Source organism: Diorhabda sublineata, chromosome X (assembly GCF_026230105.1).
Source record: "Diorhabda sublineata isolate icDioSubl1.1 chromosome X, icDioSubl1.1, whole genome shotgun sequence".
NCBI classification, from domain to species: domain Eukaryota; kingdom Metazoa; phylum Arthropoda; class Insecta; order Coleoptera; family Chrysomelidae; genus Diorhabda; species Diorhabda sublineata.
The window spans coordinates 26588183-27606911 of NC_079485.1; the positions used below are offsets into that span (position 1 = coordinate 26588183).

General features: G+C 31.7%; 29 protein-coding genes and 1 long non-coding RNA gene across 56 annotated transcripts; 14 read left to right on the forward strand and 16 right to left on the reverse strand.

The window, feature by feature from the left end:
* Positions 1-938: 938 nt before the first annotated feature.
* LOC130451250 (oxysterol-binding protein-related protein 1) lies at positions 939-19678 on the reverse strand. Of its 2 annotated transcripts, none has more exons than XM_056790146.1 (9): positions 19512-19678; positions 19327-19449; positions 13841-14058; positions 7750-8008; positions 7241-7438; positions 6873-7095; positions 6132-6260; positions 5649-5860; positions 939-4677 (listed from the first exon to the last, which is right to left on the reverse strand). In XM_056790146.1, the coding sequence occupies exons 2-9, from the start codon at positions 19350-19352 to the stop codon at positions 4578-4580; spliced, it is 1365 nt and encodes a 454-aa protein (XP_056646124.1). In that variant the 5' UTR covers positions 19353-19449; positions 19512-19678; the 3' UTR covers positions 939-4577. The 2 variants fall into 2 exon arrangements, with proteins under 2 accessions (XP_056646124.1, XP_056646125.1); XM_056790147.1 differs by having other exon boundaries at positions 945-4677; positions 19566-19674.
* A 7709-nt stretch (positions 19679-27387) lies between these two features.
* LOC130451251 (protein eiger) lies at positions 27388-44390 on the forward strand. The gene is made up of 6 exons (XM_056790150.1): positions 27388-27818; positions 35090-35472; positions 35603-35804; positions 38664-38802; positions 43490-43638; positions 43712-44390. The coding sequence occupies exons 1-6, from the start codon at positions 27558-27560 to the stop codon at positions 43967-43969; spliced, it is 1392 nt and encodes a 463-aa protein (XP_056646128.1). The 5' UTR covers positions 27388-27557; the 3' UTR covers positions 43970-44390.
* Positions 44391-48407: 4017 nt separating this feature from the next.
* On the forward strand, positions 48408-65713 carry LOC130451067 (uncharacterized). The gene is made up of 12 exons (XM_056789865.1): positions 48408-51468; positions 51551-52999; positions 53053-53162; positions 54867-55091; positions 58949-59006; positions 61060-61104; positions 61476-61529; positions 61644-61784; positions 62029-62246; positions 62458-62628; positions 63364-63513; positions 65599-65713. Exons 1-12 carry the CDS (start codon positions 51270-51272, stop codon positions 65653-65655), a joined length of 2877 nt encoding a protein of 958 aa, XP_056645843.1. The 5' UTR covers positions 48408-51269; the 3' UTR covers positions 65656-65713.
* LOC130451252 (kinesin-like protein KIF13B) lies at positions 65714-158734 on the reverse strand. Of its 5 annotated transcripts, XM_056790151.1 has the most exons (24): positions 158296-158734; positions 156844-156931; positions 151904-152067; positions 92534-92688; positions 87586-87699; positions 85291-85866; positions 84102-84615; positions 81997-82140; positions 81365-81705; positions 80963-81271; positions 79903-80905; positions 79660-79851; positions 79272-79577; positions 79061-79203; positions 78414-78434; positions 77530-77683; positions 76230-76244; positions 74864-74935; positions 73945-74114; positions 73602-73871; positions 72278-72605; positions 72026-72214; positions 71779-71943; positions 65714-70950 (listed from the first exon to the last, which is right to left on the reverse strand). In XM_056790151.1, exons 1-24 carry the CDS (start codon positions 158348-158350, stop codon positions 70880-70882), a joined length of 5559 nt encoding a protein of 1852 aa, XP_056646129.1. In that variant the 5' UTR covers positions 158351-158734; the 3' UTR covers positions 65714-70879. The 5 variants fall into 5 exon arrangements, with proteins under 5 accessions (XP_056646129.1, XP_056646130.1, XP_056646131.1 ...); XM_056790152.1 differs by lacking the exon at positions 76230-76244; XM_056790153.1 differs by lacking the exon at positions 78414-78434 and having other exon boundaries at positions 158296-158733.
* A 2466-nt stretch (positions 158735-161200) lies between these two features.
* Positions 161201-296154, reverse strand: LOC130451255 (transcription factor EC). Of its 3 annotated transcripts, none has more exons than XM_056790159.1 (6): positions 295745-296154; positions 282995-283559; positions 176947-177130; positions 170293-170534; positions 167802-168044; positions 161201-166264 (listed from the first exon to the last, which is right to left on the reverse strand). In XM_056790159.1, exons 1-6 carry the CDS (start codon positions 295900-295902, stop codon positions 165992-165994), a joined length of 1665 nt encoding a protein of 554 aa, XP_056646137.1. In that variant the 5' UTR covers positions 295903-296154; the 3' UTR covers positions 161201-165991. The 3 variants fall into 3 exon arrangements, with proteins under 3 accessions (XP_056646137.1, XP_056646138.1, XP_056646139.1); XM_056790160.1 differs by having other exon boundaries at positions 167877-168044; positions 295745-296148; XM_056790161.1 differs by lacking the exons at positions 282995-283559; positions 295745-296154 and adding an exon at positions 255427-255701.
* Positions 296155-296742: 588 nt separating this feature from the next.
* On the forward strand, positions 296743-304401 carry LOC130451256 (procathepsin L). Its single transcript, XM_056790163.1, has 6 exons — positions 296743-300206; positions 301187-301336; positions 301558-301805; positions 302738-302873; positions 303256-303416; positions 304187-304401. The coding sequence occupies exons 1-6, from the start codon at positions 300084-300086 to the stop codon at positions 304380-304382; spliced, it is 1014 nt and encodes a 337-aa protein (XP_056646141.1). The 5' UTR covers positions 296743-300083; the 3' UTR covers positions 304383-304401.
* Positions 304402-304518: 117 nt separating this feature from the next.
* On the reverse strand, positions 304519-565859 carry LOC130451253 (phosphatidylinositol 3-kinase regulatory subunit gamma). Of its 3 annotated transcripts, XM_056790156.1 has the most exons (9): positions 565161-565859; positions 563733-563822; positions 560442-560477; positions 557119-557187; positions 505088-505135; positions 420381-420484; positions 320526-320660; positions 317838-318694; positions 304519-314342 (listed from the first exon to the last, which is right to left on the reverse strand). In XM_056790156.1, the coding sequence occupies exons 1-9, from the start codon at positions 565345-565347 to the stop codon at positions 312947-312949; spliced, it is 2922 nt and encodes a 973-aa protein (XP_056646134.1). In that variant the 5' UTR covers positions 565348-565859; the 3' UTR covers positions 304519-312946. The 3 variants fall into 3 exon arrangements, with proteins under 3 accessions (XP_056646134.1, XP_056646135.1, XP_056646136.1); XM_056790157.1 differs by lacking the exons at positions 505088-505135; positions 557119-557187; positions 560442-560477; positions 563733-563822; positions 565161-565859 and adding an exon at positions 420692-420987; XM_056790158.1 differs by lacking the exons at positions 420381-420484; positions 505088-505135; positions 557119-557187; ... (1 more) ...; positions 563733-563822; positions 565161-565859 and adding an exon at positions 326667-326762.
* Positions 565860-566210: 351 nt separating this feature from the next.
* Positions 566211-581627, forward strand: LOC130451285 (nischarin). Of its 2 annotated transcripts, XM_056790217.1 has the most exons (6): positions 566211-566336; positions 566408-566882; positions 567039-567224; positions 567792-567959; positions 569855-570061; positions 581146-581627. In XM_056790217.1, the coding sequence occupies exons 2-6, from the start codon at positions 566442-566444 to the stop codon at positions 581335-581337; spliced, it is 1194 nt and encodes a 397-aa protein (XP_056646195.1). In that variant the 5' UTR covers positions 566211-566336; positions 566408-566441; the 3' UTR covers positions 581338-581627. The 2 variants fall into 2 exon arrangements, with proteins under 2 accessions (XP_056646195.1, XP_056646194.1); XM_056790216.1 differs by lacking the exon at positions 581146-581627 and having other exon boundaries at positions 569855-571352.
* A 1001-nt stretch (positions 581628-582628) lies between these two features.
* On the forward strand, positions 582629-590720 carry LOC130451433 (protein ABHD18). Its single transcript, XM_056790445.1, has 8 exons — positions 582629-582853; positions 583371-583455; positions 583524-583703; positions 583762-584010; positions 586456-586545; positions 587352-587490; positions 587792-588254; positions 590505-590720. Exons 1-8 carry the CDS (start codon positions 582762-582764, stop codon positions 590578-590580), a joined length of 1374 nt encoding a protein of 457 aa, XP_056646423.1. The 5' UTR covers positions 582629-582761; the 3' UTR covers positions 590581-590720.
* A 3253-nt stretch (positions 590721-593973) lies between these two features.
* Positions 593974-617972, forward strand: LOC130451447 (BCL2/adenovirus E1B 19 kDa protein-interacting protein 3). Its single transcript, XM_056790465.1, has 3 exons — positions 593974-594185; positions 598169-598440; positions 617570-617972. Exons 1-3 carry the CDS (start codon positions 594149-594151, stop codon positions 617804-617806), a joined length of 546 nt encoding a protein of 181 aa, XP_056646443.1. The 5' UTR covers positions 593974-594148; the 3' UTR covers positions 617807-617972.
* A 4814-nt stretch (positions 617973-622786) lies between these two features.
* Positions 622787-636421, reverse strand: LOC130450601 (prolyl endopeptidase). Of its 2 annotated transcripts, none has more exons than XM_056789076.1 (14): positions 631002-631355; positions 630853-630949; positions 630592-630799; positions 630281-630484; positions 630015-630097; positions 629821-629960; positions 628151-628307; positions 627166-627366; positions 625676-625861; positions 625505-625618; positions 624313-624461; positions 623618-623967; positions 623135-623328; positions 622787-623012 (listed from the first exon to the last, which is right to left on the reverse strand). In XM_056789076.1, the coding sequence occupies exons 1-14, from the start codon at positions 631022-631024 to the stop codon at positions 622947-622949; spliced, it is 2172 nt and encodes a 723-aa protein (XP_056645054.1). In that variant the 5' UTR covers positions 631025-631355; the 3' UTR covers positions 622787-622946. The 2 variants fall into 2 exon arrangements, with proteins under 2 accessions (XP_056645054.1, XP_056645055.1); XM_056789077.1 differs by lacking the exon at positions 631002-631355 and adding an exon at positions 636371-636421 and having other exon boundaries at positions 622831-623012.
* Positions 636422-651194: 14773 nt separating this feature from the next.
* LOC130450602 (uncharacterized) lies at positions 651195-653391 on the reverse strand. The gene is made up of 3 exons (XR_008910601.1): positions 653196-653391; positions 653016-653083; positions 651195-652957 (listed from the first exon to the last, which is right to left on the reverse strand). It is a non-coding gene; the product is annotated as an uncharacterized LOC130450602 (long non-coding RNA).
* Positions 653392-657175: 3784 nt separating this feature from the next.
* LOC130451762 (double-stranded RNA-binding protein Staufen homolog 2-like) lies at positions 657176-674106 on the reverse strand. 2 transcript variants are annotated; one of them, XM_056790989.1, is made up of 10 exons: positions 673629-674106; positions 673459-673523; positions 672941-673195; positions 670985-671181; positions 665120-665405; positions 663607-663791; positions 662976-663389; positions 662434-662757; positions 661442-661707; positions 657176-661139 (listed from the first exon to the last, which is right to left on the reverse strand). In XM_056790989.1, exons 1-10 carry the CDS (start codon positions 673682-673684, stop codon positions 661082-661084), a joined length of 2106 nt encoding a protein of 701 aa, XP_056646967.1. In that variant the 5' UTR covers positions 673685-674106; the 3' UTR covers positions 657176-661081. The 2 variants fall into 2 exon arrangements, with proteins under 2 accessions (XP_056646967.1, XP_056646966.1); XM_056790988.1 differs by having other exon boundaries at positions 670850-671181; positions 673629-674005.
* A 3820-nt stretch (positions 674107-677926) lies between these two features.
* Positions 677927-690653, reverse strand: LOC130450787 (SWI/SNF complex subunit SMARCC2). Its single transcript, XM_056789412.1, has 5 exons — positions 690247-690653; positions 690034-690153; positions 689781-689894; positions 688042-689060; positions 677927-687938 (listed from the first exon to the last, which is right to left on the reverse strand). The coding sequence occupies exons 1-5, from the start codon at positions 690361-690363 to the stop codon at positions 686450-686452; spliced, it is 2859 nt and encodes a 952-aa protein (XP_056645390.1). The 5' UTR covers positions 690364-690653; the 3' UTR covers positions 677927-686449.
* Positions 690654-696789: 6136 nt separating this feature from the next.
* On the forward strand, positions 696790-699894 carry LOC130451123 (uncharacterized). The gene is made up of 5 exons (XM_056789941.1): positions 696790-696911; positions 696976-697185; positions 697648-697835; positions 699560-699610; positions 699667-699894. Exons 2-5 carry the CDS (start codon positions 696999-697001, stop codon positions 699748-699750), a joined length of 510 nt encoding a protein of 169 aa, XP_056645919.1. The 5' UTR covers positions 696790-696911; positions 696976-696998; the 3' UTR covers positions 699751-699894.
* Positions 699895-700440: 546 nt separating this feature from the next.
* LOC130451122 (adapter molecule Crk) lies at positions 700441-705288 on the reverse strand. The gene is made up of 6 exons (XM_056789940.1): positions 704857-705288; positions 704679-704801; positions 704024-704228; positions 703821-703949; positions 702404-702508; positions 700441-700938 (listed from the first exon to the last, which is right to left on the reverse strand). The coding sequence occupies exons 1-6, from the start codon at positions 704889-704891 to the stop codon at positions 700735-700737; spliced, it is 801 nt and encodes a 266-aa protein (XP_056645918.1). The 5' UTR covers positions 704892-705288; the 3' UTR covers positions 700441-700734.
* A 5576-nt stretch (positions 705289-710864) lies between these two features.
* Positions 710865-754333, forward strand: LOC130451633 (tyrosine-protein phosphatase non-receptor type 13-like). 4 transcript variants are annotated; one of them, XM_056790777.1, is made up of 6 exons: positions 710865-711061; positions 714569-714676; positions 743972-744085; positions 747984-749160; positions 749291-750039; positions 750956-754333. In XM_056790777.1, the coding sequence occupies exons 3-6, from the start codon at positions 743980-743982 to the stop codon at positions 751102-751104; spliced, it is 2181 nt and encodes a 726-aa protein (XP_056646755.1). In that variant the 5' UTR covers positions 710865-711061; positions 714569-714676; positions 743972-743979; the 3' UTR covers positions 751105-754333. The 4 variants fall into 4 exon arrangements, with proteins under 4 accessions (XP_056646755.1, XP_056646756.1, XP_056646754.1 ...); XM_056790776.1 differs by having other exon boundaries at positions 710920-711061; positions 714569-720026; XM_056790778.1 differs by lacking the exon at positions 714569-714676 and having other exon boundaries at positions 710894-711061.
* A 1871-nt stretch (positions 754334-756204) lies between these two features.
* On the forward strand, positions 756205-793019 carry LOC130451632 (inositol 1,4,5-trisphosphate receptor). 2 transcript variants are annotated; one of them, XM_056790774.1, is made up of 30 exons: positions 756205-756364; positions 756591-756766; positions 761047-761233; positions 762467-762553; positions 766303-766774; positions 766887-767427; positions 767692-767857; positions 767979-768874; positions 769504-769654; positions 769713-769860; positions 770066-770092; positions 772162-772343; positions 772555-773451; positions 773506-773706; positions 775301-775810; positions 776046-776150; positions 780441-780561; positions 781049-781191; positions 781245-781432; positions 782489-782600; positions 782671-782697; positions 782918-783035; positions 783152-783384; positions 783530-784754; positions 784802-784924; positions 784980-785314; positions 786384-786558; positions 786625-786830; positions 787016-787181; positions 788178-793019. In XM_056790774.1, exons 2-30 carry the CDS (start codon positions 756675-756677, stop codon positions 788582-788584), a joined length of 8241 nt encoding a protein of 2746 aa, XP_056646752.1. In that variant the 5' UTR covers positions 756205-756364; positions 756591-756674; the 3' UTR covers positions 788585-793019. The 2 variants fall into 2 exon arrangements, with proteins under 2 accessions (XP_056646752.1, XP_056646753.1); XM_056790775.1 differs by lacking the exons at positions 776046-776150; positions 782671-782697.
* Positions 793020-794253: 1234 nt separating this feature from the next.
* LOC130451634 (pyroglutamylated RF-amide peptide receptor-like) lies at positions 794254-851625 on the reverse strand. 4 transcript variants are annotated; one of them, XM_056790781.1, is made up of 7 exons: positions 851492-851625; positions 829325-829612; positions 807817-807938; positions 802098-802221; positions 798900-799108; positions 797144-797428; positions 794254-796375 (listed from the first exon to the last, which is right to left on the reverse strand). In XM_056790781.1, exons 2-7 carry the CDS (start codon positions 829586-829588, stop codon positions 796195-796197), a joined length of 1185 nt encoding a protein of 394 aa, XP_056646759.1. In that variant the 5' UTR covers positions 829589-829612; positions 851492-851625; the 3' UTR covers positions 794254-796194. The 4 variants fall into 4 exon arrangements, with proteins under 4 accessions (XP_056646759.1, XP_056646758.1, XP_056646761.1 ...); XM_056790780.1 differs by lacking the exon at positions 851492-851625 and adding an exon at positions 844044-844259; XM_056790783.1 differs by lacking the exon at positions 851492-851625 and adding an exon at positions 836489-836814.
* Positions 851626-853156: 1531 nt separating this feature from the next.
* Positions 853157-853606, reverse strand: LOC130451068 (protein FAM200C-like). Its single transcript, XM_056789866.1, has one exon. It carries the CDS (start codon positions 853604-853606, stop codon positions 853157-853159), a length of 450 nt encoding a protein of 149 aa, XP_056645844.1.
* A 6868-nt stretch (positions 853607-860474) lies between these two features.
* Positions 860475-883836, forward strand: LOC130451069 (vitellogenin-like). The gene is made up of 9 exons (XM_056789867.1): positions 860475-860623; positions 862025-864188; positions 864241-866384; positions 866612-867606; positions 876909-876969; positions 877701-879810; positions 879871-880343; positions 880415-882079; positions 882726-883836. The coding sequence occupies exons 1-9, from the start codon at positions 860593-860595 to the stop codon at positions 883739-883741; spliced, it is 10659 nt and encodes a 3552-aa protein (XP_056645845.1). The 5' UTR covers positions 860475-860592; the 3' UTR covers positions 883742-883836.
* A 5876-nt stretch (positions 883837-889712) lies between these two features.
* On the forward strand, positions 889713-898194 carry LOC130451636 (vitellogenin-like). The gene is made up of 5 exons (XM_056790784.1): positions 889713-890562; positions 892463-894593; positions 894686-895161; positions 895252-896919; positions 897009-898194. The coding sequence occupies exons 1-5, from the start codon at positions 890532-890534 to the stop codon at positions 898013-898015; spliced, it is 5313 nt and encodes a 1770-aa protein (XP_056646762.1). The 5' UTR covers positions 889713-890531; the 3' UTR covers positions 898016-898194.
* Positions 898195-904810: 6616 nt separating this feature from the next.
* Positions 904811-911217, reverse strand: LOC130451637 (inhibin beta chain-like). Its single transcript, XM_056790786.1, has 4 exons — positions 910717-911217; positions 909334-909567; positions 907589-907986; positions 904811-905884 (listed from the first exon to the last, which is right to left on the reverse strand). The coding sequence occupies exons 1-4, from the start codon at positions 911093-911095 to the stop codon at positions 905717-905719; spliced, it is 1179 nt and encodes a 392-aa protein (XP_056646764.1). The 5' UTR covers positions 911096-911217; the 3' UTR covers positions 904811-905716.
* A 32246-nt stretch (positions 911218-943463) lies between these two features.
* Positions 943464-949340, reverse strand: LOC130451642 (RING finger protein 11). The gene is made up of 2 exons (XM_056790792.1): positions 948991-949340; positions 943464-947699 (listed from the first exon to the last, which is right to left on the reverse strand). Exons 1-2 carry the CDS (start codon positions 949111-949113, stop codon positions 947361-947363), a joined length of 462 nt encoding a protein of 153 aa, XP_056646770.1. The 5' UTR covers positions 949114-949340; the 3' UTR covers positions 943464-947360.
* A 162-nt stretch (positions 949341-949502) lies between these two features.
* Positions 949503-953846, forward strand: LOC130451638 (golgin-84). 2 transcript variants are annotated; one of them, XM_056790787.1, is made up of 9 exons: positions 949503-949964; positions 950016-950237; positions 950290-950376; positions 950583-950897; positions 951017-951221; positions 951422-951655; positions 953341-953413; positions 953472-953632; positions 953720-953846. In XM_056790787.1, exons 1-9 carry the CDS (start codon positions 949852-949854, stop codon positions 953777-953779), a joined length of 1470 nt encoding a protein of 489 aa, XP_056646765.1. In that variant the 5' UTR covers positions 949503-949851; the 3' UTR covers positions 953780-953846. The 2 variants fall into 2 exon arrangements, with proteins under 2 accessions (XP_056646765.1, XP_056646766.1); XM_056790788.1 differs by having other exon boundaries at positions 949732-949964; positions 950016-950233; positions 950286-950376.
* On the reverse strand, positions 952254-955722 carry LOC130451639 (uncharacterized). 3 transcript variants are annotated; one of them, XM_056790791.1, is made up of 3 exons: positions 955341-955488; positions 955185-955287; positions 952254-952711 (listed from the first exon to the last, which is right to left on the reverse strand). In XM_056790791.1, the coding sequence occupies exons 1-3, from the start codon at positions 955354-955356 to the stop codon at positions 952588-952590; spliced, it is 243 nt and encodes an 80-aa protein (XP_056646769.1). In that variant the 5' UTR covers positions 955357-955488; the 3' UTR covers positions 952254-952587. The 3 variants fall into 3 exon arrangements, with proteins under 3 accessions (XP_056646769.1, XP_056646768.1, XP_056646767.1); XM_056790790.1 differs by adding an exon at positions 955562-955722 and having other exon boundaries at positions 952257-952711; positions 955185-955506; XM_056790789.1 differs by lacking the exon at positions 952254-952711 and adding exons at positions 953794-954041; positions 955562-955722 and having other exon boundaries at positions 955185-955506.
* Positions 955723-960570: 4848 nt separating this feature from the next.
* Positions 960571-975439, reverse strand: LOC130451643 (mesoderm induction early response protein 1-like). Of its 4 annotated transcripts, none has more exons than XM_056790796.1 (7): positions 975365-975433; positions 974704-974868; positions 974133-974373; positions 973979-974049; positions 973446-973623; positions 971414-971625; positions 960571-968566 (listed from the first exon to the last, which is right to left on the reverse strand). In XM_056790796.1, exons 2-7 carry the CDS (start codon positions 974806-974808, stop codon positions 968333-968335), a joined length of 1041 nt encoding a protein of 346 aa, XP_056646774.1. In that variant the 5' UTR covers positions 974809-974868; positions 975365-975433; the 3' UTR covers positions 960571-968332. The 4 variants fall into 4 exon arrangements, with proteins under 4 accessions (XP_056646774.1, XP_056646773.1, XP_056646771.1 ...); XM_056790795.1 differs by having other exon boundaries at positions 973970-974049; positions 975365-975427; XM_056790793.1 differs by having other exon boundaries at positions 973970-974049; positions 974704-975439.
* Positions 975440-976346: 907 nt separating this feature from the next.
* Positions 976347-1010921, forward strand: LOC130451645 (uncharacterized). Of its 2 annotated transcripts, none has more exons than XM_056790797.1 (5): positions 976347-976750; positions 977300-977557; positions 1005419-1005566; positions 1006495-1006857; positions 1008843-1010921. In XM_056790797.1, the coding sequence occupies exons 1-5, from the start codon at positions 976584-976586 to the stop codon at positions 1010265-1010267; spliced, it is 2361 nt and encodes a 786-aa protein (XP_056646775.1). In that variant the 5' UTR covers positions 976347-976583; the 3' UTR covers positions 1010268-1010921. The 2 variants fall into 2 exon arrangements, with proteins under 2 accessions (XP_056646775.1, XP_056646777.1); XM_056790799.1 differs by lacking the exon at positions 976347-976750 and adding an exon at positions 977197-977218.
* Positions 1010922-1014959: 4038 nt separating this feature from the next.
* Positions 1014960-1016820, forward strand: LOC130451646 (G patch domain-containing protein 11). Its single transcript, XM_056790800.1, has 3 exons — positions 1014960-1015330; positions 1015380-1015836; positions 1016447-1016820. Exons 1-3 carry the CDS (start codon positions 1015281-1015283, stop codon positions 1016720-1016722), a joined length of 783 nt encoding a protein of 260 aa, XP_056646778.1. The 5' UTR covers positions 1014960-1015280; the 3' UTR covers positions 1016723-1016820.
* An 83-nt stretch (positions 1016821-1016903) lies between these two features.
* LOC130451647 (translocon-associated protein subunit gamma) lies at positions 1016904-1018163 on the reverse strand. The gene has a single exon (XM_056790801.1). The coding sequence runs from the start codon at positions 1017998-1018000 to the stop codon at positions 1017449-1017451; it is 552 nt and encodes a 183-aa protein (XP_056646779.1). The 5' UTR covers positions 1018001-1018163; the 3' UTR covers positions 1016904-1017448.
* Between the last annotated feature and the right edge of the window lie 566 nt (positions 1018164-1018729).

Genomic DNA, 1018729 nt, shown 5'->3' on the forward strand with positions numbered 1-1018729 from the left:
CAAGTAATATCCGAAATATGCGCTATGTGAAAAGATGTTCAATTTGCCAAGAACACTACATATCGAAGGAATACGCCAAAGTCCTTATGAAGCCTTGTTTGGCATTAAAGCCAAAAGTCGTCTTTTTGCCTGACGAACAAATGGCAAATATCGAAACCGAAGCACAATTTAAAAATATTACCGATACTTTTAAAACCAATATATTTAAATCATCTTGAAGAAACCGAAAACCTCATTCTAAAGGAAAATATTGAAGATAATTGGAAATCTACCACGTTTTCACATCAAGTTCTGACTGAAAACCACGAGTTAATTCCTATAAAAAGAGTGGCCGCGAAAGAGAAACAATTTATTTCCTCCTGCTCAATTGGTGATACTGTACGATGACGACCATGGTCATACATGTAACCGAAATGTGTTAGCGACTCTATTAGCTTGCAAATGAAAACGGTACCCTTTACACACCATAATCCATTCATAATTTGTAAAGAAAATATACTTTCCATAGATGGGATAATTTCAAGAAAGAAGTAACTGAAGCTAATTCAAGAAGCGGTAGACCAGGCTATACATGCTGTTATTGCAAAAGAAAGTGTTTCACAAATAAATGCAGTGTAAAAGCAAGGGCCTCTTGTGTCAATAGCTTAATCTGTTGCAATATATAAGATTTGAATCACCTGTTTTATTAAGTCATTTGTCACTATTATTTTTATTTCTCATTTGGGGGTAGTAATCTACTAGGCATTGCTACCTTATTTCTGGGGTAGTACAAGAAAATATTTTAAGAAATGGAAATATATGAATATGGGACTACATATAGAAAAAAGTATTGTGACAAGTTTGAGGACAAATTCGTCTTAGAGTTTTCTGTATTATTGATTTATTTTGTAAAATATAATTCAGTTATAGATAAGTATGAAATGTAATAAAACTCGGAATCAAATAACAAATAGTTTTATTTTCCAAAAAAACATAATTGTTACAATTTACAAGATATAATTTTATTATATTTGTTTTATTAAATATTCCTAAACTGAGTTGTTGTTAAGAAAAACGAAATGCAATGTACTTTGTAAAACTAGGAAATAATATGTTTGTATACATACCATTTCTTAAATATTATTGCATTTGAAATCACACGAAGCACATTCCTAATCTAGTGTTGCTTCAGTATACAGGAAAAGTAAAGATACATCCCAGTTCTAGGAAGGTACACCCGTATTTGAAATACAATCTCAAAATAACCACGTACTCACAATTTTTTTTGAACATAAAGTGAATCACATTATATTCAATTATATTATCATGAAATGCTCAATAAAAACTTTTATAGTCCCATAGGTAAGGCAATAGAATCAATATGTAAAAATTTTACATTAAAATTGTTAGATGAATATTTTCAGAACTCATATTGTCGATAAATAATTCAATTTGATTATTATAGAGATTGAATTTGATTTACTATTAATGAAATTAGAAGAGAATATGGTTTTTCAGAAAATATAAATTGTAAAAAAATTTTAATTTACTAATTTCCAATAGTCATCAATTGAACTAAAAAAACTACAATTTCATTTTTAGTATAATTATATAAAAAATGGGGATTAAAAACATTCATAACTGACGCATTTCCTATAGTGTATTTCATATAAAAAATATGGGAAACAATATAACAAAAACTTGTGTGTCCAATATATTAATATTTTGATAGGATTAATCGATCTTTATTTTATATTATTTTATATTTGTGTAAATGAGTTGACATTCAAGACACACTGGAAAAAAATTTAATATCTGATGGAAAGTTATCTAAGATTTATACATTAAGTAACAAAAATACCTGTTTAGCCATAAGGTTTCAACAAGTTAAGTGCTATTACTATAAAAACAAAATATATGTGGTTCATCGTACATACACTAAAGACAGGTAAACTCAAAACCAATAATAAAAAATCAAAATAATATTTATTTTGGATCTAGATTTGATAAAGGTCTTACTTTTATTTTTATCAAAGCTAAATCACTGAGAGTAATTAATTAATAATAACAAAAATAGCAACTATATCCTTATAGTCCAGTTATTTTAGGTTTTATCTGCGGAAAAATTCCTAGTGACCTGATTTTTGTATACACCTTCATTATGATGTTGTAATGAAGATGTGAAAAATCGACATCGATATCGTACCGGCTAAAAAGGGTACCTTTAGTTTCTCTATCAGTAACAGCTGCTGACAAAACATCGAGTGGACTCATTTCGAGATTTACGTCTTCATCATTTCCAACATTTGTTGACCCCGCGTTTAAGCTTGACTGGCCACATCAATATCCATAAACTTTTGAACACCTCAATCCATTTTTTTGCATCGACATTTGCAGCCTCAACCTTTCGTACAATTACAAGAGTGTTAAGTGTTAAGTAGATCATCGGGTGCTGATGATAATAAAGTTGTTATTGACTGTAGTATTTCATTTTTAACTCACTATTCTGGATCAATTTCTCTTCAAGACAGGTTTGTATTTCATAATATACTCAATAAATCTGCTGTTAGCTGATGAAGATAAAGTAAAGTAAGATAAAGGAAGTTTCACAGCTGTACTTTGTTTTGTTACAGATCTGAAATCATAGTGGAAAATGGATTATATCATTGATAATGACACCCCTATGACAATTTTCTTGTTGGAATCTTTCAGTGAAATTGTTCTTTTCTCAAATATCTTCATGATTTTCAATTTTCCTCTCCAAAAAAGTGCAGAAATTGTATCACATCCCGACATGTAGAAATAAAATATTTTTCTAGCAATGTGGATATTTGTTGAGGCAATCAGTCGAAAATATTTTTGTTACAGCAATGTTTCTTCTTGGATTTTTGAAAATAAATGATGTAGGTTGATTAAGTATTTGTATGCATGTATCACTCATTATGAAAATTGTTTGAGAGCAGAAAACAAATAAATAACGTGTTTAACACTCTAGTTCAGATGAAAATTATTTTTTGAATGACGCAGTCCGACGAGCAGTCGCAGGTATAAAGGGACGGGTCTCGTAACATTGAAATACGGAACATCTTCTAATCCTCTACGCGGCCCATATTCGTCGTACTTTGGAATATTTCACGCACATTTGGAGATCAGCTCCCAAGCATACCCTTGGGATGCTCGACTTAATACAGAAGAGAGCAGTTCGACTTATAAACAATCCAGAGTTGATTAAGAACTCGGACAGCTTAGAACATAGTTGCTGACCTGATTCTGTTTTACCGATACTATCACGGCAAATACTCTTCCAAGCTGTCTAGCATAATCCCGCCTAGAACAGTTTTTGCAAGACCTATTCGATAGACAGACGTGGCTTATGAATACCGACTTCGCCTACAGACACTCAGAATTTCAATTTATCGAGACTCATTTCTTTCGAGATGTGCAAGCCTGTGGAATCAGCTACCAAGGCTCATCTTTCATCTTTCTCGAGCACTACAACCTGGCATCTCCACACGGCAGGCACTACTCGAATTACTTGAGTGTAATAGGGTTTATCCACTTGTGCTTGCTTTTTAAATAAAAAAATCTGCCAGTGAGGGTAATTTGGATAAGTTATACTAGTTCTTAAACCTCTATGAGATAAGTATATTATAAAGCAATGTAGTTTACGCCTTGGTGTACGTTATACAATATCGTATGTGAGTCTAGTCGCTTTCTCAGCGCTCTGCTCCGAAGACGGTTGATTTTACAGAAAAATGCAAGAGACATTTTTTGTAGGTAATTCTAAGTACAATTTTTATAATAACAGCTATTGCCCTCCGAGCAATAGAGCGCGAGATTTTTCATATCTTCATTACAACACCGTGTGTATACAAAAATTCAGCTCACTAGGAATTTTTCCGCAGATTGGGGTTTAAAATGCCTAAAATGGCTATTAAGACTATTTTTCTAAAAGTTTAGCATTATAAGTTCGAAAGGGCCAATCAATAAAATTATTTGGATTTTTATTAGAAAGTTTATAAAACCAACCAAACTCTTAAAATTGATTAGATTAATATAATTTCATTTTTTGTTTTTAAACAATTGTTTACGGTACTTCTTGCAGAAGGACATATATTTATAGACTCTATGATTTAGAAGAGTTTATCAGGTACCTTATATTAATTCATTAGGATAGTAAAAATGATAAACATTGCTTTTTGGAAGTGCTACTTATTGTGCACAACCATTTTTTGAGTATTTATAAGTTCTTCAGAAAAATAGAGGCTAAGCTACTGACAGCACAATTAATATAGATTCGTTTCCAATTTTTCAATTGATTGTTTCAAATATCGTACAATTTTTCAATTACTTTGTCCAGTTAATGAATAACTGAGTCAAAAACACTGACGTTTCAATTTTAAATCAATAAAATTGACATGAATCACAATATCCCCGGAAGCGCTATTTCTTGTTTCTATGATAAATTACATTTTGTGCAAGTTTTTGGCACACGCATACATTAATCTATTTCTATAAGGGGACACTCCTAGTTAACATCAATTTAGGGATATTACTACAGTTACTACAAACACACTACCCATCAGTACAAGTGCAATTTAGAATATATCTGGATCTGTGTACTGCTTTTTCCAGTAATCCCCATTGTAAATCCAATCCTCTTGTTTCGTGTAAGGATTTATACCCTGATGAAACCATCTAAAAAAAAGAATAGGATTGAATAATATTTAAAGTTATTTCTATGAATTTGAGTGATGATCTAGAGCTGTTTTCAACTGCTTCAACTGGTTGAAGGAAGATTCTCACACATTATATAATACAATCTCCATATAACTCATTTTAGTGATAATCTTAATCGCATTATATAAATAATGATATCATTATATATCGAGAATATTAATGACATTTCATTAAATTTCCTGTAGATAATACTCGTACATTATTACTTCCTTTGTCACTCTTAACACTGGAGAAAACAATGAAAACCCTAAATCAACTGATAATAGATCCTTGGAAATTCTAGCACATTACAAAACATATCTCAGAATAAATTTATGTTGATAATTGGATTTGGACCTCCTTGTTGAAAATGAACATACGAAGTGTGTGAGAAAAATAATTAGATTTATTTTTTTCAAACAGTATTATTCTCCTTAAATAAATCCTTTTGGGCAACTCTACACTGGCGGAGTTGTTTTTCCTAGTATTGGAAGTTTTCAGCTTATAAAAGCTCAAAAAGATTTACGCACACGTTTCTTCGATTGTCTTTCTTTTGTGAGGAGTTCGCACCATTTCTGCACGAATTGTCTAGATGTGAAAAACGTTTGTTGAAATCTGATGTAGATAAGAGTTCTGACTCCATAAGCGCCCTAACATGGCTCCTTTAACAAAAAAAAACACCTCCACTAATGGCACTATCAAAAATAATGTGTCAGCTGACACTTCACCTGAAGTATCATTGCTTCTCACACACACCACTTGCTCCAACTAAACGAAACAATGAGTAATTTTTCAATAATTGGTCAAAACTCAGAAGGAACATTTACAATTGTTTTGCATATTGAAAATGGGGTGAAATATTATGTTTTTATGTCATCGTATTTGGAACTAAACAATATGAAACCGTTGACATATATTTTCATTGAAACTTACTAAACGTAGATGCTCACCTTGGAACCCACTCGGGCGTTTTCTTATTTTTTCGAGTCTTATTAACATCTCTTTGTTTTTCTTCCAATCTGGTTTTTTCAATAGCTGCACCATCAATATCACCTTGTTCGAGTTTTCTTATATCAGGTCTCAGTCTAGAGTCTGTCGGACACAGCTGCATACCTTTCTCAATTTCATTCAAAGACATAGCAAATTGAGTGAACTGGTAATACTAAAAAATGAAAAATAGTAATAAACCTATTGAAGTAAGTATGAGATTTATGTACAGATAGAATTATTAAGGAGGTGAAGACAGAATAAATAACAAAAGCAAGTAACAAAATTGAACCAATAACATGAAACAAAAATCATAGCAAAGAGTGTATCAAATCATCCCATGAAATTAATTCAAAATATTGTTGAAATTGATTTGAAAACTTGCAGTTACTTGTCATAAAGATTTTCACACGGAAACAATTTACCTCAAATAATCATTTACTTACATCGCCACTTTGTACTGGCCTTGGATTAACTTTCCATATTGTTGAAGAATTTGGAATATCTATGGAATAAGCGGAATCACTTTTTGGAACAGAATTTTCTCCTAAATCTGCAGTGGAATCGTCCATACTCTACAAAATAAAACTTCTACAATTTACTTCGATAAAATTTTAAGAATATCAAATTGTTTCAATGAAAAATATTCATTTCGAGATTATGACAAAAGAACTAGGTTCGCAGGTTGAACCGCGTTGGAATTTTGAATCATCAATGATAAAATATCCAATTAACACCATGGAGTGTATAAAATCCCCTGCTCAGTTTTCCCCCGTTCCTATAGTGTCCAGACAAATCAACGTATTTTCTTCAGAGCCAAAGAACACTTGTTGTTTGTCACTAATTCCGATATTTCCTTCACCCTTGCCCAACGTCCTGTCCCTACCAGACACACAATAGATTTCAATAGAACCAAAACTATTGACCTAGTCCGCTCCTTCAGTTCAGGATTATTCGAGAAGCTATCGAAATAGAGAAACGTCCAAACTGTCTGAACACAAGGGACGATTGCCAGAGATTACCCGCAACTTGGAAATACCTTCTTGATCCACTTGAACAAATCATCATCTTGGTAAATTTTTAATGATAAAACCTCATAACATGCTGCATTTAGATAAAAGTATAAAACTTTGTACCAACAGACACCACACAAACCAGTTACTTTAACAAAACATCATCATTGTTACCTCAGTAGTGGAGTTTGATTTGTTGAATGAGCCAACTTTGAGACTATTAAATTTTTGTAGCATTTTTCTGGAAGTATGAGATGGAGAATCATTTGGACTTTTACTCTTCGAGTTGCTAGAAAATTTCGAAGAATTATCTCTTACATATTCTTCATAGGAATGTATGTCTGTACATTTAATAAACTCTGTCCATTTGCCATATATAAACAAAATTTTCTGCTTTCTAAAATAAACACGAAAATATTGTTAAACTACTAAATACAAACATGAAGTGGAAATTAGAACGTACATAATATATATATATATATATATATATATATATATATATATATATATATATATATATATATATATATATATGTACTTACGACTTATCTGTAACAAATCCCTCAACTCTGTGTAAATCCTTACTGTTTCCTCCAGCTTGCTTAAAAGTTAAATGTGCTTTATGGCCAGATAAAAAACTGGAAATTTCCATAGTACCCACTTGCTCCATCCAAAGTTTACCTACAATAATGTTATGAACGCAACATTGTACGTTAGTCCACGTATAAGCTTCTTTAAGTCTAAAAAATTTAAAGAAAACTATATTACAACTTTTCTTGCATTGAGAATGGTTTAGGTTTGAAGCAACAAAGTTTGAATATACGGTTCTGTGATGAGAATAGATAATGCAATCAACAAAATCATGTATTATCAAGAATAATTAATATCATTACAGATGTATGTCAATACAATAAATTATTTTAGTTTCGTTTGTTAGTGAATTTTTTGATTTACAGTACTCTCAAACTATATAATTTCGGACTTAATTTATACTGTTAGTTCTGTATATTGATAAACTTTGTTGAGGATAACAAATTCTGTTGTATTATACTTAGGAAACTCCACGGTGACAACTCCTTTGGGTTGAATCTCGACGCTTTTCCCCCAAAACTTTAGTTTCGGATGGATAGATCCATGGAATATCCAGTCTCCATTTTCTGCGTGGAAAGCCGAGACTGGTGGATGATGACTCACTTGTTCACAAATTATCTTGAATTCTTTTCTCTCCAATTCGTACGTCTCCCCTAAAAGGGGGTTGAATGGTTTTCCAAGTCTTTCCCAATTTGAAGCCAAAGCACTTACTGCAAATCCTGGAGAAAGAAAAAGAGATCAGGCACATGAATTTGATCTAAGATTGTTTGATATTTAGAATGGCTATCAATTTATATCAAGAAAAAATGGAAAATGGAAACGGATAATATTTTTTTCAATTACATAATGCTTTGAACTTTTCTCTAACAATTTGGAGGTAAAAGTATCGTAGATTCATCTGTATGACGACAATTAGTTTTCCGTTTTCGTAGCTTTGGACCCATAATCCCACCAACCATCTTCCAACTTCATTCCTTAACAATATAACTATCAGATTTGTTAGCATTTCTTTGTCCATTTATTTATATTTTCATATTTTTTCTTGATATTAAATCATATACTAGTGACTTTTTCATATAACTACTAATTCTTCAATATATTTTTTAAATTGTATATGTATTCCAGTTTCTATCGCTTTAAATGTGAGCGTTTGATCTCTTTCTGCATTGCTTTTAGACTATACATCTTATTCTACATTGTGTTCTATAGACTACTTTTATGTACAAGGTGCCCAAAAAGAGTATCGGGTATTTGTTTTCGCGCCACATTCGGAGCGACGAAAGGGAGCGGGGAGGGGTTCGTGGCGTCCGCCATTTTGTGCAGTTTTAGTCACGATGGAACAGTACTCGGGGACGCATCGCTCATTATCGTAACGGTGATTCAATAGTGACTGCTCAAAGTCTGTATCGTGCGGAATATCGTACAAGCCAAGCGCCAAGTGACGATAGCATTAGAAAATGGATCAGGATGTTCGAAAATACAGGTGCGACAATTAAAATTCAAAACTCTGGTCGCCCTCGTTTAGTTTGCGATGAAGAAACAACTAAAGAAGTTGAGGCGTCGTTTCGTCGAAATCCATCTTTATCCATCCGAAAGCGATTTGATTTTAAAGGAAGATTTGCATTTAAAAGCCTATAAAATTCAATTGGTTCAAGAATTGAAGGATACGGACTATGCTAATCGACTGAATTTTGCGAACGAAATGATGCAGCGATTTAACAACTTTGAAAACGTACTGTTCAGCGACGAAGCAAATTTTCACCTGAATGGTCATGTTAATAAGCAGAATTGTCGGTAGTGGGCAGTCGAGAATCCGAGACGAAAGCATGAACGACCCCTGCACAGCCCAAAGGTCGTTGTTTGGGCCGCTATGTCTGCTAAAGGAATTATTGGTCCTTATTTTCATGAAGATCAACGAGGCCGAGCATCAATGTAAATAGTCACCGTTACTGCGATAAGTTGAGAAATTTTTTGGTCCCAGAGTTGCAGAAGTTTGCAGGTTTCTACTCAAGAACGTAGTTCCAGCAAGATGGGGCCACTTGTCATACCTCGAATGACTCGATGGAAGTTGTGAATGAATTATTCCCTAATAAAGTCATTTCGTGAAGGGGTAACATCAACTGGCCTCCCAGAAGCCCCGACCTTAGCCTGCTTGACTATTTTGTATGGGGATACCTTAGAAGTGAGGTTTATCAAAATAATCCAAAGTACCTAACCCAATTGAAGGAAAGCATCAGGTCAGAAGTGGCAGCAATATCAAGAGCTTTGTGTCGACGTGTTATCGCAAATCTTTGTTCCCGTTTAGAAGAGTGCCAGCAACGTAACGGTCATCATTTGGATAAATCATCTTTTCCAAATAATTTTCCAATTCATATGGTATTAAAAAACAATAAAAGTTTTTATTGCTTATAAATATCTTTTGTTTACTTGAACTTACAAATACCCGTTATCCTTTCTGGACACCAAGAATCCCTTCCCGACAAATTTCATGAAAATACGATTTTAGGTTTTTCCATATAGAGGTACAAGTTTTGTATTCTTAAAGGCCGCTTGACATGATGCAATATAATGTGCAAGAAAATGCATGCAATTTCTCGCAAGATCGAAATATTGCTTAAACGAATATTGCACGTCGCTTGACATTATACAAGTCTCTTGCCATTGCATCATGGTTGCTTACTTACTAAAATTCCATAAGTAACAAACAAGTAACAATAACAACAATTCACGGAAGTCAGTTGATCTAAGACTAACATTTGATGGTTGTTAGATAAAAATAACTGGATTTCTCCGTAGAATTGCACAAGACCGATAATGTTGCAAGTGCGAGATCTTGCTTGAGCTGAACTTCATCTGCGCATGCTTCTGATCAAGAAATATTGCATATTGCATTACATTGCACGTTGTATTGCATCATGCCAAGCGGCGTTAACAGTTTAGTTTAGTTGCAACTTGCGAGGTGCAGTGGGCAATCTATTGTTAATTCTAGTTTAATTATGGAATATTTGAAAGGGCCGCGTAAAGTGTTAATATTTAATTGTTGTGAATCGTTTACAAACATTTATTCATAAGTTTTCATGACACAGTGAAATAGGTTAGTGGTACGCGTGGTGTTGGTAAAACTACGATTTACAGTGTTATAAAAGGAGAGAAATGTGGCGAGTTTTCACATGCGTTTATCTTTAGAAAAGAATTTCCGACAGTCGACAAAGTTCATGTTACGGTTCAAGATGATAAGTATACCCTGAACTGAGTCGAAGCACACAAAAAAAATAGGTTGTTGCTAGAAAAAGCATTGCAGAAAGTCTATTTGAATAGAAAGAAACAATATTGTATTAATATATTTTATTTAGATGAAACCTAGATCAATGAGGGTGTTACGACTTCTAAATTTTATATGGAAGCTAAACCTGGCAACGCTGCGACCACGAGGGCCCAGAAGAGAGACAGCAAAAACCCAGGGCATTCAAGATACACACCACAAGAGTTGCAGACGTAAAATTTATAAAAATCTGTTTAATGTATAATAATTCAATATCAATATATGAGATGCAAGGATAATATATGTAATTAAAGTTGTGCGTTTACGAAATACAATAGTGTATCATTATTATTATAATAAAAGAAGAAAAGAACAAACACCTAAACAGAGGGACATACATAAAATTAATTTTAGCAAGATGAAGCTGTTACAAGTCAAAATATGCCGCCTTATTAGCGTATCTAGTCGAAATTTGATTAGTGAGGCGAGGTATGAGGTAAATTTCTAGTCTATTCGTATAGAAAAGTACCTATTAATATATTCTGTCCTTTTGGTGGCAAGCGGCTTATTCTTTATTATTACCTATTTATTATCTTTTTTACGCCGCCCGAACGCTCAACGCACTATTTTGGTATTATTCTAATAATAAGAAAACAATATTTCGGTGAAATGCCGCTATAAAAGAAAGGCACTTTGCGTCTAAATATTTTTTGCATGATGGGGTTCTGTTTTTTTTTTATTTTCAAAGACATTTTGCCTTTTACCGCCCCGTGTGTTAATGCCGCCTGGGTGCCATGCACCCCCGGCACGGCTCGGCCCTGCAAATAATTTATTTACTGGTTCAAATGCTCTAACAGGTCAGAGGCGCAAACTGATAATAATACACGTCGGCAGTTGAAATGGTTTTGTTAAAGGTGGTTTATTAACCTTTAAATCTACTCGTTCCAGTGACTACCATGAGGACTTGAATCCTGATATTTTTAAAGAATGACTTAAACAAATGATAGATCTTGCTGAAAACGGTATAATAGTAATAGATAATACTAGTTATCACTCGCCCAAAACCAAATGATTAAAAAAAGATTTACAGAATTGGCTAAATTCAATCCCGGCTTTGCGAGAAGGGAACTGTATTCTTTGAATTTCCCAATAGAAAATGATTTTTTTGCTGATATCTTTTTGGCAACACTGTTTATGAGAGATCACGCTTAATCGTGTCATGTGTCATTGTCAAACTTATTCAGTTTGGTCTATAATTTAATCATGAATCGATTTAAGAACGAACGACGCTTGCAAATTATTGAATTTTACTATCAAAATTCATGCTTGGTTAAGAGAGTACTGAGGGAACTATTCGGATGTTTGTAACTAAATTTCGAACCCAGTTTCTACTATTGGACATTAAACCACTAACACGCAAGCGTTCAGTGAGGACCGAAGAAAAAATTGCGGCTGTATCCGCCAGTTTTAATGATAACCGTGAAATGTCGATTCGCCGCCGTTCGCAGCGGGCGTCTGTTACTCCACTTCGTGGAAAATTTTGCAAAAGGATTTGGGTGTAAGACCTTATAAGATACGGCTGGTGCAAGAATTGAAGCCACACGATCTCCCACAACGTCTAACATTTGGTGAATAGGCACTGGCAAAGTTGGAGGGAGATCGAAAAATTGTGTTCAGCGACGAAGCTCATTTCTGGTTGAATGGATACGTCAACAAGCAAAATTGACGCATCTGGAGTGAAAACAAGCCAGAAGCATTGCAAGAGCTATCAATGCATTCCGAAAAAGTCACTGTTTGGTGTGGATTATGGGCCGGTGGCATCATCGGGCCATACTTCTTCAAAAGCGACGATTGCCGGAACGTTACTGTGGATGGCGAGCGCTACCGTCTGATGATTGACGATTTTTTTACCCAAAATGTAAGAATTGGACATGCCTGACATGTGGTTTCTACAAGACGGTTTAACATACGACACGGCACGGGAAACAATTGCCAAATTAAAAACCGCCTTTGGTGAACAGTTCATCACAATCGTGTGATTTCACACCTTTGCACTATTTCTTGTGGGGCCATGTTAAGGCTAATGTCTAAAGGTCAAGAATGTGAAGCCTGAAAACTGGAAAAAGGCAGTAAATCATATGATCATATGATAGAAAAAAGGTGAAAACATGGAAGCTAGACAATATTACAAATGAGCTGATCGAGCCACTTATTTTAAATATTGGTTGAGATATTTCAGCTGATTCCGATTATAATGTTTAAGAAGTAGCTCTACTGATACTGATGAGTTTTTATATTAAAATAATGAACGTAGTAAAGTTGTCCAAAAATCAAAGTTTGAACCCTTATGCCTATATAACCATTATGCCACAATTTTCTTCATAACTTGTAGAAAAATTTCAAACGAAAATACTCGAAATATAACTTGAATAAATAATTTAACTGTCTACTGAAAGAAGTGATACGCCTAGATTACGAATGCTTCATCATTTTATTACTCTCTCATCATAAAAGTAGACTATAGAAAAAGGATCAAAACACGCCTTTGATATATTACGGCTATATCCTATTTTCATTATTATCTAATCATATATTGTTGATATAATAAGTATTTGTTCATAAGAAATTAATGAGTTCATTAAAATATATTTCGATAAACAGTTATTCGGCTTTAGCTTAGGATTTGCGTAGCCTTTTTCATTCCCTCACTACCCCATTTAATTAGTGGATATAATGTCTACATCATTAATCTTCTTTTTTCAAATACGAATCGTTATACTAACAGTGATATTTCAAATGAAAACGTTGAATATCTAACGAGCTTGGGACATGATTATACTAAATCCAGTACGAAATCTTGTTATCTGAACTAACTTCTATTCTTCCAATTTATCGTATCATATATATTCACACTACAACCATGTTTTATCCTGTTATTGTTATTGCGTGATGAAGAATCGTAAACAAACACCGACGGTTCGATAATCGATTTATAATAAAATGTTGAGCAAAAAGGAAGCACCATTAGTATGAGTCACAGTTTAATGGGTTTCTGAAATCTGATTAAAAACAAATATGCGTAAGAAATATTCTAAAACAATTTAATGCTCACTTAGAATGTTATTTTATTACTATTTGTAATCAAGATGAATATTATAGGGAGAAACCTAATATCTATCCCACTCATTTTCTAATTCAACTTTATAAACATACTACACATACTATAAACGGAAATCCTACAGAAATATTTAAATCGAAAAATGTTTTTTTGACAGCTCGTAATACTCACCTATGACATATTGCATTCTTAGAACAGGATCGTCTTGCTCTGAAGCCAATCTCAAGAGATGTGCATATTCCATGTATTCAGCCATGCGTTGTAAAAAACTTAAAGGTTCGTTGAATACAACAGGCATTGTTATCTTACTCAATTCTTTACCTATGCAATTTTTCAAAACTGACCAGATGTTGTAATCATTGTGATACATAGGAACCGGTAAGACATGTCTAAAAATACATTATTATCCTGTCATTAACAATTAGTGTACGTACCAAAAATTCTAAATATTAAGATTGTTCTTCACTCCAAATAAATGTCATTTTACTACAATATACGAGGATATATTGAAAAATTCTTAGCCTACTATAGAACCAAACAAAATTTCAATGTCAAAATATTTTATTACTCAACATATTCTCCACTTAATTGGAGACATTTACTACAGCGAACCTGCAACGTCTCTAGACCTTTCAAAAAAAAATGTTTCTTCTTGGTCTGCAAACCAGACCTCCACAGCTTTTATTACCTCCTCGTCGGAAGAAAATTTACGACCTTTCATACTTTTTTTCAGTTTCTTTCAGAGGAAAGAGATGATAGTCGGACGGAGCCAAATCTAGTGAATAAGGAGGGTGTTCTAGTAATTCGAACATTAAATCATGAATTTTTTGCATGGCAATATGAGATTTGTGTGCATGGGCGTTGTCCTGGAAAAATAAAACACCTTTGGATAGCTTTCCGCGTCTTATCTCTTTAATTTTTTCCCGTAGAGTAGTCAGTAATGTCGAATAGTAATTTCCACTTATGGTTCTACCCTTATCCAAAAAATCAATCATGATTATTCCATGGCAATCCCAAAAAACTGAAGCAAGAACTTTTCCACCAGATTTTTGGACACGAAACTTCTTAGGTCTTGGGGAACCAAAGCGTCGCCATTCCATCAATTGTTGCTTTGTTCCTGGATCGTAGAAATGTACCCAAGTCTCATCCATAGTAACAATTCGGCTTAAGAAGCCTATATTGTTTTCAAATCGAGCACAGATCGAACGCGATGCTTTTACCCTTGTACGCTTTTGGTCAACATTCAAACATTTGGGGGTCCATTTTGCAGCAATTTTTCTCATGTCCAAATTGACGTGAGCTATATGGTGAACGCGTTCGAATATCAGTGTTTCAGATATCCGTTTTAGCCCAATTCGACGGTATGATAAAATCATGTCATGAACTGCATCGATATTTTCGGGGACTGACACAGAAACTGACCTTCCCGATCGGTCATCATCTTCAATGGAAAATTTACCTCTTTTGAAGCTTGCAGTCCAATTTTTCACGGTCGCATACGAAGGACATTGATCAGGGTATTAAACATATCTTCGTAAATCTGCTCACCTCTTAAGCTTTTTAAATATTTAAATGACGTTCAATATTAATCTATGAAATATTTTAACTTTGAAAAAAATTGCATGGAATCTCTTGCATGTTCTCTTGTACCATGTCAAGCTGCCTTTACCGGTTTATTACTACGCAATATCATATACCTTCTAAAATTTTTCCTCGGGTATTTAAAATATATTTGAAACAATCTTCAATTGATAAAAATGATAAAAATTTAACTTAATCATTGTACTATGTAAACATAGATATAAAAATTGATACATTGAAAGAATACTCCGCAAATACCTTATGGGTTCTTTATCAAAAACAAATGAAGGAATGGTATAAACCAAATTCTTGCAAAAAATAACTTTACTGCTAGCAACTCTTATTGGTAATCTATATCGCAAAGAAATAAACTATTTTGAATCGCTGGATTGGAATTCTTGTATTGGAAATTTTCCTAGTTGATTCTTATTATCAGACACTGATCGTACTTAGCTCCAAGAAATACTAGTTATTTCAAGGGCAAGAATTCATATAATAAGGGTCAAGCAGCGAAGTTTTCAACCAAAAATCTGAAAAACATTTTACTGAACGCTACGAGCTGGAACGTTATGTGTCGGATTGTGTGAATCTGCAACCTGTATATTAGTTCATTAGAAAACGTACTAACCTCTATATTTCGGTCCCAATACAAAATTCAAAAATATAAAAAGCCATTATTATTTATTTATTAACTAAATTAACTATATCCTCGAAGGTTCTACACACTTCAACTTTTTCAGTAGTTCACGAGAATTATAGTTTAAGGTATTAAAAACACTTTGTGATATTGTTTTGATGAAGTAAAATCAAATTTTCGTAATAGCGTTAGCAAGGAAAAGAATCATCAAGAAAAAAGTTCCCACCTGACATTTTTATTTTTCAACATAGTCTCCTTTAAATCTATTCATTTAGTCCCTAGTTTGCAAATCTACGACGCTGCAAAAAGCAGCTTTTTTCATAATTTCCTTTCAGACCTACATAAAGCATCAATATTTTTATTAGAAAATAGAATTTTTATCTCTTATTATCTATTCCTTCTCTGTGTTTCTTAATACATAGAAAAACGAAACAGATCTTAATCAAATTTTCAATCCCGTTTGCAATCAAAATTATAGTGAGCAATTGAAAAAAAATGCAAGCTCACTGGCTAAATATATGGTTGAATTCAAGTTCCGTAATATCTTGCTCACAAATAATATTCAACAGCATAAAAAATTTCAGTTGTAAACCAAATAATCATAGGTCTCAGATATTTTTAGCTATCAACTAATGTGAATAACTTATTTTTATTCGAGTCTTCGATAGAAAGCTTTTCAACACCTTATATAGTATTATTGATTGATAGCTAATAGTACCTTTAGACACTTTGTTATCTGAAATTACTCTGAGTAAATTCTTTGTTGATTCAATGATAAATTCCACCAAAGTTAAACCTAACATTAGTCATACGAAAATTGACATTGAAATTATAATTGTACCGATTATTGATTTATGGCGAGGGTATCAATAGACTGATTCTAATAATAACACATAATAATCGAAATACGTTACATTTTATTCTTCAACGTAGAAACTGAATCAGAGACTACAATCAACTTTTGAATCGAATGTTTTACTGTATTTTATAATAGAATATATAAAAGCTCGAGGAAACATCCAAGCCCGAAGATTAAAATTTAAATTTGAGTATCACACAGCTCACAAAAGATTTTGGTGGCAGCGATTTCTCAAATTTCAAATAGCCTTCATAATTTGTCTCGCTGCTATACTGCTTGATATAGATTTTCCATAATTTTAATGCCTGATGGAAAACCTCTCTCACTACAAAGTTTTCTGGAAAGCGATGTGACTATGAAAGTAGTAAACCTCATGCTACAACTAATAATATTAAACTTTGATAGCAGAGTTTTCAATAGTTATGCGTGATTTTCTGATATACGATTTCCAAGAAAATTTTATACTGCTTGAATAAATGAATAAGGTTAGTTAATATTTCTTTCGAATACTGTATAGGTCTTACTGCAGAATCTAAATTGCGGAGTATATCCGTTTATTTAATACCCTTCTTTGTTCAATTAGCATCTATCCTGCTTTTCCAAATAAATGCCAGTATATACAAGTAAAATATTTTTCTGTTTTTCTCCAAAGTAGAACATAAATAACGATGAGATGCTTAACATAGCTACATATACTTATGGATGCTTTTATTTAAGTTCAGCGTTTTGATAGTATACAAAAACTTCATTTACATAAACTCGTTTGACTGATATTAAAATTAGTGCGGATAAAGCAGGTTTATGACGGAGAAAATGAAAATGAAAAGATCGTGGCTTAATCTATAAAAGAAAATTGATTCAAATACAATACTCGGTTTATATTGTAATCAATTAAACTGTTTCTCAAAAATTTTTCATTAAAATAATATGTGTGTGTTCTCAAAACGTATATAAATATTCATTTATATACGTATAATTCATTTTCCACTTAACATCGAAAGGTATTATAGGGAAAGGACTTTTATTGAGGATATGGCTGTACTTAAGGGTTATAATGAGAGAATTTGCTCTGGGACCTTTCAATCCTGTTTTTACAATTTTTTTATTACATTAAAATGATTATAGGATAATCCCAAGCATAAAATACCAAATTTAGCAGACTAATTCCGTTAATTTCTAGTATAAAGAGCACATAGCTCATTTAAAATATAGACGGACCGGAAAATCAGGTTTTTCCTACCACGCTTCCAGTCATAATAATGACATGAATACTATTAATGTAAAATTGTTAAAAAATGTTAACAAACAATAAATTGTTGGATACATCGAAAGCATTGAGATTGTTAATTGTAAAAATAGTTTAAATAGAGACAAGGGGCTTATTCCTTACAGCTCAGTCTCTAATTAATTAAATTTCCCGTCATAGAGGTTTTTCCCGCTGGAAAGTTCATTGGTAAAAATTTAGTATATATAGGTAGGTTAAATTAATAGGTTTTAGTTTACTTTCAGTCTCTAAGAACGATAACTTGGTTATCGAAACGCGCGTCAGACAATTTAATTGTGAGTGTTGGTGTAGTGGTAGTGTAAACAGTGTATTCGGTATGAATATTGCCAATGGCTTCAGAAATTTCAATTTAGTAACAAATGATACCTGTCTATAATTAGTTTATGTGTTGCACAATAATCACTCATTTGTGAATATAGTATTGGAATACAATAAGTAAATGAATGTGTGCCTCTGAATGACTCCCAATTCCACCTACTGATAATAAACGATATTAGAAATGAACACACTGTTTTCTAGTCCAATAATTCACTGTCTGGCACGTGTTTCAAAACCAATTTATCGCCTGTAGAGATCATAGATGTTTATTACCAATATGACTGATTTGGATGTAATTAGATTAGAATAAAACAAAGAAAAATAATATTACAGACCACATAGGGAATAAGTTGGTAAAGGATAAACACGAATTATAAAAAGTATACTAAAACAAAAATTAAAGTGAAGCCTATCCAAATGTAAATACAAAAGAATTCTCTCTCTTATTTGAACATATTGCAGTTTCATACAATTCACTCCAATCCAGCTCTGGATACGTTATTCTTACAAGGAAGTCATAGTCCTTGTTTTAAGATTAGTTACTAACGAACCAACATCTTCAGAAAATAATAATCAAAATAACTATTGATATATTTTTCAGTCATTCAACAAATCAAATTAAAAAATATATATAAATTAGCAAATCACAATCAATACTGATACTAAATAAATATTAATGTGCATAATTGTTTATTTTGAACATACTTTATAAAACTGATAACCATATATAACCTATAACACTGTAATCAAGTATTGACATATCTAAATAATATAAACTAATTGAACCATAATTTGAGAGTATTTCTAAACCATCGATGTTTTTATTCAGCAAAGTTATAGAAGAATATTGCTAAATGCTATGAAGTATTACAGGCATCCGAGACTCTATCAATTATTGAATTATATTAAACTAATATATTCGTGAATTTACATTGAATAAGTTTTTTATAATCCTAATTATCATGAAAACAATTTACCTGTATTCCTTCTCTTCTATTTCCATTCTGTTGGTAACAAACCCCGTAAATTTGGAACAAGAATAAAATCATTTGCCTCTTATCCTTATTTTACCATCTACATGTGGTCTAGTCTACAAGGCACTGAAAAACAAACCGTTACTATAGAAGTATCGATTAACAAATTGCATCAAATGCCACCATACAGAAACTCAGATTTTAATCTCGCGGTAACTTTTTGATGCCATACATCGATCTACCCTAATTTTATTGAGAATGTATGGAAAACCCAATGTTTTCGTCTCCGAATACTGGGAAATGGTTGGGAAAGCAGAAACAGGTTTCAAGGAGATTCTCACAAGGACTTCCAATCGCGCATGCTCTCATAGAAATGATTTTTGTTATGCAGTTTATAAAATGTTACCGAGTCAAGTCCGTCTGTTCTGTCGAAAATTCAATTATAGCCTTCTAAATATTCAAATAATTTTCACATGAACAACTTTTATGAAAATATAATTTAAAAAATATATAAATTTTCGTTTTTTAAAGATGTTTTATACAGTGTGAATAGCTTTAAGCGAATAAATTTATATTATAATTTGTTGTAATTATATCAGCATATCAATATGAATATGAATATTTTACTTTGAATGAATTCAAAATGTCTGGAATAGATTCAATAGCTAGGATCTTTTTATATATACCTGTTAATAATAACGCACATTTTTCATAAGAATGTAATCGACAATTTGAGGAAAAATTATGTTTGACATAACACTGTATCTTGATACTAAGTAGAACCTCGATAACAACTGTTATTATATCAGTTGATATAAAGAAAACTTCCGCTGGGGAATTGATTTATTCAATACATTAGATAAAGAATTCATTGATTCAAAGATAATTTTCAATTCATATGAATATCATTTAATAATTATAGAACCATTTGAGAACAAATTTTACTTCAGTGGACAAACACACGTAACTGATTATACAAATAAAGGATATATTAAACAAATATCCACATTTTATATAGATCTTTCATAAATAGTTACACAAAAGGGGAACTTTTAAACGAATCGATAAGAAAAAACAAAATCTACAAATTTCTATTGCAAATACGGCGAAAGTAATTTCATTCAATCCCTGTATTTTTTAGCTGCAACTTTTTCATATATTTCAACGATATTTTCAAGAAAGGGATTATTGCGGTAATTAATTATTATAATCTCCACCTCCCAAAACCTTCAAATGTATGCTAAAGTTAACTATGGAAATTCCAAAAATGCTAGAAATTTTGTGAAATTGGTAATTTTATAAAATATTTCATGTTAAATGTTGGTATCATTCGATAAACTGATGTAAAAGTGATGGCCTAAAATTAAAACCATGCTGTATGAACATAAAAGTTTTCCACACGGTTTGTGTCTGTCGCATAGGTTAACAACGTAAATCCCTGGATAAAAAACACATACCAAAGAAGCAAAAAGTATTTAACGATGTGTAATATTCTATTTATACGGGACAATGTTGGAAAAATAATAAATTTCTTTTCAGCGAGCACTGTTAAAGTGCTCAAGCAAACATTCTGTAAACATCAATAAAAATGATAATTACACGTCATGCTAAAGATATGTTTGGTATCATTTCAATTCTTCGTAATTTTATTACCACTATATGTTTTTCTACAAATATATTTATTAAAAAAATAATGAAATCATTTTGCCTAATCTCTGTCTGCTTGCAACTGAATGTTTTAGTCATAAACCATAAGCGTAGGCTTTTCGTATGACCAGATAACATAACTAGAAATTTTGATGAACAATGGCAAATTATTCAATTGATTAACTGAACGGAAAAAAGTTTAAAAATGAAGATATCTGCAGCAAAAATGAAATGCATGACCACCTCAAAAACACCTATCAGATGCAAACTGGTTGTAGATGATTAAATTATGCAACAAAAGATGAAATTTAAATATCTAGGCATAGAAATATGAGGATACGGTGATATCGAAGCGGAGGTAAGAAACCAAGCGGCAAAAGCAGCATGAACCTCAGCTTACCTGAACGATATAATCTACCGAAACAAATATATCGGAATTAAGATCAAATCCCGAATCTACAAGGCTGTCATCAGGCAAGAGAATATTAGAAACCACCGAAATGAAAATAATGCACAGGATCGCTAGAAAAACACTTTTCGACAGGGAGAGAAGCGAGGACATTAGAAAAACATGGGATATTGGGAAAAAAGAGAGAGTGAAACGAACACATAGATCACAGCTCCGATGAGTTAGGTTAGGTTTTTCGTATTCAGAAAGAATAAATGCACTTTTTAACGAAATATTCTTGTTCAGCATAAAAAACAGCACAACATACTAAATTTTCAAGGTCATCGAAGCTATGAGGATTGAACGATACAATTACCAAAATAGATAATAACAATGAAGATGTAACAAAATTTGTAAAGAGTCACTTCTTGGAATTCATGTACGTTTTATTGATATGGAAGTTTCGAAATTCCGGTTGCTAATAACGACCCTCTCTACGGAGACCAAGCTTTGGTTTTCTAGAAAGTTGTGCGATCGTATTCAATTATAGTTACTCAGTTCTCAATGTGGTGATTGTCCATTGGTGGAAAAGGAAAAAAAAATTTTTTGTCTTTCTTATATTGTGAACAATGCATTTTGACACTGTTTTGAAGGACATAAGTAACAATTACCAAAAATCTATCGATTGCCCTTGACGACGGATTGTAAGTCAACTTATAACCATTAAATTGTAAGTCAACTTACCACTGGGTTTTTTTTGTCGGTCTGGGACTGCGCACTTACGTAGCACGCCCATCTTTTTTATTCTGAATATTTATTATTTTGAATCGAGGATAATCAGACAATTTGGCAAGCGTGTAAACTTCAAATAAATCTGATTGCCCAAGTAGAACAAATTCGATTACAAACATAAAGGTGGAACTCATAAAATCATGATACTGTATTTCAAATTCTAGTGCGTAATGTCGAAAAAATTAGACAATACACGAATTTAACACTAAAATTGAACACTAATAAGCTGAAATGCCGAAAATTATAAAAACCACAAACCTCAGTAACCTGTCAAATACGCTGTTCATGAGAATAAATAGTAGACAGCCAGAATAAATACTTTTTTAAATTTAAAAAATTATAGACAAATGAAACAGCCTGTGAGCTGATCGCATGTATCCACTGGTCTATCTGGGTAGAAAGGATCATATCATATGATTCCAATCCGATAATCCCGGTCAGTTTCAGATTAGATTGTATACAGAATCTGAAAAGATAATGTTGATGGGAAACTTTTCAATTAATATTTCAAATTCAAATTTGTTTTAATATATAGGATAACTTTGATAATAATAATAAATATAATAGAGGTCATATTTCTTAAGTGCATTTTCCAATTTGACTATAAAAACAGGAAAGATACCATATTTATTATTAAGGTACGAATAAAGAAGTTTATGAAATAAAATGAATAAATAAGAATTTGTCTAATTGATAATAATTGGAATTGGAAAAAAAGTTTCAAAATAGCAATGAACTATCTTATTCTAAGAATATTGAATCTTATAAAAATATTACTATTCCCTACAATAACGTCATTATGTAAGTTAGATTTTTTGTTTTCAAAAATTTTCAAATAAGTTTCGTGGTTTCTAATTACACTTCAAATCCACTAAAAACTTTTAATTAGTAGATTGTTCAATTGAAATCGTTAAATTTTAGCAAAAATAGGACGAGAAAAATATATGTTGTAGCTAGATTGTATGAACTGTTCTTACTACATAATTGGAATGAGTCAACCACTTTTATTGCTATGGAATTGTGGCAATGAAACACTAAAGTGAGCTCAGTATATATTCCCTAATGATGAATATATATATATATATATATATATATATATATATATCTACGAGGATGGTCCCAGAAGTGCCTGGTTGAATGGCTGAATATAAGATAATATTTTTTAGTAATGTATAGTCAGAAAAAATTCGGATCAGAATCAATATCTATCCATTCATTTCTATTAATACATTTTAACTATTTACATAAAGGTATAAGTAATTTATTCCTAAGTACAAGGTGTCCAAAAAGAGTATCGGATATTTGTTTTTGTTCGTGGCGTCCGCCATTTTGTGGAGTTTTAGTCACGATGGAACAGTACTCGGGGACGCATCGCGCATTTTGCGTACAAACGTATCGTCGTACACGCCACGCGCCAAGTGACGATAGCATTAGGAAATGGATCAGGATGTTCGAGAACACAGGTGCGACAGTTAAAATTCAAAACTCTGGTCGCCCTCGTTTAGTTTGCGATGAAGAAACAACTAAAGAAGTTGAGGCGTCGTTTCGTCGAAATCCATCTTTATCCATCCGAAAGCGATTTGATTTTAAAGGAAGATTTGCATTTAAAAGCCTATAAAATTCAATTGGTTCAAGAATTGAAGGATACGGACTATGCTAATCGACTGAATTTTGCGAACGAAATGATGCAGCGATTTAACAACTTTGAAAACGTACTGTTCAGCGACGAAGGAAGCAAATTTTCACCTGAATGGTCATATTAATAAGCAGATTTGTCGGTACTGGGTAGTCGAGAATCCGAGACGAAAGCATGAACGACCCCTGCAGAGCGCAAAGGTCGTTGTTTGGGCTGCTATGCCTGCTAGAGGAATTACTGGTGCTTATTTTCATGAATATCAACGAGGCCGAGCATTAATGTGAATAGTCACCGTTACTGCCATAAGTTGCGAAATTTTTTGGTCCCAGAGTTACATGAGTTTGCAACTTTCAACTCAAAAACGTGGTTCCAGCAAGATGGGGCCACTTGCCATACCTCGAATGACTCGATGGAATGAATGAATGAATGAATTATTCCCTAATAAAGTTATTTCGACAAGGGGTAACATCAACTGGCTTCCCAGAAGCCCCGATCTTAGCCCGCTTGACTATTTTGTATGGGGATACCTTAAAAGTGAGGTTCATCAAAATAATCCAAAGAACCCAATTGAATGAAAACATCAGGTTAGAAATGGCAGCAATATCAAGAGCTTTGTGTCGACGTGTTATCGCCAATCTTCGTTCCCGTTTAGAAGAGTGCCAGCAACGTAACGGCCATCATTTGGATAACATCATCTTTTCCAAATAATTTTCCAATTCATATGGTATCAAAAAACAATAAAAGTTTTTATTGCTTATAAATATTTTTTGTTTACTTGAACTTACAAATACCCGATACCCTTTCTGGACACTTTGTATATTTGTCAATTGTAATATAAAAAATTATTTGTTTTTCAATTTATCACCCCCTAAAATGTTGAGTCGTTATTATATTGAAATAACTATTACATTTTTTTAATTCACCCTGTGTTTATTAAAAAGAAGGTTCCACGTTGTTTTATATGTATATAATCCTTACGTGGAGATTGCTTGCAATAATTTTCGACTAATTACATACATATTTGATTGATAATGATAGAAACTTCTGAAACCCTAAAAGATTCTTATGTAATTTCCAAGAAAACTGAATATTCTTTGATAAACTCTATAGTAGTGATATTGTGAGCTAAATGAATAGAGGATGGTGCTGATGACATTTAACGTTAAAAACGTTAAGAAATCCCAAATCTAATTTATAATAAATCATTTTTCCAGGCAGCCTGATCTATTTTGATGATAAAAAGTAACTGAATCGTTCATTAGTTATTAAATACCCTTCACAGTACTGAAAATAATCTATGGCTGCATTTTCGATTACAGTGTATCTTTTATTATGTAATGTTGTCAAAGGCAGTGGATCAAGATCAACAAATGTTGAAAAGCGTAGCAATTATTTATCAAACGATCTCATTTTTCTTATTCACGGTCAATATTTGTTTACATGTAGTTGGTTTAATACTTACCTACCTTTTGATCATCGTTATTTATTGCGGCTTCCATTTTTATATACTTAACTGATGTGGTACCGAAATGATTTATCATTTTATTTGAATTTGGGTAATGGGGACTCATTCAATCAGACGTTAAATTGATATAGAAACCATCCCAGTCCCTAGAAAATACGATGAAACAAACAACGAATGGAATCACTGGGTCAATCGATTCAAACCAAGGTATTTCCGCAACTTTTAAGATTAGAACAACAAAAAAGAAGCATTTTAAATCGTCAAGACCAAAAAAGCCATGTCAAAATCGTAGCAAAGTGAAGATAGTTGTTGTATTATGTACCACGAATATGCTCCGAGATACCACTGGATCATTTAAAAAAACTACGTGAAGCTACGCAGAAGACTGAGTGACGCGGCCACAACTTTGGAAAAGAGGTTATTGGCTGTTTTATAATGATATTACACCAAAGAAATAATTGAATGGGGTTAATATTTAACAAAGCACCAAGTTTTACTGCTTCTGTCACCATCGTAAAGTCCTGACGTATCTCGCTGTGATTTTTCAATTTTTTCTAAATTAAAATGCCTGTCAAAGGACGCCAAATCGACGAGAGATGGTTGAAACTGGTGCGACGAATGTACTGAAGATATTACTATATTTAAAAGATCCATATTTTTGGATAAAACCTTGAACCGTTCAAAAGTGGAAATTATTTTCAGAATTTCAGGTCCAGTACTAAGTGTATTTGGTAATAAGGAATTAGAAATACTTTTAATTCCATATTTTGAATAATTTTTTAAAATTCACCCAATTAAGTTGCACTTTATATGATGTTGGATCTTTCGCATCCAACGGGTATTCGTTTTGAACCAGTAGTGCATATTATGGCGATTTACTCTACCCATTACTGAAACGTAGCCTCACCTGCCCACAAAATTCGTGTTCCAAGATGGTCGTTAATCCTATTTAACAGCCAATTGCAATAATTCAGCTATCTAGCAGCAATAATAAGATTATTATGAGAAACATTTATACACTTTATAAACTTTATATTTATAAACATTTCGACTTAGGGAGGTTCGACTTATAGAGTTTCTACTGTATTACTGCAGGTAGGCCATCCAGAATAAATTTTCAATTTCTGTTTGGTTGAACCAGTCTGGTAGACGTTTGAAGAAAAATTTTCGCCGTTCACACATTTCATAAAATATCTCGGGACGGAAAAAAGTTATCGTCATACAGACATACATACAGACATACATACACAAAATACCTAAATAAACTTCTTGTTCCTAAATTTGTTAAGAAAGGTCACGATGTCTAAATATATGAAACAACGCCCTTTAATTAAATTATTTAGTATTCATATATCTTGTATTGCTGGATAAAAACTCTTCAAATAACTTCAAGTTTATAAAAATCGGCAGAACCGCACTTTACAGGAATTTTTTCATAATAATGCTCCCACTCTCCCCCAACTTTTATTTGAAGAGATGTGCTGAACCTTATGGAACAAAAAATGCGCAAAATTTGTAGAAGAGTTCGATTATCGCATATAAACTGCCACGTAATCAGGTGAATATTTGAAAATTTTGTTTTTTTAATTTTATATTTTCAAATACTTCCGAAAATAGTTTTCATGTGTTTCTCTTTATATTATAGTTATATCACCCATACCTGAGATATGGCCTACGGCCCCCTCGGTAAATTTGTCCATAATTATGAATCCGTGAATTATGAATCTTTTAATTAGAATTAAATTGTTTCAAGTGGAGACATGAACTATTATTTGTCTTATAGGAAGTAACCACGAGGAAAGTCAGTGAAGAAATGGGTAAGCGAAACATCACGGTTTTCGATTGAGGACTGCATCAAACAATGAATGTGGCCCAAATGGCACAGCACCACATTATATTCAGCGCTCAATAGTTTATAAAAGTTATTTTTCTAGAGCTCTTAGCTTAAATTAACTATACAATAAGTTATACAATAAATAAAATATCATTAGTCAGTACTAAATTTAATATAAACTTTTTATTGACAAATTTTCTAGTAAATCAGGTACACTATATATTTCAGGCATCGAGTATCTTGTCATTAGATAAATATTAGTTGAAATTATCATTATTTATGATTTCAAATAATGTATTCACCCACAACGTTCCACAGTGTCGTCAGATTATGCAGTCATCATAATATTCCCATTAATCTATTATTAAATAACATCGTGCGTCCTGATAAGCTGGTCAGTGTTTCAAAGTGTATCAGTCAGAGAAGATCACAGTTCCGTTATATGTGAACAGCGCAAAAGATCTCTCTTAAAATGATGAGCGATAAAACTAAAGTGTCTTCTGATTATAACTACTTTGGTGATCAAAAGAAAAAGCCTCTCAGCTTTTATAGTACATACGCTGTATCTTTTTTGTATATATTAGTAATCGGTCTATTTGTTTTCAATTTTCTTGCTCTGGCAAAAATAAAACTATTAGAAACCGAAGTGGGAGTTTTGAAACAAACCCTTTCAAATGTGAAACTTTTTGATGACAATCTTATAAAAGAAATTATTGGTTTCGAAGATGAGGAGGTGAGTGGGTTTTATTTTTGTACATTTTTTGTTCGGCCATGAACCTAACATTTAAACCTATTAATAAATAAATCACTTTAGAGATATATTTTTTGCAAAAATATTTTTATATTTCCCATGCTGATGAAATTTGGATATAAATAATAATTATTATTTATATAGGATATGCACTAAAGTAAACTAACTCTGTATCTATCTATTTATTGAAATTCAATATCTGATTCATTCATTATTAAAAATATCATACCTAATCGACAAAATTCATTTTACCATAGAAGTACTATATAAATATAAAAACAGCTCAATAAGCCACAAAACTTGGAATCGCTCTACTGCTTGCCTCCACCTATTTTTACTCATGGTTGCTTCACGCCAACTCTCTATTCCTATTCTTTCTAAATCTTCTCCACATGCTTCTATTCATTTTTGTCCGTTGACGCCCTCTTTTCTTTTTCGCATCTTCTTCTCTTAACAAGGATCTTTTCACCCAAGTGTCTTCGTACCTTCTGGCTATATGCCCCATCTAACGGAGTCTGCGTTCTATCTTCTTCTCCACTCGTTTTACTCTCGCACTCCTCCTAAAATCCTCCTTAGTACCTTTCTCCCCCATGTGAGTATTTTGTTTTCTTCTTTTTTATTCATGATCCAACACTTATAGCCATACAGCACCGTTGTTTGTATAACTGTCTTGTAAATGCTTAACTTGGCGGCTCTTTAAATATCTTTTGATCTTAATAGTCCTCGCAGGGCTCCAAACGTTTTGTTTCCTCTCGCCAGTCTTTTGTCGATATCCCTGGTTTCACCTCCTTCATTTGTTACTGTCACTCCCAGGTATTCGAACTCCTGGACTTTATCTTTATCTTTACTCCTTGTTTTGCTTTGTCGTTACTTTTAATTGGTTGCAGCTATTCAGATTCCTCCGCATCTCCATACTCTTTTGCTTTCTTTTCAAAGAGTAGGAAATTTTTTTCTAGATTTATTTTCGTTGTACTTACAAGTACCACATCATCTGCGTAGGCAAGGATTTGTGTTTTATTATAATAAATCATCACCTGGATTCGGATGCCACTACTTCTCAGGATAATTTCTAATACAAGGTTAAACAGCACTGTTTATAGTGGGTCTCCTTGCTTCTAACCTCTTTTTGTTTCAAACTTTTCCGATACACTTTTTTCGACAGCTACTTCATTCAATGTCATTTCTACCACATGTGATATTTTCTTGGATATTCCGAGTGCTGCTAACACCTGGAACAAAAGTTTTCTACTTATTGAATCATACGCCTTCTGGAAATCCACAAACAGGAGCTTCAGGTTTAATCCTTGGAATGCCTAAAATGTATGATCACTAGTTGACTTCCCCTTTTTAAAGACCCCCAGATACTCGCTCACTTGTTTGGCCAAGGAGGAGTACTATACAAAAAGTATTATATAGTAAATAATATAAAAAATGGTCATAATTTAGAAAAAAGGATATAATAATGTCCCAATGGAGTAATGTCATAGAGCATCATATTTTTTATCTTCAAATTGATTGATACCTCTTATTTTTATATTATATTATTTTGTTTTTATTAAATTTCATATTCCTCATAGTGCTAAAAGTGTTTACTAGGCAAATTCACGTCGAGTGCAATAAACACTGTTAACAATAGTTTTCTTTTTAACAAACTTACCACTTATTTTTTTCTATAGCTAAATAATTTTGTACTTTCCAAATTTATATTTTATATATATTTTTTTAAATCATTCTTTTTTGCTCTTAAATTTTCACATGGATTCATAGTAGGACTAATAGGTGTTTCTGTCCTGAATTGTATTGTATTGGTAGAGGCATATCTTTATTTTCAAATGACGCCATGATCTTTCCTGCAGATGGAACGGTCTTTGCCTTCTTTGGAGCCGATTATTCTTTTTCAGTCCTCTATTTTGATTGTCCCTTTTTGTTTCTAGTGTAAAGTGATGAGCGCACGTAGCCTTAGAAATTCTCTAAATGATTGCTCGTACCTACGTTTTTCTTTGTGGCTGACAGTTTTTCTAAAAAGTCCATTAATTATTTCTTAGTTTGAGTCAAATAATATATTGCAATAATATATTTGGTTGGACAGTCAACAGTAAGGTATTCTTTTTAACAAACAAACCACTTTATTTTTTTTTCTATCGCTAAATAATTTTCTAGTTTTCGAATTCATGTACTTTTTTGCAAATCAATGATTTTGCTCTTAAATGTTCACATGGATTCATAAAAGGACTAAGAGGTGTTTCTTTCTCAAATTATTGCATTAGTAGAGGTTTATCTTTGTTTCCAGATGACTCAATAGATGTAATTTTTTCTATGATAATTAAATCAACATTAACAATCATACAAAAAATAATTTGGTGTAAAAAATCAACAAATACCTAATTTAAGAAAACTAAAAACATTTTAACTTTCTCTTTTCATACCTATATAAATACAAAACAAGAACACGAACACTCTATTAAGAACCACTGTAAAAATAATTAAAATTTTCAAAAACCAACATGTGCTCTGGAACAACCAAAATAAAATGAGTCATACACGGATGTTTAAGATGGCTAATTCCGTCGCACTTGTTATGACTCATAATTCGTCTGGATAGACCAACTTGATAAATTTAGTAAATAATAGTTGAATACCATTCAAAGCCGAAGTAATGATTGATTCCAATGACTTTGCCAGGTGTTACGATTTAGATTTTTCATGTGAGCTTCTACGTTTTCTGATATTTGGAGGTTGATCATGTAGGTGAGAGACATGGCTTCTTTTGCGAGGCAATCGTGAACCGACTCATCTGATGGTGATTGATGTCTTTTGATTCCTCATCAGCTTATATATTATATCATGTACGTCTTGTACTGGTGTATGTGCTACGCTCAAAGTCAGCTCACATAATATAATGCTGCTTATTAATAATCATTTGTTAGTTGATATAAATTATTAACAGTTGTTTTAATGTAAAAAAGTATATTACTAAAATCAATCTTCGCTGCATATCTACCTAATTGTTTTTGCATGAGGAATTGTTGTAGCATTTTGAATTGCATTCAACATTATGTTTGACGCAGTTAGATTAGATTGGGTTAGTTATATTAACTATTGACTATATGGATATAAAACATATATACAAACGTTGTCATTAAACATTTATTCAAATAATGAGTGTTGTACTATTTTGTTACCAAATGATTATTAATAAGCAACATTATATTACGTGAGCTGACGTCTTCTAAATTTAAAATAATTTCATTCGGGTTCTGGCTATATCAGAACAGCCACAACGCGTTCTGGCAAACGCAAGGCGCACAGAACGCGTTGAGGTTCTTCGGTCTTTGAGCGCAACATATGCATGTTTCGAATTTTATGTTATCTAACAAACAATTCGAAAGAATGTTTGTATTTGTAAACTTTTTCATAATGACCTCTACATAATTGCAGAATGTTGAAGTCATTAAAATAGAACGTTATCACAGTATCAACAAATAATAGATGACACTTCAAACAGTACATATTTTCTTATACAAAACGTATATATAAGCATGTCAAATTCGAAACTAATTAAGCTACGAAAACCCTAGAAATTCGTTCCATATATTAATTTATTGATTCAATTCAACTTATACAATATCCGCACGAATTGTTTAATTAACTGTAAGAATTGAGCTTGTAAACTTAAATTTTGATATTCCTAAATAACTGAATTGCATATCTTGAAAATGTAATCAATAATCGCTCTCCCACGTTTTCAATAAGGCATACTTCATCTTTATACAAAGATAAATTGAAATAACTAAAAAGTCTGACAAGTATACGATACAACTTTGTTTTTGTGTTTATATTTTAGAGTACAGTTTAAAGATGACTGGACAATAATTGTATCAAAATTATAAATACAAAAAGATGTTTTCATTATTTTCTCGCTAAAAAACGCATACCAGAACGGTGCCAGCAGTACGTGGCCCAACAAAGAAAACATAAAAATTTCGGTTAGGTTAGAAAATATATTTATTTTTCAACATTATCTCATTTTATCTCCATACAGCCAACATCACCTCTTTATTGTTGGGAAATCCTTGACCTCCGATTTTTCAATTCATTAATTTTGACCATTGCAATAACGGATGTGTAAGCTGGTGCATTGTCTTGATGAAACAACACTTTCTTCTTAACCAAATGCTGTCGTTTATAATTGATTTCAAACGATGCAATAAGCTCACATGATATTCGCCCTTGATAATTTTTCCTTTTTCAAGATGAACATTATTCCACGAGCATCCCCAAAAAATGACGCAGTGACCTTACATGCAGACGGAATGGTCTTTGCCTTCTTTGAAGCCGGTTCTCCCTTTTCAGTTCAATCTTTTGATTGGTCTTCTGTTTGAAAAGATTGATCCATATTTATCTATGGTTATGAGTCGTCACCTCATTTGGACGACCACTACGATCTCTGTCTTCGCTGGTCTCGTTTAAACTTTGCTACCAAATATTTTACTATTGATAACAAAGGAGCAGTCTCACCCAGAGTAGTATCTAATTTTGCTTTTATATTGATTAGGATAAGTACTTTTAAATAAAATTATTGTATCACATAACGATAATCAATTCTTTCCATGTGTACAAATTCACTATTCACTATTAATGGCTGCCAAACAAGTACTAAACAACGTGGCATCTTCAAACTTTAAATATATGCTGTATAGATTGTGTTATTTGTGATAATTTGGTATTTTACAAGCAGTTACCGTCATCTCTAGGTCAGGCAGGTACTTCTGGGACCGCTCTCGTATAAAATAGAATCTCAACAAACCATATATTTATCATACTTATTTATCTATGAATATTCTACAACTTTACTCATTTTTCTTCCCTTGTAGTTTCACAATTCTGTTATTCTTCTTGATTGCTACATTTATTTCTCATAATTTCAATATTATTCAATCTTCATAGGTCTTGTCCTTAGTATTTTTTAACATTATTTTTCTCCAATTTCAGCATGTTTTGGTATTTTTTCAGAATATTTTCTCGGTGTGCCTTTTTTATAAAAACATCCATATCTTTATCTTTTCAATCTATTAGTATACCTTATCGTAGAGGAATACCACTTCTGATTATAACAAAAGACGATTCCGATGAACTATTCAAAATATTTTTGTTCTTTGTTTTGTAATTGTTAATCTTCACTTCTTCTGCACTACACAAATATCATCTGTATGAAATAATTTATAAAATTATTGAAATTTCTCACTCTATATAAGATCTTATCGATCATTTCGCTTATGCATATGTGAGAGCTCAATAAATTATATTTTGAATGAATGTCTAATTATTTGATTAAACATTTCCGTAAGATAAATAGTGGTTATTCTGTGAAAATACAGCCGATGTAGATAATCATTCCCAGAATAATTAGATCGTGATTCATTCACTGAAAGATCTACTGTTAACTACTAATGATCATTAACTTATCTTAATGAAAAGATTGGATAGTTATATTTGATAAAATATCTCAAAATAGACGCTTCATAGTATGTAACTAAATATGATACAGTTAAATAATTAGATTGACACAAATTGTGATATTTTTACAATCGACTTGTTGGCGTTAATGAGTTGTGGTACCACTGTGAATATTGACATTTGTTATTACAAAGCCAATGGCACTATAGAAATTGACTAAGTTGTTGATAGTGAACTTAAAAAGAAGCAAGATTGTGCAAAAATTTATGATTTTAAAAAAGTCCTCATTGCCCATATTCACCCGATTTATCACCTAATTTTCTTGTTCCCCACTGTCCCGCCTCATGCCGCAAGGTAGGTGGGCCGTGACATTATGCAATATCACCATGGTGATATGCACAGTGACACAAACCTCGATAGCGTGTCCCGCCTCAACAATATTTCTACGATATACTAGATACCGGCTCTAGAGGGGGAAATTTTTTTCCAGAATTAGTTTAAGCGTATGTAAAAATCTATATACCTGTCGTAGAGTCGTAATCATATTTTTATGATGTGCTAATAACTAATTGCTGGGCTTTTGTTTCTCATCGGTCAATAATAAGGATTATTACCTGAGGTTACGTGGATTTGTTCACAAACAATTTCAATTAGTCTGAACTTGTGGTTTTTGCAGTGAAGACATCTGAAAATAAAAGCAAATACAAATGTGAGATTGCTTTATAATTAAAGTTTTCGAAGGCTTGTGTTTATGGCGCAATTACTTAATACAGGGAGTCAGGCAGTTTTCAAGATAGTTCACGCTCGGGAAGGCCGAGAGCTACCACGTTGAGTGAAAATAATTTTATTGTTGTTACCAGCAAGCGGAATAGACGCTTAACTCACCATAAATCCACGTTGAAGTAAACAAAACCTAATTAAACCCTTATCATCGACTATAGTAAACGATGACTGAGAGGTGCGATGTTGTATGGTCGTGTCGTCGATCGAAAACCTTTGCGAAAGCCCCAAGGCAACAAAAAATGGATGCAGTGGGCCCTTGCCCATCGAGATTGGATCGAAAAAGATTTTAAAAAAGTTCTTTGGACCGATGAATTCAAGTTTGAGCTATTCGGTTCAAACGGAAGAATTGCAGTGCCCAAGAAAATATGATGCTACACTGTGTAGTCCCAACAAACAAACATGGTGGTGGCTCAATTATGATTTGGGATTGCTTTTCTATCCATGAAACTGGAATTTGATAAAGGAACAGTACAAAAAATTTTAAAACAAAATGCCGTTCCTTCCGACTTGCGATTAATTAATTTTGTTGTTCCTTCCTCATCATCTAAAAAATTATGATCGTGATTCATGTCTCTCTAGTCTTCCCAAAATCATACTAGTCACCTATGAATCTTCCTACATTTATTTCAATTTTAATATTTTAGTATATTATAATTATTCCAATAGATGGAGTAATGCAACTAGTATTCCATTTATGTTCAAAGCTAATTCAAATACACACATCTCTTGACCATTCTATCTAATAATCAAGTCCATTGACCACTTTTCAGATTTCACGCGTTTTATACGTGTTTTAGGGATTCTAGATGTTATTGATGATTAATTGTATCGTCAGAGTCTAAGAAAAATTTTTTATTTGCCATTCTGCTATTTTTATTCACAATTTGTACTATTTACCGGAACACATTATTAGATAAAAGACATATTCTGATGTGTATTTAGATACTAAGTTAAGAACTTCCTTTACATTCAGTACAAATCTGAATCGCAAATTTAATATTCCACTATTGTAGGATTTGGAATCTAATGATTCCGACCAATATTCTAAAGTAGTTCTCCCTACCGATTGGACACCAGAATATGATGATTACGAAACATACGATCAAAGTACAGAAAACGATTCGAAGCAGTTGGATGATAGTTACTTTGAAGTACTTCTAGAGAAGTTGAGAAAAATTGATAATAATTCAGATACACCATACAGTTCAACTATAAATTCAACTAACGAAGAGAAGGAGTTGAACAGATCAAAGAGAAACATCGTGGCTGCTACAGATGACGGAGTTATAATTAACAGTGAATCGTATGCAGAGAAAAAATCTAAAAATCTCACTTCGAGGTATCCTACAGGAGGAGGTACAGTAACACAATATCCTGCTCAACCATCTGCAATAGGGTAAGCAAATGATTAAAAAAACTTTCTTTCACTATATTACTTAATATTGTAAAAATATATTTTCATTGATCTGTTGATTTTAAAACAATTTCAATCTGGAGGGTAAAAATAATTGCCATTTATGTTATAGCTCTCCCTGGCCTGTGTATACCTATCCCTACGGATCAACACCCTCTTACAAGGTTAACGTTAACAGAAGAAAAACGACTAAAGCTCCCTCTGTACTTTCTAGAAGGTCAAGAGTAAAACATTACGAGGATGGGAGCAAATCTTTCAGAAGAATAGTTAAAGTACCTGCATGGAAATCATTAGGATCATATTTGGATTCATATGTAAGTTTTCTTTTCAAAAACAAAAATTCTATTATATATATGATAAATTAAAAATATCGAAAAAGTTGTGGTATTTAGTTTCGTTGTATGTAGTTTAACTTCAATGGTTATCGTCGGTACGCAATACACTTATTGATCTATACTGGAGCATGCCCCTTGGGGCTGAGATACTTCTATACCGGACACCGGAAAATTTTAATGTAGAATCGCCGAAAGTAAAAATGCTCATGTCAACTTTTAATAGACCTGGCGATAAACTTCATAAATATTTAATAATGGTGACTTACATATCCAATATTCCTTATTTCAGTATTTTCATCTATTTCCATCCATTATAACATCCGACGTCTGAAAAAGGAGGAGGAAAGAATTAAAAAAAACATACGTTAGTCAATTTTTTTTAAAATAATATTCTTATTTAGAAGATATTCTACTTAATTGCAAATATAAATGGATAGATTTCCATAAATATTGTTTCATAATCTACTATTTATATTTAATCCTACATATTACTAAAACATCTCTTGAAAAACTGAATTAAACTTGTAGATAGATAAATATCACTTAAGTTTTGAAAAAATATAGTGATTGATGTATGAATTTGGCTAAAATGACCTTCCATAATTTGACATCCTATTATAAAAATATCACGATTGACAGTTCAAGGTATCCTAAATGACTTCAGTAGCTTGAAATGAATTGATTCATCGGGATTAGACGCAAAAGTTAGGTACATCAAACCTTATTCAAAGTTTTCTTTGAGAACTCAAAATGTGATCATATAAGTTGTTCCATTTGGTTTGTTTCATTTATTTTGTTCAAAAATGACAGAAATCAAATTCTATTTTCCTCGATAAACCATTGCGATAAAGGTGACTTACTTACTTACGTAATCCTTATTTCTATTTACTCGTACATATCTAAGATTATTTCCTCATTAAATTTTTGTTTATAACTCTCTATTCTAATATCTTTCGCAGATCTTCTCTATTTATTATAACGAAGGCTTTTTCAAAATCGATGAATATCTTTTCTCGTATCGCTTTCTCCACTATTTGTCTCAGTATAAATACTAGAAGATGCTCAGTTTAGATTCCGATTCAGTAGTCAGACAAGATGCGATATTCAATGGTGCACGTACTAACTACAGATTAACTAACTAACTAAAGATTAATCATTCTATCTGTCAGATCCTGCATATGTACTTTATCACTTCCAAATGATTTTTCCTATCTTCATTAGAAAATGATTTTCCATTCCATATGAGTTTAATTGTGCTCACCTACAGGGAGCTAGAGCTAATTTTAGACTAATCTTTAGTTTTAACAATAGTCGGGAGAATTGGAAAACCTCCAGAAATGGTACAGCCTATTGGTGAGAATCATATTCAAGAAAATATTGGTATGCTAAAAATATGGCATTATCTACAAAGCTTTCGAAGTAATGTCCTACTTGGACTATGAATATTTATCGTAATAAGAGAATTCAAATTCCAGTGGATATAATGTACTTCCTAACTATACATCGACAAACTCCAGATACTTGTTAGGGCCATTCGACACGAGCGACAAAAACGCGACCGTTTAATCGCTCAAACGCGTGAAAATTTGGCTCCTTCTACACGAGAGTTTTTTTTGCTCCGTTAACCAACTATTGATAAAACTCCTCAGATTTGATATGATTCAGTCGGGTGTGTTGTGTATCGACTAACATTATTGAGAATGTTAAAAACGTAAAAAAGCCCAACTTGGTACGTACACATATAATTAGAAATATAGTTTATGAAGAATGTGTTTTCACATAGAATAATAAACCATTTTTCCAATTTCCATGACCGATATTATCTTTTTAAATCAAAATCCATGTCCGCTTTGTCATTGTTCAATAATTTTAGCTGCAAATGGTAAAAAAATGATTTTTCCGTTCCACATCGAATCCTTCCCAATATAGTTTCGGCTACATTTATCTAACATTTTGATTTTGAATCTCGGATTAAATACTTGTTGCCATTCAAATCATAAATAGCAGGCTGCATCTCCACTACCTACCAGTCAACATACAAGATACAACTACAGCAAATACACAATTAAGATACGAACTGAGGTAGTGGACTGTATTTAAAAACAACAAGAAGGGTCTATGTTTCTACAACACACGCGTTTTACTCGCCGGCAAACGGCGGCGTTTTCGCCACTCGTGTAGAATGGCCCTAACGCGTTCAAACGGCCGTGTAGAATGCTCAATTTGAACGCTACGTTTCTGTAACACACGCGCTTTACTCTACCACAAACGGTCATATTTTTATCGCTCGTTGTCGCTAGTTCTAACTCTGTTCACTATGTTTCACGTCTTAGAAATAATTCTTTCCCAACAACTTAAATAGTTTAGTAATTATTTTTATTCGATTTAAAACGTGTCAAAATTATACCATATATTCTATATCTATATAGTTTCGTTGACATTTTCTTTCTATTGAGTAGAATAAAAAATATATCTTGATATTCAGGTCTGGTAATAGCACACGTAATTATTTGCAGCTTTTCATTTTATGCGCAATTTTTTTTCTATGAAAATTTTCTAATTGGCCTATAAAATATGTTATTTATTATATAAAAATCTGCAATCGATTGAGTGACATTCATCTATGTATATGGTTATTTTCTACTTGTTATGATGTTGATTTTAGAAACTCTATTCAATGTTTTAATGAGTTATGGTCGAATATTTTGCGTCCAATATTCAGTATTCCCAAGTTTTAGTACGTTTTATCTCAAAAACTCATTTTTCCAATATCAATGCGTAATTTTTTTTGGTTTTATGAGTGGATATATCATAAAAAAATTTATTTCTGATTTGAAGGAAGATGCGACTACAGCTTCACCTGATTTCACGGTCGTTAACTTTAACAAAAGAAGAAGAATATTAAAACCTTTGCCATCAGCACATTATAATGGCGATACTTCAAACTATGTAAACGGCCAACATAGTAATTATTTTGGTGAGTAAAATTCAAACTTTTGTTAATGTGAATAAAAAGTAACTAACTGATTATTGTCTTAAGAATAAAATTACTGATGAAAAAATTGATGTCACTATTATAAAAGCATAGGATGCTTTTTAAGACATGTTTATACTAACTATGCGTTTTCTAACCAATGGATCTCAGTCTGATTTCCAGTCCGGGGACTATCTGAAGAATTTTTTCGATTACTAAATATTATTCACTAACTAGGGCTTCTTTTCTATTATTCCTTTCTTTTCCCATTCTCTTTATAAGCTTAAAACGATTTATTGAAAAAATTATTTGATTTCTTATTTCAAATATTCTTTCTTTTGAGTAATTTTACAAAATTATTATTTTAGTTATAAAATACGAAGGCATTGGTCAATTCAAAGGTTTTGATATTAGTATAATACATTTTAACAAGAAAAATATTTTTAAATAATAATTTATTTACTTGGTTTGTCATTAAAAAGTATAAATGGTACAAAATCTCGGATAATTTATTGTGTCTGACAATCACACTATTGAAATATCTTACACAGCAATTTTTCATAAGAATGATACTGAAAGTTTGTGTTTTTGAGTTTTTGATATCATTTTATTCTGAAAAACAATCACAAGACCTATAATTACCACCATATTCACATATACAGGTTTTAAATAGTTAAAGAAAACGTTAATAAGCTAGAACTCTAGTATTTTATAGATGTATAACAATATTAAAAATTTAACTAAATATTGTTTCTACTTTGTGTCATCTCTGTCTGATTCCCAGTCCGGGGACTTTTATTTTCCGGGGACTTTAATAAGCTTGAAATAATTTATTGAAAAAATTATTTGATTTCGTATTTCAAACATTCTTTCTCTGAGTATTTTTAAAAACCTAACATCTCCTTCAGCTCTAGCTTTTTCTATTTTCCGTTACGTTTACTCTGAAAACTATTAGAAGAACTAGTATTATTTTTTCGCATATAGTAATATATTATAATAACATATATTGCTTCTTGAGCTTTCGGTATGAATCGATAAAAGTAATTTTGGTTCGCCATAAATTTTGATTCTTTGATAAACGATTTCATCATATTCTTGTCAGATTAAATGTTTCTTTTTGACAAATATCCAATAATTTTTCCATTTTTAGAAAATTAAACTAGTTAATCGATTTATTATACATACGAGTACACCGAGAATTGAGTGCACTGTTAATTTTAGGTGTAAATTTTTGAGTTCAAATTTGAGCTTTTGCCAAGTAACCCCGCTTGGTCTAAAATTGAAATATTGATAATACTAGTATAAATAATAATTGTATAAAACCTTTTCACCATCAAGTTTCCAAAAATATCAAAATTAAAGTACTGCTATTTTTAAAAATTTGACGAAATGAAAGTTGAAATGGCGCATCGCTAAATAATAGCAAGCTTCTTATCATCTTTGTTAAATTAGAACTTGGAAGTAAAAATATTCGTATGGTATGTTATGTAAATTATGAGAAAGTTTAGGAGTACTAGCAGTAGTGTTGAAAATGAAAAAAAGAAAATCCGAAAATTAAGAAGACAATGCAGCGATTATTAGCCACGGTCAGTTACTCGAATCATTCCTTCAAAGCTACACGATCATTAAAAATAACTTATCTTTTAGTCCACCAGCCGCGGCTCGTTGTACTAAATAATTCTGTTTGTGTAAAAATTATGGAGACAGGAAGTTAGATTAGCAGGAGTTATCAGGCATCGCAACTTTTTTGAGGAGTTGGAAACAATAGACTAAACAATTTATGTTGTTGTTTTGAATTATTTATGAAATCCCCTCAACACTTGTAATAAATATTTAACCCTGGCACATTTTTTCATCATCGAGTTGGGTGATTTGGTTACATAGAGTTTCCATTGAGAATTAGCTTACCGTTAATGATTTGAAAACAGGGAAAAGGGCTACTGGAACATTTGCCGTTAAACTTCCTCGGGTCAACGTATTATACAGGTCACATATCATAAATAAACGAACTGAGGGCAAAAAGAGACAAAAAGATAAAACTATTGACTAAAATTGTACAAGAAGAACCTACACTTGAAAAGTTAAACGGAGAAGTAGATTTTTCTGATAGAAGTAAACGTAACTCTTAATTGCAAAATAGTCCAGTATTTTTGGGTTTTATCTGCGACAAAATTCCTAGTGAATTGAATTTTTGTATACGGTGTTATAATGAAAATGTGAAAATTTTACATTGATATCGTGCCGGCTAAAAAAGTTATGAAGGTCAAAAAGTCACGAAAATCAGTTTTTTGCAAAAATAACGGTTATTATAAAAATTGTTCATTCAATAGTAAATTTATCTACAAAAAAAGTCTTTTGCATTTTTCTGTAAAATCAACCGTCTTTGAAGTAGAGCGGTGAGAAAGCGATTATATGCACTCTTTTCCTCACCACCTACGAAGTAGAATGTAAGACGGGTTATATAATTTTTTTTATTCATCGTCAACATCTTCATATTCTCTACCAGTAATAGTTGCTGACAAAACGTCGAATGAACTAATTTGTACATCTACATCTCAATGTCCTCAAACTTTTGAACAGCTCAATTCAATTTTTTTGCATCCACATTTGCCGCCACAACCTTTCGTACAATTACAAGAGATGGTGTTCAGTAGATCATCGGGTGTTGGTGGTAATACAGTTGTTATTGGCTGTAGTATATTATTTTTCAACTCCCAACTCCACTGTACTGAATCAATTTCTGTTTCTAGCTAGGTTTGTATTTGATAAATATTTTTCTTGTTGGAATATTTGTACTTTTTCCCTTTTTATCTCTCTCAATCAGTTCACTCGCTTCTTCTTCACAAAACAAACATTTTTTGAAATCGAAAGCGCTTTTCTTTCGCGGTTCTGCTTGTCGTCGCTTAAAAGCTGCAAAACTTAATTTGTATAATTTTTACAATAATAACTATGCACATTCAAGAAATTCACAGTATTTAAAAATTCAAAATTACCTCTAGCGATACTAGCATTTTTTAATATTTGTAGACCACGACAATTTATACATCTACAGCCCTATTATGATTCATTACATATAGAACATGTATCAATTCCTAAGCCTCTATAAAATAAGTACGAGGTCTGGCTATTAAATAACGAGTTTGCGCGCAGTAGCGGTTTGAAACTCCGATTGAGTGCCGTAAATTGTTGCGAGAGGCCTATGGGGACAATTCTCTATCTCGTGCGCGTGTTTTTGAATGAGCGCTTTAGTGAGGGCCGGGACAACAAATCAAAATTCAAGGCAATGTTGATCGTTTTTTTCGACATTGTCGGTATCGTGATGACAGACTATCAACCAGACTTACTATTTGTGAGTTTTGGCAACACTGCGAGAACGAGTTCGTAAAAAACGGCCCGATTTTGCACCTTTGCACCAGGACAACGCACCTGCCCATAACGCGCTATCTGTGAAGCATTATTTGGACAGTAAGCGCATTCCAATGCTCGAAGACCTGCCGTACTCACCAGATTTGGTACGGTGCGACATTTTTTTGTTTCTGAAGATAAAATCTGCTTTGAAAGAGACCCAATTTGAGTCTATGAAAGTGCTAAAGAAAAAAACAGCAACAGGAGTATTCAAATGTAGAATAATTTTTATAATAAAACACTTTTTCGTAACCAGTCTTGTTATTTAATATCCAAACCTCGTATATTGAGATGAGGATATTAAAAAGTAAAACAGTATGCGCCTTGGTATACGGTATACAATCTAGTTGGTTTCTCAGGGCTCTACTCCGAAAACGGTTGATTTTACAAAAAAAATGACACATTTTTTGTAGATAATTTTACTAGGAACAATTTTTATGATAACCGCTATTGAACTTCGAGCAATAGATCGCTAGATATTTGCGAAAAACTGATTTTTGTGACCTTTTGACCTTTATAACTTTTTTAGCCGACACGATATCGATGTCGATTTTTCACATCTTCATTACAACACCATAATAAAGATGTATACAAAAATTTGTTATAAAGAAAAAAAATCGTTAATTAGAGGTATTAGTGCTTTTTTTAACTTTAAAATTCATTAAAAATGTTCGCAATGTAAAGATTTATTGACCCTCATGGACAAATCAAAGGCATTACGAAGAATTTGTTAAATCGAGGAAGTAGTTCGATTTGTTAATTATATATGAATAAAGGCGATTAAATTGAAGCCACATGTTATTTTACATCCGACGAAATACAAATATATTTATTTATCCATTGCAGAAAGGCTAATTTTAAAAATGTTGTTTATACGATTTGCGCACATTCTACTCATAAATGTTGTGTAATCATTTTTGGCAAGTGATGAACTAAATCAGACAATGCAACTTTGAATATATCATGTAACTACGCAGCTTTTAAACCGAGTCATTTTGTTGATTTTTATCGATATGCTGAGCCTCGGAGTTTATTGTTATAATCAGAGCTTTGTTTATGCACAAGCACACCTGTTTCAGTGTTTAATATACCGTACATTGCACTTTGTTCCATATAAAACAATGATTTAATAATCACACACTAGATTTTTCTGAAAACGATCGTATTTAAACCGAAATTTTTCGGTCGTTGACCCAAAATTATCAGCCTCATTTCGGAAATAACAACAGATTCTTTCTTATAAAACAAAGTTGTGAAAAGTATATATTTTTGAAATTTGTTGCAGGAAATGGTCACCTAAGACACCCGCAAAGCAGATTTATTGATTGGAAAGCATCTGACTGGGTGCAGTCCTTAGGCATGGAAGATCACTTTAATTTGAACAATGGATATTTAACTATAAAAAATCCTGGTCTATATTTCATTTACTCTCAAGTTAGTGAATTATTTTTATTACTAAATAACTTTAGAATTAGTTTAAGACATAAAATATTACTATAAATTTTAGGTGTATTATCTTGATGAGCACGATACAACAGGATATAAAGTAATGAAAAATAACCAAGGTATCCTACAATGTACCCTAACTGTTCATTCTGTAGAAAGAAGGTTAAAAGGAAATACATGCTTTACAGCAGGAGTAGAATATTTTGCAGCAAATGATAAACTCTCCATTGAAGATATTACTGAGGGCATGCTATCTAAGTTTGAAGTGGGAAAGTCTTTCTTCGGAGTTATAAAACTTGGAGATGCTAAGATACAATAAAAGATCAAATTAGTGTATAAAGCAATTTATTATTTATTAATATGTGATTCTTAGGTTGTTTCTAAGATGCCATGGATTGATTTCCGCTCAGTTGTACATAATTTTTTCATAATAACAAAAACAATAATAAGCTTTTATAAAATTATGTAATATATACAGAAAAATTCCATTTCTACAGATAATAGGGTTGATCAAATAACATAATTTATATCAGGATCACATTTGGAAACAATTCGAAGTGTTATACTAACACTGTTTTTTTTGTAAATAATAAATAGAGATAAAAACTATATATCAAAATAAGTGCCATATTATCCATATAGTTTCATATTTTTTATAAGTATAATATATCGTGTTATTTTTAATAATGTTTTAATGCTGGATATATTTTATAATTTGACAATAATAAATATTACCAATATATGCAGTTTTATTCCCATATTACAAAATTTTTATTATATTTTCTTGACTATTCAGTCTATTTTATTAAGTATAGAGGCTTCCAGCATCGTTTTTTAAGAAATATACTGGATATGCCATTCGACTTGCTAAGTTTTTCTTGAATATTCCTTTATTCGCGTATTGTGGCACGGTAGTCATTTCTGATTTATTTATTCTAACATTCGAGTTTTTGAAGAAATCTGTTAACCTCCCACGTCATTCTAAAAATTCAATAAAACCTCGGAATATATTCGAATTCATCCTCTGCCTATCTACACTTTAATCAAAGTAAATTTTAGTAAATTTGATTTCATTCTTTATATTCGCTGGTAAGTTTTCCTATGCTTTTTTTTATTTATTGTGCTCACAAAAAATTCCATCCAATTCCAATTTACTCGTTCCTTCTTTAGTAATTTCCATCTGTGTTCCCGTTTCCTTCATTTTATTTTTTCCCGCAGTTCTACAGCTGCTAAGTTGGGAGCTCAATCAAATATTAAGCCGATACACCACGAAAAAAAAACAACCAATAGGTACTACTCCAATGCCTGAGAATACAGTTGAGGACTCCAACAATCCCTGATTTACATAGATAAATCCCATATATATATTTCAATAAATTTATTGCTGTTGCTGAAACTTTTTTATTGTTCTTAGGAATAAATATTAATTTGGATGAACGTGTCCAGAGATAGTTCATATTTTATTTTCATATAAAATTTCATTCATAAGGTGTTTCCAGCTTTCCTACCTTTTTTTATTAATAACGTCGTTCATTAAAAAGCTGGTGGCGTCCAATTTAATATTAATTGTTCACCCCATCTGAATTTCGTGGAAATAATTAGACTATGGAGTATTTTTCATCTTTTATTTAACTTAAAATGCTTTTATCTAACATCTTCTATTTGAAACAATCCTAACGTCTCTTAAATTATTCTTGAAAAACATTCTGTCAAAGTTCTTAAGGCTAAAGAGAAAAACAAGTTATGCAACCCTACAATAAATTAATCTTAAGGCCTGTTTACACAGATTTTAGCGTATACTAACGCTGAATATCTACCAGTTATTTAAATACTGCAACTTAGGGTTAGGTTATAAATTGGCACCCAACGTGGGTCTCGATAAATAATGCAGAAGTGCCACAATACGTGAAAAAATGAATATTTAAAATGTTTGAAGAAAAACGTAACAAGCCGAATGGCATGTTATATCTAAGGTCAACAATCTGAAATTTCAGAAGATTGTGATATATTCAATATCTAAACATAACTCAGAAATTTATTTGACAAGTCTACATTTTATTGGATAAAAAAGATTATCGATACTTATAATCTTGATGAAAAATGAGAACGATCTTAACAATATCTGGTTTTTATCTAGTTCTTTCAATTCTTTGGCATTCACTTTCGTTTATTCTATATATATGTTCCTTCTATATGGATTTGTGTTCTTCCTATGTTTTCTATTCTTAATAAATGTATATCTGTCTATATATTTCTTTACTTTTTATTCCATATTTTATCTATTTTGTGGTTACAAAATCTGGTCTTATACCTCAGCATCATTGCTTGTATCTACAGTGTATTGCCCTTTGTTTTTTGTTCCATAACCTAACCTAACCTAACCATCATTTTTTTGTATATTGTTTCAAAAACTTTTAACCTGATCTTGCAAGTAATTTATTGATATAGGCTGTCCTATTTCTTGATTTATGCCACCTTCTTTGCTTCGATTTTACTCCCGAGTATCGAAATATTCGTCTCTTATTGTCATTTCTATCGTTTATTTTTTGATTTAAACTTTATTTCATATAATTCTATTACTTCATTCGATATTGCTAGGTTCTGTTGCAGGTGTTTTTGCCTGATAAAAATACCGTCATCAGCTAATTCCTGTTCCAGTCACGTACTCCCAGATTTTGCATATATTGCACAATTTCATCTTCCCATCTATTTTTTTGGTCTACCAGACAATCTTTTCTTGTTTGGTCTCAATTCTGTAATTTTTCTTGTACCCAAGCATTCTTTTAATGTTTCCGTACCATTGTATCCTTTTTACTTTAATTGTATATATTATTCCCTCATTTTCTAATATATTCTTAAATTAACTCATTATTTCCAACTCGCTGATCCATAGTTGTTAGTCTCATAGTTTCAGCGGCGTATGTAACAACTGCTTTTATCGCAGTCTTATAGACTCTTAATTTGGTTGTTCGGCTTATTCTCTCGCTCTGCATTATAATTTTATACTTATATGTCTTATATCCCTCATGAATTCTTTGTATTGTCTCATTTTTTGTGTCATTTTTGTTACTAATCATTTTTCGTGAGACTAAAAGGTGTCGACATATATTTAATATATTTCTAATTTATTTTCAGTCCTCATTTTTCTGCCTCACTTACAGTTTTTCCTAATGTGTTCTCTAGACTCTTTCGGTCCCTTGCTAATAGAGTTAAATCATCAGCATATGCTATTACTTGTAATGATTTATTAATTATAGGTCCATCCATATTACAATCACTTATTATGCCTTCAACTGCAATGTTAAGCAATACCGCTCAGAGTCCATTACCCCAGCATTTATTTCAAAGTCCCCAGATGGTCCGTTTTCTGTTATTACCTTTGCCTTAGAATTTAGTATACTCATTTTCATCAATCGTATCAACTTTTGAGGTACTTGTAGTTATTCCATGTCCTTTATAATTGTCCTTCTTTTCAGACTATCGAATGCTTGTTTGAAATCGATGAAAAGCATTTGGATATTAATTTTGTACTCATAGCTTTTTTCGATCACTTGTTTTATACTAGATATGTATCGCATCTACTATTGATTTTCTTTTTCTAAAACATTTCTGATATTTCTTTATTTCTTGCTCCACTACCTTTTTCAGTCTTTCATTTATTAATGTTGCTAGTATTTTGTATACGCTATTAAGCAAACTAATGCCTCTATAATTGCTACATATATTGGGATTTCCTCCCTTCATTATCGGTTTAATCAATCCAGTAGACGACTTTCTCGGTATTGCTTCTGTTTCTAATATCCTTTCTATGATCTTGAATATTTTGTATCTTAGGTTATTTTATTAGTTCATTCACTATTTCGTCTGGTTCTCCTGTTTTATTGAGTTTCAGTTTGTTTATTATGTCATTACATTCCACTTCCGTTGATTTTTATTTCGTTTCTTGTATTATTCTTCGTATTAACTGTCTTCTTCGTTTTATAATTTTTTGAAATACTTATTCCATTCTGTTTCGTTAATATTTGTACATTACTTTTATAATCATTTTCCATACTATCATGTAGCCATTTTATTTTCTTTGTTTTTGTTTTACTGCTGCTTCTAGTACATATTTTAATAAAATTAACTGTTAAAGTCGATTTTAAACTTCTCTCCTTTTTATAGTCCTTTCATTGTTTCAAACGTTTGTTTTGTTGATTCCCCATGTTGTTAGCTATAGAAGCTAAAAATTTTTTACTCTTTCTTCAATGATAGTTTTATTTTCATTGTTTTTAGACTTTCTCTCACTTTTTACTAGCTGTATCATATTGTTATGTCTCCTACGTCATTTTCAAAAATGTACTACTACTACTAAAAATGATAGATGTACTAGAGGTGGATCGATAAACGACATTCAACAATTTATCACACATTGCATCCCACATTTTAAAAATTGGTATTAATGAAGGAGTTATGGAAACAGGGTTACAATTACCAAAGATATACAATCTCTTAATGGCGTTTTAAACTTAATTATTAAATGAATTTAATCGATATATAACATGTTTACATCCCTATTAGACGTACATTTACTAGGTATTGAGATTTTAGATATGCCGATTTTAATTAAAATTTCATCTGTATGTTAGAATATTTTCACGTGGATTACGCCCACTTGCATTAAAACGTAATTAGGAATTTTTTACATAGATGTTATCGACCAGATTCAAGAGACATGCGCATTTCTATAAACAATCCCTTATTTCAATTCTGGGCAATATTCCTCAGTAGAAATCTGCCAAACTCGTTTGGTGCTCCCTTAAGTACATAAGTTATACATATATATGATTTACTAGGGGTAAGTCCTATATTTTAGGTGTGCTTTTTGATCTACAGCCCTTTCCCTTTAGATTATTTAACGGATTTATTATTCAAATTATCAAAAAATAAAAATTTCCTACGGCGATTTTTATTTACTATTTAAATTGAATAATAAACAAATTTTATTCAACAGGTTTTACAACTAAGCTTATTGATCTGTAACATACGTTATGTATTCCTAGAAGATAAGTTAATTCATATAAAAATGATAAATATACCTCGTCATTTGGTGATTATTTTGAGTGGTAGTTACCTTCAATTTGTTTTTAAACTTTGTTAAGAAATCATAAATAATAATCATTGCCTACGAAAAAGTCCTTATAGCCAGAAAGTATATTTAGATGAGAAAGGAATTTAATTGGTTTTATCATTATAAACGTTAATTTTTGTTGTAGCAAAATAATGATTCTTAATTTGTGAAAAATATATAAAAATATATATCAAACGATTAAGTTCAATAGTAGTTATTTAAAAGAAACATTTGATTTCAAATAATCCATATTATATTATATTATCTGCTTGAAGTTTTTGGTTAGCATATGGTAGGATTATGCAAAAATATTTGGGATATCAAAAGTTTATCCTAAGTTTTTAGAAATAGTTACGCAATATCCAAATAGTACTATGAGGATCATTGATTTTCTACAGTTAACTACTAGATTTCCTCAATAATGATTGTGCAAATTTGCAACCCATTTTGTTATCATGGAATTGTTAAAAGTTGATATTACATTTCGACCCTAGATAGTTCAAAATCTCAAATCTACTCTATTTTATTTCATTATTACATGCACTTTATACTTATTTCCATTGCCAATATTCCGTGACGAAATATATAAGTACTAACATAAATTTCTTATTTCTTAGTCCTTTTGATATATTAATGCTCTTGATTTTAGGCTTATTCCTTATTCTGATTTAAAATTAGTTTCTCTTATAATTTATAATAATATATACAAATATGGGTACTAATCCTCTGTTGGTGAATAAAATCTTTATCTTTCTTACAAGTAGTCGTTATTTGATCTTGATCTTCGAATTCAATTATTAAATATAAAGAGTACTATTGTTATTGACTCTTCATTCCTTCAATTTTACTTTTATTGATACTGTGTATCAGTCATTTCCACAACACTTAATTCATTTCGTTGAATATTTCTTCTCAACATGACACGGATCATTGTACAGATTTAAACGAAAGCATTTAAAAATTAAGGACAATGCCTTGTGCTTGAACTCTATTCGACGTTATATTTCAACTTTAAGGGTATATTTGTTGCAGATCTTCAATTTTGAAGCAGTTGTAATGTTTTTAATGTATAAATTGAACAATTTTATATGAAAATTAAATTTTGTCACTTAATTATAAATTTTTTAGTCAAAATCAAAGAGAGTTTATTTCGTTAACAGAAAAATCTGTCCCATATTTCAAAGTATTTGAAACGTTTTCGAGACTATTTAGTCTATTTTATCAAATAAAGAGTCTTCCAGCATCGCTTTTTAAAAATCTCTCTGGTAATTTGAAGCCAACGAAGAGATAATAGAAATATCTGAAAAGTATTTTAGGATTTGTCAAAAGCACACAAAAATTTCAGTGGAACTTACGTATATATTCAAAATATGTCTCCAATTCTAAGCTAAACAACCTGGAATTTCTGAATATTGTGATATATTCAAAATCTAAACATAAATTAGCAAATATTTAACTTTGAGCGATATATTTCCTGCATCTTCAATTCTTAAACAGCTGTATAGTTTTTGATGTAGAATTTGAAGAATTTTATATGAAAATGAAAGTTTGTAACTTAAATATAAATTTTGCAGTCAAAAGGAAAGAAAGATTGTTTCAATTCGTTGAATGAAATTGATTTATTGGTACAATTTGTTAATAAAAATTTTTTTGATCGTTTTATTAATTAGAACGAGTTATGGAACTATGGAATTATCAATTTTTGTGTGTGTTAGACTCATTTTTGTTTATATTTTCGCATCTTTTCTAGTTGTTTTGCTGTAAGATTTTGCATTTATTACAGTGCAAGTAAAAGATATTTTTGACAATTTTTTAATTATAGTGTAAAATTAGGTAAAGTATACTAACGAATTATCTTATGGAGACGAAATTACCTATATCGGAGTTTGTAATTTATCAAATAGTAAGAACCTTAAAATACACAAAAATTAATAAACAATCTCGTAAATAACTAACTAAGATACCCACATTAAAAAATATGAAGAGAAATGTACATACATCTGATTTAGTTACGTAGAAATCCGACTTAAATTTAATAAACAATAAAAATTGTCGTAATCCTAACAAAAATACTTTATGTGTTCTGATAAAATAATTACATTCGGCTCCATCTCATGAATAAAATTTCAAGAATGTAATTACAAATACATACTACCAAGTAGAAGGAGAATAAGACAAGGAATGGCGTGGAAAGATAGTCAATAATCAATAACCTTAAAGCGTTTGCCTGGCACGTTTTTAATCTAACAAGAATAAATATAAATACGTATAAATGAGAAAATCCAGTATTTAATAAAAAATATCGTAACATCTGTACAGTCAACTTAATTGATAGAAAAATACTTTGAAGAAATGACTCGAGCTCAGCCTCATTTCATATCTTGAACCAACTACACTGTTAGTTTTTATAAATGATGCGTTTCCAAATCACCTTCAAGAAATATAAATTGAATAATCAATAGTATCTTTGTTCTTAAATTTATTTTCATTCAGCATTATCCGCAGCACTATGCGTACTGCTTTATGGACTTTACTTATTATTGCCATTTTGAAAACTTCTATTGGCCAAGGAGATTCTTTGCGGAGTGCTTTAAATGCGATCGATAGACGTCAACGAGATTTAGGAGATTATGAGGACAGTGAGTATGGTTATACTTTAGAACGACCTGAAGATCTTGTATTCCTCAATTCGCCTGGATATGGTAGAGGTAAAAAAAACTAAAGCATTTAATTATTTAAATACTCATTATTAAATGTCGGTGATCAATTTATTATTTATAATTATTCCAGAGAGACCATACGAGAGACCCTTCTTAAATTATAGAAATGAAGACAAATATGAGGCTGAAATGAATAAGAGAATTTCTTCTGCTTTTCGGGAAAGGGTTGAAGAAGATAACCAGAGACAACAGTTAGAAGAAATGGCTCAAAATATTATTAATAATATGGAATCCAGAGGAAGATATAATGTTGAAAACGAAGATTACGATGAAATTTTGAGGGAGCTTTGGGATAAATATAAAATACCCTATGAGAGAACTAAAGTTAACTTATCTCCAGTCGAGAAACGGATGATGTACCCTAGATTTGGTTTGGACAGCGTTGGTTTGAAAAAAAGGAATCCTTATGGTGAAGTATACGACGATAACTATGGAATTGGAGATGAATCCTACGATGACGATGGCGAAAGCTATTATCCATATACCAGAAATCGATATTATCAAGGAAATAAGATAAGTAAATTTAGACAGATGTACGGAAATCCTTATTCTCAAGCAAAACGTTTTCCTGTTACCAAACGAAGTAGTGAACTCAAAGACATTCACGAACATAAACGTTCTACAACTAAAAAACAAACTGATCCAAAAGTAGAGAAGGATTTGAGTAACATATTCGGTAACCCCAAAAAAGAGGAAAAAGAGACTACGACAAAAAAGCCTTTAACAAGTAAACCAACTACTCCCAAAAAAGAAGTAGTAACTAAGAGTCCTAAAGAGACTGAAACTAATGCGAAAGTAATCCCTGCGAACAATGAACAATTCACGCCAGTATCCATGATAATTGAGAAACCATTACAAATTAAAAAGAAATCCATTGACTGGTCTGATTATTTTGGTCTCGATAGACGTAAGAAATCTTCTGACCCTGACGATTTAGATAAGGAATGGTTAATTGAAAGATATCATAAATCTATCAATTTATCTAACAAAAAACGTAACGCTGACTTACCTCTATCTTCTTTTCACAACCACGACGATCCTAGAAAAAAAGCCACCACAAATGAAAAAGATAAGTATTCATCTGAAGAACAGAAAATAAATGAGATGGATGCTAAACTTCAAAGAATGGAAGACAAGATTGTAGATGATACTCTGAAATATACAGGTGCCCATGAAGGAGAGACCGATCCAAAAGAGGTACAAGAAATAAAAGATAAAGTTATTTCTAGACTTGCTGCAGCGTACAGTTTAGAAAAAATGAGAGCAGCTTTGGGAGAATATAGATTGGCGGTTGCCAAAGAAAGAGAAAAACAAAAAAGCAAAAAACCGACAATAGAAGACGGTTACCTCTTTTCAGAAGAAAAACGAACAGCAGTTCCTAGAAAATATGTAATTGATAAAGATAGGGAAGAAACTCCAGAAGGAGATAATAATATTAAATGTTCAGAAGGGGACGAAGACTGCCACGAGCAAAATTATAAAACTCCAAATGAGATATTTGAAAACCATTATGGAACTGGTAAGTAACGCGCCTTATCTTCAATAGTATCTGTACGAATAGTATTTTTACAGAAGTATGTCCTGCAATTGTACGAAGTTGTAATGAAGGCGCAGTTGTTGCTGGGGATTACGGACAAGTTTTCAAATCGGCCTGCCACATGCATGAAATGTGTCTTTTATGTGTAAGTATATTTAAATTATCAAAAAGAGAAACAAGTTGTAACTGATATAGATATTTGTCATATATTATATATTATTACTAAATACTCTCAATTGTAACACTGAAATAATATAGATCATCGCAAAGTTTATTTTATTTTACACAAGTAAAGATAAAATCATAAATAAAAGTTGATTGAGGCTCATAGAAAATTGTAATTACTCATAAAATATATTATATACACTGTCCTGCGTCAGCTATTTATGCAAATTTAAACATACCACTCGTTAATTGAGTAAGAACGCTATAGCTGTGATTATAATATGACAGAATGTCTTCTAGCTGATTACCTTTTTATAGAGAGCTCTGTAAGACCTAAACAAAACCATTCTTTGAGCTTGGATGCAAAAAATTCTGAAACTGCATTTTCAACATCTCCTTTGGATTCAATTTTTCTTTTCACGTAATAATTTTGGCATGGATCTAAATAAATATCAGTCATACTATGCAAGGTCCGGGTTAAATGCTGGATGTTTTAAGAGTTAAATAGCACCAAGTTCATCGATCTTATTCCGCATAACTTTCGCAGTATTTGGTTTATCTTTGAGAACTATATACCTCGGCATTTATAGCTCGACCATTTGGAATGATATAGAAGTACACTAAACGCTCATAATTCCACCAGTCACATAACAAGACTTTGCGATGGGATCTGGTAATTATCCTTTGTCTACCCACTGATTTTTCATATTCAGGTTGTTTATATAAATCTATTTTCCATCGCAAGTACCAATGAGTTTAATAAAACGATCATAATTCGGTACGACAAGGAACTGTTACATACTTCTGGTTTTCTAATACTTGCCTTGTAACCTTAATGTCCCACGCACCTGGACGACTGATCTTCAAGCTTCAAATCACTATTAAAGTGATTAAACCAACGCTGAGCCGTACGCTCATTAACTGTTTCTTCCCTTCCACTTCCACATATTTCCTTACTACCACGGCTGCTTTAAAGTTTTATTTTCAATAATGTTTTAACAATACACGGATTTCATATTTATTATAAAAACTTCTAGCACGTCTTAACAAGTTGCGATATGTTTAAATTGAGACGTAGGAGTTTTCACATATAAAAACCGACATCACTTAGAAGACACACTACATCTACTTTTGCAGATGTAAACTGCACACTGTTTATTATGCTTGATTCGCATGCTTGTTGTATCAAATTAATATTTATTCGAAAGGTGAAAAATTTTCAACTTTCACACTACAGGATTTTGTAAAGCAATTAAAAAAATAATATAATTTCGAATAAATTTGAAATCTACGTTTATTATATTCGATTTAAAAAATTTTACTATCTATTAAAACATTTCAATATTTTTGGATAATACAACGAATCAGGGTTTGTTTTTCCCAAGGTTGGAAGATAACGAACCCTTACATATCAAATGCTGTTTGAACTCGCAAGGCATTAATTTAATAATTTAATACTCAGTTTGATGACCATTATTTCTACTGACAAAAGATGGGTCAATCAAAGAGATTTTACCATGCACCAAGCAAGACTATACAAAAGAATGTTGACACAGATATAAAGACATTAGTTCTGAAAATTTATTGTTACATTTTTTCTAAAAACAAGATAATAGGTATTTGTTTTTTAAAGGTTGTATATAATTTTGGTCTAGAATGCTCATAAAGTTATTAATATTTTCAGAGCAACAACAGCTGGTTTCCTCCGACCCGTCAGTGTCATTCACTATTTCTAGCAAAAGCTTTTGATTTGTGCAAAGGCGATCCAGAATGTCAGAAATTTATCCAACGTTCCATCAGATACTTATTAGATGTAACACGTTTTTTACATGCAGAAGAACCTTCAGTAATCAACGACTGTGAAATGTCCTGTCCAGAAACAGAAGCTCTGTTGGAACCAACATCTAGATAAATTATCTGTCCATGTATCATTGATGTTTTCCACTATCATGTAATTTTACAATAAACCCAAGTAATTTTATTGTTACATCGTCAACGGTGTGTCATTCATATTTATATAATATGTTGATTGTAAACACAAACTGTGTATACAATTTTTTAATTTGATTCATTGTTTTTGCTAATACTGTTTAGTCTTTTTCATATAAGTAATAATCCATCTCACTGTTATTAGATATATATGATTTTAAAAAATGCAAAATACATTATATTTCCAATCACTGATATTTACATAATGTCTACAATGATCAACCACACAAAGCTTATGAGATTTTTTTATATTTCAATGAATAGAATAGATTATTCAGTTTTTTAAATAATTACTTGACAATAAAATCAAACGCTTTAACTGAAGGAAAAATCAGTACCAAGATAATAACATTCCTTCAGATCTTATAATTTATTTATGCAAGGAGAACGAGGTATGGATGAAAGTGACAGTTGACAATAACTGAAAAAATGCTGATAGAAAAAATAAAAAAAAAACACTGTTCATTAAAAAATTCGTAACAGAAGATTGTCTTTAAAAAATTTTCAGTTCAAAGTTTACAAATTAAAATGATGATGGTTCCACTTTTTTATTTCAAGATATGTCCACAATATCAATAAAGTATGCAAGCCAAAAAATACTTAGTTATCAAATACATATGATGCAAAATTATAAATTTATTGGTCAAAGTTGAAAAAATTTCGCTCAGTGAATCGGTAGAACCATTTCGAGTATAAGAAAAATTGAATGAACTAGAATACTCACAACTCGTAATGAAAAAGTCGGGAAATTGTAAAGATTTGCATTTCTATACAGTAATTGAGGTACCTAGAATCGAAAACCGCCATGTCCATATTTTTTTGACGTTGAGTTTGATATTGTTTCTTATAGATTTTTCCATGCTGAATTCAGTACAACTGTCGGACAATAGGGGCACCTAGTTTCGTCACGTGACTACCCATGATTTTGAAAAAGAAGGACACTATACTTAAGCCAGAAGAGTATGAAGAAGTTCTGGGGAAACTTGGAACCGATTATCATGTTGGAATCACGCTTGGAAGTCTGAATCTGAAAAAGTGCAAAAAAAAATCGAACTTGTGGTACTTCAAGTTCAATCCATCAAAAAGCATTATGCCAAACAAGAAAAATAACATTCTGATCCAGTTATAGAACTGAAACTTGTCAAGCAAAATATATCATAAAACCATAGTTTAATTTGTCTCACATAAACCCGTCAAGAAGGGGGTTAGTCTTTCAGATGCAAAAATAAGGGATGCTGCGAAACTGCTAACAAAGTACTTTGGACAAAGGTGGAGAAACAACGAGACGGTAAAATTTTATCGAGATCTTGAAAACCAAAAAGCCGAAGGTCTCAACAATGAAGCCGAAGATGTCAACAATGAAGAAGATGAAAACATTATTGTTAATGAGGAAATCGATACAGATACTGTGTGATCTAGTATAAAAATAAGAACTTTGTTTACTTTTTTTATTTGTTTTGCTAAGCCTTGCGTAATTAAAGTGTAAAAATTACAATTAGTATAACTTTTATAGCTCAACCCCTTTGCAGCCTAAGCTTATTTTTGTTTCAAATCCCGCCAAATCCCAATCTTAGTATCAAAATCCGCCAAATCCACGTATTGATTTTAAATTTTTCTAAATATTTATGAAACTATTTTGTTCCGAAAATTTCTTAAGATGGACTTGGTGGATTTTGATTCTAGGTGTCTCAATTCTTTTGTATATGACACTAATCTCGAAGAAAACCATTTTTTTCTATAGTTTTTGCAATTATTAGGATCACTTTGTGGTGTATAATTTCTAGCAGGGGTTGCACATCCTTGTAAATCCTTTGTTGTAAATCCTTATTTTAAAAATTTCAGACAACCCTATTAAATTTTTAACGGATACTGTTGTATGAGGTATGATAAGAATTGTGTAAAAATGCAGCTGGTAGATGATTACTAAGTTTTAATATTTGATTTAGTGCCTAACTGATACAGTAGCAAAAGAAATTGCTTTAGAGAAAACGTAAAATTACATGGATAGTATTGAAATTTTTCAAAAAAATCTGGAATTTTGTTTTAAACATAAATTCTCCTGTTTTACGATTATGTCGTATTTAAGAAGAATTGAACCGAAGTTCAATGCTAATTATCATTATAACCTTATATGTACCTATAGTTAAATGTAGCTTCAGAAGAAGTATTTAAATTGTTGTTACTTGATGAAATATATAACCTAATTGTATAAAATTATTATTATTATTTACAAAACTTTTATTGATCTCTAAAAATTTAACTTGACTCCTTCATAAAGGTTTCAGATTTATTTTTATAACATATTTCCATTTTAAGGCAGCAATTTACTAGAAAAAATTAATGAATGGCTCTATCGGGATTGTGTGACCATCAGTAACTGCTGTCCTAATTGAAATCTATATTTTTTAGTACTTTTCCCAGTAGGTGAGATTAAGTTTGTCTAAATATTTTGTAATGTTAAACTTTTATTAAATGTAATAAACGCATACTGGATTTAATTCATCACAAATATATAATTATGTCTACCCTCCAATCATTTCTGAAAACATCTGGCGAATTTGAATGATATAATTACAAACATAGCTAAACTGGATTATCATTTGCACTTATGCAAATGCAGTTCTACAATCCTGGAAAAAATTATCAAAAACTACCCAAATAGCATACAAATAACCTATTACTAAGTCCAACGTCGCATCTTCCTCCAACTCGGGTTCGAACTTATATGGAAAGTCTATGAGGAACGTCTGCAACCGCACGACCGCAAAAAATATCTTTTAGAAAGAAGCAACGTCATGACGTTTTCGGATTTATTTTTTACGAAAGCCTTGACGTTAAAACAACGAAACCTTGATCAATTTTCTGTGGTTATGTCACAATATAATATAATACAAAATAATCCCCGATCTGTAATACAAAATAAATTCCTATATATTTAAAGGAACAGTCATCAATTCAAGTGAATGAATCTACACAGGAACCAGAGCCTCATACTCACTGACTCATATACTGTGTCCCCGGATGAATGGATCGACTCTTGTAAAAAATAAAAAACTCTGAAGTTGAATTTTCATTTTTTAGAGTCCAACCCTTTTTCAAAAAAAAACAATTTTTCATTAAAAAAAAGTGTTTTATGTGGCAATTAGGATAAAAAGTTGTTGAGATATGTTGTTTAGAATCGACATTTAGATCTCTATACTGAACTTCAAAATCAAAACAAAAACATCAAATATTATAGTTGACGGATAATTTTGATGTTTCACAAATCAAAGAATTTATAACAAAGATTGCAAAGGAAAAATAAAGTTTCTATTCGTTATAAGAAGAAAGATACAAAAGCTTATGATGAAACTAATGCAGTTACTTTAATTTCAATTCATGGAGATCTCAATATGTCACTCAAAAGTTGAAGAGTAATTACAAAGATAAATAAAACATATTTACAGAGAATGTTTTAATATTTTACTACAACAAATTTTGTAGTATTTTTACATTAATGCCATCGACAATCTCAACATCAGAACAACAAAATAAAGACATGTGTTCAACAATAAAAATAAAAGACTTATTTATGAATTGTTAGTAAACTACTCATCGATAATTGAAAGTGTTGATGTTGTATATGGAATGATCAGATGTCTGATAAAGTTGTTGACACAAGTTTAAAAATTGAATGATGATTACAGGTATAAAACAATCCGTAGATTAGATAAAGAATATTATCCTGATAAGAAATATGATTCTGTGGTGTTTATTAGCGAAGTAGAAACATAATAGTGGTGTAAATTTGATACAAGAAATATGCAAAATGAAAATCTGTATAGCAATATGGAAAGTGAGTCGATTTTAATTATACAAAATATTAGTTCTAGTTCTGTCGAAAATGATTCAACTCAAAAACATATTTTTTTGTTTACAATAATATAGTAATTTAAATATCTTGATAAAAAGCGTTGTACAACAGATATACCTACCTACTAATGGAATAAGAGTAGTAGTTATAATTTACTTTAACGGCATCATTCAATTTATAATTTCGGTTATTCTAAAAGAAAACTACATTTTTAAATGCCATATTCAATGCATATAATAATAGAATTAGAAAAATTATAATAGTTTTGAAGATGATTATAAAAGTATTGATGCTACAATTAGTTTTTTCACACTAAAACTCTTCTTGCACATATTGAGATACCAGATTAACATTTTTAGGTTAACTTTCTATTGAAACGAAGAAAAAATAAATATTTATGTACTTCATAGAAATTATTCTAATACAATTATGTTCATTAGTTTTGGTGAACTAATTTATCTGTGGCGTCAAATAAAATAAAACAATTTTTGTTGATTATACTAATATCATCATAAACTGGTGTACATGAAATTGAATTGAAATAAGTCTGGATTCACCGTAAATGATAATTTTTTTGGTCTTTTCCTCTTTTTGGCCGAACGGAACAAGCTTTGACATATACTTTTATTCGGGTTTGTCGATGTTTCCTACTAACGCTGATTAAAAACCCATTTCACAAAGATGATACATCGCAACTGATCGTCAGTAGCGATTGTTGTTTTCGCGTGCTCTTGTGGTCAGTCATTAACATGTTCTTGATGAGACTATGGAAGGTAGATGTAAGAAGGACCATCTCATATGGGGGCTTAACTTAAAAACTGTCGGCTTGTAGAAGTTAAACTATAATTCAAAATTTAACCAGATTGGCGCTCCTGTCGAACGAGATATCATTTGAACTTAGTTATTTTATGTAGATTGAAGTATGCAATGCTAGAAAATTTAGTATTTCAAATGACTAAAGTCCTTAAATAAATATCGGTATACAAAATCTAAACTATTCCCGTAGTCCAAAATAATTTTATAAACTTTACCTAGAAAAGTCACTGTGAGATAACGCCTCAATGTTAATTAATTATTGTGAATTTGTAAGAATTTTTGCAAGTAATTATGAAGTTTCAATTATCGATTTACACTCATGCTATGGTAGCGCCTCCCTAAAGTAAAGGATTTGATAGACACTTTCTGTAGCACAGAGATGGTTCTCTTTACCTCTACCCTCCATAGATGAGTGCACAACATCGCGCTATTGCCGCTGTGTGCGTAATAGAGCGGTTAATAATGTAGAGACGAAGAATAAAACGAAATTCCAGAAAACATTTGATTACAATTTTTTGTGTATTTTTGAATGTTTATGGTTAGAAAATGACCTAAGTTTTCAAATCGTATCAGTGCTTCAATTTCTTCAGTGGAAAGATTAATTATGGTATTTTTATTTTTTGAGGAATACATAAAAACCAACACCGTATTTAAAAATGCATGATATGTTACATGTGAAAGCTTTTTGATTGAAGAAAGCTTCCACCTTAACACCTCAACACTGATGATCAGTCCCTTGTGAACCGGGTTTTAATACGTTAATACACTTTCAAAAATATATATGTATAAATATTCATGATGTATTAAATAAAAAGAATCTTTAGAAGAAGAATATAGAAATATTCCTCGAGACAATTTTTTTAAAATAATTTATTTACAATAAACGATTTTTAAATTTACACAGAAAGTCACAAACCAAAGGCAATAAGGTGGTAAAATGAATCTTTATTAATTACAATGAAGTTATATTTATTTAATTCGTGTTTGGGAATCCGCTGACCATGTGAATATTATTTATTTTTCGTTGGAATCCGCTGATCGTTAGACAGTGTCGGGGACCTTTCATATTTCTATATCTATTGCTAAAAGTTCCAACATGAATATGACTAAATAGTTATAGAATCTATATATATATTTTACTTACTTCGAGAAAATAAAACATTAGAAATCGTTTCATGAAACTTTTTCTGTATACTTATAATTAAAATATTTTTTATAGATATTTCATTAGACCATTTTTCCATGCAGGACAATACATACCCAGGTAATATAAATCGAAATTTGAACATGATCTCGAATCGATATTTATCTATTTACATCAGTCTCATTTATTTTAGTTTTCTTCCCGTAAATTGAAAAATACGTTCACCATCTGGATGCATTTCATGAATTAATGTGCATACCTCTAGTTGAGTCCTCATATTATTGCCGACACCAATCAAGATTAAAATTTCAATTCTATACTTTCAGTTAGAGGGCATTTATAAAAAAAACAATGCGTGTTAATAGTAAAAATAAATAAGTCCATATTAAACTTACAATAAACATAAAATAAAAATTAGAGGTTGTAATATAATTAGACAAAACCTTAAAACTAAAAGTAGTGTCTACAAATACGCGCTTTTATATTTTCAGTTTATCCTGAATATAACCAGGAAACAGTTATAACGCAACAACCGACTGAAAATAGTAAGTGAAAATATTTCAAATATTATAAATAAATATATATAAGATATAGTAAAGATTTTGGGACTATATGAAATAAAACTTTTGATATAGAAAGGTTTTTCTTTTATTTTCCAGATTATCCTGGTTCTAGAAGACCAATCCCTGTCTCAGTTATAGAACAAGATTTTAGAAGAACTATATCTCCTACCAGTGGACTAGGCTTTTTGCTAGATGTGAATCAATTAATAATACAACAGACTATTGAACTTGTGGATCGTAAGTATTTGAAATTATAACATAACTGAACAATGAATATTTTTCATAACTGTAATTTATTCTGATGTACATAATCCTAGTTGGTACACTAGATCATTTTTCTTATTCATGTTCAATTTACTTCATGTTATTTTATCAGTTGTATCACAACACCACAACTCGTTACTGTAATTTTACAGCTTTTACATTATGAGTTCAATCGAAGAAGCACTTCTAAATCCATTTAAAAATACAATATTTTTAGTTATTGCAAACGTAGCTTCCGAAAATCGATATACAGTAAAAGTACCTCGAGGTGATACCATTTATTATGCAACCGAAAGCTCTTCAAATTTCCAAAGAAATTGTTTGGGCTCAGGTCGATCATTTAGTATGAGACTATATGATAAAACTCAACAAGAAGCTTTAATTTTTGAACGGAGACTGGCATGTGGTACTTGTACTTTTTGGTGTTATCTTCAGGTAATGGAAACACAATGAAATAATTTAATGCTTTTTTTTTTATTTATTAACTAAATTGATGTTAAATTCACACGATAAAGTCGAAAATCATTCAGGTCAAGTGAATGATATTATTAAATTAGGAAAGAATACTATAGGAAGTATCACAATATATTTATAAAAAGTATTAGTTTAAAAATTTTATTGTAATTGTATATGCTTACATTTTTAGAAAATGGAAGTTTGGATTCCACCTGGAGAATTAGTAGGAACAATATCTCAAAATATATCGATTTCAATGAAAACTAGTTTTAACATCTGCAATAGACACGATGAAATTATATATAAAATAGAAGGTCCAAATTCTTTTGGATGTATATTAGGAAAGTCTCAAAACTTTCAGGTATGATAATACATTTACATTATTGAAATAAATATTTTCTCAGTAAATTAATGGAGGTTTACTATGGAAACTGAAATTCAAAATAAAACTTGGATAGATTCCAATGACCGAAAAATACAGAAAACTACTTTGAAAATTGTTTTGAATGGTCAAATTTATTACCACATGGAATTATTACAACATCGAGCACATTATTATCTTTTACGTAAATACTGAACATTATCATCCAAAAACATATAACACTTTAAATAAAAGACTTTATCTGTATTTATATTTAACTAAATTTCGTTCTGTCAAGAGTGACATAAACATCCATGGCCAACAAACCACGATACCATCAAATTTATAAATATTTTTTTAATTAACATGCTAGTTACTTATTGGCAACAAAAATAAGTCAGAGTGCTTCACAACAAAAATGCAATGTCAAATTAATTTATAATTTAACAAATGTAATTACATAAGTCAGTGCCATAAAAAATTAAAAGTTCCTCTTTATTTTCATATCTCCACAACTCATAAGGATAGTTCATTTTAAGGTGCAAAATGAAACATTAATTATAAAAATATATAGTTGAGTGCGAAACATATATAATTGCAAAATATACTTTGTTAAAAATAATATTTTCTGTCAAATAAACATTTTTATTAAATTAGACTCAATATCGTCAAATAAATTCATCAAAATTTAAATCAACGTCCCTATTAGCTCAAAATGTGAATTAATATTTTCAGATATTTAATTATGACGGTTCGACTCAAATTGGAAGTATAATCTACCAGTGGGATAATATTCAAGTATCTTACAACCTCTTACTACAAATGCCCAGTAATATTACTGAAACTAGACATAAAGCTCTCTTATTGGGATCTGCGTTTCTATTGGTAAGTTCAATAACTAATATCACTAATGCGGTTCTTTTATTATTATTATTATTTTCATGACACAATAGATAAAAGCAATATATTGTAATACTACTATCATTACTCCAATCAATAATCCCATTAATCTATAGGAAAAATTGGAAATTCATTAAATTATATGTCCCTGATAGGCATATCTTGTAAATAACATTTAGTGATATTTGTCATATGTCATTAGTTGAAAACAGACATTTTCAATTTGAGAAAGATAGGGCGAAATTGGTGACCAGGGTACATTGTTGGTGTAATGTTGATCCATGAAGTTTCTCCAGCAATATATAGTCCATCTGAAATAATAGGACCTTGTAATGCGTGATAGTGTGAAATGTACCATGACTCTACTACTTCCTAATGTAGCACGACGCTTTTACTATACTCCAATATCATCCCATAGTGTTATTCACACAGAGTTCTCTATGAAATTATGAATCATGGCTGCCTCTATCTTGGCCTCTCACCGTCAACGATGATGTTGAATTGTAAGGGACGGCACGCCATATGAACGATAGGAAAAAGTACCAAAATCATTTGACGATATATACTCTACAAATAACAATCACTCTTCCTTCGTAAGCGATCCTTTATAGCCAAAAACTTCAATAGATTAACGGGACGCCCAGACTATGAAACTCTGTGACTTCAACCTTCTTGAACTCCTGTTGACCCTTAAGTATAAAATTCAAGGAAAATCAAGCAAGTAGTTGTGCAGTTACTATTAAATAGTAACCACTCATTTAACATGAATTAGGTTACTATCGATGGGCGAGCGATATGTAGTAACAATTCATACAACTCTATATCCAAATGAAAGGTAGTAAAAACTGTCTAATCAGTAACCCCACAAATGACTGCATTAGTGGTATTTATAATCAAATTACTATTTGGGTGTGCAATACTTTCCTTCAACCAACAACTACGGTACTCAAGTGGTGTGGTTGTTCTGTTGAAATATTTTAATCTCATATGGATAGAAGGTATAGAGTAATTCCTGCTTAATTTCTGCCGAGAAATTTTTAAAGTAAACAAATAATGAGTTTTAGTTGGAAGGATATAAAAAACGAGTGACAATTGTAAGTTTCATTTGTATTACACTGACTATAATTTTTGATATTATTTCCTTCTGATTTCTTTAGTTAAATAAACAAAATTATGAACTTTTTCATCAACGTATGCCATTGCTAAATGTGTTCAGTGCAGTTGTCACACAATGGTTTGTTTGACTTTTTTAGCTATTTCACTTAGATTAAAATCATTACTTATTCTTTGTACTTTCCAAATACTATTAAATTTTCATTTTTGAATGGTCTCGTTCTCGTCAGTTCTTGTAAAATACAATCAAGGTCTCGTCTATCGGCATATCATTGTTTTAATGCTTCTTTTATTTTGGGCCATGCGTTCAATTTCATCCTATTTCCCACCATAATTTCAGCTTTTCCTACTAATTTTTCTTAAACACACTCCACAACATTGGTGTTTATGTCAGGATCATTGTAAACTGCATATGTTTCAATTAGTTTTTCGGTGGTGTTGGTACATTTTCTAATTCGTTCATAAAAATTAAAATCAATAAATTATCCCTTCCTTACTCTAGTAAAAGATAAGGATAGAATTAAAAAGGAAAAAATAAGGAGCTTGGCACTTATAAAAAATTGAATGCTGAGTCCCATTTTTTGTCCCTCGCAGATCGTAGGTCATCGCACTATGTATTAAAATACTAAGTCGAGCTTTTTATCACGATAAAGCGTAAAATTACACGACCGCACGAATCCTACTGCGACTGCGCCAATTATAAATTTCACTTCGCAAATTTCAAAAAACTTTTGTTACAAAAAACGCTTTACAATTTTACAAATGTTAAATGAGTTTTATTAATTCAATCGTTTGAAATAAAATTTCGAAAGTGAAATTTATAATTTGACAGTTATCACCAATAAAGTCTTCTGTTGAACAGTCTTAATTAGAAAAAATTAAGCGAATAAGTTTATAATAATCCAGATTTAGAAACAGAGACAATGGCGACTAATATACTTCTTGCTTTTGTTTTAGGAGTACATGTATTTTGAACAGTCCAAGAAGAAAACGTATTGCAGATGCATATGCTGAATATTTTTAACACTTGTACGTTTGTATTACAGTTTGCAATAAATAAATACACATTGAATGTAATCTTTTATTTTAATTGCTTGTAGGACCACAGCTACAAATAAACTTTAAAACTATCAAAATATGAGGTTAAAATAATTTAATGTAAACAACAAAAATGTACACATATATATAAAATATTTTTCAACTATTTGTATCTAAATTACATAAAAAAACAACAAACCTATATCGAGTGGAAACAAAAAAGCAAGTTTTATTTTTAGAATGATCAAATTTTGGTATTTACATATTGAATGTACAGGATAATACAGAAAGACCAAAAAACTTCCTCTAAAATTATTTATTATAATGTATCTAGTGTTACGTAACTGTCTACACCTTTTCCAATATATTACATTATTATTATAATTTAAAAATATATCTGACGATTGGCGGCTACTTTTTTGGTCTTTTCTGCATATTTGTGAATCTGCCTATTTAATTATACAGAATGTAAATATATTTAAAACATTTGTTTGCAGAACTCTGATGATACTTTTAAGATATCAAAGTTAAAACTAAATAGAATGATATAAAGTCCCTAGTGTTGAGGTGTTTTATAAAAAGAATTATTGTAGTTAATATTTGCAGAATTTTTAAAATAAATAAACTTACTGTGACATAATTCCTTCTAGTATATCTTGTAAATTGAACAATATTTTGCATCAAATCGAATAATAAACGGAGCAAAAGGCATTACATATTCGACAATGTTGTCCAAGTAACATTGGGCATTTTTAAGGAGCAATTCCGTACGAGCATCGAAGCAAATTCCCCCCCAAAACATTTTAGAGTAACCACCAAAAAGAACTTTAGAAGAGATATTACAACCGGGAAACCTTTCTCCTTGTCTTCACGTCTATCTGGAACTTTAAGGCTAACTCTAGTTTCATCGGAGAACAGAACCCGTTTCCAATCATTGATGGTCCAATTCTGATATAGTCTTGTGAAATTTAATCTCCGAACTTTGTGAACTCTGGTAAGCAAGGGTTTTTGGCTGGTATTCTGTTGCTTAACCCCGCTTCATGTAAACATCTTCTAACAATTGGAGACGATATATCGCTATTTCGAGCATCTGATAATTCATTTTTTAGCAGATTGCTGGTGATTCTCCTATTACTGAGAGCAACACCGATCATCAATTTGATTAGTGCAACGTTTTCACCATTGTCCTGGGCTTCGATGGTACGCGCCCGTTTCATTATACGACTGATGCTGGAATGATGTCTTTCTAATAAACCAGCAACATATCGCATTGAATATCCTTCATTCATGAGAATCGTTGCTCGTACTGCCTCCTCCATTGTCAAATCTATTTGGCGGTTCTTTTCTACTTCATATACTCCCAAATGAACTTACTAACATGCATGTAATACTGTCACTGTCAAATAAGGTCGATGGCCCACTTGTCGTACAGTAAGTTTCAATAAATAAAGAATATCGAGAAAAATATGAGTGATGTGTTAATTTTGGCCAGGAGTTTATTTATTCAATGGTATAGTTTAATAAATGATTACATTAAATGAAGTCATAATAATAAAATTAACAATGAATTTATATTACATACAATTTATTTTGGTTTATTGAATAGCTGTCAAAATAGTTTAGTATGTCCATAAGATTTGGAATATGTCTTAAATTTCATCACAACTCATAATTATTTTTCTAATATTGAGCTGTAATGCTGAGTATGTTACTTATTTTAAAAATTCATTTGTATCTTTAGAGCAATCACGATTAGATTTGATTGTAGTTGACAAGTAAATGATTCTTTTCTCACACAGATCATTTTATAATAGTAAAAAATAATGTTGGTTTAATATAATACACTATATTATATAACAAATTGGACAGAATTATTTAAATTGGACAAGAAAAGGTCTAGTATTTTATTTTGTTGACTGGGATAAATGACGGAGGTTATGAGAATGATAAACAATATTAAATTCGAAACTCACATAGGTTGTTTATTAGGGGGCATTCTTGATATATTTGCTCCAATCAAAGATGGCGCTAACAGTTTTTACCTGAATGTTAAAGCACTAACTAATTTAAGGCAACAAATAACTATAGTTTCTTGAGATGCGTTATTACATAAGAATCAAAAATTGCAGCAAACTACAACAAGCTACTACATTGGTGTTTTTAAATTATGTGAAGAAGTGATTAGTATTGATAATGAATTGAGATAAATACGTTAGATTAGTATTAACAATTAACTCTTGTTGTATGAAGGAAATAATACGTTTTAATTTAATCAATGTTTTATTTAGAAAAAAATAAAGTTAATGTTGTTGACGTATGGCGAATACCCTTCCATGTGCTATTTCTCATGAAAAAATATTATTTTTATTATTCATAAAATGCAGTGTTTTATACAATATTGCTTCATAGAAGAGTACAATGAAAAAAAAATCGACAATTTCTCAAAAATTATCAGATTTTACAGATCTCGTTTTTTGTTATGTCGTATGGGATGACAAACACAGAGTGTATTTGAGTACAGAATTAATTACCAACATACAAAAATATGATTGTTACTTGTTAGCTAGATTATATATTTAAAAATATTCTAGTTACTATATAGTATTTCCCCCCAATTAATCTCTTATATTTTTTCTAATATACTAAATAGTTTTTACTTGCCACCTTTTAACATTTGGAAAAAATTGACTGTATTTTATCATTCTTATTCCTTCAGTCACAGTCAGTGGACGACTAAACCTTAAAGTCGCTGAGCAATAAATAAACCACAGAGACTAGATTATATTGCAATTCTAGAATTAGACACTTTTTCTGGAATGTTACTTTGTGAATAGAACTAAAATGATACTGTCAAATAAGGCTAAAAGCTAGTGGAAATTAATTTTCTGTGGAATGTTAATAATCAAATATAGTATTAAGAAGCAATAATGAAGTATTGCACAAGAAAAACAAGCCTAAATATATATTTTCGTGAATACATGATCCTTACTTTATAGGTATCTATTTTGATAAATTATGTATTTCACCATAGTGAATATTTTTCATATTTTGATGTTATTTTGGTCTTTATCAAAGTCTAACTTGACTGACAATCACACGAATCAATAGATCATCTACCACTCGAATATCAAAATATCTGTTTTTAACTATCCTGAATTCACAATATACAAAAAGGAACTATCAATTCAAATCAATCATAGTTTCGTTTATTGAAGATTGATATATGACATAAGATTGAAAAATATTTGGACAGAACATACCAAAAAGGTCATATTTGCACAGTGCATACCAAAAAGAAGGTCAACTTGTATGTAACTCTCGGCAACACAAATTTAGTTCTGCCACCTACCAATCGTGACGCTACTGTAATAAAAATGTGTCATTACTGTCAATGTCAATATGTCATTCGCTATCAATTTCCGCCACATTTCCTCCAGATTGTATGTAGAGAATATATATTGGAATTAACTGAAAAATTAACAGCTAAGTATTATTTTCTGTAATTTTCCATTGAATATTTCAGGATGGACTTGAAGGTAAGTAACAGAGTAAAGTATAGATGTAAATTTTCAAGGTGCAATAATAAATACATGGAAGGAAAGATAAACATTTTTTTACATATGCAAAATGCTTTCCTGATGTGTGTTCTAAATAGGAAAAATTTTGTTAAATTAAATGCTCAATATAATATAATATTGACGTTTCACTAAAGATAAATATAATAAAATTAGTCATAGGTAAAAAATCCGTATACTTCATAGAAATAAAATTATAATTAAAGTGCCTTCCAATTGCTCTTATTTTTTTATCACAAAACAAATTGAAAGATATGACTGCAAGATTGATCCCTTGTGATTAGAAAGATTAATAACCTTTAAGCAGTAATTGACAATATCACTGAAGTTTTCTTCTCATAAAATTAGACATGGTCGAAACAAATTTTCAATACTATTGCATCTACATCTTTATCTTAACACTAAATTTTTCTAGAGACACATAGAAGTTAAATACTTGTTGTAAACTACAGTTGTCTATTACAATTACATAATCCTATTTTAACTCTGTTCAAGTATACAGCAAGCAAAAAATATGTCTAAATTAATTCACAGAATATGTTAGAACCAAAAAACTCTGTGTACACTAATTATCACAGAAAGAAATGCTTAAATAAAAAAGTGGCCAATGTTGCATAGAGGAAACTAGACAACATATTTAGTGCACAACTTGCAAATATTTGCTCTGACTCCATTATTCTCAAAAATAATGCGCAGAACGTCTCTCATAATAAGCCAGTTAAAAACGAAAGTAATTAAGTGAAAATATAACACATTGATTTTACCTGATATTATGTATCAGTTTGTCATAAAAATAGTGTATATGTAGTGATAATTGTAGGGACACAATTATGTGAAATTATGGAGATTTGTTGAATGGTTCTTTTCTAAATACAAAAGTATTGCAACCACAAATTAGCCATAAAGTAACTGGTATATAAAAAATACTTTGTATATATATCTATAATTAGTAGCATATTATTTATTCTGTTTATATTTTGTGGTAGCATTTCTTGCTCTTCATTCTTAGCACTAGTATTTTGCGGAGTTTCCTTTAAATTAGAGAAAAAAATGTTCAATGTTCAACTTGAAGGAGTGCCAAAGTTATCAGTTTCTGTTTCAAACAAGAGGTAGATATTTGGCTGAACTTAAAGATTCTTCTGGTGTGCAACAGAGCTTAAATATACTGTAAAGACATTTATTCATGATTTTAAGGTTACAGCGAGAGATTGTGTATAAAATTATATCTTTTTTTTTTCAAAAAATATACCTGGTTCCGCTGTAACTTTTCAATACATGGAAGCATTTGTGTGTATAAATTGCTAGTAAATCAGTATAATACCAAGCTAAGTGCTCGCAGTTTTAAGAGTGCAACCAAATATGCCTAGTACAATCATCTATCAACCTAATTCTTTCTTTCTTTCTTTCTATCAACACCATAATTCTCCATAAGAACAGTGTTTTCGTTCTTGAGACCTTAATAGATGATTCTGTACAATGATATTCTATGTATATAAGAAATGGCAAGGATAAATAAATAACACTACGCCATGTAAATGGACGGCACACAGTTTGTGTCGTTAAACACGGCAAATGGCAATAAATAGGGTGGATTAATGATAAGATGGTCGAAATATTTGTCTGTTCTATTTGGCCTTTGAACTCGCTCTGGTACCTGCTGTATTCAAACCATTCCCTCGAGATTTAGTTCGTGAATCTATAAGAAAAGAACATATTAATTTCTATACTTTTATAATAAATTCTATTATATAATACAATATAACTTGATGCGGAGCATAGCAATATGTAAAATGTTTTGCTGGCATAGTAGTGGATGAGACACTTTAGATGCATTGCACTAAGCACTCACGACGATCACGTTCACTACCACGGTATTTCCTGTTCCACTTAGTCCAGAGGGTTATAACTGTAAATCAAAGTGGAAAAGCTTTAAGAATTTATATTGCAATTTGTAAGTCATTGAATATTTTCAGTGAAGTGTTTAAATAATTTACATTAAAGTAAAATCGAAACGTCTTTTGTGGCGTTAGTAAAATATTTGGTTTGTGCGTCACAAGAATGCTTCAAAAGTACTTATAATATCCCATACTACAGAAAAAAATGAGATAGATTGTCATGGTTGCAATCTGCGTTGCTTGAGTTTTGAAAATTCCGCTAATACTTTCAATGCTCACTTATGCCCACCTCTTGACAAGGGTCGTCGTGAACGTTAGTCATGACCTCATGAGTGACGTTCTCGCCACGACCACAACGATCGTAGTTATTATGTGGATCGCTCAAAAGAGTATTTTAAGCACCGTGAACGATTAGTGGAATGCACCATTTTTAATGATTGTTATTTGTAATTGAAGTTATTGAAATTTACCTGAATGTTTTATTATGTAAATCTGGATTTCATAAATATATATTTTTTAGAAAATTTTATCAGTTTTCATTACATTCCTCCTTATTTGCTTCATTTCATATAAACATTATAATTGATGATGAAAACTGTGAATATAAACTCTACTAATTATTACATTACCTTTACTTAATGAACATTTACTGTTGTTAGCAAGAGCTTCAGCTTTATCAAGCCTCATAGCACGACCTCTTCTATCCAATATCAACTTATCTGCTCTTACAAACATCCCATGTTTAGGTTTGCAAGTGAAGTAACGAATGCCTTTGATACTTCCGTCATTTTTACCTGAGATTGAAATGTATTTTATAATAAAATTATTTTAAAGCTCCATATTTAGGTAGAGGGTTACTTTTAAAGTTTTTATTACCTTTTGGGGCATCCAGTTCCACCCCTATCCAAGTTCCAGTAGAAAACTCAGTTTCTCCGATAAAAGCGACAACTCCAGAAGAATTATAAGGTCTAATAAGAACACTTTCTCCTAACACTACCCAATCAGGGACGGGAACATCATGAAACTTGGTGAGGTCAGGGCGGGAACCAAAATTATCATGTTCATCTGAAATCAATTTCCATATTTTTTATAATAGCTGGTGGAAAAATGTTTATTAATATTTATTACCTTCTAGACGATCGGTGGAGCTATCCATACTATCGTCTTCAGCTGATAATACAAGATTATTTTTACTACCCAAATTATGTGCTGATTTACTTTCTGACAATAATGTCCTACTTTGGGGAAAAGATGCTCTATGATAATGACTACGTGAGCTTTGCTTTTTCCGTCTGACGACTCTTCCTGGAGATAAATTTGTTTTCACGATAGAACTTGATTCATTAAGGTCACTTCCTGTTTGATTTTGATTAGAATCACTGTCTCCACCATTAATCACATCATCTGAGCTTTCGTCATTGGGGGTAAAATTTTGGTCTTCTTCCACAGATAATCTCTGAAAAAGTAAATGAAATTATTGTTTTTGATTATACACTGTTTCTTATTCGTATTTACATGGTTAATCAAATGTTAAGATTTACTCTTATTAAATATATATGTTACAGTAAAAACGATAAATCGGTAATTATATATAATTATCGGTGATTATACAAAATCACCACCGAATTTGATATACTATTTCATATTTATCAAATTTACCAGTTAGTTTATAAAATCTCCAACTCGTAATGGCGGATGTGATAAAACCCCCTAACTTTAGGAAAATTCGTTCAATATTATGATATATTGGCAGGGTTGTTGATTTTTTTATTTAAATCAGATTTTTTTAACAAGTCTTCAAATTTATAGTTATTCATTACTTTATATCTGTAAAAGTAATACAAATCTTAAACAGCATCATAAAATATAATTGAAGTAAATTTAATGCCAGAAGCTATGCCTTTTATAAGTATATATAACATCATTTTGAACACTGACAGATGATCAGATTTAAATCAACGAACCATGCTTATTGAGTTAGTAGAATAAAGTGCAGGTTTTTTTTGAGAAGCTACTATCTAACCTAACCTAGCTACTGTTTGTTTTCTTAGTGTCCATAATATGAAGTAATTTGGAATTAAAACACTCAAGCACACCAGCCATTATTCATTGTTTTATTTTTGACGAGGGTAGCGAAAAAACGTCTACATGCAACGAAATTAGAACTACTTCTGAAATCGTGCCAAGCAGTTGCACAATCTGAACGAATTTTCCTAAAGTTAGGGGCTTTTATCACATTCTCCATTACGAGTTGGGGATTTTATAAACTAACTGGTACATTTAATAAATATGAGATAATTTACCATATTTACCAAATTCAGTTGTTATTATGCAAATGTATATATACATTTAATAAATATGAGATAATTTATCATATTTACCAAATTCGTTTGTTATTATGCATAATCACCGAATTTATTACTTTTACCGTAACATATATATTACTACTTACCTCAACTCCTTTTGAAATGTTGGTCATTTCTGATACAGGTTCTAAGTCGTTGTTCAATTTGCATTCCAAATCTGGCGTTTCATCCACACTCATACTCTTCATTGATAATGAATCGTCACAAGATAAATTGGTTATTGAAACAGCTTGAGATCCGTAACCACTAGAGCTGGATGATGGAGTATTGGGTTTTGGAGCAAATTCTGTTAATGAGTCCAGTGTACGTGACATTGGTAGAGATTTTTTAGCGAAAGTTTTCTTGCGTTGAACGTACTGAAATGAAATAATGAATAAATTATAATAATGATATGGAAAATGATTTTAGTCTCAAAAGAAAAGTACATACGTGAATTTCTGTTTTTCCATTAATTCCCTCTTCACCTTGCTCCTCAATTGGATCGTCCATTAAAAGATCAAAAGAATGTTTTCGAGGTAACGATTTTGTCGGTTCCTCATGTAATGTTGTCATTCTCAGTCCTAGTTTTGTGTTTGCTGGAGATACCATACCCGGGAAAACTATTCAATAACAATACAAATTAAATGTGACTTATATAAAAGGTTGCAAAAAAACAGGCTGCATATTTAAGAAATAAAAAAATAATCTATGAAGAGAGAGACTCGATCATTTGTTTAATTCCAACTATAGAATAAAAAAAATTGAAATACAATTTCATTTTGGCAGTTTATGGATCAAATAGAATTAAATTTTTTAAACACAATTGTAGTTCATATATTATATAATATCAATTTTTGCATAAATTACATGAAGAGAGCATGAAAAAGTATTAAAATGAAATCCTTATTTAGAAAATCTGACAGGGCGCACTATCAATTATTTCTTTACACAAATAATGTGCATCTTGTTTAGACGTTTGGATTTAACTAAATGTGATTTCTATCTCATAGCTTAGGGGTTATAAAATTAATAGCGCTCTTACATGTAAAATTGATTGTCATAGAATGAATAAGAGAATAGCAAAAATACCATTATAGTAAAGAATCACAATCAAGTCTCACTTCATAACATAACATCTAGAAAAATAAAAAAATCACTAAATAAATAAATAAAAGCAAGATACATTAGAAATCTTATAAACAGAATCAATAAACATGCCATTTTGTGACGAGAATCAGAAATATAAAAAAATATAATATTTAGCACACTACAAACAATAAATAAATAAAGCCCTCAACATCATAATTAGTGTAAGTATGAAAAATAAATGAAAATAACTACACCAAAATGTTACAATATATTAACATACGTTTTGTACTTGAAGGTTGTTGCAATCTCAATGAATTCAAGTTTAGGTTGAGATTTAAAAATGTGGGACGAGCTGAAATACGAAGATAATTTTAATTTATGGTATGCTGAGAAACAGATACGTGCTTCGACATAACGATCATCATATCTTCTACACATGTTTTAAATCTTTATTTTTATTTCAAGCCACTCGAGACTTAGTTCCCATCTAACAAAAACACAACATGCAGGTTTGCCAATTGAAAATACGAAAACGGATCTAATTTTGTACATGGACAAGACTCAGTTCTCAGTAAGACTCCTTAAATATAAAAATTCAACTTTGAAAATTGATATGGAACGTTTTCGAAAATCTTATTGTAACAAGTCTTGTAGAATTGTTAATATTTTCATGTCTATGTTTACTACACATGCTCACGATGCACCCGGTATTTTTGGGAATGGTTAGAATAGCCTAGGTCTCCGTGACTTCAATACAAATAATACCATTATCCGCAAGGAAAACTTTGTACAATAAAAGAATTATGAACATTTTTGTTTGTTTAATATAATTTCATTTTTAGAAAAATATAAAATAGCGAAAACGACATCGAAAATGTCATTAAATTGTGACTCTTCAGCATAAAGTACATATAAAGTACACTATAACATCAAAAATTTAACTAATAATAAAATGATTAATATTCTTGGTTACTTTTTCGCTATTTTATTTTTCACTAACATTTTTGTTGCAAAAGTATTGCCACAGTATTCAGCTATCCCTGAACCGAAATTATTCAATTCAAGCTAAAACTAAAATGGCAACTTATATCCATAACATGCTAGTTTTATCCATATCTACATAACAACCAACACAGAAACCTTCTGGTTCAGCTTTCTTATATGGTATAACAAAGACTTTCTATGTGAGTTGCAATGAACTTTTGACAGTTATACCCATTGGAAATAAAATCAATACCTCTATAAAGGACATCAAAACAATATGTTTACAATAGAACACAAGAGATGGATATATTTTTATATGAAAAACCTATAGATTTGGAACAAACTTGACTTTCATTACTCATTTCATGTCTTTATATTTTCTTAAAACGTTTCAAATATAGTGAGGATAGAATAGTCATAGCAGTCAGAGATCAATGGAGAAAGCCTTCGTTTTCTTGGTAAAGAAAAACCTTCAATAGAAAGCTTATCCTATTATTTCTGTGATAGTCTTTTTCTAACTACAGTTTTAACATAGATTTGAGATGCAATCCACAATCTCAAAACTTGTTTCCAATTTAGAAGTCAAGCAGGTGACGGTTTTCAATTGTCACTTATATTATCCACCTAATATAGCAATCTTAGTATGCAAGCCTCCATTTTACCTGAGAGAATGGAGCCTTGTGGATGCACGAAGAAAATTCAATGAAAAATTAGTAATATTTTTGAATCAATGTTTACATCAATTTATATGCTATTTCAGTGTTAAGCATCTATTAGTGTTTTTCTACGTGTTTCAAACATTAGTTTCAAAACTGGAAATAGTATACAGGTCATAGTGACACTAAATGTATTATATATATGACAGGACCAAAATTAGACCTGCGTACTTTAAGTCCAAATAACTGCCAATATATTTATTATATGTATCTAAAAAATGTAATGAATAACACGTTTTAAAAGTGAATAAATATTAAGCAGTAAATATTTCACTACAAAGAAACTATAAATTCAAAGTGACATCTTTTTTTAAACCTACACGTATAACATTTGCCTGTATTACTTACATTTTAAATATATCAATACTGAGAAAGTGCATTCACTCCATGAATAAATGTATGTCTTAGCTTGATTTAGCTAAAATAGCTTATGATTTATCCACATCGAAAATTAAACTTATTATTAAAAGAAAATTTAGTACTTTGAGACAAGTAATTTACCAACCAAAACAAAGATAAATTTTTTAAAAATGGGAAAAAAATAAATCGGAAGCTGTGATGATAAAATTGTTAACTGTCAGCCTTGGTTATCAATCTAAGTCAATCAAGTAAAGAGCAAGTGCGTCTAGTTCAAAATGTAGCCCCTATATCAAAGTCATGAAAATATTTACCAGTACTGATATATTTATGACGTATTTGGCTTCATAATGATATATTTATTATATAGATATCCAAATCCTTCGTTATAATATGACGTCACTAATGAAAACAAGAAACAGAAGAATCAGAGTTTGGAAAGCATCGTTTGGTCCAAAAGGTCACCTAAGTATGCATACCTGAATCAAAATACCAAACTATTTATTGAAAAATAAGCTCAATATTTCCGAACGTATCAACATTAAAAAATAGAAAAATAAACAGCTCTCAAATCCACAATTCTGAATGATTAGTGTGAAATTTTACTGTAATCAATACCAATTACAACAAACCACTTATAATTCAATTTCCACTTTCAACTATTTTAACACATGGACATAAATGTGATTTGCTGTCTTTGGACAGCCGAGGTTTACTCTACCTAACATAAATTTTAACTTACACAAATTCACAGGAGCAGACTACTAAAAATTGTATTTTCTAATATACCAATATTTCTATGTATCTTGATTCTATCACTATCTTCTCTACCAAATTTTATTTTGACTTAATTTGATATTTACTATAATATAATAATCAATTAACATACCTAGTCCTCCAAATTTGGGTGGTGTTACTTCAGTGTCTTTTCCAAACGATGATCGTCCTCGTGATGGTGTTGTACCCAATTCACTATTGAGTTCGGAAACACTTTCTGATCGAGACATGTGTAGAGACTCACTACTGAGATCTAATCGCATTAACTGGAAGATATAGTATTTGATTATTAATTTGTAACTTGTGCTGATTTTTTTGTACAATTTAAGGTGCCATGCTTCAGACAGATAATACGTTAAAGAAATTTTCACTACAAATAACTACTAAATGTTATAAAATTATTTTGTAATATTCCAAATTTATAACGACAATATGTGATGCAGGGCGGCTCAAACTTAATGGACGGAGTGGTCTGGGCAGTTACAGAGGCGCTGTGGATAGTTTTATCCCTCCTATGTATATATATAATGGAGAAAATATGAAAAATTAGGAACTGAACCTATTGATATCTGAACATATATTTTTCAATGCTGGCCTAGTTAATTAACGTACATTGTACATTTTCGGCAATTTTATTAGAACTATTTTCAATTAAGAGCTTTAGTAAAATTACGGGACGTTATTTCTATGGGCATGCAGTTTTTCCACATTAAAAGTATTCTTTTCGATGAGAATTTTAAAAAACACAAAATCTAATTTCTAATTAAATTTTTATGTTGCTTTCTACTTATATAATTCAATGATTATTAAGGCGTTGTATAGAAGCTTTCAAAATATGTGTGTATAGAAACTCTAATGCAAAGGAGTAAGAGTAAACTGAAAGGAGTAAAAATATTGTCAGTCTTTAATTGGAATAAGATATACTATTAAATGAAGTAACGTATTAACTACTCTTAATGTAAAGCATAAAAAGCGTGACATCAACCATACACGTACCCCGTTTTTATTTTCCAAAGTCTAGGCAGCAAAAATAAATAGTTGGTTAATATGTACTAAATAATAATCAGTGATATAAGCACGTAAATACATTTATTATTTATGGTGACATATATTTAATTAATAGTGATATCAAATAAAAAAGTGAATAAATAAAAGTAACAAAATTATACCCAAAACAGGAGTGTATAATATTGAAAATAATAAAACTGCAAATGAGGCAGAACAAAATCTCACATACTAAAATCAATACCAACATTACAAAGTAAAATCTGAAATGATTTGCAATTTGGTGCAAATGCAAAAAATAATTTAGAGGTAATACAATAAAGGACACACATGAAGGAATGATATAAAAGATACGAGAAATATATATATACTAAAAATCTCAAGAATAATGAAAGAAGTGATAAAATATGCCTGAAATAGATAACAGTCTTCTTGTCAGAGGATATTTAAATTTCAGATTTTCAACTTGTAATATACCCAGTAATAAATATAATAATGTCTTAGCTAAAATCCAAACATTGATAAACATGATAAAACTATACATTATCAAAAAAATAATTCTGTGATTATTGTGAAATTTTGTATTAAAGCCAACTAAATGTGACATAATTATTAGCGAATATAAACAAAGTGCTTACCTGTGAAAAGTTGGGTACACTGACTGTCTTTCTCATTAACGGCTGACCTCTAGCTTGTAATAATTCTTTAACTGCTACACTTTGCCTTAACCTATCCAAAGTTAAAATACTCTCAACTGCACTCACTCCTCTTGTATATTTTTCTGGAATTATATATTTTGTGATTATAAAACAATCTCTCACAATTCATTTTGTAGTGTTATTTCCTCACCTATATAAGTTTCGCCGTCACACATTGAAGAATTTTCACCAGAAGCTGCTAATTGTGCAAGACTTTCTCTACCTTCTAATTCCTCACTGGCTTTCGGTACATTGGAAACTACTAAATAAGTAACTCCGCATGACGTTACTAAATCAGTTCGAACAATTTTTGATTTTATCTGATTTTTGATTATATCTGTGAACTTCTGTCGTTTATAGACGTTTATTGCTAATCGCTTTCTCAAAACAAGATCCATTGGAGCTGGATGAGACAGCCGTACTGTTACACGAAGTATCATATATACTCGTTCGTTGGCTAAAAATATAATGACCACATTTTTATTCCTGACGTATTAACACAATGAGAAAAAAAATCAAGAATGGAAAACTAAGCATACCTTCAGTAACTTTGTTTAAATGTGGGCTATCATGAATTGAAGAATCCCAACCAGCAACTGCACAGACGTCTTTTTCTAAATGACTGAGAATTCGTAAACTGTAGAACTCTTTCCCATCTTCTTTTGGTAAAATAGAATTAACGCCTGCAATCGTTACTTCTTCTCCAGCTGGATTTGTGGATAAGTCATCAGCTGAAATCAATCTATTAGTAATTGAAAAACAATCAATGACATGTTACTTACCATTTAAGTCTAAAAATAACACGGGTACATGAGGTTCCATACCAGGAGGAGGACTCCACATGGCTGGAGCGCCAGGTATCCCTGTCCCAGGTTGTGGTATATAAACAGCATTGCTTTCTTCAGTTAAATTAACCAATTGTTCCATTAAACTTTTTTCTCGTTCAATGTCTTGTTCTGTTTTATTACTTTTTTCAGATAAATTTTGTAGCTGCTGATTTAGATATTGCCTTCTCTTCTGTAGGGCGTCGCTCCATTTCTCTCTTAGTATTGTTAAGTCTTCTTCTTGATATGAATCTAAGGGTTTCTGTAATCTACTTCTTACAATAACACCACCTACTTCAATTTTAATAATCTCTTGACATATTATAGGAAGTGTACCAGAGTTCTGTACTGGTTTTACTCTCACTTGAATCCTTCGTTGTTGACCTTGTCTTAGTTGATAAATGCCACCCGTCAGCATGTCTGTTCTCATTGCGACTTCCACAGCTCCATATTCTCCTTGATCATTTAATTCCTGAATTTCTACCCACAGTTCTATTTTTCTAGTTAGTTCAGACCATCTATCAAGTAATGACCTAGCTGTAGCAAGCTGTTGCTCTACTACTTCCCAACCAGGTTTATATTTTGAAAATCCAGAGCTTCTGTTTCCCCAAACTTCTATAGAAAGTGCTCCTTCAGCGCAGTGTTCCATGAACTCCTCTGATAGGTTAACTGTAAAGACTTGTGAATGATCGAATTTAACAGTTGTTGGTTGGCCATTCACATTAGGATCAGCAGTATCAGGTACAACCACTGCTTCCGGATAACCCCAGAAGGAATACTGACAGAATACGAAATTAGCGAGAGAAAGAGGTAGGCCCGACGCTTGTTTTATATTAACGCGGATGGTTACTTGTGAAGTACCTTGTTCTTCTTCATCATGACTACATTCAGATGAACTATCAGAAGCTGCCTCACAAATTCTATCTTGAGGGAATGAGCCAGATATCCTACTCAATTCAACCTAGAAATTTGTGAATTTAATACAATTTTTACTTTATATTTGATTCTCTATTCATACCTGTAATCGACCTGCTACTTCTCCTTGTTGGCTAATAATAGGTGTATGGTAATCTAAAGTAACATCATGAAACAGACATTCAAGAAATATGTTAGCAACTCCTATTAAATTATGCTCTTCTTGTGATTCAAAAAATGGATCTGGTCCTTTAATCTCGTTATTGTTTTCTTGATCATTTTCTATATCCCTATGTTCTGCATAAAATTCTCTCATATCTATTAGCTTATTTTCTAATTTTTCCATCGACCACACCTGACTAGAATTATTTCGTTTCACTAAAATTGCGGGTTCGCTGACAAAAGCACCTTTCTGCAAAATTAGACAATGTTTACTAATCTTGTATTGGTAGTATTTTCATTTTCACAATAATTAATAAATATTTATAATTTGAAATCGACTTACTCTTCTATTAGGACTCAAATTAGCTGGAGGAATCTGTAAGGTAACACTAAATTTAGTCTGTCGACCAATCTCTTCGGCAAGAAAGTTGGCTTCAGTAACTAATGAATTTGCTCTAAGTATATCCTCTTTTAATTGACATATACTTCGCCTAAACATCTCATCCCTTTCATGCGCCCATCTTTCCACTTTCATTTGAGTTGTGGGGGTACAAGGTGCAGTCTTACTCAAACCAATTTTAAGAGGATCATATGAATATGGAGCATAAGGTGTTGATGGAGACACCATATTACGAAGCTGTTGAAATTGCCTTTCATACTCAACACGCTGTTTTTCTAATGCCACTGAAAAATTATTTTACAATAAATATATACATCTCCTTTCTCTCTATTCATTCAATGGAAGTCCTTTTACTATATTAGTTATTAGTAAACTTTACTCTGAGTATGTATCTTTTTCATATTGTCATAATTTGAAACTTTATATTTTTTAAGATTTGATAAAATGAGTTCATATGAATAATTTTTCAACTTCAAGGCATTTGTTAAACAAGAAAGTGACTAGGAAAAATAAACAATTAATACTTGATTCTTCGAACTAATTGAAACTGTTTGACTTTAAGAAACTTAATTTACCTTGTTTGTCTTCTTCGTGTTGTTTCTCAAGCCGGGCAATTGCAGTCTGAATTGGATCATTGCTCAATTCATTTGTCATTAGCTCATCCCTTGCAAAATTGTAATCGATGTTTTGTGCTGGTGTTTGTGGCTCTGAAGCAGCAGCTTAAATAAAAATTATTTATATAGTTGATATCATACGTGAGAATACTAAAAATATTTTTACTATATGTATAACTAGAAACCTTATAACCAACGGTAGTAAAAATGTCCAAAATATTTTCTTCCATTTATACCAGAACAATTGCATTAACGAAACAATAAAGAAGCACATTACCATTCCATAAAAAGCAAACATGGGACTAAGCAAGGATTATGGCTAACAAAAATTTTAAAGTTTACAAAAACCTCCCTATTTTTGTATAATTTATGCTATTACCTCAAGTGTGGAATGGAAACTGATTTTCGTTATGAAATGAAGTTTACTGTCAACAGAGATACTGTTGAATATTTATAAATGCTTTAATTTCATTTATTTGTTTTAAGATATGGTAGATAAACGCACATATTCATATTTTCATATAAAGTAGGGTTGAGTTGTGAATCCTAAATTAAAAAATATTACTTTTCCACCAATAATCATGGATAATTATGATAAATTGAAAGTTTGCTCATAATTGCTTGTCAAAAATGGACATCATTTATATATAGTTCATAATCTTCATTTTTGTATACAGATTCAATTACTGAATATGTACTAAGCTGACAGCCATGGTACTAATTAAAATTAACTGTTCACTGTACCAAATATTTGGAAAAAATACTCTTTTAATATAATAATAATGATATGATCAAAAAAAATTTTAAGACAAATAGTAAACTGCACAAAAGATCCCAAAGAAAATGAGAAGGTAATAAAAAAGATCTAGAAGAAGCGATACATTTTTTGAAGAAAGGAAAAGCCCCCTCGATGATAAAATAAAATTAGAAATGTTGAAAAAGATGGGTGAACAAAGAACACATATTGCAAGTATGTAATAAAACTTGGGAAGTTGAATGAATACCAAATGATTGGAGAATGGGACTAATAATACGAATACACAAAAAAAGGAAACAAACCAGATTTCAATAACCATAGAGGAATAAATTTGATAAGTATGCACAAGACACAAATAAACAAATGAGTTTAGAAAATGCCGATATATACAAGATATACATTTTTATGTAAAAGGAAATTATAAACAAAGCATTGAAAGCGAAACAAACAAAGGGAGGATCAAGACAAGGAGAAGGATTAAGCCCATTGCTGTTCGTCGTATTTATGAACGATATAATTAAGAAAAAATAAAAAGCATGTATATGGGGCATAAATATTTAGAAAGAGTAGAAACTTCAGATTGTACATTTGCTGATGATGTACAATTAATAGCAGGGACTGAAAAAGAATTATAACAAAAATTATATCAAAGGAAGTACTACAAGACAATGGAATGAAAATGAATATAAAGAAAACGAAGGTATTGACAATAAACAATGGAGGTTACAAAATGCACATAGAAGAAATAGAACAAGTAAATAAAGATGTCTAGAACTAGAAACAGATGAGAACATAGAGATGAAAATAAATAAAAGAATTGAAAATCCAACAAAGTAAACTATGCTGTGGTCAATGGATTCATAAATGAATGAGAAATATCAAGAAAAACCGAAATGGAAGTATTTCGAAGTATATAGAAATGAAATATTCAAGAATAATGCAAGGAGTGATAAGAAAGGATATAATTAGAAAGGATAATATAAGAGAAAAGCTGCAAGTAATACCAATCACCGAATTTATAGAAAGAAGGCAGTGAAGTTGTTTGGCAAGCCAAAGGACAACAAAAAAACAGACCAAAAGAAATAAGGGGACGACGATACGACGATAAGGGACGACGTGATAAAAGTTTTGAGTTAGCTGTCATGGAACAATGCAAAGAAAGTTATTAAAAATTGCAAATGTACATTTTTGTACCCCTATACCCTAAAGGGTAGAAAGGAATAAAGGAATTTGATATATATATATATATATATATATATATATATATATATATATATATATATAATATTTTATTAATGATATGACTTACATATCGATCTAGGGCAATTGACTCTAAAGTAATGGTGGTTACCCCATACGATTCGATCACCATGACGTAATTGTGTTTTCTGGCTGACTTGAGATCCATTAACGCAAGATCTAGCGTTGGCAAGAGGTTCCAAGAATAAACCATTATCTTCTATGGTAATAATACAATGTTCAGGTTGGATTCCCAAACCGGATAGTTGAATATCTGGTTCTTTACCAGACCCATTACTACTAGCACCTACTACTGTGACATCCTTTAAATAATATACTAATAATTCGTTTAGGTAAGGATCAGCATTCAAATTCACTAAATAATATTTATTTTTCTCCACTTTTATACCAGAATCTTGCACACTAATGCCCATTTTTTCTAAAGCTTGTTGTCGTTCGTTTTGAATTCTTTCCGTTTTCATTAATTTTTCTTCCCAAGTTTGCGACATTTCTTTGTATAATTTTTCACTTTCATTTAATTTTTGATGTATATCAACTCTTTGAATGTCACCAACAGGAGATCCCTAAAATGAAAATCAGAATACAGTAAACATGGAATGTGTAAATACCACATATCTATAGTTGCACAGGTCTAGCAAATATTTATCTTTCCTATGTAAAGTAGCAACAGTAATAAATATGTAGTAAGAGGCAAACACATTTGCATACACGTCATTAATGATGAATTTCCCTCTTAGAAAACTAGATTGTTCAAGAAACCAAAATAATAATGGAATACTGATTTTAGCTCGAGTACATTTTAGTTTATAAATTTATAAATAATATTTATAAATTTTATTCTAGTTTCTAGACATTAATGTGTGATAGTTTGTTAATATTCCAATAATACGGAATACGCTGTTTACGCTACCACTGCACAAATACTCATGCTTACATTGTCCGAAGAGCGTTTCGATAACCTAGTTATCGTCTTCAGAGAGTGAAGGTACATAGTGGTAGTATAAACACTGTTTACTATGAATAACAACAACGGTTCCAGAAATTCCAGCTTAGTTCAAATACTTAAAAAATGTACAGACTGGAAAGCCAAAACGATGGTTAGTCAAATAAAACTATAAAAAATATTATTTAGTAATAATTAAAAGTATTTTGAATTGTTTCCTTGGTAGTTATACTGATATTGTAGTTAATACACTGGTTATTAATATTTTTAACAATCACAACTTATTTTTACATACCGTAGCGTGTTTAAGCATTTCCCTCAAAGCTTCAACTTCTTGTGTTAATTCTCTTATAATTCTAGCATTTGGATCTTCATTAACAACAGCATGGTTAACAATTCTCTTAGCTCGATCCGCGTACCGTAGAGTAGATAGAGTTTCCTCATAATTATCAGCTGCCGGAGATATGGTAGCAACCATGACTGTTTTGCTGTTACCCCCTAAGTTATCTTTTAGTAACCATGTTAGTACGGAATCTCTATATGGCACAAACTTGTTATCTTTATTTTTGCCCGACGATTGATCCGCTAATTTTGAAATGACTAGACCTAAGGTTGTTAACGACTTATTAATATTGGAGCCTTCTTTGAGTCTTTCTCCAACTGCTCCAGTTTTCACAGCCCGTTCTGAACCAGCTAAATCTACTAGTGACATTCTACTGACTTTCTCTCCAGTTACACCTGTTTTAGGTTCTACCAGGGTTTGGGTAAGTATTACTGTAAATACTGCGTGAGATCTTGATGATTCGCTATTCATATTTGTTGCAGCAACTGTTCGTGATTTATTACCTTCCGCCATCAAATTGTCGATGTCCTGTAAATTGTATGGATCAGTTTATTATTATAGGTTAATAACCCAAATAGATATTCATTATTTATAGTTGTACCTTTATACAATTCAGTTTTCAGAATTCAACTTACGAAAAATTTGTACAGAAAACGCCAAAAATGTACAATAAAGAGATATGCTAAACAATGCAAAATCTAGTTAAGACGAGTAAAACAGAAGCTGAAAATTACTGTTCAAGTAAAACAGTTTTCAATGTTTAATCACCAATGCATGAGATTGAAAAGCTAGTGATTCAATTACATCAAATTGTATTCAAAAATATTTCTGTCTACCAATCCAAAAAGTTAATGTGTCATACAAGTGTTGCCTTTCAAGTTACAATCGAATATGAGTTGTGGCACCACTGTAATTTTGAACATTGACTTTTGTTACTGGAAAGGCAGTGGCAATATAGAAATTGAATAAGTTGTTGATAGTGAAGGTTTAAAAGAATCAAGTTTATAGAAAATTGGAAATCACCCGTGAAGGCTTACTCTGGATTATTTTTTGATTTTGAAAAAGGTCTTTCTCAACCAACATACATGGAATCGCTTCGTGCAACTTTTGGTAATGTAGCACCATCAGAGAAGATTGCGCAACACAGACAATTAGAGGCGTCTCTTTGAATGAATGATCATGAACCAAAAACGTTGCATCATTCTTCACGACGACAATGCCAATTCCAATGAAATACGTCAAAAAACTGAATATTTGAAGGAGAAAAACATCGAAATAATTTGCAATTGCCCTTATTCGCCCGATTTATCGCCTAATGACTTTTTCTTGTTCTCCACTGCTAATTAAAAGATGCGCGGACAGGATTTTCATACCATGAAGAAGCTGTTGAAGACTTTCAAAACAATGTTTCTACGATACTAGCTTCAGAGTGGCAAAATTGTTTCCAGAATCGGTTTGAGCATATGCAAAAATATAGTTTTGAACGTGTACGTTTCTGCTTCAGTTTTTGTAAAAACTTAAAGACAACCTTCGTAAAATATAAATGTTTATGAATATTTATGAAAACAATATAATAATAGTTGGAGTGACCAAAATAGATAAGAAACCGGAATTGATATATACCTTATGGTAGCTAGAGACATTTAGTAAGTAGTCTTATTAGATCTGTTTTTCGAGATCAGTTCAAACATAGATTATGCCCTTGACAAATCCGAAAACGCCGACACGAATAGTAGGGGACTGAGACCTCAAAAACTTTTGAAAATGGCTTCCAAAGGGAAGGCAAAACATCAAAATTCAAATTCTAAACATATCCGAACATATTTTGAAAATACAATTATCAGTATAAAAATTCCTTACTACTTGATGAAAGTACTAGAAATAATATTTGTGCGCATGTGTATCGTTGTGTGAAGAGCGCATGATCTCTTGTATGTTGGAAGAGCTCATGCGCACGATATATGCCTTGATAGACCACTGTTTTATGTAAGGTGCTCTATTTTTATTATTGTTCTTATTAACACACGATAAAATTACTCATAATAAAGGCTTTATCGACGATAAAGCCTTTATACGAGTGATTTGATTTCAAATTTGTACGCTTTCGTTTTCTTAATTCAGATTCTGATTATGTGAAAGAATTATTAATAATTACTTTCGTACCATCTTTTTAATAGCCCTTATTCCCATATGGTTGAATTTTCTCTTTAATCATATTGATAATAATGGGATTTTTTGAAATATTACCTGAAACGAAGTTACAGCAAGCTGTGACAAACCATCAACATAGGGTCCAAGGACATTGTGTTCTCTGACTTTTAAAGATTGCTTATTTGTTTGAGGATCTAGTAGATCATGTACCTAAAGCAAATAAAAAATATACCATTATGAAGAAATTACCAAACAAGTACGTTAGTTTAAATAAATTGGACTTTATCGTTCTGCGGTCCGCAATATGTTAAAATAGTAAGGACAGTATTTATATTCCATTTTGTTTATTAAAAGTAAAGTTCCAATGATTGATTGAGAATGGTTACATATTTTCGTCTTTACATTTACCTTGACAAGATCCCCTTATATATCTAAGGGTGGAGGATGCAACATCTATTTATTCTAGGATAGATAGAAAACTGTAAAATATTTGGGGTTTGCTCAGTAAAAAAATTTCGTGATGCCATTCCCATTGAAGATAAAGGGCGTTGAAGAAATAAAAATTATACAATTTTTTTTACGATTTTGCCGCAACTACTGGTAACATTGTATTAAAATTTTATATGAATATGTTTTGGATTCTGATACATCCAATGAATTTGTTTTCATGTCTGACTCTCATAGAGGGCGCTAGTTACACGGTTCGTACCAAGTAGTATTGAACATAAATTTTTTACTGCGCACACCCTAAATATCTTTGTACACGATACGATAGGAAAACAAAATACTCCGGATGCATTTTTAGACACCATTTTTTTATTATTTACTGAATGACATCGAGTAGCAAAAGTGGTTGATTGGAATTAATTAATCTTTTAAAATTTAATTGTCAATAACAAAGAACTCATGTTGAATAACTTCTTTCCTTCACCTTACCATTATCAATTAATAAAATTAAATCGGTAATAAAAAAAAAATAGAAAATATATATATTCTAATGAAAATGGATTATATTGGGAAAATCACGTGTCACTAGATTGTGTTGAATTTGGCTTTTATAGCGGTGAACAATACAATCTGTATGGGTGTTTGATGCTGCTCAATTTTTGATGTGTTTTTAGTGATTTTGATAGGATTTTTTCTATTTTTTTAATTTCCGTTATTTTCTTAACGTGTTTTTGTGGTTAGAACAAAAAGTTGTATTTAAGAATTGGTCTAACTATGACGAAATTGAAATAACCCTTAACATCATGGAATATGTTGAGAGTCAGAAGCAGACTCCTAAAAGGTGAAACCGTTTTTAAAGACGGATATATAGTATTATGTGGCCTAGAAGGAACAAATTTGTGTCTACAGATGTCAAGTCTACCTTCCCTGCATAATGAATTAATCTGAATTATATATTAAAGATTGGAAATGCATTTTTTCGTGGAGGAAGACACTTGATTATCTACACAAAACTACCAAAAAGCTACACAAGAGTTTTATTGTCTAATAGAATAGTACATTTGTAACACTACAACTTTTACCACGTTTTTATTGTTTTATGGATGTGTGGTTAGTATTATTACCTTAGAAACGTTTTTAAACAGACATATTATTTTACTACATATACTAAAATTTCAAATAACAGTTTCTATTGTTTATAAAACAACAGAATTAGTTTGTATACTGACTTTATGGTTCACCTCTATTGAAGTTTGAAATAAAATTGAGAGATGTAGCTCACTTTCTAATTTTCGCGAATAGTTACATCTATATATGAGAAATGTCATTGAAATGTTGCATGTTGACAACAGGTAGGTATTCGAATTTAGTGCTATGAAATAATCGACCCGTATGTGAAGGACACACGAAAAAAATCGCATTAATCTAGATTGGATGACGCATATTCACACAAAATGAAATGTTTTGAAACATCTAGCTTTCGTTTCTTTTTCATTATTATTGATATTTAGACTTGTTAGTTCGTAGTACAGATGATTACTTGACCTTTAGAACCTGTCATTTAATTGTTTGAACGGGAGCAGTTAGTTACATCGTGACAAATATCTTATCACATCTCGTAATCATCTTTAATGTAACCATCTAGATTATAGTGAAGCATATTTTTATTTACTATAAAGAAAAATAATTAGTACGTAGGAATTTTTTTAAATAAAAACACCCATTGGGACTTATTATAACATTATAATCTAGCCAAAATAGACCAAAGACCAATTTTATTTCAACTTAAATGAATACATTTTATATTAACGGTAAAATGTTTACAGTTTATTATGCCCTCTCTGAGTCGCATCCCCGATATGCCCTTCCCTTCTGGGGTATATGTTTTGAGACAAAATTTTGACTCTTCCTAATTCATATTTGAATCCGTTAGCACGCTTATCCTATTTTAGAAAGGTCATTGCACAGCTATCCACTTAGGAACGCGGAGAAAGATCTTAATCTATCTACTCCACGTTCAGAATTAGTTATAGGCTCAATACTATACAATACGTGTAAAATGGACAATCATTTGCCAATTGAAATCAAACCTATTACATCTTTTCCTGCATTTCATAACAATTTAAGGGCAAATTTACTGGAAAGTGCCTTCTACGATGTAAAAGACTTGTATACCAATGCTAATATTTCATTTTGAACATTCTACAGACTGATTAAATATTAATATTGATTTTTAATACAACTTTTTTACATTTCAGGATTGCCGTATATTTAATTTTTATATCTGCTTTATTCATTGAATTTGTTTTGTTTTGATAATGTATATATACATATATTGTATATTACATATAGAAATTATGACATTGTATATTTCAAAAGTTAATATTGTTATTCACTGTATTTTTCGTTTGTATACTTTATATTACAAGCTTCTACAAATTGTAAACAATTGACAATACAGCGTTTTTCTCTTCTCTATTTTAAACTAAGATAAATTCAGCAGTGTTCCTTAGGTTCTGGCTAATGGGGTTACACTGAATTTAACATGTGAAAATATACTATGCTCTGTTTTTAGCATTTTCACTTTACCAAATGGATCGGTCTTTTTAGTCTTGTTTCTATTCCTTGTTATGTAAGCATTTTTCGTATATTCTGTATAAATTCTTCAATAGTTCATATCTTCAGTTGTATACCATAAGTAGATAATGGCAGTGGGATTGTGGCAAAATTAAACACAAAAGTGTAATAACTCGAATATCAAACTTTCGAGTACTTATATATTCATCGTCTGGGACTGAAATTATGGTCAACTTGGTGTTTGATTTTGCCACAATCCTACTACGATGATCTAGCTGCCAAATACTATAAAAATTCGTGTTCAAAACGTCTGATGCTTAATTGCCACTTATTCCTGTCGCTGCAGTTCTTATAGATCAAATTTTCTTATTCCATGCATCCATGATAATATTGGTCTTCCATTCTTTCTGTTCTCCAGTGGGATCCACTTCATTCTTTTTTTTTTGGTAATTTTTCCTTCTCTATCCTCTGCACATGTCCGTACCAAATCAACTGTTTTTCTCAATACGTTCTGTAATTGTTAATTTCAGGTTCATTTGCTTTTTTATTGTGTTCTTTCTGACCCGGTCTAACTCTGACGTTCTATTTGCTCTTCGTAACAAGTACATTTCTGTAGCTTCTATTTTTTTCTTTAGTTGTTCTTTTATTCTTCACGTTTCGGCTCCATATACTAACCGACTACTAATCATTTCATTGTAGATTCTCAATTTTCGTTGTTTTCCTGTATCAGTATTCCATTGAGTAATTTAGTTATTGTTCTTGCTCTGTTTATTATACATTTTATTTCTGTATTATCTACCCCTTCTTTGTCAAAAATAACTCCTAAATATTCATAGTTGTAACAACTCTCTTCTGTTTTAAAATTAGAAGCATTAATATATTAAAAGGTCTAGGAAATTACGTTATTTTCTAGTTGTATGCAGGTTGTATCCTCTCCAATACAAGTAATGTATCTTTTCTACGTTCATCTACAGTCCCCATTTACCGTATTCTCCCTTTAATTTGCATGCCATGTGTTCTAGCGTTTACACATATTACATGATCACCTGCAAACTAAAATGTGTATAACCAGGTGTCATCGTCGATTTGGATTCCAATTTCTTTGCATTTGCATACTGACTTCATTTGCTAATTATGTAGAGACAGAGTCGAGTTTCTCCCTATGAGTTGGTTAACGTGAGCTTGTCATGGAAGCTTTGCATCAAGTATTACACTTAGCAAAAGCACTGATTGTGTGCAGAAACTTCGTAGGGAGGAATTGGGTATATAACCCAAAGATCCTACTGTGGATGTACACGAGAATTGTGAGACCAATCATCACATATGGGGCAGTGGTTTGGGGTACTAGAGCTAATCTGTATACGACGAAAAACAATCTCTCAAAGGTACAAAGACTGGCTTGCTTATGTGCAACTGGAGCCATGAAATCAGCTTTTCTTGAAAGCTGATTTAATATTTCCTCAGTTATTATGTCAAAATCTGGAGCCTTGTTTGGGTTAATATTTCCTTTTATCTCAGTAAAAACATCTTAGGCATGATTACTTCTTCTTGAAATTTTTCTTCTTAGTCTGGCTCTTCTTCTTTATCTTCATTTGGTTTAAATGTTTATTCTAAATGACATGCAAAAATTTCTGCCTTTTGTGTGGTGTTTGTAGCAGAATGCCCATCAACGTATTTAATAGGATGGTTTTGTTTTATCGGTTTTTTGAGGTTGTTGGATCTAGGGGCATCTAGCATTAACTAATACCTCTAAACTTGATGAATTTGATGATAAAGTTTATAGAGGTCGTGTTAAATAAAAATAATATTGAGAAAGAAATATTGGTTAGATTTTTAATTTAATTTAATTAGTTGAATAGACCAAGCCAACGATTTGACAGATCCGCTTTTTTTGTTGGACTACAAGGTTCTTTCAATGTTTAGTTTCAATTGTATTGGACTCTACATAAACTATTCATGACTGGTAATTAAAGAGATAGATTAGTTTATATAATATCGACTAGTTTAATTCTTTACTGACCTTTTCATTGTAAATTTCCATGTAACTAACTTCAACTTTATATGTTAATTCTGAACTTTGTTGTTTTGCTATTAGGCCAAATAATGAGTCGCATAATCTTGGAATTATACCCTTATTATCTTGAGAACCCATCATGGTATACGATTTACCGGATCCTGGAACAAAAAAATATAATTCAATTATATGCATCATAATTTTTATTATTTAAATTGTCATTTCTAACAAAATGATTTTAGATTTTAGTTTTTTAAGACAAAATGAGTATTTCGCCCTACGAAGTATGGCATAGATTTTTTTTGTATTACCCTAATCTATTGAGTAGAATGTACTACACTTATTTAATTTTTCCATACTTGGGAATCACTCCATGATTTCCTTTCCCTTCAATTATTATACGAGGGTGATGCTATATATTTTAAGATACATCATCCACATTAATGCACGTTTGCAAATGAAGCTTTCACAAGCTAAAAGCTTCTCATCTTTTGGAATTCTTAGGGTTCAAGAGTCATGCGGGTTGCATTTTTTCCCCTGTGATGCAAGCGCCACCTAGCAATCAGATATGATAACTGGGCCTCGGCCATATTGTTGATGCGTTTTTCGTAAACAAACCAGAGTGATCATATCGCCATACCTTTGTCTTCCTATTCTTTTAAAGAATTAGTGAAAGATGGTGAACTGGGCATAGGGCAGATAAATATCTTGCCAGACTAAAAAATTAGTAGTGGGGTGCGTGAAATTTCTATCAACAATCGGACCCCCATATATATTAACTGCTATTTAGCACAATGCCAAATTTGGGATTTTAGTCTTTTCAAAAACCTAGATTGATGCAAAGAAATGTGAAGGATTGTACCAAGGACTAATTACCCTTATCCCTTTTATTACATCTATTCTACACGGATCGTCAATCCATATTCTCGACGAAAATGTTCAAAATGATATAATAGAGAAAATTTTGGGCTTTTGCACAGTAAATAGTAAGACTGGACAAGACTTCGTAAAAGACAGGAAACATCGAAATGTCAAAGATGATCTGAGACCCTAAATTTATTAGTTTGATATCTAAATATCTGGAAAAAATCTCAATTACTACTAGGGACACAATACATAAATTTCAGTTATTTGGACATCAAGACAAAATGTGATGTGAGTTAAATCCTGATTTCAGACGAACAAGAGGAAATACGAACACTATGGTGCCGCATACAGAAACCTTGCCAGGCACTATCACACGTTCTCCTGGCAGCACATTTACACGACGAGGAAATACGAAGTTAGAGGTGAGGAAATTGTGAGCCTCTAAACTCTTGTAATTCATCAAAGCTTCTTTGGGTGTAAATTTCGTGCGGAAAACTGGGTACTCCAGTCTGTCAAATTCTTCTTTCTTCTGATAGCGCCCACGGTCATGATGAATCAATTTCTCACTATATCCCCTTAAAAAAGCCATACTTCAATAATACTAGCAATACTCCTCTCTCTCCTCGAAACGCATCAACAACATGGCCGACGCCTTATTGCCATAACTGCTCAATAGATGGCACTCGCGTCTCTTTGCCGGGGCCTCGTGCACCCCAAGGATGGTTTCAAAAATATGATGAATTTCTTTTGTTACTGTTAACTTAAACCGATCTTGAAATCATAGTAGATCATAGTGTGTACATAGTCATATTTTCTTTGTTAAATGCATATTACAAATCGTATTTATTATGTGATAGCAGCGACTATTTGAAAATACAGTCCAACTTCTCTAGTTTCGTCGCATCTCAAAACCGAGAGTGACCTGAGTACTTGTACCGTTTTTCAGTGACGGCTTCAAAACCAATATTTTTATTTTTTCATTATAAGCGTGTAATGTATCTGTTGGAAATCATACTGATTGCTTATCAACACCACAAAATTGTCTTTTAAAAACAAATTACTCCATTAAGTGAAACATAAATTTATAATAGACGAATTTAATACGATAAGAAAATTTGAAATTCTCACTTTTCACTTTTAGTCGTTCATTCGTCCTAATGTTATTCGTTTATTTCTAAATATATTGAATACGCTAGTGAGATAAAATTTTCACATATTTAAATCTAGTATTTCGATAGAAGCGTAACTCAACGGATCTCGAAGAATACAATGTCTATTTTTAAAGGATCAAAAGAAGATTATTTCAAGTTGCATGGAAGCGATTTTTATCTTACATTTCCCAATTCAACATTTATGTTGTATAAAAAACAAGTTATCGAAAGCTACCAGGGGATTTGTCGTAGGGATGAAAGCATTGTTTCAAATCATATCAAACTGTTATAAATTCACCAATACTGACATCTTTTTTATTTTTCAAATAAATAGAAACGAATATTTTATCCCATATCCCAAAACATTTGATAAAAAACATTTTTTCCGAGATTTTCTTGTCATACTTCTGGGCATATCGAACAGAAGATAAAAACAGAAATATTGAACGCGAATGTATCACATGAACATGTTACGTTCATTTGAAGAATACTTTGGTTTTGATTTACCAAAAACAAAAAAAACGGAAAATGTCTTGTCTATGAAGAATTAGGGAAATAATAATGAATCAAAACATTATTTGAAGTTCAAAAATATCGATAATTATCGATTATTTTGGAGACATATTTCGATATGCTTTATTTAATTGAAACGTAAAAAATTGGATTTATTGCACGATTTTTTCTCAAAAGGAATTTTTCCGAACTTGCGAATTGATATATTAATATTTTTTGAAAATAATGTATTTTGGAAAATTGTTTCGATAGATGTTGAATTCATTTAGAAGAGAAACATATAATAATTTCAATACCTAGTTTGATTTCAGATGAAAATTGCGGCTTGAGTTTGATTGTATAGCTTATTTCTTCGTTTTCTTTTCAAGGAAATTCTTCAAAAATTCTATAGTATCGTTTATTTAATAATCATACTAAAATAAATCCTCAACATTGGAAGTATTGCACATCGTATTCTATGGTTATAACATAACGTTCTACCAGCTCTTTGAGCTCAGGTGCAAAAAATTATCGCCTCAAATGCTGGATGTGGTTACCACCAAGTTCTTCAGTCTTATTTCGCGTAACTTTCGTACTATGTGGTTTACCATTGTCTTATTGTAAGAGAACCAGCTTTCGGTTAACTAAACCTGTATATTTCTTCAATAAAACCTCATACATTCGCATCGGCTGTTTCGAAGTACACTCAACATATATAAATCCACCAGACATACAGCAAGACTTTCCGACCTAATAATCTTTGTTCCATAAGTAAATTTGGAATACTTGGAATGAATTAGTGCCAAAATTTGTAGCCTGTACAAAATAATATTCCGAGTAAAGTCATCTGGTTTCAACAAGACGCTACTCTCTCCCCTTTCAGGAGACTTGGTCGTCAGTATCTCCACGAATGGCCACCGTGATCACCGATTCTCAATCTTATGCCGGTTTTAGAGACCAAACCAGCAAGTTAAATTGATTTCGCCCCAAGTTATTATAAATGTTCTAAATAAATTTTGATTAGGTTGAGGATATAGGGAAATAGTCAATATGGAACATTATCAGCATTTACTGAACTGAAATAATTAAATTAAATTATGTGCCTTCTTGCTTTTTATAACAATATCCATTGTAAATACACCGCCAGATCTCCAGCAAATATCCACATGATAATTCAGCATGTTACTTAAATTTCAATGCTGTCTAAAATTTCTTTTACTATGTTTTTAGTGTATTCCATACAATTATATCGACAGCTACATCTGGCAACACGCCAATCGGTGAAGTAATTAGAATTTCATCACTCTACTTGGCTTTATCCAGAATTAAGATTTTTCCGATCTTTCGAGAAAAGTTAAAAGTCATTCATCGAACCGGAAACTCATGTGAAACAGAAATGAAGAAATTTTTTTTTTAATTTGTCTTTTTACTCTTTGTAGACAGGAAGTCGGTATGGGATTTATAACTCTAAGCTACTTTAATTGAAAATTTTGGAGAATGGATTCGATGTTATACATTTTTTTAACCGACGAAATAATATATTCAATTTTACTGTTTTCACATGTTTAAAATGTGAATTCAGACGGATATAGGTCACAGAAAATCGTATTATTTCCTTGAAGTACCATCTTTCAAGGTGATAAATTTTGTACTCATTTCCTCCAATAGTTTGTTTATTAAAATTTTTTAAAGTGAACATCCTCCGAGTTGATTAAGCATTGTTTTTTAAACGGAATAGCTTAGAATGTAGATAGGTATTGTAATGATAAAGATTCTCACCCTATCTCAATTAGCAATATAAGATTATTACATACACAATATTTCACTTGAAACTACCTCTGAATTTCTTTGTTATATACATACTATAGAAAATCATATTCCCTATAATCTATGATGTGGATTACTAAATTTAATAAAAAATTAGACTTTGTACGCGTATGTAATTTCAGAAATGATTCGCTCTTAACATTTCAATGAAATGCGAATAGTTATTTTAGGTGTATCATTATTGCTGTTCATTTTAGACACGTTACTGAAAATTATTCATTATCGATATGGCCTAGATTTTGATCAAGTAGCGTGCTGTAAAGGTATGTCAGAAATATAACAAGTTTCTGACTTTTCAATATGCAAGTCTATTTGCTGTTCTATATATCGATTGGCAGAAAATAATCGAATCACACGAAGAAAGATTATCGATTGAAAAATGTTTAAACAGAAACAATAAAAATATTCGAGGGCGTGTCAATAAGTCCGTCATCCATACTGACTACCTTCAAAAGGATAAATCAATCAATGCCGTATATTATGAAAAAAATTATTTTTCTACTACCTTGCGTAAAGTACGTGTTTTAGACATACTTTTCCGTAGCGTAGTAGCTAGAGTATGAGGCTCACAATCGGGAGGTCCCAGGTTCAAGTCGCGCTCATTAAATTTTTTATTTTTCCACTTTTGTAGAAATAAATATTTTTAGGTGGCATTTATGCATACCGAAGGGAAAAGGAGGGACAAAATTAATAACCGGATAAGGTGCACCTATATTAGTATTGTTAATAAATGTTGTTTTGTTAATTGAACTGTTCAAAATATTAATAAATGTATAATATGTTTTATAAAGAATCAATAAGAGCGTTTCTTCTAATGAGAAATTAAACTTATGTTTAATTAAGAAATTACCATTGAAGTTCTATATTTTGATAAAATTTTCGATAGTAGAAAAATATTGTATGCATCTCGTGTGTGAAAGCCTTTTTTTCAACTCATGTGGTTGTCAGTGACAATATTCACAATCGTCGAAAAATGGCTACTTTGCACACTTGTTACATAACTAACTGTTTGCAACAGGACACGACGTGGGTGTAGTTTCCATAGAAAAAAAATTAATTAAGTTACGAATTGTTTCCTATTCATCAGTTTTAGCTTCGAGTGACTATAAAATGAAATTAATAAGTTACAGACTTACAGACTTGTCCTCAAAGGTATATTACAAGATTAACACCAATGTTTTGTTTAAGAATCAGGGTGAGTAAAGTAATTATTATAGAATGATACCAATATTATTTCATATACACTTCATAGTTCGTAATTGGATTGTGGCCGGTCAGGGACCGTTGCACAAAGGCCTTTTCATAGGTATGTCTTGCATAAAAGGCCGATGTCCCTTTGGCTTTAACCTTCTAACGTCATTACGCAAACTGTGAGGCTTGCCCAGTTGTTTAAATCTCGTACATGGAGTGTTGATGTGGTCTGCAGTTTTTTCTTTTTCAATGCACTAGCGACATTCCAGATCGTCCGTGATGCCTATAAGTGTCTGGTTAAAAGGATAGTCACCAGTCGTATTTAGCACCTGTTTGGTACCCGGTTGTTTGGTAAGGCAGGAAGCTCATCTATGCGTGCTTTAGTTTTACGAAGAAACTTCTGAAGGATGTAACAACTACACTTGGCTACACCAACAATGGTGAATTTGCTAAGCCTAATTTGGCGAGCGAGTCCGCTAGCTCGATCTAACCGCCATCACTCACAAGATTTCGTAGGACATAAGTCGAAAATATCAAAATTACTTCTTCCAAAATTCTCAATGTTCTTCAACTCTAACGAGAAATATATATAAACAAAATTTATTTTGTTTGCAATTCGGACCTTTTCAAATAGCGATGTGAAGCAAATACTTATTATATAACCAATAATCTTAATTTTCCAATGCATTCCCTCGAGCAGTTATAGTCGTTGTTCCCAGTCTTGGCAGGGCTTTCAACTAGTGGGTCATAAGCTACAATGATTCCAATTAGTTTGATCTCAACAAGATCAGCGGACACGTTTCTTCAATAGATCTTCTGTTTACTTTCAATAGCAAGATCGTGTTATAGGATCGGAGTGTTATTATAAGATAATAAGATTAACTAACCGAAAAAATTATATTATGAATGTTAACACATACACATAAGCAAACTTAACACAATCTCTGCAGTCGTCTTTCAACGCACGCACAGATACAAAGAAATCTTTTTTGCAGGATTAGTAACTAATAGGTCATGGATACATCCCTATGTATATGTCAAAGTCCACGAGGCGATAAAAAAAATGGGTGGAAAATTGTGCAAAGGTGTTCTTTTGCATCAGGATAACTCATCCATTCACATATCTTAAAATGCAATAGTCGCAGTAGTTCAGACAGGCTTCGAATTAGTTGAGCACCTACTATATTCTTCATATTTGGCCTCCATCGATTACTACAACGTTTAAAGATCACTTGCGCGGTAAAATATTTTCTTCACTGATTTGTTAGGTTGACTAGTGGCATTAGCAATGATAGAACATAGATAGAAAAATTTGTTTACACTAATGAAGTGTGTTAGGGGCAATATTTAATGATTGCCAACCCCTCGTATATGCTGGTGAATGTAAATTACTTTTTAGAATATCCACTGATTTTAATTAACGTTCTTTTTTTGTTTATCTACTGAAGTCAATATTTATTCTCTAAATTCCTAAAGTATATGTGGCTTTTACCTGTCATCTATTTTGTACAGAAACTATTTTTGTCTATCTTATTTAAATTCTTAAAACATTGAGACAAATTACATTGACGGAACAAACTTATATAATCAAATTTAAGTTTTAAACATAAGAAAAAAAATCTGTTAGTCTATGTCTCACACAATAATTTCAAGTTTGGCTGTTTTCAGTTGTAAGAAGATCTGATATACGAGGGTTGTCTGAAAATTATATTTGCGCCTGCTTTAAGGGATTATCACTAAATTTCAGTCATGTTTGACATTTTGAAAATCGTATAAGTGAGTTGTGAAGATAAGAACATGAAATTTTGGGCAGCGGAATTCGAACGTAGCAGTAATAGCTTGACTAATGACTTGACTACGACAACCATCGAAAAAGTTCACCAAATGGTACTGGATGATCGTAGAATTAAGATAAGAGAGACTATTGGCATATGAAAAGACATATATTGAATGAAGAATTATGCGTGCATAAGCTATTCGCATGTTGGATGCAGTGTTTGCTCAATTTTTAACAAAAGCACATTCGAAAAAACATTCACCAGACTTTATTGACGAAGTTCAAGTCAGAGTCTGTTTTTTGCGGCGACTCATGACTGTAGATGGAACTTGGATCCACCATCATACTCCTAAAACGAAGAAACAGTCAAGAGAGTGGATTTCCTATTCTGAAAATGGCAAAGACGGTTTCATCGAAAAAGTGAGGGTGACCGTTTTTGGGGTAGTCATGAGGTTGTGCTCATATATAATTGCTTGATAATATCAAGGGAGAAATTGCAAAGTAGCAGCCGTATTTGAAGAAAAAGAAAATGCCTTTCCATCAACGCAAAAAATTTTTGTTAAGTTGGAAACTTTTCATACAACCCTCGTACTTGTTAGGGAATATTTGATGGTTGTAGGTACCAATCTGATGGTTCCACTTATATTGCTAAACTTCTACTCAAAAATTTCAATGAATGCAGGTAACAGGGTATACAATTTTCAAGTATTATATTGCATAAAAATTTTGAAGTAATATCCATAAATTGCTGTTTTTTTCTATTCTGAGCTGAAATTACAAATAAACAAGTAATCTCCGCCAACACTTTCGGACTTATTTTAATATCGATTTGGTGCTTTATTCATGACCGTCAGTGCATAACTATTACATCACTCAATACGTCGTGAGATTGACACACAGTTGGCGCTGCCATTGTCAAATCCATATGACGTTTATGAAGTACCAACATTCAAAAGACAAAATAAAATTTCATGACATTTCGATTAGTCAGAAAAAAGTTTCAGCCATTTAAGTGAAGCTACTTTTGTTATTCTAAAAAAAAAAGTTCGTGTGTTAATTTATCATTGCTTCTTAATGAAAAAAAATACTGTACAAGGTCAGCAATGGCTTCAAAAGTGTTATCCGGACTCTGCTCTATCGAAAGGAACCATTTGTTATTAGTTTCCGAATTTGAAGGTGGTCGTACAGACACCGATTATGATGAACGTTCTGGTCGTCTAATTGAAGTGCTTACTCCAGAAAACATCAAAAAAGTCTACAAATTGGTTATATATAATCGTAAATTGAATTTGCGTAAGATAGTTGAGGCTGAAAGATATCATAAGGCAGTGTGTTTATAATTATGCATGAACATTTGACCATGAGAAATCGTTTACTCATAGTCGATCAAAAACCACAACGTGTTGATGATTCAGAGCAGTGTTTTTACACGTATATATATATATATATATATATATATATATATATATATATATATATATATATATATATATATACTTTTCTAGTGGAATCAAAACCTTGTCGTTGGTGAGAGAGCTCAGTAACCTTATATCCAGGGAGCGATGCCGGCGGTAACGTAGCTACCGGTAGGGCCACCCATGCCGATAAGGTCTCGAAGTGATGAAGGTGAAGCTAAAAAGATTCCCACGCAGCGTCTGACCCAGAGTGGGCGACTGCAAGCAACGTCTGTTCTCCAGGTTAGGAGCGATTGAAGCAAAACTAGGAAGGCGATGGGAAACCACTTAGTGTATTTTTTCCAAGAGAACCACATGGATACATTCGAATCAAAATTTTCCGGAGTCTTAAATAATCCCCCGATCGGATCTCCGGGAGGGACTGACTTGAATGTTTCAGAAGAAAGACTAAACTTACGTACAACTTTAAAAATTGGAACTTGGAATACCCAAAGCCTTTTCGAAGCTGGGAAATTGGCAAATCTCGTACAGGAAATGAGCAGACTCAGGATAGATATTCTAGGAGTTGCAGAAATTTGGTGGCCCGACTCTGGAATATGTCCCGTCGAAAATGGTGTCTTCTATTATTCAAGAAACTAGGGTAGAAATCACAGAAAAGGGGTAGGAATGATAATATCTAAAAACCTGATAAAATATGTCGTAGACTTTGTCCCTTACTCCGATCGTACTGCTTTAATAAAACTTAGAACTAAACCTGTCGACCTAAATATAATTCAGCTGTATGCACCAACAGCCGACTCAAATGACAAAGACATAGAAGAGTTTTACAGTGATGTGAAGGGTCTTCTAAAATTAACTAAAAAACATGAAGTTAATATAGTCATGGGCGACCTAAATGCCAAGCTAGGAAAGGGCAAATATAAAAATATCGTTGGCCCCTACAATTCTGTCAAGAAGAACATATGACAGTAACCAACACATTGTTCCAACATCACCCTCGCCGCCTATATACCTGGAAATCACCAAGAGACCAATCAGGGAACGTTACCCGTAACCAGATAGATTACATCCTTATAAACTCCAGATTTGCTTCTTCAGTAAAAACGGCATGCACATGAGCTGATATACTCACAGACCATGTACTACTATCTGCTGTCATAAAAATATCCCTTTCAAAGGCTAAAAAGAAGCACCAAGACGTACAATAGCACTAGATAAACTGAATAGTCCAACCATTAAATCCGTATTAACCAACCGATTAAACTCTCAGATACAGAAGTTAGATTCCATGGTCGAAGAGGACGACCCGTCAAACTCATGGGTAGAAATAGCAAGTGTTTTAAGAAATACCTCACAAAGTGTTCTAGGATTCAAATCTAGAAATAAAAAACAAAAATGGATGAGCGTAGAAAACTAAAAAACGACATAAATGGCTTAAAATGGCTTAAAAACGAGTGCAACGAAATAGAACAACTGCAACGAAGACACGATGATTTCAACCTCCATAAAAGATTAAAGGAAGCCGCTGGTATATTTAAAAACCGAAGTCTGGGTATAATAATCAACCAGGACAACCAGATAGTTATAGAAGATCATGAGAAATACAGGATATGGGAAGACTATGTAGAAAAACTTTTTGACGACAATAGACCAGACCAGAGAACTCGATGCAGATGTCTAACTGGACCTTCTATTACCAAAGAAGAGGTAGAAAAAGCTGTACTAGTCGCTAAAAACAATAAAGCAGCTGGTCCAGATGAAATACCATCAGAAATACTGAAACTACTAGACGAAAGCAAGAAAGTGTGAAGATCATAGGCTAATTAGCCTTATGAGCCATCCCTAAAAATATTCCTAAGAATAATACATCAGAGATTATATAGAAAATGCGATAATAATATAAGCGATTCGCAATTTGGATTTAGACAGGGGTTAGGTACAAGAGAGGCAATAGTCGCAACACAGGTCCTTGTACAGAACTGCTATGACCAAAGAAAAAATGATTGTCTATGCTTCATAGACTAGGAAAAAGCTTTCGATAAAGTTCAACATCACAAACTTATGCAGCTCCTTAAAAAATTGGATTTGGACGAAAAAGACATTCGTTGTATCGAAAATCTGTACTGGCACCAAAAAGCGCAAGTCAAAGTAAATCATGGTCTAACTGAGCAAGTTCGGATTCGCAGAGGAGTACGTCAAGGTTGTATATTGTCCCCGCTCCTGTTTAATATATACTCTGAAGTCATCTTTCGAGAATCACTTGAAGATAGAGACATTGGGATCAAAGTCAATGGAGTCTGGGTCAACAACATACGTTACGCCGATGACACAGTACTGATTACAGATAATATTGATGACCTACAACAACTAATTAATAAAGTAGGCGGACATAACCAAAACATGGGATTAAACATCAACAAAACTAAATTCATGATTATCACTAGTGAAACGAATACGTTTAGAAAATCTAGAGTAACATATAATGGAAAACCTATAGAACGGGTAGAAAAATTTAAATATCTAGGAACTGCCAAAGTGAGGAATGAGGATATTCTCAGGCGTATCAATAAAGACCGTGAACTCTTTAACATCGTGAAGAAACAAAAGATTGCATATCTTGGCCTTATATAGCGAGGCCATAAATATCAATTCCTTCAGCTGATAGTCGAGGGCAAGATTGAAGGTAAGAGAGGATTGGGACGGAAGAGGATGGCATGGTTGCGGAACTTGAGGCAGTGGACGGGTATACAAGATATTCAGACATTGATCCATACCGCTAGAGATAGAGAAGCCATGAAAAATGTGGTCGCGAACATCCATTAATGGATAAGCATTAAAAGAAGAAGATATATATACATATATGACAATGGATGAAACATGGATCCATCACTTCATACTTCACTCCAGAATCGAAACAATTATTATCTGAAAGGACTGCAGCCGGTAAACCACGTCCGATGCGTCCATAGGCACAACAGTTGGTTTGGAAGATTATGGCTTCTGTATTTTGGGATACGCGGGAACATTGATCATCGACTATAAGAAAAAGGGAGAGAAAATCATAAGCGAATACTTCATAGAGTTGTTGGATCTTTTGAATGCAAAAATCAAAGAAAATCGGCGAAAATATGTCGAAGAAAAGAACCTGTTTCACCAAGACAAAACACCGATTCACAAGTCGATGGCTAAATTGAACGAATTACACTTCGAATTGCTTCCTCATCCACTGTATAGTCCACATGTGGCCCCCAGTGACTACTGGCTATTCGCCGATCTCAAAAAAATGCCCACCGGTAAGAAATTTAGCTCAAATGAAGAAACAATTGATGAAACTGAAGCCTATTTTGAGGCAAAAGACAAATCCTTGGACAAGCACGGCATCTAGAAGTTAGAGAAGCGTTGGAATGATTGTATTGCTTTTGAAGGAGATTACATCGATGAATAAAATCGAAGTTTAACAAAAAATATGTTTTTCTCAGTTAGTCACACGACTTATTGAATAAAATAAGTTTTGAAGTGTCGCATCTTTCTTAAAAAATTTCTTTCAAATGATAGTTATCAACACGGTAATGGACGTAAAATGTTAAAATAATATTTGTCTGTGTTAACCTAGAATAAACAAAGAAGTATGCATGTTGACACAAAAAGCTGACACCTAAAAAAGAAATTGAGGTTTGAATTGTTTAGAGCACTTTACAGCTAAACAAAACGAGTAATAAAAAAATTAACATATTGTAAATATAGCTTTAGAGCTACGTAAAAACCTCCTGCAATTCAGGTTTTATTACGTTTACGTATTACGTTTTATTACGTTTCATTAATATTAATGAGAATGATATAATACCTGAAATCGAACATAGAAGAAGTGAATTATTAATAGGACGATGATGCCAACATAATTATAATAGATAAATTATAAGATATAATTTGCTAAGGAAAGAAACTCTTTCTGTTTTATTTCACGCGTGGTCTGTAGAGTGTGTGCATTTTTCTAAAGAAACTGTTTTAGTGGTTATGGTGTCGTGAAAATGACCAATTCACATCATAAGCAACGTGACTTGATTCAATTTTTGGTAAAAACTATTGGAAGATCATTTACAAATTGCAAAAGGTGTAAGAAGACAAATGTATGTCATAAAAATGCATGTTTAAATGCATGAAGTTACTGATTTTTCACATATAAAACAAACAAACAAATGCGAAAAGCGATTTTCAAGGAATGTCCGCACTCGAAGTGATTTGGGAAGCAAATAATGAATGGAATGAGAACTGAATATGACGTAGAGATAAATAAACTAAATCAGCAGTGGGTCGAAATTTTTTTTCATATCCACGGCATTGACAATCATGAATATGTTCCTTGATAGCGTTTTCTGTTGAACTACGACAACGTAGAGTCTATGTATTCCCAAATCTCAATTGTCACACCTGGTATATTCGAATAGAGAATAAGGGAATCCTTCTTGTAGGTTGTGATAGGATTAGGCAAATAAACCGACATACGATCGGAATCCGCTAAATTCAGTGACCCACGTTCCAATCTTGAAATGAGATAATTTTAACTCAATGCGCAGTATAACATTCTATAGTTTTATTGGAGGCTAGATACGAACACGTTTCAATACTGAATATCTGCAGTATAAAGGTAGTTTCAGCTCCCAAGGAGTCTTGTATAACTTAGTTAATATTTCATATAGATATATCAAAGAGAAGTTTCGTTTTGTCTGCTAGTTTGAATCTAATCAAATTCATTTTACACTTGTGTTATCTCGATGAGAAATTGTCAAAAACCCAAAAAAATATGGTAAATCGATCAACGAATTACAAAATATTTATGAAAGGTTCATTTCCTAAGATTCAAACTCTAAAACCATACTTTATCGCCAGTTATAATCCGTTTCATGATTATGGGGTTGGAAATGACTAGCATGAAAAATTCAAATCAATCGACATCAGTCGCAGTTTCAAACCCAAACAATCGCTTAAATTAGTATGAATTGCTTCACGAAATTCCAGCGGCTACCTCTTTCAGATTTTAAACTCTGTTTTCAGTCAGAGAACCATTTATTTCAGTTGATTGTCAGAACAAGCCGAAATTTTCCATTATATTTCGACCGCTTTAAAATGCCTGTACGTATATTTTTTTAATACTCAGTCTATTCACGTTGGTCCCATTTAACGTTTTCAGCGCTTTCGCATAGGAAGCTTTCAACATATATTTCTATTCACTGCATGAAATTCCAAAGCACACTTGATCTAAACTGACCTGGTATAACAAAGGTAAATTAAATGATACGCAATCAGTCTATAGAGGTCAATATTATCAATTTGGTAACAATTCTTCGTACTCTTTTACTCTGTATATATTACCTTTCAAAAAATAACTAATTAAACTCATAAATACAGGGATGTCTCATGTGTAAAGTCGATTTTCATACTATGTAAAAATTTCTATGCCTTAATTTGAACATGTCGTAACTTGTTAAGATTAGTCTCTAATTCTATGAAGAGTTCAATTATTTTAATCATTCTCTCTTTGTCTGTTGACGACGCAGTATGTTTTTCTAATAAATAGTACATAGTGCGATAAATATGGAATTCATGTATTATATAATGACCAAACCTTACGTTTGGTACAACCTGCGTATAACATAAATTATGTTATATATTTAAATGGAAAAAATGATTCTCAACTATTCATTGCATAGATCAAAAATATTTTATTGATTCTACTCAACGACTGTATTGAACAAAACATTTATTTGCACTAAAATATGGAGGACAACTGAAATGGCCCAAAGTAGTCACGTAGGTACATTAGATTATTTAATTCATTTAGAATCATTTACATTTTTACGATTATACCTCATACTATGCATTAAAAAATTACTTGTGAATATGACTATATACGAGGGTGTTCCAAATATAATCCTATATAAAATTTTATTATTGAGTTCTAGAGCTGATATTTTTCATAGCTTCTGGATGCCTTTTTTGTTTTGTTTTCGAATCGCAGTCTGCCAATTGTCTCTTTCAATAGACCAAATAAATGATAGTCGTATGGCGACAAATCGGGATTATTAGGAGGTGTTACAGTGTTTTCCAACCAGGGATTAGAACATAGCGTCGCGTCGACAGGTTACACCATGTTTTTCAGGTTACTATAACACGCGTCCACAGTTTTGTGTTCAGTCTCAGTCTCTCATGTCCCCAAATACGGTACACCTTCCCCGCTGGCAATGTAAGTTTAATTGCCACACACACCGATTTTGGACGGTCGATTTTATACCGGTCGTCCAAATTTCATTAGTGAATCACTTGAGGGGATGTGACCAGTAAAATGCGTGTGAGCAGCCGTCTAATGCCACTGTATTGCCGGCACTACCGTGAAGTAGGGGCGTACTTGACTAAATACGCCCTTGCACACGCACAGGTTTTTTTGCCGACCATTCCAGGCGACTTCTCGGTGAAATAAGCTAGTTTTGGTGGTGCAACTATGAACATTCTGAAGAAGTTAAAAAACTCACTACAATGACGCCTTAGTTCTTCAAACAAAGTGTAGAATGTTCCCATGTGTTCTCTGATATGGTTCTTAGGATGCATCCAGTATTTGCGCTTAATGCTACAGCGCTTAATACGGAGATACAATAACCACATAGTAACAACTCGTTAAGGGTTCATTGTTATATCATCACCTCGTGTCGCGACAACAAAGCAATTGATCCGGTGTGTGTGCAAATAGCCTGCTACCGATAATATATCGGCCGTCCAAAATCGGTGTGTGTGCGAATAGCCTTCGCTTTAACTGGCGTCTTGTCTTTATTTCTCCACTCCATCGATGTGCGTTTACTCTCCGTAATATACGAGGAGTGGTGCCCCAAGTTTCGTCTGTAGTGAATATTTGGTGCAAAAAATTTTCTGTTTTCTTTCTATACCTCAGCAAGAGACGCGCGCAAATTTCCCAGCGTATGAATTTCTGCTTAAAATTCAGAAGTTTTGGCACCCAACTGGCTGAAATTTTGCAGTTCATGAATGATTTGCTCAATACTACCTACGCTAATGCCAATCCTTCAGCCATATCGCGTACAGTACTACGTCGATATCCCAAAATGAGTTTTCATACAGCGCTGAAGCTCTAATTGGTAACATTTGGTTTGAAGTGCCGCGCATGTTTTGAGTTTGCAACTAATTCTCGGTCTTTTCGGGCAGCGGAACACCTATGGTTATAAGTACACTAAAAAGTGAGGTTACGTGGTCCCAGCTGTTCTTTACGTTTCGTAACATTCAGTACAGCCACTTTTACGACACTAAATTTTTCGCGCGTTTATATAAAAATACCGATTTATATTTGAACAATTTCGCAACAATATCAATAGACGCAACAATGCATCTAAAAAAGTTGATTAAAAAATAATAGTAAAAGCACTTTCCCAACGTTGAACCAATATTAGAAACATTTCTGGAATATCAAAATGGCTCTTCACTGTGTCAGGAATGTTGTCTCCTTTTAGCACATTTTTTATTTTCGGGATTTTCGTATGGTACTGAATCTTGTAAGAAAGGCGCATGTGAACAGAGAAAAACAGAGAACTACTAAGCAGGGCGTGTTTTCATTTTGAAGAAGAAACTCTTCAGCTTCGTACATGGTTTCGCAAAAAAATATTTTTTATATAAATCTGCTTTCCTTGTAGTTAATAATCAACTAGTTTGAATTGTAGAGTAAAACTTGTTCGCTACATAGTTTAGATTTTTGTTAGCAAATAAGTTACATCATTCTTAAAAATATTGTTTATTCTCTTAAATCAATGTTTGTTTAAGAAACTAACAAGATATTCTTTTGTATTTAGTATTTGCTACAACTAAATATTTAGAAAACATTTTCAAAGTTTCTACTAAGAAATTTAATTTAAATGTATATTATGTTTGAGATACGATACTATAACTTACAAGAATGGAATTGAGACATAAATTCAAATAAGACAAAATGTTCGTAGAAGTAGAATAAATTTGTGGGTTTATTCAGAATTTTGTCCTTAGATCAGCAAAGAAGATACCAATGTAATTGTCCAACATGATAAACTTGTTGCTCAACTCATTTTGCCAAAACTAAATGTTTATCAGGCGTGGCAAATTACCCCTACGAAATCAATAACAATAAAGGATTTGTCAAATCGTCTTTGGCCCGGAAAAATTGCAAAATAACGAACAAGCATAGTGCATTTCGACAAGTGGCGATTTCAGAAAAAATATATGCTTTTGGAATGTTCAACTTTGAATTAAATAATAACAATATTATTTGTGGGCCTATGAATGAATGAATTCATCGGTTTCTTTCTGTGAACAATGATATGATTCTATTGAATATGTATTGATTTTTTTGCGCTTGAGATTTTGTCACAAAGATATAACATTGTTTCTATTCAAAAGATCACTGCATACAAATGGTGAATCACAAACAAATAATGATTTTATGATGAAATGTGTGAGACCAGTCATCACATATGGGGCAGTGGTTTGAGGTACTAGAACTTTGAATACCACAAGGAACAATCTATCTAAGGTACTAAGACTGACTTGCTTGTGTGCAACTGGGACCATGAAACCTTGCCCCACAGATGCACTAGAAGTGATTCTAAATCTCCCACCTCTCCACATAGTACTGGAAAAAGTGGCAGAAAAAACATCACTAAGTATGTTCAGAGACGGAATCATCAATGAAAACTCGTTTCTAAATAATGAACAACCCTACGACATGCGTCAGGACGTTGCAACGGAAACATTTAGCTTTGATAAAAACATAACCAAATCACCATACAAGAAATGAACAGAAATGCCATTAAATGGCATGTTCAAATCAATCTAGAGGGGAACTATCGCAAACAGATCATCATCCTGTCTTATAGTCAAGCAGCCATTAGAGCTCTAAGCTCCAATATCATAAGATCCAAACTAGGCAAGAAAAATAAAATTACTCTACAATGGATAAGTTCGCTAAAGTGGAGCAGACAAGCCCTCCATCTTTAGAACAAAGGAAAAAACACTGGAAAAGAAGTTAGGTAGGAATGAAACCAATTATTGCGACAACTTACAGGGGCTGAAACAAGCAAGACTCTTCTGGAACACTATAATATGAGTAGAACTACTGAACGTATCAAACTAAGTAGAAACAATCTACGAATACTAACAGGACTTCTATCTGGCCACTGTCGCCTAAACAAACACCGAAAGATGCCAGAACTAGCAGATAATGTAGCGTGCAGATTTGGTTGCACAGAGGACGAAACCTCTATCCACATTCTCTCGAAGTGTGAAACACTAAGGAACTCCAGAAAACTACACATGGGAGCGCTTGAAATAGAAGATCCTTTGGGTCGCAGTGTATATGAGACCCCAAATCTGTATATACATACATATTTTGAAATAATACATTATTCATCAGTCACTCAACTTTCCTTAAATTGGAAAAGAATCGGGCTAAATGTCGCTGATTTCACAGATTTGCCATCAAAATACAGCAAACTGATGCACCACAACATACTTATCTGCAGCTTTTGATTAAGTTGGACTTTCTGGAACCGTTTGTTATATTCATACTAAACACTTACATTACATACATTACTACTATACAAATTTGTGGTTTCTTTATCCTAAAGATAATAAACGTTTCACAACGGAGGATGAGGTAGATGAAGCAGTTCATCCAGCATTCAAGGGTTACTGGCGTCAAGTTTTGGAGCTTTAGATATAAAAGGCATTGATGTAGGTAATAATCACTTCGATAATGAATAAAATATTCTGATGTTCTGAAAAATGGAATTTTAAAAAGTCGGCGGAACTTTTTTGATGTTTATTTGTATATATATTTTTTAAAGTCTATTTATTTATTTCTTTTGTTTCTTTTTGTTCTTGTAGATTTTTTTAGGTATATAAAAGATTTGTGTTAGTTAGTTTTGAATAAATAATCGTAGTGAAAAAAAAAGATAAAAACAATCGCAGAAATTATTTAAGTGATATTTATGAGTAAATTATTGTAAGTTGAGTATATCGTATAGTGTGTAAATAAATCAAGAACGTAAGAGATTAATTAACCCCACGAATAGAAAGAGTGTAAATAAATACGAAAAACGTTACTCCAATAAGCGTCTTCCAACCTCGCTGCTTCTTAACTTTTGGACTGTAAATGTATAGGAAGATACTCAAAATTCACGTTGCTCTCCTGTTTTAAATGACTGTTGTACTTTTCCAGAGCTGCGTTATAAATTTTGAGAAATATTTCTTGTGCTATCTAGTAGTGTATTTAAAAATATATATACACCCCACAAAAATTATCGCATCACTGGTATTTTAGCATATTTTTAAATCTTAATTTTAGTTTTTTGGGACAATCTGTATTTGTATCAACTTAATAGATATTTATGGTTTCTTATGATGGGCAAAAAAATATCACAATTTCTTACAAATTTTTTTGGAAGCAAAAATGCTCGAGTAAACCATTTCTGTCTTGGAGAATGCATTGAGATCGAGAACTTTCTAAGCAAATTGTGCTATTGTATAGTGAAAATTTAAATTTATTTTGTTAATAATGGATGTGCCTCAATGTTTAACAAGATATGTGACGAATGAAGAAGCCGCTAGAATCATCGCGCTCATACAAGATGGCCGCAGTCAAAGATACGTCGCCGGGGTAATTGGAGTTCAACAAAGCACCATATCCAGAGTTATTTTAAACAGAGCAGCTAACCAGAAGACCTAGACAAGGCCACAGAAGGGTAACTTCGGTAGTAGATCATCGTTATTTGAGGTTAACGGCGTTAAGAATTAGAGATACCACCGCTCGAAGGCTGCAAACAGATCTGTTGGCTGATCGTAATGTCCGAATAAGCTTACAAACAGTTCGAAATAGGTTGAGAGAAGCAGGTATACGAGCCAAAGTGCCAGCTAGAGTTCCACGTCTTACCAGAGAACATCGAGTAGCAAGATTGGAATTTGTTCGAGAACACGCAAATTGGAATATTCAAGATTGATCCAATATTTTATTCACGGATGAATCAATATTTTGTCTGTATTCATCAGATAGGCGTGTACCAGTATATAGACGACGTGGTGAACGGCACGATAAGGTTAATTTTCTTCTGGGAAAACATGCCGCAAGGATATGACTAGAACCTGTTTAGAAGCCTTCCAAGACGAATGGAAGCTGTAATTAGAGCGAGGGGCGGCAACCCACGCTATTAGAAATTCATTGGCTGGTTTTAGTTTAAGCACCGTCCATTTTTTTGTATATATGTTTTGTACAATTTTTTTTTGATATTTTCTATGTTTTGTTAAATCAAACTTTTTGTCCTCTATAGATTAAACTGATATAAAATAAATGTTACAAAAGGCGTAGATATCTATTGGTGTTTTAATTCGTAATAATAATAAAATTCTAAAAGCAGGCAACCTATTTGAAATATTTGAAAAATAATAAGTGATGCGATAATTTTTGTGGGGTGTATATTATACTTATCTAGACTCGTCGGTGTCACACTCGTGTTCAAATTACTTCTATCAAAAAGTTTCATTGTGTTGAGGTATTTAAAACACTTGCTCTCTTAGAAAAGCAGCATACCGTCACAATAAAAGTAACGAGAACTGTTAAAAAGTCGCTCAATACGAAACAATGAACGTTGGACTTCTTTATTCGAGTTTTGTCTTCACTATTGTGATATGTCATTCTAAGCGAACATTATCACTTTCTGTATAGTTCTGACTGAATATGTACTGTTTTCAACACAATGAACATGTGAAGAAAAAGAAGTATTATTTGCTTTTCTTTGTTAAAAGATTCAACAATCTTGATTAACTTTATATGGGATCTATTATTTTGTGAAATGTTTTGAATATACCAATGAAATACGATTTATTTATCATTCATTACTTGGTTGCAATTGCATGAAATGTAATACAAAATACTGTATAAGTAAACACTCAAATTATCGTGCTTTTCTTTTTGTAAATGTAACAAACACGTGTGAAAACGATTATGGTACGAAAATAGATTGAAAATACATATTGGTACTTAAATGTTTGTCGAAATTTTCATTGAAACAAGTTTTAAAAAAAGGTAAGGTAAATAAGTTAATGTAAAGAAGTAATCGCACTTTAGCTTCTGATCGCGCAGTTTAAAGCCTGCATAACTTTATAACTATGGGTTGAGAACATAATTGGAAGTGGTCAAAATGTTCATATTGATTAGCATTGATTATTGATGACTGATAAAGTGAGAAGTAACGTCAAGTTTGTAATAATTTTGCATTATATTGACGATAACTTTTTAAATATTGATTTCTTGCAAAAAACTGTGGAGACCATTTTTATACATCTTCTTAAACATCTCTCTTTGTTTAAGAGTTATAGCTTTATAAACAATTAAATTGTTTATATCACATTACTTGACCAGATTTGGTCTCGGCACCTTCGAAAAATCGATTCTACACATCAAGAAAACGGCTATGGGACCCCCGTAGCTGACATACTATATATTGTAAATATTAACAATAAGTCATTGCAACTTTTTTGTTATGTGGAAAGTGAATTTGTTATGGTAAAAATAGGAAATAAAAAAGCAAATTAGTTATTTTATTAATTTATATTGCCATTCCTAGCCCTGATCCTTATTCAATTCAATCTTAAATATTTTTGTTTCAATTGTTAACATTTTCTCGGTTTGTGCTACATTCTTAAGTTTATCTGTACGATTTTTTATTACTCTTATGAGCTACTCTCACAGGTGTTTCAGCCACCTTCCGGTTTCACAAATTCCCTAGTCACTTTTGTAGTACAAGGAGGAAACAAAGGAGTTTTGGTTCTGATCATATGCTTCCCTGATCTCCAGAACATTTCAGTGCCTTCTATTTGAGCTAAAACTCAATCTGGTTTCGTGCGAAAGATTATCGAGATATGTTGTTGAAAGTGCCAGTCATTTTGTCTAACCACATGCTTCACAATAGGTGAAGTTGCTGTTGAAACACGTGGCTTCAGCTTTGGGTAAGGAATATTCGGATTTATTTCAACAGTTTGGTACACAAAGCGATGAGGCATCGTTTGTAACTTAATGGTTCCTTTGTTTTTAATGGAAATCAACCACTATTTCTCCACGATCTCTTTGGTGTTTTTCTTGTTTGATGAGAGCAATAATCTGTCCCTTCTACACATGTCCCTGTTCATGATAAGGCATTGTTATATTATTATTCTTTTCTATTTGCACAAATAAATACTTCTAAGTCTTGACAAACATCATATGTTCAGGATTAATTTTAGCTTTAGGCGAATTTAGTTTATTTAACTGACTTATTACAAGTGCTGACAATTTCGTAAGCTGACACACAGATGGAGCTACTTATATTAAATCTATATGATTCTCAATTAGCCCTAACTTTAAAAACATAAATTCGACAGTTTTAATACTTTTAGTTTACCCTGCAATGGAGTAATTTTTATATTAGGTCCAAACTAAATAAATCCCTTCCTCAACCTGAAAAATTTCCTCAAACTATCCAAAAAAATTCGACGAATCTCTCTCCCTTCTCTACAATTCGAGGTAGAATTTTGAGTGACTTATTATTTTCAAAAAATGAATAAAATCTTGGCTTGATAAATATTATTCATACGTGGGGTTATCACCGAAATTCAAGCTTATTTTGAAGGTAAAGACAAATCGCACCTTAAAAATTGTAAGACCGCTATAATGGTTGTATTGCCATCGAAAAGGTAATTTTTTAAACTTTAAATCTCATCCTTTATTCAAAGAAAATAATGCTTAAAAAAAAGATTTTTTATGGCGTCATGTGAATCGAAATATAGAACATGTTTTATCAAAAATCACACATTATTCTATAAATTATTTCATATCTTATAGTTTCAACAACGTATTCATCAATATCTAACGTGATCCTGCTATAGCAATTATTTTGTTGATAACGTTATCGATTTGTGATGATAAGTCATATCATAAACATACACGAACGAAAATAGGTCGGTTACGATTGCACTTATTTTTTTTTTCTATATAAAAAAGATTATTGATTCAAAAAATATAAAAACTGTTCACAAAACTTAATGATTCGAACGTTCCTGAAATTTTTTGATAATGCAAATTTAATTTGTGAAAAGAACATGCCAAAGTTATATGTTTAACTTCCGAAACTTAATTAACACAAAAAATTCAATTTTACAAATACTGAATGAATCTAATTAATCTCAATAATTCAATTAACTAAAATTCATTATTGAAGGTGTTTACAACAATTCTATTTATATGAAAATAAACGCTGACAAATGTTAATGAAATATAATCTTTTTGCGTTCTAATTTTTTGAAATAATCTGGATTTTTCTAAATGTAGCTTCAATATACTTTTTATTACACTGAGACAAAGACAAATAAAAAATAGATAATGGTAAAACAACTGATTGTTTTAAACGTAACTGTGACCTTCAATTTAATGTTTTTTTAACAAATCTTGTGGTCATCAGACTGTATAATACAAGTTCTAAGTAAGTTTGTTGACACATGAAAAATTTATAAGAAGTATTGTTTCCATTAATCTTTACCACAAATAGTTACTTTTTAGTTGACTTTTATTGATAATATTGCATTAGAGTTATTTTCATAAATGAATAAGTTCAACTAGGTATACCGACAAAAATAACGAACCAAAATTGAAGGTTGTAAGATCGATGAAAAAGAACCTCGGCAAAGCTCTCCATCAATTTTTCAATTTAGTACTAGCATGTCAATATGAAAACGGTGTAAGAAATTTGGAAAAAGAAGCGAAAATTTGAAGTAAAAATAAATCAAGACAAAATATATGATAATGTGATGCAATAGGACAACCCATTGATGTACATGCAGCCGTAAGATATAACTTCAATAACAAATTCGAAATAACTACCAGACTGGAAGAAAAGTGCATCCCGTCGCCGGAAGATTCCTGGTATACGTACTGCTTGAAGAATTATAACTAGGACACCAAATAAAGACGACCCACTATGTGGAAGAAACCAAAAGGCGGGAAAGAAGATGTCGTAGAATTGTTTCACAGACAACCAAGCAGCGCTCGAGGTCAACTCTTATCTAGTATAAGATTGTGTATGCGCTCTAAACACGTTGGATGATTGTAAGTTACGGTGATCTGGGTACTGGGGCCATAAGGACAATGGAAAAGACATTTTTTGTACCAAAACCATTCTGCAGCGTTGCAAAAACAATAACTAAAGCGACCACAAAAAAAGGGATGATTATACCTCTAGCTTATGGTGGAGGAATTCACTAGAGACCAGTTTATATTAAACAGGAAAACTATTCTGTTAACAGGGGATTTTAAGCTCAAAAGACATCTGATGAGGTTAACAGAGGAGTCAATCTCATTACTAGGCTTATAAACCATTCAGTCTTTAGGATAATAGGCTGGAAAATTTGTATAAAACACGGAAAAAATCAATGGACTTGTCAAGGAAAGCTAAAATAAGAATTTTTACATTTGCATGCGTGATATGGACATTGAAGAAAGTACATAAATACATGTTAGACAGATGGGACACTGAAAGGAATCTACGCAGCAGAAAACATTGAAGAGGGCTCAAGAAGAATCCATAAGAGAATCGAGGAAACTGGAATAAGCTTATTAGGGGGCAGAGAGCTAGATAGCTGGGGCTTGTAGAGTGACTACATAAGATAGATCGAATGTTAAATATATTACTACAGAGAAAATCAATAGGAAGGAAGAAAAAGGAAGAGATATTACCATGCTGTGGAAGAACTAGAACATTAAGGTCGGGTGCAAGTTGACACGTGCAGGGCAGCACAGTTTCACAGTTTGTTGTCTAATGGGACCGCGCGAAATGAGAGGCAGAGCAGAGCAGGGCAGGGCAGTACTGCGCCGGACGTAGCCAATGTGGCACTCGGGAATGAAAATTAAATTGAAACGAAAAGATATTTGGACAACAATTGCATACGAACTTAATTTAAAGAACGGTAAGTACCTCCAATTTTCATTAAATTCGACTCAGAGCTCAAATTTAAGTGATCTATGTCAGGAAAAACTTAAAGAGGAGAAAACACGTCTACCTTACTCGAAATGAAGCATTGAACTGGTAACGAAAACTGTGTCTCAATATGCGATAGTAACTGCGCCACACAGTTTTCTCGAGATACCTTCCTTTGCGCTGTGCTGCCCTGCACGTGTTCATTGCGTCTCAACTTGCACCTGGCCTTAGAATTGGAAAGAAAAAAAGTGTAGACAGTAAGGAATGAAAAAAACATTGTGAGTTACATGGAGAAAATTCCAGAAGATTCTTCAAATAAAACACAATAGGATCAAATATCATAAACACTTTGTCAGCATTTATTTTATTATAAATAACTTTTTAATGAATTTAGTTCATTCAATGAATTATAAGTTAATTCGCTTGTGAAATTAATTTAGTTCATTCAACTCAATAAAATTATTGTAATTTTGAGTTTAATACATTTTTTTAAAAACATATTTTCGGCCATCGAAAATATAATTTGTGTGGACGATTGAAAACAAAAGACATTAACATAACAAACCGTTTAGTATACAGGATGAAATATTGCAAAGTACACGAATCAAAAACATCACTAAAAACATATAGTTATTGTGTCAACGATGTTTTTTCCTATAATTTTCCTTCTAGGATAATAATCATCACACCTCTATAAAGAGTACAAATTTGGATGTATCACATTGAAAGCTTGCCAGTTCCTAGATTTGAAACCTAGAATCTATTCACGAAAACTGTTTATTGAAACATGGTAATTAAAAGTAATGTATCCCTCCACAATAAAGGGATAAAAAGTATCAACAAATCCTGTATATTTGAAATCTATTCTTTTCTATTTGTGTAATTTCTCTCTTACATAATATCAGCCTGATTTGGAAAAGAGGACGGATGAGAAAAACTTGTAACTGGCCTCTTCTGTCAACTAATTGAATAACATATCATGAGAGATATGAGCATGCTAATCAAATAATCGGTAACTTTTTTGTGTCTATGGCGGCCGAATCATTAATAAAATACTGGATAACATCAATCAATATGTATCTCTTGTGTATTTCATCAATTACGTAAGCAAACTGACTGAATAGAAAGTATATTTTTCGAGGAGGATGAATAATGATCTAATGGAAATTTTATACGGTGAATAAGAAATTTGCAATAACTTTATGAGGTACTCATCTGGATTTATTATTCGATATTTATTGCAATAAGAAATTTGTGGTAATGAAAACATCTATTATTTCATTAATTTACTGGTGTTATGAAATATATTTATAAATAATTATATAAATTGCTTAATCATTTTTCTTTTTTAACATACGCTATACCCTTTTTTCAGCGATGCTTAAACCTTCTTAATCTTTTTAAACCAAATAATATTTGCTATCTTTCTCCTCAAAATAGTCGTTCATGACTTCGATAACGTCCTTGTCTGATAAAAATCTCTCTCCAGCAAGTAAAATTTCAAAGTAAAAAAAAGTCACTGGGCACCAGATCTGATAAATACACTGGGTGGTTGACCAATTCATGAATTTTAACCCCGGGGATCATCGAAAACAACAAGGTCAGCGGGTAAGATTATGTGTACTGTATTCTGGGACAGACGATTTCCTGCACACAAAACGTTGTGCTTCATAGTACTCTAGCTTTCTAAAAAGACACATGAAACCCGCATATCGTTCGAAACGGCATTACAGCGCGAAGTGCGATTCTTCTCCATAATAACGCGCACCTCCTTACCGCTCGATACAATATCAGAACTGGGGTGAGGGATACTAGAACACCCCCCTACACTCCGGACTTATTACCCTCAGAGGTCAAAAATTCGATGGCAAGTTTGTGCACACATGGCTGTCCGAGTTGCCCAAGGAATTCTTCGATGCCGGCATCAAAAAGCTTCCAGATAGGTAGCAAGAATGTGTAATTAGTGAAAAGAATTACCTAGTAAGTTTTATGCAATCAGTAAGAACTGATTTTTTTGTTCAAATCAGAAAGTATGAAATCTTTGGATATTTTTATGTGAATTTGCTTCAGTTCTTTGTCTTCCATATAGTGATATACCTGATAGAGAAAGTGAGGGAGGTGGCTCATTACTATAGTGGATTTTGATAAACTAATAAGGAAATTGTACTAACTCTAATAATAGAATAAAAATAAAGGGCATCATTAATTTGATATGTTTGGATTAACTATAGATAACAATTGTCATCTAATAATCAATCAATTTGTACTTGATTAAAGTAATATTGAACACACAAGAATGTTGAATTGTTGTACAATGTTACTAAAACACCTGACTTAATAATCAGAGCATTACAGTTGTTATAACTTTATTTTAATCGTGAACAATAAATAAATTACCCAAATCAGATCATTTAATGCAAGCAGCTGAATATTCTTCAAAGTTTCACACTTTTGAAAATTATTCGACCGATAAATTATAATGACCCTGCAAAATAATGCAACATTTAACAAATTTTGTTGAAATGAGTTTCTTGTTGTGTAAGGTGAATGATATTCATAACTACATTATTTTACATACACTGCTGTACGTAAAATCACGAAGAAGTAACAACAATGAAAAACCTTATTGAATAAAAATAACAAATGAGGAATCAATTCAGGCTAAATCATTGGGCATAACAAACGGATACTTTCCTGTGAAAAAAATAATATACGAGTCCAATACCAGCTCGCGTCAACTAGATTTCAAATTTATAAAAATAATTGGTTGCTTGGATGAAACTCCACCCTGTCAATTTAGTATACAGTACTTTTATACAAACGTTTTCAAGTCCGTATACATTTATCGCATTAATCTGTGATGTTTTACCAAAAACATAACCTCGAAATAATTCATTGATTCTGAAACTAAAGTATAGAGAATTCCAATGTTCATTTGATTCTCAAATAATCATACAAAAAAAGCCTTAATCTTCGAAGCTTATTGTATTGTAAGGTCCAGCAAGCTATTTGATACCTTGGTAAAACTATTCTTTGGAATTAGATGCAAGAAAGTGTCGCATTGCATTTTCAACATCTTATTTGGGTTCAAATTTTTTCCTACGTAACAATTTCGCCATGGATTTGAATAAATTTTTCGTTCTTATTCCACGTAACTTTCGCAGTTTTTGGTTTAGCATTGTCTTGTTGTAAGAGAACTATATACCTCGGCATTGATAGCTCGACCATCTAGTATGATTTCAAAGTACACTAATCCTTCGTAATTCCACCAGACAGACATCAAGACTTTCCGCTCGAATCTTCGCGTTCTGGTAATTGTCCTTTGTCTAACCACTAATTTCCCATGTTAGGATTGTTTAAATAAATACAGCAATGTAAAGAGCTGTTTAGTCCCCTCTACTCAAAATTTGGCTTGATTCTCGGTTAATTTGTATGGTACTATTCCACAACTTTAATACTGATTTTAAATGGCGATGTATGTATTTTTAAAAGCTCCAAGGCCGATAATAGGTTGGTTTTCTACTTTTTTCCTTATAACCTGATCGCGAACGATCTTCAAGCGTCAACTCTTCACATGTGTCTTCGCCTTCAAATTTCCATATTTTTCTTTCTACCACGACTGTTTCAAGTTTTTGTTTCAATGCCTGAATTTATACACACCCACGATTTATATCCTGTGATCATAAGGTTGAACAAGTTCTCCTTTTTATCTACCCCCTCACATTGTTGAAGTAACTTGCGAGTAGAATTCAAGGAGTTGCACTCACGATAGAAATTTCTATGTAAATCTGTCAAAGTTACGATATTCCAACGTTGTCTTTAGGCTAGAAGTTAGAAAGTAATCACCTCGCTAAGGGATGAAGAGGAGATAAAATTGTGATTGAATACCACCCAATTCAATAATTGGGTATACCTTTTCATTGTACTTTGGAATACTACGGAATCTGAATTTTTATCAGTTCTTCCTCATTCTATAAATCCAGCAACTTAAGAGTGAATGATAGAACCTTAAGAAATAAATAAGAAGTCTGCATTGAACAATGATTTTGAAATATTCAACCCCAAATGGTGCGAAATGAAGCTGGCCAACAAGAAATTTTTGAAGAACTATCGAGGAGATCAAACCTTTTATAAATCTCAATTGAATTGAGGTTAGTATAGGACACTGTAGAATTTTTTCCATAATTTTAACATAACTAACAACATGCAAATAGGTCGTAATAATCAAATGCCCTTTGTTTTCACTTTTTTGGTCACGAAATCATTTTTCAGTTTCGACTGATATTAAAGTTGATATGATTAGATCAAATAACAACAGTCTTATTCAAATTATGATTTATAATCTCTTTAGAAATTTTTCGAAGTGAGAATTTTTTGAAAATTTCCCAGGACCCTGGCCTGTCAAGCCAAAGAAATTATCACTTATTAATTTTGCAGTTAGGTCAGGCGAAAAATTCAGATTGTTGTTATTGCAATCTGTCAAAGTTAAGGCATCTGATTGGTTAAAAATGACAGGTATAAAAATTTCGAAGCAATATTTTATGGATTTTTAGATAACTTATTTGAAATTAGAAAACCCGTCAGAATAATTAGTTCTGCAAATGTCCTTTTGGTTGTTTTTTACATAATTAAAAACAGAAATCTGTCAGTTGCTTGAAAGTATATAAATAAACATAACATCTACCGCAGTTTGTGTCATGCAAAATCGTCAGAAATTTCAACCTCCAACGATGTTGTGCTATTTTCGAATAATATGATTTGTTATTGTCGTTAAGTTAATTGATAGTTTCTGGAAAGGCTCATCTGCTTATTTTTGTGAGGAAGTTCATTAACATTATTTTAAAAATAAATGGCGCTTCGACATTCAACCGAATTAATAAAGCAAATACATGCAAACTCTAAATTGGAATGTTGTCAGTTATTCCATTGTTATACTGTTCAAGTAGGTGAATTAATAGCTAACTCGATATTATTTGTTGATGGTAATACATATATCACGATCGTGAATAACAAGATATATACATAGGAAAGAAACTCAACACCCAGTAAAATTAATCTATTTGGATTGCTCCAACTGAGATCGTTACGAAAAAAATCTGTCTATAAACACTAGGCATTCCCAGGATTCTTCCATGTCCTGCAAACCACTGAGTTGCTATTGACATTGTTGATGAGCTAATAAACGATCTGTATCCTGCTGACTCGTTTTGTGCCTTTGGCTCTTCGTGCCATTCCCAATAACTTCAGATAACAGTATTCACACGCATGTTTATTTCACCACAGTTCCCTGAAAGTCAACAATTAGAGTTCTCTCGGACGTAATTAGCATAATTGACATTACTTCGCTCTCTAAGCATGATTAACAGTTGCGAATTGAATTATTTTCATACAACATTTAAAACAATATCACTTTATTCAGTACTTGTGACAAATTTAATGAAAACAGGCATGACAATGATATCTCTTATAACAATTTATGATAATATTTACTGATTACTAATATTTCTATCAATACACTGGAAAAAATATTTTAATACTTCCGATCTGAATCTTGTATTTTTATCTACGCTTTCTAATTCTCGAAGTTTACAGTTCAATTGTCGATTCATGATTAAATGAAAGATTTAATAATTAGATTAAAAAAAAAACTGAAACTGCTAACAAAATATTTGTCAATCTATTAATATTTATTCCGAAGTATTTCACAAAAAAGTAGTACCAACAGTTTTTAAATAACGGTCAAACATGCAATATACGAGGATATATTGAAAAATACTTGGCCTACTATAGAACCAAACAAAATTTCAATGTCAAAATATTTCATTACTCAACATATTCTGCTATTAATTGGATTTATTACATCGAACCTCCAACGTCTTTAGACCTTTCTAATCGCAACATGCGATTTGTGTGCAGGGGCGTTGTCCTGTAAAAACAAAACACCTTTGGACAGCTTTCCGCGTCTTGTCTATTTAATTTTTTCCCGTAGAGTGGTCAACAATGTCGAATAGTAATCTCCAGTTATTTGTCTACCTTTATCCAAAAAATCAATCATGATTACTCCATGGCAATCCCAAAAAACTGAAGCAAGATCTTTTCCACCAGATTTTTGGACACAAAATTTCGTAGGTCTTGGAGAACCAGAGTGAAGCCATTCCATCGCAGGCACAATTTTTCTGTGAGTATATGGTAAATGCGTTCTTTTGATATGCTAATATCCTGTTCTATCTCTCTAACCTCAATACGACGGTTGTCCATCTCGTTTGAATACAGATACCCATAATTTTACGGTCTTATATCATAATGTAGAGTTGCCGTACAAACTGTCCTCTTTCATTCTTAATTTTTTTCTATTTTAAGACAAACCCACTAATACGATTGTCAAACAGAAACTAAGCATCTAAAATAGCTGGTTTTAATGAGAATCTCTCAACATATGCGCAAATATATTCGATAAAAGCCAACATCTTCAGGTTGAAGTCGCAAACTTTTCAGAGAACCTTGTAAAATTTTCTTTTCATCTTAATTCGCATAGATTTTAAAAATATTATTGTTGAATATTTCGAAAATAAAAAGAAGTTGAAGGATCGAGGGATCTAGTGTTGAAATTTCACATTAGAGCGATAAAGAGTATTCAAAGCAGAATTCCGTGTAACCTGTATTAAATCTGCTGTACAATATAAATTCCGTTTTGTTCATCCGTGTTTCTACAACCCTACGTTTTCCCCACATTATTACACTTCAAGACAATATAGCATTCATTATATGGATTACAAGGATCGTGACCTACTAAAAATTACGAAAAAGGACAGGGATTAAAGATAATTCATTTATAACTTAGTTTATTTACAGATCTGAGTAAATCCACAAGGACAAAGGAAAGGTAGATTCTTCTTTCACATAATATATATGAGGATTAATTTTTGTTTTTGTTGCAGGTGATATTAGATTTACAGGAGTAGGTTACAGGTCTGCAAAACATTTCTATCTATCTTAACAGAAGATTTCGCGATGTGCAGAAATGTGAGCATTCGATGTTCGATTGCATTATTACAGGTAATGAATTTGGTTTTTTCACTACGAGTCAATAAAGGTTATTACCAAATGATCCAAGAACAAAAAATCTCGCATGAACAATCCGAACTTGAAAACAATATACTTTGACATCCGTGACGTAATTTTTGAGAAGTTTTTTCCAAACTGAATCAAAGATTTTATCGTGAATTATTTGTTAGACTTCGAAAAAGGGTCCAGAATATTTGGTGCTGCATAAATACATTGCACCCTGCCAGTGCGTGTGAAGTTTTATCTTCTAGAAAGATTTCAGTGTTACCACAGTCACACTATTCGCCAGATTCATCGTCCTGCGACTCCTTTCTCTTCTTTAAAACCAAAAAAGCCGTGAAGGGAACGCATTTTGAATATATTGATAACGCCCAAATAACTGTGACAAGGGTGATGTCAAAGGTTTCAGTCAGAGAATATTTTCCAGAGCAACAGTCTCAGTTCTTTATGAAAAGAGCCAAAAGCTGCTTGTGTTATTACTCATAATAGACGCAGCTCCTAAGCATTTTTTTATTAGATTTTTTGTTGTTTTTCTTTAGCTTTTAAATTTTACTTTATACTTTATTAATTACTAATACGAGAATGGTCCCAGAAGTACCTGGCCTGACCTAGAGGTGGCAATAGTTGCATGAAAAATACCACTGTATTAGAAAGTACATAATCTATACAGCGTATGTTTCAGGTTTGAAGACGCCACGTTGTTTAGTATTTGTTTGGCAGCCATTAATAGTGAAGGTTTTCGGTGAATTTGTAAACAGAAAAAATTGGTCATCGTTATATAATAAAATATTTTATTTGAAAGGCATTAGCCTACCTAATATAAAAGTTGAACTAGATTCTACTCTGGGTGAGACTGCTCCTTCGTTATCAACAGTAAAGTATTGGGTAGCAGAGTTTAAACGAGGCCATACGACCTGCTAAGTCCAGCATCGTAGTGTTCGACCAAATGTGGTCATCAGTTCAGAAATGATGAATTATCAACGATTGAAAGTGTGCGAGCAAGAAGAAATAGTGGGAATTTGAAAAATTGCGGTACATCGCATATTAACTGAAAATTTGGACATGAGAAAGATGTGCGCTACATGGGTGCAGCGTTTGCTTACAATGGAACAAAAACAGCGTCGCGAAGATGCTTCCATAGAAGGTTTCACAAAAATAAAGCCGAATTTTTGCGCCTTTTCATAACAATGGATAACAGGTTGGTCCATCGCTTCACACCCGAAATAAAAGAATTAAAACAGTGGACTAAAAAGGGGGAACCGGTTCCATCTTATTCACAATATTTGGCTCCTAGGATTATTTTGTTTCCAGAATTGAAAAAATGGCTCAGTGGTCAAAGATTTTCCAACAATGAAGAGGTAATGTCAGCAGTTGATGGTTATTTTGAGGAACTTGACGATTCTTATTATAAAAAGGGTATCAAATTTATAGAACACTTCGGGGAAAAGGGTATGGAGCTAAAAGGGAGTTACGTTGAATAAAGAATAGATTTTTTCCAAAATTTTTGTGTTTCCGTAGATCTTAGTCTGATTCTCAAATTGTGAACTAGTAAGAAATACTGAATAATTCAAATGAATAAAAGAACTTTATGGATATTGATAAAGAAAGATCAATATAATATATTTATATAATTATATTTTTAAGATTTTTATTACACTATTTCTTAGTGCTCTCTAAGTCCTCAAGCAATTTTTAAAAAGAGTTATAAGATATTCTAGGTTAACAATGTACCATTATAGACTTAAAACCAAAATCTAAATTAATCTGCAACAAAACTTACCGTTTCCGAGAAAAATCCAAAATTTTTACATTTGACCCTGAATAACTTTTGTTATTTTAAATGTCTATATTGATCGGTCTATTATGTATGTAACGGAATCTTTTTGATTTTTGAGCACTTCAAGATCTCGGATTCATTTGAAATGTAGTCGCTGAAGATGACGTATGTGGAACAATAAAAGTTAAATATTATTGTCTCTGTTATTTTTAAGAATTTGCCACTTGAACCTTGTAGGTAGAAGTTTGACTCAATAACATATTCATGAGTTCGGGAATCTAGGAACATCACTTATTTAAAATTGCCTCAACTCATCATCGTTTCGATGAAAATCTAGGACAACACACAACTTTTAATGTTTACGAGAACTCTGAAAGTTAGCAGAGAAAGCAGCGAAAGTGAAGATTAAAAACGTATCACTCACATTAATTCCCAGGAGAGGTTTCAAATCGAAGACTAACAGCAACTGAATAAATAATTTATTCGTAGTCATGTTCCCGAGGGATATTTCCTGTTTATTAGCAGATAATGTTATTTAAGATTCAAGATCTAATTAAAATTAATTTGGATGAATTATTTTTTTATAAAACATTTCATTATAACATGGTTTTTTCAATATTTTATAGATTACTGCATATCGATGGTGTAACTCACAAATGTGAGTGTGAAATAAATTATATACAAACAAACTTTGGGCCCAAATGGTATACAGTATAGAATAATTTTTTTACAAACTAAAAACTTGAAAAACTTAACAAACACTTTAATGAACTAACACTTTTGTGTATACAAAAAGTAACATTTAACAAGAATCATGTTTTTTAGAGGTAGAATCTTCCACGCGCTTCGAGTCTAGACTAGAGCCTTCTTTAACCATATAAAACGAGTGCGTCGGCGCAACGTGAGTCGGTTGAGTCGAGTAATCGAAGCGATACGGTTGGAGAAGGATTTTAATTGTACTGCAAAGTAGTGATTGTGAAGGTATTGTGCATTTGTTTGTGTCGTGCGCATGCGATATCCATAATTGTTGTGTCGAATTCTATAATTGTGACGATATTGGCATAATGTCACAAAAATGTTGATAGTGAGTGCAGAGTTTTTAAGCCTAAATGAGAGATTGCATATTTTTTCATAGAATGAAAAGGTAAACCACTGTGTTTGATTTGTAATAGAACAGTTGCTGTGTGCAAGGAGTTGTATATGAAGAGATACTATGATATGAATCATAAGTCAAAATTCGACTGAGAAAATAAGAATGAAAATATGAATATTCTCAACTTCTGCAAAATTTGATTACGGAATTCAACAATCGTTTTGAAGACAAAATTAATGAAATGGAATCAGATCTTTAATCGGACAGTATTTTCAAAGAAAAATTTGATGAGGTTAACGCTCTTACATTTTATACACAATATTTCAAGAGTCTGGATAATTGCCCGGAATTAAAAAAGCATGCAGCACGCATTCTGTGCATGTTTGGTAGCACCTATTTATGTGAGCAGATGTTTTTCGTCAATAAGAACAAACATCGCACAAGACTTACGAATGAACATCTCCAATCAATTATTAAAATAACTACAACGAATATGATACCTGACATCAATGAGCTTATCAAAAACAAAAGAAATCGTGTATTTGGATCATCGAGCTCAACATAATTACCTACCATTTTTTATAACTTTGGTATGATTTTTAACAACCGTATATTATATACTTGTATAATTTAATATATAAAATGTTATAATAATTCGGTTCATTTTTTTTATTTTCAATCTGACCCACCTACGAATTCAACATTTTATATATGGCCCTCTGCAAAATTGAGTTTGACACCTCTGGTTTACCCAGAGTGTCTAGTAAAAATTTAAAATCAAATTTCCATCTCTCTGTCGCTTTTCCCAGGTTGGTTTTCCCATTTTCCTAATTGAAATTTCGTGAATTTACTACACTTTTATTATGATGAATATTTATTTTAATACAAATGGTTATTTTTTTAAATCGTTTCCAGTTTTTCTCCCTATTTTTCTAGTTTTGTCTGTTTATTTTATAAATATTTGGCTCTAGTTCTCCGGATAAGGACTGAAGGAATGTTAGTTCAGCTTAGTAGTTAAATATCCAAAAGCTTTTACACGGTTTAAGAACTTTCATGATGGCTTCTGATTCGATATGAATTTTTTCAAGTGCAGATATAGTACTGAACAAAATTTCAAAGGAAAAATCGAACAACAAGTAACAGGTGTGCACATTTCTCGTCTGGAAGGACTGATTTTGAACAAATTATAACATGCTCTCAAGTTAGGAACCATAGATACGTGAGGCTGTAAGAGTGCAGTTACGAGGGAGGTTCAACATGTTGTTTCAATTGGATACTGCGATTTAATGAAGGTTATTGAGCTGTGAGCCAACTTGCTATGCCTGGTTGGCTCACTGAAAACTATTGAAAATTCCTGGTTTATTAAAAATTTCCCGTAGAATCCCCGGTTTTTCCCGCCTCTGCGCAATTCCGGTCTTTTTCCCAGTTTTCAAGGCTGCTGTTACATTAATAATAATAATGGGATAAATCCTTTCTCTTTTTGGAACACTCTATTGAGTTAAACAGATCTCTAATTATACCTTGACCTGCACTTATTTCATGAAGAAACAATTTCGTAAGCAATTCTTATTTATATAGTGTGTGAGTGACATTTCTGCAAGCACAGTCAGTTGATTTTTATCCAATACTTTTTCTTTACTTGAAATTTTGGCTTTACTCTTGCACTAAATATCAACAGAACCATTCTCGCGTAATATAAGCCATATCAATAGATAAAAAGTATTGCATTAGCTACATACTTTATATCTAACAATCACTTGCAAAATAGAACTGGCAAAAGAGCTTGAGGTTAAAAGATATAGCTCAAAAATTCACCCCCTTGTCTGCTAGTACTATTTATTATCCACCTCTTCCATTCTATCAATATTTTTAAAGCCTTTTATGATTATTACATTCTTTCCAAAGCAATTCATTCTTTTCGGAAGCCTTAAATACATTACGTATAGAACGCTTTTCTTTTTTGGCTTATAAAATAACAACTTGGGCTAAATTCATGGAACATCTTTCCATAAATGGAATTGATGCATTTGGTAGCATAAAAATGAGTCAGGTATTGTGTCTCAGATTGCTATAACAGATATGTGCGGTAAACCATCAATAAATTCAATTCAATTATCTTGATTTTGTTTGACCTCAATCCAAAGAGAAAACATCAAAATTATACTTTTGAGTTCGGGTTATTAGATCTAGCGCTGATACTGCAAAATAATAGTTGTTCTATTTTTTTATGTTTGAAAGTTTATAAAAAGCCTAGAGTGTGATACACTCGAAGGTTGCGAGTAACCTTTGACGCCTGGATGAGTTTCCATCTTATCTTTTGACTTTCAGTGATGCTGTTTCTATTTCAACTTTTGTCTGCTATTTTAGTACCTCATATGTGAGATTCTGATTAACCAATGTCATTTAAAAGGTTAACTGTTCGCTATAATAGATTATCTACTGATAATTTTTAGTTCAATTCCACATCAAAAATGTCAGTACATGTAATATTTTAATATAAAATGATTGACTACTTTTGTGTCTAATTTTGCATCATTTTAAAGATCGATCGCATGCGCACTTTCGAAATTGTCTTCGCGGTTAGTTAAGTACTGATTTTTAGTGACAGTTCCGTGTTGCATATCACATCTATCCCATTAATAATTGATTAGGAATCAGTTGCAGCAGTTCTCGTGTTTTTGTTTTCGATGTTCGCGGTGAATCAACATCCCGAATCAAGCATGCGCATTACAGCGACCTTAAACCTAGATTTACGTATAATTAAAAATGCAATGATGTTTGTATTATTCATGAACAGTATTTTTATGATCAAGATCTAAAATGAAAATGGGCCTTATAGGCTCAGAGCTTGGAGTCGCTCTATTGCTTTACTTCATCTATTTTTGTTCATGACTGCTTCACGCCAGTTCTCTATTCCTATTCTTTCTAGATCTTCTCTACATTCTTCTACCCATTTTTTTCGTGAACTCCCTCTTTTCCTTCCCTCTCCTTCTCCCCTTAACAAGAATCTATTCATCCTTGTATCCTCGTCCTTTCTGGCTATATGCTCCATCCAACGCATTCTTTTTGCTCTGACTAAATATCCCATCACAACTTGACCATACAGTACTTTGATCTCGCACTCCTCTTTTGTTTTCTTCTTCTTTGTTCATGATCCAACACTCAGTGCCATACAGCACCGTTGATTGTATAACTGTCTTGTGAATGCGTAACTTGGCGGTTCCTGAAATATCTTTTGATGTTAATAGTCCTCGTAGGGCTCCGAATGTTTTGTTCCCTCTCGCCAGTCTTTTGTCTATTTCTCTGGTTCGTCTCTCACTGTCACTCCTAGTTACTCGAACTTCTGGTCCTGATCAAATCTATACTCCTTGTTTTGCTCTGCCGTCAATTTCAATTGGTTGCAGCTATTCAAATTTGTCCATTTGTGCTTTCTTTTTCTAGATCCTTTTCCGTTCTACTCATAAGTACCACATTATTTGGGTAGACAAGGATTTGTGTTTTGTTATTGTAAATCATCCCCTGGGTTCGGATTTGACTACTTCTCAGGATAATTTCTAATAGAAGGTTAAACAGCACTGTTGATAGTGAATCTCCTCGCTTAAAACTCTCTTTTGTCACACTGATTTTATATGAATTCTTTAGAAAATATTAGTTAAAAACTTAAATACAACTACACTAATGGTTTATCCCTAAAAAACAGACGCAGCAGGGTATCTTGTTTTATAAACTGTAGTGATAGTGGCATAAACGGTAATCAAAATGGTGACATTCAATTTTAATAAAAAGTAAATTCAATTGCTTAGTTTACAATAAAGAATAGACATCAGATTTACCGTCCATGTATGTACCCGCATGTTTTGAACAATGCTTTTGTTCCATTGATATTGAAGGTGTTGAAATAACCTTAAACAATTGTTCATTTGTATTTAATTAAGTAGCTTGTTATGAATGATATGTTAACTAAATTATCTGTAAAACTACTGACCCAATACAACACCGAATATACTTTTTTTCTAATTACTTTTTACATTCAGTTTATCTATATAAGATTCTTTATTTGTCTATGTTAATATTAATATCGAGCCACTTTAACAACCAATTGTTTGTTATATGGGAAAGATGTCGTAGTTTTCGATTACTTTGTCAACACTATTACATATCAGTCATAAACGATCTAAAAAACATTTGAATTGGTTGGACACTTCGAGTGATATTAGTGACAGGTATCAACATTCTAATTGATTGATTTAGACAAGTGATGGCTTATTGAATTCGTATTGGAAAAAATATCAAGTCTGCGGACATACCAATAGAGTAAATGTTGATTTGAAAACTTTGTCATGGTTTATATTTGCCATATCATTACAAACAAAGGATGTCTCATCAGTCATGTCACTATTCGTATGTGACAATTCCCAAGGCTCAATTTAAACTTGCCGTAACTTTTTAAGATTAATCTTTAATTCTAATTGCCGCTTGACATGATGCAATACAACGTGCAATGCAATGCTAGGCCAATATTTCTTGATAGTTCCCGCACTTGCAATATTATCGGTTTGGTGCCATTTTTATTGCGTACAGACTGCGATTCTAGCGAAAAATATAGAAAAACTTTTGATTTAACAACCAACCTATCTATAGGCTCCAAATACAAGGAAACTGTTTTCTCATTTTTGAACCGGTAACAAAATATTGAACAAAATTTGTGGTTAGGAATTTGATTACTTTTAATAATGGAATTTTTGTTAGTGGCAGCCATGATGCAATCGCAAAAGATTTGAATAATATCAAGCGACGTGAAATATTCATTTATGCAATATTCAACAATTTCTTGAACGTTATTTTGCACCATGTCAAACGACCTTTAAAAGACAATAAACAAAACACAGTTATACCTCCCTTTACGTGAAAAATGTGTTTCGATCAAATTCGTGTTAAGCGAAATACTTTTTTTATGAGTGGAATTTTTCTTGTACTGAAGTAAAACTTTTTCCTAACAATCAACACCGTTTTCGATGGATTGCCGCAAATATAAAACACGGTTGGCTTCACTGTCCGAACTTTCCAACATCTCTAGACCATAACAAATTTTTTAAAATACTTCTTGGATTACACTTCATGATAACTTCCTTTATTCTGACGGTTCCTTTGCGTTTATTTACGAAGTATTTTGTATTGCCATAAATACTTAATGAAACATAAATGTCGTGAAGATGTTTCCATCGATTGTTTCACGGAAATAAGTAAAATTTTTGCGCTGGTTCCTAACCATAGAGGAAACGTGGGTACACCACTTCAAACCAGAAACAAAAGAGCAATCAAAACAATGGACTGCAAAAGGAGAACCAGCTCCTAAGAAGGCAAAGATCGTTCCATCTTTAGGCAATGTTTGAGCGAAGAAATCAAGCAACAACGCCCGCATTTGGTTGAAACGAAAGACAATTCATAACGTCACACATCCGTTATTGCAATGGATAAAATTAAAGGCCGCTTGACATGATGCAATACAACGTGCAATGCAATGCAAGACGCAATATTTCTTGATCAAATCATGCAGATCAGCGGACTTTCCTAAAACTGAGCTTCGTTATTTTCATTGTTAAACTATGTACAAAATATTAGTAAAAATTTTAAGTTAGGATATTGTTTACTTCTACTGTTTACAGAGACTTGCATGCAATTTCTTGCACGTTATATTGCGTTATGTCAAGCCGCCTTAATGAATTGAAGTTTGAATTGCTACCTCGTGCATCTTATTTGCCAGATTTAGCCACCTCGGATTAGTTTGGCTATGTTTTCTTTGTTGTGGCATGTACTTCTGGGACCATCGTCGTACTATTATACAAAAATTATTATGAAAAGATACTCTCAAATTTGTAACGAAAATATCCAAAAATTAAATGTTCCATAACAGTAACTGAAATTTTAAGTTTTTTCAAGATTTTAGACAGAGACACGTAACAACGGTAAAGTAGGCCGCATAATATTTAAATTTCAAAAATGAATTTTCTAATCGACTTGATATTAAACAGTGTTTGAACGATTTTGGTTTATTATCTTTCATCATTCAGATTGAAAGTAAACTACTTTTTCATTACATAATCAAATAAGCAATAAAATTATTTGGCAACTTACTCATTATTAAAAAGCTGTGTAATTGAAAATTGTTTTCCGTTGTTTACGAATCCACGAATCCGTTGTGCAATATAAATAAGTAGTTAAGTCGAATTCAAGCCCCCAAAAGTCGCTATATTATGTAATACAACATCCTATATTCGTGGCATTAGTTCAGCAACTAAGAGACTGAAGTTGAGACTCAATTGGATATTGGGTTATAAAATTCTCCGTGCACTTTCAACTCAGTTATTACTACTATATGTTAATAAAACCGAGAATTGCCAATAAATATACGTAGAAACCACTTCCCAGGCAAATTCACCGTTACGATCGCACCTGTTATTTTCAGGATCAAAATTAAAATCATCCTATTCCTGGAATATAATATAAAGATATATTCATACAAAATTAAAATTACTTTTCGATCTAAATGGACCCTATATATAAGTTTTGTGAGAGTGCTTAGTCAAAGATGATGGTTCGGAAATGTGTCAAGTTTAGAGAAAGAAAAAATTCCGCTACACACAGATTGAGAAAAATCGTGAAAGTGAACAAAGATAAAGAAGGAATAACAAACCTTTGAAAGACCAAACCAAAAATATATCTAGAAGGAAGTAAAGAAGAATAGTGAAATAGTTTCAGTACCGGTATCCAGCTCTAGGTCTGCACGATATATTATTACCACGACCTCACAACTTTGTTAACAAGTCTTCCGTAGGACGTTAGATAACACACCATATTAGCAATTCAGATCCGGTGATATCGATGTGGTTCGTCTGCAGTAGTTTTTGAAGTTGCAGTAACTACATTGTTATTAATTCGTTTTTTATAATGCCAAGTTTAAATCAACAACGTGTAGTTGTGAAATGTTTTCAATTCTGTAAAAATGCTGCTGGAACTATTATAATGTTAGAGACAGCCTTAAAAGATTCGAGATTTTGTGGTCACGAGAAGCAAGAATATTGCAAAGAAGTGTTCGTCAAAAAGACTATTTTACCCTACGCATATTACTCGTATAACTTGGCCCCATGTCATTTTCTCATTTCCACGCATGAAAAAAAGCATACAAGAGCGTCGATTTCACAACATTGAAGAGGTCAAGAAAAACTCGAGAAAAAAGCTGTCACCGATTTGTACTGATGAACATTAATCTTGATTCACACAGTAGGACAAATGTTGCAGGTGATTTATCCATACACACGTTAATATTGGATTATATTTTGAGAAAGACCGACGTTAGGTCTAAACTTCAAAAATATTTTCTGTTTAAAAATTAATTATTAATCAGAAAACACCTAAAATCAAGACCTATTTTTATATATATGTATAAAATTGAATTACGAAATATATTTCTCGTTTAAAAATCTATAGACTTTATTGATTATTTCTTCTGTGAAACACCCTCGCGTGCCGCGGCTGTCATTTTAAGTGAATTGAATTATTGAAAAAGTTGGCTGTTTACCCGACTCTTCAACCTGCTGTTCATAAACCATTCCTCATTTATTATTCTATTTCTGTACAGCACATCTCCATTTTATTAATATGACAAACAAACATGTTTTTTTTAATGATTAAACCTTCCTGATTTTACCAATAATATTTTGTCATTGAGATGAAATCTTCAATGTCGAATCATTTCGAAATAACTACTTTTTATAGTTAATAGTTTGTATATTTTCAATAATTTGAATAAGTTCACATCGTCAATGACATACTTTTATTAGTTTCAACTGTATGTATTTTACTGACTTTTTAACGGCTACCAACCCGAACACAAAACACTTTTCGAAAATCATGATGCAACTATCAACGCTTCTGTACATATTATAACCGGGTGAAAATAAAAGCAAAAAATAATATACATTTAAAAACTTTTAGCGTTAGTTATACAAAGAAGTAAGCAATACAATTGACTCAGATGACAGCCCTGCAATAGCGAGTCACTGTTAAAAAGAATTGAGCTCGAACATGTATTTTTCTTAGTAAAACCTTATTAGTTTCCAGATCATATAAAATATTGTACTGTTTCTTGCTTTCACAGTACAACAATATGTTATGGTTATGAACCTTAACTACCCTTTATATGTTTGTTTGAAATGGTGCTAATTAGCCTTATAACTCTTATAAAAGGTTATCTACCTGACTCATCACTATCAGTTAGCCATTAAACGTCAATCGATACACATCTTCGTTAATAACAATCTCTACCTGAAAATGGAAACAACAAATGATAAAGCTGCTTATACGGTCACCCTATTGCGACAAGGCCAGAGTCAGCAAAAAGTGGTCAGTGCGCTAAACATGAGTCAGTCTGCTGTTTTCAAATTTTACCATTGTTACCAAGATAGTGGAACTTTTATCGAAGGCGCGGTTCCGAAGGAAAAATGTGCGCATCCGAGAGAGATGACCGATTCAATGTCAGCACATCGAACCCTCACTACTGTTGTCCAACAAGAGCTCAGAAGAACGCGAGGAGTGGCTGGACAATCAGAATAAGACTTGCTAACCTTGAACCAAAAAGGTCAGCTACTGGCCCAAATTTTACCCCAGCCCACCGTGCAATCATTCTATGATTTGCCAGAGAACACGTTAATTGGACTGATGAAAAATAGGGCTTCGATGAAAGTAGAGTCTGCCTGCATAGTAGCGATAAAAGAGGACAAGTCTTCAGAAGAACTGGAGAAAGATTCGCGAAGTGTTGCATAAAAGAAAACGTGGCTTTTGGAGGAGATTCCTGGATGGTTTCGGTGGGCATTTCAATGGAGTTGATTTTAATTGAAATTGGCGGTGGAGCGGGGGTATTAACATCCACATGCTGCAGGTTTCGTAAGGCAGTATTTATAGGATGTCGAAATGACCGGCTATGGACTGGCCAGAGCGTAGCCCAAACTTAAATTCTATCGAACAGTGCCCCGACTGAGAATCAAACTCTGATCTATTGGTTACAAAACGCAAAATGTAATAAATTTTATATTTCAATTTCGTAGTTCAATAGTAAGTAATTACTGTATTTATATCACATAAATAGCGAGAAGATGTTGGGAAAATTGCACGTTCCCCCTGTAGATAAGATGCTAAAGACCTCCTCAATGAGATTATTTTTAGAAAAACCAACATATGTTCGTTGAAACTTAAGTGTGTACGTGTGTGATGTTCCAAGACTGTCAAAATTAAGCGGCTTGTTACTATAAATAAAAACCATTTGCATAAATTAATACATTTATCTCAGCAAAATGAAATCATAAATGGAAATTTTCAAGATTGTGAAATGATTCATATGTTGGTGGTGCCAAATAAATTATTGATTTGATATGTGGCTATGATGAAGGTTGCTCGTATTATTCAGTGAAAAGAATGTTTGTAAAATTTTTTTATTATCTTAAGTCTATATATCGAAGAAAAATAGAAAACCAAAACATATGCAGGCGTAGTGCATATGATTAGTGTTGAAAACGCCAAAGTAAGTCGAGAATGTAACAGGACCGTACTCGGAACTTAAGAACTAAGTTTCATACAGCAGATTAATAAAATAAATTATGAATAGTTATACACAATTATTTTTACCACAATATATACGAGGATATATTGAAAAATTCTTAGCCTACTATAGAACCAAACAAAAATTTCAATGTCAACATTTATTACAGCAAACCTGAAACGTTTCTAGACCTTGCAAAAAAAAATGTTTCTTCTTGTTCTGCAAACCAGACCTCCACAGCTTTTATTACCTCCTAGTCGTAAGAAAATTTACGACCTTTTAAATTTTTTTTCAGTTGAGGAAAAAGATGATAGTCGGACGGAACCAAATCTGGTTAATTAGGGGCGTATTCTAGTAATTCAAACCCTAAATCACGAATTTTTTGCATGGCAACATGAGATTTGTGTACAGGAGCGTTGTCCTGCAAAAACAAAACACCTTTGGATAGCTTTCCGCGTCTTTTCTCTTTAATTTTTTCCCGTAACTTCGTCAGTAATGTCGAATACTAATCTCCAGTTATTGTTCTACCCTTATTCAAAAAATCAATCATGATTACTTCATGGCAATCCCAAAAAATAGAAGCAAGAATTTTTCCAGCAGATTTTTGGACACGAAACTTCTTAGGTCATGGAGAACCAGAGAGTAGCCATTCCATCGATTGTTGCTTTGTTTCTGGATCGTAGAAATATACAATATATAAGTCTCATTCAGATCGAACGCGATAATTCTACCCTTGCATGCTTTTGGTCAACATTCAAAAATTTGGGGATCCATTTTGCAGCAATTTTTTTCATGTCCAAATTGACGTGAGCTGTAGGATGAACGCGTTCGTATGAAATATTCAGTGCTTCAGATATCCGTTTTATATTTTTATTTTTTCGGGGACTGCAGTTCAATTTTTCATGATCGCATATGGAGGACATTGATCACCAAGGGTATTAAGCATATCTTCGTAAATCTGCTTATCTCTTAACCCTTTTAAATACAGGTACTTGATGATGGCTCGATACTCCAATTTTTCGATTTTCATAATTTCGGTGGACATCTTTTTTCTTTTATTTTATTGCGTAACTCTGGTTTACTTTTTTGACGTTAAACTTTATACTGACACTTCTAATAATTTATTGTTCGTTGCTATGGTAACGCAATATTTTGTTTATACATGGAACTGGTCTAGGCTAACTAGATATCAATACATCCTCGTAATGTAAACCTGATATATTTTAAATTTGGAATAATATTCGAAGTTTTTCAATGATTATATATAGCCTCTTATTGCTAACACCGAATACAGAAATCGAAAAATAATATGTAGTATTGAAACATTAAAATTAATTCTTAACTTTCTACCGCTGTAAACACATTTTTTATTCCCCATCAGCTGACATTGAGATTTCACTGTCATCAATATTTATAATAAGGGTCTCACCTTGGATATCAATGACAATCATTCCACATTTTGGTTGAAATTTTCTCAAGTTTCCTTATTTTCGTTAACTACTCTCAAAACTTTATCCACTGTGGGTAACTCATTTTGAAAGAAATAATTGTGCACAATTCTCTTGATTGCGCTCCTGGCGAAATCATCATTTGAATTGTAAATTTTTTTTCTTGATGGACACTTTTTTGGGTCGGCCACTGAATGATTAGCTCTGCACTCACGAGCGATTCGGTAGAAACTTGAAGAAGATAGTCCCGAACTACTTGCCGTTTTGGAAATAACGTCATCAACAGTCTTGTCATTATTTTCTTGTATTTCATTTTTATAAATATAAACAATCTCACTGCAGTACGATAATACGATGCCGTTCCTGTACTACACCTGATCTAACGGCTTATTCAGCGTCGCGGCACTCGCCCTTCGCACGTGGCTTTTTATTAGTGGTATATTATGGTGACACTGATTTAGACTAATATCGATGCCGCGCCGCGTTTCGCCCGGGATGTTCACGTGCTCATCACGCACTGATCATTGTTTTGGTTTACTATTTTTCTTTGATAAATAGACTTTAGTAAAAAATGATTTCTCGTGTACAATGTGTTATGTGAAACGGATAAAAATTCTCGATTTCAAATTATATTTTTTGATGTTTAGTCCGGCTAGACACAAATTTTAAGTTTGAAAGTATCAAGCATGTTTCGGAAATATTTGGCAAATATGGAAAAAGTTGTAGAATCAATATCTAAGCCCATATACCAAATTTTGTAACCAGTGTTAACTATATTCACAATTTCTGTTATATTAAAAAATTCACAATTAGCTTATTACTACTGGCTTAAAACTAATTAGTGATAATTCAATTAAAGTATGTTAACAACCTCAGATTAAACAGTAAGTCCCACTAATCCCCCTCTATATCGTCCAAAAGCTGCCTGTATTTGTTCTCTAGGAATTGATTAAACTACGAGTCTTTCTATTTTTCAATATGTCACTATTTTTTGGTAAGTGTCTGGAACTTTTTCGTTTTATCCTTCCCCAATCAAAAAAATAATTTATTGTACGATCCGAAGATCTATCAAACGAACTGATTATTTAGCCAATCAGTAATCCGTGGTGTAGAATGAACAGGGCAACCGTCTTGCCATCAGAGACTGAAGACGATAAATTGGTTACTGAAACGCGCGTCAGAGAGTGTAATTGTGAGTGTTCCAGGAATTCCAACTTAGACGTAAATTAAATATTAATAGATCTTTTGAAAATATATTTAATTTATTCAATTAATCAATTCCAGTTCACAAAAACTGGATTTCTTTTGTATGTATTTCACTTTTTAATTTATATAAAACTCTAGAACGTCTTATAAAAATGAATAAGTGTACTACTCCTTCTTTTTCATTAAGTGGATCCGGTTTATTTCCAAGAATAAAATTAGAGACGATGCGAAGATCCGCTCGTTTGGGAGATGAAAAGGAGAAACTTTTTAAGCTGAAATTTTATATTCTACCTCTACCTTCTACCCCTACACAACCAATGGAGTTTATTAAATTTCAAATGTTCATAATATTTGTACATCACTTTGCTTGTTATAAACGAATGCCTTAAGAAGATTAGGTTCCAATTGAAAGAAATATTGATACAAATATCAAGGTTTCTTGTATTTGTAATTGACTAACTGGTTAATAGTGAACGCTTAAAAAAATATAGTTTGCGCAAAAATACAAATCACCCGTGGAAGCTCATGTTTGATGATAATCATGATATTGAAAAAGCCTTCCTCAACAATAATGCATATAATCACTTCGTGCAACTTTTGGTAATAAAGCATCATCAGAGAAGACTGTTTACAATTGGTTTACAGAATTCCGTCATGGTCGTGCGTCTGTCAATGATGAATATCGGACAAAATCGGTTGTTATCCCGAGAATCATCAATGCTGTGTGCGACTTGATTAAATAATATCGGCATGTGACTCACAGCTAAGAAAGCTGAAGACGTCTGTTAGGATATCACAATACAATCTATTTTGTATGTACATTTAGGTGTGAGAAACATGTGTTCATCAGCGAACTTCCATAGAGCACGTCAAACATCTAAATATTTGAAGAACGTCGAATTAAAGTCTCATTGTCTCATTCTTGTTCTCAATTTTATACCAAAAGATGCGCGGACAGCGATTTTCATTCCCTAAGAAGCTCTTCAGGACTTAAAAAAATGTGGAATGTGGGGAAAATGTTTGAAGAATTTGAGTTTGAGTGAATGTACAAATGTATAGACTTTAGAGGCGAATACTTCGTGAAACAATAAAACAATTTGTTTCAGAACTTTCTTTTCTGTTTCTTTTTTGGGAAAAACTTAAAAGGCAACCATCGTATTGAACAATGAATATCTATTTTATAACAGTTGCATAGGTAATTTCAATTGAATGACATGAATCAAGCAAGTTTTTAAAAATTCAAGCAGATTAGAATCTGGCCAATAAAAACCCCTTTTGAAGATATTATAGAAATACTTTTTGTCTCCGACAATTTGAATGGTTTTATGTGTTCTACGAGGTATATCCACAATGTAAGTTTCTACAGCGGCAGTGCTGCGATCGCAGTTGCAGGCAGAAGAAATTTACACTACACTATACACTATTTAAGATAGCTTCTACTGACTTGTTTTTTGTAGTACTTCTTCATGAAAAATGAAATCAGATCTATGATTCATTTTCTAAATGCAAAGAAAGTGAAATTTATCGGCAAACTTGCGTTTTACTGAAAAAATTAGGGATTCAATGATTAGATGATGGGATAGGCAGTTCAATAAGTGTATGATGGAAAACGATGAGGACGCCCGCCTTTGATTACTGTTCACGCACTCAAATGCGAAACCTAAGTTTGCAATCAGTGCTTTTGTTATTGATTTCCGCAAATCTCACGTTCACTAATTCACGGAATTATTATTGCAAAACTGAAATTTCCAAAAGCAACCATCAATTTTTCTATAATGAATAAAATGTCTGTATCTGTACACGTTTTAATTATACAACCAAACGGAGCTTTGTCGATATACCTCGTATATCATTCATTAAAGGTCCTTATAACATATAAGTGAATAAAATATAACCAAACAAAATGGCTGAAAGGACCAAAGAGCCTTTGGAGTATACTAGCTAGGTGGGTACAGAAGGGGTACATATTCATTTACTGTATATTTTGCTTACACCTCGTATTCAATACATACTTTATAAACATCTTTTTGTGTGTTTACACAATAATCAGACCTAAGTGTCATGTAATAAATATCACACAGAAATAGCAATGTAGGAAATGAATCCTCAAATAGGTTGGTTCCCGAATTTTCGAAATAAGTGAACTTTGAAGTGTACGAAATGGATTTGTCAATTTTTTTTTTGGAATAATCGACCAGGAACAAACGATTAAAGGAGTTTTTGGGGAAATGGTGAAAGTTGGAAAAAAATAAATGTTGATCATTTAATGTTTCGCAATTGGAGGTGCTAGAAGTTAATGATTATGATAACTATAGTTTAAAAAATCATAATTGGCTGAAAATTGCAATGTTCAAAACATTATGAATTATAATTTCAGATGTTTTTTCAAATTTTTTATAACAAAGTAAAAACTGAATGAAATTTACTCTTCCATCTACATAACTCAATGGAAATAAATTTTTAACCAATAGATTAGTGTCTGATTCTCAGTCAGGGGTCAGTGGAATAATTTTTTCCATCACATTCTGAGTGTTTTTAAACTGAATTTTATTTAAACTATAATTTATTTTTAGTAGAATGAACTGTAAGAGCGTGTTTCTCTGTGTTTTTGAACTGATTTGCTATTTTGAACCCGTCTGTACATATCATAGTAGGGATGTGTTGATGGTTACATGTTTTCGAAAAATGTTTTTTTGTCAGTTATAAGCATACTGGTGAAACTAATAAAAACGTGTTCTTTAATCGAGCATAATGCTTAAAATTTTCAAAACTTGTCATAATATGGTTAATTAATAACAAATTCATCATTTTTTTTTTGGAAAAATGATAAATGTTCAACGAGTTATATTTTTTTTAGAAGTGTATTTATCATCCCTGAAGCTCTAGACAACATAACGTTGTATATATCATTACTATGAAAACCTTCAAAAGACCATTTTTGTGTTTATTTCCAAGTTTTTCGAAAATTCACAACAAAAAATTTTCCCGCCCCTTCCCAGAGGATAAATCTAAAAAAATCTTGACTAATTCGCGGACACATTTTATTGGACTAAAATTTTTACTCTACCAATTTTAAGTGTAAATAAGCAGTGTATGAACATGAGTAATGAAATTCCATTGTAGTAAATGCGTCATCCATGACTACTGCTATATTATGCACTACTTTGTGATAAGTTCCTTTTATTACAGAGTAACCATTGTGCAAAATTTGTATGCAGTTACAATAGATTTATTATTCTGCACTAACATTTAGTCTTTCTAAAAACAACGTACATCACAAAATACAACTCATCAAATTTTTTATAGTCCTTCAGTAGTTAAACTGTTTTGGAGTTGATTAAATTTATTAATACACCCCGAATAGCCTTGCCCTTGTTATTAATTTTTTTAATAAACCTGACACGCAATGTATGCAATGAATGGAAATTAAAAAAACCACGCAATATCTTATACACTTTCTATACCGAAATTTAGGTCTTGTTTTTTTTTGCATAGTGGAGAATTTTTCAATTTTTTAGAAAATGCAAGATGGTAATTCCTTTAAACCTTCTGTAGATTAACATTATGCACAACGTTCGATGTTTGCTCAGGTTTTCCAATATTATCTTTTATGAATTTAAAAACATTTTAAAGGGATAATTCTTTTCAATCTGAGGGTTACAACATATGATTACTTAGTTAAATAATTCTCTAAAAAAAGCGTTTTGAACGACGAGAATTTCAGAAACATCCGTTCACGGCTATCCACTTAGGAACGCGGAGCACGATCTTTACCTACCCTACTCCACGTTCAGAATTAGTTAAGGGCTCAATATTTTACAATGCAAAAAATACATAATCACTTGCCAATTGAAATAAAATCGATATCATCTTTTCCCGCATTTTGTAACATTTTGAGGGCATATTTACTGGAGTGTGCCTTCTACTCTGTAAACGACTTCTATTCCAATAATAATATTTAATTCCGGGCATGCTGCATACTGGTTTAATTTTTGCTATGGACTTATATACTAATTATTATCTATTACCTATATTGATATTTTCTTTTATTTGTATATTTATTTTTAGGTTTGTTTCTCTAGTTTTTAGAAGCTTTTGTCTACAAATTGTAACAATTTTTTGTCAATAAAGCATTTTTCTCTCTCTCTCCCTCTCTCAGTCCTTTAACCAAAAACAGCGCCACTCGAACGGTTTAGTTTGTAACTAGTTAAACTATTTTGGAGTTGATTAAATTTAGTCATACACTCTTGCCCTTGTCATTAATTTTTTTCAAAAACCTGACACGCAATGTGTGGAATTAATTGAAATAAAAAAAAACACGCAATATCTTATATACTTTCTACACCGAAATTTAGGTCTTTTGGTGGGTTTTTACGTAGCGGAGAATTTTTTTTACAAAGCGCAAGATAGAAATTCGTTTAGACTTTCTGTAGATTAACATTATGCACAACTTTCGATATTTGCTCAGTTCTTTTTAATGGATGATAACGGAATAAATAATTCTACGATACTATCTCAATCTGAATGCCAGGGGCGGCTCATGCCAATGTTTAACAATCCGTCACATTTACAGAGACAACCTGTATAATCTAAAAATGGCAAAAATGAATTTTTAAATTGATTTTTTTTTAACAAAAAGGTTCTATTTGTTTAATTCGATAGAATTTATGGTTTAGAAAATATGTAGATTTTTAGATCGTTGTACCTGCCAAGGAAACTGTTCGCCATAAAAAAAGACTCTGAAGAAAAATATCATAAATTCTTATTATTTACTAAAAATACTTAGAGGAGGTATTAAAACACAACCAAACATTTCTTGGAGAACTAATGAATAAATAAATATTATCGACGATCATATTACTGGTAAAAGGAAAGAGATTAATAATTATTTTTAATTTAGTAGGCTACTTTCAAATAAGCTACTACGTGATATTCATCTAAAAACTGCAAGCGACTTAATGTCAGTTTGCTGTCAATCTTTTCAAAACCTTTAGCGATTACGCCGACTTGCATTTGATGTATGATTTGGGTAGCAAATAAGAAAGTAACTGCTCATTCTCCATTATCAGTGCCTTATAGACAAACTTCAATATGTACTCTTAGTATTTCGAAAAAATTTGCTGTAATGAAGTATATTGGGAAAAGTAGGAACTCTGTTAATGTCTGGTTCAAAGGCGTCTAGTTCATTTAAGATATAGATGGACAGCTACAACAATTGTAAGTTAGGTTAGTACGGGCAACTTCGATCACTCGGAGACCTGAGGCCCATTGTGTTACCGATTATTTTCCTCAAATCGGAAACTTTGATAAATAGCTAACCAAACTTTATTTTGTATAACTTAATTTTAACTCAGAATAATGTTTTTCACTTTTCCATGTCTAGTTCTACCATTTTTTCGACGCTATCTACTGTGTCTTTCTACATTATTTACCGTCGTTTTACCGTCAAGACAGGGCACCGATAAAACAGATGCTTAATCGTCTATTCCTCTCCGTTATCACTTTCTATTTCTGGAGTCTTGTGCTAGTAGTGCTAGTGCACAGTATAAGTGATCACTCCAATGGTCTCCTAGATTGAGTATTTCGTGATTCTTATCATCATTTTTGTTTACTCTTCATTCATCCTTAGTCAAATCTCTCTGAACGTTGTGTAAACTTTTCTGTTTGACCATATATCCTTATATTTGACACTGATTTCTGTGTTAATAGCATCTTCTAACAATTCTATCAGTTTTAGTAAGCTATTTGCTTTAGAGTTCCCTTCCACTTCAAGGTGTCCAAGTGCTATAAATAATGTAATATTGTTTACAAATGTATCCAGCATTAGATGGTGGGATAAATTTCAATGTACTGAGAATGTCAGACGTAAGAGCAGTTTAAATAGCAGTAAACAGTGTTCTCAGTGAAACATTACACATGCAGATTATAAAATCAGTAAGTTAATTAATCTATTATGTTACTCACATGAGTCCACTTGGCGTCTTAGTTTCGTTTAAAAATACTTTGTATAATATTTGAAAACATTCTAATGTTTTGTTTCATCTTTTCTCTACATGTTTCGCCACTATTCTGTTTAGGCCACATAGATGGATGCATATCAACAACAAATACAAAGATGTTTGTGTTTTGTCTACTAAACCATCCATTACCGTAATGAGTGCCACAGAAGCTAAATCGTCTTTACATATTAAGTGTTAGTGTAAACAAAGCTCTTGCTAGAATGTTCAGAGTTGTAGATTTTAAACAGTCTGAACTTTTCTGGGCTTTTTTGAATATACTGAAAAGTAGGACATTACCTAATTAAACTTGTTTAAAATGGTATTTCATATTTTTAACAATGAAAGAGTTATTTTATAGTTTTTAAAAATCTATAGTTCTTCCACAATGTCAAGAAAAGGATGTAACATGCCACTCGGTTACGTTTTTCTTCAAATATCTTGAATATTCCTTTGTTGACGTATTGTGGCACAGTAGTCACTTCTGATTTATTTATTTTAACACTCGATTCTTTGTTATGGAACCTCCCACTCCCTTCCAAGAATTCAATAAAACAGTTTCGTTTCTAAATCGTCCTCTATCTATCTACACTCTAAAATTGTTTAAATCAAAGTGAATTTAGTAGAATTTGTGGAGATCTTATTCTCTTTATTCACTGGCAAGTTTTTCTTTGTTTTTTTATTGTTCTCACAAAAATTCCAGTTATCTTTATGGATTTCCTTTTGTTTTAAGAAAACTTTGTATGATACTTTCGTATTTTCTATTTATTTGGGGAATATAACAGATTCCAGTTTGGTTATATTTTAAAAAAATATAGATTAATTTTTTGTATACGTTAAAACATAAGCTCCTTTTTATTCAAATCTGTTCTACCTACTCGTTTCTTCATTAGGAATTTCCATCTGTGTTCCCGTTTTCTCACTCATTTCATTTTTTTCCGCAGCTCTATAGAATTTAGTTGAGGGTTGCAACTATCCATAAAAAATTCCCCGTCTTATCTTTAATACATAGAAATCTGAGTTGTTTTTAATTTATAACTGTTTTTATTCGTTGTGCTCTCTTGGATACGCAGTTGATAATTTATTATTTTTTTTTTAATAAATTTATTTGTTGTTGAAACTTTTTTATTGTTTTTAGTGATAAATATTAATTCGGAGGATAGTTTGTTTAGTTTATTTATTAATTTATTTCATAAGGTGTTTCCAGCTTTTCCACTTTTTCTTTGTTCACTTTTAACGTCGTTCATAAAAAAGCTGGCGGCATCCAATTTAATATTAATTGTTGTATTATTGATTGGTGCGACACTAAAAATTTCACTGAAAATTTTCTTGCATATTTCTCAGAAAAGTCGAATAAATGTCAATGGAAATCATCAACGTTATGGTCCCATTATCCAAAGTTGAAAACTACCATAAATTTAAACATTGATATAAGTATATTTCATAAACTTATCACCTTCATAAAACGACAATCAGAGAGCCATAAACCAAAGAAATCAAAAATTTTCACAGGGGAATAGATTTTGGATTTTATAAATGAAGCATCAGATAATGAATTCCTTATGATGAAGGTACGCAATAATAATAATAAGAGAGGTTAGGTTAGGACATGATATAATAACAATTTTTATGTACACTGTGATATACATCTATTAAAATAATGCATTGTGTTGGTGTAATTAAAAAAACGCAAATCTAAAGGTACGTGTCCTGTGACAATCTTGAGACTCGAGTCGCAGATGTATATGGGGGCTGAGAGAAGTGTCGGAGACAAGTCCAAGAGCGCACCGATCACATATGGACGCGCATATCCCCACTTTCGAGACTTAAGTCTCTAGTCTTCCGGTCATGTTGGAAAAGTTTCAGAAATCTCGGAGACTTCAGTGTGATTTTAAAATTAAAATAAATTTGTTCTTGAAAATGACTGATAAAAGAGAGTGGAGTAATGGACTTGATTCATCTTTATGACGAGCATGAGTTTTCATGGAATGTCCAACGTATAATGTATAAAAAAAATGAATAAGTTTGACGAAATCGCAAAAAACTCCAAAATTGTGACGGGAATGAAGTTCAGCGGAAAATCCACAATTTACGAAACCAGGTAAATATCTATACATTAATCATTAAATTTATTATTATTAATTATATCAAGATTCATTATTTTATCACTATAATGTACTGCCTCTGAACTTTTCATCCATCAAGTCAGAAATCGAAATGTGACCATTAATCTGCCTTGAGGAGGAATTGCATTTCGAAATTTCGTGTCTTCCTTTGAATCCGGTGTTTAACGAAATCCAAAATGAGTTAAAGTTACACTGCAGACATCCGGATAAAATTTCTAGATTGTAGTGCATCTTCTACCCTCAGTTCATTTAAGAGTGTCGAACACGCTCCCAATTCATTTCTTTTATCCACCCATTTCCTCACCCAACAATTCTATTTTTCCACTCTCTGTTTTTGGGCAATTTTGTGTGCCACAATAAAAGTAAACGCTTGACATGAATCTATTTTTTTGAATAAAACAATGTATACTCAACTTGTCACTGTGAGAGAGAGAGACTTAGTTTCAGGTGGACACGACATAATCGAGGTTTCAAGACTGCAATGAATGTTGAGTCTCCGGATCGCAGATGGACAATAGCACAAGACAAGTCTCGACCCTTAGTCTCAAGGGGACACGTACCTACAGCTCGCGCGTTAACAAATTATGGCAGAGCTACTATTCAAATAAGACAACGTGAACAGCGGGTTTGAAGTGATGCAGCAATGATATACCACGGTGGCAGTCGCGGTTCAACTCCTCGAGCTGTGGGCGTCTTCTTTGTATGTTTATTTTTTCTTATTAAGCTTTTTTTTATTTTATAATTATTTGGATCTACCGGTTTTTCAAATTTCAACCATTTAGTTGGCTTAGTTTAGTAAACAAAGTAAAGTTAACAATTCGGCAATGCCAGACGCGTTTTTTTATCAATTTTTGTTAAATATAAAAATTAAAATTTATTATGTGATGACCAGTTTTGGCAATGGTGGCACTTGTCGACGTCAGGAGTTATTGCGATCTGCTAACAGATGTTAAGGAAACCGAAAATATTCTAATAATAAATATTAGAGAAAGCAAAAACAAAACTTCCAGAAGGTTCACTGTGATTGATAATAAAGATACTTCGCCAAGTTTCCTAGATATTTAAGCAAAATATGTGTCTTTGGAACCTTCAGAAGTTTTCTTTTTTGACATATCGCAAGAATAAATGTACCAAACAACCCGCTGGTATCAACCACATTGGGAAGATTCCATCCATTGTGGCACAATGTACAAATTTGCCCAACCCCAAGGACTACACAGGTCACTGTTTTAGGCGATCGTCTGCTTCTCTACTCGCCGATTCGGGAGTAGATATATTAACAGTTAAACGACACGGAGAGTAGAAATCTACCGTCGCAAAAAAAATTTTAACGCGAAAACCAAGAATTTGAGGATATACATAGAGCAGAAACTTCCGCACTGGTTGAACCAGAGCCCAAATCGACAATCTCTCGATACTGGGGCGCCTTCAACCTCAAATATAGAAACTCGTGCGTCAACTACTTTTGCTCATTTGTATCATAAATAACTATTTTTCTTAATTGGGTTTATTCCTTGTATAAACCAATTCAAAGTCTTAAAAACTCAACTTTTATTATTTAATTATTTTAATTTTGAAATAAATAAATAAAAGCATATATTTTTTACAACTCAGGGTGAAGTTTTTTAAATGTTTTGAATGTATTCTCTCTTAGAGCAATAACTACTGCATTTATTCTCGTTATGTTTCTAATTGTTATTTAACTTACTGGCAAATGTAATCTATAAAACTTGTCAATTTGGCGTATTGGCTTATGTTTGGTAGCTGATTCAGTTGAAATTTATCATTTGTTGAAGTATTTGTTGGGGGTGGCAATAGCGGATCTTTATATAGAATTTTTCGCAATAATATGCTTTTGGAGTTATTGTACTGAGAAAGATAGTTAAAGGGAAATTCCCATTTCTATGATATAAATGAGCATCGGAAGATGAAATGATGAATATAGGTAGAGTAGTCGAGGAATCGGAAAAAAAATGTATTTTAAGTAGAAAGGGGGCTGAAAAGTAATGTCGGTTTCTGCAATTGAATTCACACGAACAAATTTTTAACAACTTTTGAGAGAAATATCTCGAGATGGCATTTTAGGCATCATCCAATTGTATTGCCAATAAAATGGCACAAATGGAGAGCCGAGGGTAAAAGAATACTTCTAGCCCCTAGTCATTAATGGCGGGATAACGCCTATTCTGTTGACGCAGGATACTTTTCGATTTAAGATTGATTCACTCAGTTCAATTATCACAATAAAAATCTGCATTAACAGTTTGTCGAGGTTTCCGCAATACTAAATGAACAATGCCGCCACCAACCACACAGAAACGCCTTGTGGAGATGTGAATCCAGCTTCGTAGTACTTCGTGGTGATTAATTTGGACAGAGCCACTGCCTTTTGCGTTTAGAATTATCATACAGGACCAATTTTCCGTCTCTAGTAATCAAAAAACGATTTTGTATGGTTACATCGAAGCAATAAATTGCACTTGATGGATCTGTTGACTTTGTTCTTTTAAGACAGATTAAGGGGGAGCCAAACACCCATCTTGCTTATGCTTTCAATCTATTGCAAATATTCTTGGATGGTGGATCAAGCTTGATTAGGGTGTTTTATAATTACTAATTGTCTGAAATTGATTTTCTCGTTCTCTAATTTTCTCTGCCTTCCTGATTGACGCGAGTCATAAATCTATGGGCGCTACTCTTAGTGTCGAGGGTAGTGGAGAAGTAGCACAATAAACAAAGTTGGAGCTAAGTCTCCGGAAACGGCGCAGCTTCGATTAGATTGTGATTTGATAGCTTCGCGGTCTCGAGGCAATGAATTTCTCCACAATTCCAAACGCCTCGCCTGGGTTCGTGTCAGTATGGAACAAAGAGCAGGTAGAAGGAATTTGGTTTCTCCCAAAGTCAGGTATATTGGGCAGGATCAATTTAATTGTATGCTAGTTGGATATTAAGAAGATTACTTGGAATTTCCTGGGTAAGGTATCGGTCACTCAGGTGTGGACGTTTTATTGAGGGAATTCGTTCGGGGAAATGTTTACCAGTATTTATAAATGCAAGGTCCCATGACGTGGTCGACTTAAATCAAAATTACCAGATCTGAACTTAGAGAACCATTTACGGACATTTAAACATTGCACATATTTTAGTTGCAGCTGTATTATTACCAATGGTATTTGTCTGGCAATTTCACCCCAAATTTCACAAAAATTTCAATATTCAATTATTAAGAAGTGGACAAGACGTTATAACCTTAAAATGTTTGACACGACTCCAAGGTACACAATAAGCTGACATATTACAATCAAATATTGTCATGTACAGAAACGACATTACTTACTTGTTCCCCTATTACTAATAAGGGAAACCCTGGTTTGTCTAAAGGGGGAAATTGAAAGGAGTCTGGGAAGATAATTTCGGAAAGCGAGGATGCTCTTTTTTGAGTGATATCGTTAAGAAAATTTTCGTTGACGAAGATTCAGGTCCGAAAAAGTGATAGATTCACCACTGCAGCAAGAAATTTGGAGTGTTGATTATCAGCTCATATCGATTTATAACGGGATATTTTTTATTGAAAACTGTAATGAATAACCATTCACATTTAAACAAAAATGACTTCTCCATATATAAGATTCTCATCAAAAAATTATGAACCATGTTGCTCAGTGAAATCATATAACTGTGGTTCAGATTCAATTAAATTTATATATAGGTGCTTTACGGTTCGTACCGAAATTTCGAAAACATAAAGTTAACAGTTACACTATGTCCAAACCAAATTTTTCACAAAATCTACACGAAAATTTGTATTTTGCATACGGGAAACGGGTAATTTTATTTATGTCAACTGGTTCTTGATTTCCATAATTGACAAAGACCAATTTTTATCAATACATATCAAATAAACTATGTGGGAAGCGAAAAATGGTAATGTACTATAAATAACTGTATTGTTTAAAATTTCTTCAAGTCACATCCTAAACTACGATTTAAGTTTCGCATTATGCGAAATATATATGACAAATAAAGTGTGTAGATAGATTAGGAGGATGGGAGTAACTGGGAGAAAAGCAAATGGAATGGTGTATTCGGTATAAGAATAGGGGGAGATAAGTTATCTTAGAACCAATAGAAAAAAAAATTTGGAGAGCTGCTGTAATATGAAATATGAATAAAATGAAGAATAATAGTGCCCCTTGAGGAACAATTGAAAAAGAAATGAGAGAGGTACAAGGATCCTTATTATAATCAGTATCGTTTAACGAGATTAGGAAGAAACATTAAGGGTCATAGTGTTATCATGAATATCATAAATTAATTCTTACCTGTTTGACCATATGCGAAAATACATGCATTGTATCCTTGGAAGGCATTATCCAGGATATCTCGTCCCAAACAATCAAAAACAACCTCCTGGGAAGCGAAGTCCTTTTTAGTTGGATCCACTGAACAAAAGCAATGATCGAAAGCAAACGTCTTTGGTTGCTTTCTGTAACAAATATAAAAATGATGCTATTAGTTTGTGGATTTGGCCACAGTAAAAAATAGAAGAGGTTTGTTCTAAAGCGAAACGTGGTAAGAATATGATAAGCCACCCCCCGACGATCGTCATGAAACTCTATACATAGACTATTGATATTACGAGAAATCGATTTATCATATCTATTTTATGCGGAAGCATTTACTTCCGGAGATACTGGAAGTGGCTATTATCTCAGGAAGGCTAATGTCGAATAGTAATCTCCAGTTAATGTTCTACCCGTATCCAAAAAATCAATCATGATTACTACATGGCAATCCCAAAAAACTGCAGATTTTTGGACACGAAACTTCTTAAGTCTTGGAGAACCAGAGGGTTGCCATTCCATCGATTGTTGCTTTGTTTCTAGATCATAGAAATGTACGACAAGTCTTATCCATAGTAACAATTCGGTTTAAGATGTCTACAACGTTTTCAAATCGAGCACAGATCCAACGCGATGCTTCTACCCTTGCACGCTTTTGGTCAGCATAAAACATTTGGGGATCCATTTTGCAGCAATTTTTCTCTTGTTCAAATTGACGTGAACTATAAGATGAACGCATTCATATGAAATATTCAGTGCTACAGATATCCGTTTCAGCCCAATTCGAAGGTCTGATAAAATCATGTCATGAACTGGTCTTCCCGATCGGTCATCATCTTCAAAGAAAAATTTACCTCTTTTGAAACTTGCAGTCCAATTTTTCTCGATCGCATACGAAGGTCATTCATCACCAAGGGTATCAAGCATATCTTCGTAAATCTGCTTACCTCTTAACCCTCTTAAATACTTGATGATGGCTCGATTCTCCAATTTTTCGATTTTCACAATTTCGGTGGACATCTTTTTTCTTTTAGTTTATTGCATAACTATGGTTTACTTTTTTGACGTCAAACTTTACACTGACACTTCTAATAAGTTATTGTTCGTTGCTATAGTAACGCAATATTTTGTTTATGCATGGAACTGGTCTAGGCTAACTAGATATCAATACATCCTCGTACATCTATGAAAATCCGCGAGATCTTAGGGTATGTCATACATATTACCCAATAAAAAATGAACATTCCTTTGTTCCCTAAAATTCGAATTGGTGAGCTCGATTTAGACTTGCTCCAAGAAACAATAGACCCCTGTCCGCCTAAAAAATGTGACGTATCTTTGGATATTTCTGAATTTTCTGAAATATAGAGGATGGTAAATTCCAAATCAAACAATATAATAACGCAAGAAAATAATAATTTTAATTACAATAGTTTCAACCCTGTATCTCAAAAATTATATTTCTGTGACGAACTGATTACTGATACCCATGAAGACATTACCTGGCTTTCTACTTTTAAATTTACATTGTTATTTCCTTTTCTAACTGTATATTTCAAACACCACTCAGTTCTATTTATTGGATGTTTATTCAACCGATACTAGTGATATTTCTTTTGCATTGAAGGTTTGATTGCAAGGTACACTTTAACTTTCAAGTTTCTAATTTATTATTAAGAAATTGTATACAGTTAACAAAATAGCAGGTTAACTACATTCATTCAGTTCAGTGATTCTTAACCTTAAATGACAAAATAACTAGAAATGGGTAATTGTTAACTAAATAAATACCCCATAGTATATGGCTGAATTTTTAAATATTTACGTCATCAATAAATGGTAATTGCAAAGTTACTAGCTAAATTGTTAATTGCTCAAGGCAGTTTGACATGGTGCAAGACTATGTGCAAGAAATTGCATGCAATTTTTTCCAAAGTCAGTATTTCATAGAGTGGAATGAAAGTGAAAAGTGAAACGAACAAGAAAAAAGTGGTCAGTGAATAAATGTCAATAATGATATTTGCTGCTGCCTCGTTTTTTGAACCTGATGGACATTTGGATTGTTATGCGAAAAGTAACTAGACTTCTCCCTAGAAATTGCAACTTGCACGCAATACAAATGTAATTAGATTGATAATCTTGCAAGTGCGAGTTCTTGCATGAAAAAATCTGCAGAACTTAATCTGTGCACGTTGTATTGCCTTATGTCGAGCGGCTTTAACAAACTCAAGTAAATATATAAATGATCAACAAATTGAAATTTCACATTTTACGCATTCAATAAGACAAATGTCGATATTTAACAAACTTTGAAAATGCCGTATTGTATTTGGGGAAAGATTGAAAAGCTCTGTTAGAACTTCTGGCCATAACTACCAGACTATAGCAATCTAAACGAAGTTAAATCCTTGTTGAACAATCTAGTTCACCGCTTCGACTGGCATGTCTCCTAACGCTAGACTAGTGCGTGTAATCGAGTTAGAAATCTCAAAAGTAATTTGAGAAGGAGAGTTGGAGCACGCTATGTTATTGATAAATTGCAGTAAGGATTCGATGTTCTTTCCATTTTGTTTATTGTTTAGATAAAAGTTGGATCGAACCAATGAACGTCAGTACTTGGGAAAGAGATTAACAACTTACACTGACGAAATGATAATCTAATGTCCAGAAATAAAAATATTCACTCATTATTACCGATATTTATAAATTACAACATCCCTATAAAACTACTTTCCAAGTATGATCATTTAATGTGCGGTTTTGTCATCATGCAATACAACCTAACAAGATGCGCCGACTCTTGTTCCGTCTCAAAAATTGCCCGATACTTTAAAGAAAACATCAAAAGCAAAGATCAGGTTTCTACAGAGGTCGGCATAAGTCAGGCAATGCTCTCGAAAAATCGGTATAGGTCCGGCAACGCTCTTAAGTCTGACAACAGTGACGAAATAAATTAAAACGAAGCAAGTTCGTGCTTGTGTCATGAAATCATGTGCTCGTCGAGTAGACGCGTTTTGAGGATACAAGTTCATGTTCAAGAAAAATTTTTTTGTGTTACGTTAAGTTTCAACAACAATTTCGGAATTCGCAGCTACCAAATCGTTCAATAATGTGGAAGACGTACTAGAAATTGTTAAAAACGTGCTCTGTTGCCGACGCGCCGCATTCTGGACGACCGATATCTATAATAACTAATGAAAATATGAAAAAAGTTGCACCGGCGTTAGTTAAGTATTTTGCGAGTGGTACCTCGAATGCAGTCCGAATTTATGAACGTCTCTTTGGAAAATACTGGATTGAATTTTATCACAACCAGCAGAAATAAAATTGAAATAACCAAATTGTAGTTTGCATCTGGACCAATATACATTCACAATTATTTGATTTGCTTCCATATTTACGTGTTTTGGAGTGGGAGTAAAAAAGAAAATTTGGGAAACTTGAAAAATCGGAGTTTACTTCAAAAATTTGTATTGTCGGTGGATAATAAAAGTTAGTCCGTGAAAATGCTTGCATCTAGCAGCTACGTCTTCAATATTATTGGGTGTAGGTCCGAAAAGGTAAGCCTCCCGATTTTGCTGAGATTTTTGCCATCTTGCTTTTGATTAGAGAAGATATACCTAAAAGAGTTTTTAATGACAAAGCTACGTTTGCCCTTTATCCCCATTCAAAGTTATAAGAATTTTTCTAAATATCTTCGAAAATATTGATTTTAGAAAAAAGAGGGTTAAAACAAAAAAATGGGGCTTGTAGAAAGTTGTACAAAAAAGGTTCTTATAACCCAAAAAGATCAAGCTTTGGCAAAAATTTCATCAAAATCGGGGATTTATTTCTCCTTTTAATCATATAATAAAAGGGCATATTATGATCCTTGAAGTTTACTGTAGTTTGAGGTCGATATTTTTTGGTTATCTAAACACACTAAGTATTTTTCTGACGTATTCAAAAATGTATCAATATGAATAACTGTTTTTTGACAAAAAAACAAAAGATACAATTTACATTATTTCCAGCTTTATTCTGGATACGGGCCATTTACATATCTATAACAAAACAATAGACCCAATAACAATATCGAAATACTAAAATCGATATTCAAATTAGGAGAAAACTGCGTTGGTGGAAATAAGCGGAGAACTGGATAAATTCAAGCGTAAATTTCATACCAAGTGAAATATCACGAAACTTTCTATTTACTAAAGGTGCAAATTAGAATTTTTAGATAATTTATAAGCCAATAACAAAATTTGAAACATTTTACAGTCTACAAATTCAAAATTTGTCATAATTTATAAAATTGACGTTCAAGTTTGAGCAAATGGTTTTAATTAACTGAAAAAGACCCAGTACATATGTTTGTGGGGTGGTGAGATATATTTAAAATCCTAAAATATGTTGTAAAGTAAAGTAACCTCCATATATTGACAATATGATGATATTTAGGTATATTTCACTCAATTTACTTATTATGATTTGTATTTAAAAATTAAAATAGGACACATTTATATTTTCAATAAATTATCAAATTCTAATTAAAATTAAATTTTCTGTTTTCAATACATACAAAAACAGATATTATTATCTGGTATTCCAACATTTAGAGTCACAATCATTATATATTTCCGACTGAAAACAGTATATCAGTAAATGACAGTAGGCATCATCTCAATAAATGTTATATTTAGCAAACTGAACAGTTGTTGACTAACCAAGAAAATATATAGATTTTTCTCAAAGATACTTTATTAGAAAAATGTTCATATTTACAAGCCTCTTTCTAAATAATCAGTTATTTTACTTGAATAACTGAAATCAACAAACTCAGTCAATATTCTAATAGTACCTAAGCAATTAACTAAAATTTCAAGGACGCTCATTATACACAATATCATTAGAATATTTTGAACACATCATCTTACCTATCCATTTTATCCAAAGATGTTGGCTGATGGAGGATTGTTTGATCCTTTTCGATATCAACAACACTTGGCGCCCTCATCTCAAGCTCTGCAACAATTTTTTTTAATCTCAAAAATGACAAACAAGCAAATGTATAAAAAATATTCCCTTTTAAACGATAATTATCAGGTTTAAAATATTTTGAATGGATTTTATATAAAAAGGGTGATGAAGAGAAGGCTAAGTTAGAGAAATATATCTCATGAAAAGCAACTAGAACCAAAAATAGAAAACCAAAGCTGAATTGTCTGAAGTAGAAAAAATCTATAATGCTTATACAATAAACTTCAGACATGCATGAAATTTGCAGGTGGTCATACAATGGTTTTAACTATACAGCTGCACGCCTTCAAGCACTGGTTGGACAGCGTGATTATAGACAATATTTTTTACCAGCTGATCATGTATTATTTCACAAACCCCATAAAATAAGTATTCAGTTTGTTCCTATATAGTAACAATACTCTAAATATTTTTTCGTCAACATTTCACAATATAATAAAGGAATTTTCTTTATAATATGGTAATGAATGAAACTGCTTAAATTATTTATTAGTAATTCTTTGAATAACAGCTATATTCTAATTTTGAAATTTATTATTTTATTTAGATACCTATTAAAATATAATAAAGTAGCAATTAACTACTTGCGTTAATAGGAAATTTGTTTTAAATATTTACGTTAATGAATCATTTTTCCATACATATGGCACATATTATTTATAATACCTAAATCTGAAATGTTTGGATCATTGAAAATCTCATGAGTGATGACTTTTAATTAAGGTACAATATTTGTTATGTGGTTTCTTCCATTTTGGCTAAATTTATATTGTTTTTTTTCCCACAGTTCTTTTTAAATCGATCTATATCTATGTACCACAAAGGTCCGTCTTTACAAATATATTCATAATGTATCCTACCCAATCAAGGTAAGTGATAGTAAATATTAAATATTATCAAAAAGTGACTAGGCAAAAAGAGAGGTACATAAATATACCAATGTAGTGTCGAGTTAATATACAACCTTTGTTATGTTGAAAAATAAAAAAAAACATCAATTTATTATCTATTCTTATCTTAATTTTGACAAAGAAATAAATATCGTTTATTTACAATCCAAAAAGATGAGTTTATTTCAAGGTTTTCGAAAGAAACCTCCACACCTATATTAACTATAGCTTAGGTTGATTATATAGAAAGGTGTGAAGGTGAAATATCAAGCTTTCCAGATTTTGGAAACAAAAATTGGGATGTTACATGTTTCATTTTAGTAGTGACAATACAGTGATTCATCACAAATACATCAGCATGTAGACGAAGTTTCTTATTAAAAAAAAATCCAACACATGTTATTTACTAACAAGATCATGGGGATGTTCTTATCTTATGAATAACATAAACATAAATACCTCTTCTGTTAAAAGGACGGAGCCGAACAGCAACTTTTATTTTGTCTGTAGACATTTTTATTTCTTTTCACTAAATTAACAACAAATACGTATATTTACACTATTATCACACTTTCTTTGTATAAATAATTGCTTAACTATCCATTTTCAAACATAGTAAGTCACAAGGTAGCACTTATCACAACACGTAAATTCACAACTTTCGCCATATTCGAGAACGCAATATTGGACATTGCGCTGTAACACTCATTTTCTATGGACTGCGCAAATTTTGTCCATATTCAGTATTTCCATTCTTCGATGATCTATTCTTCAGAGACCTCTGCCCTGTATCGATTGAACTTATTAACGCCCCCTTAAATAAACACACAAAACTCACTGTAAAAAACTTAAAAGCAATCTATACTCTAATATTAGTACCATCTCTTGACTAAAATATCAAGTTTCAATCTAACAATCAAAGAAATTTCTAATTTAAGTTTATAGATGCAAATACTATTTGTAGATATCGCAACATTTCTATTATTCACAAATTTACTCAATCTCTTTCCCTTTAACAAGTTCTAACTATTTTTTAATGAATATTTTTCATATTAGAAATATATCCATTATTGTGTTTAATTCTGTTTCCTACCACTTTTGCCATCTACCCGACAGATCCCGAAGCTTTAAAAAGATTGATTAAAGAGTATGGAAGAAAGATGTGAAGAGAGCGCATTATAGGTGTCTTTGCAAAAATTTAAGATGGCGCTACTATATCAAAATTTGGAAATTTATAACAAAGCACCGAAAGTTGTTGGTATAGGACAAAATTAAATCTTCGTTTACAAATTTATAAAATAAAATTGTATTTTCATATATGTGTTTTATATCAATAAAGTATTAATTTTAAATTAAGATCGTCCATGAATTGTTTGTGACGGATTGTAGTGTAGAATTATTTATTCCGTCAAACACACTACATGGACCTACCTGATCATCCATTAAAAATGAATAATGTCTGAATGAATAATTTGGAAAATAATTAAATATAAGTTCTAATATCGCAATTTTAAAGGCCTACAACTCAGAAACGAGGGTTCGTATGAGAAAATTTTTTGCATCAAGTCTTGTAACACCCTGTATGCACAATATACAACTCATTGTAATTAAGTAAAAATGAAGTTTTGTTAGGTTAGTGTTGTAGAATGGTTGTAATAATGAAACTATAGTGCATTATTTGTACTACTTATAATTAAAGGAAAATCAAGAGAAAATATATGATATAAAAGAGATTGCTAGAAAAACCCAAATTTTTTGTGACGCCCCTTTGTCGAAACTTCCATTATAACATTATAATAACCAGAATTACGTAACAAGCTTCTTCAATTTCCACTAAATTTGAATGATTAATATACGAGGATACTTTATTCTATTATCTAGACCTCATTGTTAAGCACAGTTTCATGTATTGTCAAATTGAGTACTCGTGACGAATTCTCTATTATTTCTTCTATTGATTTGAGTACCTAGTTTGATTAATTAAAAGAGTAAAAAGTCGGTTGAATCTATATAAGGGCAATACGTTGTTCGATAATATTATTTAAGTGTTTGATCAAAATATTTTCACAATTTGGGATCTTCCATAATGGTAATGTCGAATAATTTACGAATCGATTAATTCAAACCTTAATGTTGATTATCGGTTACCATTTCGTTCGTTAAATTAAATTCACGACCTAATCGTGTAAATACATACCGTTCATTAGTACGAGTTTTTAATCAAATCAACAAGCCTTATACGTATACGAAGATGGTCACAGAAGTACATGGCCTGACTTAGAGATGCCGGTAGTTGTTTGAAAAATCCCGCTGAATTAGAAAGTACACAATCTATACAACATGTGTTTCAAGTTTGAAGACGCCACGTTGTATAGTTTTTGTTTTGCAGCTATCAATAGTGAACGTTTTCAGTGAATTTGTACAAATAGAAAAAATTGGTTATCGTTATGTGATACAATTCTTTTATTTAAAAGGATTTAGCCCAACCAATATAAAAGTTGAACTAGATTCTACTATGGGTGAAACTGCTCTTTCGTTATCAACAGTAAAATATCGGGCAGCAGAGTTTAAACGAGGTCGTACGACCTGCGAAGACCATCATCGCACTGGTCGACCAAATGAGGTGACGATTCCAGGAATATCGAAGAAAATCGCCAAAGCGGTACTGGATGATCCTCGATTGAAAGTGCACGAGCTAGCAGACATAGTAGGCATTTCAAAAAGTGCAGTCTATCGAATATTAACTGAAAATTTGGACATGAGATAGCTGTGCGCGAGATGGGTGCCGCGTTGGCTCACAATGGAACAAAAACAGCATCGTGAAGATGTTTCCATCGAATGTTTGGCAATGTTTCACAGAAATAAAGCCGAATTTTTGTGCTGTTTCATAACCATGGAGAAAACGTGGGTCTATCACTTCACGCCCGAAACAAAAGAACAATCAAGACAATGGACTGAAAATGGAGCACCGACTACAAAGAAGTTCATCTGCAGATAAGGACATGGCGTGGGACATGCGTGGTATAATTTTTATTGACTATCTTGAAAAAGGAAAAATTATCAACGGCTAGTATTATCTGAACTTCTTGCAACGAGGAGTATGATGCGAACTTATTGCAACTTTTGAGCGAAAAAATCAAACAAAAACGGCCGCATTTGGCTAAGAAGGAAGTGTTGTTTCATCAAGACAATGCACCAGCTCACACATCCGTTATTGCAATGGCTAAAATGTGGTACTCAAAACAGATTTTGAATTTTATTCTAGCTTCTTTATATTACTTACCACTTAGTGTGAATTTGTGGTTGTGAATTAAAACTATTTCTAATAATTTCATAAATTTATTTGAAACAACATAATCTCGAACAATATTTAAAATTCTAAAACAGAATAACAGTGGTCTTCATATTACAAGCCCAATCACATAACGTAAAAATTTTTTAAATACAACATTTGGCTTTTTTAAACTAATAATAATAGATTGAATCTATAAAATTTGAGCTAAAAACGCACTTTATTTAAGTTACCTTAACAACATTACTGATATAATAAAGTACAAAGTAGCAGCCTAACTTCTTGTTTAGATTTACAAGAATTTCAATGACTTGTAGAGTATATCTTCACTATCAAAATGAATCTTATTGCGTTTCTAATTTATATATATATATATATATATATTAAAATTCATCAATACATCTAACAGAACTGAACAGTTAATTTCCGTAAAATTTTTCTATTAGAAATTGTTACATTGAACATCTTAACAACATATGGCCATATAACAAAAGTAAAAACAAAAAATGTAGTTAAATATTTAAAATTCTAAGCACGATATAACATAAATCAAGACTGAAAAGTAATTATCCAGTTCCGAGCTACTTGTCTCTAAAAAAGTACTGGTATAGGTTATTCACAATGGCTAACAACATTTATGGAAAATGTACGGCAAACTTTTTTCAAGTTAATTTTGGATTCTTTTGTAGGTATTATTATGGAACAATTTTGAAATTAGAGCGCTATTCTGAAAATATCTGTTCCAGCGCTGTCGAGTTTCAAATATGTTGTTGATCGTAAAAATTACTAACTCTTTATAAACATTAATTCTTAATTAATAGCAATATAATAAATATAAAAAAATCACACTTATGTTAATACAATTTGCGGGTCGTCGATTTGGATTTTCTTTAATTTCACAACTAAAAAAAAAACGAATAATATACAAAATGGAAAATTTAATTGATGATATGTGGTTATGCTTTTTATTTCGTAGTTTTACTACATAATAGTTTGAATAAAATTAGCAAAATATCAAAACTGGTGATGTTAATAGCGCTCTTTAATAAGATACAGGGTATTTCAGTTGAATAAAATATAATCTATAATCAATATAATATATTCATAACACAGTGAAATTAATTATTGCATTATTAGGTATGATATTTAAAGCTGAAACACCCTGTGTGTATAAGTTGAGGTTGAACCTATTTATCCAATCAGCATTGTGATTACTGTTCGACAGACATACATAATACCTTTTTATGTATTCTAAAAATGCTACTAAAAAGAAGAGACTAAAATGTTTGGACAAATGAAAAACAGAACACCATAGGGGATACTTCGCAATCCACATTCTTATATATTAGCCTCCAGAACATGTAGAAACATTGATTTTTGAATTTATTTAATTTGTATTTGTTTTTAAGTTAATCCACCAAAACTGTTCAAATATTCATAATAAATAGAAATTTTTTTTAAATTGCCAATTGAAGTAACAAAGTTACTTTAAACTTTCACCTGTATTTAGTTGATCTTGATAAGTTTGTGAAATCAAATCTTTGTACATTGTCTCATATGTTTATTTTTTCATTTCGAGTAATTATTGAATACATTGGGAATGTTTGATACGATGATCACAACAAAAGCTATCGTTATATATTTTTATTAAATTATTCATTTATTATTTTAGACGATTACAATACAATCTCCATTCACTTTGTTTTTAATTACTACTCAGGTGTGCCACCACAGCAACAAGTTTATTTATTGATTCACAATAACTCACCTATTTCCTTTATTAAAGGGGCTGTAAAACTCTTTTAGTGGTTACTAGGTCTCACGTCATTTGATGGGGAGTTTTCGTGGTAAATTTTTTTTAAGATCACCAATAAAGGCGTGATAGGATCAATAATACATTTATTCATAGTAATATAATAATAAAAGATCCTTCCAGGGTCGTTGTCTTCGATATTATGAGCTGTTAACTTTAATGATTTTACAAATCGTGGCATCTGCTTATTTTTGTTGTTTATTGTGTATATTATAAGAAAAATATTCTGTGATTATAATATGAATAATGGGTACACTATTTATCAAAGAAAAATAGTGAAACAAAACAATGATCAGTGCATGATCATCACGTGAATATCACGGGCGAAACGCGGCGCAGCATCGTTAATGGTCTAAATTAGAGGAACCGTTATATACCACATATAAAAATCCGCGTGTTAGGGGCCAGTACCGCATTGCTGCAAAAGCCGATAGATCATATGTAGTACAAGGACGGTCTGTTGCATAATTTCCTTTAACATGTCTGACACGGATACAGATGATGAAGTTGTTGTCATTAGATATACTCCGCCTAAAAAAAGAGTTAAAAAGATTCATTATAACGCTATCGAAAACAAATGATTGTGAATTTTTATAGGAATGGAACGATTAGAAAGAATATGATGAGAAGTCTGCTGATGACGTAATTTCCAAAACATCATATATTTCGGGAGTATCTTCTTCAAGACTGTATCGAATCGCTCGTGAGTACAGAGCTAATCATTCAGTGGAAAACCCAAAAAAGTATCCATTCAAGAAAAAAATTATCAATTCCATTGATGATTTCGACAGGAGCGCCATCAAGAGAATTGTGCAGAATTTTTTCTTTCAAATGGGTTTACAGTGAACAAAGTTCTGAGAGTAGTTAACGAAGATAAGGAAAATTTTAACAACTGCTACAAGGATAGCAGGTATTCAAGAATATCGATTTTGATTTACTTCTAAAAATATCGATTTTGATGAAATGATGGTTAAGGCATAGCTTTTAGAATTTGTCAAAGAGCATAAAAATAAGTATAACATTATTGATGAAATAGCCAAAAATCAAAATAAAACCATTTTACAATTACCGCCCTACCATTGTGAACTCAATCCCATTGAGTCGATATGGGCAGATGTGAAACAATATGTTGCAGCAGAAAATACAACATTTAAATTTTCTGAAGTTAGAAAAGTTTTTAATATTGATAAGTTCAAAAAGTGTGTTCAACATGACCAGGAAAAGGTTGAAACCAAAATGTGGAGTATAGACATTGTAATTGATTTGCAAGTTGAGCCCCTTATAATAAATGTTGATGACATTGGAAGCTCAATGCCATCTGTTGTGGAATAAGAAAATATGTTTATTTTTTTTTGATGTTTCAATACACAATATTTTTAACTTTTTAAAAAAGTGTGTTCCACATTTTGGCCGTCTACTTTGTATCTATTCCAAACTTACGGATAATTATAATTTATAAATAAATAAATATATGTGTATATATATATATATATATATATATATATATAATATAATATAATATAAATTATAATTTATATTATTAATCTGCTGTATGAAACCAAATTATTTCTTAAATGCGGTCCTGTTACATGCAAGGCTTTGGCGTTTTCAACTCTGATCACGTGCACTGTGCGTTAATATGTTTTAATTTACTATTTTTCTTCTATACTAAGCGTATAATTCTCTGATGTTATTTCAGTTTAGGATTCCACTAACATTATACAACGAAGTTTTAAAGGCTGCTTTACATGGATCGAGACAACTTATAATAAATACAATTTCTGGAAAGATCCAAATATTTCACTCTTGATTGTTGCTGCCATTAATCAAACCTAACTCCTTCTTCTGCTGTCTGGCAAGTGCAGAGTGCAAACAAAATCACGAATCAAGAGGTTTACATTTACCATAGATGACGAATAAGTAGATTTGCATAAGTGCTCCAATTAATCGGCTGATTCGACTAACAATTGGTTAATTATTAAATTAGCAGTAACTAGATTTCTAGCTTAAATTGCAACGAAAATAACAACAAACCAAATAATGTTGCAAGTACAACATCAAACATCACTCAATCACCTCAGCTTAATGTGCTCTTGCTAGTTCAAGACGTATCACGTCTAGAATTGCATTAAACGTTTTGTTACCTGTCAAACGATATCAAGAGAAATGTTTCATTCTTCCTGTATCTCTATGTAAGCATAAAAATGACAGTTTATGTGCGGTAGATATTTGTAGGTAATTTAAATATTATATTTTGAAGTCGATAAATCTAATGTTTTCTTAAAATATATTAGAAAATTTATCACACTGCCAATCTAAAGTAATTGATTCCCAGATGATGAATACATAAGTATTCGATAGCTCGGAATACATTAGAGTTAGTACACTTTGATGTTTAGCTTCGCCAGATTCCCACTTAGAAAATGATTATAAAATTTTTCTTGGAAAGTGTGGCTTACGATCATTGCTATAGCAATAATTTTATTTGATAAAGCTCTAAATGTACAAATTTTTGTCACATTTCGATGCCCAGTTACGATTATATATTTTATTTGTATTATTTTTGACGTCTTCGAATTATCATATTTTCTTGTAAGTAGGTTTTATTTTTGAAACTTTTAAATGGTGTCTGACAAATATTTGTTTCATATGATTTGAAACCTTTTTCATAGTCATTTCTACTATTAGTGAACTTTCTATGTAATTGTTTAACACATACTAAATCCAAATTGCAAATACACGATACTAAAATAATTCAATATTTTGGAAACGCAACACAGTATTCGCAAATAAATATACTTAGTTTTATATTTTAAAGTCGTTTCAAAAACGTTCATATGAATTATTGAAAATATAATTTTATTAAGTTCTCTTGCCAACTTTTAACTTTGTAACGAAAACATGCATTCAAATTTGTTTTTAAAATGGAACAGTTTTAGCAATAACTCATAAATATATAACTATCTATAAAAAATTATTCAGGAGTCTAATATATACGTTTTCACCTGACCAGAAACTATAATCTATAGTCTATAACATTGTCCAGTTCACTATGCAATCATATCCATATCCAATGTATCTACATCTTGATCGATGTGACTCGTAGGTGTAGGAGTTGGAAGACGCTGTTCGCAAAGGAGAGGATCTCCAGAACTAGGATGCGCAGGTGAAGCGAGTAAAGCATCTGCCTGTAAGGCATGAGGTGACGACAACATTGGATCTCCATTTACACCATACACAAGGTCATCATCGTCCATTCCTTCTTCCATAGCGGACAGATTCAAAGAGGCCTCGGAAAGTGCATCAGATATCACATCTGGCATCTGAAAAGTACAAATCTTGTTGTAGTATAACGTATATGCAGGATTAGTCGAAATTAATTCTACCACCAAGTATCAACGATAAATGTTATGATGATTCTACCAAATAATTTTGCTTTTCAAATGGACTTTCATAAGAGGATGGTCCCAAAACTACCTAGCACAACAGAGAAAATACAAAAATTTTTGAAAAAAGTATATTTATTTTTAAACTTTATCTACTTTTAGTTTAATACAGTGTTTTCAGCGATGTTTAAGAAGTTCGATTCCCTTTTATAATAAGAATCGTCAAGCTCCTCAAAATAGCCGATATCACTTATTCATTGTTGGAAAATTTTTGATCACTAAGCCATTTTTTTGAGTCTGGGAAAGTAATCCGAGGGGGCTTAATCTGGCGAATAGGGTGCATGAGGTAGCAGTTCAAACTTTAATTCATTAATTTTGACTATTGCAATAAAGAATGTGTGAGCTGGTGCATTGTCTTAGTGAAATAACACTATCTTTTTAACCAAATGCGGCCGTAGCTGCTTTTTTTCTTCGCTCAAACGTTGCAATAAGTTCGCTTAATACTCGTCGTTCATATGTTTTCCTTTCTCAAGATAATCATTGAAAATTATCCCAGGCGCATCCCAAAAAACCCACGCAATGACCTTGTCTTCAGATGGAACGTTTCAACTATGGTTAGTAAACGACGCAAAAATTCACCTTTTTTTCTGTGAAACATTACCAAACATCTTCCCGGCGCACCAATCTTGCGCACAGCTTTCTCATATCCAAATTTTCCGTTGATATGCTGTGTTCCGCACTTTTTGAAATGTCTACTGTGTCTGCTAACTCACGTACTTTCAGTCGACGCTTTGTGGATTTTCTTCAACATTTCAGAAGTCGTCACCTCATTTGGTTGACCACTGCGATGCTGGTCTTGTTTAAACCCTGCTATCCAATATTTTACGTGGGAGCAGTTTCACTCAGAGTAGAATCTAGTTCATCTTTTATATTAGTTGGGCTAATGCCTTTCAAATATATTGTTATCACTTAACAATGGCCAATTTTTTCCATGTGTACAAATTCACTGAAAACCTTCACTATTAATGACTGCGAAACAAATACTAAACAACCTGGCGTCCTCAAACTTGAGACATATGCTGTATAGATTGTGTACTTTCTAATACAGTGGTATTTTTCATGCAAATATCGACATCTCTAGGTCAGACCAGGTACTTCTGGGACCATCTTCGTATACGTATATTGATTTGATAAAAAGCACGTACTAATGAGCGATATGTATTTACATGATTAGGTCGTGATTAAGATTTAAATTATTTGACACCACCATTATGGAAGAATTATGAAAAAAAATTGAACTGTGTTTAACAATGAGATCTAGATGCATTATTAAAAAAGGGGTTATTACTCGGAAGGCCATACACTAAAGTTTAATTACAAATACATTTTCTAATGGTAAATACAACTATCGAGTTACAATGCTACAACAATATCCTTTTGGTTGTTTAATTATTAAACATAACTACTTATTTACTTTCAATTCTTCCAACTTCTGCGATTCAAAAAAATCCGTTGATTCCAATTCTTCTGCAAAATAATGTTGACTCACCTTTCGACAAGGATCTGGTAACACGATTGGAGGTAGTAATGAAACAACTGAGGACTGGTTTTGTTGGTTACTATATGAATTGTATGGTGGTGGTGAGGTTACCGGCATATTCTGCCAATTGAAGTCAGATACTGGAAGACCATGAGATTTTGCTTGCCTCTCTAGTTCCTGTAAAAATATTCATCAATTATTACAATATTATCACTAATCGCTAGTATAAATTACTATACAATATTTAGTAAGTATAAAGTCTCTTGATGAAAACAAATTGAAGGATAAACTTCATTCTTCGTGCGTAGTTGGTGCACTTAAAGCAAGCAAAGTACTTTGTCTTGTTTTTATCAGAAGTTCTAAACCAAATAAAAGTAAAAGGAATGTTTTTTTATACGATTTGCGCTGATTTTGACATTAACACTGCTCTATATGAACAATTTTTTACACAGATCACATTTTGATGTATGGATACTTTTTGAAAAAACTAATTGCTTGATGATTTTCGGATATATACTTTAAGACCTACTCCTAAATCTGATTTTGCACCATTAAGAAAAATTGTGCATAATTGATAAAAGCTACCAAATTTTCCCTAAAATTGATTTTATACTTATTTTGGAACAATATATGCTGAAGAAAATTTAGAAAATTGTAACTTCAGCTAAAATTAATGTTAATGCTGACGGGATGAAACAGACCACAAAAGATGAATTATTCATATCAGCTTTGGTCTAATTTATCTCTATTAACAAGGATTCTAATATGTTTTCAAAATTGAACAGCAAAAATTCATATATGGCTGTCTATAAAAGATTCATTCAGAAGTCTAACATATACGTTTTAACCTGACCAAAAACTATAATCTATAGCCTATAATACTGTCCATTTCACTATGCAATCATATCTATATCCAAAGTATCTACATCTTGATCGATGTGACTCGTAGGTGTAAGAGTTGGAAGACGCTGTACACAAAGGAAAGGATCTCCACAAATATAAACATATAAAACACATAGTTGAGAGAGAACAAATATGTATGGATAGAGCAGGGTTTCCACATTATGCGGTGGAAATTTCATTGTTACAGAGTTATTACAAGTGCAGCAAGAGATTAGTCTCAAAGACTTAGGAAAAACAGACATTCATCACTAAGACGCATGCATATTTAGAACGAACCCTTTAAGCTTGTATTATCAAATATATATTATTTAAATTGAAAAAAAAATGAATACCTAATCCCGATACAATTTCGTAATTAAATATATAGAAACACTATCCAAATATAATAAATTTAGACAAATAAATGAAATAAAAATTTCTCGTTGCCTTAATAGATTTGATTCTACGTTGGCCGAGGAACTAAAAGATCATGAAAAAATCATTTTATTTTTTGATACTTTTGGAGTATGTAACAATTTGTCAGTAGGAAACCAAAAGATGTTATTAAACCACCGAAACTCACTAGACTAGAAAAAATGATTACAAAATATAGGTCCGTTAACAACTAAATAAAAATATATAGAAGTAGTTTAATAAAAATAACTGCCCTTTGACGAAGAAGTGTCCCCTTAAAATTCTTTCTATAGGTAATTTTTAAACCGACTTACCACGACAGCTTTCGCGAATCAAGCGTAAGCGGCCACTCCCTGGTGCAACAAAAATCGAAAAACAAAACTGTTGAAAAAATGCGATAGAAAAAACCCAAGACAAAACGGTTAAATCTTATCAGATCAATCACGAACTCTAACTACCTTATTCTTAACAATGACCCTCCCGAATAATAAAAGTTGAGTTCAAGTCATCTATATTATTCTAATTATCCAATTAAACCACGGTACCGATGGGAAATAAACACTTAAGTTAAGTAACAAAGGACTCAAAGCTAGTTAATATTATAGTTTTAAATTGCATGCTTTAATGAATTTTAGTTAGAGGCAACTTCTTTAATACCAATTAAGATAAAGGGATGTTCGACACTTGATGTAGATGTACAGAAAAGCTGCATGTTGAAATTTAAGTAACTATTTCGGAGTAATTTGTAAGTTCCCAAAATAGTATTAACTTGGACGTAAGTGTGTATATTTTGTTGGCTTGTTATTCAAAGATTCGTACCATAAATGTTTAAATCTTGCTTTTAGCTTAATTGGAAGACCATTTTTCATGGAAATATAGGTTTAAGAATAAAAAGTTTTGTCATCTGGTCGACCTTTATTTTATTGGAAAAATATATTCCTAAAGTGTCTGAAGATTGATGCATTATATTGATTTGAAAAAAAACTATGAAATATTTGCAATATTTGCATATCTTTCAACATTTTCGAATCGATTTTTTAGGCATACTTAAATATTTACACTACTATATTGGTTACAATTTGTTAATTATCTTCAATTTTATAGTGGATAGTTAATTAATTGGTCTAACCTGTACTCGCAACTGAAGTCTTCTGTTCATCGATTCCATCTGTTTTTGTCTAGCTTCTTGTTGCTTCAGCCTGTAAACCTCATTTTTCAGACACTTAATGTATTCCACGGAAGATTTAAGGATAGTTCCTTTATTTGGACGGACATCTCGGACGATTTCATAATAAGGATCATTATTTTTCGGCAGAAGCGTACCAAGTTCTTTTATTCTGTCGTTAATATTAAATCTCCTTCTACGTTCAACTGTAACATGAAAAATTTATATTTCAAATTCAATATTTTCACATCAGTTGAATAAGAAAAACTGTTACATTTCGATAAGTACCGTTGAAAATGTTAGTATTTAAAATATCCAGACACGATGAAGTCTGAACTATGTTTCTGTTTGTACTTGGGTTTATTTATGTTATTTCGTTACCCACATGGCATACTTGCTTTCGTAGGCTGGTCTAATTTATTTCATTACTATATAAACAGAGTAAAGGAATGATTCAATTTGCTTGTTTACCGTTTTAAATTAAGACTCATGATACACGGCCACTCTCTAATTAAGAACTGGATAAAATAACTTTAAAATATTATGATAGATATACGAGGATTATCCCAGAAGTAGGTACCTGGCTCGAAAAAGAAAACACAAAAATTTTGGAAAAAAATATATTTATGTTTAAACGTAATCTTCTTTCAGCTCCATACACTTTTTCCAGTAAAATCGTAATCTTAAAACAGCCCTTAACTACCGACATCACCTCACCGAGCCATTTTTTTTAGTCTGGGAACAGAAAATAATCTGAGAGGGTTAAATCTGGCGAATAGGATGCACAAGGCAATTCAAACTTCAATTCATTAGTTTTGGCCATTGCAGTTACGGATGTGTGAGCTGGTGCATTGTCTTGATAAAACGACACTCTTCTTAGCCAAATGCGGCCGTTTTTGCTTGATTTCTTCGCTTAAACGTTACAAGAAGTTCAGATAATACTAGCCGTTGATAAAAATTATTCCTCGCGCAACCCAAAAAACCGACGCCATGACCTTGTCTTTGGAGCCGGTTCTTCCTTTTCAGTTTTGATTGTTCTTTTGTTTCGGGTATGAAGTGATGGACCTACGATTCATCCATGGTTTTGAAGCAGCTCATAAATTCGGCTTTATTTGTGTGAAATAACGTCAAACACTCGATGGAAACATCTTCACGAGGCTGTTTCGGTTAATATTTTAGGTACCGCACTTTTTGAAATGCCTACTATGTCTGCTATCTCGCGCACTTTCAGTCGACGATCATCCAGTAACGCTTTGTGGATTTTCTTCAAAATTTCTGTAGGCGTCACTTCATTTGGTCGACTCGTTCAAACTCTGCTACCCAATATTCTACTGTTTATAACGTGGGCGCAGTTTCACCCAGAGTAGAATCTAGTTCAGCTTTTATATTAGTTGGACTACAATCATTCAAATATTATATTGTATCACATAACGATAATCAGTTTTTTCCATGTGTACAAATTCACTGAAAACCTTCAATATTAATAGCTGCGAAACGAATACTAAACAACGTGGCGTCTTTAAACTTGAAAACATATGCTGTATAGATTGTGTATTTCCTAATAGAGGGGTATTTTTCAAGCAAATACCGCCATCTCTAGGTCAGGCCAGGTACTTCTGGGGTCGTCCTCGTATTCTGATAGTCTTACTAGAGAAGAATTATCGTTTTTTTCCAAATAATAATCCATGAGCTCCTAGTAGGTATCATTTTATAGGGATCAATTTTATTTTATTTTAAAATATGTTTACTATCAAACTTAGAATGTAGTGAATGTCTGTTTACTCGATATACGATATGTGGGTTTTATTGAAACTTCACACACATCACACATAACAAACTCGCGAAACTGCTTCTCTATTTTACTAATTGTTTCCTGGGATATAGGCGGCGAATCAGGAAATTTATCATAAAATAGGCAAATCAATTTGTAGGTTCATGTTCAAGACGAGTAGATTGAAATATTTTTATGAAGAATATCTCTAATTTACATTTGTTATCACAGATTAAAAATCATGGAAAGTAGAAAATTGTATACAACTACATTAGATTTGATACACAGTTGTTCAGTTTTGTTATAATTAGTAGAGAAAAAAGTAGGTGAAAAAACGATATTGAAATTATCTTAATAAACAGAATTAAGAATATTTGTTTCAAACGTAATAAATAAACAAAACCAACACATGGTTATATCGTGACCTGGATAGCATTTGCGCTCTAAACCAGAGTATCTGGGTAAATATTGAAATCGTTTGTACATTTAAATTTAACTTCAACCTAAAATCTCTCTTTCAATAAATAAAATGATTGTTAACAGTAAGGAATAGAATTTGAAAATATAAACAATGTAAAGAAACTCAAAAAACTAACAAGGAATATGACTAAAATTATAAAGTGTATAAATCACATTGTGATAATTGCTGAATCATGAACCATAGGCTAAATAGATCTGGCGAGCTAATTGGAAAGAAAACGAGAAACAGAAATAAATGGAAATAAACAGCATCGTTCAACTTAAAAATAGTTAATTAGGAGCATTTCATAAAAAATTGAATCCCTCATATCAACATAAGACCAATAATTTTGTATTTTTCTCAGAAGTCAAACAGAAGCTAATAATTATAGATACTTCAAATATTACATTTTAAAACTGAATAATTTATAAAAAAATGTTTTTGTAGCCATACCGAATAGTAAATTTCTGCGTAGATCTCAGCGGCGCGATGGATAAATTTTGAACTTGAAGTATAAAATGAATGTAAATGAACAGCACAGACATTTGTAGAGGATCATTGGTAGCTTATAAGTCTTCAGATCGAAGTTCTATACAATAGGAACCACATCGTTTTATATCTAACCTTTCTACACTGATATATGTTTACCCGACTGGAACAGGTTTTTTAGAAAAAAGCAGAAAGTATTTTTCACTATAATTCACCTCTTATTTTCATTTTCACTCAAAAATATACATTGTTCATATATAAGAAAAATGTTTTGTTCAATTTTTTGAGAAATGTATTGAACGAACTTGGATAAATTCGTGACTTGTGTCTCATTCATTAGCTTTAAAATTGACATCTCTTTTTTATTCACTTTTTTTTTTAACCTTCGCTTTTATTTTCCATCACAAAAAACAGTAGATGATCCTTTCTTCTTTAATAATGGGTAACAGCTAAATTCAAACGTACCAGATTGACTGGCGACGAGCTCTCTGGACGGTCAAAAGCTGCAACAACCAGCGATATCATAGAAAAAGTTCACCACACGGTACTGGTATGAAAAGAACGCATTTGCCACATGCTGACTGAAGAGTTATGCTTGCGTGGGCTATTCGCGGTTTAAATGGCGCATTTGCTCATTTTGGAAAAAAGCGCATTCGAATGAATATTTTCCATGCCTCATTGATCCCGTTTAAGCAAAATGTTTCTTGAGATATTCATGGTATTGTGAGAGCATTACTTGATAAGGTAAAGCAAGAAATTGCAAGAATCGAAGATTATAATCTTTAGCTGATATTAAATCGGATTTGAAATGAAGAACTAAGATCAGGATAATGAATGTCACAAAAACGTTGAAACTCTTGAAATAGTATGAGTTCGAAAATGGATTGAACTCAAGCAAATTAGCTTCCAGATTTCTATTGTTAGAGGGCGTATCGATTGTCTAAAGATGCGAATATAACCGTGAGCATAATTAATTGTGAAAAGGAAAATAAATCGAAACGATTAAGAAACAAAAAATTTCATAACTGCATTATGGATTGTTCTTATAATTACACAAATTACAATGAAGGTTAATAATATATAAGAAGTGAAATTAAAAAGTTTTCTGAAGGTAAACGAATATGCTTGTCTGTATACTAAAAAATTTTAAAAAATTGCTTATTGAAACTGTTTTAAGGAAGTTAGAAACTAAGTATTCAGAATAGAATATTATAAAACTAAATAGTTTCCTAAATATTTCGAGATGAAAACTTCCTATTAACAATGTATGTTGTTTGTAATGTATCCCCTAGAGAAGGAATTTTTTCCTATTTCTTGTCTTATCTCAAAATACGAAACGACAATCAACTTCCGATTATTTCTTTAAGGGTTATTCCGTATCATCTAAGATCGATCTAATTATGAGAGAAAATTGGTTCGAATCCAAATTTAGTGATTTTTACTATTCTAAGCCTCTACTTTGACACTTATAACCCCCGCAAAGAGAGAGAACATCGTCCCAAAACTCATTTCAAGTAAATTATCCAGAAACATCAGTCAGACATTCTATATTGTTTGAATACAAAATTTGTTCCTCATAAATAAAAACGAAAACATGATCCATTGTAAAGTTCTTGTCGAGATACTGTCCCCTATATTTCTACAACTGCAGCATTATATTATTTCCAGTGGTGTTGTGTTAATTTTTTTTTATTACCGGAATGCGTATATATAATTATATAGTTTTTCCCCAATTTTCGCCCGTCGCTAGGATCGGCCCTGTATATAGCATAAAAAGGAAAGGAAACGAAAATCATTACGAAACCCATTTTTTATATACAGTAAAAGTTCCTTATTCGCGCTTCCTTCATTCGCGGAGTAAAAAAATGTAACCCAATTTCTATATTCGCGGCTAAAAATTTCTTTATTCGCGGATCTAATAAGTACATACATAATAATAAAAGGATTCCAATAGGTATCCAACCCAATATCCTTTGTAAATTCCGTCAAATGGACTAATAAAAAAATTAAATAGATCTTATAAAAACTTTGTCTAAAGTATGTTATTAAATGATATTGCGGACGACTTTGACATCAGCCGCCTTCGCCGCAATCGGTGTTTTTTAGAATGTAAATAAACATAATGAAAGCAACCTTATTATTCAATGATGAAGTACATATACATATTTTAAATGTTGCTGTTCCGTTCTATGGTAAAAGTCGCTTTGCGTGTTTTATTTTTTCCACTTGCACATTCGTTATAAAAATTGTGATCGAGGACGAGATGGGTTCGAGCAGATAGAATCAAGTGACATTCAGGAATTGCTTGAATCGCAAGATAAAGATTTGACTGAAACCGACTTGGAGGAAATGTTAAATTCACAGCCTATTGAAGAAGAGGCTTCAACAAGCACTGGAAACGTGACATTTAATTTGAAAAATCTTAGTGAAGGTTTAAGAATGGCAAATGAGCTTTGCGATTTCTTTATGGACATTGATCCGTCTATGGAACGAAGCCTTATTTTTAAGAGGCAAATTGCTAATGCGGCTACTCCGTATCAGTCTGAATTGAAGGAGCTTTTAAAAACTGCCAAGCAAGAGAAAGTTACAAAATTCTTCAAACCATTGCCTAAGCCTAAATATAATAAACCAAAATGTTCAAAAACTTAAAAAAAATAAAATTAAACTGAACGATGAACGCTGAATGATGAGACCTTAACCAAGTTTTTACGTAATCATCTGGTTTAAATAATTGTTGTGGTGGGCCATTCATTTTTATAAATAAAAGATTTGCCAGATTTTCAATTAATATTCTATTTCTTTGTTCATTTAAAATAATATTCATATTACTGAATCCGCGCTCACACTCTGCCGAACTGCGAAGTACAATATTTATGTTTCGAATTAAGATTTCTACATCTTCAAGAATTACTTTGCCTCCAGTATCAATATAATCTCTAGACGCATTGATACATTGCATCGGTGATGTTAAATTAAATCTGATGCATAATGACTGGATTTCATTTTCTACGGTCCGCGGGCCGCTTGCATTAAAATTTATGTATGAAATCTTTACTTTTTTAAAATTTTATATTTTTTTCTTCTAATGTTTATTAAAAATAAAATTTAATTCCCGTTGAACCGGTCCAAAAACCGGTTCACGTATTTGTTTCGGTTCGGTTCGAGTTCCGGTTCAGCAGAAAAAAAACGTTCCGGACTCCGGTTCACGGTTCGGAAAAACAAGCCGGTTCGTTCCGGTTTTTGTTCCGGTTCGAGTTCGGTTCAAACCCTAGTTTATAATAATACATATAAAAATTCGTGAAAAATTAGAAGAAAAAATCAGCAATTCTTTTCAATTTTTTCTTCAATACGTCAGGCAATTCTCGTTATCAGAAATCATCTTTAGTGCCGGAACGCGTTCCTATCTAAAAAGGAAGTACCGGAACGACGTTCCGGAGTGTTTCGGCTCGACAACACCACTGGTTATTTCTCTTTAAACCTATATAAGCATAATGTTTTCCTAAATTTTCGAGATATTTGTAACAAGATTTACTCTTGTCTTGCTCCAAAGTCAAGTTATTTTTTTCAGATATTGCCTAGAATTCGAGAGAAGACGTGAATTACTAATAATTTGAAAATAAATACTTTTTAAACTTGGTGCGGTGACGATGCTGCGCAATAGAGATTATGTATTCCAAACGGACAGTTACCGTTATACGAACGATTTTGTTTTGTGTTCCAACGTTTTTGAACCCTTTCCGGGAAGGTTTATTTGATACTTGGTTGATGTAAGTACTGTGCATAGCTAGAGATTGCGCGAAAATATCATTTAACCGCTTCCAATAGACGTTCCAAGAGCGGTCCAGATTAGCTGGTTGGAACAAACCTTATAAATACTACAAAGAGTTTATCAACTTACTCATGTTGTGGTTATCTTTCTTTTGACGATCTTTGGCGAGAGCATGTAATTCGGCGTCACTGAGTGGATAAGGTTCATTCTTAATATTGAGATCACTTCCTGTAAAGGAATTATCCGTTTTAAAGCCATCGGATGCCAGAGAACTGGATTCTAGTGATAATAAGTCATCTAATAAATCTTCAGCCTGAAAAAAATATACAAAATTGATAGTACTCGTTTATTTTTGCTAGTTATATGGTGTACGTCACTATGACGTATTGTCTAGTACTAATATTATGAAATGTATAAAGGAAAAGGAATCAGTGATTTTATGTAAATTGAAAATTGATAATTGTCGCCTTTAAAACGCAGATTATTATCCTCTATTTTGATAATAATAAATTACTCTTTGAACTTCAATTATCTCCAGTGTAATGAACAGAGATGTGGCTTTTGCGTATTTTAATAGTTTGAGATATTTATTTATGATAAAGTCTTGCTTAGACTATTTGGTAAAATAAAATTATTAAAATTAATTTCATTCCCTCTATTTTCGAATTATTGCAGTAATATATAGGGTGTGTAATAAATATGTCAGTTTCCAATTTTACTGATTTTCAGCTTGGTAGGAATTTATGTAACTTCGAATTCCTAAATTGACTGGACTACCATCTGGGAAGAGAAAATAGAACCTGGTTCTATTGTATCACTCACAATTTGCTCGGCCAATTACATTGTGCGTACTCCATCGAGTACTCTGTAGGTGTAATTAGGCCTTTTCTAACAAATGAAACTTACAATGAAATCCAAAATTTGTGCAAGTTATTCTATGAATCAACTTGTTAACGAAGAAGTGTAAGAATAAATTAATGTTGTTAAAATCTTCAAAAAACTATTATCTGACGCCGGTCCCTGTTAAGGAAATATTGAAGGTCGTGTAACAATGGTTCTATAAACTTTTTTGAAATCCCCATTGTAATTTGTTTTATATAGTTATTAAAAATAGATTTATTTCAGAGGATTTTTTACTTCACAATCGGTTGTCTCATTATTTGCACTTCATAATCGGGAATTTATTTAAAAATTATAAAATTAAACAGGATGTGATAATTCTGGGTAAATAAAATTATTATTAGGATGGAGATAATGAAGAACAATACTTTATTATCTCATATCATTATTACTTATATTATTTAATATTTTTTTATGAAAATTGTTAATTTAATACAATACATATAATTGATCATTTTGTTTATTCGAGAATTCTAAATCATGAGAATATTAGTTCCCTCCACCATTATGTTAATTACTCGGGTGCACATCGAGGTGTATTAGCGTGAAGAATTAAACAAAACATTAATATTTCAGTTCAAACTCTCGAATTAATACTTGTCAACTTAAAAGCTCAAAGTTAATTATGAGTTCATTTAAGTTGTATTAATGAGAATAAGATCACGCATCGAGCAAGCAAGGAATGTCTTTCTAAAAATGAGACAATTGTTTACATCCCGAGTACTTGACTTTAAAATCCGGTACCAGATGGTGAAATAGTATGTATACAGCACCTTGTTATATGGAACGGAGACTTGGACCTTTAAGGTAAATTCATTAAGGCGCTTAGAGAGTTTCGAAATGTGGATCTTTCGGAGGATGCTGAGAATTCCCTGGACCTCTCATATCAGTAACGCAAAGAAGTAATGCAAACCGACAGGGAACAGAAATGACAAATACAAACGTGGTCCTGGCAGATGACAGGCTTCATGGCTGAAGAAATTCGCGAGTGGACCGGTTTAGACTCTCAGATGCTGATAAGAAGGGCCAGAGACAGAAATTACTTTGTTGGGATTATCGCCAACCTTCGTTAGAAGAGGGCACCCAAAAGATAAGAAATTTATCAAGGTATGCAATTAACAATTAGTTTAACAATACACAAAAATATTTTTAAATTAAAATTGAATGTTCAATACAAACCGGCAGTTGATAATTTTCACAGCTCTTGTGTGTTTTCTGTCATCTTGTAATCTGTAATTTTATACACACGCGACCTTCCTCCTTCTTCCAGTTTTATTTCACTGAAAGAGTGGATCAGCTTCTATTTCGATAATTTAAATACTGTCAATCGCGTTCTTGGTTCAAAAATGGCGTATAAGTTGAGAATTCGTTATGTCTCGTTCAATCATTGGCAATGCCAGTATTTTGCTTAATATACGCATAAATTTATTGTTCTTGTAGGAAGTAAAGTGAACATATTAAAGAAGATTACCATTAGCCACTTTGAAAAGCACCACGACATATTTGTACCTTTGAACCATTTGATATTATGAGCAATCATGTATAAACAATAGAATGAATCTTTACTCAATTATAAATAAAATAGTTCAAGTAATAACGCCGCAAACTGTAGATTTACAAAAAGTTTAAATTCCACATGGAAAAACTTGAAGAATTGATTTCTTAACTCGAAATGTTTTTCCAGTATTGTTAGTTGGAGAAAATTACGTAAATTACACATTAAAATTTGACGTCGGAGTACTTAATGTTTAAAACCAAAAATTTTCATAATAACAAATACTCTCAAATTCTTATTTCTTAATCCTTTATTCACTTTGAAAAGCTATTTGTTTTCAAACTTTGAAAAATTGCCTTCAATAGAAATCTACCAAAAAGACCCAAATTACTCGTCTTGGTCTTTTACCTTACCTCACCAATTGGCGCTACGGTCCTTGAAGAACCTTGGCTTCCCGTACCTCTCGATGTTGTATTTTTCTCTGCCAGTTTAGGACGCATATTTCTTTCAGGTCCTATTCTACGTTGTCCTGCAATTTTATGCTTGTTTGTTCAGGTAGTCTGCGGCCATCCGGGTTTTGCCGGTGTGCAGGTTTGACTCCTCGACTCTCCAGCATCTGTTAGACGTGACCAATGATCTTAGTCTCGCACACTTGATCTCCGACTGGGCACTTTATACAGGGCGTTAGTCCAGTTGTGTCATTCCTTGGTCTTAAATTGGTCCATAGATACGCCAAAGTACTTTCCTCTCCCAATAGTTGAGTCTCAGTTCATCTCTAGCTGTCATTGCCAAGGTTTCAGAAGCATATTTGACAACTGGGCTTAGTAGTGTACGGTAGATCCTTTCTTTTCTGCACCTACTCAGTAAGCGGGATTTCATCATCTTCTGGGCACTGTAATATGCATGTTTCCAGCTTTAATCCTCTTGTGTATCTCCAGTGCAGTCTCATTGTTTTCAGTTATGAGAGAACCAATTTATGTGACGTTGTCAACACGCTCGAAGATGTTGTTATTTACCGTCGACGCTGTTGGGTCTGCGAAGTCTAGGCTGCGCGATATGAGCATGTACTTCGTTCACACTGAGTCCTGCTCGATTAGATTCTTCCTTGAATGTCTGGAAGTCCTCTCTAAGCTCTATTCCTCTTCTGCTCAGCAGGTCAACATCATCTGCGTAGACCACCTTCTATCTTAATCGGTTGAGTAGGGCTCCTCCCGGAATGGTCTGCAGCCTGCTAAATTTTCTGTCCAAGGTCAGCTTGAACAGAATACAAGAAAGAGCATCACCTTGCTTCAGATCTCTTCTGAAGTTTAATCGGCGGGATGTTCTGCCGGCTACCTTCACCTTGTAGTTGGTGTTGCATTGGGTCATGACTACCAATCTTAATGGCTTGTCTGGTACACTAAGTATACTCAGTGTTTCATAAAGGTAGCGTCTTTTTAAGTCTTGGTCTTTTACTTATCATTATTAATATCAGGTCTAAAACTGAACCTTGATGGACACCAATACTGAATAGTAGAGTCGTAGATATTCTTTAGATTGTTCTGCCAAGTTTTTGTCTATTTTCGAGGAGGATTTAAACCATTACAAAGAAGTAGTATGAATGTCTTATGATTGTAGAGTTTATTCATCATTAAAGCAATAAAATTTTTTTTATCGGCATTTCTGCTCTTTGTTGGGTAAAAATCCTTGGTTTTTCACTTTTTGTGAAGTCCTTCTTTACATTCGGCTATAGCAAAGTAAATGCTTCTGTGTGAAATATTTTGGTTTTGAAAAATGCGAACTATATCAGGGTTAAGTATTTTATTTCCAGCTTACAACTTACAACAATAGTTAAAATCTAGGTGTTGACGCACTGGGCCAAAAATTCAACTTTCGGGCCAAATAACGTCAGTCATTAACATGGTATTAATAAGTTAAGTAGTTACCTACTCAGTGTTAATTGATTACTTCTGACCCACTTTTTCTGTTGCAGTATTGTATTTAATTTTGGAATAGAAGAAAATTATTTATTCTCAATGCTATTTGATTTTTACTTAAATTAATTGGAATATTTCAATATTAGAATATAAATCCTTTGATTGATTACTTCATAATATTACAGGCCTCTTAAATGTATTCTCTTCCCTATATTAGAAAAAATCTGGTTTCTGTTCCTTTTAAAATCTGAAGCACTATCTCTGTGTTTAAGGTTAAGAAACGTGTTATTTGATAAATAAATGCCCACCCTAGTTTTCATTATCTCTAAAGTAAAACTTTTCTGTTGTTTGACTTTGTAGTGTACTTTAAAAGGTTGTATTGACACTATATCGTCTATAGGTTGTTTTCTTTGAATTTTTGGCGTCATATTTCAGGGCTTTAATTTGAGATCTCTTAAATTATATTTTATTTTCAATGGTTATGTGATTTTATCACGGCATCAGCATGATTATATAGTTTTCTATAACATTCAATCAACAATAAATGTTCAATACGAGTTAGGTTACATAATGTTTGAGACGAATACTTAGCATAATCGTTATTTCTGTTAAAGTGGTACAAGTTAAATATGTAATTGTAAAAATTATGCTTGATGGCGGATATGCATTACATGTTGCTGGTTTATAGTTTTTTAAGGTCATATTTGGATTTTCGAGGTCAAAATCGTCGGGTTAATAATTACTCATTTTCATAATTTTAATTCAGACCAATAAGTAGGTACACACGTTCCAACTGCTCTCATGTTTCCCATCACCATGTTAATAATACCTACTGGTCAAATCAACCGCTCATCTGCATCGGTTATAACAAAACAATGCCTAAAAGCTAGAGGAAATGATAAGAGGATGTGAATATCAAATATTACCACTCAATGATTAAATTCTGGTAAAAATTCTACTGAAGTTATTGAAGCGGTATTTATTTATATTTCTATTTGTATAATAGTGAATAATGTACCTTATAACTGCGCCAGTGTGATAAATTTTTGCGCCCCTTGCAAAACCATACAGGGTGTTCTGGGATTAGTGAAAGTAAAGCTGTCACATAGAAAAATTCTTCTCATACGACCCGAAGTTAGTTATAGGCCTTTAAGTTTGCGAAATCAGAACTTATAATTGAGTATTTTATCAAATTAGACATTCGAACATTATGTGTTTGACGAAATAAATAATTTTACACTACTATCTGAAGGTCAACAGCGGCGCATGCCCAATGATTAACAATTCGTAATTTCTACAGGGACATCTACAATTTAAAGATAGCAAAAATGAATTTTTCAATCGATTTTTTAACCGAAAGGTGCTCTTTGATTAACTCGATAAAATTTATGGTTTAGGAGATATGTAGATTTTTAGATCGTTGTACATACCAAGGAAACATTTCACCTTAAAGAGACATCCTGAAAAAAATGATCATAAATTGTGATTATTCATTGAAAACACGTACAGGAGGTATTAAAACACAATCAAGCATTTCTAATTGAACTGCATACTGTCAAACATCGTGTTACTTATATTAGGTAAAAATTGAAATGTAGAAAAATTTATCAAATAAAAACAAAAAAACCATAATAAATGTTCGAAGTTAGCATCTTGCAATTCTACACAATTCCGAGGTTTAGGGAGGTATTTCTTTGAACTTGGAAGACACACGTGGTTCATGTACGATGGAGCCCCTCCCCACTTCTTAAATGATGTAACAAATCATCTAAATAACATTTTTTCTAAAAGGTGGATTGGTTTCAGTTCCATAGACTCTAGTGTAAAAGTGCAAAGTACTTACTTCGATATTTATGAAAGTTTTTTTTTGTTTTTTTTGATAATTTGCAAGCTAATCAAATGAATGTTTGTACATTTTTTTCTTAAGTAAGTAACACGATGTTCAAGAGTTTGTAGTTGCATTAGAAATGTTTGATTGTGTATAATCTTCCTGTAAGTATTTTCAATGAATAATATTGAGTCTCTCTTTGTGGCGAACGGTTTCCTTAGCACGTACAACGATCTAAAAATTAACTCTAAGTAGATTTACAAAATGTTTTAATTCCACACCGAAAAACTTGGAGAATTTTCATATTAACAAATACTTTCAAATTCTTATTTCTTAATCCTTTATTCACTTTGAAAAGCTATTTGTTTTCAAACTTTGAAAAATTGCCTCCAATAGAAATCTACCATAAAGATCTAAATTAGACACGCAATAACAAGAGTAGACTCTGTAGTACTAACTGAATCCTGCAATACCAAGACCAAGATCACTTATCGTGCTGCAAGACCAAGACCACAAATACAAGATGAAGACTAAGACTACCTCGTCTTGGTCTTTTACCTTACTATCGCCTAAGCCACAAATTTTCTAGAGTTAAACAAAGAGTCCCAGAACACCTTGTATAAGTTATATTGAATATTATATTAAAGTATTATCATATTAACATTATTTTTTTCTTTCGTTGTCGTGTAAGTAGCTCCACCCTGTATCAAGTGGAGTACAGGTTCTTCTCTATTTTAAAAAGATTAAAAATTTTATCACGGTAGTCAGTGACGTGGGCTGAGAATGAGGCAAATGTTAAATTTACATATATAAGATAAACTGAAATGTAAACTACGGAATTTCAAATTATAATTGTATTACAAAAACAATCAATCTAGCAGTTGTGATATAAATTTAATATGGTACTGGAAGCGTTAGCCTAAGTCAAACTCGGAGGAAGAACAATTATTGAAGTTAATAATCAATAATTCAACTTTTTCATGAAAAATATTACCAATATTCTTCATAGATCTCCTTCGATGATATTCTCGATACATTTTTTCAGTTGTTGCTTTTTACGTCATATACACAACATTCAAACATTGTGTCACTCATAGATATCTAGTATATATGTATTGTCTATGGGTAATAATAAGAAGTGTGAGTTTTCGAATAAAGTTTACTACACCTTGACGAGAAAATCCTATGTAGGAGCCCTCAGAGTTAAACGACGGGACTTAGCTTGGGCCAATGTTGGGAAACCCGGCCTGGGCAAACCAATAGTGGCCAAAGTCTGGTTGAAGTCTGGGTAACTTAGCTCCGGCCATTCTACAGTCAGCCAAGCCTGGCTGAACTCTATGTAACCTTATCTCGGCCATCCCATATTTACCCAAGCCTGGCTGAACAGTGGCAACCCGACCTCGGCCATCCTATAGTCAGCAAGGCTTGGCAGAATTCTATCTAACCCGACCTTAGTCATCCTATAGTCAGCAAGGCTTGGCAGAATTTTATCTAACCCGACCTCAGTCATTCTATAGTCAGCAAGGCTTGGCAGAATTCTGTACAACTATATAAAGATTTGCTCTAATATCTCATCCTTAATAGATAGACAATAAAAAATAGAATGATAAAAAATAGTATCATTTTTAATTATTTAACTAATATTTTCATGTACATTAATTAGTAGAGTGCATTAATAGAAATTTGTCATAAAACTATAATTTTATTAACAATATATTAAAAATCTATTATTACAAGTAACCAGCCTGGCCCAGGGTTGCAGACCAGTATTGGGTTTATCTAGGCAACCAGGCTTGGTTCAGGCTTCCAAAACAAGCGAGGAACATTGTTATAATCCCAAAATTCCACCAAATTTGAGCCAATAATGACTTCCAAGCTAGGGCCAGAGTTGTACATACTTGGCCCAAGTCTGGGCCTATACTGGGCCCATCGTAAAATCCTATATGGGATGTGATTGAATCTTTCACAAGGTGATTTTGAATATAAAATTATAATCACAATTTACCAACACCTACATCGTAGTGATCATTAACATTTCTCTTTATAGAAGTTTACGCACAAACAGAGAACTTGTACTTTTCAGTGCCAGGTTCTAGGCACAATTTTTTGAGGTTTTAAATAAAATCGAATCCAAATTTAGATAATCTTATATATTTCCGAATCTATTACATAAACATCAGCTACCAATAAATAAAAGCTTATCGAAAGAAATGTCTGCATGTAATTCATGGCGTAATGCTTAAGAAACAAAATCAATATTGTATTAAATATTTGAGTGAATATTTTCACTTCGTCGAAATTATTCGGCAACCTGCCATAAAAGTTAACGTTAGATTTCCTAGGTTTCCGAGATTGAATCAATCTTATTCATGTGTAAATGTCTCATTAACACATGAAAAATAAGTTACAAACAAATTCAGCATGCCAGAAAAATTTCAGAAATTTCTCTAAATTTGTTTTTAAACCCACTTTATAAATTTATTTTCAGAAAGGAAATACTAATGCGTGAAGAAACCCAAAATTGTTTAAGAAAGTTACCACTTATATTCACCTCATTCCCCACTTATCAATGTTAATATACTTATAAAATAATCAGTGACGTAGAAACTCGAACGCCCAATAAATATCAGAATGTGAGCTCTATCATTTGCAAATTTCTGCTAAATTATTGTTTTCTTTAAGTATTGGACGAACTGGCTCGGGGTCTCGTATGCACTGCGACCCAAAGGATCTATTGTGTCTCCCTTTCTTGCTGTCATACTGGAAAACCCTGTGTTTAGGGTTTTTCAGCTTATCGGTTGATCCGAGTTCTTTTAAAAAGTTTAGAATGTGGAATGGCTTTAATTGCCTGAGATCTTTGTTTTCTATTTCAAACGCACCCAGGTGTAGTGTGTAGTAGTTTCTTAGTGCTTTACACATTATCTGCTAAGTCTAGCGTCTTCAGGTGTTTGTTGAGGCGACACTACCCCGATAGAACTCCTGTTGGTATTCGTAGATTGTTCTTACTTGGTTGATACTTTTATCAGATCTTCTCTGGTTATAGTTTCCCAGAAAAGTCTTTGCTTATCTCAGCTCCTGTAGGTTGTCCCAATAATTGGTTTTGCTCCTATCTACCTTCTTTTCCAGTGCTGCTTCCATTGTTTTGTAGCTGATACCACAGAAGGGTTCGGGTCCCATGAAGGGCTTGTCTGCCGAGTGTTTAGTAACTCAGTGGTTTACAGAAAATGCAAGGGTCATTCGAATGTGGAATGACAACAGACTGATAAGAAGGTTCAGACTTTTTTTCATATCGACCTTAGTTACCTTAAACTGTGGACCATATCCACCTCAGCGATGCCAATTTCAAACACTATTCTCTTCGGTGATAAATCCCAGATCTGCCTAGATATACTAGAGTGAGAAGGTGAGGCGAATGCTGTAAGCTCATTTTTTTGTTAATCGGCATTGTAGGGGTTACTTACGTCTTATGGACACCTTCAGCCTGTATCAAAGGTGATAATTTGAATACACATTGATATTTACATTCACAAAATATTAAAATCTCAAGTACTTGCTAACGAGAGGTGACTTCAGAAGGAAGATGAGCCACGATATAGTTTAGACTATTTGCAACGGGTGGGATACGATTTGAAGAAGGTTAAGAAGTTTACAGTGTCTTCCTCAATCCTCATGCCGATTAAGATACCTCCAAAAAGCATCAACCACTTCTTCAGGTGCAGAAAAATGTTGACCTTGTAATTTATTTTTAATTTTTAACTCTTCAAAAACGTTTTTGTTTGAACTGACGTGTGAGAGCTCGCATTAACGAAATGGAGAATGATTCGTCTTCTTCGATTAGTTTCCCAGATTCTTTCGAACACTTCTGTCAAACAAATGCGGGTGAACCATTCAGAATTGACCGTTATACGTTGCTTTAATGAACGGTGGCAACATGTCGAGTTATTTCGGAAAAACAGGCGACCATTTGATTCGAAGTGCTTCGTACCCGAACAACTTTTGTTGGATTTGGCTATTCTTGAAAGACCCATACAGTCGATTGATGTTTAGTTTTGGGTTCATAAATGCATAGATTCGTCGCCTGTAACGATCTTATGTACGTCTTTTGAAGCACCGCGTTTTTTTGTAATAATCGAGTAATTGTCAAATTATGCGGTATCCAACACGAACGAATTTTCATGCTATATTAAAGGTATGCGAGTGGAACTAATTTCCAAGTATGCCTCAATCTCACGGTATGTCACATGACGATCTTGCAATATCAGTTTATGCACAGCATCGATATTTTCTGGTACAACAGCCGATTTTGGACGTCCATTACGAAATTCGTTCTGTAGCAAAGTGCGTCCACGATTGAATTCGGGAAACCAGCGTAACACAGTGGTTCGAGATGGTCCTGTAACACCAAAAATCTTAGCGAATTTATTTGCACACTGCTGTTGGCTTAATCTATGTCGAAGGTCATAGAAGAACATCGAACAAAAATAATTCAATTCCATTCTTTCACAAAGACAAATGTTTCAAGTATCTGTAAATATCTCAAATAGCACTCGTGTGACAACACGTTCTAAGTACGTTCACCATTGAAAGTGTCAAACTTGATGATATTTGATTTGATGGCAGTATCAGATTTGACATATTCGCATCAGTGTCGCCATATCTTAAAACTTGAGTAGCAACCCTCGTATTCTTTATATTTACAATGGGTCCTCGACTGTACAACAGCTATACTTGAAAGGTCTTCTTCAAACAATCACCCTCTATTGATATTGACCAGTTGACTTATCGAATTTAACTTTAGTCAATTTATTATATCATTAAATTGCCCAAATTACCACATCATTTGAAAATGGGATCGGTAATTGAAGAATGTTAAACTTGGCAATATCAGAATGACATAAGTAGCAACCCTCATATAAAAAACGCAGTGATAATACTAAATATTTAATATTTTGTAATTAAATTACAGATTTATCTACAGCACTGAGATTGTATTTTCTCACAGGCCCTGGTAACCAAACAGTGCCGTGTGCTATTATTTGAATATGAAGACGCCAAGACAATTTTATGAAAGCTTGATAAACCTTTGATTTAAAGTTGTCTCACTTATCGGTAAGATAATATTTGCGAAATAAATGTTGATAAGAAACTTTAGTTTTTATTTATTAGGTACCGAAGTAGTCTTCCATTAAAAAAAGTTTCCTAGCTTCTTCAACTTTCAACATAATAACTTCATTTAGAAAAATATTATTTTATTGTTTCCCATAAATTATTTGATATTTCATCTCACTTCTCTTTTTATAGGAACTAGAATTGAAATTTATGATGTTCGTTATCTGTTTTCATGTTTGTATATATACAATTGTAGGTACAATATTTGTTGTTTGAGATGCTATAAATTACTAATTCATTTTATATTTGCTCAATTTTATCACCTATCAATGCACGTATACCATTTTAAATTATCTCCAAAAAAGCGCTTACAGAATGTCATGACGTAAACATTCAAATGATGGTATCAACTATATAGTATAGGTATGTGTATTTAAATCCTTAAGATTAAGATTAGATATTCCATTGGATATTGTAGATATTTATATATGATTCAGTATTTTTATTTTTTAACACGTTGAGCACCGGTGCGGTCCATAGGCCCGCAACTAAACTTCTCCACAGCCCAGAGTATTTTATTTTAATCCTTCTCCACGGCCCAAGGGACCGTATTTGAATGTGTTTTACAGTTTGGTTGAATCGTCCAGGATCCTTGGTACATTACCATTCACTTAGTGCACTTGATTTTTTTCATGATCTTCAATTTCATTGTAAAACATATTTCATATTTTTTTGGTTTTCTTGTGTTACCTTCACCTTACATTCACCTGTTTTTGTTAACTTTTTTAGGGTAAAGTTTTTATAATGAAATATTTCAATATAAATACAACAACAAAAAATATTTTTCCGCAAAACACGGAGTTTTCAAAACAAACAATCACTTTTTCACTTCTGATTTTACAAAATTTTTTTTTATTTTTTTTACTACATCCTACACAATATCCTCCCATTTTGTAATGTAAACCTTCTTTCTTCACTAGGCAATGAGTTTTTTTAGTATTGGCGTCTCTTGATCAGCAACATCCGTGGTTTCTTCTTCCAGTAACTACTTTCTTACACTGATTTTGAAACAAGTAATTGTTATTTTTTTTTGTGTTATAGTTTGTAGTGTTGTAATTGCTATTAAATCAACCACTGATGATCGTCTGTCAATGCTTACTGTTTCATCAGAATGTTATGTAGAAAGCATCAATACGTCACGCTCTGGGCTCTGGGGAAAGTTTTAGCGGTAAGCTTTCCCCCGGGCCCAGAGCGGCAATATGGACCCACACAAAAAAGATCATTTTTTCGAACTTTCAATTTCAAATAAATTTTTTCTCCTCGTGGGATCTATAATACCTTATATGGAGTTTAAAAAAATAAAAGAATTTTTGTGCCCAGGGAAAGGTTTATCAATTTTTGTTAAGTTGCCCAAATTTCTTGAATGATTCGACATTTACAGTACGTACAGATTCCACGTTTTCTTTCTGTTACTGTGTCATTTTTTTCCAGCTTTTTTCTATATTCTGTGTTTCCTTATAACGTTCAGATTTTCAAATATTGAACACCTCAATGATACCGAAAACAGCTTCCACGATATTCATAACTTTTGATTTGTAGAGGTTGGCCTAAAATATGTTTTACTGATAATGTTATTTCCAATGAATTAACCTCTATATCTAATTGCCATTATTTTGGAGTGAGTCAACTGCTTCTGATGGTATTTAAAACTGCTAGCTTTAACTCTTTCTTTGGTTTCGAATATACAAAGTGGCCCTCGTAGTCTCAGATGTTACCTTAACATTTCTATCTCCAATGAACATATTTTTCATTACGGTTTTGTTTTAATAAACTAGGTTCTAAGGTTCATCTATCTAAGATTTTGTTGGGTATTTTTCAAATACTATCTAAATTCAGCTCACTTATATCGCGGCTTCTAGGATATTTATAACTTTTGGTTTGTGAAGGTTTTCTACTATGGCTGATAATATGGTAGTTTTTACATCATTATCTTGTACAATAAATCGTTTATCTGAGAAAGAACGAAGTGAGTATGAAACCTCAAAAATCACATTTTATAAACAGTCTAGAAGCAATTTTTCAAATATACTTGGAGATAAATAAATGTATATTTAAACTCAACAGAATTGCGACAAAACCAACTTCAAGAATGCTGTAGATCTAACCAAAAGAATATTGCAAAGGAATCTGTATCCTCTGAATATATAAGAATATATACGTCAACTTCAATAATATCATTAGCAGGATCATTGTAGTGGTTGGAAAATTTTATATTGGTGACCTTGTAGGAGATTATGAAACAGTAGTAAAAATCGGAATTTTATCGTTTATCACGTTCTTGCTCAACTCTCAAATTTTATTATGATTGAATTTTGAGCCACAACAAATTCATTAATGCAGGATATTAATTATAAAGGAGATTGACGTTCATCAATAGTTATTTATCGATATTTTTTAAATTTTTATTTATTTTCCACTCCGATTATATTTTACAGTGTATTGGATACGAAAACTTTAAAAATATGCTTCTACTGTTTCCTTCTTTGGAAAGATTATGCCTTCGTCACAAAGACGGTCAGATCCTTAAGGACTACTAATACAAAAATTTAATATACATTTATTAACTCGGTATAAATGATAATAGGCGAGCGGCAAACCCCCAAAACGACACTTAGAAACACGAAAAAGTGACCAGATTTGTACTAATAGCTAATAATTGTCGATCTTTATGTTTTCGAGGTCGCTGAACCTTGTAAAAATCTACGAAAAATTATTTTTTGCGTTCAACTCGAGGCAAGTCAGCGGAAAATCAATATTTCTTTATGAAAATTCAATAGCATATTCTCCAACTATTTTGTGAAGTATCAAAAGCTATCGAAAATTTTTAAAGTATTTTCCGACTAACTAGACGTCTCGAAAAACGAGTGCTCTGCATACTAGACGGAACTGGAAAAATCGACATATTTTTTTCTGATAGGGCTGGAATTTTCTGAAATCCTTTTTCAAATTATATTATTTTAGACTGTATATGTAGTGATGGATAATTAAAAACTTTGTCACTCAACTTTTTCATTTCAATGTGCAAAGTCATACTACCATGAAAAAAATTTTCCAAAATTTCCCGATCGGCCTAAAATGCTTAGGAAATATCAAACAAAAATTGAACGCAAAAAATGATGACTCAATGTTCATCGAAATTTTTTCTCAAAATTTTATTTTGAGGTTTCCCCAAATTTAATCAAAAACAAACAGCGACCTCGAAAATATACAGATCGACGATTATTAGCTATTAGTACTAATCTGGTCACTACTATGCATTTTTGGGGGTGGTTACCGCTCGCCTATAAATCAAGTATTCGTTTTTTAGATAATAATTAGTTTTTTACTTAAGTCTCATACCCTTTATGAATATTTATTATCACATTGGTTTTTATACGAGGGTGACGCTATACATATTGAATAACAAGAAAACCCTCATCACATGCGCGTTGTAAATGTTAAGACGTTGTTGTTGCTTTGAAAACCTAGTACGTACATGATCTCTTCATAAATTCATATTTCGATGGCAAATCCTATTACCACTATTTACTCTGTGATAACAACGACTCAACTGCAGTCAGAGTTTACTACTGGGTTTTCAAATGCAGTATTTGTGTCTGTAACCTATATAGTTCCGTGAAATAATATACAGAATTGAACTCGTTGAGTCTCAAGGACAGGATATTTTCAATCAGTAATCTGCTTCCAGTATTTTATATTTGGACTGGTACCTCAATATTTCTGTCTTCAAAAACCGTTTTTTTCAGTAAATTCATATTCTTGATATCATTGTTGCATTTGCATACAAAATGAGAGCTTCAATAGCCATAAAATGGATTTTCTGTTAATAGAACAGGTTTGCAAAATTCAGCAATACCTTTTCGTTTATCAAAATTTGATACGATTTTGTTGTATACTGATTAACTTCCATTTCTGATCAACATCATCATTGTATTAACTATATTATGACGTTATTTATTGCTTTTTACTAGCAGTACAAAGAAAAATCACCTTTAGACCGTTGTTTTATTCGTTCAGGTTTCAAAGTTACACATTTTTCATTCCAAATATTTCAAGTTTTATATTAAGTGAATATAATAAATAATGTGTCAAACAGTGTATGGGATAACTAGATTGATAACACGTAATAACTTGTTGTAGAACTACATTAAATTCGAAATATTTGAAATTAGTTCGGCTGCCGTAAATCATATTGTCTGTATGTATAGAGATAATCCTCAAAAAATATTAATTTATAACTACCATGTTGCAAACTTATAACTTATCTATGTTTGGAAGTGAAAATATAGCTGTAATAAAAATATATTAGAATATTTTGTATACATATATATATATATATATATATATATATATATATATATATATATATATATATATATATATCTATATATATATATATATATATATATATATATATATATATATATATATATATATATATAAATGAGCGGTTTTTATTAGGAACGTGGCAAGGAAACACCAAAGTGACTAACTTCAATATATTTTCCGTCTGGGACTGAAATTATGGTGAAATACAAAAATGCAATATATCTATATATATATATATATATATATATAATGATAAAATGCATCTTAATGTTGTTGATTTTAGGTCTCTTATGTTTTAAAACTCATTTCAATAGAACCAAAACTATCGCCCCGATCTGCTTCTTCAAGTCCAGGATTATTCGGGAAGCTATCGAGAAACGTCCAAACTCTCTGAAAACAAGAGACGATAGCCAGAGATTGCCGGCAACTTGGAAACACTTTATTCATCCTTCATCCTCTTCGCTCTAATACCATTCCAGCCAACAACAACGTTTCCTCTAAGACTCCACGAGAAGCTGATACATTTATTAACCCTCCCATCAATGATATACTTCCCACGCGCTCCAAAATCCCAAAACCCGCCAATAGGTCCTATAATTATAAGGTCAATGCGACTAGCTTCCCAGTTAGCTCAAGAACAGCAGTGAGTGTTCTTGATGGTAATCACATTATATTTTCTATTTTTTTTGCTTCAGCTTTTCATTTCCTTGATAAAAGTCCAAGGAGTAGGCAGATTGATGCCTTGGAATCAGCCAGGAAAAAGGGGGGATTCGTTTCGTGGAATGTTCTTGATTTTAGGTCTCTTCTGCTCTAAAATTAGTTTTTGTTTTGATAATTTTTGAGAGATTGACAACAAAATTGATGTTGTTTCGACTTAACTTCAATCTTTATTAAAATATATAGATAAAGGCTGAAGTTAAGTCTACGTCTAAGAATATATTTCATATACCTGACGTTGACAACACTCAGGTATATGAATTGTTGGATCACTCACCACATGAATATCAAAATATAACTACACAAAAATTTTCCAACCCCAATTGTCAAAATTAATATTTTATTATACGAAAAACAAAATAAATTATTGATAACTATACTGAAATCTATAGAACAGAATCATAAATGTTACCTAGATGTCTCTCAATATTTGTAATTCAATCTTTCTTTTTACTATTTCATAGTTTGTTCAAGCAGTTCCATTTTTTAATGATATCTATATTATAAATAACACAGCATCACAATTACTACAAGGAACCTAATATTTAATATTACTTTTAAAATCTTTTGATTTTTTAGATTTCCTCCTATTGAAGTATTCCGAGAATGCATTATGCCTTTTCTAATCCCTTAAATTGAATTCAAATATCTAGATGATTGAGTTGCTTTTGTATATCATTCTGTTTCTATTTCATTTTTGATTCTATATAATGTAAATTAAAAAAAAACAATTACAAATGATTGAATCTTTAATCCAGTGTCTACATTTGGTGAAATTTTTTTATTATAAAAAAAAAACGTACGTGTTTCTTCTTTAGTTAATGCTCTCCCGATACACCAAGACAATCTCAAGAGAATCTCCACTGGTTTCTAGCAAATATTTCGAAATTCTCCGTTATTTCTTACATGGGAATTCAATATCTTCCAAACTTTTAATATTCTATTATCTATCTATTTTAAATCTATGTTCTTTTACATATACCGATTTCCAGAAATCAGTTTTACTTTGGGCTCTATACAACTAATGATTTAGTTCAATCAATTTTATACTACCAAATGCTTCCAACAATATTTTCTTTCCTCATTTCTGTAATTTTTTTACTTCTTTGTTCTGAACCAAATCCAAACTAATTATCCTTTCCTAATTGTTTTCTAGATGGTCGTACCTATTTTTTATATATTTCAATACTTTTGGACAAATAATTGAATCTTTTTTTGTTTCAGAATTAACTGCGAAACGATTTTGTTTCATCATATGTACTTTATTGCAAATATTACAATTGAATACAATAAAAGATACCATTTGCAACACGTTTTGTCAATTGTATTTTTATGATAAGATTGCGTTATTAAATATTTACTTGATCGATATTTAGAGTAAGTTAGTGATATTCCTTGAGTGTTCTCAAGCTACCATTTACCAATATATTAAATAAGCCATTGACAATATATCTTATAGCTCATTCTTTCAAGCCAGCACTATCTACTGTTATATTTCGTCGTGAAAGTAACAGCCCAATTCACGAAGTAAAAATAAGACCTACAACAAGATACGATGAAATTGAAAACTTGACATCGGTTATTATCTGATGTGCAAAACTGATTTTGAAGCCAGACCACCTGCCTAGCTATTAGGGAAGATGACGACAGATTATACAAGGTAGATTAACGAAAAGAATAAAGAAAGTTGGTATACTGCTTGTGGAATAATATAGCTTCAGGACTGGTCACATGATTGTGGTTGGTTTCAGATTAATGATAATGTCTATAGTGGTCACGTTTAACCTGCAGAAAGCTTTTGATTCAGAATGCCATGGGAAGCTAGATACAAATCCACAAAAGATGATACGTCCACGCTTTTTTAACAGAGCGACAATAGACAAAACAAACTGATACTGACCCTCGTTCGAAATGATAGGCTCTAAGGCAGAAAAACGATTATGTTTTAAAATTTATTAGATTAAAAATATCATTCAACCATATACAAAATAGGTAATATAGTCAAAAGTAGGTCAATAACATAGTGCGTTCATCTTTAGCACTGATTTTTCAACATAATCACTACAAAAACAAGCTAACAATGGGAATTACAAATATGAACTTGTTTGAAACAAGTTTTATAACATGTAATTCATAGTACCACAAAAATTACAATGGTAATAAAGTACAATGTATTATGAAAGTTGTTTTCAACTACTTGTACCCAATCTTAATCATCTTAATTCCTATACTATAAAGTTCTAATGAATTTAATTAAAAAAAATTCGATCAATTTTTCGTAATATGTGGCCGTTGGTTAACTTGAAGCCCGTTCTAGCCTAACTAATTGCACCCTATACCTTGCATTTGTAATGTATATATACGAGGATATTTTGAAAAATTCTTAGCCTACTATAGAACCAACTAAAATTTCAATGTCAAAATATTTTATTACTCAATATATTCTCCTCTTAATTGGATACATTTATTAAAGCGCATCTGCAACGTCTCTAGACCTTCCAAAAAAAATGTTTCTTCTTGCTCTGCAAACCAGACCTCCATAGATTTTATTACCTCCTCGTTGGAAGAAAATTTACGACCTCTTAAACTTTTTTTCAGTTGAGGAAAGAGATGATAGTCGGACGGAGCCAAATCTGGTGAATAAGGGGGATGTTCTAGTAATTCAAACCCTAAATCACGAATTTTTTGCATGGCAACATGAGATTTGGGTACAGGGGCGTTGTCCTGCAAAAAAAAACACCTTTTCGTGCCTTTTCTCTTTAATTTTTTCCCGTAGAGTGGTCAGTAATGTCGAATAGTAATCTCCAGTTATTGTTCTACCCTTATCCAAAAAATCAATCATGATTACTTCATAGCAATCCTAAAAAACTGAAGCAAGAACTTTTCCAGCAGATTTTTGGACACGAAACTTCTTAAGTCTTGGAGAACCAGAGTGTAGCGATTCCATCGATTGTTGTTGCTTTGTTTCGGGATCGTACAAATGTACCCAAGTCTCATCCATAGTAACAATTCGGTTCAAGAAGTCTACATCGTTTTCAAATCGAGCACAGATCGAACCCTTGCAAGCTTTTGATCAACATTCAAACATTTGGGGATCAATTTTGGAGCAATTTTTCTCATGTCCAAATTGACGTGAACTATATGATGAACGCGTTCGTATGAAATATTTAGTGCTTCAAATATCCGTTTTAGTCCAATTCGACGGTCTGATAAAATCATGTCATGAACTGCATCGATATTTCCGGGGACTGACACAGAAACTGGCCTTCCCGATCGGTCATCATCTTTAATGGAAAATTTACCTCTTTTGAAGCTTGCAGTCCAATTTTTGACGGTCGCATACGAAGGACATTGACCACCAAGGGTATTAAGCATATCTTCGTAAATCTGCTTATCTCTTAACCCTTTTAAATACAGTTACTTGATGATGGTTAGATACTCCAATTTTTCCGATTTTCCGATTTTCAGAAAGTCGGTGGACACATTTTTTCTTTTAATTTATTGCGTAACTCTGGTTTACTTCTTTAGCGTCAAACTTTACACTGTCACTTCTAATAAGTTATTCTTCGTTGCTATGATAACGCAATATTTTGTTTATGCATGGAACTGGTCTATGCTAACTAGATATCAATACATTCTCGTATATTGATACAGCTCATAATAAAGAATTTCTTTACAATTCCGCCAATATTGTGGTCGTCTCTTTAATAAACATGAAACACTAATTTCTCATCTGTGGCAACGATTAACTCTAAAACGGCAATCAGTTTTGAGGAGCTGTAGATAGTGACACTTTGATTGCGGTTGTTTTCAATTAACTCATATAGAATCGACTTTTGGAACTCACCAAGCGACCTTAGTTGATTGCAAATAGTTTTTCACGAACAATTCAAAGGTAGGTTCTTATTGCGTCATTTGAGGATGTCTATATCTACAGACCAATGGTACGTAATGCCGACCTGCATGTGTCAAAGTTTCCAAATCAAGTTTGGATTCTGTTTCTAGTCCGAAATTTATTCTCAGTCAGTTCGATAAGGATCTGGAGGAGAAGAGTGACCCAAGTTATAAACCGTCAACGTCAAAAGAACCGCATTTATTAGTACAAATAGGTAAATAACACGATTTAGTACGTGATTTGAATTTGTCTAAAAAGTTGAGCTTTTGGGATCTAGATTGCACGAATGGAATTTACTTTCTCCTAGTATGAAAAAATATTACAAGAATATTACACGTTAGGCCCCGATGCGGTGAATAGGCCTGTAACTGACCTTTCCCCACAGCTAAGAGTGGTTCTATTATGGACCGCATGATGTATTTTATTGCAAACCAAATCCAAAGGACCTTATTATAATATGTTTTAAATTTATTACAACGTTTGAGTGATGAAATCAAGCAACAACGACCGCATTTTTCTGAAAAGAAAATGTTGTTTTATCAAGCCAATACACCAGCTCAAACATCCGTTATTGCAATAAGCAAAATTAATGAATTAAAGTTTGAATTGCTACCTCATGCACTCTCTTAGCCAGATCTAACCCTCTCAGATTATTTTTTGTTCCCAGACTTAAAAAAATGGCTTTGAAGTCGAAGATTTTCCAACAATGAAGAGGTGATATCGGCAGTTAATGACTATTTTGAGGTGCTTGACGATTCTTACTATAAAAAGGATATAAAAATTTTGTGTTTTCTCTGTTGAGCTAGAGACCATCCTCGTAGGAAGAAGTCTAAGTGAAATTTTTTGACTGCGTCCAATAAAACACCACGTTCAATCACATCTAGATAGTAAGATTATGACGAGTCAAACACGATGTATGGGATCCTAACCCACAACGAGATTTAGATCGCAGATTCCGAACATCGTGCTCAATTTTCGATGGAAATTACAAATTTGTATGATATACGAGATTTTTATTATTAAGTATAAAAACCATAAACCTCAGTAACCTACCAATTATGCTCCTCATGAGAAATAATAGTAGACAGTCATATAAATGGAATAAATAATCTTTAAATTTAAAAAAAAAAAACATAGACAAATGAAACAACCCATCAGCTGATCGCATTTACCCACTATTCTAACAATGTAGAAAGGATCATATGAAAATGAATTCGATCCGGGTCAAATCATAATCCCCATCAGTTTCTGAAAATTTCTCATAAAGGTAAGTATGTGGTATCGTAAGTATATGAATAAAATTTAACTGTCTCATCATTTTTGGAAATATTGGATTGTTATCATTTTTTGTATTGTGATTGCAGTTCGTCGACTAATAGACTGTTATCTAATATTGATATTTCAATAGTAGCCGTAAAACAGTTATTGGACTATTTTGGAAAAATATCTATAAATCAATAAGTATGACTTATCAAATAAAAAAACTGATTTACATAAGCATTGATGATATTATGTAACTTAACAACAAACAATAATAACATCCTGTGAATGAAAACAAATTCTCATGAAAATTATATTTCAATGAATGTGTAATTACTGAATGATTTTTACACTAAAATAGCCTTGACTTACAAATAGGCTTGTTTAAAATAATCATCGCTCACATTTGAGAAGATAATGTAAAAGTTATTAACCTACATTGCAAAATGTTGATCATAATAAAACCAGTTTGATTTGATCTAAAGCAATCAGTATCTGGACTCGTTTTCGTTGATATATTAAAATTTCACTTTTTCTTTCGCATTTTAAACTTATTGATTTCTACACTTGTAATTTTTTCAATCTTTGTTCATTGAAATTATCTTCCAAATCGCCTTTTCCAGGTTCTTCTGATTATTTTATTATTTCTCGCGTTCTTTGGTAACGTTTTACACCTTAATTTTTCCCTTCATTACTTTTGCTATAATTTTTTTTAAATATTACCACGATTTTAAAATTATAAATTTTGAATTAAAAAGCTATTAATAGGTTAGTCCAAACTACACAGGACTAAACTCAAAGTCTAATTGAAATCTGTATTTCGTCTCACTCTTGGTGCCATTACATATTTCAAGGACTAAATATCTGCAGAACTTATAAATACTGACATTTTACTGTTTGTACACCTACAAAAGGCTTCTGATGTCATCAGCTTTGACATATTATTACAAATATTGTATATTATGGGTTTTAGGGGAATTATATATAATAATTTTATTTACAAGACAAGACGCAATATGTTGTAAGTGTAAGTACTCAGTGACGTGCTTTCAAACTAGTAGGAGTGCCCCAAGGTTCTATACTTGAACATCTTTATGTATTTGATCTTGGATGGGCTCTGGGTTCCATATTATGCCTTTACTGACAATACAGTTTCACTGTATACAGGAAAAAATATTGTTGTTGTTCAATATGACCAATGAAGACTTTATATTTGAACTGTCTTTACGGTTTTAACTCAGAAAGAAACATTAACGAAACATGTAGTATTTAAACAAAAAAATTAATTCCAGAAGTAGCTCGCTCCTTAATGGAGTTTGAAGTATCAAATATTTGGGTTTATTAATTTAAAATACTAGAATTAGTTTGAAGATTACGATCTTATTCCTAATAAACTAACATCAATGATTCCAATAATTTATAGATGTCGAAATTACCATTCGGAAAAACTAAACATTTTATATCATTTGCAGTGCCCGCTTCAGGGCCGGTTGACCGGGGCTGCATCTTGGCTGTTATTGACATAAAATATTGATAATCATTTAATCAAAATATATATTTGTTGATTTTTTCTTTAGTTGAAAGGCAAATTTATGTTTATATTGTAAAAAATCTGAGTTTATAGAAAAATATTTCATATTTGGCAATTTTAGTTCAGTAGGATCTGTTATTTCTTTTTATAAAGGTAAGTACGGAATTTGTTTGTAATTCAAAATTCAAAAAAATCAAAAACGTGGACGACAGAACTGTCTAGAAGTACTGCGTGTCATTTGAACGAAAGGAACGAACGAAAGATAGGAAGTTTTCGTTTTATTGAAAAATTACAGGCTGTTATTACTTATTGAATCAACAATACTACGACATCGAGTGAGAACAAAGAAAACCAACTTTTCATACGAAGCGCGAGATGAACCGAGCAAAGATCCTGAAGAAAAGTATATTTTTCTACAATTGATCAATCACTGAATATTAGATTTGAACAACTTAATCAACATAGTAATTATTTTCAATTCTTGTATAAGTAACTGTAGCAAGTGGGGAAAGGAGTTTCTACAAATTAAAATTAATAAACAACCACGCAAAATCGTCGACATTTTGGCTATCGAGCATGAAATAACTGATCTAATTAACATGAAAGAGGTAATAAAAAAGTTTGCAGAGCTTAAAGTTTCTTTAGACATGTTACTTTTGTTCCCTTTTAATCATATGATATAATTTTTACTTATTTGATTATGCAGTAATGTACAATGTACTTATTTAGAAGTATTAAAAGATATTTTTTTACGTAGTGTTTTGTATTATTTGATTGTTAATTTTGTGTTATATTATCTATCTTATAAAATAAATGTTTTTTTTTTTTATAATCTAAAATCATTTTTTCATTATTATTCTCAAATAAAGATATGCACTGCAAACCAAAAGTTTAAGTACAGTAAAAGTAAGAATATTATAATAATTTTTTTCGAAAGGTGCTTATTGTAAAATAATTATTGTAAATATCTTATTGGTCTTAAACTTTTGCTCTGACTAAAAAAAATTTTTTTCAAACGGGCGGCAATTTGTTTTTTTGTCCGGGGCGGCAAAAAAGTTAGAGTGGCGCTGCTCATTTGCGGTAATTGCAGCCGAATCATTGAAAATAAAATATTAAAACTATTGTTACAATAGGTCTGGCTATTAAATAACGAGGCTGCGTGCCTAGAGGGTACCTTAGATGGGTGGGGTAAGAAACTGGTAAAAAACTAGTAGTGCGTTGGGTATCTAGATATCTTGTCTATGCACGTCCCAAAAGTCGTGCCGAAAACCATGTGTAACGAAAAACTGGAACAACGTATCAATAACAAATTTCTCGTTAAATTGAAAAAAACTCCGACTGAGTGCTATAAATTGTTGTAAGAGGCCTATGAAGACAATTCTCTATATAGTGCGGGTGCTTTTGAGTGGTGTAGCGCTTTAGTGAGAGCTACTGTTTCCAACTCCGGAGACAGTGACCAAAATCAACAAAATTGTGCGTGCAGAACGTCGAATGAGCATCTGGATGATTGCAAAGGCTGTAGACGCCGATAAAGAAACGGTTAGAAAAAATTAACACGAGGAATTACACATGACAAAAGTCTGTGAGGAGCCTGACTCCTGACAAAAAGCTCTTGCGTCAACTTGTCTCCTCAGATTTTCTCAAAAGGTTAGAAAAAGACCTATTTTGAAAGGGATCCGATTTGAGTTGATGAAAGCGGTAAAGCAAAAAACGGCAGAGCTCCTAAAGGCACTCACAATAGGAAACTTCCAGCACTGCTTCGATCAATGAAAAAACGTATGGAAAGGTGTATGGCGAGGGGACATTATTATATTGAAGGGGAACATTTGAATGTAGAATAATTTTTATAACAAAACCCTTTTTCGTTATTTAATAGCCAGACCTTGTACGATAGACTGACCTGTATGGAAAGAGTCCCAAAACTGGACATAATATTGCAGTTAGAGCGGATTAAACTCTTATACAAAATAATAAATAAAACAGTGAAATCTAATACCAATGAATTGAACAAATTGAACACCTTGTCTTAGGTTCTCACATATTTATAATCCCCCCTCCTGATGTGACGTCATACATTCTTCAATTATATGCATGTATATAAAAAGTATCGAGAGAAAAAAGCATTTTCATCTTTTGTTTATATTTCTGTTAAATAATTTAATAAAATCAACATAAAGTCCAATATTTCAGATAAGCAAAAAAGGAAACGATTAGTTGAAAAATAATGAACGACTAATTTAATTAGTAGTAGTAGACATGTGACGTCAAAACCTTTTGAATACCCCCCTAGTCACACATTGTCATATTTCGATGATAACCCTCCACATTAACGTATAACGTAATAACTGAACAAACCCAGAACATTAAAATGAGGGTTTCTAGAACTCAATGATTAATTTTTTTTTCTCGGTAAATACATGTTTTTTTTTGTCTAATAGATATATATATATATATATATATATATATATATATATATATATATATATATATATATATAATGTTTTATGTTTTCATGTTTCGTTTCTGTTTATTTTTTAAAATGATTTTAGTAGTTTGATAGGCGATTATATCAACGGCAATCAATACATGAAAAAAAAATTGGACTTCTTCGAACATTAAGGACAACGCAATAGAAGCGTCGCGACGTGGTAAGGCAATACTTTGAGCCCTACGTAGTAATCTGCTCTACTCGTTACTGTATGCTTCTACTCGTTTTGTGAGGCAGACCCTTTATAAAAAAATTGGAATGTCTCTGGCAACCCTTAACGACGTTCCAATTTTTTTGAAAATGAATCACATTAAAAATATCATTCCTCAAGTTGTACCCAATATTCCCGTCGATATGTTATTTTTCTATTAAATTTCAAAGTACTGCTCCACTCGTTATAAATGAATTTACTTGGATAGGGATTGAGTTAGTTTTATGAAGCGAACTTACACTATTACAGTATTAATAATCTTGATGAGTCTGAAAACATTGTCGAATATATTGTTGACAATTCATTCACCATAATAAAGGCCACGTTTAATATTTATCTTTAATACTTAAAATTTTATGTTTTAATAATTAAAATTTTATGTTCTGCTTCCTCTACTCACATTCGTTCACATTACATTTAGAGATGACAATATCTTTTTTATTATATTGTTTAGAGGTTTTCAGAGCAGTGATTTATCGAAAAACATGGTTTTTATTCATATAGTTGCCCACTTTCTACTGAAACCCAAACACACTTTTACAATGGATACAAAAACCTCATTTATTCTATGAACAAATTTAGTCAAAATACTATAGAATTGCATTCAATTAATATACAGGAATTTCCTGACAGCTTTAATTACATTCAACCTTTGATCACTTCATTTATTCTAATTATCAGATGTACGAAGTACTTTCAATATATATATATATATATATATATATATATATATATATATATATATATATATATATATATATATATATAAATATATATATATATATATATATATATATATATATAATATATATATATATATATATATATATATATATATATATATATATATATATGGTTTGTAGGAATATAAGCTACAATCAATATTTAAAATACCATTTATTTATTTATTTTTAAAATATGATTGTGTTTTAATAGCATAATTTCTGTCTTAAACAAGCCGTGAAATAATAACTAATTTTGTTATCTCAGATTATTAAAATTCAGTGCTGTCAAATTAAATCAAGACGTAATAAGAATAGTGATCGATTGAAAAGTCAGAGCAAAAATGGTTTTTTTAAAAAGTTAAACTCTATTCTTATGAATCCTTCAACTATCTCACCAGTAGTTCATAAAAATATACAATTACTTTAATCAAAATACTAAATTATTAACTAACCTTGAACGCTACTGACCTTAACAATATTTCTGCTACGTTTTTTCTTTCGATATTTAAATAGTACATACTATTCTTGGTAATAAAAAATAAATAATTAGTGATTTCCCACGTTATATTAATTCAAAAAATATATAGGAATTGTTTCTTTATGAATCTTCTGTACAATGAATTTACATTTTTTTCAATTAATAACTTGAATAGAATAATTTAATCCATTGGTCAGTAAGAGACCAGATTTTTGTTAATAAAATAAATAATAGGGGCTTGAAAAGTGAATAACAGAAATAAATCAACATTAATATCATGAAATGATTGTATGAATTGAGTCAGCAGAAAGATTTCACGACTAAACAAAAAAAAATTATGTTCTTTGTCCTATGCTTAATTTTATGATTTTTCTGTTGATTATGTACAACAACAGAAAGGAAATATCTTCTTTTGGTTTAAAGTTTGTTTTTGTGATAATTATTGTATACTTATAATACTAATTTTTGAATCTTTTTCAGAAATTTTGACTAATTTTAATACATTCAATAATACAACGCAATCAAAGTGGGTTTTTTACATTCTCATAGCACTGCTACATAGCAGTCAAGAAATAAACAACAATCAAGTGTTTAGTACAAATATTTGTGTTTGTCGTCGTTGCAAAAGTGGAAATATTCTCATATCTTGATTTTTATAACTTGAGGAGTTTTACCTACACCAGAACAACCAAAACCCTATCTTATAAGGACAGAAGATATTAACAAGTTTATTAGAGTTTTAAATTTGACAAAAAAATGCAAAACATTAATAGAAGTTCCCAAATTTCTTTTCCTCGTGAAATACATTAAAAATACTTATAACTAAGTATTCTTGTACCTTGGGGTACACCTAGACCACTTTGGAAATCACTGACTCAAACTCTTGGTTAAAATTATGAAATTTGCTTGATATTACGATTAACATGAAATATTATCAATGTTTTCCACAAACGATAATGATCTTTGATTATGCAATACTTTTTTCGAAAAAATTGGCGTGTGTACCTTACGAATGCTTGAAAGCACTACAAAAAGCTTAAAAGCTGTTTTATTACGAAAAGGGAATAAGTTCCTAACTCTTCCAATCGCATAATTATGACAGAGCTGACATTTCAATTGATTTTGTAAAATATCTCGAATATAATTGACGGCTGATTGTATTTTAAATCGGTTGGATTTTTAATGGGATTACAGAGCAGATATCAGAAGATACAGAAGCTATCGGCGAACCTGCTCAGAAAGAGGAAACACGGTTTCATCGGTCGGAAAAGTGATAGTATCTGTTTTTGGAACAGTCATGGGATTGTGTTCATTGACTATCTTTCAAAAGGTATAATAATAAGAGGAAAGTATTAGGCATGATCGCCTGATATGATAAAGGGAGAAATTCCAAAAAAGTGATCGCATAATGAAGAAAAAAAACTGCGTTGTCATCAAGATAACGCACCTTCTCACACTTCACAAATTTTCAGGCAACCTTCGTACCTATCACACTCTTCGTATTTGTATCTTCGAATGAATAATTGAATATCTAGCAACATATTTCAAGTTCTAGAATCATATTGGTATTTCTCCCCAAAATAATGGTTTTGTTTCTATAAAATAATAATTAAAAGACAAATATTTTGGGGATATCAGCTCTCAATGCAAACTATGAGAAAGAAAGTTCAATAATTCACTCTAACAATTTATCAGTTTAAGAGAATTCGGTTAATATAATGACAAACAATTTAAGAATCATGTTCATGCGTTACCAATATGACAAGTAGTTTATAGGAAAGTAGTTTTGTGATTCCTCTTCCATACTTATGTAAGTTATTATGAATAACCAGCAGAAATTGCAGTTGTTGATAAAGTGTGTGTATAAAACTGGTGGTCTATATATTAATGTTTTGGTGTATAGATCAGTTTCCAACTCAGATTAATGTAAGGCTTTTCTTATTTATTTACACTGTTTTTATTCGTGGGGTGAATTTATATTATAAACACTGTATCTTAATTCTTAATTTATTTAAACACTTTACAATACACTTAACTAACTTTATATAATTCATTTAAATTCTTCAGCTTCTTTTCTATTTCGTTGTGTTCACTATGACTATTATTATATTATAAACTAACTAAACTGCGCTAAACGAACTCGTTTATATATCCAAACGAAGTTCTTAAAAATTCTAGAAAATGAAGAAAAAAAAACAAATAAATAAATAGACATTTCTAGAACTTAGTTCAAAAGAAACAATGTAAACAAATCGCCTGCTATGATAAAAAAATATATAAAAACAAACATCAAACAAATTTCACGGTGCCGCGACTTCGCTGAATGTTGAATTCCACTACAACCGGACAGGACTGGCTTCAGGACCCATATCGCGAAGTTGTTCGTAACATTAATAAAAAAATTCCCTCTTTGTTATTTATTCATTCATAATCGCGATAAAGAACTTTTGGAAACAAAGCAAGTCATATATTACAAGATTCATGAACAAAACGAAATATTTAAAAATACGTTGGACGTCATTCAACTTCTTGAATATATTCAAAGAATCACATAATTAGTATGACGTAACACTAATATAATTTTGTCTGTTTTTAACATCAAAGTACTAATTCTGTCGAAAATTTTAATTGTTCATGCCCATAAAATGTGAATGTAACAGTTGATATATTAACCTAATTCAAGTTGTACGATATCAACAAAAATTATATAGTATATGACTCGAAAACTGGATCCTATACTACAAAACATGACAATTGATATATTGGTTTCGTTATTTCATCCACAGCAATTATTTTTCAAGTTACAATATATCTTGATCAACGTGGGAAAAATTTCTGATGTAAGTTAATCAGTTCACGCACCTTTTTCTCCTACAAGAGTAAAGATTCTAGTGAGTGAAAAATAAAAATATATTGATATATGCTGATAAAATTGAGTTGTGTTATGAATATTATACTAATTTAATAATGGCGAGAAGAATAGCTGGAATAACAAAAAAATGGTTATTAAACTTGTTATGCAACGTCGTGTGGTTTTATGATGTTTTTAATGCTATGCAGAAAGATTTCATTGTATTATTAACAACTAATAGTTGTGTTATTATTCACTGGATAGAACTTTCCAAGATTTTGAATAAAATTTTTTCTTGAAGATATCCTTTTTGCTAAATATTGCTTTTATTTAGACGTTTCAGGCCAGATATTATTGTATATCCAAATCATTTCACGTGATATAAGCGGTCTTCGTTTGGAAATTAACATCAATTTAATAATATGGAATCCAGAATATAATATTTGAATTCTTAAGAAGCAATTTTTAAAAAAGTTTTCATGTACTTACATATTCTAATTGGTTGTAAACAAATACAGAGATGGTTTAATATTATAAAAACTAGCAGTACTCGCCCGAAAAGCTCCAGATCTATGGGTAGTGAACTGATCTGTATCAAATGTACAGTAAATACGAACTAATCAGAACCATAGTTAGTTCGGATTTTTGAAAAATATTTCTAAAATACCAATTGGGCTACAACTGTGGAACAGTGGAACTGTTTTCCATCAAATGAAATATAATGTTTTTAATATATACAAAGTTCATCTATAAGGAATAGTTAATACAAAAAGCTACATACTAATTGAAATATGTAATATGTACTTACATTATTTTACCTAGATAAAGTAGATTTTTTTTGTAAAAACTGTATTAATGAAAATTCCCTTAAAACAAACTGCATAGATCTACTACTTCTTTTGCATTCTCGTTTTCTTCCTTTTTGGTGTCGTCTTCACCAGCGTTTTCATATATATTATAATTAATGAGGTTACGTTTAGTAGTAAAACATCATTTCAAATTAATTGGGTTCAATACATCAATAGAAGGGTGCGTCGGCGCATTGTCTATGATTTTCAGGGCTAAAAGGACCCTAAAATCTTTTTCTTTTCTGTATATCTTCACATTTAGTATGAGTATTGTTTTTAGCAGACTGTAAAGATGTTGGATTTCATCCATACACTTTTCTGTACTTTGTAAATCGCAGGAAGTTCTTTTGCCTATAACCAATCATGCTTAGCGCCAACAATTATTATTGATCCCACAAAAATAATTTTTCCTGAAAGACGTTCAGCGTTATTAATTTCAGGTAACTTTTCAAAGACTAAATTTCATTCTGGAGCAAAGTGTTCATAAAAAAACTGGATATATCTCAAGAATTTCTTTCGACGTTGTCAGGTGCAAAAGAAATAATCAAGAAGAACAACCTGTTCGGAACTTAAGTTCTATGATATCACTTACATTATATTCATGGTATATGAACACCTAATTTTTATTTAGTTAGTTGTAGTTATTCATGCAATTCGTTAGTTGGATGGAGCCTTTCTTATCAATTTTATAAATAATTTCGATTTTCCATTTGTCAATGCCATGTGTTACCTTTGGAAATCAAATACCGTGAAAACCACAAATTATTTTTATGCTATTTAGTTGTACTTGGTCCACTGCTTTGTAACAGTCAATTTATTACAAAATGATATTAATTTGACATTGAATTCTCAATTGGTTTATTAATGAACACACGGTTTTAAAAAATTTTGCACACTAATTTACCTTCACAAAACCGTGTTGCCGAGATCAATGTGTAAATGTCTTCAAGCTTGTTTCCCATTAAAAACTTAGTGACATCAAAAGAAAAAGCCCCTGAGAAAATAATTGCTCGACATTGACCATCATAATCATATGCAGGATATGATAATATTTATCTTGGCCCATGCTTACAAAAACAAATTTTGTATATTAATTTCTTTCTGTTCAAGAGGGCGGTGGTGAATTCGGCAAGGTAGCAACTAGTTTACCTTTCGCTGTGGTAAATTCGATCAAAAAAATTTTGATTGCAATATTTGTACATGTAAACACTGCCACATTTTCCGGTGATATTTTAAAAACAAAAAAAACTTAGATATTATAAAAATATTTCAATTGAATAAGGAAAATTGAAGTATACAACTTTCAGATAGGTATATGTAAACTTATATTTTGAAAAATATAAAAATACATACATATACAACAAAATTTGAAAATAATTAAAAACATCTAAGTTAACAGAACCTAGCCTTGTATTAACATGTAAATTAGAGTGTACCCATATAGTGAAACTATGGAGTTTCTTCAAGAATCGTTAATATAGAGTTAATATAGAGATAGATCAGAAGAAGAGGCAGTCCAATTTGTGCCACCCTTCACAGGCGTAGTTGGAACAAGGTACAAGCGATACTTAGATAAATACAGGAGTGTATTCAACTATGAGGCTGCCCGAACGCATTAATAATATTTTTCTGAATATCTGTTCTTAAAATAATCATCAAAAAAATCAATGTCGAAAAATTATTCCATCTGTTTGTAACAGTCTGATGTAAGTATATTTTAGCTTGTAAAATCTTGGTATGAATAAAAATACAACAAAATAAAGTTCGATTAGAAAGGACATGAAAGGCAGACAAATTGTTTAAAAACTATAAGAATGTGGTATGAGGCAAAATAAAGATAATTTTCGATTAAGAGAGATATAGAGTAATAACATATTCAAACAGTCCAATGATCACATTAAACTGGTAATTTTGTATTAATAAATCTGTTATTTACCTATTTTCAGTTTTTTCCTCGCAAACATGTTATTCCTTCCTCCTTTAATTATAAATTCCAATTAATAAAATAATTATCAAGCAGTCGTTGGAATGGTCACACATCTTTGATTAGAAATTACACACTATTTTTGCATAACGATTGCAATCCTATATCTTAACATGTCATTTGTGGAAAAAGTCGAAAAAGTGTCCAGCTGTTGTAACTCACAATTGAAAAACATTCCAAGATTGCGCACGTGCAGATACGGTATGAATATAGCTGTTGTAGACGAAATGAGTTATCAAATTCAATATTTTTGACGAGTTAGTGAGATTAATAATCTCAACTATTAGCTAGTTCAAATTTTTTGTAATTATAACCTAAACAACTCCTCTAAGTGCCACATTAATTCTACGCATTAATTCGGACACTTTCCAACACAGTGATAGTTTTCCTTACCCTTCACACTCCATATTTCCATAACAAGTTTCACATTTTCATTGTTCTGATCTTTACACGAATTTATTTCAAGGTATTATATTTAAGGTTTTTCAAGTTCCAGTTAGTATGTCATCTTCTTTAAAACAAACCTATTATTCGTCTTTTACAAAAACAAACCGAAATAACTCAAAAAGTCATAATTTTCCTATTTTTAAGATTTTTAAAAAATTTACCTCATTTGCATTAATGCTTGAATCTAGATGACAATCTCTGGTAAGTCTTCAGAGACTGCCTTTTACAAAAACAAATTACCATTTATCTTTAGAGATTGTATTTCACCAAATCAATCCGTTCTTTGTCTTTAAAGACTTTCTTTTTAAAAAACACACCCTTGGAAACTGTTGTTTAAAGAAAATGCCATTTGTTTTTATAAACTGTCTCTTTAAAAAAAACCATCATTTGTCTTTAGAAACTGTCTTTTCATGAAAATTATCGTAAAAATGGTAATCTTCATAGTTACAGCTCATATTTAATAATCAATTGGTATAACAGACTTTAGATTAGTCGGTCATTTGAACATTTTTCTAATTACCCAGAAAATGCGTCGGGTTTGATGATAAAATTTTATTAATTTATTATCCTCTTCAAATTGGTGGCGTGGTGGTGAATATAAAAATTTGTGGCTTCAGGTTTACGAAGTATAAGATGTACTCAATATTCTAGTCGACAGTTTAATAACGTGCCATGTCCAAGATGCAGTCCAATTCGACTAAAGTATCATGAGGTCTTGATGCAAAAATAATAATGCTACGAAATACATTTTCTCATACATAGACCTTTGAAGTTACGAAATCAAAAATTATATTTAAGTATATTTTCTAAATTATATATTCGGACATTATAAATTTTTTATGGATGATAATGTATGTCCATGTACTGTGTTTGACAGAATAAATAATTCTACAGTAAAGGCCAAGGGCGGCTCATGCCCAATGGTTAACGATCGGTAACTTTTACAGGGACAATTTGTATAATCTGAAGATAGCAGAAATGAATTTTTCAATCAGTTTTTTAGCAAAAAGGTACTCTTCGTATAACTCGATAAAATTTTTGGTTTAGGAGATTTTCAAATCGTTGTACATGCCAAGAAAACCGTTCGGCATAAAGAGACATTCTGTGGAAAATTATCATAAATTTAAATTATATTAAATATTAAAACAGAATCATTTCTTGAAGAACTAATTAATAAAATAAATATTTGTACTACATACTATCGAGATCATTTTACTGGCATAAGGAGAAACTTGAAAGAGATCAATAATTAAAATATAAAAAAATAATATTTTTCCCAATAGATGGATTGGTCGGGGAGGTCCATTTGCATGGCCGCCACGTTGCCTTGAATTAAAAACAATCGATTCATTTTTTTGGGGATATCGTAAAAGCTTGGTAAATCCAAGGAACGAAATTATCGATAGAATAAATTTCCATCGTGATACTATAAGGTAGAATCTTGGAATCCCCTTCAAGTTCAAAGAAATATCCTCCGTAGACTCTGGAAGTGTGGAGAAGTGCAAGATGCCCACTTCGAAAATTTATTATAGTTTTTTTTGATAACTTGTAGGCCAACCAACTTAATTTTTCTACATTTAATTTTTTTTTATGTAATTAACACGATGTTCGACAATATGTGGTTCATTTTAATTGTGTTTAAATCTTCCTGTAATTATTTTCATTGAATAATTACAATTTATGATAATTTTTTTCAGAATGTTAGTTTATGGCAAACGGTTTCCTTGGCATGTACAACTTAGAAACGAGGGGTCGTCTAAAAAAAGTTTTTTATGTCACATCATTATTTTGACGTCATCTACTCACTCCCGAATTTTTTATATCAAGTCCCGGTACATACTGTAGATACAGATACGTTGTCTAATTATTCGAAACTTTTAAAAAACTTTTAATTAAACTCAAAATGGGATGATGGTATGAATATAATTTCAAAGTTAAATTATATATATAGAAATATTTTTATGAAAATAGGCTTGGGAAAACATAGTTGGATTAGATTGTATCTTCAGCTTTGTGACTATGATATTGAAATGGAATTGATACTTTGGATATAATGAATAATTAATATTTTGAGCCCCAACCAAAATTGATAAACTTTCCCCATGGCCAATATGGGGTGTGGATATAAGGCAAAATAATAAAAATATTTATTTCGAATGAAAAGTGCAAAAAATGGTGTTTTTTGTGTGTATTATACAGGTTTGGAGTTAATCAGAAGCTGCAAGGAAACCAAACACATTTATTGGGAACATTGCGAAAAACTAGGACTAGCCATAGGTATTGTTCAAAAGAAGCTGAAGAGATGAAATTACTAGCAAAGAAAATAATAAAGGAATAACAATACTAAAATGGAAGGATAATGATGCTTTCTACAAAGTATGCTGATGAGATAATAAGCATTGACAGACGATCAGAAATGGTTGTAAAGTCTTAAGCCGTAGTCGACTATATAACAAAGACAAATCTTCTATACATCTATCTGATCAAATGCCAAGCTACAACACTTCTTTGAGAAGGACGTTGAAGAGGCATATTGCTATTGAACTGTTATTTGGTACAGAAATAGTAAATGCCAATAATCTTTATAAAAGAATATAGCAATCACTGATTCTCAAATCAGTGTTGGTAGCAAAGAAGTTACTGACGAAAGAAACTACGGCTGTTGCTGATTAAGAGACGCCAAAACCAAAAAATCCATTGCCCCTGGTGAAGAAAGAAGGTCCAAGTCACAAGGTAAGGAAAGATTGTGTAGGGTATAGTAAAAAATCTTGAAAAAAACAAAAGGACCAAGTGTAAGGTATTGTTTCAAGGATCAAGTGTAAGGTATTGTTTCAAGGACCAATAACGGTTCAACCAAACTGTAAAACACATTTAAATATATTCCCTTGGGCTATGGAGAAGGTTCGAAATAAAATACGTCGTGTGGTCCATAGGACAGCTCTGGACAGTGGAGAAAGTTCAGTTGCGGGCATGTGTATTTCTTCAATCTGCATACTATAGGGTGGAGTAAGAAAGTACAAAAAAAATTACGAAATACGAAATTTCAACTTAAATAAAAAATATTGGTTATTAGAATAGAACAATTTCCAAAATATTTGTTGTAAGAAAACTATACTAATTGATTCTATTGGATTTGCGTAAACCCAAAGAGTTCCTGTAGTTTATTTTGTAATTATAATAGATACTATTTATATCAAGTGCACATAAAATTTTATGTATTGAGATGTAAAAAACAAAAAAATTTTATTGATAAACAGAAATAATAAACATTTTTGCAATAACGCATTTTAAAATATTAATGTAACACTGATTCAATAAATATTACATTATACGTAAAAGTAAGATGTCGTTTGATAACGCGGAAAGTAAACAGTACAATAACAATTGTCAATATACTATCATTAGGAGAAATATTATTTCAGAAAAAAAAAACAAATAAATATCTTATTTATTCATGACTTATTTCAAGAGAAAGGGAAATGTTTAGGAACTGGAATACATTTTGAAAATATGGAAATAAGCTTCTACGTGACGTGTACGCGAGCTTTTTTGACTACGTGCAATAAAGCACCACTTTCAATCTGGAGAGTGAGGTTATGACGAGTGTAAAACAGATGCATGCATGTCTCTAGGACTTTTTGGAAACTAAAATCTCAGGTCAGGTAGATCGTCCATCAACTGATTTAGGTTCCTAACCCAGAACAAGATTTAGATCACAGTTTCCGAACGTCGTGTTGAATTTTTTATGGAAATTTCAAATTTCATAATCTACAAGAACATTTAATTTGTTGTAGTTTTTTGAGCGTTAATACTTCTATGATATTTATTCAGTTATATAATAGATCAAGTTAACCCGATCATAGTTGCAGGAAAATCCCTCTAGCAAATTAGCCACTGTTTTAAATTGAGCGCAGATCAGTTTTTTCACAAAATAACATTTAGACGTTAATACCAAGAGACTACAGTCACTTTCAAGTTAAGTCATTAACGGTACATGGGTTGTTAATGTGAAGATTTTCATCTTAAGATATGAATAATTAATTCATATTTCCATTTTATATGGTACAAAAAAATAATTTTAAAATACGAGGTTTGTCTAAAAAGTTCTCGACCTCAACCTAAGGATGTCAGCACATATCAATATAAGCTGGGAAATATATTTGGGCATGCGTTGAGAGATTCTAACAAAAATTTTAATCATTTTGGACGCTATTTTTTAATCATAAAAGTGAAGATTGTTCTAATAATGGGAAAAATTTGGTATCAAGCTCTCATTAAATATTTGTTTTTGAAAGGAGATATATACCTACGTAAATAAAAGAGTTAGAAATTGTGTACGAAGACTCTGCACCACTATTTAACATCACAAAATTTTGGGCAGCTGAATTCCAACGTGACTGTATTAATTTGACTGAAGACAAGCGTTCGGGAAGGTCAAAAACTGCGACAACCAACGATATCATAGAAAAAGTTCACCAAATGGTATTGGACCGCCGTTGACACATGAAAATAACGTATTTGTCACATATTGAATGAAGAAATAAGCATGCGGAAGCAATCCCAGCATTGAGTAACGCATTTGCTTACTTGAACCAAAAACGCACTGACGCGGACACTTCGAATTTGTTAACTATTATTTGGAAGGGTTGAAAAAATGTCTTGTTTCAATGTTAGATCGGAATCTCTTTAGACAAACCTCGTATGCCTAAAATAGAAATCATTCATAAGCTATTCGAACGTTGTGTGACGAATTTGCTCACTTGGACCAAAAGCGCAATTGCGTGGACTGGATTTAGGAGAGAGATTTTTATCATTAATGCATACGTAAACGTCTATTTTGAGAAGAAAGACTATTATTTGGAGAAGTTGATTTGTTAGGTGGGAATCTTTCTAGACAACACTCGTAGGTCTTAAATAGAAATCGTTCAGTCAAAAAAAACATTGCAATAAAATAGCAATTACAATAATATAATATAATAAGAGTAATCAAAATATATTCTTTATTCTATCTAATATAAAGCTGTTAGTGTGAAATATTCAGTCTCATTTTTTCTCTCGTCGATGATAAGAACGAATCATTCCTAATAACTGAAGCACACACATTTATTAGAATGGTATAAACGTTTCTGTTAAACATTTGATATGCTGTCCTTGTAAACATTGTTTGTGATGTACGTTATCAATTAAGAATATAAGAGATGTACTCGCCATCCAAACGTCCGGTGTACTGACCTCATGCAAAAAAAGTCATATTTTAATAATAAAACCAGTTACTGCAAATCAAGAATAGATAACAACGAACTACTTTATTTATTTTTCTTCTTCCAAAATTATTCTCTGAACAATAAGAATTTTTCATTTTCCATTTCCCAAAAATAATCACAATAAACATATAGAAAAATAAATATTAACATTAAGCTAATTTGAAACATTACGGATTATAATATGAACCTTTTTTAATTGTAGTATTTGGCAAACTTCAATTCTGTCTTAGTACATCATTAGTGAAAAACTGATTCATTAAATGGGATAAGACAATGAAAAAACAGTTTTAATTATGTCACTCTTCCATGTCATATAAATTTTCTAAACCATTATGTAATGTTAACAAAGAAATGTTAGTCCGATTCTGAATATAATTCAGCAGTGATGCGTTGTGGCTGTGGCGCTTCTATGACGTTTATTAATCACTTAACGTAGTTTGTTCCGCGAGATTATTTCATCTCGGATGTAGTTTATATGCTTCATCTTTATTGCAATATCAGACATATAGGGGTCCATTTAAAAAATGAATTAAAAATGATTAGATGTTGCGAGGGGGTCAATAAGTCTGACTTTTTGAATGAAACACTGATTTTTGTCGTAATCTTCTATGAGATCTGTACATAACGTTTCTATTTTCTCCAAACCGTTTCTTAAGGTGTGAAAACAGAAAATATTCAGGGCTAAAACTGTTTTTTCTTTGCGAAATGCAGTCGTTTTTTTAATCCTCTTGACATCGATCAAATATATTAACTTAATATTAACCATTGCTTGTTCTTCCCCTTCGAAGTTTGAATGTGGATTCAAGTTTCGCCAACGTGCACTAATTATGTATCATATACTAGTAAATTATTGAATTCGTTCCTTTCTAATAAAGGGTGGAGCAAAAAGAACGCATGAATTTGAGTTGAGTTGTTTTGTAGGTTAGAGCATTCAGTTTCAGTAGCAATGGCGCAGTGGACCGTGGCGCGTCGCGTTTTCTCTGTTGAACATTTCTTCAAAAGTAATGAATCTGTTTTACTGTTCCAAGGATTTTCCGCACAGAGTTCAATGTTCCACGAAATGGTTCGACACCAATGCTTCGTAGGGTTGCCTCTTTTCGTACAATTGGATAGTTATGAAGCAGACGTCGTCTGATCGCCCACGTACGGCGCGAACTCCACAAAATGTTCATATGACGTTGGTTCTTCAAAGGCCTCGCCGCTCCACTAGGCGGCGCGCTCCAACTCTTTAACTTGTATCAATGCTCGCTGCAGCGCATCCTGAATGATGATTATCAAAAGTAACAGAAACCTTCGAAGAAATACTTTTGATGTTTATCGACGCAGAAAGACGCCATCTGTCTAAAGTAATCTTCTAAAAGTGATTAGTTCACTACAAACAGTGCATATCGATATTCCAATAAACATAAATTGGATAATCTAAACATTGTATTCATGTGAGTTCATTTTGTATATAATCGAAATAATGCAAATTGTACTGGTTTGAAATTCATGCATTCTTATTGCGCCACCTTATATAATAGAGAAACAAATGATTTTTTAATACTTGCTACATAGCACTCTCGATTCTGAGATATCTAACTAATCATTGATATCATATGTCATCAAATTAATCCAAAACTTTTCAGTAATTATTTTTCATGAGAATAGAACTAAAGAACCCGCTTTCTTTATCTTGATATTTGTATCAAATTTGAACAGGATCTCCATTTTTTGGTCACATAATGCTGTAATAACTGTTTTTTTTTTAATTTTCTATTTGTTCTTAAGCACATATACACACGTGGCTAGTTGACAAGCAGCTAATATTCGCTATTAGCTTAGCTTAGCTTAGCTACACATGTAAAGTGTCCAGTAGTTGCAGTTATTGTATTCTTAAAAATGTTTTCTGTTTCGTTAAAACGCCGGATTCTATAAAAAATTTTAAGAGTTTGCGTAATGGAAAGGAAAAGGAACTTAACAAAAACAGACGGTCTTTGTAGGTTTGAAATTAGATTGAGAAGCGAGAAAATATTGATGCTCTAAATACTCTTTTGAAAAAACTGGCAGATGGAGACCCTACAGAGTACTGTAAGCTTCCTGAGAATGGATCCCCATCACTGGTTTTTAAACATCTCTTGTTCCTGTCCCACTCTTTATTGATTTTTTAACTTTCTTTAGTTCGATCTAATAGCAGTCCTTTAGTGATTGAATTTTGGTGTTCAATACATCTTTTGAAGTAATGCCAAAGTCGTTAAATTGAAGATCTTCCAATAACTTATTCGTAGCATTGTCTTTCACACTTCCTCTGTTAAATTGCTATCCGAAGTATCCCACGAACAAGGGTAAGTTTTGAATAATTGTAAAAATCTTATTACTTTGTCTATTACTGTGCTTGACAAACAAACAACTGGCGAATGGCGACTAGCACTAGGCAAGCGTGCACATACCGATAATGACGTGCTAGTTGTCACGTGATTCTCCCCGCCTCTTTTTAACGCTTGTATTATCGAACATATCAAAAGCTACTAGAAGCAATGAAACTGTCATTTTCGCTAGTGTAGCGTTTACACGTGACTAATTTAGAAGCGCTAATCAATTATCTGATAATAGTAACCACGTCTACAAGTGCCTTCAGGGTTTTACATAATAATTTCGTTTTATGATTCATTCTGAAGGATTTTTTAACAATTCTTCAATACTCATTCAGGATTCTATGGTATAAAATATTAGATTTATTCTTGTTTTACTTATTTATGTGATCAAATGAGGATGTAATGTGATCCTTAGAATGATAATTTAAAGGAAAGACCTTCACTGAAAAAATATTATATCCAATTAATTGTTCTAATGAACTGTATCGATTTTCGTAGTTCAGTCAATAATGCTCAATACATTTGAAGGATGGCGACACACTTTTTTGTTGATATTTCACACTTTCATAATTACCAATGCCTACAAATGCAATTGTTGAAAAAATAAACAAAAAAATCTATAGGTTACTAGTGTAATAAATCGTTCGATCCACCAACTTTTTTTCAATGAAATAATATTCTTATTAAAAAAATAGATTCAATTATAACTGATAGTGTAGTTGACATTAAATAAGGGTATAAGAAATCACATAAAAAACTCATAAAAAGATAAAAATGGAATCTATTTTTTGTGAATATCATAAGAATATTAAACAATCGATAAATAGAAAAAACTATTGTTGAAGAGAAGGAAATTTGCAATGGAAACAGATTTCGTTACGGGAATACGGCACATGAAATAAATTTTTTATACTATTGAATATTATTCTAAAATTTTGTAACGATTTTGGTGTATTCTAAAAATTTATTTATCATTGGAAACTGAAGCTGTGCCACTGATATCTAACATTACACTATGCTACAATGAAGGAAGAAAACAATTTTTTTCTAAAGTAATTAGCCATGTTTTTTTTATTAATATGCCTATTTAATAAGATCACGTAAAAATCTTGAAATATACATCCAGTTTATTGGATTTTCTTAATTTTTTAAATTATATTCAATGGTTGAGAAAATTGTCTCTTTGAACCTGTTTATTTTCCAGATTAAATTAAAAATATGAATAATGGATACAGAGTATACAAAGTTCGTCTTCTACGAGAATTTTTTTTTAATTTTATATAATATGGAAGATAGTAGGTAATAACTGAACGCGAGCCTTGATCTCTATTGTTCAGCATGTTTAAGTCATCCAATACACTAATAAAAATAATGCGAATATTTGTGTTATTTAATTGAATTATTTGAGGAATTTGGATGAGAAAAAATGGTCTTTAAACTTTTTCCTTGAGCTCGTATTTTCCATTAAAAAGCGGATGCATGTGCTAATATATAAATTACATCATAATAGCCGCAATTGAAAGAAATTGAGGAATTTTTGCATATTTTTATAAAGTACTTGGCTGCATTACGATAAAGCACTGTTAATTAATTTCTAGACAACTCAACAAATTTTATGAAATAACATCCTACCATTCCTTCAAATTAAATAATTATTAGAATTTCCAGTAATTATTGTTGTATATAATATTTAAAAGAAAAACCTGTCGCGTTATGAAACTGTGAATTATCATCAAAATTTCAACTATTTTTGTTAAAGTCTTATCTGGGTACCACAATCAACCATTCACAAAGCTACCATGGAAATTTCTAGCTTGAATCAGGTATCATATGTCTTTTTGTTCTTCCGAAACTAAATCATGATAATCCCAGCAGACTTTGTAATGCCTGCAAATGCAAAAATAAATTCGGTTATTTGTTGTTGTCCCATGATAGCTTTGCCCGGTATGGGATTACTTGTGTGCCAAGCTAGATTTTTAATTTCTACTTCCTGGTGGTTCTTTTGTACCATTTTAGCTACTCGTGGACATTCAGGACATTAAACAAGGTACAACTATATGGAAGCTTTTCCAGGCACACATTTTCAAACAATTGGGACAGATTCATGAATATGTATTGGAAAAATGTTTTAATGAATGAAATAGCTTGGAGTGGGTGAATTATTTGGAAAGGTATTTTGGAAAATGTCATAAAATATCAAATTTCACCATTTTATTCCAAACCATTATTTCAATTTCTGCTGTGTTAACTAGTATTTTAATATTTTTCCTCTTTTTGTATATTTTCTAATCTTCTGTTTTTGTTGATAGATGTGTTTCCCATTCTCTTGTTCTAATTTTCATTTATGCTTTTATTTTTGTTTTTTAGCCTTACTTACTATCTTTACTGAACACACTGTTTACACTACCACTACACCAACACACAATTACACTGTCTGACTCGGGTTTCTTTAACCAAGTTATCTTTATTGTGTACATTAAAATTTCATATTTGGAACGTAATTACATCTTTTCTATTATTGTTTTTTATTTCTCATGAGATTTTCATTCATGAGATCATCATCTTGTCCGTCTATATTCACCTGACTCACTAAGCCACCGAGTAGTTGAAAGCCATTCCGGATTAAGCCTTTCAGATATTATTTTTCCAGACCATGGATGAATGCATTGCTACGTAAGTGCAATACTATGAAGTAAATTAATTCAAATTTTATGATACATTTTTATTTTGTTTTTAATAAAATAATTCAGCGTATTTTTTTATTATATCTCGAAATGTACGCGCTGATTTCTCGGAACGTATATACTCCCACATTTATCGACCTGATTGCGAATATCTACTACAATAAAAAATAGTGTAGGCATATGTTTGGGTTAGAAAATTCAATTTTTCCAATAAATTGTATCGAACATTTTGTTGAATCATAATTTTTAGAGAAGTATATCTAAAGCATTACAAAATCATTCTAGTTATTTAAATCTTGAAAATTTGCGACATTGCCAGTTTTACAATCAGTTATTATGGCTCACCCTGTTTTATGTGCCCATATATAAAATTGGAGATTATTATATAATAATTTGGGTAGAATAGATAGTATTAAATAGTTTATGTCAACTATGAACATCATTTTTATTAAGGATCTTTGAATATTACTACTGCTAGTTTGGTTTTCCCAATAATTGATTTTTACTATAGTTCGATTAACCTCGTATAATTCTGATTATGCCTAAATCTAAATATATAGTCTTGAATATAAGGAGTTGAATAGATCGAAGAATAGGCAGACTGCATTTCAGATTTATTTGATCAATCGTATATTTGACGTTGACGATGTCATAAATTTGTTGTATCGATTTTATATTTATTCAATTTTCATTATCACCTCTCTACGTTTGTTATAGTTTTCCCAATAATAATAATCATACTTTTCATGATTATTTCATCGTAGTGCTCATAATTTCATATTTTTATAGCAACAAAATCATTAATCTACATATTTTATTCTAGCTTTCTTAAATACAAAACAAATATTCAGATTGATTATACATACACTATAAATTAAATTTCTGTGTATTAGCTTCTTGAAGTAATAAAAAACAAGGATATACTTTTCCTCGTCGTTACTCCTGTAAATTATTTAAGAAACCGTATGTAAACATTGTTTATAAGTACGTTATCAATTAATAATATAATTATAAGATGTACTTGTTATTAAACTGTCCGATGAGCGGTGGCGGCTCGTAGTAAAGAGTATACCTAGATGTTCTGCAATGTTTCCTAAAAAACTCACCTTGTAGAAGTTTTTTATCGGCTTCCGTTTAGAAATGATAGATTTTGAGTTGCTATATAAGAATTACAAATTACTAGGCATTACTTCACATATTTACCAAGGTCTTTACTATACTTTAATTTTATTGTTTTCGTGCATCTAATTCAAGTCTAAGAACTATATTACAATCATGGGAGATTAGTTCAAATGACACGCAAAATTTAATATAATCAATAATTCTTGACAAGATATACCCATTGTTCGACAAATTTCCTTTTTTATCTTCAATTTTAAATGCTTTTAAGTGCCCTCGAAACAATCAATTAAATTGACAATTACGATTGACAATCGGTCTCATCGATTTGTAGTCAGAAACGATTGAATGGATTAACGGCGATCGAAGAATATTTGATTGAAGAACATTGACAGATCTGATAGAAACGCGAGATTGATCGTCTAATCGAGCGATTCACAATGGACCAGCGGCTTGACAGCCACGATAATGCCTCATCTCGCGATCACCCTAAGTTGTGGAAAATAAAACGTAAAGATTATATAGATACAAATAAATCAAGTATTTTTTGTTTCAAAAAAGTATAAACCACATTTTATCGAGGAAAAATTGTATAAGAAAATGTATATCCTACGAACAAATTTTAGTGGAGTTCCAGAAGGTAGAGGAAAAAAGAGATCAGTGATGAAATTCCAGAGTCTACATTATAGTACGAGTGGTTCACTGAGCAACTGACGATTGATAAAATATTGAAGTGTTCATTGAAGCCCCATCAATCGCGATTGTTAATTTAATTGGTTGTTTCGGTGGCACTTTAGATCGACGACCACTATTTTCGTCCAAGCTTTATATCCACCAAAAAGTAAGCAAAGAAAAAGAAATGAATTTTTTCGGTTACAATCGTCTTTGACATCAACCGTTTTTCTATAACCTAACCCACCGTGTATTACGTATTGCGCTGAACTTAATTCAACCAGCTTCTCCAGTTTAATCATGCCGCAGGAAACTGTAGAGTTTACCTTCAGTCTCTGTGGAGACGATAACTTGGTTATCAAAACGCCCCGTCATGTGTGTACGTGATAGTGAAGTATTAACAAAGTTATGGAAAATGTTTTTTGCACTTGTTGCCGATCTCTTATCTTTATATAGTGATTTAGATCGAATAATAAATCTAGGAATAATACAAATCAGTAAAAGCTCACAATATTTCCTAACAATATCTTTATTTATCTAATACAAACTGTTTTCTCGTCGTCAAACCTCCCTCAACACAATGTTTATTGTTGCTAGGAAGACATGTCTGATTCTCAAAATAAAATTTGAATCGTTTCATTATTGAGCATTATAGATAACAGTAGTATCAAAGTAGGTAAAGAAAAATTATGGTACCAGTAAAATACTTCAAAGTACATGCAAAACCAGTTCGCATTTAAATTGAGAAAATATCAAGTTTAATGCCCAATTTTACAAGTGAAGTTTGAACTTCAAATTTAAGCTACAGATACTTTTATTTTTCTTTTATAAATGGCGTTTTCTGACAAAATTCGGCTCAAACGTTACCGGCAGTTACCGGGTGTTTAAACTTCAGTTTAATATGAAACGGAGGATCCGAACCCAACTATTTCAAATTGTTCATTTTTCGCACTTTATATTTGATAAACTTGAGGATGTTGATGTTAAAGAAATTATCAACATTGTCGACACGCCGAGAAAATGAAAAAAATTTCATTTTTGTCTATAAAACTTTCTTAGACAATTCAATTTGGAAAAAATATCGGGAAATTTTTGGTTATATTTGTGACAATGTCTATTTAACATGTGACTTGGAAAATATAGCAACCTTGTTTATTCTTGGCTTAAACTAGAGTGCAAAATATAGTTTAACCTTCAGTTTAATCTCCAGTTTTACCCAAGGTTGTAAAATTTGGCCTAAAATTAATAGTTTTAGTTTATTCATAATCTTTCCTGAATCGATATTTGATCTACTAATATTTTAGAGAATATTTATTATAAATGATAATTCCTATGTCCTCGTAGATTATTTCATTTGAAAACTAATTTTAATATCCTGATGTCATCATCGATTTCTTATTGTTTGTATGAATGAATGTTTAATAGGCCACCCAGGATAACATATACGCTTCAAACCAAGTTGCATGTACGAGAATAATTATTCGTCCGAAATTATGAAACAACTCATATTTCAATTGAAAGTAGCCGACAACAACAGGATAGTTTCAAGTTAACTCTTTCATTTGGCCAATCTCCCACAATATTTAGTAATTATCGCAGTAATTAAACCCAAGCGATACTATTCATTTTGTATCGTGTAAAATATTTCTGATTATTACTGGTTAACCGATTAATAATGTTTTCTAGTATTGGACAGGATGCTTTATTGATAAGAGATTATAGGAATATAAATTATATGTAATTGTTTATTTTCGATACGTCATTTTTGTGAACAAAAATGTACTGAAAATCTAATTCCAAGCATGTGTCGCATCCTCCTAACTCTTGTTGTTTTTTTTGAGTTCTAAATATCTTTCTATGAATCTTGCTACCGAAAACTACAAGCTTATTTATTTGTATTCGTTGAAAATCCAATATCGATTAGCAAAACCTTCCGTTAGCTCGTCGCTTTACACTAATTACGTATTCTAAGATAAAATTTGTGAATCGTCACTTTAAATGAAACTAGAGAAATTATTATAATCATTCGAGAGATTTATGCACCATTCAGATTCGAGGTGGTATCATACAAAAGGATTATACTCGGTTTACACAATAAACTTGTGCACTGTGTGTCAAGTATTCAATATTACAGCCTTCTGGATATTGACGAAGGTGTATTTTGGTAACCCCATTTTGATGATGTTATCGTGTAGAGTCTTAGACACGAACGACGCCGGCTGGTGACATAATAACTGAAACTATTTCGAATTTTCACCGCGCCATATCTATTTAATCTCAATCGCGAATTTCGCTTACTAGGCCAGTTTATTCTAGAATTTGTTGAGAATGTTGTGGGTGATGCTGCTACGTCGACAATCAAGAATAATTTGACTCTTATATCAATCACAACAATATCAGTTCTGTTATTCGTTACCTCTCTATCGGTGATAATAGACCTATCGAGTCTAAAATTGTCATTTTCGTGTACTTTATGCGGCTAGTACTTGTAGTACGTTATAGTATAGGTAATGAGAAGATCTAACTTGTTGGCAAGTTTCTGGTGAATGATGTTGCACACTTGATTATGCCGATGAAGATAGTCAATATTAGTCAGTATTAACTAACACACTAGAAGCATATGTCTATATTTGCTGATACTTTCTGCATTTGTCGGATTGAGTATTCGAATTCTCTGGAAAGGGCTGAGGTTTCTGATTTCCTGATTTCACGTAGCTCAGGGTCAACTAACCCTCTTTTGGGGATAATGTGGTTCTAATAGTGGATGACTTCGGGTGGTGGTTGTTTTCGCCCATTTCAAGATTCCAAAAGAGTACCTTAAAACAGATGTTGATTACCTGGATTAAGTTGCATTTAATTTCAACTTCATAAATAATTCTACTCTTTTTGTGTACTGAACCTAGATTCTAGAATTTGCCTGCTTGTGGTCCAATAACCTATCCTGTTATCTTAGCTTCCCCGTTTTCCATTGCCTATATAACATCTCCGTTGGGTAATTGCACATTTCCGTTCATGAAATGCCTTTCCCAATGTGTGGTTCCTGCACCTAAACTCAACAGTGAAGAATTGATATGTTATATCGAAAAGGTTATTGATTTGACGCTCATTTGCTGCATATAGCTTGATGTTATCCATGTAGAGAAGATGAGAGATAGTACAGTTGGTGTTTCTGGTAGCTTTGATATTGAAACCATCCGTCGTAACATTGAGCAGTACAAAGCAGAGCCACAACGGGATCAAAGAATCACCTTGGTATATTTCTCTACGAATGGGTATTTTGTCAGTAATGATGGAGGTTAGACCGATTTGTAGATGTAGGTTTTTTCGAAATCGTTGTTAAAAGGAAACTTAACTGATTAGGTGGAATTTGTGAATCTGCAAGACCTCTACAAGCCAGGAACGAGATGTTTTCCGCGTCGTGTCTATAAATTCTGTTAGTGATACAAGCTTTAACTGTCTTATATAAGCGGGGAGGCGCGTGATAGGTCTGTAATGAGTCGATTCATCCGTCTGGGAGCTCTTTGGAAACTCATATCAGAAATTTTGGATATTATCAACTCCCGGTACTTTACAGTTGTTGATATTTCGGACTACGTCAGTGATTTCCCTTAATGTGAAATCATTATGTGCACGTTTAATTTATTATCGAGGTTTTCCCGTGACTTTACTTATTTCGACATGACTTAAATATTCAATAGTATAATTAATATAACAATCAGAGTGTAGTATTGATGACGTATTAACGTGATTCACAAAATAATAAATTAAAAATAAAGACCTTCACTAAATTCTTATATAATGACAATATTTTATTCAATTAATCGTTCTAATGAACTGTATCGATTTTCGTAGTTCTGTTAATAATGTTTAACACATTTGAAGGATGGCGACACACTTTCCTGTGTTGACATTTCACACTTGATTCATAATTACCAACACAATTAAAAATGATATACAAAAGCTTGCATCTACATATCACCAGTGTTATAATTCATTCGAATCAAATACTTTTACCTTATCTTAGAAAGTGTTTTAATGAAACAGATAAGATGAATTTCAAAAGCACGATGATATCCAGAATATCATAAAATATAGATCTAATTAAATTCGTACGTAGATTTGCAAGTTTCATCAACGCAGCCTGCAAATTTAAAAAGCAAGTTTAGTCAGTCTTGCATGAAGTAATGAGTATGATCAAGAAATCATCGAAAAAATAAAGATTTTACTCTGGGTGTCTTTGACAACGTAAAAACAAAGTCGATAAAGAATGTATGGAAGATCTACAAGTGAACAGCATCCAAAACAGGGAAAGAACTATTAGAGGAACTCCACAATGGGAAGTAATATCACCCTTATTATGACTGATAGATTGGAAAAACCTGGAAGGAAGAAGACTTAAATCAATAGCGTATGCTGATGTTGCAGTTGTACATATTGATTTCGGTAGAGACCCACAAACAATCAGCGACATCATAGAAACGTCTTTATAACTTTCCTGGAAAAAAAATGTGGACATAATTGGAAAAAGGTTCAAAAATTTCTACACCTGTAGGAAGATGTTTGGGAGAAAATGGGGACTTCAACCAAAAGAATATATTGGGCTATCACAATCTATGACTCAGTATTGTAGAAATCTATGAGCAATGAAATAATTAAAAAGAATCTCCCGAAAGTGCAGAGGAAACCAGCACTGGGAAAACTGGCAAAAGTTAACAACTTTCAGTTACAGTTTAAAAAAGTATATTTGACGCATTCGTGTATGGACTACTTAGAGTGTCAACACAATTGAAAAGCAGTGTAGGAACTTAACTGATATGTTGGCTATTGGATCTTTTTTCCACTTTTCAAACGATTATATTCAACCTAGCCGTAGGAACAAGCTTTGGACTTTCATGGTTCCACTTTATTGTACTACCTTACTTACCAACTACAAAGAACGCCCTCACGGATACTGCAAGAATATGGGCAGAGTTTGGAAACGAATCGATCAAAGCTATTTCAACGACTTATTAGAAGTAGGGATGCAGAAGCGTCGTTTGGCTCTAATTGATGTTAAAGGAAAGCATACTAATTATTAACGTATGTATGTTAATAAAATTAAAATCAATCAGATTGTTATTGCAAATTGCAAACGGGGTATAATCAACTTTACGAAGGAGAGAATTTAAAGAAATAGAAATTTGTATAACTTATAATGTGATTGGTTTGAAATTTGTGTTCATTAATAAATTGTTTGAACTAATGATTGAAATAATCATCAGTACCATTCTTAGAACAATTATTTGTCAAGATACCATGGGCTCCGATGAATCTTATATAAAACATATATTCTCAAAATAATCTCGATTGTGGCTTATGTATGAACATCAATGAAAATATATTCATTTGTTGATCCTTTGAATCATTTTATTAAAAGAGAGATAATTTGACATAAATAGATAATCTGGCAATACAAGTTTTGATTAGGTAATCTAAATATTAAAGAATTAGTCACCCTTCAGATTATCAAATGTCTTTATGATTTAATATACTATTAAATGAAATTATCTGTAAACACAATTATTCTTTTAATCCTCATCCGAGGTTATTTGAAAGAAATGAAACGTAGAAAATAAAATTAATGGTATATGGGAGGAATATGTTCCCAGAGTTTCCTAAACTAATTATTTACCATGAATGGTGTACGATTGACCCTTTTCTTTTAAAGATAAGTCGGGCAATTTAACCACAGTTTCTTTGCTACATTCTATAATTTATAAAAATTCTTTCTTCTGATTCTGTATAATATTTTAGTTTATTCTGTATAGATCAAATCTACAATTACAGAATTTTCATGTCAACAATAGTTAATTGGATTTCATATTTAGGAGACAGCTGCTAATGGTGGAAATTCTTTTATGCAATCTAATTGTTTGTGATCGTCACTCTAAGTGGTAGTTGTTAAGGTCGAAATTGTATAAAAAAACTACCGCATTCACAACGTTTTTCTTTTCCTTTTTGATAACAAAATTGTATAATAAAAGTATTATAATTTATAATCGTTGACGTCTAAGTTTAAATTAATGTACATCGATTATATTGTGATCATTTCAGTTATTCTTTACGTTATATAAAACTATGTGTATGATACTTGACTGTATCACGATAACTCTTCTCAGAAGACATTTATTTTCCCGAAACTGAAATTACTAATTCAATTCAACTGACAAAAAGATAATTCCACTGTCTGTAGGGCTTCATACGAGACGAGAGATAGTGAGAAAAAAAGACTTGTTCAAGTCTCAATCTCTTCTCGTCGATAATAAATATAATATAAACTAAATAATGAATGATTTCTAATTTATTACGCTATTATACAGAAATATTTTACATGTCCATAAATTTAACGAGAACCAAAAACAAGATTATGGGGTTGCCTTATGTCGCCCATATTATTTTTCAAAAAGTTTCGTATCGACCCGATAAAGCGAGACGAGAAAAATCTCGCTGTCGTGTGAAGCCTCAATTATTGTCTGATGCGGTAAACAGTTTTCCTCCAGTCGCCTTTTGTCAGTAATATATACTTAGTGGGTTTTGAGTATACATATTTAATTTGAAAGTAACACTATATATAAATGAGTGATACATATTTTATGTTCCATTAGGGTATATATATTTTTATCTCCACCAAACCGAAGCCTGATGATTCTACAACTTTTTAGTCAGAATCTAAAAGTAACTATTTGGAGTTTCATAGCATTTCCTATCAACATTAGACGTTTTGGATTTTTGAACTAATTAGCTCAACCGATTCTATAGGTATTTAATGTAGAATATAACTGAGATGTATATTGTACTAATTTTTTTTATTAGGTATTGTAGGTAATTTCAAAAACACTAGTAACTTATTTTAATTAGGGAAATGAAACTCCAATAGAAGAATTTGTTTATTATACCAAATAATTTTATATCCTTAATCAAAATAAGTTACTAGTCTTGATAATAATAAAATTCTGATATTATATCAACAATATCTTTTGATTAACTAGTACTTGAATTTCCTTTTGATTAACTAGGTCAGATATGGGTTCAGAGTACTATGAACTCTATTTTATAATGAATGGATATTTTTTCTTGCAGAATATTCATTTTTATTATCATAAAAATGATATAAAAACTATAACTATTGAAAAGTATTTGAAAATATGGGGCGTATTAAGATTCCCAATTTAAAGACACTGGCAGATCTGATTTATCATTGGTGGGAAAAATTAATCGATCATTAAAATAAAAATCTTGATGGTCTGAATAAATCCCTATGTCACGAAAGCTAGTATTCTGAACTTGACGATATTTAGGATAAATCTATTTCGAAATCCAGACTCCACCGACTATACTGACTTTAATTCAGGTCTCTCTCCGATCATGAAGCAATGCTAACAAAATTTTCGGTAAAATCCAATACCAAAAATGCTTCTTGCAAATTATGCCGTATCTTTTCGGAAAAAAGTGGAACATGCTCTCGGGTGATGTGGACTTGGAATTTGCTAGATTTATTAAAAAGTTTGGTATCTAATTCATTTCTTCTCAGGCGTATTAAAAATAAGTAAAATAAAACTTCTCTGCTAAAAGATTACTTTTCCTAATTGTCTTAGGACGGCTACAATTATACCTTTGCATAAAGGAGGAGATAAAAATCTGGCATCGAATTATCGCCCAATTGCACTCCTTCCCACGTTATCTAAGGTCATAGAAAGATTGGTCAAAAAGAGGCTTTTATCATTTCTGTTTAAATATAAAATACTAATAACCGATCAATTTTAAGTAGCAAATGCACAAATGATGCTATATTCTCCCTCCTAAATCATGTCTACTCTAACCTAACAACAATGATACAACGATGTCTTCTTGCAAGCCAATAGGATGTGAAGTGCCCCATGGCTCAGTACTAGGCCCTATTTTGTTTCTCCTGTTTATAAACCACATCGCCTATCTACATATCAGTGGTGAAATATGTCTATTTGCAGACTAGTTTCTCTTGGAACAACCCTGATCTCACGACACTTCATAGGACCATATCTAGTGACCTAATCATCCTTAAATCATGGTGCCCTGTCTCAAAGTTTCTAAAACCAAAGTTTTATCTTATAAAAATACATTGCAGTCCTTTTATGAAGTAACACCACCATTGACGTCGTTGAATCTGTAAAATTAGGGGAATGGGAATTACATATTTCCACCTTATCTAAAAAATTAAGTTCCTCCTGTTTTACGCTGAGATCAGTTTTCAAAAAACTGAACTTATCCATCTTCTTAACATTTTATTATGCCCTTATTGAGTCGCATCTCCGATATGCCCTTCCCTTCTGGAGTACGTGGTACGACTCAATTTGAGCGAATTTTCTTCTTTAAAATATTAATAAGTATGACTGTTCCTTCTTTATTCATCTTTCAATCCGTTTGCCTCATTCGTAAGCACCCTTCTCCAATTTCAGAAAGGACGTCGCACGGCTATCCACTTAGGAACGCGGAGCACGACCTTTACCTACCTACTCCACGTTCAGAATTAGTTAAGAGCTCAATAGTTTACAATGGCACAATCACTTGCTAATTGAAATCCAATATAATCGATATAATCTTTTCCCGCATTCCGCAATAATTTGAGGGCATATTCACTGGAAAGTAAATGACTTCTATTCTAATAATATTTAATTCCCAGCTTGCTGCATACTGGTTCAATTTTGCTATGGACTTATATACTAATTATTACCTATTACTATTCCTATAATTTTGTTATTCATTGTGGCTTTATTCTGTATATTAAAATTTTATTTGTATCTTTATTTATATATTTTTATGTTTGTTATTCAGTTTTTACAAGCTTTTGTCTACAAATTGTAACAATTTTTTGACAATAAACCATTTCTCTTTGTTTCAAATAAATAGCTTTCGGATTGAATATTTGCAATTTTTCTTGATTTGTAATGACTTTTTTTTATGACGTTATTGCATTTTTGAGAGGTCATTTCAATGTGACCTATGAAATAATGTAGTAACTGGTATTTGGATTCAAAAACCTCGGAAAGTGGAGCTCTCAAAAGTAAATCAATAAATTTGGCGAAGCTTTGAGAACAAATCATGCACGATTCTCTATCAATGTCTAGAAAATCATAATCAACTCACACTACTATCGTTAGAGTACTGACATTTTAAATACTTGATTAAATAGATATTGTTCCAGCAATATATTATTGAAGGAAATACGTGAATGATGATAAACTGTACATGGTAAGGATCTCTAGGAAACTATATGTACACATATTCTGAAGAAGTTATAATAGAAAAACTTCAATAAATGCTTGCGCTTGCTTCAGCAGTTGTTACTAACAACTTGTTAGTGTATAATTTGCTTCACTTTTATGCAAACTATAGTTATGTTACAACCTGAGGAACTAGTAATATACAAAAGATAAAGCCTTTCACTTAACAACTACCGATAATGGACATATACACAATACCTTTCTACAATTTTTCAAATTATACTTTCATATTATCTACGAAATTGATAAACCATGGATATACATTATTACAATTTTAGCACAGTGATTATTTTCATGTATTACATTTTGGATAATAATCCGTATGATTACATAACTAATATAAAAGATATTAATCTTTTCGATTTAAAATCAAGTACCTATTGTTTACAATTCTGGTAGCGGGCCAGAACACATTTTCACGCTGCCAAATTGATGCCGCAAATATGTAATGACAATAAAAAAAATATTATTGAATATTGAAACCATCGAACTTACAATCATAGTAACCAATAAAACATAATGTGACTCATTACGTTAAGCTAATCGGTTTTCAGAACAAAAAAGTATCACCGTGAAGAAGTTCGTACTTTTAGGACGGTCTTTTACAATATTTTTACTATAATACAAAAAAAACTAGAGTATTGTGTATGTTCATTATACAATCATTAACGCTCCACCTGCCGAATGTAGAATTAGGACCTTCTCACGATGATTACTTTAAGCGTGCCCAGTCCAATTACGTCTCAATCAACTTTTAAAACGTGATCGCAGGTTATCTGCCGTTTTAATATCTTAAAGTTCACCATTTTTTCATTAAAGAACTAGTGGGAGTGTGGCAAATCAAACACCAAAGTTAAAAGATATTCCGAGGTTTCGAATACTTCTTACTTATGTATTTGTTAAGGTACGTGGTTAATCAAACAAATCACTCATAATAAAAAAGGCTCTACTGCCTTATAATAAATAAATAACAATAAAAAAAACTTCTGTACAATAGAACATCTTACATAGGGTCTATTAACCCATACAAGAGATCATGCGCTCTCAAAAGTATTCATCATCAAATTTATTTCTTTATCAAAATTATCACGTGTCAAGTTGAATTTTGTTGTTTGAAAATTATGAATTTGATAATTTCGTTAAAAGAGAATAAATTTCAACACGCCACAATCCTCAATTATTTCCTTGATGATGAATATTCGAAAGCTTGGAATATATATTGAAAAGAAGACAATTTGGTGTTGGATTCGCATGTTGTATTGGAAGAAGCAACTCCGACGAAGTATTAGAAAACATTTATAAACATTTTTAAATAATAATTACTTCCTATTTAGTTGTATTTTTATTTTGAATTGTAAGAAAATTTTTGATTTTTTTACGGGACATTACATATTACACTAAAATAATATTTTATATATTTTTTACCTCTGCTTTGCTGAAATATTACAAATTTTCATAATACTTTAGTAATTCTTTGAAAAGCAGTAGAAACTTGAATAAGCCATTAAAACAATATTCTATTTTAAAGTATTGAAACGGTAAGCAACCTCGATCACGTTTTTTAGAAGTCATTTTTGACATTTTTGAAGTTAACCCAACCATCGCTAGAGAATTTCCTATGGTTACTTATGGTAAACACTTTGCTGAAATCAATTCAGATATAGACATGAAGCCCCATGCTACAAAATAGGAAAAAACTGTTACAATGGATGATGCTTACTTCATGACGAAAGCCGTCCAACATCGTTATGTGACATACCGTGATATTTAGGCATCTTTGGGCGTTAGTATGACTAACATCAACAAAATAGTACATAATTATTTAGTTTTAAAATTGAATCCTGCATAAACTGACCAATGATCCTAGGAATGCTCACTTCAATTGCTACATTGAAATGCTGAAGAAAAAAATACTAAACGTGCTTGGAAGACCCCGAAATAAAACAGAAATCAATTTTATGAATCTACCGAGACGAGCATTTCAAACAAAAGTTGTTCGTGGAGGAAGTATAAGGTTAACTATTTCTTTTGAATTACTTTTTCATGTGTTAACTATGGCGTTAGAGCAAAGTGAGATATTAACCAAACAAAAAGCAATGGAGAAATCGGAAAACGTCTAAGAAGTGAGCAATCATTTTCTATGCATAATCTCATACCGTTGATCAAACAATTGAGTCTTAACCAACCAGAAGGTCGAGGCCCTCTACCATACTACTTTGATTTGGCTCTCATTGACTCTTGCGGTCAAAAATTATTAGCACCAGAAAAAGTTAAATAAAATGCATAATTTGAAGCTGATTCTTACGTATTGACAAGTGTGTTTGTTGCTGTGATAAATATATATATATATATATATATATATATGTATATATATATATATATATATATATATATATATATATATATATACTGAAGGAATGTGTTAACTTCTCATTTTACATTTTTTTACTTCTTTTCTCGGCATTATTATCAATAACATTCAATATATAGTAGAAATTATATACCATACAACAATTATATAAAATAAACTTAAGAAAGAAATGATGGAAAATAATTAAGTTAGCAACACTCATACGTCATATCAGATCAATTTAGCATGTTCAAATTCATAATAAAAATTTTTTGTAAAAATTGTAACATGTTCTTTCTAAATTTACTATGTTACATAATGTGCTAATACACTTCATATTAGATAAGGTTCATCCCAGATCATTCGTTCTGCACTTACATCAATATGCTTATTTGGTGTTAACATATTTCAAACTATACTACGTAAAGTAAACAATTTAATATATCACGACTGCTCTGTAAATATTTAAGTACCATATTTTCATATTAATATATTCACTAGGTGATATAATACAAGTTGACTGAATTACGTTTGAAATTTATTACGATTTTTTAAAACTTAGAAACTAGGTTAAAATATTAATCTCAAATTCCAGTTGTTATCATTAGTCACTACTCCTTTAAAAAGGCGAAGTCTATTATTTGGTTTATACCAACGCAGCATTGACAGCCAGGATATTGTCCATTCCGTTTTAAACGCGATAAGGGAATATAACAGAAAAAAATATAATACCAATATTTGTTAAATATTGTGATATTAACTTGACCGTGAAACGCACACATGAAGATAAAAAAACTGCAACGGTTCACTCATTTCAGAACACAAAAGTATTAATCCCTTCTGCAGTAACAACAAAAGATAAAAGAAATGGGGAGAAGTAAAATAAAACTCGTTCTAATATTAGAGATATAACTTCCATTTTTCAAATAATCTATACCAGTATAAGTTTTTTAGTTGTGGTATTATTTGGATTCTAAATGAATTAGTTATTTTATTTTTATGAATATAGTTGATTTGGAATATTATATTTTTAGCTGTGATGAAAAATGAGATACCAAATAAATTAAAATTAATATTTTCTAAAGACCTAGTGTATACTTATAAAGGTAATAGATAGGAAATAGCAAGGTAACGATCATTATAATTTATAGGAAAGATTATAGCAGAAATAAACAGGAAATATCAACATCATAATGGTCACTATCATCAGTGACATTAAAAGTATCACAACCAGAAAGCATAATTTATCGATTTCGATTTTTAAGTAATATGGTAGCCTTATATGAATTTGAAACTCTCTAGCTGAATATACTTTTGTATATGTGTAGGCACCGACGAAAGGGGTGTTCGATAATATTTAAATCTAGTGACCGTGATGATAACAGCAAAATATCATGGCCATCTTCTTAAAGAAACATGCGTTGTCTTGGTTTATAGAACATTATCAACATAAAGCCCAGCTGTTATACTGTAACGAAAAAACGTGATGTGGTGATCGGCCATCATATTTTAGTCTAACATAGAAAAAAAAGATCATAAACCTATTATTGTTTTTTAATAAATTCTCCTTTTATTTCCACACACTCTGACACGTCTGATTAAAGCTTCTTTGCCATAAAAATATGATGCATCTTTAAAGTCAAAATATTCGTATATCGCCTGTTTAATTTCATCGTCGCTGTTAAATCTTCTACCGCTTAACTCGGTCTTTAGCTTATCGAACCAAAAATAGACGGGGCCAGATCAGGGCTATATGGTGGGTGTTCAATTTTTGTGAAACCATATTCGTGTACAGTGGCCTTGGAAAGCAAAGCAGTGTAGACTGGAGCATTGTCATGAAGTAAGTTCATACCTCTGCTGATTATGCCATTCCTTTTTTCTATGATTTTTTGATGCAACTGCCTTAGTAACTGAAAGTAATATACTGCGTTTACGGTTGTATTTGATTCCTTGAGGTCAATCAAAGGGATACTCTCGCAGTGCCAAAATATTGTAGCCATCACTTTTTTGGTGCTTTTCGGGACATTGATTTGTTTTGTCAAGGACACTTATTTCCGATGCCACTCTATTGAATCCCTTTTGGATTTCGGATAATAGTAATGTTTTCGGGTCTTCGTCTAATGATTCTCGTCCCCAGCGAAACAACTTAGACCAATTTTTAATTGTGGAAAAAACAGCCTCCATTCTGTTTTTGATTTATGTTGGTGTTGATCCGACTTCAGTAACAAATTTTACAACTACTCGGAACTCAGTTTGAAATATTCTTCAAAACAACTTTAGTTCTACTATAATAAAATGGATCATCGAAGCAGCAAGTTGAAACTTGGTAAAGCTTGTCATTGACGCGTGCATAGAGATTTTTGCGAACGCACTGTATTTATTATATGAGGCCAAGACCTCATGGACGGCACTACAATCTTAGAAGCAAAGGCAATATAACGTATTAATCTTCTACGCGTACCTGAAAACGAAATAATAATCGTGGACAGTATAAAAGACACCAAAGGCTTGAATGTGGTAATACAGGCATAGTAAGAGGTCTTCCTTTCTGTTCAAACCAGTGTCGACAATTTTATTCTTCTCAATTTCCCAATAGCTTTCAACATTATGCTTTAATGATCTGATCAATAGTCGACAAAACTTATCCTTAACTCTCCACAAAACTACTATGAACGAGGAAGATTATATAATCTACAAGGGCAAAAAGGGATGTAATTGATCAACTGAAGTTATATATAATATAAAAGTGCCCCGAATATTCGGTTGCACTACAACAAACTGGAATTCTTAATAAAAAAATAGACCTATTTATGAGTAGAAACAGTGATATCGTTATCGCGTATTTTTTTTTCTATGCCATGACCGTCAACGTTAATTTGTTTTATTTCCAAATGAAAGGTGAATTACAGCCCATTTTTGTAACAGGAGTAGCTAGAAATAGAGCATATCTTACCAATCAAGTAATCTAAATAATGAAAAACATATTGATGAAGTTGCTTGCATAATGTCAAAAAACTTTGAATCGGCTATAAAAAAATTAGCTAAAATATATTTACATTTACCATGTGATCAAAATTTGGCTAAAAAAACACAATTTTTATAAATAAATCTTTATTATTTCAAAAAGAGGAAAAAGTTATAGGAAGCCAAATCTGGCGAATACGGTATCTGACCGACGACTCTCGTTTCGTGATTGGCCGAAGAAGCAATCACAATCTTGCTGGAGTGTGACGGCGCACTATCTCGATACAAAATGATTTGCCAACAAATGATCGGATTAATGCCTACGATTAATTGATTCACATGGATACTACAAAACGGCCAAGCAGTACTTCTTTTTGACAGTTTAACCCTCTGGTGAACCACACCACGATAATTGGAGAAAACGATAAGCATCACCATCATTTTAGACCGACTTCCACGTGTTTTCTACGGTTTAGGCTCATTTTCTGAGCAGTTTATACGACTTATTCATAAACATCATTAAGTCAATTCATAAGAGATGTTGAAAGATTCTGCTAACTCTCGGATACCCATAAGACGACTTTCGAGCATGAACTCCTCAATTTTTTTGATGTTATTGTCGTAAACACATAAGACAAGTTTGCCATCAAATACTCGCCTTCGCGATAAAGTGGACTCCCCAAAACATTTTTAATGATTTGGTATCAGTAATTTCATTGGAAATACAAAATTTCGAGCGAACTCGTTGCTTACCTTTTCTTTTCATAGTCAATATTGCTAGACAAAGTTTTCGCATTATAAACTAAAAGCTGACAAACGCACACTAACAGAGATATGGCCATAGAAATTGATAAAAACACCAATTCGATTCTCATTCTCAGTTTAAATGCACCAGTCCAGGTCAAATATGATAAAATCGTGTATATATACAAGAGTTGCTACTTAACTTTTGAGATATGGCAACATTGACGTGAATATGTCAAATCTGACAGTGTCATCATGAAGTTTGACATTTTTAACGGTGAATGTACTCAGAGCGTGTTGTCATACGAATGCTATTTGAGTTGTTTACAAATACTTAAAACTTTCATCTTGATCAAGCACCATCTCGAACCACCTGGTTTTGAGAATATAACAGTGATCGCACTTCGCTACAGGATGAATTTTGTGAATAATAGACTGTTGTGCCAGAAAAAATCGATGCTGTGGATGCACCGATATTGCAAGATCGGCATGTGACACACCATGAGATTAAGGCATACTTCAGCTTTGGTGCTACTTGCAAACATTCGTGTCGATTAGTAAAATGAAATTTAATCGTCGCGTTGAAAAGTCAATACATCGAATTGATGGGTCATCCGCCGTATAATCCTTATTTGGTATCCAATGATTTCGTCTTCTTCCCGCAGATCAAAAATAAATTTCGATGCAAAAAATTTATTGATCTTAATGGAAAATATTTTGATTAACAATAAGGCCATATCCATATATAAATATTTGTTTTTATTTGTCTGTCTCAAAACTTAAGTAGCAACCTCGTAAGTAGGTAAGTTGAGAAGTAATATCAACCATACCTAGTAAAACTGGGAAACAGCCTTTACTAAATAATTAAAATAAAACTTTTTAAATATGCCTTATCAAAAGCTGGTGGCATCCTCAAGATATTAACTGTTTTTCTAACCACTCTTATAACCAGAAACACTATTATCACTATGAAAAACCTCGTTATTTATTCTATTAAAATAATTTTTGCAAGAGAGTTTTAAAAATTTCGGCCATTTGTTTTCCAACAATAGCCTACCGATGTACATTCTTAATCACATAATTTATAACTCTTGGACGTTCCGTTGGATACTGCAGTAGACAGGACGCAAACTTTAAACCAAAGTAAATATATTTAATATGTGTTTTGTAGTAACCTTGTATTGTCAATTCATAGAATTATCAATAAAATCGATAATAACTCTGCACAAGATGTCCTAGTGGTGGCGGTTATAATTCGCGTGGACCTCCTGGCTTTCGAGCGTAAGAGGATATACAGAAGCACTCAGACATAACACGACAAGATGCGGCAACAATCAAACGCACTAGAATAATACAGAATAACGATGGATAGAAAAGAAATCAGATGAATGGACGACTAATAAAAGACCTTAGACTGTGAACCGAAGGGAAGTTTGGAGAGATGAACTTCTACTTTATTCAGCTTTTGACAGGAGACGGTATATTCACAAAATGAAGAAAGTACACACACCTGAGTGTATGTATAGTGGAAACGACTCAGAGGGTGCCTAGCACACGTTCTTCGTGTGTAACCACTGGAGGGTTTCAAGAGAGGAGGTAGAAGAGACTGTCGGCAGCTTAAATCCTGATAATATCGTTCAAGTGATACTGCACAAGATAGAATGTTGGCAACTGATTGCAAAGAGAATTCTTATGCAAAAGAATGTAGACGGCTGCCTGGTATGACGATATCATAATAGAAACGTAACAAATAGAACATCATACACGGACAGACCCACAACATCAGTCCCTGGTTGGACGAAGATGACAGAAAATGGCGGTTTAGTGGGCATCTATGGGAGTCCCACATATCCATCAGCTCTTCGGACAATATTTTCTTAAAAAAAAGAATTCATGTGCCTTAGCAATCCAATTGAAAATAGAATTTTAATTCTACTAAAACATTTTGGATCAAGGAATGAACATAGTCGATAATATATTCTATGCTCCCATTACATCTCAATAATAAAAAAATATCTACAATACACATAAGACTTTCAACAACTAAAATGTGAAATGTAAGAGACACTTCTGAAGAAGTCCATTTCGGTTGCCATAATTTCTTTCCTATTTATTTTGCCCCAAAAAGTACTACTCCGCATTAAATCAAAGTTTTTTTATATGTTTTTATGTCTTTTATCTCATGGCGACAAGTTCAGTATACGTATTCAGTATTGATTCTTTCTTCTTATTCTAGTTTCAGTTTTCTAATCGTATACTACGGTGCAACCTCGATATAACACATCGGAAGGGAACAAGTAAATATTCGTTATATCAAGTAATTCGTTGAACTGAGGTTTGTTATGTTGAGGTTAGGTTGGTCTATATTCGTTATAAAGAGGTAAGTGTTTACATTACTTTTCATCAAACAACAATGATTGTTTTACGAACAAAAACGTGTCGAAACCTGTCGCGACATGAATCTCATACTATGATATTAAGAGTTATACATTGGTGGGAACTTTATATAGGTTTTGGGTCGACAAAATTCGTTAATTAGAGGTACAATTTATACTATTTCTTGAAAGTTGAAAATTCGTTATAAAGAAGTTGTTCGTAATATAAAGGTATTTTTACATTGACTCTTATGGACAATTCAAGGGGATTACGAAAAATTTGGTAAATCAAGGAAGTCGTTATATTGAGGTTGCACTGTATATATGCCAGGTCGCTCTAGTCTTCTATTACAATATGGTTTTAATTTTATATTCGTTAAAATATCCATCAAATGTTAGTTGACTTTGTCAAGTAAATCTACAAAACCATGTGTTTTTTTTATTTCCAAATGATAATGAAGTTTCATGAGAACAATAACCAATAAAATAGGATTTATGAATGGTTGCAAAATATTTCATATAGTTCATAAAATAATGCCATTTCACATTTCAAGTCAAGTGCATGTAGTTACTCCAAATATATCATCGTTAGATTTTATTAGTTTCATATACTTCATTCTTCATCGAACTGCAAATAGGAGAAAGAAGAATAGTTGCAAAAAATATGTCTATGCCTTATTTTGAACCGTAAGTTACATCTGAAATTGATGAGGTAACAATGTAAGAGAATGTTTATCCAACAGCAGCTAATAAATTATTAATAAAGTAATATAATAACGTACATATGTCTATCTCGCACTATATTACTATTATCTTAAATAGGTTACACCAGTTTTTCGTAAACGTCATAAAATACTTACCTTAATAAAGCGACGAAAATTGAGGTGAAAACGCAATTTATGGTACTTTTATAATAAATATTTTTTTTTAGGTTTGTAAATGTTTGTTGTAATAATTCATCTTACATTTTTACAACGCTCTATTCATATTTTTCCATTCAGGCAGTGGTTTTCCACTGCTATTTTATAACTATAGTGAAAAATAATATTCGCTATATTCACATTACCAAAAAAGAAAACATCGCGACTGATTCATATCTTTTTTACATTCATACAACTTTTTAGATATCCACCGTATATGCAGCTGATAAATATTACTAGTTTGATCAACCTTAACCCTGATTGTCCTTCAAAAAGTTATTGAAATCTATTAAATTGTGCCAGTTCCACTTTTGTCACCGCAAAGTCCATTGTTGCTAGTTTAGCAGTAAAATATTACGAAACTGTAATTACAGTATGCAATAAGAGTTGCAAGTATGAATTACACACATCAGCAATGTTGAATTGTTAAAAATCAAATATCCATTTTTGTAATGGTTTTAATTCATAGCAGAATACAGGGACATATTGAATACCAATAGACAATTTTATTTTATAGCCTCTATTTGTATTGAACTATAATCATAGAATGTAGAAGTATATGATATATTGATTTTTATACAAGTTTTATAGTGATGCACATAAGTAAACAAGAAAAAAACTAACTAATTCCATAATTAAAAAATTGTAAAATCGTTTCTTTATAGATATTTTCATAACCACAAACTTTACTACAAAAGATATTATTTAAAAATATCTAACTAGAAAATTAACTTGTTTATTTTCGTTTTAAGACCGGGAATTGATTAATTTTGATAAAGATTTTGCGAACTATTGTGAAAAGTATTGGTAGTAATAGACGGGGAGCTGGCTACAAAAATAGAGTCGATAAGGTGTGCGCCATTTCAGCTTGAAAACTGGCGGCCCCAATTTAGTACAGTACGGGTGCGCGTGAAACCTTTTGTAACGTGGGGTTTAAACCTCAAAGAAGAGCGGTGTAATAGCGCAAGAATTTTTGCAGGCCGGAAAACCCTCGTAAGAAGTGATCGAAAGGGGTATGTGCGAAAAGGAATTTTCGCTCATAGCTATAGTTTATTTTAAGATCAACAACGAGATATATTTTATTCAAATTGCAGCGATTTATATGACATAAATCGAGCAGAAGAAAAAAAATTTCAAACATCGCAAAATAATAATAGTTTATCTTAAAATTTTATTTGATTCGATAACTGTTAATATTTTTTTATTTGTGTTCATTGAAAGTCAAATGCGCGCGTTAGATAAGTAAATAGTCTAACGCATTTTTGCAATGATAGAGGCGAGCGTCGATATTATCATCTTGCCTCAACGTTCCTCAAAGTTTCTTGGGGCACCACGAGCCTTTACTCAATACTGACCAACTTTATCAAAGAGTTTTAAAAAAAATTTGATCAAAACTATTTGATAATTGGTAAATGTAAATGAATTAAAAAATATTTCAAGACAGTTTTTTGCGTTGTTTGCATTCGAGTAGGTGGAAAATGAGTAAGCGCTATAAAATCAAGCGCGCGAAAAAAATGATTCTATATCAGCGAGTTTTCATCGTATCTTGATGATTTTTATTTTCACTTTCGGGTAGCTCAATAGATATTTTCAATAGAGGAGAGAGACATCAAAAATAATTTTCCATTAAGCCGAATACGAAAAATTTTTCATTTCAAATATACGCCGATTTTCTTCAATTTTTTTCGGGGTTTTTCTGACCTGCGAAACTTCTTGGCCTATCACACCGATCTTAGTTGAGACCCCAAAAACCTAATAAGAAAATCTCGCGCGCGCACGTAATGAGGTTTTTCAGGTGAGTTTTCCGGCACTTTCGATTACTTCTTACGAGGGTTTTCCGGCCTGCAAAACTTCCTGCACTATTACACCGCTCTTATATGAGGTTTAAACCGCACGTTACAAAAGGTTTCACGCGCGCCCGTTATGAGGTTTTTCAGCCAATTTTTTCGTTCGGGAAAACAGGCTGGCATTTTCATATTCGACCTGTGCTAATCTTAAGAAGTAGCGTTTCGTGATGTACTAAGTTGGGGCCGCCAGTTTACAAGCTGAAGTGGCGCGCACCTTATCAACCCTGTTTTTGTAGCCAGCTTGTGACTATAAATGCCTGGGAATTAATTAATGTCGGAATTTTAGTTATTTTTATAATTCAGTTTCGTTTTATACAACAATATCGACTATCAACAAAACTTAAATTACGTAATTGGAACAATAGGAACATAAAAACTATAAAACCACAGAATAGTCGATACTATACCTATATAACATTAAATATTGTCCTTCATATTGATATCAATTCAATTCAAAATAATTGAATATATCTACTGCTTTTCTTTACTATTTTTACTAATATTCATTTATTATTTTTTAACACAAACAATATTTTTATCATTAAATCGCAAATGTATAAACTTTAGGTATACTTATACTACCTACCTATCTATCAGAATATTAAATTTTAAAAAACATTCATTATAAAAAAATTTATATCAAGAGTTTCATTGTCACTTGTCTTACAACTATTTATTATACTTAAACCTCACGAACTTTTTAAGCACAGATGACCGTCATACTTTAAATCTACTCGTAAAAATACCTGGATAGAATCATTAAAAACATCCTATTGCAAATGAACTCGCTTCCAAACCATTTTCTATCACACTTACAGTAGACTTTTATTTATTTAGAACGCTGGTAAAATAATATATTATGAACCCGCGAATCCTCAAGCATTCATTGATACGTCTATATTTGGTTCTAATAAGTTTGTTCATATCCTATTCCAAACTACCCTGATTTGACTTGAATAGTGCGAAGATATGAAATTGCAAATATCCACTACTTTCTAAACGTAGCGCTGGGTGTCAAGTTGCCTCCAATAAAAACTAAAATGGTCTGCTATTGTGCCCAAAAGTTATACTATAACGTCCACAGGGAGGTTCTATCAAAATCAAATTGTGGATTTCGTCCTCCCCCAAGTCACCATTTTACCCTTACTCAACCTACTGTATTCTATCTATACATTAAAGCAAACAGCTACGACGATATTCAGCTTTTAGAGACAGCTTATGGTAGAGAAAAACTTCATATTCGATGATAAACTGTACGCAAACTATTCATCCTTCCCAGCTCTTCAGGCCGCTGCTTCGCGATATCCGGTCGTTCAGAGCCAAAAGCCTCATACAACAATCTTGTCGTTCTGGTATCGATTTACAACGTCCAGCTCTATAACATCGGCTCTATAACATTCTCTGCAATCACTATAAAAACTTGCTAAGCCTAAAAATTCAATTATTTTTTATACGTGACAAAAACATTTAGAAATTTTGATGAGCGTTTAACAGTTCATCATATGAGTATATACATATATATATATATATATATATATATATATATATATATATATATAATATATAATTTCTGGAACGGAATCTGATACTCGAAAAAGAAATTTTTTAAATATGGTTCACATCCATAAGGATGAAAAAGTTATAAATGATAAAAAAGATCTAAATAACTTGAGTAAAATTTATATTTATAACTCTATACATATATTCAACTATAAATAATTTATTTGATTACCGCTAGGTATTTGAGATATAAAAATTAAGAACAAATTAATATTTTTTGTTAAAACAAATTTCCATTTTGAAATTGTCTGTGTCAATATCTTAGAGAAATATGAAAAAAACTAATTTTAAATCAGAAGAGAACTAAAATCAAAAACATATAATGGAGTACAAACTATATGCTTTCAGAAGAAAATACATGGTATGGTCAGACATAGTAATAATTTGACAAATAAAAGAAAAACTATAAAATAAATATATGTTTAGCCAAAAAATCTAAAAATGAAAGATAAGTGGCGGCGTAGTCATATTCGAGAAAATAGATCTATAAGGTAAATATATGTAAGTATGTATATGTATGTCTATTGGTCAGTACTTTTTGACGTACAAAATTAGTAAAAATATAGATTGCTATTTTTATATATCTGATATATGTTATATATTTAATATAATCTCTTATATTGAAATTCCGTCTGATGTACGTTTGTGATTCATCCTATGAAATTGAGAATTCGATTTAATATTTGGATTCTAATCAAACAACGATTTTAATCCCTGATACCCAAAGTAGATACATTTTACTGCGCACTTTGATTTTAACAAAATCTTTATTAAAGTTTAGCCGCAAAATCTTTTATAATCAAGTGAAACGAAATAAAAGTAATTTATCTTCTTTTATGATTAATGTTTATGCGTACTATCATCATTGAATTTGCCCCAATCAGTTAAATATATTTGTTTACTCCGTGATAATATTAATTTTTAAATGTTATTGGAGCCGACTAATTTATTTTTACAAATATATCCGAGTTCAAACTAATGAAATACCTATCATTGTGAAAACATTATTCAGAGAATAATGAATAACTCATTTCACAATTTCAACTCTGTGTCGGGGATCATTGAGAAATTGAGAGCTGTTTGTATCAAACTTAAAGTCGTACAGTAACAAATCAAATGATGATAAAAAGTTTCCTATGAGGACCTGCCACTAGGCTGTTCAAATTTGGCGATCTGCCCGGTTTGACAGTAGGTTTTCTATGTAAAAAACTGGAGAATACTTAAGCCCCCAATTAAATGAAAAAATTATCAAATCTCTTCATGCTCCATGGGAAATGTTAAACCACATAATTTTGCAACAATCATTTATTTAAATGACAAATTTGTTGCATCTTACTCCCTTAATTGTTTTTCTATGAGGACATTCAAAAAGTCTAATATACATTAAGCGACCAGATAATTTAGAATATTAAACGAATTAGATATGAAATGATTCGTATACAAGGATGTATTGATATCTAGTTAGCCTAGGCCAGTTCCATGCATTAACAAAATATTGCGTTATCATTGCAACGAACAACTTATTAGAAATGTCAGTGTAAAGTTTGACGTCAAAAAAGTAAACCAGAGTTACGCAATAAATTTAAAGAAAAAAGATGTCCACCGAAATTGTGAAAATCAAAAAATTGGAGTATCGAGCTATCATCAAGTACCTGTATTTAAAAGGGTTAAGAGGTAATTAGATTTACGAAGATATGCTTAATACCATTGGTGATCAATGTCCTTCGTATGCGACCGTGAAAAATTGGACTGCAAGCTTCAAAAGAGGTAAATTTTCAATTGAAGATGATGACCGATCGGGAAGGCCAGTTTCTATGTCACTCTCCGAAAATATCGATGCAGTTTATGACATGATTTTATGAGACCGTCGAATTGGGCTAAAACGGATATCTGAAGCACTGAAAATTGCTGCAAAATGGATCCTCAAATGTTTGAATGTTGACCAAAAGCGTGCAAGGGTAGAAGCATCGCGTTCGATCTTTGCTTGATTTGAAAACGATGTAGACTTCTTAAACCGAATTGTTACTGTGGATGAGACTTGGGTACATTTCTACGATCCAGAAACAAAGCAACAATCGATGGAATGGCGACACTCAGGTTCTCCAAGACCTAAGAAGTTTCGTGCTCAAAAATCTGCTAAGTTTTTTGGGATTGCCATGGAGTAATCATGATTGATTTTTTGGATAAGGGTAGAATAATAACTGGAGATTACTATTTGACATCACTGACCACTCTACGGGAAAAAATTAAAGAGAAAAGACGCGGAAAGCTATCCAAAGGTGTTTCGTTTTTGCAGGACAACGCCTCTGCACACAAATCTCATGATGCCATGCAAAAATTTCCTAATTTAGGGTTTGAACTAGAACACCCCTCTTATTCAACAGATTTGGCTTCGTCCGACCATCATCTCTTTCCTCAACTAAAAAAAGTTTAAAAGGTCGTAAATTTTCTTCCAACGAGGAGGTAATAAAATCTGTGGAGGTCTGGTTTTCAGAACAGGAAGAAACATTTTTTTTAAAGGTCTAGAGACGTTGCAGGTTCGCTGAAATGAATGTATCCAATTAAGAGGAGAATATGTTGAGTAATAAAATATTTTGACATTGAAATTTTGTTTGGTTTTTGTTTGTTTGGTTCTATAGTAGGCTAAGAATTTTTCAATATATTCTCGTAAATCCGCAAACGGTCGTTTGAAATTTTTTTTTAAAATGAACGTTATACATTTTATGAATTTTATGCATTACTGTATCATACATAACAGGTAGGTTCGTATATAAAATATAGAATAAAATCCAATGCAGATATAACAATATTTATCATTGTAGTTTTTCCTACGGCTAATCTTAATGTTACGATGCAAACACCAAATTTAAATCTTTATTATTTTCGAATCCACTTATCGCTTTTTTGTGTTTTTCAAAATAACATATTACATAAGAACAAGTTTCATGTGAAAGTGGCGGAATAGTATTACTCAAATTTTAATATACAAGATTCAATACTCTCAATTGAATATTCTGTACAGCGACTTCTTGAAATTAATTGTAAGTGGGTAAATACGTTCCATTGGCGTTCATATTGTTTACTATAGACAACGAAGTTTTTTAACACTTAACATATCTGAAAATCTGTTACCGTCATGCCAATAATTTTGAATTAATTACTATGTTCTCGGTACTTCGTTCAGACATTGAAACATTCTGGCTTCCTCAGTTTGTTTATATAAGTTTAATATGTTTTTTTTCCATCATAACAAAGCAGATATGCGCTAGACATGTTGTTCGTCAACGTCGGAGAAACCGGACCAGGTACGTGAAGACATTTTTTCAAAAGCAATGGTCAGCACATCTTTAATAACCCATTACAGATACTGGGTACTGATTCTTGCTTAACAACAAAAACACTTGATTAGTAATTAATACTGAATATAACTATATAATTTGCTAATTGGCATATATATTTAAAAGCATATATGTATATGCTTCTGAGTGTTCTTTGATTTTACTGCTATTCCGGGTTTCTCACATTTTGCATTTCTTACACCATTTCTTATACAAATGCCAATCAATAGTAATTTGATCAGTTTATAGTTATCTTCTATGGCTTAAATAATGACGTAAATAATTTTAATTGTTCTTGCTTCTTTCTGTGGAAAGAAATTTGAATTTGATATTTAGATAAAGAAAATATTAGTATGACTGAATCACATTATGTTGATATTCATGTGGTAAGTGATCTGTTGACTCATGTATACGAGTGGCATTCTCAGATAATAGTTTGATTAAGTTAGGTGGGAACTTTAAAAATTATTTCTGTCGTGTTCTATATGAAATTTATTAAAAAACTATGGTTATGTACATAATTCAAAATTATTTGCAGTATGCGTATTTCCAAACTTGATTAACAACCTTGGCCTCTCACGATAATGTAAACTTGAGTCTCTGGTTGATATAAATGTATATAATACGCAAAATATTGTCTGAAGTGATACTTTCCAAAAACTGTTTATTAATATTGTGAACTATAATCTCATGAGAATGCAATATCAGCGTTGTGAGTGAACAATCGGCTTTTTGTAAATGATTCAATTAATTGTTTCTAAAAATAGATAGATAGATATCCGTTTATTGACCACTTTTACATAACTTCATATAATTGAAGTCACTATTGGATAAAAATATGAATAAATGTTGACGAATTCCATAAAATATGACAATTTACGTCAAATACAATAAAAATGTTCACAATTTGAAAACAAAAATTAAGAATAAATTTTATCTATAAGAATATCCATAACTATGGAGGGTAGAGAGAAGGAGGAGTATCTCTTAAGAGAGAAAATCGGAAAAAGTTTATACAATAAATAACAGTTTAAAAACCTTCCAGAGTAAACAAAGGGTATATTATTAATGTAGCAATTGTGAATGAATTGAAAGTATGCCGATATAAAAATTCATTTTTAACTAAAAGACTCGATTATTGAAAATTTCAATGACTTGCGTTGTACAAAATGACGTAGTAAATATAATCTAAAAGAAATTTACCCTGATCCTAATGTAGCGCCACCCTTATATAACGTATTTCACACTTTTTATATTCACAAATTGTTCTCCTTTCCTCTAGAATGTTGTAAAGTAATTATAGTTTCTACTCTTGTCAATTGAATAATATTGGTAATTCGATGGAAAAATATTATTCAATTGTCAACAGTCAAGTCAAAATTAAATCATATTTTGGCGAAAGTATGTGGTGCGAAGTATCTATAGCGTATAACATGCCATTCGGCTTGTTCCGTTTTTCTTCAAATATTTGGAATATTCCTTTGTTCACATATTGTAGCACTGTAATCACTTCATTCTAACATTCGAGTTTTTGGAGAAATTAATTTATTATCGACCCCCCACTCTATTCAAATAATTTGATAAAACTCCAGATTCATTGCTAAATGTCACTATCTATCTACATTCTACAACTAAAGTTTGAAATAAGTAATTTAAGTAAATTTGTGGTTAAGTTCCTATTCTTTTTATTCTATGGTAAGTTTTTCTTATATATATAATATTATTCGAATCTTTTCTACCCTCTCGATTCCTCTTTAGTAATTTCCATCTGTGCTCCCGTTTCCTTCTTCATTTTATGTTTTTCCTCAGCTCTACACCTGCCAGGTTGGAGTTTAACCAGTGAACCACAATTGTAACAACAAATTCAAGTCCAACAAATTGGAATTCAGTTGAGGGCTGCAGCCAGAATTGTTTTTAATTTATAACGGCTTTTATTCGTTGTGCTCTTTTGGATACGTAGTTGATGCGAATTTATCATATTTTTAATACATTGAGCTCTAGCTGAAAATTTTTTTATTGTTCACAGCAATAAATATTAATTTATACAATGATGTCCGGATATAGTTTTATTTTTTTATTAATTTAATTCGTAGCTTTTCCACCTTTTTTATTCACTTTTAACGTCGTTAATATTAATTGTTCTCCCCATCTAAGTACCAGTTATTTACATACTTGAACTGAGGCCAAATATCACTTCCTGAGGAAAAGTCTCCAGCCGGGGAAGGAAGGTTACAAGTAAAGTTGTTTCTTTATACAAACATTAATTGTGAAATTTTGTGAATGTATACCTTGAGTTTTGTCTGTTTGTCGATAAATACTACTAGTGCGAGTGTTTTTGATAAAATCGAAACCATAGCAGTATTCCTCCTAATATATTGGAGTTAACCGCAAGTAAAATAGAAAATGAGCTACCTGCAATTTTATAAATTGGTATTATACACAAAAAACAACTTCTTTTTTCTAATACGTGCCACTCATATAATTTACTGAATTAAGCAAGAAGTAGAAATCCTCCTCACTATGGGCTTTCTACTCGATGCAAAAAAGTACCCTAAATATTCATTATAACATCCATGTGAAATTATATGGAGCTGTAAGCGTTCCTAAAACGCAAGAACGGAAGCCGTCACCATATATGACTAAAGTAAGTCAATATTTTGCACAGGTTGCATTAATCGTTGGTTCAATGGGAGCCTACTGCAGAGCTCTTAAAGTTAATATAACTGTCACCAAAAATATCTTTCACTACGACCACATCAAACGCTCTATTTTTGAATTACCAGAATGTTAAATGCGCCATACAAAAAGCTGAGTGCAATAGGCAAACAAATTGGTATATTTCTAAAACTGGAAAATCCGGATCAGGGGTCATTCATATCGTCGCAACAACTTCTGTAACTGGGGGTGGTGATGTCACAACTGTGAAAAAACTAGGAAGTGGAAATTGATCTCAGTTGCCGAAGGTTTTTCTACTCATAATATGACGGATAAAGTTAATAGAAAATGCTCATTCAGATGAATTACACCTCATCTTCATGTGTAATAGTAATGATTCCTCGCTCAATGCATAATATACTATTATCTAATATCTCCGCCTCAAATCCTCTGTAAAACCTAAAGGGAAAGGGAGACTCATACCTCATATCTCCGCTGATACTGTAAGTTCCATGAGTGGCTTTCAAGTAAGTATTTTTGTTAATACTGTCAAACGAATTAAATAAACTTAATGTTAATTTTTACGTCATTTAGAGTTTATTCACAAATTATTATAATTAAATTGCAGCTTGTTTACAGATATCATTAAAACGGATTCATTAAAGAATAAGATAAGGCGTCAATTGAACATCACTGATAATAATGAGAAATCAGATTTGATTTATCTTTTAAATATCTGCATGTCTCTCTGTTAAAATTACTTCGTAATTTTGAACTAAAAATGAAAAATATTTTTTGTCTTATATCTCATTATTCACGTGCTAATTTGAAATAAAAATGGTTGTACAAAACAGAATAGAGTATTCTGATAATTCACTATCTATATTTCTTTCTAAGAATTACGAAATCGTATGACTAGAAGGGAGTGTGGGATATGTTTTGTTTTAGGAATAGCCCTGATATAGGAAAAATTGTCTTGTACGGGGCTTTGATTAAGGTAATTTTTTGTGTTGCATTTTTTTTTTTATTTTGCTTTCACTCAATTTGTGTGTGACCGCGTGGAATTTGAAAGAGAATAAAATACTGCCATTTGGGTTCACTAAGTTAGAGGGAAACGGTAGAAATACCGATGAGTCTATAGGACTCGGAAACTATGATCAGGTTAACGAACCCAGATCACGTTCATTGTTATTTGGAAACTGATCGAAGTAATCGGGTCATAGCTATATGATAAGATTTTTTCTGCTCGTGGATCGTGGATAAATGTAATCAGCTGACGGGTTGTTTCATTTGTCTATGGTTTAATGAAATTATTTATTGCCCTCAAATGGTTTTCTACTATTAATTCTCATTAACAAGGTACTTGATAGGTAACTGAGGTTTATAGTTTTTATACTGTTCGGCATAAACTTATTGGTATCAAACTCTAGTGAAAAATCCGTATGAGAAAGTAAATCAAAAATTCTTGTAGATCATGTTTTAAATTTGAAACTGTCACCAAAAATTGAACGTGACGTTCGGAAACTGTGATTAAAATCTTGTTTTGGGTTAGGATACGCAATCAGTTGATGGGTGATCTATCTGACCCAGGATTTCTGAAAAGCCCTTATGACTAGGATAACCCGAACATATACCTATCTACCTAAACCTTTAAAACCCATGTATTTAACGTTCCATTTCTATGTAATTTGAATTAACTATTTTATTAATCTTGTACTCAAAGTCGATTGCGATAAACCCCCATTATCGATAAGAAAAAATCTTGATATATACTTGCACAAAATGTTTATAAATCAAGGTTTATACCTAATTTGTATTATATTATGTAAAAAATCGAGCAGGATCATTACAATAACAGAGATCCATTACAACATAAAGAGAAATAGATAACAGCAAGACAGAAAAATGGAGCTTGGTTAACAAAAGTAACATGTGGTCATAAAATAATCATGGTTCCTTAAATGATATTTAACGAGCTGTAATACAGGTCATAACTCACGCTGATGAAGTGTATAATACATCAATTAAGTTATGAACATCATCGCAAGTTATGTACTTGATCTAGGACAATAAGTGCAGAGAAAGAACTTGGTTAACAAATTTTGATAGGCACTTATAACAATGCTATAAAGTTGCTACAGTTATAATTACTCATTTTGGTCATTAATAAAATTAACTGCAAAATTTCAACAACCCGTAAAATAAAAATGTTGGACTGAATTATGCAAGTTTATTGTTTCTTTTTGTGTTTATTGCGTATCAGTTGTTGATGTTTTGGTTGAGTAATTATAGAATTAAAAATTTTATTTGCAGTATCTGTCGTATTATTTTGGGAATCATCAACGTATCCTGCAACCACAGTAGTTGAGCGTCAACTGCCATGGAGTTTCAATGCCGATATATCTACTAATAAATTTGAAACAGCAATAACTTAAGTAACACCAATTTTTTAAAATATTTCCCATTTTAACATTTCAAGAATTATGCGATATATCGATGAGACGAAGATTCAAATATTTCTTAACTATTTTTGTATTTGATACACTCAACGTAAAATTGATCTATGATCTTTTAAATCTGTTTTACTACTAAAATTGACATGATTTAAAAATGCTATTTCAATATTTGAAATAGTTTGAAGGTGGCGAATCGTAGTTACGTACTGTGGACCCAGTAAAAGAGAAAAATTTTGACTAGTTGCACTTCCAAAAAGTTTTTACAACTAACTGCATTTTTTCAACCCAAAGTGTTTCGAGTTCTATACAGAAGTATTAAAAGCAACTAAAAATTACAAGTAAAACTTTCAATTAAATTAAATAAAAAATAAGGAAACGTACTTTATGTGCACTAACCATAAGATAAATAATTGAGATCCTTAGAAACTAATTTACATAATACTAAACCACCTTATATAATGACATTCTCATCCGATAAACTTATTTTTATAAGATGTGGTATCTCCGTCTTTCAGACGTACCAAGTTTTTTCCTAGAAAATTAATATGTAATTTATATAATTGGTAATTGGAATGAAGAATTGATAACAAAAGATGAAGTTTTGTATATTTTAGAAGAACTAACTAAAAGTATAATCGAAATTAACGGCTTGGTACAGACGTAAAAATGAAGGATAACAAAAATATATTATCAGTTTGTGCTAAAAGGGTAATAAATTATTTGAGTCGTCTAAATTATTATCTAACAATAATCGTAGACTGAGATCATTTGATAATTAATTATACGTAGAAGATTAGATATAAATATAAATAAATATAAAAAATGAAATATTTGCTATTTAATTTTTTACATGTAGATATGTGATTTGTTAGCGTTTAAATAATAAAAATATAGGAAAAATATCTTTAAAAATACAATAAACAATACAAATTTGGTAGATTGATAGATTTGTTAATCATTGTACATCAAGTACTATAGATTGAATAATTTCTAATGTTTCTTTTTTGTAAACTAGTTGTACGTGGATTTTATTTGTTCAAACCACGATTGAAATAATACTTTGTTGGTCTCTGTTTTGACTTGTCCAACGAAGTAGCTCTTTCAGACCTTGGCACACAAATAACTTCACTGTTGAACTAGAAAAACATATTTTTCTAAATTTCAGTGACTGTGTATTGTTTTAAATTTATTTTTAAAAACTTAATTTAACTTTATTATTATTTTACAATTCACAATTTGATACGTCGGTACATTTCAATATATTGTATCAAATGTTAGATACAGCACAATAATTGAATGGTTTTTTCGTGTCCAGGCATCATTACTTCGAATTTATATTAATTGTACTGTACTGTAACAATATAACAATTACCTAGAGGCATTTTTGCTTATTTTGCGACATAATTTTACAATTTATCATAGACTTAAAAGACTAGCATAAATCAATTTAGTGTGAAGTAATATATTTGTATTATAATTACTATTTTTATATTATCTAATAAAAAATTGTGTCGTTTTGTCCATAAAATTGTTTTATAATGACAATAAAGCTTATCCCTCTCTAATGCTATTTCTCTATGCTACGAAGTTTCCAAAAACTGCCAAACAGATACTAGATTCTATTTCATATCCATCTCACCTAAATTATTTCCTACCACGTTTGAAGGTTACGCTGTTACCTATCTCGTGTTAAAAACGGTAATGAAAAACGAGTTATAGGGAATAATTTAGCATTTTAAGCTTATACAATGTACCAAAGTAATAAATTTTCCTTAAGATACACATAAAAACGTTATCTTCAAAAGCTGCTAGCCCCCTTTCGGTTAAAAGTGAATTAGGTTAGATAGAAACAGAATAACATCTAGTATCCGTAGTTTGTGTTTGGCTGGAGAGTTTCTAAATAAACAAAAAGAAAATATAATAATTATAATTTCAAATGATATAGTGAATTATATTTTAACAATTTTAAATGTAAATTTTCTAATTCTTATTTTCTTGGAATATATAAATAATAATCTTATAAATACGTCCAATCACTTGTTTTATCTTACTTACCAAATTAATCAAAAACAATTTTTTAATAGTATCATATTTGTTTTAATTATTGAAAGCTTTGAATAAACTCTATTCTCATTCTAATTATTCTAACGAATTTCTAGTTACTTTTTATCTGTAAGGAACATTAGTTTTATGAATTTGAACGAGTGTAAATAATTTAAACCTTAAATAAGCACGATAATAACTTGAAATTAAATATCTTCAATATCGAAAGTTTTTCAATTGTTTCTATTCCTTCGTGAAGAAAAGAATATGGAAATTACTATGTATTTTGGAAGGATAAGAATCATATTTTTAATTCTAATACCTATGACAAGTTTACATAAAATTATGTATATATTAAATTCGATCCAATGTTTCAATTGACAAAAAAAATCTAAAGTAAAAAACCGCAAGAAGATATGTGAATATTGTATTTTTTCTGATAGAATCAATTAAGATATCTTGCATCTCATTTTTTAATATTTGCAAAGTAGATATACAACAATTTATCTTTCTATTTCCCAAGAGATAACATTGTCTGGTTTTTAAATCTGCGTAAATCTAGAATAGTACACAGACATTTAAAGCAATTAGGAAAGAATATCGCAAATTAGATAAAACCACTGGAAACAAGATAATAATTACCACCTACATTCACAAAAAACTTTTAATGGAATATTTAGATATTTCAATTTCTAATTTAGATAGTAAATTATTATAATTCCTCGCAAATTATAATTCATGTAGTTTTATATGATAACAAACAGATTTTGAACGAAATACGTAAAAAGATAAAATATAGTTGTAATCTCTGTTCTGCGATATAAGTATGTAGATATGTATCACAATAGCGGTGTTCAAGAGAGATTATTTAATAGATTAATGCTCCACTGTACCTTACACCTCCTAGTGATGATGTTGTAGACAGGCATTTTTCGTTGTCTAGTTTTCCTAGTCATTCGATACGAATTATAACGACTTTGGTTAATCTAGCACCGGACAGTCGACTATGCAACTTAAATCATATTCCTTAATTGCCGCACAAATACGTCACTTAAAATAAGAAGTCTGTAAACGCAAGTCACTTAAAGACCGATAATAAATACTGAAGAGATACGATTGTAGTAATTTAAAGAGAACCCCGCTATCGATGTGGGTTATCGCGCTTAGTACTGAATGCGAGTACTCGAATCTTGTTCAACATAAGCACAACGAAACTAAACGTGTTTTAAGTAATAATGCGCACGCACCACGTGCTTCAGATACACTGGAGGTTGCGTCAGCACAAGCGCAATTTTCCGCATATATGTTTATGGAGTCTCAAGTGATTGTTAACTTTATATCCATACACAGTCATCCTTCTACAATAATATGTTTCACATCTGGTCAGTTCGACACTATTTTTATCAATTAATCATATCCATAACTAACATGTTGACGACGAAAATATTTTTCTTTAACTTACATGTTGACGATGGAAAATTGTTTACACACACACACAGATAAAAATGGATAAATCTTTACACTAAATTTCACCTGTTTGAACAAATATTTCCATACGTGTGTGGAAAAGTACTTTTTTTACACCTGCTGAGGAAAATGATAGATTGCACACTTATTTTTACCTAAGAAAGTAGCTTTTTCACACATGTTCAAAAAAGTAACAAAACATACCTACATGTATTGAAATGCTTATTTTTTATTTATTTTTCTATTTTTATTTATATATAATTTAAACGTTGAAATTACGTGTTATTACTATTACTGGGTAATGTATAAAGTAGATGAATGAAAATTACTATTACAAAATAAAAAATATTTTGAAGGGTTTTTTAACTTTTCAGTATGCTTGTTTTTAAATACAACATATGTGTGATATTGTTTGAAAAATACGTTTTTTAAAAAAATTTCTTACATGGTCGTAGGAAAAATAGTGTACACAACTAGTTGGAAAGTGTATTTCGCGCTCGTCACGTCCCATCACTCACCGCTACTCAGCTCGTGCAAAACAGTAATACGAAATGTATCACTTTCTAAACTTGTTACGTAATATAATATTTTTAGAACTGCTGAGGAAAACAGCGTATTTTTCAGAGCAAAAAAATTGGCAATGAGAATTTGTTACAAAAAGTTGATATAGAGTTACGACATTTAATTATGAATATTGCACTCCTGGATCGGTTGCAGAACAAAATATTTAGGTAAATATGATGCTTTTAGTCCTTGTAATATGATTTACTATCGGGAGAACGACTATCCAAATCTAGTTGTTAAACAAATTGAAAATGAAAGAGGTTGGGAAAGTTAAAATCATTATACGAGGTATGGCTATTAAATAAGGAAACTGGTTGAGAAAAAGGGTTTTATTATTGAAATTAGTCTACTTTCGAATGCTCTTCTTCAATATACTCCCCTCCCCTCGCCATACGTTTTTTCCATTGATCGAAGCAGTGCTGGAAGTCTTCTTTGGTTAGCGCCTTTAGGAGATCTGCCGTTTTTTGCTTTACCGCTTCCATCGACTCAAATCGAGTCCCTTTCAAAGCAGATTTTATCTTCGGAAACAAAAAAAAGTTGATTGGTGCCAAATCTGGTGAGTACGGAGGGTGTTCGGGCACTGGAGGGAACTTACTGGCCAAATACTGCTTCACAGATAGCGCGTTATGGGCAGGTGCGTTGTCCTGGTACAAAATTCACGAGTTGTTCTTCCATAACTCGGGCCGTTTTTAACAAACTCGTTCTCGCAGTGTTGTCAAAACTGACAAATATTAAGTCTGGTTGAGAGTTTGACCTTCTGGAATCCAATCCATTGTTATCATTACGATACCGTGTATGTTGAAAAAAAACGATCAACATCGCCTTGAATTTTGATTTGCTCTCTCGGCCCTCACTAAAGCGCTTACACCACTCAAAAACACGCGCACGTGATAAAGAATTATCCCCATAGGCCTCTCGCAAGAATTTATAGTACTCAGTCGGAGTTTTTTTCAATTTAACGAGAAAAAACACGTTCGTTTCAAACCGCTACTGCACAAATACTATAATATTGACGGAAACGTGTTTTGGGACGTGCATAGACAAGATATCTAAATACCCAACGCACTACTCGTTATTTACCCCACCCGTCTAGAGCGCCCTCTAGGCGCGTAGTTTCGATATTTAATAGCCAGACCTCGTATGTACCGATAAATTGAGTGAGTTGGGATGTTGCAAATCAACATATTTTTCGCAAATATATCGGGTGAGATTGTATTTTTCGGTTTAGAACGATCAAAACCTTGTATAGTTACTCCAAATACTGGATTGAAAATTTCACAAATATTAGAAATATAACTAAAACGTTATTCCAAATAATACTATTATCTAATTCAAATACATGCTTATTTACCCAACTTATTTACCCAAACTAATAAAAATAATCAAAAATTAGAATGAAAGTAGTCCTAAAAGTTGCTTCAGAGGTTAACTAAACTTGACGACATTAAAAATAATACCAAACCACTTTTTTGTAACGCAACCATTGCTAAATTCAAGTTACCATAACTTTGTTGCGAATTGGATATACAAGGTCAATTCATTCATATTTATTTTCTATTTGGTAATAATAATACCCAAGCTTTCAACCTAGATCACTCAGTACCTACTACCAAATTTTAATTGATAGTTTCTACACACATAGGTAAACGTAAAAACTACTTTTTATACTTAATATAAAAATAGCTACAACTAATTTCATGTTCTTATATTATATCAATTATATTCTTTATTAACAATCATCATCTTCCTAAAGTCTTTGTGCGCTTGTTATTTCCATGAAGATTTTTATCTACCTTTTAGCTTTTTAATTGTTTTCCCCATCCTGTTATATTTCTCACTAGTACATTGCTTTTCTTTACGTGAAAACCACCAAATTTTAAAAAGAAATACGCTCCACATCATTGAAATGAAATAGAATAACTCTTATTATTTATACGGATGTTTTTAGATAGTTTTCTGTATTTAAATTAATAACAGAAAGTGGTATAAAATTAATATATTGCCAATAACATCTCTTGCAGTTGTTGAAGATTAGCTGATCTCAATCTCCTTTCAGTATTATCAGCCTCATGCTCAATAGAGATTAAGTACGGCTGCATGCAGGCTAGTCTAAAACTACAATATTTACCTCTTGAAGATACTGGTGTTCTAGAGAGAACACGTAAAGTGCCAATTTTGTGTGAGCCCTTAAAGATAGTTTACCCCAAAACACGCTAGACTTTCCTCCAAAATTGCGAGGAAAATAACTTTCATCATCTATTCGTTAAAAAATATTTTCCGATTTGAATTACATAAACAAAAGCTGGACTCTTCTGTGAAAAGTAAATTACCCCAATAATGAACATTCCAATTCCCATATTGTCGCGCTAATCTTAATCTAACTGCACGGTGTTCCGTGGACAGTTGAAGATCAGTACTTTGGATGTAATTCCAGCATTTCACGGTTTGTGAATTTACTTGTTGAAGCTGTCTTGCAATTATATTTCTTGTTGATGTAGCTTGCAGTCTCAAAAATCTGTTGTACACTAGTATTCTATCCTCCAGTGTCTCGATATCACGCAAATATCCGCGAGAAAATTGATTAATTAATTTCCAGTATATTGTTAACGTACCTCTAACTGGACCTGTCTACAATAAGAGCAATTATTCTAACAATTTGCTCCTTGTTACATTTAAATTACTGTTTACATAAGCTTTGTTCGCTGGTTAAATTCCGATCAGTTTAAATCAGTTTAACACCGATTGCGTTCACATTTTCAAAATTGTCGTTCGCAAATCGATGAGTTGAACCAGTACATCCCCCCACGAAGGACGCATGCAATCAGTTCTTAACTGATTCGAATTGGGCCGTGACAAAGGTATAGTCAATATTGATACAAAAATGCCCAATAAAACACATTCTGTGTACTCTCGATCTGTGCCGAACAAAAACTAATAAGAAGAAAAATCCAATTAACATTTCTTTTATTTTTTTTTCTGAAAATTTAACTTATCGATATTTCTCTTGCCTCGTTTCTAGTAGTGTAAGGGTTCAATCGTACGTTGCACAATGGACGTGCCTAACGACTATTGCGTGTGACAGTGTGAGCAATCAGCATTTTGACGCATGCGTCACTGAATTCCGCATCCGGCGCGTGGCCAGAACGTGTGCGTCATGAAAGTGTCAAACGTCACATCGTTCAGTTTGTATTTTGATGTTCTGTGTACCATTTATGTAATGAAATCTCAATTTAGAAGTGTATAATATGAATAACCCATGATGCAAGTTTTTAGTTGAAATCGATATTTTCGTGAATAAATAAATACAATTGCTTAAAAATTATTATTTATTATTTTTTTCCTAATTTCATGTTCTCTCTGATTTTGTTGTTTTCCAAATAATAACTGAATTTATTTTTTGACGCTTTGACGCATTTAATATGTCCACTATGTTCACATAATAGCGGAAATGGAACAGGATATGTCAAAATTATTTCAAAAATGAACAATCACAATAAAAAAATTATTTCGCATATATTTAATTTGATTGAAAATGTTGATTAGGAATCAAATGACAGTAACTTTTTATTATAACTATAATTGATTTTTAGTCAAATATTATTTCAATAACAAAAAGATAAGTCAAAGTGCTGCTTGACTCCGTTCGACAATAGTCATTCCGCACCGTCTGATTGAGCCCTAACAATAATAAAATTCCACTTAGGCTGATTTTGTGAGCAGGTTGCCATTTTTATAGGTGATGCGATACTTCCTTGGTGGACCGTGTTTTAAAATAGTTTCAAACTAATTATATTTTAAGTTGACTTAAAGATTTGTTCAGCAAACATATAATAGTTTTTTGATAAAAATTTGATTCGTAGACCCTATTTATTCAAATATGCTGCTCTTTAGTATTGCGAAATAATAAATAAAACAAATAACAGTACATAATCTGATAACGGGACTTTTTTTCGAGTGGAATAAATAATTAGCTAAAATTTATCACTCTCTCTTATTTCAAAACAACTGGAAGGTATTTTTGTTTACATTCTTGTTTGCAAATTGTGTACCTGGGTTAGGCATTAAATTTGCCAAGTTAATATTATTCCAGTGGTTACATCAAATTTCACAACCGCTGTATTGATATTCTAAGTTAGTACTTCAATCATAAGTAATTATTTCGACATCGTACTGATATGAATACTTATGTGTTCTATGGCAACCCACTTCTACTACTAAACGACTTATTTCTTTTAAATATGGGAAAAACTGTAACCTCAAAGTTTCAAATGGTTTTACATAAGGAATATTGCCCCAGATTCAATTGATGAAAAAGATAAAATTATAGTAGTTATTATTGAATATTAGATTTTACGCGAGCAGTTTAGGAATTATTGTATTTTACGATACCTACTACTGAATAGTCTAGTTTCAAAGCCAACCAAATATATTTCCCTAGATTTTCAGCTATTCACACCACGTGACAGTCTACACTACTTTGCACATGTTATTATCATCAGATTCATCCAAATCCACAATTATTTTAACATCTATTAGGTTTTGCCATCTGTTGGACCAATTAACTTAAGCAAAAGTGCAAAAGCAAAAAGAGTAGCGCAAATGTTTTCAAAAAAGTTTGGAAGCTTAGTTGAATCTAGTACCATTCTAGTAGGAGCTTGGCCTTTGAGAAACATCTCAAACTTAAGCAATGGAAAGCTTATTATTTCATTAAAAACCTATTATAGAAATTGTACGACTCAGAAAACCCCGAAAAAGAAAAGAATAATGATGAAAACCTCTAACTTATTAGTTTAGTTTCTTTCCACTTACCTCCATACCTAAAACACAATGCATGTAAATTTCAAAAAAATATAATATTAACCAATGAAAATGCATTTTGTTACTGCATAAGAATTGAGTTCAGTTAACTTTATTTCATTTATATTCAAAGGAAGCCAGCTCCACATATTTGTTTCAGCATGAACTAACTCCAATATATTATTTGAGATACTATTAAAATTGCCTGCCAACTGAAGTTCAGCTTAGGCAATAATTTAAACCATATTAGGCTTCACGAAACCTGTATTTTTTTAGTTTTCTGTAAAATTGGGCAAATGAATTTACCTGGTTTTGAATCTAGGCCACTTAAATAATTTTCCACTCTCAACGAATGGAGCTTGAATTAAATCAAAAATCAACATTTACTATGAAAGACACAGCTAGAATTGATCGATCTGTTGAAATATATTTTGTATTGTTTGCTTTGAAAATTAAATGGCAAATTATTAATTTTATTCACCTACAACCAATTTCCACTTAAATGTTTTCACCATGAGTAGAATCTAAAATTGCTATTTTTGTTAACTTAATATTGTGGGGTCAGCAGACTATCAATAATACCAATAACACTAGACGAAAAAATTGGAAATTCAACATTACGGCCTCATTTTAACGGTTTAATTTCAATTATTTAACTTTTATTGTTATGATATTGTCAAAAACGAAAAATCATAACACAAATTACAAATATATCATTATTAACAGCAATTTTTTTAGGTTTCGATTTCATTATTGAGGAAAAATAAGTATATAATAAGAAATAATAATGGTCAGATGATTTATGATATTTTGAAAATATTTAAAACCAGCTCTAAAAATAATTATCATCAGCAAACATTGAAAACTAACTTGTTACGGTGTGCACGTGTAAGACACTACTTGAAGATCAATGCTTATTCTCACTTATAATCTATTATAATTGAAAAGATAAACAGATTGAATAGAATCGGAAAATCTGTATTAGAACTAATATAGTCATTATACATAATTATCATTAAGTATAATATTGTCGAAACAAGATTCATTAAGATGTTTATGCAGTTAAATACCATTAATTTCAAATTCATAATGTTGAATGTAGAAATGAGTGAATTTATGGAATGCTGAGAAAAAAAACTGCAACATAAAAAATACGAACGTTGTAATAACAAATATTAATTAAAAGAAATCAAATTCAAAAATAAACGCAGTATTTATTATCAATAAATTAATAGGATAATAATAAATAACTATTTAATGATTAAAACGTTTTATGCTACAAACAAATAAACATAGAAACGGAAAATAATACAAAATGTAATAGGGAGGGAATGAGACTTGTCTAATTCAGAGAAAGTACGAAACCAACATTGAAGCAATGAAACATTCGGAAAAATAGTAGGAACAACGAAATGCACCAGAATAAGGTACAAAGAAAATAAAGGATTATGTATTAATAACCAATAAAATACGAAAGATATAGTTAAATGGTAAATTTCTTTAATTTCTTATTTCTTAGACCTTTTGATATGTTTATGTTTCTAAATCTTCTATTTCAAAATTAGTTTTTTTAATAATTTTTGAAAGATAGATAAAATTGACGTTTCGACTTTCGTTTAAGTTTTTATCAAAATATGATATTGACACTGACAATTTGCTTATTTATATTGATCGATCAATAGATCACCTACATCACAAATATCAATATAAGACTAAAATCAAACTAGAGCTTTGTTCTAATAAGAAAAATTAATTTTTCCCTAATCTATACATCTCAAATATATACCAGTAGTCAATTGAATTATTTGTAGTTTTATTAGAATTTATAAAATAAAGCTATAAATTTTACCTAAATTATTTAGATCTTTTTTATCATTTAAAGCTTTTTCGTTCGTATGAATATGAATCATTTCTAAAAATTCTCTTTTTCGTGTATTAGATTCCGTTTCAAGAATTTTCGAACCTTTATAATTGAATTTATGTTTTTTTTTATTTCATGGTTCGTTAATGCAGTTCTATTTGTTTATCGTATTGATGACCTCTTTGTCTATTTTCTAAATACTGAGATGTCTGTCTTATGTAGAGAACGTAGTACAAGGCACTTGATATATAATATTACTTCTTTTTTGGTGTTTTCGATTTTAATTTAATGAAATATTTGGGTAATGTATTGGTATAGTGCCAGTGGTGGCAAAGTGTGGCTCATCGCTCATTAAGTGTGGCTATGGCACAAATATCTGCGTAAGGTGCAATAATATTTCCATTCAAAAAAAACTAGGCAAGAACAAAATTACATCTCATTTTGACAAATAAAAATTCTTCAATAAATCGAGATAAGTAGGGAATGGTAGGATTTTTTATGTTAAAAGAAGTAATAACATTCGAAATAAAATTATCCATTTTGCTCAGGATTTTGAAAGGAAACCATTGTTTCACTTTCTGACCCTGCTGAAGTATCCCCAAGAAAATTATTCCTCTATTGATAAATACCATTTTAAACAACAATAATTTTGAATATAAAAGGAAGCATTTCTCAACAAGTTTCAGGAATTTGAAAACAGCATAGCAACTTTAAAGTTTGTCAAAAATCCTCTAAATGCTACAATAACCGAGTTGAAATTTTCTCTTTTTGATAGTAACATTGGTAGCTTTTAAATACGATTGGTGGATTTTAAAACAAGGAGATAAGGCACTTTAAATACTAACGTCTTTGTGTTGAATTGGATATATTGGAGGTAAAAAATGTGACACAACACAAATGTTTTGCTTTTAATCACCTAGAGGAGGAAGAAATGATCATTTTCAACGCTTACGATCAGCTAAAAAGGTCCCGTTTGCGTTCTCTTCCTTTTTGGTTCTACATATATATGCGAACAATGCGAAAATTATTAAGAGGTATATGAGAAGTCGTCTAACTGATGAGAACTTGGAATTATGCCCTTAAAAACAACAAAATACAAACTTGACTTAATTTAGTTTTATTTGGTGTAATGAAGTTAACTAATCAAGCAGATGTGGCTCCGATTTTTTTTAAATGGTTGTGATGATCATATTTTGGTTCTTTGGCTTATAAGTTTGTTGACCACTGGTATAGACATATAATGATAAACTAACAAAGAAAAGCCAAATGAAGGTGAACCAAAGAAAGACAAACAGGGACCTAGAAGACAATAGATTAACTATATAGATGTAATAGGACCAAATACAAGGAAAACTCTGGAGACAGTGAACACTAAGTTTCAATCCGATGTCTGCAAAGGCGTAAGGAGAAGAGGAAGTTGCGGAATAAAATTTTTAGGAAAAGATTTCTAAATTGTCAAAGCTGCCCTAATTTCTCTGTTTCCCATATCTTAGTTGTTTTGTTTATTTTCATTCATTTAAGATTATTTATTCCATTAGCTTTAGCTTATAATTTTAAATTACAGTTTAAAAAATGCTTAATGTAATAAATCAATTTTAGTTTGTTGAGAACAATGCTCAATTTTAGATTGACATATTGGAGTATGACGTAAAGTAATTGAAGCTTGATGATTACTAAACACTTCTTTAGTTCGTTTAACTTGTTTTACTACAAAATTAATATCTGTGGTTTTCGTTAATAACATTTAATCTTTCGCATGTTAACAATTGAATTAATCTTTTTAAACTAGTAATGATAGGTATAAACTGGCCAAGCACATGTAATAGCGGTAATTAGTAATAAATATATATGTATAATATTTTCAAAGAATCTCTTTCAAATCCTAGACGCTGTCTATATCAATTAAAAATAATTACATCTATCCTGAGGTGGATAAAACCTAATCTTTGTATTACGAATAAACAGAATTAATAAGAGCTTTGATTTGCAGCTACTTTAACTGATTATTGATATTTGAATAATAACATTCAGTGTGTGATGTAATTTTTTCAAATTGCTGTGTCAGCTTTCAGATTCATTTTTTATGCACTTTAAGACGAATATTTACCAAAATTGAAATTATATTCTTTTGTTTCTCATATCTAAATTCGCTTTTTATATTAGATTTCAAATTATCACATTACCAGATAGTTTTGTGTTACATTCCTATCTCTTGGACTCCTATCAGATATTATAAATCTCAATTATCACTTCACAAAATAAACTTTTATTATCAGTTATCTTACAAGATATTTTTTAATAATGTTGTATATTGATGTAACCTGACTTCATCAAAACAATCTCTAATATATTGTAATGTGTTATATTTCCAGGTAAATTCGCTTTTGGAAATACTTGTTCCATATAAAGGGATCATAAAAATATATGAATGTGAAGTAATGTCGAAGCGATATGTCTTAAGTCGATACTACACGATGCGTCCAATGTTTCCAACGTTGGAAGCATCGTGTGGTCGTAGTGCGCATGTCATTCGACGAATGTTTTGCTTCCATTGGAATTGAAAGTCGGTTTTTTGGACCCGCGTCAAAAATCTACCCAAAATTGGAACGAAGTTGGAACCAACGCTTGTGGTACAACCACACACCTCTTACGCGTGAATGCTACGCGTTTAGTATAAAAAACCAAAGTTGCCAGTTTATTTATATACAAGGAATACGTTTATACGTTTATACAGTACATACAATTACGACAGTGTTTACAATAGATTTTTCATGTTTTTCTATGTTGTCTGGTGGATATTCGTTAAGTAAACAATTGTATTTTCTTCTTCAAATAGGATAGATCGACCCATTTCATCCAACCCCTCGAATTTCTCGAACTGTATCCAATTCTATGAAATAGCCCTGGCTATAAGAACCTTCTGTTGGATGCTTAGAGAAAATTATCGAGCGAATTCAGGGATAACAGTGATGACATTGAAGAAAAAAAAAGAATTACTAATGTCGACGGACCAAAACTTAAGAAAGATAGTCACTGAGTCAGAAATGACTGGAAGCAGGACAGAGTATATCTATCGTCCTAACTGGTTCGCATACCAACTAAGTATCCCAAGAAAATAGTACTAATTTGCAATTTTCAAGATAATAATATGTATATTTGCAACCTAATGTTTTTGTACTCCTGTTCATTTATATTTCGTATAACAAATAGAGTATTAGTCAAGTATTCTTTCTTATTTGTATTTTATCTTTCGGCAAATCCATAATGGCCTTACAAACATCAGGTACAATAAGGCTTATGGCCTGCTGTGATATCTATCTAAATAAATACGCAAGGCTACTAAAGGAAACACCACTAGTGAAAAATCCAAGAGTGGCAGCTTACTGTTCTTGAATTGGTATTGCTTTCCTCATGTTGGTATCTTCTTCTCTTATTTTGGGATACAATTTTTGAGGAGATAAATTCAAAATCTTCTGCTGATATTCGACAGAAGATTATGAATTTTCCTAATGGTTCTTTCTTCAGATCAAGAAGCCATTGTACCTAGCAAATCTACAGTAGAATTGTCGTATTTTCCAGCCTGTGAACTTTTAGTTTCTGTGCACGTAATAATAATTTAGTACACGTATATTTTTTCACGCTTGTCTACAGCGCTGCGTCCAGTCTTCTCATCCAATGTTCAGCAAACGTTGGAAAGTGAATGTTGCGCATCGTGCAGTTGCAGCAATGCATCCGGCCTTTCTTTCAACAATCGGATACCATTGGAATACGAATGTTGGCAAACGTTGGACGATCGTTTGGTACCGACTGTCTCCTACACGCCCAAGCCAAAAGGTTAACTATGACTAAGATTAGTTTGACGCTATAGCAAGAGAGGGTTAAATGTCTGGTAAGAAGCAATTTGTTCATCGACAATTTTGATAAATCTTGGTATTTAGAATAATTACAACACGGATGACATTAAAATTTTGATAAATTGTATCAAATAAAGTTAATTGAGCATTGTTTATATTTTTAATGTTTAGAAAAATATTATTGATAAAAAAATTCATTTTATTGTCACTACCATAAACAAATGAGGAATAATTTCTGTTATATAACAAATTTAATACAGGCCAGAAGACTCCTCCCACAAATCTTGGTATATACTGTAGTATAAGCTGTACATCATATATGGGTACTTTCTATTAAAAGATCCATATTTTTATACAAAATTTTCCGAAAAATATATATAAAAATATACATGACGAATTTCAATTGTTTATATTTTTTGCAATGTAATAATGCAAATAAAAATCGCACTAATCACGTGAGGATTTACTGAAGCACGAGGAAGTTTTTATTATTGACATATGATTAAAGTGATTGAAATTATTCAAATGAAATAAAAATAGTGAACATCAATATTGATAAATGGGTATTCACTTGTCGTGAAATATTTCTTTTTCTCAAATATGCCCAATATATTCTCTCATAAATCGTTAACAAGGAAAACCATTGAAAAATCTATTTAAAATACATTCATAGGATGATATCCAGAGGTGCGATCATGGTGGTTATTGATTGCTGCTCTTTCAGCTGCTGAGCGATGAGAATAACATTTCATAAGAAGAAATCCTGTTTCGAAAAAAAATCAATCAAATGAACTTCACATAAACAACTGTTAAGTTTCTCATTGTGTTACATTGCTTTTAGCTTTAATAACGACGTGGTTTCTCCTGGGCATTGTACTCGAATTTACAAAGACTGTGATCCGTCAATCTGGTGTAGAGGATAGCTGTCTTTCTTGTTGCGTTGTTTAACTGGCACTATTCCACGCAGAATCTCGTTGTTCCATTCTTTTTCTTCACGAGCACTAATGAAAACATCCAAGAACTAGTAGATTGCTCTATTACTATCTCTTCTTCCATCTCTAGAATTATTTTTTCAGCTTCCTCTCTCTTTGTTCTTTGAAGTCTGCAAGTTGATTGTCTGATTGGCTTGGCATCACCAAATAAGTCTCGACGCTTCAAGAGAAATTCTCTCATTCTCCTTTTCTCAGCTCGATTAATCTTTTCGAATCGGTCATTGTAATTGTCGGTTGTCGTCGTTTGGTGGACGCAGAATCCCACCATGGTTTCCTTTTTAATAGTAATCGTGTAATCGTTTACATTTATAACACTGTGAATCTATACTATATTTGACAAAACGCAACTTTTTGTTCATACATCGTGGGTAACAAGCGTTCCAATAAAATGGTTTAATATAACCGACACCTTTGGTCGACATCGACTCACACACCATAACTGATGTTGGGAATTTAGGTTTTCGTTTCTGACAATCTACTTAAAACGTCTCATTTCTTTCACGAAAGAGTCGGTGTTTGTTTAAATCTATTTTTTTTGTGTAGAGGGTCTTAACATACGTCCTCCAATCCCAATTTTTCGTTTCAAAACTCTTCAGAGAGTTTGTTTTTCTTTGTATTACGTAGTTTTGAGGTCATTGAATTGTTTTTCGTTCACAATGTGCTTATATTTCTAAAACTGTACCTTGATATGTCCAACAATTTTCCAATTTTGGAATATTATTTTCCTTTATTAAATAACTTTAATAAATTACACAAATGTTGTACAATATTTACTGCTCACAATAAAAATTAGCAATTCATAAATGGTTAGACGTATCCTCCATAGCAACCTAAATTTTTACCAATTAATATGTGAACGAATAAGATAAAAATGATTGGTTGGTGAATTTTTTATATAATTTACATATTTAATAAATATTTTTAAACGTTTAAGTGTTATTCCTTAATTAATTATTAAAAAAATAGATATGAAGTAACATGTTTGGAGTTAACTTTAAAAGTTTAGTAGGTGTACTACTTAAAACAGGACGAAGGAATCTACAACGATTAATGTCGTTCTGACAGGTGAATAGAAAAAAGAAAGAATTCAATTACCAGGAGCTTCACGCTTCCAGTTATTTTGAAGATAAGATTAGTATGTTAAGGCAAATAGTTTATATGTTTCCAATAAATCAATAATTGAAATTTGAACATGAAAACAAGTTTTTAGGTTATGGTAAATATTCTTTACGTATTAAAAAAGAAGGTTGCTACACCTAGTTTCTAAGTCTTTTATAAACACTGGCTGTTACTGGGATTTAGCATATTTTTCTTGTCGTTTACAAATAGATTGTCACTTTACTCTTGACATAAATTTCAATTATATAGAAAAGATATACATCATATTGCCACTGAATAACTTTATCTTATCGTCAACTTGCAAAATGTCTCTATGTGTCCCACAAATCCAGTTTGAACATTGTTTATTTTTCCTAATTTGTTTTTAATTAATTACTCAATACTTCTATAAAGTATTTGATGTATTATTGAAAATTAACATACAATAATCTAAATAAACTAAATCACTCGTACTTTATTATTTTATCAGTTAGTATATTTCAGTTAAATAAAAAGTTCATAGATGGCAGTGGCTTTATAATTTGAAGATGTAGTAGTATAGAAAATGTCAGTATAAGCTACAGCTGAAACAAATTTTGTCATTATTGTCTTTTGTTGGCTGTGCTAACTACAAAAGGTATAAACAATAAGAAATAACTCCAGACTATCAGACCGACCTGACCGTGAAAGCCGAGCGAAGTCAACAGTCGTCAACCTTGTGTAGGAGACTACTGCTCAACCCGCAAAGTTCTTTGAAAATTGCATATCGGAATTGAATACAAAAATTGAATATTTGTGGCTTAGTTCGAAATCGGATTATTCAGACTTCGAGTTTACTCAGTAAAAAAGAGTAAATCCTTTAGTCGTAACATATATTATAGTATTTCTTATGGGTCTAAACGAAATAGAAAAATATGTTTCACAAGTTTGGAATGTGTCTAATGAAATCATTTCAAAATTATAAATCATTAGCTTTGAACATAAGAAAAAAAAATCTGTCCTCATATTATGTTCAAAAAGTCGATAAGATCTATTACTTGTTTTTTGTCTGTTTTCATTTACTACTGACAAAATATTTCGGCTGGTCGGTAGTTGGTTTTTACGGAGTCAACAATAATCGTGTTTTTTTCTAACAAAAAATTATCGAAACAGACTAGTTGCTAGAAAGCTATGTCGTTCATTAGAATATTAGTAAACTCCGTGAATCGCGGTGTATAATTTTACAGAAAAGTGCGTCAATTTATCGGGAAATTTTTGGATAAAGGCAGAAGATTTTCGGAAAAAATAACTTCTTTAAAATGAGTGATGTTAAACATTTGTTTTTGGTGACTTAAATCATGTGAAACCTGAAAACTAGGAAAAGGCAGTTCATACATTTACAGAAGAGAAAATGTGGACAATATTACTAATGAAATGATCGAGCTACTCATTATAAATATTGGCTAGAACAGTTCATTTTCTAATTTGGATTTGTAAAACTAGCACTACTCACACTGGTGAGTTTTTATATTAAATTATCATTTATGAACGTAACGTTGCTTAAATCCTTAAACCTTTACAACCAGTACAACACAATTTTCTTAACAAATAAAATATAGAAAATATTGCATTTTTGTATTTTTAACTGTTTAGAAGTAATAAGTAGATTAATTAGATGAAAATATAAGTGTATACCCGTAATTTTGATTAGTACATTCATACGAATGTTATTTCATATGAAACTTGTAATGCTTTATTATTTTAATACTGTCTAATTTATAAAAATAGTCCTCTTCAAAATAAAAAGAGGCATAGAATAAATCCAGTATTAAATGAAATTTTAGTTGTATTAGAATTGGAGCAAAATTCAATAAACTCGATGAGTATGAGAAGAAAATTGGCTAATGTAACGGGTGTTTATCGTTGATTAATATAAAAAAAGTGCAATTTATCTATATTATTGTATGGGGGTTGTTGGATAACATTTTCAACCTTGACTTCCATGATAAAGTAAGTTTATAGAAACATTCGTATTAATCAGATTATGTTTTTAATAAATATTTCTTAAATTTCTATCGTTTAAGTTTGGGCCCCTTAAGCTATCACTTGAGAACAAGGTCTTGATATACAATATATATATATATATATATATATATATATATATATATATATATATATATATGTGAGATATTTTCCATATTTTTTTTCATAAATCCGCCGTAAAAACAAAGATTAAAAAAATTCATTGAAATCCGATGATATTTCGATTTTCCAGAGCCAAAAAACGAGGAAAACGCGAAAGTATGAAATTATCCTAATAGTGCTATTGCTCGTGATCTGAATGTTAACTCAGTTAAAAAAGAAATCAAAAAGTTGAATGAAAACTATAGTAATGGGCTTCAAAGGCATCCAAACAGACTTGCAAAAAATCTAGTGTCTTATTATAAGACGTAGACTAAAACGATTTACTCTATACGCTTTAATGGATAGTTAATGGATTTTAAAATAGTGATTTTAATCTTTAAATTTTAGAATTTTAAACCTCACGCCTTTCTCTTATGAATATTCTATCAATACTTTTCTTTTAGCCTGTCAAAACTTGTCTTGTCCCTAGTGCTTAATTAGTTGCGTTGTAACTATAGGTCAATAGGAAATAACCACAAGTCTATTCAACTATTATTCAAAATATTTACTTGTTGCTCTATTGTGAACAGATTGTAAATTAAACGGGATAATAAAAAAAAGTTTGGGCAAAATTTCCTGCGACAGAAGCTGGTCCACTCGCAACAAAGTTTTTCTTATCAAAATCGTTTCTTGGTTAATAAACCTTGAGTAGCATAGTGTAAAAGTTATTACGAAACATGGTAATTAATTTCAACTCTAAACTGAAGAGCAGCTACTCGTTAACATAGGCTAAATATATCTAGACATGACTAAGCTTTTTAAATATCTATAAATCCACGTTCAAGACAAAACTATTTCTGAGTGGCTATCCTTCTAAAGCCCGTACCACACGATGCGTCCAATCGTTTGCTCGTATTGCTCACGTCATTCGACTAATGTTTTGCTTCCACCGTTGGCCATGAAATAGTTTATTTACCCGCTTCAAAAGAGTACCGAACATTGAAACGAAGCTGGAACCAAAACTTATGGTACAACTATACACATTTATTGTTATCTTTCGCGTAAACGCTTTGTATGAAAAAACAATTTATTTTAAAAAAATTTATATTTTTTGTATTCTATATCACTTTTTTGTTACGTTTTCATTTCTTCTAAGATTCCAGCCTTTTTCCAATGTTCAGCCGTACGTTAGAAGCATCGTGTGGTACCGGCTTGTTGTTCATGCTTCGTCCAACTAATTGTCAAGAATTAACATAAAATTAATTGTTTAGTGGATAATAACAATGTATCGATATCTAATAACGAAAAATGAAATGTTTATTTTTATGCAGAAAATTTGTTAGAAATATATAGTACACACAAATTGCCCAAATTGTGTTATTCAATTCAAATTGATATACAGTTTATTTAATTTAGGTAATTCTTTGATAAGCGATTTCATGACAGTTATGGTATACTATAAATTGTTCAACCTCCATGTTACCTGTTCACATTTATGAGTACAAACAAAATTATAATAATTACGTAACTTTTTATCTTGAAATCATTTAAGGATAATCATTGTTTCAAATCAATGTTATATGACATACCGCAACTAATACATACCGCTAAATGCAGGATGAACGATTTCATTATTGTTTTCAAATTATAGATAGTGACTTGTTTAGTTTTAATTTCACATTAGCACTGAACAAGCGATTTTTAAAATTTTACAAAACATTCTTCAACGTCCCCACATTTAATTTCTGGATATTGGCAGGTTTTGTTCTATAAACTGTAAATACAACTAACAGCAGATACAAAATTTCGCACCAAGGAAATCGGGGCCAATCCCTTATAGGGGTCTCACTGTAACACAGTTAGCTCAGGGCTTCTATTTAATAAAGCAAACTTGTGGCTAAATGTAGGGAGCAGTAAAATACAAGTTCTAGTTAGTTAACTAAGTCTCCGTAAATGAGACATACTAAGAAGTATCTACTAAACCAGATATAACTAGCAAACAAAGTTATAGTTTGTCTCTTGACAGGTCATGGCCAAGCTATTGTAAGATTACGACAGAATCATACGATACATTTTAGCGATTAGGAATGTTTGACAGTAAGCAATAAGAGAAGATTGTATAAAAATATTGTTTTTTGAAATATTTAAGAAGCTTGTCGTCTTATGTTTGTCTTTTACAAATTTACGAAATCAGCTCTGACATCTTTCTCATTTGTATTATAATTACAAAAGTTATCATCATGAAGATACAAAACATAACGTTCATATACAAAACTACTTTGAATTACATTGGATAGTAAACTATGGAATGCATTACACCTTAGTAGATAGTACATTTGCGCTTAGGTTTTTCCTACCGTCAATTGTAATATGTCTTTTAATGAACATGAAATAACATATACATATTTCATATACTTGCGGTTTATTTATTTTCAAGCTTCATATGTATAGATATAAGCGTTTTCGTAGTGGGATTGTGGCAAAATTAAACACAAAAGCCTACTAATTCTAATATATTTCCAAGCTATCGAATAGCTATGTATCCATCATCAGGGACTAAAATTATGGTCAAGTTCGATTTAAAAATATCTATAAATGTATAAAAATAATAAAAATGAATCAATTAACTAATCAATGTAAGTAATTTTTATTGTGCTCTTTATCAAAATATAATTTGACACTGATAAAATAAAGAAATTAAAAAAATTCATTTTCTTGATTATATAAAATTAACAATTTAAATTAAAACAGATTGTATGCAAAACCAACTTGGTCCTCAAGATATTTAAACTTGAAATAAATGTCATCGTAAGTCACAAAAGAGACCAATAATTATTAGTTTAGCTGATAGAGCTATCCAACTATTAGATGCAGAATTGAGAATTAATAAAGCTATTACAAAAGCAAAAGCTACATAAGGACAAAATAAGAAAATTATAAATAACGTATTCAGAAGAATGATAAACAAATACTATAATCGAGGAACAAAACAGAACTTAAACATCAAAATGTAGAAAAAATTTCCTTACCATATGTACAAGGACTTCCACAACAATTAGCAAATTATTTCAATAAATATAATATTAGAACAAGTCATAAAGGATATAGGTGAAATCTGATCAAAATTATTCACGAAACTAAAATGTAAAACAACCAAACAGAAGAAGTGAAATTGTATATACCTTATAATGACTGTGATTCTGTTTACATAGGACAGACAACTCCAAATTTGGAAAATAAAAAATCGTCAATGCGATAAAAATGCATGAAATATCAAAAAAATTCACAATAACAGACCTAAATAATTTGAAAAATACATGATTCTATTTAATAAATTTCAATTTAATTATAAATAGTTTAATTGAATGTTACTACTTATTTATTACATAACATACGAAATTATTTAGTTTATAATAATTTTTATATTAGTATTCATGATGTAGGTGGTCTATTGATTAATATAATTATGAAATATATCAATGTCAAATTATTTTTGATAAAGACCAGAATAGATCGAAACGTCAAGATCTTGAATGAAGTTTCAATTAAAGTAGACTTAAAATCAAGTTAATTCACAACAAATTATATTTATATATATACGAGGATGGTCCCAGAAGTACCTCGCCCGACAAAGAAAACACAAAAATTTTCTCATCATGCCAGGTACTTCTGGAACCATCCTCGTATATATATATATATATATATATATATATATATATATTTTAATTTCATCAGGTATATACTAATTCATTGATCTTAATTGTTATTTCTAGTGCACGTAGGAACATTCATAGAATTTAATCGTTTTAAAACTCTTTTGCGTCACTGTGTTACTTGGTTCTCAATTTTTTTTTATTTTTCTAAGAGTTATTTTGTTAACAACGTTTAAGTAGTTTAAGTAATAGAATAAAATAGATAATAGAATAAATAGAATAAAATTAATAGGAGAATGCGATGTCGTATATCTAAATGATTAACTTGTTAGATACTTTATCATAACTTAGAAAAAACACTCAAATTTATTTACTATTGTGAATATCACCAATTAAAATATTAAAAATCGATTAGTATCCTCGAATAAAAGTAATGAACATCAATTATCAATAATAACTAATACATTTTATCAATTAAAGTGTTTTAGCTTATTTTAATATCTAACATCGTGATTCCCAAAATGGTCCAGATGGAGACTCGACAGGAGTCTAGGTTGAGGATGACATGCGCTGTAGGCGACTGCGAAGCTTTGGCACTACACCGCCATTTTTGACATTCAGGCGTCAGTCGGCGTTGTGCTACAGCCACTTAAACATGTCCGCCATTATTGATGTTCCCGCCAAGTGTGAATTGCGAAGTGTGATTCGTTTCCTACAGGCTTAATGCCGAAGTTCTGCAGAAATCCATCGGAGAATGAGTCGTGTGTATAGGGAAAACTTCATGAGTGATGGTTTTGTGCGTGAATGGTGTCGAAAGTTTAAAGATGGCCGTAATTATGTGCATGATAAAGGGGCCAAGGACGCAAATCTGTCGTTCCAGACGACCTGGTTCAACGAGTCGACAGAATGGTTAAAAAAACCGCAGATTCAACATTTGTCTACGGAATTTCCAGAAGTTTCAAGGTCTGTTTTGTACTTTATTGTGACTGAACGGTTAGGCTATATTAGCGGCAACTTTCTTTGAAGAGGGTATAGAAAAGCTTCTCCACAGATATGAAAAATTTTTCAATATATTCGATGATTATGTCGAAAAATAAGTGTACCAATATTTAGATAATAAAATCATTGTTTTGTATGAACTTATATTTTATTTATAACCTATCAAAAGCTGAAAAAAAAGGCCCTCGGGGGGGTTAACAATTTTAAATACTTGGGAGTAACAGTTAACAACCAAAATAAGAGGAGAGAAAATCACTCAAAGGATCCAAGCAGGACACTGAGCATGCCATAAATTCTGACCTCTAATGCTATGCAAAAAAATAATTAGATGTATTAAAATGAAAATATACAGCAATAAGGCCAATAGTAACCTATGAAGAAGAAACGATGAATTTAACAAAGAATCTGATGAAGAAAAACTCAACACCTTCGAAAGAAAAATGATACGAAGAATATATGGACAAAAAAGTTGGATGACGGACAATATAGGATCCTTATGATTGCTGAAATTAGAGAAAAGTTTAATGAAGAAAATATCACCAGATTCATAAAATCACAGCGAATAAGATGACTAGGACACATAAAACGAATGAAAAATGATAGTGAAGTTAAAAGGAGAGGAGGAAGCCGTTAGGAAACCGGCTCAGAGAAAGACAAAAAAGCCAATGGGAAAGTCAAGTAACAAATGATCTGAACAAAATGGGAATCCTTGGACGGTGGAGTAATACCCAGGGCAGGAAAAAATAGAGAAAAATAGAAGAAGTCAAAACATGCAAAGAACTTCAGTTTAAAAAATGAATAGAACGTGGATTGACTCACCACATAAAACGAATCAAAAAGCTCTTAATTGAGCGGGTACTATTCCTATTGGAATCTACAACCGATTATATATATTTCAATTTCTTTGAGTAAGTAGTAAGTTTGATGTAATTTTTATTCTTTGTTTTGTATGTTTCACAATATATTTACTTTTAGTTTTGTAAAAGATCTAAAGAAAAGACCGAAACGTCATTAAAATGTCTGAACGAATAACCTATCTAACATTATTTCAATCGACCAATCGACAATTCTTATTGGGAACGTGGCAAGGAAACACCAAAGTAGATTAACTTTCATATATTTTTCGAGCTTTCGAATACTTATCGTCTGGGAAAAATTTATTGAGATTTGTGGTAGATTCAAGTTGTATAAATTCTTGTGAAAATTTTAAATTCATAGAATGCAAAATCCAATATTCAAAGTGACATTGATAGAAATATTGATTTTCCGATTTTTCGAAGGATAGTTAAATAATTTCATAATGAGGTAATAGGTTAAACGAATATTCTCAATTTCAATCAATTCTCCACGTACTACTCCGCATCTTATCGCAAGATACATATTAATTATTTTATGACTGACACCTTTGTATCAAATTATTCAATAACTATATATTTCAAAGATATAAAACACCGCAACGTTTAATTTTAGATAATTGATAAACTCGTAGGTTTCAATAGTTACTTAGAGCTATTTGATTGCGTATGAAAATCGTAAAAATAAACAAAATGAAAATAATTTATGCTTCTAAAAAGTTTGAACCTCTTATACTTATAGTACGTGGGAAGTTAGTATGTTATCGAACCTTGCAGGATCTTAAATAAAAAATATACGTCAATTACCTGCTAACACATTAAAGTACTAAATGAGAATATCATATATTTTATTAAATATTACACAGAATGATCGAATATCAGTGAAACTATAAGACGGAATTTTAATTTTACAAAGACTGGCAAAAATTCAACCGAGTACGTTACTTACTCTATGAATACCAATAATTCGGCAGAAAAATTTCACTCAAATTAGTTGTTGTGGTTAGAGTTTAACTCTGTAATCGATTATCTTTAGATAATACATTTACGCAAAAAGAGGAGTTAGACACTTAGACTTTGCACCATCATATACGACCATTAAATTTTGAGTAGCTAAATTCAAACTTAACCGTATTAGCTTGACTGGCTATGAGCGTTCAGGATGGCCAAAATTACGACAACCAACGATATTATCGAAAAAGCTCCCCAAATGGTACTGGACGACCGTCGGATTAAGGTTAGAGAGATAGAAAAGGCTTTGGGTATATTAAAAAATCGCATTCTTCATTTACTGATTGAAAACTTATGCATACGTAAGATGTTTGGCGTTTGCTTATTTTGAACCATAAACGAATTTACCAGTTCTTACCAGATGCGGCTTGAGCAACATCAATCGGATTTTTTTGCGTCAATACATAACTGCAAATGAAACCTTATGGATCCACCACTACATTCCTGAAACGAAAAAACAGTAAAGACACTGCATTTAAATGGGCGAACCTGTTCCGAAAAAGCCAAAAATGGTTTCATCGGCCGGAAAAGTGATGGCAACTGTTTTTTGTGTTCATCGACTATCTTCAAGCTGGTCAAACAATTACAAAAGAGCATCCCGCATCATTGCTTGATAAAGTGAAGAGAGAAATAACAAAAAAGTATTTAAAGAAAAAGAAAATGTTTTTTCATAACGACGAACCATCTTCTCACATTTAGTTGCCAAAAATTCACGAATTGCACCTCAAATTGGTTGAAATCCACCGATTTCGCCAGATTTCACCTCCAACGACTTTTTCCTGTTTCGTAAATTTTAAGTTTCACTTTTAAGAGAAATTCTCAATAGACGCGGACTTTATCACGTACGTTAACGCCTGCTTTTAGGAGAGAGATGGTAAGCATTATTTGAAAGAGTAGAAAAGGTAGAAAAGAAAAGGACCAAGTGTATAGACTTAAAAGGAGACTATGTCTCATTTAGATGCACTATAAGCAGTGCCGGTTTTAGCATCACCAGTGCCTTCGGAGAAATTTTTATGGCAACCCTTAATCGCTACTTAAATTTACACGTAAAAGGATATAATGAAAAAACCAATTTTTTCAACCATTTATTGAAAAAAAACTAATAAAATTTCACTCTTCTAGCCTATGGGCGAAGTTATCAGTGGAAGTCGATATCTGCAATTTCATTTTCGATTCACAAAGTTGCCGGGAAATCGAAGAATGTTGAAATTCATTATGAATCTAACTTTAACCTTTTACCTTCTAACTTTTCCAAAAGTGAATATATTGAAAAAATTGTTAGGAAGCTTTTTGTAGAGCGTTAATTTTTTTACAAGAATACATCTTGACCGTTTCAAAATCTCGTGCCCAAAATGAGTTACCAAATTTCAAATCGTCGTTCTCATGTCATTGAAATGAGAAATGGAAATTTACCATTCGGCACTTCTTAAAATTAATTTTAAGAGTTCTAATTTGCACAGTATTTTTAACGTCATTTCCAACAACATTTCCGGTAAAGAAAGAAAACAAAAATTCATCGATTTTTGTTTATCTGTAGTTGCGGAATCCCATCTTGTCTGCCGAGCTCTCTTTTAGAGAGTTTACGTTATAAAAAGAAAGAATTGTTCATTTATAGTAGGATATGCCCGTTGAAATAAACTATATGCAGTGCAGCGATTGGAGATTGCGTTTCATTATAGTGCTCCCAACATATCGAATTTTTTGGAAAGTTTAGGGGATTTTCGGCAAGACAGACTCGATGAAATATCTCGCCAGCAGCGCTCTTTTATGCCTGGTGCCCTAGGTGGTCACTCTACCGAGACCTACCCTAACTCCGCTACTGCCTATAAATATGGGCGCCTCCCTGTGTTTTAATAATTAGGTGATTAGTACTGATTAAACTACTATTAAACGGAGTTTTTTCATCGTGTTGTATTGGGAGAGATCGTTTTCGGTTTGAATAATTATCAAAATAAAATTAAATTCAATTCTCATGAGCCACTGAAAAAGTTTATACAGTTTTTTTAAGAAAATTATCTTATAATGCTTGTCTACGCTCGATAAAGTCACTTATTCAAAATAAATATTTACAATAAAATAAGAATATTAACAAATAACTTGTGGATTGCTTATGCAACATTCATTACGAACTGACTAATTCTATATATTCAGTACATTGTAAAAATAGTTAGTAATTTCAGTGAAAAAGTAATATCTGCAACAATACGTAGTCAAATTCTTCAAAACATACTTATAATTATACACAGAAGTTAAAAAAATTGAGAGGAAAGTTTTAGATAAAAAAAAAATATTTTAGTTGAAACGCATTTTTTCTAGTTGAAACTAATTTCCACTAAGAGCCAATTAACAACTTAAGGTAAAACTGGAGATTAAACTCGTTTAAACCAATAATAAACAAGATTGATCTATTTTACAGGTGAAAGTTGAGCAGACATTTTTTTACCAGATGTCACTAGCGCGGAAATATAACAAAAATTTTTTCGATATTCGTTTAAGAAAGTTGTATAAACAAAAATGAACAAAGAATATTATTATTTGACAATGAAGTAGTAATTTCGGTGAAAAAATAATTTCTAAAAAAGCACAAGAATTAAACAAAAATAAATGAGACAATTTAAATACTTTCTCTAGATCAAATAACTTTTTGTTTTCTGGACGCATCGACATGTTGATAATTTTTTCATCATCATCGTTGAGTTCATCAAATATGAAGTATAAATCTTTAATCATTTTATCCAAACCCTTTATAATATTGAAAAAATTTGAACAATTTGAAAAAGATATGTTCGGATACTCCGTTTTGTGTTAAACTGAAGTTTAAACTAACTCCAGACCGCCGGTAAAATTTGAACCAAAAGCCATCTATAAAACGTGAAAAAGTTGATATAGGGTAGTTTGACCTTCACTTGTAAAATTGGGACTAAATGCATTTGTTGAAACAAAAATTTCTTAGTTAAAACTAGAATTTACCACATTATCAAAACTAGTTCTAATTTTGAACCTTAGTTAAAACTAGTATTTTGGAACTTAAAGAATGAACATTTTTTTATCCACGAAGTGAACATTTTTTTAATGAATTTTCTAGTTGTTGAGTGTATAAAATACAAGGAGCAACAACACTCGTAAATATAACAGCGATTCCCACTGAAATACATTTTTAAGCAGCATTTAATTCTAGTTGTAAGGCATCTAGTAAAACTGGATTGAACCAGAGACAACGCATTGTGACTAAAAACTGTAATACATATATATTTTTAACCTTAAAAAATATAGGGTCTAAGTAATTCAAGGTCTTTTATAATGGAATATGAAACTATCCCAAAGAATATGTTATGTGGTTGGTATTTCCAATTGCGTAACGTCGAATTAATGGGTATTCATAATATAGATTCATTTGGTACTACTTGCGTTAAATAAAGCAATTCCTCAATATAACAAATATATTTTCTCAAAACAAATGAAAAGAAACATACTTTCAATGTTGCCGTATGGTAATCCACACATTTTCGCGTTTGGATTTCCGTAGACACCAGTTGAGCGTCGAAGGTGAACAGTATTTAAAAATAGGTAATTAGATAATGTATACGGAAAATCATTTAAAATAGATCACTAGATCACACTGTTACCTTACGTCATATCGTTTTTAAACGTGTATTTATTGTATTTGGGAACTATTTACCTATTACATATTTGCGAATGGTTTATAAATCCGTTCCAAACAACATAATCTATATTTTTGTACTATTTAACTCGGAAATGAAGTCGAATATAAATAAAAATTAAAATAGGATGTGAAGTAACCAAGGTGTTTAAAGAAACATGTACATCGATATTTTTAGTGACCCCTTCGTTCCATGAACATTAGTTGTACACAAAGTCTTTATTATGATATTAGTTTAGAGTTTAGAGAGAGTCTTAGAGCTTTTCATTTTTATTTCCATAAATTTTAAAATTTTTTGGGAAGAAAAAGATTCGGTCATGCTTTCTGATTAACTTTTTTTTAAACACTACAAAAAAAATTCGTAGGTTTCAAACAAAATGAAAAATTGATTTATTGCTCAATTGAATTTAATTCAATTAAGATACTAATTCGAAATATGCTCAAATAACTGGTTTCTCACTTAATGGAAGTCATAAATCTCATTTAAAATGGTATGCCGTTCTGTCAAATATATGCCAAATAAATAAACTTTAGGTAAACAACTTGATTTTTGTCAGATTCTTGCATATGAGTTCAATTAGCTTAGTGAAAATTTTAGAATTATCCATGCTACTAGCTTTATTGATTATTTTATATTTCAATATTTAATGAAATTTCAGTTACATTGATAGGCTCGTATTTACGAGAACGAATTTATTTAGAAAACACTTTCAATCACAACTGCTTACTTAATTTTACTCTAAAATTTATATTTGGAATACTATATCAATTAAAAGAGAGCAAACATTTTTTTATTTACCAACTTGTAAACTATTTCTATAAATATTTAAAAAAATTTCTTACTTCTTACTAGATTGGTATTTTTCACAATTAACTGTATTGTTGAATAAAACTAGATACATGTGTCGATACCAAAATTTTTCGATTCTCGATACCGATACCTAAAAAATCGATTCTCGATACCGATACCATCGATGTATAATAGCCCCTTGTAAAAAAAGTTCTCTTACTAGAAACATATTCATAATTTGTTCGAACAACCTATAAACCAATTTTAAAATATCTATGCCTATACAGGGATAAATGAGGCAATTTCGCAAATAAAAAACAAACAATGGCTTAATTCTAAAATCAAATTGGACCAATCCTTAACAGATGGAAACACATGGTCTACGTTAAGCTCTTTGGTTTTTTGGTTGTTGTATCAAAAATCAAAATCAGTATCCAAGTTATTTTAAAAGCAGGATTTTTCTACACTCTACACCTAATATATCAAACACGATATGGAACTACTTTGTCGGAGCAATAAATGTACTGAGGCAGCCAGTTGTTTAAACAAAGACAAATATTTTAACAAATTATTTTTCAAAATATGATAATCTCATTATAAACTGGACTTTCCGTCCATTTACTGGTATCGGTGTCAACTTTTTGCAATCGATTCTCGATACCGATACCAATGTCCAAGAATCGGTGGTATCGAGAATCGGTATTGAGGATCGACTCATCCCTAAATAAAACAGTAGGTACTATGATGGAAAACTTACCTCGGAAGTACAACTGGTAGCACCAGAACTCAAAGCAGGAGACATAGCAGGAACATCATAATTTGGCGAAACTTGTCCTTGTGGATAATATCCTTGAGAATTTGAAATATTATTAATATTGCTATATCCGTTAGTATTAGCACCGCAAGTTGGAGCACTATGAGTTTGATTTAATCTATGATTCGAAAGCGCGGCACTAGGTACTTGAAATGATTCACTCAAATACTGTTTCACTTGGTTTTTCTGTTTTTGCATAACATGGTACTTTGTGGGATTTGCTAATTTGGTTTGAACTTGTAAAACTTGAGGAGGTACTTCTGCTATACTGTTTAAGGGAACTTTTATGTGATTTTCAGGAATATTATGGTTTTGTATATTGCTATTATTATTAATAGGACTAGAGACTACATGATTAGATTGTATGGGTTGGTGTTGAGGATGAGGTGGTTGGCGTTGAGTTTTTTGTTGATTTTGTCGTTGTTGCTGTAGAATGGCGTGATCCCTCATTAACTGTAGCTTCAATTGTGTTCTTGACACCGGATTAGTCGTTTTTAAGTTTGGAGTGCTAAAAACACAAAATAAAGTCAAAATTTTTGTTAAATTCAACATAACAATAAACAAATAAAAATATATAAATAATAAACACTGAACCCTGAAGAAACGATGACGAGTAAAATGAAGAGTCTAGTCAAACTTTACACACAGATGAATTGCAATTCAATCACCAAACAATTAATTTTGGTTTGTAGGTTTGAAACAAATAAAACAATACTACATCATTATAGGAAGAAGAAATAAGCCATTGATGATAGGAGATGAAACAATTAGAAAGATATGAAACAATTAATAATCATTTCGTAGTTTGAGTGGATTTTATTTTCTAGAAAAAATATTAGTTACGACTCATGCATTAATGGACATAAATAACTGCAAAACTAATATTATTACATGCTTGGTTGAAATTATTACAGTCCCCAAAGCTTTAGTATTGCATAAATATTTTATTACCCATTTAATTTAATTAACAATGAAATATATTAACGTCATAAAGAATTACAGTAATCTTAAGTTCCATATAAATATATTCACAATATATAATATTTAAGTATGATTAATTTTTGTATTTACATTTTTTATGCTTACCTAATTTTGAGTACCTAGTAGCTAGTATCTACAGATACAAAATTAATTAAAATATGAAAATTGATATATGATATAAATTATGTAAATTTCAGATTCGTATATGTCCAGCTAATTTTGGAATTTTTTGAAGTATTCACCGAATTCCATACTCCAGAAACATTTCCTTGAAGACTAATCTAAGCTTGATTCAATCGATTCTCATTTTACTTTTGTTCGTTATACATTATTCCGTTTATTATTTATCCTTTCACGTTTTTTCATAAAATGAAACAATTTTCAAATCTTTCAACCTCTTACCTAATAAATTTCATACATTATCATCAGTATGAATTATTACCGTTACTGCATTTTTTGATTGTGGTAATATACTGCTATTTTTGTGGATTATTTTAACAAAAATAAAATATTAGAAATGAATTTTTCGATTAAATTCCATTAAAAACAATATTTTAAAAACAATACATCACTAAAAGTTGATTTGAAAACTGCCTGGTATAGTATAGCTGGCAAGGCGATTTCATTTTATTAAGGTCATATCCATGAGTTTATCACATGTTTTGTTGCCACTGATTGTGCCACTGGTTAAAGTAATAAAGACTGTGACGTCCAATAAATTTAAAATGAAATATTTAACTTCATTGAGGAGAACGTCTACAAGAAAATAATTACTTAAGAAAAATATTTTTTGAATACTGGATCATCAGACTTTATGTTTTTGCCATCCTCATTTTTTTTTGGACTTATTATTACAAAATAGTGCCCAATATATTTAACGTACCGCTTATGGTTCACTGGTTTACTATTGTAAATACGAAATACATAGATTGGACAACTTTTTTCTTCGTAACTTAACAAACGTTCATACGAAGTTTGTCCAAAACAGAGCTGATACCCTACTCCACAAAATTTCCTGGCTGAAACAATTCACCGCTCAAAAAAATTCGCATAATGAAAAATCTCTGTTCCATCTCCGAAGTAAACAACACGCTATTAAAATACTATATAATGATCCAATTATACCTACCTAGTCGGTCGAGGAAATAGAAGATAATTCTATTCAATTAAGTGCCCATTACACGGCCGATTACATTATGGCTTACTAGGCCGAGTCCTCTGTGTCTAACGAGTACTAGGTAGGTGTATAAACAACGTTTTGAGGTTTAATTATGTGTTATTCTTTTAATAATTATAATACATGAACTATCACGTGCTACATAAGGGGGAAGGGGGTGACACAAAAAAATCCTGCTCAATCACGTGAGGGGGTAGGGGGTTCAAAAATGCTTCAAAATCCATCACGAGATTTATGGACGGCCCCTTAAATGTAAGAATATGTTGTATATATATCGTAAATTGTTTTTGTATCCTGACAACTAATTTTGACACTTTTTTTATTTATATTCTTTAAATTTTGAAACTATTCATTCAATATTTCGATCAAAGCAAGTTATTAGTAATGCCAAATGATAAACTACGTTAATATATCCACTCCACACTAGCATTCATTACACAACAATGAAGTTATTTTAAACTAATGAAAGTATTTCCACCTGTTGCGTTCAAATATCGCTCATTTCATATTTCTGCTTCTAGACCTTCTATGGTTGTTAGGGTTATTGCCCAATGTTTTAGTTACCTACTTCTATTTTTTTTAGATAAATTCAAGTAAAGATGTAAACGAAAAACTAGCCAAATAGATATTTTGAAATCAAAACACAAATTCCTCTGAGTAAGATTTGACACACGTGAATTATTGACTTCCAAGTAGTTAATTTGGGAACAAATCCAAGGGTAAAACTGAAGTATTTATTTCATTTATTATTATATATAATACCAATACAAAATAGTAAAAGGTATTTTTTGAGAGTACCTCTAAAAATAAGTGATATAAATATCACAATATTTCAAAATTAGAGATTCCATCATTAACACTATACAAATATTCTATAATTTCAATACATTAGCATTTTTAATCTCATTATTGTCAATTTGTCATGTCCGTGCCATATATCAATGAATCAATTCATACCACGGATAGTACATTGTATTATTTCCTATAATCCGTAACTTAATATTTTATTATTTTTACTTCTTAGACCTTTTTGTGTTTTTGGTGTCTTCATTTAAAATCTATGTTGATAAAAAATTAGTTCAAAATAACAGGTCAAAAATTTTACGTTCTGCGGTCAACTTATGACAATTTGCGTAATTTATTAACCAATACATCAATCTACAGCATGATTATCAAAATAAAAATGACAATCTATTTTAACCAGAGAAATCAATTTTCTCGAATTTTTAAAATTGTATGGATGTTTTTTTGATATTTCATGGTTCGTTAATGCATAATGCAGTTTTATTTTTTTTTATCGTATTGATAACCTTTTAGTCTATTATCTAAATATTGAGATGTCTGCCGTATGTAAACAGCTCCATGAGTATTAAAAATTATTTTATAATGAATCAACTCCGCCTATGTCGAGGTGTGTTTGTAGACCTGAATAATATATTTTTACTTTCGATTATTCTAAGAAGAAAAGCATTAACTACCTTCGCAAGCATTGACCACCTTGGCCTACAATTTTCCATAAACTCAACAATCATTTGCAGGTTATATTTAGGGGGGTCGGTTTTTTTTGCTACACGGTATTGTAATTATAACCAAACATTTTGATTTATGGATTTGTGAAGTCATAAATCTTCAAATTTCTTATCTATTAACTGAATAAAATAATAATTAAAAAAAAAAACAAAAAACCCGCCTACATGGATAACTACAATTAAAAATCAACTGAAAAGACTGAAACAAGATGAAAATTCAATGATAAGGTATTTTAAAAAATAATGATTAGGTATTTAAAACCAGAAACATAAATTGAAACAGTACCAAACCAATGTACCTGCATATTGTACACTTAGAAATATCAGCACGGTAGTTTTTTCACTTTTTTGCAACATTATATATACAGAATTACATTCGGAGGCATGCAGAAAGAGATAATAATTTATCATAGCATTCAATTTCATGCCTCCGACTGCAATTCTGTTTATAATGTTGCAAAAAAGTGAAAAAACTACCGTGCTGATATTTCTAAGTGTACAATATGCAGGTACATTGGTTTGGTACTGTATCAATTTATGTTTCTGGTTTTAAGTACCTAATCATTATTTTTTTAATACTATACCTTATCATTGAATTTTCATCTTGTTTCAGTCTTTTCAGTTGATTTTTAATTGTAATTATCCATGCAGGCGGATTTTTGATTTTTTTAATTATTATTTTATTTATGTCTTTTTAGTTAAGATTACGTAACCGAATTAATTCCTTGAATGAGTTTATGTCATGTGGTTGATTAAGCAATTTGTTAGGGTCAAGAGAACTAATAGCAAGTCCGGAGAGAGTCTTCACTCTGCTCAAAGCAACGTAAGTTAACCTTTTGCAAATAAGTTTCTACTTAAATCTACAACTGCTCGGTCTAAAGTTGTGCCCTGTAATTTATACAACGTCACGGCCCAGCATAAAATTAAGGGAAGCATTCGTCGCTCGATCTTGCCTTCACCACGTAAAGCATCAAATTCTGTAGCACAAGGCTCTATCCGGATTCCAATACCAGTCGGTTCCCTGTTATATTTGGGTCATCGAACTCCGCAAATACTGCTTGTGGCAGTTTTTCCGGCTCCACCTGCTCTCTACGTAGTGCTGGCCAATCTATTCGTCGGATAACACCTATAGCACCGTTAACCAGCCCAAGGTTAACATTGATGTTCCGTCTTAGCATGGCTCGAGAGCCTACATCTAATTTGAGTTGGTTTGGTATACCACCTGTTTTATTGAGATCTTCAGGTAAGTATTCCTCTCGTGGTTTTTAACCATATGTTTTAGGATCCAATGAGATGTCTACAGCACTAACGGTATATATTTTTGTGAGCTTTTTTAACATTTCTGTCTTAGTCGCGTTATATGTATCAACCAATCTAGTTGTTGGGAAAATTCTGACAGCTTCACCATCGTCAAATGGCCCTATCAACGGTACTCTGCGGTTTTCTATGATAGATAACTGCTGCATTGTAAGTTCTCAAACGCCAAGACTGTTTAATATGTCCACAAAAGTTGTATCTCCAGCTTGCCTCATATTTTGGGGCAACTCACAATAATGAAGACATTTAAATCACACAAGACAATTATAATTATAGTAACAACGTAGGTCCGTCCTCGTAGTAAATATATTAGTCTTAGATAACAAGAAGTCACAACGATACCGCGTTTTAAAAACCTAGTGGCGCCATCTATCCGAATTGTTTGTTGTGCGCTGACCGATATTTCATAATAAGTAATATTAAGAAAACACAACGATATCGCGTTTTAAAAACCTAGTGGTACCATCTATCCGCACAGGTCTGAATTATTTGAATTAGCTATTTTTTATCGTTCCGGTTAATATTAAAACTGCAAGTTATATACATATTTACAATCAGTGTTTAAAATCCTTCATTTTGATACCCAACTCGATATGCTTGGTAGTAAAAAAATTTTTTTATCTCACAACATGGCGTCCAAAATCCGCCATTTAGGTTTTTTTTTTAAATGTCCCCTATCTAAGAACTCTTGGGCTAATGAAACGAATATAACGATACCTCAAATATGAAAATCCGTTTAGCAGGAGATACAAGGTATTAAAGAATATTACATACATACATACAAGATACGCATTAAAAACATAACCCTTCCTGGCAGTCGGGTAAAAAGATGGAAATACGCTTCAAGTAACATGCGAGATATTATAAAAAACTATTATCACTCTCGCGATTTTCTCTTATAATAATGCTGGATTCTTTCTTAACAAAACAATTATTTTAAAAGACATTTCGATAGATTCCAACATCCACAAATTTCTCAAAAATTGTTACTTTATCACTCCATATGTTCCAAGAAATTTCATGCATAAGATCTATATATTTCCAAATGAAATGTACGTACGAGAATCCTTCTAGAAAGGAAGCGACTGTAATTTGGACTTTCTATATATTTTCATAGGGGGTGTAGAAAATAGCAAAATATCAAATTGTAATATTATTATTTATAAGTGATCAAATAATTTAATTCATCTATTTCAACTGAGTAAATGATCATAATATACTTTAAATATTTGGCATTTTTAATGACTTGGAGCGAAATTAATCAACATTAATCAATTCTTATTCTCGCTTTTGGCTTTTTAAAATTAGCCGGTTATTCTTAAAAACTTTCCAAGTACCCAAGCATTGAGATATGGGAATCTCGGTGTCCATTGAATAGGTCTCCTTCTATTTATCAGCTCTTGTGAAATAGAGAGCTCACCATCTAATGGAGACCAGTCGTCTCTGCTCAGGAAATCAGCATGTACAGGGTTAGACAACGATAAACAACTTTATTTTCTAAAATCCACACCATATGTTTGAAACTAGTCGATTTGTTCACAAAACTACATTCTTCTATCAGAATCATCTTTTAGTAATGTGTGTAGAATTGTAAGTTTGTAAAGATTTAATTTATTTGCATTAGGAATTCTTACTACTGACGAGCTAATTTCAACATTATAAGAAATCTGCCTGGTAGAGATATACTATTTTTATAGCCTTCTTTCTTCAAACTCCTTTCAATTTTTACCAAGTGTCCAGTAGCCTTTCCTCCAAAACATCCCCATCACGTACCCACCATCGTATTTTAAAGTCGAGATTACACATAGATCTAACATCCGTTCTTCCTTCATCTTCCCCACAAACTCTCTTCTGTTGAGATCCAAAAACCTCATCCTTTGATCTCATCATTCAATAAAACTCTCGTCCACTCTTTATGCTTCTAATTTTTATATTCTTTAGTCCACTACAACCTCTTTATTTTGACGTCTTACTAGAGGTTTCTTCACTGCGACTCTTCCAAAAAGACCAATTTCTCTATAGAAATACTCAAAAACAGATCCCTAGATTCATTGATCTGAACTGGTATCTCTGAGTCCATGAGTTATCGATAACATTTACTCATCAATACAATACGTTTATCTTCAACGGTTGTGGTTTTTCGAGGCCGCACTGAACATTTACTATCGCCAAAGCTCCTGGTGGATGCAGATTTCACGTTATAGTCCACAGTACGTCGAAATATTTTTAATTCGGCTGCAATGGTACGATTACTTTTACCTAGACTATGAAGACTTGTTATTAATGCACGAGTTTCAACCGATAGTTCCTTGGTGTTACCCGTTTGAAAACTTACAAGTCTGAATTTGCGAACAGTTACAATTCGAATACGAACTTTACATGAAAAGTTCAAAAAGTGTAAATCACAGCGCGCTCTTGCGTCCTCCAGGTCTACCTGGGACTAAACTACAATCATAAACACCGATGAAATAATTAACAGTTAAAGAAAAATAAACAAATCAGACGGTACTTGCAAGTTTTAACTTGTCACACTCAACGAGCGCTTCTATAAAGTAAACAAATAAGGGACACTGTTATTTTTAGTTGGTAAGACACCGTTTCGAACTTCGCTTGATATTATGAAAGAGAAATTTGTTAAAGTGTATTATTGTGAAATTTAATGAATGGATATTGGGCGCGTGCAAAAACTTTTGAACAGTAGTGTATATATTGTCCTAAATTGTTTTATTTGACTTTAACTACTTTGCGACATGGACATCAGCTCTGAATATAGATACGTAACTTGCATCTGTGTTTTGCTCTCTCTTTTATATGTACATTTTCGAATCTGGACACTTTTAATTATGATAGATTTCAATAAATGATGTTGTCATGAAATTGTTTGTAAAATTGCTCTCCCTTCTAACATTTCTACAGTACGTTTATGATCGAGTAATGTTACGTAACTATTTTGATGCAAAATTGTGGTTTGTAAGAACGTTTATTTATGTAGGTATCTCACTCATTATTAATTACTTTCCTTAGTTACGTTACTTTGTAAGGCTAAAAAAGTAAATGCAGTCCGTTTATGATTAATTGACAAATTGGCTGCGAAACCATTCAACAAAATTTTGCTATAAATCGATAAAATTTCTCGTAATATCAGGTGCGTACTAGGAAAATATTACCATTAGTTAATGCCAGGAACTTTAATTTTAATTATATATCTTTTATGAAAATAAAATATAAAAATTTTATTTTAATCTATCAAAAATATGTTAATCGAACATTGTAAAAAATATTACAACATTATTTAAATAGCATTTTAGCTTGCAAGATAAAATTTTGTTTGTTCAATCAATATTTAATATTTTATATTCAATTGTCTTTTATACACAGTGAGGTAAATAATTATGTTTATCGTATTAACAAAAAATTGGATACATGAAATTCTTTAAAAAAAAGTAGAATGAAAACAGTCTTAATCAGTTGTATATTCCTAACAATACGAAAATTTACTGAATTTATAACAATCAAAGAGAATTTGTTTACTATAATCTGATTCTTAATAAGTAAGCCAATGGGATGAAATTGAATTAATTTTTATACTATAATGTACAACCTTCACTTATTTTCTAGTCTTGCTTTTTGCTTCAAAGATATTAAGGTATCTTTGAGATATAAAAATGTTTATTTCTTGTTAAATAAATGAGAATCATTCGAAATGGCTCAACCCCAAGGTTACTGTAACTTCATAAGTAAAAAATTATTCGATATTTTAAATTAATATAAAAAAATAAACTTACTGTAGATCCTCTCACTGTTTAAACCAACTATTGTGTGATTATTCAATTCAAGTAAATCTATAAAGAGAATTTCTAATTGATTGAAAGATTGATTGTTGTTCCATTTCTTTTGCGCGTAACAGATAACTTACATTTTTTACCACTACAAATTTGTCCAAATTATTAACTTAATTTATACATATTTCATGGAATTTGCAAAATTTATAACAAAAAACCCGTACCGATTTACGAGAAATATTTTTAAATTTATATAATTTTTCATTACAAAGTTGAAAACCTTTTAAAAAACATTTTACTTTAATATTATCAGCTTTGGTGGTTATGTTGTATCAAGTCAAGTTGGTTACTAACCCTATAAAAAAAATCTCCTCACATTTGCCTATTTTACTTTATTTCTTATATTATTTTTTACGACTCTTATTGTATTCGGGTTGTCTCACAACTTTCTGTTCTGTTCGTTGAGGATTGAATAAGTAGTATGAATGAGTAATGAATAAATTTATTTTTTTTTCAATTTGAACTTAAGTAGTTATTGATTCACACTACTATACTAGAAAAGGTGCATTAGCTCATCCTTTCTTCAACAGAATAAATGTCACAGGCAGCTTATGTGCTCAACAAGTACGAGGATGGTCCTAGAAGTACATGGCCCAACAAAGAAAACACAAAAATTTTGGACAAAAATGTATTTATTTTTCGATATAATCTCCTTTTAGCTTCATACACTTTTCCCTGCGATGTTCAATGAGTTCGATACCATTTTTATAATAAGAATCGTCAAGCTCTTCAAAATAACCATTAACTGTCGACATCACCTCTTCATTATTGGAAAATCTTCGACCACCGAGACATTTTTTCAAGTCTGGGAACGGAATACTGTCACAAGTGGGCTAAATCTAGTGAATAGGGTGGAATTCAAACTTTAATTCATTGATTTTGTCCATTGCAATAACGGATGTGCGAGCTGGTGCATTATGTGATGAAACAACAGGTTCTTCTCAGCCAAATACGGCTGTTTTACTTGATTTCTTCGCTCCTACGTTGCATTAAGTTCGCTTAATACTCGCTGTTGATAGTTTTTTTCTTTTTCAAGATAGTCAATAAAAAAATTATCCCACACATGCTTTACAAAGCCGACGTCATGACCTTGCCTGCAGATGGAACGATCCTTGCCTTCTTTGGAGCTGTTTCCCCGTTTTCAGTCCATTGTTTTGATTGTTCTTTTATTTCCGGTGTGAAGCGATGGACCATGATTACGAATCGTCGCAAAAATTCGGCTTTATTTCTGTGAAACAATCGATGGAAACATCTTCACAACGCTGTATTTTTTTCATTTTGAGAAAACGCGGCACCCATATGGACACAGCCTACTGTGTCTGCTAGCTCTTTCAGTCGACGATCATCCAGTGCATTTTCTTCAACATTTCTGAAGTTGTCACCTCATTTGGTCGACAACTGCGATGCTACTCCAGAGTAGTTTTGCTTATATATTGGTTGGGATAAGTCCTTTTAAATAAAAGTATTGTATCACATAACGATGACCAATTTTTTCTATGTTTACAAATTTATTGAAAAGGTTCACTATTGATGGCTGCTAAACAAATACTAAACAACATGGCATCTTCAAACTTGGAACATATGCTGTATAGACTGTGTTATTGTGTTCTTTCTAATTTTCTAATTTTTCAAGTAACTACCACAATCTCTAGGTCAGGCCAAGTACTTCTGGGACCATCCTCGTACAACATACGCGTTATACTATGTTGTTAGTTTATCACACTTTTGTTTATATTCTGAAAAATATTAGTGACATTTCTGAAAAAAAAAGTAGCAATCGTATAATCCCACAAGGACTAATTAAATATTTGGAAATAATTCTTATATGGGCAAGTTGTAGTATTAAGAAATATTTTTAAAACAGCTTAACATGACGCAAGACAATGTGCAAGAAAATGCATGAAATTTTTTCTAAAATCAAAATATTTCATAGAGTGAAATGAGAGTGATATGAACTAGAAAAATGTTTTGGAGCCTGATGGACAGGTTAGTTGTTACACGAAAAGTAACTAGACTTCTCCCTAAAATGGCAAGTTGCACGCAATAAAAATTGCAAGTGTTACAAGTGCGAGATCTTGCATGAAACAATCAACTGAACTTCATCTGCGCAAGTTTTAGAGCAAGAAATATTTCGTTTTACATTGCATTTCACGTTATTGCATCATGTCAAGCGGCCTGTACGAAAATATTTTTTATAGTAGTTTACTCGATAGACAGCAATATGTAGTTTCCTCTGCCTCATCCCTCAACTACACCTATTGGCAATATTAAAATAGATTTACTAAATCTTTGTATTTGTTAAACTACTGAAACTGTACTTTTGGCAATATATCAAACTTTATTAGATTTAAACCGGTCTCTAAAAATAGTGGTATTAAAATAAAAATTAATCCGCTCAACCTTTTTGAGTCTTGTTACACAAGTGTAAATAAAATTATACAAAAAAATATACGTGGCATACGTTTTAAAAGCGATAACGATGAAAATAAATTGCCCCAAATAAATATAAATTTAATAAATACTAAAGATTTGGTATGAAGACATTTTTCCTCAGTGTTTAATTTCTCATAGAATTTTGTAAACATTAAACTTGTATACACATTTGCGTCAAAATGTTTGTAAAAATTACATTGCATTATAAATATAAATTAGCACCTTGTCTACGTAGAACGTAAGCAAGTTAACGCAAAACGTGATTTCAAATTAAAGAAATATTAGAATAATTCAATTTTTATTTAGTTGCAATTCCCCAAGAATTATGTGAAAGTCAGGATGAGGTCACATTAAAGTAAGACATTGGAACTAGACCCAGCAATTCATATTATAAAACCACCCAAAACTTCAATTTTGTGAAAAAATGCAGCTCATGCTATAAGGAAAAAATAATAATCAATTTGTTTTTCATAAGGAAATGTTTTATAAGAGAAGAAAGAGGTTGCTGACCTTCTTTAACCCCCGTTTCAAATCATACTCATATTTTTGGACAACTTTATGATGTTTGACAGTACATTGCCTTGTATACTCATATTTGGATAAACAAAGAATGATTAGTACCTAATTTGCAAACAGATTCGGGTATATGATTACCTAGTTATATTATTGCTTTTGAAAAAGTTTTTGATTTAAAAAAAAATGAAGTTTACCGTGTGTAAACAAACTAAATATCATCAATTAAGTAAGTTCGCATTTTATTACTGACATTGTGATTTATGAAAACTTAAATCATTCACAAAATCCACAGAAATTATGACAATGATGATTGAGTGGCATCGACCCCAATTTATTGGAAGCTTTTAATTAAAACATAACGAAAATGAAAAAATGACTTATGCTTACCGAAATTTTTAAAAATATAATAACAATAATTAGTTTCACAAAATCAAATTTAAAAATTATTTTTTCTGGTAAATAATTTGGTGGTAATAATGAGAACAGTTTGTGTAACTAACTAAATTATCCAATCATAATCAAATGACGCATTTAACAAAAGTCCGGATAATCTTTATTGTACTAAATTGTTTCATGAAAAACAAAATAAATAAAATTTAAGCTTTTGAGTTCCTGTGACAGTTTGAACAGACAATAAATATTAATAAAATTTCGTAAACGTAAAAAATTATAAAAGTCTCGAAATATTATTTTCTCTATTGAAATATTAATTAAAACAAAGTCAGATTTAACGTTATATGTTTGAATTAAGAAACTAGTAAAGCAAACAAAATTTGTGGTGTATACGTTATTTTTGATATTTTCATAAATGAAATTGTGTGTTTTTGGGAAATGTAATGACAGACCAAGAAAAAAAAAACAGTTGAAATAGCAGATGACTCAGTAGTCCTCGGCTCACCTCTCCATAATAGGCATTGTTTTAGATGTAAGTTCATAAAATTCCTGATTTTTCGGAGTTCCCAAAAGATCATCGAAATCAATAGCACTTTCAATATCAAAATCCTCAGAGAGGAGTGCAGATAGATCATATCCTATATCAATACCTGACTCAGCCATTCTTTTATCACAGTTTGTTCACAAATTGTTATACAAAATAAAAAAAAAACGAGACAGACATTGCAATTGCCGCATTATACCACGCCATCTTTAGGGAGTTGTTAGTTCGAATGCAACTGATTTGTCTTATTTTAATGCTGAGGCAACGCAATGTCAGGGCCAAGCGTGATGTGCGCTACTCGTACTTGGACGTTCACTCTCAAGTCAGTTCGCGTGGGAAATGCGAATTGGCAAAACAACTGCGGATCTCGGATCACGACGCACTGATACGGATTCGTCTAAAAACGACGGCAACTGAACTGCGCGCTGATGTCTTCAAAATCTTGGCATTATTTTCAATTATTTCCTTTGAAAATTTCCACCTTAACACCTTGTCCAAAGTAAACAATCTCAAATACAAATTAATTATATATACAGGGTCTCACAAAAAAAATGTAAATGAGAACAATGTTTCTTATTATTGAAATTGCTAAACAAAATGTAAAATTAAATAAATTCAAATAATATAAGATTAAATCATTGGGTTCGAATATTCTAGATACCACAGATTTTATTGCATTCCTAAATGGTTTTTAGAATCATAAAAGTCACATTATTGTAACTAATTGTATATGTGAACATAACATGACGCTCTTTTTCCCTTTGAGATGTAACACCACTGCTCAAATGGCTGTAATTTATATAGTATAAGCAAATAAGCAAATTGGAGAAGTAATTTTCGATTATTATCAAAAAGACGCAAATTCAGATAATTTCTATCAATCAATAGAAAATGTGCTGACGTAAATTTGATTTCATAAATCCCCATTTCGAGGTTGAAGAAATTATATTATCAGTTTTTAATTGAGCTTGAGTTTGCAACCAATGCTCTCCAATAAACATTTTTAAAATGTTTTATTATGTAAACTAAAAAAGTTTAGCTGCTCAAAAGAACATATCATAAATAAAGTGTATATGAAACTGTTGCTGACGTTTATCTTGTAAGACAAAAATTCCTTTTTATTTACTTTTGCTCATATAAAAATTAAATTTTATAGTAGATTGTGATTTGATAATAAGATAACATTTACGTCGTTTACAATTACGTAATTGCACTGCATTCTTAACTCAAGTGGGGTTCAAATATTGAAAAACATGTACGGGAGTTTTTGATTATTTCATCGTTCAAGTATTTTTATATAGTCAGTTAACGATTCCACGAAGAATGGTTATTTAATTATAGGTATACAAACACGACATTTATCTACTTCTCAAGTGATTGTCCAATTATTTAAAAGAAAAATTATTTAAGCTAAATGATCCACCAGCTAAATGCTTAATGCTAGAATTATGCCAAGCATCAAGCAAACAGATTTTCTTATTGGAACCCACTAATATCACTTCAAAATTAAATTACTCCAGTTTACTTTTGGTATTTTTCCTGCTTCCAATGCTTCTCATCCATTTATTGGTTATTGTCTTATTAATTATGACCACTTCATGAACTTTCTTAATTCGTTTTTCTGAATATTTCCATATATCATTAGTAAATAGCATATTGTGCATAATTTAACAATCTTTGAAAGATATAGAGTTTTGACAGGCGTTTTAAGACAAATACAATTGCTATTCTGCAGCAGGTAGTCAAATGGTTCAATGAAAATGTATGGGTATTCCCAATCTGAAATTTAAAATAAGTCGTTTCAATCCCTTAAGTTCTGACGGGCGGTCTGCATGCTGCTCTTATTTATTTTATGCTTTTGTAGAGATAACATCGATTTATTCCTAGTAATGCGAAAGTATTATATCAATTTTATATTGCTTTTAAAGAGTTAGAAAAACCAAATGCACTGACAGTGGCCAAATTTCTACAAGAGGCTCTTCCAACATTTTTTCTTCTTACGCTTGTTCCTGGAGATAATTTATTGCTCATTTTGTCTGATGCGTCACCTTACATGAAAAAGTCTGGGCAATGTTTGAAAATCTTTTACCCTAACTTTAAATAGGGTTGCTGAAGAGATAAGAAAACATTTTCCTCTTTTAAATAATTTAATTTCACACATGAAAAAAATCTTCCTGAAAGTGACTATAAGGGTTCAATTCTATAAAGAAAAATTACCCACTTCCACCTCAACCTATTATTACAAGACAAGGGGACTTCGTTGGAAACCGATTTTTATTGCGAGAATTTTTGTTATGTAAAAAATTTATTTCAGAATTGTCTGGCGAATCTTATTGATCTTATTGATGTTAAGCAATTATTCGAAAACTCAAAAATAAAACAACTTTCGTTTATAAAAACCAATTATAGCTTTGTTTCTAGAACAATATCACAAATATAATTCGCCATTAACCCGAAAAGTAAAACTGAGGCAGTCTCAGACAGGAGACAAAATTTTGTAATTGAACTTCCAAAAAAATTTAGTGATTTACTTTTTTCGTAACTAACGACAATTTTTATAATAAACACATAATGAGGTTTACTTAAGTATCTACGTAAAAACATTGAAATCTCTATTTTCAATGAATCAATAAATTAATATATGAGAATATTTTTGCATATTCTCAAAATGTATTTTTTCATTCGCATATTTGAGATTCCTTGATAATGAGAGATATATTACAAATTGGTCTACCCTCTTGTCCATAACAATTCTATGAACCTTGTTAATTTAGACTTTTCCAAGCATTTGATAGAGTCTACCGATATAAATTGTACTGAGCACCATTATGTCAGTCTAGAGCAGTGGAGTAGCTACAGGGTTGCAAGTCGACAATGATATTTGCTCGGCATCTTGGAATGTCTCGCCGAGAGTATACTACCTGCATTAAGATTTATGTTCGTAATATCTGAAAGACATTTTCGATCCTCTTTTAAACACCAAGTAGAAACGTCATTTTGTATAGAAGAACTTGTTGACATAATAAAGAATCATTTAGTTTCTTCAAGTTTCTCTGAAGTGTGCACAGTACTTTTAATATTTATCACCATTTCTGTGAATACAACAAAAGCCAAGTGATCATTTTCAAAACTGAAATTAAAAACTTATGAGAATTTCTCATTAACACTTTTGCTGAACATAAAGTCCGAGGAAAAGAATTTTGTTAATTAAAAGTGTGTACTTGAACTACAATTGTGATTTCAGTAAGTACACTTCTGTTCTTTGAAATAGCCTACAAGGGATTTTTGCAATCTTTTAGTAGGGTAAATTGACCAGACATTTGTCGTCATGTTTAACAATATTAATTTATCAGGGAAGTATTTAAAAAAAATCATTATACCATAATTATTAACCCTTTCAATTCAAACTCAAGTTAATTATTGAATTATCTGTCTTTGACAATGACAGTAACATTTGGTAGGAACTTCGTTTTGCATAGGTAAAATGTAAGTGTATGCTTTTTCAACAGTGTACGTCAATTAAGGTACATTTAATTTAAAGTGAATTGTTAGAAAATCAAATTATTATAAAATTTGTATGAGTCTACTTCTCGTAGTAATATATTATTAAACTCTTACAAGTCAAAATGTATAAATAAGTATTATAAAATAAAAAAATACTATTCTTGTTAATTCAGATTTTTTATATTAAAGGGGCCCATCCGACAAACTTGCCACGTGTCTCTAACTGTATAGTTATGCCACTGGTTGGAAGAAAGCGTTATCTTTATATCTCTGAAGCAAACTATATTTTTCATTTCTTAGATTAATTTTCATGTTTTGATATATTCGTTCAGGTACTATTTCGCTGAATGAGCATTTTTACTACTACTCCATTCTTGTTTTCAATAATTTTTAATCTCAACAATATTACATTTTACGACATTTCCCGTTTTTTATATATAAACAGTGTTTCTCCTTTTGAGATATTATTTTGTTTTTTTCTTTCCGTTATTGGTTAGCAAACATTCACTCTACATATTTAAATTCTTACCATAAAATGAATGTATTTGATTTAGATTTAAGAACCTCACCTCCCAATCATCTTCGTACTCGTGAATATCAAAAAATGCTGAATAAATCAATTCATGCAAAAGCTAAAACCGCCTCTGCGTTATAGCTAACATAACAGTTAAATAAAAATTTAAATATAAGCAAAATATTACACAATATAAACATTTCGATCAGCGAAAATCAAACACCTTAAATTATTCACATACTAATGTAGTCCAATATATTTTAGTCAAACAGGAATATCAATATGAGATATTTGTTAAAGTTAATATTGTTAGTTTTAATAATTACGTATGTACTTGCTGATATTTATTACGATTATGTCGATTCGACAATTAGTGATTTGGACAAAGAGTGGGAGCTTTTCAAGGTATTGAGCGAAAATTTAAGCTAATTTGTACAATAAATATACAAATTAATAAATGTATTAACAAAAGACACAATGCCAAAAAACGGTTTGCTGTCTTAATTCTATCCATCATATCTACTTTTTCCAAGTAATTTTCAATGCTATGTTAAATATGGATTTTTGTCAAAATTTATAATTATACGAAAATTAAAAAAAATAATAATAGCAATAAACATTATATTGGATTGTTTGGTTCGACACAAATCAACAATGAGTTACGACTCAAGAATTTCTCAATTTGAAGGCCTTGAGCAGTGAATGACATAATTCAAGATTGGTTTTAATATTGAGTTTCTGCTTTACATCGTATGTCATTCATGTAGGACATCCTGCGTCCTGTATAAATGTAATCTACGTCAACTTATCACTCTTTATTATTTAATTCATCACAATCATTAAATGAAATGAAGTTGGAATTTCTGGAACCGTTAGCGATATTCATACTGAATACATTGTTTACACCAACACTCACAATTGCACTGTTTGGCGCGCGTTTCGATATCCAAGTTATCGTCTTCAGAGACCGAAGGTAAACTGATCTTTGTTGAATCTCTCAGTTCTGTCGTCCGCAGATGCTCCAAATTCAATGGTCGTTTTTGCTGCCTCAAATATTTGTTTTTTATCTGGTATGGTAAGTCGACCCAACCCAGATTACTATGGCACACATTTTACTTTTTCCTCGGTATTTTTCTTCGGTAGTAATTTTGTCAAAACCCAAATAGTATGACATAGAGTTTTCTTAAACACCGTCACCCTATTTTCTTGTTCAAACAGCTTTTTCTTGTTGAAACTGTCCCTTCTTAGTTTATAATAATAGTCAAAATTCTAATTATATTTCGTTTTCATGTTGTGTTTACTTTATTATATTCTCCCTTTGCATCCTCTTGTTACCTCACTTACTTTGTTTCAAATGAAATACTTATAGTAAATTAATTTTTTAGGATAAATTTAATAAAAGTTATTCGAAGTTTAACGATTATACAAGACGAAAAGCATGGGAAGAAAATTTGGAAAAAATCAGAAAGCACAATGAAGAAGCTGCTCGTGGACTTCACTCATTTACGATTAAAGAGAATCATCTAACGGATATGGTGAGCAGAATAGAATGTATATTTTAAAAATAATCTGTTACAAATCTTAGAGAATTGTATATTTCGAAGAAACTATAATCAAATTCCTAATTTTCAAATCAACCAAAAATATGTATGTTAGTAGAAGGAATAAAATAGAATTTAAATTCCGTACGATCCAGATTATTTTCCTATCATATGCTTTTCGTTATTGTTATAAGGAATATTTCATTCACTTTCAGTCTAATTACCAGTATTTGACACACATGATAAAATTAACGAAGAGCAGACATAGGAAGGTCGATCCAGAAGAGGTCGGAGACATTTATGGTTCAGTTTTGGACATACCATCAGAAATTAATTGGGTTGAAAAAGGATTTTTAACTCCCGTGTATAATCAAAGAGATTGTGGATCTTGTTATGCATTTAGCATAGCCTCAGCTATTCAAGCTCAAATTTTCAAAGAAACGGGAAAATTAATACCATTGAGGTAAGAATATATGTGATAGTAAATAGAGCAAATTTTAGATTATTATAATCAAATAATATATTGGTTGACATAAATCTTCATCAACTGGCTACAGAGTAATTAAACAAAAACGAAGTGAAGGATAAAATATATGAACTAATTCAAAATTTTATATTGCATTGTTTGGGATATCAATGAGTTCAAAAATTACTGTCATGATGGAACAACTTAACTAACGAACATTCGATTTAATAAGTAATGTTTTGGTAAAAAATGTTATATGTGGAGATACTTCAATATGCAACCAACATTACATCTCAATAGTTCAACTTATTTTTTGATACGATTCAATCTTAGTTCAAGACAACAACTGTGTTCAAAAATGACGATAGGTCGTATTTATAAACAGAAGCCTTTACTTTTGCTTTCAAAAAAAAAATAAAAAGAGAAAGGGATAAGCTTCGATGAGATTACTCTAAATAGGTTTTTCGGTTTCAATATTTATTAAACAAAGTATTTGTTCCTTAGAGAAGGAATGTACGTTTAAACAACTTTTCTCACCCTAACTTTTCTGTAGTTGGACAGCTATCATTCAGTTTACAACCATTGTAAAAACTTATAAGTGACCATTGTCACAGACTTCTAAAAAATTAGAATGTACGCAGCGCACAATTTCGAAAATATTTTATGAAGTGCTTGATCGGATCGTACATCACTCCGCCGAATCCACATCAAACAATCACTCCTGCGTTACCTTCATGTTCAGTACTACTTATGATAACCATTTTAAATTTTAATGTTCAATTTGTTTGTCGAAATTAATCTCCGTACCTTTTCATTTATCCAAAGTAAATATTATGAATAAAAAGCATAGTATACAATCTTTTAGTTCTACTTTTTATTTCGAAGAACGATTAAATATATGTCTAGTAAAAAATGAGGTATTTTTTTAGTGAACAACAAATAGTAGATTGCAGCTCATCATTTGGAAACTATGGATGTGCAGGAGGTTCGTTAAGGAATACACTAAGATACATCGAAAAAGCTGGAGGCCTCATGGCGTACACGGATTACCCTTATGTATCAAAGGTGAGAAATTTTTAAAAATATTTAAATTATTAATATCATTTTGAAAATATGTCTAAACAAATGGCAATAAAGATTGTAACTGAGTACAACACAATGTCTGAATGTCTTTCTATTTTTTTAATATTTCATTATAATGTATGTAGTGGTAATTGAGTCTCTTTATTTATTATCCTTTATTAACAATATCAAAATTACCTATTTTCTGTATTTTTTTACGTTTAAACGTATATTTATATCCATTAGCCTGACATGTACACCAATGCGTTCAATATATATATATATATATATATATATATATATATATATATATATATACTCAATTTCAATAGGTAATATGTAATATTAAAAGCATGATAGTTTATCCACCTCTAATATTTTTCAGAAACAAAAATGCAAGTACAAAAATCACCTGACTTTGGTTAATATTACTTCTTGGAGTGTATTACCAGCACGTGACGAAAGAGCATTAGAAGTTGCCTTAGCTAAAATAGGACCTGTGGCTGCTTCAATTAATGCTAGTCCACATACATTTCAACTATATCAGTAAGTAATATCTCAATTTTGCGAGCATTAAGACTACTTGGTACTAATGAATAAACGCCAAAAATATGGATATAATAAATAACAATTTTTCACTTTTATTATATGCAATTTAATAAAATCCCCAGATTCTTATTAAGAATAAATAAATCTCTTTTTTAAATCGTCTTCTTCTAGTCTGTTAACATCTTCCTCGCTACCTCACTATAATGGAACTGTCGATAATAACTTGTTTCATTATTGAATATTTTTATTACCAAACTTAATCTGTTAGTTTGACTGTTTTAATCAACCTATATGGCATAGTTTCTCGCTGCCGATAACATGATTTAATAAAAAAATTTTAATGAAATTATTGTGACATGAATAAAAAAAATATTTTTCTCTAATACTATTTGGTCTTATAGAAAGGTCGTAAGAAATGCTATACATATTTTTGTGCCCCTATAAAACGAAATCAATGGAAGTCAGACCTAGGCATCTCACAGTCAATTCAAAAAACGCCGAAGCGCCATCTGCAGCTATATCTTTGTTCTGCTAAGTGCAAAAAATTTGTAGTTAAATCAAAAACTGACAATTCCATTGCAGATCCTAATGATGTAATGAATTTTTCATTTTATCCACCATCCTTACAAAGTTTTTTTCTTATAAATATGCCTATTTTGCAGCTTTGCTTCAAATAGACCTCAGCAATTAGTATCATAAATGTGGCGTTGGCACTATCAATGTTAAAAACAATTTGTTTCTCTTAGTAATGGCAATTTTTTTTTCAGTAAAGGTATCTACGACGATACATCTTGCTCTTCAAATCATGTGAATCACGCCATGCTTGTTGTGGGTTATACTAAAAATTTCTGGATTCTGAAAAATTGGTGGGGAAAGCATTGGGGAGAAAATGGATATATGCGATTGAGAAGGAATAAAAATCGTTGTGGAATAGCAAATTATGCTGCCTATGCATTGGTTTAATATAATAATTTGTTTCACATTTTTTGAATCATGATTTTATATACATATACAAAACCACCATCTCCCCCTTAGATAGCTTAATATTCTTATCACTTACATAATTATGGGGTTAGTTTAGTTGTGAAGATGATCTATTGCCTGGGCAAATCCTGTCAATATGAAGTGCTACTTCATACTGAAAAATAATTGAATTTTTTGCGATAATATTGAAGTGTTCATGTACTCATTTGGGCTGATCAGTTTTGCTTATGTACCATAGTGTCATTTGCAATAAGATGAGAAATGTTTTCTTCTCATCAATACAAAGGAAGTGAGTTACAGAATAAAAGTATATTTATTATTTCAATTATTTATTTGAGATGACATTCAACAGTATATAAAGAACAGTTTATTACAAATTTAAAAAATACTATATAATGAAACCTCTATTTAAAAATCAATTCATACTTACAAATTAATATACAAAATTCATTCAACCTCATACAAACAGTATTTAATGATTGCAAAAGTTTTCTAAAATCTTATTACAGCCTATATTTTATGCAACCTGAATTGAAAATACGAATGTGTTAAAGAATAAGAATGTACCATTAAAGTATATAGAACCTCAATTAAAAGTATAAATAAATATTTTGTGGTTACACCAACAATACATCATATATAATATAAGATATCTTGTTCAATAATAAAAACATTTCTTTCAAGTGTAATGTGTAAAATATACTTTTGTTCAAGTTGACATCATAATATATTCTAAACTAATATTGCAAAATAATATGAGATATCCAAACATACTTCATAGAAGGACTAAGGTTCTTAGAGAATTAATTATAGAAACACAGAAGATTAGTGATAGTTTAAAAATGAAGTGAACAACAAAATGGAACGAAATGCAATTTTTACAGCTCAGAAATTAATAAGTCTTCTGTTCAATAGTGAAAACTACACTTATAATGATTAAATTTTTATAATTATATTGGATAACCAGTGAAATGATTGACTAAGGATCCTAGGAATTGTGACCAAGAAAAATGAATGAATGATAATGAATTCAAGAGATCACCAAGATTTCCATTTTACTTCATTTGGATCAACACTGATCATAATTTATTTATATCATTTATTTTCAGTTTTCAAGAAAACTCAAGTCCATTATAATAAAGATATTTAAAGTCCAAAACACTTATAAACAAACCTTTGTTTACTCTACTTGAATCAGGTATGTTTGAAACAACATGAGTCCACTTTTTGGTAAAGTTGACTTTTTTGTATTTTTATGCTGGCATTCATGCCATACACCCTTGACATAATTGAAACAACTCAAGTCTTTTTCTTTCCATTTAATATAGTTGTGTCAAATCGAAATATTTTTGAAACAACACTAGTTACTGGAAATATGTTCTTTCTACTATTTTTTAGTGGCAACATTGTACGGCAGCTGTCATCATCATTCATTTGGTCGATTGTTTATTCCAAAATTTTCGGTTATTTTCTGGATACGAATTTATTGTTTGATGTAATTATGAGTCATGAAGAGGAGCCGAAATAATATTAAATTCAAGGAAAAAAAGGAATTTCGAATTGAAACTGTTTAAGAATGAATATTTATTGGCTTTACGAAATGGTGACCTTATTATTACAAAAAGAAGGTCATCTCTGAAGAATCAAAAGGAAGTAAATTATCTAGGGACAAAAAACAATCATCCAATGTTTCAGAATTTCGTCAATTTCATTACAATCTAGAATGTATTGGTGTAGTTAAGCTTATGCTTATTTTATATTTTATTTTCAGTATTTACTTTTTTTCCTCCTAAAAAGTTTGGTCTCATAAACTCATAATCTTTCAAAAATACCTGATTCACTTGTCTTCGTCGCTTGCTATATATTTCAGTAGGTTATTTCTCTTTGAACATTTTTCGTCACGCTCATGCGTATTCCATTCATTCCAAAATCAGTGTACACACTATATTGATCAAATTACATTGATCAATGTTGGATCGTTAATAGAAATCATGGGTGTTATTTTGTTTTTCCACTTCCAGATTTGATGTTTGTAATTTCGTGTTTCTTTACTACCTCAAGACTTTTGAAAACTCTTTTTTGTTGTGAATTGTTTCGATTAAAAAAACCTTACGTTATCCTTCGACAAATCTGTTTCTTTTATATGTATTAGGGAATTATCGATGGGGCGATTTTAACAAAATCGACTTTATTTGTGACGCACAAGGCACCATTAATAGTGCTCAAGTTAGTACCGTCTTTTAATAAAGGAAAGCATTAGCTTTATTAACATCAGCCTTATGGTTCTCTTTTTAAATCGATAGCTAGTTGCTTATTTGATGTGTTTTCAGAAATGGAGATAGAAACAATATTAGTTTTAATACATAATACATATAATACATATTGTGTTTTTAAAAGAAATCGTGTCTAATAACCCTATAGTTAACAATGTTCCGATAACTCTATTTTTAAAGTCGACTTCATTATTGATCAAAAGTGAAGTCAGCTTTAATAAAATGGCCATTATTTCTATAATTCCCTTATTGGAACATGGTCGCATTCGACACAGTTGGTCTTTCTAACCTGAAATTTTGTCTTTTTTACAAAGTGGTGGTAGTTAAGAGAGTCAACTATAGGGTTATTAGTGACGATTTACTTTAACACAATATCGTCCTCATAAGGAATTAAATTCAGGAACACTCTTAAAAAAAATAAGCGACCAACATTTTAGCATAAAAATACACATGGCCTTGAAGAAAGGCTATCTTTAAGAATATCATTCTAAATAATTTGTGACGAATGCTCTAAATGTTTACCAAAGAGCTCTGGTTTACATAGCAAAGTGGTATAGCTTCGAAAATAACCATTTTAAGACTTTTAGTTGTTTAAATTTAGAATCCGGAATATTGCCCAACCTGGATGAATTAATAGATTTGTGGTTAATTTCTCCTTGGTAACAAGAGCAACCTCCTGAAAATCTATATGAAGCACTGGCTGCACTGCACACCGTGTTTCCCGTACTTGAAGGTAAAACAGTAGATTGTGATGTATCTTCTTTGAGAAAGAGGTAGCACCAAGTTTGTTGAAACTTGTACAATATGTTTGCAGCTTCCCTTATCCAATGCCTTCATAGAAAGGATATTTAGTGTTATGGGAAATGTTTGGACAAACGAAATAAATCGTCTCTCTGTAGAAAGCGTTGAGTGTGAGCTCTGTATTTTTTTCAACATAAACAGTACTTGCATCGAATTTAAAAATGAGATATCAAGTAATAGGGAGTTGTTAAAAGCATCGGCATCTATGTGAAATATATTAAAAAGTTTTATTTACCTATAAAAATATTAAATATTCTTTGTTTTTTAAACTTTTTATTATGGAATAAAATAGCTTTATTTTTTGAAATTAGAAACTCTCTGTTTTTTTTTCGTGCACGTCTGGCAACCCTAGACATATAGGTCGGGTAAACATAAAAGAACCATAAAGCACTTAATTAATGGCACCTTGTGCCGCTCCGATTATTCCCTATTGTTTTTAGATTTAATTAACATTTCTGGTTTAACCACCAAAACACTTGAGAAAAACGTCGGTATCTAGGAATCTGAACTGTAGTATGAAAATAAGAATATCTGAATATTTCTATGTGAAAAGGAAAATATTGGAAGAGCAAAATGAATACTTTCTCCAATTACTGCTACTTCTTTTAATTGAATATACACTTTCTAAAGAAAATAAGCCACTTTAATGCAATAACCACCAGAACACAGTTCTGTTCATTTGTTAAAATCATAAAGCAAAGTTGTAGTAAATATTTTTATAAAATAAAAAATAAATTACTACTTTGTGGTACCAATGAAATATAATTCTTTATAAAAGAAATATGAAAGAGTTCCACTGGTATTTGCTCTAAAATTTAGGCCTTTTACACTACAAAAAAGTGCTGATTAAAACGTCCGGATAATTTCTCATTTTCATTTGACAGACATAAAATAATTAATAGAAATCTATTGAAAATACGGGTATAAATTAAGAACTGTTGAATCATCAATTACTTCAAATTGCTCTTTAAAAGTCCAATACATTACACATCGATTATAGTAGCATTTAAACTGTAAAAAAACATTCTAGACACGTGGTAATATCAACTGAATTGTCTTAAGATTATGCACTAAAACCAATTATAGATATTAAAATTTACAGCATAATAATATAGAATATTTCATTTAGATGATTTGAAAATAACAATATAAATTTGTACCATTTAAATTTATGAAATTATTTAACCATTTTTTTATAAAAAATAACATTACTCCAATAATATGGTTTTTAGTTAATAAACATTGTAATTTCAGTACACAATTTTCATTGAAATCCAATTTGAAATTATTAATATCACATCTTTGGTCATGTTCTTAACTGATTCCACAATAATAAATTTCTTTTTTATGTCTTTCATACAATTTTTGACAATATACTTAGAACACATCCATCTCAAAATCCAATATTTGTTATACAAATTACTCTCTTAAAATTTGTGTGATTTGAAAAAAGATTCAAAAATGTGCAGCTTAATTTGTCAGAAATAAATACATCGCTCAGGTATTCATTAGATAAATCTTATTGACTAAATTAAATTGGAAATTTAATACAAGTTTTGTAAAAGTGAAATTTTGAAAGAGCTGATGGAATAATTGACTCTAAAATAAGAAAAATATGATTGTGCTATCATTTAAATTAAGTAAATTTATAGTTAATGTTATATATTTCTTCAGTGATCAGTTTATATTGATGCAATATAGTATTTTGTAAAAGATTGTCATTCTTTCAAATACAATGATTAAAGGTGGATCATTCTATTCAAAACTTCTAAATAAAAAATTCATATAAAGCAAAACTGGGCAACTAGAAGTTACCTATTTATGGAAGATTGTACTCTTACATTAGCCAATTTCATTTTACAAATTAATTATAAAATTTTTACATTTAGTGCATAATCCTTAAATACGAAAATTCTATGTGGTATAATTTCATAAAAAATGACACTTCCTATAGTTTATTGGCAAATTATTAAATACAGATATAAGTGATTCAGTTTTATCTCCAAATATGAAATTTTTCGGCAAATTGAAAAGTACAAAACCTATTTCTGAGTATCTACTATACAAAATCATGTTTTCATTCAATTAGTCCGAAAGGTATAAACATTAATATGGCACATTCACATATATCATATTATATTATTTTCACAAAAATTTAGGAGTTTCCAGAACATTTTTTTAAATGAAACCAAAAGATACAGCATTAATGAAAAACAAAAATCATGTATCACAAGTTAACAAATTCACATTTTTTGAACCTCAAATTTTAATAAACCTACAATAGAAAAAGTTGAAAAAATATATATCACTTGTTACCATGTAAACATAAATTGAGAAATAATTATGCTTTTGGTAAATGCTCTAAGAAATTTGAATTTTAGCTAAATAAGCTGACAGTTTACACATACACACATAATAATATGGGGTCTATTCTGTAACTTTTTGGTTATTAGTATTATAACCTTCAGGTTATTAATGTATTTATAACTACATGATATAAAATTAAACCAGTTAAGTATTCTGTATGGTTCAGTTTTAAACACCTGGTTAATTTTTAAGTTTTAACGATACAGTTATATTTAGGTAGCGAAGTTGTGTTTTTGTGATTTAGTATGGAGAAAAAGAGAGAACGATCAACCAAAATTGTCGGCATTAATAAATTAAGTTGAATAACATATAGATTTGATTTACCTTCCAAATGAAGCTGCAGAGTATCAACAATAACAAAAAAATTGGGAAAGAGTAACAACTACTTGATTGATGGGCCGAAAAAAAAATGCCAAACAATGGGAATCAGTAAGTTTGTAGTAATTAAAATAAAACTTATTGAACTTAAAACACGTTTTAGGTATTCGCTGATTTCAAATAAAATACTTAAAAAACTTAGAATAAAGCATATACAAAGGATCACAGAATAATTCAACTTCTTAATCCAGTTGTGGTAGATGGGTAAAATAATTCTGAAGATGAACTTCAATGTGAGCAAAAAGATTTTGTGGTCGATAATGATTGATTTTTGGAGCCAGTTTCAGAAAGTAGTAATGGTAAAACAAATTTTTTTATTTAAATTATGATAATGGCAAGGACAAATTGTATGAATATCGTCACACATGATTATACTATGTCAGATTTGTGATTATTATATTCTGTGTAGTTTCAGCCCCGATCTCTAGTGATAATGAGAACGTAAACAATGAAATACCAGTTAATAGAAAAATAGAATAGAAAGAAAAAAAGGAGTGTAATGGTAAATAGTATTTATAGCTTTATATTTCCCGACCGATATACTTCCCTCTACAGAGCAATATTACGTTACAAAAACAATGAAGTAAGAGTAAATTCAATATAATAGTTTAATAAAATTATCAAAATATAATGGAAAAACTTTTTCTATTAATTATTAAGTAAAATATTCATTACATATTAAATCACATTCCCTTGGATACTAAAATTATGATCTCGATCACAATCTTGTACAATGAATAACTTCTTCATCAGGAAGGACAGCATTGAAATGTTATGATATATTGTGTGTTACAAATGTTGAAATTGGAAGTTGAAAAACGTCGCTTATTTCTCACAAATTTCAGTTCATTAGACGTGCAGCCATTTAACCTCGAAACAAAATGTTATTGTAATTTTATTCTTTATCTTTTCACCTTGTCGATATAAAAAATACTATATCAAACACTATAATAGTTACATGTACAACCAGAGTTTTGATTATAGAATACGAACAAAGGTTATACACTGCAGTTAAATATAACCCTTGATTGTTTTGAACCAAAAAAGTTACAGAATAGACTCTTTAGAACGCTTATACCCACGATGGTAGTTTGACAAAAAAAGATCAAAACAGAAACAACCATAGCAACAGAGAATTAAACGTCACATGGTTTCCTTTCTACTTAAATATTTTAAAAATTCTAACATATCCATAAATAGTATTTGTCTTGGAGCACTAACCAAAAATTTTATTTTGAGTCATGTGAAGGTCCATTTGCAAAATTTTATGTAATAGAATATAATTATACCATTAAAATATGATGATGATAGGCAACACTGTAAAAGAATTATTTTGTCAAAACCAATTACAGTGAAGTATTACTAATCATAAAAAATAAAAAAAACTGATAAATACCTTTTGTGTATTGAGAAAAATGTATATCTATTTATTTGAATATTATACAACAGATTGAACATCCTTGTATATATCAATAATAGGTATATTATTTTTTTTCTATGGAAAGAGGGTTGTTGTTCAAATATCAATTTCTTAGAACATATTATTAAAGATCTATTAACTGTAGTCTTTTCATTTTAATTTTAGCAATAGGATATTCCATTTTTTCTTAAACATCAGCTTCGCTTTAGCTTCAATTTAAAAAAATATGGGATAACAAACATAAAATATGATAGGAAGGTTAATTAGTAAAAAATACTTCTTTAAAAAAATATTCTCTCTCTCACACACACGACATACGAACGCATGTATATAAATTTGATGTATAAAAATCTGTAATAAAAGAAATTTCTTCATTTCTAATATAACTAAAATATACATTATTAATAATATGTTTATCAACATATTATATCTAGAATGCTTTTTAAAAAAATCAAGCAAATTATATATCAGTAAATCAGCAGTGTAAATCACAGCATACAACAAATATTGAAGCTTGTTACTAAGTTTGATTACCATTCATTCTTCTTAAATTTTAACATTGGAAATGTTCCAAAAAACCTTACGTTTTGAAAATAAAACACTAAAAACCAATTCCAAATAAATGCTAATAATCAAACTTAAATCAACAACTTCTACATATTGACTTGATTATTAGTAAAGATCACCAAAATATAATATACAGCAGGAGAAAAAAACTAAATTTTCTCTGTTGAATTAATATCTAATAAACAGAGACTTCTTATGTAATACATCAAGTAGAAGAATTCAAAACAATGGAGCACTTTATGAGACTTTCAAATAAGAAGAAAGTATACATCACTGGTTAACTCCACTAGTTTATTTGTACACATCGAACTGTTTGTACAGTACAACGTCAACAGCATATATAGATACACATTGTTAACTAATTAATGGAGAATGTATAGAAATATCTAGTTTTTTTTACCATACTGTCATTGAAAAGTCTCCATAGTAATTGAAACATTTCTGTTACCAACCCACAACTTTGTTACTTTGGCCAATACACTTTATTTCGCCAAGTATAAGTACATGTGAAAGTCATCTTTAGTACATTATCACAGTATTTAACCCGGTGTTGAAGCAAAAGAGTGTATTCAATTGTAAACCAAGTCACGTAAATATTAATTTTATGTATATATATAATATATATAGAATGAAATACATAAATGAATAAAAATTTGTTAAAATCGTTTCTTTATAATTATCATCCTAAGGATATTTTAATAAAGGAATATAAAAGTCAGTTTTTTATCACAAAACTCTCATGGAACGTATATGCAACTATCCCTATTATGGTTACCATTATTAACCGCGTTAATGGGATAAGCCAAAACAGTGTTCAGAAGATCGTTGTGAATTTCTAAAGAATTTGTAGCATAATGTAATACCAAATCTTTTAATGTGGGATAAATATTGTATGGTTCTGTAAATCCAAGTCCTTTCTGAGTTTCATTGATAATACAATGATTAGTGCTTCCATTACACTGTACAGAAAGAGCAAATTTGTTCATTTGTCTGGATTTTCTCAATAAAAATGTGCCATCAGGTTTTCCTTCCAACAGTTTTTCTGCGTCAGTACGGGAACAATTCAACATGAGCCAAGTTTTCTCATCATTATGTGGTAATGAATCTGTATCTACTTCACAGTCCCCTATCGTTTCTTCTGCATTTCTATTCAAAATTTGGTTCACTTTACTAATAGAAAAGCCTCTTTGTTGTAGCCATCTAGTGTGCTTGTCTCTTTCTCGTACCAAGTTGTGAATTTGCGGTTTTAAAGCTGTTAATTCTCTTTCTAATGCTTTCCTATAAGCTTCTTTCTGTTTCAGAATTTCTTCTAGTTGTTCACAGCTTTCAGACATTAACTTGAGACGTTTTTTAAGTAATTCGGCATTAAGTTCCAGATTTTTAATTTCGTGAGGTTGTGCTTCACTTTGAAATTTTTCTTGTACAACAGTTTGGTCTCTAAATACTTGTACCAATTCTTTCAATGCATCAAGAGCTTGTCTTTTAGTTTGTACTTCAATTGATGTATCATTAAAGTCTTTTGAAACCGTTTCAGATACTTTATTCTTATCGGCCAAACTTTTATTTAGAGTTACCAGCTTTTCTACTAGTTTTTCAATCTTCTCTGTTTTCGCCAATTCCTCTTCTTGATTATTACGAGAAACTGGATAGAGTAATTTTATATCTAGAGAAGCATTGTACTGAGATAAAGAATCATGTCTAAAGTGATTAATAAGATCTACAACAGATGGAAACGTGTAAGGTTCCGTAAAACCGTACATACCATTCCGATGGCAAATTTTAATGAGCTTATTTGCACCACCTTTCCGAAGAGTCAGAGTATATTCACCACATTTACTAGATGCATCACGAACTAAAAATGTACCATCAACAGTGTCATTAAGCACTTCGTTCACTTCCTCACGTTTGATGTCGCCCCAATACCACTCCGCATCCTGGAGACTCATCGCAGCATTACTTTTTTCCTTATCTCTTTCTATCATCGTATAATAGGCACTACTACCCATACGAGAGACTTTCCTAGGGGGTATAGCTGGTGCTGAAGCAAATTCTGGTAATTTTTCTCCCCAATCACAGTATAGTAAAAGCAGTTCAACAATGCGGTTGTGAGCTTGTGTGTTGTAGACGACTTGTCTGAAAAAAAAAACATATTAGTAATTGAGATATACTTTATCTAGTTGCTAAGTTCTATAATCATTTCAAATATGTATATAAAAAAATTGTAAGATTATTATCTTATCTGGGTCAACAATACAACTGATTTCTCTTATCAGGTTTTAATGGGGATAAGACTCATTTTATTTAGCTGGGAGATAATGAAGTTTAATTTTAAATATAAAATACATAGATAAATAATTTAGCTGTTCCAGGAAAAGCTTGTGTAGTCTGTAGACAGTATGTCTATTGAATGTATTCTATATTATATTCAATTATTTATTGACAAAGCATCAATTAAAACTGACAACAAACGATATTAAAAAGATGCATCTTTTAATCACTAAAAATATATTATGGCAAATTTGATAAATATATTGAGGTCATTTATACAAAAGTGCAAATTTGGGTCATTGTAATCATTGTAAGGATAAACATTCTGATGATTTAAAATTTTCATGGTTAAAATATTGATATTTGTAATTTCTATTTAATAAGAATTGACAAGCTTTAGTTACCAATTGCCTTCAAAAAATCTTAAAACTCATTCAAATTTTTTTATCAAATTTATCAAAAATTATTGATAGCAGCATGAATTTTTATAATTTTCAAGTCAAAAATTAGGAAGGATGACTTTTTTATTCAACATTTACTAAATGAAACTCCAAGGTACAATAGGGTATTATATTCACCAAAAATATAATTTAGAATTGTTGAAAAACATTAATATTAATATTTTCAGTTACAAAAACGTTTATCTCACTCTTGAATACATAACTCTACCAATACGTGCATAAATACAGAAATAAGTTATTTAATGTGTTAATTAACTAATTAGTATCTTAAAATGAATCCATATGCTCCTAAACTGAATAAGTAAAATGTAATGAACGTTTCATAACTATTTAGAAATTAATTTTTTGTTCTATAATTTTCCACTCTAGGTAATTTAACAAACTTATAATATATCCTTAGATATACACAATAAGGTTTTTATTGACTCTAAATGAGCTGACGACTAAGGTTTTTGTTGTTAATCAATAGTTGGGAAACTTTTCCACTTGTTATCAACTGGAATACTTTTGAGCCAACAAGTACTCAACACTAGTAGGAAAATAAGTAGTCTACTGCTCTGTTCTATACATTAGAATGATGTAATGCAATATTATCTGTTTATATATAAATATAAGAAATAAGAAATAAAAATGAAGACAAAAAGTTGGAATGGTATGATCAAGTTGCATCACCCCGCTTAATGAGATTACTGATAAAAAGGATTAGATAGTTAGGAGATAAGAAAAGGTTACTCTGTAACATTAATCCTCATACAAAGGATAATAAAGATATTGTGAATTATTCTATTAGTAAATGGGGTCAATAAGACACAAAGATAAAATTTAATAATGAATTTATTGCAGGTTCGAGAAAATTGCCAATTAATATTCTTCTGCATACACTAGGCATGTTAAAATGAATAGTACTATGTAATTAATAAAGAATATTTATGTTAATGCATTGAATTAAGGTATTTTCATCCTGATTGGACCCTGGGGGTTTGGGATGATATTTTGAGCGTGGTCATAAGATTTTGATTTAAGTATATCATTTTTATGAAACACTTAAGTTAACATATAATATGTGAAAGGAAAAATTTTAACTGAATTACAGATAAATTGAAATAACTTCTGATTCCATTTAAGAGAGTTTTAAATAAACAATTAAATGATAGGTAAATTTTCCTCATTACAATTTTTTATTACAAGTTGATTTTAATACATCCCAATAGAAAATGAGTAAGCGTTTATAACTTTTTTAATATCCAATATAGAACAGAGGAAAATATATAAAAACATCAATTTTAATTGAAAAGTCCCAGTTTGGAAACTGTACTGATTAATTTTCAATAAACTTAATCAACAGAAAAGTTTTAAATGAAGTAATTATTTTAGAGTATCAATTTTTGATTATAGGCAATTTTGTTTTTTGTAGCTAGCAATCTGCTAGTTATTACCTTTTGCATTTTATAAGATAGTGATGCTTTGTTTCTCATCAACTGATGTCAGACATTTCAATATCATTATACAAAAATTGTTTTAAAATTTGAATATCTACATCATGCTCATTATATGAAAGTTTATGGAATGTGCAAATTATGGATGAAATTTTTTAAGATAATTTATTTTCCATCAGTTGTTTGCAGATATTGTATAATTTTAATTCAAAAGAATGTTAAAAGTTGATGCCTATAAGGAGAAATCTAAAAAACATGACACAAATACCCAATCTAAGTGGCGTAAGAATAAATTTGTTGAAATAAAAAATGATTTTATTAGTAAATTTAACTATCAAAAAAAGTGTATCTCTAATTAACTTAGCCACTCATAATCAGAAAATAAAAAAAACGCGACGTTTTAAACATGTCAATAATCTGCCAACAGATTACACGACAAACCTTAAGTCTTGGATAACCAGTGATGCAGTCTGGATAAAGAGATGAAGGAAGTTCTTACGTTCATCGATAATTGTTCGGGAAGTTCCTAACTCGAAAAATTTTAAAATGAACTACTTTCCTCCAAACTCCACTTCAAAACTACAACCCCTGGACTAACGCATCATTCAAAGCTTTAAAATGCATTATAGAAAAGAAGTTGTCAGACAATGAAAGGACCATTGCAAACTGCATCAAAGAAAAGTGTGTTCAATATAACATACGAAAATGAAAAAGATGACTTTCCACTCGCCGAAATTGATAGGACCTGGCAAAGAGATCAAGAAGAATTGCACTTTCAAGAAAGTTCAATGAATTCGTTTCCTTTGATATATTTAGCCATATGTGGAGAACTAACTGATCCCAATGCTGATATTGTCATATCTATGTTGTCAGTTACTAATGTAGAAGTGTATGAAGGCGAAGAAGGGGGTGAAATTTATGAACCTGACGAATAAAGATAAAAAAAATTAAGAATAAGCTATCTTGATACCTACTTTTACAGATTTAACTGCATTTAATTTTGATAATTTATCTAAGGGAAACATATCTTTTCTATCTTATTGTTTTTAAATAGGAAATACAGTAATTTGATAAAAATGTGTTATCATGTAAAAGAAGTTGTTCGCTACAAAATGAGTAATGTTGAGGTGAATAAAACTATTTTTTTAACTCTTTAAAACAAATTGTAGATCAACCTAACGTTAATATAACAAACCTCAGTTTAAAGAATGACTTAATATACGAATATTTACTTATTTTCTTCCTATCTGTTATATTGAGGTAGCACTGTATTCACTTTTTGTTAAAGCACAGAAGCAAAGATGGTTGATACGTCGAATTTTCAAGACAAAAGAAAATGTTGATGTATGCCAGTAACAAAAACCAAACACTAGAGAATTCAAGATGAAGAAATAATTACTGAAGATAAAAATTCTTGTAATCGCATAATAAATGTGTAATTTTATCAAAATGTATCAACTTACATAATTCTCTCCCATGGTGGTCTTAGGAAAATATGACACATAACTTGAACTAAGACAGTAGGTGGGCTTTTGTTTCCTCTAGCATATTCTAACTGGCATATTCTACACAAGTGTCCCATAATAAACCTCAAGGTTGATTTATGATGCTCTGGAAGTTCTTCTATTAGTTGTTTCAATATGGTAGTACACTCTTCATCGTTTCTTTTTTTAGATGCTTCCAAAAATTTATCATACCACTGTACAGGAATGAGCGGATCAGGTAACTCTCTTAAGTATTTTTTGAAAACACTAGCAATGGACACGTGGCTGTATTCAGACCAGTTTATGTTGTTAGGATTTTCTTCTATTTTCTTAACTAGAGATTGCAACTGATCTGCAGGAGGTGTGGCACAATATAAATTATATAATTCTAGAGATTCATTATTCTTAGCACGTTTCTCAATTTCTAAAGCACAATTTATGATGAGCATTGGAGCTGGTGATTCACTTAAATTGAACTGGCTGCAAAGTCCCTGACCGAAGAATGATTTAAATTGAATAAAATGAGAACTTTCATCCATTGGACGGTGAGTGCAAGACGGAAGTTCAGTTGCTGCACATGTACGATGGGAAACTACACCGCAATCTTGACAAATAAAACCTTGGTGAAGGAGTCCCCGAAGATATTTGTTACATTTATCGCATCGTTCTAATGAACTAAAGCTGCGCTGCTTCAAATTGTGAGTATAAGTGGTGTCAGTGGATACTGTTTCCTCAATTTCATTTCGTAGAGGGGTTGTATTGTCTGGCTTATTTAATAATTCATCTATACAGGATAATAAAGCTTTCTGGTGGAATTCATCTTTTATGCCCATAGCCTAAAACATATAAATGCATTAATATAACAATAAATGAAAAAGTTATCAAATAATATTTAACCCCCGTAGATTGTCAGTTATTTATAAAGTTATGAATTTGGTTTATGTATACAATACCTAATATTTAAAAAAGTTTAGTTGGTAGAACTGTATATCCTATTAAAGCAGAGTTTGAGTGTCATCTGCCAATAAAATGAAAACTAAGAAATAATTACGTAATTTGGATCTTAAAAACAATCTTTTACATATGGTATCATATACAATTGGTGAATTATCTGACAAACTAATCAGGCCATCAAGAGGCAAACAGACGAAATACTCTAATTGAATACAAAACCCAGACATCCATTCAAACAAAAAATATTTCAACGATAATGATTATTTTCCTAAATTATCGACAACAAAAGCAGCTTAATGAAAATATCCAAAATATAAAGAACATTTTAGATTTTCCTTTTAAGCGAAAAATGGTTATGTAACTGTGGAAGAATCACAACAAATCATCTTCATTTCAATTTGTTATTTACGTGAATTTGATCCAAACAATTTTCATTAATTTTGAACGAAATTAGGTTTCATTATGTTATCATGCTCCATTATTCTATAATGTTCTTCGCCAGATGAAATCTCCAAATATGATTTAAAAAGTTGTACATATTTGCCAATAAAATAGTATTTTCAACTTTATATTTTTTTACGAAATGTATCTACTATTTGATGACATTAATCTCAGCTTCTTTCGTTCCAAATTTGTAAACTAAATTTATTAGTCTAGTTTTTCTCTTTATTGTTTTGCTGGTTAATTAATCTAATTTACGAGGATTAGTCTCAGAAGTACCTGGTCCAACAAAGAAATCACAAAAATTTTGGAAAAAATTTATTTATTTTTCATCTCCTTTTAACTCGATACACTTTTATCAGCGATGTTCAATAAATTCAATAAGTTCAATAATACACTTTTTATAAAAAGAATCGCCAGGCCCCTCAAAATAGCCATTAACTGCCGACAGGACTTCTTTATTGTTGGAAAATTTTTGACCACCGAGACATTTTTTCAAGTCTGGGAACAGAAAATAATCCGAGGGGGCTAAATCTAGCGAATAGGGTGCATGAGGTAGAAATTCAAACTTTAATTCATTAATTTTGGCTATTGCAATAATAGATGTATGGGCTGGTTCATTGTCTTGATGAAACAACACTTTCTTCTTAGCCAAATGCAGCAGTTTTTGCTTGATTTCTTCGCTTAAACGAGTAGAATTCAGTTCAGCTTATATTGGTTGGACTAATGCCTTTCAAATAAAAGTATTGTATCACATAACGATGACCAATTTTTTCTATCTTTACAAATTCATTGAAAACGTTCACTATTGATAGCTGCCAAACAAATACTAAACAACGTGGCGTCCTCAAACTTGAAACATATGTTGTATAGATTGTGTACTTTCTAATACAGTAGGATTTTTCACGCACTACCTCCATCTCTAGATCAGAACGAATTAGAAGTCCTGATTGTTGTTTTCTACAATTTTAACTAGAGCTTCTAAATGAGACCTTGTACCGTTCTGAAAATAATCAATAAGATGGAAATTGGTCAACGGATTATGACCCTCTCCTTGCAGTTGTGAGCCATTAGAGACGTCGATTTGGACACACATTTTGTCAGAGAAACCTCGCTTGAGTCTTGAGCAAACATGAAAAAACTTTTGAATTGTTTTACAACCATAAAACTTATGGTGTATCAACAAAAATTGATACAGTACACAGATAATGTGGTTGCTAATTGTTAACGACAATATCATTCATATATATATGAAGTTGAAATTATACTTACAATTAATTTTTCTCGATCAAGATGTAGTAAGTCTGCACCTTTTATATCCTTACATCTAAAAACGTCTGCGTAAGTGTATAAATTTAATGCCGCCATCCATTCTATTACATTTGAACAAGTCCACTCGGATATTGGCTGAAATAAAAAAAATATTATATTAATTTCTAAATTACAGATTATTTTTGCCAATTACGCTAAATAATTCCACAAACGACGACCACATTAATAAATCTTTTTGGCTTTTGATCAAATGAAAATTTCATTTTTATACACAATGATAACAAGAAACAGTTTCATTTTTTACTTGGCAATTTAGATTTGAAAAAATAATAGGTAATTATTATATAATATAATAAAAACATTCAAGTGATAAATTTCGATATTACACAAGCGCGTATGTCAAACGTTCGATACTATAATATTGAAAATAAATACGAGGAGGATTTATTTTAATGTATAATAGTTTTGGCCAGTAATGTAAAGTGAATGAAGCAAAGCAGCTCAGTAAAATCAAACGAATACATCTGAATTTGAGAATGAGAATATTATTATATCGTCTACAATTTTTTCAAAAATCCTTCATTTAATTTAATTTGTTCGCTCAGTCGTAGGTGTCACAGCTCATGGGAGGTCAACTTAACAAAAAAGGTAATTGAGATGTTAATTTCATCATTTTTTACATCTTTTCAATGTTAAATGTTTAGTCCATGAGATATATTCACAAACTAAAGTATTTTTTCCTTGTACATTTGTTCATTTCTCGACAAGATTTAAAGCTTTGTATCATTACTCCAAGGCAAAATTTGGTTTCACTGGTTCGGTTTTTATGCGGATTTGCCGGTTCTAATCCATATTTTATTAAAAAGCTGGTTGTTAATTTTGGTTATTTAAATAAACAAATAAACATCCAGAGATACCTAGTAAGATTTTTTTACTCTTATTTGAATGGGCGCTTCTCTTAATTTGTGGTGCAGTCAACATCAAATTTTTATTTTATCAGATCTTTTGCTATATTTATTTTCCCCAGTTTCTTGTTTCCTTGCAGGTAATAGTGTAGAGCAGAAAAATTCTATACTGTTAGAGCATGATTTGCTTGTGTTTTGATCATTTTCAGAAACAGTCAAATTAGTAATCGAAATCTTCCAGATGCAGAATGTATTATTTTCACTTTTGTGTATTAAGGTTTAAAGAAGGTTGAAAAGGTAAAATCCAGAAAAAAACATGAAAATTTTTGAAACTGATTTGTATATCATGTACTTTATCGATTATATTAAGCCATTTTATAGATTCAATATTATCATTGAAATTATTTGTTTAGTAAAAGCAGTAAAAATTAAGTAATAGTCGTAAAGTTGATAAGAACATATAAAAATGACCTTCATTTAATTTTTCAATGGGTCAAATAGATTCTTCAATTACATTAAATAGATTGTTTAATAATTTTTTAACTAGTAAACGTTTGTGTTGCGTATAACGAAATTTTTATGTTGCTTTCATTTGCAAAGTTGGGGTGTATATTCAGATTTATATATATTTATACTGACGTTTAAATTACCACAATTATTGTTTAGTTTTTCAAGAATGTGCTACAAATTTTAAGGGTCAATTTGTTGAACAGGTGATTCATACGAGGTCTGGCTATTAAATAACGAGACTGTGCGCCTAGAGGGCGCCCTAAACGAGTAGGATAAAAAACGAGTAGTAGTTTTCTTATCTATACACGTCCCAAAACACGTTTCCGTCACTTTTATAGTATTTGTGTAGTAACGGTTTGAAACGAACATGTTTTTTCCTCGTGCCGAAAAACATGTGTGACGAAAAAAACAGAAGCAACAATCAATCTCAAATTTCTCGTTAAATTGGAAAAAACTCCGACTGAGTGCTGTAAATTGTTGTGAGAGGCCTATGGGGATAATTTTCTATCTCGTGCGCGTATTTTTGAATGGTGTAAGCGCTTTAGAGAGAGCAAATCAAAATTCAAGGCAATGTTGATCGTTTTTTTCGACATTAACAGTATCGTGATGACTGAATGGGTTCCAGAGGGCCAGACTGTCAACCAGACTTACTATTTGTCAGTTTTGGCAACACTGCAAGAACGAGTTCGTAAAAAACGGAGGTGGAAGAACAGCTCGTGGTTTTTGCACCAGGACAACGCACCTGCTCATACTCCGCTATCTATGAAGCAGTATTTGGCCAGTAAGCGCACTCCAGTGCTAGAACACCCACCACACTCACCAGATTTGTTTTTTTGTTTCCGAAGATAAAATCTGCTTTGAAAGAGACCAAATTTGAGTCGATGGAAGTGGTAAAGCAAAAAATAGCAGCAGGAGTATTCGAATGTAGAATAATTTTTATAATAAAACCCTTTTTCGTAACCAGTCTCGTTATTTAGTAGCCAGACCTCGTATAACCATTACTTTTGACACGTTTTTCAATTTGGAACATTTTTATGTGTTTCACCCAATAAATATTATAGCAAATTTTTTAGTTTCCAAGATTCCACAAATCTTCGAAAAGTATAATATCAATAACACGTAATAATAAGGTTGGTTATTGCTAATTTAACACTTAACTGTTATGATTTATATCTTCTTAAAATAATACGATATGCTTGCCAATAAAATAAAACAATCCTCAGTTAATTTCGCCTTCAACACGGTTGTTAATAGCAAATGCAATATTTTTATATTTCAAATTACAGTTACCTTCAAAGCAGAAGTTACTGACATGTTTGAAGCCTGGTTTCTAAGATATTAAAATAGGTATAACAGCAAAAAATGTCCTCGTATACATCATGAAAATGGTATCAATTCTCTATTTTACGAATATTAAATTAAATATTAATAGATCAACGATAATAAACGTTACGTTACCTTATACAATGACAGTTTATGGCGTTCTCTAGCAATATTAACACTTTTGTTTAAGAATTTATGAATTAGAATTATGCATACGCATAAAAATGTCTTATTTAAAAACAAGTATAAGTACGTTATATACAGTGAAAATAATAGTCTCAAATGTAATAAATAAATTTAAATACCAATAACACTGAATTGAAATTGAATTGTAATTACTAAAACATAACTTGACATTTTAACTTAACTGGTCTCTAAACATTTATAAAACAATTTCTAAATCATATCATTTAATAAATCATTACTAATATTGATATTATGTCAATAATGAATTTTAGTGATGAAAGATTGTGAAAACAAAATATACTGTTAAATTTTTCATACTAGAAAACACAGCATTTTTTAACACACTATACACTAGACCGATGATAAATTATTCTTTTCTAAAAATAGTTGAGAACAATTTTGTTAGTTTTATTATCCGAAATTTAATTATTTGGAAATATTTGGAAGTTAACGGAAATTAACAACGCAAAAATTATTTATTGCTAGGCATATTCCTGTATGGGCTTAAGACTGGGCCAATCTTATTTCATCAAATACGAACTAAGCTACCAACTCCTGTATATCTAGGAGCACTACTAAAAGCAATGTTGCCAATATATGCAAAAGTAGGTCACAACTCAGATTTAAAAAAACTTAATAGATTTCTATAAATACTAACCACGGCAACGAATCTTTTATAGTGTTTACATTATGAAATGTGTATGAATGGCTTTTTGTAAAAAGGCACATCGACAAAAACGCAATTATCGAAAAACAATTAGGTACAATATTTAAAAGAAAGAATAAATATATTCCGATTTTCTCGGGCTTATTGATAACTGATGCGTTCTGACAACAGCGTATAAAGTAACGAGCGAAAGAAGAGTAGCGATACGAAAAAAAGAGATAGGAAGACGGTATACGGCCGCATAGCAACGTACAGAGTCTACTATTGGAGGACAAACCACCTATCAAAACACAAGCACTACAAAATCGAGAGTGTTTCCACAGAGAAATTATGTACAGAGTGTGTGTGAATGTATATTTTGTATATTATAGTTCAAAATTAAACTAAATAGGTATCTAAGTGAACACGGCGATATAAATGTTTGTCTCTTCGTTTTCAGATTATTTATATCGTTGTTCGGTCAAATTAGTTATTTATTTCAAAACTGTAAAATTTTTTCTTCGTAGAACAGTAATCTCAATTAAAAATCCGGCAGTGTGTCCCAAGATGATGACGACATATAGTTTTTTAAATTTTCTCAAACTTTTTATTCTTAGGAATTTTTATATTGTTTTTCCTCATGATTTATCTTAGTTTTAGATCTCTTTTGATAGAAAATCAGTTGAAAACAACAGATAAAAATTTCCCGATTCAACCTACTTCGGTCTTTATCAAAATTTTTAATTTCATTAAATACTCTACCGTCATGGCTTCATTCAGTTTCATTTTCATTCTTTCAATATATAGTTCAGAAAATTACCTACAACTGTTTAAAATATAATTAATGTTAAAGTGTTTAGTAACTCTTTTCAAAATATAACTAAATCTAGTTAACTACCAGGCGAAGTAAAATAGAGTGCAGTAAGAAGGTAATATAGAATTTAAATTGATGTCAAAGTACTGTCTTCGGTTACGGATGCACTTATCCCAAAGTGGAATCCATGACTGGAAGGATCCTTTTTGAATAATTTTCATTTGCTCTATCGTGGCCTTCTGAACGTCAGGTATGATGTTAAAATATTTTTATGTGGAACAATTTTTTAGTATAGGCAAGATCCGAAAGTTAAATGGTGTGACTTCTAGCGGCCAAAATCGAATCACAAGTGATTAACGGCACATCACGTTGTCACGATCAAGAGGAAAGCTCATTTTTAAGGCCTCCAAAGCTTCATCTGATCGAATAGTGCTGAATGTGGTTTTTAGCGGCCAAAATCTAATCAAAAATGATTTCAGTTCATTTTTTAGGTCTCCAAAGCTTCATCTTATGAGCCTGTAGGAGATTTCACTAATTTCTAGATTCATCACTTTTTTAACTAACAGGTTTATCCACAGCTTGTTTGAGGTGTCTGAGGTATCTGTTTTGAGGTGAAATGATCGTTTCTATTCTCTAACTGACACAAGTCCAATTTTAAATTACTAAAAGAGTGTTCAAAGCTACCGTAAACAGATTTTCAATTTTGTGAGCTTTTTCCAGCTTGAAACAAAATGCCTGGTTCACGATCCATGTGTCACGACATGCGAAAACGCAATCTCTCTGAAGCAGATATAGTAGCAGACTGACATATTTGAACAAATTCAAACTTGTCATTGCTTGTCTCGACACATAAGGGCTTGTGAAATTGTAGTTGAAATAGATGTAGCGTAAGTGATTGCCGCTATAAAAATGCATTCACCGTATTTTTTATTACACCTCGTATTATTAATCCAAAAATTCTTTTAAAAAGAGGAATTATCCTGGGAAAACTTTGGTCATGTGAACACTAAATCTAAATGTCAAGTATTGGAATTAGAACTTTCACCAAGAATCAGTTTATACGGGAAAATGGTAAAATTGAAAAATTCCTATTTTATCAAGAGTGAACCAAACATATTCAAACCAACTTTTACATTATATTACTATTATACGAATACCATAATCACAACGAGAAAGTATGAAAAAGACACAGAATACAGTGAAGATCTGATTTCAATTATACTTCCAGATAAGAATGAGTATATATGTACTTATATGTTAATACTACTTTTTAATTAATTCACTCAAGCCTTTATGCAATATGACCATTTTCAATATTTGTTATGAATAAACGATATTCGATAGACAAAAAAACAGATCACTCATGATTTACTTCAAAATTAATTAAAAAATTAGATTAGCTGGTTCGGAAACATTTAAAAAATGAATGAGAAACGAAAAGTGTCTGTCGTAAGGGAAATAAAAAAAACCAAAAGGAACGTCTAGAAACTTAGGACATATAATTAGGGGAAAAAACAAGAAAATTTAATAGTTCACGACACAAAAATGATTAAAATTATATTACACCTTGAGGTATTTTCGGTGTATATACTAAAATGGCAGATCAACCAAAATATGTTGATAATCACGAAAATTAAAAAAAAAAACAAGTTTATATAGCAGATTTCAAAAAATGTTTACAAAAAAAGCAAAACAAAAATTAATCATAACTATCGAATAAAATATGATAATTAAAAAAAATCGATAAAAAGACTTACTGTTGAACTAATTGTAACAATAATCCGAAAAAAATTCGATAATCACCAATAGCAATACAAAACCAATGCACACCACCGTGAACGGTAAGATAAAACTCGAACTCGAATGACAAAATTAAATTAAATAAAAAATGTCTAGCATACAAAAAAGGTACTTGAGAAGGGGGATACGATCACTCCAAGTAAGCAAAAAAAATCCTTATCAAACAAAACACACCGTCATACTAATTTATCAATCTATAGCAACTTACTGAGCGCCATATTCAATTTGATTCGATCGGAACGTATAAAAAATATACTTTCAAATCGTATTGTCAGTTTATTGATATTTGATCATCGAAGTGTATTAATCAAACTATTTACAATATTTATTTGCGATTTATTTGAAATTTTAAAACATTACAATATAAAGACAAGTCAATACCATATAATGTGGATTATTATGGAATTGTTAGTGAGTGGGAGAAAGAAAGGTCTCTTTGAACCTATGATTAGGGGCGGGCAAAATAATCGATTAATTTGGTTTTATGAAATACACTGTTTCTTGCCTATTTTCATTCTCAAAAATGCATAATGGTTTTGGTACAGTTTAATTGAATTTAAAAGAGAGTTTTTAAGTGGCTTTATTACAAAGTAAAAAACTGAAATAGTTATTTGTATGCTTAGGCCGCGAAATACCTTTTTAACGTACCGAAAGAACAGTTATCGCCGAGACCGCTTGCGGCCGAGGCAAGATAATCTTGAGGTCGTTAAAAAGTTTCGCGGCCATGGCATACACACTATTTTTCGTACAATCGTTAAAATAATCAAATAATATAATAATCAATTTAACGATTTAAAAATTTATTTTCTGAATAATTATCTCAACATAATTCAGAATCAGAATCTTACTTCCAAATATCTTCTGTAGGTTCATTATTTGGTTTGTTTTTATTGGGAATCAAACCATAATGTGTTCTGTATGTTCCTAGTGGTATACTCGCTCTTTATCTTGTTTGTTGTAGGAATCAAACCACAATCCTTCTTTTTAAGCTTTATTTCCGATTTTCGAATAATCCAAAAATTGATGATTTCCGATTTATTTATTATTTTGGATTATTTTCGATCAATCGATTAATGGAAAATAATCTATTATTTTATATAATCGATCATCGATTATATTTTTTGATAATTGCCTAGCCCTACCTATGATAGCCATAACGCGTAAAGTTTGATACTAGTGAAGCATCATGGCAAAAAAATACATAGAGGTATCTAAACAAAACATAAACGCATATTTTTTCAATTAAGGATTCTAAAAATATTCTATGTAAAAAAGATCAGAAAACATTTAGTATATACTTTAATACATGATTAAAGTAAATTGGAAAATGAATCTAATTCTTTTTACTGAACTTTTCATGAATAAGATAACTTCTAACAAATTAATATTTTCACATTTTTCTTTTTTGTAGTCAACTTATGGGAAAAATTATTAAAGAAATATTATTCCTGTAGAACGAGTGTCTACTTCACTGATTAAAATGAGAACAATATAACCTAAAAATACTTGAAGATGTACTTTTCTCGTGGAATGTTTTACAACGATATCGTTTTGCTAAATAATTACATCGTGGGTCACAACAATGTTAATCTGAAATACTAGAATCATTTTTTTCACTGTATTACTTAATACAATATTCAGCTCTTCAAAATTGCAATAATATGATTTTATTGGATACAAGAGCGAAAAACAAGAATCTACAGTATTTTCCAAACTCAAAAATGTGCATATGTCTAGTTTCAAAAATGGAAACCTAGGAGGAGTACTCGTTGAGTTAAATTCTCAAAGGAAACGCTTTATTATAGTCATTTGCAGTGTAGGTATCAGTAATTATGAAATTAATGAAGACTATTATAAACAAAACATTAGTACAGGCAATCTCGATCTAAATTGACCTAAGATGTCTGAGGCGTATTGGGTTACTCTTTACTTTGCAGATTTAGAAACATAGTTAAGTAGCTAACCACCTTCTTATCTTTTTTCTTCTTATAGTTCATATTTAATAATTTCAACCCTCATCCTACTTCTAATTTTGAAATTAATCGAGACAATATATCGTCCTCTAGCATTTGAAGTTACTTCTCCGGCAGAGCAGATGCTCGATAGTCTTTGCAATAGTTGTTCGTTGTTACTCCCCATTTGCGAAGTCCGGTGCCAACAGGACAATATCTAGTAATCACTAAAAGACTTCTGGATTGAGTATTTCATTCTTTATAGTATTCTTTCCATTGATCCTTGGCCAAATCTCTCTGGATGTCGTGCAATCACTTATGTTTGACTATATATCTCGATTCCTGTGTCCATAATATCTTTTAACAATTCCATAGCACTTTTAAGGTCTCTTCGAGAATCTTTCTACTTTGTAGTGTCCAGGTACCCAGTAGAGGCTTAATCCAGTGTCACGAATCCAGGAGAGTGCCTTGCGACAGCTAGTTACTACTATTAATTTTGTCATTTTTGATGCTATTGTTTTTAAGGCTGTCTGCCATTTATATAAAAAATGGAAATCAGGGTAAAACGTAATTTCTTAATAACGATAGAATGGCAATCCATAAGTTCAATATATCAATCGTATGCTGTATAAATTTAAAAATGGCTATGACCTAAAAATAGTAACGAACATTTCTAAATTATTCTTTTCCACAGCTGCTAAAAATATTATGAAATTGATATTCAATTGAGATATTATTTCACAATTTATTCGGCCCATGTCGGTGAGAATGTTTTTTTATTTTTTATTTATGTCATACAGCTGTATATAAAATGCGAGTTTAGAAACAGGCCGAAATAACATGATAAATAGTGTCTCTATAAATCCATTTAAAACGTGCTACATCCTATTCCTGAGAGTTGTGGCAATAGAAAGTTTACAAAAATATTCCGCACTGATCGTATATTCAAAATAATAATTTTATATATCAAATTTATGGCGGTCAAATTCAATATAAAGGGACCGAAAAAAACACAAACTATACTTTTTCCTAAATCAATCGGTTTGGCAAAGTGGAAGGGACCCGCGTAATATTCGATAATAACGCTGATGAAATGAAACATTACTTTTCTAAAACAGATTATTTAGATTGTAACAACATTCCTGTAGTGATGATTTTATTGGATTTTGAATATTGAAGTCACTGGCGATTGTTCATTGACTCTTCAAAAACTATCTTGAAAGCGTTGTTGCTATACAACGGAAACAAATGTCCGGTTGCCTATGGTCCCGATATGAAAGAGACTTAGGAGAACATGAAGTTCCTTCTTGAAAAAAGTAAATACAGTGAACATTTTCGGAAAATTTTTGGAGATTTCAAAATCATCCCTCGTTTGCTTGGGATACAGCTGGGTTCCACAAAATATTGCATTTGCGAAAGGGATAGCAGAGACAGAAAAAGTTACACAAAGAAAGTATGGCCCAAGCATGGACCCTGACGACATTCGTTTACCACCGTTGCATATAAAGATCGGCCTGGTGAAAAATTTTGTAAAAGCTATGCCTAAAGATGCCAGTGGATTCTTATATCTGAAAGAGAAATTTCTCAAACCCAGCGAGGCAATAATTAAAGAGAAAATATTTATTGGTCCATAAATACGGGAAACTAATGAAGGATACAAAGTTTGAAGGAGAGCTGAATGATCTGTAATGAGTCGCTTGGAAATGTTTTGTGAATGTTGTCCAAATTTTCCTAGGAAACCATACAAAGACTTAATCAAAGAGCTTATAATTTTATATATAATTATAATATCCTGCACTCTGATTTGGATTTGTTCCCCGAGAATTTGGGGATTTCATCAGAACATATCCTTAATGAAAAAGCACTATCAAGGGAAAAAAAGTGCAGAGATGCTGGCAGATTATTGTAGGAGACTTAAAGGAACCTACCAGAAGCAAAACATTCACGAAAATCATAGCTACTTTTTGTACACTAAGAAATATTTTTTCCAGTTGTTTTATGTCATTTTTTTCCATTGATATATTATTGTTTGGTGACCATAGTACATTCAAAGTTTGGTAGAGTTTTCGTGTGACAAAAAAAAGGTTTAAAATTTGTTAACCAGTGTAATTTATTGGGAAAGTCAAATGGTCAAATAGTAACCGAGTTATTTATGCAACAAGTAAGTAAAGTAATAATTTTTTCACGAGTAGGACGGCAATTTCTACGAGTGAAAAAAAGTTTCATACAACTACGTCCGTAGACTTAAAAAAATTTGACAACACTTTTATCAATTTTTATTTTGTAATAGTAATATTAAAAGTACAACTGTGAGCATTATTAATTTGAAGTGAAACAGAAGTTACATTACTATTGGTATTTGAGTTGGCAACATTTAACGAGTTCAAAGAAATAACATCGTCTATAGTTGTATCAGTACTTATTGGAGTTTTGGTAGGATCATGAACATTTACAATGTTGCTTGAAGTCGAATTAGTAGTTCCCGTTAAAATTTTCACTGCGGAATCCATTTTGTTTTTATTGAGTCGTCTACGTAACCCTCCGCAATGGTTTTGGATTCCCACCCACCGTGCTTTTTTAGTTGAATTATTTCACCCCCGGAATCCCCTAATAGAGACGCCAAAGAGCGTCGAAATGTACGCCCAGTGTAGTTTTTTGGATTAGGTAAATTCAAATATGTTGTGATAAGCGAATCTTACATTGAAATTTTTTGCTGTCATACTTTATGCATGAAATAATGATAGTCTGGAGCTTGCAACAGAAACTTATTAATTTCTTCACGGGCAAATATTTTAGATTTTTTGGGTCTATACCCAACTGATTTATTTTTCAAGTATACAATGAGTTTCGAGTATTTACTGATGTCTACGTCGTTATTTACCATTAGGGTGCCTTTTAGTTTTGAATAAGTCGACCAAAGTGTTGAAGATTTCCACATTTTGAATTTCGTTTCAAATTAAGCTAGTAACACTCTTTCTTTGAAGGTGGTTATGCCTTTTTTAGTACGCCACTCCAAAAAAGAATTATATTCCTTTAAATAATGTTTCCTGGATTTCTCAGGGAGAAAATTCATAGTCGCTGCAGTTGCCGATTCAACAACATCTTCTGGTTTGCAGTTTAAACTTTCTTCACTATTACTCTCCATCACATCCATAACAATACTATACTCCTTTTAATTTGACGCAAAACGGATTTTCTTGAACGAATATCAAGAAATAAAAGTATGACAGTTTATCGGAGAAACGAAGTGACATGAGAAAGAAAGCGTTCACAGCCCACTATTTTGATAAAACAATTTTATAATTGCGTTGAACAATGACACGTACGACACTTTTTTCAACTCACAAGCTACGGTACTTTTTTCACGCTTTTTGACCGATTCAGAAATTACATTCTTTATGAATGCAAATGAATGGAAAACAAATGTGAATATTATAACGAACGTAGAAAAAATAAATTTTATCTGTAGATAAATTTGTCATTCTGCAAATATATCAAATAATTCTTGCTGCCTTTAAATAATATAAATAAAATTTAGTTATTAACCTCAAAAAAGCTTAGATAAAAATATTGACCCCTACATCTACGGAATACAAAAAAAAATAGATTATCTAGTCTTGAACAGATAATTCTTAACTCGGTATTAAAAGAATCGGTCATGAACCACTGACATATTCATACGTTATTTCAAAATAATATATATCGAAATTTTATTAAATTAGTTAACTATAGAATGGTTACTTGAACATAACGAGATTATAGTAACGAAACTTTTCAGAAACGCACCTGCTACCATTTTAGAATGTATATCCATCAATTATCAAATTATGAAGTTTCTAATTATTCAAAAAATTATTCTATTATTCAATTTTTTTTGAAAATTTTCTTTCTTATTATATTCGTATATGAACAAAAATTCAGTGAAGTTACTTTTATTTTTACATTTGACCATACTATTAAAAACTTATAACTTCAAAAAATACAAATATAATATTAAACTGCTACGAATCACCTTGTATAGTAGAATTTACTGTTGTTTCAATGAATAGTTGTTTTATTTAAAAATTTTCGGTTTTCAGAACACAGAAATTTTAATTTAACACTTTAACCAACTTACTTCCAAATCATCATTCAATTATATAAATTAAATTCTTTTGATAAACATCAATTTTTATCAATCTTACAAAAATTATTAAAATAAACTAATTTTGAAACAGAGAAGGTCTAAAATCAATTTTGAAGCATTAATATATGAAAAGGTCTAAGAAATAAGAAATTGAAGAAATTTAAACTCTTTATATACCCTACCTTTAATTAGAAACAAATCGATCAATATTAAAACAAATGTAGAAAGGTAGTACATCAAAAGATATCATCAAAAGGATGAAATGTTGTGAAAATATGATGGAAAATAAAACGCAATCTAGAATTTGGAAAAACATTGTTCATCGATGAAACATGTTTGTAAACATAATATTTCCACCATAGATTGTTGGTCTTGGGAAAGTAAATACACTAGCACAATTATACGGACTAAATTATAGGTGACATCGTAGTCTTTTTTTGGAAAGTACTTTTAATAACAAAATCAATTCTTGGTGTGGTGCGATCAAGTGGTCGGGCTTCCAAACATATTTATCTCAAAAAGCTTTTATTTCTTTGCTTTTACTCAAAACGAAATATTGAAATAGTTACAAATATTAACGAATTAGATGAAAAATAATCTGTGGTAGAATTACAGGTTAATCACTGAACAGAACGAATAAAATAGATTTCTGTCTAGTCAAATTTTTAATAAATACGCTTTGTTTTTGCATACGTTAGAGCATAAGTTTCTTTTCATCTAGATCTGTTCTACCTACTCATTTTCTATGTCATTTCTATTTGTTCCCTTATTTTTTTTTCTGCGGCTCTGTAATTTCCGAAATAACAAATTATCAAACAGCCACACCACATCGAAGGCAACAAACATCTCCACAAATTTAGACTACAATTACGGCTGAAACCATCTCGGCTCTCTTTAGTTAAGTTCTATTTGGCATATGTTATTGTTGTTTTAACTTTAAAACTTTATATCCGTTGCGACTTCTTAAATATGCAGTTAATGTGAACTTTATTCCCCTATTTAATTAATATATTATAGCTGAAGATTTTTTTCAGCAATTAACATGAATTTGGAAAATATTCGTTAATATAACGTCAAGTTTTTAGGTGTGTGTAGCTTTTCCACCTTTTTCTTTCATTTTAATTTCGATTAATTAGTTGGGAACATCCAATTTAATATTAATTGCTCACCCCATCTGAGTACAAGTTACGTATACACTAAGGTAGATTACAACTACATGAGAAAGTTTCTAGCCGGGAACTTTATTGTTCAAAGTGGTGCAATATTTGAAAAATTTTTACGATAAGATTTTATGTTTAATATTTATTTTAATTTTTTAAAAATTTGTTTTATTCTTTTTTTCAATCTATTTTTTAGAATTCACTTTATTGCTTACTTATGTGGACTCGCTATTATTTTAATAAGTAGTCTGCTCAAAGAGCGATTGAGAATCTAATTGAGTTTATTATGATTAAACGCGTTTTTCTACAGAAATTTAGTGAATTTTTTTTAATATCGTATACATGTACATTTACCTATAGTTTACCTCAATGTTGCTTCAAAAAAATTGAGTATATTTTATTAAAATGCCTATTAATAGATTTTTTGAAATCTTTATGTATCCCATGTGTTCATTTAAATACATATATATATATATATATATATATATATATATATATATATATATATATATATATATCTTTAATGTTCCTTTTAAATGGTTGCCAAGTTTGAAGTATTATATAATTCTAAAAATTGGCCCAATTAAAAGTTCTAGAATGATTCAAAAACTTTGGGAAAGTGAAACATTATTTGTATGAAAATTTTTATTGCACTAGTATTTTGGAAAATGTACATTTTCTTTGCAAAATTGCGATGTTTCATTTTGTCTAAGAGTATTCAATAAAATTGTGAAAGGTCATCTTTGATTCTGTGTTACAATTTGGATTTGTTTACAATTCAATATAACAAGTAACTAGGGAAAGAAGAAATATGTGAATTGATCTATGAATTTCGCAGCTGCCTTGAATTAAGCTAAAAAAATATGTATGTGACCGGATGTCCGGAAAATATGTTTGGAGTAATATCATATGAGAAGGGGTGAACAATGTATGTGATAAATAAAAATAAAATATAACTGACAGTTTATATTTAAACTTTATTAATGTGATTCTAATCTTGATTAAATATTTAATTTAACGTGTCATATTTCAAAGTATTAAAATATTGCCTTGTACGCTGTACGACAAATTATAAGAATGTTATATAATGATAAAAATATTAGTTAAAATTAGTGAAAATATAATTGCGAAAGTGACAAAATGTCCGTTTAATTTTATGCTGGTTCTAACAAAAAAATATCTCAATAGGTAACAAGCAATATTTTAATTTTGTTTTCATTTTAAAGAATTCCATGTAAAATAGACCACAAAGAAAAAAATGCGGTTTTATATTGACAGTTTTCGCGCGAAAAAGGACCTACGATTTCTATGACGTCTTTCCTGTCTGTCACTTGTCGTAAATGTTCGCTGCTGGCTTTCATATTTCCGCATATTTTTTCACCTTTCGGGGTAAATTGTCCGACTGGACCTTCAGACCCAAAACTTTAAAAAAAGTGATTTCAAGCTGCGAGAGAAATGACAATTATTCCCCTTAGACCATAATTCGATGTTTTGAAGATCATTTTGACGTCAGTCGGCGAATATACGGTAAAAGTTTAAAATATGAGCAGAATAACTTTAGAATGGCAAAATAGAAATATTCCACTAAAACCTAGATTAGTAATACTAAAAAGTTCTTGAGCGCAATGATTATTCACCAGTATAATTCTGATTTATTCTTTCAAATTGATTATTATAATACAGACAAACTTTCAAATTTTTAATAAAACAAGTATAATGCGTTCTAAAGACAAAAAGTTACAAGCATGTACATGTGGTTTCAAATACATTTTCTTTGAAGTCATTTTATTTTTTTAATTATTGTTTTTATATTTTTTTAACATTCTAATCATAAAATTATCATAAATATCACTTTTGCATCTTCCCTGTTATATAACCGATAATTGTGTCCTAGTAAACTTAGTCTTAGAATTAGCTCTCTACTTATTTATGTCTGTGTAAAAAATCTTGTTTAGTGCACCTTAACCATCGTGGAGCTAAACACAAAAAAATCGATAGGTTCTAAAAACGTTAAGTATCAATAAAATGTTATGTCGTCGGTTGTCACAACAGCAGGCAGTAAAACATCTACTGTACAAAGAACATAAACTGTCGTACACACAGAAGAAACGTGTTAAATACAGAATAATCCAGAAGCAATTACATATAGTAATAATATGTAACCTGTAGATGATGAATAATTATTATTACGCACCTTTTGCGTGATAACTTTATTTACAGAAGACCATTCGTAATAAAGAGTAACTACATATATTTTAAAAACTACGAGTGCTAATGAGAAAATATATAGATTTTATAAAGTCCAGCAGTTCGAATATCTGCAAGCGACAGTGAAAAACAAAGTAAGTGAAAGGGAAATCAAAAAAAGGCTGGCAAAACAGAACAAAACGCTTGGAGCACTAGGAGGACTATCAAGATCAAAAGGTATTTCGAGAGCTTCCAAGTTACGTCAGTTATATAACTAACGGTGCTGTATGGCAGTGTGTTGGATCATGAAAAAGAAAGAAAAAGAAGATAAATATATGGGAAACAAAGGTAGTGGGAAGGATTTTCGGTGGAGTGCATGAGCAAAAAGAGTGGAGAGGAAGAACGGATGCAGAGATCAAAGTACTGTATGGTCAAGCTGAGATGATAGGTTATGTAATCAGAGCAAAAATATTGGAAATTGGCAAACGAAAAAGGTAGGTGCCCACAAATTTTACCAACTTTCCTACAAAATGTCGCACTTTGACGCTTGCAATAAACAAGTTAATTCATTATTGAATCGAATGAATCGTAACTGATGAGAAGAAGAAAATGTTTAGAAACATTGTCACTAAGGGATAGGTAAGCTGTGGTTCAAATTCATTTATTTGAAGGCAGTGCTACAATAAAAGTAGAGCGGTACGGGCAAAACTTTATGGAACCTTAAGAGAGCAGTTCAAAACAATCACGACTAAAAATTTTGGTTCTGTATGAAAATGCCGGACATCATATTGCAAAACGCAGTCAAGGACTCCTTCATTCATTCAAAAGGAAAGTTGCACCTTAGGGTTTTATTCTTGTTTTCACAGCGCTTTGTCGAAGATAAGGAGCTGTGAGCGCGTCACTGAGATGCTGAGGTTGCTGAGCGGGAATATAAAAGCTTGTGCACTGCTATAAAATGATTAGCTTATGAAGAAAAAGTAGAATTTCATTTCTAGATAACAATTTTTTCCTGGTACTTCTTTTGTGTTTAATTTCAATTTATTTATTATTCCTAGGACCACAAAATATCAACTCTATTAATATTCTATGACTGGATAGATTAAAAGCTTGTAAAAAGGTAGATATTTAGAGACGAAATATAAATTTTGGTTTTATATTTCAAGAAGAATTTTTATTTAATTTGAGTTTGTTTTTGTTTTATCGACGAATACAAATAAATTCCTTGTACTTTTTTTTCCAAAAAAATATAATAAGTTATTTTTTTTTTTGAAATTTATTCAGTTATTAGAAAATATTTAATCCATAACTTTTTAATTTTATTACAAATGAAATACTAATTGCGAAACTCAGCGATGATTATCAAAGGATTAATAAAAATATCGAGGACAGGACGCAAAGCTTTTCAAATATTGAAGTAGCTCTGTTATTTAATGCCATTATCGAAAATAGTAGATTAAATTATTCCCTTAGTGCCCAGGTGTGCACATTCTTTCAAAAACAATATAATAGGCACGTCTTTTATTACATTCTCTTAATGCCTCTTGAAATGACGGCGAGTAGTACAAGAATAAGCCTTTTGATGTTGAGTTCAGCTTAAAAATTATGTTACATGAAAATAACAATATATAAATCAAAATAAATGATTACTATAGTTCTGAAAACATAATCAATTGAAATATCTAAAGAAGAGATGGATTCCATTCTATTAATATGTAAATTTTCGTAGATCTTTTTCATTCCAACAGGTATGCAGAGATATTTCTAAGTTACGATTAGAATTTATCTGAAAAAAATATACAAAATATTATTTCAAAAGTTCCATCAGGTCCTTTTCACATTCCTAGTTCTATTTTAGTCTTATAGTTTTCAACAAATTCATTTTAATAATGAATTAGTGAAAACATTAAACTGTATCAAATTTTCATGATTTATCTAACAGCGTTAGTGGAGTATTGGAAGATTAAGGACACATAATTGAAAATAATATAAAATTTTATAGCCACTTAGTATATCTTTGCTTGGGTAATTGAAATGGTCGTTACTGTCATTTATGTACTTGAAACAGTAAAATACTAATGACCTAAGGATTATTTTATAATATTACAAAAGGATTTTTATCTGTTCTTTAACAGCGTGGTTGTACTTTTTCTTAAAACGATATTGGAGGTTCTTTTGTAATAGAAACTATTTTAACGAATCGATATTTATCAAATATTACTTGATAACAACCGCCCCGGTATATAAAATACAAATATGCTTGTTGCAAATATTTTCCGTCCTTAATTGTTAACATTAAATTTTTTATATAAGAAGAAATACTTATCGAATTATTTATAATTACTTTGAAATTAAAAAAATTAAAATTTTGTTCAAATTGTATTGTTCAAATCATAATATGAACCATTTTCAAAAATTATCTGTATTTGATTCTGTTTAAAGGATTAACGATTATTTATAATGTATGTTTTTATCGTATTGATGATTTTCTGATCTATTTACTATATATTGAGATGTCTGCCCTACATATATATTTATAATTACAATGAAATCTAAATAGAATTATGAATTTTGTTCAAATTGTTCAGGTATTGTTTATCTCATGATTTGTACCATGTCCAAATTTTTTTTGCTATTTGACTCCTTTTAAAGGACTATTGAATATTTGCTATTTTATGGTTTGTTAATGCAGATTTATGTTTTTATCTTCTTAATGACTTTTTCATCTACTTTCTAAATATTGCGATGTCTGTCCTATGTGAACAGCATTACAATTATTACAAGGAACTTTTTCACTTTATTTTTTTGGATTCTAGTCTGACATATTTAGATTATGAAGATTTGTTAGAGAGCAAAAAAACAGTTCACAAATGTGAAATAGACAGGGATCATATGACAAAAAAGGGAAAGAAAGGAAGAACATTATACAAAATTAAGTTCCTGGATAAAATTCTATAGCTTAATACAGTGTGAAGAAATTTCAAGCATTATTTTAAAAGTTAAAACCGAAATACACATTAAAGTTATCGTTCTAATTTCACCTATACACCTAGTGAAGTATTTGTGGTATCGCCATTGTTATAGAGACCGACTATATAGACTATTCGCATAATTAGAAAAAAGTATCGGTGAGTCATCAATAATGACTGAGGAAAATTGATAAAAATGATATTATGCATACGTTTTATCAACATTTCAATTACCATAATTTTACAGTACTATTCCTAGACATAACGTACAATAAGTAAAACCAATGTATAGTAGTCCATTAAAATGTTCACAATTACGAATCAATTTAGAAATTACGTTTAATAATATAATAGAAAATAAAAAATTTCATGTAGATTTGGCACTTTTCACATTTCCTTTATTTTGGCTTGTATCCAAAATACTTATCTGCTAACAGAATAAAAGTTATATTTATTTGCATTTGAGAACACGTGTAAACTTTCAACTAATTTACTGTTTGTAGCATGATAACAGAGGTCAACTTTTGAATTTTTTCTTTTGTTATCAAATTAAAAAATGTTTTAACTACATTGACTTATCAATTCACACTATAAAAATTGTGATATAATTATAAATTGACTAATAATTAAGATATATATAAATATACCACTCTATCTTTGTTTTTTACATAAGTGTTTTCAAATGACAAAACTTCTGCCGAAATATAATGAAGATACCACTAAACATCTTGAACTGAAACCTTAACTGAACAGAGTAAAGAAAAAGGAGCAAGCTAGAGAAAAATAATGATACAATTTTTATATACAGGATAATTTGAAAGAATAAACATCTACAACAACCATATAGAGGTAACACCGAATGCATAATTATCTAAAAGTTCTTAGGACAAACATATCGATAATGTATATGTAAATTATCACCAGGACATTTTCAAATAAAATGCAAGTGTCATAGCGTATTAATCTACATAACATAACCTGTGTATACCAATTTAATAGTACCGAAAAGAAGTGTAATTTCATATCATTTGCAAAATGTCCTAATACATATTCCGTTCCAAATAACGAATTAAATTACTCAAATATACAAACGTGTTTTATAAATACAGTATCACATCACGTCTCTTATTAACTTCTTAACAAAAATAAGATTAATGTTCTCTCAAAGATCAGTGAACGGTTTCCAAGGAAAATTGGGGTTGATAATATACCAAATACCTACATTCTTTTTTCCGCTTCCCTTGAAACACAATATCTTCTGCACGATTTGGCAACACCGAAATATCGTAACAAAGCACACAAGATTTCGACAGGAAACTCGGAATATAACCTTGACGACCATCCCAATCTTCTTCAGGGGCGTAGTTTCGGTAATTTTTTAGACAGTAGAAATATATGCGGGTCAAATATATTTCATATGCTTAGTGTTTACAAAACTATGATTATATCATGTTTAATATGAATATCATTATTAAGAGGACTATGGAAAATAACTTTTTGAAGTTCTATAACTAAAAGATATTTAAGTAAAAATTTAGAATCTTTTGGTTAATATTCTATATTTATATATAAGGATAGCAATAAATGATATATTCGTGTATATATGCATGGACTGCAAGTAAAGCCCTACTAAAAACATTCAACTCGATACACAACAATACTGCTACCAGACTATGTTTAGGTGTTTAGCCCCGCTAAAAGCCTTTATTATGAGGCTAATGAACCCCCACTCTGGCTAAGATGACAATATCTCCTACTCAGCTTCTATCTCATCCAATCCGTCAAATCCGGCGCATCCTTTGATAATATCATCCCAACATCACAATCCTCCACTTAATTTAATCGCACATCCACTCCCTTTACTAGTCCAAACCTTAATCCAAAATATAAACTTATCTCATACCAGACCAGTACTACTTTCGAATATACCACCTTGGTTAAAATTTTTACCTCTATCTGATATCTCCCTCGCAAATTCAATAAGGAAAAAACCAGTTCATATGTTTTGCGGTCAACTGCTGGTTAGAGAGAAATACAACATCGTCCTCTACACGGATGCCTTAAAGATCAAAGTTGGAGTTGGATGCTCTGTAACATCACTAGAAAAACACATCGAATCCTATAAAATCTCCTCTTTCTGTAGTGTTAACACTGGTGAACTATTCTCAATATGACAAGCGTTTAAACTTGCGCAACAGCATACAAATTCATGCTTAGCAATATGCACGACTCCTACTAATACTTTCATAATTATTATATACCTGCTCACGTTGGTATTATAGGTAAAGAAAGAGCCACTTGCCTTGCAAAAGAACCCTACATGTCTAACCTCCAAATTTCTGCATATTCAAAAGCATACATAAAAAATCTAGATCGTAACACCTGGTAAAGTCATTGGAATCAAGTTACCTCAGCTCTACGTGACATTCAACCAACAGTTTATAATTCCACTGAGTTTGATTTATGTCAGGATCTTCTCCTCCAAACTGTCAGCATTTCCAAACGAAGCTGACAGTGAAACATATTCTCTCGAGTGTCCAAACTACGCCATGAGGCGCCATCGGATTGGTATAGAATCGAACTTTCATTTAATTCAGCATGTGAGGTGAATAAAGTGAATCAGTTCCTCGTAGAAGAACAACTTATTTCCAAAATATAATATTCAGACAACATTAGACTCAAATTAGTTGTAAATTTACCTCACCTAAAATTTCTGTGTATAAAAATTAAATATAATAAAAAAAAACTTCAAACAAAGACAATTTATTGCAGCGCCCCTGATATTATTCACTGAATTTTAATAGGTCACCCCGAGACCCGGTCCACCCCCTTTTCGGTCGCCAGATTACAACAAACAGTGTTGTCAGTCCCTATTTTCGACCTAAAATACGTTTACCCAAAGGGCTTCCGCGATACTTTCTGCCTCCGTCCTTTGTACACTAAACGACTTTCAACCCCCCATCGGTGAAATGAGGTTGTACTCCCTTTTTAGGGTGCCTGACATGAAACAAAGGAATCGGAATATATGGTCAAGATTTGTTTTTGTTCTCTAAGAATTTAGTATCATTCACGACATTGAAATACAAAAATATGAGGCCCTTAATGTCAGATATTCTAATAGAAAAGAACGAGGGAAAATCGATCCCCTCATACCAGAAACTTTATTGAGGCTTAGTCAGATGGTTTCATGTTCTTTATTAGAGCCTGAAAAATTAATTAAGGTATTTTTCAAAGAATATTTTTTTCGTTCGTTTTCAACTAGTTGTCAATTTACTGTAAGTGTATTTGTTAACCAGATAAACTACCGATCAACTAGATATTAGTCACAAGTGTATTGTTAGTAGAACCTCTTTATTAGTTCCGTTGGGTTAAAACGCTTCAAACTTTGTACCTCGTTTTCTGCGTTGAACAAGCACGTAATTGTGAGCACTATTTCTGATTTCGTAACTTTCACTATAACGGCTGACTTCGGTTTTCACAGATGGAATTTCAAGATCTCGTTCGATTAGTTAGTTTGCGACGTACCATGGAGCACTGGTAATGATGCATAGTAACTTGTTATCAAACCGTTGTAGTATTTCAAGGATCAAATTACTGGTTGTACCACATAACTGTATTCCGTAAGCCCATATTGGCTTTGATATAGCTTTATGTATCAGCAACTTATTTTCCAGATTTAGTTGGGATTGTCTCCGAATTAACCAATAGTCTTAGTTTCATGTCTAACTGTTTCTTTTTCATCTAAGTGGATTACAAGATACTTTACTTCATTTTTCTATATCTGAGATTGATTATCGGACACGAGTCTTTCTTTAAGGTAAAGGTTACATGCACATATTTATTTCATTTGCTTCAATTTTGCATCTGTTCAACCATTTTGTTAGTTTATTCAGATGCAATTGAACATGTTTAGATTTTGATACGACGCAAACAAACCTGTGTCATCTACAAATGTTGCGATGGTTGGGAATATAGTCGTGGGTGAATCCGCTGCTTGTATTAAATAAAATAGGGGACCAAGCACGCTACCTTGAGGAACCCCGAATTGATTAGATATAATTCTGTGTATTCCGATTAATATTTTATCAGAAAGTATCTGTTCTTTAAGTTTGATTTGAAGATACTGTAGAATTGGTGTGGTGCGTACTAGTTTGTTTAGTTTACCTTGCAGGCCTTTGTACTATACTTTATTGAAGGCTTGACTTAATATTTATATAATGCAAACGAACAATATCTTTTGTTTTGAGATTATCGTTGATTTGTTTAACAATTCTGTGAACTTCGATAGTTTCACCTAGATAATTTTATGTAATTAATCTGTAAAAAATTTTGGTAATACATAAATTATTTTCGATTTTCGATACTGGAACAAATTGCCAAAGTTGTTGATTTTCAAGAAGTTTTAAATTGTAATTTCATCAAATACTTACTAGACTAGAGTATAGTGAGAGTAGCAAATCGATTTTTCTAAATTAATATGTAATGACAGGTTGACAACTAGGGGGAGTAGGTGGAGTTTATTAAAAACACGTCTACATTAATTCTTGGTGTTTAACAAGTGATTGTTTTCTCATCAATATGTAAGAAGCTGCTAAAACACGATACGCTACTACTAAGTGTCGTTTCTAGGGCTGTTTCTACAAAGTAAAGATCGTAGACTCATATCAAAGAAAAAACTAATTTTAAGGTTAAACTCTTAGTAATGGAATGAGAAATATAAAATACTGTTTTTTGGATCTTAGCCAATAAAGTTAGTAATATGCCGAAATTGTACATAAGAAGAGCCTTTACTATTTTCCAGTGAACAACTTTATAAATTTGAAATATCATAAATAGGAGGATGGTTCCAGAAGTACCTGACTCAATAAATAAAACACGAACATTTTCGAAAAAATACTTTCAACGTAATCTCCTTTCAGCTCCTTACAGCGATGTTCAATAGGTTTTATAATATTTGACCACCGAGTCATTTTTTCAAGTTTGTGAGCAGAAAATATTCATAGGAGGCGAATAGAGTGCATGAGGTACCAATGCTTTAATTTTGGCCGTTGCAATAATGCGGATGTATGAGCTGGTGCATTGTCTTGATAAACAACACTTCTTTCTCAGCCAAACGCGGCCGTTTTGCTTTATTTTCCGCTCAAAATTATCCCACGCGTATCCCAAAAAACCAACGCCATGAACTTGCCTGCAAATGGAACGGTCTTTGCCTTCTTTGGAGCCACTTCTACCTTTTCAGTCCATTTTTTCGGGTGTGAAGTGGACCCACGTTTCATCCATGGTTGTGGAGCTTTATTTCTGTGAAATATTGCCAAGCACTCAATGGAAACAGCAAACGCGGCAGATCTTTCGTCCAAATTTTCAGTTAATATATGATGTATCGCATTTTTTAGAAATGTCGACGATCACCCAGAACCGCGTTGTGGATTTTCTTCAACATTTCTAGTTAGTCGTCATCTCATTTGGTCGACCATTGCGATGCTGGTATTCACAGATCCTACGGCCTTGTTTAAACTGTGCTATCCATCATCTTACTGTTGACAACGAAGGAGCAGTCTCACCCAGAGTAGAACCTAGTTCAGCTTTTATATTGGTTGGGCTAATATATCACATAACGAACCAATTCACTGGAAACGTTCATATTGATGGCTAAAAAACAGATATTAACCAACGTGGCGTCTTCAAACTCGAAGCATATATTGTATAGATTGTGTACTTTCTAATACAATGGTATTTTTCAAGCAACTACCGCTATCTCTAGGTCAAGCCAGGTACTTCTGGGACCATCTTCGTATAACTACCTAATCAATTCTTTGTATTGGACATTTTTTAGCTTATACAGGTATAACAAAAATGTAAATGACAAAAATTAATATTAAACTTATTATTAGTACATTCATAAGATGTAAAAAAATGATACAATGCGTTGTGTGATTAATTTAGTGAAAGCAAATGAATTTAAAAGTAATCTTAACAAAATGATATGCATTTAGCTTATCCATAATGGTAATAGAACTTTAGGTATTAGGATCTAATTTCCAATCTAATCATGTCAAATATTTATTGGATTAGAAAACCATTATACACAAACAGAAGCCATTTATTGACAAATTTTGAATTTAAACGTTTCGTAAAAACTATATTGTTTGATATTTGTTAATGGCACAATATTTCAATAAAATTTCAGTCTTTCTCTCCTAAAATGCCTTTGCAAATGTGATGAAAACTATTTCACAGTAAAATGATTCAGGGTTATTATAGCAAAAACAAACATGAAACTTTAAGGATTCATTCAAAATGTTATTTAGAGTATTTTTTACAAACATTTATGGTATGTTTTCATCACATCACTAATTGTAAATTGAAAAATGAAATTTTAATTTCCAATGCTTATTATAATTTTGATACACTGAAATGTTGCGGGAGCTTAACAAATGTATATAAGGAATATTTGAAGTTATAAAAACTATATACAATTATTCTTTCTATACATTGCTTCCTAGTTCATGTATTTTTCTTGCGTCTTTGTTTTGATTTTTGTTCTCATTCAAAAAATTCTTATAAGTTTTGAGTATTTTCTCGGAATACAGCACTGTATTATAATTGATTCGTTTCTTCAAAATGAGAAAATGAATTTTCTCAATTAATTTAGAGAAATCTGGTATTATTCACATTTGTAAATTATTAACCAAATATATTTTTAGTTTAACTCGCGTGCAAAAAATCGATGTATAAAGAATAAGTTTTTTTTTGACAACAATTACAAATGTTTATGGGAACTCTTAATTAACATTTTTAACTTAGTTACATTGCAATGTTTATCAAAATAGTTTATAAAAAGACAAATTACTCTTATTGACTTGGTTACCTATCAACTTTAATAATAACTGACTATAAAAACGTACACTCTCAGTGTACCAACGGTTCTTAACAACTGGAAAATTCAGTAGACATAGCAATTGCCACTTCAGAGCGAGATCAGCGTTTCATGGTATCTACAGCTTTGTTCGTGGGACTGATTCCGAAAGAGTTTAGGCTACCGACCGCACATCGTCGTTCAAGTTCAAAAAAATACCTTTTCTTGTTAATCGATAGAGAAACGAAAGTTTGCACCTCTAAACAAAAATTTAGAAATCGTTCATAAATTTTTAAAATATATATTGATACAATTCAAAAGCAGCTAAAACCTTAATTAATTATTTCCCAGACGACGAATACATAAGTATTCGAAAGCTCGAAAAATATATTAAAGTTAGTCTACTTTGGTGTTTCATTGCCACGTTCCCAATAAGAAATACAAATATACAGATTTGGGGTCTCGTATACACTGCGACCCAAAGGATCTATTGTATCCTCCTTTCTGCTGCGATACTGGAGAGAGTGTTTACAGCTGATCTATTGATGGCTTCAATTGCCAGGGATCTTCTTCAATTTCAAGCGCTCCCAGTTGTAGTTCCTTATTGTTTCACACTTCGAGAGAATGTGGATAGAGGTTTCTTTCTCACTAGGCCTAACGTCTTCAGGTGTTCGTTGAGGTGACAGGGCTCCGGATAGAACTTCTGTTAGTATTCGTTGATTGTTCTTATTTAGGTTGATACATTCAGCAGATCTTCTCTGGTTATGGTTTCCTAGAAGAGTCTGTACTTGTCTCTGTTCCTGAATGATCACGATATACCGATTACCAACTTACAAGTTTTTGCACTTGACTCCTATCTGTGGTGTGACTGTCTCTTGTATGCTTGTTTCACAAACCAAAATTAACCACCGCGTATAGCAACATGGACTATTTAGTATCGCAACGATGCACTAACAAAAGTATAACAAGACATGAACAACAACTTGAACAGGCTTGTAATAAACAACGAGTTGCTTTTGGAGGTTTGTAGAATGTTTTTGTGGCGGGATTTATTTAGAAGGAAGAATATATTTTAATTCAAAGCCAGTCAATAAAATGATTCCAAGTACTCTATTTTAAGAATGTGGGAGAAGCGATCCAAAGAAACATGTGTTCAATTTCAATAGAAATAAATGTTGATTGATTTGTTTTGCTTCATTTGATTTTACCTACATGCTTCAAATCTTCTGGACGGCTGGGTATTTTTTTAATTACGTTTGCTGACCGAGTATGTAATATGATGTTTTTTTAATATTAAATTCAGTTCAATATTCTAAAATGAACTTAATATGGTTCAATTTAGGAAGTAAAAATTGCTGAATTATCCACTTATAAACCGAGCAAATGTAATATTAGATTTGCGGTGAATTCATGGAAAATTGTAGGTCAAGGATTTATGTAATTTCTACGTATTTCTGGAATTCTATATTTATAGTAATCAATTTATTTTAAACCATACATTTCTTGACGGATATTTATTGTTTATACAGATGGGTATAATGAGAAAACGGTGAATAGTGGAATGGATAAAAATGTAGATTTTGCTCTATTATTTAAATATGAGTAGGTGAATTTCTACGAGGCATAAATTTAACTAGGTTTGTCTAAATATTCCAATAGCAATATTAAAGTTAGGATGTAAAAAAGTATGGTTGCCTTAACACTCTTAATCGTTTTAAGGCAATATCGAATTGATTGAATAAAATTAGCACAAATTAGTTGAATAATTAATATTGGTACATACATATGATATAATAACAAATAACTACTACTAAGGGTCGATATTATAAAAGTTTTGTTCGACCGGACGTTATTCAATCTCTAGTCGAAATTCCACCGATGGTTAACATCCATTGGCCAATCGGAGCTTTGTGCTAAAAAATTTGCGTTGGCTGCACTGAGAGTTCAATTTCGACCAATAAAATCTGAGTGAATTGACATTTGCCGGGGAGAGTGTATCAGTCAAAGGACGAACTATAGTTTCGTTTGAAGTTTCCACTTGTAGTTTTAATATTATATAAATTTAAAAAGATAAATTGTGAAGGAAAAAGAGTAATCAGAGTATCAGATCAATCATCATTACTATTATCTATCCAAAGTAGACTGTTACGTATAATTTTGGGAGAAGATGATGACGAAATCGTTAAAATGGTTCAATTAATAAAAAATTATATATAAGTTAAGTTGATCACACGCAAGCCAAATTGAATTGATGTTAGAAAGTACCTTTCAACTCTTGGTTGACACTTCAAACTGAATTTTCGTTTCGGTTAAACCAACCGACAGTCAAACCCCTGGCTAACGTTAATAATACGTAAATTGTTGATAAAACGTGGGCTACACAAAATAATATTTACTTGCTATCAGTTGTAGCTCTTTGTTAAATTATTGATACATTATTTTCATTATTAATTAAGTCTACAACATTTTTTGCCACGATGAATCTTGTTTGACACCACTAATTTTTAAATACGGACATTTTTTGCTTATGAATAAAAATATTCACATTTTATGAACATGATCTAATTTTTAATCGTCGGTGCATTCTATTTTTATTTTCATATGTCCTATCAGTTTTCTAATCGATTACTGTGCCAAGGTACTTAAATCATGATATATATTTATAATTATTTCTGATAACTTTCGAATTACCGAGAGGGGTGTTTTATAATATCTTTTGTGTCTTGTTTATATAAATTTTATATATATATATATATATATATATATATATATATATATCCGAAGGTGTATGGTAAGTCCTATCATCCTTTTCATGAGTAACTCCATTCTTTTTTAAGTTTTGCCTTAGTTATTGCTTGGTGCCAAGCTGTGACCTGTTTTATCCAATATCCATTGTTGGTGTTCTGCTTTTTATTGTTTGTCATTATCCAGCTGTCACTTCCTTATGTTAATATTGTTCGGTATACTATAAACCGTTATTTAAATTTTTCCGATGATTTCTTTTTGGTGCAATTTATTTTCTTTCATTTATTTCCGCGTCGTCAGTTCTTGTGATATGTGTATCTATTTCAACCTGTCCCGTTTTTCTCCTTTCGGTAGATGCACATGTCATGAGGGCAATTCTAAATCCGACAATTCTACTAGGTTTAACCTAGTAATTGAAGCCACAAAAAGACCTTTTTTTGGATTGTCTTTTTGTGGCTTCAATTATATCATCTATAATTTTTATGAACAACAATTTGAATTAAGTATTCCTCTAAGTCTTAGTCCGTCTTTTATTATCAGACTTCCAATAGTCGGGGCCTATGGTCGTTTTCCAAACTTCATTGAATATTTTCACTAACAGTTTTTTTCCGTATTTACCTAGATTTATTATTATCTCAGGTGATACCTTGTATTACCCTACCGATTTACTATCTTTAGTATTTCAATACTTTCTTCAATCTATTCCATTGTTATTGGTTCTTGTCTTTGTTATGCTCTTCGTATTTTTCTCCTTCTTCTCTATCTTTCTGTAAATATTGATGATATGATATGTTATCCTTTCGTTATTTTCTCCCTTTACTTGTTTTATTTCATAGTGTTTGTTTCTCCTGACGTTCTTTTTTGTTTTATAAGATAGCTTTGCTTTTGCATTATTCTCCTTTTCAAAATTCCTCCCATGACACTTTTTTTAGACTGTTTCACTGGTTCATTTTGTTTCTTCTTCTTTCTTTTGACCATTATTTTGTTTGTTTTCTGTTAATGTCGATGATTGTTATGCAACATATTTTTTCTGCTGTCGTTATAATGATATTTTTTTACCATAACTCTGTTCACCTCTTCTAGGGTGTTAATTGTCTTTTGATATTTAAAATTTAGAATTAAATATTTGATCCAATTTGTATATTCGGAACTATAACTAATTTGATTGAATGGGGTACATATTTACTCCGCCTGTTAGTCATGGAAAGTTATTTATTACGTCAAAATTAAATTCCAACCGGGGTATAAAACGAAGAAATTCGTATACTGTATAACATTTGTCATCTGTTACTCATGAAGTTTTGCTAGAACGAGTTTAGGTCATTTGTAGTTTATATCGTGTAGATTTTTAATCGCGAGGTGTTCTTAATTTGAATTTACAAGAGGAAACATAATAAAATATAACATTCAAAAAGTACCACCTGGTATTACGCCATAATATTCTAATTTTACACCTATAAAAGAAAGTTTTCACCTTTGTTTTACAGATGTGAAATGATGTAATTTTTTTTATTTTTGTGGATATTATAACAAACAGTATTCGCAAATTTGAATAATTGAAAGAAAAATTAGTTTCAAACTAGACTCAATACGGAATGTTTTTGACATATTTGTAGCGAACTGTAGGAGATGTTTTTATTATATTACATTTATGTATAAAAAAATTTTCAGTTCTACGTATATCAATATTCACTGATAACATGATTTGATGTGTTTGAATTTATTTATCTTTTTTTATAGGATCGAAAATTTTGTCTCCATGAGGAATGCCATATTTATATGAATTTTTTTGTCCATTATAAAATTAAACTGAGTGCGCCCTTAAATATTTCGCACGTTGCCAGGGGCCTATAATATTTATGAAAAATCATTTTATAAACTTGTGTGTGTTTTAGACATGACAGTTTGTAAGTTGTTAAAAAACACATGGCTGTTTTCAGAAGAATGTCGACATTTTGAAAATTAATCTGTATTCATTTGAAAGGGAGCTGGATTCTTTCCAGTCCACACGTAAAGAATTTGCATTTTCTAAAAAGTAAACCTTTATTCAGTTTGGACGAGTGGTCTATATCTTGTTGATATTCGGTGCACTTTGTCAGTTATTGGATTGAAATTTTTAAATATTTTAGAAATCTAAACTGAATTTCCATTTTGTGTTTGTATTATAAGATAAGTATGTTCATTATTGTTACGTTTATACAGATATATTTATTTATTTTCTTAGACCTTTTATATATGTTTTTTAGTTAGTTTTTTCTAATAATATAATTTTTGAAATATAGATAAAAATTTTGACGTTTCGGCTTCTTTCAGTTTCTTGCTTATTTATATTGATCAATAGATCACCTACATCATGAATATCGAAATAAAAATAAAATCAAAATAGAAATTTATTTTTTCCCAAAACTATGTAGCAGTAATCAATTAAATTATTTGTAGTTTTATTAGAATTTACAAAATAGAGGTATAAATTTTACTAAAATTATTTAGGTCTTTTTTTATCATTTATAGCTTTTTCGTTCTTATGAATGTTAATAATTTCTAAAAATTTTCTTTTTTGTGTGTTAGATTAGAATTTTCGAATCTTTATAACTGAATTTATGTTTTTTTTTTTTGATATTTCGTAGTTCGTTTTTGCAGTTTTATTATTTTTTAACATATTGATGATCTTTTAGTCTATTTTCTAAATTTCTGAGATGTCTGTCCTATGTCGACAGCACCAAAATTTTGTTTTTTGGTGTTTTAGACTTTAGTTTAGTGGAATATTTGGGGAAGTCCTTGTACATATGGTAAGGAAAAATGTTTTATGTTTTGATGTTTCGTTTCTTAATTGATTATAGTATTTGTTTATCCTTTTCTTGACTATGTTGTTTAACATTTCTTCTGGATAATTATTTTCTTTCAATGCAGTTTTTGCTTTTTGAATAGCTAATTGGAATATTTGTATATAAAGAAACCACATCTAACGAAATAAATACATATTCGTTAGGAATTTTTACTTTTAATTTTTTCTTTGGAATCCCATGTGTTTTTGATATAGTATTTGTTTTGATATAAAATTTTTTTTTTAATATTTTTCAAATAATTAGATAATGGGGTAAGAGAAGAGACATGTAAGGTTTGTAAAGTTTTGAAAAATCATATATTTTAGGGGGTAACGCATTGTGAATTTTCAATTTTTTTGCATTTGATGGCGAAAAAAAAGTGTTCTGTTCTGATAAGAATTCGTAGGATCTTGTTTAATTTTTTTTAATTAACGTGTCTCGACAATAAGATCATTGACACATGGTACAGTTATGATACAATTATTAGCTATAACTACGACACCTCAACATTAACAAACTGTTTGGATTACATACATTGAGAATTTAATTTCACTATATATACCAATGTCTTTCAAATATCGGATCAGGCGCGGTAACTGTTTCACGTTATTCAAACTTTCTTGGAGCGAACTTACTAGCTGGTAGCTACGGCGTTTATTGGAGTATTGTGGACAACTTGTTAGTATGTGATTGCCTGTCAGTGGTATTTTGCAGTGCTGACATTTGGGAGGATCAGAACTGGCCATTAAATATCCATGAGTCAGTCAAGTATGCCCGATGTGTAGTCTGCGTACAACAACTGAGTCTCTACGACTCATGGGAGGTAGGTTTCTGAAGTCGATGGACCGTTGAATTTCATGTAACTTAGTATTGCAGCTTGCCCAGTTGTTTGCCCATCGGTCGCGAAAAGAACGTCTCATGCTAGCTATGACAGCATTGTGGATTTGTATCGAGTCGCTGTGGAGGATAGCCGTCGAAGCTTCTTTTGCAGCTTGATCTGCAAGTTCATTCTCATGTATGCCAGTGTGAGACGGTACCCAGATTAAAGTAATGGTAAGACCAGAGCTTGCAAGACGGTCAATAGAATCATGAATATGCTGAATGATACTGAATATATTTGTCTAATAGAATTTATTGATGTGAGTCTGTGCATATAGCTGATTGTTTGTCGTCAGGGGATAGGGAGTTCAAGGCTTGGAGTATTCCATATAATTCTCCTGTGAAGACGTTACCAAAAGATGGTAGACGATTTCGTTTAATTATTTGATGTGAATTGGCTACGGCACAATCTACGCCGACCTCAGATTTAGATGCATCAGTATACAGAATATTATTATTGTGAGTGGAATTTATAATATTTCGAAATATTTGTTTCAGTATATCGCTGTGTGTTTCATGTTTAGGAAATATATTAAATTTTGGTTGTTGCCTTTTCCAAGGAGGAAAGTATGAGAGAGGAATGGGGGGCTGTTTCAGATAGTTGGATATGAGTGATGATAAATTTGATGGAAGTTGTAAGATGTCTTTTTAAATTATTAAAAAGAACTAATTTTATAACATATATTAAACGGTACATGTTTTGTTCCTAAGCCGGCTCTCCTTATTTTAAAATTAATTTAATGAAAGACATCTAAATACGTATTGAAGTTCGATTAGAAAATGTTTTAAAGTATTTTATATTGTTGTATTCTATCGAATTATTTGATAAATTGTGTAAGGAAGTCCAACATACGAATAGGCACTTGATAATATGGGATTTACTAATTGCATGGAACTGTTTACATCCGGCTCTGGTTAATGCAAATTTGATACACCATTAATTTGATGTGACGCGAATGAGAAGAGTTTACCTATAATCCCAAATGATTTCATCTTGCTTATAAAATATTAACAAAATAAAAGTAGAAGTTAAAATTTTATACATTTTTTATACACAGTTATATTATATACAGTTTTCCTAGTTAATAATAATCATGAGATATAAATGTAATAAAGATGTTACCGTATACTCACTACTGTATTATTAGACCATCTTGTATAAAGTCTTACCTGTAACAAGAAAAGTAAATTTAGAACCTGAATGTCAAACAAATGGAAACTGTTTATTTAAGTAATAAGTTTGTTCAGGATAGTTTCGAGATACGAGCATGATCACAAAAATACGCATCATACTGCAAAGAAATTTTTTTCCCGTTGTGGGGAAAGATGGCGCTACTTGTCATATAACTGGTGTTCGAATAGGTAGTGACAGCTTTCAGTTCAGAATGATTTATGTAGTCTAGAGGTAAGGAAAACCATTTTGAGTGAGGGGGGGGGGAGGTAACTGAAAAATGTGCATCTGTAAATAGTAAAGTATTGTTCGAAGACTCACCAAAATAGCGCTAGTGGCAATCATATGAATTTAGTAGTTATAAACAGATTAAATGCTAGGTTGTAGAATTTATTATTCTCCTTGACTTGTGTAGTTGCTAAATATGTAGTATTTAAAATATTAACTACTTAGGTAGACAAAAATAATTTGGTAATTATAACCTTCAAAATTGTTCGAACTAAATTTTAAAAGTACGTACAGTGTGGAGGTTGTCATTTATTTCCATTCATATATTATATATTTTATATATACCTAACAAATTGATTTGTATACACCCCAGAAAAATTATCACTGCTATTTTAGGATATTTTTAATTCTTAATTTTAGTTTTTTGGGACAATCTGTATATGTATCAACTTATTTCTGGATATTTCTGGTTTCTCATCATGGGCAAAGAAATATCACAATTTCTTACAAATTTTTTTGAAAGCAAAAATGCTCGATCATTCTGTCTTGGAGAATGCATTGAGATCGAGAGCTTTCTAAGCAAATTGTGTTATTGTATAGTGAAAATTTAAATTTATTTTGTTAATAATGGATGTGCCTCAACGTTTAACAAGACATGTGACGAATGAAGAAGCCGCAAGAATCATCGCGCTCATACAAGATGGCTGCAGTCAGATACTTCGCCGGGGTAATTGGAGTTCAACAAAGCACCATATCCAGAGTTGTTATTCCGGATTAGACCGTTAGACCCGGACAAGACCGCGGAAGGGTAACTTCGATAGTGGATGATCGGTTAACGGCGTTAAGAATTAGGCATATCACCGCTCGAAGGCTGCAAACAGATCTGTTGGCCGATCGTAATGTCCGAATAAGCTTACAAACAGTTCGAAATAAGTTGAGAGAAGCAGGTTTACGAGCCAGAATGCCAGCTAGAGGTCCACGTCTTACCAGAGAACATCGAGTAGCAAGATTGGAATTTACTCGAGAACACGCAAATTGGAATAGTCAAGATCAGCCCAATATTTTATTCACGGATGAATCAAGATTTTGTCTGTATTCATCAGATAGGCGTGTACCAGTATATAGGCGACGTGGTGAACGGCTCGATCACGTTAATTCTGTCAAGCTGAAAGCTTTGGTAGTTTTGGTGGTGGATTTATCATGGTTTGAGGAGGAATTTCTTTCGAGGGTCGCACGGAGTTAGTACCAGTGAATGATGGAAGACTAAATGCTGACAGGTACATATCAATATCCTAGAACCCCATGTAGTGCCCTATATGCCTCATATCGGTGACAACTCTATGCTAATGCACGATAATGCTCGTCCACACGCTGCTAGAGTGGTTCGGCAGTGCTTAGAAGAGGTCGAGACACCCACCCTGAATTGGCCTGCACGTAGCCCGGACCTTAACCCAATAGAGCATGTCTGGGACCATCTAGGATGGAAAATTCAGCAACATCCGGCACCAATAAAAGCACTAGATGATCTTCAAAATGTTCTTTTTAACTTCTGGGAAAACATGCCACAAGGATACGTCCAGAAGCTGTTTAGAAGCCTTCCAAGACGAATGGAAGCTGTAATTAGAGCGAGGGGCGGCAACACACGCTATTAGAAATTCATTGGCTGGTTTTAGTTTAAACACCGCTCATTTTTTAATATAGATGTTTTGTACAATTTTTTTGATATTTACTATGTTTTGGTTTTTGTCCCCTGTAGATTAAACTGATATAAAATAAATGTTGCAAAAGGCGTATCTGTTGGTGTTTTAATTCGTAATAATAATAAAATTCGAAAAACAGGCAACACATTTAAAATATTTAAAAAATAATGAGTGATGCGATAATTATTGTGGCGTGTATATATTAATAATTTTGTTAAAATAGTCATGACTTTGGAATAAGAAATCAATTTACTATCCTTCTCTAATAATTTCTGCCACTGTTTTTAAAATATTTTCATCTGCTACTAAAGTGCAACCTTAATTTGCTTCTACGAACATTTTGATACACCGAGTTGGTTGTCCTTACCTCTAAGCAAGACGCTTAGCAAGTGGATCTTGTATGGAAATGCGAGTCGTGGTTGGATTGTTATGGATACAGATGTGTCTGACATTCATAGTCAAATCGTGGAAGTGTATGGTGAAATGATGAGCAGAAAACATGTGACGTAATAGTGTCGCTCTATTTAATGAGGCAGACAGTGCAGGGAGCGGCCGTACAAGTTTTTTAATGAACACTGCACGATTTGGAAAAATCATTCAAAATAATTAACGTGAAATCTCGGCTAAACAGAGACTTGTTATAACAGCGTCGTATAGTAGTATATCTTTCCTGATACGTTTCGATATTCCAAGGTGTGGCAGCTGTGTTCTACGTGCATCATTCAAGAAGCACACAGCCAGCACCTCATCGTTGTTACAGAGAACAAAACTAGTTTCAAGTGGTGTTATAACAATCGATTGCCTGGATAGTTGTCAAACCATCAATGCAAATTTTTCTTGTGTCATTGTGTATCAATGCCTGGTCTCATAATGTTTGTTTTTAAGTAACGCAAGAAAGAAATTTGCAGCTATCCCCTATAGAGCTCAGATTATGCAGATTATTTTCTGTTTCCGAGCGCGAATCTAGCAGAAGGTTTTCTTCAGACAATAATGTACACACATACACACATACACACACACACACACACACACACACACACACACACACACGTATCATTCTTATTTCCTTTGGCACTTTCGTTACAAATGGTGAGCCTCTAATCAATCTCTGGTTATTCTGGCGGTGTGACAAGAAGCTGGGCGATGTGCATTAATAAAATCAACCAACTTTGGAAGACATATTCCTGTATAAACATGTACATCCCCCCTCACAAGCCTGACATAAGAATGTGAAATGCGTGCTTCGCTTCATTGGGACAATTTTCTATGTCATCAGCGTAAAATCTATCATTGATTCTATATTCTAAATGTGATAAGGTGAAATATTTTTCGTCATCCATGATCACAACTCTGTTAAAGCACGGTAGCTTGTCGGAATTCTACGCAATGATCTTTAGTATATTTCGAATATTTCTTCCTTTTCGATGTGTAACTACCTTTCTTTTTAGTTCTTGACTGATGAGTCAAATGGTAAACCCGAAATCGGCGAGTAAACCTTCGAGTTAATGTTCTTGATTTGTCATTTGCCTTTTGTCCCACCAATCTATTTGAAAGGGCATTGGTCAAAGCCTTGGGCCGCCAAAGTTTAAACATGGTATCCTTGTTCAAATTCACTTATTATTGTATGAATGGTCAAAACTGTAATATCGGTTGTTGTCAATCGTCCAACTAAACTGTATATACTTTTTCAGATAACTAACTTGTATGCCATAACTCAGTTAAAATTTGACAAAAATTGAAATGACATATGAAAATGAAGCATAAACCTATAGCAACAAGATTTCAAGTTATTTACTATTAAATTGAAGAATTTTTTCCGAAAACTTTTGTTACATTATATACAAGGACCTTCTCAACAACTAACCAATTATATAAATAAATGTATTATGTATTATCATATATATAATCGGTTGTGCATTCCAATAGGAATAGTAACCGCCCAATAAACAGCTCTTTGACTAGTTTCATGTGGTGAGTCAATCCACATTCTATTCATTTTTTTCATACTAAAGTTCATTGCGCGTTTAGGCTTTTTCCGCAATTTTTCTTTATTCTTTCCTGTCCTGAGTATTACTCCACCATCCACGAACTCCCATTTTGGTCAGATCATTTATTACTTGACTTTCCCTTTGGCTTTTTGGTATTTCTCTGGGCCGGTTTCTTAAGGGTTCCCATTCTGTTATTCTTTCAACTTCACTATTACTTTTCATTCGTTTTATGTGTCCTAGCAATCTTATTCACTGCGATTTTTCTAATTTCAGTATTCATTGTCCCCTTTTACTAACTTTCTGTTGAATAAATGAAACACCATCAAATAAAAAAGGTAATTTTGTATTTAAGATTCCTTGTAATATTGTTTACGAAGAACACATATTCAGAAAATTGATTAAAAAGTCATAATAATACCATAAAATAATATGCAATTTGTTGAAAGTTCTAAAATAACTAAGTTCAAAAAATTCTAGTTTACAACGTCGCGTCGTTTTAATAATTTTCATTAATAGCTCATAAATGTCTCGATATTCAGTTGCTAACATAATTTCAACGCAAAAAATTACCATCTCGATAATATGAAATTTGGGTAAACCAAAAACATATACTGCTTAGATTAGGATATCAGTAACTTTCATGTTATTTCAAATAGTAATGATGCGTTACGACATTGAACAAATACCGATATATATCAACTAAATAAGGAATAGTTACTAATTACTAGTTCAAGACACTTTCCTTAAAATATTTCACCTTCTACTTAACTCATCAAAAATACTTTATACGTTCATCAGATAGAACAAGTTGAAGGAAAATTTTATAAGCGGAAATAACAGATATCTACTACTAAATGGATGAAATCTAAAGAATATATTCTTATTTTAACAGCGTTCAAAGCATTCAATTTTAAAGAGGTCAACATTGAACTTTTGTGGGATTGTGTATGTGCTCTAAACACGTTGTGTGAAGTAATTTGCATAGATACCAGGACACGAGAGTCATAATAGTAACCAAATAGCAGACGAAAGGGCTAAACAAGTTGTGTGGATGCCATTAATTTGAACCAGAACCTACAAAAGACTTCATAAGAAGAACGGAGCTGGGAAAGGAAATCGCGATTTAGAGATTTGTCTATCTATTATTATCGTGGTTGTGTTACAGTTGATGGATAACTGCATGTGGAAAGAGGAGGAATAAATTTAGTGTCAAGTTTTTCTTTTATATCAAATAACAATATTCTATCAATATATATCTCATTGTATGTACACGCACTGTTTGTTTGTTTGTTTGTTTGTTTAAGTACGAACCTTTTAAAATCTGCTTAGCTATATTTTCCTGTCAACAAAATAATATGCAGAGCACGTTTCATCACGTAATACATACGCATGTACACGATATGAAAATTAGGATTTTCAGTGGCACAGAGTAAATTGAAATGACCCCCAATTAGATCCCCTGCCTATGTTTTGCTTTGCTTTTAGTTAATGCTATAATAAACATATTGTTGGTGATAATCGACTAAAACGTAACCTAATTTTCTTGGATAAACCTTTAGTTAATCCTTCTAAATAACTATAACCTTCTAGTAATCACGTGCTATTTGTGTGCGTTGTTCTATTACGGATAAATTCAGTTTGGTTTAAAAATCTCATCAGCATGTGTACCCAATTCCATTAATTGAGAGTTGTTTTTGTGTCACTGAGGTGAATAATTTACAATTGTTCAATTATTACATAAAAACAATCCGTATTAGAACGAATCCAGAATAATTGATTTTTTATCTAATTAAAATATTTTGAAAAAATATGTTCTAAATAGTCATCAGATCTATTATTTAAGATATGCCTCACATTTCTTAGGTTTATTTTAACTTGTGTATATTATTTTACGTTATCAAATGTTACTATTACTAGTTTAATTAACCTGATATAAATATTAGTCTATGTGGCTGTGGAGATAGTGAACTTTTCTGCTTATATTATATTCCGAGAATTTGAAATCATAGTTTTCTCTAATTCTCTCTTTTTTGGTTTCAAATAAAGTTTTGTACTTCTTGAACAAATGAACCAACCAAACAATATATTCAGTCATCAGGATGGTTACAAGCATCTTCTTTTTTCAACTATCTACGGTAAATATTCATCCCAGATGGGTTTAGTTTTTCTTATATCTAAAATGCAAATTACCTAGCGAAAATTAGATAATGAAACGATGTTCCCGATTTAAAAATTAGTTGAAATGGGACAAGCATGGGAGGCGGAGGATCATATACAACTCAAAGAGCATAACTAATTAGTTTGGGATTGAGGAGGTCCAATTAACTTAGTTAATTCAGATGTATATCTAGATATTTAGATTCTAATTTCGAATAGAAAATTCTTATTTTGACAATGAAATTTTGTTTTGGGCTCGAATCACAACTAACATCAATAAACCTTTATCTCAAAAACTATAGCTAAGAAAAAAAACTGGTGTTATTTTTGAAGTCAGTACATTACAAAATTTGAAATGGACATATATAAAAATATTACATTCATTATGTAATATAAATCTGCTTAGATCTTTTTTATTAATCATATATAATAAAAAAGGGTTTTTGCTATTTCAAACGATTAATACCGTTTTATTTTACTACCAAAGTATGTCCCGAATTTTCTGATGTTTCCATTCTGAAAATACACGGTTATTAAAATATCAAAATTTACTCTGGAATACCTAAATATTCTTCAGAAAAGGTAAATGAAGTCCAAAAAATTAGGGACGCTGTGATTTCTTCTGGTTATAGCGCTTTCCAAATTTCGTTTTTTTAGTATTCAGTGTAAAAACGATTTCGGTGAAATCACAGTACACGTCAACTAACCCATACAGGAAACTCAGAGTTGACAAAGGGGCCAAGCCTGGGCCAGTCCTGGGAAGCCTACCTTCGGCGTACCTATATTGGTCCATGCGTGGGCCAGGCTACTTAACTCAGCTTCGGCCATACCAATGATTACCCAAGCTTGGGCCAACTGAGATACCCATAGCCATTTATTGCCAACCCAGGCTCGGGCAAGGTTGATTGACCCAGCCTTGGTCATACCAATGATTAGCCAAGCTTAGGCCAAGCGTGGATATTACAGCCTTGGCCATTCGTTAACAACCCAGGCTTGGACCAAGGTTGGGCCAATCCTGGTTAACCCAGCCTTGGCCATTCAATGGGGACCCAAGCTTCGATTGTTCGGTCACATACGGCGTGGTTCGAGTATTTTCGTCCGTCGGCAGCCATACTTTTTTTTATTATGGGTCAGATCAATCCGATCTCTAGTTTATTCAGTGTGTGTGTTTCTTACCACATTTTTTATTATTTATTACTACTAAAAGTAACTATGTCTGATGCGTATCTTCGAGTTCAAAGATGGCGTGCATTGAATAGAGAAAAAAAACTCAATTGTGAACGCGTAAAGCTTAAATAATTTAAGTGTGAACATCAGCTCTGTGAGTGAGGTTAACGATAGTGGTACAGACTTGTGCAATCTACAAGTGTTTAATATTTTTTAATTTAACTAATTAACTGATATTTTTATATTGTTAGGTAATTACAGTAAGAGTAAGATTAAATATAAAAATTTATGTTTGCTTATTTTTAAAATCAAAAAAATCATATTGAATAAAAAATAAATAAAGAAATGAAATAAAGAAAAAGTTATGTAATGAATAGGTCTTGGTATTTAATCTTGGCCCAGTCCTGGCAGTTAAGCTTGGCCCAATCTTGGCCCTTCGTTATCACTCCAGAGTTTTACCAAGACTGGGCCAAGCCTGGCTTACAAGCTTGGCCCAGAGTTCCACAAGGTTGGGCCAAGCTTAGGCCCTTGGAACTTTCCTCTATGGGAACCCATCTTGATAATTTCTTGAAAATCAATGAAATACTCGATATTCCTTTACATTATACATAAGGGTAGTAACTTAAATATTATAATATCAAATTTATTAGTATTATAAAGGATGGTTTTATTTTACATCTGAAGTTGAAATTGACAAATACAGAAATGGAGGAAAGGAAATAAAACTGTTTTACCATTAATTTTCTCTGATAATAACGAAATTTTTAGTTTATATTACAAATGAAACGTTTTTTAATATTAAATAACAAACATGCATAAATGTAAGTACTTGAAACGAAATTTGTATAGCCTAGATCTGTCAAACACTTGTGATAACTGCGAAATTTATTTCATATAATTGTGATTGTAAAGCTATTATTATCTTAAGCTCTGCATTGCCATTATTTAAAAAACTTTTTTTCACTTATTCGGGTCAAAACACTTCAATTAATGTATATTTTTCTAATCATTATAATTTGCTAAATGATATACCGAATTAAAATCTAACTGAATTTGATAAAACAAACATCATATTACAGTCGATTATGACTTCAATATTAGAACCATATCCTTGGAGTATAATTCCAAGACAACGATATAGTTGCTAGGTAGTTCTGAATTATACGGTGGATGAGAAAATAATTTGAAACAAATTTCGGGCATTTTTAGCGTTGAAACCACCATCGATTTAACACAGTAGATCTTGTTTCTTTTTTCTATATTTAACATATGCACAATCGTGTTAGGTTTAATATATTTTAGTGAAAATGTATGAAATTTCAAGGGGTCTTACTAGATTATTCAGAATATTAAACTGTCATCAATACGATAATATATATACACCAAAGTGTACTAGCTCTATTATATTTCTGAGCTTTTGAATACCTATGTATTAATCATCTGGGAAACAATAAGTCAAGAATTGTACCGTTTCAAATTTCTTTGTTTTCTTTAAAACAATAAATTCATCGATTTCAAAAATCAATCAATCAATCGACGGTTCATATTAAAGTTATTGATTTTTGGAATAGATGATTTAATGTGGATTAATTGATTCCCAGACGATGAATACGAGGATATATTGAAAAATTCTTAGCCTACTATAGATCCAAACAAAATTTCAATGTCAAAATATTTTATTACTCAACATATTCTCCTCTTAATTAGATACATTTATTATAGTGAACCTGCAACGTCTCTAGACCTTTAAAAAAAATGTTTCTTGCTCTGCAAACCAGATCTCCACAGCTTTTATTGCCTCCTCGTTGGAAGAAAATTTACGACCTTTTAAATTTTTTTTCAGTCGGACGGAGCCAAATATGGTGAATAAGGGGGGTGTTCTAGTAATTAAAACCTTAAATCACGAATTTTTTGCAAGGCAACATGAGATTTGTGTGCAGGGGCGTTGTCCTGCAATAACAAAACACCTTTGGGTAGCTTTCCGCTTCTTTTCTCTTTGATTTTTTCCCGTAGAGTGGTCAGTAATCTCGAATAGTAATCTCCAGTTATTTTTCTACCCTTATCTAAAAAATCAATCATGATTACTCCATGGCAATCCCAAAAAACTGAAGCAAGAACTTTTCCAGCAGGACACGAAACTTCTTAGGTTTTTAAATCGAGCATCTACCCTTGCACGCTTTTGGACAACATTCAAACATTTGGGGATCCATTTTGCTGCAATTTTTCTCATGTCCAAATTGACGTGAACTATATGATGAACGCGTTCGTATGAAATATTCAGTGCTTCAAATATCCGTTTTCGCCCAATTCGACGGTCTGATAAAATCCTGTCATGAACTGCATCGAGATATTTTCGGGGACTGATACACAAACTGGCCTTTCCGATCGGTCATCATCTTCAATAGAAAATTTACCACTTTTAAAGCTTGAAGTCCAATTTTTCACGGTCGCATACGAAGGACATTGATCACCAAGGGTATTAGGCATATCATGATGGCTCGATACTCCAATTTTTCGATTTTCACAATGTCGGTGGTCACATTTTTTCTTTTAATTCATTGCGTAACTCTGGTTTACTTTCTTGACGTCAAACTTTACACTGACACTTCTAATAAGTTATTGTTCGTTGCTATGGTAACGCAATATTTTGTTTATGCACGGAACTAGTCTAGGCTAACTAGATATCAATACATCCTCGTACATAGGTATTCGGAAGGTCAGAAATATATTGAAGTTAGTATAATTTGGTGTGTATGTGTGTGTTTATATGTATAAACTAACCTATAAAAAAATTCAATGTCATTTATAATACAGTCAATGAAAATCTGAATAGAAACAAGAATCAACAAACTCCATATTCATGTTACGTGTCATTTTAAATATTGATTTTCGAATCGTATGAATTTGATAATTTTTTTAAAAGAAATACATTTTAAAATATCGCAATTTTCCATTAAATATTAGGTAATTACTATTATTACTGAAGGAAGTTTTGCCACAATAAATTCATCATGAATACTCAGTGGAATGGTTTTTGGTTTAGGTCAACAGTCATAAATCACAACTGCACTAACATCGACAATATATGCAGATCTGTACTATGAAAAAAATCATCAATATTTATATTCAATTTAGTTAGCAATACTGTATTCTATAATTGTTATCTTTTCATTACACCAAATGCAAGTCGCGAATATATTTCCACGTTAATACGAGATGAACCCTAAAATCAGTCATTTCAGTAATTTCCATCCTGCTTTTATTATTTGCAAAATGAAAGTATCTACCTGGCATTGATGATGGTTTTACCAAGGACTGTTTTCAGTCGACGACATTTTGTCTAAAAGGAAACAGACAGTTAGTCTGGAAGTCATCTATCATTTTTTTTATTCACAGTATTCCATTTAGTCAGTTCGAGGTTTGTAAGTGAAATTACGCGTGTAGTCCAAAATTCTACTATAATATACACGTATAAGTAGTATTGTACATTCAAGACTTTACCAAAATTACATCTTTAAAGAAAGAGATCATTAGTTACAGACCAAATGCTCAATGAATATTGCCGATTATCCCCATTATTGCCGCTGATATTTTCTCCATGTAAAATCTCTACCACTTCGAGGTACCAGTTTTTACTTGATAGAGACTTTTTTGACCTAAATGTGCAATTTTATTGTATCCACTTTTTCGCACGCTGTTTTAGACATCGATATTGATGCTGTGCTTGATGTTGAAATGAAATTGGTACCTGCAACTTTTCAACCGTTCTTGGTTAAAGTCGCTTGACATGATGCAAGACAATGTGCAAAAAAATGCATGCAATTTCTTATGAATGTCGTTTGACATGATGCAATATAACGTGCAATGCAATGAAAGTCGCAATATTTCTTGATCAAAAGCATGCGCAGATGAAGTTCAGCTGATTGTTGTGTAGGTAATTCAACCATATTTCAATTTTGTTTTTGCTTATATTTGTTAACAAGGTCGAAATAATTTATTTTACGAAAATCAGTTGATTCTAGACTAACATTTGGTTGGTTGTTAAGCCAAAAGTAACTAGATTTCCCTTTAGAATTGAAACTTGCGCGCAATAAAAATGACACAAGAAATATTGCTTGTTGTATGTATTGCATTTTGTATTGCTTCATGTCAAGCGGCATTAATGTCAAGAAATATTCGCCTATCCAATATTTTTAACTTGCACGAAATTCTATGCAACTTCTTGCACGTTGCATTGCATCATGTCAAGCGGCCTTTAATATTCGGTATTTTATTTTTTCATTCATCTACTCTTTCAAATATTCATCACATTTTTCACCCACGTAATGTGGGGCTCAAGATATATTCCAATCTCCCAAATAGGTCTAGTTTGTGATATATCTAATAATGCAAACTACCTAGCGAACAGTCAATAATGACAAGATGTTCCTTATTTTAAAATTAGGAAATCAATTATCTAGGATATTACTCATTACTGGTTAGTCGTAATTTTGATTAAGTAATTATGAATTAAAAAGTAGGTAATTTTACGTATTTTTTATTGACCCCTTATAGATAAAATTTTATAACATATTTTGTAAATATTTATACATTCATAATACTACGTAATTAAAAGAAGTGATTATTAATATTGACATATATTGAGGAAAAAGTATGTATTATATAACAATTAATGTAAACTTCAGAACCTTATAAAGTGGCTGTACTCGTAGATTTCTATCGGAGAGATAACCTTTGAATGCACAAAAGCTACGAAATTGCAAAATATATATTCAAAACATTGTAAATAACAAAATCGAAATTATAAAGAATATGAAAATATGAACTAATGAACGCGCCCCGTTGGTTTATGTAAAACAGCCAAAACTATATTTAAACTCACCCCTAACCACAAAATACACATTCATATAAAATCTTCAGTTTCCGTAAATCTTGTACTTTGTATTTTTTGGCTTTTTCAATTTCTAAATGTCACTTACATTTTTAGTATAAACTTTAGTATAAACTTTATATATTTATATTAAATACATATTGATGCCTATTTCTTTGCCATGACCCGTCATGTGGCAACGGTGGTGTAGACGACCAAATCCAAAAGATATGCAACCATTGGTTTACCAGAGGAAATTCGGGCAAGGATTATTCTTCTTCATACCATTGCAAGATCTCTCAGCTGTTCAAAAAATTGATTTTTCAACCAACCAGGAGGTCAAGTTGATGGACCAACCGTCATACATCCTGATTTGGTACACAGTAACTTTCTGTTCTCACATATGAAAAGCAATCAACAATATTTAAAGTTGTTTTTAGGTTAAAGAATCATCTTTTAGAGCGGAAAGTAGTAGGAAAATTGGTGCAAATTTTAATGGAAAATATCATGAAAGACATTAAAATTTTCCTCAACTTTTAATTCCTTAGATCTCTTTATATATGTTTCATGATTCGTCTCTTTTGACAGTAAATCAGTTGGCAATAATAAGTAACTAATTATATTATACTAATATACATGAATAATCAAACTAAAAATTTGTTGGGGCCCGAAAAATTATTTTTTTTAGTTGTTACATTTCAAAAATATGTAGCAGCCGTCAATCAAAATCAAATCAAAATTATTTGTAATCTATTTAATAGAACTATGAATTTTACTCATTTTGATTTTTTCATCATCTGCTTGAAAATAGAGTGAAGTTTTATAAATTTTGTTGATTAATATATAGGGGTTATTAATTTTAAATTACCCACCTCCCACCATCGTTATAACGTAAAAATTTCAAATGTAAGTTGCATTGTTATAAAAAACATTGTTGGAAAATATACAGAGTAGTAAATTTGAAAATATTGTTCTGTATAATCGCAACCTAATTCTAAGAACATTTTAAGTAAATTCTGAAGTAACCACACAATTTTATACAATAATATTTATCGAATGGTACCGAACGGTTGTCTGAAAATTTGTGACCAAAGCTATTTTTTATGAAAGGTTATAATTAGAAAGCATTATGTGATGGCGCCACTGCAATCATGTCTAGAGATAAGTGGTCGGTACTAGGAGTCTTAAACCTGTTTTCGACGGTCTAATGACTCTCTTTCATACTTTTATTTTAAGAATGGAGTTTTCTATTGCAAATAATATTCAATATATAAAAGGAACTATTAATTCAACTATTATTATTAAAAGCAGTGTACAAAACAGGAAATAAGATTAGGAGAGAAGTTTCAACAAGTTATTTTTTTTATTAACATTGAGTAGTTAAGCTGTATCGGCATGACAACCGCAAACACATGTATACAAGTTTAAATTAAGTATTCATCTAGACCAAGTTTTAAGGCCGATTCATAAATTTGATTTTCCGTTTGCCGTTGTCGTTCGCGGGCGACGTTTGCCACTTGACGTTCGTAGCAAATTCTACAACGTTTTTATAAACTTGACGTTGTTATTCTTTTTGACGTGTGTGCTGCTTTGTTTGCGTGATATTTTTGTGCTATTGTTTATAATCCGGTATTTATCGAAGATATTATGGAAAATAAAGAAGAGAAAACATGCAAAGCTAAAATACCACCAGAACTAAACAAATAGAAAGAGAAATATCCTCAACATCACGCTTTAATGTCATGCGTCAAAATCACGTGACAAACGCAAACGGATGTGAGTGGCTCTTTTCTATTGTTACGAACGGCCGATGGGAAAAGATAAAATTAGTTTAGGTTGAAAGTCACCAATGGCAGACGGATCGGCAAACGGCAACTATGAACGGTCTTTTGTCTTTTAATGTTTTCAATTTTGTAACAGCAAACATCAACGGCATCGACAAACGTAAAATCAAGTTTATGAATCGGCCTTTTAGAATACGTTGATGCTACCGGTAGAAAGAATTGATCATAACAAGGTAATATTCTCCAGGTAAATTATATTTTCGATAGATAAATAAAATGCCACTATTTTTACAAATCAAAGGATATGTAGATTGGTTCCAGAAAATTGATGTAGGCATAACACATCAGAATATACAGAAAATCAAAAGCTCTACTATCGACCAAAATTATTAACCACAGATCGAAACAGTTGAACCTAAAAATTTCACCATTCGACGACTTCATACTCTGTTCATATTATTAACTGCAATGATACTTCTGTCACTTATAGTAAGTCTTACAATTTCCTTTCCAGATACTTCGAAGGAAATGAATGCAGGAAAAAAGAAGTAAAGAATTAAGAAAAATGTTACTTTATTCTAAAAATATATATTTTAATTGACATTAAAAGGTTTTAAAATGAGAGGAATATATTCCTTTTAAAATTGGACCTCAGGGAATTTCATATACCAAAACTTTCGTGTATACTTCAAAGGTACGAACTTTCTGCAACTTTCCACTTAAAAAGTTAATGTTCCAACAGAGAGATTTTGCGAGCATACTGGATGTAAATTAAGTAAAGATTTATTTCAAATAACGCATCTGCTTCATTGATTTTTAACAGAAACAAGACGTTTTAAAAGCAGGACAAATAAAAGCTATATACTACGATATTCATAAAATGAAAAAATCATAGTTTCAAAATAAGTACAAAACTGTTTTAGTGGATCCATAATAATAATCAAAGAGTTTTTAGTATAAAGTAGGGTGTATTGGTCATTTCCATTGAACGGGTACGTTTCCCAATCGGACAATTAACAAATCCTTTAAGGAAACAGGACATGTGGGAACTTTTACAAGATAATGGAGAAAAAAGGTACATGCAATTTTCTTATAACATTAACACGTTTTGCAGAGATAAAGAAACAGTGGCATTACGTACAGATGCACGAGGAAATGGCAAAGTATTTCCGTAGAAAAATCAGAATTTGTTGTTTTGAATAAGCTCCGGACGAAGAAGAGTCGTGTTTTGTTGAAGATTTGTATCAATAATACATATTGCTTGTGAATACCTTCTTAGTAGCTCCAAATTTCATATTCTACACCCAGATACGACGGTTACCGCTTAGGTTTTTACAAAATTTTAAAACAGAAACAAAATGGTTTTGAAAATTTTCTATATTATTTGAGATGTTGAAAATAGCTGTCCGCGCAACTTTTGCTTGACAATGAGGAACAAGAAAAGTTATTACATAATTAATCGGGTGAATAATATATCAAATTTGCAGTTTTTTGACGTAATAGAATCGGAATTGTAGTGATTAAGAAAGCCGCCACATTTTTTTTTCATGCTCATGGACAATCGCAATCTGTGATATCGTACTATCTGTCTGTAAGTCACATGCCGATCTTCTTTAATCATGTTGCTTACAGCACCATTGTTTCTCGGAATGTCACCCGATTTTGGCCGATCTTTCTCCACATTCTTCACGCCCGACCATGACGTAATGCTGTAAACGAATTGTAAACAGTCTTCTCTGATATTGCTTCATTACCAAAAGTTGCACGAAGCGATTCTATGCATTATTTGGTCAATAAGGCCTTTTTTAAAATCACAAAAAATCATCCAACGTAAGCATTGCTTCTTTTAAACGTTCACTATTGTCGTTGATAATATGATAGAAAGCAATTTCAAAATTGTCACTGGCTTTAGAATAACAATCGTCAATGTTCACAAATACAGTGGTGCCACAACTCATTAACGCCACCTATTATTCGATTATATAAAAACGTAAAAAGATGCAAATTTTCAATTTGATAATTATATCAAAGGATATAAATGGACTGTATTTTGAGTGAAGACAAAAAGTGATGCTAAAATAAATTTTTGATAAAAAACCAATTTGAAACGCGATTTTAGAATGAAAAAAATGTTGGTACATCTAGATATGAATTTACTATATATGTGGGCGATAAAATCAGCTTTAATTACATCAAGTGGGATAATTCGTTTCTGTTTTTAATATAATAAGAAGTGTCTTCTATATGTCTTTCTATATTTTCTTTATTGCTATACAAGTACGTATGATGTCGAATGTTGTAGATGATCTAGATAATTGAGACCTCTACACTCGAAGCAATTCAAAAAATTCGCAATATTTAGTTGGTCTATCGAAAATTTAGCCTACAAATCTGAAGAAATAGATCGGCGGAAAGAGATTCGACGTTATCTCACAAACAAATTCTTGTTTGTGAGTCAAATTTTATTTTTCCTAATGGATTGCTTAATGTTCATCAAAGGATTGTTAGCAATCGTATTCAAGTGAATTTTTTCTTCGATATGTGACAGTGATGGAACTTGGGTGCACCATTATATCCAAGAAACAAAAATAAAGTCGAAATAATAGATCTCCACCAAGGAACGTGCTCTCAATAAAGCAAAAACTCCTCTTTTGGGACAGAAAAGAGGAAACCATAACTGACCAATATAATGTTGATTTGCTGATATATTTTGATGCCGAATTTAAGAAAAACCGACCACATTTGTTGAAGAAATGCGTTCTGTTCCATCAGGATAATGCACCTGCCAATTCGTCCGCTATTGTTGTAGAAAAATTATTCACCTGGCTCTCTCAGATTATTTACTTGCCGTAAACTAATGGCTAGCTGAAAAACCATTAGAGATAAATAAGAGAATGGATACTTCGCAGAAACTACTTTTTGAATGGTTTGAAAAAATTGGGAACACGATGGACTAAGAGTAATCTTCCGTCAAACCGCCCTCGTATATTAATAGATTAGACACTATATGGAAGTATGAATCTATCAGTTGCAATTGAACATAACATCGAAGTTCAGTTATTTGCAAATTTTTCTGGTCATAATACTTATGTTTTATTACATTGTAAATAGAACAAAGTTTGACTGAAGCCGGCTATAAGGTGGCTAATTATTATTAATATATTGAATAGTTTCTATAATCAATATATTTGTGTTCAACAAAATATTAGATGTTATGTCTAGAAAAGTAGCGATTTAATGGAATGGAAATATACAAAGATATAAAAAAGAAGAAATTTAATGGGTTTTCGAGAAATTATTTCCACTATAAATCTTTTATTTTACATGTCAACTAAGTGTATCTGAATCATAATTTCTTATGAACCGCTGAATAAAATACTATAATAACCTAAGTTTCAAAATTGTAACTATTACTTACCAAGAACAGACATTTTTGGAAATGAGTGAAAAACACAAAAGAAACAATATTGTCAAAGTATTGGATGATGGATCATTCGTCACTTTCTAGCGAGGACAATGATTTATTGATAAGTAGTTCAATACAATGACCAATTCCTCGCTGTCTATTCTTCAAACTATTTTATGAATATCTACTGTTACTAAAACGCCGAATCGTAATAAACGTACCGCTATCAAATTGATAACAAAGATCAACAAACAAGTAATTAGCCAAGTTCAAATTTCAACAGGTGAAGTTTTATTGTTAAAGTTGATCAACAAGTTATAAATACTTTATAAAATGTAGTTTACCCATAGGAATCTATTATACAGACGGTGTCTCACAGGTAATTTCGGTTTTCATATGGATCAGTTTTAACATGTCGTAACTTGTTAAGACTAGCTCCGATTGTATGAAGAGTAAAATTGCTTTACTTCCTTCCAATCATTTTTCTTTGTTGAATAACGACGGAGTTCGTTTTTATAATAAATAGTGTAGAGTGCAATAAATATGAAATTCATGTATTGGAAACAAAAGTTTAAAGCTGTCGTGGCAGTAAGGAAAATATTTGAAGCAGAAGAATGGCACAACGTTGGTTTAATCGCTTTAATAATGGAGATTTGACACTTGGAGATTGGAACAAGGGAAGCAGCAGTAGAAAACTAACCTAGCACCAGCACTCATCCATTATCTCTTGGTCCTTCTAAAGATACCATACATAACCATTTGAAATTATTAAATAAGATCTATAAAAGTTAACAAGCTATAAATGCCGAGGTATGCCGAGGACAACAGATGCAAATGTTTGAGATTTTATCGGAGAAATATCCAGGTTTAGTTAACCGAAAGTAGAGAGAAAATACAAAACCAACACCAAGAACCAAGAAATTTGAATCCAAAATGCAGTACGACAATTTTTTTGCATCCAAGCCCAAATAATGGATCCCCCAAGCTCTGAAAGACCTTGCTGAACGTTGGGTTACAACCATAAAATACTATGAGCTAACCTTCGAAAATAGTAAGACCTTCTTTTTGTATTGATTATTCAATAAGCAAGTAAACATTGGACACTAACATTATTCATGTGACATGTGACACGATCTATATTTTTGTATATATCAAAGCTGATGGACTGCATTACAGGAAAGGACTAGACGAGAATGACCTCAAAATCATACAGACGCTTTATACCAACCAAACTGCAGGGGTGAGAACTGAAACCGGCGACACAGAACCATACACCATCAAAAGAGGCGTGCGACAGGGATGTGTGTTGCCTCCTCTATTCTTCAATATATATTCAGAAGAAGTCAGAAGCCAGAGCGTTAGATGAAGCAAGAGAAGTTGCCAAAATCAATGGAAAAATTCTTAATAACATAAGATACGCTTATGGAACGTTCTTACAGTTCACAGACAGTGGACACGATCTTCAAGCACTCTTAGATCGCATAGAAATTATAGGAGAAGATTATAGCCTTAACATCAACATCAAAAAGACCAAAACCATGATTATCTCCAAAACATTCAACCATCCTCCCATGTCAATCAACGAAAATGTCGAGAAATTTGAATATCTGGGGTGTTGGATAACAAAAGATATAGACCCAGATAAAGAAATAAAATCTCCCATCGAGCAAGCAAGGAATGTCTTTCTAAAAATGAGACAATTGTTTACATACCGAGCACTCGACCTTAAAGTCCCGTACTAGATGGTGAAATACAGCAACTTATTATACGGAACGGAGATTTGGACATTTAAGGTGAACTCACTAAGGCGCTTAGAGAGTTTCGAAATGTGGTTCTTTCGGAGGATGCTGAGAATTCCCTGGACCGCTCATATCAGTTTAACATGAACATGAAGGAACATATGAAAAGGAAAATAAAATGTAATTTCAGCAGATTAGAAACTGATTTCACTCACAAATTGCAACTTGCACGCAATAAAAATGGCACCAAACCGATAAAATTGCAAGTTCGACATCTTGCATGAAACAATCAGCTGAATTCCATCTGCGCATGCTTTTGATCAAGCAATATTGCGTCTTGCATCATGTCAAGCGGTCTTTATGATTAGCAAACTTTTTTAATTCTGCTGGTCACCACAACTAACCTCTATTCTTAGAATTAAGAACCGTCAGTGAATTAACCTATAATCCAAAAAATTAATTTTTTGGTTGAACAATATTTGTAAATAAATATGGAAACACAAACTGAATCCCAATATTTAAATGGAGGAATTGAAATTTTAGGACAAAGAATGAAATTGCAGGACTATTTAAGGTTTTTCAGGACGCGTAGAAGCCCTGGTGGAATTTATTAAAAATAAAAGTGGGTTTGACTATACAAAATTGAACAAACTTCACCACTAACTATCATTTCAAATGAAATATTCAACACATTAGAGATAGGATACCCTAGTTCTATTTAAGTTTTACTAACCATAAAAATAAATAATAAGTAATAAGTTAACTTTACCTGTAGCGTTAAATTTGTGCAGTTGTAGAAAAAATATAGTGTGCAACATGAGGGGAAAGTACTTTTCTCACTGGAGTGTTCACAGCACTCAAGAGAAAAGTTGAACTTTTGCCACACTATATACTATTGTTGTAACAACAAAAAAAAAGTAAAAGCCATTATTTCAAACAAACAACGTAACGATGTTAGTGACGAGACAGTACCGGAAATGCACCAGAAAATCGAAAGTAGTAAATAATAGGCTACTTCAAATGATGAAACGAAAAAAAATTTTATAGAATGATTACAAATTTGAGGTTAGGTTGGGTAAGAAAATGCCTTGTTTTTTATGGAACTAGCCATGATTCAGAAAATGAATTATAAGAGACCAAGAAACTTTTAATACACCTGCCGCGAATAAAAATAAATATAACATGAAATCTTAGAAATAAAAAGTGTAATTAATTTTTGAACGAAGATATTCATGATGTAAGTTAAAAAGACAATTCTTGTTATAAAACTGAAGGTAAAATTTTCATTTTCATTGCATACAATGTGAAAACACTTATTACAGTCAATAAAACTTTTGAATAATGCATAACGGAATTTGATTCACGGAAAACAAAAAAAATACTCTCAAAGTTTTTAACAGTTTTTCAGAACTTCCAGTTTCTACATTGGAGTAATAAAGACTAACGACAACAATTACAATAAAACCAAAAGACCGCAACATCTTTAAAGCGAGTTTTATCTCAACATAACAAACAAAATGTTTCTCTAGAGATGAGCAAAGTTTATTAAATTAGTTTTGGCTGTTTAACCCATTTGAATAAAGAAAATCGATCATCTTTAAACACAACCTAGTTTATTTGGAACAAACAGGTCAATAAATTAGAATTAAGGTGAAAATTGACCTGAAGAAATAAGATTTTTTATAATATTGATGAATATTAACAGTCAACGATGAGAAAAATCATATGAAACATACTATCAAGTTTTTTATTATTATTACCTACGGTCTATTTGTATTCAATATTTACATTTAGTACGAGTGAATCACGTCATGTCATATTTTTAACGCCAATCAAAATTTACAACAACTTCAAAGCTTTTTTTTAATAATTAAATTATTTTTATTTGCAAATGCATACGTTTTCTGAATGAAAAACAATTTAATTCCCGAGAAAATGGTAGAAAGTAATCTGGTTACCAACTGACCAGTTTTTTGGTAGATTAGCATTTTATACGTCTACTAATTCAATGATCGCACATATTGAAATTTCTTTTATGTATCTCATAATTCCACTTATGTTGATAAATTTGTGTTCGTCCAGTTGTTATTAACAAATCATGGATTGAACAAAAGCAGTTGCTGTTTTTCTTCTAAGCTTGAAATTCTACACAAAAGACGTTTTCAGAACTGCCATTTGGGTCGAGTACATGACTTCAAAACCAGAATAAATAAAAAAGAAGAAAGTAGATTACAAAATTCCTTTGTTGTCGATATTTTCATAGAAATAAGGCTTTGCAGATAAAAACTTTTTAAAGTAGATATTTTTGCTGTTTAAAAAATTATGCAACGACGTCTGTTCGAAAGATTGGTTTTGAAGATTGGATGACAACAATGAACTTTCAATACGAATATTATAATATGAGATAGTTTTTTAATGACAATAGACAACTTGACCCGAGTCATTTATATATACTTCAAATGTTATATTCAGTCAGAACTGTTCATTTCATCACATGTACTTAATTGGTTAATTTGAAACGCAAGGAATAAAAACTGATATACTGCGATTCAAAACATTGGAAGCGCAAATGTTTTTATACAAAACAAAAAGTCTGTATGCTGTAAAAATTAGCAATAAAAAGTTTTACGACCTTTTACGATTGTTTACATTAAAACATAAGGGATATCCTCCCACATTCATCAAGTTTAACAAGTTCCGTAATTTCTGTTTTATGGTTAAATCTGTCAGATACTTTCTTTTAAGCAATTTCGTGGTTTTATTTGGAATATTTGACGGTTTTAAGTTTAACGTTGGTATGAATAAGTTTTAATTAGTGCGATAAAACGATTATTCTATACCCTGTTTTCAAACTAGTAGAACTGATTTGAATTAAGGTTGGCAATTCTGTAGATTCCTGATTGGTTTTACATAGCACCTTTTGACATATTTTATTGAAATATAAGTATATAAGTTGTTGTCACGACTAATTTGAAAATGGACTCAGATAATATTTCAAGTACTAGCAGATATCAATCGTACCCCCAAAAACATTGTATTTGTATAAACAAATCTCAAATAATCAACCAAGACAAAGGTGAATAGCATTGTGTTTAAAATTGTAAAAACGTTGGGTAAGTCATAGAAAATAGCACTTTAACCATCGTGGAAGTCATCCATATGCAAAAATGGTTCCAATCTAAAAATATACAATTTGATATGACTTGTACTTAGGCTGCCACCTTATCATTGTGAATTGATTTGGGCTCGAATAAAAAATGAAGTGTCAGCGTCAAAAATACTACTATTAAAAGGGTCTTCTAATGCAAGCCTGGGAAAATGTGGGAAACATTCACTACCAAAATTGTGTTGCACACGTCGTAAAAGAAGAGGATGAAATGTTTAAGTTGGATAGGATTGTGGATGATCTTATAGAACCGATAATCGTTTCTTTCTCCAGTGATGACAGTGGAGCAAATTAATAATTATGATATACCGTCAAATAATCTTTGATAAAACATTTTGGGAAAAGTTCGATGATTAAACTATTTTTACTGTTTTCAGAATGAGGATTAACTATTTGTAGTAAGTTGTCTATTGAAATACCATACCATTTCGAAATGTTCCAAATAAAAAATCTATGGAAGAAGTGATGACAAATAGATTATTCTTCTATAATGTATCACATACAGATATTTTTGATGATTTATTTCTAGAAAAAAATAATATATTTCTTGTAGTTTCAAATCGAATAAGTGCAATGAAACATTTTCTTATATTTCATACTCAACCAATTTCTTATTGAAATGATCTTCGTTTTTCATATTTTCGAATTTTCAAAAAAAAAAAACATTCTCTGCTCTCCGAATAATTCAATTTTCGTCTATTGTGTTCCCTTTATTCTGAATTATTTACATTTGATCAGAAACGACTCAGATCTTATCATTGTTTTCGGTAATATGCTTTTCCTCTTTTACCGTATTTCTATTAGATTAATTATTATTTAGTTTATAGTTCATCATTTCCAGATTGTATAATTGTAGTATGACTAGTATTTTATATCATCCGCTTCCCATCTAGTAATTTTTCAATTATTTCTAGAGGTGTGAATTGCCATCCAAAAGGCAAGTCTGCATTTTTCCAATTGATTTCAGAATAAATTTATAAGATGTGAAGTTGAAAAATATATATAATTTTATTAGAGGCTAGATACCTCGAAAATAACTTTTATAAAATATTTCAAAAACATCAAAAAATTTGAAAAAGAATTTTATATAGAATTATCTTGAATAACTCTTGACATATTTGCAATAGAAATAGAGATATTATTAGCAGTAAACTATTCAGTAACTTTCACGGGCTTTGAATTTAAACATACCAATAATGAAGCAATTTTTTAATATCTTACTTATGAAATGTTACATGAGAAGAATTTAATTTATTATTACAATCTTACTGCAACACACTTAAACTGAACTCTAAACCTTTTTCAAGTTGAATCGAACGTTGATTGTCTTTTTACAAGATATGATATGTACGAACCGTTGATCAATACTAATGCAGTCAGTTATAAGAGGATACTCCCAGAAGTACCTGGCAAGACATAGAGATGGCGACAGTTGCTTGAAAAATACCCCTGTATTAGAAAGTACATAATCTATACAGCGTATGTTTCTGGTTTGAAGACGCCACGTTGTTTAGTATTTATTTGGCAGCCATTAATAGTGTATGTTTTCAGCAAACTTGTAAACAAAGAAAAAATTGGTCAACGTGATGTGATATAATAATTTTATTTGAACCAATGTAAAAGCTGAACTATATTCTACTCTGAATGAGACTGCTCCTCCGTTGTCAACAGAAAAAAATATTTAGTAGGAGGATCAAAACAAGACCGTAGGATCTGCGAAGACCAGCCTCGTAGTGGTTTACCATATGAGGTGACGAGTAACCAGAAATGTTGACATAGCAGGCATTTCAAAAAGTGCGGTACATCGCATATTAACTTCAAATTTGGACATGAGAAACCTGTGGGTGCCGCATTTGCTCAGGATGGAACGAAAAAAACGTCGTGAAGATGTTTCCATCGAGTATTTAGCAATGATTCACAAAATAAATCCGAATTTTTGCGCTGTTTCATAATCATGGATGAAACAAGTGTCCATCACTTCACACCCGAAACAAAAGAACAATCAAAACAATGGTCTGAAAAGGGAGAACCGCTCCCAAGAGGCAGAAATCATTCCATCTGCATGCAAGGTCATTGCGTCGATTTTTTTGGGATGTGCGTGGAATAATTTTCATTGACTATATTGAAAAAGGAAAAACTATCAACGACGAGTATTAAGCGAACTTATTGCAACGTTTCAGCGAAGAAATAAAGCAAAAATGGCCGAATTTGACTAAGGAGAAAGTATTTCATTAAGACAGATAACATATCCGTTATTGCGATGGGCAAAATTAAAGAAAGTTAGAAAATACAGAGTTAAACAATAAATAAAAATAATCATTACACTTCTCTGTGAAATGAACTAACATTAAGTTACAACATTTCTGGAATAAACCACCAATTAAGGTACGAAATCAAGCTAATCTCAGTATTATCTGTTTAATATCGAGAATAACATGTTCAGTTGGTTAATTTCTGAATATATAATGACCTTCAGCTCGAGTCGAATATGAGCCGGTTCACATCATGCCGAAAATGTTTCAAATCTCTTCGTGACATTGCATCTATTTGTGGTTCGCAAGGATGCAAGGATGCTTTTTGGAAACAAAATGATATTCAAAAAAAGCCACTTAAGGCAGCTAATGTTATATATAACTCCAAATGAATCAATAATTAATTCTTTCTATAAAATTTCATTTTCTAATATAACAATAACAAGAGAAAATGGTAAGTCTCGACATTTACCGGGTTAAGATAATATAGGGAACGTTTGAAATAACGTAAAGGTCATTGGAGGGTAGGTGGAGTTAAACATTCCTTATGAAACCTGACATGAGAGTTGAGGGTGAGATTCACTTTTTCTTACGTCAGGTCATTGATAACATACATATGCTATTTTTCGTAATTATTTAATAAATACTAGCTTAATATATAAAACACGAGCTCAAGCTTTTAAGAAAGCACGTGAATGCCGAATGAAACTTGATGCATACTTCATACAAAACAAGCGCCAACGGCGGCGCCACTTGGGAGTCATATTTCATATATCTAACTACACTACCAAAGTAGTGTCACTATACAAGAATTTTTTTATGTGATTTGAATACCTAAATATAAATATTTCCAACCATATTTCTTTCGTAAGAAGGGGGGTGGATATCTTCAAACCTGGCGTTTCCTTACATGGGGGTAGGGCATATCCAATATTCCAAAAAAATGCCCTACGTAATTTGTAAACGTTCCCATATCTGATTTTCTTTCAACCTTACCAATACATTCCTGTTAAACTCTTTAAGTGGACAATTGCTTATTTCGATATTTTGGAGTTAGTGATACACACTTGGCCATACTTTCTTTGACTAATAACTTTTTCTGTCTCTGCTGTTCCATTCGTAAATGAAGCAGCAATATTTTGTTTAACCAAGCTTTAGCCCAAGCAAACGACAAGTTTACGTACTGGACAGTAAGTTCGGACTTGTTTGTGACGCCTTTTCTTTGAATCAAACAAAAATAACAATCACTTACATGATGTAAATCATCACAAAGTTCGTATGACAAAACCAGTGTTATTAAAACAGCGAATCAAATATTTTTGTATTATTATGACATCCACAGATAATTATTCTGTTCGAATTGAAAAAAAGGGCCAAAGAAACTCACGAAATGTTAAAATGATAATGCACGTTTTGCTTCAATGTGTTTAGCGTAGAGAAATATACATATTTGCATACATTTTTTTAGTTAAAATCCTGTTTATTCTCCTGGATAATACCTTAGCACTGGTCCCAAAAGAGACGGATGGAGTAACTGTATCATGGGAAATTTAAAAATGGTAATTATAAACTTGAGAGTTTAGCAAGCCTTCCAGTAATGGATTAATCATATCTAGTCAAGGCAGTACTCTGAATGACATCAATTCAAACTGTACAGGAACTTCCACTCTGGTTTTAATAAAAAAATTTTGGTTACACCTCGTATTATTATAAAATATTTCAATGAATCTTTTTGAATATTAATACCATAATGAATATTCTGTAAAAAATAAAAAAAAACTGGTATTAATTGAAATTCAAAAGAACTTAGACAAACAAAGCAATAAAAACATAACATGATACTTTAAACACTTGGAAATGGATTAATTTGATTAATAAAAAAGCTGATCTGACAATGTTGAAGTTCAAAAGACGATTAATGGCTTATATTTTTCGAAAACGAGAAAAATGCAGTCTGCGTTAAGTAAGGTTTGAATAATCATCATTTCGAGTTTAGGTTATTACACTTGTTTGTTTGCGTTAATAATATTTTGTCTAGCCGTAGTGGAAAAATTGTCTGAAGTTCAAATTACTTGTTACAACATCGGTTATAGCGAAACAAAAATTTACCGAGGTTCTAATTACTTGTTATAATAAATCAAAAATAACCCCACACAAACCTTCTATATTGATGAAAAGTTATGGAAATATTTTATTAAACTGATCTCGTGGCCCTTGCAAATTGTGAAATGGAAATTAGACTTGGAATAACAAATTGGATTTGAAGGAATAATGTGTGTGTGTCAAGTATTCAATAATCTATAGAAGTGAATTAGATTAAAACGATTTCCTTAATGAGCCACTGAATATAATCAAATCTGTTCAACCATAGACATAGTAATTCAAGACTGCTGAATATATATAATTTCTATACTGGAAAGTGCGGCCAATTTTAGAAAGAAACAGCCTCTGGACTAAGGTGGGAAAAATACTATACGAGAAATTAAGAGGAACACTTGACAGTGTATCTCATTCTAAGGCTGGATTTCTTCATTTCCTAATAAAGTTCTAACTATTATTTACCGAATAACCAAAAATTTGGTTTCTTCACCTTCTGATAAATTGAACCTCCGAATAAATCGAGTTATTTGCCAAATAAGTTATGAGGCAGTCACAACTATCATTTTTGGAAATGTTCGTCATACAAATAAATAAATATTTAATATGGATACTTTCCAAGGTTTATTCCGTTCGTTATAAAATTTTTGGTCCGATGATGAATTTTTTTTTCCATTCCTATCAATTATTTTCAATATAAACCATAATTTTCATACCAACAGATCTTTCTCCAAGTAGCGACTACTTCAAAATTAACCTTAACAAAACACGTGAAAATTTAATTAAGCACAGATCGTTGTCAAAAAAATAGATTATAGAAAACCGTCAATAGAGGAACGTTTTTCGCTTATTTCTTTCCTTATTCAATAAATGGACGATTACTATAAAGGCATCTTTCATAATGTTACCAACAATAGACTATTTGTTGAGTACTTAATAAAGTGACAAATACTTATTGGTTAGTTCGGATTTAAACCAACTGAAGAAACGGTGAACATTTATTCGACAATTAAAAGTTCTTACTTTAGTTATGAGGCTAATAATTATTTGGCACTTTATTAGAAGGTGAAAAAACTGGAACTAATAGTGGAGCACGAATTTTATTGAAAACGTAGTCTAGTATTACTTTGTCTATGAAAAGACTACACCATTTATATACTTTCTACAGACAGAAACAGCGCCTAAGGTAGGGCTATCTTTATTCCACTACCCTATACTACGCTCTTGTGGAAAGTGGAGTATGATTTGAACTTTGGCTTGAAAGAGAGCATGAGATACTCACTTAAACCAAACATTATTCGCATAGAAATATTAAAAATAATACACTTTAAAAGCCATCAGTATCCATCAAATCTACTTTACAAAATTTTTGATATAATTGATTATGGTATCAATCGTTCAAAAATATTTGTCAATGATTCCATGAATACTTGATTCCAAAAATATTTACCCATCTGCCATAAAATAATCATCAATTGAAAATCAAATCTTTTTAGTCTTCCTCGCGAACAAATTTCTGAACATTTAGAACTATTTTATTTTTATGATTATTTAGTTTATATGTTAATAATTGTGATATAATAATTTAAGGCTGCAAGATATTGTATACAGTTATGTGTGCTGATATAGCAGCATAAAAATCCCGGCGCGACGTTTCTGTATTGGGAACATGTCTGTTGTGGCCCATACTATAAAACAATTTTACTCTTGGAAATAAATTGAAATAGAAAACAGTCTTATAAGAAATTTTCCATGTAGACCAGTTACAAAATAATTGGTTCGAAATATAATGGATATTACATTTTTTAATCAGAAAATCAAACGGAAATGTTATATTATTTCAACTATTATATTTATGTCCTTTCATTTATTATTTTGTTTGGATTGAGTTGACTTGATGAATTATTTCTTTAATGTTTTTCCCAAATCTTTTATCGGTTCACTGAAACCAACTATATGCAAATTTTTTATCTTCAAATATTCACATTTATTTATTGTAGTTCTACACGGGGTGTCTCAGGAGAAAGTTTATATTTTGTGAGTAAATAAAATGAAAAATTAGATATCTAAAAAACAGTATTTGGGTATTTATTATTTCGAAATAGTATTATCAAATATTAACCGTCGCGTTTACGATATTCGTTCAGTCAAACTTTAAAGAATTTAGTTTATCATGATAAACTTAAGATTTTAGATCCGCCGAGATAAACCAAGTCTGGGAAAATCAATGATAAATTCCATATAGTCTTATCAAAGAGGTGTTGCATTTGTTTGAGGTTCCTTCTTTCTGGTGAAACTATGTACATTGGTTGTGAACAAAGCTCTGGCACCAAGAAATTTCACAGAACGTTCTGAATTTACTCTCCTCAAAAGAGTGAAATCCAATAACTTCTCGCGACGACCAATATAGTTTATTTGCGTTCTCATTAAGATGGAAAAAAAACTTTATATGAAAATAAGACGTAATTAAACATGAGAACTGCATAAATACTTGGTTGTGTGCACCAATTGGCTTTTGTACGGGTACAATTTTAGATATTTGTGCAAAATGCGGATGTAATTATGTACATATGAAGCTCTTACTCGCTTTCACACTTGTGAGATTCGGATCCTCATGAAGAAACAGGATTATACTTTCCACGTTTTCTGCCGTTCTTGATTACCTTGGCAGCTTAGATTTCAATTTTTTAGCCATTAAACTAGTTTCTGATACTTCATAGCGAATGAATTACTAGACGTGCTATAGCGAGAGTTGTTTGCAAAGTTTCCCACCTAACTATGAAACAACAAATTTTTTTCCATAATTTTTATTTTTCTACATGGTCTTCTTTGCAAACTTAGTCTATCAATGCTCTAACATTTTTAATCTTTAACCAAATAATAGATGCTGTCTTTCTCCTAAAAATTGGCGTTTACATATGCGATAATATCTTTAACCGATAAAAAATTCTCTCCTGCAAGTCAATCTTTAAGATAAGAGAATAGGAAAAAGTCGCTGGGGACCTTATCTGGTGAATACGGCGGGTGGTCAACCAATTTTACGTACAATTTGTGAATTTCAGCCTTGGCGATTGCCGTGTGTAATGGTGCGTTCCCTTGATGGAAAAGCCTCTTCAATTGCAGTCGCATTTTTGCAATGTCTTCTTTTACCTTTCCATAACTATCCCAAAAAAGGACCGCCATCACTTTTTCGAACGAAAAAAAAACCGTCTTTGCGTTTTGGGAACAGGTTTACCTTTTGCAACCTACCGGCTTGACTGTTTTTTCGATTCAGGAGTGTCGTGGTGGATCCAGGTTATATCTACAGTTAGTATCGACGCAAAAAACCAGTTACATTTTGTTTAAACCGTAATTATTATAATGTGGGGATAGCTTACACATGCATAATGTTAAATGGTAAATGCCATTTTTTTATATGCTGACAGCCTCTTCTATATATTTAACGTTAATCCGTCTAGGATTATTTGGTAAACTTTTTCGATATTATGCTGCTTATTTCTACTTAATTTGGTACATAGTCTCTGTATACAGTTTGTAACTCCTCTTTCAATTGCGTTAAGGTCGGAAACTTTATATTGAGACACCTTGTACAATATACGCTTCAAATTGATGAAGGTGATCGTTTTTGTTTTGCTTTGAAAAACTTGTGAGTAGTATAAAGTGATATGTTCATTAGTTAATAAGAACCAGTGATATATTATTTGAATTGAGTGGACGATTAGAATTTTTACGAGTCTTTCACAACCGTTTTCAAGGTTACATTTGCTAATAAAATTGCATAGTAAATTATTTTAGAAACGCTAACAGTCTATTTTGACGGGAACGCATTTCCTGATTAAAAAACAAAACATTATTTTTGCTCGTTGTTTCGATTGTGTATTTTCGAAAGCGACTTTTAACATGATTTAGTTGTGAAATATTTGTTGCACTTAAGCACGTTCCACGTCGGTTAAAAAATAAATTTAGCAGCTAAATATATGTTATCCAGAATAATTCGGTGCCATTTTTTATCAACTTTTATTTTGACGGCCTCACAATTACATGTTATGATATGTAGATTAAAAATCTTATGTGGATCACATTCCTGACATAAAAATAAGTTCTATTCGCTGTGATGTTGCTACAACCCCAATCGTATAAAAAAATTAATCAATGTAGTGAATAGACAAAAAAATGACGAAGTATAATCAAGAAATCGCAACCAAGATTGACTTTAAATCAAAAATATATCAAGTATTCGAGATAAATTTTGATCTAATTCCAAAATTAATTTATATGTGGCATTTTGCGGTAATGAAAACTTTGGATTGCACGATAAGTTTTAAAATTCTGTTATATTTGCCAAAAAATATTGTAATATATTAGCGTCGACTTTAGTTGAGTTTCTAAAGTACGGAGTTAGTCATTGAAAGGGATTTTTAATTGAGGAACCCTAGTAGGCGAATAACAACAGATATAGTAGAAGAGCTGGTGCGAAACTTTATAGTAATTCGTAAGGCTTAAATAGGTATCAACCGTCAGGGTAAGCCCTGATTGTAGTTACAAGGGGGTGGTAGGACGCCCTCAATATGTAAAACACGCGAATCTTTTTATTATTTAGTTAAGACTAACATTCTTCTTAGTAGTGCGCTGGTAGTCGGCAGTCATCGATATAATATTGGCAGATCGATTGAAAGATTCTTAGAGGTTAGCAGAGCACCCCAACATGTCACGGAAATAATGAAATTTTTTGATATGTTATAATTTCGACTATTTCAAGTGTATAAGAACAAAATGGCGGTTCTAACTACCTGGCAGAACGAATATCTCGTATCTGCGCAAGTTACATTGCTCATTTGAAATAGTCTTGTCGAAACTATGAGCAAACACATAAAAAAAAATTAATGTCGATGAAATCAAGTTTTATTATATAAACAGTTTATATCCAATTCATATTCTTTCCTGATTTGATAAAAGAAACTCTTTCAAGAAGATTAAAAGGTATATATGAAGATAGGGTATTTTTTAAGAGCAATATACGAAAATGTTCTTGTATAAATTGAATTTACAAAATCTATTTCAGTAATATATAAAGTAGGTCAAAATATTTTTTACAAGGAAACAAACTATTTCAAAGTCATAAAAATTTGGTGAATGTAATAAATTTATCACGTTTCTATCTTTGTTGGCCCAGAGAACGTCAACTGCTTTTAAAATATAGTCTACTAAATTAGATTAATTCAAATACAAACCAATTTTTGGGTTGCTACATAATTCCACGTTTCTGGTATCAAAAAAGATAATAGAAAATATTTATAGAAAATAATATGGTACGTATTGTTCTATAATTGCATCGCAGAAGAGTAAATGTAAAAAGCATCATGCAATCTATATTTACCGTGGTAAAAATATATTTTGAAATGCATTAATATTCGGAATAAGCCAAATATTTGAATATGTATTTGTTGTTGTTACGTTAATCTCCATAATATTTTGTACCCGTTCCTTAATTCGAAGTCAGAGCTCGAGCCAAACGCAAAAGTTCGGAAAATATATAATAAAAATATTTCCTCATCTCTATTAGATCCTTAACATCCACAAAAAATATGTTGTTTTAACAAATTCTCATGTTTTATTGCAAATAAATTCACTGTTACAAGAATTACGATGATTCGAGATAATAATGACCAGTAGTGTTAAATTGCATCCAAACTTCTTTTCCTCGTAGGTCCTCTGAAAATAATGGTTTCTGACTCTCTTCTGATATATTTTTACCATATTCCCAAAACTCGTCAGACTATGTAATGATCATATTTAACGATGGAAATTTATGCAGATTCTGACGTGGACCCAGGGAAGATCACCTGGTACTTTTTGGGATTCATTAAACTAGATAAATCCAGAAAAATTAAATACGCCGATAGAATAACGTTGTGTCCCCCATGTTTTGAGCCTCAAGAATTCGTTTAATCTATATGTCAAAGAAATATGAAGTTAATCATTAGGAAAAACTGTTGCAGTGGTCCAAACTTAGAACCATTCTATACACTTTATTACATAACGGTAAAGTCAAAATAAGAACGACCTATTTCGACTTTTTCGCTTTTTTAGTGATAATTTCATAATATTACTCTAGTCATACCAAACAAGGAGGTTTTTCTCTATGAGAGTCAGACATAAAATCAAATTCATTGGATGTATCAGCTTCGAAAACAAATACGGAAAGCGTTACGAAAATTTTTTACCGATCAAACCATAAATATTTTTCAGTTTTCTATCTATAATAGAGACGCGATCACCTTTTTTGAAACACCCTGTATAGCGGGAGAAAAAATCAACTGGACGACCAAGGACCACACCGACAAGATAATAAAGGTAAGAGGATGAAGTCGAAAGACGCTTCGAGCTGAAACTTACTACACTCTATGTATATATAAGCATATTGAGAAAGAATTATATAAAAACCGCGAAATATGTTTTAGGGACAATTTTTCTTCAAATCACGTTTAACGGGACCCGCAATAGTAATCGTATAAATTAGAAATGTGATTAAAATGTAAATTATAATGAAGGTACTGTACTAGATTTAGAATAATCATAAATAAGATTTCACGATCGTGAAATCAACAGTTAAAACTAATTTCCATATAAATATCTCTATATACATTATTATCAAAAATTTAAACACCTTAACATTTTATTTTAACATGTTAATTTATTATAATCTTTTTTTTAATTTCCATCAAATTGTAAATGATTCAACCGACGATAATAATTATTAGGTAATAAAAAATTATTAATAAAACAAGGGTAACGTACTGGAAAAATTTGACGCTGGATTAATAATAATCCAATAGTGGAAAAGCTTGTGTTCATAACATCTCTATAGATCTTGCTCGAGTCAAGGTAATAAACATATTTAGTTGAAGTTAGTGCTATCTCTTAGATCCTTCGAATAGATTAACGGGAAATATAAATTTTTAAATATAAATAGACCAAAAATGAGTGTAGCAGTCAATCAACCCAAAAGTACTGGGAAGTCATTTTGTCAACTAAATTTTTTTGTCCCATGTAGATTCAAATGTTATTTGACATACACATACAACATACAAAAACACATCGGAGGGACAGGGCAAGTTTTTGACAAGCTACAAACGGTGTATTACAACGCCCCAAAAATTAAACTGGAATTAATGGAATGAAGGTACACTTGGTCCCCATAGAAAGTTAAGCCTTAACAGATCTTTAAACCTCAAAAACGGATGTGCACTGTTTATTGGGACAGAAAAGGCATTTTGCTGATTTATTTCTTACCACGAGGCCAAACAATCAATATGCACATGTTTACTGCGAGACTATTGCTACGTGCAATACAGAACGAGCATCGATGTTGTTTTTTTTTTCATGATAATACCCAACCTCACATTGCATACGTGACAAAAAACTCCTACAGGAATTTGGCGGAGACGTGTTTGATTATCCTCCATAGAGCCTAGACCTCGCAACAAGCGACTTTTTCACTCTTTTTACACCAAAATCGTTCCTTGATGATCAATAATTTAACGATTATGACGAGCTGAAAGAACATGTTACCACATGGTTCAAAACGCAGGCACCTTCTGCAACGCTATATGACAAGTGCCAACAAAATTTCGGAAGATATGTAGAAAATTAACTCGAACAGTTGTAAAATTTCGTACAATAAATATTTTTCCTTCATCTGTACACGTATTTTATATACATATAACCAATTAATACTTTGCGGATATATATACTTACACAACCGTTGAATTCATAACTAAAAGATTTTTATCTGCTCTGTCGTGGAATTGTCAAGGTGAAGAATTTTGTTACTACGTTTCCCATTCAACATATTTTACTATTTTCGGAAAAAAAAACAGAAATCGCATGGCCTTAAATTTGGAGACTAAGTCGAATTTTGTTTAGCGGGAAAAATTCGAGAATCAAAAGTAACCTGTGGCACGTTGCGTTATCCTAGGTCAATTTGTCAGGTCTTTAGTAATCGTCGAATATTATATTCAAACATCCCGACTGTTCATCGTCCTCGATTGACTCATTGCCAGCTCTTTACAAAACATTTCGTGAGATTCTTTCGCGATTTTCTCAACTTTAAACGAAGCTCAATGTATTGTTTGATGCCTCACGGCAAACAGTGGAATTGCTATCTCGTTAAAACAACTATAGTACCACACTAATGTGCAGTACAGAGTATCGAGCCATCATCAAGTACCTTTATTTAAAAGGGTTAAGAGGTAAGCAGATTACGCAGATATGCTTAATACCCTTGGTGATCAATGTCCTTCGTATGCGACTGTGAAAATTGGACTGCAAGCTTCGAAAGAGGTAAATTTTCCATTGAAGATGATTACCGATCGGAAAGGCCAGTTTCTGTGTCAGTCCCCAAAAATATCGATGCAGTTCATGACATTATTTTATCAGACCGTCGAATTGGGATAAAACGGATATCTAAAACACTGAATATTTCATACGAACGCGTTCATCATATAGTTCACGTCAATTTGGACATGAAAAAAATTGCTGCAAAATGGATCCCCAAATGTTTTAATGTTGACCAAAAGCGTGCTCGATTTGAAAACGATGTAGACTTCTTAAACCGAATTGTTACTATGGATGAAATTTGGATACATTTCTACGATCCAGAAACAAAGCAACAATCGATGGAAAGTCGACACTCTGGTTCTCCAAGACTCAAGAAATTTCGTGTCCAAATCTGCTGGAAAAGTTCTTGCTTCAGTTTTTTAGGATTGCCATGGAGTAATCATGAATTATTTTTTGGATAAGGGTAGAACAATAACAGGAGATTACTATTCGACATTACTGACCACTCTACGCGAAAAAATTAAAGATAAAAGACGCGGAAAGCTATCCAAAGGTGTTTTGTTTTTGCAGGACAACGCCTGCACACAAATCTCATGTTGCCATGCAAAAAATTCGTGATTTAGGGTTTGAATTACTAGAACATCCCCTTATTCACCAGATTTGGCTCCGTCCGACTATCATCTCTTTCCTCAACTGGAAAAAAGTTTAAAAGGTCGTAAATTTTCTTCCAATTAAGAGGAGGATATGTTGAGTAATAAAATATTTTGACAATGAAATTTTGTTTGGTTCTATAGTAAGCTAAGAATTTTTCAATACATCCTCATCAGCAAGCAACTAAATTATAAGGAAAATTATTGATAATGTGATCTTGAACAATTTTCGGTATAAGAAATATGTATAAGAGAAGCGGAGACCTAGAATTAGTAATGCAGTGTAACCATGACGATTTTTTTCGTGTGTAGGAACAAATTTATATTGCTGGCTAAAATCTGATTTTATAAGAATGTCTATATTAGAATAGTAAGGGCCAAAACAACGTTCTCACCTGAACTATAGATTTGTTTAAAAAGTTATGGTTCAATATAATCTAAACTATTCTTATAACGACCTTTCGGAAGTTCCGCCCCCACTTTTTCATTTGTTTCAAATTACTTTCCAACAAGTTTTTTTAAGCTTGGTAACAGAAAGTAATCATAGGGAGGCAAACCAACAATAACAAAAACGGGCGAAAGGACAGACGCATTGTGGTAATGGGGAAAAACTTTTCAGTAAAGCAGCAAAATATTGATCAGTTATGATTTCCCCTTTTTCTAAATAAATAAACATAACACCCTTAGAATCCCAAAGTACTCTAGTCACGATCTTATTGGTCGAAAAAACTTTCTTGGGAGCACATTCCTCCAATAAAGCCCATTGTGTTTTTATCTTTGAGATATAATTGTGTACCCAACTTTCATACTATAGAAAAAATATCCCTTTAAATAAGTTTGAAGATACCAAAAATTCGTTTGAATTTTTAATGCGAGCTTTGGATCAGCGGCACCCACATTGCAGATAGCTTTTCCACATGTAATATGTGCTTGATTAGTTACAGCCCTGGATATTCAGCAACTACTCTTAGAAACAGATTACCACTCACAAATCAACCCATGGGACGGAGTACGTCAAGAATAATATATACGTAACTTTCGTCCAAAAACGTAACCAAAAAATACTAACAATGGTATCACCATAGAAAAAGTGTTGTCGATTTTTGAAAAGTGACTCGTAAAGCGTAATTTACTTCACATTTAAAAATAGTCCTAAATGTTGTTAATAAATTTGAAATGCATTTAGTAACAATGAACTTCTCATATTAACATCAATCATACTTGTAAATGTTGCATAAAAACTAGGATGATTCAGGATAAATTGACTTTTACAAACAATTTTAAAATATTTAGTAAACCGTACATGTATATTATGAATGTGAATTTAAAATTTCCAATGGACGGCGTGGAGTAGATTTTATTGTAATCAATACAGAGTCAAAAAACTTTTGTCTCAAAACAGGCCTAATATCCATTCAATATATTCTAAAATGCTTATAAATAATCGAAATGTTTCAAGTGACCTTTGAATATTTTAGTAAGCGTTTTGATAATCAAATGATCTCCAAAGTCATAGAACTGTTGAAACATGTATAAACTATGCGGCGTGCGCCAAAAATTACAAGGTCAAAAATATAAAAAATATCCTCAATCTGACAATGTAATTTATACAATGATGTAGTTTCAAGGCAGATTTTTGGAATGTTTCATAGAATAAATCCAGTTAGACTAGCAGAAAATACCGTCATAGTAGCATCATGGAGAGATCCCAAATACTAACATATTTGTATTTTTATCTCAATCAGGTGGATAATCAGTTGCAGAGATCTTTTGGAGTACAGATGAAGATCTGTGGGCGGTTTTTTTAACAAATCAAAATATTTGGTGAGGTATGCTAAAGTATCATCAGTGTAAACGCTGTTGACATATTTTCTAGTGCCGAATAGATTTTCTAGTTCATGCAGGAAGAAGAAGACGCAGCTGGCTTTTTTAATAGTGAAGAGGCTTTTATAAATGAAAAACATAATGGACCAGATTTGATTAGTCAATCAGAATTACATAACCTTGTCATGAATTTAGACTTTACCGAAGAAAAATAGAAGATTAAAACAATGGAAACTATTGCAAATTGGAGTTAAGCCTACAACTTATCGAAAATGTCTTATCTTTTAAGACAGCTTTGATTCAAAATAGATGAAATGATGTACTCAATCAGGTCACATGCGTAAATCAAAAGAGTGAATGGTTTATTGAAGAGTCAAAACGAAGGCATAACGATAATTATTTCCATATTTGCCTATAGCATATGGTGCAATTTGATATTTTCAAACAAATTCTGGAACCGATCAATTATCGAGAACACGATTGGCATGAATGCGTAGATTAAAGGTTGTATCTTCAATTTTAGGGTTGCCAACTGATAGTAAGAAGTATTGTTGTTTTTTTCTGTGCATGGGATACCAAAGCCCATTCGGATCACTTTATAAAACAAAACTGACTTTCAAGATACGGTTTTGTGCTTGGTCAGATAAGTATTAAAAACAAACCACTGGTATCATATTTAGTTTAATTAAGTCATTCGTAGAAGCACCTTCCAAAGACTTACTTGGATTTTGGTTGGGCATTTTTGTCGGTCCTGTGTTTTATAGAGCCTCAACCCTTTCGAAAAAAATTTATGATTGGTTTTTCTCGATTTCACAAAAAATTACTCTGCAATTTCAAATCACTGGATTTCAGTCAAAACAGAGAGAGAGAGAGAGAGAGAGAGAGAGAGAGAGAGAGATGTTTTATTGTCAAAAAAATGTTACCAATTTGTAGACAAAAGCTTGTAAAAACTAAACAAACATAAAAATAACTAAATAAAGATACAAATGAAATTTCAATATACGGAATAAAGCCACAATGAATAACAAAATTATAGGAATAGTAATAGGTAATAATTAATATATAAGTCCATAGCAAAATTGAACCAGTATGCAGCAAGCTGGGGGTTATCACCAACCTTCGTTAGAAGAGGGCACCCAAAGAAGAAGACTAAAAATGTCTGACACTGTTCTAAAGAATTTTAAGTAAAATCAATAAATCCGATTCACTAATAAACTTGAAATAATTTTAAGGTGTCGAATCCACGTTAAGAGAAGAAGAAGAAAACAGATAAATGCCAAGAAATTTAAATAAGTTCGATAAGCATATTTCTGGAAATCTTAATAATTTATATTGCTTAATTCAAGATTCCCATACACTAAAATAAAAATTGCTGGAAGGGTTTGATCGCTTCCAACGAATTGCAACATAACTGAATAATCTACAAATGGGTTGGTTCATTTGACATGACATGTTTTTATCATAACATAACAAATTTAATCGAGTTGTTTAACGGTCAATTCGATAAAAAAAATTGCTTGAGGTTAGGAAGTGATAAGTATGCCCCTCTTATCAGTTTTGAATTATTTAAGTCATATTTTGATAAATTTAAGACTATCGATTTATACTGAATACTGAGCTTCGTAAGAAATGAAAACTGAATTACTTTTGACAAAAGTCGAAAAATTAAGCTACCATTATACTAGGATGCTAGCATCCCAGTTTGAGTCGAATTTGTGCTATTTTATTTTAATTTTTTGCCAGTCGTCAATATGGCCCCAACGTCCATCGTGTTAAAAGCCTGTATTTTACATTGTTCGATGAACTGTGCAAAAGTGAAATAAGATCTTGTAATTACTTTAGAATGTCACTTCCTTCTTTCAAAGAGCTTCTAGGCTACATCCAAAGCAACATCTCTAAACAATTTACAAGATTCCTCAGACCAATTTTACCCGAAGAGAAACTAGTCATAACTCTGATCAATCTGCGTGCGCGCGCATATGTCAAATAGAGCGCCTGCTCGGATGCTAGCAGCCTAGTATAATGCGCCGCATTTGAACCAATGCACCACAACCGATTTTGTGCATCCCGGAATGCAAAAAGCGACCGGCTGCTCGCATTTCAGCATCCTAGCCGGGATGCACAAATTTGAGCCTCCTGGTGGCTCTTTTAGCATCCGATGCTGGCATCCCATTTGATTTAATGCCCCGCTAATCTCCCAGATGTCAGCAACCCGGATGCTAGCATCCTAGTATAATGGTAGCCTTAGTGATAGAACATTGACAGTTGTTTAAGTGCTTGTAATAAATCATTTATTCTTGACCCTTGTCAAGCTAACATGCTGCCTTTATCGTTAAACAGTCTCAAGATTGTAAATACTTTCTGAATTTGTTCTGTGTGACGTAATCATGGAAGTTAGTGACTTGGCGAAGAGAAAAATGGGTGACATAGGATTATTAAAAGCCCTAAGAAAAAATAATAACTAAAAGTACATTCTCAGGAAAGGATTTTTCTAGGTTCACTTATATTTACTGTTAACAAAGAAGACAGTAAAAATGAGCTTGTAAAAAATTTATAATTAAACAATGTTTGTACTTATACAACATAAAAATTAAATTTTTAAAAACTATCTCAATTATAGTAACTGGAAATTGAATAAAATAGTAATATATAACTCATTAATTCCTTCAGTTCATAAGTTTCAAACCAAACAGCTAAATTATTGCAGTTTTTGGTTAAAGTATGTTATAGTACCCGAAAAGTAGTCATCCGTTTGAGACATGTTGGTTATTCTTCATGAAACAACTTTGAACGATGAAAATTGTAAAAAATCGACAAAACCAACCTACACTTGAAAAAAGGTTGATTTATTTATAAGGTATATATAATTTTTTTGTAGCAAAAAAATAAGTCCTTAATTTATAATTAAGAATGTTGTATATTTCTCCAGAAAATAATAAAAAGATTAAATACATTTTGAGAACATTGTTAATACTTAAGAGTTAAAAACAAAACTCTAATATATATAGTTATTCAACAGATTCTAGTTTCACAAACCAGTATCTTCAGTTTCTTTAACAAGTAGTGGAAATTCTACATATTTATGGAGAAAACTAACCACCGAGGAACCCAAGATATATATATGAATGGATTTTAGAAATATGTTCATCCTCATCTGTACAAAATGCGATGAAAAAATATGACAAATAAATTTTGATTACTTTCACGCTGCATTTACTTCAACTAGAATATCATAAACCATCATGTGTTGAAATAAGCAAGGACATATTTAAACCCGTTCTGGCGATTTGAAATTGAAAAAATGGAGTTAAGGATGAGATGTCCTTCGACCTCAAAAGCAGATGAATACACAAAAAGTGGCCAAACCTGTTCGTTAAAACTATCTAGACCTTACCACAAGTGAATAACTTCTCCAAAGAACTCGTGTAAGATAGTTTGATAGATATGTTAGAAATGAGATAGGAGCTGCCAAATTTGACTGACATGTAAATGAAAGATGGAGATTTAATTGTTGCTGGAGACTAAAGTTGGTCTATGGCTATATAGAAAACTAAAGACTTCCTTTGCTCCAAAAAGGACTTGTCAATGAAACTCGTACCTTGAGATCATGGTGACTGTTTCCTTCAATTCTAGGCTGAGTTTATTCAAACGAGAAATACTGTAAATTTCTTTAAGTGGTAGTGGATCGCTTGCGAAATAATGTGCGCATTAAGACCTAAAAAATGGGTCACCAGCTTTGTCTTCCAGCATGACAAAGCGCTATGTCAAAAATCGATTTTGATTCGTGAATTTCTGTCAACTAAATGTGCTTAGAGGGAAGCTAGTTGACACCACATCTGGTATTGAGAAGACCACGACAGAGCAGATGAAAATCGATCTGAAAAGGCCTTATAGAAATACTTACAGTCATTATTTCAACATTATGATAAGTACATTACTAACCAAGAGTAAATAAATTGATTTTTATATCAACTTTGAAAGATTAGCAATGCGGATTGACGTCTATACTGATTTATATAGCCTATTAACATAGTCAACGAATTGGAAATTGGAAAATAATTATAGGAAGACCAGACATTTTCATCAAACGGTTCTGAATGATCGTAGACTCGTAGATCGTAGACTTAAAATTATCAGAGATACGTATATTTCAAGAACGCGCTTAGTACATATTGACTAAAGAAGCTATCAGAGCTTTGAGTGCCGCGTTTACTCACTTAGAATTAAAGAAAGTATTCGAACATATCAAGATCTTTTGAATGCAGAAACTTGGATCCAATACTACACTACAGAACAGTCAAAGCGGTGGATTGAGAAGAAAACAATTCTAACGGTCGGGAAGATGATGGCTAGTGTTATATACATATATTGGGTGAAGCAATAGAGAGAGAAATTAATAATCTGATAATAGAAAGTTAACCAAATCGCGTTTAGAAAACGAAGTACCACTTTGATTTCGTTAATCATGCAGCGTATGCTCTACATCTGAATTCTAAAAATTTTGCCTTGGAAAATATTATTTGAAAGGAGGCGAAGATTAACAATAAAACTAAATTGAAAAAAATGAAATTAAATTTTCATTTAATGCAGTTAAACACACAAGATGGTGAGTTTGATACAGAAGATAAAGTAGTTTTACATTTTACAGTTTGTTTATACGAGCGTACATTAAAAATCGGCTGATTAACTTTTTAGGTTTATTGGTATTTGAAGGTTAAAGTTGTAAACTGTAAATTACTAAAGGAACTTTTCCTTACTTATTCCAAGTAGTAATATACGAGGAAAAAACAAGGAACCATAGAAAAACAAATGAAAGATCACTAAGATAATAAAGAGAGTATACAGAAGTTAAGAAATGAAGACAACATATGACAACAAGAAAGAATTGTTGTAGAGACCAGGAGACATCTAAATATGAGGAATGAAGGGATACTGTAGACCAAAATGATGGAGAAGAGGAAGTATACACAATTATAAATAAACTGAAAAACAATAAAAGTGGAATCTCCGCATAAATCATAAAATATAATGGAAAAAAAGAACAAAAGAATATAAACAACCTGTCATTAAGATATATGAAGGAAGGCATTAAAATGCTTGATTTAAAAAAAGGCGTTAAGACTATGTGCGAAGACATAGGTTGAGTAAGTAAGACAATATAGTTTGAGAATACCAAGGAGAAAGGAGAGAAAGCTACACTATTTGCAATCCACCTGAGGAATATTTTCAAACCACGTTAAACTGAAAATCTTTATAATAGTGAAGACATCCAACAGTCAGATTCAACAGAGTCACTCTTACAAATGAGCTTACCTTTAAAAAAGTTCAATATAACTGATATCAAACCTGTAATAAAAATGATCTAAACCCTAGGAGAGCTGTGAGTTACGACCGAATTACTGGTACACTGTCCAAAGAGATGCCAGGTGTATGTATGAAATTTTCAATGCTATTCTAAAAATGAACTACATTTCTCCGCAATGGAAAGTAGCACAAATCATACCGTTTTTAAAACATACTCATTCCAAAACCTGGCACGCCCACTTAATAACCAACATCTCAAGACCAATTAGTCTACTACCAGTTTTGTCTAAAGAACTTGAAAGAATGACGTCCATATTAACTAGAAATAAAATCATTGCGGACCACCAGTTTTGGATTTTGACACCAACAATCGAGCAAGTACATAGACCTTGATCCAAAATATACTGCTCGGCTGTCAACCACGATGTGTCGCAGGTTTTTGGAGTGTGGGATGCAGACTTGCTATACAAACTAACATGTCTCTAGATCTTGACCTATTACTTAAGTCTTTTTTTAACCGACACTTACTTCCGAGTTAGTTATCAATATTAATAATCATCTTTTTAAATCTTTGTCCTATCGATACGTTACAAAGGATATTATTTTTAATTTTCAAAATGGAAAATATTACTCAGAAACAATTGAAATTGGTAAATTAGGAGCAAAGGAGACATTTCTGAAATCATCAGACTGCAGTATTATATACGAGGATGTGTTGATATCTAGTTAGCCTAGACCAGTTCCATGCATAAACAAAATATTGCGTTACCATAGCAACGAACAATAACTTAGAAGTGTCAGAGTAAAGTTTGACGTCAAAAAAGTAAACCAGAGTTACGCAATAAATTAAAAGAAAAAAGATGTCCAATTGGAGTATCGAGCCATCATCAAGTACCTGTATTTAAAAGGGTTAAGAGGTAAGCAGATTTACGAAGATATACTTAATACCCTTGGTAATCAATGTCCTTCTAACTAGACTGCAAGCTTCAAAAGAGGTACATTTTCCATTGAAGATGATGACCGATCGGGAAGGCCAGTTTGTGTGTCAGTCCCCGAAAATATCGATGCAGTTCATCACATGATTTTATCAAACCGTCGAATTAGGCTAAAACGGATATCTGAAGCACTGAATATTTCATACAAACGCGTACATTTTATATGGCGACACTCTGGTTCTCCAAGAGCTAAAAAGTTTCGTGTCCAAAAATCTGCTGGAAAAGTTCTTGCTTCAGTTTTTTGGAAATTGCCATGGAGTAATCATGATTAATTTTTTGGATAAGGATAGAACAGTAACTGGAGACTACTATTCGACATTACTGACCACTCTACGGGAAAAAATTAAAGAGAAAAAACGCGGAAAGCTATCCAAAGGTGTTTTGTTTTTGCAGGAAAACGCCCCTGCACACAAATCTCATGTTGCCTTGCAAAAAAATCGTGATTAGGTTTAAATTACTAGAACACCCCCCTTATTCACCATATTTGGATCCATCCTACTGAAAAAAAATTTAAAAGGTAAATTTTCTTCCAACGAGGAGGCAATAAAAGCTGTGGAGTTCTGGTTTGCAGAGAAAGAAGAAACATTTTTTTTGAAAGGTCTAGAGACGTTGCAGGTTTGCTGTAATAAATGTATCCAATTAAGAGGTGTATATGTTGAGTAATAAAATATTTTGACATTGAAATTTTGATTGGTTCTATAGTAGGCCAAGAATTTTTCAATATATCCTCGTATATGTATTAGAAACATAAACAATGACAAAGAAATATGAAAAAAAAAATAACTAAAAATGAGAGAGAAAAATCCTCCGGTAGAAGATATTGTATAGAAGTATAGAAGCCGGAAATAACACAATATTTAAAGCACAGAGAGCAAGACGGTTAAGATGAATTGCCAAAATACCAAAGCAGAGAATTGTGAGAATTGAACTGAAGAATGTGAGAAAAGAAGAAGTGGATGCCCAAAGAAAAAATGGCTGCAAGAAGTCAAGTGAGATATAAAAGGTAGAAATATGCGAGAGATTTAGCAAAGCATTAAAGAAAATGGAAAAGAACGGTATATAAATATAGTTTAAAAAACTGTAGAGCATATCAAACAAAAAACTAATTCTTTAAATAAGCTTTAAATAATAATGAAACATTCTATACTATTCACCCACTTCACTCTGAAGCTTCTTGCGATGATAAACAGTGGGAAACAAGAAAAAGTCTTTGGGCGATCAATCGGGTGAATATGGGCAATGAGACAATAGAACATATTTTTTCACACCTAAATGTTCATGACAAACATGCCGATATTGTTTAATGATGTTGCGCACAGCATCGATGTTTCTCGGAATGACTTGCTTCTTTTAAACGTTGAATTCAAATTGATTTCCAAACATTTTTATATATTTTTATTCTGTTGTGAGTTTTTCATAGTAATAATAACTCTTTTATGTAAAAACCATCCTTTTTTATATTTCGAAACAACTAACTAATACAACAGTGTAGTTATATTAAATTTTAAAAACCAGATACCTGGGAGATAAGAATATCTATTTGTCAAGGTAACCTGATATACTTTTAGATAAGATTTGCAAACACTCTGAAAAGATTAGATCAAAAAAAATTCATCTGAGTAAGTTTTTTTATCAAAGTAATAACGGTTTTGCAAGAATTGATTAATTATCGAAGTATAACAAAAGTTCTTCCATCAACTTACATAAAAATTTTATCAGATACTCAAAATCCAAGACACCAATAAAAAAATCGGAACATTTTCATGGAAATTATATAATTATCTATTTCCATACTTAAGAGATATTATTCATAAGAATATTAAATCTAAGAAATTCAGTTGATTTCTAAGAATGACTATCGATTACTTATAATTTATTTACCTTGATAAAAATAAACACTACTTGAGGAATAGTCTGTATATTATGATAATATAAAAGAAACGGATATTTAAAGAATAGGCCAGATATATATATATTGAAAACATTTATTTATACTAGGTTGTTCACAAATTAAAGAGTAGGAGTAGTACCACCACATCGTGGAATCTGTGCATAACTTTTAATGCACACATATTCGATGGAACTTTAACCTGGCAACGAAGTGACCACGGCACAAAATTAAAGTCAGTTCTCGAAGACGTTACATAGTTCGACGTGCATTGTCGTGCTCAACAGGGAAGTATTTTGAAGCACATAATCAACACAACAGGTCTCTTTGACTGCGGATCACTATATCAACGTTGGAAATACGAGGATGGTCCCAGGAGTACTTGGCCCAACAAAGGAAACACAAAAATCTTGGATTAAGTTGAAAAATAAATATATTTATTTTCTTTTTATTTTCTATCTCTTTTTACCTCCATACACTTTTCCCAGTAATGTTCAATAAGTTCCATACCCTTTTTACAATAAAAATCGTCAAGCTCCTCAAAATAGCCAAAAACTGCCAACATTATCTCTTCATTGTTGGAAAATCTTCTACCACCGAACCATTTTTTCTAGTCTGGAAACAGAAAATAATCCGAGGAGGCTAATTCTGGCGTATAGCTTGCATGAGGTAACAATTTAAAATTTAATTCATTAATTTTGGCAATTGGAATAACGGATGTGTAAGCTGATGCATTGTTTTGAAGAAACAACACTTTCTTCATAGCCAAATTCGGCTGTTTTTGCTTGATATCTTCGCTCAAACGATGCTATAAGTTCGCATAATAATGGTCGTTGATACTTTTTACCCTTCTAAACATCGTCAATGAAAATTACCCCACGCGTATCCCAAAAAAACCGACGCCATGACCTTATCTGCAATTGAAACGGTCTTTGCTGTCGGTTCACTCTGTTTAGTCCATTGTTCTGATTACCCTTTTGTTACAAGTGTAAAGTTATGGACCGACGTTTCATCCATGGTTATGAAGCAGCTGAAAAATTAGGCTTTACTTCTGTGAAACATTGCCAAACACTCAATGGAAATATCTTTTGACGCTGTTTTCGTTCCATCGTGACCAAACGCGGCACCCATCTTGCGAACAGCTTTCTCGTTTACAAATTCGCTGAAAACGTTCACTATTGGTGGCTGTCAAACAATAAACTAAACAACAAAATTAAAACATATGCTGTATAGATTGGTATCGTGGTATTTCTAAGCAACTACCGCCATCTCTAGGTCAGGCCAAGTACTTCTGGGACCATTCTCGTATTGTAGAGAATATACTGCCGTAGACAACAATTTCAATGGTAGCCGAACACGTACGTGTTATGTTGACGATGTCCTATTAAACCAATTCGCCGCTTTATCTAAGAGGGCGTCCACAAGTTCTTTTTCATCAAGACCACCCACGTTCACAGATTAAATTTGTTCCACAAGACTGTCTCTAACTACTTATAATGCGCTGTATGGAAAGTAATGGACAAAAGGTTTTACGCTACAACAACAAATTGAACTTGTTCCAGAAGAGCAAAAAAGTTTTTAATACATTTCGGAATATATAGATTGGCGCATGTCGTCACTTATTTTATATTTTATATTTTTTATATTTTTTTTTTACCAGTATTCCGCAGCAATTTTTCGGTTTGTTTTGTTTGTAACAGATTATATATTTTCATAGTTTATTCAATGAACTTAATTTCTACAATAATTCATTTTGATATTATTTTCTTTTTATTTCTGCACTTTCATGACGACGGCTAGGAGCTGAGAGTCCGCGTTACTCAATGGCAGAGATCGCGGGCGGCAGAATTCTATGACGAAGTCCAACATGTTCTTCACTTTCTGTAAGGCCCTCGTACATCTAAATTGACTTTGCATTATGATGATTAGAGTATAGTGAATATGTGAAATAAGACAACCTTGTATGGACGTTGACAGTATAATTCACACGTGTACCAAGGAACTGAAATTTGATTCCTACTCATTTGCAATTGGAATTTTTTTAAACATTTACATACATGAAGTTAACATGAACATTTACCAATTTCCTTCAAAGAATAATCTTTGTTCGACAATAAATTTATTCCTTTTCGGAATATTTATACGAGATGTGCAAAATCTATCACATTAACGTACTGGTTCATTGTATGTTGAAATGCAAATTAAAATAAAACATACGGATGTGTTGTTATGTATGTAATTCTGTCTACTTAGTCATACAAGCAACCAGCTAAAATCGATTACCATTGCTAGTCAGAATCTTTTTTATTTGATAGTGAATTTTCAAAAAATACAAAATGTCAAAATTATCTACAAAGGAAAAACGAAATTACGAAGAATTGGTCGAGAAATTAACAGAAAAATCGAAAATTTGCGAACAATTAAAACAAACAGCCGTAGATCAAAAATCTGATAATATTTCAATAAAACGAAAATACGATATGTCGTTGAGAGTAGTGAATAGAGAATTACAATATGATCATAAAAAATTGGAGAAATTCGAGGATTTAGAAAAAACTAGTAACAGCAGTTCGAATTCTTCATCGAACGATAATCATACGATCATCGATTAACAAACTCTCATAAAACATATAGTGAAGTTGCAGAAAATCAGCGCTAAGAAATCGGAAAAAATCGATTTTTTGGAAGAGCACGCCAATAATTTGGTTATTGAATTGCAAAAGAAGTCAAAGTTGCTTCAAGATTATGTTCTGAGAGAACAAAAGTCTTCGGATTAAAGTGACAGTACTAAATTTAAATAAATTTATCGCTTTATCGCACAAGTAATTGAAATATCTAGGTACATAATATAATAAAAAAAACGAAAGAAAGATAATGAGAACTGTAAAAGGCCCAAACATAACACAAGAAGGAGAAAAAAGAGCAAAAAAAACGAAGAAATAGAGGGAGAACTGGGGAAGGAGAATATAGTGAGATACATAAAAGAACAAAGACTCAACTGAGCCGGGCATATAATGCGAGTAAACCCAATTGAAATGATCAAAAGAATAACGCAATGGATCCCATTGTAACCAAGGAGAAGGGGCAGGCCGAGAAAAACTTGGAGAAACGAAATAGAGGAGGACATAAGAGCACTTAATATAGAAAACTGGAGAGCAAAATGCCGGAACCGAAAAGAATGGAAACTAATAACAAAAGTAGCCAAAACAAACGACAAACTATAAAAAAAAAATAAAAATTAGGAAACAAGGGGTAATCCACCTAAAAAAAAGGATTTAAAGCGCCAAAAGCGATAGCCATAATCTACATGTGATTGAAAGGCTTGATGATGATGGTGATGAGGTACATAATATACAGGATCTTCCAGGACTCGATGCAAAAAATCCGGGAGTGAACAATAAGTAACTCAGAAACGAGGAGTTGTATGAGAAAATTGTTTGTATGGCACAACATTATTTACATGTTATCTACTCACTCCCGAATTTTTGCATCAAGTTCCGGAACAACCTGTACCTGTATTTTTCAAGCTAAGTAACTAAAGAATATGCTGTATAATAATTACTATCAATTTTTTAAACTTCCTATTTTTCTCAATTCTCTTTTCCGCTCCAGCTTTTCTTCTCTGTTCCACAATCCTTATCTTTTCCTATTTAAGCAACGTTATGTGCAAACCAACTTTTGATGGACAGTTTATGAATAAATAATAATTTGATTCCATTCGATTTGGCAAAGAATGAAGAGCTTATGACATTGCTGTGTGTTTAGCTGTAATTCGTGGCTGAAGAAAATAGTATCGAATAGTATTTAAAAGTTTATTAGGAAACAAAAAAAAAAACAGGAAAATCGCTGATAGAAGAGAGCCCCGCATTTTAGAAATGAAGATACATTAACAATTTCTTGGTAAAATTATTTTGGGGTAGTAATTTACAAAGGAAGAGAGCTTGTTCAACATACAAATTTTACCGTAAGGGCGCTGGCATCTACGTAGAAGCTTAGAAGAATAGATTCATACTAATAGGTAGGAATTTGACTAACTCAAATCAAAAATTTCAATGAATACAATAATCGAGTGCATTTCTTAAACAGTACCGGATTGGCGGAATGGATAACTTCCTGTTGTAGCTTCTATTTACGAGTTTCATTCAGTTTAATCACATTTTCACAAGGACGAAGAACGTGTCTTAAATTTTCTACAATAGACTTTCAATATGAACGAATTCCTAGACAAAATTATAGCTTAGATCTTCTATACAAATTACCAATTCGAGGAATGTGTTTTAGTCTACAAATTTAGCTTCTAAAACTGGAAAAGTTTTCCAAATTTTTTTTTGTGATGAATTCTTTTTATGTGGGGTGCTATTGCATCAACTTAAATAATAATTGTGTTTTAATTAGGATATTGTATTCTCAAAATCGACTATAATACAATGTCACATACTTTTTCAAGGCTACTTGATACGGAGTAAAACGCAGCAGTCAGTTAATTGTTTTTGCAAAAAACTAAGTAGTTAAAACTTATCCACGAGAAAACTAACGTAGTGAAAAATTTGATTTGGCGCTTATGACTTTAGTTATAAATTAATTTTACAGACAGATAAACTGAGATGTCAATGGATATACCTCGTATGTTTTATATATATAACTAAATATATCATGAACCTGAGGCGTATAATTCTCTTTGTTATCGCGAAATGAAAATAAAAATGAAATTATTATATCCCTAATTCTTTCAAAAGATAACCGCGAACCAAATTCCGGTGAGGTTTAACTTTTGGGAGTACTTCATATTTACTACAGGTTTATTACATTTTAAATTCAAATTTCCATTAACGGCGATACAAAGCCTGAAAAATATACAGTTTCGTAGACTGATGGAATTTATTCTAACTATATTATATTCATATTCGTGGGCGTGTTGGCCAAGGAGAAAAAAAAAGCTAAAGTGTATAAATCATGTAAAATGGAAAGAAAAGAATCTTTTTTAATATGAAAAAAAATTCAACCTCCGGTTTCTGAATTCTAAACATGAATATTTATTATAACAATTCAACCAATAATTTGTTTTGATACGATGTTAAATATTCTGGAGACAGTTAAGAATTAATTAGACTCATAATTTACGTACTACAAAAAATGCAAATAAAAAAATATTCAGTAAGTAGAACAAACTTTGCTTTACGAGCTAAAATTGTCAAGTTCCTCTACCAGAAGAATGAAAACAAATGCCAATCCCATCTATTTCCAGAAAATTTCTTTCCACTTCACTATTTTATTCAGGGTTTTTCAAAAAAAGAAGATCCCGTTTTTAGGACAGAGAAGAAAATTGAAAAATACTCCATCCGTATTTGAGATAAAGGGTGTTGAAGATACACATTTTTTACGATTTTGCCGTGACTACTGGCAACACTGTATTGAAATTTTATACAAACATGTTTTGGAAGATGATACATCCAATAAATTTGTTTTTATCTCTGCCTATCTTGGAGGGCGCTAGTTACACGGTTCATATCAAGTAATATTGAAAAAAACTTTTTCAACTTAAACATCATTTAATTTTACACCAAAAAGGTACTCTCGATACTATGTACCGTTTTCGGAATATTTGCATTTGAAAATTATGAAGTAATGACCGATGCTGGTATGAAGTAATGATGAATTTGTTGATTAAACAAGATGAAAATAAAAAAAAGACTAATAACATTAAATAGAATTCAATTAGAGTAGGTGTTCAAAATGTTCTCCGTTTTTACAAATCTATCCTTTTTTCTAAATAATCCATTAATCTCCTAAACGGTTGGGAGTCAGCTATGCGGTGACGTTGAATCCTATCTCTCAATTCTTGAGGTGAATTTACCTGTGTAGCTTTTTCTTTAAGATACGACCAAATTGTGTAATCCAAGGGATTAAATCGCATGACCGAGGAGGTCAATGAATAGGAGCTTCTGCACCTCTACCAATCCATCGATTTGAAAAATGGTTACTCAACCAATTACGACACCTTCTATCAAAGTGCGATGGAGCTCCATCGTGCCTATAAAATAGAGATCTTCGCTCGTTTAGCGTTAAATCTTCTAATATCTTACTTAAAAAATCCAGGTACATATCACCATTAAAATTTCCAGGTAAAATGTATAACCTATTAATTTGTTACCTAAAGTTACTGCCCAAACATTAACTTTAAATCAGTTTAAAAAGTTTAAATCAGTAAAAAGAATAGATTTTAAAAACATTTGACTGAGAGCTGTCCTTTCTTGTAATGTTTAACAAAAATCCACTCTAACCGGTAGATCGTCGGGCAAGAGCTCTTAGACTTGTCTGTAATGGTAGTACTTGAAGAATACGTATTTGCTCGTCTTGCCAAATTCCTTATGGATTGTTGGATTTTGACCAAATAAATTTAAAATCATATTTTCTTTATTTATGGTTCTTGCTGTTCTTGGCCTACCAAAATTTATTTTTTCAGTTCTCACATTCCCAATTTCTCGACAACGTCGTTCAATGGCTCTAAATGTATTTTTACTTGGTAAGTTTCTTCAAGGAAATTTTCCTGCATAACGCGTAACAACTGCACTAGAGTTTTCTAAACACTCGCCTAAGGCTAATAACATGTCAGTTTATTCAAAATTTAAGTACATTTTGAATAACAATATTTTATTTAACAAATAACAGGGTTTCAGAAATGTAATTATTGTTGACTCAACGTCATAACTATCAATGAATGACAGTTTTCTATACCAAACTCAAAGAAAATGCTATTGCTGTTTAAAACTCAACAGAACAGAGTCCTAGAACCGCAATGCATGATCATCAAATTGATGTTTGTTCCATACCAATAGCAGCTCAGTGCCCATACTTATTCAACTTTGAAAAACAAAATCCTATGCTGATTAGACTGGATTTTTCTAAAACATTACAAGAAACGAAAGCTCTCAGACTCGATTTTTTTTAATGTATCCGTTTTATCGATGGGGTCTCATTTTCGTAATAAAAAAAATTTAATTCACATAATGCTTTCTAAGTAATAATACGAGGCATATTTTTTAAGTAAGTACCGTTTTACGATTGTGCCGCTGCAACCCCAAGGTCGGCGTTCCGCACATGCGCGCTGGTTACCTACATCTCTACTCACATCACGTCTACTCACTGACGCCATTACAGTCTGATTCTTCATTGTGTACGTTGTTTACTGAGTGTTTAAGATGCCTCCGACAATCGTGAGTCCCGCCGATTGTGAAGTACGGGCTGTTATACGATTTCTTAGTGCTAAAGACGTAAAACTGATCGATATTCATCGTGAGATCTGCGAAGTTTACGGGCAAATCATTATGAGTGATGGAATGGTAAGGAAATTGGTGAGAGCATTTCAAGATGGCCGCACAAATGTGCATGACCAAAGATCTCAACAAATCTTTTCAATGGGAAACTCTAGATCATCCTCCCTACAGTCCGGATCTGGCGCCTAGCGACTACCATTTGTTCCTGCACTTGAAGAAACACCTGGGCGCTCAGCGTCTTCAAGACGATAACGAAGTCAAAACAGTTGTGAAACAGTGGTTAATAAGTCAGGCGGCAGAATTTTATGAGGAGGGTATTCAAAAACTGGTGCCACGTTATGACAAGTGCCTCAATATTTACGGAAATTATGTAGAAAAGTAGATTAAGGTACAGGCTTTCATGTAAAAATAAAATTATTGCGATATCTTTGAACTTCTTTTTTATTAATTCCAAAATGGTACTTACTTAAAACATATGCCTCGTAATTTAAAATCAAAAGCAAACAATTTTTCACTGAACAAAATATTTTTCTGTTTTCTAGTTATCCTAGAGACGGGATCACTTTTTTTAAACACCCTGTAGTTTAGAAATAAAAATCTTCTATTTCTGTGTGTTCCATAAGTAAATATTAGATTACTTTGTTATCGATAAATATGTATTTAATTGTATGGTACACAATCGAGAATCAAAACGGTGAAAAGCTTGCTCAAACGATTTTTTCTACTTCCATTAATTCTGTATGTTATATAAATATTTTTGGTAGTAGAATTTACCACAAATTTATAACATGGTTATATATTTTGTCATTTGAATCCTAAAGGGTTTAGATAAAGAATGTATTTGTGATGTTTATGTGTAATAGGCACGTAGTAAAAATTAAATACTGAACTTACATAATTCCATGGAATAATATATTGTTAATCTACATATCTCATATAGCAGGTTGGTTGGAAGAGATTTCTTTCCATTTAATTTCCATTTTTTTGTTTAATATAAATAATACATAAAATAAAACTATACGCATATAAGAAATGAGGAGGTAGGTACTCAATTTTCCGACACTGGCAATCACTAATATCAATTCACTTTAATTTTCTTTTTGAAAGTCTGGAAACAAATTCCTTCACTGGCCACTTGACATTTGTATTTATATTGGTAAAAAATCAAAACAAGTTCATGTAAAATTGTAAGCACATACATTACATACATACGTATTAATTTGCACGTTGCGGACAGGACGGCGGCCGGCGCGGCAACAGCAGTATCGTCGCGTTGTACTGAATATGGAATATGCAAGTTTTTACAAGTAACAGTCGCTGAGCTTAAAGTTTAAAATATTATCCGCCTATATTGATAGGAGAAATCAAGCCAACATTTTAGCTCTTCACTATCGAAACCAAATAAATGTTCATGCATCTCCGCTTATGATTGTGGATCCCCATTTTTTGTCACACCAAACACTGTAAATTACGGTATGGTGGTTGTAGTGATTCGCCGTTTATTTTGTTTGAGAAAACTAAAAATACTTTATTTAATCGAATGTGATTTATATATAACAAAACAATACGATTATGTATCAAAGAAACAATGTCCCTTCATATGCGTGTTTGTTTTCTACGCATTCTTCCCTCCTGCCATCTCTCGAGTATCTTCAGAGATTCTTGAATTGAAATTGAAATAATAAGTCGTCTACTATTAGGCAATCAGGATTTGCATTTGAATAAACTACGAGTGCGAATCACTAAGGATAAGCACTAATCCATTATTGTTAAATCTTTTCTTGAGCTCCAATTATTTTGGAAAAAATCGGGTTGTATCAAATCTTCCAATTGGCTTAGCATTTTCCGAAAAGTGTACTTTATATCATGTTACTTCCCTCCTCTCCAGGTTACGTCGAATATCATTATTTTTACCATAAATAGAATAATTATTTATTTCCACACAATTTTCAGAACGTCCGACTACAGCTTCTTTGCCATTACGCCCTTCAGCATTACGAGAAAAAATAGTGGAACGGGGCCAGATCAGGGTTATATGGTGGGCGTTCAATCTCTGTTAAGCCACGTTTGCAGTAGCCTTGGAAAGCAACTGCCTTAGTAATTCAGCGTCATATGCTGTGTGCACGATTATATTTGATTCCTAAAAGTTAATCAAAAGAATACCCTCGCAGCCCCAAAAATATTGTAGCCTCTTTAAAAGACCATAGATCGTTCACCCGTTACAATTGATTATATACCCTCTTGGTCTTCGGGGCGAAGCTCTCAAAATCGCTCACAATATTCTACTTGACACTGCTTTTACACTACACCAATTTTTGTCATATTATACGCTAATATATGTTTCTTAAAACACTTGTTTGGGAAATGTCGGTCTGCGCTGAAATTTCTTCTGTTTTTAGACAATTTCTTCCACTGATTTAATGTTTTTTGGGGTAAACACCGTCCCAAGGCCTCCCGCACTTGGCTCATTATAATGATTCTCGTCCCCAGCGAAACAACTTACACCAATCTTTAATTATTGAAAAAGTTACAAGTCATTCTGTTTTTGATATTTGTTGGTGTTAATCTTTGTTTTAATCAAAAATTTTATAACTCAGCAAAATTCAATTTGAGACATCTTTCAAAACAACTTGACTAAGTGGTCGTTCGAGCTTTACTATAACAAAATGAAATCATAAAGATTTTTCCTAATGCACTGTGCTGTACTATATGAGCCCTAGAACTCATGGACCGCACTACGTATACGCCTTTCTTATAAAAGCAGTTGAAATGTGTTTTCTCTTATCCTGAATCATTTGGATTCAGCTTTTTTGCCTCCAAAGCTTCATTTTTTTGATATTTCTCACAGATTATCAACTAAATTTTTGATAAGACGTTTTTTATGAAAATAATTTGACGTTGACGTAGTGCATATTTATCATTTATTGGTAAAAATAGGTAAATTATCATTATAAATGGGGTAGTCTCATTAGTGTATTAGTAGGAGAAATATTGTTGATAAAATTTCTGATGAAAAACTTCCAAACAATAAACTAACTTTAATTTGTTCTCCAAAAATTAAATATGTTTTAAATTAAGTCTTGGGTTCATAAACATGTAGACTGTCTTGTATTTTTCAAGTGCTGTCAGTATAAATATTTCTGATACATAATAATTCATAACATATTTAGAACAAGAAACAGGTGCTTTAGTTATTCATTAAACTGAGGAACGTTTCAGAACTTTAATATATCGTCAAATTATCAGTAATGTTGTTAGTTCATTGCAAGTACAGGTTATTTTAGACGTCCCCAGTCTAACTATTTCCTCTCTAAAATAGTTAAATTGAAATCAAATCTATTGATAATAATATTTTATTAATAATATATTATTTTTTTTGTTTGTAGCCTTATGATCCAATCTTATTTTTATTAATGTTTTTGTTGCACTTCATCGTTGAATTTCAATATGTGTGCACCAAAACGTTGTGTGCTTATCTATAAGTACTAACATGTCATCGTTTTCATTTTCTCAACTATTTGTTTAACCAAAGAGTGATGTTACGAGGGTTGGTCACATGTTTTAAGATAGACAAATAAACACAAATATTTACTCTCGATATGGCTTTATTGTTTTTCAAAATATTCTCCATTAAAATCAATACACTTTTTCATGCGTTTGAACCAATTCTTGATGCATTTTTTCCATGCCGATTGGGGTGCATCCAAAACATGTGATTTGATTGACCTCTTCCTCAAATGTAGAAAAACGTTAACGACGCAATTTATTTTTGATCTGCGGTAAAAAGAATGGTCCATAAATTCGATGATTCTTCTTCTGCGATTGGTTTCCCTAATTTTTTCACTTCGTGCAAACAAATGCTGTTGTACCATTCAGAATTGACCGTTCTACGTTGCTCTAACTCTAATAGAACGGTGGCCACATGTCCAGCGATTCCGAAGTGCCATTTGCAAATTGCTTCGTGCGCGAACAACTTTTGTTGGATTTGGCTCCTCTTAAAAGATCCATACAGTCGATTGTTGTTTAGTTTTGGGTTTGTATGCAAAGGTCCATGATTCGTTATTGGCCACGTCTTTTAAAGCACCACGATTCTTTGCAGTAGTCTACACGAGCTTTTTTTTGAAAGATTGTTAAATTAAGTGGTATCCAACACGAACTAATCTTTTCGACAGCCAAATTTTTATGCAATTTTGAATATATGCGAGAAGAAATAATGCCCAAGTATGCTTCAATCTCACGGTTTGTCACATAACGATCTTGCAATATCAGTTTACGCACAGCAACCGCTGATTTTGGACAACCTTCACGAAATTCATCTTGTAGCGAAGTTCCACCACGAGTGAATTAGAAAACAATAGTTCTTAAAGAAAATCCAGGGTTCGCAACCATATATGCAGCGATGCATGCTGGGCATAGAAATGTATGAGAATCGTGTGGATTCGACGAATGACCCAGGTAAAGGACGTCATCTACAGAATCAAATACACCAAGTGACAATGGGAAGGACATCTAGTGACAATTACCGACAATAGGTGGACCATAAGTATAACACAATGGTACACAAGAGGCGGCATAAGAATGAACCGGCGCCCAAATGTAAGATGGGATTATCATATTAGAAAGGAAAGAACTTTTATGAAATTTTTCAACAACGCAACACATGAAAGAGATATTTGTATATAAAGATACCACAAGATTTATAGGGATAGTCCTTTGGTAAGAAGAAATTATTAATGTATGTTTGATTTTCTAAAAGACAAACAGAACAACTATCGCTTTTCCTCGTCACTTTCTTCTACAGTGAGACTAATTTTGATTTAGTACGATTAAATTCTGAAATTCTATGTAAATGTTTATAATCAGGCTTTGAATTCCAAATAACATTTTGGGTTTTGCTTTAATTAAACTTTAAGCAATTAAAATTCCTGCACCATGAGCTTTTGTATCTTCCTTCTTATAATAAATGCTTATTGTTGTAAGAAATCTCTTGAACAAACGCCAAGTATTACTTTTGTTCGTTGCAGTATTTGTATACTATGTAAGTGCAGACACAGTGCGGAGGAGACTGCGGGGGCATGAAACTTCTGGAAAGGCATCGAGAGAGGCGGTTATTTGCCGATCAGTATTCTCATTCGAGACAGAATGTGGAGAAGACCAGGAGAACGATTTGCTTAATGTACCATTCGTGAATCACGGCCTTTTGAAAGGAGATCATTTATGGTTTGGAGTGGAATTAATTTCCACGCCCGAGCTGAACTGATTTTCATAAATAATGGAGCTCTGACTGCTCGGAAGTACATCGAAGAAGTTCTCCTAGAGGCTGTGAATTATTGGAGAGCAATTCATTTTAAAGCAGTATAATACTCGTTCACATGCTCCCAGAATTGTTACCGAATACTTGGAGCAAGTTGGAATCATAATTGTGGATTGGCCTACACGATCTCCCGATATGAATATCATAGAGCATTTGTGGGATAATTTAGGGAAGCGTGTTAGACGTTGTCATCCTCCTCCTAGTGATTTAAGTCAGCTCCAAATTGCTCTTCGAGAAGAATGGGATGCTACGCCGGTGGAGTACGTCCAGAATTTTATTTCTTCGATGCCTGACAGGGTTAGAACCGTTCTCCGCAGCAGAGGGAGTAATAACCGCAATTAGAATTACATAAATTGTTTAGAAAACCTAATAAAAATGAAGAACAACTTTTTTAAAAAAATGTGTTAATTTATCATTTTTTCTTTATTTTGTATCGCTTGACAAATTAAGGTTTAATGTTTATTGTGGAAAAGTATTGAACATTGACATCCGTTTTTAAAATCGCCGTCATTTTCATCACGACTATATCAGATTTGAAAAAACGCAAGGCCATTAAACAGTGTAAAAATATGTGTGTGTGCATTGCAATTCTTTTTACGTCAGCCGTTCACCAGCATTATGTTAGATTTGTATAATTTGTGCCCAATCTGTGGTTTTGGACGTGGTTAAAGCCTCGAAACACGTTAAAATGATTTTACTTTTAATTAAAAACCACCATGAAAATCCGGAAAACGTGTTTTGCGGAAGAAAACACGCCATCATTCGCATTATCTAAGTTACACCCGGCGCAGATGTAAAAGATGACAACTGAAAATTTGAAACAAACTTGTGAATCTATTGCCCGGTTTTATGATTTACTGAACATAAGGAATGAAATCGAACTTTGGCACGATAGGCTTAATCTAACAAATATAAAAGTCGTTGAAGTCCTAAAAGAAACAAATTCCTTCTTTCCCGAAACGGAAAAAGCATTAAAAATTTTGATCGCTTTACCATGCTCGACCTGTACAGTAGAGCGATCCTTTAGCAGCCCCAGAAGACTAAAAACATGGCTAAGAAGCACCATGGCAGAAGATCGCCTTAATTGTCTGGCCATGATAAGTGTACACAGAGCTCTAGTAAATACAAACATAAATAATTTTGATACAGTGACTGAAAGTTTTGCAAAAAATCCCCTCATGTTGGATTTAAAAATTATTTTTTTTAAAATAAATAATTATTACTGTGTTCAAAAGTTTAATTTAGTTATTATTCTGTCCAGCGCTTGTGAAGTTTTATACATTGATATTGATATTGCCATCGTGGCAAAAACTTCCAAAATGCAGCGCTTCATGCTCTCGACTATACCAGGCGTTCATATTTTTTATCCTCCATAATATTATACATAATAGTCATAAGCTGGCCATGCCCTTGAAGTTATATTCGATTCGAATTAATAATCTTACAATGAAAAAGCGTCCAGATAGCGTCCAAGCATCCAGTATATGGTTTTTAAATGTTGGAATTAATTCCTACCTCCTACGTAAAATATTGATAAGTCAAGCGTGTTTTCAATTACTTCAATTTAACTTGAAACATTATTGGAATATACTTAAAATGTGACAACTGGTTTCCATATTATCCATATTTACATTAAATTAAAATATATATATATATATATATATATATATATATATATATATATATATATATATATATATATATTAAAACGAGAAATTTATTATTCAACTCAAACTATTGCAATGAAAGGAAATATTAATTTAAACTGTATATTCAATAATAAAAGTGTTTTTATTAGGTTTTGATCATTCCTAGAGTACCAGTATATAAAATGAATTTATAATAAAATATTTCCATTGGATTGAAAGTTTAATACGCAAAAAATTTGATGTCTCGGAGGATAACTAGTATTGGCAGTCGATAAAGGGGAGGAAAGCCAAATATTCAATGATTTTATTGCGCATACTGTCAAAATATTACTTAATTCAAATAACTAAATGAGGGCGTGTTTGGAAGAAAAGTTGGACATTGGCCAATACCAACTTTACCAATTTTAAAAGCAGCCCCCCTTATATTTTTTATTCTTGGGATTCTTCAGAAAATTCTAGACATAAATGATGTAGAATGTTCTATACCAATCTTCAAGTCTTTCCAGATTTTCTATAAAACTCAACATTAAAAAAAAGAAAATTATTTTATTTCAAAAATACACTAAATACCTAAGAAGTAATATTGATTATTTCTTAATAAGGGTTTGGGACAGGAAGATGGAATTTACGAAAAATATAGTATAACTGATAGAATGAAGGTTAGAAAGATATCAATGATGAAGAGAAATTTCGTGAAATAATTGACCATTACATTAAAAATCTTCTTGAATTTTCGACAAAAAAAACTCATTTCCTGATCTCCATTATTAAAAAAAAAATTGGATCTAACGGTGATACGGTGATTAATCATATAAATAAATGACCAAAAATAATTTTTTTTCAATGCAATGATTGTTTTCTTCCACCAAGAACTAGATGTTCATTAAAATATAATAAATGAAATATAAAATTTTGTAACTTAATATTATCAATTGGGCAGATAAAAAGACTCCGCGAAACAGACAATTGTTTGGCCAATTATTTTAACATTATTTGTTGCGAGGTCGCAGATAAATTTCTTTAATTAAGGAACATTTTTAAGTAAGAACCAATTGAGCATCGTCTCCCCACGTTTTGTCAAGTGATGTCACATATAAGTCTATTACTGTTTCCCAGTCACCTCCAAGAAGTTAGGCCCGCACACAAGTTACAAAAATTTTGAATTTGTTTAGGGGATGTTCTAGGTTTGTTATGCTGTGTTCCAAAACCGCATAAGGCTGAGAATGGAACTTTTATAAAAAAAAATGAGAAAAAAACTGCACCACATTTTCAAGTTAACGCAATTTTGACGTTTGTTCTGAGTTGTTCTAGGACTGTTGTATGTTGTTCCAAAGTATAACGTTCACAAATTCCATAAATGACGATTATAATAGTTGTTATGAGTTGTTTCAAGTTTATTCTCAATTGGAATTTTATTTGCGGACAAAAAATATTTTTTGGAAAGTTAATGGAAATTGATTATATTATTTAATTAATATCCCACTGACGCCTGAATTTTAACAAATCGATATTATTATATTCCGAGACATCACCTTTTTAGCGGTTGTTCTACATTAGTCCAAAATATCTCATTCCAAAAGAAAAAGATTTCAGCCTTATTCCGTGCTAGAACAAAGTAGAACAAAACCAACTTTGAACGATCGCGAAAAAGCAAGAACAACTCTAAAATAGCGATTCAGCGAAAATTCAGGTGGTAGTGAGATATTAGTTGAATAATATAATCAATTTTCTTAAAATTTCGAAAAAATATTTTTTTTCCACAACAATATACTGGAACAACTGAAAACAAACTTAAAACAACTCAGAAAAACGACTAAAATTGCGATTGCTCGAAGAAGTGGTGCTATCTCAAAAATTATTTTTCGCGAAATTTTTGAAAACAAAAATTTTTTAACAGTATATTTTGTTACAATATAGAAGAAACCTAGAGCAAAACAGAGCAATTGCCAAAATCGCAATACCTTGAACATTCTGTGCCAACTAAAAAATCGTTTGTTCTCAATTTTAATTTTCAGCCCCATGCGGTTTTGGAGCACAATAAAACAAGCAGGAATATTCAAAATTTTTCAAACTTGCGGTGCCAACTTCTTTGGGGTTTGCTAGTCTCTCACTACGACGCAATTACATTATGATCAGCTACTCGATTTTTAATGCCAAAAAATTTCGTCCTGCTGGAATTCATGGTCAGCTTCTTGAATATTATGTTGAAGGTGCAAAAATGATGAAAATGTGCGTAAATGATGCAGAAAAAACAAAGTTTGATGAGGAAATCGCATACAGTCAACAGGCTTTCATCTGTTTTAAAATTCTTGGTGGGAAACGCTTGGAAATGATGACAATAGAAAGAAACTGTTAGGTGCTACGTGTTGATGTTAAAAATGGAAAAATTTTCATATTTTATTCAACATTACAATTCTACCTCCATAACAAAATTTTCTCCTACTCACTACAAAACGGTTCTTACTTAAAAAATAACCCAGCTTGTTAGAAAATTCACTCAAGTTTCATTTAAAACTATAATAAATTCTTTGAAATCTTTATACAATATGTTTTTGTGCTTTAAAAATTTCATATCACGTACACCTTTTAGAAGCCGCAACCGGAAATTGATGCACTTTAGAGTATTTTCAGCATTAAGTTAAAATTATTAGTAATAGAATTTCGAGAGGTGGGACTAACCTTTCTATAACCTTTTTATTTCTTCTAATTTATTAATTATTCATGTATCATTCCCGATCGAATGAGCTTTCGTACGTATTTTTAGGAGCTTTTTCTCTATTTTTCGGCATTACATCTAGTGAACTAAACCATTTATTTACCATTAATGGTACATTGAGGGTAGGATAAAAAGAGCTTTATAGAGAAATAAAATTGTTCGTTTCAATCATAAAAAAGTTATTTTTATTTGAGTGAAATTGATTTTATTAGATACTAATACACTACTCACTATTGTAAATATAAATTTTATTACCATACAAAATCTCAACTATTTTATACACACCTCAATCTTTCATTTTATTTTATCACTCAAATTTCGTGTATAATCCCACAAATTTGAAGAATTAATCTTTACGTAATTAAGCATGACAAGAAAATTATGAAAGATACAAAGCTAAGTCAGTATTTCAAATTTTTAAGAAAAAAGTTGTGTTGAACATTACTTTCATTTCCCACTTCAACTTAAAAAAATTGTTTTTCCTTGTATCCCGGTGATATTAGTTACCACTATTTTTGTACATGTTTCTTTAAAATGCTTTATATGAATCTTACTTCTCTAATATGCTCATTAATTTTCTATTGGATTGATATCAGAATTCTAGGACTGACGGAGCAGGACTTGAATCTCTTGCTCAGTAAACCTTAACTTTGGATCTGAATTTTTATAATTTATAACTCATTCTTTAGTATTCAATGCTTTAATGTTTTTTTTCTTAAATCATTCTTATGACTTCCTAATCTATATTCCAAATATTGAGATGTTTGTCCTATGCGAACAGCATCTTTTTTAATTTTTAGTTGTTTTAAACTACTAAAATCTTCCGATTAAGTATTATATGTCCTTTATGACTTATTCTAATTTTACATTTATTCAAATAAATCGATTTAATGAATAATGTATATAATTTGACAAAGATTCATTACTTATCAGGGTTCTAAAAGTCGGTTTGTATTTTGATTAAAGCCAGGCTGAAACGTCAAAAATATTTTGCATAATTTTATTATGCAGGTCGAAGAAGTAAGAAATTTGTATATTTATACAGCAACTACTGAAAAATAGATAAGTGGTAATCGAAAACCACTTTTTAATCCACCTGTGACCATAAAAATGTATCTGAAAGAACATAAAAGACAAAGAAGGGCTTGATGATCTTGCTATGGTAGAAAATCGTGAGGGTTCAGAAGGGGTGCAGCTCAAAATTTATTTCCACAGTGATAATAGTGACAGCTTTAACAGGCTTCACAACATTCTTCCTAGTTAAGATCATTTTTCTAAAAATGTCCTACACTTTGACTGAATTTTCTATTGTTTCTCGTCATATTGGAGCTTTACATTTTACAGAAATTTTTATAAACGAAATATTACATATTTGATTTAATACGTTTTTACAATATTTTCTTTTTAAAAACTTATAATTAATATAGACATCAAACATTATCATATTATTGATGCAGAAATTGATGAAGATAAAGTAGTTCCGGGAAAGTATGTTTGGGCTACACAGAGGCTAACGAAGCTGCACAAATGAAACGTATAGGTGGCACACACGAATGCGTGCAACGAGCGCACTGTGGGTCGAGCGCACAAATTATATAGGAGGGTGCATCGAGGGCACATTTCTAGTTAAAAAGACGGTATCTTTGATCCCTGTATTTAGCTTCAAATGTTTATATAATGTAAATAAAAGAAGAAAAATTATATTCAAACCAATGCGATTATAGTCATAGTCTCCTAACTTAACCTAACCATTCTTAAATTAAAAGGCTTTTTTGTGGAAAATTCAAAATACGCAATTTTTCAATTATTTTTAACCTAATACCAAAAATGCATACGTTCTTAGAAAAAAGAATTTTTTCTATCAATTTTTGTTCAATATTTTATATAATATTGAACATTTGGTCATTTTGGACAATCTTAGATGTTGCTGATGGTTTTTCGTTTTGTCTTAATGATTATTCGAAAGTTTGTATTTTGGCCCATCTCTAGGACTCACTTCGGCAGATCAAATTTTCTTGTGCGAACGATCTTTCGGATTCGTCACAGGTAGTGTGCGCTAGATGCACGAAATATTTCCTTAATATGCCCGTGCGCTTCTTGCACCTCATCGGCACACACACACACACATACACACACACACACACACACACACACACACACACACACACACACACACACACACACACACACACACACACACACACACCTTCAGAACAAAAGAAAATACTCAATATTGACTCCATTTTGGTCCTACTTTGACTTGCGTTTTTTAATTTTGGTGATCTCGAATGATTCCACTGTGAAGTCTATTCACAATAACAAAATGGAAGAGCGGAAAACACTGACAAACGCTCGCGTCCACGAGCTTACACGTCCAGTCGGTAACTATGAACACCAAAAAGTTCCCAAAGACATATTATTAACGCTAATGCCTTAAAGACTTTTAAATAGATGCTTTTGGGAAAAAATTCGTAAGTTATTACTTTAACTGAGGTTTTATTACCATTTAACGATATATTTGGAATAATTAAGAATGATTCTGGAGTTATTACAGCTGTTATAAGAGGTTTCAACAAACTCATTCGAATAGAGATCATATTACTAGTATCTCATCTAACAAGAACTATAAAAATCTCGAATATGAAGATTTACATCACACATAGAAGTTTTAATTAAAAATGCTGCTTAATGAGAAACTGATTTTCTAAGAAAATAAATATGGAAGTCTTGGATGGGTTGGAAAACACGTTATTCCCCTGGCTACGTTCCTGATATTATGTTGTTAATATATTAATTAGTCGAAATGAATATTTCTCTATGTAAATGAAAATTTTTTAAGCTGAATCGAGAAACTTTATTCAAATATTTTAACGATGTCAGCTCTCGTATAACTGAAACATGGGAAAGTTTATTAAATCAAAATGAAAAATGAAGAGAGCTAGCTAGCTCTTAATTAGCGCCGACGTAATTGAACGCCCGAATGGGATCCGCTTGTGCTTCTAAATAAAATGTTTTGCAAAAAGAATATGACATTTATTAAAAAGTAATCCTCTTGATTCATTTGATTCCGATTTTCCATATACCTTGTTAAACGCAGCAGAGTTAGCATTAATAAAATTCCTTAGAGGCATTTGATTGTGGTGTTGAATAATTTTGATTATATTATTGTTCAAGTTACGACTTGACGGGAATCGTCCCAATTTGTTAATTCGTTCAAGATTATATAATACTTTTTGTACTTGAATTGAGTAGATTACAAATTAGATACCTTATGGGAAAATAGTTATGGAAAAATATGAAATACGATGTGCAGTCTAATTATACTTATTCCAGAAAGTAACCACAGTTCACTGGTCGAACAAATTGTTTCGAATTTATTATAATCACAAGGCAATTATAAAGTCAAGAATAATTAAACAGAGATGTGAATATAATTATTGAGTACAAAGTTTTTTAAAGCAAATAGGAAGAAAGAAGCTGTGAAGTGGATAATCTTGAAAAAATAAAAAAATCTACTGAAAAACATTCTGATTCTGATCAAAATTCATCCAAGTACAAACTAAGTTAATATTTTTGAGTTAAATTCCTTATTTTTTGGCAGCTTAAATAAGTTATATTTCAAGTAATTAAAACTTATTTATTTGATCCTTTCTAGTCTCATCTCGACCAAAAATAGAATTACTGAATAAACAGGAACCTATAAATTCAAAAACACTGACAACAAAATTATATAATCTTGCATCAGCTGTTAGCAAACGACCTAGGTAGGCATGTAACTTTCGATTTTCACCCTCACAGCAAACAAAAGGTTCGAGGATCGTGGATACACAGTAAGGGATTATTTAACGACAGTTCGTCAGTCACTGATGCCGTTTATAGATATTTAATAGATAATAAACCACAAACGTCTAACAATAATTTGATATAATAACATCCACAATATATAAACAAAGGATTTGTTTAAATCGAACTAAGATGGCGGACAGAGCTCAAAACTACCCTTATATATTTTTTAAATGTTTCGATAATGTTTATTAAGATGAAATTATATTAAAAATCGTTGCTGCCTGTACCAGTAGTTAATGTTATACTGGCATTCTTAGAATATAACACAAGGGTGACAAAGAAATATGTATGAAAACAAAGAAAATGAAATTTTTGTAGAAATGTATATACCTACAATTTTGAATGAATATTTTTATAATCTATTGATTGTTATTTAAAAAAAAAACAAAAAAAGACCGGTTGGAGTAGTTACTACTAATGTGCACTTTAGAAAAAAATTTAAAAACTCACCTTGTCGTAATCTAAGGTAACTGGAGGAAGGGCATCATTGTCCTTCTGGCACATGTACTGAAGGTTGAACTTGAGGCAGAAGTTGTGGAAGCAAGCGTGACAATCTGAAGTACATAAAGGAACACAGTTACAACAACAAGTTAACTCACATGAGCACAAGAGGTTGTGGAACGAAACAATTCGAGCGCAGCAAAATTCAGCACCAATTTCATTGGTACTATATCCCCAATAAAGTTCTCTATCACGAGATTTAGAGTTCAGTCCCATGGATGTAGTTCCCTGTTGATTGGTTTCCCCATCTGAGTACGTACCCTCAGCTGATACAACAGTCATAGAGGCCGGCCGGCTGATTCCTCGTAGCATGTAGTTTTCGGCATCAACAGATAATATATTCGAGAATTTTGTTTCTACTGATTTTTTTGGCATTATATTTCTTCTATTATCGTTGTCCCCACTTTCTTCGTTTATGCTCATATTTATTTTTCATTTATTTCGGATATTAACTAACTCAGCGACACATTCACTTAGACATCTACATCCCACAACTCTTCACTTCAGACTACCGGGTGGCAGAACTCGGAACTGGCCCTACTCGCACAACTAACAGGATACTGCCATGCGCAATCAACATTAAGATCACGCTGTGGATACAACCGCGCGCGCCCCGCAGTCCACACTTCGTCTACTTTTGTTCCCAAGAGGCAGATAGCCTCACGTCATTACTTTATATAAAACCGGTCTTTCGATCCAAACCTCTGTGCTCTCTCACTTAAAACTAATATACTTATATCAACGTGTACTGAATAATCAAAATTATTATTTCGTTTTTACGTGTAATCTAATAAATTTGATAATATATTTATATTACAACATTTAGTTTGAATACAAACATTTTGGCGACTGGCCTTTCAACTATATCAGTGCCATTAGCAAAAAAAAATATAAACAAATATTTTCAACGGTTTTAAATGAAATTAGTGTGAAGTGTATACAGATTCATGATAAAATAATGCACAGAATTCGTAACATGTAAATGAACGTTCATGAAAAAAACTTAATTAATAAAAAACAAAAAACAAAACAAACTTGATTTTGAATTTATGAAAAAAACTACCCAGTGAGAACATTTGTTCTTATCAATTTTTTCGATTGTGTTAGTACAACCGTTTGTCAATGTCAGTCTTACAATTAGTATAATAACACATCACTCAATAAATCGTGTGATTATCTAAGAAAAACACATTTTTTGCCAAAAAACGATTTTATTCAATTCAATTTATTCTAGAACAATACAATCATTCCAACGCTTCTCTAACTACTCGAAGCCGTGCTTGTAGAGGGATTTGACTTTTGCGTCAAAATAGGCTTCAGTTTCAGCAATTACTTCTTCATTTGAGCTGAAATTATTACCGGCGAGTATTTTTTGAGATCAGCGAATAGCCAGTAGTCACTGTGGGCCAGATCTGGACTGTACGGTGGATGAGGAAGCAATTCGAAGTGTAATTCGTTCAATTTAGCCATCGACTTGTGAATCGGTTCGTTGTCTTGGTTTAACAGTGGTTCGACATATAAGACCGTTTTCCCTTGATTTTTCCATTCAAACGATCCAACAACTCTATGTGGTATTTGCTATTGATTGTCTCTCCCTTTTGGAGATAGTCGATAAACAAAATTCCACGTACATCCCAAAATACTGAAGCCATAACCTTCTCAGCTGACTGTTATTCCTTTGGACGCTTCAGACCTTGTTTACCGGTTGCAGTCCACTTAGATGATGATCGTTTCGATTCCAGAGTGGAGAGATGGATCCATGTTTCATCCATTGTCACATATGGACGCAAAAAATCCGATTTATTAAGTGTAAACATGGCCAAACACTGCTCTGAATCATTAACACGTTGTTGTTTTTGATCGATAGTTCTGCCTTCTGATATCCTCAGCTATCTCACGCAATTTCAATTTACGATTATATATAACCAATTTGCGGATTTTTTTGATGTTTTCTGGAGTAACCAACTCGATTTGACGAACAGAACGTTCACCATAATCGGACCACGTTTGAATTCAACAAACAAATGATTTTTTTTATGAAGCAGAGTCCGGATAACACTTTTGAAGCTATTGCTGAGCTTTTTCAGTTTTTTTCATCATTAAGAAGCAATGAAAAATTAAAACACGAAACTGTTTTGAATTCCAAATTCAACCAAATGGCTGTCAGTTTAATCTAACTAATCGAAATGTCATGAAATTTCAAAAACGTCATATGGATTTAACAATTAACCGAAAGATAAGCGTAGAAATTCTAATGATGTCTAAGTCTAAGCTTGTTTTCTATTTAACGATATACATCTTGAGAGACCTTCAATTTTAAAAAGGGGGAGTAAGCAGAATTTTGGAAAATTTAATGAAACTGGAAGGTTGCTCCAAAATCTGGAAGACCAGGAATAAGCGACGATACGAAGTTAACTATTGGGCTATTATTAGAAGTCAACAGTCACTAAACTATAGCAAATATTGCCTTACAACAAACTGTTAGTGAATCGTATGTAGTGAAATTTTTAAAGATAGAGAAAATGTGCACATATAGTGTTCAATTTGTTCACGAACTCTGAGGAGATGATCCGGACAGACGTTTAGAATTTTATGAAATCATTAATAATTCCAATTTTTCCTAATAGTGTAATATTTTCAAACTTTTACAACGTGGTACACAATTATCGCTACTAGCTTGGGAAAATTCCTACTGGATTCAGACAAATCACACCCAGCGACCCCCAAAAATTATTGTTTGGGTCAAAGGAAAATTGATTGGTTCTTATTTCCCTAACATCTGAGCGATATTTGAAGCATCTTTGTATGGCAATGTTTCCGGACCTAATTGCGGATCCAAATAATAGGGAAAATTCAGATCCCATTATTTGGTTCCAGCAAGACTGTACATAATTTCATTATAGTTTTAATTTTAGCACGTTTCTAGATAACCAGTTTGAACTAAGGTGGTTTGGAAAAAAATATTGATGACGTCATAACTTCGATAAATTCGACGTTTTATTTTTAGACTTATATTAAAAATAAACTTGAACATGTTTTAACATTTCTTTAAAAAACGAATATTGCACATTTTATGAATTTTATGCATTATATAGTTCATCATAAAAGCTCATAAAGCTTAATTAGTTATGTTCAAATTATTTATATAACGAAATTAAGATAAGGTTGATTAAATTGATTGAGGTTGATAAAATATTTTTTTCATACCGAAAATTCTTTTAGCATATTATTTTAAATGCCTCATTAACCACGATTACGACGTTAACTATGATATACAAGAGATTCCAAGTTTTTCTTTCTTAAGAGAATGTTGCGCGCTACGCAGTACTGTCAACTTAAGGTGGCTAATTATAAATCCCTGTCGCTTATTATATAAAGCCAACGAATATATAAACATTCTTTACATATTATTATCTGAAAGTGGAATACTATTGTCAAATCATATAAGTTCATTACAGACCATTTGTCGAAACGAGACTATACCCCAATATTTTATGCAGATATGACATGATAATCTAAAATCTAAATAAAAAATTCACTACACCTTTGGACTGCTTGAAGCTTGTTGATTTTCTATAGAGTCTGTACACTGCAAATGAATCAATACAATACATCATTGTGTGCAGCTATGCGAAATTCATGATTTATTCTAAAACACAAATGAATTACGCATCAGAATTCAAAATGCCTTTAGAAATGAGTACGCCACATTTAATGTCAGAATAGAAAAATATAAATATTATTAAAAGAGAAAAATATTCCTATATTCAGAGTAATAGAATACATTTAAGTTATGAAAGTAGTTCGCCTTAATACGTATAGGAGAGATTGAAAATTAATTGCGCAAACGGGTAAATATAAAAGTAATGGGGATTTATATACTCAACTGCAAAAAAAAACCGGACACATCATATTTATCTTATAAAAAGTTGACTTTCAACAATGTGTTTGTTTTTGTGGGTATTCTAGTTATTGCAGAGAATGTAGGGTCTAAGTCCATTGGACTAATCCCTTCAGTATTAGTAAACAATTAGATAAAACTCAAATTTGATTTATTTGTCTTGAAATTGATTTACCTGTCAGACCTATTCTAAACTTTAAGACTTATTCTAAACTGTAAGTAGTTTTTCGCACATTAAACATCTTTAATTCATTAACCAAAACTTTTCTCTGATTAACAGACATGTTTTTTTTTTATTTTGATCCAGAATAATGGTTCTTTCAAATGTTGACACAACCCGAGCTGATACCTTGGCCAGAGAAAGCCGGAGCTTACGGTACATTGCTGAAAAGCTTGGGGTAGCGAAGTCTACCATTCACGATGCACTCCGACGTCTCCGGAAGACTGGTAGCTACGATAGGACAGCCTCCAGTGGACGACCAAAGGCAACCACGCTGTAGACGATCGATTTATCACCCTGAGGTTCGGGAAAGACTTGAAGTGGCTCGAAATATACGTAAGTACAGACACAGTGCGGCGGAGACTGAGGGAGCATGAAATCTTATCAAGACGACCCGCGACAGGGCCCCAATACCTGGAAAGGCATCAAAGAGAAAGGTGATTATTTGCCGATCAGTATTCTCATTGGACGCCGGAGCAATGGGGAACTGTTTTGTTCACATATGGTCTATACCATCGAGACAAAGTGTGGAGGCGACCAGCGGAACGATTTGCTTAATGTACCATTCGTGAACCACGGCCTTTTGAAAGGAGATTTTCATAAACTGATTTTCAATAATAATCATAAATTTCATATATCGAGGAAGTTCTCCTAGAGGTTGTGATCCCAGTTACTCCATTTATTGATGAGCAATTCATTTTAATGCAGGATAATGTTCGTCCACATACCGCCAGAATTGTTAACGAATACTTGGAGCAAGTGGGAATCACAATTGAGGACTGGCCTGCACGATCTCCCGATATAAATCCTCTAGAGCATTTGTGGGAGGCGTGTTAGAAGTCATCATCCTCCTCCTAGGGACTTAAATGAGCTCTAAATTACTCTTCGAGAAGAATGGGATGCTATGCCGGTGAAGTACGTCCAAAATTAAATTTAGCGATTAGTATTACACAAATTGTTAGAAAACCTAATAAAAATAAAGAATAATGTTTTTTAAAATGTGTTAATTAATCATTTTTTCTTTATTTTGAATTTTTTTGTAAATAATTGATAAAAGTTATTTACATTTGGAAGATTTTCTTTAAATAACCTATAAATTAACCAATTCTTACCGTAAATTAAAAATACTAATATATTTCACAAAATTAAGACCAAATTTAAGTGTTCGTTTTTTTGTTTCTGTTGAGTTTAGTAATTTGGCGTTATAAAATGAAAATCACTTTTCTTTAGATATGTAAAGAGAATAGATCCGTGGTTAATTTATCTCTAGCGAAAAGAAAATAGCGAAATCAATGCGTTCCAAGAAAATTTCATTATATTGGTGGATCACCTAATCTTGAAATTTATGGGCGAACAAAAACGAAATACTGACCCAACTGAATGATTAACTGCAATTTTTCCACTAACATTAATTATTACAGTATTGAGTTATGGTTTATTTAATTTTAATGGACATTTCGATGAGAACCATCATGTAATAAAGACAAATTGAGCAGTTACCCCGCTTATGTTGCTTTCGAAGGCTTCTTCATTATAAAGGCATACAAACTTGTATAGAATTTGGTGTGAATATCGAATACTCTTCATTAAACAAATAGCATTACAACTATAAAATATATATTTAATAATTTTTAATAAAATATTCACATAAGTTGGTTCCAGATGTTGACGTTTTAGTCTCTAATGGATATCTTCTACAGCATGAAACACAAATCGAATCTGTTGTTCAGTTGTATTTCCACAGAATATCACAGATCCTTTCTTATATTTTCCGATAGATCTAATATCTTGTAGTCCAATTTACCTTAGCAGAGTCCTAAAAACAGCAGTACAACGATTATTTAATCGGAAACTCTGCTTCTCTTTTGATGAAAGGCATTTTGCTTATCTTTAATTGTTTAGTATAAAAAGACACTAATATAACCGGTCAATTTCATATTGACTGGATATTTGAAGCGTCTGCTTTACAGCTTTCGAGTATATTACATTTTGAATGATTTTTAAAGAAACATTTAAACATGTGGTTTCCAGAAATTGACGTTATAGCCGCCGTTGTTGGTCAGTTGTAAATTTTTCACAATACTGCCTTGGCCTGTTTTCTGAGATTCTTAATTCAAAATACCTTGCATACGTCTTTGATGTCAAACGGCCATTATCTCAGCTATCTATGTCTTTGTCCTTGTTCAATGGGAGCAATAATTTTCCCCTCTACACATCTGTTAGTCCACGATAAGGCATTATTATCTTATTTAAATCGGAATAAATTTACCGAAGTAACTATATTTTATCACTGGATACAAAAACATCTTAGTTAGGTATATCTAGTCTTTTCTTTACAAAATATCGTGTCGCAAATACGGAGATTCCATATCAGTGTGTGTATAGAGTGTACTTTCTGACCTATATTTTTGCCACAGCATATACAAATACAGATCAGGTATAAAAACAAAAATATATGGGAGTAAATCAATAAACAATTACTTGTTTTACATTGTATCCAAGTTTCAAATAAGTAAATATTGACTAAAGCAATAGATAAAAGTTTGAGAGTATACGAAGAAAACTTCGGATACTATCGATGCGGGTTTAGATCTGGAAGATCAGTCACAGACCACATTTTCACTCTGAAGCAAACTCAAAGAATGTCTTCATAGATTTCTAAAAATCTTACGACATTGTGAACAAAAACCATTTGTACAGCATTATAAGTCTTAGGAAAATGACACCCCAACATACAAAAACAAAGGTAAAGACAAATCAAAGAATATCAAAATGTTTCCAGACCAACGCAGGACCAAAACAGGGAGATCCTTTATCCACTACGCCGTTCAATATAGTATTAGATAGTACGTGAAATGGGTTTGAACAGAACAAGGACACTAAAAACAACGCAACAACTGACTTACGCAGACGATGTAGTAATCCTTTCAACATGGGAAAATGAACTTAAGGAAACTTGCAGAGCCTTCATAACAGAGACAGTGATCTAACGAAGATAAATCGAAGTTCATAATAATGACAACACCACAAAGGAAAACACCAATGAGAAGTTTGTCAATACAACTGAAAGAAAAAAAAGGAATGAGCTTAGAACAAGTTCAAAGTTATGTTTATCTTGGGGTGGTTATCAAGGACGACGGTGACAATGGAGAAAATCTGGAAGCGAGGAAAACGAGGGGAAGTAAACAGTTGGGAGGGCTAAATGCGGTAATCTCCAGAAAAGCAAAGCTACATCTATACGAAACAATAATAATCCCAACAGTGAGCTACGGAGGCGAAACGTGGATTCTTAACAAAGCAGAGGGTAAAAAGGAGGGAGATTTATGGCCGAGGAGAACAAATAATTAAATAAGGAATTTATTTGGAGAAGCGAAATAATAGGATCCAAAAGAATAAAGTAGTTGGGTCACATATGGCAACCAAAAAAATGATAAACATAGAACAAGGAGGAACAAGAAAAAAAGGAAGACCAAGGAGAACATGGTACACAGAGGTGATGGAAGAGCTAAGAGAGAGAGGAATTCAGGACAAGAAAACTAAAGAAAAAAATAGGACATGGAAACATGGACATTAAAGATCAATAAACTAGAAGCCTTCGAAATGTGGACCCTTCGAAGAATGTTGCGTATACCATGGACAGACAGAGTGAGGAACGAGGATGTACTAAGATCAGGGACTGAGAGAGTTGTTCAACTTGATCAAGGTACCCTAATTGATCATACAAGGAGAGATCGAAGGAAAGAGGGCGTAGGCCGAAAACAAATGCCATGGCTACGCAATATAAAACACTGGACTGGCATAAATAACACCGGCGAGCTGTGTCAGGCCGCTATTAATAGATGTCTGATAGATAAGATAATCATAACAAGTTCATAACAAGAATGCTGCCTGTTTCTCTCTTCTCCTTCTCAAAAAAACAAACTTGTGATTGTTAGAGCCTTTAAAAAACATTTTGGCGTGGTATTCTTGTCAACACTATTCAAAAAAAGTATATTTTGATTTAAGCCGTTACATTTATGCAATACAATTAGGTTTTGAAACATATCAATTCATTCATTTTCATCAGACATTTCCTGGATATTTGTTATTATTTTAATTAAGCAAAACATTAGTCACCCCGATTAATGAGTGATGATTTTAGCGCACTATTTATAGTAATGGAAAAATTAGGGAACAAAAATTTTAGATTTTCAATCTAAATGAATTTTTCATTTTTTTTTTTTAATAAATGGTCTTCATTATCTTAATTTATAATTATTTTAAATATAATTAACTCTGTTTGAAACATGTTATCTATTTTGCAAGCTATAGAGGCAATTTTACTGTTTCCATAATGGCAAAACTTAAATACAAACAGAATTTATATCGAAGTGCCGTGCAAAAAAAGCGTTTGAATAAGAATTATTAAATCTATTGGACAAAAATAGTACAGTCAATATTCTATATTTGAAATTAAGATCATTATGTATTTAACAAAGAGTATTGATTTAGAGCAAATGAAGTTTTCATGAACATATTATCTTCAATACAAACGATATGTGATTATCATACACCCACAATTATTTTATTGAAACCAAAGTACAAAAGTAATAGAACATTAGAAACTGCTTTTGGCTAGCAATATCCCAACACTGATTCTATGGCTAGAAATATTTCTGAAAGACCTCTGTCGTGGTATTCTCGATGCCAGGTTTCAAAACGTACAAGCTATAAATCAGGTTTCAAAACGTACAAGCTATAAATCACATGATGTTAAATCTGATGAGTGAGGCTCATATTGATAGGGACGTATTTAGAGGTCGAAAACGAGCGAATCAAAAGCGACTTGTACGGTGAACTAACCAAACGGCTCATTTTTCGTGTCTCTTAGCACATGGTTTCGCAAAAGTTCCAGTAAAATTGAGTTTATAGTTCTTCCTCTTGAATCAAACTCTTGATGACTATAATCTTGATGTTCGACTTCGATTGAAGATTAAATTTTCATATACTCGTTCAGTAACAATTTTCGTGATGAAATCCGAATCTAAATCTCAATTTTCTGCAAATTAAAACATTATTTTCTTTTTATTCATCTGTTAAAGCTTTCGGAAGAAATTTATCATCAACTTATCACTGTTAAAATGTTTTGCAAGGACCTGTCCGAGAATTTAAGCTTTCTACTAAGCCAGGGATGGGGAAACTACGGCCCGCAAAGCGTTGAAATCCGGCCCGCGACCAGCAAACAAAAGTTAAGTACAATTTACTTTTTATCAGAAATTACATTCTCATGAATTGGCAGTAAAGGCAGTACACTTCGGGTATAAAACCCTATTTTTGAACACCAGCAAATTGGAATTTTATAAGTCCTTATGTCGGACACAATACCTAAATATAGTTGCCTACGCTCAGAAAATAATGGCTATGTTTGGTACAAGTTGTTTGTGCGAACAAACGTTTTCAATAATGAAAAAATTGTCTTCGTAATAGGTTTTCAGATCACCTCCTTTTTCATTGTTAAAAATTTCAGCATCACAAATTTTTCGGCTTATGATGAAGTCATGCAGAAACAAAAACAGTTCCACATGTCACATGTTCCCTTAAAGACCAGACCCACAATTAGTATTTCAGAAAAATTATGGCAATACTTTTATTTTAGTAAATAATGTAATGCCTCAACTAGGCCCGCCATATATTTCGTTAGCAAAAATTGGCACGCGAAGAAAAAAGTTTCCCCATCCCTGTACTAAGCTATCAAATTGTCAATTTGAATGCACACGTCTCCAAAGTTACTATATTATCCCTATAAACAGTTTGTTTGGCACTTTTTTTCAATTTTAAGCGCAGAACTTGATACTGAAGCAGCTAAAGTAGGTAAATGACTAGCCAAAACGGGTTTAAACTTGTCGTTGCTTGTCGTAACATATAAGGGTATAAAAAATTCTAAATGAACCGTGATGATTACTACTATAAACATACATTGACCGCATTTTCTATTACAACTCTTAGATATCTCAAGATATGCAAAAATCTGTTTTTTCTTTTCATTTTAAGGTGGGAAATAATGATAGAGCACATCAATGAATACATTATATAGTGATAAAGCTTCATCTTACAGCTCTGTAAACACATGGCCGTTGACATTTCAGGACGAATTCCGTGAAGGACGTCTAAAATCTATCGTTAAAAAAAATCGCCTTGAAAGATATAGGCATTAATATGACTAGCGTTAGCATGATATATTATCATTTGGCTAAAAAAGAATTGTTTCTGAACGATGCTGAAAAAATTTACTGTATGTGGATTCTTTCAAGACGAGTCAAATCCAAAAAAGTTGTTCGTAGTAGCGGAATCAAATGGTTGCCTGCTTCCTTGGCATTACGGATCATGTGGGAATAGTGGCGTGATACGGTCAGTTCAGCACAATCTTTGTTATACTGGAAAAATTTGGAAAACATCGAAGAGAGAGACTAATGATTCCCCGTTATGACAGTGCAAGGTCTCATAGCGCTCCTCAAGCAATTGAATTTTAACCAAGCCAAAGATCTGATTGATATCTCCATTACACAGCCAAGATTCCATACCTACACATTAAAAACTAACTGTTTCAAAAAGGCGTATTTTGGAACTGTCTACGTCGAAGTGATTCAAAAACTGATTGACAAGTATATTTATCTTATGAATCTTTCAAAAAACAATAATCACAAATCTATTTTTTTTTTCATCGTCAAGCGAGAAATATAAATATTAACTCTCGTAGTGAAATAAGAATAATTGATAAAAATATTTTGTTTACGTTTAACAGCAATAAGAGACGTTTCAAATTCTTTTTGAAATATACTTTGTTTTGGTTTGAACATAATTTGCTGACTAAAGAAAAGTTTCTGTGAAGGCAAAATAAATCCTCGATTCATAATTATAGAAGGAATTTAATAAAATGTGAGGGTAGGCGTACAAGAAAATACTTCTAGCTATTGGTAATTATAAATTCAAGAAAGATAATTTGTATTGTGTGTTTGAATTTTAAGTGTGAAATTCGAATAATGTTGCAATCAATTTTATAAGCAAAAAATTTTTAAAAACAACGCCAAGAGAATATACACGCAGCTCGTATTAACATCACGAATACAGTTTCAATCAAAACGGGTATAACTTATAAAATATTGCGTGTAATGTTGAATTCAACACGATTCATCTTACAACACAGGATTAAGTAACGCAATATAAGCAGAAATCCATAATTTAATGTCTCATTTGTCCTCACATGAGTCACCTTGGGGAATACTTTTCAGCATTGAAACGCTACATAAACAAAAAAAATGATGATTTGAATAAAATTCTCACTTATTGCTTAATCAGCTAGAGAATTAATAAATAGAGCACTGATTTTTTGTAAAAAATAAATTAGAATAGTTGAAATTCCAATTTTTTTCTAGATAACCTGGAAGGTTGATATGATCATTATCACGATCAATCTTAAATTCCTATTAATGTCTGTGAAATACGAGTGTTACTCAGTAGAAGTTCCTTCAATTATTATAACTATAATTATTATTATTTACATTAACACTAATATGTAAAATTCCGCACTTTGCCCTGATCTCACCCCAACATAGCTAAATCAAAAGGTTTGATCCTCTTCAGTCTTCTCTCTAGGTTGGTGTTGGTGGATTGCCTCGATGTTTACATGTTTTAAGAACCGCTGTTCGTGACTCTTTGCTAATTTAGTGGATACCTACCTTCAGTGTCTATCAGGTCCCGATGGAAGTACCAGGGTGCCTTAACACTTTATTTTCAAATATTTTGATTATTTGGATGTTGCTCTGGCTGGCATATCCCCATAGCTGAATCCCGTAGGTCTATACCGGTTTCAGGATTTGTTCATATACAAGTAATTTATTTAAAATTAACAGAGAGGATTGTCTTCCCAGCAACCAATTCTCTTGGATCTAATATCTAGTTTTTCTTGTTTCTTTTTTAGGTTTATGAGGTTTTCAGTGTAACTACGAATCTAGCTCCAGATATTTCGTTGTATTAGTATATGGTACCTGTTAATTGTTCTGTTCCAAATTAAAAAAAAATCACTTGGAAATTGTTATTCAAGTATTGATTCAACTAATATCTAGGCTAACAATTCACAGACTAGGGCCTTATTTTGAAATTCAGTTTAAAAATTTTTTTTTAGATTTGCATTTTATTCAAGCAAAACACGTGAAGTAAATACGATATTAAGTACAAGGTGTCTCGTTATTTCGTTAACGAATGGTCCCAGAACTATCTAGCTCAACAAAGAAAACAGAAAAGTTTTGGAAAAAAATGTGTTCATTTTTCAACGTAATCTCCTTTTAGATCCACACTCTTTTCCACGTTCAAAAAGTTCGACACCCTTTTTATAATAAGACTCGTCAAGTTCGTCAAAATAGCCATTAACTGCCAACATCACTTCATCATTGTTGAGAAATCTTTGACACCGAGTCGTTTTTACAAGGCTGAGGGGGCTAGTTCTGGCTAGAACTCAGTCATTGATCCTGACTTCATCTTTCCACGAGATAAAGATCCTTAATATTTCTCTTAACTTCGTTAGAAAGTTTTGTACAAGAAAATAACGCGGCTTTCATGGTTTTGTCATTATTTTTTTGTGTTTGTTTATATATAGTACCAGCTATCAAATATATTCAATGTCTTTTAAATCTTCATATCGCCAGCCACTGAAGCTGTCAAATATTAAAAATCAAATTCATTCAAAGAAATTGTTCGAATTTACTTTGTTTGATAGTATGCAAACACAACCAATCGCCATTAGTCATTATAGATTCAACATTTTACGGAAACTTGTTTATTCAGAATATACACTGATTATTACGCAGAAGATTTAAAATATAGTAGGCTCCTTCACCTTTCAACACATAACTTGATTCCATAATTCTAATTCAAATTATGCAGGAATATAATTAACACTATAATTAATAAGCTAATATTATAAAATCATCTATTGAATATCTCTTAAAATCGCCCACACAGTAAGTGACCAGTCAATATTGTTCGATGGAAGGAAATATTTGCTAAATTAAGATAAGTATTTTTAAATGCAAAACTCTTCAAATTAAACGCATTAGTCAAATTAATATTGATGATTGGTTTTTTGTCGTATCAACTGCAAAAGGTTATTTGCGACATGTCAGTTTATAGTTTGTGGCACAATTGAGTATCTCTCCTATCCCCTAGCCCCGATCAACGTAAGTACTTTTCGGAAAGTCTAACCCGGCTTCTGGTAGATTACCTATTAGCTGATTGCGGATCCTAACACAGAACGAGATAAGGACTTTTCGGAAACTTCAACCCGGGTTCGGGTAGATCACTTATCGGCTGACTGCGGATCTTAACCCTGAAGGACATAGAGACTTTTCGGAAACTATAACCCGGGTTCGGGTAGAGCATTTATCAGCTGATTGCGGGTCCTAGCACAGAACGAGATAAGGACGTTTCGGAAACTATAACCCGGGTACGGGCAGATCACATATCAGCTGATTGCGAATCCTAGCCCAGAACGAGATTCAGATCCCAATTTCCGAATGCCGCGTTCAATTTTCGGTGGAAATTTCAAATTTAAAACAGAGTCTACAAAATTTTTATTACTTCTTTGTGTGTTAATTCTCCATGATATTTATTCATATGTATAATATATAGTTCAATAATTGTTACTCAGCATTGATCAACTATTTACTCCCTAAGTTAAATAATACTAAGCTACTTTTATTTTGAAATTCCAAAAAGTATGAAAACCTGAGTAACCTATCAATGACGCTGCTCATGAGAATTGATAGTGAACAGAAATTTAAGGGGAATAAATAATTAGTAATATTCAAAAAGCATGTACTAGTGAAACAATCATCAGCTGATCGTATTTACTCACCGGTCTATCAGGGTGGAGAGGACATATGAATACGACCCGATTAACTCGTTTCCGAAGAACAATGAACGTGATCCGGATTAGTTTCGGAACATTCGGAAGATGATTGGGTTAACCCGATCATAGTTTCCGAAAATTCCTAATATCGTTTGAACAGTTGATAAGTAGTCTTTCGTTTTTATACTCTTGACTGTTCAACAATGAATGTGTAGCATATAGGCCCTCCGCACACGGGTCGACTCATTTGTAATTCGAGTTGTCAACGGGAGTCGCGTGTAACTTTGTGTGTGTTTCACAGTGGGAGTCCTCACACGGGCCAACTGCCAGCCGTCAACTCAAACTCAGTTGGCAACGTGAATCGCATCAGTTGCACGTAACGCTGACTCCCGGTCGCCTGCAATCTCAGTCCCGTAGTTGCGTGCCGTACAATAGAAGACCACGGGTGCGGAGGGCCTTATATTATTTAAAATGAGTGATCAATCTCAATCAAGCAATATTTCTCTTGTTGAAGAGGTGGAGAAGCATGAAGTGTTGTACAACTACCACCTTCCTGGTTATTCAAAAAAAGATGTATTGTAGGATCAACCAATCTCACCAATTCTTCAAAGCTTTCTTTTGTCATCTTATAGAATGCTACAAACTTCGCATCTGTTTTTTTCAGTTCTTTCGGCAGCAACAAACAGCCTGCGGTTTAAGTTTTTTTGAATATACGATACCGTGTGTACTGATAGTAATCTATCATTTGTTCCTCAGACTCACTAATGCTAGAATGCATTTTCAAAAACTAGCACTACATAAAATAAAATTATAGAAATATAATTTCACTCGTCCGATCTCTGTTGCCGAGAGTTGCGGACTGAAATTGCATACATGGCCCTCCTGTATGTGGACTCCAGTTGCAAACAGGTTGCACAACTCCGATTGCACGATTTCGATTGCGCGTTGCGTAGTCAAGTTGCAAACTCAAATTGCAAATGAGTCAACTCGTGTGCGGAGGGTCTTAGGTTCTCATTACAAGTTTCTCATATCGGTGGATTTTCTCGATTAAATAAATAAGAGTGTGTGCCCTCGCCTTAGGCAATCGATTTTTATTTGGTTCGTACGACTGAAACTGTTTCCCATGGTTTGAAAGATATTAATATTGATTGCGATCTATTCCAATAACTTAGCCATTTGCTTTGAACTTTTGTTCTGATTATTATTTTATAGACATTGGCTAACACTTTGCGCCCAATTCTCCGTTGTTATCTGCTGTTTCTTTGGCACATTGATCCACTTTTTTGTTCACCGGGATGCAGGTGTGCAATGGTATCCAAATAATTGATATGTTTGCCTTAGATTGGTGGATATAATGGATGGATATAAAAACTTTTATAGACATAAGAAATAATGAAAATTTTAAATAAAAAAACATTTCATTTAATCGTGGCCTTCCCGTTCGTACAGCGTATAACCTACGAGAGCAGTTTGGAAAAGAGATTTTGTGATGAAAGAGTTATGTTAAGAATTTCCAATTTTGTTAAAATCGCCCATAAATATTCATTCGGAACCTTCACAACATACACGTTTGTCTCTATCATTTAGTTTGACATATCGACGGAAAAATTCACTTAGATTACGTTCGAAGATATCCAAACGTTTTTTTTTTAATTTTTATTGCGAGCGAGCTTTTGATTAGCATCAAATAATCGTGACATCCCACCTTCCAAATAGATTTTTTACACAATTATTTCTTCTTCATTTTTACGACATACTTTTCACTCACTTCGCTATCTACTTTCTGTTTTCAACTACAATTGATTTTTTAAGGGAAAAGCTAAATGTGATACACTGAAAATGGAGCATTGTTTTAATGTCAATAATGCTATAAAAGCATGTTTTTTTAATAACATCGTTTCACCACATCGCTAAGAAAAAAATAACACATTCTCAAGAGCTTTCATATTTTCTTCCAAGTTGTACGAAACCCTATCAGAAGGTGAAATAAACAGCATCTTGTTATAATTTCAAACAACGAAAGAAAGATCTCAAGGGTACAATTAAACCCAAACCCTTTTTGTCAAGTAAGGACGAAACTATGCTCAATTTTCTTATGTCTACTTTGGTGAAGTAAAAAATACCAACTCAAAATAATTAACGATACAACTTCATATTTAATTATTTATTTTAATTCAATTAATTTGTATTGGGGTAGTATTGATTCCTTTTTTTGATTATTTATTGTTGTTATTTTTATTAGAAAAATAGCTACTAAAAATATATATTTTTCAGTAACAACAGTTGCGTTTAATATTACGTCAACCTTGTATTTATTGTATTTGATGAAATAATTAGAAAAAAAATTTTTATATAAACATTTTTGTTTAATTCTATTTGTAATCAAGTTGAGAGAAAGAGGGAGAGATTCAATGGGTATTTTTGGGTGGAATAAGGAAAATTTTTTATAGTAAAAAAGGTTTGTTGGATTTGGTTCTGATATAGGAGTTACTCCTCTGGGGTTATGGTAATTTGTTTAGATTGTGCTGTCTAGGCTAGGAAAATAAAGAAAAAATGGTTACCAAGTGGTTCAAAGAAGACGAAAAGAGATTCAGCGTAAATACATACTGCTCTTTCCAATTTTGGGCATATATTTTGTAGTTTTCTTTATATTTTTTAATTTTCTTTATATTTTGTAGTTTTCTTTATATTCTGTTCTTTTTTATCTTTTTTTTTGTTTTTTTGAAAATTTTTGATTTTTTGTTTATTTTTATTCGGCTAAATGGTAATTGGGGGGCGGGCGGGTACAGCTGCGGCTGCATTATTCCCTATCGTGTCAACCTGTTCAGAATGTTGTCTGCAATCATTTAATATTTGAAAGGAATGGTGAAGAAACTTAATGGAACGTACTATTCATCAGCTGTGTTTCGCAAATCACTAATAAAATGGAAACAAGATTTCTGGAGCAAAATGCTGCTTGCCTTAATGAACTGTTTTCATTACTTAGTGTCTATTTGCCTGATAATAACTAAAAGAAGTAAAACAAAATTTGTTTAAGAACAGATTACAAAAGTAATGAATACTACGCCTTCAGTATAAGAGAAGCTTGGAAGAATCGTGACAAAAATGTAAATAACGGTTTATACGCCAGATGAAGTATTGGCGCTCTTTGTTGAAGCAAAATTCACAAAAAGTCAGTACCAAAAAATAAGAATAGAAGTGTAATGAAAAACGCAGATATATATCCCAGTTATAACAATATTCGTGGCTAGGCAAGAAAGATAAAATCACTCTACAGTGCAGAACAATGGAAAAAGATAGATAGGAGCAAAACCAATTATTGGGACAACCTAAGGGTCTGAGATAGGCAAAGACTCTTCTGAAAAACTATGACCAGAGTAGATCTGTTGAAAGTATCAATCAAGTAAGATAAATCTACGAATACTAACAGGATGTGAATCGATGTCATTACAATGAAATGATGAAAGAATGTACAAGATCATGGCGGTGACTTTTGAGTTGAAATATTCCAAAGATGGCAGAAATACTTTGAAGTTTTTCGAATGGTTCATTTTTTCTTACATAATATTATTTTCATACGTTCTATTTTCTCCCCTCTTCCTTTAATTAGATTATGATTAGCAAAGCTGGGTATTATACAATCATCAGCTGCTACCTGCGAAGATAAATCTTGTGTTGATCTCAATGACATTTTATTCGGATGCAGCAACCACCTTCATACAACAAAAAAAATTGTAACTTGTCACTTTTTAAACAAAACTAGTCCCTACCTTTGAATCTCATACATTTTTTAAGCATAGATAACCGACGTACTTTAGATCTATTAGTAAATTTTATCAAGGATATTGAAATAATATTTCCTTTCAAACGCACACACACATGATTATCAAAAACCATAAAAAATATCCTTAAATCTAGGTAATAGAATGGATTTTGAAAACAAATTTCCTCATTATTTAGGCACTAGAATTCACAGGTGTATATTATGTTTAAATATTTGTTGTGTTTAAAATTAAAATATAATTGTTTTATTTAACTAATTAGTAATGAATTCGAACATATCTTTATATGTATATGTTGATGTTTATATGATGATTTAATTTTGATAGCATGTCTTAGATTAAGGCACAGAAACTTATAATAACCAGGAATAACTTCCCGGTAATTATCATTAATTTTATCTAGGTTCACGTAGGTATTGATAATTTCATTGAATGTTTACCTATTTTTATATTTCTAATTAAAGATAAAGAATTTTTGTGTTATGAGGTAGTGGGAATTTATGAAACAACAATCAGGATAGATCGGTAGCGCGGGGCTTGAAAAGAATACTGACAATAATCAAATGACATGGATGTTCAAACATGAAAGATACTATGAAATGGTTGAACAAATACGGGATATAACAAAAACAATTCGACACGATTGCTTCACAGAAAATGTTGGAAAATAATGGAACTGGAGAAATATATGTTGTTTTCTTAGTTATTTTTGTACGTAATGAGCTTCACTATTATTACTAGAAACTAAATCTGTCTTTTACTTAAATTATTAGTTATAAAAGTTGGATATACATAGCAAAAATATAGTACCAATAATTGGTCATGAGATCTGCCATTAAAAAGCAAATTCGAAAAAGTTTTACCACTTTTAAAAAGGTTATTGTATGTAAAATTTCAAGAAAAAGATTTCTCACAAGAAAGTTCACATTTAAAGACATTTATAATGGTAACGAGTTTATTGAAAACATGTTTGATAAATACTAAAATCCATCGCTTGATAATTTATTTCTTGAAAATAACTTAGGCGAATGAAGTGGTTTCAGATGTTTGTGTTTTGGATTGATTGCACTTTAATAGCGGAAATTGTGTTTGTTGACGTGTCCATTAAGATGAAAAGGAGCTTCATCCGAAAACAAGATGTTGGTAAACGTTGGAAATCATCTGGTTTACGAAGTTAAGTCTCTGACCAGCATCCTAAGGCATCAATTCTTGCACCAACTGAATTTTGTAATGATGCAGCCTCAAATCTTTATGTAAAATGTGAAATAATAATGATTTATGCACGTTCAAAGCAACAGCACATTTCCGAATAGACGAGTCAAGCTCGTTACGAACAGATCGAGTAAAACTATCTATGTTTTCGACCGGATTTTGGATTGTCTAGTATTGATCTGGTCTCTTCAAAAATCTCGACCGATTCTTCATCGCACAATGCATGGATCGCTTCCGAGAAACGCTAAATTCCCAAAAGCCGGGCTATTTCCCGCGCCCCTGCGAATAACTGCGTTCACGCAATAAGCAATATAAAGGTGAACTTTCTTTTGACACCTTGTATATAAAATTATAGATATTAAGTGAGTTTTAATTATAAGTGAACAAATAGGAACAAAATATTTGATGTGGTTATATTAATAATATTACATCGCATATTCTATAAGGGAAAATGAGGCACCCAGGTCTCTCAATAAAACCCGAGGGCAAATACGTAATCAGATGTGTGTGTGTCTGTATATATGTGCAGTTCAGGGTGTGAATTCAAAGTCTTCGCCAACTTGGTAATAATACTGATTGTTATGGGGTTGTGGCAATAAAATACCGAGCTTTATATACGTTAATCATTGGCGACTGAAATTATTGCTACGAATATAATGTAAATATATGAATAGAGTACATATATACATTAAATTAATTAACCAAGAAATGTGGCGTTTCAATTTTATAATAAAATATTGGGGCGACCACGTCATGAGACACTGCATTTAAAATACAGGTAGACATTTCTCCGAACAAATTCCCTCAATAAAACGATAACCCATTCACACCTGACTTTGGAAACAACCAAAAACCTTCTATCTCCTCTTTGTTCCATATTTGCACGAACCCAGGCGAGACATTTGGAATCGTGAAGATATTTATTATGTTTCGAGACCGCGAAGCTATCAGATCTCGAATGCCGAGATCTCACCAAAGTTGTGCCGTTTCCAGAGACGCAGTTTATTTGTCTATATAGTAAGTTTAAGTTATTGAACTTTGTTTATTGTGTTATCTCTGCCTTACCCTCAAAACTAAGACTAGCTCCCATAGTATTGATTTGTTTGATTATATAATAACTACCAATAGATATAAATATTTTGTTGATTACTTCGTTTTTGAAATTGATAATTGGACGGATAATTAGTTCGAGAAATGTTTCCCTATCATAGTTCATAGTAACATTGTGGGCGGTCAAGGTGCCGTCGAGCACATAAGGCTTCAGACAGATCCGTGCTCCACTTGTTGTTACCAAATGCAGAAGCCGATCAGGCACTTTGGCTACAACCCTTTGATGACATTAGGCAATATGTAAGGCTTGCCCAAGTGTTTAAACAGCGCTCGTGTGAGTGCAGATGACGTGGTTTGAGGTTTTAGGCTATGCACTAATGACACTCCGAATCGTTCGTGATGTCCATGATGTAGATATGGCGTCTTAGATGGCGTTCACCTATCATATTTTAAGTAAATCCCTTCTAGCTTCGCAGAAATTGCATTTAATGTTCATTTGGGCAACAGGACGATTAGAAATGATTTTTGTCTGGTTGTATTTTATTTTCTCGATTTTCTGATATTCAACTGCAGTTGCTAGACCACGGGTAGGTTACTATAACGAATCACTGCTAGATCACCAACCGTTAGAACAGCTTAACAACCCAGAAACATTTATAAATCTAGGAATGTTATAATTGCAGGTTTCTTCATGTATTCCTGTAATTTATATCAATTCGAGAGCTCATTTTGGCGGATATTTTTCAACAATTGAAATATTATGTTTTGGGGAGAAGGGGCGTCAATCTTGAGACGCCCAGCATTAAATTATGCAATGGTAAAATAACCAGACTATCTAAGTTGTCGTGTTGTATAAACAAATGTGGTTTATCATTTGCAGTTAACAAAATCATTTATATTTGTTTTAATGACAACAATTATCTAACGAATTACAATAATTTATTGTAATATACTGGTCACATTTGTATCTAAAATAAAATTCGAAGTATAGCTATTAAATAAAGAAGCTGGCGGTATAGAATATTCCATTTTGATTTCATATATTTTGAGTTATACCCCTATCCATAAGAGCTTAACATTGTTTGAAACAATGCTGAAAGTTTTATTTCGACGGCTTTTTCAGTACGAGTGACGCTTTCTCTTTTACAGCTTCATCAGATTTGAATATTGTTCCTTTCAATATAGATTTATCTATTGAAACAGATAAAATCGCGTTGACCTGTAAATGAGATGCTGAAACCTCTTGGTAAAGCTAGCATCATCAGTGACTTTATTTAATAGCTACACCTCGTAGGTATATATAATAAAAAAAGGTCGGAGTTTCTATGAAAACTGTAATATCCAAAATTCGCTTTATATTATCTTTGTTGGATATACCCTGTAGATATTTTATTGATTTTTTATCTAGAAATATCCTGAGAATTTAATATCCTTGTCTAGCCAGTATAACTTTTACCCAAAATCCAACAAATACCTAAAAAACATAAATATCATCCCTACAGAGCATACCAATGTCACGAGACAATCTCTAAATATACCCAATTTATGTTTTTAGTATCTTAGTCGAGTACAGTTTCGATATTAAAACAACATAGAACCGGCATTTTCAAGGATTAAAAAGGTCGACTTATCGACAACGCATTTATTGTGTAATATCGTAGAAGCGGCTATCCGCCTGATCGAGAACCAACATTTTCGTCTTGTTCGAATGCAGCGTAGTCAGCAACCAACAACACACACCGAGGAGATATTGCTGTTGCCACGTTAACATTATTTCAGATCGTTTAATACATTCGTAAAAGTGATACATTAATATAAATATATATATATATATATATATATATATATATATATATATATATATATATATATATATATATATATATATCGTCCTTGAGCTCCAAAAAACAAACCTATATCATTGTTGAAGTATGTACTATACGGTGAGACAGACGAAACAGATTTGTTACCAGATACCAGAAACGATGCTTAAATATTTCAAACAAATAAATTTTGTATTTAATATTTCATTTAGATTGACAAATCAAAGATACTGCTTTTTCAAGAGCACAAAGTGATTTTTAAATATTACAAAGTAGGCGTAGATTTGTTGAAGAAATATAAGACGTAAAAAATATGAATATTTGATAATTATAAGAAATAGTAACATTTTTAGTAATATTTCATTTACAACTGAAAGAAAATCATCAATATAAAAAAATTAGAAAATCAGAAATTTGTACTATTTATTATTGGTGTCATTGATTTTATGAAGGTACAAATTTTGAGTTTGGCAACACAGGTAATAGAATGACAACAATACCGCAGCTACTGTTTTGGAATTATTTCTTTTAATATGGTGTTGCGTAGAAACCAAAAAAAATTCTAAAAACTAGACATTGTGAATACGTTTGAACCGCATGAAAGTTTGAAATATTACATTATTTTCTTTATTAAAATACGCCAAAATTTTCTTTAACCTTAATCTGATTCAATTTATATCAATAAACCAAAAATTCATAAATTTAAACAAATAATTTAGTTTTCTCTTAGTATTAATCAAACCTAATGTCAATTGCAAATGACAAACTAAAAAAATTTAATTCTGATTCTGATATTCAGAAATTTTTTGTTGTGATGTACCTCTACCTACTGGGTCAAAATGATTGAATGTGATTTGATAATTACATGAGGCAGTAACGTTAATTGAAAATGTTAAACGGTATAAAGAAATATAACAGAAATTTATATGAGTAAATATACACTTTTGAATCTGCGTTAATTTATTTTATTTTTCAATTTGAAAATTGAAATCGATTACTGAAAGCCTTTTCAATATTTAGTAACCAGTTAAAAATATGTGGGTTCTTTTTGGACAATCAACTATAGATTGATTCCGCTGTATTGGTCGCTTAGGTCCAATAAACATGGAGCAATTGAAAAGAAACTAAACTCAAAAGTGACTGAAGTCACGAACTTGTTTCCAACTGATTAGTGACATGTCTCTACACACAGCAGACCGCAGAACGAAACCTCACTAACATCCCATAGTTAACAATAGTTAATGCATCTCCACTCTTGAATGTAAGGTTTAGCATCTTGAGCTTGCTTTTTAGATAAAAAAATAAGAAATATAGTTCCAAAATCCAAACATAAATGAATTAATAACAGTAATTTTAGTCGTGATCAGATTGAAGACAAAGTAACCTCCTTCCATTGAAACCTTTGAGAGGTGGGTGATCCAAGAGGGTGATTCAAGTCAGCGACTCAAGTGTGTATAGTGTATATCATTTTTGATAATATTTGTAAGAAGAAAACGCAAATTCGTTTTGAAGCTGTTCACAATATTATTTCATTTCAGCAGCAGTCATGGATTTCTAATTTAGAAGCTAACTGTGAAGTATTATAACCCTCCAAAATTTTCGATTTTATACAGTGAAAAATAAGCAAAACAATCAACTTTACGACTTTTTTCGATTGTTTACAAACAAATACATTCATTGAATTTCAAGAAATCACTCCATTTTTAAGAAACACGTGTTTTATGACTCAATCTGCCGGGTGCATTCATTTATGAAATGTTGTGAACTTATTGAAAATATTTGGTAGAGTTTATTCAGCCACACCTGTCCTTTGGCACGTGGAAAGTGTGATATCACTTTATCTGTATTCGATTAATTTTAACTATTACTGTACGTTTTTTTTCTTGATGAAAAAATGCTGGCAAATATACAGGGTATCTCAAAAAAATCCAACTATTTCAAGAGTGATCAAGAAGCAAACAAGGGGCGGGGGAGTGGCGACGCGGGGGTCGTTCACTAGCGCATTCCTTGAATTTTTAGTGGCCATCATGCCGTACACGCGAGAGCAACGCCCGTTTTGCGTGCGCGCGTATTTCGAAAACAATCGATCACTTATTCGACGTTTGTATCAATTACATTATCGACTGCGCATCATTGCGGAAGCTCCAAGCGATGCACCAATTTTGGCTTGGGTCCAGACATTCAATACTATTGGAAAGACTATTGGCGAAATTCATCACGGCCGTCCAAGGACAGGAAGAACTCCTGGAAACCTACAGTCAGTAGCCAACAGCTTCGATTCAGCATTTGAAAGCGCGAGTCTCAACTGAGATTATCAAGACCGCATAATGCGATCTGATTCACACCTAAAGGACTATAACAACATGTACTTCAACGATGAGGCACACTTTCATTTGGACGAATACGTAAATCGGCAAAATTGTTGTTTTTGGGGAGAAAAGAATCCACAAATCTCACATAAACGCCCGTTGCATAACCCAAAAGTTACCGTATGGGTCGCTATGTCGGCGAACTGCATTATTGGGGCCTACTTTTATCAATAACAGAGGACCTGAATGAACTGTTACTTCTGCACCCTATGTCGACATATTACGAATTTTTTTCGAGCCTCAATTGCAGCAATGTGAGCATTATAACCGGCGGAAATAGTATGGGGTCACCACTATCAACTCTTTAGCTGCGTTGCAAGAATTGTTCACGAAGAGGTGATTTGACAGATTTAAGAAACAATATTGAAGAAAAGATCAGGAGTATTCCTCGACTTTTTGAAAATGTACGCAAACGGTTTAAGGAGTGTCGTCAATGTGATGGCCGTCATTTAAACAATGTCGTATTTAAAAAGTTAAATATTGTTTCTTATCTTTGAATTGATACCAATAAATACATATGAAAATAACTATAATGCATTTTTTTCCAACTATAATGTAGTTGGGTCGTTATGAGACCTCCTGTACAATCGTATAAACGCTACAAGGTATGATAAAAGAATATGGTGGATGGTCAGATTATTCAAAAAACTACATATACTACTAACATAATTTCATATGGAGATTTTTAAAATCAGTTTTTGAGCCCGAGCGATGGTTCGCGAGAAAATTGAATTTTCATGTAATTTTCCACTTTTCTTTGTTAAAGAAATTTGGCTATACGTCCAATTATTCAAAAAATAAGTGGACATGAATCATGAACAAATTATAGTATACAGAAAATGGGGAACGGAAAGTTCAAATTCTGAAGCTAATTTGGGAAAATAAATGATCAAAGAATATGGTATCAAACTTCACTCTTCCTACTAGAAAATATATAAAAAAAAATCGAGGTAACCGGTATTATGTCAAAATATGAAATATTTTAATCCTATCGGCATCAAATTCTTAAACAACGTTTGCACCCACTTACTAATTATTATGTAACATAATATTTTGTGGTCGGTATCTGTTACATCGATTTTTTTGTCACATCTATTATAAATAGGATATCATAATGGATATTGATTTTTTGCTATAGCTGATCTTCATTGGCACAGTGACGTAGACGTCGCGATTTTATTAAATACCATAATCGTTAATTGCAAGTTATATATATGGAAAAAAATTATTTTGTGGATCACTGAGGGTGATTTATATGATAGACAAAAATCGGGACATTCTAATAAGGAACTGGAAAATGATATTTAGGGGTGGGTGAACCGTGTGGAAAAAATTCAATTTTATAGTGGTATGATGTAGTCTTATGAATTTAGAAACGAAACAGATTATATTAATCATCAACTAAAAGCTAATTTTAACAAAAAATGTAAGCATTTTATGCGGGATCATAATATCCGCTATATATTCAGATGTTGGGATATATTCAGATTTGAATCTGTTTTTAGTAACGTTGAAGACTATTAATTAGTGGATATAAAGGTTCCAAGAGAAATAAATAGAAACCTGAATATATTGAGTTAGTCTTAGAAAATAAGTATTGTGAAATAATAAAGGCTCGATTAAACGAGTGTTATACAGTGGTCACACTAGGGGGTGTTTACCAGCCGCTGGCAAAAATCGCTATCCGCCAGCGGATCAGAAGGGTTCGCATTATAAGTAAATCTTATACCCGCACCACTCTTCTGCGTCCTTTAGATATATCTGCGGATGAAGCATCACACAGGTAAGGATAATTTCGATATAAATCTAGAAATGTTATAATGTTTTTACCAGACCACTTGTTATCTACCATATTGTAAATTGTTAATGTTAATGACAGAAAGTAGAAAATACAGTATTAAGAAAATAAATAACAAAACTAAGAAGACTTATTTCACCATCCGCTTCTGCGGTATTAGGTATTCACATTAGTTAGTTGGCATCAGCCAGGATATCACGTGACTGCCAGCGAAGGGTAGATAGTAACGGATTCAATTTTTGACTGCGGCTAGTGAATATTTACCTTCTTTATCAGACTAGGCTGGCCGCACACGGCCAATATTACCAGCGGTAAACCAGCTGCGAGTTATTTGGAAAAGAAGTAGTTTTTAATGTCTATCTAGTGAGGTACGATGAGAAAGTTATTATGTAGCTGGCTCTGCATGTAAACCCGAAACAGAAAAGGCAAGAAAAGACATTGACGTTATTATAGAATGAAATGAAATTCCACGGGAGCTTTGGAGATATTTAATTAGCATCATAATTAGGTAACTTCAAACCACAATATTTTGACTGGATACCATGTTTTAGAAAATTTTATTTCGGTTATTGAAAATTTACCGTTTAACGTTTTTTAACGTTTTCAGCAACAAATCGGCACATCGTTTGCGAGACTGTAAAATTTAAACACAAGCCAACCAGAAACTACGTTGCACCAATCCCAATCGATTGTCATTGCATCGGGCGGGTCAAAGCCTCGAATGATTTATGACTTTTTTTACTTTTCTTATTTACGTTGCCTCCTACAAATAAAGATCCTGACGTGTAAATACAGGGTGTTTTTGAAAAAGGTGATCCCGTCTTTAGGATAGTTGGAAAAGTGAAAAATACTTGGGGTTTGCTCAGTAAACAAATTCAATTTTTTACAATTTTGAGGTAACTATGTATATACAAATCTGTTTTGGAAGCTGATACATCCAATGAATTTGTTATTATGTCTGACTCTCTTAAAGGGCGTTAGTTACGCGGTTCGTACCAAGTAGTATTGAACATAACTTTTTCAATATTAGATTTACTGATCAAAAATTTAAAATTAACTTACAACATCATTCAATTTTACACCAAAAATGTACTTTTGATAAAACTCGATACTGTGTACCGTTTTCGGAATATTTTCATTTGAAAATTACGCTTTCAAAAATAAAATTTCAATATAATGTTGCCAGTAGTTGCGACGAAATCGTAAAAAATGTGTATATATATTTTTTTCTTATTTAACCTAACTTAACCTAACCTAACCTAATCTAACCTTACCTAACCTAAGCTAACAATTTCATATAACTAATTCTAAAGCTATCAGTTATTCTCAACACGAAATCAATTTCCAATCACCAAAACACTGTTGTTTAGATTCGAAAACAAACGAATTTACACACAAATATGGCGCCGTTCAACCAATCTGCACGCGAGGTGCCTTCCGTTCCACAATATGATAGATTATAATCTACCGAAAAATAATGGATTAAATTGTAAGGAATATGTCAAGGTCCACAGTCTTTCGATAGTTCAGAATCTCGCGAAATAGATTTTCAATTTTACGATGATATATACATTCATAGCTCTCGACTCTTGACTTTTTAGTGACTTTTCAATTAACATGGTTGAAAACATGTCTTTGGTTATCCGACTTTTCCTTGAGAATGACAAGATTTTATGAGCAGTGTAATATACTATTTGAATAAACTGATAGATAAAAAACTTTGTGAAAGTTAAAAATTATATCACCCCTAATTAACCCATAGAATGGTTCGATCGCATTGTACTCATCATTACTTAATGTCTTTAATAGTCTCATAGAGTTTATCAAATTTGGTATTTTTAAGTTAAAGTAATGTGAAGGAATTCATTTTTTTCGAACTTTGAACTCCTCAGGGATGCAATTTGGTATAGATGTAAATTGCCTCCAAGTAGTTCATATTCAGTCACTTATTCGTTTAAATAATTCATTACGTAAGATTCTCCATGAAGGAAGTTGTATTTACATATGCCGTAAATTCAAATAATACATATTTTCTTTCGTAAAATAATCTTAATAGACCACATGTATCTCACACTAGAAAAATTGGTATGGTATAAAAAATTATTTTTCTTACCTTAGACTGATATCAAAATTTAATACTTTATTTTGTAAGGAAAATCGTTGCCAGAAGGGAATTGAGTTTTTTATTCAAGGAAACATCAGACAGAATAAATTTACCGAATATTTAACACATGGAAAAATTATTTGATAAGGTAGGAGATTGTTATACCTCCGGTTCTTTTTAATTCTATTTTATGATTTTGGATAGATAAGAATTCAAAATTATTCAGAATACGATGAGTGAATCGAGCAGTGAATACATCTACAAATTAGTGAACGAAACACTTTTTGCATAAAAAATGTTTCAACGTATTTTCCTTTGAGCTCTATACTCTTTATCCAACCTTTTTGGATATTTATAGAGGTCATCAAAAGGGTAGTGCGGTCCATGAGTTCTTATCCTACCCCTTAACTCGGCATTCAGCTTTATGAACAAAAAAATAATCGGACGGGGCCAGATCCGAACTATACGGTGAGTGTTCAATCTTTGTGAAGCCACAGTCAGAGAAATATGCCGCGTTCATATTATTCAATTCCTTTAAGTTCATCAAAAGGATAACCTCGCAGTCCCAACATATTGTAAGCATCACTTTTTTGGTCCTTTTCGTGACCTTTTGCTTTTTTTAGCACGGACTCGCATTCCTATGCCACTCCATGGAATCTCTTTTGGATGTCGGATCACACTAATAAATCATAGTTTTACCATCCATTACAATGAATCAGATTACACTTTCTTAGTCCTCTCAACTGCACTGCGCTGAGAATTAGAGACACCTACTAATCTTTGTCATATTGGAATGCTCATTTAGGATCCTCAGAACCTTTGTTTTGGAACTGCCGGTTTGTTTTTATTTAATATTTAATAAAGTAGTCACTATCTATTATAGGACCTCCCGCACTTGGGTCATCTTCTAATGATCCCTGTGCCTCCAATCTGTTTTCGATTTGTGCTGGTGTTTATCTTTCTTAAGTAAAAAATTTTATAACAACGCAAAACTTAATTTGAGACATTTTTCAAAACTACTTGACTGAGTGGTCGTTCGAGCTCTACTATAACAAAATGGATCGGAGCAGCAAGTTGCAACTTTGTGTGAAGCTTGTTGAGACTTGATAACGCGTGCGAACGCACTCTATTTACTATATATACGAGGTCAAGGACTGTGTATTGTGGATTATTGACATTGTTGCAAAAAACATTTTTCTTGGCCAAATGCAGTAGTTTTTCTTCATAAGTTGACATGATATTAGAGATTTATTTGGTTCACTCTTTAGAAGGTGGTCAATATGATTGATACCAGGTTCAGCCCACATGGTTCTATTGAGTGACAAACCCACCAGCTCACTGTTATGTTGGCATTTCAGTCTATGGTCCATACTGCAGTTGAAGCACACAAACGAGGCATCTATCTTGTGGACGTCGATCATTTGAAATTGAAACCACGTGAGATGCCTGTGACTTCTACAATCTTTTGCACTTCAACGTCACATGGAAATGAAATAGCATAACACAAAACCGAAATGTAAAAAACAAAGATGAGTTTTGAGTATGTTTTAGGCTATTTTACATTTGCCTACTTTGTGAGGGACGAGTAAATCTGATAAATGTGACAAGGTGTAATAGGGACCGGGACAAGATCAGTAGAAAATCATAAGGCTTTTTATCGGTCCAACAATGAGTTGCTAGTTATCAATAAAATCACTCATATCGTAATTAGCACGCACTACCAAAACTAGTTTATTTCACCTCAAAGTCGACTGGAATGGTCGGTAAAAAATCGGTGCGTGTGTAAGCGTGTATTAAGTTACGTCCAACACTACTTCCCGGTAGTGCCGGCGATACAATGGCATTAAACGGCTGCTCACCGTCATTTTACCGGCACCGATTAGTGATCGGCGTGTGTTTCAGGTGTGACTATTTTCAAATACTCTCTGTAACAGGTACCCCCTTATGCATTAATTACTACGCACGTTTCTGTCTTGGAAAAATTCTTCATGTAAGATCTTGCTATAGTCTATTTGGAAATAATTCGCGTCATTTCCGAACAAGCAATGTAGAAATGTCATAGGTCGTCCCAGTGGTTTTAAGTCATAAAAATATGAAGATAGTCTTCATATTTTCATGATTTACGACAACAACCCTCTTTTTCCTTCTAATGATACGCCTATGACATTTCTTCGTTGCCTTTGTCAAACAACTTCTTCCAAACAGACTAAAATAGCGTCTTGAACAAATGGTCACGAACCAAAGTTCCCTTTGGAGTCATCGGTTCGCAGCTCCTGACGTGGAGGAGACCCGTAGAAAGGATAATTCACGTCTAGTTCTTGCCGCGAACCGGCCCGTGAAGGGGATTCGAAATGCCCTGGAACCGGAGCGGCTTTTTGTTAACTTTTTAACCGACAAAAAAAAAGCAAAAGTAGCGCCCCCTAGCGGACAAACGCTGAACTAAAAACGAACGCTGAACTATTTCGGCCCATTTTCCGCTAGAGTTCGTTCACTAATGGAATTTGGAGGACCGGTATAAAATCGGTGAGTGTGTAATCAACCTAAAATGCTATGACGTAATTTATCGATGGCATCTTTCAATCTGTCGATTGGTCGATGGCATGGCGAGAAATTTTTCGATTGTTTCGATTGTATAGACCAAAAAGTCTACTTTGAATAGGTTTGAAACGCAAACTAACCTAGCTTTTTCTGATTTTGACAGAAATCAAATGACATATGCTTATAGACAAAGGCAGTGTTGCAAAGTTTTGAAAAGTCACGAACCTATTTACCCGCTTTGGTATATGATGAATGAATTAATATACAGGTCAATCCTGTCGTAGTTTTGACGGTTTATAAGTAACTTATGAATAATTGCATTTTCTAAAAATAGTTTTTTACGACGGGAAACATGTAATATAGTTTCTAAGCCAATTTCATTTAATTTTGACGTAATATACTGAATTTCACTTTAAAGGGTAATATATTTTTTGTTTGAATGGTAGAAAGTCCGGTAACAGGCGTTAATATTAGTCCGTCCATTTGTACCAATTTTCTTTAACTCAAAAACGTCTGTCTCAATTACTTTTCATTAATTCCTTTTTTCAAAACAACGTTAAAGACGCCTGTGATTCCACAATGTCATCAATATTTTCGAATCCCTTGAGAATTTATTTTCGTCCTTTTATCCACTACTCTCTTTATAGGAGATTTACGTTTAGGGGCTTTATTTGTTTAAGTATGATTCGGAATAATTCTTCCGTTTGTACATACTGACAGAAAATTAATGGCGTTAGCTGATAAAACTGATGTGTACCACAAATATTCGAGTTTCAATTTTGTACTGTTATTGGAACGCATATTCCATTGGGAAACTGATTCAGGAATAACGCATTTTAATAAAAATGCGATTTATTTTGCCCTCGATATCTCCTTCATAAACCATTCCTCTTTGACTTTCTCCTTCGGTATTCACTATATTCACTTCCCCTTAAGGGTTCCTATCTGCACCAATTCCATGAACTAACTTTGAATATTAAATAGTGAGAAGATATTTGGCGATTCATTAAAAAGTTTTAAATGAAACGAAACAAAAATATGGAAACCAGAATTTTACATCCAAACCTATCGGATAAGAGAAACATGTATGCTTGAGTGAAGACAGTTGGTACTTTCATTAAATACCAACCTCAAATATCAAAATTTACTGAAACCGACGCCATTATTTTCCCCATCAAGCATATCAGTTGCACTATTTGATCTTTCAAGTTGCTTTAAAGTTTCATTATCAAGTTTTAATGTGTTGTTACTAAAAAAAGAAGAATTTATAAAAATGTGTTCGCAATAAGTAAAATAATATTAAATACATGCCTCGATAGGAAACCAATTAAATTCCATCCAATATTTCGATAGATTGGAAATAATGTCAAATAACAATTCCGTACTGCAAAACACTTTCGGAACGCTCTGGAGTAGACAACTTTAATTTCCTTAAATGTGACTCTAACCACTTCAATGTTGACAGTTTCACTTCGATGATTTTGCATAACTTTCTTCCGCCACAAATACGAATAAATCAACAAATTCTATCGAAGACACAAGCACAAACACATCTACAGAGATTCCATCAACATCTAATAGAGATATACATTATACTGTTCAATAAATAAAATGTTTATAATTCTCTACTATTTATTTGCTTTCCTCAGTGTAATTGAAAAAGTTTTGGATCTTATGCGTCGTCTAAAAAATGTTGTGTACGCCGCGGCTGAAATACTACTTTGTTGGACTCGTCTGTTTCAGACTTGTCCAACAAAGTAGCACTTTCAGTCCTCGGCATACAAATAACTACATATTTCTCTTCAATTTAATTTGATATAAAGTGATATATTTCTGAATGTATTAGACAATATTTGATTTTGTGGGTAGTATAAAACCTCCAGTTTTAATTTTTTATTTGTATTGGTGAGGTTAACACACAGCGATGGACCCTCCAACAATTTATGTTGGGTCTATTGTCTACGCTTACTTTCTAACGTCTAGCGTCGCGACGTAAATGATCGGTAACAGTGTGAGGATTAACAATTTTTCAATTCCCTCGACGGGAATATATCCTAAAGTTTTTGAGAAGTAAGCCGAAACCAAGCCCCTTGTTTATAACTCCTGCGATTTTTTCGAAGGACCTTTCAACTTTTTCAAAAATATATTTCTAAGAGGAAAAGTTATTTTGCCACATTAAATCCGCTGTATTGATATACTAATAGAATTGATTTCGCAGTGCGTAAAAATTTCGTCCAAGTCTACGTTCTCATATTTTTTTTTAAGTTTGTCTAATCTATCGTGAAATATCAAGGTTATTAACCTCTGCACTAATTATTTTTTGAAGTGATAAAAAATTTAAGCAATTTTACCTAAACGATATTTGAAAATTAATATCTTAATGATAAGGAGTGTTTTTAGTAATTTATGTCGTTATTAATGACGCTGAAATAGTGATTTGTTTGTTACAGATGGATAGGTAGATAAAGGTATTTAAAACCTAGTATATTGTTAGAAAATTTGTATACATTTCAGGAAATTATGACTGCAAATCCAAATGAATGCGGCGTCATTTGTGTTTCTCAAATTATGACGATTCCTACTGAGAAATACACTATTCAAGTCAAATCTCAAGAAAAATCTACTCTTATTAACAGAAATTTATGGTATGTGTTGCAGATAACATTAAAAACAAATAAATTATAATGTATTTACCGTATTTACCGTTCAAATAATATGTGCTCCGTTATTCTGTAAACAATATTAATATATTTAAATAGCTCCTAAGAAGTTATGTGCCATTGTCGACTAATATATAATACTGATTATCATGATTCAATAGCTTGAAAATAGTTTTTTCATCCATTGTCGTACCACTAGTGTATTATTAAAACCTAATTTTTGATTCAAAAAGTTCGCAGTCTTTTATAACCGTAAGCTGTTCAGAACAATAAAAAATTTGTTTTATTTCAATTTCCAACATATTTCACCGAAAACACAATTTTATTTTAACTCATACACAGACAAACATTTAGCGTGCAAAAGTTGATCATAATCTCTCCATTATCATTCATTGCATCTTCGTTAAGGCGATGTTTGACTCCTGGTACGCCTTCGTTGCCAATTCGTACATTGAAGTCCCATAGAATAATCAACATTTCCTTCGTTGGTAATATTTCGATCGTGTCTTGAAGTTGATCGTAGAACAAATCCCGCTCATGCCTGAATTTATTGTCTTCCGGTGCATATACTGATGTTACATTTATTTTTTGGCCCTTTCCTGTTTTTTGACCCCACTGTAGATCATTAGGTATTCTTCGAATTGGTTTTTGGCCTTTACCTTTCTTTTAGTTTTCTGTAAGGCGCAAATGTCGAGGTTGTGATAATTTAGTTCCCTTGTTATCTCTTGTTCTCTATTGCTGAGGGATCTGATGCTTTATGTTGCAAATCGTAGTACATTTTTCTTTTTCCATCTCTGTGTCCTTTTTTCGCGTGCGTCGTCAGCTTTTGTTCAATCCGGTTCAGAGGCAGACTGTCGGTTCTATGAGCTTTTTTGACCTCAGGCAGGGTGCTAACCTAACCTGGGAACCCTCCTCCTTTATCCGGGCTTGGGACCGGCAGCATGACTACTCATGAGTTACTCATTCCAACCAGCAACTATGCAGGCAAAAATGCAGAGTGGAAAATATTAACGAATGGGTACTGAACAGAAAGCGCGAATGGGACGAACACGAGACAACTCACCACTGGGGAGATGAAGTATGGGAAGGCCACGAAATAGATGGAGTGATAATCATACCATCAATTGAGGCAATGGGCATGCTGCGAAAAGTGAACAGGCAATCTACGATTTACGATTAAGAGAAATTTGGAGAATTTCAAAAAGCAAAACTCCAGGAAAACCAAAATTTCTGATAAAAAATTGTTTGAAGAAAAGACTACGAAGGAAAGTTATTCTTTAGAAAAGAATTTCTGACAGTAGACTGCCACTTCTTGCCACGGTTCGAGATGATTAGAGAAGATTACCATGAAACGAGTCACTATGGAAAGAAAGCATTCCAGACAGTCTATTTCAATAGAAAGAACAGTATAGAGGAGAATAGAAGAAATAACCTAAGGACTATAAAAGGAATGAGAAATCAAAGAAGAAATATATTTTATTTGGATAAAACATGAATCAACGAAGGACATATACGAAATCAATTTTGGCAAGATGAAAGTGTTACAAGTTGAAGACAGGCTTTTTCAAATAATTTACCTACTGGTTTAAAATCATCATTAGAAAATGGAGCGCGAACTTATAATAGTACACATCGGCAGTTCAAACGATTTTGTTGATTTATTCACTTTTGAATCTACTCGTACCCGAGACTACCATGACATGAATGCTGATGTTTTCAAAGAATGGTTCGAAAAAATGATAAATCTTCCTCAGAACTGTATAATACTAATGGTTAATGCAAGTTATTACATCACTCAATAAGTCGTCTGACTGACGTACAGATGACGCTGCCATTGTCAAATCCATATGACGTTTATGAAGTACCAGACAGACTATGTGTAAAATTTAATGAAATTTCGATTAGTCAGAAAAAAGTGACAGCCATTAAAGTAAAGCTACTTCTGTTATTTTGAAAACAATTTTGTGTGTTAATTTATTATTGCTTTTTGATGGTTTACCCCCAGTAGATCAAAAACCAGTTGATGATTCAGAGCAGTGTTTGGCAATGCTCACACGTAATACATCAGATTTTTTGCGTCGATATGTAACAGTGGATGAAACATGGATCCATCACTTCACTCCGAAATCAAAACGATCATCATCTGAGTGGACTGCACGTTCGAAGCGTCCAAAGTTGCAACAGTCAGATTTGAACCACATATTTCCGGTAGTAAGTCTTCGTAATGGCTCTTTGGTAAATTAACAAGTGCTGTTATTTTTCGATTTTGATGGTAGAAATTGTCAAATATCTCTTTCATTGACTACCCAACATGAGCTGATTGGAATCTCATATCAATACTCGTTGTTCCTTGATACAAACGCACCATTTAAATGACGCGATCCAGAAAGTCTTTTGAAAATTTTATGATTCGTCATTATAAAATGATACTTGCTCTTGCTCTATAAAATGCAGAAATTGCATACGATTTCTTAATTCCAGTGAAATACCGATATTTTTGAAGAATTTTTTCTTGTATGGTGGTAGAATTTTGTTAAAAACCTTTTTTTTTCGATATTTTTCAATACTGAGTAGTAACAAGTCTTTTCAGTAGATCAATTCTCAAGGATGTAACTTGGGCCCCTTATTTATTTAACGTTTTCGTGAATGATGCAATTGATGATAATGATATCAACTATTTACTATATGCTGATAACTTTGGAATATTCTGCCAACTTGATGATATAACTGATTGCGTCTTAATTTAAACTAATCTGCGACGTATCGGTGTAACAAATTGTATAACATCACTCAATAAGTCGTGTGATTATCTAAGAAAAACCATTTATTTTGCCAAAAATCGATTTAATTCATCAATGTAATCTCCTTCAAGAGCAATACAATCATTCCAACGCTTCTCTAACTTTTCGATGCTGTGCTTGTAGAAGGATGATTTATCTTTTACGTCAAAATAGGCTTCAGTTTCAGCAATTGCTTCTTTATTTGAGCTGAATTTCTTACCAGCGAGCATTTTTTTTAAGATCAGCGAACAGACAGTAGTCACTGGGGAGATCTGGATTATACGGTGGATAATGAGGCAATTAGAAATGTTATTCATTCAATTTGACCATCGTTGCCATCGACTTGTGAATCGGTGCAATGTTTTGGTGAAACAGTGGTTCTCTTCGACATATGAGACCGTTTTTCCTTGATTTTTGAATTCAAACGATCCAACAACTCTATGCTATTGATTGTCGATGCTTTTGGAGATAGTCGATGAACAATATTCTATGCGCATCCCAAAATACTGAAGCCATAACCTTTCTGCTGATTGATGTGACTTTGGACGTGCTTCGCCTGTACTCAACTCAGATTTTTTTGACTCCGGAGTGAAGTGATGGATCCATGTTTCATCCATTGTGACATATCGAATAAAAAAATCCGAATTATTACGTGTAAACATGGCCAAACACTGCTCTGAATCCTCAACACGTTGTTTTTGCCTGCCTTCTGATATCTTTATGGCCTCAGCTATTACACGCGATTTCAACTTACGATAAGATATAACCAATTTGTGGAGTTTTAATGTTTTAATGTTTCCTCGAACGTCCAATGTTAATGTAGATTCCTTTTTTGACTTTAAATTTTCTCTTATATCTCATATTGCGGATATTTTTATCTGCTAACAAAATATATAACTTCTTGGTTCAAAACTAGTGTTACTGATCGACATATTGTACAAGGGTGGTCTGAAAAAATTCAGATACATAATAATCTTTATTTACAACATGGTTATATCCTCATAAGTATATACAATTGGTCGAGCGATGCTTCAATTTTTTAACCCTTTTTATAATAATAGTTGCTGCCTTTCTCCCCAAAATAGGCGTTTTCGTATACGATAATATTCCCGTTTTATCGAAATCTCTCTCTTGCAAGTGAAATTCCAAGATTAAAGAACAGGAAAAAGTCGCTGGGAGCCAGGTCTGGTGAATACAATTGATAGTAAATCAATCCGAAGTGCAATTCGTGAATTTTAGTCACGGATAAGATGCGTTGTTCTGATGTCAAACTGATACGATTACGTCTGAACTCAGCTGTCCAAAATTTTACGGTCGTAAATGATGGTGAACTGTCTAGTCTAATTCCTCTTTTATTTGCGTAGGTATATTGCATCTCAAAAACAAATCAATGACATCTCGATACTCATATTTTTCCATTTCCACGAAAATCTTTACAATGAATCACTCATACGATGTCAGAGGGAAACTATTTCTTAAATTATATTGAGAAATCCTAAAATCCTTCAAGTTGATTCAATAGTTGAAACACGATCTTATCATGAGTGATATTTTATAGGAAATCGTGATTAACAAAATCGGTGAGTCCAATCTGCTTCATACCAAGTTTAATATTAGTAGCTTCAAGAGTTGATACTACGTTTTATCTTCGAAGTTTTCGCCACTCACAGGATTTGTAACCTTGTAAGTTACCATATGGATATTTTTCTTTGTCAGATCTCTCTGATTAAAACGTTTTTCATTTTCATCAACTATCTAGAAAAAGGAAAAACGATCAACGAACGTTTGAGCGAAAAAATCAAGCAGAAACGGCCGCATTTGGCTAAGAAAAAAATGATGTTTCATCATAACAATACACCAGCTCATACATCCGTTGTTAGATTATTTCCAGATTTAAAAAAATGGCTCGATGGCCAAAGATTTTCCAACAATAAAGAGGTGAGGTCGACAGTTAATGGCTAATTTGAGATATTTGACGATTCTTATTACAAAGAGGGTATCGAATTTATTAACATCGATGAGAAAAGTGTATGAAGCTTAAATTAGATTACGTTGAAAAATAAATTTTCCAAAATTTTTGTGTTTCCTTTGTTGTATCAGGTACTTCTGGGACCATCCTCGTATTACGGTAACATTATAAATTTTTTATCGTCAGCTAACAATATTTCTAAGCCATTTGGATGGGTCAAGAGTCTTCTAAAAATTCAAAAATTTTAGAATATAAGGCAGGATGTATCTGAACGATGTCAAGTGGTAGTTTCAAAAAGTCGTTGTTTTTTGTAAGCGAGGTTTGGAGCATCTTCAAAAAGAGATTAAAAGTGTTCCAAAATCACAAAAGCAAGAACAAACAGATCATTTTTGAAATCTACTGTTCAGAATACTAAAAATAAGTTTCAAAGAATTTAATTTTTGTGTAAAAAGGGATGTTTTGAATAATTATTTCTAGTTGAACAACACCCGCATATAAATAACTGATACTAATTTAACCATAATTAATAACATCCTTATTCCTTTCACCTACTTATTATATTTCCATTAATTCTGGATCATTAATTTCTATAACACGATCAGTAATAATTATGAAGTGATGAGAGCCCGGTTTGAATTAACAAGGGTATTGTATCCTATTGAGGGATGAAATGAGTTTAGAGAAGTTATTTGCCTACGTACATTTCAAATACGATGTACCTTTTAATTCCAAAGAAAATACTCAAACTCTGCTTAGGAAACGGGCAAATTATTTATTTTTAATTAAATATATAATTCATATATATATATATATATATATATATATATATATATATATATATATATATATATATATACAAAAACAAAACTTTTAATAGCCACTTTACATCCTGCCAAGGATTCATGGATTCATTAGCGAGTCAGTCGCATTAAAACGCGTACTCGCTACCCTCTCCATGTTAATGGTACCTGGGTATCATATTAGAATACGTACAATTAAACTAATGAACTACCTTAATCACTTCTCTTGCGTGGTTCATTGGAAAAGTGTACATGAATGTGAATACAATGCACGATTCGAATTTGAAAAACAATAAGTTATGTGTATCTTGTATTAATTAAATGTCTTATTGTGCCTTGTCAGGATCCCAAGATGTTGGTGATGATAATGGTGATCTGATCTCTGTTTTCAGCCACTATGAACAATTGTTCAACGTTATGTATGCCGGTCCGTTCCCGGATTATCCTCACATAAGAGATATAACGATTCTAAAAGTTGTAAAAGTTATAATGTTTCAGATTTCTTTACAAATACCAATGCTGCATACCAACATCGTCAATTGATAATTTATTTCATGAACTTACGACAGTTCCAACCAGTCAACAAAAATTTTCTTACAAATACTCACAAGTCTCGGTTCATTTCAATGTTGTAAGAAAAGTTTACTGCTGAAAATATATTGGTTAAACCATTAAATACGACAACTTTTACAACTTTTTGAACCATTATATCTCAGAAACAGTGGATTGTGGGAAGAAAGTATTTATACGTTTTTTGTAGATAATTTTATGATCTACAATTTTCGTATAAGGTATTTTTATGATAAAACTCACTGTTTTTCTGAAAATTGCGAAAAACTCATTTTTTTGACCTTTTACCTTGAATAAAATTTTTTTTTAATTTGAAAACTAGAAATGATTAAGGTGAAAACTTGGGGCGGAAACTTTTCAGGCAACCCTTTATTAAATGGATCTTAGATAATATTGGCAGTGAATCCTTTATAGATAACATATTATTTTCAATTGTTTCACATGCTCTAATATTTTTTTCAATCCATGTTTCAGCCTCTAATCGATTTGGCTATTAATGATTGTTGCTAATTTCACAATTTTCTTTCTTTCGTCTCGCATTTCACACAATTAATAAACTTCTAAAAGTAGGTATATTATTATTACTAAAAAGGAAACTTGATAATAAAAAAATTAATTTTTCAATTTATTGGGTTAATTACAAAATATTTATATAGCAATAAAATAAAGATTGTAACTGAAATTACTAAAAGCTATCTCTTAATGAGATAATAAAAATTTAATCGACGTTAAATTAAATGAGTGGAAATCGTAAGTAATGAAACTATTGGTTGAAGAATTATACAAAAAGTACTTTATTGTAAAAGAAAAAATACGTTAGTTAGTGATTGGATGACTCTTTAAGATAAACTACAACAAACCTGTTTTTCTGTGTGTTTGATACACCTTTAGTAGCTTAGTATGATGTATGGATGTAAACTTCAAACTCGATTAGACCGAAGAGTAGGAACAATAGAGGAAAAAGAAGAAAATGATGAAGTATCAGAAACAACAAACATCAGAAATGATAAAAAAACAGAAGCGATAAAATGCACCAAGACTCGAAAATAAGTGTATGAAGAGTTATGTCAGTTGCTTAAGGATATATGAAGATCTGATAGACTGCAAGAACCACAGAATAATAATAATGTTTTGTAAACTGTAAGATTGACTGAAAAAACATATAGCTGCAAGTCATATTAGTATATTAAATGACATTAAAATGAATTACAGGTAATTGCGGCTAATTTTTACAAGGCAACCTATCCTTAATCCATTCCATACATCCTCAAGATTCCTTCAAAATTAATTTCATCAAAAAAAAAACAGATACCTGCAAGATCAAGGGATCTCAGACTATATGGGCTAATATTCAAAATAGTCTGCAAATCATTCAAATATTTCGAAACAAAGAACTCAAGAATATCGTAGATGCACCTTGGTACTATCGAAACAGTAGCCTCTATAAGGATATGGATATAGACACTGTTATAACCAAACTATAGTGTAATTTGCCACGAGTCATGAACTACGACTTGATCACCATAACAATGCTGAGGTAATCCAGTAATATATAAGAGAATTGAATAGCAGAGTAATTTGAGTGTTGAGATGTACAAGGTATACAAAATGTATCAGAAATTCAATGATGCTGTTGAGTAAGACCTTAGCTAGTTAATTTAAGTTAGCTGTAGATTGCTATTTAATCTTAAGATTAGATTATATAAATACTTCTGAATTTCAATATATCACATGATATTCTTAATCATCAACAGTAATTCAATACACACATTATTCAAAATTATTATATCATCCTGATGCCGTGTTAGAAGAAAATAGACATGGTGCCTGATTGGAGCATTAATGATTCGCACCTATGAACAATTCAATAGTATTTTCAGCACTTTGGAAAGCACCCTCAAATTAAACTCTCCCTGTTAATGGGAAGTACCCTTACTGGAAGCTTGGAATAGTTGTTCCATGGAAAATTCTCATTTGGAAATTGCTGCAAAACTCAATATATCCCAGTTCTAGCTAGCCAGTAATTAATATCATTATTCTTGTCAGAAACAGTAGGATAGCATGTAACTATTGTGGATTTCTAATAACATTTTCCAGAAATAAAAATATGCCTGTAAACAATAACCACTTCTACTTCCTGTTAGATAGAAATGTCAAAATTTGTCTTTTTATAAAATTGTACAAAATAATTATTAAAAGTTGTTGTAGTAAAATGGAAATTAAACAATCAGAATCGGTCATTCACAGGGTGCCATTACATGTTTTGCATATTTATACTGACACATTTCATTGTTGTTTATTTGAATATAATCAAAAATCATATCAATGGCGATGCAAAACATTAGTTTATTTAAAAGCTTATTTAAAATATTGAACTAAAAACAATATATTAATGGAATTAGAGCATTGAATCTAAACATCTAAGTTAATTTGTTCAAATTCTCTATCGATTCGCGGTATACTGCTTCACGAGTAATACAAATGGTACTGTATTCTTCCAACATTGTATGGATATTAAGAGCCGTTTTTTTTTCAACAACAAGTTCATATAAAACAATAATTTTATTACAAAAAGATTGGTACACGTATGGTTACTTTTCGACATAATCACCGAAGAGAGTGGGACACTTATCATATCTGTGGATAAGCTTCTCAATTCCTTCTTCAAAGAAAGTTGCCACCAATGAAGCCTAACCGTTCAGTCACAATAGAGTACAAAACTGCTGGAAATTCCGTAGACAAATGTTGAATCTGCGGTTTTCTTTAACCATTTTGTCAACTCGTTGAACCAGGTCGTCTGAAACGACAGATTTGCGTCCTTGGCCTCTTTCATCATGCTTCATCATTACGGCCATCTTTAAACTTGCGACACCATTCATGCACAACACAATCACACAATTACTTAATAAAAAAGGTAGAAACGATTATATGTGAGAAAAGGTTGATTTCAAGAGAAATTGCTATTATTTTTAATTGTAAAAACATCAACATTTTTGTATAATTTTTTTTTTTCAATTTGTTCGTTTTTTAGTATAGATTATGAAAAAAAAATATAACAACTTCATTTGATTATTTGGAAAAAATTTATCAACAATTATACATGAATGAGTGCATTTTCATGAACATTTAAGGCCCTGAAACCAATAAAAGTTTTTATTATTTTTTATTCTCATAATTTTTTTCGTAAATACGTCGTAAAAACGAAAATTTTGGAAAAAAATTCATCGAAATCGGATGATTTTTCGATTTTCTAGAGCCAAAAAACGAGGGGACCGCGAAAGTAAAAAATTACCTCAATTTGAATTATTTGAATTCAATTATTCGAAGCAATGAATATTACTAAAAAGTCCACATTTTCAGTTATTTTTGTAACTTTATTTGGAAATAAAGAAAGTCGGATCAGAAATTATCAGAGTTGGGTTGAATTATATCTCAACCTGGTTTAAAGTACTTTTTATTTTGTCTAAAAGCCTCCAATCTGCGCGGCGTTCTAAATCATCTTTTCCTTGTTGGTTTTTCGAGGAAACTTATTTGAAAACAAGTTTTCTTGTAAATTCTTGTAAACATATCGTCGTGAACATTTTGCGGATTTTTATCACTATTTTTAGGGCTTTTTCAAACTTTCTCAAAGTAATCATATCTTTTGGACGTCCTAATTGTCGATGCTTGTACAACCACGTTAACATCGCATACCAGTCAATGATGGTTTTTTTTCGCGGCTAAACCTTCGCTTCTATGGTGTTTTTTTCGGTTGAAAAACAATTATACATCAACACATCTTTTTTCTTTCTTGTTTTCGCTTTAAAAGATTCTATGGAGCTAAGCTGATATATATCGTTTGAAAGTTGGTATTTCAAAAAAAAAATAAAAAAATATATAATTAGTGGTGACCTCTATCAGTCAGATCAGGGACTTATTGATCAATGTGTTATGCTGTAAACTATTCAAAAAATTGTAATAATCGATAAATTATTGGATATTTTAATAAATAAAATGTATATTTTATCATTGAAAGGATACGAAATAATAATTTATTGTTCAACAATCCAAGTACAAAAACTTTCCATTTCTTCGAGTGCACGAATTACGTAATCATGATATGGTATAAATTAGAATTCGAATTTATTTAACCATTAAAATAGCTCTACTTGACCTACACTTTTTTTGTATCTTTTGATTTTGTTACATGAATTCATTTCCCTGGCTATATTTACTTCAACCAATTTAATACATCGTAAACCGGTTCATTTCTATAGAAAATAAGAACATAATTAATTAAACTACTGAAAATTATTTAAAAAATATGATCGAACGGTCATCATAGCGATAAGATTTTAACGAGAGAAGCCAAGATGGATGACTTCCAGAAAACGGAAAATTCATCAGCATAAAGTCAGCGAGGTTTTTTATAGTGACTGCTTTTTTAAATGGATTAAATACGTTGTTTTTGGAGTATTTTCCCAGACTGTTGAGATTCTACATATAAATATACAGATTGTCTCATAGATAATGTCGGTTTTTAATGTTCAATGACCTCAACGTTCAGCAATCTCTTTGAGACCTTTGTAAAATGATGTTATGGGATCAGATGCAAAAAATTGTCACGATGCATTTCTAACATCTCTTTTGGATTCGCATTTTTTCCCACACTAGAATTTCGGCATTGATGTAAATGTGGTAGGAGCTCAATACCATCAAGTAGCAAGAGAACCTGTCTGTGGCAATTCTTCTTTGTATTTCGTTATCGATTAACCATTTTTACCACTTGAAGCAATCAAATCAAAGGAAGTATTTCGAACTGTATTTAGGCCCATACTAACATATGACTGCGAATCATGGATGCTAAATCAGCAACCAAAAAGTAAAATATAAGCTACAGGGATAAAATATTACAGAAAAGTAAATGAGTAGATAGAAGATAGAATTAGAAATGAGAATACATTTACAGAGAATGGGTAATTCCAAACAAGGAAACAATGTTTGGCAAGCTAAAGGACAACAAAAATAATCAGAGGAAGACCAAAAGAAACAAAGGACGACGTGATGCGAAAAGTTTTGAAGAAGAAAAATTTGACATACAACATCAAAAGGTTCATTTTTGTATACAATACCCTTAACGTACTCCCATAAAAATTAATCAAATAATTAAGATCAGGCTATCACGTTGGCCATTCTATATATGTTCGCGTCCTTATTCATCAATTGGAGAATAGTGCATTGATGTATTGCCGGACATTGCGTTAGTAATATTTTGGTGCTTAATCTTGCTTAAACCTCTAGAAGTTGATAGTTTCCTGGATCGGAAGAAAATGTAAATTGGAATCACATCTTATTGGGACCAATGATATGGTTTTCAATAAATCCCTGTCTGTCTTTTAAGGGTATTGCATATGTTCTTACCTCATCCAACGATGATTTTGTGTTGGCCGGTAGCAGGAATATTACCGGTTAGCATGATTGTTAAATGAAAAATTGAATATTATAATTTTATAGGGTAGCCTTTTATTTTCTTTTAATATGTTTACTATCGACGTATGGCTAACATTAAATGTAGTGAATGCCTGTCTACTTGATGTATGCGGGTTTTGCTCAAACTTAAGCATCACATCTAATTTGATTTCATCCCTCAGTGCACTGGTAGCTGCTTTTTTATCTACCCTACATGACCAAACTCGCGAAATTGCTTCTCTATTTTAGTTAGCGTTCCATGGGATATTGGCGATTAGTCAGGAAACTTCTCATGAAATAGGAAAGTTACTTCCTGTTGTGTTCGGGTTTTATTTCTGTACCCAATCATTCGTAAAACTGTGATTTTATGCTTTTTCGTTAATTTAACCATTTTTCAGAATTGAAGTAATGAATTCCAAACTAAAATTATAATGCGGATAACTTATAACTGTAAAAAAATTTTAAACAAAGTAACGTTGCCATATAAAGTGTTTTTAATGAATATCTACTAAAAATCTGATTAAATTATAACGAATATATGTAATCATTTCACAAAAACTTAAAACCCATATAGTTTTTTAATATATCACTGGCCTAAATTACCCATTTAGAAAATTGGGGTTCTACCTGTAATTCCAAGGAAATTGCGAGAATGGTCCCAGATGTAACAAGCATAAGGAAGGAAACACAAAAACTTTTAAAAAAAGTATAGCTCCATACACTTTTTCCAGCGATGTTCACTAAGTTCGATACCGTTTTTATAATAGAAATCGTCAAGCTCCTCTAAATAGCCATTAGCTGGCCACATCACCTCTTCATTGTTTGAAAATCTTTGACCACCGAGTCTGAGAATAGAAAATAATCCAAGGAGGCTAAATCTGTGAAATAGGGTACCTGAGGTATAAATTTAAATTTTAATTCATTAATTTTGGCTATTGCAATAACGGATGTGTGAGCTGGTGCATTATCTCGATGAATTAACACTCTCTTCTTAACCAAATACAGCAGTTTTCCCTTGATTTATCTGCATGATTGTCGCTGTTGATAGATTTTCCTTTTTCAAGATAGTCAATGGAAATTATCCCACGCGCATCCTAAAAATCCGACGTCATGACGTTGCTTGCAGATGGGACGGTTTTTATCTTCTTTAGAGCCGGTAATCCCTTTTCATTCCATTGTTTTGAATGTTCTGTGGTTTGTAGTGTGAAGTGATGGACCCACGTTTCATCCATGTTTATGAAACGGCGCAAAAATTCGGCTTTATTTTGTGAATCATTGCAAAACAATCGGTTAATATGCTATGTACCGCACTTTTTGAAGTGCGGTTAATGCGCACTTTCAGTCGACGATCATCCAGATTTTCTTCAACATTTCTGGAGTTTTCACCTCATTTGGTCTACCACGGCGACTCTGGTCTTCGCAGATCGTACGGCCTCAATATTTGACTGTTTATAACGAAGGAGCAGTCTCATCCCTAGTTCAGCTTTTATATTAGTTGGGTTAATGCATTTCAAATAAAAGTATTATATCACACGGTGAAAACGTTCACTAATGATGGCTGCTAAACAAATACTAAACAACGTGACGTCTTCTTGAAACAAATAATTTCTGATACATTGATATTTTTCAAGCAACTACTGCCTCTTTAGGTCAGGCCAGATACTTCTGGGACCACCCTTGTAAATGTCAATTTATGATTTAAATTTTACGTGTTTTGGGATTGTAAATTAATTTATACAAACCGAAATATAGAATTTATTCCATTTGGATTTTATTTGTAGATGATTTTAGTATTTAACGACCAATCACATTAAATTCATTGAGAGAATCATAAAAAATCCCAAAATAAATTCTATAACTCTAGAAATCAAATTTATTTAAAAATGAAATTTGAGGCCTAAAACCAACGACCAGCAGTAATCCTAAGCTTATATGGTATTTCAAAAGTTCGATTTATTAATATTAACAAATAATCGAACACGTGGAACAAATTCATATTAAACGACACGCGTATAGCTTATTATTGCTTACTTTTATGAATTTGAGCTTTCTTCCTATTCAAATGTTGAAATAGTAAATCGTATGGGGTGTAAATAAATAACTAGAAAATCAATGACTGCTCCCGATTCAATTATTGCTTGTTGTATGTAAATTAATACAACTATCAATAATATTAGTCACGTTTAGTCATCCCTTTATTATTTTATGATACAATGGCAACTTTCCACCTAGATATATTGCAAAAAAATAAAAATATTCTTTGATTAAATTATCAATACAAAAAGTTTTATACATGTATTACTCACAAGCTGGGTCTTATTATTATCAAAAACACATCTATTGATTAGAGATTAGAGAATCCTTTCCTACTCAATTTTTGTGCACAGAATAGGGAAGTAATACTCCCCCATTTCTCCCTTTTAGAAAATATGAAAAATTTATGATATAAAAGTTAAATGGGAATTCTTCTACCTTCTGGATTCTAGTAGTGAAAAAGCTACCCTTCACAGATGTCCAAGTCCAAAACATCTTATTCCTTCTACATCTACCCCTTCAAGTTCTCCATAATTCATAGGTTGTTTGTATCTATTTTTAACAATTCTAATTATATTTGTTTCTAATATTCTTTTGCATGGTATGCTCTATTAATTGCTATAATTTTTTCTAATTCTAATGATGAAGATGAAATGTATTTTGATTGTATATTCCAACACGAGAAAATGTCTTATTCATTACAAAAATCAAAATTGTATCAAGTGTTAAACAAAGTAGAGAGATTTTAAACACGTAAATTTAGTATATTGTTTTTGTTTTTTCAATAAACATGCGCAAGCTTTGATCATTTAAAACGTACAAAATTTCGGGAATTGCTAAAAATTTTAGAAACCCCATGTATTATAGATTGAAATCAATAAAAACTCATAGCAAAATTATGTTCACTTAAGTGAATTTCTAAGTAGATCAGAAAAGGAAAAGTTGATAATGAGAGTTAATAATTCTTCACATTCTTCTATATTATTAATATTAGTTTGTTCCAAGAAGACACTATAATTGAATTCTCTCTACTACATTAAGAAACTATAATAATAGTGTTCGTGATAATATTAGTGGAATCCACAAATTTCACATTGTTGAATTGAATTTGACTGGGATAAAAAGCAAAACAATCGTTATATCTGGACTTAGAAATGGTATAGAAACAGTTATATTCTTCTAAGAAGTCTAGTTGATTGGAAAAACAATGTAAATTCATATATCCTATATTGCTAGTTCAAGTAATTGGAAATGTAGCCCTTCGCACACATACTATATCAGAATGCATCCCTCAAAGAACGATGCCATTGGAGTAAAACTTCCTACCCCTGAGTCTTCTTTGTACCGCACTGTCGTTTCTACTTCCAGGGGTTAAATTGAACTATCCGGCTATCCTTCCCTTCAGGATAGTGCCATGCACTTCGTTTGACGTTCTAGGTATGTATGTGCTTTCGCATACTTTTGAAGAGAAAGCTAACGCTGTCTTCACTCGAAATCCTGATAATCTCCAGCAAGCTCTCCAGTAGGTGGCTTCTTTTCTTCCGTTTCCGTTATTTTTCTTGGTTTTGCTAGTCGCAATCCAGCTGTTTTCTTGGCTTTGGTCTGAAGTATTCCATCAGCTTCCCTATCTCATTTCTTCGAATCCAGATGTGAAAGGAGGTATTCATTTTTTTGCTTAGTCTGATGTTCTGCTTCTGTCAATGACTTTTGGAAGTGTATCCGTCTTCCTAGTCTTGTCCTCTAGGTAGTAAACGTGCTTCATGAATCCCGGATGACTCCTAGATATTTGGCCTTAGTGGTCCGAATTAGGAAGGGAAAAGCATTTTTAGTACTGGATTTTACCGATTTTGTTAACACTGCTTCATGATCAGTGAGATATGAAGTAGAACTTATGTATAAATTTAACTTAACCTAACATAATTCTAGAACAAATAAGTTAAATCTTTTACCATATTCGATATTATAGAAAAACTTCCTACCCCTGTGAGTCTTCTTTGTTCCGCACTGTTATTTTTACTTCCAGGAGTCAAATTTAACTATCTGGCAATCCTTTTCTTCGGGATAGATAGATAGGAAAATATTTCAAAAAATTACCTATCGGAAAATAATTTTTTAAGAACATTAAATTACTTAGGAAGGACCCTAGATAAGACAATTCGGTCTTTTACAAATTTGGAAAGTATATCACGCAATTTTTTCAGCTTTTTTTACTTTATTTGCTTAACAGTTATTGTGTTATTAGCTATTAAAACTATATATAGAAACCAATCTGTTATCCGATACATAATAGTAAATCATTTGATGAGCATATAATTATGGCTATTATTTAGGAAAGTTCTAGTAAATAAACCTCCTTAGTGGATAATAGTCATTATATTGCTCATAACTAGACCTCTAAAATATTTAGTATGGATTCAATTTCGATTACATGAAATTCCAGACTAAAATAAGAACTGAAAAATGTTTTAAAACAAAATTAAATATTTGAAAATATCAAACATAATATATTTTTTAAATATTTGGATATTTTTAAAAAAACCTATTTTTTTATTCAGCAAATTGACAAGTTGTTTAGAATCAACATTTAAACCCTTTCAGCTAATTACTTTTTAGAACTTTTTATTTATGTTTTGATAAGAAAATTAGTTCTAAAAAACAGGTAAAAATTGACGTATGAAATGTTTTGATATTGACAACTTGCATTCTTATACTAATCAATAGATTACCTACAACATAAATATCAAAATAAAAATCTGTTATATACAGTAAAATTATTTGTTACATTTCAAAAATATCTAGCAGCCGTGAATTAAATTATTCGCAGTTACATTTAAATCTATAAAATAGAGCTAAAATTTATTTTATTTAAATTGTTTAGGTCTTTTTTATCATTTACAGCTTTCTCCCTTCAATATATGTGAATCGTTTCTAAAAATGTTGTTTTTATAGTATTTGATTCCGTGTTAAGAATTCTTGAATTTTTATAAGTGAATATATGTTGTTTTTGGATATTCCATGGTTTGTTAATGCAGTTTTATGTTTCTTATCATGATAATTTTTCAATCTATGTTCTAAGTAATGAGATGTTTGTCTTATATTTATGTTTATTTCACAAATCAAAGGCTAATATTTAAAACAAAGACTACCATAAAAATATTTAAATTCTTTACATTGAAGGAAAAAGTTCATGTGATTCTCTGTTATGGAAGAAAAAAATTAGCTTATTTTCTGGAGTTTTCATACAACAGATGGCTCCATTATTTTGTATTGTCGGCTTAGAGTCCACATCCGCTGTTATCTGACAGTGACGTATGCCTCCAAGCGCCATTTGGTCACTGCTAATTAAAATAATAGGACATTCACCTAAAACCAGATTTTCGCATGGCTAGATACTCCAGCCTGTAATTCGTTGATAATATATTCCCCATGGCTACGATTCGTTAGGTCCAAGGACTTCAAGGATCCTATTTGGGGCCGAACGTATGGATGATGAGATACTAAGACAGGAGAGGCGCAGAACTCTGTCCATTGGTACTGTAGTTTTTACTTTTTCCGTACATGGCCACCACACAACGGCTCCATATGCAAAAATCGTTGGTTTTATATCCTGATTAAGTACCAGGAGTTCTTCAGTAAAAAAATAATGATTTCATTAATATTAAATTTTTCATCGAATGGTATAACTTATATCGAAATATTTGATAACCGAATCTACTTAGTATTGATTTTAGTTGGGTGTATATTTTCATATTTCACAAAATTTGATATACCATTTTAAGGAACCTAATAGTATAATGGGTTAACTTGACGTCATGTCTTTTAGAATATGTTTATCGTTCTCAGTAAATCTAGTTATAATTTCAAATTATTTGAATAAATTCAGATTGTACACATTCCCATTTTTGAAAAAAATTTGACAAACTTAGGAATCTATAAAAAATTATTATATACTATTTCCAACTAATGACTCTTCTTCCGTATTTCTATACGATATCGTCTCCAGAGACTCTTGTTAATGAGAGTGAACCACTTAGAACTCCTGGATCTTCAGTTATTGCCATCCATCATGTAGCTTTAATTACTGTTTGGCTCTTAGAGCATTACACATACCGGAAGCAAAGGATAATAGGATAACTAGCAAGGAATAAAACGTTTATTCTACGAAACATGTGAAGTGAAATACGTACTTGACACATTCTAAAGTGTAATATTCATTTGAGGTTTAGAATAAACTAAATTAAAATTTTTAAGTTTGGATTAGTGAAAAGTAATGTTAACTATAGTTTATGTTCACACTATATACAATTATTAAATCATCGATCACCATTTTTGTTTCTGTATTAACTGTAAATAGTCAATCTATATAACAAAATGGGATTGAAAAAATATAACCATTTTGACTCAAATTATACGTACCCAGTTAATATTTGTTAAAATTAATTAAAAACCTTTCAAGAATTCATTTAGCAAACGCTTTCAATATATAAAAAAAATTAAAATCAACATAATTTAGTCTAAATATTTATTTCATTATCAATACGCTGTTGCTACTCATTCAATGAAATTAAAAATAAATAATACCACTGAATGTATCAGTTATCTGTAAATATCTACCGGTTTCTACGAATTTTAATCAAATCTGGCAAACTTCAGTAAGACGAGCTGTGGAATGGTGTGATGAATGACCTTGATATGCACACGCGGTCGTGGATTGCGACAATGTTGCCACGTCTAATCCAACTCGTCATGGTCGAACGTCAAGGTAATCAAATGACCGCCCAGAACGATATAAATCATCCATGTATCATGAAATTTTAATGGCAGTGAATACTAGCACGAAATACGGATATTTAACATATATTAAACTGAACGTTAACACGAGTTGAAATGTGGTTTCAACTACCTTTTAGTTAATTAGAATAGTTTGAAAAGAAAAACACCTAATAATAGTTAGGCATAAAAACACAGTTTGGAAACGGATTCTTGAATCTACTATGATCCTGTAACACATTTTTGATTGTGATTATCTGGAATATGAGGTGGACTATGACCAGGATAGATATTACATATAAGATAAAACAATAAATATTCACCTCTAATACAGATTATATTTCTATCAAAATACTGTATTTTTAATTTTGGAACAGTCCATTTGGTTTTCCATAAAAATTATTTTGACATTTGACATTGTAATTTGAAGCACTTTGTTCGATTTAAGCTGACATTTTTTACGCAATTTAATATTCAATGCTTACTCACAGTTTACAGGTGGGATGAAAAGTAGGACAACATCTTTTTTTGATTGGATTTGATTTTATTATTCAACATTGTTGCTTTCGATTATAGTGGTCATACAATTTATCCATACAATTTTTATAGTACGATTTGTCTTTAACTCCAAAATAGGCTCCAGTTTTGGTAATTACCTTTTTATCGGCTTAAAATGTTTGTCCAGCAAGCATACTATTGATGTCTGACAACAGGAAAAAGTCACTAAGAACTAGACCAGGGATGGGGAAACTACAGCCCGCGACCATCAAACAAAAATCAAGTACAGCTTTCTTATTATCAGAAATTACATTTTCTTCAATTGGCAGTAATGGCGTGGCGCGTCGCACATAAAACAACATGTGCGAGCGCGGACGGGGATATGAGCGAAAATCGAAAATGAAGCTCGAGTATGTGCGTCTGTCGTCGAACGCGCTACTCATTTGAAGCAACTATTTTTGAACACCAGCAAGTCAGTTCATCACTTGCAATTGAATCTATTGGATTCTGGTGTGAAATAAAGAATTCATATTTGGGTTTAATACGATTCAAAAGTGCAATCACTGCTCAGAATCGTCAAAACTTGTTGTTTTTGGTTTGTTATTAGGCACCCAGTTTGAACAGAGCTTTCTCATAGATCATTCACGTTCCTTTGATATTTTTAGGATTTCAGCTATTCCAATCAGCTTCCCTTTTTGATTATCCGAAATTATTTTGTGAGTTTTTTATGTTTACGTCAACAGTCTCTTTGGAGCGTCTACTGCGTGCATCGTACTCTGTGCTCATTTCACATTATTTAAACTTAGCAAACCATTTCTCAACGGTTTCTATAAACGTTTCTTTTGAAGATGAGGACTAATTGACCATTATATGGATTTATTAAATAGTGTCATCTACGTGTCAGCCCGCCTAATAATTTTTTGCAAAAAGTATTTAAATATCGAGAGTCCCATGCGTAATAAATTACGAAATACTTTACATTTCCAACACAATTTTCAATGATTTTTTTTTACGCATAAATACGAAAGAAATGAGGATTTTTTTATGGAACATTAAAGATGTAGTAAGTGAAATTTGTGTACAGTTAGTGATTATTAAATGAACGAAGCAGTGAAAATAAGAAGAGGGAAAGAACAGTTAATTGGGCAAGTCAAATTTTCATATATAAGATCACGTTTTTTAAAACTAATGAGAGTTTTATAGTGTTACAACAAAATATTAGGCGGTGAGTGCATTAATGGACCGAGCCCAATACGAGTTCTGGCTACATTTGAATGCCCCTCTTCAATATACTACCCTCCCCTCGCCACACATCTTTCCGTACGTTTTTTTATTGATCAAAGCAATGCTGAAGTCTTCTTTGGTTAGCGGCTTTAGAAGCTCTGCCGTTTTTTGCTTTACCGCTTCCATCGACTCAATTCGGGTCCCTTTCAAAGTAGATCTTCTTCAAAACCTTTCAAGGAAATTTGAGCAGACCCGTTGACGCAAGAGTTTTTGGTCAGGAGTCAGATTTTTTGGCACAGATTTTTGTCATGTGTAATTCCTCGTGTGAAATTTTCCTAATCGTTTGTTTATCGGCGTTTACAGCTTCAACAATCATCCGGATGCTTATTCAATGATCTGCATACACAATTTGGTTGATTTTGGTCCCTGTTTCCGCAGTTGAAACAGTCATAGGGCGACCTGGGCGCTGGTCATCTTCAGTGCTCTCCGGCCCCCATTAAAGCGCTTACGCCACTCAAAAACACGCGCACGAGATAGAAAATTGTCCTCTTGGGCCTCTTGCAACAATTTATAGCACTCAGTCGGAGTTTTTTTCAATTTAACGAGAAATTTGATATTGATACATTGTTCCTGTTTTTCGTCACACATGGTTTTCGGCACGAGAATAAAACACGTTCGTTTCAAACCACTACTGTACAAATACTATAATAGTGACGGAAACGTGTTTTGGGATGTGCATAGACAAGATATCTAGATACCGAACGCACTAATCGTTTTTTACCCCACCCGTCTAGGGCTCCCTCTAGGCGTGCAGTCTCATTATTTAATAGCCAGACCTCGCATCAGAAATGAATTGGCAAATAGCGAAAATTCGTTTACTTGTAAAAATATTGTCTATTTTAATAGAAAGAAACGATAATGTGGCATGGAGAAGAAATGGATGGACTATAAAAAAAATTAGAAACAAAAGAAGAAATATTTTTTATTTATTTGTAACGTGGATCAATGAGGGATACTTTTTCAAATAATTCGTCTTCTGTTTTCAAATCACCAACAGGAAAGGATCGCAAACTGATAATAGTACACATCGGCAGTTCAAACGATTTTGTTAAAGTTGATTTATTGACTTTTGGATCTACTCATTTCGGTGACTATCAAAGGACATGGTTCAAACGAATGGTAGATCTTCTTCCTCAGAACCTGTAAGATAGTACCCACAACCAAGTGGTTAAAAAAAGATTTGCAGAATTGTTTAAATTTAAATAATATTGATGTCAATCCCAGTTCTGTGATACGCCTATGGAATACGATTGCTTCCTTATTTTATTACTGTCTTATTCATAAAAATAGTCCATAATTTCTGGTATGTTAATAATCAAAAAGTGGCAATTTTTCTAAATCTCTTTCGTATCAACTGTGAAGTGTGAACTGTGAAGTCAAAATTCTATAACTTGGTAAGAAGTGCAATATTGTGGTTTGTTATGTTAGCCTCTAGTAATTTGCTGGAAAAAAATCAGAGGGTTTAATTCAACAAGTTCGAAAGAATTTTTCTTGCTAGCATCTTAGCCCCTTGCCATTCTTATATATGTGAGGATGGAATATTTTTCATATCTAAATCAAATCAAAATCTTGGTCACAAAGCATATGTCGATAATCGCTAAAAAGTGAAAAAGCATATATATCGTCAAAAAGAGGTGCTTCCAGAACCATAATGGCTAATGATCATTGAAGAGAAAACAGAAAAAATTATACGACTCAACTATTGCAAACAGGGTAGCCGAAAAGAAACGATCGAGCGTCTGGTCTACCAGCGCCCTGCCTTGGCCGAATACTGACGTCAAGTGCCAGCTCGACAAGTCGAAGTAATAGTAGATTTTGAAACAGAAAAGTGAAAAAAATTCTTGTTTGAAAATGCTAAATAATAAGCTATAAAAAAGGATTGAAAGGTGCTTAGGTACTTAGCTAAAGGTGACATCACACGGTTCACTTTTTATTCCTTTCTGTCTTTCATTCAGCATCTTTCATTAAGATTGAAACGTCCAGGCATTAAATGAATCAAAAGTGACAAATTAATTTATTAGTGAACCAATCCAGCTATGTTGGATTTCGGCATTCGGCATCAATCACTCGCACTCCGAATGAACGAAAAATCGAAAAATGAAAAGTATGAACACGAAGAGAACGTTCACTCGAGTTCGTTTGACGACATATTCGAGGAAATGAGCTAATAAAGTTCATTTTGTGTGTGTCTTGTAAGCGTGGAATGAAAAAAGAGAACATTCACTTGAGTGATCATCCATCCGAATGAACCGAAAAGTGAACCGTCTGATATCACCTTAAGTTTCCAAATTGTGGATAATAAGTTCATACAATAGGCCTCAGGCTTAGTGAACGCATATAGGTCGAGGTTGGCCGTATCAACCTAACAAACCTTATTTACACCAATGAAACTGAAAATGTTTTAAAACAGGATAGAATTCAGGACTCAATAGCATGATTTACTGGCAGGAAGTAAAAAGAGTTTATTTTGAGTAACTATTATAAGCGAATACGGCTTCTTGAATTTGTAATTAGAATGAACACACTGTTTACACCACCACTACAACAACACTCACAATTACACTGCCTGTTTCGATAACCAAGTTATCGTCTTCAGAGACTAAAGGTCAGTTTATCTTGCGTCAAACCAAAAACCGAACGTGCGTCAGACAGTGTAATCGTGAGTGTTGGTGTAGCGGTGGAGTAAACAGTGTGTTCATTTTGAATATCGCCAACGGTTCCAGATATTCCAACTTAGCTGTAATCAGAATGATAATTGAAGAATACTTTGTATGAATTCAATTTAACTTCCATAAAAGTAAACATTGAATATGTTTTTCCAATAATTTCCAATAAATTTAAACAATATCCAGTTTCTAGAACAACAATTAAAACCAAATTGTGCGATGATGATCAAGAGAAAAAGATAATATTATAGATACTTTTTAAACCAATTATTAGGTTAATTATAACTAAAAACTGGGGTAAGATAAGCAGTTTTTGAATCCCAGGACCGAAGATCAGGAAAAGCTTAATTGGGCGGAAGCACCGATCGGTTAATTAAATTAAAGAAGGAACAAAAAACGAGACAAAAAGATATTAGTTACCAGGTATTTGAGTATTTTTATTAGTTTATATGTTGAATAGAAGCAGTTTTGTTTGACAGAAAAGTTCAACTCTTTACAGTAAGAGAAATGGGGACGCCGTTACTCGTGTTAGATAAAAACAGGAAAAAAGAAGAATGGTAAAACTTTATCTAATTGTACAGTTAGTAAGTGTGATCACAAGTCTTTCAGTCGGGAAAAGTTTATTTCCAACAATTTAACTACCGTCCGAAAGTTTGGAGGCACCTTTGTTTTAAAACAAATGATTGCCGGCTATATGAGGTAAACATTTGCAGCAAAATTAGATTTCAAGATGGTTCAACCAATTTCCAGAAAGTTCAAAGAATTTTCTTGTGTTCCTTTTAGGATTTTAGATCAAAGTTTAGAAATTTTTTTAATAAATAATAATTCAATATATAACGTATTTTTTTAGAGTTGAATTTTGTCATAATGATCCAAAAAATGAATAGAATAGTCTGAGAAGTGAAATATCAAAGAAATTATATCATTTTCACACATACACAGAAGCAGTGAACAGGTGCCAAACTCATTCAATCGACAGCTTTTGTCGTTGTTACGAATTAAGTGGCTCTATTGTGAACAAATCCGTTTAGCCGCAGCCTTTATTCGCTAGAATTTATTTTTTTTTGGCAAACAATGGAAAAGTAACAGTAGACCAATGAACTGATGTAAAATTTGACGTGAAACCGCAATTCAAACTTTTATTAAGGCGAATATGACGTGCTCTAAACGTTCATAAATGTTTAAAACACGCCCCAAATTTAAAAAGTGCTGGTTCGCTAGTAAACATAACCTTGAAAGTGCATGTTTATAAAGAAATTTTTGACTGTGATCATTATTTTGAAGTATTTTTAATGTTTTAGACACTTACTTTACTGTATGAAATAAATAAAAAGCGTTATTTGATATGGGGTTGGTGGGTAAGACCCCTCAATTGGAATAGAAATATCTGCAGTTACTTTATTACATCACATTTTAAAATAAACGAAATAAATCCAGACGAAAAGATAGATGAATGAATCGGGGTTTATATGATCACTTATTGAGCAGAGACTCAAAAAAACACCTGAGTTAATCACCAGTTTTTTCATGGCAATTTCTAATGGGAAAATGATTCCCTATATTCTGCCAAATTTTAGTTTTCTTGTATCCAGCCGACTGTTATATAAACACTCATGAGCATGTACAAATTATATCAGACTTTCACTCGGACAAGTGAAATCCCGGTTTTCAATCCATCTTTACTATTTTCGTGCTTGGCTCTTCTATAATCTTTGTGTGTCTTATCCACATTCATATTCTCGATTTTTTTCCTAATTTTGACATATTGAGAATTGATTCGGCGTGGCGACTTCAATTTCCCATTCGTGTGAATTTGTGACTACCTTGCAACGTTTGTAGCCATAGACAGATTTAGTTACTCAATTTGAAATGCCTTGTACATTTTTGTTTATGTTACTAAAATTCTTTTCTACTTTGTTTCATATTTTACATGAACGTTCTTTACCATTGTACATATTCCTCACTACGCTTGCATAATTTGCAGAAGTGCTGCGTATCCATATAATACTGCATTCACACAGATTAATACCGAATGTGGTTTAATAAATTTACTGTTGGAATCCAGTTTAGTCAATTTAATCAATTTAATCTGCTTAACTAAGACCTAAACTTACAATAACATGGCTTTCCGTAAAACTAGTTCATTCCTTAGTATGTATCTGACTCCGATCTGAATGCTGCTATCAACTATGTTCGAGTCGTAGAAGTTTTAGGAACAAAAATCCGTTAAGCTCAAATAAAGAAGAAGGATAAGTTCGGGTAAAATCAGATTGAGGAAACTATACAAAATATGCATTTTTTAATAAAATAAAAAGTTGAAAATGAAATTACAAATTACAAACGCATCTTTATACAGTTGAAAGGGATTATACAAAACAAACCTAGATTGGACTTCTGAAATCAATCATTATAGAATGTGACAAACTTTATCTACAACTAATCAATTTAACAAAGGTTCAAGCAGGGTTGAGCTAGGGGCCTGATAATTTTGAATTAGTGTTTGACCCAGATGATATTTTATAGGTAATTTTGAAAGGCATGTACTATATAGATCTCATCGTATTATTTTGAATTGATAACGATTTGTAACTATAGGTATAATAAATAGGTCCCATTATGCTCGAAAATATAGTTTAACTTATCGGATATACAATCTTAAGCAACTAGTATAAATAAGAATGTTTATACATGAACCAGGGACGTACTTTATTTCTCGTATGTCAGTTTTATTAATATAATAGCTAGCTCAAGATTTATACTAATTTATTTTTATAATAAAATCATTACTCACACTAAGAATAGGATTTGCCACAATTGTATTCTGATGATAGACTGAACAATGTCAAGGATTCAGAAAATACTACATGGATAATAATCCAGACTCGATCTTAACTTTCAACTAAATATATAAAAGGGCCGATAAAAGAGTCAGCAATCTTTCAATGTTGATATTAAATGAAATTAAAAAATTAGTATCATTTCACCACTTAAATAGGGCAAAAAGAGAAGGTAGGTGCATTACACCAATCAATTCAGAAATTTTGCAGGTAATTTGCACATATGTTCCTTGAATGACTAAGCACGCAATAGAAAGGATTTTGAAAAATTCTAACAAAGAATCATTTTTATTTTTGAGCATATTTTCAAGTCTATACACTTTTTCCAGTGATGTTCTAAACTCTTAATCAAATACCTTATTTTGCTTAACCCTTAACTACTACCCACTGGGTCAAAATAACTCAAGGCATATTCACTTACACTGCATAAGTTACCAGATTGAGGCAAGATTACTACTGACGCCAAATTATTAAAAATAGTGCAAGATAATTCTTTCTGGGAAGATCTGGAGTTCAGAGCCGAATCTGGAGAAAAGTGACTCTGAAGAATATAGTGAACACGACACCGGTAGTGTAATCGAGTGAAACGAGAAGCTCCAATGTTATTAAAATACTTCTAGGTTTGAATGATCCTGCTAGTCAGAATCCTCTTTATCGGAGCTAGAATCTTGAAGGCTTCTCATCACACAAATGAAAAAATTAAGACCATGCAAGGACGGAACACAACTTTCAAGAAGCGTAAAAATAACAGGTCATTATTTCTACCAGTCTTTAACTAAGAGACAAATAAATTTGGAATAGAGGCGTTTTTTGGCTTTTTATATTTACTGGGTTATTTTAAATCCGGACACGAAGACCTACGGTATCTATGGGCTTCCGATGCACAGTGGGGCGAATCTATGCAGTGTTCTTCTTAGTTTCTATTATCATTGTCCAACATCAGTGTTTTTAGTTAAAAATTTCCATATCTTATTAAAAAGATCATGAAAAATGTCCTTTTTTTGAGTACCACAACTATTTTGACGAACCAAAATTAATTAACCACCTTTATTACGTATTCAACTTTTTCAGCTTGAACTTTTTAAAATATTATAGTTCCTTCTTCTTTCAATCCCTTATCCGTTGCAAACGTTGGCTATTGATATTCTTATCTTGATTACTGCGTTTCTAAACAGATCAACAGATGGCACTCCAAACCACTGGCGTAGATTGTGCAACCATGAATACCGTCTTTGTCCTAGTCCTCTCTTACGATGTCTTAGTATGTGACCAAAATACTCCAGTTCCTTTTTTATGTAAAAACCACTTCCTTCTTTTTCCCTAGTCTCTGTATAACTTCCATTTTGGAAGTGCTCCGCCCAGGATATTTTCAAAATAAGCCGATATATTCACATTTCGAAATATTCCAATATTTTTAATGTAGCCTCTGTCGTGGTTCAAGAATAAGAATAGGGTCAACCTAATGTGATCCTAGTGTCGACCTAGTCAGGATAACCTTATTAGAAATAGTCTATGTTTTAGTAAGGTGATCCTGAAAGCGTTTCCTTGCATGGACATGACCAGGAGAGCCTGAAGAAAAATTAATTTATTTTCAAACGGTTCGGCCTAATGTGATCCTAGTGTGGACCTCGTCAGGATAACCTGATAAGAAATAGTATTTATTTTAGTAAGGGGATCCTGAAAGATTTGTTGCATGGGCACGGCCACGAAGTCTGAGGAAGAAATGATTCATTTTCAATAATTTCTAAATTAATTTGAAAATTATTAAAAAAACAGAATTTTATAATTTTTTTATTTTAAGAATTTTTTAATCTTAAAAGAGAAGAGATCTCAAAATGGAAAACATTTAAATGCATTAACGTATCAAAAGGTCTTGGAAAATGAGAAATTGATGAAATGGTTACTTGAGAAGAAAGAATGAAAGCGGATTAATCCGGATTTTTAGACATTAAAATAATATAAAGAATTTGGTGAAATGTTTGTGACGTTATGAAATTCGAATCTATGCAAATGGTTATAGTAAAGGAAACAAGACTGCTGATTTCAATCGTTAAATGGCAAGAGAAGTTATTTAAAAAGTGGTGGAACCATTTCCATAAACTTTTCAATAAACTGATGATAAAACAATTTAAAATCTTTGATATCAGAAATGTTTCCTCTCTCTGCTGTGGTTGATTAAAAATATCGAGAACAAAGGCATACGCAGTCAATTTAATTTAATGAAAAAAGCCGACCCTCTTCATTTTTCTCTTCGTATCATTTGTTTCTTTCATTATAATAAAGCGAGATTCTATTTTATCTTTACTTTAAAGCCTTTTGGCATTTACATAAAAATACTTTTTTGTAAATCCTCAATCAAAGAAATATACTTCACTATTTTTTCTTTTATATGTATATCTATAGTCATTTTTATCTTAGCGCTAATCTCTTCGAGTGAAAAATAATAATTTTAGCACAAAACAAAACTTGTTATTACACAACATTATTATTAAAGATAGAAAGGAAAAGATAAAATATATAGAGTGGAACAAAAGTGCCGAATTATATCCAAAAACAATAATATACAATGATATACAAGTCGTAATAAAATAATAGTAAATTATAGTATTAGGAGTAGAAGGCGCGTATTTGGTGTTAATCTCAGATTTTTACTGCTGAGGCATAATCTGAGCAAAACACATAATGAAACTTTATTCAAGTATTTCTTATCAGATTATTCTGACGAGGTCCACACTAGGATCACATTAGGTCGAACCTTTTGAAAATAAATTAATTTTTCTTCAGGCTCTCCTGGTCATGTCCATGCAAGGAAACTCTTCAGGATCACCTTACTAAAACAAAGACTATTTCCAATAAGGTTATCCTGACTAGGCCCACACTAGGATTACATTAGGTTGACCCTATTGAAAATTAATTATTTTTCATCGGGTCTTCTTGACCATGTTAATACGAGGAATCTCTCAGGTTTACCTTACTGGAAATATAATATATTTTTGCAATTACTTCAATTAATTCAATTAAACCATCTAATTTGAACCTCCTTTGAATTTCAATGCAATAGTCCTCCTATTTTACCTTTAGAAGTGGTTTATTCTTTTTGGTGTTGACTTGGATATGAAATAAAGTGTCAATAATATAAAGACAAGTTGATATCAATCTAAACCATATCTAAATCTTCATATGAATAGAAAGTTCTCAATATAGTTAACATCATAATATGAAATTTATTGCTTCTATTATTTCATCGGTATTTATATTGGAAGCATTTGGATCTAACGAAAGTTGTCTCTCATTAGTTTACATCTAGTTGTATGACAAATACTGTCAAATGTTATCTCTGCTAATAATTTTCCTATTTATTTGCCAGTGAAAGAGTTACGATGGAAATTTATTGTGTTCGCACGTTTTTTCTATGAAACAAACAAAACCAGGTTCATTTTATACAAAGAAGCCTTAAGGCTATGAGTGGGATGGGAAATGTGGAAAGTAACCTAAAGAAACATTTAAATAAAGAAGTGTAGTGTTTAAAAAATAATTTCTGATTATCTAAAGATTATTACGGTGTATGTGTGTGTTGGTGATCGAGCTATTGTTTTGGAAATATAAAATGAGCATAGCGTGACCTGCTTAGACTTATCGCTCATATATACAACAACGGTTTGTGCCTACCGAGAGAAAAAATGAGCGAATGCGTGCTTCGAGCGCACGTGAGTAGAGCGCACGTGAGTAGAGCGCACGGTGGTCAAGCATCGTCAATACGCCGAATGGTAAGTGAAATAGGCAGAAGTGTATTTAGAGTATTTCAAATTTAATTGACGAAATGAATGCCCAAATTTCAGCCAACCAAATCTGTAGAAGATGTGAAGATCTGGTGTATGCTCAATCACTCTGTTCCCAAGTTCGGAAAGCAGTGTTCTTCGCGATAGTGTGACAGAAGAGCCGTTAACCTCGACTAGATTTTATCTTCAATGACTCCAACATCACTGATACAAATTTTAAAGGAATACTTGGATTTAAATGCTTACAAGGTTGATTTGACACAAGAGGTGGAGCTAACTGACCATTTCAAGCTTCGGCAATACGCCGAATGGTTGGTTAAACAGGCAAAAGTTAGTGATGACGAAGAAACTCATCTTCAGCGATGAATGCCACATTTGGACAAATCAAAACCCATGATGTAAAGCAGGTGCATCCACAAAGAGTGACTGTTTGTTGCGGTTATAGACTGGCGATATCATTTTCTTCAAAATGATAAATGGTAGAAATTGAATGTATGGAGACAGATGAATTGTGGTTCTAAAAAGACGGTTGCCACTTGACGGTAGACACTTGAGTGACTACTTGCCACATAGCCAACATAATAAGACTGTACGAGAAATTCAAAGAGCGTGTTTTTGGCTTGAATTAGACACCAAGATCTTTTGACACCGTCGGACTTTTTTCGGTAAGAGGGAGGTAAAGACTAAAGTTCACGTTAATAATCTAAGAATAATTCAATAGCAGAAGATGGGATAATTGAGCACATTAACGACGACATTGAACATCAGTTACCGCTCAGCTTCATTAAGAACATTGATCATCAGATGAATGTATGACCGAAATATCATTATAAAAAATGTTAAGATAAATGTTTTGTTTTATTTACAATTAACATCATGTGTTATGGTTGGACCACTCTTTATTATTGGCAACTTTTTAAATCTTATTTTCAATTTTCAAAATTTTTTCATTATTTTTAGTTTTTTAGTAACCAAAAGTTTTTCCACTACCATTATTGTAATAACAACAGACTGGGGATTTCTTAGAACTTTACGGTTCTAGCGAACAAATACCCTTATTTCAGTTTAGCTTTTGTGATATTGATTCTGTAAATACTAGAGAAAGTACTTTCGTCCCGAACTGGCCATTGTTTTCTTACGTAACGTTTTTTCCTTTTTTAACTGAAATGAGTCGATACCCCAATTCTCACTAAATTGTTATTTTTCCAGGAAGTGAAATATTGTTGACTAGTATCTATGAATTCTCTCTATATCCGATTTTGTGATAATTTTTTTTATTCCATATTATCATTCAAGGTTGATACGAGTGTATAGAATCTGAAATAAGTATCAGGCAATTATTATTGACTTGCAATCAACATATAAAATTAAGCAAGACATGAATGTTAATGAATTAATATTTCGTATGAGGCTGTTACAAGGGATCGTTGAAATGAAATGGGGTCACTGTATATACAAATTAAAAAATATTTTGCCTTTTACAAAAACCGGAACAAATTGTTAAATACCCAATATCTATCAAGACGTATATTAAATTTATATTTGATCGTCATGATCTCTACATTGTTCGACGAAAATTAGAATGATGTAGCCATCAAAAATAAATAGAGATAAATCACTTTAAAAGGATTAATAACAATATAACGAACCAAAATTCCAAGATCAAGAATATAAAGAATATTGTGAATACTATCTCCACACAATTTCGTCAAATTTTTGTATACGAGGATATATTGAAAAATTCTTAGCCTACTATAGAACCAAACAAAATTTCAATGTCAAAATATTTTATTACTCAACATATTCTTCTCTTAATTGGAAGAAAATTTACGACCTTTTAAACTTTCTGTCAGTTGAGGAAAGAGATGATAGTCGGACGGAGCCAAATCTGGTGAATAAGGGGGTGTTTTAGTAATTCAAACCCTAAATCACGAATTTTTTGCATAGCAACATGAGATTTGTGTGCAGGCGTTGTCCTACAAAAACAAAACACCTTTGGATAGCTTTTCGCGTCTTTTCTCTTTAATTTTTTCGCGTAGAGTGGTCAGTAATGTCGAATAGTAATCTCCAGTTATTGTTCTACCCTTATCCAAAAAATTAATCATGATTACTCCATGGCAATCCCAAAAAACTGAAGCAAGAACTTTTTCAGCAGATTTTTGGACACGAAACTTCTTAGGTCTTGGAGAACCAGAGTGTCGACGTTTTATCGATTGTTGCTTTGTTTCTGGATCGAAGAAATGTACCCAAGTCTCATCCATAGTAACAATTCGGTTTAAGAAGTCTACATAGTTTTCAAATCGAGCACAGATCGAACACGAATCTTCTACCCTTAGCCGCTTTTGGTCAACATTAAAACATTTGGGGATCCATTTTGCAGCAATTTTTTTCATGTCCAAATTGACGTGAGCTGTAGGATGAACGCGTTCGTATGAAATATTCAGTGCTTCAGATATCTGTTTTAGCCCAATTCGACAGTCTGATAAAATAATGTCATATCGCATCGATATTTTCGACACAAAAACTGGCCTTCCCGATCGGTCATTATCTTGAATGGAAAATTTACCTCTTTTGAAGTTTGCAGTCCAATTTTTCACGGTCTAATACGAAGGACATTGATCACCAAAGGTATTAAGCATATCTTCGTAAATCTGCTTACCTCTTTTAAATACAGGTACTTGATGATGACTCGATACTCCAATTTTTCGTTTGCACAATTTCGGCGGACATCTTTTCTCTTTTAATTTATTGCGTAACTCTGGTTTACTTTTTGGACGCCAAACTTTACACTTACACTTCTAATAAGTTATTGTTCGTTGCTATGGTAACGCAATATTTTGTTTATGCATGGAACTGGTCTAGGCTTATTAAATTAATACATCCTCGTATCAGTATAGATGTGCAGCTGTTTGATCGTTTCCTTGAGGCAGTAAGAGGAACCATTTAATGAATGTAGAGGACTTTCTTGATTTTTATTTCAAAAATGAGAAAATAACATATTTCAAGGAAATTGAAAACTAATAAAGACCCTTTTATGATATTAACAATTGTATGGCTATGGAGAATTAGGAAAAGTATGTTTTCTGTTACAGTTACGTTTTGCGTTTAACAGGTACCGTTTAACCTTCTATTTGTGCCTCTGCAACTTTATTTTAGATTTGCCTTTCCTTTTTACGAGTATCCTACCGGCACGCCTTTGGCACACCATTTTCAGTGTTTGTGGACTAAACCCATATATTGATTCCAACCCGGGTGGTACAACCTGCACTCGATAAAAAGAAAGAATTTTACAATGAAATCAATGCCAAACTATGAAAGTGGCTTAAATATTCGTTGGGTCACTCTGTGGTCCATTTGCATACCTAATGAGGTTTTATTACTCTATACCTTTCTGAAATAAACTATAAAAGCTTAGTTCTTATGATTTTTTAAGAGAATATTGTGCGCTTACTTAAAGTTTTGTGATAACATAGTAATAATTACGTAAAATAAATCATTATCAAATCGATAATCGTTTAATTTTCATTTTGAGCCACAATAACGTTCAATATTTCCCAATTTTTGAGAGAAAACGTATTTTTCATAATTGGGGGAATGACTATAATGTAAATGAAACTATTAAAAAAGATATTTGTATTATAAGCTCTTAAAAGAAAGTGAGATTTAAGGATTTTGGAGTTTCCTGTAAAGTTTATTTGTTTTTCTACTACTTTTTTTAAAAGATGTGGAATCCAAGTAACGGATGGATATGTGAGACTCCCGTAGCCTACCCACTAAACCGCCACCTTCTCTCATCTACATCCAACCAGGGACTATTGTGATATTACTTCTGGTTGATGGGTCTGTCCGAGTATGATGTTCCAGCTAATTAAATGGCAATTTATTCACTTGGAGATTGTGCGTAATACTTTAGACTGCAACCTCTCTATAAGCTCAAGGTAAGAGTTGCCTGTTGTTCCCCATAAGTGGATCCCATGTCCGTTTTGGCTGTACTGTAGGGGTGAGTTCACTACATTTTGTGAAAGTGTTTTGGTTATTTGTGACTTACGATCCTCTAGTTCTCAGATACATTATTGTTGCTCATGATTTCAACAGATGCTCTAAATGAACGAACGGTTAACAGTTTTGAGTTTTCATACTTCCATTTCCAAACGTGATTTTTTACACAAAATAGTAATGTATAACTTTATTTTATTATATGCAAATAGTGTACAAAAACAAATATTTTATTCAAAAATATTTCAATCAGCTTAAAATTGAAGGAGCTACATTTTCCAAAGCAAGCAAAGATAAATTGAAATGATGAAGAACATCAATTCTTTTTGTATAAAATACAAAGAAAATATTTTGAACAGTTATAAACTAAAGAATAAAATAACCTCTACTAGCTTTAAACGTTGTGGAATAAAACATTTTTTCGTAGAACCGTTTGTCCTTGTTTTCGAAATAGAATTCAGTTTCTAATTGTTCACTGGAACATTCTTTGGAGATCAGTTATTGATAACCAGATCTGAATTAAAGGATGATGCATATACAAATTAAAATTGTTCATTTTGACCACATTTTCCATTAATTTGTTGAGCTTGGAACATTTTTTGATTACTTTTACATTTGAGAACATTTTTTCTTAATTTTCATCGGTCGATTCCAATTGCACAATCTAATGTTTAGTTTAATTAGTTTTGTCTTTCTTAGGGTAAGCAATTATAGAAAATCCATCGAATAGGAAGATTACGCTTTTTCCAATTTTTGTTTGGTTTTGTGATGGTTAATTATATCAGTAGAATAACGAATTGACACGTGACACCTGGAAGAGTACAATTCAAACTCAAATTTTATTGAAAGTGTATAAGTGTATAAAGCTAGGTATTAGGAGGTGGAGACGCTGAGCGTTGGACCGTGATGACTGGAGTAATGTGGTGGCTATTTGAGGGCCGTAGTGCCAGTGGTACTTACACTGTTAGAGATACAATTCGACCGAGAAAGTTGTAAAACATCTAGATGATTCTATATTATTTTAGCCACTCTTAATGACTACAATAGAATCGAAAAGCATTTTCATTGCTTATATGATTTTTACGACAATTGAAAAAAATATATAATTGTTTTAGAAGAATCGGAAATCGTTTCAAGAATCGATTTTTGAAAATTTCATTGCCGTTATTAAGAAAGTCAATCGAAAATCACCAATTGTTGACGTTAGTCTTGAAAGATGTTTTATCACTCTCCTTTTGCTGGTCCTCTTCTCTCATAATTATGTACCTAATCTATAGAAACTTAGTTTGAATGAAAACAAATTCTTTTCTACTGAGATTCTGCATACTTATAAGTCTATATGTGTTATACTAGTGTTCAATGCAGGATTGAATATGTCAAGAAATTAACTGTGTTATTGAGTGACCTCTGTATCGTCATATACTCATATCTCAAATCAAATGCTCATGATTTGAAACAGAACTATCAGATTCAAGCAGCTATATCGAATTCAATAAGAATAATTTTATGTTAATCAATTTATTATCATTTATATTCATTTAATAAATATTTTTCCACGACCCACTACTTGTTTTTATATATTTCCAAGTCGTGGAACGGCGACAGTAATATTGTGGAAAAAAATATTTTATTGTTGACATTGAATAGTACTACAATTATTTCAATAAATGTTTCCATTTCAACTTTATACAGACGTAAATATCGATTTTACTGATTCTAATAAAAACGTTATGCAATCTCAAATATGAATTTATGAAATATTCCTCATTCAGCGCCAAAGGTGATGAGAGGAAATTTCCAGTAAAAGGGTTTTTTTCCAAATGTCCATGACATATTGGACATAAATCATAAATGAATCAGTCATTTGAGGCCCATATCCAAAAAAAGGATATAAAAAACCGGTTTATAATTTATTTAATTTATTTTTTGAGTTTTTTTATGTTTCTACAGTGGTTTGGTGAGCTAATTCTACGAAAAGAAAATTTTTGTTAAGATATTTAAAAAAATTATAAGCATTGTTACATGTATTTTTTATTAAATAACTGAGTGAACGATATACGAGGTCTGGATATTAAATAACAAGACTGCGCGCCTAGAGGGCGCCCTAGACGGATGGGATGAAAAACAAGTAGTGCGTTCGGATATCTTGTCTATGCACGTCTCAAAACACGTTTCCGTCACTATTATAGTATTTGTGCAGTAGCGGTTTGAAATTGAAATTTCTCGTTGAAAGCCGAGAAAGCACCAGCGCCCAGGGACTGTTACAACTCCGGAAATAGTGACCATAATCAACTAAATTGTGCGTGCAGATCGTCGAAAGAGCATCCTGAAGATTCTCGAGGCTGTACACGCCGATAAACAAACGGTTAGGAAAATTTTACACGAGGAATTACACATGACAAAATTCTGTGCGAAGTTGGTGCCAAAAAATCCGACTCCTGACCAAAAGCTCTTGCATCAACGGGTCTGCTATGATTTCCTTGAAAGGTTAGGAAAATATCTGCTTTGAAAGGGATCCGATTTGAGTTGATGGAAGCGGTAAAGCAAAAAATGGCAGAGCTCCTAAAGGCGCTAACCAAAGACTTCCAGCATTGCTTCGATCAATGGAAAAATGTATGGAAAGGTGTGTGGCGAGGCGAAGGGGAGCATTCGAATGTAGAATGATTTTTATAATAAAAATCTTTTTCGTAACCAGTTTCGTTATTTAGTAGCCAGATCTCGTATTATCTGGTATTAAATAAAGGGTTGATCATTTCAAATAATAAATAATTTTTTTAACCATTGCGTCTCACCATATCGATAGTTGGCCAATTATAAATTTTTGAATAAATTCAATAACAATGTCTATATGCATATAACATATCCTTTGTACGATTTTTATCACTAATTTCTAATGAAATTCTTTCGATTTTGTAACATTAACAACTTTAATCTGAGTGCAGGCTGTAAATTACAATAAATAGAACACGTGGTAACAAAATTAACGAAATTTCCTTGATACATTCACACCAAGCACCGTTTCGCTTACTCTTACGTATACGTAACCTAACCTAACCCAACTCAAAAATTTATCTCCCTAAAGCTCTAATCAAAAACTCCTAAAATTCCCACAATTACTGGGGATTCCTCCTAGAAAATTTTAATATTTAATAAATTAAATAATTAAATAAATTTAAATAAATAATATTAAAATTAATAAAATATCATTAAGCTGATACAAATTTTCAAACAATCAGTAATTTCATTCAGCAAAATCATTTTTTAAAATTCTTTATTCATAAATTATTGAGAACTTCAAGTAACAAATCATTTTCTTCACATTCTGATTTTTTTAATATCATGTATAATGACATTGAATAACTATGAACATTTTTGCGGGTGGTTAAAATGTTGATAATCCACCATTCCGTTGCAATGTGGATCGAACCATAATATATTTTGGAAAATTTCAATCGATATTCTGTTACGCAACTTATTCTTTACACTATTATATATCTTTATTTGAAGTCCCTAAAGATACCTCTAAAAAACATCCCATTTCACATTTCTCCTCCTAAATTTGGGGGTAAACCCCTAAGTTAGAAGCCCTGGTGAATGCTGTCTTCTTTCCATTTATCAAGTAGAGGACGCAACTTCTCAAAGTTCACGCATTCTATTGTTTCATAATTTTTAATGTTTAATAAACGAAACACCTAATTTGACTTTATTAAGTCATTCATTTTGCGAATAAGCACTGATTTTAGGAAGCCTTCGTGAAACAGGTCAAAAGTTCGTTCCAACACTAAAGCTCTATACTTTAACTTGTCCTACATGTTTATTAGAGTTATGAAACTCCCATAAAAGTTGAAATGTTGTTTAGCCTTCACAAGAATGTAATATGGCCAACTCAATTTTGGCCTCAACTGGACTGAGAAACACTACATGTTTCAAATATCATAATTCAACTCGATTTATGTAACTGAGCTCAAAACTACTTTCCCTTATCAAAAACATGTTGACCTTATTTCTCTTGATTATTACATTTTCAAGCATTCCATCTAGAATGAGAAATGACGCGACTTATTTTATTTAATTTGATAAATATCTGTCAAGATATTTCTGTATTCAGTATGTTAACATCGTTGTTTAAAGATATTGACATACTCTACATGTTAGCTCCACTCTTGGCCGGGGTGGGAAATAAACACAAGGGTAAATTTTAGACATACTTCAAGCTCAAAAGGAATGTTCATAATGTCCTTGCAATACATGAGTTTACAAAGGAATTTCGTGCTTCTAAAATCTCCAATAATCTCAAACTTTCTTATTTAACCAAATCAAATTTATTAATCATATTTGATTAACATCAATTTGTAATGTTATTCAATATTGACGTTAATATTACAAGGAACATCCAGAAACTCGGTTTTCTATTAAGGCCGCTTGGTAGATAATGTAAAGGTGCATTCTATAGAGGTTTTTATCCAAACACTTCTAAAGGCCGTTTGACATGGTGCAAGACAACGTGCAAGAAATTGCAAATATTTCAAAATATTGCATAGATGAATAATGCACGTCGCTTGAAATTATGTTTTCTTGCATCATGGCTGCAACTAACAAAAATTTCGTTAGTAAAAGTAAACAAATTCATAATCTCACATTTTATTTAATATTTTTGACTTACTAAAGTAAATAGAAAAAAGTGGCCTGTGAATCACTAGCAGTAATTATATCTATTGCTGCATTACGAGATCTTTTATGACACAATTAGCTGAACTTCATCTGCGCATGATTTTTATCACGAAATATTGCATCTTGCATTGCATTGCACGTTGTATTGCATCATGTCAAAAGTGGCGTTAAGCAATGTTTAATGATTTAGTGATTTTCCTAGTGGAATGTAGATTGGTCAACAAAGACCTACTCCATCTGTATACAAGAGTTGCCTGAAGCACCACTGTATTTGTGAACATTGAAATTTGTTATTGCGAAGCCAATGGCAATTTACAAATGGACTGTGTAAGTTGTTGAATGTGAATGTTTAAAAGAAGCAATGGAAATCACCCGAGAAGGCAACAAATAAAAACGCTTTGTGCAACTTTTGGTAATGAAGCACCATCAGAGAAAACTAAAGAAGATCGGCATTAGGATAGCACAACTGAATATTTGAAGAAGAAACACATCGAATTAATATCTCATTATCGCATGACTTGTTTTTGTTCCCAAAGAAGATGCGCGGAAAGAGATTTTTATCACATCAAGAAGTTGTCAAAGACGTTTCCACGCAGACGTTTCCACGATATCATCTTCAGACTGGAAAACATGTGGGGGGCGAATATTTCAAAGATGCTGAAACACTTTGTTACGAACTTATTCGTTTCTGTTTCACTTTTTGTGAAAACTTGGTAACCCTCTTACCATAGAGATGCATTTTGAACTTGCGTAAGATCTTTATTAACCTAAAATTTGCAGTGAGTGATTGCCACTTAGAATGCTTTGGTCCTTTGGTTTATCAATGCTTTCTACCTTTATCAATTCAAGAATCTTTTGATGCCCTGCCAGATTCTTAGACATCAACTTTTTTTTGATTCAGTCGATGAATACATTTTTCACTTTAAGGTAAAGGGAAGGGATCCCATCTTCGAACGACATCTTGATGTATTGACGTGAGGTGTTATCTTTAAACTACAGTAGTCTTGCATTTTTGATAAGCGAACTATTTTATTTGAAGGAGCCGTGCTTCTGAAGCTTTATTCTTCGGCTTTCCTTGGTATGAACACTCCTTTCGCTTTTTTCCATATTTTGGATTTATAGCCTAGAATTGAGTTGGTTTAAAACACTTTTGATTACTTCAAAGCTTTTCTATGGCATGATCGAAAAAACGCCGTCTATGCGTAAGTGATTTGTAAGGTTAAAGCTCTCAATCGCTCATTTGTTTATTTATAAGATTTTTTGTGTCAGAGTTTTCCTTCCCCTGTTAAAAACGTTTATCCCTTCTTCCTCGTTCTATTCATGATTTCTAGTTCAGATTGGGCGCGTAGAGTTGAGATATTATGTTGGAAAATGAATATTTTTTTAGGGTGAAGTAAAAAAATCACGTTTCCGACAAACAATGAAAAACCTAATAGTATCAAGCTGCCCCACTTATATTTACCTTTGAATTATGGAATATGAAGTAGTGAAATTATATGAAATGAATAGATTTTTTGTTAGTTGTATAAAAATCATTTCATCCATTTTCTAATTGGAACATAAAACGAGTCGACCATTAAATTTTTTTTATGACTTCCATTATTTAATAGGCCATAGGAGCGACATTATTTGATATTAATGTGACACTCATGTTCTTGATTTTTATTTAAACGAACCGTTGTCATGTAAATATATTCTCAAATTATAATTATTACCTGTATACACGCAACTTTCTTTTAATAGTGAGTTATTAGATTGATTCATATTATATCTATTATTTTCAGAATTTTATTGTGGCATACTATGATTTATTAAATGATATATATATATATATATATATATATATATATATATATATATATATATATATATTCATCTCTGAAATAAATTCGAAATTTAATATTTCGAAAATATATTCTGCCGTTCTTCAAAGGAGAAAACAACTACTTTCCTGGCTAATGTCTCGACGAATATTGAATTACATCTCCTCTGAAGAGCGTGATGTCAATCAACCTTTTTGTCCCCAATGGGGAAAGGGTAGTTGCAAGGTAGGTCTCTTCTGATTAAAAATATCAAAAGGTCTAAGAAATAATAAATTAAATTGGAAATATATACAAATATAGTGTAACGGAATCACACACTTGTATAGACCACGAAACCGACCCTGTCTAATAGTATTCACGTTTGGCGATTGCGAGGGCATTCCTAGAAATCGAATGTTCCAGAAAGAACAATGATATGAATACGGGCAGCTTAGAGTAAGTTCAGTATTAGTATTTCAACTAATACAGGAATTTAAATCTCTATCAGAGAATATAAGTAGTAAGTAAAACAAGTAACAAGTATATTGATGCTCTACGAGTTTGTGGTTGAGACAGCTCAGCTGATATCACACACATTTGTATATGAGTCTGTTGTAAAAAAGAAAAATAACCTTGTGTTTACCTAAAGTTATTCCCCCAAAGTTGGTAAAAGTGATTCAAAGTAGAATTCCAATAGTTTAGTGTTGACTACATTGTGGTACATTCCATTTTGACCAAGTGTGTCTTCTATATATGTACAGGAGAAGGTGTAAAGGTAAATATAATATGCTTTTTGAGCATATTCATTATAAAATTCTGAGTTTTCTATACTTGACATTTGCGAGCGAGTAGTAGTTGATATTTGAGTTGCTCAGTTTTGGTTGTAAGTCCACGATATGATTGTCAAAAATGCTATTAATTAAAAAATTCTCTGGTTTTCTTCTTTTAATTTGAATTCAGTTTCTAGTAAAAAATAATCTTGATTTCGCGCTTGAACAACCAACAGTAAATGTACTGATCCTTTCGAGGTGATTTGACAAGCGTTAATAACGAAGCAGACTGATCATGATTTTTCTTTAGAATGCTCAATCAAGATGTATAAAATTGTAGACTTTTAACGAAACTTTAGTATTATTTCTTTCAACACTAATTATGTTTGTAATATGAGCAGAATTATTCTGTTTAATAATGCATTGATAAATTGCAAATTCAATTTCTTTGGCAAGCGTTTTGAAATGTTATTGGCTTGTCTCTTTTCAATTTCGTATGAATTTTCGTCTGGAAAAATTCTCATTTGTATACACTAGACGTATAAATCCCCAAACTTGTTTTTATACTGATCGTTTTCAATTTTAATATTCGAACTTATAAAAACTTAATTACATCAACTATTATTACAAAAATTTACAGTCACTGATGAAAACTGTTGTATAAGTACCAGCATCTTGGGGGTAAAACAAATAAAATTGGTTCTTTTTACACAAAAAATGAATCGTTGATTTAGCTGCTAGGATAAATTGTATATACCGGTATTTAAGTAATTGTATAAGTATGTGATGAGATAAATTAAATTATCTACGTTAAGGACGTTGATTATTAATGTGCTCTAGAAATTAACATTTGAGTTATAGTAACAAAAATTATTTGTTGAAAAAAAAAACAGTGTGTTGTAGATCACGTACACATTTAGATATATTTATTGTTTCAAAAACTCTCGATAAGTATCAAGGTTATTTAATGAATGTATGGGTAACTCGAAATCTCGAAATTACCTATGAATAAATTAAAGAAAAATATGTAAATTAATTCATCATTATTTGCCCTGAAATTTGTACTATTTATCTTACTAGAAGTGAAAAATATCTTAGTCCCCAGAATGAATGAGTTTTAGAGGAAGAGCCAGTGACCAATGAAACTTTCCACAATAAATCTTTTACCCCTACTGAAAATGAAAAGGCACTTCTGGCAGTCCTTGTGGCTGAGGTAGACTACCCTAAAAATTTAAGAAGGGTAGGAATTAAGACTTATTTCAGTTAAAGTATCAGCCCTAAAATTTTAGGAAATTACTTTGGACTTCATGAAACATTTTCCAGAACATTTACACTTCTCCTAATTGTTAACAAAATGTCATGAATATTAATAAAAAAATTCAATTGTGTCACTTTATCAGTCTTCAAATTTTAACAAACGATATAAAATATATTATATACAATGAATAATTCACCATGCCAGAACGAAATTCCATCACCAATAATCTACCAGAGCGAAAAACGTCCTCGAGCGAATGCAAGTAAGATAGAAATATGGAAACATGTGGGTTAGAAAGATGGGGAGTAAAATAAAATATGTACAGAAGAAAAATAGTTATTTAGAGGAATATATACAATTTAAGATTAATTTTATTATACTAATTAAAAAATGATGTTTTTTCGAAAAAAAAAAAAAATATATATCCAAGTCGGTTAGGTTTATTCTAAAAACTTCTAGGACATGAGTTTCAAGATTTCATAATAATTACCCATATACGTGATAATAAGATTCTAAGGGCACCGTCAGTTAAGACAGATTGGCTCTTTTAGACTTTTTGCTTATTTTGATCACTTATGTACAAAGTTTTTTTTAGTTTAGAGCAATATCACATAGCCGTCATCACTTCCTAAAAGATGTAAAAAGTCATCTAAGAGGTAGACTGGTCCGGGAAGTCCATTTTCATGGCCACCGCGTTCCTCTGAATTGAATGGATTCATTTTTTGGAGATACCTTGAAAGCTATACACAAGGAACGAAATGATTGATAGAATAAACTTCCATTCCAAGTGTTAGGTGCGAAATTGGAAAATTTATTATAATTTTTTATTTTGTTTTTATTTGATAAGTTGGAGGCTTACCAACAAAATTTTTCTAAATTTCAATTTTTCCTTATGTAAGTAACACGATGTTCGACAGTACGCAGTTCAATTAGAAATGTTTCAATATATCCTGTTAGTATTTTCCATAAATAATTACAATTTATGATAATTTTCTTCAGAATGTCTCTTTATGTACAAAATCTAGATATTTCCTAAACCATAAATTTCATCGTGTTAAACATAGAGTACCTTTTTGTTGAAAAATCGATTGAAAAATTCATTTTTGCTATCTTTAGATTGTACAGATTGTCCTTGTAAAAGTTACGAATTGTTAACCATTGGCTTGAGACGCTTCTGGCCTTCAGATAGTAGTGTGGAATTATTTATTCCGTCAAATACATTTTATGGACATACGTAATAATCCATTAAAAATTCATAATGTTTTAATGAATGAAACGAGGGTTTGTATGAGAAATTTGAAAATTAAAATCTCTACAAAAATGGTTTATTAGCACCTTTTAGCATTTCACTTAGTTTCTACGATATGGTGGAAATTTTATATTTTTTATATCTTTCAAACTATGCTAAATACAAGATGTACGATTCAAAGAATATTTGTATTTAATTTAGTTTTATTTATAAAATTTATCAAATTTTTTACATATATCTGATGAAGTCTAGAAAAATTATTTTAATTAGTATCAAAAATGTAGCTGGCTCTTGATTGTAAGACAGAAAATAAGATGCGACTTCAATTATATATGATAAATAAAAAAAAAAACAAATCGGAGATAACAATTTCAATGCCCTCAATATATGAAAATGTCTGGTTTTCGATAAAAAAAAGATAAAAAAAATAATATACAGATACTACTAACCAGCCAAAAGTGAGGGAAGACTTTATAGTTTTTCCAAATAACTACTTTTAACGTGAAACTAATCACTTAAGAAAACTAATTTTGAAATTCATATAATAATCCAAATATTTCACTAAATTAAAATCTAAAACACCAAAAAAAAAGAAGTAATATTATATATCAAGTGCCTTGTACTAATTGTGACGCTGTCTACATAGGGCAGATCTCTCAATATTTAGAAAATAGACTAAAAGGTCATCAATACGATAAAAAAAAATAAAACTGCGTTAAGAACCACGAAATATCAAAAAAACATAAATTCAATTATAAAAACTCTTGGAACAGAATCTAATACATAAAAAAGATAATATTTAGAAATTTTTCACACTCATGAAAATGAAGAAGATAATAAAAAAGACCTAAATAATTTAAGTAAAATTTGTATCTCCATTTTGTAAATTCTAATAAAACTACAAATAGTTTGATTAATCAAGTATTGCTACATATTTAAGATGTAACGATTAAGGAAAAATTAATTTCTTATTTTGATTTTATTCTTATATTGATATTCATGATACAGCTGATCTATTGATTAATATAAATGCGCAAATTGTCAGTGTCAATGTTATATTTTGATAAAGACTTAAAGAAAAGTCGAAACGTCAAATTAATAAAAAAAACTAATTTTAAAACAAAAGAGACCTAAAATCAAGAATATTTAGAAACATAAACATATCAAAAGGTCTAAGAAATAAGAAATGATACTATTACTTCAATAACGTGAATTATAAACGGAATTAACTGCAAATGTGGTTGTTATTACTTCATTGCGCATATATCCGCCTACCGTCACGTAGCATAATCCTAATACTGGAATACTAAGGATGAAAAATGACTTGAAAAACCATACAACTAGTTGGAAACCCTAGAAAGACTATGTTTCTTTATATATAGAGAAAATATGATCAGCAAACGCTAGTTTCTCCTCAACGAAATTTTGTACTTGAATTATGCTACATAAAAAAATATTTTGCATTAGTTGCCTCCTCCCCCCAATAACAATTCACGAGAAAAATACATTACAGTGGAATCCACCTTTTTCAACCTCCGATCGCATTATATGACGGTCAGGAATGTAATTGGTGATTGGTTAGGTGCGTAGTAGGCGATTGCGCATCTTCTCCACTCAAACGTTCTGTCACTGGCGATTCAAACAGATCGTTTCCAGTTAAGTTGAAGTCACATAATCATGGTTGTCGCTAATGACTCTTCCACTAAGTGTCAATTTCGAGCTATTATCCATTTCTTGCAGACAGAACGGAACGACGTTCATGATGAAGGGGGTAAAGGACGCAAGTTTATCGCTACAGACGACATTGTTCAGCGAGTTGACCAAGAGTTAGGGAAACTCGAAGGTTCGCCATATGTGAATTATCTACGCTGGGTTCTAACGATGTTAATTGCCAATCACAAAGGAGTTTCTAGACCGTTATAATACTGATGGAGAAGATTTTTTGATGGACAATGGATGCACACAAATTCTTCAACGAGACCTACAAAATTCAAATGAAGATTCAACAGTCGCAAGACTTTTTAGGACCATAAAGATGTCTGGTTTACGTAGTTTATGCAGCCTGTAACAACAATTAATGCTAATTTATATAGGGAAACTTTGCGACGCTTATGAAGAGCTATTCAATAGAAACGAAGAGACACACTGACTTCTGAAAATGCCCGTTCCCATAGAGCTTGTGTAACCTAACGACTCCTTCAGCAATTCTAATGGGACATTTTTGATCACCCACCATACAGTCTCGACCTATCACCGAGAGATTTTCATATTTTCCCTGAACTGAAGTAGTGGCTTGGTGGGCGGCGATTACAAATTGACGTGAAGTTCAAAGAAACCTTCAACTGGCGGCTACATTTGATGGAGAGGGTATCGCAAAGCTTGATCACAGATATGACAAATGCCTTAATTACGAAATGTAGAGAAATAAACTATATTTTACCTTACTATTGGTAATAACATCTTTTTTGTTTATTCACCCCACTCCTTTCTTTAGAGCCCTTCGGAGGATAAAAAAAACAACCCTCGTATATCAAATTAAATTTTCAGCGGAAGCTTTCATCGAAATGAAATCATGATACACCTGAGTGAGAAAGATCCCAAGAATTCACTAAAAGGACTGAAAGTGTGTTATTTGGATCAATCTTCTCTTGTTAAATGACTAATTTTTGAATGCTACCAAGAAAATGTTATAGACCTACCCTACTTTCGTTTCGACTAAAACACAACGCCTTGTAACCGTGCAGATGGTACCGATGTTTAAGAAATTTATCTCTCTATATATACAGAGTGAGTTTTATGTATGGAACGCCTAAATTATCTTGGAAACGTCTTGTACGACTTTTATAAATTTTTGTGCGCAAGAAGTATCTACACTGTTGTCAGATCTTACCTTTTTCCGAAAAAATAATGAGCTTTGTTATTTCAAATGGATCATCCTGTATATTTTTCGCTTTTAGAAATCCCTAAGAAATCCTTATGATTTTTCATCTAATGTTCCCTATACCTAAATCCCATAATTTCGCAATTATAGCTACATTTACATTACGGAATCCAACGAAATGGATTGGAAGGCGTGGTTTTATCGAATGGCCCCGCGATCACCCGACATGAATACTTTAGACTATTCCTTGTGAGGTCACTTAAGAAACATCGTTTATAAAACAAAACCTGCCAATATTCAGGAATTAAAAGATAGGATTCCCCGACAGTTAAGAAGAATTGAGCAGTCAGGAATGTTGCGAAATGTATTGCAAAAATTTTAAAAATCGCATGACTGCACCAGTTCCTTCAATCGTAGCCATCTAAATGAACAATATTTATTGTAACTTCGGTGGAATGTAGCTATAACTCCGAAATTCTGGCATAGAGAATATGACATTAAAAATAATCAGTATTTCTTAATGATTTCTAAAAACACAAATTATATAGAGTGATCCATTTGAAATAATAAAGATCTGACAACAATGTAGATACCACCATAACCCCGGTCGTATCACAAGACCCTTGTACACAAAAATGTATAGAAATCGTACAAGCCGTTTCCGAGATAATTGAGACGTTCCATACATAAAACTCACTCTGTATATATTTATCTGAATTTGACTATTACGTTGGGGAGTACCTCATGGTGTACTTGTATCTTTTTCACGGTTCTCAATGAAATACCTGATTCAGCTGCTCATATGTAAAGCTTCTTTTAAGTCTAGTAAACTTTACGTTCAGTAACAATCTTGAAAACGGCGATAATTTGAAAAAAAAAATTATAAAATGGAGACAATGAGAAACGGTAGAAAGCACTACCGAAATATTGAAGATTTTACCTAACTTTGGAGCAACAAAAATTTTGTTATGTTATCTACAAACTTGGAAATAAAAAAAAGGGTGATATTTTCTGAAAAAAGAAGAAAGTTGACCCATTTAAAAGCAGAAATAGGCAATTACAAAAAAAGTCCACTTGGCGTCTTTTACCTATCTTGAAAATGGACATAGTTTTCTTTTTCAACCTCTTATCTCCGTTATTTATGGGACTAGGACGTAACATTGTAGAGATCAAAAAATAAACATTAAGAACATGGCGTTAAGTCTTGATTGAATGCAAACCTGGACATGGTGTCTTTTACCTCCGGGGCACAATATACTTTTTCTACTTTAACATCATCATCTATTATTTAAATCATTGATTTAGACCAAATGTATAGAGATGTAATAAAAACATCTTATTTTTTAGTGTACATTTTATACTTCATTTAGTTTACATACCACGAGAAAATTAAGATATTAATCATTAAGATATTAATGTACAAGGTGTCCAGAAAGGGTATCGGGTATTTGTAAGTTCAAGTAAACAAAAAATATTTATAAGCAATAAAAACTTTTATTGTTTTTTGATACCATATGAATTGGAAAATTATTTGGAAAAGATGATGTTATCCAAATGATGGCCGTTACGTTGCTGGCACTCTTCTAAACGGGAACGAAGATTGGCGATAACACGTCGACACAAAGCTCTTGATATTGCTGCCATTTCTGACCTGATGCTTTCCTTCAATTGGGTTAGGTTCGTTGGATTATTTTGATAAACCTTACTTTTAAGATATCCCCATACAAAATAGTCAAGCGGGCTAAGGTCGGGGCTTCTGGGAGGCCAGTTGATGTTACCCCTCCGCGAAATGACTTTATTAGGGAATAATTCATTCAAAACATCCATCGAGTCATTCGAGGTATGACAAGTGGCCCCATCTTGCTGGAACCACGTTCTTGAGTGGAAACCTGCAAACTCCTGTAACTCTGGGACTAAAAAATTTCGCAACATATCGCAGTAACGGTCACTATTCACATTGATTTCTCGGCCTCGTTGATGGAAATAAGAACCAATAATTCCTTTAGCAGACATAGCGGCCCAAACAACGACCTTTGGGCTGTGCAGGGATCGTTCATGCTTTCGTCTCGGATTCTCGACTACCCACTACCGACAATTCTGCTTATTAACATGACCATTAAGGTGAAAATTTGTTTCGTCGCTGAACAGTATGTTTTCAAAGTTGTTAAATCGCTGCATCATTACGTTCGCACAATTCAGTCGATTAGCATAGTCCGTATCCTTCAATTATTGAACCAATTGAATTTTATAGGCTTTTAAATGCAAATCTTCCTTTAAAATCAAATCGCTTTCGGATGGAAAAAGATGGATTTCGACGAACAGACGCCTCAACTTCTTCAATTGTTTCTTCATCGCGAACTGAACGAGGGCGACCAGAGTTTTGAATTTTAACTGTCGCACCTGTATTCTCGAACATCCTGATCCATTTCCTAATGCTATCGTCGCTTGGCGCGTGGCGTGTACGATATTCGGCACGATACAGGCGTTGAGCAGTTACTAAACATCGTGACTAAAACTCCACAAAATGGCGGACACCACGAACCCCTCCCCGCTTCCTTTCGTCGCTCCGTTTCGAATGTGTCGCGAAAACAAATATCCGATACTGTTTTTGCACATTTATATTTCAATTCTGTCAACCATTTATGAAATAATATATTTGTAATTTGACAGATGTTTTTAGACACACTGTAGTAGATAACGAATAATAAATTTAGCTTGATTTAATTCTGCGAATATCTTAATAAAGACTGACGCTTCTGTAATACCAAATCTTCCCGAATAAGTATTAATTAATGTAATTTTGAAGTTTCTACGCAGTAAACTAATTTAAATGACATACAACAATTAGGAAGATAAGAGAAAATGACTCTCGATTAAATACCCACCAAAACGGCACTAATTTCTCCATCTCTACTATTCAAATACAGCAGCATGAAAGAATTATTCAAATTGGTTAATTTGACTTTACTTTGAAGTCATCAGAGTAGAGTTGAGAAAGATAAATGAACATTATTTCATTCGTTCGTCAAAGAATAACATAATTATACTAATTTTTTTATTGTATTCTTATTCACTGTATCGTTTTAAATATGGAGTATTGGAGAAATATTTACAAAATATAAGTTTTCACTGGTAAACACTGTTTTTGTCATTCGAGTGATTATTTGTATTCATGATAGTTCTCATTAACAATTTTAATAATTTTGATTCAATCACGTCCAGTTTTTTTTGATAGCTATATTCGAGTTATATACGCACCTTTTTTGAATAATTTTTTTTAACAAAGAATAGTTTTTAATCAATTATACATGTTCCATTTGGATCAACGCTATTTTGCTAACTTTCTTTCAATTTCATGATTCCGCGCTCATAAAATTTCTGATCCTTAACAACAAAAAAACTGAACCAGTTGCGATTGAAGATCATCGACATTTGTGAAAATTTGACCATTCAAAGAATTCTGCAAACTTCAAAATAAATGGTAATCATATGGTGCCAGATCAGGGTTGTATGGGGAATGTGGCATCACTTCTCAGCCAAGCTCCAATAGTTTCCCATGAGTTGCTAAAGATATGTGAGGCCTCGCATTATGATATTGGAACACTAAACCTTTCCAATTTGGCAATACTGGCCGTTTTACTTTGATTGCTTCATCCAGTTTCGTTAATCGTTGATAGTAAACATCAGAATTGACCGTTTGGTTCCTCGGAAGCAGCTCAAAAAACAAAACACCTTTGTAATCCAACCAAACTGACAGCATAAGATTTTTTTGTTATTTCTCAGCTTTCACGTCTTAGCATTGAAATTTCACATCATCAATTTTGATACTGCTATTAAGAATATTTTGAATTTCCATTGAGACTGCTATTAGGCTGGGCTAAACAAGAGCCGAGGCACATGCCAATTGCAATACCAATGATTTGGACCGAATCAAAATTATATTTGTTTGAGTCAAACTAAAGGCTTCACAACCAAGTCCAAATAAACTATCCAGTATACACACTTGTCTTCGACCAACAAACCCACTTCATATAGTGCCGACCTGCTTGTGTCAAAGCCTCCAAATCGATCAGAAAGTCAGGATACTACTCCCAAATAAGGTACCTGAAGATAATGATCCAAGTTATGCACAGTCAGCTTCAAACGAACCGCACTTATTGACAAAAGGTAATTGGAATACGTGATTTGAATCTGTCTGAAAACTGGGCTGAGCTCTTGAGGACTAGATTAAACGATTGAACATCACTTTATCCTGATACGAGATTTCCTTATTTTCAACATCGTGACGACAAAATAAAACATTACTTTTCTAAAGCAGGTGATTTAGTCTATTGTGATAACGTTCCTATTTCGATGAACTTATTAAGATTTGAAGATGAAGATAACTAGAGATGATTCGTTGAGTCAATCAAAATCTAAGTTGAAAGCAGTGTTGCTGCATAAACTTCCTCCAGTGCCGGCTGCTCATGGTTCTGATATGGAAGTGACTATGTGCTTTCTTCTTCAAAAAATTGAATAAAAACGCTTTCGACTGGATATTTTTTTTTCGACAAATTTGTGTACGATGAGTGACAAACAAGGCGATAGATAGATAGGAATGGAGTCCATTTTATTGTTGGAGACAAAATAGGTCTTCCAGATGTCAAATGTTCACAAAAATCTTATTAATACATTTTATATTAAGCAATAATATCTCTAATTGTAGCTCATGTTTGTACTTTTTACAAAAATATATGTTTGGATGTCACAACGAAAACTGACGTGTTCTTTTCCATTCAATATTATTGTCTAGTGGCCCTAGTACATACTAAGTTTTCATGTGAAAAAAAATTTGGTCAACCATTGTTATCGAAGAAAATACAACTTCGAATCTACCAATGTAAATTACAATAGAAGGTCGGGATAAATCTACTGGATTCTCCCTAAACATCAGACATTATAACTTTAAAAAAAAGTTGAAAAAGTACGGGTAAGAAAATGGTATTTTGAAAGCCACTCATATCAACAAGAACAAATGTTGATACTGGCACTTTTTCGACCCCCAATTTAGGCAATTTATTTGATCCTTCTTGGCGTTCATACAAAGAACAAAAGGTGATTTGTCGTGAACAATGTTTTCAGAAATACATGATAGTTTCGAATACATTTTTGTTACAAGATTAAATCCTTTGAAAAACATACCTTCCATAGTTGGACCAACTTCATTGAGACAGGTTTTTTATAGCAAAAATTTAGAAACAAAACAAATACTTACCTTTACATTTTACGCCAACATGGCCTTGGCCCCAAATATAATCTTTACCTGCAATAAAAAGTAAAAAATAATCAATATACGAGGGCCAACTTTTGAGACACTGCAGACTGCAGGTTATGTATCATTAAACAAATCAGCGGCTTCTTGTAACAATCTCTTTGTAACTTGTGAAATTAAATGTGATGTAACAGTTAAAGCAAACCGGAGTTTTAAACTTTATTTCGTTATTCGGATGTACGTAAAGACCAATTTGAAATAAGTGTGATTTGACATAAACATCCAAATGGACAAAATTTTTTCGGCATACTGCGATAACTAAGATATTAATAATGGTATTAACAATTGAATTTGATGTTGTTAAACCGTAATTAGTGAATCAGAGACCCACTAAATCTGGTATCACTAGTCAGCAATATCATTTCCACTAAAAAATTATATATAATTGGTGATGCATTCAAATTCCTACTAGTTGACTTCATATCTCAAAAAATGTGATATAAACATAAATTTTGCAGAGTGTACAGAGCATATAAAAATTTTTAGTTGAGACAATTTTTCATAAAACTCATAATTAAGTCATAAGTGTTCCGCCGATTTTGCCCGATCCTGTTTATAATTCTATAGTTTTAGAGATAAGTTTTGTCTAGAATAGGGTGACCATAAAAGTCCCGGATTTCAATTTTGAATTAAGTTTTCAAAATTTTAAATGTTTTCATCCAAAGATTTTGCTTGGTTACTTTTGATTCACTAAAAAAGCAGAAGTATCACAATCAGTTGCACAAAGTTTTAAAGAGGAAGTTGACAAGTTTATGGCACCTGTGTGGAATATTTAAGCAAGTGGAGCATTTCATTTTCACCATTGTTAGTTTTCGATTGGATGTATATATTGAAAAAAGTGCCAAAATGGGAAAGTCTTGAAAATACAGTTGCTTATTTTAAAGAGAAGCAAATTGAAATTGACGATTCCATTCTATTTGGAATACTAAAAAATTTCACTGAAGAAAACCTTGAAAAGTATAATGAATAAAAGGAATCCTCATTACGATCTCATGAGAAATGGGTGAGTTTTTTTAAATATTGTGACAGTACTCACCAATATTCCGAGATTGTAAAAATTGCACCATATCTGTTTGCAATACCAGCCCACAACGCAAACGTAGAAAGAATTTTTTCTTTCATGACTATACAAGACTGATGAAAGAAGCAGGATGGAAGTGGAGTCCTTGAGTCAATTTTACAAATTCTCTACAACTATAAAATGGACTTTTGAAAGAAAAGGAAATGATGAGGAAACAGTACGAAATACCATTTCCTTCAAGATAGAGATAGAGCCACTCCATGTATTGGCAGTGATTGTTGAGAAAACCCAACATTTTGTGTTTTTATTTTTATTAAATTATATTACATTACATTATAGGCGGAGTCCCGGTTTTTTCTGAAAATGATTTGGTCACCCTAATCTAGAAGATAATATTATTTGGACTCAATCAACAACGTCGAAGTACTTTGTGAAATATCTATTCCGCATAATCTTTGATAATAAGATATTTACAAGGTGATTGCCCTAGTTAAATCAATCCTTTTGGTAAACTTTGTTCACATTTCAACTATTTTTATTTCATCATCATCATCATCATCATCAAGTACCTGGCCCAACAAAGAAAACACAAAAATTTTGGAAAAAATATGTTTATTTTGCAACGCAATCTCCTTTAAGCTCCATACACTTTCCCGGCGATGTCCAATGAGTTCGATACCATTTTTATAATAAAAATCGTATAAAAGTTTCTCAAAATAGCCATTAAATCCAAACATCACCTCTTCATAATTGAAAAATCTTTCACCCCCGACCCATTTTTTCACGTCTGGCCATAGCAAAGAAATCCGAGGAGGCTAATTCTGGTTAATAAGGTAGCATTTCAAACTTTAATTCAATAATTTTGGCCACTGCAATAACGAATGTGTGAGCTGGTGCATTATCTTCATGAAACATCACTTTCTTCTTTCTTCTTAGCCAAATGCTTATTGCCAACGCCCAAACGTTGCAATAAGTTCGCATAATACTTTCCTTTTTAAACATTGTCAATAAAAATTATCCTTCGCGTATCCCAAAAAACCGACACCCTGACCTTGCCTGCTGATGGAACGGTCTTTGCTTTCTTTGGAGCCGGTTCTGCGTTTTCAGTTCATAATTTTGATTGTTTTTTCGTTTCGGTTGTGAAGTAATGGATCCACAATTCATTCTTGGTCATGAAACAACGCAAAATTATTTATTTTTGTGAAATATTGCCAAACACTGGAAATATTATCTTGTCGCTGTTTCTGTTTCATTGTGAGCAAACGTGGCACCCATCTTGCGCACAGCTGTCTCATGTCCAAATTTTCAATTAATATACGATGTACCGCACTTTTTGAAATTCATACTATGTCTGCTAGCCTCGCGCACTTTCAGTCGACGATCATGGATTTTCTTCAACATTTCTGGAGTCGTCACCTCATTTGGTCGACCACTGCGATGCTGGTCCTCGCAGATCGTACGGCCTCGTTTAAACTCTGCTACCCAATATTTTACTGTCTCAGTCAGAGTAGAATCTAGTTCAGCTCTTATATTGGTTGGGCTATGGTAATTTGTTAGCATTACTAGTTAGTGATAAATAAAAAAGTTTGAACTTTTTATAATTTTCAATAGACTCGGAGAGAGAGGAATTACCTCTTATTAAATCTAATGATAATCATTGAATATAAATAGAAATATAATAACAATATAATTATTATCAATAATCAAATCGAAACTTGTTATTTATAGATATACATTGTCAATTTTGTTGATTGAAATAATGTAATATGACAAGGCCGTCAACTTCAAAGTCATCGTACTGATGTCAATCAACCAGATAACTGAAAACATGCATTTAAATTAATGTGGAAATTCATAATAGTACAATGACATAGAGTGAAGTCTCATCATTTTTTTCTCTGATAAATGACATTTTTAATTCTCTTCAAAGATTTTAAATTTCAATACATTTTACAACACTATGCTTTAATGTTTTGACCTTTTCAACCAGAGTGCTGCTCTAAGAGGCTCATTTTCGATGCATCAGAATGATTAGTCCAAAATCACGTTTTATGGTGAGGGTTCTGGATAGTTCTGAATACTATGTCGGTTACGATTCGATCTAAAATGAAGTGCTAAGATGGTTTCAAATAAACAGCTACTTTTTTACGGGAGATTTGGATATACAGGGGCAGAAGGACGACGGTCGAAAACCTAGACATTGACGTGTAGAGTGATCAATTCTGGTGGGATGTGAAATACTGTAAAGTATCATCGAATCCAACCAATATCACTCCAAAAACTTATCACCTAATATAATCGAGGAATATACTTGAGTGCTGAGTTCTGAGGGTCCAGTTAGATTAGACGATGAGTTTTGGAGGTAGACTGGTGGCGCACTGGAACTCACAGTTGTCATACGTGACTTGACACGGTGAGGCGATGCATTTTTGGAGTGGGATTGGAGGTATTCGACGACACTCTGGCAGCACTTTACATCACACCAGGACTGATCATTCTGCACGTCAATGCCTATGTCTTCGACCTTGGACCTTCTGCCCTTGTAAGCCCAATCTTCCCGTAAAAAAATAGCATTCTCGCACCCTCACCATAAAACGTGTTTTTCCATTTCCCATTCTATGACTTGATTATGATGGGAACTATTTTTTTGTGATCCCGGAATTCTTATTTTACAGAGGTCAATAAGAGAAGGTCTGATGATTCCTAGCTTGTAACATACGGCACACCAAACATTCACTTGATTGAAATACTACACCTTTTTGCTTTAATTACGTAACATGGATTGCCTTCGCTCCGATATTGACACTTTTGGGAAGACGAAACACTATTTATGGTATTTCACAAAAATTATAGATTAATGAAAATATCTGTTCTCCAAAATCAGATCCCCGTAACGCAAACAGAACTTTAATCGCCTTGGTTCGTCATCTAAATTGTGACATTTTGACTTTTCACAGATAAATTCTGTTAGCATCACAAATTGTCAGTAAATTTGTTTTACTTATGTCTGTTTTAACGTTTGGATATCTGAGTGACATAACTATAGTTATAGACAGTAACTATAGAACTTGTAGTTTCATAATAAGCTTTCGTATCTTTTGTTGTAAGAAATCTGTTGATCGAACGGCAAGCAACACTGAAGTTCCCTGCAGTATTTGGATACCTTCCACTGAACAAAGCATTTCATTCCATAACATTGAATCATACAAACTTTTTATACAAAGGTTACCATTGTATTTAAAACTAGTTTAAGTCTGATAAAGAAGTGTTTAACAGTTCATTTCAACATGGGTTTGTTCCAACCTGCTAGTCTGGACCGTTCTTGGAACGGTTATTGGAAGCGTTTATAGATATTTCCTGCGCAATCTCCGACTATGCACAGTACTTGCTATCAACCAAGTATCGAAAAGATCGTCTCGGAAACGAATCCCTAAGTCGGTTGGAATACAAATTAGAATCGCTCCTCGTTTAACTGTAACCGCTCAGTTGGAGCACGTAATCTTTATTGCGCAGAATCATTAACGTACGGAGAATGGTTTTTTGATGAGTTGGAACGAACCTCATATCAATATAATAAACTTTGTTTTTCCATGGTAGGATTTGTTGCAAATATTAGTTTTTGATTTGTGAGATGAAATTGAAAACAATTTTAGTTCACCGATACTTTAGAAGTTTTGTAAGAGATCTAAATGTTGATAATAAAGAACTTATCTCAATCACTTGTTGTATTTGCCACATTAAAGGCAATTTACATTAGAGAGAAATGGGTTTTTTGAAATTTTTGGAAACTTATATTTTGTTTGAAATTAATGTTCAACCAAGCAGGACAGAATTTGACTGACTAAGTGTTTTGTCAAAAAGTCTCGGGAGCTTGTTCTGATCAGATTTTTGGAAAACTTTCCTTCTAGTATTCTTCAAGCTATCTCCTTTACGTCACGTATAATTTCTCCCTACTTGCTAGCACCGTAACTTTGACCTTTGATCTACATCAGTTTAAGACCTTGTTTTAATTCTCTTTGGAAGTTTGTAAGTTTTCTGTTACCTTCATTAAATTCTACACTGTTGATCAATTTCTTCTTCTTCCACTTCTTTTTCTCGTGTGCTTTTTACTTTAAATCAGTTTAAACTAACTTTGGAAGACTTTAATCAGTTATCTTATTCTCTATATAACTCCAGTTTCGTTTACCATTTTTTTATAAACATCTTTCTAAATGAACTTTTCGTATAACAAATTATCTTCGTAAATGTGAAAATTGCCTTTCAAAACTTTCATAAGGTGTTTTTTATTTTAGCAGAAAATCATGAAAAAAAAACAATTTCTTCTGTAATAACGATTCTATTCAGACAGGATCTGACAATTTCCGGTTTCCAACAGAAATGTGCGCGGCAGATATAGCTGATGGGGAAGCTCTTGGATACATTTTTTAATACAATTTTTCTGAAGTCTCCAATACGTCAAAGAGGAAAGGCAAAAAATATCTCCGAACATTTTTTGCCTTTCATCAAATTAACTTTCTACGCTTTCTACACGTGTTTCACTAATTGTGTTAACAATAGCGGAAAAACATTCACAATAAATATATGGTTTTAACGAGAGACGCAGTAAGAAAATAAAATTCGGTTGGTTAAGCCGTGAAATAATGATAATGAAATAAGGAGTATTCCTGGGAAACACTGTAATTTGTTTTGCTGGAATATTTAGGGAGCTTATTAGAACTATGAGCTATTTTTATGAATAAAAGAGTAATAAAATGATAGAACATTCGTAATCCATAGGCGTAGTTCATTCATTAGACAATTAAAATATTCTTTCAAGTTACATCTCAAGTATTTTCGTATGAAACAAGATTTGTATGAATATATCGGGTGTATATTCACCCAATTAAACCTTATAACTCAAGGTAAAAAAGTTCAATTTTTTCTAAAATAATTTTTCCGCAAGGTATGAAGAACGTTGGTTGCATTCAGCAGATGAAAACGTTGTACAACCCTAGCAGAATCGTTAGGTGACATACGCAACAAACTGAACACAGTCTGCTGGAACAAATTTCATATGTGAACGTGTGTAGTGAACGCCCTCTTAGAAAAAGCGATGAACGCCAGCATAACACGTACCGTGATTGGCTACCATAAAAATAGCCCACCAAACCAACTTTGTGCATAGGCTGTTCAAAACCAATAAAATATTGTTCTCTATGGTGTTATATTCTCTGCATAAGAAGTACCTAGCTTGACCTAGAGATGGCGGTAGTTGTTCAAAAAATGTCATTGTATTAGAAAATACACAATCTATACAACGTATGCTTCAAGTTTGAATACGACACGTTGTTTACTATTTGTTTGGGAGCGATCAATGGTGAACGGTTTCAGTGAATTTGTAAACATCGTTATGTGATACAAAACTTTTAATTGAAAGGCCTTAGCCCAACCATTACAAAAACTGAACTAGATTCTACTGTGGATGAGACTGCTCCTTCGTTATCAACAGTAAAATATTGGACAGCAGAGTTAAAACGAGGCCGTAGGCATTCACAGACCAGCCTCGTAGTGGTCTACTACATGAGATGACTCCAGAAAATCTACAAAACGGTACTGGATGATCGGCGACTGCAAGTGCGCGAAGTTAGCAGATATCGTAGGCATTCCAAAAAGTGCGGTACATCGCACATTAACTGAAAATTTGGTGTGCGAGAGATAGGTGCCGAGTTTTCTCGCAATGGTAGATGTTTTCATAGGAATAATGCCGAATTTTTGCGCCATTTCACAACCATGGATGAAACGTGGGTCCATCATTTCACACCCGAAACAAATAAACAACAAAACATTCTGCAGGCAAGGTCATGACGTCGGTTTTTTGGGATACACGTAGTATAATAATAAAAATCAAGCAGAAACGGCCGCATTTGGCATGTTCAATCATGACAATGCACCAGCTCATACATCCATTGTTGGATTATTTTCTGTTCCCAGATTTAAAAAAATAACTTGATGGTCAACGATTTTCCAACAATGAAGAGATGATGTTGGCAGTTGGCTATTTCGAGGAGCTCAACGATTCTTATTTAAAAAAGGATATCGAACTTATTGAACAGACCTGGAAAAAGTGTATGGAGCTAAAAGGAGATTACTTATTTTGTGCTCTCTTTGTTGGGATAGGTACTTTTGGAACCATCTTCGTATAATATATCTGACGCTTATCCTTATGTTAGCTGTTCATGACATTATTTTAGTTTTTTCAATTTTTTCAGTTTTTGTCTAGCTCTTGTATTAAAAATACCTTTTTTTGTAATTAAAACATAAAACGAATTTCAATTTTACAAATATTTATCCCGGATGTTATCAGTGATTGATTGAAAAAATAAATCTTGTAAAAAACATCTTCTGAAAGTCATGTGCTGATGCTGAAATATACATCAGAATATGGCAGAACAAAGAGCCGATGATTACGATGCATAAACAATAAGCCTGATTCTAGCCATATAAACAAGCTCAAGAGACATGCTGACATATACATAAAATGTGAAATATTTTTTTATTTACTTAAAAATTTCAAAGAATGTATTGCCATTTAACGCCTGTTGCATTATTCAGCTGATTTCAGTACTTCAGTACCCGGTCGCTAATAGTAAACAGTTAGTGAAACTAATACCCACACCCGCCTCAAAATGTGTTCAGGGTGGGAAATTCTCTAATCAACTTATGTCTATATGTTATATTAATATATTTTTTCCGCAATTCGGTGTTTTAATTATAACCATGACAAGTACAAAGTATGTCAGAAACTATATTCTTATATACCTATTCTCATTAATAATATATCATTTTTATGGTTTTTTATGGGAATCAAATATTTACAATACGTATCACGTGTCCAATTTATCAATTTCAGGGAACATATGTCGATGTCATGAGGTAAAATAGTTCATAACACTTATGCAAGACAATGAAAATTGAAATTAGATTTATTTTACCATTGACTTTCATAGAAGGTTCTTGCTTAGAGCTCAAGTGAAGTTTTTAGCTTATGAAAAGTTATTTATAGATTAGCTATTTTGATTATAAATAGAATAATCAAGGTCTATACAGAGTATACAAAAGTCTCCATATGGGAGGACATATTTTTTACGATCGAAAATGTTTTTTGTAATGGGACACGAAATTTGATTTTCACCTTTCATAAATGTGTATTTATAGAAACGGCACAAGTATGATAAGCTTCATTAGAGGAATCAAGACCTCGGAAGTTCTTTCACTGTCTAGGCAAGCTTCAAATCTGATGTTTCATCATTAGCAATCATGCCAAGCAAGAATTTAATACATTTGCATACTTTTTCCACAGAAACTTTTCACACACAGATAGATCTTGATGAGATCTATCGAACAAAGTTATCCATGGTTCGATATCTGTTAGCCTTCCTGAGATAATGACCACTTCCGGTATATCCGGAAGTGAATTTTTCCGCATAAAATAGATATGATTAATAGATTTCTCGTAGTATGAATAGTCTATACATAGAGTTTCATGATGATCGTCGTGGGGTGGCATATCATACTTTTACTATAGAAACTAAGTAAAATTAGAAAAAATCCTGAAACAAATTTAAATTAAAAATTGATATTCCTCAATGTGAAAATGCGATTCAGCCTTCGAACCCCTTCCAATGACATGTATAATAGGAAATATTGAAAATGTTCTTTTGAATACAATTAGCAACGTTCATGCACTAGCCGCCTAATTGAAGAATTTTTCGCATAGAAACTGCCTAAATGCAGTCGCTTGTTATTTCAAATTCTCATTACGAGAGTTATATAAAAAGTTTTCGCCCAAACTTTCTGCCTCAATCATTTTTTTCTCGACATAGTTTCGTTTTGTCTATACACTTTTTTCAGGACGCTCCAGCCTCCAGCCTTGATCCTTCCAAATACTAGTTTCCGCATTTTTTATCAAAATAAAGGTTTACGTATGTGATAACGTCCTAAAATCTATCTCATTCAAATGAAACTTACAGGTTAGGAAACAGGAAAAAGTCGCTGAGATCCAGATCTAGTGAATACGATGGATGGTCAATCGATTCGTTAATTTAAGGATGTCAGCTAAGTGTGAGAAAATGCGTTGTCCTAATGGACATGCAATTTCTTTCTTCAAATTTGGTTCCTGATGTGCCGCAGACAATCCATGTTTTGTGCACGGTAACGAAACGGTGAAAAAACCAGTCCATAATACTGATATTCCAAAAGTCACAAACTCTTCGTATTATTTAAGTTTCAAATCTACTGTATTTTTAGTCATATATTACTATTTAGATAAAGTAACGAATTTATTTAAAGAAAGAGTCCGGTTTCGATTTCTTTGCACATTTATTTAGACCACTTACATTAACTTTCAATTTCTTCACACATTTCACATTCCACATAATAACTAACACTAACTATATGTTAATATTAACTAATTACATCATTTCCTATGTTTTAAGCATAATCTGTGTGCCAGTATCCGTATGTAATGATGAGATTTCTTTTTTCACTCGAAAGGGTCAAATTTTGATTCAGAAAATTTTTATTTTGACAGCAGCGAAGCAATTATCTGCCTTGCATTGACTGCATTTGCTATCTGATTATATATACATTTTTTATTTGAAATATAATTTTTGTTGGGAGCAATATGTCCTAGCATAGTCACATGGCCGAATTAACTAAAGCAGGTTCACAACAACTTAGAGTCCTACTTAAAACCAAAAAACTATATACTCCGCAACAGCTTCTATTTCCCTACAAGGCTCAGATTCGTCCATCTTTGGCGTATTACTCGCCCATTTGGAGCTTGGCTCCCAAGTATATCCTGAGGATGCTCGACTCAATACAGAAGAGAGCAATTAAACTTACAAGCGATCAAGAGTTGCCCAGAACGTCAATTTATCAATTAACTCCTTTCTTTGGAGAAGTGCAAGTCTGTGAAACCAGCTATCAAAGCACTTCTTTCCTCAACAATACAACTACAGAAGTAAAATCAATATCCACAGACATCTTCACTTTCAATGCTTACAGGAGAATCAACAATAATTTTAATTGTTTTAAAAGGATCAAGGAATCGAGATTGATTGTCAATTCCAAAAGAATTAATCAGAAAATAATATTTCTTTTCTTTTCGATAATTTAAAAGCAAAAAATAGGAATACATGGAATGGAATCGCTTTTTGGAAAATTGACTTCCCGATTTTAAGAAAGCGAATCGAAAATCTGTAATGGATGACGTTAGGTCTATATATCTTCCACCACTTTCCTTTTGCTGAGGAGAATAGGATAGTAGCAGTTGATGAAACTTTATGTCTAAGGAAAAATCCTGTTTCACTGTAACTGATTGCAAATTCCATGTTTTAGTTAATTTTAGTTGAATCAATAAATTTTCAAACAATACCCCCTGTCGAATTTGTACATCTTTGGTGTAACATTGAATGATGTTTGGGTTCATAAGTTAAAAAATTTATCTTTAGGAAGTTATGATTGAAATTATACAGTGCGCGTCCTGTAACTACCGTCCTGTACGAGAGGCAGATAAAAAATACGATGTCTAAGCAACCAGAACATTTTGTTTCATTACAATATTTTATCTTTTGGAATTCTATATAATTTTCTACAGAAATAATGTTTCATTCTTGGATAATATGGAAACTTTGTAATTCTAAGTTAAATTTTTAACTTTACTCCCCCGCGGAATACTTGTATAGTTATTAATCTTGGAAAGAAAAATCAATAGAGCTACTTTTTTACCCTGTAAACACTTAATTTGATTTCAGAAATTTGTTAGTCAAATTGTTGCGATCAGCTCAGCTGTTGACATCAAATTAGGAGACTTTAAGTTCATAACAGACGTTAATTTAATCAACCTCCGCGCCGTTAAATTGTGATAGAGAGAAAATATCAACTACGTTGAAATAATAAAATTACAAAAAATTGTTAAACAAAGCAAGAAAAAAAATAACATCAGTTCGAATGAATTTGGTAAGCTTTCAAACTTCTTGATGATAATATACATATTCTCTTCGTCCGAAAATATGTTATACGTTTAAAGAAACGTAGATTATCGTGAATGTGAAAATAAATGACAACTGTACAGTATACAGGGTGTCCCACGACGAATTAAAACTATCTATATATGGCAAAATACTTATTGTAAAATCATGAAAATTTCTACGATTGAGTTTTAGGATGCGATCTTTTTAACTAAAATATTTTCAAAGATAACTGACTTCCGGTTCTACCGAAAATCGACCGTAACTTTGTTATTTTAAATGGAACACCCTGTATGTTAATACAATTTTGAAATTACGTAAAATGTTAGTATACTATTGCCTATAAACTTTTTTCGAAAAATGCATACTTGAGTTATTAATTTTTTGGTAAAAAATTTGACATTTGCAGACCCTTATAAATTAAAAGGTGGTCTAACTATAATGCACGATGTTAATTATGAGTCGCACCTTAACGTCAAGTTTTTTGCCCAACTTAATTTGACATTTCTTTGTTTCGGTGTTTGACAAATTCAACCATGGAGAGGTACACAATTGAGCAGCGCGTTAAGATTGTTGAAGCCTTTTACGAAAATGGGCGTTGAAATCAAAATGCATTTCGTGCACTTCGTGATTTTTGCCGCATTTAGGCAAATGAGAATCCACGAGTGATTGTTGAAAAGTCGATGCATCCACAAAGAGTGACTGTTTGGTGCGGTTTATGGGCTGGCGGCGTCATCGGGCCGTACTTCTTCGAAAATGAGGTCGGCCAAACAGTTACCTTGAATTGTGTTGACTACGGCAAGATGATAACGGACTTCTTGTGGCCAGAAACTGAGGATATGGACCTGAACGATATGTAGTTCCAAAAGGATGGTGCCACTTGCCACACAACCAACGAAACAATGGCTCTTTTGCGCGAGAAATTCAACGGTCGTGTTATTTCACGTCGTGGCGGCCAATTAACATCGCCATCATGTGATTTGACACCGTTGGACTTCTTTCTTTGGGGATAGGAAGAAAAACTGTACGTCATTAAGCCAAGAACAATTCAAGGATGAGATAATTCGGCACATTAACGACATTGAACCTCAATTATGTCTCAGAGTCATTGAAAATATGGACCAACGGATAGAGGTACGCCACCAAAGCCGTGGCGAGCATTTGGCCGATATTTTGTTTCATACATAATTGTCATAGGTTTTTCTATTATTATAAAAAATATTAAGATAATTCTCTGAAAACTTTTTGTTTTATTTACAATTACATCGTGCATTTTGGTTCGACAACCCTTTATTTTTTACGAGGATACCCTTAAAGATATGAAAATGGTTTCTGTTCGGTTGCTTTCAAAATACTTATTACTAGTTTTAGTTCATACATTTACACCATATTTCCAAATCGTTAAGAAATCAGATCTAACTATGGAAATTTAAGTATACTTCTGTTGTAAGGCCTCCCGTGGACTCCCAGGGATACTAAATGTAATATAACCTAATATAAATGACAGTGGGGTGCGAGGAGTGCACGTGCAACGAGCGCATAGGAACATTTAGAAAACATTTCGTGCCTCTAGCGCACACTACCTGTGACAAATCCGAAAGATCTTTCGACGAGCGCACTAGAAAATTTGATCTGTCGAATTGAGTCCTAGAGATGGGCCAACATACAAACTTTCGAATAATGATTAAGACAAAACGAAAAACCATCAGCAACATTTAAGAGTTTCCAAAATGAGCAATTTTGACAGAAATAACATCTTTTTTGACTGAGCGTAATAACGATGGCTCGGTACTGTCTCGTGGCGGAAAGAATCCTTCAGTTTCAACTGGATTAATCTCGCAAGCTTCCAACATTCAGTCTTTGGGGTGTACACGATGATACACCTAATCAGATGGAGACAACAAGATCTAAAGATGAAAAAACTATTTTGAAAGAAAGAATTCAATCTTATCTGTCGGAGCAGTAGTCCATATCCTACTTTGAGAAAATCAGTTTTAAAGTATCTTTTCGCTCCGTTCACCAGTGTTCCAAGTGGGCAGATGTTTAGTGCTGCTGAACAAATAAATTCAGATCGTCGGAATAATCTACTTGGTGAGAACGTCGAAAAACTGCTTTTTTAGCATATAAGACTTCTTAATGTCGAGTACTAAAATTACTGAATTAGTTAGTAATCTAATAATGCTTCGTTTTTTTGTTCATTCAACTTTATAGCTGTTTTTTAAATTAAGTTGTAACTTAGTAAATAGGTACATAATTGTCGTACAAATTATTGTGGTATATCGTTGTTGAGACTGAGACTGATAGTTGTATGATTAATGATTAGATTATATACATTGACTGATTAGTACGTAAAACCAAAGTGCTAAATAATAGATCTCAAAAAAAATATTATAAAATTAATCTTATGAATATTGTGAACGCAATAATTGTAGTCTGTAGTTTTTATCTAAGTATAGCTTGATGTTGTTTTTTTACAAGTTTACTTCCAAGGGTAAATCTTCAATATTAGCTTAGATTTCGGTTTCGACCGAAACTGAGACTAAGGCCGAAAGTTCGGTTTCGGATTCGGTTTCAGCTGAAAAATCTATTTCGGTCGGACAATAAAGTTAAATAATCCAAAACAGCCCTTTTCACAGCAGTATAGTAACGATAACATTAAGTTAGCATCACTATAAATTGTGTATGTTTAGTATTTCTGTCACTTTTATAGATTCAACTTCAACACCATTAAAGTATCGTCTTCAATTATTATTAATTTGACTAAAATGAACCATAATTGTATTTATCTAATTTTATAATTATTACTGTATAAGATAGGAACTAATATATACAGAAGCCTGTAAAACTAATACTGGGTTCATTCAATTTCGTCTAGTACGTCAGTCAGATTAGCGAAACTTTAAATTATTAAATCCTCAGCTAAATAAATTGTTTTTAAAAAGCAAGTTGGTGAATTGAGATTTAATTATAGTGAAAACATAATATAGAATTTCAAAAAATGGTGTTTGAACCATACCTGTTTAAAATTGGTCTGCACATAACTATTAAAAACAATCGAGTACAGTGATGTTATCAATTCACTAATAGAACGTCACTTATGCGCAACACTGTATTTTTAACAGGATAAAAAATAAATCAAATGTAAAAATATATTCCTGATGAAATGCCTTAACAATAATAACTACATCTATTAGCAAATCGCTTCAATATGTGACTATATGACGATACTGACGTTCATTATAGTCTGCACACTAAATTTTATGATTACTTTATAAATTGCCACTACATATAATGTTTATTTATTTATTAGAAACATCCTAAAAATAGTACAGCTTATAGTCAAATATTTCAGTGTAAATATTTATTCCAAATATAATTTTTCAATATAAACGAAATTGTAGCAAAAGTGTGATCGGTTATCACCAAGAATCCTCAGAGTTTTAGTTTCATCAAGTTAAATCTCTTTTTGAAGAAATTAACGACCATGGTATACAAATAACATGACAAACAATAAAATTAACACAAATCCATCTACTCCAACACTTGATTAAATTATTTGAATAAGTTTCAAAGTTTATTTGCAACTTGATATTAGTCGATGTCGTTCACAGTTTGCTTGTATAGAGTTAGTTTACGCAGACATGGAAACATACGAGGTATAAACAAAAAATGAATTTTTACATCAGCAATTCCTTCCCTCTTTCAAGTGAAGGAATCCTTAAATTAAACAGAAAATGTTTAGTATACGTATAAAACAGTGTGTGTGGTCATAAATAAAAAAAACTGATACTTTTTCAATATATTCTAGCTTTATTTTCACACATTTTTTTTTAGAATGTCTGACTAAAGCTACTATTAAAATATGATGCATCTTTGGAATCAAAATTTTCGTACACCACTTGCTTGATTTCACCCTTTAACTCGACTTTCAGCTTTGCGAACAAAAAATAGTCACACGGGACTAGATTAGGGCTATATGGTGGGCGTTCACGTCTTAACTCAGACTAATATACTGCGTTCACGGTTGTATTTGATTCCGTAAAGTCAATCAAAAGGAAACCCTTTCAGTCCCAAGGTATTGTAGCCTTATGTCACTCTTTTGAATAATAGACCATAGTTTCATCACCCGTTACAATTGATCGGATTACACTTTCTTGGTCTTCGAGGCAAAGCTCTAAAAATCGTTCATAACATTCTACTTAAAGCTGCTTTTGCACTAAGCTAAGAATTCGATCATATTTGAATAGCCATGTAGAATCTTAGGAACATTTATTTTGGAAATGTCGGTCAGTGCTGCAATTTTTCATGTTTTTAGTTGGCTGCTGTCCCCATTAACTGGAGCCCATAGGTCCACATTGGCTGTTTCCTTTTGGTAAGGATATGTGATTTCCAGGTGAGTCCCTTGTCCAGATACCCAGGTGCTTTTCGCTGTCTGTTTCTGATAGGGTTTGTCCGTGCTATAAACAAGAAGAATCAGCTAACGAATCGATGAGAAGATAAGGGAATAGTGTCAGTACGGAAATATGATTTTATTTTTCATCGTACAAATCCCTTTTGATGAGACATGCGTGTCTCGACTTTTAGACATTATTAAAACATATAATTCTATTTATTTAGGATGCGATATTCCACTGCGTATATTCAAGTTAATATTATAAATCTTGAATAATTTATAGGGTAGTTATGTAAACAAAACTTCGGTGTTTGTAGAATATATTTTTAAATTCGGTAAGTCTCCCAACGATTCTGTGATAACTAGAAAGCTTAGGGAACAGTTTAGTATTATGCTGACAAGCACGTTTAAACAAGATGTGGATACAACTACTGTTTAAATACTACTGATAGTAGTATTTAAACGGCATTCCTCATCTTTTCATCAACAATATAGCGACATTACAATATGATGTAAATATCTCTGTGCACGCGTTGGCCCCATATGCAAATAAGGTCATTGACAAGTATAAGAAAATGAATTTTACATTTAGATCTCACTAGAATCAGTATTACTTATCACTACACGAGAAACATATCTGAACATTAAAAAAATCATTATTTACAATGAGATCGAATAATAATTTGAATATAATAGTATCTAAATATTGACCACCTCCCTACCCATTGGATTAAATCAAAGTAGATATCGCATATCTCTTTGATAACCGTCTTAAGTCCGAAAACAAAAAAATGGATATTTGCATAAAAAGGGGTCTAATATAGTCTTGTCAAAGAAACGGCCCGCGGATGTTTTCAATACTCGTACTCTCAAGTCTACGGATGTTTTTAAGTAATTTCAAGGGCAACGCGTGCCTAGACAAGCGAGAGACAATATCGCCATCTCTTAGCAGCAAGCGAAATATCCTATTATTTTTGTCGAGAACGATAGAATCTTCCACGCGCTTCGAGTCTAGACTAGAACCTTCCTTAACCGTATAAAACGAGTGCGTCGGCGCGACGTGAGTCAGTTGAATCGAGTAATCGAAGCAATACGGTACTACATCAACAAATGATATTTATTCTGCAACTGAGCATTTAATAGCAGAATATGAACTCGACTGGCAGTACAACTACATATGGCGTTCCTGTCATGGCTGGCAAATATTCGGGAGTTGTAACTAAATTAAAACAAAAAACATCAGGGAATTTTATGGGATTTCACTGTATAATTCATCAGGAATCATTGAGATTCGAACAATTTAAAATGGACCATGTCATGCAACCTATAATTAAAATTGTAAATATTATAAGGAGCTGAGGACTAAATCACCGACAGTTCAGGCAATTTTTACAAGATTTGGACTAAAAGTTTTCCGATATCCGTTATTACACCAAAGTTCATTGGCTCAGTGAAGGAGTAGTTTTAGAAAGATTTTTTGCATTACGTGACCCTATTCAAGCTTTCATGTTAGAAAAAGGCAAACCAATTGATTACGACAATGACTGGTGGATTGATTGTGCCTTTTGGTAGACATGAATAACCACTTGACTGATCTGAATATAGAGTTACAGGGTAAAAATTTGATTGTCACTCAAATGTATTCAAATATTCCAGCCTTTGGAACAAAGTTGTGGAAAAATCAGGTAAAAAATCAAACTTTGGACCATTTCCCTCTTTTAAAATCATTTGGCACAGTGAACCAAAAAAAATTGGATGATTATTCTCAACTTCTGCAAAATTTTATCACGGAATTCAACAATTCAATTTTAAAGCTTCACAGGCAACAGTTCATTTGCAAATGGAGTTGATAGATCTTAAATTGGACAGTATTTTCAAACAAAAATTTAATGATATTAACGCTCTTACATTATATACACAATATTTGAAGAGTCTGGATAATGCACCGCGCATTCTCTGCATGTTTGGTAGCACCTATTTATGTGAGCAGATGTTTTTCGTTAATAAGAACAAACATCGCACAAGACTTAAGAATGAACATCTCCAATCAATTATTAAAATAACTACAACGAATATGATACCTGACATCAATGAGCTTATCAAAAACAAGAGAAATCATGTATTTGGATCCTCGAGCTCAACATAATTACCTACCATATTTTTTATAACTTTGGTATGATTTTTAACAACTGTATATTATAAACTTGTATGATTAAATATATAAAATATTATAATAATTCCGTTATTTTTTTTTAATTTTCAATCCACCTACGAATTCAACATTTTATATATGGCCCTCTGCAAAATTGAGTTTGACACCTCTGGTCTAATAATTGTAATAGATGTCTTTCATCTAAAAAGAGTCTGAAATTCAGGAAGCTGCAATTATTGCAACAGCTTTGACGTAGAATATTTAAAAAAATTCGCGAAATTGACAATCACAATGTCCAGTATATGATGCAACGCGCAAAAATTACGCGCAATTGAAGAAAATGGCTCTTTAAGTATAATTTAAATCGTGTTTCTTGTTAACTATATGTTAAGAAAAAAGTGCCGAATAAATTATATTAATTAACATTATTTCGTTGTGTCAAAATTGCACTACAAAAATTTTCCGGAAAATTTTGTTACAAACGTTAGGTCTATCATTTAGTATAAACCCTTATATTGTTGAGATATGATTGAACACCTAGCACAGAAAAATAGAAATTTCATATATGTTTACTCTGTAAAATTATTTTATAAATATTCCAAATGGTGGCCTTGATAAGATGGATTTATGGAAGTGTGACAAAGAAATTCAAGATTCTTTAAAAATATTACATAATATTCATAAATTATTATTGTGAATTATTACTTTATATTGTTGTGATGGTGGAGGGGTTTCCTAGGCTCCCTGTATTTTTAACCGATTGGCGCCATAAATTGTCAGTAATCCGCCTTGTTAAGTGATATAAATGAATCTTGTAATCATTTTTATTGTCAGTATTAATTCTTATGTTTTACATAAGAATGGAAATAATTTTATTCAAATCGGAGATTCTTATTTTCTTTCGTTATTATTTCAATAAATTATATTTGTGCAATATATATTAGGTAATATAATATAAACATAATTCGGATGTTTCCTGAATTATAATGATGACGTATATTATTGAACAGTGATTAATAGTTGAAAATAATGATCAATATTCACTGGGCGTGGCCATTTTTGTTCACAAGACCAAGGTCTTGATCTGTTATGAATACTGAAACATAAAACAGTTTAATAATATAGGATAACCTTGATGTATGTATGAATTGGGGTATCATATACACTACAATGCAAATTTTTTCGTCCCCCTTTCTTGCTGCGATACTGGAGAGTCCACTGTGTACAAATGATCCATCTATTCCACTCCTTTTAAAAAGTCTAGAATGTTGAATGGTTGTAATTGCCAAAGATCTCGTCTTCTATTTCATACTTTTTCAAGTGTAGTGCTCTGAAGTTACGTAGTGTTTCACATTTCGAGAGAATGTGGGTAGAGGTTGCATCCTCTGCAACAAAATCTTCACGCCTCATTATCTGCGAAGTCTAGCGGCTTTATGTGTCTCTATAGAACTCCCGTTAGTATTCGTAGATTGTGCTTACTTAGATTGATACATTCAGCTGGTTATAGTTTCCCAGGACCTGTAGGTTATCCCAATAATTGGTTTTGCTACTATCTACCGTGTTTTTCAATGCTTTTTCCATTGTTCTTTAGTTGATACCAAAGAAGGGTTGGGGTCCCATGAAGGGCTTGTCTGTTCTGGCTTTAGCGTGCTTATCAGCTTCATTTTCCTTCAATCCAGTGTGTCCGGAAATTCATTGCAGGATAACTTCATTATTCTTGCCTAGCTCGTTTAATTTTTCTAGGAAATCCCAAACGAGTTTAGATTTTATAGTATTTAAGCTCCGATGGCTACGATAGAATGATGATCTCCTGTTTGCGATAGTTCCTTCCTAAATTGAACTGCATAAATATCTGCTTGAAAACTGTTTGGTGTGTTACCCAGACTTTTGGTTCTGGGAATGTTCACTCCTATTCCAATTCTGTCGTCTGCTGCTTTAGATCCATCCGTATACTATTTAATGGCATTTCTATTCATTTCATGTATGGTGATGTATGGTTCAGCTTAGAATTGAGGTAAACTTTGATAACGTTATAACCCCTTTGAATTCATAACACTTTGTGTTTCCTTGCCCTTAGAGACCAAAACTTCTTTAGTTAAGATACGAATCCTGTACAAATTAAACGAATAATGTGGGTATTCCACTTCAGTAATAGTCTAACGTCCTTTGTAACTCAAAGATTCCTTGTAATCAAATGTTATTTCTTACCATGTTTTCCAAGTGTCTTCATATGGCGCTGAGGCTAAGTACAGTAACTTATCATTGGATGTACGTCTTCGTTCTCTTTGCACACTATCAAAAGGAATTCAATATAAATAAAATTTTTATTCGGGTCGACGCATTACAGAGGTAGGAGTGTGTGAAATCGCTGATATGCTGTATATTGAAATGTTAACGGAGGAAAAGGATCCCATCACTGGCAGAGAACATTGAGCGCGTTGAGCGCAACAAAGTTAAAGAGAGATGAGCGGAGAAATAGTATATGTCGTTGGCAAATATTAAGGAAAATCTCGACAAACGGAAGATGGAGCCACCAACTTATTCTGCGGGTCAGCTGCCTTCACGGAGAGATGAATTTCTACTTGACCCAGATCCTCGCTGGACACGGATGCTTCAGAGAATACGTCCACAGGTTCAAACATGAAGGTATTTACGAGGATGTATTGATATCTAGTTAGCCTAGACCAGTTCCATGCATAAACAAAATATTGCGTTACCATAGCAACGAACAATAACTTATTAGAAATGTCAGTGTAAAGTTTGAAGTCTAAAAAGTAAACCAGAGTTACGCAATAAATTAAAAGAAAAAAGATGTCCAATTGGAGTATCGAGCCATTATCAAGTACCTGTATTTAAAAGGGTTAAGAGGTAAGCAGATTTACGAAGATATACTTAATACCCTTGTTGATCAATGTCCTTCGTATGCGACCGTGAAAAATTGGACTGCAAGCTTCAAAAGAGGTAAATTTTCCAGTGAAGATGATGACCGATCGGGAAGGCCAGTTTCTGTGTCAGTCCCCGTAAATATCGATGCAGTTTATGATATGATTTTATCAGACCGTCGAATTGGGCTAAAACGGATATCTGAAACACTGAATATTTCATACGAACGCGTTCATCATATAGTTCACGTCAATTTGGACATGAGAAAAATTGCTGCAAAATGGATCCCCAAATGTTTGATGATGACCAAAAGCGTGCAAGGGTAGAAGCATCGCGTTTAATCTGTGCTCGATTCGAAAAGTATGTAGACTTCTTAAACCGAATTGTTACTATGGATGAGACTTGGATACATTTCTACGATCCAGAAACAAAGTAACAATCGATGGAATGGCGACACTCTGGTTCTTCAAGACCTAAGAAGTTTCGTGTTAAAAAATCTGCTAGAAAAGTACTTGCTTCAGTTTTTTGGGATTGCCATGGAGTAATCATGATTGATTTTTTGGATAAGCGTAGAACAATAACTGGAGATTACTATACGACATTACTACGGAAAAAAATGAAAGAGAAAAGACGCGGATAGCTATCCAAAGGTGTTTTGTTTTTGCAGGACAACGCCCCTGCACACAAATCTCATGATGCCATGCAAAAACTTCGTGATTTAGGGTTTTAATTACTAGAACACCCCCCTTATTCAGCAGATTTGGCTCCGTCCGACTATCATCTATTTCCTCAACTGAAAAAAAGTTTAAAAGGTAAATTTTCTTCCAACGAGGAGGTAATAAAAGCCGTGGATGTCTGGTTTGCAGAGCAAGAAGAAACATTTTTTTTGTAAGGTCTAGAGATGTTGCAGGTTCGCTGTAATAAATGTATCCAATATGTTGAGTAATAAATATTTTGACGTTGAAATTTTGCTTGGTTTTATAGTAGGCTAAGAATTTTCGTATGCCCGCGCTTCAGTATGCATCGTCACACCTGAAGAGCTGCACTTGGAGGAGAGGTAACGGCTGAAAGTATGTTCTCACCAGAGTCTACCTGATTAGCAACGAGAGGAATCTTCGCTGTGAAGAGAAGAGAAGGAAGAAGCACAATCGAGAGGGAGAAAGCAATTGACAGAACACCTGTAAAGCTAGGTCCACCGAACACGAGGTAGAGCCTAACGTGGACCCGAAGAGGACACAGAAGCCAGAAATAGAGGATATTTTTTAGTCGGTATGTTCTCAGTCCAATATAGTAGGCAGAAAATATGTAAAAAATATTGAGAATAATGTTGAAGTTACAAAAATATCCGTCTTAAACGATATATGTCACAAGGAATGTCTTAATTAGGTGAATAATGTTTTAAACATTTTTAATTTGAAAATTTTCCTCATTTCCATTGAACATATGTTATTTGACATTAGATTACTTCTATTTTCAAACAATTGAATTTTCTTAGAAAAAATTCAATAATTTTTGCGGGCCTGATTTTAAAATGCATTGTGCCTAGGGCGGGACAAAATAATCCACCCTCTTTAACTGAATATACGGCAACATCGCACACACATACATATAAGGCACCTACCGATAAATATCAAAATTCCACTTCTACGTCACTCCTTTCTGTCGGTTTTGGGTAAGGGTGATTTTACCCCTAATTCTCTATATTATCGGGGTTATATTTTTTCCACCAAAATTTGTTTTAATTCACGTTCCTTTGCGCCTTAAAACTTTGTGTATGCTTCTGGTTATAACGAAAAGGCGACAGAAATTTTGTAGGCCATATTCAGCGTCCAATTAGCTACATCCCTGCGGGTTTCTTGACACATTTCCATAACTGCTTTGTCACTATAATTGTTGGTTTCAACATGCATATTATGCGTTTTGCATATTCCGTCGAATTTATTCAATTAGATTGAATTTATAATGTAGATTAGTGGGTAAAACAAACGATGACCTAGGGCTATCGGAATATAATTTTATCAAGATAAACACTTTCAATATCTAATGAAGGAATTATTGTTAAAGGCCTCTTGTATAACGTTTGTATACACACCAAGTTCCTAATCAACGAAGTTTCATTATAATCAATAATATTTATGTTGTACCGGATGTCTAAAAATTTCGACTCGTTTCAATGTTTAAATTTTATTGTGTATCTATACTTCTTTATAGAATAGAGCCTTTTCACGTGATAGGAAATGAATCACTAAGAGCGTGAAGCAATTGTATGAATTTAGTCTGTATATTAGGAATAGAGTTTAATTTTCTTCTTACAACTGAGTTGAATTTTCAAAATTAATTTAAAGAACATAACTTAACATTATTTATGATCGAAACGACTTTTTGAATAATTCTCCGTTAGATTAAATCATTTTTCCATGCGTTAAGACCTATTTTTGAAGTATTTTTTTCATTCCAAGGGATAAGCTCCAAAATATGCGTTTTGAACGCACAAACGGCTTCGTCTTATGTCGACTTTCCACCAAGCGCACAGGTCCGCTTGTGACAGTCGATGATCAGCATAAGAACTGTTGAAGCGTTTTCTAAGATAGTCCACGACTTGAGTTTTCATTAATACAAACAGTGTCCCGTCGAAAGTAGGTAACTTCAAAGGATCCACGTATTTTAGGAATGTTTATCAGTTTGGTGTTAACGTCCTTGAAATTAGAACCAGTTTGTTTTTATTTTCGTTGTTATGATTTAACGGTAGTCTGATTTATTGCGTGAAAGAAACAAGTCACAATGTCTTATGTGAGTAGTTTATTTTATGAAAATACACCTACAAACAGGTGTATTTACTTCTGGATACTAGAAACATGGACATCGGAAAGGAACTAAGATTTTGCAATAGTTTAGGCGTCGAATTTCCTCATTTTGGCATTAAAGATAGCCTACTCCAAAACCGACGTTTACTTTTGTTATTTTCAATCATGAAATATGCAACTCCTAGCAAAAATAAATCCTCCTCGCCATATTTTCTCCAATTTGCTGCGCCCCACATTTTCGCAACTGCAACTGTTCTGAGGGATAACTGACGCAGTTTAGGCCGATGAAAACACAAATAATGAAAAATCAGGAAAATTGGAAATCGAATTCCGAATCTCTTCAATCACTTCTGGTAAATAAATGTTGTGATTGAGATTATGTTCAACTATACGTAAACTTCAGACTAGAACTGTCAGCGATAGTCATAAACAGTCATTGTCAGTCCAAGAATGTAAATAGCAGCTCTCGTAAGGTATATTAAGCTGCGGGGGCCATTTTGGAGTGCACGTCCTGGATCTGACTCAAAATTTGTTGCTATTCAGTTGCTAATTTGTTACATGATAATTGATTTTGTTGCTCCAGACGCTCTCAAGAAATGCGTCGTCCTCTACCGTGATATTAACTTAGGGTAGCCAAGTCAAACTCACCATCGAGACTACTTGCAGTATTCAATTACGGTAGCCAAGTGCGATATCTCGGGTGAACTGGCGACAAGAACCGAGTTTCAGATTCTGTTGCTATATGATTGTGTAATTAAAAAATTTCCTTACTACCAAACCCACTGTTTACTCGGTATTAAGCTACGGCAGTCTAACATGGAACATTCCCGAATTTAAGCTGCCAATCAAAACTAACCTTGCTACCGCGATATTAAGCTGCGGCAGCTTTATCTCTAGACTAGAATTAGTTGCTACTTGGCATATTTTGTTGCTATACAGTTATTATAAAATATAAAATAGCTTTATCAAGAAATTATAAAAACTCACACTCATCATTTTGCAAAGCAACAAAGTGGTTGCCAGCTCAGCGCGCTTTCGAGATATCGTAGTTATCTACCGTAATTTAATTCTGCAAGTAGTCGCGAGAGTGAGTTTTGGAAATTGCGATAAAGCCACTTTGAAGCAATGAAATATGCTAAATATGCCGCTTGGTTTGTTTTGGTAGCTGGTCTCGCTTTCGAAATATTACGGTAGGGGATCACGCATTTCTGGGGAGCGGCTGGAGCAACAAAATCAATGATCAAGTAAAAAATTAGCAATAAATTATAAGCCAGGTCCAGAACGTGCCCTCCAAAATGGCCTCCAGAGCTTAATATATGTTCTCTCGTACTATAAACTATTATGTTTAGATCGGTTATATATGATTGATCATTTGTTTACGATCATAGCTATGTTGGACATCGCCCTTTACAATAATTGTACTATTTCCTTATATTAGGAAAGATTTTTGACAACGATATTAACAAAAGGAAACCAGCCCGGCGATTTTCGAAAAGCAGGTCCTTAACCAAAAAAGTATAGGCTTATTTTTCACAATCTATACACAAAATATTTATCTTCACCACCTTCAAATCTGTCTGTTAAAAAACGTAATAAGTTATTGCAATTATAACATCTCTATCACTTGCATATTTAAGTTGATTAATTATTTTTTTCTTAGGAGTGCCTGTGCATGAAACCAGACTGATTTATGGAGAGCAATTAATTTTTATAAGTGAATAATATTTCTGGTAGTATCATTAATTAAACATTTATTTTCGAGAATCAGATAATATACATTTTTTCTGACGTTTTTCCTGAATAATTTATTGAAAAAGTTGCGTTTTTCTAATATAAGTCCATGCGTTATTTTCCATCCCATCGGAAAACTAATTTACTAGGAATATTGTAACTTATTTTTTTATCTGTAATATGACTTACAAGGGTTGCACCAAAAGTACGATTTCAATGAGCTACAACAATTTGATGGGCTAAATCCGACAAAAATGCTATGATTGCAGTGATTCCCCCGCTCGCGATATGCTTTGTCTCCCAGTGTTCGCTTGGCATCCGTCAGAGATCAGATAGTTCATTGCCCTCCCGCCAAGTGCCAGGTTCGAGCAGCAACTCCGTTTCTCCACGCAAGAAAGTTAACCCCTTTGGAAATTCATCGACAACTAACTGCGATTTATAATGAAAAGTGGATGTCCGTTCAGAACGTTTGCAAATGGTGCGAGGCTTCTGCAGGGGCTCGCACGGAAATTCACGATGAAGAACCGCCGGTCCAGATGCGATTGTCCAGATGATCACCAGTGAGCTGCTCAAAGATCAAGATCCGTGAACTTGTTGAACGCATTCCCGAAGCAACGTCTCGACTTTGATCACAACTTTCTTCAACAATATGAAGGGTAGGCGGCAAGGAGAAGTTGTTGGACTTTACTGTGACGAGAGATGAAACGTAGGCATTTTTATATATATTATTGTATGTCCCATCTTCTGTACAGCCCTGGGTTATCCCCCAGCGATTATAACCTCTTCTCCAAGCTAAAGGACCACTTAAGTAGCAAACACTTGAAGAGCGACGATGGAGTCCAAGCAGAGGTTATACGCTTTCTCTACGGATTGGCGGGAGACTTCTTCGACTTGTAATAAAAAAGCTGCAGCACCTTCTTTAAAAGTGTGTGGAAAAAAATTAAGACTATAATGAAAAACAGACAACAGTGTAAGTTTTCCAACGATGTGTGTATAAGTTATGAACAATAAACAATTTCTTCTATTTGTAAAAAATATGGGAAAACTTACTTTTGGTGAAACCCTCATACTTACAGTGAGAGTCAATGTTCACAGGAGTACCGAGTACAAAGGGAAACGTTTCGAATTTCGAGGTTATGATTGCCCTAATTGTTCTGTTTACTTCCCAGTTTCAGTACTCTCTTTAGGTTTTTTAAATATTTTTCTTCGGATTTTTTGACATTGATAATGTAAATTAGTTATTTTATGAAACGTTTTTTTTAATACTTGAGTAAAGAGAAATTGGAAAATGTAAAAAAGTAATCAAAACATGAGAAATTACTTAAAATTAAAAAATGATCCGGAACAGAAACAACTTGTCAGATTTCATACTGTCAGATAAATACATTCTGATGCCACTAACCATTTATTTCTCGCATTCGTTAGTAACATCATGAAATAATAACAGGTTGGTAAAAATAGAGGAATTTTACTGAGTCATCGCTGGAATTCCACTGGCGTTTCTAGATACTATCAAACTTGGCAAGTTAGAGCTAGTACACGTCACCAATGTGTTCAAACCTGATAGATCCAGCTCTATCATCAATTCAATCTATTATTTTAAGTAATTAGAATAAAATGAGGTATGAAAACTCAGCATACCAACTTTAACGTTTGACAGGTAACCAATAATTTACTATATAGTAATTTTATATGCTCTATCCAATTATCGATTAATGTTTTCTTAGTGTGAACTTGTATAATAATAAATTATATTTGTTTTTTACCGGAAATAAAATTGCGTACATTACAATGAACACTTAATGAACGAGAAGAAATATTTGTTATGAGCTGCATTATTATTTACAATTACAGGGTGGTCATATGATCTAAATTTTTACTATATTACATAGGAATAATAGATACACCCACCAGTAATTCTAATCAACAGCACCTAGAATCACATACGTATTTTGAACTCTTCTCACCCTCAATATTGTGACACGTGAATTGATTTGGTTCGTCGAAGAAAGTCATCTAATAGTGTTGAATCTGGGAATATTTGTCGCCATTCAATTGAACAACATCGTATGTCATTTTCAATATCTGTTCTCTCTGCTCGTTTCTCCGGTCTTGAAGATCACCACCTTCTTGATCATGTCTCTTTTTTTGTCTCCTTCCATATTTATCGATCTTCAGGTGTAACGATACGTGAAGGGTTGGTCTGTGACTTCTCATATGCGATCGGCCTCTACTTCTTTTTCCCTGCACTTCCCTCATCACTATAATCCTGTCTGTATAGTATGAACAGTGTTTTTAAATAAATTAGATGTTAAGTGTTAGTGGATAGTGTAGTGTATTGAGTGTTAGTAAATAGTTTGGTGTGTGAGTGTTAGTGAATAAATAAATTACGTAAGTAAGTCACCCTGTATGTATAAATTCATCCCACCCGCTTTGTACTTTAAAAACTTTTCATATAAATAAGAAAACCTTACAATAAAATTCTCCATCTCTCTTTGCTAGCAATGTAACTAATATCCCAACGTTAACTCCATTACTGGAAGCATCTAGAAGGTTTTCGGCTGATTTATCGTGGCCTTTTCCCTGACAGGTCTCAATACTTTTTTACGTTTTCATGATGAAGAAAAGAGCCGTTGGCCTTTTTTTCAGGTCTTTTTTTTTCAAGCAACGTTTCGTAAACACATTATTATTTGAATTATTTTATTTTGAACATTTTCATCTGTTTTTGATGCTTGATAAGATTCCTCGTCCTTAAAGTTCTAGCAGTAGCACACTAACAAGCCAGTTTGGGGTCAAATATGCGACTGCTTGTCTTAAGACATTAGGGTATATTAGACATATCAGTTGAAATAGGTACCGCATGAATAACTGCTACTATAAAGATAAATTCACACTTCCTCTAAAAGGATACGACTCATTATATTTAATTAATTAAAATCCAAAAAAATGGAGTATATACTATTTGTTGCTTGCATTTTCCAGTCCTAAATTCCTCTCTCTGTCTCTCTTAGGTCTTCCATCACCCCCACGTACCATATTTTCCTTGGTCTTCCTTTTTCCTTCTTGTTCTATGTCCATCTTTTTTTTTGCTGCTCTAAAATCTGGCATTCTCTGTTTGTGACCCAGCCACTCTATTCTTTTGGATCTTATTATTTCGTTACGTGTTCTTGTCAGCCCTAATTCTACCTTCTTTTTCCCCCTAGTATCCTCTTTTCCCATATATCTAACGTCTCTTCCTCTGCTTTTTTAAGAATCCAGGATTTGCCTCCATAGCTCATTGTTGGTCTTTTTTGTATAGACGTAGTTTTGCCTTTCTGCAGTTTTATTTTCAATTTATCGCATTCAGTGCTCCCAATTGTTTACTTCCTTTCGTCGTTATTGCTTCTATATTCCCTCCCTCGTCATTATCGTCCTTGATAATCCACCACATAATTTTGCACTTGTTCTCTCATTACTTTTTCATCATTGTATTGAAAAACTTCTCGTCGTTTTTTTCCTTTGTGGTGATGGCTCGATACTCCAATTGGACATCTTTTTTCTTTTAATTTATTACGTAACTCTGGTTTACTTTTTTGACGTAAAACTTTACACTGACACTTCTAATAAGTTATTGTTCGTTGCTATGGTAACGCAATATTTTGTTTATGCATGGAACTGGTCTAGGCTAACTAGATATCAATACATCCTCGTAGCACTATATTTCTGTAGTTTTAGTATTTTTTTCTTTCTTGTGTATTGATACCAGTATTTCCATTTTCCACGCTTCTTGTGTTGAAAACTAAACTTAATGTAAATTGAGGTATTCTAAATAAGATCTGACTTAAGTAAGCAGTAGCAGACCGACTAACCATATCGGGGTCAAATATGCGACTCCTTCTTTAAAAACATCATCATTAAATCTATTAGTTTAAATAACGATAAAATTTGAAATAACCAAAGGGTGCGGCTCATTATATTTAATTTATTAAAATCCAAAAAATGAAGGATATTCGAAAAGAAAGAAAAATATATTTAATTTTATTATTCGTATATTTTCAAGGTAGATAGATATTTTAAAATGAGGAACAGTCGATCCAATGAATACTTTGTTCTACAGGTTACAATATGATGTTGTATAAATTAAAATTGGTCATCCTGTAAACGATACTGATATTATTTTATAACTACTGACATTAATTTTTTAATATGTAACATGTTCACCTTCTTATTAAAAATATTGTTGCAATATATTTACTTCAACATTCTTTCCAGTGGAAGTTTCAAGTTAATATCAATGTAGGGACCTTCTATTCTTACTAGAGAAAATATTTTATCATTAGCATTTTTACTATAAGTTTCTGAAGATAAAATGTTTACATGCAGCGGGAGCAAAGAAATGAGAGTAATAAAAACTATATGGAGTCCTTGACATATTTCGAGAAAATCAACATTGTATATTTTATCAAAGGGAAAATAATTTTTGTTTCGACAAAGGGAGAATTGAATTTCTAAAACACAGTAAAATACAATATAAACTAACAATGTACTGGGTGAACCAATGAGCGTATCCCTGTTGTAACTGGAAAATTATTGTGCGAAAAATTTGATTGCATAGCTCTACAAAAAAATTTCCCTATTTAATTTTCGGTCTTTTATAACCATAAGCTGCGCAGAACTATAGAAAAGCCCTATAGAAAAGCCGTTTGTATGAAAGATTATGTTGAGAATTGATCCTATCCCAACCTTGACCCTATCCTAACCTCGCACTATTTTGTTTTATATAGGTTCAAAGTTGGTAACAATGTTCGTGTTAATTTTTAATTTAGTTAAGTTGGCAGGCGATAAGCATTTTTTTATATGTTCACCCGGCATCGAAAAAGCGAAATGAAATGGCGACAGGCAAACGTGCTCCAATTTGTAATCTCAAGAATTGTTAAGTATTGAGCAACAATCCGACGATTGTTTAGCAAGAGTTTTGTTAATCAAAACGAGTATTGTCAAAAAGGTATGTTCATTTCGTATCAAATTAAGCTTTATTTTTGTATTCAAATCTTGTCGCCACATGCCAAAACTTTGTTCATTAATTTTCTTTCACAGAATTGTGAACAAACAAATAAGTTGCTTCTATATAAAGTCGTGAATATTTTTCTTATTGAAATTGTAACAGTTAGATACTGATTTTTGTGTACATTGACAGGTACTTTTTGAAACTCTGTTCAATAAACTGAACATTTTGTCAACTTTGGACTTCATCATTTCTCAATAAAGAACCCAAACCCACTGAAAATAACAAACAGATTATGAAACTATTATCTATAATTTAGTACCTAATAAAATTTGTAAACTTGGAAAATCCAAAAATTAAAACCTGGAATTCCTAAATCCTTTAGGTTAGGTAACTTACCCTAAATTCACAATTTTTAAATAATACAGATCATTTAAAAATTTAACGACGAGAATATTTTTTATTGGACAATGATTTAACTAATAACATAACTACATTTGCATCTGAAATTGTTCTGAAATCTGAAATATTTTAAATACTGTCCAAAGTACTTTTTTCAGTTTTTGATCTGACATTGCGTTCACATTGAACATTATATTTCGTTGATCTTTTGCCTTTTACCATATAAACTTTCAACAACGTACATAATTGAAACCCCGAGCTTCGTCACGAGTTGTCTAATCTTCATGACAACCACTATCACGAGTTAAGTTAGAATTTCTGGAACCGTTGGAGATATTCATATTGAACACACTGTTTACACCACTACAAGACCAACACTCACAATTACAATGTCTGACGCGCGTTTCGATAACCAAGTTGTCGTCTTCAGAGACTGAAATGTAATTGTGAGTGTTGGTGTAAACAGTGTATTCAATACTATCACGAGTTGCACGAGAAGTGATATGCCATAATTTTATAACTCTCTCAGTCATAAAAATGGACTATAGACGTACCATTTTTTTCTCGGTATTTTGTTTCAATACGTTAAAATTAAAATTAGATGTGATTTTATTAATTTTGTATCTCATGTATTATAATCGATTTTCTTTATATTAATAGATTACTATATTTTTGTTTATTGTAATAAAAAATTCAACTGCTTCTATTTTGGTATTTTATTTTTGTAAGATATCTGTGAAGATCTCTTTCTAGGCATGAGACATTTTTTTTGTGAGACAAGAGAAGATTTTTTTAAGACAAAGGGTTAACGACGTCCCTGGCAACGGATAAGAGAAAACTGATCTCAGCGCAAAAGAGGCGGAATTTAATTTTTTAGAGAAGGAATTGTCCACAGTAACGACTTCAATGGTGGTGTTGTTTAATAAAAAAGGCTGCAATGTACTTTTATATGATGAAACTTTGATTTTAGAAACGTTGAGGTAGAGAAGATTAATTTAATTTTATTCTCACGCCAGATGCAAAAAACGTTTTTGTGGTGGACATTCATTCCCAACTGTGTGAGGTGTATAGGGAGTGTATAAGATTATTGGTCACTTATAAACGTCGTCGGCTGCGTACAGCGTCACGCTGAACGCCGCGTCACGAAGCTCACTATAGTAATGTACTGTTTTCACACGCTGACATTGATGTGTGGACACCGTAGGCTTCAATCAAATGCTTTGCGCCGCGTCTCTAGTTATTTCGAACCATTACAGCGTAAGCGTCGTATTTGGCGCCAGCACAATATGTCGAAATTCGATAAAAAAGACGAATTATTAATTGAATAAGTCCAAGGTTATTGTGCATTACACAATAAAAGCAACTTTTTCTTCAGGTGATATGGGCTTAGGATGCCTTTTTGATGGCAGTTTTATTACATAGAAACATCCTTCTTTCTTCCTCTTCATAAATACTCGGTGACCCGATTTTTTTTTCATATGTAATCGTCTTGTGCCTCCTCTCCAATTAACACTAGCGCCGCCAAAAGTGTCGAGTTTGTATCCATCACAGTGAGATGTATTGACCGCCGACGCTGTGACTGGCGTTCAGACGTCGATCGGAATGTTTAGGCTCAAGTCGGACGCCTCATATATCATTTAATAAGAGAGCAAATAGTGCAGAGAATTCAAAGACGGAGGAGCAAGATCTGAGCAGCCATCGGTTTCGGATAAAGTGATGCAATGCTGAAAGATCGAATGGTGACGGTTCAAGACATCAGCGATATGATACCTGATGTCAGCAAGTTTTGCACGGAGCCATTTCATAAACGATGAAGATCTGAAAGAAAAGGTTTTAAGCTATCTTCGCGGCGAGGTAGCAGACTCGGGCATGCAAAAATACTTTGACCTGAACGGCGATTATGTCTAAGCTTTCCAAACATGTATTATTAATTGCCAATAAACATGTTTTTTGCTATGAAAATTCATTGGGAACCTTATATAATGAACAAGCCTCGTATAAAACATAATGCCTGTAAATGTATGAACGAATATCCAAATTAGACAATTTTTTATATGAAATTCCAATATTCTAACAGCTGATATGTTTGGTCGCGGTTCACATGTTGTTACCATCAGCAAAAGTTTTTTCCAACATTTTCGATGAGTTTGATGTACACATAAATGTCTGTGATAATTAATTTTACTACAGAATACGGAAATAACGAGTATACATTAAAAAATCAGTGTGAACTGTTTGACATAAAAGTCAAATTACATTTAGAGGTTATATACCATTAAAAATTTCACAGAACATCTGATTAATTTTTTTTAATTTTATTTTAAGAAAAAATTTGAATATTGTCATATTTTTTAGTATTTATAAGCAGTCGTAAACATTTTTTGTAATTAATTCGATTAGTTTTAACTGTTTTCATAATCCAGCTGAAAATTGTTAATTAATTGTTTATTAGTTAAGAAGAAACATTTTAAGAAAATCTGTCACAGCTGATTTAAGAAATATTTTATTACTTGCAGGTCGCATCTACTACTAGGGATAAAATTATAAATTATTCTTTTGGTAATGTCATTTAGATATTTTGAAAATTTCTGGGTATCAGTTTCTGCAAAATGCTTCTTTTACATTATAATTAACCCTGTAATATTAATCTAATTTTTCAACGCTTGAATGCATTTCACTCATAAGGGTGTCAGACGGCGGAATGACTAGCGTTGGGAAAAAAAGTGGTTTTGTACTCATAACAGCGCTAGACGCTGCGGTTTTGCTCAATCAACCACAGTCAAACAATGGAATTTGGAGAGTTAAGATAAGTTTGGATGTATTACTGTAAGTACAAAGAAAGGCGAAGAAGACAGAGGTGGTGGGCACATACTGTAATAGATGGTAGATTAACCATGGGCATCTCCGTGTTTTAACTTCATCCACACGGTGATCCGGGACTTGATGCAAAAAGTTCGGGAGTGAGTAGATGACGTGAAAAATTCTCATACTCCTCGTTTCTGAGTTATAGACCTTCAAAGTTGCCAAATCAGAACTTATATTTTTCAAATTATGCATTCGAACATTATGAATTTTTAATGGATGATTTCGAATGTCTATGTAGTGTATTTGACAGAATAAATAATTCTACACTACTATCTGAAGACCAGGAGCGGCTCATGCCCAATGGTTAACAATCGGTAACTTTTACAGAGACAACCTGTATCATCTAAAGAGAGCAAAAATGAATTTTTCAATAGATTTTTAGACAAAAAGGTACTTTATGTTTAACACGATGAAATGTATGGTTTAGAAGATATAAAGATTTTTAGATCGTTGTACATGTCGAGGAAACTGTTCACCATAAAGACTCATTCTGAAAAAAAATATCATAAATTGTTATTATTTATTGAAGATACTTACAGGAGGTGTGAAAAACAGAACATTTTTCGGAGAACTAATGAATAATATATACTATCAAAGGGCCACCACGTTTCCTTTGAATTAAATACAATGGATTCATTTTTTTGGGGATATCTTAAAAGCTTGATATATGCAACACCGGTAAACCCAAGGAAAGAAATTATCGATAGAATAAACTTCCACTGTGACACTATAAAGCAGAATCTAGGAATGTTCTTCCAAGTTCAAAGAAATATTTTCCGTAGTCTTGTAGTATATATCGTAGTACATAAGTTCTGATGTCGCAACTTTAACTGCAACAAGTTCTGGAAAACCCTGTATAAATACATCAAAAGCCTCTGCTTTCATTTTGAGTTGTATTGATGGAAACTTGTTGGCAAAATTCACAATAAAGGCAAAAAATGTATACAGTATTAACTCGAGATGCCATGAAAAAGTGACGGTTGTACTGAAAGTGTTAATAGTCAAAGGGCGAACCTGCTCAGAAAATGCAAAGACGGTTTCATCGGCCGGAAAGCTTATGTTCATGGAATTATCGACTAAAATCAAAAAAGTAAAACAACAGGATAGTATTACGCATCATTATTTGATAAGGTATAGGGAGAAATGCATTTTAAGAAAAAGAAAGTGCTTTTCCAACAGAGCAACGCAGGATTCCATGGATTCCACACATTGCACTTGGAGTTGGTTTACCACCCACCTGATTCACTGGAACTGGCCCCCAGCGATTTTTTCCTGTTTCCTAACTTCACAGTCACTGCAGGATTTAAAGTCTCATCGAAAGAAAGACAACAACTATTATTTGAAAGGGTTAAGAAAGTTCGGAGCACTGAGCGCATAGACTCTAAAGGAGACTTTCTTGAAAAATAATTGATTACGACAAAGAAATGTCTTGTTTCTTTGTTAGGTCGGAAACTTCTCAGATAGTCCTCGTATATTATATTCCGTATTTTTAACTGGAAATTTTTATACACATCTTTCGGATTTCATACAGACAAAAAGAATCATAATAAAGCATAAATACTAAATGGGATAACTGCTGAAGATTTAACACATTTTAAAAAAAATTCTTGGTTTTCTTGATTTTTTCACGATTAGTAGGAAATCGCCGAATTGAATAAAATCGCTTAAAACCATGATTCTTATTTTACGATATTTTCTCACGGGTTATAAATATACTTTACGTTTTCTCACAGCAAAGAAACTGTTCTATAATTTGATATAAACTCTAAAAGGTTTTATTTCATTGCTATAATTCTATCAATATTTGAAAACTGTTTGAAATTGGCTATTATTGGATCAGAAAATAAATTTAATATCATCATAAAAGTTTATTACGGAATATAATCGCTTGAATCGTTACCCATATAGCGAATATAAAAATTTAGGTCACTTGAGAGTTGTTCGCGATTTTAATAACAAGAAACAGGATCCGTACCCTGTTCAAATAGTTACTTGAAAATATTACCGTTGGGGTTGCTAAGTCAAATAACTTTATCAAATTTATATTTACCCATATCCGAATTACCATAATATTAAAGTTTATTTGAATTCAGCGTCAGTTTTGCTAATATAATGAACTTCGTGGACACAAACTAGAACATTGAGTAGTATACATAGTATGATCTAAACATCACCAACTTTAACTTAAGCAATTATATGTAACCAAAATTTGGGCATAATTCAGATAATAAAATCTGTTGGGATCAAATGCACCAAACTCTTGGACACCCCTCGTTATATACATTATACAAAATCTAGATCAGCATTTTCTTCACAGAAATATCAGTGAGAAAATGGCTGTTTTGCAAAAGTGAGCAGATAGTTATCGCCTGTTTTTAACAAGAGATTACTTAATTAAAATTTGTTAGTTGGTTTTAAATTTCAAAACAAAAAATTCATCGAAAAAATGCTTAGGTGATTTTTGATACGTCAAGACTAATCACTTTGCATTAATAATTTCGATAAAACCACCGAATTTTTCACAAAAGGTATTTATATTATAAAAATATTATTACTCGTAATTGTTGATGAAGAATTTTTTTAGTATACCAACGTTTCGATCTTTTATTTGGTCTTTATCAAGGCTCTGTGCCATATGTGTTATCGATAGATTTGAAAAACCCAGGAGAAGATGTCGTTCTTGATATTATTGATCTTCCTAGTATGTATGTAATATATATGTATACAAAATCACCTAAACTGTAGTTTACCCTGTATATACTATAACGTGGAAAACATTTACATTATACTTGAACCATATCGTACAATATGTGACTATGGATTATTTTAAAAATATGATCATTATCAGTCGTTGAACTTATCGCATTTATCAATAGACTTTTTTGAAAATATCTAATGCATAATCGATATCGTTAAGGTGTGTCATACTTTGAGGCACCAAGGTAAATATAAAAAAAAACTGCATAGTCTATTATGTCAGCGCTAAGTTTAGTGATCTCATTAGTTAAGAGCTTTATGTCATCGTATACATAGTTTGGTTGCCCTTTTTTTACAATTATACTAATAGCATTATGTGAAAATGTTTTTAGTAGAAACGACTCAAATTATAATTGTTTAATTTCATTATGAAATAATTTCTTAGGTGGAAATTGTCGTTGGAAAAATACATATGGATAAGTCGTAAATTTGTTGAAATTCAACAAAATAAAGTATACAAAACATTTTCATGATCGTCCAAAGTTTGGAAATAAAAAAAAATATTCGCACAATACGCAGTGAAAAAATTAACTTTGACCTCAATGCAAATTCCAGCTATGGGTATAAACTGTCTGATTCCCAAAGTGGTTCAGGTGGCACCAGGGGTCCACGGGAGACTCGAGGGGGTCTACGTTGGGAATGACAAAAAATCCACAGTCCACAATCATAAGCGGAGGTCCATGAAAATTTATTTTGATAGTAGAGAACTCAAATGATAATTTTAAACTTTAAGCTCAACGACTGTTTCTCGCATATTCCATATTCAGTACAACGCGTCGAAACTTGCCGTTGCCGAGCTGGCTGTCGGACGTGACGCAACTTAATTCTTGTGGTGTATCTGCTTGAAATCTTGTATGAACTTGTTTGATTGAAATCCACTGCCTTGTTTTATCATTTTAAGAGTGTATTGGTGGATCAAGCTGTCATTTACTGTTACGAATCGACGCAAAAATTAGTCTTATTTTTTATCTGATTCGATATTATCGTCGTGTTTGAATTCATCTATGCAAAATTTCATGGTCATAAATGATAGTGCAGAGTCTCAGTATACTGTGTCTAACTCAGTCATGTCAAAGATACGGCCCATGGGCCGGAAGCGGCCCATGGGCCCTATCAATAAGGCCCGCGATCGCAATGTGTCACAGAAAGAAGAATAATATTTTTTAGAGCTTTTAGACTTCATTCGATTCCTCTACGGATGTTTTAAATACTCGTAGTTTCAAGTCTACGGATGTTTATAAGTAATTTCAAGGGCAGCGTGTGCCTAGACAAACGAGAGAGAAAGACGGTATCACCATCTTAGCAGCAAGCGGATATATCCTATTATTTTTGTCGAGAACGATAGAATCTTCCACGCGCTTTAGACTAGAGCCTTCCTTAATCATATAAAACGAGTGCGTCGGCGCTACGTGAGTCAGTTGAATCGAGTAATGGAACCGATACGGTTGGAGAAGGATTTTAATTGTACTGCGAAGTAGTGATTGTGGAGATATTGTGCATTTGTTTGTGTCGTGCGCGTGCGCTATCCATAATTGTTGTGTCGAGTTACATAATTGTTACGATTTTGGCATAATGTCACAAAAATGTTGATAGTGAGTGCAGAGTTGTTAAGTCTACATGGGAAATTGCATATTTTTTCATAGAATGGAAAGGTGTGATTGATTAGTAATCGAACAGTTGCTGTTTGTAAGGAGTTTTATTTAAAGAGAGACTATGATACGAATCATAAGTCAAAATTCGATTGTTACACTGAAAAACTAAGAATCGACACATTGTCATCTTTAAAATCTAAACTTCAAGGTCAACAATCGATATTTACTAATGCTAATACAGAGAACGAAGATGTCCTGAAATCAAATTTTATTATTGCATTAGAAATCGAGAAATAATCAAAACCTTTCAATGATGGTGATTTTTTTGAAAACTGTATACTGAAAGTTGCCGATGTTTTATTTCCATCTCAAAAGTCAATAATTCAAAATATTTCGCTCTCAAGAAACACTGTTACTTCAAGAATAAATGATTTATCTCAAAATTTGGTTCTTTAACTAAAGGTCAAAATCAAGGAATTTACAAACTTTTCACTGGCTGTTGACGAGAGCACTGATACTGTTGATACAGCTCAACTTGCTGTTTTTATATGAGGCTTTAACAATAACTTAGAAATAACTGAAACTGAACTGTCAAAGTGCGTTCCATTGACAGGTACTACAACAGCAAATTATATTTATTATGCAACTGAGCATTTGATAGCAGAATATGAACTCGACTGGCGGTACAACTACATATGGCGTTCCTGTCATGGCTGGCAAATATTCGGGAGTTGTAACTAAATTAAAACAAAAAACATCAGGGAATTTTATGGGATTTCACTGTATAATTCATCAAGAATCATTGAGATTCGAACAATTTAAAATGGACCATGTCATGCAACCTATAATTAAAATTGTAAATATTATAAGGAGCTGAGGACTAAATCACCGACAGTTCAGGCCATTTTTACAAGATTTGGACGAAAAGTTTTCCGATATCCGTTATTACACCAAAGTTCGTTGGCTCAGTGAAGGAGTAGTTTTAGAAAGATTTTTTGCATTACGTGACCCTATTCAAGCTTTCATGTTAGAAAAAGGCAAATCAATTGATTACGACAATGACTGGTGGATTGATTGTGCCTTTTTGGTAGACATGAATAAACACTTGACTGATCTGAATATAGAGTTACAGGGTAAAAATTTGATTGACACTCAAATGTATTCAAATATTCCAGCCTTTGGAACAAAGTTGTGGAAAAATCAGGTAAAAAATCAAACTTTGGACCATTTCCCTCCTTTAAAATCATTTGGCACAGTGAACCAAAAAAAAATTGGATGATTATTCTCAACTTCTGCAAAATTTGATCACGGAATTCAACAATCGTTTTGAAGACTTTTACAAAATTAATGAAATGGAATTCTCAATTTTCAACAATCCATTCAATTTTTAAGCTTCACAGGCACCGGTTCATTTGCAAATGGAGTCGATAGATCTTAAATCGGACAGTATTTTCAAACAAAAATTTAATGAGATTAACGCTCTTACATTTTATACACAATATTCCAAGAGTTTGGATAATTACCCGGAATTAAAAAAGCATGCACCACGCATTCTCTGCATGTTTGGTAGCACCTATTTATGTGAGCAGATGTTTTTCGTCAAAAAAAACATCGCACAAGACTTACGAATGAACACCTCCAATCAATTATTAAAATAACTACAACGAATATGATACCTGACATCAATGAACTTATCAAAAACAAGAGAAGTTATGTATTTGGATCCTCGAGCTCAACATAATTACCTACCATCTTTTATAACTTTAATATGATTTTTAACACCCGTATATTACATACTTGTATAATTTAATATATAAAATGTTATAATAATTCGGTTCATTTATTTTATTTTCAATCTGGCCCATCTACGAATTCAAAATTTAATATATTTCCTTCCATTTTCAGAAAAATCTTTTCTGGTTGTGTATAAAAAAATTTAGTGGAAAAAATTTCTTAAATCACACTTTATTCAAAATGGCGACAAAGTGAAGAAAAATTGATCATATAAGAACTATTATTTTCTAAAAATTAGCCGAAAAATCTGCTATTGAATAAAGTTAAAATTAATAAAAAATAGTTGTAATATGTGACAAAATAGTTAAAAAGAAAATGAACGCAGTAATACCATAAAATGTGGGTCTTTAATGTACACTGCGAGTGCGGGATTATAAATTTGTTACACAAGATTATCAAGAAATTAATCAGTTTTTCCTTAAAAAAATTATTATATAAACTATATAAAAACGGTATGTATTAAGTTAAATGTCATAATCACTCTAGAGTAATTATGATGGATTATACGTCTTTACATCAAAATCCGTATTAAATAATGGAAATTCTAATTAAAGTACAGAAAATCTAATTTTGTGATTCAAGCTTTCACGTTATCTCTAATTTGCGATTTCTCTCTCTCTATTCGCCATATCCGACGAATTTTTCCAATCAAAAGTTACGATTTCGTTTATTTACTATTTCAATGAAACCGAACTAAAATCCCGTCAGATTTCCATAGCAACAAGCATCACTTGTCCTTCGTGTTTCGATTTTACTGCAAAACAGGAGTGTTCAATTTGTCGGTACCGAACTTGTTATTCTGTTTATCTATCAGTTCACATTATCTAAATTGAAGAACATATGTTTTGCAATTAGGTATACACAGGGTGTCTAGTAAAAATTGAAAATCAAGTTCCTGTCTTTCTCCCGGTTTTTCCAAGTGGGTTTCCCGGTTGAAATTTCGTGATTCCACTACACTTTTATTATGATGAACATCCAAGTTATTTTTTTTATTTAACTAATCCTTATTCCATTGTTGCAAGCTGTTTTTCTTCAAGGATTTTTTTTGTTTCACAGTTTCACACAGTTTTTCTAGTTTCCACCAAATCTTGTGATTTTTTATCTTGTTTTGCTACCCCATATCTTGATTAAGCATTCTTCATAGAGAGTATCATATATTTTGTCTTTTTAGTCAACTAATTTTTTATAGGGAATCGTAAACTAATCTTTGGCCTATAAGTGATTCTTAGAAGAAGTTGCACCACCTTTTTAATCTACTGTTTTCGAGAATTCCATCCAAAAATCATCTTCTCTATCACATCGGGAATAGTATTTCATCTTATTTAGAGTGATCTGAGTAGCCAGAATAATATCTCTAAAAGCCATGTCTGCTTCTTCTAATGTAGAGGCATTTCATCAGTTTGCAGTCAACACAATGTCCAATGCTTCAGGCATCAGTAGCACGGATTGTTCTGGATCGTTGCCAATCGTATTCGACAAAAAACGTATTGCTTCAGTTAATTTGGATACTAAGAGGCATTTTTTCAAAAATTTGGAAACCGTATACATGAAACAGTTTCTACAATCCTTGCGAAATCTCAAGTCTTTTGAACCCAATGCGGCATACCCTAAATTGATATCTTGCACTTTTTTGAGACTGCAGAATAAAACATTGTTATCCTTTTTGAAAATGTCTATTTTAGAAATAAGAGTGCTTTGAAGAATTTCGGCTGCAACGAACCTCCTCATTAAGTTATTCAGAACCGAAATAAAGTTTTCGTAAAGAAATGGAGTTAGGGGCCAATGACTGAGCGGACTGAAGTCGGTGAACCACGACTGAAGCGTCCAAAAGCACAACAGTCAGCTGGGAAGGTGTTGACTTCAGTTTTTTGGGATGCGCATGGAAAATTGTTCATCGATCATATCCAAAAGGGAGAGACAATCAATAGCGAATACTGCATAGAGTTGTAGGATCATTTGAATGCAAAAATCGAGAGAAAACGGCCTCATAAACAATTATTCCACCAAGACAATGCACCGATTCACAAGTCGTTGGCAACGATGGTTAAATTGAACAAATTACACTTCTAATTGCTTCCTCATCCACCGTATAGTCCTCATCTGGACCCCAGTGACTACTGGCTATTCGCCGATCTCAATTAAAAGCTGAATCCAAAACCTATTTTGAGGCGAAAGACAAATCTTTTCACAAGCACGGTATCGAGAAATTAGAGAAGCGTTGGAATGATTGTATTGCTCTTGAAGGAAATAACATAGATGCATAAAATCGATTTTTGGCAAAAATTGTGTTTTTCTTAGTTAGTGACATGACTTATTGAGTCCCGAAAGATAATCGATCGTTTCTACTGTTGCAAAATCCATATGAACATTCTAAAATGGTAGCTCTCCACTATTACGATGCAGTACACACACGATTTTTCTACATTCAATGGGGTATAACAACAATTGTCAGTTAATTTCTATGAATTCAACTAAGAACAAGGTTTAACGAAAAAAAATCCTATATATAGATAATAGCAGTCACAAGATACTATTGATATTACTTAGGAATCTTAGGATTTTTCGCATTCCAATCAAACGGTTCCACCAACCAAACCACCAAGATGCTGCTAGAGGAATAAATATTCACTAAAGTTTTTGAAGAATACAAATTTCTTTTTTTCCAGTCAAAATGATGTATTATCTACGTGTATGGTCCTAGAAATACCTGGCCCAACAAAGAAAATACAAAAATTTCTCAACGTAACCTCTTTTTAGCTCCATATAATTTTCCCTGCGATGTTCAATGAGTTCGATACCATTTTTATAATAAGAATCGTCAAGCTCCTCAAAATAGCCATTAACTGTCGACATCACCTCTTCATTATTGGAAAATCTTTGACCACCAAGCTATTTTTTCAAATCTGGAAATAGAAAATAGTCCGAGGAGGCTAGTTCTGGCGAATATGGTCCATGAGGTAGCAATTCAAACTTCAATTCATTAATTTTTGCCGTTGCAATAACAGATGTGTGAGCTGATTCATTGTCTTTATGAAACAACACTTTTTTCTTAGCCAAATGCGGCCGTTTCGCTAAAACGTTGCAATAAGTTCGCATAATATTTGCCGTTGATAGTTTTTTCTTTTTAAAGATAGTTATTGAAAATTATCCTATTCGTATTCCGAAAAACACCTTCACGATGCTGTTTTTGTTCCGTTGTCAGCAAACGCGGCACCCATCTTGCGCACAGCTTTCTCATGTTTGAATTTTCAGTTAATGCAATGTACTGCCTGAAATGCCGACTATGTCTGCTAGCTGGTATACTTTCAGTCGACGATCATCCAGTAGCGCTTTGTGGATTTTCTCCAACATTTCTGGAGTCGTCATCTCATTTGGTCGTCCACTGCGATGCTGGTATTCGCAGGTGGTACGGCCTCGTTCAAACTTTGCTTCAATTGACAATGAAGAAACTAATTCCAAATCAATTGGTCTATAGATGGCAAAAGTGATCAACACAATCCATACTCTCATCTTTTTCTTCAAGGCACAATGTACTTCTGCAATTCAAATACTTTGACTTCTTTTACATATCACCGTAAATCGTTAATTGTTCTGCATGATTATTCTTACAACGAGTTTCATAAATTAGGTTTTTGACTAGTTCGTGACACATGAGGATGTAAAAACTTATCGATTTCTACCCTCGCTGATATATTTGTCTCTACTCTGACAGGATAAGTAATTATATAAGTCTCTGCGTCTAAAATACAGTGCGATACAGTTAATTAATTTGCGATAAAATTGCATTTACTTTTACACATTTTACGAACTACATTATAATAATTATTTCATATGCATTAGTACGTAATAAATTTAATTATATTGTTTATCGCTCTAATGAATTCAAATAAATGGTATTTATTTAATTTTATACATTTATAATAGTGCTGAATTTACAAAATGTTCAATGCAAAATAGCAAGTAGATTAAATAGTGCAATTATAGCACTGTATTTAAAGAATTTGATTAAAATTGTTAAACATTTCGTCCAAAATCTGCTGGGTCATCAAAATTTGAATTATAAGTGTTACCTAACTGACCTCTCGATTTCACTTCTTCTTACGTATCTATTGATAACTGAATGCCATATTTGTCATTTAAGTGAATTAACAACACTATTTTATTTGGGTATTACGGGGGGTTGATTGTTATTTCGATGATATCAGATATAATAATAATACCAACAACTGGAAAGAACCGGGAGTTGATAATATCCAAAACTTCTTGTATAAGAAAATCCCGAGCGTACCCAGGGAATTGGCGAAGCAATTTTCTCACCTCCTACAGAACCCAGAAGATATCTCATCGTTTTTAGCACTGGGCTCCACTCATTTGCTTCCAAATAGCTCCCCATTAGGTACAGACCTATCACATGCTTTCCCTCTTTGTATAAGACTAGCAATACCCGTCGCGGTTTCGCCCGCGGTTTATTGAACCTCGCGTAATATACATGTACTTCAAAAGGTGAAGATCGTCACATAATTATCGGTAAATATCACACCTATTGATGTGAGATTTTTATTAACCCACAATAAACAATAGTAAAAGTAAATCGATAGTTTAATTCCTAATTCCTAGTAATTTAGGAATTTAATTCGTATTTCAATTCGTATTAGCATAATTTCTAATTAATAATTTGAATGGAAAACAAATAAAGAACCATTTCCGATATTTCATGTATGTCGCGGTGAGAGATATTTTCATGAAACAAAATTATTATGATTTCTAAAAACAGTCTCCTTCACATTATGAAAAAATCATATATCTATGCAGAATTGGCAGCGTAAAACGCTGGAAACCCAATTTCATATTTGACCCTTTTTAAAGAAATCAAAAAGAAATTTCCAAAAACGGAGAAATTAGTTTTTAGATATTCACACGGGACCCATTTCTAAAAAAGAATCGCTTTGATATATCATTTCGTTATGAAGAATTGCTAAATATATGGTTACGTAATGAAAATTTTTGTTCAACTCTGTGAACCCTTTCTAAATCGAATTTTGAAAATCGCAGAAATTTGTTTTTAGGTATTTGTACGGAGAATGTGTGTGCAAAAACGAAGTCGATATCTCAATCAGCGGTCGAGAAAAACGAAAAAATCGAATTTGCAAACATACCCCGTTTTACCCCTTTAAAATCGAAATTTCGCAAAATCCTTTCTTAGCGCAACTCTACACACCGATACAAACATACCCTCAAAATTTCATGTCTTTATCTTTAATAGCCTTGGCTGGGTGTTGATGAGTGAAGGAATCAGTCAGTCAGTCAGTCAATCAGTCAGGACATCCTCTTTTATAGATATAGAAGATACTTATAGCTTGTTATCACTAACAGAATTTACAGGCACGTCGAGAAAAATAGGTTACAGAAGATATCATCAAGGGTGCAAAGAAAAACTTGTTATGGACTATGTGGCCCAGAAAGATCTCCGAAATATACACACTGCTTCAATAGATCACAAGAAAGCGTTTGATAGTGTACCTCATTCCTAAATTTTGGAAGTCTTGCAAAATTACAAAGTTCACCTAACCATTGTAAGCAACGATGACAGATGGCGAAAAAACCTTCATCTACAAATCGGTCCAAACTCCCTCAGAGCTGACGAAATACCCATTCATAGGAAAATATACCAGGGTGACGGAAATGTGCAGCTGCCCAACAGAGATATTGTACAGATAATAGAGGAAAAACTTACAAATACCTGGGATTTCACCACAAGTAGACAATGGCTATAATCCAGGATCTGTACATCAAAAAAGTGAAGTCGTTTATGAAATCTGAATTAAATGCAGGCAATAAACATCTATGCTACACCTGTTTTAACGTATTCTTTTACAATCCTGAAGTGAACGAAAACAGACCTAGAGGGTATTTAGATTTAGAATAATGATGATAAACATACATAAACATAAACATTACCCCGAAAAGAGGGTGGAAGAGGCTTGATCGACCTTGTTAACCTAGACTCTAGACAGGTAATGATACCGCGTGACTTCTTTAACAGATCAGAAACCTCAGCCCTACATCGGATTATATCCAAGGCGGATAAGGATTACTCACCCTGCAGCCTCGCATCGCCAGAATTTGACTTTAAATATAGTAATGGACATCGAGAAGCTGGAACAATTGTCACAAAAGGCACTACACGACTTCGACCAGCCACATGTTGACAAAGAAGCTTCTCTTCTCTTTCCAGAGACTGAAAGCTTCATGATGGCTATCTAGGATCAAGTTATTAACAAGAATAACTACAAGAAAAATGTTATTAAGGATCCGAACACTCAATCTGACTAATGCAGAAAGTGCCAACAAACATCATCAAGACTATCCAACATATAACATCTGCGTGTAGTTTGTTAGCTAATACCGATTATCTACGCCGGCATAACCAGTGTGCAACATCATCCACCAGAAACTGGCCAACAAGTTCAGTCTTCTTAATACGTTTACACCGTATTACAAGTACCAGCCGCAGAAGGTGCTCGAAAATGACAGACCTGCCATCGTGGTGGTTGATAGAAGAGTCAATACAGTCCTTGTCGATGTAGCTATACCGAACACTCACAACGTCCTCAACAAACACCAGGAGAAACTGGCCAAATACGCGGATCTCGCAATTGAGATTTAACAGATGTGGCACAGCGAAAATGTGGAAATAGTCCCAGTTATTATGCCAGCAACCAGTGTCGTGACTAAGACCCTGCACGATAGCATTGCCAAACTGGAATTACCAAAAAACACCTTCGCCGACATCCAGAAGGCTGTAATATTGAATAAATGGTTTTAAAATAGGGACTTGACAATTTTGAATTTAGTTTGTTAACGCACCTTTTTTAGTTAACATCGAACTGTCATTGTCAGTTTATTCAGTAGACATAACCTTTTCCTCATGGTGAAGTACACGAACAAACAACGTTTGCAAATCTTAAGAATTTATTACAGAAATTCGGAATCGACGGTCGCTACTTTAAGAGCGTTAGCTCCGATTTTCGGTCGTAATTCTCGACCTAGTAAACAGGCAGTAACATTCGAAGCGACGTACGTTCTCCGATTGGGCTCTGAAAAAGATGCGCCAAGATGATCAATTTCATCGCAAAATCATCTTCAGTAACGAAGCTCAATTCTGGCTGAATGGGTTTGTCAATAAATAAAATATGCGGAATTGGGCGGGTGAAAATCCACATGTGAATGAATATGGACTTAAACAGCATGGGGTTTCAACAGGACGGCGCCACAAGCCACACAACACACGTTACAATTTATTTATTGAAGAACAAGTTTGATGAGCGTGTTATCTCAAGAAATGGACCAGTCGATTGGCCGCCTCTTTCGTGCGATTTAACGCCTCTAGATGTTTTTCTTTGGGGTTACGTCAAGTCATTGGTCTATGCTAATAAGCCGACGATGTTGCAAGAGCTCAAAGCCAACATTAAACACGAAATAGCAGTCGTTTCGGCCGAAATATGTGGCCGAGTCATGGTCAGTCAACCGCTGCAAATGTGCCCGCGGTGGCCATATCAGCGAAGTCGAGTTCCATTCATAAATATTTTGAATGTACTTCAACCCGATAACAAAGTTTTTCGAATATCTCAAATGGTTTTCATTTTATTTTGAAAAAAAGTTGTCAAGTCCTTATTGGAAAACCCCTTACTTACCATATTAGAATAAGTCGACAAAATTTGTCCGAATTATTTACGAAAAAATTCCAAGGTGGTTTTGTACTTTTGTGAGAACCGATTGGACGAAAGGGAACACTCCATTATTGTTATTGACATCGTAACATCCTCCACTTGTATAACACGATAAATGGTAGAATATGGAATTGAAGTTATCTTATCAATCTGTCTAATACTAACGTAAGAACGCACTCTATTTATCATAGGTTTGTTCCAACCTGCTAGTCGGGAACGGTTATTGGAAGCGTTTATAGATATTTTCTGCGCAATCTCCGACTATGCACGGTTCTTGTAACAGTACTTGCTGTCAACCAAGTATCCAAAAGACCCTCTCGGAAACGGTTCAAAAACGTTGAAACACAAAACAGAATCGTTCGTATAACGGTAACTGTCCGGTTGGAACACGTAATCTCTATTGCGCAGAATCGTCACTGTACCAAGAACGGTTTTATGATGAGTTGGAACGAACCTTATATATCACACTTTAAAGTAGTGAATAGAAAACTTAGTTCCTGTCAAACATTTACAATCAATTAATTCCATGTCATCATCGACCCTCAAAGATGTAAGCGACTTCAATATTCAAGTTAAAGTATATGTAGGAGACAATTTCCTTGAATAAATTTTAATGGAAAATGTGACGTAATAAACCTCACTTAATTGGTATTTATATGGAACGGGGTGAATGGTAATATGAAATTAATTATCTTTCCCAAAAAAAAAGAGATTTCTCAATTCACCGCTTTGAAGAGTTGTATTTCTCAATTATTTATTAAAAAATCTGGACCACATTATATTTTTATTTGACCTTCCAAAAGTTTTAAATAAATGTTCAGTTGATTGGGAAGCTACCACTAGAGCTTCTTTGAAATTATGTTCTTGTCAAATTTTATTTTTTATACTTGACTACATGTATGCATTAATTAGATTCTATGTTTATAGATTGACCTACTTTTACATTGACAATAGACGAATCAATTAACATTGTATTATATTCTAAAAATAGTATCTATCATACATTTCCGAAGATTTCTGTACTTTTTATTATTCATTTCATAACGAAATTATTCATACAATTAGATAATTTTTTCGATATTATTCAAATACTGTTTTTACCGTATTTTTTTATATTTAGCTTTTTGTGTTGGTTTATTCATGTATGTGTCTATCTATTTAAATATGTGACTTAATTGAATCAGTCAAAATTTGATAAATCTATGACTCTCGTAGACCATGAACTGCTACTCCTATACTCCCCAACAGAAGTATAGTGGAGGTAGTGGAAATCGAGTAGAGCTACGAGTCATACAATTTCACGTTTGAAATAAGATCCTATTACCAATCTTAACAACTTTGGGCTATTTCAATCTCTCTCTCGTTCTCTTGGATTCTTCCGATTCAGAATATTTTAATAGTGCAGTGATTTTCGTTTCGTTTAAATCAATTCTTTCTTAGTTTCTGGTTATACTGAGTATTTAAAATATTTACGAGGATATATTGAAAAATTCTTATCCTACTATAGAACCAAACAAAATTTCAAAATATTCAACATATTCTCCTCTTAATTGGATACATTTATTACAGCGAACCTGCAACGTCTTTAGACCTTTAAAAAAATGTTTCTTCTTGCTCTGCAAACCAGACCTCCACAACTTTTATTACCTCCTCGTTGGAAGAAAATTTACGACGTTTTAAACTTTTTTTCAGTTTAGGAAAGAGATGATAGTCGGATGGAGCCAAATCTGGTGAATAAGGAGGGTGTTCTAGTAATTCAAACCCTAAATCACGAATTTTTTACATGGCAACATGAGATTTGTGTGTATGGGCGTTGTCCTGCAAAACAAAACACCTTTGGATAGCTTTCCGCGTCTTTAATTTTTTCCCGTAGAGTGGTCAGTAATGTTGAATAGTAATCTCCAGTTATTGTTCCACTCTTATCCAAAAAATAAATCATGATTACTTCATGGCAATCCCAAAAAACAGAAGCAACAACTTTTCCAGCAGATTTTTTAACACGAAACTTCTTAAGTCTTGGAGAACCAGAGTGTCGACGTTCCATCGATTGTTGTTTTGTTTCTGGATCGTAGAAATGTACCAAAGTCTCATCCATAGTAACAATTCGGTTTAAGAAGTCTACATCGTTTTCAAATCGAGCACAGATCGAACGCGATGCTTCTACCCTTGCACGCTTTTGGTCAATATTCAAATATTTGGGGATCCATATTGCAGCAATATTTCTCATGTTCAAATTGACGTGAACTATATGATGAACGCGTTCGTATGAAATATCCAGTGCTTCAAATATCCGTTTTGGTCCAATTCGACGGTCTGATAAAATCATGTCATGAACTGCATCGATATTTTCGGGGACTGACACAGAAACTGGCCTTCCCGATCGGTTATCATGTTCAATGGAAAATTTACTTCTTTTGAAGTTTGCAGTCCAATTTTTCACGGTCGCATACGAAGGACATTGATCACCAAAGGTTTTAAGCATGTCTTCGTAAATCTCTTTATCTCTTAACCCTTTTAAATACAGGTACTTGATGATGGTTCGATACTCCAATTTTTCGATTTTCACAATTTCGGTAGGCATCTTTTTTCTTTTAACTTATTGCGTAACTCTGGTTTACTTTCTTGATGTCAAACTTTACACTGACACTTCTAATAAGTTATTGTTCGTTACTATGGTAACGCAATATTTTGTTTATGTATGGAACTGGTCTAGGCTAACTAGATATCAATACATCCTCGTAGTAATTGTTACTAAACTAGATTCACGGGTTGAGTCCCCGCTTCGGAGCATTTATCAAGAGAAGGGTGGGGATAGGGTGGTTATTCGTTCATTGGTAAGAAGTGATTTCAATTTGCCTACTCCACACAACAAATCACCCCTTTTAGTGGTTGATTTCTCAATCTGCCTACTCCTTGAAATTTCACCGAGGAAATGAAAAGCATCGAGAATACTGTTGATACTAACACAATCGCTTGAGCTAACTGGTGGGCTAGTCGCCTGAACTTTGTAATTATAAGAGACCTATTGGCGGGTTTCAGATTTTTGGCGCGCGTGGGAAGTATATAATTGGTAGGAGAGGTGATAAATGTGTGGAGATCGACTTCTCGGGGGGTTATATAGGAAATGTTATTATTAGCCGGAGTGGTATTAGAGCGAAGAGGATAAAGGATGAATAAAGTGTTTCCAAGTTTCCAGTAATTTTTGGCTATCGTCCTTTGTATTTAGACAGTTTGGAAGTTTCTCTATTTCGATAGCTTCTCCAATAATCCTGGACTTGAAGGAGCGGAGTAAGGCGATCGTTTTGGTTCTATCTAAATCGATTGTGTCCGGTATGGACACATTGTTGGGCAAGGGTGGAGGAAATATCAATATTAGTGACAGACAAAAAATGTTCCTTTGCTCTGACGGAAATACGTCGATTTGTCTGGCCATTATAGGAACGGGATTCCATACACTCCATGGTGTTCATTGGATATTTTTGACAGATCTGATTAGGTGAGAGAGTTTAATTTGGTGGACTTTTGTAGACAATAATCTGTGAAAATATTTAGTGAATTAATTTTCTTGACAGTAAGGGTAATAGGACGATGGCAAATATAAATGCTTAAAAGTACCTGTGTCTAAAGGTCAAAGGCTCATTATCTTATATGCTGGAGGTGGAACAATATTTCGGAATGAAAACCGGACACTTTCACGACGACATGAACAACACATGTTTTGTCAAGTGGTTGAAACAAAAATTCACTCCCAATGCTCCAAAATGCGTATTGGTATTAGAAAATGCCTCTTATCACAATGCACCGTTGAACCCATTCCTAATTTTTCATGGAAAAAAGGTGCAAAGCAGAAGTGGCCTACTGAAAGAAATATTTTTATGAGTTAAAATCAACTAAAGCTGAAGTGATGCATTTCCCAACTCGTTTTTTGAGATTTGAGATTTGAGATAACACCTAGAAGTTTAGATAATTTAGTTAATCCCACGAAAATTAATGATGATAAATCTTCTATAAGAAAAAATTGAGATTCACTTATTAATGAAATGCTGTATTGGAGTAATACTATTAAATAAATAAGGTATTCTTCGCAGACTAGCGCATAAAGTATTTTTATACCACTAGTACGTGAAATATATTTCCTATACTATCGGAAAACACCTAAAGTGAATAGAAAAATAGTCATGTGACTGTCGCATGTCGTAGAGAGGTAGAAACGAATTGGAGCGCAAAAGTACAGAATCGCAACCTGTGGAGAAGAATCGTGAAATCAGTTGAAGACCGATGAGGAAAGAAAAATAAGTCAGGGCCTTAAAGGAATGTAATACTGTAAATTTATGTATAGTCGTTGTTTCGGCATAAATCACTGAGTCGAAAGACACTTTTGTAGTAGAATAGTTTGAAGCTTTAGAGTAAATAAAGCAGCGCTGTAGATGAATCATTAGGCACTTTCACTATTAAAAAACAACTACATGTCGGACTTGGTGAGTTTTGTTAGTTTATAGGTCGGCTAATTTAAAAACGATTGGTGTGAATATATGAAATTGCTAAACATTGGACTTAGTGACTTATGCCAGCTAGTTTATGAGTATTATCGTAGTGGGATTGTGACAAAATTAAACACCAAAGTGTACTAACTCTAATATATTTCCGAACTTTCGAATACTTATATATTCATCGTCTGAGAATTAGTTAAAAATTGTGATATGTAGTGGGATTGTGGCAAAATTAAACATCAAAATGTACTAAATGAACGCGTTGTGGTTGTTTTAAACGGCCACTGGCCGTTTTCGGTCTTTGAGCGTTACATATATATTACAAGTATAATTTGAAGTGCAACATGAAACAAATATATTACTTACAATGTTTACAGAGAATCGGTGTCAGGAAATAAACATCTTCGAATTTATGGTCGGGCTTATTTTCCATTTCTGAAAGATAAAAAAACAGAAATTAGTTCTAACCCGATACTGCATTGATAATTTTGAACAAACAAGGAGCAATCATTTGCATTATTTAGTACACCCACAGTGTAACAGTAATTTCATTAAACAAGTGGTAGCATTTGGGTCATTTGCAAAAAAGGATTCGATTTCACATATTTCACCCTTGAAATGTTAATAAGAAGACATAAATGTAAACTGTTTATCATAAAATACCGATATTGAGATATAATATAGGATTTATAGTTTCCTTTTCCAAGTTAATTTACTTCCAATATGAATATTTCATAGAATAAACAGACGATTGCGAAACGTTTTTATTGTAGATTCAGTTACTTTCGATTACCAAAAAGTGTTTGAAAACAAGGTGTGTTTGTATAATTTGTAAGTGAAAAATTTTAAAAAACTGTACAAATATATTTTATCATTTTTTTCGTTAACATAAAGATCAAACTATCACACGAGGTATCGCTTCTAAAATCAAGTAGGATTATCTTCCTTTCGCCAATATATTATAGAAGGAGACAAAAATTACAAGAAATATACAAAAGCACAAACACCAGAAACAAAAATCAATAGTTGAAACATACACAAGGATGTAATAAATGAGATTACATATTGTTACACCCCGTTTAATTCGTTCGGGCATTTTTCTGTAAACTGGAAACCTCATTGTCCCAGATAAAAGATCCTAAATATTTCGGAGATAATTCCGAAGATCAATACCTCAATCTACCGCTGCCCAACATTAAAAATCCTTTAAAATAAACTTTATTAAATGGAAAACTTTTTTATAGTTCTTAAAAACCAGTCCCCTGACATGTCACCAAAGCAGTGTAGTTACTTCAGACTAAATTAATAGAGAAAGTATCTATTAATTAATCGAATAATTATACTATCAAATCAATATTGTTTGATTGTAAATGAGACCTATGTATTTCACATAAATATTCTACAATTTAAAAAAATCCAATGGAACTTTGTCTTCGAACTTAGTCGAACAGTCAATATTTTAAATTACGTATCATGAAGCCGATTTGGCGTAGGAGCTAGGTGCAAGAGGACTGCAGATACCCTGGTAGCTGTTAGAGACGATGTCGAAAATCTAGAAAAATTTGTGGAAGCCTTTGAAAATAAATGTGCTGCAATTAGTTTCGAGCATTATAGCAGATGAAGCGATTAAAGAAATTAGCGCTGAAATCGATCGAAAAGTAACCAAAATTAAAAATTTTGTTGGCACCCTCAAAGTTATCTGGGTAAAGTTAGCCCAGCCTTTTTCGAAATTCAAAAAAATATAAGTTGTGCTGAGAAACGATTTTTTTTAATATCTATAGTTCTATGAACTGATGAATAATTCAAAAAAAGTTAGCTCAGCCATTTTCGAATTTTGAAAAAAAAAAATATGGTTGAATTGTGCTAGCTTTGTGCTATTTGTGCTACTAGAGAAAAATTAATTGGAACACCTTAAAAGAAATTGTTGCCTCTATGAAATCCATAATTATCGAAGTTTTATCATTAATTTCCATATAATTTTTCGTATCGACTGCACCGTGGTCTAAGATGCTAGCAGAACTCAGCACAACCTTTACTTTTGCGATGAAAAATTTCTGTGTCGAATTACAAAGTGGCTGGCCAACTTCTCGAAAAAAAAAAAAAAAGAAAAAGTTTTTTAAGGTGTTCCAATTAATTTTTCTAATTTTTCTCTAGTAGCACAATACAACCATATTTTTTTTTCAAAATTCGAAAACGGCTGAGCTAACTTTTTTTTTGATTTATTCATCAGCTCATAGAACTCAATATTAAAAAAAATCGTTTCGCAGCACAAACCTAGCACAATTCAGCACAACTTTTATTTTTTAATTTCGAAAAAGGCTGGGCTAACTTTACCCAAATGCTGAATTTGACTTCTATAGCAGTCAACAACAATACGATCTGTAAGGGTGTTCGATGCTTTTCCAGTTTTTTATGTGTTTTTAGGAATTTTGGAGAGATTTTTTTCATTTTTGTAATTTCCGTTATTTCATAAACTTGTTTTTGTGGTTAGAACAAAAAGTTGTATTTAAGAATCTGTTTAAAAATGACGAAAAACATCATGGAATATATTAAAGTTCCAGCCCCATAAGATAACAATTAATCTGAATGATGTATTTAAAGATTGGAAATGCATTTGTTCTTGGAGCAAGAGACCCCAAACTACCAAAAAGGTGCACAAGAGTTCTATTGGCCACTAGAATAGGATTTCAGCAACTAGTAAATTTGTAATAGTACAACTTTCACCACGTGTTTATTGTTTTCGAAGTGCACCTTATGGATGTGTGGTTGTTTTCATCTCAGAAAAGCACTTACACTTATACAGGTATATTATTTCACAATTTAGACTAAAATTTGTTGTTCACCCCTATTAAAGTTTGAAAGAAAATTAACAAATGTCGCCCACTTCGTAATTTTCGCGAATTATTACACGTTGCTGTTTGTTGAATATTTTCTTTGTGCATTGTTGAAGTGAAGGTTTTCTGGAAAAGTCATTAGTAATGATATTGCCTTTGAGTCCAAAATTGAATTAGAGTATGCAAAATAGTATAAAAGGTATCTATTTCTTCAATTTCTTATTTCTTAGACCTTTTGATATGTTTATGTTTTCAAATTATTTTTTTTTTTAAATAATTTTCTAAAAGAAAAAGAAAATTGACGTTTCGACTTTTTTCAAGTCTTTATCAAAATATTTTGATATACTTCCAGATTTAAATTAAAAACGGTTAAATCTATAAAAATTATTACCAGAGAACATTTTTTACGAAGAAAAGGAAACAATTTTTTAAATAAATGCTTCAATAAACTCAAAAATTAGAAAAAAATGAGGTTATAATCTTCAGTCGCCCTACAAAACTATCCAGTATCGATATAATTCAATAATAAAAATACTTTGACACATATTTGAAAAAAATAAGGATTACGATGCACCATTTTAAAGAATTCTACTTCATTCTTTAAAAAGTGTATATAAGGCAATAATTTTACTTTTAGAGGTACTATCAGTTATAGAAATTAATCACCAACTAACTAAAAATAAATAATCCACGTGGAAGGAGTTTGTGAATCTAATCTCAAGAGATTCCGAAATTTTTTTGACATCAGGTGTCGCTAAGATATTTATGAAATTCAATGAGGTAATGTATTGGTTTCAATTAGCTGAATAAGATGTTTATACTGTTTTTCATCCGAATAAGTTGCTGTTTATTTACCTGATACTGATAGTCCCTGGATACGTCTTGATAATCCTAAAACAAAAAAGATTTGTGATTAACATTAGGATAAACAAGCAGAAAAAATTAAGAAATTGAATTTGACACCACAAACTTTGGGGTAACTAATCATGCATTACTAATTGCTAATACAGTGTAGTGCTAAAAATGTAGGGAAAAAAAAATTAATGATACTGTCTAACCGAACCTGACAGATATTTAGGGTTTCAAAAACTCGTTATAGAGAAAATAATCACCTTGTTTATCCTTTGTGTGAGTTATCTAACAAAAGTTCAGAATTAACTATTGGTGATATTCATTATGAATACACTGTTTACACTACCACTATACCAACACCAACAATTACACTGTCTGACAAGCGTTTCGATAACCAAGTTATCGTCTTCAGAGACTGAAAGTAAATTAAAATCTAATAACTTGACTTACCTGTTTAATACTTTCTTAATCCTTAAGAAGCTTAAAAAAGGACAAAGGGCCAAATCCTTAGAAAAAGCTTAAATAAGGACACAGGGCCAATTCCTTACAGCTCCTATTAGGTTTTAGTTTACCTTCAATCTCTGAAGGCAATAACTTGGTTATCGAAACGTCCGTCAGACAGTGTAATTGTGAGTGTTGGTGTAGTGGTAGTGTAAACAGTGTGTTCAGTATCCCACACATAGGTTAAAATTGCATGTTGTCGTACTAGTACTTGTTTATATTATATTTAAGACGCTATCCACTGAAATCATATTTGTAAGACTCTCATTGTGCTAGTCATTATGTTAATAAAATTACTAAAATTGGAGACATATATATGTCTCTTTATTGTTTCAATTTCCCATGTGTATATTAAAAACTTGACATCTTCTATATAAAAATAAAATGTACATAACAGAAATTTTAAATCAGTTCAGATGATGATTACTTAGCATATGAAAAAAAATAAAAAGAAATTAGTAGAACAGTCTGTATAGAAAGAAGAAGAAAAGTTTGACCGAGGTTATTTCTGTCGTCAAAGTTCATGTTGGCGTCTTATCCTGTTTACTTGAATTTCTGCACCAATTCTTAAATTAAATGTGTGACAAACGGCGTCGAAAAGTCTAGCTACATTATGTGCGAAACTTGTATATACAGGCTACGGCAGAAAATGTATGGAATTAAAAGTTGAAATAATAGAGAAACTACAATAAAATGACGCTAGACTGTTTTTAGAAATCACAAAATAATCAATATGTACTGCAATTGCTTTAAAACAACGTCTCATATATTAAGGTGAATGATAAAGTAAGGAAATGTACCTATATACTTAGCAACCATATGTAAGGTTTGTAAATTGAATTCTTGGGTTCACGAGTCATGCGGTTTACATTTTTGTCCCTATCACGCAAATGCCATGAAGCGGTCAGATACGATAACTGGACGCCATTTTGTTGATGGTAAACAAACCAAGGTGATCGCCATACCGTTGTCTTCAAATGATTTTAAAGAATTATTGAACTGCACTGAAGTGGTGAGGAAATTGTGAGCTTCTAAACTTTTATAATTCTTCATAGCTTCTTTGGCCGTAAAGTCTAGGTACTCCAATCTGTCTAATTTGGTCACATGTGGTCACCGGTCCTTATCTTCCTCCATGTTTTCGTACCGCAGCTCAAATGGGTCACAACCACACTCCTGAACTTTCTTCTAATAGCGCCCACGATCATAATGAATCAATTTCTCACTATGTCCCCTTAAAAAAGCCATACTTCATCAAACAATAATCACTAGCAATGCTCCCGGAATATCCTCTTTCCTTCAAACCCATCAACATGGCCGATGCCTTGTTGTCATGACTGCTCAATAGATGGCGCTCGCGTCGCGTTGTCCTGCCTCGCGCAACCCAACGATATGAATAAATTTGAAAAAGTCAAGACTTATTTGGTACATAAACTCATAAATGTTGGCATATTGAGGCTTATCTGATTGCATATGTCTGTGAGAATGTCATGGATATGAATGTGAATTTTATTCAATAGTCAATTTATGAGAATCAAGAAAGGTCCACTAAATAATTCATACATATGATCTACAAACAACTAATCTTAAAAACCAATACGTCAGAATGGAAATTCTTATCATACAAGTTTTAAAATTTTCCTTTTTTAAATGGAGACTTTACATGAGAAGCTAAATTTGCGACAAGAACAGAAAAATTTTAATAGGAAGCCTGTTGAATCAAAGAAAGTATTTTTTTAAACTTCCTATATCTACCCAAAATATATAACTTTGGTAGCATACTTGAATACATTTTCGTACAATGAACTGTGAAACATGATGTCATTTGAAGTTACAAAAATAGATATTATATTCTACTAGTTTTGGTGAGAAAACATAATTAATTTTGATATCTGCTGTGCTTTCAACGGTTCTTAGTATATTCATCAAATCAACAAAATTCAATAAAAAATTGTTGTTGTGTTGCTATTTAGTTGCTAAAACCGCAACTTTGTTGCTTGAGACAGTCGCAAAAAATCGCAATAAGTGCTAAATTCATATAAAGCTAGAAGAAAATTTTTATTAAGCAAAGAATATGTTGCTGCAAGTAAGTACTACCAAAAATTAAAAAAAAAAGACCTGACGAATTTTTGCTCTTAGCAATGATTTTATCAACACATGCTAGCTTGAACTCGACTTGCTGAACAAAAAATGCTTAAGAAAGTTTGTTGCTACATTGAACAATGTCCAAACGAGTCTAAATAACGAGCAACAAAATAGAAACTTAAAATCAGTTGATCATCAGGGTCAGTCACGATTTTTCCTATAAATGCTAGCTTGAACTGGACTATCTAAATAAAAGTTTCTTTGTTTTCTGCTTGGTTCAACAATTCAAGTTCAAGTTAGCATGTGTAGAAAAAATTGTTAGTGACACAAACTTTCTTCAGCAAGTTGAGTCCAAGCTAGCATGTGTTAAGAAATCATTGCTGAGCAAAAATTTGTCATGTATTTTTTTTTAATTTCAGGTAGTACCTACTTGAAGCAACAAATTTTGGTTCAACAGTTGACTCGATATTCATTGATTTGTTAAAATTTTATGCTAGCTTTATATGAATTTAGCAGTGATTGCGTTTTTTTGTGAACAGTTCAAGCGAAAAAAATAAGCTTTGAAATAAAGGAACAACAGATGAACTAAAAATAAAGTTGTCGCCGATTTTAAGAAAAATTGACAGATTTGTTACTTATAATTCAGTTTCACGAGCTTGTATATTCAATGAAAATAAAAAGCTTTATTTCATTAAAAAAAAAACTAATTACCAGATTTAACATTGGATACTTCCACTCCACATGCTGATGGATGATGGATTGTTTTTCCAACTTCAGAGCCCAACAGCTTGACATATTCCACTAAAATAAAAAATATAACAAATTAATTAATTAATTCATTACATTTAAAATCTCACAATGTCTAATTCAACTAATTTTATTTGTGTAAGAAGAAAATTAGTGGGTCCTCACTTAGCTAAAATGTATAGGAGCTCATAACTAATAATATTTTATCAATTTTTGTATATTTTGATAATGTTTGTTAGTATCTTTTTCAACAAAACAACACAACTATAAAATCTTAGGTTGATTTATGGTAGGATATTTTTATACCAAGAAATTTGGTATAGGTACAAAAATCTTGTTTTTGTAGTTCACTGAAACTCCATTGGAACGTTTCTTTCCTATCCATTCAAATTCATTGTGGAATATTTGGAAATTAGAAGCTACAGGTAGAGGGATATTGATATGATTATACATACACTGATTGAACAAAAAGGGAATGTATTGTAACATTAACTGTTACAACATAATATATAATATTATCATCATAAAATACCTGGTCTGTTGTTTTTGCCAGTGCTGTTCAGCTTAAATATAAGAAAAATGTGCACACAACTATCTTTACCAGTTTTTTAAAAGTGCATTTGAAGAATTTTGAATTTTTCAATAAAATTTGAACTAGTGTCTTTCATTCATTTCATAGATTTTTCAGTTTGACTAAGTTTTGTAAATATATATTTCTTGTAGTGGGAATGTGGCAAAATTAAACACCCAAGTGTACTAACTCTGATATAGTCTAAGCTTTCAAATACTTATGTATTCATTGTCTGGGAAATATTTAAACAAAAATTTTAAAATTGTTTATTCTTTTTAAAAAACATTAAATTCATTGATTTTTGAACATATTCTTCAGTTATATTATTTTTTACAGAAAGCAGTTTCTGTATTTGTTTGTTTTCAGAATTTTTTATCCTACAAATTATTTAGTTATATAATTAGCTACAGGAAACAGGAACGATAAGCATTGAAATGCTGCCACTAAGTGGTCTTTGAAATAAGATAACACCACATCATTTCCCTATGAGATGACATACATATATATATATATATATATATATATATATATATATATATATATATATATATATATATATATATATATATATATATATATAATATTATAATAAATAATAGTTTTTTGACCATATTAACAGAAAAAGAATAAGTATAAATTACTATGAATTTTCAATCTCTAAGCCCACCCAATTCCAAAATGATGAATATAAGATATAGGAGTTTTATAGTGAGTTATCAAGAAAAAATGTAAATAAAACAAATTATTTATCAGAATGTATCAAATGTATTTATGGATGATTAAAATATTAATGTATAAGATGCAACATAGAATAACAGTACCTGGGACATATCCTACATCATTGGTTCTCCTACTATAAGCAAATAACCATCCAGGACGATCAGAATGACTGGTTTCAAAGGGACTTTGAACAGACACTTCAAAGACATCTCCTCTTTGAAAACTCAGGTCTTCATCATTAGAAGAAGTAAAAGATTTAAATGCTTGGTATAATTCATAATCCCCCATTTCAAGCCAAATTCGGTCACTCTGACACTATTGCATATTTTCTGCATAACTCGCAAATTGAAGAAATTCAATATATATGTTTCCAAGATAGTGTGATAGGTCTGTGACCTATAAGTACCTATACAAATTTGAATTGATTGATAATTATTTGGAGCCAACTTCTTCCAACCAATTGCCACCCATGTATTTAAACGTCCAAAAATCACAATTCATTATTTTTAGTTGTAAATGACAATTAAAGTTCACATTAAAAACATTTACTTTTTCAGTAAAAAGTAAATAAAAACCACAAATCAACTAGGGAGCCTTTTCTTCCACAGGTAATATGAAATGCTGGTTTGTTACACTGACTGACTTTTATGATTACCATTGAGTAGAACGTTGCTGGAAGAAAATGAATTCAAAATAGAACTTTTTACTTCATTTTTTACATCACATTTAACGATCTGCACAAACAAAACAGCAGAAAAAATAAAAATGGCGTCAACGTCAAGAGTTATCAAAAAATTGTCAAATGTCAAACAATTACCAACCCATAATGTACAAATAACTATACATTTGAAATGTTTATTATTTTTTATATATAAATCAACTATATTAATAACAGATATAATACATATCTTTGATATCTAGAAAATTATTGGAAACACGAGTTTAAAATATTAAATATTTTTATTTCAATAACTATTTGTACCAAAGTGGTTTAATACACACTAATCTAACTTATTATCTAAGCAATTTTCAGATAATTTTATATATTCAAAAATTTGTATATATATTTTTCTCCCGATTAATCGTGTGAATTCCTCCACAGATGATATAATTCTTCATTATACTTTGTCTACATGCTGAATCAGCCAGACATAATTAAAGAGAATTGAGTGTGCGCCGAGTCTATTTTTGACATTTAGCATTATTTGTCTATGTTATTATAAATATTGTAAAAGTGTATTATCCAATTTGTATTGGATAACAAAATCGTAATATAGGTATATAATTCTAAATTTGCACCAATTATTTGGGTAATATATGACTTTTAATTTTCTTTGTTTTATTGTAGGTTATGTCCGTGTAAAAACTAGTATTTATGGCACATGGCTTGTTTTTGGTCCAATCAAAAGGAAACAAAAATAATGATAGTATCTACCAAAGAAAATAATAATGTAACTTTTTACAGCATAGTAGTTTCTGTTGGGGATTTTAATTGGACCGTGGAACATCGCTACAGCGAATTTTATGAACTACATAACCAACTTGTATTAGATCATGGACTGCCAAAAGATATCTTACCGTCAAAAAAAGTTATTCGGAATAAATGCCCAATTTTTATTGAAACTCGAAGAAAAGGTCTAGAAGAGTACTTACAGAAAACTTTGGTTTTTTTAAAACGAACCATGCCCAAAGTATTCATAGATTTTCTGAATTTCAATTTTTATGATATATTTTTTTTATTGCAAGATCTGGCACCAAGATTATTCAAACAATCAGATGTTTTTCTACAAAAAACATCCATGTTTTGTATGACAACTTTAGAAGTAAGATTTAATTCATAATTTATCATAAATTTAAATATCAATTTATTCCTATATCCAAATATCCCTAGTGAAATCCACAATTATAATTATAATAAATTCTTGTTGGTGTTTATCAAAATTTGAATAACTAATTTATAAATCATTATTTATTTTTAGCTTCATGCTTTGTGTGAGTTTTTGAAAAAACCATTGTTGGACCAAACTGAAAATAGTTTAGATATTAGTCCAGTGCTAGATACATATTCTCAACTTCAGTATGTTACTATTCGTGGAGCATCAATACCATATTTGCAGAGTAACATTATTTTAAATAAATTATCATTTGATTTTTCTGCATTCAAAGTAAGTGAATATAGATATGTGTATATTGTAGTTAACTTCCATGATATTTCTACTGTAGCTAATAGGGTGAGAATGTCCTAAGAAGGCCCTATGTGTCTTCATCCAATATTTTGTTACCAAAATCTATCCTGCCTAAATTTTTTGACTAGACATCTGCTGATAGTGATAAGATATAAATATGTATTAACATAAAATTTAAAAGAAATAGTTTTTTAACAATTTTCACAAAAGTAATGTTTTTTCAGCCATTTGCTTTATTAAAGTTCTTTTTCTAAAGATTTGATAGTTTTTGCAGCAAAAAATGATTGAATTAAGACTATATGTAAACCAAATAGTAAATCATGCTTTACACTGTTTTTTCAATGATTTTTATCTTTGAGAAAATCCTTTCTGCAAGCATAAAAATGATCAAATAATTTTTTCATCTGTGGTAAAGTCTTACCTCAAACTATGCCACTGTCTTAACATTTGCTGAACAATGAGTTGTTTTTATACAGTGCTAGTGTATTTTTTTGTACAAAAGTTTCATGTGTTGATATATAATGATTCATATGACTTCTGTTTCAGGTTTTACACACATTAATTTTAGAACATGTTTCTTTTGAAAATATCACTTCACTTGGAAATTTAAGAGATACTGTTCACAAGCTACAAGTTAATAACACAAACGTAACTTCCATTTCTCAAATTTTACAATGTGACGTAATTCATAAGGATAATATTGAAGGAAGTCAGGTATTATCAATATGGTATTTTGTCTTTTCACACACACACACTTTTTTGTTTTAAATATCCTTTTTTTTTCAGCCAAATCAGAGTATAGATTGAGTTGACATATGTGTTTGTTAGGTTTTATATAATAGTACAACTGATTTCCACTTGATAGTTAGAATCATTTTAGAGGTACTAATCAACTTCAAAATAATCCTTTTGCCCCTTCAAGGACTTGAGGCAGAGCAAAAGTAATTGTAAAAGAGATTTAAATAGCCCACGTTAGTTTTCAACTCCAACAAATTTCTTTTCTTTTGGGGGCTTGGAATAAAACATTTCAATTTTCTCAGCGAGAATAAATTGCAATTGAATTGGAAACAAGTATTCTATTAGTTATAATATAATTTTTCTTCAGAAACTACTGGAAACACTTTTTTAATTTTCCTATTTAATTTACAATCTGTTCACAAAAGTACATTTTTTGAATACTAGTTAAATAGACATGTAGGACTAATAACTCAGTTGTTATTTCCTATTGAGCTACTCAAGAATTAAGGACAAGACAAGTTTTGACAAGCTAAAATAATAAAAATATTGATAATATATTTATAATAGAAAGGTGTGAGGCTTAAAATTCTAAAATTTAAAGATTAAAATCACAATTTTAAAATCTATTAACTAAGTCGTATGGAGTAAATTGTTTGATTCTACATCTTATAATACGTTGCGACACTAGATTTTTAGCAAGTCTGATTGAATGCCTTTTAAGCCTATAACTAAAGTTGTCACTCAACTTTTTTATTTCTTTTTTAACTGAGTCAACATTTACTTCACAAGCGATAGCACAATTAGGCACAAACTAAGGAGCATCAGTGATTACTCAGTTTTTGCTTGAAACCCTTCGATAATTTCTAAATTCGAGTTTGATGCCGAGCCCCAGAGTTGCACTCCATATGACCAAATTGGTTGGAGAATAACTTTGTATATCAGGACCTTGTTCTCAAGAGATAGCTTGGAGTTTCGTCTAATGATCCAGTAGAGTGTATGCAGCTTGAGGCCAAGTTGTTTCCTTTTAGTGAAGATGTTTTTTTTTTCACCTTAGTCTGTGGTCCAAGTGAATTCCTTGCCGTTAAGATTCACGGGTAGGCAATTCCCTCTTCCATTTGTGAATGTTATATGTAGCTATTTTGTTTAATTGACTTTTATTCTTCACAATTTTATCCATACGTGTAGACTATCCAGGTGTGATTGTAGAAGTTGGGATGCTATTTGAGGGTCTTTGTGTGAAGATAAAACGGCAGTATCGTTGAGCAAATGTGGCCGTTAAGGCGTTCTTAGAAGTAGGCAAATCCGAAGTAGATAATAGAAGAGGATCAAGTACACTTCGCTGTGGAACTTCAGCTTTTATGGGATGGAACTTTGAGTCTTCATGTTGACATTTAATAAGGAATTGGTAGACAGTTAAATAGGATTTAAGGATGAGGAAGAGATTAAGGGGAAAGAGCTTCTTAATTTTATGCAACAGTCCAGTATGCCAGACTTTGTCATAAGCCTGGCTCACATCCAAAAAAGAAGCAGAGCAATACTTTTTATCTTCTAGAGATTGGATTATTTTGTTAGTGACCCATTGTACCTGTTCAATAGTGGCCAAATCAAAGTATAGATTGAGTTAGCATATTTGTTTGTTAGGTTTTATATAATCAATGATGGTTCAACTGGTTTGCACTTAATAGTTAAAATCATGATAGAGGTACTAATCAACATGGAAATAATCCTTTTGTCCCTTCGAGGAATAGAGACAAAGAACAAATAATTGTTAAAATAGATTTAAATAGCCCACGTTAGTTTCCAACTTTTGATTTTTTTTCTTGTGTTCAAAATAAAACATTTCTATTTTATTAGTTATATTTTTTTTTCAGAAATGGAAAGTACTGGAAACACTCAATTTAAATAATAATAATATAACAGAGATCGACAGCACCATTAGATTGGCCCCAAAGCTGTCATATTTGAGCTTAAATGACAACAAAATTTCTACAATAAATAATTTGTCTCATTTACCAAATTTATCAGTCTTAAGTTTATCTAACAATCTAATAACTGTATGCACAGATCTTAATATGAAGGTAGGTAATATTCGATTATTAAATCTGTCACAGAACAATATTTCCACGTGTAAAGGATTCAGTAAACTGTATTCTTTAGAAACACTCGATTTAAGCAGTAATAAAATTACGAACATAGAAGATATTAAGTTTCTTGGAGATTTACCATGCTTAGAAAATTTATTGCTAACGGGCAATAATGTAGCCACTACAATTGACTACAGAATAAGAGTTTTAGAATACTTTGGTGACAAAGCAAAACAGATTTGTTTGGATAATGAAAAACCAATACAAGCTGAGCTTGATAAGGTTTCTGTTCTGAGAGCTTTAAGAATTGTCAAAGAGGGAAAAACACCTGATTTAAAATCCACTTTTACACAATAGGATTATTGGAAATCTCTCATATTTACTCATATACATATTATTACATTAAACGAATGTTCCTGATTTTGGGTCTGTTTTTAATATAGAAATTGGTAAACATGTAACCAAATTTTTAACCTTATAAAAATTTTATTTAATATTAACATCCCTGATATATGAATCAATGTCAAAATACAATGCAACATTAATGTACAAAAGATATTACACTGGGTGTTCAGGGTTTTACATAATTAAGTGCAGGTTGGAAATCGTCAAAAAAGGATTCAGATATTGGTTCGAGTGTTTTTGTCTGTAGATTTTCAAACCAAATATACCAAATATGTCAAGTTGACATTATTTCAGTTGTTGATAGAAGTACATATGAAGTTTTAGAAAAACCTGATTATAAAACTATCGGCTTAAACATTAGTCCAGTTGCTGGAGGTACAAGTTACAAGCAAAACATCAGAATTTTTTTCACTGGTACTTTAAAGTAGACTAATTGATATAAAAAAAATTTCAGAGGTCTATCGATTCTCATAGTAAAAAAAATTCCGAGAATTATTTTGATTTTCAAAATTTCCCATTATTTCAGTCTGTGGTGAAGTCCTTTAAACTTTTTTTGTAAAAGCTATAGTCTCGTTTTTGTTTGTAAAACTTTTTTAAATAGCTCAACTTCAATTCAAGTATCGGAGCAATATTGTTCATTCTTAGTTTAAACCCTAGATTAAACTTCATTTTAATCTCAAGTTGTAAAATTGACTCTAACTTCTTCAGATTATTAAGATACTATTTAACTGAAATAATTTTGGGTTTAATTTAGTTTAATAAATTTAATAGTGAGTGCTAAATTCGCAAATTTACTAAGTGAAAAGTCATAAGCTGTATAATAATATTTTTATAACATTGCATGATTTTCTTCTATAGAATATTTTTGCAATTCATTATATATATATATATATATATATATATATATATATATATATATATATATATATATATATATACAAGATTATTTGTTTATGTAGTTGAGTTAAAACTTTCAAAATTTAAATAAATAATTTTATAACTTATAACAAAATAATAATCGTATTTTACTGAAAACAAAATTCAGTTTACAAATAACGTATCGCTGCTTTCGTGGAAGACCGGCACAACTCAAAATTTTTCAATTTCAAGTTTTCTATACCAGTAGGCTTAAAAACGTCGTAGAATTGATATATAAACTTATAGCTAGTAAATTCGTCTTTTGATCTCGAGGTTTTTGTGGAAAAAAGCGCTTTAATTCAGTTTGTCTCCGCAGGGAATGTATCGCAGTTTCAGTAAAATTGAATACAAGATAGTGATACAATCAAAAATGCTAAAATACCTTTTTCATTTTGGAAGATTTTTTCCAACAAAAGTGACCCAAAACAAAATGTGCCAACAAAGATTGGTGTTTTTGTAAGAAAAATTGGAACAATTAGTTTTGTGTCGTTTTTATCTAAAAAAGTAGCACAAAAAATCATGTTTCTCTTGATGAAAACGTTAAAAACGGCGTTAAGAAACATATCGATTCTATTCCGAGAATAAAAAGTCACTACTGCAGTGCTGACACTAAAAGGGAATTTATAGAAGGATCCAAAAGTATCGCTGACCTTCATCGAGACTATAAAATGGCATGCCTTCTACTAACTACAGAACCTTTTATGACATATTTACAAAAGAATATAATATTGAATTTTTTACTCCAAAAAAGGATCAGTGCCATTTGGCACAGAGTTTAGAAATGCTTCTGAAGATGAAAAGAGATGAATTAAAGAAAAATATGACAGACATTTATTGGCAAAATATTTAAGCAGAAAAGAAAAATATTTACAAAATGATAGTAGCGTCACTTTTTTTATTTAGAAGTCGAGTAAATCTTTGATGTACATGAGAAAGAGAATAGGGGACAAGATGCACCCCTGGGGAACACCAGCGTTGACCTCGAACCTTTCTGAGGTATATTCATCAATAGCGACTTGGGTGTATTGGTCTTTGAGAAAGTTCCTAAGCCAGTCGATAGGGTCATGAATTAAGGCTTGAAAATATATATTATATTTTGAAATAAAGACTCAAAACAGGATAAACACCTTGAATTTATTCTAGATATATTAAGTATATACTTACAGTATCCATTTATTTGGGTTGGTAGTTATATCAGCTGGTGGATAGTACATAGTTTAACTAGAGCAAGTCAAAAGAAGCTTTAATAATTCAGTGTGGTTAGAATCAAAAGTAGGGTTACGTGGTGTTGAAGTACAAAACCAACACCAGCCTCCCAAATATATTCACAACTATCAATTGCAGATAACTCTTCATTGTCCCATTGGAACAGCTTCTTCTTTTTATTACGTTTCGAAATAAAGTTCTTTGAATTTAACTTTTGTCTCTCCTGTTGATTCTGAGGTGACTTGCCGTTTCTGGCACGAGGGAGAAGTTGGCAAGAGGTGCAAATGAAATAGACTCTTGCGTTTGGTATCACCTTAACGAATTAGATAAAAAGCTCAAGCACTTGATAAGATGATTGATGTCATATTTTGTACAGATAATTGTACTGAAAAAATATAAATATTTAATAAGTGGTCATACACAAACAGACAAATCACTAAATATAAAAAATCGGCTGGAATTTTTGTCCCAGAACAATATGTGACTTTAACAAGACAATCTAAAAAATCCGGAAACCCATACCACGTGATAGAAATGTCTTACTTAGATTTTTTAGATTTAAAAGATTTAGCAGAGCAACTGGCATTAAAAGATGTGTACAAAAATCAAAATTGTAAAATGACATTAAAGTTTTTAAAGTCCAGAAAACCGACCCACACTGCTTTTGGTACAAAACATCTTATGAAGAAAAAGATTAGTACAGTGTGTAGACGAGTACTAAAATTAATCTAAAAAAGCTTATACTAAAAAGTCTAGGATATCAGAAACGAAGAAATCACACACATTAGGCCTAATAAAAAAAATATTGTGCCTAATTTTTGCTAAGATTTTTACAACAATATTCCAAGGAAGCAAAAGAGAAATGAAATTAATGTTTCTAGATTCTTCCGTTAAGAGTTTTTTGCATATTTTGTGAGTAAATTATTTAGATTTTCTTTCTATGCACTGTATTTTCGTGTATCTAGGTATGCTTGTGTTGGCATCAAAAGTAAAAGCATAAAATTTGTATTCTTTTTTAGATTTAAGTAGATATTGATCCTTTGGTTTTATCATTTTTTATAAGAAACACTTATAATTTAATATAACATATTATATTTAGTGAATGACCTAAAACCTCAATTAGATATAATATTTCATGCAAGAATGACACTTTTATTTTTTTTTATTTAAGGAAATGATAATTAACAATTATCAAATAATAAAATCCTACCTTAGACCTCAGTTGTTCTCAATCAAGTATAATTTTGCATTTATCTTTTATATTTTCAGTCTAGTAGAACTTTATTATCTAAAATTGAGACACAAATACTTTATTCGCTTCTACTGACAAACAATTTTTCAGTTGTGCCGGTCTTGTATGAAAGCAGCAATATATATTGCGTTCCTTTTGTATGAAATCTCAGATAATTTGAACTCAAGTGTAGATCAATGAATTCTACGCCCCATTTAATTTTACTCAAATCAGATTAAATGAGATATTTACCTCCCCTTACCGATGCAACACCAACTTTTGTTTTAACTCAGCTTAGTTATTTGGCGAATGGAAAGTTTGAGGGTATGTTTTCTTGTTTTTTGATTAAAGTTTGCGAATTTCTTTTTATTTTACTTTGGTATTGACAAGTGCATTTTGGGTTAAAATACAATGAACCAAATAAATGTCTCTATTTGTTATTCCATTTGACCTACCAGAACCAAAACAGATGAGCTGATATTATCAGCTCAGTTTGGAAAAGATCAGATCATCTGCAAAAAGAAAGCTGTAGTATCTTCAGTGGATTAGAACCTTTATCATCACTAGGGCGGCGATATCAGGGCTGTCAATGTCAAATAAAATTTTTATAACGGCGCTAGTCGTCAGGTCGAAACGTCAAATCTTTTCTATTAAAAAAAACTTTGTTTGAAATAGGGTACTTGATATTTATTTTTATAAGTTTTTGATATGAAATGTCAAGAAGTAAAATATTTAATCGAAAGTGAACAAATAATATCTAAATATTTAATTGGAGATCGCGAAAATTTCAAATTTTCAGCTACATAAGAAAACAACTCTCATTGATTTTCAATTGTGAGATCATAGGTTTAATAAAAAAATTGAGCAGTTCTCTACTTGATGATCACGAGGTTATCGTTGCCTGCAACATAGCTAGTGCTGTTATAATACAGTTTTCATTTATTAATTACGTATAAATAAAACATTTTTCTATGTATAGATTAAGTTCTTACATTATTACATAACCACATTAAAAATTAAAAGCATAATGAACTTAATTACTGTAAAATATTAAAATAAGTTAAAATTGAATCTTACTTACATTAAAATGAATCTGACAACAAAAATAATTACATCTCACAGGATCGTCAAAACGACCAACACTTTCAAATCATTTTTGTTGTATATTCAAATTTCATGACGCCATAAAAAAACTTTATAAGTTGTTTTAGTCGTGGTATTTTTACATCCTGGCACAAAACATGATTTATATACCGTTTTTCGAATTAATCAAAGTTTAATAATATGTTCAGTGTTTATTTTATACCTATGACATCACGCAATATGGGGGTCTTACTGAAATGTTTAAACTTCCTACAAAATTTTTGAACTTTCAATAATTTTTTTCTCTATAAATATTGATCAAAGAATTGAAGAATAAATTATAATAAAAGTTGTACATAAACTACCCAAAACTATTTTTTTCTCAAACCATGCAAAAGTACCTTATTACCTAAAATTTCAAACAAGTAAAAATTTAAGAATTATATGTATTACTATATCACTTAATTATTAATATCTAATATGCAATAATGAAGCTTTTATCGAATTTATTTTTATGTGATATAGACAAATATGAAAATTGATATTATTTGTCAATTTCTATGATAATTTTATTGTTGTAATTATAGTATTGTTAGAAGTATTATGTTTATCAATACTATTTGGTTCTGACCAGGGCCGGATTAAGTTAGAGGCTTGCGGGGGCTATAGCCCCGGGCCCCATCATTTGAAAATCATTCTGTATTTTTTGATATGTTGATACCACAAATCTAACGTATTGATATTATTTTGTGAATTTTTCCGGGTTTCCGAATTCCTTAAGGGGGCCCCGTCATTATTTTAGCCCCGGGCCTTATAAATCTTAATCCGGCCCTGGATCTGACACTCCTCGTTATCTTTTAACTTTGGTTTGAAGTCTTGTAATTGTTTTAATCTCAAATCAGACTAATACATTTTGTCAACTATGCTATTTAGAAAACGCCCGACGCTATTCCTCTATACAGTTAGTATGATGGTACGGGGAGTGTCAACTAGATAGAATAAATTTATCTATTAAGGTGTAATTTCTCTTGGTGATATTCATACTGAACACACTATTTACTACTTCCATAAAATTTCACTGTCTCATACCACCACACTATCCCTTGTCTATTCTAAAAGTACATTGAGACATTTTTTAATAGGTACTAGGGTGATGCTTCAAAGACCCAAAAAGATTTTTTGTTTCTTTTCTCTTGGGTCACCCTCCCATTTTGTTCTACCTAATAAGAGAAACTTAAATTAATGTTTTGAAAAAAGGTCGCTACTAATGATTTATTAAAACCAATATTTTCCCAAAAAGTGACTATTTAAAATGAGGTTCTAAGGTCCATATATGTTACCCTAATTTTGTATCATATATGTGTTACAATTTGCTTTCGGGATGTGAACAAACAAGAGGAAAATTAGACAAAAAACACAGATTTTCACTTAATTGTCACAATTTTTAAAAAACTTTTTACAGAATTAATATAAGCTTATAATAGTTGTCCTCAAAAAGATTTTGATGCACAATTAACACGTAAAAAAACTCATTATGCAGACAGCAAAGTTGCTTTTTTGTAGTTCGGGAACTTTTATCTGAAGCACTTCACAAAAAGCAAAATATACTGCTTCTGGTCTTCATCTAGGGTCAGTATTTTGTTGCACTCTTGGATTATGGACACCCCTCTCTTTGCTGTATAATTGACTACTATAAATTTTGTTACTATCTTCTTACTTTGAATATATTCCTCTTCTTTGACCCAGTCTTCAACTTTTTTCTTGAGGAAATCGGAAATAAATCCGGCAATAGAAAATAATTGTTTGGTGTTACTAGTGACAAAATCTTCTGAATTTTTATTACCAGTGTTTTAAATGTCTACATTAATTTTTTTCGGGCTTCTTCTTTCTTTAGAGCTTCCACCATTTTCTTCTTAGTTTCATTTCCCACTTTCCTAGCTATGATAGGGTTTACATCCTCACACTTCTTTAAATCTTTGAGGAGTTCTAAGTCGTTTCTTGGGGTTGAACCTTTTTCCTCATGTTTTGTCAATCTGAATTGTTCTCGAAACAAGAATATTTTCAGTGAGTAGATAGACTTTGTCATCCAACGTGCTCAGTGAAGGCTTTTTAAATGAAATGAAATTATGAAAACCAAAAATTGAGTCCTAGGCCTAAACACATTAATCTGAAGTCTGTTAAAAACAGCCAAAACAAGTGTTATAACCTTCCAGTCTATTCAAATTTATTTATTCATTATATAGTTTATTGTTTATAATTCCCACCAATAAAAACTCTTACTCACGAAACTTCTATTCACTGCGAAAAAAAAAACAGAAAAATATATCACTCTTTATAATATAAAGGAAATATATACACTGTTTTGAAGGTTAGACTAACTGCACACGTGCACTCACCTGCACTGATCATAGATAGCCACTACGACTACACTGACAGGCTCCTCAAGCTGGTGGGAGAGGGGGGAAAGTTGTTCTAGAGTGAAGGGAGTGGTTGTGTGGTTAGATTGGACTCTTCCTGGCAACAAAATAAAGCGATAAAGTTTTTTTATAATAATCAAAATTACTAATGGAAATTTTATTGAATTTTAATATTTTTTATGAAATTTAAAGCCTAAAACTTAATGAAATCCAACAAAATTTTAGTTAACTCCATTTTACATATGAGAGATCAAAATGGGAGGGTAAACCGTTGAATTTTTTAACTGTCATTTTCAAGCATCACCCTAAAAGGTACATTGAGTATTACGTGAAAAGTAAGGAAACAAAAATATTTTATCAAGGATAAAACCTGTCTAAAATTATTTTGATCTAACAGTTTGTAAATTAAAATTTTCCCTTTTCCCCCCTTTTCACAAATCATTCATAGATTACCCGTTCTTTGCATGTTTTTTTCTTTTAGTACAAGTGAAATAGGATTAAACCCTAAATTAAATTGGGCGCTTCTGATTTTCTAGATTCTCAGAGGTTTTTGGTTACTGAATAAACCTAGCAAAATTACGGGCACGGGTTTTCGAAATTTTGGAAAAAATTTTGAAACGCGAATAACTCGAAAACCAAGAGGAATTCGAAAAAAACTGACCGAAGAAAACATGAGGAGCATAAAATTTTCTACAAAAAAGGTCTCCAGCCATTTTTTCGTTGGAGCCACTATTTCTGAGTAAACCTCCCTCAACGCCGAAAGTCTATTTACGCTTTATTTCTTGAAAAACTACTTCGTTTTCAAAAAATCAAAATGATGATCAAGATCTTTATTTTCTCCTCGGGTGAGCTAGCATAATTTTCGAGTTGGAAAATCTTGCGAGATGCCAAATAAGCACTTTGGTGTTTCAAGTTTCAATGGATATATTTCATCACTCGCCATATAAACAAGCAAATCCAACGGGAGATTTGTCGTTTGTGTTATTATCAATATTATCATGTATATAACACACATGAACTACTTGTTGGTTTCAAATGAACTAACTTTAAAAAAAACGCGATCTTGAACAGTATCTTCGATCTCGGTTAATTATTATTTCAATATTCACAAACTTCTTAATAGTTTCTCTTTAACAAAAATGTGGGTACTCATTTTGTGCTTTACAGTTTTGGCTCCGGCACTTTTTTTCCAATTCTACGTAGTTTGGGAGTTATTCGCGATTCAATTTATTTTTTAGCGTTCAAACCCATTTTATAATGGAAATTTTGAGGTTAGGAAAAAATTAAAACCTCATAGTTTTCCAGAAATTGCTTTAAAAATAACAGAACCACATGTTACAAACCTTTCTTCCACTCATTTTCACTTTGTTAGCAATATAAACTGAAATATAATAAAACAAAATTAAATGAAATCACACGTATATTGCAACTACAACAAACAGCGGAATGACAACTTCAAACTCGTTTTCCTGATAGTGAGACCTGTTTATTTTTGACAGATATGTTTTTTTATGCAATGGAAATTAAAAACATAGGCGCGATCAACTTGAAGTGAACTTGTTCTTTTATATAATTCTGGGGTCTTCGATGTTATGATGGAAATTTCCATCATCATGCAAAGAAGGGTTACATTATTCACTATCGTATTTATCAAGGTATAATAGTCAGTTTAGTATTTAATTTAATAACAAATATACTACACTCAATTTTTTTCTCAGTATTTATATTTACACCGATAAAAAATATAAAATAATATGCAAAAATAGAAATATTCTCAGTGAGAACGAAAAATACTTATTTAAGCACCCCACTCTATAATATTGTTTATAAATTCAAAAAAACTCTTGAAATGTGGCTGGAAATAGTAGGAATCAAATTATGAACGGCTAGGTCGATCTGGGCTTTCCGGAATTACGTTCGGAAGCTGGTCCATAGTTCCCAGACACTCTGAACGAATATTTAGCGTGGGTGATAAGGTCTATTAGTTATTTTAGATATGTATAAAGACCGTACAGTAATTATTATCTTTGATTTACATACTTATTCCGATACAAAAACGCTTAATATTCCGCAGCATCGTGGGGCTCTTGGACGCTGGACGCCAGACCTTCTCTAGATGATATGTCGGCCGCCGTGTACGATGCTCGTTTTTAAACAAAGTTGTTTTGAGAGACTGAAGGTAAACAGTCAATTAATTCAGTTGTGTTGGTGTTGTAGAAAAAAGAGTGTTCAGTTCTTTTAATGCCAATAAAATGCTGAAACATCTTAAACTGTTTCTAATTGTGATCAATATTTGTTGGTCCCCATAAAACTGCACCTTAGTGCTTCATTTTTTAATTGTAAAGGATAATTGAAACATGTTAATTGTGTAATTTAACAAATTTTCTCTTTCGATGTCACTATTAATGCTTTCTATTTACTCAATTACACTGAAATGCATCCATTTACAGATAAGAAGTTTTGCGATTTACACTGATATGTATGTGTGTAATTCTGGGTTTCATATACATTGCAACCCAAGGAATCTATTGTATCCCCTTTCATTGCTACAGCTGATCTGTTAATCCCAATCCTTTCAGAAACTTCAGGATGAGGGATGGCTGAAGCTGTCAAAGATCTTCATCTTCTATTTCACACTTGGAGAGAATATTCCTAAATTGTTTTTACTTAGAATGGTACATTCGATACATCTTTTTTGGCTATTTTTTTCCAGGAATATATTTGGCTATCTCAGCACCTTTTGATTACTGATGTCATAAGTTGAATTGCACTCAATTGTATACATATCCGCTTGAAAAATACTTGGTATATTGCCCAAGCTTTCAGAGGGTTTGGCTCTATGCTGCACACTCCTATTCCAGTTCTCTCTGCTGTTTTGGAGCCGTCCGTATATCATTTGATGGCATTTCTAGTCTGGTTTTTTGCAGCTTAGTATTGAGGTAATTTTTTTCTCAAAGCTATCTATATTTACTCCTTATCTGAGCATTCTTAGTGAGGTTATTCCTCAATTTTCTAATAATATAAGGAGAGGTGGAAAATTTAGAATCTCGTCTCGTGCAGCTGTTAGGCATGTTCTCATGGTCCCAGTGATATATATGCAGGTCAGTCTTTGTACCTTCGAGAGATTAATTGTCGTGTTGTTCGTACCAGTTTTAGCGCCCCATACGTGATAATTGGAGGCTGTGTACATCTACAGCAAAATCTTTCGGTTACAACCCCAATTTTTCCCAGCAAAGTTTCTACACACCATCAGGTCTTGCTTGGATTTGCTAACTAAGTACTTAAGACTTATAGAGCTGTGTCTTGAAACAATTGAAATAGTTTAATATGTGTCTGTTTGAATACCTGTGATACAGTATGTATATAATTATGTACCATGTTTTGAAAAAATGATGATATTCTTTTTTACAATTATTTGGACACAAATATCTATTATAATGATTATGTGAATGCTAGAAAGCACTAAATTTGTATGTGCATATATTGATTTTAGAATTGTTATATATTTTGAAAAATTTTGTATTAGATAACGGAGTGAAACATGTAGGTATATTTTTCAAATCTAATAAAATTATATTCATAACTCGTGTATACATTTTATTGAAATAAAGATTATTTATTATTTTCGTTATTGTATTTGTTTTTATACAAAGTATATTATTAATCTGTTGAATTTTGAAAAAAAAATTAATCTCTTACGAAACACAAGTTGAAATACTTATTCTGAATTAATTTTGATTCAAAATTTATTCTTCAATTTTCTCAATCCCAAATGAAACAAAAACATGTTCAAGTTATTTTTTCCTATTTATTACTAGGAACTAGCTAAAACTCCAATACAGATTCAGGCACACTCCACGCACAACGACATCACCAATCTTCAAACTATTTTGACCAAAGCAATGAACCAACATCATTGCGTCTCCACCATTTTCATGGATGTCCAGAAGGCTTACGATCAGGTCTGGCATACCGAACTTGTTAGGAAACTTCTGGCTATAGTAATATGAAAGGTTTATTCAACGTAAATCCGATAATGCTCACGACCACTAACGCAAAAAGACTTGGGGAGTTGTAGAAAAAAATTATGGGTGGAACGCACATCTTGAGATTTGCCAACTTGAACACGTTCAGTTTATTATTAATATTTCGCATAGATTTGGATGGAATTGTAATATTAACATTACTGTTTATACGCGAATTTCCCTAAATGAACTCTTCCACGATTTCAAAATTGTAAAAAAGAAGTGTTATTGTGCGAACTCCTGCAACGTTTTAATAAAAACCTTATCTGGCTGGATATTTTGATTTAGTCATCGCTAATTGCATTGTACATGGTGCATTTCACTAAAGAGATGCACAGATTGAACGCGAACATGAGGCTGGCTCGCTCGTAAACATAACCTTGAAAGTGCATGTATATAAAGAAATTTGAACAGTGATCAACGATTTTGAATTATTTAAAATGTACTTACTGTATGAAATACATAGAGAAATATATACAAAGCGTCATTTGACATAGCGTTGGTGAGTCAATTTGATTAGAGGTTGAGAGATGAATTGGGGTTTTTCAGGGTATCTGCAACTACAAACTACACTGGAAAAGTGAGGTTATGTTTTTGACGTTTAAAGACGATCACCGCGTAAAAAGTAGAAAGTTGGGTAACTTCGAAGTCAAGAACGCGTACTAGCTCGATCATTGTGTCCGTTATCAGAGTTTCTAAACAAGTTAAACTATCTTTGACATGCTCGCGTTCAGTGTGTTTACCGCTTAAGCGCTCACAGCGCCAGAAATACTCTTTTGGGTATTCTTCATAGCGACTACGATCGAGGAAGGGATGGCGAGAACGTCACTTATAAGGTCATGACTAACGTTCACGACGACCCTTATCATGAGGTGAGGCGAAGTTCAAAACTCAAGCAACGCAGATTGCAACCATGAGAATATATCTCATTATTTGATGCAGCATGGGATATTATTAGTACTTTTGAAGCATTTTGTCACGCACCACCAAATATTTCACTATCGCCCCATAAGATAATTTGATTTTACTTCAATGTAAATTACTTCACCACTCCACTAAAAAATTCAATAACTTACAAATTGTAACATAACTTCTCAAAGCTTTTGCTCTATTTTTTCTATTTTGCTATTCCTTAATATTTATCTCGTAAGCTATTCCATTTGGGTTTACGGTTTACGCTTTGGACTAAGTGGAACAGAAAAGATCGTGGTCGTGAGTGCTTAGTGGAATACACCCTTAAAAGCTCATCGCATGATGAAATCTGTGTGACATTATTATTGACACTTGACATCTCATATTTTTACATCATTCAAAATGTTTCTTTCAAGTTTTCGCATGATTTTAAGCAAATAATTGCTATTACAAAATTCTAGTGTTTCCAAATTTTTAGTGGAAAATTTGATTCTATCATGCGGGTAAGCCGCTTAGACGTCTTATATAGAAAACTTCTTTTATCCAAATTTTTTACAAAAGGATGGGGATCACCTGAGAATATGCATAGGTTAGTTCTTGAAAAAAAATATATTTTAATTAAGATACAGCTAGTTTATATATATATATATATATATATATATATATATATATATATATATATATATATATATATATAAAATCAAGGATTCGTTTTCAAATGTGCACATTTCTTATCAAATAAAGTTTATTAAGATTTTGAACTTCATTAGATAAGTTATGAGGGATTTAATCGTAAAATGATCAACCTTGCAGAAAGTTTTTATTTGCAAATGCTACATTTAGATCAGCTCTAGATTACAACATTGAGAGTGTATTTCGAATCTCGTGACAATCGCTTTCCACAAATATTTTGAAACTTTTTTATATAATTTTATACACATAATCCCTCTCAACAGAAAAAGGTCCCAATTATTCCATAATTTGATTTATAGCGGTGTACCTTACAACATAAGATTATTCTGAGCATTGATTTTGCAATATATCTATTTCAATAAATGTTCATTATATAGTTCTTACTATAAAGTAAAATACTATAAATTTTTTAGGTTGTTCGATTTCAGGCACATCATTTCTGATAGAAATTCTTGTTACAAGTTAGTACCAAAAGATTATCCTGTTAATGTAATAAATGTAGGTATCATTTGCTGAAGTTATTTTACAACATATTTTTTTAAGTATACTACATTAATGCATTTTAGATAGTTAGAAGGTCAGATTGTAGAATAATAGAAGGTACATTTAGAAGCCCTTTTGCTTTACATTTGCCTGGTTTGGTACCTGAAGAAGTCCAAGATTGTTATTTTCAGATGGTACTTCCTTTAAAATGGAAAAGTAACTATAAACCAATATGCATACATTTGGCAGGAACAGGTGACCATGTAAGGTGAAAGGTAAGATATACCCATAGTAGTAATTGTCATCCTTGAATATTTGTAGTATTTTTGGAGGAGGAGAACTATGATGGCTGAACCTCTGTTAAAGAACGGAATTGGTGCTATAATTTTAGAAAATCCTTACTACGGAGTTAGAAAACCCAAAGATCAGATAAGATCTAGTGTTCATTATGTTTCTGATATATTTGTAATGGGTGGTTGCCTGATATTAGAATGTTTAGTTCTATTAAATTGGTGCGAGAGACTTGGTTTTGGTCCTCTTGGTGTTACCGGGATTTCAATGGGAGGCCATGTAAGTATCTATACTATGCTATAAGAATTATCTATTTATATATTGCTACAATAAAAATTCAACAACTAGGTTTGTTATATGTTAGTGGTTAAAATTTGTATAATTTTGATAAGTTTGTTAATAATTATAATTAAAATCTACTTGAAGTAGTAAATAAAGTTCGATTTCAAACATCTAGTATTTGAATATGATAGCAAAATAATTATAAAAATAATGGATAATTACAAACGATATGTGACGGAATCAACATATTTATTCACATTTATGTATCTTGTAGGTATCAAAATGATTAATATCAACTTCTTACCATAAGATGAATAGTTATGGCTTTCTTATTATTAATAACGACAAGAAAATAGTTAACGTACTGTAAAATTTTTTTTTCAGAGAAAGAGTTCTTAGTAAATATGGTATGTTCTATATTTTGTACACATATTTTCATTAAGCTATTTACCTCAGTTTGTTTTATGAATATACAGCTTAACGTTGATTTTATAAGATGAAAAATAATTACAAGACGTTTATTATATAAAATTGTTATAACAAAAAGAATTTTGCTGTTATTTTAGTAATTATGCTGTTTTATCATAATTTTTATGTTCTTAATATGCCGTGAAAACTTTCATATTACTTTTGTTTTTTATAACGTTAAAAAATTCAAAATTTGATTATTAGATATTATTTGGAGTTCAAACAAGGTACACATCCATTGTATGACAAACCAAGTAACAATTATATCTTTGTATCTCTTTAACACATTGAAAATACGGACTACACAAGCCATAAATACTTGAAAAATACAGAAATAATTTTTTGTGTTCACTATGGAACTATTATGCCAAATGTAATTTTGAAAAGAATGCAATTCAATTGATCACAGTTTTTTATTTTTATGGAGATCTATAAATCTTTGATTCAATACTTTCTTTGGTAGACGCTGAAACTTTTAGTTGCTTTCCGATACTGATCTACACCATGTAGTTTAACATATTAAAATTTCACAGGTATATTATGAAAATATAAAAATTGCTTGTAAGTTTGTTTCACTTCAATGCTATTGAGAGCAAAAACATTTCTTTTTTCAAAACATAAAGCTTTTAGTTTTTCAGACAGTAAAAAGCATTTGAGCCAAAAATTTAGCCAGAAAAGGGGTAGAGAAATACAATATTCAACAGAATGGTAAGTTTTACAACATTATTGATATTATTGTAAATATTTTGTGTTTACAATGGGGTAATGAGTGAAATTCAAGTATATCAATACATTTAGTCTAAACTCTACATGAATATTGTGTTTAATCAATTTTTAAAAACTACTTCAACTTATATTTTATTTATTAAAACTAAAATCTTCAATAATTAACCAATAAAAAAGAGATTAGCGTTTAATAGTATATTATTCATGAGTATATAATGAAGATGAATAAAACTCATACGCGAGTAGAATACTATACTTTATCCACGACTACTAAATGTAGTTCAAAATTCATATCCCATATTATATACTTTCTTCGATTTTTCCGGCAATAAATTTAATGAGGCAACTTCAGCAGTTTCTCTAATTTCTGGTGGTGTTAAAGAAAAGTCTTTCATTTTCTATATACATTTTCAAATGTTTTTCAACACACAATTCAATATAACATATCAAAAAATTCACAAATCTACTCATACAATCAGGTTTGAGTCCAATTTATATTGCTATTTCATTTTATAAATTGTTTAACAAAAATAGATACACCACAATCACATTTAATATCGATGTCAGTGTTAATGCTTCATGCCTAAAAATTACAGGCCCGGGTTTGATACTGGTCTAGGAAAATTTGCGTTTTAAATTTTTTTTATGTGCATAGAACTAAATTGAAAATTTTTAGTAGTGTTTTACATGAAAAAATTATGGAAACTGGTTGTTTGTAGCAATACAACATAATATAGCTAAATCAAAAACGCACCTGACAGTAGTGATTAATGATTCATTAATCACTGTGTGATATTAGTAAGGTCGAGCAAATAGGTGTATAATGGGTACGTTATGAAACAGTCGTGGATAAAATTATTTATTGTAGTGTATTATTTTGTTACTCTATTAGTAGGTTTAAAATAATCAGAATTCCAGGTAATTTACAATACTTTATATGATATATATTTTTTCATAAAATCTAGAAAAAAATACAGATTAAGCTGTCATCAACTTGAAACACTATTACCATGTTGTTCTTGCATGCCAAAAGATCTTTCTTCATACACTTTTTAATTCTAATTATTGAAAATACTATTGGTAAGAGGTGATTCATTAAAAGTATACTTAAAAAATTCACATCCTTGTAATGTTTATTTTTTATAGAAGAAAAATTTTAAGTTCTCTCCTTTTCTGGCAATGGGCAGAATATATTTAGTTTATTTTTACACAATTTTTATTTTATAAAATCAAAGCACATTTCTTTAGATGGCTTCTTTGGCAGCATCCAATTGGCCCAAACCTTTAGTGCTAGTTCCCTGCTTATCATGGTCTACTGCATCCTCTGTTTTCACCGAGGTAATTCATTCTGCTCTGATGCTTCAAATATAGTTTCTTACAATCATTTACACAATTTTTTTTTCAGGCTAATTAGACATCTAACCTTATGCAACCTTGATAACCCAAAAAAGTTTTTGTTTTAAATCAATTTATATAATTTTTAATATAATTATGTATTTTATACTCTGCTATATTTTTCCAAACACAAAAGAAATAAATAATATCATCAATACAGCATTGACTAAAATAAATTATAAATAAATACAAACATATGTTACAAAGAAAATAAGTGGAGGAAGATTCTATGCTATAGATTGGTATTTCGATTTGTTCTACTCAGACCTCATTTCGAATATAAACTCGCAATATCAGATAGGATTAACTCATCCTTGGTGGAATGTATCAATTATATTTAGACGATCCTCCTTTCTGAAATGTAAGATTTTTCATGTAAACGAATTTTCGTCATTTTTCCAATTAACTTTCTAACGTTTCAATATAGGCTTAGTCACAGCCTCATATGTATATTGGGTTCAATTAAAAATAGACAATAAATGCTTTGATTAATCCCAAATTGAACCTAACTGTCAAAAACAAAATTTGTTAAATTACTGTAAGAAACTATATTTGAGTTTGAAACTTTAATTGCAATTTTAGCAACATTTTATTGAATGTGCTAGTTTTACGCAACCAAATCTGAATTTTTATGGTGACATTTTTTATGTCAAACCAAAGTCTATCAAGGGTAAACTATATTTTACTTTAAGCAATTTTGGTTTGCGTAAAACGAAAAAATATATATTACAATTTGTACTTTTTTATAGGGAGTAATGAGTGAGTCTATAGACTGGGAAATGCTACAAATTCAATATGAAACCAACAAATTGTACTGCGATACTCTCTCTAAAAGGTGTAAAATTGTTGATAATCCATTTGCATGTGATTTAAGTCGATCTGTACCAGGTAATGCTTTCATTAAAACAGTGGAAACCAAAGTAGAAGCAAGTAGGTTTATTGAACTAAATATTTTTCTCGGCTTTTACCATCTTTGCTATGGTTTGCCAACTGAATGGAATTGTACAGAATAGTTCATTTATTCAAGCAGCTTAGAAAATTAGATGATGTCAAATCTGCGTCTCATATTGTTGTGTAAATGATTATTTATTATTACTGTAGTAAAAAATATAATTTTTCAATCTAAACAGCAAGAAATTGGAACTGGTAAAACTGCAAACATATGTTAATTATTTTTTTTCTTTTCTAGAAGGTGCATTAGATCTTCCTATACACCTATTCGATGATTTAAATGTAAGGAACATAACACCTCACCAATTAATACATTTCTTAAATTGCTCAACAAATTGCCGTGACATAACTTACAAAATATCTAGTCAAACAAAACAATTACTGGCATCTAGAGAATTCGCACTACTCAATTTATTGAAAGAACCACCCCCTATTGGATATAGTAAAAAAACTAGAGAAATAAAACGTAGAACTAAAGAAGCATTGTGGTTCATGAGAGGAATAATGGATGAATGTACTCATTTGAAAAATTTCTCTGTCCCTTATGATACATCTTTAGTAATATCTATATGTGCAACTGCTGATGGTTATGTTCCTAGGAGTGGAGTATCAAATTTAGTAGATATATGGCCAGGGGTAACAATAAAGTATGTCGATTGTGGACATGTCGGAGCTTATGTTTGGTATAGAAAAATATTTAGGTAACTACTTTTTATAAGTAATTATTTTGGAGAAAATTTTAAGCTGAGTAAGGATAATTTTCAAGATTGTACAATTGAAAAAATATTGAACACATTGTTTACTACCATTATACCAACAATCACAATTACAGTGCCTGTTCCTTTGAGTTAGATATGAACCAGCTACCTATGGGAGGCTCGAAGGACCAGAGCGTTATTAAAGTGGAAGTAAACTGTATATTATCCAGTTTCAAAGTTATAAATCACTGTGGGAACACAAGGGATATATCCCTTTCCACATAGTATTAATTGGTACAAAATTATTCCATATCATAATTATTATTAGTTTAATTGAAAAATGTTATACAAATTTGTATTGAAAATCTAGGAAAAATTGGGTAGTTTTTCCTTGCAACATAAGGCAATAATCCTATGCGACAATTTTCCCTGTATTGTTTACAAACACATGAAAATTATTTTTAGATATTGGGCAAAACAAATGTTCACTCAGTACACAGCCGAGCTTGTAATATCCTTTATAAATTACTGTTGATTGGCAAATTTCCAAAAAATATAACTATCAAACAGGACCGGCCTGAAGAAATTCTATATTAATAAGATTAAATTCGAAATAGTTATGGAAGTTGAAGTACTGAATATAAATTATTAATACAATACTGAAGTCGTCATTGGGGTGTACAAGGCCCCGGTAGGGCGAATCGAGCGCCATCTATTGAACAGATATGGCAACAAGGCATCGGCCATGTTGATCATGCTAGTGATTATTGTTTGATGAAGTATGGCCTTTTTAAGGGGATATGGTGAGAAATTGACCGTGAGCGCTATCAGAAAAAGTACACGAGTGTGGTTGTGACCGGTTTGAGCTGTGGTACGAAAATATATAGGAAGATTAGGACCAGTGGCCACGCGTGACCGAATTAGACAAACTGGAGTACCTAGACTTTAAGGCCAAAGAAGTAGAAGTTTGGGATGCAGATTGGTGATCCATGTAGAGTAGATGTAAAAAAAGCAATATGGGTAAATAGTCCTTGGTAGTATCCTTCACACTTCTTGCCATCAATCTAGTCATTTGGGAAGACTAAAGAACGAAATTTGGAGTAATGTTAAATATGGTGCCATGATCATCCTGGTTTGTTTACGAAAAACGTAACAAACTCTTAACTCGTAAACCCCAAGAATACAATCATTCTTTTTATAAGCTTGTCATTTGTACAATTCTTTTGGACACAACTTTTCAGAAGATTTCAAATGACAAAATCTTCAATTTCTTGCGAAATGAATTAAAGTAACCTCATTCAAGAATCTTGGCGCGATATATTGAGCAATACATAACATCCACCCTTCTACTTCTCACCTGCCCCTAAACCTTTTGAGCTGGAGAGAACCACACAAAATTTAATCACGGCTATTTGATGCCGTCAGAAAGTCATCCTATGTGCCGAAGTTGTCGCGTTCCTATGTCTCTTAAAAACATCCTCACTGACTGCAGACAATACTGTACCGTATACTATCAGTTTGATCTGAAAACTAACCTCAAGGAGACACTCAATTGCCCGACAGAAATCAAGAAAGTTTCTTAAAAGTTACGAAGCTGTTTCAGTAAATATAATTAATATAATTTATGTATTGTAATAGATTCTGTAACAGTCCTTTATTTAACTTATGTATGATATGATTGTTTTTGTGTCGACTTAAGAGAGTTCAATTTGAATATCAGAATGTCTCTGGACCTCTGTTAACCCCAGCATGTCAAAGTGCAAGACTACAGTTTATTAGAGTTATTTAGATTGGGATAACCATCTTCTCAGATGAATTAAAATCCCACCTATTGGACAATGATTGACAGTATATATATATATATATATATATATATATATATATATATATATATATATATATATATATATATATATATATATATATATATATATATATATATATATATATATATATATATATATATATATATGGTGGAGCAGCGATAGTTATTGTATGGTATGAGGCATAAAGATGGAGGATTCCATAGACATTGTGATTATTGAAACAGGTCACCTTAATGCTTACAAGCCATACCCGTTGCTTTCTTTTTAGTAGAAATTTGATATTCATGACTTCATAACAAGAATACTTACATTAAAATTTAAGGAACAGGGTCTTTTGTTTCAATTCCACCTCTATATAATTTTTTGATCAAATTCATTGCCGGGAAGTGTATTGGTGAATTTTAATATAGATGTTTTTACTTTTTAGGGAGGCTATCATAAGTGCTTTTGAATTGGCAAAGAAAAAAATGGAACCGCCATCACCTTCATTGTATGAAATATGACTGGAATTAGAGAATTATTAGACTAACAACCACTATATGTGCCTTTTTTTTACATACCTGTAATATATGTACATATTGTATATTAACAAATCATATGAAATTTGTAATAAATTCCTAAATAAAATCGATACATTCAGCTAGTCAGTTTTGTTTTGGTCTGAAGTATAGATATTAAAACTAATAAGGTATCAATGAATACATAAAAATTCATTGTTTGAAATTGTTGTAAGTAAAACAAAGAAAAAATGACAAAAAAAGTGCAGGTTTCAATTAAATATATATTGTAAACAATACATATATAGGTGCTTTTAGACCCATAGTATGGAAGTGGTTCCCTTCCACTCTTTCCTATTTTTTGATTTCGTTTTCCAGTTCGAATTCCTCTCTCTCTTATGTCTTCCATCTCCTCTGTGTACCATCTTTTCCTGTCCATTATTTTTTCGTTGCTCCAAAATCTGAGATTCTCTCTATGTGACCCAGCCACTCTATTATTTTAGATCTTATTATTTTGCTTAGTTCTGCTTCTCTAAACAGATTCCTAATTTCATTATTTGTTCTCGTAAACCATACCTCTATGTCCTTTTTACCGCCTAGTATCCTAAGTATTTTTCTTTTCCATATATCTAACTTCTCTTCCTCTACTTTGTTAAGAATCCACGTTTCTCATTATAGCTCACTGTTGGTCATATAGGGTTGAATGGAAATCACCATTACGAGCAAATATATTTGAGCATAAGTATCACCTATACATATGAAAAGAAATATATACATAATTCAGATTTAAAGATCAGCTGAAGAAACAAAATAGGTATCAAGTGAAGCTTTTAAACTAATAATTAATCAAAGCCAACGCATGAATAATAATAGATTTAGAAAACATCTAAAAATAGATAAGATGTGATACCCTCCATCGATATTTGAATAATCATTATTTATGTATTTACACCACCCTACAGCCCAAAAAACGGTAAGTATAACAGTTCTTGAATCCCATGTTAACTCTGCCAAATACCGATAATGAGAAAGTTATGAAACGGAAAAAAATTTTTTTTATGTTAGAAATAGTACTGCAAAAAAATATCCAGAGTTCTGCATTTCACAGTGATACAGATTCATTCGATGTAATGGAAAACATTTGAGAACATTAGTTCTAACAACTGGAAAGTAGAATAAAAAGTGGGACAGGGTGGCAACTCGAGGACTATGTATTCTTAAACGACCTAACAATTCTGGGCAGTCAATTTTGTGAAGGAAGAACATATAGGTCTAGTCGCTAGGTCGTTTAAGTTAAAACGTTCTAACTGTGTGTTTTGAGTGGTGGATAAATATTGTCAGACCTGAACCAAGCTACCACATGAATTTGGTAGCTTGGGTCCCATATAAGAAAAGCATATCCTAGTTTTGGAAAAACGAATGCATTAAAAAGTAAAGATACAGTTTTAACTCCAACAAACTACCTAGAGTTTCTCAGTACGAAACCGAGGTTTCCAAAGACTCCACCAAGGATAATATTAATATGCTGAACAAAGTTTAATTTACTATCAAATGTAACACCAAGATCTTTGAATATTCAGAAGTTTTAAGCACATTATTAGAAATGTGATAATTAAAATGAAGGGGGTCAAGTTTTCAAATAAAAGATAAAGTTTTACATTTTGAAATGTAGAGAGGAAGTGCATTTTTATCGCACTAGTCACAAATTTTATCTATATCAGATTGAAGTAAGTGGTAGTCATTAATGTTAGAAATGAAATGATATCGCTTCAGATCATCAACATAAAGAAGAATATTAGAAATTAATCCTGAGACAATGTCGTTTATAAATATTAAAAATAACAGTGGTCCAAGAACTGAGCCTGGGGGCACTCCAAAAGATGCATTAATTTCTATGGAGTTGAAACCATGTTAAGTCACTTTAAGTTTTATATCCATGAGATATGACATAAAAAGTTGGCAAATTATTTAATTAAACCTATGTTGGATATCTTAATAAGAAGAATGGCATGATCCAGGCGATCAAAAGCTTTGGAAAAATCTGTATAGATGCATCAACCTGATCACCGTTGTCCAAGTGTGCTACTGCATATTCAATTAAGCACATTAAATTCAAGACCGTAGATCTATAAGGATAAAAACCATGCTGTTCATTACATATGCATAGTTTCACGTGGTGGAAAAGAACTTTGTAAAACAGAATTTCAATTACCTTAGTACCTACAAATTACATCATTATATTCCAATTATTTGTCCAAATAATTCATATACACTTGTATTGATAACCACTTTTGTATTCCATTATCTCAATAAACTCTGAAGCCAATTCCTCAATTTTTTGTACATTTGAATGTTTAAGTTTTGAATTGTTTTAAATTACCAAAAAAGGATACATTTATGAAAGGCTTTCTAATCGATATAAAATCAAGATGCTTTGAACTTGAATATAAATTGAGAAAAACTTAGTACATACTGGCAGAGAACCATTTGCATTGAACAGTATATCGATTTTAAATAAATAGAAAAAAGTACTTTGGGAGATATACTGGTGAGCAAAGTATTGATGGTACATGTAATTGATTATCCTATTTAATACTCTAAGGGGAAAGACTGCTTAAGATACTGATTTAATTTATTTGAAGATAATAAATAAATGTTTTTAATTTGCTATTCACAGCAAATATTGATTCACATCTATTATGAGGGTAACCAAACTCGAAATTATTATATTTCTTAGACCTTTTATATATTTATGTTTCTAAATCGTTTTGACTTTAGGTCTCTTCTGTTATAAAATTAGTTTTCTTTATAATGTTTGAAAGAAACCTAAAATCAAGACGATTTAAAAACATAATTATTATTTTCTATCTCTGCATATTAAAATACGACTAAATGTTGAAGAAAAGTTATTAAGAATTAAAATTTGAATAATCCTTTTTGTGGTTTTGGCCCTACATTTGAGTGATGTATGATTCTTATTTCAAAAATTTTCTCTGTGCAAAAATACATGAAGCAAAACTAAGATTTTCAACAATATTATTATACTTTACAGAATGATTCATTTTACTTACCATGAGATACAACAGTTTTGTACTTTGAAACGATATAAAACTTAATTACTAAAATCCTATTATTTTTATACATAATATACATCACCAAAGAGATCTGTTCTTGAAATTATGATCTGATACTATTGTAAAAATTATTTTCGTTTTAATCTTAAAATTAAATTAACCTCTAATACTTTTTACAGTTTTCTATCCTTGATTTAAAAATCGCCCTCTATATTATTTTGAATATAATGCCCACTAAATCTTATTTGTTTATTTTGGTATTTTTATGTGGGTTGTGATTGGCGTAAGAGATCACGTGGACCCGCGCCGTCATTGTTGAACAAAGATGAACGCAAACTAGATGTTTGTTGTTTCCAACAGATTGTCAAGTCACGTACGCCGAAAAGTTGTGTTTAGTACCATACGTACAAGAAGTTCTTGTGAATTGTTAACAGGAGTAAAATAAAACGATTTGAGTGCTGATATCGTTTAGTTTCTTTGTGTTCTAAAGGAATTTAAACATGTCATCTACAAAATCAAGCGTAGATGATCTTGGAGGTAAGAATTATTGTTTATATTCCCATCTGGTATGTCGTGTGTCATTGCTATTTGTATTTACGACTGATCTTGACTGTAAATATGCCTTATTTCTTCATTACTTGGATGAAATATTCGTAATATTATAAGGATTCTTATATTTAGGATATTTTATAGTATTAATATAGATAATATTGACTTTAGAAGTAAAATTTGTCAATTTTGAAAGGATCATTATACCAACAATAAAAAGCTTTGTGTGTAAATAGCATAATGTTTACAGTCTGATCGCTCAAAAATAGAATAAATTTAGGTTTACGATATAACAAACTATATTTATCATTATTCGGACAGAGCTTGTTTTTTTGCAGTGAATATGAATAGAAATTTTTATGTTAAGTATTCAATTTAATATTTTCAAATGTTACTGACTTAAATTAATAACTATGGTATTAGTCTTTTGTACAAAAATTAATATTATGTTCATGCGCCAGGATTTCATACTAAACAGATCTGCAATTCAATTTAGAAACCTGTTTAATATACCTACTTATATACATTTATTTACATATACTAAACTTGAAATATTTACAAAGTTTTACTTAGCATATTTTCAAAAAATATTACCAATATAGTTGTCTTGATGATATGATGATATCTGTATAAATTGATCAAACCATTAGGTACATTTTTTACTAAGATATACAAGTATGCAAGCATAATGTTAAGCTAAATAATAGGTAAGTTCAAAACTATTTAAGAAATATTTCTGTATGTACATCAAATAAATAAAACTTTTATTAATTTTCAAGCATAACAACTTCGAAGATTATTGGTATTAGTCTCTAGTAGAAACAAAATTTGGACTTCTAAAATTACACAAATATGTTTTTACAGAAGCCATAATTTATAATCCTAAAGTAATTTACATGGTTTTATATTTACTCTCTGCTTATCCATTTCACTTTCTGAATTGAAACAATATTTACACAAAGTCGCTTTTCATTATGCCTTATTTATAAATGTGTAAAAATTATATTAATTAGCCTTACTTCTTTTCTGTAAATGATACTATAAATAATTATTACCCTATTAGTTTCGTACCCTTTAATTGATTATTAGAAGAAGAAAAAAATGGACTGAATATATAAACGTTAATATTGTATACTATATAGGTATTATGTGGTTTGATATAAAAACTTGTTTTTCTCAATGACTTTTCAGAACCAGTTTCAAGACAATCTCAATTATTATTTTTGAAATTAAGGGACTTTAATAGTTGTCTATTTTACTGAACAAATTCAAAATGTTCCTGAATTGGATTATTTGTGGATTATTTGTATTATTATAAATCTGTCACCATTCTCTCTGTATACTATATACTTTAGGTTGTCATAATTTTCTGTAAACTTAAATACAAAAAGATGTACATTTTCTTTTTATACATGCTTTTTTTATATTCCTTTTGTCTTAATTTACTTTATAATATTTATATTTAGTTTATAAATATATTCATTTATTAAAATATAATTTCTATATACTTACTAATGATTTTCTTCGAAAATTCTTTGTCATATTTGTAAATTTAATTTCTTTATATATACCTATATTTTAAATTCTAATCAAATATACAAACAGTTGAGGAATTCTCTCCTTGCTCATATACTTTTTTTATTGATGCATAAAATCAGAATTCTATTTTGTGACCCCCAATATAATTTCTTCATTGTTTCAGGAATTTTGTACAGTAATGTTTTTATGTTACTTTCTAATCTGAAGCATTAATGAACAATTACTTTTTATTATGCACATTTGCACACTTCAGAAATTTGTTATTTGAAATTTGTAATGGATATTAATACCCATTAACACTTTGCCAACAATGTAGTGAAGGTTGCAATAGGTTTTGATGAATGAAAAAAATTATTAATTTTAATGTCTAATAGGAGTTTATCAGATATTGCTACAAATTGGATAGTATTTAATTTTAATTAATTTTTATTGTTAAAGTAACCAAAATCTAACTAATACAGATTTGAATTCCGTAAATTGTTTAATAAAAAAAATATTTTTTAAGATATACTTTCATTCCTGAATTAGGATAGGAACAGTTTATAGGTCCTAGATCCTCAAAACATCATATTATAAATTAATTCAATCTTTCCTTCTCCTCAGCTTACGAAATCTGTTTCAATACTGAATTAGCCAAATACCTTGATGTTGGTTGATCAATAATTGATTGAAAAGTGAATTACTATTATCTCAGTAATCTATCTACATCTACAGATCGTTCATTTTTCACATTCAACATAGGAAATAAGATTTTTTTGAAGAATTCTATAGGAAACATATTTTCTGTATTGTAATCACTATAGATTAGAAATTAGCTTTTGGCGATGATGATATTTTACATAGAAAATCCCATGTATTGTATTTTCTTTGTTGTGCATATTTGATCTCTGTATATCGGAATTTTTTTATAATACTATTTGTGCAAGTTATGTGAATAATGGAAGAAGACAGTGAATATGAGGATGATATGAGTGACAAGAAAATGAAGAAAAACCGACAGAAGAGGAATGTAATGACATAATCAACAAACTGAAACACAATAAAACAGGAGGATTAGACGAAATAGTGAATGAGCTAATAAAATAACCTAAGAGATAAAATATTCAAGATCATAGAAAGAGTATGGGAAACAGAACCAATTCCGAGAGAGTGGTCTACTGGATCAATTACACCAATAATAAGGGGAAGAAATCCTGACATTGTAGCAGCAATTATACTAACAATAATAATAAATGAAAGACTGAAAGAGGTAGTGGAAATAGGGGGATATCAAAAAGGTTTTGGACGAGGAAAATCGACATTAAATGCGATAAAACAAGTGATTGATTACCAACAAGGATTCGACATTCCATAAGTAGGACAATTATAAAGGACATGGGAAAACTACAAGTACCCCAGATATTGATATGATTGGTGAAAATGACTATGTTAAATTCTAGGACAAGGGTAATAACAAAAAACAGCCCATCTGAGGAATTTTAAATAAATGCTGGGGTAAGGCAAGATGATAGACTCTCAGCAGTGTAATAAGGGAATGTAATATCAATGGAAGTATGATTAATAAATCAATACAATAGCATATGATGATGATTTAACTCTATTAGCAAGGGACCGAAAGAGTCTTGAGAGCACATTAGAAAAAATTGTAAGTGAGGCAGGAAAAAGAGAATTGAAAACAAATCCTGATGGATATAGGGCATATAAGTTCAAAATCATAATGCAGAGCAATAAAATAAGCCGAGTAACTAAATTAAGAGTCTACAAGACTGCGATAAAACCAGTAGTTACATACACCACTAAAACTATGAGACTAACAAATATGGATGAATAACAACTAAGGATACATAAGAAGAGAATAATTAGGAAAACTTATGGACCAGCGAAAGTTGAAAATAATGAGTATAGAGGACTTATGAGCTTTGAAATTGAGAATATATTAAAAAATGAGAATATAGTTAACATTATTAAAGCAAAAAGAATACAATGAAACGGACACATTAGAAAAATGGAAAAATAGCAGGATATAAGGAAAATTACAAAATGGATACGGAATGAGAAAAAATTGCCAGGTAGACAAAAAAAAATAGATGGGAAGATCAGATTGTATAAGATAAGCAAAATCTGGGAGTACGTGACTGGAACAAACAGATACAGGACATAAATAAATGAAGAACAATAGTCGATGCTGACTATTCACAAAAATACAGGGGCAAAAGAGCTCAATTTGAGTGGCTACAATTTTCAATAGAATGTATAGCCTTGTTTATAATATATGTGGGTTAATTTCTTATATATATTCATCAAGGAGTTAACCAGTTATGATATATTTTAAATATCAGAAACATTACAAGGGACACTCTTCTTCTCTCATAATGTTAACTGATAATTTTGTGATCTGAACCACATTCTTCACCTTAAATATTTATTTTCAGAATCATGGGTTGATGTTAGTGTTGGATCAATATGTGGATCCCAAGGAAGTGCTACCCCAGGATCTATTACCCATACAATTTCTGTAGAAGACTATTTAAAACTACTCAGAGAAGCTCAAGAATCTAACCAATCATCTGCTCGAGTTTCCTTGGCAGGATCAAGACGAGATACCCCAAGAAGCAGCCCAAAATCTCCACCAAATAGCCCAGTACAAGGCCCTGTTATGAACCTTGAATGGCAAAACTATTATATCAACTCCGAAGGTAAAGAGGTAAGTTTACAACCTATTAAATAATGTAAATAATTACTCTTTGGTAGTATATTGAGATCAATGGAACAAGAGACACTGCATATACACTTCTATTCAAAAGTTTGAAATTATGTTTTAATTCGTAAAACTTCGCGATTTCACGTTATGTACATACTCCCATACTACAGGGTAGAACCCTTTAAAAATAAGAGTGAAAAAAAAATAATAGTAGGCTGAAACCTATTGGAAAAGGAGGAGATTATAATAAAAATGAAAGGTAGATAATTTACGGGCGATCTGAGGTCGGAAAGGGAAAGGGGGTGAGTTTTTAAGGGTAAAAAACGGTTTATCTCGATTTCCCGTAAAACTGCAATTCCTATGGAAAAAAGTCAAATAGCAAACTTGTAAGTAATGAAAAGATCTATAACTTTTGTATTTTCACTTTGTTCACATAACCTCATAATTTATGTGAAAATTTCAAAAAGGCCAGATTTTACGAAAAAAAAAAATTCCACGAAATTTGATGAAAAATTATCTTATGTCCCAAATATACTGTAATTTATTTGAATTGAAATTTTTATTTTTATATAATATCGTAAAGGCACCCCAATTTTCGAAAGAAAATTCTCCGTTAAAATATCAGCTTTTTTTAAAAAGTTGTTGATATTTTGGTTCGTTGAAATCTCTACTTTTTGATGGTGTAAACAAATATTACCACCATCATGGTAAACTTTCTCAGTCAAAAGGCAAAAAATTCGCATCCAAAAATTTCATATGTACAATTTTTGGACATTTATTAAAATTTTACAATCCTATTACTTATATTTATCAATGTAACATGGAATCCACGTTTTTCGTGTAATTAGAATGAAAAAATTTAATGAATAACTAGAATTAGAAAAAAATTCGGATGCGAGTTTTTTGTGTCTTATTTTTTTCCTATTCTGAGAAAATTTACCGCGGTGATGGTAATATTTTTTACACTAACAGAAAGTAGAGATTTCAACGTACAAAAATCCCACCAATTTTTTTTATAAAAGCAGATATTTGACGGGAGAATTTTCGTTCGAAATTTAAGGTGCTTTTTCGATATTATGTCAAAATAACGTGAAAAAATACTCATTTCAAATAAATCACAACGTACATTGGACATAAAAAGTTAACTCTTCACAAAATTCCGTGGAAAAAAATGTTTTTTGTAAAAGATAAAAATTACAAATGAAATGAAAAACTTGGTTTTTTGTATTTTTCACATAAATTTTGAGGTTATGTGAAAAAAGTGTAAATACAAGTTGTAGATCTTCTTATTACGTACAACTTCGCTATCTATCTTTTTTCCATAAGACTTGTAGATTTGCCGGAAATAGAGGTAAAATATTTTTAATTATTTTTCTTCTGTCTATGTTTGTGCTAATTGTTTTCTTATGATTCCATCTTCTCCAGTTTTTTTAATGTTTATGCCTTTGTTTTTGTCCATTTTAAATTTATCATTTTTGATGATTTGATATTGCAAACAAAAATATTGGGTAACCTGTAGAAATTTTAATAATTTATGAATCTGATGACCTTGCAGGTACTGTTGCTCGGTACATAAAATACGTTTTCATCAAAAATACGTATTAACAATTCATCATTTATTATTTTATCATATTATCTTCAGAAAATATATTTTTTGTACAAAATAAACTTGACATTAGCCTAACCTTCAAAGTATTGAAAACAAAATACATTTTTGATGGAAAATATGTAGAAACTTAAACAAAACTATGATTGATTTGTTTCACTGCTGTAATAATAAATAACAGGAACCTAAGTGGTCCATTTAAAAAAAAGATTTTATAATTACACTATAATATGATTATAATTAAGAAGAATGTTGCAAATTAAAAAGAAAGTAATGAATAATTAAAGATAATTAAATTTCCCACTTTTCTTTAGTTAAACAAATCTTTAGATTACACTATCTTACAAATATTTATCATTGAAACAAAAAGACTTCTTTTCGTTCTTTGAACATAATCTCAAATACATGATTTTGTTCGTGGGAGCGAAAGATCTTAAACTGAAAATATGGACCCCATATCTATAAAGACCCCAGCTTGGTGACAGAAGTCAAGAGGGCCAGACTTAGATGGCTAGGCCACTTGAAGCTTATGCCCGATGAGCAAAACCAATTATTGGAATAACCTACAGGGGCTGAGTCAGGCAGACACTTCTGGGAAACTATAATCAGAGTAGATCTGCTGAATATATCAACCTAAGTAAGAACAATTAAAAATACTAACAGGAGTTCTATTGGGGCAGTGTCGCCTCAACAAACACCCTAAGACGCTAGACTTAGCTGATGATGTGGCGTGCCGATTTTGTTGTACAGAGGACGAAACATCTATACACATTCTCTCGAAGTGTGAAACACTAAGGAACTCCAGAGCGCTACACCTGGGAGCGCTTGAAATAGAAGACGAAGATATCTTAAAAGTAGTGGGATTGATTGATCAGCTGTAAGGGGGACAATAGATCCTTTGGATGGCAATTTATACGAGATCCCAAATCTATATATACATATAAATATATATATAAGGAGAAGCCTGAGAGCCTGCGACTGCCTGGATGATATCGAAGAGGATCTTTGGGAGCTAGATGTGAGGGGGCTGAGACGCCGTGCGTTGGACCGTGATGACTGGAGACCAAATGTTGTAGTGCAGTTAGATAAAAAAAATTGACTGTTTTAGGAGTAGTTTGAGCTTTGAAAATTCCAATTAAGCATTAAAATAAGCAACAACATATTCACTCTGATATTTGATAAGAAAGGAGCATCCGGTTCCTTGCAATACAACAAAATTATTTGTAATCCAATGAAAAACTAGATAAATCACAATTTTTGTTTTTTTTTTTCAAGTAACTGCTTTGGAGGAATCATACCATACCTGAGTCATCAAAAGACACTAACCAAGTTTCTGAATCTATCTCATGTTCAGTTATGGATGTTATTTTAATTTGTGTATAATTGAGAAGTCTCGTTCTTTTGATATTGTTCTACTTTTTCCAATACTTACTTTGTTATTTAGAACATTGCATTTCTGTTATCCCAATATAAGACATATTTTGTCCATGTTTGATGAGGTAGTCCATAAAATTTGTTCTTTATGTCTGGTGAATCATACAAGTTTATTTTTTGTTTTCATTGATTAGAATCTTTGTTATTAATTTAAAGGCATATAAAAATACCTTGTTATTATATTTAGTTTGTGATTAATACTACAAATAGAATTTTTCTTATCAGTCCAAATATATACGCAATACATTTTTTCCAGACAGAGTGTTTTTAAAATATCTAATCATCATTGTTGTGAATGGAATCAGAAAACATGTACAATATTTTAATAAAAGCAATTAACATTATGGCTTTGCGTAAACTATGTTTGGAAAGTAATCCGTTCACTGGCGTTAGGAAACTAGACAAAGTGAATGGGTCATAATCATATGATTAGATACTTTTTAGTCTAGTAATGGAATCCTATAAGATACCCAATTTACTGTCTGGAAAAGGGTGGTAAAGTTACTCTGGTCCCCTGACATAGGGAACTAAGAGAGAACGACCGAGGAGATTGCATCCAGGCTACTAGGACAAGCAAAGCCTTTCCACATTCTTAGTAATAGGAAATATTCTAGTATAAAAATGGGTTGATTTAATCATTCGTATTTATAAATTCCTCATACATGGTTATCAATTGACATGTTACTAAGGCTTTTGTACTTTTTTGGTTTGTCGACATGAAAATAGCTTATTGGTATTACAATTTGGTGCTAAATCCGTGTGCGTTGGTAAATTGTTCAATAATTATTATTAAACTTCAAAAATCCATTACACAACTGAAAAAATGCCTACAGACAAAGAAAAATACAAAGTGGCGGACGTGAGAGGTTTCGAAATTCGTGGAGTTTTGACTCATTACATCATCTCCCTTTTCAATTTTTTCAAAAGTGACAGGTGGCTGCTATCGATAATAAATTTTTCAAGCTTTCTGTTCAAATCTTTAATAATTTAAAAAAGAAAGCAAAAATAATTTTTCACGAAACTCCTTCTCCAAGCTGGCAACAAATCTGTAGGAACAAGTAAGATTAGTTTTTATGAAATTCTTTAAAAAAGGGAAAAAATCCATCCAAAAACCAAATTTCAGTTTTGGTATAAAGATACTTTAGCTCACAAGAAAATTATGTGAAAAAATTAAATACAGTGGACATGTTTGGAAAATTTGTAGAGATTTTAAAGTCATTGTTCGTTTGCTTGAGCTACAGCTTGATTACACAAAATATTGCTGTTTCATTTGCGACAGCATTGAAGAAAAAGTCACTACACGAGCTTGGATTACTTATTCCAGGATAGAGGAATGTTAAAAATGGTCCATTAGTGAACCCTTACCACATACTATTACAACTGTTGCATATAAAGCCCGGCATGATGGAAAATTTTGTAAAAGTTATGTCTAAAGACGACAGTGGATTCTTATACCTGAAAGAAATTTCCAATGTTTCTCAATAAGTCGTGTGACTCACACACAGATGGCGCTGCCATTGTTAAATCCATATGATGTTTGTGAAGTACCAACTTTCAAAAGACTATGTGTAAAATGTCATGACGTCAAAAAAAGTGACAGCCATTTAAGTGAGGCTACTTTTGTTATTTTCAAAACAATTTCGTGTGTTAATTTATCATTTATTCTTGATGCAAAAAATGCTGTACAAGCTCAGCAATGGCTTGTAGTGTGATCCGGAATCTGTTCCATCGAAAGAAACCATTTGTTATTGGTTTGCTGAATTTAAACATGGTCGTACAGTCACCGATGATGGTGAACGCTCTGGTTGTCCAATTGATGTGGTTACTGAGATAACTGAGGACGTAAAGATATCAGAAGACAGTTTGTGTACAATTATGCATGAACATTTGACCATTAGAAAGCTTTTGTCAAAGTGGGTGCCGAATTTACTCACAGTCGATCAAAACCAACAACGTGTTGATGATTCAGAGCAGTGTTTGGCAATGTTTACACGTAATAAATTAGATTTTTTGCATTGATATCTGACAATCGATTCATCACTTCACTCCGGAATCAAAATGATCATCATCTGAGTGGACTGCAGCCGGTGAACCACGTTCGAAGCGTCCAAAAGCACAACAGCCAGCTGGGAAAGTTAACGCTTCAGTATTTTCGGATGCGTATGGAATATTGTTCATCGACTATCTCCAAAAGAGAGAGACAGTCAATAGAGAATACTACACAGAGTTGTTGGATCGTTTAAATGCAAAAATAAAAAACGGTCTCATATGTCGCTTACACTTCGTATCGCTTCTTCATTCACCGTATAGTCCAGATCTGGCCCTCAGTGATTATTGTCTATTTGCTGATTTCAAAAAATGCCCGCTGATAAGAAATTGAAGCCTATTTTGAGGCAAAAGACAAATCCTTTCACAATCGTCATCGATAAGAGAAGTGTTGGAATGATTGATGAACAAAATCGATTTTTGGCAAAAAAATGTTTTTTCCTTACTTAAATTTTGTTGATGTGTTAATGACGCCTCATAATCACTGCATTTTATATAATTTCTAGATACAGGGGTTTTTTGACCTTCAATATCTAATGTATCATCATTTTTTTTGGTTCCAAATAAAACAGTGATTTCTACTTTACACTGTTCACTTCCAGTTTACGATATTTTACTAACAAATTATTTTTATTTCAATTTTATGTGTAATTATAATTGATCATGTTTACAGTTTGTGATTTTATTCGAGTTTGGTTAGTTACAGATATTCGTAAAATATAAATATCTTTAGTTTTTGAAATTATTTTGGGATTACCGTGAACTGTTCCAATGTCAATAACACTTGACTGATTTTATCTGCATTACGTGTTATTCTCTACCATTTTAGACTAACTTTTATTTTTCGCAACCGTTTGGTACATTCCTAATATTTCTATTACACACAGTTTTTCGTGTTTCCATTTAATTTACAGGAAGCTAATCATACGAATGCCAATATTTCCATTAAACTAAATATAGTTTTTATAATTAATTCCAGAACTATTAAAATCTGTTGCATATCCATTACACATATAACAACGAAACCGGATAATACACGTAATGTTGTTTCCAACCCAATGGTGGTAATGTTACAGTGAATAAACAGAATGTAATTAATCTCTGGTTATTTAACTGAAATAATATCAATATTGTAGTGTTATTCTGTTGGTGTCTAATAGACAAAGGGTTTATACAGTTACATAAATATCGTGGTTTTATTATGAACTGGGCATCAATAAAGTTAGACGAGTTACGATTTACGTAAAATCATGAAATTTCCATTAAAATAAATAAAATTTCCTCAAGCAAGAAGAATCTTTAATACAAAACAACTACTACAATGATAACATCATACCTTATTTAGACTAGCATACTCCATAGCAATGAATAAAAAATTTATAGAAATTGCTTGGGGATTGTAAAACCACAAGTTTATGTTCATTTTATTGGAAGACTAGTGCCTTAGTTTATGGTGTTTGCTAGGGGATACTGGTGCCCAGGTATTCATAAACCATTTCTATTTCTTACTTGCTGCGTTTTTTTGGAATCATCATTTTGGTGGTATTAATGACATCTCAATGTCTATACCTTGTTTTTAAATTGGGAGGACCATTTTAGGAAACCTGAATCACACCATTAGAAAAGTTACTAGATTGGACATAAAATACTAGTCGTATTAAAATTGTACTCTCTAGAAATGATGAACCACAAACTAAATAATACTGGTCGACAAAAAAAATTATTTTGTAGTACCAAAAGAATGAAAAATGATTGTAACACGTAAGGTTTTTATGTTACATTCATAGAACCATATTCATTGGTAAAAAATTTAATATTTATTATAAAAATACGTTTTTTAAATCGTATATATTGACAATATTTATATTTTACATCTAATAAACATGCCTCACATCTATTAAAAACGAAAACTTTAAAAAAATCAAAATATTAATTAGTTCTACTTTTTCCTTTTATGAGTGGTTGCATTTTCTCTTTTTAAAAATCAACAGTAATCACCGATCATAGCCGAATCCCATCGTCCTTGATACCGAATTTCCATTGTTCTAATATCTTGGTGGAACCTTTCACCCTCCTCATCTCTGACAGCTCCCAAATTTTTGGGAAAAAATGTCAGATGGTAATGGAGGAAATAAATTTTCAATGACAATCGAGCACCAAGGGATTTGTAGGTGCCTAGAAGTTCATCAACTAACTTTTGGTAGTATGGATCCATATTGTTGCCCAAAAATCCCCTCACTACACTAACAAATGCCTTCCATGCTCTTTCAAGTTCCGGTCTGGTAAGCTTTTTCGCAAAATTGTCATCGTCCAGCAATTTTCTTATTTGTGGCCCAATAAAAATACCTTCCTTTAATTTGGCATCACTCAATTGGGGAAAGACTTATCTAAGGTATTTCAATCCATCACCCTCTTTATCCATAGGCTTGCATTAAGACCCTTTACATCTTCAAGTTTAAAAGTAGTATTTTTGATTGACACTTCATTTTTTACTCGAGTCCGAATTAATTCTATAGGGATCAATTCACAATGATATGGTGGCAGCCTAAGTACAATATTCATATCAAATTGTATATTCTTAGATTGAAACCATTTTTGTATACGTTTTTTCACTGTAGATGTTGTTGGAACCTTTTCTACCCTACGATTGTGGTATTACGCATTGTTCTTTACAATCACATCTCCTTCAACAATTATACCAATACCACTTCATTTATATCGTCATGATGATCTTCAGTTTTTTCACTTTCAAATATTGGCAATCCATCTTTAACAAATTCATGCTCAGAATCCGCATGAAGGACGTTTGCCTTTTCCAGATGGTTTTCTCAGACCTGTAGACAATCCTTTAAGAACAGCATCTCTTTTATCTCGAATAGATCCATCAATATTTTGGAATTCGTATGACCTTCATTTAGCCAGGTTTCATTAAGATAATAAATGGATCTCTGCTCTCGCCTATACTGTTTAATATACAGGGCGTTTCAAAACTTTCGCATGCGAGTTATATCACTGCATTGAGCGAAAAAAATCTATTAAAAAACACCAAACAATCACATGTCTATAATGCATAGATTAATCGCAAATTAATTCACAAGGTTTTTCCTCACTTTAGCCGATAAGTGGCCTAAAATTCCGGAGCCCCCTTTTTTGGAGGGCGAATGATGTCTGCTAGTACTTGGAATGTTATCTGGATCCATTTTTAAATTAGTCCAGACAAGAATTTTATATTTTAATAAAACAAAAATAAAAACGCAACAAAGAACAAAATGAACACTATTTGTTGACAATTTGTACAATTGTCAATCATAATATATGTCAAAAGTGCGATGTAAAACCGGCTGCAATTTGACCAATCAGAACTTGAATTCAAATAAGTCCTCCTAGTTTAAAATCTGGGTATAGTTTAAAAACGGGGTATAATTTAGTTTTTTGCAACGACTACGAATAATTTAAAAAATATATTTTATTTCTACACTAGGTATGTTAATGAAACAGTAATTTGAATACGTAGGAAATAGTTGTTAGAAAAACATGTCGCCCTTGAACAATACACCTAAATTTAAACGTCATTAATTTACTAAGGGTTCATAACAAAAATGTAATTCTATGTTCAATTATTTCGAATCAACAATTGTGTATTTAAGTGTAACAGTTACCTCTTATTTCTTCTTTGTTTCATATGGAATCTATCACAGTGGAGAAAACAATATTAATATCGAAAACATTGACATTTACTACATATTTTTTTGTTTTCAAATGACAGCTACATTTTTCAATTATATTTGAAAAACTCCAAACTACAATAAATGTTTTTCGCAAAGGTAGCCACAAGAAGAGGTTTTGTACAAATTTATTGACTTTAAGAAGCGTAATCATTATGATTAGAAGTAAAAAAATAATCTTATGTTCATGACAGGAAGGAGAAAAAATGATAGATGGGCTTTAGAAACCCTTCCAAATTTCAAGATAAAAGTTATATACCTTGATTTTCCTTTATTGCATATTCATTGTGCTTCCAAATTAAAATAATGGTTTACTATTCAAAAAAAATTTATACAATCAAATTCAATATTGTTTAGTATTTCTACATAGTGGAATTTCAAACTATGGCTACAAACATGGCAATTCAGGAAGTAACGTGATGTTACTCATCAAATTATGAAATTAAAATTTGTGTACCTGAATTTTTTTTATGTAAAAATCAGTTTTTATTGAAGAAAACTGAAGTTTGAGTAAAGGTATATAACTATACAAGCAGTGCATGGTAGGAAGGAGAAAAGTTGTCAGATGGGTTTTAGAAACACTTAAAAATTTTATTGATTTGTAAGTTGTTGAGATTTTCTGTTTTTTAAGGTCATCAGGGCTTAGTCGACTTCTTGAATGGTGACTTCCACGTTATTCCTAATGGTCAGTTTTTTTAATATTACCATCTTCTTTAACTAGCTCTGTTGAGTAGTCTATCCATTTGTCTTCTGATATTTGACTTGATTCGCTAACCTCTGTTATTTCTTTCCGTTGTTGTCTTATCACTTTCCATATTTGTATTTGGACGCTCCCCCTTAGAGAATAGTTTCCAATGACCGCTTTTCATCTGCATAACTAATAAGTGAGTCGGTCCCTAGTCAATTTGTATCTTCTGGTAATTCGCAAATTTTAGTTTTCAATATTTTTTATATATTCACATATTGTTAGTCAAAAGCGTTTTTTAAATTAATATATTATCCATGTTATATTTCTTATACCATAAACAAATTAAATACATTATTGATTTAACAACTGTAATAACAACATATGGTATACAAATTAAATACATTTTAAACAACCAAATTATATCTGAATTCATTTCAAGAAAAAATATACATAAATGAGTGGCAGAAGAATTGAAAGAAAATTAAAACAGCTGCTTATAAGATGATGGTCCCAGAAGTACCTGGCCTGATCTAGAGATGGCGGTAGTTGTTCAAAAAATATCATTGTTTTAAAAAGTACACAATCTATATATGTTTCAAGTTTGAAAACGACACGCTGTTTAATATTTGTTTGACAGCCATCAATAGTGAACGTTTTTAGTGAATTTGTAAACATGGAGAAAATTGATCATCGTTATGTACTACAATATTTTTATTTGAAACGAATTTAGCCCAACCAATATAAAAGCTGAACTAGATTCTAATCTGGGGGATACTGCTTCTTCGTTATCAACAATAAAATATTGGGTAGCAGAGTTAAAACGAGGCGGTAGGACCTGCAAAGACCAGCTTCGTAGTGGTCGGCTAAATGCGGTAACGACTCCAGAGACGTACTGGATGATCGTCGACTGAAAGTTTGTGTGTTAACAGACATAGTAGGCGTTTCAACAAATACGGTACATCACGTATTAACTAAAAATTTGAACATGAGAAAGCTGTGCGCAAGATGGGCTCCGTGTTTACTCACAATGGAACAAAAACAGCGTCGTGAAAATGTTTCCATCGAGTATTAGGCAATGGTCCACAGAAATAAAGCAGAATTTTTGCGCAGTTTCATAACCATAGATGAAACGTGGGTCCATAATTTCACACCCGAAGCAAAATTACAATCAAAACAATGAACTGCAAAGGGTAAACCGATTCCAAGGAAGGCAAAAATCGTTCTGTAGGCAATGTCTTGTCAAGAAATTAAGCAAAAAGAAAGTGTTATTTCATCAGACAATGCACAAGCTCCCTGTTATTACAATGGCCCAAATTAATGAATTAATTGATACCTCATGCACCCTACTCGTCAGATTTAGCCCCCTCGTATTATTTTCTTGTCCCAGACTTGAGAAAATGGCTCGTTGGTCAAAGATTTCCCAACAATCAAGATATTTCGGTAGTTAATGGATATTTTGAAGGCCTTGCCGATTCTCATTATTAAGAATATCGGGAAAAATGTATGGATCTAAAAGATTAGGTTGAAAAATGTTTGTGTTTTCTTTGTAAGGTCAGGTACTTTTGGGAACATCCTCGTACGCTTGAGATTTTTATATATATTTTCTCAAGTACCGACACTTTTGTGTATAAAAATAGCCCCAGGCTTTTGCGTTGTAGTGTTGTATGTTTTTTTATAAATACATAGGGAATATGACCTTTATGAAGCAACAAATATGACGCAGTGTCAATGTCAAATATTATAAATTATAGTAACGAAACTGAATATTTCGTTTGTGAGATTGTGTACATTCCCAAGTACTTATATAAAACTGAAAACTATTTCGAGGGTTAATATTTGCTTACATATAAAAACATCATTTATAAATCACAGCAAATTAAGCATACAATTCTAATAATAGGAAATGCATTGAAAATATCTGTCATTATAAATAAGAGATGAACTTATATCTCATATCTCATTGTTTTCTATTAAAAACTTTTGTTTTCTTTAAACAATATTTTAAATGTGATAAATACTCGTCTTTGTACTGTTTTTAATTGTGTTTATTAATAAACACACCTTCACGTTTATGTTCGGTTGTTTGTACGTTTTTATTGTTTGCTAGCAAGCTTACGCTATTTTTAGAATAAATAATGAATTAAGGAAAAAATAAAAATAACTACCACCATTTTTTTGCAACGTGCAACGATAACAATGTACAAGACTTTAGTTAGATGGTGGTATTGATTTTTTAAGATCGAGGAGATTGACATTGGTGGCTAGACACGCCGCACGGCGCCGGGAGAAAATATCTATTTACGGGCAAATGATTGAGCTTAAAATGGGTTCATCCTTGTTAGACATCGCGCAATTTAAGTGTTTGTTAACCTTCAACGAAGATCTAAAACAGATGTAAATAAATGTACCAAAGGCAGCCATTATTTAATTAAATATTCTAACTTTAGTATGCCACTAATTATAAACTAGAGGAACATTATTTTATTTTATGCTCAATCAAAAGTTCTTTGACTCATTTTTTGTGGTGATTCAATCCACGTTCTAACCAATTTCTTTTTTAAACTAAAGTTCATTGTACGTTTTGGCTTTTTCCGCTAGTTTTCTCTACTTTTTCCTTTCCTGGGTATTACTCCACCATCCACGGACTCTCATTTTATTCAGATCACTTGTTACTTGACTTTCCCATTGACTTTTTGGTCTTCCTTTGGGCCTAAGGATTTCCATTCTGTTATTTTTTCCACTTCACGATTATTTTTCATCCGTTGTATATGTCCTAGCCACAGTATTCGCTGCGATTTTAGATATCTGGTTATTGTCTCTTCATTTAAGATTTCTATAATTTCAGTTTCACTTAACTTTTTTGGCCCATATATTCTTATTTTTCTTTCGAAGGTGTTAAGTTTTTCTTTATCAGCTTTTGTTAGATTCATTCTTCTCCATAGGTTACTGTTGGCATTTTATGAGTTTCATGATTCTCTTGGATTGTTTCAGGGTTTTTCTCTTCACAATTTCCTCTCCTCGTTCATTATGGTTGTTAACTATTACTACTAAGTTTTAAAAAATATCAACCTCCTCGAATATATATTTCCCTATTCTCATTATTCCCTTCATTTAGTTCTAGTCTCCTTTTACTAGCTTCTTGATCGATCTTTAGGCTCTTTACACTTCTCGTTATTGTCGCCAAATTATCTGCGTATGTCAATATTTGGATGTCCTTATTAGTAATTGTACCTGTCAGCAGTATTTTATTACCCCGTCTAGTACTATATTAAATAAAGTTGTTGATATTCCGACACCCTGTCTGACTCCTCGATTTATATCGAATTCTCGAGTTTCTCATCATCATTCTGGTGAGCTCTATCAATGTTTTTGGGACGTGCTATGTCTCTTTTTAAGCTGTCGAAAGCTTGTTTAAATAGAATGTGGATATTTGTATCTTGATTGTAACATTTTTCTGTAATTTGATTTAAAATATGTATTTTTGATCCCCCGGGTCTAAATCCATTTTGATGGAATTAAAAATATTGTAGACCGTGTATAGTAGGGCGACAGATCTATAATTAGCGCACATTTTTGGGTTTCCTTTTTTGAATAGCCCATAACATAGTTATTTATATTATCACAATGAAATTATTGATTGGTTCGTTTCCTGTTTAACGTCGTTTATAGCTTCATCAAATTGTAACTTAAACTATAGACGAGCATTCTTTACTAAAATATAACATTCATGATTCTCTTGTTGGGGATTTTCCGTTGAATTGATCGCTATTCTTATCCAAAGCAATTGTAATGTATTTATTTAGCATAAATGATCTGTAATCAATAAATTATAATTAGGTTGCTTGCTTAACAATCCAAAAAGTATATTTAACCTAGATAAATGTGTTTGCACTAACTAATTAATATTACCCAAATTACAGTCTTTGCATTGAACCATTGAACTACTTGTGTCGTGACGTTGTGTAGTATGTAATTTTTCTGTAAAATATAAAAATATATTAGAATATTTTCTTTAAGCGAATGAAAGATAAATTAAGTAGCAAATGAAATTAATCAGAAAATGGAAAGGAATTATCTTATAAAAGAATGTATAAAAAGCAGTGGCGGCTCGAATTTTGAAAACTTCATGAACAACTCGAGAAGATTTAACAATTAACCACCTAGAGCAGTGGCGGATTTACAGATTTGGCGCCTGAAGGCTATCCATCTTTTGCCGCCTCTACTTTCCTTTGAAACTCACAATCATATAATTCACATTTTTCTTCAATAAAACATTTTAATTTGCTTATCTGTTAATAAAGCCAGAACTATGGAAATGTTTTAAAATGATTAGAGTAAATGTATGATTCAAAAAATGTTTAAAAAAATCTTCCAATTGTAGTTTATGATATTTATCCTTTCAACTACCCCTTGGACACTTACGGAAAGTTATTTAATTCTATGTAATGTAAGCACAATTCATGAAATTCATCAAATCATTTATCGTGTAATGGAACTAGACAACAAAATTTTAGTGGTTTTATTCTTACACAGGCAGCGTCTTCTTCTTGTCTATCGAGAAATTATACAGTGGAATTCTTTCTCCAAGGCTTAGCTTTCTAAAGTATTTTCTTGGTTTCTTCTTCCTTGATGAATTCATTCATGCACAGACCTTATTTTCGCCATCATGTTCAAGAGGATTATGTATATGCATACTGTAAGAAATTGTGAATCATCCACGTCCAAATATTCGGCTTTCTCTAGCAGTTCAGCAACTGAAAGTAGTTTCTTTCTAAAAAAATCAGAGCTGTAAGTAGTTCGATAGATGATTCGTTAACGACCCAGCGAACAAACACGGTCACCTTTCATCCTATTTAAATACAATAAAAAGAAGACATACATTCACAAGAACACCTAATAAAGACATAAACATTATTATATGAAAAAAATTAATGACACGGAAGCTTCTTATCAATAAAAGTTTGAAAATAATATTTCTTGTTATATTTACGTTGGTAATTCGCAGCGTCTAGAAACACATGTACGCTTTGGTGAGTCGCACGGGGGTGAGAATTCGATAAAGCAACTACGTTCTTTTATATAGATGTACTTTTAGTGCAAAATTTTCGTTGCAAGGTTCGCTTCCGTTTATTCTGTCCAATTCCGAGGCTTTTGTTATCTGGCTTCATAACAGCTGATGTTTTACGGGATGTGTTCGTTAACCCCAAGGCCAAGTAGAGAGATTTTGTCTTTCTGGCATCCAACCAGCACAAGATCAGCCTTCAATACGGCTATGGAGCTTCTTCTGCCCGCTTATGCACCGTATCGGCGCTGTTGGAATACTTGATAGTTCGGTCTCTCACACTAACCTGTCAGAGATTCTACCAGCAGCTTAAGATGCCGTCGACATAGCTTAAGAGGTCATTAAGACACTCATGCTCCATCACCACGACAAGGTAATGTACTCCCCAAGATGTACCGTACAGTACTAAGGCCAGTGGTCATGTATGCTTCTGAAACCTGAAAATGAATGTTAGAGATGAACTGAGACTCAATTAGTGAGAGAGGAAAGTACTTCAGCGGATCTTCGACCCAATGCGAGCCCATCCTGGTAGCAGAGATCAAAAGTGCGAGACTAAGATAGCTTGGTCACGTCGAACGGATGCCGAAGGGGCCAACAGTCTAACTTGCATATCGGCAAAAGCCGGAAAGCCACAGACTACCAGGACGACCACGGCGCAAACAGGACTTAAAAAAATTGGGCGCCCGAAATGGAGGACAGTTGTCCGGTAACTTTAGTTTATTAGTTGTAGTTTAGCTTTTCTTGACTTAATATCTATCATAAATAGTTCTTCAATCTTTTCAAGCAAAAAAAGCTTTAGTATACTTGCATTTAAATTTTTATTAAATTCGTCTTCTTCGTATAAACAATAAAATAAATAATTTGCCGCCCTTTGAAACAAGACGCACTAGGCTTTTCAGCCCGCTCAGCCTGTTGGTGAATCCACAACTGATCTTGAGAGACTAAAGAAACTAAGGTATAGTTTGGGAGTCAGGACAGAACCTTCGTTGCGATGTAACAATCTGTTTCGTAAGAATTAGGTTCTTTTTGGCTAGCGCTTTGTAATTAAAACTGTCTATTTTGGATATCAATTTGTTTACAATGGATAACATGGAAAGAGCTGCTGAAGATCCTCGGTCATTGAATATACGTTTTAATTGGATTTAGCATTGGAAAACATCGTTCGGCTTCTAGTATTGATATGGGAGTTGTACAATTTCACAACAAAACATAATACAATTTTCGAAAATATATATCTATACATATATATATCTATACCTATATTCCATTATACCTCGGTATATTCAACCTAAATGAGAATCTAATTGACCCAAGATATTGATTGATTATAATAACGCATATTCTATGCAATGATAATGGCTTTCGAAGTTCTCGTGTCTCTTCAGATTTTAAGTGCCTTAGATCGCTGACCCCTACTTCCGTCTACGCTTTATCGCCACTAAAAAATAAACAGGGGAAACAATATGATGCATTTTTTACAACCACACAATTATTTTGGTATAAATATCTTGAGTAAACTTTCTTATGCAAGTTTTTTTCCTACTCACCTCGGTTTATTCCTTAATAATATTTGCCTACCTTTTGTTTTTAACCTTTTCTTCGTATGAATATCTACAAAATATCTTCGTGTTAATTCGGCACAAAATCACACAAACTCTATTATAGTATAATGTTATGCAGTTTAAATAGTCCTAAAGAACTAAGCAGTCTGGAAAAAAGGCGAAAAAAGGTATTCGGCGCCTAACCCACAGTGTGTTACGTGTTGCGCTGGACTAAATGTATCCAGCTTCTCCAGTTGAATCAGCCACATAGTTTTCAACCTCCAGGATTATAACGTAGGTCAGAGTGTGCATAGCACGTTCCTGTATCCAAGGTAATTGATAATACTGCAACAACGTAAATTGATTCTTACCAATCAACTGCTCTAATTATATAGACGTGAAATCTGAATAGACTGGACTTTTAACTAGACGCGATCATCTTAGATGCCATATCTACAGCATGTGCATCATGAACGATCACGAGTGCCGTTGATGCACGGAGAATGAGTAAATTGTACATCACGTCATCTGTAAGTGCCTAGCACTCACTCGACCGCGATTAAAACACTTAAGAAAGTCTCTCAGCTTGCCTAATGACATCAAAAGCTCAAAGCGCCTGATTAGCTTCTCAAAGGACATCGGTAATGTCAAGTGGGGCACGATGGGCCTATCAGAAGGCTTATGTTCCCAACGGCCCTTGGCCGCCTACTCGCTACTATGAACGTAAATCGAAAGCTAGGTGGATAATTCATCCTGTCAACTCAAAATTTATTATTATTTACATTAAATAAATATTCGAAAATAAAACGTCGCCATTTTGTTGTTTTTAATACCAGTGAGAAGGAAATAACTGATTATATAGGTCCGATAAAAAAATGATGTTTTTGAAAAGCCGAAATTGATTTGAAAATCAATTTATACATACAAATGAACTAATTCGTTATTCAAAATTTAGTAATCCTAACATAAAAATTAAAAGATACGATATATTTGAGGTTATATGTGTAATTTCTCATTACAAATACGTTATTTATATAATACCACTATTATTCTTCTTCTTTTTCAGTAATTTATTTCAATATTCTTACATCTTTCTATTTGTTTTAGTCAAAATCATAACGTAACCTCAATTCGTTAATTTGAAAATAGTAATAAAGGTTTTTATTATTGATGAATACATCAGTTTTTAATATTTTCACTAAAATAACACATCGTACAAAGCGATCTCGAAGTAACAAAAAAATTCTGTTTTATCAATTTATCATTTACAATTAGAACTTGCAGTGCTCATGCAGTAGCCCGCCCCTGGTACAAGGATTCATTACTAAAATCTGATCGGTTCGGCTTTTGTATAAATTAAAATTTGCCTTGACCCGACAAGTCAATATCAGATATCGTCACCGTGTGGCATCTGTGGTTAAGTTTTACTATAATATCAATATTTTATCATCCTAGAAACATAACCTAACAAAATATTTGATTATCATATCTATTTACAAATACAATATAGTTATTGGCGTCAGTTGATCACGTTGCCACGTTAACTATAAATTTTTTATCTTTTTAATGTATTCTAATAGTTCAAACTAAACACTTTAAAACGCTGATAACGGAATTCATTGCATACTGAATAAAGTTATTACTCCCTTTAATTTTTTTTATAGAGTAATAAAATCATACAATGTACAAAGAACGATGTTCACTTATGAATGAAAGTTAAGCCGATTTTACACGTTTCAAGTACCTAAAGCTAAAGTTACTACACCCAGTAACTAAAATTTAAGTCCGGTTTTTTAGCATGTGCCTACATTTTGATAAGTATTCCGGTTTAGTTGTTATTTAATACTGTAGAATTAAACATGGCTGAAAAAATGCGTGCAGCAATACGGCATTGTATCATGAACATATGTGGTGAATTATCAGAAACACTTGCAGAAGAAAAAGAAAAATAAGCGTTGTTGGGTACGAAAATGAATCAGTCGAAGAGATGTATATGGTGCTTCTTCTACTTGATTAAGAGAATTAGCAACTGAAGACGCACCAGAATATAGAAATTGGTTGAAGATGAGTAAAAAACGGTTTGAAATACTACTGGATCAAATTACGAAAAACAACACAGTAATGAGATCGGCTATTGAGAGTAAGTTGACCTCAACGCCTGTTTAATTTCGGGCACTCGGAATCCTTTTATGCCCATGATCACCTCAATTTCTTTATACAACGAATCCCGAGCTTAAAGCAGTAGTGGAAGAAACTACTTGCTCGAGTATATGGAGGTAGAGGTAAGGAGAACCATCTCTGTGCTACAGAAAGCGTCCATCAAATTCTTTACGTTAGGGAGGCGCTACTATCGCATGAGTGTAAATTTTAAATAAAGCGCTAGAAATTTAAGAATAAGGACAGAGAAATAAAGAAGTGATAATTGAGACTTTCTTTCTAAAAATTCAGAATAATTAATTAACATTTAGCGTTATCTCACAGTAGCTTTTCTATGTTATATTTACAAAATTATTTTGTACTACGTGAATAGTTTAGACCAATATTTAATTAACGACTCTAGTCATTTAAAATTTTTTAACACTGCATACTTCACTCTATCTAAAATAACTAAGTTCATATAATATCTCGTCCGACAGGAGCGCCAATCTGGTCAAATTTTGAATTATAATTTACCGTCTACAAGCGGACAGTTTTTAAGCTAAGCTCCCATATGAGATGGTCCTCCTTACCTCTACCCTCTATAACTCAAGTAAATAGAAATTGTTTCTATTCAAATGACTAAACAGTTTACTAAATTAGGTACTTGCGCAAGTACTAAATCAAGTTGTTTTCACCATACAAGTAACTAAATTGAGCCACTTGATTTAGTAATTTGCTTTAGCTACTTGGCACGTGTAAACTTGGCTTCATATTTTGTTTTTGTTTAAAAAATGTTTTTGCTCAAATTTTCCTATCAAATAAAGACTGAAGAAAAGCGATAGGTTAATCTGTATTTATTCAGCGTTTTACAATATTTGTTTTTCCTTACAGGATTCGTCTGACTGGAGTAGTCGTCCTGCCTCCCTGCCTCCAAAGAATTGGACCTTCCGTCCCCACAACAGAGATCTCAGTATTCGATATGCACGCTTTGGTAAAAATAGTATTTTTTCGCGTAAAGGTCTTTGCACTTTATTCCTGACTAACCTCGTATCCCTTCTACTTGGAACAGGAGTGGGTTTATGGTTGAGTAAGCACGGATTTTTTGTTTCAGCCATTAAATTTCGTTAAACAAAAATATAATGGTCAGTGTTCCAAGTTATGTTTAATTTTTTATATGGCTTTTTTTTTGTTTTCTGTTTAAAGTGACCTAACATACAGATGATTTTGTCACGTGATTTTGAAAGTATAACGTACACTATATATATATATATATATATATATATATATATATATATATATATATATATATATATATATATATATATATATATATATATATATATATATATATATATGCGGGATATGAAACAAAAAAAAAGTGTGACAATTCTGTTGTATCAAATTTTAGTATATATCTAAATTAAATGTTAGATCACATAAAGATTCATTGAGTATTGCATCCTATTTTTTTTTCATTAATTGACTTTGTTATCAATAAAAGATGTTTAAAGTATAATTTTTTATATTCCACTTCGTTTTATTCCTTATAGATAAATCCGCCATAAAATATTTATATAGAACGAAAAACTATGAATTCTTTGTTTCTTTATTGTATATAAAAATTATTGTTTGTACAGAATTTTGACATATCTATTTCGTCCCACCTGGTTATCATTTGTAAATTAGATGTGTAATACTGTTAGCCACTGATTTGTTGGAAAAAACATATTAAAATATACTGTTATACTCAAAAAAATTATTCTGAAACATTTAATATCCCCTACAGGTCAAAAGTTTTTGCCCACCCTCTAGTTTTCGTCATACACAACATATAGAAACAATACGATCGATTTTGTTATTCATATTTTGAGGAACATATATAAATAATAATATAGTAATGAAACTACAGTCTGTAAGTTTTTACCTAAACTATATGATGACTCAAAATTGGTCACAAAAGAAGAACTAAAACAGAATATACTGTGCCCAATGTATATAAAATCTGTATTAATATTAGGGAAAGTTTGTTTTCTATTATAACAAACTCATCGAACAAAGAAAATAGGAAGTTCCATCCATTGTGCGTGCAATATTTCACTAAAGAAAAAAGGGATTGTTAATTGTGTTGGTTCAAAAAGCACAGCGTCTCGTAGGGCTAACTTGGACTAAACTACAAGCATAAACACCGAAAGAATAATTCACAGAAGAATAAAAAACAAATCAGCCGGTACTAAGGACACTATTATTTTTGGTTCATAAGACACTTTCGAACAATAATATGAAAGAAAAATTAATGTATTATTTTGAAATTAAATGAATGGATTATGGGGTTAACAAAAACTTTTGACCGTTAATTTATATTAATATTTAGTTTGGAAAATTTTTTCAATTTCCTTTCAAAATCCTCCTCCTTCGATCCCCCAATTTTCAATATTTACTAAGCATAAAATTACTATCAAACTCTTGTATCAGTTGGTGTATCATATATTTTGTTTTTCAGTTTCCTTCTTATGTTAACCATAGTGTCCGTGCAGTACAACTAATGCCTAAAACCTCACCAACCTCCAATTGCTAATAGTATAGGATTAATTGTGCTCTGAATATGATTCAAATTGTCCTCTAGAAACACAATGATTCACCTATATATCTGAAACTCAATGTTATATTTGCCTTACTTTCCACCAGTAATCACACCTGAAGTTGAATTAATTACATCAAAAATCACAAAGCTGTTGATTAGAAACGGGTACTTGCATTTTTTGAAATGTATTCATTTTTTTGTTTATTTTACAAGTTCTGATATGAAATAACGTCAAAAAGTATAATACTTCAGATTAACTCAAGTTTAATAATAACGATTATTTTAGAATAACAGATGTATATGCTTATTTTATATTTTATACCTATATATTATTTATATAATGTCACGCATTATGGCGGCCTTACTGAAAACAAAATTTTTAACTTTTCAATAATAAATATTGAACGAAGAATTGAAAAAAAATTATGATAAATGTTTTATATAAACTATCCAAAACTTTTTTTCTCTCAAACCATGCAAGTATCCTTTTATGAACAGGAAAAAAATTTCTATGAATACAACGTCGAATATTTAGTGGAATATACAAATTTTTTTAATACTTCTAATAAAACGATATATCCATATTGATAATGTAATAATTTTAACTCTAGTCAACATATTTTCTCCTAATAACCATAAATCCTTCTACCTCTCCCCTAAATTCTATTCATTTCATAATTTTTGCAGATATTTAATATCAACATCATTAAAATGTAAATTGGGGAAGTTCTGTGATGAAAACATCTCAATATCAGTTTTGTTATAATTTTTTAATTTCTTGAGGAGGAGGAGGAACCTTGAAAACATTTTTGCCTCCTTATTGTGTAAGTACTTCTGTTTGAATTTGTTAAATTCATTTAAGAAGTCAATATAACACGCACTAAAGATATACATTATCAAAAGTTATGTCACAAGATCATATTTTGTTTTTTAAAAGCAAATGAGTAGTATAATCAGGAGAAAAGAATATGTAATATCAAATTTTGTTTGGAATATGTACATTTAACTCTAAAATCAAAAATCTTTGTTTCTTACAAATTTCCAAATTTAAATTATCTAATAGCTTGCGAACGCTGCCTTGTAATGAGACTGTTGTACTTTTGAAATGTAGTGGGTACTGAATTGCCACATGGAATGGCTTATTTTGTATGTTTATTAGAAAAATTGAAATTTGGTATTTATATCTGTTGTTACTTTTATTGAAAATGATTAATTTATCCTAATGTTAGATATAGTTATGCTCTGACATTTCGGTCACCGTTTATGTTTTGAATAATTGAACCATTTTTGTTCATTAAATTGAGGGAAGTATTTTGATCAAATAAACAACTTAGACTTACCCAAGGATTTACCAGTTTTAAATAAAATAAAATCTGAGAATATGGAATCATTTGCTTGCATTGTTAACTAAATGGTATGAAAGTGATGTCAGTCTGTAACACATTAACCAAGTTGGACATGTTTTAGGAAATGTAAAAACTGGTCTATATTTCTATTGTACTATATTTAATGCTTTCCAATTGATGAATGTACAGATATGATAAACAATAATGGTTAAATTAAAAATATGTATGTCAGTGTGCTGTCTGTGGCTGGAAGTATAAAATTAATAATCTTTTTTAAAATATTGCTTTCTATCAATTTTTGTTGTGTCTATTCTCTAGTGAAAACTGGAAAAAAAATTTTTTCAATTAATAAAAATTTATTTCTAGATCTAGGATTACTATTTAAGATTGTCGTGTTTTGAAGTAATCTTGAATAAATTTTCTAAAGAATACTTTCTTTTCAATTAACATTACTCAAAAATCCAACTAATTCTCATTAAATATTATGGAGAAAATTGAATTTTCGGAAAAAGTAGTAAATTAACGAACAGAAATAAGTAAATGTATTTCCAATAGAAAATAGGAGCTACTTTACACAACCTTAAGGTTTATTTGGCTCTTTAGTATTACATCACTCAATAAGTCGTGTAACTGACATACAGATGTCGCTGGCATTGTCACATTCATATAACGTTTGTGAAGTACTAACTTTCAAAAGATTATGTGTAAATTTTCTCATGACATTTCGATTAGTCAGAAAAAAGACACAGACATTTAAGTGAAGCTACTTTTGTTATTTTCGAAATAATTTCGTGTGTTAATTTATCATTTTTTCCGGATGAAAAAATAATGTACTCAGCAATGACTTCAAAAGTGTTATCCGAACTCAGCTCCATTAAAAATAATCATTTGTTGTTGTTTGCTGAACTTAAACATGGTCGTACAGACACCTATGATGGTGAAAGTTCTGGTCGTATAATCCAGAAAACATCAAAAAAGTCCACAAATTGATTATATCTAATCGTTAATTGACATTGCGTGAGATAACTGAGGACGTAAAGATATCAGAAGACAATATGGGTACAATTATGCATGAATATTTGACCATGAGAAAGCTTTTTTCAAAGTGGGTGCCGCATTTACTCACAGTCGATTAAAAATAAGGTGTTGATGATTCAAAGTAGTGTTTGGCCATGTTTCATCGATATGTGACAATGGATGAAACATGGATCCATCACTTCACACTGGAATCATAACGACTATCATCTGAGTGGACTGCAGCTGGTGAACCACGTCCAAAGGCACAACAGTCAGCTGGGAAGGTTATGGCTGCAGTATTTTGGGATACGCATGGAATATTTTTCATCGACTGTCTCCAAAAGAGAGAGATAATCAATAGCAAATACCACAGAGTTGTTGGATCGTTTGACTTCACAAATCAAGGAAAAATGGCCCCATATATCGAAGAAAAAAATTCACTGTTTCATCAAGACAATGCACCAATTCATAAGTCGATGGCAACGATGGTTAAATTGAACGAGTTACACTTCGAATCGCTTCTTCATCCACCGTATAGTCTAGATCTGGCCCCCTAGTGACTACTGGCTATTCACTAATCGCAAAAAAATGCTCGTCGGTAAGATATTCAGCGCAATTGAAGTCTATTTTGAGGCAAAACACAAATTCTTCTACAAGCACGGCATCGAGAAGTTGGAATAATTATATTGCTTTTGAAGAAGATTACATTGATGAATAAAATCGATTTTTAGCAAAAAATGTGTTTCTCTTATATATTCACACGACTTATTGAGTGATGTATTATTTCTTGATTATGCTTGCAATGGCAAAATATTATGAGACTAGATTATCGGGAGTTTCTTCTCTCTAAAAGATCTACATTCCTCGAGAGATATTCTAATTAGGAGAACCTAATAATTTTTGTATCAGGTGGTATTGGAATTCAAAAAAGAACAAATGAAATTATCTCACAGCTAAAGTGCTTCTAGTTGGTTAAAGCCTTCTTTCTAAATTCTTTTTCCCTACACCACACAAAGGCTAATAAAAGGTATCTGCGCTCCCAAGTATATTGGCCTCTTTTTTATCTTTGATTCCTGTGAGACCAAACTAAAGAAAATCTGTTACTTCCAGTTTGCCAAAATCTTCTACAAGAAACATAGAAATTCGTCAAGCAAAATGAAACAATTTGAAAATAGATCTTTATCTTTATTTCTAAGATAAATGTTTGTAACTAGCTCTGGTAATGTATATAAACGTATAAAGTAGTTATAAAATACTTTCAACATTAATGGCAATTGTGATAAGGTACAATTTGAATTGTATTTTTATATTTTCCTTGTTAGATTCATTCGATGAATTTAAGTGATAATGCCCTGGATATAAAAGCAAAGTAGTCTGTCACCTCTTCAATCTAAAACAAAGAATATTCTTTCAGTATTACGGAAACTTCAGAAGATATTTCATTTTTCAGTATAAATTTTTCTATCTAATTAGAAGACTAATTATTGTAATTAGTTTATTTTACACACTTACAATTTTGGATGTGGGTTTCCCTGCTCCATGACCAGCTTTAGTTTCTATGCGGATTAGTAAAGGATTTTTCTGAAATGGAGACCTGCCTGCTCTATAATGTAGCTCAGCTATAAACTTGAGAGAATGCAATGGAACCACTCGATCATCATGATCAGCTGTCAACAGAAGTGTTGCTGGATACTGTTGTGTTTCGTCTACAAAAAATATAAATTTACAATTCCATTTTATAAATAAGTCACTAGCAAAACTTAAAAGAAATCCTATAGGTTATTTCCATCTAATTGGTTTAAACATACCCTATAGTGTGAATACTAAAAAATATTTTCCAATAATTCTTATTTGATTTACTGTTTTTAGCAATTTTATTGTTAGGAATGTATATAAGAACAAATTAATTAAATTTTGTGCCAACTACTTACTAAGATAATTTGTGATTGCTTTATATCTATTTAAAATTGGCATATTCTGCATCATATTAATTACCTTGCGGCACCCGAATATTATGCAATGGTGAGTACTTGTATAGATAATTAAACTGATCTTCTTCTTCAGAGTTGCCGTAATCAGATTTCCATGCATAACCTATGGTAAACTTGTGATAACGCAACATATCTAAGACACCAACTTGACAAATAGCGGCTCCAAATAAATGAGGAGCTTGATTTATACAAGCTGCTACTAGTAGACCTCCATTCGAACCTCCTTGTATGGTCAGTTTTTCTACAGATGTATATTTTTCTTTTACCAAGTATTTAGCTGCATACTGGAAATCATCAAAACAGTTTTGTTTATTTCCAAAACGACCTCCGTTATGCCAGTTATCTCCATATTCCCTATAATAAAAAAAATGAAAAATTGTGAATGTTTATATAATTAAGTATCACAAAAGCTAACTGAATATCAGGATGGATATAATAACTAATAGACTAACGAAAATCTGAGACGTGAGATACATGACACATAAAATGTGTGGAAAATCCCTTTTTCAGTCAAAAATCGCTTAAGATTTTGGTAGTTATATATAAAAACAGCATAACAGGCTTCAGTGGTAGTAGTTTCTTCTGTAATCATGAATGTAGAACAAAAAAATGTGATATATGACTAACCACGGACAAGTTTTGATGAAAATAAGGTTTTGCATAGTTTCGAAGAGCTTAACAGAATTCTGAATTACTTACCCGCCTCCTCTAATATTTGCTAGAGCAAAAATGCCGTCAAAATTGTTTATAAATATAAGACGAGAAACTCCAAATGATGGTGTCAAATTAACATTAAAGCCTCCATACCCATACAACAGACAGGGTTTTGTAGCATCTTTAATCAAACCCTAAAATATAAACTAAATTAATAAAGCTCTTGTATAGTAGTCAGTGAGTCTAGCTACAACACTGCAATTTTCAGTTGGAAGATATGGGAATGAAATTTTTTTCAGTACTACAGTTGGAATGGGTGATATTCATACTAAACACTCAGTTTACTACCATTACATTAAGATTCATAATTATACCGTCTGACGCGACCTTCTGAAAACAAAGTTGTCTATACAATTGCCATTTAGCTACCCAATTTTCCATTTCTTTCTGTACGAATTTCCACAATACCGTCAAATTAATAATCACCTTGTAATTTACCCTAAAAACTAATGTACATAATTCTGGGTCATTTTTTTAAGGGGAAACTGAGCTAATACAAATATTAACACAAAAAAATTATTTAAGACTTTTTGAAAATTGCATGTGGCGTTAATTTGTACAAGAATGAGCTAGTATTATGGAATTCACTATCTTCCTACATAGATTCTTATTCTTTGTTGAATTTATTTTCCAAACTTCGTCTTTTTCCCATATTTTTCATTATTCTCATTATTTATATTATTTATTTATTCTCCATTCTTCACAATTTTTACTATTCTTCTACAAAAATGTACACTTCCTTTTCCACAGTTTTTACTATTTTCTTCCAAGACATATAATATGTCTTTTTCCACATTTTTCAGCATCGCCTGAATATTCCCACGTTTGCTGTATTCTCCAGTCTTAATTCACATTTTCACTTTTTTCCTGATGACTGCTTTACCATACTTTTCTTCAGTCTCATTGTCTCTTTTTCCATATTTTCCTTATTCCCATTATGTCCTTCATTTCCAATTTAATATTTTTTCTCCCTCAAGATTTACATTTCCATCTTTTTCACTATTACCAGCGATCTAAGCAGATTTTATTTTGATTATAAAAAGCAGCATTAGAAAGTGTCCTTATGTGTGTTATATTAAATTAATAATAAACAGGTTATTAAAGTTGCAGTGCAATATGATTAAATTCTAGATTACCTGATTGCTGTAACAATTTAACAATAGTAATAAATAAATACCTTTTTATTTACTATGAACATGGGAATTTCGGTACCATCCTTACTTTTATAAAATACCTGCTGTGTTTCATAGAGCGAAGCATTAAAATCACCAACTTTAGTTTCATGCCAAAGCTGTAATAATTTAAGCAATTAAATATTCGATTAGAACTTCATGTTGAGGTAACTTACAGATTCCTTGATTTCGTTGTTATCAAAGTTTACTTTGTAAATAATATTCGGAGTCAAAAATGAACAGAAGCTGTAAAACATTTCTTTATGGTAATGTTTACCTGATATGGCAGAAATAGTTCCAACATCTAACTTGAAATCATAAATCTTATTACCAGTCTTAAGGTCGTATATACTCATGGCATTCTGTAAAATTATTTCACCACATTTAAAACAATTAAATATTTTTTTAAATCTGCAAGCAAGTTAGTGTAAACTAACAAGCTGGAATTTCTGGAACCCTTGGTGATATTCATACTGGACACACTCTTTACACCAACACTCACAATTACACTGTCTTCAAAGAAATTTTCTTGGGGTGTAGTTTCAATTCCATTAATTTCTTACTTGAAACAGACTTGTTCTTAAATTTTGAATCAATGACCCTAAACATGTTTCTTTGAAACTCACCAGTTTTCAAATTTTGAATTACTTAATTTATGTGTTAGTTTTTTGTCAAGTCCGTATGCTTCTATTTCAAGGATACTTCATTTACTGTTCAGATATTTGATTTCTAGGTCCAGCCATTTCCTTCTGGCAAACTTCCGAACTCTATCTGAAACCATATTCTTGCTCACGTCAACTTTGATAAAAACTGAAAAAACACTTAACTTACAGCATGATTTAAGAAACCAAATATCAGCAATTACCAATCTCATCTTAATACTAAGTTTTACCTACCTCTTCTTTCCATTGACCGTGGAGTCATCACAACTAAGTTGGAATTTCTGGAGCTGTTAGTGATATTCATACTGAACACACTACCACTTACACCAACACTCAAATTACACTGTCTAGATACAAAGTCGAATTAGTTGTTTGTTGGTAGTGTAAACAGTGTGTTCAATAGGTACTTAGTAATCCCAAACAACTAATTCGAGTAAGTACCTAGACAGTGTAATTGTGCGTTCAGTATAAATATCACTAACGGTTCCAGAACTTCCAACTTAATTGTCATGACTCTACAGTCAACGGAACAGGTAAGTAAAACTTACTATCTATTAAATCAGATTTATAAGTACTGATATTTGGTTTCTTAAGTCGTGCTGTTGGTTGTTTTTCCAGGTTTTATCAAAGTTGACTAAGTAAGAGTATGGTTTCAGATAAAGTTCGTGTTTGCAAAAGGGAAATGACTGGACCTAGAAATCAAATATCTGAACAGTAAATGAAGGATTCTTGAAATAGAAGCATACGGACTTTATAAAAAACTAATACATAAATTAAGCAATTTAGAATTTAAAAACTGGTGTGAGTTCCAAAGAAACATGTTCAGAGTAATTGTAATTAAGTAAGAAATTAAAACTGCATCCCAAGAAATGACAGTGTAATTGTGAGTGTTGTAAACAGTGTTTTAACTATAAGCTTTTAATGAATTTATTCAATTAAATAAATCAATGCTGTATAATGAGGTATTAAAGTGGAATATATCAACAAATTTTGGAAAGTATTACCTTTACATCTCTGAGGTAGCAAACAACTATCATATTATTGTTAATAATGTGAGCCCAGTCCAAAACATCTTTATGGTGCTCTGGAATCAAATCCACCCAATTGTCTTCTGAAGGATTTTCAAAATCTATAATAATTATTCTGTAGTTTGGTGCACTTTTGTTTGTTCTAAATACAAACTTCGAATCCAAATTTGTTAAATACTGGAAAATAATTAAAGCTTTATTCTATGAAAACAGAATCAAGGATTTGGCTTTATTATAACTATATTTCCAAGAACAGGAAATACTATAAATTTTTAGTACAAATCATAATTGTATTTATGCCAAATCCCTCTCTTATGAACTACAAACTTAAAAATAAAATCAAATTTTTAACAAATCATTCTAGTTATTCAAGGTTTCTACATCAAGGCATTTTTTTAGTAGTCCAGAATTGTGTGCACTGATTTGTAGAATTTTTGAAAATAAGGGCATTTAAAAAATTCTTTAAAACTCAATAAGATAAATAAAATAATTCAAAGAGTCAAAGCAGGAACTTTTCAAATACATATAAGCAAAATGGTTTTAAGAATTTAAATTTTTGGAGTAAGTGGTATTAAACTCATGTCATCTCTTACCCATTTCATTCAAATACAGTGTAGTTTTGGAATGTAACCAAGAGTTACCAAGTCATATTTTTCTCAGAAGATATATGCAAACTTTTTCGACATTTTGCACATATAACATGCCCTTTTAATAATTGGATAGATATCGCCATTTTTCAATTAATTTAAAGGAGATATACAAAACTGAAACTATCCTGTATTCATCTGAGATGGAGTATGTAGTGATATGAAACTAATTCTATATCACAATATATATATATATATATATATATATATATATATATATATATATATATATATATATATATATATATATATATATATATATATATATATATATATACATATATTGAAGATTTTATTTTAAAGTAACTACTTACCTCATAATCAGCTTCTAACTTTGTAACAACAGGAGTAAGTTTTAGTGTTCCAGTAATCTGTTTACTATCAAATTTATTGAAATAAAGTAAATTGTTTTTACAACCTTTAATTGGAGTAACCACTAAGTAATTTCCACAATGGCTAACATGTGCACCCCTAAAAGAAGAAGGAAATACCTAAGACTGCTGCCATACTTTTATTTTATCAAAGTCCTACACAAATTAATAACATGACTCAAATCATAGATATTATTTGGTTTAAATTCATTTATTTCTAATTTCACTGGTTTTAATAACAATAAATGTACCTGATTAAAATATGTTTTGATACATTTTATATAAGACAATACTAGATGATATAAAAGAATTATCCATAAATTTTGATTGTATTCTGTGTTATATGAAAGATGATATTTCATTTCAGTTTCATATGAACTGAGACCATATTACAGGCTTAGTACAACTAGGTAACTTGACTTTTTTGGAAAATAATGTTACATACTGATTTGCAATGCTATGATTCGGTTCTTTCTAATGCTATTACTAGATAAGTCGTCGTACATTTCAATTGGTGGCACTAAATATGTTTAGAAATAGGTATCTCTTGAATCAGAATAATTCTTGTTACTGCAGCAGGTATTTCAAGTTACCTAGTTCTTGCCTGACCTAGACCTCACTACATACAGTTATCTAGTTTTTCAATTATCATATTATAAATAAATTGATTATATGTTTTTCTATGGGGTATCAAAGTTATGCACAAATATGATTTCTAGAAGCAAAAAGGTATTAGAAGCAGCCCTTAAAAACCGCAATGTACGCACTGGTAAGTAGTTTCTTGTTTTATACTTTTGACTACGAGAAACAACAGCAATTTTTTACTGGTGGAAAAAAAAGTTTGTATGTGGAATCATTGCCAATATCAAATGTAAAGTATACTGATTTAAACTCTCTTTTTACATCCATCCCTACAACAATAAATTTGGAATGCAAACCATTTCATGAAAATATTTATCCAAAGAAAATACCAGAAATAAGAAATTTAAAAATTCATGTGACCAAGAACTTGAAGAGTCTCGATCTGGAAGTGACTAGTTTACTTATTTGTTCAAATATTCAAAAGGTTTTGTTTATTTTTTTTCATTGAGGATTTAAAACTCGGGCTGTATGTTCATATAAGTAAGTTTTTTTTTATTTATTTTGATAACTTTTTACATTCAAAAGTAAATAATGCATTGGCCTTATTAACAGCTAGGTAACTGGATAAAATATTAATTGAGTTGTTAATATCACAAATGGATAACTTATTTTGACTTCAATTAATATGCTAGGAAAAAATTCTTATTAATCTAAAAATTACAGTTTATTTAATAAAAAAATACAATAACTACCCATTATTCAAAAGCAGGAAAAAATTAACAATCATAAAAACTACCAATTTTTTTCACTAGGATTTCCCAGAAAAATGATTTTTCTAGATACCTAGTTGATGTACTAAGCCCACGATATAATGATATTAAAATTTGTAACTGTAATACAAAGTATAGAAGTTATTTAAATTTAACTTCAAAAAGTACAGAGAGGAAGTACACTAATATTTAATTACAAGAGTAACTGTACTTAGTTGTCATACATTAAATAATAATATCTAAATTCAACACAATACATACATTCTAAGTTGGTGATCATCAAATTCCACAGCCATAATATCATCAGACTGGTTTGTACCTAATCTATGATAATAAAGTTTTTGGTTTTCACTGGATTTGGTTTCAGAACCATCAGTCTTACCAGTTTGGTGTAAGTAACCCTACAACAAAGTAAGTAATATGCTTTTAAAAAGGTGCCAGTGTGTTACGTTTACCCCATAGAAGAAACCTTTGTTATCATGCATCCAAGTCATTGGTGAATATTTCACTTTTTTAAGAATTTCATCATAATCTTTACCTATAACAAATATATGTTTCAATACAATCAATTTAAAGATATATTTTTTGGTCATATCAACAACCTTCAATCCAATAAAAACCACATTCAATAAAAAACCTGGAGTGTTATTGTATTTTTCTGAAATTATTACTATTCACATTTCATTTTTTGAGAAATACTTAGTAGATATATAAAACTTACCAGTTTCTACATCTCTAAATTTAATCTCAATCCAGTCTGACCCACTAGCACTTAGTCCATAAGCAAAAGTACTACCATCTTCAGAAAATGCTGTGCCAGATAAAGCAACTGTTCCATCTTCAGAAAAAGTATTTGGATCTAAGAATACCGTAGCTTCTTTATCAAAAGCTTCTTGCACAAATATTACACTTTGGTTCTGTAAGCCTATAAGGATAATTACTTGATTTAAGTAGAAACTAAGTTGATTTATAGTATTTAATTAAAAAATCACTTATAAAAATAATAGAACCAGTTCATAAAGATGTACTAACCTGTATTTCTGTATTGGTAATACTTTTGTCCATGTCTAAATGGTGCAGAATATTTAGGATAGTTCCATAGATTTGTAATTTTTTCTTTTATTTGATGTTTATAGGGGCATTCGTCTAAATATGGCCCAGTAATAGCGTTTTGAGCATTAACATAAGCTTGTGTTTCTTTAGAATCTGGATCTTCTAGCCAACGATAGGGATCGGTAACCTTTAAAATTATTTATAAATACATCAAAAAATAGGGCAATAATATTATAATACCTCAGTTCCAAAATAGTTGTCTTTGATTGATTCGTCTCTACGAGCTTCTGGATATTTGAAAGACATTCTTCTTGTTAAAATGAATACAAAAAAGTTCCTAAAATTTGATTGAACTACAATATTACCAAAGTTCGTAAATCGGTTGTTACCTATTTTTTAAGAGAAAATGCATGAATGATAAGAAAATATGTTAAAGATAGAAATGACTGTTTTTGGTTATGCCGATTTGAAGTTTAAAGGTTTTGACATATTAAAATAATTTCTAATGGGGGTAGTGAAACCATCACACACTTCCTTCAACCAATAAACGTTGAATGCAATTAAAAAAAATATATAATCGTATATCCACTTGAAAACTTTAAGGGTGAGGTCTCGGTGTAGAAATACTATGATAATAAAGAATAAAGTCCCATTCTAAATAATGATAAATAATTATTAGTGTCAAAAGTAACAATTTTCTTTATTCTTCACATGTGAGCACACCCTAAGCTAATGGAAGTGGCTACCCATTCATTAAACCGGGAGTTAGGATGATATATTAGGTTCTATTTTTTAACAACAATGATATATGGGATCAATTGTTGAAAAAACGTAAGAAAATGTTACAGCATTAAAATTATTTATTTTATATACTATATAGGAATATAAGAGCAGTATCACATATTTATATAGTACACTTTTTGAAATGAAAATATACACTATGTATGTATCAATATGTAATACACATTACACTACATTATAGAAGTTGTCTACTTTTGTCTTAGCAACGGATCTAACATTATTTTTAACCCATAGTTATAGAGGGCAAAAAGAAGGAAGATATCTCATATGGGACAAAAATTGAAAAAATTACCAGTATACGATAAATAACATTTCAAAAACCTTTTAAAGTGGTGCTGATGTAGACAAAGGGTTATGAATGTAGTCACTGTAGATTAATTGAAGTATATCGTGTCAAGAAATTTAATATTATAGTTAATTATTGAAAATTTCAACAACTTGTTTTAAACAAATGTGTGAAAATTTATCCAAGGCGTGAATGATATTTGGGGCTTGTTTTAAAATTTACCCAGATACTAATGTGGCGCCACCCTTATTAAACGCATTTCGACGGACACTTTTGATATACACATATTGTTCTCCTTCTCTCTACCCTTCATACCCAGAGTGTAAATTAGGTTTTAGTTCGTTAATTTTATAGAAATTAAATGCCTGGTTATGGTTTTATTTAAATTGTTTCATTTAAAAAATAAAAATTACAGAGCATTTCTGATCTTTTTAGACAATTTTTCTTTGTGTATTTTTTTAATATATTCAGGAAACTAAATTATATGACTAAAGATATTGAGAATTAACAAACACTGGTACTCATGAAGAGAATAAAACATTGTATGTAATACCGTTAGAACCAAAATTACTGTGTAAAAAAACTTGTAATAAATACAATCTATAGTGAAGCTGTTTTTCTCTTTTCTTGTCGACCTATTGGAAAGAAAATATGACAATTAAAGTTATATTGGCGTATAACCTTTATGGACAAAAGCAATTGATATATGAATGTGGTTATTTATTATAATTTAAAAAAAATTGGATTGTTTTTATAACTATAATATATAAAGAAAATAGAATCAGGACTTATAAGCAGATAAAAAATGATAACAGACCACTATGAAATTTTAATTAAAAAAAATTTATTAATATCTTTGCATATGTCAGTCATATTTTTCTAATGTGAACTAGCTTTTAATCCGAAGTACACACTTTATACTGATTTTTTTTAATGAAGTTGGATGATTTCTCATCGTAACATCCGGTATTTCTGGCAAGTTTTCTTATCAAAGTATTCAAACAATGTGATGTGTCTCTTACATACATATTAATTCACGCATTTACATTCCTTTTAACAACGTTTAATAAATAAGTCGGAAATTATTCAGAATGTTCAATGTAAAAATAAAAGACGAATAAAAAAATATCTGAATCATTGTTTTCGTATATTCGAAGTCACGTTGTGTCTTTAATCAAAATAATGTTCATTCCTTTGATAGGAATACGTTTTCGCTGAATTTGCAGTCTTATTAATGATCATAAAAGTGCATTCCAATTTGATATAGACACAGAATTGGACTCTACATGACACAAAAGTGAAAGTATTGTTTTGGAATTGAAGAAAAAATATATGAACATTTAGCAATGTTTTATGACATTTTTGTAACAAACTATATTTATTCAACCAAAGTATTATTGATAGATGCAATTTAAAAATTTTATTATTCATTAACAAAAAATATATTTATCGAATATTTGAGATTTTAAACACGAATACATGTTTTCGTAGGTCCTACATTACATTTTCACTGAATAGTAAGTAATTATGTAATTGGAAGATTTTTCTTCTGAGTTTCTAAGTCTAACATTGAAGAAAATATTATCGAATCGAAAATAAATGTGGTTTCGAAAATTACTGACATATGATCTTTTACTCGCTTATTCACTATCATCGATATGCGTTACTTACATGTCAGTAAAAAAATTTGTCAATTTTACCACAGGATATGAGAAATGCTTTTCACAATTAACACAGATGCATTTAGTCTACTGTTTCAAATAAATCTGCATATTGTTATTAACAATAATTCGATTAATTAATTTGAATTATAAATTCCTTAGTACCTTACTGTACAGATTAGTTATTAGGTCATTACTACAAATTACGCATACATTTTCATAGTTGAATTGTTTTGTATCAAACTGTAATTGTAATTGAATCGGAATTTTAATTTGCGACAACTGGAAGATTGCAAAATTTAAATATTATCTATACTGAAAATCCGATGTATCAGAAATTTATGATTTCCACGAATTATTAGATTGTAAATGTTTCATCATAAATATAAATATTGCAGACACTTTCTCATTTTGTACATAAAGTAATAAGCATTCCTCATAGCAAATAAACATAGTAAAACTCTCTCTTCTGAAGCTCATTCTCCGATATCGGTTATCTGGGTTATCTCTGTGAACTTAACTCACTACCGAAAAAACATTGGCCTGCTCATACTGAGCACGAAGTAGGAAAATACAATGTTACACGGGAAGCAATTGTAGATCTCAAAACTATTTTAATGCCACCATTGCATATTATGTTTAGTCTTAATAAACAATTTGTAAAGGCTCTTAATCATGAGTCTAAAGCTTTCAAATATTTGAAAAGTTTTTCCCAAAGCTCTCAGAGGCGAAAATTAATGCTGGAGTCTTTGTTGGTCCTCAAATAAAAAAAATTATGATTTTTGTAGAGTTAATCAGCAATAAAGAGAAAAAAGCCTGGGTCAGTTTTAAGGCAGTAGTTCATGGTTTTCTTGGAAACATAGAGTTGAAAAGTACGGAAAGCTGATCACTGACATGATCACGAATTTTTCTATCATGGGATGTAGAATGTCTCTAAAAATGCATATGTTACATTCTCATCTAGATAAATTTAAAGATAATATGGGAGCTTATTCGGAAAAACAAGGAGGAACGCTTCCATCAAGACATAGTGGTATTTGAGAGACGTTACCAAAGCCAGTATACTGAAAGTTTGATCTACATTTGGGGGTCAATAAGAGAAACTTGTACCGGACATGACAAAAAAAGTAAAAAAAATTTCTTAATTTCATTTTAAAACTGTTGTTTTTTTGATATTTTTATTTCTAGGTATACAAGCAATAAATATAAATAACGTAAAACCCGTGCTCAAAAATATTGTAGCCCGGTGTAATGTAATAAATAGTTTTGGTATACACGACGATATATTGCAAAATTCTTAGCCTACAATATAACCAAACAAAATTTCAATGTCAGAATATTTTCTAACTCAACATATTCTCCTCTTAATTGGATACATTTATTACAGCGAACCTGCAACGTCTTTAGACCTTTAAAAAAATGTTTCTTCTTGCTCTGCAAACCAGACCTCCACAGCTTTTATTACCTCCTCGTTGGAAGAAAATTAACGACTTCTTAAACTTTAAACTTTTTTTTAATTGAGGAAAGAGATGATAGTCGGACAGACCCAAATCTGGTGAATAAGGGGTGTGTTCTAATAATTCAAACACTAAATCACGAATTTTTTGCATGGCAACATGAGATTTGTGTGCAGGGGCGTTATCCTGCAAAAACAAAACACCTTTGGATAGCTTTCCGCGTCTTTTCTCTCTAATTTTTTCGCGTAGAGTGGTCAGTAATGTCGAATAGTAATCTCCAGTTATTGTTCTACTCTTATCCAAAAAATAAATCATGATTACTCCATAGCATTTCTAAAAAACTGAAGCAAGAACTTTTCCAGCAAATTTTAGGACACTAATCTTATTAGGTCTTGTAGAACCAGAGTGTCGCCATTCCATCGATTGTTCCATGGTTTCTGAATCGTAGAAATGTACCCAAGTCTTATCCATAGTAACAATTCAGTTTAAGAAGTCTACATCGTTTTCAAATCGAGCACAGATCGAACGCGATGCTTCTACCCTTGCACTTGAACTATATGATGAACGCGTTCGTATGAAATATCCAGTGCTTCAAATATCCGTTTTAGTCCAATTCGACGGTCTGATAAAATCATGTCATGAACTGCATCGATATTTTCGGGGACTGACACAGAAACTGGCCTTTCCGATCGATCATCATCTTCAATGGAAAATTTACCTCTTTTGAAGCTTGCAGTCCAATTTTTCATGCTCGCATACGAAGGACATTGATCACCAAGGTTATTAAGCATATCTTCGTAAATCTGCTTACCTCTTAACCTTTTTAAATACAGGTACTTGATGATGGCTCGATACTCCAAATTTTTGATTTTCACAATTTCGGTGGACATCTTTTTTCTTTTAATTTATCGGGTAACTCTGGTTTACTTTTTTGACGTCAAACTTTACACTTACACTTCTAATAAGTTATTGTTAGTTTCTATGGTAACGCAATATTTTGTTTATGCATGGAACTGGTCTAGGCTAATACATCCTTGTATGGTATGGTATAGTTGTTCGTGTTTTATCTTTCCCATATTTAAGGGAATGCCTTTCCTAACAATATTTTATTTAGACAATATTATTACACTTATTATTCACTGTAGTTGAATTTTAACTACTTATAACATCCGCTCGATCTTCATCATAGTATCATAGTGAAAAAAAATACCCCTGAAAAGCTATTCATTCCTCTATATATTTTGTTATATTCAAGTTTAGGTTGAATTAAATTGAACCATTTTTTTTCATTACAAAAACAAATAACTTTCTATTTCCGCGTTACAAATTTGTCATCTATAGACATTATTAATGATCAAATATTGTCAAACATCCATTTTTGTATGCTGTTATTGATATATATATTTGAAAGTATAAAAACAAGAATAGATGAATATGTTTAAAACGGGTAGGTAGGTGTGTTGCTATAAATCCTAGGCACGCAACTTTCCGTAGGTATACAATATAAAGGGACACTCCTTGAAATTAATAATTAACAAGTTTCATCCACCTACCAAATAATAAAAGAGCACAGTTGAATATAATTTTGAAATGACACACGCGCTAATTACCACGAGAATGTCTAGAAAACTAACTACAAAAGCCGCTATTGTTAAAAGGTATATATCATTGTATAATAATATCTCTAATTTTATCTATAATACCTCCTTATAATTGTGTACTCAACAAAATGTCCTAAATACTTTGTATTATAGAGTTAATTCAGTATGCTGTTTGTTAGGAGTGTGGAAGTTTTTTATACAAAAATTCCTTCGTTTATATATCAATTATGAAAATATTATGACCTCCTGGGGGTAAAGACCCAAAACAATAGATAAAAGTATCAAATCGGAAATCAATACTTTGATAATAGAACGTTGTAGATGCCGGTCTATTGATATTCCGACAATTATTTTAGGAACGAATCAACTTTCCGTGAACCACGTGGGGTTTAATAAACCCGAACGAACCAGAAATCACTATATCTCTTCCAATGTCCACGCGAGCACTTCGAAACCATATTAAACCAAAAAAAACATAATTTAAGCATTTTGTATTTTTTTTTTGTTTCAGTTTTCCATTTCCTCGGTGAAATTTCAAGGAGTAAGCAGATTGAGACCACGGAATTGGATCTCTTCTTACCAATGAACGAATCATCATTCTATCCCCACCCGTCTGTTCATATGTGTATACATATTTATATTTTTGAAATTCTCGACGTTTTGGCTTCCACTTTTCCACTTTGAAGCGTCCTCTACACGCATCCGCCAAACCATCCACACTTGCAAATCGGGATTTTTTGCGATGTGGGTGTAGAAGCTGCTTAAGGGTTTCGCATATTTGAAGCTACTTGAACCTTTTTCGTGATAAAACATTTAGCCCAAATTTGCTACATACTTTATACAGAAACATAAGTCCAAGGGAAGGCGAATTGTTTTTTTATCTTCCAAATAATATACCATGCTGCATGTTACAATATAAAACAGAATGAAGGGGATTATTGGAGGTTTATAAAATTATGTACAAATAAAGTGAATTCAATGACACAGCAGCTGATTATACTTAAACGAGCTTAACAGTTTTATATTTACACAAAATATACAACATTCCATATATGTCTCCATTATTGTTAAGGTGAAATGTTGACATTGGAACAAATATAGCTCACTCAAAAAAAAATAAATTTGTTTTGGAAGTTAATCAGATATAACAATTATTTACTAATAGAGAAAATATGATTCGTATGGTTTTTCGATTTCAATTTTTTTTAATAAAAAATTAAAGTAGGTACGAGCCCCGTTCCATTTCAGTTGGCCCACTTAGAAAAATTCAAAATTATTAAACTTAATTTTAAAATGCCAAAAAGTAGCTGTTAGTAAAATGTTTTTAACTTTTAGTTTTACGTCTAAAATAGGTTTTGGATGAATATTGTCAAATATTTTGAGTGATATTTAATTTGATGGAAATAGATAGGTATTGTTGATAATAATTTTTTATTCATATACAAGGGTTCATTGTTTCCAAAATTGTGTTCAAAGTTTCATTAGGTCTAAAATACGCAAATAATAAAGTAGGCTGTGTAAGTCATATTTTCACAAAATGTTTTTTTTAAGTGACAGATAGATTTTTGTAATAAGTAATAAGGTGAGTATAATTTTTAAAATGGGTAGAGGAAAAGTTAGGAAAAAGAACTCAGAAATCGCGAAAGTTGTAAACATGTGAAAATACTGTATTTTGTTCGAAATATAGTTCGCTTGTATAAAGCAAATGGTGCTAACTATGGTCAACTGAGTGTACTTTGGAGTAATGCAGTGGGTGGGCGGGTTTCAAGATCCACATGTCACAGAGAGGCTCAAAAATTAGGATTTCGGACATACAAGGTCTATTTTGTAACACCTTAGTTTAATGCATATTTTTCTAAATTTAAATTTTCTTTACATAGGCCAAGGAAAAGCCATTATTGACTCAAAGCCAAAAGAAAAATAGACTTAAATGGACCAAAGAGCATAAAAATTGGAATTTTGTAGAACAGTATACAGTAGAACTGTATACATTGGAGTGATGAGTCTCGTTTTGAAGTTTGCGTGGGTGACGATCGAAGTAGAGTTATTCGACAAAAAAATGAAGCTTTTCATACATATTGTTTGAAGCGGAAAGTAAAATTTCCGACATCTGTGATGGTGTGGGGCTCGGTATCTGCAAGAGGAGTGGGAAAACTGCATTTCATAAACGGAATTGTCAATACTGAAAAGTACCTGGATATTTTAGAAGAATCATTGTTGCCAACAAGAGAAGTAACTTCAACCGCTGGGAAACCCTTTATTTTTCAGCAAGATGGAGCAGCATGCCATAAATCAAAAAAGGCCTTAAAATGGTTCTCAGACAACAATATTCCACTTTTAGAGTGGGTGTCAAGTAGTCCAGATTTATCACCAATAGAAACACTTTGGCATGAAATGAAAATGCAGTTGCCTGCAAATCCAGCTAGAACTGTCATGGAATTAAAAGAAAGACTACACACTGCCTCAAAGAATTACTGTTATTAAAAATAAAGGGGATGTTACGCAAGGGTAACTTTTAAAAGTATATTTAATATTTATGCTTTTCTGATTACATTTGTTTTTTTTTTGGAAATGTAAAGTGTTGAAAACGACGAAACAATTTGCAGGTTTCTAATAACCGAAAAAGCAATAATTAGTAATTTTTTTCAATTGGGTCAACTGAAATGGGACGAGGCTCGAAATCGATTACTGGTTTAAAAAAGATTGAACGATCTTTTATTCAATTCAGGAGGACATTATACAACTAAGAGGTAAGATTATATGTGAACCAAAGTATAGTCATACAAGGTATTCATTTGAAAATGTATCGTTTTCTGTCGGTCTCTATAGAAAATTCAAATATAGAAAGCCCTTAAAGTTCGAATGGAAAAGGGTTCGATTTATACCTCATTTTAAAGATCTTTTAACCCACATACTCGACCTTTCTTCTGGTGAAAACCAGTTTTAGATATTTTGATGAATTAAAATAAATGAAACTACTTATTACATAACAGTGAGGTCTCAAAGTATTTTTACTCCTTAAATACTCAAGTTGGAACGATAAGGAAAACTTTTTTATTAGTGGTTTTATGAAAAAAAGTTATTCTGGATAAAAAGTTCTGCATGGTCCAAAAGTTAAAATGCAACTATCAGTTTTCTTTATATTGTAAGCTCAATAATCTTTAGTAGCTTTCTCCATTTGATTCTGCCCTACGTTATCTTTGAGTTTTGATTTTTTATCTTTGGTGTTTTCGGTAACTTCTTTTATCTTTAACGCATCCTTGAAGTTTACCTTCTATTAAAACGTGGTCTATCTGGTTCGAGTTCTTCCATCAGAGATGTACAAGTAGATATGTGAAGCTGTGTGACATAATTGGTGGGTGCTTACTATCCTAAATTTTCATTGCTAATTCGACCAGCAGTTTTCATGGTATTTCATATTCAACCTCTGATCTCTTTTTATTTTTTTCTTCTATCTCTACCTTTGCTTCACCTATTAGAATTTTTATGTCATATTTTGATATTTTAATAGTGATTTTTAATAGTGATTTTTCTACTATTCTCTCTTCATCGTATTACTGAAAGATTGAGGTTCAACCGCTCTGTTTGTCCATTTTTTTCTTCCTGTAAGGAAATTGACAATTTTCTGGCAGGTGAATTGGTCAAGGAGGAGCAATAAAATGGCCACCAATAAAGTCCGGTTCAACGCTTCAATATTTCTTCTCGCAGGAGCATTTAAAATCTACGTGTAGAGAGCTTCAGGAGAAAGTTTTTTGAAATGTTAAAAAATAAACGTAGGGTCGCTCGTTTTCAAACTGACGCATTGTATTTGTGAATAACGAGAAATGGTAAAATTTCATATCTACAAAATATGCTAATATATTGAAAAAGTATATCAAACTGTATAAATGAAATAATTTGATAATATTCTTCTGTGAAAAGATAATATATCCCTATATTATCAAACATAAACAATCTAAGGGAACGGTTTATAGAAAATTGGTCAAGATTAGAATAACTATTTATAGCGTACTGTTATCATAGCTAAAATTAAAGATTAACTACTGAACAAGTTTTTGATCTATGAATATTCCACTATGCAACATATCGGAATGTGCATTTATCTCGTACTCTCACACAAAATAATCTTTGTTTATTATACCCGAAACTTTTCTTACAGAACAACCAAGCGTATTAAAATTTTATATCATTATGTTAGGTGACATAAACACTTCATTGTTCATTGGTTAAAGAACACCATACACCAATGATGTAGTATTATATTGCGGTATTGAAAGAAAAATATAAACTGGTTTCCATCATAAAACACCATCAGGATAATCAGAAATGTTTTTTTACTTCAATAATACAGAGGGTGTATCATAAGTAATGTCGATGTTAAGACTAGTCTCTAATTCTAAGAAGAGTACAATTGCTTCACGTTCTTTTAATCATTAAGTCTTTGTTTATTGATGTTTATGACGCAGTACGTTTTTTAATCACTTGTCGGAAACTATAACCAGTTCAGGTGGGTCACCCATCAACTGATAGCGGATCCTAACCTAGGATGAGATTCAGTGGAAATTTCAGATTTTTCTTCCATGATAATTATTTAATTGTATAATAGATTCTAGATGTTCCATGATAATTATTTAATTGTATAATAGATTCTAGATGTTTAATAATTTTTATTGATTAGTAAAATTTAGCACCAAAATTTTTATACTAAAAAGCTATTTTTATATTAAAATGCCAAAAAGAATGGAAAACGCAAACCTATCAATGATGCTGCACATCAACAGAAGCCAGCCATTTAAGGGGAATAATTTTTAATGTTCAAAAAAACCATAGACATGAAACAACCCGTCAGCTGATAGCATTTATCCGCAGGTCTACTAGAATAGGAAAGATCTTATCAGATTGCGAACATTCAGATCATGATCGAGTTAACCCTCCATAGTTTCCGAAAACTCCTTTAATAAATACTATGGAGTGTGATAAATATGGAATCCATTATTGTTAAGACATTATTGGAAACAAAAGTTTAAACCAGTCATGGCAGCAAGGAAAATATGTGAAATTGTATGTGATGACCCAGTTAATCGTTTTAATAGTGAAGATTTGACGCTTGAAGATCGTTATCAGGTCGTCCACCTGCGTGGGATATTGAGGTTACAAGATAAGCAGCAGAAAATCAACCTAGTACCAGCACTCGCCAATTATAGGACTCCTTTGGATCTTTTAAATATACCATATATTGCCATTAAAAATCATCAGGTAAGATCTATGAAAGTTGTCGATTAGTCCTACACGAACTAACCGAAATTAAGCGAAACGTCGAGTACAGGCTGTAAACAGCTCCTCACCCTTCCTAAAGATGCACGTTTTGTAATACGCATTGTTACTTGCCATAAAAAATGGATTTATCTAAATAATCCGAAAATGGAAAATCAGTGGGTCGGTTCGAGTGGCAAGTTTGGTGTGTCTGGTAGAGTTATGAAGGCTTAGGGTACTTCGAAACCATTCCACATGATTGAGGTATCAATGCTAAGGTATATAGTGGACTGCTGATCCAAATATTTGAAGTTTTAACAGGAAAAAATCCATATATTTATCAGAAACCGGGATCTCTTATAACAAGTCAATGCTAAGCAACATACTGTGAAAGTAGCACAGAATAAGATCGAAGAACTGCTACTGCTACTGCTACCACATCCAGCATTTAGTCCGGACCTTGCATGTTAAGATTACTATTTATTCAGATCCTTAGCGAAATTCTTGCGAGGGATAAATTTGAATCAGTTGGAGATGTTGAAAATATAGCATGATAATTTTTTATATTTAAGCCCAAATGATGGTTCTACCAAGGTATCAAAGAGCTTTCTGAACTTTGGGTTAAAACATTGGTAACTGATGTTGTTTATGAAACACTCTCTAGAATTCAGTTAGACAAATTCGTTGACAACTTTGGCAAATTTATTATTACCAGTTAACAAAAAGAATTAGTTCAATCTAGTTATAAGTTGCTTAGAATTTTGTAACTTGAAAAAAAAAAAAATAAAATCTTTGGTAGTAATAAGCATCTATTTGTCGGAGACTGCACAATTTTGTGGTCAATTCATTTGACACAGAAATGATTTAACTGTTTAATTTAACAAAATGTAGAAATTTAATGTTGGGAAATTGGGTTTCTGAAAATAATTTTATTTAAATTTTAGAAAGCTTATTATTTCGATATTAATACTTTGATAGTTGAGCCGTATAAATATTATTTCTAGAGATGACTTTACTTCTCAAAAAGTACTTTACAAACTTGCCGTAAATAATCTCTCCACTCCTGATGGGAACATTTAAAATCTGTTAACTATATATTAAGTTATACAATGTGTCCCTTTTTTACGCTCCATACTTTGAAAAATCATATTTAACTTTTACTTCTACTTACTATTGTATTCGTAAGATTTATTCTAAACTGACCGTCCTCAACGTCTTAGTTGAGCGGTCCATATGTCCTTTAGCTACTTGAAGTTCCATTAACTTACTTACTCACCCCTTTTTTTTGTATTGATGTATCTCTAACGATCATAAATATAATTAATTATAGCATATAGTGTTCAAAATAGTCTTGACATCCAACGAGAACAGTAGTAAATTAAACTATTTAACTCGTGATTCTATTAACAGCCCCCTAGAAAAGAATCTGATCCAAATATTTGTTGGGTCTTAAAATATTTTATTTTCATAGAATATTAAGAAAAGACAAATGAACCTTCAAATATTTTATATTACAAGAAGAACCGCTAGTATATTCTAATCCATCTTTTCTTCTAAAAATAATTATTATTTCAGCATTCCAATTGCTTTTATAGGTATAAAGAAATTAGATAGTTCCATTATGCAAATGTAAGAGAATCATTAATTGTAGGAAGAAACTAATTCGACAAAAGTAGCATTCTATGTTTCATAATGGAGCTGTACAGAGCTGTTATTAGAAGTTAGTTTATTATTTGTTCCGTTTTATCAGTACGTACAGGAAACATATTGTGATAGCCTAGTTGTGACCTAAAAGTATTTACCTCGACCCTAATATATTCTACCCCGACATATATAATACAACACGATCACGAAATTTTGCGATTACCGCTCATCACAATATTAGAAATGCTCAACAGTTATGTGGTAACTTTTTCAATGAATTTAATACTGTTGATTAAAAAAACGTAGGGATCACGCGAGTTAGATAACTCAACTCACAACTTTGTAAAAACTATTTATTAAGCAAAGAAAATAATTAATTAAACTTGGTTTCCATAATTCGACTACTGTACTTATCGAGTATCAAACTATTAAGAACACAGTGTCCGTGTACAAGCTGTCTTAAATGATAAATCTTATTTTATACAAAAGCTATAAATAATTAATTATAGAAATGGATATTTATGGTCGTTAGATTCACATGTAATGTAAAATAAAAGTAAATAATTTGATACGTTAATGTAACTAATACAATAATAACTAGAAATTAGATAAGATCCTTCATAATTGTCTTAAATTAAAGACAAAAATTAGGTAATCCGAGACGATACGTTAATGGAGAGACACTTTGTATCCCTTAACTATATGATTAACAGATCCTAATGGTTTCCATCAGGAGTAGTGAGATAATTGAAAAAAACTGAAGTTTTTTAGAAAATCAGAATTTTCATAGATATTTTTATTATTAATGTAAGTGACGATAATTCTGAATAGGTGAATAAAAAGTGGATGATAATGACATTGGATACGGTATTCTTTTTAATAATGTATTAATGAAACTCAATAATTGTTTACACAATTTAACCCCAAGGTCTCATCAACCTAAGACTCGCACACCCACTTTACTTTTCTTTTTTCTGAATAGTTTCTTACACAGATCTGGGCATAAAGCAACCAACAATTTGCCGTCTCTTGTTTTATTGTCGTTTGAAGATTGATATCACAATATTAGAGCTTTAATATTTTGCGAATTACTACGATATAAATGTATAGGGAATATCGACAACAACCCTGTATCCATCGCTAATATGTTTATTTTGATACTTTTACAATGAGGATAAAAAGTTGTTTGGTTATACGCCCTTTCAACTTGAATAAAATTTAGAATTTAGAATTTTTGCTAGAAACATTCTAATAATATACCCTTGGTTGCTTTTACTAGTGTTTTTAATCAAATTTAAAGGTATTCAAAATAAAGTAGAAGTAACTATTTTTGCGTTATAATTTGAAGGGTGGTGATCAGAAAAAGAAAGTCAGTTCGAATGACAATCTTCTAAAATATTGCTTTAAATGGGAAAATACAGAGTAATAAAGCAATTAAATAAATATGTTTGCAAACGAAGCCTTCTCAGAAAGGGATAAAAAGGCCCGAGCGCTATTATTCATAATTTATACTGAATAGCTCCGCATCTTACTACCGTTCTAATATTACAATTTGTATGAAAAGATTTTACAAATGTTGACTATTTTTAAATCTAAAATAAAACTAAAAATAAATAGGTACGAAACAATTTACATTTTTAAACAAATAGGTACCAATAAGAATTAGCCATACTGCAAATTCTAATTTTCGTTTAATCATCCTCATTTTATGAAGATGGTTCTATGTTCAACTTATCAATGAGTAGACGCCTACTGAGTAATAAATTGTTTTATCATATTTAGAAAAATACTGAAACACATTCGAAGAATAATTTAGTTCTCAGTAGAACCAATATGCAGTATTTTTATTTTTGCTAAAATTATTCACTGTATAAAGTAATTATTTTGATAAACATGAACTTTTGGAACGATGTCAAATATAATCTATTAACAGATATGTTTTTCTGATATTATTATAAGGGGATAAAGTTAGCAACACTTTATATTCAATAATCGAAATCATAATTTAGAAATGCAACCATTTTGGATATTTTTTCACATTTATTGGTTCTAGGGAAAAATTTTGAGACCAATAAATACACATTTTAAATGACATTCTTATGTATAATCTCGAAATAATATTTGATAATAAATAAGATAAGTATTGCTAACTTCACCCCTTATATTATAACTGGAATGTTGAAAAAAATCCAGTGGCTAGAACTGTGTGGTTACAATGGGTTTCACAAAATTTCAAATTTCTATCTTTACTCAAATTTGAGAGAAATAAAATTAAAACTCAATTCTTATTACCACTTTGTTGGGGTGATACCTCTGAGCTACGGTCGAGGGTTAGCTGAATTTTGTCGCACAGATTCAGAAACATCGTGTATATTAATTGTTATATGATTATTTTTTACCTTTAGTGTTAGTGTATAGGAATAAAACTTTGAAACATTTTGATTAACAGTGACTCATTTTTAAACCATATTCACTGGAACCTCTTGCTTTTGAAATATCAAGATAATACCTTATCTTCTCTACTCGTGTAGTGGATGCAACTCAAACATGATGTCATCAGTGCGAAAATATTTTAGTAACTGAATAAACAAAACTGCATACACCCCAAAAGAGTTCTAACGATAATTTTGAGTTTTAAAGAATTTTATTCTTATGTTCCGCTATACTTAATGCATTCCCAGTCATTTATCTAATATATAAAAATCCAATTTAGAGATGTTATTTAAGTGTATTAAAATAAGTTATGTGATTAATTTGACCAATTTACATCCCTTGTCAAAAATAAACTCATCATTTAGTGGAGTCATATTTGTCATATTAAAATTTGCCGACTTTTGGACTTGAATGATTAATGATTAAAATGGTGATAATGAAATGAATAATTTGTGATTAGCGATAGTGAAACAAATCTTAGTCATAGTCTAATTCGGTTTGAAATGAACTAACATTTGAATTATGAAATGTAAATGCCTTTAGTGAGCTATGGAGCCATCCATAAATTACGTTACACGTTAAGGGGGTGGGAAGGGGTCGACGAAGTGTGACAAGAGAGTGCGAGTGGTCCTAAATTTCGTGACGTCACATTTCAAAAGCTTTTATAATCTAAATGTTGAAACACGAACTTTAAACTATTACTTCAAGAAAACCTTAAAAAGATATACAACTATATCTGTGTAAATATAAGACAGATAGAAGAATGGTTCTTCTACCATGTTTAGGAGCAGGAGCAGCTGTGTATAAAGAAAAAAACCTTTTTGGGGCAGACAGGACAATATCAATGGCAGATTATAAAAACCGGTTCGAAAAAATTATAAAAATTAGTTCAAATTCACGAAATAAAATAATATTTTATTGATTGCGGAACTTCTTAAAGCAATCTTCCACACAAAGGGCTGGCTTTTCTTTACATGCTGGACAGAAATAACGCGTTTCTCTGAGTTTTTTTGCTTGGTTACATATACGACATGGTTTTGTCGGATGCTGCTTTTTTTCAGTAAATGGTAAACTCCCTAAATAATGGATCTTTTGCAATTTCTTTTTTTTTTTTGGAAACTGGTTGAATTTTGTCCACAAATTATCTATTCGCGTTTGATGTTGTTGCTTGGGAATCATCGACATTATCTTCAGATTCGGGATCAACTTCAGGTTCGGAGACGACTTCATCTTCACACCATCACTTGAATTCTAAGAAGGTTCATAAATGCTACCCCCCTCGCCAAAAATCCCGTCTAATTCGGAATCACTGCGTAGTACTTAATTTCATTTCAAGTCAGTGGTTATTAATTATAAAACAAAACACTCAAAAAAAAACTTAAATGTAATGCATTCGATAATATCTGAGATACTACTGAGGAATATGGACGCGTATATATGATTTAGCTTTAGAGATGCGACAGGTCGAATAGTGTCTGTGCGTGTCTGCATACTAATTAACTCGTAGTTGGCTTCCGCGAAGAGATTTATGTTACAGAAGCCAACTACGAGATAATTCGTAACACTTTAAAAAAAAACAGATTTTTTATGCTTTTTATGACAACTATGCACTAGAATTTGAGTTTTTAATAATATAATGTAATTAAATTAAATTGTCATTTTAAACGGAATTCTGAACCTTACCGTGGCAGTCAACGTGCTAAATATTCGTTAAAACATAATCAAATCATTATAAATTGGACGGCATAATACTCCGTTATTTAAACAAATGCACTTAATTGTAGTCCTACTTGGAACTTAGAAAAAATCATTATTATACCTCGTTAACTTGCTACAACTGAATATTAAATTATAAAATGTGAATAGACGAGTAAAATTTACTTGCTTGTTTAGGGCGTTTGGTTTAAACGTGAACTGAGCCCATTTTGAACCCCATTCGTTTTTTTGTCTGGAAAACGAAATTTCAAAGCAAGGTAGTTTGAAGGTAGTTTGAGAAGAGACCTTGTTCTTTGCACAGCTTGTCAATATAATAAATTTTCTCTAACTTTAGACCTTTAATAACAGTAAGCAATTGCCTTTGATAAATGTCGCAAAGTGCGTTGCGCTTAGCAGTGATTTCTTTGTTTTTATTTCATTTGGACCACTGACTTTCGCGGATGAAACAAAGTCGTTCATATTTCCGCTATTTTGTGATTTTTAACTAACGAAACAAGTTTATAACAGACGAAAAAAAGTAATTTATGTAATCTTTACCGTAAACTATATTCTGCATCATACAAAGCCTCTAATCAACACAAGTAATTGCATAAGAGGCAACAAGAAGTTTTAACTATCGCGAAGTTGCGTCCTCAAAGAATTGCCGCTAGATGTGCCAGAAAACTTCTTTGTGTGGATGATGTCGATGATGCTGTATGGTTAGATGAAAAAAATTATGACACAACTAATCTTCCTGACATTAACAATAACAAACGAGAATGAAGTGGCTGCTACGCCAGTTATTAATAATTTAAAGGAATGGATTCAAAGTCCTTGGACTCGAGATTATTAAGTTCATATCTTTAATTAATGTAATTGAATTTCTAGTTGTATTTTAGCTTTAAGTTGGAATCATTCTTGCAATAAGTTATACCCCGTAGATATAAATTTATTCTAATATTTCAATTACTTTTACAAACAAATATATTGTATACACAACCAAATGTGGTGTATAAAAGTCACTCGCATATCCTTGAGACTATATATTTGTGAAAGATCGAGATTGTTTGTTTAGTTATAATGGCGCCCTGCTAACGGTTTGTGTAAAACACCAAGATCATGAGTCATGAAAATTCTTAATATATTTTGCTACTCTCCGTGTATAGCCTCGCTCAACTTCCATAAACAAAACAATCATTTCAAATGACTAATCTCTCTGGTCAACACTCTTTATCTTTTATTCAAAACAGGAAATGTGTATAAAACTATTATGTATATCGTATTTTCGATAATCCTTGACTTTTAGATGAATAAGGTTTGTTTATTGCTAGTAGTCTGTCATAGATCCATAACACTTTTAAGACACAATTTAAAAAGGCATAAATAAACCACTTGATATATTCTAGGAACTCAAAAATCTAGTGACTAAGTGGACTTTTAATGATCCATATGAAGTGGAACTTCATATATATATATATATATATATATATATATATATATTGTATTTGATTTCGTATAATATTTAATTGAATTGATTTATCAGCAACGAAAAATATATATCAGTTCCACTTCATATGGTTATGGAGAATTATTCAGTGTTAAAAAATAAATCTATAATCACGTTTTGAAAATGTGTCTCATAATATCTTTTATAACTGCTAAACGGTAATATATTAAACTTTTTTACGTTTAGTATAGTATATTCTGGTGAATTTAAACTCTTCATTCAGGTATTATTGATTACTTTTTCAATTTTCACTTTTTGTTTTCAATAATTCGTATACGGAAATTCCGATCGTTTTACATACATATTTCGTTAAAATTAAGCAACATGTTAAAATTTGGGAATGGGCGTAGACAATCTTTATATTTCTAGTGAAGAATAGTAAAAAGTAATAAAACTTAATTTTATTGTTATTTTGTACCCCATATTGTGGGTAATAATGTTTTTTTTTAAACAGATGTGCTTGCACACTTTTATATGTATGTATATAAAAGTAGACATAAACTATGATTGGGTACAATATGGTATAGTAATCAATAGTTTGAAATACGTTAAATAAATTCTTTCTTTAAAGACAAATAAAATGCACACTATTTTCTAGAGAAGAAAAATATTTGATAATTATTACTTTTAGAATGATTTCTTATAGCCGAGATTACTTTTATTATAATCATCACAAATAATTGCTCCTGTTGACAAATGAAAATTGGGCATTTTGTATTCACGCCCATATACATATAAATCCTCACTTAAACCTGATTTTCACACACCTTTATATAAACATCGAGGAAACAAATATTAAATAAACTATAGGAAAATGACATTCTTAATTAAAAATTGCTTTGAGATGAATTTACATACTTTATAAAACGATCACACATTCCATACAATATTTAAACAAAATAAATATATTTTTTTTCAGATACTTTCAATTTCTCTTACTACCCCTCGTTTTCGAGTTACAGACCTTTAAACTTATATTTAAGTATATTTTCTAAATTATACATTCGAACCTAACGAATTTTTAATGGATGATTACTTATATCCATGTCGTGTGTTTGGCAAAATAAATAATTCTACACTATCTGAAGACCAGGAGCGGCTCATGCCCAATGGTTAACCATCCGTAACTTTTGCAGGGACAGCCTGTACAATCTAAAGATAGGAAAAACGAATTTTTTAATCGATTTTTAAACAAATACTTTGTTTAACACGATAAAAGTCATGGTTTACGAGATATGTAAAGTTTTAGATCGTAGTACATACTAAGGAAACCGTTAGAGAGAAATTCTGATGAAAATTATGATCGATCATACTCACTTAAAATACTAATAAGAAGACACAGGGTATTAAGAAAAGAACTTAGACATTGAATTATCCAATAATTTCGACGTTATTGGTCTTCTGCCTATCGGTGATAATAGGCCAATTATAATAAAATTGTTAAACATATACCTACGTGTAGCAAGAAATGGGACTAAAAGTTTTGGTAGCGAATAGTTGCGTGCCGACGAGGTTAACGAGCGGGGCCGGACCTCGAAAAATATAATAATCTATAAACAAAATCAAATAATTTATGTATTGCAAGATATGACTAGATTCTTATTGTAATTTCAAACGCTATCTTATAAAAAAATTGACCCCTAGCTACACTTGGGGGCATTCTAGATCCCTCGTCCGCGGACTTATGTCCTGACTTCCCAGAGCAAAATTATGGGCACACCACTGTTAGCGAAGTTTTCACATCATAAGACATCAAATTATCCCTCTATTTCTGGAAAGTCTTTCATGTAAAAATTTGTATTATTATCCCTCGATTTAAATAATTATTAATAAATATTCAGCTCAATAGTAAATCAATCATGGTCTGTCTAAATCTGATAACACATTATTTATTATTCAATAAATTAATAATTAACGTCATCAATTTTTAGTACATATATGCACTGATGTATCCTTAAATCAGAGTTCCACAACATTATTTAACAATCAAGAATTACAACCATTTTTTTCCTTATTATTTTTAATTCTGTATAAATTGACCTTGATATTGGAGACTATATTAAAGTTAGAAATCTCAAATTATAAAAAAATATTTTCACAGGATCAGATCTAATTTCAAATCCAGCAGCGTAACATGATTAGAGAAAGAAATCAACTGAAATCAATAAATCGAATTGTTCAGTTGATGTGGACTATGTTGAGAAAGGTAAGGATATGTAGATAGAAAACAGAATCCTATTTTTTCCAAATTTCTGAGTCACTAATTTTATTATAAAAATCAACATTTCTATATCTGTTCAAATTAAAACTTTATTTATAGGAATAAATGCCCACTTGAATAAAAAATTTTGACTATGAAATATCACACTTATTTTGTATTATTCTGAAAACATTCACTGCATACTATGTTACTAATTATATATTCAAAAAATTGCGTGTCTGTTCATTTGTTTGTCTGTAAAGTCAACCTTGAAACCCAAGAAGCCATAACCTTGAACGCTTAGTAACCTTCAATTAAATAGGAATGTATTATTACTATTTATAAAGATTTGTTAAAACTGTTTATGCATTTGTTTGGAAACAATAGGTCAATCACCTCGATATTTCTAAAAATGTATTAAAACAGCTAGGAAATTATTTCTACCTATCCATGATACTTGGACATATTTGCATTACTTTGTGCTTCTAATTTTAGTTAGAACTTGTTGAGAGTAGATTTTTTTGATGCATACTAATAAATTTCAATTCTATATAAATTAATAAAAATGATCCTTGTTATTCAAAGTAAAGTCAAGAGCTGAAGGCAAACAATCAAAATTTCTAATAACAAATGCAAACCCTTTTCCCCTTCCTTTGATTTAGTAAGAAACAATGTAGGAATAAACACATAAAGACAACTAATCTTTTATCCAATAATATTTTGCCGATTCTTCAAGAAATCATCACTAGTCTTACCAAATTTTTTATTAAAAAAAGTTTGATGTTATTAATGAAAGTTCAGTATCAAAATGATAAACATGAGTATGTAAAACAAAACTATTTGGATTGATTGAAGGTTCACAATTTTTAATTTTGAGAAAACAAGTTTAATTACAAATATTTAGGTTAAAAACTATCCTTTAATGTACATCCACATGTAGGAACAGCTACTTTGGGGAATAAGAAATACAACAAATTTATTTAAATTCATAATTTATTACAAAATTATCAGCCTTTTTATAGAATAAGAAATTTAAGATTCCATCCATTAGGGAAAGCATGCGACAAATGTATAATTATATGAATCTGATTGAAAAATAATATAAGTTATTTAAGAGTATCAAAAATCAGTATCAAAGTGCATAAATACATAATAATTTCACATAATTATTTAATCTACTTCAATTATTTATATACTAATCTGTATTTTTGCACTTTCCAGGTTTGAACATTCTGGGTAATTGCTTTTATAAATTGAAACTTAATACAGCTTATCAGTGAAGACAAAATATTGATTATTTGTGGCACTTTTTATACTTTCATAGAAAGACTGAGTACTTACTAACTGCACTTGAAAGTTTTTTGTTTAAACTAAAACTCATTTAAATATAAAGATAAAATTTTGATCACACTGTATAAATTTAAAAAATTACCAGAGAATAGATGAGAAACCTCCTGGAGGTACTCTAGTTTTTTTAGGAGCTTCTTGTCCATTTTTCTTTTCATCTTCTTTATTATCATGAGCAGGTTCGGTATTTTCATCAACAATATTTGCATTTCCATTTTGTTCACCATTTTCTGCTTTTTCTAGATTATTATTTGGTTGGTATTTTTCCCTAGAGTCAACTTCTTCAGTGAAACAGCTTGTAATAGTAGTTGGAGGAATGTTTCTTTTCTTGCTAGGAGTAACAATTTCGGTATCAGAGTTAATGCCGAAAATGTCGGTATGTCCACCACCTGGCGGCTTGAGAACTCTGCTGGAATTTTTTTTTTCGATTAAACCAACGTTGAAACTAGTAGAAGTCATTCTGAAACAAGAAAAATTCTAAAAATCAATGATAACATGCTAAATCAACACTTTCTTACATAAATTTTTTTAATTTTCGATGTAATTCTGAAATTCTATTGTCTCAATGCCGGATGACTCACTTGATCTGTAAAAGGGAGAAGTTGACTTAAATGTATCACTAACGTACATTTATAAATTTTATTATTATTCAAACATTACAAATGCATAATTTTATACAAATTCAAAATTACATTTACCTTAAATTTTCACGTCCAGCAACTGCAACTGACTGAACCTCTCTAAACTTTCTGAGACGGTTAATTTTTGTTTAGTTTAAAATCAAAATGAACTTTCGACCTCGAATATATCTCTCTCCCCACCAATCACAGTAAAGATTACACAGAAACTTGCAAATAAAAAGAAATGAAAGAGTAATGGCGTTCCAGACATTCACCAATAGGACAACGACCTCATATCACATGACCTCAATTTACTGCGTTCGGCACTTGTCAAAGTATGTAGTGAATGACGCATGACAGGAGCGTTCTTCAACATTAATTTATCAGTTTATGGAGTAAAGGATTAAACAAATAGTTATTAAGAATAGACTATCATATTTTAATCAGTAATATATTATCTTTTCATAGAACCTTGTTTATATTTTTATAATAATGTTATACAATTGCTCTTTTTCTTGTTAATAAAATGTCTTTGTTCTGAATACCAGTTGACAGTCTTCCATGTTAAAAAGAAAATCTGTTCATGAATTTCTACATTCTATTTCTACAATTTTAAAGTGTGTACTAGTATATGAAAATGTGAAATAAAAAAAGTTTTTGATCAATAGTAATACTACTTCAACTACCAATTATTCATTTTGAACTCTATCAAATTTTTCTAATGTTCATTCAATTCAAAATAATGCGGCTAACCACCAAATACCGAGTATTTTTTTAACGGGAAAACCAGTTAATTTAGTTAGTTTTTATATATAGCTAAAGGTTATATGCTAATATTAAAATAAAATAAATTAGAGAGAAAGTTGTCCTGATAATTATACCAACGGTACCTATAATTGATTTTGAAATTATTCAATGAGAAATTCGTATTAACATAAAAACATTTCAAAAAGTATTTTTGTTTATATAAATTATCATCAAAACTATACTTACCTCTTATTATATTGACAACAAAATTAAAAACACACTATTTTGTTTTGAATCAAATATAACACTTGAAATAGGGGAAGTACTGGAAAGTTATTTCACACTATATTTTAAAACTTATTTAATGAGAAATAATTACCACCATAGAGTCTCACATGTAGCACATCATTATTAAAACATTTCTTAGATATTTCAATCAATTTTTTTGCTATAAAATGAATTTTAGAAAATGCTGATGTATGCACTACTAAAATTAACATCTCCTTTACAATCGAAAAATTGGCCATAGGAAATTTTTAAACTGACCAAGTCAATTAACCCATTAATGCCCAGAATTATGAACTTTTCCTGAGATGATTTTAGTAGTGGTAGAGTATTTTTTGTTAAAGGTAAACTAAAATATGCCAACAAACATTTTTTGAGTTATAGTTTCTGATTTTGAGAGTGGGTTGCTAGTGATCCCTTGGGCACTTATGAAAATCAATGGAAAAGGGCTAATATATTTTTTTATTCAACAAAATGAAACAAAAACACTATTAAAATTTTTACATGTTATGCAACTCATCAAAACACTTGTCATGTAGAGGAACTTGACAATTCTTGCATGCTTTAGTGGTTCTAATTTTACCTTTTTATTCGCTTTGTTGTAGACATATTATTAGGTGTCGTCCTTCTGAAGAGGTACAATACACAGAAGCTTTCTTGGGTCCAGGCATTTTCGACTTAGTTCTATCTATATTTTTTAGAAAGTACTGCGCAATCTCTCTCCTAAAATTTTGATTTTATTTGTCGTATCCATAAGCGTGGGTCAATTGACTGGCACAAGTCAATCGTCCAATGCAATATTGGTGTGTACCTTTTTTGCCTCTTCTCATAGCATTCCTGTAATTAGTTATAATGTTATCCATTTGGTCTAAACCTCCCATGTACTTGTACATTTTGATTGCATGAAGTTCCTGCACATCTACTTTCATTCTGTCTTTCACTGAAAATCTTCGATATTTTTGCATGGGTTCTACACCATACTTATTCGACAATAGTTACATTATTGTTCTTACATACTATCCATAATTCCCTTTTTTTCTTCTTTCATTACTTTTTAATCGTTAAATTTACATTTCGTAGCTCTGTTTTCCCATACCGTATGTAAACCAGGGTATTCTTCTTGTAAAAAATCAATAAAGTTTAGCATCAAGACCTAGACTAGTAGTATTGGCAACTACTGTGGTTTTTCGTCCTTGATAAATTTCAAATTGCAAGCAATAATCTGGCTTAGTACTGATAACTCAAGCTTTATAGCCAAATCGTATGGGCTTACCACGTATGAATTGCTTGCAACCATGTTTCCCATGATAGGGAATTATTGATTCATCAATGGATAGGATTGGCTGTAAAAATTTATTATTCGAAACATCAATAATTAAATGGAAAAGCTTGCATATCTCCTCAAATCGATTATGTCTCACTGACTACAACACCAAAGCATTATGCACATCTTCAGCTTCTTCCCAAAACATTCTCCTACATGGTAAGGGAACATAACCACTAACCAAAAGAATTCCAATAAACACATCCATCTCTTTGCTTGAGAGTTCATATCCAGGAATATTTTTTTGAGTTGCGCACGTGACAGTATATTTAACGAGGTCCTCGATAACTAACTAACTCATAAACAGCACAAAAAAATCAATATGGTGACTATCTTTGTACAATATTAAAAGTGATACCATGGTACAACTCCAAGAGATTTTTGGAATCGACTTATTTAAGTCACCTTTTTCCCATTGAAACGTTGTTTTGCTCAAAATTTCAAGCGAGTTATCTTTTGAATATTCCTCTATATCATCCTTGATATTTAACTGAATACACTTATTCTCTCTACTTTACGTAAGCTCTCCTTCTGTTTTGAGTTGCCGGATTCTCAAATGATTTGGATCAGTATCTTCTTCGTTTCCTGAGGCAGTCTGTATTTTCGCCATTATTATCTGGGGGATGGGGGGTTATACATATATGTGTCTTATAGTAATATTTGACCATTATTTATGTCAAATTTTCGGCTTCATCTATCAGTTCAGTCAGCGGCTTTTCCTAAAAAAACAATAAAATATTACTGTAGGTGACCAAGGGGTCGTTAAGGAGCCAGTAAAAAAAACAGCTCGATGTTTCCATACAGTTTTATGAAATCATATAAAATGTGGATAAATATTTACAATAATCCGAAATAAAAATCTGAATATCAAGAAAGTATTAAAAGGAGATAATAATAATTTGAAGACATTGCCCTTATCTTTATTTTTTGTCGTACTCAACTACATGTTAGAAACAAGTATGTGCCTGAAGGAGTCGCGTGGTAATGATAATAAACCGACACGTGTATTTCTAAGTCGAAAAATTGTGTTGGTATCTAGATATTGTAGCAATAACCAGCTTTATTTTTATTTCTTGGGTATTAATGGGTTAAAAATATTTCTTTAGATCTTATCAATGTTTCCACTTTTGAGACACTGTTTTTTGTAGATTTTACAATCTTGAGAAAATTCTGTAAAAATGCAGTTATATTATTCTTGTGATGTTGGGATGGTAGACTCAATGCTCATGTTTTTCAAGTTAAACTGGCGCAAAATGCACTTAAAGCTAAACAAATCAAGTGGCATTTTGATACAATCTGCAGTCACCAGTTTACAAAAAATAATGGAGATAAATTTTTATAAATGCAAGATTACAAAGCCGCTGCCTAGCAGCAAGAAGATATAGTGTTTCCTTTTCACACCAGATCATCAAAGGAAGTATCTTCAGTTTTCCCCAAGAACGCAGAAACTGGGAAAAACGTCAATTTTATTTATTGAGTAAACATATTATTTTCTGTAGAACGGCATATCATACTTTGTAACACACTCAGTTGGAGGATTTAATTATGCAAAGTATGATATGGAAAGTCTATTTCCTTTTTACGCTAAACAAGATTTTGATGGTAACAAGTGCAATGTGATAATAGGATCATTTATTTTAGGAATAGTACCTGAAACAACACTTAAAATTTGACAAGGAACATTTTTATGAGGATTATTTTGAAGAGAAAACTCAATTTTTTTATTTGTGTAGAATGTTTATTGATTTCAAATTCTTTTTGGAGGCAATTTCATAACGCAAACATTCAAGTTAATAAATTAATAAATCAAGTATTCATCATATTACACAATTCAATTACCATCTCATAATAAGTTTGTTTACATTTAATACACTATAAACAAAATCAAAGCCCCTGGAATACTGAAATCAATCTCCAAAAAAGTGTATTGATCAGCAGATCAGAATTGCATCGCATCTAGAGAGAACAACTAACTTTATCTCATTCACTGACAATATATAAATATACATGCATTTTGTCAGAAAATGGTTAGCAAATACTAGCTTTAAAAACGATATAACATAATAATAATATTGATTAATATTAGGGTCCGAAATCATTGTAACAATTATAACATGTATTCAACATTATTCTATGTTACTCACAATGTGGACACTTCAAAGTATTTCATATATATTATTATTTGTTAAAATATCTACATGAAATATTGGAATAAGATACAACTAAGAGTGTTATTTAACCATTTCTGAGTATTTTCTATTTTTACTTGTTCAATCCTAAATATAAAAAGTCTAGAAATTAGTAAAATATCATATTTTAATCAAATCAGTTAGTGGTCTAATGTCAAATAAAAATCATAATGTGCCTCAATATTGACATAATATATTTCGTCACACTTATTCTATTAGACCTTTGATCTCATCAAACCCTTATACTTAATTCAAGTATATTCTATGAAACTAATCAATCCATTATGGAACTTGAATAGTGCTGAAAGCATTCTCAAGAATTTGAAATATTTAATTCTTGACCAAATCTTAAATAAAAAAGCATGATCCACAATCCGTGCAGAAACAAAAAGATACTTTAGTTTCATTAACACAGACATACATATATCCACAAGCAAAACACAATTCTTTGTCTTTATATAAAAAGCTTTAGCGTAAAATCAATTCCAAACCATCAAAAGGAAGTTTGAGAGAACTTCTCCAAACCACCTAGAGTTCAAAAAGTCTAATGTTACCCTAGACATACCAGAAAAACACTTTAACTAACATTACTCAGCATTCTTAAGATCACCATTATTGTTCGAAGACATAGGTGAACTAAACAAGTACTAAACTTGTATCATGTCTTAGAGTAGATAACAAAAGCTATCGAAAAAATATATAAAAATTTAGTGCATTATTCAGCTCATAACCCTTTGTTGTAAATGTAGGCTAACCCATTAAGGCCTAGTGTTTCCAAATAGCCACAGTAAATATATAATTTTACAGCGCGAATTTCAAAATAGCTTGGATCAGGAAAGTATTGGATAGATGGCAGCTTATATATTTACTTGGATGTGTATAACGTCTTGTCTACTCCTCGTGGCCGTGCCGATAAAAATGGATATACGGTTCGAATCTAGTTCTCTTACTAATGAATAATCGGGGGATGAAGATTACAATGATTGTAACATAGATAGGCTTCCCGGTCACCAATTAGCAGCTGGTGCGGAATTGGTCCTACTGAAGAATATATAACCAACGATATCAATACTAAAGGAAAACCATATATCACAGAAGCGGATCAAACTGAAATCTTCAAAAACAGCACTATTTTCAGTTTCAGCTACTGTAGAAAAAAATTACCGTTGGACTGTTGGCGACCTTCAACCTACGTCTAAATCCTTGCCCGAACCAGACTACAACCAATATTATGTCTCCTGTTGTTCGATGAGGATGTTTTCAAACATTTTCATCAGAGACACGAGATTACGCACTTTTTAAAAACTAAGCTGATCCAAACAACACAGTTGATGAACTGAAATGCTTTATTGGACTTCTTGTTCTTAGTGGGTATAACATTCTCCCCGGAAAAGGTAGTTATTGTTGATATGCACAATATAAATCGACTTTGTACAATTTATACAATATACGAGTAACAACGCAGTTGATAAAAACGATAAGCTTTTTAAATTACGGCCATACGCTGAATCAAAGGTTTCTTAAAAAATTTGTCCCCATCAAAACCTAAACTATAATGAATCAATAATCAAATATTTTGGCAGTTATCCAAGTAAGCAATGCATCCGTGGTAAAACTATCAGGTTTGGTTTTAAAATTTGGTGAATCAATGCTACATCTGGATATCTTGTTAGCCGTGATATGTACCATGGTAAAAATAAAATCTGCAGTTCTGAAGACAAGCAGTTTTTTGGTAAATGTACACCCCCATTTGTTTCAATGTTAACAGAAATATCAAAGGAGAAACACTTGCCGTACAACTTCTTCTTTGATAACCTTTTTACAAACTTCAATCTGCTAGTCTACCTAACAAAAAAATCATGAGTAAATAATATAAAAGAGGAGCGCACGAATGTACGCTAGAGCGAAAGAAAGGAGTTTTCTTAAGTAGATGGCTAGACAACAACGTTGTTACCATAGCGAGCATCTGTTTTGGTACCCATCCCTCCTCGATAATAAAACGGCACGCAAAAACTGAAGAAAAAATCATACATATCAATAGACCACATGTAATCGGCGAATATAATAAAGGTATGGGGAGTATCGATTTGATGGACGAGAATATCAATTGATACAGAGTATTGTGCATATTCACCAGGTTAATCGACGTTTCCATTCCAAATGCCTGGTTACTTCACAGAAATAGTGGAAGAACAATGACTTAATTGGAATTTGAACGCGAATTAGTGCAAGTATATTTAACTAGGTATGGAACTTCCCATAAATCTGCCGGAAGACCTAGTACTTCAATAAATAGCATTACACTTAACAGGGTAAGCAATGACATCAGAGACTCGACCACTTTCTGATAAGTGTACCAGATAAAGAAAAAAGAAATAATGTGCAGATGAAGGATGCTGCTCTGTAATGAGGACAATGTGTAAAAAGTGAAACGTAGAACTTTGTATAGAATGCAATCCTATTTTTCATACGAAAAGCTAATTTTTTCTTTTTTACTAAAATTATTGGGATTCTGTACTTATTTTTGTCTAATGTTGCCATTTGGCAACACGTGTTTTTTTTTAAATGAACGTTCATATAGAAAAAAAATTTACTTTTTGTATTAGTTTAGTAATATGTTGAAAAACTAGTTGAAGTTGAAAAAAATTATTTGGGCTCTTATGGGTTATTATGAAAAAACAAAATTATGCAACTAATGAACTATTGAATCTTTGAAGCTGTACGAATATATGTTTTTTAAATAAACTCGGCCAGCAAGTTTCACTCTAATAAATAGAGTATCAGATATAATTTCACAATCATTTTGCTTTTTATTCACCTCAAACGTAGTTACATTACTAAAATGAATAAAAAAAAATTCAATACAAACCAGAGTTTCGTGAAAATATACTAGATTAAACAAATTGAAAGAATTTGTTACAGCTTCATCAGATTCTGTTTGTACAGTTGTATACGAAGTCCAATCTTTATATTTTATACATTAACATTGATCTACATTTGATGATTAAAATACTTAGAAATGTTTAAGAAACACTATAAACATTCGAACCCTAAATGTGTATATTTGAATACACGAATTTTGTAAACCAATTCTGAACTACTGTCTCCCAAATTCATTTTCAGCCCACGAAAACGAAAATGGGTAGCACCAACTCGAAACATACGGTGCTTAAGCAATAACCAGAATTATACATAAATACATGAAATCATTTCATATAACATCATATTTGAATGAAATCACATGAAATAAGAAAATAAATAATTCGTAGTTATTTGAATATGAAGTATGCTAATTTTTACATGGCCACATGGAACTCATGTATAAATGTTCTGTACCAATGACTGAAAAAAGCTATCAACAAGGGAGATGCAATTCTAAAAGGGGGGGCCATTGGTACAGTTTACGTTGAGTTCAAAGTTTACTTCTTCACGCCGTTTTGGTGCACCGGCCCTTTGTTGGACACCACTGGGGGAGCACTGTAAACGAATAAATTTTCAAGATTTATCAAACATATTGTACATTTTCAAATTAAACTACATTACACAAGTCTAGAAATGAGACGAAAAAATATTTCCAATCGAAACTTTATTACAATTACAAGATTATATACAAAAATTCCAAAACTATCGATAAATTATAATAGCGATGGTTGACTAATAAAACTAAAATTATTCACGCCTTAATTTAATAAATGAAAATAATTTATTTATCATATTTAACCAGAAGACAATGTGCTACTTCCTGGTTTATTGAAAAATTTTCCTATATTATAATTTACCTATCATTCCCAGCGGGTCCACCAGAAACGTCTTTAGGTGCGATGTCGAGACCCAATTCAGAAAGTACCTTCAGAGCCTCTAAAGCAGCTTTTTCATGTGAAGTTTCAGTTGTTGGACCTTCTCCATGGCATACTTGAGGTGGATTAGTGCTCAGAGAAACCAAAGTCAAAAACATCTCATGATTAGCTTTTGGAAAATCTGAGAACTGAACTTGAATATTCATCAACTGAGCTAAGTAAAGCAGCTTATCCTTCGAACGTACACCCTGTAAAAAATTTGTTAACAACATTTAGTTCAGCGATACTAACATATTGGAGGCCTTTTATTAAGACTAATCTACAGAGACTGACGAAGTTCCTACGAGAAAAAAAAATTTAATCACTGTAAATGTTTCACAATATTCCTGTTTCTTCTTGAGATGGTAATGCATATTATAAACGTTTTTTCTATAATATCCGGCAACATGCACATGTAACAAATTTAGAGCGCAGTGTTTTGACCTAGTTATGTAATCATCAGTGCTATGTAGATGAATTCTTCTTCATATTAAAGCTGAATCGAAAATGGCATAAATTCCATTTTTTGAACCCAAAACTGTTGAATGTTTAATAACGAACTGCTAATTTCTGTTAAAATGAAACATACAGGTAAAATAGAAATGTAAACAAATAATCTCACCGTTAGTAAAATGAAAGGTTTGGAGCGTTATATAGGAATCACCTGGTCAATAAATCAGAACATTGTCAACCTGCTTTCACAAAAGGCACAACGACTCTGAGTTCTCTTGTTAATTGAATTGCAAAAAAAGGTAACAGGAAAAAGGGAATTGGAGTCATTCATTCTCTAAAAGTAAAAAAATTAAGTTCAAATTAACTGAGTTTTGGTGAGTGTCTGGTTGAACTGTAATTATCTGAATATATGTGGTTTTTGTTAAAAACTGATTTTCTAGTATGAGATTGACCCCCATATTCAACAAAACGATACAACTTACTTGAATTATATTAGATGGAGATTTTATTTGAGGTTGTTGAGATTGTATAGGCTTCTCCATATTATCTTTTTGTTTTTGGAATCCAGCTTGTTCTGTCACCAATAGAACCCCCGGCACCAACTGTCTACCGCCACTGCCACCAATAGATTGGGTTGGTTGAACTTCTGGAACTTCCTCAACAAAAGTTACCTTACGATTTTTATCCATGCTTGAATGCATATTTGTAACGTCATCTTTATCTTTAATCATGGGTTTGTTTGTATTTGTGGTGTTGTTGTAACCAAGTTCCATAAGAAGAGCTTCTGCAGCATTGCGTTTAGCAACCTGTACAGAATTAGATACTTAATGCTAAATTATTTCAATGTAAATTACAAGAAAACCGTTCAAAGCACAATGAGGTCAGATTAAGAAAATCATTATCATAAAAAATAAAAAGCATCAAAGTTCTCCCAAATATTTTTCACAAGTATAGCATTATAAATACTTAAAAAACAATTCAAGAAAATCTAATGATAAAATTTACCACATAATGGATTCGTTACCTTCTTGTTGGGACCAACTCCAGTGCATGAGTGTCCATTGACAGAAGCTTCAATAACAAACTCTCTGCGCCTTGGAGTTCCACGTTCTTCTAATACTGTGTAAACAGGTTCTCGTTCTTTATTGGCTTGTTGAATTTGAATCAAACGAGATATAGGGTTTATTTCTTCAACAACTTCAGTAGATTTGTCTGTATTTACTTTAATCAAGTTGCGAGTCTTCTTTTTGTTTGTAACTCGTTTTCTCTTTAATTGCGCAATATTGATAACGTTGGGCAAGGGAGGAAGTTTTGATAGCTCTTCCAACATTTTCTCAGCAGCACGTTTCTTTGATATTTTCTTCCCGTTGCCCTCGCCTTCTGCTACGAAGGTGCCTACGCGACACTGCGTAATGAATACCTTCATATGTGGGGGTCCCTACAAAATGTTGACTCTTTTAGAGCAATATAAACAGTATCATATTAATAAAACAAAAAATGTCTTCGAACAACATAACCATATCTAGAAAAAAGAATATATTATACAGGGTTTCCTAACCAGATTTGGACACGAGTGTAATATCGTGGTTTCAGGTAATTCTATAAATATGTTAGAAGATTAGAAAATAAAAATAAATATAAAAATATCAGCTCACCTTCTCGCTCAAAACTTCAAAAAGAACATTTAAGTTTCTTTTCAAAGCAATTTCGTAGACAAGTGAAATTGGGGATTTCAGATCAGAATTGATGTCACTTACAGCACTGCCTTGTTGAACTGATTCATTAGAGATTTGTTGGGTAGAATCAGGAGACATTGTACCCTCACTTTGTTCTTGATCACCTACATGAATTCAAACTGTAAAATGTTATATAACTTTTAAATAAAACAGTTTTTGTATCTCATCTGTATCCTAGGAGTATGACAGCTGTTTCGTATGTTTGTACTAGTGAAATATAAGGTGTTATGAACTCAAAAATGTTGATCAAACCTTTGTAAACAACCATAAATAGGTAATAATTGCAGTTAATTTGGGAAATAAACACAAGCTATAATTAAAAATATACTTTGGCCAAAGATAGATAAGGGTATGTAACACATCACTCAATAAGTTGTGTGACTAACTAAGAAAAACACATTTTTTGCCAAAAATCGATTTTATTCATCTATTTCAAGAACAATACTATCATTCTAACGCATCTTGTAACTACTCGACGCCGTGCTTGTAGGATTTGTCTTGCCTCAAAATAGACTTCACGTTTCAGCAATTGCTTCTTCATTTGAGCTAAATTTGAACAATACTCCACACGCATCCCAAAATACTAAAGCCATAACCTTCCCAGCTGATTGTTGTGCCTTCGGATGCTTAGGACGTGGTTCACAGGCTGCAGTCCACTCAGATGATGATCACTTTGATCCCGGAGTGAAGTGATGGATCCATGTTTCATCCATTGTCACATATTGATGAAAAAAATGTGATTTAATACGTGCCCTGAATATCAACACGTTGTTGTTTTTGAACGACTGTGAGTAAAAGCGGCACCCACTTTGAAAAAAGCTTTCTCATGGTCAAATGTTCATGCATTGTCTTCTGATATCTTTACGGCCTCAACTATCTCACAATTAGAAATAACCAATTTGTGAACTTTTTTTTGTTTTCTGGAATAACCACCCCAATTGAACGACGAGAACGTTCATTACCATCGGTATCTGTATGAACGCGATTGCAGAGCTTGTACAGTATTTTTTTCATCAAGAAGTAATGATAAATTGACACACGAAATCGCTTTGAATCCATTATTTTGAAAATAACAAAAATAGCTTCACTTAAATGGCTGTCAGTTTTTTTGACTGATCTAAATATCATGAAATTTTACACATAGTCTATTGAAAGTTAGTACTTCATAAACGTCATATGAATGTGATAATGGCAGCGCCACCTGTGTGTCAATCACACAATTTATTGAATGATGTAATATGTCTAAAAAATGTCTCGGCACACAGTTGATCTGGGTGAATAGGTTAATAAATTTGCAGTAGTCAGGCCATGGAATTATAAGGATGAAAAATATTTGAGAAAGTCTGACAATTACTACATAAATTGTTATAACAGATCCAACAGAACGATGACTTTTCAACTGAATCCCCATAGGCAATTTCCTAATATTTACCTAGTTGTTTGATGTGCTCGATAGCTTTAGAAGCGGCATCGTGTCTTGCAGCTTGAACAGTATATCCTTGTCCAGGATATTCTCGTTCTCCAACTCTCAAGCGAACCGTAAATGGATCTCCTGGGTTATGAGGTGCTCCGGGTCTAAACTGCCCATAATAACGATTATCATGGTACGGATAATGACCTCTAATATTACGACGAGCATCATAGCCATAACGTTGAGGTTGTGTTTGGGCGTTGTATAAGTTATGACGAGGATAGTAGCCAGGCTGACTTAAGTATCCCTAAGAAAAAATAGGACTGGTGCAAACTAAAGATATGCAAATGATGTATAAATGTGGGTTAGTAATGATACGAAAAGTAACGAATTTTTATACACATCCTATCTTGCTTCTAAACTTAAAGGGCTAAATGATATTAAGCACAATCATCCAAATAATTTTTTGAAGCTGTAACATAGTTTATTAACTGATTGCTAGAATACACAAAATTTATTTCTATAAGCATTGTGTTTTTGTATAATATTGCCACTAATTATGTTTTGTAAAAATGTGGCAACAAGGTTGGAAATATGCTTATATGTATTTTGTTATTTTTCTGACAAAAACTTTCTAAACTGACTTCAAACTATAATTTTTCGGTAGGAAGTCTGTTGAAACAAATTATAAGTGAGAGGGGTTTCATTAAAGAACCTTAAATCTTGATATGTCCTGTCAAATTTTGATAAGCAATGCAAACAAGTCATTATCAACTTAATAACAGAACAATTAGTTGTTTAGTGGTTTTAATTACCCTGAATAGTAAATTTCAAATCGTTGCTCAATGTCTATAGAACCTTAATATTCGTAAGCATATAATTATGAATGTAATAGCACAAGATATTACAAAGAATCAAACCAATCAATCAAATTATATAACTAAGTTAATAAACCTTGGGTAGAACATGAAATTTGAATATAAAACATATTTTAGTGCACAATATTTGAAGTTATCAATGAAAAACCATATTTTAAACTAATATAATCAGAAAAATGAAATTGCAAACAGCTGAATTATGGTAATTATTATAATAGTCAATCAATTATTTGTATCACCATGTATTCTAAATTTTGATAGAAGAAAAGACATTTTCTTGTACATAATTGACAATATTTTGCCTTGTAAAATGCCAGCAGTTATTTTATAATTACACCAAAATTTTTTTCAAATTTTGGCGAACACCACAAGTCATACTGAAGCCATTCAGACTGTTTGAAAAACTGTTTGCAAAATTCATATATTTAAGATGCCTACTACTGATTTTCTCTCCACTATTATCCATATTTTGCTTCCTTTTTTCTTGTTATGAAAAGGGACCGTCTACAATAGTTATAAATTAATTTATTCACATATCACTATATAAATATGTTAAGTTGCTTTGAAAATGAAATGTGTAAAATAAAAAAATAGAAATAAGACATTTATTTTTATTTATGAGAACTGAATCTTTCAGATATTATGAAAAGGTATTATCGAAATAATAAAAAATTTTTAAATAAATGCAAAATAGTTAATAAATACAACCATGATTTTTTAAAAATAATTTGGAATATCTAATGGTTTCATAATATATAAAAGTTCCACTTTTCTACATCTCACTTGCTCAGTTGCCCCTCACTATGAACCAGATCTCAACTGTAAGTAAATACTAGGTGTCCCACATACATGCGTACAGTACAGGGTGTCCCAAATTTTTACCCCTTCCCCCCACTCGTAACTTCAAAGTTCATAATTTTTTTTATTATTTTTTTAAAATTTAATTGATAAGATTTCAATTTGTTCGAACTCCTTTCAAAATTAACACTTGTAAATAGGATTTTTTCAACTGTTGAATTGCCACAATATTTACTTCCATATTTTTATATTTTGAATAAAAAATATTTTAAAAATTGTGCTTACAATTTTGTTTAAAGATAATCACAGAATTTACATATTACAATTTTGTCATTTCGAAATTAGCCTAGAGAATTCACCACCCACCTAGCAATGTTTATTGTGACAGTTAAACCGAGAACAATGATCAAGATTGTTCTAAACGAAAATTCCAGACACACATTTGATGGTTTCATTTGTTCGCGAGTGTTAGAGTGATGTAACCTCTTATACCCCATATTAAATCTATTGGTCAACTTTTTTTCAGACTTCCTGCGTTTCTTGGCGTTAACAACTCCTCTAGTAGTGGATTTGGATGGGTTTCTATAGTTTTGTGGTATTGATGACTTTTTATACAGTGGGCACTCACAGATCCACCTGAATGGTTTGATTTGTCACATACAAGGGAGAATCTATTAGTTGATGGAGTATTGATTTCATCTCATTATTTTCAATCCTCCATTTTTGTAATAGGTTAAGATGAGCCTGGATAGTAGTATGGGGAAAAAGTTCTTTTAATTTTGTATAGCAGCCCTTGATGTCACACTCTGTCAAAAGCCTGTCCGATATGAAGGAAAACAGCAAAGCAGTATTCTTTGTTTTCCAGTGCTTTATTTATTTTCTGCGTGAGTCGGTGGACTTGTTGCACTGTAGAATGTTTTTGTTGGAATCCAAATTGATGGCAGGGGATCCATTCCTGTGGAGGTAGGTCTGAAGTTATTCTATGTAGGAGTAATTTGTCAAGGAGTTTGACATTGTAGGTAGAAGGTTTATTGGATGGTAAGATGACACATTGGTTGGGTCTTTGCCTGGTTTACCAACCAATATGATTTGTGCAGCATTGTAAATGGATTTCGGATTTAGTAATTTTATTTTATTGTGTACTTCTTTTGGAGTCATTGCTTTTATAGGGCGTATTGTGTTTATTAGATTGCTAATTTTGGCTCTACTTCTTGGTCTATTTCGTGACTTAGTGGCTGAAATGATCTGCATATAAATCTGCTTTTCCTTTGTTGCTTCTAATCCACTGTTTATGTTCGTTTTTTCGTACAGGTGGGGCTGTTATGTTTTTTTAAAATTTTTTTATTGACTTCCAAATAAAATTATCCTTTCTTGTTAATTTAGACACGTATTCCTCAAATTATATATTATTTATTTGAGTTTTTTCTTATATTTATGACTCGATTGAGATTTTTTTTATGCTTCTATATGTTCTTTGTTTCAAGTCTCTTCCGTTTTAAAATTAGTCTTTAATAATATTTGAAAGACAGATAAAAATTGACGTTTCGACTTATTTCAGACTCTGAAGTTTTTTTACCTGTCTCTTTCCTGCTATTAGTCTTTTTATTTTGAGTGGGACATCTTTCTTTTTTCTGTTTCGTGTAGCAGTTTGGGCTGCTAGTTGAAGTTGTGAGTTAAATAGTTCTGTTGCCCTTTCGATATCTCCTGGTTCCTTAAGCCTTATCTATCTTCAGTTTCACAAATGAAAAGTGAAGAAGCGGAAAATACATAAAACAGTTAAGACCATTAAATACTAAACAGAGGTGTGAAGGCTGTTTCAACTTCTATCTAGTGATTAAGAAAACAACCACACGCTGAACGTACACGTAATGATAGTTATCATTTCTTAACAATCAGCAAGTAGTATCTTCATCTATATTCTAAAAAAAATTTGCGCAGCCTGTACAATAAACAATAAATATTCATCACGAAAATATCTCTGTTCAAATATAAAGTATTATAATACAAAAATTGAGCCTTTTACTGATTTTGTATGAATTAAGGTTAAACTAAATTTTCACCCAAATTAAACTGGGACACCCGGTACAATCAAATATAATTTTTTTTTTAATTTAACTGATAAGAAACTGAAATTTACTGAACTGTTACTTTCAACCAAAGTTAAGCCACTTTCACCATTTGCATATATTAAATCAATTTCAAATTATGTTAATTCTGACAACTCATAAGTAACAAAACAGCTTGATCCTCCTAATTTTCCAAAACAAAATGCGTTTTTCCAAATTTTTTATTGATTACAGTAGCTGAGCAATTTTAAACAATCATCTAATTTTCATGTAAACATTGAAATAACAATTTTTACTTTGTATACTTGAAAATTATATAAATCTTCATCTTTCAAATTTAGTTAGGTACATCAAATAGTTTCTGGTGGTCTATTTATATTATTTTATCTATATTATCTCTATATAATTTTTAAAATATATTTCTTCTCTACTACACTGAACTTTGGGACTAAAAGAAGCTTAAACCAAATGTTTTAACGTTGCTACAATCTGTAAGGCTTTTCTATCTTTTTTTTTATATATGACAAATTTGAAAATCTCTAATCTCAGATTGATGGTAATTCTATTTTTATAGGACTCTAGTTCAGTGATGGTTTTTGTATTGTAGGCACTAAGAAGTTAATAAAAAAATCTAGATAAACAATGTTTTATGCGACATCACTCAGCATTTTAATGAACTTCAAGGGCGTGGACTAATTGTTTTAATGACGTTTGATAATATTAAAATATTTATGATTTGATCTTCATATCTTCACCAAAGATTTGGAAACGAAAGTCATGAAATATTTTCCTCAAATACAAAAACATTTTCAAAACATAGTAGTTTATGAAAACACGGTTGATATTCAAGAAAATGCAATAAAAATATTTAATGATTACACAGGTCATAAAATAAACATTTCAGGAGAAATTCAATCAATTTAAAAAATGCAAAATATATTCAATTTTATTTTATATCCACACAAAATAGAATTTGAAACAATGGAGTTAATTTTATATGGCTAGGTATCAATCATTTAGATATGGAATTGAATTTCGAAACAGCATAAATAAAACAAAATTTTAAAACTTGATTTTGGAAGTATAAGAGAAAATGTCTGAAACATATGGGATTCATTACCAAATAATTTTGTATCAATAAAGAAACTTGTTGAGTCCACAAATTCGTGTGAAAATTTGTTTCTATCAATGAACTTTGTGAAATATTCAATCAGAAATAGACTTGATACTGAAAACTAACTGCGAAATGTGTTAAATTGATAAACTCAAAATATGAACCAAATATTCAAAATTTGTCTGAAAACAAACAGCAACAAATTTCCCATTACATACTTTATAATCAACTTCATTATTCATATATATACAAATACTTAGTGACCCACGAGCAAGATCTAAAAAAAATAATGACCCACTTTTCAAAAAGGTTCACCATCACTGCTCTAGTTAGTTACTGTATTATATATTTCAAAATTTATAATATAAAAATTATAAAATGAAATGAATTTCCTAATTTGAATAATTACTAGAACATCTGCCAATTTACTGTCCATCACACACTCTTATTGTGAAAATTTAGTTAAGAAAACCACAATCATCATCATATAATATATTTCATGACATTGCATAAAAAACCCAATCTATAATTACTTCTTGATGAGAAAAATTTTAAGGGAAAACAATGAAATTGAGAAAGGCCACTGTTAATAAGGAAATAGAATAATAACCATATTTCAACACATAAAGAAAGTTTGAATTAACTAGACACAATTCAAAGTAACTAGGTGTTTTCAAAGGTTCCACTTAGTCTACAACTCTCAAGTATATGTAGTTATATTGAAACTAAACTATCAAAACTTATTATTTAATCAAATTTAAAGCACATTGTCATAATAAAATGTGAGTGTGTGATAGAAATAAATGATACTTTAATTGACTTAAAAAATGCGAATTTAATGGTGAAAGTAACAGTTTTGTAATGATCTGTTGTTCAGGATTTCAGTTAATCTTACCTGATGTGGTGGGGCACCCCCATTTTCAACAACGTATACAGTGCGTTCCCCCCTCTTCATAGCAAGAGCATTGAGTTCAACAGTTGGAGTAACAACTCCCGGATTAGTTGGTCGATTTCCTGGACGATTTCTTACCGTTTTTGGTGGTGGATGCTTGAATTCAGTTTTAGCTAGAGCTTGAGCGGCAGCTGAATGCTGGGCTTTTTTGATACTGGGCCCCTCTGCTTCATATTCTTCATTACCGAGTTTCAAGGTAACTGTGAATATTTTCTTATGGGCAGGTCCTTGTTCCCCAGTGAGTCTATACTGGTGTTGAATTTTGTTGTATCTTGCTATAGGATCATCAAATTTTTATTTTTTTATGTACACTCAAATTTATAAATATAAGTGAATGAAGTTCATTATTTTAGTCTACGCTAGACATATAGAAAAGAAAAACAATACAGTAACTACTAAGAAGTTCAATGTCTCATAATAGTAGGTTAACGTAAATAAATCTGGTATTATCATTATAGTCAATTTACACAGAATATAATGACTAGAGTATGAGAAGGAGAGAATAATGACTCTGGATATTCGAAAAATATATATCTATTCTTGGGGAAATAAAAAATAAAAAATATTAAGACACTTTGGTGCCATTCACATGAAATGTATAAAGATAACATGAGAAGAAGGTTTTCATATCAATATATCCAAAAATCTTAGAAACAACCAATTTATGATACCTTCTAAAAACCTTTTAAAATAATATTGATATATTTCAAAACAATATATTATTCATTTAAAGGATAAACATATACAAAAACTGATCACCTACATTTAGTTTTCTGTTATACAAAAATCACTATATGTAGAAAAGCAGTCCAAAATTCTCAATATTCACTTAATTCCCCGTTGGCACATCACAAGTGAGACAAAATACGGAAAACTGTGCATGTGGTCAAAAGCGAAGAAACTGCCTGCATCAAGTTTACTGTTAGACGTAGACAAGACTAGATCAACTCTAAATATTTGTTACTGCACCCACAACCAGTTCTTTGATCTTGTATATAAATTAAATAATAAATAACAAAATTAACAGTTTAAAAGAAATTGCATAAATATTATGATAAATCAAATATTCACCCTAGTTTTGGATATGTTTCATTTCAAGACAAATAAGTGAATATTGTAAATGAATTAAACTCAAAGTTTCCTAAAAATAAATACAATAATTTGTACTTTTCCATTTTTAAATTTGAAATAAATAACTCCACACAATAATATATTTCTCATGTAGATATTAATATCATGTACCAATTATTTTACTAATTATGCTGATGAATTTTGGCAGATTATTTATTACTGTAATAAATATAAATGTAATCAATAGGCTCGGAATAGATGAATTTCAAAGATGCACTCAAATAATTAGAATAAGCAAAATTATCAACAATTCATTGGAACAATGCAAATATACTAAAAGTATTAGAGCATTATCAAGTCAATATTATAATTCATCGTCTAATATGTTATAGGTATATATGCAATTCAATAAAATAGCATTATTATTATTATAGGTGCTCAAAATGTATTAGAACAAAAGCAAAAGTCCAGAAACATTCTGAACATAAAAGGGGAGACTAAACATTTTCTTTTCAATACTTTCATCACATTGCAATTTTCAAGAAATTTTGGCCAAAAATCAATTCCCCTATACTTGAATACATTGAGTGAATATTGAAATAATATCACAGCTAGTTGGTAAAGAAAGGAAAAACAAAAACTGTATGATATACCAAGAGAATATATGCTTACTGCTCAATCTATTATAACAATGAAATTAATATAGCAATTCCCACCAGTACATCATTTAAATTACTTATCTCTATTTCTAATTGACAGGGTTGGCTCTAGTTCCCAAGAATAAAATAAGTTATGAGATAATATATCGTACCATTAATGATCACAATAATTTTATACCTATATATTCAAAATTTTCTTTAAAATTATGTATTTTTATTAATGTTAAAAACTCCCATTTCACAGCTATTGATAAACATATCATAAAAATTACGAACTGAAAATTTCTTAATATTATCAACTTACCTAATTCATTTACCAAACACATTGGTGTTTTTTCTTTTATGTTTGCCAAAGTAGAGTTGGGCGTAGACAAAGTATTAGTGTTTGAACAGTTCTGATGTTCTGTACTGTGTTGATCTACTTCTGTCGGTTGGCCAGTGTTTTCATAGTGATAGACTTGCTGTTGCATACTTGCCTTAGGTTGTTGTGGTTGCTGGGGAATGGATGTTGTCGTTATCAAAGTTGGTCCAGGCCCAGGAGGCATAGAAACCAAAACACCTTAAAAACAATTTTTATTTACAATATATAAAAGAAAATATGTTATAAATAATTTTCTTATAAACTATTTAAAATGTGAAATCTGCATCTCTAAATGAAATTTAAAGGTGACAGTCACCACAGTTTGGTTAGACTAATACTAGATTGTTGTAAGTCATAATTGAAGTGGATATAGGTATAGGATATATGATCATATACTTTTAGTATGAATATATGACAAAAATAATTTGATAGATCAAGATTTCTAGCAATCGCCTACTTACCAGTAGCTGGCATACTCATGAGCATTCTTTGATTGGGTGGTGGCCCCATTTGTTGCATCCCCATTCTAAAACAATAACAATAAATACCTGCATTATACTGATAATCGAATATAGAGACAACTGATTTTTTAGTATACCTGTATAAATCATGTGGATAGTAATACACTCACCTGGCATTCCTTTGCATTCCATTTTGGGATATATGATGATGTTCTTGCAACATCATTCAATTTGAGAAATAATCAAAAGTAGGAAATTAGAAATACCTATAGTTGACAATTCACCTCAATAGGGAGGAGATCAACAAGACCAAGACCGGTATAACTTATTCCAAAAATTATCTGTATATGTCTATACTAAATCCTTTTCAATTATGATTATCCGTTAAGATCAATCTAAATTTATTTTAAAACACCACTACTAAATCTTTAACAAACGTTGGCAAACAATAAAGAAAAATCAGTAACTAACATGCGGCCATGTTAGAATAATCGCAAATGGTGGAAGTTATTCTAAAATGTACCTAATGAACAACCTACTTTTGACGCGTGTGCGCACTGTCAACCAGTTACAAAACTTCATTTTTTAAATAATTTATAATTAAAAAAAATGTATGGTTATGAAAAAAGTGGATTTTTATTTTTACTTTCCTTTTTATAATTAAATTCGTATTTCAGTTTGACTTGTATCTACTACTAATATTCGTGAAAAAATTATTCTTAATCAAAGACATCTCATGTCTTTACCTGACATTTTATGAATATCTCAAAATTATGTAATATTATGTTAATCATTTTAAATATGTGTAATTAAGTAGTACGATAGAAATCGTTTTACGTTGGTAAATCAAAATCAGCCAGTATGAACAAATGAGGACTAAAAATGGCCGGCTTCCTTTGTACATATACCAATGAAATAAAGCTTAAATTTAGACAATAAATAAAAGAAAAAACGTAACACAGATAGATTACAACTATAAAAATAGTTTTCAGTGTAAATGCAGGCAGATGAACAAAACGTCATTTCTGAATAGGACTTCTTTTTTTATACACATATTTATGTCTTTTTAATTGCTGAAAATGATATTTTTTAATATACAAATTGAAATTCTGTTGCCAAAATAATATCATACGAATATTTTTCCAATCCATAACGAAGTAATTTTTACTCGTTCGCCTACAAGGATTCCTTTCTGTCATTATTGATTTATACATATTTTATAATTATGGTATAGTCGCTCATGCCTAAGGTAGTTCTAGAAACGTCTACAGTTGAGTATTTTCTGTTTTTCATTATATTTTCAACGGAAAAGTTTAACAGAATTCAAATAACCAAAATAAACATTTTTAGATAAGCAACAATTTTACTTTAATATTTCATTGTTTAAATTAGAAAATCCACCATTGAAGTAAGCGATATTTTTTTAGAAGGATTTCTTCAGAAAATCATTGTCTAATATGAGATTATTAATGCCTATTGTAGCTTTTTTATAACAACACATTTGAATTACAATACGTAAATATTTGCTATGGATACTAAACTTTATCGGGCCACTCACGATACTGAACGATTTGGTCGTAACCAACGAATTTGATCGCGTATGCCGGATATCCAACGAAATCGTACGATTTGACCGCAGTCAGAGAGGTCGGAGTGTTGTAGTACTAAACCGTCAATAATTGCGTGTAATTGCTTTGCTTTTTGTCGTCTGAATAATTAATGTGGAAAATGGCACATATGAAGAATTTTGTGAATTGTACAGAGAACAAGAGTGCCTTTGAAAAGTAAAGAGTGATATATATCATAACAGAAACGGCCAAAGAAGAGCTATGGACATTTTAGTTGAATCATTCTAAGAAGTCAATGAGGATTTTGCGACAAAGATAGATCGTATAAAAGGGAACTAAAACTATTAATAAATTCGATTAAATCTCGAAAAAGGTTATGGTATTTTGAATTGCTGCCATTCCTGAATGATCAAAATGTACCCCGGGCAGGTGTTTCTGACCTCATTATGCACAAAGCGAGAGACGCTAATAAAATTACATTTTGGTCTGATATGACTAACAACGAAGACTTCACTCCAGCGCAGTATCGTGAGTGGCCCTTCTTAGAGTTGTGTGCGTATTTATTCATTTCAAACATTTTCCACGGACACCGATTTTTTTATTTGATTTTATTCTACTGTGATCAGTATTCTTGTGACTTAATTGCTCACGAGTTCCACTTATTTGCCGGCGAATACGGTCCTGAAGTATAGATTTAAAAATTTGTTATTACATTACATTAAAATGTAGTTGAAAAAAATATCTAACAAGGACATAAGTACACGAAAGACAAAACTCGGATAAGGCATTGGTTAGTTTCACTTTCGCGTTCTTGTGAAAAGCATTTCAGCCCAGGGCCGGCATTCTCAGGTCCTCGCTTGGAGCGACATCGATGTCTTTGAAGCCGAGGGGATCTAAATTTATTGTTGTCTCGATTCTCATGCCCTCTCCTCGCAATATGAACGCTCCCGCCAAAGGGAAGAGCTTTATTTCACTCGTATTTGAAATAGACAATTCTAACCTATTATTTTTATTGAAACAGTGTTTTAATAATGTTATTATTGTATATAAATCATTTTTAAATGTAGACATATATAAATATAAGGGATTGTACCAATGTATATTGAATTGCTGAAAGAACTAGAAGAAGCTGAAGAAATTGTTGCAGAGCACCATTGAGGGCTTTTAAGAAATCCTTTAATACAACTCATCAGTGATGACCAATTTGAAAAAATATTCTGGCTATCCAAATAAACTTTCAGATATGTTTTGACACAATAAGAATGAATCTGGACGAGCCTGTAAAGACTGAAGTAGTAAGAACTATTTTACTTTTTGATTTATATAAACTTATTACAAATATGTGGCTATTAAAAGTGGTTGATGATCTCCAATGGTAACGAGCACCAAGCAGGTGCCTACTACTTAAGTTAGTAAAAGATTGGAATGTTGGAGACCTCAGTTGCTTTGAATACTAATGTAATATCTTTAGATCTGGGGTAATTAACTGAAGTTTTTAAAATATCCTCCGAGGAGTAAAATGTAGTCGGTGTGCACCACTCTGGAGTATGATACTAAAGTATAAGTTTGGAATAAATAGGGCGAAAATATACTCCTACCATCTAGAAGGAGTATGTTAAGGAGAATCAATTATGGACATATGTGATTGAGCCTTCTCTTCTTTCCTCAAGTCTCTTTTTATGTTTAACATGGATTATATTGATATTTATTGGATGCACCTATTGAATATGTAGTTCGTGATTCCTTTGACATTTAATATTAAAATGAAATTATTTCATTTTGCTACTGGCAGCATTGAAGTTTTTTGGTACTGGTAGTTACCAGCAAGATGTAGGTAATAATTATTGTTTGGGTATCTCCCAATCAACATTGAGTCGATGCTTTTACAAAATTATTGAGGTATTCAAAAGACAAGAAATAATAGATGCATTCATAAAAGTTCCTCAAACAATTCCTGAGTTAAATGATATTAGAAGAAAGGAAAAAATTACACAGTTGAATATAATGTTGAAATGTTTTAGTCTCTTTTTAAAATATAATGAACCTGGGATAATTGGAGGCCTATGAGGACAAGCGTTTTAGTGGGTGCCGAGAGAGCAAATCAAAATTCAAGGCAATGTTGATCGTTTTTTTTTTTCGACATTAACGGTATCGAGATGACTGAATGGGTTCCAAAGAGTGAGAGTGTCAACCAGACTTACTATTTATAAGTTTTGGCAACCCTGCGAGAACGAGTTGGTAAAAAACGGCCCAAGTTGCGGAAGAACAACTCGTGGATTTTTTGTGAAGCAGTATTTGGCCAGTAAGTGCCCTCCAGTGCTCGAACACCCGCCGTATTCACCAGATTTGGCATCGTACGACTTTTTTTGTTTCCGAAGATAAAATCTGCTTTGAAAGAGACCCAATTTGAGTCGATGGAAGCGGTAAAGCAAAAAACGGCAGAGACTCCAAAGGCGGTAACCAAAGACTTCCAGCACTGCTTTGATCAGTGGAAAAAACGTATGTAAAGGTGTGTGGCGAGGGGAGGGGAGTATATTGAAGGGTAGCATTCGAATATAGAATAATTTTTATAATAAAACCCTTTTTCGTAACCAGTCTTGTTATTTAATAGTCAGACCTCGTATACCGGTGTTGTCGTAACTAGTCACTTAGAAATGTGCGAGCGGAAGGGTACATGAGAATCTAAAAATTCCATATCGCTACCAATCAAATCATTTCCTTTGGTGATCGATCGCTTGTGAAAGGAGTGAGTTAAAAATACCGGTTTTTAATTACCTTCATCCAAAAATTATATTTGACATATCATTTCGGAGACCTCACGTGGTAGTCCTCATTAAGTAACATAATCCTGATACTGCTTATTGTTTTTACTCACCTATTTGTCTAATCAAACAAACTTGTAATTTCATAGTTCTTTTTTATTGATACAATAATTAGTAGTAAATATCAGTTATGTAAAAAAATGCATAATTGACAAAGTATTGAATAAAATAATTGTGTCAGAATCTCTTTGTTTAAAACTTCGAAGGGTATTAGATTTGTATTACAAAAAAGTGCATTTTTAAATATATATACATTCGATTCTCGTTAATTCAAATCTGCGATAATTCGAACCTCTCTATGATTCAAAGTTATCACGAGTCCCACACAAAATCACTTTATATTTCGAACTAAATCAATACATTTTTATGTACTTGGTAATTCAAATGAAAAAATCATTACTATATAACAAAACGACACGTTAATTCGAACTCATAAGCGTCCAACACTCGACAATTCAAAGTTGCAGAGAGAAAGAGGCGAAAAAATTGTAAGTACATTTTGCGACAAGTTCAAACTTGTATCAACGTACACGATACGTGATTATGTTATGATTAGTTTGACTATTTGATACACACTTATCGTAAATGGGTTTGTTTAGTTATCCTTCAGTTACTGTTACTCTTTCGTTGGTATACTGATAAAAAGTTTGTCTTAGTTATGAGCACTAGCAAGTATAAATATTTGACGATTGCTGAAAAGAAGAAGTTAATCGAAAAAGTAGAGGAAGGTGAGAAGAAAAGTGGTGTTGCAAAAGAATTTAACATTGCTCTGAGTACTCTCTCAACCATAATAAAGCACAAGGAGAAAATTAATGTTTGAGTATGGAAAAGAGCTACTAAAGGTGAATTTCCTAGTCTGAAAGAAAGCCTGGTCATTTGGCTAAGACAACGTAGAGGACAAAAAGTGTCAATTAGCGGAAGAAGGAAAAGAGTTCGCGTCTACTCTAAGCATCAAAAACTTTGGGGTAAGAGAAGGGTGACTTACAAATTTCAAAAAAAGAAATGTTGTGTTTGAAAAAGTTTGTGGGGAAAGTGGAAGTGTTGATGAAGCAGTTTGGTTAGATTGGCACAGTAAATTCCGGTAAAGACCTTGATTGAGAACTATGATGCCCGAGACATTTTTAATACTCATGAAACTGGCCTATTTTTCAAATGTTTACCGGATAAGACGGTTACTTTTAAAAATGAAAAATGTCATGGGGAAAAACGTAGTAATAAGAGGTTGACACTTTTACTTGCAGTAAATATGGACTGATTATCGTGGTAACAAAAAAGTTTCGATGACGACAGAACTTTTTAGCAATTGGTTTTTAACAGTTGATGAGGACATGAAACGACAAAAGCGGAAAATTTTACTATTTTTATACATTTGCACTGTCCACAACAGTCCTCCTACATTGTCCAACGTGGAACTCTACTTGTTTTCGCCAAATACAACTTCCAAATTGCAACCATTGGACCAAGGGATCATCCATAATTTTAAGACGTTCTATCGTAAAGAAATTATAAGCTCGTTTTATATTCTCTCGATAAGCAGCCAACTGCAAATATCACGGTTCTGACAAGGCATGGAGAGCTGTAACACCGCTAACGATTCTCAACTGCTTCAAAAAATCCGGTTTCTTAAAAGAAGATCTTCCAATACTTATGGATGATGAAGAACCAGCAATAGAACCATTAGTTGACATCAGCGGTGTGAGTTTCTCTGACTTTGTTCAAGTGGATGAAGATGTTGCTGTCCCAGGTTCACTAACCGATGATGAAATTTTATCTGTGACAGATACGAATGAAAAAAGGTAACGATGAAGATGAGGACAATACATTAGAACTTTTGGCAGAAGTGTCAGTTAAGGAAGATCCTGATTCGATACCTTACAAATCTTCTGTCTACAAAACGAAAGTGATGAAAAAGCATTTCAGTCACTTTTTTCTTAGAAAAAGTTATTAAACAGCAGCAATGTGTTTTGGAGCAAACCAGTATAACAGAGTTCATTCGAAAGATTAATTAATTCACATTATGAATACATGTATGTACCTCTAAACTTTTGACAATGTTATACGAGTAGAATGGTAGTAATAAATTATAATTACACTTATTAATTCGAAGTTTTATTTATTTTCTCTCACAAATTTCGAGCCATTTGATATTTTAAACACTCGATAAATCGTAATACATTCCCTCGAGTTTCGAATTAACGAGAGTCGACTGTATACATTTCAATAAAGCTGTGGCAATTTTTAAACTTTTATAAATTCAATAAAAAAATAATAATAAACCTTATTACTTCCAACCAAAAATCTTAATTTTTGTGAATTTCTGCACAAAAATTTGCCTGAAATAACTCTTCAAAGTTCAACTTAATAAATGGATGGTATACACTAGGGCAGGGGTCGACAACCTACGACCTGTGGGTCACCGAGTGACCCATTTGGTTATTTCAAATGACCCACTTTAGTTCCGAAAATAAAGTAAAAGATATAACATTTTTTTCCCATAAACTTCTTGTCGCAAAGTTATGAACTTACCAAATTTGAATCCAGTATAACATATAAAAATATCAGTTAAAGCCCCACCCCCGCTGTACCATTCCTGGATGTGAGCGTCTTTATCTCACTTATAGTTATAGTACGTGTAGTACAGTAGCACAATAAAATTGACCTGGTGAAATAAATATTATTATTTAAAAAAATTACCACGAACAAACAAAAAGCAAAAAAGAAATTATTTCAAGATGCGTAGACAGAAAAGTATGGGCGTATCGAAAATGGTGACAAATTGATATGTACTTAATGTACAAATATAATTGCCACCAGGACTTATAATATTGAACGACACTTTTCTTCAAAACATGATGTGAGTGAAATGGCAAATTAAGATAAATCTGACTACATTGCTAAACGTGTATTAAATTTGGGAAAACAAAATAAATTCTTAAAGTTTTGTTACCAGCAACAATCACGCTACGTCTGCCAGTTTTGTGCAGCTCTAAGCATATGGAAAACCATTTAATGACTTGTCAAATAAAAAACAAATAATTGAGAGAATCAAAGAAATACCATTGTCAGCTAGAACAGACCAGCGTCGCGTTGAAGATATGGCCAAGAATATTGATGAACAGGTCAAAAATGATTTATCTTGTGACATAATTAGCATTGCAGATGACGAAAGTATTGGTAGGCTTGCAATAATTATTAGATTTGCATCTCGAATGTTAATGAAGAACTATGCGTTCTTGACTTGAACGAGGGGGCTTAACTTGGGCCAACGCTCGTAAACCCGGCCTTGGCAAACCAATAATGTCCCAAGCCTGGTTGAAGTCTTAGCCCCGGCCATTTTACAGTCAGCCAAACCTAGTGGAACTCTATGTAACCTTACTTCGGCCATCCCATCCCATTACAAGCAACCAGCCGGACCTACGGTTGCAGACTAGTATTAGGTTTATGTAGGCAACCAGGCCTGGTCCAGGCTTGCAAGCGAGGGACATTGTTATCATCCCAGAGTCCCACCAAGTCTGGGTCAATAATGGCTACCAAGCTAGGGCCAGAGTTGTACATGGCCCAAGTCTGGGTCTATTGTAAAATCCTATTTGGGCAAAGTCACTGATATGTTTCGTCAAATACAAGAGTTTACAAATTTCTTAAATGAGATTTAAAAAGTAAATTGCAGCAACTCACGGTGCTTTAAGTATGAAAGGAAAACTGTTGGATTTGTAAAACTAATGAAAAAGGAACTTGGCCGTTCACTTTTATCGTTTCATTTTATCATACATCAAGAATATTTATTTGACAGGCGCTTTAAAGCTTTTTTTGAGGAAATTGAATCGAAATATGAAGATTTCTTATTACATTCTGAAATACGATGGTTAAGTCGGGAAAAAGTTCTTAATAGATTTGGAAAGTGTATTGATGATATACAAATATTTTTTCACGAAATCGGCGAAAATGATCTCGAAGTCAATGATAAACAATGGTTTTGGTTTTTAAGACTTTTATTCTTAACAGACATAATGAACCATTATAATGATTTCAATGTATTGTGAAAATGTGTGAGGAATGGAAGAGTTTTACTTCAAAATTGATATTATTTGAAACTGAAAAATTCCATTTCTTTCCCTTGTTAGAAAGGGAACATAAAAAAGAAAATACCGATGAACGCAATCTAAATATATTCGAAAGTTGGATTTCGGTCATTAAAAGTGAATAAGATATCGGTTTCAAAGTTTTAAGAAACATGGAGAAATGTTTACATTTATAATAAAGCCCGATGAAATAGAAGAAAATATTATAAATTTGTATAAATTTTGAATATCTTAAAATTTACAATATTAGTTTAGAAATTGATTATAAAAATTCAAGAAATTGCGGAACGATTTGAAAAATACAGAAGACAATAATTTTCTCAAGATATCAACATGTTGGGCATTACTTCCTACGAGGTTTTCATCATTAAAAAAATGGTTTTGCCATTTTGTCCACTTATAAATGTGAGCAAATATTTTAACAAATGAAATTTATTTCAAGTGAAAACAGGAGCAGATTAATTATTGAAAATTCAGATGCTTGTGTTCGAATTTGCTGATTTGATCAACAAAGCGACTGCCATATGGGGCTGTTTAAGACAGATAATATGGGCAAACGAATAGCAACGTTAGGATCTATAAGACTTGTATCAGGCCAATCATAACATACGGAATAGAAACCAGAGAGGAAACAAACAAAACGAAAAGCATGCTTTGGGTAGCCGAAATGAAAAAGCTCAGGACTATAGTGTAGAGTAGATCGAATCAGGAACACTGACATCAGGAAACAATGAGGGGTGCAAGACACCGTAAGATGGGGGAGTCAAAGAAAAAGATACTGGCAATGGAAGAGAGTAGACTGCCATGCATCTTACTTGAAAGGAAACCAATAGGGAAAAGAGAACCCGGACAACCACCTAAGAGATGAACTTATTTTAATTCACAAAACCCGCTTTTCTTCATACATTCGATTATCCGAATTCCTAACAACAACAATCTGTCTGGTTAATCGAGTTTCCACTGTATCTTATTATTTACTAAAATGCTATTTAATACTCGAGTTTTGGTTTATTTTGATCCGCGGCCAAAGAAGGTACCGACCCCTGCACTAAGGTAACGTTCATACTAATAAACATCGGTCAATACAATTTAACTAATAGATTTATAATTAAATATATATTTTATAAAAAAAAATAGTGTAAAAAGTACAAAAATTGCAATGTATATGATTCAATATAGTGAAAAGGATTAACACTAGAAAAACCCATAGTTTTGACAATTGATGAGTTGGTATATAAAGTAAGTTATGAATTTTCAGATTAAACGTCCAACACAAATTAATATTAATGTTAATAATTAATGAAAATAAGTGAGTTTTGTTTTGTCAATCCATTCAACTGTTAATTCTCAATAATTGTGTATAATAAAATATTGGATTGGACGATTAGACATACACTTTTATTCGAGGTTAACAACTAAACTCACTGATTTTCCCAACTTGTCCAAAAACATAAGCCCTCAAAACAATTTCAATTGTTGAATATAAAAGATATTGTACTGCTTATATAAATAAAATTATTTCAGAAGCACCCGATCAATAAAAAACTGTTCCCTGAAATTTTCATGTTAGTGGTGTGATTGAGGCAATTATTGAAATCTTATACTCAAAATATCAAATTAAAAGAAACTATAGACTTTATCAAAAATTATGTAGCTCTATTTCCAAAAATAAATAGTCTTTCTGAAACAGTTACTGTGGCATATATTTACACATGTCCCCTAAAAACATCACCGTTCAAATCAATAAAGTTGATGAAGTTAGTAAAATTAGATCAACAGTGTTAAAAACCGCAATATTATTGTGAAATCTAACACTAGAAAATACCATTGAAAATACGAATATTTATAAAAAAAAGTACCAATATCCCTTTTAACCCTTTGAGTACATTTAATGAATGAGCCTCGTCATGTGTTTATTGAGCGAAGTTACGGTGGACGAGTCTGACTTGTCATCTGAATTGAGAAGCAAGCGTTAATTTTTTTTTAAGTACTCCAACCAGTTGGCGTTGTTCGCAAACAATTTCCTGTTGTTGGTTTTTGACATCTTACAGTTGCAAATAAAGTTAATTCCACTTATTATTATTTTATCCCTGTTTTCTTTTTGATACGCTATTGGAGATGTCTGAATTAAAAAATCCATTTTATGACAGCGAAAATGATAGTGCCAAGTAGAATTAAAGCAGTGAATTAGAGAATGAAAAAAAATCTTGCTGATATAAAACAATTTCAAGAAATAGCTAGAATCAATGTTTCGTACCTGCGTAGATACGGGTGATAATCCTACACCATTAAAAGGGCTAGATCAAGTTATTTTTTTGGAAAATGACAGTTGAAGAAACGAATAGATATGCCAATCAAATAATTGTGAAAGAATGTGCAAATAAACGAAACCTGAAGTGATTTCCTTTAACTGTGGATAAAATGAAAGGATATATCGCATTATATATTCTTATGTCTCAATTAAAATATCTAAATTGAGTTTATATTGGTCAAAAAGAACTATTATAAATACTTCAATTTTTACAACCGCTATGCCACGGGATACGTTTTTGATATCACAAGATTCCTTCACTTTACAGACAACGAAAAGTTGGATAAAAATGATAAAATTAGGAAAATAAGAAATTTAGTTATTATCTGAATAATAAATTCTACAATTTTTATACCGAAAAAAGCGCAGAATCACTAGATGAATCTCTTATGAAGTTCAAAGGAAAATTGAGTTATATTGAATTCAATCCATCGAAACGAACGCGGTTTTGATCTAGAAGCTTTGCGAGTCTTCATCAGGTTATTGTATTCGTTTTAAAATCTATGTTGGTACAGATAAATTACCGGAAACTGATATAGCAGCATCTGAGAGTTTGTCCTAGAAGTGGCACAACCAATTTACAATCGGTATTCGTTTCCACAATTATATTTAGCATTACTGGAACAAGATAGAATTGTGTAAAAGAATAGAAAGCACATGCCAAAAGAGCTTGCTTTCCTCAAACTAAAAAAAGGAGAGGCCAAAATGTTATCATCCCACTAGAATGGAAAGATAAAAATGATGTATACATGCTTAGTGCAAAGCATTCAAATATTGAAACAAAGCGAAAAAAGAAAGATGACAATTTCGACAAAATTATCAAATGTAGTCGAATATAATACAGGTAAGAAAGGAGTTTATAAACAGGACCAATTGCTAGCGTGCTTTCCTTTATGAGAAAATGCGAAAAAGGTTACAAAAAATGGCGTTTTATCTATAAGTAATGGCTATTTTTAATTCACATGTTCTACATAATAAAGTCAATTGTGGAACCAAATCAGGCACTGTCCAATTTCTTTTAAAAATTATTGAATGAGGAATTATTGGCATAAGTGGTTCTGCCAAATTATAATACCCGTGGGCGTCCTTCAAGTAACGATGCACGACATCGTTTGCAAGCGAAAAATTCGACACATTTTCCAGAGAATATTCTGGAAACAGAATTAAAGAAACACCCTACACAATGGTGCCGCGTATGTTATAAATATAAAATAAGAAAAGAAAACATTTGACAGTGCAAACAGTACCATATACCTATGCAATTACTGACATGTTTTAAAAAATACCACACGGTATAAAGCTAGTTCTTGTTCTTTATAAATATTTCTATTTTGTTTCATTTATACACTTATTCACATTTTGTTATTGGAATGTTCTTAGAAAAATATTCTTTATATCACCAATATTAGTATTTATTATCATTAAATCCATTATATGTGGATAAAAGTCTTCCATAAAATCAGTACTCAAAAGGTTAATAAGGCTACTGAAGGTACCACCAGTGAGAGATTACTGTTATTATTCACTTCAGAACAAAATGTAAATATAAGTTCCTACCAAAGTAAAAAATTGAAGAAAATATCAATCAGTTTCTTTTTGTTTGAAAAAAAAAATGAGGACATAAATTTTCACAACTCAAAACTCTCTTGAAGAAATAAAAATCATTTCAACACTGACGATTATGCATTAAAGTCCCTAAACAAACCGTGAAGTTTGTCATGAAATTTCGGAGAATTTCCATAATTTCAGCACGTCTAGTTGCAATAATTCACAATTCGTTCAACTATTGTATCGTTTTTAACAATTTTTATACCCTAAGTTTTAAAATGGGACATTACATATTTATATATCCCATAAAAAGGTGATTCCTAACCATCAATTCAATAGAATTTAATATACATGATAAATTGAATTAAATGTACACAATAATTTGAATTAAATATATATGTAGAAGTAAATAATCAAAAGACAAAATAATTAGCATAAAGCATCATGATTGTAGTATTCCATATAAATGGAAATTTATTCAGGCTATCAAAGCCACTTTTACCTGTAGCCTAAAAATTAAAAAAAGTTCACTTAATCTAATTTTTATAAAATTATAGCAAAAACTATAAATTGAGACTTCCTAAATTAATACTTCAGCCATTATAAAAACTGTGGCATTAGTTGGGAAAGTGCGATTCGTGAACCTCCCCTCTAATCTTGTTTTTATATATGAATATGAGGCGGAGCTTGTGGAGAAGCTACTGCTGCTGCTTGGGGAGATGGAGGTGTAGGAGTTGTACTTGGTCCAGTTTCAGTAGGTGGGGTTGAATGTGTTGTGGGCGGTTGTTGAGCAGCCCATTGTCCTTGTTCGGCTTGTAACCTTTGATGTGCTTGTTGCCTAGCTCTAAACTCAGCAGCTTTCAACTGTTCTAAATGAAATTGTTGTCTTTCTGTGATGAGTTGTTGTCTTTGATATTCAAGACCTTCCCTTTCTCTTTCCATAGTAGTTTCTAGTTCTTCAAAATGTCTTAGTTTAATTTCTAGTTTCTTCATTTGGGTCTCAACAAGCAAAGCTACTAATGATTTAATTTTTCTTTCTTCTACAGCTGCTAAGTGTTTGGCTTTAACGGCTGCAGCTGATAAAGCAGCTGCCGCTGCACTTTGCATTTCACTATCTTTAACTTTTTCTGTTTTGCATTCAGATATATCAATTTTTTCTTCTTTTTCGACATCTGAAGTTTCTGTCTTTATTTTATCACTACTTTTTTCTTCTTTACTTTCACCATTCTTCTTTTCTTCGGCAACTTTATCTTCCTCTTTAATTTCTTCCTTTTTAATTTTATCTTCTTCTTCCTTATCAGGTACTGTTCCTGCTATACCAGTAAGTGATAAATTAGCAGCAGGATCATACTTACCTTCAGCATTTGAAGCTTCAACATTCTTTAAATGAGCATCCATAACAGAGGCAGGTACTTCATCTTTGATTCTAGCAAATTCATTCATAGCTGATTTTGCGGCTGCTGCTGCCACTCTAGGGTCAACTATGGATGCTAAAAATGCAACCGTAGACATTATTGGATTTCCTGCTTTACTGAAGGGAATAGGTTGATATGCTAGAGGTCCTAAGGCCCCTCCAGCTTCTGGATCTTCTAAATAAGGATCTTCAATAGGTAGCCTAAGAAAATGCAGAATACATTCATCCTGAGTGCGAGATCCTACATGTTCACACACTTTATTCCAATCATCTTTATACATTTCTAATCCTTCTAGTAGTAATAACGTTTCTTGTTCAGTCCAATCCCTCGTTAGAGATGCTGCACTTTTGTTTCTTAAAACAGCGGGTTTCTTAGCATACTGATCTAACTTAAGGCCAAAACTAGATATTTCTGTTGTATTTTCAGTTTTTTTAACATCCTGAACTTTGTCAAGATCCAATAAAGTTTTTGCCGCGCTAGGTTGTGGAGTTTTCGGTGGGTTAATAGGTTGTAGACCCGATGGTGTATCTGAAAGGATATGAAAATGAGATGTGGGCGGTGGACCCATAGGTGTAGGCCGGGAATCTGTATCAACTTGGTAGTTTATCAAACCCCATTGTTCCAAAAATGCATGGACTCGCATTATAGCACAAACATCTCCAGCAAGATTACGTCTACAAGCTGTACTAGTTATATACTCAGTGGGATTAAGCCGGTAGGTATCAACCATAAAATTTCTGCAAATAAAATATCAAAAATTATTCAAAGAAGTGAAATAAACGTGAAAACAAAATAAATTTTTGGGAAGAAAAATTTATTTCTTAAGAATAACTTTCTTACCTATAAGCTAAATATATTTCTGGGGTTTTAGATTTATTTCTTCCATTAAAAAATTCGGGCATTGCTCTTTTTTCCACCTCGTGTATTGAATTATAATCAAACCATGCAGAATAAGATGGAATAATGATGTGATGAGTTTGCTCAGTTACATTATCTTCTTGTCCATCGTCTTGTGTATTACTATCACTATTTTTACCAGTTTGAGAATCATCACCTCTTTCTTCGTTCTCTTCTAAATCAGTTATAGATCCTCCTTTAAGTGGTTGTAATTCATGATCTTTCTTAACAGGCTGATTTGTTGGTGGTGGAGTAGGATTAACTTCAACTATATTAGGTTCTGGAGTTGGTTCTTCCATGTCTTTCGTTAAATCTTCAGATTCGGGATCCTCTGGTCTTGTTTTTTTCCCTACAGCAGGACTTCTTCCACTTTTTCTTTTGCCTACTTTTGACGGAGGAGAAGGGGAGCGTTTCCTTTTACCTTTGTTCTTTTTGTTCCTATCTTCTGAAGGATTCATTAAATCTTCTACAGACATTAATCTAGGATGTACTTTCTTCACTCCATTTTCATCTACTTCATAATCCTCCTCCGACATCCATTCATTATACTGATCAGTTTCATAAATCCAATTACAACTAACCCTCCATGGTCCTGAGTGAGGACTAGAATTATTTTCAATCGTAAGTCCCTCCAGTCCAGCTGACTCCAGGTTGACCCAAGTGTCGAAAGAATTTGGAAAATAATACCAGTGCATCATAACCATTTTATCTCTTTTGTATGTAGGTCTCCCATATTCATCCTTAAGTGGATCAACTGAGCCATATATTATGTGGGTAGCTGTATCTTCAGTTTCAACTATTTGCCCATTTCTTTTTCTGACCATTTCCTTTACTTTTTGAGCTACTGCCTTATCGATTTCTGGTTTTATAAATACAATAGGCAAGGTATATAGTTTTGCAGTTATTAGTGCCTTTTCCATACTTTGAAACATTTCGTATACACGTTCCAGTTTTGACACATTCTGGAATTTAAAAAAAAACTGGATATAAATGTTACATAATGTAAACAAAGTATTCCCGAAATAAGGTATAGCTTGTTTATCATGGTAAGTGTTAGGTTAGCATTCAAAGATATGCAATATTTTTATATAATAGATCTATTCAAATAATAAAAGAAAAAAGTTTATGTGTCCTTCATTACAAGATATCAAAATAAAAGTTTAATGCTACTCATTCATTCCAAGAATTCATACCAAAAAAATTTGAACGATTTAAAAATAATAGAAAATAATCGTTTACAAACATTTAAAATATTTTCTGACAAATATCACTTATCTTCAAATGTATTAAAAATATATCTGCAAATGGAATGAAGTAATTAGTGATTGATTATTAATTCAACAAATATTTAATAGAATATAACTGAACGGAATATAAAAACTCAATAGAAATGAAATATAGATATATGCAATGCCTAAAACGGGAAAACATGTTATGTTTATGTTGAAAACAGGGAACTAGGAAGTGATGCATTCACAATTTTTTATATATATCATCACTGATGTATATCACATTAACCTAATTTATAAGAATTATAATTAACAGTTTTGACAAAGTCCATAACATATATATTTTAATGTTCATATATTTAAGTTATACGCACTTGTAATCTGAAGATGTTAACAATAAATTTCTATTGCTACCATTTGAATTATAGTTGAAAAGAGGAAACAAAATATTACCTTTCCTGATGGTATTTCAAACTTTCTCCAGCCATGTTCACTCTTAAATTTATAGGCAGCTAAAAGCATATGACAAAGACCTCCCCCTGGCTTAAAATCTAAGAAATATTTAACCTAAAAATAAAACTTATAATAATACCACAACAATATTGATGTAAAATTCACAAATGTTTTATAATGTTGGATAATATTATAAATAACGAAATTAAATATTTGAAAATAATAAAGATTGATAATTTTTTTTAGTACTTACAGGTATACGCGTCATTGTTGGCTTCTGGGCATTCTTTCCCAAAAAATCCTCTTGAAATTGCATAAATTGAACTGTAGTTGTGGATAGTGTTTTATTTGTAAGTTGTTCGTTTTGGACGTACTTTAAAATAAAAGAACATTATAAACATGTTTCAATATACGTTTCAGATCATAACTAATTTTGTATATACTACTGATTGTAAGCAAAATTTACCTTTTTCCCATTTTTCTGTAACCAGTTTTTTACTGCTTCTAGAGCAGTGAGTGTTTCTGGGGACTCAAAATACTTTATATTTGGTCCCCCATCCATTTTTGGTCCTATAGACAACATTTTAGCAAATTAATGAAATGAACGCCGAGGTATGCAAAGCCGATAAATCACTTATATATTTGAATGTACAAAAAAATATGTTCCTTGCCAATATTTGTCGATGCTAGCATACTATCATATTATTAAATTATCTTCTTTATTGATATTACAACAATTTCAAGCACTTTGTCATCATTGTCCATCGGCGACCACTATCACATCACATTAGAGCATTTTGACGTTAAGTTGTGGGAATACGAATGAATCTAGGGAATTTTCAGTCGAGTTAGAACAAAAATAACTACATGAATGATGCTTTTACCAGTAGCGTGGATACTAAAATTTGCTATTATTCTATTACTTCAGATAAATTGTACTTCAAATAATTCCTGGCCCCAAGGTAAGAAAATAAATGGACACTTGCTGCAAAAGTGTATCAATCTAACTCCCAGTTTTTCGAAATTGATAGCGCTGTAGAATTATTTATATTATCATTATAATTTCTTCTATTATATACAGACTTTACACTTATTATATTTAAGAAACTATTATATTTTTATTACTCAAAGAAATTTATAGAATAGAGGTTATTTAGCGTCATTTCGTTATGTTAGTTGGATTAGGTTAGAGGAATATAAATGTTTGGGTTTTGCACAAGTTTTACTACAAATCATAAGAATGTCTAATGTAACCCCCATATATCTTTTGCTCTGTACTGTCTGCAGTTGTTTGATCCAAGCACTTTATATTGGGCGTTCAGGTGCTCTCTTCTGTTTCTTGTTTTCTTAAACTAAACTTTTCAAGAACAAAAAATACATACAATTTAATGTTTGTATGGGTGGAAAAATAAATTTAAATTAATTATTCTGTACATACTATAAATGTATTTAAATTTTAGTGACAAAAAAAATTAGTATAATTTTGAAATTTAATTAGCTATTAATTTGATTTCTATTTGAATTATTTTTTTTTCAATTTTTTTTGCTACCAAAAATATAATCTATATAAAATAAGAAACATAATTTCCAGCCTATTTATGCAGTTTATTTAAACCAAATCAAGTACACATTATATTCATAATAATTTATTTTTCTACAAACATATTTTCACATGGACACAGTATGAAAATTTAGTTGGAAAATTTTTCACATTCCATCAATTTTTGGGCCTCATTCTGAAACAATCAAAAATTAACTCTTCAACTAGAGATAAAATCTCTTGGAATATATTTGGTGGTGGATAAAATCCACTGGTATTCAAAATTCATTCTTAAGAAAAAAAATTAGTTCTAGATGACGAAGACAATTATAATCATTATCAAAATTTTCAATCCTATATTAATATTTTGAATATGATAAAAATCTTAAAGCATTGGGTAGGTAGAAGTGAATGTAAGTACAGCATAGGGTTTTGTTCAAATATTTTAGGGGTAAAATTAACGATTTACATAGAGGAAAGCATTTAAAATTTGCTGTGCAAGTGAGGTGTATATAGTTAAGTTTGATGATGAAAGCGGTGTGAATATGATGATGTACAAATTTTAATAATAGGGAAATACATTTTATATGATTATAACTTATTTAACAGCAACATAATACCTATTAAGTGATTATCTTATCTATTTGAGAAGCATACCTGAATAATTTTATAGATGAGCATGAGGGTATCCATATTTTCTCTGCAATTGTTGTCATTTTCATCTCCAGGATTAAGAGCTCTTTTACCCCAATTAGGGGAGAAGTTCACCTGTGCCGTACACAATGTAATAATCATAACGATAAAAATAAGAATAACTTTATACATTTTGAGAATAGAAGTGATTCACAAGAAAGATCTGACACGAATGTAGTTTTTCGAACTTCTGGAGTAACTTTTATAGCCAGGGGTGGGCTGGCTATAATTGTCCGCTTCGACTAGTCTGCTCAGATCTGCTGTAACCCCTGCCAATCAATTTAATTGGAGAAGCCCTTCGGTAAATATAGTAACAATATCAAGTTGGAAACATGCCGTATACTTTTCAAATTCGCTATTTCCGTTAAAGAAACACTAGAAACTTTTCTATTTCCCCGCGGTCGATTAAATTTACAAAACGATCGGATAGATTTATTGAAGCCTCATTTAATTAGTAGGTATTACGTACAGAACAAATTTGTTGCTAAAAATGTGAATAATGGAACTTTTTATAAGAAAAAATCGATATACTTACATTAGTCCATAATAGATTATGAATTTAATAGCACACACAGTATTCGATTATTTTTTACAAGAATGATTAGAAATATTATAACAAATGCAGTGGAGGTGCTCGATTTGAAGTTACTCAACTGCGAAAAACGTTAAAGAATAATTTAGTGTTTATTGGTCACTTCAAATATATCATTTTTAAAAAGTATAACCATCATCAGCAATTAAAAAGTTATCTATAGGTTAACAGGCAGCGGATTTTAGGAAGTTCAGTAGATTTCTGGAGAAAACTAACATGATATTTGTATCTAATGTCCAATATCTCGCGAGGCGCCTCCTAGAAGCTCTCGACACGAGTCTTGGTAACTATCTACACTACCGTTTTAAAGTATACTCACGTCTCTTGACTCGCACCCAATTAACCGACTCAGACAGATACGAGTGAAGGCGAGCACACCATATACAATCTGGCACTTGAGTTGCTTCGCGTAGCCTCGTGGAGAAACTGATCAGGCATAACAAAACTAGCGACTATCACCAGAAATTTAACACGAATCACTTTGTACTGTGGTTTGAGTCCGTCCTGAAACATGTAGATCAATCTATTTTTGGTAATGGTTAACACTTCCTATCTTAGTAGCCGGAGCGAACGTATTATCACTTCAAACAAACACACTTCAGTTTGCGTTTTGCATATATGTAATATTTCTACATGAACAGGTTAAACTGGAAAGAATGTCCCACTACTAAGGTACCAACTATTTTCTCTCTCGTTCTAGATACCTGGTTCAGATTGTGATGCTTGAGAATGCTCAGAACCAAGATGGAACCTCGGAGGAGAGAGAAAGCGTTATCATTCTCTCTTCCTTGGTCGGAACAGCTTCCACTTATAAAAACTGTCCATATAGAAGTATTACATTCCCCGTAAGGGGAAGTGTTACCCACTAAGAGAAACAGCAACTGCATTTTTCCATCTCACTTATTCAGACACTATACGTTGTGCGCAAGCGTTGCAACTGTAGTAGGGAAGTGTAGTGGGAGAAGCTCCATACACCGGAAGCGTATAATACAGTCATAGTAACCACTTTTGGCTCGTGGGTCGAATCACACGGCTAATTTCTTTTTTTATTTGTTATTATGAATTATTTATATGTATGTATACAAAAGTATTTTAAATAATTGAAAATTACAATTTCGTAATGTTTAATTGCCATACTCAAATTCAACATCTACGTATACAATTGCGCTTGTGAGCATGCTCCATTCTTGGGCATGCGCATAGCATTTTAAGTCCAGATGACGGATATATGTATATCTGCATCGTAGGGTCTCTGCATGATTTTCCAGACCTCTACTAGCAATATATGAATTCACCTTGTTCTGTTTGTGTTCATTGCAATTATTCAACAATTTCTTTTTATCCATTTCTTAAAAATTATGTTAGTGTTCGTTCCAACCTATCAAAAAGCCGTCATTGGTACGGTGACGATTCTGCGCAATAAAGATTACGTGCTCCAACCGGACAGTTGGTATGGGAAAAAAACGTATATTGCGCATGTTTGAGAATGTGCAGAACCGAGCCGGAGCCTCGTAGAATAGAGATACATATATGATCGTTATACGAACGATTTTGATTTGTGTTCCAACCGACTTAGGTATCGTTTATGAACCGTTTCCGTTACTTTGTTGGTAGCAAGTACTGTTACAAGAACCGTGCAAAATAACATTTAAACGATTTCAATAACCGTTCCAAGGACGGTCCAGATTTTCAGATTGGAACAAAAATATAAGTGAAAGTGCACATTGCAACAGCAGCTGCCACTTGAACGGCCATGTTGCCAATGCGCAAACTTCTAAGGAATCTACCTATAATATGATCAAAATTCACTTTTATATTATTATATGAGAGAAGAATTACGATACAATATTTGCATCATTTTCGCATTTTGCTTTACTTCTGAATGTGATTTGACTCTAATAATTTGAGATATTTATCCTGGGGTTACAAAACATAAACATGAACGTAAGAATCCAATAAGGAGGCGCCAGATCTAATTAACGATTTCTTAAATTATCTGATATAATCAGTCTTATAACGTCGAAGGTCGTATAAAGAAAATATAGTAAAAATAAAAAATATATTACATATTCTAGATCTCTCACACACTTTTTTAATTCTTTATCTAATATTTTGCCCTTAATATATTCCATGTAAATGAAAAAAAACTCACTGTATATAAAGCTACCTAATTTATTGTTGTATGTAATGTCATGTAATCAACAATTACACCTAGAAACCATAGGAAAATCATAAATATAGATAATTTGAGGCATAAAATAGTATATATTGTAGATTCATTTTCTAACATCTTTACAGTATATTGTTTACAATATTGGTATAACATTTTGTACTGGAAAGAGACACTATTTTCAGGTTAGAAAACCATGTAACCATAGAAAACAGTTTATAGGATTTATGATCTTTTAAAAACTATTATTGTAATGAAAAGGGACATATTGCATTCTCATATTTAAAAAACATTGCAACCGTAAGAAACTTTCTATACTTAAAAGTTGTGATCTTCATTATAATGAAAAGAGACACGTGGTGATAAGAAAATGATAAAATCAATGCGCATATTTTGAAACTTTTCAGTCACTTGTGGTTATTCAACTATTGATTTCATGGAAGCTTGTTGCTGCGGATACTATTGAAACATTGATTTTAACAATAATGATACATTCAAAAAACATGATATTCAATAAGTTTGGTTGGGATAGTTACTTTTCAAAGATGTACTAAAAGCCAAAAAGTTTCAAAACTGAAACTTTCAAAAAAACGATTTGGAGGATTTTTATTGCAAAATTTTATTGGGTTCAAAAGATATTGAATAAAATGGACCTTCATTTTGTATTTTTAAAGAGTTAAAACTTCTTTCGTATACATTTGTATAAATGTTTTATCAAAATAACTTTTGACTCTGATTTAATTTGTGAATCACAATTTTATTATAGGACTGTGTAGTTAAGTCATGCTAGTGTGTTGTCCAACAAACATTTACTAGAATGATCAAAATGTAGAATGATGATCAAACAGAAAAGATTTTATAGTAATAAATCTCTGCAGGTCTCTAAATAATGAAAATATTAGAGGAATGCAATAAAAGTTATCCAGGACTCTTCCTGGTTTTACATTTTCCCCCTTCAATAAATGCTTTTGTGCTATTCTAAATACAATATCTGGGTACCAAGACCAAAAGTATTAAAGTAAAATATATCATATTTTATTGTATTTTTGGAAATGCGTGAAAAGAAAATCTGCGATGTTTGTGGCCCGGACAGCAAAGTTAAATCTAATAAAAAGTTTATCTCGTTAAAGAAAGAGTTCGGTGAAAGCACAACCGTTTTATTATGTTACACAGATAACGACAAGTAATGAAAACGAAGGTAGGAGTAAGTATACAACATTTATTTGTTTTAATAGAAATTGATTGTATGTTTACACAAACAGTTATATTGGATATGAAATAAGAGTTACAAATACAAGATTGATTGATGTTCGAAATCGAATTAAAACAATTTTTAAATCCAAAACCTGTGTGTTCTTTTAAACTACTGAGAGTTTATATAAAGTAAGACATTTCAACGAAACATTTTCATATAGGTAGGTAATAAGTGATTGAATTTGCAAAATCAGTTGCTTTAATATAATTTTCCATGACAATATAAAATATGAATATTTTATCATAGAAATCTGTAGTTTTCGGTGTTCAACGATCTTTAAACGTTATCGGTTTCTGTTCTCTAATTCTACAACTTAAATTTACCCACTGACGGCTTTGTAACAATAATTTTTAAAATGATTTGGCTTTTTTTCTATAGAAAGATTATCAAGCGATTTTTGGAAAAATACGTCTAATATTATTTCACTATTAATATTATGCCAAAATACAAATATTTTTATGGTTCTAACATTGGATATGCCGCTCTCTTTTCTGGTCCTACCAATCTGCCACACCAGTTATACCAATACTAATGATATGTCTCAAACAATTGGTTGGGACAAAACAAAGCGTATTACTTTGGGAACAATGAAATCAATAAAACAAATGATTTTTCGTCTCTTAATGTTACATAACAATGTATAGAAAGGTTTATTAGTTATCGACTCCTTTTGGTACTATTATTCATTGTATCAAGATTACTAATAAAGATGTACATTATTGAGCATAAAATTAACTTTTGCCATAAACAAATTTTAACCAGTTTAATGCTACCAACTATTAAAACGACAAATCACTAGAAAATGTATTTTGTTTACAGTTAAATTTGAGGTTGACTTCTGACTTGTTGACACGCTCAACTGGGTGTGCCTTATTAATAAGGTAAGTCTTAGTTTAATCATCTTAATTATTATATTAATATACCGTGTATTTTGAACATTCACAGGCAGCAATTATAAATACTCCAAAATGGTGTTATTGAATTCTTGTTGGTCTCCATGTATTTGGACTGATAACTTAAAATCTGGGTGCAATGCAATTGCATTTTATACTGGAGCAATGAGTTTAGTATTAATAACGTTTATTATATTTGATATGACTGGTGGAGACTCGACACAATTATACAATCCTTTATTTGAAGCAGATGTTCGATTATGTGAGTAAATAAGTATTATCTTTGTATGTTCATACATTATTTTGGGTTAGTATTGAATGTTTATATTTGTATCCTTTTTGTATACAGTGAAGGGTGTATCAAAAATTCATACGTAAGGTATAAACAATGTTAGTTCTTAACATACATTTTTCTCTATGAACTATTGATGGACATATTACCTCAAAGTTACAAATATAAATTGGTTTTTCATTCATGTTTTTTAACATTTCAGTTAGATTTGATTTTTTATGTATCAATACAATTTCAAAGAGCATCCATATCAGTTTATTGTATCAACGGTTTAAAATTTATGAATAAAAAACATTTTTTGTGCAACTTTTGTAGTATTTTACTCAGAATCCTAGTAGAGAAAAAATTTACACGAAATTAATATTTTTTATAATTATGAATCTATAGATCATCCTGCATGTGAAGCTTTGCTTATGTAATGTTTTTTTGTAGCTATGCAAGTGATAGGATCTCTTCTGATTATTTATTTTATGCTACTAATAGCAGCCTCATTCTCCCTTGTGTGGGGTATAAGGCAAATGATAAGAGGTTTTATGGTGCCATGGATGGTTGGTTTTGGAATTGCTATTTTGTTTCAACTTGTCTTTGGCTTGTGGTTGATTGGAGGTTATTATATTTATGTGAGTAATTTCTTGGGTAAAAAGTATTCAGATACTTTTTATCCTTTATACACATAACACTTATTGAATTAATACTGTGTATCCAAATAAATCAGTCTTATATTAGTTAACAATTTGAAATTAAGTTTTAGAATAGTAGTTTGCAAAATTGATGTCATTTCATAAGATTTATTGGATAACAAAAACAAATTGAATCTTTGGAATGAAATTTTGCATATTCTCTTTGGTTACTGAATTATTGCAATGATCTAGAAATTATATTAATAATGTTAACTTAAGAAAATGACTGATAAGTTCTGTCATTATTAGTATAAAATTCTATGATTATTTGTTTTAGAAATTACTTGTTATTACACTAATTGAGAATATGTTTTTGCCTTAAAAGTATTAAGTATATATATAATAATCCCTATGCTGGAGCTAGAACTTATACAGTAAAAAAAGTGATATAACTCAGAAGCATAAACTCACCTGTTTAAGAAAGATCACTGAAAACTGGTAATTAGAACTGAACCTACAATTTTTAAAGGTTCATGAAGATATGAAGTAATGGATTATGTCCAAGACAATGTTCGATGAACATTAGAGCTATAATAATGTAATTGACTCACACATTATGTCCAACCAACTTAATTCAGTGCTATGTTGACATTTTTTTAATGACAATTTGCCCCTGCCATTTCTTGATCAAACTCCATTAGCAATTTGTTGAGTTGCTGGCTCCAAGTGATAACTTTATTATCTAAATTATCCAATTCTTCGACTTGAAGGAATATTTTGTATTACATCATTTATTTTTCTAGGATTCTTGATAGAAAAGGTTTACTTCAAATGCGTTGAGAGATTTAGTAGCCCTCCTTTATGCCGATATGACATTTATAAATGAGAACATACTACATAGTTCCTGATTCGATTAGCAATTGTGCAAAAATTTGCATTGAAGTAGAAATCGATTTGTTTAACTACCTTTTGTAACTTAATTTCTTGTTATATAACAACTATTTATTTTTAATGAAGTTCACATTTTGAATCTGTTTTTATCAATAAATATAACCAAAGACTTATTTTATTCTTACAATTTAATTTGTTTTTATCTGATGTTGGTTGTACAAAAGGGACAGAAGCACACTATAGATAATTCAAAATAGAATTTGATAGAACATTTGATGGTACTGTCTTCGGAGAAGTTAATCTTTACCTCCTAGTAGAAAACATTTAACTGACATTGGTACATATTATATTAACAGGTGCTAGTTTTTAATTTCAAACAACTATTGGTGCATTCTACTAAGTATTCACGGCGCCTTTTGGGCGAGAACGTCACTCGGGATGTCACGACTACCCTAGTCAAGAGATGGGTCAAAGCAAGCATTGAAAGAATAGGCGGAATTTTTAAAAATCAAGCTACGCAAATTGTAACCATAAAAATCGACCAAATATTTTACTATTGCCGCAGAAGATCTTTTGATCTTTCTTTAATGTAAATCAGTTGAGCACTAAAAAACTCAATGACTTACAAATTATAACATAATCTCAAAAAGCTTTCGATTCATTTTTTCTATGCTCAAAACATCTTGCGAGCCATTTCACTTGGGTTAACGCTCTGGACTAAGTAGAACAGGAAAGATCGTGGTCGACGTGAGTGCTTAGTGGAATGCACTTTATGTAGCAACTAGCCCTTTGTTAAAAACTGATATAAAAATATTCAATATGTTCTTTTTCAGCTTGACACAGTTCTATACTCTTTGGTTATATGGAGTTGGATGGTATACAATGTAAGATCATCAGGTATTTAACAAAAACTTTCAATTTATCATATTTTTTGTTTTAGGCATATTGTTGGCTAGTTGTTTATTCACAATACAAAGTTATTAAAAAGTTGCAGTCGCCGAATATTGAGCTACTGTGGCCATAACTATCTAATATATATATTTTCATAATATTTTCCGTCCACATATAGACTGTTTATAAAGTTGTTTATATGTATATTAAGCATGTTTTTTTCTGTATTAATTGACAATTTAGATGTAGTTTTTAATATATTTGTATTTTTGGTAAATGTTTTTTTTTAAATTCAGTATAAGTCCACTTCTTTCCCATCATTTCATAATCTATTGCAGTAAAAAAACAGTATTTACACAGACATTAATAAATGTCATTGGACTATTTTAAATTCCACCAGAGTACAAAAAAAAATATAAATGAAGACATGTTTTTAGTGTAACATTTCTGTATATATATTCAAATAATCCACTAATTTTTTTTTCATGAGTCAACTATATACTGTTTCAAACGCAGCCCTATACATGCAAAACAAATGCATTTGTGCTGATAAATGGAAAGATGAATTTATTAAATTTTTTATTTTTAAATTATACTGTATCTAGCTATTTGCAACACTGCACTAACTACAACCATAACATTTTATCAGTAATGTGAAGGTTTAATTTAAATTGTGTCAACTTCCAGATTTTCAGGGACGAAATTGTTTCTTTTTTAACTTCAAATTATCCAAGCATATCATATACCACGAATCCATGTAATCTGACTTGTCTCAAAGAAACAGTTTTATATATATTTGAGGTTAAAACAAAACGAGATACTGAATCATAAATCTTTTATTGGTGAAAAAGCTGAAATGCTTAATCTGCAATAAAATAAAGAGACCAAAATACTGATATGTAATTAATAAAAATATAAATTGAATATAACAGCGCAGCTGTATATTTTCACATAAATAAATCAAGATAGTATGTATATATATATTTATATGTATATAAAGATGGGATTAATGTTAGTGCCAATTACAATTAAAATCAATAAATATACAATAAAAATTCGAGCTCTATACAAATAGCAAAATATTTAAAAAAATTTACATCTCGGAGTATATGAATAACTAACTTTCATTTTCTTCATCCAAAAATTCAACATGGGTGAATGGAAAGTATCCAGTTTTACCGTTAAGTTCCCCTTCCCATTGTCCATTTATATTAGTTTTTGTCACAGTTATGACATCGCCTATTTCTAATTTTAAAGCAGTATCATCATAAGCATTTGGAATTCTTACTTGTTTGACTCGCGCTTTTGCTGGTAGTTTTCGCTAAAATAAAAATTTCTCATAAATATTAACTTTCAAGATTCATAATTATCACCAATACATTTCAATAAGCACACATGCTGTAGACCATTACATATATTTAAAATATTTGAAAAATCTAAATATTTTTTTTGTGAATGTTGAAATGATTATAACATTTTATAATTATGATACTGATAAAATGCTATAAAAAATCGAGGATTAAAAAATTATCATTTATCAAGAGATCAGTCGAAGTTAATTTACATATAAGGACCAGATTGATAGGTCTCTACTTGATTTGACAGACCTGCATAAGTAGATTATATAGAGGAACTGAATTTTTCATTAAAATGTATCCTTCATTTTCACCCACTGACTTATGAAAAAGTTTTGAATAAAGGTAAATTAGGCGTGCATAAAATGCTATCCGATATCTGTAGTTCATGTTTCAGTAGAATAGTTTCTGTGCTTTCTGTGTATCTATGTTTTATCGACTAATTCTTTTATATACCTTATCTGTTTGCTTAGGGGTCATGACTATGCAGATAATTACGAGTAAATACACAATTATAAAATTGTGGAAAATGTGTTTAAAAACAATTTAATCTAAAATTACTACTCTAAAAATTCCACATGGCTCATTATAACCAATAGTTAATTTTAAGCATTAAGAAATGAAATGTTTCTAGACTCAGCCGACTCAACCTAGAGTTTCTTTTAGAAAATCACTTTCTTAAAATAATTATTATCAACTTATATATTTATATGTTAGAATATTTTCTCTTTCTCTTGTACCAAGTCTGTAATAGGATTTAGGTGGTATCTCACTTCTACCTGTGTTGTGCTCACCATTGGTCACAGATAAGAGGGACCTACAGCTTAACAACAGATATGAGAGTCTATACTAAGCACCATATACTGTCAGTGGTTTGTCATTGCCTTTTAATAGGTGGCGTGTTGAATTTATATTTTCAATGTTGTTCAGATCAATCTTTGATCCAGGCTGATCTGTGTTAGGACCATTGCACTGCACTACAATGACCACAAAAAAAACTTGAAAAAAATAACCCTAACAGATTAGGTTTTTGAAGAAAACCCAGATTATTGTTAACTTTTGCAAAAAAGGATCTGAAAGTTCTGAAATTGATATATATTTAAAAAAAATACAAATATTTTGTAAAACATGCAAAAATAATGGAGAACTAAGGGGAAAAAGATGTTTACTAAAGACAAAAAGCATGCATTAATGCAAAAAACAACTGAAGAGTTGAGTTAAAATGATTTTTTTATATGGTTGTGAAAGCGTAAAAAGCAAGAAATTTATGATATTCATGTCATTACAACATTTAGAATATTTCCCAAGACATACATATTATTCTGCTTGCTCATTCAATGGATCAAAATTTCTTACATCCCATAAGATAAGAAAAGGTTAAATGCAATTGCATTGGAAAAAATATTAAATATTACACTTTCCAACACTAACCTGCATTTGGTTCCTTTTGGCTGCTTCTGATTGTAAAGAAATATTACTAGCTGGACCACCTGATCCAGGCCTAGGGATTTCTACAGGAGAGTGATTTTCTTCTATCTAAAATAACAATACGATTCCAGTAATAGAAAAATGTATTATTTAGATAATAAACTTTTGTAGTCAAGATACCAATGATATTTTTTTGAACATATTTGAATGATTACACAGCAGGAGTAGTTTCTGAATGGTAAATGTTGAGATTTTGAAAGCTTTAGATGTATAAAGCAAAAAATTAAGCTAAGCATATTCTAGTTAATAAAAAAAATTATTATTTAAGCCAGCTGATATCTTTGAATAAATTCTATACTTAAGATAAAAATGTTAGTTTATGAAATATTTTAAATCATTAATTTCTAGGTACTGACTCTTTTATATCTAATTTAATAATAATTCAGTTGTTGGAATTGATGAATATATATATATATATATATATATATATATATATATATATATATATATATATATATATATATATATATAAGGTGATCTAGAATCACTAGATCACTATCATCACAATCACTAGAGAATTGTACTTTCACAACTATGGGTACTTATTTCTTATACTAAATAATAAGGAAGATTATTAGAGGGGATATTTTTATGAAGTTTATATTTTTATATTTTGGGAGTGACTATAAGGAATTAGGATAATTAATTTCCTCTCCTACCCTATCCAATATGAACAAAGAATAGTTTTGGAAGGTAAGTGAGGTTAATTACATCACATGTCTAAGTACATAAATTAAAAAACACCACTTAACCCTCACTTCCCTTCCAAAACTACCGTGTATTCCATGAGAGGTGGTGACTTGAAATTAATCATCTTTCAAAATACATACTCTACATAATCATTTGGCAAATGGTTTTAGAAAAAGGTTCTTAATTCACCTCTTAATAGGGATGTGTGTACCTTATTTCTCAGTATTAGAAAAAAGTGTATATGAAAAGTTACTTCGGATGTATGATCAGTTTCAGAAACTGATAAACACAATTCTAAACCACCTTCTTTGAACAAATTTTGTTGATCTTGGATCTAATGTTTTATACAATGTTCATGCACAATTTTCCTTCATATTTATGTGTATTTATTTCAACAAGGATGTATCTTGAAGAAACTCATTAGATTTCAATACATATCATTAAATCTATTGTATGCTTAAGTGTTTTTAAAGTCAATCAAATTTTGCAATAAATTGACTCCCATGAGTAAGAAAAAGAAAGTAAGGGGTAACTACATTGGAATTTCTAAAGCTGTTGGTGATGCAAGTTACACAGTGTAATTGTGAGTGTTATATTGTTCAGTATGAAAAAATAATTCAATAATAGAAGCTAGTAACATTTGAGACTACTTCAATATTACACAACTTACTTTTTGAACATATGGTACAGGAATTGAACCAGTTCTACCATTCTTATCCCTTGCAGTCCACCATTGTTCTTCATCTTTGAACAATATTGTTAATATATCTCCTTTCTTAAAACTAAGATCATCCTTTTCCTGAAAAATTTCATTAAAAATTCACATCAGTTATAGGACAATATTTTGCTTTTTATTACAAAAATATATATTACCTTACTATCGAAGTCAAATTTTGCTATAACTTTTTCAACCTTTTTACTAGCAGGTCTAATTAGAGGAGTGGTATCTAAGTAGTGTACTTTATAAAAGCATAATAAGTCTGGTATATTCTTAAAAAAATTATCCCCAATTTTATAGCGTGGTTGATCTTGTAGTTGTGTTTTATTTATTATATAATGACTAACTTTACTGTCCTCCCTGAAACAATATTTATATAATAAATTATGGTCCATGGTATTGTATACTTCATAAATTAACAGTAAACCTGGTACATTATCAAATTTGTAACATATATGGGTTTTGTGTACAGGTAATATTATCAACTATTTTACTAGTAGAGAATTTTTGCAGCAAACAATTCTTTCAATTTAAATATGTTTATTAACTACTTCAATTATATTAAATTTATGAATTTGTAATAATTTTGGTAGAACATTTGGATTTCTAAATATATTCAAAATCAAGTCAACAAATTATAATTGAGTAATACCCAACAATTAGTCATAATTATAGCATTTCTAGATAATAAAGAATACTGTCTACATGTAACTACTATTAAAACTTAAGATGTAGTGTCATTATTTTATCATTTTCCACAGATCCATAAGTAAAAATGACTTTGTTAAGATTATTTTTGGATATACTTACTTAACACATAAAACATAATCTCCTAAACAAGTTGCACTATCTCTCACAAGAAACACACCACCTTCTCGTTCCTCCATGAGTAAATTTGTAGCTTCATGTCTGCCTATGGCCCCAAAATACCAACTACAAATTACAATTCGATGGGTAATTGATAAAACAGATATTTTCTAATACTTACGAATCCTTATCCTCGTGATCAAATGAACTAGCCATATCTACTTAATTTAATTATTTTCTAAATCCACCTTATAATAATAAATTTAGCATGTTTGAAATTTGGACCCACTTAAAGAACTAAGTTACAGAATACATTATACTATTAGAACGACTCACAAAGATAATACTAATTAAAGTACTCATAAAATTATTCTTATTAATAGTAATTGTTTTTAATTAATATTTTTTGGTTAAATGTGTGGAAATTTCTTCATTCTGATTGAAATACCACTAATTATGCACTGTTTTAAAAATGTAACTGCAGCGTTTGAACTAATTTTTAAACTTATTAGTAATTGAATTTAAAACATATTAATTGTGTTATTAACGAAACCTTCCAATGTCACGAATATGGCGACTTCTGTATCTACATGTCAATTGTCAATGTCGTCTTGTCATTATCTGCGTCTTTTTTCGAATTAATACTAGTAGAAATTTCCACTTGGAGCGTTTAGCTATACAATTTTCGTCTTAAGGAAGCACTATATTTTAAAATAACCAAAAAACAAACATTGAGGAAATTGAATGATAAAATTTATATTTTACATTTTCATTTATTAACAAATATAGTCCTGTAAAAATAATTCGATTGTTTTATGATGTAGAAATTTCTGTAGCTTATGATTGTACAATATATGCGATAGATGGCAGGTATGTCTCAAAAATGCACATTAAAAATCCGCTGAAAGTTGATCTACACCATTTAAAAAATCTCAAAAATGTGATTATACGTACATTGTGTTAAACAAAAATTAGGTTCCTACATGAAAATGTCGATTAGGTTATGAAAAAATTATAAATGGTGTAAACGTAATATATTTAACTCAAATTATTTATTTCGTAAATTGGGTACATGTGTGGTTAACTGATTCATTACTTTCAATTACAACATTTTCTTTAACTGATAGCTATCTAAAATAATCAATTCTTAGAAATTTCTCTATATATAATTAGACGTCCACAGAAAAACAATTCTTACAAATGGCAGTGAAGCATTGACCTGAGAACTGCGGAATTCTACCTGTACGAAATAAAGGTTTTATTATTATTTAGTTATACGTTATATGTAACAGTGTAGTAAAATGTATTGATTCTATCGAATTGTTGATGAAACCGCGAAATATTTCCGGTTTAAGCATTTGAATGATTAACATTAATAATTAGCTTGAAGCAAGGCAGTGGCGGTTGGCGATGTTTTCAAAAAACTTACCTCATAAAAGTTTCGTCGTCTTTGTCAAGTTTCCATTTATTTCAACGACTTTCCTTCTGAAGTGATGGATTGTTGGAGCGATTACCACATCAGAAAAATGTGAATTATCAAGCACTACTTTACGTCTTTACCGAGGGTCTACAGTACGATTTTCCGTTTATTGTCTTAGAATAATTTTTTGAACAACAGTGTCTTCTAATACGCAAACTCAAATACTCTAGATCGGGAATCCCTATTTCCGTCCTTTACTTTATCGCCACCTAAAAGTAAGCGGAAAAAACCACAAATCCAATAATTTTGCCATAAATTTCCTGAGTAAATTTTCTTTTGTAGCTTTTCCCTTGATTCCAACAGCTTTTCCCATAATAATATTTATGAATGGTCTACGTTTCGTTTTCAATTCCGTCTTTTCTTAGATCCGGTTAGATGAGTTAGTACGTAAAGGATATGAATCTACCTCACCTATTATTTTGAATTATTGATTTATTGTGTACCCCGAAACTGTTTACTAGTCAAGTAGCAATGACGTTGCAAAGTGAGCTACTTGTCTGGGGGCTACGCTGGTTACCTATTCTAAATTTAAGAAGCTTCAATGTAAGTACCGCAACCTTTGTCTATGTCAGAAGTTTCTTTGATGTTCTTCGGATAGTAGTTCACTGTAATTCAGTTCAAATCGTCCTAAAGAACTAGACAGTTTAGAAAGTCGTGAAAAAAGCTATTTACTCCGAACCTAACCTAACGTGTATTACCCGTTGCGCTGGATTGAATGAATCGGAATATATTTGAATTTTTCAATTGGTCGACTTTACTAAGGGTTGGCTTTTGGTTTGCAGCTTTTTTATCAATGTCAAGATTATTATTATCCAAATTATCATCAATTTTTTTAGTTTTTACATTATACTTTTGGCCATATTCTCAGTCCCGATAACGAGTAGATGAGTATTCGAAAGCCTGGAATGTATATTAACACGTTGACCGCCATGTGATGCACGTCTATTCCTGTTCGCTGCGAAGCACGGATGCATCGCGTGGCGCCAGCATGGAAAATTTGTCTTTGGGGCCGCGCAATGCACTCTTGCTTCGCACTTAAAAAATATACTTACAGACCAAATAAAGTCTTATTATGGAATGAACGTTTAAAACAAAAAAAAAGCTCCGGCTCCAGAAATGTTAAAAATGATTGCCATTACGGCAGTCAACGTGTTAATAACAATATAATTTGGAATTCCATTGCAGCAAATTTTGGAAAATGAAAACTCTTCATTAAACTGTAAATCAAGCTTTCGGGAAGTGTTTCTCACATCATCAGGGAAACTACAAAGTAAGTTAAAAAATCAAACTAAATGTGAAAAAGGTGTATTTAAATATATATTATGGAATTGACTCAAGTTCAATTCTTCAAATTCGTGAATATGTAAAAATATATAAAAATATGTATTTAAGATTGACATATACATTTAAATACATATTTTTATATATTCATGAATTTGAGCAAATTTTAATTTATTACAACATACATAATACAAGTGTATTTTATATAAAACTTAACTTATACCATGGATTATTCCGATATGATAACACCTAGGAATTCATCCTCAAATTAAACGTAAGTCAATTTTATAATATATCTTTAAATACACCTTTTTGACACTTTGATTTTTTAAGCTACTTTTCCACTTATATTGTAGTTTCCTTGATGATGTGAAAAACTCATCCCGAAAGCTTGGATTTATAGTTTAACGAAGAGTTTTCATTTTCCAAAATTTTATGCAACCCCAATCAGAGCCGGATTAGGATTTATAAGGACCGGGGCTAAAATAATGACGGGGCCCCCTTAAGGAATTCGAAAACCCGGAAAAATTCACAAAATAATATCAATACGTTAGATTTGTGGTATCAACATATCAAAAAATACAGAATGATTTCCAAATGATGGGGCCCTCTTGGACCTGGGGCCCGGGGCTATAGCCCCCCCAAGCCCCTAGCTTAATCCGGCCCTGACCCCAATTTATTGGTTTTTTTGCTCTAGCTAGTCAACAAAGACTACCCGTTTTGGTACTAGGTTCATTGGTTTACCACCATATCCCCATCCGTATATATTAGTGAATAATCAAACAAGTTCTTGAAGTATTGCAAGCACATACACCATATTTTGGGGGAAAATGTCGCTATAAAATTAAGATCCCTTCCCAACAATCAAAGGAACATGGCTGAAAAATTAATAAATGACGTGTTGTTCGAAACTAAAAATACTTCCCTATGCAGGGGATGGTAATTGACACCGCCATCAAGCGCTGTTCATAATCAGTATCGGGGCTCCATTAATGTTTATACTGAGCTACAACCCCAACATAGTGCTAATGCAGAATTTTCCTTATCTCAGCTCTTTTCAACTTTTAGTGATAATTTTTAAAAATAAACAAAATAAAAAGCAATATTACATATTTGTATATGTAATTTTTTTTATATATTTAACTACCTTCAAATATTCCTGATGAAGAACTGTATAAATGGCATAACAAGTTTCGGGTACTGGTAAACTTTAAATCCTCATAGCTCCTTCCGGTGGGCAGAAATCTAAAATATTTGAACCCAAAGGTAACTTTTCATATTTATGTGAACATCATGATCATCCATAAAACGTTGAATTTTTACAAATTTTACCTCAAAGCTGTCTTTTTTTTTCAATGAAGCAAGTTAACAGTGTCAACAATCCCACGTAAGTGGATTCATCCATCCGTAAGTAATTTCTATAATCATCTGGATTCAGCCGTAGTTTTGTAGTTCTTCCAATAAATTAACGTGACTCAGTGAACACCTTTTCTTGAGCCATTATTTGCACCAAAATGAGCAAATAATTTAATTTTAGTTTTAGTTTTATTTTTGGTTAAGCATAGAGCGAGAGACGCCAATAAAGTTAGATCATTATGATCTGACACGACCGAAAGCGAAGATTATACTGGGGCGTAGTATGGTGTGTGCCCTCGTTAATGTTTCAACCAAATTGTACGATCTTGTCGTTTGATCTTGTCCAACGACGACGCAGTACCGTGAGTAGCCAGCTTAAGTCGTATTAATTTGCAAGTCTGAACAAACGTTGCGGACGAAAAAGCAACCGGCGCGGCACCGGCAAGTCTCGAAGTTTTTATAAGTAATAGCCGCTGAGCTTCTTATAATATTATCTGCCTCTGTTGATAGAAGTCAAGCCAAGCGTTGTATTGAATATGGAATATGTAAGTTTTTACAAATAACAGTCGCTGAACTTATAATATTATCGGCTGAATTTCCGAACAACGCCAATGAAATTTTACAGGTAACGTCGATATTTTGAAATTCCCGCGAACTCGCAAGGTCGAAAATCGCGGTCATTTCGTGCGCAGGTAAGTAGGAGCAGAAATATCCAACCATCAAGAGCACTTTGTTGCCCCTGAAACAGGGGCCTACACCCAAAATATTGAATCCAGCTGAAGGCACATGAGAAGAAGAATATCGAGGGGGGAATCAGAAGTAACTTGGACCTGCATCTTTGTGAATTTCTCTGGAGACGGCGAGTCCGGTGAAAAAATGTGGATACATTCGATGCAATCATTGTGGATATAAAATTTTTGTATTCTGGAAAGAATGATCGACCTCCAATGGAAGAGGATGAGGAAAGTGACTAAATTTTTTTGGAATAAAATTGCTTTTCATTTATTACTATTGATTTTATTGTTCTTTCGGGAGATCGGGAAATACGTCGATGCTATCGATTCGGTTAGGTTAGGTTAGGTTAGGTCCGGTGCTTTTACTATCGGATTTCTATTTCTCTTTTCTCTTTCGTGGCACGAGTAGGCCTTTTTTGACCAAATTTTTAATTCACGTATTCTGCGCATGCACACGATCCCAGGTATATTTTCTTAGTCCTTATTCGATTGTGACTATTCCCTACCATTTTTACCTTCCAATTCCTCTTAGCGTTTTTCGGAAGTTTATCCATATTATCTTCCTACATTGATAGAAGTCAAGGCAACATTTCAGTTTTTCATTATCGGAAAATAAATTTTCATGGACACCCGCTTACGATGGCAGACCCTCATTTTTTGTCACGCCCAACATAGACCACCGTCGAATCACCCGTGGATTGCTGGTGGTCCACCTGGACCACTTTAGGAATCACGAGTCTAGTGGAAACCAAATATCAAAACACGCAACTCCCAGTCCGTTTGGTTGAAATTGTGTTTCAAGTTCGCTTTCGATACAAAAACTAGTTTTTTTTTGGTGGAAATCGGCCTTTAGATTTACACCGACAAACAGTTATTTTATTAAAATAATTGAAAAATTTGATAAAAATAGATGTTCTTACAAGGTAAATTTTTAATTTTTTAATTATGTCGATCATAAATTCAAAATCAAATTTATTTTGTTTTTTCTTATGTGACGTGTTTTTGGATTTTCTTCAAAATTTATTGTGTATGTTTTATGAATTTTGTGCATTCTCTATCATAACTTTGTATATACGTTTAAACTAGATTGTTTGTCAAACAAGGATCTATTTTGTAGATATAAAATATTTATTTGACCTAAATTTCGTGTTTTTAACTGAGGATCTATTTGAAAAAAACAAGGACAGGATGTACTTATTCGAAAGTTACAAAAGGAATTTTGCTCTTAAATACAATCTTTCGTATTAATTAAATCATAAAAAGCAAAATCTCAAAGTATATACAAATTCTATCAAATGTATTATACTCTGTGCTAAATCAGTGCAAAAAATCTAATCAGAGAAGGCGGGGAAACTGCTAAGGTATACAGTCGTACAAATGTACATATACAATCGCATTCGTTTTCAGTTGATACCCTACGTTACCAAGTATTGTGAGTTTGTTGATTTGAGTGCACGCATGATAAAAACCATATGAACCGGTCTTGTTTTGTAATAAATTTCAAATGTGACCGACTGCTGTATTTGCAATAAAAGGTTTGTTAATAATTTTATTCATATTTACAAAATTGAATAATTTATAATTCCTTGTGTTAGTCATGTCGATCTTGATTGTTTTGTTTTTGAATGCACAAAGAGGCGCTAATTCAAGCACGTGTCGTGTTTTGGGTATTTTTAAAATAGATCTTTTCGTTTTGTTTTTAACTGCAAATTTTCTGCATAACTACGAAGAACGGAATTCGCTCATGTGAAATAGAATGTCATTAAAATCCAGTGGTAACTTTTATGATCATATAGATATTTAATTTCAAATATTAAAAAAAGTATAATGTAGGGACTTCCACTGATATAAAAGAGCCATGGTAAAAAAACAATAATTTATTCAACAACTTTTTCTATTCGTGAAAAAAGGCACTTAATGCATATGTTGCATACATTATTTTTTCTACAGCCCAATACCAAAAATAAAATTCAAATAGAAATTTGAGATATCTTAATTAAGTTCCTTCGGTAAATTACAATAATTAATATCGAACGAATAATGATTGAATTGAAAGTTAATTGGCATATAGAAAAATTTAAGTTGCAATCGGAAAAACTTATAGTAGTCAGACTTTGAAAATCTATGTATAGCCAGTGTTCAGCCAGAAAAAACTAACGGGTAAATAGTTTTAAAATAAATTGCCTGACACTTTGTACATTGTCAATGTTTTTTCTTCAAATTTATTCTGCAGTTCAACTAATACGTCAAATTCTGTTTTTGATATTTCGCAAGGAGCATCTGAAGCCATATTGAAATCTTCGATTCGGGTTTTTCACACACTTTATATACAACAGGATTAAATAGATACAACACGCACTTATTAAAATCATTGATGATGGAATTTGACAGTGCCGTTTTCAAGTACTTATATTTATAAAAGGCAAAATGTTGTCTTGGCTAAAACACAGTAAAACACAGCAGGTTGCATTATGTGGGTAATGTTGGAAGGCAATTATCCCATTGATGTTGCAAAATTCACTCAACTCCATAGTTAAATAGCATTTGTGATCGTCAATCAGTAACAGTATTGGTTTCATTATTCTTTTTCAAGCCTTTTGTTGATGCCAGTCACCATATATTCGTAGAAGACATCGCTACGTATCCAGCTGCTGTCAAATTCAGCCAAGTGTCATTTTGAAAGTATGCTATCCACTACTGCGTTGGGGTAACCTCACACATGGAAAAATTTACCATTAGATATACATTTTTTCGGTGTGCAACACTGAAATAGTCTCTTTTTCGTTACCTTTTTGAATCTCTTTAATAACCGAATAAATTTTTTCCAACTCTTTGATTCTAGAACCTTTCCCTTTTTTAGACCACATAGAGAAACTTGGCATATCACCATTAAATATTCTTTCAGGGTGTTCCAAAATATCCTAAACATTCTGTTGTTTTAAATATCCTTTGATGTTGTTAAACCCCTAGCTTCTCTGAAAGATAACTCTTGATGACTCTTCAAAAACGACCTATTCCATTTTTCTCCAGGACTTCCTTTATTAAACGGCGTTTTTCTTTCTTGTTTAATTACTTTTTGTTGAACAGTATTCAAAAGATCGTTTTTTGCAGAGAAATTTACATTTTATTAACTTATTAATCCAGTTGACTAGTTTTATTTCTTCGTTTTGAGTTAGTGCTGTAGCTGGACCAATTTTTCTAGACTATTCTTTTACCCGACCGTGAAAGCGATCTTGCAGAGTACCTCTTGGTACGCCTTGTATTCGACTTGCTTCTCTAATAATCATTTGATCATCACGTATGGATTTTTTCTAAGGCAGGGTACTGGTGTATTAGTCTCCTTTAGGTGCCATTCTACCTACTTAATAATCCTAAATATACAGAGGCTGACTACTGAATCCGGTAAATCCACTGCTCAGCCAGTTAGTATGAAAGGCGGCTAACTATTGGTTAAACCTACTTAGAAAACAGTTTTAGGAGTAAAATTTCTGTGATTACTTTCACTAATTCGTTCTTTTCACTATGAATATTTATATAAAACTAATTCACTGCGCTACATAAATTTATATATAAACTACAAATAGAATTCTACAAAGTTTTAGAAGAAAAAGAAATAAATAAATAGACTTTCCTAGAAACTATTTAGAAGAAATACTGTAAATAACCCGCCAGCTATAATAAAAAGTTTCAAAAGGACACATCAAAGGCGCTTCCGCCATTTATAAAATATTCAATTGTAGCTGGAAAGGGTCGGCCTAAGGATTCATTTCGCGAGCTTGTTCGTAAAAGTATTTTCGAAAAAGTGTTTATATCAACAATTTCTTTTGTACATTTCTCCTTTTTATTTGATAGTAGAAGTCTCAGATTAGCATATTTTTTATATAAATGTATTAAATTTACGTTTAAACTGGTTCCCATATCTATAAAATGCCAACTTGTATGCGTTTTTGAACAGGAATTGTGATGAGTAGAAACTCCCCCTTATTTTCATTGTCATTATATTTCATTTTATACAAATCTTCTCTTCGGCAACCTCTAGCTATTCCCAGTATTAATGTATTCTACGAATTAAACAAAAAAGTGATTAAATATTTAAAACTTTCACCTTAAACATTAAATATTTGTCGTATTAGTATTAAAGTATTAGATTTTTTAGGTTTGTACCCAACCTATTTCATAAAAGTGCTTCTTAAGATTATTTTTTTTGGATTTTTCCGGAGTTAAATCCAATGTTGCGACATTTGCCTTTTCTATGATTTCTTTAGGAGTACATATTTCAAAATGACTGGTTATTTTTTTTTTTCAATAAAGGTGCGGACGGATTGCATTAATAAACTTTGTTACCTTATGGAAAGCGTGAAATAATGTTAACTTCATGTCACTTTTTTAACGACATTTTACTTTTATTCACTCTAACCATAAACAACAGCTTTAAGCGCTACAAACCAGTAAAATAGGTACTTTAAAGATATATATATATATATATATATATATATATATATATATATATATATATAATATTCTCAAAATATATTTTGAGAATTGTTTTATTTTTTTTGGAATATATTTCGTTAATGTTATGATCCTTATTTCGTAATGTAATTTTTCGTTAAATGTTTGTGTTTTTAAATTTGAGCAAATTTTATTTAATTTTTTGCTTTGTATAATATATAGCAATACCTAATAATACATAATCACTGTATCAAAAATCAAATTTTTCATTCGATTTTATACGTGATGAAAGTTTAATTCCATTTATATTTTACCAAATACGGAATTTATAATAGACACAATCTAACTGATTGATGATATTTCGATAGCTTAAATGTTGGAAAATCAAGAAACTAGCAAACAGATTTCCACATCTTGTACTCCCTAACTGAGATTGCTAATGGCGTGTATCGCTATAGAATACTTATCATCTAGATCGATTTGAATCGAGCTAGGCAAATATTTCTAAAGCAAATTGAATATATAAGATATAATTTCATCATCTATAAAACTGTTTAAATGTGCATGTAAAGTAGGTTATTGTGATTCAGGCCCATTCTATGTCCAGTTGAAAACCATTCCCAAGAATCGCGTATTCAACGAAACAGTGTGGGAGTTCTGGCCTACGAGATGTTGAAGTCTTCATAATCGACAAATTAGTAAGTACCGGAATATTTTCTAGAATGAGGTGGTAATAATATAACTGCTATATTAAAACTCAACGCCTGCGTATATTTATATAGAGTGCGGAGGTAAATACAACCATAACGGTGTTACTTTCCTCAATGAACGAAAAATATGATATTGAAATATAGATAAGTTTGACGAAGAGTTCCCGATTTTAAAGATGTGTGATAAGTAACAAATGGCAGTCAAAGGTATACAAAACTGAATATGTAGAGAAAAAATAAGTGTGATCAAAACGTATATTATCCACTTTTCTGTATAATAATACTTTCGGAACAATAACTGTAAACAAGAGAGTTGATCATATAACATGCCCAATTAAACTAGTTTTAGATTTTCTAAGCTTTAGTTATCACAATCTCCCTTAAATATATGAAAAGTTTCAACTTCACTTGTAATTTAGTTTGCCAGAACTAAACACCACCAAACTCTTCCCTTCTAGCGTGCATCCCTCAAAGAATAATACACTCTACCCCCATCCACCTCGTTCAATCAGACCTTAAAAAGTTAACCAACTTCTAAGCTGTATAAGAGATCCTGTTCATCTTTCTGACCAGAAGCTATGTTTACCCACTAGTGCGTTTTTATAGATCATATTGATCACACTAAAGAAATTTTGAAGATGGCTATAAGACGAGATTTGACTTAATCATACCTATAATATTAATATTAGTGTCTGTTGCTGCTTAAAAAGTTTCTTGAAGTAGTATAGAGGTGCGTCGTCAAACAATTTAAGAACTCTCGTTGAACGTAATGAAGCAGTCCAAATACTTTAGATTTATTTTATTGTGAAAACATATAAACTCAATGGATAAACGACCATTTGTGGCTATTTTAAATATAATTTTCAGCGAAATTCCCTCGCTGCAAATGGTGTTTTTTGAACTGCGGTTTTCGACTCACAATCTGTGCGGATAAAGCTCCTGTTTTTGAGATTTCTCTCAAAACCGCCTGTTTCACTTGCTTAAAAAATTTTAAAGGTCTACCTCTACTTATTTCTTCTGTAATCGTCTGCCCCGCGATTCATTTGATTGGATTAATGATGATTTGGATTGGATGATTTGGATTAACCCACCTCTTCTTAAGTCCTTAATTTTTTGCTTCTCAATTTTCCTGTTGCTGAATTTCACGCGGCATTATTTTCTAAGAATGATTAACTCACTCTCCCTTAGAAAATCAACATTCTTTGTAAATAATAGTTTGGATAATGGATTGTTTTTCTGTTGTTCCCAATCTTTTTTTTCAATATCGTGGGCTTATTTGGCTTTATTTATTGACAATGAATTACATCAAGGCGCACACAGTAATTATTGCGTGATGACACTATTTCGATAAAGAAAATTGAAGATTCCAATCTTTAAATGGGATTGAATTGAATTTGAAAAGGGCCGAAGAATGAATATCACAAAAAATTTCAACAATAATAAAGGTCGTAAGTAAGCAAATTGTTAGAATTCCACATTCAGCACAATAAAAAAATGTTCAAAATTTTTAATTCTCAACCTACTAACATAAATATTGTAGTTGGTTGGGAAAAAGTTTGTTTAGGTTGATATTCGCAAACATCGATAATTACAATAATACAATAGAAATTTAGTAATAACATCCTGTAAAGAAAATTTGCCATTCAAGTATTTTTTGCATGCCACTGATTTTTATAACCAATTCATTGTTATCTCTTCATTTGTCAAAACCTGGTTTTCTTAATTTATGCAGATCTTCACTCTCGGACGTATGGAACTAAATAATCTCTCTTAATCTGAAGAACAAGCTTAAGTTTATCGCAAAATGAATGTTCAAAATCTGGTACTAAAGTGGAATGACCAAATTATAATGTACGCTGTTCAAGCTGAAGAGATATCTTTATATTTATTTTTAAAAATCAGGACAGGTTTTGAATTTATTGTCATTTTTCCACTTATGTATCCATTTAAAGCTACAATGAATGCAATTCTTAGACAAGTTGAAATTGTTTTATTTTTTAATAAATATACAGGGTCCCGAAATTCGACTGCCAAGGCAAATGATGAAAAACATCATTTTTTGATCGCTCTTGTGATTATTTAGAAAATTACAAAACAGTTTCTTCCGAATCAACTTACATCGATAGGTTAATGGTGTCCTACAAAATGATATTTGTTCGTTAAACTATACGTTTTCTTTGAAAAAGTTGGCATCTACTACGCTAAAACGGTTTTCCAGAACTTATTAATAAACACTAATGCCATTTAGATGATAATTTTTCAAATAAATCATGCAGAATGAAAATGTTACATTCAATTAACACATCTTTAACAAAAAATAGGTTAAACAAAATAAATTAAAGAAACTACTCAAATTGTCCACTTTTTTCGTTTATACAAGCTCCAATTTTTCACAGCATTGATAACGCGTATTAGAAATTTTGTTGCTTGTAAACGACCAACAAGATCTTCCTCATTTTCTACCGAACTCTGATAGACGAGAGACTTCATATGCCTCCACTTAAAAAAAAAACAAGGGGAGTAAGATGCGGACATCTAACTGGCTAACCAATTGGCCCACCTAGACCTATCCAGCTCTAAACATAAGTGGCATTTAAATGGAGTCGTACATTTGCTGAAAAATGTACAGAAGCTCCATCATGCTGAAGTATCATCTTTTGTCCTATAAGAATGTCAAATAAATGAAATAAATTTCTCCGTTTAAGTTTTGAGGAAACATGTATGGTCCTATTATTTAATCGTCTACTATTCCAGACCATAAATTTACAAAAAATTTTCGCTGATGGGTAAAAGTGGCATACGGATTTTCATTCGCTCATTCATGACTCTTTCGGGAATTAAATATGCCTTCTATCGTAAACATTGCCTCATTGGTAAATAATATTAATTTAGAAAATTATCATTATCCATGTAGTTGAAGATACCAATTAGAAAATTCTGTAACATTCTGTAAAATAACTGTTCATTTGCAACTTTCCATACAGAGTTCCTATTTGTATACAATCTGTGACTGAGGGATTTCATACTTAAAGATGGTTAATTCTCTATTACTCAAAACGTTGTTTTCAAAATGAACTGTACTGCTAGTTCAAAGTCGTCCGTCGTTATTCCTTTTAATATTTAAACTTTCTATTTCTCTTAATCTTCTATCAATACTGGCAAAAATTGAACGGATGATGTCTATGAGGCGACCTTTCTCTATATAGTCTTTCCGCCAATCTCGAATGTAGTCGACCTTTGTATATTTTTTTATTAATTTATCTTTTAATGCACACTTTCACATTAACGTTACTTAAATCAAACTTAAACAATTTCATTTTAACAATAAGACGGTTGTTTCGAAAACCTCCTAATATTCTAAGTCAAAGTAAAGTTGAATGTCTAAGACACCCAATGTTTTCCAAAACGTACGGTTGTTAATGCTGCGAAAGGTCAGGGCGTGTTCAAATGAAGGAGCTAGAAAATTTGGGGTGTCAAGTAATATATGATTTCGAAACTGCTTTTGATTGAAAGTGCTGAAAGGTAATATCCTCATTTCATTTCATTTTTTCATGTGGTTTTTTTGTCATAGAGTTAATATATTTCATTTCGTTTCGTATACCAAAAATGTAGAATTAGTAAAATTATCAAAATAATGAGTGTACTAGTGACGCTGAATGATTTTTTTACTGAAACCATGTCAAACAGCAAGTAAGTCAATAATTACATTTTAATCCAAGCAATTTGGAAAAAACTGACTCTATCTCTATCAAAAACGATGCTAGGGAAGTAGCTGCTCCATACAAAAACTTAAGTTTAAGATGATAATATGGATCAAGAATTGAAGATGAACCGGTTCGAGGATAAAAGTTTTGTGAATAATTGCGCAGGTTTATTTATAACATTTGTTTTTTTGATGAAAGTATCTTTATAGTGAAGCCAATATACATAATTGGCGGTATTGGAATCATACCGACCCACACGTTTTCACAGAAGGTCATACAGAAACGCCCAAAAAGTAAATTTTTAAGCAGGATAGAATACCTAGTCTTTCTAGATAATTGATAGGGGGTTTATAAAATGACCAGATAGGTGGCCGATTTGATTTTGTATGGATTTTTATGTGGCGCTAGTACCTCTACAAGAATTTAGAGAGAAAAATACTTATTATTCAACACAGATGGTTCTATTTAGTGGGGTGAAAAATTTATACTATGAAAATTTAGCCTTGTCAACATTTTTCCAAATTTGAACATAATTCAAGATATTGGGGAGTTTCTAGTTTTACTTATAACATCTTGAATGTTTACGTAAAAAATTACAGGTTTCTCCCTTAAATAGCTGCATAAAAATTTCAGAAATGTTTCCTGTTTGTTTATTATAAATCGATAATTAAATCAAATACCTGTCTATAAACAATAAAAAAATAAGGTAGGCAGTATGTAAAGATAAAACGGAGTAATAGTATGAATAAAACCGTAGGCAGAGTCGCCTGTCGACAAATTGAACTAAATGTAATCATGAACTCAAATATAAAATATTATTATTCTTATTTAATTTGAGTTTATTTAGAATTTATTCTAATGAACCACGTACATTTCACACATTTGCATGACTTATCTACGGGGAAATATCAATTTCATGATAAATAATAGGTGCAATATCAAAAAATTGTGTAGGTCAAGTGGATAAGTCTAAAATGTGTCGACAGTTAGAATAGATTAAGTTATAAACAATAATGTGCATTGGTGATGATGATCTCTTTTACATCGCATTCCTATGTTTCACCAAATGTACAAAAAATCCATAATTCTACCTGAAAATTGAATCTCAGAATATATCGAAAAGGTATCTTCAAAAGAAACAGTCTTTAAATAATTAAATAGTATAATCTCTTTACGGATTGCTGTAAAAATAAGAATGGATTTCTCTAGCTTTGTGTAGTCCCCTAAAATATAATTTAATCAATGAGAATCAACTATCAAGTTTAAAGGTTAAGTTTTCGATGTCCCCAAGTGCTTCCTTTGTCTTTTTTATTTTGCTGGTTTTTTTCTTTTTTTTTCCTGTTTCGAGACTTGAGATGTTGACTGCCAAGACAATTTAAATACAAAGTATAGGAAATATAGGCTTTTTAAAAAAGTTTTTTTGTAGTTGACGGTCAACGTGTTAAACATGTGTTTTAGCTTAGTGATTGTTTCAAAACTAATAATTAAGTCGAAGTAAGTTTGTGTATTCGTTTGTGTCTTCGTGTGTCTTGTGTTTGTAACAACGAGGATGTATTTCCAACTTATCAAAAAGGAGTTCAAAAATATGAATAAAAAGTTATGTGTTTTAAACGACTCGAATAGAATAGAATAAGGTACACAAAATTTGATATAATTTACTATATTTTTTACATTTTTATAATGTTTTGTTAATTTTAATTGATAGTTCATTTTAATAAAAAACAATTTGTCATCGTCATATTTCACAATCCAAATTAATCATAAAAAGTGCAACATGAACGTACAAAACCCTTTTCTGTCGAATTTTTAAAAAAATAAAATGTAAACAAACCAATTGATATTACGTACATAATCTAGAGATGCAAAAATTTTTTAAAATTGATTGAGCACTTCTTGTTAGTGGTTTTTCATTAGATTAAATCTATTTTTGAACTAGATGAGTCACTTTGATGAATCTGATCCATGACACTTGTTACTTATTTTCTTATAAATATAAAATAAACAAATTCCTCAAATAAAAATGAGGTTACCTATTAAAATTTGATAGAATGATGAATCTAGTTTTTTTCCATTATTATAATTAGAATTAATATTTTTTTTATATAAACAAAACAATACCGAGAATTGTAGTTTGGATTACGTTATTGAAAGTTTTAGCAACTGTTGAACGATATTATATCATAAGAGACTAAACTCTTTTGGTATTTCTTTATACTTGATTTACCAATTCATTAAAAATATAATATTTTCATGTTATATATAAAAATCTAATCAGTTCACACAACTTTGTCCTTAGTTTTAGCAGTTTTACAATTAATGACATCAAAAATAAATACTCATCTGGAACTGATGGACTTAACGTCAAAAATGTTTTCGAGGCTGCCCGATTGCACATTAAATCACCTTATCACTTCAATTAACGTTTCATTTCAAAATGGCACTTTTCCCAATTGCCTTAAGATGGCTATAATTATACCTCTGCATAAAGGAAGAGATAACAATCAAGTATCGAATTATCGCTCAATTGCACTCCTTCCCACGTTACCTAAGATCATAGAAATATTGGTCACAAAGGTTTTTATCCTTTCTGTTTAAATATAAAATACTTACTACCCATCATTTTGGGATTTTACGTAACAAATTCTCCCTTCTTAATAATAAGTACTCTAGCCTAAACAGCCATCACTCCACTGCAACAACTTTTTGTGATTTTTCTAAGGCTTTCGAATGTGTTAATCACAATATTTTAACCAAAAAATTGTAGTACTACGGTTTGAGGGAAACACCTCTCGCATGGTTTAAGTCGTACCTTACCAACAGAAGTCAGCTTGTAAGGGTTGATACAACGATGTCATCTTGCAAGCCAAAAGAATGCGGAGTGCCTCAAGGCTCAGTACTAGGGCCCTATTTTTTCTTCTGTCTATAAACGACATCGCCTATCTAGACATCAGGGGTGAAATATTTCTATTTCCAGACTACACTAGTTTCTATTGACTACCCACTTAGGAACACGACCTTTACCTACCCACTCCACGTTCAGAATTAGTTAAGGGCTCAATATTTTAAAATTTTGCAGTATCAGACACAAAATTTCTTGGTCTACATTTTGATCAACGTGTTACATATTCAGACTAAAGAAGACAGATTGAATTAAAATACCGGCAAATGTACTGGCTCTTGATGCGAAAATCAAAGTAAAATAATCAAAATACGAACTCCACCTATGGTGACGTGCAAATTCAACATCGCTGAATATCATCCAAAGATTTAAATCTAAAGTGTTACAATAGATAGTAGATACCCCATGGTACGTAAGTAATCAGATACACCATGATTTAAACATTCCCTTCATCAAGCCAAAACGTCACATAATGAACGCACCATTCAACACGAAAACAACAAAATTTCTTTTCTCTTTCTCACTTCTCAAAATTCTTTTGGAGCATCGATTCGTACTGTGTAAGTAGCAAAAAATTTGATGATGATGTCCATGTCTACTGGCCGTGGTGCACTACATTGTTAATGACATGTACAGAGCATCCCACAATAATCATGTTTGGGTTTAGATTCTCGTATATATTGTGAGAAACATTTTTAATTCCATTTTCCCAATTTTTAAACAAATGAAGCCTCCCGGACGCTTCCCTGATACCCAGTAAACTAGGACAAATCCGGGGAATACCGGATAGATGGCAAGTGTAGTTGATCGCTTATTTTTTAGTTGTATAACATCGTATTTTCCATTTATTATTCGAATTATAATAATAAGAATAATAAATAATATGTGAAACTCCTCATTTGCCCTGTAAGATTGAGAATGTACGTCCTTGAAGTTGGTGAAGTGTATATCATTTTCATTTATTGCGAGATACAAGAGTATCTTTTTAATATATTCATGCAGATTTGTAATTATAGCATTTGATCATTTTTACATAGCGCCTCTGTCGATATGTTGCAACGCTGAAATTATTCCCATATGGTTATTGACGCCGCCAACGTTCTACAGCGCTTATATTAAATATGATTTTTTAATTTTCAATGGTACGCATAATAAATGTATAACAAAATGTATTATTATAAGTCTCACGAAAATCCACATATCTTCATGTTTTCATTCTATTCACACAGTTATACACCTCATATTTTCTCTGGCCTTTCCGTAGATCAGTGGCGTAGCGTAGTGGAGGCGAAATTGCACAATATTTGAATATTTTTATCGAGCCTACGTTTCAGACCGACTGAAATAAGCATGGGATATTAAATAACTGTAAACTGTAATGAAATACATTCGGCTTGTTATATTTTTCTTCAACATTTTGAATATTCCTTTGTTCACGTGTTGTGACACAGTAGTCACTTCTGATTTATTTAATCTAGCATAAGTTTTTGAAGGAATTAATTTATTATCAACCTCCCACTTCATTCGAGAGATTCAATAAAACCTCGAAATTGCATCGAATTCTTTCTCTACCTATCTACACTACATCTATCATAATAAATTTTAGGTGATTTTATTCTTTATATTCGCTACTAAGTTTTTCTTTGCTTTTTTTATTGCGCTCACAAAAATTCCAGTTATCTTTATGGATTTCCTTTTGTTCTGAGCAAATTTATGTTATATTTCAAAAAATATAAATTCAGTTTTTTCATATTTTAGAGCATAAGCTACTTTTATTCAAATCTGTTCTTTTTACTCGTTCCTTCTTCAGTTTCCCACAGTTCTACAGCTGCTAGGTTTCAACCACACCCAAAGGACTCAACCGGTACACCACAAACAAACTAATGCAACTCAACTGGGAATTCAATTGAGGGCTGCTACCATCATAGATTTCTTGGGAACGTGGCAATGAAACACCAAAGTAGACTAATTTTAATATATTTTCCGAGCTTTCAAATACTTATGTATTCATCGTCTAGGACTGAAATTATGGTCAAATATAATATAAGAAATATGTATAAAAATAATAAAAGTTCTACTTACAATAATTAATTAATATTTCTTATATTAATTTCAGTTTCAGACGATGAATACATACATAAAAGTATTCGAAAGCTCGGAAAATATATTAAAGTTAGTTCACTTTGGTGTTTCATTGCCACGTTCCCAATAAGAAACCTGGCAGTTGGAGTGAGGGTTGATAACAAATTAATTTCTTCATAAACTTGAATGCTAGAATAAATAAATCAGAAGTGACTACTGTGCCTCAATACGTGTACAAAGGAATATTCAAAATGTCTTGCTCTTTGAAGCGACTATAAAGATCGTCTGTACTGATCCTTGAGTGATGTTTTCGCAATTGAGTAGATCTCAAGATCTTTCAGATTGCAGTATCCAAATAAGAGGGCAGCATATTTTCTTCCACTCTTTATACTTATGTTACGCCTATGTTGCTGGTATACGAGGTCTGGCTATTAAATAACGAGACTGGTTACGAGAAAGGGTTTTTTTATAAAAATGATTCTACATTCGAATGTCCTCCTTCAATAAACTCCTTTCCCCTCGCCACACACCTTTCCTTTCCATACATTTTTTCCATTGATCGAAGCAGTGCTGGTGTCTTTTTTGGTGAGTGCCTTTAGGAGCTCTGCCGTTTTTTGCTTTACCGCTTACATCGACTCAAATCGGGTCTCTTTCAAAGCAGATTTTATCTTCGGAAACAAAAAAAGTCGTACGATGCCAAATCTGGTGAATACGGCGGGTGTTCGAGCACTGGAGGGCACTTACTGGCCAAATACTGCTTCACAAAAAATCCACGAGTTGTTCTTCCGCAACTTGGGCCGTTTTTTACGAACTCGTTCTCGCAGTGTTGCCAAAACTTATAAATAGTAAGTCTGGTTGACACTCTCACCCTTTGGAACCCATTCAGTATCTGCACGTACAATTTGGTTCATTTTGTTCACTGTTTCCGGAGTTGATCAGTCACAGGGCGACCCGGGCGCTGGTCATCTTCAGTGCTCTCTCGGCCTTCACTAAAACGCTTACACCACTCAAAAACACGCGCACGAGATAGAGAATTGTCCCCATAGGCCTCTTGCAACAATTTATAGCATTCAGAGCTTTTTTTTCAATTTAACGAGAAATTTGAGATTTAGACGTTGTGCCACGAGAAAAAAATACGTTCTTTTCAAACCGCTACCACACAAATACTATAGTAGTGACGGAAACGTGTTTTGGAACGTGCATAGACAAGATATTTAGATATCCAACGCACTACTCATTTTTTACCAAACCCGTCTAGGGCGCCCTCTAGGCGCACAGTCTCGTTATTTAATAGCCAGACCTCGTATGTATCTGGTCATCTAATGTTGATGCTGTGGGATGAATCGTGATACATGAAATTTGATTTGAAAAGAAATATATAAGATTATATAGCATTGGAAACCTTTATATAACTCGAATTAGTTTAATTATGGATACTTATAATAGAAAATATTCTATTATTCATTGTTTTATTTGTCAGTTTCTTTGATTCGGTCCATATTATTTCTTTCTTCCTATTTTGTGTATTTCAGTTTCGATATCTATCTGGTTCCAGACATATTTAAGAGGGACAAACTCTTTTCGTTGGTAACTACATACATGTAATTATCAAATTTGCGTTAATCTACATGATATTTAGTTCTTCTTCATTAACTAAACGTGAATATTGTGATAAAGTCATAACTCCTCAATGCACCATGTATCTCCAAACTGATTTTATTGTGTGTTGTTGTTTTTTAATTATCAGAATAATACTATAATCAAATATAACACCTGCAGTCACTCACGATTTTCGTATCATGTCTTGCTTATATAACAAATTTATGTCCGTCTTTGATTTCATTTAAGTTGCTGGAAAGACAGGATTGTATAGTTTCTGTTCGTTGACAGATTACAGAAAATTTGATATTAATTGACAGTTCAATTTAAGAACAATGCCTTGAATAATCTTAGGATAGTGGGTCCAATATGGTTGGCAATTATAAAGGAATGGAAAACTTAATTGCAAATAATAATGAGATGACTGAATTTGTAACATACTTGTGGGTGTTCATAGCATAAGCCTTTTAGCACTAATTTGAAAAGTATTTCGCTCTTTTATAGTGTTTAGTATTCGGTATAATACGATGAAAAAAAAATTCAAAAAGAAGCAATTAGACGAAAAAGTCGGCAAAACATGTAACTGGAAATACCCTATTATCTAATTTTCCCGTACTTAAAGCCTGAAAATAAGTTAAGAGAACTTATACTCCGGAAGCCAAGTAAGGGGCAGGTCATTTATTGCTCGTATATTGAATTTTGAATTTGTGATGAATTTGATGATTTTCTCTCAAATCAATAAGTTGCTTCAATGGATTGTCTACTAAAAAATGGCAGTAACTTCAATTATAAATTGGATAAAAAAGAGTAGAAAAATTGCTAAAAACATCGGTGCTAGGCCTATTCTACCAAATAAAGAATCCCACATAAGAAAATGTGATGAGATGTGTGATAACCAATCAGAAACGCTTCAACCTATTCAAGTTTTCCAAAAACATTTAGAAAACATGATGGAACAGTGAAAATATAGACACAATTTGAATACATCGCTCTACGAATTTAATCAACGGTTCTTACTTATTATGCTTTACGATCCAAAAATGTTAAGGAATCTCACAGCATAGCGATGCATTATAAAAATATAATTTTGTTTTTGTTTCATACATTATTATATTTCGTTCCTTCCATATTCATATCTATATTTGTGAAAAATATGGTTAGCACGTAAAGCGCTAACATGGGGTGTTCGTTCCGAGAAGCCTATGGTTATCAGTGGCATCTGATAGTTGAAATGAGGTTAGCGGGACAGTATTGCATGCTTTTGTCATTCCTCGGAAAATACAGGATCCGGAGTTATCTGGTTCTCCTCTATCTTTCGTATTTAACTTACCTAGGTGCAGGCGAAGTAGGACTCAGGAAGACTTCGCACCTTAAAAATTATTAAAAACTACTCAAGAAACCATTTGAAGTAGGGCCTACTGACTGGCTTTATTACACTCACAATCGAAGCAGATTAGCTCCAATAAGTGATTACAAATCCTTACTAGAGGACTAAAAAGCCAAAAAAACATTACTTTAGTAAAAATCAGACCGTATGTATATGGCCTAGGTCGTATACATACGGTCTAAATTGGGCAGACCGTATATAAAAAATATGGTATTTTATAGACTGTTTATATACGGACTATTGCGATTCAGGCCGTATGCTCGATGGCAGTGTTTCCAAGCAGCTGGAAGGAGTATTAGCGGAAAATCATGATAATGGTCAAGAAATTTCATGTCCGATATGCAGTACTTGTTTCAATCACGTGAATGAAGAAGGCTTCGATGTTGGAAACCCATGTTCGGAAAATATTTGCAGTTTTTTCACTAGAAACAGAAACATAGATTACATACATACATATAACATATACATACAACATACATTAACACATTATCAATAAATAATTGTTCTAAATTATATGGTAAGGATTCACATCCCTTAGAAATTGAAGCACGAAAGAGATTTGCTCCAAATCATTCAGGATGTCTTTGTAATTGGTCTTGAATTGTAACTGCAATCTTTAGGGGGCATATTTGCGGCATTCAGTTAATATGTGTTTTATCGTCAAATTGGAACAACAGCTGATGCAAATGGGTCTGGCGGTAGAAGACATCAGATAACCATAGGTGAGTCTTGAGCGTCTGATTTTTATCCGTCTTACAATGGCTAAGTCTTGTCTGGAGAGGCCTGTGAAGTTACTTGCTTGAGTGTGATATATAGAGTGTAAGGTAGTGTTCAACTTTTGCTGCCACATTTAAAGTGAGATTTTTAGATCTTGTGGATAGTTATATTGTAATGGGAGTTAAAACACTTGTTGGTATGCTATTTCGTTACCTACGATTCCAATGTGAAAAGGCAACCAGATGATAGTAACTGTTATTTTTGGTGATGTGAGAGATTGGTAGGAGTCATGTATAGATTGGACAATAGGGTGATATGTAAATATATTTTTAATAGATGAAATTGAAGCGAGTGCGTCTGTACATATTGCAATCTGCTTGTAAGGAAGGGAGATTGATTGCTAAATAGAGATGATTTGATTGGAAATTGTGACGTTATAACTGCGCAGCCTGTTCCTGTTTCATTATTGAATGCATCCGTATATAAAATTAGATCATAGTTGCCACTAATTTTTATTTCCTTAAAAGCATTTTCGATTTGTTGTTTGGCGGTTGAGTGTTTGTCATATCTCGTAAGGGATGTATTGAATTTGGGAAGGTCAATTGTCCATGGTGGGGTAGTGGGAATTGGGGAAGGGCTTGTTTGTGAGAGGTCTGTGCCTTCTAGAAGCTGTGGTAAAATAAATGAGACGGGCAATATTGGTGGAATGATTGATGGTCGGTATAAATTTTTAGTGGTGGTTATGAATAGTGGGTAGACAAGGGTTATATGATACAGAGGCAGCATAGGAAAGAAGTAGTTGCTGTCGTCGGATCCAAAGTGGGGGCAAATAGGTAAAAAATTAAATCACTCAAGTTACGAAATTAGAGAATTTTTCAAATCAATATGCTTTTCAGCTTTTCCGTATTCTCCCACGGTTCATATATATTTTTGCATTATTATGTGTAGGATGTCGTGTCAAAACATGTTTGGTAAGAGTGATTTATTGGGTAGATCTTGGGAACGAAAGAAAAGGGGCCCCGCTGGTGCGACTTCGCCCACCTCTATATTAGTATACCCTACGCCGCTGTTTACACCCATATTTTTTAAAATTTTCACGTCATGTAGTTACAGTAATAATATGAAAATCGAAATGCTTTATGTAAAAGTTCATCAAAATCTCAAATTTTTTATTTCTTCGTTTTGTGGAAGACATATTGTTTCTGTTAAATTTTATATTTCAGTCATTAATCACATTACCGAATTTTTTATTTCTGTTATTTTGGTACGTTGTTTACCAAGTGTAATGATTAAATTGAAAATTCTTTTTCGTCAGTGGATAAACAATTCAAAACAAAAGGCAGTTATGTTTATCACGAATTTTATGATAGTGTTTCTTTATTAATTATTTCAAATAACATTCGTGTTGAAATATTAGTAATTAGTGGTAACAATTATGTCGACATATTCATTGGTGCAAATAACGGCATTGTTAGAAACATTATATTATTTCTTAACAGAAAAATCTAGAAAATATTGTCGCTGAATGCAATACCATAATAACAAATTTAGTTCTAATTATTATGTTGTTTAATGCATACTGCTCTTCATAAAATGTTAATCATTCAGGTTTATGAAGTAAAATTTATTCATCTGACCGAACAGGTAACAAACACTTTACATTTATATTAATTTATTCTTAATCGATAAATCATGCAAATTAGTGATTTAATTTCTTTAGGTTAGATTATTTATTGGATATATTTGATTTTCTCAAGTTATTATATCAAAATTTTCTCAACGTTAATTGTAGCATTAATACTGAGAAGTTTGTAAATAGGGTAGATAGGTAGAAGGTACTAAAATTAACAATGACAGTGGTGAGAATAAAAAAAGTTCAGATGTCACAAAAAACTCGTTAAGAACTTGAACATATTTTATAAGCACACGTAGAGATGTTACAAGGTTATAGATTTTCATCAGAGTCAAAAGGTGATCATAGTTCACTCAAAAAATGTTTCTGCTAATTTGCATATAAACGTTGTATAGTGATCCGTCAAAAAACATATTTATCTTTATGTCACATTGTAACCTATCATGTAGAATCCCATTAGAAACTGAATTACAGAGGGTATCAAAATGGATCGTGTCGAGCAACACTCGGTGATTAAATATCGGATTATAAAAGAGTTGATCTTAACGCAAAAACAAACATTTGGTGAATGCACTAGGCAAATCTACAGTGAAAACGTGGTTCGTGAGGTTAAATGTGGCAGGCAGTCATGTGCAGAACTTGTTGGAGGGCTATACAAAATCGATGAGTGACTATTTAACAAATAGTTGAAGATAGCAGTCTCTCATATGTGTACATAATATACTTATTGCAGGAATATTAAAAATAATGTAGAAGTATATATTTTTTCACAGGATTAGTAACATTGATCCCTCACTATAATAGACAGACTAAAATGTACAGTAAGCAGAAGAAACATGGAAGTTCGCCACTGCTGAAAAATATATGCAATATTCAGCAGGGAAAGCTAGGCTAACTGCATTTTGGAGTGCTGTTAAGCGTAATATTAGTAGATTAGTTCCAAAATGACGTGAGACGATAAAAAACGGCGGGAGAAGTTGTACTAAGCTGTTCTCTTGTATAAGGATAACGCACCCAGTCCTAGTTTCGCTATTGTATCAGATGGAATAGCTCAGACACACTTATAATAAGTTAAGCATATTTTCCAGACTTATTTACAATCACAACAATACTTACGTGTTAACGATTCTTCAGAAGGAAATCGTATTTAAGGTAAATCAGTGATTTAGGATATAGTCTGTTCAGAAATTCGAAAATCATATTCCTTACAAATACATTTCATAAAAAACATATCTGTTATAGTTATTGATAATATATGAAGGTATTGCTATATTCGATGGCTAGACTGGTTGGAATAGCAAGGCAGCAAGCAATTTAAAAATAAAAGAAAAGAGAGATGTATCAAAAAAGAAGTGAGAAGTGGTTTTAGTGATTAGTGTAGTGTAGGGGTACAAGTACAAAAAGCAGACATGATTTAATTGTGTTTGTGTGTTCCATTTAATTTAAACAAAACTTAAAGAACTACTCATCAATAAATACTTGAAACTTTACATCACCAACTATCATAGGAAAATTTTATTTTTTTGGAAAAACAAAAATAAAGAAAAAATCTGAACACACATATTATGAAATACTCAATGAATAGACAATTTCAATTTTAAAGAATTCTTCTTACTAAAATAACAGTTTGTTCAGAATCCCATTTCATATTTCTAGTTTATTTAATATGACCTTCGAGAAATATGTTATAAATTCCTTTTCATACAATCTGATTTGAACGATTCGAAAGATAATTTAATAAAATATCACAATCTTAATATTCATAGTATATCTAATTGCAATTATTTTAATAGCGGAAGATTCAGGTATGTGACCTCAATTTGTTATTATATCATAACAATTTGATTTCCATAAGTTTCGTCGATGTTTTAAAAATAATTGTGTAATATTTGGAAAATAGACTAATAAAAAGAAAATATATAAATAAATATTAATTGTAATAAAGATATGATTATATAAAAAATTATGCAAAAATAATGAGGTCAATTAGTTGGTTTAAAACAATTAGAAATATTTAGAGCTATCACTACACGTATTTCTAAATTAGCAAAACCAGCTATATATAGAATGTTTCTAAATTCAAGCGGCAAAATTGAAGAGGCGATTGTCCATATGATGAATGTTTTGTGTCAAATAATTTCCCCAGCTTACCTTCTTCGGACATACCACAAGGTAGTACAAGGAGTACATTTTGTAAATTCCGTGCAATCGCAGAGGTTTGACCATTGATATTCATTTAACATTCCTGTTAGGTGATAAGGGGATGAAATTAGCAACTCTAAACTTATTATATTTTTTGGGGATTCAGTTTTATGTAATAAAATATTGAGTAAAACGTCTTTTCTCAATGTTCGTATAAAAAAAGTTGAATTAGCTACATAATGTTTTGATTTTTTACTAAATTATAAACTACGTATTGAGGGTATCATTTACGATCTTTTTTTTTACTTTATAAATCAAAATTGTGGAAAAATGAGATTTGATAATAAATACGACGAGGGCTTCTAATTTTACCCCCTTATATTGTAATATGAATGTAGAAAACATGCCGGTGTTTAAACCTTTGCGATTTCTTGAAATTTACAGAACTTTAAGTTTGTATTTTCTCGCAAATATGAAAAAAAAACTTACTTCTACACACCTTCTTGTATGGGTGATATCTCTAAAGAGAAAGGGATGAGGAACTTTTTCTATAGGAACTATTATTAGTCATAATCTTATAATCACCTCCTAAATTTTGTCGCATTAATTCAGACACATCCTATACGTATGTTTTGATTAATCGTGTTTCATGTGTTTGTTAGTGAGGAATTTCAGAACGTTCATACACGTTTGTCGGGATTCCTAGCTGTTGACTGTACATCAAAATCACTAAGGCTTCAAAATATGCATGGAAACGAATTGCTGCTTATTGAAAAACAGTCCCATGTAATCTTGTTTGTTTTGTTTATGAACATACCATTAGACAAGTTGATAAAATGGTAAATGTTCACATTTACATGGAAATACCTTCAGAATCATTACATTTAATCAATATAGTTTCCAGTACTGTTACTTGTTATTAATTAATAGTTTTTCAATTTATATTATTTATTATTATGATCACGAAACCTAAATGAAAACCTACGTTGTCGGTTTCGCATTTTAAATATTATTTAGAAGGCTGTGAATAAGAAAAAAACGTCTCTCAGATCCCACGCACCAACCTACATGATGTATAAAGTAGCTATTTATTTACTACAATGATAATGTGTAAACAGAATGCAAAAAATATTGGTAATTAACATTTCTAAGGAAATTTTGTAAAATTTGTTTATTTGTACTTTCACACCAATTATACCTGATGTTGTAGTTTCAAAGAAAATAATAGAAAATCTTAATTATTATGATTTTTTTATTGAAAATTCATTTTACATTAATAATTAGATTCTTAGATACCGACTAAAATTGTTTTCTAAGCAAGAACTCATACGATAAGTGACAAAAGAAAAAATTCTTTTTTTACATACACTACCGGTCAAAAGTTTTTGTCCACTCTATATATATATATATATATATATATATATATATATATATATATATATATATATATATATATATATATATAACAACATACGCTAATATTTATATTGTAAAGAAAATACGAGGGGGTACCTAAAAATAACCGGAATTATTTTTTAAATGCTATATACATATTTACAAATATTTACAAAACAATTTTATCACCTTCAAAATACTCTCCATTACAAGTAATACATTTGTCCCAGCGGTGCTTCGGAACATTGTTTGAACTCATCTTTAGAGATTGCTGCAAGTTCCTGTCTCGTTATTTTCTTGATGTCTTCAATGTTTTCATATCGCCGTCCTTTCATGCCCCTTTTCATGCGTGGAAACAAGAAAAAGTCGCACGGGGCCAGGTCAGGCGTGGGGGCAGCGGAACCATTTTTAATCAAAAACTGGCTAACAGTGATGGCTGAGTGTGCCGGTGCGTTCTCATGGTGGAAGAACCAGTCACCTGTTTGCTGAATCGAGCTCCAAGGTATTCCAATGATTTCAGACAGTTGATCAATCGTCTGTCGACGCTCTGTGCGCACAAGCTCTCGAATTCCTTCAACATTTTCATCGATTCGGGCAGTTGATGGACGTCCAAAGCGGTGGGAATAGTACGGTTACGTTTATATAGACTATGAAGACTTGCTATAAATACACCAGTTTCATCCGATAGTTCCTTGGTTTTACCCATTTTAAAACTTACAAGTCTGAAACAATTTGCTTCACAAAAAAAAAATGTTTTGATCCAATAAGTATAAATCCCAGCACGTCATTTCGTGTCACAGGGCTAACTGAGACTAAACTACAATCATAACCACCAAAGAAATAATTCACTATTCAAGAATAAAGAACAAATCAGCCATTACTTTTAACTTTAACGAAATATAAACATTTACGAATAAACAAATAACGGATACTATTATTTTTGGTTTGTATTACACCGTTTCGACCTTTGCTTGGCAATATGAAAGAGAAATTTGTTAAAGTGTATTATTTTGAATGGATTAGGGATTGGAAGAAAACTTGAGACCGTTGTTATAGGTCGAAATACGTTATAAAGGTTATATAGGTTATAAATGAAAGACAAGTTCATATAAAACAATAATTTTATTTCCAAAAGATTGGTACACTTACGATTACTTTTCGACATAATCACCGAATAGATTGAGAAATTTTTCATATCTGTGGACAAGCTTTTCAATACCTTCTTCAAAGAAAGTTGCCACCAATGTAGCCTAACCGTTTAGTCACAATAGAGTACAAAACAGACCTTAAAACTTCTGGAAATTCCGTAGACAAAGCAGTAATGGTGAATCTGCGGTTTTCTTTAATCATCCTGTCAACCCGCTTTATCATGCACATCATTACGGCCATCTTTAAACTTTCGACACCATTCACGCACAACACCACCACTCATGAAGTTTTCCCCATCCACACGACTCATTCTCCGATGAATTTCTGCAGCACTATGGCCTTTATCCTGTAGAAAACGAATTACATTTCGCAATTCACACTTGGCGGGAGCATCAATAATGGCGAACATGCTTACGTGGTTGTAGCACAACGCCGACTGACGCCTAAATGTCAACAATGGCGGAGTGTGTAGTGCGAGAGCTTCGCAGTTGTCTACAGTGCATGCCCGTTGAAAAAAAAACGGCCCTCGTATTTAGCTAAAATCAACATATAAGAAATTTCATGACTTATTCATCGGCCTAAAAGCAGTTAGTAAAAAAACGATGAATAACAATGTCTACCTAGTTTTAAAATACTTAAATTATATAAATAAATTTCAGATGTAAGATTCACAACTACTTATTGTTAGTGAGGCTAGAAACATATGATCTGATGTCCTTGTGTTCATCAGTACCAATTGATTGTTAGAGACAGGTGAAATATTTAACCCCACAAAATGTTATCACGTTTGCAACAATAACAAATCATTTTGCTGACCTCCAAAGCAGTTATCAGTGATATGACGTAGAATTATTTTGAATGAGGAAGATTGTGATACTAATTATACTAATGATACTAATTATGATATTTAATATTAAAAATTTTCATTTTTGAGTTGTTTCATTGATAAGAACATTTTATTTAACATTTACTTGTCGAATCGGTTACGGACACAATAATTACAACAGATTACGCGATTATAATCAATCGATACATTCAGCAAACAAATTAAATTAAATTGAAAGATCGTGCAAAAAAATTTTTTTTTAAATCACTAACAATAATTGTTGATTATGAAAACAACGTGAGTAGATTCTGCTAATTGCATTCAAGATTCACCATACTGTAATCGAAAACGAGTGTAGTACGTTAATTTCTTTTCCTTTTTTAAAATATTACTTTGTAATTACGCTAAAATATCTCAGCTACAACTTATTGAAAAAAAAACATAAAGGTTTCTTAACATGTAGCAATACAATACTCAAGATGTCTCTGAACATATCCTAAGAAGAAATTCAAACTTAGTTGTTATTCAATGGAAATAACATGGCGGATTTTCGATGCCAATGCCCTCGATGGTAGGTGACAGAACTAATCTATTTTCGCGGTTCATTTAAATTTAAAGCATTTCCATCTAGTTCCGATTTCGTAGTTTCCTGAATTCATGCCAAAAAAAATAACACGTTAGTACTGGGACACGTTTATTTACAAAATAATATTTACATATATTTTCAAATAAACCAAGAAAACTTAGTAGACGTGATTACAATATAACTTCTAAAATGAAAACTGAAAAAAATACAGATGTTTCTAACAAAGTGAAGAGAAATTTTATCAAGTAATAATACACAGTGGTGATCAAATTCATTCATTTTATTCACTTGGAGCTTCAATTGTTCCATGATAGTACCATTGATATCAATTTCAAATGGTAATCTTGCAGTGTTGAAACTAAAGGCAACTGAAAATCATTTGATAAATACCTATACAACCTGACCTGGAACTTGTTTTGTACATAGAAGTAGCAAAAGTTTTATCCTCTACAGTCCGTCGTTTTCCTGTTTTCCTTGTTTACCTTGTTTACGAACATTTCTTAACTATGAATAAATGAATTTTTTCGTTACATTATTTCTTCTATACACTCAAATGTTCCAATTTCACACATCTTCTTCAACGTCTTTAACCGCTCTTTGTTATTTTTTAGACTGTTTTTCAATTTTGATATTTTGACCATTGTATTCCGATGAACTTGATACATTATCATTTTCCTAGGTGTTAAATTGCTCTTGTTAGTCCCAGCTACAGTCAAAAAATCCGATTTTTCTTAGTCAAAACCCTGTAACAATGGAATCTGAAAATTCACTTGGAAACTACAATGGCTCTTCTTTAGGTAAATTGCCAGATGCTGAGGCATGAACATACGGACTATCAACTTGATCCTCTTCGATGATCATATCAATGTCTACTATACCTGTATTTAGAGTAGGCAATGAAGGCAGATGAGAGGTAGAAATAGATGGGAAAACTTTATACTTCAAATGTTTTCTTTTGAAATTTATAAAATAACTTTCCTGAAAATGATTTTCACAAAAGTGATAATTTGGTGTAGAGCATTGAATTCTACAAAATTTTTCCCATTTAGAACACACACAAGGAAAGCATTTGGGAAATCGAAAACAATGTTTATTTATGTTTCCTTCTATATATTTACTACTGCAGCCTGAAAATTTACATCTATACTTCACTCTGTCACCTACCTTCAAGTCCATCTTGAAATATTCAATGGAAATTTACAGATCCTTCGTCGTCTAGGGCTATGCTCCATACCTGTCTCTATAAAAAATTCTCATTTATATAAAATTACAATCTGACTGTATGCTGAGAACTGTATATATTTTCTATTCAAACCGATTTTAACAAGAAATCATAATAAAATACATTTCTGATAATATCACTTACCTGTATACCGAAATCTGAAGAAAATATGGCGGGAATTCAGAAATTAATGACAAATGACATATTGATATTGACACATTTTTATTAAACTAGTGCCACGATTGGTAGGTGGCAGAACTATATTTGTGTTGCCGTGATTTACATACAAGATGACGTTCTTTTTGGTATGTTCTGTGGGGTGCATATTGTTTATACTGCTTGTAATAGGGAGACATCTAGTTAATTTTGGTTTAACAATCAACTGAATGTCAAATATCACAGTTGATAGTTTGGGCACTTTTGAAAAAGTACTTTTTCGTCATCTCGAGTGAAACTTTTTTGTTCTTGTTGTTAGCGCATTCATTTGAAAGTTTTTTTATGGGTAATGGCAGTCATGTTGTAATGGAAACTGCATTGCATAATATCGAACAACGCGAGATACGTTATAGGTAATAGTTGATCTTCTAGAGATTAAATGTAATTTCTTGTACGTTGTCTGACACCATATCAAGCGGCCTTAAGCAGGGTGTATCACTTTTCACAGTAGCCGTTTCGGGTAAAGAAGACTTTCTGGTTGAGAACTTCTTAGACCTCATCGAACAAACACCGTATTCTTTATGATATGGTCACCTGCGATCACTTTGATACTTCAATTTCAAAACACACAAAACATAATTAGGAGTTAGTGCTAAAGTCGATTCATAGTACAGATCGACCAACATAGCTTTGCCTCTGAGATTCACAAACGATAAACAGAGAGGGTTAGTGTGCGACAAAGACCGCCCTTTCACCGGAAAGTACAATCGAAGTACAGTCGAAACCGTTGATTGAATGCAGTACCTGAATCAACGTCGAAACAAATTTGGTATCAGTTGACGATAACGATAAAACAGTAGAGGATAGGAATCCCAACATCCTTATTCATTCGCAAGTAGAATATAATTAAAGGAATTATGCATAATATGATAATCACTAGAGAGTATTTATTGTAAATGGATTAATAGTCACAACACATAGTGATATCCTTTCTACCTGATTGAATTTTTTATATTGTAATCCTAGTCAAAATTCGTTTAAATAAAAGTCGGAGATTAAAACATATCGGATTATGAGCAAGTATTTGGAAAAAATGGATAACCTTTAATTTGATGATTATTTAATGAATAAATTATTATTTATCTGTTGATTGGTTTTCGTCAGGTAATTCTTCGATTTCGGATAGATTACAATCTTCATCTTCCTGTTCTGATTCAGTGTCGCTATCGTCATCATTTAAATCAATAACCAGATCATCTACGATAATGTCTATTATGGGTATATAGAATATTATGCTACGCTGATTATGCTGCTCTAGTCGCCAAAATGAGGATGATCTTCAAAGACTTCTACATGTGTTTAACAGCACAGCTAAATCTTCCAATATGATAATATCTGCATCCACAACAAAGTGTATGACCACATCCAAAACTCCGATGATGAAGATGTAAGTTAGTCGTAGACGACCAGATAATTCACCAAGTATTGAAATTCAAATACCTAGGAATCGAGATTTCAGGATTTGGTTATGTAGAGAACGAGATAAGAGAGCAAACAACTAAAGCCTTAAGAATAGCACCATGTTTGAACGAAACCATATGGCGAAATAAACATATCAGAATAGAAGCCAAATCGAGAATATGCAAGGCCACGGTAAGACCTACACCGCTGAGACACGGTCAGAAACGGAGAAAACCAAAGAATGATGAAAACAGCAGAGATGAAAGTGCTACGCAGGATAGCCGGAAAAACCCTACTGGACAGGAAAAGAAATGTGAACATCAGAAGATTGTGCAAAATAGATAACGTCAACGAATGGGTTCTATCAAGAAAAAAAAAATGGAATGAGCACATAAGTCGTATAGATAACAACAGACTGATCAAGATAGCGCGCGATAAATCCCCATTGGGCCGAAGGAGTATCGGCCGACCCAGAAAAAGGTGGAGCTACAACCTTGAAGCAGGATAGGAGGCAAGGATGTCGAAGATAAAACATGCGACTACGCCTAATACAGGGAAGAAGAAGAAGAAGAAGTTTTTTATAGGGCATTCTATATTTCACCATCCCTAGCATATGGCTAAACTATCTCAACCTTTGTGACTCTATGAATTTTACTATGTTGTCTTCATTACATAATTGACTTCAGAGTGGTATTCTTCTCATTTATACTAATGTGTTCATCTATCCTTCTTAGTCATATGATTGTTTCATAGGTTTTCATCTCAATTTTCCTTGTATTCAAGCTGTTCTTAAGAAAATTTTGTTGTTTTTCCTATGTTTTCCACAACTTCAACCAGATATTTGAAACTTAAATGTTTTGCTATATTCCCAGATTTCTGTCTTGACTTCTTTCCTCCACCGCTAATCATTTCATATATTTTGTTTTAATTTCACATCTAGTGCCATTTATTTCCTTGTTGTTTCTAATTTGATCAGTCTGTGCTTTTTCTATGGTATTGAAACAACATCGACAGCGTAAGACCTTGTGAAAATTGTTCTTTGGTCGATATCATTTATTACTTTATGCAGTACAATTGTAAAATGTACCACCTTGTTTTACTCAAACATTAATGTCAAATGTCAATTGCCATTTTGTCTGTCTTACTTTTGGCTTTTTATCTTTGGGTACTCAGTATGGCCGTACTTATATAGGTTATAGGTTTTTCTAGTTCCTCTAGTACTTAAATTGTCTACGCTTTATACTACACTATACACTTTATACTACTACATTGAAATATTATAAAACCAGTACCTAACTGCTCTTATTATTCAAAATGTCATTTGAGTGGGCACCATTACATCACCGATCTTTCTTTCAATTGGAATCATTTCATACATCCTTTGGAAGATGATTAGATTGTACATTCAGTTATAATAATAAGTAACATTTTAAATCTATTTTTAGAAACACGATAAATTGTTCAATAAATTCATTTAAATAACGTCTCGATCTGCGACACACTCTGGAAATATTTGTAATACTAATTACATAATTTGTAGCTTCTCAAGTTTTGTTTCAATAATTTTATCAAATTTCACCAGAAAATACTCTATTTAATTTTATTGTATTTTAGAATTAAAGATATTTCAGTTTTATAAACCGTTTTCAGACACCCTGATATATAAACTCGAGTTTTTTAGCAATAAATTTAATTAAATATTATTAGTTCAAAGTATAGATCTACAGTTCCTCGAAACTATCTGATATTGGTCAAAAAGAGGTTTCTATCACTTTTATTTAAATATAAAATACTTACTACCCATCAATTTGTGTTTTTAAGTAACAAATGCAGAAATGATGCTATATTATCTCTCCTAAATAATGTGTACTCTAGCCTAAACAGCCATCACTCCACTGCAACAACTTTTTGTGATTTCTCTAAGGCTTTTGATTGTGTTAATCATAATATTTTAATCAACAAATTACAGTACTACGGTTTCAGGGGAACACCTATCGCATGGTTCAACTCATACCTTACCAACAGCTTGAAAGGGTTGATACAACGATGTCTTCTAGCAAGCTAATAGAATGTCGAGTGCCACAAGGCAACGACATCTCCTATCTAGACATCAATGGTAAAATATGTCTATTTGTAGACGACACTAGTTTCTCTTGGAGCAACCCTGATTTCACAGCACTTCATAGGACCATATCTAGTGATCTAATCACCCTTAAATCATGGTGCAATTCTAATTTCTGCCTCAACGTTTCTAAAACCAAAATCATATAAAAATACATTGCAGCCTTTTTTATTAAATAACATCACCATTGACGTCGTTGAATCTGTAAAATTCTAAGTACTTGTTGAATATAATTCCTTGAAATGTGATTTACATATTGCCGCCATATCTAAAAAATTCAGTTCCTCCTGTTTTGCGCTGAGATCAGTTTCCAAAGAAATGAACTTATCTATCTCCTTAACAGTTTATTATGTCCTTATTGTGCATCATCGATATGCCACTCCCTTCTGGAATACGTGTGCTGCGACTCAATTTGAGCGAATCTTCAAACTACCAAAGAGAGCTGCTAGATATTTACTCGGATTAATATTCATTATTATTCATTTTTGAATCCGTTTGTCTAATTCGTAAGCACGTTTCTCCGATTTCAGAAAGGTCATTGCACGGCTATCCACTTAGGAACGCGGAGCACGACCTTTACCTACCTATTCCACGTTCAGAATTAGTTGAGGGCTCATTATTTTACAATGCAAAAAAATGCACAATCACTTGCCAATTGAAATCAAATCGATATCATCTTTTCCTGCATTTCTCAATAACTTGAGGGCATATTTACTGGAAAGTGCTTTCTACTCTGTAAACGACTTCTATTCTAATAATAATATTTAATTCCGGGCATGCTGCATACTGGTTTAATTTTTGCTATGTACTTATATACGACTTATATACTAATTACGAGTATTACCTATTACTATTACCTATAATTTAGTTACTCATTATGATTTTATTCTGTATACTGAAATTTTATTTCATTTGTTTTATCTTTATTAAGATATGTTTATGTTTGTTTTTTAGTTTTTACAAGCTTTTGTCTACAAATTGTCACAATTGTTTGACAATAAAGCATTTCTCTCTTTCTCTTTTATAGTAATAATAACTAACAAAAATGGTTTTCTAAAGCAAGAACTTAGAAGTGAGAGAAGAAAAAAGTCGAAATATTTAGATAAATTTACTATACCAAAAATTTCATCAGTTATAAACAGAGGGTGTCTCATAGTCTCTAATTCTATGAAGATCACAAATACTTTACTTTCTTCAAATATTTTCTCTTGGTTTATTGAGGGCGCACTACGTTTTTATAAATAGTATGGATTGTGATAGATATGAAATTTGGACGTTATTGGAAACAAAAGTTTAAAGCAGCCCTGGCAACAAAGGAAATATGTGATATTGAAGGGGAAGACACAGTTAATGAGCGAACGGCACAACATTGGTTTAATGGAGATTTGACGCTTGCAGATCGTTTGCGCTCAGGTTGTCAACCTATGTGGGATATTGAAGTTACAAGGAAAACAGTAGGAAACCAACTTAGTACCAGCAATTGCCGATTGTCGGATTCCCTCGGACCTTCCTAAAGATACTATACACCTCCATTCAAAATCATTAAGTAAGATCTATAAAAGTTGTTCCACACGGAAAATTAATAAGAAACTCACACCGGATGTCCTTACGACATTTACATTTTCTTTTTCATCTTCATTCAAAGTAAAATGAACAACTGGCCTAACAGATTTATTTTAAGCAACACCTTGTACATTTTCTGTGCTACATGTAGGTATTTAGTCACTTGGAAAATTAAAATATCATTGACATCACGTTATTGCAATGTAAGTTGAAATAAAATGGAGAGTAATAACAGTTTTTTTGTTTATATGTGAATTCTTACGGGTGATTTATCAATCATAAATTATAAAATATTGATGATACAACAAAACTGCCAGTAAATATTAAACTATCATGATATAATGAGTAACGATCCTTAAGAATTTAATTAAACTTATTTGTGATGAGATATATTGATGTAATTGAAAGAAAATTGTCTACCAGTTTGTAAAAATTATCAAAATAAATATATTTTATGACATGGCATATTAATTTGAATGCGTTATTTTTATTAAATTTCGTTGAATACATAAGTGCATTGAGTCTATTAAACAACACCCTCCCAAGTGTACAGCAGTTATCTACAGAATAGTATGTTTATCCAACATTTTATACCTTAGTTATGTAAATCTTACGGGGTTATAAATAGAATTTCCTTACGGAATATTTATAATAATTTTGATTGACGACAAATGAAGTGTAATGTTTCAAATGGGTTAATACAATACGAAGAACACTGTACAAAATAAATGGGTGGTAATTTTACAGATAAATCTACAACTCAACTGTCCACAACATCTTGATTCAGAGAAATCGGCGCTCAAAGATTTTTAGGCTTATAAAATTCAAGTTATTGTTTATTGTTCATTTATTTGTGATGATGAAAAGAAATTTTAGGATTTGTTATTTATTTATATTGCCATGTTTACAATAATTATCACCCATATCTTAGAATTTCCGAAATTATATGGTATTTTACTGCTTATGATCACGATCTTTTCTTGTAAACTCAACACTAAAAACAGCATTCATACTGTAAATTTTTATTTAAAATAAAACCAAAAATGATTTTGAAATGTTATTATTATTGACTCAGATGTATAAATTGCAATTATCATCTTCATATCAAAGTAGCTGTTGTCTCCATCATCAATTTTGTCTTCTGACTCCAAATTTATGTAGAGGTCGTAGTATGCGGATGGAATAGTGCCTTTTTTACATAGTTTTAATAAATCTTCGTAGTTTTTCGTAGAATTGGCTTTGTAGAGCTGTGGTACATTATCTATGCTGGATTGATTCCGAAACCGTCGTCGCTGTGTAATCAGTGATTGAAAGTGCTTGTCACTGAGCTGGTATTTATGGTTTATTGTTTTAGAGTTGCTTTTGCGATTCTAGAATCATTTAACTTTTAGCCACATTACTTTTTCCGGACCAATCTCTATTCACATTCTCTTGAAGCGTGAAGGAACTTCAGAGCACTACCCCTAGGTCCGTATGAAATAGAAGACGAAGATCTCTGGCAATTAAAGCCATCCCCTATTCTAGACTTTTTAAAGGAGTGGAATCAACGAATCAGCTGTGTATACATGACCCCAAATCTATATATACGAGGATATATTGATATCTAGTTAGCCTAGACCAGTTCCATTGCGTTACCATAGCAATGTGTTCTGTGCTCGATTTGAAAACGATGTAGACTTCTTAAACCGAATTGTTACTATGGATAAGACTTGGGTACATTTCTACGATCCAGAAACAATGGAACAATCGATGGAATGGCGGCGACACTCTGTTTCTCCAAGACCTAAGAAGTTTCGTGTCAAAAAATCTGCTGGAAAAGTTCTTGCTTCAGTTTTTTGGGATTGCCATGGAATAATCATGATTGAATTTTTGGAGTGTAGAACAATAACTGAAGATTACTATTCGATATTACTGACCACTCTACGAGACAAAATTAAAGGGAAAAGACGCGGAAAGCTATCCAAAGGTGTTTTGTTTTTGCAGGACAACGCCCCTGCACACAAATCTCATTTTGCCATGCAAAAAATTCGTGATTTAGGGTTTGAGTTACTAGAACACCCCCCTTATTCAGCAGATTTGGCTCCGTCCGACTATCATCTCTCCTTGACTGAAAAAAAGATTAAAAGGTCGTAAATTTTCGTCCAACGAGGAGGTAATAAAATCTGTGGAGGTCTGGTTTTCATAACAGGAAGAAACATTTTTTTGAAAGTTCTAGACACGTTGCACGTTCGCTGTTATAAATGTATCCAATTAAGAGGAGAATATGTTGAGTAATAAAATATTTCGATATTGAAATTTTGTTTGATTTTTGTTTGTTTGGTTCTATAGTAGGCTAAGAATTTTTCAATATATCCTCGTACATATATACATTAATCACGGTTTTTATTGACACAAATTGAATTATTTTGTATGCATATATCATTTTCACGAAATTTGTGGATTACGCCTATTGACTTCCAAGACGACCGACAATCTGAGAATATGTTCTATATCTGATAGCCTCTTGTACATGCAAAATCTGTGTTTGTTGAATCTGGTGGGACAGCATATTCTATGGGCGTGCTAAATAAAGAATTTTTCGCTATTTTTTATTATATTCAATTTGAAAACCTAGGTCAATTACTATTTCTACTTTTTCAGTAACCGAAATGCGACTATTCAAACGACGGAGCTCTGATCCGAACCCACAGCTAGAACATTTATCGACTCTTTCTGAAAACTGTATCGATCATGGAGAAGAAGCTTCAAAATCATGTAAGATATATCTATATGATAAAATTGTGGGTGCATTTGTCATAGAATAATTAGTCACTCTTATCACGGATTTGTCAATGTGGTGGCGGAGACTCGCCGTCTTTTTAGCGGTCAGTTATTGTAAATACCGTTTTGATAACAGTCAGTATTTCAGGAAAGATTTATTAATTGTCTCAAATTGTGATCAACCTTGTTTGAGAGAACATTATCACGTTTACTATCATTTATGTGTGTGGTATAATTAAACCAGTTTTTTCCTATTGAATTTTTTGTTTAATAAGAATCGGGTAAGCTAGGTTAGTTTTTTTATTATTTAACATAAATGTTTTTTTTTTAAATTCTGTACATTGCATACATTCATTGTTATAGCTGATCACGATATGCTTTTTTGAATACCAATGAAAAAAAAAATGATTTAATATTTGATCAGAATAATACGGGGATAGTAAATAGGGCTAATGTTTCACATAATTAATAAAAATCGACGTTTTTAGAATTGTGAGCCTCACAATTTGAAAAATTATAGTTTGATGCTTGATAGTTTCTTGTACTTTTCTTTTGCTATTACAATAAAAACTATGAGAAGCTTTATTTAATACTTAATAGTCATAATAAATCGATATATTGTTCACCTAATGAAAGGAAAATGTTCACGATACGTTTATTAGTGATCTAAGGGTGGTATCTTTTTTCATTTATCTGTTATTATTTTCAAACTTAATTAATTAAATTTAGTAACGTGTGTTACTTTTCGAGTTCTATTCACATCACGACATCGCAGTGGCACACTTCTGATGAAGTCCTTCAAGTTATTTTGGTCCATATTTTCTAACTCAGTCATTAACACCTCTTGCAGTTGTTGAAGGAAATCTGTGGATCTCACCGTTCATTAAATATTGCTCCACATATGCTTAATAGTCTTAAAGGAATTGGTGTATTATTCTAACGACATGTACACATGCATTAACATAAGCTTATTACCTATAAAAGGGGCATAAGGAATAACACGTGTTTTTAAAATATCTATGAGCAGTTAATGATCATCTATCTAACAGTACCAATCCTGCGTAAGCCTTTAAAGATATTACACCCCACAACATCATAGACTCTTCTCCAAAATTTGTTGAGGGTCTTTTGGTGCAAGGAAAATATCTTTCACTATTTCGTACATGAATAAGTATTCCTCAACATGAACTAAATAAAAAAAATCTGGACTCCTCCTTAAAGATTAAGTTCGCATGTTCTCGTGTGAACTTAACCTAGCTGCACGGTGTTTCCTGGTTAGTTGAGGAGGAGTGTCAGGTACTCTGGACCTAATTCTAGCATTGATTGAAACGATTTTCACGGCTTTTGAAGTTACTCTCACATTTCGAGCTTCAACTAACTCTTGTTGAAGCTATCTTGCCGTTATATGTCTTCTTCGTCAAGCTTTCTGGCTGAAAAATCTATAATCTGCAGGTGGAGTTGACGACCATGCACTGGATCATATCCTTGAAAGTACCGAGGACACAGTTAACTGATTAATTTGAAGTATATTACCAATTATTCTAAATATTTGCTCCATTTGTTAAATTTAAATTTCTGTTTAGAAGCTCTTAGTCATAGTCAATATTAATTTAAAAATGCTCAATAAATACAAACTGCGTACTTTCTTTCAATCTGTGCCGAACAAAAAGTGATAAGAAGCAAAATCAAATTAACATTTAATATTTCTTTTAAATTTAAATGCTGCCATGCAGTTTGATTTAGAAAAGAAGTAATCCAAAATTTACTATAATAAGGGTTTGGTATTGATTATGTAAATAGTAATTAGTATATATAAACAATATTTCAGTAATTATTTTTCCAAATATTTATTAAATAGATAAATATATAAATACTAAATTTTTGCAGTTCAATATGTTTATGAAATGCCAAAAATTTCAAAAAAGGCACTTTAACATAGAGGGTGCTCATTTTTTTTAGTAGTTTTAAATTGTGTATTACCCCCTTGTGTCTAGTACCAACTTTTAAAAACCTTAAAAAGTAGTAGATATTAATAAGTAATGTATCATTCTGAAGCAACTTCCATTATCTATGCACCCCATTCTTTTCTAAACATTTAATTTTAACGAATTTACTGCACAAAGTACCTCCTCAAACTTCCATACAATTCAAAAGCTTTTCTAACTTTTTTCAACATTTCTGGTTTCATTAAATCCATAGGAGTTACATCGATCGATGTAGCTATGAGTTAAATAGATCGATGTAGCGGGCCATTCGATTGGAACATCTACGGCATATTCATTGTCCAGGAAAACAAGGATCTAAAAAGTTGCGAACCCCCAATTTTTGGCGCGTTTATGTTCGACTTTATCTGAAAATGTGTTGGCGAGTATCACTATAATAATACAATAATGCCTGTAGAATTCACCATACAAAGTAAACGTATTTTCATCGGAGAAATTGTGAACATGTGTAAGCATTCAACCGGATTACCTTCCTGTAATTCTTGTTTCAATGTCCTCTTGTATGGACCAATTTTATGATTATTTTAATCCGATTTTGGATACATTAGAAGCTATTTAAACAGTACCAAATCTGATACGACGCTTACTATGTATTTTCTTTGAATTTATTACTTCAAAATTTTTAATAAACATTATTTTGGTTAGTCTAATAGCGATACTACTAATTATTTGATGGTACAGTTTTACGAAATCTCTGGTACACAATAAACCATTTCCATTTCTTGAAAACAAAGAAAATAACAGGTTTGCATAGACCATGGAGATAGCTTGAAAATGATGTATAATTCGACCCTCCTTACCATTCTAATGTTTCCCCAAGTGGTGTTTCTAGGTGCTAGAGGATGAAAAAAGAAATTTTCAGCTACCATAAAACTTCAACCCTCTCTCCAAATCTCAGTAGTTTCAAATTTAGTACATGTTTGTTTCGTTTTATCGGTTTTATGTATTTGACTATTAGTTATTCATTTTAGAATTTGAACATAGTTCAACATAAGTGCTGAGTATGGGCCTGTTTTTAGCTTAGTTAATATGCTCAATGGTTAATTAAAATTTTGTCCAATTTAAAGAATAACTTCAGACACCCCTTAGTAATTAAAAAAACTTCAAGCTAATCATAAGCGCTTTCGAGCCGGCCAAAAGTGACTATAGCCAAGAATTAAAATAAATTTCCATCAAGATTTATAACGCTAATAAGTTTCGAAAAAAAACTCAAATAATTAAATCCGGTTAAGACAAACAAAAAAGTTTTAAAGCGATTTATTCTTAAATATTTTTCCAGACAAGAGCCTTTGTACCCTCTGCTTAGTGGGATTGTACCATATTCAAGAAACCTGTTTGCTTTTCCTGGAAAAATATTTGAAACTAATTCAATAAATTGTTGACGTGATTCAGTTCTTGTACGAGACCGATTGATTGTTGAAGGAAAGCGAGTGTCAACTGATGATCAGTTCAGTATGTATATCAAGCGATTTCGTCGCGATATCGTCAGTTCACAATATCTGGGTTGAGTAATTTGTTTCCCAAAATTTCACGGTCAGCTGCATATAATAGGTGAATCAAATAATCGAGTAAAGCTGCAAACCATGTTAAATAATTGAATGAAAACGAAGGCAATTACTTTCTTTGACTAATATATTAAAGAATTGGTATCACGGTACCTTGAACGATGAATCGGAACAACCAATGCGAAAAGTAATTTAATGTTGTATTACATATAACATTTTCTACATTATGTCTGTAATTTTCATTTAAGGACCAATCAGACCTCGTAAACTATTATCTGTTTATGTAGTACTGAATATAATTGAAATAGTGACAACATTTTGAGCACCACCGAAATATATATGACATATTCTAATGACATTATAATATAACTAATGTATTTTTAGATCTTTCCGCTTGGGGAAGAACTTGGGACAAGCTTAAACGCGGCGACTCTTCCGAACAATTACCTTCTACTACAAATAGAAGAAAAATGTGGTATCCTCTCAAAAAACATGATAGTACATCCTCGAGCACATCTAAGTTTGGAGATGAAAAATTCGAATTGAAACTGTCGCAAAACGATTTAAGAAAAATATATGATATGTATCGAAATATGAACGATAAAGACAGATGTGAAAGAATAATAAAAAGTAAAAGAAAAGCTAGATGTATATCGGATAATTTAGAACTTAGTCAACAGCAGCTACTAGATTATTTAATTCTCATGAAACCTGAAGCTCATGAACTTGATAGAATATTCAGTGAAATATCCGAAGAGCCCCCGAGACAAGAATCAAAAAGATTACTAATGGTTTCGGAAGAGAGAAAGACTAGAACATCTAGAATTAGATCAATATTCTCGAGAGCTTCCAGCAAATCTGACGATGAATGTGATTTACGACTACATCCTAAGAACTCATCTACAGATAGTCTCACCAGTCTGATTAATTTTATAATGCCCAGTAGAAAATATACTTCCAATAGCTCTCCAAAGTTACCAAATAAAATTAAATCAGATGAAAGTGGATATGGAAGTGATTCTACGAAGACAATGACCAGTATCGATTCGCCTATAGGATCTTTAAAATCTCAAAATAGTGAAGTATCCACTGATATTACTGAAGAGAATTCCACAGCTGCTACTAGTGACTTTTATTATGACGATACTGATACAGCTGAAGAAGATAATAATGACCATGAAATGACAATAACAAATTTCTTTAAAAAACAATCCAAAAAGAGATCTCGTTCTCAAAGTCAAGATAATGACTCATTGTCACGACGAAAATCATTTAAATTCAAAAAATCGCCCGTAAAAAGTAAAGAAAAACTCAAAATGTCTATAGAAGATTTAAGTCAAAATTATTGTGATAAATTAAAAATAAGTGCTGAAAACATAGAAATGAGATCTAAAAAGAGACCATGCTCAAGCACAGGTCATTTGGAGAAGGATTATAAATGTGTTAATCTAAAAGTTGGGAGAAACGAACATTTGGGCATTAAAATAGGACCAAATTATGGAAGAGATTCCATAATAAGCTATAGCATTACTGATATACTACCAAACTCCGTTGCACAAAGGTAAAACATCTATTTATAATTCATTCAATCAAGTATTGAAATTATTTTTATTGCATGTTTCTTTTCCTTTTTTTAATCTAAATTTGTTAAATTTCATACTTTTCTTCGATTTGACTTGTTCTTATTCCAGGAATGGAGTTCTAAAAGTAGGAGATCAAGTAGTGAAATTGAATGATCATCAATTAAAAGGTTGTCCTATATCTGTAGCTAAGAGTTATTTGCAAACAAGAAATGGGGAATTTCAAATAACGATATGTAGAACGTACCCTCAACAGTCAGTTAAACCGATCATTAAAAAGAAACCACCAGTGTCAAATTTAAAGGAAAGCATTGCCTTTAAAATGGATAACGTACCGACCATAAAAATACCTTTACTTAGCCCAACAAGAAATACTTTTAATATTAAAATGGACATGTCAAATACTAACACCTCAAAATGTAGTCTTTCGTCGGTGTTAAATATGGATAGCTGTCCAGCCAAAAAATACGTTGGATTATCTGATATACTTGATAATAAAAATGATGACATAGAAACTAAAGTTTCCTTTAGCGAAAAGCCGAGGACAGACGATGATATTTTCAAGAAACCTTCAGACAGAAGAAATAAGCAACTCGATCAAGATTCCATCACAGGAATGAGAAAATTTTCCATCTCAACGGATTTGTGTACTAGAAAATCGAGTACAACGGTGGAAAGTAGTAGAATGGAAAAGTATCTCCCCGGTTACAAAACGGTTGAATTTCATAAAGGCCCAGGATGCAAATCACTTGGTTTTTCTATTGTTGGAGGCAAAGATTCGCCAAGGGGGCCTATGGGAATATATGTGAAGACAATTTTTCAACTTGGTCAAGCTGCTGATTCTGGAATATTGAAAGAAGGTCAGTTGATGTTAATTTTTTATATTTCCAAATTATGTTATACATATTCTTTTATATTTGAAATAAAAAAATTTAAGTAGGAAACATTCAATGCTCAATTCAATCAATTGCAATGTATCTATAAAATATGGGCAGTTTATTAGGTTTGGTGAATTGTATTTAGTTTGACGTCTGTGTATAATTTTGCCATAAAAAATCTTTATTTTTTCATTGCTAGTGTGATTTATTTTAATATGATGAATAATATTATCAAACGAGAGTGTAATTTCATTCTTGAAGAAAAAAATAATGGTGGTATAACAGAAATTCAAACAAGCGACTTGGAAGAGAAGTTTCAACTCGTAGTAGTGGTTTTTTCGTATTATACAGCCTAGATCTGTAAAAACAATCAACCTGTCAAGACTATTTAGTTTATTTATCATTATTGAAAACATTCCTATTTAAACTTTTATCAACGTATCTGTAACTCCCGGATCAAAACTTTAACTTATTTTGCTATATTGTTTATTATTTTTCTATTTATTATTTACTCACACCACCCCAGAGCGCAACAGTCTATGAGTGGGTGAGAGAAACATGTATAAAAATTAACAACCAAACTTAGTGGAATCGTACAAATAATAAACAATGATTCATTCAAATGAAATGTTAATAATATAGTATACATAAGTACACAATACAATTTTATTTATATTATAGATAGTACTGTAAAAAATATCCAAAGAGTTTTGCCCACTCTTTCGAATGCGATGTCTGTAGAAAAACCAGTGTAGCCGTGACGCTTTTTGTTTTGCCGTGAAAATGATCGACGAAAAAACAAGTTCTAAACTTTAAAACAACTTTGTTTATTCAGTCATACATCATACATACGTTAAATATTTATTATATACTTTAAATAACATGATCATGTTTTTAGGTGACGAAATAATTTCAGTGAATGGTACTTCCTTTCGTGAATTATCCCACCGTGATGCCGTAAGTTTCTTTAAAAGCATCAAATGTGGAAAAGTCGAAATGGAGCTAGTTGCGCGACAGAACCACAATAAATTTTCAAGTTCTTTGTGAATTTTTATTACAAACATCTGGTTGGAATTTATATCATTTTAAAGGACAATATTTCACTTTTTATTTTTTTAGTATTTGCATTTGCGGTCAACTCTAATGTATAGATAGGTGAACGACAGTGAAATTTTTTTCTTTAAATAAAAATACGTAAGGGATATTTTCGTCATTTAGTTTTTGTTTATAGAGAGAATCAAACTAGTGAAGATACTCTAAAATGATATAAGTTAATCATTTCTGACGAAGTGCCATATAATTTGGAAAATCTAATCTAAAATACCAAAAATAATACAAAAAACTTAATAAATTTGTAATTAAAATGAAAACCGACTAGTTTATATTTTGAAAGGTTAACGCAACTTTTTGATACAGAAATTTTTAATAAAAATGATTTCCCCAAATTTTCAAAATACTGATTGGATTGAATAATTTTGTCACTATAATCCATGCAGCAAAAAATTAATATTTAAGTTCTGCCATAATTTTAGTAATAAACACTTTGTAGTTGGTTAATAATGAAACTAATAAAACATAATTCAATTATAGATTTTAATATTTATTAAAAATTATGCATTTTCTGGTATAAAATTAATATAAAATCACTATTTAAGAAATTGAAACAATTATTAAATTTTTTAAAAACATCATTGGGGTAACCACATATTAAAACGTGACATAATTTGGCGAGGGATTAAACTTTTGCTACCTTAAAAAATCAAATGTAGCCTTTGAACAAAATATAAGGTGATCTTATTTAACAAAATGTATATACTCACTAATTCGAAAAAATCGATCATTTAAACAGAAATTGTTCAATATTAACATTAACTGTTAATTCTTGATGTTATTGTCCTTCTTGGTACGAAATTACGAATAGTGTTGAGGGTTGAAGACTCGATATAAAACTATCTAAGGGTTTTTAAATTGCCGATGTTTCGATCCTTCATTTGATCTTAATCAAGGCTCAAAATATAAGGTACATTATAACTCAAACATTAAGGAATTGAGAAATTTGAATTGTGAATTAAAAATCTTTTGACTAACCTCTAAAAGGCATTTATTTATATTTATTTATGTATGAGTATAAGTTTCTCTAAATGATTCTTTTTCTACTTATTCTTCTGTTTATACAAAAATGTTAATTGTCTTGGTTATATAGTTTATCTAAATTTTTGTCTCTTATCCAATGTTATTTATATTGTTACACTGAAATATTCTGATTATTGTTTTACTTTTTAATTCACAATTTAAATTATTTGTTTATCTTCCTCAATGTTTGAGTTATAATGTACCTTATATTTTTAGCATTGATAAAGATGAAATAAAGGATCGAAACGTTGGCAATTAAAAAATTGTTTCATTTCGATTCCTCAAACCACAACATCCTCCGTAATTATCTGTTGATTTAGAACGAAATTGAGGATAACAAATTTGCAGCTTTTCAACTTTCTAATTTCTTTATTAGTAGTAAATCATTCATCACAAATTTAGTTATAAGACTGATATTATGTTATTATGGAAATTAAATGTAAATATTAATAATTTTAAGTTTGGTGCTATTAAATGGCAACTAATGTGCAATTATTCAATAACTTTATACGTACATTATTTATTCAAGACAAAAATTTGGTGCAGTTATGAACAGTTTTATGCAGAGCAATATGATTAATGAACTTTCTATCAACTACATTCTAAACTTATAATTATAATTAAATTAAAATTTCTATTATACTTTTTCAATTCAAGAAATTAAATTGTTTGCACTTTTCTGCAGAATTAAATGCTTCTTAATTTTTTATTCTAAATAAATATAATATTAATTGTAAATCCAAATTTGTTTACTTAGTACCTAAAACAAGATTTTAGGGGTAAATAAGTTGTAATTGAAAAAAAATGGGGTGCTTCATCAAGTGATTCTAAATGAACAATTCCGTATTCACTCGGCTGAAGTATATTAAATGTTTTAATTCCAAGAACGTATCATTTCTTTTACAATTCGGCAACTTTTTCCAAATAAAACTTGTCTTCATTTATATTTCAAAATTATTACCAAGCCTTCTTATTTGCTTTTCTCAACATGAAATTTTCTTTTTTTGGTTCATCAATGACCTAACTAAAATAGTAGTTCGATTTCATAACATATGGTATACCCATTATTTACTACCAATACAACACTCACAATACTACAGTCTACGCGGGATTCGATTACCAAGATCAAAGGGAAAAGTTAAACTTTGGTGTCTGAAGATAATTACTTGGTTATAAAAATGCACGTCGCGTGTAATTATGTTGGTGCAGTGGTGTAAAGAGTTTGAATATTACCAAAGAATTCAGAAATTCTAAGTTAACTGCAGACTGCTTGTTTGTAGTATATCAATTTGAATTAAGATATGGCATTTATTTTTAGTTTTCTGAACCAAGATTTTTAAATGAAAAATTATAATTGAAGCTTCAGTAGTTAACAAATATTGTAATATTTAGTAAGAAGAGTACTGCATAAGACTGGTAATAAGTGCCAACTGTCATGTGTATTCAGAAAGTAGAATTAATTAGATGTGCATTTTTCAATTCATATAATTATTTTGTTAGACATATATAAACTTTAGTGGCTTAGATTTTAAATGAAATAGAGTATATTTATGTGATAGTTTCAAAGTTACAATAATTTTGAGCATTCTGGTATTTCTAAAATGCTAATTGAAACTTAAATGATGGAAAATGAAGTCCCAACTTAAAAATTAAAATTCAGAAAAACCTCCATGACATATCCTGGAGAGCTACGAAGTAATGCATTTAGACATCGTGGGCTATATTATACAATGTGTATCATTAATATCACATAATTTTGAAAGAACATTTCTGGTCTATTCTAAATTGGCTGTTTGAAAATGATAAAAGCAAGTTTTGTTTTCCGTCATTTAAGTATTGTTTCAGAAATTAATTTTTAATTTGTTATTTATTAGGCATTCATATAATGCGAGTCATATTATCAATAATTGGAACAAATATAGTTTTTGACTTTACTTGGGAAATATACTTGTTTGATTCAATTTTATTTACTGTTTTCAGTTTTCATGACAGTTGATTTATAAGAGTGTTGTTTTAGTATAGTGCGTATTTTTATGTTTATGATTTTGTACAGTTTTATAAAATATTGTTACCAACTAATAAAATAATGATATATTATGAGGTTATTTTTTATATAAAACATTGAATTAAAAAACACTAACAACATGGTTGTTTTATTTTATATCCAATTATTCCTATTATGTATTCAGGTCTTTATTTTTCACTTATTCGATTCCTTTATAGTCATTTTCTTAAAATAAATATTCTTCTTTTACGCACTGTATACTAGTAAGCAAATGTTTTTGTAACTGGAATAGACACAGGCTGAATTATAAGTATTATTCCTAATAATTCTACTCCTAATATAAAACACCTTTAAAGAAGTAGTTCAGTAAAATTGAAAATAAAAGAAAATATAAATCATCAAAAAATTACAGTTAAAAACGAAGCAATGATACTCTTAATCAACTTCTCTAAAGTTTTCAAAGATGAAGAGAAATATCATCTGTGAAAAGGTCACAACACTAATTTCAGTAAGCTTTCCAGCAACGATGTAAAAGTGAATTATGATAGTAATTAGTATTCACTTGGTTTGTTTGTTTCACGTTTTTTAGACAAAAAGTTCATACTTATTAAGACATCACATTTATCAGACAAATTAACTTTTGTACATTTTTATTAGAAATAGTATTTCAAATTTAATCAATTTAGGCAACACAGACAACATATTATTACTTTATATAATTTTAATTACTATTTATAATACGTACTATTTTAAATACTCCATAACTTTTGTAAAATTAGTTGCCTATAGTACAGTAACGATGTTCCACAGTTTATTAGTTTTATATATTATGTAACTGCAGCTCTGAAAAGTTATTGAATAGTTTACCTAAAATGTAACCTAGTCTTGAATGTACCTTATCATGGGACAAAAAATGAACTAATTACATATAACGATTATGAATTGTGTTGCTATTTCTCCCAAAGATACCAAATAGATAAAGGAACTAAATTATTGAATGAAAGTTATAAAATACGTAAAATCCAGTTGGCGGCGCCCCAACATCAAAATTTTAAATATATTTTGAAAAATTCATATCCTTTAGTGAAAATGATAAGAAGAGTTTATGATTTATCATTTTTCTGGTTAAATTTGGGGTTTTATCTTAACGAAATTTAAAATTTTATTTTTTGTGCAGATAGCTATAAAATTTCAGTAATTGTCGATTTATGGTATTAATATGTTGAATTTTATTTTAATTAACATATTTAAAACCATTGTATAAGATATAATACTTATAAGAATCGTATTTCCTCTTATTTGAATAAATTTTTCCAATACAGTTTTGTTGATTATACTGTTTTTAAAATTGTTTGCTGGTTTTAATCCTGCGCGTACTGCATATGCTTTAAAGTATTATTAATGTGAGGCTTTATCAACTTGATATCAGAATAACTCATTAATTCAAGCTCATTTATTTTGTTCCACCAGTACGTTTCATTTTCGGATCGCGACTAAACAGTTTGATTATTGTGTAAAGAAAAGAATATAGTTTTCTTTGTAGTTATAGTGCGATTTTTTGCTACGTTGATTTATAATAAAATATCTAGGTTTGTATTTACGCCAAGTTATAGTTGTTTTTATTTACGTGTAAGTGAAATTATTTCTATTTATTACTACTAAAGCTACTAATTTAACTTCTCAGTAAATAAAATTAGTTCATATTTAGTTTGATTGATGTTTTGAAAATTGAAATCCCCGTTGACCTGAAATTGTGTGCGGGTATTGATATATTCCGTAGTTTGGAAATGGGAGGAAGAAAGTTATTTGAATCATGTGATACGCCGATGGTCATTAGAGTTGATAAGTATTTCAAAATGTTCTTCTGCTTATAAACATTTTTAGTTTAAGTAGGGCATTGCCGTTTGTTGGTATTTGAAAGCATTTTAGTTTTCGATTAATTAAAATTTAAATGGTCAACATATTTGAATTAACGTGACAGGTACGTATACGTTTCACGTCTGCGCAAAAGGCATTATAGTCGATAGTTGGATTCAAAAGAAAATTCGTCAATAAACTTTAGTTTACTTGTACACTAGTGAAATTATCTTCTAATAGTATAATGTATACATAATAATATATAAACATTTGACATAGTCAGAATAAGTCAGAATAAGTGATTGCTTATTGGTGAGTGTATTGTTTTTAGGCACATAACCTATATTTATTTTTCTTAAATGTTATTAGGTCGTTTTTTCGCTTTTTCAAATGTTATCCACTTCATTTATTTTTGTTATGAACCTTAGTACGGGCAAGTTTCTATTTTAATCTAATATAAACAATACCAGCAGCTCACTTTGACATTTGACAGATGTTATTTTAATTGTTAAATATTTTGTTTTAATTTTATTTTTAGTATTAGGTCGACACCTACCCGATTATTTTATGGAAGTTCAATAATATGAAGATCCTGTGATGTTGCAACAGTAATTACATAAAAATGGAATTAGGAAATTCAAGTATTCTGCATATGGGAGACATCGTTTCCCTATATGCAGAGGGAAATGTTTGCGGATTTCTAAGCACTTTGGGGTAAGTTCAACATAAACACTGTGATAAAAATGATATATGGTTGTGTTTTATGAACAAATAATTGAAAATTTATAGTATTAATACATTTAACAATCAAATTTTTAAATTTGTGTTCAATGACATCTATATATTTGAAATCATTTAACTTAAATAATTCTCTGCCTAATATTGGTTCTAACTGCTTCTTTGTAAATTAGTTACACATTAGCACATATTTTTTAATGACATGTGAAAACTATTGATTTTATTTTTTTGTATTTACTAAATCAAACTGCACTTGTAAGTTTAAATAGGTTCTTATTATTAATATTATAAATAATAATATCAATTATGAAAGGTTGTCAAAACACTTTGATATTCAATTTATAATGATGGAACACTATTCAATTTCTAAGTACCAAGCAAATTATTGATCTCACTAGGTATAACCATATAATCTACAAAATAAATTATTGTTATTTTTAAGTATTTTGGATTTGATTTTATAAAGTAACTTGAACTTTAAACTTTACTTTATTATAATCATAAGGATGGATACTTAAAGTAAATATGAAATTGATTAATAGTAACTATTGTTCATCTATTATTATATATAAAAATACAATTGAATAAACATTGAAAATGTTTAAGTCATATAATTTGTCAGTTTGTAGTTTTTGTAGCTTATATTGTTCTATTACGAAAGTAGTTTTTAAATATATAATAACATTTATGTTGATAATAACAACTTGGACTTACTAAACCAATCTTGAAATAAACTGTAAAAATTTGAAACATATTGACACTTGAATTTAAGTGAATACACATTGTTTTTGTATCTAAATTTTTTGGAGATTTAAGATAATAATATTCTAACCACTTATAAGTTCCTGCATATTTTATATAGTCATATTTGATTAAAATGTACTTGTTGTACTCAAATATTCTTTGGAAAAAACATATTTGTGACACCTGTGTATGATAATTTTGTTTATATAGCTTTTGGTAAAGTAAGACTCCATTTATCACAGGGGTTATGTTCCATTAAAGTATTGTCAAACAGCTCTATTTTAACATGTAAATAATGGGGTTACGGGAAGATAGATAGAAAATTGGTTAGGTATTAAATTTAATAATGTTTTTTTTTTAATAAGAATAAAACCTTATTTCTCACAAACATTAAAACAATATAAATGAATATACTTATAAAAATAAATAGCATTCTAAGTCAGTCAAATCATTCAGTCTATTATGTGCTTCCAATTTACTGCCTTTTTGTCAAGAAGATATCTAATGTTCGTTTGCGTTTTTCTTTTGCATTGTGTTGAAAGATGTTGATAAGTGGATAAAGCATCTATAACACCCCATCTTGCTTTCATAACTTATGTCACTTGCCTCAGCCTGAATGTAATCAAAAATTCTTCTAGCTTTTCCATTATGAGAGATTGGCTTAATGGCATATTGCGTTCAATTTCATTGACAATCTATATAGACAGTTGTTTTCCATTTCCTCTATAGTGTTATTTCTATTGTTGAAATTGCCAAATTCAGTGCAGCACTAAATTGATATTGACTGTAATCATCATTATTGTATTGTATAAATTTATACACTTAGAATAATGTTTCAAATGATAAAAAATGCGTCTATACAGCACCGCACCAAACAAAAATAAACTACACTGTTTCGTATATGTTATTTGGAAACCTAGCGATCCGCACAATTTTGGGGAATCCCCGAAGTGAAAGAAAAGGCGCTAAACTGAAACAGTGTTAAGTGGAGCCTATACTGTATTCTGATTCTGAAAAGTAGATAAGTGTGATGACCTGATATTCTTTCATGGAACAAAAAATCGTGTTATGATAATAATCTAGTCATTAGCAAATCTATTGATCAAATATATGTTGCCTTTTTTTCTATTCTAATAGAGTAATATCAGTATTTCAAAACCTTAAAGCAAAATTGTTCCTCATTGCTATATATTGAGATTGTTGGAAATTTATTTTAAAATGTTTTGGGATATTCCATTCATGAATACATCTAATATATAGCAGGTATATAAAAAATCATTTTCCTTGTTCAACATAATTAAACTATTCAGGTTCATTCCATTTCAGAAGTGTTTTAATGTGTTATTACCTTTATGTTATTAAGTAGTTTTATAATGAATTACTTTGAATAATTAACTGATTAAACGTACGTTAGTTTGACAACAATTTATTCACAAACACGACAATTGTGGCAAGCTTTAAATGATATTCCAGGCTAGATCTACAGGAAATTTATCTTTAATTTGAGAATAAAGTTGCATATAGTTTTTATACCATAAAACACTTAATTATACATGTAAGATATTGCTTATATTCTTGCACAAATATAGTTTTTATTTTCACAACAAAGCAATTAATGCAATGATAATAAATCACTCCCCATTGCTTCCCATCTTTATGGAATAATTGGTTTTGAGAACATAACTATTTATTGTATAATTGGAGTATTTCTGTAGATATTTAAAAAATGCAGTTGAACTAAAAATTCCAATATAATTTGTGAACGAATATAAATTTTAAGTTTGATAAAGAACCAAGTTAAAGGATAATGGCTAGGATTTATTAAAAACTAAAATAGTTCAGATTGTAACAAATGATAAGTTCACACGATAAGACCTCGTTTATTTAATTAACATACTTCAATAGGTTCACTATCAGTGTTGGCAGTATGTTTTTCAGCTAATAAATAATGATATCAGTTTTGGTTTCCTTACATCCGGTAAATTTAAAAACTCCATTGGAGTTAATCCACCAAATGTGTGTCATTAAGAAACGCTTTCATAAAGTGTATATACAAAATATTAACTACCAATAATAGGGCACAATACGAAAATATAAATGTATTAAATTTTGTATTTGAAAATATTTCATGGGGTAAAACATGATATATAGTCTTTTGGTGGCATGAATAAATAACATAAATAATGCAGAAAATCTGCAAGTGTATATGTAAAGATACATTTATAATATCATATAGTTATGAAATAAAGATAATAAACAATATTACAAATATTTACTTTAGAAGTATTTCTAGGCAAACTAATGGAAACATGAAAAATTATTGAAATATTTGTGCCTCTATAAAAAAGGATGATATTATAAGGTATATTAATATTTCAAACAGATACAAAATAGAACTAAGAACTAGGTATTTAGTTAGTTTCTTCCATTATCCTAACTTTTAAATCAGCGATATTGTCTGGTCTATTAAAATATACTTTAAATATTGAATAAGCCCTTAAGAAGTAATCGAGAGGAGTCAAATCAGGGAATCTAGCCGGCCATTCGACCTTCCACGTCTTCCAATCCACCTATTGGAGAAAACCTCGTTTAAATAATTTCTCACTGTACGTGCACTAAGAAGTTAATCAAAAAATCTAGATAAACCACATCCTTAACTAACATTAATATATCCAGTGAGGATTTTCTCTGCTCCAATATCTACAGTTCTGTTTGTTAATCGTTCCGTTTAAATAAAACGTCGCTTCATCAGAAAAAACTATATTGCTTATGAACTGAAAATCCGCGTTCATTCTGTCCATCTTCAATTTACAGAATTCTTGCCTTTTATTAGGAACATCTTCATTTAACTTCTGAAGCAACTGAAATTTGTAAGGGTGGTATTTTTCTTTATGAAAAACTTTCGAACTAGAAGATTGTTGGCGAACAGTTCTCGAGTTGTCTTATGCAGATTTTCCTCAAACTCTAAAAGTACGTCTAACTTTTTTCATCAGTAAATTGAAACTTTTTTTCAATTTTGTTAACTGTAGACTGCGAAACGTGTTGGCCAGGGTATTTAATATCAAAAATTTCACAAACCTCCTTAGAGTTCTACTTTTACTACCACAACCAATCCTAGTTATAATGTCTATTCTTTGACTATCGGACAAATGAGCCATAATTAGATTTAATTCGCCCACAAATATTATACTGACGTCTTTTAGTGACTTTAAATACCTAAATGATAGCAGCCTACTAGATTCATATCAATTGTTTATTTGGCTTTTTGACTAATATTTTAGTATCTTCAAAGATTTTTCCTTATGTATATATACGTCAACTCTGAACATTAGGTATTCTTGAATTATTAAATAATCAAAATAAAAAATTTTTTTCTGCGTAAAATTAAAAATGTGATCGAATATAAGGCGTTCATTTTGAAAAGTCTTATGTTTGATTCATTTAACTACTTCTGGGGAATCCTATGTATTCACTGAGAACCAAGAATGCTGAGACAAAAATATGTATTTTAGGTTAGTAGATGATAGGTGTGTGGTATGCCCTGAATCAGGAAATTTAACATATCCACCAAAGAAGTTCAGGGATTGTTTGTTCAAAATATGTCCCATGAACAGGTACTCAGCCCAGAAGCAATTCTGGAAAGCAGCCAAACAGAGTATGAGCTCTAATACAGACACAAGTCTTTTGAAAAGGTTACATGTGAGTAAATGACAAATACAAACATAGAGCTTGGTTTATGAAGCCCAAATTAAAACTAAATTTTCTTGGTTGTGATTTTTTGGTTTATGCAGTGGTTTTAAGGATAATTATAAATTACTGGTAAACCAAAACAAATTCCCTCTATGGCTCCTCTTTGTCATACAAATATGGAAAGTTCCTGACACTGTCTATCAGTGATCCATCGTCTAAAGAACATTGCTGACTTTTAGACATTGCTTTTTTCTATTTTTTTATATCAATTTTAAAAATAAAACATCAAGGCGGAAATCACTGCACTAATGCTAATAATATTTTCACAACCAAAGAACAAGGATGATGTAAACATAACAATACCACCAATACTGACTGACCTGAAATATTCTGTGCTCATAACCTCACAAAATTAAGGAATTAAACTAAGAAGTTAAAAGTAGGCGAACTATTTACTGTTAATTTTCTGTATGAACTACAAGTATCATTTCAGTGTCTTCAAACTAGTAATTTGATGTTAATTCTTAATTTTGGCTGCATAAACCAAACTTAAATATCATTCATGTATGTAATTTTGTTTAGACTCTGTAAAAATATAATTTGAGAGCAAAAGTAAGATGCAAGTAAAATTGATAAATACTAAAAAAATTATTGATTCATTCTGAATTAAGTATAATTGCTGACACACTTTCTGTATCATTGTGTTGTACAGAATAAGAACAGCGACATACAGATTTTTTTAAATTTCTTCGGCAGCTGGTTTTTGCCAATTGGAAATAATTGTTCACATTTTAATACAGTTATGGACAATTCACTATTTTTATCATGTCAAACTTCAAAAATAATACAATTATTCTAGTAACTAATGTGGGTTACTTAAATAGCGAACAAATACACCTGAAGAAAATGGGTATTGCCTGTTGAATTTTAAATACCTTATTGGAAATAAAAGGTGTGTATTATACGAGGATAACTTTGAATCATGTATTCATAATTACATTGTGAGCTGCCACGGGGCCGTTGATCACATAGGCCTTTAGATAGATCCGTCGTGCCCTACTTGAAGTTACCAAAAGCCGATGTCCTTTAAGAAACCGATCAGGGGCTTTGGCTTGAACCCTTTGATGTTATTAGGCAAACTGTGAGACTTACCCAAGTGTGAGTGCTGGGCAGTCAGAGATTATTTTGTCTGCAGTTTCATCCTCCCCCATACACCAACTGTGATAAAAATATTTGTTGTAGCATGCTGCTGAAATTGAAAAAAAGCAAAATGAATCTGAAAACAAAAAATTATTGGGTACAAAAGTTCAGTATGGAAATGTGGTTCAGGTAAGATTTTTCCACTATAATTTATATAAATGTATGCCAAAAACTATAATCTCCTTTAAGATTTTTGAGCTGACCAGGTTTTTGAAGTACGAACCTGGATATACCGACGTATCAAGTACCGCGTTTTTTGTTAAACAAATTCTAAATATATTCCATATATTAAAAGGAATTATTTGCTACTCTCAGAATTATAATTAGAAAAGGCAATTGCGAGCTGCATATTCTTTGGAGTAAGACAAGGAGACGGGTTGTCCCTCCTTCTGTTCAACCTTGCTCTAGAAAAAGCTTTGAAATCAACTGAATCTATTTCAAGAGGAGCAAATATTGGAGAGAAAATAAATATCTTAGCTTATGCTGATGGTGCAGCTTTAACAGCGAACAGTAAGAGTGAAAAAGAAGAAGCACGAAAAGTAGGATTGGAGGTAAATGAAGGTAAGAATGAATATATAAAAGTGGGAAGAGTTGAAGAGCCCAATCATTCAACGCTGGACGTTCTGGGATACAACTTTAAAATTAATGCAGCCAGTAGATATTTTTGGAGCCTATCGAAATTACTTAAAAGTAAACTGCTGTCAAAAAATACGAAAATAAGAATATACATGTCATAAAACAGCCAGTTTTATTGTATGGAGCTGATGTGCGAACACTCACAAAAAACACCCAGAAGAAGTTTTCGAAAGAGATGTATGGAGAATACTAAACAGAGGACTCAGGGACCGGTACAGACGACCAGATATTGTGGCTGTGATAAGAAGTAGAAGAATTAGACTATGTAGGAAGAAGGGATGAAGAGACAATAATAAGAAGAGTGTGGAGAGGTCAACCAGAAGGGATGCGTCCATTGAGAAGACCAAGAGCAAGATGGAATGATCAAGTGGGTGAAGATGTGAGGAGACTTGGTGGAGAAGTAGCTGAGAATAGAAAATTATGAAGGCAACTTCTTGGCGAGGCCAAAAATCAACTTGGATTTGAATGGCCACAGTATTAGTAGTATATTTTTTGGAATGGAATTATTAGTATGGCAGCTAGGAGGGGTCCCTAGCCGTTTTATACTCCTCTCAGTTTTAGAGCGTTTTCCTTTGCTTTTTGTTGCTTAGAATCGATTTTTTTATTTGTTATAAACAATTCAATTGTTTATAAAGCTATAATTCTCATACAAAGGAAAATATGAAAAAAGTTTCAAATAAAAAAGTTCTACAAAAAGCTTCCAAACGAGATGTGTTAGACCTTTTAAATATCATCTGTCAAAAAGTTACAGAAGTTTGAATATACAAATTTTCATGAAAAAAATAACTTTAATTTGTTTCCAAGTATTTTGAGGGTATATAAATTTTAAAAAACGAGATACACCTTATAGTAGCTTAAAGTTTTTTACAGTAACTCAATTGTAGTTAATTTTTTACGGTCTCGAAAATATATTGGTATTAAAATATATCTATAATTCCATTGTTTTGTTATATATAGTATATATAAACAAAGTACAGTGCTTTTTATCATGAAAATTTGTACATTCAAACTTTTTGACAGATAATATTTAAAAGGTCTACCACATCTCATTTTGAAGCTTAAACTTTAAAGTTGAGAATGAGCTGCTTTAAATCTTTCTACATCACTTAGGAGCCAAGTAATGACTGAGAAAAAATGTCGATTTTGCAAAAATTTAGCATTATATTGACTCTTTGAATATTGATTTTTTCCAAAAACTTTTTTGTAGATCTTTTTAAAACAAATATCTTTTATTCTAAACTTTATTTCATATCTCTCTTTTTTTTAAAAGTTATAACTTTATACAAAATTAAACAAATTACTCGACCAGATTTGGGCTTTGCAACTCGAAAAAAACGACTCTACTCATAAAAAACATAGGAAAACGCTCTAAAACTAAGGGGAGTATCTTATGATAAATTACAGTTTTCCTAGTTCCAACTTCATCAAAACTAATTATTTTGATGTCAGCTGACTATTTGTACTTATCTATTGAAACTATAAGGATGATAATAAATTTGTTATGGTGTATATCTCGCGTAATAAAAAGTAAAGAATCACTTATATTTTTTCGTACTTACATATTTTAATCCAAACATAATTGTGTGTTTTATATATTGCTTCGTATTACTGGCAACTTTTAGAAAACTATAAATTAATGTAGGGGAAAATGATATTAAATTATTTAATCAATACATTCAAGTTTCTCTGAACTGAAGATTATATATATCACATTACATAATAGCTTGTAGTTTTTGGAAATAGGAAAGCACATTTTGATCATTTATACATCTAAGTTCCTTTGACTAATGCTATAAATTGAATTACATGTTATATAGATTGTGGTGTACAAATTACAATCATTGATTGCGTAGGAACTAATCATAGTATCATTTAGGATATATTTAAACTACCAAAAACATTTATAACAAACCCTAGTAAATATATTTTATTATGAATCTGTTTGCAATACCGTTAGAATTTTCTAAAACAAATTTTGAGATTCTCAGACCATGTGTGTCTATTTTTTTTGTTTAGTTGCCAATTTTGAGTAACACGTTTTCTTTGTAGCAATATTTTCGTTGAGAATATTCACAATAAAAAAATAGTGCATCTCAGTAACGTATTTATAGTAACTTTTGAATTCCAATATCAAAATTTCTGATAAATATTAGCAATTAATTTATATTTAGCGGTCGATCACTTGATTAATTTATTCTAAATATATTTTATAAATAACTTGTATCAGATATGTTGTTATCGCCGACCTACGAGTTTTGCTAATCTGTAAAGTTTTTGTTTTCCTTTCCATAATCTCAAAATTTTGTAGATAATATCAAAATGCGACAAAGCTATTGTTTTTACTAACTTCGTTCACGGTAGATAATTTGGGCACATTCCGAATGTATTCTGAATATCTTTTGAAAGTGTCAAATGCACATGCTTTGTTCAGAATTAGTTCTAAACATACATTCTTCCACAAACGATCTATGGACATCTTGAATTGTAATTTGAATTCAAATCTAGCTAGGAGAATAAAATGTATATAATTAACTAGCCGAAGGTTTATTTTCAATATTTGTTAGTATAAAGTCAAGTACCACGTTTTTGAAGTATAATTACGTAAACAGTTAGAGGTTATGTATCACCAAAAAGGATGAATGCACATGCGCCAGATTAAAAATGCTTACCCATGTCCGAGGATACATTGGACGTATTCAGAACAAGTTCAGAACTAGAAACACAGGATTCTAAATCCTGAACTGTTTTATTAGCACCGCGAACGCACAATTTCAAACTGCGCAAGAATTTGGTGACAGAACATGTTCAGGATATCTACCGCGAACAAAGCTAATAATTCTTTTTTCATTGTTCAAATTCCTATGCTTTAAAATTAGGTTTTGTATGTATGAAAAAGTTATTTTGAAAAAATTTGACATTAATCACTACACACCCCTAAAATTCAACCTTAGGGGCTTCATAAAGAAGTGTGTGATTTCTAATACTTCTTTGATGGAAATGTTCTTTGTTTACCATCAATCCATATATACATGTCTAGAATCAAACAGGTTGAAGCAAATGGTTCTACCAGTATATTCTCAAGAAATAAAATATGTTCATTTATTTCTTTTAAAGATAACAGTTAATTGGTTTAAATTACAATGTATTTATTTGATTTTATATCTAATTTGATGTTCCTAAAAAATCGCAAGTATGTATGTGATTTGTTTTCCAGTGGTATCACTAAATTTAATAATTTTTAGTTACTTCACCTCAAGTCAAATAAGTACTTAACAGTCAATAAGCGACTGCCTGCATTACTAGAGAAAAATGCAATGAGAGTGTACTTAGATAGCAATGGAAATGAAGGATCTTGGTTTTATATTTTGCCATTTTATAAACTCCGAGCCACAGGTGATAATATTGTTCTTGGTGATAAAGTAATTTTAAATCCCTTAAGTCCTGGTCAACAACTTCATGTTTCGAACCATAAATTACCAGACAATCCTAGTTGTAAAGAAGTTAATATTGTTAATGGAAATACATCTTGGAAAGTTACACTTTTCTTGGAACATAAAGAAAATTTGGAAGATATCTTGAAAGGAGGAGATGTAGTGAGATTGTTTCATGCAGAACAGGAGAAATTTCTCACTATGGATGAATATAAGAAACAGTATAATGTATTTTTGAGAACCACCGGCCGTACTAGTGCTACAGCAGCTACTAGTAGTAAAGGTTAGTTCAAATGTTTTAAGATTAGAAACTCATAAAAATTCGAGGTAGACTTGGAAAAGAAAAAGTGATTGAATCAAATTTAAACTCTTTCTTATAAATCTTATCATTTTAGCTTTATGGGAAGTTGAAGTAGTTCGACATGATCCATGCCGAGGTGGAGCTGGTAATTGGGACTCTTTATTCAGGTTTAAACATTTAGCAACAGGACAGTACTTAGCTGTAGATGTAGATAACGACCATGTAGAATCCGAAGAAGACAAAAATAAAAGCGAATCTGAACGCAATGACAATCGTCGATATCATCTTGTACCACTGGGCTGCGTTTATGACATAGCCACTTTATTCGAATTAGATCCTACAAGTTTAACAAGAGCAGATTCTTTGGTACCACAATCAAGCTATGTGAGGTTACATCATATGATAACAAATAGTTGGGTACATTCAACTTCTGAATCAATAGATAAGGATGAAGAAAAACCAGTTATGTCAAAAGTTGGATGTGCTGTAACGAAGGAAGATAAGGAAGCATTTGCTCTTGTTGCTGTTTCTCCAGTCGAAGTTAGAGATTTAGATTTTGCTAATGATGCTTGTAAGCTACTGACATCTTTATCAGTTACATTAGAACAAGGAACTATATCTCAGAATGAAAGAAGGTAAATCTCTACATTACTTAAATTTTAAAATCAGATTTTACACAGAATAAAACTGTGAATCATAATTGTGGATTAATATAATCGATCTATGTTTACTCAGCTATTTCAATGCTAGTACAAATTATAGAGTCAGCTTTATAACTTATCATTCTCATCATAATTGGCTGCTGCAATTAATTGTATAAATAGTTATTAAAATCAGTAAGATTATGTGAGAATTTGGACTAAAATTCAATTCTTCATTATTGAATTATTCTGTTACAGATCTTTAACAACACTTCTCCATGATATTGTGTACTTCATTGCTGAACTAGAAAACGAACAGAATAAAGCAGAAGCCTTAGAATTAATAGTAACAAATCCAAATCGGGACCGCCAAAAACTTTTAAGAGAGCAATCTATTCTAAAACAACTGTTTAAAATATTACAGGTACATATTGAGTTATTTTATAAAATTTTTAATATATGTACTATATTTATTATAATGACATAACCATACAGTATGGATTAGAGATTAATGCAGTTGATACACTCATATTTTCTTATTTAAGGATCCATTTGTGGATAAAGGTGGTGAAGGACCTTTTCTGAAAATAGAAGAGTTGAATGATCCTAAACATGCCCCTTACAAACACATATTTAGACTTTGTTACAGAATTTTAAGGTTAAGTCAGCAAGATTACAGAAAAAATCAAGAATATATAGCAAAACATTTTGGATTTATGCAAAAGCAAATAGGATACGATATTTTGGCGGAAGATACAATAACTGCTCTACTTCACAATAACAGGAAGTTATTAGAAAAGCATATAACTCCAGCGGAAATAGAAACTTTTGTAGGATTAGTTAGGAAGAATATGAAAAATTGGGAATCTCGATTTTTAGATTACTTGTCAGATCTGTGTATTTCTAATAAAAAAGCAATACCAGTAACACAAGAACTTATTTGTAAAAGTGTTCTTAGCCAAAAAAATTCCGATATATTGATTGAAACTGAAATGATAAACACTCAAGTTGAAGTACAAGAAGTCAATGAAGATGGTTCAATAGATCGAGAAGATGAATCTGTTATTACAGATGTGGACGAAATACAATTATCGTTTGGCACTCCAAAGAAAACTGTTTTCCTCACAGATCTCTGTAGAAATGCTCGTCTAGGAAATAAAGAAGATCAAGCAATTTTAGATTATTACCGTCACCAATTAGATCTATTTTCGAATATGTGCTTAAATCGTCAATACTTGGCTCTGAATAATTTGTCTCCTAGACTCTCAATCGAATTAATATTGAAATGTATGTCAGATGAAAACGTTAGTTTCGATCTCAGGGCGTCGTTTTGCAGACTTATGCAGAATTTGCATGTCGATAGAGACCCGCAGGAACTTGTTACTTCTGTAAAGTATGCAAGACTTTGGTCAGAAATTCCATCTCAGATGTCGATCTCAGAGTAAGTTTTTGTTTATTAACACTTTATTCCAAATTTCCACAATTACACTTAAAATCAACTTAAGGGGGTATTCTGGTCGAGAAATTTAAAATAATCGATCAAACGTTAACCGCGTTTTTCTAGAAACTACTTTTTTTGAAGTGGTTGACATGATATCTCAAGTTCTACGCGACTGATTCGTTTGAAATTTGGTAGAATTCTTTTTTATATATCTCTCTATCGCGTCTGCCTTGAAATTTAAAAATTTTGATCATGGAATATTTTTAAAGAAATCGAAAAGGTCAAAAAAAATCTTTACAGATTAAGAATTTTTCAATTTTTTTTGTTCCAGATCACTAAAAGGGCTGGAATCATGTCAACCAGTGTGTACCGTTTTTTTTGTAGCGCTCACACCGGCCTGTAATTTATTCAAATTCTGTTTTTTTGCAACTTTTTTATATTCATGTGAATAAATATCATATAAAAAATAAATAGTTAAAATGTTTGTCATTTTTTTTACGTTAGTTTCAAAAAAGCCTAAAAAATAAGCTTCTAGACCAGAATATCCCCTTAAAGAGATGATTTGTATTTTAAACTAATCTTTGACCTTTTTTTTGATCTTACAAATACTAAAATTAGACTATTTTCAGCTACGATTCCAATAAAACTCCGAATGCTAATAAAGAAGCCGTCCGAGAAAATTTTTCTTCTACTATTTCTTTTGTTGGAGAGTATCTCTGTAATGTAGTAGCTAAAAAATGGTCTTTTGCTGATCAGGAGCAAAATAAGTTAACGTCGGAGGTAAAATATTTAGTAATTTTTGTGTTTGGTGTGAGAATTTAATTGATTGAAATTTCAGGTCGTGAAATTAGCTAAAGAACTAATTTATTTTGGCTTTTATAGTTTCTCAGATTTGCTTAAATTAACAAAAACACTACTCAATATTTTGGACTGTGTATCTGAGAGTGATTTTTTGGATGGACGTGTACCCACTGTAGATATTGATTGTAAGTACTTTTTTAGTCCTTCTCATACATTTTCATTGATATCTATTATAGTTTATGTTAATCAGTTGGCTAGGTTAATGTTTTTGGTGAACGACATAATGAAATAGTCGACAGATAACAAGTATAGTATTTTTTATTTAACCAATTTAAATATAGCCAATTTAACTCCTCCAGCCCTTATTGAATGCCACTTTCTTTTATACAGCAGGAGAGCCAACGCTAGGGAGTAGAGGTATTCTGTGTAGTTTGCAATTAATGTGTTTTTATGATTATTCTTTCTAATATATTTGCATTTCTGTAAATATTTTCTGGAGTGTGTTTATGAAGTATATTAGTAAGTTTGTAGCTGATTTACTGAAAAATATATACAAGTAGATTAGATTTGCGAATGTAGCATGATGTTTACTTGCTTCTCAATTCAATTTTCTAACCTGAATCTGAATAAATGTAGCACTTTTATTGCACTGGCCGATTATATGCACTTATTGGGGTGTAACTAAGATTGTCCATATCTAAAGTTGGATTTCGTTGGAGCTACTACAGTCACCGACAAAGAAGGAACAAAAAAATAGTTGGACTCTGCATCTTTTTCTAAAAAATATAAACTCCTGAGCATAATTAACGCACTATTCATATTTTTCTCGATATTCTTTATTTATTGATAACTTACTATTCAACAAGTAGGCCATGGACCTTGTTTGACAGTGACAGTTGATATTTAAGTTAACTATAGTAACACATAATCTTGTTTTCAGAGTAATTCGTATTAAACTTCGTTTTAAACTAAAACTGTGTCAACATTTTCTTAAAAAGTGCTGATTAAAGCAAAGTTTCTGTTGATTATAATTGTTTTTATTACATACATGTTTGGAAATTATTTGGAAGTATACCAAGTAAAAAAATTAAGCGCCAAAGAAATTTGTCAATGTAGGAGGCAGTGCGAGCATCGAATCTCCTGAATGAAATATATTCAATGCGATTTGTTGCTGGTTTATTAGTAAGACATCATTCCAGCATCAATCGCATAGTGAGGCGACATAATGAAACGGGTTCGTACCATCAAAGATCAGGACAAGGGCGAAAACGTTGTACTTATCAAATCGATGATCGTTTTTTAAGACAACGTGCCCTCAGAAACAGGAAAGTCACCAGCAATATGCTAAAAAATGAATGATCAGATGTTCGAAATATCGTCTCGAACGATTAGAAGACGTTTACATGATGCAGGAAGGCCAGATTACCAGAGAACACAAAGTTCAGAATTAAGTTTTGCAAGACTACATCATAATTGGACCATCAATGATTGGAAACGGGTTCTGTTTATCGATGAAACTAAAGTTAGCCTTAAAGCTTCAGATGGACGTGAGCGTGTCTGGCGAAGGCAAGGAGAAAGTTTTTCTAGCTGTAATATCTCTCCTAAAGTGCCTTTTGGAGGTGGCTCTTAAATGTTTTGAGAAGGAATTTGCTTTGATGCTTATAAAGAATTGGTCCCTATAGTACAAGATCTATGAATGCCCAATAGTACTTACTACAACATTATTGTCGAACATGTAATGCCTTTTGCTGCGTTTGTTGGGCATAATTTTTTATTCATGCAGGAAAACGTTATTGGCTACTTACATGATATCAATATCCCTGTATTAGAGTGGCCACCCAACAGTCCGGATATGAATCCTATATGACATCTATGGGACTATCTCAAAAAGAGGATTTGAATGAGAGAATATACCGCAAGCTTTTGTTGAACATTAACCTCTATGCGTTTATTGTCTTTTACTGATTTTTATCTTTTTTTTAATTTGGAGGTATGTTAGGTTATATTCGACTAATTTGTAGGTATTCAGTGTAACTTTTATTTTGTGTTTATATTGTAAATATTTAAATTAATTAAAAAGGTGCGATAATTTTGTCCAGGAGTTTATATTACAACAGGATATTTTTGTAGAAAATCTTAACGGGAGAAACCAATAATCGAACATACATTTTTTTACAATCCCACAGCTATGCGCCAACATTGGTCAGCTAAGAAGTAGCACTTCTATAGGAGGGTGTAAAATTCGCCAATGTTAAGAAATATTTCAAATAGTGAAATATTTAAAACCAGCTAAATATGAAGTATTGAAACTAGAAAATTATAGATGTATGTTTTAGTCCCTCAAATCAAAAATTCTTATATAATCACACACCAATGTTTGTTTCTATAGCCTTCACACTTTCTAAATTTATTGTATTCACACTTATAAAACACATTTAATCTAAAAATAATACTAATATTTATATAATAATATCATTATTAAACAGCCGAGGGAGGTGTTTTGAGAACCATAGGAGATATGGGAGCTGTTATGACATCGTTAACACTAGGATCAGGAGGTAGAGGCGGTTTATCACCTACTTCTGTGTCACATGGTAAAGCTACTCAGTACATGAAAGAATATCCGTTGGTCATGGATACCAAACTTAAAATCATAGAGATTTTACAGGTTTGTTCATATTTATTTTTCTATCTAAAATTACTAACCATAATTATTTTCATATGAAATCTTATTAGATTGCACAGAAAAAATTATAGTTCTTCTTATGTTTAATTGGATATTTTAGAGAATCAATGTCCAATTTTTTGTAAATATTAAATTGACTTTTGTTATATCTTTTTTCTTATGAATTAAATTTATTTTGATGTTATATTTCCAGTTCATTCTAGATGTAAGGCTGGATTACCGCATTAGTTGCCTTCTTAGTATTTTTAAACAAGAATTCGACGAGAACGAAAAAAATACAAGTAGCGGAGGTGGGGATGTTAATTTGGGACAGAAGAATATTGATCTAGAACGAATAGCCAGTCAAGCTGAGGGAATATTTGGGAGTAGTGAAGAGTGTGCGGTCCTAGATCTAGATGGACACGGGGGAAGAACGTTTTTAAGAGTTCTGCTACATTTAACTATGCATGATTATCCTCCTTTGGTATCAGGCGCTTTACAGTTAATGTTTAGACATTTTAGCCAGCGACAAGAAGTTTTGCAAGCATTTAGACAAGTTCAACTATTAGTTTCTGATAGTGATGTAGAATCATATAAACAAATAAAAGCTGATTTAGATGTTTTAAGACAGTCTGTAGAAAAATCCGAACTTTGGGTGTATAAAGCAAGATCATTAGAAGATCATGCCCCTACTAAGAAGAATAAAAATGATGAAGAAGAAACTACATCTAGTAGCAAGACCACTACAATGGGCGTACTAGAGAAAAAAGGCTCTGCTATAAATCTAGACGTTGGACCTCCATTACATCCTGACCAAGCTGAAGAGTATAAAAAAATACAACAAATATTAATAAGAATGAATAAATTGTGCACTCAGGGTTCACCAGGGGGAGTTATTAAACCGCAAAAACACGAACAACGATTATTAAGAAATGTCGGAGTCCATACAGTTGTTCTAGATCTTCTTCAGGTTCCTTATGACGAAAAAGAAGATATTAGAATGAATGAACTTATGAGGCTCGCTCATGAGTTTCTACAAAACTTCTGTTTGGGAAATAAACAGAATCAAGTGTTACTGTATAAACAATTAGATCTCTTTCTTAATCCAGGGGTAAGAATATACTAAATATGCTATTTTGTAATTATTATATTACCAATTCTTCAGATTCGAGAAGCTCAGACAGTATGTGCAATATTTCAAGATAATTCAAAACTATGCAATGAAGAGAATGAAAAAGTTATACAACATTTTGTATATTGTATTGCAACACATGGAAGACACGTGCAATATTTAAAGTTTTTACAGACTATAGTAAAAGCAGAAAATAAGTTTATTCGCAAGTGCCAAGATATGGTTATGCAAGCGGTAAGAACTTTATTGGATTCAAAATAACTAAATTTCTATTAGTAACTTACAAATTTAATATTTTTAACAATATTTGTTGTTGTTTTAAATGGTGTTAAGTATAATATTTATTATAATTGAATTTTAATACAGACAATATAATGATGTGGGCATTATATAATTCAGTAATTTAATTTTTGTTTTCCAAAATTTTATTCTTTTATAGCTGAAGCAATCATTCATGAATGAATGTTTGAAATTTTCTAGATAGAAGTACTTTTTCATAAAAGAAATTATAAATATAAATAAGTTTATTTTAAAACCCTTAGCTATCACACTTTTGGCTCCAACCATAGCTTCTGTACAGGGACGTTTGTGACCCCAGCCACAAAATCGTATATTCTGAGTAAACTAAGGTATTTTTTATCTTAAAAAAAGTATTTCTGTACATTAACTTCTCCTTTTCATGACAATATATGTGTCATATAAAAATTTTTCAATTTAATATGTTAAAAAATATATAAAATATTCGAAAAATCACTAGTTATACTTGAAAATTCATAACTTTCAATTTTTCGAATTGGAAGCTTGAATTTCAGTTACATTTTGACGCTGAAAAAAGGTATTTATTGTGAATATCTATTACATTCCAGCACACGTTTTGCAGAACATCAAACGGTGTTCGTCACAGATTGGACTTTCAATAACTTAATAGGGTCTTTCTTTATGGACGTCTAGGCTCAGAATTCCAGCAATGCCGATTTTCAAGTGACCGACTCGTAGCGTTTGAGTAGATACGGCTTGATGCAGGTACGGTGCAGTGAAATCTGTTCAAGGCCCGCTATCGCAGAATGCTTCTCGTTGAGGTGACGGTTTTACGTTTACACGCCAACAGAACCCGAGTATTTACCATAGCTTGGTCCAGTATACCGTAAAAGATCCGCATTAGCCACCGATTCGTCCTTCGCCGTATTCAAAAGACAAAATTGGTCAAAACTATAAGCGCTTCCTTTTGTTTCGTTGTAGTGATGAATTATGTTATCCGTTATCCAATGTATCCGAAGCCTCGGAGTAATCAGAGCTATGCTCAGAAACTTCATCGAGCAGCTCTTGCTGAATTATTCGACTCCGAAGATTGTAGGCCATCTTACTTGATACAAAATACTATTAGTTCATGAAGAAAAAAATTCACACTTTCAAAATATAGTGTACTCACCTTTTTTGATTATTTGAACCCCAAAACAAAAATTCGAAAAAAAATCAAATAGAATTGTAGCTGTCAATTTGGGGTTGCTGATGACCCCACTCCAATTCACTCGAGTGTCACAGATAGAATGACGCACTTGACCTATCGGTAGGTATACTAGGCGGAAGAGCAACTGTTTATCACTAGATGGCACTACGGACCCGGTTTCCGAACATTAAGAGGGGGCAATTTAAAAAGTATGGCACGAACGACCCCAGTACGGCAGCTAAGGGTTAAAATACAGATTTTATTTTATGAAAATTATTCCACTGAATATTTTGAAATGAACCTAATAAAATACTTCCAATATTTAAAAAAACTCCTGTAATTTTATTTAGTTTCGATTTACATTATATTTTATTTTTACAGTTGATTAATGCTGGTGAAGATGTGCTAGTTTTTTATAATGATAAAGCTTCGTTCAATCAGTTTATAGAAATGATGAGATCTGAACGTCATTGTATGGATGAAGGAAGTCCCTTGAAATATCATGTAGAGTTAGTAAAACTACTTTCCTGCTGTACAATGGGAAAAAACGTCTATACTGAAATTAAGTGTCATAGTTTATTACCTTTAGATGATATAGTTGCAATGGTTATTCATCCAGATTGTATACCAGAAGTGAAAGAAGCATACGTAGGTTTTTTGAATCATTGTTACATAGATACAGAAGTGGAAATGAAAGAGATTTATAATTCAAGTCATATGTGGACGCTATTTGAAAAATCTTTTCTTGTTGATATGGCTGACATAGCAACAGCGCCAAACGACAGAAAACACTCAGACAAAGCACTCGAAAACTACGTTACGAATTGTGTTATGAATATAATTACTACTTTCTTTAATAGTCCTTTTTCTGATCAAAGTACTACGGTTCAGGTATGTAAAACGTTTGTTCACCATCAATAGAAAATTTCCAATCCTAAACAGTCCTTTATTAACACTGCATGAGCTTATAAATTAGTTATTGCTTCATTTAATTCTCACTATAGTTGGGTACAGATTGATAGTAATGTTCTAATTTTTGTTTTTTAACCTAAAAATACCATTTTTTAAACTTATAAATACGGATTACCTGCTTTTATGGTATTTTTTTGGGTATCTTTCTTATTAGAAACATCTGCATGAAGCAAGGGTATTTTGGAGCGACTCTACAGTGGATGATTATGATCCTTTCTCGGGTAATGTTCAACTCAAACAATCTCCATTGTCTACTAACGTAAGTAAATCATCTGGTCTAAGAACATGATACTAAACAAATGTCTAAGCTTATACTAACCTAAAATTTTATGCACTGAAATTGTTATAGTAGAATCCAACAAATAAAAATTACTAAATTCTTAACTATGTAGCCGAAAAACGTTTTCAAACAAATGGATTATATTTGATAGTTTCTGTGACACTTTATTGAATGTTATTAGACATAATATATATAGACTACTACTTTGAAGTAGTAAGAAATCCGTTCTGAATTCTGTAATTTGTTGTCTAACTGTTTTCTTAATATAGTCATATCATATCATAATTAATTTGTAAATTATTTTCCTAAAATGATGCACGTTAGTTATTTTATATTTTGTGTATATGTATATAGATTTATGTTTACACATGGACATAAGAAATTGCATCTTATTTACCCTTTTCGAATTTATGCACATATCATTCAAGTTCGTATTATTTCAAACCATTGTTTTTTTTTATTGAAATTAGTAATTTTAATAATTCGTAGGATTGACTATAATTGTGATCAGTGATAAAAAAGTTAACAATGATTTATTTTTTCATTAGTTTTTTGTTGTTTTTTTAATGTACAGCAAACATAAGGAAAACACTGTCGGAAAATTAAATTTGCATTTTTAATTAGAACTTGTAATCAGATAGTTGTTAAGTTTCCTCCAATTTTCATTATAATTTCTCTTAGGTATATATACCCATGTCACGTATTTAAAATTTTTCAAAATTATTTCTAGCACTTATAATGGCAATGATAAGATTTTTTATGAAAAAACCACTGTCTGCAGGTGTAATGGGGTTATTATTTCACACCATGCAGTGTAATCATTTTCCAATATTTTAACTTCATTAAATGGAACTGTAAAAATCCACTTTTGTGAGTTATTATTTCAATAGAAATGACTATCTAACTTATTTCATTGGAACTGTAATCAAAGACAATAAATACTAAATGTCATAGGGATCGAGTTGTGTGACTGAAACTTTTAAATAAAACTAAAGTACTTTTCTTCTTCTTTAACCGGCGCTACGGTTCTTTGAGAACCAAGGCCAATCATTTCTGTCCTGAGTATGGTGCCTCCAACGTTAAACCCCTAGCTGGATTAGGTCCGCCTCAATGTCCTCCAACCAATGAAGGCGTGGTCTTCCTCTCCAGGAACTCCTTACATGGCTCTACGCGAGGATCGATCAGAAGGCTTGTCCCACCCACCTCGGATAGACGCCACCAAATCTGGCTTGCCATACGTCTCTCTCAGCTCAGCATTCCACCACGCATCGTTCTCACAAACAGGGCCAAAAATCTTTCGTAGGATCTTACGATCCCAGCAGTTCAAAATATGCTCATTTGTCCTCGTTGTAGTACATGTCTCGTATGCGACTACGAGACGGATTATTGTCTTGTAAATTGAGATCTATGACCTCTAAACTTGAGCGTTCTTTGGATTACCCAAAAGCATCTGTTCCCCGCAGCAGCTCTTGCCTTGCAACAACGTCATTATATTTGAATTGGTGGCACACAGGGAAGCGATGTTCTCTGACTTAGAACGTGGTTTGGGAGATCGATATTCTCCTTGGGATCTTCTTGCTTCAGCTGCTCGCTCGAATTCCTCAACCGCTCCCGAAAGAGTCGAAGTGGTTCGTGCCATGATGTCAACATCATTCGCATAGGCGAAGTGCTATGTGAGCCTATTGCAATTAGCTCCTCCGGGATTCGTTCGAATGCTCCTTGCGGTACCTTCCAGTGAGAAATGGAACATTGTTGTCGCTAGTGGGTTTTCCTGGCGCAAGCCTGTGTTCGCAGTGAAAACTGTGCTTAAAGACCCCGATACTTTCTCTCTGTCAGAGGCGTTCCGCATTATCATTCTAACTATACGCACCAGCTTCTTTGAGACGCCAAACCCCACCAGGTCTTCATACAGCTAATATCTGAGGATAATGTCGTACGCCTGGCGGAAGTTAATAAAGGGGTGTTGATCGACATTGTAATCGTAGGTTTCCTCTAGGGTCTGACGGAGCGTAAATACGTCATCAGGAGAAGAACGGAAACGGCGGAAACAGCATTTATACTCACCTAATAAAATACTTTTATTTTCTTAGACAGAACCATAGGAAATAATATAAAATAGAGAATCATAAACACTGCTCCTTTTAATTAAGTCGAGTCGATTTTAGAAGAATTGCAATAATAATTTCTTATTAAAAATACAAAAAATGTGTTTTTCATGTTTCTTACATACTGCATTGACTACATAAACCAACCAGGTACTTCTTAATTAAATATCTTTAATTGTGTAACTTTTTCTTAAACTACTTTTGTAATAGAGTATGTAATAGAGAAATTAGTATTCATTAATTCGTTTATGAGCTGAGTCAAAATTTCAATAATTATCTAAAAATCTTCACGGTGTTCCTTGTTTCTTTTTTTTTAGTTGATCCCGCTTCACATTTTAAACCGATATTTAAGTGAGATAATTATTAGTGAAATTACTAATTATATTACAAATAATAAGTGTACCTGGTTGACTTTGTCAAAATTAAAATATTAAAACCTAATTAAACCAAAAACTAAATCTTTATTCAAAAAACAGTGAAAATAAAAATATTTCATCAAAATCTCAGTGGATTTCAATATTTTCTTAGTGACTGCCAAAATACAAATGTCCTTGCTCCTATTTTTTACGTAATAGTAATAAATAATAGACCCCTAAAGTTGATATATCGAAGATTGAAATAAACTGTAAAGAATTTTGTGTTTTGGCTGCTACTATAGCATCTTGTAAAGGTATACGTTTTAATCTCTGGTATTTTAGTGCAACTTGATCGTATCTAAAACCTATAGTGGGTATCATTTTAATGTTTGGTCCATTGTTGGAATTGTCAATGGGTTAATGAAAATTCGGTGTCAATTTGTTTGGATTAATATTGTTGAGTGATTTGTCTGCATGCTACTCTGACTAATTTCACAAATTGCTAGTTTAGTGTTTTCAATCTCATAGATGTATTATTTTTGTAATTGCATAATACATATTTTCATTGCACACCATATTCTTCATGAGTCGTGAGGATAGCATTTTTTGTTCCTGTGACGCGAGTGCCATCTGTCGGTCATATACGATGGGCATCGGCCATATTGTTGTTTTCGTAAACGAACAACCAGGGTATCATATTGTTGTCTTTAAATGATTTTACAGAATTATTGAAAAATGGTGAACTGCGCTGAAGAGAACTGTATTCATATGAACTTGTTAGACCAAAAATGAGTCGCGGGGCGCGTGACATTTCTATCAACATATATATTAACTATTGCGCCAAATTTCGTTGTTTAGTCTTTTCAAAAGCCTAGATTGGTGGAGAGAAGTGTGAAAAATAGTACCAAGGACTAATTACCCATATTGCTTTTTTTACATCTACTCTACACGGATCATCAATCCATATTCCCAATGAAAACGTTCAACATGAATATAATAGAGAAAATTTTGGGTTGTTCGGACAGGAAATAATGAGAATGAGCAAGACTCCGTAAAAGACTGGAAATATTGAAATGTCAAAGATGATCTGAGACCCTGAATTTATTAGTTTGATATCTAAATATCTGAAAACAATCTCAATTACCCCTAGGAATGCAAGGCATAAATTTCAGCAGGAAAATTCAAATCTAATGAAAAGAAACACTATTCAGTTTTATATTGTTTCATCGAATGATAAGATATAGGGATAAACACAAAATGATTTAGAAGAGTTGAAAGCAATGAAAGTGAGAAGAAAAATTATTCGGTTTTAAGACAAAATATGATAAGAGTTAAATTCTGACTCCAGACAAGAGGAACACTAGTCGGTATCCGATTAATATAAAATGATTAATCATTAACGTATTGCCTCATGTAACAGTTCAGACGATAGGTATTTATATTATAGGGACTCCTACTCTTACAATTTCTTGAAATAACAAGCTGATTTTAGAATTCCGTAACTTCAAATGTATATTTTAGACCAAGCTTTTTATAGTTTCCTGTGTATATGGCGTCAAAATTTATTGATGTTATTTTGCTTTGTAGAAAAAACGTTATAGCTGTGGAAAGTTGAGTTACACTAATATATATTAAAATTAATGATAAAGATTGTTTGGCAAAAGTTGAAATTAGTTTTGAAACTTTTAACTGCGTTTGTTTTTGACATTATCGATTTTTAAAACTAAAATGTAACACATCTATACACGTTTTTTTATCATTGTTAGTGTCAATCGTCACCATTTTTTTTAAATAAATATATTTTGCAGACAAGGCAACCCATTTTTGTACAGCTATTGCAATCAGCATTCAGAGTATCTCAGTGTCCTTGGCTAGCAGCATCACAACGCTTTAATGTTGAAAATTGTATTCGTACTCTGTCTGAAGTTGGTTAGTTTTTAATCCAAATATTTATTTATATTAATATACTACAACTCAATATCACTACGTCACTGGTAGTGTTTGTTGTGGTTATGATAATACTTAGAGGTGTATATAATTGGAATAAAAAATCCTCCTATATTCAGTTATTTTCTCATTGATGATTTTTATATTAATTATCTTTCCATTGAGCTTGAATTCAGGACTCAAATTAAATATTTAGAGCTTCTTACTTTAAGATTCTTTTGAATTCTGTTTGTTATACCTTCATCTTCAATCCAACTTTTATTAAATTTTATTTTACTGTTCTCTTTGAACATATTGTCATTATTTTTTTCAGTTATTGTTACAAACTAAGGCTTAGTTTTCCATAATTAATTTTTTGATTATTTTCAATATTAGGCACTCAGTATTTTAATTAAAGATTTAAAACCTACGTGTACCAGTGACGTATTTTCACTCTTAGCTGATATTGATGCCAAATATTTTATTGTAGCTAAAAATAGAGGTATTGCTATACCTTTGGATTTAGAAAGTCAAGTAACTGCAATGTTTAATAGAGCAACAATTTTGACAAGACAGACAAGTAAATGGTTACAGGCTTCTAAAGCTCCAAAAATGGAAAGATCTCAATCACAGGTAGATAAAGTTTATATTTGGATCTTATATCAATTGAAATGATTTACTTTCAGATTATGCGATTGGATAGAAGTATTATAGAGGGTTTACAAGACATAGTATCGGTGCTAGAAGATCAGTTGAAACCTTTAGTACAATCAGAACTTTCTCTCTTAGTTGACGTTTTGTATAGACCTGAATTATTATTTCCACCAGGAACTGAACCTAGAAAAAAATGTGAAAGTGGTGGATTCATTAGAAGGTAATTATTATTAAAAATTGCATTTATTGCTATGAAAAGTTCAATTCGTTCAAATATCATCCTCCATTATGTCCACAATAGGGTACTTGCGTTTTTTAAAAAGTATTAATTTTTTTGATTATTTTATAACCTCCTGATATCAAATAATGTCAGAAAGTAAGATATTTAATTGAAAGTGAAAAAATAATATCTAAATATTTAATTACAAATAGCAAAAATTTCAAATTTTTAACTACATAAGAAAACAATTCTCATTGGTTTTCAGTTGTGACATCATAGGTTTAATACAAACATTGAGCAGTTGTCTGCTTGATTATCACGAGTTTATCATTGCCAGCAACGTAGTCACGCTGTTATAATACAGTTTTTATTTATCAGTTACATATAAATGAAACATTTTTCTATATATAAGAATAAAGTGAATAAACCTTTTATAGGTTAAGCTCTTACATTATTACATAATCACATTACAAATAAAAAGCATAATAAACTCAATTACTATAAAATAACAAATTAAGTTGATTTACTAAGCTTACTTACATTAAAATGGTCCTGGCAACAAAAATAATTACATCTTGCTAAACCGTTAAAATAACCAACACTTTCAAACCATTTTTGTTTCAGTATATTCGAATTTCTTGGCATCATAAAAAACTATATCAGGTGTTTTAGTCATTACCATTTTTCAGATTAATCAAAGTTCAATAATGACTCTTATTTTAGAATTAACGGGGGAATAACTGTCGTATTTACTTTGTATCATATGTATCAGTGTTTATTTTATACCTATGACGTCACGCAATATGGCGGCATTACTGAAAATTTAAGAATTTTCAATAATTTTTTTCTCTATAAATATCAAAAAATTGAAAAAAATTAAAATAAAAGTTGTATGTAAACTATCCAAAACTATTTTTTATTCAAACCATGCAAGACCCTATTGTCTACTATTGTAACTTTTTTAAAGTATTGCTTTTTGATGCATCGTAAACATAAATTAGATGTAAAGTTCACATCATTGTAGAATTTTCTTGGTTTAATTTATAATAATTTCAGGTTGATTAAACATACTGAAAAACTTATGGAAGAAAAAGAAGAAAAACTATGTGTAAAAGTTTTGAGAACCTTAAGGGAAATGATGGCCATCAACTGCGAATATGGTGAAAAGGTTATATATTATCTAAATTTTTACTCTTCATATAAAAAACTGACATCTCTTTTTTTCACATGCCGCTTAGAACGAAAATCAGTCTGAAAATGAGATGGTATGGTATTGAAGTTTTAAGTGTAGTAGTTTTAGTGTGAAGTTTTTGTTTTTAGCCTGTTTTAATTTTCGTAGTTTTACCACTCTTAGTAACGTTTTTCAGGGTGTATGTCTAAATTAAATCTGCACAATATTCTGTTTTTTGTGTTTGGAGTTAGAATAACCATTCTTTAAATATATATATTTGTTTCTACCTTTTAATTAACTCGAAACATTTACAGGGAGATGTTCTTAGGAACATTTTACTAGCACGATACTTTGAAAAGGCCTATGTTTTAAATAACTGTTCTGTGGAATTAAGCAGTGGACTTCCTCTGCCTGCTACCCATGGTCCTGGAGGTAAGCTTTATTAAAAATACATTAAGGAAGAACAAAATTATGTAGTCTTTGAATTAACTCTCATGATTTGAAACAGTATTAGGCAGTTTATGAATTAAAAGTTATGTTCTTTTCAGCCAAAATTTTAAGCAGAGCAGGCAGAACATTACATGAAGTACAAACGCATTTAGATCGAGAAGGAGCCTCCGATATAGTTGTAGAATTAGTTATTAAGAGTGGAAACTCGCCGTCAATATTTAGTGAAGCTGTTGAATTGGGCATAGCCCTTCTTGAAGGGGGTAATCCGATTATACAGAAAAGTATGTTCAATAAGTTAGTTGGAGGTGACATGAGTCAATCCTTCTTTAAGGTAAATGGCTTTGGATATGTAGAATAGAATATTTGTTGGTAGTAAGTAGTAGGTGGCTAGGAAAACTAGTCCAGAATCTTCCTATCTTAATTTTATAAATTTTTATACCTACCTTACATTTATTGTATCAATATACATTTTGTAGGTATTCCATGACAAAATGAAAGATGCTCAGCAAGAAATTAAATCTACTGTAACTGTTAATACTTCTGAGCTAGCAGCAAAAGCTCAAGAAAATAAACAGGATGACAAAGGTGAAAAAATGGCTCGAAAGTCAGATAGTAAATCTAACGGAATACTTATAACTCCTGAATTGAGGGATGAACTGAATTGTGTTGCTGCAGAAACCAATGCTCAAGGGGAAGACGGCACAATTGTATCAACTGCTTCTTCACTTGAAGATTTATTAGCTGAAAAATTTGAAAAACAAAGAGAACGTGATGATGCCAATGCTTTATCTAATAAAATTCTGATAATGCAACCCATATTAAGATTTCTGCAGTTACTATGCGAAAACCATAATTCATCACTGCAGAATCTGTTACGCAATCAAAACAATAAAAGTAACTTTAATTTAGTGTCGGAAAGTTTAATGTTCTTGGATTGCATTTGTGGGTCTACCACAGGTGGATTAGGCCTTTTAGGTCTATACATTAACGAAAACAATGTTTCACTTATAAATCAAACCCTGGAAACCTTAACAGAATATTGTCAAGGACCATGTCATGAAAATCAAAATTGTATAGCAACACATGAGTCAAATGGTTTGGATATTATCATAGCATTAATTTTGAATGACATAAATCCATTAGGAAAGACAAAGATGGATTTAGTGTTGGAATTGAAAAATAACGCGTCTAAATTGTTACTGGCTATTATGGAAAGTCGCGGCGACAGTGAGAATGCCGAAAGAATCTTATCAAATATGATTCCAAAACAGTTAGTTGATGTCGCTTGTAATGCTTTTCATCAAGAAGATGAAAACAATGACTCCAACGGTTCAGAAAGAGATGATATGGTATCACCAAGAGAAGTCGGACATAATATTTGGATTTTATGTCACCAGTTAGCTCAACATAATAAAGACTTGGCCACATTGCTTAAACCATCTGAAACCGGAGACCAGAAAACTCAAAAAGCTGTAGACTATTATGCTTCTCATACTGCTCAAATTGAAATCGTTCGACAGGATCGTACTTTAGAGCAGATAGTGTTTCCAATACCAGAAATTTGTGAGTATTTAACAGATGACACTAAATTCCGAGTTCTCAACACAGCAGAGAGAGATGATCAAGGTTCTAAAGTGGCTGATTTCTTTAAAAGAACAGAAGATATGTTTAACGAAATGAAGAGGCAAAAAGAACTTAGAGGTATGTATTTTTGATTCATTATCTTTTTTTTAATCTTCTATTTTTAGCACAACCTGTGAGGTTCTGGATTAGTAACTATATGTCGTTATGGAGTACTATACTTTTCAATTTTGTTAGAGCTATTAATTTAATAGTGGCTTGCTATTATCCATTTGATAATGTCATTCCAAGTAAGTCGTTTTTCTAGTACAACCCCGACCTTCTATATTATATTAATTTTTTTAGCGGTCGATTCTAGAATATCTATATTTATTTGGCTTGTAATAATGTGTTCCATCGCTATAGTGATGACGTCACCCGGAGAAACTGCGATTCAGCTGTTAGCAGCTTCTACAATTTTCAGACTGATTTGCTCATTTGGTCCTGAACCAACACTGTCGCTTTTGGGTACCTTAACAATTGCATTAAAGTTTATTCATCTAGTCAGTATAATGGGAAATCATGGTACACTTACTAAAACATATCAACAGATTATAACAGATGCGGAGCTAGTATATCATTTGGTGTACTTAATATTTTGTGTCTTGGGTCTTGTACATCCGTTTTTCTATAGTGTCCTGGTAAGTTAGATATCCTTTATATAAATATATTATTTAATTCATTTAATACACAATTTGAATTAATCATATTTTACTTGAGTTCAAATTTTCCAAATAGGGTTATTTACATCGGTGAACGTACGTAGTAACTAAAGAAAATAACCAAAAAACTGGATGTATCAGGTTTTTTAATCTACCCCTCAATTTTATCGGTTTTTCATCTATAAGAAGAAATAAATATTTCATGTAACAATAGTGAACACTCTGTTTACACTACCACTACACCAACTCTCTCAATTACACTGATGCGCGTTTCTATAACCAAGTTATCGTCTTCAGAGACTGAGACTGAGACATTTCAATGTTTTCAAATGCATTTATCAATTATAATTGGATAGATTTTTTAACAATTTTACGTTATTAATATTCGATTTTAAATAAGATATATGCTCCTCAAACCGGATATTAACAGATCTCTTAGTCTGCCCAATATACCTACCGTCACAATCACTACAGCTAATTTCATATATACCACTCTTTTTCCAAATTTGGAATGTATGATTACCCAATAATTGTTTTAATGTTTTGTTGGATTTATAAACCAATTTAAAATCCACTTTGTTAAATATCCCTTCAGATCTCTTTGTATAAACAGGATTGAAAGGTACCAAAGTAAATTTTTGATGGGGAAAGTCATTATCAAAATAAATAATAGTAAAATTGTTAGATGCATTTGAAAGCTTCGAAATTGCTAATTGTAAGAACATTTTAAATAGGGACAAAGGGCTTATTCCTTACTGCGCACTCTATAGTTTAGTAGTCAAGGAATAAACGCCAAGGAAGTTTTCCTGCTGGAATTAATTTATTGGTGGGAAAATTCAGTTTAAAACAGGTAAGTCAAGTTATTAGGTTCTAGTTTACATTCAGTCCCCGAAGACGGTAACTTGGTTATCGAAACGCGCGTTCGATATAGTAATTGTTAGTGTTGGTGTAAACAGTGTGTTCAGTATAAATATCACCAACGGTTCCAGAGATTCCAATTTAGATTCAATAATAGTGCGATATTCTAACTTTTTCATTATTTTTTTAGTTGTTTGATGTCGTGTATCGTGAAGAAACATTATTAAATGTGATCCGTTCAGTTACTAGAAATGGCCGATCTATGTTCTTAACAGCAGTTTTAGCCTTGTTCCTTGTATACATATTTTCAATAATAGGATATATTTTCTTTAAGAACGATTTTATAGTCAGTGTAAACAAAAAAAGTAAGTTAAAGTTATTGTAATTTTTAGTATTAATAACATTTACTTTGAATTTTGTTTGATTTTTAGATGAATCGTGTGAAACTATATCTGAAATGACTGGCAGACATTATGAAGAAGATGAAACTGGTCAGTTTTGTGAACTTGTGGATGCTGGTGATGAGAAACAGGAACGTGCCTGTGATTCGTTGAGAATGTGTATTATTACTACTTTGAACCAGGGCTTAAGAAACGGAGGAGGTATTGGTGATATTTTAAGAGCTCCGAGTAGTGAGGTAAGCTGAAAAATTGTTTTTATATATTGAATTTTTATTAATATCTTCTATATTACAATCAGAATAACAAAAAGTATTTTTTGATAATAATTTATTCCTTATATTATATATGTTTTTATTAATCATTTGCCGTTAACTTTTTAATGGAATCAAGTAGATTTACATTGGAAATTTGTATTTTTTAGGAACCATTGTTTTTGGCTAGAGTTGTATATGATTTGCTGTTTTTCTTCGTAGTTATAATTATTGTACTTAATCTCATTTTTGGTGTCATTATTGACACTTTCGCTGATTTAAGATCAGAAAAGCAACAGAAGGAACTGATTTTGAAAAATACATGCTTCATTTGTGGTAAGTACTTTATATTATTTACATGCATGGAAGTACGTGAACTAACAATTTGATTGACAACTAGTCTTAATAACATTAACATTAGTTATGGCATGGATATTAAAATTACTAATTATATGTATATATAGCTAGTAGTAAAATTTTTTAGAAAAGAGCTCCAAATTTCTTTTAATTAACCGCATGTAATAAAATTGGTAAACTAATCGGCATTTTGAAACGTAACTTTTGGGTCTTTTGGTTTTGGTAGAGGGAATTAAAAATATTGAGCCGTTTGACTTCACTGTTTGCTGATCGATCGTTGGTGACTTTCAACATAAAAAAATTAATCTTTTCCCATCGGCCGTTCGTAGCATTAGAAAAGAGCCAATCACATCCGGTTGCATTTGTTACGTGATTTTGTTTGTTTGTTTATGGTGGTCTTTTGGCTTTGTTTGTTTTCTCTTCGTTACTTTCCATAATATCTTCGTCCATAAACACACAAAAACTCAAAAAATATCACGAAAACAAAAAGCAGTACACACGTTCAAACAGAATAACAAAATTTTTATGTTAACGACGAGCAACGTCAAGTTTATATATAGGATGTAGAACTTGCTACGAACGCTAAACGGCAAACGTTACCTGCGAACGGCAACAGCAAACGGAATGTCAAGTATAAATCGGTCTTTATGGTTTGATGTTGATTAGATTGTAATTCAGTAGGAGATAGGTCTCTTTATTGAGTCTTATGAGTTTGTTTTAACTAATAATTTTTTGTTCATGAAGTCAATTTACAATATGTGTGGAGAATTTTGAAAATTTTACTTTATTGCACATTAAATCATGAACTTAAATAAGATACTGAAAGTTTATGTATTAATGAGAAGTAATATGAATAGCAAATCATTATAGTCATGAATGAAATCAATATGTTGGTTCATGCAGTTAAAACAAACAAATTCATTTCAGAGATTGAAGATAAAAAATAAATAAGTTAACTGACAGTTCATATTTTAGGTCTAAATAGGTCTGCTTTTGATAACAAAATTGTAAGTTTCGAAGATCATATAAAATGTGAGCATAATATGTGGCACTATCTGTACTTCATAGTTCTAATTCAAGTAAAAGATCCCACCGAATTTACTGGTCCTGAAAGCTACGTATATGCAATGGTTAAAGCTGCAAACTTGGAATGGTTCCCGAGATTGCGTGCCATATCATTAGCAGCCGTGGAAAGAGAAGGGGAACAGATTGAATTCAAAAGTCTTCAAGTTCAGTTGCAAAAGACAGAACTATTGGTGACTACTTTGAGTCAACAGCTCATGGAGCTAAAGGATCAGATGGCAGAACAAAGGAAACAGAAACAGAGATTGGGGCTTTTAAGTTCCAATTCTGCTTATTTGCAAACTTCAAATTTGACTTAGATGCTAGTCTTGGAAAAACTAATCGTATAGACACTCTGTAAACATTTTAAACAGTTGAAAAAATCTGATAGCCAATAAATAAGACGTATTTTATGTTATATTTTTATACAAGTTTAAATATTCACACATATTGTTATATTTTAGTTTTATTTTATTTAAAATGTCTACAGATTGATATGGAAGGAATTATAGATCTTTCATTGCTCAAAACTTCAACTTAGGATACGTAGAATAGATTCCTAGCTAAATGTTAGAGTTTTTGGGCAATTTGTTTTTTTTATTTCAATTTATTGGTTCTGCTGTTTTAGTTTTGATTATTTTAAATTTATAATTTTGTCATGACTACTTTCTAATTTCTTATGGTTTCAAATATTGCACAATTTTAGTGTGCCGCAGTTCCTTTTTATTTTTATTTTATTAGTTTCAAACATCCCGGTGATATATATTTTTTATTAAAGTATTTTTCTTCTATTATATTTGTGCAAATTATTGTTCTAGATAATATTGATTATAATCATGCGATTTTGATTATTCTGGCTGTCTCACAAAAGCTATTAACTCCAAATAAGAAAATAAACATGGTAATGATTACTTTTGAAAGAACTATTAATGTTTCATACAAGTTTAACATATTACAATAACAAATATTTGCAATTTTGGCCATATTAGTTATTTAAAAAAATGTCCTGTTGTGTTTGTTGAAGAACTGCTCGTTATTAATGTAATATCGGCCAAAAATGTAGATATAAATACTTGTAAATATATTGGACAAGTTCGATTTAGCCTAGTTTAATTACTGCAAGTTGAGTTTGTTTTTAAGACAAACAGTATGTTTCCAATTCACTTAATAATCATGATCCATTTTTCTGTTAACCTTGCGTAACTAACATGTTTAATTGTAACATACAAGATATCAGTCTCCGAGACAGTTAAATGAAATGGCACATCATTGGAAGGCAAAGTGTTGATAATATATCATTCACAATAGAATTTGGGAGAATAAAGCATTCTTATTCATTATCATTTTCTTTATTCATCATGCATAATTGAATTAAACGGAATTAAATAAATTTCTAGAAAATCAAAGTAATGAACTTAAGATAAAAACGGAAAATTGAAAATTTATTATTATTGTAGTAGAAACTAAAATGAGAATTTCCTAAACGTCAGTCTTTCATTATAAAAGCACAAGCTATAACAATTCTCGAAATTTTACTGTTGAAATAAGTCTATGATTTCAATATATTCTTTGATTACTGGCAATACGTGTTCCAAGCATATAAATTTTTTTACATTTATAGCATTTATATTTGATCTTCCTGCTTTTCGTACTCGAACTATAATAACATCAGTCATATACAGAATCTGGTGGAGCCTCATTTGCAGTATCAGAAATTTTGTAAATTTCCCCAATTCTCATCTTTATGATTTTTGGTATTGTTTTGGTATAGAAGCGTTTCTTAGGGTGTCGTTCAAGCAATTAGTTGCCAAGATTTCCTAAGAACACTCTTCTGGGTTGTTTTGACTGTACATTTGTATTATATATCACATATGAGTTAATGGCTGTTCATTTAGTACGCCATAAAAAATTATGCTGCGCATAATTTATCTACGGTGTCTACGCCTCCTTTAGTTGATTTATAATCAATGATCATCAGGTTTATCAGCTGCTCTGTCTATGATATCATCTCTATGCATCTCGGGCCTTTTTAACAGAGCAAGTGTTAAACGAAAGGTAATATCTGTTGCCGAGACTGAATGCACTCAAACTCACTGACACGTTTGACACATGCAACTCACAATTTTGTATTGAAGACTGAAGAGAGATGTTTGTGGTAGGAAGGTACTGGAAGCCGTTGGGCTATATCGTGACACAGTCGTAAATTTTCGGAAAAATTGTAAACTCTCGGTCTCTGAGACGGCACGTTAGCTTCAGGAGGTTAATTTTGGAAGGAATCCAAAAAGTCTGAACTTGTAGATTATAAAATGTGTAGAGATATGAGTTCTTTAAATTAAATGTTGAAAAAATTTCAAGGTAAAAAACTGTATTGTGAGACATCTGATAACAATTTCGTAAATATTTGTTAAATAATTTATTCATAGTCGTTTCTTTGTTAAATCTCTTGACAGATCTGTTAGATAATTTTTCTACATCTTGTAGTTGTAGTATTTACTGTTAAATTTTTTTATGAATAAAAATTTTATCTATAGTAATATTTTCTAAAAGTAATTATGAATATATATAAGGGGCGGTGGATCCTTAAATACTAATGTTATTTTCTTACATTTTAAAAACACTGATACTTTATTTTGAATGGTAACTACTATTTGTGTGAATAAAAAACGATCAAAAACTGGCCAATAACAATAACAGTCAATTTTCGTTTCATATAGAACATCTAGGCTTAGTTGTTTCAAGTAGTTTTTCACTATACAAATTATACATTATGTCAATTACAATTCAAATATATTTTTTTAAATAGGGTATTTGACAGTTAAAAAAACTATTTTAATTTATCCCTTTTTTTCAAAAAACTACATTAAAAAAATAAAATTCTTGAACAAATCACGCATTTTCAAAATATCAAAATTATGTACCAAGTGCTGTCTAAATGTCAGTTGGCGTGTGTGACGTTACGTTACTTAAAAAGTAGGATTGATAAGTTTATGCCGAACATGCGGGAAAATGTTATGTATTATGTGTACCAATAATCAGTTATTTATTCTTGTGCGACATTAACCGGAAACAGTAATATAATAATAAAATGGTTGGAGCTGGCACCAGAGACTGGAAACAACGATTATTCAAAACTATGCTTTTGTAAAGATCGATATCAGGAGCACAGAAAAATTTCAATAACCATCAATCAAAAGTAGAACTTTCTTATATGAAGATCATTTTAATGTCAGTATCACCGAAAAATTCCATATGATCGGAAACTTATATATTGTTTAATTTTATATAGCAAATTTTAGTATTAGAGATCCGGGTGTCGTCTTAGTCTTATAACGATATATTTGTAACAATTTTTATCAAAAACTTGCCAAAAAAATTTTACTTAAGGGGGTATTCTAGTCTAGAAGCCTAAATCATACGCATTTTTGAAACTAACGTTAAAAAAAATGGAAATCATTTTTACTATCCATTTAATAATATAATATTTATTGATATTCTAAGAATATAAAAAAATCATAATTTCAATAAATTACAGGCCGGTAAACAGGAGGCTACAAAACAACGGTGCACCCTGGTTCATATGATTCCAGCCTTTGTATTGATATGGAACAAAAACATTTGAAACATTCTTAATCTGTGAACCATTAGCTTTTCTTCTTTGAAGGGTCTAAGCTTTGAAAATATGCAGAAGAATCGATTTTTCTAAATTTCTAGACCAGAATACATTAACTGTAGAAACTTATCTTTCAAATGTATTTTGTATAAGTAAAATGATGTGATGCAGGGTCTTTGGTATTTGAAGTTACGTAACACAAATTAATATTATCAATATAGCTATTGGTTATTATTATTTATTTAAAAAGTACTAAAAGTTCTCTTTATACAAACTTAATATATGGATCTTTCTTATAATTTATTTCTATAACAGTCAAATACCCTTAGTTGTTACGTTTTAACAGTCTTTCAAATATATTACTTTCAATGAAATTCTGGTTTCAACTGGTATTTAATATTCTGGAATTATCAAAAATATTTCACTGAACCCAAGTCATATTAACACTCAACCATATTTTCCACAATTTAAAAATCAAAATATATTTTTCGGTGACAAAGGAAAATTGAAGCGTTCTGGATTTTATTGGTATTTTGACATTCTGAATGAGTCTTCTTTAACTTACATATCAACCAGTAGGATTCAACAAATGAAAGTGATTTTGTTTTCTGTTTTTCCAAATATTAGTATTTCAATTTTTTGACCTTTTTCGCTGATTTAAAGTATTTGGTAGTGTATCTTCTACTTGATGAGTGTCTGGTTATTCATACTGTTACAAATGGCAATCGGAATATACCATCATTGGTTAAATAAGTATTTCACGGAATGAATTAACGAAATTTGGTGATTGTCCATTGATAATTCATATTTTGGAACAATAACCATTTATATTTGAGACGAAACTCAAATATATACAAACAACGAATTTTTAGGCAGTATAATAATATAAATTAGTATAGAAAATGAAAAATGTTGACATTAACTTTAAGGACCATCCCTCTACACATGCATTTAAAAATCTCTCAATATATTTTTCTGTTGAAAGTATAATGGAATAAATTTTTTGTTGACATTTGTGTTCTGTTTGTGGTTATAGGGTTGTATTTAAGCAATATGTGTTTTAAAAACAAAAAGTGTTTTATTGTTTGTTGTAATTTGAACTTTCTGTACAAATTTTATCTCAAATATATTTCTATACTACGTTAGTAACTATTTTTAATAATTACCATTTTTTAGGGTACTTGCATTTTTTTAAAAGAAAGTAAAATATTCAATCAGAATTGAAAAAATCGCGAAAATTCCATATTTTTAACTACATAAGAAAACGATTCTCATTGGTTTTCAGTTGTAACGTCATAGGGTTAATAAAAACATTGAGCAGTTGTCTGTTTGATGGTCACGAAGTTATCGTTGCCATACGAATACAAATGATATATTATTTTTCAACCACTTTTACCCTTTTATATGTAACAATCTATTGCTGAACACGCTGATGTCTCGTGAGGTCTTTGAAATGATATGTCAAATGTCACTGTTTATTTGTTTGGAGGTCATAACTATATATGTAATACTTTTGTTAGGGTTGATCGCAGAATACGGGAAACAGGTTTGTCTACATGAATTAAGTAAACGAGTTTACATTGTTTTTTATAAAATTATATTTTAGGAAGTCTTACCAAAAAAAAGGTGGCGAAAGTCAACAACAAACTATACGAACCCCAGCTTTAGGGCGAAATGCATCAGATGAAGTTAATTCTGATCCCACAACTAGCGTTCGCAAAATGTCACTACAATTTAACGTATTAACTATTCATAGGATTCTCCAGGAGCATAACATATTTGTGTTACATAAGTTCCCTTCACCCCTCAAACACCAAGTACATGTTTGAGCTTCAAAATTACGATTTAAACACAAACTTTAGAATTGAGGTTATGTAGGCATTATTGTCGATTTTTTAGAATTTCTTCTGTGTTTTTAAAATTGAATCACAATCGGGCTGCTCAACATAATATTCTCTTACATTTTCTTGCAGGAACTAGTTTGGAATATGTATTATTACTCGATGAAAAATACTTAATAGGGCATAAGAAGGTAATCCGTAGTAAAAAGTATAGTTACAAAGAAGTCTTCCATAGTATTCCTATTTTGTATTCAGTTAACCGAGTATCATGGATTTTTGATACGGCTTCAAATAAATAATTTGTGGTTATGTTTTAAAATTTGACTTGACAAAAAACTCACCAAACTTTGTTCAAATTGATTTTTGGTGCTCATGAGCGTCTAGTTTATAGGTTTTATGCCCAAAGTGCTTAATAAGTTTGAAAGCAATTATAATCTTCAAGGCTTATAAACAGAACTGTGCAACACGATTTTACTTTGTAATTTCTAGGAAATGAAATATATTTTATTCAGTTACCGCGCTTGAAATAATAAACATGTTTATGGAATGTAAAATTTATTAGAATACGAGATGTTTAATATTTCATAGATGTACAGATTCTACATATCCAAGACTTTGTAGGTGTAGAAAATGGGATTCACAAATTTTTATTTTTAGAAATTTATCTATTTATGTACCAAAACAATTCACATGATATAGGATGCATTCCACTTAGCACTCATAACGATCACGTTCACTACCAAAGTATTTCCCGTTCCACCAGAGCGTTATAATCGTAAACCCAAGTGGAATGGCTTACGAGGCGTTTTGAGCGTTGACATAAATATTAACGACTGGCAAAACAGAAAAAATAAAGCGAAAGCTTTAAGAGGTTTTGTTATAATCGCAGTCGCTATGTGGAAGGCCCAAAAGAGTATTTCAGGCGCCGTGAACGCTTAGTGGAATGTACCAAAAGTAATCAACATTTTCTTTGTAACATTCAAGCATGTTTCGACTTTCAAATCACAAAGATATTAATGGAAATCATCTATGGTACAGCTTTTTCATGTTTGTAGGGTACCTTGAAATTACTATAAAATTGTTAAACAATTTATTAACGGCATCCAATGCGCCGCATTAGTGTGACGTATAAAGTTAATATTATTCAGTTTCTTTGTTCCAAATAAATCAATTCTAGAGACTAATATTTTATCCAATTAACTCCAGGATGTAGTGAGGTGGGCGAGAAATAGGCGAAGGGAATGGAGAGACCACCTGTACAGAATGTGAGATGACAGGTTGGCAAAGATTGCAAAGAAAGAAAAACCGAATACATTCCGACCACCTACGTGATGGTATGAAAGTTGGTCTTCATCATCCCAGCTGCAGCTAGGCAACCATTGATACATACACAGGACTAACAATAAGTCCTAACGTACGATGAAGAAGAAGAAAAAATTTAGTAAAGAATGATCATTATCGAATGATACCAATATAAGTTCACAATTACTACCTCAAAATATTTATTTTTGTTTGAATTACAAGCCTCCAAAAAAATTTATTTCAAAATTGATTCACAATATAAGTTTTTCGATATGCTTTTAAAATTACGTTACCCCAAGATATATTTTCGCTTTTAGGGACTCGAGTATAAAGCCGGCACTACACGATGCGTCCAACGTTTGCGCCAACATTTTCCTTCCAACGTTGGCTGGACATTACCTAAACTTGGGTAAAGTAATGAAATCATGTCAAAAAAGTTATTAACTGCATAAATTATTTTAATATAAACTGGATGATACTGAAAACTTTGGTTTTTTCATGTGTCTGTACTTGTGTTTGTTTCAACTTCATTACAATGTTGGGTTCTTCCATTGACGTGGGTCAAAAATACTGACCTTCCATGGCCAACGTTGGAAGTAAAACATTCGTCGAATGATATGCGTACTACGACCACACGATGCGTCCAATCATACTAGCGGCCAACGTTGTAAGTAATGGGGTGGTACCGGCTTAAATCAAGTTTGTAACCCGGAAATTAAAAATGACGGTGTGATGACATCACTAATGCGGCGTATATTGTAGGGGTATTCATTTGGTTTTCCTAATATGTTTTTCGATTGATTGTTTTAATTATTAGCATTTTTGTTAACAGTCGACAATGCTCATAATTTTAAAAATGATCAACACGTTTATTCTGATCAGTAAAAATGATCAATGGATTTTTCATTTTTTTCGTTTAGTAATACTTCTTACAAAAATTGAGATGAAAATATGTTATTAAAAGCTTTTTATAAAATTAGCAAACATCTGATAAATTACATATTATACTAGATGCTGCTGAGAACCGAAGCTTTTCCACATATTAGCGGACACAATAAATAATAATCATACATATATCACAGTAAACACTTTCAGAAAATCGTACAAATACGTTTTAACTTTTGGGACTGCTGTTGAATATTTACAGAAATTAAAGAGCAGTTCCCATAAGTTTATTTCATTTCAATGACGCAGTTCTTGTTACAATACTCTTGACAGATGATGCTCTTGTTGAAACATGGCGAAGGCTGTAGCTATTTGCTCGTTCATGTAGAGCTCTTCTCTGTAAGCACAATGCCTGAACAAAGCTATCTCTGAAGCTCTTAGACATGAACCCATATATTATTGGGTTAATACAACTGAAAACAATAATTTTTAATAGCAATATCTTATTATGTTATCAATTATGTGATATGACTAAAAAGAAAGTAATTAATATGAAATTAAATCGTTTTTGATGTTATAGCAGGCATTTAAAATAAATAGATAAAAATATATAATTTCAACATCACGTGAATTAGGATCTTGCATGTCATGCGATTTCTAAATTCTAGAAAGGAATTATTACAAGATTGTGAATTACAACTATTGTGAGGGAATCAGAAATATTTACATTGAGAAACAATAATTTTAGTAAGTAAACCAAGGAAAAGGTGAAGGGACCAAGAGAGAGACAAATGGAAAATAGGATGAAATCAGAGAACAACTCTGGAGGAAATGGAAATACTTGCCAGTGCCAGTAAACCATGAAAAAAGGGTGAAATAGCATGGAGTTTTAGAATGGAAAAGGGTACTGTTGAGATGAAGAGGAAGAAGAATCTGGTGTGCATAAAGGTAATAGAAGATTCAATGAGGTTCAGAAAAATGTGACACTTCAACTTAGACTGAGATATAATGAGGGACCTGAAATATCCATCCCCTCTTTGCTAGAGTTTGCTATATTGATTAATGCTATTGTTTGAAGGTAGGTTAGGAACATTGTTGTAAAAATATCTAGTTTATTACTTTATTAATTTGAAAGTTAAAGCAGCACTTTTCTAATTTATATATATTTTAATACTACCAATTAATTTAATGTATTGTAAAAAATTAAAATATTTTGAATAACTGAATTGGAATGTACATACCTATTAAAGTAGGCCATTAAGGAAAATGCGTTTGACATATATTTGATAGTTCCAAATTTCATGAAAGGTAGCACACCATAAGCCGTTAGGACGTTATCTATCAACATAGGAGTCCAACAAACTGCAAAAAGCACTACAACTGTTACTAACATACATATTACTTGCTTGACTACGGTAGTATCATCTCTAGCACTATTTTTTGTTTTGCTACTATTATTTGTATTAGTATTCTCGATCAACTTTTTATTTTGAGATATTGTATATTTCCCAGGAAGACGAGATAAACTGTAAAATAAAAAAATATGATATAATCTGGAAATAATTTTGAAAATATCGCCAATAATGACCATTTTATTACCAATAGTAGTTTTCGAAAAATTGAAATAGATTTACACGTTTTTCAAAGAGGGAACTACCCTCAGATCGCTATGAATCTTCAATAACGGTTAAATCGAAAACCTCTTATTTCATTTACATTTAAAATATTTTCCCCCTGTTTGTTTTAAAGAATAATTCCATATTTCATTACGCAGCAGCAATGTGATGGTACTGTTTTTGTGAGAGTTAATTTATTTGCTGCAGTCTAATTTTGTTTGGCTAGTATTAACATCTTAGATCATACAGTTAACTAGAACTGTTACTCCTATTTTCTTCAGTAAGAGATGAGTGATATAATATTTAATATGACTCACGTTCATAGGCGGAGATTTTTTATTAGCTTTGTTTAAAACTGGAATTCAATTTTTCAATAATCGATTCCAATTCACGCATTCCTATTTTCGCATTTCAATTATCAAAAAAGAATAGAAAAATTACTTCTCGATTCTTTTTTAAGAATTTTATAATCGATTTCGATTCCTTGAAAAGAATAGCAATTGTCTCTGATTCTTCTAACCGCGTTAAACACGATGCAAGACACATTGCATGCAATTTCTTGCAAGGTTACATATTACATAGATGAATATTGCACGTCGCTTAACATTATGCGAGTCTCTTTCCATTGCATCATGGCTGCCATTAACAAAAATTTCATTTGTAAATTAAACCAATTCCTAACCTCCAATTTTATTTAATATTTTGTGACCAGTTTAAAAATGGGAAAATAACAAGGCTAAGTAAAGTTAATAAAAAAAATGTGGTCAGTGGATCGCTGCCGATAATTATATCTGCTACTGTCTTGCTTTTGGAGCCTGATTGACAGGTTTGTTGCTAAGCCAAAAGTAACTAAATTTCTACCTAGAATTGAAACTTGCACGCAATAAAAATGGCACCAAATCGATAATGTTGCAAGTGCGAGATTTTGCATGAAACAATCAGCTGAAATTCATCTGCGCATGCTTTATAAATAAATATTTCACCTTGCATTGGATTGCACGTTATATTGCATCATATCAAGTGGCCTTACAACAAAAAAATAGTTTCAGTTCTTGTAAAAGAATCCAAAACATTTTCGAATCAAAATATGATTTAAAACGCTTTTCGATACTTTTGATGTCATTAAAAGCAGTCAAAGAATGATAGAACCATGGATAGTCTGCAAGATAGTTTTGACGTCAGTCCTCTTAGATGTAGATGTTTTGCAAACTTGCTCGGTCAAAATAGCAGTCTCTGTAACTGTATGATCTACGATTAGTTTTTTTAGTTTTCAAGGGCATTAACCAAAATAAACTCCTGCTTTGGTCAATGTGGAAATGTATCAAACAAAGTTTTTTACAATTATGATAAGATAAACAAGGAAATTTTTACTCTAACTTACACTTGTTCACTGGTCATTGTAGATCTTCTTTCTATAACTTTCCAAATTTCCCAACAAATTAATCCATAAGAAAATGCCATGATGCAAAAAGGACCAACAAATATTAAAATGAACATATAAAGTTCGTGAAACTTGTGAATCGTTGGGTTATCGTCCCAACCTCTGACGCAGTAATTTGATTCATTTCTTTTACCGACTGGTAGATGTAACTAAAAATATGAAAACTTTACTCACAAAATTCTAAAATCCTCTCATATTTATAAGTGTTGAGTATGTAATTGGGGAAAATAAACAGAGATATTCTTAATTCAATAGTTCGTTTCGTTTTCAACAAGTAGGTAGAGTAATTTTCGGAATATGAATTAGTTCATAACAACAAATAACAACAATAACTATCTTATGTTTAATGCGAATTGTTCTAAATTTTTCATTGTTAAATGTTTATTAATGTCTATTATTATGGAAATGTTGATGGTAGGGGTGACTAGTGCATCCGCTCTTCAGTACTGGAGGGCTCTAAACAAATTTAGAACTAAAAAAATAATTACATAATTTATTAAAAAATTTTAATACTTCGGAGTCGTCTAATAATACGTTTATAAACAACTCAGTAAAGTCTACCAGTTGAATAAGCCACCTTCTTTTGATTTACGCTGTTGCAGTATTATTATTCATTTGGGACATAAGTGTATTCTGCGCATTCTTATGACTACTATGACTTACGACGACCAACATTAAAGTACCGGCTATCTAAAATAGTGATGTGGATTTAACTGAAGAAGTTTGCTGCATTGAGCCCAACGAAACTACGGTACTAAAATACCGAAAATAGCTGAATAATAACAATATACCATAATAGAGTGTGTTTGATTTTGTGGACTACGGATTTTGTTTTTATCTTAATAAGTAGTGCTTTAGATGGGTGCCTTCTATTTCTGTCCTAACAATATATTGCATTTTTTTTGTTTCAACCACAAATCCAATCATTTTTGGTATAAGTATCTTGAATCTATTTTCTTGGGTAGCTTAGTTTTTCTAAAATAATATTTGGTAATGGTTCTAAATTTTATATTTTCTGAATATTCACAAAATCTAATATACATAAAGTTAAGAACAACTTCTATAATGCACAAAATCACAAAAAATTTATTATAGTATATTGTCATTGGGCTCTAATCGTTCTAAAGAGCTACACAGTTTGTAAAGTTGTGAAAAAAGCTATTCGGTACCTAATCCACCGTGTAATACGCGTTGCGCTGAACTGAATACAGCGAACTTACTTAAATTACACTACATTGTTTTATGTCGCCAGAAATATAACAAAGGTCATTGAAAGAGGGCGCAGAGAACGTTCGTGCATCCCAAATGAATAATAATTCTGCAGTAGCGTGATTCGAAAGGTAGTTGTAGGTATTACCAAGCGACTGCGAAGTATTAAAAATTTTTTTCGGATAAGTAAAAGAAAATGTTGTATTAGTTAAGATTATAATTCAAATGAAATAATTATCATTTTTTAATTCTCAATTTTTTGAGAGCTCTCAAGCTTTGCAGCGCTTATACACTACCGCACCTGGTTAGAAGCTTATGTCGAATTAGTAATTTTTCGATTGTTTTTCTCATTTGGTTATCATTTTTGATGAGTTTCTTAAACTGGGAGTAATCTGCTTTTTTATTTCGTTTACTAGTCGAATATGATCAGCACTGTTTTACTGTTTTTTTTTAATGTTTTTAAACACATAACTAAGCTTGCTATTACAAATTTTTTTATATAGTATCGGCAAATTAAACCAAAAAATAAGAGTGAAGCTTCATAAATTCCCACCAAGTTGAAAATCAATAAAATTGTTCAAAATATGATTAAAAATAAAATTTGAATGTTCCCGATCATTTCCGTGTATGAAAAAAATTTTATTCAAGGCTAAAGACCAAAAAAATGGGTTTTTCGCTATTTCCAGCAAAACGGTTTTATCATAAAAGTTTTATCATAAAATACTTCCGACACAAATTGTAGATTATAAAATTATCTACAAAAAACTCTGAAGGGCTCTGGAAATCAACATCAGACTCGGATGATTTCATCTACTGATGTCATTTCTGGCATATTATGCAAGGAAGCGGCATGAAAGAAGTACTCGCAGAAATCTATGAGGTAAAATCATTGGAAAAAAAGTTCAATGGTCATGCTTACGCAAGAGTTATTCGAGTTCATACACTTCTTCAGCTTACTTTAGCAATTATAATATTGAAATAAGTTGAAATTAATTATATCATGGATACAGATCTAATAATAAATATTGAGCATTATTAGATAATAAATACTCTTTCATACAATGATATTGAAAATGATGATGAAATATCTGGAACTTTATCTTTATCTTTGTCGGGTATATTACCAACTTCAAGTGTGGCTTGGTTATCAGATAGACCCTACAGACTTGGAAGTTGGTCAACAATACATTAGAACTCCACTCCTGTCTGGATCGGAAAAACTGCTGAGCAGTGCTAAATGTAATTGCAAAAAAGTCGGAATGTTTTGTTCTTTGGTATGTACAACTTGTCAAGGCCGCTCGTGCTTTCATATTGAATCACCAACAGTGGAGGATCCGTTTGATTCCAACGAGGCGATACATCGCTATTGACGCAATTTACATGCACTCAGAATGAAGATGGAGAAGACGAACAAGAAGAAGAATTTGAAAGTTACGATTCGGATGATTAAGTTTCACAATTTTTTTAATTTAAATCGCTTTCATCTTTTCAATATCAGTTAATTTCCAATAGTTTCAAATTAAACATAAAAGGGGGCGTGAAAACGTGTGCATTTTATGAAGATTACAATTTTTTTAATCATTATTTCTCAAAAACAGTGGCTAATAGGAAAAAAAGTATTACTACGTTTTTTGTAGACAATTTTATGATCTACAATTTTTGACTATGGTATTTTTATGATAAAACTTACCGTTTTGTTGAAAATCGAGAAAAACTTTTTGACCTTTGACGTTTAATACAATTTTTTCCATACACGGGAATGATGGGGAGCTTTCAAATTTTATTTTTAATTATATTTTAAACAATGTTATTTCAGCTTGGTGTTGGAATTTATGTAAATTGACCGGACTAATATATTTTAATAAAAACTACTGAATTTCGTATAGAAGTTATTATATTTTCTCTACTTATTGGTGAAGTGAAACTTACTTGTGCTTTTAAAGTTGGTACTCCCAAAATGATCGCCAGTATCCATATTACAAGAATAATTCTTTTCGCTTGGCTAATCGTACACACATATTTTGCCTTCATAGGATGTACGATTGCATAATATCTGAAAAAATATGCGCATGTTAGATGATTGGAAATATTTTAAAAATACAATTTGATAACCTCTTTAATTTGAATAAAATTTTGTATAACTTGTAATTTCCTTTTTTATTATCAAATGAAAAATAATCAATTTTATATAGCGCTTGCTCAGTAATTTTTCAAATATTTTGCAACGTTAACTCTCAAAAAAATTGATAAGTACTTCTTACGATTGGTATATCGTTTCATAATATTTTTTAAATAAATATTTTTTAAAAATATCATTGTGTGGTTTTAGAAAGATTATATGCTTATTTTGTGCTCCCATTAAATAATTAAATTATGTAGCTCATAAAAATACTAGAGGATAAAACAGGGATCATGCACCTTTATTATTTTTTTTATATATATTTCCATTAGATACGATCAGATAGCAGCTTTGAAAACTATATGGAAATGTGAACATCACGCCAAGAATGATGTAAAGATGCGACATCAATATAATTAAATTATGAATTCTCGTACAAATTGTCATTGTTGTTATTTTTTTACTCATTTGCGCAAAGTTGTAACTATCATTAATTAAAATTCTAAGAAAGTTCCATTTGTTAAGTCATTGTGTAGATAATGAAGTTTTTCTAAAAGTTATTCTTAAGTGTGTGAAACATTTCTGGCACTGCTTTATTCTCTTTAATTGAACTAAAAAAGCATCTTATGAAAATTTAATCAAGAAAAGCCCTCCTTATTAAAGATAAACACCCTTACGAATTAGTGGAATCTTCTAGATCTTTAATCTGTGTGACTCCAAAGAAAATGCTCATAATAATCAAATTTGACCCGGCATTTTGCATTCAAACTGCGCGTGTATATCGAATCGGTAACACTTTTTTTCCTAAACAACTTTTTTCGATGTTCATGTGAAGTTTGAGCACCATACCTCAATTAGAGTGTAAGCTATTTGTCTATGGGAAATTAGTGGAATCTTCTAGATCGTTAATCTGTGTGACTCCAAAGAAAATGCTCATAATAATCAAAATTCCTATTTACCATATATACCAACACTTTTCTTTCTAGCGCATAAAATTTATCCGATTCCTAATGATGAACACTTAATGATTTTACCACCCACATTTTTCTATGCCAATTACAAATGGTTCGAATAGTGCAGAGGAGAAATGGATTACCTAATCTGTACGAAGCCCATTAGATCCAGATGTCAAATACCGATCCTTCAAAACTGTACGAAAACAACTGTAACCGAAAACTAACAAAGTACTTTTGTTGGGTATCGTTAATCCCACAAAAATAGAAGAGAAAACTGTCAAAACCAGCAGCTTTATAATTTCAGAAGAACCACTAGTTATAGATAGAAGCCTGTATGGTAAAAAGAATTTTCACGAAATATCACTTCCAGACATCGTACCCATGAAGTTAATGCCTGAGCACAAATTAGAAATCGAAAAGCTCAAAATTACTGAAACCCATACGACCAATAGAGGAAACAGAAGTTCTAGCTCAGATCTCGACCGGTTTCAGCATCACTGCATTTTTATTAATAATTTCCGCTTTAGACATTTCATTAAATATTCTTATAAAGAAGAAATAAAGAATTTTCAGAATTACTTTTGGATCAAAACTACAACCCTCTAAAGTAAGAATTTTACAAGATTTTCTTGAAGAGGCAACCATACTTCGAGGACGAAGTCAAATACAAATGAGGGAAGAGAAATGTGAACGTCAAGCCAAGAATGATGCAAAGATGCGTCGTCAGCATAATTATAAATTCTCTTACAAATTATCATTGTTGTTCTTGTTTATTTATTTACGCAAAATTATAATTGTCATTAACAATAAATTGTTAGGTAATTGTGTAGAAAATAAAGTTTTTTTAAAAGTTTTTCTTCTTCGACTTCTTGGAGATCGGGTAGATTGCCAACTATCTTTCCACCTTTTAGGTGGTGTCCATCCGTCTTACATGGTTGTACCACTGCCTCTTACGTTGTCTTCCCCATCTCACAATGTCTTGTATCCCGCAATGCTCTTTGACATCTGTATTTCTTACTCTGTCTCTTCTTGTTTTCCCCACTATTGTTCTCAGTGTTTTCATCTCGGCCACCCTCAGCATTTGTTTCGTCTTGTTGGTGACCTCGCGGACTTCCGTGCCGTACGTCATGATGGGTCTGATACAAGTCTTGTAGATTCTAATTTTGCTATCTTTGCGCATGTACGGATTGGACCAGACTATATCTCGTAGGCATCCTGATAGTGCGGATGCTTTGTAAATCTGGCTTCTTAGGTGTTTAACTGAGTCGTGGGTACTTGATATCTCTAAGTTTTTCTTAAGTGTGTGAATCATTTCTATATATTGTGAAGACATTTTGTACCCCTAGAGTGAAGTAGTAATATCCTTAGAAAACTGGTCTTGTGCTGAAGTGTGAGCCGTGATTAGATTTTCATGACAAAGAATGTGTTTCCTTCTGGCATTCATAGTTAAATCATGGAAGTTTATGGTGAAACAGCAATAAGCGGATAACGTGTACCTAAGACAGACAGGTTGTCGAAATCAGCACAACACGAGTTGAAGAAATGATTCAAAATTATCGACGGGGCTGAAATATGGTAGGGTTTCTGATGAGCGTTATTCCAAGGTCTGCTCCTGTTGGTTTCTACGTTATTTGGTGACCACAAAGACACACGAATGATGTTTTTTAAGCCTCAGCCAAAACTTCAACTATCACATCGTTACAGGGGAAAAATCAGCCGCGGAATGGAAATAATGAGCCACCGATGACTATCAAATTTGAAGTTGACCTTGTGCCGATGAAGATGTAGCAACCATATGATGGTATATCCTTGAACATGGTCAACTCAATAACGCATATCGTCACCAAGCCTCTTTCATAAAGCAACTCGAAGCTATCCGACGCAAATGGTCGATTATGCAACAAAATCTTCAGCCCCTCCATGAGCATGCCTAAATTTGACACCCAGAGACTATTTCCTGTCTCCAAGATTCTATGAGCTCTTATCTAGTATACCCAGACCTGGTCAAATGAATAGGTACCTCGTTTCTACCAACAAAGGTTAAATGAGTTGACTCTGTCTTTTGATTATTGTCTAAATAGATTTGGTTTGAGTGACACGTGTGCCGCTTAATTCCATTTGGTATTATATTTCTATTATTATTAATATTTGAGCATCTTTCTAGAAGAGTCGACCACTTTCTCACTCATTTATTTAGTGAATATTTTCATTTCCTTCAACAAAACGTTATGGAAATTATCTCTATTGCATAGAAATGTTTCTTTAGTTGATAGTGGGGACTTGAGAAGGTACTATTGTAATTCATTGTCAGCATGTTTTTATTAAATAAACAACTAGTCTTGTGTATGAGCGTATAATTTTTCTCAAGCCTTCTAAAATCGACATTTTGCTTTTCCTACTATTCCATTTGTGTATGTGTCCTCATTATCTACAGTGGTTGATATTTATATGATCATTTCCAGTATATTTTCACTACGATTGAGACCAATTTTTCAGGAGCGAAATTTTGCTCACTTGAACAGATTTTTGTCGTTGGATTAATATATGAATGGTGAATGGTGAACATTGTTCTTTCAACTCTCTCTAATATCTTTCATGTTGTAAAAAACACAGTTTTCCTAATGCAGTTTAGAATAATTATTATAACTAATTCAAGTATTTTCCTTAAATTAGTTTATCGGCTTCTTTTCTGTTGGAATATTATTCTTACTACAGTTCAGTAAGACAGTTTTCAAATATATCATGTTAGAAATTTGCAAAATTCATTAATATGAAGAAGAAAAATTAGTAAAATAAAAAGAAAAAAATTTAGTGTATACGTTAGTATACAGTTGTTAAACTTGATACTCCATAGAACAGGTACAGATTTGGATATTTTAGTACATATGGCCATTATGGTCTGATTAAATTTGACCCGGCATTTTGCATTCAAACTGCGCGTGTATATCGAATCGGTAACACTTTTTTTCCTTAACAACTTTTTTCGATGTTCATGTGAAGTTTGAGCACCATACCTCAATTAGAGTATAAGCTATTTGTCTATGGGAAAAGAAGTTGAGGAACAAATTGCTAGAAATGTTTGATTTCTAATGGAATAACAGCTACGGAATTGTTGAGAATATTACGGAAGTTGTTGTTGTAAGTAAGTATTTAAGTCACAAAAAGCATTTACTAACAGTCGTGAAGTCGTCGAAAGGTTAACTGATGGGAGTAGTTCATCCACCTCCGCTAAAGACGAGAGAAAGAGATGGTGTCAGCAACCGAGAGAAAGCAGAGGCCTCAATATCTCTTATGTAAGGACTCAATATGTTTTGGTTATGAATCTTTTGCAAAAATAACGTCGAGAATATATCGTAAAAGAAAAGCGTAACAACATAGTTGACGAGACGTGGATTAATGAATATGACTTCGAAATTAACTAACAGTATAGCGAAGAGCCGAAATCGTGAAAACCACGCTAAAGTCTGTCAAAAATAGTGGTGACTTCGTTCCAGAGGGTCCAACAGTCAATATAGTGCACTACTTGGTGTTTTAGACGTCTACGTAAAGTAATAATTAGCTATCCCAGCCGAGGCTAACAAGTTTGGGAAAAATTGGATTAAGCGTTGGCATGCTTGTATTGACTCGAAAGGAGCCTATTTTGATAATAACGATTTGTATTACAATACGCCAAAATGTTTTTTTGTCACTCCGAGTCAAATTTGATTACATGGTGGTATAGACTTTTGTGAAATAATTCTCCTCATGCATAGTTTATACATTGGTATTCTACAGAGTGTTCCGGAACTTGATGAATCTACGGAGGATATTTCTTTGAACTTGGAAGAAAAATTTTATTAAGGTGATTTTCGGAAGTAAGGAGGGAGGTGCTCCGTCATGCATGAACCGTATGTCTTTGTTGTTGCGAATGTTTAGAGGAACATCTTATAACATGGGTGGGAAATCATTTAGGAAAAATTTCAAGTATTGCGGATCATTCAGTTTATTTTCAAGAAAATATGGATCTACTAAATTGTACTAAATTGTACCGTGAAAATTTTCATCTGCCCATAAATTCAAATTATGGGAACCGTCTCGTGTGAAACCAGCTTCAGCGATAATCAGTACTTTTCCAACAAATGTATTATCAACTCGTTGTTTATCTAAAAACCAACGAAAGTAGGCCAGTCTTGCTGGATAGTCCTCCTTTTTCATTGCATGCAGTTTCTGGATGTGTTAAAAAATCGATTGTCAATCATTAAGCATGAGCCGCCCTTGGCCTTCTGACAGTAGTGTAGAATTATTTATTACGTCAAACACACTAGATGGACATACGTAATTATCTATTATTAACAATCATAATGTTCGAATGTATAATTTAGAAAATATACTTGAATATATGTTCTGATTTCGCAACTTTAAAGGCCTATAACTCAGAAACGAGGGGCCGTATGAGGAATTTTTTTATGTCACAGCATTATTTTCACATCATCTACTCATTGCCGAAAAATTTTTTTGAACGAATTCCTAGAACACCCTGTATATCTAATGAGGAAAGGTTACAATAAGCATAATAAAACTAGTTACCTATTACCTTTCTATACTTATTGCTGTTAATGTCAAGACAGAACATATAGCTGAAACATACTGCATGTAGTGTATACCTTTGCAAACTACTGCGCCCATTTCCCATGTATATGAAAATAGTTTTGCCACCTATAACAAACAAGATTAAAACAACATTAATGCTTAGTAAGTAATTAGTAATTATATGTTTAGAAGAATTTTTATTTCGATCTTATAAAGTTCATTTATTTTAGAAAAGGGAAAAGGGGGAAAAAAAGGGAAAGACAAGTGACATATTTAATCCTAATTATCGAAACAAGTAATTTTAGTCCTACATAACGTTTAGGTTATGTTTAAACTGTATTAGTTTGCTTTTTTGTGTAGATAAAATTCGAAAATTTTCATTTTCAAGTTAATTAGCATATAATTTATAATATCAGATACGAAATGTGTTAAAAAATACGCGGTAAATGAATTTTTTGGCAACTATTACCCTGTTTCAACTAATTTGTCTCATACCCTCTTATTTCAGACAATAACAAAGTGCTTGTTAGCCACTTTAGTGAGATCGTGTTTTCAGTAACTGTCGTGGAGCATAGATCTTAAACCACACATTTTGTTTCGAGAAAAATTGCGAATGAAGCTCATGAAATGTAAAAAATCAATCTATAGTAATAATGTCGTAACTTTGATGACTGCTGAAGATGAGCGATTTAAAGACGAAGAATAATCAGAATGTCAGTCGACTTCAAAAACAGATGAAATTGTATATTCTTAATTCAAACAAAGAACGGAACAGAGAAATGGCTATACCATCATCATTTGGATTCATGAGTTTTTGGCTGTAAAAAGTCTTCTAGTCTGTCTACAATTAGCACCATGTGATTTATAATCAAAAATAAAAATGTGATAAAATGGAAACATTTTGACTCCATTCCTAACATTGAAAAGGCTTCGACAAATCAGATGAAAGTCTCCTATCAATACCGGATTCATGTATCCAACGCTGGGAGTTGTGGGAAGTATTTCAAAGAAAATTAAATCAAATTCTTTTAACTTACTTAAATTATTTTGTGATCACACATCGTAGTTAACCAAGAATAACTTGTTCTGTGTTTAGCTTTCTATGATTTTTCTCATTTCGCGTCATAGATAAATTCAAGTCGCATATATGTAATACTTCTATATGGACAGAGTCTATAAGTGGAAGCTGTTCCGACTAAGGGAGACAGAATGGCAACGATATCTCTATCCTCCGAGGTTCCAGCTCAGTTCTGCGCATTCTCACACATGCGCAGTATAGATAAAGTGTCTCGAACGAGAGAGAAAATGAATATTCTCGGCACCGTAAAGTAGACACGTTTTTCCCGTACCAACTGTCCATATAGGAGTATTACATATGTTAAATCGTTTGGAAACCTGAATCATTTGTCAGTGAGGCGATGCGATAATAGTATATTGTTTGAAGAGCAAGGAATTATAGCCATTTCCCACTAGTAGGGAGTGGGAAATTAGTATTCGATACACTATACTTCTTTTAATAGATAATAGCGAAATGATATAACGAATAACATGAGCCTCAAATTGAATGTCATTCAAAATTCCCATTTAGGTACTATAAAAATATAAATTACACATTGAATAACAAAGAAACGGCATTTTCATTCTCTTTAGAAGGTTTGAAACTAATATTTAATTATTCAATATAGACGGTTATATTAACAGCATTTACTTACATCCAAGTGAAGAAATTAAACACTCAGTTATGTGAGTATCCTATACTCAGATAATGACGTCATTGCTCAGTGAATAAAAGAGACGCGCACTGTTAAGTTAATTACATAACCACATAGAATTCACCATTATCATTGGTGATCCAAAAAAACGACATAACTAAGATAATATTATTTATAAGATTATTTACATCAACGACTCACTGACTTACTGACAACGTGATGTCCTCAACCTCACTTTCAATCTGAGTTCACAAAACTCAATAAAGCACACGGTCTCAAGCTTGTACAGATTACTTGTGAAAACTCAGATCTCACTTGTGAGACTGAAAAGGGACGTGCATGGAACTGAGTAATGACGTCTCAAATGAGTTTCTTTTGATGTAAATTGAAAGCAAATATTGTTTCACAATTATACAATTATAAGTAAGTAGATAAATCATTGTTTGAAATTTAATATTCCATAGATGACTTGATTTATTATGTAATAATAACTATAACTGTAACATAATGAAGTAATTGCTCATTGTTTGTGTTATAACCGTAGAAAAAAATAGTATCACAGAAAAATGAATTTTATTTTAGAATTTATTTGGATTATTACTACCGTAGAATATTTTTAACATCCTTTTCATTTTTATTATTATTAAAATAAATATTTACTTTCAGAATTTACTCAGAATTGCTTTACTACGCCAATATCAATTGCTTTTAAAATTAGGTTGAAAGAATTATTTTTAATAAATGTGAAGTTCTTTGATAGACAAGCAGTTCATTACCAATACGTAAATATTTTGTTTCAAATTTCAATTCAAACTGAATTTTATAATTTAAACTAATAAAATGTATGCTTTGTACTAGCGTGAAATAGTAGTATGACTAATAAAATCCGTATTACACATTTTGAAAAGTGTTATTAAACGAAAATTAAATTCCGGACGGGTACTTATATAATAGTACAGTTATAAACGAAATTACTTAGTTTAGCGCCCTGGCTAGCCAATATTTTTACCTCATCATTATTTCAGCTATCAGATGACCAGTAATGGGCATATGCCACAACGACCGCTGTTAACTAAGTTTATTTACAATCATATATGTAATGCTGTCATTAGTAATGTTGAAGGTTAGAAAGTGTCATATTACACACCTCTACTTCCCGTCCTCATTTACCGCCAAAACTTCCTGCCCTCTAAAATATTGTGATCGTTAAAATTTTTCTCATCTATTCTAGATGAATATTTTGTATATTTAAAAATACACATTGATAAATATTATAATGGCAAACGATAAAAACCAACAATGAACTAAAATACAACAAACTACTTATTGAAATTAATGGTTAAATTTGAATTATATAATTGTTTATAGAAATACTTAGGCCAGTACCAGTACCACCCTCGGTATGGTTTGCCTTTTCGGAGGTTTTGTAGTTTGCACCTCTTCGAATCTATCTTAAAATTACAAAAAAGAGCTATTCGTTATATTTTTGGTTTGAATAGTAGAACACATTGCAAATTCTATTCTAAAAAACACAAAATTCTAGTTCTCTCCGCTCCCTTCATTTTAAAATCTGTTTTTTTTTTGGTTCGCACACTTTCACACCTCAATTTAGAGACCCATTCATATTTACTCTACTAGAAGAAAGAATTTGAACATTTACTTAACTATACTTAACTATTCCATCATCTTCAGTGCCAAAAAATTATTCAATCAGGTACCTTTGGAATTAAAAATGGTAAATAAATTTAATAAGTTCCGAAGATTTACAAAGACATTTCTGCTTGAAAGACTTTATTATTCTGTGGCAGAATTCTACAATTTATTATAGACTCAATTTGTTATTTTATATTTTTATATTATCCAAATAGTAAAATTTTTTAATGCCAATACAGCTTATCTTCCTATTAGTAGCTTTTAGTAGTAGTATTGGTTCCTAAACTTTGCATGAAAATAAAGAAATATAAATAACTGTGAACATCAGATATCAGAATGAATCATTTCGAAATTTCAACATAAATTGTGTTTCCATAATTTTCTAGCAATTAAGTTTATATTTTAACAGATTTTTATTTTGATATTTATTCATGTTGTAGGTGACCTAATGCATATAATTATGCAAATTGTCAATATTAAGTCATATTTTGATAAAGATTAAATAGGTTGAAATGTCAAGATTTCATCTGTTTTTAAACGAAGAGTGTCAGTTTAAGGAGACCTAAAAAATCAAAACGATTCATCAACAAAAAAAGATATTCAAACAATAGGAATTTTTATAATTAATACTTACCTGTCTACTGAATTTATGTTTGTTGCCATGTGAAATAAAGAACAGCAGAAAAATAAATTAACAGTATACTTACAGGGGAGATTGTGCAAATAAAACGCTTCAAATACGGAAATTTTACGATAATTACAATATAACAGCCGATTTTTCTATTAACAGACAACCCTGTCAAATACTGATATTTGAATTACATAGGTAGTTAATTGCAATAGGAAAATGTGATATTCAAAAAAAAATTATTAGCAAAGTTGCAATTATTGAAGATTAGTGATAACGTACACATAAACCCGATAATATGTTTGAGTTTTTTTTTAATTCCATAATTATTCTTCTCAAAAATAGATGAATTTTTAGTTTCTATTAATACATTCGAATTTATGAGTAATCGAAAGTTGTCATTTGATTTTGTAGTTATTTTGGTATATCTACAAATAACCACGATCTTAGATTAGAAAGTTTTCGCATAAATTTTGAGTCAAGTGGAAATTCTTAAAACGTTTAATTATAAATCTGAAGTGTGTTCAGACACATATACATGGTGTCAATTTGAAAATGTACCAACCTCTATATTTCGGCTCCAACAGAAAATCCACGTCACTTTTATTTTTAACAGGGATGATTTTCAATTGTATCAAATTAACCTTTAGCGGCGATGTGTTGTTTGATCATTTATTATGAAAGTCGTTTAGCTACCTTTTCAAAAATATCAACTATCTACTAATTCCAAAAAATTTTATTAAACCGTATTTTATCTATAAACTGTTTTGCAATAAAAAAAATAATGAAAAATAACTTATTTTATGAAATTATTTTATAGTGGTAAATTTTGCTCCGAAACCACCTTCTATTTCAAAAGACTTTTTTGCCTAAAGCTCTCTACATGCAGATGTATTTTACGAACGATTGATTTTAGCTGCTCCATGGGAAGAAATCTTGAACCGCTTAGTCGAGAGATCGCGGAGGGTGTCCTCTTGCTCTTCTTTAACTAATTCTTCTGTCAGCAATTTTATCATTTTGCCGCTGTCGAACTCGAACATGATTTTTCTTGCGAAATCCTGTCACCAATCGTGCTTGGGTTTTTCCAAGCTAATTGTCATTAAGAAGCAAATGTAAGTAAACCACATCAATTATATTTTCCCCAATGACGATTCGAAAGTAGTAAAACCAGACCAAATTTTCATTTTCTTTCTGTTGCGTATGTAACCTTCCCTAAAATTTGCTTCTTACCATATCCATTAAGAGTCATCAGTGAAGTAAATATTGTGTAAAATATTCATTATAAAAGCAATCCTTCCTCCAATACAGGTGACATTAAGGGCTGTGTTTCTGTTTGACATCTCCACTTTATATGGAGGGTTATGTAGTAAAGGAGTCATGTTTAATATAAAACACGGAAATTATTTCTTGTTCCACTAACTAATTCTAGAATATATTTATGATTTGAATTACTATTCAAATATATTTCATTATTGACTACCTATTTGTGTAACTTCTGCCAAAAGTAATAATTCCAGTTATTTGTTGGAGTGTAAACAATGTTCAGTTTGAAAAAAATTAATAAACGCACAACCCTCAACTAAAAACTAATTCTACAACAAAGTAAATTTTGCATTTTTTTGTACTTTATTATCATATTATATTCTAGTCCAGGTGAATTATATACTTTCTAATAATAACTGCTTCTTTTATCTCTTTGATGAATATTAGAAGTAAAAGTTTCATTTCAGTTCATTGAATTAATATCACATAAATCTTGTTAACAGATGTCACCAGATGTCTCGCGACCTATTTAAAAAAAAACTCAAGTATGTAGTACATTTGAAAAGGAAATTGAACGTCTTTCAAAAATCAATCCACCTTTTTGTTTAAGAGTGTAGGTGTGTGTCAAACACCGCTAGAGGGTCGATGTAATGCAACTGAAAACCAGACTAGAGATTGACCTATTAAAAAGTATGGCACTGCATATAGAGGCCGAAATAGAGAGTTTTTAAACTGACCTCGTGTATCAATTTTCTTTATTTTTGGCATGTTTCAATAAATAACATTTTGGTGTTTATCAAAATTGAGATCAGACGAAATATAAACCCTTGTTTATTGGAACTACTCAAAAATCAAGAGAATTTATTTAATATTTTTTTTTTGAAAATGACCTAAACACTTTAAAAAGTGAAGTTACGATGGTTACAGTTTATTTGAATTTATGTTTTGTTTTGAAATGACTTTTTTCTGCGTCCGTTATAATATTCACATTTTTTTTCATTCATTTGCATTCATAAAGAATGTAATTTCTTAATCGGTCAAAGAGCGTGAAAAAAAGTACAGTAACGGTTAATTTTTTCACGCCTTTGCGTTAAAAAAGTGCCGTAACGTGTCATTTTTTAACGCAATTTTAAAATTGTTTTATCAAAATAAAGCTGTAAACGCTTTCTTCCTCATGTCAATTCGTTTATCCGATAAACTGTCACACTTTTATTTCTTGATATTGTTCAAAAAAATCCGTTGTGTCTGTATGTTTGTGTAGTATTATTATTACTGATGGAGAGTAATGGTGCAGAAAGTTAAAACTGCACACCAGAAGATGTTGAATCGGCAACTGCAGCGATTATGAATTTTCTCTCTGAGAAATCCAGGGAACACTATTTAAAGGAATATAATTCTTTTATGGAGTGGCATACTAAAAAAGACATAAACAGCTTGACAGAAAGAGTGTTACTAGCTTACTTTGAAACTAAATCCAAAATGTGGAAGTCTTCAACACTTTGATCGATTTATTTAAAACTAAAAGGCACCCTAATGGTAAATAACGACGTAGACATTAGTAAATACTCGAAACTCATTGCATATTTGAAAAATGAATCATTTAGCTATAGATCCAAAAAATCTAAAATATTTGCCCGTGAAGAAATTTCTGTTGCTAGCTCCAGACGATCGTTATCTCATGCATAAGTTATGACAGCAAATTTTAATGTAAGCTTTAGATATTATTTGTAACATCTTTTAGGTTGTTTTAATATTCGGAATCGCTCAGCGGAGGGAGGAATTATATAAAATGAAGTGTAACAATATCAATAATACCGAATATGTTTTAATTATCACACTACCTGATACAAAAACTCATGTCAAAGTCGATTTACTGTTATTAATACAATATCTGACAATAGATTAAACTTGGTAAACATTTATAAAAAATATAACTCTTCGGCGTCTCTATTAGTGGATGGGTGGAAATCCAACACCGTTGCGAAGGGTTATGTAGATGACTAGTTCGACTTCAAGCACTATTGTAAATGTTCACGATCCTACCAACAATCCAATAAGTACTAATACAAATAATATAGACGATGTTATTTCTTTGAACTCGTTAAATGTTGCCAATTCAAATACCAATAGTAATGTAACTTCTTCTTCACTTCAAATTAATAATGCTCACAGTTCTACTTTTAATATTACTATTATAAAATAAAAATTGATGAAAGTTTTGTCGAATTTTTTTAAGTCTACGAACGTAGAAAAATGTTTGTATAAAACTCGTGAGTAAAATAGCTTTTTTTCACTCTTATGAAGTATCAAACCGTCCTACTCGTGAAAAAAGTATTACTTTACTCACTTGTTGCATAAATAACTATCTTATTATTGTCAGTTTTATGTAAATTTGATTACCGGAAACAGATTTTGTTTTATTGCGGAATGAATTTCAGACCACCGTGTAACAACAAAAATAAATTGTTGAATTAAGAGATTTACGGATTCATAAAATTAATGATAGTTACACGTGGAATTACATGCACAATTAATACTTGTTTGTACCTACTGGTTATTCTCAATATAAATAATTGCTCAAATTTTCCTTTGAAACTCGTACAAATAATCGATTAATTGAAACATCAACAAAGTGTTTGAATCAGCTTGGAGATCATGCATATACACGCATACAGTTTTAGAACGTTTATAGACATTGAGGATATTTATTTACATAGTTTCCTTCATTGTAAACTTTAAATGCTTGTGGGGTGCTAATACATTTTACAGTTATGTTTTATGTAGTATTACTAGAGGAAATTTTCAAACGATGAATCTGGTCATCAGAAAAAAGATGAAACTAATGTACAATATTGTCTGTAATAGCACTAATTCCCTTTTTGAATCCTTGCACGTATTTCAATGGTACAAGTTGGTCTCCACAAAAACCAATATTTCAACAACATCTCTTTTTGTCCAGAGTTAAACGTTATTTTATATTCTATTCATTAGTAGTTCAACACAGATATAACGTATGAGACATGAGTTTTGAGAAATATCTCGGCTCAACCAACAAAACTTTTAATAAATTGATGGTCTATCTTTGGAGGACAATAAAACTAATTTACAAGACAGGTAGCGCCGCGCCTCATGCTTTTTAACTGTACGCAATTTTATTAAAACGAGTCTCATTTTTTTAATAGTATTTTAGAAGATTAGACTAACCTATGAGTTGTGGTTTAACTCAAAACACTAGATTTGCTAGTTTTCGAAGAGCTAATTGCATGTTTGAACGAACTTTTGGCATATTTTTATATGTTTTTATGGTCGAAGGATGTCCCGGCAATAACTCGTCGTTTCTATTCTACTTTTGAATCGCTTGTATACGAGAATGTATTGATATTTAGTTAGCCTAGACCAGTTCCATACATAAACAAAATATTGCGTTACCATAGCAACGAACAATAAATTATTAGAAGTGTCCGTATAAAGTTTAACGTCAAAAATGTAAACCAGAGTTACGCAATAAATTAAAAGAAAAAAGATGTCCACCGAAATTGTGAAAATCTACAAATTGGTGTATCGAGCCATCATCAAGTATCTATATTTAAAAGGGTTAACAGGTAAGCAGATTTACGGAGATATGCTTAATATAATGTTCTTCATATGCGACCATGACAAATTGGATTGCAAGCTTCAAAAGAGGTAAATTTTCCATTGAACATGATGACCGATCGGGAAAGCCAGTTTCTGTGTCAGTATCGATTTAGTTCATGACATGATTTTATCAGACCGTCGAATTGGGCTAAAACAGATCTGATCTGAAGCACTGAATATTTCATACGAACCCGTTCATCATATAGTTCACGTCAATGTAAACATGAGAAAAATTGCTGCAAAATGGATCCCCAAATATTTGAATGTTGACCAAAATCGTGCAAGGGTAGAAGCATCGCGTTCGGTCTGTGCTCGATTTGAAAATGATGTAGACTTTTTAAACCGAATTGTTACTATGGATGAGACTTGGGTATATTTGTATGATCCCCAAACAAAACAACAATCGATGGAATGGCGATACTCTGGTTCTCCAAGACCTAAGAAGTTTCGTGACCAAAAATCTGCTGGAAAAGTTCTTGCTTCAGTTTTTTTGGGATTGCTATGGAGTAATTATGATTGATTTTTGGAATAATAACTGAAGATTACTATTCGACATTAATGACCACTCTACGGGAAAATATTAAAGAGGAAAGACGCGGAAAGCTATCCAAAGGTGTTTTCTTTTTGCAGGACAACGCCCCTGCACACAAATCTCATTTTGCCATGCAAAAATTCGTGATTTGGGGTTTGAATTACTAGAACACCCCCCTTATTCACCAGATTTGGCTCCGTCCGACTATCATCTCTTTCCTCAACTGAAAAAAAGTTTAAAAGGTCGTAAATTTTCTTCCAACGAGGAGGTAATAAAAGCTGTGGAGGTCGGGTTTGCAGAGCAAGAAGAAATATTTTGAAAGGTCTAGAGACATTGTAGGTTCGCTGTAATAAATGTATCTAATTAAGAGTAGAATATGTTGAGTAATAAAATATTTTGACATTGAAATTTTGTTTGGTTCTATAGTACGCTAAGAATTTTTCAATATATCCTCGTAAAGTTACTAGATTATCACAATATATAGATTTAAACATTCGTTGGATTTTTTTGGTAATTTTCTAAACTTGGAACAAAACTTAATGTTAATGTGTGTTTCACTGCGAACACGATCTTACTCATGGAAATAGAAAATGTAGATAACGCACATATATGAGCTTATAGACTCGTGCAAGTGAAGCCTGTAGTATGGTAAGAGGTAGAAGTATCACCGCCTCCCACTTATCGGAAGCATATTCGTACTTGTAAAAATAGGAAACAAAAGTAATAGATTTAATATAAATGAAAATTATATATTTATTTTAATTTTATCGATTGATGAAATCAAGTTTTATATTCAATATATAAGATAAATGAACTGGTCAAATTTCATTATCCTTTGAAGGAATTATTTTATCATTTTTACTGTGTTTTTGTTTCTTTAAAATTGGTTGTTTTGCAATAAAATGTGATTTAATATCTACCTGTTTTTCAGAAATAGCTCTAATCAAGAAAGTTATCTAGTTGGTGAATTTGCAAACTAGAAAGAATCTTAACACCCACAAAAATTGTTTAAGAGTTTGGTATAGAATTTTATATTTTTACTAATACTTCGTAATTATCGATAAACCATTGGGATTTTTTAAGGAAAACCATTCGATTTTAAACTTAGAATATATTTATCTGTCAGGATACGTAACAGAAGTTTGAACATTTCAAGAAAAAAACGACCATAATACGCTCTGTTATATATTACTGTAAGTTAACCATCTTCAAGCTTCTTTCTATGGTTCAAGTGCTAAACTTCTTCCATACTTCCATAATCTTACTAGTACCAGTCGAACGGGACCAAGCTTTTCAATGCTTATGTAAACGCATGAGTATGAGACTTATACGAGAAATAAATTCGGTGTAATAATTGCCGCTATAACTCATTCACCGTATTTCTTATAACACCTCATATAATAGACTTAAAATCCAATGAAAATTTAATTGCTTCCTTTTTATCATAACTTTGACTCATACGCTACTGTTTTTTTTTAAGCGTGTTGATAACGAGCTGAATTAATATTATACAATAGACTAACATAGTTTAGTCAAATGAGATTTTTTTCAAAAGAAAATTAATATGCGAGTGCCACATATTTTTTTTGTTTAGTACGCCATCACACAGCTACTGAGAGAGAGAGAGAGGGAGAGAGATTTCATGGGGATATTTTGGGTGGGATAAGGAAATGTGTATTTATTGAAATTGGCCCTGATATGGGAGTTGCTCCTCTGCAGGGCTGTGGTCAGGGCCGGATTAAGCTAGGAGCTTGGGGGGGCTATAGCCCCGGGCCCCAGGTCCAAGAGGGCCCCATCATTTGTAAATCATTCTGTATTTTTTGATGTGTTGATACCACAAATCTAACGTATTGATATTATTTTGTGAATTTTTCCGGGTTTTCGAATTCCTTAAGGGGGCCCCGTCATTATTTTAACCCCGGGCCTTATAAATCTTAATCCAGCCCTGGCTGTGGTTGTGGGGATTGTTTGATGATTGTTCTGAACTGGTTGAAAAATGGACGACTGAATGGCTCGAACTAGACGGAAAGAGAGCTCCAACCTAGGCTCTTTCCAGTATGGGTATATATTTCGTAATTTTTTTGTTGTTTGTTTATTTGAAATTGTTTGTTTTCATTTTTTCATTTTCAATAGCAAAGCGGGTAATTGCAGGGGAGAGCGGGCACAGCTGCGGCATTATCGGTCATTTGGCTGGTGAGCCGGTTCACCAGTTGACAGGAAAACCACAGCTAACTTGCAACATCGCCGATCGAAGAAATGTGAGAGATGGGTTTCATCTAATGTCTATGGGAAAATTGTCTAAGAAGTTAAGGTAGATGTCAGGAAGGTATTCGTAGGCTGTTGCTAGCAGCCGAAAGGGCGGATAAGGGAATTTCTTCTTGTGATTTGAGGCGAGGGTCCGTCTATTGGCAAGCCAAGAGGGTAAAAAGAGTTTCTTTGGCAGCAATTTTGTTGTGAAAAGAGCTATGGGGATTTGAAAAGTATGAATAATAACTAAACTTGTGGGGATATTAAATGCAAAAATCCTTCTCTTTTAAGATATTGTACTTTTACAATATTGATTTTAATATAATTTTGAAAAGGAAGTTTTCTAATTTATCTGTTTAACACATTGTTAAAGAATATATTTTGGTGTTTCCTAAAATGAAGAAATAAAGGTTTTCGAGCCATAGGTCATAAAACTAGGTATAGGTTGATGTATAGAATTGATAATAAAATCCAAAATGTATTAAATACAATAACACAATTTGCTTAGGAAGTTTTCAATCTCAACGCATTCTCCAAGACAGAAATGATTTACTCGAGCATTTTTGCTTCCAAAAAAATTGTAAGAAATTGTGATATTTTTTTGCCCATGATAAGAAACCAGAAATATCTTTTAAGTTGATACATATACAGATTGTCTCAAAAAACTAAAATTAAGCATTAAAAATATTCTAAAATACTAGTAATGCGATAATTTTTGGTGGGGTGTATATATACAACTTCGTCCATACAAAAAAATTATATGTAGACCCTAAACAGTGGTATAAACAATTCCCCCAAAAGTTATGACCTTGATTTTTCACAGCAGTTATATATTAGTGTACTAACAATAACATTTTGCATTAAATAAAGAGTTCGAAAGTTAATAATTATGGTAAAATGCTTCGATTATAAATATATTTATATTTAAAACACTTAAGATCATGTAAACTTTTATAGTTGCTCATGACAAATTAAAATTTGTGATTTTTGTTTTGAAATACCACCAAGGACATAGGAATTATGTTTATACTTATTATTGGAATATTATCTCAAAAATCAGACCAACTAACCTAGAAAATAAAATTTATTGCTACATATAAATTACGGCAGCTTTAGCTTTAACTAAAAATTGGTTTTCAGTTAAGAGCCTGTCGTTAATTTATCAAAACAAATACTATTTTAAATAGTATGAATATTTATTTATCAATTCCTATATAGAACGTCGTTGATGAATGGAGCTATTAATAGTGAATAAATATGTAGTGTACCAGTCAAAATATTATTCTTTGTGAAGTTTTTAATGATAGATGATCGGAAGATAGAAGCCAAAATAACAAATACGGAAATAAATCGAACAGATCGTACACCAAATAAGACAATACTAAGACATAGAGATATTGACATAATACGAAAATGAAAATTAAGGATAATGGAACATTGATAAAGTAGGATAAAGCTAAGAATAGCAAGCAAAACAAAGTAAAACAAACATGGAAATGAAGAAATAAGATAAATAACTTGATAAGAACCATTACCTAATAGAAAAAATACAGAGGACAGTTAAATTGGTATGGACAAATTTTTTTTCTGTCTCAACGTTTCTAAAATTAAAGTTTCATCATATAAAAAAACATTGCAGCTTTTTTCATTAAATAACACCACCAATGAAGTCGTTGAATCTGTAAATTCTTAGGGATTGTTGTGGAGAATTCCTTGAAATGGGAGTTACATATTCCTCCTGTTTTGCGCTGAGATCAGTTTCCTTCTGGGGTATGTATGGTGTGACTCAATTTGAGCGAATCTTCAAACTACCAAAGAGAGCTGTTAGATATTTACTCGGACTAAACAGCAGGACTCACAGCAGGGACTTCTTACTTAAAAATTCTGACTCTTCCTTCCTTTTTTATCTTTGAATCCGTTTGCCTAATTCGTAAGCATGCTTCTCCAATTTCAGAAAAGTCATTGCACGGCTATCCACTTAAGAGCGCGGAGCACGACCTTTACCACGACCTACTCCACATTCTGAATTAGTTAAGGGCTCAATATTTTACAATGCAAAAAAATGCACAATCACTTGCTAATTTAAATCAAACGATATCATCATTTCCTGCATTCTGCAATAATTTGAAGGCATATTTACTGGAAAGTGCCTTCTACTCTGTAAATGACTTCTATTCTAATAATAATATTTAATTCCGGGCATGCTAATCTTTGCTATGGACTTATATAGTAATTATTACCTATTACTATAACCTATAATTTTGTTACTCATTGTGGTTTTTAGTTTTTACAAGCTTTTTTCTAGAAATTGTAACATTTTTTTGACAATAAAGCATCTATCACTATTTTGCAAATCCTAACAAAATCGAAGATTAGACTAACTAGAAATTTATTTGGGTAAGGAATTTTAAATCTAAGGATAAGCCGAATGTTATACAATATGGTCGTTGTGCCTTGAAAACCAAAGGTAGTTGAGGAAAATACTATGAAAATTCTGTGTATTTCTAACGGGTTTTATTGAAAATTCCAACCTTCTATCAATTAATGATTATAATACTGATCTACATGAAGTTGACAAAACTTAATACTTCACAGAAAATATGCAGTACTAAAAAAATAATTGTGACATAGAAAGTGGGAATAAATATTTCTCTGTATATCTTCCACATTTATTGATTAATAAATGTTGTTTTTAACTACTTTTTATCTACTTTACTGACGCATTGATTAGTTAAATAGAAAAAAGAAGTTAGATGGTTAGATTACCATATATAGTTCATTATTGCCTCTAAAGTGTGTAAATATTAAACACATGTTGCAAGTTTATCTTAATACTTACTTCGGCAAACAGATACAATCATCAAAAGCTCGGATCTGCATCCTAATTCATTGATATGTTATCAATAAAGTATCAATTAGGATGCTTCCATCACTTAATGACCCATATAAATTTATCAATTTTATTCAAAACGTTCCATTGATTATATTTATGGATTACATGGGCTTTAGCCTATTGAGTGTAGGATTAATTTTCTGTTAACATGTTAACTGATAGCAAAGTAAATTCGATTTTCCAATTAGGGGTACGAAATTGAAGCTTTTATTTAAAATTGGTCAAAGATTACATAATTAGAAGAAAACTTTTTAATTGCCTGGTACATACAGGATCGATCATTATTAGACGAACTACCTTTTGAAATATAAAAATATATAGATGACGCTATATATTTTGAGATACAAAAAAACTACAAATGTTTTTAGGAAACTTTGAAGGGCATACAAAGTTTGGGGGGTTGATACATATTTTAAGTCATGTTTATAATAAGTCATCTTCAATTGCCTAGTACATACAGGATCGAGCATTATTAGTATGAAGTACCTTTTCAAATTAATATATAGATGACGCTTTGTATTCCAGATATAAAAAAACTAGAAATGTTTTTAGGAAACTTTGAAGGGCCTACAAAGGTAGGGGGATTGATATATATTTTAAGTAAGCTGATTATAATGAGTCATCTTCAACTGCCTAGTATACACAGGATCGAGCTTTATTAGTTCGAACTACCTTTTGAAATATAAAAATATATAGATGACGCTATATATTTTGAGATACAAAAAAACTACAAATGTTTTTAGGAAACTTTGACGAGACGATAGTTTTTATAATGAAAATATGTACCTTTGTAATATTCCGATCGGTACAGCAATTAGCTTTTTTCAACTTCATGCAACTGAATTCATTATTGTACATAAAACTCAAGTATAAATAAATCAACTGTCAAATCAAATACATTTTTCCATATTTGTAACGATGGACATTAATAATATTATGGCGACACTATATATTTTGAGATACAAGAAAGCTACGAGTCGTTTTAGGAAAATGATATTATTTATGTTCAAATTTTCCACAACTTAAAAGCTCGAAGCTGGTGATCTTTTGAAATGCTCTAAAAAATTGATAGGGTGTAGTTCCGAAAATATGAGCCCCCCGATTTCGTTAAAATTTTTGCCAAAGCTTGTCTTTGATTCTCCCAGACAAAGCTTCCTTCTCTCTCCAGCCCTCATTAAAGTAAATAATAATTTTCCTAAATATCTCTGAAAAATGAAGCTAATGAAAAACTTGTATTGTTTTTCACGTAGACATTTTTTTGGCTGTTATGACTCAAAATATCTTAGCAGACATCAAATTGATTATTTTTTACAGGGGGATAGCTAAAGCTCGCTACCGCTCGCTTAATAAATTAGGAGGTGTTTGCAGAGAGCGTTAGCTCTCGCACCGCTCGCTTTGCACCTGGAGGAGATTAGGGTAGGTTAGGTTAGTAAGTTTGAATCCTACGTAGATTTTTGGTACATATCAACCAAGAAATAGGTTCACGTACAATGAAAAGTTATTCCATGAGTTTTATTTTTTGTTTCAAAACCAATATTTTCGGAGAAATTGTTATAACTTTGAAGAGGAGAAGTTTTGTCAGCATAAATCCTTTTAGGGATTATTTTCTTGAGCCAATGACAAGCTTTGATTAACATTTCAGCGAAATCGGGAGGTATATCTTTTCGGAACTTCATCCAATTCATAAATTGTTATCAAGCAATATTTATCAATGTTTCTAACAGTATCTGAAAAACCTGGTCTACTTGCACGTACTCCTAATACGTCCTAATAAATTCGTTATACCAGTGAAACACAGTAGTTTACGAAGGATTTTGATCACCAAATGCGCGCTGCAATCATTCAAGACTTTTTTGTCCATTTAAACCCATCTTGAAATCAACACATGTTCTCTTAAAAAATTCATATTTCGATGGCAAATCGAATGTACCACTATTCACTCTGTGATAGTAACGACTCAACTGTAATCAGAGCTTAGTACTTAGGGATGTTGGTATTTAAAGATACAGTGTAGTAGTGTAGACTTTATAGTATAGTTAATAAAAATGTCTAATTATCTAGACACATAATTTTGATGTTTATAAAGTACATTGTTTATGATAATGTAAATATAATAAAGTTGTTAGATATATGGGCATGGCAACTGAATTGGCAAATTTCCAGATGTAGCAGCAAGATAAGAAATGTAGAAATATTATCGGGTATAGTGTCAGGAACAAGTGAAACTATTTTTATTTTCCGCTGTTTATTTGACAGCTTCATCACTACACACTTAAAACAGTTTACAGCTAATAAAACGCTCAATATTCAAAATCTAAACTCTCAATCAAAAAGTAACATCTAACGGAAACAATGTAGTAAACATCTAAAATTATACCATGCCGTAATATTTACATTCAACTGTAATAAAACTAAGTCAAAGAAATAGTCTTTTAAAATAGCGGTTTCTTAGAAAATGAGCTACATAAGATTTTATCTGTCAAACGATAATTCTCCATCTTATTGAATTAGCTCGCATTAAAAATTTCAACTAATTTTGGGTATTTTTCAACGTAATTTAAGACTTTTTACAATTGGTTTGCAGAATTTCTTGTTGGTCGTCAGTGATGAAAGTTAAGAAGGTCAGTCAAAACCAGTTGTCATTCCAAGAAACATCGCATTGGCATGTGACTTACATATAGATAGAGGCGTGTCTCAGGATATCACAGACTGCATCACAATCGATGAATATTTGGGCGTGACTTTTTGACTTTTCCTTGTTCCCACTATATAAAAAATAAAACACTTCTTTTGTTTCTGTTTCACTTTTTGTAAAAACTTAACTCTAATATAAAACATTGCTCCAATTGGTGCACATTATATAACAGATAAATATTGAACAGATATTAGTGTGGTGTCCAGTTTTCATATTTTAATGGCGTAAATGTTAATTTATTTCAATCTTCCGCAAATTGAAATTATCACGAATTATCTCACCGCTTCTGATGGGAACTATTTAAGATCTGTTAACCATATATTAAGTTATTCAATATGTCTCTTATTTTATGCTCCATTAACGTATCATCTCGGATTTCCTAATTAGATATAGCAAAGAACTAAAATACTATACTCTAAAATCAATGAAGACTTTTGAATGAAAAACAGAAACGAATTGACAAAGTTAATAAAAACCGCAATGATCCAGAGATTTTTCAATAGAATCAAATGGCTTATGTTAGAACTCACAAAAGACAAAAACAAGCAAATAAATTTAACAAACCTACAACAATAAAAAAGGTAAACGCACACAACAAAACAATTTCGACGAACTTAAAACCAAAAATTCACATGAACGATTTAAAAGCGCCTTTACAAAATACCGACGATTTTCCTAATTAACCTTTATTCTTTTCAATTCCCGTCAGATTACTTGGAATCCTCGGATCCTCGTTAAATAAAATCACCCTAAAAATTCTGGGTAGCAATTTAATACATTATTACGACCTTAACCCGCTTATCAACGAGTTAATTGCACTACCAAGAAATTTAGAAAAATATAAATTACTATTAAGAATAAACTTAGGAAATATATTTCCATTTGGAAAATTTATAAAAATTAATAGTTATATTTCTAATAATAGAATCATATATTACGAATACCTACAATTTTAACCAAAATTTCGATTACTATCATCTATGTCCAATAACAATGGTTATTAAGATCGATTAAAACAGTAATTCCTAAAAGACATTAAAAAAACAGTTGTCACAACGTATTTATGAGCAAGCCCTGTCTTAAATTCTATCAGATGTATCAGTACTTCTGCAAGAACATCGAACTACAAGATAATCACCAAGAAGGTTCTTGCGAATCATCAATCATCCATTCGTACAAAGATTAGACGAACAAACGATTGGATTGCCATTTTCCATTTCAAAGAAATAATTACATTAAATTGCCAAACTCAAGAGGTAATCCTACCTAATCAATATTACAGCAGATTGTTATTCGAAATCAAGCTAAATTAAAATCTCAAATCAACGACAACGGACCACAACTTCAGGAAATCTACTCAAGGCCCAGTGTATGGACAATAATCATCTATTGTCCTGTTATTCTAATTGGAGGAACCATAGTTAGCAAGAAACTTCATTTCCAGTAGATGTGACCGACAGTCCCTATCAACCCGACTAGTTTCGAAGGGAGGAATTATCTCGCCACTCCTGATGGGAACCATTTAAGGTCTGTTAACTATATATTAAGTTATACAATATGTTTCTTATTTTATACTTCATCTCGGATTACCTCCAGAATCTTATATTAATGTGACTTTGAAGAATCATAAATCTACCTACTTACTATTATATTCGTAATTGTAATGTAAGATTTATTGTAGACTGACCGTCCTCAATGCCTTATTTAAGTGGTTCCATGTGTCCCTGAGGCACTTGAAGTTCCGTTTGTATACAATAGAATTAGTATTTAAGAGAGAATAAACTTGTCATATATAATCTTAACATCCAACGAGAACAGTAATCAGATTATTGAAGTTTATGTTAATAAATAGTATTTGAAAGTTGTGAATTAAGTTATTCAAGTCACGTGAGAAATTTAACGAGGTTGTTAAGAACATTAATACATATAGTTTTTGACATTTGGATGTAAAAAGGCAAAATTTTCTTATTGTTATTATTCATTTAACGTTATGGTTCCTCAAAACTCTACTTGATAAATATATAGCACAAAGTAACATTGTGCTAATCGATCTTCATAAGTTATTTAGTCTATGGTCTACAAAAAAATTATTAAGGGGATGGTTGTGCATTATATGAATGAGACGGTATACAAATTAATTTTTAAACAATCCTCTCTTTTATTAGGTCAGTTGAAAAATTCTGTGACAGCTGGAAAATGATTATTTGCATAAGTTATATTGGTATATACCTAATTGTGTTTTATACCTAATTTAAATAAAATCATAATTCCTATCATTTTTAAAGGCTGTAAAATCTCGAGGCCTCTTTCCTTATCGCACGGTTCTAGTAACCGAAATATTTTCATCTGTCCTTGAATAAAATATTGTTATGAAAACAAGCAAAACGTTCTTTTTTATTATATGAAAATGAGGATGAATTAAAAGATTTTTTTATACGAATTCTTTTCTTTTTGTAAATAACATAAATTTAAAAACAGATTGATGTATAATTTGTTTATTTTTTCTCTATCTCTGAAAATAAATCTAGAGTTTAGCTAGACATCGATTTTTTTCATAATTTTCTGTATTATATGCGTACATTATAAAATTTTTAGAAATGTGCATTTGATCTTGATATGATACTAAAATTATAAAACTATAAAACTCATACATAAGAACATTTTGGTGCTCATAAATTTCAATATATCAGACATACACTCAAGATTATTAAATGGATGAACACGAAATACAGAGAGAGATTCACTCGATGTTATTTCATGTTGAGGTTTTAAGAGGAAGATTTCCAAGGTATATACGGAATAAAATTATTTATAGAACTGATGCATGACATAAAAACACTTTACTATACTCCGCCAACTAAGCAATCATTTAGACGTGCTGTTTTCTACACAGTGGATTTTCGTTAATAACAGCTTCTGTTTACGGTCAAAAACAAAACTAATTTTTATGAACAATAATTTTATTTACAGTATTTATTCGCCTAAAGCTTTTAAAATCACTTCAAAATAAATAATAACAATAATATTTCTACCACTTCGAATCAGAGTTTAGTCCTCTATCTGAATAAAGAAGAGCTCGTTGCGGTAATTGTTAATTGGGGAAAATCTTGATTATGGTTTATTTCAGGATTATGGTTCGACGAATTACAGGGAAGAGAGGCTAGGTCATTTCCCAGGAGTTTTTCATAGACTGTTATTAGCTTCCGTTACCTTTTAAGGAAAGGCCGTCTAGAAGACCAGCATGTGTGGCAAGGACATTACTTGACCGATGAATTACGTATCAGATTTGTAGTACAAGCACCTTTTGAGTTCTTGGTTGAGTAGGGTGCCGTTAGTGTTTGCTCTATTCTCTATTATGGTTCAAATGTAGTTTTATGGTTATGAAGTAGGGTAGAGGGATGTATTCGTCCGAATGTTTCTCCGAGTACCCTGATTAGACCGATTCGCTCCTGTACTCTGTCTAGAGTACCGTTCAGATCAGCTGCCCAATAGAAAATATGACAACACTCTCAAATGACAGCTTCTCTACGTATTTCTAGACATATTAAATGGAAATTACGTAGTAGAGGTCTTACGATCAGAGTGTCGTGATTGTTAACAAAATGGCTTGGGTTTTTCAAGAATTGAGAATCGCTCCCGTATCAATTCGATAATTGAGTCAGAAGATTTTGGGATCGAACGATGAAAGGACGGTAGCAAATAGTGTGGTAATGTCCACATATAATTAGACCATGTGTTAGGAGCTGGAGTATCATACGTATTAATGATATATACTAGTATGGGGCCTTGTGGGACACCAGTCAAAGGGATTTTACAATGCCAATTGTGCTATGAAATTTTATGATTGATTTATTAATAGTAATTCCTAGTTTTTAGATATATATGGTATTATGATTAGTGATCAAATTCACTTGTACTAGTCAGTTCAAGGGTTAGTTTTTTCACAAAATACAGTCACAACTATCGTGATTAAGAACGCAGATGTCTATATTATTCACAAGATTTGTTACTAAACTTTATTCTTATCTCTGTTGTTAGCTAGCAGTGTTAGGAAGAATAAGAGTTTTGTCGGATGATATTCTAAAAAAAATGAGGAGCTCAATTTTAGCCTGAGTACTAATCTCCTACTAAGGACATCCGTCTGGTATTTGACAGGTAAATAACGAAAATAATTTGTATTTATAAATTCTAGTACCAATATTTTTGACATATTGGGAACTAATCTCTGTATATTCAAAAAAATGGGAACTTACCTTTACTGGAATGCAAACAATGATCAAAATCAAGTCAGAAGAGGCTAAACTAGACAAAAAAACGTTGGTAACGCTTTTCATTCTTCTGTATTTGTAAGTAGTGAAGACAATTAGTATGTTGCCCGTGAGGCCCAAAATAAACGTGACACTATACACAATTAATGTTGGAAGAAGTTCGTTCCAGTTGAAATCGAGATTGTTCGTGTCGTAAGTAACGTTCGTGCCATTTCCCAGATCGTAATCGTTGAAGTCGTTATTTATCATAACTTCTTGTTAGCTGAATGATCTCTGTAATTGGAAGAAATACTATATTAGATTCGGAACAATTGCATTATTTTATATAATGATGATTGAATACAATAGTAGTCCAGTTGATATCAGAATCATTTCATTTTTATGTTACAGAAATATGTTCGATATTGGTTTAATGATACTACGCAATTTTGATTAGACTAGAAACGAATCCAGCTACAGCCTCAACTACCATGTGAAATTTGTGTCGAAATGAAGAAGATATTTAATTGTTTCATTAGTTGAGATGCCGTTATTTATAAGTAATGAATACTTCGAAAACACAGAAGCAAAACTCATGTAGATACGCCTGGTGAATTACTATATATTTACTCATTCCTCACCTTTACAATATGGAGGCGAACTACTTCAGTATGGCGACGGGTTTATGACGTCATTTCCTCTCAAATATGTATATTTTGAAATAAAGGCAACAGAACTAAACTAAATAAAACGTTCTAGGACTAGTCTAAAGGCTGTAAGAAACAACCGGGATAAATGGAATAAATCATTCATGTTAAAAAAATCTTTTTCAAGGATGAATTCATTGAGCACTCTAATTGTGACGCACTTGTGTTAGGGGAAACAATATATTTATAGACGGTATTCACTGCAAATTAATCATTTAGAAAGTCTGTTAAAGATAGTCTCTGTAATCAATCACGTGAATGATACAGGGTGTTTCTATATTCGACCGACAACGATCTACCACAGAGAGATCTCAATAAATGATTCATTTTGATATAGGAATACGAACCCTTACGGGGCCTAGTTGCTGAGATATAGGGTGCTCAAAATTTTAAATCAAAATAAAAAAATTGCCATAAATCAAGAACACCTTTAAATTTTTTTTTCAAATTAGGTGATCAATATGCTCCTTAATAAAGTAATATTTTGACATAAACAAATTTTCGAAAAATTTAACCAGTGGCGCGCTGTCAAAATGAATCATTTATTGAGATCTCTCTGTGGTTGAGCGTTGCCGTTTGTATATAGAAACACCCTGTATATATGAAATTTTGAAAATATACGAGGTTCGTTCAATTTATCAAAATATATAATTTCTATTATTCACTCTGATATTTCAAAAATATGGTCTACCGTTCCTCCAAAAAAGAAAATAACTATCGCGACGAATATAGAATTACATTTTCTGCGAAGAACGTGACGTCCATCAACCTTTTTGTTGACATCCTTAAAGGCTCGCAATTGTAAAAAGAGAGGTGTAATGCGCTGACTGGTTCTGATCTCAATGCATCCCATCATAGCGGATTTTCTACTCCAAACTGAAGATAACATCAGCTAGGGCGCTGCTACTTGGTTCGTAGAGCTCACCACTCTCAAGTAGAAACTCACTGGTGCCTGGTGGTAAAATCGAGCCGAGGTCGCCAATAATTTGAAATAAATTTTGATATACGAGATGCGCCAAATTATTACTCATTATTATCAATACATTATTTCTTCTATTTACTCCTGATATTATTTCGAAAATATAATCTCAAGAGAAAAACAATTACTTTTCTTTCAGAAGAATTTGAGTATTTTTCAACGTACTTATTTCATAGATATTCCACAGTAGATGAAACATGGGTACACTATTATCTGCAGACACAAAAATACGGTGTCGAAGCATTCGAGGAACGGTCAATAAGACCATGGTTGCAGTGTTTTGGAATATGATAACTGATAAGTTTTGAGGCCGAACTTACGAAAAAACTACTGCATTTGTTTGATAAAATTCGTCCGCTATCGTTGCAGAAAACGAACTGCATTATGATTACCAAGCTGATTAAATCAAGCTGATTAAATGTTTTGTTGTGAAACGATTTCATACAAATGAAGAAATGATAACAAAAACGGTTGATTTTTCGATTTTCTAGAGCCAAAAAACGAGGGGACCGCGAAAGTATAAAATTACCGAGAAAACAGAATGATACAATAAAATGGTAACAATATCCATAACATCCATCCAAATCAGTGTTTGGTGTAAATAAGAAGAAAATATTGAATTTTACTCAGAAAAGTATGAGATAAATATTCCACACCTATGCACAAGGTAGACTTCGATGTATGTAGGAAAAAAAAACTTTTGATTCAATATCAATAATGAAACTTGCTACACCGGTTCAAGGTTACTTAAACTTATAAATAAAAAATTGTATATTTTCAGTTGAAGCCTACTAAATGTACAATTTTGTAGATTAAAAAGTCGTATATATATATATATATATATATATATATATATATATATATATATATATATATATATATATAACCAGCTCAGTCTTATCAAACATATGTTCGTTGTGTTTATTTTTGTACATTGGAATGAAGTTCGAATGTATACTAATAGTTTTTTTAATCGACATGCATTTGCTATTTTGGTTAAACGACTGTACTTATCTATTCGTCTCGAATTATTTTACTGGCTTGATTCAGTATGCGTATCATATCAATTTCTCATTAATACCTTCGATATTTTTAAATTTATTATTGTATGTAAATTTTATTATGACTATTATCGAAATATACATGTTAGTTTTAGTCTAATAAAAACAGTTAATAAGCGTTAAGACGATGAGTATAACCTTGATTAAAAATAATTTTTGCAGTGAGTTGAAAACGTGGTGAGACAAATATTTGGGCCAAGAAAATATCGCAATACCCCGATAAAGAAGTTGCAGCTTAACTAGATGAATTGGTTCATACGAGGTATATGCACAATGTATGCTCTGGTTCTCTTTCTATCAGCGGTAGCGCTGCAATCGCAGTTTCGACCATGCGCGGCAGTTACTCAAGCAGAAGAAATGTACGCGATTTTCAGATCACTGCTAGCTCCGCGAGCTTTATGATGTCAGCCTTAAACGAAAATGCCACTGCTTGTTAAATCAGATCTGTGATTCGATTCCTAAGAAAGTTAAATCAAGTGATTTGATTTAACTTTGAAGAGTAATTTAGAGGTTCGATTAACAAGGTATTCTGGTTTAATCCGAGACTAATTTAAGATTTTGAAAATGAGCATCTACGGATTATACTTATTCATGAACTAGTAAGGATTTCAGTTTTCTGTGAGAACAGATTATTGATTGATTTATCATTTGTTTATGTTAAATTATATAAAACTTAGATCGTAGGCACAGATGACATGATAATGTGATAATTTATAAAACATTAAGCAATTAAGGAATTCCTTATTCGAGAGAAATTCACAAAGTTTTTAGTTCGCTTTTCTCGACATCCGATTTGACCATCAGGCATTCAATCCATTGTTTGTGGTAAATACTAAATTGGATTCGTGCGTTCTTTGGAGGATCCCAGATTTTTGAACGAATTTCGAAAATAACCTGCAAGGTTATGCCACAATAACTGGTTCTTATTCGTAAGTAAATGGGATGTAAATAAGAAAGAATCAGAAAGATTCATTTGAAAAATTCATATATATTATGTATAAACTAATCTAGTTTAGAATTTTATGGTAGTAGTTTGAAATATTTTAAGTGGTAACAGTTGATGTAGTATACTGGGAAAAATATAATTAACTAATTGTGTCTAAATTCAGACTTGTACATATGAATACCTTTCATACATTACCAATTGTTAATATAGAAAAACGACATACGACTGTCAAAAACTTTGTCAAAATTGCAGACTACGATCTGCGATAATGATCTGATAAGGCCCCGTGTAATCAATCAGATCCATGTTTTCACCTGCAGAGTAACTTTGTCATTAGTTGTCTATTGTTTCCGTTCCATAGTTGCCACATTTTTCTTTTGTTACGATATGATCATTGAAGTGGTGACTGTTAGAAAAAAACTAGAAGCTACACTTATTTGCGTTGCTTTATGGTGAACAAATAACGCACGGGGGAGCCAACGAAAACACACCTTTGAATATCGTTTATCAGAAACAATATGATACCATTTCTCAGTCGCAGACACCTTTCATTGATTTTAAATCATAAATCAATTCATGTCGTGTTGATTTCCACATGTTGTCTGTCATTTCGCTACACGTTTATTGGTTTTTCACCATAAACTTCCAAGGTTGACAGTGGATGTCAAATGTGAACATGTTCTTTGTCATAAGAATCTAATCACGGCTCGCACTTCTGCACGAGACTTTTTGCCTGTGGAGACAAAGTGATGAGGAAATTTTCTTTCCTTTTACGCAGAGATCGAATATTTTGAATCATTTCCTCAAGTCGTATTTTATTATTTCGTTGAAGAACTTGGCTTGTTGCTTCCTGCAATACTGCAGTTGTAGACATCCTGTCGGGTTGAACAGAGTGACAGTATCTAGCGTTTTGCCATTAAAATAGACCTGAATCACCTGACAACTTTCACAACCTACTCATATACTAGTAGTATGACCTACTAATCTGTATACACTCTTTGGAAACGTTTTCAGAACCTGTGGCTTGTAGCTGTTGTTTGTGATCATCTCTCGTACATTATAGACCAAGCAATGCATTCAATAGAATAGGAGAGGAATTCGAAAAGACGTAATTGAACGATTATAGGGTCTCATAATGTAGACTATTCAATTTCAAATACCATCTGAAGCAGCCGGTTATAGCAAAGTGAAGATAAAAATTCTTCGAGAGGTTTTTTAAGAAATTATTACACGAAATTCAGCAGCATGTCATAGCAACTGCTAATTTTCCTACTATAAACATTATTCAGTTTCAAATTTGGGGACAAGATCAAACTCATATTTTTTTATGATGCTGCTCAAGTCTCTTAAGAGATATTTGTTTACAAGTTCTGAAATAGATTTCTTATCGTATTCACACGTCATCCAGATAAAATGGTTGTTTTGTTAGGATAATTCGTTGTAGTTAACATTTCTATTTACATAAACTTCGTTATTACTTTGTAGACATGAGCTTGTAAAAACTAGAAAACAATCATACAAATAACTAAATAAAGATACAAATAAAATAAAATTTCAATATACAGAAGAAAACCACAATGAGTAACAAAATTATAGGTAATAGTATTAGCAAAAATTAAACCAGTATGCAGCATCCCCGGAATTAAATATTATTAGAATAGAAGTCGTTTACAGAGTAAAAGGCACTTTCCAGTAAATATGCCCTCAAATTATTGTGGAATGCGGGAAAATATGATATCGATTTGATTTCAATTGGCAACTGATTGTGCATTTTTTTGCATTGTAAACTATTGAGCCCTTAACTAATTATGAACGTGGAGCAGGTAGGTAAAGGTCGGGCATTCCTAAATGGATAGCAGAATTTTTAATCTTTTAAAGAAGTCCCTGCAGTGAGCCCTGCTGTTTAGTCCGAGTAAATATCTAACAGCTCTCTTTTGTAGTTTGAAGATTCGCTCAAATTGAGTCGCACCACACGTACCCCAGAAGGGAAGGGCAAATTGGAGATACGACTCAATAAGGGCATAATAGACTGTTAAGGATATAGATAGGTTCAGTTCTTTGGAAACTGATCTCAGCGCAAATCGAGATGAACTTAATTTTTTAGATAAGGCGGCACTTATACAAAACCGTAAGACACGAAAACTCTAGATATTTGTTTATTATGGAATGAAAATGTAAATCGAGTTTTTTAGTCGATAAAATGTTTGGTAATGTTTAGCATTATTAGTAGGATGAATGTAATAAATCCTCAAGGACTAGGAAATCATAGGAATATGAGCACATTTATCAAATACTATTAACCCTTCGTTCCACCTGAAGTGCTCTACCGTCCATGACAAAACAAAAATCTACAAAATTTTTAAATAATTCTTTAAATTTTCATATTTACAGTACCTTTGAGAATGTTCAGCATCGATTAGTGAAAATAATTAGTAAAATAATGAATATTTTGTCTTGATAGACCCCATCCGTGCGAATATGTCACTTATAGAAAATATGCCCAAGTTTGCAAGATGTGTGCCAGACGTGATTTATAACGTTAAAGCGTAGTTCAGTAAACTTTTCCCCGAATTTACGCAAAAGAGTATAAGGCAAATTTATACACTCTTCATTATTTGCATTCAATGAAAAAAGCTGTCTCTTATATTCCTAAAACATGAAGAAATGTGCTTCTCGTTTCTTCTTTCACTGAGAGGATAATATTGATGTTACGGCTGGTGATTATGGTGATAATCTATTGAATTTAGCTGCAATCAATGCATCTTCAGAGGCAACAATCCTAATTGAGAGTTCGCTAAATGTTGACGACTATTCCAGAAATATTTAGCGCTAGAATTACTACAAGACAACCTAAAAAGAAGAGCGCTTGACAAACGTATCTTAAGAGCAGTGCTGGTGTCGCTGAAGAAGATGCTCCAGATCCCCATCCAGAAAAAATGGAAATTGCAAATACTGCAAGATGCAATTGCAAAAATTGTGAAAGTTGGTTGTGTATGGAGCATATTAGGGATTGCTGTCAAGAATTTCTTGTAAAATTTAATGCCTAAGTTTCATCCCCTTCCATTTGTGTTAATTTTTTTACCCTTTTTAGAATATTTGAAATAAATATTTCATTACTTATGATGTGTATTTTTAAATTTATGTTAATTTTGAAATGAAAAAAAAATACGACGAAATTGTAGCTTTTTAGGCTATTAACAATTATGTGTAGAAAAAATGTCTCAATGCATTTTTTATATGAATTTATCTATGAAAAATATTCGTAATGAGCATATTTATATAAACCTACTTATAAAAAAAACAAAGGTGATAGAAATTATCAATTTAAAATTGTTCGTTGCAGACCCCAACCGTCTGAATGTGTCGCGATCGTTCATTCGTGGAACAGCGGGTTAAGGGACCTTTTGTCATTAGTAAAATGTCCTGTTTATTATTGTCATTATGATTAATAAAATTACTGTTAAATTGTATGCTTACCAAATTTGATTCAATATCGACACACATTTGCTTTAACCCGACTGTAATTGAAAAGGTTTTTTGACCGTTTTAAAAATGTTTAAATTCCTCACGAACTGTACTTCTTCTGAACTACCCGTAGCAGACTTAACCTTGAATGTTGTTTTTATGTACGATATTCAGCGGCTCCCACATCCTTGCTATTTTAGGGTTATTCCCAAAGTCGTTTATGGAGCAATGAACCTCCAATTAAAACTTAAATTCACATAATTGTACGCCGATTATACTGTTACAATAAAATTGCTATGTCTCCTTTTTTGTTGTCAGTAACAACAGCAGTTACAACTGTAAATCCATAAATATTGGTAGGTACTTATTTTTAGAGACTTTCTATTTTTGTTAGGCGAATTAGTTAATTGGAATAAAACCAGTACATTTACTTACAGATCAACGCATGTCTGGCAATCAAGAATGGACTAGTCGTAAACATCAACTATATATTTTATTTTTTGGGTCACTTTATATTTTAATTTTTGAATAAAATTTAAGTTGCTGATTTTCTTTGAAAATAAATTTTAATATTGTAAAATAAAATTGAGTGGGTTTTTAACCACTTTTTCTTGAAAACTAAATGAATATTGCTTTGATCAAAACGTTTGTGAATGCAATTGGTAATAAAAGACGTTAATACATAGATATTAACATAGTTTAGAGCGATGCTTCTGTCCTATTCTAAGTAAGATCACGGGGTGGTCAAGATAAGTCGAGAGGTATACTAATGAAATTTTTACCATGACCGGTCAAATGACTGTTTTCAAAATTTGAGTTGAAAATTCGAATACAGAGAGAATTGGTTACATTGAAATTAGAAGAACCGTATATGTGATGTTGAAGAAGTGTAACTACTAACAGTCGTTTCTACTGCTAGCCAATTATTGTAAGCACAATCAGATCAAACAAAAAGAAACTACCGAAATTGGTCAAAGGTAAAAACGACTATACGTAGGAGTGCCAAACGTCCCAGTGTCACGGCCGGTTTACTTTACGTTTCGGTTAAAATTAAATTTGATTTTTTATATGACCAAATAAGTCTAAAGTGATTAATTGTGTCATAATTATATCGTCATTTAACTTTGCACTGTATGAAAAGTAAAAACTACAGAAGAGTGATGGTTTTCTAGTAACTAATAGGTTTTTAGGAAACATTTTAGGACTTATGTACGATTGCAATCGGTCCTAAACTGATTCGGAATTTGAGACATTGTCATCGTTTCGACTTGTTTCGCCTACCGTGACCATACGCGATGAGATAGTCTCTCTGGGCGAGTCTACTACTGGGCACAAACTAAGGGGTGTAGATTTAGCTGCACGGTACACTCCCTCGTGCAATAAGATTGGACTCGCCCACGTCGGCGCTGGGTTTGCGATACAGATGAAAGTCAGTAAGTAGGCAGTCCTTGTCAGCGGTGCATATTGTGTTAGCGAGCTAGTGCTTTTTTATTTATGTTCTAAGTTAAAAGATTATTGTTTCATTGTTAAAATGCGTTTAGCTTATGCTGCTAGCTCATCAAAACTGACCAGTTTTTTAAAACTGCGAGTTCTAATGACAAAAACTCAGATTTAGGATCAAAAGAGGCGACCTTTGCTTACTATACAGCAAACCATAGCCAAGTTTCAATTCTAATTCTTGATCATCAAAACTAATTTCCAAGTTTATCGAACCCAAATTCCCACTGGAAAAAACTAAGTGTGAAGCAATACTCTTGAATGTTTCGCCCCATTAGCTCAGGAAGACTTAAAGTATCTGTAAGTATAGATGCATCCAACAGAAAAGATATAGAACTTGTGCCAATTGTTGTGCGTTACTTTAATCCTAATTCAGGTGTGCAGATGAAGCTGTTGGATTTCAAATCTGTGCAGAGTGAAACATATGAAATTCTTACTAATCACTCATGCTCTGTCCCGCTGCAATACTAACTTCGGCGGTGTGGAAAGATCAGGGAAAAATAAAAGCCGAAACTTCTGCTGAAATCATCAGTAGCAGTCCTCGTGATGAATATATGAAAATAAACAATGTTGTTTGACGAAGTTGTGCTTGCTAAAGAGTATTTGCAGTCAAATTGGGAACAGTGGAAACAAGAAGAGACTACCACATTATTTCAAGCATAAGAAATATAACTCAGTCAACGAGAATCATACAGCAGCTCTCGATCAGATCCAGATTGTTGAGTATGCCTTCTGTTTACTTGGGAAATCAGCACCAGTTGAGAGAGTATTTTCTTTTATGAACAACGCATGAAATGAAGATAGAGGTTTGATGAAGGAATCCACAATTAAAATTGTAAAATTAAAATTTTTACAAGATAAAGGAAAAAAAGATTTTCTAAAAAAAGGCCTAGCCAATGAAAATTTTATTTATTATTCAAAGTATTTTTTCTTACTTATAACTTATGAATATGAACATGTTTTGTAACAATTTGTAATTGTGCCATTAATTATAAGCCCTGAATTAGGTTTCTAATCAGTAAAAATATCCATAGCATTAGGAACATACTACCCCGTAAAAGAGAGTGTACTTTTACATAACCTAGAAGTGAAGGAGTCCCGATTGAAATTTTCAGATTTCTGGCAATCCTATATGGTATGCTTTTCAACAAAATGATGTTCTGATACTTGAACTACTTCAAATCAAAGCTCTGATTCTCAACTCGACGCCTGATTCCGTGGAAATCGAATAAAATAGCCATGTATCAGAGACAATTCTCTAGCACAAAATTTGTATAAAAATGTCTCAAAATTGATATTGCAATTAATGTTCAACATATTTGATCTAATATAAAGAAAATTAGCTAGAAAACGGCCGGCGATCGGCATCTATCACATATGTAGATACACATGGCATTTACCATATCATTATGTGTAGATAATGATATAAAATGCGGAAAATGTTTGATGATGTTGAAATATTCATTTTATAATTTTGATTTGAAAAAAAATATAATATCTTGGCCCGTTTTCTATTTTGGATAAAAATTTATTACAAACACCGGTCATTTCACTAGTCATGGAAGGAATAGGTATACAGAATCAGTAGGAATAGTATGGATGTTTCGTGTGTACAGTGTGACTCATTTAGATTGGAGAGAGTCATGTAAAATCTGAAATAAATATTGAATTTACATAATTTCTTAATAATTGATAAACGATACGACGTATACTTCGAGACAAAATTTTAATTGTTTATTCCAGGGCAATCTATTTAAGTCAGGGCAGTTACGAAAAAAAATGCTTTTGGTGACGAAATTAATAGTAGAAAAAAACAACGCCATCGTGTTCTAGAGGTGAAATAAAAGTTATGTGCATAAAATTCAACATTTTTTGTTTATGCGTTATTTTTTGAAACAATAAAAACACCAAAAAATCGATACAAATTTTGTTTTTTACGTTTTGCACTGAACCTATGCAAGACTCGTTTTTGTTAATATGGAATTGAAAAATCTTCAAAATAAGCTTTTTTAAAGTCGCGCTGGAAAGAACTAAAAATCCCTCATCTCAGTTTTTTTTTGACCTCAAAAAATTGTTCACAAAAGGGATAAAAAAATTATAAACAATTTATTGTTTTTTAAACATTTTAAAAATATCGTAATACCAATGTCATATTCGCAAAGCTTGGAGTTTAATTTGTTGAATTTTATCCTCATAACTTTTATTTAATCCCTGTAACACGATGGCGTTGCTTTTTTTCTACTATTAAATTTGTTACGTAAATGCCCTGGCTTAATATTTGGCGAGAAAAATTTGGATTCAAAATTGTATCAACTAACTGCCACTTAAGTTTTACCAAAATAATGTTGATTAATAACAAAGTTATGATAACGCTTTTAATAATTTCTATGCCAGCAGTTACAAAAGAAAACTCTTCATTAATACGTGAAAATTATGTTCCACTTACTAGAAATTTTCAGAATAAGCTAACAGTTGTGAACAAAATATTCGAAAATAATATTAATATTCAACTACACAACTGAATTAAATTTAAAGCTACAGGCAATTGCATGAATAATAACACTTAATATTACCATTTAATTTTGACATGGAAATTATATATTTGTTTGAGATTTTAGTGACATTGTTAATTCATTCATACTACCATTAATATTATTTATGAACAGTTGTTTTATTTCCAATTATTTTAAAAATAAACCTAATACCATTTCATCTAGAAACTATTTAAGAATTGAATGTTAACATTACTTCGCACATTTTTTTCTCAACTGGTAGATAATTCCAAAAGTATTAGTATATAAGGATGGTCCCAGAAGTACCTAGCCCAACAAAGAAAACATAAAACTTTTAAATATATATATATATATATATATATATATATATATATATATATATATTTGTTTTTCAACGTAATCTATTCAATAAGTTCGATACCCTTTTTATAAAAAGAATCGTCAAGCTCCTTAAAATAGCCATTTTCTGCCGATATCACCCCACACCCACAGTGTGCATGAGGTACTAATTCAAACTTGAATTCATTAATTTTGGTCATTGCAATAACAGATGTGTAAGCTGGTGCATTGTCTTGAAGAAACAATACTTTTTTCTTAGCCAAATGCGGCCATTTCTGCTTGATTTCTCTGCTCTAACGTTGCAATAAGCTCGCGTAATGCTCGCCGTTTATAGTTTTCCCTTTTTAAATATAGTCAATGAAAATTATCCCACGCGCATTCCAAAACAAAAAAAACGACGCCATGACCTTGCTTGGAGATGGAACAGTCTTTATCTTCTTTGTAGTAGGTTCTCCCTGTTAAATCCATTGTTTTCATTTTTCTTTTGTTTCGGGTCTGAAGTAATGAACCCACGATTCATCCATGGTTATCAAGCGGCGCAAATATTAGGCTTTATTCTGTGAATCATTGCCAACCACTCGATGGACATATCTTCACGATGCTGTGTTTATTACTTTGTGAGCAAACGCGGCACCCATCTTGCACATAGCTTTCTCATATCCAAATTTTCAGTTAATATACAATGTACCACACTTTTTGAAATTCCTACTAAGTCTGCTAGCTCGCGCACTTTTAGCCGACGATCAGCCAGTACCGCTTTGTGGATTTTCATCAAAATTTTTGGAGTCGTCGCCTCATTTGAGCGACCACTGTGATGCTGGTCTTCGTAGGTCGAACGGCCTCGTTTAAACTCTCCTACCCAATCTGTTACTTTTAATAACGAACGAGCAGTCTCACCCATAGTAGAATCTAGTTCAGCTTTTATATTGGTTGGGCTAATGCATTTCAAGTATTGGATCACATAACGATGACCAATTTTTTCCATGCTTACAAATTCACTGAAAACGTTCACTATTGATGGCTGCCAAACAAATATTAAACAACGTGGCGTCTTCAAACTTGAAACATATGCTGTTATTATGAAACTGTTTGCTTTTAAACTTTTCAAAATTTAAGTTGTTTTTACTTTCTCATTAATAAATATGATTTCTGTTACTGCTGTTTGAATTCAGTGGTATATATATTTTTCTGTAAACCAATTGCTAATAATAATTCTCAATTTTCGTCTTCGATAAACATTTATGGTTTTGCCTTGATGTAGTTTTTTATAATTTTATATTCAAAACAGAATTGTTTTGAATCGATAAATCATTCCCACTTTATGAAAAGTATTGGATGTGATTAACATAGAACTTTCAATTATTGTTCTTCATGACCACAGTCACTTCAACTGATGGTAGGTAGTCAAAAATTTTCTTTCTATTATTCAAATGTAATCCGTTTACTTCAGAATTAGACTGATTATGAGTTATAGTGATGTCTTCTGTTAAGTGCGACATGGATAACACAAGTTTATTTGGATTTTAATTATATTACAATTAGATCCATATTTTCACAAACATATATGTGGTTTATAAATAACGAGTTTTTATTTTTCTCGAATCGCTAAGTGTTTAGATGACTGGAAATAGTTTTTGATATAAATAATGGAATTCGCATTATTTCTTTGAAAATTAATGGTGTTTTAAGAACATTAAAATTAACTGCGCATTTAAAAAATCTTATTTCTCTAATAATCTTAGATCGCATCTAACATATCTTGTGATTAGTTCATATCCTTTCAGGTAACAATATAACCCAGTTGAATAGGAGTATTCTTGCTATGATCCATGACCAAACATTCATATCAGCTTAATTCAGAAACATTTGTTAGTCAGCTCGGACCCAACCTGTGAGATCTAGTTTTACTTGCATCACCCTAGTTTCTTGTAGAAATTTAACTTTTTCAAGATAACGGAAATAATTATTAATTAAATATCATCCCTTGCGGTTTCTTCTTTACGTGAAGGTGTCTTACTTTTCGACCGTTTTCGAGGCTGTTTTCCTACAATAGAATAATCTGATCTCGTCAGACATAAGCTCGTCCCATAATTGCTGAAGTCGTTGATGATCTTTCTCATACGAATCCATAGAGCACCTCTTTTTCGAACAGCTAATGTCGTACTGATCATCACTGAACTGAGAACCGATTACCGGCTAAAAACTCTGCGGCGCGGACACGAATAAACACGATTTTTCCGAGGCAATACTTCGATGCCACATTGTCCACACCACATGACCAAATTTTGTTTTCCAGACCGCGAGGCATGAACGCAATGTCTCAAACTGTAGCTGAAGCTCAAGAAGTAGTACCGGAAAAGAAAAAGAGAAAGACTACCTATGAAAATAAGAAAAGCACATAAGACAGAGAGTGGGCATTAAGAAAATTCAATGTTGGCATTTAAGAAATAGAGTGTACTGGAAAGGAAAAAAGGAGGTATATCTACAAAAAGAAATGAGATGCCATCAAAAACAAAACTTGTAAGACAATCCAAGTCTTGCAACCCAGTTCTTCTACCGTAAAAAGACTCAAGGGACCTTGTGTCTTAAGTTATTACGTAATTAGCTAATCTAACAACATTTATTATCACGGCATGAATATTAAAAATCTTTGATGTTGTTCGATCAGCAAATTTCGTAATAAGTTAAGACAGGTCCCTCAAGTAGGGATTGAATAAATCAACCGACTTGGTATTACATGAATCTCACAACTTTTTATGGTAGTAGAACTGAGTTGCGAGACTTGTTTAGTTTTTGATAGCATAACTAATTCCTGTGAATAGATACACAAAAAATCTGCGAAATATTAACAAGAAATAATAAAAGAGGCCTATAAAGAGCACAATTATAATGTCATTTATCACTTAGATATAAAGCGGTTGGAAATCTTTCATTCGTTGTACAATTTTACGTTACGAAGAATAAAATATATTTTATCAAACTTTAAGACAAGTCTATGATAACCTAAAGGTCACCAATAATATCTAATTTAAACGGATATAAAGGAGTTAATCAACATTTTTCTATTTATTATCAATTATATCTATTATTGGTTTCTATATTCACATTTTATTTGATTTTGAATAAGTTTCGGGTTTACTTTATACTAAGAAAACCAAAAAGTTTTTTTCAAACTGTTAATATCACATTAAATATTCATTTCATACATAACTACTTACCAAATTTTTGAAAAAAAATCAATATTGTTCATTTTGTCTTTTTTTGTCGTAATTGAAATATTTCACTTAGTCACACTTAATAAAATACACAATTTTTATTAAGCCCGACAAAACATGTTGGAAATTGAAAGTAAAATTAAATTATTACGGTAAACGCAAAACATATAATGATCATCTAAAACAGAAACTCTTCTGTATCATTAATGTCAGTTATCTGTTTTATTTATTCCAGCATTGTTGGTAATATTATTTAAAACTGGGAGATCCAGTTAACAAAATAAATGTGATCTGGCACGTAATTTTTTAGTATCGTATCTATTTTTATATTTGTTACATTACTATGTATAACATTCTATTCTTATAATATTGAATGAAAAACAAATTACATCAATTTTTTTCCTGTCAAAACTCTCGTCAAAATATATTTATTTTCAAACATATGTATGAGGTGATAAAAAATACGGTGAAGCTTACGGCAGCGTTTCTATGCATTTGATTTATTATATTATAATAAATTTCGTCGGTTTGTTTCTATTTCCAGCATTCTTTCAATCTCAGATTACATTATTTCACTAATTTCATTTTCCTTATCTTTATTGATTTCTTGATTTCGTAAATACTGTACTCCATCTGCATACAACAAGGAAGGGGCGAATAGACTAAGAAAACATCGCAGACACCTTGACTCAAAGATCTAATGTGCACTGCTGCACTGTTTCTCATTTAAGAAAAATGTGCCAAGGTGTGGCAGTATTTTCCTATGGACAGTTTCACAATTGCAAGGCAGGTGTTAAGCTGTCTCAGAGGCTGATACAACTGGTGTAATCTGAAACCTTTTCTATGTTCCACTAATGATAAACATGATAATAGGCTTTTTAACCTAATTTTTGGAATAGGCAATGATTGACTATCTTTGTTTTTCTATCATTTTCCAAGATCTTAACATAATGTTTACCTAAAATGTCGCTTGGTTGTTAGCTAGAACAGCTCTGGTTCAATAAGGTACAGTCTTTCTTGTCAGCTTATCTGCCAATTTATAGCTGCGCATTTTAAGTACCCAGACAAGGTTGGTCCGATTGAACAGCTCGAGTACGTTGAGTGAAAGTTTGGGTTCCCAGACAAACTTTGACAGATACAAGCAGTTTTCAAATAAAAAATGGTGTAAAACACCGTAGATCATGCAGAGAAAAAAAATTCGTCATTAGCCAATTTATCGCGACTTGGATATATCACGTTATAGTTTTTGTGAATTTGTGTTTCAGAGTTGTGTATAATTATATTTGGGTTCCATATTATTAAAAACAAAAGATCAAGTATTTGCCATTTTTGAAAAAGTAGTTAAGCGACCTTCAAAATAAAGTATCACGTGGCTTTACATGTTTTTTTAAGAGAACTAAAATATGATAAGTGATACGAAATATGAACTAAATCTATAATTTATACAACATTCATTATTACGTAAATCTTAACTCCACATCCTCTTAATAAAACATAGCTGCTGATCTTTGTTTAGTATTCTAAACGGACCTGATTATTTGAATATTTTTTCCAATCAGCTATCAATTTTATTGCAATATATAAAGTTGTTTATCTAAAGAATTTGCAATATTCGCATGCTTCATATAATTTCAGAAAAATGTCTAATTCATGTACATATAAAATTGTTTGATAAAAATTTTAACAGCGTACTATCACCAATTCGTATTTACCTACTTTTGAATTTCATCCAAATTACGAATGTTATTGGAAATATTTGTTGGTAATAAAAACTAAGAGTACCTCCATCATTTATTCTATGTATATGAGTAGTAAATGCAATTTTTATAGCTTTAATGTTTGTTAGTGTAATTTCTCACACTTTAGTAATAATATTAAGTTAGGAATTCACAATCTCAATTTATTTTATAAGATATTGAAATAACTAATAACGAAGAAGGGGGAGATAGTATTTGATTTAAAATTATTTTTAGTACCCTAATGAAGCATCATTACCACACTTTATCAAATGTACTGTCTGTATGGTACAAATTCTATAATCAATATTACACTACCTTCCGTTTAATATTTTGACTTGAAATTTCGTATGATTACTTTCACACCTGATGAAATAAATAAATCAATAAAAAAATCGATTATTAATTAACTAGTCAATTAGTGGGAATTCATTTATAATATTTCATATGAAGAATATTGTTCGTTCGGTTTTCCAACCTCTCTCAATTATCTCACGTACATTTAGAATTATCTAAAAACTTTTTTAAACGCCATATTTTATAAAACAGGATAGGTTCGTGACGGACAAAGTTGGTCCGTAGAAGTTGGAAATAAATATAAAGATAAAGCTTATATAAAATTACATTTTTGGTATTGATATAATAAATTTATAAGTTTTACAGAATTCTGTTTATAAAATTCTGACGTCCCACTTTCCTAGTTTTTTAGAGAGTATAGGAAAAATTCTCCTCTGCAGTGTTGATTTTGCTTTGCTCGGGGTGTGTGTCCACCAAATATCGTGGGTGATATAGTCATAAAATTTTTGAGTTTGAGAAATGAGTTAATTAAAGTAAAATGATCCGCAGAAAAAAGCTCTGTTAGGTTGTAGACACTGAATTGAAGGGCGGTACGGCTAGAGCTGTATTACTCCATTTGCTTGATAGGAAGGAGTTTATTATGTTGCAGAGTGTCTCGATAAAATTGATTCATCAATGTACTGTGTCCAGAATATTACTGATATCAGTTGTCCAATAATGTGTGAGTAAATACCAATCCCAAATAAACGGTCTCCCTGCGAGGTTCGAGGTCTTTTTAACTTTTCAGTGAACTTGGAATATGTTTTTAGTTCTATACAATATTGCCCAATTATGGGTGTAAGTAATTTGATAAAAAGCTATCTCTAAAGCTATAAAACATAAATTAATTTCCTTATCTTTATTTATAATTTCTCACTCAATTGTCTAATTCTAAATATCAAGTTATTTGAGCTTCTTCCATTTCTAAAGCCATATTGTGAGACCTCTAAAATTTCATGTAAATAAAAGATTTTTTTACTATTATTTATTATTGGGTTAATTTCGATAATTTCTATATTCATTACAAATCAAGAGAGCCTGGTTTTATAGGGGAAGTTCAATTTTAGGAAAAGGAAATAGACTAATAAAATTTGTCATTGAGTTCAGCTGGCCAGATGTGAAGCAATATATTGCAGCAGAAATTAAACATTTAAATTTTATGAAGTTAAAAATATTTTTCACGAGGCTATTCAGATTCACTATTCAACATGTCCAGGAAAAGGTTGAAACCAAAATGTGGAGTACAGACATTGTCATTGATGTGCAAGCTGAAGCCCCTAATTATAAATGTTGACGATAGTTGTTATCTGATAGGGAATAAGAAAATGTGTTTTTTAAGGTGAAAATGAAGATTTTATTTTATTGTTTCAATGCACATATTTTTCAATTTTTAAATGAATGTGTTCCATATTTTGGCCGATCACGTAGTATCTATTCCAAAACTTCACGTTTACATCGTATATTTTTGTAATAATAATTGTGCATAATTATTCATAATTTATATTATTAATCTGGTGTATGAAATAAGTTCGGTCCTGCTTTACATACTCGGCTTTGGCCTTTTCAACCCTGATCGCGTACACTATGCGTGAATATGTTTTGGTTTACTATTTTTTTTCGATAGACTTTAATTTTGAGCTTTCACATAACTAGCATTAGAGTACATAAAACACAAATGTTTAAAAAATAAACGAACTCATCTACTGTTCAATCTTATAGCTGTCAATACTGCTTAAATAATTTAACTCCAAATCTAATATTTTTGTAAACTAACATTCCGTTGTTTTCTTTTTATGTAATTGAATCTATGATTCACCTGATGTAACAACAGGTTTCTTTTCACAGGAATTATAAATAAAAAGACTTTGCGCAATCCATTTTTTTGCGTTCACACAAAAGTTTTATATTGTTTGAAAACAGCTGGTCGCTATCCACGCAAGTTTTACTAGAAATTCTTCAACTGTCAATTGTTTGTCAGAAATAATTGTCGATTGGTTGATTGTCAGAAATAATGGAAGATTTGAATTTGAACTGAGCAATTTCTGCTCTGTTTACAATGCAACACATTTATTTATGATAAACATCTTTAGAAGAAACTAAAATGGTTTTAATTTATTCATTCAATAAAAAGGAATTATGGAGCATTTTAAAATGGAGTTTTTGTTTAGAGGTTAATAATTGTTAACTTTAAAATACTTATATGGATAGAAAATAACTCAAATCTAGGTATAGTTCTTCCAATATCAATTAAACATCATAAAAACCCCTACCGACAATTTTGTTTGATCTACCATAGACGTAGATAACTCATTTTATAAATTTATTATTTTTATAAATACTTTTTAAAATATGTATGTGTATATTATATGGTACACCTATTATACGCCGTTATTTAGACAGATGCACTTAATGGTAGTCCTACTTGGAACCTGGAACTGCTACAACTGAATATTAAATTCTAAAACGTAAATAGTCGAGTAATGTACCTGCCTGTAATAGAGTTTGGTTTAAACAGGCTACCTGACGTGAACTAAGCCCTTTTTGTACCCCATTAGTCTATTAGAACTTCGGTAGTCTTTTATCTGACGCAAATAATCTTGTCGCCATAGAATTATCCTTGACGATTCGGTTATTGTCATCCTTGACGCAATGTTTCTGGTATATTTGAATTCTGGATAATTTGCTACCTTTTGCTATATTACTTATAATGTTGCAGCCCTGTTCTCCTTATATAAACTATAAATTGTCTTACGTATAAAACACTGAGTAGCTTTGTCGACTGATTTCAGTTTTTCTTTACATGTTTTTCGGTTCTGTGAATGATCCCTTTCGTGACTACTCGATATATGGAAAATTTATTCACTATTCACTATTCAGCAATTCTTATTATGATTGCATCATCAGATTGCTGAATATTTTCCTTTCGAATATATTTAAAATGACTTGCTGAGTTTGTATATCTAAATCTTTATTATTAAACTCATACCTGTCTTTATTCTCACTACATTTTGCAATTTCATTGTCTTCATTCGCCCATGGTCTAGAGAACGCCATATTTCTATTTATTTAAAGAAATTTTTGAATGAAGTAAATCTAACCGAGCCACGTCAGTGCTTATCGCAGACTGTCTAGCAGGAATATTTCAAAGAAATTGTGTACATACGCCTTCCGAAGCTTCAGCCAATAGAAATGCATTTATGTTTACGATTCGATGTTTTCATTGGTAAACAGTGGAGATGATGAGTCCACGTTGACTGACGGTTTGTTAGAGTGCCGTGCGTATTTATGAAATATTGATTGTTCCTCGCATAATTGTCTTCTGCAATTGATATTGGAAGAATTATAAGAGTTTGTAGATTTTATTAAGCCAGATTTCTAAGAATTAATATAGAAATTTAGATCTTATCTTCATCTCTTCTGTATTTCATTGAAAAAATTAGACATGCATAATCGAAATAAAAATGAAATTAATCAGCTACATTATCGGTAAACGAAATATTCTGTTATAATTAAGTTTTTTAGATGGAAAGATCATAATACGTTTCTCCAGACTTCTATAAGTTACGAAAAACATCTATTGGTATTTGAAAACTTAGCTTTCCAACTGCCTTTGATGGTTGTTTCATACATACTTTTTCAACCCGTCTGAAGAATAAATAAGACTTATTTATCATCATTCTAAAGCCATTTAGTAGCAAATTCCAATTTTTACAGTTCTTTCGACTCAGTTCCAAATTAACTTGCTTCAAAGTAGTTAAAAGTACGCTCTAAGATTGATTTTTGTTATTGCTAAACGTCGCGTAATGAATAATTTATTAATCAAAGTAAAGCATATGAAATCTGAAATTTATTCTCATTGAAATAATTTCCATTTTGAAATAAAAAATACGAAATTTAGATAATAATAATAGATACATAAAACTAACAAAAATTATCCGAAATAAATTATATCCTATCACGATATCGAAATCATTATTATATTTGTCCTAATGCATCAAAAACCGTTGTCACATATTATCACCAATTTATTTGTAATCTCCCAGTATGCACCAGCTTTTTTACTGGAATTATTCGCCATATGTTACGTTAAAATACAGATTAGACCATCATTCTGTGAGCGATAACCACTAAAGTTTGAAATTTTCAAAAAGGAATGTTTTTATAAACATATGCTAACCAAAAATATTAGTTTGTATCTTGTAATTTCGTATTTTATTAACAAACAAAATATATAACATGCTAGTAAACTCTCAACTATCTAAATAATAGATATTCGGAAAAACTCTATACAAAAAATGTAGAAAAAATAAACTGTGATTACTAATACTTTTCAATTTTTGTAGAATATATTGCTACTTGATTCTTGAAATGATGAAATTATCTAAGCTCTGAGGTATTATTTAGTGAATTATTAATAAATTCCAAAAGCCCGAATCTCCATTACTAGATAAGTTACAGGGAAAGGCTAATCGATGATTTCAATGATATATTTTCTGTAAAAGCTCTTGTGCTTAAAAATGTTATAAATGAAATAAATGGATGTCATTAATTTGAACAATGTAATCTTAATTTTTTCATTCATTTCAGCAACGAACCAAAATGCTAGTTATTTGAGTATTTTTTCATGTTAATATAATCTCTAAAATGTTTTTTAAAATATAAATATGTTGTAATCTTTTGAATGTGGTCTTAAGTTACTAACGATATCATCGAATTTGTTAGTTCTTGCAAATGAAGATTGAAACGGACTACTTGAAATGAGGTCTTTCTATATTCAATAAACCAAACTTAGTTTTTGTTAGATCAGATTTTTATGCTGATTACGAATATGTAATTATTTTATGGCTATGACTTGTAGTTTAGTCGGTACGGGCAGACAACAGAAATAATCCCTGCATGAGCTTCCTCCCCTGTGAAACAGTGAGAGCTAAAAATTTAACGCAGTTAATGTATTCAATCACTAACTTCTCAAAAAGAATTACACGAGCTTATACTGATAAAAAATACCACCTATTAATGTATTTTCACTCCATTCAACATTTTTCAAATTAATATAATAATCGTTCAAATGAAAGTGTAATATTTGGATTCCTTTAACTTAAAACAATAATTCATTCTAGAACTGTATAACATCAAGACCCACTTTAAAAACCTAGACAAGACATTTCAAGATGATTAACAGTTGCATGCGGAAATACTTTCCAAAAACTCAAAAACACATTTGCCAAAATAGCGCAAATTTTTATATTTATCATGATTTATATGAAGCTTCGTGTTAAAAAAGCAAAAATAAATGTTTATGCGGTAACCAATGAACATTTAGCATAAACCGTTTTTTACTAGAATAGAATTTAGAAAAAAAAATGAAATCACACTTACGATTAAATTTGCGACTGGATGTAATTGGCACGAGAAGCTAAAAGAGTGAACACTATCCCACTCTGTAAGGATATCATTTCATGTCAGAAATGTGGAGGATAACTGGACGCCCGACGTCGGGATGCTACTATATATTACCGATGCTAAAGTGCGTTGAAGTCGCAATATTTGATAGGACTATTTTTTTACTGGTTTTTCGACAAGAGAAAACGCGTGGATGAGCTTTAACTGGTCTATACGATCAAAGTTTGGTTATCGTAAAACTTAATTATACGTATAGAGAAAAATAAAATTCCACGAAAAAATTTTTTAAATCAATAATGGAAGTATTTATTTTCTCTTTTATTTCATAACAATGCTAGGAATGTATACTCGCTGAAATGGTAACCTGTTGAATATGTACAGCTTCGTTTATATTGCATACAGTAAAACTACCATTATTGTTAAAAGACCCATCTTCTATTTTTTACGAAATATACTTTGTATATTATAAATATAATATACGAGGATGTATTGATATCTAGTTAGCCTAGACCAATGGTTCTTAACCTCTTTAAGCCGCAACCAAAATTTGAGGAATATGTTCATGTCGCGACCCAAAAAAAAGTCAAAATGTTTTCATTGCGTTATTTTAGATCGTATTTTTAAAAAATTTTCAATTCTACGATGATGATTTTTTTTAACTTATATAAATAAATAAAACTACTTTTCGATCTAAGGAAAATTTAATTAATAATCAAGTGTTCTAAATAATTTTCATTGACCAAATTAAATTCTATTTATAACTTTTGGAAAATAATTGACATTTTAACTTATTCATAAAAAAAAAAGAAATATCAATACATATGAAAAGTCTTTTAAATTTTAAATGCAAGTCATACAGTTTTAATGAGAACCTTGTGCTTCAATACATTTTGAAAGATCTTCAAACCTCGGTTGAATGCTTGTCAAGGAGCACCTTATATCTATTTCAGGATTTAACTTGTTCCGGTAATTGTTTTTGATTATACACATAGCCGAAAAATCAGCCTCACACATATATGTTGTTTAAAAGGGCAATAATACTTTTAGGGCTTCTTTAACAATTATTGGCTTTTCGGCTTTTAATTTTAACCAGAAAGCACATAAAGATTCAGTGTTTTTGTAGACATTGTATCGAAGTGTTTGGACACTTTGTATTTCTATTAATTATTCTTGAAATTGATTAATATTAACAAATTCCTCATGCAAATCACTAACATCAAAATTAAATGGCATTCGAACCCAATTATATTTGAAAACACCGTCTGCAGGGAAAAAGTCTGCTATTAGTTTTTCTAAATGATTAATAATAAATTTCTGTATTTCAAAATCTGTGATATCAATATTATTGTCTTCAACAAGTAAATTAAGAGTTGGGAATGGAGCAAGTTTCTTTACTTCAACCTTATTTCTCCATAATTTGAGTTTATTTTCAAAACATGTAATTTTTTCAGTTAATTCAATAATAGTATGCATAGACGTATTTAGATTATTTATTTCAAATAAAATATCTGAAAAATAAACAACTTGAGGAATTCACTTCAAATCGGAGAATTTAGATGCTAATGGGTGTTTCTTTTCTCTCAAAAAAAATTCGATTTCTGTCCGCAATGATAATATCAATCAATCAATAAATTAAATTAATCAATACTCTTTGAACAACTTCAGAATATATAATAAATGTTCGTATTCTGTACCAAATTCGAAACATACCTGTAGTTCGCGGAAAATACTACAGTTAAGAGCTCTTAATTTGATAAAATTGACTACCGCAACAATTTCATCCAAAACGATACATAATTCGGGTGATAATTTTTTTGAAGCAAGATTTTGTCTATGTAACAACCAATGAATCGATATAATTTGTGGATTCATTTGTTTTGCTCTTGTCGAAAATCCCTTTTGAGATGCTGTCATGGCAGCTGCACCGTCGGTGCAAATACTGAAACACTGATTCCAATTTAATCCTTCTTCTTTAAAAAACGAATCGACCATAAGAAAAATATCTTCACCTCTAGTTGTTGTTGACATTGGTTTGCAAAATAAAATGTCCTCCTGTATATCTGTTAAACCTGGATACCGCACGTAAACCATAAGTTGAGCATCTACTTACATCTGTCGTTTCATCCAGTTGAATACTAAATAAACCAGCAATTTTTATAGCAGAAATAAGTTGATTCTTAATATCAAATGACATATCTTTAATTTGTAAACGAATTGTATCATTTGATAATGGTATCTTTTGTAATTTCTTTGATCTCCGCACATGATACGTACCATGTCAATGGCAGCAGGTTTTTTAAGTTTCTCAGCAATATTATGGGGTTTCTTTTGTCTTGCAATATGCCAAGCCACATAAAAAGAAGCAAATGTAGCTTGTTTGGCACAATTTATAAAACCATTACTACTTGGTTTATCCAAACGCTGTCTTTTTAAATGGGCTTCTTTTCTTTCGAAAAAAGTACGATCTTTTCCCTCAAATGAAAAATTTTTATGTTTTGCATCAAAATGTCTTTTAAGTTTGTTCAGTTTCATCGATTCATTACTTAATATTTGACTGCACAACACGCATTGCAGCTTGTTCACTCGATCATAAATGCAAGTAAAACCTAATTCTAAAAATGCTTCCTTGTATTCACGTTTTGCCATTATTAGGGTGATTACAATTTTTCAATACGCACTGCAGCTTGATCACTCCACTATTAATAATAAGATAAAATATGTTTCTAAAATGCTTGTATTCACGTTTCACTGTTATTACACGTTTCAGTGTTATTCACAACGCAATATGCAGAAACGAGTTTTTGACAGAGAATTTACTGAGTCTGCGCGCACGCAAAGCAATGGCCTGCGTATTACCAAAACCTCCAAGAAGAGAAAGCCTCAGGACAGGAATGGGATGTCACTTCCGGAAGGCCATTCGCGAAGAGCGGTAAAACCGAAACATTGTATTAGGGAATAACTCTTCGAGGAGGTGTTGGTATTACTTCTTATTTGGTGTATTACTAACTTTTTTCGTTCGACTCAGCGCGACCCAAGAAATATGCAAAATTGGGACGCGACCCATAGGTTAAGAACCTCTGGCCTAGACCATGCATAAACAAAATATTGCGTTACCATAGCAACGAACAATAAATTATTAGAAGTGTCAGTGTAGTTTGACGTCAAAAAAGTAAACCAGAGTTACGCAATAAATTAATAGAGGAAAGATGTCCACCGAAATTGTGAAAATCGAAAAATTGGAGTATCGAACCATCATCAAGTACCTGTATTTAAAAATGTTAAGGGGTAAGCAGATTTACGAAGATATGCTTAATACCTTTGGTGATTAATGTCCTTTGTATGCGACCGTGAAAAATTGGACTGCAAACTTCAAAAAAGGTAAATTTTCCATTGAAGATGATGATAGATCGGGAAGGCCAGTTTCTGTGTCAGTCCACGAAAATAGCGATGCAGTTCATGATATGATTTTATCGGACCGTCGAATTGGGCTAAAAGGGATATTTGCAGCACTGAATATTGCAAACGAACACGTTCATCATATAATTCACGTTAGTTTGAATATGAGAAAAATTGCTAAAAAATGGATCCCCAAATGTTTGAATGTTGACCAAAAGCGTGTGTTCAGTCGTAAAGAAGCGATTTCACTTTATTGGGTGTATGAAATGGATGTGTAAAAGTGTTAGGGACAACTAGAACGTGAGGATATAAATATTCATATATTATCTATGTTATATATACATATATATATATATATATATATATATATATATATATATATATATATATATATATATATATATATATAAAAGGAAAGTGTTGGTTAATTATGTAATTATGTTGAAGTTGTGCTAATTATAGTTTTGCTCTTCCTTTTGATGCTCAATTGAGGACTGCCTGGTTAACCTGGGCCCATATATGGGCAACATAACAGGAACTTTGCAAATATGTTCAAAAAATTTCAGCCCCTTGTGTGTAAAATAAGATGATAAAGGTTTGGGGTTAGTAAAGTGAGCGGTACCACCACCTCAGTGTAGATGAAATATTAAGATGGGGATCTCTTGTTTAAAGTGGCAAACAAAGATTAAAGAAAATACAAAGATCACCGGTACAGTGGTAGTTTTATAACTATGTATTTATCTAGGGCACTATCGCCTCAATGGATACCTGAAGACATTAGACTTAGCAGATAATGCAGCATGTAGATTCTGTTGCGCAGAGGACGAAACCTCTATCCTCATTCTCTAGAAGTGTACTACACTACGGGACTTCAAAGCACTACACCTGGGAGCGTCTGGGATAGAAGAAAAAGATATCTGACAGCTACAGCCATCCCACATTCCAAGCAATGAAGGGGAACACATAGATCATTCGGGTCGCATGTATATGATATTCTAATATATACGTACATACATTTATCTATATGTTCATTTTGTATTTTTTCGAATGTAATAGAAAACTATTGTTTGTTTAATTTTTTGTATCATTTTTAAAGCCCCATTCTCCCCATAACTAAAAATGAAAGGATGCATCATATTAAAGACCAACTTTTATCCAGTAATTTTTCGAAACAATTCAATGAAGTTGTATCAACCAAAACGATCGTGATTGTTTTGGTTGTTAAATTGTTTCGAGAAAGATTTGAATTTGTAGTATGCCGCCAAAAGCAAAATGAAAACTGTTGTTTTCATATACGTTTAGCATTGCTAATGTACCAAGAGGGGGCGCTGAAACGGGAACTGCTATTTAAAGGATGAGGTTGATCTGTGTATTACAGTAGGTAGCCAATCGCCCGTCGCCATTCAAGAATTCTCTCTGTCACAAATTATAACAAAGGATGTACGTATAGCTATGTTGTTTATCGTTGTTTCTGATGTTGTGCATTACGTGTAAAAGTGTTTTAAAATATATTTAAATACGTACTATACAGTCATAGAAAGTTGCTATTAGGGCCTAAATTGATTATAGCTTAAATGCTTACTTACTTCAAAGTAAATACAAGCTTATCTTCTGGTGGGATATATTTTGCTCATTTGTGTATCTATCCTGGAAAAAAGTTGGTTTCGGTATGCGAAAGTAATTAAAATACTTATTGTCATCTACACGTAGTTCATCAAAAAGTGAGCAGTATAAACCTTTTGATGTTCTTGAAGAAAGTATTGGATGTAAATGCATTGTCCTCTTCTTTCTCATAAGTAGTGACAGAATAATTAAATATTTATCTCTTATCTTAATTGTCATATTCATCAAACGTTCTCGTCTATACTGAACAGCGAACTAAGCAATACATTGTCATTCTTTTTCTTCTTCTTTGAAATTGGCTGTTCTACTGGTTGCTTCGTTCGACAGCCAGACTTGCGACTGGTTGCGCAACTTGGCAGTTTAGCCTATGTTACTAATGTTATAGCTGACACGTTCTATTATTATTAATATGATCTAGAGGCCATGTAGGCCTAGTGCAAGAATGGCAATATTACATAGTTGAATATATTATATATCAAAGTCCTCTATTTTGCATTTTCCACTCCTTCCTGTTCACAGCTTTTTGTCTCTAGTTCTGAACATTATTATTTTTTAGGTCTTCCATTACACAGTCATACCATCTCTTTCTTGTTCGCCCCTTTTCTCTTTTTCCCTATTGGTCTTTATTGCAGTATTAATTTTGGCATCCGTTCTCTATGTAGTCTCTCAACATGTCCCAACCATCTCACTCTCTATTCCTTGATAAACGACCTTATTATAGCTTCTCCATAAAGTTCCTCCAATTCTTTATTAGTTCTTCTCCTCCAGCACTTTTCTGTGTGTACTCCTCCGTAGATTACTCTTAGTATCTTCCTCTCCTATCTTTCCACCAGGCTTCATCAGCCTTTTTTAATACCCATGTCTTACATGTCTTACTACCGTTTTATATATTCTTATTTTTGTTTATCTTGACAAGTATTTTGACTTCATCAGTGATCTAATACTAATACTAATAATTTTTGTGTTCCCTTAGTTATTCTGGTTTTCAGTTCTAATTCTTCCACTTCCTTGTCTTCTATTACTACTCATAGATACACAAAGTTGGAAACTCTTTCGAAATTGTACTCTTTGTGTCTGGTTGTCCTAAAGGACAAGTAATCTTCTGTTTCTCTCTGTGTATCTCCCATGATCATATATTTTGTCTTATCTTGATTTATTTCTAGTCCAAAATTTTTGGCTTTCTCTTCCAATTTTATTACTGTTTTCTGTAAGTGCTTCTTGGATTTTGGTTAATTACTTCTAAAACTATATTAAATAATACAGTGGAGAGCGGATCACCTTGTCTACGTTCCATTATAAAATAATAACTCAAAAATAAAAAGAGTTACTTATATTATAGGTGAAAAGGAAGAAGATTCTGTATAATATATTCAAATGTTGTTTCCCATATATGCCATTTTATGACATACCTGTAAGTTCCAAAGAATCTGATATATTTCTAATCTTTGTTTTCAATAAATTTTATTGATCCAATGGTAGATAAAATGGTTATTACTTCATATTTATAAAGATAATAAAGATATTCAAAACACTAAATATAGAATTATCACAATTCAAAAAATGTGTTATTGCTAAGAAAACGAGTGATGTCAGAAGAGTTGTGAAATCTATGTGAACAAATTAAATGATTCTACTGTAAAGATGTTGAAATACACAATTAATTTTTTCTATTAGTTCTTAATACCAATAGAAGAAGTTGAAATGTCAGTTTACATATAAAAAAAAAACGACAACAAACGATATTTTGGGTCATTAAAACAGAATTATAATTTCAGAGTGATTTTGCTTCTTGAAATTTAATAAAGTATTCAGATACTTATTTATAAAAACCAGTCTCATTTACCCCTGCAGTTATTGAATGCGAAATGTTTATAGAGGGATAAGAAGGTTTGGACTTCATTCATACTGACCTCAGTTGGTGTGACTTTTAACTCTGGAATGTTGAGGAAAACGTTATTCGTTTTACTAAGCACGACTAGCGTGAAATCAGGAATATACCACTACCGTCTTTAGTCACGAAGTACCATATCATCTTAAGTATTCATTAGGGACAAAATGAACAATATTCAAAAAAATATTGAGACCTCATCTAATTTCTTATCTCATTTCAAAACCCAACGGCGACATAATCTCAGACAAACTTTGCACTGATCTGACCAGGTTTAAATCCATTTTGGGAATCAAGATTCGTTCCCAAACGGAACATTTGTGGGACATAAGACATTTAAGAAAATTACTGTGCGCTCTTCAAACTCTGATGTTTTTCTGACATAAAATAGGAGTGGCATGGAATTACATATCATATGGAGAGAAGTTGAAAAAGTATCAAGATGTTTACGATAAATAACAACTCAAAAACCTTCCAGAAGGCGCTGGTGTCGACAAAGGGTGCGGTTTGAATGTAGCTATTGTAGATCATTTGAATTATGACGAGTTAAAGGATTCAGTATCAATTTTGATTCATTATTGAACCTTTCTACAAAAGTGCGAAAAGTTATCAAGGGTTTACTGTTTACTGAAATTTACCGTTATTCAATAGGTACATTTCAACGGACACTTTTTTATATTCACAGATATCTCTTTTCCTTTACCCTCCATACATATCGTAGAAGGATATTGATCATGTATATATATATATATATATATATATATATATATATATATATATATATATATTTGTCATGCTGTAACATGCTCAGTATGCTCAGAGTTTGCAGCTGATCTATTAATCTTACTTATTTCAAGAATATCGGAATGTAGGATGGATCTAGCTATCATTTTCTAATTCATATGCTTCCTAGTGTGGTGGTTTGGAGCTCCTTAGTCTCTCACACTTCCAGAGATAGAGGTTTCGTCCTCTACATAACAGAATATGCATACTAAACCTAGCGTTATCAGGTGTTCCTTGATGCGGCAATGACTACTGATAATATTCGTAAATTGTTTTTACTTAGGTTGATATATTTAGTAGATCTTATTCAAGTTTAGATGCCCAATGATATAATTGATTATCTCAACCCCTGTACATTATCCCATCAACTATCCTTTTCCTACCTAGCTCCTTTTCTAATGGTTTTTCTATTATCCTGTGGCCGATTCCACAGAAAAGTTCAAGTTCTACAAGATGTTTATTCGCCCCTATTGTGGAATAAATCGTTTCAACCCAACATTTACATACTACGAAATCTCTATAATTTAAACTATATGATAACGAAATTTTTGACCGTACACCTAAAAGATGAGAATGCCTCTGGTTAAAAAATAGTGTACGATCCTCGAGTTGAATTACTGCTATTTAAGATTGTAACCCTCCGGTTATCACAATTTTTTTTATAAAAAGGGCATTGTCCACAATGCTATATTATAAACTATACTTTAAACCTAATTTTTGGTGAAAACGATGAAAAGTATATGTCTTTAATCGGAGGTCAAATTTAATAGGAATTATTGAAGCAGAAGTATGTAATAAACTTCAATATCTATTAACACATATAGAAATTAATAATATAATCAACGTGACTTCAAAGTGTTACTTGTACATAAGACAAATATACAAAGTACAAAGCAAAATATGCATACTTACACATTAAATTCAGGAGCTTTACATCACCTTACATATTAAAACAATTTGACGTATATTAATATTCATATAAGTGCAGCAGAATATCGTGATCGGTATTAATTTTTTTAACATAAATGCCTCTAGTTATCGAGAAAATTGAATAGAGAATGATTATTTCGAAAAATGTTTCATTACCTGGAGATTGCAAATGTAGTTTAGAAAAGGTATCATACATTGATATGCCTCCTAAAATTAAGAAAAAGAAATACGGTATGTTTTTCAATTTTTTTATTAAAAATAACAACTTTGCTATTTATATGTAAAATATTTGAAATTTGTGTGATAAAAATTAGTACTGTTTCCATGTGCTTGATCTTTTATCAAATTCATTCATGAATTTATTGCAATTTTGCAGAAATTTATCAAATGAATAACTATATAAACCTAAGACTCCAACTGGATCATTACATTTCGTCGATCACTCATATCTTACAATATGTGGTCGCCAATTGTCCTGTTATTTGTAGGTGAGTTTAATTTTACATTTCTTTTTATCAATATATCACTTGGTGTCAATGTTTCTTTTCGAATTTACTATATTTTTTTTACTTTTCGGCTCAATTTCGGTTATGTATTCATATATATTCGCTTACGAGTGTTTTAAGTATCATGCTTCAACGAAACCTGATTCTATAATTATGAAAAATTTGAGGCGTTTCTTTTGATTCGATGTTAATTATTTTTTTATTTCATTTGCTGTCATCATCGTTTTCCAACATTTTCCCTTTTATTTATAATGTTGTAAATTTATGCGGTACATACGTAAATACAGTCGTCAAAAACATTAATTTCAACTAGGAATTGAAATCAATCTGAAATCGATTAATCGAAGAATCGAGTCCTCAGAGCAAACAAATCGATTTTTTCAAATATATATGTTGTACTAAATCTATTCAGTAAATTCATATTGCACCCTTGAAAATCGTTATTCGATTTTTTTTTCTTTTGGTTAAAACATTAAAATTATTTACAATTAGATGAATGTAATCGTAACATTACGGTGTTGCCAGTAAAAAGGTTAATTATTGGAAAACTCAAGAGATAGCTGCGACTTAAACGAAGAATTTAAACATTATTTATCGCAGGCAGTTCTGCACGTAAAGTTTCATCCTGTACAAAATAGATAAAAAAACTCTATTCATTAACATGTTCACTCAATAGCCGTGATATATATGAATATCGTGGGATCCTCGTGAGCGCCTTTTTTCTATTGCCGGCAAAATCGTAAATAATGAAGAACCGCTTGTATCCCGGTAGATTTGTGGTTATCGAATTCCCTGAACTATAAAATCCCACATTTTACAATTACATATCACAGAGATTGTTCATAATGGTTTTTCATAAAAGTTTTTCTTGAATGTGAATACAAACTTGGTAAAAAAACTATTTTATACAAATCGATCTTCTAGACCTCAATTTTTTTAATCGATTTATTAGTTTCCGATTCAGATTGATATAAAAATCAATCTTTTTTGGGAAGAATCACCATCCCTAATTTAATTTTTGTTCTTTTATGAAAATGCCCTATTTATTTCATACAAAAGCTCATAACATTGGAAATTATGATTCGATAAATTTTCTAATGGTTCAACAAAAAATATTTCATGAATCTAAGTTCCATGTTGTTAAAATACTGTGACTGTATTATTCTTACTACTAATAGTAGGAAAATTTTTGTTAATTTCTTTAATAAACTGTTTAAGTGATTTTCCTGCATTTAATATTTGAAATTCTCTATTAGATAAATTATTTTTTTACCATTATCAGAAAACAAAATTGAGTTTGCTTGTTTAAAATTGTTATCTCTTAATTTTAACAAAATGATAATTTTTCTTAGATGTTTATAAAGCTGGTTATTTTTATTTTAGTGGGCTTAACATTTGCTTCAAATCCCGGCTGGCAAAATGACAAGGAATATGTATATAAATTATCTGGATACTCTGTAGCCTCATTAGATATTTCTGATCATGGATCTGGAATTGCATATAAGGCTTTATTAAGATTGCAACCGCAATCAGACAATAAAATCAGAGGATTAATAGAAGACCCTCAATTTGTTGATATATTAGAAAACCTTCCCGAACCCTCTCGTCAACTGGACCTTTTCAATAAACAATACAATTGGAAACGTCTCCAACTTTGTCACAAGCCTTTTGAAGTTAGCCTTCAAAATGGTAGAATTGTGAGTTTCATTGTTGATGAAGAATGTAGCAACTGGGAAGTCAATCTTTTGAAAAGTGCTATGAGCCAATTCCAATTGAATACTAACGCCGACAGGCTCATTGAAAGTCCTTTGAACAGTCTTCCTGAAGACGGTGATTGGGATAATGATGCTGTATATCTAGTTATGGAAGACACCGTTAGCGGTGAGGTTGAAACTACCTACAATATTAGACCTTTACCAGACCATGTAGTTCAAAGCAGAAGTAATGAAGCAAGATATCTAGATAGTGTTAACAAAGGAAGAGTAATTGAAGTTATTAAACATCATAATTATAGCAATTCTATCGAATTACCCTCATATTCTTACGGGTTCGGCTCAATGGAATGGGGAAAACCAGCATATAATGCAATGGGAAAATTTCTGATGAGAGATTCAACAAGTCGTGCTATTTTGACAGGAACATTACATAATTTCACCGTTCAATCTTCTATTACCGTCAACGTAATTAGTGTTAGTCCTACTTTGAGTGATAATGACAAAGGTAGTGTTCTTACCGTCGTTAATGCTACTCTAGAGGAAGTCAAATCGCAAGAAGACACAATTGAGGAAATACCTCAACCTGTTAATATTGGCAATCTAGTTTATTCGTATGAAAAACCTTTCTCTTCCAAATCTACTGTGGTACCAAAATCGTCGAATATTATGCTAAAAAAATTCCGAAGTGAGATTTACAGAAATATGAACAGACAGAAACGTTCCCTGGACAATGGACAAATTTATACAGATTTTTATGTACAAGACAAGCCACAATTGAGCGAAGCACCTGCAAGTCCATTATTACCTTACACAATTGGATACGAAGGAATTTCTATAAAATCAAAGATTAATATAGTCCAGGAAGTACAGAAACTGGCTCAAAGTACCGGTAAACAGATGTATGATGTTACAAAAACCCACCATGAAGAACTCTTAGATGAATGGCAAACTATGATTTCTTTAATGCGTATTATGAACTTTGATGAGCTTCAAGAAGTAGCTAAGGCTCTGTACACAACTAAATATGAAGGGGAAGAACGAGCAATATGGGTAACTTTCCGCGATGCTATTGCAGAATTAGGAACCGGACCAGCTTTAAAATGTATTGCCGACTGGTTAAGAACTAATAAAATCTGGGGAGAAGAAGCCAACCAAATTGTTTCAACTATGACAAGTGTCGTACGTGAACCAACCGAGGAATACATCAAGGCTTTGTTCGAACTTTCTAAATCGCCAGAAGTTCAAAATCAATGGCCAGTTAATAATACCCTACTGCTGGGTTTGACTAATGTTATTCGTAGAGTGTACGTTGATAAACAGGAATCTAACTGCCGTTTTCCTGTCAAAAGTTTTGGATCATTCTATAGCGTAGAAGGGTCAAAATATGTAGAGGAAAAAATAGTCCCCTATCTGAGTGAACAAATGAACGAAGCTATCAGAAAATCAGATACACACAAAATTCACTCATACATTCGTATTATTGCAAACACTGGGTCTTACACCTTTTTGAAAACATTTGAACCGTACTTGGAGGGAAAGGAATATGCTACTCAATTCCAACGAGTACTGATGGTCTTAGCTATGTCGAAACTTTCCGATAGTCATCCTAAAACAGCTCGATCAATTCTCTATAGAATTTACAGGAATCCTGCAGATGTTAAAGAAGTTAGGATTGCTGCCGTGTATCAACTAATGCGTACAGAACCACCATTCGAAATGATGCAGGACATGGCTGCTTACACTAATATTGAAGAAGACGATTACGTTAACGCAGCTGTCATTAGTTCCATCGAAACCGCTTCAACTTTGGAAGGCTATCAATTCGAAGAGATGTAAGTTTTTTTTTAATTTTGAAAATTCATCAACTTATTGATTTGTTTTTAGCCGGAAAGGTGCTCAAGCTGCCATGCCTCTTTTAACCAAAGACAAAACTTATGGACTTCGTCATGGAGCAAACTATCTTCGAACTTACGTTGTTGAAGAATTGAGTAAACTATATGGACAGGCATACCAACTATTTGGTAGTGAGGATTCAAGAATTCCTAAAGGATTTTCTTATGATCTTAGACAGTATATGGGTGGAGTTAGGCAAACATTTGCTGATATTATTGCCACAGTTTCCAGTGTCGACGATTTATTCCAAGTTACACGTGAACTGACAAAAAAATACGATGAAAATGAAACTGAACAAAAACAACGATCTCAAGAACAGGAAAAGAACTCTTGGTCAAGTCAAAATATTGCAAAAATATTAAATTTGAAAACTGAAACAGCTGAACATCTTGAAGCCTTCATGTATATGCAAGTGGGTAAACAATATTATATGGCTGGAATGGACAATACTACATTGGAACAAATGCCAGAAGTTCTCCGTCAATGGGAAGAAGAATTTGAGAAAGAGAAATATGTAAATATGTATAAACTAAGAACTCTTGAAAGAACTATTGCATTCCCAACAGCTTTAGGAATTCCATTCGTATTCACCCACGATCAACCTATGCTAGTTAAAGTACAAGGTAAATTTAGAGCATCAGCTAATCCCCGTCTTGTTGAAGATGGAAAAATTAATATGCCTGACCGAATTAATTTAATTGCCGAAGACATGAAGTTGACCATAACTTCAAAATTACAAGGCAGATTATCCAGCATAGCACCATATAATCATCAGCAGTATATTGCTGGTTTTGATAAGCATTTTGAACTCAACATTCCTGTTAGTGCAGAAATACAAATCGATGTTAAGCAAATGAATGCGAAGATCGAAGTTGAAATTGATGCCGATAAAGAATTTCCACTTTGGCATTATAAAACTTCACCTTATGTCTCTAAAGTTGATGTAACTAAGTTTGAGGCCATATCAAAGTGTCCACATACCAAAGTTATCAAACAAGGCGATTTACGAACTTACGAAACAACTATTGGTGAAAAATCTACAGGCATGGCTTTCCGTGCTAGAATAACACATTCAAGAGCCTACTTAGATATGCTTACATTGAGTCGCATTTTAACAACACAAGGAAGTTGGGATGCAATCAAATCGATCTGGGATGATAACAGCATTCAATATGGTGAATTTGATTTCACTTTCCGTCCCGAAGTTTCAGACAATCGTAAAGCGGTAATTCAACTATCTTATGAAAATATATACAAATCCAAATCTCCTTTAGAGTCATTTAGTGAATGGATTTTGAATGAAAACGCAGAACCACTACAACGTCAAACGGAACTCATAAATAAGATTAGTTCAGGTATAAAGAACGTCCAAACTGTTTCTCTTGATGCTTCAGTAGAATTTGAGGGTCAGAACAAAATTAAATATGTTGTAACTGGAGCAGTGGCAAAAAGTAACGTTGATCCTAAATCTCGTTTCATGATTGCATACAAACGACAAGCCAACTTATACCCGCACGAATTTCATGTTACGGTTAACAGTTACATTCCCAATACCAATGGTATTGATTTGGATTATACTCTACAGAACGAACCTGTCGCTAATTATGAAGTTGATATGAAATTTGGAAGCTCTAAAGGATCTCTTTCCAAAATCGAAATTCAAATGGATCACCGCAGAAGTGAAGAACGTAAAAGTTTCCTAAAACAAATGCCCTCCTATAAACAATGTAAGGACGAAGTCAGAGTTGGTAACAAACAATTACCAGCTTGTGTGAATATAACAGAAGAAGCAAATCTTCTGGATCACGTTAGTGCAAAACTTCATTATGCAAATCTGGATGAAACTTTAATGGAATACATTAAAGGTGGTTTCGAAGCACTCAAAGTTTTTGCACTGCCATCTTTAGAAACAATTGACAGCGACAACTCATTACGTGGAAACACATTAGAATTGATGGCTGCCTTCCATCCGGACTTGAGGGCTTTAAACATTTCTGTAAAGTCACCTGAAGAAGAAAATATTTTCAAAAACATACCAATTGATGATCTTTCTAAAGAGCTTTTCGTAGTTCATCCAGTATTCAATGTTCGCACTCGTTTGGCAAGTTACGCCTATGAATTGGACACTTACAGAAGTGAGTATTTTTTGTTAACTAGACCACAAATGAGCTACTGATTAAATTATTGAAACACTATTAAATTAATCAAATTTGTTGAAACTACTAGAAAAATATTTCAAATGGATTATTATTATATTAATCACCAGTAATATTATGAAAGTTATTATCATTGCATTTGGTATTTCAATACGATTATATAATAGCTGTAAGTGATTGAATTAACATGTTTCGTTTTATTACAGCTTTCTGTACTGTTGACAAGACTCATATCAATACCTTCAGCAACTTGACTTATCCTGCTGACCTATCAAAACAATGGACACTTCTGCTACAATATTTTATTGGAAACTCTGATAGGAATCGCGATTCACTAGAAAACCAACTTAAATCTCAACTAGAGCACTTTGTTATTCTTGCCCGTGAGAGCTCTGTAGCTCCCAATAAAAAAGACTTAAAAATAGTAGTCAGTTCCCCTGAAACTAATTTCAGAGTTGTTGAAATCAATATCACACCAAATCAACGACAAAACCAGAATGTACCTCGTGTTACAGTTACAGTAAATGGAAACCAAATTCAATTGAGCGAGAAGGAAAGTTATGACGTAAATGAAGGATACATCCAAATTTATGCTTTACCTAATGGAGAAGTTAAAGCTGAATTTGAGGACGCATTCTATGTAATTTGTGATGGATCCACCATTAGAATTACCACTTTTGATGGTAAATTTGAAAACCGTATAATTGGAGCATGTGGAATATATACACAAGACGTTGCAGAAGATTTAATGACACCAGAAATTTGTATCGCTCGCCATCCTGAACAATTTATAAGAAGTTTTGAGGTCGAAGGACAAGAAGGCGTACAAGCTAGAGAATCTTTCAGGCACAATTCAAGCATATGTATAGAAAGACGCCGACCTCTATACGTTGACGTAATAACTCCGAACGATTACCGAAGGAAACAAGAGGAAATAGTCGGATCCAACAGATGCACCTATTACCAAACTAAATACCAGGAACAAGGTGCTAAAACTTGCTTCACGATCCATCCTCAACCAGTTTGCAGCAGTCGTTGCAAAGATAAGAAACAAGTATCTAAGAAGCTTCCTGTACATTGTGTAACAAGAAATATGGCAGATATGTGGAAAACACTTATCGATAATGGTAGTGGTCCTGATCTCAGTGGTAAACCAGTACATCAAATGCTATCCATGTCTATCTCTGAAAGATGTTCGCCTTAAATAAATTGACGACTGCTATTTGTATTTTTTAGTTATTAAGAGCATTCATAAAATGTAAAAAAAAGAAGATGAAAATAAAGTATATTTTATAATTCAATTTTTCTTCTGTTTATTCTGTACAATATTGGTATAAAAAAAGTCGAAATTATAATATCAGTAGATGAGGGCCAGAAAATAGATAACTGTACTTTTGATTCTGTTATACTGTACCAAAAATATTGGACCACGCGCGAAATGATTCCATTTGGCTTTTAGTTATTTCCAAGGCAAAGAATATTTGAGTGTCCGACTACCAAAAAAGTAAATATAATTGAACAATATGGGTATAAAAAAGAATACTGAGAGAGCGTTTTTCTTAAAGTGATAACTAGTGGAATTAGGGAGAAGAGAATGGACAAATTAAAATTAAAAAGAGTTTCTAAGAGTTAATTCCGTTACTTCAGTCATCGAAAATTCCACTAAAATCGGAGGTAAATTCTGGAATTGCTCATACTTAACAATAATACAATATCAAAAACGATGTGAATCAACATTAAATTCGCTCATTTATTTGACACAAGCATTCCCACTTCCAGAATATCTGTCATAAGTGGAATTCAATGTTATATAAAAACATAAGGCTTATGAACAAAAACGGAACATTATTTTTACATATACTACCAAGCGAAGCTTGATTTCATCGTAGAAAACTAACATTAAAACATCGTGGTCTCCTATAAACGCCGTCGGCCGCGTACAGCGTCATGGCGTATGCCGCGTCTTTAGTTATTTCAAACTATTAGAGCATAAACGCCGTATTTGGCGTCAGCAAAATTCTATAAAGAAAAAGACGAATTATTGATTGAATCAGTCCAATGTTATTGCGTATTTTACAATAAAATTGATAAGGAACATAAAACTAATATTTATAAACACAAATTTTGGGAAAAAATTAGCGAAATAGTAGTATTGAATGGTAGGCACAAGCACCGCCAAAAATGTCGAATTTATATCAATTTTATAACACAAGACTACACGCTAACACTGCTCCTTGACTACTGTTGCGAACGAGAAATCGTACTTATTCTTTGAACCTTACTGTACAAATTTGTATACTTAGATATTAGTAAAGGTCCGGCGTTTGGCACTTATCGCGATTGACAATTAAGCGCTTTCTCAACGTTACAGCTCGTGACGACAGTCTCGATCACCGCGCGCCGAACGCAAGCGGCTCCGTTCTGGCGCACATTTTATGTCGTTACTATCTGCCCATACCGTGAGTAGAAAAAAACACACAAACAAGCACTGTCTTGTTTCTGTTACTCACCTTGAATTTTGATATTTAAATTAAATTTATTTAAGACTCTCATTAGTATTATTCAATCTCCACACTATGTTTTCACTTACTAAAGTTGATATCGATTTTCATTATTTCATATTAATGACTAATTATCTATATCGAACAACAAACGTTTTCATTTCATTTTCTCTTAAATGCGTTCAGTTACAATAATTCAAGTTGTAATTTATTTGGTAGTGTAATTAGAGAGCTTATGCAATGATATTGTTAATGTTAGCGACAAAGTTTTGTTCTTTATCTTTTTTTTAAGGCAGATAGTAAATTAGCGACATAAAATGCGTGCTAGAACAGAGCTACCTGCGTTAGGCGCGCGGTGATTGAGGCTTGTCGCCAAGCGCTGCAACGTTGAAAAAGCGCTTCATTGTCAATCGCTATAAGTGCCAAACGCTGGACCTACACTAATATCGACGTATACCAATTTGTAGAGTAAGGTTCAAAGAATAAGTACGATTTTTCAGTTTTAAAATATGTTCAGTTGGTCAAAAGTTATTAATTTCGAAAGTTATTAAAAATCGTCGATTTTTCGACTTTCATAAATTTATAAATTTTTAAATATGCATTATACGGAAAAATGACAAAAGACCTTATCTTTTTAAAATGGGCCATATTTGCATAAAAAAATTGTCCGAACCGAAACAACAATTTGTTTAAGCAATTGCGATTGTTCGCGTATGAGATGTATTGACCACTGACGCTGTTCCTGGCGTTCAGACGTCGATCGTAACGTTTACACTCAGGTCGGACGTCACACATAGCATTTAATAGGAGACCGAGGCCTAATGTACGTTATAATATCTAGAAATACAGATCTCAGAGATAGTAAAAAATATGGTTTGAGATTTTTGAAAAAGAGCAGTATGAAAATAACACTGGGTCACAGATCTGTGATGAAACGTCAAGTTTATTAGAAGGAAAATGATCATTTTCGTTTATGAAGATGAAGAAAATGATTTGGACCTGCATTCTCAATAATTTCGTTTTTGAATTATAATGACAATATTCATATACATATAAAATTAGATGAGTGATAAATACACCTCGTAATTCTTTGAAAAGGAACCAGACAAAGTACCTCCACTTTACAACCTGATGTAACACTTGTTAAGTTCAATACAAGCAACCAAAATAGTCTCTGTTTTGAAAATATGTCTGTCATAAACTAACAAGACACAGAAAACATAAAAGTTTTGACAGCGAACGCTCAACATATTCCGATCGTCATCATTACCCATAGTTAGCAGTAGCGCTCTGCGCTACGTCCGCTGAATGCAACCATTAAGGTCAAAACTAATAATAGAAGCTCTCACACAGTTGTCACTGTTGGATTAATGGCTTGTGGTACTTTTAGTATTGCTATCAAATGAGATAAAACGTATGATATCTTTCCGTATGGAATAAACAGAGCAGAACATTTCCTATTATGAACAGAATACGGTAAAGTTCAATCGATTTGATTAAAAAGTTCAAGGAGTATTGGTTCACACTTATAAGCGGTGTACGATTTTTTGTAGTATAAAAGACATAAATAATAGATGTGCCAATATTTATTCGACTTAAACTGCAAAAAATCGTGCAGGACAATGTCGTGTGAATCCATCTTTAGTTATAGGAATGAACCGAACAGTATTTCTAGCATGAAAGCAGCGTTTAGATTATACAACGTATAATAACAGAGTAAACTTTGTTTGGTTATAAAAAAAAACGTGTACAGATACAGAAACAATATTTATTATATAAAAATCTACAATTATCAAACGTATTTTGCACATAAATTTCAAAATTTGTAGGCACTTGTTATAGCGTAGTACAAGTTTTTTCATAGAAGGTTGCCGCTTGTGTTTTGAACCATGTGGTAACATGTTCGTTCAGCTTGTCATCATCGCTGAATTATTGGCCACCATGGAAAGATTTTAGGTGTAAGAAGAGATAGGAGTAAGTGTCGGGATGTAAGGGGCATGACAAAATACGTCTCAGTCAAATTCCTGTAGGAGTAAACAGTTTTGGAAATTTCTATTTTTCAGTAACAATTTCATGAAGTAGTGATCATGAGATTTACGCAAATTCCATAGCAAGAAGATTTATTGTAAACTTAAGGCTCTATCTTATCTTAAAGTGCGTAAAATATTTCATCAGTAGTTAAAGATGGGCGTCCAAACATTGTTCATCGTGTTATTGAACTGTCTGACCTATCTTCCAATCTTACGTAAATCTCGCAGATAAATCTAATAAAACGGTTATTATGAAATTACAAGATTATAATAAAAAAATGATGAAATTATTAAATGTTGAGACAACTTACAAAAAAATTAAATGATACCCTATGAATTCTATGTATTCAAAAATAAAATAATGATCTAATTCAATCGATTCGAAAGAAAAACTTTTCATTTTACTATCAGATACAAAAAAATTGAGAAATTTAAAATATATGGTTTGCCAAAACAGCACAAACCTCAAATACCTCTTCGACCGATTGTAGTATGTAAAATCTTCTTACCCCATTATCTAATTATTTGAGAAATATTTTGAAAAAGAAATTATACCAAAACAAATACTATATTAAAAATACATGGGATTCCAAAGAAAAATTTTAAAATATGAAAACTCCTAACGAATATGTATTTATTTCGTTAGATGTAGTTCCTTTATATACAAATATTCCTATTGAAATTGTGCAATATACTTCAAATATCATACCATTCCAGTAGGAACACAAAAGTTGCAACTTTTGGAGATGAAACTGCAATCCTAGCTTTACATCCAAACTCTAGAAAAGCATCTCAAAATGGGAAACGGAAAACAACTCAACTACCGATGCAAAATATCTAAGCGTTCATCTTGACAGACAATTAACCTGGCAAAAGCATATATTTACCAAAAGGAAACAACTGGGACTTAAATTCAGGCAGATCTACTGGTTAATTGATAGAAACTCAGAATTAACCATTGAAAACAAGTTGCTAGTATATAAGGCTATCCTTAAGCCAGTGTGGACGTATGGCATACAGTTATGGGGAACTACGAGCAATTCCAATATCAGTATTTTAGAACGCTTCCAAAACAAAATTTACGATCCTTATTCAACGCCCCCTGGTACGTTACATCATCAATAGAAAAAGATCTACAAATGCATTCAATTATAGAAGAAATAAAACGTTACAGTGAAAAATATGGTGACTTCTATGTTTTATATCACTACGTCATGTTAACTTTGTTATTGGTTTATACTATTTATATTTAGGTGAAAAGAAATTGATACAGAGTAGCAGTTATACTGCTAAATACTTAAAGGAGTTTCTTCACCGGAACATACCCCTACGCGTCTGTTTTTAGTCATTCAAATTACGTATGATCCTCATTTTACGGGATAGATTGTAATTATATGGGAGAAATGAAAAAATACTTCAAATATGAACATGAAATATACAAACAAATTGACGGTTGCGCTATGGGAGCTTCCATATCAAGTGTTATATCACAATTAGTAATGGAAGATCATAAGGAAACTTAAAAAACTTTTCACAATCACAATCGAAATCGAACAAAATAATAAAATCAATTTTCTTGATCACACATGATATAAAATTAACAATAAAATGAGAACAGAATGGTATATACGAAATCAACTTGGTCCTCAAGATATTTGAACTTCAATTCATGTCATCCTATGTCACAAAAAAGATCGGTTATATAAAGTTTGGCTGATAGATCTATCCAGCTATCAAAACCTGAATTTAGATACTTAGCTATTCAAAAAGCAAAAACTGCATTATCCGGTAAAAATAATTAACAACATCTTTAAGAAAAGGATAAACAGATACTATAATCGATTAAGAAACAAAAAAGAAACTGAACTTCAAAACACAAAACTTTTCTCCTTACTATATGCAAGAACTTTCCCAACAATTATCGAATTATTTGAATAAGGACATAATACATTATCCAAATATTCCACTAAACTTAATTCTAAAGCTACCAAAAACAAAAGAAGTAAAATTAATATTATATATCAAGTATCTTGTAATGATTGTGACGGTGCGTACATAAGACAGAAATCTCAGTATTAAGAAAATAGACTATAAGGTCATCAATGCGATAAAAAATAAAACTACATTAATGAACCACGGAATCAAATACGGGGAGAAATTTTTAGAAATGGTTCACATTCAAAAGAACGAGAAAGCATCAATGATAAAAAATGATAAATAATTTAAGTGAAATTTATAGCGCTATTTTTATATTTTATATACAGGGTCTTTGAGAACGTTATTTGATGATTTTTGATCGATTTTTTTTGCTTAATGCAATGATATAACTCGCATGCGAACGTTTTGAAACACCTCGTATATTATATTTTAATACAATTACGAATAATTTGACAGCTGCTACATATTTTTTATATGTGAAAACTATGGAAAAATGAATTCCTTATTAATTAATTTCTTAATCTAAATACGCAAATTGTCAGTGTTATAATTTAATAAAGTCCGAACAGGTCGGAAAGTCAGATTTTTATCTGTCTTTAAAAAATAAGAAAAAACTAAATTTAAATCAGAAGACCTGCCAAAAGATCCAAAAAAAAAATAGAAAATAAAGAGATTTATTTATATATTATATTGTTGACAGAAATTGGAATGATAAGGGACATGGATAAAAATAATTGACATGGACGGGTCTATTTTTTATGAGACCATAGGAAATCAAACTATACTAACAAAAGAGCCTCAGATATCGTAAATCCTAAAAACTTTTTTATTACCTACTAAATAATCTTACTTGCATTAAGAGTTATAGCTATAGTATTTAAAAATTGATTTCATTTTTCTTGTGACCATTACAGAACTTTATTTTATCTCATCCCCGAGAACATGGATCAATATATTCAATGTTAAATTGTAAACAAATGTTAAATTTCTATAATCATTCTAAAAAATTTGAAATGATAGTATATTAAGCATATTAATAACTTTTCTATGATACTTATTAATTACTAGGAGCTCAAATTTACAAATAGGTATTTGAGGAAATGTAAGTTTCTTTATCTTGAAATCGATTAGTTATTTTTAAAAAACGTGTTGGCTGATAATTTCGTAACAAATTAACTCCACGTTCTGGAACGTATTTGATAAGGAAAAATTTCTTAATTATATCAAAATGTATTCTTATCTTTATTCATAAACATCAAAATTTGCTAAGGTATGCAAATATCAAAAAATAAGAATTATCGATATCGGTCAGTTACAGAGGTTAAAGCTGTAACGGAAACTATTAGTTTTAGTAAGTATCAATAAAAATCACAGTATTTGATTGCACACAAAAAATGAGAATTACAGGGTTGTAACGGAATAATTATACATTTTTAAAACGGAAAATACTTAAAACACTGCCTACCACTACACCAATACAGACAATTACGATATCCTAAGTTTTACACAAAATTATCCTTTTCAGAGAGCGAAAGTAAACATTTCCCCACTATCGAATGAATGAGCGTCACTAGCTGTTCCAGAAATTCAAATATAAAAATAACCACTAAATTCTTAGTTGAAGCCATCTTCATTAATAGCATTTACTAATGCTCGGGGATTTTATCCATGCTGATGTCTCCTTTGTTATATGATACGCGTCCAGGTGTTAAATAGAGTCCTTAATGTATTTCCAAAGGAAAAAATAGCACGATGGTGAGTCTGGAGATCTAGGAGGCCACACGATAAAATCAACCACACGAGCAATCGAATTTCTGCGATAAAGCATGTTTTTGTTTACAAAGGAAATATATACGTATTAAATAACATATGAAAAGTCAAGTTATCCAAAAATTAATTAATATGTTTGTACCAAACTATTACTTTCTATCCAATTATTTATTGCTTAGCTTTTATGATAACTTGATAACACATCTTAGATTTGCTCAACAAATCTATTGGGTTTCTCAACCGTCAAATCTATCCAGGCTTCCTTAGATTTCCAAGTAATATATCTTCACACAGTGTATTATAAAAGTAAACTATCTGCTTTGTTACTTATATTAAAAATTGTATGTATGTAAGTATGTATGTATGCATTGTACGAGGATGGTATCAGAAGTACTTAGCCTGACCTAAAGATGGCGGTAGTTGCTTGAAAAATATCACTATATCAGAAATTACACAATCTATATAGCATATGCTTCAAGTTTGAAGACGCCATGTTGTTTAGTATTTGTTTGGCAGCCATCATCAATGAATGTTTTATGTGAATTTGTAAACATTTGCTATCTGATGCACCCTATTCCAGATTTGGCCCTCTCGGATTATTTTCTGTTTCCAGACGATGTTATGGCTCGGCGATCAAAGATTTTTCAATTATGAAGAAGTGAGGTTTGGAGTTAATGGTTATTTAGAGGAGTTTGAACATTGATGGGAAAAGTGTATAGAGCTAAAAGGAGATTATGTTGGAAAATAAATATAATGTTTCCAAAATTTTTGTGTTTTCTTGGTTAGGACAGGTATTTCTGGAACCATCGGGGTACTTATATGTTAGATTGAAAGAAACAACCAAACGCACTACCATTTAATATTTAAGTTTAAGTATGAACTGAGAGAAAACATGTTTAAATGAAACATTTGTATTTAACATCACTAAGAACAACAGTCACATCACTTCTAGAGCAGTACCTTTTATCGCCATCTTTTAAAGACCTTCCTCTTTATTTCTGGTGTTTTCTTGAAATCCGGTTTCATAAAATGTACCTATGATATGGTAGTTATTTATTTTTTGGTATTCCCTATTCCACAATTGATTCAGCCCCTTTTATTACCCTATATGGGACTATCAAGAAACGGATTGTTATTTTTGTAAGTACGTTTATCACTTTTTGACTGAAAATACTTCTTTGATACTACAGAGTTATCAGATATTTAAATCAAGGAGGTAAATATTCAGGATGATCAGAATAAAGATTACAAACATATGAAATATGCAAATTCTGGTGGGCAATAAGAGTTTTCGATGGTTCAGGACGGTTGTGATGCCAAAATTGCTCTCGTGTAGTTATGGGTAAAGAATATGTTATGAGCAAATAACGTGTAGCGAAATATTGGCGCTCTTTTTGATCGGACAAACATGATATCGAAAATCGCAAGATGGTAAGATAAGTTCTTTAACGACAAAAATAAACGAGGTACGAGTTGAAGAATTAATTTAAAATTATCGAAGGGTAATTGTGATCAAAATCTCCAGCTGAAGCTTGTAGCATATCGTTCTGATTTGTTGCGATATTCCAAGGGGTATGGCCTGGACATAAATGATGTTAACCTGTCAGCATTACCACTCTGATGACCAGCTTTCCATGGATCACTTCGTTACACGGAACGAATCTTGACTTATCCCAACACACCTATCGATTACCTGGAGCTTGACCATATCATTAATTCAAATTGCGTTATTATGCCACTTTAATAAAGTTACATTAAGTTTTCCAACGCAAACAATCGGATATGTTGAGTTTATTTTCAACCTCCTCCATGATAATTACATACTGCAAAAACATCGCAGGAATTTGGCAGCCAGTAACTATTCCTTGTTTCCGATTCTTTTAGGAGAGTTGAACGTCCGCCGAAAACTTACTTAATGGACCTCATTCCAGCTAAAAAATTGGTTCTGCGTTTTGATAAATGCCTAACTAAATTGTTTAATATGTCGAAAAGTGACGGGCACGTGTGACTTTTAATTCCTTTTGGATTTTCTGTCCATTGTCTGTCTAATGTTTATCCCATGATAAAATAATTTGAAATTTAAATAAACGGTTGCATAATCGTGTTCAAAGACGTTGATGATGAAGAGAATTATTTTTATCTGTTACTAACTCAACTACAAATTTCATTCATAAATTCTGTATCAGTAAAATTTTGGAAATTGCAAAGCTGCAAAATGTTATCAGCACATAATGGATATAAATTCTCTCTCAAAATCCAGATGATCACACTTCGACCGTATTCAGTTGTGCAAGATGTGGTCGCAGTTTGTCCTTTTTATCTTGGGTAAGATATTTTATTACCATAATTTTCAATGTTAAGTTCCCGTTATATCCTATAGGTTAACAAGAAGTTGATTTTATTTATAAATATATTTACTTGCTAATAATTTTTTTAAATGGAATGCCTTTTATAATCACACAATATATTAATATTTAAAAACCAAACGACAGATCCAATTTATCCATCCAACACTGTATTGCTTGAATTTTTGGAATTTTTTGTTATAGGATGCATCGAATTAAATTTTTTGGAAAATGTCAAGAAATTTTGCGACAATATCTAATGCTGAATAAAATGTATGGAATTCTTCACTCTTGCTTATTTTGAATAAATACTAGAAATTCTTTGAATCCATTCTATTTGAAATACGTTGAAAGTTCAATTAAAATTTTGCACGCATTCTTCTCTTCAATTTATTCGGCAATTAAGAGTAATCATCATCAGCTCTGCTATTGTTTTTATTCACAGCATACCTCTCTATACCAATATTTTATATTAATTTTCTTTCTTTCATTAGTTCATCTTTCTTATTTTCTACTACCTTCCAATATTTCTTATTATTTATCGTGCTATTTCAATTAAGTATACTGGCGTCGCAGGTTTCGTATATTAAGATATATCTCTTAAAATCCATTAAAACCGCTCTAGTTTTCCCACAATGAAAATGTCAATTTAACTTACATGACAAAATAAAATTTATATATAAACTATTTCATGTTGATTATCTTTTTCAGTGGGCTTGGCCTACGCATCAAATTATTCTGCGTGGAAGAGAGAAAGCGAATATGTATACCAAGTACGAGGACGAACTTTAACTGGAATATCTGAAGTATCTCATCAATATGTAGGTACCCTATTCAGAGCAACCCTTAGAATCCAACCCAGAGACGCTTCAAAATTACAAATGATGCTTATTAACCCAGAATATTCAGAAGTTCATTCAGTTTTGAGTCAGGGATGGGAAACTGACATTCCCGAGGAAGAAACTGCATGGAAACCGTTTAAAACGTGTACAAAACCATTCCAAGCTCATCTCCAAAATGGCAAGATTTCCAACCTTATTGTTCACGCCGAATGTAAAAACAGTGAAGCAAACTTAATCAAAAGTATAGTGAGTTTATTCCAAATAAATACTAATGGAGAAAATACTCTTCCAAGTCCATTAAATACCTTACCTGATGCAGAATCTAATTCCGGCGTTTTCTTAACCAAGGAAGATACTATTTTAGGAGTGAGCGAAACACTTTATAAGATCGCCCCTATACCGGATTACGAACTTCTTCATTCAAAAGAAAATGCTCGCTACCTAGACTTCAAATTGAGAGATAATTTGGATGCTGATATAATAGAAGTAACTAAACATGAAAAATTCTCCGAAGATGAAGAATTACCTGCCTATGTATATGGATTTGGTGACTATTTCAGAGGAAATAAACCAGCAACAAATAAAATGGGTAACTATATGAGCAGAGATTCTACAAGCCGTGCTATTTTATTAGGAAACTTGAACCGTTATGATATTCTACACACACTTTCAGTCAACAGTATTTTTGTTAATCCAACAATTACTGATAAGGAAAAAGCTGCTGTTTACAGTGCAATGATGGCTGATTTACTAGAAATAAAACCTCTAGACGACGAACTCGAAGACATAAGCCAGCCTGTCGAATTAGGAAACCTTGTATATTCTTATGATAACGTTGTATTAGAGGATCGTCAACGTCGTCCTGGATCTCTAAACCTACTTAGACCAAAATATTTCGGAAGTGAATACAATTACTATCATCAGCAACCGAGAATCGATCAAGCTCCTGAAAATCCTTTGTTACCTTTCTTTAGCGGATATAGTGGAACTTCAATCAGAAAATCGGTTAATATTGTTCAAGAGGTACAAAAACTTGCAAGAAAAATTAACAAAGATTTGGAAGATGAAGAAAGAGATCATCATGAAAAAACTTTGGAACGATACGTGAACTTGGTTTCTCTCATAAGATTACTCGATGCGGATGAACTTAAACCGTTGATTAACCGTCTTTCCTCCGATGAAGATGAAAGTCTCGTATCTATTCTTATAGATGCTGTTTCGGAAGCCGGAACTGGTCCTGCTATGCTAGTGATCCAAGACTGGATAGAAAGAGGATTTATTGAAGGTGTAGATGCCAGTGAAGTAGTTTTTTCAATGGCAAATTCCGCCACTAATCCTACTGAAGAATATATGAAAACTTTCTTCAAACTCGCTAAAAATCCGAAAGTGTTGGCCCTATGGCCTCTCAATGATACAACTCTCATGAGTTTTACTCATCTTGCTCGCAAAGTTTACGCAGACAGAAATATATCAGATTCTCATTATCCTGTCAATACTTTTGGAAGTTTTCGCACAAAAGACGGATGGCGGTTTATAGGAGAAGAAGTTATTCCTTACTTCACTGAAATGCTTAACAACGCAGTACAACGAGCTGATACTTACCAAATACACGCTTACATTCGTGCCCTTGGAAATTTAGCTGATTCGCGAATTTTGAATACTTTCGAACCTTACTTGGAAGGAAAGAAGCATTGCACGCAATTCCAAAGGATGTTGATGGTTTTGTCTTTAGAAAAATTGGCCGAAACACAACCAGAGAAAGCTCTTGCCGTATTCTTCAGAATATATCAAAATCCCGCCGAACATCCGGCTGTACGAATTGCCGCTGTTTTCCAAGCAATGCGCAGTCTACCAACATTTGAAGTTTTACAAATTATGGCAAGCAACACTCATGTTGAAGTAGATGATCACGTTAATGCTGCAGTCAAATCAGCAATTGAAACTCTTTCTCAAATGGAAGGTGACGATTACACTTTCATGTAAGTTGACTCACATTCTATTTCGTCTTCATTTTTTTTCACAAATTCAAACTTTTTCAGACGTGAAGCAGCTAAGGCAGCCAGAGCTCTACTTGATGACAAAGACTACGGTTTGCAACATGGCGCTAATTATTTCCGTTCTTATGTTTGGGATGAGTTAAGGACACTCTATGGAACAGCTCACAACTTTGTTCCTAGTGGCGATGATTATATTCCTAAGGGAATGATATATACATTACAAGCATCTTTGAATGGACTTCATCGTAATCTTGTAAACATACAAGCTATCGTTTCCAGTGTGGATCAATTACTTGACCTCACATACAAACAAACCAAGAACTACAGAGAAAAAGAACAACTTAAGCGAGAAAGCTCATTCCAAGAAAATCCTTGGGCGAGCCATAATATTGCAAAATTACTCAACATGAAAGCTGAGGAACGGGAACAGCTCGAAGGGCAATTGTATATGGAATTAGGATCTCCTCTCAGAATGCTCAGTTTTGACAACTTAACAATTGAACAACTTCCTCAATGTGAGTATTTTGCTTTAGCGATCTTGATTCACTAGTACATATAAATGGTTTTAATGAATATGTGTTTTTAGATATCCAACAATTTGAAAAAATATTCAACAAGGATCATGATATTCGTCGGTTTAAATTTTTCAATGCTAGAGAATTGATCCTAGCTGTGCCCACTGTAACTGGTTTCCCAATGGTGTATAAATTTGACAATCCAGTACTCTTCAAAATTCGAGGACAAGCTAGTGCTACCGCAGAACCGCAATTATCTTCAAACGATGAAATTCAAGTGCCCAATCACATTCTAATGCAATCTGAGTTGAGGTGGACATTAACAGGAAAAAGTCAAGGTCGTCTTATGTTCATCACTCCATCAATTCATCAACAATTTATAAGTGGTTACGATAAACACTGGGAAGTAAATGTACCCAAATTAGAATCTAATTTCAGTATTGACATACCAAATCAAGAAGTAACAGTTGAAATTGAAGTTAAAGAAAAAGATAAAATGGATATGCTGCATTATCATACCTTGCCTTACACAGCAAAATCTGATATTGGAAACTTCGAACCGTTGTCCTCCCAAAGACATAGAAAACCAATTCAACCACGAAATATGCATGGATTCAAACAATTAATTGGTAAAGAATATATCGGTGCTGCCTTTGAAATTGAGGTTAATCACGAAAGAGACTTTTTAACTTTAGAGACTTTATACTTCGCCACATCACACGGTTGCATTTTTGAAGGACTTAGAGAATTATGGCATGATAGTAATGTACAAAACAGCCAATTTGATCTTAGATACCTTCCTGAAGAATCATCATTCAAAAAAATTATTGTTAAGTCTAAATATAATGAATTGTACTTAATGGAGCCCAAACACCTAAGACCTTCCTTTAAGTTCAATGACAGTATGGACCAATGTGAGAGACAAAATCAAATGATGGATGATGTTGCAGATGGAATCAATAATGCTAGAGCTAACGCATTAGATACTATTATTGAGCTACAAGGAGATAGGACTATTCGATATCTTATTACCGGAGCCTATGCCAAGAGCAACGTCGACCCCACATCTCGTGTAGCTGTTTTCTTTAAGAGAACATCTAATCACAGCGAGTTGAAAGATTATCAAGCCAAATTTGTTTCAAAAAGTACAATTGAAAATACCAACGCTCTTGATATCCAATTTGCTCTAAATAATGAACCTAAAGTATTTACTGAAGTTGAGCTCACGTTTGAACCAACCAATGAAAAGAAAACTAAGATCACCGGCCAATTTGAGCATCTACGAAGCGAGGAACGTAAAAAATATTTGAAAGATTCGCCGTTGTACAAACTATGTATGCAACAAATGCAGAAAGGTAATACACAATCGTACACATGTACCAATATGACCACAAAAGCCAATTTACTTGATCTTATGAAAGTTGAGCTTCACACTGAGAATTTGGATTCAAAATGGAAAAATTATATTGAAACGGCTTACGAAGCACTTCGTTATTATTTACTTCCTCTTACTGATGTCCAACCAGTATCGGGCGAAAAGGATTCTGTTTCAATGCAAGTCAAATTCGATCCTGATTTACGATTTGTTAATCTATCAATTACTACTCCTAAAGAATTATCCCGAATTCACAGCATTGAAGTTATGGATCTTGTAAGAGAAACGTTCGTTATGCATCCAGTTTTCCATCTACCCAATAGATTATCCAGTTATTATTTAGGCATTGATACTTACAGAGGTAAGCAATACTTTTCTAATTAGTAAATATTTCAGTTTTTTGCATATCAAATACTAAAAACCGAAGATACAAAAAATATTTTTTCAATCATTTTTCTCATCTTTATTATTATTAATTATGAGCGGAATAAAACCAAGTTGGTCTTAGTCTCGCATCGCCATAATATAAAGACTTTCGAGTCTTACATTTTTCATTAGATATTAAATACTGTTTATTTGAGCACAAAAAAACCTTTGTCTTTCTGCGATTATAACTAATATTCAACTTTTTTCTGCACCGGAAACAGTTTTTTGAATACTAACATCCATAAGAACCATTCTTGCTCATCAGTTTTTATATTAATTATGATATTATAGTTTTGAAGATATTTCAATTGTTGTCAATTTCTTAGCAACATCGACTTCAGTTATATAATTTCCGAATAGTCTAATGGTAACTCCAAATACACTGATAAAAATCTTATAATTATCAATATTAGTAGGATGCACTATTTTTAATAATATAAACTTTCACTTTGATATTTAATTTATAGTTTGGTCATGGATCACTTATTAAGTGAAAAGGAATTAGATAGATAGCATGAAAATTTCACTCGGCACTGGTATTTAATTGATTCCACATTAGTCAGCATTATCATTTTTTCTAGATTTCTGTTCCATCGATAGAAGTTATGTAAACACATTCAGTAACAAAAGTTACGATGCCAAATTGTCACAGCGCTGGACAGTAATGACTGTATATGTTCCAAAAGAAGCACGTGAATCAAACTACCAAAGATCAGATGAATATCTCGAGACACAACTGGAGAAACAGCTAGAAAACTATGCTGTACTTGTAAGACGAAACAGTAACGGTCGTGATAAAACTGACGTGAAAATAGTTGTCAGCAGTCCTGAAACTGATTTCGAAGTTATTGAAATTGATTTGACACCAACCAAAGGCTTCCAATATAAACCTCAGGTATCCATCAATGGAGAACAACTTCGACTCAGCCAAATACAAAGTGCTGATTTCAAACGTGGATACATCCAAGTTTATTTCCTTCCCAATGAAGAAGTGAAAGTCGAAGTTTACAACAGTTTCTATATCATTTACAATGGTCGTGATGTTAGATTAACCGCTGTAAATGGAAAATTCAGAGATTCTATAAGAGGTCTTTGTGGACAATTTAATGGCCAAAAATCTGAAGATTTCATTATTTCAGAAACTTGTATCGCCCGTAGTCCTGAAAAATTCGTTAGAAGTTTCGAAATAGAAGGCGATGAAGGAAAGCAAGTAAGAAAAGAACTCGCTGAAGATAATAAACAATGCGTTGAAAAAGAAATTCCTCTCTTCGTGAATGTCATTACAACTAAACATGCTTATCATCAAAGTTATCTAAGTCGTGGAGGAAGTTATCAAAACGATTGTATGATTAGTCAAACAAGATACGTTCAAGAAAATGGTGAAATCTGCTTCACTACTAAACCTTTGCCTGCTTGCAAAAGTCCATGCAAACCTAGTTCACAGAAGAAGAAGACCATTGGAGTACACTGTTTACAAGAAACTAGAGTAGCTCAGTTGTGGAAGAACCAAATTGATCAAGGACTATCTCCAGACTTCAGCAATAAGAAGCAACACAAAGTTGTAGAAATTCTAGCCCCAGAAAGCTGCTCTATGTGAATCATTTGACGACTATTATCTGTATTTTTAGTTTGTAAGTGCATCTAGAAAATGTAAAAAAAAGAGAGAGTAATAAACTATTATCTATACAAAAATTCATTTTTTATTTCCACCTATTTGAATTGCCTAATTATAACTTACACAAAAATGACTTTTACAATAATAAGTTCGTCGTTATTATAATGAAATTTTTTCATTATATTTCACATTAGGGATCACACTTTTCATTCCTACAATTTTCTAATAATTATTCTTTTGCTGTTTGCTTTGTTCTTATATCCTTTTCGAGTTAGTTCACCCAAATATTTTAAAAAAGACCATAACCACCTCGGCTGCTCTAAAAGGAAAGAACAAAATTTATCAAATCAACGTCTGAAAATGGAATAATGGAAAAAATAACACACACACACCATAGATAAAAGCTAAACAAATTGGATTGTGATGATAATAGGTGTATAGTGCAGTCATTGAAGCGTTATTGCTCCGAATTTTTTACTGTGAACCGATTTGCATGAAATTTCGGAATTAGGCTCATCTTACCTCTAACTTCAAAAGTGAAAATGATCCTGGGGGTGGCAATCCCTTCTCGGTGATGTAATTTTTTTCAATATAATCTCGGATATCGATAGAAGGCCTAATTTTGAGATAAAAATGTTCTATAAAGATTTTCAAGAAACCTAATACTTTTCAAGTTATTATCAATTGAAAATTCGATGTTTTTCACGTTTTTAATCGTTTTTTTGCAAATATCTCCAAAAAAAATTTTATGATGAAAAAATTGTAGCAGGTAAAAAACTGGACAAATCGGTTTTTTATAAAGTGTTCTAAGTGCAATATTAAGCGAGATATAAAAGATCCAAGCCGTTTTTTATTTTGTGTAAAATTTAATGTATTCAATGCCATCTAGCGGCGAGCAAATACTTTTTATGCATTCTAATGAAATAGGGTTTTTTAGTGCTTGAAATAAGTTTTAAAATTAGCATTGTTAAAAGTCTTTTGCACGTAAAATGAGTGAGCTGTAATGTAAATAAAAGGAACATCTAATGGTTTTTTCTTTTAAATCAATGGGTTTCATAAGTTCCATTTCCACCAAAATTAAAATTAATCGTATTCCGTCTAGAATTAACTTTAATATAAAGAGTTTGATGGATTCTAGCAGTTTGGCTACTTTAGGACATATATTTTTCAAAAAAATCACGATATTAAGAAAAAAATTTCGAATTTTTAAAAAAACCACATTCTTTTTATAATATCTCAAAAATGATGAATGATACGTACAAAAATTGACGGAGATATGATTGTTTAAAGAGCGCACGACCGCGCAATCACAGCAGTCTCTCTCGAGTGCTTTGACCCTTCACCGTTTTAAAATAAAAGGTTTTTCACTATATATTGTAATAAAAAAAGTTGTAGCACTTTTAATTACCTTTATAATGATTTACCGGCCCCATCTTGTCACTTACGTTACAAAGTTATTTTTTAAAGTATTTTTGTTACAAGCATAGCATATTGCTTCTACAAATAAATAGAATTGAAAAGATATGTGGACTAATTTTGCCGGGACAAGCCTTTTGTTTGGGGTAGGACGCAGCGGTTATTGCAGTCATAGATAAAAACGAACGGACTAAACGATTTGAACTGCTTCATTGATCATGATACTTCCAACAATTTTGTAATTAGTTATTTATACCAAGATACCAATTCTCGAAACATGGAACTGCACAGAGAGCAGGCTTACTTTGGCATATCTTGCATCTTAGATTCGTCTCTCTCCTTTCGTTTGTTTTTGCGAAAGTAAGACTTTCGTTTATAATTATCTGGTCGTGGTATGTGTTCTAGGTAATGTTAAGTGCCAAGCTGTACATTAGGCCTAGTTTACTATAATTTAATAGTCAAAATTTACTAGCATAATGGGAGGCAGGCAGAGCTGTACTGCGTCTATGTTGGCCTACGTCACGCAGTGTTCCCAATACAGTTAACTGCAAACGTGCCACGAGCTTTGACAATATATTATAAAATAATATTCACGAGTTATAAGTCAAGATTTTCTCATCTTTTACGATATAAGAGACTTTAATTGAAGCCTATAGTTATTTTTCAGAAAATTCCGATTACAAATTAAATTCATCGTGACCACCAAACTCTTGGCCGAAATTCTATTCAGAAATTAAATTTATTAACTTTTTGATTATCATTATCGTTCATACTCATGACTGACAATGGACGCTTAAACGTCAGAGCTGTATATTAATATACGCTTACTTAGATACCGCAGTTTTTTCTACACTGCCTTACCCTCCGCTGCGCTGCATCATGTGCGTCTAGAAATAGGAGCGGCCTAAATGTCATTGCATGTTTGCAGAAAACTGTATCCCGAAAACTACATGATGCACCTGAATATACGCATAATACTTCCCTGTTCTACCCTGCCACCCAATATGCTCTAGTGAGTTCTAGCTAATAGATTACGGAAAACGACGCTGCGTTGCCCTGCATGGCGCTACGATGCCTACTTCTCAATGTGCGCACGGTCTTTTGGTCAATAAGTAATCAGAATAATACCACATTCACTAGTTGTGCATAATAATTTGATTCAGATTGTCACCTTTGATTAAAAAAGGTTTCATTTATTACAAATAATTAGTAAGTAACAGTAAGAATGTATAGAATGAGGATGTAATACTAAGTCGGTTGATTTATTCAGTCCCTACTCAAGGGACCTTGTGTTTTAAATTATTACGTAATTAGCTTATCTAACAACATATAAAGGTGCGCTTCCACGTGCGAGTTTTTCACTATCGAGAGTAACCGATTTAGTCTCGAGAGTAAAACTCGCAAGTGCAAAGGGTCCTGATAGTTCTCACCGGAAGTAGAGAGTGAACTCTCCGAGAACTGCCCCTCTTTCGTCACAGTAGCAGGTGTAAGCGCTTTTGAGAGCTACTCTCAGAAATTCAATGTCTCAAAGCTAGCCAAAGACTTTGAGACAAATATAGTGGAAATAAATAGAAAAATATACAACTTGAGAAATCAACTAAATTTATTTCTGATGAACAATAAAAATTATACATTTCAATTAACAATTCACAATTTATCAAACTTTGTTTTTCTAAATAATTACAGGTTTCTCAGGAACTCAAAAAAATGAAAAATAAGAAGAGTTGAAATAGAACCAGTGAAACGAAAACTTGCTATTGGTGTTATTGTTCGGTATTGAGCTTTATTGTCCCATCTCTTGAATCCGCTCCTTCTGAATGTAATCTACTAAGTTTTTCTTAGACAATTTTTACAGAAAATTAGGTATAAATATCGGTTGGAATGGAAGGAAGAGCTTATACAACAATACATTCTGTGGAGACACCTGATTCTCAAACCCACTACTTTCAATTGGTATTTTCTCCGAATTTGACTTGGTTTATAATTCAAATGTGTAAAAATCAAATAATTAAATAAATAACATGCATAATGATTCAAAACTTGATCAATATTTGTGAATTTCATAAATATATTTAAGATATTTAAAGTGCACTAATATTGTATATCAATTTTTAGATGCCAACTTAAAATTTTGTCCAGCATATTCATTTAGAAAACGCCAGTTTCTTCTGATGAAGCCACTCCAATTATCACATCAAACGAAAAATTAAGTTGCGAAGAAAAGAAAAAAAGGGATATTTGGACAATGACAGTGTCATTAAAGCAGAACTACAAGTGCTCGCTAGAAACTCCGATGATCACGACAAATTCGGAGAGTACGTTGCAGTTCATATGTCATTTTTTCTCCACCCCCACTTCCGACGACACCTTCTCCTTTGCCTACAAATCCCAATTAGCCCGAAAATAAGAATAACCCACCATCCCAAGAAATTGTTGAGTTGTGTGATTTTGTACATTAATAACATTTTATTTTAATTAAATACTTTTTTATTTATAAATCTTTTAAGCTTCTTCTTCTAAACAGATATTGCTTCTCTCATTGGAGTGTTCTTTTTAAAAATTAATGGTCTCACTAATTGTACTAATAATTCAACTTCCACACTTGAAAATCTACAAAAATTTTTTCTCCCTCGATTCGTTTTTCTTCGACATACACAAAATCAACAAAGCCGCTGCTATTTCTCGTTTCCTTGAAGACAACTTGAATAATGTATATGTTGAATTAAAACGTTACAGATGATAGCACTAAACTGAAATCACAAGATGTTAACTAGCTTAAGTCACTCTCAGAACTAATAGAAATCGCTCGTGTAAACGGTCTGAGGGTACTCTCGAGAGTTGCCATGACGAATAGCTCTCCGAGAGTGGACTAGGGTTAATTTCACTCTCACGTATAAAGGACTCCGCCAGAAACTCTCGAGAGCATTATCGGCGAGTTCCTCTCACGTGTAAACGCACCTTAATATTAGAAATTATCTAATATTTGAAATCTTCTACGTTTAAATAAAATAGATTGACTTCGCCATCGCACGAAAACACAATGTAACTTTGGAAAATCGCACTGATTGAGTTGGTTTTTTTGATGGCATTGTTTTTTCATTGCGATGGCCCATTCAATCTATTTTATTTAAACATAAGAGATTTTCAATATTAATTTGATCAGACAGAAGGTCCCCTACCATGATATGCCAACTTTTTACGATAGAAGAATTGAGTTGCGAAACTTAGTTTCTTTATAATTATTGTTTTTAATGGCATCTCATTTCTTTTCGTAGATAGACCTACTTTTTTTGTTTCCTTTACCCTCTACTTCTTAAATGCCAGCCACGAATTTTCTTAAGACCCACTATCTGTCTTAGAAGATTTTCATATTTTTGGAGGTGATCTTCCTCTTTTTCTTTTCCGATACTACACCCTGTCTCTATGGGCTTTTCTTGGAGGCTTTGATGTTAAAACTGTTGACTGAGTCTGAACGGAAATTGCTTCTTAGTCTATTGTAATCACAAATTGAGGATTATTACGTTTTAATACTTTCAACGTCGACATTAATTCGATGTAACCCGCCCAGACTTGTACCTCTCGAAAGTGCCATGTAAGCTTGAATGTGTGAATATGAATACTGCAGAACTGATATCCATCAGCGCATTATTCAGACTTAAGCGCTGACTTTTGTATATAGTTATAACATATCATTGATGTAGCTGCAATTAGTTTACAAGAATATGTCGTTCTAACATATCTTATTTCATTTTATGGCATTTTGGGTATAAAGCTCAGTAAGCGGATTCAATTATACCTCGTAGCATTGATATCTAAATATCCAAAATCATTTTTAGACTTTTTTCATCAAGTTGGATACGTAATACCTATTTTATAATAGAAATAAAATTTAGTTTGTCTATTACTTCATTTGAGTACTGTCTTCCTCAATACTCTTCAACGTATGAATTGAAATAAAAAGGTGGGATGTGAGTCAATAGTTTTCAAATAAACTTTGGGAAAATATTATAATATAATATTTACGAGTTATAAGTCAAGATTTTTTGATCTTTTACGATAAAAGAGACTTTGATTAATTTAATAAACACTTGAACAGATCTTAACAAACTTAATCTTGTTGTAGATTCATTGATTGTTCCATTAAACATGTGATATATATAACTCTTATTGATGGCACCAGAGTGCGTTTTTTGATATATTAACACAGATTCTACTAAAAATTTGGAAAATTTGAACTAAAGCTGTATCGAGATATCTTATCCATACCTAAAATATCGTGTAAATAAAAATTTGTTATCTTCAAAAAGACGCTATTATACTGGTATTACTTTTTATTCATATGCTTTTTCCAAGATTTGTAATTTTATAATTTTTAAATGAAATTTGATAGTTTACTTTTAGATTTGCGATTTAGCATAACAACTATTATCACTGCTGATTTTGCTTTGTATAACTGCATACAAGTCAATTATATAATTTTTTTGGAAAATTTTGATAAACCGAACACAGAAAAACTAAAGTCAGAGATGTCTGTAAAATATATAGAATTTTATCCATCGATTCTAGTGTCTGTGACGTATTTTTTCCGTGTATCCATTGTATCCATACTAAATGTATCTATTAGTGTTAAATTTCTAAGTCATGAGTTTTGTTAATTATTATTGACAGCTTTTCTCCTTGCTACCTCGACGTATCTCATTTGCTATGTTGAATATACTTACTTATCTACAACCACATCTACCATTGGTTGAAGAATTTAGTTCTTCTCCATATAATCCTACTGTTTAGTCCTTCCTTAGCTTGGCCCCAATGCAATCCTCTTGTAATGGTATTTGCTATATCTGTATTCCCTTTTCCCTTTTTTTGCACTTCTCTCACTACTTTTACCTCATCCCTAATTATTCAATCACTTATTTTTTTCCATTCTTGTTCTCCGTATATTTTTTTTAATTTATTAATTTAGGATGTATATAAAGAATTTCAATAATCTCAGTTATTTTGATCGCTAACTTTGGAATTTTCTTTATTTTCAAAGAAAAATACATATGATATATACATTATACAAAGTTACGTAATTCCCAAAATTTCACGTCAATTTGCAATTTCCTATTTTCAAATAACCGTTTGAAAAAAACTCTTCAAAAAAATTATAAAATATAAAACTTTAGTCCTGATTACATCTCTGTATTTTGTCAGCTTACTTCATTTTCATTCATATCACAATAAATAGCAGTCTTCAGTGTTTTGATGAAATTCTTATCAATTACAAATAACTACTACAAGGTATATATTTGCTATATAAAGATTTGGACTTAAGTTTCTTCACACTTCTGACCTAACTTAAAAATTGGTCAAAATGTGGTCACAATACATTTTTTTGCTGCTTGGTAAGTAGCTTTCACATTTAGTTTTTAGGACACATTTATTATTTGTGCATTTTAGCAAAATAGATTTAGTACTTATAAAATAAATCGGAGACAGAGAGAGAGAGAGAGCTTCATTCTCATTTAATTTTGATCAACTTAACTGGTCTTGTAGCCTGTTAGCTAAAAGCCGATAGACAAAGTGCAAGACAACGTGCCAAAAATTCCATGCAACTTCATGCAGAGTCAAATTTTCCATAGATGAATAGTGCAAGTCACTTGCCATTGCGTTATGGCCACCATTCAGAAAAATTCCATTATTGAAAGTAAACAAAATCCTAACCTCAATTTTTGTTCAATATTTTGTGGCCAGTTCAAAAAATTAAGTAAATAACGAAGTGAAAAAGTGGTCACGCGAAAAGTAAATCGACTTCCCCCTAATTTTGTAGCTTGCACGCAATAAAAATGGCACCAAACCGATATTATTGCAAGTGCAAAATCTTGCAAGAAACAATCAGCTGAATTTCATCTGCATTTGCTTTTTATCGAGAAATATTGCGCTTTGGAATACATCAAGCGGCCTTAACGTTTATGATCATCTGTACAAATTATTTATTATGCCATTCTTAGTCCCTTCTATTTTCTATCAAACTCACTATAATTTAAAAATTTTCGTTATCTCCATTTAAGAATGTGGTGAATATTGTTGTACATACCTTTTTTAGACAGAACATTAGAAGGACTCATTATTCAAAATTATTTTAAAATTAGCCATGTTTCCTGCTCTTTGTGCCGTAAGCCCTTCAAAATAAATGGTAGAAAACTAGTTGCAATAACCTAAATTACACTAAAAGACCCTATAGCTTAAAGCAAAGAAGAAGTCATTTCTAATTAACCAGATATATTCATACACCCTAAACTGCATATGTAACTTTCTAAATAAGTGATGAAATAAGTCGACCTTGATTTTTGAAGGAGCACATTGTCGTGCCATCCTTTGTTCCTGGTAAACTAGATGTCACCAGTCAGTTATATATTGTGGAAAATTACATAGAATTAATGATTGCCAAATTCGATGTGAGTCACCTCAGCATGTTTTCCAACAAGATGATGCAACTCTACATTTTGTTGTACCACTGCATATTTCCTAGACGATGAATTGGAAGAAGAGTACCTGTGGAGTAGTCAGCCCGGTCACTCGATTCAAAGCCTTAAGATTTATTTCTCTGGAGTCATTTCAAATCGAAAGTATTCACAACACAACCTAAATATCTTTATATTCACATGAAAACTGCCGTTTATTGACTCCAGATTTAGTCTAAAATATCTGGAAAGTATATATATACCATATGGAAGTTAATTAAGACCATGCTAAAAAATTTATAAGATAATTTGAATACTATACTTTCTGTTGAACATCTTGAGTCCCACAAAGTCATTCGTAAATTTTATAACAAATTATAGACGATTGTGAAGCAAATTTTTAAAGGGTATCACTCAACCTCCTTGTAATAGTTTTTAATGGGATGACTATATAGCGTAAAGTATATATTTGAAGACCGACGTATTTTTACACTTGTTCAGTCAATTATTACCTCAGCTGTTATTTAAGGTGGGTATTTTTCATTGTTTCACTGTGTATAATGTAGGTATGACCTTCGACTCCAACTTGATACATCCGTAATTTATTATTAGATAATATATGCACAAAAAAATTTGAAAATCTAGTCAATTGACGTATCTGCTACTACCATGGACACAATTTGAACCTGAATGCTCGTGACTCCTTTGTGAATAAAATATCTAAACTCACAAGTTTTTGTAAGCCACGAACAACTCGTCATCACCGATTAAATATATTCAGAGTGAAAACAAAAATTGCACATAAAATTTCCATTACTATAGCTCGCTTTTTTCTTTTCAGTTGGATGTATAACTACTGCAACTACTTCTGCTTGGATAGATAACCGAGAATATGTTTATTCAGTTCAAGGACGCACTCTTGCCAGCCTCGACATCGCCAACGTATTCTCTGGAATATTGATGAGGACTACCTTGAGAATCCAAACTAGACCAGATGGGAACCTACAAGGTTTATTGGTGAATCCTCAGTATGCTCAAATTCACTCTGAACTGTCAGAAGGTCCCTTGACTCACATTCCAAGTGCAGAGGTGAACTGGAAACAGTTAGAAATGAGTAGAAAACCTTTCCAAATAGTAATGAACCGAGGAGTTATATCTGATCTCGTTGTAACTCGTAGTATGCCTAATTGGGAAGCTAATATTCTCAAAGGAATTATAAGTCAGCTACAATTAAATATTGATCACTGGGGTACTGCAGATCCAGATTCATTTATAATTCCCGAAGAAACTGTAAGTGGTACCACTGATACTTCATACAAAATAAATCGCATACCCGAATATTTGCTTTTAAATTCAGAAATAGTGCCTGACTTTCAAAGTATAGAAGAGGATGACTGTGACATTTTGGAAGTTGTAAAACACAAAAACTATACTAATAGTATTGAACTGCCATCTTTCATATACGGATTAGGAAACGTATTTGGAAAGAAAGCTGCTTCCAATGTAATGGGAGAATTCTTTGTAAGAGATACAATGACCAGAGCACTTGTTACAAGATGTTCAAAACAATCAACAATACAAAATACGTTTACATTGAATAAAGTATCAGTTAGTCCAACTTTTAGCGACAACCAACAAGGATCAGTTGTCAGTATGTGGAACGCTACCTTAGAACAAATAAAACTGCAAAATAAAGTTTTAGAAGATGTTATAGACCCAATTAGATTAGGTGGACTCGTTTATTCTTATGGAAATTCTCACTCTCATTCTAATAAAGTAGAAGAAAAACAAAGAGAATACAATTATTTTGAATATAAGGAAGTACCATGGAAACGGACTGTTAAATCAATCTCGCACTATTCTGATTCTACATGGAGATCAGCCGAAACCTACAAACAAGAAAAACCGGATTTAAATAAACCTACTGAATATCCTATGCTACCTTATACTATTGGAAACAAAGGTTTTTCTATAAAAAATGATATCGATATTGTCCAATCAGTAGTAAGTATTGCTCAAGAGATCGGTAGCGATTTACAGGATCCCAGAAAAACTCTAGCTGAAAACACTTTAGCTAAATTCATAAACTTAATCAAATTAGTTCGCACTATGGATCAACAGGAATTGAAAAGAGCTGGAAATGATTTATATTATACCAACAATGAAGATCTATCCAGATACGCAGCATGGGCAACTTACCGTGATGTAGTAGCTGAATCTGGAAGTTTACAATCGTTACTTGTTATACAAAGTTGGATTGAATCTAGGAACCTTAAACTAATGGAAGCTGCTTACGTTATTGCTCAAATGATGAACTCAGTTCAAACACCCACTACTGAATATATTAAAACTTTGTTCGAATTTGTTAAAAAGCCGGTCGTTTCTTCTCAATGGCCGTTAAACGAAACAGCAATATTGAGTTTATCTGAGCTCACCCGTAAAGTATTCTTCGATGATGCATTCTACAAAACAAATTACCCAATAGAAAGCTATAAAAACTTGAGAGATGAACAAGGTCGTGAGTATGTCAGAAAAACAATTATCCCTTACTTCACGAAATGTCTTGATTCAGCTATAATTCAAGATGAACCTACTAAAATTCATACTTATATTCGCGCTTTGGGTTTCATCGGGGATACTGAAATACTCAAAGCTTTTGAACCATATTTAGAGGGCAAAAAAATGTGCTCCCAATACCAACGCACACTAATGGTTATTGCAATGGATAAACTTGTGAAAACATATCCAGATATAGCTCGCGATGTACTCTATAGAATATATGAAAATAGTGGTGAATATCAACCCCTGAGGGTTGCTGCCGTATATCAATTGATGCGTACAAAGCCATCAGTCGAAATGTTGCAGCTTATGGCCTCTTACACTAACGTAGATGTACAGGAAGAAGTCAATGCTGCTGTTAAAACTTCCATTCAAAGTTTCGCATCTCTGAAATTGGACGAATTTAAAGATTTGTAAGTACTCTAAATATTGATCAAATAATGAATAAAACGTACTTTATTTTATATTTATTATCGAATATTATCTTTGAATATAAATTTTCTAGACGTTATGCTGCTGAAATGGCTTTACCACTTCTAACAGAAACTGAATATGGGCTTCATCAAGGCGGTAATTATCTGAGAACTTATATTGTTGATCAGCTAAATCTAAAATATAAAGAAACTTTACAACTGTATGGAAGCAGTGATAATTTTATACCAAAAGGATTTAAATATGCTTGGAGGTCCAATGAAGGAGGGCGTAGAAACCAAATACTGAATATACAAACATGGTTAACAAGCGTGGACCAACTTTCTCGAGTAATTTATGAACAAACAGAATCATTTCATCTGGCAAAACAACAACAAAATTTGAAACGACAGCAAAACGTAACATTAAGCAGTCAAAATATTGCTCGTATTCTAAACATGCAAGCTCAAGCAGATGAACAGTTGGAAGGAATTATGTTCTTTATGGATGCTGTTTTACCCTTAAAGATGTTGACATTTGATAACAATACAATTGAACAACTACCCCATCGTAAGTACGAAACATTACTACTAAAAGAATATTAAATATTATAATAATAGTATTGAATTATTATAATCATGATATAAATTTATTTTGCAGTGCTAAAACAGCTTGAAAAGTACTTGAATGAGGATAAAGAAATTAACGAAGTAAAATTAACTAACAGCGATGATGCAATCATGGCATTACCTCTTGAAATGGGTATCCCATTTGTGTTTATGTACGATGCTCCAACAGTTTTGAAAGTCCACGGAAAAGTAAAAGCTGCGGTTCAACCAAATTTGTCCGAATGTGGTCGATTCCAAAAACCTACTTTTATTAAGATCAGAACAGATATGGCAGTTACGTTTGGCTCAAAAATACAGGGTCACATTTCGTTTTTCACACCTTTTGATCGTAGAGAGTATTATTCTGGTTTCGAAAAAACAATGCAATTACATCTTCCCATAGCGGGAACATTTGAAGTGAATTTGGAAAAGAAAGAGTTATCATTTGATATCGAACCTAAAGAGATACATAACGAGGCTCCTTTGTTCCATTACAGTACTTGGCCTTTCACTTCTTGGAGAGATATTACAGATTTGAGAACTCTAGTCGCCCAACATCATAATCAATATATTAAATCAGATAGAATTCGCACTTTTAACACGGTTGTAGGTAAACAACAAACTGGGTTATCATATCGTATCAAATTTGAACATAACAGAGATACTATACAAATGTCTGATATTTACATGTTTTGGCAAAAAGGAAATCTAGATGCTATTAACAATTTATGGAGAAACGGTGACATTCAATACAGTCAATTTAATTTCACTTACCTCCCTAAAGAATCTTTGACCAAAAACGTACAACTTCGTTTGAGATACTACCAGGACTATAAAGAGAAAGGAGAAACTCATTCATTCAACTGGAATTATGTGAGTTCAGCTGATAATTATTCAGAAAGGATTAATACTTTACTGAAAGGAGCTCGTGCCGATATTAGAAATGTTGAAAGCCGAGCTATTGATGCCTCAATGCGTTTCATAGGTAGCAAAAACATAGAGCACATTGTTTCTGGTGCTGTGTCCAAGAGTAACGTAGATCCAAAATCCCGTATATTCGCTTTTTACAAACTGAAGAAGAGCGACTTCGGTAAACCTTACGAAATGAAATTAGAAGCTGTTAATGATATACCAAATACAAACACTTTAAACGTCGACTATGCTTTAGCAGCTGAACCCAAAGTAAATTCTTTGCTTATATTGACATTTGATACTGATAATGGTGAAAAAGGGCAAATTAAAGCTGATATTATGCTAACTAGAAGCGGAAAACGTAAAGAATTTTTGAAAGATTTACCAATGTACCAACAATGTAAACGAGACATGCGAGTGAATAACAACCAATCTCCTGCTTGTGTTAACATGACCCTAGCTGCACAGTTGTTGAATAAAATTGATATAAATTTGGCATATGATAACTTGAGTCCTCTTGTTAAAGATATTGTTGAAACAGCTTATGATCACTTGAAATATAACTACTATCCCAGCGTGGAAACTGATTACGTACAAAAATCTGAAGCTGGAAACCAAATCAAAATTAAATCACAATTTGATGAAGATTTGCAATTCCTCAACATTTCTGTTACCACTAAAGAGCAGACAACTAATTTCAAGGATATTGAGGCTGGTGAATATTCTAGAAGTTTATTCGTAGTCAATCCTGCGTATTCTCTTTCAAGTCGAATTATCAGTAAAATTTTGGAAATTGATACAATCAACCGTAAGTTTCTTCATTCAATAAATTTCAAAAATCCAATATTAATATATACGTATACGTATGATGTTCTAACATCAGCTTATTTTTTTCAGCTGTTTGCGTTGCTGATCAATCACAAGTAACAACTTTCAGCAATTTGACGTATCCATCTGTATTATCCAATTACTGGACTGTACTAGCTCAATATGTTCCAATTAGGGCTAATGAAGAAGAAGAAATATACTCTGTTCATGAACAACTTGAAAGTCAAGAGACAAACTTAGTAATCCTAGCTCGCAAGAGTATGTCTGCTTCGGAATCAGAAACAGCTAAAGATGTCAAAATTGTCATCAGCTCTCCCGACACTGACTTTGAAACTATTGAAATACTTATGTCACTCAATCAAAAACGATCTTCAGTTGATATCTATGTAAATGGGCAACAAAGAGAAGTATCAGAATTTGACTGCCATGATATTAGAAATGGTTATATACAAATATTTGCATTGTCCCATGGAGAAGTAAAAATGGAAGTGAAAAATATATTGCATTTAACATATGACGGTATTCGTATCAAATTGGAAGCTGTCTCCAGTTTACTAAGAGGCTCAACAAGAGGATTATGCGGTTCATTTAGTGATCAACAAAACGAAGACTTTTTGACACCATCAAACTGCTACGCCCGTAATCATGAAAAGTTTATAAGGAGCTACGAAGTTGAAGGACAACAAGGTGAGCAAACTAGAGAAGAGTTGTCTCAAGACTCCCATCTATGTGTAGAAAAGAAGATGCCTCTTCACATCAATATAATCAGTCTTAAAGATCTCCTTCCAGCTGTTGATGTGGAACAATCTGAAGGTAATAACTGCACTCGACATCAGACTAGATACTTTGAGCAAAGTACCGAAATATGTTTCACAACTTCAGTAGTACCTACATGTAGTAGTGTTTGTCAAGCTGAAGGATATATCACCAAGACTATACCAGTGCATTGCATCGTTAAGAGCAACGTGGCTTTATTATGGAAAAAACAAATTGATACTGGTGGCAACCCCGACTTTAGTCACAAAAAAGAGCATAAAAAGTTACAAATGGAAGTTCCTCAAACTTGTTCCAAATAAAATGAGTAGAGGGAACAGTAGTAATTCGTCAGTAGAAATATTCTCACGAATAAATGATGATTTCTATTTTTTTTTGTCATTTTCAAATACTATTAAACCTATTTCTATCTGCATATCACTGTTTACCTAATATATAAAATGAGATAAAGTGAAATATATGAATAAATATATACAATCAATGTTTATTGTTTTAATTTCTGTATAGAAAACGTGTGAATATCAATATTTGATAAGCAATATTTCAATTACAGACGTTCGTTTACAAATTTTATACCAACAGTATACTTTCAATACTAATTACCGTTTTCTATAATCTTAAACAGTTTGCATTAGATTTGTGGTAATAGTTTACCACATTATTCAAAATTACAGATATCGTATTATGAATATATCCTAAATTAAATCATTTTATTTTATTGATGTAATAATTCCTAGGTTGTTAGAATTGAAGATCAATCAGTTAGTCTAAGAGCTGGTCACCACTTCGACTAAGTAGTGCAGTGGCAAACTACAAAAAAGTGGAAATTAATGATAGAAGCACTAAAATTGGTACGTTCGCCATAGGAGGGGCAGGAGGTCGATTTTTGAGGTTCCACCCCCCATGAAAAAGTGGGGTGATCAATTTTGACGTTCTTATGGTCGATTCTACACATTTTGACCCTTCTGAACATAAATATGTAATTGCTTTCAAGATCCGACCTCGAGAAGTGCCCCAAATTACAAATTGAAAATTTCCCCATTTTCCGATTTTTGTGAAAAATATGTCAAAATTGCGGTTTTTCTTCAATAGACCGAATACATTTTTCAGGATCGAATTTTCAATACTATATTCGAGTAGTAGAAGTCAAATGTGACATTTTAACGTATATATGTGCTCGATATGTCGAGGTGGAGGGAAACAGGAGGTACCGCAAGTTGCCTAGTTTCGAGGATTTTTCATGTTTTTCGAATATTTTCTTCTCTGTACAAAATGTGAGGAATTTTGAAGTATAACTAATAGTAGTAGTATGGTGAATATAAATCTCGAACAATGAGCCTATTCGTTATTGAGCCTGTTACTACGTTTTGTTTAACATTTAAGGAGCCACTATTTTTGTTTTTTTCAGAGCATATTCGACGAATTTTCAGTATTGGGATCGATTTCAAAATTTTTATCGTAATAACCTGTTCTTAAAACAATAATTCGTTGTGGAGGTGTAGTATTATACTGAAGCGAAATCCTTTTGACCACTTTGCAGGGGCGCGGGGAAAACAAATTTGGGAATAAAATTTGAATTTTTTCTAGTAGAAAAGAACTTAACTTCTTAATTAACTCCTGCGTCCATACCCAAGTTTGAAAGCTTCACACTTACAAGCTTGAGACATTGCATTAGAATGAAATAAATTCCCTGCATATATGATTTGCTCGGTTGCCAGTATCTGTAAAATGAATCGAAATTTGCTAAGACCGCTGGTACGATCTTCCAAATCTAGTTCATAAAGAAAATATCTTGTAAACTATTTTGTAAAGTTAGACATTTATAATAAAATATCGTGATACAGGTAATTTCATATATATATTTTTTTCAATTACAAAATCTTGATTGTTTAATTACAATAGTTAAGAAAAATTTTTTTCCAATAATTAATCATTTGTCTCCCTCTTCATCAGAAATAATCTCGTACCTCGAAATTACATCGTCGTCCTCTACATTTTCTTCGCTTCCTGGAAAAGAAATTATTAAAAACACATGATAATACACATAAATGTTCAAACACTTAATTCAATTAATGTTAAAAATTCCTCACCCGAAGTAGTATTGTCTAATTCATTGGATTTTAACAAAACGTTATATATGACGTTGATGATGATACAATATTTCCATCTTTCCATTGAAAAGTATACTTTTCTTCCACTATTAGCCATCTATAATCGTCTGCTGTAGGACATTTCAAATGGGCATTGCACCATATACTCGATATATATTGAGTTCATAAAAGTTTAGATGCTCTAATTCTGATTCACAGGGTGGTAAATTGGATGCATCATAATTGACATATTTTTTTATACCTATTTTCATCATTTGCATTGTATGTTGAGATGAATTTGAAGTATCGGGCTTAATTGACCATATAAATATGGCAAATTAATTTATCGATTGTTTTAAATATCTCATATGAGCATTTCCCATATTTGTTAATACTTTTGGATATGGTACGGATTTCTAAAGGATTTAAAAAGGTTTTTTTTGCTCTTCTGAAAAATTAAGGATTGACATCGCAACCCGTCAGTGCATAAAATGCTGGTAAGCTTGATGATAGTAATGGTCTCAATTCATTATATAGATCTGATATTTTAATTACTTTTCTTTCATTTTCAACACCATATTCCATAAAAATATGCAACGATGAGCTTGATAAATGGTTCATGTATCCTAACATTTTGATCAAGATATCTGTATCAGAAATACTGTACTACTAACTTTCAATTCATTTTACAGATACTTGCAACCGAGCATTTTTACTCAAAATTGTCTAATTAAAAATATAATTGAAAGCCAGATTTGTGAATATACATTTTTTTTAAACAAAAAAAAAATAAATAATATATAGAAAAAGTTTCAGCCTTGTGAAAGTACCTTGAAATGAAAAGTCGAAATGAAAGTCGAAGTGGCAACTAGCTCTCCGACTATAATCGTTAATTTTTTATAAAATTTCAAAACGTTGGTATTGCTTCAATTTCATTTTTACTCATATCATTACTAAAAACACTGTTTTTTTTAAATAACAAATTTGTTGTGACTCGGTACAAGAATTGAGAGCGAATATGCTGAATCAACTAAATATCTCGTAGCTCATTAATTAACATTGTTGAATGAGAACTTATTAATGATGGAACATGCGTCCCTCTAAGGGTGGTACAAGTTGAAATATGAATGAAAACAGTGAGAGTTAGTTACACCTACAGTACGTTAGCGATTATCTTATGGTCAGACATCTATTTGATGACACAGCTCGCCGGTGTTATTTATGCCAGTCCAGTGTTTTATATTGCGTAGCCATGGCATTTGTTTTCGCCCTACGCCCCTCTTTCCTTCGATCTTTCCTTGTATGATCAATTGGGGTATTACATATCTTTCCCCTCTAAGAACGTAACCCAAGTATCCAACCTTTCGCTCCTTGATCAAGTTGAACAACTCTCTCTCAACCTAACCAAAAGGCTAATCATGCGAAACTGATAGTAAAAAAATAAATTCCATTCCAAACAAACAGGTACCAAAAAGAAGGTTAGAGAAAAAGTTCATCTGACAGAAGTGCTTTAATCAACCCGCTGATCTAACTGGAACCTGAAGCAAATTGCCTTGCTCCGTATCAAGAGGTCTTAATCACTAAACACTAAAATATTTGGTATCACCAACAATAATATACTACGATAAAAATAAAGTTCTTTGGAAAGAACTAGGGCAAAATACGCTAAAGATCCAAATATTTGATTTTGAGGTGAAACTGGGTAAGATAACTGAGTACCATTTGCTGAATTATCAAAGATGTGGTTGATTTTTCCACATATTATAAGAGGAAACTCTAATTGAGCATTGGCTCCTAAATTGCATTCAATGATTTCATCACATTCACCGCATTCATAACACCTTTTCTTTCTCCTGTACATGAACGATCTACTCAATAGAACTACAAACTCGATAATATATAGGTAGCTTCGCCGCCGATAGCACACTGGTATTTCCATTCAAATCAGCCTTCAATAAACTCGGCTAACACCCAAATCCGTATGCAGCAACAGATCACCACCATCACTACCGATCTTCAAAACATTTTGGAGTGAGATGGAAGAAATCTGATTGAGTTTAATGCAGGACAGACTTTGACTACTGTTTTCACAAAGAAGGCGCTGCAGCTCAGGTTTTGGTGTAGTCAGGATATAAAATATCACAATCATCGCAAATTCGCTTGCTGGATGTTGAGGTTGGGAGCAATACTCACGTAGCCGAATTAACTGAGGCAGCTCCACAAAAACTTGGAAGCTCCCTTTAAGACCAAAAAGCTATATACTTCACAACAGCTTCTTATCTTCCACAAGGCCTAGATTCGTCCATCTTTAGATTTGTAGCTCGGCAATACAGAAGAGAACAATTCGACTTATAGACGACCCAAACAGCTTGAAGCATAGAAGAAAGGTAGCTGACCTAACTTTGTTTTAGCGATACTATCATGGCAGATGCTCTTCCGAGTGATCCAACATAATCCCGCCTAGAACAGTAGTAGCAAGGCCTATTCGACCGACAGACATGGCTCTTGAACACAGAACTCACCTGCAGCCACCCAGAACGTCAATTTATTGGGATTCCTTTCTTTGGAGAAGTGCAAGTCTGTGAAACCAGCTATCAAAGCACTTCTTTCCTCAACAATACAACTACAGAAGTAATATCAATATCCACAGACATCTCTACACGGCAGGCACCATTCGAAAGTTCTTGAGTGTAATAGGGTTTACTCTCTTGTGCTTGCTTATTACATAAAAACAAATTCTGATTAAATGCAGCAGTCCATAAAAATGGTGGCAATTTCCATTTCGATGGCAAATTGGATGCACCACTAATCACTCGGTGATAACAGTGACTTAATTGCTTACCACTTAAAGGTGATATTCAAAAATACAGTGTTGTCAGTGTTACTCTCGTATGATTTTAGAAATTGGTCGTTCATTCAGGGAATTATTCACTTTCTGTACAATAATGTATGGGGTTGATTGTGATACAAGACTTCACTGGATATTTTAACGTACTCGTACTCATCAACCACAATTGACCTTAGGGTTGCAGTGCGATGCAGCCCATAAAATTATGAATTATAACATAATACATCAATAGTTCAGAATATTCTTCATCAACAAACTCATTCTCCTTTGAAAAGTTGAAAAAGAACAGGATTTTCTCAGGGTCTACATCATATACTACATTCTAATGAGATTATTTGTTCGTTTTCAAATCAGAGTCGTACTATTTATGAATCGCAAACTGAATGTTTCGCTAGGCATTAAAAGAGCATCACAATCTGTTCTTTTTCTTTAATTGATTATCTGTTACTGATTATTTTCAGTATATATGAAATTTTTCTTGATCTAACTTAGTATCCAGTATCCTTAGTCCAAGACAAAAATCTTCGACAGAAGACAAATGATAGTTGATTTTCATTACGGATTTAATAGTATGTTCGGTGACTATTCTTGGAGGTTATCAATTGTTCAATTTTACAACTTGGAGTAGTAGTGCAAATTAAACTCTAGATTTAACTATGTATCAAACTCTAGTTTGAACCTAGAATAAACAAAGCTGTTGAACCCAGATTTTTCGTCAGTTGTCGCCCTCGCCGGAATTTAGCTATTCCGTGAAAAAACAAAGTCGCTTTAATCCGTTTTAAATGTTAATCATTGAGGAATGGTGATAAACAAAAATAAACGGAAAACAAAAAAGAACATGCAGCTATCTGACGATGAGATGGTGATTTAATCAACGTCTTCGTAATCGAATTAAGGCAGCTAGTACAATTAAGCTTGAGCTAACCAAAAGCCAATTTTGTAAGTTAGGGAAAACTGAAGATTAAACTGAGGTTTAAACTATCGTTTTAATAGTCGAATCCAAAAAAAGTGATAAGGTATCTGGAAGGAGAAGGGAAAAAAATTGGGAAGAGTTGGCAAAGGAACTTAATGATGAAAATAACATAAACCGTCAAGTTTTCCATAGAAGCACAACGAATTCAAGAAATGTGGGACAATTTAAAGATTCGCTCTAGAGCAAGTAATCTTTTATTTTCTTGGCGCGTTGAGAATGTTGATAAATCCTTATTACCATCATCGTAGAGTTCAACAAATATACGAGGTCTAGCTTAGCTTAAGCAACAAGACTGGTTACGAAGAAGGGTTTCATTATAAAAAATATTCTACATTCGAATGCTCCCCATCAATATTCTACCCTACCCTCGCCACACACATTTCCATAATTTTATTCCATTGATCGAAGAAGTGCTGGAAGTCTTCTTTGGTGAATAGGAGCTCTGCCGTTTTTCGATTTACCGCTTCCATCGACTCAAATCTGATCCCTTTCAAAGCAGATTTTATCTTCGGAAACAAAAAAAGTCGTACGGTGCCAAATCTGATGAATACGGCGGGTGTTCGAGCACTGGAGTACGCTTACTGGCCAAATACTGCTTCACAGATAACGCGAAATGGGCAGGTACGTTGTCCTATTCCAAATTTCACGAGTTATTCTTCCACAACTCGGGCCCTTTGAGATTGATACGCTGCTCCTGTTTTTCGTCACACAGGTTCGGATCTTCCGTTAAATGTTAAACTGAAGCTTAAACTACCCCCAGACTGTCGCTAACGTTTAAACCGAAGTTTGTTAATGAACGCCAGCTATAAAATTGGGTTTAAGTAAATGTTGAGGTTGATCTTTTCCTCATCATCATCATCGTCGAGTTCATCAAATATAAAAGGAAAATTTTCAATCATTCTACCAAACCCTTTATAAAACGTGACGCCACCTATAAAACGTGAAAAAGCTAGGTTAGAATTCTTAGTTTCATATTAGACTAAAGTCTAAACTACCCCTAGACCGACAGAATATTTAAGCCGAAATTTGTTAGTAAACCCATGAAGAAGTCGATATCTATATTTCAAAGTGACGTTTGAGGTTTAAACTTGTAAAATTGCCACTTCAATAAATCTATTCATTCACAACCGTATATCAGCCGTCTTTATTTTATCTTGTTGTTTTACCTTCTTAATTAAAAATAATGAGTCAAAAATATAATTTCTTTAATATATTTCTATTTGTTATAGTTCTTAATACATGTTTTATTGTCATTAAATAAATAATACACTAACTATTCCTAGCATATACATATAAATAAATTAGCTCCAAACAATCTCCTATTATTCTAATATCACACTCACTTGAAAGAACACATTTTTATGAAATTCCAATTACATTAACGACAGTTTCGTAATCGAAATACCTTCCATAAACGTTCACTCTTTTTAAATTAAAAAGTCTTAAGACAGCTTTCAAAAAACAGAAAGTTTTAATAGACACAAAGTATCAACATTTCATACCTGAGGATTCCCTGAGACAACTTTTAGATTTTGTTCTAAGAAACATAAATATAATTCATATAGAGATTTATCACATAATGCATATATGTAATACTCCTATATGGACAGTGGAAGCTCTTCCGACTAAGAAAGACAGAATGACAACGATTTCTCTATCGTCCGAGTTTTCAGATCTATTCTGCGCATTCTCAAGCATGCGTAGTATAGATAAAGTGTCTCGAACGAGAGAGATCATGAATATTGTCGGCACCATAACGTATTGACGTTTTTTCCCATACTTACTATCCATATAGGATTATTACATATATGACATAATATACATTTGAAAGAAAAGATCGTGACGCACAACGTGATATGAATGTTGAGGAGTTTTAGAACAACGAAAAGTTGTACCATAATTTTTACTTGAAAATTTGATAATGTACATGTCGAAATTCGAAACAGTCTCACATCTTTCAATACTACAATCACGCATCAATAGCATCAATAGCCATTTATATTTGAAACATTGATAAATGTATTCACTGGGATCTTCAGATATCACTAGAATCTCAATACTGTCAAGAAACTAATAAGTTCTTTGATTATTGCTACATACACCCACAACTATCCACTATCATATTAGATAAGAGTTTCGTCGTTAAAGTTTTATTGCTATGCATATACACTAACTGTAGGGGCTGAAACTGAATTGCAGCACAGCATGGTGTTATTTCGGGTCCTGCTACTCTTCGTTTTTTATGACCATTCATAACTTTCTGCAAAAAAAACATAACATTAAAATCTTATCATAAAATTAGTTTAAAATGGAAATTCAGTCACACTACTTTAAAATCTTGTCAACACTATTGTAATTATTGATCCACCTATCTCAAATTAACGACATTAGTTGCTTTCCAATTTATTAAGCACTTTGGGTTCGATGTTCATGAGCTTGGCACACAAGAATCAATTGGAACAAACAAAACGGTAAGTTTTGTGTCAAGTATCAAATTTGAAAACATGTCACAAATTATTTGGTATTTGTTGCTGGGTCCGAAATACAAGATACTTGATTAATTGAGTTTAAAATAGTATATAAACTATACTTTTTACTGTATATACCTTTTAGACCTTTTTAAAGTTTTCTTCATTAAGAAATAATGCATATTCCCATTTTACCTCTTAATCCAGTAATATGAGAAAATTTTGTTTCGAGCAAACACAAATGTAAATCTAAATAAATCGAAATGAGTTTAAAGTAAATGCCCACATAACGTCATTTCTACAGTGTGGTATTAAAGCACTATTTTGAAGCTCATGGAGCACAAACATTTATCTGGTGTTCGAGGGGCAAGTGGAAAACGCAGCAGTGTTCGACGCACAGATCTTAAATCAATTTGTAACATGGGTTTGAAACATGGCGCAACCATATGACGATTGGGTGCGTAAATTGTGTAATTGGAAAACAGTAATTGTCATTTATTTTGATCAGCATGTGATATAAAGCTAATATCGAATAATTCAAAAAAATTTTTGTATATATTGCATATTTGCTTTTAAAATTGTAACTGCATTAAGCTGTTACTTTAGGAAAAAATTAAATGTTCAGCTATTTACTTCTGGACATGTTACATACTGCTTTAATTTTTGCTATGGACTTATTTACTAATTATTAACAATTACATTATACCTATAAATTAGTTACTCATTATGGTTTTATTCTGTATATTGAAAATTTATTTCATTTGTTTTATCTTTATTTAGTTATTTTTATGTTTGTTTTTTAGAATTTATCTACAAATTGTAACAATTTTTTGACAATAAAGCATTTCTCTCTTTTTTGCCGTTAGAGAAAATATTTTTTGAAAGTGAACAATGAAAAAAAGCGTAATGCCAGCCGAGTCTGGATACAACGACGTTTATTACTATCAATTACTTTCCACAAATGCCCCTCTACCATCCAGTAATGGAAAGTTTTGTTTAATTTCAATATCTATGTTTGCAAAGTATCTAGATATCGATAATCGGGAATTAATTTTGGATAGATTCAAAAATAATTAACAATAGAAATAACATGATAATATTTACAGTGTTAGTAATAGTTATTATACTATTAAAAGAAATAATCAATTCTCTTATTGTCAAAATAAACACGAATACAACAATATTGGCCACTGTAGTTTTCTGATATTTGAATTATTTTTATGATTTTCTGATTTTTAAAATAAAATGGAAAGGTTGTGAACTATACGATTGTAAAGAAGAATTAATATAAGTCTTATCTCTGTGACATTTAGACTTTGGCTTGCACATTTACCGAAGAGATATTATCCTTAGATTTCTGTTTTTTTTCTCTTTGTACAGGTCATCAATTAACTCATTTTTAACAAACAAAATACTTTACATAAGTTTCAAATACTCTCTAGGATATTAATTTAATGTTATAATAAATCTAATTTTTTCTCCCTAGACATACTTACTTGTAGTATACTATTATGCTGAGTGGCACTAAGAGTCATGGCTGCAGCTGTTGTACAAGAACCCTTACAGAAATAAGCATTATATCCTTCTGGCTTAATTATCCAATCATCCCAACCGATGTCCGCAAATGAAATGTAAAGACTTTCCCTGCAACATTCTGTTATTCCAGAATCACAGTTTGCGGATCTTCTTTGTCGTCTATGCGTAATCGTCCTTCTTTGTTGGGTATGAGTATATATTACTAAAAATGGTTTCAACTCGTTGGTAAATGATACTGGTGACTCTCCTTTATCCATTCCACATGTTTTACAAACTACATTAACGGCATGAACAGGAAAATCAGGAAAATCCAGCCAATTCTTCACTACGTAAGTTAAATCAACTCTTAACCATCCCTCTGTAACAGAAACAACGGATATATTTTTAACAACGAACTATCTTATTTAATTGTTCTAAAAAGTTTCTAGTTATATTAATACGTAAACTCCAACAACATATTATTTTGAAATATCATTTTCAGGTATATCAAGACAAAGCAGATATTCGCGTTCCAATATTATATAGATTTCATGTATTATTAGTCAAGATATAATTTTTTTTAACTTTTTGTTGTCATCAGCAACATCTTTGTTTTTAGAGCTCGATTTTTCTCGAAATTGACCTATTTCGTTCTTTATCAAAATATTGAGAAATAGATCGAAACGTTAATTTTTACCAAAGACGATTTATCAAGACAAACATATGAAGAGGTATATGTAAAAAGCTGAAGAAACGCAAAACCCATAGCCAGGACACAAATGTAATTTAATAACGGGCCCTTTGTCAGTGATAACCAATGTAATACCAAGAAATCTTAAAATGTTGATTTTCAAAGTAGGATCATTCCTGTTAATAGATAATATTGTCATATAATTAATATTTAGCAAAATTGCTTTTTTATTGTGATTATCTCAGACATTCATTGTTTTTTCATCATCCTAGCGGGACATTTTTGTGGTCGACGTACACCTACTACGAATAACTTTATACAAACATTCTTAATAAACAAGCATGAGATTTGTTCTTGGTGCTGCAATGGAACTGTATTAAACTGGATCAGTGCAGGCCAGTTCATGAGTGTATAGAATTAGTTCGATCGCATACAAAGAACGATATAGTGCAGAGTAGTGCAGAGAGCAATGGAGTATTTGTTGATTGTTGTATTTGAGGTTATTTGATGCGATTCAGGCCTTGTAGTATGAACAATAATGGAAAACGATTTAGTACTTATTGATATTTTACGTTCGTCCGATGACGAAGATGTAGTGCCACCGTTTCCAGATTACACTTATTGTACTGCACTGGCCGAACTGACTCTAGACCCAGTGCAAGCAATACAGTGAACTGGATGAACTAGTTATTTTGCACTACTACTAAGAACAGCGACACTAGCGCTGATTCTGCTACAAAGAACGCTTTAGTGTACAGCTACGAAGAACAAATCTATGTTCAACTGTGCTAAAATTTTGTCACTTTTTCGGCCAGTAACATGCGCAAAAATCACACGACGCTTCATTTTTAAGTATACTCAAAGTGAGTATCTAGTGACGTAACTAATCGCATGATGCTAAATAGCAATTTCTTTAAATATAGCATGCTTTTGCTAGATTTGAAAGCTCTATAATCTGCTGAATAAGCTGTTATAATCTATAATCTTTGAAAGTATGAAACAATATTTGAATTGCTGCGAGTGTAAAATTCTTACCAGTGAGGCTCGTTTCTGTAATGGCAATAGGCGTCGTTTTCTGAAAGCTTCTTTTTGTATCCCAATGGGCAACTTCGTATATAACAAAAGTTTGATTATGTTCATCTAAAAAATCTTTTTCTTTGTGAAACCACAATTCTGCCATCGCAACTTCCGAAGTATGAATATCATTTGGCATTTGAAAAGGCAAACACGCAGAAGGAAAACGGATCGTTCTCCAACAACGGGCTTCATCTGTAAAAAAGAAAAAATGTAAATGTTTATGTTTAATTAGAATAGAGGTTTGATACTATTCAATAATTTTCTTTCTATAGAAAAAGATTAGTCAATAACCCGAATAGACTCAATATTTAATATATAAAGTAACAGTAATTGAGTTAAACAAGTATTTAATTATTATTGAAAAAAGTTTTAATTTTTGATATTTGTGCGATGATGACATAAATTGTCAATATTACATTTCTTTTGTATGATTTATTAATGTTTGGAAGAGTATCATATTTTATGTGAAAGGTTTTTTCTGCTCAAACTTTCTTATATCAAAATATTGAACTAATATTTTTCAAACTTTGAACGATGTTAAACGTAAATTAACACAAACTTATGAATTGTGATATTGGAATGTTAAACTGAAGTTATAATAACCAATTAATGGGGGAAATACCTTGTCGACATGTTTCTGCAGTGCTATTTATCTGATTTCGATACTGCTTTAAACAATTCAGACAATAAATAAAAAATGTGGAATGCGTAATACATTTATTAAAACAATAAGTACAGTATAGGTACAGTATTTTTCTTAAAAATAATTCACAAACTTTCAATAATTTTGACAGTTTTTCGTAATTAGTTATTTACTCTTTCGATTCATTGGCTGGAGTTTCCTACAAAAACGTTTCTTAATCAACAATATGATCATATTATAATGGATTTTTCAATATCATCAAATTCGATTTTCATTTTTCAAATTATATCCTACTTATCAATGTAAATGGAAATTTACTTTCACGAACAGTAGAATGGTTTCAGAAATTCATTGTTATTTGATAAATATGATTATTTATATGATATTTCAGATATTAGAGAATGAAAAATAATTATTCATTAGCACTTTTCACATTATTTGAAGTGAATCTTTAGTTAATTATAAAAAACTACATTTCATATTAAAAAATGATACTCAGGTCTTTGTATTATATCAATAAATATATATATATATATATATATATATATATATATATATATATATATATATATATATATATATATATATATATATATATTAGATTCCTCGAGAGTGTATATCAACAATAAAATTGACCTTGACCCAAAATATAAAGATATAAGTATAAAACTAAAATGATTCATCAAAATTGGGTTTACCTTCATAAGGAAAAACAATGGCTTGTGTCGTTTTTCCATAAAAATCGTCCGAATAGCTACTTTGCATACTCATATCTTGACTTGGAAGGAGACTTTCATACTCTTTAACCGGTTTGGGTAATTCAGATATTGTTATTGTAGGTTTTTCTTTCAGTCGCAATTTCTTCAAAATCTGGTTCTTGATATATTCTATCCTCAACTTGGTAAATTCATCATTAATCACTGAATAATCCTTTGTTTCGTCGTTTTCAACACTATTATCCTTGTTTTCTGTTTTAGAATTTGAAAAAAACACACCGAATACGGATGGAACTTTCGCTTTGGTAACATTCACGGAATTCGCGACCAAAACCAACACCGCTACCGTAAAAAAATTCATTGTGTATGATGCTGACTCAGTTCGGACCACGTACAATTGTTTATTGATCCTGAAAAGTGCAGGCTCAAAATCATTATAAACTTTATTTGCCCCACTCTTTTTCTTAACATTTCTGTAATGAATGATAGGTTTGAACCTTGAACTCCGGCGGATCTAGAGTATATGAAATTAGATAATAAGGTATATATTTATTCACTATTGGTATCGGAGCACGTGCTTTCCACTTCCAAAAAAACTGATGAAGAAACCGTTTAACTATCATCACTCGTATATTTAATAAAAAAAAGAAAAAAGGTTATTTGTTATATTTTGATTGTATACAAAAGTATTTTCAATTGGCAGATTGTGTTAATGTTATTATTAAAAATTCTACAGTGGCGGGAACACTTATACGATATATTATTTAATTGAAAAACAAAAAAACTAATTATTGATAGATCTTTCTGCAATCTAACAATCTAGTAACCTATTATAACTTGACAAACATCTACAAAATGCTGTTCAGAAGTAAAGCATTGCAACACGATGTTCAAATTATAATACATAGAAAAATGAAATACGGAAAGCGGGAATATCAATCTAAATTTGATTCAAACATATTTCTGTCAGAATGCTTCAGCATTTAGCATATATTTTTCAGCTAATAAAATTATATTGAAGTTGTGAAAGAAGTTGAGACAAAGGGGATAAAATGGGAGGGGATGGAAGAACAAACGAAATATAAAAAGGCATGAAGAAAAAAGTATTTATTATAAACCCCAACCAAACAGTCTTACTCTTCACGGTAATGTAGCTTAGGAATAAATAAATAAAACAAGATATATAACATGTTTGATGCGGTTCTCCTCCTTACGAAAAGTATATTAACTTGTAAGACTACCTACCACAACCAGAACCGTAAAAAATGCAGGTATTTTATCAAAAAAATGGAAAAAAAATAAAACTGCCAAAAATGCAGTAAATAATGCAGTGTTTGTCTGATCTATGAGCTCAAAATACGACAGTTATAATTTAAAAGATGATACTTGAAGGGAATAATATGAAAATGTGGTTTGTGATGAGTCTTAGCTTGAATACACAGAGAAAATATGAAATTTTTATTTGATGAAGAATCATCTTCATAGAACTGTGACAATTAACCTTCGACCATTAACTGTTAATTTCTAATGAAGTGTGGTATCTCAATTTTTCGAAAAGATTATCAAATTTATTCAGCTTAATTATTGATTTTCTGTGAAAATGGTATACGAGGTCCGGCTATTAAATAACGAAACTGGTTACGAAAAAGGGTTTTATTATAAAAATCATTCTACATTTGAATACCTCGCCACACATCTTTCCGTACGTTTTTTTATTGATCAAAGCAATGCTGGATGTCTTCTTTGGTAAGGGTATTTAGGAGTTCTGGCATTTTTTGCTTTACCACTTCCATTGACTCAAATCGGGTCCCTTTCATTGCAGATCATTTTCTAACCTTTCAAGGAAATCTGGGCAGATCCGTTGACGCAAGAGCTTCTGGCCAGGAGTCAGATTTTTTGGCACCAACTTCGCACAGACTTTTGTCATGTGTTATTCCTCGTGTGAAATTTTTCTGACCATATCTTTTCGGCGTTTACAGCCTCGGCAATCATCCGAATGCTCATTTGATGATCTGCACGCACAATTTGGTTGATTTTGATCACTGTTTCCAGAGTTGAAACGGTCATAGGGCGACCTGGGCGCTGGTCATATTCAGTACTCTCTCGACCCTCTCTAAAGCGCTGTTTTTCATCACACATGGTTTTCGGCACGAGAAAAAACACGTTCGTTTCAAACCGCTACTGCACAAGTACTATAGTAGTGACGGAAACGTGTTTTGGGACTTGCATAGACAAGATATCTAGATACCCAACGCACTACTCGTTTTTTACCCCATCCATCTAGGGCGCCCTCTTGGCGCGCAGTCTCGTTATTTAATAACCAAGTCTCGTAAAGTGCAAATCTTCAATCATTCTAGCAAACCTCTTAGACTATTGTAAAAATGTGAACAATTTGAAAAAGTTAGGTTCGGATCTTCCGTTAAATGTTAAACTGAAGTTTAAACTACCCCCAGACTGCCGGTAACGTTTAAACCGAAGTTTGTTAATGAACGCCAGCTATAAAATTGGGTTTAAGTAAATGTTGAGGTTTATCTTTTCTTCATCATCATCGTCGATTTCATCAAATATAAAAGGCAAATTTCCAATCATTCTACCAAACCCTTTATAATATAAAAATGTGAACAATTTGAAAAAGTTAGGTTCGGATCCTCCGTTTCAAGTTAAACTGAAGTTTAATCTACTCCCAGACTGCCGGTAACGTTTAAATCGGTTTGTTAGTAAACACCACCTATAAAACGTGAAAAAGCTAAGTTATAATTCCTAGTTTCATATTAGATTAAAGTCTAAACTACCCCTAGACCGCCAGAACGCTTAAGCCGAAATTTGTTGGTAAAACCAGTCCCTAGGCATGCAGTCTCGTTATTTAATAGGAAACCTCGTATCTGTATTCAATTTAGTTGTGTTTTTATCTCTTTTTTATTCACTCCGTAGTTAATATACCAGGTCTGACATCAACACTCATCTCACTCACATTCGCTCGCTGTTGTGTTAATATTATTAATAAATATTTTTCATTAAGAAACATCTCAACAGTTTTCTGTTCTGTTTTGATGCGACACACAATATCTTAGAAAATTAGGATGAATATATATTTTATAAACCTTTATTTGTTTTCATTATTTACTAAGATTTATCCCTACAAAATATCCGCCTATGTTGTTTAAGTTTTTGCTTACAAATTTCGCAACTTGTGTAGGAACTTTTCAATTTTATCTTCTATTTTAATTGGGTTCAATTGAACTATCTTTATCAGAATTTTTTTTATCTAGTTGACATTTAGACACGTGTCCTAGGAGATGATTATATAACAATTTAAACCATAATTTCTCACGTGATAAATGAATGAATGAAACATATATACAATCTCATACAACTTTTACAATATGGGGGATTGTCTATCGAAGTTCACATATATTACTAGAAAATCATTATCATCGATTATTATTATAACAATAATTTAAACATTTTTATGGTGCATACATTTTGTCTAGCTACAGCTAAAATCAACTTAAAGATGTTTTAAAGCGCTAAGTAACTAGTTGAAATGTCAACCTGAAGAAATATTAATTGATAAAATTGTAATTACGGCAACTTTAAAGCTGATGCTCTCAAGTCAAGCTAAACCTAGCCTTTTATACCATAATAGTTATTTCCTAGTAAATGATATGTGACATTCACCAAATTTAACTAAGCATATACCAAAAAACTTTTCTCTCAGTTTTTAATCATTACTTTGATCCAGAAGCCTTTTACATTGTTGATAGTTTCACATAGTAAATCTTTTTACTGAGGTAGCTTATTAAATATTTCGATAATCTCTTTCAAGATTATGTATAAGTTTCACTATAAATTTTTCTACACTGCCAGTTTCTCCTATATTGATAGGTAATACTTTCGTTTCAAGACTCCACATTCTATGTATTTCGATCTGCAGGTCCTTATAAAAAGAAGTAACTTTCTGCTTTTGATTTGTTTCTGTTCTTATCCTCCATTATTAGGACTGGTTTGTTTGCTATCATCTTTCTGTCTGAATGTAACTTCTTGTGTGTTTATTATTGGTTGCGGTTTATGCTGGTACCACTTGGTGTCTAAACCAAACCTCCACAGCTTTTATTACCTCCCCGTTGAAAGAAAATTAACGACCTTTTAAACTTTTTTCAGTTGAGGAGAGAGATGATAGTCGAACGGAGCCAAATCTGGTGAATAAGGGGGGTGTTCTAGTAATTCAAATCCTAAATCACGAATTTTTTGCATAGCAACATGGGATTTGTGTGCAGGAGCGTTGTCCTGCAAAAACAAAGCACCTTTGGATAGCTTTCAGCGTCTTTCCTCTTTAATATTTTCCCGTAGAGTGGTCAGTAATGTCGAATAGTAATCTCCAGCTATTGTTCTACCCTTGTCCAAAAAATCAATCATGTATCCAAGTTTCATCAATAGTAACAATTCGGTTTAAAAAGTCTACATCGTTTTCAAATCGAGCACAGATCGAACGCGATTATTCTACACTTGCACGCTTTTAGTCAACATTCAAACATTTGGGGATCCATTTTGCAGCAATTTTTCTCATGTCCAAATTGACGTGAACTATATGATGAACGCGTTCGTATGAAATATCCAGTGCTTCAGATCAGATCCGTTTTAGCCTAATTCGACGGTCTGATAAAATCATGTCATGAACTGCATCGATATTTTCGGGGACTGACACAAAAACTGGTTTTCTCGATTGGTCATCATGTTCAATGGAAAATTTACCTCTTTTGAAGCTTGCAGTTCAATTTTTCACGGTCGTATACGAAGTTGTGGTCGTAAGCGCATTGACTTGCGTCGCTGTAGTAACACCAAGAGTCGGTGGAGGAAGGTTATTGGTGTGTTCCTCCATTGTGTTGATTATCCCTAGCTCTACTCGGCGACACGCTGCAATCGCCGCTAGCCGAAGGATTGTGTAGCTCATTTTTCGAACAGAACCGACTACCTAAATCCTGAACGGGATAAGAGGCTATAGTGGTATACAGTGCGACATTTTTTGTATTTAAACCCAAAGAATGATTTTACCAAGGTCTCAATGAGCTTGCTGAAACTTGAGTGGAAACCATTGAACACGATAGGTTATACTTTGCATATTCGAAGCTTTTTTGGATGATTGATTAATAAACAAAGTGAATACAGGGAACCAATAGTATTTATGAGACACCCTCTATATATTCTATTCATAATTTATCGTGTAGTATATTTATCCACTACGTTTTCTCTTCCAAAGTATACAAACCAAGCTAATTACTATGTTACTAACCTAGTTCAATGACGAAACATATATATTGAATTAAAAGAATTTGATTTGGTTTAAATATACCGCTGACACAAACCAGGAAATCGCATGTCTCAGTTATCATTACTAACCATAGTGCAAAACACTAAATCGTAATGAAATTATCTTTTATGTCGAGGTTATCGTGATAATCCACAAAAATATTCAAATATTTACTTTTGTGGTACTCTAGATTTCTGAGCAGTGATTTGTATGAACTAACACCACTGAACTGTTTTAGTTATCATAAACAATGCGATGTAAACGGAATTAACATTTTGTTTAACATTTACATTTGAAATAAAACTCATCTATTCAAAGTACAAACTGATTAATGGTATTCCCCAATGTGTTAAAAAATATGAGGTTATCGAATCGTATTTTTAAATACAGGGGAAACAGGAAAGTGGATCTAAATTGAACGCCCATCTGAGTCCAAAAATGGATGGATTGAACCCAACTTACTTCATTATAAATAAATACCCTGAAAATAAGATAATATGATGTATATAGAATGTGTTCCATAAGTAATGTCAGTTTTCATACGTGAAAATTCCCATGCCTCAATTTAAACATATCGTAGCTAAAGTCTATTTATGAAAGAAAAATAGTAAATCAAAATAACGATCAGTGCGTGATCAGCACGTGAACATCCCGGGCGAAACACGGCGTGACATCATTATTGGTCCAAATCAGTGGGACCATAATATACCACAAATAAAAAGCCGCATGGAAGAAGGATCGCTGAAGAAACCGTTAGATCAAGTGTAGTACAAGAACGGCATCGTATTATCGTACTGCAGTGAGATTATGCGTAAATTTTTAAAATATGTCTGACACGGAGAGAAATGATGAAATTGTTGACATTAGCTATTCTCCACCTAAGAAGAGATCTGAAAAGCTTCATTTTAAAGCTAGCGAAAAAGAGATGATTGTGAATATTCATAAAAATGAATTGGAACTAGATTCAACAACTATATCCACTGTTATCTATTTTTACCCTAAATAAATATTTTTTTAAACACTTCAAACCGCAATATTTCAAAAGAAAATAAAGTATAAACTTTTTTTTAAATTAATAACTCAAATATTTATCAACAGTAAAAATGCATGAGCTTTTCTTTAGTGGATAAATTTCTTTTTGTAAATTTTGCCAATCAGTAATTTTAAGAGAAAAAAAATCGTTTAAAGAAAAGCTCAAGTGTTTTTTGGCAAAATAAAAACGACCGAATATATGAATGAATAACAAGAATAATTATCTATATTGATACAATTAAATGAAGAGTTACTAAATACACAATTATTATAAATTGTTTAGTTTGATGTACTGATTTTAAAATTTTCTTGTCTGGTATTCACATATGTAGAATATTCATTTTGATTATCTTTATCTTTATAAGTTGTTAATCACTTAACTCCTGCTTTGGCTAACTGGGAAACTGTACTAGCACGGTTCAATTGATTGGTAATTTTATTATTTGTAATGTCTAATGCAATTTTAGTTGCAGAATATTTGGTCCAAGTAGAAATCGTATTAATACCCAGTGGAACGTTTTTGTACCAACCTTTAGAATTTTTGTTTTTCCAAAAGGGATTTGGAGTTAAAAAAAGTCGTTCATATGTTATGTTTTCATTTCTTTTTTGTAATAGTAATTTTAACGATGCAACGGGACAAATACCTTCATCCATTTCATCTTTTGTTATCCATTTACTGTCTGCCAATTTTTTCGGAAATGTGCCAACTGTCTATTGTAGCTATAAAAATGAATCATTAAAGGTAATGAAGGTCATCTCAAGCCGAGGTTCACGATAAGTGTATGGTAAATTGGTTTAAGCATTGGCATAGAAAGATTACTATTGTGAGGCCAATAATAGAAATTTGTATCAAAATATCTTCGTTTCGAGTCAAATTTTAATCACATGATCTACTATTTTTTTTTCTTGCCTAAATCATTGAGATTCCTGCAACATTCTCATATTGCTATGTGCTTTTTTTGATAATTTCTTTCACCCACATATGAGTCGCAAATATATTAGTGTCGTCTTTGATAATATTGTATTGTAATCAAACCTTCTTGTTGAAATTCAATCTTGATTTTTTCCTTCTTAAAAATGATAAATTTTACAGTTTCTCCCTCCCTCCAAGCTAATTCATAAGAAGCTATATGAAAAAAAACTTTCTGTAATCCCTCTGGGTTGTCAATATTCCACAATTTTGCAGCTTTTACTATATATTTCTTGTCAATGGTACAGAACTTACTTTTTTTTTCTCTGGAATAACTTGTAATTCTTTCTATTTCTCGCATCACGAATTCCAAATTGATTTAACGGCATATTCTTTATAATCTTCTCCATTCCTCTTTTTCATATTAAAGGCCCAATCATTTAATATATGTGCTACTTTTTGTAAATTAATTATATTCGACAGTTTGTAATTTCGTACTTAACATAACTCTTGTGGATTGCGGGATTGCTTTTTCTATATTTTTTGTTATTTGTTGGGTCACAACTTCACTAAAACGACTCATGTTGTAATGTTTCAGTATCAATTATCAACGATACTTGAATAACTGACAGGACAAACATTAAAGTCACTAGATGTAGACGCTTAAGAGGAACAGGTGTTTTTAGCGGTGATAAAAAACGATGCACATTTTTTATCGCTGTATAAATTACAAAACAGTCATATTTAAATGACACATTTTGTATATGAATTAATTTATCTAAGTAAAAGTCTTGATGATCAAAATTTATGTAATATGAGTAAAATGCGAATTTTTCTAAATTGTCCAAGTGGGTTATGTACATGTTTTATTTTAAATCACGTTGCAATTGGCGAATATGTAGTGTCTCATAATTTTTGAATCTTGTCTGTTTTGTTCCTCGTACCACATACTACAATGTAACGATAACGCCTATTTTTCTATGTGAAACATTTGGCAGCGCTGCTTCAAATAACTTATATTTATATGTCATACATCTGTTTGTTTTTCCACACATCAGAATTATATAACAAAGTGATACGTTTGGTAAAAAATTAGTTATGTGAATTGCGGTCGACTTCATGGGTCAATTATAACATAAAATCATTTAAAAAATTCATATTTTCTGTAAATTCACTTTTTATCATTGAATGGAAATGGTGTGTTCTGAAGATTAACATATTATTCGGGTTTTTTACTATTTTTCATATTGTTATGTACTTTCCGCAATCATGGCGCCAAAATTATATTCATTGTTAAAAATATTTTTTAAAGATAAGCACCTAATTATAAACAAAATAGGGCAAAACATTATTTGTCTCTTTTTATCAGAATTTAGTTCAATTTTATTTGTTAAAAAAATTCTTAACAACCTCACCTAAAGGTCGCTTAACGTGCAAGTAATTTCTTGCTACTGAAACTATAGCAAATAATAAATCAATTGTTTGTAATTATGCTAGGCTCTTGCTACTACATTATGATTGCAACTAACAAATCCTTTTTCCTTTTATGTGGCTGTGAAAATACCACCAATTGAAAATAAAGCTGTTTTTCAAGAAGTATTACTGTATTTTCTCGTATTTAGAGACTTTTTAGCATGTAGTACAGCTCAGTGATTTTACTATTAAAATTTATTAAAATAGCCAGCTTATACATATGGTTTTTCCATCTTTCCACTTTTTTCTATGTATTAGTGACGTTTTTTTTATTGTTACCACTAATAAATAATAGAAAATGCCTACGCCCATACATAAGTTCATTTCAATTGAAAGAAAAACAGTAAAATCTTACATTTCACTATTCACATTTATTACAAAAAATGGTAAACAAACGTTTTTTGTTCATATGTTTGAATCAAAACTTTTACAAACAAGTAACATCACAAATACAACGTAGAAATGCGAAATTTTGCATAATTAATTTAAACTTCCTTGTTTCTTGATTCTCATTGGAGTAAAGTACGTAAATAGTAACAACAAAAATCGCGAACCAACTAGAAAATTAGACAGACAGTAGAAAATGAAAAAGTTTCACAAAAGTCCTCCAATCAATCATTGGCATTGGAATATTTATTTGAAGAAATGGCACCAATAGATGCAATTACGAGTTTTTGCATAAATCGATCAGATGAACTTCATCCACGTCTTTTCAATGAACTTCCAAATGTACATAATTAACATCGATATAGTTATTTCAACCATTCAAAGCCTTATTTAGATGGTAATCACATACTTGATCCAGTATTTTTCAGCCAAGTGTAGCACATATCATAAAAATAATGCATGAGATCCAATATTGTTATCGTTCGATTCAGATTCATGGATTGGTATACATATTATGAAAATCGATTAAGTATGTTAAGCAAGGGAGCCTACATATGTCTACCTCCTTGACTTTGATGAGTTTTCTCAAACTCCTTTCCAGGATATCTAATCGAACGCCCTGGAAGAAGCGCAGTTAAAAAGAATGTAGATTGAGGTTTCCTCTTCACTTCCCTCTTGCAACTTGAGTATTGAATATCTTACATGATGTATACCAGTGATTAGTAATCAACACGATCACCTTCTGATTTCTTTCGAGTCGAATAACACTGTCTCCTCCTACTTTGAGTGGCTCTCTGAAAACGATTTTGGTGTGTTACATGCCGGGGCTTTCCAGCCACCTGTTCAAGCTGTCTTCACTCTAGCTCTTCTAATCTTTCATTTCCTTGGACACCAGAGTGTCCACGAACCCACAAAAGCTTAATTATTGATCGATAGCTTCTCGAACCACTCAATAAATATTTTGTCACTTTAGAGGTGATAGCAAATAAAAATGTTCTTGTCCTGTACTTCTGTTTGCATAACTGCTTGAAATATGAGGATCCTTAGAGTCTCGGCTCTTCGGCGTTGCTCTTGCTCCCAGTTGTGTCTAAGACTCATCTGCGAATTCTCGTTATACATACCTTTAACAATACTTGAGCTTTGAAACATTTTTATCAGAATAAATTTAAAGTAATATAATTATAATTATTTACATGTACATTTTGATCTTTATATCTTCGATATTCAATTAATAGTTCAGATATATAGGAGAAACCCATTATAATTCCAAACAGCACTTATTCTCGAAAGGTGTGCTCTAATTAAAATTACAAAATTTTTCACTGAAAGACCTATACTACCGCAAGCTATTGATTTGAAATGAAAAGTATAGTTGATTAAGACTTTTTTTCGACTAGTCGTGAATCTAGACTTTCAATATTCTTGTACTTTTATCCTCCAGCCTTCACACAAGATTTTGAGTTCCTTTTTTGTCATACCTCTCGACTCGTGAATTCAAAATTTTTGTTAATAATTTTTTTAAGCTAATTCTCGGCACGTAATTCAATTTTTAATATTTTTGATTGTTTTGTTTTTAATAATCTTGGTAACTCTCAATACGTAAATATTTTTATAATATTTCACTAACCAACTAAACCTTGTCCCTTTCTATAGCTTTTTTAACGATCGTAATTTTTTTACAGTCGCGTTTTACAATGTGTTTGTTCTTTTTATTGACACTCCGAAAAACGTTCTTACTTTTTTTCATCATTACAATATTACAATTTTTCAAACTACCCTGGTATTAAGATCATTCTAGAAACGATAGAAACGAGTAATCGATAAACACAGTTAAAAACTTCTTGAATTATTTTCTCAATCATTAGAACAATCTAGTAAAATCTAGACTCATTTGATGGTTAAAACTCAGCATTTTCTAGATCTTTACACGATACTCATACACCGTTATGCTGAATTGTCGACTCAAATTTGACACGCCTCCCGCATGACGTCACGATGGAATCAGAATGTTTTCTTGGTCATTAAGATTAGGTTGGAATTGTACATATTTAATGGGTTTTTGTGTTTGGGATATTTTGAGATCATAATGCCGTCGCTACATGCAAAAACACTAATCTAAACATCAACGAAACAGGTATTAAATACTTTGGTTTAAAAAAAAAACTTGACGAAGCAGTGAATAAGACCTTGTGAACGAGAGGATAAAATTAATTTGGAATGTGGTAAATGAATGTTGAAAATCGCAAAATATCAAACACAATTCCTATTTTTTTTCCAATAATTACCACTTATTTATGTGTTATTTATTTTAGTGCATGTTTGCTCCATCAATTTCGAAGAGGATTATTTGATTGAATACGAAAAAATCTAAATTATTCAAATTTAATCTGTTTTACTTGAGCCATATATCAGTGACTTGTTTCTGCTAATCAAAGGCAAATGTAAAATTAAATTCTATGGTGTCTTATTTATGACCCCGAACCACTTAGTTTTGGTAGCTCGTGATAAGAATTTAAAATAAAGTAAATGATCCTCAACCTCCTAAACTTGTGTACTTCAGTAATGTATTAACAACATTCCATTTCTATCAGAGGTTAAAATAACATAGTTAATATTTTTTTAAATAAATTGGTATCAACTTTACTTTCCTTTTAAATGAATAGATCCCATAAGAATACTACGTGTACGCTTATCCACTTAATAAAATATTTTACCAGCCACTTTCCAATTTACTACGAAAAGCTGAATAATCAATAACTTCGCCATTTAAAATATACAGCGCAGTCAGATAAATAAAAGAGTTTTTCTGATTTAACGAGAAGTTTCTTTGGATAAAAAAAAATGTAGGTATATGAAAACAGTTTGAAACTGTTTCCACATTTTATCAGAATCCACTGCCAAAAAAATATTTTGGCAATAACGTGGTTATCATTTGTCTCTGTTTCTGGAATGTGATTCGTACTCTGCATTGTTATCTTTAAATTAAAAAAGTTGGTTTGGCTACATTAGGAAATATTAGAATCAAGAGGAAGCTGATAATGTGTAGAAAAAGCACAATTGATTCATCAATGTATTTGGAAAACTATAAATATATTTACTTCTAAGGTTTAATCAGATTGGAGTCGTTTTTCTCTAAATTTTGAGAATTCTCTCTGACAACTGACTCAAATAGTAATTCGTGAATGTAATCGCATTGGTGATCGCTGAAGTATTAGCATTGCCCTTATAGAAAGCACTGTTTACGGTTGTTTCCTGCATTTCTGCATTTAGTTTATAAAGTAAAAATAAGCAGAACTCCGTATTTTTTTGGCTGATGAAATTGCCTTGATAAAAAAGACGTGATTTTCTCAATTTGAATCTCAACATTAGTCGATTAGGACAACTATAAATATATCCAATCAACTAAATTCAGATTAAACTTTAACCTATAGTATAGAATAAATTTTCTCTGAATCATTGAGTGTTGATTATACGAGGATGGTCCCAGAAGTACCTGGTCTGAACTAGAGATGACGGTTTGCTTGAAAAATGCGATAGTACACAATTCATACAGCATATATTTCAAGTTCAAAGACGCCACGTTGTTTAGTATATGTTTGGCAGCCATCAATAGTGAACGTTTTCAGTGAATTTGTAAACATCGTTATGTGATACAATACTTCTATTTAAAAGCCCAACCAATAGAGAAACTGAACTAGATTCTACTCTGGGTGAGACTACTCCTTCGTTATCAACAGTGAAATTTTGGGTAGCCGAGTTTAAACAAAGCCGTACGACCTGCAAAAACCAGCAGTGATCGATCACATGAGGAGACGATTCATTAAAGAAAAGTTGAAGAAAATCCACAAAGCGGTACTGGATGATCGTCGACTGAAAGTGCGCGAGATAGCACACATAGTATGCATTTCAAAAAGTGCAGTATATCGTATATTAACTGAAAATTTGGACATGAGGAAGCTGTACGCAAGACAGGTGCCGCATTTTTTCACATTGAAACAAAAACAGCGTCTTGAAGATGCTTCCATCGAGTGTTTGGCGATATTTCACAGTAATAAAGTTGAGTTTTTGCGTCATTTTATAACCACTGATGAAACGTGGGTACATGGCTTCACACCCGAAACAAAAGAATAATCAAAACAATGGACTGAAAAAGGATCTGCATCTGCAGGCAAGGCATATCGTTGGTTTTATGAGATGCTATTGGGATAATTTTCATTGACTATCTTATCAACGGCGAACTTATTGCAACGTTTGAACTTAGAAATCATGCCAAAATGGCCTCATTTGGCTAAAAAAAGTGTTGTTTTATCAATACAAAGCACACAGCTTCTAGTAACGACCTTAAAGAGTAGAGCTACTCGCTAAAGCGGTTCCTACCGTTTAATACGTGGTTTACTTTCTTTCTTTGCTTTTTTCTTTTTTATTTTTGTCTTCACTTCTGTTTTCTCGGCCTTAGATGCTGGAATATATATCCAATAATTTATTTACAAAGTACACATTTTCCATGAGGATATGCGTATGCGACCCGAATTCCAGCACCCACCCAAATTCCGTCACTTTTTATTTTTGAATTATTAAGCTAATGCTCTTATCGGATTGACTTCCATGTTATCATTCAATCCATGTTTAAGTTGTTGTCATAAAAAATTTCATATTTCTCTAAAATGTGATCTTTATTTTTATTTCTACATTTTCTTGGAAAAAGGGAGTGGCGTACTTTGAGTTACAAAGAACCACTGAGTCGGAAAGCCATCGGATATGACGGAATTCCACACAAAAAAGGAGTCTATTCAAATGGTTTGTTCACACTTCCAAGTATTTAGAATCGAAAAAAAAAATCGATAAGAATGTCTTTCGATCAAATGTCCTAAATTCGGAATCCCTCTATAGGCTTTTTGAGCTATTTTCATTCAAAATGTGTTGTATATTCAGGTTATAGAGCTATGACGTCTTTCCGACTATAAACAAATAGACAGACAGTTTCAATTTATTTTAAGTCATATTTTCCTTTCCTAATAATTTAAAATATTTTGAGATGGTATGAGCATAAAAAAACAAGCAAAAGCATTAGAATATCCATAACTGCACTTTTAGACAGAAGACATGCAAGATTTGCAGTATACTGTAAAGTATACTTGCAGAACAAGCAGAGACTATTCTAATTAACTAGATATCAATAAGCATAAACGTATTTTCCTTTGACCAAGAAATAGTTATGTATTCAGTATTCATAAATTAATGAAGGAACCAAACCATTTCCAGATCATCGTCCCCAGATACATCGATACATTTCTGAATCAAAATCGAAATGAAGAAACTATAACGGCATAATAAGACGTACAGAATCAAATATTGCAACTACAAATGAGGAAATTTGAGTCCATCTTATAAAAAATAGCTTCTCCAGTGAGCAAAATTTCCCGACAGAAACTTTTGTAGAAACTGAAAGAAGTCTACTAGCAAATGTCAACATTCAAGAAATATCTAGTTTGAGAACCAGCTAAGAGAAAAAATCTATAAAAAAAAATAAACTGAACAGAAGGAAGAATCCGGCAGTGGTTTCATCTGAAGACTGCCAGAATTATCAGTAGACAACAGAACAGAAAAAATCAAAGAAGCTGAAGAAAAGCTATCAGTAAATGAAAAAGAACTGAAAACAGATAGAAAGGAAACATAGATTATCAAGAGACTCAAAAACAACAAACAAGCAATGGTTAGAAAGTAAGTTCTAGAAGAACAAAAGAACAAAAAAAAACAAAAACAAGCTTACTGACACCGCTACAAAAAAAAAGTTGAAAATTCACAGGATGGAAGTTCTATGGTTCGTGAAAATAGTACAGGGGGAGAAAAAACACAAAAGAACATGGAAATAATGGGGAAGAATAATTATGTTGTCATCCGATACGAGAAAAAAACCCTATCTACGACAACTTTTATTAAATATATATATATACCTGTATATATATACTCTATGATCTCGACGATATTACATGTAATAAAAAGCTAGCAGCTCAAATTAATTCCAGGACAACATCAATTTTCCTAACTTGAGCAATGTAACTGTCGAATACTTTGCGTATTAAATAAGGCCGTCCTCACAATATTAAGTAATATGTAAATAAAGTAGATCAGGTTTTTATACCACAGTTTAAACCAAGCCCGACCAAACTTCTTGATCAACAAAATTTATTTATACATGCAATCCGTTTCCGATGAAATTTCAAGTATGCACTATGTCGGAAATAGAAAATTTTGGCCTTCAACTTTTTTATTTACTAAAAAAATAGTCTGTCTTGTGTTCCAGAAACTTTACCACCAACATCAACACAAAAACCACGTTATCGCAAAGAATAATGGAAATGATGAATAATAATAGTTCATCCAAAATAGCCAACCTTATCTATTACTTTTCCTAGTGGTAAATATAGCTAACGTTAGTTATATTATTAGCTTTAAACACCTTGCAACAAAAAAATACATTACTGTCAGTGTCCAGAATAATAAACAAACAGAAATAAGTCGAATCCTGTCAAAATTCTTGAAATGAAAAAGTTGGATATTCATTTTTTATATTTCTGCTCTAACAATCCACCCTGTATATGTTTATTTGGTCAATTTGAGTCACATACAATTAATTAAACCACTTTCTTCGACAAGCGCATACTACTTTATAAGTTATTATCATTAGTATCAGTTCAATTGACTTATCTTCAATGTAAAACACATTGTGTCTTTTGGTTGACCCCTCATAACTACCACTTAGGAAACAATTTATTTTTATGATCATCACGTTCTGAAAGTGTGATTAATTTATCAGAATACTCAAATTAGCTAAGCATCTATAGTACAAAAGGCAAACAGACATTGTTTGCTGGCCTGTAGAAAAATTATCTATTAGAATTTAACACACTTTAAAATTTTGTTTCTGTGAAGATATAAATAATGAATATATTTATCGACATCAATAAAAATTATATTTTCTTATGTAAACCATTAGATTAATGCTATATTTGGGAATTATCTACAATAACTTTAGCAACGGGACCCCACACTCGTGAGTTTCAGTTGAACGTTGGGACATTATTAACACCAAAATCATGAACGAACAATCACTGACATAGTCATTCTCTATTTTACGTGGTACGTCTAAATCACACGTGTGAGCACTGCCTTAAGATGAATAATATTTTTTCTACCTCTGAATAGTAATAATAATAATAAAGGCTTAACACCTCTAATGGGGTTGCGCCGCAGACATGATCTGTAGATTCTTTTGTTGGGGTGCATCAATCCCCATAGTTCATGTCCAAAACTTCCTATTCCCTGTCTTTTCATCCAGTTTATAACTACCATTTTACTTAGGTCATCTTCCACCTTTAACCATTTTGTCCTAAGCCTGCCGATTCTTTTTCTACCACCGGAATCCCATTGCATCATATTGAATGCTTTAGATTTTGTACCTTCTCTCGCCCCAACCACTTATTTCGCTGAGCTTTCATTTTCTTCGCCACTGAGTTCGTCAGCTATTTCTCGGGTCCATCTTATCCTATATTCCCTTTCACTAACTTTTACTAGTCCCATTATTGTTCTTTCTTCCTGTTCTCAATTTTTCCTCATCATTTTTTGTTAGTGTCATTGTTTTAGTTAAGTACATAATTAATGGTCTAATCATCATTTTATATACATTGTGAGTAGTTTACTTTTCAATAATTTCCTATTAGCATAAAAAGTCCTTTTTGTAACAATTATTTTTTCTTCGATCTCAGTACTCTTGTCTCCTCTATTATTGATCATAACGCCGATGTACTTTTCTACTTCCATAAATTCATACTCGCCAAATTTCATTTTTCCCCCTTGATATTCCTTTCCAAATCTCATTTTGTTTTGTTTTCATTTATTTTGAAATCCGTCCGTTTTCCCTCTGTAACTATCTAGTTTAATATTGTCTCTAACCACAAACTCATTAGATTCTCTTTTAGGTGTTAGTATGCTGACCGTTATTTCGCTCATAGTCAACTTGATTAATCTTCGTAGTTTTACATAATATCTTATTATTTTAGAGCTGTTAATAAATTGTTTCTATTCATTGAGTCAAAGTCCAGTTGAAAATCTATGAAAAGCAACTCTATGTCTATTTCATGCTCATGTCCTTTTTCCATGTCCGTACGACGTATGTTGTTGACCTACCTCATGCTGGAACAATTTATACAATTTGGTTAGTTCAGTCTATAAAAAAAAAAAACATTTTTTATAAACTTGTGATACGGAAAATAAGAATATTACATCAGCATAAGTTGATACTGACTGATTAAACCGTGAATATATCACTTCAAGTATTTATGAATAACAATTGAAAATGACTGATAAAAAATAGTACAAAATTTATAAAAACAGCAAATAAGTTTTTTAAATGACCATTAGAGAACAAGCTTGTACTAATTAGAGCTAAAATATTTCAAAAATATGTTTAAATGTTGTATTGCATCATTTAACTTATTACTGAAGAAATGTTTTGAAGATTAAAAAATTCATAATGCAAAAAATTTCTTTTTTCGAGATGTTATATACATTAACATCACATATGTGTCTACCAGGTTTCCATCCAGTGCAGTACCAGATTTCAGAAATTACAGCGGTAATAATACAGTGGACCTGTATATTTTATTTCATTAGAATAATTTATAACCTAACTAGCGTTTCGTATTTACCTTGATTTGTGTAGTAATGTTGTATCAGCTATATTTTATTTTAATTACAAAATTGTTGTTATTCGAACAACGAGTAGTTAAAGCAGTACGAGAATCGAGTTATTCAGACACAGATTTAATCGCAAAACAAGCAGGGGATAATTTTTTTGACAAGTTTTCTATATGTACAGACCATTGAACGGCACCGTCAATATGTAGACCGAGAAACTCGATTTTGAGAATAGTATTAAGTCATTGTTAAGCTCTAGAGACCGTTTACGTCAGACCAGGATTTAATAGTTATGAGATCTTTGCCTATGGTAGAATATAAAGCTTGTATATCTGGACCACTCCAAGTTACACTGGTGTCATCTGCGAATAAAGTGAATTTACCATTAATTCGTGAGTCTGTGACATCATTGATGAATACCAAAAGAAGAATTGGAGCCAAAACTGAACCATGAAGTACACCACTACACACATACAAGCTGACAATTTACTTGAAACTTCGCCATTAGCTAACACCTATTGTTTTCTAAATTCAAAGTAAGATACAAACAATTTCAAGGGAACTTATCGGAAGCCATAATACTCTAGTATATTAATTTCATGATCAACACAATCGAAGGCCTTAGCAAAATCACAAAAAACTGAGCCGTATAAAATTTATTGTTGAATGAGCCATATATTTCATTGAGAATACAAAATATAGCGTCATTAGTGTATTTCTAGGTAGGAAAACAAATTGTTGAGCTATCAAGAATTTTCTGAAGAAAGGGTAATAGACGGTTTTTCATTAGTCGTTCAATTATCTTCGATAGGATTGGTAATATAGCAATAGGACGATAGTTGGTAGTGTTATTTTTCTCACAACCCTTGTGCAATTATAGCTGTTTCTAGACAGCTAGGGAAAAGCCCCTTTTAAAAGGATTCGTTGGTTAAAGAACATAAAACGTTAATAATCACTCCTGGAAAATTCAAAAATAACTGATAACCCATCGTTACCACAGGACGTCTTGTTTTGAATGATGAGCATGGTTTGCTCCAGCTCAAATCTATTTACAGGTCTGAGGAAAAGACTGTTACTGATTCTTTTAGAAGCAACAAGGAAAGAAAGAAAGAAAGAGCATGTCGACTTAGAGATATTTTAAAACTAATATTCTTACTTACTTTACTTTAATTGTTAAGTTCATCTAGGTCGAGGTCAATAGTGTTTGATGAGCAGGTTTTGCTTCTCAAATCATTGATAACAGACCAAGTTTCTTTTGAGGAATTCTTAGCTCTCGAGATACAATTGTTGTAATAGTTTTGCTTAATAGTTTTGATAATTTTATGTAAACTTTTTAATATAATATGGCTTGTCTAAAGATCTAAATTATTTTTTGTTATGTTCTATGAAATCCAGTTCCCAACAAGAGCAAATTTAAATAGAGTGGAAGTATCCAGAATTTGTTAGTCTTATGGATAAAACTGTTTAAGATATTTGTATTTGTGTCAATCAGTGAAGTAAATAACATAGAGCCAAAGTAAAAAAAGGAAAACACACTTAGAATTAACTAGAGAAATTTTAATCTGAAACTTTCACCGGTAAATAATGAAAATATGAAACAATATAGATTTAATTACGTCAGTTGAAGGAATAAAATAATTTCTGTTCGTTAAAAACAATTGATAAAGTGTAATTAAAATAAGAAACTATTTTGCTAAAACTATTTTTTTAATGATGTGAAGTAAACATATTTTTGAAGATAACTATATTTTTAATCATTATCTGTGTTATTTTGTTTGTATATAAATAAAGTATTTATTTGTAACCACTGATACGTCCTTTTTTGTTTATATACAGGGTTCGTTCAAACTATGGAAACATCTTAATATTTAACTTCTATGGTTGCGCAGTAATTAAATTAAAAGGTTAATTTCCAATTTGAAATAAGAGTATACACAGAAAATATTTTTCCAAAAACCCCTATATTTCTTGACACTTTTGAAAACGTTGATCCATTAATAACGTATGTATATTCATTTCATTATTAGAACGTTGCCGGTAATTTAACTATGGAGAGCACTACCTTATATGAGAGAAAAGAAAATGTATCTAGTGTAACATTGCAGAAACCTTCCAGAATGGCGCTAGTGTAGACAGAGAGTATCGTATGAATGTAGCAATTGTAGATAAACTGAATTGAGAATATTGAGAATGTCAACAACTTGCGTTGTACAAAAGTGTGAAAAGTTGTCCAAGACTTCCTTCAAAATTTACTCTGCTTCCAATGTGGCGCCACCCTTATTTAACACATTTCGACGGAAGGTTTTCCACCTTTCATAGTTCAAAAATAATCATAAAAAATTTTGGAAACCAATTTCTTTACGAATTTTTTTTAGACGAAGTATTTTTTACAGTGCTCGGTCTATTCTATAGTATATTATTTAATTCTTATTCTCACAAGTTGACTTAAAACTCTTAATATTAAGTGACACAGGTCATCAAAAATAAAATCAGTACGTTTAATTTTATTAGATAGGAAGGTTATTAACTTTTACATGGCTCTTTTAAATAACTATAAACCGGATTTGCACGATTTATAATCAAAATACATCATTTCTCTTATTTTTACATTTTCTTATCGGTGATGAAAAATAATTCGTGGTTAAATTCAAAAACATAACTTTCATATTTTGGTACTAATACAACATAAACTGATAATTAAAAATAAAAGATCATAATACATTTCAGATTTATCACGCATTACAAGGTGTATTATATTATTTTTACTACTTATAAATCTTAAATTATTTTTTTATTTTCTGTTATTCATTAAAACCAAGCCTTTAACACTTATATGGCTAATGTTAGGTTCAGTAAAGTGTTAAGTTGAAATTTGATTATTTTTAACCACCACAAACAATTTTAACAAAATCACATAATTTATTTTAAATTTATTTTATAACGTACACTTCTCAATTTCTAAAATAATTTGTATTTTTTGTTAAAACACGCAGTACAATAAGCAGAAGAGCTTCGTCGATAGCCGATTGCTATTAATCTGGATTGTCAGTGAGTAATAATTTTTACACAGGTTTCAATCCCTGTACAATACCACACAAGTAGATTATATTAATGTGTTTTTGAAAATTTATAGTCAAATTTATATGGAATTCTCCTGCAATAAATTTTTGCTGCTACTTCATTGATATAAATTTTACATTTAATCAGTTTAAAGAAAAGATCTTCATGACATAATTTCCATTGCCGCCTCAATGATTCTTGTAAACAATATCCATTACACAAAAGAACAATTTGAGGATAGCTTCTATTCAAATTTGAACATTGAAAATCATTTCATAATCAACTGCGAAGCAAACAAAAGAGTCAGAAAATCATTTTTAACTCAATATATATTCGCAACACTCGGTATATAATGTTTCTTTCTAAAAATGGAACTACCAAATCCAAAAATAGAAATTCACAGACCTTTCGATGTTATTCGAATACATAAAATGATAAACTTGTAATAATATTCGCAAATTAACAAAAATTGAGGCAGGTCGCCAATGATTCATTGTTTTCAACATAATTATACCAGGAGAAAGAACTGACAAGCAATTCTCTTAATAAATTTATTTTTGAAATCAAAATGACGTTTCAATTGATAGAATAGTATCATTTCATCACTCTGAATGGTTTCTGGTAGGACAATAGGATTATTGATTTAGAATGTGGTTGTACCATAACATAACAACTAGTATACAACTCTGAAGAAGTAATATGAATAAATATAATCGAAGAATATTGGTAAACATTGACAAGAAGAAGTAGTGTATGGCTTGCAAAATATTTCTCGTATTATACGAAATATCAATTGCGCAAACTTAAGAATTAATTTACTTAAATTGAGAGTTCTACCAGAGATGTTCTTTTCCCACCTCTGAACAATAAAAATGGCGAACATACCATTTTCATTTTTCAATATACCTGAACTGATTAAATTTGACCTAGACTGGTGCATATAAGCTACGCTAGTAAGTCTAATCGATAACATTTTTTTCTTTAACTATTACAACATTTTTTGGATGTTCGTGTGAAATTTGAACATAATATTTAAATTAGCGTGTGTTTATCAGATGGTTATTTGCTATACAAGAAGTTTGTTTGGCGATATTGACGATTAAAAGTTTTTAATTCCATTGAAATAACGGCTACAGAATCGGCTACAAAAACCCTGATGGAGTGCAGAAACTTTGTTAGGAGAAATTGGATTTGTAACCCAAAAATCCTACTGTGTGTCCTACGGCAATTGTAAGACTAATCATCACATATGTGGCACTGGTTTGTGGTACCAGAACTTGTCTAAATACCGCAAGGAACAATCTCTCGAAGGTAAAAAGACTGGCTTGCATAAGTGAAGCCAGAGGCATGAAATCATACTCAACAGCTGGACTAGAAGTAATTCTGAATCTCTAACCTCTTCATATAGTACCGGAAAGCGTGGCAGATAAAACATCTCTTGGAATGTTCAGAGACAGAATCACTAAAGAAAAACCGTCCCTAAATAATGACCAAACCTGGGACTGACCTCAGGATGAAGCATAGAAAAAAATTAGCTTTGAAAAAAAATTTACCTCCATTCTAAGCTGTAGAAGTAAGTGGAATCAAAACACCATACATGAAATGAACAGAATTGTTATTAAATGGTATTCGGTCGGATCTAAAGCAGCAGACGACAGAACTGGAATAGCAGTGTACGGGCCCAGAACCAAACACTCTGAAAGCCTGGGAGACACACGAAGCATTTTTCAAGCAGAAATTTATGCAATTGATTAGTGTGTCCTGTTTAATTTATAGAGGAACTATCGCAAACAGGAGATCATCATCCTATCTGATAGCCAAACAGCCATTAGAGCTTTAAACTCCAATATTATAAAATCTAAACTCTTTTGGGACTCACCGGAGTGAAGGGAAATAAAATAGCTGATAAGCTTGCTAAAGCGGAAGCAGACAAGCTGCTTATGGAACGGAACCCTTCTCTGGTATCAGCTACAGAACAATAAAAAAAAGCATTGGATAGAAGAATCTAGATAAGAGCAAAACCAATTATTGGGACAACTTATAGGAGCTAAAACAGACAAAGACTCTTTTGTGAAACTATAACCATTTGCTGAAAATAACAACCTAAGTGAGAACAATCTACGAATCCTACCAAAAGTTCTATCGAGGCACTGTCGCCTCAATAGTCACCTAAAAATGCTAGACTGTGCAGATTTTGTTGCACAGTGGACGAAACATCTATCCACATTCTCTCGAAGTGTGAAACGCTACGTAACTCCAAAGCACTATACCAAGAAGCGTATAAAATAGAAGACAAAGGTTTTGGATCATCTTTTTTCGTTATTCATCATCATTTTTGGCCATCCCACATTCTACATTGTCTAAAAGAAGTGGGATTAGCAGATCAGCTGTAAACACTGGGTTCCCCAATATCTCAAGAAGAAAGGGGGTCTCATTAGATCCTTTGGGTCGCAGTGTATATGATCCCCCAATAGAAACAGACAAACAAACAATCTTGCAAAAATAACATCAAGTAGAGATCACAAAAGAGTTGCTTGATAACGAAGCTGAGGACCTTACATTTATCAATGGCATCATTACTGATGACAAGACGTAGGTTTATTAATATAATGTTGCAACTGTTCAACAATCTTACAAATGGAGCATCAAAAATGAATCAATAGCTCTTTGCAGAGGGTCAAGCGGTCAATAAGAAGTACTACATGGCTGTTTGGAGGTATCTACGTGAAGAAATTCGTCGTAAGTGACAAATTCACGGATTTATCGTCAAAATAATACGTAGTCACATCTGTTCACTATGCCATATGATACAGCAGATTCCCCTAATGTATCCACCAAATTCTTGTGAATTTGCGTTGAGATGACTTGTTTTAAAGGCAAGCATTTAATCATGACACGTTGCTAGACACGATCCATTTTAATACAGAGATGCCATTTTCTCAAATTTCGGCTTCTACTGTAGTCCCGCTGCAATAGCAACAGTATTGTCATTTTCTATCTTGACTATACATAAATGGTTAAAATTTGAAAAGATAATTTTTAAATTATAAATGGATCAGAGGAGGAGTAAACGGATCAGTCTCTAGATATATAATGGATATACCTCGATCTAAATTCTACAAAAAGACTTGTAGCGCATTCGAACGAAAAAACCTGTTCAATCCTCAAGCAGTTTTTTGGACTTCCAGAAGATTATACAGAAAAACAATCACTACTTATTACAAAGAAAAATAAACCGATATTCCGTATGAAGGCATTGTTAGTAACAATGGATTTGACAAAAGATTCTCGCTTCTTCTTCTCGAGTCGTTATCGACTGTTAAAGCCGTTGTTCAAATGGATGTCTCTAAAAATAGAGGACTATTTATGATTCTTCAACCAAAAAGTAATTTGGAACAGTTGATAAAACGCAGGCACTAAAATATCTGTTGGTCTGTGTTATAAGTTAGGTTATAGGTATAGCAATATCAATTGCAGATTATAAAAACTTATATAAAAACCCTTGGCGACAATTTTGTTTGATCTACCAAGACGTAGATACCTCATTTTATAAATTAATTATTTTTATAAATACTTTTAAAAATATGTATCTTATGCGAGAAAGTATTTGTTAAAAGGCAATTGAATAATTATAAATTGGACGCCGTTATTTAGACAAAAGCACTTAATTGTCGTCCTACTTGGAACTTAGAAAAAATCATTATTATACCTCGTTAACTTGCTACAACTGAATATTAAATTATAAAACGTAAATAGACGATTAAAATGTACCCGCATGTAAGGGAGTTTGGTTTAAACTTTCTTTACGAGTTCTACAACCTCTTTTCTCAGTTTTGGAGTCTGACTACATTTTTCTAATTCTGATTTTACATTTGCTCATATTAACTCTATAGGGTTGAATATGCAATAGTAAGGAGGTACTCTGAGAAGAGTATTTCTATTTATTTAAGAAAAATTATGAATTAAATAAATATCACCAAACGAAGCCACCGCTTATCGCAGACTGTAGAAATGCATTTGCAATTGCGTTTACGATTCGATGTTTTCATTGGTAAACAGTGGAGATGATGAGTCCACGTGGACTTACGGTTTGCTAGATGTCGAATTTTATACGGGGAGTAATTTGGTATAAGTGCCGTGCGTATTTATGAAATATTTATTGTTCCTCGCATAACTATCTTCTGCAATTGATATTGGAAGCATTATGTATCAAACTGCAAACTACGTTTTCATATTTTATACAAGATAGCTTTCTGAAACCTGCAATTATCTATTAAATATGTATATTTAATTATCAGTTTCCATGGAATTATTTTATTTCAATAACTAATAACACTTCTTCGCCGTTTTTTTATTCACCAAAATTTGATCTTAAATATACGGTTGATTTACTATACAAGAAAATCAATAAACAATACTGTTTTTAAGAGGGAATAACAATACCAATGTGAAAGATATGATAATAATAATTAATAACATATCTATATCATAAAATATGGCATTGCATCGTTATTATCTCTATTTCTTAATTACAATGTGCACTCGACACCTTGTTAAGTAGTTGTTTTAAATATACATTTTGGTTTCAACACATTCTGTCGATTGTATTATTAGCAATAAATGATTTAACGAGCTAAGAAATGTTTTGTTTATTTCATTACCAATTATATTAACAACAATATATATTTTTAGAAAAAAATATAAAAATCGTCATCGATGCTATGAGGCGCATTTTTATTAAATAACCTTTTGAAGAGAAATGTAATATAACCTATCTTTCATTCCATTCCAATATTCCATGTATTCATTTGAATATTCTTCAGAATTACACTTTGGCTTTCATATCATACGCATTCGTAGCCACATTTTTCTTTTGTTTTCTATTGGATTAATTTTTGGAGTACCTATATTTTTATGCGCTTTCTATCATTATCAGTTGAAAATGGAGTCTAATAATCACGGGGACTATCTAGTGATAATTTTCAACGATGGATTTCGGTAACTATTATACGGGGTAGGAAGATCACCTGTCAGCTGATTACGGATCCTAGCCCAGAACGAAATATTGATCAGAGTTTTCGAACGTCGCGGTTTGTTTTCAGTAAAAATTTAAAATTAAAAACCTTTTATTTTCATTACTTTAGTTTTGTGAGTTAATTTATAACTTTTTCTGTGTTTATAGATCTAAATTCAATTGTGTTATAGATGTTTTAAATTTTAATAATTATTATCAGGGATTCACCAGATTTTATGCCAAATTTTCATACAGAAAAACCACAAGCTGCAAGCCTTTGTAATCTGTAAACTGTAATCAAAAAAACTACGGGAGGTAAACAGCTTACAAGGTTTCTTCTTCTTTCCATTTAATGAACGTTGGTGACAATTTCGGCATGCTTATTTCGATCCTTTTTTTAACCATGAATGTTGTCTGTAACCAGTCCACGTTGTTACGATATATGTAACCCAGATAAGCGGCCTTTCTTCTCTTTCCTTTCCCATACATCTAAGCACTTTATCGTTAGGTATATATTGAGTCCATGATATTTTTAGTAGTCTACGGAAGATCCATATTTCAAAAGCCTCGAGTCTTCTCATGGTACCCACCTTTAATGTCCATGTTTCTACTCCATACAGGAGGTTCAACTTAATTAAAACAACGAAACCAACTGCCAGCTGATAGCATTCGTCCACGATATATTAGAGTGAAAAGATCATACGACATGACCCGAATACATCGTTCAGTTTACGAACAGGAAATGGGATCCGAATTTCTTTCCAAACATTCAGATCATGACCAAAAATTTCTTTCAATTTTCTAGTATTAGTACAACTTTTCGTAGGGGGTGAATGTAAGCTTCACGACCCCCCGAATTTGTACGACATTGCTAGGAAATTTCAAAAAATAGAATGTTCAAAACAATGCCTCAATTCCAAGACATACTACTAGCTACAATTTTCATGAAAGTTGATTTACTAGTGTAAGAAGATGTCACAATTATCCCAAACATACTGGTATGTAAGGAATAACTAGCTGAAAATGGGATCACGTTCATTATTATTCGGAAACTGATCCGAGTTAATCGAGTCGTACTCAATTGTCCATTCTACCCTGGTATACCGGAGGGTGAATGCGATCAGCTGAAGGGTTGTTTCGTTTGTCTATGGTCCTTTGAACTTTGAAGTTATTTATTCCTCTTGAATGTCTACTATTAATTCTCATAAACAGCTTCATTGCTCGGAAATTTGAAAACATAGAGTGTTCAAAACAAAGCCTCAAACTGTATTAAACGAATTGTCGACCATAAAATCTAGAATACGAAAGCAAATTTTTGGTTATTTAATTAATTAATGAGACTATGATCGGTTTAAACCGATGATGGTCTGAATGTTCGGAAACTAATCCGGATAACCTTCATTGTTGTTCGGGAACTGATCGGCTCGTAGTCATATGATACGATCCTGTGTACCTTAGTACATAAGTGGATAAATGCGATGAATGACGAGTTGTTTGATTTTGTCGTGTTATTTAAACTTATTGAATTTTTGAATATTGAAATTATTGAATTCTTCTTATATGGTTATCTACGATTACTTCTCAAACAGCCTAATTGATTAAACATCTCAAATCTATTATACAACTGAACAAGTATCATGGAAAAATTAACGCATGAATCTTCGACGTCATGGCGATACAATCAAAATAGAGGGAAATTATCCTCAAACAATCGAACATTTGGTAATTTTCTTGAGTTAGGTCTAGTTAAAATTTCTTCAACCTTTTGAGTTGATATGCTGGCCAGCTTCAATTTTTTGGCTCCGTTTCTCATACAGTGGTTATAATTTTTTTTCAAACTGCTCACATTTTATTCACTTTATAAAGTTAGGTTTACATAGAATAAACCACAATATTCATTATTATGTTGTTTGTTTACATTTTATTAATAAGTGATTAAAGGTTCGTTCTAACAAAAAACCGTTCTTGGTGAGGACGATTCTGCGTATATATGTAATACTTCTATATGGACAGTTTCTATAAGTGGAATCTGTTCCGACTAAAGAAGACAGAATGGCAAGGTTTCTGCGCATTTTCAAGCATGCGCAGTATAGATAAAGTATCTCGAACGAGAGAGAAAATGAATATTGTCGACACTCTAAGGTAGAGACGTTTTTTCCCATACCAACTGTCCATATAGGCGTATTACATAAATGATATTTATTCAAATTCACAACCCAAGATCGAGGTTGGCGTAGAGCCTTGAGATTATTCAGAGTAGGCTACAAAAAATTTAAAAACACAACGAGATGTGTAAAAAAGTATAAATAAGAGCCGGACTCAACTATTTTAATGTTGTTAATAAAAAAAATCCTACTCGATAATCTTTATAACCAGATTTCGTAACGTTAAATTCGTTTGACTTTGTTTATAAGTTATTTAAGGCGAGTTTTAGTAAATGCTAGTATACTGTTACATCATGTGACACTTTTGGGATTTCCAAAAATATTGAAATATTCACAATGACTGTAATGCGAGGGCTGGCTATTAAATAACAAGACTGGTTACAAAGAAGGGTTTTATTATAAAAATTATTCTACATTCGAATGCTCCCCTTCAATATACTACCCTCCCTTCGCCATACCTTTCCATACGTTTTTTCCATTGATCTTTGGTGAGTGACCTTAGGAGCTCTGCCGTTTTTTGCTTTACCGCTTCCATGAACTCAAATCGGGTCCCTTTCAAAGCAGATATTTTTCTAACCTTTCAAAGAAATCTGAGCAGACCCGTTGACGCAAGAGCTTTTGGTCAGGAGTCAGATTTTTTGGCACCAGCTTCGCACACACTTTTGTCATGTGTAATTCCAGCCTCGGAAATCATCCGGATGCTCATTTGACGATTTGCACGCATAATTTATAGATAACTAAATACCCAGCAAACTACTCGTTTTTTACCCCACCCGTCTAAGGCACCCTCTAGGCACGCAATCTCGTTATTTAATAGCCAAACCTCGTACTATGTATATGCGTTACCGTTATATGAACTATTCTGTTTCAATCAACTTAGGTATAATTTTTGAACCGTTTCCAGGACGGACTTTTCGGTACTTGGTTGATAGCGAGTATTGTTACAAGAACCGTGCTTAGGCGGAGATTGCGCAGAAAATATCCAGATTAGCAGGCAGGAACAAACATTAATTGTAATTTGTGACATCATAAGACAGTCTGATAGATTTGTTTATTCGTTCTATTGTCTGTGGAAGAATCCTTGTGGTATACCAAGTTTCTTTCTACCTCTATCAGCGTTGAACATGTCCCATTCCCTTTGTCTGAAATTTATGATACTTAACTGGACACTTTTTCAACTATTCTCCCATATGTGGTACTTCTTACTCTACCCTCCAAAATCTCTACAATATAAATCTCCAACCAAAAAAATAATACTCAAATTATTATACGATTGTGACAGTTTAAAATAAGCATATGTTTCATTATAAGCCATAAATCACGTATAAATTGAAAATTATTGAGATTAAATGTAAGAAAATAATAATCATTTTTATTACGAAATTTTATTGTATACAATGATTTGCAAAATTTGTCATATTTCCTTATTATTGCATCATTCACTCAATATTAGTAAATTTATGAAGATTTTACATAAAATAAAACAGATTTTATCTAATGCAAATTACAATATCCAGAGTGGAAAATGATATATTAGTAATTAGATCCAAAATGCAATAATGTGTTTGTTATTAGTTGTAAGTATTTTAAAGTTGAACAATTTATAGTTATTTTTCAATTATTTTTGTTAATTCTTTCTTAATACTAAGGAATATTAGTATTTAAATGGTAGAAATTGAAGAAAATGTGGAAGTACATTTTGAACACCTAGGGCGCCACTAATTACATTGTTAGTTAATTAAATTATTCATTATTAGATTTGTTACGTAATTTATTCAATTATCTGTTTTTATTATTATTAGCTTTATATTAATATAACGCCATATAGTAGTAATAATAAGATTAGTATGAGAATAATTTAAATTATTTCAGGTAGGCCAATTCTCGCCGTTAACACATTTCTCAGTATATCTCGGGACAGAAAAAAGATATCGACATGTGGTTTTCGCTATTTTAATATCACAATATCTAAAATATATAAAACTACGCCCTCTAGCAATCACGTTGCTGAGTAAATTGCTTAGAATTTATATATTTTGCATTGCTGGACAAAATCTCTTTAAAACAATATCAAGTCTAGAAAAATCGGCGACTTGCAGGTATTTGTTCAATAACACTCTTAGTCCGGTCAATTTAGGCATGAAATAGTGGTGAAATAACAAAGATTCCCGGAAAGCCAAATATTGGTGGAGAGCTGAGGTTCACCATTACAAATGAATCCCCATCGATCCTATGTGTGCTACAAAAGTTATTCGGGGTCAAAGTTCAAAATTTGAGGTTTTGTGGATTTTTCTCGAAAATGGTGAGTTTTATCAAAAAAAACCTTAAACCAAAGTTGTAGATCTTAAAATTCTCTACAAAATGATCCCAGTGATTTTTTTCCTGAGTTACTATACCTGACATATCGCAATTCTAAGATTCACATTATACATGTACATATCAGACACTGAAGCCGAATATAAATACCTATTTGTATCTCAAAACAAGCTCATAATGACGCATATGTCCTCATAATTGAAACAGCATAATGCAACAAACACAACAATTGTAGTTGTAAGTAGTAAAATTTGTGAAATGAGAAATACGCAGACTTTGTTGATGAATTCGATTATCGTATATAAAGTGCTACTCATTGGGTAAATTTTCAAAAAATATTAATTTTTTAATTCTTTATTTTCAAATAAGTCTTTAGTGGTGGACTTAAAACTCAGAAATTAATTTTTTTCGGGCCACTTTAGTTATTTTTTTCCCTGAAGCTGTAATATAATCAGTTCCTAAAAATGGTGGGTTACCCATCCCTCAATCAGCGACAGAACTTATTGCATAGCAGATTAGTTTTTTATATGCAACCGTATACAGGATGCTCCAGGACTCAATGCAAAAAATACGAGAGTGAGTATATGACGTGAAAATAATGCTGTGACATAAAATTTTCTTATAAGACCCCTCGTATCTGAGTTATAGGCATTTACAGTTGCGAAATCAGAACTTATATTTAAGTATATTTTTCAAATTATACATTCGATCATTATGAATTTTCAATGGATGCTTTCTACACTACTATCTGAAAGCCAGGGGCGGCTAATGCCCAATGGTTAACAATCTGTACAATCTAAAGATAGCAGAAATGGAGTTTTCAATCGATTTTTTATCAAAGAGGTACTCTTTGTTCAACTCGATAATATTTATGGTTTACGAGATATATAGATTTTTAGATCGTAGTAGATGCCAAGGAAACGTTCGCCATAACGAGACATTCTGAAGAAAATTAATTACAAATTAAATACAATGGATTCATTTTTTTAGTATATCTTAAAACCTTGGTATATGCAACACCGGTAAAAATAGGGAACGAAATTATCGATAGAATAAACTTCCATTGTGACGTTATAAGGCAGAATTTTGGAGTGTTCTTCCAAATTCAAAGAAATATCCTCCGTAAACTCCGGAAGTGTGTAGAAATTTAAGGTGCTCACTACGAGCACTGTTATAGTTTTTTTATGTTTGTATTTGATAAGTTGTAGGCTAACAAACTAAATTTTTCTACCTTTCAATTTTTTCTTTATGTAAGTAACATGATTTTCGACAGCATGCAGCTCAATTAAAAATGTTTGATTGTGTGCCATTCAATCATATCAGTAAGGTGAGAGCAATAAATTAAACAACAACGCATCTTATCTCAAAATAATTTTATTAAAAATAACAATTTATACATATAATAATAATACACAAAATAATAATGAGACTAAATATAAAAACAAAAGATTCACCATACTAAATTATATTAAGAATGGGCATCAAAGAAACAATTTCTTTTACTAGTCAAGCAAAAACGTACTTTACATTTATCAAACTTAACTATGACACCATCTACATTTCCCTCTTTTGTTAAAAATTCGTAGGTGTCCCAAACAAACCATCTTTCATCACACTCAATGAAGGTGCAGCTGTTGGTCTTTGTGGAATCGATGATCGAGATTTCCCTTTTTTCGGTCTCTCATATAAAAGGAGTTCTTCAGCAACAATAATTTTAAATTTTTTCAGTCCAACTGATTCCTTTTCTAGAGTTCTTTTTTTGTTTACTCATCAATTTCTCGCCTAATTTGAAGATCCAAATGTTTTTTTGTACATTATCCATTAAGTTTAAGTGAGTCAGCTCTAATATTTTTGGGATTTAGACAAATAATGAATATGAATTTACTAACGAAGTTCCCTTAATTTAAAGCGTAGAATCCAATACTAAAGAGAAAAATGGGAGTTTCCATTCAAAAAAATTAAGTTTTCGAAGTTTTTAAATAGCGAAATTCGGCACCACTTTCTGAACACCCAATATAAATTTTTGTCAAGGTTTTCACAGATTTTGAGAGCTGTAAGTGTAATTTGACCAAATCCCAAAAATATTATACCTGACTCACATAAACTTAGAAATATATTTTTTTTAGTGGAAGGCTGCATATGTCCGAAAATTCCGAAAATGTGAAATAATTAAAAAATGGTGGGGACTTCAAGCATACGATGCCTTATATAAATTTATATTGAAATTTCGCATAGATTCCAAAAATTTAATAAAAACCTTAGCTTTTCGTTTAAAATAACGAAGTTTGTGTCCACTTTCAGTATAAGCGGAAGTTTCAGAAAGCTGAAATTATTTCACCTGAAACGAACATTTCGATTCAGCTCATCGTGACGACCCTGTATATGATTTATTGTGAAGATTTGAAATAAAAAAACGAAGTGTAAATAATATTTTTTAATTATCTTAAATTTTACATACATAATGAACGAAGCCATTCCAACATACAAAATCAATCTGAAACTTACAGTCATTGATTAAAATAATATTGTCGAATTGATAATTTTGAGTGTAACTAACCGAAGTATATTTAAAAATACATAAATTATATTTGCAGTGGTCGATTCAATATGGAATGACCCAAGACTATCACCACTTTGAAATAAAATAAAAACTGACTGTATTAACACAAGGTGAACAATCATTTATGTATATACAATAGGATTCATCTAATAGCTGAGAAATAACCATATGAAACATCCGCATAAACAAGATTAAAAAGATAAGCTTAATCATTAATTCTAGTAAATAAACACAGCGCAGCGCATCTATGTAAAATACTGCACTTGATCATATTTTCAGATTTAAATAATAAACAGATAACGTACAATTTTACAATTGTTTGACATCATTTTTTCTAATGTATTAGCCCTACCATTCGTACAAGCATTTTATGAAAATTTGAAGAGCCGTTCGAAACCGGATATATCACGAACTTTCAATACATAAACATGAATGTACAATCTAACAAACCTTAAACTAGCAGCAACAACTTTTTTAAATCAAATTTCCATTGAAAATTTGTTAATAGGAAATAACCATTAAAAAGTGATCGTTACTACTGGAATTGAGTTTGTCATGTATTGGGCAAAAAAAGCAGCTCTCACTAATTAAAATCTTTATTTTGAGCGCATTTTTTGTAGGGCGCTTTGAAGCAAATAGCAGGTCAGGTTTTTTTGCAGTTAATTAGATGTAGATGTCCCGAATCGAAAGAAATTTTGGGTATTAGTAGAAAAAAATTAATCAAATTAACCAAAATGTGATTCCCTTGACCAATTTCTTTGTCCTGGCTTATTACTACATGCAATTAGTACGATTTTTATAAAGTTTTGTGTACTAGGGTCTTGTGATACGGCCGGTATTTACATTGTTGTCACACCTTTCCTTTTTCCGGAAAAATAATGAACTTTGTTTTTTCAAATGGATCACCCTGTATATAAGAAATTAGACAATAACAATATCCTAAACGACAATATTTGGCGACAACAAGATGGTGTCCTACCTCAGAATATGGATTGGAAGGCATGATTTTATCGAATGGCCCCCGCGATCACCCGACATGAATCCTTTAGACTATTTCCTGTGAGGTCACTTAAAAAATCGTTTATAAAAAACAAAACCTGTCAATATTCAGGAATTAAAAGATTGGATTACCACAGAAATAAGAAGAATTAAACAGTCAGGGATGTTGCAAAATGTATTGCAAAGTTTTGAAAATCGCATAGCTTGTTTGACAATATTTTGAGCATCTGCAGTAATCGCCTTTTCTGTATGTTGAAGAAGATCACATCGAGTTAGTAGAAGACCTACCAATTGATAAACCTCCTCAGTAGCTATCTGGCAAAAACGATCAGTTTTTAAATAATTTGTTTAGGTTCAATGTACTAAATGCATGTCTTAATTTGTTACAATGTAATAAATAACGTATTGCAACATCAAGACTTTGAAAAATTTAATTACTTCAATTTTTCTGTGATCATTCTTCCCCGTGGCCCTTCATATGTTAAGCTTAGTATACGAGTTGGATCTTGTGAAGTTTGATGACGCCAAACACAATCTAAAGAGCTTATGACCATACAAATGCAATATTTTATAAACAAAGTTCAAAAACAGGAAGGATTATTGTTCTGTAATTGAATAAACTATCTTGTTATCATGATTTAGTTCTAATTAATACTCAAAAGGCTAATTTGAACATTTTTCTATTGTTTCTTATTGGTAGTTATTCATATAAGTGCGATCCATAAATTGCATTCGTTTTTCAGTTCTAGTATTAAAAATTGTTATTCTTATTAACGTGATATGTAAATCTATTATAGAAATGTTGTATCACTTAAATAATAATACTGATAGAATGCAATAAGAGTGTAGTGAAACTAATGCTATGTTTTTTTATGTATCTTGAAAAATATACTTAGTCACGATATTTTTAATCATGCTCTTAAAAATAATTATAATTTATGGTAAAGGCACCAGTAACTTGAATGTGAGAAATACATTGAATAAAAACGATTTTAACGATTCATGCGGGTTGCATTTTTTGTCCCCTGTGACGCGAGCGCCATGTAACGGTCAGATACGACAACTGGGTGTCAGCCATTTTGTTGATGCGTTTTTGTAAGCAAATCATGGTGATCTTAGCACCATACCTATCAATTCTTTTGAAGAATTACTAAAAGATGGTGAACTGCGATGTTGTAGTAAAAAATGAGTCGTAGGGTGCGTGAAATTGCTATCAACAACCTGACCCCTCATATATATCAACTGCTATTTAACTATTACGCCAAATTTCATTTTTCAGTCTTTGCAAAAGCCTAGATTGATGAAAAAAGTGTGAAAGATACTACCAAGGACTAATTAGTTTGGGTTTTTGGTACAAAAAATAATGAGACTGAACAAGACTACCTAAAAGACTGGAAATATCGAAATGTCAAAGATGATTTGAGACCCTGAATTTATTAGTTTTATATCTAAATATCTGAAACAAATCTCAATTACTCCTCTGGACGCAAGACAGGGAAATTTAAATCTTTAAAAGTGGAAAGAAAGAAACACTATTCAGTTGTATATTGTTTCTTCCAATGGAAAGATATAGTACACGCACAAAATGATTTAGGAGAATTGAAAGCAATGAAAGAGAGAAGAAAAGTTACTCGGACATTAAGACAAAATGTGATAAGAGTTAAATCCTGATTTCAGAAGAACAAGAGGAAATAAGAACACTACGGTCCTGATTGCACAACAATTGGCACGCTTTCCTGGCAGCACTTTCACACGATGAGGAAATGCAAGGTTACAGATGAGGAAATTGTGAGTTTCTAAGCTCTTGTAACTCGTCATAACTTCTTTGGTACTCCATTCTATCTAATTCGGTCACGCGAGGTCGTTATTTTCATCCATATCTTCGTCCCCCAGCTCAAACAGGTCACAACCACACTCCTGATAGCGCTCACTATCAGTAATGTTACTTTTTTACAAAAATATTGTATGTAATTTACTAGTAGACCTATTGGCCACTAGAAGCTGAAAGCTGCCTGAATGATCCAAACATGTGCCTCGATCCGGGACCAAGTCCACTGGACTCATAACGTATGTCAGCTTCAATCAGTTACAGGATCCAAGTGCAAATCGAATTGTTGAAGTTATTTTTACTGGTACCAATACACTGACTATTAGAACTTCAAAAATTATAAAGATAAGTACTCACTATATTCAATTAAAAAATAAAAATCTGAAATGTCAAAATGTGACAGTTAAAATATAATAGACCAAGCATCCTATAGTTATTCCTTTGCTAAATTATCACAGCCTCCTTTCATACAAAACATTCACGCCCCCTAAAAACAATCAGTTCAGATCACAGTGTTTCACTATTGGCCAAAATGTGGACATTTTCAACAGAAGTGCACTCCATCAAGCAGTTTAATAAACACAATGTTTGTCTTACTATTATAAATTCATTTCGGTTTCAAAAATAGAAAAATATTTTATATTTTACTATAATGAATTATTCACACTGTAGTTTTAAAAAAAATATGTTGATTCTATTACTAGCATCTGATACTTTTACAACTGAAATCTAATATTAATGAATACATAATTATATACTGAAAATAGATAAATGAACCACATTATATTTTTAAACATTTTTGATGGAATGTACTCCTATCATGTTATTACTGAATAGTTCACAACTTGGCCTGATTCAGATGCAAAGGCACTGGCTATCAATTGGTCTCATAACTAGTGAGCAGGGCAGCATCAACAGGCTCTAGGCAACTAGGACATGTTAGACTCCTCATAAGCCAATCATCTATACATGTCATATGATAGGTATGCATACATGGCAGATATCGTAGTGCATCTCCTACTAGAAATTCTCCCATACAAATAACACATTCTCTAGCTTTTTTGCATCCATCATATGTCCCTGTGGGTAGATGCTGGATTAATCCAATTCTTTTGGCTATTTTCACCTGTTCTTCCTCTGTAAGTTGGGTAACTGAGCGAGTTACACTTGGTGATGGATGAAATACAGGAGAAGCTGCCTGAATTGGAAGAGTTTCCTGTCGAAAAAAATGAAACAATTTCAAAAATTAACAGTTAGTAGTTAGTATTTGAAGCATCATTGGTATTACTAAATCAGTTTGAAATTTTATTTATCATCTTTTTATAAAGATGAAAGGTATAGGACCTATAGTAGGGTAATTCATTTCCAAAAAAAAATTGTATGTCAAAATTTTTGTTTTCAAATTTCTAATACTTACTCACTTTTTACAATAATGCAAATCAGTTTGGCGAACCTTGTAGGGAATTTTATGCTCTTTGAAATTGCTTTAAAGTTTTTTTGTTTAACTCGCAATGGTTTCCCATAGGAGAATTTTTTTTAAACTGTGCTTTTATAACTCCTATTGGTGAATCAGTGCGAATTACACAAAAAACTCTACAGCGATTTCGAAGAGCATAAAATTCTCCACGAGGTTCATCTAACTGATTTGCATTAATGTAAAAAGTTTGTATAAGAAATTAAAAAAAAATTACATGCATTTTAAATGGTTAAACTTTATATTTAAATTGATATTAAGAACTCAAACTTGGTGGGATTTTTTTTTCTATATGTAGATTAATATTTTGCTTGAGCACAGAAAAAAAATTTTTGGAAATAAATCACCCTAATCTGTAGTATAACCATCTGATCTTAGTATGCTTTTCAACACACAGATCTCCACATCAAGTTTCAAAGTTTATTTATCCTATGTTAGATTGTTATAGAGCAATCGGAGGAGCCTAAGCTTGTAATGTTTTTTTAATAGTTATCATTAGAGAAAAGAATATTAAAAACGATAAGCTGATAAATCTGGTCATATGTAAGAAAAATAATTTACTTCTTTATCCAAAAACACTTTTAGAAAAAATTTCTATCCTAGACATATAGTTAGGTTGTTTACAATTAGATTTAGAATAACAAATGAAAAGGGTCAAGTTCTATTTTTAAATGACATCTAAATTTGTTCAACTTGTTTAACAAAATTCTCATTTATACCCTTAATCCCATAAAAAAAGTAAGAAAAATAATATACTTCTTTATCCAAAAACACTTTTAGAAAAGATTTCTATCCTAGATATATAGTTAGGTTGTTTACAATTAGATTTAGAATAACAAATGGAAAGGGTCAAATTCTATTTTTAAATGACACCTAAATTTGTTCAACTTGTTTAACAAAATTCTCATTTATACCCTTGATCCCATAAAAATTGTTTTCACATAAATGATGTGAGTAACAGAGAATTGAGAAAAACATGTTGTTATTGATTGACAGACACAATAAACACTATAAACAGCTGATTGTAATTTACCTGATAAGCTGGGGGTCCTAACTGATCAGATGATGATTCTCTTACACTATCACTACCCCTTAATAATGAAATATCATCTGTAGTTGATCTTCTAAAGCAGTTGCCCATGATTATGCTCGTCATACGATTATGTTGTATTCATAATAACCATTAATGTCATATTTACCAATTATATTACGAGACCATATTTTTACATACATGTGTAAATTCTACTGTGTATATGATTATTGCAAACGATATCGTTGTATTTGCAATATTTAAACATAAGATCACATTAATAGTAAAAATATTGACACATAAATGGTTAACAATGAAATAATGAAGTTCAGGATTACAATGTCTTTTTCTTTTTCTAATTTTGGAGCTGTCAAAGCAATTGTCAAATAAATGTGAATTTTAAATTACCAATTTCCAATAACTCAGACCAATACTAACAAAAAAACCCTAACTGTATTAGCTGCCATTGTCGATTTGAAGTATATTATAAATATTTATTTTTTTCACATTATCCTTGAAAAAGCTTTGTAGGTGATAGACGCCAAGCAAAATAGTTTATTCTCTTTTCTGTTTCATAACTTACTCAAATTCTATTTCTTCATATATATTTCTTATAATAAAATAATTATATTACTAGATGATGAAAATTTCATAATGTATTCCTACTAAAAAATGCCTTCCTAAAATACGAAACAAACCACTGTGTTGATGAAATGACAAGACGCAGAAAATATAAGTGGCAACCTAAGATTATTGACAACTGTAATGACAACGTACTCAAACAAACAGTAACTTGCGGTGGTGTTCAATCCCAATGAATAAGATCGCAGTTTAATAAATATAATTGTAATGAATTAATTAATAATGGCTTGGTTGCAAAATTTAGCTGGTCGAGCTGAAGACCTCTTAAATAAAATTGATCAAAACGCAGCAACCGTTTTAAACGAAGCCACTACTAAAATTAATGAAGTGAAAGAGTAAGTTTTAAACATTAACAATCACCAGATTCATATATTTTATATTTTTAGAAACTCCCAACAAGAACTTATAAATGAAGTATTTATAAATAAAGAAAAAGAAAATGGTAAAAGTAAATCAAGTAATAGTTCATATACTACATCCCACCGTAATTCTAGTTTTCAAAATTCACCAAAAAAAGAGCATAGTCCAGTTTTAGAAACAAGAAATGTGTTTATAGATTCTGATATACCAACCACTTTAAATGAACCCTTGAAACAAACAAATAGTATGTATCCAGATGAAATTAGTAACTATAATTAATTAGCTTTCTATTCAAGGTAGTATAGTTGATGATAGTGCAATAGATGAATCAGTGAAAAGTTCTGTAAAAAGTGATAAAATGTCATCATCAAGCTCAATACACAACAGGTAGAGTGGAATGAATAATCAATCAAATTGAATCTTGCTCTGTTACAATAATGTTCCAATAATATTATATTTATTATTGTATCCTACTTGAAAATTAAGCTGTGATTGATCTGATTTTATTTTTCTATTAAGTAACACTGTCAAAATTCAATTTCATAGTATTTAACTCAATATGTTCGATATTTCTCATGTAATGCTGTCTACAGTTTTATTTTAGCAGAAGAAACCCAATTATTACATGAAAGAATTGCCAAATTAGAATTAGAAAATCAAGATCTTAACAAACAGTTATTGAATATGCAACATTTATATTCAGATCTGAGAAATGAAAACTCCAACCTGCGGTTTCAAATAGAAAGAGCAAATGAGCAAGTTGCGGAAGCCCAAATTGAGAAAGATCAATATATTGCTAGAGCTCAAAGAATTTTGCAAGAAAAAGAAAGACTAATATCATTAAAGCAGCAAAACAATTCTGATGAAAATGATGAAAATATTTTCACAACTTACAATGAGGAATTAAAGTAAGTGTATTTCAAATTTTTATTTATTTAATTAGTTATGTTATTGAAACTGAATAATTTTTGGTCAAAATACAAAAATGTTATTTATGTTCTATAAACAAATATGGATATGATTTCAGGAGAGAATTGGAGTTTCAACAAAATAAGTCAGAGGAACTTTCTCAAAGAAATTCACAATTGTTAAAAGAGATACAATCATTACAAATGCAACATCAAGTAATTCAAAATGGATTGCAATCAACAAATCAAAGCCTTGAACAAACCTTGGCGAATGAAAAAAAGATTAGAGCAATTGCTGAAGAAGATTGTCTACAAAAAACAAATGTAAGACAATAAAAATTGTCTAAGAATTACTCTATAACTTATTTTGATATTTAAGTTGGAGGTGGTTCATACAGAACATATTTGATAACAAAGTTATCTCTTCAGAGAAGTGACAATTTACTTTTAGCCTCTGAAGATTATAATTATTAATTTATCTATACTTTTTGAATTGGTAAATAAAATGTTTTCAATCTTTTCAGGAAGTGTATAAAGCCTATCAAGAGATTAATTTCTTACAGCAACTATTGAAAACAAAAACTAATGAAATCATGAGTTTACAAGAAGCCCTTAAAACTAAAAACAATGGGGTTGTCAATGAAGATATTGAATCTAGAATCAAATCATTAACACAAACTTTGATGTTGAAGCAAAATAATTTGGAAACTGTAACAACTGAAAGAAATGCTCTGAGACTACAAATTGAGAAATTAGAAGTAAGTATAATGATCAGATTTTTTGACAAAGGATAGAAATCTCAACAAGTGGTGGTACTTTTCATTCTAAATACTCAATTCTAAGTAAATTTGCCAAAATTTAGTTCAGTTCTGAACTTTTGCATTGTTTTCAGAGCTGAAAGTCTGCAATGTTCAGTCATCTCCTAGTTCATTGCTTTCAGATTGTAGTGCTTCTTAGAGTCCTCTCAAATCTGAATTAAATTTCATTCAGATTAAAATTGTCCATTTTATTATTCCTATATGTTGTCCTTATGCAACTATTATTGCTATGTGGCTCTCAGTAATTCATACTCGAAGAAAAAAGGCTCATCCACTGTACATATTATGTCAAAGTAAAACCAATTATTAGAAGAACCTACAGGGCTGGGACAGGCAAAAACTCTTCTGGGAAACTATAACCAGATTAGATCTGTTCAACCTAAGTAAGAATAATCTATGAATACTAACAGGAGGTGTATCGGGGCACTGTCTCCTCAACAAAAAGACGAAGATCTCTGGCAATTGAAGTCATCCCACATTCTAGACTTTTTGAAAAGAGTGGGATTGATGGATCAGTTGTAAACACAGAGTTGTCCAGTATCACAGCAAAAAAGGAGGACACAATAGATCCTTTGGGTGGCAGTGTATATGATACCCCAAATCTATATTTACATATTATGTCAAAGTAAAATAAAAGCAAAATTTATTCAAAAAAGAATTTAATAGGGGTCTCTTCACAATTGCTTCAAAGAACCTACCCAACATATCACTGGTTTTCCAGCTATGTTTCAGCAGATGTTCAATACAAAGAAAAGTCACAAGTCACCAATACATTAAAGGATCTTCTGAACTCCAGTACTGAATTGAATGAGCTTCATTAATTATAGTCTCTCCCTTTTTTGCATTGAAAAAAAATCATTTTTAAAAGTACATCAAGTGTAGGGGTGTAATAAACCTTCATCAAAATGCCATCTCCAATCTGTTGCTCGGATGCTTTCATTTCCAAGCCACTGGTGAATTTTGATAATAACATCTTTTTGTATGCAGAAATTCAATCTAAAAAGAAGTCACAAGTCAGGCATTAATAGATCTTCTGAGCTCTGGTATTGATTTGAATGAGCTTCATTTAATATAGTCTCTCCCCTTGACAAATTTTTCTATTCAAAATCGTGTTATTGAGCCACTTAAAGTGACGCCATCTCTGGGATCACATATGCTTGAAAAAAAATATTGACTTGAACAAACAGTGTCCAGAAGCAAATGACATTTTGTTGAAAAAAAAGTATTCAAAGATGAATGATGGTTTGTTTTTGAATGAGAAGCAGTTTCAAAAGGCAAATGGTGTAGTGTTTTTGAAAAAAAGTTCTAAAGACATAATAAGGGTTTATTTCTAGTAAAAACAGGTTGTAAAGACAAAATAAGTGAACTGATCTCTTGAAAAACTTGCAAGTCTTTAAAATGCTTTCCAGACATTACATTTTTGTAATCCTCAGTTTTTGAGAGCATTTCGTTAGTAATTTGTTAAAAGTTACAAAAACTGTGTGACAAAGAATAATTTTAACATTCACAAATGTAAATTAATGGTTTCTAAATTTTTCTCTACAAAAAAATATGTGCCGTTGTTTTACATTTAATATTAGATTTCTCAAGTCAATTATATTTAGTTCGTATTAATATTTTTGTAGAATGAATATAAGAAAAATTTGGCCCAGATAAACAGAACTCAAGCTAAGATTATTAATATAACAGAACCAGATGGTAAGAAAATGTGTATGTGTATAATTCCTTGAGAATCACCTAAATTATCACATTTTAGATTCAATACCTGTTCCAAAATTCATGCGAGTATCTCCATTTGATGCAGGTGTAACTCGTAGAGTAAAACATGCATATTCTACTCTGGATGCTGTTAGTATCAGAACTGGTATATTTCTTAGGAGATATCCCGTAGCTCGAGTATTTGTATTTTGTTATATGGTATGACTTGTTTTATATATATCAGTGTGTTTAGATAGAAGTTACTGATCTTTTCTGTACAAAATTCAACTAACTCTTTTTTTTTAGGTGTTATTACATATATGGGTACTAATTATCCTTTTCTTGTATGCACCAAGCAATCGCTAGGAATTTTCATGAAGTTTTTACAAAATGTGAAATAATTTATTTTAATAAATGTACAGGTTAATCAATACAATGTTAATTTTATTCATATACATGTATATACTGTCATTTATTTGATTTAAGAGAATCTAATTCATTCAAAATTAATGCAATGTTAAATCTTAATTTATGAAACATTCTTGGGTCCATTTCAATAATATACTTCTTTCCATTGGTTAATGTCATTGAAAATACCAAAAAATTGGGAATTCTTTTAGCCAATACACTAAAAAACAAAAAAATAGATCTTTCCAATGGCACCTGTGGATTACAGACTTCCTTTAACCAACAGCTGAGGTATACAATGGTTTGATTGAATTGTTGGAAGATTTTAATCTCAAATATTTGAGAAAAATTAGTGAAAGCCAAACAAAATATTTTAAATTTCCTGACCCATAGAGTCCAGAAAATAAAGCTCAAAAAAGGGCAAAACCTCGAAATTTTTTCATCTTGCATTGGTTTGGACTAAAATTTGGAATTACGCTCATTTCACCCTCTAGTTCATTTATTATATTGTGCTGTTGCACTCTTTCTGTTTTTTAAGGATAAAAACTACTTCTGTTTTTTAAGGGTAAAAACTACGCATAAGTATAAAATAACACAATACACATATAAAAAGAATCACACAAGGGTAGAGATCCATTTTTATTAGTGGGTTGTTTTTATTGATTTTTTCAAAGAAAAAAGTTGGAACAGACCCCTTATTTTGATCATAAGTTGCTCAATTTTCATGTTAGAAACTTTTTTTATTTAAAAGCTATAATTACATACTTTGAAAAAGATTCTATAAATTTGGAATTGAAAGTTTGTGTTGTTGATCATAGAGAAATTAGAAAAAAAAATTGTTTTTTTAAAAGCTACAATTTTCCTCTCTACAGTTTTTGTGATAATAAGCAAATTTTCTGAGTTATCCACAAAAGAAAAATTCGATTTTTTTGTCAAAAAACAGTTAGTTTTATGAAGAAAAAGTAAAAAATATTTTATTCTTAAAATTTATGTTTCCCTCAATTCTTGTAGTCAAAAAGTAAAAAAATTCCACACCTGAGAAGGGGTGGCAACAACCCCCAAGGTTTTAGCTTACAATTGCATGATATAGAAACTGATCTTTATCCTGATCCGGATATTCCTTACCTTCTGTGAAAAATTCAAGTAAATCCAGACAGGCCAAAAAAAATTCTGAGCAAAATACTTCATTTCCTGGATTACTAGGCTTAGGATAAAATGATTCACGTAATATTAGTATAAAATCATTATAGAGTAATCCATTTATTTCAATATAAAATCCCAGAATATTTTCATACCAGTAAAAACTAATCCCTGTCAACTGAAGGTATCGATAATATTTTAATGAGTAAAAAATATGTTATACCTTTGACTTAAACTTATATCAATTCTCCATTTTAGTGATGACAGTTTTCCAAAATCTTTAGAATAGTTTTTTTGAAGATTGAGTATAATTTCTTCTCTATTTCCTATAAATGGAAGATTTTCTATGAAATCTGAAGAAAATCCTAGCTCCACTAACCTCTCTTGAAATTCATTATCACTACATTGCAAAAATGTTTTTAATAATATTATATAAATCCCCAAGACTTCATAGATATCTTCTCTAGCAATTCCAGTATCTCTTGAGAAATTATCAATAGATTTTGAGCGATCTTGGGTTGTAGGAAGATATGTAGAAAATGCCACTAGAAGGAACAATCACCAATAAACCATATTAAGGAATAATAGTGACATACCTACATTTCAAAATTCTATTTCTATACTCATTTGGAAATTCAGTAGCTAGACTTGTATTCAATTTAGTCAACTCCTGTATGTTCATCTTGATTGAAAATGACAATAATTCTTAAATAAATATTTTTTTATCATTGAAATACAAAAACATAACCTGCAATATTAACGTCAAATATTAAGGGGTACGTTCCTCAATCGATTACAAGACTTTTTCGTAAATTATGATTTTGACTTAATCGTGATCGAAATGTTACGATCCAGATTATATACACCGTTGTTCATGAATTATGAAACTAACGAGTCATAGCTATATAACAGTATCCTTTGTACCCTAATAATTGAGTAAATATGTTTTTTTTTAATTTTAAGAATTATTAGCTTTATCCGCAGGTCAATAGTTGCCACCTCTTAGACCAAAAAAAATATTTCGGAGTTAAAATAGCTACCCTTTCGGGGTGGGGGTTGGTCTGGAGGGTCTATCAGGTAAAAATATCTTTAAGGTAGAATTCTGCAGTATACGTATATAAACGCTGTACATCAACATCTGCAGTCGAAAATACTTCATATTCTGGCTCTCGTATAGATTAAGATGAACGCAACATGCAATGTTGATCCCACGTATCAATGAACCAACCAGAGTTCCCGATCGAGATGGTGACTTTGCTAGCATCTTAGACCTGTTTCTAACAACAGACCCAGATTTGTACAAGGCGACCGTATATGTACCACTCGAAACATAAGAATACAAACCAATTACAGCAACGTGTGAACTAGAAATCCAAACTAAGGATCCACCTAAACAACGTAAAATTTGGCATTATGGATCGACCAAATGGATTCCTTTTTTATGTTTCCTTGGAATTATTATTGCTTCAACTCCAATGATCCTTCAGTGTATGTAAAAGAGATTTCAGAAGTAATCTTGGCAGGTATGGACGCCTATATTCCATGGTTTGATACAAACTGCACTGAAGCAGTTGACAACAAAAATGCTGCTTATTGCAAATAGCGCTGAAATCCTAGTGCCAAAAATCGTGTAATGTTTGTTGTCTTGGGAAATACCTGCAAGCAAACCATAGATGCTTGCAAGGAACCAATCAATTGGTAACCAATTTTAGATCGCTGTAACTGGTATGCTTGCTTACACACCCATTCAGAACTTGAAAAGTACGCATGTGATTGCTCCCTTAAATTATTTGAAATCAGATCTGTGAACAAAGCAATTAATTCCTCTTTCGTTGCATATTATTAAGCACTCACAACCACGCTTTTTCCCATTCCACTTACCTTTAATTGTAACATAATTTACTACAAATTCATGGGGAAGAAAGGATCATCTGTTAATCAACTCTTCGAGGCATTACTTAATTATTTATTTTTGAGGATAGTGCCATACTAGCAGCAGAATTTGTAGACTATGACCTAGAGCTGAAATAAGAGCCACAGAACAACAGCATACCTGATATAAGTAATTTGATGACTTCTTCACTCGAACTTTTAATCTTACAGAATTAAAAAAATAAAGGTTGTAGAAGCTTTAAAAGATTATTGTTAAAGGGAAAAGGAGCGAAAAGGAAAATATGGCGACCACAGAAAAAATGTAGAGAAGATTTAGAAAGAATAGGAATAATAGAGAACTGGCGTGAAGCAGCCATGAACAAAAATAAATGGAGGAAAGCAGTAGAGCGACTCCAAGCCTTGGGCCTATAAGGCCTGTGTTGAGCTGTTTATATATATACAATTGTAATGAAGAAACTGAAGTAAACTGAAACCTAGTCGATTATAGCAGTTATAATTTCTTCAATTTTGTGCAAAGAGAAATTGAATATTGTAATTATTTATACATGTATGGAGTCTATTAATGTCTCCACAGGTTTGCAATTTTAGTGTAGATGTTTGTGGTTTTAGTAAACAAAATCAGCCTTATCTTGTACTTATTTATTGAGTTAAAATATATTATGTAACCTATAAGTTTTGTACGAATAAATTAACCTTAAATCTTCAATAGTAAACAGTAAGAAGATAAACACATAATTTGTCTAAATTTAACCTGAGTTTCATTAATTTTGTAAACAAGAGTTCAGATGGAAATACCTTTATCAATATGCAAGATAGTCCAAACTTAATACATAAATTTCCGTAACTGACAGTAGTTATAGTATGTCCAAAATAAAGGTTTTTTTATGTGAACTTTTTACTAAAACTGGAAAGTTAGGAGTGAATTGGGAAATTACATTTTTATCTGAAAAACGAAATAAATATTTTGGCATTTATTATAAGACATAAGGATAATTAACATCACACTATCTACTGTATCTTATATAAATAATGAGTAGTTTTGGAGAGTAAACTCGTTACATCACATTGTAGATTACAGTAAAGTATATGTTTACCTGCGAGTTTAAATACATTAAAAAGGTGATAAATATTGAATCATATCAAGAGTATGTGATGCTCTTCAAAACTCTAAATCAGTCATGTCAAAGATACTGCCCTCGGGCCGCTTCCGGCCCTGGGCCATATCAATAAGGCCCGTGATCGCAATGTGTCACAGAAAAAAGAATCATGTTTTTTAGAGCTTATAGACTTCATTCGATTACTCTACGGATGTTTTCAATACTTGTACTCTCAAGTTTACGGATAAGTAATTTCAAGGGCAGAACGACAGTATCGCCATCTCTCAGTAGCAAGCAAGTTATAATAAATCAGTTCATTTTTTTTATTTTCAATTTGGTCCACCTACGAATTCAAAATTTAATATATAGCCCTCTGCAAAATTGAATTTGACACCTCTGTTCTAAATATAAACTGTACAATTAAATATGTTTGTCAAATCTTTGAAGAAAAAGGCTATAAATTCACTCTTATAAAGATTTTCATTTCCCTCATCATTAATTTGTAGAAAAAAGTGTACAAGCGTGGTCTAATATAGACGTGAGCAAAATCCCATCACGAGGCTTCCTTTTCTTTCGTTTCTAAAATCTATCTAATAAATTTGGCTCACCAAACATGCTTTGATACGACATGCCCACTTATGGTAGTGAAAAAATATGTATGAGGGGTGGAAGATTATTAAAAAGCATATATATTAGAGAAAAGGTTTTAATTTATAACTTGAGTGATTCAATTTTTTACAAAAGTAATGTTTTTTGACTTTTTACTTCATTAAAGTCCTCTAATAAAGATTTGTAAAATCTGCTTCGAACGAAAGTATTGCTAAACCAGATGTTTCCAAAGTAGTTTTCAATAATTTTTAACTTGGAAAAACTTCTTTCTGTGGAAACTGTACTTACAGGCATAGTCAATATAATTCTAATGGCAATCTTCTAAACATTAGGATAGATATTTTTCAGTTAATTTGTAATAATGTATTGAATCATCTGATTGGCGTCTTTAATGGAGTTTGGTGAATTAGGCACTAAAAGTTGTATTTCTACTTAGAGTTCATAAGATTGTGCTTCAGAAGCTCGATATTTGTGTGTAATATTCTGTGAGTGCAGAAAATTTTGTGTTGTTTCGTATCACGGCGTCAACCTTGGTAATAAAAAAATCTACAGCTCTACATAATTAAACCTTTTTTTGTGAAGCCTTTTCTCGTTACGAGTCATTGGAATCTCACAACTGCTATTTTTTACGAATTCGTAGGCTTTTGTAGTGTATTCATTAAAGTCTGTTTCCCCCCGACATTTGTGCATCCAGTTACAAAAATTTCGCAAATTGGCAATAGCGATTTTAATGTCATCGCATTTAAAGAGGTCTCGCGGGGCCCCTTTAAGTGCGATATTGTGGGCGAAGGCACGCTACGCCACTGCAAGAAGGAGCATTGTTTTTGGACATACTATTAACTTTAGAACTCAATATAGATGATTCTGGACCACCCATATAATGGGACATATTAAAACAAACTTATAAATTGTTGATAATACTTATCTTGGTGGTTTTGTATATTTGCTATATATTTAGTATTAAATATAAATTATATAAATATGCATAAACAGAATAATAATTATATAAAATTCAGGTAACAATTTCTAGTTATACGACCGATTTATTTTGTTTTTAGATTCTGACATGTCTACAGTTCCCAATAAAAATTGTCAACCAAAGTAAATTGGAATAAATTAAAATATGTTTTTAATGATAATAGTGACAACTTTGGTTTTATTTTTGAACTAATTTCACACTGTATACTATACAGATTTTTTAATATAGTAGCGGTCCATACAATATAAATTAAATGGAAATGATAGATAATAGTATTTCTGTCTTAATTTCGAGATAAGCAAAATTACTAACTATTTCCAATTCTATAAAAATGTATATTTGAAATGATATTGAATACATTATTTGCAAACCGCTTATAAACAAAAATTTCAATACTAATATAGTATTTTTATAACATTATAGAAGACATCATATCAAAGTCGTTGTTAAAGAGATTTTACCAATTTGCATTCAATAGCTCTATAACACTAAATTCATAATTAGAAATTGAAAGTGCCATATAACGTATTGGAAAAAATCTATGAAAATCCTCTATACCATTATCTTTGTATGAAGTCTTTTGTGACATTAATTTGCAAATAATGTTAACACAAAATTAAATAAATATTTTAGTTAATTCATTCACACTTAATATAAGTTATTTTTAAACACCAATATACATTATAGAACATTCAAATATAAAAATATACTTTTCCAAAGCAAAACGCTGTGTTTGGTAAATATTATACACAAAAACAATGTCGAATGTTATTTTGATGTCTGTCAAATATAGGGTCACTTATAATAATTTTATACAATAAATTAGGTTTATAATTAAATATGTAAAATTTATTTTATGATGGGATAATCCTTTTTGTATTAAATTTTAGGGAATTACACAACTGTTATTATTCTCCAGTATGTAAATAAGGTAATATATATATATATATATATATATATATATATATGTAATATATATATATATATATATATATATATATATATATATATATATATGTAATACTCCTATATGGTCAGTGGGTATGGAAAAAAACGTCCATACGTCACGGTGCCGACAATAGTCATTTTCTCTCTCGTTCGAGACACTTTATCTATACTGCGCATGCATGAGAATGCGCAGAACCGAGCTGGAACTTCCGAGGATAGAGAAATTGTTGCTATTTTGTCTTCCTTAGTTTGATCACTTATAGAAACTGTCCATGTAGAAGTATTACATATATGAGTCCATCACAATTTTTTGATGTTTGGTAACAGTCATGATGTTGTATGGACTTAAAAATTTATGTTTTGGATTTCTAAATGTCACATAATTTTCACAAACATTTAACATTAATTTAGAATTACAACTTAGCTTCGTTCGCGCTATATAATGTGAACACATTCTGAAGGTATTCTGCATATCTTTTGAACGTGTCAAATGCGCATGCTTTGTTCAGGATTAGTTCTGAACATACATTCCTCCACGAACGATTTATAAACATCTAAAATTATAATTTGAATTCAAAACTAGCTAGAAAAATAAAATGTATATAATTAACAGGCCGAAGGTTTATTTTTGATATTTGTACAAGAGCCTTGCCCATGCCCGAGGATACATTGGACGTATTCAGAACACGTTCAGAATTAGAAATATGTGCTCCACGAACACTGCGAACGCACAATTTCGAACCATGCCAAAACATGTTCAGGATATCTACCGCGAACAAAACTACAACTTGATTAAAATTCTGAATAATTATTAGGGTGTTCAAAAACTAGCCCACTGTTGCCGATGCAAATAAAAAAATTTTACTCGAGAATGATGGCAACGTTGATAAGACACTACTACAAAAAATATTTGCATTACTAGTAGACTAAAATCAAAATGAAAGTTCATAAGAAAATGGACGGACTAACTTCATTTATACCAAATGTTAAATACTGGCAATTGAAATTTCGACAAAGAATTTTCAATTTGATTTTTATTGCTCTTATTATTTTCAATTATTGATAAAATTAAAAGAATTAACTTAAATTTTTGCTCTATTGGATATTTAACAATTCATTGACGAAACAATATATGAACATTGATTTTGACTCATTTCAAAATGTATTTTCCAATAATTAAATACCAATTAATGTATCAAACTCTCAAGATATTTAGAGCCATTGCCTCAGCTTATTAGTTTCAATTTAATCAACACATATTAGTTAATTCACCATTAAAAAGTAAATTAATGTCAAAATAAATTTTGGTTCAAGCGAATCAAATTATAATGATTTTGCAATCGAAAAATACCACACTTCAAAACACTGTTCAGATGCCTTTTCAGAGGTTTCCTCAATTATTCGTCTCAAATTTTCTTCGTTTCTTTACCAAATGACTGCCACTGTAAACTTTTGACTTTTACTATATATTTTTTTAAATTATTATGTTATGTGGAGACTGGATAATTTCACAAGCGACCTGGAACAGGCAGAAGGCGATTTACAACTGCTTGTGATGACCGCTTTATTGTGTCAACAACATTAAGAAATCGTCAATTGTCACGACAGTTCCGTGTGGTACGAGGAGTAACTATTAGTCAGTGGACAGTAAGACGAAGATTGCAGAAAAAGAACCTTATCCCTAAAACACCTGAGATTGGTCCAAAACTTACTCCAGCTCATCGGCAAGCATGCCTGCGTTTTACAAAGGTTCATCTGAATTGGATGTTGGAACAATGAGGATCTGTGCTGTTCTCAGATGTGACCAGAATATGCCTCCATGGTAGCCACTGAAGTTTACCGAAGACCAAAAGAGCAATTTACAGATTGCTGCTTTGAAGAGTGGAGTGCTTACGAAGGTGGTTGCTGCTTTGAAGAGCGGAGTGCTTACGAAGGTGGTTGCTGTTTGATTTCGGATACAATTTCTATAGGAGCACTAACCGACCCTGTGTTCATTCATAGGGGCGACTGTGTTCACGGAAGAAGGCTGATAGATATCTCGAGGAGATTTTAGCAATTCACATTCACACAAAAATGTTTTATTTATACGTAACTAATAAATAAAAACTGTATTATAACAGTACACACATTGCTGACAACGATAACCTCATGATAATCAAGCAGACAACTGCTCAATGTTTTCGTTAAACCTAAGATGTCACAACTGAAAACCAATGAGAATCGTTTTCTTATGTGATTGAGAATTTGAAATTTTTGGAATTTCAATTGAATATTTAGATCTTACTTTTTCACTTTTGATTAAATATTTTACTTTCTGACATTATTTTATTACAAGTCCTTTTAAAATAAACAAAGAAATAAATACTTTTTAAAAAATTCAAGTACCCTATTAAAAAATATACTAATAGAACTTTAACTACTGCGGCAGTAAGAGTTACTAGTTATTCAAAATTAACAGTTTATTATTTAGATGGAATTATCAAGATCATTGGTATGTTTTCTTCAAATCATCTGGAACGATTTTTGAATCTAATAAAAATAATTAACTCATTGATACAATACAATAATACAATAATCAACTTAAATATACCCTTGTAAAAATTTGTCAATTTTCTGTTTCATATTTTGTTTAGGAAAACGACATTATTATAGTTTCTTCTACTAATGTGAGGCCCAACAATATTTGATATTATTTCGAAGAAGCTTTTCCTTACCTAATGATTATTTATTACATACAAAAGTATGATCGTCATTTGCATGTAAATATATGATATATACACTTTTAACCTATCTGCAACTTCATAAATTATTTCAGTTCCAGGTGAATATAGATTCACTAGAACGAAGAAAATGTTCAATGTGCTACTTAAATCGCGTTTTTTATATATTTAACGAGATTGTCAGCTACATAGTACATTGCTTAAGTTTGTGCTGTTCAACAAGAGAAACAATTAGTACAATCAAAAATTAAAATATTTCCAAATTTTCTAGAGCAGTAACTCTAAGTAGTAAGTTTTTCTACAAAGAACTAATCCAACAAACTAAATCCTTTAACGAGATTTTCCAATTTATTTTATCATCATTTTAAAACTTCAAAGAAATTTATCGAATCGAATTTCATTAATATTTTTTAATCTGTTTAAATATCTATTGGGATCTCTAGCACTCAGGTGCGCCATCTAGTGGAGATATTTAATACCAGAGTAGGTAGGTCGAACCAATAACAGTTGATTGCTAGTATACAAATATTTATGTGGAAATAATTATATTTTTAATTTTATTGCTTGATTCTATATTATTTAAAGTGATAATTTTTAACAATTAGTATCTAAAAATTGAAGAATTGTTGTTATAGAATTCCCAGCAAGAAAAAATAAAAGTGTGTTGATGTGTATTTGGTTGTAAAAGCAAAGTTTGTCGTGATGGAAAATTTGAGTTTTTCCATTTTCCACATTCTAATAAACATTTTGTTTAAAGAATAAACAAATTTGGTGAGAAAGAAATGATTGATATACGTATAGCTTCGATAAGAGCGTTGCAAATTGGAAAAAATGTAACTCCCAGTATGAGAGTCTGTTCACTCCATTTTGTTAAGTATGATTTTTTACAATCACATAAGTATTTTCAACGATTATTTTTTCTGGTAATTATGAATTGTTCAATCAATAAACTTATTTATTACATATGTAGTTTTTATCAGTACAAGTGATCATTTGCAAGCATTGAAATCATTTTTTTTTAACATAAAAACCACTGATAGTAAATAAACTGTTGGAGTAAATCACAATAGGTTATGTAAGTGTCGAAAAACATCTAACCGATTATAATAGAGGAGTGATTCACAACCAATGGTTCGCGAACCCCTGGGCGATGCCTGTTTGTAAAGAAAACCATAATTAATTAATATTTTTATTTCTTTTTTCCTTATTTGTTTTTCAAATTTAATTTATCGATATCAAATTATGTATTTCTTTAATTTCTTATTTCTTAGACCTCTTGATATGTTTATGTTTCTAAATTTTCTTGATTTTAGGTGTCTTCTGTTTTAAAATTAGTTTTTTTTAATGATTTTTAAAAGAGATAAATTTTGACATTTCGACTAATTTTAAGTCTTTCTCAAAATATTTTGATAATTTATTCCTTTTATTCAAGTAATCAAATACTATTCTTTTTTTATAACAAACATTTATTTATGTTCTACTTTATATTTAAAATCATTGCAGCAGTTTTTCCTTCTAGGTAATATAAATGTTACAATAAATATCAAATTAAGGCAGTTTACTACAGATTTTATCACTTGTAAAGCTTGAGTGATAGTGATACTGTGATTGTCAAATATTAATTCAATTATTATTATCATATTTTTGCCGCTGGGGGATTTTTTTAAGCCACGCTTCTGCCAGAGATACCAATATTAATATATTAAATTATAAAACTAATATGAATTATATGAGTTAAATCTTGTTTTGAATTAGAAAGTAAACATAGAAAATTGGAAAATATTTGGTGAAGAACATTCCTGACTAAATGCTAATATTGTTCAGAACTGTGAAATATAAGAAAATTGTTGAACTATGACGTCCAAAAAAGATCATCAAAATTATCAAGTAAAATACAGTTGCTTTAAATCTCATTACACCAAACTTGAATATTTTCCACCACATATTACAGAAAAGAGTCTCAAGTCTGTTGTATTTTTCTCTTATGTAGTTAATGACTAACTATAAGTATAAAAAGAAAAATTTTTTTTATAAATAAAAGTTTGTCAGGAAAATTATTTCATCTTTTTAGGGTATGTATTGAAAAACTATCATAATAGGGGCTTATGTTTGTCAATATTTGATTTGTTAGTATAATTTCTTCTATCCTTTCAGGAATCTATTTAAACATGTACGAAAACATTCTAAAATATTCGCAAAATTTGTTTGGGCGATCTAACAGATTTTGAAGTATTATGAGTTCCACCTTTCATTAATTAAAGTGTTTTAATTTGTTCGTTAAATATGGTAGATATTTATGAAAACAGAGGCATTCCAAAATTGCAAATTATTTGCTATATTCTCAATTTGTTAGAATTATAGATCATCAAAACACGTGTTCACTGTAACTGCAGCCTAATACAGTAACACATTTATATTCTGAACACACTGTTCCACCACCACAATACCAACACTCACGATTACATTGTCCGGTCCGTATTTCGATAACTTGGTATCGAAACACGCGTGAGTGTTGATGTAAATAGTGTGTTCAGTACGAATACCATCAAAGGTTCCAACTTAACCCATTTACATGTACAAAAATTGTGGTGTCAGTCATGTCGTATATTTAAAATTGAGAAATAAAGCAGAGAACAACATTTATATGGAAGAGCCACTATTGCAAACTATAGAGCAATATTAGAGTAATTTCAAGCTGTTTCGGAGGTATTTCCATACAAAATTGAATTGTGAATTGTAATTTTCAAGTTAAAGTTCAACAGATTTCTTATAGCACCACAATAATTTCCAAAATGAATAATGCTATAACCATTCAATCTACCACTCTGGAAGTTTTTGCAATGACATTTGTTAATTACATAATACCAGTAATAGTCATGTAAGTTTTTTGATATTTTAATGAGGTAGTCTTATAAATAATATAAAAATATAGTCCATATTATAATTTTTAAACATAAGGAATTAAATTAAATAATGATAATCTAAGAAACAGATGACAAGTGGGTAGTAAAAATTTGGTGTCATTTTTCAAAAGTAAAAACCATTCATCAAATTATTAATCATGTTATACTTCAACGAAATATGAAAAGAATTAATAATTTCACAATTATTTGCCTCGCATAAAGGGAATAAATCGGAAATTAATATTTCTTATTACTCGTTATAATAGAAAATTCTCAACTTTGTACTGTAGCCAATCTAAAATTAGATGTAATGAATGATTTTAACCCTCAATTGACTCGTGGGGTTCAGTGGACCCCATACTATATATAGTTTTATGTATTTAAATGATCCCGCTAAAAATATGATTTGCCGCGCCCTCTACCTATAGCTCAGATGTTAGACCACCTGTTACTTGTAAGGCATCAGTTGTATGCAGCATTAGCTCAAAGCAGTGTCGAAATTGAGGTGGGGTCCATTGTACCAGCAGGTGTCAACTATTTTTGAGTTCAAAATTAAAAAAAATGTTTGTAATATTAAATTTTTTGGAAGTTTATACTATGCTATATGTTTTTTATTTTCAAGTTAATTTGGAAGTTTTTTAGATGGCGTATAATTTGCGACCACGAGCTGTTCGAGAGATGCTCTTTGCTGAGGATGACAATATCGAGCCAATTAGCCAAGCGTCTTCCGACGAGGAAGAACATGTCTCCGAAGATGACAATTCATTTCCGAAAGACAACATCTCTGGTGAAAGTTCCATGGAAATGGAGGAAGATGAAGAAAACGACCCCCGTCTATTAGACGCTAGAGAGCGTACCCGACATCGTGGCCAACGGTTACCATTTGTCAACACAATATCAATTCTAAAGAACACATAACAAGCAGAGATTGTTAACAAAAATTAGCAAGGTACTTGATTAAACCATTCTTGGAAAATCGGCACAAGAACCTAACCTTGTGTGCAGACCTTAGACTGGGCCTACAGAGGAGAAGGATTAGCAATGAGATGCGCGTTATGCAAATGGTCAGCTGATTGCAAAACAAATTGCAGTGCCGTCGTGCGCGAGGCATATGCGCCATTTGCATCGTACATATATATGCACTTATTGTGCTGGTGATGATTAGAATTGTATTTTTGTTTATGTTTATTTGTTGCTAATAGTTACGTGTTTTTGTAATACACATTTTTTATGTAAAAAATTTATTTCACACTTTATATTGCAAAATAAATACCTTTGTACTATACCTCGAAACTTTTGTTCTTAAAATATTAAAAATTGTAAAAATGCGGCTCATTTTTGTGAAAAGTTTTTCACTTTTTCGAATACTTTATTTTTTTCAGCACTTAAAAATTGAAATTCAAATTTTACTATGCATTCGATCTCTAAATAATACATTGAAATATCTTACAAAAAATGTTTTAAATGAAAATATTAAGCACTTGAGGAATAATAAACTTTTTTCGGCGTGAGGTTTAATAGATCCCATGTGGCAATAAGTGTGTCAAATAAGGGTTGAAAAGCATTACTAATAACGTTAAAATTCATGTTTAGGCTTACATAAGAAAAATAAAATGAAAGGCAAAGAGAAAATGGGATTATACGGAAGCACTTAAGTAAAATCAAGTCAAAGCGAGTATATCTTGACATTAGCAATTGACTGTTTTATATGGAAATGTAGCAAGGCATATCCAAGGAAGCTTCGCCCTTCATGACATGTAGCCAATACAATGTAAGAACGAAAACCTCCACATAGCTTGATGCAAAATAAATTTAAAAAATATTCGACGGTTTTTTTGATGACCAAAATGAGAAGTTTATATTGTCTTCATTTTAATGAGTTACGTGATTTGTACAAGTAGACGCACTTTATAAAACGTTACTCACGACATCACTAGATGAGACCCTTAATAAATACTTGTAATAACAATATTATGAAAAGCATAAAACAAATCATAAAATTAAATTGTCCGATAAATACACACAACAATGTTTAAAATAAATCAATTTTATGAAACATTAACTCACTGAATGGAAAAAATTTAGACCTAATAACATGTAAAATTGAAAATAACTCATATACTTTCAATCGATAATATTATTAAGTGATGTACTGAATTGGATACAGATTTTATAGCTATAATTTGGTTCATTCTGTGTAACCAATAACTGTATAAAAGAGATCAAGCATCCGGTGATGCCTTCCCATTTCCACCACTGCAAGGCACATTAGGAGAAGAGCTTCTATCCCGACTATCTTGGTCTTCTAGAAACCTGTCCATGAAATCAGTTAGTCCTGGATGAAGCGCATATTTTTTCTTTTCTAACCTAGCTTTGTTTGCGAAAATGTCATGTCTTTCTGACTTTTTCCAGAGGTAGTAGAATTGAACAAGCTCTCCTACAGACCTTGTTCGCACCTGTAAGTTATAATTTGAAAAAAATCATACAGTGTTATAAGTGCAGTTTATTAAAAAAAAATAAGTGAAATTCAATACAAAATGTTTTTGGATGGAATTTCATTATTATTTATAAAAGCATTTTGTTTGTTATTACCTAAGTGACTATACCAAACATATCTTATACTGCCACTACATTAATATCAGACGGAAGTTAAATAGTGGTAGATATTGTCATCAGAAATCAATTATTGAACTGGGTTTAAAACCCGTAAGAATTTTTATCCACTGGAAGTGAAATGCTGTGAAATCCAACTATACAAACATATGCCTCAGTTGAGGACCTCATCAAAAGTGCCAAACTGTTCAATTTTTCTAACTTGTCTATTGCGAATACAGACGAATATTGAGGCACTGTATGTTTTTCTATGAATGTTAATCTGAACTTTAGTTTTGTAGTTCACAACTATCTGGTCCTGATGAACGAGAGTCCTTAGTACTATTATAGTAATAGTGTAAACTGTAGTCCGTGTATATTATCATCAATAATTCCAGGACTTGCAACAAATTACTATATTAATTACGTGTTTAATGATACAATATACAAGCAATTATATTATTCGTTGAGTAACATTTTCAATTTTTATCAAAGTTTATCAATAAAACTTTTTATGCTACAATGTGATTCATAAATACTCACGGATTTATATTATATTGCTAACGAAGTATTTTTTTCCAATATGCCCAAAGTACTGTTTAAAGAAAAACGAGACTACAAGTAATTCCATTTCCTCACAATTTTTTATTGTTTCAATAAGTTGCTTTTGTCAGAATTCCTTGATAAAAAGAGTTAGTAGAACATGCACTGAATTGTTAAATTACTCAAACAAATTATTAATTCCTATTATACCATGCTATTTTTAATCAAAATATAAAAAAAACTGAAATTATTACTCTTGTTGTTGTTGGTATTTTAATTTTCTATTAATTCTTTACACCCTACTTCAGAACCTCTCAAAAATTTTTAATTAATATTAATTATTAACATTAATTTTACTATGGTTTTTTAATAAAAGCCAATGGTAAATTTAACCTTAGTTTAAAATACCGACTCATATTTAGAGTTATTTAATGTGATAAACTACACTTACACCACCCCAAAGCAAAATAATTCAAAGTGACACAAGGTAAAGGAGAGAGGCTTGTTAATAATACAAAGGTTTTACAGTTATGGGATTTTGGTACAAGGTTTCGATTTAAACAGTCCCGATACCATTAAAAACAAATAACTTATGCTGTATTAATTTAAGGAACTTTTAGAAAGTTTCAAGCAAATGTGAATAGTTATCGATATGTCCACCTCTTGAACAGATTAATTAATATGGTAGTCTTCTTCAAGAAAATTTTAGAGTTATACAAGTTCATGGTACCGCTACTGTGTTTATTAAAGCCTATAATCAATTCTTAATAACAAAGGAATTAATACAAATTGAAGATAAAAATAGATAAACACAACAATTAACTTAAATGTTATCTGTGATCAGAAAATCAAGCATTTAAGAATTTTTTACCTCAAACAATCACAAGTTATATACAGAATTATAGTTGTTTAATATTAACTTTGAGCTCAAGTGCAAACTTTGTGCCATTACCCTCTATCTTCAATTTATTACAGTTAAATAATTATAAACACTAGCGTTATAAATAATCAATTACTATTAGAGTGTAGCTCAATTTACAAAATTTTAAAACATATTAAATCAATTTTTTCAATATTATAAATGTATTATATTGAAATACACCACTCCAAAAGAAATTGTCATTAACTAGAAACAAATAACTCCCTATGCAGATTGGTATGGAGCAAGATAACCTGACAAGGCCAAAATATTGCATGATGAATCTTCCAAGTTGTTCAACACTATACAATGTACTTGCCAAGTCTGCCACTTACTAAACCTAACCCTTCTCTTCTGCTATTTACTTTCTGCAGAGATATACATCCCTGGTCACAATAAAAGAAAACAAAAAAAAAGTTAATAGTAAATGCCAATAAACTTGTGTCTCGATCATAAGCACTTATAGATGAAGCTCAGCAAGTCGTCAGAAAAAGTAAGCAGCAACTATTAACCAAATAATCTATAGAAAAGGGATAGTTTTGGTTAATATCAGCTATAACTCAATGAAACCTTGCACAATGTCAAAAAATGAGCAAGATTCATTATATGCAATTTTTTGATCTTGCAGGTTCTCTTACTTCTTATCAAGTCTTCATTATGTAGCATACATAAAATAAAAATAGCCATAGAAACCTAACGGATTTGAAAGTTAAAAATGTACTTTTGTAGTTCAATATGGAGGTAGCACAAAACTAGACTTGTTTTTAAAGACTTTTAGTAAAAGTTGTGGAGGACATTACAAAAACTAGTGCTATGAAAACATAATTATATGATACTAGATAGCAAATATATTGAAAAATCAGCTATAATTAGATAAAAGCACGTTTATGGGAGACATTTATTATTTATGCTCAGAAGACATATTTACAAAGCAATTACGCCACACAACAAATTGCCATAAAACGTGTAAAGATGAGATAATTTTGAATTGATGTAGAGCAAACATATTTTATAGTAGCATAAATAATTAATGATAGCCATTTTGTTTAAATGAAAATTTGAATAAAAAGCAAAGCTTATTAACAAGTGTTTTTAATATGCCCCAAATAAGAACTCCATCATTGAATACAAATACATTTAAGAAAAAACATTTTCCAAGCCCTTCCCATAAAATTATTTCACAACCTGCAATACATGCAAAATTTTGAACAGTGAAAACATTTTATTTCTCACAATTTGACTCATTCACCTTATCTTGTTGTATTTTATGGAAGTTTTTTCCATAACATCTTATACCGGATTCAAAATTTCTACATTCTTCTTCAGACCAAAGACTTTCATTCATAGTCTCTGCTGAATTAGCAGGTATTGTCATTCTCAACCTGCGCAATGCTTCATCGATGTTGTGACCACATTGTTGTAACATATATAAAGCTTGCTCGTCATCTCTCAACTGTGTACCTAAAATATTTATTATGTAATAATGGATATGTAGTGAGAAATATGGTCTTTATAGCACAAGGACAAAAAACAATTTTATAGTAATGAATAATGTCCTTATAGCACTAAAAACAATTTCACAGTGAATTAGAATACTTAGATAATAGATGATGTCTACCGACTTTGAAAATAAATAAACTCTCCAGCAATATAACGCCAGAATATCGATTTTTTAATGTTAAAAAAAGTGCAATGAATTTTAGCAGAAATTACTATATGGAAGAAGAATTAACACTTAATATGTTTTCTAATTTCAATCACATAAATACAGATTAAACAAATGTACAAAATCTTTAAAAACAGATGAAAGGATCTATATTAATAGCTTGATAGCATTTGGACATGCTCCAAGTCTCATTTGGATCAAAAGCATTCTATATTTCAATAGAGCTCATAAGCGACAATCAATTACATAGCAAAGAGGTAATAAGCTGGCTATATCAATGCTTGTATTTTCATCTCTTCTAGGTAATTTATCTGAATCTGAATACTTATGTATGCGGCATTATGCTAACCCTTGGAATACGATGATCACTTTCATATAGACAAAATCTGAAATAAACTGGAAGTATTGCATTCAAGCACTGATGATGCTCTTTCTAATCTAATTGTCTCTAATAAACTGTAATTGATGTTATTCATCACATTATTGTATCATTAGTAATTTCTTTTAATAGGACCATAAAAATCTTGATAATTGAAGTAGAAAAAAATCAATACTGATTTGCATCAGCCCTGACTAATGTCTCTTCAAACTTCCTAAGTTCACTATACATTGACCATTCATATGCTTTTCTATAGATGATAAGTGGTTTAAAATTGCAGAGATCCTTTTTAGGGAAGGAGTGGGGGTGAATTATGTCTGCTAGTACTTGGAATATTATTGGAGTCCATTTTCAAAGTAGTCCTGACAAGAATTGTTTTTATATTTTAATTAAAGATTAATATGAACAAAATGGACTCTATTTGTTTACAATTTATACAATTGTCAATCATAATATATGTCGAAAGTTTGAACATTTTTCGGCATTTTTTAAATTAAAATGAGAAATACGAATTCAGTTTAAAATATCAACCATCATCATAAGAATCCAAAGTTGGAAGCAAAGTGAAATTATTGATAATTTGAAATTTTTGATAGAGCATTCTACTAAGCCTTCACAGCATCTAAAATACTCTTTATAAGTACTTTGGAAGCATTCTTGTGACGCACAATCAAATATTTTACTATCACTGCAGAAGATATTTTAATTTTTTTTAATGTAAATAAGTTAAGTACTCCACTATGTTGGTTTTTTTATGTTATTTTATTTTGGGTTCCATTCTATTTTTATCCAACTCACACTATTTTTGTATTTGATAACATATTTGATTTTTCTACTCTAAAAAGGTGGTTACTTGTCTCCTTTTTTTAGATTAAAAAATTCAATAGCTAACAAATTATAAGAAAACCTTTTGAAGCTTTGCTATATTTTTTCTGTTTTGCCATTTATTAAATATTTATCTCAACATTCAAAACGCCCCATAAGCCATTCCACTTGGGTTTATGATTACAATGCTCTGGACTAAGTGGAACAGGAAATACCATGGTAATGAACGTGATTATCGTGAGTGCGTAGTCGAATGCACCTAAGACAATAATTATTTTGCTCATTAACAAACATAGTCCATATATTCTCTCCAAATTTGTTTGAGTAAGATGTACATAATTAATTATACTAATTTTTGAAAAACAAGAATTACTTTGATTAGAAAAAAGATACCTTTTGGTTTTTTATTACCTAAGGGTATGGGAGGTTTAGTTATGGCAGACGCTTTCATCAAAAACTCTTCTACATCAATTCCAGGTACAGAGGGGTCCCAAATTAACTTATCTTCATTTTCATATGGAAGGGCATCATCATAATGGCACAAACCTTCGGGAATTTGTGCTTGATAATCACTACCAACCATAATAGTCTGAAAATAGTTGTGAAAACAATTAAATAGAAATTTGAAGTGGTGTCATCCTACAAATGTAACCTAATAATTAAATAATTATTAAGTTACATTAATTATAAATAATTAATATGAATTAATAGCTATGTTATGGTATATTTAATCATACTAAAAGACAATAGCATTGAAAGGATGAATGGAAAAGACAATAGCATTAAATTGATAATTGAATAATTCTATGCACAGAAATGAAAATTAAACATGAAGGTACTGAAAGCCACAATGTATACAGTGAAATGGTTTTTTAAATATTAAATAATTAGATAAGAACATGCAAACAAGAATGAATGATGAAAATTGTAATAACCTTATTAACCTTTCGCCAATCTTCTTCATCTGGGCTATAATCATAGTCCTCTTCTTCTTCTTCACTCACTCTAGACACAGCTAAAATAAAATCAAAAGTAGAATTATATTTTTGTCATCCTGGGTGGGTATTTATTGATTAATTAAATATTGTATGTACTTACAGCGTAACAAACGTGACTCATCATGGTCATTCTCAGGTATAGGTTCATAAAGTTCTTTCAATCTTGAAGGTTCCTCTGGAGGAGAAGGTAGACTCTCTTGTTCATCCATTTGGCGTGATGTTCCAGGGCTACAATCATTGGGTTCGTCCTCTTCTTTTTCCTCTACAGGACTTTCGTTTTCCTGATTTTCACCTCTATAACCATACAAAGCTAATAATTCTTCAAGGGGCATATTACTCTCCTACAAAAAATCCTTATTACAAGCATATCCCCCATTAGTTAAAATAATTTGTTATATTAGTTAGTGCAAACAGATACAGCGAACTGCACTAATTATACAATTTGCCATAATAAAAGGGTTTTTAAACTATTGAAATGTCTAGTCACCATAAAAATAAAATATTGTGTCGTAAAAGAGAGGTTGACAATAGAGTATGTGTACAAAAGGGAATATATGCCAAAGAAGCATTAATATTGCATGGTAGTTAAACATGTAAAAGAAGAAATAAGAATATTCACACTCTAAAGTAGAATATGAATAATAGTATGTACAATAAGAAGAAACATTCACCTTTTGTAAACTAGACAATTCAGCATCTGGATCTTGAAACTCTCCAGCAGCTAAAGCTTCTTCCTCTTCTAATGTACGTTCATCATCAAAATCATTCACTAGCATATCAATTGAAGGGTCAAATATTTTATCTTTTGTTGGGGAATCGATGTCTTTTCCATTTCTCTGCGAAGAAATAAATTGTTCCATGTTATTAAACTGCTTTCACGTATTTGTCTGACTAACTCAGTTCAAATATATAGTATAGCACTGCCACTGCATTTAATCACTATTGTCATAAAATAATAATAACGCGAAAATATTTACAAACAGTTAATGATCAAAACACTGGCTGATTGAGGTTAGGAATCACTGGAAAATAGGCGCGCATCACATATTGATGTCTCATATCAATTTCCCATGAAAGTTTCATCGTAAGTTTATGATTTACAGCTATCAAATATGATATAGTAAGAAATATTTTTTGTTTTAAAGATATTCATTAGTTTTTTTTACAAAATCGAATGAAATTAAATGCTGTCAAATAAACAACATGGAGGAATTTCATCATAAAGACCAATATTTGTCAAATGTGTACAAATTTCTCCATATAATTGTAAAACCCGTTTTAACACCATGTTCTATTTAAATTAAAATTAATACCAAGAAAAAATGAAATTACTTTTAAGATTAAATTGTTTTGCTTCAACTTGTAATTTGTAATGTCAAAGTCAAACTTATTTCTAACTTCAGGTGCGTTAAACGTTGTATCCAATTAGTGCAAATATTAGAAAATGTTTCGATGTCGATGAAAAAGTGTCTTGAAGAAGCATATCAAGGCCCGAATTAACAAAGAGGCTCGTCGATTTTAACACCAAAGTTGTATTCTATTATTATAAATATAACTGTTGAATTTATACAGCCTGAATACACAATAACATTAATACATTTGGAATATATCTTCGGCTTGTTTATAATTCCTCATAAATTTATTGTATATTCCAAATAAAATTTTTTTATAGCTTGAGGTATTTTTATGCACAAATGTTCACATTGCACCAATCGAAAACGATAAACAAAGTACAAACAATTTATTAAAATAGTTGTTTCGTACTACTAATAACGACCAGTGCTGAGCGGTTTCCACAAATCTAATGCAATTCCGTATAATATTTTTAATATAAACCTAACTCAGATATTATTTTTGTACGTATTTATATCCAATTAAGCAAGATATTTCATTACATTTAGAAACATTTCATTCAAAGCTATTAAATTCTTGAGCTATTATTATTTCTATGGTATCCATAAATTTATAAACTGCCATTTGTTATCAACTTTGTCTATGTTAAACACAACTAACCTAAAATAATTAATCAAATTAAATGAGATTAAGTATCTTTTTGAAAGTAATAAAATGATATATAAAATTACAAGATTTGGATAATAAATTTTATCTTTTTATTTCCCTACATGAATAGTTGTTATATTCCGAACGAAAATAGACGTAAACATATACTATGCTATCTGTCGAGTAAAAGATGAAGTAATAGTATGAAGTTAACTGTATACAGATATTTAAAGTGTGTCTTTTATCTTTTTTTTGGTTGGTAAAAATTTTTCATAGAATGCGCTGTTGAAAAAGCGACGTCGAGCGTCGAAGTAAGCGACGCTGGCGGAGACACCGACAATGAGCTCCAGAGCAAAGTTCCACAAAAATACAGGCCGATAACATCCTATTGATTTTTCAAAACGTTCGTTGAACCAATCAGAGAGATAGAACTATTTTTAAAGGGTGAGGTTGTTGTTAGCTTTTTTACAAAGTTAGTGCGGAAATAAACGTATAATGTGTGTGTAGTTAGAATATTTGGAACGAGCGCGAGCTCGTTTAATATCCTCTAATGCAGGTGGCAACTCTTTTTCGCGAGTCCTCCACGTTATTGGGAGCGACAATGGAATCGGGCGGAAGCAGTGGTGGCCAGGATTCAAGTGTTTCTAGCCTTGTTCCTGGACCATTGTCCTACGATTCCTACAACCATCCGGTGACCTTCTCGAATAAGTACAAGTTGTAAGTAGTTTCCGCGACCCTGTATGCTTGGCTTATTTCCCGCACGCGCCGCATGTAAACATTTTTATTTACTCCTTCATCAATGATTATTGTGTACCATCAGTACTTGTTTAATATATTTTTTTTCAAAATTTTAGTCAAAATTATTGCTGGTCATACTATTATTTCCAAACTTTTTTATTCTAATTTGGCTGTCACTGTTAGACATAACGATTTATTTTACGCTCGATATATTCTCTCAACAGCCTTGTAACTATTTTCGTTTTATTTTATGTTTAGTTAACAGTTTGATGACCACTGTATTATGTTTACACAACACCAGTTTGCCTTCAGTGTTTACGTGTTGCCTAATTTCTAAAAAAAGAGTACATAGCAGAATACATCCCTTCAGGCCTTGAATCCATCCTGCCTCCTGTACAGTCTGCCTGCATGATGTTTTCACAATTCATTTGAAACACGCCCTCAAAAGTACGTAAGTTCAAATTGTAAAGTGATACTTGTGAAAACGTTCATATCATGTTAATTTATCATTACCTCCTTTTTATTTAGAAATATGAAACTCGAACCCCATGATGATGGTTATGAAACTAGTGCTGATTTGATGTTAAATCCCAGCAGTGTTACACATAATCATGAAGTTAAATGTGAAAAATTGGAGGACCCATATAGTTTCATTGATGATGATCCTATTCCAATGCTTCCTGCGGCTCCAGGGCCCCCTCATCTCATGCATCCAATGCCCCCAGTTAATAACCAACTTATTCCTGGACCAAAAAAGAGGGGAAGGAAAAAGAAAATTAAACCTGAGTGAGTAATTTTATACAAATTTCAAATATGTTTCACATATTATTTCCTAACCTCAATATCAATTCCAGTATATGAAATTAGCAAATTGCTAAATCATTCAAGCCCTCGGCACAATTTTATATATTCTTTAGAACCCATGTTGAAACACAACCCTATACAATAGAATGATTCCAAATCATTATATTCTATTTAAGTATTATCTATGTTAGTTTCTAATTAGATTACTCTGAAATAATTTTTTGCTGTTATGGTTATGAAGATATATCAATGTAATTTGAATATTCTTGTTATAATTTTGTTTACCAAATAATAAGATGTGATCCAGAATCATGTCATTATCAAAATAAAGTAGGTAATATTTCATTATACCATATGAAATAATAAGTAAACTGATCCATAATTCCTTAATTCCATTCAAGTTAATAAAAGATTCAAATACAGGTATTTAATTCTAAACTGAAAGTGTAGTAATTGTGAAGATTGTAGTTATTAGACAATTATCTTGAAATAATGAACTTGAAATCCAAACAGGTTCAATATTAAATTGTATATATGCTATTTATTTTATAAAAGTCACTTCCGAGGGGCTAATTATCAACATTTCCCTTATTTTGAAAGTATAAGAACAAGAGAAGATTAAATAGTTACATATGCACACAGCATAGTCATAATTGTAAAACATAGAATTTTGTAGTGATATGCTTGATAAAAATGAAATAACAATGGGTGTGAAGAAAAAATTGAACATTATTTTATTAGTTAGCTAATAAATATAGAATTATACAAATGAAATCAGGAGTCAAAATACAAGGAAGATGCATTGGTTAAACGAATTATAGAAATTCTGAAAAGTAGAGTAGTACTTTGGAAAACAAATAGAAAAGAAAGCAGAGTATAGAGCAATGTAAAGAATAAGAGGGGAGTATGTAAAAATGTACAAAGTTGATTCCATAAAAATTGTTAAGAAGCAGTATGTGACAAAATATCTATTGATTTTCTGAATAAAAAGTGTAAATGTTCATTTTTAGCATGATTAAGAAGCTAGTGTACTCTAATTTCAATTCAGAAATGATTAACTAATATAAGCTGATAATTAAAAAAGAAAAAACAGAATTTGAACCATTCAGTATTTGAAATTCATTGAAGCATAACTGAGTTGTAGTTTCATTTCTAACATGATTAAAAAGCTAGAGTTCTCTCATTTCAATTCTGAAATGATTTTCCAAAATTAGCTGTTGACAAAAAAGAACAGAATTTGAACCATTCAGTGTTTAACATTCACTGAAACATAACTGAGTTGGGGTTTCATTTTTAGCATGATTAAAAAACTGGGGTTATCTAATTCCAATTTGGAAATGATGCTAAAATTAGCTGTTAATGAAAAAACAGAATTTTGAATTTGAAAAGTTTTTGTCAATATAATGCAAAATTATTGAAAAATTGACGTTTTTCTCACTTTATCGGTCATTAATTGGTTCCTAAGTGACCTAGAGAGATTTAGAGCAACTCATTTTAAACGTTGAAGTTTGAGCTTCAAAAGGAGATGTGGTAGACCTTTTGAATATCATATGTTAAAAAGTTACAGAAGTTTGAATGTACAAATTTTCATAAAAAAAAGAACCGTAATTTGTTTAGAAGTGTTTTAAGGAAATATAAATTTAGAGAAACGAGATGGACCTTATAATAGTTTAAAGTGTTGATAAATAGGTTTCAATCTGCACGACCAGGGGTTAAAAGTAGGTGATCTGAGGCGCGCCTGTGATTAGTTCTTTACAGTAACTTAATTGAAGTTGATTTTTTATGGCCTCAAAAGTATATTGATATTAAAATCTATTTATCATTTTATTGTTTCCTTCCACCTTACCTTCATTTAAAACTTGTTTCAACGAAAATTACGACTAACATTCAAGTACCAATATGTATTTTCAATCTATTTTTACACGTTTTATCTTTGTTACATTTACAATAAGAAAGGCATTTAGAATCTTTACAAGTGCAGTATTTTGTATTACATTTCATGCAATAACAATTCGATAGTGATTCTTGAGCAGGTGGGTACAGAGAAGCTGCTTTTTTGGAACTAAAATAGTTTCATATATCTCAAATCCAAAATCTTTTGGGTTTAATTTATTACGTTGTAATTTTAAAATATTAATTTGCTCATAAGTAGCATAGAAAGCTTTTAAAATATGGTATCTGATAGAATTTGAAGTAGGTGGCAATTCCATATAGTTTTACTTTCAAAAAATTATTGCTAACATTTACAATTGGAAATGTTTCAACATTTTACTCAGTATAAGAATTAATATATTTCATATTATAAAGATTATACGTAAAAATCAAGTTGTAAATTAAAATATATCATTATTTAAAATAATACTCGCAAGAATCATTCTGATACAACAAACGATTAAAATTATTAGCTTTTTTTATAAATTAAAAAATAGATATTTGTGAGGTGCAATGAAATGACAAATATATTTTAATATTAATTTATTTTTGAGACCATAAAAAATTAACTTCAATTGAGTTACTGTAAAAAACTACAGGCGCGCAATTTAGCCTCTGATCGCGCAGTTTAAAACCTGCATAACTTTACAACTAAGAGTCGAAAATATAATTAGAAGTGAACAAAATGTTGGTATTTATTAACACTTTAATCTACTATAAGTTGCTTCTTTTTTTTTAATTTATATACCATTAAACACTTATAAACAAATTACGGTTCTTTTTTTCATGAAAATTTGTACATTCAAACTTCTGTGACGTTTTAACAGACACTATATAAAAGTTCTACCACATCTTATTTTGAAGCTTAAACTTTAACGTTTAAAATGAGCTGTTTTAAATATTTGTACATCATGTAGGAACCAAGTAATGACTATTAAAGTGAGAAAGACGTCAATCTTGCAATAATTATGCATTATATTGACGAAAACTTTTTAAATATGGATTTTTTTCAAAAAATTTTTTTGTAGATATTTTTAAAACAAATCTTGTTTATTTGAAAATTTTTTCCATATCTCTCTTTGTTTGAGAGTTAAAGCTTCATAAACAATTAAATTGTTTATAACAAATTACTCGACCAAATTTGTTCCCCCTAGCTGCCTTACTCACTCAAATCAAATATCTTGATAGTTCCATTATAGATATAAGTTTAATTGATAGATAAGATGCAAAAAAGAATTCAGTATTGTTTTTATTTAGATAATATATTGCTTTTGATGAGTCAATATTTTAATGGTAAATATTATGAATAATAAGATATGTAATATATGTACCATAGTCACATTTTTTTACATATAAGATTCATTCAATATATTTCCGATAAAGCTGTCAAGATCAATAATAATTACAAGTAAAAAATTTTGTTTTCCTTTGCTTATGAAAAAATTATTTCAATTTAATTATTACTAGGAATATTAAAAAATAATAATTATAAGTTCTATAACACATTGGAATTAGATTACATTTTTAGCACAAAGTACCTGAAAGAAAAAAATAATTTTTGGATAAATATTATTTGATAGTACTGAATTTGTATTAATTGTACTGAAATAATGAGAAATTGACAAACAACCTTTAAAATAATATTTTAAATATTTCTATTGGATATGAAATAAACAAAAAATATTTAATTCATTTATTGTGTTCTATTTGTAACCTTTTTTCAACTTTTATTATTAATAAATATGAACTGAATAGAAGAAGAAATAAAATCAACCTGGTACATACATGTATATCTGCAAATTATGAAAGAATTCAATAACATATTTTCAAATACTTTCAAAATACTTTAAAAGTGAATTTTCAACTATTATATTTCAAGTTCCATTATTAGTGTCGAAACCTCTTTTAGGCAAAAATACTTGCAATTGAAAGTTACTTGGAGGGGAAAGTATAAAGAAACTATAAGAAATGTAACATGTCTGATCATTCTTGTAGTCAGTTATTGAAGCATTAAGCTTCCATTCAATAGATTCACAGTTGATATGGGATAGCCAAAGAAAACTTGATGAACTGAGAAAGAATAAGAGTCTCTCTAGTCACACAGGAATTGAAGGAAATGGAGAGGCCAATACATTTATCAGAAAAAGAGCAAGCCTTTCTGCTTCGAAGTACTACCTCATAAGAATAGGTCTAGCCTAAACTGACGACTGCAGATTCTCTGGGGTGGAGAAAGAAACTCCAGATCACCTGTATATAGAATGAATTGCCATTGTGATCCGAAACAAACTTGTAAGTTTGTAACTTGTGGGGGTTGTAGATATAACTTCTTTGAAGCTATCAAAGATACTAGAGTTTTTATAACTCTGATACTATATGTACGTCCAAAGGATCTATTCTGTCCCCCTTTCTTCTTGCAATATTGGGGGACCCAATATTTACAGCTGATCCATTAATCCCACTCCTTTTAGTAAATCTGTAGCTGCCGTCTTCTATTTCACACGCTCCTAGGTGTAGTGCTCTGGAGTTTCTTAGTGTTCCACACTTCGAGAGAATATGGATAGAGGTTTCGTCCTCTGTGTAACAAAATCTGCACGCCATATTATCAGCTAAGTCTAGCGTTTTTAGTTGAGTCTATTTAAACGACAGTGCATGCCGCATTATCTGCTAGATCTAGCATCTTCAGAGGTTTTTTGAGGCGATAGTGCACCGATAGAACTCCCGTTAGTATTCGTGGATTGTTCTTACCTAGGTTGATACATTCAGCAGATCTTCTCTGGTTATAGTTTCCCATAAAAGTCTTTGCCTGTCACAACTCTTGTAGGTTGTCCCAATCAAGGTTTTGCTTCTATTTATCTTCTTTTCCAATGCTTTCCTATTTTTCAGTTCAGTTCAGTTCATAAAGGGCTTGTCTGCTCCAGCTGTTTCATTGCCATTCATTCCAATGACTCCCGGAATCCATTGTGGGGTAATTTTATTTTTCTTTCAATTTCTCTAGGCAATCCCAAATGAGTTTTCAATTTATAATATTGGAGCTTAAAGCTCTAATGGCTGCTTGGCTATGGGACAGGATGGTGATGGTTGCAAAAGTTCCTTTCTAGATTGAATAGGACACATTTTTCAATCGCAAATTGTTTGAATTTCTGCTTGGTGTGTTGCCCAGGCTTTCAGAGTGTTTGGTTTTAGACCCGTACACTCTTAATCCAGTTTTCCCGTCTGCCGCGTTAGATCCGTCCGTTTCAATAACCAAGTTATCGTCTTCAGAGGCTAAAGTAAACTCAATTCCTTCAGTTATCGAAACGCGTGTCAGACAGTGTAATTGTGTGTTAGTGTAGTGGTGGTTTAAACAGTGTGTTCGGTATGAATATCACTAACGGTTCCAAAAAATCCAAATTAATTGATGGTTATTAATTTTTTGTATGCATTAAATTCGTTGATGGATTTTTTTATAAAAATATTTGAATGAAACTTTTTCAGAAACTTGATTTTATTTACAATAATTTTAGGGTAACTTTTGATTGTATTTTTGGTATAATTGGATTATATTTTAAAATTACAAAGATATGTTTGTTTTAAATAATTATTCGATTATCCAAAAATATATTTAAAATAACTTCGTAAGAAAAAAATTGTTCCAATTTAATAATTTAAATTTTTGAAGATTTTCGAAATTTAATGTTGATTAAATGATATAAAATACACTTACTTTTTTTATGCAAAGCCACTTTTTTTTATCCGATTCCTCTTCATCGGATGATGATGTACGATCTAACGACGTGGTTTTTTCGGACCACATTTTTTATTTTGAAATTGAAAAAAAAAACCGAAAAACCAACTTTTTCACCGAACTATACACCAGTAACGTCAAACTGATTGAAGAATAACCAACCGCAGGAGTCATTCGGTATCTTCCGTTGTAATAATGTTCCCTACGATCCATTACCGAATGATTACAAATTGAATTCCTTTGCAATTGTATTGGTATTGATTTTTTTAGCTATGAAGTGATTAAAATCCTACCTATATCTTATATAATTTAAATCAAAACTTATTAGAAAACTTAGAAAAAAATAATTTTATGCCGGGGACGGTAATAGTTAATTGACAATTTTTATATTTGATCATTTTTTTTAATTGATAAAATCACAAATCTGTTTTTGGTATTTTCAGATCCATTAAAATAAGATAACATCTCTTTTTAATTAAAAATTGTTAAATAAATCAAACCGTTCAATATATTTAACTATTTCAAATATAGGTGTCATAAAATGATAATAAAAATCAGGAGCGGCTCGAGGTTTTTCGATTCCCAGTTGCAAAATTAAAATTAGTTGCCCCTCAATAACTAGAAAAAATCTACCCGGAACCAAAAAATGGTGAATATTTGTGTCTAATAGGCTTTAAAACTGAAAATATATAATTTTAAATTGAACTTTCAAAAACGCAGTTGGACGTGATGAGGTTTATGGTGACGTCACATAACTTTTGAACAAACCTTTCACATGACAATAAATATTTTTATCAAGTTTTGCTATCAAATTAACGTATAGTTCGTCCAATTTCAATTGCATTTGTTTCATCTACCAAAGGCGTAGATAACTCTTTTTATAAATTTATTATTATTATAAATATTTTTAAAAAAATGTATATTTCATATGAGAAAGGTTTCGTTAAAAGGCAATCGAATCATTATAAATTGAATGGCATTATACGCTGTCTTTTAGACAGTTGCACTTAATTGTAGTCCTACTTGGAACTTAGAAACAAGTTATTATTAACTTGCTACAACTGAATATTAAATTATAAAACGTAAATAGACGAGTAAAATGTACTTGCATGTAAGGGAGTTTGGTTTAAACAGGATACCAGACGTGAACTGTACCACTTTTTGTACCCCATTCGTCTATTACAACTTCGGTAGTCTTTTATCTGACGCAAATAATCTTGTCGCCATCGAATTATCCTTGACGATTCGGTTATTGTCATCCGTTTATGTTTAAAACCACATGATGACAAAAATTGACGCAATGTTTCTAAGCTGGTTTATTTTTATTCTGGATATTTGCTACCTTTTGCTGTATTACTTCTAAAGTAGCAACTCTGTTTACTACTAAATTCATAACTGTCTTTATTCTCATTACACTGTGCAATTTCATTGTCTATGAATAAAATAAATCTCACCAAGTCACTCCACTGCTTATCGCAGACTGCCTAGCAAGAATATTTCAAAGAAATGGTGTATATACGACCTCCGACAGCTTCGGCCAATAGAAATATATTTATGTTTACGATTCGATGTTTTCATTGGTAAACAGTGGAGATGATGAGTCCACGTGGACTGACGATTTGTTAGATTTTTACCGAATTTTATACGGGGAGTAAACATTATTTTTAATTCCTTAATTTGGTATGAATTCCGTGCGTATCTATGAAATATTGATTGTTCCTCGCATAACTGTCTTCTGCAATCGATATTGGAAGAGCTATACATGTTTTCAGTTTTCCTTTTATTTTGATAGGTTCTTTCTCTCAATTCTCATTGTATGGACCTTTATAACGTTCTTCAACGCTCATTATGTCCTAGAGACAACGTTCTTCTGGTCCTTGTGAATACGCTCCCTTGTTTTTTTTTCTTTATCTAAATGAGTATGTAGAGTAAGTATTTTAATGACATCCTGCAGGCTATGGCCTTGACGTATTTTTAACATATCCTTTAAAACTATTCCAACTCGCTTTTTGAGCACGATTCAGCAACGCTGGAAATTTTTCATCTGCGAAAATCTGTCTAATTTGTGGACGAATAAAAATTACAGCTTTTATTTTTTTTCCGTTTTAAAAATTTCACGTTTTGTTTTAAGACCCAGATTTCTGTTATTCTGTTGTACTGCAAAAACAAAACACTTTTGGATAGCTTTCAGCGTATTTTCTCTTTAATTTTTTCCCATAGAGTGGTTAATAATGTCGAATAGTAATCTCCAGTTATTGATCTACCCTTATCCAAAAAATCAATCATGATTACTCCATGGCAATCCCAAAAAACTGAAGCAAGAACTTTTCCAGCAGATTTTTGGACACGAAACTTCTTAGGTCTTGGAGAACCAGAGTGTCGCCATTCCATCGATTGTTACTTTGTTTCTGGATCGTAGAAATGTACCCAAGTAACAATTCGGTTTAAGAAGTCTACATCGTTTTCAAATCGAGCACAGATCGAACGCGATGCTTCTACCCTTGCACGCTTTTGGTCAACATTCAAACATTTGGGGATCCATTTTGCAGCAATTTTTCTCATTTCCAAATTGACGTGAACTCTATGATGAACACGTTCGTATGAAATATTCAGTGCTCCAGATCAGATCCGTTTTAGCCCAATTCGACGGTCTGATAAAATCATGTGGTGAACTGCAACGATATTTTCGGGGACTGACACATAAACTGACCTTCCCGATCGGTCATTATCTTGAATGGAAAATTTACCTCTTTTGAATTTTGCAGTCCAATTTTTCACGGTCGCATACGAAGGTCATTGATCAACAAGGGTATTAAGCATATCTTCGTAAATCTCCTTATCTCTTAACCCTTTTAAATACAGGTACTTGATGATACCTCGATACTCCAATTTTTCGATTTTCACAATGTCGGTGGTCACATATTTTCTTTTAATTTATTGCGTAACTCTGGTTTACTTTTTTGATGTCAAACTTTACACTGACACTTCTAATAAGTTATTGTTCGTTGCTATGGTAACGCAATATTTTGTTTATGCATGGAACTGGTCTAGGCTAACTAGATATCAATACATCCTTGTATGGTCCCATTAAAAATCATTTTTAAAATCTCTCATCAGCTGCTAGTTATACTCGCGAGGAAGAGGTAGAATTTATTTCGGTTGTGTAATAAAACAGCTTTTAAGCTTTTTGATGAGATATCAAAGAATAAACGCCATTCGCTAGAACTCATTTTCTTCGAACATACCTCTTATGTCATTACAAAAACAAAACTATCTTCTTTTGCAAATCCTTGAGAATGTTTTATACCTAGTCCGCTAACAACAAACAAATTCCAACAACCTTAAATTTTTGCTTTTATTTTTAGTAAATTTAAATAAATCTCTTATAAGATGTTGTGTTAATTGGTCTGATGGCTCAGGCACTGGTTGCTTGCATTCCAAAGATATTTTACAATAACTACAAGCTACAAGTAGAGCCAATGGCTTGTTTTGATGCTGAACAAGATAGTTAAAATATGCTTCAGAGGCTTCACATAGAAGGTGACATGTCTTCCGTTATTATTTTACATCTAGATCTTTACTATATTAATATCAGAATCATATTTACATTTTAGTGACGATATTTTAAGTTTTTCTAAACTTATACAAAAAAACCTAATCGTTGTTTAGCACTTGAATGCCAACTAACGACATTATGTGAACGTTAAAACTCCCACTCTAATCATGAGGTATTTTTGAATATATTATAATTAAATGGAATAGATGAATTTGGGCGTTGAGGATTGGCATTTTGGTCTTAAAGAGGGTTCCAAGTTTCCCGCTCCAGAATTTTTTCAAGATCGTTATTGATGGTGGTGATCTGTTTGAACAACACCAGTGTGCTATCGTCGGCAAAGCTATAGATCGAGTAGATCGTTGATGTACAGGAGATAGAGAGTAGGTAACAAAACGCATGGGGAACACCTCTTGATTCTCTCTTGATCTCAAACCTTTCTGAGTTATATCCATCGATAGAGATCTGGATGGATCGATCTTTGAGAAAGCTACTAAGCCTGTCGATAAGTGAAGACGATCTTGATTTATTTAGATGGTTGGCATGTTAAACTCTACCAAAAGCCTTCAATTTTTCATGTGCGATTGCTCAGGATTTCCTATATTTCTCTATAGCTTCAGTCCATATGTTGATGACATAGGCCAGGAGATCCCCGGTTGAACTATGTTTATGATAGCAGTTAATCATGTTTGCAGGCTCAAGATTGCTGGTAAACGACTTTCTCCATGGCCTTGGCAATGACTGGGACTAAAGCAATCGGACGGAACCATCTTTTTTCCTTTGTTTTTCTGGTATGGGTTGAACCCGAGCAAGTTTCTGCTACCTAGAGACAATTCTTTGACAAAAGAATGCAAACGGCTGCCATCTATGATAATATAATAGAAAAAGAACAACAAGACATACGTGGACAACCAGATGTTATATCACCATAGTTTCTGGTTGGACTGAGATGAAGATAGCGATTTAGTGGCTAGGCTACGGACGTCCCTCATCAGCACTCCTGGTGGAATCCGGTACCTGAAAAACTTGAAATTATTAAAAAAATTAAACATATACTTAAGTACTCGATTACAAAGAATCACAAAGTAATCGATCATAATACAGAGTGAGTTTTAAGTATGGATCGCCTCAATTAAATCAGAAACGGCTTGTACGATTTTTATAAACTTCTGTGCGCAAGGATCTTAAAAGAGAGAGAGAAAGAGATGCGTTGGTTAAAGTTTGGTAGGATAAGGAGGATTTTTGTAAGGAATGTGATTTGATTGAGTAGGCCCTGATATAGGAATAGCTTCTCTGCAGGGCTGGGGTTGTGGTGGTTTCGTTGGGATTGCAAGTTAAAATGGCCCTTCACGACTTGTTTTTTTAATTTTTGGATTTTTCAATTTTTGTTTTTTTTTGTTTATTTTAATTTAATTTGGGGTGGGCGGGTACAGCTGCGGCTGTATTATTCCCTATCTTCGGCCATTTGGCTGGAGAACCGGTTCACCAGGTTGCAGGGGCGCAAGGGTCTTGTGATACGGCCGGTATTATGGTGGTATCTACATTGTTGTCAGATCTTTCCTTTTTCCATAGATCTCGATTATTGAATATTTAAGAATAGAACATGGTACATAATTAATTCAACTTTTTAAATTAAAGATTAAAATTATATTCTAATTTAATTTATAGAACTATTTTATTATTTTATGAATTTATGAATTATCTAATTCATTTTGACCTAAATCAAATAATCTATCGAGGATGAAGTGACGCTAGGGATCGACGAAGATTTTATTTTTTTTTATCCGCGGAGCTCTAAAGCCCTGCGCCCCTAGCTCGTACTTTGTAGTTCATAAGCAGCAAGTTGCTCAAATAATCGGTATCAACCATGAAGTGATTCGATATAGAAATATAATTGAAAATTCTGATAGAACACGAATTATTTGACAAATTTTTGTTTCAATAGCATCTACTCATATAAATTTATAAAATTTTGTGTGATTCTGTATTAGGACCCTATTAAATGAGTTACTATAATAATTTATGAGCATTTTTTTGATTTTTCATTATCGGATTCAAATTTTGATGTTCATTGTACTATGTAGGTGAGTTCCTAAGGGATAATAGCAGTTGACTACGCGTGGACCAAAATTCGTCGACCAAAATACTAAAATTGTGATTCTAAAATACCAATAAATGCATTTTGAACAAGAATAAATTTGAATTTGTTTGAAAAAATTTGAAAAATACAGTAAATAAACAAGTGGATAACAAAATATTCATTTTATTGGGTCCCGTAATTTCATCTTCAACTACAGTTGCGTTGCTAACTGCCAATAACTACATATTATGACATACAAGGAAGTTACTAGATCGTTTAAAGTGTTAACGTTAGAATATGTGTAAAATTCAAAATAACAGCGCATTTATTTCCCCAAGGTATTTAGAAATTTACAACGTTGGAAAATGTGCTCACATTATAGATATTGTTATTTTATAATTAATGAAACTTACCTTTAAATATTGTTTTCAATACAGTGTAGTTCGTTTTGGTACGACTTCGCATCTAACAAATAACCGTATTAGTTTAATGGCCGATTCATGAACTTGACTTTCCGTTTGCAAAATTAAATTGAAATGCATAAGACCATTCATAGTTGCCGTTAGATGTCACTGATGCTGATCATCGGTCTGTATTTTATCTTTTCCCGTCGTTTGAGTTGTCATTTTTGTCCCAATAAAAGAAACTCTTCCATGATATCGTCCATAAATACTGGATTACAAACAAAAACACAAAAATATCACGAAAACAAAAAATAGTACATACACCAAAAATAATTACAAAATATTTAGGTAGCAACGTCAAGTTTATGAATAGGGTGTAGAATTTGCTACAAACGGCAAACGTCACCAGCAAATGCAAACGGAAAGTCAAGTAATAACCCAAGGACATTGATAAGATTGCGATAAGTCTTCTCGTCCCGTGATCTTTCAGAACTTTCATCATCTTTTTTTCTATTTATTGAATCAGTTGAGTTGGAAATATATAAACAGCATTACACTATTGATTTCGCGTTCATGTGATTTTTCTACATCTCTTCAATTGTGGATTTACCTTGCGTGAAGTCACACTGTTATTCAAATATAATTTGTTTCGCTTTACTCGCTGGGCGTCCCTGTATTATAGTGAAACGTAAAACATAATGTTTGATTCATGTTTCATTCATTATCTGCATAAAATTTTTCCAATGAAAACGAAATCCAGTGAAATCAATTAATTTGAAGTCATCTGATTGAAGACAACCAATCAGTACTTTATACTGGACTTTTTCCACTTTACCACGTTGAGATGGATACATATTGATTTTTTTCGAATTTGACGTTTCAAATATTTCAAAATGTCATGATTGACTAACTGACTGACGAGATTAATGAAATTAAAGAATCAAACATACCAAAAAATACCTTTCATTGTATCGAAAGCATTTATCAACTTTCGTAAGTAACAATTGGATGGAAATCGGACGGCAGAAGAATTGGCATTGATTTAAAAGGATTGGGTTGTGAACATGAAAAGAAAATATGGAACATAGTTTAAAGAAAGTACGGCCAAAACCATGTGGAACCTCACAAGTAATCTGTTACAAAAAAAAAGTATTATAAAGAAATGAAAGATATTATTGACCCATTCAAAAGTGTTGTATTTCAACAAGCGCAAGTTGTCCGCATTTCTATATGACGAAAATTGCAATGTATCCCTGTAAAAGGAAACAAATATCGTAGAAATAACGAAAATGAAATTTATTATACTCTATTTGGCGTAGAGTAATAAATGCTCGTCATAAATGCAAAACCATAAAATTTTTAATACGGTACTTTACGTAACTGGACAGAGATATATTTTCCCCATAATTGACCGTACTAAAATGTAAGCGGTTACCTGGATAATTCGAATGGCCATCCTTTTCTTTCCAAAATTGAAGAATATCTTTATTTCTCTCTCTATTTTAATGCTTTCACACCAACCTCTGAATCTCCCCAAAAGTAAGAAGACCCGTATCATCATAGTCGTAATGAGTTTTTCGTAATTCATGAAATATTATTATTGGATTTTAATATATACAGTTTTCAAATTAACCTGTCTGGTATAGGTATATACTATGAAGGGCGTGAAATATTTACTTGTCAACATCATTCCTTTCTTAAAATACCCCAAAGGAATTGTTTTGGCCGATAAGTAAACATAGATGGAAATTTGAACTTGATGCAATAAATTTCTTAGAAAATAAATGTTGGATTCATTTGCTAAGGTTTGATAAAATAATAAATTGTTCTTAAATGTGACTACGGCTATGGTGGCCAGGAGAAGGATTGATTTGTTACTCTACACTCTCTTCGAATGAAAAATACCCCTGAAGGACTGCAACGGAAATTGTATCACATAGTCGCAATAGAATTAGCTTGGAGATGTGGGGAACCTACTGCTTGCCTGAGACACTTTTTTTGTATCGAATCAAACAACGATGGCTCTGTAACAAATAGAGTTGAATATAATCCTGTATTCCAAGTGTACTTAAAGCAAATTTTCAATAGAAAACAACGACAGCAACGTTTGTCCTATCAGATATATATATATATATACATATATATATATATATATATATATATATATATATATATATATATATATATATATATATATATATGCATCTAAGTGTTCTTGATTTTAGGTCTCTTCTATTCCAAAATTAGTCCTTTTAATAAGTTTTGGAAGAAAGATAAAACTCGACGTTTCGACCTTTCTCTAGTCAAAATATTTTGATAGATTTAGATGCATTAATATATCAAAAGGTCTAAGAAATTAAAGAAATTTATATATTTATATAGGGGGCGTTTTCTTATTGGGAATGTGGCAATGAAACACCAAAGTAGACTAACTTTAATATACGAGGATGTATTGATATCTGGTTAGCCTAGACCAGTTCCATGCATAAACAAAATATTGCGTTATCATAGCAACGAAGAATAACTTATTAGAAGTGTCAGTGTAAAGTTTGATATCAAAAAAATAAATTACAGTTACGCAATAATTAAAAGAAACAAGATGTCCACCGAAATGTGAAAATCGAAAGCTTGGAGTATCGAGCCATCATCAAGTACCTGTATTTATAAAAGGGTTAAGAGATAAGGAGATTTACGAAGATATGCTTAATACCCTTGTTGATCAATGACCTTCGTATGCGACCGTGAAAAATTGGACTGCAAAATTCAAAAGAGGTAAATTTTCCATTCAAGATAATGACCGATCGGGAAGGTCAGTCCCCGAAAATATCGTTGCAGTTCATCACATGATTTTATCAGACCGTCGAATTGGGCTAAAACGGATCTGATCTGGAGCGCTGAATATTTCATACGAACGTGTTCATCATAGAGTTCACGTCAATTTGGAAATGAGAAAAATTGCTGCAAAATGGATCCCCAAATGTTTGAATGCTGACCAAAAACGTGCAAGGGTAGAATCATCGCGTTCGATCTGTGCTCGATTTGAAAACGAATTGTTACTATGGATGAGACTTGGCTACATTTCTATCGATCCAGAAACAAAGCACCAATCGATGGAATGGCGACACTCTGGTTCTCCAAGACCTAAGAAGTTTCGTGACCAAAAATCTTCTGGAAAAGTTCTTGCTTCAGTTTTTTGGGATTTCCACGGATAGTCATGACCGATTTTTTGGATAAGGGTAGAACAATAACTGGAGATTTCTATTCGACATTACTGACCACTCTACGGGAAAACTTTAAAGAAAAAAGATGCGGAAAGCTATCCAAAGGTGTTTTGTTTTTCCAGGATAACCCCCCTTCACACAAATCTCATGTTGCCATGTAAAAAATTCGTGATTTGGGATTGAACTAGAACACCCCCCACCAGATTTGGCTCCGTCTGACTATCTTCTCTTTCCTCAACTGAAAAAAAGTTTAAAAGGTCGTAAATTTTTTTCCAGCGAGGAGGTAATAAAAGCTGTGGTGGTCTGTTTTGCAGAGCAAGAAAAAACACTTTTTTTTTTTAAAGGTCTAGAGACGTTGCAGGTTCGCTGAAATGAATGTATTTAATTAAGAGGAGAATATGTTGAGTAATAAAATATTTTGACACCGAAATTTTGTTTGGTTCTATAGTAGGCTAAGAATTTTTCAGGATATCCTAGTATATTCCGAGCTTTTGTATTTTGTATTATGTATAAATTTATAAATAAATTAATAATTTAGATTGGAGGTGGTTTTAAATTTTGTTAATTCTTTTAAAAATCTTTGTTTCAAAATATATTTATGCTTCTAAATGTTCTTTTTTTATCTTAGGTTTTAGGTCTCTTCTGATTGAAAATTAGTTTCTTTTATAATTTTTTAAAGACACATGAAAATATCTGTATATATGTCTACTTAAAAGATATTTCTGGTTTCTTATCATGGGGAAAATATATCACAATTCCTTACAAATTTTTTTGCAAGCAAAAATGCTCGAGTAAATAATTTCTGTTTTGGAGAAAGCATTGAGATCGAGAGCTTTCTAAGCAAATTGTGTTATTGTATAATGTAAATTTAAATTTATTTTGTTAATAATGGATGTGCCTCAACGTTAAACAAGACATGTGACGAATGAAGAAGCCGTTAGAATCATCGTGCTCATACAAGATGGCCGCAGTAAAAGATACGTCGCCGGGGTAATTGGAGTTCAACAAAGCATCATCTCCAGAGTTATTATTCGCTACCAAGAAACAGGGCAGCTAACCAGAAGACCCGGACAAGGCCGCGGAAGAGTATCTTCGGTAGTAGATGATCGTTGTTTGAGGTTAACGGCGTTAAGAATTAGGCATAACACCGCTCGAAAGCTGGAAACGGATCTGTTGGCTGCTTGTAATGTCCGATAACCCTACAAACAGTTCGAAATAAGCTGAGATAAGCAGGTATATGAGCCAGAGTGCCAGCTAGAGGTCCACGTCTTACCAGAGAACATCGAGTAGCAAGATTGGAATTTGCTCGAGAACACCAAATTGGAATATTCAAGATTGGCCCAATATTTTATTCACGGATGAATCAAGATTATGTCTGTACTCATCAGATAAGCGTGTACCAGTATATAGGCGACGAGGTCAACGGCACGGCACGATCAGGTTGATTTTTGTCAAACTGAAAGCTTTGGTGGTAGCACTATCATGGTTTGGGGAGGAATTTCTTTCGAGGATCGCATGGAGTTAGTACCAGTGAATGATGGAAGACTTAATGCTAACAGGTACATAACCAATATCCTAGAACCCCATGAAGTGCCTTATATGCCTCATATCGGTCACAACTCTGTGCTAATGAACGATAATGCTCATCCACACGCTGCTAGAGTGGTTCGGCAGTACTTAGAAGAGGTCGACATACCAACCCTGAATTGGCCTACACGTAGCCCGGACCTTAACCCAATAGAGCATGTCTGGGACCATCTAGGATGGCAAATTCAACAACATCCGGCACCAATAAGAGCACTAGATGATCTTCAAAATGTTCTTTCTAACTTCTGGGAAAACATGCCGCAAGGATACGTCCAGAACCTGTTTAGGAGTCTTCCAAGACGAATGAAAGCTGTAATTAGAGCGAAGGGCGGCAACACTCGCTATTAGAAATTCATTGGCTGGTTTTAGCTCAAGCACCGTTCATTTTTTTGTATAGATGTTTTGTACAATTTTCTTGATGTTTTCAAACTTTTTGTCCTCTGTGGATTAAACTGATATAAAATAAATGTTGCAAAAGGCGTATCTATTGGTGTTTTAATTCGTAATAATAATAAAATTCGAAAAACAGGCAACACATTTAAAATATTTAAAAAATAATGAGTAATGCGATAATTTTTGTGGGGTATATATATATATGAACATATCTGATGCTGAACGTCTGGCATTCTATTTACTAATCCAGAATGGGTTACTAAAAAAATCTGAACCCCTTTACTTACGTGACATAGTTAATGCTAATAAGATCATGGCCACAGTATTTTGTGAATCCAATAATTACTGATTATTTAGAAAGACAGAAAACAATAACTGGCTAATATTATGCTGATTTACGAACACATTTTGACTCGAAATGTAAAAATTACTGCATTTATTAAAAAAATAATAATTTTGTCCATAACAAGTAACAAAAATTAGCCGAATCGCAATAATATTTATTTCCTCAACTGCCATATTTACCTTAAATGGCTCCCTCCGATTACCTTATGTTGCCAAAAAATGGCTGGCGGAATGCGATTTTAAACAAATGAAAAGGAAATGGCAGACACAAATGCGTATTTTAACAGAGATGCTTTGAAAAAATTGGAAACTCTTTGGAGAGTTAAAAGGAGGCTATGTTGAAAAATAAGATATTTTTTCACAGTTAAGTAACTTTTTCATTAAGTCACTCGTCCGTCAAACCGCCCCCGTATCATTCCGTTTACATTGACCGACCGCTTTTAAAGGCGGAAGGTTATATAAAATTGTTCGGTTACATCGACAAGCATTGACGTAGGTAATAACACGTGCACCTCCCTTATTTGGACGTCTAATTGCAGGTGATGAGTGAGTATGTTTACAAAAATAACTTCTTCGAAAAAGTTACTCCGCTAAAGAAAAAAGAGTTATAATACGATGTTAATCATTCACAATCTCTGCAATGAAGAAAAATAAATAAAACACAACCTTTGCTTAATGCGAATGCTTTAGGATCTAGGCCTAGAAACGTGTCATCTCAACAACAAATTGTTGACTTTACCAACAGTTTATGCTGCTACGAACTCGGGGTATGCCCATAATTTGGTATTCTTCAATATCATTTTTTTTTTAATTTTTGTAGAAAACTGTCTCAATTTTGACTATTCGGCGAGTTGGATTAAAGACGTTTCCGGAAACACTGTAAACTTGAACAGAGAGCTGCGATCGAATGATAAATCTAATTTACGTCCAAAATTTGTAAATTCGAATGTTGTTTGAAATGTTTACGACTTTATCCTGAAGATGTCAGCACCTATCAATATAAGTTGGAAAATATATTTAGAGGAGTTAGACACTGTGTAAAACAGAAAGACCGTCAGATTAACATCACAGAGATAGAAGAGGCTATCGACATCTCAGAAGAAGGCACTTGTCATATACTGTATGCACAAGTTATCCTCGCGTTGGGTGCCGTATTTGTTCATTTTGAACCATGAGGATAATAGGGCCTTAGTATTGCAGTTTACTCAATTCATAACTGTAGATGAACCCAGGATCCACCAATAGACTCCTGGAACAACCACCAGGAGTCCACAGGAGACTCGACGGGGCTCTACGTTGGGCGTGACAAAAAATGGGAGTCCACAATAGTAAGCGGAAGCCATGAAATTAATTTGGTTTCAATAGTTGAGAACTAAAACGTTGACTTGACTTCTCCTTTTAATATAGGCAGTTAAGAAGGTCAACGACTGTTACTTGTAAAAACTTGCATATTCCATATTCAGTATAACGCGTCCAGACTTGCCGTTGCTGCGCCAACCGCCATCCCATCCGCAACTTTTGTTCAGACGTGCAAATTAATACGACTTGTGGTGTATGTGTTTGTAATCTTGAATAAACTTGTTTGATTCTTCACAAATATAAATAAGAATGTAAAGATAAACGTCACTAATTTGTTTTCGGAATTTTATAATGAAATGTACGATGGAAGAAGATCCAACATATATCTATCAAGCATTTGAGGCAACTCTCAAGATTTGTAATTAACAGACCAACGTACATTTACAGCAAACTAGCACACCACAAAATGTTTACCTGCAACTTTTGAGTTAGTCAATTTTTGATGCAACTTAATGTTGCATCATGATAATGCATCGTCACAAACTGCAAGCAGTTGAATTTTTACGTGAGAATAATGTAAGTCACTAAACATCCGCCCTATTTACTACTTTTTTAAAAGCATTCCAAATTATAGGCTTTAAGCTTCCAAGTTATCGATTACAAATTGTTATAAGATTAATGATGAAACTATTATTTGAACCTTTTGTTGACATAACTGCACTTAATATTAATTTGGAGTTTAGACGTCCGTGATTTATTGTGTTAATAGTGAGTCATTTTGTCAGTTCAGCTTAAATGTGTTTCACAAAAAATAAAAAATTATCGAACACAGTTACAATTTTAACGAAAATATGCGGTATATCATTGGTAACAATTCTTTAAAATTGATTGAGATGTTGTGGACGATATGATACGATCTTGCCGGCCATCAACGTCTTCAAATAAACAAATAATCGAAGTTTAGGTATAGATCTGTTTTTTGCATCTCTTTTTATTTGCTAACCTCTAATTACCATTTCGAGACATTTATTTTCAGTTGATAGAATTCACGAAAGAGAATTCGCGATTAGTACTGAAGTTGTTTTTCCTAGAATGTTTTGAAAAAAATTTCTGATGAACCAACAAGCGTATTGATAATATACAATGTATAATACTTACGAGGATGGCCCTAGAAGTACTTGGCCCGAGATGGCGGTATTTGCTTGAAAAATATCATAACTACACTATCTATACAGCATATATTTCAATTTTGAAGACGCCATGTTTAGAATTTCTTTGGCAACCATCAGTAGTAAACGTTCTCATTGAATTGTAAACATGTAAAAAATTAGTCATCGTTATATGATACAATACTTTTATTTGGAAAGCCTTCGCCCAACCAATATAAAAGCTGAACTAGATTCTACTTTGGGTGAGACTGATCTAAATTATTGGGTAGCAGAGTTTAAACGATGCCGAACGACTTGCAAAGACCAGCATCACAGTAGTTGACCAAATGAGGTAACAACTACAGAAATTTTTAAGAAAACCCACAAAACCGTACTGGATGATCGTCAACTGAAAGTGCGCGAGCTAGCAGACGTAGTAGGCAATTCAAAAAGCGTTTGGCATAACTATTGATGAAACATAGGACCATCACTTCACATTCAAAACAAAAGAACAATCAGAACATTAGACTGAAAAGTGAGAACCGGCTCCAAAGAAGGGAAAGACCTTTCCATCTGCAGGCAAGGTCGTGGCGTCGGTTTTTTCGGATGGAGTATTATGCGAACTTATTGCAACGTTTGAGCGAAGAAATGAAGCAGAAACGACCGCATTTGGTTAAGAAGAAAGAGTATAACTACATCCTCAATAAAGGTCGTTTCCTCAATGCATCTCATGATGTAGTATCTAAAAATAGTAACTATTCATTATTTTCCACAAATCTATAGATGGATATTTTGAATTCAATTTCGAAATGGCTTTTTCGTGTTGAATATGGCGAAAATATCATCCACATACCTGTACCATAATCTGGGAAAATACTGACTAGTTTGCTTTTCAAAATGACTAAAGCACAGTTCAACCATAAACGGTAATAAGCAGTTGACCATTGCTGTTCCTTCGTCTTGTTTGTAGAATTCGTTTGCTCCATACATATTTTTGTTAACTGTGAATATCCTTTGATTACATCAGATCCCAAACTATTAAATCTCAGAAGTCCTCTAGGTACTCCAAGGTCTGCGGAATCGGTATGCTGGGTATTATTGAACTTAAATCAAAGGATATTAAAATTTCACCACCTTCAATTTCTGTGGTTTTCACTTTGTGAAAATAGTGGTAGTATAAACAGTGTGTTCAGTATGAATATCACCGACGGCTCCAGAAATTCCAACTTAAACTCTCCAATGTGAGCTATTACCGATTAGACGTGCATCTGGTTTCATCGGCTTGTAAAAAAATTAGATCAAAAAATTTGCTTTAAATTTTGCCTTATTCTTCCTTGCCCAGATTTTTACTGGTTATAAATGAGCTATCCGAAAAGAGAATTGCCACGCCCAAAAAAAGTAGTCTAAATCTGAACAAAGTGAAAAAAATATTGAATATGATGTTATGTAGCACGATAACGCTCTTAACCTATTCACTGCTAGTAAGACTTTATCGATCATTTCTGAAATCCATTAGAATGGGTTTACGGGACTATTTTAATCAGTTGTTGAAAATCTCGCGCCCGACTTTAGGGATGGTCCGCAAGCACAGAACATTCGTCTGGACCTACTAAAATGGGGTAAAGCAGGGAAAAAGCTTCACTAGCCCGACTATAGAAGGGCGTCGCAAAGAAAAGGTTAAAGGTCACGATCATTAAAAAATTCTACATTGAAATGTTGAAAAGATTGTTGACTATTTCATGTCGGACTTTGTGCAGCAAGATTTAACAAAACACTAAGTTTTGAAACTTGGCTCTTCCCCAGATTATGCTACACAAAAAACATCGGATCGATGATAAAGAGGCGGTTTGATCTGGTGTCGAATGAACTAATCTCTAGGACCGCTTCAGGAAGTGGAACCATCGTTGGGTACGCATTATTCAATCAATTTAAAGAAAAGCAGATACAAAAATATCAAGAAACTTCAAGTTTTCTTCAAGTTATATCTAAAAGAAGAATCAGTGAAGGAGAATATTTAGAATGTTAGTATTTAGTTATAATACAGTTGTTTATTCGTTGTAGAATCTTTAATTAATTTGGAATCAAGTAATGTTTTATGCGAGTTCGATTTCGTTCGAAAAGTTTCTAGAAAACAACAAAAGAGGATTCACGAATAATTTTCAACTCATAAAAATCTACAGATGAAATTTTTTGTCATTTATTTGGAATAAAATGTATTGATGTGATTTTAATTTAGTTTGAATAACAATTAGAAAATAAAAAAAAATTAATCATTAATATTTTCTCTATTTAAAAATAAATCTACTGAAACAAAATTTGGTTCGAAGTATCAATTCAAAATGAAATATTCTGATTATAAATTTTGTTGTTGAGTTATTTTATTACATCTCAATTAAAATGTTAGCGATAGTCAGTATAACTACATAGTCGTCGCCAAATTTTTATTGATGTATTTAATCGTGTAATTCTTGTTTTATAATCGGGAAGTTTGAGTAAATATGAAATTATATAATAAATTTAATTGAGTGTTATCTCTCGATAATTTTGCGTATTTTTATCCTATACAAAACCGGACATTCAAGAAATTAATTATTGTCATTTGAATATTATACATGATAGTGAAGTTAAAGTTGGCTCTTTATTGAGAGGTATGTCAATATTTATTCATTAAAATTTGATAATATACTCGAAATATTGATGAAGAATACATAATACTTTTATGTTGGCTGGTATTTTCAATTTCGATTAATTTCCAAAACCTAACAGGCATAGTATAATTGTTTGAGAATTCATGAAAGAAAATTCGCGATTAGTACTAAAGTTGTTTATCCTGCAATGTTTTTGAAAAAATGTCAAGTAGAATACAAAACAGACTTTGAAACTTCTGGAAATTCCGTAGACAAAGCAGTAATGGTGAATTTGCGGTTTTCTTTAACCATTCTATCAACTCGTTGAACCAGGTCATCAGAAATGAGATTTGCGTCCTTGGCCCCCTTCATCTTAACACTTTTGACACAATTTACGCACAATACCATCACTCATGAAGTTTTCCCCATCCACACGACTCATTCTCCGCTGAATTTCTGCAGCACTATGGCATTCAGCCTGTAGAAAACAAATCACACTTTGCAATTCACACTTGGCGGAAGCATCAATAACGACGGACATGTTTACGTGGATGTAGCACAACGCCGACTGACGCCTGAATGTCAATAATGGCGGAGTAAATAGAGCGGGAGCGAGAGCTTCGCAGTCGCCTACAGCATATGGCCGCTTTTTCTGCCCGCGTAGCGTCGGCACGGAGCGATCGGAGTTTGAAAAAAAAGGCACTCGTATTGGGTTTAAACGAGGCCGTACGGCCTGCGAAGACCAGCATTGCAGAGGTCAACTAAATGAGGAGACTATTCATTGAAGAAATGTTCACAAAAATCCACGATTTACTGCATGATCGTCAACTGAAAGTGCGGGAGCCAGCAGATATCGTAGGCATTTCAAAAAGTGCGGTACATCGCATATTAACTTCTATGTTGGCTAGTATTTCCAATTTCGATTAATTTCCAAAACCTTTTTTGATAAAGATCCATGTAGTGCGGCTCATGAGTTCAATATATTTCCGTTTTATTTCCACATACTTCTCAGAATGTATGACTAAAGTTACTACTATGTCACTTTAAAAAATAATACATCTCTAGTGTCAAAATATTCGTACAATATTCGTCCCCGTTAAATCTTTTACCCATTAACTCGACCCTCAGCTTCAAAAAAAATAGTCGAATGGGACCAGATCAGGATAATATGATGGGTGTTCAATTTCTGTGCAGCCACATTCATGTACAGTAGCTTTGGGAAGCGAAGCAGTATGGACTGGAGCAACTGCACATCTCGCCAAGCCTTTTTCGAGATTTTTTCATGCATCTGTTATAGTGAATCAGTATAATATGCCGCATTTATAGTTGTATTCGATTTCTCATAGTCAATCAAAAAGATGCCCTCTTAGTCCCAAAATATCATAGCCATTACTTTTTTGTGGTGATTTTCGTGACCTATGGCTCTCCTTTCTGATACCACTCCATGGAGTCTATTTTGGATGTCAGATCATAGTAGAGGCCATAGTTTCATCATCTGTTTTTTCGGATTATACTTTCTTGGTCCTTGCAGCAAATTTTAGGAAAAAAATAAAAACTTTGAGTGAGGAAATTTTGTTAGAGGAAAGACCCATCTTAATTAATTACGAGCAATCTCCTGAATTTTGTCGTATGAATTTAGGAACACCCTATATATTAGTTTTTATATCTTGACTAATTAATAACTTAAAGACAGATACATCTTATGATCCTCATATGAATAACTCCACCCACAGTCGATCGTATTTTCATCTACAACATTTTCTGTTTCGTATGATAAACTTCTTAACGTGATCTGTGTACTTTTCTTTATTTTCAAAGGTCAAGGAATTATTGCACAATCATATTCCTCTGTTGTCATATTTGATTTTATATTTGTGTTTATCTAAATATTTTTACTAATTTCATTAATTTAGATATATCGCTAGTAGTTTAGGGATAAATTTAAAACCTATTTGTTATTATGAATGTTAGTCGGTATATTTTAAAATTTTCTAATTACTAATCTAAATTCAATTAAAGAAAAAAACAAAAGAAGTCAGAATACAATGCCATGTGTAAAGTTCTTTGATATTTTCTGATGTATCTAAAAGAAATTTGAATGATTGTAATTTGAAATTAGAGTCTTACATACATAGAAATATGAAATAAACACAAACCAATTATTAAAAACCTTAGAAAAGGTTAAAGTTAATCTTGGGAAGTTTAAAGTGGAAACGTTTAAAACATAACTTTCTTCATCAAATACATGGACAAAATGTCAAACATTAATACAAATTAACTACATTTTAAAATACGGTTTGGACAAAATTCACAGAATAATATAAACACTTACCTTCAATCTCCCTCAAATCATATTCCACTCTTTACGTACCCCACTTATTAGAATCGAAGACGATAGGTATCAAAACAAAAGCTGGAAGATATACGTCAAATCCAAAAGAATACATCTCTTTTCTCACAGAACTAGATGGAACTTAATATTCTTTGAATTTAGCCGATTCTGTAAATATTTTCTTAACCACTTGGTTGCAGGCGATTTTTCTCGAGTGTTGACTTGCATTATCCATTACTATGTGTGCTCCTTTCTTCTTCACCACGCAAAAGCTTGAAAATATGAAGCAATAGCTGGATGCCAAATGCCTTCCTCCGTCGTTTCTTATTTATCACCTCACATAGTTTTCGGCCATTCCAAAATACGGTTAGCATGACTATTTACACTCACGACACCATCCTATTAGTATATCACTGCAGATTTCTCTAATGTATCCTCCAAATCTTTGTAAATTTGCGTTGAGGTCAATTATTTTGAACGCAATTATTTAATCACGGCACGCTGCTCGACACGATCCATGCTCAGTGGCGAAACAGTGGGAACAACTCTCATAATTAGATGAAATGTCTGGGTAAGTAGGACGAGAAGAAATCTAATTAATAGCATTTAATAGCGAGACCTTATTCAGAAATCTGAGCAAATTTAATAGCAAAAATATTGAGAAATACTGAAATAATTGTTGACGTATGATATTCCAAGTAATAATACTAAATTATTAGATTACATTAGATTACGACATAAAAATGTATAAGAACTACTGTATAGAAGAAAAAAAAGTTTTAATAATGTTCAAATTTTACGAATTGTAAATCAAGCAACTTACTTTTTTTGTAAGTCGTTTTAATGATTATTTGCCTTTGAACCTAACCTAACCTGTTTCAGGGTAAACCTATGGTACTTAAATGGTATGTAAAATCCCAAATAAATAAACAAACAAACTTTCTGAATACCTCTAGTATTTGTTTACTGATGAGTAATGGGTTGAAATTAATAAATGCAGAATATAAACTAGAAGTTGGTTAAAAATAAAAACAGGATCGGAAAATTGAAATGAGAAGGGAGTAACAATGAATGAATAAGGGGTTAAAATGTATACATGAGATGTGAAAATAAGTGAAGAAGAGTAAAATAAATAAATGCGGCATAAAAATGAGAAATCGGCTAAAATAAATGAACAAGATATTGAAATAGATGAAAGATAATCAAAACGAATCAATAAAGAGTGATGATTAATAAATATGGGGTTAAAATGAATGAATAAAAGATATAACTTAGAAATTGAATAAAAAATGATCGGAAAAGTATAATGAGACGGGAGTAAAAATGAATGAATAAGGGGTAAAAATATATAAATGAGTTAAGAAAATGAATGAATAAGGATAAAATAATGAAATGTGACATAAAAATGAAGAAATGTGGCGTAAAAATGAGAAAACTAAATTAAATCAACAATATGTTGAGATGAATCAATGACTGTTATAATAAAGGAAAGAGAATCAATAAAAGGTGAACATTGATAAATAAGGGGTTAGAATGAATGAATAAAGGATATCTCAATTATAAATTTGGTGAAAATAAAAAATTACAGGAAAATTAAAATGAGAAGGGAGAAAAAATGAATGGGTGAGGGGTAAAAATATAAAAATGAATTGAGAAAATCGGATGAAATAAATAAACACAATTTCAAAATAGAGGAATGAGAATTAGAATTAATCAATGAGATGTTAAACTAAAGAAAAGAGAATCAATAAGGGGTTAAAATGAATGAATAGAGAATATAAATTAGAAATTGGTTAAAAATAAAAAAGATCGGAAAATTCTAATGAGAAGTAAGTAAAAATTATTGAATAAGGGGTCAAAATATATAAATGAGATGTGAAAATAAATGAAGAAGAGTAAAATAAATAAATGCGACATAAAAATGAGAAGTCGACTAAAATAAATGAACAAGATTTGAAATAGAGGAAAGAGAAACAAAACGAATCAATAAAGAGTGAAGATTAATAAATATGGGGTTAAAATGAATGAATAAAAGATATAAATTAGAAATTGAATAAAGATTTAAAAAAATGATCGGAAAACTATAGTGAGAAGGGAGTAAAAATGAGTGAATAAGGGGTAAAAATATAGAAATGAGGCATAAAAATGAAAAATCGGCTAGAATAAATGAACAAGATGTTGAAATAGAGAAATAAGAATTAGAATGAATCAATAGGATGTTAAAATAAAGGAGACAATCAAAAATGAATCAATAAGGAGTGAATATTGCTAAATAAGGGGTTAAAATGAATGAATAAAGGATATGATTAGGAAATTGGCTAAAAATGAGAAATGATATATTATTCAGTAAAATTTCATACCCAAAACGTGGTTTATGGCTGGCTATAATTACCACTTCTACAATTATTCGTCGTGGTCATATAAAAGACCTCTAGCAACTTATATGATGTTGCAGGAATTCTTTTTAAGCAATATGGATAAAAAGTCAATTTTACTTATGTATAATCATAAAAACATTATTATTATTTTTGTGATCACATTCAATAAGTTATTACCAGTATCCGTATATAAAATTAAATATACTTCTATTAAGTTCAAGTATTATAATCTAATATATTAATTACCTAATCTCACTAAACATTTATTACGAATGCATCTAATCAGATGGAATAAAATTCTGTAAATATTTGTATCTTGATACTATTAAATCCTTCATACTACGTAATGAAGACTTAGATAGATCCAAAGGATTATTCTTTTCATTTTCTTCAATCCGCATGTCAATATAATAACTCAGTCAAAATTTTGAGAATTGAAAGAGTTTTTATCATTGATAAGATCGTGTATCATGTTAGTTATCACGTTGATAAGACTGATAACACAACATCATTCACCGGAATCGCTTCATGAAGTAAAATATGATATCTACAAAATTAGACCCCTAATAAATGGGTCATAATTCATATCATAAATTATAATGTAGTCTCTTAAAATGTAGTGTGATTTTTTCCATTATGTAACATTTTTTGAATAACTTAATGAAAAGTTACTATTTTAATTTTATTTATGATATTTTGATTAAATTCTTGTTAACATTTCATTACTTTTATTTAAATATCGTGTGTTGTTTTAAGTTTTGTTAGTTGTGTTTATATTTACAGCTTTAGTGAATTTATAAAAAAATATGAATTTTAATAGGCCTGAATTTACCCAAGATATGAACGGGGGAGTACCACGGCCTATAAAAGAACGAAAAAAACATGATCGTTTTAATGGAATGCCAGAGGAAGAAGTATCCAAAAGGACATTACCAGATCATCTAACTGAAAATTTAGATATAATTATAGTAAGTATTATTTATTTACTGTCTTCATTTCGTAAACTGTTCAGTTGATTTTATATACCAGATTTTTCAATTAAAATTTTTAAATTTGAAAAGTAACTCAATTATTTTACTAACTTTTGTGTATATAACTCATTCAAATTTACAATAAATTCTCCTCCTAGTTCACAAAGGCCTAATATTTAACACGTTCGAGTATAAACAACCAAACCGTCTTTAGACAAGTAGACCCCCTTTTTTCTATTGTTAAAAGGAAATTTGGGAATAGTTTCAGTAATTGCGCGATTTTTTTTCTCATTTGAAGAAATATTTATATCATTTCCAAAATTTATTATTTCGTAACACAAGTAAATAGTATAATGAACCTATAGCTCGAATATACGAAGATGGTCCTAGAAGTACCTAGCCCAACAAAGAAAAACCGAAAAATTTTGGAAAAAACTATATTTTTCAGTGTAATCTCATTTTAGTTTAATAGACTTTTCCCAGCGATGCACAATAAGTTCGATACCCATTTTATTATAAGAATCGTCAAGTTCATCAAAATAACCATTAATTGCCGACATCACCTCTACATTGTTGGAAAATCTTTGTCCACCGAGCCATTTTTTCAAGTGTATACAGAAAAAAATCCGAGGGTGATAAATTTGGCGAGTGCATGAGGTAGCAATTCAAACTTTAATTCATTAATTTTGGCTATTGCAATAACGGATGTGTCAGCTAGTGCATTATCACTTTCTCCTTAGCCGAAATTATCCCACGCGCATCTAAAAAACTGACGCCATGACCTGCAGATGGAACGGTCTTTGGTCTCCCTTTTTAGTTATCCCGTTATATTGATCATCATTTTTCAATATCAATGTTTTGAATTCAAAGAAACTCTTATCTTTCAATGAAAATTCATTTTTATAATCTAAATCTTCATTTTCAGATTGGGATAAATCCTGGACTTTTTGCGGCCTATAAAGGTCACCACTATGCTGGACCAGGCAACCATTTTTGGAAATGTTTGTACCTCTCTGGTTTAACACCTCAACAAATGTCTGCAGATGAAGACTATAAGTTACTTCAAGTAGGCATAGGTTTCACAAATATGGTACAACGTGCCACAAAGGGTAGTGCTGATCTAACTCGTAAAGAAATTAAAGAGGGTAGTCAAATTTTGTTAGAAAAATTAAAAAAGTTTAGACCTAAGATAGCTGTATTTAATGGAAAACTTATTTATGAAGTGTTTTCGGGGAAAAAGGATTTCAAGTTTGGAAGGCAGCCGGATCTAGTTGAAGGTACAACTACGGTAAGTAACATTACGTCAATGCAATTTTGGATTGTAAAATAAAGGGATGACAAAATAGTACTCAAAAAATAACTTCCTTGTCAATTATTTAACTATATTACTGCATTTCCTATTGATTAATTCTATAGCAGTATATTGTTCCTAGTACATTATTTACTATTAAATATCCGTTTGTCTCATTTATTAGGTTTAAATCTATTATTGGTTAGGTTGGGTTGGTTGGTTATTATAAACCGTTAATTTACACATACATATATGTCTCTCTACCTTAATTGGTATAAATATTTCCTTATAACAAAGATATAATTAATTAATAGCCACGAACAATCCTAGCCTTTTATTGGTTTTCTTTAAAGTTCATTCCCAAATAAGTTTCTGATCTAAGCTTACCAGCAGTAATTAAGATTTTTTTATTTCAAATCCGTGACGGGAACTTGTAGCGGGAGGGAGGAAATTATTTTTTTAATATAAATTATACATAACAAATACTATTTAAAGACATAATAAAAATCAGATTTTTTTTAATCAGAATTACTGAGTACAAAACTTTTTCACTAGATTTTTGTATATAAAATTCTGTACAATTTTCTTCATAATTAACTTTAGTAAGTGATATCGCTTTTAGTGTGTCTATTTCAAATCGAATCTTGTCACTTATCCAAAAGCTATTCATTAAAAAAATATTCTTTTCGTAGAAGCATTTGTGCCAGGAAGGTAGAAAAAGAACTCTGCTAATTTTCGTAAATTTGAAAATGGAAGTTCACGACTATTAAAGTGAGAGACCATTTCAACCCACCTTTGGTTGGATAGGACAAACAACCTGAATCTAGGATAAATATTGCTTCTAGAAAAATCCGGGACGTATGGTCACTATAGCAGTAATACTATATATAAAACAACAAAGCAGTCCTTATGGCTTGAAGTCTCTCTACTGCTTTTTTTCAACTCTTTTTATTGATGGCTGCATTGCGTCAGTTCACTATCCCTAAGTCTTCCTTATACGCATCTAGCCATTTCCCAAATGGACATCCTCTTCTTATTTTTCCGCCTTCCTCACTTGTTTAGGCTCTTTTCACTCACTAGTTTTCTTTCCTTACTATATAGCCGATCTCTGCCTGACCATATAACCTTTCAATCTCTGCATTCGTTTTTCTTCTCAATTCATCTTCTTTCACTCGTATCCCTCCAAAACTTTTTCTTAACACTCCTATTTCCCATGCATTTAGCTTGTTTTCCTCTTTCTTATTCATGGCCCAACATTCACTATCATATAACACCTTAGGTTGTATAACTGTCCTGTATTCCCAGGTCCCAGGTATTCAAACTTCAAATCGGAACTCCTTGTTTTGCTCTGTTGTGATCTTTAATTAGTTGTTACTTGAAAAGTCGTTGCCCATTTCCATATACTTGGTCTTGTTCGTTGACACGTAGGCCATATCTTTTTGCTGTCTTTTCAAATAGTAAAAACATTTTCTGTACTTCCTGTTCTGTTCTGTTCTGGTTATGAGCACTATGTCATTTGCATATACCAGGACTTGCATTTTGGTGCTATAAATCAAGCAGTAATATTACTAAAATTTTTTATTATTATCAACTTCCGTTATAATTTCTGGTAAAATTATATGATGACACTTCCAGGGTTATGTTGTCATGTTTACAATTTATTTAAAATCTATTGGAGGATTTACTAATTGTAGAAGTGCAGAACAATATATGTTAATAGTAAATAATAACAGTCTAAGTGAGTTGGTCGAGTTATCCCTTATGTAGAAAATGTATTGAGCAGTTTTATTGAGAAAAAACTATTAATTCCCTCGAAATAACGTGAAAATACCTACAATAAAGTTTAATTATTACTAACCATGATTTTAATCAAATCTAGTTAACTGATACAAATTATTCTAGTTCAATAATTATGGTAACTTCAATTTTTTTTTCAAATAAAATGCTTTCAATTGATGTAATTAGAGTAAATATTTTTACAGCACATGTGGGTGATGCCATCTTCAAGTGCAAGGTGTGCCCAACTGCCAAGAGCTGCTGACAAGGTTCCTTTTTATGCGGCATTGAAAAAATTCCGTGATTATTTGAACGGTTTGATAACAGAAATTGATGAAAACGAAATGGTATTTTCTGAACCAAGTTTAAAGTCGTGCTACGAAGCAGAACCAAAGCCAGATCCATTTTCTCCAGAGCTCACTGACATAAGTAATGCTGTGATCCAAAATGAAGATGGTACAATTATACCGTGTAAAAAGAAGAGAGGTAGACCGAAAAAAATAAAAGTAGAAGGTGAAGAATCTCCTCCAAAACCAGTAGTTCGGAAACCTCCCTCTACTCAGAATAATAACTGTGATTTTCCAAAGAAAAAAAGAGGCCGGCCTAAAAAGGTTAAGGTTGAAAATATGGACTTAAATCCACCAGATAATACATCGACCAATTTATCTCAGTGTTATTCAAACCCATCTCCAATCCAGTCTCCCAACAATTTCTATCAAATGGGCCCAGCTATGACTCCACCCAATGGGTCTGGAAACCTTTATGCTCCTCAACCCCCACAAGCATACACTCAATCGCCCCGACCTCCTTATAGTCAGTCACCTAGACCACCCTATACAAATTCTCCAAGACCACAATATAGTCAGTCTCCTAGACCTCAGTATAGTCAGTCACCACGACCACAATATAGTCAGTCCCCCAGACCACAGTATAGTCAGTCTCCTCGTCCCACATATAGCCAGTCCCCTCGACCCCCTTACAGTCAATCCCCAAGACCTCATTCCCAACCCTTCACTCATTCTGACTTAAGCTCAGAAATAAGTGCGGCAATTAGTTCTGAACAATTGGGATCGCCCGCTTCCCCTATTGGTCCTCCAGATTTTGAACCTCCTACAAGCATGGCAGAAGAAGCTGAATGTCGTTTGGGGAGTCCAGCTCCTTCGACAAATAGTGAGCAAGCTCATTATCATTACCAATCGTATAATATGGATCCCCCTCATCAACCAGAACAATATTCATCTCCAAGACAAACACAAGATATTGCTACTAAAAGTTTATCGGGTTTGGAATCTTTAGTAGATCAAATACCAAGTATAACTGAAGGTGATGCTCCTCTAGGTGAAGCACCTGACCAATATGCCGGCCAGTTCAATAATTATAATGTATCATCCTCATCTAGGGCTAGTCCTATTCCATATAATTATCCCCCAAGTTCAGGGTACCCCCTGTATCCTACTCCAACGTGGAGTGGTCACTATGAACCAATGCCTATTGGTTACCCACAAATACCGTATGCTCAGAGCTATGCACCAGGTTTGCATGTTCCAAGTCCAAACTATCCATATTATAGTTACCCCCAAGCTACACCGACTCATCCACCAGGCTACCCACCCTATTTGGGAGGATTCTGATTGGTTTACGTCAGTGTGTTTTCATGTTGTGTACCTGTACCATATGTTCAGCTAGTACCTAGCAAGTCTGTCCGCTTGAGTACAGTTGGTCACTTGCATTTGACAACAACAGAGACTTGCACAGGGTAAATGGTGATATTTTTTTGTCATAAGTATTTTTCTCTAAACTTTGAATGTTAGATAGGCCAACAAGGGTTTTGTGCATTATTCTACATTCAGATCTCGGTCTCGATTGAGTGTGTGTGTCAATCTGAGTGTGAGGTTCATCGTTATAGTTGTAGCCCATGTCATTCATTTAAAATAAACATTTGTTATAGCTCTTCAGGTCGTCTTTTCTTGTCCCTTGCCCTTATTCCCACATATCACTGCATTCAAAATGGGTCATCACTAAACAATCTGTAGGTGTTGACTCAAAGAAAAAATAAAAAAAAAAAGAAAAATACTTTTATATAGTAACAGAACTGATATTTATTTAATAATTATTACCTATTCAATGTGTTATTACAAAAAAGTGACTTTTTTTATATCTAATGTTATATTTAATACTCGTACTAGTTTCACATTTTTAAGAAACTTCTATCCTCAATTTTTGTACTTTAAGCAGTATTAGAATTTACGGAAAAAAATGATCAAATAAATTTTGTTTAGTTCTTCTATTGTATTTTATTTGAAAAACATTATTTATACAATAAACATATATATCCATTAAAATCATAGATCTTCTCCTTTCTATTCCATAAATGCTGAAGGTTGTATAGCTAAGCAAAAGCTGTGAGTCAACTAGTTATCACATACCTTGATTGATCATTAGTTATGCAAAACGGACGAGTTTGACTTGTCATCTGAATTAGAGAAGCAGGCGTTGATTTTTCAAGTACTCCAACCAGTTGGCGTTGATCGCAAACAATTTCCTTTCGTTGGTTTTTGACATCTTACAATTGCAAATAAAGTTAATTCCACTTATTATTTTTTTAAACTAACGATAACTGAAGTAATATCAGTACGTCAAAAACGTACGCTGCTTTTATCGAGCGATAGTGAATCATCTATCGAACAATTGCAAGAACAATGGTTTGGGACGAAAAAGAAAATCTTGCTGATATAAAATAATTTCAAGAAATAGCTAGAATAAATGTTTTGTACATATGGGTGATAATCCTATACCATTGAAAGGGCTAGATCAAGTTATTTTTTTGGAAAATGACAGTTGAAGAAACGAATAGATATATCAGTCAAATAATTGTGAAAGAATGTGCAAATGAACGAAATCTAATGTGGTTTCCAGTAACTGTGGATGAAATGAAAGGATATATAGCATTATGTATTCTTATATATCAAATAAAAAAATCTAAATTGAGTTCATATTGGTCAAAAAGAACTATTATAAATACTCCAAGTTTTCTCAGCCACTATGCCAGGGGATACGTTTTTTGATATCTTAAGATTCCTTTACAGACAAGGAAAAGTTGAGTAAAAATGATCAGATCAGAAATTTAGTTGATTATCTGAAAACTACATTCGAAAATTTTTATACTTTAGAAAGCGCCGAATCAATTGAAACGAGCGCGATTTGGAATAAAAATTTATAAACTTTGAGAGTCTTTATCAGATTATTGTATTCGTTTTAAAATCTATGTTGGCACAGACAAAATACCGGCGTCTGAGAATGTTGTCCTAGAAGTGGCACAACCAATTTAAAAAAAACTACATACTGTACATGAACAATTCGTATTCGTTTCCTCAATTATATTTCAAATTACTGGAACAAGATACAAATGTAATTGGAACTGCGAAAGAACAGAAAACTTGCTTTCCTCAAACTATTAAAAAAATGAGAGGCCAAAATATTATCATCCCACGGTTTATTAGCACTAAAATGGAAAGATAAAAAAGATGTATACATACTTAGTACAAAACATACAAGTATTGATTGACAGGGAAGAGAAAAAAGAAAGATGAAAACATTATCAAATGTAGTCAAATATAATACAGGTATGGAAGGCGTTTATAAACAGGACCAGTTGATAACGTGCTTTCATTTTTATGAGAAAATTCACATGGTCTACATAATAAAGTCAATAGTGGAACCAAAACAGACATTGTCCAATTTCGTTTAAAAGTCGCTGAAGAATTATTGGCGCAAGGGGTCCTGCCAAATTATAATACCCGTGGGCGTTCTTCAACGGTGCCGTGTATATTATAAACATAGAATTAGAAAAGAAACCACTTGGCAGTGCAAACAGTACCATATACCTTTGTATTTACCGACAGCTAGTTCTTGTTCTTTATAAATATTTTTATTTTGTGTCATTTATACATTTATTCACATTTTGTTATTGGAATGTTCTTTGAAAAATATATTTATATCACCAATATATAATAAATACTACCATAGTGGTGTGGTGCCTACTAGTCTGGACGATAAACGGAAGTTGTTTAAAAAATCCAAAATTATATGACTATCTCGAAATATATAAGGCACTATAAAAATTTTTGATTTTTGGATTGAATAGTTCTTGAAAACAGCATATGTGGTTTATAGTACTTCATGAATAAACATCTTGAACTGAAAACGTTTTCCATTCCTTATATCACGATCATAATAGATGTTTATAGTAAAACTCATTTCAAAGTTATCAATATCGAGAATAGCATGACGTTTTTCATAAAACAATTTCCAAATCGTTTATTTCCGAATGATTATCATAGTATATTTATTGTATAATAAGAGGTCTGGCAAAAGACCTAGTAATCAAAGAGACAAATTCATCTGTACTTTTATACAAAATAATGGTAATTTAATAAATTTTAGCAGCATACATTAGGTGAGGCACAAATTGGGATACGTATAACACGTGTGAGGTTGCGTGACACGAGAGATAGGACTCGTACATGCTACACGTGCTGCGTGGTGATCCTCATATTGAGACACGCGTTTTCAAATAGGAAACGAAAGGGTTTGGATTTGATTGGTAGTTCGCGACTAGCAGGCATCAAAATATGTCTGACATTTTTGACAATCGAACAAAACAATTGCTGTTATTGTAATTAAGTTCTGAATCAGAATCGGATAATGCCGAGGAGGAAATATTGTTTTATTCCTTCTTTAAGAAGAAATTTATTCTATCGAAGAGAAAAACCAGTGGACAATTTACAATTACAACTAAAATGAGTGATATTGATTGCGCAAATTGGGACACGTATAGCACGTGTCAGGTGGCATGACAAGACTCGTACATGCTACACGTGCCGCGTGGTGATTCGCTTATTGAGACACGCGTTTTCAAAGAGGAATTGGTGGGGTTTGGATTTGATTGGCAGTTCGCTACTATAGCAGGCATCAAAAAATGTTTTATTCCTTGATGAGGAAGAAATTTACACCACTTAATAAATCTATTCTATCGAAGATAAAAAACAGTGGACAATTACAACTAAAATGAGTGATACTGATTTTGCTAATTACTTCCGAATGAATCGAAGCTAGTTTGCCCTCTTTATTCCCTTACCGTTTAGATTAACTTTTCTTCTGTCATTTTTTCCTAAAAAAATTAAAGAAAGACTTGCTAGTCACCCACTCGTTTGGCACAGCAAACTGTGTCTGAACTACAACAGGACACGTCTGTGAGCTCACGCGTGTCGTGTTAGGTCGCGCTACGTCGTCAATGTATTCAATATTGTAGATTACAATAGGTGCTATACGTGTCCCAATTTGCGCCTTGTCTAAAATTGTATCATCAATCTGCCAATAGTGCAGTAAAAACATCAGTCATTCAATAATTAAAAATTGTGAGTGATCAAATAAGCTTCATTGAAATATAATATCTCGTCAAGTGAAAACGATTATATATTATCACTGAAATCCGAACAGAGGCCCCAAATAAAACATTTTTATTGAAGTAGATAAAGACACGTAACAAGAGTTTTGCAAATTACGCACTTGGCGGTTTCTCTCTTTATTTTTTCAACTTAACTGCTTATAACTATTTTTACCAAATATGCTATTATTGGATGTGCTGTGTGACATAATATACATAAAAGTATTTTTATAACAAACTAAAAAACGTATTACTTTCCTTGCAATTTCAAAAAGACTAATCAAATATTACCTATCGACAATCAATCTATTATATCTGAATAGATACATTATAAGGATAATATTATTGATATATTCAAAATTATTATATATTATTGAATATTATGTCAAATTTACTATACAGTTTGAACTGGCTGGAACCCGTCACCCAAGCATTCTTTGTGGAAGAATCCTTGCACAGAACATACACTACGATTTGGAGTCCTTGCCCGTCACCATCTTATTAGGAACATAAAGATCAGTTCAATCTTAATGTCGACTGAATTCTATGGTTCACAAACAACACTGCATTCCACTAAGCACTCACAACAATCACTTTCACGACCACGATCTTTCTCGTTCGCCTTAGTCCAGTATATTCGTAAACTCAAGTGAAATGACTTAAGAGGTGTTTAAGTATTGAGATAAATATTAACGAATGGCAAAACAGAAAAAATAAAGCATAAGTTTTAAGAATGCTTCAAAAGTACTTCGGATATTCGATAAGGCATCAAATAAGGAGATAGATTCTTATGGTTGCAATTTGCGTTGCTCGAATTTTGAAAATTCCACTAATTCTTGCTACGCTAGCTTCGACCTATCTCTTGACGAGGGTCGTCGTTAACGTTAGTCATTACGTCATGGATGACGTTTTAGCTGCGACCACAACGATCGTAGTCGCAATGTGGAACGATCTAAAGAGTATTTCAGACTAAGATTATATACTCGATGATTTCAAGTGTGAATGTGGATAGTGGAATGCACCATTAGTATCTTTTTATCAAATTGAGTTTTAACTCATGAAATTTTTAACTCTTGCAAACGATTTGTTTTGTTTCTTTGAGAGAAATGTCCATAAGGATCGTGCTTTATCAATGTTCAAAACGTAAATTAATCAATCCATTAAATCTTTTGTACATTATATATGTAAGTTAGTAATTATGTCGGATTCTGAAGATGATTATATGTCGTTTAAAGTTTTGGTGGATAGGTAAGCTATGAAGATAAAACAATATAAATTTTTTACATTCTAATTTCAGCAAAGATGACGTACGTCCAAGTCTTTTATTTAATAGAGAAAAACGTAAAATGGATGTGTTTAAAAAGAAAATTGAAGCCTCAAATAAACGACAAAAATCCTTAGTAGAACTTGAAAGAGAAAACCGAGAAATGGGCTTAAATACTGCCATATCTGACGAAAATAAAGGATTCAAATTACTGGAAAAAATGGGTTTTAAACATGGAGAAAGTCTCGGAAAAAATAAAAGTGGCATAAAGGAACCTATTGATATTGTTATAAAACAAGGAACATCAGGTATTGGTCGTGAATCTCATCTAAAGGAAGTGTTAAATAAAAAACAGCAAAGGAAAATAAGTTATTTAAGGCATTATGAAACTCAGTTCCACTTAGCCAATAAAGAAAGAAAGAACTTAGCACAAATGAGAAAAGATTTCTTTAAAGCACAGAAAATATGTGAAGAATTAGATTTTAGAGCTGTAAGTATTACATCTATTTTTAATAACCAACTGCAGTAAAGGATTATGAAATCAAATCTGTTTTGAATTATTGTGTATTGTTGAAGAGTATTTAATACAATTAACACATTGAAAGATAGAATTATTAATTTAAATTAGTTTGAAGTTAATCAACATCGGGAGTCAAATTGTACTCAGTTGAAATTGACAAAAACTTTTCATATAATTTATATTTGAAGTTAATTATTTTCGCTCTTTTTCTTTAATACTTATGTTTTACTGTTAAAATTGCCTCAGCAACATTTTTCAATATTTCTAGTCATCACAAAATATACAAATTTATTAAAACTGAAACAGTGGAAAGGATACTGTATTTTATTATTTAAATGTGGCTATAAATACATTCAAATATTTTTATGTATTTATTACATTACCTTTATAATTTTTATTTTATATATTTGTCTGATAAATTGAGGATAATGAATTTACATTATAGATACTTGCATATTTTATTAAAAATATAATTCTACACAAGACAGTAGAGGAATTGTTTGAAAAATACTATGGTGATATAAATACATATCTCCTATGCTATTTCTTTGTATAAATTTGATACAAACATTGTTTTCAGAAAGTCAAAGATCCTATTGAAGATTTCTTTTGGACTAGAGACACTATCAAAAAAAGAAAGAAATTGGAGAGAGATGAGATTTATGAAGATACAGACAGTAGTAGTGACGATGAGGAATTTGAGACAAATATCAGTGAAGAGAATTTGTTCACATTAATAGACTATCTCAGAAAGAAACACTTATACTGTATTTATTGTGTAATTACGGGTATTGATATCAAAGACCTCGAGGAAAATTGTCCTGGGCCCTACAGGATTGATCATGATGATGAATAATATATAGAAACATTATTAGATTGTTTTTATTTTTAACTTTTTTCAAGAGACTTATAGTTATTTATTTGTAACTGTTATTATATAAATTGAGATTTTGAGTTTTGTTTTTTCTTTTATTCTTAATAGAGAAGTAACTTCTTTTTTTTGTAAAGTCATAAAAATACAATACATAAGAGTGCGTAGCAAAATATCAACTTTTAATGGTTGTAATCTAAATTCAAATTTACATCAATATTATTTAACTGTAATATGAATTCATTAGTACCATTCTTTTATGGTAATTGAATGCAATACTCCTGTTGTTGACTTGACCAAAGTACATTCTTTAAAATTTCTTACTTTTTGGAAACACACTAGAATTAACTTAATTTCCTGGAATTCAACATAAACACAAGCAGTAATCAATTAAACAATAAAATAATTTTGTGCTAACTTGGTATTTTAAAATTTTTTTAAATAAAAACACATGTTATGGAAAGAGTTTAATAATAAACAAAATAAATATAATCCAAAAAGAACCTGTAACAATTTTTTTTAAATTGGAAAGTAATTAGTCTTTTTATTAACCAATAAGAAATAAACAAATAAAAATAATCACGTTGAAGAGAACTTAATGTTTCATTTAATGAAAAAGGCCATTTATATTGTTATAAATCTACTATGCCAGCTGGCATGTTCAAAAGCACTTTACAAGAAACAGTTAACAGCTATGTTATAGTCATTAGACTACTGAGAACCAGTTGATAATAATGCCAACAATGCTGATGTAATTCCAATGGAAAGAGTGTAATTTACAGCTGGAGTGAATGACTGCAGTAAGTAGAAACTAGCCAGAATCACAATAGCCAAAAATAATGCATTGTTATAGAAGATGGAGAAAGTGGTCGCTTCAAAGTCTGCTACTTCATTCTTCTTCCATAGTATTCTTTCGTCTTTCTCTTTTTTGCTCATTTTCTTATCATCTGCTAGCTTTTTGGTCAAATCTCTAGTAACAGCTTCTTCTCTTTTAACGGCAATTTTATGTTTTAAAGTAAATTTTGTGTTTCTGTAAGCCATTGCTAATAAATATGTGGATATTGCTGTGACCACAGCAAATACTATTAATGATGAATACAAATCAATCATATGTATCCTCCAAAATAACCATATTGGAACCGCAGATACAATTAGGGCATTGCCGTAAAACAATGCTGAAGATTTTGTTGAAACATTTCTACTGAAATCTTGTAATAATAATTCTTCTTCTTTCGTGAAGCCTTTATTTTGTAATTTGGACATATTTGTAATTCGCTTCTGTTACACTTTAGCACAAATAATTGTTTTTATTACGAACACTTCACTCTACAGAAGACAATTTGTGAATGTGGTGATTTGGTTAGATGAAGTGATAAGTGTTGTATTTCATTTTCATAACACGTCTTAACGCCACGCAACGTCATTCCACGTTGTTTCTAGCCATATTTTCGCAGCCAACTTCTTCGATTTTAGGAATGACGTCACAATAAATAAAAATGTACACTACCTTCTTGTGCGAGCATGTCTAAGTTTTTTAAAAGTGTCATAAAGTTAACTACCAAAGAATGATTTGGTATTGTCCAGACATAAGCAACATGTTGGATATATATTTTCTCATTATTGTGAGAACTTGACGTTTCATTTATCTATGGCCGCTATTGACATAATTCATATCATCATCCATAACGATGAATACTAACAAATATTTACTTTTTTCATTTATTTTATTGAATATTTTATCAATAAAAAACTAATTTACACCAAGAAAAAATTGAAAAAGAAGACAAACCCAAAAGAGTTTAATGTAGTGTATTGAATCCAAATCGATACTTCAAGATCGAATAACTAGAATCGAAACACCATGTAGTTAATGTATTTTATTTTTTATATTGAAGAAATAATTTCGATTAAATAATAATTTGTATTGCAAATCGGTACCTTTTCCATATTTTTTCATCAAATTAATAAACAATATGTGGAACCAGGAAGTGA

Bases quoted from the DNA above. Each gene is read 5' to 3' on its own strand.
- LOC130451250 (XM_056790146.1), bottom strand. From the start codon at position 19,352: ATGGAAATAGAAGAGAAGGAATACAG. The intron at 14,059-19,326 runs GTAAATTGTTTT...ATGTATTTTTAG, and splicing joins ATAGAAGAGAAGGAATACAG to ACATGTCTTACCGGTTCCTA. The intron at 6,261-6,872 runs GTAACAATGATG...TTTATTTTGTAG, and splicing joins AATCAAACTCCACTACTGAG to AGTATGGACGATTCCACTGC.
- LOC130451251 (XM_056790150.1), top strand. From the start codon at position 27,558: ATGATGAGCGATAAAACTAAAGTGTCTTCTGATTATAACTACTTTGGT. The intron at 35,805-38,663 runs GTAAGTTTTCTT...TCTGATTTGAAG, and splicing joins GATCATATTTGGATTCATAT to GAAGATGCGACTACAGCTTC. The intron at 43,639-43,711 runs GTTAGTGAATTA...TATAAATTTTAG, and splicing joins TATATTTCATTTACTCTCAA to GTGTATTATCTTGATGAGCA.
- LOC130451067 (XM_056789865.1), top strand. From the start codon at position 51,270: ATGCGTACTGCTTTATGGACTTTACTTATTATTGCCATTTTGAAAACT. The intron at 59,007-61,059 runs GTGAGTCGATTT...TATTTTTTATAG, and splicing joins TCTGTATAGCAATATGGAAA to ATATTTCATTAGACCATTTT. The intron at 62,629-63,363 runs GTATGATAATAC...TAATATTTTCAG, and splicing joins GAAAGTCTCAAAACTTTCAG to ATATTTAATTATGACGGTTC.
- LOC130451252 (XM_056790151.1), bottom strand. From the start codon at position 158,350: ATGTCTACAGACAAAATAAAAGTTGCTGTTCGGCTCCGTCCTTTTAAC. The intron at 152,068-156,843 runs GTAAGATGATGT...TATTTGTTACAG, and splicing joins TCTTTGGATAAAATGGATAG to AAAGCAACCAAAGACGTTTG. The intron at 81,706-81,996 runs GTAAATTAAGTT...ATAATTTTTCAG, and splicing joins ACACGAAGAAGACAAACAAG to TGGCATTAGAAAAACAGCGT.
- LOC130451255 (XM_056790159.1), bottom strand. From the start codon at position 295,902: ATGGCTGAGTCAGGTATTGATATAGGATATGATCTATCTGCACTCCTC. The intron at 283,560-295,744 runs GTGAGCCGAGGA...TTGTGTTTTTAG, and splicing joins ACAATGCCTATTATGGAGAG to CACTCCAAACTTAAAAACGA. The intron at 170,535-176,946 runs GTAAGTTGATAA...TTCATGTTACAG, and splicing joins GAAAGATAACCACAACATGA to TTGAACGTAGAAGGAGATTT.
- LOC130451256 (XM_056790163.1), top strand. From the start codon at position 300,084: ATGAGATATTTGTTAAAGTTAATATTGTTAGTTTTAATAATTACGTAT. The intron at 300,207-301,186 runs GTATTGAGCGAA...TTAATTTTTTAG, and splicing joins AAGAGTGGGAGCTTTTCAAG to GATAAATTTAATAAAAGTTA. The intron at 303,417-304,186 runs GTAAGTAATATC...TTTTTTTTTCAG, and splicing joins CATACATTTCAACTATATCA to TAAAGGTATCTACGACGATA.
- LOC130451253 (XM_056790156.1), bottom strand. From the start codon at position 565,347: ATGGGGGATTATGAATTATACCAAGCATTTAAATCTTTTACTTCTTCT. The intron at 560,478-563,732 runs GTAATTAGTTTT...TTTTTGTTTTAG, and splicing joins AGTATCCAATGTTAAATCTG to GATTATCAAGACGTATCCAG. The intron at 420,485-505,087 runs GTAAGTATTTGT...TATGTACTTCAG, and splicing joins TGTTGGCGTAAAATGTAAAG to ATTGTCACGCTTGCTTCCAC.
- LOC130451285 (XM_056790216.1), top strand. From the start codon at position 566,442: ATGGCTTGTTTTTGGTCCAATCAAAAGGAAACAAAAATAATGATAGTA. The intron at 567,225-567,791 runs GTAAGTGAATAT...CTTCTGTTTCAG, and splicing joins TTGATTTTTCTGCATTCAAA to GTTTTACACACATTAATTTT. The intron at 567,960-569,854 runs GTATTATCAATA...TTTTTTTTTCAG, and splicing joins ATAATATTGAAGGAAGTCAG to AAATGGAAAGTACTGGAAAC.
- LOC130451433 (XM_056790445.1), top strand. From the start codon at position 582,762: ATGCGGGTAAGCCGCTTAGACGTCTTATATAGAAAACTTCTTTTATCC. The intron at 583,456-583,523 runs GTAGGTATCATT...AATGCATTTTAG, and splicing joins ATCCTGTTAATGTAATAAAT to ATAGTTAGAAGGTCAGATTG. The intron at 588,255-590,504 runs GTAACTACTTTT...TTTACTTTTTAG, and splicing joins TGGTATAGAAAAATATTTAG to GGAGGCTATCATAAGTGCTT.
- LOC130451447 (XM_056790465.1), top strand. From the start codon at position 594,149: ATGTCATCTACAAAATCAAGCGTAGATGATCTTGGAG. The intron at 594,186-598,168 runs GTAAGAATTATT...ATTTATTTTCAG, and splicing joins AAGCGTAGATGATCTTGGAG to AATCATGGGTTGATGTTAGT. The intron at 598,441-617,569 runs GTAAGTTTACAA...TTTTCCTTACAG, and splicing joins TCAACTCCGAAGGTAAAGAG to GATTCGTCTGACTGGAGTAG.
- LOC130450601 (XM_056789076.1), bottom strand. From the start codon at position 631,024: ATGCATTTTCTCTTAAAAAATAG. The intron at 630,485-630,591 runs GTTAGTACATCT...TTATCCTTATAG, and splicing joins TTACCAATACAGAAATACAG to GCTTACAGAACCAAAGTGTA. The intron at 625,619-625,675 runs GTAAGTTACCTC...AAATTATTACAG, and splicing joins ACAACGAAATCAAGGAATCT to CTTTGGCATGAAACTAAAGT.
- LOC130451762 (XM_056790988.1), bottom strand. From the start codon at position 673,684: ATGATGTTGCAAGAACATCATCATATATCCCAAAATGGAATGCAAAGG. The intron at 663,792-665,119 runs GTAAATATTAGG...GAATTCATGTAG, and splicing joins CGAGCACATCAAACAACTAG to GTGATCAAGAACAAAGTGAG. The intron at 661,140-661,441 runs GTAAATTATAAT...ATTCGTTTACAG, and splicing joins GGACCCGCTGGGAATGATAG to TGCTCCCCCAGTGGTGTCCA.
- LOC130450787 (XM_056789412.1), bottom strand. From the start codon at position 690,363: ATGTTGTCTATAGGACCAAAAATGGATGGGGGACCAAATATAAAGTAT. The intron at 690,154-690,246 runs GTAAATTTTGCT...TTTATTTTAAAG, and splicing joins TACAGAAAAATGGGAAAAAG to TACGTCCAAAACGAACAACT. The intron at 689,061-689,780 runs GTAATATTTTGT...TTTAAATTCCAG, and splicing joins TTGAAATACCATCAGGAAAG to AATGTGTCAAAACTGGAACG.
- LOC130451123 (XM_056789941.1), top strand. From the start codon at position 696,999: ATGGTGTTATTGAATTCTTGTTGGTCTCCATGTATTTGGACTGATAAC. The intron at 697,186-697,647 runs GTGAGTAAATAA...GTTTTTTTGTAG, and splicing joins TGAAGCAGATGTTCGATTAT to CTATGCAAGTGATAGGATCT. The intron at 699,611-699,666 runs GTAAGATCATCA...TTTTTGTTTTAG, and splicing joins GGAGTTGGATGGTATACAAT to GCATATTGTTGGCTAGTTGT.
- LOC130451122 (XM_056789940.1), bottom strand. From the start codon at position 704,891: ATGGCTAGTTCATTTGATCACGAGGATAAGGATTC. The intron at 702,509-703,820 runs GTAAGTTGTGTA...TTGTTATTTTAG, and splicing joins CTGTACCATATGTTCAAAAA to ATAGAAGAAAATCACTCTCC. The intron at 700,939-702,403 runs GTTAGTGTTGGA...TTTTTATTTTAG, and splicing joins CCAAAAGGAACCAAATGCAG to CGAAAACTACCAGCAAAAGC.
- LOC130451633 (XM_056790777.1), top strand. From the start codon at position 743,980: ATGCGACTATTCAAACGACGGAGCTCTGATCCGAACCCACAGCTAGAA. The intron at 749,161-749,290 runs GTAAAACATCTA...TTCTTATTCCAG, and splicing joins CCAAACTCCGTTGCACAAAG to GAATGGAGTTCTAAAAGTAG. The intron at 750,040-750,955 runs GTCAGTTGATGT...TCATGTTTTTAG, and splicing joins TTCTGGAATATTGAAAGAAG to GTGACGAAATAATTTCAGTG.
- LOC130451632 (XM_056790774.1), top strand. From the start codon at position 756,675: ATGGAATTAGGAAATTCAAGTATTCTGCATATGGGAGACATCGTTTCC. The intron at 781,433-782,488 runs GTAATTATTATT...TAATAATTTCAG, and splicing joins AGTGGTGGATTCATTAGAAG to GTTGATTAAACATACTGAAA. The intron at 782,698-782,917 runs GTATGGTATTGA...AAACATTTACAG, and splicing joins ATCAGTCTGAAAATGAGATG to GGAGATGTTCTTAGGAACAT.
- LOC130451634 (XM_056790781.1), bottom strand. From the start codon at position 829,588: ATGATAAATAACGACTTCAACGATTACGATCTGGGAAATGGCACGAAC. The intron at 799,109-802,097 runs GTAAGTTTCACT...TCATATTTTTAG, and splicing joins TACCAACTTTAAAAGCACAA to TTACATCTACCAGTCGGTAA. The intron at 796,376-797,143 runs GTATGTACATTC...TATTGTTTTCAG, and splicing joins TTAATGGCCTACTTTAATAG to TTGTATTAACCCAATAATAT.
- LOC130451068 (XM_056789866.1), bottom strand. From the start codon at position 853,606: ATGGTTTACGTGCGGTATCCAGGTTTAACAGATATACAGGAGGACATT.
- LOC130451069 (XM_056789867.1), top strand. From the start codon at position 860,593: ATGTGGTCGCCAATTGTCCTGTTATTTGTAG. The intron at 876,970-877,700 runs GTAAGATATTTT...TATCTTTTTCAG, and splicing joins GTTTGTCCTTTTTATCTTGG to TGGGCTTGGCCTACGCATCA. The intron at 882,080-882,725 runs GTAAGCAATACT...CATTTTTTCTAG, and splicing joins AGGCATTGATACTTACAGAG to ATTTCTGTTCCATCGATAGA.
- LOC130451636 (XM_056790784.1), top strand. From the start codon at position 890,532: ATGTGGTCACAATACATTTTTTTGCTGCTTG. The intron at 890,563-892,462 runs GTAAGTAGCTTT...TTTTCTTTTCAG, and splicing joins ATACATTTTTTTGCTGCTTG to TTGGATGTATAACTACTGCA. The intron at 894,594-894,685 runs GTAAGTACTCTA...TAAATTTTCTAG, and splicing joins TTGGACGAATTTAAAGATTT to ACGTTATGCTGCTGAAATGG.
- LOC130451637 (XM_056790786.1), bottom strand. From the start codon at position 911,095: ATGAATTTTTTTACGGTAGCGGTGTTGGTTTTGGTCGCGAATTCCGTG. The intron at 907,987-909,333 runs GTAAGAATTTTA...TTTCTGTTACAG, and splicing joins TACAGAAACGAGCCTCACTG to AGGGATGGTTAAGAGTTGAT. The intron at 905,885-907,588 runs GTAAGTATGTCT...TTTTTTTTGCAG, and splicing joins AGCATAATAGTATACTACAA to AAAGTTATGAATGGTCATAA.
- LOC130451642 (XM_056790792.1), bottom strand. From the start codon at position 949,113: ATGACGAGCATAATCATGGGCAACTGCTTTAGAAGATCAACTACAGAT. The intron at 947,700-948,990 runs GTAAATTACAAT...TTTTTTCGACAG, and splicing joins TAGGACCCCCAGCTTATCAG to GAAACTCTTCCAATTCAGGC.
- LOC130451638 (XM_056790787.1), top strand. From the start codon at position 949,852: ATGGCTTGGTTGCAAAATTTAGCTGGTCGAGCTGAAGACCTCTTAAAT. The intron at 951,222-951,421 runs GTAAGACAATAA...CAATCTTTTCAG, and splicing joins ATTGTCTACAAAAAACAAAT to GAAGTGTATAAAGCCTATCA. The intron at 953,633-953,719 runs GTATGACTTGTT...CTTTTTTTTTAG, and splicing joins TATTTGTATTTTGTTATATG to GTGTTATTACATATATGGGT.
- LOC130451639 (XM_056790789.1), bottom strand. From the start codon at position 955,643: ATGAACATACAGGAGTTGACTAAATTGAATACAAGTCTAGCTACTGAA. The intron at 955,507-955,561 runs GTAGGTATGTCA...TGTTCCTTCTAG, and splicing joins TAGAAATAGAATTTTGAAAT to TGGCATTTTCTACATATCTT. The intron at 954,042-955,184 runs GTATAACATATT...TTTGTTTTTTAG, and splicing joins GATATAAGTTTAAGTCAAAG to TGTATTGGCTAAAAGAATTC.
- LOC130451643 (XM_056790793.1), bottom strand. From the start codon at position 974,892: ATGGAACAATTTATTTCTTCGCAGAGAAATGGAAAAGACATCGATTCC. The intron at 974,374-974,703 runs GTGAATGTTTCT...GATTTTTTGTAG, and splicing joins AATTGTCTAGTTTACAAAAG to GAGAGTAATATGCCCCTTGA. The intron at 973,624-973,969 runs GTTATTACAATT...AACTATTTTCAG, and splicing joins ATTGGCGAAAGGTTAATAAG to ACTATTATGGTTGGTAGTGA.
- LOC130451645 (XM_056790797.1), top strand. From the start codon at position 976,584: ATGCAGGTGGCAACTCTTTTTCGCGAGTCCTCCACGTTATTGGGAGCG. The intron at 976,751-977,299 runs GTAAGTAGTTTC...CTTTTTATTTAG, and splicing joins TTCTCGAATAAGTACAAGTT to AAATATGAAACTCGAACCCC. The intron at 977,558-1,005,418 runs GTGAGTAATTTT...GAATTTTAATAG, and splicing joins AAAAAGAAAATTAAACCTGA to GCCTGAATTTACCCAAGATA.
- LOC130451646 (XM_056790800.1), top strand. From the start codon at position 1,015,281: ATGTCGGATTCTGAAGATGATTATATGTCGTTTAAAGTTTTGGTGGAT. The intron at 1,015,331-1,015,379 runs GTAAGCTATGAA...TTCTAATTTCAG, and splicing joins TTTAAAGTTTTGGTGGATAG to CAAAGATGACGTACGTCCAA. The intron at 1,015,837-1,016,446 runs GTAAGTATTACA...CATTGTTTTCAG, and splicing joins AAGAATTAGATTTTAGAGCT to AAAGTCAAAGATCCTATTGA.
- LOC130451647 (XM_056790801.1), bottom strand. From the start codon at position 1,018,000: ATGTCCAAATTACAAAATAAAGGCTTCACGAAAGAAGAAGAATTATTA.